The following is a 1153433-nucleotide window of genomic DNA, read 5'->3' on the forward strand; positions in this document are numbered from 1 at the left end:
ACATTGTTCAAGTAACTAAAGAGGTGTCTGAAATACTTTGGCTGTTCTATAGAGGTTTGTAATGGTGGCATTGCATTTGCGGCTTGCTTTATCCAGTAAGAGTTTCTCTCTTTCTGTAATAGGGACAATGACAAATTGGAAAAGACATGGTGGGCCTGTAATGTGCAAGTTACACCAAAATTTACATCGATCTTCCCGTCAGCAAGCTACATCAAAATTTCCTGAGAATCTCATTAGCATACAGCGGAACGTAAAAACTGGCATAAAACAACAATCAGAGCCCGCGGAAAGCGGCATGTTCCTTCTTCAGCTCCCGCTTTATGCATGAAAATTAAATTTGAAGCCGTAAAACCATCATTTTTGCACATTAAGCACAGAATGTTCAAGAAAATGTAATCATGGAAGTTTTTCAATTTTTAATGCAAATCATTCTGATATCATAAAGATGCATTCAAAGTTATAGAAATTATATTTTAGGACTCAGTGAGGAGAAATCTGCAGGGCTTAGTACTAGGCCCTTTGCTTTTTGTAGTATATATCAATGATTTGGACTTAAATGTAGGAGGCATGATCAAGAAGTTTGCAGATGATACAAAAGTTGGCCGTGTGGTTGATAGTGAGGAAGAAAGCTGTAGACTGCAGGAAAAAAATCAATGGACTGGTCAGGTGAGCAGAAAAGTGGCAAATGGAATTCAATCCAGAGAAGTGTGAGGTAATGGATTTGGGAAGGGCAAACAAGGTAAAGGAGTACACAATAAATGGGAGGATACTGAGAACCTTGGAGTATACATCCACAAATCCCTGAAGGTAGCAGGACAGGTAGATAGGGTGGTTTAGAAGGCATACGGGATACTTTTCTTTATTAGCCGAGGCATAGAATATAAGAGCAAGGAGCTTATGCTAGAACAGTATAAAATATTAGTTTGGCCACAGCTAGAGTACTGCGTACAGTTCTGGTCACCACATTACAGGAAGCTGTGATTGCACTAGAGAGGGTACAGAGGAGATTTACAAGGATGTTGCCAGGACTGGAAAATTTTAGCTATGAGGAAAGATTGGACAGGCTGAGGTTGATTTCTTTGGAACAAAGAAGCTGACGGGAGATTTAATTGGGGTGTATAAAATTATGAGAAGCCTAGATAGAATGGATAGGGAGGACCTATTTCCCTTAGTGGAGAGGTCAAAAACCAGGGTGCATAGATTTAAAGTAATTGGTAGAAAGGTTAGGGGGGAGAGTTGAGGAGAAACTTTTTCACCCAGAGGATGGTGGGGGTCTGAAATTCACTGCCTGAAGGGGTGGCAGAGGCAGTGAATTCCAGAGGCAGAAACCCTCATCACATTTAAAAAGTACTTGGCTATGCACGTGAAGTGCTGCAAGCTACAAGGCTACGGACCAAGAGCTGGAAAGTGGGATTAGGCTGGATGGCTCTTTTTTGGCAGGCACAGACACGATGGGCCGAATGGCCTCCTTCTGTGCCGTAAATTTCTATGATTCTAAATTTTTTTAAAAACTGAAAAAAATTGCAATAAAACACCAGAAATATGACTTTGGGTCCTATTGCGCTGAAAATTTTAAGCGTAAATTTACACCCCTTTCAGAACTGGCATAAATTCAGGAAAAATGCATGAGCTGCATTTTTGCATGGGGCTATGTTAATGAGCTGCAGAGGATTCTGGTGGAGGTTTTGCAAAATCGGCGTTAACGATCAAGAAAATTCAAGCATAGCATAGAAACAAACATAAGTCTTATGCCCGGATTTCCTTGAACTTTTGCCCCAAAATCAGTATTCCGCTGTACTTATGCCATTGTTACGGCTTAAGTTTTTAGGAAATTCAGGACCCGTTACATTTTTTTTTAAAGTGTTTACATCTAACCATAGACATATAAATGTACAGTTGATATAATTTAATCGATGAAGCCATTAGTAATTTGGACCAAATTGCCAATATGAATATTAAATTTCAACTAATGAACAATTTCATGCTAGCAAGCAATCACCTTTTTTGGGAGGGTAGGCTGAAGTGGGGGGGGGAGAAAAAGAGACTGAAAATGGAGAAGCTGTTAATGTAGCAATATTAAAAATCCAACAAACAGCGCAAAGTAAAAAAAATACAAATGATTTCATTTGAAGTGCTATACTGTAAAATAATATATCATGGAGGAGAGGAGTGAAATAAAAATTTTAATTCCCGCAATTTACTACTGACTTCATCATTCACGAATTATCAGTTCAGTTTTACTTGCAGAAATAAAAATTATATTTCAATGTCTTCAACAGCATATCTGTTTTAACATTTAACAAAAATGTTCAGCAATACCACCATTACAAATAATTAAGTTGTTTAATAAAATCTTCATATTGCTGTTATAAATAATTAACTAATGTTTAATAAAAGCTGCTGTAACACTGCAATAATCAGTTAACAATATTCATTAAATACAAACAACTGTAACATTTGCTAATTGTTCATAGGTCAACAGTTTTGCTGAAAATTGATCATGGAAGCTTCTTTATAAATATTTAATAACCAACAATTAAGCTGTTAATCACTTGTAGCTATGGTGCAATTAAACGTTCAATGATAGCTTGTAGTTTTCCGCTTAAAATTGAAGTGTTTCTGCTCAGTGTTACCCCGAACTGAAAAATACCACAGGTTATTGACCAGTTAGAGAGGTATATGACTGAGGTCAGGCCACATAAGGGATGCAACGTCCTTTAGGTCAGAAGCTGATAATCGCCCTGCATTTATAACTCTTACTTTTGCTGATGCATTTTGTTGACTTTTTTTGATTTATATAAAATTTTAACTTGTACTCAAGTTTTCCAAGCTTGGCAATCTCCAAAAGCTTAGATCTGGCAGCCAGAACAAAAAAGGACAAAAAGTGAAAGAGCTGGTTTGTAAATTTCATTCACAATCAGACAGTTCTTGATGTACTGGCTAGCTTCAAAATCATTTGCTTGCATCAGGAATGCACATTTGGGTGTCCTATAAAGGAATAAATCAGTCACATCTCCCATAAATCCACCTCCTGTAGTTACAGTTATCAGACTAAATCTGGCTTTAAAAAAGGAAAGAAGCTTTTCTGCTCGAAGGTTCGCCTGTAAAATTCAGGGAAAATTTCTGAAACCGTTCTTGAGCTTATTTCACTTCGGTCATTTTGGAAGGGACTGATAATGACGAGCACCATTATATCCTCTTCCTATAGTGCGGTGCAATAACTATTTAAACTATGCGTCACAGTATCTGAAAATAACTTTTTAGTTCTTTTGCTGTAATTCAGTCGATGCGTGAATTTTATTCCATGAAAGGGGACAACTGTCATCCCATCAATCTCATTTCCACAGAAGCTGTTACCTTGTCTATGTTTGGGAGATTATGAGAGTGTCACACATTCAAATGCATTGAGAGAAATAAACAAGAGATCCAGCATTTACAATTCCCTAGCCTCTGAATTACGTCATGAGTTTGAGCATACAATCTAGGCTGACACTTCTGTGCAATATTGAGCAAATGCAGCATTGTCAGCAGAGCTGTATTTCGGATGAGACGTTAAACTGACGTCTGCCCATTTCAAGTGGATGTAAAAGATCCAATGTCACTATTTGAAGAGAACTCCCCGTTCTCCGTGTCCTGGCCAATATTTATCTCTCAACCAACACCACCAAGATAGATTAATTGGGTATTGCTGTTTGTGGGACCTTGCTGTGTACAAACTGGCTGCTTTACTTGTCTACAGAAAAATGGTGACAACATTTTAAAAAGTAATTCATTGGCTGTGAAGTGGTGTGGGTCATCCTGAGGATGTGAAGGGTGCTACATATATGAAAGTTTTTGCTTTCGCACAATCTAAATGTTTGTAAAACATACATCCTTCCAAAAATTTCAGCTTTATTCACAGTGGGACACATTTGGGGAAAATAATAAATGGGCTTTCCAGGCTCCATTCTAAATTCAACCATGTCCTGTGTTAAGAGGTAAAATCTCCATTCCTGGGCCTGACAGACCAACAAAGTCCCAGGTCTGATCTCTGATCTGAGGTAGCTCATCTCTGCTAGGGCAATGATATGAGTGGTTATTTCTGCATTAGGGAAGAGGGGAGGGGAAATGGTCAGGGTCCTCACTCCTAATTCCTATTCAACAACCCTGACTGAAAATGGAAGTGTGAGGTTGGGATCTGCTCAGTTTTATGTCCTCCACAATTACATTATTTTTTGCCACCACTGATATCGAGGCTGATGCATCAAAATAATGATCACCTGAGTGACTGCTACCTGTAGAACTGGAGGCCAGTGAGACAGGCAACACCTTCAGAAGAGGTGGGAAGGGGGAAGAGGGAAAAGAACTGGGAGTGAAAAAATAATTCAACTGCAGCTGTCAAAATGCCAATTAGAACCAGTAAAAAATCTGGGGTAGGATTGCTCTGCTGATACAATTTTGCAACATACTATGGCACTATAACCAGACACATTTATTCATCCAGCCTTTAATTCCCCCACTCAATGGGCTCGATTTTCGCGTCGGGTTACCTGCGGGTTTCCAGCGGGGGGGCCCCCGAAAATCCCGATATCCGGTCACATGACCGGATCGCGACGAAATCCCGACCACTTCCGGGTACCGCGCTGATGTGCGGGGCTGCGCGCGCAAGCCCCGCTGGTGGGAATCCCGCAGGCAATTAAAGCCAGTGGGGTTCCACTTGAGTGTACTTACCTTGCTTGTTGAGGTCAGTTAATGAGCTGAAGCAGCTGTCAAAAGAGGAAGTGTGGGATTTTAGGTTCAAGGCAGTGAGTTTCACACACTGGGGGAAACAGTCTCTCTCCAACCAGGCGTGTTGCAGCCAGCAGCCTGTGGCAGGTGCCAAGGTGCACTCCACGAGGGAGAGCCCTCACCCACGCAGGAGGCCACCGCGTCACATAGGGCAACCCCTGCCCTCCACCACCCCCCGCCAAGCCAGAGGACAGACCGACATGAAACCGCAGCCCCAGTCCGAGGAACCACCCACCTACCCTGCACAACCCCTCAGACCAACACCTGCCAGATGGGTGGTGCATGGACACCCTCGGAGGACGAACAGCATGACCAGCCCCAGCAGCCTCGCAGTCCACGCCGTCCGCCGCAGAGACGTGGAGCCCCCCAACACGGTGTTGTTGCACGCCCACCTGCACAGCAGGAGGGAGGGCTACCGCAGGGAGAGACGCATCGCAGCGGGCACTACCCTCGCCACAGGGTCCACAGACCGAGGCGCAGCTCCCCGGACCTCTCCGAGCAGCAGTGCACAGGGAGGCGCAGATTCGCTCGACATGTAGTCGTGGAGATCTGCAGGCTCTTTCATGCCGAGCTGCTCCTGGCTGGCCCCTGCACCAACTGCTTACCTGTCGCTGTCAAAGTCACCACTGCCCTCCACAACTTCTCCTCCGCATCCTTCCAGGGTGCAGCCGGCTACACCGCCGATGTCTCTCAGGTCTGCGCGGAAGAGCCCTGCAAATACACCTGCACCTACTCTGCAGTAACACGATGGGTGGCATCAGTGGTGGGTCCTCATAGTGATACCCAGGAGTGGGCATTATTGGACACAACGGACAGGATTCGCCGAGACATGGCAGTGGTGATGCCAATATAACGTGTGCTGTTTGTTGCTCTGAAATTCAATATAGGTAACACCCAGGACAAACCCTCAGACACCCTTGTGCACCCCCTTCATGCTCACGACACGTTTGCCTTACGCTGCCTACTGCACATATGTGATGCATGCCCTGTGGCTGCAGCACAGGTGGTGGCAGGTTGAGTGAGGCTGGCCATGAGGGAGATGCACGAGAGGGTGAGTATGGGATGGAGCAATGAGATTGTATGAGGATTGGGTTGCGTGTTAGTGGCAGGATGAGTACTGGCGAGGTGAGTAGGTGGAGGTAAGATGAGGATGGGGTTTGAGTGGGTATGAAGGGTGATGTGACAGAGTAGTGTTGGCGGTGCCGAAGGAGATGTGGGGTGGGGGCAGAGTTGTGGCAGACGGAGTGTAGGGGAAAGACTTCGTGTTCTCACTGTGGCTGACCTACTGCGGTCATTGCAGCGCCTCCTGCACTGTATGCAGGTGGGCGATATGTTGGTGGCGCAGGTGACCCCCTCTGCCACCTTGAGCCAGGCCTTCTTGGTGGCAGAGGCAGGCCGCTTCCTCCCGCCCGCCGGGGGGAAGATCTGTCTCCTCCCCTTCCTCCTCACCCCATCTGATGATACCTGGGGTGAGGCATCATTAAACTTGGAGCAGCCTTCCCCCTGGGCTGCTCCATGCTGCAATTTGTTCCATTGGTTGCAGCATCTGTCAGTGGAGGACTGTCCCTTTAACTAGAGAGCCTCCAGCTGACAGATCGTACTGCGCATGCGCAGCCCGCCCGACGCGCAGACCAGCAGCGTGGACCCCGGAGGAGCAGGTAATTGATTCCTATTAGTGTGTTGCCTGCTACGATTGCGCGGGCAACCCACTAATTTCGCCGAGCGTGTTGACCACGCTCCCGGAGGACCACCCGCTGGGAACCCGCAGACCTGCCAAATTCGAGCCCAATATCTCTGTCAATAAATGGTAATCCCTCATAAAATGTTCAATGCCTATGAAAGAAAATCCCTCCACACATTATATTAAAACAGCATGATGGATAACAAATGCACATGAATATCCTGTACTGAAAATGACATTTCCATTCAGCTTACAGTACAAACATAACTGTAACCAAATGCAGCAGTCAATATGTCACATTCACTAAGTCTTCCAGGCATTAATTTTATTGAAGTCCAACACTGAGCACTGGCCTGGTAAACTAAGGGTAACTTTCAGATTGAAGAATTCAACTGGTAGAGTCTTCAATTGATCTCCTTGCCATTCTTTGCTACACCATAGATTATTGCTGATCATTTCTTAGAATCAGCAGTATCTTATAGGAAATAAGAGCATAAGAAATAGGAGCAGGAGTGGGCCACTTGGCCCCTCGAGCCTGCTCCGCCATTCAATCAGATCGTGGCTGATCTTTGACTTAAACTCCACTTTCCTGCCCAATCCCCATATCCCTTGATTCCCCTGGGGTCCAAAAATCTGTCTACCTCAGCCTTGAATATATTCAACGACTCAGCATCCACAGCCCTCTGGGGTAGAGAATTCCAAAGATTCACAACCCTCTTTCTGAAGGAATTCCTCCTCATCTCAGTCTTAAATGGCCGACCCCTTATCCTGCGACTATGCCTAGTTCTAGACTCTCCAGCCATGGGAAACAACCTCTCAACATTTACCCTGCCGAGCCCCCCCATAATCTTATATGTTTCAATTAGATCACCTCTCATTCTTCTAAACTCCAGAGAGTATAGGCCCATTCTACTCAACCTTGCCTCATAGGACAACCCTCTCATCCCTCAGAAATTAATCTAGTGAATCTTCGCTGCACCGTCTCTAAGGCAAGTATATCCTTCCTTAGATAAGGAGACCAAAACTGTACACAGTACTCCAGGTGAGGTCTCACCAAAGCCCTGTACAATTGTAATAAGACTTCCTTAGTTTTGTATTCCAACCCCCCCATCTTGACACCATTCGAAAGTAATCTGGTGATGTAAAGTATGCTCATGTGGTATACACTAAGAATGCTTAACTCAAAGGCTACAAAGCGATCACAGAATCTTTACAAATTATTTGGTCATGTTTTAATCAGGATTAATGTACTTTGAAGAATTTTTGTTGAACATTAATTGTTCTTAAATAGTTACAGAGAGTTGTTAATATTTTGTAAAAAAAATGTATGTGAATAACTTTGCCAAATGAAACATCTCCATTTTAAATAATTATCACCTTCATTATTACATTGTCATCCCACATCTCCACTGAGGATTTTAAGTGTTAATATATGGGAGCAAATGTGTTAATGGAGAGAGGCAGAATGCGTTTCTAACATATGCATGTTTTTCAATGAACAGATGATTTTCTATACATTAATCACAAGGATTCTTTCAAATTAATATTTTCTCACCAAAAGCACAAACATGAACTTTGAAACACAGCAGCAATTCTGCTATATTAGGACAAGGACTGACAGTAAGGGGAATGGATAATTTTTCTATTTTGTACCCAATGATAGCACCAAGTACTTTAGTTAAGTATGGCATGGGTCATTTACAATGAAAGGTTTCCATATACTGTCTTGACAAAGTTCACAATACCAACCCTCAGAAAAGCACCAGAGTTGTGATGAAGATTTATACTAGAAATGTAACCTCTTTTTCTCTTTGACTGCCTACCCATTTTTTGTTTTTGTTTCAAATTTCCAGTGTTCATTGTTTTATTATTACCTCAGAAAAACACCCCAGCTATTCTATGATGATGATATTTGTATCCTGGCCGTCGTTATGAACAAGATTGCTAAATGCCAGCCAATTCCTGGGCTGTGGATTGGTGCCCAAGTGATACTGGATTGAGAGACGGCCTAAAGTTCTTTTAATCATATCAGCCATGATGGAAAGCATCATCTGTTTATTTCTGTTTGGGCTGAATGGCAGAGTACAGGTCACAGAATCAAAAGGACACTGCTACAATGTGCTGTACCAGTCCCTAAAATATTCTTGTAACAAGCAACAGTTGGCAACAATGTAGATGAACATTAGGGTACATAACTGTAGTTTCTTCAAACTAGTACTGTGCTGCCTAATGAAAGTTAAACATTTGTAAACAATTTTACAACACCAAGTTATAGTCCAGCAATTTTATTTTAAATTCACAAGCTTTCGGAGATTTTCTCCTTCCTCAGGCAAATGTTTCAAGAAAATCTCCGAAAGCTTGTGAATTTAAAATAAAATTGCTGGACTATAACTTGGTGTTGTAAAATTGTTTACAATTGTCAACCCCAGTCCATCACCGGCATCTCCACATCAAAGTTAAACATGTGACGTTTCCAGTTATCAAAATTACAATTCTGAAAATACACACTTCCAAAAGTCAATTATACGTTTGCGGAAACCTCAAAACCATATGTTTTCCTTTCAAGTAAAAATGTTCCAGAAAATGTATTTCTACTTTTTTTTTAAACTGTCCCTAGCTGCACATGTGCCTAGGAAAGCTGCACTGCACGCTGAAAGTAAGAATTGATCTTTTAACTGTTAATTACCACCAACAATTCTCCCCAAGCTCCAAATGCAGTCACACTTTATTGGTTTTTGCCATTAATTTAATCGATTCTATCTCCCTCAATGGCCGCTGAACCAGACTGTACACAACTTTGGTGTAATATTTGACCCGACCTGAGCTTCTGACCTCATAGCTTCTTCATCAAAAAGACGGCCACTTTCCTACTTTCAACTCCGTAACTTTACCTGCTTCCCCCCCAATTCAGCCAATCTGCTGCTGAAACTCTCATCCATGGCTTTGTCACCTCCAGACTTCACTATTTCTTATGTTCTCCTGGCTGGTCCCTCATCATCTACCGCCCCATAAACTTCAGCTCATCAAAAGTCTGCTATCAGTATCTTAACCTGCACAAAGTCGTGTTCGACCATCATCCCTGCCCTTGCTTGTCTACACTTTCTCCTGGTCCCCAACGCCTACAATTTAAAATTCTCATCATCTTAAGTTCCTTCATGGTCTTGCCCCTCCCTATCTCTGTAATCTCGTCCAGCCTTGCAACCCCTCCCAAACTCTCCACTCCTCTGACTCAGGTCTCTTCTGGATCCTCGTCCTCCCTTTGTCCCATTAGTGTGGCCGTGCCTTCAGCTGTCTAGGCCCCATCTTTGAAATTCCCTCCCCAAGCCCCTACGCCTCTCCACCTCTCTCTTGTCCTTTAAGACACTTCTTAAAACCCACTACTTCGATCAAGCTTTTGGCTATTGCTCCTAAAATCTCCCTCTTTGGCTCAGCATCTATTTTTCGATCATGCCTCTGTAAAGTGCCTTGTGACATTTTTGTATGTTAAAGGCACTACATAAATACAAGTTGCTGTTGAATTTCTAACCAATATCCAGCTACTAATTAATAATTATTCTTTTTGTAACCCAAAATAGCTTTAATTGCTAAGGTTAAAACAAAAAACAAGGCAAGTTTTTGCCATTTCATTGCAGTCTGCTAACCAATTGGGAGGGATTGTTAGTGTTTTGTCACTGGATGATGATGTCACCATGTTACCTGCTGCTGGGTTAAATAAGAATGTCAATATATGAGAATTACTTTTTAAGAAATATATAGATTTCACACAATTTTTACTATTGACTAAAAAACTGTTTTCTGCATATTAATGATCATCCTGTATTCGGTTTAATTTATTTTAAAAATTAAAGGACAGAACTGCTAACAGCAGGTAGTCTGGTGACATCATCTGCTGACTGACAACCACTGATAGTCTCTTCAGTGCAATTCATGGTTGCTGTCAAATAAATAAGATCCAGTTTACAACTTGTTTTATGTGAAACTGGAATTGTATAAAGATTAGTAGTGATAGAAACTATGATTGTTGGAAATTGTGCTTTACGACTTCTATTCATGTAGGCTCCATATACCATTTACATTGTTAAGTTTACACTGAAGTTAATTTGTTTGGCCTCCAGTTCAACATATATATTTATGCGCAGTGCTTCCTATGTTGCTGCACTCAATGTTACCTACAACAAAGTGTAAGCGGCAGTATAGCTTGGGGATGCTGACTGTGCATTGCACTGTTCAGAGCCCAGTCTCAGACTGGAATCTATAGTATAATAGTAGTAATGGGATGTCTTATGTATTTTCGAAAATAATTGACAAAAGTCTTTCAGAGAAACTAGTATTGGATAAATACTTGAAGGAAAAAATTTATAGGGCTTTGGGGAAAGAGCAGGGAAATGGGACTAATTGGACAGCTGTTTCAAAGAGCCAGCACAGGCACGATGGGCCAAATGGCCTCCTCCTGTGCTGAACATACTATGATACTATGTTAAGAAGTTCCCTGCAATCAGTCAATTTGTATGAGTAGCCAGGCTTGTATTTTATCTACCAAGAATGTTCCCCCAAAATGGAGTTGAAAACTGAAAAAAGGCAGGTTGTAGTAGTAATTAGATGAAATACAAATATACAACAAGCAAATTAAGAACACTGAATGAGAGTTGTGAGGCATGCTGATCAGGTTGTGCACCGTGAAGTGGACTGGTGGGAAACTTTAGTAGCAACTCAATTGTTATCTGTTGCCAACAATGCTTGCTCCTCCTCACTAATCCCTTCCACCTCCTTCAAGATCTTAATGAATTGGGAGGTTGCTGATCTCACAAGACCAGTTGGGGAAAGAACCCAAACTACCACTGTTAAGCAGCACACTGGAAATAAATAAAAAGAACAGTAAGGCACTGCAAGAATCCTCAGAAGATCCCAACTTCACCAGAGCAGAATTCTTTCTCAAGTCACACTACATTAACACTTGAAACTAGACTTCTTCAAATCAATTTTGCTCGGCTTTATGACGGTTTGCAATTATAAATTGTTCCCCGTCTTTTTTTATTAAGCAACTTGGTGGCAGGCTTAATCGGGTTACTTGTGTGCATGCATGTCCGCCCAGTCAAGCATGGAGCTGAAGGGAATGTTAACTACCCAACGCTGACAAGAGAGACAGCTACAGATCATTCATTACAGAATAAAATTACACAATAAAACCACTGCTAAATGGTGTTTCATCTTGAAATTAAATCAACTATAGTTAAATCAAAGAACATTTGCATTTCAGTAATTGTAATAGGATAAAAATTTAAAATAAGCTCCACCTAATGTTATAATCTGGTTATATGCGGAAAACAGTCAGAAATGAATATGAAAAATCTAACAGAGTTATTCCAAGAGTAGAATTTTGTAGGATTAACAACAAAAAAAAGCCTTTTCAAAGCAATAGTGAATACATGTACCCAATTGCTTTAAAACATTAAAACAATGGTACAGCAACGTCATCTGGAAGTGTTGAATAGATTCTTCAATAGAAATGTAGAGATTAGCTGTTTATGCAACATGAACTCTTTTGCAATTTCCCTTGCAGCTCAGGTGAGAAACTTACCCAAATTCGGTAGCAGATGAATCCAAAGGAACTTCATCGGGTAGGAAAAAGCTGTGGCATTTGACTGAGCGCTGGAGCTCGGTACTCATTGTTTTAGATACATCGTAATAATGACCAAATCTTGAGGAGGACGTCAAGGCTGTCTGTCAAATGAAGCACACAACTTTAAAAATCAAACAGAAATCACCCAAAATGTACCGGCACTGAATCGAATTTCAGGAAATGGCAGAGTGAAATATCACTTGGATGCAAAATATTAGCATGCCACAATACAAACACATTGTATAATCACACTGAATCTTAGTATTACAATACTGGAACCACAGCCATACTGATTTATGACTCCCTTTGGAAGAAAAACAATAGTAAGCACAGTAATGTATAAACGCTAACTTAAAATTTGCTTCGTGGAAAGTTAACGCTTTTACTGGAGCTCTCTTACTGACTCAGTTGGCAAAAGCAGGATGTCACATACAGCTGAGGTTCTGGGCTGAGTTAGCCGATCGTAGCTCGGCTGTCAGTACAGAGACTGCAGTACCCTTATGTCCCCAGTGTGGGGGAGAGGAACATCAGTTAGGGTACCCACTCATGATGGGTATTAGCTGTGGCTCAGTAGGTAGCACTCTCATCTTTGAATCAGAAGGTTGTGGGTTCAAGTCCTGCTCCAGAGACTTGAGCTCAAAATCTAGGCTAACGCTCCAGTGCAGTACTGAGGGAGCGTTGCACTGTCGGAGGTGCCGTGTTTCTGATAAGACGTTAAACCGAGGTCCCCATTTGTCCTCGCAGGTGGACGTAAAAGATCCCATGGCACTATTTCAAAGAAGGAAGAAGTTCTCCCCGGTGTCCTGGCCAATATTTATCCCTCAACCAACATCACTAAGACAGATTATCTGGTCGTTATCACATTGCTGTTTATAGGACCTTGCCGTGAGCAAATTGACTGCGGCATTGCTTACATTACATAAAGTTGCATAGAGTCTACAGCACAGAAACAGGTCATTTGGTCCAACTCATCTATGCTCTGCACGAGTCTCCTCCCATCCCTCTTCATCTAACTCTATCAGCATATCCTTCTATTCTTTTCTCCCTCATGTGCTTATCTAGGTTCCCCTTAAATGCATCTATACTATTTGTCTCAACTACCCCTTGTGGTAGCGCGTTCCATATTCTCACCACTCTTTGGATAAAGAAGTTTCTCCTGAATTCGCTATTGGATTTACTAGTGACTTTCTTATATTTATGACCTCTAGTTTTGGACACCCCCACAAGTGGAAACATTTTCTCTACGTCTATCCTATCAAACCCTTTCATAATCTTAAAGACCTGTGTCAGGTCACCCCTCAGTCTTTTTTTTAAAAAGAGAAAAGCGCCCCAGCCTCTTCAGCATTTCCTGCTAAGTATATCGTCTCAGTTCTGGTGTCATCCTTGTGAATCTTTTTTGCACCTTCTCCAATGCCTTCATATCCTTTTCATAATATGGTGACCAGAACTGTCCAAGTGTGGTCTAACCAAGGTTCTGTACAAGTTTAACATAACTTCTCTGTTTTTCAATTCTATCCCTCTAGAAATGAACCCCAGCGCTTGATTTGCTTTTCTTATGGCCTTATTAACCTGTGTCGTTACTACTGTGTTGTTATCTAAATCCGAAATCAATTTGCTCCTCTACTCCATTTAGACTCTTATCCAAGCAGTATGTGGCCTTCTTATTCTTCCTACCAAAATGCACCACCTCACACTTACCTATATTGAAATTCATTTGTCATTTACACACCCATTCTGCAAGTTTATTAATGTCTTCCTGTATTTTGTCGCACTCTTCCCTTGTATTAACTACACCTCCCAATTTGGTGTCGTTCACAAATTTTGAAATCGTACTTCTGTTTCCAGAGTCCAAATCATTAATGTAAATTGTGAACAGTGGTTTCAGCGCTGATCCCTGTGGAATACCACTTCCCACCTTTTGCCAGACTGAGTAGCTACCCTTAGCCCCTACTCTCTGTTTTCTGTATTGTAGCCAGCTTGCTAACCATTTTGCTACCTGTCCCCTGACTCCATATGCTCTGACCTTAGTCATGAATCTGACATGTGGTACCTTATCGAAGGCCTTGTGAAAATCAAAATATATTACATCTACTGCAATACTCTTGTCTACTTTTTCTGTTATTTCTTCAAAGAATTCAATAAGATTGGTCAAGCATGACATCCCCTTTTGAAATCCATGCTAATCTTAATTATATTTTCATTTTCTAGATGTTTTTCTATTACATCTTTGAGTAAAGATTCCATTATCTTTCCTACCACTGACGTTAAGCTAACTGGTTTATGGTTCCTCGGACTTGTTCTATCTCCCTTTTTAAATATAGGAATAATATTAGCTGTCCGCCAGTCCTCTGGCACTATTCCCTTTTCTAATGAAATTTTACATATATGTAATTGTGCCTCTGCTATCTTTTCCCTAAATTCTTTTAATATGCGCGGATGCAACCCATCCGGATCAGGGGTTTTATCCTCTCCAAGTTTGATTAGTTTATCAATTATCTTTCCCCTTTCTATCTTAAAATGTCTTTATATCTTTTTGGATCTCTGCTTCTAATGTCATACCCTCCTTGTTAATCTCCCTTACAAATACTGAGGCGAAGTAACTATTCAATATTTTTGCCATTTTGCTGTCATTACCTGTGAGTTTATCTTGTGCATCCCTTAGTGGCCCTGTCCCTATCCTGATTTTTCTTTCTTCATTTATGTGTCTGTAGAATACTTTACTATTTCTTTTTATATTTCTCGATAATTTAATTTCATAGTACCTCTTTGCACTTTTTGATTACACTTCAAAAAGTACTTCATTGGCTGTAAAGCGCTTTGGGACATTATGAGGTTGTGAAAGGTGCTATATAAATGCAAGTCTTTCTTTCTTTCTTTCTATCTAGTTCACCCCATTGGAAAGAGCATATGTGTGACAGATTGGGCTGAGTTGTGATGAACCCCTGTGGTTGAATAGCCTACTGGCACTCACTGTCTGGGCTTACACAAGTATAGATACTTTTGCAAGGCACCAGAGGTGACTAGTGCCTGTGGAATCAAGAGACTTTTAGGAAGGAAGGGGCATAAATTGGCAGAAAACAAAATAAGGCTAATAAAGGGTGACGTAAAATCTATAGGGTTTTAAAAACAAGAATAGCACAGTTAGGTGACAAGGAATGTTCTGCATTGCTTTATATGTATTGCTTCACAACTGTTTCGCTACTTAACAATTAAAAAACAGCAATGTGTGAGAGAAACTGACTAGTCACTATTTTAACAATATCTTTACAATTGGATTCTGAAGTTCTTAACATTATCCACTGAATTCACATTTCTTTTATCACCCTTGCAGTATAAATATAGAACATAGGCCCATGCTTTTCAGCAAGAAATGCTGTTGTAAACATATCCTATGAGAGTGAATTTATTGTTGTACAAGTACTGAAAACAATTTATACAGGGGTTGTCCTTTGGTCTGTATAATCTAGTCTTTATCTGGATTACCCATCACAATGTTTTTATTGCATTCTCTGCTAGAGCTCATCTTTTCATTGTGTACATCCTAGTCTCCTTAACATTTTAGCAAGGCCCTGACTAACTGAACTTTGATCTGATGTCTTCATTCAGGAAAGCACCAGGTAGTCTATTTCAGATGCAAATCCTCACTGAGGCCCCGGTAGTGTTTTCTAAGACAGCAAAGAGAAGAAACAAGAAGTTTCCAGGGTCCACTCAGAGGATCCCAGGGCACACTGGTGTCCTTAATCCACACCGCTATATGGATTAAGGTGGAGGATAACCTTTTTTTTTAATTCACAAGAAAGAGTATTGCTTCTACAAGCTGGGTGGAGACAGATCTTACTATAATAAAACAGTATGTAATAAAAGCATGGTCTGTGTCAGAGAATTGTGAATAGGCCTCGCTTTACAAATTCCCAGGCCCAGTGGGAAGCTTGCTAAGGCCTACCTGAACCAACTAAGTGTGAGTAATCTGGCTTAGTTGAAAAGCTAGGGGAAAGCTTTTCTTTCCTCAGAAGTTGCAAAGTTGATAAATTTATTATCGGAGGCAACTACGACTTGTGCTTCTTGTCCCCCTCATTGCTTAAGCATGGATAGGCTGGAAGAGAGGAACAGGCAGAAACTGTCAGATAGCAGACTGCTGGCTTTCAGTCTACTGTCTGCTGCTAAATGTTTCTAATTGCAACACTAATGTGTTAGAAATCTCAGATTCAAGATGAACCTAGGCAGAAAATTGATTTCATGCTGTGACAGCTTATATATTGCCCCAAGTACACAAACATGTCATTGAGAAGCTTTTGCATCCCACAATTTTGTTTACAGATGAATTGCAGTTACTTTAGTAACCTTGAAGAAAGGGACTTTTTTTTGATTTTTAAGAGCTCCTGCAGAGTACACTACTGGTGGACATGTTTCTGTCCCCATTATACAGCCATCTGTAAGATAATGTACAGTGCTGTTGCAATAAATGCCAATGAATCATTCACATTTCAAGAGCTTAGTTAAATTTTAAACCATGACATCGCTCAAAAATATGTGCAACAATCTGTAGAAATAACTGGGACGTACAAGCATGGAAGAACTGGCTGGTGGGCCTTAAAGGGGCTATTGAGCCTGCGGTCTTTTTATGTCACTTGTACGTTATCTTCACAATGATTAGATTGCTATGACAATGAAGCTGATACATTCTCAAGTGCTTTCTTTACTCATTTAGCACATGGATAAGCAAGTCAATTGCTTGATTCAGTGCTTTCCAAGTGACAGATCATACCAGCTCTGTCAAATATTGTTCAACCATATTTGATTCAGTATTGGGTTTCGCTGTCTTGTGGCAGTATATAGATTTTTGATGAAATGAATGCAAACACGCTAATATACTTTCCACGTTTTAACCCATTGCCTGTGTCAGAAAACTTCCACTAGGTATCATTAAAAATACTAGACAAATGGTTAACCTTCCCAGAAACAAACTGAGAGATCCGTCCGAGTCAAGACATGGAAGTGCATTTATATACACCTCTGAAGAATAGAGAAACATTAGGGGCAAGTACACATTGCAGCTGTAAAAACACTTGATTTTGATTTAAACACTTGAGTGATTTAAATTAGTTGTGGGTTGAGCAAGAATTATTATGAATTGGTTTAAGATAAATGTGATAATATGTACAGGTGTAAACTATCCAGGCTGGTGTCATTATGCATTCTGCAATACTGTGCAATCTCAAAGATCTTGCTTAAATGTTAAGGAAAGTAGGGACATAGATTTTAAGAAGGCAAAAGGTTAATTCTAACTCATTTTTTGGTGACATCATGAAGTTCCATTCCACTGACATGAATGGAGATGGTGAACGGGAGGCAGAACTCCCCCTTTGATGTCACCTTAGGAGGCGTTCTGCATAAATGTCTGGTCCCAGGCTTTTTCTAAGCATAAATCACTATTACGAGGCACTACTGAGAGATACGGAGAAATATGCAAGGGTGTCCCTTTGGAACATTAAGGATTATGTGACAATTCAGTGGAACATATTTCTCCGTTAACCGTATTCAATGTTTAGAAATGAACTTCATTCATCCAATTATCCACTTTGAAATTGCTGGAAACCTTGTGAATTACCCAGCATCCTTTGAGTGCTAAAGTCCAGAGAGTTTCAGAGGTGAATATATCTTCTTAAAAAACTATTTGTTCACTTATAAACCTGAATGAAACATTTTGTTTTACTCTGTAACATACTGACATATTAATAGGTCTGAATAAACTAGATTATTTGGTTGGGAAGTGATTTTACATGGTAATACATCAAGAAACCAAAAGCAATTTACATTTGAATAGAGCTTGTAGAAGCAGCACTCCTCTGCTAAATATGTACCAGTAACTTCACACTGTGAAATGGACTAAAGCCAAAGCAAAGCAGGAATGAAATGTGACCTAGGGGACAAATTACAAGTTTGTCTTATAAATACTATAATAAAAAAAAGTCTTTTTACCCTGAATTTTGCACATTTGTAAAAGTCGTGCTTTGTTTTCTCCCAGCTTCCAGAGGGTTGGATGCACAATGGCTTTTGATATCCTGATGTACGATCTTGGAAGATTGCTTACCAATCGCATAATCTAGTTTTATTTAGCCTTATTAACACAACAATGCACTGTAAAGTGAAATTAAATGATGAATTCAAGTATGTGGAATACATTAACCTCTAACACCCTGTCTCATTTTGCCCCAGCACTAAAAGGAGTTGGTTCCAGTGATTTTGAAGTGGCTTGTTGCCACACAAAGTTAGAAAGAAAGGCATCTGCACACATTTACTTGTGTCTCTCGATCCCTCCTCAATAGAGCTGCCCAAAATGCAGAATATGGCTCTCCTTACAGACTGGCTACCCATTGGTTCCAAAAGAACTGCAACATTCATCTGGTAAGAATTAGAAACTTTAAAACAGTTACACGATTCCTTTACTAACTGAGCTATCTGGCATTATCAAAGGGTTTTTGCATCAGTGCAGGTCTGACAAATTGTACCATGGTACTCTCTTGTTTCGAGAACTTTTTTTTAAAAGGGTTCAGAAATTGCTGCTGAAGGAAAGGTTTGTCTATTATTGTCAGTTATGAGCAGAACAATAAAAAGTGAGTAAAATTCCTCCCAATGACTCAACTGGTTAAAAAAAAATAAGCATCTAGCTGAGCCATACAGGCCAGAAGATTCTAGATTCAATTTCTAGTCTGTGCTGTGTCAGCCAGTAGGGGCAATTACAATGGACCTCATCATGCCTGGGCTAGAGAAAAAAAAATTAGCCCGTTAATAATCACTGTCTAGGTTCACATATTAAGATTAATCACTTGGTTCAGATCCTGCAAGGGGGAAGGGGGAGGAGGAGAGGGTGGTGTCTGTAGAACACCACAACAGTAGTCAATGATTTTGGAGGGGGAAAAAAAAGCACATTTTCTACAGATCATGTGGAATTGACCATTTTCATTATTCCTGTACATCAACAGCTTTACAAGGAAACTGATTGCTGCTTGCAATGGTCTGTCTGGCTTCACATTTAAAATAGTTGAAAACACCAGTTCCCATAGAAATTACAATCAGACCTAACCGAAAGTTACCTGCAATCATTAAAAATGATTAAGTCATGGAATAAAATTATTCATTTTTATTCAGAGTGAAAAATCAGTTACAGATCAAAACAATTTAAGCACAGATCTTTTAAAAAAGTCTATTACCGCATAAAAATGTCACACAAATTAAACCCCAACCTTTGTAATATTTCATGCTGTAAAATAGTGCGAAGCTGCACAAGGGCAAATGTAGACAAACTAGAAAACAAATCAAATCCCACTTTTCATTGTTTTCTACACATTTGCACATGCTGGGTACATAGTAAATGCACATCTTGCAGACTTAATCAAAAGCTTTCTTCTGATTTATTTCATATAGTTGTGGCTTAAAGAAATGCAAGATTGTACCTTTACTTTTGGTAAGTTCTGGTACCGCCATGCTATTGTCATGGAATTCTGGGGTGCAGTGGTAGAATTATTGATATCCCCTGAATTGTCTTCTAGCTCTCTGATAGCTTTATCGATCTCTATCACATCATCAAGCAAAGGGGCAGGAAGCGCCTATTCAAAACAAAATGAGAAAAATGTATTTTTAAAATATACATATTTTGGCACAAAACACACATATACTGAATATTTCAGTGTTAAATGCATGAGTAACATAAAATGAAAATACTCTAAGGGAGAAACAGCTACTATTGGAAATAAAAGTAAACTTTACCAGAACTTGAAACCATGACAGTCGAATGAGGCTAAAATCCAGCAATTCACTATCAAGTCAGTCACCTGCACTGTATTTCCAATTTCAAGTTCCTGCTATTATTCCTAAGCCCTGTGCTAAATGGTTTGGGGATTTAATGTGGATCACCATGCCTTCATGCATTCAGAAATTAAAAATGTACATGGAACCATTGTGTTTCCCCTTTATTTTCTCCACACTCTAAACTACAAAATGTAAAACTAGTGTAGCTACTATATTTTGGAATTTGTGGAAAAAAACCTACATATTGGTTTAATCTTTTGCATCCTGCAATTTGAAACACTCCTAAGGAGTTTCTGTCCTCCATACAATAAAAAAACAAGCTATTGTCTTCAAAATAACACAAATTAACACCTGCAACATTTCAGGCAGTGTTATCTTCATTAAGCTTGATTATCCAAATGCCAATCAGTGATCCTTACAGATCACTTTTCTGGCAAAGATCATTAAGATAATTCCTACTTAAGCACTCACCTAACTCCCAGGGCTGGTCATTGTTTCAGCTTTTGCTGCCTCCTTGTACTGCACCAGCACTGTGTAATATTTGCAGGGAAGAAATCTCAAGAGTGGTTTAACTATTTCACACCAGTCACCTTTTAATATAACAATAGGGATGAATCCAGCATACCCTTTGACAATGCTGTTCTGTGCAACCCTTTTTCTCCAATAAACTGTACATCAATTTCGCCGTAGAATCTGTGCTACTTCACACTTGTTCATTCATCTATGATTATATCTTTGCACTAACAAAGCTTATTGGCTATTTTCCTTTAATATTTGGCTATTTTCCTTTAATATTTGAGTGACAGCCATGTTGCATGAAAAATAAATCCAAATGTATGAAGTCTATTCAAAAATAAGTGGTGTTAATGGTATTTTTCAAAATGTAAAAAAACAAGGATTGAAATTAAATTTTTGTTCGAAAATGTAATTCCTTGGGCTAATATTTATTCCTTATAGCAACAGTCATTGAGACATTTGGACATGCTACTATGCTCCAGTTAGCATAATTAATAAAAAAGCATTTCCAAGAAAATAACAATATAGAACAGTCTAATTATATGACAAAATAAGTTAGTCAATAAGGCTCAGATTAAACCTCAGGAAAAAAACTGAAAAATAAATGAGAGATTAAGAAGCTACTTACAGTGCAGTTATACTGGCACTTTCACATCAGCGCAAAGCAGTTTTGGAGATGCATTGCCGTGAAAGTGACAACATAACACCAGAATCGGATCCCAATCTGACTCTTCAATGTACTAAAGATAGAAGACCCCCTCCCACCCCACAGGGAAGCTGTTTCATGTCATTTGGGCTTGGCGCCCAAGTATAACTGCAATGCGAAGCTAGGCTTAGAAAGTGGTTTGCTGAAACTCCTGGGTGCTCGATAAACTTATTCCTGACAAAGCATGATGCGCAGCCTGCAATATAACATGGGTCTCGTCTACTGACAGTTGTACGCTCCAGCTGATGGTCTCAGACCAACAGTGTAATATAGCTGCAGACCTAATTTTGCTTTATTTGAATCCCTGTACAAATCATTCGCAACTACTCACTATTTATTATATTGCCCATCTGAATTCATACATTAACCTGCTTACATCATTTTGTTTTGACAGAAAAGGAAATCACAGGCACTGTTACAATCTGACCCTTCTTACAAGCGGAATTCTCCAGAGTATAATAAAACCCAAGGTACCCCATCCCACAGTTAATGAGGCTTAACCTCACACCCTTCTAAGCTAGCTTAATTGCTCGTGCATTAAGCCAAGTAAAGACATCACATACCACTCTATTCTATTTACAATAAAGGAGAAAAGACTTATATTATGTAGCAGCTAAACTTCGATCATTGGCTTATCAGTTAGGGTAATCCATACTTCATAAGCAGCACAACTGTGAAAAGCACTTTGATCCTCACAGTCATCCACTTTTAACTTTTCAGTAATGAATGTGTGGAAGAGTTTTGAATTAACAGTTGATTTGGACCACAATCTTGGTGTAGAAGTAGTAATTAATTAAATAAAATGAGAATCAAAGTTAGTGCTGGATTTCTTAAGGGGAAAACTCAATAAATTTGCCTGTATTTACCGAACTGTGATCCAGTGAAGTTTAGTACTGTGTTGGTTTGTGACCATCTGTCTGAACTCTCCCTGCAAAAGATACTTATCTATAGTAAAATAAAAATCTTACGTTTGCGTGCACTTGCTATCAACTTTTTCCATTATAAATTCCTAAATCCGCATTTATAATTGAAACATGCAATCAAAAAGGTTAATGGAATGTTGGCCTTCATCTCAAGAGGGTTGAAATACTAAAGTGAGGAAGTGCCTTGGTCAGACCCCATCTTGAGTACTGCAATCAGTTGGGGCACTGAACCTCAGAAAATAAAAATTGGCCTTGAAAGGTGTACAGCACAAATTCGCCAGAATGATACAAGGGCTTAAATTATGAGGGCAAGTTGTATAAACCTAGCTTGAATTCCCTTGAGTTTAGAAGGTTGAGGGGTGATCTAATTGAGGACTTTAAAATGATAAAGGGATTCGATAGGGTAGATACAGACAAACTATTTCCTCTGGCGAGGGAATCCAGAACAAGGGGACGTAATCTTAAAATTAGAACTAGGCCATTTTGGATCAAAATCAGGAAGCACTTTTTCACACAAAGGGTAGTGAAAATATGGAACACTCCCTCCCAAAGGCTGTGCATGCTGGGTCAATTGAAATTTTCAAGACTGAGATCACTAGATTTTTCTTAGGTATGAGTCAAGGGATATGGAGTAAAGGCAGGTAAATGGAGTTGAGGTACAGGTCAGCTATGATCTGATTGAATGGGAGAACAGGCTCGAGGGGCTGAATGGCCTACTCATTTTCCTATATGTTTGTATGTAATCACATTCTTCTGCCAGTGGAGGCGCTGCATTGCCACCACTGGTGGGAGGTTGTAATTACGGCGTGACAATCTTACATGGACAGTTTCCATCATAAATGTGGACATAGGAATCTATAATGAGAATATAAATATAAGGACAGATTGTATGACTTTAAAATGGGGATGGAATATCATCAATGTGCCCTGGTCCAGTTATCCTCCGCTCTGTGTCTCAACTTCACCTGAAGATTTCACTTGTTCTTGACTTCCCATGTGTTGTGTCTTGTGCATATCTTTCGCTTCATACTGCAGAAGTGTCACACTGCAGTGCACCACATAGGGAAACAAAACACAATAGCTACTTTAAGAGAGAAGCATGATTTGAGGCAAATGTCCAATTGACTAAAGGTGAGTGAATCAAATACTAGCAAGATAATTTTAAGACAATTGGCAAAAAAGCCAGGGGGGAGATGAGGAGAAATGTTTTTACTCAGTGAGTTACGATGATCTGGAATGCACTACCTGAAAGGGTGGTGGAAGCGGATTCAATAGTAACTTTCAAAAAGGAAGTGGATATATACTTGAAAAGGAAAAATTTGCAGGTCTCCGGGGAAAGAGCAGGGGAGCGGGACTAATTTGATAGCTCTTTCAAACAGTCGGCACAGGCACGATAGGTGAATGGCTTCTTTCTGTGCTGTATTATTCTATAAAAGGTATTAATGAGGAGTAAATAAACAGCACAAATCCTAGCAGCCAAATCCCTCAATTTATTTTTCAAAGCTACCATTCACAAATCAGCAGTATCAAAAAACCTTCAAAAAAAAGCTCCAACTTTGCCTTGTGGCTTTTCAAACAATTGACCATATACATTGAAAAATATAATTTAACACGTCAAACTTAGCCATAAAATGATTTATTTTTATTTTAGAAACTCTTGTATAAACTGTCCTCTGTGCAGGCCTGTTCCTATCTCTGTGAGCTGGCACTAGATTGCAATCATATTCCCAGTGGCTGCATTGTATTTTCCTGGCTATATTTCCCAGGCTTTGGGAATGTTCCATGTAATTTATAACCTGCGTGCAAAGCTACAGGCTCCAACTTTCCACTTCCACCCATCCATTCTCTGGCCCCCAGCAAGTGTGTTCAGATGTGACAAGATGCTACTTAACCACCTCCCCACTCCACCCCCACCCCCAACAATCCCTTGAGAGAGACAAGATAATTTCTGCGTCTTTCTGCGTTTAGGGCCTAGAGTTTTGCTCCAAGTCAGGCAGATGAGAGGAAAAGTTGTACAAAACATAGAAAAACAGATATACAGAATGAAAGGAACAGAAAAAGGCATAGAATAAACTAGAAAAATAAATATAAAGGATAAAGAAATACAGAAACTCTGACAGGCGTAACAAAGAAGCGAGACAGAGGCATAGTGACAGAAACAGAAAGAAGACTAGAAAGTGCAAAAAGTCACAATTGGGAGGAGAGACATAACTTCTTCTAAATTTTGTCCACGAGCAATGTTACAGGTGATGAATTATAATATATACATGTTTCATGGTATAACGATCCTGTCATTACAACATAGCATGTACTCTATGTATCACTGTCAGCCGTGGCTCAGTGGTAGCACTCTCGCCTCTGAGTCAGAAGGTTGTGGGTTCAGGTCCCACTCCAGAGACTTGAGCACAAAATCTAGGCTGACACTCCAGTGCAGTACTAAGGGAGTGCTGCACTGTCTTAGGTGCAATCTTTCGGATGACTTGTTAAACCGAGGTCCCGTCTGCCCCCTCAGGTGGACATAAAAGATCCCACAGCACTATTCTGAAGAAGAGCAAGGGAGTTCTCCCTGGTGTCCTGGCCAATATTTATCGCTCAACCAACATCACTAAAACAGGTTATCTGGTCATTATCTCATTGCTGTTTGTGGGGACCTTGCTGTGTGCAAATTGGCTGCCATGTTTCCTACTTTACAACAGTGGCTAATCTTCAAAAGTACTTCATTGGTTGTAAAGCGTTTTGGGATATCCTGAGGTTGTGAAAGGCCCTATATAAATGCAAGTCTTTCTTTCAGACCTACTGTGGGCAATGATGGGCTAATACATTTTTGTTGATTAATTCTAAAAGAAATATATAAATTATATAGTTTTTGTGACTCTATATGGCACAAGCTCTGAGTTACTGTTGTGGGTTTAAGATAATGCAATTTAAGACCCAGGATATTACTGATGCTTTGACAATGGACCTGAAGGTACACAGTATTATGTGACAGAACTGTAGTATTACAAGATTTACAAGTTTATGAACCAGTATATGTATATTTAAATATTATTATTACAGTTCAATTTATATACTATAATCAAAATTGTTTCTTTCTTTAAAAGACATTGCATGCTTAGGAACTACATTATCTGTGAACACCCATCATATCATACAATGGAATTTAGAGCACTATATTTAGTATATTATGCAGGGATGGGTGAATGTTTGTGTTTTTTATATTAATTGCAGAAATCCTGAACAATTATGTAAAATGAATGCATGTTCCAAACAAATGGCTGAAGGTTACTGAGCAGTACCAGAGGAATAATTGATGGGGTACTCGGGATGTCTCAATAATATTATTGCGATCTTTAAGAATCATTTCCAAACATCACACAATATTAAGTAACTGTTGATCTGACCCTCCCCCCCACCCAGGAATTAATTTCTTTACTTCCTTTATAATTGCCCTGTTTTATTATTCGTAGAAGTATTATTGCAAGAGTGTATCACAATAAACTAGCACTGATAGATTATATATATCAGCTTCAGATTCAAATCAGTTGAGGAGTTTCAAGGACACCAAGTCAATGTAATGATCAATATTTAGAGGCAAAATATACTAAGACAATAATCGAAGCAAAATACCTTCCCACAACACCTTCAACAAAAACAGTACCTGTAATATTTCCTCAGGATGATCTCTGGCAGATGCTATGAAAAGAGAGTGCCCGCAAACAACACCTTCTGCTACAAAATACTTCAGCAGCATCCGTGAGTAGCTCTCGTACCTATCCTCCTCTGCAAAAATAATCACAGACAGCAATTTGTTAAGTATTAATAGATAAAAATTTAAATATTACAGGATAATTAAGCTATTAAAATTAAATATCTTTCTGTGCAGAACAACTGCATAATTCCTCACGAAACTATCTCCATCTTCGTACAGTTTTTAAGATCAATTTATCTGGATAAAATAGTTAATGATTTATTCTGTACCTTGTAATATATCCTCAGGTTCACGAATTTTAAGTCTTTCACCATAATTAGACTGTAATTCAAAAGATCTGAAAGCTAACAGAAGGTGGTCTTGTAACAAAGCTGATCGCATTTACACCTCTGAAGAATAGATTTAGCATTTAATACTTTTCACCTCGGTAGCAAAAGCCAAGCTGTTCGGTAGGCAGTAAACCTGTTGTAAAGTCGACTCTGTCAGTAACATTCCTGTCTTAAAATTTTAATTTACATGATAAAATTACTTTTATTTTACCTTTACAAATATTTTTATCCCCCGAATTGTGTTATACCTATCCCACCATCTCCAACGTATTATTTATACCACAAGTGATGACATCATCTCCCTACCTTTTTATGCAGTTGACATCTTAACTGAAGAGGGAAAAAAGTTTCATAGTGATATCAGTCCGACTAAGTTCACATTTAAAATTTGCATGTGTTTCTAATCTTTACCATCTCATTTACTTAACCCAATGTATGGTAGGAACTCACTTGCTTGTGAGTTATCAGTTCAGTCCATTTGTGGAATATAAATTGTATCCCACTGTTCATTAGATATGCTCCATTTAACTTTCATTAGAGCAGCAAATATCCTTTGTTAATTTAAAAATGTACAGATTTTCTTTGGTCTCCTGCGTGGAAAAAATGTGAAAATTCACAGTGCTAAATGTTAGAATGCAGATTTAGTGAAATCAAAAAACCCTACACAGAACAGTTTTTTATTTCAGAATAAGCTGAAAAAAATAGATTTTTTTTCCCTTGCATGACAGAACACTGCTTCTGTATTCAAGAGGTTAACAATCAACTCAAAGTCAATCTTTTAAAAAAAAACTCCACAAAAACGCACTGACAATATTTTTGATGACTGTCAGCAGCTTCTGTAAAGAAGATGACAGCTCTACAATTTGTCATTTTTGAATTGTCTATTAGTAATTGAATTTAAAAAAGGTTTAATGACCTAGAAATCAGAGGACCAAGTCAGCCCCCAGATGGCATTCTTTTAGGCCTTTTGATGGTATCAAAGTTAACAATAACAGATCACAACTGAAAGCCGCTACAAGGGTCTGACACATTTTTGGGTTAGAGGCCACAACTGTAGCCCCTTTCCTTAGGCTGACTGGCATTAAAGATATTCCTTTCAATGAAACAACAATCGCTTTAAAGCAGTCGATGGCTGTCTTAAGCAATTTTTATGAGTCACAAACACAAGTAGTTTACAAGTAATGTAAAGGAATTGGGAAGATCTTAGAGGAGACTTCCAACTAAATGCTAGTAGTGCTCAGCATTTGTCTAACAATTCATCAAAATACTTAATAATATCAGTGTATTTTGTTTACTATTTGCTTATTTTGTTGTTGCTTGACTTCTTTAATTGGGACTAGGTTCTGTCCTAAGCCAACAAATCAATCTTTAAAAAAAAGTGGGCTGGGAGAGTTCAAATAAAATTCTGGACTGTGTTTGATATTTTCAACATATCAGATATGTATTTCAGAGAACCGTTAACATTGCATCTGTTTATTGTGTTGCAAAGATCATTGTGTTCAATTTTACAATGTGGTTCTCTTACTATTGTACATGATTTGATTTTCATGTCAACAGTATTCAGTAGGATATGACCTGAAGCAGAGAAAGACAATGGGAGAAACGGCATTCAATACTGAATCAGGAGAAAACAAAGTGAGACAAAAACTACTTTTATATTGCACAAGGTCCGTTTAACAAAAAAAGTGTCCTCCCCTGTCAACTTTAGCGAATTGGGTAAGTTTATTTTGGGTTTGCCACTGGCTGTGCAAAACCTGCACTTAACCCAATACAAAAGCACCTAAATATTCTCCAAGGAAGTAAAATTAAAGAAAGGTTAAAGATACAGGTGCGAATAGTTTAAAGGATTAACTCAATGGCCAGGGTTTACTTACATAACAATGTATTCCTGAAGTTAATGACAGAGGCGTCCATACCTAAGCCAGATGAACATTTAACTGACAGTAGGTGTGTGTGCCAAATTCAGTTTTGTGACTACCGGCAGATGAAACAATTTAACTTATAAACACCTACAGCGTTAAATACTCTCGGTTGGACACAGAATGGGATAAAATCGAAAACAAATGATGGCATGCAGCGTGTTAACAAGGGGTTTCAGATACCATAAACTGCAAGGTTAAAGCTCTGGCAAGTTAGTCCTCTGAAACTTGAGAGTGTATTAGATCCATGAGCGCACTGCCTGGTATGGGTGTATATGTATCATAAGATCATTATGGTTGAGAAAGCCATTTGGCCCATCTTATTTCATCCTTCCAGAAAAACCCTACATTCTCCCCATTGTAGCATCTAATTGTTTCTTAAATGATTCCAGAGTTTTCACCTCCACTATTTTATCTGGAAGCTCAACCATCTGTTGATTGTGAACAAGAGCTTCCTGATACCAGTCTTAAATTTACCTTATACTACACCTGTGTCCCCTTGTCTTATTCTCACAGTTTAGTTTAAATATCCAGATTAACCTTTCCCATACCCTTAACTATATTGCATACCTCTATAAAATCACTTTTCAGACACCTTCTATCTATTCTGAAAAGCCCAAGTCTCTCCATTCTTTCCTCATCATTCAGACCCAGACATTAGGGATCAGCTTTGTGGCTCTCCTCTGCACTACCTCCAGAACATGAATGTCTCTCACTTATTTCTCAGTGACCAGAAATGGACACAGTACGTAAGGTGGGGTCTGACCAAAGCATTGCACAGTTTGATTGTGACTTCCTCTGACTGATAGTCTACTGTTTTGGCTATGTAGTTCAATATTTTATTGGCTCTGTGGATTGCTGCACTACATTGGATAGGCATGTTGAGCGTCACGTCTACTATGACTCTTTCAGCTACATCTTTAGCTTTTTTAATGCCATGATGTAGTACATGCCCATTTTCCATCCTATGTGCAGCACTTTACACTTGTCTGCATTAAATTTCATCTGCCATTTTTCTGCCCACTTACATATTTCGTCCAACTCATTCTACAGTTTCTGAGTCGCCTTCTTTGATTCCACTGCTCCTCTTAGTTTGATGTGGAGATGCCGGTGATGGACTGGGGTGGACAAATGTATGGAATCTTACAACACCAGGTTATAGTCCAACAATTTTATTTTAAAATCACAAGCTTTCGGAGATTATCTCCTTCGTCAGGTGAGTGAGTTTGGTTTTGTCATTTTTAAAAAAAAAGTTTGGTCTTTTTTTGGTCTTAGTTTGGTCATTTTAAAAAAAAAACATTTGGTCTTTTTTAAACCACCAGCAATCGCCATAGTGAGTTTTCTTGCTACAATTGGCAGAAAGACAGGTTATTTATAACATTAGATCAGACTTATAATAAAATGCACTGAATAAATAATGTGCTCCGTGTTTTACAGTGATATAATGCTTCTATATATTTAAGGCAATGTAACTAGTTTAGGATGATCCACATGGCTCCCCGCTCTTTACTGATACTTTGCAGATTGCATTTGACCCATTTTCTCTGTGAAAACCAAAGACTTGTGGCCCTGATTATAGGCTGGAGGAAGTGGTGCATTACAGTGATTCCATGCATGCAAGAGACCCAAAATTCTTCGATGGCATCAGCACAAGCGGGTTTTGAGATCTTTATCTAGTTAACTAAACTTGGTAACCCACTGAAACTAGTGCAATATGTATTTATTCAACAAAGAACTTTTTTTCAAAAAAATATGCTGTTCGAGGATTTATGCCTTCTTTGGTTGCTGATGCTCTAATCATGTAGTGGGATCATGTGTAACAAATATGAAGCATTTTTTTCTCAGCAATATATTATGTATTGCCATTTTTCTTTCTGTCATGGCACATAAGGATTAAAAAAATCAGCTTCACTTGCAGAATTATTTTATTATATTATTTTATATATTAAGATCAACCCTACATTGCAAATTAGGGTGAACAAGTGATGACTGGCAGTACCCCTCTAGTAATTAGATGAAGGAAAAGGGGGATAAAGGGATATGGAAATACGGTGGGTGAGTGGACTATGCTTGCATGTGGATTGGTTGGGCCGAATGGCCCATTTCTGTAGTGTAACTTCTATGTAATGAACTGAAGGCTCCTTCTCAGGGTTCTGCTGCCATTCAACAATTGCTTGAGCTTCATTCTCTGAGCTGAATCACTGCCTTGTGATTCCCTGTCAAAATTCTGACATGATGAAAGCCGTATTCAATTGTAATTCTTATAAACCTCAGCCGACTGGCACAGGGGTATTGATGATTCCTCCACAGGCATTTAATCACAACACAAAACTGACCAATCAAAGCTCAGGGCAACTCAGTGATCGGATGCCCATAACCAATTAAAAAACACAGCCTCTCTTGCGATTAGAATTCCAACCCGAAAAGTGATGACATCATCAGCAAACAATGCAGCCACATGTAAATGAATCTAAAACCTTCACTCTGAAGCAATAATCTCTCTTATGTGAGCTTTTAATGTTATTTCTCCAGTGCTGTCCCTTGTTTCATACACTTAGAAATTACTGTGGTCTGTACTTAAAGAAACACACCAGTAAGGAAAGTTTTATCTACTTATTAACTTTCAACATAGTAAAATGCAGGTCAAATACCATGCAATGTAATTGTATGTTAAAGATTCAGAGATTGTTCAGCAAAATTAACTGCAGCATGCTTGAAATTATTTTGTACCCCTCTTTACTCAGTATCTAGGTGCTACACATTGCTTTGAAATTGAACTGCGGTCATACTGTAAAATTGAGTATCGATAGAACGGTTTTATCTTTAAATGAAAAGTTATCTTACAGTACATGCTGTGCTTGATACAAACAATACCTTTTATAAAGATATTGGAGCTGAATTGCTTGGCCATTTCAGTAGACTCTTGCTGTAGAAAAGCTGTAAACTCCACCGGGACCCCACTATTCCAGGTTCAAACCTGCCCAGAAATTTCCTGGGGTCTTGTTTCCGGGCAGAGCCTCCACCTGCTTCAGACAAGTCCAATGTCAAGGAGAGGGCAAGGGTAGAGACATCCTACACTGGGAATTTCTGCGTCCTTGGCCTCACAGGGATCTGCCGTACATTTGGAGGCTGGTGCACCAAGGGAAAAGAGGTGTATTGGTTTCCAAGAAGGACAGAATAGAATCATAGAAGTTTACAACATGGAAACAGGCCCTTCGGCCCAACATGTCCATGTCGCCCAGTTTATACCACTAAGCTAGTCCCAATTGCCTGCACTTGGCCCATATCCCTCTATACCCATCTTACCCATGTAACTGTCCAAATGCTTTTTAAAAGACAAAATTGTACCCGCCTCTACTACTGCCTCTGACAGCTCGTTCCAGACACTCACCACCCTTTGAGTGAAAAAATTGCCCCTCTGGACCCTTTTGTATCTCTCCTCTCTCACCTTAAATCTATGCCCCCTCGTTATAGACTCCCCTACCTTTGGGAAAAGATTTTGACTATCTACCTTATCTTTGCCCCTCATTATTTTATAGACTTCTATAAGATCACCCCTAAACCTCCTACTCTCCAGGGAAAAAAGTCTCAGTCTATCCAACCTCTCCCTATAAGTCAAACCATCAAGTCCCGGTAGCATCCTAGTAAATCTTTTCTGCACTCTTTCTAGTTTAATAATATCCTTTCTATAATAGGGTGACCAGAACTGTACACAGTGGGCCACATTGGGGCAATCCAGTCCAGAATTGTGGCCTAGTCCCCCAAAGACGGTTGGATTTATAAAAAATGTTTGCAACTACGGCCCCCTGAAAAAGTGGGGTTGCTGGGGACAATGGTAAATGTTTTCCCGGGAAGACCCCAGGAAATCTTGGCAAAAAAGATTTTCCAGCCCCCCCCCCCCACCCCCACATACTCTGGTGGGGTCAGCAATGAAGGGCAACTGCGCAAGTGCCTCAATTGGAGCCCATGTAAATACTTGGCCAATAAGCACAAACTGGTTAACAAAGCACATTTTCTGGTGTGCGTAACATACTTGCTGAAAATTGTAAATAAATTCACCAGTAAAACAAAATGAATGTTTTAAGTGTATCAGCTCGGCTCATTTAACAATATTCTTAGAGTCAAGAGATTGTGGGTTTGAGCCCATTACCAGGAGTTTGAGCTCATACCAACTGACATTCCAGTTAAAGTAGTTCTGCATTGTTAGTCCTTTGAATGAAACATTCAACTGTGGGCTCGTCTGCCTATTTTAGTGATTCAAGTGGACATTAAAGGTCTCATGGCATAATTCAAAAAGCAGGAAGTTCCCCTGGTGCCCTGGCCAATATTCCTCCCTCAAGCAATACCATCAAAAAACGGACTAACTGGTCACTCATTGGCAATTGTAGGATTTTGCTGAGCCCAAAATGGTTGTGGCATTTGTTTATATGTCAATCACTGAACTGCAAAGAAAATTATTATACAAAACATTTATACAGTGCCTTTAATGTAGAAAAAACATCCCAAAGTGTTTCGCGGGCGCTTCAGACAAAAATGGACACTAAGACAAAGAAGGAGCTATTAGGAAGGGTAACCAAACGCTCGGTCAAAGACGTGTGCATTAAAGAGGGTCTTCAAGTATGAGAGGGAAGTGGAGAGGCGTAGGAGTTTAGGGAGGGAATTAAAGAGCGTAAGGCATGGCCGCCAATTGTGGGGCAATGGGAAGGGGAGTGCACCAAAGGTCAGAGTCAGAGGAACAGAGAGTTAGGGGGTGTTGTAGGGCTGGAGGAGGTTACAGAAAGAGAGAGAGACAAGACCATGTAGGGATTTAAACATGAGGATGAAAATTTTACATCTGAGGTGTTGGGAAGCGGTGGCCAATGTAGGTCAGCAAGGACTAGAGTGATAAGTGATCGGGACTCGGTGCCGGATAGAATAGGGCAGCAGACTTTTGGATAAGCTGAAACTTACAGAGAGTGCATATGAGAGGGCAGTCAAGAGAGCATTGGAATAGTCGAGTCTAGAGGTGACAAAGGATGGATGAGGGTTCAGCTGCATATGGGCTGAGACAGGGGCAAAGAAGGGCGACGTTACGGAGGTAGAAGTAGGTGTTTTTGTGATGGAGAGTAAAGGGGGCTGGATGCTCAGCTTGGGGTCAAATAGGATGCAGAACATGCCAAAAGTCTGGGTCAGCCTGAGATAATGGCCAGGGAGGGTGATGGAATTGGTGATGAGGGTACGAAGATTATGGTGGAAACCAAAAATGATGGCTTTGGTATTCCCAATGTTTAACTTGAGCAAACTGAGGCTCATCCAAAATTGGAAATTGGACAATCAGTCCGACAGCACAGAGGCAGTGGAGGGGAAGAACTCGGTGTCGACGACGTATATGTGGAAGCTGACCCCACGTTTGCGGATATCAAGGGGCAGCATATAGATCAGGAAGAGCAGGGAACCAAGGACAGATCTTTGGGGGGCCTCCAGAGGTAACGGTGGAGGCTAACAGAAGCCATTGCTGGAGATGCTCTGGTTACAATTGGATAGGTAACAGTTTTGTGACATTTCTGAGAGATGTGAAAAAGTACTATACAAATGTAAGCCTTACCTTTTTTATTTCTACTCTACTACACCCATATCAAAAATGTGAGAGCAATGGCAGGGTGCGAGTTGCTGCTTCTGCTCCCCACTATGCACTGTTCTCACCTCAGCCTGGCCATTAGGGGGAACATGTAAAAAGGCCAGGCAATTTACCGCAGGGAGGGAGGGTAAAAAAAGATCAAACATTAATGTGCGAGTCTGTCTGAGCTATCCTCAGAATGCTCAGTTCAAGAACAGAGACCTGGTAGGAGGTCGGCTCTGTGCCCAAATTAAAAATAAATTACTGAACAAACACTGGAGAACTCGAGATCTGTGAATGTAGGAGATTGACAGCTTTATTTGCTACAATAAACTGGGACTTCTCTGGCTACCGAACTTTTCGACAATTATTCATGCATGTCCGTGGGTAGTTAAAAGACTGGGCCATACACAGGAAAGGCCAGGGTATATACCTAATGATGCAGCAAAAAGCAGAAAAGAGGAGTAAAGTCAGTGCAGCAACTAGGAAAGGCAAGTAATAAAAGTGTAATTGAATGCAGAAGTACTTCCATTTTCTGAGATAATCTTGTGGCAATTCTGAATGCTATTTGTCCTAGGGTGGGACAAAATAACCAAGTTCAATGGGTTGCTATTTACAGCAGCTTCAGTATGTACAGTGAGAGATTTGGAGCAGAGTTGAAAAAGTAATACCACTCAAAGCACAAACTTGTAGTCCATTTCGTTGCACTGTGAGGAATTTTATTTCGGGAGTTTCAGAATCCTCACTGAAGCTTATCTCGTCGATTGATTTTGGACACATCTCGACGTCCCAGATTCTTCCATCACCATCCCAGGGTATGTCTTGTCCCACCGGCAAGACAGACCGACCAGAGGTGGCGGTACAGTGATATACAGTCAGGAGGGAGTCTTCAACATTGACTCTGGACCCCATGAAATCTCATGGCATCAGGTCAAACATGGGCAAGGAAACCTCCTGCTGATTACCACCGACCGCCCTCCCTCAGCTGATGAATCAGTCGTCCTCCATGTTGAACACCACTTGGAGGAAGCACTGAGGGTAGCAAGGGCACAAAATGTACTCTGGGTGGGGGAATTCAATGTCCATCACCAAGAGTGGCTCGGTAGCACCACTACTGACCGAGCTGGCCGAGTCATGAAGGACATAGCTGCCAGACTGGGCCTGCGGCAGATGGTGAGCGAACCAACACAAGGGAAAAACTTACTTGACCTCGTCCTCACCAATCTACCTGTCGCAAATGCATCTGTCCATGACAGTATTGGTAGGAGTGACCACCGCACAGTCCTCGTGGAGATGAAGTCCCGTCTTCGCATTGAGGATACCATCCAACGTGTTGTGTGGCACTACCACAGTGCTAAATGGGATAGATTGAGAACAGATCTAGCAGCTCAAAACTGGGCATCCATGAGGCACTGTGGGCCATCAGCAGCAGCAGAATTGTATTCCAGCACAATCTGTAACCTCATGGCCCGGCATATTCCTCACTCTACCATTATCAACAAGCCAGGGGATCAACCCTGGTTCAATGAGGAGTGTAGAAGAGCAGGCCAGGAGCAGCATCAGGCATACCTAAAAATGAGGTGCCAATCTGGTGAAGCGACAACTCAGGACTACATGCATGCTAAACAGTGGAAGCAACATGCTATAGACAGAGCTAAGCGATTCCACAACGAACGGATCAGATCAAAGCTCTGCAGTCCTGCCACATCAGTCGTGAATGGTGGTGGACAATTAAACAACGAACGGGAGGAGGAGGCTCTGCAAACATCCCCATCCTCAACGATGGCGGAGTCCAGCACGTGAGTGCAAAAGACAAGGCTGAAGCGTTTGCAACCATCTTCAGCCAGAAGTGCCGAGTGGATGATCCATCTCAGCCTCCTCCCGATATCCCCACCATCACAGAAGCCAGTTTTCAGCCAATTCGGTTCACTCCACGTGATATCAAGAAACGGCTGAGTGCACTGGATACAGCAAAGACAATGGGCCCCGACAACATCCTAGCTGTAGTGCTGAAGACTTGCGCTCCAGAACTAGCTGCGCCTCTAGCCAAACTGTTCCAGTACAGTCTACCCGACAATGTGGAAAATTGCCCAGGTATGTCCTGTCCACAAAAAGCAGGACAAATCCAATCCGGCCAATTACCGTCCCATCAGTCTACTCTCAATCATCAGCAAAGTGATGGAAGTTGTCGTCGACAGTGCTATCAAGCGGCACTTATTCACCAATAACCTGCTCACCGATGCTCAGTTTGGGTTCTGCCAGGACCACTACGCTCCAGACCTCATTACAGCCTTGGTCCAAACATGGACAAAAGAGCTGAATTCCAGAGGTGAGGGGAGAGTGACTGCCCTTGACATCAAGGCAGCATTTGACCGAGTGTGGCACCAAGGAGCCCTAGTAAAATTGAAGTCAATGGGAATCAGGTGGAAAACTCTCCAGTGGCTGGAGTCATACCTAACACAAAGGAAGATGGTAGTGGTTGTTGGAGGCCAATCATCTCAGACCCAGGACATTGCTGCAGGAGTTCCTCAGGGCAGTGTCCTAGGCCCAACCATCTTCAGCTGCTTCATCAATGACCGTCCCTCCATCATAAGGTCAGAAATGGGGATGTTCTCTGATGATTGCAGTGTTCAGTTCCATTCGCAACCCCTCAAATAATGAAGCAGTCCAAGCCCGCATGCAGCAAGACCTGGACAACATCCAGGCTCGGGCTGATAAGTGGCAAGTAACATTCGTGCCAGACAAGTGCCAGGCAATGACCATCTCCAACAAGAGAGAGTCGAACCACCTCCCCATGACATTCAACGGCATTTCCATTGTTGAATCCCCCACCATCAACATTCTGGGGGTCACCATTGACCAGAAACTTAACTGGACCAGCCATATAAATACTGTGGCTACAAGAGCAGGTCAGAGACTGGGTATTCTGCGGCGAGTGACTCACCTCCTGACTCCCCAAAGCCTTTCCACCATCTACAAGGCACAAGTCAGGAGTGTGATGGAATACTCTCCACTTGCCTGGATGAGTGCAGCTCCAACAACACTCAAGAAGCTCGACACCATCCAGGACAAAGCAGCCCGCTTGATTGGCACCCCATCCACCACCCTAAACATTCACTCCCTTCACCACCGGCGCACTGTGGCTGAAATGTGTACCATTCACAGGATGCACTGCAGCAACTCGCCAACGCTTCTTCGACAGCACCTCCCAAACCCACGACCTCTTCCACCTAGAAGGACAAGAGCACCAGGTACATGGGAACACCACCACCTGCATGTTCCCCTCCAAGTCACACACCATCCCGACTTGGAAATATATTGCCGTTCCTTCATCGTCACTGGGTCAAAATCCTGGAACTCCCTTCCAAACGGCACTGTGGGAGAACCTTCACCACACGTACTGCAGCGGTTCAAGAAGGCGGCTCACCACCACCTTCTCAAGGGCAATTAGGGATGGGCAATAAATGCCGGCCTCGCCAGCGATGCCCACATCCCATGAACGAATAAAAAAAACATTCATAATGCTCTAAAATTAAACTTCGTTTGGCAGGTCAATATTACTGATTATATTAACATCTCTGCAGAGATTTAACTTTTTAGCATTACTGGAGCACATCAAAAATATGTGCATTCAATTCTTCTCACACAGCATTCACTGGCTGTATCACAACAAAAGACACAAAGTTTTTAAATGCTTCCTGGAAAAATGAACTTTCAAAGTTTATTCAAGGGCTGAATAATACCATGTTATGATTCGCCGATCAAACACAACTGAGGACATGTAGACATGACCAAGCATCCCATTCCAAATCAGACTGCGTCTCTGTTGTTACCGGTCTGAGGGGAAACTAGCACCATTTTAAGCCACAATTGTTTTAAAAAACCGAAGGGATAACTTTCTTCACTATTTTGACAGCATGAAATACTGTCAGTGGCATTTGAACAGAATAGCCAACTGAACGCTTTGATGGTGAATCCACCCTTAATTCACAGTACGCACAGCAGTATATTATTCATGAAGCAAAATATACATAGTTTGTATATATATATATATATATATATATATACACGCACAACAGCTAGAACTAGTTGTAATATAGTTTACAGAAATACCATGTAATTCAGCTTGTTCAGCTGAAATACCAAGCAGTGATGTTCATGATTATACTGTTAAAAATTTGGATGCAATTTATATTTTTCAATTACGCTGCACGGCATGTTCGGCCTTATACACAACATAACATAAAAAAAGTTATTTACTCTTGCTCTCTCAATGAAGAAATTCAGACATCCCTGCAGGGCGAACATGAATGATTGTATAACATGGCATCACACTTTATGGCTAATTACAACAAATGAGGTGCCATTTCCACAAGTGCAATCCCGTTTTTTTCCAAATTGTGCCAAGTCACAACATTTCTTTCACCTGCTCCCACTCCAACAGCATTGCAAAAAGAGCTTCCAGTTATTGGAGCAGGGTTTTACAGAATTTTATCTGAAGCTGAAAAGAATCATATTTTTGGAAATAAACAATGAAAACGTCGCTGTCTCGACAGTGTAAGTACAGCTGTATCGAATAGATGAACGTGGAGTAATGGGAGATTGGTCTTTTTAAAAACTGCTGCAGCTGCAATCGGACAGAATGTGGAGATCTCTTAGATTGGAGTAACCAGTGTTATACTTTGAAGGACAGAAAATTAGTATTTAATCCTTCAGATGAAATGAACAAGAAAAAATGGTTGACGCTAGTCTGAGGTATTACTGATTATTTAACTCTGGATCCATTACTTTTCAAGATCCTTCTGCAATGTGCCTGAGGACAAACAAAATCTATGTCTATTTGTTCAAGTTCAATGAAAAATATGGTTGGGATTTGGCTTTCACTTTCTTTAGTTAATTTCAATGATGTGATTTGCAGTGTTTTGATTTACCAAACTGCACTAACTCACTTTTAGGATGCATATACAGTACAACTTGATTGAAAATTGGTTAACAGACAGGAAGTAGAAATAAATGGGTCTTTTTCGGGGTGGTAGGCAGTGACTAGTGAGGTACCGCAGGGATCAGTGCTTGGGCCCCAACTATTCACAATATAGATCAATGATTTGGATGAGGGAACCAAATGTAATATTTCCAAGTTTGCTGACGACACAAAACTAGGTGGGATCGTGAGTTGTGAGGAGAATGCAAAGAGGCTTCAAGGTGATTTGGACAAGTTGAGTGAGTGGGCAAACACATGGCAGATGCAGTATAATGTGGATAAATGTGAAGTTATCCACTTCGGAAGGAAAAACAGAAAGGCAGAGTATTATTTAAATAGTGATAGATTGGGGAATGTTGATGTACAAAGGGACCTGGGTGTCCTTGTACACCAGTCACTGAAAGCAAACATGCAAGTGCAGCAAGCAGTTAGGAAGGCAAATGGTATGCTGGCCTTCATTGCAAGAGGATTTGAGTATAGGAGCAAGGATATCTTACTGCAGTTATACAGGGCCTTGGTGAGACCACACCTGGAGTATTGTGTGCAGTTTTGGTCTCCTTACCTAAGGAAGGATATACTTGCCATGGAGGGAGTGCAGCGAAGGTTCACCAGACTGATTCCTGGGATGGCAGGACTGTCGTATGAGGAGAGATTGGGTCGACTCGGCCTGTACGCACTCGAGTTTAGAAGAATGAGAGGGGATCTCATTGAAACATATGAAATTCTGACAGGGCTAGACAGACTGGATGCAGGGAGGATGTTTCCCCTGGCTGGGGGGTCCAGAACGAGGGGTCACAGTCTCAGGATACGGGGTAGGACATTTAGGACTGAGATGAGGAGAAATTTCTTCACTCAGAGGGTGGTGAGCCTGTGGAATTCTCTACCACAGAAGGCTGTGGAGGCCAAGTCACTGAATATATTTAAGAAGATGCTAGATAGATTTCCAGACACAAAAGGCATTAAAGGGTATGGGGAGAGAGTGGGAATATGGTATTGAGATAGAGGATCAGCCATGATCATACTGAATGGCGGAGCAGGCTCGAAGGGCCGAATGGCCTACTCCTGCTCCTATTTTCTATGTTTCTATGTAGCTTCACAGTTGGTGTGAAGCAGTTTCTAATTGCACCAATACCAACCGAGGATTGTAGTTTGAATGTGGAGTCAGGGCTTCCCCGACTCTGAAGCGAGACTCTGGAGGGGCTACTGTCACACCTCTTCCATTTGTTGAAGCTTGGAATGTAAATCCAGTAGTGTCAAACCAGTTGTAAAACATGCCCAGGGGACATCCAGGACCCTTTGGAACTCTACATGGAACTAATTTTAAATGTTTAGATAGTGCCAACATTGCCACCCACAATTGTCTCAGTATTAAGAATTAAACTGCTAGGAGGGGACCTTTGCAAGTGCATGTAAGCACGCAAGTGCAAGACTCTCTCCTGTTTCACTTGAGTATTGCAAACAGGCCTAGTTAAAACCTGAATGCACCTGCAGACTTCTATATCCTATCATGTACAAGTGCCATACTGTCTCCTCCCTTTAGCCGTGAAATAACAAGTTGTTTTCACAAACATATGTTGCATATTAGTTTGACGTCTGTTCCAATTACTGTGTATGAAACTGCATTCTGTAACGTGAGGCTTTCTGAATCAAAATTTAATTGTGCACACAATAAATTCAATATCAAGTTTCAGTGTTTGGCAAGCCAATGGCAAAGATGTTACTTGGTGTATCTCTCATAGATCACATCACACAGCTTTTAATGTTCAGTGGGGAGCTAACCTCGTAACTTACCCTGTTCTATGGTTCTCCTTTCTTTCGAAGCCATCACCTCTTCTACCACATACCTTCAGCCAAAGCAGAATGCAAGTGGGCAGTGTGCACACAATATACCTCATTGGTGGTGGATCATTATTGGATTATCTTTCCCAAGCGCAAAAGACCAATCACTGCAGGAGCACATGAATTAAAAGCTGGGCTAACAACAAAATTGAAGCATGTTTTCCCCATAAATGTTCACTTTTTATTGATTTTATCCACTGCTCAATTTCTAGCAAGGAGAAAGAGGGAAGCTAGGTTTTTTTGTCTACATAGTCAATGGGCAGATTATCTAGTAGAGAGAGAGAGAGAGAGAGAGAGAAAGAAAGAAACAGAAGAATTAAAGAAAGAAATTAGAGTTTTGGCTCTGGCTTCTGGTTTGTTTACACAGAGCCTGGAACAGCTGCTGCCAATGCTCAAAATGGTCGGCTGCCAGGATGGTAGAAATTCAGCAGTGAAGTTGTAATTGATGACGTTAAATATGTTGCTGATGTGTCTTGGTGCACACGATCAGTTCAATAACCTCTCCACTCTCATTTAAAATAACTTTCCCTGACCCCATCCCCCTTACCCAGGATCATGAGCTCTAGCCCTATTCCTTCAAATGGGAGAATTTGCTCTATTTTTCTCATAGAACTGTTGCACCTACACAACAGAGCATGGATAAGAACTAAAACTATTAAGGCAGTTTATAGTGCGAGACCTGGGAAGCTAGTGCCGATGGGAAACGCCGTTTTAGTGGGTCTTTCAGGCTGCCAGTCTTAGTGAGTCTCAACAGTTTAATGTTTGGTTTGCTTTTGGGAACCGTTGAAAGATTAAAGATAAGAACAAAAAAAGGAAAAATGAAGAAAAAGATGAAGAGGTTATATCCGTCCACAGAGGCCTAGTCACCCAGAGCTGCTCTCTTACCCATCTAAACAGCGAGCCAGAGTGGTACTATTGGAGCCCTAGAACTGTGGCTGGAAGTAATTTTAAGAAAATATTAAATTAATGGGACTTAGGTTCATTAGTGAGTTATGCAACCAATACTAGTTTTAAGCTTTGACATGCAAGTCACTCACTGTACAACTTTTGGGAGGATGTGAAAGAGGAGGTATGAGCTACTTTAGAAAACAAACTAGTGAGAAACCAGGATGGTATGTTGCCTCCCTGGTGCTAGGGTCAAGGATGTCACGGAGCGGCTGCAGGGCATTTTGGAGGGGGAGGGTGAACAGCCAGTAGTCGTGGTCCATATTGGTACCAACGACATAGGTAAAAAAAGGGATGAGGTCCTGCAAGGTGAATTTAAGGAGTTCGGAGATAAATTAAAAAGCAGGACCTCAAAGGTAGTGATCTCAGGATTACTATCAGTGCGACGTGCTAGTGAGTATAGGAACAGGAGAATAGACAGGATGAATGCGTGGCTGCAGGGATGGTGTAGGGAGGGAGGGATTTAGATTCCTGGGACATTGGGACTGGTTCTGGGGAAGGTGGGACCTGTACAAGCGTGACAGGTTACACCCGAGCAGGACTGGGACCAATGTCCTCGCGGGGGAGTTTGCTAGTGCTGTTGGGGAAGGTTTAAACTAGCGTGGCAGGGGGATGGGAACCTGAGCGGGGAGTCAGAAGGGAATAAAGTTGAGAGCAGCAAGAGAGGGGAAGACCCAGGGGAAATCTACAATACAAATAGTACAAACAGTTGTTCAAGAACAAGTGAAAGGGAAAAGCGTACAGCAGCGGAAAGAAAGTGTACTTTAGGCACGACAGATAAAATAAAAACTAGAAGGCGTAAGGCGATTAACCCAGCATCAAAGCTGTGGCAGGGGGTTGGGAACCTGAGCAGGGAGACAGAGGAAAGCGTGTCAGGAAGGGACAGAAGGTATGGAGTAAAAGGTAATGTGTTAAAAAAGGAAAAAGAAGGAACTAAGTGTCACAAAACATATTTGAAAGTTCTTTATCTGAATGCACATAGCATTCGTAACAAAATGGACGAGTTAAAGGCACAAATAACTACGTATGGGTATGATCTTGTGGCCATTACAGAAACATGGCTGCAGGGTGACAACGACTGGGAATTAAATATGCCAGGGTATTTAACAATCAGGAAGGACAGGCAGGAAGGAAGGGGAGGTGGGGTGGCTATGTTAATAAAGGAAGGAATCACTGTAATACAGAGAAATGATATTGGGACAAAGGATCAGGATAATGAAACAGTTTGGGTGGAGATAAGGAATAATAAGGGGAAAAAAACACTAGTGGGCGTAGTATATAGGCCTCCTAATAGTTGCAACTCTGCTGGAAGAAGTATTGATCAGGAAATAGTCGGGGCATGTAATAAGGGAACAGCTATAATTATGGGGGATTTTAACTATCATATTAACTGGACAAATCAAATTGGGCAGGGCAGCCTTGGGGAAGAGTTTATTGAGTGTATTAGGGATGGATTTCTTGAGCAGTATGTAACTGATCCTACAAGGGGGCAAGCAATCTTGGACCTGGTCCTGTGTAATGAGCCAGGATTAATTAATAATGTCCTAGTTAAGGATCCCCTTGGAATGAGTGACCATAACATGGTTACATTCCATATCCAATTAGAGGGTGAGAAGGTTGGTTCTCAAACAAGCGTACTGAGCTTGAATAAAGGTGACTATGATGGTATGAGAGCGGAATTGATTAAAGTGGACTGGGAAAATAGATTAAAGGGTAAGACAGTACATGAGCAGTGGTGTTCATTTAAGGAGTTATTTTACAACTTTCAAAAAAAAAATATTCCACTGAGGAAAAAAGGGTGTAAAAGAAATGACAGCCATCCGTGGCTAAATAAAGAAATTAAGGATAGTATCCGACTAAAAACAAGGACATATAAGGCAGCCAAACTTAGTGGGAGGATAGAAGATTGGGAAGTCTTCAAAAGACAGCAAAAAGTAATGAAAGGATTGATTAAGAAAGGGAAGATAGATTATGAAAATAAATTAGCAAAAAATATAAAAACAGATAGCAAGAGTTTCTATAGTTATATAAAAAGAAAAAGGGTGGCGAAGGCAAACGTAGGTCCCTTAGAGGATGAGACCGGGAAATTAATGGTGGGAAACATGGAGATGGCAAAAATGCTGAACAAATATTTTGTTTCAGTCTTTACGGTAGAGGACACTAAGAATATCCCAACAATGGACATACAGGGGGCTGTAGCAGGGGAGGAGCTAAATACGATTAAAATCACTAAGGAATTGGTACTCAGTAAATTAATGGGACTCAAGGCGGATAAATCCCCTGGACCTGATGGCTTGCATCCAAGGGTCTTGAGGGAAGTGGCAGTAGGGATTATGGATGCTTTGGTAATAATTTTCCAAAATTCTCTGGACTCGGCAAAGGTCCCGACAGATTGGAAAACTGCTAATGTAACACCCTTATTTAAAAAGGGTAGTAGGCAGAAGGCTGGAAATTATAGAGCAGTTGGCCTAACATCTGTGGTGGGTAAAATTTTGGAGTCTATTATTAAGGAGACAGTAGCAGAACATTTGGATAAACATAATTTAATAGGACAAAGTCAGCATGGCTTTACAAAGGGGAAGTCATGTCTGACAAATTTGCTTGAGTTCTTTGAGGATATAACGTACAGGGTGGATAAAGGGGAACCAGTGGACGTAGTGTATTTGGACTTCCAGAAGGCATTCGACAAGGTGCCACATAAAAGATTATTGCTCAAGATAAAGAATCACTGGATTGGGGGTAATATTCTGGCATGGGTGGAGGATTGGTTATCTAACAGGAAGCAGAGAGTTGGGATAAATGGTACATTCTCGGACTGGCAACCTGTAGCCAGTGGTGTTCCGCAGGGGTCGGTGCTGGGTCCCCAACTCTTTACAATCTATATTAACGATTTGGAGGAGGGGACCGAGTGTAACATATCAAAGTTTGCAGATGATACAAAGATGGGAGGGAAAGTAGAGAGTGAGGAGGACATAAAAAACCTACAAGGGGATATAGACAGGCTGGGTGAGTGGGCGGAGATTTGGCAGATGCAATACGATATTGGAAAATGTGAGGTTATGCACTTTGGCAGGAAAAATCGGAGAGCAAGTTATTATCTTAATGGCGAGAAACTGGAAAGTACTGCAGTACAAAGGGATCTGGGGGTCCTAGTGCAAGAAAATCAAAAGGTTAGTTCGCAGGTGCAGCAGGTGATCAAGAAGGCCAACGGAATGTTGGCTTTTATTGCTCGGGGGATAGAATATAAAAACAGGGAGGTATTGCTGCAGTTATATAAGGTATTGGTGAGACCGCACCTGGAATACTGCACACAGTTTTGGTCTCCATACTTAAGAAAAGACATACTTGCTCTCGAGGCAGTACAAAGAAGGTTCACTCGGTTAATCCCGGGGATGAGGGGGTGGACATATGAGGAGAGGTTGAGTAGATTGGGACTCTACTCATTGGAGTTCTGAAGAATGAGAGGCGATCTTATTGAAACATATAAGATTGTGAAGGGGCTTGATCGGGTGAATGCGGTAAGGATGTTCCCAAGGATGGGTGAAACTAGAACTAGGGGGCATAATCTTAGAATAAGGGGCTGCTCTTTCAAAACTGAGATGAGGAGAAACTTCTTCACTCAGAGGGTAGTAGGTCTGTGGAATTTGCTGCCCCAGGAAGCTGTGGAAGCTACATCATTAAATAAATTTAAAACAGAAATAGACAGTTTCCTAGAAGTAAAGGGAATTAGGGGTTACGGGGAGTGGGCAGGAAATTGGACATGAATTTAGATTTGAGGTTAGGATCAGATCAGCCATGATCTTATTGAATGGCGGAGCAGGCTCGAGGGACCGATTGGTCTACTCCTGCTCCTATTTCTTATGTTCTTATGTTCTTAATATTCTGGCATGGGTGGAGGATTGGTTATCTAACAGGAAGCAGAGAGTTGGGATAAATGGTTCATTCTCGGACTGGCAACCTGTAGCCAGTGGTGTTCCGCAGGGGTCGGTGCTGGGTCCCCAACTCTTTACAATCTATATTAACGATTTGGAGGAGGGGACCGAGTGTAACATATCAAAGTTTGCAGATGATACAAAGATGGGAGGGAAAGTAGAGAGTGAGGAGGACATAAAAAACCTACAAGGGGATATGGACAGGCTGGGTGAGTGGGTGGAGATTTGGCAGATGCAATACAATATTGGAAAATGTGAGGTTATGCACTTTGGCAGGAAAAATCAGAGAGCAAGTTATTATCTTAATGGCGAGAAACTGGAAAGTACTGCAATACAAAGGGATCTGGGGGTCCTGGTGCAAGAAAATCAAAAAGTTAGTATGCAGGTGCAGCAGGTGATCAAGAAGGCCAACGGAATGTTGGCTTTTATTGCTAGGGGGATAGAATATAAAAACAGGGAGGTATTGCTGCAGTTATATAAGGTATTGGTGAGACTGCACCTGGAATACTGCATACAGTTTTGGTGTCCATACTTAAGAAAAGACATACTTGCTCTCGAGGCAGTTCAAAGAAGGTTCCACTCGGTTAATCCCGGGGATGAGGGAGTGGACATATGAGGAGAGGTTGAGTAGATTGGGACTCTACTCATTGGAGTTCAGAAGAATGAGAGGCGATTTTATTGAAACATATAAGATTGTGAAGGGGCTTGATCGGGTGGATGCGGTAAGGATGTTCCCAAGGATGGGTGAAACTAGAACTGGGGGTCATAATCTTAGAATAAGGGACTGAGATGAGGAGAAACTTCTTCACTCAGAGGGTAGTAGGTCTGTGGAATTTGCTGCCCCAGGAAGCTGTGGAAGCTACATCATTAAATAAATTTAAAACAGAAATAGACAGTTTCCTGGAAGTAAAGGGAATTAGGGGTTACGGGGAACGGGCAGGAAATTGGACATGAATTTAGATTTGAGGTTAGGATCAGATGTGATCTTATTGAATGGCGGAGCAGGCTCGAGGGGCCGATTGGCCTACTCCTGCTCCTATTTCTTATGTTGTTAAAAGTTTAAAATAAAAAAATAGAAACTAGGTTGCATCTGAAAGATCAATACTTGAAACAAGAGGGATTAGATATTTTTTCTGCTGGCTCATTAAAGCCACAAAAGTTGACCAAAGTACTGCTGTTTATTTTTTTAAAAAGCTCAATTTCATAATATTAACTCATCAGAAGACTTTGCTTATATTGGAGGCAGCAATGACCGTAAATATTTTAGTATTTAAACAAAAAGATCAGAAAATTCAAAATAACAACCAGGTGGATTTACTAGCTTTTCATTCAACCTATGAAAGGTCAGGGGAAAACATACTGCAATATTAACCATATTTTAAATTTTAAACCACCTAACTAGAAAAAACACTCCAAATTGCACCACAGAGTGACAAGACACAGATTCAATCTGTGTTGTCATTAACTCTCCCCACCCCGCCCAAAAACTCTATTCTCAGCCCCTCCACCCTCTCCAACCACCATCTCATTTCCAACCTTCCCTTTCTTTCGAACATACTGGAATCTGCCAATGCCTTGCAATTATGCTCCCACCTCTCTCACGGTTCAAATCCCTCCAGTCAGGTTAACCCTAACCTTCCATGGCACTGCTCTCTCCTGATTCTACTCCAACCTGTTGCATCATGTTCCATTTCCTCTAATGGATTTTCCTCCTGTATCTGCAGTCAACTATGGTGTACCCTAGGATTCCATACTTGGAACCTTCCCCTGCATCATTTACATGCTACAGTTTGATAGAATTATCGGGAAGTAAAGGGTCAGCTTTCAAGTGTACATTGAGAACACCCAGCTAACATCATGCTACCCACACCATCAACCGCACGACTGCTGTCACCGTGCCCAACTACCTCGCTGACATTAAGGCCTGTACGAGTCAAAAATTTTCCGTCTTAATGTTGGTAAAACAAAAGCTCTTTGGCTCTCGCAAACACCTATCTGCCTTCGGCTTCGACTTGATCAATCTCCCAGCTGCCTTTTCAGGCTTAGCCCAGAGGGACATACTGCTGAACCATGAGCTAAGGTTCCCTGCCCCACATCCAATGTCATTTATACCACTTTATTTCACTTCTGCAACATCAAGTGCCTATGCCCCTACCTCTCCCTCTTTGCCACCTATTATCACCTCGTGGTTTGACTTTTCCAACGTTCTCTTTGCCACCTTTTAAAATGTGTAAAGTACAAGTCATCTAGAAAGTGGTGGCCTATATTCTGCTCCTCACTGAGGTCCACATCCCAATCACCTTTTCCTTCGTCAAGCTCCACTGGCTTCCCATTTCCCAGAGTGTCAACTTTAAAATCCCACCACAGCCTCATCCCTCCTGACCTCTGTGATCTCCTCCAGTTCTATGTCCCTGAGTGCACCCTCTGGTACCCCAACACTGGCCTACTTGTCCTTCCCCTCATTCTCTGCTCCACTATTGACGGCCGTTCCTTCAGCGACCTAGCCCCTGTCTTCCAGGTATCTTCACTTCGAGCATCTCAAACTTGCTGCTCCCTCACTGCCTTCAAAACCCTCAAGACCATCCCCTCAACGGTGTTTTCTCAACCCCCTCCCCAGGCTTGGGGTACACTAATTATTCATTGCCCTATAAAGGTCTCTGAAATGTCTCTGTGTAGAAAGGACACTAGAGAACAAAGTTACTGTTATCAGTGTCCTGCATTCTCAAGTTAGGCTGAGGCTATTAAAGATCTCCTTGTGAGGAAACCAAAAATCTAAAGTTCATCAATGTCACTTTCACATGTCCCCAAAGTTTAAGGTGCCTCAGTGAATCGGTCTCCCACTCTGATGGCAGAATGATGCGTACAACAACAACTTGCATTTATATCGGCCTTTAACGTAGTAAAACGTCCCAAGGTACTTCACAGGAATATTATCAAACAAAATTTGACACCGAGCCACATAACAAGATATTAGGTCAGGTGACTAAAAGCTTTGTCAAAGCGGTAGGTTTTAAGGAGCGTGTAAAAGGAGGAGAGAGAAGTAGAGAGAAGGAAGGAGGGGGACTTCTAGAGCATAGGGCCTAGGCAGCTGAAGGCACAGCCGCCAATGGTGGAGTGATTAAATTCGGGGATGCGCAAGAGGCAAGAATTGGAGGAGTGCAGAGATCTTGGAGGGTTAGACATAGAAAGTTACGGCACAGGAGGCGGCCATTCGGCCCATCGTGTCCGTGTTGGCCGAAAAAGAGCTATCCAGCTTAATCCCACTTTCCAGCACTTGGTCTGTAGCCCTGCAGGTTACGGCACATCAAATGCACATCCAGGTACTTTTTAAATGAGTTGAGCGTTTCTGCCTCTACCACCCTTTCAGGCAGTGAGTTCTGGACCCCCACCACCCTCTGGGTGTAAACATTTCTCCTCAGCTCCCCTCTAATCCTTCGACCAATTACTTTAAATCTATGCCTCCTGGTCACTGACCCACTACCCCCCCACCCCCACCTCCACCGTGCTAAGGGAATTAGGTCCTCCCAATCCTTTTTTTTATTCGTTCATGGGATGTGAGCATCGCTGGCAAGGCCAGCATTTATTGCCCATCCCTAATTGCCCTTGAGAAGGTGGTGGTAAACTGCCTTCTTGAACCGCTACAGTCCGTGTGGTGAAGGTTCTCCCACAGTGCTGTTAGGAAGGGAGTTCCAGGATTTTGACCCAGCGACGATGAAGGAACGGCGATAATTTTCCAAGTCGGGATGGTGTGTGACTTGGAGGGGAATGTGCAGGTGGTGTTGTTCCCATGTGCCTGCTGCCTTTGTTCTTCTAGGTGGTAGAGATCACGGGTTTGGGAGGTGCTGTCGAAGAAGCCTTGGCAAGTTGCTGCAGTGCATCCTGTGGATGGTACACACTGCAGCCACAGTGCAGTGGTGAAGGGAGTGAATGTTTAGGGTGGCGGATGGGGTGCCAATCAAGCGGGCTGCTTTGTCCTGGATGGTGTCGAGCTTCTTGAGTGTTATTGGAGCTGCACTCATCCAGGCATGTGGTAAGTATTCCATCACACTCCTGACTTATGCCTTGTAGATGGTGGAAAGGCTTTGGGGAGTCAGGAGGTGAGTCACTCGCCGCAGAATACCCAGTCTCTGACCTGCTCTTGTAGCCACAGTATTTATGTGGCTGGTCCAGTTAAGTTTCTGGTCAATGGTCACACCCAGGATGTTGATGGCGGGGGATTCTGCAATGTTAATGCCATTAAATGTCGTGAGGAGGTGGTTAGACTCTCTCTTGTTGGAGATGGTCATTGCCTGGCAATTGTCTGGCGTGAATGTTACTTGCCACTTATCAGCCCAAGCCTGAATGTTGTCCATGTCTTGCTGCATGGGGGCACGGACTGCTTCATTATCTGAAAGGTTGCGAATGGAACTGAACACTGTGCAATCATCAGCGAACATCCCCATTTCTGACCTTATGATGGAGGGAGGGTCATTGATGAAGCAGCTGAAGATGGTTGGGCCTAGGACACTGCCCTGAGGAACTCCTGCAGCAATGTCCTGGAGCTGAGATGACTGGCCTCCAACAACCTCTGTATCCTCCACTCTATCTCGGCCCCTCATAATTTTATACACCTCAATTAAATCTCCCCTCAGCCTTCTTTGTTCCAAAGAAAACAACCCCAGCTTATCCAATCTTTCCTCATAGCTAAAATTCTCCAGCCTTGACAACATCCTCATAAATCTCCTCTATACCCTTTCTTTAGTGCAATCACATCTTTCCTGTAATGTGATGGCCAGAACTGTATGCAGTACTCAAGCTGTGGCCTAACTAGTGTTTTATCCAGTTCTAGCATAACCTCACTGCTCTTATATTCTGTGCCTTGGCTAATAAAGAAAAGCATCCCGTATGCCTTCTTAACCACCTTATCTACCTGTCCTGCTACCTTCAAGAATCTGTGGACGTGCACTCCAAGGTCCCTCTGTTCCTTTACACCTCTCAGTATCCTGCCATGAATTGTGTATTCCCTTGCCTCGTTTGCCCTCCCCAAATGCATTACCTCACACCATGGAGGGAAATGAAAACAAGGATGAGAATTTTAAAATCGAGGCGTTCCTGACCAGGAGCCTATATTGGTCAGCGAGCTCAGGGGTGATGGGTGAACAGGAGACTTGGTGTGAGTTAGGATACGGGCAACTGAGTTTTGGATGAGCTCAAGTTTATGGAGGGTGGAAGATAGGAGGCTGGCCAGGAGAGCATTAGAATAGTCAAGTCTAGAGGACATAGAAGTCTACAGACACGGAAAACATAGTTCAAATCGGGTTGGGAAGAGAATAGAAGTAAATCCAGAGTGGCTAATGTTAGAATTGAACACTTCTTTCATTACAGTTTTTTTAAAACAATTTTTTGCCAATTTTTCTCCACACGGCCCCTGAAGGTGTATAGTTCCAAGGTTGGCAGTTGCCCTCCACTGCATTGGTCATTATGCATAATTAATGTTTGAGCCTTAGTCCTCATTCCACATTAAAAAGAAATAGAAAAAATGTCTTTACCCAAAGGTTGATAAACATTTGATATAATCGATCAGATAAAGTAGCAGCATCAAATACATTAGCAGATTTCAAATTGCAGTGGATGCTTTGCTGGGTAAATTGGATCTAAAACAATGAACTTTGATGATACAAACACCCTTTTCTCAGCCTTGACTTTTTCTTTATCTCAGAGTAAATGCTCTTCATTAGTAGTACTACTGAACTAACTGTCTTTAATCAGTTGTTCTAGCTTGCATTCATTATGACTATAAATAGATTACTTTGCAATTAGTATCAATGACTATCACAGCATTGTAAAACGACTGTCATACTCTCTCAGAACATTCTTTCATGATAATTGCATTCTTTGTGCATAACAGTTCTGCCCACTACCTGTGAGACTAACTGTCATTCTAAGTTTAGACTCATTTTTAAATTGGTTAGCTGAGTAGTTTTATCTTTTTTTTCCAACAATTTTCTCCTTCCCCTCTTCTCAAGGGTGTGGACTCATTGCTGGGGTACTGTTCTCGGAGCACCCCATCTTACCCAAATAGGCATTATTCATACGTGAGCTTGGGCAGAGTGCTGGGAGGGTAGTCAACTGAGGAGAAGCATCACAGCCTAATCGTATCTGTCCCACACCCAATGTCTACACATGCACATTTCCAGCAGGGGTTTGTAGATCAGAAGCAGGAATCCTTGCTGATTTTATTTGCTCAGCATAGTACTGTAGCAATGTGGTATTGTTAAAAGTGCTGCCTTTCAGATGGGGTGATAGAAGATTCTATGGTGTTATCTGAAGAACAGCAGAGTAGTTCTTCCCAGTGGCCAACGTTTATCCCTCAGCCAACACCACCAAAACATATTAACTGGTCATTTAACTCATTTGCTGTTTGTGGGACTTGGCTGTGGGATGCTGCATTTGGCTACATAATGGTAACTACACTTCAAACAATTGGGAATGTAGGGTCTTTCTGGGTAGATGAACTATGATGTGTCGAATGGCCTTCCTTCTCTGTAAGGAGCTTGTGAGCTGTCAGCCTCATTAAAAACAGAAATCAACACTGCAAAGCTCATTAGCGAATGACCCTAGTACAGTGTTAAATGGCTAAGTTATGTACTCCAAAAGTAGTATTTGTAGTATAGGTCTGATCTCTGAACTGACAGCATAGGACACACGTTGGAGTCCATTTTTATTCTATGAATTAAAGAAAACTAAGAACTAAGTGTAGTGGCTTGTGGATGTAATGAAGCTCTTATCATAGTAGGTACAGCACATGAGGAGGCCATTCGGTCCACCGTGCCTGTGCCAGCTCTTTGAAAGAGCTATCCAATTAGTCCCATTCCCCTGCTCTTTCCCCATAGTCCCGTAATTTTTTTCCTTCAAGTATTTATCCAATTCCCTTTTGAAAGTTACTATTGAATCTGCTTCCACGACCCTTTCAGGCAATGCATTCCAGATCATAACTACTCGCTACGTAAAAAAATGTTTCCTCATGTCGCCTCTTTCTTTTTTGCCCATCACCTTAAATCTGTGTTTTTGTTTATTCGTTCACGGGATGTGGGCGTCGCTGGCAAGGCCGGCATTTATTGCCCATCCCTAATTGCCCTCGAGAAGGTGGTGGTGAGCCGCCTTCTTGAACCGCTGCAGTCCGTGTGGTGACGGTTCTCCCACAGTGCTGTTAGGAAGGGAGTTCCAAGATTTTGACCCAGCGACGATGAAGGAACGGCAATATATTTCCAAGTCGGGATGGTGTGTGATTTGGAGGGGAACGTGCAGGTGGTGTTGTTCCCATGCGCCTGCTGCCCTTGTCCTTCTAGGTGGTAGAGGTCGCGGGTTTGGGAGGTGCTGTCGAAGAAGCCTTGGCGAGTTGCTGCAGTGCATCCTGTGGATGGTGCACACTGCAGCCACAGTGCGCCGATGGTGAAGGGAGTGAATGTTTAGGGTGGTGGATGGGGTGCCAATCAAGCTGGCTGCTTTATCTTGGATGGTGTCGAGCTTCTTGAGTGTTGTTGGAGCTGCACTCATTCAGGCAAGTGGAGAGTATTCCATCACACTCCTGACTTGTGCCTTGTAGATGGTGGAAAGGCTTTGGGGAGTCAGGAGGTGAGTCACTCGCCGCAGAATACCCAGCCTCTGACCTGCTCTCGTAGCCACAGTATTTATATGGCTGGTCCAGTTAAGTTTCTGGTCAATGGTGACCCCCAGGATGTTGATGGTGGGGGATTCGGCGATGGTAATGCCGTTGAATGTCAAGGGGAGGTGGTTAGACTCTCTCTTGTTGGAGATGGTCATTGCCTGGCACTTATCTGGCGCGAATGTTACTTGCCACTTATGAACCCAAGCCTGGATGTTGTCCAGGTCTTGCTGCATGCAGGCTCGGACTGCTTCATTATCTGAGGGGTTGCGAATGGAACTGAACACTGTGCAGTCATCAGCGAACATCCCCATTTCTGACCTTATGATGGAGGGAAGGTCATTGATGAAGCAGCTGAAGATGGTTGGGCCTAGGACACTGCCCTGAGGAACTCCTGCAGCAATGCCCTGGGGCTGAGATGATTGGCCTCCAACAACCACTACCATCTTCCTTTGTGTTAGGTATGACTCCAGCCACTGGAGAGTTTTCCCCCTGATTCCCATTGACTTCAATTTTACTAGGGCTCCTTGGAGCCACACTCGGTCAAATGCTGCCTTGATGTCAAGGGCAGTCACTCTCACCTCACCTCTGGAATTCAGCTCTTTTGTCCATGTTTGGACCAAGGCTGTAATGAGGTCTGGAGCCCAGTGGTCCTGGCGGAACCCAAACTGAGCATCGGTGAGCAGGTTATTGGTGAGTAAGTGCCGCTTGATAGCACTGTCGACGACACCTTCCATCACTTTGCTGATGATTGAGAGTAGACTGATGGGGCGGTAATTGGCCGGATTGGATTTGTCCTGCTTTTTGTGGACAGGACATACCTGGGCAATTTTCCACATTGTCGGGTGGATGCCAGTGTTGTAGCGATACTGGAACAGCTTGGCTAGAGGCGCAGCTAGTTCTGGAGCACAAGTCTTCAGCACTACAGCTGGGATGTTGTCGGGGCCCATAGCCTTTGCTGTATCCAGTGCACTCAGCCGTTTCTTGATATCACGTGGAGTGAATCGAATTGGCCGAAGACTGGCTTCCGTGATGGTGGGGATATCGGGAGGAGGCTGAGATGGATTATCCACTCGGCACTTCTGGCTGAAGATGGTTGCAAACGCTTCAGCCTTGTCTTTTGCACTCACGTGCTGGACTCCGCCATCATTGAGAATGGGGATGTTTGCAGAGCCTCCTCCTCCCGTTAGTTGTTTAATTGTCCACCACCATTCACAACTGGATGTGGCAGGACTGCAGAGCTTTGATCTGATCCGTTGGTTGTGGAATCGCTTCGTTCTGTCTATAGCATGTTGCTTCCGCTGTTCAGCATGCATGTAGTCCTGAGTTGTAGCTTCACCAGGTTGGCACCTCATTTTTAGGTACGCCTGGTGCTGCTCCTGGCCTGCTCTTCTACACTCCTCATTGAACCAGGGTTGATCCCCTGGCTTGTTGGTAATGGTAGAGTGAGGAATATGCCGGGCCATGAGGTTACAGATTGTGCTGGAATACAATTCTGCTGCTGCTGATGGCCCACAGCGCCTCATGGATGCCCAGTTTTGAGCTGCTAGATCTGTTCTGAATCTATCCCATTTAGCACGGTGGTAGTGCCACACAACACGTTGGATGGTGTCCTCAGTGCGAAGACGGGATTTCATCTCCACGAGGACTGTGCGGTGGTCACTCCTACCAATACTGTCATGGACAGATGCATTTGCGACAGGTAGATTGGTGAGGACGAGGTCAAGTAAGTTTTTCCCTCGTGTTGGTTCGCTCACCACCTGCCGCAGACCCAGTCTTGCAGCTATGTCCTTCAGGACTCGGCCAGCTCGGTCAGTAGTGGTGCTACCGAGCCATTCTTGGTGATGGACATTGAAGTCCCCCACCCAGAGTACATTTTGTGCCCTTGCTACCCTCAGTGCTTCCTCCAAGTGGTGCTCAACATGGAGGAGGACTGATTCATCAGCTGAGGGAGGACGGTAGGTGGTAATCAGCAGGAGGTTTCCTTGCCCATGTTTGACCTGATGCCATGAGATTTCATGGGGTCCAGAGTCAATGTTGAGGACTCCCAGGGCCACTCCCTCCTGACTGTATATCACTGTACCGCCACCTCTGGTGGGTCTGTCCTGCCGGTGGGACAGGACATACCCAGGGATGGTGATGGAAGAGTCTGGGACGTTGGCTGAAAGATATGATTCTGTGAGTATGGCTATGTCAGGCTGTTGCTTGACTAGTCTGTGGGACAGCTCTCCCAATTTTGGCACAAGTCCCCAGATGTTAGTAAGGAGGACCTTGCAGGGTCGACTGGGCTTGGTGTTTTGCCGTTGTCGTGTCCGGTGCCTAGTGGTCCGATGCCGGGTGGTCCGTCCGGTTTTATTCTTATTATGACTTTTCGTAGCGAGATTTTACAACTGAGTGGCTTGCTAGGCCATTTCAGAGGGCAATTAAGAATCAACCACATTGCTGTGGGTCTGGAGTCACATATAGGCCAGACCGGGTCAGGGCGGCAGGCTTCCTTCCCTAAAGGACATTAGTGAACCAGATGGGTTTTTACGACAATCCGGTAGTTTCATGGCCATCATTACTGATACTAGTATTTTAATTCCAGATTTTTATTTAATTAATTGAATTTTTAATTAATTAATTGAATTTTTAATTAATTGAATTTAAATTCGCCAGCTGCCGTGGCGGGATTTGAACTCATGACTCTGGATTTTTAGTCCAGGCCTCTGGATTACTAGCCCAGCAACATAACCACTATGCTACCGTACCGTGTCCTCTGGTTACCGACCCTTCTGCCACTGGAAACGGTTTCTCCTTATTTACTATATCAAAACCGATCATGATTTTGAACACATCTATCAAATCTCCCCATAACCTTCTCCATTCTATGAAGAGTAGCAATAAACTGGTCATTCTCAGGTTGGCAAGCTGTAACTAGCGAGGTGCCGCAAGGATCAGTGCTTGGGCCTCAGCTGTTTACAATCTATATTAATGACTTAGATGAAGGGACTGAGTGTAATGTATCCAAGTTTGCTGACGATACACAGCTAGGTGGGGAAGTAAGCAGTGAGGAGAACACAAAGAGTCTCAAAGGGATATAGACAGGTTAAGTAGTGGGCAAGAAGGTGGCAGATGGAGTATAATGTGGGGAAATGAGAGGTTATTCACTATGGTCGGAAGAATAGAAAAACATTATATTTTTTAAAGGGTGTGAAACTATTAAATATTGGTGTTCAGAGGGATTTGGTGTCCTTATACGCAATACACAGAAAGTTAACATGCAGGTACAACGAGCAATTAGGAAGGCAAATGGTATGCTGGCCTTTATTGCAAGGGGGTTGGAGTACAAGAGTAAGGAAATCTGACTACAATTGTACAGGGCTTTGGTGAGACCATATCTGGAGTTTTGGTCTTCTTACCCAAGGAAGGATATACTTATCTTGGAGGCAGTCCGACGAAGGTTCACTAGATTGATTCCTGGGATGAGAGGGTTGTCCTATAAAGAGAGATTGAGTAGAATGGGCCTATAATCTCTGGAGTTTAGAAGAATGAATTGAAACATACAAGATTCTGAGGGGGATTGACAGGGTAGATGCTGAGAGGTTGTTTCTCCAGGCTGGAGAGTATAGAACTGGGGGCATAGTCTCAGGATAAGGGGTCGGCCTGAGATGAGGAGACCTTTCTTCACTCAGAGGGTTGTGAATACCTGGAATTCTCTATCCCAGAGGGCTATGGATGCTCAGTCATTGAATATATTCAAAGCTGAGGTCGATAGATTTTTGGACTCTAAGGGAATCAAGGGATATGGGGATCGGGAAATTGGAGTTGAGGTCAAAGATCAGCCACGATCTTAATGAATGGCGCAGCAGGCTCGAGGGGCCATATGGTCTACTCCTGTTCCCATTTCTTAATTTCTTATGTAGAACAACCCCAGCTTCTCCAATCTCTCCACATAAATGAAGTCCCACATCCCTGGTATCATTCCAGTAAATCTCTTCTGCACCCTAACGCCTTGACATCCTTCCTAAAGTGTGGTGCCCAGAACTGAACACTATACTCCAGATGAGGCCTAACCAGTGTTTTGTATGAGTGTGATAAGCTTGGTAGTTTGATCTGCATCCACATTAGGAACATAGGAACAGGAGTAGGATATTCAGCCCCTCGTGCCTGTTCCGCCATTTGATAAGATTATGGCTGATCTGTGATCTAGCTCCATATACCTCCCTTTGGCCCATATCCCTTAATACCTTTGGCTGCCAAAAAGCCATCTATCTCACATTTAAATTTAGCAATTGAGCTAGCATCGATTGCCATTTGCAGAAGAGAGTTCCAAACTTCTACAACCCTTTGTGTGTAGAAATGTTTTCTAATCTCACTCCTGAAAGGTCTGGCTCTAATTTTTAGACTGTGCCCCCGACTCCTAGAATCCCCAACCAGTGGAAATAGTTTCTCCCTATCCACCCTATCCGTTCCCCTTAATATCTTATAAACTTCGATCAGATCACCCCATAACCTTCGAAACTCTAGAGAATACAACCCCAATTTGTGTAATTTCTCCTCGTAACTTAATCCTTGAAGTCTGGGTATCATTCTAGTAAACCTACGTTGCACTCCCTCCAAGGCCAATATGTCCTTCCGAAGGTGTGGTGCCCAGAAGTGCTCACAGCACTCCAGGTGCGGTCTAACCAGGGTTTTGTATAGCTGCAGCATAACTTCTGCCCCCTTGTACTCCAGTTCTCTCGATATAAAGGCCAGCATTCCATTAGCCGTATTGATTATTTTCTGCACCTGTTCATGACACTTCAATGATCAATGTACCTGAACCCCGAAGTCCCCTTGGATATCCACTTTTTTTTTTAACCATTTAGAAAGTACCCTGTTCTATCCTTTTTTGATCCAAAGTGGATGACCACACATTTGCTTACATTGAATTCCATCTGCCACAGTTTTGCCCATTCACCTAATCTATCAATATCCCTTTGTAATTTTATGTTTCCATCTACACTGCTTACAATGCCACCAATCGTTGTGTCATCGGCAAACTTCGATATGAGACTTTCTATGCCTTCATCAAAGTCGTTAATAAATATTGTGAATAATTGAGGCCCCAAGACAGATCCCTGCGGGACTCCACTAGTCACATCCTGCCAATGTGAATACTTACCCATTATCCCTACTCTCTGTCGCCTTTCGCTCAGCCAGTTTCCTAACCAAGTCTGTACTTTTCCCTCGATTCTAACTTAGCTAATAGTCTCTTATGTGAGACCATATCAAATGCCTTCTGGAAGTCCATATAAATAACATCCATTGACATTCCCCTGTCCACTACTTCAGTCACCTCTTCAAAAAATTCAATCAGGTTTGTCAGGCACGACCTACCTTTCACAAATCCATGCTGGCTTTCTCTGATTAACTGAAAATTCTCGAGGTGTTCAGTCACCCTATCCTTAATTATAGACTCCAGCATTTTCCCCACAACAGATGTTAGGCTAACTGGTCTATAATTCCCCGGTTTCCCTCTCTCTCCTTTCTTAAAAAGCAGAGTGACATGTGCAATTTTCCAATCTAGAGGGACAGTTCCTGAATCTAGAGAACTTTGAAAGATTATAGTTAGGGCTTCTGCAATCTGCTCACCTACTTCCTTTAAAACCCTGGGATGGAAACCATCTGGTCCTGGGGATTTGTCACTCTTGAGTGCTATTATTTTCTTCATTACTGTTGCTTTACTTATGTTAATTTTATCGAGTCCCTGTCCCCGATTCAATATTAGTTTTCTTGGGATTTCCAGCATGCTATCCTCTTTTTCTACTGTAAATACTGACGCAAAATAATTATTCAACATGTCCGCCATTTCCCTATTGTCAATGACAATATCCCCATTTTCAGTTTTTAAGGGGCCAACACTGCTCCTGACCACCCTCTTTTTCCTAATATAACTATAAAAGTTCTTCGTATTGGTTTTGATATCCCTTGCACGTTTCTTTTCATACTCTCTTTTTGTAGCTCTTACTATCTGTTTTGTTGTGGAGATGCCAGTGGTGGACTGGGGTGGACAAATGTAAGGATTTGCACAACACCAGGTGAGAGTCCAACAGTTTTATTTTAAATCACAAGCTTTCGGAGCTTTCCTCCTTCGTCGGGTGAGTGAAGGGTTCTAAAAACGCATAGCATATATAGTCAGAGAACAATGCCTGGTGATTACAGATAATCTTTCTAACTGCCCCCTATCACACCTCGGCTGGGAGACGATCACAGCAATCAAAGGTGTCGTTGGTGTTCAGATAAGTTAGCCACGGAAAACATTACATCCCAGTATACTGAATACACAATGGGTCAGATCACAAAGATAGAGAGAGAAAGAGACCCGAAAGGTAGAGAGAGAGAGAGAGAGAGAGAGAATGTCCAGTTGTATTAAAAACAGATAACTTTTTTTCGCTGGTGGGGTTACATGTAGCGTGACATGAACCCAAGATCCCGGTTGAGGCCGTCCTCGTGGGTGCGGAACTTGGCTATCAATTTCTGCTCGACGATTTTGCGTTGTCACGTGTCTTGAAGGCCACCTTGGAGAACGCTTACCCGAAGATCGGAGGCTGAATGTCCTTGACTGCTGAAGTGTTCCCCAACTGGGAGGGAACCCTCCTGTCTGGCGATTGTTGTGCGGTGTCCATTCATCCGTTGTCGCAGTGTCTGCCTGGTCTCGCTGATGTACCATGCTCCGGGGCATCCTTTCCTGCAACGTATGAGGTAGACAACGTTGGCCGAGTCACAGGAGTATGAACCGTATACCTGGTGGGTGGTGTCCTCTCGTGTGATGGTGGTATCTGTGTCGATGATCTGGCATGTCTTGCAGAGTTTGCCGTGGCAGGGTTGTGTGGTGTCGTGGACGCTGTTCTCCTGAAAGCTGGGTAATTTGCTGCGAACGATGGTCTGTTTGAGGTTAGGTGGCTGTTTGAAGGCGAGTAGTGGAGGCGTGGGGATGGCCTTAGCGAGGTGTTCATCGTCATCGATGACATATTGAAGGCTGCGAAGAACATGGCGTAGTTTCTCCGCTCCGGGGAAGTACTGGACGATGGAGCGGACTCTGTTGGTTCTGTCCTGTGTTTGTCTTCTGAGGAGGTCTATGCGATTTTTCGCTGTGGCCCGTTGGAACTGTCGATCGACGAGTCGAGCGTCATATCCCGTTCTTACGAGGGCGTCTTTCAGCGTCTGTAGGTGTCCATCGCGTTCCTCCTCGTCTGAGCAGATCCTGTGTATTTGCAGGGCCTGTCCATAGGGGATGGCCTCTTTGACGTGGTAAGGGTGGAAGCTGGAAAAGTGGAGCATCGTGAGGTTGTCCGTGGGCTTGCGGTAGAGTGAGGTGCTGAAGTGCCCGTCTTTGATGGAGATTCGTGTGTCGAAGAATCGCCAGACAGCAGGGTTCCCTCCCAGTCAGGGAACACTTCAGCAGTCAAGGACATTCAGCCTCCGATCTTCGGGTAAGCGTTTTCCAAGGCGGCCATCGAGACACATGACAACGCAAAATCGTCGAGCAGAAATTGATAGCCAAGTTCCGCACCCATGAGGACGGCCTCAACCGGGATCTTGGGTTCATGTGTCACTACATGTAATCCCACCAGCGAAAAAAAGTTATCTGTTTTTAATACAACTGGACATTCTCTCTCTCTATCTTTCGGGTCTCTTTCTCTCTCTGTCTTTGTGATCTGACCCATTGTGTATTCAGTATACTGGGATGTAATGTTTTCCGTGGCTAACCTGTCTGAACACCAACGACACCTTTGATTGCTGTGATCGTCTCCCAGCTGAGGTGTGATAGGGGGCAGTTGGAAAGATTATCTGTAATCACCAGGCATTGTTCTCTGACCATATATGTTATGCGTTTTTAGAACCCTTCACTCACCTGATGAAGGAGGAAAGCTCCGAAAGTTTGTGATTTAAAATAAAACTGTTGGACTATAACCTGTGGTTGTGCAAGTCCTTACATTTATCTGTTTTGTGACCGTTTGTTGATCTTTGTATCTTTCCCATTCGCCAGGATCTGTGCCATTTTTTGCCTTTTTGTATGCCCTTTCCATATGTCTTATACTGTCCCTTACCTCTTTAGTTGTCCATGGCTGTTTTTTTTGGCAAGTAGAGTTCTTGCCCCTCAGGGGTATAAACCGATTCTGTATCACGTTAAATGTTTCTTTAAACATTTCCCACTGATCATCAGCTGTTTTACCCATTAACAGATTTGCCCAGTTTACTGTGGACAGTCTCTGTCTCATCCCATTGAAGTCAGCCTTGCCCAAGTCTAGAATCTTAGCAGCTGATTCACTTTTTTCCCTTTCAAACACCACCTTGAACTCGATCATGTTATTATCGCTATTGGATAGATGTTCACGCACAGTTAAGCCGTTAACTAAATCTGGTTCATTACTCATTACTAAATCTAGTATGGCTTGCCCCCTTGTTGCCTCCAGGGCATACTGCTGTAGAAAACAATCCCAGACACACTCAAGAAACTTGCTACCTTTCTGACAGTTGCTAGTCTGCTTTCCCCAATCTATGTGAAGGTTAAAGTCCCCCATTAAGATCACTATGCCTTTGTTATACGCTTGTCTAATCTCTGCATTTATACAATCCAGCACTTCAGAGCTGCTGCCAGGAGTCCTATAAGCAACTCCCACTATAGTCTCAGATCCTTTCCTATTTCTCAATTCAACCCATAAGGTCTCTGTTGGCTGCTTACATCTTGTTATATCCTCCTTTATCATTGAATTGATTTCATCTCTAATCACTAAGGCTACTCCTCCCCCTCTTCCATTTTCCCTATCTCTCCTGTAGACCTTATAACCCAGGATATTTAGTTCCCAATCCTGACCATCCTCAGTAATAGCTATCATGTCATACCCTCTAATTTGAATTTGAATCTGTAGTTCATTTAATTTATTCCTTATAGTCCGTGCATTTGTATATGGAACTCTTAGTTGGGCCACACACCCTAGCCTGACCTTCAGCTTTGATGCTGGGTTAATCGCCTTACGCCTTCTAGTTTTCACTTTATCTGTAGTGTCTAATGTACACTTTCTTTCTGCTGCTCTAAGCTTTTCCCTTTCACTTGTTCTTGAACAACTGTTTGTACTATTTGTATTGTAAATTTCCCCTAGGTCTTCCCCTTTCTTGCTGCTCTCAACTTTACTCCCTTCTGACTCCCCGCTCAGGTTCCCATCCCCCTGCAACTCTAGTTTAAACCTTCCCCAACAGCATTAGCAAACACCCCCGTGAGGACATTGGTCCCAGTCCTGCTCGGGTGTAACCCGTCCCGCTTGTACAGGTCCCACCTTCCCCAGAACCAGTCCCAATATCCCAGGAATCTAAATCCCTCCCTCCTACACCATCCCTGCAGCCACGCATTCATCCTGTCTATTCTCCTGTTCCTATACTTACTAGCACGTGGCACTGGTAGTAATCCTGAGATCACTACCTTTGAGGTCCTGCTTTTTAATTTATCTCCTAACTCCTTGAATTCACCTTGCAGGACCTCATCCCTTTTTTTTTTAACCTAAGTCGTTGGTACCGATATGGACCACGACTACTGGCTGTTCACCCTCCCCCTCCAGAAAGCCCTGCAGCCGTTCCGTGACATCCTTGACCCTAGCACCAGGGAGGCAACATACCATCCTGGAGTCACGTTTACGGCCGCAGAAACGTCTATCTGTTCCCCTTACAATTGAATCCCCTATCACTATAGCCCTGCCACTCTTCTTCCTCCCCTCCTGTGCAGCAGAGCCACCCGTGGTGCCACGAACTTGGCTCTTGCTGCTTTCCCCTGATAAGCCATCTCCCCCAACAGTATCCAAAGCAGAATATCTGTTTGAGAGGGAGATGGCCCCAGGGGACTCTTGCTCTACCTGCCTAGTCCTTTTACTCTGCCTGGCGGTCACCCATTTCCTTTCTGCCTGCGTACTCTTTACCTGCGGTGTGACCACCTCACTGAACGTGCTATCCACGATAGTCTCAGCATCGCGGATGCTCCACAGTGAATCCACCCGCAGCTCCAGCTCCGAAATGCGGTTTGCCAGTAGCTGCAGCTGGACACACTTCCTGCACACATGGTCACCAGGGACACTGGTAGTGTCCATGACTTCCCACAAAGTGCAGGAGGAGCATATCACGGGTGCGAGCTCTGCTGCCATGACTTGCCTTAGAGTTACACTGTGTTCACCTCTCAGACACTCCTCCCGCTTTCGGGGTCTCCTTTTATACTGTGCTCACCTCTCAGACTCTCCTGCCTCACCTGTGACGTCACACAGTAGTTGTATCTTTTTGCAGGTCTGCTGCTACTTTTATCCCCATTGCCACACAAAGCTCATCCATATTCCGAAAATCTGACTTTCAGTAGTTATCTCATGAGGTTCTATGCATCCAATTCAATACCATGACCTGCAACATTTTGAGTTAGGCAGAGGTGCATGGATTATGTTTCCAGGTACATTTCAGTCAATACCATCTTGTTTACCCCATTCCTTACATGTTGTCTCCCACACTATCATAAATATGTACAAGCTCCCAAGATTAACCTAGCAACCTTAAACAGTTTCTTCAGTGTAAAATCGGGATGAGTATGGGATCTTTCGTGCTCGAGCTAGCAGCTTATGAAAGCATGGGTGAAACTGCAAAAACTCAAAATGTTTACTTGCTAAACCATATATTTTTCTCTAAGCTCATCAAATGCAGCCAGCACCAGGTGTATTTCCCCTCCTTTGGGTCGAAACCCACAACTTAAATAGAGAAAGTACATTTAGGAAGTATTTTACGACTTGTATTCATTGATGCTAAGTATGAATCCAGCCACTGGAGAGTTTTCCCCCTGATTCCCATTGACTTCAATTTTATTCGGGCTCCTTGGTGCCACACTCGGTCAAATGCTGCCTTGATGTCAAGGGCAGTCACTCTCACCTCACCTCTGGAATTCAGCTCTTTTGTCCATATTTGGACCAAGGCTGTAATGAGGTCTGGAGCCGAGTGGTCCTGGCGGAACCCAAACTGAGCATCGGAGAGCAGGTTATTGGTGAGTAAGTGCCGCTTGATAGCACTGTCGACGACACCTTCCATCACTTTGCTGATGATTGAGAGTAGACTGATGGGGCGGTAAATGGCCGGATTGGATTTGTCCTGCTTTTTGTGGACAGGACATGACATACCTGGGCAATTTTTCACATTGTCGGGTAGATGCCAGTGTTGTAGCTGTACTGGAACAGCTTGGCTAGAGTCGCAGCTAGTTCAGGAGCACAAGTCTTCAGCACTACAGCTGGGATGTTGTTGGGGCCCATTGTCTTTGCTGTATCCAGTGCACTCAGCCGTTTCTTGATATCACGCGGAGTGAACCGAATTGGCTGAAGACTGGCTTCTGTGATGGTGGGGATATCGGGAGGAGGCTGAGATGGATCATCCACTCGGCACTTCTGGCTGAAGATGGTTGCAAACGCTTCAGCCTTGTCTTTTGCACTCACGTGCTGGACTCTGCCATCATTGAGGATGGGGATGTTTGCAGAGCCTCCTCCTCCCGTTAGTTGTTTAACTGTCCACCACCATTCACGACTGGATGTGGCAGGACTGCAGAGGTTTGATCTGATCCATTGGTTGTGAAATCGCTTAGCTCTGTCTATAGCATTTTGCTTTCGCTGTTTTGCATGCATGTTGTCCTGAGTTGTAGCTTCACCAGGTTGGCACCTCATTTTTAGGTACGCCTGGTGCTGCTCCTGGCATGTTCTTCTACACTCCTCATTGAACTAGGATTGATCCCCTGGCTTGTTGGTAATGGTAGAGTGAGGAATATGCCAGGCCATGAGGTTACAGATTGTGCTGGAATACAATTCTGCTGCTGCTGATGGCCCACAGCGTCTCATAGATGCCCAGTTTTGAGCTGCTAGATCTGTTCTCAATCTATCCCATTTAGCACGGTGGTAGTGCCACACAACACCTTGGATGGTGTCCTCAGTGCGAAGACGGGACTTCGTCTCCACGAGGACTGTGCGGTGGTCACTCCTACCAATACTGTCATGGACAGATGCATTTGCGACAGGTGGATTGGTGAGGACGAGGTCAAGTAACTTTTACCCTCGTGTTGGTTCGCTCACCACCTGCCGCAGGCCCAGTCTGGCAGCTATGTCCTTCAGGACTCGGCCAGCTCGGTCAGTAGTGGTGCTACCGAGCCACTCTTGGTGATGGACATTGAAGTCCCCCACCCAGAGTACATTCTGTGCCCTTGCTATCCTCAGTGCTTCCTCCAAGTGGTGCTCAACATGGAGGAGGACTCATTCATCAGCTGAGGGAGGGCGGTAGGTGGTAATCAGCAGGAGGTTTCCTTGCCCATGTTTGACCTGATGCCATGAGATTTCATGGGATCCAGAGTCAATGTTGAGGACTCCCTGCTGACTGTATATCTCTGTACCGCCACCTCTGGTCGGTTTGTCCTGCCGGCTGCTTCAACCCCAAAGCTACTATCGTTATCATTTACTCAGTGAGCTAGTAGCAGTATTGTACTGTACACCACAATTTAACTACAAAAAGTTTTTTGGCTTTCTCTGAATTTGCTGTCGGCTGTTATAGTGAAAGTAAGTTCATTTATCCCTTCAGTTCTCTACAGGCATTCTTAATTCTTAAGTGCGATTATACCACTGTAAAGCACCGGAATATGACAGATTTAAGGCAGTAACTGGGGGGAGAGCAGTCGTAATTCTGATTACAATGTTATTGCACAAACATATGTGATACAGGATAATGGATACTTAGGAATGTATGCCAGAGCTGTAATTTTTATTTTGATTGATAACGTACGCGGAGACACCTGAGTTTTCCTTAAGTATTGGTCTGTAGCCTCTCTAGTGCTACCTCTTCCGTTCCACAACTATCATTCACCTATAGTAATGAATGCAAGAACATCAACCATCTCAACTGGCATTCCATAAGTTCCTTCGCATCGATGAAGACATGTTGTAATTATGGTGATTTCACCTATACTAATCAGGTAGAGTATGGGCTTGTAGAAAGTGAAACGGACACACCATAGTTATATCCTGGCTCTCAATACAATGTGATTTTTGGCTGGATCCGAAACAGTAAGAGCTACTGTAATAATTCATTTGCAAATATGAATCTGAAAATCACCACATATGTAACAAAATCAAACGTTATATGCATAACTATGTATAATTTCTAAAATGCTACATTCTGGATCCATTCCAGCAATGAATATACTGAACTCCCTATCGGCATCTCAGGAGGATTTCAGTACTGAAGCAAACTAATAGTTTAAAAAACACTCAAATTCACTATTACTTGATTAATTTAACCAGTTAATGCATTTGGAAGGTTAAGCACAATAATTCCTCCATAGAAACTAATTTGTGGAACAGTGGAATTGATTGGAGAGGAAGTTTACTCACTAAAGTGTAATGTTTTGTGAAAAGGTGAGCATCGCCCTGTATGACCTTCTGCAATGCACCTGAGCTCGTAACACAGCAGAATAACAACATACCAAGAATAGCAAAACAAGGGGTGAGTTAGAGGCTATCCTCAAAGAGTCTGGTAATCTGGGACACGGTAAAGTTTCAGGTAAACTTTTATACATACGAAAATTGCGATCAATTTTTGCCGTGTGTGTGTGTGTGTGTGTGTGTGTATGTATGTATGTGCGGGGGCGTGTCTTAATTTACCTTGCCTTCTCTTTTCAACCTTGAGGGTATCCAGCACTATTGGTCTTGTCCCTTAACTTCAATTTCTCAATAAAAACAAAAAACTTTGTACCCTATTTTGTTTATACTTTTGTACTTTAGTGAAAAGAATGTGGAACGTGCTTACCGCAAGGAGTAGTTGAAGCAAATAGCATTGATGCATTTAAGTGGAAGCTAGATAAGCATATGAGGGAGAAAGGAATAGAAGGGTATGCTGATAGGGTTATATGAAGAGGGATGGGAGGAGGCTTGTGTGGAGCGTAAACGCTGGCATAGACCAGTTGGGCCGAATGGCCTGTTTCTGTGCTGTATACTTGACGTAGTCCCCTTCCTTTGTCTTGGGTCTCCCTATGCCACCCACCATCAGTATAGTTAGTCCTACACCTTGGCTTTCCCAATGTCACTCTGAAACAAGGTGCTCGGAAATATGGGTTCCTGTCCTTATATTTTTGTGGAGAGACAGCTACCCTCCACACAGTATCTGCCCACAGTAGCACAAGTGAGATAGGTAACTGTGCAAGTGAAGGACATGTATAATTCCACATCCTACCACTCAAGGCTAGAGCATACAGTTCCACCACTACTGTACTCTAAACAGAAAATGAAACAATGGCCTATAAATCCTCATTAGATTTCAACAATTTCAAAACAAGATTCTAATATCACTCCATGACCTCCTTGAAAGAAACATGTTGCCAAACCAAGGGTGGCACTTTGCAACTCTGCTATCTACACCGTGCATAGGACCTAATCCATACATGTCCAAATTCTATCCTATTTTTCCTCGAAGATCTACAACCGTTGTTGAAAACAGTCCTAAAGAATTCGACACTGAGAATGAGTGACTTGATTCACTTATATAAACAGAACTTCTGTTAAATCCAGATGATTTCATAAGATACAGTGCTTTATTTTTATTTCATTAATGTGGCTGAGCAGTTTTACGTGCCAGTGATGCGATACTTCACTGCAGTGGAATTAAAAACACTGCAATGCAGCGAATAATCACTTAAAGCAATGGGCTGATCTACCAGGCGTGTTTCCAAACACATTCAAAATCAAAATCAGTCATCCGTGGAATAAATGTGTTATCAAAGCATCAAAAGTATGCAACTGACATCCATGTGGAAAAAAACTACGGTGCCTGTGGGTTGTGGATAATTCACATGCATAAAAGAACTTTCAGAATATACTGTCACCAGAACAATAGCTTACATTTCTTCTAAAACTGTCTACATTTTTCCTCACAAATGAATGTAGTAAGGATGCCTTTTCCGATTAAAGCAGGTACACTAACTGAGAATCCTGCTTCACAATTCATTTGTACAATGCAAAATAAGTTTGTAAAAGACAAAACCATAATCAATAAAACAGAAAAAAAAGTCTATGCAAACTATTACCAAATGTTAAAAGATAGATGTAGAAAATGAACAGTAATCAATCCTTCATCTTAGAATTGACCTTCTTGCTGCTTTCGCCTACTGAAATTACTACACTAGATTTATGGTCCTGGCAGTTAAAGAAGCTTCTATATGGTGTGATGAGGCAGATCTACTGCAAATGCCCAACTATGATACACTGCACTAAGAATAAGGGTCACAGGAAATCTTTTTTTACGTAGGAAACTTTATTCTTCAACTAAATTGTGAAGCATTTGTAATAACAGTATTTATAATTAAGGGTTGCTTGAAGTGCAGGAAACATTTTATTCAAAGAAGTTCCTATCTATAATGTAAAAATCATGTATATCGGAGACAACTGTTCCCATCAGAATATGGGTATTTGATGTTAAATTTGAATTCAGCCGGTCAAATGCAAGTCCAGATAAAAAAAATTCAAAGGGCTGTGAGAAAATGGAATGCACTGCTCCAGCAGGCTATAGCTGCAGAATCAACTGAGGTGTTTAAAGGGATGATACTTACCTAACAATTAAGGTTATTAAGGGATAGGCAGAAAGGGCAGGAAACTGGGATTAAAAAGATAGTTGCCGTAGCTAACTGAATGGTGGAACAGGCCCGATGGGCCGAATGACCTTCTCTTATTCCTAAATCCCTGTCACATTTTGGGATTTTTGATTGTTTGTTCTGGGAGGAATTTTGGAGAAATTTATATTAAGGTGTTTCTTTTAAATTAAATTCAGCTCAAAAGGGGTTAAATCCACACAACGCACAAACTATCTGGAAAAGCATAAGCTTGCCAGAAAGTGCCCGTACCATATCAACTTCATTCAATAGGATACCGTATACATTCCAGTAACAGTCACAGATATGTTGGCCCCATTCATTTGAGTCCAGCAAAGGGTAGCTGCCGGAGGCCCACGCCTAAGAAGGTGGTCGCAGGTTTGATTGACTACTCAGCTGGCCAAACCCTGACACAGAGAGTTGGAGGAGGGTCAGAGGCCAAGATTTTGGCTTCCTGTAGAGCTAAAGCACAGCTCAGTCTGCAGAAACGTGGAATGAAAACAGTCACAGAGGAAGAGAACTATCTTCCTACAGTTAAGGCCAAATAGTTTCAGAGATTTGCTGGTCTATAAGGTGAACTTAGCTCATTAGCAGAGATAGAGTGGCATACCTTGTTATTTCCTGTTATGAGAATTGGTATGTATTGAAGCTTATTGTTTGTTCATACATTAGATGTAAAGATAAACTAGCTAGTTGGTTTACAATTGGCCTTCTCTCATTAGAGAATTTATCCGTCTGCCTTCCAGAAGATAGGAGAAATGCACTTGGGGGCATTAGTGAGATTACAGTATCCAGAATGAAGAGTTTTATTGTTGCAGCTCCCTTGTCACATTATCACCTGACTAGATATTGGGCAGTAAAGGTAAATGCAGGGTCTGATTGAAGGGAACACAGGGTCTGCTTATGGGAGAGACCCAGCTGACGCTGAACTGAAGAGAATATCTAGTGTGAACTGAAATTTCTAACAGTTCCTTACTGTGACAAAATGAAACAACAATTTCACACACGCTCAAAGTCTTACGTCTGCATGCACATCCTGGTAACTTTTTCCATTCTAAATTCCTATGTCCACATTTATAATGGAAACTGTCTTTGAAAACTTGTCATGCTATAACTGCACCCTCGTGCCACCAGAAGTGCTGCAGTGCCACCATTGGTAGGTGAGTGTAATTACAGCATGACAAGTTTACATAGGCAGTTTCCATCATAAATGTGGACAATTTAGAATGTAAACATAAAAATATGGACAAAATGTACAACTTCAAAATGGAGACTGAATTTGGTCAGTATGCCCTGGTACTATTATCTCTGCCCTCTAACTCCACTTCACCTGCCGACCACACTTGGTCTTGACATCCCGTGAGCAACACTGTGGGACAATGACCAGTAATATATTGATTTTGCGAAAGGGATACATAAAAGGCATACTTAATTGTTGGATTCCCCATTCTTTAAATAAAGATTTACTTGATACAGTATCATTAATGGGGAATTATCATGTTTTGCTGGGGTAATCTTTTACTAACCTCAGCTTCTTCCCCCACTTTGCTGTACCAAAGTCATTTTCTTCCACCTTTGTAAAATTGCTTGCTCCTGCCTGTAATCTCTCCCTACTGAAACCCTAGTTCATGTCTTCCATCACCTCCCTATTGCTCTCTTAGCCAGCCTCTGTGCCTCACTGTTCCATAAGCTTTAACTTATTCCAAATGCCGCAGTCCATGTTCTCACCCATATAAAGCCCAGAACTTTCATTATCCCCCAGCTCTCCAAATTTCACTAGCTCCTCACATGTCAGTAAGTTGACAGCAAAATATTTATTCTTGCTTTCAAATCCCTCCATGGTCTCCCCCTGCCCTACTTTAGCAATCTCCTCTCCTGCCTTGGAAAGCAACTAAATTAAGCGATATTGAAAAGGCACTCTTTCCTCCTTTATCATTGAGCTACTCCTTGTTCCCCAGTCACTCCACTTCATCATTGGTGGCTGGTCATTCAAGCTCTACACTCTTGCCCTCTGGAACTCCTTGCCAAATTTTCTCTGCGTTGCCACCTCCCTCTCTTTTTAAAAAAATACCCTCCTCATAACAATTCTCTTTGACTTTGCCTTTGGTCTCCACGCCTAACTTTCTTCATTCTTCCCTTTTCTTCTGCTCAGTGTTCACTGTTTTGTCTTCCTTATGGAAAGTACTGACTTCCTGCAAGTGAAAAGTGCTACAGAATACAAGTTCTTGTTACTATTCAACTTGATAGCAACCAAGATTGATGTTTATTCAGAAAAGTCATCCTCCAAAAATCCACCAATTCCAGTTCATCCTATATAACAAGGGTTGAGTTATAAGATTTAACAAGATAAAGGACATGATTGCCAGATTGGTCCAAATAATAGATGGAGATTTTATTTAAATCTCTACTGTCAGAGTGACAGTGGGCTACTAAAATTGTAACATTTCACTTACCAACCACGAGAAGAGTTCCAACTGCCAGGCCTCCGCCTAAAATAGAAATTAAAATTATGAATTCATTTTCAATTCAGAATCCATGATTCTGAAGGTTTTATGAAAAGAGTTTGGTTCACAAGGAACAAGTTTAACATATGAGGTCACAAGTTATGATGAGAAAAATGACACCATGGCAGGTTCTTCTGGAGAGAAATCTCACACAAAGGAAATCTCAATAAAGGGCACGAGTGGGAAGTCACAAGGAACGTTGCTGAGATCGTTACTGTCTGAAAAAGTTGATGGTAGATCAAAGGGAAGACAAAAGAAAAAACATGGCCAGATTATGTGATGGGATGGGCAGGTATAACATCAAGGACTGATACAGTGCACGGACTAGAAAATGTGGAGCGCTCTGGTTGCCCATCTATAGAGCAAAGGAGGGAGAGGGAGGGAGTGTCGGGGAGGGGGGGAAAAGAAAAGAGAGAGAGAGATATCATAAGTTTACTGGGCCTTCCTGGCCACTGGCCTGAGTGAATCTGACAAATTTACTTTTGAATTTGAATACACTAGGCTCTGTGCCATGGGAGTACTAGAACAGCACTAGAGAAAATATAAAAGCAGTTTTATTGCAGTGCATAGACCTTGATGATCTCTGTGCATGTCCACAAGCATGCATAATGAAAGAATGTGCCAGATATCGAAAGCAATTCTAACGAAGATCATTGATCTTGAGGTTATTTGTTAGCCTAGACATTATAGTCAACATGTGTGATCTGGGAACAATGAAAATATTATCACATGTAATTTCATAACTATTCATCTGTCCAAAAAGTATTTTCTTTGAACCAGTTCCACCCTACAAATAAGTTCCATCTCTGCAATTATGCTTGATTGAGCTACTTCAAGACACAAATATAATACTTCTTTCAGCAATGAGTCATGCAGTTAATATGAATTTTTAACTCCATGACTCAACAAACACACACCAAAGAAGATAATAATTCTTCACATTAATCATCAGCTGCTATGTGGAAATAAAACCTACACTTATTACTTCAATTCTTGATTTCATAGGATAAAAGTTTTGTAATAATTGATGAACAATGTAATTAATCCCAAGGCATGTCCTGGATGGGCTTGCAATACTATCATTTATTGCAACAACAATCTGTTTAAAAATGTACAATTTACTGACATTAAAAAATGTCTTAATCATTGTGCTACAAGTCTAATGTATCAAAATACTGGCATGATAATGCAGCAGAAACACATCACAAGCCCCATTCTCACAGAGCATCTATTGTGGTGCCATACTGAATAGGTATCGGCCGTGGCTCAATGGTAGCACTCATGCCTGAGTCAGAAGGTTGTGGGTTCAAGTCCCAGTCCAGGGACTTGAGCACATAATCCAGGTTGACACTTCAGTGCAATATTGAGGGAGTGTTTCGCTGTCGGAAGTACCATCTTTCAGATGAGACATTAAATCAAGGCTCCATCTGCCCTTTCAGGCCGATGTAAAAGATCCCACGGCACTAGTTCTCCCCCAATGTCCTGGTCAACATTTATCTCTTAACCAACACCGAACAGATTATCTGGTCATTATTGCATTGCTGTTTGTGGATATTTTCAGGTGTCCTAAGTTTGGGATGATTCTCATTTGTGGGAGGAAGAGAAATCTTGCTATGCACCATATTTCCTACATTACAACAGTGACTACACTTCAAAAAAAAAGTACTTCATTGGCTGTAAAGGAGTTTTGGGATGTCCTGTAGTCATGAAAGGTGGAATATAAATGCAAGTCTTTCTTTTTTTTTCATACTAAAAGAGGAGATTTAGCATGAAGCACGTTTATCACAGGATTTTGAATATATCCTTACACCAGGACTAGGCCAACAAATGATCTCAAGATCAATGATCTTCGTTGGAATTGGTTTCAGTATCTGGCACATTCTTTTAGTATGCATGCTTGAGGAGGTACAGAGATCATCAAGGTCAATGCACTGTAATAAAACTGCTTTGATATTTTCTCACTGCTGTGTTAGTACTCCTGTGCTGTGCTAATACTCTCAAGGCACAGGGCTTGTGCAGCTGGCAGCAATACAAAAGTAAATTTGTCAGATTCACTCAGGCCAGTGGCTAGGAAGACCCAGTAAAAAAAAGAAACAGGTATTCTGAGCCACCAGTCTTAGCGAATCCAGCAAGTTTATTTATGGTGTTTGTACCCGTTGCATGAGATGAGGCGAAAGCATTGGGACCCAGAAGTGCTAGCATGGCACCATAGGAACATAAAGGCAGCTGAACAGAGGGCATTTTATAATTCCAAACATCAGTTTAAAGAACAAACTGTACAAACTCCAAGAAACATGATTTTGGCACTGCTAGGGATGGGGGAGGCAATTCTATCTGTGATCCTCCAAAACTCTTCTCATCCACTAGAAGATGTTAATTGGGCAGCTAATATATTATAGAAACCCTCTTCCTTCCCCCAAATGAGAATCATCTCAAACTTAGGACACCTGAAGATATTCATAAACCAAGACAAATCTAAAAAGTACTGGGGCACGGTGGAAGATCTTCCCCTCCTCCATACTTAGAATTTTAATACTTATACATACAGGAAACACAATGAAAATTCCTGCAAGAATCACAAACGACACAAACATGTTTCAACTCCTTCCAATCACAGTAATTTTAATGTAACTGTGTGATCATGGAGATGATTCACATTCTACTTCCTATAACTTTCTCAGTTCTGAACCCTAGTGAAACACCTGATCCAACTCAGTGAACTCACCATCCTCATGATACATAGTGAATCAGTATTTAGTCATTGCCTATTGGGGTAGGTCATCCGGTCTAAGGCTGGGTTTCCTCCATTCAAAAGCTATGGTCAGGTCAATCCTAAACAGACTGTGCTACTTAAGTGGCAAACTGGAGTTGTTAAGAGTTCAACAGAAAATAACTCCTGTATTATACACAGTCTTCATTACCTCTATTAAGTACATTAAAATATATACTTGATGGACACAGTTAATGTACACTGTATATCTGGAGTGTTCAAGCTTTTTGTCTCTGTGGGATACTTATCATGGAGCCTTGCCGACCACATGTAATGTTGAAAATCCATGTTCCCATTAATTTGCATATATCTCAAGAGCAGATACGAACAGATCTTGGTTTTCTAATTTGGGATTTATCCACCAATGAGGCAATAGCACTAAGAAAATCTCTATCCAAATTGCCAGGCCCACAAAATTCAAACAAGGCAAAGCAGCAAAAAATAAATAGAAGTGCAAGTTGCGTGGGCTTTGTGGGCTGCATTTCCAGAGCTCAAGAGTAAGAGATGGCCATACCAGAAATGGTTTACTTTAAAATCTTAAAGGTAATGGGAACGAGGAATCATTTTGACTGAGGAATCTTAAATAACTAAGACTACAAATAAAAATATTTCTATATGTGAAATATAAATCTTGAACATTTACAAAATTCTATCCTACCAATGTCAATTTAAGCTATCTATACCTTCAAGCACTATTTTCGTCACTTATAATGCGAAATTAAACAGAGAACTCAATCAAATTTAGTTCTTTAAACATAAACTATCTTTAGTAGCAAAAATGTTTTGCCTATAAGAATGTAGAATTGCATGTAAAAGTAGGATTGGACAGCATCTCCAGGTTTGCTAACTGAACATATGGCCTTAATGGCACAGAACGAATTTCAAAATCAAAAGCAGGTATGTGTCATGACAGTTACAAGTTCGCCTTCAGTCTCTACAGATAGCCCTAGATAAATAACCAAAAATAAGTGAATGCTATAAAATAGCTCACTTCCTAGCTCTGTGTACATGTCTTGTGACACTAGACACAACCCCTCGGCTAACATCCATCCTGTCTTTGAGACGCTTCTTCTCTCCTCCATGCTTTGTGCCTGCCTACCTACCCCTTCTCATCATGGGCACAACTTTTCTCTCACCTGCTTCCTCAGTCCCCCGAGCACAGCCTGTCTCCCACCCGCTCCATCCCACCCACTGCTTCAGTGGCTAAGGCTCCCCTCGGAATCACCTTATTTCTGTTTTGGAGTCTGGGGAGCAATCCCCATGTCTAAGTCAGAGACACAACAACCTACCGCTCCAGACAGATATTTGAGCTGCCTGCACATGCTTGGTCACCATTGGGACCAATGCTTTAGCTGATTTCCTGGGCAAGTTCAGCCGCTTCAAAAGAAAACAATGAAACTCAAAAACAGCAGGATCCATGCTCTGCAATTTAGCTGGGCCCCATACCATGTCAGCTGTGCTGTTGTTTTAAATTCCTGCTCCCTGATATTAGGACTGCAAACAATGTCAGAGACTTTTGCTAGTCTGAATTAAACAAACATTTCACATCCCTTTTATCTGGAATTTGTGCTATTTTTATGTAAAGAAAATTCAGTGCATAAATACAAGCATAAAATACCAGTATCAGTCAACACCTTCACACAAAAATTAATTGTTAAAAACTCCCCTGTAAGAGTGGAATGAAAATTTGGATTATTTTGTTGATTCCAAGCGTTGTTAATTTAAAACGGATACACAGCATTAAACACAACACAATACAGTTCTAATTTACAGCACAGTGATACATTGCCTATCTGATTCTTGTATCCATCCAGTCCAATTCACTGGTTTAGGGTTAACTTACAATATTACACCATTGCTTTAATCCACAGAGATTGGTTTAGTGTGACTATATTGTGAATTAGAATTTATTATTGTTTACTAAGCCAAAACATGTATATTCACGAATCGTTGTATAAGCGAGAAACCAAAACTAGATACTGGAGCAAGTAATTAACAAATCTCACTGGATCATGGCTCCGCTTAGCATGTTGGACCTGCTTAGAAAGTGGGAGAAACATTAAATGTATACAGAGAAGTTGGTTTGGGTATAGAGGAGCAGTTATCTTTCTAAAATTGAGTCTTCTATAGTATGATATAGCTGGTTTTATAGATTCCCTGTTCATGTCTAGTTTAAAGGGGAAGCTTTGCTGTTTTGTGGAGGGTGAATGACGCATGACATTACAAGGGACTCAATTGCACAACTTCAAAGCACACTGCACTATTACATCATGTTTATATAAAAAAAAATTACCTACTGGATTTCAAGGTAAACAATATCCTTTAATGTGGAGATGCCGGTGATGGACTGGGGTTAACAATTGTAAACAATTTTACAACACCAAGTTATAGTCCAACGATTTTATTTTTAATCCCACAAGCTTTCGGGGGCTTTCCCCTTCCTCAGGCGGTGTGGAAGTACACCGCCTGAGGAAGGGGAAAGCCCCCGAAAGCTTGTGGGATTAAAAATAAAATCGTTGGACTATAACTTGGTGTTGTAAAATTGTTTACAAATATCCTTTAAGATTAACACATCACTGGTTCATGTGCTATTGGACCATCAGTACATGTTTGCTGAGACTGGGAGCAAATAGAGATGTCAAATGCCATTCATTTTGGATGTCCATCATGGATGGATTTTAAAAGTGACCTACTTGAATGTACCTCACACTGAAAAGTACTCACAGCTCCAACTGTTTAAAAAGACTTGCAATTTACTTTTTTTTTAAGTTGCATAATTGTCACTTCAAATAGCTTAATTAACTGAAGAAGCTAAGGAGGGTATTAGATTGAAAGAAGAGACCTATAATATTACCAAGAAGAGTAATAAGCCTGGGAATTAGGAGTTTTAGAAACCAACAAAGGACAACCAAAAAATTGATGAGGGAAAATAGAATATAAAAGTAAACTAGCAAGAAATATAAAAACGGATTGTAAGAGCTTCTACAAGTATGTAAAAAGGAAGAGAGTAGCAAAAGTAAATGTTTTTCCCTTAGAGGCTGAGACAGGAGAAATTATAATGGGGAATTAGGAAATGGGTAGATGCGTTAAACAAATATTTTGTACCTGTCTTCATGGTAGACACAAAAAGCATACCAAAAATAGTGGGGAACCAAGGGGTAAATGATAGTGAGGAACTTAAGACAATTAATATCATTAGAGAAAAAGTACCGGACAAACTAATGGGACTAAAAGCCGACAAATCCCCTGGACCTGATGGCATACATCCTCGGGTTCTAAAAGAGGTGGCTGCAGAGATAGTGGATGCATTGGTTATGATCTTCCAAAATTCTCTAGATTGTGGAACGGTCACAGTGGATTGGAAGGTAGAGCCATAGAAAAGATACGGCCCATCGTGTCCGCACCGGCTCGAAGAACAACCAGGTACGTAGCCCTGCAGCTTACAGCACTTTAGGTGCAGGTTCAGGTACTTTTTAAAAGGGTTGAGGGTCCCTGCCTCTACCACCAATTTAGGCAGCGAATTCCATACACCCAACACCCTCTGGGTAAAAAAGTTTTTCCTCATGTCACCTCTAATCCTTCCCCCAATCAGCTTAATACTACGTCTTCTAGTTCTTGAACTCTCCGCTAGGGGAAACAGGTACTTCCTGTCTACTCTATCTCGGCCCCTCATAATTTTGTACACCTCAATCAAGTCTCCCCTCAGCCTCCTCTGCTCCAAGGAAAACAACCCCAGCCTATCCAATCTCTCCTCTTGGCTGCAATTTTCAAAGTAGCAAATGTTACCCCGCTATTCAAGGGAGGGAGAGAGAAAACAGGGAGCTACAGGCCAATTAGCCTGACATCAGTCGTTGGGAAAATGTTGGAATCCATTATTAATGAAGTGGTAACAGGGCACGTAGAAAATCATAATATGTTTAGGCAGAGTCAACATGGTTTTATGGAAGGGAAATCGTGTTTGACAAATTTATTAGAGTTTTGTAACTAGCAGGGTAGATAAAGGGGAACCAGTGGATATAGTATACTTGGATATTCAAAACGCATTCGATAAGGTGCCACATGAAAGGTTGTTACACAAGGTAAGGGCTCATGGGGTTGGGGGTAATATATTAGCATGGATAGAGGATTGGTTAAAAGACAGAAAATGGAGTAGGGATAAACAGGTCATTCTCAGGTTGGCAGACTGCTGCAAGGATTGATGCCTCAGTTATTTACAATCTATTTTAATGACTTAGATGAAGGGACCGAGTGCAATGTATCCAAATTTGCTGACGATATAAAACTAGGCAGCAAAGCAAGCTGTGAGGAGGACGCAAAGAGTCTGCAAAGGGATATAGACAGATTAAGTGAGTGGGCAAGAAGGTGGCAGATAAGAGTATAATGTGGGAAATGCGAGGTTATTCACTTTGGTAGGAAGAATAGAAAAACAGAATATTTTTTTAAATGGTGAGAAACTATTAAATGTTGGGGTTCATTGGGTATTCTCGTCCAAGAAACTCAAAAAGTTAGTGTGCAGGTACAGCAGGCAATTAGGAAAGCAAATGGCATGTCGGCCTTTATTGCAAGGGGGTTGGAGTACAAGAGGAAAGAAGTCTTACTACAGTTGTACAGGGCTTTAGTGAGACCTCACCTGGAGTACTGCGTACAGTTTTGTGCTCCTTATCTAAGGAAGAATATACTTGCCTTGGAGGCGGTGCAACGAAGGTTCACTAGATTAATTTCTGGGATGAAAGGGTAGAACTATGAGGAGAGGTTGAGTAGAATGGGCCTATACTCTCTGGAGTTTAGAAGAATGAGAGGTGATCTCAGTGAAACATATAAGATTATGAAGGGGCTTGACAGGGTAGATGCTAAGAGATTGTTTCCCCTGGCGAGAGAGTCTAGAACTAGGGAGCATAGTCGCAGGATAAGGAGTTAGCCATTCAAGACTGAGATGAGGAGGAATTTCTTCAAGCAGAGGGATGTGAATCTTTGGAATTCTCTACCCCAGAGGGCTGTGGATGCTGAGTCATTGAATATATTGAAGGCTGAGATAGATAGATTTTTGGACTCCAGGGGAATCAAGGGATATGGGGATCGGGCGGGAAAGTGGATTTGAGGTTGAAGATCAGCCACGATCTTACTGAATGGCTCGAGGGGCCATATGGCCTATTCCTGATCCTATTTCTTATGTTCTAATTGTCACTGATAGTTTTGCAAACATCACTCCTTAGGGCTCTCATTCCACTGTACATTAAATACCCACAAAACAGTTTGGACTTAATGTAGCTCAAGCAATGAATTACTTTGGAGATATGTCAAAGTGATGAGGCACTCATATAAAAGCAAGTATTTAATACATTTCTCCAGTCCAGTCCAGTATGTTGGACAATTTTACTTTAAAACCCATTAGAAATCAAAACAGTGGGGAAATGTTAGATATGACATTTATAAGATCAAAAGGAGTGAAATTGACTGCAGCAGCAATGAACATTTGGGCAGGGGAAAGATTCCTACTATTCCCTGTTTAATGCAAAATCAAGAAACCATTCTTTGTAAACTGATTTACAAACTCCCGATAAATAGCAAGAGGCCTGTGACATTTACTTGTGAGAATGATATACTTCAAAATAATTCATATTTTTAAAGATAAATGTGTGACAATTGAGTATGTGAGAAATACCCCATTGACAATTTGATTAAGTTGGTATAAGTGACTGCACTTCAAAGTAATTCATTGTGTGTGAAGCACTTTGGGATGCTTATGAGCGATGTGATAAGGTGAAACCAATGTTGAGGCCTGGTGATTTATCTCTGAGTTCAATGAATGAAGACCAGCTCTAGTCATCTTGAAATAAAGGAGACACTCAGGCCCAGGAGGCAGTGCATAGAAGAGTCATAAGTCTGATCCCTACTGTCAAGGGTTTGAGTTATCAGGAAAGACTGGAGAAATGTAGGTTTTTCAGCCTGGAAAGGAGGTATCTAAGAGGTGATAGTCAATCTCCTGTGGTATTGCACACGGAAAGTCAAGACCAAGTGTAATCTTCAGGTGATGTGTGGTGAGGGTGGGGCAATCATTAGATCAGCCAGGGAATGGTGACGTAACTCAGTCCCAACCTTAAAGTCAATCTTTCTGGCCTTATTTTTATATTTAAATTATAAATTCATGTGTCCATATTTATGATATAATCTCCCTATGTAAACCTCACACTGTAATTACACCCTCCCATCAGTGGTGGCAATGCAATTTTACAGTTTTCATAAATGTGGAGGTAGGAATTTATAATGGAAAGTTGGCAGGAAGTGCACATTGACATAAGATTTTTAAAATATTTATTAATAGATAAGATAGTAAGGCACATGGAAGAGGTAAACACAGAATAAGAGTGGAACAAGGGAAAACATGTTCAAACTGGTAAATTTAGGACCCAATTCAATAAGTTCTTTACACAAAGAGATCAACATGTGGCATGGGTTTCGGGATTGGGTGGCAGAGGTAAAATGTCTGGATTAATTTAAGAAACAATTAGATGCTACAGTGGGGGCAGTGGGAACTGTAGGGTCTCTCCAGATTAGGGTTGCCAACTCTGGTTGGACGTATTCCTGGAGTTTCATCATATGACCTCCCAACTCTAGCTTAGCCATCTCCAATATTTTTTGTAACTGATAAACAGAAAAATGAAAAAAAAACATTCCCCTATGATTTTTCTCCAGGGGTTTGTTCACAGCAGTGTCGTGGAGATTAATCTTCAATTCCAGGAGACTCCAGAGCAATCCAGGAGAAGTTTGCAACTCCCCCGGGAGCAGGCTCATGGGGAATGAATGGCCGATTCCTATTCCTAATCCTACTTTAGATGGATGAACTAAGATGGGCTGAATGAATGCAGCTCCTCAATAATCATGTGAATGAATGAAGTTGCTCGGGCGCTTTCAGCGTCAACTCGGTAGCTTGGGTTTTCTGATTTTTAAAAAAAAACAAAAATCGGCCCTGATATGCGCCGTTTCCCTTAATTGTGCTTTTGTTTGAAGTTGGGTGAGGTTGGTGACCCAGGCGCACTGACCTATGATGTAGTCGAGGGACGGCACCCCGGTGGAGAGCAACAGCTGCCCGTTGTGCAGCGACGGCCGGGTTCCCGCCGCTGGCGCCCGTTTGCTTCGAACCCTCCTCTGGAAGCTCGTGCCCGCGCACGCCGCCATCTTCCCGCGGCCGTTGGCCGAGTTGCATTGTGGGTAAAGGTGTGGGGGTGGGGGAGGGGAGTGCAAATAAACACCAATCAAAATCGTCCTCTCTCCCCATGCAGCGTTTCTAACCAACCAAGGTCAATAGCTTCATTCCGATTGGCTCCTTCCCCCTACCCCAGACACCAGCGGCGTCCGACCACGCACGGTTGGCAATCTTTAATGAGTTTAATCTTTCCGTTAAGAAGAAAAAAAAGGTACAGACTATAGTTTCATTTTTATGTTTGAAAAGGTTGTTATTGATACACGTCCTTTGTTTATGAGACTTTGACATTACAAACGTCGGACCTCCCGAGTCCGCCGGACGGTTACCAACAGTGACTCGACAGGAGGTTGTTAGGCCAAATGCGCATGCCCGACGGGGCAGTGGCTGCTGGGAGTGTCGCTAAAGAAAACTACAAATCCCAGAATGCGCTTGGGGCGATGCTGTGCTGATGGGCGCTCACAGGGCTGAGAATTAGTTTCAGGGGGAAAATGCGGAGACTGTAAGTCCCTTTTCAAACAAATGGAATTGTAACGTTGACTGTAATTGCTGTCATTGCAGTGCATTTAAACTGATTGATATAAACGCAGAAAATGCTGGAAAACACTCAGCAGGTCAGGCAGCATCTGTGGAGAGAGAAATAGACTTAACGTTTCAGGTCGATGACCTTTCATCGGAACCCTGATTGAGTTGTGTAATATAGATTGCAAGTCCTTTTAAACAGTTGGGATGGTGCAGCATAGATCGCAAGTGCATTTAAACTGATAGAATTGTATAACATCGATTGCAAGTCCTTTTACAAAGTTGGAGTTGTGTCGTGCAGACTTAAATCCATTTATACAGATGGAATTGTATTTATTTTAAGAATGACCTACATCAAGCCAAGTAACATTTTTAATTCAAAACCTGTGACATCAGAGTGGCAACTAGCACAGTTTCGAAGATGCCTTCCAGTATTTAAAGAATTGAAGCAGATTAGTTTTCCAATGCTGGATTTTTTTTTTAAAATTGCGTGCACGATTAAAACTTGGGCTGACCGCACTTGCATAAATGGACCACTCACATGCACATATGTGAATGCGGAATAGAGCTATTTTAAATGCCGTGCACCATCTGGATTTGGACTGGGCATGCTGCATAGTTATAGAAAGTATTTGTGTTTGTCTTCACTGGATAATATGGGAATGTTTTTAGACAAGACATATAAAAATGTTGAATTTGTTCAGTAAGAATCCATATCTTTTCCATTTTGATCTTTATGCATTACTATTATGATATGAAATAAGTTCAAGTATTATAGGGACTTAGATGTAAGGGCTTGAAAAGGCCAGTTTGTAGCTGGACCTTTAAAACAATTAAACGAGCTCTTAACGTATGGAGAAAACACTTGAAAGTTGAGTATTCTTACTCTGCTTATCAAAGCAAAATTATATGGAAAATATGTTTAACCTATTTCATATTTAGTGAGTTTTATTGTTTACAATTGTAAAAGTGTTCCTACTAAAGTATTTTAATCCTTGGAATTCACTCAGTAAATGTTGCTAGGATTATAAAAATATATTTTAAACATATACATTGAGTTTAATTAATCCAAAATGCATGGTTCCCAAAGATTTTTGTAGTGGAATGTACTTTAAAATATACATTACACCTGCCAGCCGAGATGTAAGATTTTTTAATACTACATATAAACTGATCCACTTCAGCACAACAGTGTGAGATAGTTATGCTTGGTCACAAGAACCAAAGGTGACATGAGGAAAAACTTTTCTACACAGCGAGTGGTCAGGATCGGGAATGCATTGCCCGAGGGGGTGGTGGAGGCAGATTCAATCATGGCCTTCAAAAGGGAACTGGATAAGTACTTGATAGGAAAAAAATTGCAGGGCTACGGGGATAGGGCAGGGGAGTGGGACTAGTTGAATTGCTCTTGCATAGAGCCGGTGCGGACACGATGGGCCGAATGGCCTTCATCCGTGCTGTAACCTTTCTATGATTCTAAGAGAATAAAAATCATTTTCAACATGTATTCTATTTCCTCTATATGTTATTTTTCTCTTTATTTTACACCGATGCAGTGTGACTGCGTGTGTATTATCCACAGGATGCACTGCAGCAACTTGGCAAGGCTTCTTCAACAGAACCACCCAAACTTGCGACCTCCACCACCTAGAAGAACAAGGGCATCAGGTGCATGGGAACACCATCACCTCTAAGTTCCCCTCCAAGTCACACACCATCCCAATTTGGACATATATTACTATTCCTTCACCATTGCTGGGACAGATTTAGTTTAACAGCTTAAATGTGCATGAACATCTATCCAATAGCGATCATAACATGATCGAGTTCAAGGTAGTGATCGAAAGGGAAAAAAGTGAATCAGCTGCTAAGATTCTAGACTTGGGATGAGACAGAGACTGTCCACGGTAAACTGGCAAATCTGTTAATGGGTAAAATGACTGATGATCTCAGTGGGAAATGTTTAAAGAAACATTTAACGTGATACAGAATCGGTTTATACCCCTGAGGGGCAAGAACTCTACTTGACAAAAAAAAAGCAATGGACAACTAAAGAGGTAAGGGACAGTATAATACATAAGGAAAGGGCATACAAAAAGGCAAAAAATGGCACCGATCCTGGCGAATGGGAAAGATACAAAGATCAACAAACGGTCACAAAACAAAGAGTATGAAAAGAAACTTGCAAGGGATATCAAAACCAATACAAAGAACTTTTATAGTTATATTAGGAAAAAGAGGGTGGTCAGGAGCAGTGTTGGCCCCTTAAAAACTGAAAGTGGGGATATTGTCATTGACAATGGGGAAATGGCGGACATTGAATAATTACTTTGTGTCAGTATTTATAGTAGAAAAAGAGGATAGCATGCCGGAAATCCCAAGAAAACGAATATTGAATCGGGGACAGGGACTCAATAAAATTAACATAAGTAAAACAACAGTAATGAAGAAAATGATAGCACTAAAGAGTGACAAATCCCCAGGACCAGATGGTTTCCATCCCAGGGTTTTAAAGGAAGTAGGTGAGTACATTGCAGATGCCCTAACTATAATCTTTCAAAGTTCTCTAGATTCAGGAACTGTCCCTCTAGATTGCACACGTCACTCCGCTTTTTAAGAAAGGGGAGAGAGGGAAACCAGGGAATTATAGACCAGTTAGCCTAACATCTGTTGTAGGGAAAATGCTGGAGTCTATAATTAAGGATAGAGTGACTGAACACCTCGAGAATTTTCAGTTAATCAGAGAGAGCCAGCATGGATTTGTGAAAGGTAGGTCGTGCCTGACAAACCTGATTGAATTTTTTGAAGAGATGACTAAAGTAGTGGACAGGGGAATGTCAATGGATGTTATTTATATGGACTTCCAGAAGGCATTTGATAAAGTCCCACATAAGAGACTGTTAGCCAAAGATAGAAGCCCATGGAATTGAGGGAAAAGTACAGACTTGTACAGGAAGTTGGCTGAGCAAAAGGCGACAGAGAGTAGGGATAATGGGTAGGTACTCACATTGGCAGGATGTGACTAGTGGAGTCCCACAGGGATCTGTCTTGGGGCCTCAATTATTCACAATATTTATTAACGACTTAGATGAAGGCATAGAAAGTCTCATATCTAAGTTTGCCGATGACACAAAGATTGGTGGAATTGTAGATGAAAACATAAAATTACAAAGGGATATTGATTAGGTGAATGGGCAAATCTGTGGCAAATGGAATTCAATGTACGGAAATATAAGGTCACCCACTTTGGATCAAAAAAGGATAGAACAGGGTACTTTCTAAATGGTAAAAATTTAAAAACAGTGGATGTCCAAAGGGACTTAGGGGTTCAGGTACATTGATCATTGAAGTGTCATGAACAGGTGCAGAAAATAATCAAGAAGGCGAATGGAATGCTGGCCTTTATATCTAGAGGACTAGAGTACAAGGGGGCAGAAGTTATGCTGCAGCTATACAAAACCCTGGTTAGACCGCACCTGGAGTACCGTGAGCAGTTCTGGGCAGCGCACCTTTGGAAGGACATATTGGCCTTAGAGGGAGTGCAGCGTAGGTTTACTAGAATGATACCCGCACTTCAAGGGTTAAGTTACGAGGAGAGAGTACACAAATTGGGGTTGTATTCTCTGGAGTTTCGAAGGTTAAGGGGTGATCTGATCCAAGTTTATAAGATATTAAGGGGAACAGATATGGTGGATAGAGAGAAACTATTTCCACTGGTTGGGGATTCTAGGAGTCGGGGGCACAGTCTAAAAATTAGAGCCAGATCTTTCAGGAGCGAGATTAGAAAACATTTCTACACACAAAGGGTGGTGGAAGTTTGTAACTCTCTTCCGCAAATGGCAATTGATACGAACTCAATTGCTAAATTTAAATCTGAGATAGATAGCTTTTTGGCAACCAAAGGTATTAAGGGATATGGGCCAAAGGGAGGTGTATGGAGTTAGATCACAGATCAGCCATGATCGTATCAAATGGCGGAGCAGGCTCAAGGGGCTAAATGGCCTACTCCTGTTTCTATATTCCTATGTTCCTAAAATACTGGAATTCCTTATCTAACAGTGTTGTGGGAGCACCTTCATCACACAGACTGCAGTGGTTCAAGAAGAAGGCCCACTACCACCTTCTCAAGGGCAACTAGGGATGGGTAATAAATGCTGGTCTTGCTAGTGATGCCCACATCTTGAGAATGAATATTGAAAAGAAATCGTACACAGCCCATCTCTGCTGTGGCACCTTCTTGAGAGGCAATTGAATTAGACAGGATGTTCCTGGTGCAAGGAGTTTATGTTCTAGAAATTATCAGTGTAAGCTGCATTATTATTTGTTCCTTTTTGAATGTGTGTTGAATAAGATCACAACGGAACAGGTAGGCAACATACCAATCGATGAGCTGAAAGCTACCAATCAAGTACCAAGGAGCTATGGAAACTATTAATAAACAATTAGCAGTGAGTAGACAGATATTAATAAAATATCTAGCAAGGCTGGACCAGCCATATAAATACTGTGGCTACGAGAGCAGGTCAGAGGCTGGGTATTCTGCGGCGAGTGACTCACCTCCTGACTCCCCAAAGCCTTTCCACCATCTACAAGGCACAAGTCAGGAGTATGATGGAATACTCTCCACTTGCCTGGATAAGTGCAGCTCCAACAACACTCAAGAAGCTCGACACCATCCAAGATAAAGCAGCCCGCTTGATTGGCACCCCATCCACCACCCTAAACATTCACTCCCTTCATCACCGGCGCACTGTGGCTGCAGTGTGTACCATCCACAGGATGCACTGCAGCAACTCGCCAAGGCTTCTTCGACAGCACCTCCCAAACCCGCGACCTCTACCACCTAGAAGGACAAGGGCAGCAGGCACATGGGAACAACACCACCTGCACGTTCCCCTCCAAGTCACACACCATCCCGACTTGGAAATATATCGCCGTTCCTTCATTGTCGCTGGGTCAAAATCCTGGAACTCCCTTCCTAACAGCACTGTGGGAGAACCGTCACCACACGGACTGCAGCGGTTCAAGAAGGCGGCTCACCACCACCTTCTCGAGGGCAACTAGGGATGGGCAATAAATGCCGGCCTTGCCAGCGACGCCCACATCCCGTGAACGAATAAAGAAAAAAAAAGAGTTGTTTTGGAAATGATTTTGTGTCCATAAAGGTGTATTTGCAGCAGAAACTTCAGCTGCATCATCATCTCAAAAGATATGGTGACTGAAGTCTACCTTTTGAACTTGGATGGGCTGCATTGCATTACCAGCACCTACTGTATTGAGTTTCACTTTTTATGTATTAAAAATCATAATTGAAATTTCCTTCATTTGTTATGAGAATGTTGCACAGGTTTACTGCTATGATTCAGAAATAGTTCACTTTAAAAATATAAATTAACATTCATGTGCTTTGTTTCAATTTTGTTTTCATTAGTCACTAAACTTCTGAAACATTGAAAACAACAGGGAAATACGGGACTGGTAAGTAAATTGAATATGTCATTATTTAAAACTGGCTATTGCTGTAACTAATTATTACTAATTGCTATATGAGAATTTTGAATTGAAACGTGAAATAAGGGAGAATATTGGCAATTAGCAGTTCTGAAAGCACATGTCTCACACCATGGATTTTCTTATAATTTTAAATATAAAGCATTTCAGATAACATAAATATAAGTTATAGTTAATAGCAGTTCTTGTATACTCTCTCAGATGTGTCTATTAATGTATTGCATTGATTTACCCATGCCATGGCCTGAAACTATCTATTTAACGTTAAATTTTCTTGTCCAGCCCATGTTAAATTTCAGGTAGCACATTTTGTCACCCATGCATACTTCTATCGCTCTTGCGCCTGATTGGGCTAAATTTCATATTCATAAGTCAGCACCAAATCACAACGGAACAGGTAGGCAACATACCAATCGATGAGCTGAAAGCTACCAATCAAGTACCAAGGAGCTATGGAAACTATTAATAAACAATTAGCAGTGAGTAGACAGATATTAATAAAATATCTAGCAAGGCGCAGAAAAGGAACCAATGAAGTTGGTTTTTTGATTATTTTTTAATATTCAGTATCTTTTGAAAATTCAGTCCAATGCTTGGTCAGTAACCTGAGGACATACTATTAAAAATAAGGTGTGTAACATAATGAACACATTAAATAATTTATAACTGAATCAGTAATCTTGTTGTATTTAGTATGTTTGAAATGCTTGTGTAAATATTTCCATTCAGTGTTGCACAAGCCCTTGAGTAAAGAGGCTCATTCAAATAGCAGACTCCCAGAAAGCATCAGGGTCACTCCGTGCGTATCATTGGGGACGACAATGCCCAAAATATATTGGTGCCAATGTGCATGTTACTTTGAAAGACCACGATACCCAGACTGCAATTAAGGCTGCCTTTTTCTCCTCAATCTAATAAAGTGCTGGAAAGATAGGCTGATGCTTATAGGAACATAGGAGCAGGAGTAGGCCATTCAGATCCCTCGAGCCCGCTCCGCCATTTGATAAGATCATGGCTGATCTGTGATCTAACTCCATATATCTGCCTTTGGCCCATATCCCTTAATACCTTTGGTTGGCAAAAAGCTATCTATCTCAGATTTAAAATTAGCAATTGAGCTAGCATCAATTGCCGTTTGCGGAAGAGAGTTCCAAACTTCTACCACCCTTTGTGTGTAGAAATGTTTTCTAATCTCACTCCTGAAGGGTCTGGCTCTAATTTTTAGACTGTGTCCCCTACTCCTAGAATCCCCAACCAGCGGAAATAGTTTCTCTCTCTCCACCCTATCTGTTCCCCTTAATATCTTATAAACTTCGATCAGATCATCCCTTAACCTTCTAAACTCTGGAGAATACAACCCCAATTTGTGTAATCTCACCTTGTCTTCAAGGGTTAAGTTACTAGGAATCATTCTAGTAAACCTATGCAGCACTCCCTCCAAGGCTGTTATGTTCTTCCGAAGGTACGGTGCCCAGAGCTGCTCACAGTGCGGTCTAACCAGGGTTTTGTACAGCTGCAGCATAACTTCTGCCCCCTTGTACTCTAGTCCTCTAGATATAAAGGCTAGCATTCCATTAGCCTTCTTGATTATTTTCTGCACCTGTTCATGACACTTCAATGATCTATGTACCTGAACCCCTAAGTCCCTTTTGACATCCAATGTTTTTAACTTTTTACCATTTAGAAAGTACCCTGTTCTATCCTTTTTTGGTCCAAAGTGGATGACCTTACATTTGCATACATTGAATTCCATTTGCCACAGTTTTGCCCATTCACCTAATCTATCAATATCCCTTTGTAATTTTATGTTTCCATCTACACTGCTGACAATGCCACCAATCTTTGTGTCATTGGCAAACTTAGATATGAGACTTTCTATGCCTTCATCCAAGTCGTTAATAAATATTGTGATTTATTGAGGCCCCAAGACAGATCCCTGCGGGACTCCATTAGTCACATCCTGCCAATGTGAGTACCTACCCATTATCCCTACTTTCTGTCTCCTTTCGCTCAGCCAACTTCCTATCCAAGTCCGTACTTTTCCCTCGATTCCATGGGCTTCTATCTTAGCTAACAGTCTCTTATGTGGGACCGTATCAAATGCCTTCTGGAAGTCCAAATAAATAACATCCATTGACATTCCCCTGTCCACTACTTTAGTCATTTCTTCAAAAAATTCAATCAGGTTTGTCAGGCACGACCTACCTTTCACAAATCCATGCTGGCTCTCTCTGATTAACTGAAAATTCTCGAGGTGTTCAGTCACCCTATCCTTAATTATAGACTCCAGCATTTTCCCCACAACAGATGTTAGGCGAACTGGTCTATAATTCCCTGGTTTCCCTCTCACTCCTTTCTTAAAAAGCGGAGTGACATGTGCAATTTTCCAATCTAGAGGGACAGTTCCTGAATCTAGAGAACTTTGAAAGATTATAGTTAGGGCATCTGCAATGTGCTCACCTACTTCCTTTAAAACTCTGGGATGGAAACCATCTGGTCCTGGGGATTTGTCACTCTTGAGTGCTATTATTTTCTTCCTTACTATTGTTTTACTTATGTTAATTTTATCACGTCCCCGTCCCCGATTCAATATTAGTTTTCTTGCGGTTTCCAGCATGCTATCCTCTTTTTCTACTGTAAATACTGACGCAAAGTAATTATTCAATATGTCCGCCATTTCCCCATTGTCAATGACAATATCCCCACTTTCAGTTTTTAAGGGGCCAACACTGCTCCTGACCACCCTCTTTTTCCTAATATAACTATAAAAGTTCTTTGTATTGGTTTTGATATCCCTTGCAAGTTTCTTTTCATACTCTCTTTTTGTAGCTCTCACTATCTGTTTTGTGACCCTTTGTTGATCTTTGTATCTTTCCCATTCACTAGGATCGGTGCCATTTTTTGCCTTTTTGTATGCCCTTTCCTTATGTCTTATAATGTCCCTTACCTCTTTAGTTGTCCATGGCTGTTTTTTTGGCAAGTAGAGTTCTTGCCCATCGGGTATAAACTGATTCTGTATCACGTTAAATGTTTCTTTAAACATTTCCCACTGATCATCAGTCGTTTTACCCATTAACAGATTTGCCCAGTTTACCGTGGACAATCTCTCATCCCATTGAAGTCGGCCTAACCCAAGTCTAGAATCTTAGCAGCTGATTCACTTTTTTCCCTTTCACATACCACCTTGAACTCGATCATGTTATGATCGCTTTTGGATAGATTTTCACGCACATTTATGCCGTTAACTAAATCTGGTCCATTACTCATTACTAAATCTAGTATGGCTTGCCCCCTCGTTGCCTCTAGGACATACTGCTGTAGAAAACTATCCCGGACACACTCAAGAAATTCACTACCTTTCTGACAGTTGCTCGTCTGCTTTTCCCAATCTATGTGAAGGTTAAAGTCCCCCATTAAGACCACTGTGCCTTGTTACACACTTATCTAATCTCTGCATTTATACAATCTAGCACTTCAGAGCTGCTGCCATGGGTCCTATACATAACTCCAACTATAGTTTTACATCCTTTCCTATTTCTCAATTTAACCCATAAGGTCTCTGTTGGCTGCTTACCTCTCGTTATATCTTCCTTTGTCATTGAATTGATTTCATCACTAATCACGAAGGCTACTCCTCCCCCTCTTCCATTTTCCCTATTTCTCCTGTGGACCCGATAACTTGGTATATTTAGTTCCCAATCCTGACCATCCTGCAACCACGTCTCAGTAATAGCTATCATGTCATACCCTCCAATTTGAATTTGTGCCTGTACTTCATTTAATTTCTTCCTTATATTCTGTGTGTTTGTACATAGAACTCTTAGTTGGGCCACACACCCTAACCTGTCCTTCAGCTTTGATGCTGGGTTAATCGCTTTACACCTTCTAGTTCTCGCTTTATCTGTAGTGCCTAAAGTACACTCTCTGCTGCTCTACGCTTTTCCCTTTCACTTGTTCTTGAACAACTATTTGTATTGTAAATTTCCCCTGGGTCCTCCCCTCTCTTGCTGCTTTCAAATTTACTCTCTTCTGACTCCCTGCTCAGGTTCTCATCCCCCTGCCTCTCTAGTTTAAACCCTCCCCAACAACAGTAGCAAACCCCCCTGCGAGGATATTAGTCCCGGATCTGTTGAGGTGCAATCCGTCCGTCTTGTACAAGTCCCACCTTCCCCAGAATCGGTCCCAATTCCTCCTGCACCAACCCTCCAGCCATGCATTCATCTGGTCTGTTCTCCTATTCCTATACTTACTAGCACATGGCACTGGGAGTAATCATGAGATTACTACCCTTGAGGTCCTGCTTTTTAACTTATTTCGTAACTCCTTATATTCTGCTTGTAGGACCTCATCCCTCTTTTTTTTAACCTATGTCGTTGGTACCGATACATACCATGACCTCTGACTGTTCACCCTCCCCCTTCAGAATGTCCTGCAGCCGCTCAGTAACAACCACGACCCTGGCATAAACTAGAAGTCCCTCTGGAAGGCCAGTCTTGTTGTTAAAAAATCTGGTGATTTCCATGCACATTCCAATTTTCTGGATAAACAACATTTGATATCTTGCATCAAGCCTTTTGACGGGGAAATCTGATCCAGGAGAAAGAGTCTCTTCCATCAGCTGCCATCAAAGCTCATCACAGTCTAGTGGTTTTAAGTTTAAAATTCTGAATGCAGCTCAGAGCTCTCTGCCGCACTGCCACTGTGTTCTACTCTCTATCATCCTGTTGTGATTTGCCCCCCAACTTGCGATGGGCCAATACTAAACATCGTGACTGCGAATCAGACCTGAGAGTACCCACAAGCAACACCATGGGTATATAAAATCTTGCACATAGCACATGTCAGCATCCCACTTTCAAGTCATGATTTTAAGTGGTTGTCACATCTTAAAAGTGACCGTAGGGAAAATGTGATTATGATTTGCCAAAATAACCTCTGTCTATTCAGTGGATTATACCAACTGGCTGAAATAGCTCCAACTAAATGCAAAACAACAAAAAAACATTTTCATTCACTGCTAAATACCAGATATCTGCTTCCAATTGGTGCATATTGCTATATTCTCAGTTTTAATAATTGTAAAGATTAAAATTTACTATATATTTGGAAAGAAATTATATATAAAAGCTACTCGTTTACTGTTTTCACGCAAAAATAGTGCTGTGAAATTCAGTCACCAATAAAAATATTAATACCATTTTTAAAAAAGTGGAATTCGTCTTATTCGGTCATTTTAAATCGGTGACCCTGATGTTATCCCCTAAATGGTATAAATACTTTATTGTTATAAAACAATGAGTCCTCTGACTCACCGTGAGCAATTCTATAGGGGATAGAAACATAGGAACAGGAGTAGGCCATTCAGCCCCTCGTGCCTGCTCCGCCATTTGATAAGATCTGTGATCTAACTCCATGTACCCGCCTTTGGCCCATATCCCTTAATACCTTTGATTGCCAAAAAGCTATCTATCTCACATTTAAATTTAGCAATTGAGCTAGTATCAATTGCCGTTTGCGGAAGAGAGTTCCAAACTTCTACCACCCTTTGTGTGCAGAAATGTTTTCTAATCTCGCTCCTGAAAGGTCTGGCTCTAATTTTTAGACTGTGCCCCCGACTCCTAGAATCCCCAACCAGCGGAAATAGTTTCTCTCTATCCACCCTATCCGTTCCCCTTAATATCTTATAAACTTCGATCAGATCACCCCTTAACCTTCAAAACTCCAGAGAACACAACCCCAATTTGTGTAATCTCTCCTCGTAACTTAACCCTTGAAGTGCGGATATCATTCTAGTAAACCTACGCTGCACTCCCTCTAAGGCCAATATGTCCTTCCAAAGGTGCGCTGCCCAGAACTGCTCACAGTACTTCAGGTGCGGTCTAACCAGGGTTTTGTATAGCTGCAGCATAACTTCTGCCCCCTTGTACTCTAGTCCTCTAGATATAAAGGCCAGCATTCCATTAGCCTTATTGATTATTTTCTGCACCTGTTCGTGACACTTCAATGATCTATGTACCTGAACCTCTAGGTCCCTTTGGACATCCACTGTTTTTACCTTTTTACCATGTAGAAAGTACCCTGTTCTATCCTTTTTTGGTCCAAAGTGGATGACCTTACATTTCCCAAAATTGAATTCCATTTGCCACAGTTTTGCCCATTCACCTAATCTATCAATATCGCTTTGTAATTTTATGTTTTCATCTACACTGCTTAAAATGCCACCAATCTTTGTGTCATCGGCAAACTTAGATATGAGACTTTCTATGCCTTCATCTAAGTCGTTAATAAATATTGTGAATAATTGAGGCCCCAAGACAGATCCCTGTGGGACTCCACTAGTCACATCCTGCCAATGTGAGTACCTACCCATTATCCCTACTCTCTGTCGCCTCTCGCTCAGCCAACTTCCTAACCAAGTCCGTACTTTTCTCTCAATTCCATGGGCTTCTATCTTAGCTAAAGTCTCTTATGTGGGACCGTATCAAATGCCTTCTGGAAGTCCATATAAATAACATCCATTGACATTCCCCTGTCCACTACTTTAGTCATTTCTTCAAAAAATTCAATCAGGTTTGTCAGGCACGACCTACCTTTCACAAATCCATGCTGGCTCTCTCTGATTAACTGAAAATTCTCGAGGTGTTCAGTCACCCTATCCTTAATTATAGACTCCAGCATTTTCCCCACAACAGATGTTAGGCTAACTGGTCTATAATTCCCTGGTTTCCCTCTCTCCCCTTTCTTAAAAAGCGGAGTGACATGTGCAATTTTCCAATCCAGAGGGACAGTTCCTGAATCTAGAGAACTTTGAAAGATTATAGTTAGGGCATCTGCAATGTGCTCACTTACTTCCTTTAAAACCCTGGGATGGAAACTATCTGGTCCTGGGGATTTGTCACTCTTGAGTGCTATTATTTTCTTCATTACTGATGCTTTACTTATGTTAATTTTATTGAGTCCCTGTCCCCGATTCAATATTCGTTTTCTTGGGATTTCTGGCATGCTATCCTCTTTTTCTACTGTAAATACTGACACAAAGTAATTGTTCAACATGTCCGCCATTTCCCCATTGTCAATGACAATATCCCCACTTTCAGTTTTTAAGGGGCCAACACTGCTCCTGACCACCCTCTTTTTCCGAATGTAACTATAAAAGTTCTCTGTATTGGTTTTGATATCCCTTGCAAGTTTCTTTTCATACTCCCTTTTTGTAGCTCTTACTTTGTTTTGTGACCGTTTGTTGATCTTTGTATCTTTCCCATTCGCCAGGATCTGTGCCATTTTTTGCCTTTTTGTATGCCCTTTCATTGTATCTTATATTGTCTCTTCCCTCTTTCGTTGTCCATGGCTGTTTTTTTTGGCAAGTAGAGTTCTTGCCCCTCAGGGGTATAAACCGATTCTGTTTCTTTAAACATTTCCCACTGATCATCAGTCATTTTACCTATTAACAGATTTGCCCAGTTTACTGTGGACAGTCTCTGTCTCATCCCATTGAAGTTGGCCTAAACCAAGTCTAGAATCTTAGCAGCTGACTCACTTTTTTCCCTTTCAACACTACCTTGAACTCGATCATGTTATGATCGCTATTGGATAGATGTTCGCGTACAGTTAAGCCGTTAACTAAATCTGGTTCATTACTCATTACTAAATCTAGTATGGCTTGCCCCCTTGTTGCCTCCAGGACATACTGCTGTAGAAAACTATCCCGAACAGACTCAAGAATTAAGACCACTATGCCTTTGTTGCACGCTTGTCTAATCTCTGTATTAATACAATCTAGCACTTCAGAGCTGCTGCCAGGAGTCCTATACACAATTCCCACTATAGTCTTAGATCCTTTCCTATTTCTCAATTCAACCCATAAGGTCTCTGTTGGTTGCTTACCTCTCGTTATATCCTCCTTTATCATTGAAGTGATTTAATCTCTAATCATTAAGGCTACTCCTCCCCCTCTTCCATTTTCCCTATCTCTCCTGTAGACCTTATAACCCGGTATATTTAGTTCCCAATCCTGACCATCCTGCATCCATGTCTCAGTGATAGCTATCATGTCGTACCCTCCAATTTGAATTTGAATCTGTTGTTCATTTAATTTATTCTTCATAGTCCGTGCATTTGTATATGGAACTCTTAGTTGGGCCACACACCCTAGCCTGACCTTCAGCTTTGATGCTGGGATAATCACCTTACACCTTCTAGTTTTCACTTGATCAGTAGTTTCTAAAGTACACTTTCTTTCTGCTGCTCTACGCTTTTCCCTTTCATTTGTTCTTGAACAACTATTTGCACTATTTGTATTGTAAATTTCCCCTGGGTCTTCCCCTCTCTTGCTGCTCTCAACTTTACTCCCTTCTGACTCCCCGCTCAGGTTCCCATCCCCCTGCCACTCTAGTTTAAACCTTCCCCAACAGCACTAGCAAACACCCCCGCGAGGACATTGGTCCCGGTCCTGCTCGGGTGTAACCCATCCCGCTTGTACAGGTCCCGCCTTCCCCAGAACCGGTCCCAATGACCCAGGAATCTAAATCCCTCCCTTCTCCACCATCCCTGCAGCCACGCATTCATCCAGTCTATTCTCTTGTTCCTATACTCACTAGCACATGGCACTGGTAGTAATCCTGAGATCACTACCTTTGAAGTCCTGCTTTTTAATTTATCTCCTAACTCCTCAAATTCACCTTGCAGGACCTCATCCCCTTTTTTAACCTATGTCGTTGGTACCGATATGGACCACGACTACTGGCTGTTCACCCTCCCCCTCCAAAATGTCCCGCAGCCGCTCCGCAACATCCTTGACCCTAGCACCAGGGAGGCAACATACCATCCTGGAGTCACGTTTGCGGCCACAGAAACGTCTATCTGTTCCCCTTACAATTGAATCCCCTATCACTATAGCCCTGCCACTCTTCTTCCTCCCCTCCTGTGAAGCAGAGCCACCCGTGGTGCCCCGAAGTTGGCTCTTGCTGCTTTCCCCTTATATGCCATCTCCCCTAACAGTATCCAAAGCAGAATATCTGTTTGAGAGGGAGATGGCCCCAGGGGACTCCTGCTCTACCTGCCTAGTTCTTTTACTCTGCCTAGCGGTCACCCATTTCCTTTCTGCCTGCGTAATCTTTACCTGCGGTGTGACCACCTCACTGAACGTGCTATCCACGATAGTCTCAGCATCGCGGATGCTCCACAGTGAATCCACCCGCAGCTCCAGCTCCGAGATGCGGTTAGCCAGTAGCTGCAGCTGGACACACATCCTGCACACATGGTCACCAGGGACACTGGTAGTGTCCATGACTTCCCACATAGTGCAGGAGGAGCATATCACGGGTGCGAGCTCTGGTGCCATGATTTGCCTTAGATTTACCCTGCGTTCACCTCTCTGACTCTCCTCCCTCTCTTGGTCTCTCCTTTTATACTGTGCTCATCTCTCGGACTCGTGCCTCACCTGTGACGTTACACAGTAGTTTTCTCTTGTTGTAGGTCTGCTGCTGCTTTTATTCCCCACTCTCAGTCTTCTGCCGCTCAGGTCCACTGCCGCTTTGCGGAAAAAGTTAGGATAAGCAAGGCAAAGCAGCACCTCCTTCCCCCACTTCACCGAACTCCCACACTCACCAAACTCTCAGCTGATCACTGCTCCGTTGCACTCTGTGCTGTTGCACGAACAGGCCCCTGTATTTCTGCAGTTTGTGACTCTGATGAGTCAGGCCTGCTCCACCTTCAGGAACCAGTTTAATCTAGCTAACCAATTAACTTACCACAGCAGCTCTCTGCTGAAGCCTGACAGAAACTTAAAAATTTAAACTTTAAAATTGAACTTGAACAATTGATAGCAATTAAACTTACAGTTGATAGCAATTTACACTAGATTTTAAAGAAATTAACCCTTAAACTCCCACACTCACCAAACTCTCAGCTTTTCACTCTGTTCTCCGATCTACTAGTAATATATCCAAAGTTTTGAATATAAGGTGCACTTCCTATAAATGCCACGTGTCACACTTTGTTGATATGCTGCTGTTTTCTGCGCTCCTCCAATTCTGGCTTCTTGCACATCTTGGATTTTTATCGATCCACCACTGGCGGCCGTGCCAATCGCTGCCTAGGCCCTAAGCTCTGGAATTCCCTTCCTAAACCTCTCTGCTTCTCTCCCTTTCTCTCCTCCTTTAAGATGCTCCTTAAAACGTGCCTCTTTGACCAAGCTTTTGGTAACCTGTCCTAATATCTCCTTATGTGGCTCCATATCAAATTTTGTTTGATAATCGCTCCTGTGAAGCACCTTGGGACGTTTTACTGCGTTAAAGGTGTTTTATAAATACAAGATGACGTTGTTGTTTTATTTTGAGTCAATCAGAATTGGCGGTAGGGAATGTGTGAATCAGAAGTAAAATCTGTTGCCCTAATAGTACATTGTGCATTGCTTGGCATAACATCTCTATAGTTATAACAACGTCTTGCATTTATATAGTGCCTTTAATGCAGAAAAACAGCCCAAGGTGTAATAAAAAAAATGAACGCTGAGCCAACAAAGTGGATATTAGGATGGGTGAACAAAAGCTTGGTCAAAGAGGTGGGTTTTAAGGGGGGTCTTAAAGAGGAGAGGGAGGCGGTGAGTTTTAAGGAGGGAATTCCAAAGCATGGGGCCTAGGCGGTTGAAGGTCCGATCACCAATGGTGGACGAGGGGGAGATGGTGGGGTGCAAAAAGGCCAGAATTGGAGGAATGGAGAGTCTGAGCGGGTGAGTCGTAGGGCTGGAGGAGGTTACAAAAATGGTAAGGGACAAGGGCATGAAGGGACTTAAACATGAGGACGAGAATTTTAAATTATAGGCATTGGAGGACCGGAAACGAGGACAGTGCGATGGATGAATGGGACTTGATGCAGGGTAACATACAGACAGCAGAGTTTTTGAATGAGCTGAAGTTTATGGAAAGTAGAGGTCGGAGGATGGCAAGGGGAGCATTGGAATAGTGAAGCCTGGAGGCGACAACGTATTTCAGTGGCAGATGTTTGAGGTGGGAAGGAGGTGGTCAATGTTGGAGGGAAAAGTAGGCGGTCTTTGTGATGGAGAGGATATTTGGTCAGAAGCTAAGCTTTGGGTCAAATAAGATATAGAAGTTGTGAACACTCTCTGCTTCAACCTGATATAGTGGCTGGAGAGTGGGCTGGAATAAGACAGATTTTCCACTAACTCAATTTGAGCAATGCCACGGGAAACCTGCTAATTATAATATATTGAAATCCTGTTTAGCAAGCACTGCCTATTTGTTGTACTTATTTTCTGTTGTTCAACTTTTGCCATAACACTTTTGCCAACAGATGAACTATTAAATTGAGCCCTCGTCTGCTTGTTGCAGTGTTTCATGTTAAAGATCCCATTGCACTATTTGAAGAATAGCTCAGAGTTCTGCCAGTGCCTGGCCAATGTCCCTCCCATGAATCAAAACCATCAAAAGGAAGATTAACTGGTTATCTATCTTGTGACTATTTGTGGGATCTTGCTGTATGCAAAATGGCTGCCACGTTTGTTAACTTAACAGCAGGCTGTACACTTCAAGAGTAATTTATTGTATGTGAAATAGTTATGATCTTTCTTAGAAATGTGATATGGTGTTATATGAAGGCAAATATTTCTCTCTTTATTTCATCTTTCCTTTTTAGATGTTTACAATTTTTCCTAAATTCTTCTCTCTCCCTTACTTTCTACCCTGTTAAAAATGATTTTCTTTATTAATGTTGTCTTTATCTTTATATTTTTAGCATTCCTTCATTTCTGGAATCATTGACAAGACTGTACAATTGATTTAGTACAGAATACAAAGAATTTTGACAGTAAATTCTGCTATTTGATTTGTTGATGACATTCAGGGAATAATTTTAACCAAACTCACTGGGCGGGAAACCCATGGGATCAAGTGGAACAGCGGTTTTATACACCACCCGAGATTACTACCCGTTGACTTTAGTGGAGAGTAAAATCGGGCGGGGTGTAAAACCAGCTCCGCACCCGATCCCATCAGTTTCCTGACTGGCAGATTGAGTTAAAATTGACCCCTTTAGTGGCAGGAATTGGAGCAGTACCAATATTTTGCACCAGCTTATGCCACAATATAATGTCATGAAAACTGATATGGAATGTTGTTACACAGTTAATGACAGATGGGGCCAATGCAACCTGTAAAACATTTAATTTTTTTTATTCCTTCTGTCTGGCTATTCATAAAACTTCATAGACTACTTTTTATAATAGAGTACATAGCCTAAAGTACATATTGAAATATTCCTTTACAGTTCTAGGTTTCAGATCATGGAATAGTTGTAGCATTATTTGAAGGACTCAAATTTCATAAAATACTACTTGTAATGGTCACTAAAACAGCTTGAATAAGAACAGCTTTTTTGAGCACGGCATCAAGATCAACATTTGCACTGGGAATTATCTGTGACGTCCCTTCACTCCCACCAATTGTGTTCCCAATTTCAGCCTCTCAGCAGATTGTGGCCAGTTCTCCACATAAAATGAGTATTTTTGAAGTGCAATGACTGTTGTTCCATAGGCAAATGTGGCAACCATTTTGCTTACAACAAAGATCCATGAGATAAATAGCCAATTTATTTTATTTGTGGTGGTTTTGATTGTGGGAAGAATGTTGGCCAGAATGTTGGAAGAACTCCCTACTTTTCTTCAAAGAGTGCCGTTGAATGTTTAATACAAACCACTGGGACAGACAGATGAGGCCTTGGTTTAACGTCTCGTCTGAAAAACAGCGGAATATACGAGGATTATGTTGGAGTAAAAGGAACTGAAATATTGAGGATGTTGATGGAAGACTATAACAAAAGAAAATGGTCTGACCCTCATAGTTTGTGTTTTTCTTTAATACATACTTGTAAAATAAGTTTACACACTTTCTCAGGAGGTGGTTTGCTACAGACTATATGCTATCATACAGGTTTCACAGAAGTTGCAGTTACATTCACTGAGGGTCATATGTAATTAGACAGTTCTATACATTAAAGCGAGGGGTGTTATTCTTGTCAGTTGTCAACAGTAAATTGAAAAATACAGAACTGAAGGCAAAGGAATAATGACAATTAGAATTCATTATACAGTCTACTCCTGTCAATTCAAAGTCACTTAATTTGAATTACTGGATAATTCAAATTCAAATTGCCCTAAAAAAGCTTCCAGTGCTATTGTTCCAGCTGCTTAATTTGAATTACTGGACAATTCAATTTTTTTAATGCAAAAAAAAACCCTGTGAACTAACAGTAGACTGTAGAGAATTGGGTTAGTGGATTTCATTTTTTTAATACATGGGCTTAAAATGCCTTTTTAAGTGGCAAGTGTGTTAAGGATCTGTAACCTTGAAAATTGACGCAAGACAGTTTGTATTGTGACAGAAAACTATGTACAATGTATAGATATGAGTAAGAAATAGTTTTATGTTTAGTCATTTTATGATCAAATTAAGATAGCAGAGAGATGATAACCAGCAGCTTCCAGTGTAATTCAGTACCACTTACAAATGAATGGAATAATTGTTTAAAAATGAATATTTAAATTTATCCCACTGACTGTCATTTGCCAGCGTGTACAATACAGCTTGAGCTACAGAAGCGTGACTATACTGGAATTTTCTTCAGATGCATTTGGATTTTAATAGAGAGTGTGAATGTTAAAACCCTCAGTTACATAATGTCATAATCTAGAAAGTCTGGATTCCAGTCATTTTCAGTGCTTAAGGCTAACAGACTGAAATATTTTGTTCCTAATAATGACCTTCATTGACATTTCACAGCACATGGTTGTATTTTCTGACACTGGAATTGCATTTGTTATTCAGTGGCTGGCAATAGTCATTTTTCCTCAATCAAAATCCTCACATTTAGCCTTCACATATACCACGTTTGCAAACTTGCTAATTTTTATAAGCTTGGAAGTTACTGTTGACAATCTTAGCAAACAAACATGTAAAACATTCACATGACATTTCCCTCTTACTGTAGGCCTTAACCTGTTTAAAATGAACAGGTTAACACGTCCACTAAAATAGTAGACAAGGAATATCATATGAACACGTTAAGTAAGCTTTTGTCAACTGAAATTGCCAACAGTAATTGTGAGGTTATAACCGTTTAACTCGGGTGTAAGACAAACTAAGACAATTGGGCGAAAGACATACTAAGGCATTATCTTCCAGGTTGCTGATGGAAGATTTTCCATCGGATTTCAGGAAGAAATCCACCCGACATTCCATAACCGATTAACCAACACCATGACGCAAAGGAAAGCAAGAACATCCCGTTAGAACCAAGCTGCAGTACTTGACAATTATTGTTTTAACTACTGGCAGTCAGCTATGTGACCTGCACAAACGTCTTTTCCCCCCCCACACTGGTCCACATTTGTAGCAAATAGATGAAAATGATATCTTCTGCAGACACATGGCATAAACTTAAACTTCTTTGCTTCGGCTTTGAGTACGTATGGGACAATTTACAAAATTACAAACTGTGCTCCCTGGCAGTAAAACCAAAATGCACATTGTTGAGACTATCAAGATTGTTGGAATGTTGATGTTAGAGGGGTCAGAGGAGCATTGAAAGTACAAAAACCTGAGGACTGTTGAAAGGTCATCAATGATTCACAATCCACCCAACACAAAGTTGCTTTCAATGAGCCCCCTTTCCCCTGCAATTCAACACAGATATTCTAAAAGAGAAAGGCCTAACACTGGCAAAATAAAGACTGGATGCAATATTCCACCTTGTGGAACACAGGCCTAACAACACCTCAGATTTCTTCAACTACTTCAAATATTATATCTTAGCTATTAGTATTGAGTTACATGGTATGGCTTGTAGGGCCTTTCAATCATACGTAAATGTTTTTGGCCCATAATCAATTACTGTTGCATAATTTCAATACAATCAGTATTCTCATGTTCAAATTTTCTTTTACAGTGTCTCACGATATAATCCTGCAATTTATGCATAGTGTTACGTTGATTAAAACTCTTGCCCTTATGATTCTACACTTGCTGTTTCCACTTTGAAGCCCATAGGGTCTGAGAAAAATAAAGGAGACATTATGATCTTAAAGGAGGTAGTGCCTGATGTCACAATCAAGGAAGTCAGGGTTCTTGTAACGTACGAATGAGGAAGATGCAGAGACTGAAAAGATACAACAAAGTCAATGTGTGCAGCTGCCCTGCCCCACCATCCCCCCCATAGCCCTGTATCTTCGTCTGCTTCAAATATTCATCCACTTTTCCCTTAATAAATGCCAATGGTTTCTGCCTCAGCCACCTTCTGTAGCAAAGCATTCTATGTCCTAACAACCCACTGCGTAAATCAGTTGCTGCTAACCTCTCTCCACTTTCTTAGTGACTATTTTAAATTGATGACCTAGTTATTGATTCTCCATCCAGAGAAAATTGTCTTTCCCTATTCACCTTATCAAAACCCTTCATGATTTTAAAAACCTCTATTAAATCACCGCTTAGCTGTGTCTGCTCCAGTGGAAATAATCCCAGTATTTCAAGTCTCTCCTCATAACCATACATTCCCATCTCTGGCGGCATCCTGGTAAATCTACCCTGTACACACCTTGGCTTTAAGGTCCTTTCTATAATGGGGCACCCAAAACTGCACACAGTACTTTAGCTGTGGCCTATCCACTGCCTTGTATAAATTCAAGGAATCTTACAACACCAGGTTATAGTCCAACAGTTTTATTTGAAAGTCACAAGCTTTTGGAGATTATCTCCTTCGTCAGGTGAGTGAGTGAAAGGTTCTCAAATCGCATATCTTATATTAGGCTGGGACACGATCACACCAATCAAAGGTATCGTTGGTGTTCAGACAGGTTAGCCACGGAAAACAGTACATCCCAGTATACTGAATACACAGTGGGTCAGATTACAAAGCCAGAGAGAGAGAAAGAGACCCGAAAGGCAGAGAGAGAGAGGGAGAGAATGTCCAGTTGTATTAAAAACAGATAACTTTTTTTTCGCTGGTGGGGTACTCTGTTGGTTGCGTCTGCTCAGACGAGGAGGAACGCGATGGACACCTACAGACGCTGAAAGACGCCCTCGTAAGAACGGGATATGACTCTCGACTTGTCGATCGACAGTTCCGATGGGCCACAGCGAAGAATCGCATAGACCCCCTCAGAAGACAAACACGGGACGCAACCAACAGAGTACCCTTCGTCGTCCAGTACTTCCCCGGAGCGGAGAAACTACACCATGTTCTCTGCAGCCTTCAACATGTCATCGATGACGACGAACACCTCTCTAAGGCCATCCCCACGCCTCCACTTCTCGCCTTCAAACAGCCACCCAACCTCAAGCAGACCATCGTTCGCAGCAAATTACCCAGCTTTCAGGAGAACAGCGTCCACGACACCACACAACCCTGCCACGGCAACCTCTGCAAGACATGCCAGATCATCGACACAGATACCACCATCACACGAGAGGACACCACCCACCAGGTACACGGTTCATACTCCTGTGACTCGGCCAACGTTGTCTACCTCATACGTTGCAGGAAAGGATGCCCCGGAGCATGGTACATTGGCGAGACCAGGCAGACACTGCGACAACGAATGAATGGACACCGCGCAACAATCGCCAGACAGGAGGGTTCCCTCCCAGTCGGGGAACACTTTAGCAGTCAAGGACATTCAGCCACCGATCTTCGGGTAAGCGTTCTCCAAGGCGGCCTTCGAGACACACGACAACGCAAAATCGTCGAGCAGAAATTGATAGCCAAGTTCTGCACTCATGAGGACGGCCTCAACCGGGATCTTGGGTTCATGTCACGCTACACGTAACCCCACCAGCGAAAAAAAAGTTATCTGTTTTTAATACAACTGGACATTCATTCTCTCTTCTTTCTCTCTCTCTCTCTCTCTCTGCCTTTCGGGTCTCTTTCTCTCTCTCTCTGGCTTTGTAATCTGACCCACTGTGTATTCAGTATACTGGGATGTATTGTTTTCTGTGGCTAACCTGTCTGAACACCAACGACACCTTTTGATTGGTGTGATCGTGTCCCAGCCTAATATAAGATATGCGATTTGAGAACCTTTCACTCACTCACCTGACGAAGGAGATAATCTCCGAAAGCTTGTGATTTTCAAATAAAACTGTTGGACTATAACCTGGTGTTGTAAGATTCCTTACATTTGTCCACCCCAGTCCATCACCGGCATCTCCACATCTTGTATAAATTCAGCAGTACTTCTTTACATTTCTATTCAGCGCCTTATAAAACCTAAAATGCTTTTGTCCTTTTTTTTATGGCTTCTTGTACATGTATTCGCACATTTAGGGAATTATGTATTTGATCCCCCCCCACAGTCATTTTTTTAAACATACTGCAGAGATTTAAGTGAAACTATTATAAATTGCATAGTGTAAACCAGAAATTGAGTCTAGAAGTTTTTAACTGTCTGCTTTTCTTCATTGACTGTTTTAATTCCCCCCTTTTTTATGTCACTTTTTTTTCTTCCCTTTTTCCCAAAGACTCCCTGCACCACATGTCATTTCTGGCTGAAAGGACAGGCTGGAAATCTGCTCCTGTGTCTGTGGTAGATTGCAGCACAAATTGAGGAAATGCTGATGGTTGTGTCTTTACATGACAGTTCAAGCTTTGGAGCAGTGACAAGATTGTTAATCTTGAGAGACCTAAAAGTGGGACAAAGGACAGCAGAAAGAGAGGCGTAGCACATTCCCTGGTTCTGAAAGATACTAATGATCCAGATAAATATCTGCAACAGTGTGCATTGCCAAATACGCATGCAAAGTAGCTGTTGAGACTGATGGAATCAGAGCGATTGTATAAAAGCTTTGATTTATATATATATATATAATAGTGGGTCAATTTTACATACAGTAGGGGCAGTGGGAAATAAATAGAGAAAACCATCAGTCAGCGGTGGAATTTAACAGCCCTAGCAGTAATGTTTCAGCAGCTCACAATCTCATTCACATTCATAGTTTGTGATTTGGAAAAATGGCAGAAAATTGGAACCCAGAGTACTTGGTTTGAATTGCATAAAAGGGCACTTGAGACTGAACAAAAAAGACTATTGACGGCCTTGCTGTTAACTTCCTAGAGCCCTTTGAATTTTACAGTCACTGGCAAATGGTGCATTATCAAAGGATAATGCTCATGAAGCATGCACGCATTGGTCGGAAACAGTAGGTTGAGTCATTAAAACAATGTTTTGGCAGTCTTGTCAGGGACTTTTAGCATGAGGTACAGTATGTGTCTGAACTGTACATGCATCTAATATAGTTATGAAAATTACATTACGTATTTCCTAATCCTCATCAGTTTACATATGTTTTGGGCAGCTTCTTGTATTAACTGTGCAGTGATTGATAATTAAAGGAGGAGGAACTGCACTGCCATCAATGCTATTTGTGCTTCTAATCTTCTTACTGGCATCTGCCATTATACTGCAAAGCCTCTTTCCTCCTCATTCCTGGTATGTGATTGTATTTGTGTCTGTCGATTAAAGTTTTATACTCACTAAATTAGATTAGCTGCAGCATCACCTGATAAGTAGAGTGAGCAATCATGTGATCCAGCTCCCTTCTGTGGCATGCTGCGCTGTGAAACAAGGTATTTTGATTCTTGGGATACTCATACGTATCTCACAGCATGTGTTGGAGACAATGATCTCAAAGAAGATGACTCCAATTTCCCCGCCTTTATACTGATTATAATGGGATGAGTTTAAACAGTAACTCTGGAGACTAATAGGAATATTTAATCTTGGGAATTCAGGCTATGAGTAGTTTAGGCCATGACTTAATTCAAGGCTGCTTTGGAATGATGAGATGCCTTTTACTGGGGCTGAAGGTTTTGCTCTAGGTATCTTTGGGTGATATAAATGAGGATATAAACTGAACGGAATAGTGAGTGTTGCAAAGAGATTTCGAAAGCCAACATAACATAAACACAAAGTCAGAATTGATTTCTAATTTTCTGAAACAATTTCAACATAATTTTTGGAATCCGGATTGTTTAGATGATAAGGGCTGCGTTTCAAGGCGAGAGAGAACGCAAATGATGTAGGGTACGGTTAAAAATGATTGCTGATTTTCTTGGTCTTTGCGGATTTAGTGCTTTAAATGTATGAGTTAGTGAAGGGGTTCATAAAACTCGACTCACTCTAAAACTATATTTGCTGATTAAAGTGAGAACTATATTGATCGCTGTATGCTTTAATTTGCAATAGCCAGTATACTTTTTATTTCAAGAATACTGTTTAAATAAACAAATAGTCAAAGAAAAATTATTCAACATAGAGTGCATTAAAGTAACAATTTATTTGTACAAGTTCATTGATAAATTATTAAAAAGTGAATACATTCCCAAGTTTTCCTTTTCCCTCCATTGTACACTGCTGCAGTGGTGTCCTCTGAAACAGTATGAGGGACAGAATTTAAAACGTATATTCTGCATTTCATTATAATGGCCCAGAATTTGCTGGGAAAATAATGGCGAATTAAATGCACACACCGTTATTAGTGTGTAAATAACCCAGCAAAGGATTAGGTACATAATCCTTGGCAGTAGGATTGTAGATGGAAACCACTTTTTGACAGGTGAATGCAGCCAGTATGTGTGATAGTCATACATAATGCTAAATTTTCCATGTATCTTGGCAAATATCTAGGCTTTCTCTAACTAATCCCATGGTAAGAGCCCTACAAAGAGAAATATGATTACATGATAAAATGGAAGGCATTAAGGAAATTAGATTATAATAGCCTTGGGTCTAGTTTATACAATTGTAACTACATGGAAATTAATGGTCTGGAAGTCATGGAGTCAGAGAACAGGTCTGGTAAGTTTTGACTAGAAACCATTGAATAGAAAAACAACTAATATAGATTTCAAGTAAATAAGCTTAATTCTTTTTGAGATCAATTGAACAGGAATTGATAGTATTTTGAAGTCTTGACAGCTGGCAATGGAGAAAATATGAGTATTCAATTGTGCATGGGATTTCTGTTATTTTACGACTCAGATGTTTCTAGTAAAAATGCATAATTCTATGCATTGTACTTGAACTACAGCAAACAGTTCGTAACATGAACAAAGTCAAAGTGAAGCAATAATTATTCACTTGTGAATTAATTGACAATAGATATATTCTTTTCACAATATTTAATAATGATATCAAAGGTTCTCATCTCTGCTTTGAAAGTGAAGCCTGAAGAATTAGAATTAACAACTCGCCTTTAACGCAGTACAACGTCTCAAGGCGCTTCACAAGAGTGTAATCAGACAAAAATTAACCCCATAATTTTTTTTTTTAACGGATCAGTATGCTGGTGGTACTGTTTTACCTAACACATTCTCCCCCTTTTGGTCCTTTGTTCTCAGAATAATTATTATACACTTCTCTGCAATGAATTACATCGGCCCAATTGTAAAAGGTTTAAATTCTTCTCAATTTGATTGCATTGTTCCATAATATTTGCCCTGCATATTTGGGTATCATCTACAAACTTGTAGATTTTACTAAGTACATTATAGCTTTGTTCAAATAATCTACCTGCAATATATTAATAAAAGAAAAGGTGAATATTGCCTTTGAACCAGCTTGTTGGTTGCCAGTAAATGTGAACCTGGTTTGGATGAGAGGGCTGTGGACCAATAAACGACTGGCATTCGGCAGGTTTCATTTCACATAGTAGCAGTCAGCTTCTTCCCAGCCCTGATTTCAATGTTGGGCTCTGCTTTAGCACATTGCCATTGCCTCTCATTGGCTTTTACTTCCGCCTGGCTTTCCCTTACTTCACTTACTGGGATGACTCGGCTTCCCACGCTGTCTCCAGAAATCACAGCAACCAGTAATATGTGCTTCTCCCTGCCAAGCCTTCCATTAGCTTTTTCTGTGGCTCTGACCAGAAGTGAGGTGGCATTGGCCTGACCTGGCATGGAGAGGTACTGACTGAAAACTAGATGGAGTGTGCCCTGTACAACGATTTTGAATTTATTCACTTAATTTATTTTTAATTCATCCAGATGTAGATTTGTGTAGCAAAATGCCCCTCAGTAGTATATATTCTCATGCATCAACTTCAGTACCAGATCGCACCTCCTTCTGTCACACCAACACTAGCTGACTCCACCTGAACTGTTGTCAGTAGCACTTGACAAAGGGTCAGATGCATCCCTTAGGCCAAGAAACTGGGTTTAAAGGGAGGAAAAAAAAGCAAGAGCTTTAAAGGATTACAATTGGGATGAAACTGAGGATGAGCAGAGAATACTTCTTTGAAGTATTCATTAGAGAAGACTACAGTAACATGCCCTGCGTTAATACAGATAATCCATGCAGCCTTGTAGGCTTCGCTTTCAACAAGACAGAGGGTCTAGATAAGCTTAAAGGGCTTAAAACAAACCTGGGGACAGATGGTATCCATTCCAGGCTGCAAAGGGTGCATTCACACACCATTTTTAGAATCACTGTGAAGCAATTCCTATTTTGCAGTGATGCTAAAGATGATCTCCAAACACAAATATGGAATGTCCAGCACTGGTGGTTTTAGACCTAAAATGCAGTGTAAACACGGCTTTCTGCAGTTCAGGTCCCAAAAGGAAAGTTAGGCATGGATAGGGAGAAGCTTTTTTAATACATCTAAAATCATTCCCAATCGCTTGTATCTCCTAGGGGATAATGTTAAAAATATTTTAATGTTAAAAATTAACTGTTTTATGCATATTTGTCATGACATCATGACGTCATCATGCAAACAAACTCAGATTGGGATTTGGAGATACCAGTATGAATCAGCCTTCTAAATCCGAAGCAAACCCAGGAGCATTTCATTCTGAAGCTGTTGTGTAAATGCACTGTAAGAGAGACTATAGATTAAATTTGTTAAGTTATCATGAAGGAATCACAGTATGTTGAGATCCTAGTAGATTGGGAACAAAGTATTTTATATTCAAGAAAGGGGGAAAACCCTCATTATTGCATCTACAGACCAATCAACCTTATATCTATATTTGGTAAAATAATGGCACTGATTATCAGGAACAAACTGGAATACTACCTGCATGAGAATAGTCTAGTAAATAACAACCAGCACGGCTTTAGAAAGAATAGATCCTGCCTGACTAATCACTGACTTTTTTTGTGAATGTGACATCCCAAGTGGACAGTGGAAATGTCTATGACATTGTGTACTTAGACTTCCAAAAAGCCTTTGATAAAGTTCATTATGAAAGGCTGTTACTAAAATTGAAAACAGTGGGAATTCTGGATGAACCTGGGTGTGGATTAGGACATTGGGTGACAGAAGTAAAGCAACAGGTACTTATTAGGGGAGTGCTGCCAGGATGGGGGAAAGTACTGAGTAGTGTACTCCAGAAATCAGTGCGAGATCCTTACTGTTGCTATTCTACATTATATTCAGAATATCAATGACAAATGGTCAGACTTGCAGACGAAATTAACCTGGGTGCAAGCGAATCAGATGGAGCATCCAAGGACATACAAAAGGAGTTTGATAAAATCTGCAAATGGGCAAATCATTGCAGAAGAAATTCAATACAGTTTTGATAACCAAGAGAAATATTGAAGCTTTCTTTTTATTTGTTCTCAGGAAGCAGGCAACACTGGCATTTATTGTCCATCCCTAGTTGCCCTGAGAAGTAGTGATAGATGTTCTCCTTGAACGGCTGCAGTCCTTGTGCTGGTGGTGCTTCCATAATCGTGTTGGGTGGAGAATTCCAGGATATTAATCCAATGATGATGAAAGAACGGTGAAAAATGCCCACTAGGTTGGTGTGTGACTTGGAAAGGAGCTTGGAGATGATGGTGTTCCCATGCCATTGCTGTTCTTGATCTTCTCTGTGGTAGAGGCCACAAGGGAGGAAAGTGCTGTCAATGTAAACTTGGTGAATTGTTGCAGTGCGTCATATAGATTATGTATACTGCAGCCGCAGTGCACCAGTGCTGAAGAGGATCGATATTGAGTCCAATGGCATGGTCACTGATCAAGCAAACTGCTCTACTCTGGACGGCGTTGAGCTTCCTGAGTGTTGTCATGGCTGCACCCGTCCAGGCTATGCGAGCATTCCATCAACTCCTGACATGAGCCTTCTAGATAGTGGAGAGAGGCTATGAGGAGTCAAGTATTGAGCCATTTGTTGCAGAAGACTCAGACTCTGCCCTGATCTTGTATCCACAATGTTGGTACGGCTGGACCAGTTAAGCCTCTGGCCAATGCTGACAGCCACGATGTTGATGGTAGAGGTGGTGCAGAGAAGAGTCTTGAAGCTGATCCCAGGCATCAAATGATTGAGTTATGAGGAAAGATTGGAAAAAAGAATGGGGCTCTTTAGCTTTGGAAAGAGGTGACTAAAAGGGACCTTATAGGGATATTAAATGGCATAGAAAATGTAAATCTAAAGCACTGCTTCAAGGTATATCAGGATACTTGATCAAGGGGCATAGGTTAAAATCTGCTAAAAGGACAACTTAGGATAGATGTCAGGAAGAACCTCTTCACAGAGACCGCATTCAACAGTTCGAATAGTTTCCAAGTGGGGTAGTGGAGATGAAAATCTTGGGTTAATTCAAGAAACAGTTAGATGACATGATGGGAATGTAAGTTTTTTATTCTGGATGGATGAACTAAGCATCTCAGTCGGTGTTTAAAGCCTTGGAAATCTCAAATTTCATTATATTTCCTATTTGCAACCTTAAACCAAGCAACATAAAAATAAATATTCAATATTCATTTATTTTAGCAGATGGCATCATTGTCATGTGCAGATGTAAAGCAAAAGCATCCTTCTCCCTTATTATCTGTTGGGTCTCGTACAATAAGAGACTTCTTTATTCTCAACAGATCTGAGAACACTGAGCCTGTTTGTATATTGTAAAACTCTAGTCATTCTCCTGCACCTTTGTGCATGGGGCGTCAACTGACGTGTGGGGAGTGGTGGTGGCCAGGAACGGGCCTTGATGGGTGCTGAACTGTGGGGACAGGCCAGTCAATGGTGACCGCGAATGGGGAGCAATGAAGGCTAAGGAAAAGAAATATAGGATGGAGCCCAAATAAAACAAATATTTTACTAGGCCAGCAGTCCCACGGTGGGACTTTCTATCAAAGAGTTGGGGCATTTGGAGGCGTGCTATGAAGACCACAGTGGAAGGCTCGGCAATGGAACAGATGGAACGACGGGCTAAAGGTTGAGTCAGGACCAGGGCCAGAGTGAAAGCAAAACTTGTATTTTTGGGGAGGGAAGGAGGCCTATGAAGAGGCAGTATGTTTATTGGGAGAAAAAACAAATAAAGATTCCAATTTCTTACATGCCTGACTATAACTGGAAGGCTATCCAGCCGGGAGGCTGCAAAGCGGGCTGCAGTCTACGGCTGTAAAGGCTCTGAATGTGGAATGGAGCTGTGGGGATTTCAAGCTTTATCTGGTGTTAGAAGTGCAGCTCCAGGTGTGACTGGAGGCCTGTGATATCTGTTAGAAATTCTGTCAAGGTGCCACGTAGAGGCATAACAGAAATGGTCGCACGCAAAAAGGACTGTGTACCAAATTTAATTTATTATAAATAATTGATCTATTCACGTATATAAAAGATTTGTGTTGAGCAAAATGTTTGAAGTGCATGAATTAGTTAATGTGAAACCAGAACCAATCATATTACAGAAAAAAAGTTCCAAAATAGCTGGAGCAGCCATTTTAGTTCCTCTCCCACTTCACTATATACTCTTTTTTAAAAAAAAACAAATTTATAAAATAAAATAAAGACATCAAAAATTCAAAAATTAAATCACGGAACATACCCATACCATATCAAGTACCTTCACCTACTGTTGAAGGGCCATTCCATGTTTGATCACTCTGTTTGAAAAAGTACTTCATGATGTCATTCCTAATTTTACCTTTTAATAATCTTAACCTGTATCTCCTTGTCCTACTCTTGCAATTTGATTTAATTTACCTTTTTCATACCTCCTACTACCTTATAAACCTCTGTAAAATCCTCCTTATATTCCTCCTATGAAGGATAAAAAAGCCCAGATTTCTCGAGTCTTTCCTCCTAACTCAGACTTTTGATGCTAGGAATCAGCCTTGTGACTCCTCTGGGCCTTCCCTCAAGCATTCAAAGCCTCTCATGTATCTTGATGAGCAGAACTGGATACAGTTCTCAAGGTGTGGTCTGACCAGAGTACTCCAAGGTTTGATTATGACTTCCTCTGACTCATAGGACAGCTGACTGCTGGCACAGGTTCGATGGGCTGAATGGCCTCCTTCTGTACTGTAATGATTCTCTATTCTACTGTTCTTGCTACAGCGTTCAACATTTCTATTGCTTTTGTTGATGGCTGCTCTGCATTGGTTGGACATGTTGAGTGTTGAATCAACAGGTCCCTGGCGCAATTTCAACTTCACCTTCAACAATTTTGACACCGTTCATGGTGTACATGCGTTGCTTATTTTTCCTTCCTATATGCTACACATTAAATTTCATCTGGCATTGTTCTACCTACTTGCATATTTTGTTTTGCACATTCTGTAATTTCTGGGCTGGCTCCTCCAATTCCACTGCCCTTCTTTATGTTGTATCATTACAAATTTGAGCAGTTTGCATTCAGTTGCTGAATCCAAGTCATTGATGTAAATTAGAAGCAGTAGTGGATGGACCAAACACCAATGTGTCAGCTGTGGCTTCGTGGTAGCACTCTCATCTCTGAGTCGGAAGGTTGTGGGTTCAAGTCCCAGTCCAGAAACTTGAGCACAAAATCTAGGCCGACGCTCCAGTGCAGTACTGAGGGAGTGCTTTCGGATAAGATGTTAAACTGAGACCCCGTCTGCCCTCTCAGATAAATGTAAAAGATCCCAAGGCACTATTTCGAAGACGAGCAAGGGAGTTCTCCCTGATGCCCTGGCCAATATATATCTCTCAACCAACATCACTAAAACAGATGATCTGGTCATTATCACATTGCTGTGTGCAAATTGGCTGCAGTGTTCCCTACATTACAAACAGTGACTACACTTCAAAAAAGTACCTAATTGGCTGTAAAGTGCTTTGGGACATCCTAAGGTCGTGAAAGGTGCTTCTTTCAAGCCATGAGACACTCCACTCACTACATCCCCCACCCTGATGTTTCTCCTCTAATAAGTACCCTTTCTTTTCTACCCTTCAGCCGGTTTCTTAGTCATTCTCAAAATTTATCTTGAATCCCCACAGCTTTGAGCGTAGCTAATAACATTTCTGTAGTGATTTTGTTAAATGCCCTTTAGATGGACTAGGCGTACAATGCATTAGGGCTTTCCACAGTCCACGTGGGTTGTCACTTTGTTAAAGAAGTCAAGGAGGTTGATCGGGTAGAATGTTACCCTTCTGATGCCATGTTGACTGCTGTTTACTAGTTTATTGTTGTACAGACAATCCTTAAATTTACTCCTGATCATTAATGGTAATTCAATTCATTACAGTGATTTTAGTTTACTAACGTCTTCTCTCACTGATAAAAGTCACTGTTGATTGGGCAACAGAATAATGATTAAACCTTTCGGTGAAGCAGCAGTGTTTACAATGAAAGCTTGTTTCTAACTCTGAAGCTGAAATGTTAAAAGATTCTAGCCTTTGGTCTGCCTCTGGCCCACTGTGGAGGGCGGGGGGAGGGCGCATTTGGGATCTACAATTCTGGCCGTTCATAATTTATAATTAGGGCCACCAGTTTATGGTAACTGGTTTTTACCACATAGGATGCTGGGGTTTTTACTGATGGTTTTGGGGCGGGGGGGTCACATTCTGTAAATCCATCCATTTTTCTTTGAAAACTACAAGCTAGTGGTCTTGATTATGATTTGTATTTAATGGGCCAGAATTTGCAGTCAAAATTCTGGTGAGGCTAATGGGGCTCGCCGTTATTTATGTGCAAATGCTACAGCAACTTCAGGCGAGGGGAAGGTGTGCGGTTAAACGCGGATATCCAAAAGTTACTGTCTGAGATGTACCGCTCTGCCATTGGCTTTATGAAAATGGCATCTCGCTGTCTGCCTCACCATTGAATGGCGCGAAGTTGCTATACTTGCGCGGTAGATATGAACTAAATTCGCCACAGAAAGTTAAATCTTGTCCATTTCAATCTAAGTACCCTTTTAACGATGCGATAAGTGTGAATTACTGCCAGTCAACCTCTCTGGCAGCGAAAATTAGCTATTACAAGTGTAGAGTCTCATTCCTTCAGGTTTTAATTGTTGTTGGAGATTTTAAAAAGTTTTTAATAAAGTTTTACATTTTCTTTTTGTCTCTTCTTTCTCTTTCCCTCTATTTATTTCTCTTTCTGTACCTGATTTGATATTGAATTCACCCACTCTAATTTGCATTTCCTTCTCAGTCCTTAAGCTGTTAATTTCACAGTCCTTCAATCTGATTGCCCTGTTCACTCAGGTCCCAGATGCCCTGTTTCCCTCACTGTGCCGTTATCAGCTCGCACTTTCAGCAACTTGGCACGCAAAAAATTTTAAAACCTAATTGTCTAAGGGCAAGTCTAACTAATGGCAGGAACCGTTAGATGCCCTGCTACAGCAAATTATGGTCTATTGTCCCATTCTGAGGTCCACACAAACTCTTGAATGACATTGACGTTGATAAATTGAGAGAGTGAACCTCAACTCAGACAAGTATTCGCACCTTGTAATGCACTAAAATCTGTGTCCTTCTACATGTAAGAGTAATCGTCAAGAGGTTTACATAGTAGGAAATATTAAATAGCAATGTTAACTTGAGAAAGGAGGGTTATAACCTTCAACTGAGTACATACATGCATGAGCCATGTGAAACTTTATCTCAATTTCAGATTATAGTCTGCATTACACTTCTGTAGCTATATTATTCTATTTATTCCACTTTATAATATTTGAAATATAATTATGTTTATCACTATATTTTCTTATCCTTGATTATCTCATCACGCTTGACAAGCAAACAGGCGCTAAAGGTTTGAATATCGTTGAATGATGTCTGGCTTTCTTCAGCATTTAAAAAAAAACTTTGCGCCTAAAATTCTTAACTGTAGGTCTCCTTCATGTCTTCACCATCACATCATCTTTTATCACATCTTGCATTGTAAAGTTTAGCATAGCGCACCGTCTAAATGTTGGTTCCATCATGGCAAGAAAAACCATAAATTTTCTTTTTGCTATTGGGTAACGCAACCTTTTAGAACAGTGTAAACCCCACACTGAAAAAAAAGAACGTGCATTTATAGAATCATAGAATGATACAGCAGAGGAAGAGACCATTCGGCCCATCGTGCCTGTGCTGGCTCTTTAGTAGAGCTATCCAATTCGTCCCAATCCCCTGCTCTTTCCCCGTAGCCCTACAAATATTTTCTCTTCAAGTATTTATCCAATTCCCTTTTGACAGTTACTATTAAATCTGCTTCCACCACCCATTCAGGCGGTGCATTCCAGATCATTACAACTCGCTGCATGAATGTTTTTTTACTCATGCCGCCTCTGGTTCTTTTGCCAATCATCTTAAATCTGTGTCCTCTGGTTACCGACCCTTCTGCCACTGAAAACAGTTTTTCCTTATTTACACTATCAAAACCATTCATGATTTTAAACACCTCTATCAAATCTCCTCTTAACCTTCTCTGCTCTAAGGAGAACAACCTCAGCTTCTCCAGTCTCTGCACATAACTGAAGTCCCTCATACCTAGTAACGTTCTATTAAATCTCTTCTGCACCCTCTCTAAGCCCTTGACATCCTTCCTAAAGTGTGGTGCCCAGAATTGAACACAATACTCCAGCTAAGGCCTAATCAGTGTTTGACATAGTATTACGTAGTATTTACAGCACAGAAACAGGTCATTCGGCCCATCTGGTCTATGCCAGTGCTTATGCTCCACACGAGCCTCCTCCCACCTTATTTCATCTTACCCCATCAACACAACCCTCTATTCCTTTCTGCTTCATGTATTCATCCAGCCACCCCCCCTTCAAATGCATCCATTCTATTTGCCTCAACTATTCCATGTGACAGCAAGTTCCATAACTTCCTTGCTTTTGTATTCTATGCCTCTAAAGCCAAAGATTCCATAAGCTTTTTTAACAGCCTTCTCAACCTGATATTGCCTAATCGTCTTTCTCAGAAACTTCCCAAACCACTTTACAGACAATTGATTACTTTGAACTGCAGTTTCTGCCCTTGGGTAGGTGAAGCAGCAGCTATTTTGCATACTGCAAGTTCCCTTCCCTGCACTGCTATTGCAAGAGTGTCCCAAAGATGTATCCTCGGCCTCCTTTTCCTCATCTATATGCTGCCTCTCGTGACATGTTCTGCTAGCACAGAGTTAGCTTCCCTATGCATACTGACAATACCTAGCTTTACCTCTCCACCACTTCTCACTGTTTTGCTGTCATATTACCAGTCCAACAGCAGATCTTGGATGAATTACAACTTGGCCCAGAAAAGCTCTTCTTCAAAAAGTGCCATGAGCTCCTTAATGTCCACTTGAGCCAGCAGAATAGGCAAATGGGTCCTCGTTTTAGCAATGTAACACTCCCTCAGTACTGTAGTGCAAGGTCAGCCTAGATTGTGTGCTCATATCTAGGAGTGTGACTTGAACCACTGCCTTCAAATTCAGAGATAAGAGTGCTACCAACTGAGCCAAGCTAATGTTGGTATTGATACTGACACTGATTACTTTTAGAAAACCTTGTTTGCCAAACCCTTTTAGATCCTTAAATATGCAGATTTAAAAAATTGACTGATCTGTAACCTTTGTACAGTGAGCTTGTGATATCTAAGCCCATGTAAACTGCAGTTTACTGTTAACTTGGTCATCATTAATGCATTTTACTAAAAGGACTACTTTGTATCTAAAGGTTTGTATCATTCATGCTGATAGCTGATTCCCATTTTAAAATAAATGTAGTATTCAAGTGAAATCGTTAATGGCTTTTACTGCAACTCACTGATATTTTCCAGTATTTAAATTTCTTGAGACTCTTGTGCCTAACACTGTTGTAATAATGTATAAAGGGTGTGAAAGGTTAGTTGGTGCATTGTAAGACGTTTACAGTACTTTTGTCAAACATAACAAAGAGATGGCAAATGAGGCTTCTGCGTTTAGTTTTAACCCCATAATATTATTGTACATTAAAATAAAATCCTACAAAGACAGTCGTTCAGAATAACCCAAGATTGAAATGCGTACCTTGTCTACCATTGAAACTCAGTAATCGCCTAACAGCACATTTCAGTGATTGCAACTAGTGCTGTTAGATCTAGAACATTGTCACAGAAGAGCACCTTTCAGCTTGCGAAGGTGTGAAGAAAATATTTACCTGGGGGATTATTACTAAAGTGCAGATTTCACTTTCTATCTTCTGATATGGAGAGCTACATCAATACAGCTACGGAGGAGTCTGTGGCACTAAACACCTCACTCTAAATGTATGAAGAAGGCAGCAAAAGGTAATGAAATGAAAATAAAAATGACGGAAGCAAAAACATAAAGCACTACAATTGAATACAGATGTGTGGTTCTCCACGCATCTCTAACTATACTTAATACAGTAACATATATTGACTAATAGTTACCCGTAAATGGTTACAAGCAGTAATCTAATTGAGTTCAGATGAAATCATAAATGCCAAGAGTGAAACTCAATTAGTTTATAATTATCCACTGAATTCTAAGATATGATTAGTTTTAAAGTCGGCCTCTAGTGTTTGTTGTTTTTTTATATAGTGTATATTGTTTCCATTTTATATGCAGGTTTTATTCTATTTTTGAGCCAACAGCAGCTGTCATTGTGGATGCTGAGGGTTTGAGCTCGCACATCCTTAATGTGTGACGATGCTCATACAAGAGGATTAGCGATAGTGATATCATTACTTCAGGTTTATCAAGGAATAGTCAGCAGTTGGTTATTGGAAAGTTTTATGTATGTATCACTTAGCAGATGGTAGAGTCTTTGAAAGCTGCAAAGATGGTAGTGTTTTCAGGATTCATCCAAAGCCAACAAAGAGTTGAAGCTAAATTACATGATGACAATGCTCTCTGCACACCATTTAGAATTTAAGTTTTGATCAAGTTTATTTCTTATAAGCAACATCATTTTGTTTCTTTTACACATTGCTTTAATTGTTGCGATCAGATCTTGTTTCACTGTATCTTAAACTCTACTTATTGGCAATTACTGCTGGGATAAACATTGTACACTCTCTTTCATTAGACTTAAACGCTCTCAAATTTGTCCTTAGCCAGTGCCAGGCTTAAATGCTACCTCTGCTTTCCAAAATTCTCTTACCATTGTAGTATGGTGTATCATAAAGTTGAAATCGGAGGCTTAATTACATTAAGAGTAATAACACAGCAGAACCTATTGAATTCACAGTGGATCACATCACTTTTATCCTGTATTAAATGAGCTAAGCAACACAAACAGAATAATCAACATACTATTTGGCTGTCATCTGCAGTGTCGAGACTAGAGATCACAAGGAGTTTTCCCTTGCTACAGTGATAGCCTTTTTATTTCAGACTCCCATCTGGGAGGCCATGAGCACATTATCATACTGAACGCAGGGTTTTGTGTAATCTGCTTAGCGGCCCTGCAGTCCAAAGCCTTCACTGCATATTTTGCAATTTATAATTTAAATGAGAACGCTGTTCTGACAGGCTTTGAAATTTATTAAAACTCTTTTGTGCATATGCTTTTGTTCTTGTCTAATAGGCTCAGCATATTTCGGATGTTCAAGTGAAATGATTAATTTTTATTCATGAGTTTTGAAGTCTAGGGATTAAAAGTGGATAGATATTGCTGTTCTCGTTTATGAGTATGAGACGAAAGGTGTTTTTTTTGTTAAATAAGGAGGCAAGAAAACAGTAGCTTCGCTGTCATAACTGATCAGTACCAGGAACACAATTCTATTACATAATGTCTTGGATTGAGACATTTGGAGGCTTATTTGTCCAATTTTGTAAGCTGTCATGTATTGCCTCTGTTCGTGGACTTTTTGGCTAAACATGAAAGTATTAATGTCAGTGTTAAAAGTAAAGGATGAAATCTAACCAATAGCAAAAAAGAAATCATCATTTAGTTTTAGAAATGACTGAATCTTAAAAGAAAATCGCTAAACAATTGCACAATCAAGAAACAAAATGTGAATGTGTGGGTGTATATATGACACTTTATGCCCTTGGTGTTCACCAATGCTTTTGGAAACCTTTTTTCCCTTTAGTGTTATCTGAAGCTTGTTGTCTTCAGGTTGTTTCTACACCACTTTATCAGGTTAGCACAATTCTGCCAATAAATATCTAAGCAAGTCAAAATTTTCCAAAGAAATTGAGCCTAACATAGCTGAAGGAAGAAAGGAAGAACACTGAAATCTCAACCTTATTAATGATGGTGGTTATAAGTGATTTATACTGTAGCACAATCAAGAGGTTCAGTGATTTCCCCTAAATCAATTGGCTGGGGTAGAGGTACAAGAGGTTCATGTTTTTAGTAATAAGCTATTTACTTCAAACTTTTATTGGGGAAGAAAAACAGCCCAATTGATTAGCTTCTACTCAAAGCCACAGATCCCTTTACTGTGGGGTATTTGCAGGTATCAATGACTGGAGTGATGCTCACTGTTTAGGGATCATACTGCAAGTAAATGCACGACATCACATAGGTGATAGGGGATGACTTTTACCTTCCGTGTCATGAGATGGTACTCGGAGTCAGGGAGGACTGAAAAGGAGAAAAGTAACTGCAATTGTTGATTGCAAAAGTAATTACAAAAAACAAAAAGAACTTAGCAAATTAACACCACCTTCATAAATATAACTTAAAGGGAATTTTAAAAAAAATTATTACTCGTTCTACTGAGGAAAAATGCTTTAACTTCATAATGAGGTTTAATTTCTATAAATTATTTGAAGAATGTTGCAGACACCGTGTACAGCTATGTCAAAATCAAAACTGCCCTGCAAAAGAGGCTGTGAGCCTTTTTTAAAAAAAAACTTAGCTTAAGTTTGTTACATAAACTTTCAGATATTTTGTTTCAGTTTTGATATACGTCATTCGCGTTAAACATTTTATGCTGTAGTTAAAGTTTACCAGGATTGCTTAAAATGTCCTCATAGAATAAACATATTAATTTTATTGGATTCATTTGAAAAATACTGCATTTTAAAATTTTCTTTTGAATTAAATATGAAAATACTTTTAATGAATACTTGTAATTTAGGAAAAACACAGATGTTCTGGTTAATCAGGGAACTCATTCATTTCTCTGTAGCATTGTGTACACAGCCATTTGTAATCCTCTGTAAGGTCAGTCCAGGTGTAAATTTCTAGCAAATCTGTGCGCATGTAAATTGAAATCAGGATGATACAGTGAAAGAATAAAAGAGAACAATGCCCTGGTCTGCAAAAGAGCTGTCAGTAAAAGAGATGTAATGGGAGATACATTAAAGCTTGAAATGATCAACTAATTTATGTGAATCCTTGTCATTTCTAACAGAAAGAAACACGCTTTTTTAGTATGGAGCAAAGCCTGGCCATACAAAACAAGGCAAGTACATATGGATAGTCCCTTGATATCGTTCACTTGCCGTGTAATCTTATTATGCAAAGTTCTAATCTTCACCTAGAATGAATGCCCCTGGGTCACAATATAGTCATATCAAGGTTTTTGGGGTCATGCTTTGTGATCCTTAGCTTATTCTTCTCAGTAGAGCTGGGATTTGAGAGCATCCCCAGACACTCACAAAAATCAGCGGCAGAATCAGCCAGAACCTGCTGCAATGTTTGGAAGACGAGACCAACATGAGGTCCCTGGTAGGATTAAAGTTGATTTGTAGCTGCAGGATTTTCTAACAGATGTATTATTGGACAGGGAATAGAGGCCACCGGCACAGTGAAATTGGATCACATTTGCCATTCTCGCTGCATCCACTGGTTGCTAAAGCAGCAGCTGCATGTGGATTTTACTTCTTTCAGGTGAAGTGACTTGCAAGTCATTTTGAAGGAATGAGATGAAAGCAGCTTTGGTGACATTTCTGATGCCTGTAAGATTTAGTGGAAATGTAATGCGATTATTGATAACACCTTCAATGTAGAGAACCACCTGGCAATATCACTGCCAGGTCCTGGGAAATAATCCTTTCCCACCTCTTTAGCCTCAGTTGGGGGCTCAAAGTGATTTCTTCTATTTTGCATTCAACAATAAACGTAAACAGAGACTGTTTCAGTAAATGCTGAATTTTAGACCAGGCGCACAAGATACAAATGTTATTTATGAGCGATTTTAAAAAAACATTACTAACATGTTTCCAAATGGGTTTTCTTGAGTTGTAAAGAATGCTGTTTAGGGTATTACAAGCCATAAATGAAAATATTTTTGCATATAATCTTTACACGTAATCTATTTCTTCATTGCAATCATTTCTTGTGTAAACTTGGAACATTCAGCTAATGGTATTTTGATCACCAAAAGTACAAAGTTTGAGGACAAATTGAAATTGTTTAGTGACTAAGAAAAATTCATTTAAGTATGAAAAATTCACTCCCCTCTTCCCAAAACTGTATTTTGTCTAGTATTTCTTCAGTGGAGAACCTTCTGAGCAAAACTTTGATCAATTCATTTAAATTATCTACTAGATATAGCACACTGCTAAATTCATAGTGTGTAGCTGCTGAATCAGTGTCATTGTATCTCCATAGGAGCATTTTTGTTTCCAAAAAGTTATATATGGTGTTCTGTTCCCATCAACATGATTTTATTGTTCCTGGTGCAAGCCTTCATGAATTAACTATGTTCACCTCTCCCTAGACCCCTTAATATGATTGTAGCAGCCCCTCAAACCTAGATCTAGTCTTCCTCCAACTTCACACACCTCCTGAAGCCCTAAACCTTCATACACTTCAACTTGCTGCTGCTGTGACTGTAGATCTTGTATATACTAACCTCCTCCATAGTCCTATCAGTGTTAAGCTACATGGCCTCTAATTCAAATCACACCACCCCCAGAACCTTTTATCACCCAGCCTTCCAACTCACATTGTATCTGAATTGAGACACTCAAGATATACCAACTCCTGACACTTGCAGATTCCTGAATAAACATTATTTATTACAACAGTGTTCCACTTAATACTGACTCATGTGGGTTTCAGACTTCACCCTCGATGGTCCCCACTATTGTGAGCACACCAACCTATAATTTTCCAGTAATAAAAACAGAAAATGCTGGAAAAGCTCAGCAAGTGAGGCAGCATATGTGGAGAAAGAAACAGTTAACATTTCAGGTCGAAGAGCTTTTGTCCGAACTGGAAAATGAATGAGTCCGTAGCACAAAACTACCCCAAAATTAACACTGAATTGGCAGCCTCACTCAAACACATAAAGGCTAATAGAATGTCATTGTGGTGTAGGAAGGTATGTCCTTCTGATTCTGGCTCTAAAGCTTGTTGTTGGGGCAGAGTAGAAGGATCTACACTATGAAGCTTGCTAGATTATATTTGACCTAGGAATGCTTGATAGTATCACCTGTTGCCTGAAATGTGAAGTATTCTCTTTCTCAACACAAAAAATAATCACCAAAAGATTTGAAGGAAAAAAAATTGACGTATCTTCCTAATTCCCACCTTAACTAGCTTTCATATCAGTTTAATCTCTGTGTAACGCTGCCAATTGCATAGCTGACTTGTAACTGAAAGAGAGCTAACTATATACCTTTTCTTATTACATGTCTGGCTTTCCCTAAATTACAATGTTATCTTGAAACTAGTCTGAATTTTTTTTGAGCGAAAGATACTTGTGCAAACATTTGACTCCTAAAGGTATCTGTTTGGGATAACTTGCTGGTCGGAACTAGAGCTAAATCAGTGCGCTCACAATCCTAGAATTCTGTGGGCATTATAGTTTTGAAGACTCTGTTTGCAAAATAGACCCTATACTCCTTTTGACTTTGGTAACTTGAAATACAAACTCCCAAATAGCCACAGTTTGTTAACTGCATTCCAGAGAAGTGGTGGAAAAAAAAGTGGTGCGTTCTGATGTACCCTCCTAATTGGATTGGAGAAGGGTTGGAAGTGGCGTAACCTAGGCATCTGTGCTGGGTCCACTTTTGTTCTTACACTGTGTATATAAATGTTTCAGACTTAAGCGTAGGAAGCACAACATCGAAATTTCCTGAGAACTCAAAGACTTCAGGAGGACATAGGCAGGTTACCTGAATGGGCAGATATCGCCAGATGCAATTTGATAGTGAAATAAGAGAGAATGCATTGTGGGAGAGAAAACAAGATAGAAGAAGAGTATGAAACTCAATGAAAAGATACTGAAGGGTGTGGAGGAACAGAGAGATATTGAGGCTCAAATCCATCATTCCCCAAAAATTTAAGTGTAGTTAGATAAAGTCATAGCAAAGACCAATAGCATATTAGGTTTGAGAAATAGGGGCATAGAGTACAAGAGCAAAGAGTTAATGATGAATTTGTAAAGGGAATGGGGGTTAGGCCACATTTAGAATAGTGGGGGAGAAATTGGTCTTCAGTGGTAGTACAAAGTTGTGATAACGAACCAACAGCCCTCTTTACTTCAGTGGAAAAGAAAATCGGACAGTGTGTAAAACGGGCTGCCGATTTGCTATCGCTAGTTTTAAATACTACCAATTTCATCCTGACGTTTGTACAGTTTTTGGGCATCCCATTATAGAAAGAACATTAAAGCCATAGAGAGTGTACAGCATAGATTCATCAAAATGATACCATGGGTCGGAAATTGTATTTATGAAGAATGACTTGAGATATTAGGACTATTTGGGTTTTGAGGGTAAATGGGGAAAGACTATTTTCTCTAATGGGGGAGCCAGTGACAAGGGGTCATCAATTTAAAATTGTCACTGAGGAGAGACTTTAGGAGAAATTTCTTTATGTGGGGAGTTGTTAAAGGATAGAATGCTTTGCCGCAGGGAGTAGTTGAGGCAGAGACCACTGCATCTTTTAAGGGAAGAGCAGATAAACATTTGAAGCAGAGAAATATACAGAATTATGGGGAGAGAGCAGTGCATTGGGTTTATGCAGGTTGCTGTTAGTTTTAGATTGTTCTATCAAAGAACTGGCCTAGACACAATGGGCAGAATGCCCTCCTTTGGTGTTATAAACTTTTGTGGTTCTAAGCACTGTCTAGGGAAGCTTGTGTCTGGGCAACTCTGGTTGGACGTATTCCTGGAAGTTTCATCACATGACCTCCCGTCTCCAACCGCCCCACCCAGTCAAACAACCTTTTTCCCATCTCCATTATTTTTAAAACTAATGAACAAAAACGTTCAAAGAAAATTTAAAAAACCATACAATTTTTTTTTTAATACTCCTATGATTTTTCTCCCAAGTTGCATGCAGCAGTGTCCAGGAGATTAATCTTTAATTCTTGGAGACTCCATGACAATTGTAGTGGGTTGGCAATCCTACTCAACAACAATGCATTTGATTTTATAGGGATCTCATTTACCGGATCAGGTTCTAATGATGTTTGTTAAAGGAGTAAAAGATGAGGTAATAGCGACGCAGCTGAAAGGTAAAAGGAGAGTCACTACTCGATGGACGGCATAAGCGGTAGGCATTGTGAAGGGAACCACTAAAATGTACAAGTTGCATCCCCCCCCCCCCCCCACAAAAAAAATCCGACTTGCATCCCACAACACTTCCATTTCCTGCCATACCTCCTCTACTTCCCACCTAAAAGGAAAGTGGGAATGAAGGAAAAGAGCACAGAGAGGAGCGATGAAGGGGCAATGTTGAGATAACCGGACCCAAATTAAATTAGAAGACAGTTAAAAGAGAGACACCATACCCTGTAACTTACCATAAGCAATGCCATGGGAGATCCAGTAGTTACCAGTGAATAGGATAAAAATATTTGTTATGTTCCCTGGTGTCGAAGGCATCATCTTTACATGTTGGTCTACTCTTGACCCAGAAGAACATTCTTCAAATTTGGAAAAATATATTGAAGACTGTTTGGAATATGGTCAAAAGCACTCATAGAAATCATCTCCAATGAGGGAGTTCTTTTACACTGATTACTTTTAATCAGGGATCAGCTCTGAATATGGGCATCTTTATAGAAAGCGTGTGCAACTTGCTTTTTTTTAAAAAAGTGATTAGAGCCTCTTCCTTCATCAGCTGTCGTTCAATTCCTTCACATCTTACCTCTTTCTTGCTAACCGTTCTCTTGTTGCTGCCACTGGTATTGTTAACAGTGCAGGTTTTATTTCAGCTGCTCAGTGCATTTGGGGATAATATATTGGTCACGGTCTGGAGCATTACTGACGTATGATTAGGTTATGAGTAGTAAATTCTGTGACATTAGTGCCCTAACATGTTACACTATTATCCCCTGCTGTGCTGCTGGTATACCACTTTGACATTTATTTGAGGCTAACCTGTTTTTCTTTTATCGTGTGCTATTATTTCTTGCCTTGAATGTCTTTTGATGCAACACATTGTTTTAAACAAACACATTTTTAAATGTCCTTTCAGCTGCTAGTGTATTACACACTACCAATGCTTCAGAATTGATGGTCACAGTGGCTAAGCATACTATAGAGCAACTTTGGTGATGTGACCAGAATGTGTTTGTACATAGTCATTTGAAGTAAATGAAATCACCCCATGGGATTGTAGCATCCAAATGCTTAAAGCATTTTAGCGAAGGCATTAACCCATTTACTTTAAACGAGTTAACCCCTCAGCTAAAATAATAGAGAGGACTTTTAGATGAATGTGTTAAGCATTCAAATGCTTCTATCGTGGTGCAAATGTAGGACCATAATTTTTACAATTATATCTAAAGGATCCTACTATATTTCCACTGAAAGAAGTAATTTACCCTGCCACCTCATGCTATCCTTCCCTCGGCTTACCCAGCAGTTCTTCCCTTATAGTCATTAATATTTACTGTGGAATATCATGTGCAATTTTAATTGGGATTCTGATACAGTAACCAATCATTTCTGTGTTAAAGGTGTGATTTGAAATTCAGTTTCAAATCAATCCAAAAGTAAATTGATGACTGATTTTCATAAAAGCATTTTTGCAGTGACTTGACAGTATTGTATTCTTTCTTTCAGGATTCTGGGGTTCATTTCTGTGGAGGAGAGCTAACATGTTAGGAAGATTCTTTGGCAAGGTGCTGGGATTCGCAGGCTTTACTATTCAATATGGCTGTATCACCCACTGTGCTTTTGAATACTTAGGAGAAATTGTCGTGGTATGCTTTTTTGGCCTTCTTTACAAGTTGTAGGATTATGTAATATTTTGTCTTGTTTTCCTGAAAATTAATCAAACCTCATTGCAAAGTTGCATGGACCAGAAAGTTATTTTTAGTTAGGTTCATTATGTTGGGCTCATTCACTGATTATTACTCTGGCTGGAACCAAGTAAAAATGTGTTGTAAGAGATTTGTGGATAATCTAGTAATATAATCAAATTATAGTTTGGTACTATTAGTTCTCATTCCACACTTTGGTTAGAGTTTTACCAATATAGGTTACCTATTGCAAATACGCATCGAATACATGGGGAAAGCATGGGAAACAGTCAATTGTGACATTCGCTGATGTGGAATGAAGAAAAGATTTTCGCCTCAGTGTTTTCAGGCATTTGTTAAAGATTATTCATTGTTAGCATCAGCAAATAAACAGCAAATAAAACATCCTTCTGCTTCAAAGTCTGCCACAATTGGGTTTACTTCAGGGGTCTAGCACAGGCCATTTCTTATAGTTGAAATTTGCCATTAATGTTGCTCATGTTAGTCCTATACTGTCGAGAGTATCCTTCAGATATCATTATATTATGTGGCGTAAACGTTTTTTCCCATTGCTGTGGGTCTACAATGAATTAATGGTCAGAATCCACATCATTTCATTGCAGTTGTCCTAATGAAAACAAGCTGTCTGCTTCTTTGTTGAGTGTAATAAGTAAAATACACCCTGTAATTGGGAAGATGAATTTTAAAAGAAAAGTGCTGTTGAGATACCAATTAATGTTTCGTACATTCTACTAGAATTGTTCATTTAAATGCAGTATTCTCAGATAGTTCTGAAACGTGAGGGCATCAATTCTCTGACACACCTTGCAAAGTAACTTATGATGCATTCACACTCCACAAACTTACCATGGTCATGGTGGTAACTTCTTACACATTTCTGTGGACAAAATTTAATTTACATAAAAATATTTTTTTTTAGGTAATTAAAACTTCAGAAGTGTATCTTAAGAAGTTCTTGGTCAGTAAATTAGATGGGAGCCTTTTTTGAGATTGGAAGCTCCTATGCAATGCTATATCACTAGAATACTGAGAATTATGAATTCACGGAAGGCTTGAATAATGTCCGAGAAAGGGAAATGGGGAAACAAATAACAGCCTCAATCTAGAGAAATGTGATGCAATGCATTATCTTCCAAGCCAATTTCCAGGAATTCATTTCCTAAAATAAAATATTTCAGTAAATCAACATAGAGGCAAGAATAAACAATCATATGTTGGATAATCATAACCCGTTGGCCTTCTTAGTGTATAGAGCATCTATGTTAACTGGCATAGTGTGCCACAGAAGGTTAGAATGTATATTTGTGGTGGTGATCTTCTGCCTACTGAGCAATAATCGTAGCCACGGTATTGTGGTGAGGCCAAATATTTCACCGCAGGGGGAAAGAAAATCAGAGGATGCCAGCTCTCCAGCTATTCTTGTGTGGCTTCTAGTGGTCAGTTTTAGGGCCGTATTGACAGAAGTTTGGGAGCTGGGGATGGTTGTGGTGTGTGTGTGTGGGGGAGTGGGGGTGGTATCTTTTAAACAGAAAAAGGACTTTTATCCTTTGACAAAAAAGGGGGAAGTAATGATAGTGACATTCTTTCAAAAAAAAACTTCAATTAAAATTTCAGAAGAATGCATTAAGAGTTTGAACACTAGTATCCCATGGTCAATAGTAATTTCAGGACCAATGTTTTTATTAATGTTCTAGGAATCATTTTTAATACACAAATAAATATATTTATTTCAAAATCAGTAATGCATGTTTTTCTTCATTTCCCAGTGTTCTGGTCCTTCCATGGAGCCTACAATTAAGAGCTATGACGTAATCATTTCTGAGAAACTCAGTCGGCAGTTTCATCGCATTGAAAAGTAAGCTGTTAAAGCATTTGTAAGAAATATCAGAATCTCTGAATTATGCATCCTTACCCTTTGGATATATTTATGTTCTTCAATTGTTCTGAATCCACACATGGAAATGTTTTCTGTAACCTCACTTGCATGTTTGTCTGCAGAGGTGATATAATAATTGCTAAAAGTCCCAATGATCCCAAGATGAATATTTGCAAAAGAGTGATTGGTCTAGAAGGAGACAAAGTGTTTGCTAATAGCCCACCAAATGCCTTTAAGAGCCACAGATATGTAAGTATTATTATCTTTGTTATCTTTTTAAACAGAATGATCACTTATAAATGTAAAGTAACAACAGCGAAAGACTATAGCCCTAATTGCTGTGTTGTTTAGGTTCATGTACAGGGTCCACTCAGCCAGATTGCATCTCCCTTGATGTCAAGCCTTTGTCCCTCTACTCCCTGCTGAACTAAGAATGTGTTCATTTTTTTTCATGCTTCAACTGAGTTAATTTTCCTTACACTATATGTCAATCTCTTCCTTGAGTTAACAACCTTAAGTGCAAAGTAGTTTCTCTTTAACGAACTTTAACTCAAGATTTTCAGCACCTGTTCCCATGTTCTCTTTCACGGTATCAGCAATAATTGCATCTAGCTTTCTTCATAACTTCAAAGACTTTAAATATATCTCTTCAACTGCGGTATCTTTTCTAGCTCTAGCCCCTGAACCCTGGTAACATCCCAGAAATCTATGCTGTACCTTTTCCATTACTTTTATATTCTCCTATAATGTGATGTTCCAAATTGTACACAATACTCCAATTGCAGCCCGACTAAGGAGTGGTACAAATTCAACATTTCCTCTGCATTTGTATTCAATGCCTCTGGACACAATTTGTTTGCCTTTTTATGTCCTGATCTACTTGTGCTACCAAACTTAATGACCTGTGGATTTGAACACCAGGGTACACTCCATGTTGTATGTTGAGGGAGCACATACACAGTGATGGAGATAAGCCTAACCTGTAGCCCATCCTGTTTGTCAGTAACTGACCTCCAAACATCATCTCAAACACAAAAATCAAATAACAGACTAACTTCGTAATATAGGACTTAATATCACAAAGTGGTTTCCCTGTGCACATAAGTATTTACAACAGGTGCTTCTTTTTACCATCATGCTTGCTCATGACACCTCTCTGATATGTTCTTGATTCTATCCTGAGGTGATACCTGAGGGCCAGGGACACCAATAGTGCTTGGCTGTGCTGTATTAGTATAGGCCTCTTGGGACCAAGGTGGTCTTCGTCTCAGGACCCGTGAGTCCCAGGAACACTCTTCAGCAGGCTGTGTCACCACTGCAGGTGTGTGGACTGTATCCTGACACCTACATCAGCAGGTATCTAAGGAAGCTGACTAGAAAGGTCACCAGAGGAGAGGATGGCATCAGGATTCTAAACCTGGCAGCTTGTACTCAGCTGAGTGCCTACTAATCAGCAGCAGGGCCGACCTGATCAGATAGAACCTGCAGACCCAGAGAGATGTCGTCCTGGAGCTCTAGGAACCCACTTTCAACATTTACTCCTAACGATCCCCTGAAACTTGAAGACCGGTGGTCAAAGCATCCACAGGATAACTAACTGGTCTGGAGGCCTCTATTTCAGGAGAGTTGCATGCAGCTGTTCCTGGTGCAACCAGCCGCTCTAGGTAGCGCTGCATTGTGTGAATCCTTTTCGGATATTGGCACAGAGGATGGCATAGGACTCCGCCATGGCTACTGTCTTCTGTCTCGGTTACTCCGAGATAGTCCTCAGTGCCTTCACATAAGTACGATGCTTATCCAGCAACTTTTTTAGAACAGGACCCAAGAGATCTCAATCCGCAGGTTCTGGAGAAAATAGAATATGAAAGTAAACTAGCAAGAAATATAAAAACGAATTGTAAGAGCTTCTACAAGTATGTAAAAAGGAAGAGAGTAGCAAAAGTAGACGTTGGTCCCTTATTGGCTGAGACAGGAGAAATTATAGTGGGGAATCAGAAAATGGCAGATACGTTAAACAAATATTTTGTATCTGTCTTCACAGTAGAAGACACAAAAAGCATACCAGAAATAGTGGGGAACCAAGGTGCTAATGAGAGTGAGGAACTTAAAGTAATTACTATCAGTAGAGAAAAAGTATTGGGGAAACTAATGGGACTAAAAGCTGATAAATCCCCTGGACCTGATGGCCGACAACCGAGGGTTCTAATAGAGGTGGCTGCAGAGATAGTGGATGCATTGGTTATGATCTTCCAAAATTCTCTAGATTGTGGAACGGTCCCAGTGGATTGGAAGGTAGCAAATGTAACCCTGCTATTCAAGAAAGGCGGGAGAGAGAAACCAGGGAACAACAGGCCAGATGGCCTGACATCAGTTGTCGGGAAAATGCTGGAATCCATTATTAAGGAAATGGTAACCGGGCACTTAGAACATCATAATGTAATTAGCCAGAGTCAACATGATTTTATGAAAGGGAAATCGTGTTTGACAAATCTATTAGAGTTTTTTGAGGATGTAACCAGCAGGGTGGATAAAGGGGAACCAGTGGGTGTAGTATATTTGGATTTTCAAAAGGCATTTGATAAGGTGTCACATAAAAGGTTGTTATGCAAGGTAAGGGCTCATGGGGTTGGGGGTAATATATTAACATGGATAGAGGATTGGTTAACGGACAGAAAACAGAGATTAGGGATAAACGTGTCATTTTCAGGTTGGCAGGCTGTAACTAGTGGGGTACTACAAGGATCGGTGCTTGGGCCTCAGCTACTTACAATCTATTTAATGACTTGGATGAAGGGACTGAGTTTGCTGATGATACAAAGCTAGGTGGGAAAGTAAGCTGTGAGGAGGACACAAAGGGCCCAATATTAGGAGGGAGGCGGGTTGCCAGCAGGGGGTCGACTGGGCGCGTGGGTAACCCGCCCAGTAAAATCAGTGGGTTTCCCATTGTGATCGTGAGTAAATTCCGGTTTTCGCGCTGGAAAGCTGCGCAGCGGGCAGACTGCGCACCCGCATCATAGGCTGTCAGCTGGAGGACCCCTATTTAAAGGGGCAGTCCTCCACTGACTGATGCTGCAGAAAGGAGACAAAATTACAGCATGGAGCAGCCCAGGGGGCAGGCTGCTCCCAGGTTTAATGATGCCTCACTCCAGGTACTACTGGATCAGGTGAGGAGGAGGAGGGGGAGGACAGAGATCTTCTCCCCGGTGGACGGGAGGAAGTGGCCTGCCTCTGCCACCACGAAGGCCTGGCTCGAGGTGGCAGAGGAGGTCACCAGCACCACCAACATATCACGCACCTGCATACAGTGCAGGAGGCGCTTCAATGACCTAAATAGGTCAGCTGAAGAGAGTACACTTACTCATTCCCCTACTCTCCGTCTGCCACGTCACCGCCCCCACCCCACATCTCCTTCTGCACTGCCAACACTACTCTATCACATTACTCCTCACACCCATTCAAAGCTCATCCTCATCTTACCTGCACTCACCTCGCCAGTACTCATCCCACCACTACCACTCAACCCAATCCTCATACAATCTCGTGGCTCTGTCTCATACTCAGTCTCTCACGGTCAGCCTCACCCCAGCTGCCACAGGGCATGCATCACGTATGTTTAGTAGGAAGCATAAGGCAAATGTGTTATGAGCATGAAGGGGATGCACAATGGTGTTTGAGGGTTTGTCATGGTTTTTACTTGTGAGTTGATCAGAAATCAAATATATTACATATTACATTGTCACCACTACTGCCACGTCATGGCCATTCTTGACTGGCTTGTGCAATAAGGCCCTTTCATGAGGTTCTCCATGAACACCCTTGATGCCACCCATTGTGTCACCCTACAGTGGGTGTATGTGTAGTTGCACGACTACTTTGTGCAGGTGCCTGTTGCGCAGCACTGTGTTGTGTAGCTCCAAGTGGCGGAGGTGGACTGCATGCCTGGCGATGCTGGTGATGTTGCTCGTCCTCCAATGGAGTGATGAATGCAGCAATGGACCCCGCCCCCCCATCCTGACGGTGTGAGTGTGAGGGGGTCCACAAAATAGGTAAATGTGTTTGGACAGCAGAGTTTAGGCTATGATTTAATAATTTGGAGTGTGGAGACAACGGTGTGGCAGGCAAAACTTTGTCTGAGGTGACAGAGTGTCCTGCTGCAATGAATGAGGGTTTGCCCCGCACCTGTTAAATGGACCTTTGCAGCTACTGCTGGCTGCAACACGTCTGTTTAAACAGGGAGTGTTTCCTCCAGTGACCCATGTCCTGGTTTGTGGAATATAAACATTGGGAGAGTAAATTCATTTCAGATCAATCCCGAGTTGTGATTCCAAAGGGTAGAGCTCCTGATTGGCGAAGTTCTGTGCAGCAACAAAAGTCATTCATACTACATTCCTAACTGTACTATTTTTATACTGGTGTTAACCTGAGTATAGTAATGGGCCAGATTTTCCTGTGAAAATAACGGTGAGGCTAACAGGGTTCACGTTATTTCTGTGCATCTGGTACAGCAACTTCTGGCGACCGCACATGCGCAGTTAAATGCGGAATTCCTTAAATTGCTGTACCAGATGCGACCCTCCTCTGTAAGCTCCATGAGAACTACATCTCACCAACTGGCTCTCCATTCAAATGAATAGAACGGCGTGAAGTTCCTGCACTGACCTGAATGTTGTCAGAAAAAGGTAAGTCAAGTCATTTCAAGTCTCTGCACACTTTTAACGGCGTGGTAAGTCTTAATGACTGCCAAACAACCTCCCTGGTGCTGAAAATTAACTTTGACAAGTGTGGAGTCTCATTCCTTCAGATTTCAATTGTTGGATATTTAAAAAAAAAAAATTTTTAAACTTTTTCTTTCTATCTCTTTTATCTCTCTCTCTTAATTCAATATTTCTTACCATCTCTTTATTTTGCCTTCTGTACCTGAAAATTCAGCCCAATGTCTCTTCCCAAAAATGTTCTGCTGAAATGCACACAATTAAGACACAAATGTTTGTTGCCATTATTTCCTTGGAAACTGCAGTATTTCATAACTAGGTTTTTGGAGAAAGCTTGCAAAATGTGTAATATTGCTAAAGACTTGGATAATTCAAGGCAACAAAGTGAGTATTAAATATTGGAAATCACAACATGCAATTTGGAATTATTTTACAAAAACTCCTTTATCTAAAAAATTTAGTGGTATTAAGTGTATGTTTGCAGTATTAGTGAAAGGTCACTAGTTGCTACAAGAGGCAGGCTAAGCAATGGTCCTGTTCTAATAATAATTGTAATCTTTCCCTTGTAAGATTTTTGCACGAAGATTGATTTGAGAAGAGCACTGAGTAAGCAGATTTAAAGTGTGGTTCACCTCGAGTATTAATACCTAAGTACAGTGGAATAGGGCAACAGGTCATGAAGCTGTTTCTATAGTCTTCAGTGCAATTGTATGGCGTAGGTCATTAATTGTATGACCCTTCAATACTAAAGTCCTACTTAATCAAGTAAATAGACTGTAAAATTGAAACCTTGGTCTCTCTGGAGTAACCAAACAGGGTTAATATTTAATTTGAGCATCTATTGCTATCAGTATATTATTGGCTTTAAAAGCACTGATATTTAATCAGGGATTATAATTAAAATGCTTCTTGTCCAAACATATTGCTTCTATTTGCCCTTGCTTTTAATACCGTTTGCTTTAGCTTTAGGCCTTGTTTTGCCATATGGTCTATGTTGCAAAGGTTCAGGATTATTTTCCCGTTTTTGTTCAGAGTCACCAGATTAAAATACTCTCAGCATCATAAAGCGCTGATAGAATAAGCCCCCATGTCATTTAAACAGGAGGAGTGCCTGATAATGTCACTTTATTCAACGAGGATCTGTAAATACGGAAGTGTCTGCCTTGTCACTCAGAGTGATAAAAGCCTGAGTTACGCATCTATTTCACAGCAATAGTTTCTTCTCAATCAATCACTGCAAATTGCTAATGTCCCAGCACTCGCTGATGTGGGAGAAATTTGTTTACTCTTGTGCTAAAGCGGAGTTCATTGCCGAGATGACACAGCCCATTCATCCTGTATTTCTATGGCCAATGTAATTGCGTACAAGATGTGTTGGTTTGTAGGTGGTTTTGGGAGGGGGTGGAGGATAGCAAGTGTTACGCACAATGGTTAACCCTGAAGCATTTTCTATACCAAACAAAGCATCTGCCTGTGGTGTTTACGGCTGAGAGTGCTGTGTTGATGTGCATATTGGTTAACGCAAGTGGTACATACACTCTGCCTGTCAGCAGGTGTAATTGGATATGTTGAGACTCCCTTGTTGGATTAAAAAAAAATTGTTTTGATTGGTTTGCTTCAGACATCAAATACACGACTTACCTTTGCCTTAGATTGGCCGTAATTTTGCAGTCTGCTACTTTATGGCATTTTTACATTAATAAGCTGAATTGCTCACTGAAAGTTTCTGTCTATTACATTTCCTTGAGCAGACCAGTGTGGTTTCACCTTTCATCCTAGTTTTATTCAAAATGGTCGAAACAAATGATTCAGATACATGAGGGTACGGTAGCATAGTGGTTATGTTACTGGGCTAGTAATCCAGAGGCCTGGACTAAAATCCAGAGTCATGAGTTCAAATCCCACCACGGCAGCTGGCGAATTTAAATTCAATTAATTAAATTCAATTAATTAAATAAAAATCTGGAATTAAAATACTAGTATCAGTAATGATGGCCATGAAACTACCGGATTGTCGTAAAAACCCATCTGGTTCACTAATGTCCTTTAGGGAAGGAAGCCTGCCGCCCTGACCCGGTCTGGCCTATATGTGACTCCAGACCCACAGCAATGTGGTTGATTCTTAATTGCCCTCTGAAATGGCCCAGCAAGTCATAAAAAGAATAAAACCGGACGGACCACTAGGCACCGGACAAGACAACGGCAAAACACCAAGCCCAGTCGACCCTGCAAGGTCCTCCTTACTAACATCTGGGGACTTGTGCCAAAATTGGGAGAGCTGTCCCACAGACTAGTCAAGCAACAGCCTGACATAGCCATACTCACAGAATCATATCTTTCAGCCAACGTCCCAGACTCTTCCATCACCATCCCTGGGTATGTCCTGTCCCACCGGCAGGACAGACCCACCAGAGGTGGCGGTACAGTGATATACAGTCAGAAGGGAGTGGCCCTGGTAGTCCTCAACATTGACTCTGGACCCCATGAAATCTCATGGCATCAGGTCAAACATGGGCAAGGAAACCTCCTGCTGATTACCACCTACCGTCCTCCCTCAGCTGATGAATCAGTCCTCCTCCATGTTGAACACCACTTGGAGGAAGCACTGAGTGGTAGCAAGGGCACAAAATGTACTCTGGGTGGGGGACTTCAATGTCCATCACCAAGAGTGGCTCGGTAGCACCACTACTGACCGAGCTGGCCGAGTCCTGAAGGACATAGCTGCTAGACTGGGCCTGCGGCAGGTGGTGAGCGAACCAACACGAGGGAAAAACTTACTTGACCTCGTCCTCACCAATCTACCTGTCGCAAATGCATCTGTCCATGACAGTATTGGTAGGAGTGACCACCGCACAGTCCTCGTGGAGATGAAATCCCGTCTTCGCACTGAGGAAACCATCCAAGGTGTTGTGTGGCACTACCACCGTGCTAAATGGGATAGATTGAGAACAGATCTAGCAGCTCAAAACTGGGCATCCATGAGGCGCTGTGGGCCATCAGCAGCAGCAGAATTGTATTCCAGCACAATCTGTAACCTCATGGCCCGGCATATTCCTCACTCTACCATTATCAACAAGCCAGGGGATCAACCCTGGTTCAATGAGGAGTGTAGAAGAGCATGCCAGGAGCAGCACCAGGCGTACCTAAAAATGAGGTGCCAACCTGGTGAAGCTACAACTCAGGACTACATGCATGCTAAACAGCGGAAGCAACATGCTATGGACAGAGCTAAGCGATTCCACAACCAACGGATCAGATCAAAGCTCTGCAGTCCTGCCACATCCAGTCGTGAATGGTGGTGGACAATTAAACAACTAACGGGAGGAGGAGGCTCTGCAAACATCCCCATTCTCAATGATGGCGGAGTCCAGCACGTGAGTGCAAAAGACAAGGCTGAAGCGTTTGCAACCATCTTCAGCCAGAAGTGCCGAGTGGATAATCCATCTCAGCCTCCTCCCGATATCCCCACCATCACGGAAGCCAGTCTTCGGCCAATTCGATTCACTCCACGTGATATCAAGAAACGGCTGAGTGCACTGGATACAGCAAAGGCTATGGGCCCCGACAACATCCCAGCTGTAGTGCTGAAGACTTGTGCTCCAGAACTAGCTGCGCCTCTAGCCAAGCTGTTCCAGTACAGCTACAACACTGGCATCCACCCGACAATGTGGAAAATTGCCCAGGTATGTCCTGTCCACAAAAAGCAGGACAAATCCAATCCGGCCAATTACCGCCCCATCAGTCTACTCTCAATCATCAGCAAAGTGATGGAAGGTGTCGTCGACAGTGCCATCAAGCGGCACTTACTCACCAATAACCTGCTCACCGATGCTCAGTTTGGGTTCCGCCAGGACCACTCGGCTCCAGACCTCATTACAGCCTTGGTCCAAACATGGACAAAAGAGCTGAATTCCAGAGGTGAGGTGAGAGTGACTACCCTTGACATCAAGGCAGCATTTGACCGAGTGTGGCACCAAGGAGCCCTAGTAAAATTGAAGTCAATGGGAATCAGGGGGAAAACTCTCCAGTGGCTGGAGTCATACCTGGCACAAAGGAAGATGGTAGTGGTTGTTGGAGGCCAGTCATCTCAGCCCCAGGGCATTGCTGCAGGAGTTCCTCAGGGCAGTGTCCTTGGCTCAACCATCTTCAGCTGCTTCATCAATGACCTTCCCTCCATCATAAGGTCAGAAATGGGGATGTTCGCTGATGACTGCACAGTGTTCAGTTCCATTCGCAACCCCTCAGATAATGAAGCAGTCCGAGCCTGCATGCAGCAAGACCTGGACAACATCCAGGCTTGGGCTGATAAGTGGCAAGTAACATTCGCGCCAGATAAGTGCCAGGCAATGACCATCTCCAACAAGAGAGAGTCTAACCACCTCCCCTTGACATTCAACGGCATTACCATCGCCGAATCCCCCACCATCAACATCCTGGGGGTCACCATTGACCAGAAACTTAACTGGACCAGCCATATAAATACTGTGGCTACGAGAGCAGGTCAGAGGCTGGGTATTCTGCGGCGAGTGACTCATCTCCTGACTCCCCAAAGCCTTTCCACTATCTACAAGGCACAAGTCAGGAGTGTGATGGAATACTCTCCACTTGCCTGGATGAGTGCAGCTCCAACAACACTCAAGAAGCTCGACACCATCCAAGATAAAGCAGCCCGCTTGATTGGCACCCCATCCACCACCCTAAACATTCACTCCCTTCACCACCGGCGCACTGTGGCTGCAGTGTGTACCATCCACAGGATGCACTGCAGCAACTCGCCAAGGCTTCTTCGACAGCACCTCCCAAACCCGCGACCTCTACCACCTCGAAGGACAAGGGCAGCAGGCGCATGGGAACAACACCACCTGCACGTTCCCCTCCAAGTCACACACCATCCCGACTTGGAAATATATCGCCGTTCCTTCATCGTCGCTGGGTCAAAATCCTGGAACTCCCTTCCTAACAGCACTGTAGGAGAACCTTCACCACACGGACTGCAGCGGTTCAAGAAGGCGGCTCACCACCACCTTCTCGAGGGCAATTAGGGATGGGCAATAAATGCCGGCCTCGCCAGCGACGCCCACATCCCATGAACGAATTAAAAAAAAACACCATTCTTGGAATCAAATGACAGACATGACTTGCATGTCTGTAATAACAGACAGCTTGCCAGTGAAATGCAGATGATGGCTGGTGTTGGATTTGGCACGAGCCATGCGCCAGGTATGGACAGGTGCGCAGAACAATCACTCCACTGACTTGCCGCTTATTTCGGGCATCAGTCCAATTTCCACGGCAGTCGATGCTCTTACTCACTGTGAGCAATGCCATGGGAGAGCTGCTAGTCACCATGTTAAAAACAAGGCCAGTTTTCAACCAGATCACAAATCTTCTGAAAAAGTAACCCCCCCACCCACCTCCTCCTGGGGCCTTCATTTTGAAATAAACTGTTTTTAATGTGAGACGATTTATCTTTTGTTTCTTTTGTCAGTGTGTCAGGCGATAACTGGCATCTCCACTCTCATTTCAGTTAATTTTATTCAAAACATAACCTGACTTTGGTATGGGTTGTGGACTATTGTTGCCTGGTACATTTAGTAAAGCACCACTGACAATTGGCATTGCTTTGACAGCCAGTGTAACAGGCCTTGATGCACGTTCACCTTGTGACATCACAAGAAATGTATCTGTAGGCCTAATGTTGCGACAGCAGTGTTTTATAGGCAAGTTGTTACAAAAGCTGCTAAAATAAAATTTACATTTTTCCTTGAGCTATCTTGAATTATGTAGCTTATAATAATAAAAGCTTGGATCTTTTAACAGTGTTCCATGATTCGACTTGTGTTAAAATGTAATGGGACAGATATCAGTGGAATGGTATTTTGGGGTATTTAAATGAGCTGTTGCCTCTTGTAGCCGTTTCGCTGCACTTAGAATGATACAGCACAGAAGGAGGCCATTCGGCCCATCGTGCCTGTGCCGGCTCTGTCAAGAAGAAATCCTTTATAATAATGTACCCGTTTACAACAAGGCACAAACAAGTTAAAGAATGGAACAGACTTAATTTGGCAGTTGTAAGTCAGTCGTACATACCAAAACAAAATGGACATATTCTCAAGCAATAGGGAAAGAAAGGTGCTTTCAATGTAAAATCATTTAACTTTTGTCTCTAACCTAAAAAAAAAATATTATGATGTACAAATTTGGACACCAAAAAAATACACTTTCCTGTAACATGAAAAACACCAAGTCAGGCTACTACAATATTTAGTTGCTGACTGAACTCCAGTTATAATAGATCTAACTTTTCAATCTAAAGGGAGAAGTCACATTAAGAAATATTTTTTGGGGGTGGGGGGAAATCAACACTAGGAAAGAAATTATTCAAGATTATTATTAAGGATTTACAGAACATAAGTTTAATGTAAGCAGAGCTTGCGTCTCTTATGAAACAAGATGCAGCCCTGTGGCTTTAAGAACATAAGAAATAGGAGCATGAGTAGGCCATACGGCTGATCTTCAACCTCAACTCCACTTTCCCACCCGATCCCCACATCCCTTAATTCCCCTAGATTCCAAAAATCTATCCATCTCCGCCTTGAATATATTCAATGACTCTGCATCCACAGCCCTCTGGGATAGAGAATTCCAAAGATTCACAACCCTCTGTGAGAATAAATTCCTCCTCCTGTACCGTTAAAGGGTCAGATAGTCCTAGATCCCTCCAGGTCTTTCTGGAAGTTAGTATTATCAACACACCATACAGTTGCTGGGCTCAGATTCCCAATTAACTTCATAGAATCATAGATTGATGCAGCACAGAAGGAGGCCATTCGGCCCACTGTGCCTGTGCCAGTTCTTTGAAAGAGCTATCCAATTAGTCCCACTCCCCTGCCCTTTCCCCATACCTCTGCAATTTTTTCCCTTTCAAGTATTTATCCAATTCCCTTTTGAAAGTTACTATTGAATCTGCTTCCAGCATCCTTTGAGGCAGTGCGCTCCAGATCATAACAACTCACTGCGTAGAACAAAATCTCCTCATTCCCCCGCTCTAGTTCTTTTGCCAATTACCTTAAATCTGTGTTCTCTAGTTACCGACCCTTCTGCCACTGGAAACAGTTTCTTCTTATTTACTCTATCGAAACCCTTCATTATTTTGAACACCTCTATTAAATCACCCCTTAACTCTCTCTGCTGTAAGGAGAACAACCCCAGCTTCTCTAGTCTCTCCGCATACTCGATTTCTTTACAGAAAAGCATAAATGAGTGGCCTATATATATAGGATATATATATAGAACAACACAAGCTTTTGAACAATGAATAGATTAGCTAATTTTTTAAAATGACACTCTGCTCCTGACAGCAGTTACTTTAGGGAGAGACTCTTTGCCACAAGTCTGTAATATGCTCCAGCATTTACTTTTGGCTCCCACTCACTGAGGACTACTTGGTTCTCATGTTTTCATGGTTTCTTTCTGTCACTGTAGCTCTCCCACAATAGAGACTGAAATGTACCATTTGCCTTTGAAATTCATGGACTCCCACAGCAAATTCCAGCCAGACATAAAATAATTCATTGAAAAAGTTACAGCCTTTTCCAGGTTAAATGATCCACAGGAGGGAAATGTTCATATCTCTAAATGATATCCACTGATTTAACACACGACAGAAGCCAGGCATGCAGGAGTTGGACAGCCTATCCGAGCCTTGGCTTTTCATTTATATTAAGCTTAATTTATAATGGCATACCACATTAAAGCATTATGTAGTGCCAGCAATTTCTGGCCCATTTACATACGTTGCTAGCTCAGCCTTTATCTACCTATATACAATGACAATACCATGGAAGTTGTCACATCAACTGACAAAGGTAGAAAGAAAGAAAGAAAGATTTGCATTTATATAGCACTTTTCATGACCTCAGAACATCCCAAAGTGCTTTACAGCCCATAAAGTACTTCTGAAGTGTGGTCGTTGTTGTAATTTAGGAGACGTGGTAGCCAATTTGCACACAGCAAGGTCCCACAAACAGCAGTGAGATAAAGTAACAGATATTCTGTTTTTGTGGAGTTGATTAATGAATGAATGTTGGCCTGGACTCCTGGAGAACTGCCCTGCTTTTCTTCAAATAGTGCCATGGAATCTTTTGTGCCCACCTGAGCGGGCACAGAGGACCTTGTTTCAAATGGAAAACAGCACCTCGAACAGTGCAACACTTCCTCAGTACTAAAGTGTTAGCCAAGATTATGTATTCAAGTCTCTGGGTTGGGGCCTTAACCCGCAACCTGGTGTGTCGGAGGCAGGAGTGCTACTACTGAGCCACGGCTAACTCCTCATGTTTTATTAACTGTGTTGTAGGTTTTTCAGAATGCACAAGTTCTAGAAAGAGTCTTTCTTTCTAGATGCAAAATGGATACTGCTTGAAAAAAGCGATAGAAATCTACGAAACCCTAATAAAACAATTCATATTTCACACATTAACTTGGTAGAGCAAGGAGAGAATGGTGGACGCACATTACTATTCAAATACATTCACTGGTAAATGCAACGCCTGGTGTGGTGCTACAGCAGACAGATTAGGAAGCTGAGTTAACCAATTTTAGCTGGTGCAGTGAAGGAAGAGAAAGAAAGAAAGACTTGCATTTATAGGAGTGCTATATAATTGGTCTTGATACTGGATGAGCAGGAATTTGCTCCATCTAAATATTGGGAAGACTAAAACCATTGTCTTCGGTCCACGTCACAAACTGCTTACCCTCGCCACCGACTCCATCCCTCTCTCTGGCCACTGTCTGAGGCTGAACCAGACCGTTTGCAACCTTGGCATCCTATTTGACCCTGAGATGAGCTTCCGACCACACATCCGCTCCATCACCAAGACTGCCTACTTCCACCTCCGTAACATCGTCCATCTCCGCCCCTTCTTCAGCTCATTTGCAACTGAAACCCTCATCTATGGCTTTGTTACCTCTAGACTTGACTATTCCAATGACCTCCTGGCCAGCCTCCCCAACAAAAATTGGTTAACTCAGCGCACCAAGACCTTCCTAATCTGTCTGCTGCAGCACCACAACAGGCATTGCATTTACCAGTGAATGTATTTGAATAGTAATGTGCGTCCACCATTCTCTCCTTGCTCTACCAAGTTAATGTGTGAAATATGAATTGTTTTATTAGCGTTTTGTAGATCTCTATCACTTTTTTCACCCTCCATAAACTTGAGCTTATCCAAACCTCTGCTGCCCGTATCCTAACTCGCACTAAGTCCTGTTCACCCACCACCCTGTATTCGCTAACCTACATTGGCTCCCGGTCTGACAACACCTTGATTTTAAAATTCTCATCCTGGTTTTCAAATCCTTCCATGGCCTCGCCCTTTCCTATTTGTGACCCCCTCTTGCCCTACAACCCTCAGAGATCTCTGCACTCCTGCAATTCTGGCCTCTTGAGCATCCCTGATTTTCATTGCTCCACCATTGGCGGCCGTGCCTTCAGCTGCCTAGGCCCTAAGCTCTGGAATTCCTTCCCTAAACCTCTCCGCCTCTCTACCTCTCTCTCCTCCTTTAAAACAGCCATGGACAACTAAAGAGGGAAGGGACAGTATAAGACTTAAGGAAAGGGCATACAAAAAGGCAAAAAATGGCACAGATCCTGGTGATTGGGAAAGATACAAAGATCAACAAAGGGTCACAAAACAGATAGAGCTACAAAAAGAGAGTATGAAAAGAAACTTGCAAGGGATATCAAAACCAATACGAAGAACTTTTATAATTACATTAGGAAAAAGAGGGTGGTCAGGAGCGGTGTTGGCCCCTTAAAAACTGAAAGTGGGGATATTGTCATTGACAATGGGGAAATGGCAGACATGCTGAACAATTACTTTGTGTCAGTATTTACAGTAGAAAAAGAGGATAGCATGCCGGAAATCCCAAGAAAACGAATATTGAATCGGGGACAGGGACTCGATAAAATTAATATCAGTAAAACAACAATAATGAAGAAAATAATAGCACTAAAGAGTGACAAATCCCCAGGACCAGATGGTTTCCATCCCAGGGTTTTAAAGGAAGTAGGTGAGCACATTGCAGATGCCCTAACTATAATCTTTCAAAGTTCTCTAGATTCAGGAACTGTCCCTCTGGATTGGAAAATTGCACATGTCACTCCGCTTTTTAAGAAAGGAGAGAGAGGGAAACCAGGGAATTATAGACCAGTTAGCCTAACATCTGTTGGGGGGGAAAATGCTGGAGTCTATAATTAAGGATAGGGTGACTGAACACCTTGAGAATTTTCAGTTAATCAGAGAGAGCCAGCATGGATTTGTGAAAGGTAGGTCGTGCCTGACAAACCTGATTGAATTTTTTGAAGAGGTGAAGGCATTTGATACGGTCCCACATAAGAGACTGTTAGTTAAGATAGAAGCCCATGGAATCGAGGGAAAAGTACGGACTTGGATAGGAAGTTAGCTGAGTGAAAGGCGACAGAGAATAGGGATAATGGGTAGGTACTCACATTGGCAGGATGTGACTAGAGGTGTCCCGCAGGGATCTGTCTTGGGGCCTCAATTATTCACTATTTATTAACGACTTAGATGAATGTAAAGAATCTTACAACACCAGGCTATAGTCCAACAATTTTATTTGAAAATCACAAGCTTTCAGAGGCTTCCTCCTTTGTCAGGTGAATGTGGAAATCCTTGAACGTTTCGCATTTATATTCAGAGAACAATACCTGGTGATTACAGATAATCTTTCCAACTGCCCGTTGTCAAGGCAATCAAAGTGTTCAGACAGAGAGGTGTTACCTACAGGACCACCGAATATACAAACGGCCAGAACACAAAACAGAGAGAGAGAGGGAGAAACATCCGAAAGGAAGAGAAAGACAGAAAATGACCCGTTGTATTAAAAACAGATAACTTTTATTCGCTGGTGGGGTTACGTGTAGCGTGACATGAACCCAAGATCCCGGTTGAGGCCGTCCTCATGGGTGCGGACCTTGGCTATCAATTTCTGCTCGACGATTTTGCGTTGTCGTGTGTCTCGAAGGCCGCCTTGGAGTACGCTTACCCGAAGATCGGTGGCTGAATGTCCTTGACTGCTGAAGTGTTCCCCAACTGGAAGGGAACCCTCCTGTCTGGCGATTGTTGCGCGGTGTCCGTTTATCCATTGTCGCAGTGTCTGCATGGTCTCGCCAATGTACCATGCTCTGGGGCATCCTTTCCTGCAACGTATGAGGTAGACAACGTTGGCCGAGTCACAGGAGTATGAACCGTGCACCTGGTGGGTGGTGTCCTCTCGTGTGATGGTGGTATCTGTGTCGATGATCTGGCATGTCTTGCAGAGGTTGCCGTGGCAGGGTTGTGTGGTGTCGTGGACGCTGTTCTCCTGAAAGCTGGGTAATTTGCTGCGAACGATGGTCTGTTTGAGGTTGGGTGGCTGTTTAAAGGCGAGTAGTGGAGGCGTGGGGATGGCCTTAACGAGGTGTTCGTCGTCATCGATGACATGTTGAAGGCTGCGGAGAACATGGCGTAGTTTCTCCGCTCCGGGGAAGTACTGGACGACGAAGGGTACTCTGTTGGTTGCGTCCCGTGTTAGTCTTCTGAGGAGGTCTATGCGATTTTTCGCTGTGGTCCGTCGGAACTGTCGATTGACGAGTCGAGCGTCATATCCCGTTCTTACGAGCGTTGTTGGTGTTGAGTATTGATGCTGTTGCAGCGATGCCGTCATCGTGGGGGATACTGGTGTAGAGTACCGAGACGTCCATCGTGGTGAGAAGTGTTTCTGGTTCAACTGGTCCGTGGGTACTGAGTTTTTGTAGGAAGTCTGTAGTGTCGCGACAGAAGCTGGGGTTTCCCTGTACGATGGGTTTCAGGATGCCCTCGATGTATCCAGAGAGGTTCTCACACAGGGTTCCGTTGCCTGATTCGATAGGACGTCCGGGTGTGTTGGCTTTGTGTATCTTTGGGAGGCAGTAGAAGTCTCCCACGCGGGGAGTACGTGGGATGAGAGCGCGTAGGATGCTTTGAAGGTCTGGATCGAAGGTCTTGATCAGTTTGTTGAGCTGATGGGTGTGTTCTTTAGTCGGATCTGCGGGTAACCGCCTGTAGTGTTCCTGGTTGTCCAGTTGTCGGTATGCTTCTTTGCAATAGTCCGTTCTGTTCTGAATGACGATGTCTCCTCCTTTGTCCGCTGGTTTGATGACGATGTTGCGGTTGGTCTTGAGAGCGTTGATGGCATTGCGTTGTGCTCGGGTGACATTCTGGACTGTCTTGTGAGTGCGACTGATGAATCTGGCATTGACGCATTTCCTGACAGCTTGAGCATTCATGTCAGGGTCGCTGCCCTGTTTTGTGTTCTGGCCGTTTGTATATTCGGTGGTCCTGTAGGTAACACCTCTCTGTCTGAACACTTTGATTGCCTTGACAACGGGCAGTTGGAAAGATTATCTTAATCACCAGGTATTGTTCTCTGAATATAAATGCGAAACGTTCAAGGATTTCCACATTCACCTGACAAAGGAGGTTGCCTCCGAAAGCTTGTGATTTTCAAATAAAATTGTTGGACTATAACCTGGTGTTGTAAGATTCTTTACATTTGTCAACCCCATTCCATCACCGGCATCTCCACATCATGACTTAGATGAAGGCATAGAAAGTCTCATATCTAAGTTTGCCGATGACACAAAGATTGGTGGCATTGTAAGCAGAATCGATGAAAACATAAAATTACAAAGCGATATTGATAGATTAGGTGAATGGGCAAAACTGTGGCAAATGGAATTCAATGTAGACAAACGTGAGGTCATCCACTTTGGATCAAAAAAGGATAGAACAAGGTACTTTCTAAATGGTAAAAAGTTAAAAACAGTGGGTGTCCAAAGGGACCTAGTGGTTCAGGTACATTGATCATTGAAGTGTCATGAACAGGTGCAGAAAATAATCAATAAGGCAAATGGAATGCTGGCCTTTATATCTAGAGGACTAGAGTACAAGGGGGCAGAAGTTATGCTGCAGCTATACAAAACCCTGGTTAGACCGCACCTGGAGTACTGTGAGCAGTTCTGGGCACCGCACCTTCGGAGGGACATATTGGCCTTGGAGGGAGTGCAGCGTAGGTTTACTAGAATGATACCTGGACTTCAAGGGTTAAGTTACAAGGAGAGATTACACAAATTGGGGTTGTATTCTCTGGAGTTTTGAAGGTTAAGGGGTGATCTGATCAAAGTTTATAAGATATTAAGGGGAACGGATAGGGTGGATAGAGAGAAACTATTTCCGCTGGTTGGGGATTCTAGGAGTAGGGGGCACAGTCTAAAAATTAGAGCCAGACCTTTCAGGAACGAGATTAGAAAACACTTCTACACACAAAGGGTTGTAGAAGTTTGAACTCTCTTCCGCAAATGGCAGTTGATACTAGCTCAATTGCTAAATTTAAATCTGAGATAGATAGCTTTTTGGCAATCAAAGGTATTAAGGGATATGGGCCACAGGCGGGTAAATGGAGTTAGATCACAGATCAGCCATGATCTTATCAAATGGCGGAGCAGGCACGAGGGGCTGAATGGCCTACTCCTGTTCCTATGTTCCTATTAAGATCTACCTCTTTGACCTCACCTGTCCTAATATCTTCTTATGTGGCTTGGTGTCAAATTTTGTTTGAAAACGCACCTGTGAAGCGCCTTGGGACGTTTTACTACGTTAAAGGTACTATTTAAATGTAAGTTGTTGTTGTTGGGCTAGGGAGGGTAAAAGTCGACCAGGAATCCCACCCCTGATTGCTATCCAGTTATCTACATGAGAAAGTGCATGTTGGGTGAGGATAGGATTGGGCTCAGATGTGATGCCTTCATTCTGACAATGGTGAATATTTTACACTCCGTTTCCATGTTCACAGATGAAGAATGGTGCTGGAGGACTTTTAGTGCTCTTGGAACTGTACACAACTTGAATTAGTGCCTCAGGAGAAGAATGAGGACAAGGGGAAAAAACAGACCAAGAAAAGCTAATGCATTTAATTTAACTTCCTGATATTATCTGGAGTGATCAGTATCTTGTTAAGGTTCACTGGACTATCGTGCCAGCTTCATGTTTTAACCATGCCAGCTGATCTGCATGATAAAATCACGCCAAGGAGAGATCAGTTATGAGAAATGTAAAATAATAGCAGAGGCTTTTCCTTCTCACTTACTGTGTGTTTTTACTTGGCATGTTTTCAATAACATGTCAAACAGGAAATTAATGTGATGTTTTACTTTCCAGTTTCAAAAAGAATTGCTTTGTTTCCCACCTGATTTTTTTAAAATGAAAGTACATACAAGCTCTGTTATCCAGACTTTTTACAAAGTAAACTTCCAACATTTAAAAGGGACATTCTCTCTTTTACTATATGATTTTTTGATTGTTAATCTTTGCTGCTTTTTTTTTGTCTGTTATTTCCTCTTTTTAATTTTTGTGTATTTTTTTTACTTTCCTTCCTTCCCTTTCCTGAAGGTGCGACCTAATGCTGATGTAGATTTCCGTGGATGCCAACAGCCCTGCGTGCCAAGTGGGCATTTTTTTTGCCCATGTGACCTTGGGTAGTAAAAGCATCAGACTATTCCAACATAAGGATAGTCACAGCCAACTCTAATATTGTCATGTCCATTGCCCACGCAATTTGATATATGCTTGCTATTAAAATGTTCCTTGGGTATTTTGTATCCAATTTCCAGGAAGTATATTAGTCTGCAATTGAAAACTACTCCCTAAAATTGATAGTTGGTCTTTCTTCGTGTAACTGTCTCTGGTTCTTTTCTGCTCCTCAATTCTTTCGGTGTTCCTCTCTCTGTCTTTCTGTTCTATTTTTTTCATTGTTTTTCTCTCTCTCTCTCTCTTTGTTTATATATAAACACCTTTTCTCATTGTGGTGTTCTTGACTTTTTGTCACTCAATCTCAGTCACTCTTCTGTATATCTGTCTCTCTCCCCTCTGTCACCTCTCTCTTCTGTATGTCCACAAATCTCTTTGTATGGCTCTCGTATGTTTTTTAAAGCGGTGCAAGGTAATTGCAACCGAGTGAAAGCTGGGGAGCTGCTAGAACATTGAAGATGTGAGAGAAAGTGAGGTCTACCGCTGGTGTTTCAGGCTTCAGAGGATGAAGAGGCTGGGGCTGGAAGGAAGCAGGATTGGGAGGGGAGGGGATTTTGGATTGGCATAAGAGAGGTAGAGGGGCACAGGACCTAGGAGGTCATGGGTGTGGACTACATCCATGATCATTCACAAGGGTTGATGAGTGGGAACTTGGAACACTTGGGATGGAACTGGGTACTGGGAACAATTGGGAAGGGGCAGATAATGCCTGGGACTAAGGTGAAGGTGGGGGATGGACTGTGTGTCTCTAAGAGCACTCTGGGGAAAGTGGGTTAGGATCTAACAGCACTTTGAGGGACTGAAGCCTGGCTCCATTTGTGGGGTTTTGGGTTTGGACGAACTGGATTCTGGAGGATCTGTGAGAAGTGTTGCTGCTTGGTAGCCAGGCACATGGGAGTGGGACATGGGAATATTTGGGTGTTCAGAGGCTGAGAACACACAGATTAGGCACAGAGTTCTGTTGTGGCAGACAGGGGCAGGAGGCACAGAGAAGTAGATAGGGCTTTAAACTAATAAGGAGGTGGGGGGGTGGGTGGAGGGTTCAGATGAGACTAAATTTATAAGTCTAAAGAGAAACATCAAGGCTGTACAGCAGAGAAGTGATTTAGGTAAAAACAAGCAGAGTGTGTCAGGAAGGGACAGAGAGTTTAACAAAGGTAATAGGGCATTTGTCACTACGGTCACTACTAGTAATAAGTTAAAATTAAAGGCGCTATTTCTGAATGCATGAAGCATTCGTTACAAGATAGATGAATTAATGGCACAAATAGAGATAAATGGGTTTGATCTAGTAGTCATTACTGAGACGTGGTTGCAGGGTGACCAAGGTTTGGAACTAAATATTCCAGGGTACTGGACTTTTAGAAAAGATAGGCAAAATGGAAAAGGAGATGGGGTAGCCCTGATAATAAAGGATGTGATAAAGGCAGTAATGAGAAAGAATCTTAGCTCAGAAAATCAGGATGTAGAATCAGTATGGGTGGAGCTAAGAAATAACCAGGGGCAGAAAACACTGGTGGGAGTAATTTATTTCCCCTCTAACAATAGTTATGGTGTTGGACAGAGTATCAATCAGGAAATTAGAGGAGCATGTAATAAAGGTAATGCAATAATCGTGGGGGACTTTAATCTTCATATAGAATGGGCAAACCAAATTGGCAAAAGTAGTTTGGAGGATGAGTTCATGGAATGTATTTGAGACAGTTTTCTAGAACAGTATGTCGAGGAACCATCTAGGGAACAGACTATTTGAGTATTGAGTATTGTGTATTGAGGCAGGATTAATTAGTCATCTTATAGTTAAGGATCCTCTGGGGCAGTGATCATAATAAGATAGAATTTCATATTGAGTTTGAGAATAATGTAGTTATGTCCAAAACTAGGGTCTTAAATTTAAACGAAGCCAATTACGTAGGTATGAGGGGCAAGTTGGCTGAGGTAGATTGGAAAATTAGATTGAAAGATATGACGGTAGTTAAGCAATGGCAAACATTTAAAGAAATAATTAATAATTCTCAACGAATATACATTCCCTTGAGGAATAAAAACTCCATGGGAAAAGTGATCCAACCGTGGCTATCTAGAGAAGTTAAGGATAATATTAGATTAAAAGAACAGGCTTACAATGTTGCCAAAATGAAAATAAGCCTGAGGATTGGGAGGGTTTTAGAAATCAGCAAAGGATGACCAAGAAATTGATAAAGAGGGAGAAAATTGAATATGAAAGTAAAATAACAAGAAATATAAAAAGCAGAGTGTAAGAGCTTCTACAAGTATATAAAAAGGAAGAGGTTATCTAAAGTAAATGTGGATCCCCTAGAGGCAGAGACAGGAGAAATTATAATGGGGAATAAGGAAATGGCAGAGACGTTAAACAAATATTTTGTATCTGTCTTCACAGTAGAAGTCACAAAAAACATACCAGAAATAGTGGGGAACAAAGAGTCTAATGAGAGTGAGGAACTTAAAGTAATTAAGATTAACAGCAAAGAAAAAAAGTACTGGAGTAATGAATGGGACTAATAGCTGACAAATCCCCTAGACCTGATGGCCTACACCCTAGGGTTTTAAAAGAGGAGGCTGCAGAGATAGTGGATGCGTTGGTTTTGATCTTCCAGAATTCCCTAGATTCTAGAACGGTCCCTGTGGATTGGAAGGTAGCAAATGTAACCCCACTATTCAAGAAAGGAGGGAGAGAGAGAAGAGGGAACAATAGGCCAGATATCCTGACATCAGTAGTAGGGAAAATGCTAGAATCTATTATTAAGGATGTAGTAACAGGGCATTTGGAAAATCATAATATGATTAAGCAGAGTCAACATGGTTTTATGAAAAGGAAATCGTGTTTGACCAATCTATTAGAGTTTTTTGAGGGTGTAACTCGCAGAGTAAATAAGGGGGAACCAGTGGATGTAGTATATTTGGGTTTTCAAAAGGCATTCGATAAAGTGCAGCACAAGAGGTTGTTTCACAAGATTGGGACTCATGGGATTGGGGATAGTATATTAGCACGGATTGAGGATTGATTAACGGACAGAAAACAGAGAGTAGGAATAAACAGGTCATTTTCGGGTTGGCAGGCTGTAACTAGTGGGGTGCCGCAAGGATCAGTGCTTGGGCCTCAGCTGTTTACAATATGTTTCAGTGACTTAGATGAGGGAATTGAGTGTGATCTCTCCAAGTTTGCTGATGTTACCAAGCTAGGTGGGAAAGTAAGCTGTGAGGAGGATGTAAAGAGGCTGTAAAGGGATATAGACAGGTTAAGTGGGCGAGAAGGTGGCAGAAGGTGGAATATAATGTGGGGAAATGTGAAATTATCCACTTTGATAGAAAGAATAGAACAACAGAATATTTTTTAAAAGGTGAGAGACTAAGAAATGTTGGTTGTCGGAATGATTTGGGTGTCCTTGTACACGAATCACAGAAAGTTAACATGCAGGTACAGCAAGCAATTAGGAAGGCAAATGATATGTTAGCCTTTATTGCAAGGCGGTTGGAATATAAGAGAAAGGAGGTCTTGCTGTAGGGCTCTGGTGAGACCACACCTGGAGTACCGTGTATAGTTTTGGTCACCTTACCCAAGGAAGGATATACTTGCCTTAGAGGGGGTGCAATGGTGGTTCATTAGATTGATTTCTGGGATGAGACAGTTGTCCTACGAGGAGAGATTGAGTAGAATGGCCATTATTCTCCGGAGTTTAGAAGAATGAAAGGTGATCTCATTGAAACGTATAAAATTCTTAGAGGGCTTGACAGGGTAGATGCTGAGAGGCTGTTTCCCCTGGCTGGAGAGTCTAGAACTAGGGGTCATAATCTCAAGATTATGGGTGGGCCATTTAGACTGAGATGAGGAGGAATTTCTTCACTCAGAGAGTTGTGAATCTTTGGGATTTTCTACCCCAGAGGACTGTGGATGCTCAGTCGTTGAGTATATTCAAGACTGAGATCGATAGATTTTGGGCACTAATGGAATCAAGGGATATGGGGATAGGGTGGGAAAGTGGAGTTGATGTCGAAGGACAAACATGATCTTATTGAATGGCAGAGCAGGCTCGAGGGGCCATATGGCCTATTCCTGCTCCTATTTCTTATGTTCTTACGTGGGAATGGCTGCTGAGTAAGATGCAGAAAGCAGCTAGAGAGCAGGCACAACAGCTGAATTGGATCGGAAGTAGCAGGGAAGTATGGGCCTGCACTGTGCTGATGTTTTAGCATTAAATCTTGGCACAGGACTAGTGCTAAAAGTGCAATATAACAGTGGCATAAAGGTAGCATTTTCAACTAGACCAAGAAAATGAGAACTGAGAGCAAAAAGTTTTAACCGCGTTACTATAGCTGAGAACTGAAGGAGTGAATGATAGTTGAAAATCAGTTTCAAAGTGAAAAAAGAAAATGTGTGAGCTTGTTGTTAACAGATAATTAGCGCTGTCCTTTTTATCTGTATGGCTATTAGTGCTTTTTTCTCCCTATTTCCTTTTCCAGTACTTGCTCTGAATTCTTATTCTCTGGTTTCTTATTCCTCTGCTGCTGCCCCTATGCCACTACAATCACAAATGTGAAAAAAAATCCCAGTGTAGACTCTCTAGTCCCTTGCTGCTCTGCATAATATGTCCACTGAGACCATCACATATGGCAATGCAATAGAGTTACATCAGTTTTAATGTAACTTTTGATCTGCACTAATGCTGCTATTTAAACTGACCTACCTACACAAGTCCGACTTCTTGGGTCAGCAGGTCATGTGCTGGTAAGCATAACACGTGCTGACCAGGTTATATTGGCTGTACATGCTGGGACCTTCAATTTCTTTCAAAACCAGCGCAAATGATACTAGTAGCAACTACTTGTATTTATATCGTGCCTTTTAATGTAGAAAATGTACATGTTTCACAGATGTAAGGAATCTTACAACACCAGGTTATAGTCCAACTGTTTTATTTGAAAATCACAAGCTTTCGGAGGCTTTCTCCTTCGTCACCTGACAAAAGAGAAAGCCTCCGAAAGCTTGTGATTGTCAAAGAAAACAGTTGGACTATAACCTGGTGTTGTAAGATTCCTTACATTTGTCAACCCCAGTCCATCACCGGCATCTCCACATCATGTTTCACAGAGGCATAAGGGATTAAAAAAAGATGCCAAGGTGTCATTAGGAGGCCAGTATTCCTCTTCTCCCTCAGCGTACTGCATCCCTTTGAGGCTGGGTCATTGAAATCCCAAAGCAGGATGCCATCCACCCCTCCTTTATGTCGATGGCCTTGTAGGGGTGAGTAGAGGCTCCAGTCCCACAAGGCCTCACAGCTGGGATCCGGTGTGTCCGGTCTCCCACAAAGTTTGCAGTTGTCCCTGGCCAAAGATAAAGTGGGAATCCCTTGAAATGACCATGGAATTTTGGCCCCCATCTCTTTCACTATCCATGTTACGCCAAATTTTCCATTTCTACTGTTAAATGTATCGATATTTAGTACATGGAGTCGGTGAAATTTGTTGAAACACGTTAGCGCTGATTTCCTTGCACTGCAGGTCCTGATTGTTTCAGGGGTCTCCAATGCACTGACATTGTTATTTTTTTCACTCGGGATTCGTTCCGCAGCTCACCACAGCAAAACCTTCCCTAATTTAGTTTCCTGAAGTACTGACTCTCTCAGACTTGGCAGTCTTTCCTTTTAATCTTCTCCTCATGTCAACAAACGAAAGAAAAAGAGGGAAAGAGAGATTACAACAAACATAAGATGACAAAATGAAGAAAGAGGAAAAGGAGCACATTAGGAAAATTAGCGCAAAAATGAAAAAAAATACAAAAGAATGAATACAATTGCAAAATAAAATGAAATGTACTTGTTTTTGAAAGAAAGACTTGCATTTATATAGTGCCTTTCGTGACCTCGGGATGTCCCCAAACGCTTTACAACCAATGAAGTACTTTTGAAGTGTAGCCACTGTTGTAATGTAGGAAATGCAGCAGCCAATTTGCACACAGCAAGATCCCACATACAGCAATGAGATAATGAACAGATAATTTGTTTATTACTGATATTGGTTGAGGGATAACTGTTGACCAGGTCATTGGGGAGAATTCCTGTGCTCTTCTTCGAATAGTTCCATGGGATCTTTTACATCCACTTGAGAGGCCAGATGGGGCCTCAGTTTAACGTCTCATCTGAAAGACGGTAGCTATGTGATTTCTTTTACACTGCTGAGGAGTTGTTAGTAATAGCCTATAGATGTGCTCGAACTGGAAGTATTTTTTTCTCTTCAAATTATTTATTTTCCCTTGAATTATTTGCAATTATATGATAATATGTACAATTCTTTTAAATGTCTGCTGTGAGCCTGACAGGCTAACCCTATGATATCACAGTGGATCAGTATCTTGATATGAGTGAAGATACTTATTCTGAGTGTCACTCTAAGGAGCTACATTGATAATATGAAAAATTTGATTCATAAACCTGGAAATTACACTGTGCAATATTGTTAACACTGCCATTAAAATAGCAGACAAGGGAATTTGATATGAATGCATTAAGTGGTCACAGGATAATATCACAGCATAATTTCCAGGCTGTAGACTCCAAATGTCATATCTTAGTATATTTTTAAAAAAATTCTGTGGCAGTACACTATTACTAAGAATAAGGAGACCTTTTTAAATTTACATTTCTACATTTAAAATCAACATCGTTCTGCAAACAAGCTGGAGAAGAAATCTGCACCTGTAGGGCTGCTGAGTGGTATAGCGAGTTAAATTGTTTGCAATTCCCCAAATGGGAGTTCCCAATCAGTTATGTCATTAGGACTAGTCCTCAAGTGTAGGTTAGGCACTGGCTCCTGATGCCATAAGTGTCACCTTGGCACTTGTCCACAAGATGGGAGCAGGGATTAATTTTAGGACATGCACATCTCATTGGCGTTTTACTTTACCGATAGGTACAATACACTGTGCAACCACTCTTGGCTACACCAAAACGTGATCGTCAAGTGTTCAATTTGGCTATGTCTAATTTAATGGCAGCAAAGAATGCTGAAGCATCTTTTAAAGTGTACACTCTACTCCTGATAATTCAAAGTTATTTTTTACCCAAAAAATGAATTATCAAATAATTTGAATTAAACAATATGAATAATACAGCCAAGTGAGAGCTTATTGCTTAAAAACATGAATTATCAGACAATTTGAATTAAGAAACTTTGAATTAAGAGGGGTAGACTATATAGATTGGCCAAAATTTCTTTGGGTGAGATTTGTGATCAGAAAGGACACCAAACATTGAAAGCAAACTCAACATCTAGAATGAATGCGTGCCCCTACTTATTGGAAGCGTAGTGAGGAGGAGCTTTGTAGTACTCTTGCCTTCAGGTCAGAAGGTTGTGGTTGTGTGCCCTATACTAGGGGTTTGCCCTCACATCCTAGGCTGACAGGTGAGGGCGTGTTACATTGCCAGAGGTATCATCCTTCAGCTACGATGTCAAATGGAGGTCCCAGTGGTGGACATTGAAGAGCAGCGTGTTCTCCTTGTGTCTTCCTTCAACCAGTACCTCCCAAAAAAAGAGGTTAATGAGTCATTCATTCCAACTAGTGTTTGTGTGACATTGCTGGTTTAGTATGGTTGACTAATTTTCCTGCATAACAGCCTCTGCTCTTCAGAAAGTAATTCATTCTGTGAAACACTATCAGATATTTTGATGTGATAAGGCACCATATAAATGCCATTATTATTATTACAGATTTTTTTTGTTATCCAGTTTCAGGAGAGCAGCACTATTGTGACCTCCATGCGTCGCTCTGTTTGATTTGTATTTGTTGTCTAGCACTGTTCTCTGTCGGCTTGCTGGAGGCCAATGAGGATAAACTCAATGGACCTTGTAATACACACAGATGTATTCAACTGACTCCTATACACTTATCAGCATAGAACAGGAGCCAGCTTATTTAACAGCAGCTGGCAAGACCAACAAAAAGGTGAACTTCTGCGATGTTGGAACGCCAAAGCTTGCACCCTTTACATTTCAGGGTCCCAACATCTGCAATTGATACCCCTAAGATAACTATCATTAGACGGTGTCTCAAAAAGATTAATAGAGGCCGGAGAATATATCATCTTCCTACCCTATCAAATGTCACCTTGGTTCAGTGGTCCCACATTTGCCTCCAAGTCTGAAGGTAATCTGTTCAATCCCCACTCCAGAGACTTGAGCGCATAATCTAGGCTGATACTTCGGTGTAGTACTGATGGTACTGCTTTGCTGGAGGCACCATTCTTCAGATGAGAGATTCTGGTGGTTCAGGACATAAAAGATCCTATGGCACTATTGAAAGAGCAGTTTTCCCAGTGTCCTAGCCAACATTTATCCCTCCACGAACACCACCAGCACAAATGGTCATTTATCTCATTGCTGTTGTGTGCAAATTGGCGGTGAGGTACTTTGGGATGTCCTCAGGACATGAAAGGCACTATACATTTCTTTATGACCCTTTTGTCAAGAGTGGTATGTGGTATCGGGAGACTAAAAACAGAGGTGAAAAATAAATAAGAGGGGAATGAAATTTTTAAAATTAGAAATATAAATTTCTTTACCAAATACAACTATTTAACACTTTGAAATACAATCCTATTTAAAGAAAGGAAATGTGACTGGAGTGCAGTACATTTTACTGCAGCATAACAGTTACACATAGTCTTTTTTTTAATTAGCTGTCACTTAACTAGTCCAAGACATTAATTTAATTAAGGCATAGTTATTTTGTTGGGTTATATTTTAGTTCTTTTCATCATTTTTTGCTTTAGTCAAGAAAGGTAACACCTGTTGTTTATTGGAGGAAAAAAATCTTTCCTTTGTTAGACGAACACCCACAGGCAATGAAGCAATTACATTTGTGGCCTCGTACCAAAGTAGAAGGCACTGTCAAAGATCTCAGTGGGGATAACCAAGAAAGGGGAGCATTTTCTTTTGTCTTGCATCGAGATTAAGTTTTGTTGAATAAGAGCATTGGTTTAACATGTTTTTCTATCTTTGGTTTCCCTAAAGATGACTGGGGCAACACCTGTGAACGAATTCAAGTTGAGATCAGACTCATTTACCATTTATACTGTTCCTGGGCCAGCTTAGCTAGTTATTAAGTTTCAAATATGCTTGAAATACAAACCACAGGATAAGCTTTGCTGAGCGCCACTGAAATGAAAATGTGGTTGGATCTCAGTTAACAAAAAAAACACATTTACAATGTTTGAGATTACAAATGCAGCAAAGTTATTGTCAGTTTTGTCATGCTCAATCTAGGTAGTTAGTGATCCTAAATTTTTAGAAGATTGAATCAAGGGTAGCATGGTAGTTTGAGGTAGTTTGGCTAGATTTATAATTAAAATACAGGTCAATCCACTGAATTAGAACTATTTCTGAAAATAAAATGTAAACGCATATTTGTGAAAATGACATTAATCTCTCACTTTGGTTATGAAAAACAAATGTAAATATTTGTGTAGCAAAACAAATTGCATCAACCTTTAAATAAAAAGGTGTAGTTCTGAAACCAGTACTAAAGAGGAAGGGGATTAGTTTAATCAAAAGTGTATTTGCAAGGGGTAATTCATTCACAGTCGGTTAAGGTTCTCAGGTTCTGTTTTCTTTCTTCAGTCGACGATCTCTGTGCTCAGTTTACCATTGAGTTTATTAGATGCAAATGAATGGGGCAACCAGTCAACACAGACTTTAAATTTATTTTACATTATTGCCTAACAGTGCTTACACATGTACAGGTAGGAAGATTAACAGTTCAGAATGTCTCTGAGAACTATTTACTAGTAAAATGCTGATCAAGATGAATGTCAAAACCTGTCTGTTGCACCTGCAGGAATTGCTGATGATTTTTTCACATGTTTTCCCAATCAGGATTGTAAATTTCCAAACTTGTACCACATCTGCCAGGATCAAAAGTGCTCCCGATTTTAATCCAGGCCCAGCATCGTAGAGGGTTTTACTGGTTTATTTTATTATAATAAACATAGTAAATTGATTGGAAAATTTAATCAGGAGGACATCAGCCTCATTTACAAGTCGTTACTTTTGTGTAAAATATGTTTTTATTGTTAAGTGCTTTGTTTAGATCAAATTGCTGAATTGATATTTAAATTATGACACCAAGATTTAGAAATTGGCTATTTTTATCTACAATCTCTGATAATTTTGATCCCAGATTAATATTTCTTGGCAGATTAGTTAGGCATTCAACAATACCACTAACGATTTGTATTTATCTTTCTATTCTGCCTCGTTTTATTTTTGTCTGTCCATTAAGGATAATTGTATGGTTGCACTGCTAAATCTGTCTCTCTTATCCCAGAGGCAGATTCATGGAACAACAAAAAAGTGGGTCTGTGATTTTGCTACTGAGATAAGAGAGCCAGTTATAGCAGCATAAAGACAGGAAGCCATTGCACGGACATTGGACTCCCACAATCCAAACTAAACAATATCATGTAAATAGAGTACAGTACTAGAGTATGATAGGCTAGTGGATATGGTACTGGACTAATATCCCAGAGGCTGTGAGTTCAAATCCTACTATGGCATGACCATGAAAATTGTTGGATTGTCATTAAAAAAGCCCTACTGTATCATTAATTTTCTTCTGGGAAGGTAACCTGCCGCCATCAACCAGTCTGGCTTACACGTGACTCCAGTGACGGTGACCTACCATTACCTCTCTCAGGGGAGCTAGGGATGGGTAGTAGGTGCAGCCTACCCACATCCTGAGAACCATTTTTTTTAAAAAGCAATCCCTTTACCTTAGTGCACCGTCTTCACAGTTTTGTTGCTGAAATGAAAGGAATCCACGGACTAGTTCTGTGAATGGAATTATTTTTGAAAACTAGTTGTTGGCTTATGCCTAGTGGCAAATACTTACCAATTATGCTGTTTAAATTATTTTTCTCTTCAAAAATCCACACATCATAGCTTTATTAATTGAGCAAAAATGAGTATCAGAAAGAGGAAATGTGGGTTGAATTCAGATAATTTAAAGAGAAATGAATAAGAAAGTTAGACTTATCTGAATCCGTAATATACTGGATTACAGTGTCAGCTATAATAAGTTGGTAACACTCTTGCCTGAGTCAGTAGGTTGTGGGTTTAAGCCCCACAATCTTCTGACTTGAGCACATAGTTGGGTTGACACTTCAGTGCAGCTCTGACAGAGTTACTGCATTGTCTGAGGTAATGGTAGGTCACCGTCACTGGAGTCACGTGTAAGCCAGACTGGTTGATGGCGGCAGGTTACCTTCCCAGAAGGAAATTAATGATACAGTAGGGCTTTTTTAATGACAATCCAACAATTTTCATGGTCATGCCATAGTAGGATTTGAACTCACAGCCTCTGAGATATTAGTCCAGTACCATATCCACTAGCCTATCATACTCTAGTACTGTACTCTATTTACATGATATTGTTTAGTTTGGATTGTGGGAGTCCAATGTCCGTGCAATGGCTTCCTGTCTTTATGCTGCTATAACTGGCTCTCTTATCTCAGTAGCAAAATCACAGACCCACTTTTTTGTTGCTCCATGAATCTGCCTCTGGGATGATAAGAGAGACAGATTTAGCAGTGCAACCATACAATTAATTCTTTAGGTAAAACATTAAACGGAGGCCCCATCAGCCAGTTCTACTATTTAAAAGTTCACGTGGCACTATTTGAAGAAGAGCGAGAAATTCCCCTGGTGTCCTGGCCAACATTCCTCCCTCAACCAAGATCACTAAAACCAAATTAACTGGTCACCATCTTTTTGCTGTTTCTGTGACAGCAAAACTCTCTGTGTTCAAAATGGCTGCCTCATTTACTCACGTAACAGTAACCGCACAATGCAATTCACTATGTGCAAAGCACTTTGAAATGTTTAAGAGATGTGATAAGACATTATGTAAATACAAACAAAATGCAACTGTTGAGAGTCTTGCTGGAATATTCAGGAATTCACCAGCACAAGGAAACATCAGTCAAACTGAGGCGCTACAGCATCACTGCTGGCGGGAGGGCATAATTACAGTCTGACACATTTACATAGGCAGTTTTCTGTATAAATGTAGACATTGGAATTTATATTAAAAAAATGACAACATGCACATAGATGTAATTATACTATCATTACTTTCAGACAATACACAGGGATTATTCTGTACAGTATATAAAGTCATTGGACATTTATCATGTACGTAAATAATATGTCTTTATTTTCTTTTTGTTTGTGATACAATAGTTAGAAATAACAAGTAATAACAGTACCATGTCTTTTTATGCAACAGGACCTGCCATCTTAATCACAATTTATATTAAATCCCACAAGTGGTGAGGAATTTCACCTCCCCATTGTGTACTCAGTGGGATGTGTGTGCTGCGAGTTCCAGCTATGCTGAAAGAAGATGCATACAAAAGAAGATGCATATGCATCTTCTTTATCTCACAAGTGTATGATGGCTTCCAATCAGTCTGCATAGTACTTTTGATCAAGAATCCATCATTTTCTATCCTGGTCTCTTCAATGGAAGTCTTGCAATATATGTGCGATTATAGGGGGATTGGCATGGGAAAAATGGAAAAATATATTAAAACAAAAGCATAATTTATTCTTTATGTTACCTGGTTGATAAACCACTGTGAGTAACGACCAGAAGCTGATTCAGTTGTTGCCTAGAGCTTACAGAGCCTTGTTATTGTCTATGAGCGTAATTATATTGTACATTTGAATGAGTGAGGCACACAAAAAAATGAACTATTGTTGCCTGAGTGGGTGGAAACTGTTGAAGTAGTGATAGCTTCCAGGAAGCAAGTGATGGAGACTCAAGTGTGTGTTTATGTGATTAAGAGCTCAGTTATTTAATCAATGTCATCTTGCATTTTAGTGATAGATTATTGTGGTTCCATACCAGGATCCAGATTTAAATCATAGATTCAACTCGCATTTCAACTGAGCATCGTGTACTGGGATAAATTGGCCAGCTAGGTGGAGCTGCTCATGTTGTTGAAGCACTCTTTTTGGGAGAATCCTGAATGTTGGTTTTGGGGTTACCTTTTCCAGCTTTATTCAGTCAATCGGTTGTTTGGAATAAGTTGTTGGAGAGGACCCCAGCTCTCCCCTCGTGGCTGAAATGGAGATCGGGTGGCTGAGAGAAGAGATATAAATAAAATAAGTTGGGAGATTACCTCCTATCAGCCTGAACAGAAAATACAGATGGGGCCAGCACTAACATAGTCAATGTGTAAAAGTACAGCTCTGCTGCCCGAAGAAAAAATAGTAGAGTTACAATCATTTTTAAGGATATTTGAACTATGAAACATTAAATATTTTAGACAGCTTGAAGCAGTGTAAATCAGAAAACACTCTTGAGTTTTGGGAGCTTGAAGGAAGAGTAAGGGAATTCCTCGTGAGTTTGAGACTCAGAAGTGAGATTTGGACATTTCTGGAGGCAAAACTTGCATTGTTTCCCACGTGCTTTCAACAAGAACAACTTGCATTTATATAGTGCCTTTAACTTAGTAAAACGTCCCAAGGCACTTCACAGGAGTGCTATCAAACAAAATTTGACACTGAGCCACATGAGATATTCGGACAGGTGACCAAAAGCTCAGTCAAAGAAGTAAGTTTTAAGAAGCATCTTAAAGCAGGAGAGAGAGGTAGAGAGGTTTAGGGAGGGAGTTGCAGAGCTTAGGGCCTAGGCAGCTGAAGGCACGACTGCCTAGGGTGGGGCGAAGGAAATCGGGGATGCACAAGACCTGAAATCTTGCCTGAGAACTGAATTCCTCACTGAAGTTATCATGTGGATTCTCACTGCCTGCTCTTCATTTTAAGTAATATTGATAACTTGGTAGAAATCACACATTTGACATGCAGCACAAAGCTAGCAGCAGCAGAGTTATAAAAGGCGAATACTGTATTATTTGCCTGTATAACAGTGACAGCACTTGAAAAGTAATCTATTGGTTGGGACATCCTGAGGATGTGATAAGATTCTTTATAAATGCAGGACTGTTTTATTTGTATTAACTGGCTTGCAAAAATATGGATAATAGATAGAAACTTCTTTTAAGCACATTTTTTTGAGCACTTTCTTCCTTGCGTAATTTGTGGTGTGATGCACTTAGAAACATTTCAATATGCTATTTGATGTAAATATCAGTATTCTTTAGCTAAAGCCTGTAGGCAGTGCCTTAACCCAGGTCCTACCAATACCATTCTGTGACTGCCTGCTTGGGCTGCGTATGATCGAGATGGGTTGACATTCCTCTTCAGAGTTTGCTTCCCAGACAGATTTAAGTTAGGTCTAGGAATTCACCATGAACCTCACTCATAGTCTTCAGTCCTCTCACATGATACGGTGCATAATAACACTTCAATCATTCAGAATTAGAAATTAGTAGTGATAAGAGATGGAGAAAGTGGGGTCATCATAATTATTTCCCCTTAACTGTAAAATAGAAAGCAATTAAGCCATATTTATTGCATATTGTCAGTTCCTGTATCATTAATTAAAATTCCACTTGTCATATTAGCATGCTAAAAATGTTCTGGGTCCTTTCACAGCAATCAGCCGAAAATAGCAGAAGGCTACACACCTCCATTACTGAACTCACTCATTTCTTTAAGCTAAAATGAAATATTTTACAAGGTCAATCCCGTTTTGCATTGCCAAACAGCTAGCAGAGCCCAAAAACAGGAATTGTCTATGGTAGATACGAACCTAAATCTCAGAAATAAAACAACAGTGTGCTATTCTGTTGTGTAAACCCATTATCTAACAAATAACTGTACAAAAACATACATATTTCTACAGTGGGTGTAGGTGGATAATACTTGGCAGACTATAATCTCACTAATGCCAGATTAGTTGGCAGCAAATCCATCACCCCATCCTCGCCAACCTTCAGTGGCACCCAGCTTCAAAATTGTCCTCATCTTCAAATCCCTTCATGGCCTCACTCCACCACACCTTAGCATCTTCCCCAGTACTGTTTCCCAGCAAGCACCCAGGACACGTGGCTTGTGCTATCTGTTGCTTTCTCGCTTTGTATCTTACCTCTATTTTAATTATTTTTGGCTTCTGTCAAAGACAGCTTTCACGGAATGAATAGACAAATAAAGAGTAGTCATAGGTGCAAAGGGAGGAAGCAGCAGAAAGTGTTAGTAATTTATTTGGTTTTGCACATAGATGTAAGAATAAATTCAACCGATCCTGCACTCAAAGGGACATAGGGCTACAAGATTGCAACGTCAGTTCTCCAACTTGTGCTCCCTTCATGCAGGTTGGCCTTAAATAACTATAATTGCCGCAGTTTGCTGCTTGAATGGGCTAGGGGAAACTGTTTTTGGAAATCCCCATCTTCACTGAGTTTCTAATTTCGGTCATGCACTCGTATGAGGAGGTCAGGTACATCCTCACAGATGTGGAAAATTGGTTGGAGAGCAACTGTCAGGACACTAATGTAGACTTCCTAATAGCCAGCTGAAGAGCGACTTCAGCACAGGCTCATCCCCTCAGCATTAGGAGATGTGCAACCTGATGAGGCCTCTATGAGAAGTAGAGGGATTTTATACCCACAGGAATAAAAAAACGCCTCAAAAAATTGATAAAAATAAAGGGAAGATGAAAGCATTAACAACATTTATAAATCATTAAGTGAAACCAGTGAAGAAAATTGCAATGACAAGAGTAAAAGTTCAATACACGCACTAGCTCTAAATGTTTTACAACTATTTTTGCCCAAAATGCGCATTTATTCTCCTACAGTCTGAGCTCAATTGTTATGCTCTTGAAATTGTTCTATTTGTACGGTTGTGTGCTCCTTTACAACATAAAACCATGGAAAACTGCCTTGCACGTGAACAAAGGGAGCTAAAAGTAGCTCCAAGCAGCAGCAGGTTCAGGGCACCAATGACCCCATTCTGAGTTTCAATTCACAGGAAAATGGAAGGCCACTCAGCAGCTATTGAACAAACATTTCTCAAGCACTTGTCAGGATTGTGTATGGACACTGCTTCCCTGTTTACCTATGTTTAAATCTGTGCATTGAGCTTTCAGTTTGCTTTGCTTGTCCCAGCGGATGAGAACTTGCAACATTTCCTTTTCAGGATTTTTTAAATATATGACAGTAGTCTCTGTGTGTTTATTTTAAATTCCATTTATTTGTGTAGCCAAATGTTAACTTTTTTTTTTACATGGGGAATACTTGATAATAGTATTATGAATACTGAAAGCTGGTTAGAAACATAATTTTGATTTTTTTTTTGTAGATTTTTTTTCAGTCGAACAAAATATATTCGGACTATGGATATAGCCAATAGACTGTTCCTAATTTTTTTGGAAAAACACAGGACATACTCGTTTTTCATCTTAATTTATAACAAGCCTACGGAAATTGACAAGAATATGTGCTTTAAAATTTGGGTTTCATAAGGATGCAGTTTCATTAATGATAAAGTAGCACCCAGTCACAATGCACCTGCATTAATGACCACTGAGAGCTTCTTAAAGTAGTAACGAGCAACTTAAAATCATGTAAATGTCCAGAAGTTTGGTAACTGGAGTATGCCATTTTGTTCATGATGGCGCAATAAAAGCTTACTGATCTCATTCTGCAACTGCTGGTAACCTCTGTTATGGAAAAATGCACGCACATTCTTGGTGGGGAATGACGGACTCCCTAATTTAGAAATGAAGAGATTTATATTTTGCTTAGCGCTTTGGTAATGCTGCTGGCTCCCAATGCTAAACCAAGTGGCAAAGTAAACCTGCTGGATTCACAAAGGCTGGTGGCCAGGAAGATCTGCTTTTCCTGGGTCTTCCTGGGCACAACTAATCCGGCAAGTTTACTCCCACTTGCATGTCACAAGCTGGCACCACCAGCACAGCGCTAATCACAAAATAAGGATGTAGCAATATTAACAGTTTGCACTTACATAACAACAACTTGTATTTATATAGCGCCTTTAACGTAGTAAAACGTTCCATGGAGCTTCACAGGAGCGTTATCAGACAAAAATTGGCACCGATCCACATAAGGAGATATTAAGACAGGTGACCAAAAGGCAGAGAGGATTAGAAAGGGAATTCCAGAGCTTTGGGCCTAAGCAGCTGAAGGCATAGCCGGCAGTGGTGGAGCGATGAAAATCAGGGCCTTTATTTTGTGACATGCCCCAAAGCACTTTACGGAGAATTGGGGGGGTGGGGGGGGACGGGACGGAAAAAGGACATCAAACCGGAATTGAGAGAGGACTTAGGGGAGGTGACTGAAAGAGTGGTTGAAGAGGTGGGTTTTGAAAAAGGTGTAGAAGGTGAGATAAGATATAGCAAAGGAGAGAGAAATAGCAAAGCAGATGGTTTTTGGGATATAATTCCAGAGACTGGGGGCATGATGGCTGAAGATGGAAAATGTCTCTCTTTCAAAGAGCCGGCACAGGCACAAGGGGCCGAATGGCGTCCTTCTGTGCTGTATGATTCTATGACTTCTATCATTACTGTGGTGATTTTTTCCCAACTCCAGATCTGACTAGGAATAAAATACTCATTTTTCGATTTGACTGCGCAGTTACCAATTGCGGGACAAGTTCCTTAAGAAGACTTTAGCAACTAAAAGTTGGCTTTTACTTTCATTTTTCACTAATGTTCATTAAACCATTTTGGAGGGGTATTAATCCTCAGAGCTGCACTAACCGTGGACCATTAATCTACGCTTATTGTACCTTTTCTTTCACTCCAGTCTTTTTTCTTAGATTTTCCAGTCCCTGTTAATTTTATCTTAATAATCCATCTCTGCCGGCTGAAATAAAATTGGGCTGTGTCTATCTATCCAGTTCCTAGTGGGTGTGAGACAATGTCACAAAACTGCCAATATTTCTTCCCTGATTTGTTCTAAATCAGCAGTATCATTCACAGAGGTTGTGAAGGTGCCTGGCATTGGAAATGGAAATGTCAAACCGGTACAGTATGGGGTGTTTTTGTGAGATTAAGAAAACCTGTCAAGTCTCACTCATTAGAAGTGACACTCAATTGTTTTGGTTTAAAATGTAAATAGATCTGATATATGCCACTCTTAAAAATAAACAGAGCTCCATTTGTTTAAATGGGTTTGCAATGTGTCTCAAACATTTCCTCTGTGCTGTCAGATCTGGTTGTGGCCAAGGCACATTGTTAAGGCAGAGTAGAGGGAATTTTACTGTAATTTGAACTTGTGCTGTAAATGACACTCTGTGGACTATGGCGTAGTGCTTGGTGCCTTTTTCTGTCGATTACAACCCAACTGATATCAGCTTACTTCTCATTAGGGAAAAACAGAGGTGTCAGAGCCAAATTGTGGATTCTGCTGTGTAGGATGACTGGATCAGACTTTATATCAGGGTCTTTATGGGGGGAGAAAAGACAGACCACAGCAGAGGCAGCATGGATGTTGCTAAAATTGACCTCAGCGTCCCTAAGCCAGGCAGAGTTCTCCTTCTGGTCCTTGTTGGAAAGTACGTGCATTTGGTTGTTGGGTGAGGACAAAATTGAGTTTTGTCAGTCAGTCAGTCCGCCTATCCTCACTTCAATATTCTGTACTCCTACTTGTCCATTATTGCCTAATTTGTGAGTGTTTCCAATAAATGGAGAGTTATGACCAATCATATAAGAATCAAATATCATTACCTCAACTACTGTTTTTCATCATGATCATAAAAAAACGCACATAACCACATAAGTAACAGGATAATGCTGGATTCTGAAATAACTGTAAGCCACACAATATGGCACTCTTGAGTTACACAGCCCAATACCATTCAATGGTTTATTTTTTGAGGTCTTTTGCTATCTCTCATGCTTGCTCTCTGAAAGTTATCTTGGCTGAATATCATGCTAGTAATAAAAACAAAAAATACTGCAAGTTCACAGTAGGTCAGTCAGTATCTGTAAAGAGAAAAGGCAGGCTGTATGACCTTCAGTCTTCAGTTCTGATGAAGGGTACACACCTAAAATATCATAACCTGCCCTCTCCTTTCAGTTGCTAACTGATCTGCTGTGTATTCCCAGCACTTTCCATTTTAACTTCAGATTTCCAGCGTTTGCAGTTTTTCCTTATACTGGTAATGTTATGCCAGAATTACTTACTTATGGACTTATTCGCGACCTGTTCACAATCTTGATGTGGAGATGCCGGTGATGGACTGGGGTTGACAATTGTAAACAATTTTACAACACCAAGTTATAGTCCAACAATTTTTATTTGAAATCTACAAGCTTTCGGAGGCTTCCTCCTTCCTCAGGTAAATGTCAAGAGCTCCATGAAGCCTACGCATTTATACATATAGAACAATACATGGTGTTTACAGACTGCCCCTGCAACTGCCCGTTGCCAAGGCAATCACCGTGTTCAGACAGAGAGCAGAGCGGGGATAAAAGGAGTGGGACCGGTGACCGAGAGCAGAGCGGGGATAAAAGGAGAGGGACCAGTGACCGAGAGCAGAGCGGGGATTATAGGAGCAGCACCTGAGACCGAGAGCAGAGCAGGGATGAAAGGAGAGGGACCAGAGACCGAGAGCAGAGCGGGGATAAAAGCAGCGGAACCAGCGACCGAGAGCAGAGTGGGGATGAAAGGAGCAGCACCTGAGACCGAGAGCAGAGCGGGGATGAAAGGAGAGGGACCAGTGACCGAGAGCAGAGCGGGGATTATAGGAGCAGCACCTGAGACCGAGAGCAGAGCAGGGATGAAAGGAGAGGGACCAGAGACCGAGAGCAGAGCGGGGATAAAAGCAGCGGAACCAGCGACCGAGAGCAGAGTGGGGATGAAAGGAGCAGCACCTGAGACCGAGAGCAGAGCGGGGATGAAAGGAGAGGGACCAATGACCGAGAGCAGAGCGAGGATAAAAGGAGAGGGACCAGTGACTGAGAGCAGAGCAGGGATAAAAGGAGAGGGACCAGTGACTGAGAGCAGAGCGGGGATAAAAGGAGAGGGACCAGTGACCGAGAGCAGAGCGGGGATAAAAGGAGAGAGACCAGTGACCGAGAGCAGAGCGGGGATGAAAGGAGAGGGACCGGTGACCGAGAGCAGAGCGGGGATAAAAGGAGAGGGACCGGTGACCGAGAGCAGAGCGGGGATAAAAGGAGAGAGACCGGTGACCGAGAGCAGAGCGGGGATAAAAGGAGAGAGACCGGTGACCGAGAGCAGAGCGGGGATAAAAGGAGAGAGACCGGTGACCGAGAGCAGAGCGGGGATAAAAGGAGAGGGACCGGTGACCGAGAGCAGAGCGGGGATAAAAGGAGAGGGACCGGTGACCGAGAGCAGAGCGGGGATAAAAGGAGAGGGACCGGTGACCGAGAGCAGAGCGGGGATAAAAGGAGAGGGACCGGTGACCGAGAGCAGAGCGGGGATAAAAGGAGAGGGACCGGTGACCGAGAGCAGAGCGGGGATAAAAGGAGAGAGACCAGTGACCGAGAGCAGAGCGGGGATAAAAGGAGAGGGGCCAGTGACCGAGAGCAGAGCGGGGATAAAAGGAGAGAGACCGGTGACCGAGAGCAGAGCGGGGATTATAGGAGAGAGACCAGTGACCGAGAGCAGAGCAGGGATAAAAGGAGAGAGACCGGTGACCGAGAGCAGAGCGGGGATAAAAGGAGAGGGACCAGTGACTGAGAGCAGAGCGGGGATAAAAGGAGAGGGACCAGTGACCGAGAGCAGAGCGGGACCGGTGACCGAGAGCAGAGCGGGGATAAAAGGAGAGAGACCGGTGACCGAGAGCAGAGCGGGGATAAAAGGAGAGGGACCAGTGACTGAGAGCAGAGCACATGAAGCTGAGACCAACTCAAACACAGGCAGAAATTTGAAAGAGTGACATCAGAGGACAGCAGGTTGGGGAGTAATACATTTTTTTGCTCTCTAAGCTCGGGGAGTGGTTTAAACTAGGAACTAGGAACCTATAACTTGCTAATGCTTTATTAAATTAATAACTTAAACTAGATAAATTAATTAGTTTTAAAAAATAAACTAAGTGAATTAATTACTTAAAAACTTTAAGTAAATAAATAAAACAAGGTTAGATAAAGATGGTAACGCAGGTGGTGTGCCGTAACCGCAGCATGTGGGAGTTTGTGAAGAGCAGCTTGATCCCAGGCACGCACTTCTGCAGTAAGTGTCTGCAAAAGGGGAGAGGGATAAACCCGGCCATTTCAGGTCAGTCAAGGTGGTGGTGGTGGGGAAACCTTTAGAGACAATAATCTGGGACAAAATAAATTGGCACTTGGAAAAGTATGCGCTAATAAATGAAAGTCAACACAGATTTGTTAAAGGAACATCGTGTTTGACTAACTTGATTGAGTTCTTTGATGAAGTAACGGAGAGTGTTGCTGAGGGTAGTGCGGCTGATGTTGTGTATATGGACTTTCAAAAGGCATTTTATAAAGTACCACATAATAGACTTGTTCGCAAAATTAAAGCCCATAGGATTAAAGAGACAGTGGCAGCATGGATACAAAATTGGTTAGGGGACAGAAAGCAGAGAGCAGTGGTGAAGTTGTTTTTCAGACTGGAGGGAAGATTATGGCCAGTACTCTTACTCTAAAGTAAAAATACTCAATCGGAGGAGGGCCAATTTCAATGGGATGAGAACAGATCTGGTCTGGGTAAATTGGAATCAAAGATGGGAAGGCAAAACTGTAATTGAACAGTGGGCGGCCTTTAAAGAGGAGATGGTTCGGGTACAATCTAGGCACATTCCCACAAGGCAGAAAGGTAGGGCAACTAAAGCCAGAGCTCACTGGATGACAAAAGAGATAGTGAGTAAGATGAAACGGAAAAAAGGAGCGTATGACAGATGTCAGGTTGATAACATAAGTGAGAACCAGACAGAATATAAAAAATTCACAAAAAACAGGACAAATCCAATCCGGCCAGTTACCGCCCCATCGTTCTACTCTCAATCATCAGCAAAGTGATGGAAGGTGTAGTCGACAGTGCTATCAAGCAGCATTTACTTACCAATAATCTGCTCACCGATGCTCAGTTTGGGTTCCGCCAAGACCACTCGGCTCCAGACCTCATTACAGCATTGGTCCAGACATGGACAAAAGATCTGAATTCCAGAGATGAAGTGAGAGTGACTGCCCTTGACATCAAGGCGGCATTTGACTGAGTGTGACACCAAGGAGCCCTAGTAAAATTGAAGTCAATGGGAATCAGGGGGCAACTCTCCAGTGGCTGGAGTCATACGTAGCACAAAGGTAGATGGTAGTGGTTGTTGGAGGCCAATCATCTCAGCCCCAGGACATTGCTGCAGGAGTTCCTCAAGGCAGTGTCCTAGGCCCAACCATCTTCATCAATGGCCTTCCCTCTATCATAAGGTCAGAAATGGGGATGTTTGCTAATGATTGTACAGTGTTCAGTTCCATTCGCAACCCCTCAGATAATGAAGCAGTCCGTGCCCGCATGCAGCAAGACCTGGACAACATCCAGGCTTGGGCTGATAAGTGGCAAGTAACATTCACGCCAGCCAAATGCCAGGCAATGACCATCTCCAACAAAAGAGAGAGTCTAATCACCTCCCCTTGATATTCAACGGCATTACCATTGCCAAATCCCCCACCATCAACATCCTAGGGGTCACCATTGACCAGAAACTTAACTGGACCAGCCACATAAATATTGTGGCTACAAGAGCAGGTCAGAGGCTGGGTATTCTGTGGCAAGTGACTCACCTCTTAACTCCCCACAGCCTTTCCACCATCTAGAAGGCACAAGTCAGGAGTGTGATGAAATACTCTCCACTTGCCTGGATGAGTGCAGCTCCAACAACACTCAAGAAGCTTGACACCATCCAGGACAAAGCAGCCCGCTTGATTGGCACCCTATCCACCACCCAAAACATTCACTCCCTTCACCACCGGCGCACTGTGGCTGCAGTGTGTACCATCCACAGGATGCACTGCAGCAACTCGCCAAGGTTTTTTCTACAGCACCTCCCAAACCCACGACCTCGAAGGACAAGGGCAACAGGCACATGGGAACAACACCATCTGCATGTTCCCCTCCAAGTCACACACCATCCCGACTTGGAAATATATCGCTGTTCCTTCATCGTCGCTGGGTCAGAATTCTGGAACTCCCTACCTAACAGCACTGTGGGAGAACCTTCACCACACGGACGGCAGCGGTTCAAGAAGGCGGCTCACCACCACCTTCTCAAGGGCAATTAGGGATGGGCAATAAATGCTGGCCTTGCCAGCAACGCCCACATCCCATGAACGAACAAAAAAAAGTTCAGAGACGAGAAAGGAAATAAGAGGGGCAAAGAGAGAGTATGAGAATAGACTGGCAGCCAACATAAAAGGGAATCCAAAAGTCTTCTATAGGCATGTAAACAGTAAACGGGTAGTAAGAGGAGGGGTGGGGCCGATTAGGGACCATAAAGGAGATCTACTCATGGAGGCAGAGGGGATGGCCGAGATACTAAATGAGTACTTTGCATCTGTCTTTACCAAGGAAGAAGAGTCTCAGTAATGGAAGATATAGTTGAGATACTGGATGGGCTAAAAATTGATAAAGAGGTACTTGAAAGGCTAGCTGTGCTTAAAGTAGATAAATCACCCAGTCCGGATGGGATGCATCCTAGGTTGCCGAGGGAAGTAAGGGTGGAAATTGCGGAGGTGCTGGCCATAATTTTCCAAACATCCATAGATACTGGGGTGGTTCCAGAGGACTGGAGAATTGAAAATGTTACACCCTTGTTCAAAAAAGGGTGTAAGGATAAACCCAGCAACTATAGGCCAGTCAGTTTAACATCAGTGGTGGGGGAACTTTTAGAAACGATAATCCGGGACAGAATTAACAGTCACTTGGACAAGGGTGGATTGATTAGGGAAAGCCAGCACAGATTTGTGAAAGGCAAATCGTGTTTAACTAACTTGATAGAGTTTTTGATGAGGTAAAAGAGAAGATAGATGAGGGCAATGCAGTTGATGTGGTGTAAATGGACTTTCAAAAGGCATTTGATAAAGTGCCGCATGGTAGGCTTATCATCAAGATTAAGGCCCATGGAATAAAGGGGGCAGTAGCCACATGGATACAGAGTTGGCTAAGGGACAGGAAACAGAATGTAGTGGTGAACGGTTGTTTTTTGGACTAGAGGGGGGTGTACAGTGGTGTTCCTCAGGGGTTGGTGCTGGGACCATTGCTTTTCTTGATATACATTAATGACTTGGACTAGGGTGTATAGAGCACAATTTCAAAATTTGCAGATGACACAAAACTTGGAAGGGTAGTAAACAGTGAGGAGGATAGTGATAGACTTCAAGAGGATATAGACACAGGCTGGTGGAATGGGCAGACACGTGGCAGATTAAATTTAATGCAGAAAAATGCGAAGTGATACATTTCTGTCGGAAGAACGAGGAGAGGCAATATAAACTAGAGGGCACAATTCTAAAAGGGGTACAGGAACAGAGAGATCTGGGGGTACAAATCATTGAAATTGGCAGGGCAGTTTGAGAAATCAATTAAAAAAGCATGCGGGATCCTGGGCTTTATAAATAGAGGCATGGAGTACAAAAGTATGGAAGTCATGATGAACCTTTATAAAACACTGGTTCAGCCACAACTGGAGTATTGTGTCCAGTTCTGGGCACTGCACTTTAGGAAAGATATGAAGGCCATAGAGAGGGTGCAGAAGAGATTTAGTAGAATGATTTCAGGGATGAGGGACTTTAGTTACATGGATAGACTGGAGAAGCTGGGGTTGTTCTCTTTGCAACAAAGACGGTTGCGAGGAGATTTGATAGAGGTATTCAAAATCATGAAGGGTCTAGACAAAGTAGATAGAGAGAAACTTTTCCTATTGGCAGAAGGGTTAAGGACTAGAGGACATAGATTTAAGGTGATTGGCAAAAGAACCAAAGGTGACATGAGGAAAAACTTTTTTACACAGTGAGTGGTTATAATCTGGAATGCACTGCCCGAGGGGGTGGTGGAGGCAGATTCAATCATGGCCTTCAAAAGGGAACTGGATAGGTACTTGAAAGGAAAAAATTTGCTGGGCTACAGAGATAGGGCGGGAGAGTGGGACTAGCTGGATTGCTCTTGCATAGAGCTGGCACGGACTCTGGACTGGATGGCCTCCTTCCGTGCTGTAACCTTTCTATGATTCTAAGTATACAGTGGTCTTCCCCAGGGGTCAGTATTAGGACTACTGCTCTTTTTGACATATATTAATGTCCTGGACTTGGGCATAGAGGGTTTAATTTCAAAGTTTGCTGATGACATGAAACTTGGAAATGTAGTAAACAATGTGAAGGACAGTGATAGACTTCAGGAGGACATAGACAGAGTGATGAAATGGGCAGACACTGGTTATGCCTCAGCTTTTTTTTTTATTCGTTCATGGGATGTGGGCGTCGCTGGCAAGGCAGTATTTATTGCCCATCCCTAATTGCCCTTGAGAAGGTGGTGGTGAGCCGCCTTCTTGAACCGCTGCATTTGACCGAGTGTGGCACCAAGGAGCCCTAGTAAAATTGAAGTCCATGGGAATCAGGGGGAAAACTCTCCAGTGGCTGGAGTCATACCTAGCACAAAGGAAGATGTTAGTGGTTGTTGGAGGCCAATCATCTCACCCCCAGGGCATTGCTGCAGGAGTTCCTCAGGGCAGTGTCCTAGGCCCAACCATCTTCAGCTACTTCATCAATGACCTTCCCTCCATCATAAGGTCAGAAATGGGGATGTTCGCTGATGACTGCACAGTGTTCAGTTCCATTCGCAACCCCTCAGATAATGAAGCAGTCCGAGCCCGCATGCAGCAAGACCTGGACAACATCCAGGCTTGGGCTGATAAGTGGCAAGTAACATTCGCGCCAGATAAGTGCCAGGCAATGACCATCTCCAACAAGAGAAAGTCTAACCACCTCCCCTTGACATTCAACGGCATTACCATCGCCGAATCCCCCACCATCAACATCCTGGGGGTCACCATTGACCAGAAACTGAACTGGACCAGCCATATAAATACTGTGGCTACGAGAGCAGGTCAGAGGCTGGGTGTTCTGCGGTGAGTGACTCACCTCCTGACTCCCCAAAGCCTTTCCACCATCTACAAGGCACAAGTCAGGAGTGTGATGGAATACTCTCCACTTGCCTGGATGAGTGCAGCTCCAACAACACTCAAGAAGCTCGACACCATCCAAGATAAAGCAGCCCGCTTGATTGGCACCCCATCCATCACCCTAAACATTCACTCCCTTCACCACCGGCGCACTGTGGCTGCAGTGTGTACCATCCACAGGATGCACTGCAGCAACTCGCCAAGGCTTCTTCGACAGCACCTCCCAAACCCGCGACCTCTACCACCTAGGAGGACAAGAGCAGCAGGCACATGGGAACAACACCACCTGCACGTTCCCCTCCAAGTCACACACCATCCCGACTTGGAAATATATCGCCGTTCCTTCATCGTCGCTGGGTCAAAATCCTGGAACTCCCTTCCTAACAGCACTGTGGGAGAACCGTCACCACACGGACTGCAGCGGTTCAAGAAGGCGGCTCACCACCACCTTCTCGAGGGCAATTAGGGATGGGCAATAAATGCTGGCCTCGCCAGCGACGCCCACATCCCGTGAACGAATAAAAAAAAAGTCTGTTTGGTGAAGGTTCTCCCACAGTGCTGTTAGGTAGGAAGTTCCAGGATTTTGACCCAGAGATGATGAAGGAACGGCGATATATTTCCAAGTCGGGATGGTGTGTGACTTGGAGGGGAACATGCAGGTTGTGTTGTTCCCATGTGCCTGCTGCCCTTGTCCTTCTAGGTGGTAGAGGTCGCGGGTTTGGGAGGTGCTGTCGAAGAAGCCTTGGTGAGTTGCTGCAGTGCATCCTGTGGATGGTACACACTGCAGCCACGGTGCGCCGGTGGTGAAGGGAGTGAATGTTTAGGGTGGTGGATGGGGTGCCAATCAAGCAGGCTGCTTTGTCCTGGATGGTGTCGAGCTTCTTGAGTGTTGTTGGAGCTGCACTCCTCCAGGCAAGTGGAGAGTATATTCAATTCTGGGCACCACACTTTAAGAACTATGTCAAGGCCTTAGAGAGGGTGCAGAAGAGATTTACTAGAATGGTGCCAGGGATGAGGGACTTCAGTTATGCGGAGAGACTGGAGAAGGTGGTGTTGTTCTCCTTAGAATAGAGAAGATTAAGAGGAGATTTGATACGGGTGTTCAAAATCATGAACGATTTTGACAGATTAAACAAGGAGAAACTGATTCTAGTGACAGACGGATTGGTAACCAGAGTTCACAGATTTATGGTGATCGGCAAAAGAGCCAGAGGCGACATGAGGAAACATTTTTTTACGCAACAAGTTGTAATGGTTTGGAATGCACTGCCTGAAAGAGTGGTGGAAGCAGATTAAATAGCAACTTTCAAATGGGAATTGGATAAATACTTGAAGGAAAAAAAATTACAGGACTATGGGGAAGGAGCAGGGGAGTGGGACTAATTGGATAGCTTTTTCAAAGAGCTGGCACAGGCGTGATGGGCCGAATAGCCTCCTCGTCTGCTGTACCTGCTATGATACTATGAACCTGAGGTACTTCGGCTCAGAGAGGGGGAGAGTTACCTTAACATTTTGACCCAGGAGGCAGTCACACCCCTTAGTGTCCCACAGGGATCTGTGTTGAGGCCTCAACTATTCACTGTATTCATTAATGACTTAGATGACGGGATAGAGAGCCACATATCCAAGTTTGCCGATGACACCAAGATAGGTAGCATTGCAAGCAGTGTAGATGGAAGTATAAAATTAAGGATATATATTAATGAGCAAAACTGTGGCAAATGGATTTCAATGTAGGCAAGTGTGATGTCATCCTTTAGACCTAAAAAGGATAAATCAGAGTGCTTTCTAAATGGTGAAAAGCTCGAAACAGTGAAGCTCCAAAGAGACTTGCGGTCCATGTACTTATGTCATCAAAATGTCATGGACAGGTACAGAAAATAATCATAAAGGCTAATGGAATGCTGGCCTTTACAGCTAGAGGACTAGAATACAAGGGGGTAGAAGTTATGCTGCAGCTATACAAAGCCCTGGTTAGACCACACCTGGAGTACTGGGTTCAGTTCTGGGCACTGCACCTTAGGAAGGATATATTGGCCTTTGAGGGAGTGCAGCGTGGATTTACTAGAATGATACCTGGACTCCAAGGGTTAAATTACAAGGAGAGATTAAACAAACTAGGGTTATATTCCCTGGAATTTAGAAGATTATGGGGTGATTTGATGGAAGTTTTCAAGATATTAAGGGGAACTGATAGGGTAAATAGATTTCCACTGGTTGGGGAGTCTAGGACTAGGGGACATAGCCTAAATATTAGAGCCAGGACTTTCAGGAGAGAAGTTAGGAAACACTTCCACATGCAAAGTGTGTTAGAAGTTTGGAACTCTCTTCCGCAAATGGCAGTTGATGCTAACTCAATTGCTAATTTTAAATCAGAGATTGATGGATTTTTGTTAACCAAGGGTATTAAGGGATATGGGACTAAGGCGGGTATCTGGAGTTAGGTCACAGATCAGCCATGATCTCATTGAATGGCGGAACAGGCTTGAGGGGCTAAATGGCCTCCTCCTGTTCCTATGTTGCTATGGATCAGATTTGGTTAATGGTCAGGGACAGAAGGATGTGACTGTGAGTCATGCAGGTAAGGGGACCCTACTTGCAGTGGTGGAGGAGCCTCAGCCTTTGCCCTTGTCCACCAGGTACGAGGTACTTGCTCGTACCTCGTACCTGTTGGACAAGGGCAAAGGCTGAGTTGGATGAGAACAAAGACTGCAGGGAGGATGGGCAAATTGACCACGGCACTGTGGTACAGGAGGCCATTCAAGTGGGGGGAGCGAAAAGGAATGTGGTAGTGTTGGGGGATAGTATAGTCAGGTGGATAGATAATGTTCTCTGCAGCCGTGACTGGAAGTCCCTAGGGCTGGGTTGCCTGCCCAGTGCTAAGGTTAAGGACATCTCTTCGCAGCTGGAGAAGAACTTGAAGCAGGAGGGGGAGGATCCAGTTGTCTTGGTCCACGTGGGAACCAATGATACAGGTAGAACTAGGAATGAGCTTCTGCTGAGGGAGTTTGAGGAGCTAGGGCCCAAATTAAAAAGCAGAACCTCAAAGGTTACCTCAATCTCTGGATTACTACCTGAGCCACGTGCAAATTGGCATAGGGACAAACAGATTAGATGATTAAATGCGTGGCTGAAAAAGTGGTGTGGGAAGCAGGGGTTTCAATTCATGGGGCACTGGGACCAGTACTGGGGAAAGAGAGAGCTGTTCCTTTGGGATGGGCTCCACTTGAATCGAACTGAGACCAGTGTCCTAGTGAATTGAATAATTAGGATGGTAGATAGGGCTTTAAACTAATAAGGTGGCGGGGGGTGGGGGGGGTTCAGGTAAGGGTAAATTTATAAGTCTAAAGAGGAAAGTCTAGGCTGTACAGCAGAGTAGTGATTTGGGTAAAAACAAGTAGTGTGTCAGGAAGGGACAGAGAGTTTAACAAAGATAATAGGGTATTAGTGACTAAGGTCACATGAGGGGAAAATAGTAATAAGTTAAAATTAAAGGCGCTATATCGAATGCACAAAGCATTCGTAACAAGATAGATGAATTAATGGCACAAATAGAGATAAATGGGTTTGATCTAGTAGTCATTACTGAGACGTGGTTGCAGTGTGACCAAGATTGGGAATTAAATATTCCAGGATACTTGACTTTTGGAAAAGATAGGCAAAATGGAAAAGGAGATGGGGTAGCCCTGATAATAAAGGATGTGATAAAGGCAGTAATGAGAAAGAATCTTAGCTCAGAAAATCAGGATGTAGAATCAGTATGGGTGGAACTAAGAAATAACCAGGGGCAGAAAACACTGGTGGGAGTAATTTATTTCCCCTCTAACAGTAGTTATAATGTTGGACAGAGTATCAATCAGGAAATTAGAGGAGCATGTAATAAAGATAATGCAATAATCGTGGGGGACTTTAATCTTCATATAGAATGGGCAAACCAAATTGGCAAAAGTAGTTTGGAAGATGAGTTCATGGAATGTATTTGAGACAGTTTTCTAGAACAGTATGTCGAGGAACCAACTAGGGAACAGACTATTTTAGATTGAGTATTGTGTATTGAGGCAGGATTAATTAGTCATCTTATAGTTAGGGATCCTCCTGGGCAGTGATCATAATAAGATAGAATTTCATATTGAGTTTGAGAATAATGTAGTTATGTCCAAAACTAAGGTCTTAAATTTAAACAAAGCCAATTACGTAGGTATGAGGGGCGAGTTGGCTGAGGTAGATTGGAAAATTAGATTGAAAGATATGACGGTAGTTAAGCAATGGCAAACATTTAAAGAAATAATTAATAATTTTCAACGAATATACATTCCCTTGAGGAATAAAAACTCCATGGGAAAAGTGATCCAACCGTGGCTATCTAGAGAAGTTAAGGATGATATTAGATTAAAAGAAGAGGCTTACAATGTTGCCAAAAAGAGTAATAAGCCTGAGGATTGGGAGGGTTTTAGAAATCAGCAAAGAATGACCAAGAAATTGATAAAGAGGGAGAAAATTGAATATGAAAGTAAAATAACAAGAAATATAAAAACAGATTGTAAGAGCTTCTACAGATTTATAAAAAAGATATTAGTGAAAGTAAATGTGGGTCCTTTAGAGGCAGAGACCGGAGAAATTATAATGGGCAGTAAGGAAATGGCAGAGGTGTTAAACAAATATTTTGTATCTGTCTTTACAGTAGAAGATACAAAAAAATGCCGGAAATAATGGGGAACCAAGGGCCTAATGAGAGTGAGTAACTTGAAGTAATTAAGATTAGTAAAGAACAACTACTAGAGAAATTAACGGGACTAAAAGCCGACAAATCCCCTGGACCTGATGACCTACACCCTAGGGTTTTAAAAGAGGTGGCTGCATAGACAGTGGATGCGTTGGTTTTGATCTTCCAGAATTCCGTAGATTCTAGAATGGTCCCTGTGGATTGGAAGGTAGCAAATGTAACCCCACTATTCAAGAAAGGAGGGAGAGAGTGAAGAGGGAACAATAGGCCAGATATCCTGACATCAGTAGTAGGGAAAAGGCTAGAATCTATTATTAAGGACGTAGTAACAAGGCACTTAGAAAATCATAATATGACTAGGCAGAGTCAACACGGTTTTATGAAAGGGAAATTGTGTTTGACAAATCTATTAGAGTTTTTAGAGGCTGTAACTAGCAGGGTAGATAAAGGGGAACCAGAAGATGCAGTATATTTGGATTTTCAAAAGGCATTCGATAAGGGACCACACAAGAGGTTGTCACACATAGAGCTCATGGGATTGGGGGTAATATATTAGTATGGATTGAGGATTGGTTAACGGACAGAAAACAGAGAGTAGGAATAAACAAATTATTTTTGGGTTAGCAGGTTGAAACTAGTGGGGTGCTCCAAGGATCAGTGCTTGGGCCTCAGCTGTTTACAATCTATATTAATGACTTAAATGAGGGGATCAAGTGCATCCAGGTTTGGTGGCGATACAAAGCTCGGTGGGAAAGTAAGCTGTGAGGAGGACGCAAAGAGGCTACAAAGGGATATAGACAGGTTATATGAGTGGGCGAGAAGGTGGCATATGAAGTATAATGTGGGGAAATGCGAGGTTATCTATTTTGAAAGAATAGAAAAGCAGAATATTTTTTTAAAAGATGAGTGACTAAGAAATGTTGGTATTCAGAGGGATTTGGGTGTCCTTGTACACGAATCACTGAAAGTTAACATGCAGGTACAGCAAGCAATTAGGAAGGCAAATTGTATGTTAGCCTTTATTGCAAGGGGGTTGGAGTATAAGAGTAAGGAGGTCTTGCTGCAATTATATAGGACTTTGGTGAGACCACACCTGGAGTGCTCTGTACAGTTTTGGTCTCCTCACCCAAGGAAGGATATATTTGCCTTCGAGGGGGTGCGATGAAGGTTCACTAGATTGATTCCTGGGATGAGAGGGTTGTCCTCTGAGGAGAGTTTGAGTAGAATGGGCCTATACTCTCTGGAGTTTAGAAGAATGAGAGGTGATCTCATTGAAACGTATACAATTCTTAGAGGGCTTGACAGGGAAGATGCTGAGAGGCTGTTTCCCCCGGCTGGAGAGTCTAAAACTAGGGGTCATTGTCTCAAGATAAGGAGTGGGCGATTTAGGACCGAGATGCAGAGGAATTTCTTCACTCAGAGGGTTGTGAATCATTGGAATTCTCTACCCCAGAGGGCTATGGATGCTCAGTTGTTGAATGTATTCAAGACTGAGATCAATAGATTTTCGGACACTAAGGGAATCAAGGGATATGGGGATAGGGTGGGAAAGTGGAGTTGAGGTCGAAGATCAGCCATGATCTTACTGAGTGGCAGAGTAGGCTCGAGGGGCCTTATGGCCTACTCCTGCTCCTATTTCTTATGTTCTTTTAAATCTCTCCACCTCTCTTTCCTCCTTTAAGACTCTCCTTAAAACCTACCTTTTTGACCAAGCTTTTGATCACCTGTCCTAATAGCTCCTTATATGGCACGGTATCAAATTTTGTTTGCTAATCGCTCCTGTGAAGTGTCTTGGGACGTTTTACTATGTTAAAGGCGCTGTATAAATGCAAGTTGTTGTTGTTATTCATACCCTTACTTCTATTCAAGACAGAAATCATAATCATTAATGGGCTTTTGTTATCCTGGTAAAATGTCTACCGCTTTACCAGATTTTAAACAGGAGTGAGCCGTGGTGCAACTGTTGTCGTTCCGGTCGTCACAATGTGAAATGCCACTAATATTTTTATACGTCAATTATTGAAGTCCATAAGCAGAAATGGGAGGACGTTCAGAAATGTAGCTGGGAGTAGACTGCAAAACCTGTTACTGTTGTGAATAAATGTTGCACTGGGGGAGGAAACCATTTGGTATTTTTTCACGAAGGTATAAGGCTGTGGGCTGTTGACCATCCCAGACAATGCAGTCAGCTCCATCTGTAACAGACAACCCATTATTTTTAATTAGTATCAAATTCATGAACCACATCCCTGTTTTTCAATTGACAAATTAGCTTTTTAATAGGCATCAATGTTACTTTAATCGGACGGTCAGTAGCTGGCCTTTCTGATACCTTCCATCAACCGTGCTATCGTGTTGACATTATCCGCAAAGTATCTCAAACTGCTTTTAACAAAGAGAGCCATCAAACACCTGTGTGTCGCTCTATGTGTTGCTCCATTGGGAATAGCTGCAAAGAGAAGTGCACTTTCAGTGTCCCCCAAAGCAAAAATCCACTGGCAGGTTGGAAAACATTCCATCCTGAGCATCTGTGAAATTGCTGTTTATGTTGGGATTTTTGGTGCTGTGTTGTATATTTGTTACCTTTTTATAAATGTTATATCCAATTGAATTCACTGACCTGGGTGAAGGAGGAAAATGGTGGCTGAAATTATTTAAGCAATTTCATTGGTTCATTTCTTCCTTCTTTGATCATTCTTCAGTGATTTAGGTTTCCTATCTGTTCAGCAATACTTTAGATAATCAGCATGGTTCAATTAGCAGTCACTTTTTTTTGACAATAACATTTGAGCCAATCGATCAAGTGTGACATACACTTTGGATGTGTCACACTTCCAAGTGTGACAGACATGTGCTGGATGTAAGGTTTCCAATTATATAGTTAAACAGGATCCTTACACCCAGCAACACCCAAGGGGGAAGATTTCCACTGTGCACCATGTCTAGCAAAATCATAAACACATCTTTCTTTATAAATGGGTTTATGATTTTTTCATAGTGCGCAGAGGAAATCTTCTAACAAGCTGATACGATATAATGGATTTCCTGTGGAGTTGCTCATAGGTAAAATTTTAAAAAGGAATGATGAAGTACCTAAATAAATAAATCTGAGCCACTTATCCACCTCAGTTATAAATAAATAAAATGCCAACTATATTTGGCACTGCCCCCTGTCTTACAATAATTAGAAATATAACAGCTGAGCATCAGATGATATGTAAAAATGAGCTGATCTCCCTTGGTGTTGCTCATGAGTGGTCTGAGGTCTGGAGCGCAATGGTGATGTTTATCACGGTCTCATACTGAGCCATTGAGCAGGGGTCATGTGGAGTGAAGCATAGTTAAAGGGTGGGGGGTGTGGTGGAGAGCAGGGAGGAGAATAAGAAGCCAACAAGTGGAGCACAGCTGGAAGTGGCTTGGGAGTAAGGCACAAAGTGGACTGAGAGAACAAGGAGAAGTGCACAGCAGGGGGGAGGAGGGGGGAGTTGGGAATTAGAGGATACTCAGGTGTGGGAAGATCAGGGTACAGAACATATCTGGAGGGAGGGCACAGTGAGAGGAGGAGCACAGTGAAGGGGGGGGGGCACAGTGAGGGGAACAGGGAAATGGTGGAGAGCAGGAGAAGGGACTGAGGCTCAGAAAATAAAGAGGTGACTCAGGCAGCATAGTACAGCAGAGGTGCAGAGAGTGAAATGTAGCGGGGTGAGGGGGGTGGAATTTAAACACAGTGTGGGGAGGCAGAAATGGAATGTGGTACAGAATTTAAAAATTAAAGTCACAGAGCTTGATAGCACTTTAGGGACTTATCTCTTTGATGGAACCAAGAATGTGGCAAACTGTGAGGCAATTCTTACAATGAAGGTATTCAAAAGTGCAGTTGACAAGTTTAGAGGTACTGTGAAGAATGTGAAACATTTTATGCCTGTTTTATGTTACAAGTTATATGTTCAATGTTAGAAGGTTTTTACTAAGAAAAAAATTGCTAGCCAAAAAGCTTTTGAACATTTTTTCAGTGATTTGTTCGGTTTAGTTTCTGTTTTTTTATTATTGGGAGATTTTATCCACTGGCGTTAGTTACTGATTTTGAAAATATTTTGGAATTGGCTCTTTTTCTTTCTTGGTACATTTTCCACATGGTTTGTAGGGGTTGGGTAGAGTAATGGTTATGCTACTGGACTAGTAATCCAGAGAGCGGGAGTCCAAATCATACCATAGCAGTTTGAGAATTTAAATTCAGTTTAAAAAAATCTGGAAATAAAAGTTGGTGTCACTAAAAGTGACTATGAAGCTGTCGGATTGTTGTAAAAACCCAACTGGTTCATTAATGTCCTTTTAGGGAAGGAAACCTGCCGTCCTTACCCGGTCTGGCCTAAATGTGACTCCAGTCGCACACCAACTCTTATCTGCCCTCTGAAGTAGCCTAGGAAGCCACTCAGTTGTGCAGGGCAACTAGGGATGGGCAATAAATGCCAGCCTTGCCAGCGACCTCCACATCCTGAGAATGATTTTTTTTTTAAATAGTTGCAGAATTCGGGTTTCTTCTTTGAGGAATATGAAATTTGAGCCAATCAAAAAGTGTGTTGCCAACGTGTGACATGATGGACAGTCAATACACGCTATGGTACACTTAATATTGTGGGTAGGTAGATTTGGTTATGAATTATTGCTCAGATGTGGGTTCCTTATCATATAGTATCATAGAAGGTACAGCGCAGGAGGAGGCCTTTTGACCCGTCTTTGAAAGAGCTACCCAATTAGTCCCATTCCCCTGCTCTTTCCCCATAGCCCTGTAATTTTTTTCCCTTCAAGTATTTATCTAATTCCCTTTTGAAAGTTACCATTGAATCTGCTTCCACCACCCTTTCAGGCAGGGCATTCCAGATCATTACAACTCACTGCGTAAAAAAATGATTCCTCATGTCACTTCCGGCTCTTTTGCCGATCACCTTAAATCTGTGTCCTCTGATTACCAACCCTTCTGCCACTGGAAACAGTTTCTCCTTATTTACTCCATCAAAACAGTTCATAATTTTGAACACCTCTATCAAATCTCCCTGTAACCTTCTCTGTTCTAAGGAGAACTGCCCCACCTTCTCCAGTCTCTCCACATAACTGAAGCCCCTCATCCCTGATACCATTCTGGTAAATCTCTTCTGCAGCCTCTCTAAGGCCTTCCTAATGTGTGGCGCCCATTTAAGATGGAGAAACTGCTGGAACATGTTAGAGTAGGTCTGAAGCTTTTATAGTCGCACTTCTGTGTGACACAAGAATTGATCTATTTCTGAATATGAAAGTGTAAGCTCTCCAGCAAAGATTTCATGTACATGCGCTAGTGGTTAACTACAGCGTGACCCTTTGTGATCAGTGCTGATTGGATTTGCCAGAGACAGATGAATCATAGTTAGTATAATAGGAAAGAATGAACATTCTATTCAATCATCATACAGTAGACCCGGTCCTGAGGAGCTCAATGAGCCAGTTTACACCCACTTATCACCTAATGAAAACTTGCTGCTAAAGATGGCCTAATGACTTAATTTCTCAAGTACTCGGAGTACATTACTGCCAATCAATACATGCACTGTTAATGGTGTTTGCTTAATAGGAATGATTGGATAAAGAAAACATTTTGCGCGCTACAGCGTTCCCATTAAGAGACTGCGTACTGTAGTTATCTCTGAGCCTGAGGCAACCGTCTCATTCTGACTGTGGTGCTAACCCTTTGGACCTAACTCATCGTTCAATTTTTTTCCAGTATTTAACCACTGATTTGTAGCAATGATAATGCACATCACATATAGGTAATTAGAAGTCCTTGTCGTTTGTAGGTCTAGATCATTAAGTTGCAGAACATGAAAAGAGACTTTAGCTGGTTCTTGCTGTCCATTATTAGAATATAATGTGTTGTTCCAGCATGCATCTATAGAGAACTGTGGGCTTAATTAGAGCTGTGACAAGCCCACTCTGATAAAGTGATGAGATTATTCATAATTGATGTCACAATCAATTACCATTTGGTTCTTCACAGTCCTACTGGCAGGTCTAGCCTTGGTGCAGCCCCAGGACGCTGATCATTGTATGGCCGCCCTGTTCATGCTGAGCCTGTGACAGCAGGCCAGATCTTTCATGAAAATTCTAATGACCCCTTTTGAAGTCTAATAAATTAATGACCTTGTCATCTTGCTCTAACCCATGAAGCTTCATCTTGAAAAAAACATTTTTTTTTTATCATTAACTAGCTTTTTGCAGAACAGAGAACAGAGCAAGCAGACGTGACATATTCTCATTGTCGGAGGCTATGCTGTACTACTGTAGGCTGTTAATTGTTAATAAACAGGGACAGGAATTTGATATGGGAGGGTTAAAATAGCCGCAAAAGCATTCAAAGGCCCTTTTAATATTGGCCTTGTTCTAATTGGACCCTGGGAGTCCGGCATTCATGAGTTGACTAAATCCAGCTCCCGTATCCACAAGATACTGGGTCTACAAGTCTACTGCCAGGATAATGGAGCCAGATCTAGCAGTGTAAACACTGGGGGTTAGCTCGTGATTGCTGGTCTGCCATAATCCAAATTACAACAAGGCCAATATAAAAGCATCTTGGGTAGATATACAGATGTTTCCACTTGTGGGGGAGCCCAAAACTAGGGGTCATAAATATAATAGTCACTAATAAATCCAATAAGGAATTCAGGAGAAACATTTTTACCCAGAGAATGGTGAGAATATGGAACTTGCTACCACATGGAGTAGTTAAGACAAAATTAAGGCAAATAGCATAAATGCATTTAAGGGGAAGCTAGATAAACACATGAGGGAGAAAAGAGTAGAAGGATATGCTGCTATGGTTAGATGAAGTAGTGTGGGAGGAGGCTTGTGTGGAGCATAACCACTGCCATAGACAAGTTGGGCTGAATGGCCAGTTTCTATGCTGTAAATTCTATGTAATTAATTTAACAGGATGGTAAAGTTGATTCAAACATGCAGTGTTAGATGGTATTCTAAAAGATTATGAACTGCTTGGAGTTTCAAATGGGACAAGTGCCCATGCCTCTTACCACTGAAAGAATACAATACTGCTAATGTGGCATGCATTTCAGCATGGCATCCCCGCTGTTCTTGTCTAGTCACAGTTTACAGCATTAAGTAACGTCACTATGGCATGCTGTAACACTGAGCGATAATGCAAATGCTGATTCTTAGTCCCTCCGATAGACTTGAAATTTTTGTAAATTTCTACTGCAGACTGAAAGTGTCCAAACTCACTGATCCTCTTCTCAAGTAAATGAATTTGTCTCCCATTTATTAATTAGAAATATTCTAATTATTTTGTTTCTGTCCAGACTGCAAAAGCTGTAACATATGTGGTTTGCTTTGCACTTAGCACATCAGAAGACTGCACATTAACTGCAAAATGAGGCTCAGCCTTCCCACTTTCACAGGTGTAAATTATCAATAAAGTCTGGTCTGCGGATACCTCGGCATGCTTCTATGTTAGCAATACCAACAAACAGTGACAACATTAGTGAAACACTGCTGTATTTTGGAATGTAATGGCATTTGTTACTGTTTTCTGAGAGAAGTAATGTTCTGGATTTTAAAAAAAGTGCTAATTTTCATACACATTCAGTTTGAGAGTATGTTTGGTCTTTGTTGTTCATTTCTGATACTTTCAAAGTGCAAGCACAGTTGCAGTTATGCCTGTGTCATATGCTCTTTTCTTACTGTTTTGTTGCTATACAATTAGTACGACAGGGAGAGAACATGCTACACAAAACTACGTTCCCTGCACGAATTGGAGGAAGATACAATAAAGAGCAATACAAAGGGAATCTTATGAGTGCAAAAGTACTTTTTTAACCCAAAAGAAATATGCTAATTAGACATCCACATCCATCAGGACATGAGTCTTTTCAACTGCCTCTACATTGTTTAAAAGGAGTATGGGGTACATTTGCGTCTTCAGCACCAGGGCAAAGCTTGGTGGAGTGGAAGCTCACGTTGCAAAATTGGGCGCAAATTTCTCACTATTTTCCATCCCTTAAGATGAATGAATAGAAAGTTGTGAGTCGCCTGTGCCCGATTTTGCGAAATAGACTTTGGCCCTGCCAAACCCTTGAGTCTCAAAACTGAAAAGGAAAACCTACCCTCAAATCTTTTGCAGACAGTAGTTAGGGTTGTCAAGTCTGGTTGGACCTAGTCCTAAAAGTTCGGTCACATGACATTGGCTGCAGTCTGCAAATGTTCTTGCATTTACTTAATGGTTTGATATCTCTTCTTTGCTGAGGGTGCTAATGACTGCCTTTGAGAGCTATAATTTTAAACAACTGACCTGATTGAAACTCAAGGATGGCAATGCATATTCTGTTATAGTGGTCACCTGAGAATCTATCACTTATCTTGCAAACTCATCCTCGCTGAACTCGTCTTTGGAGACCGTATTATCCTCCTCCTCGCTCGGCTCCTCCACCAGGTACAGGTCGTCCTGCTTCTGCTGGCACAGCCAATTTCCTGCTGCCGCTCCTCCACCGTAACTTCACAGGAAGTGCGGGACCAGCAGCCAGCCACAAGGGGTATTCCGGGGCGGGGGGGTGTTCGCTCACTCTGGTGATGGACAACTCCTCCAGTTCAAGAGGCAGCTAGAATGGTGCAGGAAGTGGCAGTTTGGGGCAGGAATCATTCCCTGCGCCCCTGTCTTTTGGGCCCGCTCGAATTTCTAGTCTTGCTACTCATTCCAAGTACCAAAGGAAGCACCGCAACCAATATCACTGCAGACCTCCCACTGTTTAGATCTAGTTCCACTAGTATAGAACGAGGACATCAGAGGATAAAGTCACTTCACTGGTGTCCCCTGTCACTCAGAGACAAGCATATCAAAGGCTCAATCTGCTGTTGAACTAGTCCCCTGTTTATACATTGATACCAGGAGGAAATTCATAGCTGGAGAGGTGAGTTTTCATGTGGGCTTTATCGTGCCACTGCCAGTTTTGCTGTGCAGTGCATTCTGAAGTCAGTTTGATCTGAGCTTGGCAATGCAAACAGGACAGTGGGTGACTTTGCCCCCTACCTGGCAGCCTAGGAAACCTAACAAAAACTGATCAACAGCTTCAAAGGGGCTGAGAAAGCTCCCACAAACTGACAGCTCACAGGTAGCCTTGAATATAGATCTTTTGGTATGACACAAAAACTTAAACTAAATGCAGCAAGACATGGGCTTGTTAGAATTTACCTGCAGGTACATTTAACAGTCCATCATTTTCTATTGCCGAGGGGAGAAAACCAAAAACACAACGGTGCAGTTTGAATCAATACTGAGTTTAGAAAGTACTGAAGGAGGATACAGACACTGAAGATACAAGATTTACTTGCCAGGGGTATACCTCTCCCCATTCCCCACTGCCCCCCCCACCACCTTCCAAAGAAAATTTTGATTTTTGACACTTTATTTGCAACACATTCTACATTTTGAAACCTATTCTAGTTCTGCCTGTAGCAACAACAACTTGCAGTTATATTTTGCTTTTATCGTAGTAAAACGTTCCAAGGCACTTCACAGGAGCATATTCAGACAAAAATTGACACCAAACCAAAGAAGGAGACATTAAGAGGGGTGACTAAAGAGGATGAAAGAGGAGAGAGGTGGAGAGGTTAAGGGAACCAATTCAAGAGCTTAGGGCAGAGTTGAAGGCACGGCCGCTAATGCTGGAGGATATCTTTGCTTTCCAGGATGATCCTGCAGTAGTGAACGGTTTTGGCAAAAGAGAGCAGGGCCTGGTAGTGCTTGATGTGGTCCAGCCAGACCTGGCAATGAATGGCTACAACATTTGTGGGAAGGTTGGCGAGAGAGGAGGATGGGGAAGTTGGGGTTGCTGCTCGTAAGGGAGCAGCAGCGAGTGCATCGATGGGCCCTTCGGAAAATGCCGAAAGAGGCACAGAGGGAAGCTGTGGGATTATTCAAGAGGAAGTCAAGCCTGGGACAGTGGGAGGAGAGTAGGAAGGTAAAGGAATCATTGGGGTAGGTATTTGGTGTGGGGTGGGGGGGAAGTATCCAAAGTGGGAGAAATGAAAGGAGGCGTGACTGAGTAACAGGAAGGGGTGGAGACAGGAGAGAAGGGCCCATGGAAATTCAGGTTACATAGGCATAGCAAAGATTAGGATAGACATATCCTGGTTGTAAACAGATAGGGAGGAGGCAATAAGAGGGAGTCCAAAGTTAAAGTCAGAGGTCCTGGGGTGGGTTGAAGTTGACTTGTAGTTGGAGTGGAGTCAACTTAGAGCACTGACGAACTAATGTCCCGGTTCGGAGATAGGTGTGGAGGGCGAGTGAGACCAGGAGCTGTTTGAGGGACAGAGTATCAGTGGGCACACTGTTAGAGTTTTCCCATGGAAAATAGAGAGCCGAGGAGGCGTGGAGAATTGACCATGAGCCAGCATTAGGTTGGTCCAGCGGAGGTGAGTAGTGGCCTCGGTGACTAATAGCACACACCAGCGGATCCAGTATACCAGTGGAGGGATGAATGGAGTCGGTGGCAGTGGGAAGCTGGTGGAATTGTTTTTCCAAATCAAAAATATTTACACTCAAAAGATTGCAAATATTATAAATAACAAAAGCAGTTGTAAGAATTTCAATACAACTTAACAGTATTATTTTAATGGGACTCTAACTCCCAATTCATCTTGTTAATTGGTGAACTGAAAGCTGTTGCAACACAAATCTACCATAATCTCCACACATTCTATATTCAGAAGACAAAACTGGCTCACTATTGCATCTCCAAGTCCCAAGACAGTGGCAGCCCAGAGGCAAGAGGGGAATTACTTGGATTGAGGGCGTGCTGATTTGACTATTTTAAATAAATAATTTTGAAATAACTGTAGGAAGCGTAAGGCTACGTCCATATCTCTAACAAAACCTCAGAACCGAGCTCTGATGGAAGGTCACACTGAAACATAACTTTTTACCTGCACTTCATATATTTTTCTGTTCTTAAAACCTTAAAAAGAATATGAAGCTAGAAATTATTGTTGGCGATAATAGCGGCTGAGGAAAGGAACATAGGAACAGGAGTAGGCCATTCGGCCCCTCGTGCCTGCTCCGCCATTTGATAAGATCATGGCTGATCTGTGATCTAACTCCTTATACCTGCCTTTGGCCCATATCCCTTAATCCCTTAATAAAAGATTGTTTAGGCTGGGTTGTTTTCTTTGGAGCAGAGGAGGTTGAGAGAAGATTTAATTGAGGTGTATAAAATTATGAGGGGCCTAGATAGGGTGGATAGGAAGGACCTGTTTCCCTTAGCAGAGAGGGACCAAGAGCTGGAAAGTGGGATTAGTCTGGATGGCTCTTTTTCGGCTGGCACAGACAAGATAGGCCGAATGGCCTCCTTCAGTGATGTAAATATCTATGACTCTTAATGCATTCGTATGACGTTGCTTTGTCTGCTGTTTTACTGGAGTCATTAACCTGTTAAAAATAATGCCTATGTAAAATGGGCAGCCGTGAACACTATCTTAGAAAACTGGTCTCAGTGTTACCCACTCACACCCTTCCTATCTTTATACTATAGGTTCCTGATATGAACCGATAGATTAGCGACTCTACTTGCATGATTTTTTTTTTCTGAACATTTCCTCCCTCCCGAGTTCTTGCTTTGACACAAATGATTCCTTGACCGACAAGATCAGGTGACCTGTTGCCACTCTTTGAATCAGCGACTAAGCAAAAATGCTGCGGGTTGATTTGCCCTCCAGTTGTCCCTCTCTCGACCAAAGCATCTGGCTTTTGCTCGGTATCTCTCCCAGGCATCCCAGGTGAAAATGGGACTGTCTGTAACTGAGAACTCAGTTAAATCAGCCCAGGCAGCAGCTTGTCAAAGCACTAACACACATCACCCAAGGCACGCTTATTTTCGTTTTATTACTGTTAAAATCCATCCACAGTCCTTAACTGTTCAATTAGGCTGTAATGAGCATTCCATGCCTGCCACTAAAATTTTCCCTTTGGATTAAAACATGTTTGTTTTAGTTTTTTTTAAACATTTCTCAACCTGTTAGCTGGATTTTATTCACCAACATTCCAGTGTAGGTTTATGGTGTAAAATCTTATGTTTGAGTTTTCTCCAAAAACATGATGTTTATCATCTCCAATGTTAAGTAATCTTGATTTTTAAACCAGTTTGCACTTTGATCTTCCATATGCGATATTTATAGACTACTGCACTATATGTGTTTTCAGACGGAGCATAAAATATAAGATTTTGGTCCTAACAGCTTGACATTACTGAACTCCGGACAGAGCAGTAATATTGTTTCCAACGCAGGGTTGTCAAAACTTTTTGTCTTTGTGGGATACATAGGGCACGTATCATGGTGCCTCAGGAGCCAAGTATAAAGTTTAAGTCAATGTTCCCATTAATTTGCATACATCTCAAATTGCCGATACTAACAGATCTTCGTGTTCCAATTTAGGATTTATTCTTCCCTGAGGCAACAGCCCTCTCCAAGCCTCCAGGCCCATGAAATTCAAACAGGGAAAACCTGTGAGCAAAAAAGCCAAAATTGCAAATAGAACCGAGCTGTCTGGGATCACGGGCTCTACTTTGGTCAATGCTGTTTTAATGCGTTTTTTTTCAAATATGACCCTTTTGTATAAAATTGATGCCTTCCATGTGAAAAATGAATAGATCAATGTTGTCTGTAACGGCTGCAGATCAAGGTAACTTACTCCACAGCAAATGAGGTGCAAAGGTACTAACATAAGCCAAGGTGCAAGGGAAAGAAATTCCTTTTCCACCCCTCCTCTGTCTGTTGTTTGTGTGTCGTATAGAGAATATTGGCTCTGTCGGAGTGAGTTACAGGGTTGTATTCTAAACAAGGGGGTTCAGGTGACCTCCTAAAATTAAGACTGGGGGAAGGTTTGACGACACAATGCGAATTGTATCCGATATATCAAGTGACAATTTTCTAGTTGTACCAGCTGTCTGAACAATACTTGCTGTAATGAGGGCTAAACATGGCATGTGTAGTGTTGGCCATTGAAACTGGAAATTACTGCATTATTTTAAAAACAAAGGGTATACGTGATTACAACAAATGCGTGTAAATCAAATCATATTTAATATGCCGACATGCTCTTGCCCCGTCCAACATTCCCATGTCATATTTTAAGAAACTTCAGCAATTTTTAAACAAGACACTTCAGTGCTAAATCCTTCCTGGGTGTGGAAGAATAACACCTGGTAACAACAGTTAGTCTGTCGATACCTCATAGCTGAGTGGCCTGTAAATGAAACACCTTCACCAGGAATAACCCGAAAGGTTATATGCTCATTTAAGAAAGGGCAGAAGCTCCACGAGAATTAAATGGTCTTCAGAGTCACCTCTGTGACACGTTCGACAGCAGATTCATCAGGTACAGTCCTTCTGTTTTATCAGCATCTGAGGTCATTATTTCGCAGTCTAACAGTTGTGGGTTTGGGACCCAGCCTGGAGCTGATGCTACATCCACCACCAATCTGTGCACTTAATTTGAACATAGCACAGCCACCTCTCTGTATAAAAATACACCTCATACCAACCAGTGAGGCAGTAATGGCATCAGATTAGTGATAATACAGTACTCTAATACTGATTAAAATAAGCTTGTATAAATGTTGTTTCTGGTTGTATTTGTGCAACTTAAAACCCTCCATAAAATCCTTTTTTATTTGTTTTAGGTACCAAAAGGTCATGTTTGGTTAGAAGGCGACAACCTACAGAATTCCACCGATTCCAGGAATTATGGACCGGTTCCTTACGCACTGATTCGGGGTCGAGTATGTTTAAAGGTAAACAGCTCTAGACACATGGCTTATGATAGGGTACCTTGGATTATCATAGTGAATACCTTACCCCACTGGAACATTACATAAGATTTGTCAAAGTTACACCCATGTATTGAAGGAGTAACACCAAACAGGTGAGTAATAAGGATATAGATGATTATACTAATGTAGATTTGTATTTTATAGATTTGGCCTCCACGTGAATTTGGTTTTCTGCAAGAAAGTCCAAATGGAGCTTCCGGCCGATGAATGAAATACACAGCAGCGGTTTAGTTCTTAGTCAAACAGACTTTTTTTTCAAATACAATTCAAAACCAGCAGATGTTTTCCAACCAGAGACTTCACAAGTGGTTTGAGTGGATAGAGTGATGAATTTTGAAAAGAATGTACTGTACTTAGAACTGTTTACAATAATAGAGAAATTATGCAACAAGGGAAGACGAGTGGACGTGGGGTGTCGGAGAGTTGTGGAGTCACGGACAGCGAGGTTCTTAAGGTGGCTAGGGATGAAAGGGACAAAGGCTGGTTGTATGGTGAAGATGATTGAGGGTGTCTCAGGGAGGCTGCAGCTGATTTCTAACTACCACAAAAGGAGTAGTGTTGTAGAAGCTGGGATGGCGATGATGCCTGGCAGCACTTGGTGACCTGTGTGGTGGGAGAAGCAGCAGGTTTGCTGTTTGCGTGATGAACCTTGAAGGCCCTTATCTAGTTTCATGTGCCCACACTACCTGTAATAACATGTAGATGCAGTCCACTGTTAAATTAGAATCCCAAACACATTTCATGTTTGAAAGGGATGTTATCCATAGCCAAGTTAAACTGTCACAGGCTATACAGGGTTATAGGATAAGCCAATACCTGGAGTACTGTACTCTTGTGCTCCCTCTCTCTTGTGACTATTAGACCCGGATTCTGAGCAGAAACCCAAAAAATATTTGTGTCAAATATTTTCTCATCAGGAGATGACTTCAGGACCGAGCCCAAGGATCCAGTATTGACAACTGGAAGAACTTTTGTATGCCTCTTCTCCCCACATTTGTGTCAAAAGTAGGTTTCCTAATCAAGAACAAGTGGGGCATTTGTTATACAAAAAGCATGAGTTTTACAGGGTTTAAAAGAGGTGCATGTCTGTGATCATCGGGCAATCATTGGCAAAGCAGGGGTGAAAAATTCAGCTTTAGATTTAAATTGATTGTTGTCCTAGATTGGTGCTGGGCAGATCCTTGGGTTCTGTCCTGAAGCTGCACTCTGACCAGAAAGTATCTGACAATGTTTTGGATCATGGTGAGAATCAGGGTCTGGTGGCCACATTCTGCATACTATGGGAAGATTGTGAGTGTAGGTTGCCATAACCAATTTTGCTTCCAGTGTTCCTGTCTTTATACACGAGTATTCCCCATGACTTCAAAATTATTGCCTTCAGCGTTGTTAAGTTTGATTTTTTTCCAATTTTGGGCCCATTGCCATTTATGTTGGAATATAAGCTGATTCCTCTGCTGCTGAATCTGCTATGCTTCTAATGCCATAATGTAGGGTGAATTCAGCAACAATGAATAACTTGCATGTGTGAGATTCACAGTTGCTCCAAGCCATTCTTGTTGGATACATCCTAGTTAGCAGGCGACGGTTCGTACAGAAGGCAAATTGCTGGACTGAACCATTCCCAGCCCCAAACCAGTGCACCCCACCAAATGCCAGTGACAACAGCTGTTTATATTTGCTAATGCTGCGCCTGGCATCACTTTGCTCACTCTGTAGAGCTGCCTGACAATGCTCTTGCCAGTAGAGGTAACCTTGTAGAGCGAATACAGTATTAGATCTCATAATAGTTCCTTCCACACACCATGGATCGAAGCTCTGAGCTCAGTTCTTATAGACAGTTTCCTAGAAGTAAAGGGAATTAGGGGTTATGGGGAGCGGGCAGGAAATTGGACATGAAGCTGAGTTCGGATCGGTCAATGCCCTGTGGGTGGCGGAGAGGGCCCAGGGGCTATGTGGCCGGGTCCTGCTCCGACTTCTTGTGTTCTTTAGATTTGTGGTTGGGATCAGATCAGCCATGATCTTATTGAATGGCGGAGCAGGCTCGAGGGGCCGATTGGCCTACTCCTGCTCCAATTTCTTATGTTCTTATAGTACTCCAATTAGAAGCAGCAGAGTATCCAGCCGTTTAAAGAATTTGTATTAGAACATTGCAGACCATTCTTGTGGGATTTAGTACTGCACCGGACTAAATCCCACACTACCTAGATACCTCACACAGTGCCAGATCTGCTTAGTTGAATGCTGATACCTAAATATTTAACTTCAGTTCAGTTGCCAAAAATAGGTGCTATAATAGAGCCAACGTGAGCCAGTTTTTCAGGCTTAGAAACGACCATACTGGGATTAGTCTGGTTAAGAACTGGTACAGACACGATGGCCTCCTTCTGGGCTTTAATCTTCTGTGTTGCTTTTTTTTGGGGTGGGGGGGGGGGGGGGTCAGAGCAACTATGTATTTTAAATTTCTGCTTTGACTTTTGTAGATTAAAAAAAATTGTGGAGCTCTTCAAATAAAGTATTTCTTATATTCAAATGATTGTTGTATTTTCTCACTTGTGGCAGCAGTTCATAGAGTAGAAAAAATTGTCAGTGTCTCCACTGCAGTAGGTTTTACATTCTTAAATTCAGTCAGCAAAACTCCAATGTTGCATTTGAATAGGCTTTGCTCGGATGTGGAGGAGGGGGTAGTCAGGTGGAGAGCAAATAGTGCAGAGGATGCATGTAGGGTGAGCTGGGGAGTTAGAAAGAGAGCAGCAGCAGGCCGTATGTGGAAGAGGGAGAGTGGGAGCCCAATGAGAATGGTGACAGCAGCTTCCATGCCATGGGCGGATCAGCTTTAAAATGAGATCTATTCATCTAATTTATTAATTTACAAATAGCGCTGAAACATAGGACTTAATGTTATAACTTACCTGTTTAACAGTGGTTAGGACATAGCCTGTAGCCTACACTGACCCAACCGGTGAGAGATTTCAAATAGGAAGAATACAAAAATATTTGAGATTGTGATGGACAAGGGACAAGTCACACGTCCAGTTAAATCAACAAAATGTGAACCTTTTTAAAATCACGGATAAATGCTATTAATGTCCAATGAATACCCATAAAATGAACATTTATAACATAATAAACAAAAAAATTACAACAATTTAGATAAACAAAATCATCCATCTTTTAATCACTCCAACAACTTCCACATTCACAGCAGGATGCATGGTATTAGGGCTCAAACATTCCAGGGAAAGAGAGACACCTCTTTCACTGCCTTCAAAAGCCTCTTTGTCCCCTGCTGACCCTCTTTTCCGAGGCCACGTTATGTCCATGCGTGCTGGCTGTACTCTACACTACAAAATGAAAGTATTGAACGTAAACTGGTCCCGCAATTAATTCTCTGTTGTTTGGAGGACAGCTGAGGCCTGTACGCTGTTTGTTGTAGAACTCCACTACTTAAAGCTAGGCTGCCATATTACTGAGACTTGCATTCTGACCGTTGGTTTTGATTCGATTAATGGAACCATTTAAAATTAGTTTCAGCCAGGCAGCTGCAGAAATCAGTACTTCATTTATAAAAAAAACTCATGCATCCCCAGCATCCTTGAATGTCTTCATCTCTAGTCTTCATTCTTTACTGTGGCCAATATCTTCCAAACAAAAACAGTTAAAAAGCAATTGAAAGATTTCAACTTCTGTTCAAGATCTCTATGCTGAGAGAGCAAGTGTCACAGCAGATGAGAAGCACATTTTCTTCTGCTTCTTCTTTGGAAAGAACATATTCACCACCGCAGCGACAACCATACGTGTAGCATTGGTCAGCTTAAAAAGAAAACACTGACCGATTAGCCTTTCTGTGTTGCTTAAATTAAGGAACCTATTCTTGTAATGCTTTAACATTATTACATCAGAATACATCTATCAATACATTTCAGTTATGTTATTAAAAGGTTTATATTTCTAATGATTTTAATTTAATTGGAGTGTTGTTTTTACCACACACAATCTTCATTGTGACATCACAATCTTCAGACTAAACCGAAATGTTCACAGCCTTGGTGTCCTGTTCGACCCTGACCCAAGCTTCAGACCCCATATCCTCTCCATCACCAAGATCGTTTACTCTGAAAAAGTGCCAACCTTTGCTTCTACCCCAGATCCCTCTGCCACTGTAACCTTGAGACTTGACTACTCCGAGGCTCTCCTTGCTGGTATCCTATCCTCCACCATCCATAAACTCCCATTTCTCAGGGCAACTAGGGATGGGCAATAAATGCCGGCCTTGCCAGTGACGCCCACATCCCGAGAATGAAAATAAAAAATAAACTTGTCTAAAACTCTGGTGCTTCAATCCTATCCTGCTGATCCATCATAATCTTTAAATCCCTCTATTCCCTCGCTCTACCTCATCTCCACAACCTCCTTCAGTCCTACATCTTCCTCTCCCATCCCGCCAACACTTTGTTCATCTGACTCTGCCCTCCTCTCTTCACCCCACCATTGCTGACAGTGCCTTCAGTCACCTGGGTCCTTCTCTCCGGAATTCTCTCTCCAGACCTTTCTACCTTTCTTCTTTAAAAAACTCCTCAACTTCTCTTTGACCAAGCTTTCAGTCACTCCATCCCTAATCTTCGCTATCCTGGCTTGGCTTCCTGCCTTCCATAGGTTGATCTGTGAAGCGCCTCGGGACGTTTCTTACAAGGGTGCTGTTACAATGGTTTGCATCAAGTTGCTGTGATATCATAGAATCATAGAAATTTACGGCACAGAAGTAGGCCATTCGACCCGTCGTGTCCGTGCCAGCCAAAAAAGAGCTATCCAGCCTAATCCCACTTTCCAGCTCTTGGTCTGTAGCCCTGTAGGTTACGGCACCTCAAGTGCACATCCAAATACCCTTTAAATGCATTGAGGGTTTCTGCCTCTACCACCCTTTCAGGCATTGAGTTCCAGACCCCCACCACCCTCTGGGTGAAAAAATTTCTCAACTCCCCTCTAATCCTTCTACCAATCACTTTAAATCTGTGCCCCCTGGTTATTGACCTCTCTGCTAAGAGAACTAGGCCCCTCATAATTTTATACACCTCAATTAAATCTCCCCTCAGCCTCCTCTGTTCCAAAGAAAACAACCCAGCCTATCCAATCTTTCCTCACAGCTAGAATTCTTCAGTCCTGGCCAGATCCTCGTAAATCTCCTCTGTACCCTCTCTAGTGCCATCACATATTTCCTGTAATGTGGTGACCAGAACTGTCCGCATTACTCTAGCTGTGGCCTAACTAGTGTTTTATACAGTTCTAGCGCAACCTTCCTGCTCTTATATTCTATCACTAATGTTGATGTTGTCTCCACAGTTTTGGGGCCATGTCATAATAAAGATGTAGATGGGATCATTGCTAATGTTATATTCTCTCTTCTGATGAGGCGAACTATTAAACAATTTCAATTTAAAAGTAAACTACCTAGTAATGTTTTCACTAAGCCAATTAAAATTATCAAAAATTACTCTCTGTTTTGCACATTCCCAACACCGACAGCCCAAGAAGCCAACGCAGATGAACTTCCCTTAATTAAAAAGTACTTGGATGTGCACTTGAAGCGCCGTAACCTACAGGGCTACGGACCAAGTGCTGGAAAGTGGGATTAAGCTGGATAGCTATTTTTCGGTCAGCACGGATACGATGGGCCAAATGGCCTCCTTCTGTGCTGTAACTTTCTATGATTCCCACTGTTGAAAGGGAATACTGATGGCCCAAAACTTCCCTGTGCCTTCCAAACTAACCGTATAGCCAATAATGTTGCTCAATGCAGCTCAGTTTTGTTGTTCACTTTCCAGGGCACAGTGGCAAATAAGTGATAACCCACGCACCAAACAGACTGCATGGCCTTGTCGCACCCTATATCTGTAACCACCTGATGTCCTTCCCCCACCCTTCGATCCTCTGACTGACCTTTTGTGCATTCCATCTCTCTTCATACCACCATTGGTGGCAGAGGAGCCTTCACCACCTTGGTCCTTCTTTCTGGAACTTCCTCCCCAAGTCCCTCTACATTTCAAAACCTTCCCAAAACCCAACCTTTTGCTCACTTGCACCAAGGATCATTGTTCATTCCTTTTATCTGTATTTTTCTCTCTGTGCTCTTATAAAGTGCCTTGGAACATTTTGTACATTAAATGTCCTATATTAATGCAAGCTGTGATTGTTGGAGTCACACACTCCTGTACTAACACAATGAACCTCAGACTGCTAAGATGAGGCGCCTTCTCCACCTCTTAATTGTCAGATGATGAGTTCCAGGCTGTATCATGGAGTCACTGAGCACCGCTAATGTGGTTTCCCCACAGAGAGTGACAAACTGGAAGACTAGCAAACTCGTACTGCTCTTGTGAACTTTGGTGCAGCGTTGAGAAATGTTAGGACCACACCATACACCGGAATCTAGTTGGTGGAATGAGACTGCTTTTTATGGCCTCATGCCACAATACACATTCGTTGTCCATTGGATTTTATCCCTTCATTTTTTTGTGCTAATCAAGGTGAGAGATGTCAGTGCTAGGGAATTAAATACTTTCACCGGACATCAGCATCAAACACTCCCAGGTCAGGTAAAGCGCACATAGACTAGGGGCTGCTTCGACCCCAGCCTTGGGAGAGCAATCTCTACGACAGCAATGTGACATTTTTCCATTTCCCATACCAACCACCCATAGGCTTGTCTGAAGGGCATTAGTGCTGAACTAAAGGCAGTTTTGTGCTGCAGGCAAATGAAGTGAGACTGGCCAAACTTATTCCGCACTGAACCCTTACAGCCAGCAGAGGAAACTTTCACCCCAACAGCGTGGGCTAGATGTGAGTCAGGTCCTAGAGGTGAAAAGCTAGTGTCCAACCCATTTCACCACCTCGTAACCCCCCCCCCCAACCCCATTGGTTACGTTTAACAATCAAGTTTGGAAGAATGAGAGGTGATCTCATTGAAACATAAGATTCTAAGAAGGCTTGACAGGGTAGATGCTGAGAGGTCAGTGGGGTCAGTGACCAGGGGGCATAGATTTAAAGTAATTGGTAGAAGGATTAGACGGGAGCTGAGGAGAAATCTTTTCAGCCAGAGGGTGGTGGGGGTCTGGAACTCACTGCCTGAAAGGGTGGTAGAGACAGAAACCCTCAACTCATTTAAAAATTACTTGGATGTGCACTTGAAGTGCCGTAACCTACAGGGCTACAGACCAAGTGGGATTAAGCTGGATAGTTCTTTTTCGGCCAGCACAGACAGTGGGCTGAATGGCCTCCTTCTGTGCCATAACTTTCTATGATTCTATGTTTCCCCTGGCTGGAGAGTCTAGAACTAGGGGTCATAGTCTCAGGATAAGGGGTCAGACATTTAGGACTGAGATGAGGAGGAATTTCTTCACTCAAAACGTTGTGAATATTTGGAGTTCCCTACCTCAGAGGGCTGTGGATGCTGAGTCGTTCAGTATATTCAAGACTGAGATCGATCTTTTTGGACTCTAAGAGAATCAAGGGATATAGGGATCAAGCAGACAAGTGGAGCTGAGATCGAAGATCAGCCATGACTTTATTGAATGGTGCAGCAGGCTCGAGGGGCCATATGGCCTACTCCTGCTCCTATTTCTTATGTTCTTATGTTAAGTCCAGTTGCTCTATTAATATTGTGTTGCGCCAATACCCAGAGTAACTTGCATTTATATAGTGCCTTTTAATATCCCTCAGAAACTTCCCAAATTGCATCCCATGCAGCAGGCATTTACACACATAAACAGCAGAGAAATGAATGACCAGTTAATCTGTTTTTGTTGGTGCTGGTTGAGTCAAGAACATTGTCTGGGTAAACTGGGAGAACTCACTGCTCTAAGAAAAGTTTCAAAGAATCTTAAAGATCCACCTGAACCACCAGCATGTCTCACCTGAAGGACGGCACCTCAGACAATATCGCACTCCCTCAGTACTGCACTGAAGTGTCAGACTAAGTCACGTGTTCAAGCTTGGGGTGATAGTGCTACCAGCCGAGCCAAATGGACACCAATAGTTTCAGAACCTCCCTACCCTCAGCTATTGTTCTAGATACACAGGCACTAATCCTTACCGTCAATCCAATTCATGTCTTCTAAAGAGACTTGAGCATCAACCGGCCACTTCTGTGTCATGGCCACTTCTGAAACATAACAAGAAAGAGCAGTTAATTTTATCAAGAGTCAGTAATGGTTAATTTTGCAGAAATACTGCTAGCCCGATTCCAACATTTCCCAATGGTTCATTTCCCCTCAGTTCCTATTATTTCAAAATATTTTTCTTTATTAAAAGCAGAATAGCACTTTGTGCTCTTATACTTGGTCTGGTGTGTTCAATGTAGATTGCCTAAAGGAAGGAGAGGGCTGCTTGTTCCACACATCTGCAGTCAGACTCTTATTTCCAAAGTAACCCATGACATTAGACATAGCTCAGTGGGTAGCACTCTCGCCTCTGAGTCAGAAAGTCGTGGGTTCACGTCCCACTCTAGAGACTTAAGCACAAAATCTAGGCTGACACTTCTGCTTAGTACTGAGGGAGTACTACACTGTCAGAGGTGACATCTTTCGGATGAGACATCAAACAGTCTGCCCTTTCAGGTGGACGTAAAAGATCCCATGGCATTATTTCGATGAAAAGCAGGGAAGTTCTTCCTGGTGTCCTGGCCAATATTTATCCCTCAACCAACATCACTAAAACAGATTATCTGGTCATTATCACATAGCTGTTTGTGGGATCTTGCTGTACACATATTGGCTGCTGCGTTTCCTACATTACAACAGTGACTACACTTTAGAAGTACTTCACTGGCTGTAAAGCGTTCTGAGAAATCCTGAGGACGTGGAAGGTGCTATATAAATGTAAGTCTTTCTTTTTCTTTATAGGGACTGACAGAATGGAGGTCACTATTGCCTATATGATCTGGACATATCAAAGTAAGCAGAAGACATCTTTTCTTTTTAACTAATCAAGTCATCCTTTATTACAAAAGAAATTAAACAATTATAAAAGTTATCTATCCTACTTGCAACTCCGTGGAAGTGGAACAGCCACGCGCACTTTAATTTTGGTTTCTCCAAAATTAGACATCCTATAACATATTTCCTATTTAAAATCCTGGAAATAAATTAGCTACTCTGCACAATTTACACGTTATATATACTACCATTTAGTCACAAGATTTTATTGTACGTTTTAACAGTCTTTGTACGTACATATTAATCACAGTGAGCGCTTAGAAACACTCCAGTTCTTATTAGTAACTGTAAATGTGGAACAGAGTTTAGATTGGAAGCTGTGTGTTAATTAATACATAGGTGTGAACTTGTACGTTCCTGATGTTGTAACCTCCCTAGAGTTTAATTCGATGATATGATCACTTCCTACTGCATGTGTTAATATTAGGCTGGCTTAAAGGTTAACGATGTCAGAATGGTGGAGACAGAGAAAGAGCGACAGTGAGAGAGAGGGAGAGGGAGGAATACTCTAGAGTACACTACAGCTGAAAAACACTCTGCTTCAATGCTGTTGGTTTAACTGCATTACACTTTAAAATGTGATTGGTTTTAATACAAAATCAGCAATGATATCACAATAGTTAAATCTTCAGAGATCACCAGAATTTATCGCCATCACAGTGACAATCATTGTACTGAGAACTGCTGTTGGTGCAAAATTGGGCCTAAAAACTGACTAAACTCCCCCAGAAAATGAATATGTCACAAATTGGATATCCTGGAATAAGCTAACATCAGGGTTCAGATGACTTGCTGGTGTGATGTTTGGTTCTGTGGTTTGTGATGTGAAGCCTTTGGTTATATTCCACCTTTCTGATCTGTCTGATATCCATTATTTCCTGTATACAACTGCATTACATTTCCAAAGATGTATTTCACATCAAAACACCATTGCGCCATCAATACTTTGTTACATTACGAGCACAAAATGACATTCCTCTTCTGGAGTCTTCCTCAAATGACTGGGAAAAATCCCCTTCAAGCCTCATCCTGGTGAATCAAAATGAAGTTCCTACATTCAGTGCAGAGACAAGCAGTGCTTCAAGGTTTAATGAAAAAACAAAAAAAAAGGGCTGGGCTGCTGTATGGTTCAGATTGTGAAGAACAGTAAGTAGCAGCGATATTTAAGGAGAATAATTGGTAAAAGAACCTGGGGGGTGGGGGGAAGATGAGGAGAAATTTTTTTATGTGACGAGTTGTTATGATCTGGAATTTACTGCCTGAAAGGGTGGTTGAAGCAGATTCAATAGTAACTTTCAAAAGGGAATTGGATAAATACTTGAAAACAAAAAATTTGCGGCGCTATGGGGAAAAAGCAGTGGAGTAGGACTAATTCAAAGAGCCAGCACAGGCACAATGGGCCGATTGGTCTCCTTCTGTGCTGTGCGCCTTCTGCTTATTATACATGGACCTGCTTTGCATCAAGCTCCCAACCCCGTCCTTTTGGCTGCACAGCCTTCAGTGACCTTGGCTCCACACTGTCGAACACTCGCCCTAAACCACTCCACATTGTTAATCTTTCTCACCCCACTTTCAAAAGCCTCCTCAAAACCTACCTCTTTTTGGCCCTGCCTTGAGCTCACCTCCCCTGACCCCTCCCTTCGCTGCTCAAACGCTCTGCTTGGTTTCATGAAGTATTTTGGGATTGTTTTAAAAAGACGCAACATAAAGGCAAGTGGTAGAGACGCAAGTGGTGCAAGATTATGGGGTGATAATGGTATCAGGGATGAGGGTTTTCAGTTTTGTGGAGAAACTGGAGAAGCTGCGGTTGTTCTCCTTAGAGCAGTGAAGGTTAAGGAGAGATTTGATAGAGGTGTTCAAAATTGAGGCGTTTTGATAAGAGTAAACAAGGAGAAACTGTATCCAGTAGCAGGAGGGTCAGTAACCAGAGGACACAGATTTAAGATATTTGGTAAAAAAGCCAGGGGGGAGATGAGGAGAATTTTTTTTACGTAGTGAGTTGTTATGATCTGGAATGCACTGTCTGAAAAGGTGGTGGAAGCAGATTCAATAGTAGCTTTCAACAGGGAATTGGATAAATACTTAAAAAGGAAAAAAATTCAGGGTTATGGAGAAAGAGCAGAGGCGTGGGGCTAACTGGATAGCTCTTTCAGAGAGCCGGCACAGGCAAGATGGGCCGAATGGCCTCCTTCTGTGATGTGTGATTCTATGACAACAGCTGGACTGGGTCAGACAGCACTCGGTCTCTGAGGAGATGAGTACTCAGTGAATTTTTTAAAAAACTGACACAAAAACAGTCGCTGACACTTCTCAGCACTTTCGTGATATCCCTACACTTTGTTGTCATTGGTTATGTCGTCAGGGTCACCGGTTGTGAAATAAAAAACAATCCCCAACACTCCAATTCCAATCTCAGGCAATACTTCCCACTGTTACACCACTTCCAATTTTGCTTTCACTACTGAAGATTCCAGTTAGCACCAGCTGGCCCCACTGAACTAGCTTCAACCGGAGATTCAAAGTAGGATTAGTTCTTGCCTGCAAATTGCGTGGAATTTAGGGCCAATGAGTCAGCCATTGCAACAGTCGAAGGTAAAAAGAAAACTGTGAAGGCTGGAAATCAAATAAAAACAGAAAATACTGGAAATTATTTTTTTTAAAAAAAGTATTATTTCTGATGAAGGTTACACCCGAATCATGCTCGTCAACTTGTACCCATTTCCAGCTATTTTACATTTTATTATTCAGTATTGGCTAAAATGCATTATGGTTTCAATGAGGATATTTCTAAATTGCTGCTGTGGTGTATGACACAATTCTCAAATCACTAACATCTGCATCGAATCCACACTCCTGAAAAGAGCCCACAGCTTGAGTGTCACTAGCTGTGCGTTCCGTTCCTTAGCAACACACAGATGCCAATTCAGTAAGGCAGCTTCAGGTTTTTTTTCCTATATATAAAATTGAGGTTGGCAGTAAAAGGGAACACAGGCAATTTATGAAAATTTTATAGCTTTCACTGAGTGAGCTCTTTGCTCTTTTGAGTGAGCTCTTTGCTCTTTTGAGTGTGCAGTCTCAGGAGTCCCTCTCCCGCTGTAGAACTGTAAGGCATTAAGATGTGAGACTTGAGAGGCTAGACTCTCAAAAAGCAGGCAACTCCCTCAAGAGATGCATAAAATTATATAATCGCTAAAGCTCTAAAAATCCAAGGCACAAATCCAGCATGCCGCTTAAAGTGACATCTAGAAATCAGGTAACAGAACGGTCTGGGCATCCTCACTCCAGATAACACCAACTCCAAATATAAATATCAAAGTGATAGTCGTTTACTGCAAAGTATTGATACTGATCTTCAGAAAGACAAAATCACATCTGGCGTATTTTACTATAAATCTCTCAATTCTACATTTTAATGTGTCTTTCACGTGACTGTAGTAGCAGGTCCTCCCCACTAAACGATGCCAAAACAGGACATAAATAGCACAGTACGAACATTATCGTCTGGTGACACTGACCATGGTCATTTCACTTTTCACAGCATCTTGATTCAAATCCATCCCAGAGCTGATTGATTGCTTCACTTCTCTAATGGCTAATGAAAAGAAACAACTTGCATTTATATAGCGCCTTTCACGACCTCAGGACGTCCCAAAGCGCTTTACAACCAATGAAGTACTTTTGAAGTGTAGTCACTGTTGTAATGTAGGAAACGCAGCAGCCAATTTGCGCACAGCAAGGTCCCACCGACAGCAAGGAGATAATGACCAGATAGTTTGTTTTAATGATATTGGTTGAAGGATAAATATTGGCCAGGACACCAGGGAGAACTCCCCCACTCTTCTTCGAAATAGTGCCATAGGATCTTTTACGTCCACCGAAGAGGGCAGATTTCCAGCATCTGCAGTATTTTATTTTTTGGTGGTTTTTTTTTTAAGGCCTCATTCTGTGATGGTTCGAAGGGTCCCTAAGTCTTACCTGTTTCTGACCTGTGCCTATGCACTTTGGACAGTCCATATGGGAATATCATTCGTGGACAACCAGAAAACTCAACTTGTGTGAATTCAATAGTAGCTTGGTTTGGACAACCTTAAGCACAATGATGGTATTGAATGATACCTGACTGACCCCCTTACCAAAAAAAAAATCAGAAAATACAGAAACCAGCAGCTCTATATAATTCTTTCCTAGTTCTTCCTAACGCCTCTGTGAAGCGCCTCGAGATGTTTTTTTCCACGTTTAAGGTGCTATATAAATGCAAGCTGCAGTTGTAATAAACACTGGATGTTTACTCAAGAATAATTTGCACTTTTGACGTTCTTTGAGAGCTTGCTCAGAAATTACTTAGAATAAAAAGTGTTGGTATTTCTCCATAATCAAGTTGCCTTTACATTTAATCCTGTTGAATGCAGACTCTATTTTACAGATCATTCAACAGAACTGTGAGTTCAACTAACTGTACACAGTTGGTGTTGGCACTAAGTGCTACAGTTTTTGCTCGTACAACATTACGTATTTATATAATAAATAAGTGATCAACAGCAACATTTCCTGAGACAACTTTAGATTTTGAGTCTAGTACCTGCAAACTGTCAGCAAAGTTAACTCTTTACATTCTCTGAATGCTAAGATAATTAGCTCTATAAGTAAATGCCTCAACAGAAGCAGCTCATACAATTAAATACAAAGGAAAAACTGGAAAAGTGAAATAAGAACAGAAAATGCTGGAGATACAGAGATTAGTCAGCATCTGCAAAGAGTATAGGACAGGTTATGATGCTTTGGGTGTGCACCTTTCATCGGACATGAATCATCATATCCAGTCTTTCCCTTTCCACATGCTGACTGACCTGCTGCGTATTTACAGAACATTCTGTTCTTTGCGGCCACGTGCAGACTTGAGCTGTAACTCGGTGTCATGATGAAAGTAGGTAAATACTCGGAATCGTTTTCTCTTTATATTACTGACTTTTTTTTGTTGCACAAATCAAGACTACTAAATTATAGCAAAATGCAATTTTGAATAAACAGAGGACGAAAAATATCACTTTGCTATAATTAATGTCGCTTTAATACATAGCTCCTGCATTCTTTCACAGGCCACACATTGACCACAACTAACCTGCCTAGAAATTTTCATATGAAGATGCCACTGAGTTGTGAGCAGTTATGTAGTGGAAAATTTGCATAACTACATTTCAAAATGTGGAAGCATAAAATTGCAGGGGTTAAGGTACTTTGCTTTACTCAGTTAAGCCTGGCATCCAAGAGGTCCAGGCTCGGATGCAGCACGTCTACTGTAGATTGTACGGACAGGAAAAAGTCATTAATGTTCAGAGACAGAATTTTCATGAGTGGAACGTCAATATTAAATTACACAAATGTCCCTTGAGCAGGATGTGGGTGTGGTGGCATTTATTCTTCTTGACCACTGTCGGTGTTCAGTAACTTTGTTTCTTTTGTGAGGGAGAACATAAGAACATAAGAAATAGGAGCAGGAGTAGGCCAATCGGCCCCTCGAGCCTGCTCCGCCATTCAATAAGATCATGGCTGATCTGATCCTAACCTCAAATCTAAATTCATGTCCAATTTCCTGCCCGCTCCCCGTAACCCCCAATTCCCTTTACTTCTAGGAAACTGTCTATTTCTGTTTTAAATTTATTTAGTGATGTAGCTTCCACAGCTTCCTGGGGCAGCAAATTCCACAGACCTACTACCCTCTGAGTGAAGAAGTTTCTCCTCATCTCAGTTTTGAAAGAGCAGCCCCTTATTCTAAGATTATGCCCCCTAGTTCTAGTTTCACCCATCATTGGGAACATCCTTACCGCATCCACCTGATCAAGCCCCTTCACAATCTTATATGTTTCAATAAGATCGCCTCTCACTCTTCTGAACTCCAATGAGTAGAGTTCCAATCTACTCAACCTTTCCTCATATGTCCACTCCCTCATCCCCGGGATTAACCGAGTGAACCTTCTTTGTACTGCCTCGAGAGCAAGTATGTCTTTTCTTAAGTATGGACACCAAAACCGTATGCAGTATTCCAGGTGCGGTCTCACCAATACCTTATATAACTGCAGCAATACCTCCCTGTTTTTATATTCTATCCCCCGAGCAATAAAAGCCAACATTCCGTTGGCCTTCTTGATCACCTGCTGCACCTGCATACTAACGTTTTGATTTTCTTGCACCAGGACCCCCAGATCCCTTTGTACTGCAGTACTTTCCAGTTTCTCGCCATTAAGATAATAACTTGCTCTCTGATTTTTCCTGCCAAAGTGCATAACCTCACATTTTCCAATATTATATTGCATCTGCCAAATCTCTGCCCACTCACCCAGCCTGTCTATATCCCCTTGTAGGTATTTTATGTCCTCCTCACTCTCTACTTTCCCTCCCATCTTTGTATCATCTGCAAACTTTGATATGTTACACTCGGTCCCCTCCTCCAAATCGTTAATATAGATTGTAAAGAGTTGGGGACCCAGCACCAACCCCTGCGGAACACCACTGGCTACTGGTTGCCAGTCCGAGACTGAACCATTTATCCCAACTCTCTGCTTCCTGTTAGATAACCAATCCTCCACCTATGCCAGAATATTAACCCCAATCCAGTGATTCTTTATCTTGAGCAATAATCTTTAATGTGGCACCTTGTCGAATGCCTTCCGGAAGTCTAAATACACTACGTCCACTGGTTCCCCTTTATCCACCCTGTACGTTATGTGCTCAAAGAACTCAAGCAAATTTGTCAGACATGACTTCCCCTTCGTAAAGCTATGCTGACTTTGTCCTATTAAATTATGTTTATCCAAATGTTCTGCTACTGTCTCCTTAATAATAGACTCCAAAGTTTTACCCACCACAGATGTTAGGCTAACTGGTCTATAATTTCCAGCCTTCTGCCTACTACCCTTTTTAAATAAGGGTGTTACATTAGCAGTTTTCCAATCTGCCGGGACCTTTGCCAAGTCCAGAGAATTTTGAAAAATTATTACCAAAGCATCCATAATCCCTACTGCCACTTCCCTGAAGGGAAGGGGATGGTTACAGCCCGGTTTTTGTCTTTGGACAAATATTCCATACTGTATGGTTGAAAGACCGCATCCGAGAACAGGACTGCGGGGAAATGAGATTATCATGATTAGGAGAAGACCAGTCTCAATCGTCTCAAGTCTGATAACATCCAGGGCATCACCAAACCAGCCATCTGCTGCCTGGCTTGCTGTAGCGGTGTCGAGCAGATCTCGGGTCTGATCTACGAGGAGAAGTGCCGGGGTGGGGGGGGGGCGGGCCGAAGGTTTCTGGAGAATGTCACCTACACTGAGCAAGCCAAGCGCAAAACGGTCACTGCCATGGATGTGGTGCACGCTGTGAAATGACAGGGCTGCATTCTCTTATGGATTTGGAGGCTGGACAACTCGACCCTTTCTACTAAGCACAAAACAATGGCACTGGTAACAACAATATGGAAGAGGCCAGCCTACCACGCAAGCAAAGGCAGTAGCTGGAAATAAGTGAAACGAGGGCACCTGACAATCACCTTGGTGGCAAGAATTAAAATGTACTGGATTACAGATGGGGCACTGTGGCTCACAACATCATCATCCCAATGCACTATATCGTGGAGTAACAAGATCGTGTGTTAGATCCCCATCTGGTGAGTGCCCGATCTTAGCCGTGCTGTGACTCAGCGGCAAGTACAGGCCAGACAGTGGCCTTCTTTCCCTCCCTTCCTGTGCAGAAGTACAGACCAGACATTTTCCACACAGGAAGAGGGGAAGGAGGAGTGCGAATTGCTCTTCTGGATCTCAAAGCAACCAATTGCAAAGAGCCCAAATGATGTCAGGAAACACTTCTTCACACAAAGGGTAGTGGAAATCTGGAACTCTCTCCCCCCAAAAAGCTGTTGAGGCTGGGGGTCAACTGAAAATTTCAAAACGGAGATTGATAAATTTTTGCTAGGCAAGGGTATTAAGGGTTACGGAACCAAGGCAGGCAAATGGAGTTAAGATACAGATCAGCCATGATCTAATTGAATGGCGGAATAGGCTCGAGGGGCTGAATGGCCTACTCCTGTTCCTATCTTCTTCAGTGTGGCATGAAGAGGCCATCTGGGTGATCCCGTGACACAGCCCACCTATCAAGCAGAGGCACTTGCAAGAAACTTACTGCAAGAAATTACAGGCGCAAAGCCCAAGATTTTCTGTCCGCCGAAATTAATGGGACAGAAAGTCGCTAGCTGCACACCTGCAATTTCCCCAAGGTGTGCTTCCTGAGAGCAAAGCTCCCCACTGGGAGCACCTGATTGTGGATTCGTCCCTCATGAGATAAACAGAAAATATAACTATATATAAAGATTTTTATTTTTAAAACACTAGAGAACGCTTTTATCTGCTGGTATACATCCAATTTCAGATACGACAGTCTTTGAAGAGATATAGCATGGTACTACTGTACCTCTGGTCAAAAGGCCTGAAGGAAAATCCAGAGACAGAAGTATGACGATGACTTGTTATCATTAATCTCTACTGACACACAAGTGATGGCAGCCGGAGGTTCAGTATGCAATGCTGCCAAAATCATAGCATTAGGACTTGAAAGTCAAGCTTCCTTCCCTAGTTTAAAGGTGACTAGGAAATTAATGGGAAAAAAAAACTGATGACCAGAGAATTTTTTTAAAAACTCCATTTACGGTCATGTTCAAAATCTGCTAAACATTACAATTAATATAGGAGATGATTCAATTAACGTGGAGGAATGGCTTCCACTGGCAAGAGGGTCGATAACCAGAGGACACAAATTTAAGATCATTGGTAAAAGGACCAGGAGGGAGAGAAGGAGAATTTTTTTGATGCAGCGAGTTCTTATGATCTGGAATGCGCTGCCTGAAAGGATGGTGGAAGCAGATTCAATAGAAACTTTCAAAAGGGAATTGAATATATACTTGAAATGGAAAAAAATTGCAGGGCTATGGGAAAAGAGCAGGGGAGTGGGACTAATTGCGATAGCTCTTTCAAAGAGCCGGCAAAGACACGGTAGGCCGAATGGCCACCTCTCGTGCTGTAAGATTCCATGTTGTATCTTATAATATGTGAACAGAGCTTTTTCCAATCAAAACTGTACAAGAATTTTGGCCAACTTCATAGGAGCCTCACCTCAACCGATCTTGACATTGCTCAAAATCTTTTTTTGCAGCAGTATTGGTTTACTAATGCACCACAATTCTACAAGGCGGTAATGTATCTGAATGACACCGTGAACACACAGCTAAGCAATTCGGATTACAGTCATAAAATTATTAGGTGCATCACTGTTCTGAAGCATACTCCTGCCTATTTTTCTTTCTGTATGACAGTCTATCACATTTTTTTAAATTCTTGTATAATAAAATTTGACTGTGGCATACAAACAAGAAGCAAAAAAAAAACTGCCAAATGGTGGAAATCTGAGACAAAAACAGAAAAGATGTTTCATCAGAACGGATTAGGAGGAGCTTGGTGGAGTGCCAAGAAACAACTACCAACAAAAACAATCTGCATATATCCATCAGTTTACACAGTGACTCAAACTGAGGTGATGTGAAGTTTGATACCAAAGGGGTGATTTTAAACCCCAAGAATGGGTGGGTTGGGGGCGGGTGGGAGTTGAAAATAATTGTTTTTTTGGATCACAACCGCAAAATTGTCGGACTTTGCATTCCCAATGCAAAGCCTGTAGATTTCCACGCCAACGTTAAACCCGGAAATAAAGCTGGGTTGCAGTCGCGACCCAAAAAACAACTATTTTCAACTCCCACCCGCCCCCAACCCACCCGTTCTTGGGGTTTAAAATCACCCTCCAAGTATCACAGTGTCGGGTAGGCGTTATAAACAGACCATTCTACAATGAACTATCTTTGAATAAACTGTTGAATAAAGCTACATTTACTTCACCAACTATTTGACCATCGCATCGTAGAACAGCCTACAAAACCCAGACAACTCTGTCTCATTTGTGCTTACATTTATTTACTGGTTTCTCCAGGTTTGACCTTCGTGGGCTTGGAGAATTGGAAAGAGCAATTGCCTCATTGATTGATAAATTATTCATCGGAACATCCGGCCAGGAGATTCCTCGGAGCCGCTTCCGCTCCGCCGCCATAACTTCATCAGGAGTGCGGCGGAAACCCCACTTAACGCACGTAAATGGGGTTTCCACTGCACCTCTGGCGGAGCGGGAGCAGCTCAGAGGAATTTCCCGGCTCTAAATCTGTCAGCTGTGTCTCACTTACGCAATAAAAATGGTAGTTGTCCATCAAGTATTCGCTGATTATTCCAAGGTTGGTAGTTCCACCTGTCTGAAAATTCAGTGCAACACTCGTTGGTGCGCAACACATTAACTATTGGTAACGGTGTTTATAGAATTTATTTAAGGTTTTACCATGTTATGTGCTCAAGGGTTGAATCATCAGTGATTAGGACTGCCTTGCAAAAGACTCTCATAATTCTCTTGAGCTTGTGCTGTTTGTGAATTCTGGATTTTTCCTTGAATTTGCCTCTGCCTATAGAATACATTCTGTTCCATACTGCACAAACAATGTGGGCAGGGGTAATGACTGATGATTACAAGCCTGCAGAACCTGTAGATATCAAAAGTCATCTGCCAACCCAAATCAAGGATATATTTTTTGAGTTAACTGGCCCATCACAAGTATGGATCATGGGCACAAGTTGGCAAGCCAGGTATCACCATGGGCAAGTCAGAAAATCTACCCGTGAAACTCTATTTTCTGTTGCTAGCACCAGCCCACAAAAGCGTATTTGTTGAATAACGTGTTCAAAATGCCTGCTCAACCAGTTTCCTATAAGTAGAGGTGCAATGCATTGAGCAAGTGTTAAAAATCCACTGCTTCCTTAGACCAGCCACACACCCACCGTTCTGATCTGCAATTAAATGCAGAATGATTGAGCCATGAATGTGAATTGGTTGCATCGTTCCTCTGGCAAGAAACACTCCGTATGTGCATTGCACATTCAATAAAGGCAGTGTAGAATTAAGTGGTTACATACCATCTCTAGTATGCTATACACTGCACATAAAATAGGGCAGGGCAGATCAGAATTTGTTTCCATCACTAAAAAGTTAACGGTAACACAATCGCAAACTACTGGCATGCCCTGCTGTATAGCTAATAGAACATAAGAACATAGGAAATAGGAGCAGGAGTAGGCCATACAGTTTATTACGGCCATAATTTATTCTTCCTTTCACTATTAGTCTGAGTGGCACAGTGAGCGACGGGGTGCTGAAATACTGGAAGCCTTGCTCTGCCAGCAGTAGTGCGGTGGAGTGGAACTCTTGTCGGCCCACGACCCTTTCCTATATTGAGGTCATCATATTTCAGGTGACCAAGGCGTATCAGAGGCACTTCCGTTTTGCCATAGCCACTGTGGTAGGGTGGCCCTACCTCCTCACCGGAGGGACTTCCTGGTCCAAAAGGTAAAAGAGGCACATTCTTTCTTCAGCTGCTAAAAAGGAGCTTAGGGTCTCGATTTAAAAAGATTAATTGATCCCCTTCTGGGATTATCTTTGTCTTGTTGACTGTTGAGGTGTTTACTGGATGCTGAACAGAGGTTTCACCAGCTAGTGGGGGTACAAGTGGAGGAATTCCCAGAGTAGCTCAGGAACTTCCCAGACACACCGCCTCCCCTCCGGCTGGAATTTAGGGTACCCTAAAATGGGGGGGAAGCCTGGCGAAACAGGATAGATGCTGTTTCCCCTGGCTGGAGAGTCTAGAACTAATGGTCAGTCTCAAGATAAGGGGTTGCCTATTTAGGACCGAGATAAGGAAAAATTTCTTCACTCGGGGTTGTGAATCTTTGGAATTCTCTATCCCAGAGGGCTGTGGATGCTCATCGTTGAGCATATTTAAGACTGAGATCGATAGATTTTTGGACACCAAGGGAATCAAAGGACGTGGGGATCAGGAAGGAAAGTGGAGTTGAGGTCAAAGATCAGCCATGATCTTATTGAATGGTGGAGCAAGTTCGAGGGGCCATATGGCCTATTCCTGCTTCTATTTCTTATGCTCTTATGAAACCATGTCCAATCCCAAATTGTTGCCCCGGGCGGGGGAGGGGGGACGGGGGGTGCAATCTCCTTTTCTGCCTTCCTCCCCATTCCAGGAATATCAGCTTCTGATCAATCACTGTAGGATGTAATATCTTAATCATTAACATTTTAGCAAATATTACTGAATACCACAACTATATACATGTTAAATAGAAACAAAAGCAAGAATTTTCAAGAATGGTGCCACTGAATTAGTTTGTACTATCCAATGATTTTAACATATGGCAGCAATCATGTGATATCCAATTGAGGTGTTTAAGATGATTAAAGGATTTGATAGGGTAGATACGAGAAAAATTATTTCCTCTGGTGGGGGAGTCCAGAACAAGGGGGCATAACCTTAAAATTAGAGCTAGGCCATTCAGGGGTGATGTCAGGAAGCACTTCTTCACACAAAGTGTAATGGAAATCTGGAACTCTCTCCCCCAAAAAGCTGTTGAGGCTGGGGGTCAATTGAAAATTTCAAAATTGAGATTGATAGATTTTTTTGTTAGGCAAGGGTTAGGCAAGGGTTATGGAACCAAGGTTTGTTAGATGGAGTTAAGATACAGATCAGCCATGATCTAATTGAATGGTGGAACAGGCTCAAGGGGCTGAATGGCTCCTTGTTCCTATGATATGAATGGACAGTTGGGGGCGAGTTACAAGACTAATTTAAGCAGGGAGTTCAGATGACATTATAAACAATAGAAGTAAAAGGCAAGCAGTTTATAAATGTCAAATTATCCCCTTGATTGGATCACAGGCTCATAACTCACTACCTGACAATCTGTTGTGCTATAAAGTTATCATGGACTGTGGGGATATTTCCCCTCTCTCAGCAGTATAAGTGATGGCTGATCCTGCACATCATGTCCTTAATGCGCAATGACATTCAGACAAGAGTATTAATCCCTTGTCATGTCATCAATGCAGTATTTATTTGGCAGCTGGTTGCCAGAATCTAGTGCCTTTAATATAATACAATATATACCATATATAAAAACACTGATAAAATAGACAGAGGAAGTTTAATTTTACATTTATTTCCTCTGCTCTTAGTTCACAACAGCGAACTACAAAACATCCTAAATTACAGCCTTTTGCATTATCTTTGTATCTTATGTAATATAATTAAACATTAAGGAGGCAATAGCAGTTTTAAACTCTGCAAATGATGTTCTTCCTTTAATTGAAATGCGCTCTTATTGTGAATATATCTGAAGGTGTGGGTGGTTCATTTCCAAACTGCACCTCCTCTTTCACAATGCTTACAAACAGCACACACTCCATTAATTAACTCCTTTGACTAGCATTCATCTACTCTACCTGACAAATTGCACCCAGATGTTAGTGGAGTAAGGAACAAGCACAGATCAAAGTTGCTGAGGGAGATGTGTTTGATCTGTCACAAGCACCAAGGCTGTTGATGGAAGCAAATTATTTCCCTTTAGATTAATCCTAAGCAAAGGGCCACTAGGGGAGAGACTGACAGTGAAAGCTTCCAGCCAATCAACAGGCTTTACAAGCACAGTCCCAAAGGACCTTGGGAGGTAGCAGTGTAGCCATGACAATCTGGTGCTGCACATCATCTATTAACCCTGTCCTTGCTTTCTGCCACTTTAAAGTTGGATGGGGTGGCAAGGTTCAAAATGACAGTATCAGTTTGTTGAATACAGGAGATTAACTCAAATATATATTTAACTCAACAAAGACAGCATCTTACACAATGATACACATGCTCAATATGATAAGCATTTGATTTTTTTTTTTACTTCCAACTGAATGATACGGCATTGACATGCATTATTACACCAGATAGAGATAGTTTGGACGATTGAGGTATTAATGACATAAACCAAGCACAAAGCTCCTTTAATTTAACAAAACATTTATGGTCTTAAAAACAGAATGTTCTCAAAAAAAATGGAGGCTGTAATGATGATTGATCCCACTAACAAGCATGAGCCACAAGGAGACTTGGCATGTAACCTGGAAATTAACTGGATATCATTGTATGGTGACTTCAACACTGAAGCAGAGGTATACGACTCTCACTCTGGTTGAAACTGAATCATTCACTGCTTTGCATAGAAAATTTGCATCAATTTTGTAATTTCTCTTCTTACTAAAACCCTAGATTAGCTCCTTCACTTCCTTGCTTTTCTACACAGCTGGGCTGGGTAGAATGCTCTGCACCAAGGATCTGTGAAGGACAACATTGACTAGAATGGACTTGCCAGGGGTGGGGTGAGGGTCATGGCTGAGCAGTGCCAGACGATTCCACACTCCGTGGCACTATTACTTTCTGCCCTGGAGGACCGAGTTGAGACCAAGCTGCCCAGGTGCAAATGGCAGTCCAGGCTGGGATTCGAACTCCGTTCTCCTAAGCTCCAGTGACCTGGCCACCTTCATTAAGACCCTTTTTACTTCCTAATTGCAAAAACAATAGTTTAGGGCTCGTAAAAATTCAGGGTATTTACTTAATAAACACACAAATGGATGTCTACAATTTAAAAAAATTCAGATATATTTTAATAAACTGCAAACCCTTAACTTTCTGTTTACAGCAAACACAACTTGTCTGGAAAATTAAATGAGCATTTTGACCCCAAGATGTCGTGCCACTTCAATACAAAGCTTTTTGCAGGAGGTGCTAACCCACATTAATGCATTTTTACCCATCTCACCCTGGGTCAGGCGGCAGGAGGCACAAACAACCTACCAGACATACAATATGCCATGGTCTCTTAGTTTGCTACCTAGTGAGAGTTGTCAGTTTGATAGCAACAGATTCTACCCGCACAACCAATCAATGCAGGATTGCCGCTCTCTGCACATTAACTGACAGATATCCACTGGGACTTCAATTTGCTCCTTGAAGATGCGATACATATGCTTTACTCCGTCTATCCGATCGAACCCCTTCATAATTTTAAAGACCTCTATCAGGTCACCTCTAAAGCCATATGTGCATATTTCTGAAACTCTTAAGACATTTAAAAATCTCGTGGTATGAGGAAAACCAGGACTATTCCCGAAATGGTTATTTAAAAAAATATTTAACTACTTAACTGGCCCTGATGTGAAATGAAGCTGCTCGCATCACTGGAATGCCCGAATACACTGGAGAGAGAAAAAAGTGTAATTGTCACGCAAATGTGAATGCTGATTCTACTTTTATAAAGTAACCATTAATTAGCTATAATCTTTGCAAGGCTGACCTACTTGTGACTGCCCCATTGTGATGTGATGGTTCAAAAAGTATCTTTCCAAGAAGATCCTCGTCACATTTATCCAGGAGTCAGAGAAGTACTGAAACTGTTTTTAACTGCAGGGAATGCAGTTTCCACAAGATAATAGCATATTTATGGACAATTTTCTGGTCAGCAAACAGATGCCTAACTGATTCTATTTATCACTACACCAAAGATAAAAGCCACATTGAAATAACAATTAAAAACCTGTAAAATATTTCAATTCTATAATTTTTGGTTTGAATGCACACGTTACACCTGTGGGGCAGATATATAATAACTGCAAAGTGCTTTCAATTTGCACTGATGCTAAAGGAGTCTCACTCAGGTTCACTCTGCAATCAGGTCTGACCCTGCTTCCAGATGTATGCTGCAACACAGCATCAGTGCGAAGCAAAACCATTTTGCACAGGCATTAGTCTCAATGCAGCCTTGAAGACTTTAGTAATTTAACAGTGTTCTTTGCTTAAAAATTTTAAAAAACTCCAAAATACACATTTTAAACGACACATACAAGAAAATTAGACACTACAATTCTGACGTTACAAGGGCCTGAAAATCTTAGTCTTTGATTTTAATTTCACAAAGTCACAGGTTACAATAATCTGACTACACATGATCAAATATAAGGTTGTGGGCTCAGACCCCTCTCCAGACACAAAATCTAGACTGACATTTCTGTGCTACACTGTCGGAGGCGCCATCTTTCACATGAGATGTTAAACCGAGGCCCCACCTGCCCTCTCAGGTAGACGTAAAAGATCCTGTGGCACTATTTTGAAGAAGAACAGGGGAGATCTCCCCAGTGTCCAGGCCAACATTTATTCTTCAACCAACACCACTAAAACAGACCATCTGGTCATTATCTATTGTTGTTTGTGGGACCTTGCTGTGCACAAATTTAACCACATTACAACAGTGATAATTCTTCAAAAATATTAAATTGGCTGTGAAGCACTTTGGGACACCCTGAGGTACTATATAAATGCATGTTTAAAATCTCTCCAAGACCTCGCCCCTCCCTACCTCTGTGACCTCCTCCAGCCCTACAACGCTCCGAGATCTCTGTGTTCCTCCAATTCTGGCCTCTTGTGCATTCCAGATTTTTTTTTAAAAATTGCTCCACCGTTGGCAGCAGTGCCTTCAGCGACCTAGGCCCTAAGCTCTAGAACTACCTCCCTAAACCTCTCTGCCTCTCTCTCCCCCTTTAAGACGCAACTTAAAACCTACTTCATTGACCAAGTGGTCACCTGTCCTAATATCTTTTTTTGTGGCTTGGTGTCAAATATTGTTTGATAACGCTTCTGTGAAGCGCCTTGGGACATTTTACTACGTTAAAGGCACTATATAAATGCAATTTGTTGTTGTTGTTATTGCTATTCTTTTTATTCTACAATAAAGTCTTATAAAATTACAGCATGGCATTCTTGGCCTTAACTATAACTACCATGAAAGTTACAGAGTGATTTTGAATTTGTTACCTTGAACTGCAATGTCATGTGGATTTAGCAGACACTATTTTAAACTTAAATGATTCCAGCCAACTTGTATTTATAAAATGATCTGCTAGAGAAGCATTTCTTGATGGAGGACTGTTGATGTGCATAGTGTTTACATTGGACGCCAGTACAGATTCTAGAAAGATAATTCTCCTGATCACTGAGCCAGTTATTAGCAGACTGAATCAATGTCAGCACAATTTGCATGCTGCATATGACAGCATTCTCGATCTCTTCTGGTAACCTTTTAAAATCATATCATTTCAGGTTTTTCAATTTTATTTCATTTTTCTTTTTGCAAAGGTAAATCAATTTATTGCAGCATTAATAGGTAATGGAGGGGGGGGGTACATACTATGGCTTCTTTGGATTTTATTCAATAATGCAGCAAAAGTGGCAAAGGTAAATATCGAGTGAAATTTGATATGTTTACAGTCTCATTCTTACCTCATCTCACTTATTTTTGAGAATAGACAAAACGAATGATTTTTAAAAAAAATTGCACTCCTTTCATTTTTCCCTCATTGGTGCAACATCTTTGTTGTCCCAGTATTTTTATAGTTGCATCAGTGATGCCTGGCTGAGTGACGGAGGACACTGAGCCTGTACTGTACCGGAGAATAGTGTGACAATCTTAAATAAAATTATACTGTCCTCGCACCCTCCTCCGTCTCTCACATTTCATTGCTACTTCTTTTCAAGACGTTCCAAGTTTCAAACATGCTGCGGTTGCTTTAAATTTCTCGTCCAGACTATGCACTAGTTCAGGTCAAACATGGATTTCCTCCAACATTAGGGACTCAGTGGGCTCAATTTTAAAAGTAAAAAACAGGTGGGTTGGGGGGGGGGGGCATTGAAAATTGCCCCCATTTCAGACCCACCCCCAACCCGCCTATTTCTGGTTTTCATAGGGAGGGGGGTGACCAACCAGCTCCCAAGAGGTGGGTTGGCCTTAAAACGTTCCAAGGAGGCTTCAGGCCTCCATTTTTCACTAATTTACGATTTCAACCCCGGGGGGCCGAGATTCCTGGGCCTTCTGTTTCACGCCTCGCGAAAGGAGGCGAGAAGGCCCGAGACTAATAGGCAGGTGTCTACATAGGCACAGCTTGTGGGCCTGGAGGAGCAGGAGTGCTTCCCCCCCGCCCAACAAGCCTACCTGCACCGACCCCCGATCCCAATCCTCCGACCCCGACCCTGATCATCCCCCTCAACTATCGTGGACCCCCAGGAAGACCCCCAATCCCCTACCTCCCCGTGACTGACGCCTGATCCCATCCCATGACTCGCGATCCCCTGCCCACCTATGCCAACCCATGCCACCCATCCCCCTTGCTCACCCATGCAAACAAAGACTTACTTGATGACGTCCTCTCCCTGCCTGGTCTCCCATCCGACTGAGCCCAGCCTGTCAATCAGCCAGTCAGTCAGACGGGAAACCGACAAAAAAATATAAAAGACGTCCTTACATCAAAATCATAAGGACATCCGGGAAACCCGTACTAATGGGTTTCCCGACCTCAAATTGACCCCCTCGCCCCCTTCCCGGCTCAATTTTAAAATTGAGCCCAGTATGTGGGGCATTCTGTTTGCAAACTCACATCTTACCAGGTTTGTGACCCAGTGCACTGGCACACAAATGTCTTACATCACTGAACCATCCATCTGATCAGTTTCAGGTAGAACAAAAAACCTCAATAGCAAACACACTGCTACTGGTGTAACTGAATTCCCGCACTTTTATATACTTCTCAGTGGCATGTGAAATCTGTACTGTGAAATGTAAATTTTAAAGAGTACTGTGCACAGTTCTGGTCTTTATATTCTAAAAAGGATGTAGAGGCACTGGAGAAGGTGCAAAAGAGATTTACAAGTATGATACCAAAACTGAGCCGTTATACCTATCAGGAAAGATTGAAAAGGCTGGGGCTGTTTTCTCTAGAAAAGAGAAGGCTGAGGGGTGACCTGATCGAGGTCTTTAAGATTATGAAAGGGTTTGCTAAGGTAGACGTAGCGAAGATGTTTCCACTTGTGGGGGAGACCAGAACTAGGGGCCATAAATATAAGATAGTCACTAATAATTCCAATAGGCAATTCAGAAGAAACTTCTTTACCCAGAAAGTGGTTAGAATGTGGAACTCACTACCACAAGGAGTAGTTGAGGCGAATAGCTTAAGGGGAGAATATGGGGAAGCTCGATAAACACATGAGGGAGAAAGGAATAGAAGGATATGATGATAGGGTTGGATGAAGAGGGGTGGGAGGAGGCTCGTGTGGAGCATGAACACCAGCATGGACCAATTGGGCCGAATGGCCTGTTTCTGTGCCGTGCTGCGCAATATTGGTAACAACGCATTAACATATCTGTATGAAATGCCTTTGTCTATCAGTTTAACACAATTAACCAATTTATTTTAAAACAGGTTAACAACTCATTTACAATAACCAGAATTTGATATGAATGTAGTCAGTACATAGTGTGATTTCATCTCATTAGTTTCAATGAGACAGTTTACATTTAAACAGATTCATTGCATATTTACCTCAGCAACCGGCTTGAATTATTTACACGCTTTAAGTTGTATGTGCAATGGTAACAACATCAGTGTACTTTAACTGAAAATTATCCATAAGGAGGAAAGAGGTGGAGAGACTGAGGAGTTTAGGGAGGGAAGTCCACAGCATGTGCAGCAGGCAGCAGAAGGCACAGCGAAGTCAGTGGGGGTTGCATAAGAGGCCATGGCAGGAGGAATACAGAGTTCTTGGAAGGTTGTAGGGTTGGGGAAGTGTGAGGCCTTGAAGGATAAAAACACAAGGACGAGAATTTTAATTTGGAGGCTTTCAGGGATTGGGAGCCCATGTAGGTCAGCGAGCACAGGGGTGGTGGGTGAGCAGGACTTGGCCCGGGATAGGGGATAGGATATAGACAGCAGAGTTTTCGATGAGCTGAAGTTTATTGGGGTGGAGAGGGGAGATGTGAGGCCTGCCAGGAGAGCTTTGGAATAATCAAGGCTGGAGGTGACAAAGGCATGGATTAGGGTTTCAGTAGCAGATGGGCTGAGGCAGGCAATACTATGGAAGTGGAAATAGGAGGTCTTTGTGATGGACAGGACATAAGGTCGGAAGCTCAGCTTGGGATCAAATAGAACTCAACCTGAGACAATGGCCGTGGAGGAGGATGGAATCGGTGGCAAGGATATGGAATTTGTGACAGGAGCTGAAGACAATGGTTTTAGTCTTCTCAATGTTTAACTGGAAGAAACTGTGGCTCATCCAGGACTGGATGTCAGACAGACAGTCTGATAATACAGAGGCAGTGCAGGGGTCGAGAGAGGTGGTGGAGAGGTAGAGCTGGGTGTCGTCAGTGTACATGTGGAACCCGACTCCATGTCTTTGGATGATACATGTAGATGAGAGAGAGGAAGGAGCCAAGGATAGATATTTGGAAGATTCCAAAGATAACTGTGCAGAGGCAGGAACAGAAACCATTTCTGGAGATGCATTGGCTACGATTGGATAAATAAGAGTGTAACCAAGCAAGGACAGTCTCACCGAGTTGGACAATGGAGGAGAAACGTTGAAGGAGGATGGTGTGGTTGACCGTGTCAATGGCTGCAGATGTTGAGAAGGACGAGGAGGGATAGTGCTCCACGGTCACATAGGATGCCATTTGTGACTTTGATTAGCATCGTTTCCACGACAGGGTGTGAACCTGATTGGAGAGATTCAAACATGGCGCTGCATGAAAGATGGGCATGAATTTGGAACGTGACAACACATTTAAGGACTTTGGAGAGGAAAGGAAGGTTGGAGATAGGACAGTAGTTTGCAAGGAGAGAAGTGTCATGGTGGTTTCTTTGAGGCGAGGGCAGGGGGGTGGGGGGAAAGAGGTAAGGGAGGTAAAGATGGCAGTTTTCAAAAGGGGAGGAACAATACCTGAAATGAGGGAATTATTTACAATGTCAGGTAGCATGGGGATTAGTTATGGAAGATGGGTAGTCAGCAATTTAGTGGGAATGGGATCCAGGGAGCAGGAACTGGGTCTCATGGAGAAGAGGAGCTTGGAGATGACACGAGGTGATATAGGAGAGAAACTGAATGTAATGTTTATGGTGAGCATTAAGACGTGACTTTAAAAGAATGTGTTTAGAAACCATCTTTATCCATTATAGAACTTTCAGTAGGGGATACGTGTAGTTGATCAGGTAGTATTGGTTTGACTAAGCTATCGTGGGACAGCAGTCATTATTTTTCATTTTCAAAACTTTTTAAAAAAGGAAAAACTAATACAAATTGACAATACTTGACAAAAATTAAAACAGATACATCTGCCCAGTGAACACTTTAGTAGGAGTGTTCAAACTTTTCACTTCGCAGGCCCCTTAGGTGTGTACCAAGGAGCCTCACAGACCACGTATAAACTTTAAATGAGTGTCCCCATTAATTGTGAATTTCTCAAAATGGTAATCTAACGGATGTGTGTGCTCCAATTTAAGATTTAACCACCAGTGAGGCAATAGCACTAGCCAAACCTCCAGGCTTACAAAATTCAAACAGGATAAGCTAGCAAATAAGAAATAAACGCAAACCGGACCGAGATATCTGGACTTCGAGGGCCAATTGCCAGGGCTGCAGGTTAGACACTCATGCTGTAAAGAGGGAGCAAACACTGAGCCCTAAACAAGCTGGAGCAGACCCACAACAACCAAATTTCCTTGGCCTAACCATTCCAGCATTCCCACTGGTTACACAAGCACTGGAATCCAAGAAAGAACTTACTAAACTGAACTCAAATAAAACCAAACAGGTGCGCTCTTACCAATAGTGCAACATTCCCCTTTTCATAAGTTACACTAAACCAATGATACAGTGACCATATCATTCCATCCAACGTGATTCCCTTTCTGACCCTAAGTAATAGGCAGTCATGTGATGCCATGGAATGGCAGAATGGTGCTTTTCTTCTGTAATTCTCCAAATTACAAGCTCCTGATCTCAACTGTGCAGTCAGGGGAATATCGCAATGGTGTGGAGATTGACAAAAAAAAAGTTAGCTCAAGTCACTCTCATGCGAATCCTTAGCAGCAAGCTCAAGAAAAACATTGGCAAATCGCCCAAGAGCTGGCCCTTGCCCACCCCCGCAGTCAGAGAGGTGGTACTTGGCAATGGGGTGCAAATGAAAGTTCAGAATAAGGATTGACGTAATACAATGAGGGAGGAAAAATATATACACATAGCCCCAAGAAAAAATAGTGAAACTGAACAAGTGGTTATGCAGTTCTATTAACGCAGAATAAAAAAAGACAGCTCATTCCAATCTACATATAAAGAATTAGGTTATCTGTACTGCAACTAGTTGTTTCATTTTTTGCATTTATATAACTCATCACCTGTTAGAATGCCTTTGCAACTGTACAGGGATTGGTTGGCCCTTTTAATCACATTATAGTATAGGGGGTGTAAATCTATAATGAAAACTTGCTTTCTTTACTCTGAGTCATTCTTAAAGCTGTGGGTCCTAATAAAGATAGCACCAAACCGCCGGGTTCTCATGCGACAGCCGATGAAAGCTGTTAAGAGAGTCCTGGAATAGCCAAAAAGGACAAGCCTCTGTGACCTCTTGTCCTGCTGGGTTTGATCTGACAAAGAGAGGTGGGGCAATTGTGCAGCTCCATTGTCTCAACTGTCAGATCAGAGAAAACACTGTAAGGCTCATCATTAAGGTTTATGGGGCTGCAATTGAAGGGGATTAAAAGCAAGATCTATTGAGATCCTTTTAGACTGGAGAATAACATTAAATAACTATTAGAGGCTTGGCTCAATAATGCTTTACTGTGCCTCTTGCTGAGACATTCACAATTCCAGAAGTGCACATGTTCTCCCAGCTGCACTATTGAGGGTTACCCATAAACATCTTAAATAATTCTCAAGCTTTAATGCACTGTCCAATTTTTAAGAAAGACATACAATAATGAAATACCAATACTTTGTGATCAGATTTATAAGCACTTTATGAGTTTTAAAACATACTTACCTTACATTATAAACATTTCTATAAAACCCACGTCCCTGGAAAGCATAAACCCATAGCTGTGTCCGATCTCCATCTGTGTGTGAAAATACAATGTAGAACTCTTCATCAACAAGCCAGAGGTTAAATATTATGGCTGCTGACAGGCATGAGGAAAGAAAATTCCCCAAAATAAATGACTTTTCTTGAAAGGCATACGTTCGTGAGCAACCTGGCCACATATCGGCCTCTGACATTTATGAATAGATGTTTCTTATATGATTGGAAGAGAATTTTGTGATAAAGACCTACAATCATCTATTGCTGTCAACATCTTGGTTCCGACAGAAATCAGACTCCCCATAACCACTAGTTTGGAAGGAGGGGGTTAAGATGGTTTGAAAAGTAAAAGGAACAGAATACATTTCCTCAAATTGGAACTCAGTATTTTTTTTAGGTGAAATGGTCATAAGTGAAGCAAGATGCCAATATCGCTCCTCCATTGCCAGCAAAACTGTCAGACACACAACCTATAGACTACTTTTGTTTTCAAGGATTTTATGTTGTAGTAGTATCAGACAAGTACTTAGCATGCCCCAGTCAGATATGCTTGTAAAGATATTTACCATCTGTTTGCACTTAGACTGTAAAGCTGCCTGCTACGCGCAGATCACAATGTTTTGCAATAACATTGTCATTTTACCTGTGCGTAAATCTTCCAGTTTCATACTAACTCAACTCAGGCACGGCTATGGAAAAGATCTTTCTACATGGGCTACTGTTCTTCCATCCCAGTCTATCTTTTAACTGGAATGAACCAACAATATCGAGAATGGATTCATGGGGGGCCCAGAAGCAAGACATCACTGGCACATGCATAGAGTTTGGATGGTATTCTTAATTCTCAACCAATGACAGATGGCGGGCAAGGATCTAACGACAGCAGTCACTGGCTCAAATGCCAAAAACGAACAAGTGAGTGGAGAGTGGACAGCATTCCCGGCTAGCCCTTCCTAGTGTGAAAGCAGAGTAGATAAAACCACTCTGATCAGGACATTGTTGTACAAGCTTCACATCCTTCCCCAAAAAAGGGAGACAGCTACATTCACTCTCAGGAAAAGCATGGCTTTCTCTGCTGCTAGGAAGTCACCACCGTGGAAACAACAGAGATACTGACCGTTATTTTTTGAAAGACTGCAAACCGGTTTAAGTGAACCAATGAAGTCAGCAAAATTCCCATCTATTTTTTGTGTTATCTTTGTTGCAACTTAATTGACCTTATTTAATGATAAATGGACCCATTCCTGTTTTAGAAGTGCCAGGTAGTAATATGAGACACTGTTCCTGTGAGACTATTAACAGGCCACAGTAATGTTACATGTTGTCCCTATCTTTACAACAACTTCATAGTCACGCTGGCAATCATTTGTTAATAATCAATCAGATAAACAGTTTCAGCAGCCAAGGATTCCAGTATTCTGGACAGATAAGAACGAGATTCTACACATATTTTACAGTAACAAGCTCGTCTTTTATGACTTAAAGTAACAGTACGATATCTGCACAGCCTTAAAAGAGACAATCACGCGAAGAAAAAGGGCATGGGCGTTGCTTGCTCTCAAATCGCATGGAAGCACTTAAGTAACAGCTTGTTTATATTCAGGTGTTTTAAGGCATATTCCCCTGAAACAATGGAAGTTGGATTAAGGAATACACTAAAGGTGCATATTTGATCTGTTTTTTTAAAAAAAGCATTTAATTTTTTTTAAAAAATCACACGCGCCATCAAGCAGTCAAATGAATGATTTTCAATTTTCAATAAAATGTAACTGTTTATGCCATTAGTAGCTGCACAGAACCACTAGCTTAAAGTATCAGGTTTTCGATCTTAACAGGCAAATCAAAAGGAACTTCATTAATGGTACAGGTCGAGTGGGTAGCATGAATTTGGGGAAGGGAGGTATTGGCACATCAACAGAGTGAGTTTTATATTAAAGAGTTTCACTTGACGTAAAAATAAAATAATTTCACGGGGTGATCTGATTGGTGTCCAGCCATAGGTTTGAATGAAGGCCTCAGAATCTGACCTCAAGCTTTAACTCGGGAAGTTCTCAGCTGGGCCAAGCCATGTCAAAAAGGCGCTTTGTTCAATTTAATACCTCCAAACTTTGGGGTGGGAGCGAGGGAGCTAAAATAATCTTAAAAGATAAAACCAAATACATTAATAACTTCTAGTCCGAAGTTTCCTAAGGAAAAGCATTTCTAAATTCTTTGGTACTTGCAGACTTGTTTTACAAACAGATTTATTAATAAACCACTCTTTTAAATAGAGTGCAAGTTCACATATAACTCTTGATAACATGTAAAATTAGCAGCAAGATTGATGACAATATTCTGGAAATCTCCATTTAAAAAAAAACATTGAAATCAAGTACAGTGAAAGAAAAGAAATGAATTTCCTTTGGTGGTGGTGGTGGGGTGGGGGGGGGGGGGGGGAATTGAACTGATGACCTTAACAGCAGGGGCCTAAAAATCATTGCAATAGAGAACGGTTTGATGCTATGCCATCCCAGAATAAGAGGAGTCAATAACTGGATGTAGATGCAGCGTGCCTTCATCAGACACATTGAAAAGTGGCGGTGCCTACATGTCAATTTTGGATTAGAGTGTGTCAGAGTGTTTTCCCCACAGGCAATACACTACTATTGACTTTCCTCTCCACCTCCTCCCCCATTAGCTGTGTAGGGTAGATATACATTTATTGAAGGCTATAATGGAAGTCTGAGGGTCCCCTGTCCTGGGGCCAGAAGAGAAGACGAGCCATCACTTCATGTAATGGCAGCCCATCTGTGACAGACCTGACCTACATTTTCCCTCCTCTTGCTCACAACTGTCTGCCTATGCTTTAAGAAGAGGTTTTGTAATAAGCAGCAAGGAAGTGCATGCTGGGCATGGCTAGTTAACGTCTTTAGTGAATCTAGATTTAACCAGGCTCCCTCATAGCCAACAATTACTAAATTCCAGAAAATAACCTGAATAATAAAAAAAATTGTCCTTTTTCTCAATACAACAGTATTATTCAACATCATTATCCATAGATTATGTTGAATTCCATCTCATTTACAAGATTATGCAAAAATGTAACAAGGATTTATGTAATTGCAAATTAGGTTATATACTGAATTAGGAGTTAGTGAAAAGAGAGAACACAAACACGTATGCATAAAAATAAACATATAGCAGGTTTAGTAGAAGTATCCAGCAAGTCATCATAATTACACATAAATAATATATTGATTTTATCTACTCTGAGAAGCCTCTTTTAATTTAAGTGATACTGAATTGATGACTTAAAAAGCTGCTGCCTTCACAAAGCTCCTCGGCAGAACCTACCACGACGCTGCAGGTCATACTCTCTCTTTGTCTCTTCATTCCCCAGTATTTTCCACGCCTGATCAACTTCGATGAACCTCTGTACGCGCTCCTCAAGTTCTCCCGCTGGCACATCTCCACTCTGTTTGTCCGGATGATACTGCCAATCAGAAAGGGGGAGGGGGGAAAAAAGAGAAAAAAAAGTTGAGAGTGAAAAAATAAAATCAATATTATAGCTCAGATTTAGTTTGCGGGGGGGAGGGGGAGGGGGGCAGCGGAAAGTGAGGTAGTCGGGAACACGAGTCAAGACCATTGGGCTCCAGAGACTGCAGCCAGGTTAATTAAACCACAGGAGTCACAGACATCGATGTCACAACCTGCTCTGACAGCATTTTCTGGATAATTTACTGTTGGTGCTGCTGGCGTTATGGACAATTTACCAAGCAATGTTGTGAACAGGCAGAATGAGAAACAAAAAAAGGGGGCAGGGGATGTGCGAATGCAAAAAGAAACAAAACATGATGCACAAATCAAACGCACGGCTATTGAAAAATTTACAATATTATAAAAACACCATATCTTAAACACTCAGTGAATATGGGTAAATGCAACTCCAACTAGTAATTGTTAGCAACTAAGTCAATTTGGATAGTATTTATACCCAATGCAGGAGTACATTTTGTTTATCTAACAGATAATGCAGAAAAGAATTATAAAAGCAATAGGTGGTTATAAAGAAATCCCACTTCTGCTATATTGGGGTGTAAATTCAACACTGGGAAATGCTTTAACTGTCAGTTTACAATTAATTTCACATTGCCCACCCTGATAACATAGCAATAAATAAGAAGTCCAGCCTATTTTGTCTTTCACCCTATTAATGTCACATCTTATAGCTCCTGATGGGGCCTGACATTAGCAGGGTTAAACCATATGAAGAATCTATCTTTCCACCACAATGATAAAACCCTTCACATACTGTATTACATTTGAGAGAACACCACTAATTAAAACAGAGTGTGGTCTCCTTATCTACATCCCACTAAATTAATTACCAGCTGTACTTTATATGCTTTAAAATGCAGTATTAGACAACGTAAATGGTGCTTGACTTTCTCTTCTCTGTAGAGCATTTCAGTGCTTTCAAACATAATAAAAAAAAAGGTTCGCTACAAACAGGAAGCACCTCTCATTTGACATTTAACTCATGGTTCTTTGTCCTCTTATATTGTGGAAGTACCTATGTAACATTTAATTAAAACAAGAGCACATCTGCTAGTAAACGTTTAAGCTTCTGTAATCCACTAAACACTTCTTTTGTGATCAAGGTAAGGATTCAATTTACTGAAAGGTATTGAGCACTGTATGTGAGACTAAGTACACAGACTTCATGTAAGCAGGATTATATTGATTCTTAAAAAGTGCAGACTGAGTTTCACAATACAAAGCGCAAGTGTCAAGATTTTTAAGAACAGTGTTACCTTTGAACTCAACAAACCCCTTTGAGTACTTACTATATGATTACATTCCTTTTTCTATGCAATTTTACTATCTCAGCTGTCAGGGACGGTAACTGTCTTATCACAGCACCCACACATTACAATAATGAAATGCTTTAATCACATTTTGCCCAAGTTTAAGAAACCTCAGATGAGCAATGGGAGTTTCATCTGCCAGTCCTAATTAGCACTTGATTTGGTTTTCACGTTACATTAAAAGGAAAAACCCAAAACTCTATAATGGTATCATTTAACCCTATAGTGACAGGATTTGCTCTGTGAACCATAGACTTCTCATTAATGGTATAGTGCAGACTCACAGAGGCTTTGTATTCAATGACATGATCCCTTTCTGTACAGAAAACCATTTTAAGTATCCAAGCACTCCATCAATGCCTCCAGAGCACTATTCTACTTTATAATGCTTATGTAGACCCTGTCTCTGTTAGTAGTGAGCACTAACGATTTGTCTCGACATAGGGAAAGGGCCGATTACCCCAAGTTAGCAATAGAATTTTAGAATAACGTGTATTGCCCATATTATACCTGATTTATAGAATCGCCATATTCTTAATCTTAATGCAGTTAGTCATTACGTTGATCCAAATTATCCAATGCTCTACAGAACGAATCGGCACCATTGAGGTTTTACCAACAGTGAAAGCCGACTGACCTCAGAGCACAAGGAACGCTAAGAAAACACCATCCCCAAATTGTGTTTCCCAAATCTCTCTTTCAGAGCACCAGATTATGGCAACTGGCAGAGTGGGGGGGGGGGGGGGGGAAGAGTGGGGGGTGGGAAGAAAGAGACAGAGGCATCTAGAAAAGGGAGTCAGGCAAATTACCATTCTGACTTCAAAAGAAGCTCACAATTTTCTCAGCTTACCAAGTAAGATTGGTTGTTCAATTCAAGCATCACTCCAAAACCAACCTAAAGGACCCATTTTAACCCCAACCCCACTTCACCCGCCCACACCACTCCCACCCTTGACCTGTTTGTGGCTGCGTGTCAGGTGCCCGCCCCTAATTAAAAGGTCAAAGTCGCGCTCCGATGAATTTATACCTGTCCCCACTGCATTTTAACTCAAATTTGCAGATGCTCCGCCCACTCTCGGAATTGCCAGCAAGACCTAGTGGGCTTGGTGTCGGAGAGTTCCTGAAGCTGTTGTAACTCCTGTTGAGTTATCTGATCTCAGCCAGGGCAGCAGGTGAGGTACTACCTTTGGCCCAAGGGCTGGGGAAAGGGAAAAATTTTAGCCTTCATGCCATTGCCAGTTGCTATCCAATGATTTCTGTTAGAAAGTGTGCACACTGAGGGAGAACAATGCCAGGCTTGGCTGTGATGTCCTTTATCATTTCTGAAGGCACTAATGCAGCACTTGATAGTTAAAATGGTTTCTTCTATAGAAATGGATCAGGTCATTGATTACAGATGGTAAAAAAAAACAGAACCCGAGTGTGTGCAGCACCATTAATGAGAACTCAATGTGGCTCACAGAACAGGCCCCCATCCAGGAGCACAATGGCTCCCATGAAAAGGCGCAGGATTCTTACGGGAAAGGGGCGCCGATAATGCAGCGCTATGAAATCATTCACAGGGGGATCCGGGAAATCTCCCAACTTCCCATTTGGCCAATCCATCCTTCATCCCATCACAACAGACGGAAGGACAGACTTGCATTTTCTAATATAGAGTCTCAGGACATCCCAAAGTGCTTTATCAACAATGAATTAATTTTGAACTGTAGTTGTTATGTAGGCAAATACAGCAGCTGATTTGCACACAGCAAGTTCCCACAAACAGCAATAAGCTCATGACCAGTTAATTTGTCTTTTTGTGTTGGTAGAGGGATAAATATTGGCCAGGAAAACTCTCTTGCTCTTCTTTGAATAGCACCACAGGGTCTTTTATGTCTAACTGAACAGGTAGATAGGGCCTCAGTTTAATGTCGCATCCAAAATGATAGCACCTCCGACAATGCAACACTCCCTTAGTTTTGCACTTAATGGTCAGCCTAGATTATATGCTCAAATCCCTGGTTTTGAGCATATAATCTAGTCAAATAGCCCTCTGACTCAGAGGTGAGTGCTACCACTGAGCAAGCTGACACTTGAGGGTTAAATTTACAATTATAGTTTTAGATTTTCCTCTATTGTAACATGGCGGGCTGCCAACACCTGTGGAGCCCGTACCACAGCAAGAGCCATCATCTTTGAGAGAGAATTATAATTATGGTTTGTCCGATCCTATTTCAATTGTGCTTATATTCAGAGAAATTTATGCATGTTGAGGTCCATTTAGATCCCAGATACTAGCTTCAGAACCTTCCTTGTGGTGGCTTTGGTAGCTATAAACACATACATCTGTAACATTGTACAGCATGGACTGTTCTCGGCTCAATGTACACTGCCTGCCCAGAGCTACAGGTCTTTCAAAGATTTCATTACTGGCTCCTGCTTGATGGGGATAATAATGCTGGAGGGCTTTTGAGCCAACCTTGTTTGGTCAATATAGAATCACAAGCCTAGAACGTTACAGCATAGAATTGGGCCTTTTGGCCCACTGAGTCAATGGCAATGGTTTTTGTCACATGATCTACCTAGTCCATATCTACTACCTTGCTCATGCCCATACCTTTTAACATTCCTCTTTTTCAAGCAACTATTTAATTCACGTTTAAAAGCACTTATGGACTCTATTTCACCAATGGTTCATGACAGAGAATTCCACATTCTAACCACCATCAGGACTTTTCCGCCCTAATATCCCTTTTAATTCTCTTTGTGGTGATTTTAAATTTATAACCTCTTGGTGCTGCCTTGCCAACCAGTGGAAACGATCCAACACTATTTCCCTTATCACATCTTTCATAATCTGGAGACCTCTATCAAGCCATACCTTAGCCTTAGTTTAAGTGAAAAAGCCCTCTTCATAACTGTAATCTTTATCCTAGGCTATACTGCAGCTTTTCTATTGCTTTTTATTACCTTCCTCTAATGGGGCATCAAAAATAAGGCCCAAAGTCTTGTACAAGTTCAACATTACCTTCTTGCTTTTGTAATCTATGACTCTAGATGCAAAACCAAAGATTCTGTTTACTTTTTTTTTAAAAAGTGACTATCTACTTTTGCTGCCACCTTTAATGACCTGTGTACCTGCACACCAAGGTCCCTCTGCTACTCTACTCCATTTAAAATGTTACCATTTAAAGTGCATTTCCTTTCCTTATTTCCAAAGTGCATTTCTATACTTTTTTCTACGTTGAACTGCATCTGCCACCTACCTGTCCATGGTACTAACCTAAGCCTTTTGCAGTCTTTCACAATCTGTTGCAATTTACTATACACCCCCTACCAATTTGGTGTCATTGGGAAAGTTCGATATTGGTTCGAATTTGCAAGTCCAGGTCATTTATGCACATTTTGGCAAGTCTCAACTCTTCAAGAGTTATCCCATACTATCACCTGCTCTACCCTCTCATCCATAACTTACACCATTTCCACCTCACTCCACAAACACCCTTATCTTTAGTTCCAATGATACCCAGCTGATGATTCTGTCAGCAATTGGGGGGAAAGCAGAAAGGGGGGAAAACACATCCCAACCTAAGGCTTACAAATAAACCCCTCTGCGAACTAAATGATCTGTTGCAAATGTTGCAAGTAATCCGTATTATATGCAGATAAGTTATGTGGACAGCTTTTTAAATTAAATATTAGTTATCATCACCTAGAGTGCATTTTATCTCGAGCTACAGCAAAGGGCTGTTTACATAGTTAAAATTTTAATTGCTGCAAACCTGTATCTTAATTCTGAACTTTCACTAATCTCGAGACAGCTGAAGAATCACATGTAATAATGTACTCTGCGACAAAGAGCACCACAGATTGCAATTGGAAATTGGCTACATGTATGGATGCAGTGGGGGAAAAAAACACACCTGAATATTACTAAATTCAAATAGTTGATGATACAATATTAATTACTTGGGGATTGCAAATTTTTTAAATAAAGTTGCTTTTATATTGCATATGAGCTGCTCTAGTACAGCCAGTTCCTGAAGCACTAGTTTGGTGCAATCAGCTGCAAATGTAAAACTGCCAGAATGTGGTCTTTCTGGTCTCACCAGTTTCGCATGCGCCTTCGTGCGAGACCCGAGCTTTCGGAGCGGGCCGCAATGGCACAGGTTTCGCGTAATCTGAAAGCAGCTTTATCTTTTTATAATATGTGATGAGCCACTAGCAAGCGCACCAAGTAAAACCTATCATACTGTATGACTGCTGAAATGGTGATGTTAAGGTTTTCAAAAGAACATTAAGTAAAATTATATTCATTAGCTATGCAATAATGAGGGCATTCTGAAACAGTGAGTTAATACATGGTGTAAAAATAGGACTTGTTTTTGTGAAATGTGGAGGTCAGTTATTTGCACCCAAGCATCCCTCCACACTTTGCTCTGTGGGCACGTTGGTTCATCCGGCCCTAATTAGATAGAATGTTCTGTCAACACTTTCATGCTTTTCTTTCATTAATTGATCATTCTGTCAAATTAATAACACTGCAGCAGTGCCCCAGTATTCCCCAAGCAGCGTTGCCTGCTGAGAGAATAAACTATTGTAAGGTCACAAGGTAACTGTACCTGTCCAAGATTAGAAGCAGCATTAAAAAAAGCAAAAAGGTTAATTACTTGAACTGCTTCCTTCTACATCCAAATGGATGTGTGCAATTCGTCGATCTGTTTATAAATGAGTGAGAGATTGCACTTATATAGCAACCTGTAACAATGAGGCACTTCACAACCAAAGAATTACTTTTGCGATGAGGCCACTGATATGTATGTAGCCATTTTGTGTACAGCAAGGCTCCACGCAGCAAATGAGAAAATTGACCAGTTAACCAAATTTTGGCAGTGTTAGTTGAGGGAGGAATGTTGGCCAAGACACCAGGAGTACTGTGCTCTTCTCCCAATGGTACTATGTTGAGATAAAGACACCTACACTTTCTCATTCATTATTAGAAATTGTACTCCATTCTCTGAAGTATAAAATCCATTACTTAATTGCCTACCCATTAAATGGGAGTTTAAGCTTAGAAGGGCAGTCAGTTGCACCAGCCAGAAGCTTTACGCAGAGGAGCACGAAGCACAGTTAAAATTCTAAACAACATTCTCGGGGAGTATCGGAGTTTTCAAATGCTGTTATAGTAACAGAGCCTTGCTGGATTCTGGCGACCCATTCAGCACTTTCTTATCGTGCTCCTAGAAATGTGACACACAAAAAAAGTTAATATTGGCTTTCAACCGAGTACTGTGGCTGACTCTTCACTGCCCTCTGAAGTGACCTAGCAAGCTACTCAGTTGTATGAAACTGTAACAGCAATGTAGGAGGAACCTTCAACACATGGACTGCAACGGTTCAAGAAGGTGGCCCACCACCACCTTCACAGGGTGACTAAGGATGGGCAATAATTGCCGGCCTTGCCAGCGACACCCACATCCCGAGAATGAATATTTTAAAAATCTGTAGTTTTTGGAACATCTTGTTTCAGAAATTATTATGCCCAAGAACCCCCCACTCTGATGATAAATGGCATTAAAATTCAGAACCTTTATACTAGTTGAAAAGTACCGCATACCCTCCAAGAATAGGGTCTGTCATTGCAAAATTCTACAAATTATCCACTAGCATGCCAAACCTGCAAGTCCACGTTTGGCAGGCTATGGGTTAACTACACAAAAATATAAGCACGGTGTCAAACGCATAGAGTCCTCACATTTAATTTGATTATTCATATTGTTGTGTTGAGAATTTCAATCACATTTGTCCAGTTCTACATTTTTGTCTATCTCAAGCTGGGTTTGCTCGTTCCACAAGTTTGAACAGAACTGGAAACATACAGACTGTTAAAATTAACAGTGAAATATACATGAAAATAATGTAATATCTCATCCAGTAGTTATCTCAATTGAAAAAGTCACATGTCGTAGATAGGAAAGAACTTGAAAGCACTGATTGGAATCTATAAACAGTATCTGTCCCTAATTTTGGTACCAAGAGGTTATAGTGAATACCAATTTTGGCTTGGGCACAGTTCTTCAGAGCCATGTTAAGGGGATAAAGAAGCTCTGGTCTTTCTTACTGCTCTTGAATGACAGTTCCAATGCAGGTTAAATTCATGGCTTACAAAACATGTTCAAACAGTTCTCCTTTACAATTCATACAAACATACAGGTAATGCAGCTGGTCCATCGAGCCTGTCTTATACTGTCATAGTGTAACTTCTGCATACCATCAGTCCCAACCATCCCTTCGGCCTTGTAATCTCCTAGAAGAGGCAAAAAGGCAAAAAAAGGACCTTAGGCCAATTTAGGAAAAATAAACTTTGGGAAATTCCTTTCCAACCCCCAAAGGCAATCAAATTCCAGCTCTGTGCTTGTAAGCTATGTGGCTGTTGCCAGTTAAACTCCAACATTATCTCACACACGCTTTAGGGATCCTATGCCTCACCTCTGACCAATCTGAACACAAGCTCTCTCGACTGCATGGTGTGTTCCACCTATTGGGGAGGGGGGAAAAGGGGTTTGCACTCCATAATCAAGCAAATGGTAAGTATACTTACCCACTGCTTTCACAACAGTTTATTTTGGAGACACTCAATCATGGTGATGGGTTCCACCCATGTCAGATATCGAGCTGACTAAACTAGTTGTTTAATTTAATGTTACGTTCCAGCTTTAAAAGTTGGCACTTGCCCTCAATACAAGTCACGATAACCACTTCAAAACTGACATGCTGCCAGTACAATAGTAAAACTTGTCAGAATTGCCCACACAGGGAGTTCCTAATCTCAGTATGCTGTGGTATTTCTTTTTGGGAGGGTGAGAAAGAGAGGAGAGAAATCCATGCACTTCTCCACAGGGAGGGAAGAAAGAAAGGAAATTGGAGCTCACCTTCAGGCCATTCTCTCATCTTCTAGTAGTTAGCTTAAGAGCAATAATGATAGAAGCAGATTAGTGTGAAACATGGTGGGACCTAAAACAGTTAGATAAAAATTAGAAGGAAAAAAACAGCTTTATGGTATGGTTATTAATTTGGTTTAAAGTTTATTTTGGCATTTTTAAAGCTCATTTCAATAACTACTTGCCTTATGCTATCCAACCCTTATAGTGTGTCTTAATTTTCAACAGGAGGCTGTAGTCTTACATTAAAATCAAGAGCAGGGTGTCCTTTTAAAGCACAACTTAATGTACTGTCATTGCACTGATGTAGACTCTGAAGCCCAAGGATATCCTCTCAGAGTTTAGATCTGGTGATAAAATGTCTTTATACATTGATAACCTCTCTACACCAGAATTAAACTGCTGTCATGCACAGTTCATTTCAAAACACAAAGAAATGCCAAGATAATCATGAAACAAGCCACCAACTGATCAGAGCCTGTAACCAGCATCAGAAGGGGGCATATAATAGTATTTGGCATGCACAGCAACTATAGTAGGCGGTTTCTTTCATTCCTAATCCAAGGTGGTTAATAAATTATATTCTTGGTTCACCCGGATGATGACATTTTACCAAGACTGGAAAGGCAGAAACTGGAGACGATACAGAATCTAACAATATCACACTACTGCCACCTAATGCCTGTGGAAAGCAGAAAGCACTCCTGGATCCTTATACCCAAAGACAAAATGGGCTTGTATCATTGTACTGTGAAGGAAAAGTAGTTTTTAAAAAGACGGTGAAGCTTCTTTATTATTCATTTAGATTGATCCATACTTTGAGCCCTCCCCTTCAGTCACCATTCTAATTACCAATAATTAAAGACATGATGGCTATTTTGTCTGACCACCTCCCTCCTCATTTCCTCCAAGATTATAGCAATAATTTTCAATGAATGGTTATTTTCTTTAGGACGACGGTTCTTTCTAGTTTATTGAAATACTGCAATTAATAAGGGCATTTGCTACAGCTCCTCTAGTTGCAATATCTCACATTCCAAAAAATTACAGTGACTAGTTATTGACAAAAAAAACATCAGTATGGAACAAATTTGATAGAATTCAAGTATTACCATATCCTTACAACCAATGTAAGCGGTTTGTGAAAAGCCCACTCCAGTTGCTTTCTTTGTGCGCTAACAGAGTACTAGATATTGACCATGAATACTGGAATGTCTTCATTGCTCCATCAGAACAGTTGCATTTCTATTTTAATTATATTCCAGTCTTGGCCTAGCAAATTAGTGTTTTCATTTTCAATCTTGTTACAGTCTAAAAAAACACAGATCTGGAAAGTTGCAAGGAAACTTGGTACTTGTAGAGCATTTTATAAAGAGTTAAATAACCGATCAGATTAACTGTCCATTCACTTCAAAAAGATTGGCAACTGCTACCAATGATGTCTAGCATTGTGCTACTTGATGTGGAGATGCCGGTGATGGACTGGGGTTGACAAATGTAAGGAATCTTACAACACCAGTTTATAGTTCCAACTGTTATATTTGAAAATCACAAGCTTTCGGAGGCTTTCTCCTTCATCAGGTGAGCAAGTGTGGGATTCCATGGAAGGTTGCCGCATTTATATTCAGAGAACAATACCTGGTGAGTACAGATAATCTTTCCAAGGCAATCAAAGTGTTCAGACAGAGTGATGTTACCTACAGGACCACCGAATACACAAACGGCCAGAACAAAAAAGACAGACAGAGAGAGAGGGAAACATCCGAAAGGAAGAGAAAGACAGAGAAAGACAGTCCAGAACGTCACCCGAGCACAACGCAACGCCATCGACGCTCTCAAGACCAACCGCAACATCGTCATCAAACCAGCGGACAAAGGAGGAGCCATCGTCATACAGAACAGAACGGACTATTGCAAAGAAGCACACCGACAACTGGACAACACTACAGACGGTTACCCACAGATCCGACCAAGGAACACACCCACCAGCTCAACAAACTGATCAAGACCTTCGATCCAGACCTTCAAAGCATCCTACGCGCTCTCATCCCACGTACTCCCCGCGTGGGAGACTTCTACTGCCTCCCAAAGATACACAAAGCCAACACACCCGGACGTCCTATCGTATCAGGCAACGGAACCCTGTGTGAGAACCTCTCTGGATACGTCGAGGGCATCCTGAAACCCATCGTACAGGGAACCCCCAGCTTCTGTCGCGACACTACAGACTTCCTACAAAAACTCAGCACCCACGGAACAGTTGAACCAGGAACACTTCTCACCACGATGGACGTCTCGGTACTCTACACCAGTATCCCCCACGATGACGGCATCGCTGCAACAGCATCAGTACTCAACACCAACAACAGCCAATCCCCAGACGCCATCCTACAACTCATCCGCTTCATCCTGGATCACAATGTCTTCACCTTCGACAACCAGTTCTTTACCCAAACACACGGAACAGCCATGGGGACCAAATTCGCACCCCAATACGCCAACATTTTCATGCACAAGTTCGAGCAGGACTTCTTCACTGCACAGGACCTCCAACCAACGCTATACACCAGATACATCAACGACATTTTCTTCCTATGGACCCATGGCGAAGAATCACTGAAGAGACTACACGATAACATCCCACCATCAAGCTCACCATGGACTACTCCTCAGAATCGGTTTCTTTCTTGTACACACGAATCTCCATCAAAGACGGGCACCTCAGCACCTCACTCTACCGCAAGCTCACGGACAACCTCACGATGCTCCACTTTTCCAGCTCCCACCCTAACCACGTCAAAGAGGCCATCCCCTATGGACAGGCCCTGCGAATACACAGGATCTGCTCAGACGAGGAGGAACGCGATGAACACCTACAGACGCTGAAAGACGCCCTCGTAAGAACGGGATATGACGCTCGACTCGTCGATCGACAGTTCCGACGGGCCACAGCGAAAAATCGCATAGACCTCCTCAGAAGACTAACACGGGACGCAACCAACAGAGTACCCTTCATCGTCCAGTACTTCCCCGGAGCGGAGAAACTACGCCATGTTCTCCGCAGCCTTCAACATGTCATCGATGACGACGAACACCTCGCTATGGCCATCCCCACACCTCCACTACTCGCCTTCAAACAGCCACCCAACCTCAAACAAACCATCGTTCGCAGCAAATTACCCAGCTTTAAGGAGAACAGCGTCCATGACACCACGCAACCCTGCCACGGCAACCTCTGCAAGACATGCCAGATCATCGACACAGACACCACCATCACACGAGAGGACACCACCCACCAGGTACATGGTTCATACTCCTATGACTCGGCCAACGTTGTCTACCTCATACGTTGCAGGAAAGGATGCCCCGGAGCATGGTACATTGGCGAGACCAGGCAGACACTGCGACAACGAATGAACGGACACCGCGCAACAATCGCCAAACAGGAGGGTTCCCTCCCAGTCGGGGAACACTTCAGCAGTCAGGGACATTCAGCCACCGATCTTCGGGTAAGCGTTCTCCAAGGCGGCCTTCGAGACACACAATGCAAAATCGAACAGAAATTGATAGCCAAGTTCCGCACCCATGAGGACGGCCTCAACCGGGATCTTGGGTTCATGTCACGCTACACGTAACCCCACCAGCGAAAAAAAGTTATCTGTTTTTAACACAACGGGTCACTCTCTGTCTTTCTCTTCCTTTCGGATGTTTCTCTCTCTCTCTCTGTCTGTCTTTTTTGTTCTGGCCGTTTGTGTATTCGGTGGTCCTGTAGGTAACATTACTATGTCTGAACACTTTGATTGCCTTGACAAGGCAGTTGGAAAGATTATCTGTAATCACCAGGTATTGTTCTCTGAATATAAATGCGGCAACCTTCCATGGAATCCCACACTTGCTCACCTGACGAAGGAGAAAGCCTCCGATAGCTTGTGATTTTCAAATAAAACAGTTGGACTATAACTTGGTGTTATAAGATTCCTTACAATTGTGCTACTTGTTTCAGAATGCTCTTTTGTAGAACAGAACTCCCCTGATATAGCTGGGAAGTATGAATGTTACTTTCTAACCCAAACACAGAATTCTTGGAGAATGCTGCCGTATTTCCCTACATTATAACAGTGAATACACTTCAAAACTATTTAATTGGCTGTGAAGCACTTTTGGATGTCCCAAGGTTGTGAAAGGAGTTATATAAATGCAAGTTTGTTCTTTCTTTCATATGACCCGCTAAGCAGCGGTCCTGCCTGCTTGTTCAGTGGACGGCATAAGATCCCGTGGCTCCATTCAAAGAGGAGCAGGGAGTTCTCCTCATGTCCTGGCCAACATTCCTCCCTCAACCACCAAAAAAAATAGATTAACTGTTTTTTTATCTTATCAGTGTTCACGGTTCCTTGCTGTTTACAAAATGTCTGTGTTTGCTTACAGAACAACAGTAATTCATTGAATGTGAAGGGTCTGGGAGATTGGAGAAGGTACATTAGAAATGCAAGTTCTTTAAACGATTAGAAAAAAAAATGGTGTCGATTTTTAATGCTCAGTTACATGAGGTAGAAGTGAAGGAATGTATCGTGATGTAGGACATGTAATTCACACCATTAAACAAAACAAAAGATGCGATCATTTTAAAATCTTATTTGGATGCAGAAACACTGCTTCAGTCTGCAAAAGGGTTAAAGACAGCCTTGTCTTAACTAGGTAAGAATGAAGGTTGAGGCACAGCTGCAGCCGTAGCTGCCTAAATAAATCGAATTCTGCCCTCTAGCAGTAATTTCTATAGCTTGCAGTAATGTATGTACTCTGCACAGAGAAAATAGTCTAAAATTATTAAAAGGCAGAAAGCTACTTATCAAATCTTGTGATCATTAAACACTGTTTACATTTAGCTCATTTGCTTGAACAAAACACTGTAAATCAGAAACTACTATAGTACTTATGCCAATTAACACACGGACACACATACTGTAAGTTTGCTAATCTGTCAACAGACAATACTGCCTGCATTCAAGATCAGATATTTAAATTATGTATTGTGCTCTCACGAGGTGTGAACTTATTCAATGCTTGGTACGTTTGCTTAAGCACTCTAAAAAGCTGAGGGTTTTTTTTAAATGCGCAAACTGACATGACTGCGCACTTTTATATACACAATATGGAGCAGCAACAACTTGAACTTTCTTTAAGTATTTTACTAGACGAGTAGTGGTAGCACTCTCGCCTCTGATTCAGAAAGTCATGGGTTCAAGTCTCACTCCAGAGACTTCAGCACAAAATCTAGGCTGACACTCCAGTGCATTTCTGAGGCAGTGCAGCCTTTGGATGAGATGTTAAACAGCGGCCCCGCCTATCCTCTCAGGTGGATGTAAAAGATCCCATGGCATTATTTTTTTTAAGAAGAGCAGGGGAGTTCTCCCCAGTGTCATGGCCAATATTTATCCTTCAACCAACATCACTAAAACAGATTATCTGGTCATTATCTCATTGCTGTTTGGAGGACCATACTGTGCACAAATTGGCTGCCATATTTTCCTACATTACAACAGTGACTACACTTCAAAAGTACTTCATTGACTGTAAACCACTTTGGGACATCCTGAGGTTATAAAAGGTGCTATATAAACGCAAGTTCTTTTTTTTCCTCTGCTGGGGAAAGAGAGAACAAGAGAATGCTGTGCTGGAGGGTAGAGTGATTGAAATAATTTGGAAAGAAGTTTGGGGAGATGTGTTCTCCTCAGCCTACACAATAACTGCATAAATAACAAATCACTGCATGTAACATGGAGAAGGCGGCAGCTCAGGAATGGGAGGGGGTGGGGAAGATGGGTGCCTCAGGACCACGTGGGTACGTAATTCTTTTGTATAGCAAAGTGGTGTAGGGAATGGACTCAAAGTGGTAATTGCTGATCAGGTTGAGAGAGAGAATGCAGCAATGCGCAGGGCAACACCCAAATCCGGGGCTGTGTGTATGGTGGCAAAAACCAAACCAGAGTAGTATTGGAAGAATTTGTCTCGAACAGTAAATAAACACATTGTTGAATTAACATAAATTGCTTGAATAAATAGCCCTCGAGTGTATATATTTTACGTACTAGTGAATCTCCCATGGCCGTGCTCAGGTCAGAGAAAGGAAATAGCTGTGTTTGTTGTAACTGGCTTAGAGGCTGCAGCGCCATCTCTGCAGCAAGAAAGAACAACAGATGTTCTTGTAATTTTTTTAAAAATGGTTGCAGCACCACCTTTCAAGCAATTAAAAACAAGTGGTATTGTTAATTGCTACAGCGTTAGTAAATCAGAACAACAGACAGGAGACTTCAAGAATTTTTATATATTTTTACTGTCAAAAATTACACCACAAAAAGTTCAAAACTTTATGCTTCACATTGTTTTTGATAGTCAATTTACTCCAATAAAGAAACCCACTTTCCTAGCTTCATGCTGTCAATAATTTTCTACCACTTTGCAGAGAGTGGGTGGAGCTTACAAACTGGAATACACTCTATCCAGTTGGCTAGGTTATTTGAGCTGGATAGGGATGGGGGGGGGGGGGGAGGGTACAAGTATAAAATACAAAAGCAAAGAGTTGGGTTAGCTACTAGGAAATATTTATTTTCAGAGTCATCAACCTCTAATAGAACAAGTGTTATGTATTGATTCACTGCAGTCTCTCGAAAGGGAGCTGGACAGATTCCTGAGTGTGCAGGACATCTCAAGTTATTAATAGTAGGCAAGGGTTAATTGAGATTATTGATATGAAGTAATATGGTGTCTTGGAGTTTGCTTGATTGCCTGGATGGAATGGCTTGATGGATGAGATGGTCTTTCCTTGTCCATTTTCATATGTTTGTAACAAGAAATTAAAACAATTCTAGGAGTTCGAGGCACAAATACATGCTAGAAAATAAAGTCTGCTATCTTATTCAATTTCTTTAGTAGACAAACATAACTCTGGAAAACTCCATGAGCTCAAGCCCCCAGCTCTTGAGTGGCACAAGTCTCCAACAGAAAAGACATTTTAAACTGCTATACAGATCATTTTAAATTGCTTTCCTGTAAAAATTTTTTTTTTTTCATCTTCTATCTAGCTTTCTTCCCATTTTACTGTAGCAACATTTTCATACTTCTTCAGTGGCCCAGCATCAACCACTTAGTACTCTCCTTCAATAGCCCAGTCCCACTCTCTCACCCTTTGGGACATCAAGCAACCCTGGTCTACTACAAACACGAACAGCAGAATTAGAAGGTGTGGGCTAAAAAGACAGAACGGTAAATAACATAACCACCTTGTCTTTCAAGTCAATTTAAGTCCCTCCATTTTATCTTTAACATTATAGTGAGCTCCCTTGGGGTTGTTCATGGTGAGTCGGATGAGACAAGGATGGGAACGTTATACCACGTAATGCTAAATGTCTTATTCTGCTGGTACGGTGGAGCAGTGTCCATTTAAGGCCACAAGATCTAAGGTACAAGGTTTCATAAGTAGCACTTTGTCCTTTTATAATTTCTGCACTATTTCCCATGTGGGTAGCAAGTGCATCACTGCAAGCTATGAAAGAAATGACTGCTTGAGGGAACAGTTTGATTTATTCAGGCAGCTATGACTTGGCAGCTGTGCCTCAAAATTCTTTATCCAGTTCAGACAAGGCTGTTTTTAACCCTTTAGCACTGCAGCAGTACTCCTTGTTGTTAAGTAAGTACAGCCTCAGTGTGAGGTAGAAATTAATTGTTTGGTAGGGGAATTGTGCAGGAGAGGTCAATGTTCAAATTGCTCTTCAGGCTGCAGGTCAGAACCACAATTAAATAAAAAGTGTCACAGCTATGGTTGTTTTTGAAGTTACAGGATACAGACTATGTTTGATGTTTCACATTTGTAATGCAAGAGAAAACTCCTACCAATGACTGGCTTTCCTGTTAAAAGGAAAAGATTGTTGGAAAAAATTTGTATATAAGCCAATATATAATCAGCTTCAAGAAATTTGTCTAGAACAAATTTGCCTGTAATTAAGTGTGACAGAAGAAGTGCACACAGGCATATTGTTTCGGAAAGAGATATATACCTGTCGATAGAAATATACGATCTGTTTCATGAGATAACATAAGAAATAGGAGCAGGTGTAGGCCATACGGCCCCTCGAGTCAGCGCCGCCATTCAATAAGATCATGGCTGATCTTCAACCTCAACTCAATAAGGGTACGGTAGCATAGTGGTTATGTTACTGGACTAGTAATCCGGAGTCACGAGTTCAAATCCCGCCACAGCAGCTGGGGAATTTAAATTCAATTAATTAAATAAAACCTGGAATTAAAAAAACACTAGTATCAGTAATGGTGGCCATGAAACTACCTGATTGTCGTAAAAACCCATCTGGTTCACTAATGCCCTCTAGGGAAAGAAACCTGCTGTCCTTACCCGGTCTGGCCTATATCTAACTCCAGACCCACAGCAATGTGGGCGATTCTTAAATGGCCTAGCAAGCCAATCAGTTGTACAATCTCACTTTAAAAAAAAGTCATAAGAATAAAACTCGACGGACCACTAGGCACCGGACACGACAAGGCAAACCAAGCCCAGTCCTCCTCACTAACATCTGGGGACTTGTGCCAAAATTGGGAGAGCTGTCCCACAGACCAGTCAAGCAACAGCCTGACATAACCATACCTTTCAGCCAACGTCCCAGACTCTTCTATCACCATCCCTGGATATGTCCTGTCCCATCTGCAGGACAGACCCACCAGAGGTGATGGTACAGTGATATACAGTCAGGAGAGAGTGGCCCTGGGAGTCCTCAACATAGACTCCAGACCGCATGAAATCTCATGGCATCAGGTCAAACATGGGCAAGGAAACCTCCTGCTGATGAATCAGTCCTCCTCCATGTTGAGCACCACTTGGAGGAAGCACTGAGGGTAGCAAGGGCACAGAATGTACTCTGGGTGGGGGACTTCAATATCCATCACCAAGAGTGGCTTGGTGATGGATATTGACATAGCTGCCAGACTGGGCCTGCAGCAGGTGGTAAGCGAACCAACACGAGGAAGAAACCAACTTGACCTCGTCCTCACCAATCTACCTGTCGCAGATGCATCTATCCATGACAGTATTGGTAGGAGTGACCACCGCACAGTCCTCGTGGAGATGAAGTTCCGTCATCCAACATGTTGTGTGGCACTATCACCGTGCTAAATGGGATAGATTCAAAACAGATCTAGCAACTCAAAACTGGGCATCCATGAGGCGCTGTGGGCCATCAGCAGCAGTAGAATTTTATTCCAGCACAATCTCTAACCTCATGGCCTGGCATATTCCTCACTCTACCATTACCATCAAGCCAGGGGATCAACCCTGGTTCAATGAGGAGTGTAGAAGAGCATGCCAGGAGCAGCACCAGGCGTACCTCAAAATGAGGTGCCAATGTGGTGAAGCTACAACTCAGGACTACATGCATGCTAAACAGGGGAAGCAACATGCTATAGACAGAGCTAAGCGATTCCACAACCAAAGGATCAGATCAAAGCTCTGCAGTCCTGCCACATCTAGTCGTGAATGGTGGTGGACAATTAAACAACTAACGAGAGGAGGAGGCTCCGTAAACATCCCCAAGCTCAATGATGACAGAGTCCAGCACGTGAGTGCAAAAAACAAGGGTGAAGCGTTTGCAGCCAGAAGTGCCGAGTGTGTGATCCATCTCGGCCTCCTCCCGATATCCCCACCATCACAGAAGCCAGTCTTCAGCCAATTCGATAATGGCCCCGACAACATCCCGGCTGTAGTGCTGAAGACTTGTACTCCAGAACTAGCTGTGCCTCTAGCCAAGCTGTTCCAGTACAGCTACAACACTGGCATCTACCCGACAATGTGGAAAATTGCGCAGGTATGTCCTCTTCACAAAAAGCAGGACAAATCCAATCCGGCCAATTACCGCCCCATCAGTCTACTCTCAATCAGCAGCAAAGTGATGGAAGGTATCGTCGACAGTGCTATCAAGCGGCACTTACTCACCAATAACCTGCTCACTGATGCTCAGTTTGGGTTCCGCCAGGACCACTCCGCTCCAGACCTCATTACAGCCTTGGTCCAAACATGGACAATAAGAGCTGGATTCCAGAGGTGAAGCGAGAGTGGCCTTGACATCAAGGCAGCATTTGACCGAGTGTGGCACCAAGGAGCCCTAGTAAAATTGAAGTCAATGGGAATCAGGGGGAAAACTCTCCAGTGGCTGGAGTCATACCTAGCACAAAGGAAGATGGTAGTGGTTGTTGGAGGCCAATCATCTCAGCTGCAGGACATTGCTGCAGGAGTTCTTCAGGGCAGTGTCCTAGGCCCAACCATCCACAGCTGCTTCATCAATGACCTCCCTCCAACATAAGGTGAGAAATGGGGATGTTCGCTGATGATTGCACAGTGTTCAGTTCCATTCGCAACCCCTCCGATAATGAAGCAGTCTGTGCCCGCATGCAGCAAGACCTGGACAACATCCAAGTTTGGTCTGATAAGTGGCAAGTAATAGTCATGCCAGACAAGTGCCAGGTGATAACCACCTCCCCTTGACATTCAATGGCATTACCATTGCCGAATCCCCCACCATCAACATCCTGGGGGTCACCATTGACCAGAAACTTAACTGGACCAGCCACATAAATACTGTGGCCACAAGAGCAGGTCATAGGCTGGGTATTTGCAGTGAGCAACTCACCTCCTGACTCCCCAAAGCCTTTCCACCATCTACAAGGCACAAATCAGGAGTGTGATGGAATACTCTCCACTTGCCTGGATGAGTGCAGCTCCAACAACACACAAGAAGCTTGACACCATCCAGGACAAAGCAGCCCACTTGATTGGCACCCCATCCATCACCCTAAACATTCACTCCCTTCACCACCGGCACACTGTGTACCATCCACAGGATACACTGCAGCAACTCGCCAAGGCTTCTTCGACAGCACCTCCCAAACCCGCGACCTCCACCACCTAGAAGGACAACAGCACCAGCACCTGCATGTTCCCCTCCAAGTTACACACCATCCCGACTTGGAAATATATTGCCATTCCTTCATCGTCGCTTAGTCAAAATCCTGGAACTCCCTTCCTAACAGCACTGTGGGAGAACCTTCACCACACGGACTGCAGCGGTTCAAGTCGGCGGCTCACCACCACCTTCTCAAGGGCAATTAGGGATGAGCAATAAATGCTGACCACACCAGCGATGCCCACATCCCATGAACGAATAAAAAAAACTCCACTTTCCCACCCATATCCCTTGATTCCCCTTAGAGTCCAAAAATCTATTGATCTCAGCTTTGAATATACTCAATGATTCAGCATCCGCAGCCCTTTGGGGTAGAGAATTCCAAAGATTCACAACCCTCAGTGAAGAAATTCCTTCTCACCTCAGTCTTAAATCGTCGACCCCTTATCCTGTGACTATGCCCACTAGTTTTAGACTCTCTAGCCAGGGGAAACAACATCTCAGCATCTACCCTGTCAAGCCCCCTCAGAATCTTATATGTTTCAATGAGATCACCTCTCATTCTTCTAAACTCCAGAGAATATAGGCCCATTTTACTCAATCTCTCATCTTAGGACAACCCTCTTATCCCAGGAATCAATCTTGTGAACCTCCATTGGACTGCCTCGAAGGCAAGTATATCCTTCCTTAGATAAGGAGACCAAAACTGTCCAGGTGTGGAGTGCCCTTGTGACAGCTGTGTGGCTTTGTCATGTTAAGTTACCTAATGTGCCCCACTTCTTAAGTTTTATATCCACGAGCACCAATTAAGAGAAACATACAAGAGCTATATCAAGTTACCACAACTCTATTACCAGTAAAGGCAGGGTGTTGATAATTGCCAGACTGGACTCTGTCAGAAAGCCAAATTACAAGCAACAGCAATATAAATCATATTTAGCATGAACATCAAAGCTATTTACTGCACAGAACTTCTGAAATGACCCTTTCCCTCAATCCTTGACTACATTCATCCCATTTCCTGTGCCTGCATCCTGCACTCTCCTCCTTTCAGCTGATGTTTCTCCTCGGCTATGGTCAACAGGACCATACGACTGTGCCCAATCCATTTCCAGTACCTGCACCCACCCTGTTAGAACAATCACAGGGCCCTTTTATCCTCACTTTCCATCTCGGTCTTAGGTGTTGCATTCTACCTTACTATGTGTTCTCCCACCAAACCCACTTCAAAAGGGGTCCTTAAAATCTACCTCAGATCACTATCTAACCCCTCCTCCTACTTGGGTCTGGCACCCAACTCTGAAGACCCTGGGGGCATTTCACTACATTAAAAGTGCTAAAATAAATGCAAGTAGCAGTTGTTATTATTACTTCAATCCTTGCACAAAACCTATTAAGACATTTGAAGCAAAAAGCAAGGTTTGGCTGAATCAGTACTGGTGATAACAAAAACATTTTTCCTTAATGTAAATTCAATGCTCACTCCTCTGTCTCACTATTTATTGTTTGTGTTGCATATTTAAACACAAGTTTCTGTTTTCTCCTTGTTCTCTCCCACAGGGGGATCCACTAGCACAAGATGGCTCTCTCAGCATCAGTAATGAGGGGGACCATGAAGGCACTCCGTGAACTCTGAACACAACCCAACATTCCGTACTATAAGCAAGCCCATCAACACCTTGCCCGAGTAGCCTTTTTGCACATGTACCAGACTGAGAGTTTCATATTATTTGACAATGGAGGGCATCACAACCAAACCGAATTCTCACCCAACAGCCACAAGCTTTCCAGCAGCGGTGAATCATTGTTCAGCAGTGGCACGAACTGCGAACTGAACCTAGGAACTTCCAGAACTTGATTTTCTTTAAAAATGTATTTTCCAAATGCTGGACCGCTGCTAAATTACATACGATCATGGATGGTTTTTCTATTCATTCTGTCAGATATTTTGTCTACTACCAAGTTACACTGTGAAAATAGATTTTATATAGACGACGAATCTAACTGTGCAATTACAGATATTCAACAAACAAAAGATTTCTTACCATACAATAGTGACCGGCATCTTTTTGCTATTTTTGAATGCATTCAGACAATAATCCTACACAGCACGATTGGGTTATCTATGATGGTGTTATACTTTGGTTCCAACCATGGAGGCAGGCGGTAGTGTATTAATCAGAGAGTCCGACCCAGTCTATTGTAACCAGATGCGGCTTCCTAAATTGTAGGCTAATTATTAAAGATATTCCATTTCATATCTTCCACACACAAGCTGCAATACTCCCAATAACTACACGTTACTATTCGACTGCAACTTGCATCGAAACTCAGAGACTACAATGAATGAGAAGTTGTTATAGCATCTCAATCATAAACACTAATCTTGTCATTAATTTGGCTTCAGGAGAAATATATGTACTTTCAAACCCACCCTCCAGAAATGAACTATCCTTGATGCCAAACATGAAATGTCATTAGGAATTATTTTGTTTAAATCAAGTAAGACGACACCCTGGTGTGGGGAAAGCAGTGTGTTCATTATTTTGTGAAGACAAGTCATACTGACTCAGCGAAGTGAATATGATCATAACTGTTGCGTTGTATGCTCACTTGCTGCGAAATCAAGCAGCTTGTCAATTTGCATCTGGCCCTGTCTCATCAAGTGTTTTCACATTCCACTTTTGAAGAACCACATATGCGAGAGACATAAACGTCCAGTTCAAATCACATGGGGATTCTACTGTTACACCTCTGGGTTATGCTATTGGGAAGTACAATCACACTCCTAAACCTAAGACACTCAGACCTCTTACACAAATGACTAGCACCGTTATATCCAAAAGAACACGTAAGGCAAGTCCCCAAACTTGTGATGAGAAGTAAGCATTGACGTTTTTGAACCTTCGAAAGGAGCAAGTGAACTTTGTCTCTTATGACATATCTACTCACCAATAACCTGCTCACCGATGCTCAGTTTGGGTTCCGCCAGGACCACTCCGCTCCAGACCTCATTACAGCTCCAGACCTCATTACAGTCTTGGTCCAAACATGGACAAAAGAGCTGAATTCCAGAGGTGAGGTGAGAGTGACTGCCCTTGACATCAAGGCAGCATTTGACAGAGTGTGGCACCAAGGAGCCCTAGAAAAATTGAAGTCAATGGGAATCAGGGGGAAAACTCTCCAGTGGCTGGAGTCATACCTAGCGCAAAGCAAGATGGTAGTGGTTGTTGGAGGCCAATCATCTCAGCCCCAGGGCATTGCTGCAGGAGTTCCTCAGGGCAGTGTCCTAGGCCCAACCATCTTCAGCTGCTTCATCAATGACCTTCTCTCCATCATAAGGTCAGAAATGGGGATGTTCGTTGATGATTGCACAGTGTTCAGTTCCATTCGCAACCCCTCAGATAATGAAGCAGTCCGTGCCCACATGCATCCAGGCTTGGGCTGATAAGTGGCAAGTAACATTCGCACCAGACAAGTGCCAGGCAATGACCATCTCCAACAAGAGAGAGTCCAACCACCTCCACTTGATATTCAATGGCATTACCATCGCCGAATCCCCCACCATCAACATCCTGGGAGTCACCATTGACCAGAAACTTAACTGGATCAGCCACATAAATACTGTGGCTACAAGAGCAGGTCAGAGACTGGGTATTCTGCGGCGAGTGACTCAACTCCTGACTCCCCAAAGCCTTTCCACCATCTACAAGGCACAAGTCAGAAGTGTGATGGAATACTCTCCACTTGCCTGGATGAGTGCAGCTCCAACAACACTCAAGAAGCTTGACACCATCCAGGACAAAACAGCCTGCTGATTATTTTTTAGGGTGGTCGATCGGGTGCCATTCACTCCCTTCACCACCAGCACACCATGGCTGCAGTGTGTACCATCCACAGGATGCACTGCAGCAACTCGCCAAGGCTTCTTCGACAGCATCTCCCAAACCCGTGACCTCTACCACGTAGAAGGACAAGGGCAGCAGGCACATGGGAACAACACCACCTGCACGTTCCCCTCCAAGCCGCCCACCATCCCGACTTGGAAATATATCGCCGTTCCTTCATCGTCGCCGGGTCAAAATCCTGGAACTCCTGACCTAACAGCACTGTGGGAGAACCTTCACCAAACGGACTGCAGCGGTTCAAGAAGGTGGCTCACCACCACCTTCTCAAGGGCAATTAGGGATGGGCAATAAATGCTGGCCTCGCCAGCGACGCCCACATCACACAAACAAATAAAAAAAAAGTCAGCTGCTGAACGGGATAAACATCTTTCCCAGAATGTACACAATGGGCCATGATAAGTGTTCAGTTGCTCCAATTCTCTCTCCAGGTTTTCAGACCCATGTTTGGCTGCCAATGTTATTCAGGTCCAGGATCCATCTTGATACAATCAGTTTAAATCAGACATTACTTCTTCTGTACAGCCTTTACCAGGTCATCCATTCTTCTTGCTGTCGCTCCTCTGCTGCACAACCTCGCAGTGTCTGTTTCATCTGCTGTTACTATGGCTCCTTTCTGATAACAGTTTGTCTAACGGAGTGTGCAGAAGTAACTTAATTATTTAATTTGTATTTGATCTCCTCCTGTGTTTCAGTTTCACTCTGTTGCCTATTTCTCTTTGATATCAGTCTTTCGGGTCTGTTTCTTTAAAATTAATTTTTAGGCTTTAATTTCCTCTCGGTCTTCGGCTGGTTTACTGCTCCCACCTACATGGGCCCCACTGTTCTCTTAACCAACTACTGCCATTCACCTGCTTATTTACAAAAATAAATAGCAGCAATGCTGCTTTTCAATATTAGCCCCCCTCCCCCCACAAAATATCCCCTTTGATTAAAGACTTACCAATAGGACCAGTCTCTGGTAATTCTGTCTGAGCTCCTGCAGGCTGTCTGATGGATATGCACCCAGAATTTCATACCAGTCCTTTTGAAGAATATTTTCAGATGTCATCCTGTATGTCATATGCGTCTTGCTGGGATCCTTGTTTTAAGCAAGAGAACAAACATGGCTGATTTTGGTTCTGTGCATTTAATTTTGTAGCCTGATCATACAGACTATGAACATACTTAAAATGAATGACACAGAACAAAACAACAATAGGCAATAATAAGGAAAAAGAAAAGACTTCCACCTGTGCAGAATGCTGCAATAGTTGGAGGAGGGATAGAGTGGAGCAGAAGATGATTTCACTGTATCCCAAAGCACTTTACAGCCAATTCAGTACTTTTTTGCAGCGTAGTTACTGTTGTGATGTAGGAAACGCCAATTTGCCAACACCAACCTCCCACAAACAGCAATGGGATAATGACCAGATAATCTGTTTTAGTGATGTTGGTTAAGGGATAAATGTTGGCCAGGACACTGGGGAGAACTCCTCTGCTCTCCTTCAAAAGAGTGCCATGGGATCTTTTACATCCACCTGAGGGGGCAGATGGGGCCTCGGTTTAACGTCTCATTTAAAAGATAGCAACTCCGACAGGGCAGCACTCCCTCAGTACTACACTGGAGTATCATCCAGGATTTTGTACTCAAGTCCCTGGAGTGGGACTTGAACCCACAACCCTCTGACTCAGGTGACAGTGCTGCCCACTGAGCCACAGTTGACACCTGTGGGTAGGTAGGAGCAGGCTGTACCTCAATCCTTCATTCACTCTTGGAAACTCTGACCGTTGCTCAGCATCTTGAGCTGGTGACCTGGCCGAGATCAAGGACTCACCATTTGAAAAATCACAACAGCTATCAATCTGAACAAATTAAAGCAAAAAAATAAAATCAGACAACTGACCTGCATCTTGAAAGGTAAAGAGAAGTCAAAATAGGTTCAGTTACATTGGCCTTCTTCATTCATTTATTTTGCAAGATACACATATTACATTTCCTGAGGTTCTACATACTTCTGCAGCCAGGGCAACCTAAAATTTAGTACATGCCCCAAGGAAAGCACCCACCCACTCTGTATTAACACTGAGTTCTGCACATTGGTGAGAGACCAGAATCAGACAGAGCAGCTGGTGCTCACCTAAACCAAGGAGTTAGCCACTTCCATCTGTCCCAATGGAAATAGAACCAGAACCATCCATTCTCCTTTATAATGTGAAGTTTAATCTTGCTGCTCCATTCACACTTTTTAAGCAATTTGAGTGTTAGCTTCCATCCAGATTAGTGACTATTTCTATAATGCTATTAAAAGTGATTAAAACAACTTTTATTTGCCACCAAAGTAATTTCATCCAGTTGGCTATACTATAAAAATCAAAATATGCAGACTGATCCATCAGGTTAAATGGTGCATTTTTAAAACCAAAACGCAAGGAAATAGTAAACTATCGTGCAGCTTTCCTTTTTCAACAGTTCAACAAAACATATTGCTGCTCAAGAGTTTCTGTTTAAGTACCATGTCCAGGAGGCCTCTTTAATACAGATCTCTCCTTACTTCAATGATGGTACAGTCCTTTCAGGATTGCCTGTCTCTAAATTAACCCTTTCACTGCTATCTTGTTAGATTTAGTCATGATGTGGAGATGCCGGTGATGGACTGGGGTTGACAATTGTAAACAATTGTCAACCCCACTCCTGAACATTTACCTGAGGAAGGAGGAAGCCTCCGAAAGCTTGTGAAGTTAAAATAAAATTGCTGGACTATAACTTGGTGTTGTAAAATTGTTTACAATTGTTTGATTTAGTGTTTTCTCTCTCTGATACAAACAGCAGAGATTCACTCCTACCATTCATTCAGAACACATTACAAAATAAACAGGCAATGCAGAATTTTAAATGCAAAGTTTCACTTGTTACAAAAGCACTCTCGCCTTGTAGTCAGAAAGTTGTGGGATCACATCTCACTTCAGGATTTGAGGATCTAATCCAGGTTGACTCCTCAGAGCAGTGCTGAGGGAGTGCTGCACTGACGGAGGTGCCGTCTTTCGGATAAGGCCTCGTCTGCCCCCTAGGGTAGATGTAAAAGATCCCACGGCACTATTCGAAGGGGCGAGGGGGAATTCTCCCAGTGCCCTCCCCAAACGGATTAATTGCTCGTTGACCGCAACTTTTGTTTGCGGGATCTTGCTGTGCACAAAATGGCTGCCACATTTACCCACTTAAAAATAGTGACTGCACTTCAAAGTGCGACATTTCAGAGGCAACAAAACGCAGATTCGGCCTATTTCGGTGCCTAATTTCACGAAGAGCTGTTACTTGATCTTTACGTGTTATTTTTTGCTCACTGTTCACTCTCCGCCTGCTTTGATCCGAATTCCCCTGATACTCACAGTGATCCTGACACTTCGTAAACATCCCCCAGCGCCTCGGCCTTTGACGCTTGTTTCGCCTCCCGTGCCTGGGCTCCAGATGCTGCGACACGGCCTCGAGGCTCGGAAAAGCCGGCGACTAACGCGACACCTACACTCTGATCGGAACCCGGTGGCGAGGCTTCCAACACTCCCGGGAACTGATCCGCTCGGACAACACTGGCGCAGGAAGGGAAAACTTAAAGCGTCGGACCCTTTAGAAAAACGTTGAGCGTGGCGCGCGCATTGGAACGGTTGGCCCGAGAGGAACCCGCCCGCCATATTTGTAAAGGAGAGGCGCACATCCGCCATATTTGTAAAGGAGATGAGCCCATCCGCCATATTTTTAAAGGAGATGAGCCCACCCACCATATTTGTAAAGGAGAGGAGTCCGACTGGTTCGATTAGGAGACATGAGAGGGTTAATAGCTGGGCGATAGAGGGTGTGGGGGATGCGAGGTATGGGACATGGGGGAAATGGGATATGGGGGTTAGAGGGTATGGGACATGGAGGATAGAGGGTATGAGACATGGGGATGGAGACCAGGGATATGGGGATGGAGACAAGGGGGTATGGGATGGCTGATATGCACAGGGTGTATGGGATATGACACAGGGATATGGGATGGGGATATAGGATGTGGCACAGAGATACAGGATAGGGGGTCTGGGATATGGCACGGGTTGTGGGACATGGTACGGGGGTCTGAGATTATATTACAGGGGGTCTGGGATGTGGCACGGGTATGTGATAGGGAAAGTGGGTATGGAATAGAGATAGGAGATGGGTGACGGAGGATGTGGGATAAGGCAGTATTTGATTGGGGATGGGGTTCAGGGTAGAGGAGAGAGCGTATGGGACAAGGGGGCATTAGATAGGGCCGGTGGTATGGGATAGGGCTATGGGGAAAGAGCATGGTATTGGGAATAATTGGTTAGCTGTTTAAAAGAACTTGCAACGGCACGATGGGCCAAATGGCCTCCTGCGCTGTATGGTTCTATGAAAGGCGATGGGTGTTTGGGATAGGCAACAGGGGGCGTGGGACAGGAGGTATAGGACAGGATAGGGTAGAGAGGGTATGGGATGGGGACGGATGGTATGGGATAGGAGAGGGTATGGGACAGTGAGTATGAGATAGGGGCAGGAAATAGGGGGCAGAGAACAGAGGGTAGTAGATAGTAGGTAGACGGGAAAGTAGGGTTGAGGTCACAATCAGATCAGCCATGATCTTATCAAATGACAGAGCAGGCTCGAGGGGCCGAATGGCCTACTCTTAATTCATATGTTCGGTATGGGATAGGAGACAGGCGTATGGATCTCGGGGACATGGGTTGGGATTAGAGGGTATGGATTAGTAGGCAGGAGCTAGTAATAGGAAATGTAGTAAGGTGAAGGACATATGGGATAGAGAGAAGGTGTATTGGAGAAAGAATGGGGTGGAGCAGGTGTTGGTGCTTTGGTATAGAGGGCTGGAAATATGAGACATGGAATAGGGGTGGGTATAAAGGATAGGAGGTATAGGATAGGGTGCAAGGTTGAGAGGTTGTGAAGGTGGTCAGTAGATAAAGGGTATGAGTAGGGGATAAGGGGTAGGGAGTAGGCTATGGGGGCAAGAGGTAAAGTGTATGGAATAGGGAGTAAGGAGCTGGGGTTTGTGGCAAAAGAATTACTTTAGTTATTTTGTTTTGCCAATGAAAATTTATTTGAAACATTAATAACCAATGTGTTTGCACCATAAGACACAGAAGTGGAAAAAATATCTTTAATATTAAAAAAAAGGATTTCTGGTCCCCAGTATTTTAGAAATTTCTAAACACACTGGGATTCAAAACCCCAGGCTATCCAGTCCAGAACCCCAGCTATTCAAACCATTTACCTGCAACTAGATGGAACATTAGAGGTGGTTTTATTGTAGTCTTTATATTCATAATAATGAACATTTAGCACAGACCTGTCCAGTCTCTCGCTCATTTTTGAAAAAAATATTCTTTGATTTGGTGGGCCTGCAACTAGTTTCATTCTTTTTCTTCAAATAATTTCCACTTCATTCCTGATGTTGAAGGCTCTGTAATCAGACTAACTGCTCCTTCCTGATTTAACAAGACTGTTTCCTGGTGTTGTAGGATTCCTTACACAAATATAGTGTTCAGCAGTTGTTTCTCTAACCCAACACCACCACCAAAACAAAATACCAGGTCATTTATCTCATTGCTGTTTTTACCTCTCTGTGCACAGATTGGCTGTCACATTTACCTACATTACAACAATGACTGCAGTTCAAGAAGTGTTTTATTGGATGTGAAATGCTTTGGCAAGTCATGAGAACATGAAATAAGCTACACAAATGCAAGCCATTTCTTATTCACCAAACAGCATTTTTTGATGATACATTATCATACTTACAGTTGAAAAAAGCTCCTTTGATCCCATAAAAATGGGCAGTTACAGAATGCACAGTCATAGTATGTTAGTGGCGAGTATTCTGCAAATCACTCCAGAAAAAGGTCTCATACATATGTGGGTCTTGCTCATTCCAGTTTAAAATAAAATTCAGATGAATTGCTAATAGTCACATCTTGTAAGCAGCAGAATTTTATACATTGTAAATGTACATGTCTAGAAACCTGGCAAACTAACAGTTACCTGTGTATTTATTTGAATTGTTGATTGTGGCTTTTGTGTTTTTGAAGCATGACCAAAGTCATTATTTGCTTTTTCCAGGAATGGAAACATTTGAGTTTTCCTGAAATGAGTGTCTCTGATGCACCAAAAGGTTAAAAACTGGAGGTTGCTTAAGCTCAGCAAGTTAATGAGTTGTGGGATTTGGACTATGTAATATGAAGTTTACATTGTATGCATCACCTTTCTATTCAAATCACACACCAATAATGAAGATGGTCAAGAAGGTAAATAGTAATGAATTCACCTTGCCAGTAATGAGGACTTTGCTTTACAAATCAGAAAAAGACTATTACATTTCTGCAAGCAAAGTTATTGAAAGGATAATTACCTCATGATGGATGGTGCCCATTATACCTATTTGATATCATGCTCGATAGTGTTTGCCAAATTCTTTTGTGCTTCATATTTCCATTTAATTGTAAATAAATATGTTAGTTGCTGTAGCATGAAAAAATCTTCAGTCATGTGCAATATCTCCTTATTTGAAGGGAGTGTGCAGCATAGCACAAAACTACATTTAATTCAATAAACTGATTACTGCAAGTTAATCTTCAGAGTCATGCAAGTCTGCAAGGGCAGATTACTATAAGCTTCTAGTTCATACAGAACAAAGTTCCTTTACAGCAACTGCTGTGAAACCATTGAATGAGAAAATGGACCAATAAAACCGAAAATGACAATGAGGTCTAAGATATATACAGAAAACATTTCCAATGTCAAGCTCCTCAGAGTATGAATCAACATCTCACCTTGAATAATTCATAAATAAATTATATATCACCATATTTATTGACCCTCACTGATCTAATTATTGGATCACAATGTGCCATCAAGAATTTTTTTAAATATATAGCAGTTTATCACTCAGAGATGTCTCAAAGCACTTCACACAAACTGCTTTTGAAGTGCAGTCATTGCTCTTATGTAGGTGAGTGGCAGCCAATTTGCACACAGTAAGATCACGCAAGTAACAACGTGAATGACCAGTTAATGAATTCATCATATAATGCAATTTTTCCTAGGGAATGTGTTTGCCTATTATGATATTGAATATCACGTCGTAGATTCCAGTGATAGTTTTTTCCACATCAGTGAACATTTGAAGGTCCATCATGACAGACATTCAGTAGCAAGTTTAGCAAAATTAGAGATTCAGTGGTCCCAGATATTCTACTTAACATTAATAGGGAGCTTGGCAATTTGGAATGTCTGCAACAAATACATGTATTGAAATCAGCATCCACCATTCCAACTATGTTCTGTCAGATAATAATATTTGGGTCAAGAGGTATGAAGAGAAAGAAGTTGATGGAATAGCTTTGAAAGAACAATTCATAAATACCACATGTGAACTTTTTGATTCACTGAAAGCTATTTTGACAGAACTGAAGGACCTGATACATATGATGTAAATTAAATTGCTGAAAACTAGGCTACAGTTGAACAAAAGGAACAAGTACTATCTGCAATTCGTGAGGCAGAAACACAGAAGGAAACAAATGTCAGCTGACTCCATAGTTCTTGTTGGGTTTCAGACAATTTACCTTTAGCAATTTATACATGAATGGCATGGACCAGCAAATCATGACTGAAGATAAGCTTCTAATGGATGACACCATAAAATCTGTATGTACCATTTTATGTTTTCAAATTATCATGGATAGTATTGCTTAAACATGTCCCACTGAAAAGAATGAGCAACATAGAACTCGCTTGTGATACTGTGTTAAATCTGACAGGGCTGCTCTTAATCCAAAATATAGAGCTTTGCAAAATTACCCCATGGTGTAAAGAAGAAAAGCATGGTGACCAAGTTCACCAGGAGATTTCCAATAGATTGCATTCCTGTTGTTTATAGTAATGTGCTGGTTTAGGATTTAAGTACAGATGAAGAAACAAAATTTAGATTTGATGAACTTTGTTCTAAAGAGATTGTTTGATCCCAAAGCATTTTGTGCCAAAGACAAAGGAGACCAAAGTAAACACTATAGAAAACTAGTATTTATCAGAAACGGCAGATAAATATTACACTCAAAGGGTTAGATCTTGACTTTGTGCAATAGAGTAAAATGGGTGATGGCGAGTTAGCAGCCTGTTTTACATCTCTCCTGATTCTTATTTCCATTGAAGTTTCCATGTCTTTAATGGAAATAAAAATCTGGAAAGATATAAAATCCGCTTTATACTATTGCACAATGTCAAGTTCTACCCAGTGTGTCCATTCGAGTTTTAAATATACCAGTCATTGCACACGGGGAGTCAAGACCAGGTCTTCAGATAAAGCAGAGTTAAAGAATGGGGAATAATTGGACCAGAGCTCGCAGATGTAATTCAGTCTCCATTTTAAAGTCAGACATTCTATTCCAATTTTCATATAATGCCAATTTTATATTATGATTATTTTTATTTGTACTTCATTGGCTGTGAAGTGTTTTGGGACATCCCTAGGTCATTAAAAGTGCTATATAAATGCACATATTATTATTTGTAGTTAAACAGCAAAATTTAAGGCAATTTGGAAAGCAGACAAGTCGATAGTTGGAACATAGGAGTTTCTCAACCGTACAGGCTGAGGAGCAGGAAAATGTAAAACCGAGGTGTTACAGCACTACCACTGGCAGGAGGGTGTAATTACATGAAATAGGCACAGGCAGTTTCCATTAAAAATGTGGACATAGGAATCTATAATGAAAATAGTTGACACAAAAGTGTGGCAAAAATGTAGCAATAGGAAGTATGGCTTTTTAAACAGGAAGTGTGTATATATGTATGATTTTTTAAAATATTGCTGCAGATATTGGAATTCCTATGCTGTTGCTCGTGGTAATTTAGAGGATATGTTCTCTCTTTTACCTGCCTGTCATCTTCAAATTGCTATTTTTTGCTTTGTCCATTCTTCTGCTCGTCTCTTTCTTTCTCTCATCTGCTCTCTATCGTTTTTGTTTCACTGCACATTACTCTTGTGGTTCTCTTCTGTTTTTCCTTCCATGTCTTTCTTTGGAGGATGGATTCTGGCGATGCTGCAAGCCAGCAGGTCAGAGTGTCGACTGGGTTGTAGGTTGTGGGTGGGGGAGGGATTGAGGTGGAAACACTACTGCATTTAAAATAAATAGATTAGTGCCTTCTTTAAAATAGTGGACAGAGAAAGTAGTCATATAACTGCATTGAGTGTTCATCCACTATTATCACCAACTGTAACTTCTACCCTACAGTGATCATTATGCAAATCCTCCCCAGCATGTTATCCATGATCTCAGACATTGATGATGGTGATAATGTCAGTTTTCATTATTTAAGACTCCTTTGTTTGATCATTTCAGCTTGTGAATTAAATCTTCTTACGATTAAATAGTGTTCCAAGAGGACAAATCTATTTATGCACTGCTGAAGGAACCATTTATGTTGTTGACATTCACCATGTTACCCATAATCTGTTCCCAGCTTCATTTTATCATCATTGACTTCTTTCTGAATTTGTATTGATGAAACAATAATACTCCTACTGTTGTTATGTGCTGCTGAATGAGTCCTATATCCTTTCATAAAATTGTTCTTGAATTTCAGTGTTACTCACCTCAGCTGGTGTGTAACAATGTGTGACAGATTTTTTTTCTATACATCATTCTTAAATATTTCAATTAGTCTCCATCATGTTTTCTACATGAATGCAACATTTGTTCTCATTCATTTACCTTTAACATACCTTAGGATTGGTCCATGATCCAACCGGGGTTGGGGGGCAGGGAGGAAAATCACTGGGACAAGTGGATAAATTTTCATTTTCACTGCAAGGACAGTAATCTGGTGGAGCAGATCGCATGTACGTTATAAACCTGATCGATTTTCATTCCATTGGAATAAAAATCAGGCGTGTCCTATAATGGGTGGGTGAGCCGCTCGGCCAGAATAAATCGCCCATGCGGTGAAGATTAAAATTTACCCCAGTATCTCTCCAGAAGGTTCATTCTCTTCAAAGTCATAGGATTTTTCTTCAGTACTCAGCACTTCTCTAATCCTCAGCAGTTTTTTCTCCTGTCATTCGCAACAGTATCTCTGTATTGCTTTCCTGGTAGAAAAAGCAATCGACAGAGCAGCGGCCAATTCTCTGCCATTCTGGTCCTGAAGTACCAGCCATGGCAACCCAAAAATATACCCTCAATCATTTTGCTCCTTACTGCTTGATTCCATTTTTTGGTCCAGAATCAATTAATTTGATTCTCATGTTTACCTTTCGCAACTTGGTCAAAATGTCTTGACTCAATGTATATCCACAGCAGTGTGTTTATTGTTTTTTTTTTGTTTGAACTCATACTGCAGTATATCAATTAAAAGTGCAGCAGTGCATTCCAACGCCTCAGTTTCAATTTTACATGGGACTGTCCAGCAGCTAAGATACATCCAACATGTTTTCATTGCCTTCCATTAAAGCACAAATTTTAAAGAGTATGAAAGAAAGGCTAATGACAGATCTAGCAGCCCAAAACTAACATCTATGAAGCACTGTAGGCCATCAACAGCAGCAGAATCATATACCACCACAATCTGTAACCCTATGGCATATCACGCCTCCATCACAAACAAGCCAGGAGATCAACCCTGATTCAGTGGGAAATGCAGAAGGGCCTGATAGAAGAAACACTGACATACCTTGTAATGAGGTACTAACCGAGTGGCCCTAAATACAGGGCTAATTGCATGTTAAATACCAAAAGCAGCAGGCTGTAAACAGAGCTAAGTTGTTCAACAACCAATCGATCAGAGGATAGCTCTGTAGCCCTACCATAATCCAGTCGAGAACAATGGTGGACGACCAGGAAACCAACCATAGGAAGATGCTCCATGAACGTCCCCTCCTCAATTATAGCACAGCCTGGTGATGAAATGTTTGAAAGTGCTTTTAGCCAAAAGTGCTGAGTTGACACGGCCACCTGGCCCCCTCCCGAGGTCCACACCATAAATGCCAGTGTTCATTCAAGCTGGTTCACTCTATGTGACATTAAGAAGCGTCTGAGCATCCAGCTGTAGTACTGAAGAGTGTGCGCCAGATCTAGCCACCCCCTAGTCAAGCCATTCAATCTAGCTATGGCATTGCTTCCAACTGACAATGTTGGTAATTGCCAGGTATGTCTTTCCACAAAATACAGGACAAATCGAATCTAGCCAATTACGGCCCGATCAGCCTCTTCAAAATCATCAGCAAAGTTTTTTAAAAATTCGTTCATGGGATGTGTGCATCGCTGGCGAGGCCAGCATTTATTGCCCATCCCTAATTGCCCTTGTGAAGGTGGTGGTGAGCCGCCTTCTTGAACCGCTGCAGTCCATGTGGTGAAGATTCTCCCACAGTGCTGTTAGGAAGGGAGTTCCAGGATTTTGACCCAGCGACAATGAAGGAACGGCGATATATTTCCAAGTCAGGATGGTGTGTGACTTGGAGGGGAACGTGCAGGTGGTGTTGTTCCCATGTGCCTGTTGCCCTTGTCCTTCTAGGTGGTAGAGGTCGTGGGTTTGGGAGGTGCTGTCGAAGAAGCCTTGGCGAGTTGTTGCAGTGCATCTTGTAGATGGTCCACTCTGCAGCCACGGTGCGCTGGTGGTGAAGGGAGTGAATATTTAGAGTGGTGGATGGGGTGCCAATCAAGCGGGCTGCTTTGTCCTGGATGGTGTCGAGCTTCTTGAGTGTTGTTGGAGCTGCACTCATCCAGGCAAGTGGAGAGTATTCCATCACACTCCTGACTTGTGCCTTATAGATAGTGGAAAGGCTTTGGGGAGTCAGGAGGTGAGTCACTCGCCACAGAATACGCAGCCTCTGACCTGCTCTTGTAGCCACAGTATTTATATGGCTGGTCCAGTTAAGTTTCTGGTCACTGGTGACCCCCAGGATGTGGGGGATTCGACGATGGTAATGCCGTTGAATGTCAAGGGAAGGTGGTTGGACTTTCTCTTGTTGGAGATGGTCATTGCCTGGCACTTATCTGGCGCGAATGTTACTTGCCACTTATCAGCCTAAGCCTGGATGTTGTCCAGGTCTTGCTGCATGCGGGCACAGACTGCTTCATCATCTGAGGGGTTGCGAATGGAACTGAACACTGCAATCATCAGCGAACATCCCCATTTCTCACCTTATGATGGAGGGAAGGTCATTGATGAAGCAGCTGAAGATGGTTGGGCCGAGGACACTGCCCTGAAGAACTCCTGCAGCAATATCCTGGGGCTGAGATGATTGGCCTCCAACAACCACTACCATCTTCCTTTGTTCTAAACTCCTTTGTGATGTATGGAGTCATCAAAAGTGCCATCAAGCAATACCTAGTAAGCAGGTGCACTGGGCAAAATGTATTCACCAGTACTATTGCCAAAGTGCCGAAAGCTCCTACGAGAATAATGCATCTGCACTGGAGAATATTATTTTATAGACTGTGAAACTATTTCAAAGATATTTTGCTTATGTTCCCCACCGTGGCTCTGCAATTGTGTTCACTGATTAGCTGAGCTATATAGATCAGAAAGTTCCCATCTTTGATCTGTGCTGAGTTAATTAATCTAAGCTGAGACAGTGGTAAAGGTGCCAGAATGGGTCTCAGCACGCCTGTGTTAGGGAGGGGTAATGCGCCAGGGTTCATTCTCCTGATCGCTATTCAGTGACCTGCCGGAGGTGCATGTGGTTAAATGTCAAGTGAGGCTCGGATGGGTTGCTTCCCTTCCCACCCCCTGCCTGCGGTTCCGAAGCCTGCAAACACTCGCTGTCAATGTTCACGTAAGAATAATGATTCTTGGCCAAGGTACGAGTGGGCAGCCAGCACGCATGGCCTTGTAACCCAGCAAGGAGATGAGGGGAAGTGGGAAAATTGGCATAAAATGGTACTGTTCATTCTACAGAGGTGGTGGGTGCATTTAGGTGCCCAAGGCATTTAGTTTGAATAGGCATGCCTAGTTATGTGCCTCAAGTCTATCTGAATAATGGAAAACTCCAATATAGTCTTGTGAACTACTGCATAATCTTAAGTGTTATAATAAAAGGAGATCTATAACAAAGGAAAGGCTTATATAAATCTGTAACCTCATGGCCCGGCATATTCCTCACTCTACCATTACAAACAAGCCAGGTGATCAACCCTGGTTCAATGAGGAGTGTAGAAGAGCATGCCAGGAGCAGCACCAGGCGTACCTAAAAATGAGGTGCCAACCTGGTGAAGCTACAACTCAGGACTACATACATGCTAAACAGCGGAAGCAACATGCTATAGACAGAGCTAAGCGATTCCACAACCAACGGATCAGATCAAAGCTCTGCAGTCCTGCCACATCCAGTCGTGAATGGTGGTGGACAATTAAACAACTAACGGGAGGAGGAGGCTCTGCAAACATCCCCATCCTCAATGATGGCGGAGTCCAGCACGTGAGTGCAAAAGAAAAGGCTGAAGCGTTTGCAACCATCTTCAGCCAGAAATGCCGAGTGTGTGATCCATCTCGGCCTCCTCCCGATATCCCCACCATCACAGAAGCCAATCTTCAGCCAATTCGATTCACTCCACGTGATATCAAGAAACGGCTGAGTGCACTGGATACAGCAAAGGCTATGGGCCCCGACAACATCCCAGCTGTAGTGCTGAAGACTTGTGCTCCAGAACTAGCTGCGCCTCGAGCCAAGCTGTTCCAGTACAGCTACAACACTGGCATCTACCCAACAATGTGGAAAATTGCCCAGGTATGTCCTGTCCACTAAAAGCAGGACAAATCCAATCCGGCCAATTACTGCCCCATCAGTCTACTCTCAATCATCAGCAAAGTGATGGAAGGTGTCGTCGACAGTGCTATCAAGCGGCACTTACTCACCAATAATCTGCTCACCGATGCTTAGTTTGGGTTCCGCCAGGACCACTGGGCTCCAGACCTCATTACAGCCTTGGTCCAAACATGGACAAAAGAGCTGAATTCCAGAGGTGAGGTGGGAGTGACTGCCCTTGACATCAAGGCAGCATTTGACCGAGTGTGGCACCAAGGAGCACTAGTAAAATTGAAGTCAATGGGAATCAGGGGGAAAACTCTCCAGTGGCTGGAGTCATACCTCGCACAAAGGACGATGGTAGTGGTTGTTGGAAGCCAATCATCTCAGCCCCAGGATGTTGCTGCAGGAGTTCCTCAAGGCAGTGTCCTCGGCCCAACCATCTTAGCTGCTTCATCAATGACCTTCCCTCCATCATAAGGTGAGAAATGGGGATGTTCGCTGATGATTGCACAGTGTTCAGTTCCATTCGCAACCCCTCAAATAATGAAGCAGTCCGAGCCCGCATGCAGCAAGACCTGGACAACATCCAGGCTTGGGCTCATAAGTGGCAAGTAACATTCGCGCCAGATAAGTGCCAGGCAATGACCATCTCCAACAAGAGAGAGTCTAACCACCTCCCCTTGACATTCAACGGCATTTCCATCGTTGAATCCCCCACCATCAACATCCTGGGGGTCACCATTGACCAGAAACTTAACTGGACCAGCCATATAAATACTGTGGCTACGAGAGCAGGTCAGAGGCTGGGTATTCTGCGGCGAGTGACTCACCTCCTGACTCCCCAAAGCCTTTCCACCATCTACAAGGCACAAGTCAGGAGTGTGATGGAATACTCTCCACTTACTTGGATGAGTGCAGCTCCAACGACACTCAAGAAGCTCGACACCATCCAAGATAAAGCAGCCCGCTTGATTGGCATCCCATCCACCACCCTAAACATTCACGCCCTTCACCACCGGTGCACTGTGGCTGCAGTGTGCACCATCCACGGGATGCACTGCAGCAACTCGCCAAGGCTTTTTCGACAGCACCTCCCAAACCCGCGACCTCTACCACCTAGAAGGACAAGAGCAGCAGGCACATGGGAACAACACCACCTACACGTTCCCCTCCAAGTCACACAGCATCCCGACTTGGAAATATATCGCCGTTCCTTCATCGTCGCTGGGTCAAAATCCTGGAACTCCCTTCCTAACAGCACTGTGGGAGAACCGTCACCACACGGACTGCAGCGGTTCAAGAAGGTGGCTCACCACCACCTTCTCAAGGGCAATTAGGGATGGGCAATAAATGCCAGCCTCGCCAACGACACACACATCCCATGAACGAATAAAAAAAAATTATATAATGCTTGGTCAATTCTCTCAGAAATGTCCAATAGCCTTCATATATAATGAATTAATTTGAATGACTGTTGTTCTTGTAGGCAAATGTGGCATCCAATTTGCACACAAGATCCAAAGCAATCAGGTACAAGACTGTTTTTTGGAGGAGGGAGAAATGTTGGACAAGGAGCGGGAAAACTTCCTGGTCTTCAAATAGTGCTGTGGAATATTTAATGTCCAACTGAGCCACAAGAATAGGTGGATGAGGTCTGATCCAATGGCTGGCACTTCCAACAATGCAGAATTCTCTCTGTACTGCACTGAAGTATCAGCCTAGATTATGTGCTCAAGTCTTGAACCACATTTCATGACCTTAGGATGTCCCAAAGTACTTCATAACCAATTAAGTACTTTTGAAGTGTAGCCACTGTTGTAATATAGGGAAACATAGTGGCCAATTTTTTCAAAGTATGGTCCCACAAATAACAATGAGCAAAATGAACAATTAATCTGTTTTAAGGATGTTCGTTGAGGGCTAAATGTTGGCCAGGGCACTGGGCGAACTCTCCTGGTCTTCAAATAGTACCGTGGGATCTTATAGGTCCACTTGAGAGGGCAGGCGGGACCTCAGTTTAATGTCTCATCTGAAAAACGGCACCTCCGACAGTACTGCGTTTCCTCAGCACTGCACTGGAGTGTCATCTGAAATTATGTGCTCAAGTCTCTGGAGTGGGGCTTGAACTCTCTACCTTCTGACTGAGATGCTAGAGTACGACCAACTGAGGCAGGATCTATATACTTACTGTTGTTTCCCAGCCCCCTTTGTTACCTTGGCTCATTTTTTTCCAAGTTAGTGACCTTGTGACAGAGGGTTATGGCTATTGCTTCTCACCCATGATGTCACCAGAACTGAACTTTATGATGTCACAGCTGATGGAGACTACACAACACACCTGTTCCCAGGTTGCCTCTGGTCAGCAGTTGAACAACATAAACAGGCCAACAAAGAATGACTGAGAAACATTGGTGAGTGTCAAGGTATTTCCTGTTCTAAAATTTAGGATTCATGGAATATTTCAATATGGTGCCCTTCATTTTTGAAGAAATGTCGAAATATTGTAAGGGATATCAGCAAAGTGTGCAAACCAGCTCAGTAATGACCTCAAAGGCTTAGCCAATGTTGAATCCTGCAAAAAATTCCTGAGGGAATCAAAGAAATTCTAGTCCTAGCTGGGAGAGGAATACTCCTCGGGCAGTAGGAAGAATGCTGTCCCTGGAAGATTGCAGGAGCACTTCAATAATGATTTGCACTATTGAGGCTACTCAGAATGTTCTGTGAGTTAATAAATACTCAGTGGTTTCATAATTTCACTTTTATAATAGTCAGCATTTAAAGAAATAGTTTTGTTAATGCTAATCAACTGAAAAAATAGAACCCTAGAAAATACTATTTGTGATATTCCTGTATGGATGCTTATGCTGCATCAGGTCCTGTTCATCCATCACCTCTGTGCTCATTGGCCTGCATTGGCTACCCATCCACCAATGCCTCAATTTTAAAATTCTCATCCTTGTGTTCAAAACCCTTGATTGCCTCTCCTCTCCCTATCTCTAACCTCCTTCAGCCCTACAACCTTCCTGTAATTCTGTGTACCTCCAACTCTGGACTCTTGTGTATCCCCCACTCCCTTCGCCCCACCATTGCAGCCATGCCTTCAGCCGTCTAGGTCCTAAGCTATAGAATTCCTTTCTAGTATAAGAGTGGACAGAGTATCAATCAGGAAATTAGAGGAGCATGTAACAAGGGTAATGCAATAATATTGGGGGATTTTAATCTTCATATAGACTGGGCAAACCAAATTGGCAAAAGTAGTTTGGAGGATGAGTTCATGGAATGCATGTTTTCTAGAACAATATGTCGAGGAACCAACTAGGGAACAGGCTATTTTAGATGTAGTATTGTATAATGAGACAGGGTTAATTAGAATCATAGAATGGTTACAGTACAGAATGAGGCCATTCGGCCCATTGAGCGCATGCCGGAATTAGTAAGCTTACAGTTAAGGATCCTCTGGGGCAGAATGATTATAGTAGAATTTCATATTGAGTTTGAGAGTGTAGTTACATCTGAAACTAAGGTCTTGATTTCAAACAAAGCCAATTACATAGGTATGAGGGGCGAGTTGGCTAAGGTTGATTGGGAAATTAGATTAAAAGATATGACGGTAGATAAGCAATGGCGAACATTTAAAGAAATAATTCATAATTCTCAACGAATATACATTCCCTTGAGGAATAAAAACTCCACGGGAAAAGTGATGCAACCATCGCTAACTAGAGAAGTTAAGTATAGTACTAGATTAAAAGAAGAGGCTTACAATGTCACCAAAAAGGGTGATAAGCCTGAGGGTTGGGAAGATTTTTAGAAATCAGCAAAGCTTGACCAAGAAATTGATAAAAGGGGAGAAAATTGAATATGAGAGTAAACTAGCAAGAAATATAAAAACAGATTGTAAGATCTTCTACAAGTATGTAAAAAGGAAGAGATTAGCGTAAGTAAACATGGGTCCCTTAGAGGCAGAGACAGGAGAAATGAAATGGGGAATGAAGAAATAGCAGAGATGCTAAACAAGTATTTTGTATCTGTCTTCACAGTAGAAGACACAAAAAACATACTGGAAATAATGGGGAACCAAAGGTCCAATGAGAGTGAGGAACTTAAAGTAATTAAGATTAGTAAAGAAAAAGTACTGGAGAAATTAATGGGACTAAAAGCCAACAAATCCCCTGGACCTGATAGCCTACACCCTAGGGTTTTAAGATAGTGATAGTGGATGCATTGGTTTTGATCTTCCAGAATTCCCTAGATCCTAGAACGGTCCCCGTGAATTGGAAGGTAGCAAATGTAACCCTGCTATTCAAGAAAGGAGGGACAGCGAACACAGGGAACTATAGGCCAGTTAACCAGACGTTAGCAGGGAAAATGCTATTAATAAGGTTGTAGTAACAGGGCACTTAGAAACTCCTATGATTAGGCAGAGTTAACACGGTTTTATCATAGAATCATAGAATCATAGAAAATAGGAGCAAGAGTAGGCCATTCGGCCCTTCGGGCCTGCTCCGCCATTCAAAATGATCATGGCTGATTGTCTAACTCAGTACCCTGTTCCCACTTTTTCCCCATATCCCTTGATCCCTTTAGCATTAAGAAATATATCTATCTCCATCTTGAATATATTTAATGAATTGGCCTCCACTGCCTTCTGTGGTAGAGAATTCCACAGGTTCACCACCCTCAGTGAAGAAATTTCTCCTCATCTCGGTTCTAAATGGCATACCCTGTATCCTGAGACTGTGACCCCTGGTTATGGACTCCCCATCCATCAGGAACATCCTCCCTGCACCTAGTCTGTCTAGTCGGGTTAGAATTTTATGTTTCGATGAGATCACCTCTCTCTCATTCTTCTAAACTCTAGTGAATATAGGCCTAGTCGACCCAATCTCTCCTCATACATCAGTCCTGCCATCCCAGGAATCAGTCTGGTGAACCTTCGTTGCACTCCCTCCATGGCAAGGACATCCTTCCTCAGATAAGGAGACCAAAACTGCACACAATACTCCAGATGTGGTCTCACCAAGGCCCTGTATAACTGCAGTAAGACATCCCTGTTCCTGTACTCAAATCCTCTTGCAATGAACGCCAACATAGCATTCGCCTTCCTAACTGCTTGCTGCACCTGAATGCTCGCTTTCAGCGACTGGTGTACAAGGACACCCAGGTTTCGTTGCACTCCCCTTTTCCCAATCTATCACCATTCAGATAATAGTCTGCCTTTCTGTTTTTACAACCAAAGTGGATAACCTCACATTTATCCACGTTATATTGCATCTGCCATGTTCTTGCCCACTCACCCAACTTATCTAAATCACATTGGAGCCTCTTTGCATCCTCCTCACAGCTCAAATTCCACCCCAGCTTTGTGTCGTTTGCAAACTTGGAAATGTTACATTCCGTTCCCTCATCCAAATCATTGATATATATTGTGAATAGCTGGGGCCCAAGCACTGATCCCTGCGGTACCCCACTAGTAACTGCCTGCCACCCGGAAAAAGACCTGTTTATTCCTACTCTGTTTCCTGTCTGTTAACCAATTCTCAATCCATGCCAATATATTCCCCCCAATCCCCTGTGCTTTAATTTTGCACACTAACCTCTTGTGTGGGACCTTATCAAAAGCCTTCTGAAAATCCAAATACACCACATCCACTGGTTCTCCCCTATCTATTCTACTAGTTACCTGCTCAAAAAACTCCAGTAGATTTGTTAAGCATGATTTCCCTTTCATAAACCCATGCTGACTTTGTCCAATCCCGTTAATGCCCTCCAAGTGTTCTGTTATCACATCCTTTATAATAGACTCTAGCATTTTCCCCACTACTGATGTTAGGCTAACTGGTCTGTAATTCTCTGTTTTTTCTCTCCCTCCTTTTTTAAATAGTGGGGTTACGTTTGCCACCCTCCAATCTGTAGGAACTGTACCAGAGTCTATAGAATTTTGGAAGATGACCACCAATGCATCCACTATTTCCAGGGCCACTTCCTTTAGTACTCTGGGATGTAGATTATCAGGCCCTGGGGATTTGTCAGCCTTTCGCCCCGTTAATTTCCCTAGCACTATTTTTTTACTAATACTTATTTCCTTCAGTTCCTCCCTCTCACTAGACCCTTGGTTCCCTAACATTTCCGGGAGGTTATTTGTATACTCCTTTGTGAAGTCAGAAGCAAAGTATGTGTTTAATTGTTCTGCCATTTCTTTGTTCCCCATTATAAATTCCCCCATTTCTGACTGTAAGGGAAATTGTAACGTGTAAAATTCTTTATGAAAGGGAAATCATGTTTGACAAATGCATTAGAGTTTTTTGAGGGCGTAACTAGCAGAGTAGATAAAGGGGACCCAGTGGATGTAGTATATTTGGATTTTCAAAAGACATTCAATAAGGTGCGACACAAGAGGTTGTTACACAAGATTAGGGCTCATCGGATTGAGGATTGGTTAACGAACAGAAAACAGAGAGTAAGAATAAATTGATCATTGTCGGGGTGGCAGGTTGTGACTAGTGGGGTGCCGCAAGGATTGGTGCTTGGTCCTCAGCTGTTTACAATCTATATCAATGACTTAGAAGAGGGGAGCGAGTGTGATGTATCCAAGTTTGCTGACGATACAAAGCTAGGTGGGAAAGTAAGCTGTGAGGAGGACATAAAGAGTCTGCAAACGGATAAAGACAGGTTAAGTGAATGGGCAAGAAGGTGGCAGATGGGGTATAATGTGGGGAGATATGAAATGATCCACTTTGGTAGGAAGAATAGAAAAGTAGAATATATTTTAAAAGGTGAGAGACTCAGAAATGTTGGTAGTCAGAGGGATTTGGGTGTCCTTGTTCACAAATCACAGAAAGTTAACATACAGGTACAGAAAGCATTTAAATAGCCAAATGTAATGTTAGCTTTTATTGCAAGGGAGTTGGAGTATAAGAGTAAGGAGGTCTTGTTGCAATTATATAGGGCTCTGGTGAGACCACACCTGGAGTACTGTTTTCAGTTTTGGTCTCCTTACCTATGGCAGGATATACGTGCCTTAGAGGTGGTGCAACGAAGGTTCACTAGATTGATTCCTGGCATGAGAGGGTTGTGCTATGAGGAGAGATTGAGTAGAATGGGCCTATACTCTCTAGAGTTTAGAAGAATGAGAGGTGATCTCATTGTAACGTATAAAATTCTTAGAGGGCTTGACAGAGTAGATGCCGAGAAGCTGCTTCCCCTGGCTGGAGAGTCGAGAACCAAGGGTCATAGTCTCAAGACAAGGGGTTGGCCATTTAGGACCGAGATGAGGAAAAATTTCTTCACTCAGAGGGTTGTGAATCTTTAGAATTCTCTACCCCAGAGGACTGTGCAAGCTCTGTTGTTGAGTATATTCAAGATGTGGAGATGCCGGTGATGGACTGGGGTTAACAATTGTAAACAATTTTACAACACCAAGTTATAGTCCAACGATTTTATTTTTAATCCCACAAGCTTTCGGGGGCTTCCCCCTTCCTCAGGCGGTGTGGAAATGACAGTTTCGAATCCTTCGCATTTTAAGATCACATAACAATGCCTGGTGATTACTGCCCGTTGACAAGGCAATCACAGTGAGCAGACAGAGAGGTGTCATCTAAAAGGCCACTGAATATACAACCCCCCAAAAAAAAAGAGAGAGAGAGAGATAAGGAAGACAGTCAATGACCCGTTATATTAAAAACAGATAACATTTGTTCGCTGGTGGGGTTACGTGTAGCGTGACATGAACCCAAGATCCCGGTTGAGGCCGTCCTCATGGGTGCGGAACTTGGCTATTAATTTCTGCTCGACGATTTTGTGTTGTCGTGTGTCTCGAAGGCCGCCTTGGAGTACGCTTACCCGAAGGTCGGTGGCTGAATGTCCATGACTGCTGAAGTGTTCCCCGACAGGGAGAGAACCCTCCTGTTTGGCGATTGTTACGCGGTGTCCGTTCATCCGTTGTCGCAGCGTCTGCATGGTCTCGCCAATGTACCATGCTCTGGGGCATCCTTTCCTGCAACGTATGAGGTAGACAACGTTAGCCGAGTCACAGGAGTATGAACCGTGCACCTGGTGGGTGGTGTCCTCTCGTGTGATGGTGGTATCTGTGTCGATGATCTGGCATGTCTTGCAGAGGTTACCGTGGCAGGGTTGTGTGGTGCCGTGGACGCTGTTCTCCTGAAAGCTGGGTAATTTGCTGCGAACGATGGTTTGTTTGAGGTTGGGTGGCTGTTTAAAGGCGAGTAGTGGAGGTGTGGGGATGGCCATAGCGAGGTGTTCGTCATCATTGATGACATGTTGAAGGCTGCGGAGAACATGGCGTAGTTTCTCCGCTCCGGGGAAGTACTGGACAACGAAGGGTACTCTGTTGGTTGCGTCCCGTGTTAGTCTTCTGAGGAGGTCTACGCGATTTTTCGCTGTGGCCCGTCGGAACTGTCGATCGATGAGTCGAGCATCATATCCCGTTCTTACGAGGGCGTCTTTCAGCGTCTGTAGGTGATAACATCAAAAAGTTCCATCCCACCATCAAGCTCACCATGGACTACTCCTCAGAATCAGTTTCTTTCTTGGACACACGAATCTCCATCAAAGACGGGCACCTTAGCACCTCACTCTACCGCAAGCCCACGGACAATCTCACAATGCTCCACTTTTCCAGCTTCCACCCTAACCACGTCAAAGAGGCCAAACCCTATGGACAGGCCCTGCGAATACACAGGGTCTGCTCAGACGAGGAGGAACGCGATGGACACCTACAGATGCTGAAAGACGCCCTAATAAGAACGGGATATGATGCTCGACTCATCGATCGACAGTTCCGACGGGCCACAGCGAAAAATCACGTAGACCTCCTCAGAAGACTAACACGGGACGCAACCAACAGAGTACCCTTCGTTGTCCAGTACTTCCCCGGAGCGGAGAAACTACGCCATGTTCTCCACAGTCTTCAACATGTCATCAATGATGACGAACACCTCGCTATGGCGATCCCCACACCTCCACTACTCGCCTTTAAACAGCCACCCAACCTCAAACAAACCATCGTTCGCAGCAAATTACCCAGCCTTCAGGAGAACAGCGTCCACGACACCACACAACCCTGCCACGGTAACCTCTGCAAGACATGCCAGATCATCGACACAGATACCACCATCACACGAGAGGACACCACCCACCAGGTGCACGGTTCATACTCCTGTGACTCGGCCAACGTTGTCTACCTCATACGTTGCAGGAAAGGATGCCCCAGAGCATGGTACATTGGCGAGACCATGCAGACGCTGCGACAACGGATGAACGGACACCGCGCAACAATCGCCAAACAGGAGGGTTCTCTCCCTGTCGGGGAACACTTCAGCAGTCATGGACATTCAGCCACCGACCTTCGGGTAAGCGTACTCCAAGGCGGCCTTCGAGACACACGACAACGCAAAATCGTCGAGCAGAAATTAATAGCCAAGTTCCGCACCCATGAGGACGGCCTCAACCGGGATCTTGGGTTCATGTCACGCTACACGTAACCCCACCAGCGAACAAATGTTATCTGTTTTTAATATAACGGGTCATTGACTGTCTTCCTTATCTCTCTCTCTCTCTTTTTTTTTGGGGAGTTGTATATTCAGTGGCCTTTTAGATGACACCTCTCTGTCTGCTCACTGTGATTGCCTTGGCAACGGGCAGCAATCACCAGGCATTGTTATGTGATCTTAAAATGCGAAGGATTCGAAACTGTCATTTCCACACCGCCTGAGAAAGAGTATATTCAAGACTGAGATCGATAGATTATTGGTCACTAAGGGAATCAAGGGACATGGGAATAGGACGAGAAAGTGGAGTTGAGGTAGAAGGTCAACCATGATCTTACTGAATGGCGGAACAGGCTCGAGGGGCCTCATGGCCTTCTCCTGCTCCTATTTCTTATGTTAACCTCTCCACTTCTCTCTCCTCCTTTAAGGCCCTCCTTAAAACTTACCTCTTTTACCAAGCTTTGAGTTACCTGTCCTAATATCTCCTCTTTGGCTCAGTGCCGATTTTTGTCTTATTACTCTCCTATGAACCGCAGTGGGGTGTTTTGCTCGTTATAGGCACTATATAAATGCAAGTTGTTGTTTCCACCATTGTAATGTCCCAGCATGCACCATCTTGGTCCTTGGCCATTGGTCTTCTCATTCCCCGCTGCACTATTGATGTACGTTCCTTCTGACAATATTCCATCATCTTCTGGAACTCCCTCCCAAAATTTCTCTGTCTCACCACCTCTATTCCTGCTTTCAAAAGTCTCCTTAAAACCCCTCTTTTCAACTTTGCCTTCATTTCTTCACCCCTTTCTTGCTCTTCTGCTCAGTGTCCAATTTCTGCAAAGAGTGATCAATACAGTAATGGAGGCAAAAACCCTTGAAACAGCAAAGAAACATTTGGGTTCCACAATTAGGAGTGGGGTGGGGGGTTGGGGAGAGGAAGTGTAGCGTCCTTTTGGATGGATGAACTAAGATGGGACAAATGTCTTTTCATCTGTAATTATCTTGTGAACACTGTATAAATGTTAATTGTTATTTAGGTACTTGTTCATTTTAAATGGGTTAAAAACTTGTACATCAGAGGAGTGTCATATGATTGAATTAGACATCTGCCTGCCAATCTTGCTAGCAATATTTTCTGGACTAAGTTCCAATTTTAACCCTGTCCATTCGATGGGAATGAATGTGTGGTTAAAATAGCGGTGGAGTATATATCGCTGCGTTCCCGACACGCTCCCACTTGCCACCATTTTAACTGCGTACTTTTCAGAGGTGGCCGAGTCGTGCGCCACAGGTGGGAGCCTCAAATAGTTGGGCCGAATGACCTGTTTCTGTGCTGTACATTTTATGTAATTCTACATGGTATTAAAATCGGGGTCTTATGATGTAAATAGGACCCCTACACAATTTTAAATAAAAATCGAGGGAATCCCTCCCAGTGATTGACCCACCAGTAAAACCTAGCGGCAAGCAGACCCGGGGCCAGAAGAAGCCTAGAAAATGAAGTAATTTATGTTTTTGTGTGTTTCTTTGTGGGGCCAGGAGCAGCAGAAGTGCTCCTCTGAGCTTCATAAGGAAACCCTGGGCTACCCTCCCCCGAACATGTTCATGGAATGCATTTGAGACAGTTTCCTCGAACAATACATCAGGGAACAGGCTATTTTAGAACTTGTACTGTGTAATGAGACAAGGTTAATTAGTAATCTCACAGTAAAGGATTCTCTGGGGAAGAGTGATCATAATATGATAGAATTTCACATTGAGTTTGAGAGTGACGTACTTAAGTCAGAAACTAGAGTCTTAAACTTAAGTAAAGCCAATTACATAGGTATGAGGGGCGAGTTGGCAAAGGTAGATAGGGAAATTAGATTAAAGGGTATGAAAGTAGATAAGCAATGGCGAACATTTAAAGAAATATTTCAATGTTCTCAACGAATATACATTCCATTGAGAAATAAAAACTCCACGGGAAAGTGATCTACCTGTGGCTAACTAAAGAAGTTAAGGATAGTATTAGATTAAAAGAAGAGGCCTATACTGTTGCCAAGAAGTGTAGTAAGCCCGAGGATTGGGAGAGTTTTAGAAACCAGCAAAGGATGACCAAAAGATTGATAAAAAGGAAGAAAACAGAACATGAAAGTAAGCTAGCATGAAATATAAAAATGGATTATAAGGGCTTCTACAAGTATGTAAAAAGGAAGAGAGTAGCAAAAGTAAACATTGGTCCCTTAGAGGCTGAGACAGGAGAAATTATAATGGGGAATAAGGAAATGGCAGAGACGTTAAACAAATATTTTGTATCTGTCTTCACAGTAGAAGACACAAAAAGCATACTAAAAATAGTGAGGAACCAAGGGGCTAATGAGAGTGAGGAACTTAAAGTAATTACTATCAGTAGAGAAAAAGCACTGGAGAAACTAATGGGTCTATAAGCCAATAAATCCCCTGGACCTGATGGCCGACATCCGAGGGTTCTAAAAGCGGTGGCTGCAGAGATAGTGGATGCATTGGTTGTGATCTTCCAAAATTTGCTAGATTCTCGAACGATTCCAGTGGATTGGAAGGTAGCAATTGTAACCCCACTATTAAAGAAAGGAGGGAGAGAGAAAACAAGGAACTACAGACCAGTTAGCCTGACACCAGTTGTCGGAAAAATGCTGGAATCCATTATTAAGGAAGTGGTAAGAGGGCACTTAGAAAATCATGATGTGATTAGGCAGAGCCCACATTGTTTTATGAAAGAGAAATCGTGTTTGACCAATTTATTACAGTTTTTTGAGGATGTAACTAGCAGGGTAGATAAAGGGGAACCAGTGGATGTAGTATATTTGGATTTTCAAAAAAGGCATTCGATAAGGTGTCACATAAAAGCTTGTTACACAGGATAAAGACTCATGGGGTTGGGGATAATATATTAGCATGGATAGAGGATTGGTTAACGGACAGAAAACGGAGAGTAGTGATAATTCTCAGGGTCATTCTCAGGTTGGCAGGCTGTAACTAGTGGGGTGCCGCAAGGATCGGTGCTTGGGCCTCGGCTATTTACAATCTATATTAATGACTTAGATGAAGGGACCGAGTGTGATGTATCCAAGTTTGCTGATGATACAAAGCTAGGTGGGAAAGTAAGCTCTGAGGAGGACACAAAGAGTCTGCAAAGTGAGTGGGCAAGAAGGTGACAGATGAAGTATAATGTGGGGAAATGTGAGGTTATTCACTTTGGTAGGAAGAATAGAAAAACACAATACTTTTTAAATGGTGAGAAACTATTAAATGTTGGTGCTTGGAGAGATTTGGGTGTTCTCATACAAGAAACACAAAAAGTTAGCATGCAGGTACAGCCAGCAATTAGGAAAGCAATTGGCATATTGGCCTTTATTACAAGGAGGTTGGAGTACAAGAGTAAGGAAGTCTTACTACAATTGTACAGGGCTTTGGTGAGACCTCACCTGGAGTTCTGTGTACAGTTTTGGTCTCCTTATCTAATGAAGGATATACTTACCTTGGAGGCGGTACAGTGAAGGTTCAGATGAGAGGGTTGTCCAATGAGGAGAGATTGAGTAGAATGGGCCTATACTCCACGGAGTTCAGAAGAATGAGAGGTGATCTCATTGAAACATATAAGACTCTGAGGGGGCTTGACAGGGTAGATGCTGAGAGGTTGTTTCCCATGGCTGGAGAGTCTAGAACTAGGGGGCATAGTCTCAGGATAAAGGGTCAGCCATTTAAGACTGAGATGAGGAGGAATTTCTTCACTCAGAGGGTTGTGAATCTTTGGAATTCTCTACCTCAGAGGGCTGTGGATGCTCAGTCATTGAGTATATTCAAGGCTGAGATAGATAGATTTTTGGACTCTAAGGGAATGAAGGGATATGGGGATCAGGCGGGAAAGTGGAGTTAAGGTTGAAGATCAGCCATGACCTTACTGAATGGTGGAGCAGGCCCGAGGGGCCGTATGGACTACTCCAGCTCCTATTTCTTATGAAAATGAGGCGTTGTCGACCCCCCCCCCCCCCCACCCTCCCCGCCTCCATCTAAGCACTTAGTTCACTGTCCGGGAACTGCTCCCACCCACCAGCCAGCTAGTGCTTCCCACTGGGATCGGGTAGGACACTGACTGGGCTCACGAAGATGAGGCCCAGGCGTTAAAACCTCCCGGTCCTCATGCCGCGGAGGAGTGGACAGTTTCCTGTCCGCCTCGGCCACTGGCCCACAAGACTCCTGTGGGAGTTAAATCCGAGCTTGTAGTATTGAAAGCTTAAAAGTCTCTCAGTAGCAGAGGGTTAAACTTTAAAGCAATGAGAGAGATAGAACACAAAGTTTACTAATTATGAATTTTCCTGAAAACATGGGGATAGGATCCCATGAACATTTACCAGTATTTTGGTAGATTTACTTAGGTAGGCGGGGAAATTCTTTGTTGCTGGCTTCCACGACTGCCCTCAGAGTAACGCCTGGTTACAAGTGCTTTGGTCACATGGTTTTTGTGTCTAGCAACTGTTGCTAGATCCCAGGCTTCAGTTCTTGCCAGTGCTTCACCGTGGGAGAGTTTATCAGTGAAGAACCTTGATGATAGTTGCAAACTTTGGAAGAAAACTTCAAAGAGACGAAAACATAACTTCATAGAATTTTAATGCAGGTAAATCAAAATCTTTTGATAGTTTTGTTCCTAACGAAAGCACTTCTTGTCTCCTGTTTTAACTATTAGAGGGACTGAGGTATCCGAAATGGTTGAGTAAAGAACATCAAAACTAAAAAGTAAATGCCTCATTTTTCACAGTTCAAAATTTACTGAAATTAATGGGGAATGCAGAATTTTACTTCAATGTGAGGGCGTGGATTCCATGTTAGTAGGCCTAAAATTATATTTTGCTTTTAGTTCCATAAAAATATATTCTAACAAATAATTGTTGCTGGCTCTATTAATTCTAACTAGCAATGCAAAATTGGACCAGAACCATGCAAAATAATCAGGACAACAAAATGGAGAGTTAATGAGTAGAAGACAGAGGCATTGAGATTGAGAGCCTCCCCAGTAAAGTTCAATAGTGCCAACCACTAAAAATGAAGTACAGCAAACCATATTTTTAGTAAGCCTTAAATTAAAACCCTGATTTTAGTCAATGTCACAGTTATATTAACGAAGTATATAATCTGGTCCAAATATATCAAATACATGCTGATGGATTGAAGGACACTGTTCCAATTTATTTTATACTCCTCATAGGGCAATTGTACAGTGGAAATACATGCATATTTTTAAATATAGCATGGACACAAGTGCAGACAATTACATGTTTCTCCCCAAATTTAAGTGAGCATTGCCAACAGCAAATGGCAATTAGAATTGGATGGGTGCAGCATGTAATATGGAGAGACAAGACATGTGAACATACAAAAAGGGCAATCAGGACAATCAAGCCAGCCCAATCTAGTTAATGGTGAAACCTCACACTTCGTTCTCCATCCCTTAAATATGCTATGGTTAGAGTGAAAAGAGAGAAAACCCAAGGCCAATTCAGGAGAAAATTGGAAATTCTTCTCCCACTCTAATGCAGTCAAGCAAGGCTCAAAGACTGCAGTTGTCCATAACTTAACTAACCCCCTTTAAATGGATATGTTCTCTTTCAGAAAATTGTCAAGTTCTCTTTTAAAGTCTGTAGTGACTCCAAGCAGTGGAGGGATTTAACATTATATATGGTCTGATTTGGCCGGTGGTCTGTCATCAAGTTATTCTGGCATTTACAGTATCTGAAATAGCTTAGTGACACCAGCCTTAAGGTCTTTTGCAAGTTTAACGTTTTAGGTACAGCTGTGCTGTTTACTCCCATAAACGAGCTGAGTATCTTATGCTCAGGAGTATGCCCGTACTGCCCAATATTTAATCATATGATAGAAAATGGATAGAATAATAGGACCCTTCTTGTGATTGGAACTGAATAACTGTCTTTTGCATATACCTCACACGTGCTTCTCAAATCTTTTTGAAGATGGAACAAGAAGCTTTTGGTAGGATACGGCCAGTCATAAATTGTTGAGCTGCGTTACTTTGCAGGCGGCAAGTGAAAATAGAGTAGCAACAGCTTACATTTATATAGCAGCTTTAAAATTGAAAAAATGTTCCAGGCTACTAGTGTGAATACAAAGGCCAATTACATTACTTAATCTCACTTCTTCCTTCAAAAATATGAGAAAGTAATAAACCATGCCCTGTCCCTTTTGTGGGCTGACAAATTGTTTATGACATTACCTTTCTTCTAGACAAAGTCTAACTACAAAAACTGACCTCTGCCTTTTAGCTTCCAAGCCTGGGCCAAGGACTCCATCACAATCCTTTGCTCAAAACCTGCCTCCCTTTTCTATAAATTCTGCTCACAGGAAGCAGAGGGGCGGTGTCCTGAAATCTTCCCATGCAGGGATCAGCCAATCAACCAACCCAACTACCCCCTCTCAAGAGTATAGCCTCCACAGACATTTCATGCTATGTCCAAATGAATGGAAGCTTCCTCGCTGCAATTAAGATTGGTTGTCCATCTGAGACAAGATATTGGGCCATAATTTGCTGTGGCAGGACATCTGCCGTTAGACTTGCCCTTGCACGTTTAGGTTTTTAAAATGTTTTGCGGCAAGTTCCTGAAAGTGTGAGTTGATAACGGTGCAGCGAGGGGAACAGGGCATCTGGGACCTGTGTGAACAGGACAAGCAACTATGTATCTCATTAAGCAATCAGATTGAAGGATTGTGGAACTAACAGCACAAGGACTGAGAAGGAAGTGTAAATTAGAGTGCGTGAATTCAATGTCAAATCATGTACAGAAAGAGAAATAAAAAGAGAGGGAAAGAAAGATTGGATTAAGAGAGAGAGAAAGAGGCAAAGGAAAAGTGAAAAACAAATTAAATTTGATATTTTTAAATCTCCAACAATTAAAACCTGAAGGAGTGAGACTCCACACTTGTAATAGTTAATTTTCAGTGCCAGCGAGATTGACTGGCAGTAATTAATATTTATCACGTTGTTAAAAGGGTACTCAGACTGAAATGGACTAGACTTAACTTTCTGTGGCGAGTTTAGTTTGTATCTACCGCACAAATACAGCAATTTCACACTGTTCAATGGATTTCGTTGGTGAAGCAGACAGCGAGATGCTGTTTTCGCGAAGCTAACGGCAGAGCGGTGTGTCTCGGATGGCAACTTTTGGATTTGCACATTAAACTGCGCATCTTCCCTCGCCTGAAGTTGCTGTAGCATTTGCGCATAAATAATGGCAAGCACCATTAGTCTCACATTATTTTGACAGCAAATTATGGCCCAATGAATTGCTTAACGTGCCTGGTCATGCTGGCTAATGGGCCTGTGATGAGACAATATGGCCTTATTGTATTGGTTTGAAATATTGTAAACAATTTTACAACACCAAGTTATAGTCCAGCAATTTTATTTTAAATTCACAAGCTTTCGGAGATTTCCTCCTTCCTCAGGCAAATGTTTCAAGAGCTCCTTGAAGCCTACGCATTTATACATATAGAACAATACATGGTGTTTACAGACTGCCCCTGCAACTGCCCGTTGCCAAGGCAATCACCGTGTTCAGACAGAGAGGTGTCACCTGCAGAACCCCCGAATACACATTCAACAAAAAACAAACAGGGAAAAAAAACAGAGAAAAAAAACAGAGAGAGGCAGAAACATCCGGAAGGCAGAGAGAGCCAGCAAATGACCCATTATATTAAAAACAGATAACATTTGTTCGCTGGTGGGGTAACGTGTAGCGTGACATGAACCCAAGATCCCGGTTGAGGCCGTCCTCATGGGTGCGGAACTTGGCTATCAATTTCTGCTCGACGATTTTGCGTTGTCGTGTGTCTCGAAGGCCGCCTTGGAGTACGCTTACCCGAAGGTCGGTGGATGAATGTCCATGACTGCTGAAGTGTTCCCCGACTGGGAGGGAACCCTCCTGTTTGGCGATTGTTGCGCGGTGTCCGTTCATCCGTTGTCGCAGCGTCTGCATGGACACACGAATCTCCATCAAAGACGGGCACCTCAGCACCTCACTCTACCGCAAGCCCACGGACAACCTCACGATGCTCCACTTTTCCAGCTTCCACCCTAACCACGTCAAAGAGGCCATCCCCTATGGACAGGCCCTGCGAATACACAGGGTCTGCTCAGACGAGGAGGAACGCGATGGACACCTACAGACGCTGAAAGACGCCCTAGTAAGAACGGGATATGACGCTCGACTCATCGATCGACAGTTCCGACGGGCCACAGCAAAAAATCGCATAGACCTCCTCAGGAGACTAACACGGGACGCAACCAACAGAGTACCCTTTGTCGTCCAGTACTTCCCCGGAGCGGAGAAACTACGCCATGTTCTCCGCAGCCTTCAACATGTCATCAATGAGGACAAACACCTCGCTATGGCCATCCCCACACCTCCACTACTCGCCTTTAAACAGCCACCCAACCTCAAACAGACCATCGTTCGCAGCAAACTACCTAGCTTTCAAGAGAACAGCGTCCACGACGCCACACAACCCTGCCACGGTAACCTCTGCAAGACATGCCAGATCATCGACACAGATACCACCATCACACGAGAGGACACCACCCACCAGGTGCATGGTTCATACTCCTGTGACTCGGCCAACGTTGTCTACCTCATACGTTGCAGGAAAGGATGCCCCAGAGCATGGTACATTGGCGAGACCATGCAGACGCTGCGACAACGGATGAACGGACACCGCGCAACAATCGCCAAACAGGAGGGTTCCCTCCCTGTCGGGGAACACTTCAGCAGTCATGGACATTCATCCACCGACCTTCGGGTAAGCGTACTCCAAGGCGGCCTTCGAGACACACGACAACGCAAAATCGTCGAGCAGAAATTGATAGCCAAGTTCCGCACCCATGAGGACGGCCTCAACCGGGATCTTGGGTTCATGTCACGCTACACGTTACCCCACCAGCGAACAAATGTTATCTGTTTTTAATATAATGGGTCATTTGCTGGCTCTCTCTGCCTTCCGGATGTTTCTGCCTCTCTCTGTTTTTTTTCTCTGTTTTTTTTCCCTGTTTGTTTTTTGTTGAATGTGTATTCGGGGGTTCTGCAGGTGACACCTCTCTGTCTGAACACGATGATTGCCTTGGCAACGGGCAGTTGCAGGGGCAGTCTGTAAACACCATGTATTGTTCAATATGTATAAATGCGTAGGCTTCAAGGAGCTCTTGAAACATTTGCCTGAGGAAGGAGGAAATCTCCGAAAGCTTGTGAATTTAAAATAAAATTGCTGGACTATAACTTGGTGTTGTAAAATTGTTTACAATTGTCAACCCCAGTCCATCACCGGCATCTCCACATCATGGTTTGAAATAGACTGTGAGCTGTGACATTCTACCAACTGTCTCAAATACACATCTTCAATGCCTGGAACCTTTTAAACCCCTGAGAAAATTAACTTTATTTTAAAATACAACACAAATATAATTCAATCCCAAAATCTTCTGTGAAGACAAAATGGTAACAATGACAAAATATGGCAAGGACCAAACATTTAGAGTAGCATAATCTCAGCATTTGAGCACATATATTGTGGCAAAAAATTGCTTTTTTATTCTATCAGTTAAAGTTAGCTTCACTTTGTGGAAAACAAGATTATTTTTGATTTGTTCTTAGGATGTGGTAGCATTTATTGTGCATCCTAGTTGGCCTGAGAGCATTAAGAGTCAACCACATAGTGTGGGACTGGAATCGCATGTAGGCCAAACCAGGTAGGAGTAGAAGGTTCCTGTCCTCAAAGCCATCAGTGAACCAGTTGTTTTTTGCAACTAGCCCACAAATTACGAGATTGAATGAATTTACTTTCATAGCTTAAACATCCACTTCCTCCAGCGTGGTGGCTGCAGTACTATCTACAGGGTGCACTGCAGCAACTGGTCATGGCTTCTTTGGTGACTTCCACCATCTTTTTTTTTATTCGTTCATGGGATGTGGGCGTCGCTGGCGAGGCCGGCATTTATTGCTCATTCCTAATTGCCCTCGAGAAGAGGGTGGTGAGCCGCCTTCTTGAACCGCTGCAGTCCATGTGGTGACTGTTCTCCCACAGTGCTGTTAGGAAGGGAGTTCCAGGATTTTGACCCAGCGACGATGAAGGAACGGCGATATATTTCCAAGTCGGGATGGTGTGTGACTTGGAGGGGAACGTGCAGGTGGTGTTGTTCCCATGTGCCTGCTGGTCTTGACCTTCTAGTTGGTAGAGGTCACGGGTTTGGGAGGTGCTGTCGAAGAAGCTTTGGCGAGTTGCTGCAGTGCATCCTGTGGATGGTACACACTGTAGCCACAGTGCGCCGGTGGTGAAGGGAGTTAATGTTTAGGGTGGTGGATGGGGTGCTAATCAAGCGGGCTGCTTTGTCCTGGATGGTGTCGAGCTTCTTGAGTGTTGTTGGAGCTGCACTCATGCAGGCAAGTGAAGAGTATTCCATCACACTCCCGACTTGTGCCTTGTGGATGGTGGAAAGGCTTTGGGGAGTCAGGAGGTGAGTCACTCGCCGCAGAATACCCAGCCTCTGACCTGCTCTCGTAGCCACAGTATTTATATGGCTGGTCCAGTTAAGTTTCTGGTCAATGGTGACCCCCAGGATGTTGATGGTGGGGGATTCGGTGATGGTAATGCCGTTGAATGTCAAGGGGAGGTGGTTAGACTCTCTCTTGTTGGAGATGGTCATTGCCTGGCACTTATCTGGCGCGAATGTTACTTGCCACTTATGAGCCCAAGCCTGGATGTTGTCCAGGTCTTGCTGCATGCGGGCTCGGACTGCTTCATTATTTGAGGGGTTGCGAATGGAACTGAACACTGTGCAGTCATCAGCGAACATCCCCATTTCTGACCTTATGATGGAGGGAAGGTCATTGATGAAGCAGCTGAAGATGGTTGGGCCGAGGACACTGCCCTGAGGAACTCCTGCAGCAATGTCCTGGCGCTGAGATGATTGGCCTCCAACAACCACTACCATCTTCCTTTGTGCAAGGTATGACTCCTACCACTGGAGAGTTTTCCCCCTGATTCCCATTGACTTCAATTTTACTAGGGCTCCTTGGTGCCACACTCGGTCAAATGCTGCCTTGATATCAAGGGCAGTCACTCTCACCTCACCTCTGGAATTCAGCTCTTTTGTCCATGTTTGGACCAAGGCTGTAATGAGGACTGGAGCCCAGTGATCCTGGCGGAACCCAAACTGAGCATCGGTGAGCAGGTTATTGGTGAGTAAGTGCCGCTTGATAGCACTGTCGATGACACCTTCCATCACTTTGCTGATGATTGAGAGTAGAATGATGGGGCGGTAATTGGCCGGATTGGATTTGTCCTGCTTTTTGTGGACAGAACATACCTGGGCAATTTTCCACATTGTTGGGTAGATGCCAGTGTTGTAGCTGTACTGGAACAGCTTGGCTAGAGGCGCAGCTAGTTCTGGAGCACAAGTCTTCAGCACTACAGCTGGGATGTTGTCGGGGCCCATAGCCTTTGCTGTATCCAGTGCACTCAGCCATTTCTTGATATCACGTGGAGTGAATCGAATTGGCCGAAGACTGGCTTCCGTGATGGTGGGGATATCGGGAGGAGGCCGAGATGGATCATCCACTCGGCACTTCTGGCTGAAGATGGTTGCAAACGCTTCAGCCTTTTCTTTTGCACTCACGTGCTGGACTCCGTCATCATTGAGGATGGGGATGTTTGCAGAGCCTCCTCCTCCCGTTGGTTGTTTAATTGTCCACCATCATTCATGACTGGATGTGGCAGGACTGCAGAGCTTTGATCTGATCCGTTGGTTGTGGAATCTCTTAGCTCTGTCTATAGCATGTTGCTTCCGCTGTTTAGCATGCATATAGTCCTGAGTTGTAGCTTCACCAGGTTGGCACCTCATTTTTAGGTACGCCTGGTGCTGCTTCTGGCATGCTCTTCTGCACTCCTCATTGAACCAGGGTTGATCCCCTGGCTTGTTCGTAATGGTAGAGTGAGGAATATGCCGGGCTATGAGGTTACAGAAGGACAAGGGCGGCAGGTGCATAGGAACACCAAATTCCCGTCATTTACCATCTCGACTTGGTCATATATCGCCATTCCTTCATCGTCGCTGGGTCAATATCCCCTAACACCCTACCTAACAGCACTGTGGGAGTACCATCACCACATGGACTGCAGCAGTTCAAGAATGGGGCCTTGCACCACCTTCTGAATGGCAACTAGTGATAGGCAATAAATCCTGGCTTTGCTAGAGACGCCCATATCCCAAGAATGAATTAAAAAAAACTCCCCATGGTGCGATTTGAACTTACAACCATTAAGCTACAAAATAATGTTTTAGCCTAAGGATATACCTATACCTTTCAGAGTGAAAAGTTAGATGTAACCCATAAGATGTTAATCCTATCTGTCCATATAAGAAAGTCCTGCATCTAGTATCTCTCCATCACAATCAGCAGTCACAATACAGATCAGAAACAATTACTAAAACTCCTGCTCATGGTAAGTATGGGGATGTGTTGTTTTGTAAGAAAATGTAGGTGTATGTGCCCTTTTAAGGCTGGATGGCATAATTCCTCTGCATTCTTGAAAGGAATGGTCGGTTCATTTAGATTTTGATTGAAAATGAGAACACTATCTTTGTTTGATTGGTCAATTAATAGTTTGTAGACATTATGGAGCCAGTCTGTTCTTAGAGAGGAGCTGATACAGATGCAAAATGATCTTAAAATCTGTGTGTAAGATTGTTGATAGGGTGAGGGTGAGATGAAATAAGGTGGGAGGAGGCTCGTGTGGAGCATAGACACCGGCATAGACCTGTTGGGCTGAATGGCCTGTTTCTGTGCTGTAAATATTATTTAAAGTAAAGAGAGCCAAGTTCAGGAGGATAAAAAGTACGAATTATCCTAATTGTGAAAATCATGGAAGAAACATGATCCGATCAAATGTGGTCGAAGAAATTTACCTCCTAAGTTTGGTGATGTAAATATTCCCATGATTAAGAGTGTCACAGAAGCACTACACAAAAGTATTCGAGGAAGTAATAGTGGACACCAGAAAATAAAGTTGAGACTCATTTGCCACACTTTAGGTGTCAGACTTCAGATAGTTGAAACACTTCAGGTTGTTGATTCACCTTTGTGGATTCTGCAACAGAAACATATTTAACTACTCCTGAATGTGTCTCCCGTGGCTTCTGAAACACACCATTGAAACAGAGGTGAGCTGCAGCCAAAGCCCATTTGGCCCTTTAAACCAGTGATTGACACATCTCAATAAAAGGAGAGGTATTGCAGCTGGGCACTCCGTTCTCAGACGAACGTTTGGCTGGGAGTTTTGTGTTTAGACTGAAATTTTTGTTGAGACTGAGAATTCTTGTATTCAGACAAATTTAACTACATTTTGGAGCCCCTCAAACTGACAAAATCAAGATGGGGGTGCGGGGGAGGGAATGGATCTATTCCACAGTACATCTGAGGAGGAGGCACATCACGATCCACAGCAGTTCTGGGATCTGCAGTTGCACAAGACAGGTGCGCAACAAGGACCTGGAGAAGATCAGGGAGGGGACCAACAGAGGGGCCTAGGTCACAGGATGCACTACCTACGAGAGAGGGTCTACAGGCAGAGGCCGAGCTTCCTGGACCTCTGAGGAGCAGTACCTACGCAGGCAGAGATGGAGTCAGTAGGTGGTCACAGACATCTGCAGCCTCCTTCGGGAAGAGCTGCTCCTGGTTGGACCTGGTGGCCACGCATTGCCCGTCGCAGTTAAAGTCACCACTTTGCTCAATTTCTTTGCCTCCGGATTCTTCCCGTGCACCACTGGTGACATCTCCAGGGTGTGTTAATCATCTGCAAGTAAGCGTATATGCAAGTGATAGATGGCTTGTTTGCCAGGGCATTCGACTACGTGAACTTCCCCCACGACGACATCAGCCAGACAGAGGGCAATGAGTTTCAACTCTCTGGCTGGCTTCCCACGGGTGCAGGGCGCAATTCATTGCACACATGTAGCAATCCGAGGACCTCCACATGAGCCAGGACTGTTCATAAACCGAAAGGAATATCACTCCATCAATGCACAGCTGGTGTGCGGCCATCAGAAGAGATTTCTGCAGGTGTGTGCCAGATTCCCTGGCAGCTGTCATAATTCATTCATTTTGTCGAGACCAACATCCCGGCCCTCTTCCACACAGAAGACAGATTTAAGGACTGGATCCTTGGAGACAGGGGATACCTACCCCTTGCAGACATGGCTCATGACACCTGTGAGAAACCCCACCAACAAGGCACAGCAGTCCTCATTTGGTGACAATATTGAAGAAGAGGATGAGGAAAATAAAGATGGGGAACCGCCACCACCAACCACGGGTGAGACGTGGGAGTGCTTTGAGTGGAGACCCCACTTCCATGTCCCTTTTCACCACCATCCCTCTCCCGGGCCAGCACATCACTCCCACCACTCTGCTGGCCAGCAGGTTGGTGAGCAGACGTGCCATGTTGTAAGGCCACGGCTAAAGGATTTGTCTGCCTGTTTAAGGTGGCAGACATGTTGGTATCCAGAGTCCGCACAGCTGTTGTCATGGCCTGTATGGACTCATTTGAGAGCAGTGCTTGAACCTCAAATGGAGGCTACCATTCTCTTCATTGCAAGCATTCCCACACTTACGTGCACCACCATCCACTAGCGATGGAGTTGGACTCCACCATCCTCTCCGCTATTGTGGAGTATACATGGCATGTTTTCCAGTACCTCGCAAAGGTGCAACTGTACCTCTATCATTCTTAACGATGGCCCCCGGGGTTCAGCATGTGTCCAGCTGAGCAGAGCTCAGAGAGGAGTGCGCCCCCCCCCCCCCCCACCACTGACACTCCACAGCTGCCCTCCCACCAGTGTGAGTGGTAAATCACCAGGTGACAACCCAACTAACTATCTAACATGACTCACCGAAACGCCAGTATCTGCGCTGGTGCATGGCTGTATGTCCTGTGACTGTACATCCTCAGAAGGAATGAGATCCTCTGAGGAATCGCTTTCTTCCATCTCAGTGCTTTGCTCTTGAAGGCCCTGGAAGACAACAGAAGCCGATATTAATTATTCATCGGAAAAGTGACAATCTTTCCACCAACCACACTGAGGTCTGGAACAGTTCAATCATTGATAAAATCAATTCATCATGTGTGAAAGATGTTAAAGTTCTGTCACCAGCCATCTGTGGGTTGTCGGTCTCTCCATTTCCAACGGATAGGCATTCAACGGTACAATTTTTCTCCATGGCCTCCTCCGCATCTGTGAGCTGCACTATCCCCAGTCCTCATCCTCTTGCATTTTGCGCTCTCTTCTACAAGGGGAGAAAGAACAGAGCTATGAGTGACGGAAGGTGCTGTCTTCACCCGATGGATGCATTGCTTTGGGTGAGTGTGACAATGAAACAAACGTATCAGAGGGTGACTATCAGACAGATGCATCACATTGTATCAGGATTGGGGTGATTGACAGTGATGGATGCATAAATGGGAAGGTGAGGAAGTGCATAGAAAGTGAATGATGGTTGATGTTGAAACTTAAGTGGGTGTGAGGAGTGACGTGATGGCGTGCCACAGAGTGAAGTAGGGGGGTGTTGCACAACACAGGATGTGGGTGAATCGGCAAATGTACTCACTTTCCCTGACCTGGTTAAGTCACTAAAACACTTCCTGCACTGCAGCCAAGACCTGGACACTGTGCTCCTGCTGCTCACCTCTTCTGCCATACCTTCTTGGTGGCAGAACCAGGTTTCCTCCTCTAGTCATTTGGGTAGATGACCTCCCTCCTGGTTCTCACTGCAAGTGAAACATCCGTGAACCTGGGTGCTGTACTTGCTCTCTTTGAATCCATAGCTTCCCTTCCTCCTTTCTCCTCCAAAATCCATTTTTGCATTGGCCTTTAAATAGTGGAGTTCAGATTGCATCATGCGGGTGCATAGTACAACCACTGCACAGCTTGGAGATGCAAAACCCCGAAGTAAAATTAAGTGTCTTCAATTTAGTTGCAATCGCAGATTCAAACATGCTCACTTGACTTCCGGGTTTCCCACATGATTATCTACCTAGCTAGAGTTCCTGGCTCCAGGACCTAGGTGTCAGTCACATGTATAAATTTGTGTATGTTTCCTTAAAAAAAAGCCAAACATTTCCAATGTACAGGAAAAAATTTATCAGCAGCAGAAAATAGCTTCTAATTAGGTTTAGTAGTCACTCAAATATATTGTAACAAGCTGATGCAGGCCCAGGACCCAGTGGTCAATTAGAAATGCAGATTAGATCTTAAAACATGGGATCTGCAATGACCAAGACTGTGGTCAGTATTACTTTCCAGTCAGCCTCTTCCTTCTTCAAACTCCTCTCCCCAACTGAACCATTTCCCTGCCTTTTATTCTTACAGGCAGGGAGTCGTTCCTGATTAAAGACAATTAAGGTCAACGATTTCTTGAAGCTGCACTACTTTTTCTATTACTTTGTAAAGTTGTATTCCTATCTCTGATACAGAGCTCTCAACATCCTATGGCTTACGTTTCGTCCCTCTCTCACTCTGTTACTTATATTCATAAAAAAGAATGAAAGCCAGTCTGACCTGTAATTGACCTGATTATCAGCCTAAGAACATCTAGCATCTATTGACTTGAGAAAGGTACAAAAATTATAACATGTGGCCTTAAAGGAACACATGGGACTGGATTTTAACATGGAGCCTGGAAGAGAATGGGATGAGCCCTTGGCAAGCCAATTCCATCACATCACTCCTCACACCCATTTAAGTTTCAGCAGCACCCATCCTTCACTTTCTATGCACTTCCTCACCTCCCCATGTATCCATCCACCACTGCCACTCACCCCAATCCTTATGCAATGTGATGCATCTGTATGATAGTAACCTTCGCTCAATGCTTTTTTTTATTCATTCATGGGATGTGGGCATCATTGGCGAGGCCAGCATTTATTGCCCATCCCTAATTGCCCTTGAGAAGGTGGTGGTGAGCCGCCTTCTTGAACCGCTGCAGTCCATGTGGCCAAGGTTCTCCCACAATGCTGTTAGGAAGGGAATTATAGGATTTTGATCCAGCGACGATGAAGGAACGACGATGTATTTCCAAGTCGGGATGGTGTGTGACTTGGAGGGGAATGTGCAGGTGGTGTTGTTCCCATGTGCATGCATGCGAGCACGGGCTGCTTCATTATCTGAGGGGTTGCGAATGGAACTGAACACTGTGCAATCATCAGCGAACATCCATATTTCTGACCTTATGATGGAGGGAAGGTCATTGATGGAATAGCTGAAGATGGTTGGGCCTAGGACACTGCCCTGAGGAACTCCTGCAGCAATGTCCTGGGGCTGAGATGATTGGCCTCCAACAACCCTTCTTCCCTTGTGCTAGGTATGACTCCAGCCACTGGAGAGTTTTCCCCCTGATTCCCATTGACTTCAATTTTACTAGGGCTCCTTGGTGCAACACTCGGTCAAATGCTACCTTGTTGTCCAGGGCAGTCACTCTCACCTCACCTCTGGAATTCAGCTCTTTTGTCCATGTTTGGACCAAGGCTGTAATGAGGTCTGGAGCCGAGTGGTCCTGGCCGAACCCAAACAGAGTAAACATAGAAACATAGAAAATAGGAGCAAGAGTAGGCCCTTCGGGCCTGCTCCGCCATTCAAAATGATCATGGCTGATCGTCTAACTCAGTACCCTGTTCCCGTTTTTTCCCCATATCCCTTGATCCCTTTAGCATTAAGAAATATATCTATCTCCTTCTTGAATATATCTAATGACTTGGCCTCCACTGCCCTCTCTGGTAGAGAATTCCACAGGTTCACCACCCTCTGAGTGAAGAAATATCTCTTCATCTCGATTCTAAATGGCATACCCCGTATCCTGAGACTGTGACCCCTGGTTCTGGACTCCCCAGCCATCGGGAACATCCTCCCTGCATCTAGTCCTGTTAGAATTTTATGTGTTTTGATGCAATCACCTCTCATTCTTTTAAACTCTCGTGAATATAGGCCTAGTTGACCCAATCTCTCCTCATATGTCAGTCCTGCCATCCCAGGAATCAGTCTGGTAAACCTTCGTTGCACTCCCTCCATGGCAAGGACATCCTCCCTCAGATAAGGAGACCAAAACTGCACACAATACTCCAGATGTGGTCTCACCAAGGCCCTGTACAACTGTAGTAAGACATCCCTGTTCCTGTACTCAAATCCTCTTGCAATGAAGGCCAACATAGCATTCGCCTTCCTAACTACTTGCTGCACCTGAATGCTCGCTTTCAGCGACTGGTGTACAAAGACACCCAGGTCTCGTGGCACCTCCCTTTTTCCCAATCTATCACCATTCAGATAATAATCTGCCTTTCTGCTTTTACAACCAAAGTGGATAACCTCACATTTATCCATGTTATACTGCATCTGCCATGTTCTTGCCCACTCACCCAACTTGTCTAACTCACATTGGAGCCTCTTTGCATCCTCTTCACAGCTCACATTCCACCCCAGCTTTGTGTCGTCTGCAAACTTGGAAATGTTACATTCCATTCCCTCATCCGAATCATTGATATATATTGTGAATAGCTGGGGCCCAAGCACTGATCCCTGCGGTACCCCACTAGTAACTGCCTGCCACCCGGAAAAAGACCCGTTTATTCCTACTCTCTGTTTCCTGTCTGTCAACCAGTTCTCAATCCATGCCAGTATATTCTCCCCAATCCCATGTGCTTTAATTTTGCACACTAATCTCTTGTGTGGGACCTTATCAAAAGCCTTCTGAAAATCCAAATACACCATATCCACTGGTTCTCCCCTATCTATTCTACTAATTACCTCCTCAAAAAACTCCAGTAGATTTGTTAAGCATGATTTCCCTTTCATGAACCCATGCTGACTTTGTCCAATCCCGTTAATGCCTTCCAAGTGTTCTGTTATCACATCCTTTATAATACTCTAGCATTTTCCCCACTTCTGATGTTAGGCTAACTGGTCTGTAATTCCCTATTTTTTCTCTCCCTCCTTTTTTAAATAGTGGAGTTAATTTGGCACCCTCCAATCTGTAGGAACTGTACCAGAGTCTATAGAATTTTGGAAGATGATCACCAATGCATCCACTATTTCCAGGGCCACTTCCTTTAGTACTCTGGGATGTAGGTTATCAGGCCCTGGGGATTTGTCAGCCTTTAACCCCATTAATTTCCCTAGCACAATTTTTTTACTAATACTGATTTCCTTCAGTTCCTCCCTCTCACTGGACCCTTGGTTCCCTAACATTTCCGGGAGGTTATTTGGGTCCTCATTTGTGAAGATAGAACCAAAGTATGTTTTTAATTGTTCTGCCATTTCTTTGTTCCCCATTATAATTTCCCCCATTTCTGACTGTAAGGGACCTACATTTATCTTCACTAATCTTTTTCTCTTGACATATTTATAGAAGCTTTTACAGTCAGTTTTTATGTTCCCTGCTAGTTTACTCTCATACTCTATTTTTCCCCCTTAATCAATCTCTTTGTTCTCCTTTGCTGAATATCGGTGAGCAGGTTGTTGGTGAGTAAATGCCGATTGATATCACTGTCGACGACACCTTCCATCACTTTGCTGATGACTGAGAGTAGACTGATGGGGCGGTAATTGGCCGGATTGGATTTGTCCTGCTTTTTGTGGACAGGACATACCTGGGCAATTTTCCACATTGTTGGGTGGATACCTGTGTTGTAGCTGTACTGGAGCAGCTTGGCTAGAGGCTCGGTTAGTTCTGGAGCACGTCTTCAGCACTACAGCCGGGATGTTGTCGGGGCCCATAGCCTTTGCTGTATCCATCCATCGGTTGAATACTGGGGAAGTTTTTCGGTCGAGAAACCTGGAAGTGAAGTGAATGGGACGGAACCTGCGATCGCAACTTAATTAGAGCAATAAATTTCTTCTTCCGGGTTTTGTGTCTCCAAGCTGTGTCGCAGGTGTAATGCACACCCGCGTGACACAATCTGAAGACCACTATTTAAAGGGCCAATGCAAAAATGGATTTTGGAGGTGAAACGAGGAAGTGAAGCCATGGATTCACATAGACCAAGGCCAGCACCCAGATTCACAGATGCTTCCTTCGAAGTACTGCTGGGTGCAGTGAGGACCAGGAGGGAAGCAATTTACCTCAGCATTGGGAGGAAGAAACCTATTTCTGCAACCAAGGGGTGGCAGAGGAGGAGAGCAGCAGGAGCATGCTGTCCCGGTTTTGGCTACAGTGCGGGAATGACTTTAATGACCTGACCAGGTCCAGAAAAGTGAGTACAATTGCAGATTCACCGACATCCTATTGGTGTACAACATCCCCCTCTCACTCTGCCTTGGCAAGGCCATTCCATCACATCACTCCACACACCCAGTTAAGCTTCAGCAGCACCCATTCTTCACTTTTTATGCATTTCCTCACCTCCCCATGTATCCATCTACCACTGCCACTCACCCCAGTCCTTATGCAATGTGATGCATCTGTGTGATAGTCACCCTCACCCAATGCATTGCATCCATCGGGTGAATACATGACCTTCAGTCACTCACAGATCTGTTCTTTCTCCCCTTGTAGGAGAAGACAGCACAAAACGCAAGGAAGAGGGAGGGGACTGGAGGTGGCCCTCCACAAATAGTCCAGCTCATAGATGCAGAGGAGGACGCCATGCAGATAAGTGGCATTCCTCTCAATCAGAGATGGAGAGACTGGGAACTGGCAGATGCCTGGTGACAGAATTTAAACATCTTTCACACACATGTTGACTTTATTTCCTCACTGACTGACTGATCTATGAGAAGACTGAGTATCGAGATTGGCAAGATTGTTACTTTGCCATAACTAATTCACATCACTTTCATTTGTCTTCCAGGGCCTTCACGCCTACAAGAACAATCAACGGAGATTCACGACAATGCCTCAGAGGAGCTCATTCCTTCTGAGGGTGCATCATCACAGGACATACAGCCATGCACCAGTGCAAATACAAGCACTTCAGTGGGTCCTGTTAGCCAGTTAGTTGGGTTTTCATCTGGTGATTCACAACTCACAAGTGAGCACAAGCAGACACTGGTGGCAGGGGTGGCAGTGGAGAGTCCACCTCGGAGGGTGCACTCCTCTCCAAGCTCTGCTCAGCTGGAACAGATGCTGAATCCTGGGGGCCATTGTTGAGAATGAGAATGATTGAGGTACAGCTGCAACTTTGCGAGGTACTGGCAAACATGCCATGCACACTCTCCACAATAGCGGAGAGGATGGAGGAGTCCAGTTCCAACAGCAGTTGATTGTTATCCTAGGTAATTGCGAGAATGTCTGCCATGGAGAGTGGCCGCCTCCGTGGAGCTTGAAGCATGGCTCTCAAATGAGACTGTGCAGGCCATGACCATGGCCATGCAGGAGATGTCTGCCGCCTTAAACAGAACGACAGATACCTCGAGGTCACTGATGTGCACCAAGCTGCTGTCCAGCAGAGTGGTAAGTGTGATGTGGCACTGGGAGAGGGATGATGGCGAAAGGGTACACGGGAGTGGGAACTCTACTCAAAGCACTCCCACGTCTCACCCGTTGTCCCCCACCTCAACCAGTACCTGACATGCTGCCTCCTCTCCTGACAGCCGAGTCTGCCCCTGTGCAGGTGCAGTTGGAGCAGACTTTGGCAGGGCCCTCACGGGCTCCAAAAGCCAGAAATCGGCCAAAAGTATCTAAGCAATCAGGGCAGGGATCTGAGCAGCCTTCCTCTACCTCTGCTGAAGCCACAGGGGATGCATCACCTAGAAGCAGTAAGAAGCATAAGTTCAAGCAACTGTAGTTCACCAAGGGTTTGTTAAGTTGTGAAATTTCTGTTTTTTATATTAGCACATAAAATTTATTGATTAGCACCACTTCCACATCCACATCTTGCCTATTATTGGGTCTCGAATGCCAACTCGCCTTTTCATTTGCTTCATGATGAATGCCAATTACATGACGGTACCGATTGGACGGATGTGCAGTGGTTGACTTCAATTTTACTAGGGCTCCTTGGTGCCACACTCGGTCAAATGCTGCCTTGATGTCAAGGGCAGTCACTCTCACCTCACCTCTGGAATTCAGCTCTTTTGTCCATGTTTGGACCAAGGCTGTAATGAGGTCTGGAGCCGAGTGGTCCTGACGGAACCCAAACTGAGCATCGGTGAGCAGGTTATTGGTGAGTAAGTGCCGCTTGATAGCACTGTCGACGACACCTTCCATCACTTTGCTGATGATTGAGAGTAGACTGATGGGGCGGTAATTGGCCGGATTGGATTTGTCCTGCTTTTTATGGACAGGACATACCTGGGCAATTTTCCACATTGTCGGGTGGATGCCAGTGTTGTAGCTGTACTGGAACAGCTTGGCTAGAGGCGCAGCTAGTTGTGGAGCACAAGTCTTCAGCACTACAGCTGGGATGTTGTCGGGGCCCATAGCCTTTGCTGTATCCAGTGCACTCAGCCGTTTCTTGATATCACGTGGAGTGAATCGAATTGGCCGAAGACTGGCTTCCGTGATGGTGGGGATATCGGGAGGAGGCTGAGATGGATTATCCACTCGGCACTTCTGGCTGAAGATGGTTGCAAACGCTTCAGCCTTGTCTTTTGCACTCACGTGCTGGACTCCGCCATCATTGAGAATGGGGATGTTTGCAGAGCCTCCTCCTCCCATTAGTTGTTTAATTGTCCACCACCATTCACAACTGGATGTGGCAGGACTGCAGAGCTTTGATCTGATCCGTTGGTTGTGGAATCGCTTAGCTCTGTCTATAGCATGTTGCTTCCGCTGTTTAGCATGCATGTAGTCCTGAGTTGTAGCTTCACCAGGTTGGCACCTCATTTTTAGGTACGCTGGTGCTGCTCCTGGCATGCTCTTCGACACTCCTCATTGAACCAGGGTTGATCCCCTGGCTTGTTGGTAATGGTAGAGTGAGGAATATGCCGGGCCATGAGGTTACAGATTGTGCTGGAATACAATTCTGCTGCTGCTGATGGCCCACAGCGCCTCATGGATGCCCAGTTTTGAGCTGCTAGATCTGTTCTGAATCTATCCCATTTAGCACGGTGGTAGTGCCACACAACACGTTGGATGGTGTCCTCAGTGCGAAGACGGGATTTCATCTCCACGAGGACTGTGCGGTGGTCACTCCTACCAATACTGTCATGGACAGATGCATTTGCGACAGGTAGATTGGTGAGGACGAGGTCAAGTAAGTTTTTCCCTCGTGTTGGTTCGCTCACCACCTGCCGCAGGCCCAGTCTAGCAGCTATGTCCTTCAGGACTCGGCCAGCTCGGTCAGTAGTGGTGCTACCGAGCCACTCTTGGTGATGGACATTGAAGTCCCCCACCCAGAGTACATTCTGTGCCCTTGCTACCCTCAGTGCTTCCTCCAAGTGGTGTTCAACATGGAGGAGGACTGATTCATCAGCTGAGGGAGGACGGTAGGTGGTAATCAGCAGGAGGTTTCCTTGCCCATGTTTGACCTGATGCCATGAGATTTCATGAGGTCCAGAGTCAATGTTGAGGACTCCCAGGGCCACTCCCTCCTGACTGTATATCACTGTACCGCCACCTCTGGTGGGTCTGTCCTGCCGGTGGGACAGGGCATACCCAGGGATGGTGATGGAAGAGTCTGGGACGTTGGCTGAAAGATATGATTCTGTGAGAATGGCTATGTCAGGCTGTTGCTTGACTAGTCTGTGGGACAGCTCTCCCAATTTTGGCACAAGTCCCCAGATGTTAGTAAGGAGGACCTTGCAGGGTCGACTGGGCTTGGTGTTTTTCCGTTGTCGTGTCCGGTGCCTCGTGGTCCGATGCCGGGTGATCCGTCCGGTTTTATTCTTATTCTGACTTTTCGTAGCAAGATTTTACAACTGAGTGGCTTGCTTGGCCATTTCAGAGGGCAATTAAGAATCAACCACATTGCTGTGGGTCTGGAGTCACATATAGGCCAGACTGGGTAAGGGCGGCAGGCTTCCTTCCCTAAAGGACATTAGTGAACCAGATGGGTTTTTACGACAATCCGGTAGTTTCATGGCCATCATTACTGATACCAGTATTTTAATTCCAGATTTTTATTTAATTAATTGAATTTAATTAATTAATTGAATTTAAATTCGCCAGCTGCCATGGCGGGATTTGAACTCATGACTCTGGATTTTAGTCCAGGCCTCTGGATTATTAGCCCAGTAACATAACCACTATGCTACCTAACTCCTTCTGCCTCACTTCCTTTCTCCTTGTCTTTCTCTGTCCTCTGTCTTGTGGCATTTTCAGCATTAAAGGCACAGTCTAAATGCTAATTTAGACTGTGGAAGGAGGTAGCCTCCGAAAGCTTGTGAATTTAAAATAAAATTGCTGGACTATAACTTGGTGTTGTAAAATTGTTTACAATTGTCAACCCCAGTCCATCACCGGCATCTCCACATCATAAATGCTAATCTGGCAGGGCTTCCACCCATTCTCGTGCAGATGATCACCTCCAGTTTAGATTCACATGGGATCATTTTAGGAGGCTCCTCTCTTACCGGGGAGCCTTGCTAGTACCAAGTGCCAATCAGATAATTGGAGACTGCAATGTTGTTGCTGTATTTCAGCTGCTGTGCTCGCTGCTAATGAGGCTCCATGTCACCAAGTTACCCCTATAGTTTATAACATGTCTGCAATGACAGCTAGCTGTTATTCCTGTGCTATTCAAATCAGCATTGTTTCTCTCACTTGTGCTATGGGTTTTTCAGGGAGTCCTGCTGCACTGCACTTCCAGTGACAGAGTGGCAGTGGCCCATATTATGGGACTTTTTTGTCTCTTTCTACCAAAGTGGATTTAAGATAAGCTTTTGTTGCATCTCTCATTTATCTAGCAATCATCACCTTGAAATTGTGCTGTGTGTATACTAGTGTATAAAAATTTAATGGGGTGTATTTTAACTATCGGGCAGCTCGTCGGATCTGGTCCAGTACAATATAGTGTGGCCCGGAGGCCAACCCGGCTGGCATCAAGGTAAGGCATCCCAGGGTGTGGTGAGGTGATCGTGGGGTGGGGGTGAGTCCGGGGCATCAGCAGCTCCCATTAATCTTGTTGAATCCGAACAAGCTCCTTCTGTCCCCACAAAAATGATTTTAAACTTATCGTCTTTGGTCCTCTTCAGCTGTACTGCCGGTAAAACTGGGCACACAGTGCACGGTCCAACCAGTCGTCTTCCAAAATGGTAATCGGGGTCCTATGTCCGTCAAAGGGCATGCCACCTGAAACAGGCAGGCGCTCCAGCCAACCAGTGGTAGGCCCCTTTCAGGCTGGTATGGTTGGATTGGGAGTAGTAAGTCTTGGTAAGTTTTGCCTTGTGATTTTTGAGCACATCTATCTTGTTTCCACCTGGCAGAGCCAGTGAAAATCACCCCCAGTGTGTTTGTAAGTAATTAATTGAGAGAGTCGGATGCTGAATTACCATAAACCGTCATTAATAACACTGGAGCAAACTATTAGATGTCACAGATTGGAAAATGAGTAAATTCAATGATCCCATACTCCTAGTGGGAAGCTATGCTTAAAGGGAGCGTGGGCCAGAGAATCAGTACGACAATATTGTGGCCCTATCTCAGAACAGCATTCCCTTCAAGCGTTGCTCCCCACTGAAATGTGCAGTATCGGCGAATTCACCCTATATTTACATTCACCATTGCCTACTAATTTACTTTTGGAAGCAATAGTTTTATGTCTGTTCTACAAAAAAAGAGAACAAAAAGTATGGCCCCCAGACATAACACAGCAGAGGCTATTGTCAACTCACATCACACAACGGAGACTATATCCGATTAAGCATTCACCAAAATGAATGAAAGCTTCCCTCTGTTTTTATTTAATTTAGCCCAAAGATATAATATGTATTGACTCCAATTTTGGAGCTGTAATTGGTAAACTGTTGTCCCTTAAGTTACAGAAGTGACCTTGAGTATGCAACAGTGCCTGAAGCCAAAGACGCATGGTCACTTCTGTATTCCTCAAGGCCATATTTTTCAACTTGATGTGTTTTATTTATACACAGAATCCGAGATGCAGTGTTGGAGATTATATGAGCACGATGACTTGTTTATAAGGGACATGTTTACAGCTGAGCTCAGGAAAAGATTAAGTATAAATACACAGGATTAACGATACTGAGCCAACACTAATACTATTTATAGGCTATGTTTAGGAGAGTACTTAGTTATTGTGTAACTTGAACTGTGTTATTAAGTATAAATAAACAAGTAGATAATAATATTGCCTGCCGAGAGTGTTCAGTTTGACAGTGCGGATTTCAAATGTCGGGTTAGTGTAGATGGCTGACACCCAAATATAACCTATATTGGTCTTTTGTTACTGCAAATGTGCAATAACCAAGAAAAGACCATGTTGTGTTCAAAATGGAGACTGTTTATTTGAAGCCCAATGACCTTCTGTAGATATTGCTTATTTCTGCTGAAGATGGAGATAAATAGGCCACTTGTGTGTCCCTGATTTTAATCGCTCCACCACTGGCGGCTGTACCTTCAGCTGCCTAGGCCCTAAGCTCTGGAATTCCCTCCCTAAACCTCTCCACCTCTCTACCTCTCTCTCCTCCTTTAAGTCACTTCTTAAACCTACCTCTTTGACCAAACCTTTGGTCATCTTCCTCATGTGGCTCAGTGTCAAATTTTGTCTGATAATGCTCCTGTGAAGTGCCTTGGAATGTTTTTACTGCATTAAAGGCACTATATGAATGCAAGTTGTTGTTATTTGTGAGGAGGACTGTCTTGTAGCCCAGAATGAATAATCAGTAGATGCAGCATTGAACATAAAAAGACTAATTTTAAAGCTGAAGAGCAATTTAATGTAGGATGACATATTCTCTTGATGGTTTTGAAGACTTGATGGTATGTGAGAGTTCACTCTTACATACTGTCGTTTTGAGTGGGACTATTGTACAACTTAAGTATTTGTTTCAGGGAGGAAGTTTTTTGTTTCTCAAATTTGTCATATTAATTTGTTTGACCCTAAGATAACTCTGCAATAGCTCTGCAATGTGATCTAGGTTTTGTAAGTATAATTGAGATGGAGGGAGGGGAAGTCTTGCAATCTGTTGGATTTATGCAGTAAGAATTCACCTTTCTCACTGATGTTAGAAATGTGTACGGTAAACTCTTGTCTAGGATGTTACAGTGCAGCAGGAGTTCCTCAGGGCAGTGTCCTAGGCCCAACCATCTTCAGCTGCTTCATCAATGACCTTCCCTCCATCATAAGGTCAGAAATGGGGATGTTCGCTGATGACTGCACAGTGTTCAGTTCCATTCGCAACCCCTCAAATAATGAAGCAGTCCGAGCCCGCATGCAGCAAGACCTGGACAACATCCAGGCTTGGGCTCATAAGTGGCAAGTAACATTCGCGCCAGATAAGTGCCAGGCAATGACCATCTCCAACAAGAGAGAGTATAACCACCTCCCCCTGACATTCAACGGCATTACCATCACCGAATCCCCCACCATCAACATCCTGGGGGTCACCATTGACCAGAAACCTAACTGGACCAGCCATATAAATACTGTGACTACGAGAGCAGGTCAGAGGCTGGGTATTCTGTGGCGAATGACTCACCTCCTGACTCCCCAAAGCCTTTCCACCATCTACAAGGCAAGAGTCTGGAGTGTGATGGAATACTCTCCACTTGCTTGGATGAGTGCAGCTCCAACAACACTCAAGAAGCTCGACACCATCCAAGATAAAGCAGCCCACTTGATTGGCACCCCATCCACCACACTAAACATTCACTCCCTTCACTACCGGCGCACTGTGGCTGCAGTGTGTACCATCCACAGGATGCACTGCAGCAACTCGCCAAGGCTTCTTCGATAGCACCTCCCAAACCCGCGACCTCTACCACCTAGAAGGACAAGAGCAGCAGGCACATGGGAACAACACCACCTGCACGTTCCCCTCCAAGTCACACACCATCCCGACTTGGAAATATATCGCCGTCCCTTCATTGTCGCTGGGTCAAAATCCTGGAACTCACTTTCTAACAGCACTGTGGGAGAACCGTCACCACATGGACTGCAGCGGTTCAAGAAGGCGGCTCACCACCACCTTCTCAAGGGCAATTAGGGATGGGCAATAAATGCTGGCCTCGCCAGCGACGCCCACATCCCGTGAACGAATTTTAAAAAAAGTACCAGCCTGTCAGGGATTTGAATGAATGTTTTGCAAATTTATGAGTCAACTTAGTCATTTGAGGTTGCCTTTATTCTTACCTATGTTTTCTGTTCATGTTTGAGCTTTGAGCAAGTTTTTCGTCACTCCTCCAATCTCTCCCTTCTTTGCTTGATGTCCGGAATCCTCACCCCTATTTGTGAAATGCCTTGAGACGTCTCTTTACCTTAAAGGCAATATATAAAGACAAATCATTGTTGTTAAGGAAACAAATATTGCTGGTCAAGTTGGAGATGCTTTCTGCCAGTATCTATGGCTGATATCAAAGTATTGTACAACCAGAACAATTCTACACTGTTGCATCTTGTGACCAGCATAAGTCACTTCCAAAGATAATGAACAGCAGGGTTTTGAGAATGGAGTCTTATAGGATATCACGTTGCACAGGCCAGGTATCTGTTAAGAAGCTTTTAATATTCACCTTTGAGTACAGAGATCTCATGACAGTTTTACAGGTAGCAGTTGATGGTGGATCTGGTCAAAGACTGTGCTGAGACAGATGGAGATGATGTGGGGGTGAGGTTGTTGTATGGGCATTTTCGACATATTCAGTTAGGTTTATTGCCACAGTCATACATCTCCGATATGAGCAATCTGGTTGTATAGGTACTGGCATTGCTGCTGTAGCCTTCAATAGTGCACCATGCACTATTATCTCAAACACCTTCAATATAGTATTCAGTGTTGTGATGATGATAGTTTACCGCTGTCATGTTGAAATGCAGTTCTATACTGTAGATGTAGCAAATTACAAACATACACAAAGGATGCAAAAAGACCATAAGGCCCATCAAGGTCCCCCCAACCCCCCCGCCCCATCCAATAACATCATCGTCTTGCATTTATATAGCGACTTTAATATAGAAAAACATCCAAAGGCATTTCACAGAGCGATGATCCGATAAAAATGGACATTGAGACAAAGATACTGGCCCGGAATTTATTTAAAAAATAACGGAGAGCCGAAAAGGGCCCACCGTTATTTCCGGGCAAATGGAAGAGCAACGTCCGGCGAGTGCACATGTGCAGTCAACTGCGAAATCCAGAAGTTGCTCTACCATTTGCCCTGTTCTTTTGAAAGCTGCGCTGGAAGAAGATCTCGCTGGCTGAAAGAATGGACCAGCTCGAACTTGCTCTCCTGCTCAGCAGGTAGTGAAGTTATCTCTCCAGAAATAAGGTACGCTGGGTTTTTTAGGTCTAAACTAACTTTTAACGGCGTGGTAAGTCTTAATGACTGCCAAACAACCTCTCTGGCACTGAAAATTAACTGTTAAAAATGTGGAGTCTCATTATTCAGGCTGGAGGAAGGTATACGGTGGTGTTCCCCAGTACAAGGACCACTGTTTTTTTATATATATATATTAATGACTTGGACTTGGGTGTACAGGGCACAATTAAAAAACTTGCAGATGACAGAAAACGTGGAAATGTAGTAAACAGTGAGGAGGACAGTAATAGACTTCAAGAGGACATAGATAGGCTGGTGGAAGGGGTGGACACATGGCAGATGAAAATTAACGGAGAGAAGTGCGAAGTGATATATTTTGGCAGGAAGAATGAGGAGAGGCAATATAAACTAAATGGTACAATTCTAAATGGGGTACAGGAACAGAGCGACCTCAGTGCACAAATCTTTGAAAATGGCGGGACAGGTTGAGAAAGCAGTTAAAAAAGCATACAGGATCCTGGGCTTTATAAATAGAGGCATAGAGTGCAAAAGCAAGGAAGTTATGTTGAACCTTTATAAAGTACTGGTTCGGCCACAGCTCGAGTATTGTGTCCAATTCTGGGCACCGCACTTTAGGAAGGATGTGAAGGCCTTAGAGAGAGTGCAGAAAGGATTTACTAGACTGATTCCAGAGATGAGGGACTTCAGTTACGTGGATAGACTAGAGAAGCTGGGGTTGTTCTCCTTAGAGCAGAGAAGGTTGAGAGGAGATTTGATAGAAGTGTTCAAAACCATGAAGGGTTTAGATAAAATAAATAAAGAGAAACTGTTCCCATTGACGGCAGAGGACACAGATTTAAGGTGAGTGGCAAAAGAACCAAACGTGACATGAGGAAAAACTTTTTTAGGCAGCGAATAGGTATGATCTGGAATGCACTGCCTGAGGGGGTGGTGGAAGCAGATTCAATCGTGGCTTTCAAAAAGGAATTTGATAAATACTTGAAGGGAAAAAATTTACAGGCCTACGGCGAAAGAGCGGGGGAATGGGACTAACTGGATTGCTCTTGCAAAGAGCTGGCACGGGCTCAATGGGCTGAACGGCCTCCTTCTCTGCTGTAACCAATCAATGATTCTACTTCTAGTAACATAGGAAGATAGGAACAAGAGTAGGCCATTCAGCCCCTCGTGCCTGTTCCGCCATTTGATAAGATCATGGTTGATCTGTGATCTAACTCCATATACCTGCCTTAGGCCTATATCCCTTAATACCTTTGGTTGCCAAAAAGCTATCTATCTCAGATTTAAATTTAGCAATTGAGCTAGTATCAATTGTCGTTTGCGGAAGAGAGTTCCAAACTTCTACCATCCTTTGTGTGTAGAAATGTTTTCTAATCTCACTCCTGAAAGGTCTGGCTCTAATTTTTAGACTGTGCCCCCTAGTCCTAAAATCCCCAACCAGCGGAAATAGTTTCTCTCTATCCACCTTATCTGTTCCCCTTAATATCTGATAAACTTCGATCAGATCACCCCTTAACCTTCTAAACTCTAGAGAATACAACCCCAATTTGTGTAATCTCTCCTCGTAACTTAACCCTTGAAGTCCGGGTATCAGTCTAGTAAACCTACGCTGCACTCCCTCCAAGGCCAATATGTCCTTCTGAAGGTGCGGTGCCCAGAACTGCTCACAGTACTCCAGGTACGGTCTAACCAGGGTTTTGTATAGCTGCAGCATAACTTCTGCCCCCTTGTGCTCTGGTCGTCTAGATATAAAGGCCAGCATTCCATTTGCCTTATTGATTATTTTCTGCACCTGTTCATGACACTTCAATGATCTATGTACCTGAACCGCTAGGTCCCTTTGGACACCCACTGTTTTTAACTTTTTACCATTTAGAAAGTACCCTGTTCTATCCTTTTTTGATCCAAAGTGGATGACCTCACATTTGTCTACATTGAATTCCATTTGCCACAGTTTTGCCCATTCACCTAATCTATCAATATCGCTTTGTAATTTTATGTTTTCACCCACACTGCTTAGAATGCCATCAATCTTTGTGTTATCGGCAAACTTAGATATGAGACTTTCTATGCCTTCATCCAAGTCGTTAATAAATATTGTGAATAATTGAGGCCCCAAGACAGATCCCTGCGGGACTCCACTAGTCACATCCTGCCAATGTGAGTACCTTCCCATTATCCCGACTCTCTGTCGCCTTTCGCTCAGCCAACTTCCTAACCAAGTCCGTACTTTTCTCTCGATTCCATGGGCTTCTATCTTAGCTAACAGTCTCTTATGTGGAACCTTATCAAATGCCTTCTGGAAGTCCATAGAAATAACATCCATTGACATTCCCCTGTCCACTACTTTAGTCACCTCTTCAAAAAATTCAATCAGGTTTGTCAGGCACGACCTACCTTTCACAAATCCATGCTGGCTCTCTCTGATTAACTGAAAATTCTCAAGGTGTTCAGTCACCCTATCCTTAATTATAGACTCCAGCATTTCCCCCACAACAGATGTTAGGCTAACTGGCCTATAATTCCCCGGTTTCCCTCTCTCTCCTTTCTATGCTTTTCCCTTTCACTTGTTCTTGAACAACTGTTTGTACTATTTGTTTTGTAAATTTCCCCTGGGTCTTCCCCTCTCTTGCTGCTCTCAACTTTATTCCCTTCTGACTCCCCGCTCAGGTTCCCATCCCCCTGCCACTCTAGTTCAAACCTTCCCTAACAGCACTAGCAAACACCCCCGCGAGGACATTGGTCCCGGTCCTGCTCGGATGTAACCCGTCCCGTTTGTACAGGTCCCACCTTCCCCAGAACTGGTCCCAATGTCCCAGGAATCTAAATCCCTCCCTCCTACACCATCCCTGCAGCCACGCATTCATCCTGTCTATTCTCCTGTTCCTATACTCACTAGCACGTGGCACCAGTAGTAATCCTGAGGTCACTACCTTTGAAGTCCTGCTTTTTAATTTATCTTCTAACTCCTTAAATTCACCTTGCAAGACCTCATCCCTTTTTTTGCCTATGTCGTTGGTACCAATATGGACCACGACTACTGGCTGTTCACCCTCCCCCTCCAGAATGCCCTGCAGCCGCTCCGTGACATCCTTGACCCTAGCACCAGGGAGGCAACATACCATCCTGGAGTCACGTTTGCGGCCGCAGATACGCCTATCTGTTCCCCTTACAATTGAATCCCCTATCACTACAGCCCTGCCACTCTTCTTTCTCCCCTCCTGTGCAGCAGAGCCACCCATGGTGCCCCGAACTTGGCTCTTGCTGCTTTCCCCTGATAAGCCATCTCCCCCAACAGTATCCAAAGCAGAGTATTTGTTTGAGAGGGAGATGGCCCCAGGGGACTCCTGCTCTACCTTCCTAGTCCTTTTACTCTGCCTGGCGGTCACCCATTTCCTTTCTGCCTGCTTAATCTTTACCTGCGGTGTGACCACCTCACTGAACGTGCTATCCATGATAGTCTCAGCATCGCGGATGCTCCACAGTGAATCCACCCGCAGCTCCAGCTCCGAAATGCGGTTAGCCAGTATCTGCAGCTGGACACACTTCCTGCACACATGGTCACCAGGGACACTGGTAGTGTCCATGACTTCCCACAAAGTGCAGGAGGAGCATATCACGGGTGCGAGCTCTGCTGCCATGACTTGCCTTAGACTCTCAGACTCTCGTCCCTTCTGATTTTAATTGTTGTTGGACATTTATAAAATAAAATTTTTTAAAAACTTTTTCTGTCTGTCTCTTTTATCTGTGTCTTTTAATTCGATATTTCTCACCCACTCTTTATTTCGCTTTTTCTAACTGCTTTTATATCGAGTTTATTGCTGTAGCTTTCACTTCCTGGTTCTGACTCTCGTCAAGGATGCTTCAAGCTGATTGGTTGAGGGGAGAGAGGGCTCCTTTCTCCACTCTCACAGCTGACAGAAGCCCGGGTAAGGACGCTGCACTTTTTGCGGCTCACCATTGAAGCAAGTTGCTACCCAAAAGCCTGTGAATATTTAGTGGGTGGGTTTTCACTAACGAGCGGCAGGCGAGGTTCGTTTGCCACTCATCGCGATTTCCGGGCCATTAGGGATGATCAAATGCTTGGTCAGATAGGGATTTTAATCAGGCCTTAATGTAAGAGTGGATACAAGTGAGGGCAATCCCACTGAGCTAGACAACGGAGAAAAAACATTGGAGGAGGATGGTTGACCATACCAAAGGCTACAGAGAGGTCAAGGAAGACGAGGGGAGATAGTGCACCATGCTGTACAGAGAGAAAAATTTCTCAGGGTGTAAAACGGGCAGCCGACCAGACACTGCCCATTTCCTAAGTTCGGTTAAAATTGCCCCCACGCTGTATTTTTTGACCTGAAGCTGGAAATTTAAATGCATCTTGCAATCTTCAAATCTCTCTCACCAGTCAACAATTAAACACTGATTGACCTCAAGAGTTTCGTAGACCACATCCCCACAGACAGTACTTGAGCAATGGCTTTAAAGGGACAGGCTAGATTAGCAGTAAACATCCCAAACATGTTCCAGACCCCAGACTACCCATCAGCAATGTATTTTAAGTTACTTTGAATATCAAGAAGCAGTCACTTAAAACTGAGGTGCAGATATCTTCAGAAGACTTGGAAGAAATAATCAGACACAAACTGCATGGGCTGAAAGCTTATATATAAAATGACAGGGACATTGATGATTTGGCTATTTGTTTCGTAAACTGTAAGATGAATATCTTAGAAGTTATTTGAACATTGTGCAGGTCTGGTTGTACAATAGGTATCAACTGTGCAGCAAAACAGTTCTGTGAAGACCAGCTAAATTTTTGATTATTTCCTCAAATAATATTTTTTCCAGTGTGACTGATATTTGTGTTGGAAGGAAATCAACTACTGAATAAGCATATAAACAATGAACTGGCAAAATGGATGATTAAGATGTATAATTGTCCTATGCATTTTTGTGACTCAACCTTTACTGTTAATTGAGATGGGAATTATCTCAAAATATTCTCCCTGCCTTCAGTACTGTGTTACAGTGAAGAGGCACTTCGACTACTGTCTTTTGTAGCTCATTAGCAATTTCTTTAATGAGCTTTTTTATCTCTCTGTGATAGATAGATAATGCAACAGACAAGTGACAGATTGTTTGCCATTAATTATTTCCATGTTTCAAACCCATTACAAAGCAATTAGAAATCTGACAGCAGATTCACTCTGCATTACTGATAATCTAAAGCGATGAGAAGTGAGAGGTGATGAATATTAATTATCTCTTTTCATATAATTATCATAAATTATTACCTCGTCTTTCATGCCGCTAAAAGTAAGAGTATATATGAAAACATTGCCATGCACAAATGGTGTTTTGTGGTATTGTTATAGCCATAATAACAGAGTCCAGAGGAGCATGAATTGTCTTGACATGCGAAAGTATTATCAGATTATGATTGTCACAATTAAAATATCTGTAGAGCTGTATTTTCACGGAATGATTTATTTCAACTTTTTTAAACTTTTGAATTTCCATGTTCTCTTTGAAGTGGTTCTTCAACTGAAGTATTTTACACTCACTGTTAATAGAATGCAGAATAGTGAGTGAGTCTGGTCAGTGAGTCTGAGCAGGCTATTCAGTCCTAAGGGCATCGCAGAGACCCAATGACCATTACACATGCATTTTCCAGCAGGGGTCACTGGTTGCAGTCAGGAGCAGAAACCTTGGCTGATTTTTCTCCTTCTTAGCCCAGGGAGACAAGCCAATTGTAGTGTCCCTATCGCCAGCCGAACTCAGCACTGACGGGAATCAAATCCAGGACCTTTCTGGTTGGCAGGGCTGCACTGGGCAGTGCATTCACCAGCTGAGCCTTTAGACTTTCTCCAGCAAAAACAATTATTGCTGTGCCGATTAACTTCTGAAAGATGAACTGGGTGGATATCTGTTTCAAAACAGAATTAAAGGATGTAAGGATAAGTAGAGAGTGCACATAGATTATCAAACTAGACAGGGTTGAATAATGTTTGTAATATTGAATTAGCAGCCCTGATATCACAGACACTGTATTCACTTCCTTCAGGAAATTAAATAAGTGTAATAAGTGTATCAGATTCAAAATAAGGTAAATTGCACATGGTGTGTGAAGAGAACAGATCTAATGGGTCAAAAAGTCTTTTCATTGCTTATTTTTTAATGTGCTTACTAGCAAGTTTTCTATGGAGTTGGTCACAGTAAATTGGATGATAAGCTGTATCTAATGGCAGAAGTGTTGTACACATTACACACAATTCTGCTGCTAAGGTTTTGTGCTATTTAAGTTGACCATGTCCCTTTAAGGCCATAAAATCTAATTGCTGTAAGTAAACACAGTCTGAGGTCAATTGCTGTTTGGTGAAGTAAGATTGCAGATTAGATGGTGCTTGTAAATTTCTGGCCCTGGTCAGAAAAAGAACCCCAATATGAAATACTGACTTTCTTTCTGGCTTTTCAATACTTTTGACACTTTGAAGTGTGACATCTGAGGTGTGACGGGTACTTTAAAAACCGTTGTATGTGTAATAATAAGAAAGAAAGGATAGGGCAAATAATTTGTGTGCATAGTTCTCCCACATCTCTATTACTTTATAAAAATTGAAATACAAATGTCCTACTAATTAGGAAAATTTCTGACTTTTATGCGTTCACTTTGTTTGCCGTGAAGACCTGACATCTTGGGTCTCCAATGGAATCTCGTCAGCTTTATTGACATGTTTTTATGGAGGTTGGCCCAGGATTCTCCACTCTGGCACTCCCCGAGGCAGTCCACAGCCCTAGCTCCTATTAAAATAGATTATAGATATGTTCATTACTGAAACCATTCAAGGTGCAAATGGAAGCTTGCAAATGGTATGGCAAAGATATGGATAAAGATATGTGTCTCATAAAATGTAGGAGATACATCGTTCAATTTCATAAAAGGAAGTAGCTAAAAGAGAGTATTCTCTCTTGACTCTTCTCTGCTTTTAAATTGTCATCCACTTTTGTTCAGAAACGTACAATAACCAAATAAGAAATACACAACCTACATGGAAATTATAGTATTTACTTCTGTTATTTAGATAGTATTGTGCCTGAAGCATGTATATGGTGAAATGTATACTGTTTAGTGCCTATACTCACACCTTTTAAATGCAAAGCATGATATGCAAATTTACTCCTAATCAGTGTTCTGCATTTGGAAAGTGTTTTAAGTTGTTTTACTGGCCTTGTTTTAATTCAGATTCAAGTAGACTGGCATCCATAAACCAGTTTCTGTCATTTACACTACAAAATCCAGCTCCCTTATCCCATTGCAAGACTCATAGACCCACAAAAAACTGAGTCTACAGGTTTGCAACTAACCACTAGGAAGACTTGGTAAAAAGCACCCCCCCCCCTAGGACCAGTACAAAAGCAATAAACAGTGCAATTAAAGGCAATAAACAGTGACTGAGATAGCAAAGCTATCCAAAGAAAACAATAACTTGCATTTACATAGCACCTTTAACATAGGAAAATGTCCCAAGGTGCTTTACAGGAGCGTTATCAGAACAATTGACACCGAGCCAAAGGAGATATTAGGTTGGGTGACTTGGTTAAAGAGATAGGTTTTAAGGAGGGTCTGAAAGGAGGAGAGAGAGGTGGAGAGGGTTAGGGAGATAATTCCAGAGCTTAGGGCCTGTATGGCTGAAAGCACGGCTGCCATTGGTGGGGTGAAGGGAGTGGGAGAGACACAAAAGGCCAGATTTGGAAGAACGCATAGTTCTTGGAGGGTTGTAGGGCTGGAGATGGTTACAGAGATAGGGAGGGGCGAGGCCATGGAGGGATTTGAATATGAGGATGAGAATGTTAAAATCGAGGCGTTGGTAGAGCAGGAACCAATGTAAGTCAGTGAGTACAGGGATAATGAGTGAACAGGACCTGGTGCACCATAAGCATCTGTACAGGAATATCACCAACAGTATTTTCTAGGCTTCTATTTTTTCAGTTGCATAGCATTAACAAAAATATCTCTGTAAATGAATATTATAACATAGGGAAATGATGAAACCACCTAGTATTTGTTAATTCACAGAACATTCTGAGTAGCCTCAAAAGTGCAAACCATTATGAAGTGCTACTGCAATCTTCCAGGGACACTCCTCTGGTTTCTGTTACTGTAATGTTGCAATGATCTAGTGAGTGGTCAGGCAATGATATGCAGAAAGGAGTTTTACCAGAAGCCAATGTAGGTCAGCAAGCACAGAGGTTATGAGTGAGTGGGACTTGGTGCAGGTTAGGATACAAGCAGCAGCAGTCTGGAAGTAACAATGATGTGGAGATGCCGGTGATGGACTGGGGTTGACAATTGTAAACAATTTTACAACACCAAGTTATAGTCCAACAATTTTATTTGAAATTCACAAGCTTTCGGAGGCTTCCTCCTTCCTCGGGTGAATGTGGACATTGCCTTTTGGAAATTCTACATGTGTGTTGAAATATATTTTAGTCAAATGAATCAGGATAATACTGTATCACAATATTGGTGATACAAATGAACAGTTTCAGTCAGCTAGTGAGTTGTCATAACTAGGTTGTCCATAGACCCCACAATACCTAGCTAACATGGTCTCCCTTCTGCCAGCTCCTGCAGCTGTGTGTCCATTATTACTTTTCCATTAATGTTTTTGTGTGCACAGCTCCACCCTCTCAGCTTTGACCTTCCATGTGGTCTTTTCCCAGCTGGCATACATTCCATTAATTTCCACATTCACATGAGGAAGGAGGAAGCCTCCGAAAGCTTGTGAATTTCAAATAAAATTGTTGGACTATAACTTGGTGTTGTAAAATTGTTTACAATTGGAAGTAACAAAAGCATGAATGAAGTTTCAGCAGCAGACAAGCTGAGGCAGGGGCGGAGCAGGTGATGTTGCGGAAGTAGGCGGTCTTTGTGATGGAGAGGATTATGGGGTCAGATGTTCAGTTCAGGGTCAAATAGGATGCCGAGGTTGCAAACAGTCTGGTTCAGCCTGAGACGTGGCCAGGGAGGGGGATGGAATTGATGGTTAGGGAACGGAGTTTGTGGCGGGGGCCGAAGACAATGGCATCAGTCTTCCCAATGTTTAATTGGAGGAAATTGAGGCTCATCCAGGATTGACTGGAGTGGCTTCATAAGTTCTAAACAACTATGAGATGGGTTCCCATAGAAGGTCTTTGGCAGCAATCAACCTGCACATATCAGGGCCTTGTCCCGCTAGTCTGGGATTCATATTTTCTACAGTCTGCAGAAACAGCTAGCAGTAACCCATTTTAACCTTGTGTATGCTGTGATCAGCAATAAATAATCCATTAAAGACAAAAATGCTTCATTATTGTCACAGAGCATTGTTGTCAAATAATATTTAATAATTTCTGCCTTTTGGAAATTCTACATGTGTGTTGAAATATATTTTAGTCAAATGAATCAGGATAATACTGTATTGGTGATACAAATGAACAGTTTCAGTCAGCTAGTGAGTTGTCATAACCAGGTTGTCCATAGACCCCACAATACCTAGCTAACATGGTCTCCCTTCTGCCAGCTCCTGCAGCTGTGTGTCCATTATTACTTTTCCATTAATGTTTTTGTGTGCACAGCTCCACCCTCTCAGCTTTGACCTTCCATGTGGTCTTTTCCCAGCTGGCAGCCATTCCATTAATTTCCAAGGGTATCGATCTTCAGCCATATGGCACACATGGCCTTCCTATCACTATTTTCTCTCTGCTCTAACACTGATCACACTCCAGTGCTTCTCCTTGCACCATTGTTTTATCACTCTGCCCTCCAGCTGATCCTCCTTATATTGTATGTTGCAAAAGCATCCAGCTGCTGCTTCTATACCTTCAGCATGTTCTGTCCCTCAGCACCATACGGTAATGTGAACTGGACACCGGCCTCAAACTCTTCTCTTAACATCTTGTGATATCTTTCTTCTCCATGGAGACTTCAATGGTTTCCATCTAAAACACAAGAGTAATGTATTTCTTCACTGCTTTCTTGCAGCACCACACACATACAGCTTTCACCTCCTTTGTCTCCACTTTCTTCGTGTTCCTTCATCCTCTGTGCTGAGCGTGATGGTGGCAATCAAGGGTCCAGTGAGAATAGCAACATTATTAACATTTTCCAGGTTCTTTGCCAGGTCAATGGACATTTTAACTTGCACATGATGTGCTAGTCATCGCATTTATGGATTGAACTGCATAAAGTCCTAGTCCATTTAGCAAATTAGGTTTCTTAAACTTTCATTTCAAGTATTGCCTGTGAATATCATAAAATCTAGGCATCTTGAGATAGATATAAGTCATGATATTTCTATTGTTGACATTTTAGTGTTGTATTAATAGGCCATACTTTGGTTGGGACATTAAATCAAGACTCCATCTGCCTGTTCTGGTGGTTCAGATTGCTATTAACAATCCCATGGCACAATTTGAAGGAAAGCAAGGGGTTCTCGCTTATCCTAGCCAATGTTCTTCAACGAACACCATCTAAAAAACAAATTAGCTAGATTGTTTATGGGATTTTGCTAGTGCAGAATTGCTGCTGCATTTGCCAACATCGCAGTCACCATGCTTCAAAATGTTAGCAATTGTGTGATTGAAATATTTTGCCATGAAATATGTTATATAAATGCATGTATATTATTATGATAAATATAAATTGGGCATTTAATCTTTACAATATTGAATAAACTACTGCAAATCATTCGATAATCTCTGTTTTTAGAGATAAAAAGAGCAACTGAACACAATTAACTAGAAACTGCTGCTAGTAATACCAGCAGACAAAGTGCCTCCCTTAAAATACGAGCTTGATAAGCATTTGTCCACTATCATCACCAGAAGTAGTTTTAAGCCTTATAAGTTTAAAAACATTAGAAGAGACTTCAAATAGGTCATGTTTGAAAGTTGGCTTTTCCAACACACTATTGTCAACAGACAGTAAAGAGGACCTCTAAATGAGAGTGCATAAGTGTTTTCGGTGATGAGGTACCTGCATTTCATCCTGATAGCAGCACAACATTACAGGAAATGAGGCATCGCACGCTGAAGAATGATCAAGGTCTGAGGTTACTACTTGTCCCAGATATTGGCTATGAAATTAAAGCAGCAAGTCCAGTGGAAGAGCAGCTGGGTTCATTTACTGTCTCTCCTAAATAATCAAAGTGATATTTTAAAAACATAGTCACAAAGATGCTGTGCAGAGCCCCATGGAGAAATAGAGCATTGCTGTACAATGGTTTTGAGATAGTGGATGAGAAATTAAAAGCAGCAGTAAAAAGAGAGAAGTAGAATAAAAGAAATTACGGACAGCGAGAAAGATAACTGATGCGTTAAACATGGGTGCATGGAGAAGATGAAAAGAGATAGTTGCTGATTATTTTATTATCCTCCCCCACAGTTTTTCTCCCCTTCTTCTGTCTTGAAAGTGCTGATTAATGCTAGAATATGATTGAATAGGTGCCAACCACCCTTCAGTACTCCACTTAACTGACCATTCTTCGTGGGTGGCTCTAAACAGTGAATGGTTGGCCGACTATTTGACCATAAGGGCCATCAGAGCCAAACCAAATCCCATCTTCATCCGATGTTGACACACACTCCAGCAGAGATCAATGAATAAGTTTAGTAGGAATGGGAAAATCTTTACCCATCCTATACCATACACTTGGAACATCCCTATTGCTGAGATCAGTTAAGAGGTGGGGGGGGGGGGGGGGAGGAGACCAAATCTGGGACTATGCTGATCTGAATGATTCAGTTTCACATAGAGAAGTGCACCTATCAACTGAGTTTTCAGAGCAGTGGTTATTATTTTAAATAGCATGGAAGGCTAATAAACAGCAGGAATAATTAGAAGTAGCGTAAGTTAAGCAGCATTGGTCAGGATTTTGAGGTGTAACCCCAGCCCATATGACACAGCCCCAAATCATCATATCATCGAATAATAGGGGTTTGTGTCTTAAGATTTTCACCTTTTTGGCCTCAACGAGGCTGACAGAGACATCAAACATCATATTAACTCTGTGTGTTGGTAGCTTTTAACAGTTTTTGACTAGGCAGCAGGTTTATCCCTGTATTAAAATAACACTGACTGGAGTAGGAAGATGCCATGCCTCTTAATGGGGTGGCGGGAGGGAGATTCAGGGTAATGATGGATAAAATCTGGTATCTAAATAACAGTCTTGTTTTATGTCACTTCAATTACTTGTCAGGGCAAGCTGCTCAAAAACATTTCAAGGCAACAGAACAACTTGGGCTTTCTGTGCACCATATGTAAATACAGGAGATTGACAGTATTTCACAGTTTACATTGGTAACAGCTGCATGAGAAACACAGTTATTGTATGAACTGTCTGGAGTCTAAAGCAAAAATTAGTCTGGAATTAAAAAGTGTTCCAGTGGTAGCTGCAGTGGATAGAAGCCTGGCTATAAAGTCAGTTTGATTTAGGTTGTAGCACTCATGACTCTGAGACAGAATGTACTGAGTCAAACCCCACTTCAGGACATGAGAAAATGTCAGTGTAGTACTGAGAGAATGCTGCATCATCAAAGGTGCCATTCTTACAATCAGATGTTAAACCAAGGCACCATCTGCTTGTTCTGGTGAATTTTAAAGATACCATGGGACTATTTAAAGAAGACCATTGAGTTCCCCTGTCTGGCCAAACAATCCACCCTCAATTTGCCTCTGAGCAAGGGAGAGAAAATATTCACAGTGCCTCCTAGTTCTGATCACTGACCAGTGATTCTTGCTAAAAGTGCGCCTGTGTGGATGTGGGTGAGGACAGGAACAGGAACAGGCTCAGGTTCAGACTCAGCTGTGAGGGGACCTCACCTGACCCGGTGCCGTAATCAAATAGCTTCCAGCACCCACTGTCCAGGTTCATGAATGAAAAATGCCCACAGTGTCTGTGGACCCATATCCTAGCGTGAGTCACTGCTTTCAGGAGAGGAAGATTGGACAAAGGGGCAAGGGGGTAATTGAAGGTGGAAAAGGAAGTAATATTTGAAATACCAGTATCTTAATTCTAGTATAATTGCTTTCATTATAGTTATTCATCCCAGTAGCTAACAATAGCCAAAGTGTTGTGACCTTATTTCACATAAAATAATGTGAAAACCCCAAAAGCAATACAATTTGAGTTCCAGTGCACTGTAATGGAAAATATTGATGTGAAAACCATTATTTTTGACTGATTGAAAAAAAGTGATGTGCAAACTGGCTTTGGTTAAGACCTTCACCCACTTGAACTTTAACCTAAACCACCCAGATCGAGGTACTCAAATCTCAGTCCTATGGAGTAGATTTTTGTCTTCATTGCCTGGGGGGTAATCTGACAGCACAGATCACCCACCCTTTATAGAAACTGCCCGACTTTCATTCCACTAATTTCAATGGACTGAAAACCAGTTGGGTTCTATAAAGGACAAGTGATTCTTGCACTGCCAGATTACTGCCCAGGCGGTGAAGATGATAATCTAACCCCATTTTTTGTTATTTCTATTGAGTGGGTTGTCATGTGATAAATAGAAACTACTGAACTTCCAAGAAAAGTAGCCCAAAATTAGTAAATCCTGGCTCAATCACCCTGAATTGGAAATGGAGTTGTCTGATGTATGAGATGCTCTAAATTTTGATCTTTGTACCTACTCAGTTATGGTAGACAATTTACTCAGAGAGTGTTTACAATGTGGAACTTGCTACCACATGGAGTAGTTCAGGCAAATAGCGTAGATGCATTTAAGGGGAAGCTAGATAAGTACATGAGGGAGAAAGGAATATGTTGACAGGGTGAGATGAAGTAAGGTGTGATGAGGCTGGAGTGGAGAATAAACTCCGACATAGTGGTATAAACTGGGCGACATGGACATGTTGGGCCGAAGGGCCTGTTTCCATGTTGTAACTTCTATGATTCTATAGACCAGTTGGGCCGAATTACCTATTTCTGTGCTGTAAAATTCTAAGTAATTCTATGTAATCATCAAAACCACTGTTTTTTGGAGAAAAACGACCAAAATTGCTGAATGCAATCCCTAAAAGCCTGTTAAAAGTCAGAATATGACACATTCAGTCTACATAAATTGATAGCTTTGATAATAAAGAATAGGACTCCCTTGTGCGTTTACAGGTTAGGTCACTGGATTTCCATTTGCACAGAAAACATAGAGAATCATTGAATGCAATCCCCATTGTGAGGTTCCTAGAAGTCCATGTAATAGAAATGGGATTTGACTTATTCAGTCAACAACAACAACTTGCATTTATATAGCACCTTTAACATAGTAAAACGTCCTGAAGCGCTTAACAGGAGTGTTATCAAACAAAATTTAACACCGAGCCATGTAAGGAGATATTAGGACAGGTGACCAAAAGCTTGGTCAAAGGAGCGTCTTAAAGGAGGGTAGACAGGCAGAGAGGTTTAGGGAGGGAATTCCAGAGCTTAGGGCCTAGGAGCTGAAGGCATGGCCGCCAATGGTGGGGCAAAGGAAATTGTTGATGCAGAAGAGGCCAGAATTGGAGGAACACAGAGTTCTCAGAGGGTTGTAGAGCTGAAGGAGGATAGAGAGTTAGGGATGAACCAATGGAAACAAAAAAGAAAATACTGCAGATGTGAGAAATCTGAAAACAAAAACAGAAAAAGCAAGGAAATGCGCAACAGGTCAGACAGACAGCATCTGTGGAGGAATCAGTCAGTCGACGTCCCAGGTCTAAGACTCTACCCCAGTCGGAAAGGTCTTCGACCTAAAATGTCACTTCTGTTTCTCTGCAGATGCTGCCTGACATGCTGAGTATTTCCAACTGTTTCTGCTTTTGTTACCACAAACTAATGGCCCTGGTTTTAGGGAATAACAACCCCTTTGTATGCTTATAGTCACTGGTTTTCTGTTTTCATGGAAAAACAGACAGTCATGGACTGTGATCTGAAAGCACTGATAAAAATCATAGACTCTATTGTAATAAAATGGAATTTGAATTATTCAGTCACCACAGACCACTGGACCCTGTAAGTCATCTGTTTTATTTCTGTATTTCACTTACTTTTACATATTTATCTCTGCATGGCACAAGTACTTCAAGTGCATTTTGAAGCAGCAGTGAGAGAACACAGACTACTGAGCATGGTCAAGATTTTCTTTTAAAAAAACACAGGTTATACAGGCCAGTGTGCACCAGAACTTTCTATGAGAAAGATATATGCAAATTGCTAATTAAATGACTGCTAATTGCTAATTAGCAGCTTAAAGGAATAGAATTGTGTTAATTCTAATTAGGAAGGCATGGAGAGTTAAAAATACCCACAGAGTGTTTTAGCACCTGTGTATAAGGGACAGTAACATCACTTGTTTGACTTCTTGGATCAGCATGCAGTGTAATTATTCTGCTTCCTTTAAAGATTGGATAATTGATTGAGTGATTTTTCATTTGAAGAACAGAAAATTCCTAGTGCATGAATCCCTTCAGGTAGACCGGACACAGGCAATATTCCAAAACAGACTGCAGTATCACATCTACAACTGGAGAGGGCTATAGCATGTAGACAGTTTGAATTTGCTCTGAGCTGAACTTCAGTACCAGTAAGATCCGTAATCCTGTTATATAGTAGAGTCACTGTAGCTAATGTTCATTAACTGCTGTACCTGTAACAGATATTGAGCCAGTAACTATCAGTGACAGCCAGACATTGCTACTATGATCCAGCTTTATTAGATTTATCTGCAAATGGGTGCATAAACACAGCACATTGGTAACAGCTTACACATGACTAATAGCTACCATATTCAAGGCAAGGCACTTAAAATGCTTATTAATCTGTTAGCAAATGCCCCAGTAATAGAGCGGAGTCAAGTTCATCGTTCATTAGCTCTGATTTGGGGTTATGCAACTGTAATTGGTTTGGCACTTAATAGCTGTATCTCTCGGTCTTGGTAATAGGATGAGAATGCTAAAGTGAAGAGACAAAGACTGAAGGTGTTGGGTGAGCAATTTTAAAGGTACAAAACTGATCAATTTTTGCAGTGCTGCTTAGCTTTAAACATAAGGTCTCTTTTTGTTCCTGTGTGGTGAGCACCTCAACTGTGTGTCAATTTATTACCAAGAGGGCACCTAACTGATGATTTAAGAGAAGAGAGTGAGCTGATGGGGAAAGGCCCCATTTACAATTGTTTAATTTCTGTTCAGTTAGTTCACACCAAAGAAATGAAAGGTGTAACTTCCTACAACACTGCCAATTTTCATTTGAGGCATTTTTCATTTACTGGATGAAGTACAGATTTTAGAAAGGTTGCTTACCCATTGCGATTTCTGGTGCTTCTGTTTTTCTATTGTATCAGCGTTTTATCAGTCTCAAGTGTAGATATTTTGGCAAACCTTTCTTGCAGCATTCCAGTTTAGCAGATTGTATTTAACTATTATTGTGCAGTAAGTTTAAAACGGTTATATAACTATTTGGAAATCTCTGATTAACCCAAAATATAAACTGTAAAAATAAGCTGAATGACTGCATAGATGGTAAATATTATTGTTTTTTTTGAGAAGAGCTTCTTTTGAGGATAATGAAAGTACACTGTGTGAATGAGATACAAAACATGCGATCACTTATGCATTTACAACAGCAGGAACTCCAATGAGGCACACTGTTCTGGTATGTTTTTAACCTCTTATGTATCTGCATTGGGGAATACTGAAAATGGTTTCAAAAGCTAAAGAGCAAAATGGAGCTAGTGCTGACAAACTTTGTTATAATTTGATGATAATACTCTGGTTGGACCTTTGGGTACCATGTACCCTGTATTGAGCATACCTTATGGAGATTTTGTCCAGAACTCCAGAATAGCAAGTTGTTAGTCAAGTACTTATTCTGGATAGAGAGATGATGGAAGGTACACCCACCATAGAGGTAAGTACTCCCTCTATTAGTAAAGGTAAAAAGTTCTTAATGGATTAAGTGCTGAAAGGACACTAGAATTTAATGCAGAATGCATGGGCTTGAGTCTTCTGAAGGAAATTGACATTGTCGATAGACTATGTGATCGACATCTTTCAGCTCATTAAGAATGCCTGCTGACTTTATAAAGACCGCTCTTAATTAATTAGTGTTGAGATTTGTAATGTGGTCTCTGAAATTCACAAGGATGATGAAGGCCATTCAACCCATCCAGCTCATCCTTCCACAGAAACCTATGGTCCACCCATTAGTACATCTGTCTCCAGAATTGTTGCCTTACTACCCTACCCAGAAGTCCAATAGTTAATCAGTAGATGAATAAAAATGTTTTGAACAAAAATATGTAAGCAATCATTTCTTACATCAGCTTCTTCGATGGCTCAATTTACACCATTCGATGTAGTACTGAGTTATACTCGATTAGCTGATCTCAGGCAGGACAGCACTTGAGGTGTTGCCATTGGGCTTGAGAGAAAAAACAGCAGCCAGGATGAGAACAGGACCTGGGTTGATTGTCATGTCTCCCTATAGATGAATAACGTGCTGACACTCCAGTGTAAATTTTGCAAGGATCCTCTGCTTAATGGAAGTGGCTTTCAAACATTTGAGTGTGGACATCCCTATGCCAACAAAAATTAAATTCTGACTGACTTAAGGCTGTGATTACTTGTTGGAATTTGACCTGAAAGGGACATAGCTTTATCTTAGCAGCAAAATAATGTAGTGTGCTTTCCACAAAAAGCAGGACAAATTTAACCCAGTCAATTATCAGCCTACTCCCAATCATCAGTAAAGTTATGGAAGGAGTCATCAACAATGCTATCAAGCGGCACTTACCAATAACCTGTTCACGATGCTCAGTTTGGGTTCTGCCAGGGCCACTCGGCTCCTGACTTCATTGCAGCTTTAGTACAAACATAGATATGTGCTTAATTCCAGAGTGAGGTGAGAATGACTGCTTTTGGCATCAAGGAAGGATACCCTAGTAAAACTGAGGTCAATGGAGATCAAGGGGAAAACTCTTTAGTGGCTGGAGTCATATGTGGCACAAAGGAAGATGGTTGTTGGAGGCCAATCATCTCAGCCTCAGGACATCACTGCCGGAATTGTTCAGGGCAGGGTCCTAGGCCCACCTACTTCATCAATTACTTTCACTCCATCATACAGTTAGAAGTGGGACTGTTCACTAACAATTGCAGTGTTCAGCTCCATTTGCGAATCCTCAGATAATGAAGTAGTCCATGCCTACATACAGAAAGACCAGGCATAAGCTGATGTGTGGCGCGAATGGTACGTGCCAGTTAAGTGCCAGGCACTGACCATCTCCAACAAGAGAGAGCCTAACCATCTTCCCTTGATATTACCATCACCGAGTGCCCTACCATCAACATCCTGGGGGTCACCATTGACCAGAAATTCAACTGGACCAGCCATATTAATGCTGTGGCTATTAGAGCAGGAACAAAGGCTGGGTATTCTACTCTGAGTGGCTCACCTCCTGACTCCCCAAAGCCCCTCCACCACTTACAAGGTACAAGCTACGAATTTGATGGATTAATCTCCACTTACCCGGATGGGTGCAGCTGCAACAACACTCAAGAAGCTCGACATCACCCAGGACAAAGCAGTCTGCTCGATCAGGATCTCGTCCGCTAGCCTAGACATCGACCCCTTCCACCATCATCGTGGCTGCAGTGTGTATTATCTGCAGGATGTACTGCAGTATCTCGCCAAGGCTACTTCGGCAGCATCTCCCAAACCCGTGCCCTCAATCACCTTAAAGGGCAAAGGCAGCAGGTGCATGGGAACACCATCATCTCCAAGTCACATATCATCCTGACGTGGACATATGTCACTGTTCTTTCAATATCGCTGGGTCAAAATCCTGGAACTCCCCCCCCCCCCCCCCCCCCCCCCCCCCCTCACTGCAGAGGTTCAAGAAGAAGGCTTACCATCACCTTTTCAAGGGAAACTAGGCGTGGGAAATAAATGCTAGCATCGCCCATATCCCGAGAATGAATTTTTAAAAATTACACGGTAAAATACTCCTGTCATTATAAAGTAGCAAAACATCCGATGAGTAATGCTACATGAGATCCACTAGTATGACAAGACTACTGTATATGATTTAAAATTCTCGATTGTTATCACCCTATCTTAAAATTGGAATTCAAGCAGAATTACATGCATTATAGGAGTAATTATTATTGTAAGGGGTAGGCTTTTTGAATTAGCATTCCCATCGCAGAGCTTTGCATACTTAGAATTTATGTGCTGAGTTCTGCATGCACTGCACAGTTTTCCCTCCATGACTCGAAGATCTCTACACTCAAGTTTGAGATATATGTCCCTGCTATGTGAAGCTCTGAGTCTGGAGCGCAAATTCGTAAAATCTAGCCTGCATTCTGAAACTGGACTCATACTTAGAAATAAGATCTGAATTTATCTTGTCATAAAGATTTCAGGCTTTATACACTTGACATTTTGGATACCTAATAATAGACAGCTAGTTAAGATTTTTTTTAAGACCTGCAAATGTGGAAATCTGAAATGCTAGGATGAAATGTTAAAAATACATAGCAGGTTCGCCGTGCCTGAAATGATGGATTTCAGATGCAATGTATTTCCAACATTTTCTGTTTTCACTTAACTAGCTGCCAATTTTTCTTCAAATCATTTTGGCTCAGGCTCAGATTTAAATATTGAAACTAAGGTTTGTTAAATCATCCCATAACATACACATGAACATGGACTAAGATGCCAAATCACAGGGTTCACATTTAGCCTCATTGTTCCCTGTGTCTGTTTTATCACTTCTAGCAATGTCTTTGGAGTATGTCAACTCTCCTTTTTCCCTTCTAGATACGAGATGGGTAAAAATCGGAGGCCAAAGAGTGCAAGCACATCTAGCAGCAAGACATCTGGGACCACAGCCAGTGGCACTGTATCATATACTGCTTCTCTGAGATCGCAATGCAGTAGTCTAGAAGATGCTTTAGTGCAAGAATATATTAAAGAGATCAGTAAATTTCCCTCAAATCCATCACAGCAATTGGCAAGGTAATAATTTAATGCATTCAACTATTATTATTCAACAGGTTTTGGGGGAGGGAGAGATGCTTGATCAGCTAAAAAGCCCCAAAAATTGCCAAGGTGAAATAATGCAAGCACAGTCAAACATGTGAATCAATTATTAGTAAATTCAACAAATAAATAAGTTGTCACTGTACTATTTTTAATTTTAGCTTCAGAAGTGGAATAATTAGTACAGGGGTGGCCAATCGGCATCTTGTGTGGGTTTTTGTATGTTTTGTTTCTAGCACTGCACGTGCCCTCAGCCCCAAAGGGAGGGTTGCAGAAAAGCAGAGGAAGCAACAAGCCACAACAAAACAGGAGGAGAACTCCCCTGCTCTTCTTTTACATCCACTTGAGAGGGCATACGGGGCCTTGGTTTAACGTCTCATTCGAAAGACGTCACCTTCGACAGCACAGCACTCCCTCAGTACTGCACCGGGAGTGTCAGCCAAGATTTTGTGCTCAAGTCTCTGGAGTGCGGCTTAAACCCAAACTTTCTGACTCAGAGTGGTACCACTGAACCATGGCTGACACTTTGAAGCATCGTATTACCCCACATAGTTTAGAAAAGCAATTTAAGGCACTTTACATTTGGTGCTTGATTAGGTCGTATTGCAGGAGACCACACATGTCAAGCACATTCATAAATCCAGCTCTCTTATCCTAGTGGCAGAACTGCCGATCCTATGGCCCCGGGGGGGGGGGGGGGGGGGGGTGGGTGGGGGGGGGGGGGGGGGTGGGCGGGGGTGTGGTCGTAGCGGCCGGGTAACCTGGAGGTCCTGCTGAATTTAACGGCAGGACCTCATTTAAATTTTTTTCTCTGTTTCCCTGGCAGTCAGCCAGATTGAGAGGCGGGCTGGCTGTCGGGCGGAAAGGCCTGCAGCACCAGGCCACAGCTGGCTAGCGGAGAGGGGGAGGAAGAAGATTGCAGGCCCGGGAGGACATGGGGGTGGGGGAAAGATCGTGGACTGGGGAGGACATAGGGAGGGTGGGGGGTAGGCATAGGATCGCGGGGAGGGGGTTCCGATCGCAGGGGGCTGGTCCAATCGCAGGAGGGAAACAGGTTAGCTTGGAGGGCCGTGAGGAAGCCCTCCTGCTCCTCCTGGCCACAAGCATTGCTGGAAAGGCACTTACCTGCTGGATCCGGCCGCTCTTGCCCCCTTCAGCTGCCGGGTTTCTTGAGCCCTGGGAAACCTTAGCCATTAAATTTAAAACTGTGCTAAAATTCGAGGCACGCAGCTTCATTAAAATATTTAAATGACGGACCTGCCTCTGGAGAGCAGGTTAGTTGCCCGGCCCCCAACCTGCCTCCATTAAAAGTGGAGTTGGAGGTGGGTTGGGGTCACGTTTCAGATTTTTGAATTTTTAAACCCCTTTTCTGCCCATCCTGGAGGGTTAAAATTCCCCCCCATTCTGCCTTTCCAGTAAGTAAGTTGGATTTACTAGTGTAAACTTGGGGAGCTGACACATGCACCACTGGCCTCCTGCGATCTGACCTAAACTAACATCAAATATAAAGCTCCTTCTGTTTTCCTATCTGTGTGGAGGAATTGCTAAGTCTTTGCCCTTGCTGGGAGTCCTTTTTTATTCATTCATGGGATGTGGGCGTCGTTGGCAAGGCCAGCATTTATTGCCCATCCCTAATTGCCCTTGAGAAGGTGGGTGAGCCGCCTTCTTGAACCGCTGCAGTCCGTGTGGTGAAGATTCTCTCACAGTGCTGTTAGGAAGGGAGTTCCAGGATTTTGACCCAGCAACGATGAAGGAACGGCGATATATTTCCAAGTCGGGATGGTGTGTGACTTGGAGGGGAACGTGCAGGTGGTGTTGTTCCCATGTGCATGCTGCCCTTGTCCTTCTAGGTGGTAGAGGTCATGGGTTTGGGAGGTGCTGTCGAAGAAGCCTTGGCGAGTTGCTGCAGTGCATCCTGTGGATGGTACACACTACAGCCACTGTGCGCCGATGTTGAAGGGAATGAATGTTTAGGGTCTGTTGATGACCACTTTGAGCGAGTTGATGTATACCGCGGATCCACCAGCAAGTGTCTCTCATTTTCGGACCATGGATCAACATTGTTCACAGTTCTGGATGCCAGGCTTGGAGTGGCCTGCAATTTAAAAATTCAGTGATACTTGGGATTAAGAAAAGCAATTAGCCATGGTTTGAGTACACTACCACAGTCAAACACTAGCCATTCATGCATTAAATTTTTAACGCTAAAGCAAGGGAGACATTATAAATATGTGTATGATAAAACTTATGGACATTTCAGATTTGTAGCAATTGAATACAAACCTTTCTGCTGGTGTAAATGACTTTAATCAAAGAACATGAAATCTAAGACTCCAAAATTAGCAGGCAGACAGAAATATTTTAAAGTTCCTGTTGTGTTGGCTCTGTGTTCAATGGAAGGCAGACATAGCAACCTGTTACCTGGGCCAATGCAACTGTGACCTGACTGATTCAATTGGACATTGATGACTGGCAGATGCCTGAAAAGCCGCCTGCAGGGATCCCAACAGGGTCATGAGCACTGAGAATGGGTGCTGCAGTCAGCCTCACTGCTGCTGGCAATGCTGTGCACTAATTTGATGCACTCTTCAAGGCTACATGAAATTCATGACAATGCTTAATCAACGTTCGATTTTTGTAGCCTGTGGCAGCGACCTTCATGTTGGTTATTAAGGGCAAGTATATTAAATTATGGCTGGTATCTATAAACGAAACATAATTGTGTTTCATGGTGTTGAAATCTTTAATTTTTATACCTTGCCCCCCACCCCCACCACCATTTGGGGCACCAGTGTCAACATCGAATGGTCCCAGGTCAGGTGTAACATCGGTTAGCAGTAAGGTAGGACTCCAATTTCCGGAAGAGTGCTCCATGCTTCAACTGTGTGAATTTTTTATTCCCAATAAGCCAGCTTTGTTACTTCTGTAAGTGAAATTGACAGTTTTGTCAAATTTTTTTTATTCGTTCATGGGATGTGGGTGTCGCTGGCGAGGTCGGCATTTATTACCCATCCCTAATTGCCCTTGAGAAGGTGGTGGTGAGCCGCCTTCTTGAACCGCTGCAGTCCATGTGGTGAAGGTTCTCCCACAGTGCTGTTAGGAAGGGAGTTCCAGGATTTTGACTCAGCGACGATGAAGGAACGGCGATATATTTCCAAGTCGGGATGGTGTGTGACTTGGAGGGGAACGTGCAGGTGGTGTTGTTCCCATGCGCCTGCTGGTCTTGTCCTTCTAGGTGGTAGAGGTCGCGGGTTTGGGAGGTGCTGCCGAAGAAGCCTTGGCGAGTTGCTGCAGTGCATCCCGTGGATGGTACACACTGCAGCCACAGTGCGCCGGTGGTGAAGGGAGTGAATGTTTAGGGTGATGGATGGGGTGCCAATCAAGCAGTCTGCTTTGTCCTGGATGGTGTCGAGCTTCTTGAGTGTTGTTGGAGCTGCACTCATGCAGGCAAGTGGAGAGTATTCCATCACACTCCTGACTTGTGCCTTGTAGATGGTGGAAAGGCTTTGGGGAGTTAGGAGGCGAGTCACTGGTCGCAGAATACCCAGCCTCTGACCTGCTCTTGTAGCCACTTTTGTATTGTGGACCGAGGGCCACTGGTAACTGGGTTTGAAACTGTCCAGACTCATTTCAAATAGCAACCTTAGGGTCAGTACCAAGATGAGACTTGAACCCATTAGCCTGAACAGGCAATGAACTTAGGCTCCAGAGGTGAAGGGATATTACTCTAACTTGATCAGCGCCCATTCCTTTAGAACTTAAAGCAGCCAATGTCTTTTTTTAGATATTTTTTTAATATGATAGTACTATAGAACACAGTAAGCTAGTTCTGAATAGAATTGTACAAAGAAGAATATGCAGGAGTATTATAAGCTATAGGCATATATTTTCCTGATGATTACCATTACTATTTGATTTATATGTATTTTGTTGCAATGTGGAAAGACCACACGTTTTAAATTAGATGTCTGCTAGGAATATAGAACTATGAATATGGAATAATTCATAAATATTTCTGAAACATGTTACTGTAGCACACCTATAGGGTGCATTTACGATATTTTGCACCTCCAAAAATGTTAAGTTCTACCCAGTAGTGAAATTAATATGGATCCATTGCTTGTTTCTAACAAGCGCAGGCATAACAGTGAGAGTGTCCTGGGCTATCCATGTGCTTTATGCTCGTACAAATATGAAGCACAGTCAGAGGAAAATAAAAGTGCTACCAGTGACCAGCCTGGATTTCAAGAGCTTTCGGCTGTTTTGACCACACGCTTTGGAACTCCCTTCCTAAATCCCCTCTGCCTTGATACTTCTCTCCCTCCCTTTTAGGAGTTTTTCCACTATGTTTCTGGTTATCTCTTCCACTCCTTCTTGGCTTCTGTTTCTCCTCCGTGAAGCACGTTGGGTTATTTACTATGTAAAAGGCATTGTTTTAAAAAAAAAATGTCCCCAGGTGCTTCACAGAAGCATGAGGAAATCTACACTGAGCCTAAGGAGAAACTAGGAGGGGTGATCAAAAGCTTCATCAGAGGTGGGTTTTATGAGGGCCTTAAAGGAGGTGTGGGACTTGGAGGGGCTTAGGGAGGGAGATTTGAGTGTGGGGTCTAGGGATTCGATGTAACAGCCACCAGTGTTGAAGTGAAGGGAGGAGGGGATGTACAAGAGTCTAGAATCAGAGGAATGGAAGTCTGGAGGGAGGGGGGAAAGGGTTATAAAACTTCTTTCTCACTTGTTCTAATGTCTTCTGAATAGTGCAGATGGCATTTACATTTGCATTGTCTCCCTACACTGCCCTCCTGAGGCTGCCGTGGAGGGCCAAACAGAAGAAGCCGCCCTTACCCCACCCACTTTCTGCAGCAACATCCCAACTGTTGTATCAGTAAACGACGTGTTCTTCTGGTGTGCTGCTTTATCATGTGCCCAGATATCCACATTTGTGCCCAAGGTTTTTTCAGCTGTGTAACACAGACTTCTCTTTTTAAATTGCTGCTGCAACTCCTTAAAGGGTGGCAGCAGCCATTCTTGCCTCCCATCGTGTGTACTCCCTGCAGTATGGGTGGGAGCTTACACAGAGCATCCAATTAGGTGTGCTCCTCCAAAGGCTGTGTGAAAGCGGTAGGGGGGTGAGGGGATGGGAGGAATGGGGTGGCCTGCTGTGGATCATTATCACCCAGGAGCGCAGGTACTGGAAAATCCATCCTGTTAACTCTTCGTGCTAATAAGAAAACTCCCCTTTCTGATCATGGGCTTCCTTCCTTTGAGGTACTGGTATTGTGGCAATGGAAGTGCTGGGCTGGCATGGCTCTGGAGGAGATCTTTCCCATCCCTCACATGTCACTAGGCAACAAAGGATGGCAGTACGATGACTTCAAGTCACTGTGCTACTGTCCCTTCTACCCAGCTGGGTAATTGGATTGAGAGTAAAAAGTTGTGAGGTCTATGTCACTACAAAAGCTGCCAGCCTTGGACTGGTACCCATTCAGGACTCACTCCATTTACCACTTCAAATGCTGCGTTTGATGTTGGACCCTTTCAACTCTATTATATTTTAAAATGACAAGCCACTTGTCCACAGAGAATGTTTTGGACAATTGTCTATGGAATCTATAAATTCTACACTTTGAAATTTACTTTACTTGAGAATTTTTTTGATTTTCTGTTCCACTTTTTTAACACAATGTAGGCTTGCTGACAGTTGTGTGGATGTACAACATACTTAATGTATCTGTGTGATTATCTGACTGCAAACATACGGAAACATACACATTGCACAATGCTGGTAAGTTAAGGGCATTGTGCAATGTGACATTTCTACATTGAAGATTAAATAAAGAAGGCAAGGTAAACCTAGAAGTTAAATGGGATTTAACTGAATTACACAACAGCATTTTGTCAGTTAGAAAGTCAAGAATACTAACACATAGTAATGGATTAGAAGGTTTTTTGTCTGCAGTTGGTGGATTGTATATATAAGTAATGCCTGCCCATGCGAATTCTCACAAATACTTGTAGTGTTGGAAGAAAAAAAGTATTTGACATGCATGTAATACTTTGGCATCAAGCCGCAGCAAGTCTAAAACCCTGCCAACTGTCATTATCCTTCTGGTAAATTCAGTTCTTATAAACTGTGTGATAGCACAGGACTGCATAGTTCCCATTGAACCAGAGTCTGTCTGAGTAGCAGCATTTTCCACTCTTGAATGGGACTGTTGGCCTCATGGGGATTTGTGTCTTAGAATGTGGTAAGTGATTAGATTGGCCCAGGTTTTAAAATGCTCTACTGTTCTACTGCTGCTGAAAGACATTTCCTACTCTTCCCAGACAGCTTTGTCAAAGCAGTGGATTATCTCTGTGGTCTTCTTTGTGATGTGTATTCTAACCTAATGCCAGTTTACCAAAGGCTTGCGATACGTAAGAAAACTCTCTCTCTCTCTCTCTCTCTCCCATTTCACATTGTTAAAACGGGATCAAAAATATGATCTTTTTGTCCCTGTTGGACTGATGTAGTTGGGCTGAAATGAGATTTATAGTATAATCTGAATTTATCAGGTTTTTAATATATACAGATACAGATATAACACTATTAAGGGGGTCAGCTAGCATCACAAACAACAGTAACAAAATCCAGTACAATTAGTTCACGCACATCCTAGGAACCACTGAGATTTTACTACAATCTTTAACTCTATTCTAACTATAACCTCGAAATGACTGTTGGCGATATTAGCGAAAGAATACCTAATGTCTTCATATGATGTTCCCTGCCTCCTGTTGCAATGGAGCCTTTAACCTGTTTCTTTTAAATGGGTTGAAGCCGATGTTAAAATTGCAGACAAATGAATGTCAAAAGAATACATTAAGGGTTCGTCTACTGAACATGAAATCATAGAATGTTATAGCACAGAAATGGGATGTTTGTCTATCAAATCTGCACTGGCGTTTGCCTCCACATGTCACCTCGTCAAATCCCACTCTCCTACTTTGACCCATACCCTTTAATATCCCACTGAGTCAAATCTCACTCCCCTGCTCTGTCCCCATACCCTTTAATATCCCACTGAGTCAAATCTCACTCTCCTGCTCTGTCCCCATACCCTTTAATATCCCACTGAGTCAAATCTCACTCTCCTGCTCTGTCCCCATACCCTCTAATATCCCACCTAGTCAAATCTCACTCTCCTGCTCTGTCCCCATACCCTTTAATATCCCACTGAGTCAAATCTCGCTCTCCTGCTCTGTCCCCATACCCTTTACTATCCCACTGAGTCAAATCTCACTCTCCTACTCAGTCCCCATGCTCTTTAATATTCCTTTTTTTTCAAGCAACTATCTAATTGCCTTTTTAAATAATTTACAGACTCTGCTTGAACAGCAGTTTGTGACAGACAATTCCAAGTGCTAACCACCCTCTGTGTAAAGATTATTTTTTCTTTTTGTGATTATCTTAAGTATGTGCCCTCTCATTACCATCTCACCAACCAATGTTAACAATCTATCACTATTTACCCTCTCATTACCCTTCATAAACTTGGATAGCATTATCAGATCACCCCCCCCTAACCATCGCCAATAGTAATTTCTAGGCTAATGTCCAGTCTTACAGATCAATATTATAGACCTGAGTAAACAAGTTTCAGATAATTCAGAACTCAGTAACTTAGAAGTTTTCTAAGCCAATAGTCATTATTTTCTATACTTCTTTCAGCATCCCATTTCTTTGCCTTTTTCTGTTGAAAAGGACATTCTGGTGTGGCTGTAGTTTTTCCCATGGCTGGGGCAGAGTGAGTCAGGAGACAATGGTTTTTCCTCTCCTGGAAAGGAATGGTTCCCCATATTTAATTGGAAGGAGACTTTGAGATCAATTTTCACAAGACTGTTTATGACTCCTGTTTTTGCCATGCGTTGAACAAGGATTTCTATTAACTACAAATTGTAATTGATTTGTGCCTCAGTTCAGGACAGTAAGATTATGGTTTAATTCCCTTAGCACTGCACCATGAATTTAATTTTTATATTTATCCATAATTTTGGGGAATATTTATGTTCATCAAGGCAAGTGATGTTAGCACTGGGAAATGGAAGACTTTCTCATTTTAGGCACCAAAGTTTAGTATCCAGCACTTTCAAATCAGATATGGCACAGTCAACTGCCAGGACCCCTCAATTCTAGCTGAACAATGGGGGGAAAAAAATTCAATAAGGGCCATTTTTGGGCGCGGGTAGTGTGATGCGCTATTACCCCACACCCGATGGCCCCTACGCAGGCAGCATGTGAATTTCGAGCTGCCTGCTACTTACCATGATATCTCCGTGCAGCCAGTGCTACCTGCGCTGCTGAGAGACTGCACGGAGAATAAGGAAGTCAGAAATGGGGAGTGGTCAGCGCACATCATCAGCAGCCTGCACTTCTTAAAGGTGTAGGTGCACATTTTAAATGAGATGTGCACAGTTCGCTAGGAGGGGGGAAAGATGGCAGGACCGGCACGAGAGAGGGCCTCACGCTTCTCCGATGATACACTGGAGACCCTGGTGGAAGGGGTGGACGAAAGGAGGGCCAACATGTACCTGCAGGGTGGCAGGAGACCCTACAGGCAGCAGCTCCGCAGGCTGTGGCGCAGGAAATGAACACCAGGAGCATGGCACCATGCACATGGGTGCAGTGCCGAAAGAAGTTCAATGATTTGACACGAGTGGTCAAGGTGAGTGAATGGAAGTGTCAAGTGGCACATCCTACCAACTGCACCATTGCTCCAAGCATCACAGCCCCCGTCACCTGCCCACCAACAAACACTGCCCATCCATATGCAATGCTGCAATCAGCATGCTGCATCTCACCCGCACATAGTACCACACTTGCAGGCTACATAGCCACCACTCGCAGGTCTCACACATTGGCAGCTATTCGACCATGACAAGCACATCACCCAGACACCTTGCAGGATATTCACTGACACACTGTCCTCTGTCTTGCAGAAGAAGGTGGCGCATAACAGCCGGCAGCAAGAGAGACCTGAGGGTGGACGGGGACGCTTACATGTCCTCACCCCCCGAGAGGAGACAGTGCTTTGGATCATTGGGCAGGTCATCGCTGCAGCCGTGACAACATGCCGCACTGGAGGTCCCGATGAAGGGGGCGGGTCTCTGCATATCTAATGCTCCTTCTCCTTTCCCACTTCTCCCTCCTCCCATAATCTTTTCTGACTCTCGTGCTGCAGATGCTGTCGGCATGCAAGTCTTACTTGCTCTTCTCCCTGCTCCACGATACAACCTGTTTCCCTTTGTCATTGCAGATACCAAGAACACATGGCGGCATCGTCCGAGGAGGAGGAGGAGGAGGAGGAGGAGGAGGAGGACACTGAAGCCACACCGTCACTCGATCTGACACTAGTTTTCACCAGCTCAGAGACTGACACTGCGTGTCCTTTAGAGGTTAGGTTAGAGGAGGGATCTGCATGTGGTGAGACACCGAGCACAAGTGTACAGGAGCTGGGGCGGGGGGAACGGATACCACAGGTGCCAGGTCGCCGGAGGGCGACGTCGTTCACTAGTTCTGCTGCAGAGGAGTCAGATGAGGACTTCGATGAGCCAGGTTACAGAAGACGGCTGATAGGCGTACAGTACCAAATGCTTGGGGCACTGGAAAGCCTGCCAGAAAGTCTGCGCACAATGAGAAGGGGCATGGAGGAGTCCAGCTCCAACTTGGCACAGGGCTTTGCGCAGAGCGTGGAGCCCAACCTTTCCAACATGGAACGGGTGATCACCTCCATCAGCGCACCTGTAGAACCCACCATGATGCAGTGTCTGATGGCCGATGTCGCAGCTTCCGTTGCAGCACAAACCGATGTCATCAAAGGTCTGCAAGCTACAATTGCTGTTCAGATTGCTGCAATGGAAGCTCAGATTGCTGCTATTATGGCTCTGGGGACCGCTGTGGAACGGGGCTTCCTGGGCGTCACAGCACTCCAGCAATCCGTTCTCCAGCTGATCACCAGGATTGCTGAGACACCGCCCCGGGATAGTGGCAGTGGCACCATGACAGTCAGACCTGCTGTTCTCTCCCAGGATGACAGCATTCCTGTTCCCACCCCTACCACTCTGCCAGTGCCTCTGTTGTTGCCCATCGGCCAGTCAAGCCCGACTGCTGCAACCCATGCTGAGATAGTGCAGTCTGAAGCTGGGCCTTCCCGGCCCAGTGCTGCTCGAGGTCGTCCTCCAAGGCCATCTGCCGCTCCTCCATTGAAGGCCAGCAGCCTCCCACCACCCATGCTCCAGCCACTGGGGAAGCACCTTGTAGGATAGGTAAAGGCACACAAACAACAAGCATTAAGGCAATGCACAAGGATGAATAGTTCTGTTCTGTTTCCATAATTTAATTTATTCATTGACAAATGTGACTGGATTTGCATTTGGTGGTGGTTTTTATTTGTGTGATGAGCTGAGGGGGAAACCAATGTGCAATCAGATAGATGTGGGAGTGGAAAGGTGGGGACTGTAGGATTGTTGGTGAGTTGGGGGATGTAGTTGACATTATTGATAACGGGCACGGATCAGGTGAGCATGCAGAGCCCTTGCAGACAAGGCGTGTGATCCCTGTTGCACCCTTGCGCCTTCCTCCACTTCCTCTTCAGCTCCTCCCCCACCTCCTCCTCCTCCACTCTGGCTCAGGATCTTCTCCAATCATTGGTGGCAAAGGCTGGTCCCTCATGATGGCGAGGTTGTGCAGCATGCAGCATTCCACAATGACTCTGCCCACCCGCTCAACGTAGTACGGCAGGGCTCCTCCAGACTGGTACAGGCAGTGGAAGCATTGTTTGAGGAGGCCTATAGTGTGCTCTACGACGTTGGCAGCATGGCTCTCATTGCAGACCTGCTGTGCATGTGTGCGTGTCAAAGGCTGGCTACTGGGCGACAAGGGCTAATCCCCTCACACCGTGGCTCGTGACTCCGGTCAGGAACCCACACACACATGCCTTTTTCTCCTCCTCCTCCTCCTACTCCTCCACTCTGGCTCAGGGTCTTCTCTAATCATTGGTGACAATGGCTGGTCCCTCATGATGGCGAGCTTGTGCAGCATGCAGCATTTCACAATGAATGCTATGCGTGGCCTCTCTGCATGCTCCCAGTTGTGCTCAATGCCCAGCAGGACTCCTAGCAGACCACCCATGGTTGCCAGGAATATTGTTCAACCATGGTTTTAACTTTCCCAACCATAAGGCAGTACCTGCCAAAGCACTCTCAAACGTACTCTAGGGAGCTTCAAAAAACACTTCTATTCCACCAGCAGCCAGAAGCAATAATCCAGCAACTAACCTGCAACGCCTGCATGGCCCCTTTTAAATAGCGCTGGTGGGGGAGTCCTCCAGGCACTCTAAGACACATTCAGGTGGTCGAGGTTAAGACTGTGTGTTGAGTTGAGCGTTAAGTGCCAAAATGGTGTCTATCACTTTAAATCAGCATTGCACACTGCACGCATTTTCTCCCTACTTCACGTGCTTCTGGTGTTCGGTATTTGCGCATGCGCTAACTCCTATATCAAGATGGGGTCCGGCGCACGTCACGCTGGAAACGTGCGTGTGCAGCCAAGACGCCATCTTGGATGTTGGGGAGGCCGCATAGCGCCAAAACAACGGGCGCTACACGGTCCAATTTAGGGCCCAATATGTTTTGGCCCTAGTCTCTGAGCGTCCCACTAACATCACTGCCTTGTGACACTTTTCTCCGGTATGATTTTTTGCCCATAAAAAAATTCTTCACGAGGCCTCTCTGAGAAAGAGATTGTCAGTTTTATGTTGTGGTTCCATGAATACTAGATTGAGATTGCACAAACACATTTCATATAAAGAATTTGCATTTACGTACCATTTTGGGGATATGGCGGGAAAGTGGAGTTGAGGTAGAAGATCAGCCATGATCTTATTGAATGGCGGAGAGACTCGAGGGACCGTAAGGCCTACTCCTGCTCCTATTTCTTATGTTCTTACCTGTCACATCCTCAGGATGTCCCAAAGTGCTTCAGAGCCAATGAATGACTCTTGGAAGTGCAGTCACTGTTGTTCTGGCATAATCACTGATTAATATAGTGTGGAGTCAGCTCAACTGGGATGTGCCTACTGTCTATAGCAAAGAGCACTATGCCATCAGGAGATAGGTTTGATTAGATCCAAAGATTTGTTACTTTTTTCATTCTTACCAAACTAGGGAGATTATGTACCTTGAAATGAGATAATTCTTGAATTGATGCTTCAAAGTATTCCTTTGAGCATTCAAAGTTCTTTGCAGCTTTGAAACGACACATGCCTTACAAAATCTGGAACGTTACTTTGTGTTGTTTCATAAAACACATTTGATGATTTCGTGATCCTAGAGGGAAGCTGTGCTAGCAGGGGGTTCAGGTCCGAGAATTGGTGCCACAATTTTGTAGCCCTGTCTCTGATCTGCACTCCTTTCGAGTGTGTCTACCTCTCTGGGGATCGTTGAATTAGCCTCATGGTTATTCGAATGCCCACAACCACAGATGTTTCATTGAATGTAGCTAAATAAAGTAAAAATCTGAATTTTCTATTTAATTTGTAACTATGGAACTTAGAGTTAAAAAGCTTTATTTTCTCTCTCTCTTTGTATTTAGAAAATACAAATCCCCATATAAAATGACAATCCATATACGTACGCAAAGCGGAAAACCGTCTTTGCGGTCTCCAGTTGGATCTCTTGCTTGTTCACAATCTAGAAGATCAAGATTCCAGAATTCGTTCAAAAGTTGCGGTTTGGCTTCGGACTGTGAGAGCAACACTTCAACTCGTAAAAAGAAATGCAGCCTTCGGTTTCCAAGGATCAAAAGATGTTTGAGTGCTCCCCCTGGACCAGTCAGGTAATTACATCCAGGCATTCAAATTTCCTAAGGTTACTGAAAATTAATGTTTCAAAGCTGCCCTCTACATAATGAAGAAGGAGAAGAACTTGCATTTATTTAGCACTTTTATTATATTGCTCAGAAATGTCCCAAAGCGCTTCACATGCAATTAATTACTTTTTGAAGTATACTTTGCAATGTAGGTGAACAGGACAGCCATTTTGCACATGGCAAAGCCCCACAAACAGCAATAAGATGGATGAATGACGAGTGAAACAATTTTGGTGGGACTAGTTGAGGGAAGAATGTTGGTCAATGAAAGTAAATGCTTATTATATTTGAGCAATTCATCCTCTTAAATTGTTATTATTGTTTGTGCATTTTTTATGTAAGCTACATTTTCCGTGCTCTTTAGCAACCACCTCTCCCCCATTATGTACCATTCACCAGCTAAGGCAATGCTTGTATTTGACCCTATTAATACTGTTTTTGAACCAGCTACTAACAAGCACATCAGAGCAGTGCAGGCTAACTCACCTACCAATTTTGCCAACCTCATTCCGTGTGGTTCCTGCGCCCTCCCACCCCCCCCCACCCCCAAAAAAAAGCTCAACTGAGAAAGGAGAAACTTGTTCACATTTTGTTTTAAAAATTGTTTAATAATCCAAACTTTGTACATGGCTTTCTCTCTGATCTTCTTCAATAGGATTGCACTAATAGAAACAATGGGGCCAATTAATAGTCCCGTCACACTGGTGTTGGAACACCATCAACATCCTGGGGGTCACCATTGACCAGAAACTAAACTGGACCAGCCATATAAATACTGTGGTTACAAGAGCAGGTCAGAGGCTGGGTATTCTGCGGCGAGTGACTCACCTCGACTCCCCAAAGCCTTTCCACCATCTACAAGGCACAAGTCAGGAGTGTGATGGAATACACTCCGCTTGCCTGGATGAGTGCAGCTCCAACAACACTCAAGAAGCTCGACACCATCCAGGATAAAGCAGCCCGCTTGACTGGCACCCCATCCACCACACTAAACATTCACTCCCTTCACCACCGGCGCACAGTGGCTGCAGTGTGCACCATCCACAGGATGCACTGCAGCAACTCGCCAAGGCTTCTTCGACAGCACATCCCAAACCCGTGAGCCCTACCACCTAGAAGGACAAGAGCAGCAGGCACATGGGAACAGCACCACCTGCACGTTCCCCTCCAAGTCACACACCATCCCGACTTGGAAATATATCGCCGTTCCTTCATCGTCGCTGGATCAAAATCCTGGAACTCCCTTCCTAACAGCACTGTGGGAGAACCGTCACCACACGGACTGCAGCGTTTCAAGAAAGGGCAATTAGGGATGGGTAATAAATGCTGGCCTTGCCAGTAACGTCCACATCCCATGAATACATTTTTAAAAAGCTGCCGCTTGAGCATTTCACTGGGCCACTGTCCGCACCTCAGCAGAATTCACAAAGTCAGGCTATTTAAATAATTAGAATGCACCCCTTGCACACGTTGGCCCAGATGCTGAGAGACCACTAATAATGTGAGGAACAGGAGCAGATCTTTAAGGGCTGCTGGGAAAATTTAAAGGGATATGACCCTTTAAAGATAAGGGGCAGGATAGAGGTGGAGAAAATAATTGTCTAAATATTTTTCAGCTTCCCCAAAGACTTTCTATTGGGGGGACGGGGAAAAAAAGATGCAAATCAAAAAAGGTAAATCCAGTACTTAGATACAAAATGGGGTCTTTGAGCGAATAGCAGGCTGGCACAGCCCCCAACTTCTTGTTTGATTACTGGCAAAGTGGATGTGCTGTTACATTCGTTGAATGCAAGGAGGGCTTGCCCTGTTTGGTACTCCAGCGCACCCCCCTACCCCACAAGATGGCAATAATGCATGCCTGGCATGAGGTGATGGGCAGGTTCCAACCTTATGTGCAGTATTTGTAGGACCTGAGAATATATGGGGGAGAAGACTGCAGTAAGGAATCCGGCAAGATGAGATTACCCAACAGTTCCATGGCCCAAGACTATCCGCCAAAAACTGTTTCCTGTCAACCCGTTCCACATTTACTGCTCACTCATGTCAAGCCCTCACAGACTTTCACTAAATCTCCTCATACTCATACTTCAGCAGGGCATGCATTCATGTACAGTTGAAAGCCTTGCTACACTCACATCTTCCAAGGTCTGCACACATCAAACCATTGCAACACAAACATAGTCACTTACAGACACCTAGAATGGGCTTTAAGTTTGGCTAATGGCAACAATCAGTGACCATTTGAACTTTGAGAATGCAGCAGTGCAGTGATATTGTGCAGCTGTGTCTTGCTATTCAGTGGAAGGGATAAACTTGCTGGCCATGCTGATTGATGCATCAGTCACCTGTTCGATCCATGTGTGAGCAGCTGTTATTGCAGTGCTAGATGGGACTGAGCCACAGGCATAACAGTTGATGGCAATGGTAACCATGCCAACCACTGGTAGTGCCACCTCTATGTTGTAACTAGACTGTAAGTGCCCTTGCTGCATATGGCTTACCTCTGCTACTGGCTCTCTGCTGACCCGGAGCAAGCTGAGGCAGTTGTCTAATCTTTAGCAGGAATCTGTGGCTAGGTTTGCAGATATGGTGTGGCATCTGCTCATTTCCATGGTTTCCTTTCATTTTGCACTGACCCAACCATGAAACTGTATTTTAAATGCTTTAAAAACACACTTACCTTAAGGAGTAACAAAGAAAATCCCCAAAACATTTTCTGAAAAATATTGCTGAAATGTGGAAAAAATGTTTAATAAAAAAAACTTGTACCAAAACACTTTGAGTTCCTTCAACCATGAAGCCTCCTGTGCCTCCATTTCAAATGGGCACATGATGGAAAAAAGATTAAAGCCAGTGCAAAACACACCAAATTGTGCCAAGTGCTCATTCAAACTTTTTTGCACGAGGTTAAGGTACAAAGGGGCACATTTTCCTCTTTAGCACATCTGATGCAGAGCTTCTGCACTGGGAGCGCATGTTGGAACTTTGCACATGACTGCCCTCGTGATTTTCCATCCATTCATTTCAATGAATGGAAAATCAAGCCTGAGCTCCCGAAATGGGCTCCCAGTACTAAATAGGTGCATGTACTTCAGCTCAGCAAGAAATGAGCTCTCCCAGTTCGTTGAACCCCCAACATTCGTGATGCTGCTGCACTCCCGGTGCACAGAATCAGCCCCAAACTACAAACTATCGTTGGTATTAGCAAATTGCATTATCTGTAGCCAAGCTAAATTTAATAAGTGTTTTTATTTCCTTCCAATTTTTGCGCCTCCTCTCCTGAAGGGGCTGATTCATGTTCGCGTATGTTTGCATGGTTATGTTTCCATGGTTTTGAATTACCCAACGCTACTTCTTCCCAATGGTTGTTTGAGCCTAGACTATGAACGTTGTCAAGCTTTTTGACCATGGAGGATAGTCTAACTCAATCCTGCCCTGACAGAATGTTCACACACGTACACTTTCCAGCAGGGGTCTGGAGTAGTAATGCTGGCTGATCTTTTCCCCCCCAATCCACGGCACAAGTCTAGTTGCAGTGCCTCTATCATTGCAACAGCTGAGATCAGCTAACTCTGCCGTGACTGATGACTGAATCTAGGACCTCTGGTTTATATGACATAGTTCTAACGGAGATCTGCTAGTATATATTAAAAAAGCTATGTCTAACATGTGCAGACATCATATTCCAAGCACCGCACTTTCTTAAAGATGCAAAATTATCTTAAAGTTCTGGGTCCTCCAGAGCTGCAGGCTAAAACTGAGAAACACATTCCAATCTGCTTCCTGACCAAACAACAATGAAACTCTGATTATCCTGAGTGATGGTTATTCAACAAGAATTGGACTTTGTGGCCTTAAAGGGACACAACACCTTAGCAGAATAAGGCATTGTGCATTGAAATTGTTTTAACATTCCTGCTCGTACAAAACAGTGTATCCTCTGACTTGGCATTAGCAGTGCCATGGGCGATCTGCTAGTATATATAGAAAGGTCCTCCATTTAACACTGAAGACTCATACCCCAGACATCACTTACCAGGTATCGCTCTTTGTGACAAATACAAAACAATCTTTTTTTCAAAAAAAGGATAAGAAAGCCAGTCATTGATCTGGAGTATGTACAAACAGTAGTAATAACTGCCCTTGGATTGACCTCAATGGTTTATAAGTAGCTGGAATCACCTGGAATTTCCACTTTAAAGCGGTGGCCTGAAAATGGCAGGCCAGATTAGCAGCTAAATATCACATCCATGCTCTAGATCCAAGACTACCCCTGAGCAATGCCAGCAGAGATCCGCTAGTCTCTTAAATAATAATTTACTCAAGCCTTCCTGTTCATAACAATTCACTTGTTTAAAGTATTTTAAATGCATATCACCACTATTGCATCTTGCTCATTGTTGCTTGTTTCATACCTTGGACTCATTTCACTTTATACAGGAAGGCACATTCATCATTACCTTCAAGGCTCCAGTTAGGTCACAGAGGTTGCAAACAAAAGCCGCTCTTTAAACGTCGGGAGCGGATCATAAAAGTGATGGCCTACAAGAACGGGACGAGCAATGTCTCTGCAAAAATAACAGCACCTAACATCAAACTGGTAATGGATAATGTGAAGAGTTTCTTTGTGGTACTAAGTACAACAGTTGTATAGAGAATCATATGTTGCTCCATCTGGTGCTAATAGGTGGTTGAATGAATTTAATCTTTAGGTCTTAAATTCCTAAACCATTTCATATTTTTAGGCCATGAAAAGCGATGATAATCTTCCTCAAGGTCAAACAAGTATGGAGTATTATTCATGGAGGCTCTTACTATTAGTATTATTGGACCTCGTTGCGCACATTTTATGGGCGTAAAACGAGAACAACAAAATCCAATTTCGTGCTCCGAGGGCACCTGATAAATGTCTGACCCAAAATTGGCCGAAAACAAGTGTAGGGGGTCGATTTTAGGATGGCCGAGTGGGTGCGTTCGTTGCGGGGGGGGCTCTGAAAATTCGGGATTCCTGGGGCGGGTTCGGAGCCCGGCTCCAACCCGCCCACTGCCGGGTTCCCCAATGATGTGCGCGCAGCCCCCGCATGCGGGACTCCCACCGGCAATTAAAGCCGGCGGGATCTCACTTAAGGCAATTATTTTGATACTTCATGTCGTTTGCTGACCTGATTGGGAGGATATTTTAGGAGGGGTGAGATTTTCATGTCAACTGAGACTGTTTCCTGTACTGGGGGAAACACTCCCAGTCGAAACAGACGTGTTGCAGCCACCAGCCAGTGGCAGCTGCAAAAGTCCATTTGACAGGTGGGGTGGGGGGAGACCCTCACTCATTGCAGGAGGCCACTCTGTCACTTTGGCCAAAGTCTGGCCTCCACCACCCTCCTCCTAACACTAAAATTCACCAACTTGCACACTTACCCCGGTGTGCAGACACATTTAACTACCTTGCGGACCCCCTCAAACGTACATCTTCCAGATGGGGGCCGCCATAGCTGCAGTCATGACCTCCTCAGAGGACGAACAGCATCACCAGCCTCGCCGGCCACGCTGTCCATGTCTGACATGTGGAGCTCCACAACACAGTGCTGTGACACATCCACCTTCACAACACGAGGGAGGGCAACCACAGAGAGAGAGGTGTTGCAGAATGCACTACCCTCGCCACAGGGTCTACAGACCAAGGCTCAGCTTCCTGGACTTCTCTGAGGAGCAGTGCACACGGAGGCTCAGAGTCACTGGACATGTAGTCGTGGACATCTGCAGTCTCCTTGATGCCGAGCTGCTCCCGGCTGGCCCGAGCACCATCTTCTTACCTGTCGCTGTCAAAGTCACCACTGCCCTCAACAACTTCTCCTCCGCATCCTTCCACGGTGCCACCGGGGACATCGCCGATGTCTCTCAGTCGTCTGCACAAAAGAGCCCTGCAAATACACCTACACCCACTCTGCAGTGACACAATGGGTGGCATCAGGTGTGGGTCTTCATAGTGATCCTCAGGAAAGGGAATTATTGCACAAACCAGACAAGATTTGCAAAGACGTGGCAGTAGTGGTGATAACAAATGTTAATGTGCTTTGCAAAACAAACGAAAGTAAATCAAAAACATGACATTCTGTCATACACCCTTGTGCATCCCCTTTGTGCTCACAAAACCTTAGCCTTACGTTTGCGGGAACCCCTACGTGGTGCTACCCCTATGGCTTCAGCAGAGGTAGTGGCAGGTTGCTCTCGTCCATGCCCTGACCGATGAGATGCTTTGCGCGGACGCCCTCTGGGTTTCGGTGCCCGTGAGGGCCCCTCCAAAGACTGCTCCACCAGCACCTGTGTGGGGGCAGACTCGGCCACCTGGAAAGGAGGCAGCATTGTGGGTACTGGTTGAGAGAGGGGCAACGGGTGAGACGTGGGAGCGCTTTGAGTGGCGTCCCCACTTCCATGCCCCCTTTCTCCATCGTCCCTCTCCTGGGCCAGGCCCACATCACTCCTTCCACCCTGCTGGACGACAGTTTGGAGGACTTGTGTGAAGCCTTGGAAGGCCAGTTGTAATGTATCTGTCAGCCTGTTTAAGACGACAGAATTTTGCTCACCCTGAATCCGAACGGCCGTTGTCAGGGCCTGAATGGACTCATTGTTGAGCCGTGCTTGAAGCTCGATGGAGACTAGCCTTTCCTCCATCGCAGACATTCCCGCACCTACCCGCGACACTATCTCAGAGATGCCCTCACGTCCCCGTGACAATATTCCACTCATGCAGGAGTTGGACTCCCCATCCTCTGTGCGACTGTGGAGAGTGCGCGTGGCAACTGTTCCAGTACCTCGGCAATGTGCTGCTGGCCCTCAGTGACTCTCCTTTTCATGGCTGGCCCCCAGGGTTCAGCATCTGAGTCCAGCTGAGCAGAACCTGGAGAAGAGTGCTCCCACCGACGCTGACTCTCCAAGCCTGCCCCTGCCACCAGGGTCTGCTCGTGCTCACATGTGTGGTGACTCACCATGTGCAAGCCCAACTAAGTGAGGACGGGGACCCACCGAGGTGTGTGTATCTGCGCTGGTGGATGGCTGGCTCAGATGTGACGATGCACCCTCAGAGGCCGGCAGGTCCTCTGAGGAATCTCCCTCCGCAGTCACGGCGCTCGCAGATGGCCCTGCAAGAGAACAGAAAGCAATATTAAGCATGTGGACAGATGTTGAGGTGCTGCAGATGCCAAGTGATGCTAAGATCATTCGCTATCATGAGTGCTGAATGTTAGATTTCTGTCACCAGCCGCTTGTGCGCTCCTATTCTCGATGTCCGCCACGGACAGGCACTCCAGCGTCCGGCTTAGTTCCAATGCCTGCTGCTCCGCGTCCGTTAAGACAACCTGGTGTGGCGGGCCCCCTCTGGTCCTTGCCCTCTCCCGGGCATTCTGGCATCTCTTCTCCTAACAAGGCAAAACACAGAGAGGCATGATTGAGTGATGGTTGCATAGTGACCCGCTGCATGCATTGGTGTGGGTGGCGGTGACCGTGAGGGAGATGCATGGAAGGGTGCGTTTGATTGTATGAGGATTGGGTTGCGTGGTAGTGTTCGAATGGGAACTGGGGCGGTGAGTAAGTGCAGGCAAGGTGAGGATGATGGTTGAGTGGATGTGAGGAGTGATGCGAGAGCGTTGTGGTGGCAGTGCAGAAGGAGTTGTGTGGTGGTGGAGGTGATGTGGAAGACGGAGTGTGGGAGAATGCGTAAGTATACTCACTTTGGCTGACCTGGTTAGGTCATTAAAGGGCTTCCTGCACTGAACCCAGGTTCGGCACACATTGCTGCTGCTGCTGACCTCCTCGGCCACCTCCAGCCAGGCCTTCTTGGTGGCAGAGGGAGGCCACCTCCTCCCATCAGATGGAAAAAAAATTTCACTCCTCCTCCTCCTCGCCCCATCGAGCATCACCTGGAGTGAGGAGTCAGAGAACCTTGGAGCAGCCTTGCCTCTGGCCTGCTCCATGCTCCCAAAATGAGGAGCACTGGAGGACTGCCCCTTTAAATAGGGCTCCTCCTGCTGACAGCCTGTGATGCGGGTGCGCAGTGCGCCTGCTGTGCAGGTCTGGAACGGGAAACCCGGAAGCACGCGTAAGTACATTCAATTAGGCTGCGATCGCGTGCGGAGCACCCCGATTTCACTGGGTGCGTTACCCACGTGCCCAGTCGACCCCCCACTGCTGCCAACCCGCCTCCGTCCTAATATCAGGCCCTAGGACTCTTACATTTGTAAATGACGGGCCTGATGTCTGCTTTAGATCCCCACATAGAAATTGGGCAGTGATGAGTGGGGCAGGGGTTGGGCCTTCCCTGCCCAGGAATCTTCAGCCATCGCCACGGCCGCCAATGAAAATTGATTATTTAAAAAAATAAATTTTTGCAAAAACCTTCCTGTGGAGCCAGGAGAAGCAGGATTCCCTCCCCACCCCCACTCCACAGTCGTCACGATTGTCTCCCGTTGCTTGCTCCAATCTCCTCCCAGACAGCCACGGACGAGGCAAGCAGCCTAACATTCATGCTGATCAAATCCACTTTGGAGGGGTAACAGACACCAGCCGCTCACGCATAAAATGATATTGAGGCCCCATTGCACCATTTTATGCTTTGTTGCTAAAATAATTTTGGAAGTCTAATCAATCAAATTTCGGAATGTACAATAAAGGTTACTTTTAATCATATTTCATCAATAAGAAAAGTAGCAGCTCTGCTTATTATAGTTTTATAGGAATATTACAGTAACTGGTAGGCTGCATAATCTCAGTCCTCAGTGGCCACGTTACCTCTAAGTACTGATATCTCTTTGGCGTTTAGCTGAGAACATACATTCCTTGACAGTAAGGAAGAATTGCATAGGTTTCTATTGCCGCTTTTGTGTACCGTATGAATACCGCAGGACCTGTATAGCCAGCAACAGCACCAAAGATAAGCGTACCAGATCCTCTAGAGCCGGTGTCTGTGAAGGCCTGGGATCTTACCTGCTTCCAGCCTTAGAGAGCCTAATGAGTTCATCTTTGGTATTGCCACTTGCTGGTTAAAACCCACATGTCGGGAGAACCTGCAACACTTGTGCAATCTAGGGGTGCATTTACACTGCAAATATAACCTCAGTGTGTAGCAATTTCAGTGTAATTCTGGAGTTGGGTGTCCGACCTGACTCTTGAGCGATGCAGAGTGGAAGACCATGAAAATACAATCTGCTTTATATACATAATACATTTTTAAAAACACTGTTCTAGCTCAAATAAAGATGGTGTGAGTGAAGAGTCTCAGAACTGTAGACAGCATTGATCCAGATCTCCATCCATCCTGTGGTTATCTCTGTTGAAATAACATTTCACAGCCATGCAGTATTTTACACCTGAAATGAAGGTGATTCAATAAGCACTTTAACAAACTGGGAAAAAATTAGTTACTAACGGACAAAGTAATATTCATGTGATAACTTCACAAGAGCCGCAACTTCATGTTGGTGAAGGGGTTAATGCCACCTTTTCCCTTAAAGGGTTAAATTATAGATTTAAATACAACAATTGTCTTAAAAAAAACCATTTATAGCGAAATTGGAAACTCTTTACAGTCTTCTCTTAATTAAATGACTTTGAAATCAAATTATCTGATGTTCCAATTTTTAGCGTTACTTCCCCATCTTGCTGGGTTACTTATGTTGCTTAACTCAAATTATTGAATGATTCAGTTTTTGTTTAGTGCAGAAATGACTTTGAATTATTAGGATTGAAACAGGTTTGCATATTTCTGATTTTGCTACAAATAGAAAATGGAAATTAGCCCATGATGAAATGTCTAATAAGCATATCTAATTGTCTCTTGATTTGAATCATTTTTTAGTGTTGTATTGATGATGGGATATCGTTTCCATTCTCAGTTACTGGAGGCTTGCACTATAAAGCTCAACCTGAACTCGGCCGCACGGAGGGTATTTCTTGCAAACGGCCGAGAAGCATTTGAGCCAAAGGATGTTCCTCATAATGCTGATGTTTACATTTCAACCGGGGAGCCGTTTGTGGATCCATTAAAAAGGATAAAAGGTACAAAGCTATAAAGGCTAAATGCTGAAAATATACAGCAGGTTGGTCAGCGTCAGTAAAGACAAAGGGCAAGTTAGCGATTTGGGTGAAACCCTTTGTCAGAACTTGTCTTTTCTCCTGACAGATGCTGGCAGGCCTCCTGTGTGTTTGCAGCGTTTTTCTGTCGTTCTTTCGGACCTCCAGCATTTGCAGTTTCTTTTTCCTTTTTATTTAAAAGGTACTGAAGACTGTCTTAGGATGCATTTACACTATAAGGGGCAATTTTTAATCTGCACACTGTCAGGGGGCAACCTTGCCCATCACTGGCACATTCTCAGAAAATGACCACTTACAAGTTTGGTTTTCAGACTCTAAAGCAAAGTGAAGCGAGACTCAACATTTTAGCCCTGAAACCTCTCGTTGCTCAAAAAATAACCTTTACTCATTTCCAGATCAGGTATCCTTCATTGGCATGTGTGGATAATTTTAGGTGAATTTAAATAGATCAGAGGAACCCTAGATCCTAGATGATAAAAAATACAATAGGTGACACCAAATCTTGAACTTAATATTGAATTTATATGGCACTTGGGCTAATCGTCTCATAACTCAGAGCAGCTGTAAGAATCATACTTATATACCATCCAGCTGTGAATAAGAAGAAAGCAGTATGAAAACTACGTGTACCAACTGTGGTGATGAGCTTTTACTTGTCCCACTGCAATTCTGATCAAAGATTCCTACTTCTAAATATGTTACTGCCAAGGATTTTGATTGAAAGTTGCAAACCATGTCTCTCTGGTTACCATTACTAAGCAGAATACGTTTGTGCTCCTTTGCATTCCTGTTTATTATGAACAATGATCAAGATTTCAAGTGTGCTCATTTTATATACTAAAACACTGCTGCATTAATTAATTTGCTGACTGACAGACGCAGTGGAAGTCACTCTGGGAGCCAATAGTATGCATTTTAATGGGATACACTGTACTGCTTACAAAAACACTGCCACTTGCTATTTTGTTGTTGAAAATGATTAATATCCATTTACCTTGAGAGTCTAAATGGGGAAATCCATTCTAAAATACTCTGACCAAATCTTCGCTTTACAAACACAATCCAATACAGATACAATGGGCCAAATGGCTTCCTTTTGCACTGCAAACTTCTATGGTTCTACAAATCTAAGTGCTTTTTTATTCACCATCATAAAGCATCTTTATTTCTTCAAGGATTAATTTTACTTTGCAAATGACACTATGTAGACTTCTTGCATGTTATAATATAAATGCATGTTAAAATAGATCCACTTTTAATATTAAACATATTTAAAAGGGAACGCAATCTACATACAAATCTAATTGCGACATTTTGGCTGAGGTACAATTAGTCCACCATAGAGTTTAGAAGATTAATGCTGAAAAGAAAGTCTAGGCTTAATAGTCCTTGTACTGCGACAGCTACTGCAAGTGTTCCAGCTGCACTTTCCCTTTTAATAGGCTAAACTGGGAGGACAGACTTTATGCTTTGTTTGTGTTTCTTTTGGCTGTATTTCATGGCGACATGCACTGCTGTTCTTTCAGCACCAAAATGTTGGCACGCAATACTGAAATTTCATACCAACTCTTGCTGGATCAGCAAGCTTAACCCACAGAAATCTGGTGCTCTGTTATTGCTTTTGACTGATAATCAATCTTGGTGCTGCTCGACAGTTGTCGCTGGGACACAGACTAGAGCAGGTGGCAGATGGGCCTTGTCACCAGAGAACAGGGATAGTAGGTACACTAAGGCAGAACAAAATGTGCAGTGTCCCCATAACTTTAGTAGGGCATGTTAAAAAGAGAGTTGTAAATGTGATAGAAGGATAAAAAATATGACTTGTACAATTGTGGCAATTTAATTGGTATTCTACAATATCAAAAGGAAAGTACGTGAACATCTTTTAAATGATAGGCTTACCTATGCTAAAGTAACAGAGAAGTATTTCAAATGAATAAAGAAAGCTACAGAAAATCGTGTTCCTCACACACCTATTATTCACATCATGGGAATAATCCCTTTACATGACTTGTAGAACTATTCCAATTCAAGTTATGTGGCAAAGGTGATGCAAAGAATGGATAATACTGTTACCTTGCTTTATTTTGCTGGAAGGTGCAGCAGTAACTATATCTAGGGCTATTTATAACTTTCATTACTTTAGCAGGTATTTCTGAGTGTTAAAGTAACATATCACTTTTCAGAGTTGGTTACTTCTAGAGACACTTAAACGTAAAGGGCAGTGTGTTGGTGCAGGGCTTTGTTTTCCCAAATGTGATGCCATGGAAGTATAGGTCATCGGCTCACACCCATGGTACCCCCATTGCAAGTTCCTAATATTAGCCATGCGGCAAGCAGGGGATAAATGGCTCTGCTTATGGACAGACGGTTAAAATACTTGACCGTTCTTGCACTTAAATACTTTACTTAATTCAGTTCCACCCGAGTCTCAGAGCGCTACTTCTCTCCCCGCCCTGCTGCCCTGATGTGCTGCTCCTCTCCCCGCCCTGTGGCCCCGATGTGTTGCTCCTCTCCCCGCCCTGTGGCCCCGATGTGTTGCTCCTCTCCCCGCCCTGTGGCCCCGATGTGTTGCTCCTCTCCCCGCCCTGTGGCCCCGATGTGTTGCTCCTCTCCCCGCCCTGTGGCCCTGATGTGTTGCTCCTCTCCCCGCCCTGTGGCCTCGATGTGTTGCTCCTCTCCCCGCCCTGTGGCCCTGATGTGCTGCTCCTCTCCCTGCCCTGTGGCCCTGATGTGCTGCTCCTCTCCCCGCCCTGTGGCCCTGATGTGCTGCTCCTCTCCCCGCCCTGTGGCCCCGATGTGCTGCTCCTCTCCCCGCCCTGTGGCCCCGATGTGCTGCTCCTCTCCCCGCCCTGTGGCCCCGATGTGCTGCTCCTCTCCCCGCCCTGTGGCCCTGATGTGCTGCTCCTCTCCCCGCCCTGTGGCCCTGATGTGTTGCTCCTCTCCCCACCCTGTGGCCCCGATGTGTTGCTCCTCTCCCCGCCTTGTGGCCCTGAGGTGCTGCTCCTCTACCCAGTTGCTCTATGGCCCTGATGTGCTGCTTCTCTGCCCAGTTGTCCTGTGGCCTTGATGTGCTGCTTCTCTCTCCACCTGCTCTGAGTCCCTGAAGTTGCGCTGCTGCCGCTATTTGTTTAATTAGGGATTGATGTTTACTGCCCAGTAATCATTGCACCACACGGAATGTACGAAGACATTGAACTTTCCTCAGACAAATGTAATGACCTGAAAAAGTGGTCTCTCTCACAGTTTCTTGAAAGTGAATAATTAGTATAGTGAAGTATAATATATAAGAAGGATCCTAACATTTGAATGGCCTGCGTAGCGTCGAGGTAAAAACCTTGGAGATAGATGATGTAGTTGGGGCTAGGGGAGAATGTAAGATTTTCTTTATTCTGAATTGATGGGCTGAATGGCCTCCCTCATTTGTATCTCTCTTGTGATCTCGTGCTTTAATGGCAAAGAACCATCTGATGTTCTAATTTATAAGAATAATTAGAAATCTTTTGTTGGGCAAAAAAGTGAACCTGTTCAGACAGGAAAACATTGATCATTCACCTGATTGTTATAAACTCTCTTTCTAGAGGGAATAATTCCATTATTCTGGTGCTAACAAATTCTCTAACACGTAAACAGAGGTCTTTCTTCTGATGGAATCCTCATTGCAGTTGACCCGTGGGAGACGATTTTATAAAACTGCGCTCCCGCTTGAGACTGCCTATCAGGAAATGGCTGGTATGCTCCCCACAATTTTCCATCCATTAAAATTAATTTCCTGATATGTGCTCTTGGCAGGTGAGGTTCTCTGTTGAAACACACATTCATAAAATTGGCCTAATAGTGTGCAGTGCAAATGTATTCATTATTATTGATACAGAGCTTTCTGTTTTGCTATGAATTATGGGAAAAGTGTACTACCATAGATGCTGCATTCGCCAGTAACCTCATCACTACATGAAACAAATAACAGCTAATTACAGTGATGGTTACTGACCCTGTAACATGCACTGTTTTACTCGCTGTGAAATCTACATTGAGAGTCTCAGCAGTCCATATATTAGAATAATATAGACCCACAAAGTGTAAATGATAAAATGTGACTTGTTAAATAACTGGAGCTGCAGTCCTTATTAAAGATTCCATTTGTGAATTTTATTTTGTTATACAAAAATTGAAGAGGAATGCAGAGATGGGACAGTTTTGAAGAGAAATAATGTACAAAATAAACATGAATTGACTCAATTTCTATGCCCTGCCCCCGTCCAGCGTTCCACCCGCTGTCCGATTTGGATTGGCTAAAAGATTGCAACCCTCAGTTGCTCCTATTAAAAAAAAATTCTACTTTAACAACTGGGAAAGGAGGAATCAGAAGGATTCACCCAGGTTGCTCATGTACACCTTCTAGTGGTTGATTTTAGAACCACATTGGCAGAGCTCCAGGAGCAGGTCAGTCTTTGGGCCAAGAAGTAGTTTATGTGTGGAACAGCTTGGGAGAAAAAGGAAAAAAAAATCCCATTTATATGTTCAATGTAGGTTAAAAACTGGTGAAAGGGAAATTTTGGACAGATGTCAGGAAACACTTCTTCATGCAAAGAGTGATCAACTTTTAGACGGACTAGGTAGGGTCGAGGTGAAAACCTCAAGAGAAAGATTATGTGGTTGGGGATAGGGGAGAATGTAAGATTTTCTTTATTCTGAGTAGATGAGCTAAGATGGGCTGAATGGCCTCCCTCATTTGTATCTCTCTTGTGATCTTGTGCTTTAATGGTAAAGAACCAAGTGATGTTCTAATTTATAAGAATATCTAGAAATTTTTTGTTAGGCAAAAAAGTGAGCCTGTTCAGACAGGAAAACATTGATCATTCACCTGATTGTTATAAACTCTCTTTCTAGAGGGAATAATTCCATTATTCTGGTGCTCTCAATGGGAAGCAATTAAGTGCTGCAGCTTCCTTCCAATAACTTTAGTGGACAGAAAATCACGGACTGCGCACCCATGATTTACTAAATGTGCACCTTATATGCACCGTGCCCTGCTGGGAGCACCAGATCACAGAAAAGCTCCTATAAACTTCTTGTTTAAGCAGGGATTTTCTCTGGTTATGACACTAGCCTCATTATAATTATTCAGGGGACTCAAAACTTTGATTAGATGAATGCCTAATGAGAAGCATTGTTGCCCATGACTTTGCAACAAAGAGATTTGACTGTATAACAACAGTTACCCACACACAAAGGCCACTTAACTCAAGTGCAACTGGAGTGCAGACAGAACAGAATGGTGTTGATTATCTGCCTGTACCACTTAATAACTGGTTACCTGACAGTTTTTAAAAGAAAAGCATTGTGCAGGTAAACGAGTAGGAAGAAATGTTTCTCTAGCATTCAAAAGGTACAGCTAATGGCTACATGTAATGGAGACTTATCTAACTTAAGCAACTTGAGAATCCAGATGGAGCAAACTTCAAGCTGTAGGTGCCGCCTATGGGCAGTTCTAACAGCGATCACTCTGGACAAATTTTATTGAAGGAAAAACAGGAGAGATCTTTCACTGCCCATCCAAATTACCCAGTTGGGGACAAGCTGTTCACTTGGTTGAGTTAGTAGCACTCTTATGTTTGAGTCAGAAGTTTGTGGGTTCAAGCCCCCCCACCCCCCACCCCCCACCCCCCCGCCTTCCAGGGCTCGAGCACATAATCTAGGTAGACACATCATTGCAACACTGAGGGAGTGCTGCGTTGTCGTTTGACTGAGATATAAATCATGGCCCCCGTCTGCCTGTTGAGGTGGACATAAAAGGTCCCAAGGCACTTTTTGAAGAGTTCTCCAGGTGTCCTAGCCAACATTCATCCCTCAAACACCATCACCAAAGCAAATTAATTAGTCACTCATCTTGATTGGTGTTTGTGGGTCTTTGCTGGGCACAAATTGGCTGCTGTATTTGCCCACAAAACAAGTGACTACATTTCAAAATAAAGTTAATTGGCTGTGACATCCTAAAAGGTGCTATATAAATGCAAGTTTGTTCTTTTTTTATGTGATATTTATTTGCTTACAGTGTCATTGTGAACTAAGTATGCACAAGCGCGATCCTCCAGTGGTGACCATTGATGATATTGGGAGACAAGCGCTTAGGGTGTTCATATGACATGCCCCTGTCTGTTGTTTTAATGATGCCGGTGATGGACTGTGCTTGACAAACGTAAGGAATCTTACAACACCAGGTTATAGTCCAACTATAACCTGGTGTTGTAAGATTCCTTACATTTGTTGTTTTAATGGTAGTGTTAACCTCTTTGTTTAAATGTATTAGCACCTCTGCTAAAATAATGGACAGAGGAATTTTGTACGAGCGCCGTTAAGTGTTTGTTTGCCAATATCCCCAATAGTAATTGCTCAGCTAGTTCTTGTGCCCAAACACTTGATACCTCCTCACATGATGATTCTCTGTCACCATACTGATTTTCACTTTTTCGGTAAGTTGAAAATGCCACATGCAGGTCATCAAACCGATTGATCTTCCAGGAGGCGTAAACGTTCATGTGCTTCCAATCATCATGGTAATTGATGTTGGTTTGAAAAGCATTTCGTGTCTCATTGCAATTTCTAATTCAAAATATTTCTTCAGGAGTTTATTTAATATACTTGCTCTGCAGGTACTTTCAGATCGCAGATTTTAAATGATGAGTGAGTGCAGCTTTAATGCAGCTGTTGAGGAGAAAATAAATTCAAATTACATGTTGTTTATTAATTATAAATACACTTCATCTGTACTTTGTCCCCAACAACTGCCATTAACGCTGCAATGCCTTGTCATTTATAATATACTTTAAAATGGAAGGTAGTTAAAGGATATATCCGTACTAGTGAGAACAAACTTCTTAAACATTCAATTCATGCTGAGATGATCTGTCACGACAAGTCCTGATTGACAGAATATGTGTGAGCTGTGTATAATAGAATGTGCGTTTGCTGTAGGTGTATGTGTCACAAAAATGATGGATTCAAATCAGCTTAATTGCTGAATAATTTGGTAGTATTAGACACCAGATACGATTTCAGGTAACAAGTTAACACATCTACCTTTAGGCATCCAGGAACCTGTATGTCTTGTCATTTTCTGTATTTCAGAACGTGCAGAAATCCATCAGTTTAATGAACCTGAACTTCTCAGTAATATCACAAATGTTCTCCAGAATGTTTGCTAATTTCCATGAAGCATGCCTGCCAAAACAGGAGATTTAAATATACAGTGAAGTCCTGTTCTGTCTAATGGGTTGGGATGGGCAAAAAAAATGTTGTCAAACTGAACTTGTACCAAGAGGAATGATAATATCGTCACTGACTGTAAGGATTAAAATTGTGCAATGGTCACAGTTTGCAAATATGAGGATCATAGGAACAGGAGTAGGTCGTTCGGCCCATCGTGCCTGTGCCAGCTCTTTGAAAGAGCTATCTAATTAGTCCTATTCCCCTGCTCTTTCCCCATAGCCCTGCAAATTTTTTTCCCTTCAAGTATTTATCCAATTCCCTTTTGAAAGATACTATTGAATCTGCTTCCACCACCCTTTCAGGCAGTGCATTCCAAATCATTACAACTCGCTGCGTAAAAAAATGTTTCCTCATGTCGCCTCTGGCTCTTTTGCCGATCACCTTAAATCTGTGCCCTCTGGTTACCGACCCTTCTGCCACTGGAAACAGTTTCTCTTATTTACTCTATCAAAACCCTTCATGATGTTGAACACCTCTATCAAATCTCCACTTAAACTTCTCTGTTCGAAGGAGAACAACCCCAGCTTCTCCAGTCTCTCCACATAGCTGAAGTCCCTCATCCCTGGTACCATTCTAGTAAATCTCTTCTGCACCCTCTCCAAGGCCTTGACATCTTTCCTAAAGTGTGGTGCCCAGAATTGAACACAATACTCCAGCAGAGGCCTAACCAGTGTTTTATAAAGGTTTAGCATAACTTCCTTGCTTTTGTATTCTATGCCTCTATTAATAAAGCCCAGGATCCCATATGCTTTTTTAACAGCCTTCTCAACTTGTCCTGCCACCTTCAAAAATTTGTGTACACACCCCCCCACGTCTCTCTGTTCCTGCACCCCATTTAAAATTGTACCATTTAGTTTATATTGCCTCTCCTCATTCTTCCTACCAAAATGTATCAATTCACCCTTCTCTGTGTTAAATTTCATCTGCCATGTGTCTGCCCATTTCACCAGTCTGTCTATGTCCTCCTGAAGTCTGTTACTATCCTCCACATTGTTTACTACATTTCTGAGTTTCGTGTCATCTGCAAACTTTGAAATTATACCCTCTATACCCAAGACCAGATAATTAATATATATCAAAAAGAGCAGTGGTCCTAATACCAACCCCTGGGGAACACCACTGTGTACTTTCCTCCAGACTGCAAAACAACCGTTCACCACCACTCTCTGCTTTCAGTCCCTTAGCCAAATTTGTATCCATGCTGCCACTGTCCCCTTAATCCCAGGGGCTTTAATTTTGATAATAAGTCTATTATGTGGTACTATATCAAATACGAACATATGTACGAACATACAAATTAAGAGCAGGAGTAGATCATTCTGCCCCTCGAGCTTGCTCTGCCATTTGATAAGATCATGGCTGATCTGATTGTGACCTCAACTCTACTTTCCCATCTACCTACTATAACCTTTGACTCCCTTGTTAATCAGGAATCTATCTAACTCAGCCTTAAAAGTATTCAATGACCCTGCCTCCACTGCTGTCTGGGGAAGGGAGTTCCACAGACTCATGACCCTCTGAGAGAAAAAAATTCTCCTCATCTCCCTCTTAAATGGGAGACCCCTTATTTTTAAACTCTGTTCCCTAGTTCTAGTCTCTCCCACAAAGGGAAACATCCTCTCAGCATCTACCCCTTCAAGTCCCCTCAGGATCTTATATGTTTCAATAAGATCACCTCTCATTCTTCTAAACTCCAATGTATTCAGGCCCAACTTGTCCAAGCTTTCCTCATAGGATAACCACCTTATCCCAGGAATCAGTTGAGTGAACCTTCTCTGAACTGCCTCTAAAGCAATTATGTCCTTTCTTAAATAAGGAGACCAAAACTGCACACAGTATTCTAGATGTGGTCTCACCAATGCCCTGTGCAACTGTAGCAAAACATCTCTACTTTTATATTCCATTCCCCTTGCAATAAATGACAACATTCCATTTGCCTTCCTAATCGCTTGCTGTACCTGCATACTAACATTTTGTGATTCATGTGCTAGGACACCCAGATCCCTCTGTACCTCAGAGTTCTGCAATCTCTCTCCATTTAAATAATATACTAATTTTCTATTCCCCCTGCCAAAGTTCACATTTTCCCACATTATACTCCATCTGCCAATTTTTTGTCCACTCACTTAACCTATCTGTATCCCTTTGCAGACTCCTTATGTCCTCTTCACAACTTACTTTCCTACCTACCTTTGTGTCATCAGCAAATTTAGCAGCCATACATTCAGTCCCTTCATCCAAGTCATTGATATAGATTGTAAATAGTTGAGGCCCAAGCACTGATCCCTGTGGCACTCCACTTGTTACATCTTGCCAACCTGAAAATGACCTATTTATGCCTACTCTCTGTTTCCTGTTAGCTAATCAATCCTTTATCCATGCTAATATGTTACCCCCTACACCATGAGCCACTACTTCTGCAGTCACTTTTAAGACCCTAAGATGAAGTCCATCAAGACCTGGGGACTTGTCAGCTTTTAGTTCTAATATTTTTTTCAGAACCCTTTTCCCTGGTGATTGTAAATGTTTTAAGTTCCTCCCTCCCTTTCACCTCTTGATTCACAATTATTTCTGGCATTTCATTTGTATCCTCTACAGTGAAGATAGACGCAAAATATCTGTTCAATTCATCCGCCATTTCCTTATTCTCCATTATTAATTCATCAGACTCACTCTCTAGAGGACCAACCCTCACTTTACTTACTCTTTTCCTTTTTAAATACCTGTAGAAACCCTTACTATCTGTTTTTATATTTCGAGCTAGCTTTCTCTCGTACTCTAATTTTTCCCTCCTTATTATTCTTTTAATCATTCTTTGCTGTTTTTTATATTCTGTCCAATCTTCTGACCTGCCACTAATCTTCGCAGAATTGTATGCTTTTTCTTTCAAATTCATACTATCTTTAACTTCCTTAGTTAGCCACGGATGGTACATCCTTCCCCTAGAGTCTTTCTTTCTCACTGGAATGTATCTTTGTTGAGTGTTATGAAATATCTCATTAAATGTCTGCCATTGCATCTCTACTGACCTATCCCTTAACCTAATTTCCAAGTTCACTTTAGCCAGTTCCATCTTCATGCCCTCATAATTGCCCTTATTTAAGTTTAAAACACTAGTCTTAGACATACTCTTCTCTCCCTCAAACTGATCAAAATGCCTTTTGAAAGCTCATATACACAACATCAACCGCATTACCCTCATCAATCCTTGCCTTTACTTCATCAAAGGACTCAATCAAATTAGTCGAACACAATTTTCCTTTAACAAATCCGTGCTTACTCTCATTTACTTTTACTAGGTAACCCTGAACGAGGCAGGCCCAACTCCTGCTGTGTTAAGGGTAAACTAATTTCCGGTTTGGGTTGTAAAACAGGCGTTATGCCCTTTATTAGCAGATTCAAGGAGCCAACGCCTGTTTTAGGCGGTCGCCAGGGACGCAGTGCCTGAATCAATAAGGTGCAGGTCCCTGTTGGGGCGTGGGAGGTTGGTCTCCTAAACTGGACCTCTGTGCACCTGTTTTTGGTGCAATGCGGTCCACGTTCATCCACAGGGAGTTCTCCTGGCCAATGGGCCAACATTTCTCTCTCAATCATCATCACCAAAAGGGACATTGAATCATTTATCTTGGTAGCTGTGTGCAATTTGATTGTCACGTTTGCCTACATAACAACAGTAACTACAAAGTAATCCATTGGTTGTAATGTGCTTTGGGACATTCTGTGGATGTGCTACATAAATGCTAGTTTCTTTTTGTTCCAGGCTTAATTTGTGCCCCGTGCTATCAAATAAAGTTTGTGTTATGCCATGCTATTAAGAATCAATTTTATGAAGTGGCTTAAAGTGGAGGCTTATGACAATGAATGGCCATTAGCAGCTTTGTTTGAGTGTGTAATTAGTTTTTTTTATACATTTCAAATGACTTATGTAATTTTCCTATTAAACTACAAAGTCATAATTCTGATAATTTCTGATTTTGGTGTCAACATCGTTTTACTTTGAGGTGACTCAGAGGGTGGTTCACACCAGCAAGTTTCCATCCCAGATTCATGTCTTCATGCCTTATGCATTTGAGTTTTGTTTTTGTTCATTGACCTAAAGTGTGGCAGAACTTTGTGCCACACCCAGTTTAAATGTGGACTAGTTAACCCCATACATCTATTAGACCATAGGGATAAAAGGCTTTACCCCACAAATGTAGATGTAAATAATGTGGCAAAACTTAACCACTCAACAGGTCTAAGGGCTTAGTCACATCTTGATGATAAGTTGTGAAAAACTGACATCATGGGGGTTAAATTGGTCTTTGGCGGCAGAACAAAATGGGCAATAGTGAATCGGCAGCCCGTTTACACCCCGCTCGATTTAGCCCGTTTACACCCCGCTCGATTTAGCCCGTTTACACCCCGCTCGATTTAGCCCGTTTACACCCCGCTCGATTTAGCCCGTTTACACCCCGCTCGATTTAGCCCGTTTACACCCCGCTCGATTTAGCCCGTTTACACCCCGCTCGATTTAGCCCGTTTACACCCCGCTCGATTTAGCCCGTTTACACCCCGCTCGATTTAGCCCGTTTACACCCCGCTCGATTTAGCCCGTTTACACCCCGCTCGATTTGTCACTGTTGTAATGTAGAGAAACACGGCAGCCAATTTGGGTACAGCAAGGTCCCACAAACAGCAATGAGATGAAATGACCAGATAATCCGTTTTTAATAATGTTGATTGAGGTATAAATGTTGGCCAGTACACTGGGGAGAACTCCCCTGCTCTTCTTTGAATAGTGTCATGGGATCATTTACATTCACCTGAAAGGGCAGAATGGGCATTGGTTAAAATCTCATCCAAACGATGGCACCTCCGACAGTGCAGCATTCCCTCACTACTGCATTAGAGTCTCAGTCTAGATTATGTGCTCAAGTCTCTGGTGTGTGGCTTGAATCCATGACCTTCTGAGCCTGAGGTGAGAGTGCTACCACCGAGTCAAGGCTGACACCTAAACATGGATATCGATTTTGCTTTTTATTGCCATTCCATGATTTTAAGTTATTTTTTCGTGGGTTAAATGATTAGGTCAGATGAGCAACCAACTGCCAAGTCAGGTGAAATCTGCATATAGCTGAGTTCCAGCAACAGCTGATGCTTGGGTCCACAAACCAGGTGTATAAAGAGTTTTTCACTTTGCCAATCTTCATTCATAATGCCTTGCAATAAGTGGATCTCTTCTCAACTGAGTCAAGAGTAGTGTTGGCAAAGAAAAGTCTGAAGCCTGCTTGCTTGTCACAGCCCCACGGATATGTGTAAAGATGGGTCTAGGGGGAAAAGATACCAAATAGATTTATAAGGGCGCGGCCAGTCTCTACTCCTCGAGAGTTTGACTCCCTGACAAAAGGTCACAAGATCACCCCAGAGCAGCCTATCATTCAACCATACCTGCCTCAGTTGGGGGAAAAGTAGTCAGTCAGTCTCAGTCACCTTGTAGGAGGGTCACATGGAAGCAAAATATCTGAACAATAGTGTTCATTGTTCTTACGTCGTACTTGCAGTCAGCCAATCATTGTTGCATTAGTAGTAATCCTGGAGAAGCCTGAAAAGGGAAACATGGAAGGCTAAAATTCAGCAAAGGAAGAGAGTCCAAGACAGAGTTGAGAGAAGATGGCTGCATCATTACTTTTGGTCTTTAAGTGTGAAGTGATACATTTTGGTAGGAAGAATGAGGAGAGGCAATATAAACTAAATGGTACAATTTTAAAGGGGCTGCAGGAACAGAGAGACCTTTGGATTCACTTACATAAATCTTTGAAGGTGGTAGAACAAGTTGATTAGGCTGTTAAAAAAGCATACGGGATCCTGGGCTTTATAAATAGAGGCATACAAAAGCAAGGACATTATACTAAACCTTTATAAATCACCTGTTAGGCCTCAGTTGGAGTATTGTGTTCAATTCTGGGAAAGATGTCAAGGCCTTAGTGAAGGTGCTGAGGAGATTTACTAGAATGGTACCAGGGATGAGGGTCTTCAGTTATGTGGAGAGACTGGAGAAGCTGAGATTGTTCTTCTTAGAGCAGAGAAGGTTAAGGGGAGATTTAATAGAGATGTTCAAAATGTTGATGGGTTTCGACAGAGTACATAGGAAGAAACTGTTTCCACTGGCAGGAAGGTCAGTAATCAGAGGACACAGATTTAAGATAATTGGCAACAAAAACAGAAGGGAAATGAGGAGAGATTCAATAGTAACTTTCAAAAGGGAATTAGATATATATTTGAAAAGGAGAAATTTGCAGGGCTATGGGGAAAGAACAGGGGAGTGGGACTAATTGGATAGCTCTTTCAAAGAGCCGGTACAGGTACTATGGGCCTTATGGCCTCCTTCTGTGCAGTACGATTCTATGATAATCCTTTAAAAGAATGGACTCTGAGCCAAAGAAGGAAATATTAGGAGGGGTGACCAAAATCTTGTCTATTAGGTCGGTTTTAAGGATATCCTTATAGGAGGAGAAGGAGGTTGAGAGGTGGAGGAGGAGAAGGAGGCAATTCCAGGTCAAGGGGTCTAGGCGGCTAATGCACAGTTGCTATGGTGGGGCAAGGGGAGCGGGAGATGCACCAGAGGCCAGAGTCGGAGGAATGGAGCGTTCTTTGTGGGGGTGAGGGGAGGTGATGTACACTGTGCAGTAAAAAGTGCTGTTTGCCTTCAAGCTTACTTTAAACCTTCAAAATCAATTGAGCTGACACATGGAGGGGAGTAATGTGCGAGTTTTAAATGGTTAAAAGGCTCCTCAGTGTTTGGAGGTTTAAAAATATATAGCCGGCTTTCTTACCATACTTTGTGGGTTATTATCCTGACATGTGCATTGAATCTTTTACTGAGTAAAGTTACCAGACTAACATCTTTGCATGAACTCAGCTTTTAGTTCCATAATACTTTGTGACATGAAGAGCAGATAATTATACCCACCGTCCTTCATGTCACAGTTAGTGATGTAATCTCAGCACTGCAGCACAGGGATGAAAATCAGCCGTATTAATCTTGTGAAGAATATTGGGTAAATTTTGTGTGCCTGTGCTCCCAGTGAGGGTATAATGATAAGTGACCTATCTACGACATCCGCTCTTGTTCATTGAGGTTCTGCTCCCAGTGGGGAAGCATAGTGTTATGTGACCTATCTACATCCTGCATTCCTGTCCAGTGAGGTTCCAGTCCCAGTGGGGAGTATAATGTTAAGTGGTCTATTTATGACCTGTACTTCTGTCTAGTGAGGCATCATACTGGAAACCTCGCTTCGCAAAAGTAACGCTTCTGGTTTATTATATTACTCTGTGAACTGAGCTGAGAAATTAGGTCCCAGAGTAGGGTTCTGCTTTTGGGGCACCCAAGGTCATTGCTATTTGCACAGAATAACGTAGTTATATAACACCCCATTGTTATTGGACACCCAACTTAATAAGTGAGGAAGCTGATTATATAAAAGATTATTAAGGAGGTTTTGACACCTTTTACTTTTACTGATTTGGGTGATCTCTATCCACTATGAGCTCAATTTAGCATGTTATACGAATGAATGCAGGTTTAGGGGATTTCAAATGAGATTAAAGTACATTAATTGAGCTTTTTTATATCATTAATGTATGGAGGCAAAATTTCTCTGTTCTCCGGCAAAATAAAGATGCAATAAAAGTAATATTGTAGATCCATTACTGAATAATTTACTGATTAGTCAGGGAGGCATGCTAAGGTGAATTTTAATTATGACTAAATTGTGATATTACTCTTTCATACCCTGAACATCTGTTCCCTTCAGGAACAATGATTTATGCCCACTATCAGCATGGCCAGCTTGCTACAGCTTATGTCATGCTTAGTGGGAAGTGATAGAGATTTTAAAGGTATGCACACCAAAATGGAGTAAGGCCAATATGTGTTAAAGTGATAAGGCAGACGGGACACTTGACTAGATGGAGCCAATTGTTAACTTTAGCTTTTCTTACAGACCATCTGTTATTGACCAAGGGGGTGAGTTGGACAATGAAAGGGATAGTGCTTCCTATTGACAAGAAACGTGGCAAGACAAAGCCCATTCTCTCAAAGCGTATGAGGAACCTCACTGAAAACGGCTCTGTCAGAATCCTGGTTTTTAGGAATGGTGCGGGGCAGGATGGGTATGAGATCACCACATCACTGGAGGAAAAACAACAGGTAAAGATAAGTCATCTGAGCTTCTTGGTAACCATCTTCCTTCTGCTTTCCTGCAGAATGCCAGTCTCCATCCAGAAGTGTGGCTGAAAGTTCTGGCGACTGAGAAAATTAACAGCAATTATTTTTTAACAGCGTAATTTATTCAATTAAAAAGAGAACTATGATTTATCTAAATTAGAAATAAAAAAATAAAAGCAGTTATGATTTGTCACATTGGACATGACTGATAATTATTTTAACATGTTAATTTTTAAACCGGATGAGAAGGATATTTATACTATTTGGTAGCAAGGATAAATGAACTTTTTGTGTGAGTGTCTGGCTCACGGTATTACTGCAGAGATAGTAACATTGAACTCTGTAGATTATTCTTTGATAGGATGTCCCATGCAAATAACAGCTTTGAAAATTTCACGCTGTAATTGCAATTTATATTAATATTCAAATGGTTTTCACAACGACTAACACTACTCCCCTTGCATCTTTATTCTTATTTTGTAAAATGTAAATGTCTGTGTCTTATTAGGCATTAGATATTAAATATCAACATTATTGATTAAATGTGGGAACAGATCTATGCTAGATTTTTTACTTCCTATGGTATGAACAAGGTGATGAATTAATATAGGTGTTTCTGATTAAGATTTCCTGATATATGATAATGACACGGGTAAATTAATTGGAATCTAAGAGAATATACATAACCCCCCCAGCGGGAAAGGTATCAGTAATCATGTAATATGTTTGGATTTTTAAGACAAAATTGTGTTTGGTATTTTAGAATCACTGAAATCATTATAAATAGAGCACAGCGGTGATAAAAGTACATGTGGAAAAGATTCAGAAATAGGTTGAGCAATTTTATAAAGCTTCTGCAACCCAATGCAGAGAAAACAAAATCTGCAATAAATTCAGTACAGTGTCTAAGTACGCAGGCAGGCTCGAGAAAAAAACTCATGGGCCAATTTACAGGACACGAGGGACAGGGAAGAGATTAATAGACGGGGTTCAGAAACACTCACTGAAGCACTCAACATGATAGCAGAAGGTACAGCAATTCAGAAATAAACTGTAAGTTTGTTTAAAAACTAAACAGCTATTTGAGTAAAGATCATGGCTGTTATTCTGGGGAATAATTTGTAAGTCCCAAGTATCTAATCAAGAAAGTATGCTATAAATAAATAAATAACCTGTGTGAGAACCTTCATCTAGGTTAACAGAAATCTGTTTGTGTGCAATATATTTCATTCTAAAAAAATATAAAATTTGTACTCAAAATGTGTACTAAGCACTACATTGTTTGTACTTCACAATTCTGTTGAATGCAAATAATAGTTGACTGATGAATTTTTTACAATATTCAGATCAGTTTAGCTGGTTGATTTCAACAAGAAATTAAAAGCAGGAAAACTTTGAGATGTCTGATCTTTCTCACCACTCATCCAGTGTTTCTCAGTCAATTTTCAGATTTAACGCCGTTGTACCTTAGGGGCAGTTTCAATCTCAGCACTGAGGAGTGTGTTAAATACACGGACACTAAAATTAATGCAAAAAATAGAGGCACAAAGCGTATATATAACATTCTAGGTTCAAAGCTGTGGAGGTGACAGACTGAACTCTGAAGTCGATCAGAGTGCCTTTGCCATGTGTATACTTCAGGGGCCAGCAGACTCCTGACTCTGCTAATTTTAGACAAGACACTTAGATATTGTTTTGCTCCTTGTTTAGGATATAGTGCATGTCAATGTCTCTTTCCACGGCCACTGACATTAAAAGAGCCACAGACCGTTACAAGCTTTTAATGGAGGGCTTTCTAACCCTGTTATTTAGAATAGTTACCCTGATTACGAGCAGTTTTTAAAAACATTTTTTTATGCCTAATACCAAGAAAGATCATCACACATTGGCCTTGGTGATACTGTGCACTTGGTAGCATATGAATGTTTTAATGTGTTTGTATCAAATCCCTTTGCTGTTTTAACAGAGGTGCTCATGATAAATGAGTTAAATGGCATGATTTTCACTTGGAGCCGGGTGCCCCACACGTCTGCAGATATTTGCATGGGGAACCCGGAAGCAAATTGAGTGTGTCGCAATCTGCGATCACAACTCAATTGAAGGTGAGTATTTGAGCTCCAGGTTTCCCATGTGCCAGGCAGCCAGATTTACAGGCTGGCTGCCTGTCGGCAGTGAAAGGAGCTGCCAATCAGAGAGGGGGGCTGGGAGGGAGAGAGAGATCACCAGCACTGCAAAAAATTGGACAGGGGAGAGGGAGGTGGGGGGACATGGACGACACCGGGTTGTGGGGGGGGTCCAGCTATCATTGGGGATCAGGGGAGTCAGCTAACATCGGGGATCGGGGGAGGTCAGCCAGCATCGTGGTGGGGGGGGGGGGTGAGCCAGCATCGGGGATCGTGGGGAGGGGGGGGTCAGCCAGCATTGGGGATCGGGGGCAGGATCATCCTGCATCGGGGATCGGGGGGGGGGGGGGGGGGAATGTGAGCCAGCATCGGGGATCGTGGTGGGGTGGGGGGTCAGCCGGGATCGGGGGCAGGATCATCCTGCATCGGGGATCGGGGGGGGGGGGGTCAGCCTGCAACGAGGATCGGGTGGGGGGGCAGCTTGCCTCGGGGATCGGGGGAGGTCAGCCAGCATCGGGGATCGGGGGCAGGATCATCCTGCATCGGGGATCGGGGGGGGGGAATGTGAGCCAGCTTCGGGGATCGTGGTGGGGGGGGTGGTGGTCAGCCAGCATCGGGGATCCGGGGCAGGATCACCCTGCATCGGGGATCGGGGGGGGGGGGGGTGGTCAGCTAGCATTGAGGATCTGGGGGTGGTGGGGGGGGGGTCAGCCTGCATCGAGGATCGGGTGGGGGGGCAGCCTGCCTCGGGGATCAGGGGGGTCACCAGCATCGGGGATCGAGGGGGTCAGCTGGCGACGACATCGGGGGAGTCATCCAGCATTGGAAATCGGGGAGGGGGGGGTTTCCCTTTAACAGGCCCGACTCCTGCTGCGTTAAGGGTAAACCAATTTCCGGTTTGGGTCCTAAAACAGGCGTTATGCCTTTTATTAGCGGACTCAAGGAGCCAGCGCCTGTTTTAGGCGGCCGCCAGGGATGCAGCACCTGTACCAATAAAATGCAGGGTATAGTTCCGACCCTGTTGGGGCGTGGGAGATTGGTCTCCTAAACTGCACCTCTGTGCACTCGTTTTTGGCGCAATGCGGTCCATGTTCATCCGCAGGGAGTTCTCCTGGCCAATGGGCTAACATTTCCCTCTCAACCATCATCACCAAAAGAGACATCGAATCATTTATCTTGGTAGCTGTGTGCAATTTGATTGTCACGTTTGCCTACATAACAACAATAACTACAAAGTAATCCGTTGGTTGTAAAGTGCTTTGGGACATTCTGTGGATGTGCTATATAAATGCTAGTTTCTTTTTGTTCCAGGCTTAATTTGTGCCCTGTGCTATCAAATAAAGTTTGCGTTATGCCATGCTATTAAGAATCAATTTTATGAAGTGGCTTACAGTGGAGGCTTATGACAACTAATGGCCATTAGCAGCTTTGCTTGAGTGTGTTTCCACATTGTTGATGCCAGAATGACACCAATGGACTCACACATAGTGAAACTTGATAGGCCATGCCCACCATTTCCTCTTATTGCGGAACCTGAGAAAAGGAACAAATCGTATTTGGAATTCCTGCCCCATCCATGACAGGAGTTTGGTCATTTGTTCCATCAGCAGAGATAGAGGACAAAGGATTAAAATATGCCAGTCATTTAGTACACTGCTAAGTGGATCACGTTGCTATTTAGCAGTGGCACAGCAGGAAAAATGTGACCCCCATTTTAAAATGTGTAATTTTAAGAAGAGAATATTGCATTAATGTTGAATAATGAATTTGAGGAATACAAAGAAAATTTTATTTGTGAAGCCCAATAAAGAATGTAATTAGTTTTTTAATAAATTTCAAATGACTTATGTAATTTTCCTATTAAACTACAAGGTCATAATTCTGATAATTTCTGATTTTGGTGTCAACATCGTTTTACTTTGAGGTGACTCAGAGGGTGGTTCACACCAGCAAGTTTCCATCCTAGATTCATGTCTTCATGCCTTATGCATTTGAGTTTTGTTTTTGTTCATTGACCTAAGGTGTGGCAGAACTTTGTGCCACACCCAGTTTAAATGTGGACTAGTTAACCCCATACATCTATTAGACCATAGGGATAAAAGGCTTTACCCCACAAATGTAGATGTAAATAATGTGGCAAAACTTAACCACTCAACAGGCCTAAGGGCTTAGTCACATCTTGATGATAAGATGTGAAAAACTGACATCATGGGGGTTAAATTGGTCTTTGACGGCAGAACAAAATGGGCAATAGTGAATCGGCAGCCCGTTTACACCCCGTTCAATTTAGTCCGTTTACGCCCCGTTCGATTTAGCCCGTTTACGCCCCGTTCGATTTAGCCCGTTTACGCCCCGTTCGATTTAGCCCGTTTACGCCCCGTTCGATTTAGCCCGTTTACGCCCCGTTTGATTTAGCCCGTTTACGCCCCGTTTGATTTAGCCCGTTTACACTCTGTTCGATCCATGACCTTCTGAGCCTGAGGTGAGAGTGCTACCACTGAGTCAAGGCTGACACCTAAACATGGATATCAATTTTGCTTTTTATTGCCATTCCATGATTTTAAGTTATTTTTTCGTGGGTTAAATGATTAGGTCAGATGAGCAACCAACTGCCAGGTCAGGTGAAATCTGCATATAGCTGAGTTCCAGCAACAGCTGATGCTTGGGTCCACAAACCAGGTGTATAAAGAGTTTTTCACTTTGCCAATCTTCATTCATAATGCCTTGCAATAAGTGGATCTCTTCTCAACTGAGTCGAGAGTAGTGTTGGCAAAGAAAAGTTTGAAGCCTGCTTGCCTGTCACAGCTCTAAGGATATGTGTAAAGATGAGTCTAGGGGGAAAAGATACCAAATAGATTTATAAGGGTGCGGCCAGTCTCCACTCCTCGAGAGTTTGAAGGGGTCCCATGTTGAGGGGTCCTTGCGTCCATTTGAGCTTGTTGGGCCTGGATGAAGAACTCCCGCTCCTCCGGGCCCACAAGCAGTGCAATAAAGGCACTCACCTTATGGATCCAGCCCTTCCCGCCCGCTTTCACCTGACGTGAATTGGAAGCGATGGGAAACCTGAACAGGTACGGTTAAATTCATTTAAGTTTTCCAATTCACAAATTATTGAGTACCTCAACAATTTCAATGAGGTACATTGCCGCTTTAACTGTCGGCCCGTTGGCTTTAAGTGGGGATGTGACATCCTGGTGTCTGCTGTCTGCTGTGCACATGCATACAAACCTGCCTGGGTTAAATCCAGAAGTGGGCGCATTGGAGCCGGGATGCGGTCCCGCTCCAAAAAGTTATTATTTTAACCTTCCACTCGCCCCTAACCCACCCCTTCTAGGGGGTTAAAATTACCCCCATAGCCTCTGTTAACATAATAGACAAAAGAATTTTAATTGAACACGCTAAGCAGTTGTACATCAATATTTGCGCAACCTCATTTGAAGGCCACCCCCTTAATTTTGTTTCAGTTTTAAAATTTCTGAAAAATTTGACTATAGTTTGTTATTTTTTAATCTGGACAGATACATTTTTATATAATACCTTAATATTATTTGTACTTAAATAGCAAAACTTATGCCAATTTGTGAAGCAGTAAAGTATAATAGGTTGGAACGCAGGAGTTTCTCTGCAGCACAGGCTGAGGAGCTGTGGGGGCTACAGTGCCATCACTGTGAGGAGGGTGTAATTACAGTGTGACAAGTTTACATAGGCAGTTTCCACAATAAATGTGGACATAGGAATTTCACAACATCACAAGATAATTATAGATGAGGAAAGCTATTCAGCCCATTTAATTCATCCATCCAGAGGTTAGGCCGCATGTAGACCAGGTAATACTAAGCACTGCAGGCCCGACGCCTCCTCCACTCGGCAAACTAATATCTGGGATGGGTCCTAAAACAGGCGTTAGGATTCTTAACAGCTTATTCAAAGGGCCTAATGCCTGTTTTCGGTGGCCCCTAAACGCGCCTCTACAACACTCGAACCAATATGGTATCGGACATGTTTCCCCTAAATTGGACCTTTGTGCCTCTGTTTTATGCCCTGAAAACAGGTGCGATGAGGTCCAATTTCACCCCCAATCTCTGTGCAACTCTCTGCTGATGTTGTTAGTGATAGTAGTAAAGGTAAGAAAATAATGCTTGTATTTATATAACACCTTAACTATCACATTGTATCAAAGCACTTCAAACAGTGAATTATTTTTTGAAGTTCAGTGATTATTGTTATGTAGCTGTGGCTACCATTTTGCATCACCAACATTCCACAAACAACAATGAGCTGAATGACCAGTTAATTTGTTTTTGGTGTGACTGGTTGAGGGTAGAACGTTGGTCAGAACACTGTGAGAACTACCCGCTCCTCTATCAATAGTGTTATGGGACCTTTAACCTCCCTCCACCTGAACTATCAGAACGGGCAATTGGGACCTCGATTAAATATCTTATTTGAAAGAAGGGTATTTTCTATACATGATAATTTGAACGTGAGAAAATCCAGAGCAGGAAGAGACCATTTGTTCATCTGTCCTGCTCCATCTAGAGTCCATGGGGGTGCAATTGATCTCGGGTGGTTGTGCAAAATGTGCGATGGCGAATTGGCGGCCCGTTTTACACCCATCCCAATTTTCTTTTCCAGTGAAGTCAATGGAAAAAGAAATGGGAGCAGGGTTTAAAACAGGCTGGCGATTCGTTATCCCCCATTTTATGCTGCTGACAAAGACCAATTTCAACCCCCCGATGCATGATTATTCTATCATGGATTTCTCTCCTGCTCCACCTGGTGATCCCTCGTCTAGGGAACACTATTTACCTTTCTCAATCTCCCCCCCCCCCCCCCCCCCCAAAAAAAAAATATCAAGCAGTGTTATTAAATATCTCGATAACCCTAAATTACCTTAATAGATCTGTCAACAAATTATTTTTCTCTCTTGTCCTATCTTTATATGAGCAATATTTGATTCATTTTCTTTGCAGTTTCTAGATCAATGCACTCTAAAGATCAAATTAACATCCCCAGCAAGATGCCTGTATGACTGGCAGGGTGATCGAATTTGGGACCTTAGAACAGGTATGTCCTTATGCCGAAAAGTATCTGCTTCATCGTACCAGGAAAGTTGCTAAATCTACTATTGAGGAATTCCTCACTCCCTTTATCTCTTCCCAAGTTGCTCTGAAAGACAGAGAATCACTCTTGCACCTGAGGAAAGAATTGATCTGAATTTTACAATGCCCTGTTATAATAGGTATATGGGACTGGGGGGATCTTGTAGAAGAGGGAATGATTGGGCCCTCTTTGACCAAATCCAAGTTACAATAGAGTCTTGGTTGAGGAGGCAGAAGTAGAAGTTTCTCAGGAAGGGGACTGAAAAATATAAAAATCATTGAGTTTCGAAGGTGGACCTCTTATGGAGAGATTAACTTGGATAGGAGTAGATGGGAAAGGCAGAGAATTATTGAGCTTGTTAAATTGAAATTGGAGATGTTTAGTACCTACATTAAAGAAGCAGTAAGAAACAAAGAACTTGCATTGATATAATGCCTTATCACATCTCTCAAAATGCCCCGAACATTTCGCACACAATGGGGAAAAAAAATTCTCGTACAAGGATAAGACTTTCTCTTCTTTAAGTAATTTTCTCGCTTCCTAATATCATGCAATATCCGCACTGAGAAATCAGCGAGAACGATGGATGGCCCGTTGTCTTGACTCACCCAGTGCCAATCTGAACTGGCTGACAGTAGGTGCGCAAGAGTATCCTGGGGTGTCCCTTCTCTCTGATTTTACCTCCGTTCCTTCGGGGACCTACCAAACCAGTGGCTGAGATCAGTAACTCAGCGAGTGGAGGATTGTGGAGACAATCACTATGTTGCAATGCCGTTGTGCCAATACGCTGTGTCACCGCACAGTCAGAACTCGTCTCCTTTTATACTCCTTTCTCTGGTGAAGCATCATGTGATCCATTAATCAAGTTTAAACCCACTTTATGCAATGCTTATTTGCCTTTAAATTGTAAGATGAATAATCAACTTAATTTAGTTTTACTGCTTATATACTTAGATAACCAAATAGTTTAAATGTGCAGCATTAATAAAAACATAACAGTCTCTCAAAATACAACTAGCTAAAGCTTAACTTAGCAATAATAAATCATAATGAGAAAATAATGTAAACATATTTGTATCAGCAGTTATAAGTTTGTATCACAATGTATCTCTTCTGTCACTAACATCAGGAAACAGTAACTCAGTGGTTTTCGAACATCTCTGAGTGGGGCATCCCCTGCAAATATTGTTTTACTCCTGTGGACGCCTACAAATACTGACATGCTCCCACAGACCTCTAACCTAAGTTCTGGAAGGCAGACTGAGCTGCCCATAGACAACAGTGCAGAAAATGTTATTTTTAAATTTGTATACAACAGCAAAAGCAGAATACTAGTAAGACATTAAATAAAGAAATCTGATTCTATGTGGACAGAAATCCAATGACTCCACAGACCCCTTTGACTACCCTTCCAGACACCGCAAGAGGCTCCTGGTTGAGAACCCATGGGTTAAATAATTATACTTAATGTGGATAGTATAGCGGTAATTTTGGGTGGCTCTACTGTCAGTGCGGAGCATTGCTAGTGGTGAATGTGGGTTGGAGAATGAGGGCTGTAGTGTCATAACCTTATTGTAACCTGTGTCTACATCTAGTGAGGCTCCACACTGGCAGCAGAGCCTAGTGATAATGCCCCTTATTAGTTTCAAATTAACAAAAAGATTTAATTGATCTCTTAGCTTTTCTTTCAACGATTTGCTAACATTTAAAAATTAAACATTGTAAGTATTTTGAATATTAAGAATCAAAATTTACATACAAATTTCTGACTAAAATGTCATTTTTTAAAACATAAACTAATCTAGAAGCTGCATTGTTTGCAATAACATGTGTAAATCCCTAAATGAGGATTGTTAAATTTCCCATTTCTCTTCTATCAAAAAGATAGCATATACCTTTGCTCATCCTTTTCACGGAAATTAGTCAAATTTATCCAAACTCATGCACCTCCCAATGAGTCAGTTGTGCAAATTTTGCTGTCATATAGAAAGTAATCAACAAAGGTTTATTTATATTGATTGAAAAAATGATGAGAAAGTATTGAAATGAACCGATACTTAAATGGAACCCTCAATAGGTAAATTTAAACAAGTAATCACAAATCCCAACACTTAAATCAAGCCTAAAATATCCTAGTCCAGCGCAGTTGTTAAAACGGTTTAAAAAAAGCAATCTGGACATAGATTGTGTACAAGATGGAACCCAGAAATTACTGCAGGCAATATCAGTGAATGAATGCTTAATGCATTTCAATGACATTCCTTTGGCTTCTATTTTAACAGAGGCATTAAAACATTTACGATAAATAGGTTAGTGCCTGTATTATAATAGCAGACAGAGGAATGTCATAGGAATGTGTTCAGTGTTCATTCCCAAGCCAGCAGTAATTTCTCTGCTCATTCCATTATGATAAAATCTGACATTTAAGTTAATTGTTGTGGTTTTCTGAAGATCTATTTATATTAAACAAACTGGGCTCTATTAATACATTGTGGAGGGATAAAACAAGGAATGGGAATATATACCCGATGGAAAGACACTCAAGGGTGTGAATGAGCAGAAAGACCTAGGGGTTCAAACACATAATTCCCTGAAAGTGCGAGTGTAGATAGATAAAGCAATAAAAAAGGCCAATAGAATTTTGGTTTTTATAAATAGGGGTATAGAGTATAAGAAGTAACGATGAATTTATACAAAACATTGGTTAGACCACAGTCAGAGTGCTGTTTTAGGACAGGTAGGCATTGAAGTTGTAGAAAGGCCCCACATTCAGAACGCTATTGAAGCATACAATGTCAACGTATTATTAGCTCCATCTGCACAGTAGTCAGGTTCAGGAGCAGATTAACCTGCATTTTCTTATTACGTTTTGATACACTTCTCTGTGTACGATGACCTTATAATTTAGGTCAGTTAAGACTCTAAATTGTTATGCTATACCCCAACGGTAGTTAAGAGCTGAGGAAGCTGGGTGGTAGAATAAGTAAGAGAGATAAAGAATATTGTAAAAGCCCGAGCACTCCCTATGACTGGGCCCCATTCAGAACCAGCAAGCGTATGATGAGTGTAGTGGTTTTGAATATCACCCTTAGATCCCATGCTGTTTTGAGGCAGGCCTGGAACATGGCAACTCTCTTTTACAGACACACAGCCTCTTCACTCTCAATTTAACCCTACATCTGATGAACCCATTACTCCAAACTTGATTTCATGGAACAAGGAGTGGATATAGTTACAAATGATCAATGACAATCCTTGAACTGAAGCAGCAAGGCATGAACGATTTACACATTTTGCTCCACTTGCTCAAGCAGAAGATCGGCCAGCATATTTAATGCATAACCGCTTCAACAATTTAAGAAAAAAATGCACGACTCACGCTTCGTTCTTTAAAGTAGCGAAGAATTACTTGATTGCGTGCCTACTGCCCATTTATTGGCAGACTGCAAACCCACTCAGACGCACAAAGCTAAAGAACCCAGATGCTGAGCAGAGGCTGCAGAGAGAGGCGTTTGAATTTTCTTTATGCTTGTACAAATATATTACCCTAAGTAATATTTTTGTTTTGTTTTCTCGGGGATAAAGCCACGTTCCATTAGGTGCACTGAGAAAAAAAAGAAATCAACATCGTGTTCCACAACTGTACTGCTGTAAACCCTGCAGGCTGGGCCTGTCAATTTAATGGGATCACTGAAAAGCAAAGCAGCTGTGAAAGATTGCTTTAAGTACAGCAATCGTGTACTTGTCATTCCATTCAGTGGTTAATAAAAACAAAAATCCAAATTCAGATAGGCATCAATATTTAAGAAAAATGACTGCTTAACCATTTCTCGTCAGTACCCGAGGGACAATAAATGTGACGGCGAACATATAAACAAAAAGTCACAGCAGCTGTTGGCTTAATTTTTGACTGTAAGAGTGATCAGGATGACATATATCGGTGTTTAGACAGCTAGTGAAAGCTTGTTGTTGGTAAACCGGGACTGTTGCAAGTCAATCCCAAAACACCTGAAAAGAGATTCGAAAGCGTCGAGCTGTTTTAAAAATCAATTTATTTAATATTGCTGACGGATTCACAAATTATTGTACTTTGTATCGAAAGGTAATGAGAATTAAAGTGGGCATATAAGATCTGTTTATGTATTTTATGAGTTTTGAGTTGTAAACTCAATAATTTTTTAATTAAATCGTTTAAAACAGTAATGTGTGCAACAAATATAAATATTATAATATTGGTAATTTGAAAGTTAATTATCTTCATTTTTTTAAATGTTTAAATGCAATTTCATCATGAATGCTTAACATTGACTGTGAATGGTAATAACTGTAGAGGCTAATTTTTGGATGGAAAAGATAGTACAATTCAGTATGCTCGCAGTTCAGTTGCAGCTCCATAAAAGTCAGTGGGATATGTTGGGCATTTTGCTGGATATCATCTATGACAATTGTAATTATTATACACATCTGCTCCCCTGGGTTGGAAATCACTTTAAAAAAAAACAACAGGGCTAATGCAAGTTTCAGAACAATGCAAGTTATGTTTCAGCAAGGCTTGCTTCAACTCATCTGTGATAAATGAGAAGATAAGGCAATCAGTGCACACCATGACACTGTGTGCAGTTAGTTAGGCACACTTCAAACCTATTCAGGTGTACTTGGGAAGCTTCATGATTCCTACAGTTGGGGGCTCAGTATATATATCTCTATCTATACACTTGATGGTGACCACTAGTCATCTAGGAGTTGCTCTTGTCAGAGCTTCTTCAGGTCACATATAAAATAATAGACGTTGAGGGTTAGGCCCAGTTCTGAAAGCAGTGTAGGTTCTGAATTACAGTTCAGGCTGGTATCTGCAGCTGTGGGTCAGAGTGGATGTAAAGTCCTCGTTTCTTTCATGCTGTTTTTCTGCAGTTCCATTGCTCGACAAGTGCCTGCAGAATTCCATCACACCTCTGCGTGGACCTGTCTGGGTCTCCAAGGGGGAAGGGTTCAGCCCATCAGGAGCTAAGACATACATCCAGGGAGTCCTATGGGCCATACACCAAAAGCTGACGCCTGCAAGGAATTACAGTAAGCAGGTGAGATACAACACTTTTAAGATGCTTCTTTTCAGTTGTGTTCGTTATAGTTATAGACAGTGATTGGCACTTATGTCATTAAATAAATGTGACATGTATTACATGTGTTCCAGTACCCAGTGGAGGCCAGAATACTTTCACTGTGATCTCTGAGCCAACAATAATGATGCTAATTGTATCTGTCTTTCAGTGTAAGATGTCATGTGCCTAATCTTTCTGCGACACACTGTGAAATGTTACAGCAATTCACACACTCGGGAATGCTGTGAATGCAAATATTTCATTCTCGAAAAATGACAGACCACCCTCCCCCTTTCCTTCATGGCCACAGAGTTTTTTTTAAGCTACAGCAGAAGTACAAGTCTTTAGAAAGACCCGTTTTAGAAGCATCATTCTATGATTCAATCAGTGAATTAACTCACTTTAAATAATATAGTAAGCAAAACTGTTTTTAAAAGAAAATAGTAAATATAGCAGAATAAACAGTTAATAGTTGCTGTTTGGATTACAGTGAAATGGTATGACGAATGATATTCTAAAACTGAATAATCAAATTAGACCATTTAAAAATGATTTTATTGGTATTTTAGCCTTTAGATATGCGAAGATATGTGTTGAAGTTGGTGGTTTGGGGATTATAAATGCAAACTGATATTAAAAACCAGTTGATTTGATTTCACCATGAGTCAGGCTCAGTTAAATTGTTGACTAGTCAAAGGCTCTCCCTGTCTGTTTAATTTCTTTTAAATCTGCAATTGAGATTTAAACGCACGCAATCCTCCCCTTCTTTATTACACATAAAATGAAGTTTAAAAAACTGTTAACACTTTCAGCCACTCTGGGCAGGAGCATCTAATTAGCATTCCCATTACATGGTTGTTTTGGTGGCGGGGATGCTGCATCTGGAATGCTATTGTGCTGCACTCCTCTGTTTGGGGACAAACACTGCTGGGGAAGGAACGTGTGAAAAAGCCACACCATAGCGACTGAAAGAGGGAGGCAGTGTTTTCTGTGGGCTTCAAGCTGGGTAGCTGTCATTCACTGCCTCTGCACAGCTAAACAGCTCAAAAAGAGAAGACAGAACCACCTTTCAATTTAAAGTCTATTCCTGCTTTTCTTCTCCTTAATTCAGCATTTTATTTTGCCTACAGTCTGTTAGAATCAATCAAATAAAAATTCCGCCGCGATGGAATATACATTTCTGCTCCTCGAATCCAGCTTGAATGCGTGCAATTTCAATTTATAAAAGTACTCTGTGCAATGTACAACTGTTACTGATTGTTGAATAGGCACAGCACTCAATGGTGATAGTGGGAAAGAGCCCCTTGAGCACTGTAATATGCCAGTTTCTCTGCAGGAGTATAATTCAACAGGTTCTGTACATTCACAGTCCATTCAACAGCTCGGAGAGCTTAATATGTTGTTAAGGACTATGCTGGGAAATTTATATTGTTTATAAAATGTCAATTAAAAGTGTGCATGTATTATTTTTTTTCTTAAGTATTTCAGACAAGGTTTCAGAAAGCAGAATATAATTTACTAAATCTGGATGACACCACGTGTCAGCTTTTATTTATAATCTAGGTCGAGTTTTCCTTTTCTCCTTCACAATTATCCTTAATTTTCTTGATCTTGTTCACTCAACACATTGGGTACCTCTAGCTACGAAAGCACTGCATATGATGCTCAATGATTGTTGATGTTATATTTGCGGTTTTCTTTTCTTGTTTTGTAATATCAACTTGTCTGCAGTTCAGGCTCTTTCTTTCAGTTTGACTGCTCAGGCACAGCGATGACAGAAATATTGGGTCGGTACATTATGCACAACAGTTTTCTTAAATTGCTTTTTACCTCGCTACCTTAAAATATTTATTTAGCAGCATCTGCTTCATGCATTCTCCGTCCTGCGAGTTCTGTGGAGCTGATGGCACAAAAAGAGAAATAGCAGCGAAACCCAACATAAAAGGCAGTCCATTATAAATGGACTCTTGCAGTATATTCAGGTCCTGCATTGGAATATGCCATTGGACCCTGTGTATAGCAGCAGTGATGGACAATTTAAGTGTAAATTATTATGATGTGTCCAAGGTAATCAGAGCTTTCCTTGTTACCAAAATTGGGAAGGTTCTGATTATTTTTTGAAGACCAGTCTAACTGCAAAAGTGGGTTTGGTGAATGGCACTGAATGAATGTTTCCCTGTTTCTTTCTAAAATGATTTTCATTTTAGAACTGTTATGAACTTGATAGCATGAAACATAAAATGTGACAGAATTGATATATGCTGTGATATGTCATTATTGAGACATAGTGCAGTTTAGATTATCTGCAGCAACACAATACATTTTATACTCTGGGCCCATATCCGTACTTAAAATGGACAGAGAAAAAGGTATTTAATATTTGGTAGATGAAAATTGTAGATGAATATCAAAATGGAGAGTGTTTGTGATTGTGTGGAGATGGTATTCTTTCTGGCTTATCTCAGTAAATTGTATCCACGCAATAGAATCATTCTAAATATTTCAATGTCATGTTATTTGAATCAATTTTATGTATCATTTAATGTATAATTTATATATACTATAGTTTATACATATATTATGTAAAATTTATATATACGGTTTTACATATTATTAATTTCTATCTATATTGTTTTGTTTATATATATTTATGTATGTAACTGCCATATATTGGGTCAAGTTCATTGTGGCTGAGATATGTTAAACATCTTATTGCATGCTTGAATTTTTCACCTACTTTCACCATAAAATTTCTTATCGCCCAGTTTCATCATTAGTCGAGTCAGGGGTTTAGAAGGTTTTATCTGGAAGATTTTTACATGTCAGTTTTACTACGTATTTGCATATATTTTGTCTTGAATGAATGCCAATTGTGTTACTCGAATGTGAAGTTGTCAAATGGAGTTCAGTTGCTGAACAAGGAAGTTGGGAATGACTTGAGCAGAAAGTTATAAATCCGTGGGAGGGAATTTTTAAAAATTCTTTTCTTTATCTTATACTCCACCATCAGTATAACGGCAGCCAACATGTAGCATAGTTTAAAACATTAAAAATTTAAATGGCATTCCGATGCTGAGAAGCCCGGTTATCCTTGCCCATAGAGTTGCATTGCTGCCTGCTGCAGAAATCCTTGAAGGGATATTCCAGGTTAGGGAGTTTTACTTAATTCTATGTGAGTGGTTGCTGGTGGGAGGGGGGGAAATGAAACTGACCTGTTTAAGAGTTTGCATTCATCCATTCTGTGCTCATGTGCCGTTCTTAAGTGATGCGGTTCAGCACACTCTGGCTTCAATGTCAAGTTGAATGCTGAATGAAAATCCTGTTGCAATGCAACGTTGTGCTGCCCTCCCAGCAGGCTGTCCGATTACATTTTTTAACCTCATGAAAATATTCGGTTAAGTCTCACAAACAAAGTTATTGTGAACATTACCCTGGAGTATTTCTTCAATACTCTGAGAGCTACAGGAACATTTTTATACGATGGCTGAGTTGGTAAATGCGTGTGGAAGTGTGGGTGCTGGACTGAGCCGTACAAACCAGGCAGGACCTCAAGTTAGCTGCCTCAAAGTCTGGCTCAAGTTAGCTTTTCTCAGTCGGGGATGACGTAGGGTGATACAATAGTGAGGAAGAGGAGAAACAGCCAGTATTTACTCTTCAACTAACTATCCAATGATTTCTGCTGTGCATGTGGTCACTGACTGCTGACTAAATTCGGCTCGGCTGTAGAGCCCCACATGGCTGAATAGTTTGCCAACACTCAAATCACACATGAAAAGATGGTTACTGGGGTGAAGCAGCACAGGAATTCTGGAATTGTTGACCAGCATAAGTCTGTGATTCTAAGAAGGGAAGGGAATTGTGAAGAAGCATTTGACACCATTATAATATTTCTAGTTTATCAGAAGAATAATACCAATTAAGAAAGGTTCTATGCTTTTTATGTCTGCTACTATTTATGACAATACTGTTCACCTACATAACATGAGTGACCATACTTAAAAGGAATTCATCATATATGAAGTGCTTTGGGATATTTCTGAGAGATGTGATTAAGTGCTATACAAATGCAAGTCTTTGTTCCCAGATATGTGAAAAAAAACAAGACCTTTGGTTGTAAACTGAAAAGGTCTTTCAGTATGGAAAGGGCTGAATAGGTTCAACAGGTACGGCTCAGCAAGATAATTGTAGACTAACTGCAGCTAACGACATTTTAAAAAGCAGGCTAAATACTTTGCACGTCATAAAACAGCCTTCATATTTTGCCCAGAGAAACTCCTTTTGTTTAGAGCTGTTGTGATTATTGTATTGTAAGCCTCATGACTGTTTAGGATAATGGCTCATTGAAGTGTGTTTGAAGATATGTGTGTACGAATCATTTCTGAAGAAATCTAATCAACACTGGCATTTGGTTATGAACTTTACTCATGGGGTTGAATTTCCACAGGGGTTCTTCCGACCGTCCAGCATAACTTTGGTGGGAGATCTGTGGAAACCCCAGAGAAACAACGTAAACAAACAAAATTCATCCCCATATTCTTTTGGCTTGGCAGTTACTCTTTTTGGGGTTTATAAATGCACCCCACATAGACTCAGATGACTTTTGAAGGCATGTCAGTTGAGGTTATGCGTTCAAGTCCTGGAGTATGTTTTAACGCCACAACCTTAGAACTCAGAGATGACTGCACTACCAACTGAGCCAAGCTGAGAGTTGTTGACATTATGTGTTTGTATTCTAAACCATTAACCAGTTATGTTTGTGATTGCTGGGAATAATTATGGAAAAACTTTGAAGTTCAGCCCAATAGAACTTATCATTTTCGGGATTTGGGCATTGCTGGCAAGGCCGAGATTTGTTGCCCATTTCTAGTTGCCCTGAGATGGTGATGGACTGCCTTCTTGAACTGCTGTAGTCTTTGTAACAGTTTGTTACAATTGAGTGGCTTGCTGGGCCACTTCGGAGGGCAGTTAAGAGTCAACCAGGTTGATGTGGGACTGGAGTCAGATCTAGGCCAGACTGGGTAATGACAGGAGGTTTCCTTCCCTAAAGGACATTAGTGAACTTAATGACTTTTTAAGACAATGGTGACTTCTTATTGATTTCAGCTTTTTAAAAAATTCTAGTTTTTATTTTAAACTGAATTCAAATTCTCAAACTGCTGTGGTGGGATTTGAATTCACACTCTCTGGATTATAGTCCAGTAACAAAACCTTTACACTACCTTTACACTACTGTATTGATGGTCATTATATTTTATGTAAACTTACCGGTATTAGAAACTGTTAATTGATTTGACTTACCAATAAAGTTTTTTTAAGAAAGGAGAACATGTGAGGAGCCAACCAAACTGCTAAACGACCTCCCCCCCCCCCCCCCCCCCCCATCCTTCAACCTTAGTTCCACTCCTGTTTTGTTCAATTTTGGCCACCGAACCTCAGGAAAGATAAATTGGCCTCAGATATATGTCAAGGAATAATGGGTTCCCCCAAGGATGTAGCAACGGCACAATTTCTTGTGCGGGAGGGTGTAGGGAAGGAGCCAACCTCAGAGGAACTAATCATTCTAGCGTAGCTTGGTCTTGGGCTGCTTTTAGTTCAAATTCTGTGAGACCAGCACCTGTGAGCCGGCTCCCAACAGTTACACCACGAAATATGCTTCCCTTATCCTGGGTGCAAAATTGTAGATTTTGTGGACCCACAAGTCTGCCACTCGCACAAGGGAGCTGGATGTAGAAGTATAAATAGTGGCAGCTCGTGGACATCAGTCTCCCACAATCCAAATTAAAACAGTGCCAATATAAAAGCAGCTTTTGTCATTTTAATCAGCTTTTTTACCCCTTCACTTTGGATGAAAGTTATACCAGCACATTCCCACAATCCATGTCTACAACATACAGGCAGTGCTCAGGGAACAAAAAAATATCTTTCGAAAAGACCTCAGCTATCGAAGTAATTTCCCCCCCAAATCGAGGAAAGATATGTGGGTGATACAAGTGTAGAGAGATTCACAAATTGCCCTAAATTCCAGTAGTAAGTCAATTGAATTCGCTCGTGAAATTGAAAAGATAAATGACCATTCTGAGGTGTCATGGTAACAAGTCCACAACAGGGAGACTGCGTCAGCAAAGGATCATAAGCCAACCCACACAGACTCATTCTCAAAAGTTTGATAGCCAGCTACCACCTGAAAAGCAGTAAAGGAACCATTGTCAGCTATCTGATAGACAGAGCTGAGAAACTGCAGTTAAATGAAAATGAGAGAGAATGTCATAGCAAGAACAAGGGGACACACTCAAAGATATCTTAGCAAGTGTAATAGTAAGAAGTGAAAGAATTAAAATTGCACACCCTATATTCCACTAATCAATGATATCAAAAGTATGTAATGCATCCTTGTCACACAGTTTTTCTATATGTCATCTAAAATACAAAGTCTGTCATCCACATTTGCTAATTTTACACTGCATTTATACTGCAGTTACTGGCAGTGGGGGAGCCACTGGGGGCGGGGAGTGGGGTCAGAGGGGTCGTGATCTCCCAAATCACTTTGCGGTCAGCCAAATTTGTATCCGGATTCGACCAAAACAGACTGCAAATAATTTACTCGCTTAACTTTGAAATTCCTGATCGCGAGCACGCTGCTGCTTTGAGGCTGACGCGAGCAGCAATGCAGCATTGGAGAATGTCATCGTGATTGTGCTGTGCCAAGTTGGCCAAATCTGGACTTCGACCACCCCCCTCCTCCTTTTATCCTTCGAACATAGCCCGGCCCCTCTTTTGTTCAGTTTTGGGCACCAAACCTCAGGAAAGGTATATTGGCCTTTGAAGGGGTACAGCGCAGATTCACCAGAATGATACCAGGGCTTAAAGGGTTAAATTATGAGGACAGGTTACATAAACCGGGCTTGTATTCCCTTGAGTTTAGAAGGTTGAGGAGTGATCTATTCGAGATATTTAAAATGATTAAGGGATTTAATAGGGTAGATACAGAGAAGCTATTTCCCCTGGTGGGGGAATCCAGAACAAGAGTGCAAATCTTAAAATTAGAGCTAGGCCATTCAGGAGTAAAATCAGGAAACACTTTTTCACACAAAGTATAGTGGAAATCTAGAACTCAGTCCCCTAAAAAGCTGTTGAGGCTGGGTCAGTTGAAATTTTCAAGACTGAGATCTCTAGCTTTTTGTTAGGTAAGGGTATCAAGGGATATGGAGAAAAGCCAGGCGGGTAAATGGAGTTGAGGTGCAGATCAGCCATGATCTAATTGAATGGCAGAACAGGCTACTCCTGTTCCTACATTCCCTGGTGAGCTGTGGTATGAGTTCTAGCCAGGCAATACCCTCTTTACACTGCCTGGCTCCCGTTTGGTTGAAGAGAAGTTTGCATGCGTGTAACCATGCAAACACTCATCTCCCAACAGTTAAACCTTTAATAAATAGAGAGCATGGAGGAGACAAAATCCCTGCTCTCCAAACATTTAAATTAAGGTCAGGCAGATTTACAAAGTGCTCAGTTTCCTAAGCACTTTGTAAACCAGGTTTGACATGGCACTAGATTTACACCCCATGCTGTGTTAAACCGAAGCAGTGTGAGACTACGGTTTATATTACTGCTCCCTGGTGTCAGACTGGCCTGAGTGCAGAGTTAACACTGTAAATTTAGTATCACAGCAAAGAGGAAACTGCTTCACGGTGACCCTCTAACATGCAGTATAAACGCACCTTCAGAGAGCAAGTAGATCTCAGTATAAAATGTTGTTCCCCGCTTTAGTCCTATAGCAAGCACCTCAGTTTTGTCATTCTTTCCTTCAACTGAACACCAGATAGATAGGGTATTTACTTACGAATGCACCTACAGAATTAAATGTGCTTCATTGAACACAGTAGTCTGGCATTTCATGTGGTTGAATGCTTGACACTAAACCAGAAGCCCATGATTTCAGATCCCAACACTACCTATCACTTAACTTCACCTGCCTCAGTTGGGTGAGTTTTTTTTTTCAGTTCAGAGCTGAATTCTAAATAGATTGAAGGAATCATAAAATCTTACAGGACAGAAGGAGGCCATTCGGCCCATCGTGCCTTTGCCGGCTCTTTGAAAGAGCTATCCAATTAGTCCCACTCCTGTGCTCTTTCCCCATAGTCCTGCAAATTTTTCTTTTTCAAGTACACATCCAATTCCCTTTTTAAAGTTACTATTGAATCTGCTTTCACCACCAGGTAGTGCATTCCAGATCATAACAACTCGCTGCGTGAGAAAAGTCCTAATTTTTGCCTTACATCTGTGTTCTCTGGTTACCGATCCACTCGACGCTCGAAACATTTTCTCCTTTGGATACTTTAGAGCCAAGTATCAATGGGCCAAGTATTCACAGTGCATGCTCCGCCCGCTCATACTGGAAAATTGCATCAGGGTCCTGTTGACATCATAGGATCCCGATTTGCATGGGTCACCCATTTCATGGTCCCTACCAAAATGGCAGTGAGCACAGAGTGGTAAGTGCTCCGCTGCCATTTTCATGGTGTTACCGCCTCATGCCTGCGCGATGGGGAGATGAAAATTGGCACCACTTTCTGTAACACTTTATCACACTTTTTTTGGTCCGCATTGTTATAAAACAGTGCATCCTCTGACTCAACATGAGTAACGCCATGGGAGATCTGCTAATATAGCTATATAATCTATGGAATAAAAATAAGGTGGGTTCTATAACAGACAGGCGATTATTACCGGCCAGGTGGTGAAGGTGAAAATCTACCCCCATGCTGTTGTTAATCCAATTGTTAAAAACTTAGTAACATTTTTTTGGAGGTGCTTGACTCCATTTGGTACTGCAGGTCTCTTTCTTCTTGCCAGCAATGTTCAACACACACCTCGTAGCTCCAAAATGTGGGGAAAGCAGTCCCAGGAAGGAAATAAATATCTCTAATTGCCATTATATAATGCAATTAACTCTTGTAACAATCCCATACATCTTCGAAACCAAAATGATTCCTCGGGCAAAAGGTGCTCATTGCTTGTTTGGCAAAGCAGTTTATGGAGTGTTATCAGACCAAAAATTTTACAGCTCCATTAACATTATCATTTAAGCTTCTGCCCTGCTTCTACAGCCCTGTGGCTATTTCTCTGCACTGCACATCATGCTCCTGCCCAGAGGGCTGATGGGCAGCCTGCTACGAGGCCTCTATCGATGGCAATTGATTATGAGGAGCTGCGTACAGTGGCTCAGGTTGATGGGCACTCTTGCCTAGTTTTGCTTTTCTCCTTATAGCTACCTGCCCCGATGATACTCTGTAGTTGAAAAACCAGTGGTGGGGTCCCTGGACCCTAGGGGTGCAGCAAGAAGATCCTGGGGATCTGCAAGATCACCAGATTTCTGTCAGTCTATCATCAGATTTCTGTATTTATTGACCCACTAGCTGTTGCTGTTGCTGTCCATTAATAAAAAATGTTTTCTGCAATGATAACGCTACTTTTCTTTGGGATGGTGATCCCTAGGACTGTGTCAATATTTGCCGGGTTCTCCAGGATTATTTATTCTCTTTTTCCCTTTATCAAATTTTCCTCCCACAGATTTGTGTGTTTGAACCCTTAAGTCTCTCAATTCTACCATTTAATTGTTAGCAAAAAGCAACCACCAGTCATTGTGCAAACAGAATCTGGCACACTGTTAGGTGAGCTATAACTTTTACCTGACTTATTAAAGACTCATTAACGCACTTAAATTGTGGTTGCTCAAAGTCATAATTTCATCCGCACAAAGATGTGGCACTCATATTAAAGCTGTGGCAAGAACATTTTGGAATTCTGTCGCTGCTGATTGTCTCTGGCAGTAGAAGCTTGATAGGCAGTGGAAACGGACAATCTTACGAATTTTAAGAGAGTGATGGACAATTTTTTGGCAGACAGGACTATTGAAGGGTAGGAGGGATAAAGTGGGGTGGGAAATCTGTGAACTTTGGGACCAGCCCGATGGATAGAAATTATTTTTTCCCGGTCCTGTGTTCCTAGGGACATTAGAAAACATTGCCTGTATGTGTGTGAGTCAGTTAAAAGTATGTCTAATGATGCATCACAGGTAACCATAGGGGGGGAATTTCTCAAGAGTTTTTCCTGTAACTGGCCACAGATACTTTTCTATGTTTTTATTTTGCCTCCTTCAATTCAGCATTACAGCGACTGGTGAGGGTGGTGAATGAGGTTGCATCGTCCAACAGATATGATCTTTTCTTTCCCTTCTTTTCATCTATTAATACCACATTCTAAGTTGACATTATACTGAAAAACTGAATCATGAGAGAAGGCTTCCCATAGGACTGGATTGGTAAAAATAATTCCTTGATAAAGTGCCATAAATATTATATTTTTATTTATTTTACCCCAAGCACCAATACTTTATTAAATATACTGGTAGGGTTCTTTGGGGAGTGTGCCCTCCATTTGGTAGAGCATTCTGTCATCACCTGTGCTTGTTCTTCTAGAATATTGGAGACAACTAACAGAAAATACCAATAAAATAGATCTGAAAGCTCCATTAAATCTTACAGAAATGCTAAATGGGGAACTTAATGTTCATGGAGAGGTTGTCAATCCTTTCTGATCCCTGCTTGGCTTGGGGTATATTTACACCAGAGCCGGATTTAAGCTGCCACATTTATAGAGTAAATACAGCCTAAATCTAGAGTCAGAGCCTTTATTCCACTCTTACTCTACAATAAAGTGAATGGGAGGAAAATCACAGGCTGGTGAGCGCAGAAGCGAAACAAGTCGAGCGCTGGTGCGAGGCAGCAACTACTTCACACTGATGTTAACTTCTAGTATAAATGCACCCTAAATGTTCGCAGATCCAAACTGTACAGGGTTGAGAAAAAAATGAGTACAAAATACATAGAGGAAAATTAAAAAACCTCATCCTGGTGCTTACAGTGGGTGTCGTGCATGAAGCAAACCTAACATCGGTGAAATGAAGTGAAAATTGTATTCTTGTCTTGATAGAGATGAAAATGGATTTCTGGTCATGAAGTAGATATACTTGTCACTTTTTAAAAAGGTGTTAGCAATTTGCTTCACCAACTAAAGTGCAGATTCCATATGGTACTAAACTCGTGATCTGAGCAATCAATAAAAGCTTCAATAACTTCTGCTTCATTACACTTATAATAAAAGGCTATGGATCTGCAGAACATAAATGTAAGTACATGCTGGGATTTTGCAAGGGCAGGTTTGTGTCAGCTCTGTCATCTAGTACAACATTGCCACCTTGAGGCACAGTGTACACGGTGTTGTGTAAACCAGTGTTGGTTGTAGCTATACGAATGTACTCCCAGATAGAAACAGCAGGGAGAATTCCCTGATCCTGCACTTCCAGTGGGGACCTGCGCTCACAGGGAGCATGACTTTCCCACTGGGAGTGTGGGATCGCAGAACTAGCTCTGGTGTGGCTACTGGCTACTGTAGAAATTACTATTGACAATAATAGAGAATGCATGATCAATATTTGCTATTATACTGGACGAGATAACCCATTTAAAACCAGTTAACAACCCTGTTAAAGTTGCGTTTTAAGTAGGAATATAGGAACATTAGGAACAGGAGTAGGCCATTCTGCCCCTCAAGCTTCCTTCGCCATTCAATTAGATCATGGCTGATCTGCACCTCAACTCTATTTGCCCACCTTTGCTCCATATTCCTTGATACCCCTTACTAAACAAATATCTATCTATCTCAGTCATTAAAGCTACAATTGTCCCAGCATCCAAAGCTTTTTTGGGAGAGAGTTCCAGGTATCCATTACCCTTTGTGAAAAAGTACTTCCTGATTGTGCTCCTGAATGGCCTAACTCTAATTTTAAGATTATGTCCCTTTATGTTGATTCGCTGGAACCGCCAACAGTAATTTCTAGGCTCATGTTTCATTATTTCCTTACGTGCCAGATTAGAAACATGAGTTGTTCCTCAAAGGTCATGATGTTAAATGACATTTTCTAATTTGTTCCAGAGTTGGATCCTATGATTAACTAATTTTTGTTTTGTTCTTTTTTATTGCTGAATGTTAGTTTACAATAAAAGTATTCTCAGCAATCTGGACCTGCATGCTGGAATTAAAAGAAATGTATTTTTATTTATCAGTTTTCCCCCTTGCAAACTACTCACCACAGCCTGCTCCAGCCAGAAGGGTGGGATATTCTGGTCCACAGATTTAACCATGACTGCTATCAACAACAACAACTTGCATTTATATAGCACCTTTAACACAAACGTCCCAAGGCACTTCAAAGGAGCATTATCAGACAAAATTTGACACTGAACCACATAAGGAGATGTTAGGACAGGTGACCAAAAGCTTGGTCAAAGAGCTAGGTTTTAGGACCTTCTTAGAGGAGAGAGCAGTAGAGAGGCGGAGAGGTTTAGGGGGGAATTCCAGAGCTATCAGTGAGCCCACCATCACTGTTTGATAGAAGGTGCAGTTTGTGTTAAGTGAGTTGGTCAGTGCCCCTAACCAAGATGGAACATCAGGGTTAATTCCACGATCTTGCATTCACAGTAAGGGAGCTGCACCTGGAGACAGCCAAAGCCTGGGAATGGGGCTACAATGTTGTAGCCCTATCTCAAACCTGCACTGGTTTAAATGTGGCTTTCCCGTTGGAAGTGGAGAATTGTCTGTTACGCATTTCTGAATGATATTTCATCCAGTGATTCATTTGAAAGTTGACAGAACTCGCCCAAATAGGGTAGTCGAGTTTGAGTGGACTTGGCCCACAAGGGTCAAGCTTAGAACCATAAAAGTTTACAGTATAAAAGGAGGCCATTTGGCCAATCGTGCTGTGCCAGCTTTGTACTACAGCAATCCAAAACCAATCCTACTCTCTCTCCTTAGTGCAGTATCTTCCTCTGCTTCAATTATTTATCCACTTTGCCCTTAAAAGATGTAATGGTCTCTGCCTGAATTACTCCCTGTGGCAAAGCATTCCATATTCTAACAATTCTATGTGTAAAGAAATTCCTGCTAACCTCTCTTCTCACTCTCTTCGTGACAATTATAAATTGATGACCCCTCGTTACTCACTCCCCAAACAGAGGAAATAATTTTTCCCTACTCATCCGATCAAAAACTTTCATAATTTAAAAAAATTCTATTAAATCTCCTCTGTGACTTCTTTGCTGCAGTGTAAGTAGTCCCAGTATCTCAAGTCTCTCCTCATAACTATAGTTTCCTATTCCTGGTATTTTTCAGGTAAATCCAAATTGTACTCTCTATGGCTTTAACATCCTTTCTATAATGAGGTGTCCAAAACTGCACACTTTATTCTAACTATGACCTAATCATTATCCTGTACAAATTTATTGTTGCCTCTTTGCTCTTGTGCTCTATGCCCCTATTTATAAAACTCACATTTCTCTTGGTCTTTTTTTGGGTGGAGAATCAAACTCTCAGCTGTTTGAGTTCTAGAACCACCTTAAAAACTAACATCTTTAACTCTCTAGTCTCTGTAGTTTTTTAGCAGTCTCATTTGATGATTTTTGTCTCACGTTAATCTGGTTCTGCAAAAAATTAGCAGCTTCACCAGAAAGCTGATATCGAACTATGCATGCTGTAGGCCAATAATTCACGAATGGTAGCCTTGGGTCCAAAAGCATCTCTAGAATGAAAGATCTGATGTATACAGCCCTATGGTGGGATTAATTTCCCATTTCCCATTCAGTTACATAGGGCACGATTTTAAAAGGGAAAAACGGGTGGGTTGGGGATGGGGGGGGGGGGGGGGGCAATCAGTCGCTGTTTTTGGGAGAGGGCAGACATCCTGGCTGGAATCTGCACATTTTTGAATGAGTCTCAGGCAAATCTGTGTGCGTGCATAAAGCAGTCACCAGGAAGTCCCGCCCCCACTTAAATCCGGCGGGCTGATAATTAAAGGAGCAAATGTACCTCATTGAGGTACTTAAGGTAGATTATTTTTTGTGTATTGGATAGTTAAAAAGATTTTAACGTTACCTGGGCGACTTTCTCACAGCTTCCCATTCACACCTGGTGAAACCAGACGGGAAGGACCAGATCAGTGAAAAATACACTAAATAAAATTACATTTCCCATTGTAAACAAATTAAACAAACATACCTTAAAAACGATGTGGCCTGGAACCACCCCCACTCTGATCCCGATGTCCGATGTCTCCACTCTAATCTTTGTTCCCCCCCCCCCACTCCCATCTCTACCCTAATTGCCGATGAGGTCTCTCTCTCTTTCTCTCCCCTCCCTCCCCCCCGGCCTCAGATGTGCAGCTCCTGTCGGCTGCCAGCCTGTCAATCAGGCTGGCTGCCGGGTGCAAAACCCGGAAGAGGCTTTGATTGGCCTCATTAGGGCTGCGATTGCAACCCACCTACTTGCCTTCCGGGTTTGGCGCCCGCAAATCACCACCCCCGCCCCCCCCCCCCCCCCTGCACCGGACTCTTTCCATCGGCATGTTAAAATTGTGCCCATAGTTTCCACTTAACATAGCCTCAACTGATGGGCAATATCATGACATCCCTAAAACATTTCTTCGGCTCTCCTCACATAGACGTCTCAAGTAGGTTACAAGGTGGTGAGCAAGTAGAGTGGACTCTGAGCAGGAGGGAAGAATGGAAGAGAGTACTTAGGGGAGAGATGAAGGCATGGTTGAAGAAAACGATATTTAGTAAGCTTTTCAAGGCAGGGAGGTGACAAGGCAGTGTTTTTGGGGGCTAAATTGGGCCGCGTAGCGCCCGTTGTGTAGGCGCTACGCAGACTCCTAAGAACCCAAAATGGCATCCGAGATGCACACGCACACTTCCGGCGTGACGTGCGCCGGACGCCGTACTGATAAAGGCGTTTGCGCGCACGCACTTAACGACCGCCGGCATCATGTAAAGTAGAGAGAATATGCAGTAGATCAGTGTGTAATGCTGATTTAAAGGGACAGATGTGATTTTGGAACTCCATTCTCCAGCCAACGCACTGTCTTAATCTCGCTCAGCTGAACAGGTCTTAAACAGCATGGAGGACCCCCCACCAGTGCTATTTAAAGGGATCATGCAGGAGTTACTGGTTAGTTGCTGGATTATTGCTTCTGGCTGCTGTTGCATTTGTACCTGTTTTTGGAGGTCTCTTATGCTTGAATACTAGGACAAGGGGACTAACCCAAAAATTTGAGCTAGGATTTTTGGGAATGAAGTTAGGAAACACTTCTACATGCAAAGGGTGACAGAAGTTTGGAACTCTCTTCCACAAACGGCTGTTTTCGGGGGTTAACCAATTTAACCCCCTCTGATTGAGGATGTTCTAGAGAATGGGGTCATAGCAATAGAGGAGCAAATCGGAAAATTTTTACTTTCATATGTGGCCCTCAATGTTCCATGGGATGCATCTAAGTGGTCCATGAAATCAATTAGATATTCCTGAGTAATCCTTTCAAACCAATAACCCTACTAATGTCACCTGCACTTATTAGTCAACCAGACATATTTACAAAATGAAATTGAAAGGGCATTATTCTTTGTAAATTCCCACCAATGCTGCTCTGAGCTAACTATCAGTGGATATATGAAGTAGCTTGGGAGATGACTCTCTCCGTGATGCTCTGTTCTCTAATGAGGAGCTGCCTTCCCAAAGTAGCACTTCAGATGTGCGGGAGTCTCTTCAGTCCCCTATTGTCATTGCCTGTTTGTGCTCCAAAGTAACTGATATCTTGTCTGCACCTGTCTTTATATTTGCATCTCCAACATGCAATCAGGAGCTATACAGTTCCAATTCCAAAGAAAATTCCAATTTCTCTTTTGGGTCTACATGTTTGGGTGGAGATAAAGATCACATTGTTAGAGCATAAACACCAGCATAGAACAGTTGGGCTGAATGGCCTGTTTCTTTGCTGTAAAGTCTATGTAATTCTATGTAATTAAAGATCCCATGGCACTACGACAGTTCCCATCATTTAAACCACCCCCGTTTAAAGCGGGCAAACGTTTAAATCGGCCGAAAAGTGCTTACCATTTGTCATTTCCATTATAGTCAATTACAAAGTTGCTCTCAAGACGTGCTAAAGCTGTCGGGTATTTCAGGCAGAAACAAGTGTTTACTCAGTGGTTTGCACCTCGTTAAGGTGCAATTTCCTTCTATATTTAATCACCTCTCACCTTGGGTTACTGTTTGCACTGCTCAGCACTGCCTACAATAACACAAACATGTTCAATAAGTAAATAGCACCTCGTTAAGGTCCAATTATCTTGTGTACTTAATTCCCTCTATGTGGTGTGGGGTTACAGCTTCAATTGTGATTTGCTACAGTCTTGTTCAATAGTAATAGCGCTATCCCTTTAAATTGTCCAACGCATATAGCGCGCAAATCGTGTTAGCAACAACACGCCCACTATAAATTATGGGAAATGTACCTGTTTGTTCATTTACATTAAAGCAATTTAAACTGCAAAGTCCATAATTACATTTAATTAATGAATACCATACAAGTTAAGGAAACTCATGTCAAAAAAAATTTCCAGGCTTGTTCCATTTTTACAGTACAGTGGCCTCTCACTGCAACACACTCTCACCTATGATATAACACTTTGCTTATAGATGCATTTTTTATTCTGTTTCACGAAGCCACTGAACACATTGAGCTCGCAGGAGGGGTGCATTGATGCATTCAGGTTTCGTGGCATGACCATGCTTGTAATGAGAGGAATGCAGATTTGAGTCATATAAGAAACCTTAGGGTAGATCTTCCTCTTCGTTGCAACTGCTGAGTACCCAACAGGGTCTCGGAGAGGAAAATCACCACTCTTCTTTCTCCACCAGGCAATCCAGAAGGCAAACGGAATATTGGCCATTATTTCCAGGGAGATGGAGTATAAAAGCAGGGAAGTCATGCTATAACTGTATAGGGTGCTGGTGAGACCACACCTGGAATACTGCATACAGTTCTATTTAAGGAAGGACATACTTGCATTGGAGGCAGTTCAGAGAAGGTTCACAAGGTTGATTCCAGGTATGGAAGGGTTGTCTTATGAGGAAAGATTGAACAGATTGGGTCTATACTCATTGGAGTTTAGAAGAATGAGAGGAGATCTTATTGAAACATATAAGATTCTGAGGGGTCTCGATAGGGTAGATGTTGAGAGGATGTTACCCCCTCATGGGGGAATCTAAAACTAGGGGGCATAGTCTCAGAATAAGGGATCGCCCGTTTAAGAAGGAAATGAGGAGGAATTTCTTCTCCCAGAGGGTCGTGAATCTTTGGAATTCTTTACCCCAAAAAGCTGTGGAGGCTGAGTCATTGAATACATTCAAGGCTGAGTTAGACAAATTTTTGATCAGCAAAGGAGTCAAAGGATATGGGGAAAGGGTGGGAAAGTGGAGTTGAGGTAAAAATCAGATCAGCCATGATCTCATTAAATGGCGGAGCAGGCTCGAGGGGCCGAATGGCCTACTCCTGCTCCTATCTCTTATGGTCTTATGGTCTACCTCACTACTACAGGGGCTTCTTATAGCTCCAAAGACAGCCTCGTAGAGCTTGCATTTCTATAGCACATTTCATGGCCTCAGGACACCCTAAACCACTTCATAGGCAATGAATTACTTTTGAAGTCATTTTTGTTATGTCGGCAACATAACAACCAGTTTGCACACAGTAAGGTCCCACAAACAACATTAAGGTAAATGACCACTTAATCTGTTTTTGGTTGAAAGTGTAATGTTACCCAGGACTACTCCCGGGCACTTCTTCAAATAGTACAACGGGATCTTTATGTCCACCTGAACATGTAGACCAGAAAGCGAAATTGGCATGTTCTTTGGAATTGAAATTGGGCTGGAATACAATGTGGAGGAAGTTATGCTTCAGTTGTACACAGCCTTGTTCAAACCCCATCTGGAGTACTGTGTTCAGATTTGGGCACCAGACCTCAGGAAGGATATATTGGGCTTGGAAGGGGTACATGCAGATTCACCAGAATGATACCAGGGCTTAAAGGGTTAACTTATGAGGACAGGTTGCATAAACTTGGCTTGTATTCCCTTGAGTTTAGAAGGTTGAAGGGTGATCTAATCGAGGTATTTAAAATGACAAAATGATTCGATAGGGTAGATACAGAGAAACTATTTCCCCTGATGGGTGAATCAAGAAAAAGGGGGCACAATCTTAAAATTAGTGCTAGGCCATTCAGGAGTGAAATCAGGAGGCACTTTGTCACACAAAGGGTAGTGGAAACCTGGAAGTCTCTCCCACAAAAGCCTATGGAAGCTGGGTTAATTGAAATTTCCAAGATTGAGATTGTTAGATTTTTGTTAAGTAAGGGTAGCAAGGGATATGGATCAAAGGCAGGTAAATGAACTTGAGGTACAGATCAGCCATGATCTGATTGAATGGCAGAACAGGCTTGAGGGGCAGAATGGTCTACTCCCATTCCTATATTCCTATGTAGACAAGGCCTTGGTGTAAAATCCCATCCAAAAGACAGCACCTGCAACAATGCAGTGTACTACCTTGAAGTGTCAGATTACGTGCTAAGATCCCTGGAATGGGGATTGAACTCACAACCTTCTGACTTTAGAGCCAAAAATGCTACCAATTGAGGCACACTGATTATAACACTCTATCATGCTATAACAAGCTTAATCATGGAAAGGCAAGTTTGTGTACTTATTGCAGTAATCTCTGTTCGCCACCTCAGTTGCTACCAATCATAGGACCTAGAAAGAGAGACATGAACCAGGGCACATGCTTTAAGACAGTTTTCTCTACTGAGAAAAGCAATGAACTGTCTTTAAAATGAATACAGTTGGCTTTTTCATGTCTTACCTACATTATGAGAAAAAAATTCATGGCCATCCAGTCTTGGTGATGCAATCCAGTAGAGATAGGTTATCATTGAAGAGTCATGTAGTGGGCTCTTTACATGTAAGTGTCAACTTTGTTCAATTGGTAGCACTATTGCATCTGAGTCAGAAAGTTGTGGTTTCAAGCAACACTTGTGCACATGATCTTCATGTAGTACCGAGGAAGTGCTGCCTTGTTGGAGGTCTTTTGGGTGAGATATTAAACCAAGGTTCTGTCCGTTCAGATGAATGTTAAAGATCCCACTGCACTTTTTGAAAAAGAGCAAGAAGCTGCTCTGCTGTCTTGGCAAATATTCTACTCTTAATGAACACTGCCAAAAAAAAAAATTTGATTAATAAAGTCTTTCATCTCATTGCTGTTTGTGGGGCTTTGCTGAGTGCAAAATGGCTGCCGCATTTGCTTGCATAACAACAGTAATTTTTTGGATATGAATCTTTGGAACATCCCGAGAGATGTGATAAGGTTTAATATCAATGGACGTTCTTTCGTTACTTGGCTATAAAATTGAAAACATAAATTTAAAAAATGCTATACAACATTATTGCATCAAGCAACTTTTTGCGATTAACATGGCCTCTAATTTGGCACAGCTGCTAATGCGGTACAGAAATAAATTAGCAGCTGTAGTGCAAATGGAGATTTAGTGAACCTTACTGACCTCAAGTAAATAAATGTAAGTGCGTGCTCCGCCAGTAACGCTGCGGATTTGCAATGTGCTCTCTTATACAATGCTAACAATCAGTGCAATAGCCAGTGCTTTATAAAGTAAATTAACTATATATGTACAAACTAAATAATCAGAAATTATCATTTTGCAATAACAGAATATACTTCCAGTGCGAATGCCATGTAAAATATAAATCTGTCAGTTCACGAATCTCATTTATGGCTCTGATTATATGGGAATTGCAGTAAAAAGGAACAATAGATTCTCTATTTTATTTCAATTTAGCTCATAGTTTTGAAAAATAAAATTAACTGGAAAATTTAGCAAAATCTTTTTTAATAGTCCACAAAATCCTAAAATATGTTATTAACCTTTTTGAGTTTACACAGGTATGTGAGCTGACAAATCAGTGCAAAGACTTTAAGGGCTCAATTTTAAAAGCTAAGTCCGGGTGCGTTGGGGGTGAGGGGGGGGCGGGGGCGGGGGCAAAGAAAATGGGAGAAATCTGGAGTGAGAATGAGTCCCGACTCTAACCCGCCGACTTCCGCGTTTGACCCAGACGGATCTGTGTGCAGCGCGCTTCAGGAACTCGGAAGAACCGCCGGCAATTAAAGCTGGCAGGAAGATATTTGAAGCAGTAATTAAGGGAGTTGAACTTGTTAAAGTACTTAATTTTATATTGATTGAGACAGGGAAAGGATTTTAACTCTGCCTCAGCGTGCTTCCCATGGCCTCTGAAACACGCCATGGTGAAGGAGTCGTGTTTCAGCTGGCAGCCATTTGGACATTTAAATGCCTGTTTGACAGATGGGGATAAAAGGTGAGTTATTGCAGCAGGGCACTCAGTTCTCTCAGACAAACTTTTGGCTGGGAGATCTTTGTGTTTAGATTGAAATTTCTTGGTTTCCACACAGAGTTGTTCTGTTTACACATATTTACCAACTTTTCGGACCCCCTCAAACTGACACCATCAGGACGGGGGGGCGCGATGGCTGTATTCCCTATACATCTGAGGATGAGGAACATCACCATCCTCACCAGGCATGGCGTGCACTTCCACCACTTGGAGCTCCACAACACAGTGCTGCGCCACAGGCACCTGCACAAGAGCACAGAGGGGAACAACAGAGGGAGCGACATCACAGGAGGCAGTACCCTCATCAGACGGGCTACAGACCGAGGCTCAACTTCCTGGATATCTCTGAGGAGTAGTGCATACAGAGGCTGAGTGAGTCGCCAGGTGATCGCAGACATCTGCAGCCTCCTTCATGCCGAGCTGCTCCCAGCTGGGCCTGGCGGCATCTCATTACCTGTCGCAGTTAAAGTCACCACTGCCCTCAACTTCTTCACCTCCGGATCATTCCAGGGTGCCACCGGTGACATCGCTGGGGTCATTCAGTCGTCTGCACACAAGTGCATAAAGCAGGTCACTGACGGCTTGTTTCACAGGGCCTCACAATACGTCAACTTCCCCATGGACAACCTCAGCCAGACGGAGAGGGCAGTGGGATTCCACTCTGTGGCTGGCTTCCCAAGTGTATAGGGTGCAATCGATTGCTCGCACATAGCAATCCGAGCACCTCCATATGAGCCAGGACTGCTCATCAACAGAAAGGAGTCTCACTCCATCAATGCTCAGCTCGTTTGTGACCACTGCAAATGATTTCTTCACGTGTGCGCCAGATTCCCTGGCAGCTGCCACGATTCGTTCATTCTGAGGGAAGCCAACATCCTGGGCCTTTTCCACACACCGCAGACCCTTAAGGGCTGGCTGCTCGGGGACAAGGGATACCCCCTGCACACGGGGCTCGTGACACCTCTGAGGAACCCCATCAGTGAGCAACAGCATCGATACAACAACAGCCACATCGCCACCATGACTATAATTGAACATGCGATAGCTCGGTGTCTCGATCGTTCTGGGAGAGCCCTTCAATCTGCACCAGTGAGAGTGGGTCACATTATAGTAGTGTGTTTTGTCCTGCACAACATGGCACAACAGAGAGGGGTACAGGTTGAGGAAGCCCCACCCCCTCATCCACCATCCACATCTGCCATCCACATTGAGGATGAGCAGCAGCAGGAGGAGGAGGACGAACCCACGAGCAGAGCAGCGGCTCACCTGGCTGCTCGTGAGGCAAGGGAGTCACTCATATGTGAACGGTTCTCGTAAGATCAGAAAGTGAGAAGAGTCCAGTCCTAACACCACCTGGAAAGATCAGCCCCCCAGCTCCCTGCACAAAACAGTCCTGGAACTATACATACACCCACTGTAAAGTGACCCACTGGGTGGCATCAAGTGTCGCCGTTCATGGTGAACCTCATGAAAGGGCACTATCACAAAAGCCAGTCAAGAATGGGCAAGACGTGGCAGTAGTGGTGAGAATAATAACATTTAATGTGACTTTAACATAAACCAAATATAAATGAAAAACATGGCAATTGTGAGACACCCTTGTGCGCACCCTTCGTGATCACAAATCCTTAGCCTTTCTCTTCCTACCGCTTCTACATGGTGCATCCCCTGTGGCTACAGCAGAGGTAGTGACAGTCCATGGCCGGACTGCTTAGATACTTTCAGCCTAAACCCTCTGGGTTTTGGAGCCTGTGAGGTCCCCTCCAAAGACTGCTCCACCTACACCTGTGCGGGGGCAGACTCAGCCACCTGGAAAGGAGGCAGCATTGTGGGTACTGGTTGAAAGGGGGGCAACGGGTGAGACGTGAGAGCTCTTTGATTGGCGTCCCCACTTCCATGTCCCCTTTCGCCATCATCCCTCTCCTGGACCAGGCCCACACCACTCCAACCACCCTCTTGGACAACTGTTGGAGGATATGTGTGATGCCTTGGAAGGCCACTTCTAAAGTACCTGTCAGCCTGTTTAAGACGGCAGAATATTGTTCACCCCGAGTCTGAACGGCGTTGTCAGAGCCTGAATGGACTAATTTGTGAGCCGTGCTTGCAGCTCAATGGAGGCTGCCATTCTCTCCATCGCAGACATTCCCGCACTTACCTGCGACACGATCTTAGACATTTCAGCAGTTACGTGCGACACTATCTCAGACAGTTGCTCATGTCCCTGCAACACTATCTGAGATTCCCTCACATCCCTGTGGCACTATCTCAGAAATTCCCTCACGTCTCTGTGGCACTATCTCAGAAATTCCCTCACGTCTCTGTGGCACTATCTCAGAAATTCCCTCACGTCTCTGTGGCACTATCTCAGAAATTCCCTCACGTCTCTGTGGCACTATCTCAGAAATTCCCTCACGTCTCTGTGGCACTATCTCAGAAATTCCCTCACGTCTCTGTGACACTATCTCAGAAATTCCCTCACGTCTCTGTGACACTGTCTCAGAGATTCCCTCACGTCTCTGTGGCACTATCTCAGAAATTCCCTCACGTCTCTGTGACACTATCTCAGAGATTCCCTCACATCCCTGTGGCACTATCTCAGAGATTCCCTCACATCCCTGTGACACTATCTCAGAGATTCCCTCACATACCTGTGCCACCATTCCACTCATGCAGGAGTTGGACTCCTCCATCCTCTGTGCTCTTGTGGAGAGTGTGTGTGACACCTGTTCCAGTACCTCGCAAATGTGCTGCTGTCCCTCGATCATTCTCCTTTTAAAGGATGGCCCCCAGGGTTCAGCATCTGCGCCCGGCTGAGCAGAGCCTGGAAAGGAGTGCGCCCACCGACACGGACTCTCCACAGCTGCCCCTGCCACCAGTGTCTGCTCGTGCTCACTTGTGTGTGGTGACTCACCAGGTGCCAACCCAACTAACTAACTACCAGGACCCCCTGAGGTGTGAGTATCTGCGCTGGTGGGTGGCTCACTAAGATGTGACGGTGCGTCCTCAGAGGCCGGAGCTCCTCTGAGAAATGGCCCTCTGCTGTCACTGTGGATGTTGAAGGGCCTGTAAGAGAACGGAAGGCAATATTAAGCATCATCACAGATGTGTCATGTTGTACTGAGGTGGTCAACAAGTGCCAGGCAATGACCATCTCCAACAAGAGAGAGTCTAACCACCTCCCCTTAACATTCAACAGCCTTACCATCACCGAATCCCCCACCATCAACATCCTGGGGGTCACCATTGACCAGAAACTGAACTGGACCAGCCATATAAATACTGTGGCTACAAGAACAGGTCAGAGGCTGGGTATTCGGTGGTAAGTGACTCACCTCCTGACTCCCCAAAGCCTTTCCACCATCTACAAGGCGCAAGTCGGGAGTGTGATGGAATACTCTCCACTTGCCTGGATGAGTGCAGCTGCAACAACACACAAGAAGCTCAACACCATCCAGGACAAAACAGCCCACTTGATTGGCACCCCATCCATCACCCTAAACATTCACTCCATTCACCACTGGAGCACTGTGGCTGCAGTGTGCACCATCTACAGGATGCACTGCAGCAACTCGCCAAGGCTTCTTCGACAGCACCTCCCAAACCCGCGACCTCTACCACCTAGAAGGACAAGGGTAGCAGGCACATGGGAACAACACCACCTGCACGTTCCCCTCCAAGTCACACACCATCCCGACTTGGAAATATATCGCTGTTCCTTCATCGTCACTGGGTCAAAATCCTGGAACTCCCTTCCTAACAGCACTGTGGAGAACTGTCACCACACGGACTGCAGCGGTTCAAGAAGGCGGCTCACCACCACCTTCTCAAGGGCAATTAGGGATGGGCAATAAATGCTGGCCTCGCCAGCGATGCCCACATCCCATGAACGAATTTTAAAAAAACATGCCAAGCATTGTTAACATCAATTCATGTTGCGTGTGATGAATGTTAAAGTTGTGTCACCAGACATTTGTGGAGTGCCAGTCTCTGCATCCCCAACAGACAGGCACTCGAGGGTGCAGCTAATCTCCAGGGCCGCCTCCTCTGCATCTGTGAGGACCACTATTTGTTGTGGCCCCCTCCAGTCCTCGCCCTCTCGCATGCATTTTGCGCTCTGTTCTCCTAGAAGGGGAGAAAGTACAGACATGTGAGTGTGTGATGGTGAAGTGTTCAGCTGATGAATGCATTGCTTTGGGTGAGGCTGACCGTGAAAGAGGTGCATCACAGGGTGAGTATGAGACAGAGACATCATATTGGACCAGGATTGGGGTGAGTGGTAGTGGTGGGGTCACAAATGGGGAGGTGAGGAAGTGCAGGTAAGTTGAGGACGAGCCTTAAGTGGGTGTGAGGAGTGATGTGATGGAGTAGTCTTGGCAGTGCAGAATGAGTTGTTGGGGGGGGAGTGGGGATGGTGATGAGCACCAGGGAATGCAGGAGAATCAGTAAATGTACTCACATTTGCTGACCTAGTTAGGTCATAGAAACACTTCCTGCACTGGACCCAGGTACGGGAGATGTTGCTGCTGCTGGTGACCTCCTCTGCCACCTCGAGCCAGGCCTTTTTGGTGGCAGAGGCAGGGCGCTTCCTCCTGTCGGGCGGGTAAAATAGCTCCCTCCTCCTCCTCCTTACCCGGCCAGTAGCTTCTGAAGTGAGGCACCATTAAATCTTGGAGCAGCCTTGCCCCTGTGCTGCTCCGTTGGGTCTCCTTGCTCTTTGCTCCAGCAAAATCCATTGGAGCAATGGCCCTTTAAATCCAGACGCTCCAGCTGACAGCCTGTCACGCGGGTGCACAGTCTGCCTGCTGCCCAGATTTCGGACGGCAAACCCGGAAGCCACGTTGAGGGCCACCAATTAAGTCGCAATCGCATGGGGAAAGGTAAGTTTTTATTATCCGGGATTGCCACGTGCCCATTGACCCCCACCCCCTACTGCCAACCTGCCACCCTTTTAAAATTGAGCCCCAATGTTGGGGGGGGGGGGGGAAGAGTAGGGGGAAGTGGTTGTCATAATAATGGAAGTGTGGGTTTGACAGTTCTGCCTGAACAGCTTCAACACCCACAGGTATTATTCATGTGACAACAATCACAAAGAGTCCCCTTGTGAATTCAAGGGGCCACACTGGCCACAGCATTCCATCTTTACCTGACATGCCGCCTATTCTGTCACAGCCATGCAGTGCTTTACTCTTACATCTGAAACTCCCACACTTCATTTTGAGGGTGGAGTGATGAGTGGACAGAGATATGGTTGATTTTGCAGGTTTCCAACTGCTTTTGTCTTCACAGTAAAATAAGAGAAAGACCTTTTGTCAGACATGTTGTGTTTTTTTTGCTCCTTCAATGGTGTTTTCTTTGACTGTCAGTATGAAATACGGATGATAAAATGAATCCTTTTAATCACTCTTAGTCTCTCTGTGCTTTATTGGTTCGTGCTCTCTCTCCTCTCGCCCTGTCTGTAGAATGTTAAATATACTATAGTAAAATAGTTCCCCTCCATAATCACTAGATCTTTAACAGATTACATTCTTTAGATCTCTTGTTTTCTTATCTCCATCAATGTGTGCTTGTCCCTTTCTTTATCTTGTTGAGCATATATTTTTGTAGTGCCTAATCCTGTAGTTTGCAAAATGTCTTTACGATTAGTTGAAATGTCACTGAACAAAGAAGTCACAAAATATTTAATCCAACATTACTGATAGCAGTGGAACTTGATGTCAAAAGTAATAAAAGTCAACAAAAAACATTCACCCTTAATTTTTGAGAATAACAATACTAACTTTAGACAGAATTAATAATATATTATAAGTCTTATGTCCTGATATTTATGAGGAACTTTATTAGTGCTTCACATAGCATATTAACCCTTTGAACCAATGAAGGATATAAATAACTTTCACTAGAGGATACTTATGAAGGTTAATCTGTAAAAATGTAGCTCTCAATATTTTAAAAAATAAATAAAATAATTTAACAAACCAAACAACAATCTTAACTGCCGTTCACAGTAATAGATTTGATCTTTCTGTTGTATAAATTCTACCCCAAATAGTTAATCAGCAGTTCTGCTTTTATATATCTTTCACCCTTACATATTCCCTATTGCTTGAACAACTTGTTTAAATTGTGAGTTTCTTTTTGGAAAATAAAGTTGTATGCAGGATGTATTTTAAACTGTAGCAGTTTAAAGAAGGAATGACATGGAATTAGACCTAGACCTTCTGCAAATGCTTCTGCTTCATGTCACTTCAAATTATTTTGAACTTGTTCATGAATCCTAGAGGGAATCAAAGCTTGATCCGCTCCCTTCTGAATCTACATAATTCTGTGTGACGGCCCAGTCAAGAGGTGTCACCCCATGATATTTAAATCCTCACATAACCAAAAATATATTAACCCTTGGAAGGCATGTGGTGAACTTGATGCACTTTGTTAGAGGGGCTTGTTTATCTCTTGCTGTTATTAATGGAGAACAAGTTCAGGATGCAGTCAGTATTATATTATAGTTCGAAAGAAGCCCTTTCTCAAAAATCAAGTTCCTTTGAAACTTTGTAAAACAGTAAGGATTTCTCCAAGCATTGGGGATAAAGGTGACCCCTAGTACCATCTTAGTGGTTTGTATTTTATATACTGACCGCTGAGATGTTGCCAGGGGTTACCTTTACCTCAGAGTTTATATATGTATGCGTATTTGTATATGTGAATAAACACATAATTTTCAACCACTTCTATTTAAAAAAGCTAACTCTCAGTCTCGAAAGTTTTCAGTCTATTTTGTTTAAAGATTATTATATTTTCATTAAACATTATTGAAACACTCCGAGTAGCGTTGATGATAAAAGATTTGGAGACTCCAGCAACAAATAGCAAGTTACACCTTACATTCTCTGAAGGACAAAATGCCGCATGGCATACAGAAACAGATATGTGTTTACTCAGACTGCTGCAACTTATCACTGCTCTGCGTTTTCAGCTACCCTATCAAAAGAAACATTTCTTTGCTGTAAGATTAGTAAAAGTCTATTAATTGAACCCCATGAGAATCTTTGGACTGTTATGTAACCAGTTAAAATTGACCAAAGAACTCCGATATAATTTAAATGAAATAGTAATGTCACACACACACATATATATTCATAATGTTTAGGTTAAAATTATATCTACATATAATTTTAATCTAAACAAATAAATAAATACCTGTAAGTAAATCACACATATAATTTATTATGCATATTTGTGTGAGATTAATAGTAATTCTTAAAGTGCAATACCCTATACTGACTATTATATAATATGTGAAGATATACTTAGATAGAAACGTAATGTAGGTTTGCTATGCTGTTATGGGATAAAATTACTGTTGGTGATGATCTCATATGAATGCTTAGCATGTTTGTACCAAATTCCCCTCTCTGCTATTTCAAACCTGCTAAAGTCTCCTTTAAAAAAGCAAAGAGAGTAGACTCCAGTACGAGCACGTTAAGCGTTTCTATGTCAACATCCCCATACAAGTTCTAAATCTTATGTCTGTGAGGAGTCACCGTAAGGAATACTTCTTATGTTCAAGAATGTAAACTACACTTCAAAACTAATGATGACCTGTTCTGACAAAGGGCTCAAAAATCAGTTATTCATAGAAAACAGAGTTTTTTAAAAGTTAAGTAAAATATTTTAAGATAGCAAGACAATGACAATTTTTTTTCAATTTACAATGTCAAATTTTATGTAGAGTGGCTGACTTTGTATTATAAGGGCTGTAGATTCATGTCAGGAGCTAGGCCATTTTTCAGTAAAGAATATTATTTTGTGCAGATCTGGTCTGAATCACTAGGCTGGAAATGACTGCTGTTGTTATTAGCAGACGAATTCCTAACACATTCATACAACATTCCTCTGTCCAATATTTTAGTGGGGGTGTTAACTCGTTTAAGTAAACGGTTTAATGCCTACTATAAACTGACTTACAGAGGAATGCCATACAAATGTGTCAAACATTTGTCCGCAAGTAATTTTCCTGGCTATTACATGATAACCACAACGGGTACATTTTATCAGATAATCAGTTGTTGTTAAAAAAAAAGTTTGTTCTGATGTCATTGACTGAAAATATCTGGGGGTGGATTTTCACCTTCACCGCCTGGGTGGTAATCTGGCGGAGCGCACTGCCCGCCCTTTATAGAACCCGCCCCAGATTCATTCCATTCATTTCAATGGAATGACAATCGGGCAGGTTCTATAAAGGGTGGTCAATCCGCTCGACCAGATTACCACCCAGGCGGTGAAGGTGAAAATCCACCCCGAGAACTGCTAGCAGCAAAATGCTGATGTTGTAGAAAAGCAGTGCAGATCATTGATTGAATGTGATGCTTGTATAGTCCACACAATATCTAAAAATCGTAATTTTTAACGCTTGGTGTTCAATAAACCGTGGCTGAAATCAGCACCTAAAAAAAACTGCAGCCAAGTTACTCAGGTTGTATAAAGTGTGATAGCCTGTACTGAACAATGTATGATGTGCAGAACAACATATGCAGATACAAATGTAGTTTTGCTAAAACATTATGTGGTCAGCAATGCTATCATATGAATGCTTAACTTGCTCATACCAAAGTCTGCGATCTTAATGGAGGCACAAACCTGTACATAGAATCATAGAATGATACAGCATAGAAGGAGGCCATTCAGCCCATCGTGCCTGTGCCGGCTCTTTGAAAGAGCTGTACACCTCCTTTAAAATAGTCAAGAGAAAACTTTGGTACAAGCATTTTATATAATATCAACAGCAGGAATTTTATCCTGTAATGTTTTAGCAAAACAGCTAACAGGAAAAACAGAGAAGAATGTGAGAAGAAATACATAGTGATTTACCTGAGCAGCTCTGTTTTTGAATTCAGGGTAAATTCTTAGCTGTCTGCTGTCAGTTTATAGAATTCCTGAAAATCTGTGCTCTTTAGCTTATTAATTTGTGGTTGATTAATCTGCAGCAGAACTTTTTATACGATTGAAACTTATTGCAAATAAGGTATAACATGAATAATAGTCACATGTAAAGGCTGATGCATTATGAATTTTACATTTCCTTATAAACATCAGCACCACCAAATTTAAAAGACATTGCCATCTTATTAATTAATGGTGAAAAGTTGCATTTCAGCTGTCATAGTTTAAACTTTCAGCAAGCCCAATATCCCATCACAAATTCTGATTCTCTTTGTGCTGCACATTGAAAATAATAATAAATGATCAAAGATTTTTTTTGTACCATCTTCAGCCAAAGATCCTTTATGAAATTGCAAACTACACAACAGAATTTGGCAGTTGAAGTAGAGGATTTATTTTGCCTTACCTAACATAGAATAAAACTTTCTTACTGTAAATCAGGTTTTTAATTTAAAGTGCTAATTTATGAGAGCAACATTTTTGTCAGTACAGCTCCAGGATAGTTGATTTAGCCCAAAAAAAAAGACACAAGATGTCATTTACTTTTATATCAAATATAAAAGCGCCAAGTGTGCAACGGATATTACAACTAAATGTTACCACTGAGTTATTCTCGTGCTCACTTATTTTGCTTTAAACATCCAAAGACAAGCAAGTTGTAGTTTTTGCTCTCCATCTAAAACCTTCTTTTCTTTGGCAAGTTTTTTGTCCTTCTCCCCACCCCCCCCCACCTCCCATGTAACCGTGTCTCTCCACCCACCCATCCAGCAATTAGTGCACATACACAGCATCCAGCCCTCTGAAGAGTGGCATTAGCAATGTTGTCACAGTTAAGTTTAATGAAGGGTGAACAGTAGCTGGGTACAAGGCCATGGCATGCTTTGAGAAAATGACAGGGCATTCAGTATCCCGAACCATTAGCCTTTGTCAAAAATAAAGGAGAAAAAGATCCCATCCTTATAGTAGGACAGACTCGGCTTATTTTTTTTTGTTGAAAAGGGTCAAGATTTCTTCTGTTGTTTGATATGCTTTTAAAAAGGCAGTTCAGTCACTGGACATCTCTCTTTTGATCAATTTTCAGAACACATCTTTGGTTATTTACTAAATATTTGCCTTAAAAAAAACCCTCAAAATAAATGTTTTTTTTACTTACCTCTTTAACACATGGGTATTTATACTTTTTTAAAAGTATTCTCTGCAGAGACACTGTCCCATAAATCTTCATCACTGTAGCCTGTTATCCTGGATTAATGTATGTGTGCATTCAGAGAGCCGCATCATATATTTCACAGTCGCCTCCTTCCTTTTCTTCTTCACATTACCTTTCCTGTTTTTTTCCTCTTCTCTCTCTGCTCTCCTTGTTTTCACATCGATCTCCAGGAACATCTTCTTCATCCCAACTACTGAATGCTCAGAATCTACTTCCTTCTGTTATTATCTCTTCCATCACATTGTTTAAAGCCACTGCCCACCACAATCTGTGTGAAAAATCTCTATCTACTGGCATCCAGTAATTATGTGATAGCATTAAATACAAGGTAGATATTCTGTGATGTGGAAAAAGGCAATATGTTCATGTAGAATTAAAGCATAATTGGGGATTTGCTTTGCAGTTATTTGGTGCCACACTGGATGATAAGTAAAGCATTTATTTCATTTTTGAAAATATTCATTTTAAACTGTATATATATGTAATTCATATTATATGTAAAGAGGCTTTTTTGTACAGCTGAATTCTAGTACTAAGACTGCTAACTATTAAACATAGATCATCGAAGGACAATTTATGCTTGCTTCAGAATTGTGTCTGAATCAGAAATTCCATATAATAGGAATGACTTCATGCATTGGTATTCAATGTCTTATCCTAGTTATTGTTTTTATCTGGGGTGCATTTTATCTGGCTTTCATTTGATATCCCAGTTTTGAGATCAACACAGTTCTAGTCATTGTTTTAAGGATTGTACTGATAGACTCCTTGGGGAGATATACATAAAATAATGTATTTAATGCAGGAGAAAATCTTTAAAATTGGTTAAAAAAAACTTTAATTTGGTCATAGAGGATAATATTAGATTATAAGAATTCCTGTATAGTTCTATTTGATTCCCAATTCAGATAATTAAAATTCTGATGTGTTATTTCAGAGTGTTGTAGTATACTAAATCCTGATGAACGTATAACTACTTTTCTAAGGTAGTTTATGCTGGATCAGGATTTCCATACATTTCAGACAAAAAATAACCAGTTGACCAATCTTTGTCTGCAGCTTATTTAGAAATTTGTAGCTCACTCTGCGAGTACATCAACTGAACCAAAATGAGGAAAATGGATAAGAAAGATAAAATTAAACAAAAATAAATAGATTTTTAGAATGCATCACTGTCATTAAATGGGAAGGTATAAAAAAAGAAATGATCACATCGCTCAGAAATATTCCAAAACGCTTCACATATAATGAAGTTAATTTGAAGTGCAGTCACTGTTGTTATGTAGGCAAATGTACTTAGTGACCTGAGCATTATGCGACCATAGTTCATTTTTGAATGAGCTATTCTATACAAGGCTATGAATTGTATATAATAGAGGTATAAGGGAAGTGGTTTGGATACTATTCTCAGATCGGGTTTGTCAAACTGTGCAGCTAAAGTAGGATATAAATGATTCTAATACATATCATTCTTTGATTAGAAATTTATTTTACATGCCTAACAGGTTTAAGAAAAGACAGCAATTGTAATTCGGTCTCAACAGATGGTTGTGAAGCAAATTAGTCTCAATCTTGTAAATCAGGAATTGCTCTACTCCTCCTTCCAGGCATTTATAGTGGACAGAAATTCCCATTAGCATCAAAACAAAATGCGTGTGAATTCTGCTACCTATTTGTGTGCTTTTACAGTAAGAATTCTATTTCTTCAAACGATCTCCTGCTAGGTTTTCACAATCCATTAATTCCTGGATCAACATCAGAAGGAGTGTCAGGCCGAACTGAAATTCCTGTAAGACACAGATGTCAGGATCAAAAGTCAGAGACATTCTGAAAACAGCAGGGAAGCATGCTTGCTAGACCTTAATCGTAACAATTAGTATCTGCCATGTGACAATCCCCTTCTCATCTATATTTCTGTAAGTCCAAGCATGCTGAAAAGCCACAGTTTGTGTTTTCTCCAGTTGAATGTAAGATTGTATTTATGGTGGACTGATGACTGCCCTTTGAGTTACGCCAGTGACTCAAACTTTTATGTCAATACCGTAGCGCCCGCCGAGATAAAGTTGCTTCTTTACCCATTAGTTTGCTGGTCATGGTGTTTGTTGCTCGAACAGTATTGAATTCCTGTTTATCACACTCGTGGACTGCCAATTGTGGAAATATTTGCCACTGTTGCTACATTAAAATGACTTGGTAACATCTCTCAGGCCATCGGCATGGTTTTCTCCACCCCTCTGCTTTAAAAACAAATATAAACCTCGACTCTAAGCTCAAGAACGTAGCAACTGAGGAATAAATTACTTCTTGTTTGCACTGCGAAAGTTGACTGGGAATAAAATTAATCTTTTATTTGGATGAACCTTCTACGTAGCTAGGAGCACAAAGATTGATAATTGCTTTCGGGCTTCCTCCTCAGTCCATTCCAATACAGAAATCTGGTAAGAATACTTTGACTTACTGGCGCTCATGAAGAAAACTACATCAGTGATCATGTGTTAAAGGACCTGAGTTAAGTGGAGGGACAATGGGCAGCTTAGGCAAGAGTAACATAAGAAGGCTTTCCTCAAAGTACCGTCTCTACATAATGCATCACCAATGGCTATGTGGATATCTCAAAAGGTATTCTAAGTTGGGCAACATACTGACTTAATTAATTCATCTATGGGACAGGGATTCTAATCCAGCTCAAACTGATGGGATGGAAGTGTCCCTCACTGCTGGCTACAAGGGAGCTTTATTAAACGAGTTTGGACAACCTCAACTTATTTCCTAATGGCCACAGGTCCACAGCAGAAAACCATCCATAATTTGGCTCTATGGGGAAATAGCAGGGGAGTGGGATTAATTAGATAGCTCTTTAAAAGAGCTGGCACAGGTATGATGGGCCAAAAGCCCTCCTGTACTGTATGATTCTATGATAAATTGTTAATCTTGTTCAGAGAAGCCATAAAGATTACTGATTTAGGAACTGGAGAAAAGAGCAGTGGGGCAATGCTTTTCTGAGAATAGGGTTAAGGATAATATACATCATCTGGGCGAGCTTGATACTGACAAAGCACTGACCTCCATTAAATTGATGGACACAATTAGTCCCATAATAAATATTAAAATAAATAAATATATAAATATAATAAATATTAAAATTAATAAATATAATAAATATTAAAATAAACATTAAGTTCTTAGGCTGTGAATATGCCATCAACACCCATTTAATCAATTGAATGTCAAGCCCAGCAGTGAGATCTGACTAATACGACTGAGTCATGGTCAATCAGGTGAGTGCAGGAGATATTTATCACATCAAATTTCATGATGTGTATTCCATTTATAACGATTGTAGTACCTTTTTCAACTGGAAAAAGATGTATTTGGATAATTATGTGATGCACCAGTGGAAAAATAAGTTTAACTTCCACTAACGTCTCTGTGCCTTTGTGCCATAGGATATTGGCATTGGAAACAGTAAAGACTGTTTGTTCTTCTTTTATGCATGTGGAGCTCGAACGATTATTCTTGGATGTTGTGTGTGATTTTCAGTTTCTTTTCCACAAGCGACTCTTCTATACACTTTTGAGCAACAAAGTCATGAACTTGTTTATTGCCTGTCCCAGCAGATTACATAGCTGCAGTGGTGGCAGTGTCTAGTCATGATGCTCCAACCATCATGGTGTGGGGCAGGCTTGATGGACCAGCTGGTCTTTTCCTGCCTGGTCATTTTCGTATGTTCATATGTTTTATGACCAGCCTTGTAAAGTGGAAATGAAAATCATGTCTCACATCTACTTGAAGTATGTAGTTAATAACAATTTTTTTAGGTGTTACTGAAGAAGAACTAAAACCTTTTGACGACTTTTAATAGTTTACGGTGAACCAATAATATGAAAGTAGAAATTACTGCAGGCGATGTCATCATATTAATTTTCTCTCTCCACTATTTTAATGGAGGCATTAATCTGATGTGTTGATGTCTCTTTTTTAAAGTGCTATCAATGTTATAATCTGTGCTGGTAGTAAATTCCTCTCTCCACTATTTAAACACGGAGTTGATCCAACAGTAAGTTTGGTACAAGCATGTTAAGCACTCATACAATAACATCGCCAACACTACGTTCTACCCTGTGGTGATGTGAATGCTTCTCTGAGCTCAGAACTGTGTGATTATAATTTTATTTTCCATTGTTCTGGAAACACATTGGTGTTATAAATAGAAAGAAGAAGAGAACTTGCAGTTTTATAATGCCTTTCATATCTTCAGGATGTCCCAAAGTGCTTCACAGCTAATGAGTTACGAAGTATGGTCACTTGTGTAGGCAAATACAACAGCCACTTTGCACCCAGCAAGGTTGCACAACCAGCAAAGAGATAAATGACCAGTTTACCAGTTTGGTGGTGTTAGTTGAGGGATGAATGTTGGCCAGGACACTGTGAGAACTGCCTCTTCTTCAAATAATGCTATGGGATCTTTTACGTCCATCTGAAAAGGAAGACTTGGTTTAACTTCTCCAAAAGACAGCACCACTGACAATGCAGCACTCCCTCTTCAGTAGTGCATTGAAGTATCAGCCTAGTTTATGTGCTATTACATGTTTGATGAGAACAAGGGTAATACACTGCTTAGTACACAAGTGACGTAAGAAGGAAGGAAAATAGTGTGTTTATATGACTATATCTCCAGGACATTTCAAGGAAATTCACATCCAATGAATTACTTTTGAAGTGCAGTCACTTTTGTTATGTAGTCAAATGCAGTAGCAAGATCCCACAAATCGCAATTGAGATGAATGATTAGTTAACCTGTTTTTTTTTGGTTGCTGTTGGTTGAGAGAGGAATTTTGGCCAGGACACCAAGAGAACTCCCTAGCTCTTCTTCGAATGATGCTCTGGGACCTTTTACATCCACCTGACCTCAGTTTAACAGTGCCTTCAAAAATTCAGCACTCTCTCAGTATCACACTGAAGTGTTATCCTTAAGTCCTGGAGTAGGACTTAAGCACACAACCCTCTAACTCAAAGGCAAGAGTGCTACCAACTGAGTCACACAGATACTGTCGGCATAATAACATGTGAGCAACTTGGTTGTGGTGGATGAGTTATGTAAACACAAATACAATGAACACTTGATTCCCCTATTGCCATCTGAAATGCTATTTATATAATTCGAGTTAAAAGCAAGACACAGAGCTCCTCAAAGGTGAATTTGGTCGAATTGTTGTGCCAAATCTACTGGGCTGCTGTGTCGAAGCACAACCCATCTGTGGTGTGTGAGCTGCACATTAGTCAGCGTGTGTCTGCAGGATTTTTTTTTAATGCATAATTATTGGGGAGGAGGGTATATTTTGTGTTGGTGCCTGGCACGAGGATGTGACATGAGAGAGGCGATAGCTGGCAATGGAGCAGTGCTGTTGGGCATCGATGCAAGGTGTCTCATGCTGTTGTCTAGGAGATTAATTTACCAGCTGTTCTGAGGAAGTGTCTGTGCCTCACAATAAATTTCATATGGCAGTGGAGAATGAAACCATCTTTTTATCCAATATAAAATTAATCAAAATCCCAGTTATAGGAAAACCATGTGAAAGATATTTTTTTGTCACTGATGTGAAGTATTTTCTGCTGTGACCAGTGATGGGCTGGTTTGAAGTTTTCCGAACACACAGATCTATAAAGTGACATTTTCACACATCTTACCCGTATTTATATAAAGGTTTTGAATGTGCCCGTCCCATCACAGTGCAAGCATCACATTTTTGCCTGAATCACAACTGGACAATTTTACAAAAAAAGTAGTTAAGAATGAGAAAGAAACCCAGTCATTTCCTGCTTTTTTTTTTCTGACCTTGAGATAACCTGGAGAGGTTGTTGAGATAACAAGGAGAGGAGCCAAGTTGCTGCCAATCTAGAGAAGCAACAATAATTAGCCTCTCATTGACCTCCAAGCACTTTCCCACAGGGAGTACCTGAACAGTGGCTTTAAAGAGACAGGCCAGGTTAACAGCTAAACATTGCAACCATCCGGCAGACCCCAGACTATCTGTGAGCAACACCACAGGAGATCAGCTAGTGCGTAATATGGTTTTTAATTTCACTGGTTTAAACACACAAGCAACATCCATAATTTATATGATTTTACATATTTCTCTTCCTCCATTTTGTAGTCCTCTTTCTCTCTTAAGCCTTCATCCTTCCACATGCCAAATATCTGTGCACGACTTAGCTCAAACTGGCAAAGTAATAATTTTATCAACTCGCAAATTTATAAATCTCTGCACCATGGTTTTTAGTGGCATAGAGCTGTTTTCAGATATTTGCACCCTCCTAGTTACAAACACCAAAATGTAATTTTATTTAGTATTTAGTATTTATTAATATTTGATAAGCTATATATGCCATAGATTTTGTCCTTTGGACTACATTAATACTGATTAATATTACATTTCAGCCACAAGGAACATACTTACAATCATCATATTGTACTTCAAGTAATAGTAATTGAAATCTTAAAAAAGAACAAATGTAAATATCTGAATTTTTTTTAAAAATGGTAACGTCTTACCTTAGTAGTTAAAGGGTCATAAAGCATGTTTCTATAGGGAAAAAACTTCAAAGTAAAGTTGACAAGCACTGAATTACATACTAAGGAAAAATACTAAGGCCATTCTTTTTTTAAGTACCACATGCTGAATTTACCTTTTACAGATATTTTATTGTGGAATTCAGTAATAAAATAAAGCAGTTTGAATCAGTGGGAAACAAGTTCCATTGATTGCTACTTCAGTGACATGGGTTGAATTGCCTTAATGGCTCTTAAGATTCTTCAGTGAAAGAACTTGTGGCACAACAGTTACAGAGACCCTTCAGTTAGGACTAAAGACCACTTAGCATTTAATAGGTTGATTGATATACTTGTGGTACAATGCATTTGCCAGTAAAAAGCAAGGCAAGATAAACAGCACTTTGTACTCTAATCCTTTATGCGATCCACTGTTTAATTTCTTATACTTTAACCATCAAAATACAACGAGTTTCTTGGCTTTGAAGGATATAATTGTATAGTTGCAAGAAAGGAATCATTTTCTGTACTTGTTATATTTGTTTATGTGCCTCATGATTAAATGTATTTTCCGTATATTCTTTTGTGCATGCTCCTTATCAACTAAATCATTTGAAAGTGAGAGCAGGATTTGGTTTACATTCAGGTTTCTCTGATATGAGTTCCAGTTAACCCTGCCCTTATGAAGAATGGTGTGTGCAGTTGAAAAATGTTCAGCTCAACAATGGTGCTGACACAAGATCACAAGAGAAAGCATGTTTTGAAGTATCACAGTTTCAGTGCAAATCTCTCGCTGTAACTTTTTAACTTACATTTTTTCATCATTGGACTTTACCACCAGTTGCTATAGTATTAACTAAAGTCAGTTCTCTGGCAATTTGTTTTTAAGAGTCAGAGATTGTAGCTGTTCATTGTATCTTGACAGTGGTACTTTTAACTGAATAACGTACTAATTTAATTGCACATAGTTCTTACTGTGTTTTTATTTTTTTTTAATTTTGAGTTCTAAGATTTTGGGGATGTCCCGAATTAGGAGGCCTTGGCTCAGATAGTCATTTAGTATGATTTGTACCTGAAGGGTTTCAGTGACAATGTAGGTTTTTTGGGGATATAGGCATTGCTGGCAAGGCTGGCATTTTTTTACCCGTCCCTAATTGCCTTTAAGAAGGGGGTGGTGGTGGTGGAGATGTTCAACCATGGTATAAAAATGGAGAGTAAGGTAAGAACTATCCAAGATGAGGAGCTGAACTGGTGCCATTCACACACCTAGGTCTTTATATCCTTGGTCCTATTGAAGGGTGGGTACAGTCCCAAGGTCGAACAGACAGTGAATTCCTGCTTTGGGACTTTGGGCTGCCATAACAACCTAAGAAAGCACAGAACAAAATAAAAGTAATTTGTTGCATCAGTCCTATTGTTTTCAATGAAACCAGTGTGTTTTGCGCTACTAGGGGACTCAGACAAGAAATCTTGAGTTCGCAACCAGCTACTAAAGATATTACAAAGAGCTGAACCAGCACTAGCACCATTGTAAATTGGCACTGACAAAATGTATCTTGTTGTTAATCGTAACAGTAGAGCTGATGCTCAGCAGATGAGATGGTCGCAGTTTCACCTCCTTCTGATTAGTGTTCCTTTTTTAAAAAAATGTGCTTATTAAGTACTGGGAAATGGAACTCTTCCCCTTTCCCTTTTCAGGCACCCAATGTCAGCGTAGGTCAGGTATAACAAAGCAGATGCAGGGTAAAGCTTCCCAGCCTTAGAACAGCATCCCTTATCCCACCAGTGTAACATTTTTTCCATTTCCTACATTAGCCAACTTATCTGAGTGACATTGCTAATTTGTGCCAAATTAGGAACAGTTTTGCACTGTAGGTCCATACTCACTCGGAACTGGTTTGAGACAGTCAAACCCATTGCACATAGGACTCTTACAGCCAGTGGACAGAGCTTTCACCCCAATAGTCCTGGGTAGATTTGAACCCAGAGTCCCAGGCCAGTGTCTGAATGATCCTTGGTGTTCCTTGTTGGAATTATTCATAATTCTCCACTAGTGTTTATCATAGAAACAACTTAGTGTCAGAGTGTTGGTACTTTAACGTGCAATGTGGTAACACTGTAGTTTCCTGACCTCAGCTATACCACTGAATGAGATGATGAGCAAAGAAGAAACGTTTTTTCACATAGGATGTAGAAGAAAATTAGAAGGCAATTAGTGGGGTTGATGTATGATTATATGAAGTGTGTGCTATTGTTCAGTCAGGTAATCAAAAACAAATCAGCTAGCACAACAACATAAGAGGCTGTCCCAAATGCACATGACTGAGGGTGGGATTTTAACTCGGAGCGTGTTTCTGGTGGGTTCATTTCCCACCCGTCAGAGGCAGCAGGAGGCTTTCGGCGACTCTAACCTTCAGGCCTCATTTAAATGCTGCCGGTCCACTTCTCGCCCGGACCTGGAACGTAGAGGGTGCAGAGCAGCCTCTGCCAGCCGAAGACCAGATGGCCCTTGACCGCCCACCGGCTTCCAGATAAGTGGTGGGGAGGGGGAGGAAAGGCAGCTGAGTCCGGGGTATGGGTGCCTGTCACTTTCCTGTGGGGTCCACAAAGGAAAGTTTCTGACTTACTTTTCTTGCCTCTTCATCTTTCCCGGCAGCTGCCGACCTGCTTTCACCTGGCGGGAAAGCCACGGAGGAGGTGTCAGCTGTGGCTCAGTGGTAACACTCCAGCCTGAGTCAGAATGTTGTGGGTTCGAGTCCCACTCCAGGGACTTGAGCACATAATCTAAGCTGACACTCCCAGTGCAGTACTGAGGGAGTGTTTCACTGTTGAAGGTGCTGTCTTTCGGGTGCGACATTAAACTCTGTTGGACGTAAAAGATCCTACGGTGCTATTTTGAAGAAGAGCAGGGGAGTTCTCCCCGGCGTCCTGGCCAACATTTATCCCTCAACTAACATCACTAAAACAGATGATCTGGTGATTATCACATTGATGTTTCTGAGATCTTGCTGCACACAAATTGGCAGCTGCATTTCCTACATTAAAATTGACTACACTTCAAAAATACTTCATTGGCTGTAAAGTGATGACCTGAGGCCATGAAAGACACTATATAAATGCAAGACTTTCTTTTTTCCCTGCTCAGGCCGGGGATGAAATACACTCTGGTCTGATTGCCGTCTGCAGAACCCTGTAGGCAGCAGGAAAGGGCGAGTTCCGAGTGGGTAACTAACCTGCTCGGTTTCAATTGCCCACCTGTCCTGTTTCCACTGGGTGGGTAGGGTGAAAATCGATCTCCTTGACTTCCTTAAGTTAGCCAATAAGTGAAAGTCAGCAGTGAGAATTCATTCACAAATGCACGAGTCGGGAGAAAAAAAAGCCAGATTAAGCAGTTTGTGGACCCAGTGAACTGGGTTACTTATGCTAGTCTCCCCTGGTTAAATCTGAACAAGCACCAGTGTTAACATAAGAACATAAGAAATAGGAGCAGGAGTAGGCCAATCGGCCCCTCGAGCCTGCTCCGCCATTCAATAAGATCATGGCTGATCTGATCCTAACCTCAATCTAAATTCATGTCCAATTTCCTGTCCGCTCCCTGTAACTCCTAATAAAGTGCCTTTAAGTTACACGTAGTCCAGGTCAGAGATTTGACTCTTCAAAATGCCATCAGTTAGTTGTAGCCAAAACGCGATGCACAGCAAAGAAGCATCAGTTAGCATTTCAAAGAACTATTTTTATAAGCTGTAAATCATGTAAAGCACCTGTTGTCTTGGGTTCTTTTGAGCCCTGTGTGAAAAATCTGATCGAGTAAAATGATGGTGAACTTCTGCAAATACATTCTCTTGATTATTTAATTTAATTTATGCTTCCGTTTCTCTGCTTCTAAATAAAATGTCATTTGGTAGTTGTGAAATTGATTTGGAATTGACAAGTATATGACGATGAAGAGGTAGTTATAACAGATTGCAGACAAGCAACCTTACCCCATATAATTTTTTAAAAATTCATTCATGGGATGTGGGTGTCATTGGCGTGGCCAGCATTTATTGCCCATCCCTAATTGCCCTTGAGAAGGTGGTGGTGAGCCGCCTTCTTGAACCGCTGCAGTCCATGTGGTGACGATTCTCCCACAGTGCTGTTAGGAAGGGAGTTCCAGGATTTTGACCCAGCGACGATGAAGGAACGGCGATATATTTCCAGGTCAGGATGGTGTGTGACTTGGAGGGGAACGTGCAGGTGGTGTTGTTCCCATGTACCTGCTGCTCTTGTCCTTCTAGGTGGTAAAGGTCGCGTGTTTGGGAGGTGCTGTGGAAGAAGCCCTGCCGAGTTGCTGCAGTGCATCCTGTGGATGGTACACACTGCAGCCACTGTGCGCCGGTGGTGAAGGGAGTGAATGTTTAGGGTGGTGGATGGGGTGCCAATCAAATAGGCTGCTTTGTCCTGGATGGTGTTGAGCTTCTTAAGTGTTGTTGGAGCTGCACTCATCCAGGCAAGTGGAGAGTATTCCATCACACTCCTGACTTGTGCCTTGTAGATGGTAGAAAGGCTTTGGGGAGTCAGGAGGTGAGTCACTCGCCACAGAATACCCAGCCTCTGACCTGCTCTTGTTGCCACAGTATTTATATGGCTGGTTCAGTTAAGTTTCTGGTCAATGGTGACCCCCAGGATGTTGATGGTGGGGGATTCGGTGATGGTAATATCGTTGAATGTCAAGGGGAGGTGGTTAGACTCTCTCTTGTTGGAGATGGTCATTGCCTGGCACTTGCCTGGCACGAATGTTACTTGCCACTTATGAGCCTAAGCCTGGATGTTGTCCAGGTCTTGCTGCATGCGGGCTCGGACTGCTTCATTATCTGAGGGGTTGCGAATGGAACTGAACACTGTGCAATCATCAGCGAACATCCCCATTTCTGACCTTATGATGGAGGGAAGGTCATTGATGAAGCAGCTGAAGATGATTGGGCCTTGGACACTGCCCTGAGGAACTCCTGCAGCAATGTCCTGGGGCTGTGATGATTGGCCTCCGACAACCAAATGCCTGTATCATCAGCACAATTCTCAGACAATTTAATTTCAGCTGTCTTGATCTGGAACAAACAGACATCCTTTAGTGATTCATCATTTCTTTCAACATTGAAGTTAATACTTATGAAGAATTTGTTGCTAATATAACAAAAACTGTGAGGTTGCTCAGAGGTCTGGAGTTAACAAATGTTACACTTTCATGTTTGACTTAGTTCTTGTTTCTCTGCACACAGGGAAATGTGTTAAGTATTTAACACTCAGTATCGGGAAAGCTGCATTTTTTTTAATCCATCATTTTTACAAGTTAGTGGATTTCTCACATACACATACACCTTAATATGGAGTAAATGAAGGGTTAAGTGTGAATTATGTCAAATATGTAACCCTGAGTTGGTTATTTATCTGAGTGGCTTCTCTACATTAAAGCCCCAAACCAAACAAGGGACCCCACCCCTATCTGAAATTCATCCCTTACTATTTGGAATATAGAAGTTGAGTCAATGAATTTCTTTCCTTGTATCTGTTCATTAAAAACACCCATATGAATTAATGTCACAAGTGGGGAAGGTGAGTTACTTCCTTAGAGGGAGGTTGGATCAGCTCAATCTGCAACACCTCATAATGACCAAATAAAGACTCTTCTGTCTGCCGGTCTCTCTAACCATTGCAACCTTTCTTGTAGCTCTCTATTTATCAATATTACAATGGTCATCGTTCCTCTGATCTTTCCTCCCTCGTTCCATCTAAGCTCCAATTATGTCATCCTAAGTGTTCTTCCTCATCCTTGCATCCCTATCAAAATCATCACACTGTCTCCTACTGTAACTTACTATTTGTAAGTGACCTTAAAACTCTTCACCTCCCTCAGCATCCCCTTCCTCATGCAATCTACAGGCTATTGAAAAAGAAGCTTAGCATCAACTAACTTCTACTTCTTGATTTATCTCAACCACCCTTTCCCACCTTGGTGATGTTATGCACTGTAAGCCCAAGGTTACTCAATAATTAGAATGAAAAAAAGACAAAATATGATAGTCTGATAGTAGAGTTGGGGCAGGGGGAACGGGAAGAACCAAAAATCATTTGGTAGGGGTGGGGAGTTGTTCACTTAGAATATATTGTTACAGTGTTTTGTGTGCTTCAAAGCCCAATCCAGCTTTATCTGCCATATACCGCTGGTATGTTGAGTTATTCAGAAAAAATGGTAAGCAAAATCAAAGGGACCTGTGATAATCGTGAATTTGAATTGTGCACTTCTGCATAATCATTTTCCAGTGCCTTTAGAATTTTAGTTCTTCCATTGAGGGACATTAGTGTTGAATTCCAGGGTATGGTAGCCTAGTGGTTATGGCACTGGACTAGCAGAGGTTATGTGTTCAAATCCCATCATGGTAAATTGTGAAATTGAATTTAATAGATCTGTGGGCTGGAACCAGATAAAATGACCACATAAAGTTGCCGGATTGTTGTACAAACCAAACTGGTTCATTAGTGTCCTTCAGGGAATCTGCCACCCCTATCTGGTCTAGCCAGCATGTAACTCCTTTCCCACAATATGTGCTGACTCACACTAACTGCCTCATGTGGCTCACATTCTCACCTTCTCAGGGCAACTGAGCCCTGTTGCCAATGTTGCCTGCATCCCAAGAACAAAATATTAAGTGGACTGTAATAGATAACCAGCACTACAAAGGTATTCTATAGATATATCTTTGGTAGCTGAGGGTCCCGTAGAATTTAAACAAGATGTGGTATGTTTATTGGTTAACTTTAAAGTACATATTTCTTCTGCCATTTAATTGATTTGGTTGTTAGAAGAACATTGTGGTGATTGTAGCTGGTTTATTTTAATTACAGAAAAAAAACGATATAATCCGTTAGTAATGTTAGCAGAGAATGTTTATGTACTGGTGACATTCCTCTGTTTAGTGGAGGCATTATTACATTTAAAATAAATGGGTGAAGGCCTGTTTTAAAAGAACAGACAAAGGAATGTTGCATGAGTGCGTTAAGTATTCATCCACTCAGATCATCAACCATAATTTCTAGGCTTCAAAATCTTCGTTTTTGTCTTCGCAATGACAAGGTGTGGTCCGTATCAATGACAGATTTTTCATTTCAGCAGAAGTCCCTTTGTCAACTTTACCTGTCCATTTATCCCGTGGTCAGTGTTTTATCAGTTTGTTCAGTACCTGAGTTAAGAGACCAAATTGGAGTCTAGGCGATGACTTCATGGGGAGCTCTAAACTCCACTGAGATGTAAAACTGGATGCTCAAGCTTCACGCTTTCAGTGATTCAGTTTGGTTATACGGACTTGCTTTCAACTTCAGTTTTTAATTTCAAAATCACATAAACTTCAAGCAGACCAGGATGGTTTTGGAAAAATTAACCCCCTCAGCCATTTGTTCTCTTTAATACAGTCTACTCCTCTTCAATCAAATTATCCAAAATCCATTTTTAAAACACTAAGTTCCTTCTTTACTATGATATTTATATTCATTCAAATTACTGGATAATTCATTTTTTTTTAGCACCAAAAACGACTTTGAATAACCAGGAGTAGACTGTACTTCACAAGTACTGTACTTTATACTTACGTTTTTGAATTCTGAAACTCTTTAGTGTATTTTTACGGTCATTAAACCTTTTTCAGAATTATAAAACTGGAGAGATGGGTATCTGTCTATTTCTAGCCCTGATTATGGTAAAGTAGAATTAGTAAACTCGAAAGTTGCACAGAATGCTGCTTAAGTGAGAATACTCTGTGAAGATACTTTACTAAATGCTGTGACATGAGGGTTAATAAATGTGTAATGTTGAAAATTATAATGGGAGATGAACAAAGTCTTATTGTGAAGCTCATTATATTCCTGAAGTGGTGCAGAAGACTTGCTGTAAAATTCAACTTATATTTACCATCACTTTCAAACTTTGTGCACAAAGGAACATTGGTGTATAAATTGGAGTGCGTACCCTAGAGTCATAGCTAATTTCGGCCCTGTTTATTTGATCTAACGATTTTTTTTAACAACGGTAATGAAATCCCACATTAATTAGAATCCACAAATTTCTAATTTGTACATTTTCATCCCTCTGGTAATATTATTTTGATCATTATCACAACAATATCTCTGGAATGTCCCAGTGACAATGATGTCAGTGCCAATGAATCCTGCCTCAGTGAACCATGTGTGTATTTTACTCCGGGATACTTTAGATAACTCTTTAACCTTTTCATTTCACCAGTACATCAGTAGGCATATACAATCTTCATGATGATGGGGCAGGAATCACGTTCAGCGGCTCCAATAACAGACTCACGCAGGCTCTGAGTCACGAGCTTTTTAAACTATTTGAACATAAAATCATTCGAGCAGACCTTATGAGATAGAAACGTGTACATTTGATAATCTGATCTGCCTTCATAGCAACAAACAAAATATTAGCCTAGAAGTTGCTGTTAGCGATAACAGCAAGCTTTATTAATACATGTTTGTCATTCCTTTGTCTGCTTGTTAGAGGAAGGGTTTACCCATTTAAAAGTAGTGGGCAGGGGAATGTCATATGAGTTTGTCTGCTAATATTGCCAATGGTAATCTTTAAGCTTTGATTATTATAGCGCAACAGCATTTAGAACAGTATTGCAACAAGTCACACATCATCCTGACTTGGACATATATTGCTGTTCCTTCATAGTAGGCAGTGTTAATGTCCTGGAATTCCCTACCTAACACCATTGTGGGTGTACCATCACCACAAGTACCATCATATCAGTGGTTCAAGGTGAAGGCCCACTACCACCTTCTCAGGGCAACTAGGGATGGGCAATAAATGCGGCCTTGAGACTGTCGCCCACACTCCGAGAACAAATAAAAATTATGTTACTTCATGTGAAAATGTATGAATTTATTTTTCTCCTGGCTGGTCTCCCATTCTCCACAACTTGTAAACTTCAGCTCATCCAAAACTTTGCTGCCTATATCTACTCTGCACCAAATCCTACTCACCCATCACCCCCCTCCTTGCTGACCCACGTTGGCTCCTGGTTCCCAAATGCCTCCAAATTAAATCCCTTCATGGCTTCATCGTTCCTTATCTTTGTAACCTGCTCCAGCCCTACAACTCCCCCAGAACTCTCCGTTCCTCTAATTTTGGCCTCATGTGCACCCCTCCCCTCACATTGCCCCACCATTGACGGCAGTGCCTTCAGCTGTTTAGGCCCCATGCTCTGGAATTCCCTCTCCGCCTCTTCACCTCGCTCTGCTCCTTTAAGACCTTCCTTTAAAACCCACCTCTTGAACCAAGCTTTTGGTCACTCCTCTTTGGCTTGGCTTATGCCTCTGAGAAGTACCATGGGCGTTTTTCTATGTTGAAGGCAACATATAAATGCAAGTTGTTGTTGTTGGAATATACATGCAGGGAAATAAATTATTTACAACATTTTCAGTTGAATAGTCAATATTTGCCAGCAACAATTTTTTTTTCTTAGTGTGCTGCCAGTAATCTCCTCGTTGCTCATCTCTCCTTTATTAATTGGTTCAAATCAGTCAAGTGTCTTTTTAACTCCTTAATTGATCTGCTGTTTAATTTTTGTCATGTTCCATTGACTCAAATCGCAAAAGTTTCTCTAAAATATCAAGTTCATTCTCTGGGTGTATCGCTATATAGTTTAAATAAATCAGTGATTAAAGTTAACTTTGCATTTCTTGCACTCTTTCTACCATTATTAACTTAGGTGTACAGTTGGGAAAATGCAGTAGGATCTGAAAATGCAGGGCCGGTCAGTCAGCATCTGAAAGAGAAAGACAGGTTAAGGTTCTGGGTGGGATCCTTCATCAGAACCAGGATTCTATGGTTAAAGGGGTAGATCTTCGCCTCTACCACCTGGGTGTTAAGCATCACCTGGAAGGAGCACAGAAAGGACAATCTGGTAGGAGGATCACCCGCCGGTTACCTGATTTTCCTTCCATCGAAATTTATGCAAGTTCTGGAAGGGGTGAGAGATCCTTCCCATTATATATTCCTTTCTGTAAAAATTTACTCGAAAGGATCCTGATAAAGGGCTCCACCTGAAACTGTAACCTGTATTTCTCTTTCAGGTGCTGACTGATCTAATTATATTTAGTTGGGTTTCTTTTTGCTTTTATTACAGATTTCCAGCTTTGGTGGGTTTTCTTTTCATTTCTCTTAATCACAATTTATCAAGTTGTTGATTTGTTTCAAGAGTGCTCAGCTGTACCCGTTCTTTTGATTCGTTTATAAAGTCAAATTCCTGCCAAATTTTAGGTGCCCAGTTAGCCAGTAATCACAGTCAAATGGCTAGATAATGCCATAGAAACTGTTTGCTCCTGTGGGATGGGAAAAATTAAAGGCCAGTGATAGCAAACAAGAAAGGAAGTGGATTTATGCAGATCAATACTTATCAGGAACTAGTTATTAAATTCCCTTTGTGATGTCCAAATGGATTGAGAGGCATTTTAAGTAAATATTGATATCACAACCTACAATCATTCTTTTAAAACCATTTGGTGGCTTTTAGCTGTCTTTACTCTATCACATTGGAGAACAGAGGATGATACTTTTGCTGTTGTGTTGCCTACCTTTCGCCCCTCGTTTGTACATGTGACATCATCTGATGTCACTGTCCCTGTCTCAGATTTACTTAGATATCATTGGTGGTGCAGATCGTCACCTATGCCTCTAAAGGGCTCCCATATTTTGTCACCTTTGACCTTAGCATGAATGTCCCCAAACTTTGAGGCATTGATGCCTGTATTCTACCGACAGTAAACAATGAAAGTTAGCTGTTACTCATTCACAGTGACAGGACTTTATACATTTAGCTTGTCCTTTACTCCTTCCTACTTCACTTTTTTGCCATTTCATTTGACATCTGACCACTCATTCAAATTGCTGCTGTATCCTTTCTATAAACCCTGCTGTGGTTGTGCGCACACACACAGTGCATGTTTATGTTTGTGTTTGGGTGGGGAGTGGCTTTTTTGGTTGGTTATCAGTCATGATATTCTATACCAGAAATTTGTGGCATGTCCTCACTGGAGCTGGGACCGGGATTTGAATCATTGGTGGAGATAGAATAATTGTTGCAGCTGGTATCTCAACTTCATCCTAGTTGTTGTGATTTGCTAATCCAACCTAGCATGGTGCTGTAGTGGGAACAGACCAATCTCGATTGAACTCATCAGTTTGTCCAGATGAACTTGGACTATACTAGACAGTCAGACCATACAATGCATTCAGTCCAATCTAACTTGGACTGCAGTTAGTTCACTCCATTTTGAATTGCATCCAAATGTACTCCAGGCAGACCTAGAGAGTTATTTGCATGAATTGCATGATTTGTGAAGATCCATTGATATAATCGTCGACCTGGTGAAAGCTCAGCCTGTGGGCTTATGGGAATCTTGTGACAAACATGTCTACTGGATAAATCCTGAAGCTGCTTAGACTTCTATCTCTGGCCCCTCTTCAGTTGTGACTAGCGAACCTTGAAATGTAGGAATAGTGCCCTTTCCCTCTCAACTTCTGCCTCTTGGACAAAAGTAGAGCAATCCATTGCAACTCATCCTGTACCTATACCCTGTCTCACTGAGATGTTTTTCCACCACCTTTGGGTAATAGACAAGAGAATTTTTTTTCTAAATTTGTATTGCTCCCAGCATCAAAAACATTAACCTATGTTTCAGATGCTAACAACCCTGGTGTTCCCTAGGCTCAGTGAAAGTACTGTCAACTCTGAGTCAGAAGATTGGGGGTTTAAGCCCCACTCTATGACTTAAGCACATCAATCTAGGCTGATGCTTCAATGCAGCACTGAGAAAGTGCTGAATTGTCAGAGGTGTCATCTTTTGGATGAGATGTTGAACCAAAGCCCTTTTTGCTTATTCAGGTGGACATATTAGATCCCATGGCTCTTTTTTGAAGGAGGGAGTTCTTCTGGTGTTCTTGCTAACATTCATCTCCCAACCAACGCCACCAAAAAGCAGGTCAACTGGTCATTCAACTCATTGTTCTTCGTGGGATCTTGATGTGCACAAAATGGCTGCCAAGGTTTGCCTACAAAACAACAGTGACTGCACTTCTAAAGTTATTCATTCATGTGAAGTGCTTTGGGATGTCTTGAGGACATGAAAGATACCATATAAAATCCAGATTATTTTTCTACCCTGCAGCATCTCCAGTAATTTTCTGTTACTACTTCAGATTTCTAGCATTCCCTTTTCTTTTTATCTCCTGTCAAGACAAAAAGTCAAGTGTATAGGTTGTACAGCTGAACTATGAAAAATCCTTTACTAATTTGCCAAAATATTTTGTGCTTGGATCAAGAATTTGGCAAACTGCTTATAGAAGATGACCAATTTATAATATTGGTACCTCAGCCCATTTAACCACCCATGCTGCAACAGAATCTAAATTAAAATACGTTATTATGCAAAATATAATATTTTGCAACAAAGATATTAGTGTATAAAAGGTGACTGGAATGACAAACAGCAGGTTGACCAATGAAAACATGAACAGTTTATGCTTGAATCAGGATTGTACATTTAAATGTTGCACTCCTGGGTCAAGGATTCTACATAATGGGAACACGGAAATGTTGTCCTTGAATGACAATTATACTTACATCAGTGTGTATTTGTCTGGAGTTAACAGTGCTTTTCAGAATGAGATCTCTATTCTCTTTAAGAGATTTTACTTTACTAATAAACAGATTGCAACATATTGCTTATATTGCAAAGGTTCCATGTTGGCAGTTCAGAACAGTATTATTGAGTTGATGCCCATATGACCATTTGAATTTACAGTATAACAGGTATTTTTTAATTTAATTCATCTCTTTTTATTTTGCTTATTTTCTGAAAATAACCAAAAGCTCCCTTTCTGTTTATCTCCTATGCGATGCAGCATTCCTCAACCAAAAGGTTGGACAGTTAACCTGGCCTCTGGCAAAGGCATGCTGTTGAGCTGGGTATTCGAAAGAGCACCGGGGCAGCAGGGGGTGATTTGAATGCTGTTGCTACCTCTGCCCCTGTACGGAGGCAGCTCTTCTTTTATCAGCACCTTCGCTGGTGACACGAACAAAAATTGGGAATTCGCCTTTGGGGGAACCGAGAGAGAAATCCGGCATCCCATCCACCATCCCTTCGTACAATGTGCCACCTGAGAAAGTATTTTCATTAACTATTTAATCTCCTTCCAGATTTCACATCAGGACCTGCATTCTGACCACCCATTGTGAACGTCATAATGCAGAACTAGATATACCGAGCTCATAGAAAATATATAAAGCTACCGCATTCTTGGAATCAATTAAAAAGGTTAATTTTATGGTATTTTATTTTCAATGTTGAGATCCTCCCTCACAGTGATTAATAGTGTTTCAAAGTAACTGCTGTCTGTATAACTTTTACACTAAATGTATCAGACAAGCAGGAAAATGAGCTTTCCAATTATTTTCCAACGAGTGATGGCCTCTTTATGCTAATTGCAAATGTTGGCTCTCTTGGTGTTTTCAGTATTAATATTGCCTGATGGTAAATTGACTACTTTATGAGGACTTTACATGAATATCAAAAGCCCAATTGCAGAGCAAGATTTTGGGCTTCATTTAGTGTGGCTGCAGTACTTCAATCAGTTCTGACTCACTTTGGTAGAACTGAAGGAAGTCTTAAGGCTGCATCTTCACAACAACTGTACAAAACAACACAGGCCAGGTTCCCTGTCCTTGAAATAAAAACTGAAAATGCTGGAAACACTCAGCAGGTCAGGTAGCATCTGTGGAGAGAGAAAAACAAAGTTAACATTTCAGTTTGATAACCTTTCATCAGAACTGGAAGATGTCAGAGATGAACAGCTTTTAAGCAGGTACAGAGCCAGGGTAAAGGGAGAGGTCTGTGATAAGGTGGAGGGCTGGAGTGATTAAATGATAAAAGCGATAATGGTGCAAGCCAAAGGAGGTGATATTGAGACAAGTGTCTCCTGTCCACTTATCTTTGCTTCACACTGGATGAAAATTATCAAATAAATCTGGAGTCAAGGCCTGCCCTGATTTTGGAGTGAAGGAGAATGGGACTCCCTGGAGAAGGGAGTCTCACCACTTGGCCATGGAGTCAGGTTAAGCCTTACACAGCAACTACTTAGCATTGGTGCGAAAGGAAACCCCTTCATACAGTTCAGGGGCAGGTGCAGCCTACATTTTCCAACTTCTGCTAAGTGGGTCCAATATTTTTTTGAAGTGATGTATAAAAGGAAAAATAGCTGGAAAATAAATGACTAAGAGAGATTGATAGCAAAAGAAAAAGCCTGGAATTAAAAAATTATGCTAGCATGAAAGCTTCCGAACAAATTAAGTCCATGCACTGTGGCAGTAAGCTGGCTGGAGAGGAATAGAAATCAAAGGAGTAATAATCCTAGTTTCACAATGTGTTCTGGAACTTGTAGAATTTTCTTTAATACAACTTTTTCTTACTTGTATCAAAATATATTTTAAAATTAAATATTGATTATTTGTCCATTTGTCATTAAAAGAAAATATTGGTACAAAATAAAATAGATATTTATTGAGGCCATTGAAACAAAAACTTACTTATTTGTAGCACTGAAAGGGTAAAACTCAATAAAGTACAACCAAGGTCGCGTTCTTTCTGAAGTTATCAGCTCTTTGGGTTGCTGAGAATGGTTGATTAATTCCAGTAAGTTTTTGGAGGATTTCAAATGAAAGCCAGGGAATACAGTAATAGAAATCTGAGAACCTCTGACATGTCTCCAGGACAAAACACGTGTTTGCCCATTCTATTGAGGCTCTCTTTCACCCCCCTCTCTCTCTGTCGTGTTGTATAGATTCTTATAAAATAAAACATAAGCAGGCAGCAGGGAGATTACACTTCAGTGCAGTCTGTATTCTGGTAGAGAGAAATAAAGTTGTTTAGTGAACACCTGCCACGGTGTCAATAGAGAGGCTGTGAACTGAAATCACACCAAGCATAACAGGCTGATGAAGGGGTACAGGTTTTCATGCTGCTAGCAGTCAGAATTTAAAGGGAGAATTGCTATTATAAAGCAGAGTTCATCAAAATATGCACTGGCAGACTAAAATTACACCTGGTGTTCTGCTGGAGCTTGGCTTTGTCCATGACCATTAGTAATTTTTTTTATTATTATTCTTCAACATGTGCTCTATTACTTGCTTTCTTCCTATATGGATACTAAGACTTCAATCGGCTTTGATGCTTTTATTTCGGTGGGGGGAGTTGATTTTAAATTCCCATTGAGCTCCTTTTATGTACTGAGAAGTTTCTTTCCCCCTCTTCTTCTGAGCATTTTGCACTCCAGGTACAGACTACAGGGTTTGGTCGTGCAGGTGAATGGAGCATGAAGACTCTAGGGGATGGGGGATTGGAATTAAAAATAATGTCATGTAGGTGCCATTCCCGACATCTGTGAACATTTACAATTGTTTATCCGTGCAACTCTCTAGCTCTTTCAGCTGCAAATAATTTTTTTCCCAAAATCTCCTCTGTGCAAACCTTGTAGCCTAGAAATGACTGTCGGCGATATTAACAGACGAACATTTAACATTTTCATATGACATTCCTTTGTCCGATATTTTAATGTAGGCATTACCTGCTTGTTTCAGACGAACTAATGCCTCTGTTAGAATAATGGACAAGGGAATGTCTCACTTGGACATTAAGCAGTTGTCTGTTTCCAGGCTGGTATTCTAGATTCAGTGAGCACACACTTAATAGATAAAGAAATAAAATTAATGATATATAAAGTGCCATTGAAATATGTAATTGTGGCCAAATGATCTTTGTGACATTTCTGAGGCAGGGGATTATTGGCCGTTCACATTCAAGAAGGATTTATCCTGTCAACAACTATGAGCTCAGGAAAAGGGGTTTTTCAATTGGGCTCATTATGAAGAGAAAACCAAGAATATATTTTATCACAGTTTGTTTTAGGTTACGATTTGAAGCAGTGTAAAAATTAGTTTTGGTATTACACACACACATATATAGACACTGAAAATCTAATGCTGCAATTGTTGAAATGATGCGACAATGACCCAATGTAAAATTAAAGTGTTGCACTGCCCTTAACATTATGGCTGTTTGCCAACAGAAAACATAGAGACTCAGGGCATAGAGACTTAGGATCAAGGTCTTTGATGTCCTAGGCCACTGATTGTACCCATCATTGAAGAAAGGTTTTAGTCAAAAGAATCAATCCAGTGCTGCCTATCGATTTGAAAACATCACAGCTGCTTCTAATAAGTGGAATAAGAGGGCCGGTTTCTATGGGACTGGAATTACCTTTCGATTGCCAATGCCTGGGTGTTGGTTCTCTCATTTGCCGTGCTACCTTTTCTGATCAATACTGAATCATCCAGTGGATAGTAATTAGCTTTTAGAGAAGCACTCAACAAAGATCTGTGGTGACTCTGATAGACTTCACCAGAAAAGGTCAGGCAAAATCAGCAGTGAACTAGAAGGTGATGGATAAAGAAAAAGACCCCTTGCCTGAGAAGTACTTAGCTCTTTTTTAATTACTGTAATTTTCAACAAAAGTAGGAGAGTGAGATGATGAAGTACAGCACTTTCCTCCCTGCTGTTCCTGATGAGGCTTGATAGTCCTCAAAATTACGCATTGACTCTCGTTGATTCCTCCCAGTGTTTAGTACTAATAACCTGTAGGGTCTTTTTTCTCTCTACCTCTCAGTCCTAGTGTCATTGCAGTAATTACACTGTGTGAAATCTGCACTGCAATCACAGCTGCCAACTCTGAGCTTCACAAGCTAGGTCAGACTTTGTACTGCACAGAAAAAAAGCTAGACAGACAGATAAGACAGGAAGGAAGGAGTTGGGTTTAATTCAGAAGTATCACTGTATACTTTAGGAACAGAAACCTCCAGATTACAGATTGTGCACAGTTGCATTCATTCGTATCTTTAAATTAGAAATCTATTATATAGGAGCTTAATTTTTAATGAATTTCTCCTTAAGCTATTTACCAACACAACCCTCCATTTAAATGTACCTCCAGGGCTCCATTAATCTACATATTAGTTCACAATGTATTTTTCCTTTATTTTCTATAAAACAAGCCAAACTTTGTATCCGGTGACCGTGATAAGTAGAGTGCGCATCAATAGAGATAACAACAAAAATTATTACGAAGCAAAATTAAAATAGTTTTAGCTGTTTAGCATTGGCCCCTGCAGCAGGAGGCTGTGAACTTAAACCCTGGCCTTATCTCCATTTGAACCCACCTGCCGCCATTGGGGTGAGCTCTCGCCTGCTCTTGGCCGACTGGCCTGTTGGAGCATTACACGGCTGCAGAACAGTCTTCCTCAGGAGAGGAGGGAAAGCAGTGGCACCCACCAGTTTTGGTTTACCCCCCTCCCCCTTTTCCTCAAAGCTTTTCTCCTATCGGCCTATCCTACCATCCTGGTTGAGGCTGGAGGCGTGGTACCAAGGTTCAGAATTAGGCTCCCCTAAAATAGGAGAAGAGAAATCATTACTCCTAGAAAGAAAATTGAGTTTGGTAACCATTTTGAGCTTAATAAGGAATTTGCTGTAATGGCTTATTCAACAGAATTGCATGATTCTGTAAAATGGATCATTTCTACTCTCTGCTTTTTGTTGTAAAGTATGAAGCATTTAACATTAAAAAGCCACCAACTCCAGCATGGACCATTCCACAATTAGTGTCCCCTCAGCAGTTTGAGAGAATTACTCTGCAGTCTGTCGGTAGATGATCAGCGTCCTTAAGATTAACGTGGAGGCTTGCTTAAGCATCAGTGAAAATCACAAACGTGAAAGTAAAAGATAATTCTGCTTGTTGATGCAGTGGGATGCACAATGAGGCTTGCCAACAATCCAGCAGTCATTGTGCATTTACATTTTAAAAGGTAATGGATTCATTCGGGGACTATTGAGAACACATTATCAAACTTCTTCATTAGCCTTTCGTATTTTTTCATCACATTACAAAGTTTGTAACATCAGTGTCTATTAGAAGATATTTCAATCAAGCATGTTAACTGCGCCAGCCAGTCCTAGTATTTTTTTAAAAAAAAGAATCTCTTGCAGTTACAAAGAACCGTGGCTGGCTATTTTGATGCAAGTGTTGATTTGAACCTCAGAAAGGCACATTAGTGTTAGAGAGGTAAGTAGGTGTAATGGCACATCTAAAATCACTTGTTCACATTTAACAGAATAACTTCAATGTAAATAAAGATCGCTTAAGCACAGTGTACGATGGTGGCAAGGTTTTTTTTTTGGGGGGGACTCTAATCGGTCACTTCTCTTTCCCATACATAAACGCCAGCCAGCACCCGATAGAAACAAAGGAACCTCTCCCAGTGTCTGAATACAGTGACATTCATTCTAAGAGGAGTGGGGCAGCTTTTTGTAAGCACACTGCTTCATACAAACAATAGCACACAATGAGTTATTGACTTGTTTATATATGGGGCTCTTTTCACTAACTAAATCTGACTCCCACAGTCTGGACAAATGATTGATTTCGCTGGTAGAATGGGAAGCCCTATGCGTTTAACTCTATAGTGTAAACTGTTTCTTCCCCATTTGTACACCCTGAATAGAAGCTTATTAAAATGCACTTTCCAAAAATACCTGCAGCTGGCCATTATGAGTGAGTTCTGTATATATAAATAAGTAATTTGTCCCAGTCTTTTGTATGGCAACAGGGCATTGGAGTTTCATGTGGGTAGATATGAATGCTAGTTTAATCAGTCTTTCACCAGATTGCGGCAGTTAATGTAAATGCATACATGATATGAAGTTATTTTTTTTCAAACAATTACATTCATATTACAAAACGGAAAGGAAATGAATTCCTCCGTCAAACTGTGTGTCTAGAGGCGAATCTGTTGAATTTCATGCTCACGGCGATGAATGAGTTCAAGCCACATAAACTGTATCAGGACACCGTCCATTGAGCACAAAATACTATTATGGTTTGGTGTAGCATAAAAGCAGTTTGGCTTCTAAATGAATAAAATTGACTCTGGGTAATTTTCACAGCTGCATGGACCTGCGTACAGTATTAATAAAAAAAATTGCCTTATAGGAAAATAAACTTCAGAGCAGAAACCTGCTGTGCGAAGATTTTACATTTTTGCCTTTTAAATGTAGATCAAAATAACAAAGGAAAAAGGATGACAATTTAGGAGCCTTTCAAATTTTCATTATAGTATCAACCTTTCTTGAGCTCTCCAGTCACAATGTACAGTCCTGCGCCTGTGAAATGTTGAAGTTGCAGGCGCCACCTTTACTGTGCAAATAGTTTCTTTAATATGTATTTTTGCAAGCCTGCATATCACCAGAAATTCAAAATGTCATTTTCTCATGTTGGTAGAAGGGCATTAAAAATGGAAACAGAAACATGCCCATCATCACAGAAACCCTCAAGAAGCACACTGAACAATTAAACTGTTAACAGAGTCAACCTCTGTACATATAATCACTTGTAAGCTTATTCATGTCAAACTCCATTGATTTTATTTGAACATAATTGCTACAGAAGCAATATTTATTGAGAGGCACTTTGAAATTTTTAAATAAACTGGTAATGAATTTTCTCCAAACCCTTTCAGCAGAATCGCTTCAGTTTGACAAAGAATGTTCACTTACAGTAGGCATTTAAAAAAAAAAGTCAGAATAGAGAGAAGCCAAATTAGGTGCAGAACCATCAGAGGAATAACTATATATTAAATTTTAAAATTTGCTTTACTTCCTTTTAGATATATCATGCCTTGAATGGATGCGCACTGAAGGTTACACACAAAGGCCTCCTCTCTATGACTACAGGAGAACTGTATAAAATAAGTGACGATGTGAGAACAATTTTTTATATTGCTCTTCTATTAAACAAAATAGAGTCACCCATATGGGGGAGGGGCAAAAAGCTGCTTGCTGGGAAAATGTAGCCTTGAAGCTCAAAAGAGAATCTGGTCTGTGCAGTGCATCTTGTCTAATTCCGAGGCAAGCTTATAGCACAAGAAACCGTAAAAGTTATTGAGCTGGTCTTGTGCCTAACGAGGATAGTTGCATGGCAGTCGGAGGAAGGTGGCTGGGTCTGAGCTTAGGGTTTTCATGTGGCTGGCTGCCTTTGCACACAAACAGATTGAAATATGAACAGGCCTAGTTATGTGGGGTCATGAAAGGCCAAGTTTTTTCTTCTTTTACTCTATTCAGATTGCTTTAGGTTGTGGAGGAGGGGAGAGGAGGAAGCCTTGGCTGGAAAGGGAATTCTTGGTATTGTAGTTTATGGCTGTGTAGCCTAAACTAATAGCTGCACTTAACAATGTACAAGTAAAGGAGGAAATAATCCCCCCCACAAAAAAAACCTACCAGGTGCAACATTCAGTCAATTACTTCAATAATTAATAGCATGTTTTCATAATTCTCATGCTCATATTCTTTATTATTACATTGCAGCACAGGAATTCAGTTTAGATTTTTTAAAAAACATGTTGAAGATATTAATAAACGGGGGATTTTTAGTTTGTTTTGCTGTTGGTTTTATTTACAAGCTGCACACCAACCCAATCAGAAATGAACAGTGTGCAATTAAAAGAATAGTTTGTCAAAATGAAATCTGTCATGGATCTTTTTAAAAAAAAGTAAGTGAAATGTTTGGAATGCAAATAGTTTAAATGAAGTCATAAAATGAAAAATAAAAAAAGGAGGGAGCAGGCAGTTTCTGCATTTTTATGGTCTTGGAGAAATTAATTTTGAACAGCATATTTCACAATCATTTGAAATATAAAGTAGAGGCCATGAAATTGCACCATGGGATAATAGACACAAATGCTTAGTGGGTGCAACTGAAATTCTGCTCCCCACTATTTTAGCAGAAGTGTAGAGCCATTTAATGGGGTTATACTTCTGCCAGAATGACAGAGAAAAAACTTCGGCTTTGTATACTGATATCCCACATCGCAACATCACGGGCGGAATGCTTTATATGTTTTGATTTTAAATGTAGTGATTTAATAAATCACATTTAAAATCAAAACATATAAAGCATTCCATTCCTAGTGAGCATAAGCCTACAGCACAACACTGTCCCTAATTTCATACTACTCTCACTCAGCAATGGGTGGTGTGAGAATAGGCAAAAAGTCACACTGGTGCAGTGGGGGTGCTCTTCTGAGGTTGAAGCTGTAGCATTTTATTGGGACAGAGAAGAGGGAGCTTTACTTTGTACCTGCCTGTGCTGTACCGGACCTGGGTACTGGGTACCTGAAATGGGATGAGTTCCATTCCCTAGCACTAGCGTCCCACACTTTGAGGAGCAAAAAAAAAATCAAACCTGTCCTATAGATCGACTTAACGCATCCCATCCTCCACAAACAGTACATTGACGCATGCGATTAGGTTCTCCTAAGTGATGTATAAATTTGCCTTTAAACATTTTAGGGATTACTGTTGCTGATATTCCTCAAAAAAAGCTTTACTCTGTTGGCTATTTTAGCGGGAGAATTAATCCATTTAAAAAAATAAACGGATTAGTCCCAGCATTAAGGTAGTGGAGAGAGGGATATCACTCAAACATATTAAGCATTTAATAAATCACTACATTTATAAACAAAAAAAGAGAGACTCAAACCCATGAAGGAATGTATCTCTACACTCCTGACCTGCAATCAGAGTGTCTTTAGAAATACTTAATGAAAAAAAAGCTCTCTTGTATTGATCAATTCACAAATCATAGTGAATACTTCATTGAGGCGCATGTGATATGATTTCCATTCCCACACGTGTGAGGACCATTTACCTCATGAGGAGGAAAACCCCAGAGGAATTGTGGTGGGCCTTAGGATTAAAACTAAAAGGTGGAACTTCTGATTTGTGGCGTGCCCATATGCACACTCAGTGAATTTGTACTACATTCCTGTGTGCACTATATAAAATGTTAATGCCTGCGTAAAAATAGAGCATGCTGGAATCTAGCACATGTGCGTTAAATGTTTGGAGGTGAAAATTAATGATCAGAAATTCTACGTCATTCCATTTAAAACAGTTGCATTGTATGTTTCATTTAAAATACATATTGATGTTTTGTAAATAGAGGAATGTTGAACAAACCATATTTAGTAACGCCATTAGTTCACTTTGGCCCAATATGTGTGGAAACATTTGATTTCCTACATTTTTATGATTTTGCAGAGGCTATAAATCATTTTGTTACTTCATGATGTGAAAGTAACATGAATTTTTCCAATAACTGCCGCTCCCAAACCTTTGGTATTTCAAGGGTTAAATGATACATTGAAAAAGTCGAACATAAATCTATCCACTATTCAAGGCCCTGTTTTCTTATAGACTTCAGAATGTTTAAGTAAAGCCTATCACCTTTTATATTGGAAAAAATCTAAGCCTAAAATTCACTAATACTATCTTAGCGGACAAATGCTTAATATGTTTGAGTGATATCCCTCTCTCCACTACCTTAATGCTGGGACTAATCCGTTTATTTTTTTAAATGGATTAATTCTCCCGCTAAAATAGCCAACAGAGGAAAGCTTTTTTTGAGGAATATCAGCAACAGTAATCCCTAAAATGTTTAAAGGCAAATTTATACATCACTTAGGAGAACCTAATCGCATGCGTCAATGTACTGTTTGTGGAGGATGGGATGCGTTAAGTCGATCTATAGGACAGGTTTGATTTTTTTTTTGCTCCTCAAAGTGTGGGACGCTAGTGCTAGGGAATGGAACTCATCCCATTTCAGGTACCCAGTACCCAGGTCCGGTACAGCACAGGCAGGTACAAAGTAAAGCTCCCTCTTCTCTGTCCCAATAAAATGCTACAGCTTCAACCTCAGAAGAGCACCCCCACTGCACCAGTGTGACTTTTTGCCTATTCTCACACCACCCATTGCTGAGTGAGAGTAGTATGAAATTAGGGACAGTGTTGTGCTGTAGGCTTATGCTCACTAGGAACTGAATCAAACAGCCCAAGCACATTTTGCATTGGACCCTTACAGCCAGAAGACTTCTATTCCATCAATGTGAGCTGGATTTGAACCCAGGTGCCAGAGGTGAATCATAGAATCATAGGAAGGTTGCAGCATGGAAGGAGGCCATTCAGCCCATCAAGTCCGTACCGTCTCCATTAAGAGCAACTCAGCTAGTCCCACTCCTCTGCCCTATCCCCGTGGCCCATAGAATCATAGAAAGGTTACAGCATGGAAGGAAAGGCCAGTGTCAAACCTTTTAGGCCACTGAATTCCCCATACAAATATGATTTTTGATGGTTTTGATGTGCAGCTGAAGCAGGTGGCTGCTGAGTCACAGGTCCAGATTTTATGGCCCCGATTTTAAAGGGGGTGTGGTACGTACAGTGCGTATGAGACCTGAAGCGGGCGGGGAGTCCAGGGACTTGGAGGCGCGCCCTGGCCTCATTTCCATAAATTTTTCCTAACCCTAAACCTTGGGAAAGGTCCCCGGTAGTAAGTTGTGGGGGGTTCTGGGAGCAATCGGGGTGGAAGGGGGGGGGAGCCTGGAGTAAGGGAGGCCCAAGTGAGGTTTCTGCAAGGCAGCGGGAGTGAAAATCGGGTTCTATATTGTTGTAACTGTAGCTGAAGAAGAATTTATCAGATACTTTGATTTGTAGCTCTGTCACATGCAAATGATACGTTAATATAGCTTTTGATGTAAACAGACAGCAAACCATCATTGTTCAAACTGCATCCTGAAGGAACGGCTGAAAACACAACTGCAAAGTTGAATAGCCTTTCCTCACTTTGCCAAAACTATTCTTACATTGGACTTTTATACTACTTTGAAAAAATTGTTTTATACTACAAGAGTACTCAGTCCATCTTGGAAGTCTCTTGCCTATCAAAAAAATATTCTGCTATTTGAGGATCTCTTATTTTAATTAAAAAAGGCGATTTTGATACATTGCACCTGGGTATATCAACAATTCTTTGGGATTATTCAAATGCTTCTATATACAAGTTTATAACAGCTTCAGAATTAATAAATACAAATATTACTCTGACATTTCATTTTAAATGGGTTAATGTCTCCTCTAAAATCATGGAGCAATGCATTTCAGCTGAACAGATTAAGCAGTTGTAGTCTTATATCCCACGGTAATTTCAGGACCGGGGTATTTAATTCACCACAATATGCAGCAATGGCCATTCTGAGATTTGTAAATAACTCCAAACAAAAGCAAAATATTGGAGTCTGTTATATTTTCTCCTTTCTGCTTATGACACTTCACAAAAATCCGGAGGGACAACTCACGTAGCAGTCAGTGAAATACGAAGACATAGATTATTTTTGTGACTGATGTAGACTCTAATTAGTGAGAGATGAAGTCAAAAGGGGTCAATGCAGGGGCAACAGCTATATAATGCACCCTACAACACATGTCAAGTCTTGGGAGGTGTATCTCTGTCAAAAGATTGTTTGCAGACAGTCAGATTCAAGTTGTGTAAAACTTTCTCAACAGAAATAGCATCTAAAAAGTGTAATAGGTGTGACTTCAATAATTATCCCTTGCTAAAAGTGTCTTGTATTTTAACCCCTTTAGTTGGACAACTTGATTGATGAACTGCAAGCCGCTGTCAAGAAGCACAAGGGTCAGCTCTCCAAACTCGGCCAACAATTACAGGCTGAAGAGGAGCAGCGAGGTGGCTTTGTGTATCGGCACATTAAAAAGCTTCCGGCAAACAACACTTTTCCAAAAGGCCTACAGCTGAAAGTAGGTGTCACTTATCTCGTTATATAAAACGTACACATATGGTTGCCAACCCTCCAGGATTGTCCTGGAGTCTCCATGAATTGAAGATTAATTTCCAGGTACCTGCTGAGAGAAACCCAGGAGAAAAATCATTGGGGGTATTAAAACATTTTTTTTTCTATCAATGCTTTTGTTCATTAGTTATAAAAATGTTGGAGGTGGGAGAGAAAAGGCTGTTTGACTGACAGTCAAGAATTGTCCAATCGGATAATGAAGAGTCTGTTCACTTTCCAGTTGGCGTGGGAGGGCTTTACGAATGAGAATGAACATGTTGGGCGGCCAATGAGGGGAACGTGGGGGTGGTGCAGTTAGAGGAGGTCATACGATGAAACCACCAGGAATACAGCCAGCCAGAGTTGGCAACCCTATGTATACATGACAAGCAGACCTCCCGTGGCATTGCTCACGGTCAGTCGGTGCATACAGCATTGTACAACTATAGGAGTCTTGCACTATGTAATGCACAGTACACTATAAGGGCCACTGTTTCCTTCCAGAAGCTTTCCTTGCATTTGATTCATGCATTCTCTACCTCTTCAATTCTGATTTGCTGTTTATTTACTTTAATCCTATCGACAAGGTGTGAGAGCTGAAGTGCATTGGCTAAAGTATGACAGGAAGTAAGATTGACAATTACAGGAAAGTGCGCTATATGCAAGATATATAAATGTAATACTATTTTTTCTGCCATGGTAGACACATCTGTCACTAGCCATTTAATCCATGTTCCTTCAATATTTTACTCGCCATCATTATATACTTGTATGCCCATAACCCTTAGCAGGGGTTATAACTAGTGGAGTCAAGAGCAAGAAACTATTGTTGAGCTCTTGTTTTACACAAATCATTGACCTCATTGATTGATGAGAAAGTCACATTAAAATCTTTTTTGACTTGCGTTTAGACCCCAGTTACTTCACAGAACTGACTCTTTAAGGAAAGGATACAGAAGCGAGCAACTAGAATAATTGAGGGGATGGAGGGATTGGATTATGAGGTGCGATTATGTAACTTGGCATGTTCTCACCGGAAGAGAGAAGGTTGTGAGGTAATATGATTGGTGTTTCTAGGATTCTAAAGGGACTAGATAATGTAGTCCATGAACAGCTATTTCACCTTGTCCAGAACAGTAGAACCAGAGGACACGGCCTGCGCTTGAAGGGGATTAAATTGAAAACTAATCTGCGGAAATATTTCAGTGAGCGAGTGGTCAATCTATGGAACAGTCTCCCCAGGGAGATGGTGGAAGCAGAGTATTGATTCATTCGAATACAAATTAGATAGATTTATTTCAGAAAATAATGTTTTGGAATACAGTATATGAGTAATTTGAGACAAGACATGTGGTAAGTGCAGCATGTTTTGGAGGAACAGGTGATTTTGGACCTATGGTTCCCAAAGCTCTCCACCACTGGGTTTCCTCGTATCATTTCTGGGTTTGTTGGAGACTAATTGATAGAGATTGATTGCTATTGTTTTGAGGGAGCGTAGTCACTTCTACAAGGTAGGGAAATGTAGCAGCCAATTTGTGCATGGCAAGATCCCACAAACAGCAATTAGATAACCAACTAGATAATCTGCTTGTTTTTGGGTGGTGTTGATTGAGGAATAAATATTGGTCAGGACAATATAGGGAGAACTCCTGTGGTGGGCAGGTAACCTGCTAAATTCCCTATTAGCCCATTTTGGAGTATACAGATGAGTTCTATGGTGGGGTACTTCCCTGACCTGCCTGACATAATAGGTGCGGCATTACCTGAGTTCACTGACAGTCTAGAAGTCTCCTTGCTTATGAACAAAGCACATTAGTTTGGACTTTAAATTCAGATGCTATTCACTAAATTCAAAAGCAGTCAAGTGTATCAACCAAGTGAATGCTAACAGTGTCCCTACTAATTGACATTCATTCAGAAGTTTGCCATAAGAACTCAGATTGGAAACGTAAATGCTATACAGATGTAACAGTGAGTAATTATTAAGGATTTTGTCTCAACTGTGATTACACGATGTTGGCATTGAGTACACAAGTTCAGAATGTTCCATTTTCCATTTGAATCATGTTTCATGTTGGTGTATGTATAATCCACATTTTTCTTTCAAAGACTCACCAAGTGTTTGTTCCTATTATCTATCTGAACTGACTCATTCACGTCCCACAATAATTGCCACTCATTTGGCCCAATAGTCCCAATAAGAAAGAAATAACTTGCATTTATAAATCACCTTATCACATCTCTCAGGACATCCAGAAGTACTTCACATACTTTTGGAAGTTTAGTCAGTGTTGCATTGTAGGCAAACACGGCAGCCATTTTGCACACAGCAAGATCCCACAAACGCCAATGAGTTGAATGACCAGATAATCTGTTATCAATTAGTTGAGGGAACAGTATTCCCTCAAATGACAAATTAAATTGTTTTCACTGACTATTTTTTATTGTAGATATGACCTACATTACATACTCTTTAATATAAATAGTTCTGAGGCAGTTTGCTTCCCAGAACTTCAAGTTCCACAATCCCAATGTCTGTCTTTTTTCTGTGATTTATCCCAACATCTAAATTCTGTTAACCGACTGTTCCAGTTCCAAGGTCCTTAAGTTGCTTTTGTACTGTGTATACTTCTATATAGTTTGGACAATTCCTTGGTCCCTTACATGATATGGTCCAGTTTTTAGTTCCACTGCACAGCTTATTCAATTCTCCATCCCAGTTCCCTATATGCATTATCCCGTTCCCCCAATCACATTACCAAACTGTGTCTTGCTTTGTGGCAGAGAAGACATGATTATACCTTCCTAAATCTTAATTATTTTAGCTGATTCTGAATGCTTTTGTTTACTTGAGAATCTGTAGCTTCCTTAGTTAATGGCATCCATGCTGTGTATTACCCATCAACGCTCACCAGACGCTATGAGCTGTTGTGTGGTATCATTAGTCTTTGGTTCTAATGAGGAAAGACATGTCATGGGTTAAGTAAATAGTTCTTCCATTGCTGTATATTGCAAATCAATAAATAATCTCCTTTCAGCTGTGAACTGAGCGGGTTTTAAATCTCTGTCTTTTGGAGGTGTAAACACTTGCTCGGGGAAAGTTTGTTGTTTGTGCTTTGAAAGCAGATAAAACACACAAATAGCGATTAGTTGTCATTGCCAGCCTAAGGTGATGTTTCTCTGTCTCTGCATGTCACCCAGCGGAAAATATCACGTTACTAATCCGATTCGCACAGTTCAGGCCTTAAATTTGTTTAAAATGTCAGCGTTCCCCCAGAGTGCATCTTGGAATGGGGTTGTTCCTTCCCTGAGTGTGGCATCCTGAAGCTGTCCTAGGAAATGCCAGCAGGGCAGCCAGCAGGAAGGCAGTCACAACCGAGCTGCAACACTATCCCAGTGGACAGACACATGGTTTGAATGTAACCGCTCAACCTAAAACCCATGGACACACGCACAGGAGTGTGTTTGCCCTACTGCTTTATTTGTTTTCACTTCCCAATTAGTGACTTGTCATGGAGTGTTTGATTTACTCCTGTTACTGGTTCATCGCCGTCACATCTGGTGACAGCCGACGGATAGGTTCAGTGTACAAAAGTTGGTCCATGTCAGCAGTTTGGTTTGCGACACGGTGATTGTAAGTGATGTTTCAGAAACATTTAGCAACACATACGGTGCATAGGTAAAAAGATAACTGCAATCGGTGAAAATCTGAAATCTAAGTAGAAGGATAGGTGAGTGTTTCTGATGCAATTGGTCATCAATTCTAATAAATAGTCACGTTCTAAATGTCTTTTGACTTTTTAGATACTGATTTTGTTGTATTTTCTGCTTATATTGGGCAATACATGGCTGTTGTTAACATTAGAGTACAAGTGGTTCACATTTTTGTGCACCGTTCCCCTGTGCGCTATTTTAACAGACAATATTTCAGCGTGCATCAGACCACACACTCCAGATATTACATTTTGTTACTGATGCAAAACAATCTTTAAAAAGAAAAGAGAGAGAAGAAAAATGCCTAGTTAATGCTGGGTGTCTCTCACATTGATCTGAAACTGACATACACATTCTAATCTGCAAAGTTCCCTGACGGAACAGCAATTGATCTCTGAGTGACCCGAGCCTGTGCTTACTTTACAACAATCAAATTTTGTGGACCTCAAAGGGTCTCACACCAGGTCTCGACTGTCGTAAGTTCCACTGAGGCCTTTCAAGGGCGTAAAGGGAGGAATTTCTCAGGGAAGCCTAGGAACTCCCCCCGACACACCCTCTTGACATGGGTTGGTCAGGCAGAAGATCCATCCATTGTATTCCCAACAGGAATTCAAAGGTCCGGTCTAAACTGGGTCGAATTCCGGCAAAGCTGGGATCCAGCCCATATTCCGGGCATCACCTGAACGTAAATAGACTCACGGCCTCTCCAGTCTGTGGAATTTCTGGGCCATTCTATGTTACATGGTATGACATACCTGTCCTTATAAAACAGTGCATCTTCTGATTTACCGTGAGCAATGCTACAGGAGATCACCCAGTGTACAAAAAAAATTAAAAGTTTTAATCCTTTCACTGGCACAAGAACATTTCTTTAATTGTGTTTGGTACATAAATTGTGCACAGGGAGTAGTTAGTTCTATAAATGGCGTATGCACCTCAGACAAGACTCTTCATACTTCCCATTAAATGTCACCTAGGTTCTTGTTGGCAATGTGCCTTTCATGTGCTCCAACTGAGATAAGATGGACTAACCCAGGGAATCCAAGATTGGACTAACCCAGGGAATCCAAGATTGGACTAACTTGGGGATCCTAAGATTGGACTAATCCAGGGAATTCAAGATTGGACTAACCCGGAGAATCAAGATTGGACTAACTTGGGGATCCTAAGATTGGACTAATCCAGGGAATCCAAGATTGGGCTAACCTAGAGAACCTGAGATTTCACTAACCTGGGGAACCCAAGATTGCAGTAACCCAGAGAACCTAAGATTGGACTAATCCGGGGAACCTGAGATTGCACTAACCGGGAGAACCGAAGATTGTAGTAACCCAGGGAACTCCAGATTGCATTATCCTGGGGAACTCCAGATTGCATGATGTTGGGGAACCTAAGATTGTACTAAACTGGGGAACCCAAGATTGGCTTTGGTGCACTGGACTAGGAAGGGGAAAAGTCAGCTATTTAGTGATGATGGATGAGGAGTGGAATTGGGCTTGGCTACGATGCCCCCCATGACTGAACAGTATACTCACACTCACTGTCCAGACTCACATTTGATAATTGCCACTTGGTGAGGAATCAAAGGGCTACTGTTGTTCCTGGAGGAATCGTTGCCTTTAGACAAAGAGGGGAAATGCTACAGTTGTAGTGTAAATCCAGCCTCAAAGAATTCTTTCACATATAAATGATGTTCACAAGTTTTAGGTTTGGGTTTTGATAGAACAATATTTTCCCTGAGTGGCCTCACAATGGCTCCTTTAAGCTGACCTTGTCCCCTATGATCCAGAAACTGTACTTTGCCTATGCTTTCTCACTGCAGAAGGATGCACACAAAGGGTTAACAATGCCCAACTTGCTGTAATCTGTGTACTGGATTTAATGTAGTCATACCCCATACTCCCAATCTCTTTAAAACAGTGGCCATTATCATATAAATCAAAGGCTTACAGACTTGGCAGGAGACATAGTCCAGTGGGAAAGGCCATAGGGAAGGAGAAGAGGCATATTTACTCCTGGCTATTGTTACAGGGAATATTTGATACAAATGGAGATACCACTGAAGTGAAAATGATTGTAATCATCATCTCCAAACCAAAATGGAAAATATAACAAGATTAGAAATTGGTTGTTTTATTCAGTGAATTGAAACAAAATATTTTAGGGTTCAAGGTGTTTGTCTAGTTTTACTTAGTATTACCAGCATCAGAAATGTAGACAATATCCAGTTTGTAGCTGTTGAGTGACAGAAAATGTGAACAAATAATATGTGATAAAGAGGAAATGAAATTCACAACATGCCAGCTTCATTATTACCTCAAAGGCCAAAAGTCAATGAGAACGCTACGAGGCTTGGCATACTCAGTATAGCAGGTTAGAGCTAAACTGAATTCTGAAGCCAAACTGACCTGAATTGGACCAGATTGGGTTAATTTCAGGAACACATGGGCTGATTGTGGCTTGCAAAACAGGACAGAGGTGGAAATGTTAGCAGTCCCCTGTTTGCATGTTAATGGGCCAGAGTCTGTACTTTCTGGTGATTTGGTTGGTATGGGAATGGGGATGTAAGTGGTTCCTTGTGAGCGGTTCCTTGTGAGCGGCTGCAGATCATTCTGATGGGGGAGGGTGAACAGTCAGAGGTTGTGGTCCATATCGGCACCAATGACATAGGTAGAAAGAGGGATGAGGTACTGAAAGCAGATTTTAGGGTGTTAGGAAAAAGATTAATAAGCAGCATCTCAAAGGTAGTAATCTCCGAATTACTCCCAGTGCCACACGCTAGTGAGTACGGAAATAGGAGGATAGTGGAGATAAATGTGTGGTTGGAGAGAAGGTGCAGGAGGGAGGGCTTTAGATTCCTGAGGCATTGGGACCGGTTCTGGGGGAGGTGGGACCAGTACAAGCCGAATGGGTTGCACCTCAACAGGGCAGGGACCAATATCATCGCGAGGAGGTTTGCTGTTGGGGAAGGTTTAAACGATCTTGGTAGGGGGATGGGAACCTGATCGTAGATTCAGAAGAGAGAGAAGCAGAGTTGGAAATGGAATTCAGAAAATTAGTAAGCGAGTTACGAAGGCAGAGGAAACAAAGGCTAGAAAATAGACAACAAAGGAGATTGGCAGTGCTTAATGGTATATACTTCAGTGCAAGGAGTCTAGTGAATAAGGCAGATGAGCTAAGGGCACAGATAGACACGTGTAAGTATGATATCATAGCTAATACTGAAACATGGCTTAAACAGGGGCAGGAATGGCAGCTCAACATTCCTGGTTACAGGGTTTTCAGACGAGATAGAGAGGGGGATTAAAAAAAGGAGGGAGGGGTCACAACATTGGTTAAAGAAACAATTACAGCTATGAGGAGGGGTGATATGTTAGAAGGATCATCAAATGAGGCCATGTGGGTTTAACAGAAGAACAAAAACGGGGCAATCACACTGCTGGCAGTGTACTATAGACTCCAGTCAGAGGGAGATAGAAGAGCAAATATGTAGGCAAATTTCTGAGACGTGCAATAACAATTGGGCAGTAATAGTAGGGGAATTCAACTACCCTAACATTAACAGGGATAGAATCAGTGTAAAAGGTATAGAGGTATAGAGAATTCTTAAAATGCATTCAGGAGAACTTTTTTTGCCAGTACGTAGCAAGCCCAACAAGAGAGGGGGCAGTTCTAGACTTAATTTCAGGGAATAAAGCTGGACAGGTAGAAGGGGTATCAGTGGGAGAACTTTTTGGTGGTAGTGATCATAATTCAGTTAGATTTAGCATAGCTATGGAAGAGGACAAAGGTAGACCAGGAGTAAAAGTTCTCAATTGGGGAAAGGCCAATTTTACTAAGCTGAAATGTGATTTAGCAAAAGTGGACTGGAAACAGCTACTTGAAGATAAATCAATGTCAGAGCAGTGGGAGGCATTCAAGGAGGAGATAGTGAGGGTTCAGAGCAAATATGTTCCCACAAAGAAAAAGGGTGGGACTCCCAAATCTAGAGCCCCCTGGATGTCAAGGAGCATACAGGCTAGGATAAGGAAAAAAAGGGAAGCTTATGTCCGACACCGAGAGCTCAATATTGCAGAAAGCCTAGAGGAGTGTAAAAAGTCCAGGGGTGAAATTAAAAAGGAAATTAGAAAAGCAAAGGGAGGGCATGAAAAAATAATGGCAAGTAAAATCAAGGAAAACCCAAAGATGTTTTATAAATACATAAAGAGCAAGAGGATAACTAAGGAAAGAGAAAACCCAATAGTGACCAAAAAGGTAACCTGTGTGTGGAGGCAGAAGACGGGGGTATGTTTCTTAATGAATACTTTGCATCTGTCTTCACAAAAGAGGGAGACGATGCAGACATTGTAGTTAAGGATGGGGAGTGTGAAATATTGGATGGGATAAACTTAGTGAGAGAGGAAATATTAGGGGGTGTAGCATCTTTGAAAGTAGATAAATCGCCAGGCCCGGATGAAATGTATCCCAGGCTGTTAAGAGAAGCAAGGGAGGAAATAGCGGAGGCTCTGACCATCATTTTGCAATCCTCTCTGGCTGCAGGCATGGTGCCGGAGGACTGGAGGACTGCTAACGTTGTACCATTGTTCAAAAAGGAAGAAAGGGATAGACCGAGTAATTACAGACCAGTCAGCCTAACCTCGGTGGTGGGCAAATTATTGGAAAAAATTCTCAGGGACAGTATTAATTGTCATTTAGAAAGGCACGGATTAATCAAGGACAGTCAGCATGCATTTGTTAAGGGAAGGTCGTGTCTGACTAACTTGATTGAACTTTTTGAGGGTTGATGAGGGTAGTGCATTTGATGTAGTCTGCATGAATTTAGCAAGGCTTTTGACAAGGAACCACATGGCAGACTGACCAGAAAAATAAAAGCCCATGGGATCCAAGGGAAAGTGGCAAGTTGGATCCAAAATTGGCTCAGTGGCAGGAAGCAAAGGGTAATGGTTGACGGGTATTTTTGTGACTGGAAGGCTGTTTCCAGTGGGGTTCCGCAGGGCTCAGTACTAGGTCCCTTGCTTTTTGTGGTATATATCAATCATTTAGACTTAAATGTAGGAGACATGATTAAGAAGTTTGTAGATGATATGAAAATTGTCCGTGTGGTGGATAGTGAGGAAGAAAGCTGTAGACTGCTGGAAGATATCAATGGACTGATCAGGTGGGCGGAGAAGTGGCAAAAGGAATTCAATCTGGAGAAGTGTGAGGTAATGCATTTGGGGAGGGCAAACAAGGCAAGGGAATACATAATAAATGGGAGGATACTGAGAACTGTAGAGGATCCTTGAAGGTAATAGGACAGGTTGATAAGGTTTTTATGAAAGTATACGGGATATTTTCCTTTATTAGTCGAGGCATAGAATATAAGAGCAGGGAGGTTATGCTAGAACTGTATAAAACGCTAGCAGCCACATTACAGGAAAGATGTGATTGCACATGTGAGGGTACAGAGGAGATTTACGAGGATCTGGCCAGGACTGGAGAATTTTAGCTAAGAGGAAAGATTGGATAGGCAGGGGTTGTTTTCTTTGGAACAAAGAAGGCTGAGGGGAGATTTAATTGAGGTGCATAAAATTATGAGGGGCCTAGATAGAGTGGATAGGAATGACCTATTCCCTTAGCAGAGAGGTCAATAACCAGGGGGCACAGATTTATAGTAGAATTAGAGGTGAGTTGAGGAGAATTTTTTTCACCCAGAGGGTGGTGGGGGTCTGGAACTCATTGCCTGAAAGGGTGGTAGAGGCAGAAACCCTCATTGCATTTAAAAAATACTTGGATATGCACTTAAAGTGCCGTAACCAAGGCTACGGACCAAGAGCGGGAAAGTGGGATTAGGCCGGATAGCTCTTTTTAGGCCAACACAGACACGATGGGCTGAATGGCCTCCTTCTGTGCTGTAAATTTCTATCATTCTATGATGTAGTGGGGAGTCAGTGTCTGTACTTTCTGGTGATTTGGTTGGGAGGGGGGTGGGGATGTAAATGGTTCCTTATGGATGTAGTGGAGAGACACTGTCTGTACTTACCACTAATTTAGTTGGGGGTAGTGTTGACTCCCTGTGGGTGCTGTATGTTTGTACATTTCCTTCCCCCGGAATTAAAGTGTGAGGATGCATCTGACTCCCATGTGATATGCATCCAATTCCCTTGCAGTTGACTGTCTTTCTCAGAATGTAGTGAGGTACATGCACTCCTCATCCTCACCAATCTGCATGCTGGTCACTGTTAATCTGTACTGGCCATTTACTTTGTTAGTACCCAAGCTCAAAACTATAAAAATCTGAATTATTGCAAACACAGTTGAGGGATTTGTAAAATGTATTTGTCAATAAGTGATTTAAAATGTATTAATTACATTATCTTTGTTCAATTACTGTACTGCTGTTTTTTAATTGTTAATGATTCTTCTGGTTATGTCCCACTGATTTAAACTTTGAATACATGCATGGTCTGAAATGTACTAATAATATCATCTTCTGACTTTTGTGGGCAGTATTGGCCTGGCTGTGTCTATTTACTGAAGCTGGGAATGAAATGAGACCCTCAGGACATAAAATCATTGCAGTGTTTGAACAGAGTGATGTTACCTCTATTATTAACCAACTATGTAGCCCTTCTTCAGATATTGAAAACCATATTTGTAACTCTTTGTGCTCCATCTATCCTTTCTATGTATAACATGCCATTCCCTGCTCTCTGACAACATTTTCAACTTTCTCGTAACCCTGTCATACATCACTGGACATCTGTCACACTTGCAATTTAGCTGCTGTTGAACCCCCTCCTCAACAGTGTGTCAGCCAATTGACTGTGAGATGCTTGATTGGCTGGTTTGCCATAGGTTAATGAGTTATCAGCCTTCAAATTGTTCAGTGAGTTTTGGGCCTAAATGACCATTCAGCTACATAAACTGATCCAACCATCTACCTACAAGTGCCAGCTTGACCCAGTTGGTAATACTCTTGTTTCTGTGTCAGAAGGTCATGGGTTCAAGCCTCACTACAGATTTGATCATGTAATCTAAGCAGGCACTCCAGTGCTGTAATTCTTGTTGCATTCTTTGAGGCATTCTTTGAGGCATTGTCTTTCAGATTCCTGCCTGGATAGATGTAAAAGCCCCAATGGCACTATATGAAGAAAAGCAGGAGTTGTCCTGGATAACCTTTCTCCTTCAGGCAATACCAACAAGAACAGACTATTTGCTGTTTGTGAGATCTTGCTGTGCACAAATTGAATGTTGTGATTGGCTACATAACAACAGTGACTACACTTGACAATGTAATGTTGTAACGTGCATTGGGATATGATGAGGTGGTACATAAAAGAAGATGCTTTCTGTCTGTTTCAAAAGTGACCATCGCACTTCGAAGTGTCAAAAGTATATAAAAAAACAGCCATGCAGATTTTTTTCTGACACATAACTTCCAATTTGCAAACTTCCCTTGCCTAACAGCAATTACACTCTAATTGATCTCTGGTTGTGTTTACTTACAGCCTTAAATGGACAGGGCAATTTGAACACAATTTTACCTTAGTAGAAGAACAATACATTGTACGTTACAATAATCCTGACCTAATAAAACAATGCATTATCTGACTTATCATGAGCAATGCCATTGGGGATCCATTAGTAGAGGATAAATGTTAGTGAGCAGTGGTTTACTAGGAAAATAGGAACAGGAGTAGGCCATTCAGCCCCTTGAGCCTGTTCCGCCATTCAATTAGATCATGGCTGATCTATACCCCAACTCCACCCACCCGCCTTAGCTCCATATCCCTTGATATCCTCACCTAGCAAAAAATTGCTGGTTTCCTGAAAAGTAATCTATCAAATGACAGCAGACCAGAGAGCTCCAGGTTCGTGTGTTATCTGGTGTCACTGTTACGAGGTGCATTACTGTTCAATTGTTTATTTTACAGCAGTATTATTCTTACACCCATCTTTTGGATGAGATGTTAAACTGAGGCCCCGCCTGCCCTCCCAAGTGGATGTAAAAGATCCCATGGTACTATTTGAAAAAGAGCAGGGGAGTTCTCCCCAGTGTCCTGACCAATATTTAACCCTCAACCATCATCACTAAAAAAACAAATTATCTGGTCATTATCGCATTGTTGTTTGTGGGATCTTGCTGTGCGTAAATTAGCTGCCGCGCCTCCCTACATCACAACAGTGACTGCACTTCAAAAAAGTACCTAATTGGCTATAAAGCACTTTGGGATGTCCTGAGTTTGTGAAAGGTGCTATATAAATGCAATTTCTATCTATCCATCTGCATTGTTAAGTAACACTGGGGCAGATGGGAGACCTGCAACATCAGAAACTGCTAGACACAGCATGACGTGTGTTGGAATAAATAATAGCAAGAAATATAACATTTGGATTCATATAGTGCCTTATCAGTTCAAAATACCGCAAAGCACTCCACAAAATGCCTCACCGTAACTGGAGATTAACACGGGTGCACTGAGTAACCCGTTTTTATTTGGCTAATTTGCTAGGTGTATCGGAATGGTCAGAGCACAGGAGAGGTTCTCATCTATATTAACACAAAGGCCATCGAGAAAGGGTCCGGCAATGACAAATTCATGATGGGAAGGGTAAGAATTTTCTTTTTTTGCTGGATTTTAAAACAAATATTGTTGCAATATTAATAATTGTGTTGTTTAAATAAAATAAAACAAATTTAAAGAGGGCAATTTTAACCGAACTTGCCAATTGGGAAACTGACGGGATCGGGTGCAATGCTGATTTTACACCCGGACCGATTTTACTATCCATTGAAGTCAACAGAGAGTAATATCTGGCGGCGTGTGAAACCATCATTCCACCCAATCCCGTGGGTTTCCCCCGGGCGAGTTAGGTCAAAATTGCCCCCAATATGTCTGTTTAGCCTCTGTTGGCTGACAGTTGCTTACATCTGCAGTTGGTTTGCCTCACAGCACTCAACAAGAGAACTCACATTGGCCAGGTGCTAACAGTATAATTGGATGCATGCTTGATCTGTCTTCATAGCCTCTCTGTATTTAGGTTACAGTCCTGTGACATCTACTAGAAAAGCTGCCTTGATAAATAATTCCAGAGCATTCACTTACTGTTGGCGTCCTATTGAGATATAATCCAACCATTTAAAGCTTTCATTTATTGAACAATGAGAAAATGAGAAAGCAGTTTTAAGATCTAAATTATTCAGTTACATTCCTTGAAACCACACCATTGTGCTTCCTATATCTACCCTGTACGAATGTTTTCATGAAAAGGTAAGACTCATGAAAGATTCTACACCTGTGCTGCGCAGTTTCGAACACATGTAAATTTACATTTGGCAATTATTCTCCTCCTTATTTTTGTTCTCCTCCTTCACTGTCCACAATGTGCGCGATTCCCGTAATGAAACAACAAGCAGGTGACTTGCTGCCACTTTTGTTAATTGTTGCTGTATAGCCATCCACTAGGAGACACCCAAGAGACGCCCAGAATGTTTCACTGTTGTTTTCCCCTCCATCTCTGCAGGGAAGGGAAGGTGAAATCTCCAGTCGCTGCCTCCCCCTGACTCTGCTCTGTGTAGAGTGGTCAGTGGGGGTAAAATTCAACTTTGGCATGGGGCGCAAAATGGGCAGTAGCATATTGGCTGGTTGATAGACTTCAATAGAAAGGGGAATCAAGCAGGGTGTATAACGAACAACCAATCTGCTACCGTCTATTTTGAGTCCCTGCTGAAGTTGAATTTTGCCCCCAGTATTTCTCATACTTGAACCAAAGCTGTTCAATCTCACTTTTTGGGGGACTGGGTAGTACAGTGGGTTAAGCACTAGCCTTTCATCATTGGACATGGCTTTCAATCCAGCCCAGACTGATAGGGTGAAGGTCTCTTGTGCCTGATGGATGTAAGGACCCTCTGTGAAATAAGTTTTGACAGCCTCAACCCAATTCCTTGTGGGCATGGGTCATAGTACAAAATGACCCAATTTGACACTAAATTGGCTTCAACAAGAGAGGCTATAGGGCAGGCAATGTAGGAAATGGAAAACTGTCACCTTGGTGCAATACAAAGCACATTGTTGTGGCATGATTGAGGGAGCTTTACTTTGCTACATCTGACTCCAAAATGGAAGCTGTTCCATTCCATCGCATTAATATCCCTCACCCTAACAAGCACAGAGAAAGAACCGCACGGCAGTGAATTCATTATCCATTATGTCTCTGATTAAATATAACATGGCGGGGTACGATATTCGACTTCTGTCTGAAACAGGCGCGGAATCAGTGGAGTGATCACGCTGCCCACCCGTTGATACCGGCCTGAGCCATTTTCAGGCCCGGACCTAATTAAAATGCAGCCGGTGAGATGGGGACGGCAAGCGAGCGCCCTGTTGCAGCTCGCCTGTTGTGGGAGGGTGGGAAAATGCCCCGCTCATACGCTGAGCCAGCCGGCAGGTCAGATCTGGTAAAGAGGGAGACCCTTGAACAAGCCGGCAATGGGACGGAGCTTTTTTGGGGGCCCATGAGCATGCCTGCTCCTGCTAGGCCCACCAAAAAAAAAACCAAATAATTTCCTGGGCCATTTTGTGACTCCATTTATATCTGAAAATTGCAATCAGGATTCTACAACCTGAATAGGACCCCAATTTGCATATTTAAGTAGCCTCCCACCTGTTTCAGGTGAGCGGGCTGCTCGCCCATTTACAGACCTGCTTCACTGTAGAATCAGGCAGGCTTTGGGTGTCAATGGCCCTGATCATCAATTACTGGTCCCCCTTTTTTTCAGGCAAGAAACGGGCGACCGGCAGCTGACAACCGCCTCCCAAGGACCCGATCTCAGTTTCTCAATATCATTGTGTGCATGCGCGCTGTTTTTGAGGGAAAATTAATACATAGGCTGCACGGGATGGGATCACATCATGAACCCAGTCTTAAGGAAACTGGTAAAGTGAAGAGCAGACAACTAACAATTACACTGAACAATCCCCTGTCTGTAACCAGCACAGGAGCAGGGGTCAGAGCCAATGGTAATACTGTTGCACCCCCTGCTGGTAAAAAGCCTGTGTTCTCTTTGGTTTCTTACAACGAGATAAACAATTCAATCATTTCACACTCCCTGAACACTCTTTTGAACTTAATTAATATGTGTTAGGATTACAATTGCACAAGACCTGAAACAATTTTTCAAATCATTCTTTTTTCTATGGTCCTATCCTAGTTGCTTCAGATAATTTGCCAAAGGCTGCAGTGCTCGCCGGGATACCATCCTTCAGGTCTCAACCTTAGTCCTTCTCGGCTGTTTGATGAAAATGGACAAGAAATAAAAAACCCCCTTTTTCTTGAAAACGATCAGAAGGTTTGGGTGTCTTATGGAGAGGACTACAGGTAAAATAAAAATGCACTTGTTATCTCTGTGTTCTCGGACTGACCTTCTCTTTGGTTAGCTCGCTGCAAAGGGGAATGCAACCACCCCAGGTAATAACTGTTTTATTACATCCCTGGGATTTTTCTGTTTTGAAGTTGTGTCTCGAGACATACTGGGGAAGCATGACATCTCTGTCTGTCTAGCTTTATCTGTCATAGTTCCTGATGTCTGCCTGTCAGCACTCGGAGAAGGAATTTTTCATGTTTGAATAGTCACCTTAATGATGGCAGATGGAAACACTGCAGGGGGCACAGCCCATCATCCTGTCGTTGTCGTGGCTGCTCTGACCTGTTCCACAGCTTCATGTTTTGTCCATTTTTAAGGCGAAATGGACAGTAATTGAAAAGTATCAAGTGAATTTTATCAAAACCTCTGACAACACAGTCCCCATTGTTTGTGTTGCTCCCGATAATGTCTTAACCTTTTATGCACCAGTGACAATAAATGGAATGACACAAATAGATAGGACCCACATTCTCTATGGCTGCTTTCTGAAGCAATGCAATCTACTTGTAAGAGAGGGTAAGAAGTACGATGGTGTGTTTCACTAGTCCTTCAATTAACCTCCAAAGCACAAATCAAAACTGGGTGGCTTGACAAGTACCAACCAAAGCTGCAAATCTGACATTTTATTTTTTAAGAGAGAGGCGCTTGAACTAAAATCCAAAAGAAAAAAGAATCAGGAGCTTCGTAATGTATAGTTTCAGAAGGTTTTTTGTTTACAGGCTTTATCAGCAAGATTCCCTTGAATTGGATTATTACATCCTGCTAAAAATGCAAGGTTGGACTTTTTTTATTCACGGAGCAATTATGACAGGGAAAGAATGAATAACACAGTTTGTTCTCGCAGATTTAAGGAAAACAGCCTTATCATCAGGAAGTGAGGGAATATAGTGGACTCTTTATTGGCTCAGCGGGTAATTTTCATCTTGACCACTTGGGCGGTAAGCCGGTGGAATGGATCGATAATCAGACGGGTTCTGTAATGGGCAGAGAATGCGTTTCGCCACTTTACTGCCCAAAAATTACCCCCTCGGTGCTTGTGTCAGTAAATTATTTTCTTTTTTGAATTGTCCCTAAAAAAAAAAGAAAAGGCGATTGAAACAGATAGGGATCATGAACTGAGGGAATATGTTACAATTAAACACCGCTTTCATGGAAAGCATCTGGAAAATCTTTTATTATTTGGGGAGGAAAAAAAGACATGTCATTTTTGTCATGATGACATTGAGCAGATGTGATCTGTCTGTGGAATTTGATGCGTGATATTATTGTGATGTGTATTTGTAAACAAGGGGGAAACATTTGCCTCTTGCTTTTTCATGAAGATAGTGAGTCTTTAAGAATGAACAAAAGTTTCCAGTGTGAAATTTTAGAGCTGTTCTACGTGAAATCAGTACCGGTATAAGTGAAGGGTATGACATGGCTAAGTTGCAGTGTCTCAAAGTTGAGCTTCCTTCTGCCAGCTATTTTAAAGATCAGTGCCCCTACGACTAAGCTTAGGACAGGGCAACTCGATTTCTCTCTAAAGTTTCATCTGCATTTTTATTGGTGTTCTTCAGTCATTATTTCTGGACTTTCAACCAGGAAAGTTATTAAAAATACCAAACTATTGCGAATGTACAACTTCTGAAGTATCATAAAAATTATTGAAGTACAAGCAGATCTCCTGCACGCTGGAGGCTGGAATTTGTAGTGTTTTATAAGGACAGAGGCATTATACATGTAGTACACGATGTATTATTCTGCTGCTAAGGTGGCTCAATGTTTTTTTTAATCAGCCTGTCCCTTTAAGTCCACAAGGACTAATTACTGTGATTAAACATGTTTTGAGGTCAATTAGAAAGGCTAATTGCTGATAGGCACATCCTAAGATCATCTAGAGGCTAATTGCTTTTTTTTGAGTGTGACAGAAATTTGTATGTGTGACACCTGAAGGGTTAAAAATTTTTTATGTACATCGAATTATTTTTGTATAATGTGTACATTTCCTGTGAAGGAATCGAGCTGTCATCCAAATTAATTTGTCATGAAAAGGATTGCATAATATCTAATCTTGCAAATTAGATCATGCGTTAATTTGAAAGCACTAATAGTTCATTTTTTTGAATTATGTATATATTTTTATTCCAATTAGCTAGCCATGTCAGCTATATTATATGCAGTACAATTATGATGTAAGGAGTGTAAAATAGTCAAGGAAGAGACAGACAGCGACAAAAAAAATTCCTCAGGCAGAGTCCCGTGGTAATATAAATGTAGAGGTCATTGGAAATTTTTAAAGTAATTATTTCAATTATTTTACCATTTCATCAAGTTTTCTTAATCTCATTTTGTTTTTGGAGTCTTTAATTATATAGATTGTTTTAAATGTATAAATAATTGGAATCAAAGGCTCTTAAAGTTCATATAGTTGAATCGCTATAAAATGTCATTCACGTGTGAATTGGAGTTTATTGGTTCATTTCTTTTGTAATTTAGTTTTACAGCAGAAAGAGAAAGCTAAAAACTTAGCAATTACTTGTTGCTGTCCGTCTGTTTTACAGGAGCATCTGCAAACCATTTCTCTGTGTGAGTTTTGACCGGGTAATAGGAGTTGTGGAGCAGGACCAGAAGGTGATTTATAAAACTCCTCTGGAACATGATGGTCCCTCAACTGGCCTGGAAAAGTACGATGCTTTGACCATATTTTTCTTAATCTCTCAGATCTCCTTTCTTACTTAAAGACATCCTTTAATGAGTTACAGTATGAAATTTGAAAGCCATTTAATTAAGACAAATTCACTGGTTGTAAGAGACTTGTCAGTCATGGGTGCTGCTGGTATGGGGTGGTCACAATGGCCTTTTGCAGGACCGTTAGACGATCTAGACAAGATTTTAAACCACTACTGTACTTTTTGTAAGTGCAAAAGCCTCATAACCCACGAGCGTGGAGTTCTTTCTCAGGAACACAGGAATAACGGGCCTGGTATGACCTGTTGTATTAATTTGTTCATTTGTATGGCTTTTTTGGATTGGAGTTTAAAGTTTAAAGCACAAAGCGTTTCATGGAGTACCAGCAGAGAGTTTGTTCATAATGGTTGAAGTACTGTTCAAATTTGGTTTGATTAAGCTCCTGTGAAGCGCCTTGGGACGTTTTACTACATTAAAGGTGATATACAAATGCAAATTGTTGGTGTTCCCTCATTGGTGGATAAATTATAAATCAGAATATCAAGTTGTGTTAGTATCCACAGCCTGAGATCCCTGCAAGTTAATGAGAATGTTGATTTAAACTTCACATGTGGCTGTGCTGTGCACTTAAACAGCCTAGGATAAAAAAAAACCATGGACACTCCTTGCCCTGGGTGCTTCCCTCTGGCTGATAATAAGCATTTATTTATATGTTAAAATGAATCACTGCCAGGATCCTAGTGCTTTACACATGGAGTCATGCCTCCAGCCATTGGTGATTGGAACACGTGACGTCTGGCCTAGCTGGGACAGTAAACTTGGAAAAGACTTTTCTTATACGACAATGTTATCCTTTGTTATGGGATAACCTGGGATCCTTCCTGAGGATTTCATCTGTCTCATTTAAAATGTTGAGGGCTCCCCCAGATTAATTTACATAATGTGTTAAAGTCTCAATCAAGGATTTGAGCACATAATCCAGTCTGACAATTCAGTGTAATACTGAATGAGTGCTGCACCGTTGGAGGTGGCGTCTTTCAGATGAATTGTTAAACCATCTGCCTGTTCAAGTGTTATTTTTGTTAGGTAAGGGTATCAAGGGATATGGAGCTAAGGCAGGTAAATGGAGTTGAGGTACAGATCAGCCATGATCTAATTGAATGGCGGAACAGGCTCGGGGAGCTGAATGGCCTACTCCTGTTTGTACGTTCCTAAGTGGATGTAAAAAAGGTGCCGTGACACTTTTTCAAAGATGAGCAGGGAGTTCTCTCAATCCTGGCCTACATTTGTCCCTCAACCAAAGCGGATTAACTGGATATTCATCTCAATGCTGTTTGTGGGATCTTGCTGCACATAAATTGGCTGCTGCATTTATGTACAAAACAACAGTGACTATGCTTCAGAAAGTAATTAATTGGCTGTGTAGCACTTTGGGATGCCCTGAGGATGTGAAAGGCATTCTATAAATGCAAGTGTTTCTTTCTTTAAATGTTGAGTACTCAGTGAAAACTGGCTTCCTGGTTAGAGGTCACGTATTGGTCATTTTAATCTGGTACGAAGAACAGCACCCACACAGAGATAGAATCCCCAACCCGCCAAACTGATGAAGAATATTTGTACACATGTATAATTTATATCAATTTCATGAAATCTAACCTTCATGGAAACTGTTTCCACTGGCAGGTGGGCAAAAGAACCAATGGGGAGATGGGGAAAAATTGTTTTATGCAACAAGTTGTTGTGATCTGGAATGCACTACCTGAAAAGGTGGTGGAAACAGATTCAATAGTAACTTTCAAAAGAGAATTGTAAAGAGAAAATTTGCAGGGCTATGGAGAAAGAGCAGGAAGCGGGACTAATTGGATAGTTCTTTCAAAGAGCATACTGGGCCGAATGGCCTTCTTCTATGCTGTAGGATTCCATGGAAAGTCTGTGGGATCTTTTACCCAAACAGTCTAATCTGAAAAATGGCACCTATGACAATGCAGCACTCCCTCAATCCTGTACTGAAGTGTCAGCCTATATTATGTGCTCAAGTGTATATTGAAGCTTGAACCCATGACCTTCTGATTCACGAGAAAGAGTGCTACGAAATGATGTAGCTGACATCCAATAGAAGCAGTATGAGCTCGCAAACCAAAGATTTGTTGTGTCTTTTCCCCTTTAAGTGGGATAGATTCCAACACCTCTACCTAGGAAGTTTCCAGCAGTTTGTGTTCATATGTCATTCTATTTTAATGAAGAAAATGCACCCTTAAGTTGAAACATAAATTTTAAGATGAAAAAAAAACTTAAAGCACTGGTTAAAATGAGGAAACTTTGTGCTTGAAAGAATGAACAAAAATGTTAAAGGTCTCAACTCATGATTGACTTTGTAGGTGTGAGACTTGGGAAGTGTGCACAGAATTCCCAGACAAGTATGACTGGACACAAATGAATCATTCCTGTCATGAAAAGGTGGACATAACAAGGAAGTGTCACTTCCTTCAATGGAAGGTGAGTACTACTCAGGTTCAACTGTTAGCTTGAGGTCAGGCCAAAGTCAACTGATTTAAACATCTGCAGCAGATGCCCGTGCCAGTGTTGGCACTTCTTGGGCTCCCGCCAGAGGAAATGGGGCATTGCCTAGCCAGCGCCATCGGTGCCAATGCTTCCCTATCATGCGCGCAATCATCCCCCTTTATAAGGGGGATGATATGAGTAAAGGTTGCTGGCATTCCCAGGAGTATCCAGGCCAGGAGTGGGCCCCAATACTGTTGCTGAGATGACTTGCACAGAGTTTATCCCGGCACCCAGGTTGCTGGACAGTAGGGAGCTGGGGCCGAGGAGACCCCAGGGCCGGGGATTCGCTCCCCTCAGCCCCACGTTCTGATGACAGGGGTCACGTGTGGGGCAGGCAAACGTTCTGCATGAATTGGGAGACAGGAGGATTCTGAGCGGGGAGCTGGCGTGCCCAGGTCCCGCCAGAATTCCGCCTTCATCGGACCTTCTGCACCAACTTCCAGGGAGGGTAGAAGTTGCCGTTGTGGGTGGAGAATTTTTGGCCCCAGTGTTCTTTAGTAATAATAGTGAAGATGCTGCCACACCTGTATGCTTAACAGTTTTGCTGCAGCTGTTTGGCAGAGTGTGCAGTGTGTAATGTAAAGTTTGGTTACACTAAGGTCTTTGAGCTGCACAACCTGGTCCGTGGATTGATGATGTGACACAGATAGTACTACTTCAATTTGAATTATCCATCATTTGCCTGTTCTGGGATATCCCAATGCCTAATAGTATTCGTTTGCTGAGAGAAGAGTGAATAATCTGCATCTGGAATCTTATCTGGACTGCTTTCAATGAGCCAGTTGGTGGTGAGAGCATGAGAGCAGTGCAGGTTGATTTTTTTTTTCTGGCTCTGTTTTCATCAGAAACTGGAGAGAGAATGAGTGAAAATATGGGTTATATTCTCTCTATTGCTAGTGACTCACATCCATCTATATGTAAAAATCTTGCATTTCGTGTGTGTGTGTGTCACACTTATGACTTAACATTCCAGATGTCACACAGAGGCAAAAGAATCTGAAAAACAGGGAAAGAAAGCTGGGCGTATCATGATAGTTTCTTCTGACCTGGAGCCAGATATTTACAATTAGTTACAATTGCACTCTGACTGACCTCTGATTTACAAGCAGCTGTAGCTTACTTGATTTGCCTATTTAGACCACTTCCGACGGGGTATAAAATCACGGAACCATAACGAGGCCATTTGGTCCATCGTCTCTTTGCTGGCTCTCTGAAAGAGCTATCCAGTTAGTCCCATTAGTCCCATTAGGCCCTCTGGCGGTAAAGAGACCGGTCGGGTCGGCAGCTTTCTATCACAATTGTGCTCCTGACCCCAGACTACCCATGAGCAACACCAACAGGAGATTCTCTACTACTTTCCAACCTTACCACTCTTTCTTTAATAGATTCAAGACCTGCGTTTCATGGAGCATTTCATTTAACTTATGATTCATATTAACATGCCTGATGATTACCAATTATATTATCATTGCAAATCTTTTCATTTGTTTGAAAGGCATTTGGCCTCGAAAATCTACGGGACATATTCCCGCCAGTTACATCAGGATTGTGCCATTAGGTGCCCTCCAACACTGACGCCTGGCAGAGTTTGCAGGGTCAGTGGGAGGGCACATCAGTTGCATGGGGCAGACGGATCTCTGTGCCACTGCATGTGCATGTCTGGTGCCCATTTGTCCTGCGCAACCAGAAAATCCGGTGCCTGGCAGATTTTGGGCTTAGGGTCGCCCAGACCCCATGCAGTCTTCCATATACCCCCTGGCCATTCTTTGGAGGTTTAGGCCATCTTCCTTTCCAGGACCCCCCTTCCCCTACCACCCATCTGGAGCCTGGTAAGCTAACAGTCAAACTTCTCCCTGACCTCTATCAATGCCTCTTTATTGTCATCAATGAGGAGGTGCTCAAGAGCAGCTGAGAGTGATTGGCCCATCAATCTTTCCTGTCTTCCTTTGGGAAAGGGCCTAGCCTACGCTCGTTGCCTCTCCATGATGGTAGAACCCAGATAAGGAATTCACCATTAGGTGAATGACAAGCGTGGGCATTTGGCCTATTGTTTTGTTTGATAGCACCGCACATCACCTGCTTCACACAGTAACTGTTGGGAGTGGGGTGGAGGAGGGTGTTCAATTTAAGGGCAGCTACAGAAGCCTGCATAGGCTAAGCCACTCCTTCTCAACTGAGTAACAGCAAAGAGGCGAGCATAACCACACACTTTACAAACTTTCCGTACCAGAAGAGATTTGTAGACAGACGTGGATTTCAAATGAATGGTATTTTGGCAAGCGCTTTATTAAAGCTGTACAACTTGCGGGGGAAATTGCTGCTTTAAAGGGTTAATGGGTAGCCATATTAGAGGATATGCCTTTTTAAATATCACCGGCAATAACAAAATGCCTGCTGATACAATTATGCTTTGCATTACCCCATGTCATCTAGATTTGACTCCCCTTTTTTTTCCTTTTTAACAAGTATTTCAATATAATTTTTTTTTTCTCTTGAAAAATAAGCTTATAATTAGTCTGTACTGCAGTGTAGCTCCAAGCTGCTGGCTCCAGCAGTTTGTCTGATTGTAAAGCTGCAGCGTTTTGTGTTCTGACCTGCTGTTTGGCGTCTTCTGTGCTATAAACAACACTGCTTTGTGGTGTGTTTATCTTCACTGCGGCTGACAAGTACAATTTTAAATGGAAGTTAGGAAAGAATGAAATCCAGAGCCGAGCATTCAGATGGGGTGGTGGAGCACGCAGAGAGAAGGAGGTGAGAGCCAGTAAAAATAGAACGAGAACATCAAAAAATGCCAACTTAATGTCTTCTTTTATGCTTTGCTAATAGAAAGATCCCCAGCTGGTCATACACCCTTCGATTACTATTGAAAATAGGAGTCAGAAAGCTGCGTCCATTAAAAAGGCGCAAAAGAAGCACAAGACTTCAGTAGGAGCGTCAAGCTGGTCTTTGTCTCATATGTGGGTCATTGCAAAGGTATTGAACTAATCAAATACTTGATGTCGGATTGATTAGATTCAGATTTAAAAGGCTGGCATCTCTCACAATATTCCCAATAATACCCTAGAGGGAGGAAAAATGTCACGAATGAATCTGTTTAAAATTGTCACTAAGAGAATGAAGAGAAAGGTTAGGAAAAATGTCTTTTCACTGTGAGCTATTGGAGCATGGAATGCTTTGCCACAGGGAGTGGGTTGAGGCAGAGACCATTACTTCTTTTACGGGGACATTGGATAAATATTTGAAGCAGAGGAAGATACGGGACTATGGGGAGAGAGCAGGAGAGTGGGATTGGCTTTGAATTGCTCTATCAGGGACCCAGCGCAGACACCATGGAACGAGTGGCCTCCTTCTGTGCTGTAAACATCTTTGGTTCTATGAGGAATCATTTGATAAGGAAAACATTTTGAAATTAAAATTGGAAATTTGTTGAACAATTTTATCTTTTGAAATGCCACATTGTTTACATCTCATATCCTAGAATATTTTGTTTCAACAAGGATCCAAAGAATTAAAAGAGAATATTTCAAGGGAAAAATTATCTATCCAGTTGCACGTGCCAGAAAATGTACCTTTGAGGATAGGATTGAGCTGGGTTGCGATGGCCCCCTTCAAGGCTGAACAGCCGGCTGGCAACCACTGTCAAGAATGACTACCTGAGCAAGGTATCAGCAGACTGCCAGTGCCTGTGGAACCATATTCCACCAGGGGTCAGCATGCTGGGGACGGGTGAAGAACTGAAAATATTTTTCTTTACAGAATATTTTTCTACAAACTATATCATCAACTGGATGAGTTTGGATGGCGGAATCATTTAAAGGTACCGCTGGCGTTGGTGACAGTAGAGTTTTCTGATGTAAACTACAGGGGTGTATTTTCCAATTGAGTGAATGGCTGTGTTAAAGTGGCACAGACAGGAACTTGGTACGAGAGTATTAGGAGTTTGTACCAAAACAGTGCCAATGAGAAAATATGCCCCATTATACACAGGGCTAAGGTAAGATAGCACGGGGAGAGTTGGTGTTTTACTTTCAGAATTCACCCTTAGATTTCCAGGAACAGACATATGTCGCCGGGTTTTTAATGAATCTTCTCCCAATAGTTTTAAAATGCTGCTAGTGATCTTAAACTTCAGCATTCATTCCCCAAGGATCAACAAAATATTGAAACAGGAAACTCGTTTTTTAATCCTATGGTGTTTTGTGGCTTGTTTAGGCTGGGTGTGTAAATGCGAAGTACAGTATCAAGTGATAGGAACATAGGAACAGGAATAGGCCATTCAGCCCCTCAAGCCTGTTCCACCATTTAATTAGATCACGGCTCCACCATTGGCAGCTGTGCCTTCAGCTGTCCAGGCCCTAAGCTTGGGAATTCCCTCTCTAAACCTCTCTGCCTCTCTACCTCTCTGTTCCTTTAATACGCTCCTTAAATTCAACTTCTTTGACCAAGCTTTTGGTCACCTGTCCTAATACCTCCTTATGTGGCTCGGTGTCAAATTTTGTTTGATAACGCTCCTGTGAAGTGCCTTGGGACATTTTACTACGTTAAAGGAGCTATATAAATGCAAATTGTTGTTGTTGTTGATCTGTACCTCAACTCCATTTACCAGTCTTGGTTTCATAACCCTTAATACCCTTGCCTAACAAAAATCCATCAATCTCAGTTTTGAAATTTTCAATTGACCCCCAGCCTCAACAGCTTTTTGGGGGAGAGAGTTCCAGATTTTTGTGTTGACCATTTCACCAAAGAGGAAAAGAAGGAGAAAGGAAAGTCCAGAAGACCCATGACGATAGCAAGGCCTGTAGTGAACTGCAACATGCCACCATGGTTGTATGGGAGGTCACTGGTTACAAACAGGCCTCAATGACTGTTTAGTTGCGTATGGTGTTTCACTTTCTGTGACTAGTAATGTCCTGACCCATTCAAGCATAATGACCTCACCATATCTTCTGCTTCTTTTCTCTTACTCGCCCGTTTCCTTTTGTGGAATCGATGCAAAGGCTGGAATGATCCTGTGTCGCGCTGTCCCACAGCTCTGCCTTGCTATTAGTGATCAACAAATCAGGTTGAAGAGCGAGGATAATGTGAACTTGGAAGGATATAAGTTAGTTGTGCAGAAAAGGTACAGAGTTACTTCACTAATAAAATCATTAAATCTGTTTAAGATATCCCATTCATATAGTATAAATATTTATGGACAATTCACCTATACAGCAGAATATACATCTTATTTGACGAACTGAATCATCCAGTACTTTCTGTCTTCAGTTCAATAAAATGATGATTCCTAAAGTGTGGAATTAAAAATAATGTATTTAAATGTTTCTTGCTAAATTTGAAGATAATGAGATGACTACAGGGTAGAAATTACTGTTGATGATTATAGCAGAAGATGCTTAACACCTTTATGTGACCCTCTTCTGTCCACTGTTTTAATGGAAATGTTACCAGGTTAAAATAGTGAACAGAGGAATGTCACCCAAGCACTCTGAACATTCATCTGCTATTATTGCTAGCAGTAATGTTCATTGACTTATGAGTCTGTGACAATATCAACTTGACACCATTGGGTTAACATCCACTTATACCAAATACATGGGTCATCTGGGTTAGAGCTTTAGGTTTTTTTTTAACCCTTTTGTATCGGAAGCCTCCTGCTGTGTTCCCTCATTTGTAAACATCTGCTTTTTGGCAACCGTGACTGCTCCAAGACACACTCCGTAGGGGGCTGATGTCCAGAGAACCAGAAGCAGAGTCACACAAAGAAAAGTCATCAGAGTAGTTTGTTCACAATTGCACCTTAGGGTGAATATTATTTTTTTAAAATCTGGAAGAAAGTGAGCATATTTATAAACAACCTTCCTAAACAACCTTCCTTTTTGTTTTAAGCTGTAGTATTGGCGTTATGTTTCTATTCCTGCATCTTGCCTGTACCACACACCATTCTCACATTGAAAGAAAGGTTGGTCAAACAGCCTGCTGCTTGTCCACTATCAATGCTGCTCTTGAGCAGGTCGGGCAGACCGGCCGATGGATAGTAGTGTGAAGATTTTCTGTCCCTCCCTCTCTGTTAACACGTATGTTACGAATGTCACACAGCCCGATTTCAATCAAGTAGGTTTAGATTTATAGGGTAGAAATTACTATTGACAATGCCGTACAAATGTTTAACGTGCCTCAACAAATTCCTTTGTCCACCATTTTAATGGAGACATTAGCCCATTCATTTTAAATGGATTAAACCTCTGTTAAAATAGCAGAGAGAAAAATTTGTTCCGAGCGTGTTGAGTGTTTGCAGGATACCATCAGCAACAGGATTTTCTACGCTGTATTTGTTATAGTGAGCGTAAGTTTTTCCTTATTCTTGGGAAGTGGTGTCACCGACAAAGGCCACATTTATTGTCCATCCTTAGTTGACCTGAGAAGGCGGTGGTGGTAGTGGACCTTCTTCTCCTTGAACTTTACAACTCAGTAGCTTGCTGGTCCACTTTAGAAGGCATTAAGAGTCAATCACGTAGTGAATCGGAGTGTAGGCCAGACTGGTTCGGGGTGGCTGGTTCCCTTCCCTGAAGGGCATTAGTGAACCAGTTGAATTTTTACAACAGTCTGACAGCCTTCATAGTGTTTCTCTGGTACAAGCCCACAAAATGGCCTTCATACATAGAAACATACAGCACAGAAGGAGGCCATCCGGCTCATAGTGCCCATGCCGGCTCTTTGAAAGAGCTATCCAACTAGTCCCACTCCCCCTGTTCTTTCCCCATAGCCCTGCAATTTTTTCCCCTTCAAGTATTTATCGAATTTCCTTTTGAAAGTTACTATTGAATCTGCTTCCACCACCCTTTCAGGCAGTGCGTGCCAGATCATAACAACTTGCTGCGTAAAAAAAATTCTTCTCATCTCCTTTCTGTTTCTTTTGTCAATTACCTTAAATCTGTGTCCTCCGGTTACTGACCCTACTGCCAGTGGAAACAATTTCTTTCTATTTACTCAATCAAAACCCCTCATAATTTTGAACACCTCTATTAAATCTCCCCTTAACCTTCTCTGCTGTAAGGAGAACAATCCCAGCTTCTCTAGTCTCTACATAACTGAAGTTCCTCATCCCTGGTACCATTCTAGTAAATCTCCTCTGCACCCTCTCCAAGGCTTTGACATCCTTCCTAAAGTGGATGCCAAATTGGACAGAATACCCCAGCTGACTTATAAAGGTTTAGCATAACTTCCTTGCTTTTGTACTCTATGCTCTTTATGTAACACAGATTTTTACCCTATCTTTCATTTTTCTCTCCACAGAATGAGACAAAGTCAACATCAGCTGTGGGGGTTTAGCACAGATGGTCATATTTACTCTATGGTTTGTGTTGAGCCTACTACATTGAAATTAATCAGTTAAGTGGAGATCTCTGGTGTGACCACTGCAGAAGATGCTGTTTCTGCTGGATCACAAGCTCTTTTACAGGGGGCAGATTTGCTCTGTTCAGTATTTGTAGTGAAACCTCCATAACAAACGCATTCACAATTTCACTACAAACGGTGAACCCAGAGGAAATCCTATCCCATGTGTCTTAAATATTGGAACAAAGCTTACATAGTTTGTATAACTTGGAATGTATTTGGAGTTCACTGGGTACTAGAAAAATGTAATTATTCATTTGAACTTTTCCCCACACTTTTAGAATGTGTGTTTAGCCTCTCGGGCCTCTCTCTCCATTGTACCATTCTGTGACTGAGAGGGAGGCAGACGGGCGTTCTGCTTCCAGCACTCCAGCTTTCGTTGTAACTAGGAAGCACTGGAGGTTAAGCTCGCCGGCATGTGCCACTCTCCTTGTGATAAGGTACCTCTTCTCTTCCCAGTGCTTCCCATTGATCAGGACCATGTCATATGAGGAATAATGGTTGCGGGCCTTTGTCTAGGGCTGCACATTTTGCATGGAGTGTGTATTTATGCAGAGTACCTGAAGCTGTATGAAGTTGGGGGGGTGGGGGGGGGGGAGTTGGGAGGAGGAGGCAGGAAACCTGATATATTTCATACAGGTGTTCTGCATAGATTGAGGAGACTGTGATGAAATACACTTGGTCCCCACTTGGAAGCTTCAGCAACTCCACAGAAAACATGCACAATGTGTAAAATGTACAGCTTTTACCTATATCCCAGCAGTTCTGAGGACACCAATAAAGTTACAAGCCTAAAAATTATTCTTGATGACATTAGTGGACAAACACATTCATGTGACATTCCATTGCCTGTTACTTTAGCGGAGGGTTAATGCCTGTGTTGAAATATCAGACAGTGAAATACTGTAGAAATGTGTTGGCATTTGCCCACTTATATTGCGAACAGTAGTTTCTAGGCTATAGTATTTACGTGTTTATTGTTTATTTAACTCTGAGTGAGTACCGAAATCATCTGCTAAATTTTAATACACACCTGCAGTTTTCGACCATACCTACAAATCAAATCATAGAATCATAGAAAGGTTACAGCATGGAAGGAGGCCATTTCGCCCATCGAGTCCGTGCCGGCTCTATGCAAGAGCAATCCAGCTAGTCCCACTCCCCCGCCTTTCCCTGTAGCCCTGCAAATTTTTTCCTTTCGAGTACTTATCCCGTTCCCTTTTGAAAGCCATGATTGAATCTGCCTCCACCTCCCTCCCCGGCAGTGCATTCCAGATCCTAACCACTCCCTGCATAAAAAAGATTTACCTCATGTCACCCTTGGTTCTTTTGCCAATCACCTATGTCCTTTGGATCTTGACCCTTCCGCCAATGGGAACAGTTTCTCTCTATCTAGTCTGTCTAGACCCTTCATGATTTTGAATACCTCTATCAAATCTCCTCTCATTCTATCCACATAACTAAAGTCCCTCATCCCTGGAATCATTCTAGTAAATCTCTTCTGCACCTTCTCTAAGGCCTTCACATCTTTCCTAAAGTGCGGTGCCCAGAATTGGACACAATATTCCAGTTGTGGTTGAACTAGTGTTTTATAAAGGTTCATCATGACTTCCTTGCTTTTGTACTCTACGCCTCGATTTATAAAGCCCAGGATCCCGTATGGGTTTTTAACCACTTTCTCAACCTGCCCTGCCACTTTCAATGATTTGTGCACATATACCCCCAGATCTCTCTGTTCCTGTACCCCTTTAGGGTTGTGCCCTCTAGTTTATATTGCCTCTCCTCGTTCTTCCTATCGAAATGTATCACTTCGCATTTTTCTGCGTTAAATTTCGTGTTGGCCTATTTCAGCAGCCTGTCTATATCCTCTTGAAGTCCATCATTATTCTCCTCACTGTTCACTACACTTCCAAGTTTTGTGTTATCTGCAAATTTGGAAATTGTGCCCTCTTCACCCAAGTCCAAGTCATTGATATATATCAAGAAAAGCAATGACCCTAGTACCGACCCTGGGGAACACCACTGTACACCTCCCACCAGTCTGAAAAACAACCGTTCACCAATACTCTCTGCTTCCTGATACTTAGCCAATTTTGTATCCATGCTGCTACTGCCCCCTTTATTCCATGGGCTTCAATCTTGATGACAAGCCTATTATGCGGCACTTTATCAAACGCCTTTTGAAAGTCCATATACACCACATCAACCGCATTGCCCTCATCAACCCTCTCTGTTACCTCATCAAAAAACTCTATCAAGTTTAGTTTAGCACAATTTGCCTTTAACAAATCTGTGTGGCTTTCCCTAATCAATCTACAATTGTCCTAGTGACTGCTAATTCTGTCCCGGATTATCGTTTCTAAAAGTTTCCCCACCACCGAGGTTAAACTGATTGGCCTGTAGTTACTGGGTTTATCCTTACACCCTTCTTTGAACAAGGGTGTAACATTTGCAATTCTCCAGTCCTGTGGCACCACCCTCGTATCTACGATGTTTGGAAGATTATGGCCAGCACCTCCACAATTTCCACCCTTACTTCCCTCAGTAACCTTGGATGCCTCCCATCTGGACCAGGTGATTTATCTACTTTAAGTACGGCTGGCCTTTCTTGTACGTCCTCTTTATCATTAGCCCATCCAATATCTCAACTACATCTTCCTTTACTGAGACTCTGGCAGCATCTTCTTCCTTGGTAAAGACAGATGCAAAGTTACTCATTTAGTACCTCGGCCATCCCCTCTGCCTCCATGAGTAGATCTCCTTTTTGGTGCCTGAAATATACTGTGAATTCTGAATATTTCAAACTAGGATTAAATGGAGGTAAGGAACATTTCCATATTCACTGAATGAAATCTAATTCTTCTTAAAAGATATCAGCCTTGGCTCAGTAGTAGCACTGTTGCCTCTGAGTCAGAAGATTGTGGGTTCAAGCCCCTCTCCAGGACTAATAGAATCTTACATCACAGAAGGAGGCCGTTCGGCCCATTGTGCCTGTGCCGGCTCTTTGAAAGAGCTATCTAATTCATCCCACTCCCCTGCTCTTTCCCCATAGCTCTGCAATTTTCACCTCATCAAGTATTTATCCAATTACCTTTTGAAAGTTACTATTGAATCTGCTTCTACCACTCTTTCAGGCATTGCATTCCGATCTTAATAACTCGCTGCGTAAAAAAATGTCTCCTCATCTCACCTCTGGCTCTTTTGCCAATCACCTTAAATCTATGTCTTAGACACATAATCTCAGCTGACACTCCTGTGCAGTACTGAGAGAGTGCTGCACTGTTGAAGATGGTGACCTTCAGATGAGGTGTTAAACTGATCTGCCCCATAAGATGGATGTAAAAGATCCCATGGCACTATTTGAAGAAGACCAGGAGAGTTCTCCTGGTGCCCTGGCTAGCATTTATCTTTCAACAACATCACGAAAACAGTTTAAGTGGCTATCTATCTCATTGCTGTTTATTCGACCTTGCTGTGTGCAAATTGGCTGCTCTGTTTCTCTACATTACAACAGTAACTCTGCTTCATTGGCTGTGAAGCATTTGGGATGTCCTAAGATTGTGAAAGGTGCTATATAAATGTGAGTTCATTCTTTCTAAAAAAAATTGTTTCTGTAGCCAAAATTCTGACAGGGTTAGAAGATAATTTTATCTCAACATTTTGTCGACTTTAGTCTGTAAAAGATGTCCTGTGAAAGTATCTTCTCTTTGTTCTATAATGTGTATTCCCCTGATTCCACCGATATGGTGACTTCCCAGCTGTTCTCTTCAGCCTCTTTTGTTTTTTTTCTGCAGGCTTACCCTGAATTGGTTCTCACATACCTGGGGGAACTGAAGTTAAGGGTGGAGGTGACCCAGAGAGAGCACCAGGCGCATTTGGAGTCCGGGTCCACAGACAGCCAGGGGAGGAACAGCAGTTTCAAAGAAGAGGTCAGCATTAGAAAAGAGAAACTGAAATAGAGTGAGATCAGGCGCACTTTATAATTCACTGTAAATTCAGCTGGCTTTTCTCTGAGAATTATATACTCTGTTTTGGATTGAACTGCAAGCTACAAAAAGAAGCGGCCTGCAAAATATATATAGGCTGAAATTCTGTTCAACATGTAATAATTTCAAAACAAAAGCAAAATACTGCGGATGCTGTAAATCTGAAATAAAAACAGAAAACGCTCAGGTTGATGACCTTTCATCGACCTGAAATGTTAACTCTGTTTCTCTCTCCGCTGATGCTGTCTGACCTGCTGAGTGTTTCCAGCATTTTCTGTTTTTTCGTAATAATTATGACTTGTTTTAAAAATGGCTTTTATCTCCTCACTGTGGAGGTTTTGAGCAGTGCTTGTCCCTGGGATGACCCACTCTGCAAACCTCAATTTTGTAGCAAACATTATAGTTAAGAAATGATGTTGTAATGCAAGTGTACGAACATTTAAAGCATTCGTACGGCATTAATTTCTCCGCCAGTCTAACGCAGATGTTTATCTGTTTATTTTCAATGGGGTAACAACTCCCTTAAGATAGTGAACAACTGATTGCCATGGGAAGGAGTTAAGCAGTTGTAGTTACGTCACAACATTCATTTCTGGCCTATATATCTGCAGAAACGCAAACTCATGAAGATTTTTCTAAAATATATCAAAACTCGAATTTGAAACAATAAATTTATGGTGTCTGAGATTGGGAACGCAATAATGTCATTGTGCCACCACTTTCATAATGCCTTCCCCCCCATTCTGTTTAGTAACTTGACCAATTGTGTCAATGGATGGGCTTACCAGCCAGAATGCCCCATTTAAGAGCAGGTGTTCAGATCCATTCAAATGAACCATTAACTCGGGTAATGAAGTGGCCAGAAATGCATTGAGTTTCTAAAGAAATCCTGTAATAATGTGAGTGGATGTTGTTTTAATAAAGCTTTTTCTTCTTCAAATAATTTAGACAGAAAGGCTTTGACTATCGGTTTTTATAACCTGTCTGGTAAACACACAGCAAGACATGTCATTTTGTTTAGTCAGATTCCAAATTCATGTCTGATAAATTACACTGTCAGGCTCGATGGAGACAGCAGCATATTTAGAATGGAAGTGAAACCTTTCAAATGGCACAACTTTATAAGCATTTATTTGTTAAAAAAAAATGTAGCACAAATAATGCAAATTTGTCTGTACATTTTTCATGGTTCATTAGCACTTTGAAGAGTGTAGTAGTATTTGTCTGACAAATTACTACAATATCTTTTCCTAACTTGAATCAAAGGATAATACATTTTTCGCGATGTACATAAGGCAGGAAATAATTTCTGCAATGCTAAGCCTATCTTTTAAAAAAAATTTCATTGAGAAACCTAGGTGAAGGGCCAAAATCAGGATGCCAGGGTTAAAAAGAGTCAGAAGTATGAAATAAATCCAAAAGTAGTGGTTAGGTGAGACTAAACTTGTCTTTCAAAAGCCTGTGATTTGTAGGAGTTAGGGAAGACTGAGGGAGTGAGGAGCTCCATGGTTTTTGAGGAACGGAGTAAGAATGAGTTAGAGTAGGAGATGGTGCGATGGGTCTCGATTTCAACACTGTGAGGATGTGGAGAGGAGGAAGACCAAATAGGAAGGCATATAGAAGCTTTCTAATCATATTCTGAAAATCTCTTAGTATTTAGTGTGAAAAAGGTCAAATCATTATCGCAATAGAGTTTTGTACTATTTTACTGTTGACACATTGATTGTGATAAGAGATATGTAGATATTTTCACCAGGCTTTTTGAGTGTCCTTTGGAGCATTTAAAAGAAGTAAGTGGGGCTTATTTGCAATTGAAGTAGCACCATTGCTAACACCTCAGTGTTCCAATACCGTGCCTTGCATTGGGTCTTTACATGCTGTGATCTTAATATGCCTTTATTTTTACATAGTTACGCCTGACACTTGCAGATATGATGCAGCCACATACACCATCAACCAGCCCTCATTTTTTTAACGGAACATTTTGCTGATGTGTTGCAAAAATAAATACTTTGGGGGCGAGGGTCATATATGAAAGTGAAACTATCAGCCAGAAGCATGGCCTTGTCAGACTTACATTGCATCTTTACGCGTGGTGATCTTAATTTTTACATAAAGTGAAAAAATGCAGAGTGAGAAAAGCCCATTAAGCCAGCTCCATCACATAGTATCCACAGCACAGAAACAGGCCATTCAGCCCAACAAGTCTATGCTGGTGTTAATGCTCCACATGGCCTCCTCCCATCTTACTTCATCTAATCCTATCAGCATATCCTTCTATTCCTTTCTCCTTCATGTACTTATCTAGCTTCCCATGAGATGCATCTATGCTATCAAGCATCTATGTATGATTATTGTACCATGGACTTCCCTCCCACACTACTTGTTGATTCCCTACTTTAGGCAACACTAATTTATTCCTCTGACCTCAATTGAAAAGAAAATGAAGCAGTGTTTAATAAGTGCGCACGCTTCTAGCATGACTTGCGCCGGATGCCATTTTGGTAAAGGCGTTTGCGCACGCAGAGATAACAAACGCCGACTTCGTGTAAAGTAGGGAGCATGTGCGTTAGATCAGTGTGCAACACTGATTTAAAGGGATAGACACCACTTTGGCACTCAATGCTCCAGCCAACGAACTTTCTTAACCACGAACAGCTGAACATGTCTTAGACAGCCTGGATGACCTCGCACCAGCGCTATTTAAAGGGATCATGCAGGTGTTTCAGGTTAGTGGCTAGATTACTGCTTCTGGCTGCTGGTACATTTGTACGTGATTGTTGAAGCTTCCAATACTTAGATAGAGTCACTATAGTATATAAAGTGTTGTTAGGCAGGTCCTGCTTTACTGTTGGTGTCGTTTACAACAGTATGCTGAACAAATTTCGTGGCAACCATGGGTGGCCTGCTAGGGCTCCTGCTAGGCATAGAACATGACTGAGAGCATGCAGTGAGGCCACGCAGAGCAGATCAAGCTGCGAGGAGAGGGAGGAGAAGGAGGCCCTATCCTATGAGGGCCTTCAGGGAACAATACTCTTACCTCAACATGAGCGAAGATTAGTGCATCCGACGGCTACGGTTCACCAAAGAGGTTGTGACGGAGATATGTCAATTGCTGCAGCCACAACTGCAGCCTCAGAGCAGGGCAAGGACAGCATTGCCTGTGGCTGTCAAGGTAACCGGGGAGGTGAACTTTTACGGCTCTGGATCCTTTCAGGCCTCTGCTGCGATATGTGCAACATCTCGCAGTTTGCAGTGCACTGCTGCATAAGAGAGGTCATGGAGGCACTGTACGAGCTGCGCAACAGGTTCATCACATTCCCTCTTGACAGAGAGGAGCAGAACGAGCGAGCACAAGGGTTTGCTCACATTGCTGGCTTCCCCATGGTGCAGGATGCCATTGACTACACGCATATAGCCATGTGTGCATCACATCTCAACTCAACCATCTTTGTGAACAGAAAGGGGTTCTAATCCCTCAAGGTGCAGCTGGTGTGCAACCACACGCAGCACATCATGCAGGTCAGTGCCCACTACCCTGGCAGCAGTCACGACGCCTTCATTATGTGGCAGTCCAATGTCCCAACTATCTTTGCACTGGCTCGGCAAGTTGAAGGCTGGCTACTGGGTGACAAGGGCTATCCCCTCATGAGGTGGCTCATGACTCCGGACAGGCACACATGCACACGTGCAGAGCAGGCCTACAACGAGTGCCATGTGGCCACATGGAACGTTGTTGAGCTCACTATAGGCCTCCTAAAGCAACGCTTCCGCTGCCTGGACCGTTCTGGTGGAGCCCTCCACTGCGCTGAGCGGGTGACGAGATTCGTCGTGGTATGCTGCATGCTGCACAACCTCGCCCTTATGAGGGCACAGCCCTTGTCACCGCCAATCCGCCAAGACCCTGAGCCAGAGGGGTAGGAAGTGGAGGAAGACTTAAGGAGGCAACAAGGTGCACAGGCCCTGTCTGCCAGGCTCTGCATGCTCACCTTGTTCGTGAGCAATATCACTAACCTCAACAACACCTCCCAAATCAACCTACACTCCCCACCTGTCCTCTCCCACATGACCATCACATCACCCTCCTTATGATTACACATTGCCTCCTCTCGCAGCTCATCGCATAAATGAAAACCACCACCAACTGCGACTTCAAATCCATATTTATAACGTAACTCATTAACTGTAGTATCAAACATTAGACTACTTACCCTTGTGCATTACTTCAGTTCCTATCTTTTGTGTGCCTTTGCCTTTCCTAGTGCACCTACGAGTGGTTGGAGCATGGGTGGTGGAAGGCTGCTGGCCTTCAATGGAGGAGCATGCAGATGGCCTTAGAGGACGACCTCGAGCAGCTCTGGGCCAGGAGGGCCCCACTTCAGACTGCACCATCTCGGCATGGGCTGCAGCAGTCTGGCTTGGCTGGCTGACAGGCAACAGCAAGGGCACTGGCGGAGTGGCAGGGGTGGGAGCAGGAATGCTGTCATCTGGAGAGACAACAGCAAGTTTGACTGCCATGGCGCCACTGCCACTCGCAGGGGGCGGTGCCTCAGCACTCCTGGTGGTCAGTTGGAGAATGGATTGCTGGAATGCTGTGCCACACCGGAAGCCCCGTTCCATGGTGTTACCCAAAGCCACGATAGCAGCAGTCTGAGCTTCCAAAGCAACAGTATAAGCTGCCATAGCAGCTGTCTGAGCTGCAACTGAAGCATGCAGACCTCTGATGACATCGGTTTGTGCTGCAATGGAAGCTGTGACTTCGGTCATCAGACGCTGCATCTTGATGGAGGTGACCACCCGTTCCATGTGGGTAAGGATGGGCTCTGTACAAAGCCCTGTGCCAAGTTAGAGGTGGACTCCTCTATGCCCCTTGACATTGTGCGCAGGCTTCCTGGCAGGCTTTCCAGTGCCCCAAGCATTTGGTGGTGTACGCCCATCAGCCATCTTCTGTAGTCTGTCCCAGCGAGGTCCTCATCAGACGCCTCGGCAGCAGAACCATTGTGTGACCTCGCCCTCCGGTGAACTGGTACCTGTGGTATCCATTCCCCCCACCCCGGCTCCTGCGCACTTGTGCTCGGTGTCTCACCATGTGCAGATCCCTCCTCTAACCTAGCCTCTAAAGGATGCGCAGTGTCAGTCTCTGAGCTGGTGGATGCGAGTGTCAGATCAAGTGATGATGTGGCTTCGTTATCGGTGTCCTCCTCCTCCTCCTCCACCTCAGACGGTGCCGGCTCCAGTTCTTGCAATGACAGAGGGAGATGGGTTGAGTTGTGGAGCAGGGATAGGAGTAAGACTTGCATGCTGACAGCATCTGCAGCATGTGTGTGAGAAAAGATTGTGGGAGATGTGGGAAACGAGAAGGACGATTAAGTATGCAGAGATCTCCTTTGTCGGAACCTCCAGCGCCACCAGTGGCCACGGCCGCAGTGACAGCCCGCCCAATGATCCCCAGCACTGTCTCCTCCAAGGGGGTAAGGACGTGTAGGCGTGCCTGTCCTCCCTCGGGTCTGTCCGTCTGCCGGCTGTTATGTGCCACCTTCTCCTTTAAGACAAAGGAAAGTGTGTCAGTGAATGTCCTGCAATGTCTTTGGGTGATGTTCCTGTCATGGTCAAATAGCTGCCAGTGTGTGTGACCTGTGAGTGGTGGGTGTGTGGATTGCAAATGTGCTACTATGTGAGGGTGAGATGTAGCAGCTGAAATGCAGCATTGAATACGGATGGGCAGCGTTTGTTGGTGGGGGGGGTGTCACGCGTGGAGCAGTGGTGTGGTTGGTAGGAAATGACACTTGCATTCATTCACCTTGACCACTCGTGTCAAATCATTGAACTTTTTTCGGCACTGTATTCACATGCGTGGTGCTATACTCCTGCCATTCACCTCCCGCGGGTGCAGGATGGCTCTCTGTTCCTGCACTCCCTCCACTAAGGCTTCCAATGCGCTGTCAGGGAACCTCGGGGCACGCTCTCTTGCCACTCCAACCATTCTGCCTGTCATCCTGCACTGCTTCCATTGACAGTGCACCTCCCCTTGAAGAGGTGCAGGCTGCCTTTACCTAGTGCTGGCCACGCCCCATATCGGGCCTCCTGCTGGTGCGTTCAGCCACTCAACAGCGGTAGCGCTGGCTGCACGTGGGAATCATGGTAATGACCGGCAGCACGAATCTTGCATGCTGCCTGCATCGCTAACACTAAGTGCGGGTTAACCGCGCACCACGACCTCAATGCCCGGTATTGGGCCTTGTCCAATTTAACCCCCAAAAGCTCTCAATTCCCCTTCTCAGCAGATATCAATCCAGCTCCTTTTTAAAGATGGAATTTGACCCTGAATCATTACTTTCTCTGGGAGCTTAAATTATATTTTAATGCTAACTTCCCCTTATAAGTATTTTTATGGTAACTAGTAGATCTTCTGTGGCATTGCTCTTTGTAAATCAGGGTATGAACTGTTTTAAAGTTACAGTGGAGTCATACGATATAATACACGATATTACGATATATAATGATATATTATTCTGCTGCTAAGGTGAAGCTTTTTATTACATCTTTTTGCTTATCAAGGTGAGGGATGTTAGTGCTACAGAAAGGAACTCTTCCTATTTCAGGCATCCAGTGTCACCATTAGTATCAAGCACTCCCAGGTCAGATCAGGAATAGTTTCCTGTACTTCATCTTAACGACATGTCTCAGGTCAAACCTCAGAACAGGATCACTCACTGCACCAGTGTGACATTTAAAAAAAAATCTTACACCAACAATCTCTCTAAGTGAGCTGTCTAATTAGTAACAAAATTAGGGACCGTGCCAACTAGGGGCTGGATTGAAACTTCCCAAACTCACTTCACATAGGACCCTTGCAGCTGGCAGACAGAAAAGACTTTCCTCCCATCGCTCTGGGCTGGATTTGAACCCACATCCAAGAGGTCAAAACCCAATATCTAAGCTACTGCATCAGCTGCTTCACCAGTTGGATCTCTCTTTAACATGGCCCGACGCTGTAAGGCCACAAAGTCTAATTGCTGTAAAAGCTAATTGCTTATTTGTCCATAAATTTATAGCTGCTTGTGAGTTCCCACTTGCCCCACTTTGGCAGAGAACAGGTTATCAAGGTCAGATTATACACATAGAAACATAGAAAATAGGAGCAGGAGTAGGCCATTCGGCCCTTTGAGCCTGCTCCGCCATTCAATCTGATCATGGCTGATCCTCTATCTCAATACCATATTCCCACTCTCTCCCCATTCCCCCTAATGCCTTTTGTGTCTAGAAATCTTACACACAGCTGGATAGGTGGAGCTGTAGCCTGTCCCTTTAAGCTCGCTGCTCAGGTGTGCTCCCTTATGGAAAGTAATCTGTTATCAGGCATATCCTTGGGCCTTTCACCCAGAATTCTTAATAAATAAGGAAAAGGTAGGTTTGGCATTGCATAAGGCAATGTCAATTTGAGGCTAATTGCTGATTAGCAAAGTAAAAAAAAAAGCAGAAAAATTGCAGAAACATGCATTTCAGGGGAATAAAATTGGTTTGTAGTTAGGGACCATCTTGCGCCCATAGAAATCGGTCCCCACATAAAAAAATATAATAACGAATGAAACCTATGCCCCTCTGTGCCCACCTGCATTTTGATGGGACAAACAGTAAATGCAGCAAGAGAATCATAGAAAGGTTACAGAACGGAAGGAGGCCATTCGGCCCATCGAGTCTGCGCCAGCTCTATACAAGAGCAATCCAGCTCGTCCCACTCCCCCGCCCTTTCCCCGTAGCCCTGCAATTTTTTTTCTTTCAAATACTTATCCAGTTCACTTTTGAAGGCCATGATTGAATCTGCCTCCAATCCAATCCTTGAATCCCCTCGGGCAGTGCATTCCAGATCCTAACCACTCACTCTGTAAAAAAGTTTTTCCTCATGTCACCTTTGGTTCTTTTGCCAAAATCCTTAAATCTATGTCCTCTGGTTCTTGACCCTTCTGCCAATGGGAACAGTTTCTCTCTATCTACTTTGTCTCGACCCTTCATGATTTTGAATACCTCTATCAAATCTCCTCGCAACTGTCTCTGTTCCAAGAAGAACAACCCCAGCTTCTCCAGTCTATCCATGTAACTAAAGTCCCTCATCCCTGGAATCATTCTAGTAAATCTCTTCTGCACCCTCTACAAGGCCTTCACATCTTTCCTAAAGTGCAGTGCCCAGAACTGGACACAATACTCCAGTTGTGGCCGAACCAGTGTTTTATAAAGGTTCATCATGACTTCCATACTTTTGTACTCTATGCCTCTATTTATAAAGCCCAGGATCCCGTATGCTTTTTAACCGCTTTCTCAACCTGCCTTGCCACCTTCAATGATTTGTGCACATATACTCCCAGATCTCTCTGTTCCTGTACCCCTTTAGAGTTGTGCCCTCTAGTTTATATTGCCTGTCTTCGTTCTTCCTACTGAAATGTATCACTTTGCATTTTTCTGCATTAAATTTCATCTGCCACGTGTCTGCCCATTCCACCAGCCTGTGTCTATATCCTCTTGAAGTCTATCACTATCCTCCTCACTGTTTACTACCCTTCCAAGTTTTGTGTCATCTGCAAATTTTGAAATTGTGCCCTCTTCACCCAAGTCCAAGTCATTAATATATATCAAGAAAAGCAGTGGTTCCAGCACCGGCCCCTGAGGAACGGTGCTGGGACCACTGTACACCTCCCTCCAGTCCGAAAAACAACCGTTCACCACTACTGTCTGTTTTCTGTCCCTTAGCCAATTCTGTATCCATGTTGCTACTGCCCCCTTTATTCCATGGGCTGCAATCTTGATGATAAGCCTACCATGCGGCACTTTATCAAACGCCTTTTGAAAGCTCATATACACCACATCAACCGCATTGCCCTCATCTACCCTCTCTGTTACCTCATCAAAAAAGTGAAGATTGAATATGGAAATCATTCAACTGGTAACTTGACAGGGCCCACAACTGACTTATAGGCTACACTGTTTCTCATGTGTTAAGTGTTTACCAATTTCCCCTCCCCCGCTTCTTGCATAATAATAATCCAGAGAACGGGAGTTCAAATCCCAGGACGGCAGTTTGAGATTTTGAATTCAGTTTAAAAAAAATCTTTATATAAAAAGCTGGTATCAGTAAAAGTGAGCATGAAGCTGTCAAATTGTCATAAAAACCCAACTGGTTCACTAAGGAAACCTGCTGTCCTTATCTGGTCTGGCCCATATGTGACTCCAGTCCCACACCAACATAATTGATTCTTAATTGCCCTCTGAAGTGACCTAGCAAGCCGCTCAGTTCAAGAAGAAGCCCCACCACCTCCTTCTCAGGGCAACCAAGTATGGGCAATAAATGTCGGCCTTGCCCGAGAAATGAACTTTAAAAAATATTCACTGATCTCCCTCCACTCTATTTATTTTGCACATTGTTATAAAGCGTTTACTTCCTCTGGAGTTTTTAAGGTTTTTGTGCTGCAGTTATTAAATAAAATTACATTATTTTAAATAATATTTTGATGAGGTTTTTTGAGCTGCAAAGTGTCCCTGTTTATCATCATGTTTTTTGTTTTGCAGTATTAACTCTTTTATTTATGTCAAAACACAAAATGACAGCTAACTTTAAGAATTAAATATATCGGTTGCATTAACAATAGTATTTAAATTCAGAGAAACAGGAGTGTCTGAGTTTCTCCATTAAATACACACAACTGAAAGCATTTCGACTGCTCTTACCATAATGCCCCAAAATGCCAATTAGTTGGAAATGAAGTCAGTTAGAATTAGTTAGTCTGATTTGCAGTGATAAATTTATTAGTGTCTTTCCATAAAATTGCTCAGATTGAAGATTTTTTAATTACCTTACAATTGCCCACACTGCCTTCAGTTACTTTCATTAGCTGAAGGAAATATTGTGAGTAATTGTGCCATTTAGCCGTAAGGATTTTAGAAGCATAAGTAATTATGCCAGTGCCTTTTGAGTGCTTTATGGAGACTTAAATACTGTAATAGTATGACAGTTTATTAAATGGAATCATGTATCCATTTAATGAAAAGTTGTAATAATTGTGTTCAAACTCAGGACTCTGCAAATAGTCCCAGGAAGGGCAGTTACAAACAAGTTTGTGGAGCCTCGGAAGTCCAATTAATACCTGGAGGATCCCTTGGGGGTGATACACAGCTGACTGTGGCACTCTTAAAAAAACTGGAAGAGAAACACCCTTGGACTGCAGCCCAGAGGTAGGCTGATGACAGTGATGATATTTATTGTTCAATGACATTAGATGTTTTCCTTCGGTTTCATGTGAGATTGATGTTCTGGATATTTTTGAAATACCTTTGAAGCCCTGAAGCTGGGCATCATCAACAGAGACAGATGTTGGAACAAATCTAGCTGAAAATGACTGTTAGAGCTTCAGAGTGGGCACTGGGCTTTGCCACAAAGCACTTATTGGTTAGATATTTACCCATATTGTAACAGATTCGGACGTGACACCAATTGGTAATCAATGGCTCATGTATTAATAGTCAAATCAAACATGTAAAGGTATCAAATATATAGACAACAAAGATCAAAACAATAGTATCCCGTTTGATCTCTGGGCAGAGGTGGTAATTAAGTTGGCGGTGGGGTCGTTCCAAGTTTTCCGATACTGAGGTGGTCCTCTGATAGTCGGGTGTTTTCTGACAATGGTGTCGTCTTCAGACAGCTAAGTGATCTTTCAATAGTTGGCTGGTCTGCCCTGAGCCCAAAAGACATTGGGTTTTTATGTCCCCCCTGGCCACATATGGAACAATATTCATAAGACCCTTATAGATTAACGAAGTTGTTGTTCAAAGAATTCACGATAGCTTGTTTTAACATTACTCATTAACCAGAAGATCCTTTACAAGGTAGTTTTTCAAGGTGGCCAGTTTGTTTGACTGCACTCGTCTAGCTAGCTTGTCATGGTCCTGGTCTTATCGCTATCTTTGGATTATTGTTCCGCTTTTTGGGTCATTGTTCCTCTTTTATCATGTAGCTGCTTTGCCTCACAGTGAGGATGACAAGGGTCAGTCACTATTCAAAGGTTAACAGTTTACAATTCAGCAAAATAAGCCGCACACTCAGCAAAATACACAGCACAGCCTGCAGAGCATGATGGTTAGCAGCTTTAAGAAAAAGATGTCAATTTTCCCCCTATTTCCAATATTCTTACAGATTCCCCAGCTTGAGGAAACCCTAAGGGTTTCGATCGCTCATCTATCCTTCAATAAGCCTGTCAGTTCTAAGTGGCCCTGCCTCCATCTAATGTTCCTGATAGCACGTTTACGTACACTTAATGCTTTTGCGGCCAAAATTTACACTCGTAAGCTTTCTGTCTGGAAGGTAATGTTTACTTGCATTTTTGTATCATTGTGGCCATAGCAGGTACCATTATCTTAGCCCTAATTTAGTAATTCTGGTTGGTGGAAAGCAAGATGTTAGCTGCCAAACTGGACATATGGGGCATGATTTTAACAGTGAAAAACGGGTGAATTGGGGGTGGGGGGGCATTCAAAATTGCAACCATTTCAGGCCTGCCCCCAACCCACCTCCAACCTGCCCATTTTCAGTTTTCACCGGATCAGTATGAGGGGTGGGCAACCAAACCGCTCCCAGGAGGCGGATCAGGCCTTAAACCCTTTCGAGGAGCTTCAGGCCTCCATTTTCCCACAGTTTCTGATTTCAACCCCAGGGGGCAGGATTCCCGGGCCTTCTCCTTCATGCCTCGTGAAAGGAGGCGAGAAGGCCCGAGACTAACAGGTAGGTGCCTTTCTGGCACAACTTGTGGGCCAGGAGGAGCAGGAGTGCTTCCCCCAGGCCCAACAAGCCTACCTGCAGTGACCCCGCAACGATCGTGGACCCCGGGATCCCGACCACGGATCCCCGACCTCGATCCCCGTTCTTCCCCCCCCCCCCCCCCCAATGATCGTGGACCCCTGACCCCGATCGTGGACCCCTGACCCCGATCCCCCTCAATGACCACGGATTCCCACAGTGCCCCCCCCCGATCCCAACACCCACCCCTGTGACTGACCCTCGATCCCTCCCCCCATGACTGACGAGCCCCATGCCAACCTATGTCCTGTGCCCATCCATGACTCCCTCCCATTCATACAAACAAAGACTTATCTGAAGACTTACCTGAAGGTGTCCTCTCCCTGGCTGGTGTTGGCTAGAGGCTGCAGTAACCCGAGATGTCAGCTTCTGATACACACAGGCAGGAACGACTTTTGAACTAAAGTAACCTGAGTTCAGTCACTGACCGAGCTGGCTGGAACCGGTTTGAATTAACCAAATTTTGTGATAGACAAAGGAAATGTGATAAGACACAAGTCCTTATTTAGAAAGGGAGTAATGAGGTACCTAAGTCCTTGGGACAGAGCCAATGAGGAGAAGACACAGGCAAAAGCGAGCAGGCCTAAACCAAAGGGAGAGAGACAGCACAGCCTGAAGAGATAAGATTCGGAATAAGAATGAAGGATCTGAGGCGTGGAGCCAGAGCGAAGACTATGGAGACCAACCATCGCAGAAGTGGAAGACCCTACGTCAGGGACGTAGAGACGACGTCGAGAGAGAGAGAGAACGGAACGCCTGGCCAGCGTCAGCTCTCCTTTTCAGGTATTATCCTTTATATTCTGTGACCACTCAGGGAGTGTCAGAGAAACCTAGTGGGTGTGCGTTTAGATCCTAGTTTGGGTATAAGACTGTATAACCTGGTGTAAACTGCATGTCTATATCTAACCAGACGTATAAGCTATATGTATATGATCTAACGACGTGAATTAAAGTGAATTGAGAGTTAAGAGAGAATTGGTTCTTCTCCTCTGTGTGCTAAGCGAGTAACCATAACCGGTGACCTCCGGTCAACACTGGTCTCCCGTCTGACTGAGTCCAGCCTGTCAATCAGGCCGGCTAGTTGGATGGCAAACTGACAAAAAAAATAAAAGACGTCCTTATCTCAAAATCGTAAGGACGTCCGGGAAACCCGTACTTCTGGGTTTCCTATCTGCAATTTGACCCCCCCCCCCGCCCCCTTCCTGGCCTGGGGTGAAAATCATGCCCCTGGTGTTGCTTTATATGTAGTGCTTCTTGTTAGTTATAACGCAATACTTTCCTCTCTCCGAATAAACGATATTGGTCCTTTTCAAATTCAATTGTACAATTCGGGGATTCTTCATCCAGGGTGAAACCACAAGCTGGCAATGCACTTTGTAAAACGTCACATCTGCACAACCAGGATCCACTTTTCCTGGAACAGCATGAGGTGTTTGATGCAATCCAGAACCACTTCTTTTCCCCTTTACTGATATCTTCGATCTTCAGATAATTTACAAATTCCTTATGAATATCATCCTCCAACAAGCCCATCGATTCCACTTTAAATACGTCCATCAATTTTACATCAGCAGATAGAAATAGTTTTTTCACTACCACAGGAATCAGTCGCGAAACAATGTCACTCTGCTTGCAAGGCTTCCTGGCATAATATATCAATCCAAGTCTTCGCACCTCACTCTAATCCATGTTCCCATTTGAGTTCCAGATTTTGATTTGTTTGTCCAATATAAAATTTGGGATCCAATTGTTTCCTATAGCATTTAACCCCCTTTTAAATCTGAACATTGTAAAAACCATCCATACATAATTGCCTTTAAGATCAGTAGTTCCTTAGTCTTTGTTATTCTGAATGATTGCCAATATCCCTAACCTGTCTCTCTGTCAGTCCTTTTATTAAAACCAGGGACTCCCCTTGTTATGATATAACATCCTTCGTCTGCCTATTCATTGCTTTAAGTAATAACTCAAATTGCTTGTGGATTGTTTCATGATGTTCCCGTTGTCTCTATATGAGTTCACCTAAATCTCTTCCTGATTGCGCTTAGTAAAACTTTGTACCATTTCTCTTAGCGTGATAAAAATCTACATACATTCAATTACATAAATCAGAAGTCAAAAGATACAGGAGGAAAAATTTAACAGACCAGGAATAATCTCTGACTGCAAATTATAACAAGCTTCTTATGTTTGTGTCACCACATGTTTGTTCATGCATCTTTTCTTGCGCCTCCCATTTTAAAGTTTTAATTACATTAGTTTCAATTTTAGATCACACCTGCACCGTCTGCATTCAGGCATGCGTGCAGTGAAACATCCACATCAATCCAGGTATCGGTTCCCCTGCTTGACACAACAATCCAAATTGGGCACCTTCTATGATGCAGTTTTCCTGTCATACACCATTGACTTAGGCGAGTTTACTCTTTGCTTACACACTTCTCTCTCTAAATATCCCACAGAATGTGGTTCTGCCAATTCTGTAAATACTTGGGTCGTAACATCCACGATAGGTAAGGATAGGGCAAAAATCGAGGTTTATTCTTACCCCTAACTTGGGTGAATAGGAGTATGCCCCAGATTCCGGATTGTTGATGCAGTTGGAACTTCAACCCTCACATTTGTTTCACCATTTCCCTTAGAATACCAATGGACAAGGTCATAGTCCCTTAACATATCCATCGTAGTCCCTTAACATATCCATCGTAGTCCCTTAATATATCCATCGTAGTCCCTTAACATATCCATCGTAGTCCCTTAACATATCCATCGTAGTCCCTTAATATATCCATCGTAGTCCCTTAACATATCCATCGTAGTCCCTTAATATATCCATCGTAGTCCCTTAACATATCCATCGTAGTCCCTTAACATATCCATCGTAGTCCCTTAACATATCCATCGTAGTCCCTTAACATATCCATCGTAGTCCCTTAATATATCCATCGTAGTCCCTTAACATATCCATCGTAGTCCCTTAACATATCCATCGTAGTCCCTTAACATATCCATCGTAGTCCCTTAACATATCCATCGTAGTCCCTTAATATATCCATCGTAGTCCCTTAACATATCCATCGTAGTCCCTTAACATATCCATCGTAGTCCCTTAACATATCCATCGTAGTCCCTTAACATATCCAGGACTTCAACTCATATCAAAAATCTCAGTGTTTGATCAAAAGACGAAAGCACATTAGCTCCGTATGCCATACAAATGGTTGCCCGTCCTGTTCCCTTTGCTCTCTCGTTTCCCTTGTATCATCTCATTTATTTTATCCTGCGTCTGAGTGAGAAACTTGGCAATGTCGTGCACGTTATAGATGGTATATTGTTCTTCCTGCACTAGTTCATTGTTTCCGTTTAGGATTGGTGCATCAACCAGTTTGGCCCACGCCATGTTCATAACAACGCACATGCTTCTTTATAGTCTCAACATTTACCCAATTCCAAATTGACATTCCTGTTCTGAGTACCCCGTTATCGCACCTACCATCCCACAGTGTCCGACTGTAATTGTGTTGACCTGGAGATGCCTTCCTCTGGTCGAGTTTCTATCCCCGTTATGTTATCTATCACACTCTACCTCTCGTTCTCATTTTATCTGCACATCTCTTGTGGGCATTTACCACAGTACCGTAATTTGGACGTTATTTACTGATGGCACATTTTACAACTTCTAAGTCCCTGTCATATTATACTCCCCAATAATAAATGTAATTAATATCACATTGTCCATTTCGCTTCATCTGTGGAGAAAGCACAAAGAATTATTTCTTCCGCCTGGTGGAGACTTGGAGTAGAACACCCTACACATCTTGACCTGATGTTTCAACTGTCTGTCGTCTTGGACACTCAATACGTTGCTACCGACTAACTTCCCCCGTTAGACAGCTGTAGACCCACAGAGTCAAAGTCGTCCCAAATGTACGGCAACATGATTTTAAAACTTCTTTGCAGTACTGACTGAAAGGCAGGTGGAGCCAGCTTCATCACAGCAGCTCCGTACTCAGGCAGATTTCAACCAAATTTAAAGAAACTTTGCCGAATTGAAAAGAAAACAATCGACTTAGATCTCAAATCTCACAGACATAAAATAGGACATAGTCTCATAACTGTATAATAATTCTCCAAACTCTTTTGACTTCTTATACATTTAATGGTGGTATTATGCTTAGAAAACACAACAATTTGAAATGCTTATATTAAACGAACGGGTCTATAAAGGGTGAACGCTGCTTCAGTTTTGTGAAAAAAGAGGAAATGGAGCCAGCTGCAGCCTGCACGCTGCAGATTGCAACACACTTAAAGAGACAGGACACTAAGAACTAAAGAAAAATCCAGTAGCTTGTAACAGTAGGAGAGATGGAATCTTCCCTTTTCACCTTTTCCCCATGTTTTAAATCATCTATCCTACCCTTTATCTCTTATCTGAATTTTCAACCTCTGATGTTTCCTACTTAATTCAATTTTGTTACGATTTAAAACCCCATTGGAGGAAGGGTCAAGAACTAGAGGACACGAATTTAATGTGATTGGCAAAAGAACTAAAGGTGATAGGAGGAAAAACTTTTTTTACACAGCGAGTGGTTAGGATCTGGAATGCACTGCCCGAGGGGGTGGTGGAGGCAGATTCAATCATGGCCTTCAAAAGGGAACTGGATAAGTACTTGAAAGGAAAAAATTTGCAGGGCTACGGGGATAGAGCGGGGGAGTGGGACTAGCTGGATTGTTCTTGCATAGAGCTGACATGGACTCGATGGGCCAAATGGCCTCTTTCCATGCTGTAACTTTTCTATGATTCTATGATTCTAAGTGGGAAAGATCATTTATCAGGCTTGTATTGGCTCTCCTGTTTAGAAGCTTTCTCCTTCTCTTCTGTTGCTGGAAGGATGGGGTATAGTGAATGGAAAAGGGGTACTGGGGAACCAGCCGGGAGGTCTAATCTCTTTCTCCGTTCACTTTCTAGAACCCCAACGGCTGCCTCTCTCCCTTCTGGTCTTTTACTCTGTAACACTCTTTGGGTTTGCTTAAATGATTCTTTGACTTCTGCGACTTCCATTTCACAGCCCTCATCTAAGTCTTCACAATCTACTTTATTCTCATTATTGGCTGCTTGTGTCATTGTGTTAACTGGGGAGCGATAGTTCACAGCCTCCTCTGCCAACCCTTCTCCATCTACCTCGTCTCCATCACCACCTGCTTGGGTCGTTGTACATATACTATCTCTCTTAACTCTCAACTGTTCTTGGAACTGTTGTGCCTGTTTCTGTTGTTGTGTATTGGAGGGTTATTAATTTATCTAATTTTTGGTCCACCCCACCTGGATTTTGAAGAGTCATGGTTATTAATTTATCTAAGTTTGATTCCACTTCCCAGACTTTGGAGAAATGTAGTCTGATTTCCCTCATTGCTTTTCTTCCAAGGGGGCGCTACATTACTCCGGCGGTCTATGGCGCAGTGACCCATTTTCTGACATCAGAAACACCTGTCGTTACCCCTTTTGTTTACCATATTCCTCCAACTATTACCTCAACCTATCGGTCCCTCTACAGCTGATATCGGTCTTTCCTGTGGAGCTTTGGGCATTTGGTCTCTTGGGGTTCCCCAGGCCTGTGTTGTTGCCTCCAAGAGATTCACGCACTTGGTGGTTTTATTGACCCTTACACCAAGGGCGGCCTTCACCAGTGGGTATAAATGAAACAGGAATACCTGTTTATATACTTCGGAGTCTCTGGTTGGAGCCCCTACCTCTCTGGGTTGAGTCAGCTCAAACAGGTCCCATAACCTATTTCCAAAGGCTCACCAACGTTCCTGTGGTCCCTGAGTGGTTTGTCCGCATTGACTAATCATGACATTAATTTGATCCATATCCAATATGCGCATCATATCGAGTTTGACCTCCGGTAAGGGGGTGGCAGGAACGTGGATATTGGGGTTAAGGGTGACTATAATTGTTTGTTGACAGGCAGTCCATATTACCTTTTTTTGGTCTATTTTGGACAATTCCTGGTGGGCAATGTTAAAGGAGCTAATTCGGCGAGGCACCTGAATGGGTCCTAGCTCACAGGACAGAGCCTCTGTCTCAGGAGGGGAAATGGATTTCTCCTCCTGAAGTGTCCTAGTCACGTTACTCTGCCCATTATGTCTGGTAATAGTGGTAATCACATTCACAGGTACGGGTGGCCCTCCGTACTCAGGATTGTTATGGTCCCAACCTTGGCAATCGTCATTCCCAATTTTTTCTGCCAGATCATTCCAATCTACCTCACCTTCCCCGTCTGGGTTCCAATTTGTACCTTTTGTTCCTCCCATAACTCCTCGCATCACGGCAGGCACCACACCAATTTGCCCAGTAACTCCAGAATCATTCACTTACACTGTGTGTGGCTACTGAATTCATGGGTCGACATATAAATCTCCCTTAAAGCCCCTCTACTGTCAGCTAGCTCCGACTCTCGCCTCCCATTTTTCTCTGTAAGTCTATCTCTCTCTTGTAATATTTCCTGACTCTGTCGTCCCTGTGCTGTTGCAGTTTTAGCCACCAACTGTGAACTCTCCAGCATCGTAAGGACATCAGTCAGACATTCCTTTAACCTCTCATTTTTATCTGACTGTTTCTTAATTTCCTCTTTTAATTGTTTAATACGTTCCTCATTCTTAAGTGCACATAAGTTTGCTGCCCATATGTGTCCTTCTACCATCTTTCTCCTTCATCTTTTTATTTCGAACTTGATCCTCGACCCATTCTATGGCGTCTCATAAGCCTCATCCTTCTCCACTGTTTTGGAGATTAATTCTAAAGGTTCCTCAGACCTCTTTAGTTTCTTTTCTAACATTTTGTGGACACTTGCCACGATCACTTATAATAAACAAAACCTCACTTCCGGAATTTGAAAAATTTGTGTCTTTTGTGATCAAATTAGACATTTTTTCCTTTAGGTTTTTCATTTTATGTCAATGCAAAACATTGATTAGTCACCTCCTGCCTGATTCGCCAATTTGTAACAGATTCGGACCTGACACTAATTGGTAATTAATGTCTCATTTGTTAATTGTCAAATCAAACATGTAAAGGTATCAAATATTTAGACAAAAAAGGTCAAAACAATATTACCCCATTTGATCTCTGTGCAGAGGTGGTAATTAAGTTGGTGACGGGGTCGTTCCAAGTTTTCCGATAGTGAGGTGGTCCTCTGATAGTCGGGTGTTCTTCTGACAGTGGTGTCGTCTTCAGACAGCTAAATGTTCTTTCAACAGTTGGGTGGTCTTCACTGATTCCTCCGGCCTGAGCTCAAAAGATGTTGGTTTTTTATGTCCCCCCGGCCAGAACCTCACCACATATGGAACAATATTCATAAGACCCTTATAGATTAACAAAGTTGTTTTTCAAAGAATTAAAGGTGGTCAGCTTGTTTTAACATTACTCATTAACCACAAGATCCTTTGCAAGGTAGTTTTTCAAGGTGGCCAGTTTGTTTGACTACACTCGTCTAGCTAGCTCATCATGGTCCTGGTTTTATCGCTATCTTTGGATTATTGTTCCGCTTTTTGGTCATTGTTTCTCTTTTATCACATAACAGAGTGAGGATGTCAAGGGTCAGTCACTATTCAAAGGTTAACAGTTTACAATTCAGCAAAATAAGCCGCACACTCAGCAAAATACACAGCACAGCCTGCAGAGCATGATGGTTAGCAGCTTTAAGAAAAAGCTGTCAACTTTCCCCTACTTCCAATATTCTTACAATATCACTCCTATCAGCTTAAATGGGGCATCATGTTTCTCGACACGGTGACTGAAAAGAGGCAACCAGCTATCATGGGGAACTTCCTTTCCAATTTTAAAGTAAGTTTGCAATAAATTCAACTTTGCTTCATTGGGAAGTACAATACATAGTAACATAGTAGTATTTTGGATAACAGAAGACCATTGGTCCACGTAACTTTGTAATAGATAAATATTTGAAAAAGAAAAATTTTAAAGGGTAGGGGGAAAGGACGAGGGAGTGGAAGCAAGTTGATAGCTCTTTCGGAGTGCCAGTACAGATGCAATGGGCTGAATGGCCTCCTTCTAACCTTTCCAAACCTCAAATCAGTTTCCATATTGTAATTCTAGAATTAATAGCCCTGTAATCCCTTTCTTAATAGTGCACCATCCAGTCCTTTTATAAAACCTGCCATGGATTTCTGTTCCACCCTTGCTGGTAATCTGTTCCATGATTTTGCCATCCTTTTACTGAAAGAATGTTGCCTAAATTTCCTATTCCCCTACAACGATGGAAAGATTTGGGATTTGTTTTTAAACCTTTTTAAAGAATACTTTATCATTTGCAGTTATACATTACATTGTATTCTGTAACAATATTTTTAGTTCATTCTCTAAATAATTATAGGATAAATGTTCCTTTGTGTGGGAATGCTGGCAAATTTTTGTAATCAAGAGTTTCTTAAGCAGATGCTTCAGGCCTGTAATATCTTCTTGCGTGAACATTTTAGGGGCCATTCTGTGAGGCACTGTCCCTGGCGTGGAGCTTCATGAGAAGAGAGTCTGGGTCCTAGAATTGGCCTAAAGTATTATAACTATATCTCAAACCCACACTCCTGTCCAGCGAGGCTCTATATTTGGGACCTTGCCCCACAATATCACTCCTTACATAAACAAGTACAAACCTAATTTTGGGGAACGTGCCCAGATCGATTACTACGAGCTCACATCCTAACTGACCCAGCTCTCAAGCTTGTATGGAAGTGCAGACCTAGTGCCATCTATTCAAGTTCAAAATAAGAGATTGGGCAAAGAACAGACAAATGAGTTGCAGTAGTAGAGGTTCTGATTTGTGCACAATAGCTCATTTCACGATTTTTTATTTTTTGAAAAGCAACACAGCCAGAAGTCAGGAATGATCAGGTTAAACTGAAATGGTATGAATTATCACATCATGCAGTACCTGAGTTTTAAAATGGTTGTAAAACATGACAAGGGACTTGTCTCATGGGCACATTCTGTGTTCAGTCCACCTGTGAGCATCAGACAAAAGGGAGGTAGGACCGAGTGGGACCTGCTCCTTACTTAAATATCTGCATATGGGGTGAAATTGTCACTATATGAGTGTACGCAGCAATACTCATATGTGTGCCTGAAGTGTGAGATTCTGAGAGAGGGGGTTTGGAAAGTGGGGGTTGGGGGTGGGGGGGAGAAGATATCCTCCCTGTATTGGGTGTAGTGAATTGTTTATGAAGAACAGGTAATTTTAACCTAACCCGTCCAGCGGGAAACTGATGCGATCAGATCGGCTGCCTGTTTAACACACCGTACGATTTTACCCTTTGTTGACTTTAGTGGAGAGTAAAATTGGACGGGGTGTAAAACGGGTGTCTGACCTCAGCCCGACCCAGTCCTGCCAGGCAGGTTATGTTAACATCACGGTTAGAGAATTGTAGGAATGTGGAACACATGGGGCCCGATTTTACCAGGGGTGCGGGTTGGCAGCGGGTGGTCGGGCGGGCTCGAGGAAAACGCGCCGGCCAAATTGAGTGCGTTGCGCACGCGATCGCGGGATGATTGATGTGATTAGCCGGCAGTTACGGGTTCCGCGCTTCTCAGCTGCGTGCCGGCGGCCTGCGCATGCGCATTGACGTCTGAGCGATGGTTGCGCTCTATTTAAAGGGGCAGTCCACCAAAGCCCCTCCAGCCACAAACTACACTCCATCAAGGATGGAGGAGCACAGGGGTAAGGCTGCTCCCCGTTTCACGGACCACGCCCTCCAGGTGCTGCTGGACGGGGTCCGCATGAGGAGGGAGACGCTGTTCCCCACGGATGGAAGGAGGTGCCCTGCCAGCGCCACCAAGAGGGCATGGGAGGAGGTGGCCGCGGAGGTCACAAGCAGGGGAAACACCACCCGCACTTGGATTCAGTGCCGCAAGAGATTCAATGACCTCACCAGGTCCGGAAAAGTGAGTACACTAACGCATTCTGCATCACTCCGTCTTCCACATCACCTCAAACACCTCACAACCCCATCTCCACTGACAGTACTGCGCTCCCGCACCAATCCTCACAGCCACCCAACTATCATCCTCACAGTGCCTGCACGTACCCACCGTCCCTGTCCCCACTCGACCACTACCACACACCCCAATGCCCATACAATGGGATGGCCATGTGGCACACGCATCCTCCCATCCATCTGGCACACGCTCAACCCACTCACACCAATGCTTGAAGCGTCTCACATTGTAATCATCACTCAATAACGTTTTTGTGTTTTGCCCTCACAGGAGAAGAGGGCCAGGAACGCACGCGATAGGGCATGCACCGGAGGGGGCCCGCCACACGAGGTGGCCCTGACAGACGCCGAGGTCGAGGCACTGGAGATCAGCCGCACGCTGCATTGCCTGTCGATGGCGGATGGCGAGTCTGGTTCTGGCGAAACGGCCGGTAAGGGAAAGCTGGCACTCATCACTCATGATCGTGAATGATCGTAGCATCACATGGCATATGCCGCACCGCCACATTTGGTCACATGCCTGATATTTCCCTCTGTTCTCTTCCAGGACCGTCTGCGATCGACGTCTCGGTTGAGGGCGATTCCTCAGAGGACATGCCCGTCTCTGAGGGTGCATCGTCACACATGAGCCTTGCATCCACCAGCGCAGATACACACACCTCGGTGGGTCCCCCCCCTCAGCTAGTTGGGATTGCACATGGTGAGTCACCGCGCACACATGAGCATGAGCAGACCCTGGTGGCAGGGTCAGCCGCGGAGGGTCCGCGTCGGTGGGAGCACTCTTCTCCAGGCTTTGCTCAGCCGGACCCAGATGCTGAACCCAGGGGGCCACCTGTCAAAAGGAGAGTCGTCGAGGGGCACCAGAACATTGCTGAGGTACTGGGAGAGGTGCCACGCGCACTCTCCACAATCGCACGGAGGATGGAGGAGTCCAACTCCTGCATGAGGGGAATGGTGGCACAGGTGCAGGAGGGTATCGCCGAGATAGTGTCGCAGGGACGTGAAGGCATCTCTGAGATAGTGTCGCGGGTAGGTGTGGGAACGTCTGCGGTGGAGGACAGGCTAGCCTCCCTCGAGCGTCACGCACAGCTCACCAATGAGTCCATCCAGGCCCTCACAACGGCTGTTCGGATTCAGGGTGAACAACATTCTGCCGCCATCAACAGGTTGACAGATACATTGGAGGTGGCCTTGCAAGGTCTCACCCACGTCATCCAAACTGCCGTCCAGCAGGGTGGAAGGGGTGATGTGGGCCTTGGCCATGAGAGGGAAGATGGTGAACGGGGAAATGGAAGTGTGGACGCTACTCAAGGCGCCCCCAAGTCTCACCCGTTGCCCCCCTCTCAACCAGTGCCCGCAATAGTCCATCCTCTCCAGGTGGCCGAGTCTGCCCCTGCACAGGTGCAGGAGGAGCAGTCTGTGGAGGTGCCCTCACGGGCACCGAAACCCAGGGGGCGTCGGCCCAAAGCATCTACCCGGTCAGGGCACGAACAGGAGCAACCTGCCACCACCTCTGCTGGAGCCACAGGGGTAGCACCACGTAGGGGGTCCCGAAAACGAACGCCTAAAGTTCCGTGAGCACACAGGGATTGCAACAGGGTGTTTGTCGTTTTTTTTAAATTTTCTACTCTTTGAATGTCACCACAAAATAAACTCACTTTTTCTCACCAATGCTGCCACCTCTTGTCCATAATTCTGCGGCTTGTGCAATATGTCCCTTCCCTGCGCCTCATCATGACGGCGACCACCCCGTCCCACCCATTGAGCATAATCCAGTGGGTGCAGGTGTACAGGCACCACTCTTCTGTGGAGGGAGCCTGTATGGACCCTCGTCTGTGCACGTTATGACATGTGAACGCCTCACACAGTGTGATGTTAGGAGAACCGTTGGCATATGAGTGCCTCCCTGGCCTGACGAGCACGCAGGTGAGCCGGTGTTCGGCGCATGGGTCGTTCCTCCTCCTCTCCCTCTTCCTCCTCCTCCTCTTCCTCCTCCACCTCCTCCTCATTGTCGTCCTCAATGTGGGTGGCGGGTGTGCATGGGGCCTCCTCCAGCGGCACCCCTCTCTGTAGTGCCATGTTATGCAGGGCACAGCAGACAACTATAATTCGTCCCACTCTGAATGGCGTGTATTGGAGTGCTCCCCCGGAACGATCAAGGCACCTGAAGCGCATCTTGAGCAGCCCTATAGCCTGCTCAATTGTAGACCTGGTAGCAATGTGGCTGTCATTATACCGACGCTGTGGCTCGGTAATGGGGTTCCTCAGAGGTGTCATAAGCCACGTGTGCAGGGGATATCCCTTGTCGCCGAGGAGCCAGCCGTTGCCGGCGTTGGGTGCGTGGAAGAGGGGCGGGACGGTGGACTCCCTGAGGACGAAGGCATCGTGGCAGCTGCCAGGGTATCTGGCGCACACGTGTCGGAATCTCTGGCGGTGGTCACAAATGAGCTGGGCGTTCATGGAGTGATACCCTTTCCTGTTGATAAACAGCCCTGGCTCATGTGGAGGTGCCCGTATTGCTATGTGGGTGCAATCGATTACACCCTGCACCCGTGGGAAGCCAGCCACAGCATGGAATCCAACCGCCCTCTCCGTCTGGCTGCGCTCATCCATGGCGAAGTTGATGTAGGTCGAGGCCCTGCGGAACAACCCATCGGTGACCTGCCTTATGCACTTGTGTGCAGACGACTGACAGACCCCGGTGATGTCCCCCGTGGCACCCTGGAAGGATCCGGAGGCGAAGAAGTTGAGGGCAGTGGTGACTTTGACGGCGACGGGTAAGAAGATGCTGCTTGGTCCATCCGGGAGCAGCTCGTCATTGAGGAGGCTGCAGATGTCGGCGACTACCTGGCGAGTGACTCTGAGCCTCCGTATGCACTGCTGCTCAGAGAGGTCCATGAAGCTGAGCCTCGGTCTGTAGACCCTGTGCGGAGGGTAGTGCCTCCTGCGATGCATCTCTCTCTGCGGATGCCCTCCATCCTGCTGTGCAGGTGGATGTGCCGCAGCACCGTGTTGTGGGGATGCATGTCTCTGAGGCGGACGGCGTGGACTGCGAGGCTGCTGAGGCTGGTCATCCTGTTCGTCCTCCGAGGATGTCAACGCAGCACCCATCTGGCAGGTTTAGGTTTGCGGGGTTGTGCACGCTAGAAAAGTGTGTCCTCGCACAGGGGTTGGACTTCCACGCCGGTGAATCTTCTTGCTTGGAGGAGGGTGGTGGAGGGCAGGCGTTGCCCAATGTTACGGAGTGTCCTCCTGCGTTGGTGAAGGCTCCCCCCCCCCACCTGTGGAATGCACCTTGGCAGCTGCCACAGGCTGCTGGCTGCAACACGTCCGTTGAGAGTGTGAGTGTTTCCCCCAGTATGGGAAACAGTCTCATTTCACTGTAAAATCCGACACCTGTTAAATAAACAGCTCAATCAGGTCATTTAATGACCTGAAATACCAAGATAAATACACTCAAGTGGAACCCCGCTGGCTTTAATTGCCTGCGGGATTCCCACCAGCGGGGCCAACGCACGCACCCCCGCACGTCAGCGCGCAACCAGGAAGTGGGCGGGATCGAGGCGCGATCCGGTCCCGCTCCTCGAAACCGGGATTTTAGAGGCCCCCCCGCCGAGAACGCACCCGGAACCGGGTGCTAAAATCGGGCCCATTGTCTCAGAAGGCTACAGATGTAGAATCAATTGAGGTGTTTAAAAAGGCGATAGACACTTATTTGGGAAGTGAGCTTTTTAAGTGAAACGGAGAAAGGGCAGAGAATTAGGATTAAAAAGATAGAGCTGCCAATGCTAACAAAATGGTAGAGCATGCTCGATGGGCCGAATGGCCTGCTCTTATTCCTATGTTTAACTGAAGATTATGAGCAATGTATGAAGCTTGGTAATGAACATGGCGTCTGACTCGGTTCAATTCAGTCCCTTCAACAATCTTTGGTGTTACAGGGAACTACAGACCAGTTAGCCTAACATCAGTAGTGGGGAAAATGCTAGAGTCTATTATAAAGGATGTGATAACAGAACACTTGGAAGGTATTAACGGGACTGGACAAAGTCAGCATGGGTTTATGAAAGGGAAATCATGCTTAACAAATCTACTGGAGTTTTTTGAGGATGTAATTAGTAGAATAGATAGGGGAGATCCAGTGGATGTGGTGTATTTGGATTTTCAGAAGGCTTTTGATAAGGTCCCACACAAGAGGTTAGTGTGCACAATTAAAGCACATGGGATTGGGGGGAATATACTGGCATGGATTGAGAATTGGTTTACAGACAGGAAACAGAGAGTAGGAATAAACGGGTCTTTTTCCGTGTGGTAGGCAGTGACTAGTGGGGTACCGCAAGGATCAGTGCTTGGGCCCCAGCTATTCGCAATATATATCAATGATTTGGATGAGGGAACTAAATGCAACATTTCCAAGTTTGGAGACGACACAAAGCTGGGGTGGAATGTGAGCTGTGAGGAGGATGCAAAGAGGCTCCAATGTGATTTAGACAAGTTGGGTGAGTGGGCAAGAACATGGCAGATGCAGTATAACGTGGATAAATGTGAGGTTATCCACTTTGGTTGTAAAAACAGAAAGGCAGACTATTATCTGAATGGTGATAGATTGGGAAAAGGGGAGGTGCAACGATACCTGGGTGCAGCAAGCAGTTAGAAGGTGAATGGTATGTTGGCCTTCATTGTAAAAGGATTTGAGTACAGGAGCAGGGATGTCTTACTGCAGTTATACAGGGCCTTGGTGAGACCACATTTGGAGTATTGTGTGCAGTTTTGGTCTCCTTATCTGAGGGAGGATGTCCTTGCCATGGAGGGAGTGCAACGAAGGTTTACCAGACTGATTCCTGGGATGGCAGGACTGACGTTTGAGGAGAGATTGAGTCAACTAGGCCTATATTCCCTAGAGTTTAGAAGAATGAGAGGTGATCTCATCGAAACATATAAAATTCTAACAGGACTAGACAGACTAGATGCAGGGAGGATGTTCCCAATGGCTGGGGAGTCCAGAACCAGGGGTCACAGTCTCAGGATACGGGGTAAGCCATTTAGAATCGAGATGAGGAGAAATTTCTTCACTTAGGGTGGTGAACCTGTGGAATTCTCTACCACAGAAGGCAGTGGAGGCCAAGTCATTAGATGTATTCAAGAAGGAGATAGATATATTTCTTAATGCTAAAGGAATCAAGGGATATGGGGAAAAAGCGGGAACAGGGTACTGAGTTAAACGATCAGCCATGATAATTTTGAATGGCGGAGCAGGCCCAAAGAGCCGAATGGCCTACTCTTGCTCCTATTTTCTATGTTTCTATGGTGTGAACTACTGCATCTAGGTTTGTCACGAAGGCCTAAATAATTTCAGAAACTAATGAATTTGCTGCCTTGTATGTGCTGAATAGATTAATTGCACGGTGGCAACTGGCATGGAAAGAGCACTTAAGGGGAGATTCAGCACTCTCAGGTTATACGGGGAGCACATATCGGGAAACTGCGGCACGCTGCCTCCATTTTCTGTCCATTAAAATGAATGGAAAGGAAATCGTGGTTTGCACGCCCAAAAATCCACGACATGAGCAGCCGGTCAGAAAGGCTCCCCGCTAATAGCTAGAACTTGGATAATCGGCAGACACACACACACACACACACACGAATATTTCCACTTGTGGATTTTAAAGGACATTATTGGAATAAGGAGCAGATTTTCATGCTTCCACATAACCATTTTGGAAGCAGCGACAAGTTTGAGCTGGGGAATCCCATATCTTGGAAACGACTGTTGGCAAAATTAGCGGGCACATGCTTAATAATTTTATATATTCACTATTTTAACACAGGTGTTAATGCCTCTACTGAAATACCGGACAAAGAGCATTGTACATGTGTATTAAGCATTCATTTGCTGATACGGCCAGCAGCGATTTCTAAGCATGTATCTGTTGCACTGCAAGCTTTCAATAAACATTTTCTAGATTTGTTTTTTTATCAAAATCACAAAAGTTAAGAATAATATATAAGTAACAGTACACACAAACAGTAGTGCAGTAGCATCATTGCTTCCTTCTGTATTCACACTTAGATCTCTTGTATGACACTCTATCTTAAGGACTTTTCCCCTTTAAAACCAAAAGCTGACATGATACTGTTTATGTTAATCTGCAGTACAGTTTGGTGACACATCTCTTGCATGAAAGGGTAGAATTCGCATCAGTTTGGGACAGAAGCATGATTTTCCGTAGAACCAGCAAATTTTGCTAGGTTGGGAATCTTGCTTTTCTCAGTGGCACTGTTTAGCGGCAGGTCAACATGATTAACATGGTACGTTTGAGGTGAAGGAAAGTTTTTTCTTTATTCGTTCATGGGAAGTGGGCGTCGCTGGCGAGGCCGGCATTTATTGCCCATCCCTAATTGCCCTTGAGAAGGTGGTGGTGAGCCGCCTTCTTGAACCGCTGCATTACGTGTGGTGAAGGTTCTCCCACAGTGCTGTTAGGTAGGGAGTTCCAGGATTTTGACCGAGCGACGATGAAGGAATGGCGATATATTTCCAAGTCGGGATGGTGTGTGACTTGGAGGGGAACGTGCAGGTGGTGTTGTTCCCATGTGGCTGCTGCTCTTGTCCTTCTAGGTGGTAGAGGTCGCGGGTTTGCGAAGTGCTGTCGAAGAAGCCTTGGCGAGTTGCTGCAGTGCATCCTGTGGATGGTACACACTGCAGCCACTGTGCGCCGGTGGTGAAGGGAGTGAATGTTTAGGGTGGTGGATTGGGTGCCAATTAAGCGGGCTGCTTTGTCCTGGATTGTGTCGAGCTTTTTGAGTGTTGTTGGAGCTGCACTCATCCAGGCAAGTGGAGAGTATTCCATCACACTCCTGACTTGTGCCTTGTAGATGGTGGAAAGGCTTTGGGGAGTCAGGAGGTGAGTCACTCACCGCAGAATACCCAGCCTCTGACCTGCTCTTGTAGCCACAGTATTTTTATGGCTGGTGCAGTTAAGTTTCTGGTCAATGGTGACCCCCAGGATGTTGATGGTGGGGGATTCAGCGATGGTAATGCCGTTGAATGTCAAGGGGAGGTGGTTAGACCCTCTCTTGTTGGAGATGGTCATTGCCTGGCACTTGTCCGGTGCGAATGTTACTTGCCACTTATGAGCCCAAGCCTGGATGTTGTCCAGGTCTTGCTGCATGCGGGCTCGGACTGCTTCATTATCTGAGGGGTTGCGAATGGAACTGAACACTGTGCAATCATCAGCGAACATCCCCATTTCTGACCTTATGATGGAGGGAAGGTCATTGATGAAGCAGCTGAAGATGGTTAGGCCTAGCACACTGCCCTGAGGAACTCCTGCAGCAATGCCCTGGGGCTGAGATGATTGGCCATCAACAACCACTACCATCTTCCTTTCTGCTAGGTATGACTCCAGCCACTGGAGAGTGTTCCCCCTGATTCTTTTTTTTTATTCGTACACGGGATGTGGGCGTCGCTGGCGAGGCCAGCATTTATTGCCCATCCCTAATTGCCCTCGAGAAGGTTTGTGGTGAGCCGCCTTCTTGAACCGCTGCAGTCCGTGTGGTGACGGTTTTCCCACAGTGCTGTTAGGAAGGGAGTTCCAGGATTTTGACCCAGCGACAATGAAGGAACGGCGATATATTTCCAAGTCGGGAATGGTGTGTGACTTGGAGGGGAACGTGCAGGTGGTGTTGTTCCCATGCGCCTGCTGCTCTTGTCCTTCTAGGTGGTAGAGATCGCGGGTTTGGGAGGTGCTGTCGAAGAAGCCTTGGCGAGTTGCTGCAGTGCATCCTGTGGATGGTGCACACTGCAGCCACAGTGCGCCGGTGGTGAAGGGAGTGAATGTTTAGGGTGGTGGATGGGGTGCCAATCAAGCGGGCTGCTTTATCTTGGATGGTGTCGAGCTTCTTGAGTGTTGTTGGAGCTGCACTCATCCAGGCAAGTGGAGAGTATTCCATCACACTCCTGACTTGTGCCTTGTAGATGGTGGAAAGGCTTTGGGGAGTCAGGAGGTGAGTCACTCACCGCAGAATACCCAGCCTCTGACCTGCTCTCGTAGCCACAGTATTTATATGGCTGGTCCAGTTAAGTTTCTGGTCAATGGTAACCCCCAGGATGTTGATGGTGGGGGATTTGGCGATGGTAATGCCGTTGAATGTCAAGGGGAGGTGGTTAGACTCTCTCTTGTTGGAGATGGTCATTGCCTGGCACTTATCTGGTGCGAATGTTACTTGCCACTTATGAGCCCAAGCCTGGATGTTGTCCAGGTCTTGCTGCATGCGGGCTCGGACTGCTTCATTATCTGAGGGGTTGCGAATGGAACTGAACACTGTGCAGTCATCAGCGAACATCCCCATTTCTGACCTTATGATGGAGGGAAGGTCATTGATGAAGCAGCTGAAGATGGTTGGGCCTAGGACACTGCCCTGAGGAACTCCTGCAGCAATGCCCTGGGGCTGAGATGATTGGCCTCCAACAACCACTGCCATCTTCCTTTGTGCTAGGTATGACTCCAGCCACTGACTTTAATTTTACTCGTGCTCCTTGGTGCCACACTCGGTCATTTGCTGCCTTGATGTCAAGGCCAGTCACTCTCACCTCACCTCTGGAATTCAGCTCTTTTGTCCATGTTTGGACCAAGGCTGTAATGAGGTCTGGAGCAGAGTGGTCCTGGTGGAACCCAAACTGAGCATCGGTGAGCAGGTTATTGGTGAGTAAGTGCCGCTTGATAGCACTGTCGACAACACCTTCCATAACTTTGCTGATGATTGAGAGTCGTAATTTGCCAGATTGGATTTGTCCTGCTTTTTTGTGGACAGGACATACCTGGGCAATTTTCCACATTGTTGGGTAGATACCAGTGTTGTAGCTGTACTGGAACAGCTTGGCTAGAGGCGCAGCTAGTTCTGGATTTTTGTTAGGCAATTTCCTGGTACATGACTATGGGGACAGAGCAGGGCAGTGGGATTAGTTTTGGATTGCTCCAGCAATGTGATGCCACTTGCTGCAACTCACACCAGCTCTACTGAACCATTACGATGGTAACGCCTTTGGAGTCTGAGGTGGTCAATGAGATAGAGATATTTTTTATTTAAAATCAGTGTGCAGTTGTGCAATTTGCTGTTGTACACAATGCTTGGGGGTTCTATCAATATATTACATTTAAGGATACTGGGTTTCCTTTACAGAGGGTTGTTGGAACATGGAATGCTTTTCTACAGGGAATATTTGAGGCTATTGCATCTTATAAGGGAAAATTGAATAAATATTTGAAGCAGAGTATGGTACAGGGCCATGGGGAGAGAGCAGGGCAGTGGGATTAGTTTTGAATTGCTCCAGCAAAAAAACGACACAGATCCAATAGGCTGAATGGCCTCTTTCTGTGCTGTGAACATCTATGATTCAATGGGTTTATTTTCTGACCAGCCTGTCCCTATACAAGTGCTCGTACTAAATCCCTCTGTGCACTTTTTAGTGCAGGTGGATTTAGTAAGAGTGCATTAAATGTTTGTTGGGAATATTGCTGGCCAGAAAATATACCCCATGTATTTGTGTCAAGAAAGGATATCATGTGAATGGAAGGGTTGTACGTGGCCCAATGGCTATAGTTTGGACACCCTTCATCTACACTGCAAGCATCAGAGACAATTCTAAGTGGTGCAAGTTTCTTTCTGGTATGCATTTTCTAATGTAAATGGTGTAAAATGCACCAATTTCTGTGCAGAAGGGCTTCCAGTCCCTTGGAAAGATTACAGAACCATTCTGAAAGACTGAAAGGTGATTAAGTCTCATTGCAGCAGCTGTATAAAAATATAACCTGCTGATTTTCAAAACCCCTTGCTGGAACATATTGCCCTGCACCAAGGGAATACATAGTTACTTTGATATAAGTGGTTTACTGACATTTTCTGAATCATTTTTCCTATAATGACCCTCCAAAGGCACTTTATTCTGATATTTTTATGTTAATGGCTATATTCTTTTTCATGACTATAATGCCCATAATTGGGCCCTAATTTGCCAAGAGCTTCCTACTTGCTCTTTGTTTTAAGGACGCCAACTACATTTTGATATAATCATCCTCTTCCCCTTGTGCTTTTAGTGATCATCCAACTTGACAGCAACCAGGTAAGTAATAGTTCTGTGGTAGGTAATTTGTGCAGCTAATACAGGCCTTTCAATATTAAAAACTCAATGGATAAAGTTTTTTCATTCCCAAAGCACTACTGCTAGTTGAAGCTCATCATAATGGTCGTATTAACCCTGCCCTTATAACATCTACTAGTGAGAAAAAGTGAACCATAACCCTTGACCCAACACCTGGGGATATCTTCTACCAGATCAGTCTTGAGGCCCCACAACACAGTCTATTAACATACTCAGGTCCTGGTAAGATTAGAACCTGCCATGTTTGACAACATGGCAAAGTCAGTGGGAGATACGCACCGTGCATGAGTTTGATGTTACATCTAGGCCCTCTCTGACAGCCTGGGACCCAAGTGAATTTTGACTTCCTTGACCATGTTGGTGTGGGATAAAGAATGTCTGTAAATATTAATGTGAACCTACAGATGATGACAGATGAGGTGAGGAGCTCTGTAACAAAACAAGAAATGCCAGACCATAAGGAATAAGAAAAGGCCATTCCCTCCACAGACCTGTAAAATTGACCACAATATGAACCAACCCCAACTTAACTAATCTCCTGAAGGAGGTAACTAATTATGAGGAAAATTTCCAAGATGACCCCCTAAAGCAATGTAGTGAAAAAGGTCAACTTGCCTTCTAAAGTAGTGTGGAGGTAGAGGGGGAAAAAAATCGATAGGGCCTATTATTGGGCGTAGGTAGTGTGATCCGCTATTAACCCTGCGCAAGCAGGATGGGAACTTTGTCTGGCCTCAGTACTCACCGTCAAGCTGCGTTGAAATCCAGGCCTTGCTTGTCGATTCAATGCAATTCACACTTTCCACAAGCAGGTGGCGCGCCAGTCTCTTAAAGGGAGGATGTCTCTTAAAAATCTCTTCAAGGTAGCTGGTACCTGTTATTTGCTAAAAATAACAGTCTGCTGTCTGCATGGAGTCTGAACGGAGAACAGACATCGCACACGTAAAGCACAGGTGCAGGTCCCGTCCCTATGTTTACACACTGATGAGTTACGTTAAAACATTGAATAAAGGTTGCGCACTACTAAATCCCACATCCTCCAAGCTGCATGCCAGACCTCACCAATCTGCCGATCTGAGTTTGTACCAGGCCTGTGAGAGTTCATTCTCTGATGATACACTAGAGGCCTTGATGCAAGAGATGGACAGAAGGAGGGACATCCTATATCTGCCGGGGGGGAGGGGCAAAAGGTCCTCCAGGCATATGCCCAAAAGGCAGTGGGAGGCAAGGGGGGATGAAGTCAATGCCAGGCACATAGCACCATGAACATGGATGCAGTGCAGGAAGAAGTTCAATACTTTGACACGAGTGGTCAAGGTGAGTGAGGTCAATTGTCAAGTGGTATCTCCTACCAAATGTGCCACTAGCTGCATTCACTGCACCACGCACTACACCCCCCATCACCCACATACCAACAAACTCTTTCAATCAGTACTCAACTCTGCCAATCAGATGTTTCCTCTCACCCTCACACAATACCACTGTTGCAAGCCGCCCACCCACAACTCACAGGCCACACACGCTGGCAGCTATTCAACTATGACAGGCACGTCACCCAGACACACATCCTGCTTTCTTGCAGGAGAAGGTGGCGCATGTCAGGAGGCAGCAAGTGGCAGTGGCATTTAGCCCCTCGAGCCTGTTACGCCATTCAGTGAGATCTTGGCGGACCTGTGACCTAACTCCATATACCCGCCTTAGCCCCATATCCCTTAATACCCTTGGTTGACAGAAATCTATCAATCTCAGATTTAGAACTTACAAGTGAACTAGCATCAACTGTCGTTTGCAGAAGAGCATTCCAACGTCTCCCATCCTTTGCGTGTAGCAATGTTTCCTAACTTCACTCCTGCACGTCCTGGCTCTAAATGTTAGGCTATGTCACCTCGTCCTAGTATTCAAGTATAGGAGACGTCCAAAAACAGTTACAAATGCATCAGTAGCCAGAAGCAATAATCCAGCAACTAAACTGTAATTTTTTTTGTTTATATTTGTTCATGGAATGTGGGCATCACTGGCAAGGCCAGCATTTATTGCCCATCCCTAATTGCCCTTGAGAAGGTGGGTGAGCCCCCTCTTGAACCGCTGCAGTCCGTGTGGTGAAGGTTCTCCCACAGTGCTGTTAGGAAGGGTGTTCCAAGATTTTGACTCAGCGACGATGAAGGAACGGCGATATATTTCCAAGTCGGGATGGTGTGTGACTTGGAGGGGAACGTGCAGGTGGTGTTGTTCCCATGTGCCTGCTACCCTTGTCCTTCTAGGTGGTAGAGGTCGCGGGTTTGGGAGGTGCTGTCGAAGAAGCCTTGGCGAGTTGCTGCAGTGCATCCTGTGGATGGTGCACACTGCAGCCACTGTGCACCGGTGGTGAAGGGAGTGAATGTTTTGGGTGATGGATGGGGTGCCAATCAAGCAGGCTGCTTTGTCCTGGATGGTGTCGAGCTTCTTGAGTGTTGTTGGAGCTGCACTCATCCAAGCAAGTGGAGAGTATTCCATCACACTCCTGACTTATGCCTTGTAGATGGTGGAAAGGCTTTGGGGAGTCAGGAGGTGAGTCACTCACCGCAGAATACCCAGCCTCTGACCTGCTGTTGTAGGCACAGTATTTATGTGGCTGGTCCAATTAAATTTCTGGTCAATGGGGACCCCCAGGATGTTGATGGTGGGGGATTCAGCGATGGTAATGCCATTGAATGTCAAGGGGAGGTGGTAAGACACTCTCTTGTTGGAGATGGTCATTGCCTGGCACTTGTCTGGCGCGAATGTTACTTGCCATTGTCAGCCCAAGCCTGGATGTTGTCCAGGTCTTGCTGCATGTGGGCTCGGACAGCTTCATTATCTGAAATCCTGCATGGTCTCTTTAAATAGCGCTGGTTGTGGTCCTCCAGGCACTCTAAGACACGTTCAGATGGTCATGGTTAAGACTATGCATTGAGTTGAGCATCAAGTACCAAAATGATGTCTATCACTTTAAATCGGTGTTGCACGTTGATTGTATCCATTTTCTTCTAACTTTACATGCAGCTGGCGTTCGGTATTTGCACATGCACTAATTCCTATACCAAGGTGGCGTCTGGCGCACTTCACGCTGGAAACGTGCGTGCGTGGCCAAGATGCCATCTTGGATATACAAGAGGCCGCGTAGCACCAAAACAACGGCTGCTACACAGCCCAATTTAGTGCCCAGAATGTTTGTAGGCAATGGGATTTGAGTAGAAAGATGTGGTGCCAGCAGGCAATTTACAGGGAAAGCGACCAACCTTGGCAATATTTAAACAGGCAAAATAATGGTAACTGACCTCATTTGGCTCCTCTAATTGGTGGCTAGTCAGATAGCCTGTTATAGTGAAAGATACACAGGACCAGAACTCTATAGTTCTACTTACACTACAACTGTAACATTGATGTGAAGCAGTGTCACTTCACATCAACACTGCATTTATAATGTAAATGTTGCCTGAATCCAAAGCCAGGGTCCAAATGGAATGAAGGGGAGGAAAGAGTCTAACTCTGCTTCTCTTGGGAGTCAGTTTGGGTCTTACATAAGAACATAAGAAATAGGAGCAGGAGTAGGCCACATGGCCCCTCAAGCCTGCTCCGCCATTCAATAAGATCATGGCTGAGTCTTAACACTCGATTTACACTCCATGATACCAATTTTCATTCCCTCCCCCGCATTGGGCATAATGAGGCGGTAGCACCATGAAAATGGCAGCACAGTGCTTGCCGCCCTGTTCCCGCTGGTGTTCGGCCATTTTGTTGGGGGCCTTGAAATAGGTGGTCCAGGTGCTCGCCAGACACACCATCTACCTATTGTTGCTCGGGGCACAGCAGCCTAACTAGAAACTATTAAAAGGACAGCTTAAAAAAAATCGTGGGGTTAAGAGAAGCATTAATGCCTCTTCTAGCCCAACAAAAATTAACTTCCCCTGATGCCTAACCCTCTGCGGACCTCTGCTGGAATCGCCTCCCTTTAAATTATCTGCGTCCGCTGAGCTCCGCGGTGAAGCTGCCGGATTTCCTGTCTCCTCTGTCCAGCGAGCTGCTCCAAAACGGCAAGCAGCTCACCGATGGACTGCGAATCAAGCTGGAGCAGGAGCCAGACGATTTCCCGCTGCACTGGTTTCGTACGCGAATGTTGCTGGCTGCATGCAAATGAGGCCTGGGCGGTAAAATGGCTCGGACAACATGGCGGTTACAACGGGGGTGCCAAGGGCGCGCTCTGCCACCCAACTGTCCATCGGGCGTCTAAATTGGTCCCAGTGAGACTAACTTAACAGTGTTGTGGCTAATTTGAGATGCAATACTACTTTTCTGATATTAAATACTTTTGATCCTGCTGCTCCCTCCCTCCCCAGTTTTCTTTGGAAGTTCGATGTGGAGTGGGATAAATTTTCATTTTCACCACCTGGGGTTAATCTGAATTGCCCGCTTGTTACAGAATCCACCCGGTTTTCATTCCATTGATTTCAATCGGAAGGGTTCTATAATTGGCGGGCGACCTGCTCCACTGGATTACTGCCTAGGCAGTGAAGACGAAAATTTACCCCAGTGTGTTATAAATTATATATTACGGGGGTAATTTTCTAAGTGCTTGCAGTGCACCCATAATTTTTGAAAGACGTGCTGGTGGCAGGTGAGATTTCCTTGCAGCCTGTGTGTATTAGGAAGATTGTCTCTTGTATACAGGCTCTTTATTAAAGAAGAAAAAGAAAACATGGCTTGAATCAGAGATTGAATATAATAAACAAATAAAGAATAAAGAACTTGCATTTGTATAAGCAACTTATTTTGCTCTTTACTTTTTAAAGCTGTTGTTATGTAGGCAAATGTGGCAGCTGTTTTATACATAGCAATGTCCCACAACAAGAAATTAGATTTTTTAAAAATTCGTTCATGGGATGTGGGCGTCGCTGGCAAGGCCGGCATTTATTGCCCATCCCTAATTGCCCTTGAGAAGGTGGTGGTGAGCTGCCTTCTTGAACCACTGCAGTCCGTTTGGTGAAGGTTCTCCCACAGTGCTGTTAGGTAGGGAGTTACAGGATTTTAACCCAGCGACGATGAAGGAATGGCGATATATTTTCAAGTTGGGATGGTGTGTGATTTGGAGGGAACGTGCAGGTGGTGTTGTTCCCATGTACCTGCTGCTCTTGTCCTTCCAGGTGGTAGAAGTCGTGGGTTTGGGAAGTGCTGTCGAAGAAGCCTTGGCGAGTTGCTGCAGTGCATCCTGTGGATGGTACACACTGCAGCCACAGTGCGCCGGTGGTGAAGGGAGTGAATGTTTAGGGTGGTGGATGGGGTGCCAATCAAGTGGGCCGCTTTGTCCTGGATGGTGTCGAGCTTCTTGAGTGTTGTTGGAGCTGCACTCATCCAGGCAAGTGGAGAGTATTCCATCACACTCCTGACTTGTGCCTTGTAGATGGTGGAAAGGCTTTGGGGAGTCAGGAGGTGAGTCACTCGCTGCAGAATGCCCAGCCTCTGACCTGCTCTTGTGGCCACAGTATTTATATGGCTGGTCCAGTTAAGTTTCTGGTCAATGATGAGCCCCAGGATGTTGATGGTGGGTGATTCGGCGATGGTAATGCCATTGAATGTCAAGGGGATGTGGTTAGACTCTCTCTTGTTGGAGATGGTCATGGTCTGGCACTTGTCTGGTGCGAATGTCACTTGCCACTCATGAGCCCAAGCCTGGATATTGTCCAGGTCTTGCTGCATGCGGGCTCGGACTGCTTCATTATCTGAGGGGTTGCGAATGGAACTGAACACTGTGCAATCATCAGCGAACATCCCCATTTCTGACCTTATGATGGAGGGAAGGTCATTGATGAAGCAGCTGAAGATGGCTGGGCCTAGGACACTGCCCTGAGGAACTCCTGCAGCAATGCCCTGGGGCTGAGATGATTGGCCACCAATAACCACTACCATCTTCCTTTGTGCTAGGTATGACTGCAGCCACTGGAGAGTTTTCCCCCTGATTCCCATTGACTTCAATTTTACTGGGACTCCTTGGTGCCACATTCGGTCAAATGCTGCCTTGATGTCAAGGGCAGTCACTCTCACCTCACCTCTGGAATTCAGCTCTTTTGTTCATGTTTGGACCAAGGCTGTAATGAGGTCTGGAGCTGAGTGGTCCTGGCAGAACCCAAACTGAGCATCGGTGAGCAGGTTATTGGTGAGTAAGTGCCGCTTGATAGCACTGTTGACGACACCTTCCATCACTTTGCTGATGATTGAGAGTAGACCGATGGGGCGGTAATTGGCCGGATTGGATTTGTCCTGCTTTTTGTGGACAGGACATACCTGGGCAATTTTCCACGTTGTTGGGTAGATGCCAGTGTTGTAGCTGTACTGGAACAGCTTGGCTCGAGGCGCAGCTAGTTCTGGAGCACAAGTCTTCAGCATTTCAGCCGGGATGTTGTCGGGGCCCATAGCCTTTGCTGTATCCAGTGCACTCAGCCGTTTCTTGATATCACGTGGAGTGAATCGAATTGGCTGAAGACTGGCTTCTGTGATGGTGGGGATATCGGGAGGAGGCTGAGATGGATCATCCACTCGGCACTTCTGGCTGAAGATGGTTGCAAACGCTTCAGCCTTGTCTTTTGCACTCACGTGCTGGTCTCCGCCATCATTGAGAATGGGGATGTTTACAGAGCCTCCTCCTCCCGTTAGTTGTTTAATTGTCCACCACCATTCACGACTGGATGTGGCAGGACTGCAGAACTTTGATCTGATCCGTTGGTTATGGAATCACTTAGCTCTGTCTATAGCATGTTGCTTCCGCTGTTTAGCATGCATGTAGTCCTGAGTTGTAGCTTCACCAGGTTGGCACCTCATTTTTAGGTACGCCTGGTGCTGCTCCTGGCATGCTCTTCTACACTCCTCACTGAACCAGGGTTGATCACCTGGCTTGTTGGTAATGGTGGAGTGAGGAATATGCCGGGCCATGAGGTTACAGATTATGCTGGAATACAATTGTGCTGCTACTGATGGCCCACAGTGCCTCATGGATGCCCAGTTTTGAGCTGCTAGATCTGTTCTGAATCTATCCCATTTAGCACGGTGATAGTGCCAGACAACACCTTGGATGGTGTCCTCAGTGCGAAGACGGAACCTTTCTCCACGAGGACTGTGCGGTGGTCACCTCTACCAATACTGTCATGGACAGATGCATCTGCGACAGGTAGATTGGTGAGGATGAGGTCAAGTAAGTTTTTCCCTCGTGTTGGTTCACTCACCACCTGCCGCAGGCCCAGTCTTGCAGCTATATCCTTCAGGACTCAGCCAGCTCGGTCAGTAGTGGTGCTACCGAGCCACTCTTGATGATGGACATTGAAGTCCCCACCCAGAGAAAATTCTGTGCCCTTGCTACCCTCAGTGCTTCTTCCAAGTGGTGTTCAACATGGAGGAGGACTGATTTATCAGCTGAGGGACGGCGGTAGGTGGTAGTCAGCCAGAGTTTTCCTTGCCCATGTTTGACCTGATGCCATGAGATTTCATGGGGTGCAGAGTCAATGTTGAGGACTCCCAGGGCCACTCCCTCCTGACTGTATATCACTGTACCGCCACCTCTGGTGGGTCTGTCCTGCCGGTGGGACAGGACATACCCAGGTATGGTTATGGAAGAGTCTGGGACGTTGGCTGAAAGGTATGATTCTGTGAGTATGGCCATGTCAGGCTGTTGCTTGACTAGTCTGTGGGACAGCTCTCCCAATTTTGGCACAAGTCCCCAGATGTTAGTGAGGAGGACTTTGCAGGGTCGACTGGGCTTGGTTTGCCTTCGTCATGTCCGGTGCCTAGTGGTCCGTCCGATTTTATTCTTATTGTGATGTTTTTTAGCGAGATTTTACAACTGAGTGGCTTGCTGGGCCATTTCAGAGGGCAATTAAGAATCATCCACATTGCTGTGGGTCTGGAGTCACATATAGGCTAGACCAGTTTAGGACGGCAGGTTTCCTTCCCTAAAGGCTTTTATGACAATCTGGTAGTTTCATGGCCACCATTACTGATACTAGTATTTTAATTCTAGAGTTTATTTAATTAATTGAATTTAAATTCTGCAGCTGCCGTGGCGGGATTTGAACTCATGACTCCAGATTATTAGTTTAGGCCTCTGGATTACTAGTCCAGTAACATAACCACTATACTTGATGAAACACCAGCCGATCTGCTTTTAGGAATGTTGGCTGAGGGAGGAATGTTGACCAGGACACTTGGAGAACTCCCTACTCTTTTTCCAATAATGCAACGGGACCTTTAACATCTACTGGAAAAGGCAGATACGGCTTTGATTTAATGTTCCATCTGAAGGACAGCACCAGCAAGTGCTGCACTGAAGTATCTACCTTTTCTGGTGCTACTCCTGTGTTTTACTTCCTCTCTGAAGGAAGACTCCTGGACACCACTGTCACTGTGACTCTGAGCTCGACTGACCAGAAGTTTGTTTCTACAAAATAGGACTAGTCCCCTTTTTACCTCTCTATGCTCCCTTCCTTCCTACCCCACAAGGTTGACTGCTCTGCTGCTGTGCAGTGTGCAGTGGAGCTTGGCCATGAAATGATATAACTAGTTCAACAAGGATTGACGAGCTAGAGTATCAGCTAAGGTCATAGAAACATAGGAACAGGAGTAGGCCATTCAGTTAGATCATGGCTGATCTGTACCTCAGCTCCTTTTACCCACCTTTGTTCCATTCCCTTGATACTCTTGATAACCTTACCTAACAAAAATCCATTGATCTCCATCTTGAAAATTTCATTTGACCCAGCATCCACAGCCTTTTAGAAAGAGAGTTCCAGATCTCTACTACCCTTTGTGTGAAAAAGGTGCTTTCTAATTTCACTCCTAAATGGCCCAGTTCTAATTTTAGGATCTTGTCATCAACATCAAATAAATTAAAGTTTCCCAAGTGTTTAATTTGATTGCATGACAACCAAAATCTTGTGTCACAACAAATTGACCTCCTGAGTGAGTCAAGACAAGGTGCAGTCTTCAGATGGAACGGGATTAGAGAGTGGAGTGTAACTGGACCAGAGCGCACTGATGTAATTCAGTCCCGCTTTAAAGGTCATACATTCTGTACTTATTTTTATATTTCCATTATAAATTCTATGCCGGTGGAAGCAGATTCAATAATAACTTTCAAAAGGGAATTGGATAAATACTCGAAGGGGAAAATTTGCAGGGCTATGGGGAAAGAGCAGGGGAGTGGGACTAATTGGACAGCTCTTTCAAAGAGCCGGCACAGGCACGATGGGCTGAATGGCCTCCTCCTGTGCTGTATCACTCTATGATAGGATCATGCCCTCTTGTTCTGGATTCCCTCACCAAAACTTCTCCCATCAGAGGAAATAATTTCTCTGTATTGACCGTATCGAATCCATCTATCATTTTAAATACCTTGATTAGATCATCCCTCAACCTTCTAAACTGAAGGGAATACAAGCCAAGTTCATGCAACCTATCCTCATAATTTAACCTTCTCAGCCCTGGTATCATTCTGGTGAATCTGCGCTGTACCCATTACAAGGCCAATATATCCTTCCTGAGGTTCAGTGCCCAAAATTGAACACAGGACTCCAGATGGGGTCTGACCAAGGCTCTGTAAAACTGCAGCATCACTTCCTCACTTTTGAATTCCAGTCCCCCTGAGATAAAGGCCGACATTCCTTTAGCCTTTTTGATTCCTTTTTGTACCTGTGTGCTAGCATTTAGTGATTTGTGTACATGTAATTTAAATGCACAGGCCTTCTGGTTAGGAATCAGTGCTTAACCCCGGGCGTAGTAGTTGCGTGACACTAGAACAACTTGTGTGAAGGTTAATGTTTGCGGGAAATAACAACAACATGGTATGCTGCAATGGTTGTCAATTTGTAATTTAAAAATAATAATGGAGAGCAGCTCCGCGGTCCCTTAATCAGTCTATTGGAGGCTCAGATGTTTAATCCTTACTAGAGACAATTGTTTAAGGTCATCTGGCATCATTGGGTATCTTTTGCCAGCTTACAGCCAGGATGCCAGATGCAAGATGAAATGAAATTAACCAACACATTAGGCAGGCTCCCAAAGCACCAAAATCCTTATCCTTATTTACAAATCCCTCCATAGCCTCACTCCATCATAGCTCTGCAACTGTAGCTCCTCCAGCCCTATGTCTGGTCCTGAATTCTACGGTCCTTTGACTCTGGCCTGCTGTGTACCCCGGTCCTGGCATTGCTCATTTGGTGGTAGAACTTTCAGCCATCTGGGTCCCTACCCTTTGGAATTCCCTTCCTAAACCTCTTTGCGTTGCTACTTCGATCGCCACCTTTAAAAATATGAAGTAGATTTCAACTTGCCACCTGGACGTAAAACTGGAATTCCGGATCAAAGGAAATGAGAATCGGGCAGTTTCTATAATGGGCAGTCAATCCACAACACCAGTTTTTCAACCAAGCAGCAAGTTGAAAATCTCTCCCAATTCTCCTACTTCTGCTTGGTTTGTTCTATACGTACGAATAGCCTTTGGATGTTTAATTATGATGAAGATGCAATTTGTTGTTTTTGATTCTTTGCATTTCGCACTTCCTATTGGCTCATTATCGAGGAGAGCTGCAGAACGTCCTAACCTTCAGGTGGAGAAACAATCTTTGAGTCAGGAAAGTGCTATGTGGAAATTTTCTAACAGAGGAAAGAAAGTAATTATTGTATTTCTATGAAATTGGGGGCAAAATTGAGCCATGTAGTGCCTAAGCCCCGAAAATGGCATCCGAGATGCGCGTGCACACTTCTGGCGTGACGTGCGCAGGACGCCATCTTGGTAAAGACGTTTGCACGCGCGCACCTAACGAATGCTGGCAGCATGTAGAGTAGGGAGATTATGACGTTAATCAGTGTGCATCGCTGATTTAAAGGGACTGCTGCTATTTTGGAACTCTATGCTCCAGCCAACGCACTGTCTTAACCTTACAGAGCTGAACACGTCTTAAACAGCATGGAGGATCCCCCACCAGCGCTATTTAAAGGGATCATGCATGAGTTACTGGTTAGTTGCTGGATTATTTGGCCTGGCTGCTGATGTATTTGTACCTGTATTTGGAGGTTTCCTATACCTGAATAAAGTTGCAATACGCTACAGGAAGTGGGCTGGCTAACTGACAGGCAACAGCAAGGGCACTGGTGGAGTGGCAGGAATGGGACAGGAGCGCTGTCATCCTGAGAGAGAACAGTGGGTTCATGTTCCATAGAACCACTGCCACTTGTTACCTCCTGTTTTTTGCCACCTTCTCCTGCAAGAAAGCGGCAAGTATGTCATTGAGTATCCTGCAAGATGTTTGGGTGATGTGCCTGTCATGGTTGAATAGTTGCTAATGAATGTGACCTGTGAGTTGTGCGTGTGCGGCTTGCAACAATGGTAATGTGTGAGGGTGAGATGAAGCATCTGATTGGAAGAGGTGCATGCTGATTGGAAGAGTTTGTTGGTAGGTGGGTGATGGGGGGTGTAGTACATGAAGCAGTGGATGAGGCTAGTGGTACAGTTGGTAGGAGATGCCACTTGACAGTTGAACTCACTCACCTTGACCACTCGTGTCAAATCATTGAACTTCTTCCTGCACTGCATCCATGTTCGTGGTGCTATGCTCCTGGCATTGGCCTTGTCTGCTACTGCCTCGTGAGCATATGTCTGGAGTGCCGCTTGCCTCCCCTGCGGATATCGGATGGCCCTCCTTCTGTCCCCCTCTTCCACCAAGGCCTCTAGTACATCATCCGAGAGCCTTGATGCACGATCTCTTACAACTCAGACTGGCCAAGTGTGGCAAGTCGATTGGAGGATGTGGGATGTAGTTTCAAGAAACTTTTATTCAATATTTTAAAATGCAACACCAGTTTTTAAATGTAGGGACGAGACCTGCATCTGTGTTTCACTTGTGCAATTACTGATCTCCGTTCAGACGCCGTTCAGACCCATATCTTATGTTTTGAAAACACAAGAGTCCTGCAAACTTTGCGCTGCCAAATTGTTACTCATTAAAAATTCCTGAGGTCCCATCATCACTATTATGCAGCACAGATTCACTTCACAATTGACTTCCAGCACTTCCTGCAGCCATGGTGCCCCTCCCCTACTCCAAGTGGTGCTAGCCACCCCCGATATCAGGGCTCCCTGCTGGTGCGTGCAGCCTCTCAACAGCATATAAAGCGGTGGCTGTATGCAGCAATCATAGAAATCATCAAGTAGCATGAATATTACGTGCTGCCTGCATCGCAACCAACGGGCTCGGGTTAATCGCGCACCGCCATCCCAGCGCCCGTTTTCGGGGGTTAACCAATTTAACCCCCACTATATCTAAGTATTCCCAAATGTAATCGAGAAAACTTATGAATTTGGCCATCTGAAATCAGTGATTAACCCTTTTCAGTTTTAGCCGTATGCAGAGTTTCACCATGAACTGCTTTTTGTATGCCAGTCTACTTGTAAAGCATGCAAAATTTGTGTGTGTTTACAAAACATCCCTTATCGCAAGACCAATATTATCTTACTCAGGAGAGTAGGACAAGACAGCTCTTGGAGATCTCCACAGATATAGGCAGTGGAAGGATAGTTTAATACAGTTCTCTGCTGATATAAGATCTTGGAGGTCCCCACAATGTCATGAATATCATTTATTAGTCTTCCAGGATGTATGTTTGAGCAGTGAGGTAAGGTTCTACTCTGATCTTGTGAATTCCCCCCTCTCCTTGCCGCACCATTGGCGGCCATGCTTTAGCTGCCTATGTCCCACTCTCTGAATTCTCTCCATAAACCCCTCCACCTTTCCACCTCCCTCATCCTTTCCCTTAAAAGTCACTTCTTTGACCAAGCTTTGAACAAACTCTCCTTCCTTGGCTTGATGTCTATTTTCCTTATACCAGTGTGAAGTACCCTTTTCTCTTGCTCTCATTAGACCTCCCTCCCTCCTCACTGATGCGAGGCCTCTCCCAGTGCTGCTTTCCAACCAGCCCCCAATAGGAGGTACATGACATCGGTACAAGTTGACCCACTCAGAAAAAAGGCCTAGCAACTCCATAGTGGACTAAATGTGACAGCCTGACCCCTATTGGAAATGGCTGTGCAGAAGTGAGCTGCTTCCCTTACACGGAACATTGGTGCGTTTACTCGATCAGCTATTTTGTACAGACCGTGTGACGGGAGCCATTTCTGGCTCATAGAATGCAAAGTTATGTTTTCTTCTCACAACATAAACAAACTGCATTTGCAGGATATGGTGCTAATTGGAAGTTGAAGACTTGCTGGCCACTGATTTGTTCCCCTGTGTTTTAATGGTAAAGCTGCTGATTTATAGGAACAGTTCAGATTGGTTTGTAGTCAGTATTAAAATGATTGATTTGTAGTTTAACAGTAACCAGTGCTCTAAACGGAGTTTAATTTGTGGTTGATTAATGGGGTATTGCATGATATTAGCTGTCTAAGTTTGCGAATGAGATCTGCGTCGTGCACTTATTTGAGTAGATTTTAAAAAATTTGTTCATGGGATGTGGGCGGCGCTAGCAAGGACAGCATTTATTGCCCATCCCTAATTGGCCTTGAGAAGGTGGGGGCGAGCCGCCTTCTTGAACCGCTTCAGTCCTTGTGGTGAAGGTTCTCCCAGGTTCTCATGTATAACCTGCGGCTAATGCCACTCGGACACTCAGTGAGCTAAGGACCTCAGTGGGTTAGGTTTATAGACACTTAATAGTGTAGGGAAATATTCTGTTGGAAATGGGTTCACATGTTAAGTTGTTGGACATCTATTTACATCGCTGCCACTTGGGATCAGTGTGCCTTTTTTAAAATTAAGAAATCTCCATCAGTGGCCAAAGCCCATAATGCAGAACACCCCCTCTTCGTAGACTGTTCAGGTGTGTCCCAAAAAGCCATGGGAGCAACTTTCTTGTTCTTGTGAATGTGCAGATTTCTCGAGTTACTGATTCTGACAGATTTTGATGTTCTGATTAAAATTTATCCACCTGCCCTAAAAAACAGCCCAGACTAATCTTTCAGACCCACAACACTCAAAGTGGATGAACAGCAAATAAGAGAAGTATTTGTTCAAATAGGCCCAAGTTGCCAGGGGGCTCTCGGGCTATGATTGCCAGGGTTTGAGGGTCACATCTTGCTTTAGGACCACAGGTTGGATACCCTGAAGTGAAGAGTTCCATGGTTTGAGGGCTGGGAAAAAATGGAGATGCTCTGAATAGTGCTCAATAGATATAACGATCAAGAGTTGGAGAAAGGAAACATATTTCTTGACATAGGTGCTGTTTTTTGTCATTTTGGAGATTTTAATGTTCAACGCAGTCATATGAATGAATTGTTTTTATCACCCACTAGTCAATCTAGGCAGTCACCATTGTATCTGTGGCATTTGGTTTCCAGTATTACTATGTATGGAGTATTGTTGAATTTGTCTGGGGAACTTCTATTTTAAGCAATTAACACTTGTATCGGTTTTGATATCGGTGAGATTAAAATGAAGAATTTGAGGAAAGCCCAGTACTTCTTTTGGAAGTTATTGTTTGAACTGAACAAGAGCCTTGAAAGGAGCATCCCTTCCTTGAGGGTGAATGAAAACTCAAGCAAGAGATGTCAAAAAAGAACCCAGTTTGCCGTGCCGTAACCAGAATTGTTCATTATTTAACAAAGACTCTTGAACTCTACCAGAATCTTACGAATGATAGTTGACCCATTATGGACTTTTTCCTTGTATGTATGTTTACATTTACAGTACATTTAGCGATTGCCAATTATGTGCTTCATGTTACAATTTATTTGTAAAGACTTTTGTTTGTACACCAGTGGTCTGTGTAGCATCCAGCATTTTGACCCAGCTTTTTGCCACACCTCCTAATATCTCCCTCTTTGGCTCAGCATTCAATTTTTTCCTTATGCCTTGGGATAGTTTTTCTATGTTAAAGAGCTATAAAACTGTCAATTCTTGTTGTTATTTACGAGCATGGGGTGTGACCATTTTAAATTCAGTAAACACATTACTGCATGTAAGGTAATTGCTCGCTCCTTTGGTAAGTGCATCTGCAAGGATAGCGTATGGAAAATATACCATTCCGGATCATAAAGGACAAGGTCTATTTATGGGAACCTCTGTTAGACCACTGTGAGAGGCAACAGTTCAGAAAATCCAGAACCATAACAATGATAATAATAATAACCATGATCTAATTGAATGGCGATACAGGCTCGAGGGGCTGAATGGCCAACTCCTGTTCCTATGATCCTTCCTTCCTATGTTCCTACGATGTACAAACATTGCAGTTGTTGGACTTGAAGGTGTGAAGAGTTGATTTGCTGGTATTAGTTTTCCAAATCAAGTGGCGCACCTTTATTTAAATCAGACGGTAAACCTCATGCAGCCGATGAAGCGAGCCGACCCAGCTTGCCACCAAGTGACCTGTGATAAGGAAATAATGAACTGTGAGTATCTGTCATCGTAACCGTTTCTGACAGTTTGGCTGCAGGCTCATCTGCGTTACTTGCATAGAAAGGCCTTTGTTGTTCCCACTAGTGACTCTGCAGACCGCTGTGGGGTTTGCTAGCTGCTGCACTCCTACAATATCCCGCTTTAAGGACGAGCAGCTGTCAATGACAAATTTGGCATTTGTCCTGATGATGCACTTGGCATTTATTTGTTTCTTCTTTTATAAAAAAAAATAAAAATGATCATGCAATAAGAGATAGGATTTTTAAAATGCTATCCACTCCCTATGCTTTCTATTTTTCAAATGTAGCACTTCCAGATGTAAACAAAGGAACAAGGTTTGCTTAATGTCTATTTTAAAAGTGCACTCTGGCCAATTAAATATTTATATGGTGGTCCGACACTTTACTTAAGAACCTCATTTTCTATATAATGATGTTATCTGAATTATTTAAAAAGACTTGCTAATCTTTATTGCACTTTCAATAATTTAGTGATGGCTGTTTGAACACTGTTTTCCTTCTGGGTTCCTGCATTAAAAAATATATGGGGTGTAAAGGAATAAAATGGCTTGCCATTTTAATTCTGAAACTATAAATATAATCCAGGTTCATTAACATAACCTCATTAAGAAAACCACATTTTGCTGTTTAACAATCAGTGTTTAGGGCTCTGAAGGATGTATTAAGTTTCTGAGAATTAAATGGTACCCATCATATATTTCTTCTATAATTACGTTCTTTAATTATTGAATTTTACATGAAATTGAGGGAACAACTAGTTCAACCAAGGGAATGTCTCCATTTTACTGCTCTCAGAAGTCAATGAAAAATGTCATCCTCCGTTTTTGGAGGTACTGCCTTCCTATTAAGGTGATTGGTAGAACAGAATAATGAATGTGAGATGATCTCCCATGGCGTTGCTTCCAGGTAGAACAGGGTCTGGATCACAGTTGTGCTGCTTAGCTGCTAACCTAACCAGTCACTGGTCCAAATAGGTAATTTTAGGTACTTATAAACTGCTGAATTCATTTGGGGAAATTTCAGGGTCCTACTCAATCCTTGGCTTTGTTTCTGTCTTTTTTTAACATAATTTTGTATTTGTAAACAAAGGGTGCTACTTGGACACACGGTAGATGTAAGACTCTAATGTGTCTAACTAGCAGACCCCCTATATCATTGTTCATGGTCTGTTGGATTATACACTGTGATAAGTACTGTTGCATTATACCATCTAACATGCAATTTATTATTCTGCTGCTAAGATGAACCTGTGTCCAAGGCCTCAAAGTCCAATTGTTACTAAGTGAGCAGAGCCTCAGGTCAACTGTTTTGTAAGGGAACTGTGCATATTGAAAAATATTTGTATGTTTCAGGCTCCACATCAGCAGCCCACATTAAATAACTGGCTCTCCTTTTTAAAATCCTGTTTTGAATCTGTAACAAAGTCTGTTTTGTGACATTTGGAGCATGACGGATAAAACACATGCTAAATACAATTACAATTTGTGCTAGCAATGCCTGCAACTCCAAATCAAGCATATTGTCAGGACTTTTTCCAATTTAGTACAACTTTTGGAACATCATTTTAACGTGAGACGATCGGACATATTTTTAGTAAATCACTACCTATTGCAGTTTACATAGTATTACATAGTATTTAAGGCACAGAAACAGGCCATTCGGCCCAACAGGTCTATGCCAGTGTTTATGCTCCACATGAACCCCCTCCCAGCTTACTTCATCTCTATCAACATATCTTTCTGCTCGTTTCTACCTCACGTACTTATTCTTCTATTCCTTTCTCCCTCTTGTACTTATCTAGTTTGCTGTATTCTTTACTCTATTGTCTGTTATTGTATAGGTGGGCTCTTCATTAATCCCCCAACCCCAGGTATTGTACATGAAATCACTATCGATTCCAGCAATAGATTTCAGACATCCAAAAGCAGGGGATCAAACTAAAACTGTCTGACTGCATGTAGTTTTTAAAAAAAAAATCAGCACACATGTCAGCTAGTCAGGTTAGTGCTTTTCATTTGATAGTTTCCATCTACAGCTGGGGTACCGGTGCAGAATTAATGTAATCCAATTCAAGCAATCTTTTCTTTGTACAGCTCTGACCTATTTGTTTCTGCCTCTGAATCTTTCCCTGCAGTTTCAAACTACAGTTATAAAGCTCGAGGTTTATCTTGTTGGTTTTACTTACCCAGAACTGCTTAGTACTCAGTTCCTAGACTCAAACAGATCCGACTGATTAACTCTTGCCCGAAAGCCTGGAGTTTCCTGGATGTGATGCTACAAGTTCAACACCTTCCAATACCCAAGGCACGTTCTCAAGCTGTTCATCTTGCTGAAAAGCTGTAATCCTTTTGCACAATACCTTTTTTGTGCATGTGGCTCCAGCATTGTATATCAATCGATAACGCATTCTATGTACAATTCTTATCTTTTTCAGAGAAATATTATCGTTTCTATTCTGAAGATCCCATGAACTAATATTTTACTGCCCATTCCTATTGTGTTTGTACTCTAAATGAGAATTCCATTGTGCTTCAGGATCAGTGCCACTTTCTGTGAAGAAAGTGGAAAGAAGTTCAGGGAGTGCCCCTGGTGTCCTAGTCTGCATTAGATTCTACTAACGCCACCGAGAAAAAGATCATCTGGTCATTCGTCTCATTACTGTTTGTGTTTGTGACAGAATTGTGAGTGGTTTTCGACAGATTTTTGCCCCTTTGGTTACTGAGAGAAGTGCCTCATTATTCTCTCGCTCTCACTGGCCCATGGTCCCTTGCAGCCAGTCCCCTTGTACTGTTGGAATGGGGAAAGCCATATTGGATCTTTCTTCCTCTGCTACATGCATTCACATCACTCAAGAATAAAAAGACTCCAATTAAAAGTTTTGGTGTAGGTATGTTTTCATCCTCTTTTTTAAATTTGTAATGGGTCTTGGCTGGCTTTGGGCCTTGCTGGTCCTGTGGGACCCTCCTGATCTCATCTTACATAAGAACATAAGAAATAGGAGCAGGAGTAGGCCAATCGGCCCCTCGAGCCTGCTCCGCCATTCAATAAGATCATGGCTGATCTGATCCTCACCTCAAATCTAAATTCATGTCCAATTTCCTGCCCGCTCCCCGTAACCCCTAATTCCCTTTACTTCTAGGAAACTGTTGATTTCTGTTTTAAATTTATTTAATGATGTAGCTTCCACAGCTTCCTGGGGCAGCAAATTCCACAGACCTACCACCCTCTGAGTGAAGAAGTTTCTCCTCATCTCAGTTTTGAAAGAGCAGCCCCTTATTCTAAGATTATGCCCCCTAGTTCTAGTTTCACCCATCCTTGGGAACATCCTTACCGCATCCACCCGATCAAGCCCCTTCACAATCTTATATGTTTCAATAAGATCGCCTCTCACTCTTCTGAACTCCAATGAGTAGAGTCCCAATCTACTCAACCTCTCCTCATATGTCCACCCCCTCATCCCCGGGATTAACCGAGTGAACCTTCTTTGTACTGCCTCGAGAGCAAGTATGTCTTTTCTTAAGCATGGAGACCAAAACTGTATGCAGTATTCCAGGTGCGGTCTCACCAATACCTTATATAACTGCAGCAATACCTCCCTGTTTTTATATTCTATCCCCCTAGCAATAAAAGCCAACATTCCGTTGGCCTTCTTGATCACCTGCTGCACCTGCGAACTAACCTTTTGATTTTCTTGCACTCGGACCCCCAGATCCCTTGAGTCTGACTAGTTCCCACAATCTACATTCTGCACATACTTTTATAATCTGATTTGTTCCTGGTGTGTGTTCCATCAGGTGTTTTTGGATGTTCTTCTCGTTGGGACGTTTGTGAGTTGAAGGAGTTTTCAGGTAATAATCTAGGCTGACACTCCAGTGCATTGTTGGAGGTGCTTTTCTTCGGATCAGCCGCTAAACCTGTTCTGATGGTCCAGATGGATGTTAAATATCCCATGGCACTATTCAGAGAAAAGCAAGGAGTTGTCCTGGTGTCTTGCCCAACATTCCTACTACAATCAACATCACTCAAATCAGATTAGTTGCATATTTACCTTATTGTGTTTGTGGAATCTTGCTTTGTGCAAAATGGTTGCCACACTTGCCTACATAACAATTGTCGCTGCACTTCAAAGCAATTCATTGAACGTGAAACACTTTGAAATGGTCCTCAGAGACATAATAAGGTACTATATAAATGCAGGTCTTGAACTTTGTATTCCTTATGCTTGTTCTCCTTTACTGTTCGCAATTTGAAAAATCAAAGATAAGAAGTGAAAAAAAAATTGTCTCACATCACAGCCACCACCTGCTCCAAACACACCACTGTCATACTCCAGCCGAGGTCCAAGCAAAGGTCTCTGGTTTCACATGGCACCCCTGCTGTCTCCATTTAAAAACAAACTGTTTGATTCTCATTTTTAATAATCTCCTACTGCTCGGTAAGAGAAGGACATGGAATTGATGGCGGTTAGGCCAGTGTAATGACACCTGAGAGCAGGTGTAGGGCCAAGGTGAGGAAGAATTAAAGAGGAAGAGGCTATATGCCCTGCACTCCCTCCATATCTGGCACTGGATCAACTTGCAATCTGATACCGCATCTATGGTATTAGACATCCACCAGCATTTGCCAGCAGTACAATTTGAAGCAGCAATATCTTGGAGTTAAATTTCAATCAGACGTCATTATATTTTCTGACTTGAAATATAAAGGTGTTGAATTTCTGCAAGGATAGGTGGGCCTCCCGATCATCTGCTGTGACTCAGAAACCCCATGGAAATTCAACCCGAAAGTGTTTTTCACCTTTCCTTGTCGACAGACGATACAATTACATGGGCTTTAAAGATCTGTCTGGTGAAGATTAGTGCTCAAAATGCTTAACGTGCTTGTATTAAATTATTCGCCCTGCCATTTTAACAGGGGCCTAGGCCCATATTGTGAAAATAAATGAGTCTCTGCACTCCTTCTCCTCCAGGGCCCACAAAAATAATTCAACACTCACCTTTGGCGAGCCTCTTCGATTCTATCGCCCAGTGCAGGCTCTAACCAGTTCTGACCAAAAATGGCAATCGGGGTCCTATTTACACCATAGGATCCCGATTTCCATATTAAAAGAGATCTAACACCTGAAACAGGCGACCACTTTGGATACCCGGCGATAAGCCCCTTTCGAAATGGAACCTTTTGGGCATAACTGCTACTTATGCCTTCTGCAGCCCCAGATATGGCATGTGTGTTTGTATATGTGGGAAAAAAAACTTGGCAAATGCATTTTTCCCTGAATATAATACCCCTTTAAAAAGTTCAGGGTCTGATTTTGAACTGGCCATTGATAGTATGCAAGTCTAAACTCATTAGATAGAAAGTGGATAGCGCTCAAAACTGGGTGCGATTCTGGAAGCACACAGCGACTGCATGGCAGCACGGACCGTCCTAAATTGTTCCTCGGGACCCATCATCATAATTCCAGCAAGCTGCTTTGGGGTGCCCAATCAGTGCCCACAGCTTGTCCAACACCGAGGCTTGAAGCTAAGTCCAGGGGTTGGGGGGTGGGGTGGGGTGGGGGGAGTCAATCAGGAAGTAGGCAAGCGTGGCTGTCAGTGGCCTGCAGTTGTTTTGTGGAGCCAAGAGGAGCACTCTTGCTCCTCCCAACTCCTTGAAAAATTAAATTTTTCAAAGTTTTGGGGCCTTTTTTTGAGCAGCCTCCAACAGTCCCTTTAAGGACCTTTGGTTCGGCTGCTCTGACTAGTCTAACGGAATTTTGGAATCCAGGTCGGAAATGTGCGCAAGAGCCTCATTTCAATATTGAAACGAGACTTACCTTCATTTCAAGCAGCTGCCAGGACTGCCTAAAAAAAGTCCCTGTCCAATTTAGCAGTGACCTGTGCAGATTGGGCACAGACCTCTGCCCTGCTAAATTGAATATCGCTGCGCCCATTTTACACTCATAAAATGGGTGCAACGATGTTGAATTTATGCCCTGGTGTCTCTGCATGGTCTTGATTTGTAACGGTTTCACACGTGGGTAATAACAGCTTGTGAGGTCTTTACTGTGGCTTTAGCTTGAAGTGACCTGCAGTTAATTACTATGGAAACTTGGGGCAGATCTTGACTTTGTGCGATGGTGTAAAGCGGGTGATAGCGAATCGGTGGCCCGTTTTACATCTCCCCCGATTTTTATTTCCATTGTTCTACCCCCTTTTCTCCAATTTACATCAGAATACAATAATCCTGAAAGAAAAACTGTGCTGAATAGTTATTTTGGCTGCAAGGTTTTTAAAAATTTATTCTTGGGATGTGGGCAAAAGAGTATTTATTGCCCATCCCCAGTTGCTCTGAGAGCACATAGTGTGGTACTGGAGTTACATGCAGTCCAGATCAGTTAGCTGTGGCACTTCCCCTTTCCCTGAAGGGCATTAATGAACCAATTGGGTTTTTATGACAATCTGGGAACTATCATGGTAATTTTTTCTAGTGCCAGTCCTCAAATTACCAGAATTGAAATCAGGTTGGTGTGTTGGGATTTAAACTCAGGATCTGGGTTACTAGTTCAGTGCCGTAAACACCTGGTTATTGTATCCCAAGTATACTTTACCACCTGTAGACTCTAACCCAATACAGGTCCTGATTCATGGATATTATGTACTCCTTTTAAAATATGTTGTCCTGAATAAATAAACCTTACTACAAAGCGGATTTTATTGTTATTGAATCAACAATAGAGTAGAAATGATTGTTGTTGATGTTATTATACAGACACTTAATGAGCTCATATCAGATTCCTCTCTCCACCATTTTAATGAATTAACATCTCTGTTAAAATAGTAGAGAGGGGATCTTGATATGAGTGTGTTAAATTTTTGTATGATAATTTAATGACAGTAATTTCCATCCTTTTTTTAGTGTTAAAAATGAAAACCAATTGAACCAATTTTGCCCCTTACATCAATATCAAAAGGAATTAACAAAAAGGGTTATATTCTGGAAGGATTCCTGTAACACCACAAATTACAAAACAAGACCAATTCCAGTGTTATTGAGTGTGCAATCAGTATACTTGATCTTAGCTCTGCTGCACTGTGCTAAAAATGTTGTTGTACTGACAGCAGAAGCATTTAGAACCAGTTTCCCTGTTTGCAAGGCCAGTGGGTAATGGGTTTGCATCCTGCAGATTATTCTACTGCAAATTCCAGTGCAGGGCTACAATTAAATTTGGTGAATGCGATGAAATACACCAAATCCCAGATGTGGTGTGTGCCCAAGATGTCTGCTAACACTGTGGACCTGAGATTCTCCTAAAGTATCATAGGGGAGTACCAGGAGAGGCAGCTTTAGTATACCCGTGGTCTGTCTCGGTAGCAGAACAACATGAAACCCTTGCCCTGCCATGCAATCACAAAGAGCAATCGAACCCTCGCCCTGCCATGCAATCATAAAGAGCAATAGAACCCTCGCCCTGCCATGCAATCATAAAGAGCAATAGAACCCTCGCCCTGCCATGCAATCATAAAGAGCAATAGAACCTTCGCCCTGCCATGCAATCATAAAGAGCAATAGAACCCTCGCCCTGCCATGCAATCACAAAGAGCAATAGAACCCTCGCCCTGCCATGCAATCACAAAGAGCAATAGAACCCTCGCCCTGCCATGCAATCACAAAGAGCAATAGAACCCTCGCCCTGCCATGCAATCACAAAGAGCAATAGAACCCTCGCCCTGCCATGCAATCACAAAGAGCAATAGAACCCTCGCCCTGCCATGCAATCATAAAGAGCAATAGAACCCTCGCCCTGCCATGCAATCACAAAGAGCAATAGAACCCTCGCCCTGCCATGCAATCATAAAGAGCAATAGAACCCTCGCCCTGCCATGCAATCACAAAGAGCAATAGAACCCTCGCCCTGCCATGCAATCATAAAGAACAATAGAACCCTCGCCCTGCCATGCAATCACAAAGAGCAATAGAACCCTCGCCCTGCCATGCAATCATAAAGAGCAATAGAACCCTCGCCCTGCCATGCAATCACAAAGAGCAATAGAACCCTCGCCCTGCCATGCAATCATAAAGAGCAATAGAACCCTCGCCCTGCCATGCAATCACAAAGAGCAATAGAACCCTCGCCCTGCCATGCAATCACAAAGAGCAATAGAACCCTCGCCCTGCCATGCAATCACAAAGAGCAATAGAACCCTCGCCCTGCCATGCAATCATAAAGAGCAATAGAACCCTCGCCCTGCCATGCAATCACAAAGAGCAATAGAACCCTCGCCCTGCCATGCAATCACAAAGAGCAATAGAACCCTCGCCCTGCCATGCAATCACAAAGAGCAATAGAACCCTCGCCCTGCCATGCAATCACAAAGAGCAATAGAACCCTCGCCCTGCCATGCAATCACAAAGAGCAATAGAACCCTCGCCCTGCCATGCAATCATAAAGAACAATAGAACCCTCGCCCTGCCATGCAATCATAAAGAGCAATAGCAATTGGAATTTGCAGCTGAAAATAGGAATGGCAAAGTCTTCACACATGTACATTGGAGGCAGGTAGGAAAATTATTATTTAAAATGAATGCTGAGATTCATGTTACCGGATATTGTTGGCTTAAACTAGATCAGCTGATCCTAGGCGGGCCAGACTTCAGTATTTTCCACAGGTTTATGTGACTAGTGGGTCCTTTGAATTTATTTCTGTCGCAATTGTAAGAAAAGATTTTTTTTTCAAAGATTTACGGAATACGTTCACAGTATTACTGAGCCTGAAAGCTCTCCGAGGGAAATGTTTTATTCTGTATATATCTGTCAGCCTGCCTGTAGCAACAGAAACCAACTTCTCCTTTCTTGAAACTTTTGTCTTTCTCATTTGCAACTATGAGAATAAAACTGTTCTAGGTGTAATAGAAAGTATCTTTTCTCTTTATTGGTTGCTTGTCTGTTGTACAGTGTCAGCCATGGCTCAGTGGGTATTACTCTCGCCTCGGAGTCAGATGGTTGTGGGTTCAAGCCCCACTCTAGAGACTTAAGCACAAAAATCTAGGCTGACACTTCAGTGTAGTACTGAGGAAGAAAGACAAAAGTTTTAAGAAAGGAGAAGCTGGTTTCTGTTGTTGCGGGCAGGCTGACAGATAAATACAGCTAAAAATTTACCCTGGAGAGCTTTCAGGGTCAGTCAGAGGTGCCGTCTTTCAGGTGAGACATTAAACCGAGGCCCCGCCTGTCCTCTCAGGTGGATGTAAAAGATCCCATGGCCACTATTTTGAAGAAGAGTAGGGGTTCTCTCCATATCCCGGCCAATACTTATCCCTCAACCAACATCACAAAACAGATGATCTGGTCATTATCACATTGCTGTTTGTGGGACCTTGCTGTGTGCAAATTGGCCGCCGTGTTTCCTACATTACAATAGTGACTACACTTCAAAAGTAATTCATTGGCTGTAAAGCTCTTTGGGAAGTTCTGAGGTCAAGTCTTTCTTTTTAAAGGTCTTGTTGTCTGTAAGGCAGTTTTTCTAAATCTTGTTGGCATTCACGTTTCTTAGTGAAGTTTTATTTTTAACAATGGCAGAATTGTATCACAAAATTGTGATTTTGTTTAAAAAAGCCACATTCCACTCTCAAGCTGAGAAAGTGATGGACATCCAAGGTCGCCTTCAGTGGGACCAGCAATTCAATTCAATGGCACACAGGCGCATTATATAGTTGAGCATCGAACATGCTTCTTGTGCAGCAGAAATCAAATCCGCACCCTTTAGGTGGCCGATTCTGCCTCACAACCAGCTCCCAGCTGCAAATCTACTGCATTTCAATGATCATATCTCAATCAGTACAAACTAGGAGTAAATGGGGTGTGCAATAATTTATCAGTCAAAAATACAGATAAAACCCTTTCACCCTTCACATGGCCCTTCAGCATTAACAGACTAGAAAGAGTCGGGTACAATATTATTGTCATTCTTTTTAGCATATCTTAGATTGTGATGTGGCAGCATTAGCTCTCTGCCCATTTCCACCTATCCTTTTGATGAGAACTGACATGAAACAATTCCTTAAAATTGCTAAGAGCAAAGTACTGCAGATGCTGGAAATCTGAAAACGAAAATAGAAAAAAGCTGGAAATACTCAGCAGGTCAGGCAACATCTGTGGAGAAACAAAAGTCGGTCAGTTGACATTTCAGGTCTAAAGACCTTTCCCCAGGACAGTCGACCGACTGTTTTTTGCTTCCCTAAAATTGCTAGATTACCAGAAATATATATATATTTATTTCATGTACCCCCTCTTCTGCATCACCGTTTTCAGCTGTGCCTTCAGCCGCCTAAGTCTCATTCTCTGGAATTCCCTTTTTAGCCCCGCTTTCTCTCCTCCTTTAAGATCCTCCTTTAAACACACCTCTTTGACTAAGCTTTTGGTCACCTTTTCTAATCTCTCCTTTCGATCGTATCCTTTCTTCTTATACTTCTGTGACGAGCCTTGGGACTTTTTTTTAATTAAAGGTGCATTATAAATGCAAGTTGTTGTTGAAGTATTATGACCTAGAAACTGGATCGTACCCAAATCGGGGACTGCTTAGTACTGGCGAGCTACTGCTGCCAGTCGCTGCCTCAGAGGCTGCTTGTTGGTCCCGGGGGCCATGAATTTTGTCCGGCTCAGACACTGGCCGAGGTCGTTAGGAGAGTCTGGGAGGATGGGGGAGGCAATCAGGAGAGGGGAGGCTGGCGGCAGACGACGGATTTAACATGGAGCCAGGAGGTTTGGCTGCCAAGCGACTTAGGAAACCAACTGCAACATGCATGGCACACGCTGTGGTCACACGCAATCCAATTTTGCAAATGGGGCCCCATACAGGCACGAGGCCCCCTATTTGCATAAGTAAAGGGCCTACCATCTGTTTCAGACCGCGTCTATGGAGGAGCCTTTACCAATATGGCGGGCGGCGCACTTCCAGCGCAGAATGAGCATGCTCACGCCGCCCGCCATATTGGACCCATAGGCACCATTTTACAGCTGTAAAACGGGTGCAGCATGATCCAATTTCTAGGCCAATGTGTCTGGCCTGGAAACGGGTGCAAATCCCAAGACTGCCTTACTTTCAACTAAAGTTGCTCTGATGATGATTTTGCCTTGTAGAAGTTCATTAGTTTAATAGATAACACCAGCTTTTTCAGAAAATAAAAGAGTAAACTCACTTACCGAGTACTTTAGATCGTGTTAGATGTTTTTTAACCAGAAGGAGGCATTACTTCTCCTTCCTACAGTGTATTGTAGGTAATAGTGCAGTTTGCTCGTAGCTGAAAAACAAAAGACAAAACTCTCTTATTTTTTCAGAGGTATATATTCACCCAGAAAGTTAAAATTAAAAACAGAAAATGATGGAAATAGAATTGTCTTCAACCATCAAGAATTTGCAGGGCTAATTTAACAAAACATCCTTGTTGCATATTTTCTGACAACTTTACAGAAAATAGAAAAGCACTTTACTATTTCTCATCTTGTTCATTTTTCTCTCCATTCTCTTCTTTCTTCTCTCTGTCCTGTTTTAATTTAACTATTATTTTATTCTTTTTCCAACTAATACTCTCTGTTTTACCTATTCTAACTTCATTCCCAAGTCAACCTCCAAGTCACACACCATCCCAGCTTGGACATATATCGCCGTTCCTTCATCGTCGCTGGATCAAAATCCTGGAACTCCCTACCTGACAGCACTGTGGGAGTTGCATCACCACATCGACTGCAGTGGTTCAAGAAGGTTTACCACCAAATTCTCAAGGGCAACCAGGGATGGACAATAAATATTGGCCTTGCTGGTGACGCCCATATCCCAAGAATGAATAAAATATTTTTAAAATCCTATGGTATTATTTAAAGAAGAGCAGGGAGTTTTCCTGGTTTTGCCCTGGCCAATTCATGCCTCAACCAACACCATCAGAAACAAGTTAATTGGTTATTTGTTTATTTGCTGTTTGTAGGAACATCCTGAGAACGTGATAAGGTGCTATATAAATACAGATCTTTTTTCTCAATATAGCTTGCCTGTGCAGCAGATTAATATATTGTGTGATTTATTGTATAACGCTCCTATTATTACAAAATTGTGCAACATCTAACTTAGCATAACACCATGGGAGACCCGCGAGTATAAAATAAGCATCAACTATAACACTGAAACACATGGCTAGTTTGCCAAACTGATGCTTGCATTAGGATTTATGTACATCAGAGCGACATATAGCTCGTCATAAATCTTTGCATTGCAGCCCATTTAATTGATCATTTAACAATTAAACTAAAAGAAAAATGACAGCTAATGCTGAACAAATTCTAAATGCTACAGTTGCCTTCCGATGCAACTGGGCAGTGGATTTGGCTTTGTATAATGAGTTGAGTATTAAAAATGAGTTAACTAAGAGGCATCTTGTACTTGAATTGTGTGTTCGATACGATTGAAGTCAACAGAGCACAGTTGAAGTGCATTATGCTGGGAGCAGGCCTATATTTATGTGGGATTGGCTGCGTAACAAATAATAGTAACTGACAAAAAAAGAAGAAAATTAACAGTTTAAGAGTTAAAGTTGTTCCACGGTTTATTGCAAGTTGCACTTAATACCCTATTGTTGGCAATATTAATGATTGAAAGCTTAGCTCATTCACATGACATTCCTCTGTCCAGCAGTTTAGTGGAGGAATTAACTCATGTAAAAGGAACATGTTATTGCCTATCTTAAGATAGTGGAGAGAGAACTAAATGATGAGCCACTAATAACTGCAACAGCAAATTCTGCCTATGTAATCCACAATCCAGTTTTTTAAAAGAATTGAGATTAATGGGAGATAGGCACTGCAAAATGCACAGCAGAGCCCTCTGCAGCATTCTCAACATAAACAGTAACACTGTAGTTGCAGAAATTCAACCAGAGTTCTCAGAGTCAGCTCAGCAGCTGAGATTGATAGATTTTTGTTAGGCAAGGGTTTTAAGGGTTATGGAACCAAGGGGAGTAGATGGAGTTAAGATTCAGATCAGCCATGATCTAATTGAATGGTGGAACAGGCTCGAGGGACTGAATGGCCTACTCCTGTTCCTAAGCAGGACTATTTCAATGTATTAGCAACTGATTTATTTTTCTAATGAGCAGCGCAATGCACTGCTCCTAATTTCTAGCTGCTTAAGAACAATTTTGCCCATTACTGATTATTATTGATGAGAGCGGCCTTTTTGAAAGCAATAGCTACACTACAAGTTCCATTGGTACATCCATGAAAAATTCATCTTAATGGCCTATTTGATGATGAAAATCCCTGTGGCATTGTGTGCTGTAATTTGTTTAGGGTTAACAAAACTCAGGCATGAAATCAGACACATAATAAGATACTGTTCATGTGCCTGTTACTGGAGTTATGATTTAATAAAACTTAAGCTAAATCTTTTATTTATTTATGAAAAATCTGTAAAGTTAGTACATTAAGAAGTGGAGATGTTGGTTAATTTAACAGAGACTTAATCCTCTGTCCCCGAAATCACAATCCAATATGCTAATTAATGCACAAGCACTGAATGCATTCATCTGAAATTCCTCTCACCACTATCTTAGCAGATATTTTAACACAATTATTTTAAATGGAAAATAGCAGACAATCACATAAAATGTTAGCATGCTAGTGTCCCATGGGGTAATGTCAGGGCCACTGATCCTAGAGTTTCAGGATTTTTAAAACTGGAAAATTGGAAAACCTTTCCATTTCAGAAAAAAAATCTGTCAATAAATATATTACAAAATGGAGAGACAGGCTAACCTGACAGACACTTAATACTAAGCCCCTGAAATTGCAACGTGGGATACTAACACACAAACACTGAATGCTTTTGTGTGGAAGTCACATGAGTGATGTGTGTTTGTCCATTAATATAGTATGTTGTAAATTCAGTGGATCTTTTAAGCTATGTTCAGAACTTGTTTGTAGATAGTCCTGATTTTATTTTACAGCACAGGAGAATATCATGAAGATATGACTTCATTACCTGCATAATTAGGATTGGTTATTACGATAGGCTTTCATTAGCTGAGTTTAAAACATACGAACTCCAAGTTATTTTTGGCAGGCATGTAAGAATTTACTGAGTGAGTGCTGTTCCAATTTTCAGGAAGCAAAGATTGGATGTATACTGAACAGAATAATCTTGAATAGAATCAATTAATTTTTGCTGCAATATTAACCTATTCTGTTTCAATTTTATTTATGAAAATCTAACACTAAATGTTAGTAGCTTTTAAGCAGATTTGACTGTTCCAGTTCAGAAAAAATCTATTCATTGACTGGAACTGTGTTTAATCATTTTTTTTTCAGTTGTCACATGCAGTACTGGTTTTGCACTGTACACTGCACCAAGCAAACTGCCCCATCTATCTGTCCTCTCGAAAGCACAGGTTTAAGTAATGGTCTTCTGTAAAACACGAGTATTACATATTCCAGTTATTATTTGAAATGATTTCTCAGCTAAAGCAGAGAGCAGAAATGGGAACAGTGATGAGCCTCATTTATGGGACAGATTTGGAACGGAGAGGTTAAAGCCTAAAAATGACTATTTGTAATATAAATATAAATGCCTCCATTACAATAGTGGACAGGGGGTTGGGATATGAATGTGTTAACTGTTTACATCCTAATATTCCAAACAATAATTCCTAAACCTAAAAGAAAAAGCCCTTCCTTGATTTAAGTCAATGACTTCAGCTGTACAAGGTATGTAAGATTCACCTTTATTCAAAGAAAGCTCTTTTTTCCCCCACATATTGCCTGATTGGCACTGCTTTATGCAAAAAGAGATTGTCATTTCGCTGTGATTTGCTTGTTTTAGATTTGAGCGCGTATGCCGCCTACCAGATAGGACGCTTAGGAACCTGTGCAATGGGCATGGCAACAACAAATTTCAAGACCAATATTTCAGCGAAAAATACACTGAAGTCTTACAGTAATAGTAGATTGAGGCAAAGTTGTACTCAAAGCCTAATGATGTAAGATTCTTACACCTGAATTTTTAAAATATTATGTTTATATTCTATTCAGGTTCTAGAATTCTCCATAATACAGATGTATTCTTTAGTGACAGACAATTAAACATTATGAGGAGAAATGAAGTTCAGTTCATTTGCTACAGATTCCTTAGTGCACCTTATTTTAAATGATCATTTAGCGTAGTTGGAACTCATTTTAAATTGGTGAAAAAATACATGATAGATTTATTAATGAGGTGTGGATAGCTATATCAACAGAGGACATAGCTCTTCAACTCTCTCAGCATTTGGAAGTGTGACTACATACGAAGCCAGAGGCTATTACTGATAGGGAGGATGATGAGTTATCTTTTATTAACATAAGACTGTCATTCTTGAATGTTATGCTCATTCCTGTACATTAATCAGTTAGAATATTGCTAAGGTTTTGTGTGTGAGTGTGAGTGTGAGTGTGAGTGTGTGTGAGTGAGTGTGAGTGTGTGTGTGTGTGTGTGTGTGTCAAGTTAAATGTCCTGAAATCCAATGCATTGATCTTCTCCACATGAGTAATGTCCTCACTCAGCTGAACATCCGCCAACCTTTGGAGATTCAATCCGGGGATTGGGGAGGGACTGAGATTGCCGACACGCTCACGCACAGTATTCCCATTAGTGCCATGCTTGGGTGAAGAGAAGTGAAGCGAGCACCCCATGCTCAGTGGCATTTCAAAATGTAGCTCAGCTGGAGGCCTGCACTTATTGCATGAGTGGTACGTACGGTGGCCCATTGGATGAGGAAATACATAATCTTCTTTTCAAAGCAATAGACCGAGTTCCAGCTTTGCGCACCCCCCTCTATTTCCACCACTGCACACTAATAGCTCCTAATAGATACAGACTTCCTGCACATTTCAGGCACAGCAGTAAAGCTCCATTTCTAATGCATAAGTGGAAAGGTCCTTCACTTATTTCTGCCAACTACACAATGCCCTTCTCTGCAATAATGCCATTCACTTAATGGTGTTTATATTACCACGAAGGCAGTAAATGATGCTTATTGTAGGAAGGTAATTGATTTTCAGTGAGTGGAAGTAAACAGCACCAGGATATTCAGAGAAAAGATAAATGATTCAGAGGAGGAAAATAAAATACTTTACTAATGTGCCATAATCTCAAATTTCACTCCGAGTGTCACTTTATGATTGTCTGAAGACTTTTGGAAGCATCATTTGGAAGGAACTACATGTGCCTCACATGTGGATGGTGTGATTTGTTATTGATTACAGGTTCAGAGCTGTGAGGCTATGGACTTATGTAGGTTTGAAAGAGTTACGGTAAAATAGCTGGAAGCCAAAACATTTTATTATCTTAGAATATCACTACCTTTAACCATTAATATGTATCTTGTTAGAGTCATTTAAAATAAATATTTTTCTCTGTATAGATATGGCAGTACTAACTGTTTGAATAGCTTCATTACTTGTGACATGATAAACTGATATTTATTTAGAACCATCAAACCATCCTCGAAAGGTTAAATACGCGTTGGGCATAGAACTAAAATTCATGTTTCTTTACAGTTTATTTACATTCAAAACCTTTGGGCTTGAAATTCCAATAGGATCACTCTGCTGGTGGAAGTGAACCTGAAGTGTACCCAAGCCAAGGGCCCCAAATGCCAAATTACAGGGACGGGGCCATTCGCATACTTGGGGTGGGTGGCATCAAAGTTGGCAGCAAAGTCAGACATATGAGCTCTAGGAAGGGCCCACCAAACCAGGAGCTTTTGCAATCTTCAGCTGATTGGGGAGCTATCGGGGCACTTTATTTCTGGAGGTAATCAATCTTGTATAGCCTCACAATTTATGGGGCCTTTCCTTGGGCCTCAGGAGGACTCACGCTAGTCTTAGGCTGGTGTAAGTTCCCCGAAGTCTGCCAAGGACGTACTGAGCAGAATTACTGGGGCAACCTCCCTCAGACACGTCCTCTTGACGTGGGTGGGGTTGGGGGGGGGGGGTGCGGGGCAACAACAGGCAGAACAATTGTCCCTTTGCTTTACCACAAAATCACTTTGGAGTACAAGTGGGACAGAATCCCGGTGGAACCTTGTTCCCCCATTCTATCTCTTTTGGAATTTTGGGCCCTTTTTTTTGAATAGATAGGAAGGTAGGAACAGGAGGAGGCCATTCAGTCCCTCGAGCCCTATCTGCCATTCAATTAGATCATGGCTGATCTGTATCTTAACTCCATCAACCCGCCTTGGTTCCATAACCCTTGCCTAACCCTTGCCTAACAAAAAAATCTATCAATCTCAGTTTTGAAATTTTCAATTGACCCCCAGCCTCAACAGCTTTTTTGAGGATAGAGTTCAAGATCTCCACGAAACTTTGTGTGAAGAAGTGCTTTCTGACATCACCCCTGAACAGCCTAGCTCTAATTTTAAGGTTGAGCCCCCCTTGTTCTGGACTCCCCCACCAGAGGAAATAGTTTCTCTCTATTTACCCTATCAAATGCTTTAATCATCTTAAACTCTTCAATTGATCACCCCTTAATCTTCTATACTGAAGGGAATACAAGCCTAATTTATGCAACCTGTCCTCATAATTTAACCCTTTTAGCTCCAGTATCAGTCTGACGAATCTGCGTTGCACCAAGGCCAATATATCCTTCCTGAGGTGCGGTGCCCAGAACTGAATGGAGTACTCCAGATGGGATCTAACCATTCTTAGGTCTTAGTCAAGACACCCACCCATTGCTTCCCCCCCATCACCCACCCCCCCAACCCTGGTCAGAGGTCATAGAATGATTTTTAAATATGGTACCATGTCTGCACTATCTATTAACACTGCTCACTCGGTTTCCTCTTTTGTGTCTAACACATCTTTTCCCTTCAACAATCTTTAGATTTCTTTTAAGTCCAGGTTCATCCAGGACCTGAATACTGCTCCCATGTCCAGGGATGGTTTAACAGCTCCTCTCTCACACTCCTGAAAAAGCTTGTTGTCTACAGACACTCTCAACCCTTTCTCAACTCTAAACTCTACCGTCTAAATTTTCTCCGTCATAACTTCTCACCATTTGTTTCATTGCTGCTACAATAGTGCTTGCTGATCTGACTTTTCCCCTCTTTCTTCTGAACTGCTCCTTCTCCCTGCATCCTCAGAATGTTGAAATCAAGACTCATCACACTATCCCCTACTATGACTCATTCCGTTTCAGAACTTAGAAACTCCTTACCTCTCCACAGCCTACCCTTTTGCCTGCAATGTAGTAGGCAAAACAACTATCAGCTTTTTAAATCATGTGTCTGCTTCTCAGTGTTTTTCAAGGATTAAGAACATAAGAAATAGGAGCAGGAGTAGGCCATACGGCTCCTTGAGCCTGCTCCAGCATTCAATAAGATCATGGCTGATCTTCTACCTCAACTCCATTTCTTGTCCTATCTCCATATCCATTGATTCCCTTAGTGTCCAAAAATCTCTTGATCTCAGTCTTGAATATACTCAATGACTGAGCATCCACAGCCCTCTGGGGTAGAGAATTCCAAAGATTCACAATCCTGAGTGAAGAAATTTTTCCTCATCTCAGTCCTGAATGACCGACCCCTTATCTTGAAACTATGACCCTTAGTTCTAGGCTGACCAGCCAGGGGAAACAGCCTCTCAGCATCTATCCCGTCAAGCCCTCTAAGAATGTTTTATGTTTCAATGAGATCACCTCTCATTCTTCTAAACTCCAGAGAATATATATATTTTTTTTAATTCGTTCGCGGGATGTGGGCATCGCTGGTGAGGCCAGCATTTATTGCCCATCCCTAATTGCCCTCGAGAAGGTGGTGGTGAGCCGCCTTCTTGAACCGCTGCAGTCCGTGTGGTGACGGGTCTCCCACAGTGCTGTTAGGAAGGGAGTTCCAGGATTTTGACCCAGCGACGATGAAGGAACGGCGATATATTTCCAAGTTGGGATGGTGTGTGACTTGGAGGGGAACGTGCAGGTGGTGTTGTTCCCATGCGCCTGCTGCTCTTGTCCTTCTAGGTGGTAGAGGTCGCGGGTTTGGGAGGTGCTGTCGAAGAAGCCTTGGCGAGTTGCTGCAGTGCATCCTGTGGATGGTACACACTGCAGCCACAGTGCGCCGGTGGTGAAGGGAGTGAATGTTTAGGGTGGTGGATGGGGTGCCAATCAAGCGGGCTGCTTTATCTTGGATGGTGTCGAGCTTCTTGAGTGTTGTTGGAGCTGCACTCATCCAGGCAAGTGGAGAGTATTCCATCACACTCCTGACTTGTGCCTTGTAGATGGTGGAAAGGCTTTGGGGAGTCAGGAGGTGAGTCACTCGCCGCAGAACACCCAACCTCTGACCTGCTCTCGTAGCCACAGTATTTATATGGCTGGTCCAGTTAAGTTTCTGGTCAATGGTGACCCCCAGGATGTTGATGGTGGGGGATTCGGCGATGGTAATGCCGTTGAATGTCAAGGGGAGGTGGTTAGACTCTCTCTTGTTGGAGATGGTCATTGCCTGGCACTTATCTGGCGCGAATGTTACTTGCCACTTATGAGCCCAAGCCTGGATGTTGTCCAGGTCTTGCTGCATGCGGGCTCGGACTGCTTCATTATCTGAGGGGTTGCGAATGGAACTGAACACTGTGCAGTCATCAGCGAACATCCCCATTTCTGACCTTATGATGGAGGGAAGGTCATTGATGAAGCAGCTGAAGATGGTTGGGCCTAGGACACTGCCCTGAGGAACTCCTGCAGAATATATGCCCATTCTACACAATCTCTCCTCATAGGACAACCCTCTCATCCCAGGAATCAATCAAGTGAACCTTCGTTGCACCCGTCTAAGGCAAGTATATCCGTCCTTAGGTAAGGAGATAAAACTGTCCATAGTAATCCAGGTGTGGTCTCACCAGAGCCCTTTATAAATGCAGCAAGACCTCCTTACTCTTGTATTCCAACCCCCTTAGAGGCAGAGACAGGAGAAATTATAATGGGGAATAAGGAAATGGCAGAGACGTTAAACAAATATTTTGTATCTGTCTTCACAGTAGAAGACACAAAAAACATATTGGAATTAGTGGGGAACAAAGGGTCTAATGAAAGTGAGGAACTTAAAGTAATTAAGATTAGTAAGTAAAAAGTACTGGAGAAATTAATGGGACTAAAAGCCGACAAATCCCTTGGATCTGATGGCCTACATCCTAGGGTTTTAAAAGAGGTGGCTGCAGAGATAGCGGATGCATTGGTTTTGATCGTCCAGAATTCCCTTGATTCTAGAACGGTCCCAGTGGGTAGAAAATGTATCTGCTATTCAAGAAAGGAGGGAGCGAGAAAACAGGAAACTATAGGCCAGTTAGCCTGACATCAGTAGTCGGGAAAATTCTAGAATCTATCATTAAGGACTTAGTAAGAGGGCACATAGAAAATCATAACGGGCCAGAGCGGTGTGGCAACGATGGCTGCAGCTCCTGCGAATTAAATTAACAAATGTACTTACTGTGGGCTCTGAAGCGTCGACTTGCTTGATTTTGAACTTTTAAAAAATTGTGCGCAATCTACTCAGCCTCTGAGCAGCGTATAGTGACGCGCAAGGAAGTCTGTGAGAATAGAAGACACGGCCCACAAAACCTGTCAGGAAGAGAATTCACGCCCACCAGCAGGCAAGCAGACTTCATTCATTTAAAATTAGTATTCTGGAAGTCATTGCAAATAAAAATTTTAATTTTTTTAATAAAAAGCCAAAGAAATAATTGAATTAAATTAAAGAGACAGGAGGGAAAAGTAAAAAAAAGTTTTTAATTTAAAATTTTTTTTTTTAATGATCAAAATACTATTAAAATAAGGAATAATATGAGACTCCACATTTTTAAAATTTAATTTTTAGTTGTTTGGCAGTCATAAAAAGTGATTGCACTTTTAAAACTTAGTTTAGAGCTGGTATTTTTAAGCGTACCTTTTGGTGGCGTAATTGGTTACTTTCCAGCTGGGTGGATGAGCACGTTTGTGATTTTTCAGTGATTTCAATGATCGTAGGGTGCAATGACCCTTTAATTTGCAGCTGAAAAATCGCTGGCGAACCAATGGGAACATGTTCATGATTTCCGTGTTGTAGTGCACATGTGCAAACACAGGAACTTGCTCCTTCGATTCGCCATTAAAAACGAAGAATGTTGTTGAGCTCCTCCGTTATTTTGGGAGCAAGTTCTGCCCAATACGATTAGGCAGAGTTAACACAGTTTTATGAAAGGGAAATCGTGTTTGACAAATCTATTAGAGTTTTTTGAGGGTGTAACTAGCAGGGTAGATAAAGGGGAACCAGTGGATGTAGTATATTTGGATTTTCAAAAGGCATTCGATAAGGTGCCACAAAAGTGCTTGTTACACAGGATTAGGGCTCCTGGGATTGGGGGGAATATATTAGCATGGATTGAGGATTGGTTAACGGACAGAAAACAGAGTAGGAATAAACAGGTCATTTTCGGGTTGGCAGCTTGTAACCAGTGGGGGGGGGGGGGGCCGCAAGGATCAGTGAGTGGGCCTCAGCTGTTTACATTATATATCAATGACTTAAATGAGGGGACCAAGTGTAATGTATCCAAGTTTGTTGATGATACAAAACTAGGTGGGAAAGTAAGCTGTGAGGAGGACGCAAAGAGGCTGCAAAGGGCTATAGACAGGTTAAGTGATTGGAAAGAAGGTGGCAGATGGAATATAATGTAGGTAAATATGAAATTATCCACTTTGGAAGGAAGAATAGAAAAGCAGAATTTTTTTAAAAGGTGAGAGACTAAGAAATGTTGTTGGTCAGAGAGATCTGGGTGTCCTTGTATATGAATCACAGAAAGTTAACATGCAGGTACAGCAAGCAATTAGGAAGGCAAATGGTATGTTAGCCTTTATTGCAAGGGGTTTGGAGTATAAGAGCAAGGAGGTCCTGCTGCAATTATACAGGGCTCTGGTGAGACCACACCTGGAGTACTGTGAACAGTTTTGGTCTCCTTACCTAAGGAAGGATATACTTGCCTTAGAAGTGGTGCAACAAAGGTTCACTAGATTGATTCCTGGGATTAGAGGGTTGTTTTATGAGGAGATATTGTGTAGAATGAACCTATATTCTCTGGAGTTTAGAAGAATGATAGATGATCTCATTGAAACGTATAAAATTGTTAGAGGGCTTGACAGGGTAGATGCTGAGGGGTTGTTTCCCCTGGCTGGAGAGTCTAGAACTAGGGGTCATAGTCTCAAGATAAGAGGTCGGCCATTTAGGACCGAGGTGAAGAAAAATTTCTTCACTCAGAGGGTTGTGAATCTTAGGAATTCATTACCCCAGAGGGCTGTGGATGCTCAGTCGTTGAGTATATTCAAGACTGAGATTGATGGATATTTGGACACTAAGGGAATCAAGGGATATGGGGATAGGGCGGGAAAGTGGAGTTGAGGTAGAAGATCAGCCATGATCTTAATGAATGGCGGAGCAGACACTTATGGGGCCGTATGTCCTACCCTTGCTCCTATTTCTTATGTTCTTATAAAATGATTATTAGGTTTCTTCCCCCCATTGGGATTGCAAGTCATCGGTGTCAACCAATCAGATTGATTGGATGATAAGACTGAAGGCTGTTGGAAGCAATTAACCTGACATTTCTTTCTCCCACTGTTAGCTGTACACCGGCTTGAAGCAGAAATGTTGTCAGATAAGCTGATAACTTCTGAGAGTTGCAGTTAGAGGTGTGACTATTCCATGTCTGTCTCCAAAGAATTTATATATAACAAGTAAGATGCTAAATCCAGCTTTTAAATGAATTTAATTTTCTTCAAAGAAACTTTCAGGAGCATGATCAAGCATGATTGCCTTTAAGGCTAACTTCAAACACTTTTTTTGAGATAAGGATGTTATTTCTGCTGTGAATACATTAACTGACTTTATTTGAACTTTCCTGTCATTGCCCTTGTATAATTGCCAAACATAGAGAATGGAATGGGACTGATGATGAGTTTTACATCATTAAAAAAATTATACTGTGATTCTCATATGTAGGATTTTAGCACCTTTCACAACATCCCAAAGCACTTTACAGCCAATGAAGTACTTTTGAAGTGTAGTCACTGTTGTAATGTAGGAAACACAGCAGCCAATTTGTGCTCAGAAAGAACCTACAAACAACAATGAACAGATAATCTGTTTTTTAGAGATGTTAGTTGAGGGATAATTAATGACCTAGGACACTGGGGAGAACATCCCTGCTCTTCTTCGAATAGCGCCATGTGATCTTTTATTTCTATCTGAGGGGGCATGCGGCACCTTGAAAGACGGCACCTCTGACAATGCAGCACTCCCTCATTACTGCACTCCCTCATTACGACACTGTAGTGTCGGCCTGGATTATGGGCTCAGGTCTCTGGAGTAGGACTTGAACCCTCAACTTTCTGACTCAGAAGTGAGAATGCTACCCACTGAGCCAGTTCTGACACTTACTACAGTCTACTAGTATAATGTATGATGCAGACAGCTGGCCTGTTTGTGGGTGAGTTGCAGTGCCTGCTTGTGTTCATTAACTTTGAAAGCTATTTTCAGTTTGTTCAGATGCTCGTGTTTGAGGTTCAGTTGTTACCATGTAGTAACCAGGGACAGAACCCATACCATCTGTGCAGAATTGTGCAGAGTTACATTAATAACCAATAATAGATTACTGATCCCCAGATTTGTGACAGTCAGTCACGTCCACCTGAGACCAAAATATGTAAATTGATATGATTGAAATAAATGCTGTAACATGGGTCGGGAATTTTCTCAGAGTAAACAGAGTTTCCGGTGAAGAGATGAAGGTGGAGTAAAGTTACTCCAAGGCAATTTCTGGTCTTGGTGTTTTTATAGCTGAGCACTCCAATGGCTCAATAAGTTGCCCGTTGGACTCTTGGATTTTCATCGCCGCACCATTGGCGGCCGTGCCTAGGCCCTAAGCTCTGGAATTCCCTTCCTAAACCTCTCCGCCTCTCAGTTCTCTCTCATCCTTTAAGACATTCCTTAAAACCTTCCTCTTTGACCAAGCTTTTGGTCACCTGTCCTAATATCTCCTCACGTGGCTCGGTGTCGAGTTTTGTCCGATTATGCTCCTGTCAAGCGCCTTTGGATGTTTTACTACATTAAAGTTGCTATATAAATGCTACATTGATGAAGTTGGCCTCAGCACCTGCAGGTTGGGGCAAATGGAAATTGGCCATGGTTCCTGTTTCTTATCACTTTCTAGTGACCCCTCCTGTAGTGCACATGTGTGAGGATAGAATTGGACTCAGCTGTGATGTCTGCAGCAGTCAAATAGCTTGTTGTCACTCACTGTCAGGGCTAATGCATGAATGATGATTATTTGGGTGAGGTGCCAGAGGGTGTTTGTTGCTAGTTGAATCATATCCAACAAGGAGGCAATTGGGTAGATTTTCCTTTTAGTACTCCTGGCATAGAGCTTCATGCCTATTGGGAATCAGAGTGTTTGTCCCCTCTAATGTTCTGCCCTGTTTTTAATGGGCAGAGGTATTCAAGCCTTGGAGGCAGTTCTGAGAAGAGCCACGAAGCTGCTCCTGTGCATCGGGGGATTGAATTAGGAATGAAGATTGGAGAAAAATGTGCTTTAGAGTCTTTAAATGAGGCAACTGAGAGATAACCTTATAGAGGAATACAAGTTCGTAAACAGCATAGAACACAGGTCCAGAACATTGCTTCAAATTAGACCAATAGTAGGAAAAGGTATATCTGGTTCAAACTGGTAGAAAGACCAATTTAGGACCATGGATAGGAAATTTTTCGAGATAGGGAGAGATTTTTTCGCACAGCAAGTTGTTGTGATCCGGAATGCACTGCCTGAAAGGGTGGTGGAAGCAGATTCAATAATAACTCTCAAAATGTAATTAGATAAATATTTGAAGGGGAAAAATGTTCAGGGCTATGGGGAAAGGGCAGGGGAGTGGGACTAATTATGATAGTTTTTTTAAAGAGCCGGCACAGGCACAATGGGCCAAATGGCCTCCATCTGTGCTGTATCGTTCAATGAGGTGGATACTTTAACTTCCTCTGCCTGACTGAAATGGGACAGTAGCAGAATTAAAATGGTGGACTTACTGCCCCATTCCCGCAATGCCACCATTTTTCCCAGTGCCTTCCACTGGGCAGGCGCCTCATTAATCTATGTAAGTCAAGGTTTTATGACATATAGCGGACCGCAAAGCCATGTTAACTGCCTACTGGGTGGAGCATCGGCGATGAATGCTCCGCTCCGCTCTTAACAGTAGAAGCCTAGAAAAAGAAGTGCTAAAATTACTTTTGTGGGGCCAGGAGGAGCAGTACTGCTCCTCTGCACTCCATGTGAACAATGTGAGCTGCTACTGCTCTGGGCTCACCTAATAGTTACCAGAAATAATTAAGAAACACCCTTGTGCAAGCCCTTAGTGCCTGTCTTCTGTGCTCGTTTACTTATCCTTGTGCTCCTACGAAGTTTCCCCAGTGGCTGCACCTCGGGAGGTAGAAGGTTGCTGAGCTCCCATTGAGGACACGTCAGGTGGATGACTTCGAGCAGTTCAGGGCCTTGGGGCCCCCACTGTAGCCTGCAGCATCTCAGCACGGGCCGGTACAGCCTTGCCTAGCTGGCTGTGTGGCACTAGGAACATAGGAACAGGAATAGGCCATTTAGCTCCTCGAGCCTTTTCCGCCGTTCGGTGAGATGATGACTGTTCTGTGACTTAACTCCATTTACCCGCCTTAGCCCCATATCCCTTAATATCTTTGATTAACAAAAATCTATCAGCCTCAGATTTAAAATTAACAATTGAGCTAGCATCAACTGCCGTTTGCGGAAGAGAGTTCCAAACTTCTACCACCTTTTGCGTGTAGAAGTGTTTCCTAATTTCACTCCTGAAAGTCCAGGCTCTAATTTTTAAGCTATGTCCCCTAGTCCTAGACTCCCCAACCAGTGGAAATAGTTTCTCTCTATCTACCCTATCAGTTCCCCTTAATATCTTGAAAACATCGATCAAATCACCCCTTAATCTTCTAAATTCCAGGGAATACAAGGGTATTGGCGGAGTGAACATTGAACATTAGAACATAAGAAATAGGAGCAGGAGTAGGCCATAAGGCCCCTCAAGCCTGCTCCATCATTCAATCAGATCACGGCTGACCTTCGACCTCAACTGCACTTTCCCACCCTATCCCCATATCCCTTGATTCCCCTAGAATCCAAAAATCTATCCATCTCGGCCTTGAATATACTCAACAACTCAGCATCCACAGCCCTCTGGGTAGAGAATTCCAAAGATTCTCAACCCTCTGAGTGAAGAAATTCCGCCTTATCTCAGTCTTAAATGGCCGACCCTTTATCCTGCGACTATGCCCTCTAGTTCTAGACTCACCAGCCAAGGGAAACAACCTCACAGCATCTACCCTGTCAAGCCCCCTCAGAATCTTATATGTTTCAATGAGATCACCTCTCATTCTTCTAAACTCCAGAGAGTATAGGCCCATTCTACTCAACCTCTCCTCATAGGACAACCCTCTCATCCCAGGAATTAATCTAATGAACCTCCGCTGCACCGCCTCTAAGGAAAGTATATCCTTCCTTTATCGTACTCAGTACTCCAGGTGAGGTCTTTCCAAAGCCCTGTACAATTGTCGTAAGACCTCCTTACTCTTGTACTCCAACCCCCTTGCAATAAAGGCCAACATGCCATTTGCTTTCCTAATTGCCTGTTGAACTTGCATGCTAACTTTTTGTGTTTCTCGTACCAGGACACCCAAGTCTCTCTGGGCACCAACATTTAATAGTTTCTCACCATTTAAAAATATTCTGTTTTTCTATTCTTCCTACCAAAGTGAATAACCTCACATTTCCCCACATTATACTCCACCTGTTACCTTCTTGTCCACTCACTTAACCTGTCTATATCGCTTTGCAGACTCTGTGGGGTTAATTTTCGGATGGCTGAGCAGGTGCGTTCGTGGCGGGGAGGCTCCTAAAATTGGGGATTCCCACAGCGGGTCTGGAGCCCGGCTTCAACCCGCCCACTTCCGGGTTCCCCAATGACGCGAATCAGTGTGCGCGCAGCCCCTTCATGCGGGACTCCCACCGGCAATCAAAGCCGGTGGGATCCCACTTAAGATCATTATCTGGGTACTTGAGGTCGTTTACAGACCTCATTAGTTGGAGATTTTAGGAGGATTCGGATTTTGGACTACCCAGAGCGTGTTTCCCATGCTGGGGGAGACACTCCCTGTTTAAACAGACGTGTTGCAGCCAGCAGTCAGTGGCAGCTGCAAAGGTCCATTTAACAGGTGCAGGGTAAACCCTCATTCATTGCAGCAGGGCACTCTGTCACCTCAGACAAAGTTTTGCCTGCCACACCGTTGTCTCCACACTCCAAATTATTAAATCATACCCTAAACTCTGCTGTCCAAACACATTTACCTACTTTGTGGACCCCCTCACACTCACACCGTCAGGATGGTGGGGGGTCCATTGCTGCATTCATCACTCCATTGGAGGACGAGCAACATCACCAGCATCGCCAGGCATGCCGTCCACCTCCGCCATGTGGAGCTACACAACACAATGCTGCGCAACAGGCACCTGCACAATGTAGTCGTGAAACTACACATACACCCACTGTAGGGTGACCCAATGGGTGGCATCAAGGGTGTTCATGGAGAACCTCATGAAAGGGCATTATTGCACAAGCCAGTCAAGAATGGCCAAGACGTGGCAGTAGTGGTGACAATATAATATGTAATGTGAGTTGATCAGAAATCAAATATAAGTAAGAACCATGACAAACCCTCAAACACCCTTGTGCATCCCTTTCATGCTCACGACACGTTTGCCTTACGCTTCCTACTACACATACATGATGCATGCCCTGTGGCTGCAGCACAGGTAGTGGCAGGTGGGGTGAGACTGACCGTGAAAGAGATGCATGAGAGGGTGAGTATGAGATAGAGCCATGAGATTGTATGAGGATTGGGTTGAGTGGTAGTGGTGGGATGAGTATTGGCGAGGTGAGTAAGTGCAGGTAAGATGAGGATGAGCTTTGAGTGGGTGAGGAGTGAGGTGTGATGTGATAGAGTAGTGTTGGCAGTGCAGAAGGAGATATGGGGTGGGGGCGGTGATGTGGCAGACGGAGTGTAGGGGAATGAGTAAGTATACTCACTTCGGCTGACCTGGTTAGGTCATTGAAGCGCCTCCTGCACTGTATGCAGGTGCGTGATATGTTGATGGTGCTGGTGACCTCCTCTGCCACCTCGAGCCAGGCCTTCATGGTGGCAGATGCAGGCCACTTCCTCCCGCCTGCCGGGGAGAAGATCTCTGTCCTCCCCCTCCTCCTCACCGCATCCAGTAGGACCTGGAGTGAGGCATCATTAAACCTGGGAGCAGCCTTCCCCCTGGGCTGCTCCATGCTGTAATTTTGGCTCCTTTCTGCAGCATCAGTCAGTGGAGGACTGCCCCTTTAAATAGGGCTCCTCCAGCTGACAGCCTATGATGCGGGTGCGCAGTCCGCCCGCTGCGCAGCTTTCCAGCGCGAAACCCGGAAGCCAGGGTAAGTGGCTTCAATTTGCTTATGATCGCGTGGGGAACCCACCGATTTTACTGGGCGGGTTACCCACGTGCCCAGTCGAACGCCCGCTAGCAACCCGTCTTCCTCCTAATATCGGGCCCCTTGTGTCCTCCTCACAGCTTAATTTCCCACCTAGCTTTGTATCATCAGCAAACTTGGAAACATTACTCTCGGTCCCTTCATCCAAGTCATTAATATAGATTGTAAATAGCTGAGGCCCAAGCTCAGATCCTTGCGGTAACCTACTAGTTACAGCCTGCCAACCTGAAAATGACCTGTTTATCCTTACTTTCTGTTTTCTGTCCGTTAACCAATCTCTATCCAATCTAATATATTACCCCCAACCCCATGAGCCCTTATCTTGCGTAACAACCTTTTATGTGGCACCTCATCAAATGTCTTTTGAAAATCCAAATATACTACACCCGCTTGAGTGGGTGGTGGGGAGCAGGCATGGAGCCAAGGCCACTCTCCTGGGACTGGGCTTCATTACTTCTGCCCCCAACCCCCCCCATCATAAAGGGTTAATGGGGCTCTTTAACTTTGGATGCAGGCCAACTAGGAGAAGATAAAATCCATGAGGAAGGCAACGGTAAACCACCTCATCTACTCTTCTCTACTAACCTCGTGTAAGACTTGAGTTAGGACCTGCCTTAGGCTAGAACATGCCGGGTGGACAGATTGCACGGTAGTCAAAAACACTGTGACACTCATCACACTGACAGACTGAGGAGAAGAGAGAGAGAGAGATCAGGGGGCAGTGTGAGAAGATGTGAGACAGAATAATAGCAGAATACATTAATTGGTCATCAAGAGGAGAGTGGACAATATCAATGAAAATAAAAGATAAATATGAAAAGAAAAGGTAGCGTGAAATTGGAATGAAAAAGAGTTACAGTAAAGGGAGGGAAGAACAAGAAAATAGATCAGACAGCCAGAGAAGGGGGAAAAAAAGAGATTGACCAACAGACATCAAATCCGAGGCAAAAAACTCTTCCCTGCTGACTGGCCATATGTTTTTCAGAGTTCTAAATCAATCCTGCTTGTCGCTTACACTCGCTTCTTTCTTTCTCTGTCTCCGTCTCTTTTTCCTTTGCTCTTTTTCTACCTCTTTACCTCTCTTCTTCCTCCCTGTTCCTCATGCTGTTTCTCTTTGGGGTTAATTTTGACTTTGGGCGAGTGTAAAACGGGCCATATCGGATCAGCCGCCTATTATGTATCTCTCCTGAAAATAGGGAGCGATGTATAACGGGCAGCTGATCCCATATCGCCCGTTTTACACTCGCCCAAAGTCAAAATGACCCCTTTTGTCTTTTTTTCTGTTTTTCTCTCTCTCTACCTCTCTCTTACTGTTATGCAACGTAACATTTCTGGTACTTCTTGCTGTCTATGTTGCAGTCTCTGAATAACGCCAAGTTATTAAGAATAATTTTGCTACAGCAATGCCCAAGATGTATCCAATGAGTGCAGTCTTCTCTTGCTCAATCTCCCTCCATCAACTCTCATTGTCCATCCCTCACATTCCTATTTGCTTCTCTCCTACCTCTCTTTTAAGCCACTTAACTTTTTGTTTCCTTGTTCCTAACCCTGGCCCACATCTCCTCAGCTTCTCACCCTCTCACAGCAAAGCCTAGCAGGAAGCTCAGGCCTGATGTCGAATGCACTTTCGAGGGATTATTTCCTCCACCAGCAAGACTATTTTATATTTCAAAATATACTTTATTTCATAAAATTTAAAGATACATACAGTTCAATGTAAAAAGACACAATTTCAACCAATATAGTTTGAACCAATACAGTGCAGATCATACACACTATGATCTCATTTTTACAATTCAAAACACAGAACATATCTTCAAATACATGCTGTACAATACAAAGTGGGGTGGCCTTACACGGTGGCCTTTCCCCATTTACCAAATATCAGCCTGCTATCTGCATCACACTCTCACTCCCAGAGGTCCCTGCTGAGCAATGCATGACATATTATCATTACATTGTTCTATTTATTTTCTTATTCTTCGTCAACACTCTTAGGGAAAAATGCCCAGGCAGGAGGTTTGCATTCCGCTGAGCGATGTCTAGTTTAATATATCATTTGAAACTCAGCATCACACTTCAGCTATCAGACTTCAACTTAACTTCTAATGTAATTCACAGGGGGAAAAATTACATGTTAATCGTCCTGCGTTCTTGAAGTAACGAGTAAGCTTGTTATGATTGAAATATTACTGTTCAATTATTTTCTTACTTCTAACAGGCATTGTGTTGTGTGGGCTGCATAAATGCTTGTCAAACTAGCCTGTAGAATCTTAAGGAGCAGAAGCCTTGCCTGAATGTTAGAATATGCTCATCACTTGTCAAACAATCCGCATAATCATCGGGACGCAGTCTGACAGAAAATAAAAAGTAAAATATTCAACATGTCAACCGCAACCATATATCTCGAGAACTTTAGTTCAAAGATTATAGGATGGAAAATAATGAAAAATGACTTTGTCACTGACCCAGGGGAAAAACAAGTATTTACGCACTTTGAAATAAACATGCAAGTCACTGTCACTCTAGATGTTTGTTCTCCAGGATGACTTTCACTTTAAGGACAGGATAGAAAGCAGAGAGTGCATAGTTTCATTCACGCAGACCCAGTCACAAAGTGATGCCGTGATATGATTTCTGTCAGAAACAATCTGTTTGAAATTTCTGTGCCTTACTTATGAACAAGAGTCGCTTGTCTTGTTTCCTAACCCTAGGTGATATGATCTGCTGCCTTGTCAGATAGCATTTAATGCCAATGACTACCTGCTTGTTGACTAAATGTAGAATCACAGTGGTGGCAGAAGCCCGAGGGCAACTCGGGTCCTGTCTCTTCCTGTAATTAGCACAAGCCTCGGGTGTTGGAACACAACGCAAAATATTGCTGGGACAAAGTAATTCACAGGGACAGCAGTTTTTTTAGTTGGAAATAAAATCAAGACGCTTAGCTCGTCAAATGATTTTCACTTGTGGAAAGCATTGTCACTTGTATATCTAAGGAGAAGTACAGTTGGTACAGCAAATGCCATTTTAAAGGAACACTGTCATCGGGATTTCCCTTTGGCTGGTTCTAAACAAAATAGACCACCTTCCATATCAGGGGCAGTGATTATTGCATTTAAGGGGAAGCTAGATAAGTACATGAGGGAGATTGGACTAGAAGGATATGCAGATAGGGTTAGAAGATGTACTAGGAGGTGGCTCATATGGAGCATAAACACTGGCATAGACCAGTCGGGCTGAATGGCCTGTTGTGCGCTGTAAATTGTATGTAATTCTATCCATATAATTCTATGTAATTAGTCTTATCATGAACGCTGCATTTGGGAAATTTAAGCAACACAATCTTAGAAGCTTTTGCTTGAAGATTGCATTGGTTAATTTCTCCAAATTCAGGATTTCACTCGACAACTATCTAGGACACTGCTCTTTGGATACCATAATAAGATTATGCCAGTTTCAGCTAATTTTATGTAGACCTTTTGATTCGTACTCCCAGTGTCCAGGAGCGTGCTCCTAGGATATATGTTGTTAAATCTATTTTTCATGGATTTAAAATCCATTAAATCCATCATCCTACAGGCAGCAAACCTATAGGATGATGTAAAAGTAACTTTAGGCTGCTCGAAGTTGTTCCAAAGCCACGATGTTCCCCAACCTCTTTGTCCAACAGCAATGATTATGTTAGTGTAGTGGTTATACTAGAGAAACAGCAACCCAAACAATCCAGCCGTTCATATCATACCATTGTAGTCTACGAAACTGAATTTAATAAATCTGGTAATTTTTGGACTGCCGCCAGGAAACAATGACCATGAAAGTTGCCTGATTGTCATTAAACCAACTGGTTCACAAATGTCCTTCAGAAGGAAGGGAACCTGCTACCCCGATCTGGTCTGGTCTATATGTGACTCCAGTCCCACATTTTGTGGTTGACTCTTAATGCCCTAACAAGCCATTCAGTTCTTCAGTGCATCTACAGATGGGCAATAAATGTGGTCTTACCAACATTGCCCATATCCCAAGAATAAATTTAAAAATGTATCTTCAATATTAGCTGTCATGAAGTCAAAAAACATTTCATGTTTACAGCCATTTACAATGGAAAGCAACATGGTTAAGGCCAGATCTGCGAGGTTAAGCTTTACTTTTTCTCTGTTGCCATCTTCCCCATACCACAATAAGTTCTTAATTAAATCATTTAATAAATAGGCAACTCTTTTCCTAAACCCTTCAGCTTTGGTACACCTCTCCCCAAAAGCCTCTTCAGAACCTACCCTTTTAACCACTTCTTCAGCCTCCCCTCCCCAAAATCACTTACTTTGCCTGTTCTGACACCTTCAAGACACTCAGAGCCTATCCTCACGAAGCATCTGGCTCTCGGTTATTACAGCTGACCTCAGGTCCCAGAATATAGGGATCTTCTCTACCAAGGATCGTGAGAGATGGAGACGTATGATCCATCAAGCAATGCTCCAAAGGAGCATATTACAATGACTGTGTTACTTAAGAACAGGTAGTCTAGTGTTGTGGCACATTCGTGATCTAAGATGTACCACAGACATGAGCATCAATGGGATATAATGAGTGTTCCTAGAGAGAGGGAGGGAGGTCACTTTTGAGTGCCTTCACCTGGTGTTAACAAGGTGGTAACGGCCTCAAAATGGGGTTGGTAGCTTCATCGCCCCAGTTAACACTGGCGGCCGGCTCCGTTTTGAACAGTGCCTACTGCCGGATGTACATAGCGCCCGCCTGTTTTGGGCAATAGGCCCCTTTAATATGGAAATTGGTGTCATATGATGTAAATAGGACCCTGATTCCCATTTTAAGTCACAGCCTGCACAATACACACTCTGACCAGTTCTATGGGCGATGGAACAGAAGAGGCCCACCAGAGGTAAGTGTCAAATTCTTTTTGTGGGTCCGTGAGAAGCAGGACTGCTCCTCAGGGCCCCATAAAAAAAAATCTGGGCTGTTGCTGCCCCAGGACCCAAACCCTCCATGATCTCGATCCCCCCGCTCCCCTGCCCCCTCAACTTAGCTTTCTGGCAGTTGCCAATGATTTTGAGACCACAATCCAGCGAGCTTCACTGGGAGGACTGTTTGGGGCCCCGCAGCCCTCCTGATAGATTTAAATGAGGCCTCAAGATCGCAGAGGTGGACCTCTTTGCTGCTGGAATTGGGCAGCCGACCAGCATCTCCACCAATCAGTTGCCCAAAAGTCAAAATAAACCCCACAGAGAAAAAGGGAGAGAGAGAAAGTTACAAACATTGCTGAAAAAATGAGTACTAACTCAATGGTGAAAATCAACGTAGGTTTTGCATTAGAAGAGCAGGCAGTTCTCTTGCTGCCCTGGCAAACATTCCTTCCTCAACAAACATTATCAAATTCACTACTTCTTCATTCATCTCCTGGCCATTTTTTATTACTTACCATGTGCAAAATGGCTTCTGCATTTACCAACATAACAGCAGTCACTACGTGTGAAATGCTTCAGGGCGTTTCAGAGAGAGTTGATAAGATGTAGAAATGCAAGTTTTTCAGATTTTATTGCCCTGCAAATCATACACTTGAATGAAAATGGCTTACAGTTATTTTTGCTTCTACTACTTGTACAATGAATAGATACAGACTGACAACTGAGGCTTGTTCTCAGCTTTTAGAATTCAGAATGCACAAACACACATCATGTTAGAAATATAAAGTGTAAACAGTAAATACATACACTAGGTTTCCCATGTTTGTGGCTCTGATAACATACTCTTGGATGCTTAAGTATGTATTAATTCCTCGTGGTTAGATATTTTTCCACCACATTTCATCCTTTCTATTATCCCTGAAAGTATTCTTTTAGACATATTATTAGACATTTTGTGAGTCATAAGTCCACATAGTAAAATAAACATAATTCATGAGTAAGGCACTGCTGATAACAGTCTTATGAGCCTTTGAATTTCATGTCCTGATAGGGGAGGCTCAGTATCATAAGCACTTGTGTTGACATGAATGACCCCAGTAGTGCAGTGACTAAGGCAGCTAACAGTGCCTTACAATTAAACCTTCCAACCCCCCATATTTCAGATGGATGCATACAAGCAGAGTCCATAAATTATTTTTAAATTAGATAGTTGCTTGAAAAAGAGGAATATTAAAAGGTATAGAAAACGAGCAGGGAACAGGATTGGACAAAATGGTTCATGTGGAGAAAGACACCAGCAAAAACTTTAATAGGCCAAATGATCTACTTCTGTGCTATAAAATTTGCTATAAGTTTGTACAGGTGTCCAACAGATTCTGGTTAGTCTTCAGATAGTCCTCTTGAAGAGCTTGAATGGCTCCATCCTGTTTTATAGTTAATCTACATCTTCGTGCCACACACAACAAGCAGATTGGATGTTTCTTAGGCAAGCAACCATAATTCCACTGGGAAGCATGCTGGGCATGGTGTAGTTGCTGTGGATAAGGCTCTTGAAGCAAATCCACAAAAATACCAGTTATACCATGCCAATACTTGGATCATCTTTTGCTTTAAAGAGCAGAAAATATTCAGATAACAAGCCCTAAAGAAATTCAGAACTCTTTTTTTAAGAAGAGCGCAATTGATAAAGAGGCGTGGACTGATTACATTTCAGATTTCTATGACGACATGCTCTTCTGTCTTAATAACATATCTTAGGAGCAGGGGCCTAACTATGCTGTTACCACAAGAAAGAAAGAACATGCATTTAAATAGTGGCTTATCATGTCCCTCAAAAACATTCCAAAATGCTTCAATGAATTAAAAAGTGTAGTTGCTATAGGTAAATCCAGCAGCCATTTTGCACATGGCAAGGTCCTGTAAGTGGCAATGAGATGAACGGACAGGTAATCTGTTTTTGATGGTAATGATTGAAGGAGGATACTGCAAGAACTACTTCAAAAACTGCCACGAGATTGTTAACGTCCATCAGAACCACCAGAACAGAAAGGTAAGACCTTGGTTTAACATCTCATCTGAAGGACAGCACTTCCGACAATGCAGCACTCCCTCAGTACTGGACGGGATGTCAGCTTAGATTGTGCGCTCAGGTCTATCCAACAGGGAATACATGATACCTTCAATTAGACTGGCATCTTCCAATTGCTCAGACCACCAACCTGCCGTATGACTATTCTATAAATAGGTGCTAAATCCAATCCTACGTACAGTGTTTTTATAATGGGCCGGAACCTGCTCTGACCGGCGTGGCAAGGCTGTCCGCACACCCTGCGGACAAAGACAACAAAATAGTTACCTCGTGGTCTCTGACGTCCACTTGCTCCATTTTAAGTCTTTTCTCAGTTCACTGCTGTGATATCAGCACACCTTCCTCTGTACCGATAGACTATGTGGGAATGGAAGCCACGCTCACAGAATCTGTCAAGAAGAGAAGACACGCCCACAAGCAGGCAAGTAAAACTTGTTCATTGAAAGTGAACTTGTCTACATTAGTGTAAATAAAAATTTAACATACCTTATTATAAAAAGCCAAGCAAATGATTTAATTTAATGAAACTTACAGAAGTTAAAAGTTTTTTTAAAATGTAAAAATTTTTAATATTTAATTTTTTAAAAATTTAATTTTTAATTTTTTAATTATCAAAAAATATTAAAATAAGAGTAATTTGACCCACGTTTTTAAAATGTAATTTTTTGTTGTTTCGCAGTCATTAACAGTCACCGCGCTTTTAAAAATTAGTGTAGGGCTGATATTTTCCAACGTAAGTATCTTCGTTCCAGTTGGGCAGATGGATAAGTTTACTAATGTTTCCTGATTTTATTGATTGTAGCGTAGATGGCCCTTTAATTCATAACTGTCAAACCGACGGCGAACCAATGGGAGCAAGTTTGAGATTTCGGGGTTTTACTGCGCATGTGCGCATTCGTGAGCTCGTACAATCGATTCGCCGGCGGATGGAGAGGACGCCATTATGGAGCGGTGTCCTCAGGTGAGTAATTTCTGACCCATTGTTTCAACCAGTCACTGAAGCCTCAGTTGAGTCACTCTAACCTGCAGCAAAATGTCCAAGGTTGTCCAGATGTGAATTATGTGGCTCAAGTTTCTCACCCCACTTTGTGGCTTGATTCATTCCCCTATTGAATGACCTTTCCATCAGAATCACTTATCAGGTGAAGTTCAAGCAATCCAGCAATACTTTATAAACCCTTAAACTTTACTGCCATTTTCTGCTGCATGAAATCAAGTAGGGAGCAAAAGCTTTGCACCACTTCCTCTTGAGGCAATCATAACTTCATCGGATCTGCGTTGTGCCCAGCATTGGAATTGTCAAATGAGACTGACAGGCCCTCCGTTGTTTCTTGTGTGGTTCCTTAGAATTCTACTCATGGCTGCTTCTGTGAACAGCAAAGAATATAGCCAAGAAATAATCATTATTGAATTTACATTTTATTAATTTTTGATGAAAATAACAATAGTAAGGTAAGAACATATTCTTGTGACTATAGAGACATAAATAGCAAAGAGGCCATAATACAGCAAAATCAAGAACAAAGTTACAGCTTTACTATCTAATTTATTGTTGCCTTTTGTGTAGGTATTAGGGCATTTGCACCATCTGATAAGCCTCCAGGAAAGGCCCCAAAACTCTTGCAGGTTATTGGTTCCAGAGGGGATCAATTACCTTAATTTAAATGACCCAGCACTCCTTTAGGAGCAATCTTCAAAATGTTGCTCTCCACAGCTTCAACAGTTCCTGGAGTAATGCTCCACCACTGGAGGGGCATGGCGTCACTCTGATGTTCCAGGTCTCTGTCAAGGCAGCCACTGCTTTTGCACCCTTACACTGCCCATCACTGCAATTTGGGAAGGCGTCCAGGGGCTCCTTCATTGGCCCACTTAGGTCTCTCTCTGCTTCACTTCTACCCGTGGAATATCAGCCCCAAAGACTTTGAGATTCCACTATTGGATACATCAATGAACACTACTTAAATTCCTCTCTCTACTATTTTATAGGAGGCATTAACCAATTTCCAATCACTGCATTGACATCTCCACTAAGATAGGAGAGAGAGAGAGGGACTTATAGATAATCATGTCAACATTTGTATGCTGATATCCCTCAACATAATTTCAAGGCCAAAGAGCAAAACAGTAATGGGTTATTGACCTTTACTAAGAAAGACTTCTGATTTAGTTCAAATGTCTCTGTCGAAACGATGAACATGTTTCTTATTGCTGGAAGGTAAAATTAGCCTTGTTTCTTCGTTTTATTTCTCCCTCAAATCAGCTTTGATGACATGAACTCCACAACGGATCAGACAATCTGATTTCAAAAGAATTTCTCCCTCGCTTTCCAATTCCTTAGGTGTCAAACTACTAAGTAGTCCTCAGATATTTCTCTTTCCCTGATCAAATCAAACAATACCTCAGACAACTTTCCATTGAACATAGGAGATTGTTGTGAAATATCAACCCATAATTCTTACATAAATGCAACTCAGACAGTGGATAGATTTTCATCAATAAGTAACAGATTTGTTTTATTCGTTCATGGGATGTGGGCGTCGCTGGCGAGGCCGGCATTTATTGCCCATCCCTAATTGTCCTTGAGAGGGTGGTGGCGAGCCGCCTTCTTGAACCGCTGCAGTCCGTGTGGTGAAGGTTCTCCCACAGTGCTGTTAGGAAGGGAGTTCCAGGATTTTGACCCAGCGACGATGAAGGAACGGCGATATATTTCCAAGTCGGGATAGTGTGTGACTTGGAGGGGAACGTGCAGGTGGTGTTGTTCCCATGTACCTGCTGCTCTTGTCCTTCTAGGTGGTAGAGGTCGCGGGTTTAGGAGGTGCTGTCGAAGAAGCCTTGGCGAGTTGCTGCAGTGCATCCTGTGGATGGTACACACTGCAGCCACTGTGCGCCGGTGGTGAAGGGAGTGAATGTTTAGGGTGGTGGATGGGGTGCCAATCAAGCGGGCTGCTTTGTCCTGGATGGTGTCGAGCTTCATGAGTGTTGTTGGAGCTACACTCCTCCAGGCAAGTGGAGAGTATTCCATCACACTCCTGACTTGTTTCCTTGTAGATGGTGGAAAGGCTTTGGGGAGTCAGGAGGTGAGTCACTCGCCGCAGAATACCCAGCCTCTGGCCTGCTCTTGTGGCCACAGTATTTATATGGCTGGTCCAGTTAAGTTTCTGGTCAATGGTGACCCCCAAGATGTTGATGGTGGGGGATTCAGCGATGGTAATGCTGTTGAATGTCAAGGGGACGTGGTTAGACTCTCTCTTGTTGGAGATGGTCATTGCCTGGCACTTTTCTGGCATGAATGTAACTTGCCATTTATGAGCCCAAGCCTGGATGTTGTCCAGGTCTTGCTGCATGCGGGCTCGGACTGGTTCATTATCTGAGGGGTTGCGAATGGAACTGAACACTGTGCAATCATCAGCGAACATCCCCATTTCTGACCTTATGATGGAGGGAAGGTCATTGATGAAGCAGCTGAAGATGGTTGGGCCTAGGACACTGCCTTGAGGAACTCCTGCAGCAACGTCCTGGGGCTGAGATGATTGGCCACCAACAACCACTACCATCTTCCTTTGTGCTAGGTATGACTCCAGCCACTGGAGAGTTTTCCCCCTGATTCCCATTGACTTCAATCCTTGGTGCCACACTCGGTCAAATGCTGTTTTGATGTCAAGGGCAGTCACTCTCACCTCACCTCTGGAATTCAGCTCTTTTGTCCATGTTTGGACCAAGGCTGTAATGAGGTCTGGAGCCGAGTGGTCCTGGCGGAGCCCAAACTGAGCTTCAGTGAGCAGGTTATTGGTGTGTAAGTGCTGCTTGATAGCACTGTCGACGACACCTTCCATCACTTTGCTGATGATTGAGAGTAGATTGATGGGGCGGTAATTGGCCAGATTGGATTTGTCCTGCTTTTTGTGGACAGGACATACCTGGGCAATTTTCCACATTGTCGCGTAGATGCCAGTGTTGTAGCTGTACTGGAACAGCTTGGCTAGAGGCACAGCTAGTTCTGGAACACAAGTCTTCAGCACTACAGCCGGGATGTTGTCGGGGCCCAGAGCCTTTGCTGTATCCAGTGCACTCAGCTGTTTCTTGATATCACATGGAGTGAATCGAATTGGCTGAAGACTGGCTTCTGTGATGGTGGGGATATCGGGAGGCGGCCGAGATGGATCATCCACTCGGCACTTCTGCCTGAAGATGGTTGCAAACGCTTCAGCCTTGTCTTTTGCACTCACGTGCTGGACTCCGCCACCATTGAGGATGGCGATGTTTACAGAGTTGTTTAATTGTCCACCACCATTCATGACTGGATGATCTGATCCGTTGGTTGTGGAATCGCTTAGCTCTGTCTATAGCACGTTGCTTCCGCTGTTTAGCATGCATGTAGTCCTGAGTTGTAGCTTCACCAGGTTGGCACCTCATTTTTAGGTACGCCTGGTGCTGCTCCTGGCATGCTCTTCTACACTCCTCATTGAACCAGGGTTGATCCCCTGGCTTGTTGGTAATGGTAGAGTGAGGAATATGCCGGGCCATGAGGTTACAGATTGTGCTGGAATACAATTCTGCTGCTGCTGATGGCCCACAGCGTCTCATGGATGCCCAGTTTTGAGCTCCTAGATCTGTTCTGAATCTATCCCATTTAGCACGGTGGTAGTGCTGCACAACACGTTGGATGGTGTCCTCAGTGCGAAGACGGGACTTTGTCTCCATGAGGACTGTGCGGTGGTCACTCCTACCAATACTGTCATGGACAGATGCATCTGCGACAGGTAGATTGGTGAGGACGAGTTCAAGCAAGTTTTTCCCTCGTGTTGGTTCGCTCACCACCTGCCGCAGGCCCAGTCTAGCAGCTATGTCCTTCAGGATTCGACCAGCTTGGTCAGTCTTGGTGCTACCGAGCCACTCTTGGTGATGGACATTGAAGACCCCCACCCAGAGTACATTCTGAGCCCTTGCTACCCTCAGTGCTTCCTCCAAGTGGTGTCCAACATGGAGGAGGACTGATTCATCAGCTGAGGGAGGGCGGTAGGTGGTAATCAGCAGAAGGTTTCCTTGCCCATGTTTGACCTGATGCCATGAGATTTCATGTAATACAAATCAGAGTCTACCAATTATGTCTGGATGGGCGAGTACGATTTGCAAATACAAGTCAAATACGTTTGTTGGCTAATTGATTCTCCACCATTGAACAAATCAGCTCTTTATGTCTCAGGAAGCCACTACTAGCTGTATCAATGAGGTCGTCCACTATTTAGATCACAAATACCTTTTGAATATTGAGTGAAGGAGGCTAGCAAATGTTAACTCTGCCATACTGCCCCTTCAACAACTGCATGGATCAGGATCTTGGGGCAATGGATTTCACTGTTATCCTTGGGTTTCCTAGTCTCGCTTTACAATACCTAATGTTTTGGGGATGACATTGGTCTTCAGTGGAAGTGTGCAACGGGTGATAGCGAATCGGCAGCCCGTTTTCCGCTTGGGCCGAAGACCAGTTTCATCCTCATTGTGTTCAGGAACCCAGCTCAGGGTTGGGATGAAGTATAGGTAACAGGAGATGTTCCAAATCAGTGAATGCAAATATCTAATTCCATACTTGTGCGCATGATCCATTTTACGATTACTTGTAGCGGTAGTTTGCGTGCAGCCATTTGGTCCTGGTGTGCAAGTGGAGTTCTGAGTAAAATTGCAATTTCCCATACTCATAGTAAGTGGAGTGCAATAGTAAATCAATTCCTTGCAATTGTCTAATTATTATAGCATTAGTGTTCATTTTAAGCAATTGATTCAATATTGGACTCTATTGCTTTGGTTTGAGATTCATGATATTGTAACCGGCTGTTTCTATATCAAAGCCCATTACAAGTGCAGCCAACTGCAATCTTAAAATCCTGATAAATCAGGTAACCGAACAGTCCATCAGGATTATATGGCAATTTATCAACTAACATTTCTGGATCTCTTACCTGGCATTATAGTAACTGTCTCCTTCTCATTCCAGTCTGTTGATTCCACTGCACTGCCCATTTCCATTGTCTCCCAACCTTCCCTGCCTTTGCCATGAATGAGCATGACATTTCTCATTCTGTGTACTGACCCCAGAAACTCTTTGTTGCATTATATATATAATGATATAATGATACCTGATAGAGATCTTTAAGATTATGAAAGGGTTTGATAGGGTAAACGTAGAGAAGATGTTTCCACTTGTGGGGAAGTCCAAAACCAGGGGCCATAAATATAAGGTAGTAACAATAAATCCAACAGGAAAATCAGGAGAAACTTCTTTACCCAGAGAGCGGATAGAATAGGAACTTGCTACCACATGGAGTAGTTGAGGCAAATATCATAGATGCATTTAAGGGGAAGTTAGATAAACACATGAAGAAGAAAGGAATAGAAGGTTATGCTGATTTGGTTGGATGACGAGGGGTGGGAGGAGCCTTGTGTGGAGCATAAACACTGGCATGGACCAGTTGGGCCGAATGGGCTGTTTCTATGCTGTACTTTCTATGTAATGTATGTAATTATCCCTTCCCACACCCAACCCAATGAAAGAATGGAACATGTAACTACCACAAAGCCATTCCTTGCAACAAACCATCTTCAACATGCGTTGCTCTCTCCTGGACATGCTTAGCTTCCAAACAAGATACAAATTTCAGTCGTTTTGTCTAGCCGCAAACTAAACCTTTAGGTTTTCAATCAAACATTTTAGGCTGGAAGCTACTGTCCGCTATTTAAATGGAGATACTAACCCATTTATTTTCAATGGCTCAACGCCTGTTAAAATAGCAGAGGAAGATCACACAAATAGGTCAAGTGACCATCGATTGCTATCAGTAGTTTCATTATTCAGCCTTGGTTTAGCTGGCATTATGTTCCTGGGACCACTGATTTCAATGTAAAGTGAGGGTTAATAGGTAGCGAATCTTGTTGAGATAACGTCCAAGGCTTTGGTGTGAGAAACCAGCCAATGGTTGAAGAACCCAATCATGACATTGTACAGAGGAAGGTCACTGACCATTCCAGGGATAGATCCTTTTGACATGATGGATGCTTCCAGTATTGATCCATTTCTTAGAATGAGTGTCTGTAGCAGCGATCTGCTCACTGCTACTGAGCAGCAGGATCATGGAGGCTTCAGGATGAAATGAGGACAGAATTCTCCCCACAACTGAGGATAATATCTCTTTATTCACCCATAATAGTCTTGGGAATTTTCAGTTAGCAAAGAGATCTGGGGCTCGACTTTCCTCTGTTTGGCCAACTGCTTTCGAGCAGACCCGGGGTGGCCAATGGAAGAAAATCAGGGGGTTGAGGCCCATCCCCCGCCCTCTGACTGACTGATGATTTGCAGCAAGGCCCTTGAGGGATTGAGGTGGTGCTTCTGTACCTTTTATTGTGGGCCATTTCCCCTTTAAGAAGAACATAGAGAGCATGAACACACTCTGCATGCCATTGTATCGAATGCAAACCAGGTTTCAGAAGGCATCCCTTAATGGGGTGAGGTGCCATTCACTGTGGACCTCCTTTCCTTGACGCCGAAAGGCTGGGTCTTCCTTTGCCAGATTATAGATGGTAACACCTCACCTGAAGAGTCCTTACATTTCTGGGCACAGTGCCCTGAAGAAGGACCAGCCTCAAACATTGATTTGAGCCACATTGTTATAGACACAAAGAGGACGAAAGTGGTTCTCCCCCTCCCACCTCCCCCAGTTGCAGGCTGCTTGTAAAGGGCAATAATAGCATCTCAAGCCAACCATGAATATGTAATGAAGGCGCACTGAGGAAAGTTGGTTGAGTTCTGGGCCGTATAGTACCGGCAGGTTTGAAAACAGCTGGAGTGAATTTTCGATGAGAAAAGTTCAGCCCCAACCATTTTCATTGGTGCTCTAGAATAAGGACATGGAAATATGATCATTACTTGGGAGTCTTTGGTACCGTAAATTTGCAGTTGACAAAAATGTGTATTAACCCTTCGCCTGCTAAACCTGATTTTCTATTATGCATTTGAATGGCTTTTCATATTTTTAGTCAGCTAAAGGTTAATTATAATTACCAATTAAATGTGGCTACTATGATTATTATTAACATTCCTTGGTGTCTTCTCTTATTTATTTTTGCCATGGTTTAGATCAGCTTGGTTGGTGATCATTTCAAAAGATGAAGCTCAATGCAAATAGAAGCTTTTCTGTGGTTCACATTAGTTTCATTGGCACTGTGGAATGCAATGAGATCTATGAAAGAATCACACTTTGGTCTGGCACACTTGTTTCCTAGAAATCAAAGACTTAACTTAGCAAAATAAAATTGCGATGCAAAGGTAAAATTTCACCATAACTGATTTACAGATTAAGAGTCAACACATCGGCTACTGTGCCTCATGCTGGGAGATTGTCAATAGTCCCGTTCTGTCATTTCTGGCAAACTAGAACAATATATTTCTCATCAGACATTCTGATGTTGATTCCATTTAGCAATGAACTTTCATGAATCACAGTTGCCACATTATAGAGATTGAGTTAAAAGTGGTAAACAAATCAATTGCCGTATCGCATGACTTTGAAAATAGATGTACTTTTTGCCTTTGTCCCTTCCACGTCACATTAAAAAAACTTCATGCGGAACAACTGTAATATATTGAAGAGCTGATTTTTTTTACATTAAGTACCGCTCAATTAGTCTTTGTTGATCCGCATGATTCAGGTGAGATAGGAGCAAGATCAGATCTGCTTTTGCATAAAAATTCGTCATGAAAAATGTAAATTGGTAAAATTTTACCTCTTCTTTTTCCCTTCGGGCTACCATGACAGGCCTGCAGCAGTAATCATCTCAGTATGGTGCCACATTGGATGTAGTACAAATGATCACATTTGTGTTGAATACTCGCTCATTTAAATGTCATCCTTGATGGGACTGTACATCAGCAAAGCAAGAAAATAAACATCTAGCAGCTGAAGACAAGCAAATCAGTACACAGTCTCTGAAGATGCTGTGATCCTAATGCACAGAAATTGCCTTTTAATTACCCACATTTCCTTTCACACTTGTAATTGTTTCAGTATCACGGAGAAAGTCCTGTAATTTGAAAGCTATTTGCAGCTCGTGCAAGAAACTGTAGCATTTTATACATCATTGCACTGCAAATATTTTATTGATTAGAGGGCTGGCCCTCCTTTATGACCAATGTTTTGGTCAAACTACCTTAATGACATAAAGCAGTGCAATTGGTGGGTGCAATTGGATTTTACGAAAAACATTTTTTTGGATTCCTTTTGGTGGTGGATTTTAACACGGGAGCTTGTAAACTTAAATCTCTGTCAGCAGAATTGATCAGCGGTGCAATCTTTGTCTGCCTGCGTTTATTTTAATTGAGAATGGTACATTGGTTTTGACAGCAGTTTTCACATTCGCGTGGATGTTCTATAAGCCAAATACTCACACAAGATACCGGAAGTAAGTTTGGACGTGCTTTGAAAAGTGGGGGGGGGGGGTCAAAGCAGTTTTTTTGTTGGGTTAAATCAAATCATGTTTAGCAATACGCAGCACAAAACATAAAGGCCCCTCTCAGGAAAAGAGTTCATACAATGACTCCCCAGACAAGCATTCAAGGATTGGCTGCCTGAGTTCACTGCAGTCTAGCATGAAGCCCTGAAGTTAATCGAACTATACATCAGACACATTCATTGGGGAAAACATTGAAGTGTTGCTGCAGCGTACAATTCTGGAGTAGGGCGGAGAGCCATAAATGTGTGAGATTCAGGAAGAAAACAGTTATCATGTAGCATTTCAGTGGCAGATTGTCAGTTGTGTTGTTTGGTGATGGGTAATAATTTCATAATGGATGACCGACCTACCAAGTTTAACCTAATCTTAACCATAGCAATGTGTATAAGAAAATCTATCGCCACGTGGACATTATAGGGTATATCTTCTTTGGTTTGCTAATGTGAGGGGGAAAGCATCTGCCCGACTCTATACACACACAGACCTTTTCATTAACATAAGTGAACTGAGGAAAATGTAGGCTAGCAATGATGGTTGCTGATATTAGCAGATCAACAATTAACACACTCGTATGACATTCCTCTTAACAAAGATGTTAAAATAAGCAGGGCACTACCTGAATTAAAATAGCAGACCAAGGAATGTGACATGAATGTGTTTAAGGATTTGTCTTCTACTATCACCAGCAGTAATTTGTAGCTTATGTGCATATGTAGTGCAGAAATGGCCCAGGTTTACAACAGAACAGTGTTTTGAATTGAATTCTCTGAAACACTGTTACACTCCCTTTTTGCGGCCAGTTCTGGGCAATAGATAGCGGCTCACCACCACCTTCTCAAGGGCAATTAGGGATGGGCAATAAATGCCGGCCTCGCCAGCGATGCCCAAATCCCATGAACGAATAAAAAAAAAACTTCCGGTACAGATCTCATCTGTATGGAGATGGGATTCGTTGTGTTGCACACTTAGCCAGCTTTAACAGAAGCTGTCGACATCTGTTATAGTTTAAGTTGCTCATTGTTGACTTTTGTTGGATTAAATGGTTAACATTATTGCCCAATTCAGTGTGTCAATTGAGGCAACTTTCTGTTGCGCACAAAATAAAATCCAATCTGTGTCAAGTACCACCAAAAAAATATGAGGCCTAACTCGAAATGATAAAACTTGTTAACTTGCTACATATTTAATTTGGTGCAACCAATAAAATCAAATGGATTATGTAATCTTGAATAGACTGAACTGCACAGGTCCTATTAGCACAAGATAACTCAACACACAAGGGTACGTGATCCAGCTGGTTTACGCACTACCTTTTTTAGTAAAATGTAAAGTCCAGTGAAGAAGGTGAGGTCTCTGCAAGTACTCTTGCATTTCAAGGAAAGGACTTAAAAAACAAAGCTGGTGAACTGAAAGCTGGCATTACCCAGACTCTTCTACACCAAACGTGAGCCTGGTGCATTAAACTGCTGCCAGGCTCAACTACAGTTTAGCAATCTCGCTCCTAAAAGGCCAAGGACAAATGGTGTGGAAAGCGGAAGAAGAATAGGGAATGATCACGAGTCTTTCTGTAAAGCTGGGATTGAACAGTACACTGGGAGCTGTGCGGTGTCACGGCTAAGTTCTACCTTGACTAAGACCCACAGAAATTTACAGAGCAGAAGGAGCCATCCAGCCCATGCTGTCTGTGCCGTGTCTTTGCTGGAGCAAGCAGAATTAATCCCACTGTCCTGCTCTCTCCCCATAGCCCTGTATCTTCCTCTGCTGCAAATGTTTATCTACTTTTCCCTTAAAAGATGCAATGGTCTCTGCCTCAACCACTCCCTGTGGCAATGAATTCCATGACGTAACAATTCTATGCCTAGTACAGTCATGGCTTAAAGTGGTACATTTTCCAATCTCAACCTTAGTTAGCCTAGTATTTGTGACAGCTTATATAAATTATACTCCTTCATAACATAAACATACACTGTAAAAACCCATGAGATGGAATTAAATCCCATGATTAAGCTAACCTGATTACTATGAGCACAAGTAAGGTATGGTCAGCACCAAGAATAGACCATAAAATCATTTCCCTTGGGTCATCTTAATGTCTTCTGTTTGTGCCATGCATTAAAAATTAATTAGGTAAAGTTAATTAGGTAAAAAGAATATGAGTTTAATAGCTCAGTAACATGAATGTTAGTCGTGGCTCTGTGGTAGCACACTTGCCTCTGACTTAGAATGTTGTGGATTCAAATCCCACTCCAGGGACTTGAGCGCAAAATCTAGGCTGACACTTCAGTGCCAGTACTGAGGGAGTGCTGCTCTATTGGAGGTGCTGTCTTTTGGATGAGACGTTAAACCAAGATCCCCATCTGCCCTCTCAGGTGGATGTAAAAGATCCCCTGGCACTATTTCGAAGAAGAGCAGGGGAGTTCTTCCCAGTGTCCTGGCCAATATTTATCCCTCAACCATCATCACTAAAACAGGTTATCTGGTCATTATCACATTGCTGTCTGTAGGACCTTGTTGTGTATAAATTGGCTGCCATGTTTCCTACATTACAACAGTGACTACACTTTAGAAATACTCCATTGGCTACGTATAACGGAATGTTCGCCCGGTGGATTTTTGACAGTGCAATTTCAAAAGCGCAACATGATTTTTTTTTTCCATTTTTGTTACCTTCCATCTTTATTACCTCTCTTAGTGACATCGCCAATGTAGTAAGAAAGGTGAGCAATTTTGAATAGGTTAAGGCTGAGGTTAAACTCATGGGACCAATTTTTGTCCACTGCCGTAAGTCAGTTTTTTAAATAGTTAAGAACTGGTGCAAATCTTGCCAGAATGGTAATGTGCTAATAGCCTCAATTTTCCCAAGTCAGTTCATTATCATAATCATAAATTCAAGTACAGCTTTGGAAGGGTGCTGGGAGCTAGCCTAGCGGTGGTAATGGAAAATTGCTTAAAGGTAAGATTTAAAGGGATGTAGACAATTAAAGGGAGTGGCAGAATTGGGGGATGAATATCTTTACAGAGGTACTTGCCGTATTACAGGATCCAACATTTGAATGGTTCAACTTTTCTGAGATTGCAAAGTGCAGAATGCTTGTGACATTGGACAATCTATCGTACTGAACAATGCAGCAGTGTTGAACATAATGTTCATCCCTGTAAAAATGTAGAATCAAATCCTGCATCAATAAACTGATGACGTGTACAACCGTTAGATAATCTTTCAAAACAAAATTTCAGTGAACTTTTGTGCTTATCAAGGTAAAACATGAGTGCTGCAGATTCAGAGTACTTTTCTGTTCGTAGGGCATCTCCCATGGCATTGCTCATTGTAACTCATAGGCTACATTGTTTTATAACGACAGGAGTGTTATACTGTGTAACATGCAATGTATTAATCTGCTGCAAAGACGGAGCTGTGTTCCACATTATCTGTTTCTTTAAGGTCACAAATTCTAATTACTGCAAGTGAACAAAGCCTTAGGTCAATCAGAGTTTAATAGAAATTTGGTGAGAGATGTTTGCAAGGTGCTTATAAACTTATGGTTTAGGTCAGAATTTTTTTTTAAATTGCATTTGGTAATTCAATATGTGTTGTCAAAATCCTGGACTCCAGGATACCCTACCTCATATCTTGGGAACACCATCACTGCAAGGATGGCAGATGTTCATGGAGAAGATCCACTAGCAGCTTCTCAGAGTAGTCAGGGATGGGTAATAAATGTGGCCCAGCCAGCAGCACCCACATCCTGAGAAGAAATCTTAAAAATTAAACCACAGTGTATTATTGTGCTGCTAAAGATGTGCAGTGAAACCTGTAAATTACGGACACCTTAGGGACTGGCATCAGATGTTCTTTCTTTGCAGGTGTCCTTATTTTCAAATTGGTCATTGTATGTACTGTAAAAATTTTCAGTAGAATGGGGAGTTCTTTACTCAGCATCCATAGTGGCAGAGAAACCCCTCTATCCCTGGGATAGAGCCATGCAAGCATTTAATCCCAGAGATAGAGCGGTTTCTCTGCCGCTATGGATGCTGGGTAAAGAGCTCCCCATTCCACGAAAGCCGTTTCTTTCACAAAACCCACTGCCGCCTCGCGCTGACCTGCATGTCCGCGGTTTAAGTTGAAAAAGGGCTTGGTGCATTGAAGGCTGTCCGTAGTTCATAATTTGCGAATGTGCGTGGTGTCAGAGTGCCTCTTGTATATTTTACCACGTACGTTATTTGGGTCTCTCAATAAGTGTCTGTTTTTTTGCGGGTGTTCATTTTTTGGGAGTGTTCATTTACACAGGTTTCACTGTATTCCATTAAAATCTAATTTGTGTTAAGTAAACACTGCCTGAGATTATTCAAAGAATAATTGTTATTCAGTCTGTAGATCAGAAGCCTGGCTTTGTTTATGAGGAGGTCAATTAGAGGCTGCAGAAATTGTGGCTGCAGTATTTTGAGCCCCTGGAGAGTTTACCTATAATTTACAAATTATTGTCATTTTTTTCTTTTTCTTTATATATGTTACATAGAAATTTGCATTAGATACTATGTGACATCCGAAGTGTGACAGACAGGAAGTGTGGACATGCATGTTACACCTGTTGCTGTGTGCTAAAAATACATGCCTTTATAACTATAGCACTGTTTTACTTTGGGTAGCCAAGCCTGGCCTAGATTTGTCATTCGAGCTACATTGGTCTCAGGGCCAGAAGAGATGAAAATCTCTTTGAGAGCTACTCCGCTAGCTCAATGCTCGACCTTGCCACTTCTGGGATCTCCTACCGAAATTGACGGGGCACATTCTCTAGGAACGTGTTAACATTTACAGGGGATCCCTGGGAGTATGTTAATATTTAGAGGGGATCTCTGTGAGTGTGCTAATATTTGCATGGAATCCCTGGGAGTGTGTCATTATTGCATGGGATCGCTAGGAGCGTGTCAGTATTTACAGGGATCCTGGGAGTGTGTTAATATTAGTAGGAGTTGCCTGGAAGTATGTTAATATTAGAAGGAATTGCCTGGGAGTGTGTTAATAATAGTCAGTATTGCCTGGGAGTGTGTTAAAATTAGAAGGAGTTACTTGGCAGTGTGTTAATATTAGTCAGCGTTGCTTGGGAGTGTGTTATTCTTAGTCGGCGTTGCCTGGGAGTGTGTTAAAATTAGCAGGAGTTGCCTGGGAGTGTGTTAATATTAGTTGGCGTTGCCTGGGGGTGTGTTAATATTAGTTCTCGATGCCTGGGAGTGTGTTAATATTAGTAGGAGTTGCCTGGGAGCGTGTTAATATTAGTCAGCATTGCCTGGGGGGTGTGTTAATATTAGTAGGAGTTGCCTGGCAGTGTGTTAATATTAGTAGGAGTTGTCTGGGAGTGTGTTAATATTAGTCGGCGATGCGTGGGAGCGTATTAATATTAGTCAACGTTGCTTGGGCGTGTGTTAATATTAGTAGGAGTTGCCTGGCAGTGTGTTAATATTAGACGGCGTTGCCTGGGTGTGTGTTAATATTAGTTGGCGTTGCCTGGCAGTGTGTTAATATTAGTCAGCATAGCCTGAGAGTGTGTTGATATTAGTCAACAGGTGGGGAATTTAAATTCAGTTAATTAAATAAAATCTGGTATAAAACGTTAGTATCAGTAATGGTGACCATGAAACTACCGGATTGTCATAAAAACCCATTCGGTTCACGAATGTCCTTTAGGGAAGGAAACCTGTTATCCTTACCTGGTCTGGTCTCTATGTGACTCCAGACACACAGCAATATAATTAATTCTTAACTGTCCTCTGAAATGGCCAAGCAAGCCACTCAGTTGTACAACCCCGCTGCAAAAAGTCATTATAACAATAAAACCGGACAGACCACCTGGCATCGGAGCACTAGGCATCGGACAGGACAAAGGCAACGGCAAACCAAGCCCAGTCAGCCCTTCAAAATTCACCTCACTAACATATGGGGACTTGTGCCAAAATTGAGAGAGCTGTCCCACAGGCTAGTCAAGCAACAGCCTGACATAGCCATACTCACACAGAATCATACCTTTCAGCCAACGTCCCAGACTCTTCCATCACCAACCCTGGGTTTGTCCTGTCCCACCGGCAGGACAGACTCACCAGAGGTGGCGGTACAGTGATATACAGTCAGGAGGGAGTGGCCCTGGGAGTCCTCAACATTGACTCCGGACCTTATGAAATCTCATGGCATCAAGTCAAACACGGGCAAGGAAACCTCCTGCTGATTACCACCTACCGCCCTCCCTCAGCTGATGAATCAGTCCTCCTCCATGTTGAGCACCACTTGGAGGAAGCACTGAGGGTAGCAAGGGCACAAAATGTACTCTAGGTGGGGGTCTTCAATGTCCATCACCAAGAGTGGCTCGGTAGCACCGCTACTAACCGAGCTGGCCGAGTCCTGAAGGACACAGCTGCCAGGTGGTGAGAGAACCAACATGAGGTAAAAACCTACTTGACCTCATCCTCACCAATCTACCTGTCGCAGATGCATCTGTCCATGACAGTATTGGTAGGAGTGGCCACCGCACAGTCTTTGTGGAGACGAAGTCCCGTCTTCACACTGAGGACACCATCCAACGTGTTGTGTGGCACTACCACCGTGCTAAATGGGATAGATTCAGAACAGATCTAGCAGCTCAAAACTGGCCATCCATGAGGCGCTGTGGGCCATCAGCAGCAGCAGAATTGTATTCCACCACAATCTGAAACCTCATGGCCAGGTATATCCCTCACTCCACCATTACCAACAAGCCAGGAGATCAACCCAGGTTCAATGAGGAGTGTAGAAGAGCATGGCAGAAGCAGCACAAGGTGTACCTAAAAATGAGGTGCCAAACTGGTGAAGCTACAACTCAGGACTACATGCGTGCTAAACAGCAGAAGCAGCATGCTATAGACAGAGCTAAGCGATTCCACAACCAACGGATCAGATCAAAGCTCTGCAGTCCTGCCACATCCAGTCGTGAATGGTGGTGGACAGTTAATGGAACTAATGGGAGGAGGAGGCTCCGTGAACATCCCCATCCTCAACGATGGCAGAGCCCAGCACGTGCGTGCAAAAGACCAGGCTGAAGCGTTTGCAACAATCTTCAGCCAAAAGTGCTGAGTGGATGATCCATCTCAGCCTCCTGCCAAGATCCCCACCATCACAGAAGCCAGTCTTCAGCCAATTTGACTCACTCCATGTGATAGCACTGTTTACAGCAAAGGCTATGGGCTCTGACAACATCCTGGATGCAGCAGATTTGTGCTCCAGAACTCGCTGCGCCTCTAGCTAAGCTGTTCCAGTACAGCTACAACACTGGCATCAACCTGACAAAGTGGAAAATTGCCCAGGTATGTCATGTTCACAAAAAACAGGACAAATCCAATCCGGCCAATTACCGTCCCTTCAGTCTACTCTCAATCATCAGCAAAGTGATGGAAGGTTTCGTCGACAGTGCTATCAAGCAGCACTTACTCACCAATAACCTGCTCACCGATGCTTAGTTTGGGTTCCGCCAGGACTACCCGGCTCCAGACTTCATTACAGCCTTGGTCCAAACATGGACAAAAGAGCTGCTTTCCACAGGTGAGGTGAGAGAGACTGCCCTTGACATCAAGGCAGCATTTGACCGAGTGTGGCATCAAGGAGCTCTAGTAAAATTGAAGTCAATGGGAATCGGGGAAAACTCTCCAGTGGCTGGAGTCATACCTAGCACAAAGGAAGATGGTAGTGGTTGTTGGAGGCCAATCATCTCAGCCCCAGACATTGCTGCAGGAGTTCCTCAGGGCAGTGTCCTAGGCAGAACCATCTTCAGCTGCTTCATCAATGACCTTCCCTCCATCATAAGGTCAGAAGTTGGGATGTTCGTTGATGATTGCACAATGTTCAGTTCCATTCGAAACCCCTCAGATAATGAAGCTGTCCGTGCCCGCATGCAGCAAGACCTGGACATCATCCAGGCTTGGGCTGATAAGTGGCAAGTAATATTTGCGCCAGACAAGTGCCAGGCAATGACCATCTCCAACAAGAGAGAGTCTAACCACTTCCCCTTGACATTCAATGGCATAACCATCACCAAATCTCCCACCATCAACATCTTGGGGGTCACCAGTGACCAGAAACTAAACTGGACCAGCCACATAAATACTGTGGCTACAAGAGCAGGTCAGAGGCTGGGTATTCTGTGCGAGTGACTCACCTCCTGACTTCCCAAAGCCTTTCCACCATCTACAAGAATTACAGAGTCATCGAAAGGTTACATCACGCAAGGAGACCATTCGGCCCATTGAGTTCTCTCCAGCTCTATGCAAGAGCAATCCAGCTAGTCCCACTCCCCCGCCCTTTCCCCATAGCTCTGCAAATTTTTTCCTTTCACGTACTTATTCAGTTGCCTTTTGAAGGCCATGATTGAATCTGCCTCCACCACCCCCTCGGGCAGTGCATTCCAGATCCTAACCACTCGCTGTGTAAAAAAGTTTTTCCTCATCTCACCTTTGGTTCTTTTGCCAATCATTTTAAATCTATGTCCTCTGGTCCTTGACCCTTCTGCCAGTGGGAACAGTTTCTCTCTATCTACTCTGTTTAGACCCTTTATGAATTTGAATACCTCTATCAAATCTCCTTGCAACCGTCTCTTTTCCAAGGAGAACAACCCTAGCTTCTCCAGTCTATCCACGTAACTAAAGTCTCTCATCTCTGAAATCATTTTTGTAAATCTCTTCTGCTCCCTTTCTGAGGCCTTCATATCTTTCCTGAAGTGCGGTGCCCAGAACGGGACACAATACTCCAGTTGTGGCCGAACCAGTGTTTTATAAAGGTTCATCATGAATTCCTTACTTTTGTACGGGGGACAGAGCAGGAGTCCCCTGGGGCCATCTCCCTCTCAAACAGATATTCTGCTTTGAATACTGTTGGGGGAGATGGCTTATCAGGGGAAAGCAGCAAGAGCCAAGTTCGTTGCACCACGGGTGGCTCTGCTGCACAGGATGGGAGGAAGAAGAGTGGCAGGGCTTTAGTGATAGGGGATTCAATTGTAAGGGGAACAGATAGGCGTTTCTGCGGCTGCAAACATGACTCCAGGATGGTATGTTGCCTCCCTGGTGCTCGGGTCAAGGATGTCACGGAGCGGCTGCAGGGCATTCTGGAGGGGGAGGGTGAACAGCCAGTAGTCGTGGTCCATATCGGTACCAACGACATAGGTTAAAAAAAGGGATGAGGTCCTGCAAGTTGAATTCAAGGAGTTAGGAGATAAATTAAAAAGCAGGACCTCAAAGGTAGTGATCTCAGGATTACTACCAGTGCCACGTGCTAGTGAGTATAGGAACAGGAGAATAGACCAGATGAATGCGTGGCTGCAGGGATGATGTAGGAGGGAGGGATTTAGATTCTTGGGACATTGGAACCAGTTCTGGGGAAGGTGGGACCTGTACAAGCGGGACGGGTTACACCCAAGCAGGACCGGGACCAATGTCCTCGCGGGGGTGTTTGCTAGTGTTGTTGGGGAAGGTTTAAACTAGCATGGAAGGGGGATGGGAACCTGAGCAGGGAGACAGAGGAGGGGGAAACAAGGATTGAAACAAAAGACAGAAAGGGAAGAAGCAATAGTGGAAGGCAGAGAAAACAAGGGCGAAAAACAAATAGGGCCAGAGTGCAAAATAAAACTAAGATGACTAGCAATCTTAAAAAGACAAGTCTAAAGGCATTGTGTCTTAATGCGCGGAGCATTTGCAATAAGGTAGATGAATTAACAGCGCAGATAGATATTAACGGGTATGATATAGTTGTGGGTATATGTGAGACATGGCTGCAGCGTGACGAAGGATGGGAACTGAACATCCAGGAGTATTCAATATTTAGAAGGACAGGCAAAAAGGGAATGGAGGTGGGGTAACGTTGCTCGTAAAGGAGGAAATCAATGCAATAGTGAGGAAGGATATTGGCTCAGAAAATCACGATGTGGAATCTGTATGGGTGGAGCTAAGAAACACCAAGGGGCAGAAAACATTGGTGGGGGTTGTCTATAGGCCCCCAAACAGTAGTGGAGATGTAGGGGAGGGCATTAAACAGGAAATTAGAGATGCATGCAAGAAGGGTACAACTATAATCATGGGTGACTTTAATTTACATATAGATTAGTCAAACCAAATTAGCAATAATACTGTGGGGGAGGAATTCCTGGAGTGTGTACGTGATGGATTTCTAGACCAATACATTGAGGAACCAACTAGAGAACAGGCGATCCTAGACTGGGTATTGTGCAATGAGAAAGGATTAATTAACAATCTTGTTGTGCGGGGTCCCTTAGGGAAGAGCGACCATAACATGATAGAATTCCTCATTAAGATGGAGAGTGAAGTAGTCGAATCCGATACTAGGGTCCTGAATCTAAATAAAGGAAATTACGAAAGTATGAGGTGCGAGTTGGCTATGATAGATTGGGGAACTTTACTAAAAGGGATGACGGTGGATAGGCAATGGCTAATATTTAAAGAACATGTGCAGGAATCACTACAATTATTCATTCCTGTCTGGTGCAAAAATAAAACAGGAAAGGTGGCTCAACAACGGCTTACAAAAGAAATTAGGGATAGTATTAGATCCAAAGAGGAGGCATATAAAATTGCCAGAAAAAGCAGCAAGCCTGAGGATTGGGAGCAGTTTAAAATTCAGCAAAGGAGAACAAAGAGATTGATTAAGAGGGGAAAAATAGAGTATGAGAGTAAACTAGCAGGGAACATAAAAACTGACTGTAAAAGCTTCTCTAAATATGTCATGAGAAAAAGATTAGTGAAGACAAATGTAGGTCCCTTACGGTCAGAAATGGGGGAATTTATAATGGGGAACAAAGAAATGGCAGAACAATTGAACACATACTTTGATTCTGTCTTCACAAAGGAGGACACAAATAACCTCCCGGAAATGTTAGGGAACCAAGGGTCTAGTGAGAGGGAGGAACTGAAGGAAATCAGTATTAGTTAAAAAATAGTACTAGGGAAATTAATGCGGCTAAAGGCTGACAAGTCCCCAGGGCCTGATAATCTACATCCCAGAGTACTAAAGGAAGTGGCCCTGGAAATAATGGATGTATTGGTGATCATTTTGCAAAATTCTATAGATTCTGGAACAGTTCCTACAGATTGGAGGGTGGCAAATGTAACCCCACTATTTAAAAAAGGAGGGAGAGAAAAACAGGGAATTACAGACCAGTTAGCCTAACATCGTAGTGGGGAAAATGCTGGCGTTTTATAAAGGATGTGATAACAGAACACTTGGAAGGCATTAACGGGATTGGACAAAGTCAGCATGGGTTTATGAAAGGGAAATCATGCTTAACAAATCTACTGGAGTTTTTTGAGGATGTAACTCGTAGAATAGATAAGGAAGAATCAGTGGATGTGGTGTATTTGGATTTTCAGAAGGCTTTTGATAAGGTCCCACCCAAGAGATTAGTGTGCAAAATTAAAGCACATGGGATTGGGGGGAATATACTGGCATGGATTGAGAATTGGTTGACAGACAGGAAACAGAGAGTAGGAATAAACGGGTCTTTTTCCGGGTGGCAGGCAGTTACTAGTGGGGTACCACAGGGATCAGTGCTTGGGCCTCAGCTATTCACAATATATATCAATGATTTGGATGAGGGAACGGAATGTAACATTTCCAAGTTTGCAGACAACACAAAGCTGGGGTGGAATGTGAGCTGTGAGGAGGATGCAAAGAGGCTCCAATGTGATTTAGACAAGTTGGGTGAGTGGGCAAGAACATGGCAGATGCAGTATAATGTGGATAAATGTGAGGTTATCCACTTTGGTTGTAAAAACAGAAAGGCAGATTATTATCTGAATGGTGATAGATTGGGAAAAGGGGAGGTGCAACGAGACCCGGGTGTCCTTGTACACCAGTCGCTGAAAGCGAGCGTTCAGGTGCAGCAAGTAGTTAGGAAGGCGAATGGTATGTTGGCCTTCATTGCAAGAGGATTTGAGTACAGGAACAGGGATGTCTTACTGCAGTTGGAGTATTGTGTGCAGTTTTGTTCTCCTTATCTGAGGAAGGATGTCCTTGCCATGGAGGGAGTGCAGTGAAGGTTTACCAGACTGATTCCTGGGATGGCAGGACTGACGTATGAGGAGAGATTGGGTCGACTAGGCCTATATTCACTAGAGTTTAGAAGAATGAGAGGTGATCTCATTGAAACATTTAAAATTTTAACAGGACTAGATAGACTAGATGCAGGGAGGATGTTCCCGATGGCTGGGGAATCCAGAACCAGGGGTCACAGTCTCAGGATATGGGGTATGCCATTTAGAACCGAGATGAGGAAAAATTTCTTCACTCAGAGGGTGGTGAACCTGTGGAATACTCTACCGCAGAAGGCAGTGGAGGCCAAGTAATTAGATGTATTCAAGAAGGAGATAGATATATTTCTTAATGCTAAAGGGATTAAGAGATATGGGGAAAAAGCGCGATCAGGGTACTGAGTTAGACGATCAGCTATGATCATTTTGAATGGCGGAGCAGGCCCGAAGTGCCGAATGGCCTACTTTTGCTCCTATTTTCTATGTTTCTATATTTCTATGTACTCTGTGCCTTTATTTATAAAGCCCAGGATCCCGTATGCTTTTTTAACCGCTTTCTCAACCTGCCCTGCCACCTTCAATGATTTGTGCATGTATACCTCCTGATCTCTTTGTTCCAGTACCTCTTTTAGAGTTGTGCCCTCTATTGCCTCTCCTCATTCATCCTACCAAAATGTATTACTTTGCATTTTTCATCTGCCACATGTCCACCCATGCCACCAGCCTGTCTATATCCTCTTGAAGTCTATCACTATCCTCCTCACTGTTTACTATCCTTCCAAGTTTTGTGTCTGAAAATTTTGGAATTGTGCTCTGTACACCCAAGTCCAAATCATTAATATATATCAAGAAAATCAGCACTGATCCTTGGGGAACACCACTGTACATGTCTGATAAACTACTGTTCACCACTACTCTCTGTTTCCTGTCCCTTAGCCAATTCTGTAGCCATGTTGCTACTGCCCCCTTTAGTCCATGGGCAGCAATCTTCATGATAAAGCTACCATGCGGCACTTTACCAAACGCCTTTTGATAGTCCATATACACCACATCAACTGCATTGCCCTCGTCTACCCTCTCTGTTACCTCATCAAAAAACTCTATCAGATTAGTTAAATACGATTTGCCTTTAACAAATCCATGCTGGCTTTCCCTAATCAATCCACCCTCGTCCAAGTGACTGTTAATTCTGTCCTGGATTATCGTTTCTAAAAGTTTCCCCACCACTGAGGTGAAACTGACTGGCCTTCAGTTGCTGGGTTTATCATTACACCCTTTTTTGAACAAGGGTGTAACATTTGCAATTCTCCAGTCCTCTGGCACCACCCCCGTATCTACGGATGTTTGGAAGATTATGGCTAGCACCTCCACAATTTCCACCCTTGTTTCCCTCAGCAACCTAGGATGCATCCCGTCTGGACTGGGTGACTTATCTACTTTAAGTACAGCTAGCCTTTCAAGTACCTCTTCTTTATCAATTTTTAGCCCATCCAGTATCTCAACTATATCTTCCTTTACTGAGACTCTGGCAGCATCTTCTTCCTTGGTAAAGACAGATGCAAAGTACTCATTTAGTACCTCAGCCATCCCCTCAGCCTCCATGAGTAGATCTCCTTTATGGTCCCTAATCTTCCCCAACCCTCCACTTACTACCCGATTACTGTTTACGTGCCTGTAGAAGACATTTGGATTCCCTTTTATGTTGGCCGCCAGTCTATTCTCATACTCTCTCTTTGGCCCTCTTATTTCCTTTTTCACTTCCCCTCTGAACTTTCTATATTCTATAAGGCACAAGTCAGGAGGGTGATGGAATACTCTCCACTTGCCTGGATGAGTGCAGCTCCAACAACACACAAGAAGCTCAAAACCATCCAGGACAAAGCAGCCCGCTTGATTGGCACCCCATCCACCACATTAAACATTCACTCCCTTCACCACCGGCGCACTGTGGCTGCAGTGTGTACCGTCCACAGGATGCACTGCAGCAATTTGCCAAGGCTTCTTCGACAGCACCTCCCAAACCCGCGACCTCTACCACCTAGAAGGACAAGGGCCACAGGTGCATGGCAACCCCACCTTCATCATCGCTGGGTCAAAATCCTGGAACACCCTACCTAACAGCACTGTGGGCGAACATTCACCATACGGACTGCAGCGGTTCAAGAAGGCGGCTCACCACCATCTTCTCCAGGGCAATTAGGGATGGATGATAAATGCCGGCCTTGCCAGCGATGCCCACATCCCATGAATGAATGAAAAAAAAATGTCAGGAGATGCCTGGGAGTGTGTTAATATTAGTAGGAGTGGCCTGAGAATGTGTTAATATTAGTCGGTGTTGCCTGGGAGTATGTTATTCTTAGTAGGAGTTGCCTGGGGGTGTATTAATATTAGTAGGAGTTGCCTGTTAGTATTAGTAGGAGTTGCCGAGGGTGTGTTAATATTAGTCAGCAATTCCTAGGCAAGTGTTAATATGAGTTAGCATTGTCTGAGAATTTGTTAATATTAGTAGGAGTTGCCTGGAAGTGTGTTAATATTAGTAGGGGTTGCCTGGGAGAGTGTTAATATTAGTAGAGGTTGCCTGGGGGTGTGTTAATATTAGTAGAGGTTGCCTGGGGGTGTGTTAATATTAGTAGGAGTTGCCTGGAAGTGTGTTAATATTAGTAGGGGTTGCCTGGGAGAGTGTTAATATTAGTAGGAGTTGCCTGGGAGAGTGTTAATATTAGTCAGCGTTGCCTGGTAGTGTGTTAATATTAGTCAGCATTGCCTGGGAATGTGTTAATATTAGTTGGTATTGCCTGAGAGTGTTAATATTAATCGACGTTGCCTGTGAGTGTTATCATATTAGTAGGAGTTTTCTGGGAGTGTGTTATGATTAGTCAGCGTTGCCTGGGAGTGTGTTAATATTAGTAGGAGTTGCCTGGGAGTGTTAGTATTAGACAGCGTTGCCTGGGAGCATGTTAATATTAGTAGGAGTTGCCTGGCAGTGCGTTAATATTAGTCAGCGCTGCCTGGGAATGTGTTAATATAAGTCAGCGTTGCCTGGGAGCATGTTAATATTAGTAGGAGTTGCCTGGGAGTGTTAATATTAGTCGGCGTTGCCTGCGAGTGTGTTAATATTAGTAGGAGTTTTCTGGGAGTGTGTTATGATTAGTCAGCGTTGCCTGGGAGTGTGTTAATATTGGTAGATGTTGCCTGGGGGTGTGTTAATATTGGTAGATGTTGTCTGGGGGTGTGTTAATATTGGTAGATGTTGCCTGGGGGTGTGTTAATATTAGTAGAGGTTGCCTGGGAGTGTGTTAATATTAGTAGAGGTTGCCTGGGGGTGTGTTAATATTAGTAGAGGTTGCCTGGGGGTGTGTTAATATTAGTAGATGTTGCCTGGGGGTGTGTTAATATTAGTAGATGTTGCCTGGGGGTGTGTTAATATTAGTAGATGTTGTCTGGGGGTGTGTTAATATTAGTAGATGTTGCCTGGGGGTGTGTTAATATTAGGAGATGTTGCCTGGGGGTGTGTTAATATTGGTAGATGTTGCCTGGGAGTGTGTTAATATTAGTAGAGGTTGCCTGGGGGTGTGTTAATATTAGTAGATGTTGCCTGGGGGTGTGTTAATATTAGTAGAGGTTGTCTGGGGGTGTGTTAATATTAGTAGATGTTGCCTGGGGGTGTGTTAATATTGGTAGATGTTGCCTGGGAGTGTGTTAATATTAGTAGAGGTTGCCTGGGGGTGTGTTAATATTAGTAGATGTTGCCTGGGGGTGTGTTAATATTAGTAGATGTTGCCTGGGGGTGTGTTAATATTAGTAGATGTTGCCTGGGAGTGTGTTAATATTAGTAGAGGTTGTCTGGGGGTGTGTTAATATTGGTAGAGGTTGTCTGGGGGTGTGTTAATATTAGTAGATGTTGCCTGGGGGTGTGTTAATATTAGTAGAGGTTGCCTGGGAGTGTGTTAATATTAGTAGAGGTTGTCAGGGGGTGTGTTAATATTAGTAGATGTTGCCTGGGGGTGTGTTAATATTGGTAGATGTTGCCTGGGAGTGTGTTAATATTAGTAGAGGTTGCCTGGGGGTGTGTTAATATTAGTAGATGTTGTCTGGGGGTGTGTTAATATTAGTAGAGGTTGTCTGGGGGTGTGTTAATATTAGTAGATGTTGCCTGGGGGTGTGTTAATATTAGTAGAGGTTGTCTGGGGGTGTGTTAATATTAGTAGAGGTTGCCTGGGGGTGTGTTAATATTAGTAGATGTTGCCTGGGAGTGTGTTAATATTGGTAGATGTTGTCTGGGGGTGTGTTAATATTAGTAGAGGTTGTCTGGGGGTGTGTTAATATTAGTAGAGGTTGTCTGGGGGTGTGTTAATATTAGTAGAGGTTGCCTGGGGGTGTGTTAATATTAGTAGATGTTGTCTGGGGGTGTGTTAATATTAGTAGAGGTTGTCTGGGGGTGTGTTAATATTAGTAGAGGTTGTCGTGGGGTGTGTTAATATTGGTAGATGTTGCCTGGGGGTGTGTTAATATTAGTAGATGTTGTCTGGGGGTGTGTTAATATTGGTAGATGTTGCCTGGGGGTGTGTTAATATTAGTAGATGTTGTCTGGGGGTGTGTTAATATTAGTAGATGTTGTCTGGGGGTGTGTTAATATTGGTAGATGTTGCCTGGGGGTGTGTTAATATTAGTAGATGTTGTCTGGGGGTGTGTTAATATTGGTAGATGTTGCCTGGGGGTGTGTTAATATTAGTAGAGGTTGCCTGGGGGTGTGTTAATATTAGTAGAGGTTGTCTGGGGGTGTGTTAATATTAGTAGATGTTGCCTGGGGGTGTGTTAATATTAGTAGAGGTTGTCTGGGGGTGTGTTAATATTGGTAGAGGTTGTCTGGGGGTGTGTTAATATTGGTAGAGGTTGTCTGGGGGTGTGTTAATATTAGTAGAGGTTGCCTGGGAGTGTGTTAATATTAGTAGATGTTGCCTGGGGGTGTGTTAATATTAGTAGAGGTTGTCTGGGGGTGTGTTAATATTGGTAGAGGTTGTCTGGGGGTGTGTTAATATTAGTAGATGTTGCCTGGGAGTGTGTTAATATTGGTAGAGGTTGTCTGGGGGTGTGTTAATATTGGTAGAGGTTGTCTGGGGGTGTGTTAATATTAGTAGAGGTTGCCTGGGGGTGTGTTAATATTGGTAGATGTTGCCTGGGGGTGTGTTAATATTAGTAGAGGTTGCCTGGGGGTGTGTTAATATTAGTCGAGGTTGCCTGGGAGTGTGTTAATATTAGTAGATGTTGCCTGGGGGTGTGTTAATATTAGTAGATGTTGCCTGGGGGTGTGTTAATATTAGTAGATGTTGTCTGGGGGTGTGTTAATATTAGTAGATGTTGCCTGGGGGTGTGTTAATATTAGTAGAGGTTGCCTGGGGGTGTGTTAATATTAGTAGATGTTGTCTGGGGGTGTGTTAATATTAGTAGATGTTGCCTGGGGGTGTGTTAATATTGGTAGAGGTTGTCTGGGGGTGTGTTAATATTAGTAGATGTTGTCTGGGAGTGTGTTAATATTAGTAGATGTTGCCTGGGGGTGTGTTAATATTAGTAGATGTTGTCTGGGGGTGTGTTAATATTAGTAGAGGTTGTCTGGGGGTGTGTTAATATTAGTAGATGTTGCCTGGGGGTGTGTTAATATTAGTAGATGTTGTCTGGGGGTGTGTTAATATTAGTAGAGGTTGTCTGGGGGTGTGTTAATATTAGTAGATGTTGCCTGGGGGTGTGTTAATATTAGTAGATGTTGCCTGGGGGTGTGTTAATATTAGTAGAGGTTGCCTGGGGGTGTGTTAATATTAGTAGATGTTGCCTGGGGGTGTGTTAATATTAGTAGATGTTGCCTGGGGGTGTGTTAATATTAGTAGATGTTGTCTGGGGGTGTGTTAATATTAGTAGAGGTTGTCTGGGGGTGTGTTAATATTAGTAGAGGTTGTCTGGGGGTGTGTTAATATTAGTAGAGGTTGTCTGGGGGTGTGTTAATATTAGTAGAGGTTGTCTGGGGGTGTGTTAATATTAGTAGAGGTTGCCTGGGGGTGTGTTAATATTAGTAGAGGTTGCCTGGGGGTGTGTTAATATTAGTAGAGGTTGTCTGGGGGTGTGTTAATATTGGTAGAGGTTGCCTGGGGGTGTGTTAATATTAGTTGATGTTGCCTGGGGGTGTGTTAATATTAGTAGAGGTTGTCTGGGGGTGTGTTAATATTAGTAGAGGTTGTCTGGGGGTGTGTTAATATTAGTAGAGGTTGTCTGGGGGTGTGTTAATATTAGTAGAGGTTGTCTGGGGGTGTGTTAATATTAGTAGAGGTTGTCTGGGAGTTTGTTAATATTAGTAGATGTTGTCTGGGGGTGTGTTAATATTAGTAGAGGTTGTCTGGGGGTGTGTTAATATTAGTAGAGGTTGTCTGGGGGTGTGTTAATATTAGTAGAGGTTGTCTGGGGGTGTGTTAATATTAGTAGAGGTTGTCTGGGAGTTTGTTAATATTAGTAGATGTTGCCTGGGGGTGTGTTAATATTAGTAGATGTTGTCTGGGGGTGTGTTAATATTAGTAGAGGTTGCCTGGGGGTGTGTTAATATTAGTAGAGGTTGTCTGGGGGTGTGTTAATATTAGTAGAGGTTGTCTGGGGGTGTGTTAATATTAGTAGAGGTTGTCTGGGGGTGTGTTAATATTAGTAGAGGTTGTCTGGGGGTGTGTTAATATTAGTAGAGGTTGTCTGGGGGTGTGTTAATATTAGTAGATGTTGCCTGGGGGTGTGTTAATATTAGTAGAGGTTGTCTGGGGGTGTGTTAATATTAGTAGAGGTTGCCTGGGGGTGTGTTAATATAAGTAGAGGTTGTCTGGGAGTGTGTTAATATTAGTAGAGGTTGTCTGGGGGTGTGTTAATATTAGTAGAGGTTGTCTGGGAGTGTGTTAATATTAGTAGAGGTTGTCTGGGGGTGTGTTAATATTAGTAGAGGTTGTCTGGGAGTGTGTTAATATTAGTAGAGGTTGTCTGGGGGTGTGTTAATATTAGTAGAGGTTGTCTGGGGGTGTGTTAATATTAGTAGAGGTTGTCTGGGAGTGTGTTAATATTAGTAGAGGTTGTCTGGGAGTGTGTTAATATTAGTAGAGGTTGTCTGGGGGTGTGTTAATATTAGTAGAGGTTGCCTGGGGGTGTGTTAATATTAGTAGAGGTTGTCTGGGGGTGTGTTAATATTAGTAGAGGTTGCCTGGGGGTGTGTTAATATGAGTAGAGGTTGTCTGGGGGTGTGTTAATATTAGTAGATGTTGCCTGGGGGTGTGTTAATATTAGTAGAGGTTGTCTGGGGGTGTGTTAATATTAGTAGAGGTTGTCTGGGGGTGTGTTAATATTAGTAGAGGTTGTCTGGGGGTGTGTTAATATTAGTAGAGGTTGCCTGGGGGTGTGTTAATATTAGTAGAGGTTGTCTGGGGGTGTGTTAATATTAGTAGAGGTTGTCTGGGGGTGTGTTAATATTAGTAGATGTTGTCTGGGGGTGTGTTAATATTAGTAGAGGTTGTCTGGGGGTGTGTTAATATTAGTAGAGGTTGTCTGGGGGTGTGTTAATATTAGTAGAGGTTGCCTGGGGGTGTGTTAATATTAGTAGAGGTTGCCTGGGGGTGTGTTAATATAAGTAGAGGTTGTCTGGGGGTGTGTTAATATTAGTAGAGGTTGTCTGGGGGTGTGTTAATATTAGTAGATGTTGTCTGGGGGTGTGTTAATATTAGTAGATGTTGTCTGGGAGTGTGTTAATATTAGTAGAGGTTGTCTGGGAGTGTGTTAATATGAGTAGAGGTTGCCTGGGGGTGTGTTAATATTGGTAGAGGTTGTCTGGGGGTGTGTTAATATTAGTAGATGTTGCCTGGGGGTGTGTTAATATTAGTAGAGGTTGCCTGGGGGTGTGTTAATATTGGTAGATGTTGTCTGGGGGTGTGTTAATATTAGTAGAGGTTGCCTGGGGGTGTGTTAATATTAGTAGATGTTGTCTGGGGGTGTGTTAATATTGGTAGATGTTGCCTGGGGGTGTGTTAATATTAGTAGAGGTTGTCTGGGGGTGTGTTAATATTAGTAGAGGTTGTCTGGGGGTGTGTTAATATTAGTAGATGTTGTCTGGGGGTGTGTTAATATTGGTAGATGTTGCCTGGGGGTGTGTTAATATTAGTAGAGGTTGCCTGGGGGTGTGTTAATATTGGTAGATGTTGTCTGGGGGTGTGTTAATATTAGTAGAGGTTGTCTGGGGGTGTGTTAATATTAGTAGAGGTTGCCTGGGGGTGTGTTAATATTGGTAGAGGTTGCCTGGGGGTGTGTTAATATTAGTAGAGGTTGTCTGGGGGTGTGTTAATATTAGTAGAGGTTGCCTGGGGGTGTGTTAATATTGGTAGATGTTGTCTGGGGGTGTGTTAATATTAGTAGAGGTTGCCTGGGGGTGTGTTAATATTGGTAGATGTTGCCTGGGGGTGTGTTAATATTAGTAGAGGTAGCCTGGGGGTGTGTTAATATTAGTAGAGGTTGCCTGGGGGTGTGTTAATATTAGTAGAGGTTGCCTGGGGGTGTGTTAATATTAGTAGAGGTTGCCTGGGGGTGTGTTAATATTAGTAGAGGTTGCCTGGGGGTGTGTTAATATTAGTAGAGGTTGTCTGGGAGTGTGTTAATATTAGTAGATGTTGTCTGGGGGTGTGTTAATATTAGTAGAGGTTGTCTGGGAGTGTGTTAATATTAGTAGATGTTGCCTGGGGGTGTGTTAATATTAGTAGATGTTGCCTGGGAGTGTGTTAATATTAGTAGAGGTTGTCTGGGAGTGTGTTAATATTAGTAGATGTTGTCTGGGGGTGTGTTAATATTAGTAGAGGTTGTCTGGGAGTGTGTTAATATTAGTAGAGGTTGTCTGGGAGTGTGTTAATATTAGTAGATGTTGTCTGGGGGTGTGTTAATATTAGTAGAGGTTGTCTGGGGGTGTGTTAATATTAGTAGAGGTTGTCTGGGAGTGTGTTAATATTAGTCGATGTTGCCTGGGGGTGTGTTAATATTAGTAGATGTTGCCTGGGGGTGTGTTAATATTAGTCGATGTTGCCTGGGGGTGTGTTAATATTAGTAGAGGTTGCCTGGGGGTGTGTTAATATTAGTAGAGGTTGTCTGGGGGTGTGTTAATATTAGTAGAGGTTGCCTGGGGGTGTGTTAATATTAGTAGAGGTTGTCTGGGAGTGTGTTAATATTAGTAGATGTTGCCTGGGGGTGTGTTAATATTAGTCGATGTTGTCTGGGGGTGTGTTAATATTAGTAGAGGTTGCCTGGGGGTGTGTTAATATTAGTAGAGGTTGCCTGGGGGTGTGTTAATATTAGTAGATGTTGCCTGGGGGTGTGTTAATATTAGTAGATGTTGTCTGGGGGTGTGTTAATATTAGTAGAGGGTGTCTGGGAGTGTGTTAATATTAGTAGAGGTTGCCTGGGGGTGTGTTAATATTAGTAGAGGTTGTCTGGGGGTGTGTTAATATTAGTAGAGGTTGTCTGGGAGTGTGTTAATATTAGTAGATGTTGCCTGGGGGTGTGTTAATATTAGTAGATGTTGTCTGGGGGTGTGTTAATATTAGTAGAGGTTGCCTGGGGGTGTGTTAATATTAGTAGAGGTTGTCTGGGGGTGTGTTAATATTAGTAGAGGTTGTCTGGGGGTGTGTTAATATTAGTAGAGGTTGTCTGGGAGTGTGTTAATATTAGTAGATGTTGCCTGGGGGTGTGTTAATATTAGTAGATGTTGTCTGGGGGTGTGTTAATATTAGTAGAGGTTGCCTGGGGGTGTGTTAATATTAGTAGAGGTTGCCTGGGGGTGTGTTAATATAAGTAGAGGTTGTCTGGGGGTGTGTTAATATTAGTAGAGGTTGTCTGGGGGTGTGTTAATATTGGTAGAGGTTGTCTGGGGGTGTGTTAATATTAGTAGAGGTTGTCTGGGGGTGTGTTAATATTAGTAGATGTTGTCTGGGGGTGTGTTAATATTAGTAGAGGTTGCCTGGGGGTGTGTTAATATTGGTAGATGTTGCCTGGGGGTGTGTTAATATTAGTAGAGGTTGTCTGGGGGTGTGTTAATATTAGTAGAGGTTGTCTGGGGGTGTGTTAATATTAGTAGATGTTGCCTGGGGGTGTGTTAATATTAGTAGAGGTTGTCTGGGAGTGTGTTAATATTGGTAGAGGTTGCCTGGGGGTGTGTTAATATTAGTAGAGGTTGTCTGGGGGTGTGTTAATATTAGTAGATGTTGTCTGGGGGTGTGTTAATATTAGTAGAGGTTGTCTGGGGGTGTGTTAATATTAGTAGAGGTTGCCTGGGGGTGTGTTAATATTAGTAGAGGTTGTCTGGGGGTGTGTTAATATTAGTAGAGGTTGCCTGGGGGTGTGTTAATATTAGTAGAGGTTGTCTGGGGGTGTGTTAATATTAGTAGAGGTTGCCTGGGGGTGTGTTAATATTTGTAGATGTTGTCTGGGGGTGTGTTAATATGAGTAGATGTTGTCTGGGGGTGTGTTAATATTAGTAGAGGTTGTCTGGGAGTGTGTTAATATTAGTAGAGGTTGTCTGGGGGTGTGTTAATATTAGTAGATGTTGTCTGGGGGTGTGTTAATATTGGTAGATGTTGTCTGGGGGTGTGTTAATATTGGTAGAGGTTGTCTGGGGGTGTGTTAATATTAGTAGATGTTGTCTGGGGGTGTGTTAATATTAGCAGATGTTGTCTGGGGGTGTGTTAATATTAGTAGATGTTGTCTGGGGGTGTGTTAATATTAGCAGATGTTGTCTGGGGGTGTGTTAATATTAGTAGATGTTGTCTGGGAGTGTGTTAATATGAGTAGATGTTGTCTGGGGGTGTGTTAATATTAGCAGATGTTGTCTGGGGGTGTGTTAATATTAGTAGATGTTGTCTGGGGGTGTGTTAATATTAGTAGATGTTGTCTGGGGGTGTGTTAATATTGGTAGATGTTGTCTGGGGGTGTGTTAATATTGGTAGAGGTTGTCTGGGGGTGTGTTAATATTAGTAGAGGTTGTCTGGGGGTGTGTTAATATTAGTAGATGTTGCCTGGGGGTGTGTTAATATTAGTAGATGTTGCCTGGGGGTGTGTTAATATTAGTAGAGGTTGTCTGGGGGTGTGTTAATATTAGTAGATGTTGTCTGGGGGTGTGTTAATATTAGTAGATGTTGTCTGGGGGTGTGTTAATATTAGTAGAGGTTGCCTGGGGGTGTGTTAATATTAGTAGAGGTTGCCTGGGGGTGTGTTAATATTGGTAGAGGTTGCCTGGAGGTGTGTTAATATTGGTAGAGGTTGCCTGGGGGTGTGTTAATATTAGTAGAGGTTGCCTGGGGGTGTGTTAATATTAGTAGATGTTGTCTGGGGGTGTGTTAATATTAGTAGATGTTGTCTGGGGGTGTGTTAATATTAGTAGAGGTTGCCTGGGGGTGTGTTAATATTAGTAGAGGTTGTCTGGGGGTGTGTTAATATTAGTAGATGTTGTCTGGGGGTGTGTTAATATTAGTAGATGTTGTCTGGGGGTGTGTTAATATTAGTAGAGGTTGCCTGGGGGTGTGTTAATATTAGTAGAGGTTGCCTGGGGGTGTGTTAATATTGGTAGAGGTTGCCTGGAGGTGTGTTAATATTGGTAGAGGTTGCCTGGGGGTGTGTTAATATTAGTAGAGGTTGCCTGGGGGTGTGTTAATATTAGTAGATGTTGCCTGGGGGTGTGTTAATATTAGTAGATGTTGCCTGGGGGTGTGTTAATATTAGTAGAGGTTGTCTGGGGGTGTGTTAATATTAGTAGATGTTGCCTGGGGGTGTGTTAATATTGGTAGAGGTTGCCTGGGGGTGTGTTAATATTAGTAGATGTTGCCTGGGGGTGTGTTAATATTAGTAGAGGTTGTCTGGGGGTGTGTTAATATTAGTAGAGGTTGCCTGGGGGTGTGTTAATATTAGTAGATGTTGCCTGGGGGTGTGTTAATATTAGTAGAGGTTGCCTGGGGGTGTGTTAATATTCGTAGAGGTTGTCTGGGGGTGTGTTAATATTAGTCGATGTTGTCTGGGGGTGTGTTAATATTAGTAGATGTTGCCTGGGGGTGTGTTAATATTAGTAGAGGTTGTCTGGGGGTGTGTTAATATTCGTAGATGTTGCCTGGGGGTGTGTTAATATTCGTAGAGGTTGCCTGGGGGTGTGTTAATATTAGTAGATGTTGCCTGGGGGTGTGTTAATATGAGTAGATGTTGTCTGGGGGTGTGTTAATATTAGTAGAGGTTGCCTGGGGGTGTGTTAATATTAGTAGATGTTGTCTGGGGGTGTGTTAATATTAGCAGATGTTGTCTGGGGGTGTGTTAATATTAGTAGATGTTGTCTGGGGGTGTGTTAATATTAGTAGATGTTGTCTGGGGGTGTGTTAATATTGGTAGATGTTGTCTGGGGGTGTGTTAATATTGGTAGAGGTTGTCTGGGGGTGTGTTAATATTAGTAGATGTTGTCTGGGGGTGTGTTAATATTAGTAGATGTTGTCTGGGGGTGTGTTAATATTAGTAGAGGTTGCCTGGGGGTGTGTTAATATTAGTAGAGGTTGCCTGGGGGTGTGTTAATATTGGTAGAGGTTGCCTGGAGGTGTGTTAATATTGGTAGAGGTTGCCTGGGGGTGTGTTAATATTAGTAGAGGTTGCCTGGGGGTGTGTTAATATTGGTAGAGGTTGCCTGGAGGTGTGTTAATATTGGTAGAGGTTGCCTGGGGGTGTGTTAATATTAGTAGAGGTTGTCTGGGGGTGTGTTAATATTAGTAGATGTTGCCTGGGGGTGTGTTAATATTAGTAGATGTTGCCTGGGGGTGTGTTAATATTAGTAGAGGTTGCCTGGGGGTGTGTTAATATTAGTAGATGTTGCCTGGGGGTGTGTTAATATTGGTAGAGGTTGCCTGGGGGTGTGTTAATATTAGTAGATGTTGCCTGGGGGTGTGTTAATATTAGTAGAGGTTGTCTGGGGGTGTGTTAATATTAGTAGAGGTTGCCTGGGGGTGTGTTAATATTAGTAGATGTTGCCTGGGGGTGTGTTAATATTAGTAGAGGTTGCCTGGGGGTGTGTTAATATTGGTAGAGGTTGTCTGGGGGTGTGTTAATATTAGTCGATGTTGTCTGGGGGTGTGTTAATATGAGTAGATGTTGCCTGGGGGTGTGTTAATATTAGTAGAGGTTGCCTGAGGGTGTGTTAATATTAGTCGATGTTGTCTGGGGGTGTGTTAATATTAGTAGAGGTTGCCTGGTGGTGTGTTAATATTAGTAGATGTTGCCTGGGGGGGTGTTAATATTAGTACAGGTTGTCTGGGGGTGTGTTAATATGAGTAGATGTTGCCTGGGGGTGTGTTAATATTAGTAGAGGTTGCCTGGGGGTGTGTTAATATTGGTAGATGTTGCCTGGGGGTGTGTTAATATTAGTAGATGTTGCCTGGGGGTGTGTTAATATTAGTAGATGTTGTCTGGGGGTGTGTTAATATTAGTAGATGTTGCCTGGGGGTGTGTTAATATTAGTAGATGTTGTCTGGGGGTGTGTTAATATTAGTAGATGTTGCCTGGGGGTGTGTTAATATTAGTAGATGTTGTCTGGGGGTGTGTTAATATTAGTAGAGGTTGCCTGGGGGTGTGTTAATATTAGTAGAGGTTGTCTGGGGGTGTGTTAATATTAGTAGAGGTTGCCTGGGGGTGTGTTAATATTAGTAGAGGTTGCCTGGGGGTGTGTTAATATTAGTAGAGGTTGCCTGGGGGTGTGTTAATATTGGTAGAGGTTGCCTGGGGGTGTGTTAATATGAGTAGATGTTGCCTGGGAGTGTGTTAATATTAGTAGAGGTTGCCTGGGGGTATGTTAATATTAGTAGAGGTTGCCTGGGGGTGTGTTAATATTAGTAGAGGTAGCCTGGGGGTGTGTTAATATTAGTAGATGTTGCCTGGGGGTGTGTTAATATTAGTAGAAGTTGCCTGGGGGTGTGTTAATATTAGTAGAGGTAGCCTGGGGGTGTGTTAATATTAGTAGAGGTTGTCTGGGGGTGTGTTAATATTAGTAGATGTTGCCTGGGGGTGTGTTAATATTAGTAGAGATAGCCTGGGGGTGTGTTAATATTAGTAGATGTTGTCTGGGGGTGTGTTAATATTGGTAGATGTTGCCTGGGGGTGTGTTAATATTAGTAGATGTTGCCTGGGGGTGTGTTAATATTAGTAGAGATAGCCTGGGGGTGTGTTAATATTAGTAGATGTTGCCTGGGAGTGTGTTAATATGAGTAGATGTTGCCTGGGGGTGTGTTAATATTGGTAGAGGTTGTCTGGGGGTGTGTTAATATTCGTAGATATTGTCTGGGGGTGTCTTAATATTGGTAGATGTTGTCTGGGGGTGTGTTAATATTGGTAGATGTTGTCTGGGGGTGTGTTAATATTAGTAGATGTTGTCTGGGGCTGTGTTAATATTCGTAGATATTGTCTGGGGGTGTCTTAATATTGGTAGATGTTGTCTGGGGGTGTGTTAATATTGGTAGATGTTGCCTGGGGGTGTGTTAATATTAGTAGAGGTTGTCTGGGGGTGTGTTAATATTAGTAGATGTTGCCTGGGTGTGTTAATATTAGTAGAGGTTGTCTGGGGGTGTGTTAATATTAGTAGAGGTTGTCTGGGGGTGTGTTAATATTAGTAGATGTTGCCTGGGGGTGTGTTAATATTAGTAGATGTTGTCTGGGGGTGTGTTAATATTAGTAGAGGTTGTCTGGGGGTGTGTTAATATTAGTAGAGGTTGTCTGGGGGTGTGTTAATATTAGTAGATGTTGTCTGGGGGTGTGTTAATATTAGTAGAGGTTGCCTGGGGGTGTGTTAATATTAGTAGAGGTTGTCTGGGAGTGTGTTAATATTAGTAGAGGTTGCCTGGGTGTGTTAATATTAGTAGAGGTTGTCTGGGGGTGTGTTAATATTCGTAGAGGTTGCCTGGGGGTGTGTTAATATTAGTAGAGGTTGCCTGGGTGTGTTAATATTAGTAGAGGTTGTCTGGGTGTGTGTTAATATTAGTAGAGGTTGCCTGGGGGTGTGTTAATATTAGTAGAGGTTGCCTGGGGGTGTGTTAATATTAGTAGAGGTTGTCTGGGGGTGTGTTAATATTAGTAGATGTTGCCTGGGGGTGTGTTAATATTAGTAGATGTTGCCTGGGGGTGTGTTAATATTAGTAGATGTTGCCTGGGGGTGTGTTAATATTAGTAGAGGTTGTCTGGGGGTGTGTTAATATTAGTAGAGGTTGTCTGGGGGTGTGTTAATATTAGTTGAGGTTGCCTGGGGGTGTGTTAATATTAGTAGAGGTTGTCTGGGGGTGTGTTAATATTAGTAGAGGTTGTCTGGGGGTGTGTTAATATTAGTAGAGGTTGTCTGGGGGTGTGTTAATATTGGTAGAGGTTGCCTGGGGGTGTGTTAATATTAGTAGAGGTTGTCTGGGGGTGTGTTAATATTAGTAGATGTTGTCTGGGGGTGTGTTAATATTAGTAGAGGTTGTCTGGGGGTGTGTTAATATTAGTAGAGGTTGTCTGGGGGTGTGTTAATATTAGTAGATGTTGCCTGGGGGTGTGTTAATATTAGTAGATGTTGCCTGGGGGTGTGTTAATATTAGTAGAGGTTGTCTGGGGGTGTGTTAATATTAGTAGAGGTTGTCTGGGGGTGTGTTAATATTAGTAGAGGTTGTCTGGGGGTGTGTTAATATTAGTAGAGGTTGTCTGGGGGTGTGTTAATATTAGTAGAGGTTGTCTGGGGGTGTGTTAATATTAGTAGAGGTTGTCTGGGGGTGTGTTAATATTAGTAGATGTTGTCTGGGGGTGTGTTAATATTAGTAGAGGTTGTCTGGGGGTGTGTTAATATTAGTAGAGGTTGTCTGGGTGTGTGTTAATATTAGTAGAGGTTGTCTGGGGGTGTGTTAATATTGGTAGAGGTTGCCTGGGGGTGTGTTAATATTAGTAGATGTTGCCTGGGGGTGTGTTAATATTAGTAGAGGTTGTCTGGGGGTGTGTTAATATTCGTAGATGTTGCCTGGGGGTGTGTTAATATTCGTAGATGTTGCCTGGGGGTGTGTTAATATTAGTAGATGTTGCCTGGGGGTGTGTTAATATTAGTAGATGTTGCCTGGGGGTGTGTTAATATTAGCAGATGTTGTCTGGGGGTGTGTTAATATTAGTAGATGTTGCCTGGGGGTGTGTTAATATTAGTAGAGGTTGTCTGGGGGTGTGTTAATATTAGTAGAGGTTGCCTGGGGGTGTGTTAATATTAGTAGAGGTTGTCTGGGGGTGTGTTAATATTCGTAGATGTTGCCTGGGGGTGTGTTAATATTAGTAGATGTTGCCTGGGGGTGTGTTAATATTAGTAGAGGTTGTCTGGGGGTGTGTTAATATTAGTAGAGGTTGTCTGGGGGTGTGTTAATATTAGTAGAGGTTGTCTGGGGGTGTGTTAATATTAGTAGAGGTTGCCTGGGGGTGTGTTAATATTAGTAGAGGTTGTCTGGGGGTGTGTTAATATTAGTAGATGTTGCCTGGGGGTGTGTTAATATTAGTAGAGGTTGTCTGGGGGTGTGTTAATATTAGTAGAGGTTGCCTGGGGGTGTGTTAATATTAGTAGAGGTTGTCTGGGGGTGTGTTAATATTAGTAGATGTTGCCTGGGGGTGTGTTAATATTAGTAGAGGTTGCCTGGGGGTGTGTTAATATTGGTAGAGGTTGTCTGGGGGTGTGTTAATATTAGTAGAGGTTGTCTGGGGGTGTGTTAATATTAGTAGAGGTTGTCTGGGGGTGTGTTAATATTAGTAGAGGTTGTCTGGGAGTGTGTTAATATTAGTAGATGTTGCCTGGTGTGTGTTAATATTAGTAGATGTTGCCTGGGGGTGTGTTAATATTAGTAGATGTTGTCTGGGGGTGTGTTAATATTAGTAGAGGTTGTCTGGGGGTGTGTTAATATTAGTAGATGTTGCCTGGGAGTGTGTTAATATTAGTAGAGGTTGTCTGGGGGGGTGTTAATATTAGTAGAGGTTGCCTGGGGGTGTGTTAATATTAGTAGATGTTGCCTGGGGGTGTGTTAATATTAGTAGAGGTTGTCTGGGAGTGTGTTAATGTTAGTAGATGTTGCCTGGGGGTGTGTTAATATTAGTAGAGGTTGCCTGGGGGTGTGTTAATATTAGTAGATGTTGCCTGGGGGTGTGTTAATATTAGTAGAGGTTGTCTGGGGGTGTGTTAATATTAGTAGAGGTAGCCTGGGGGTGTGTTAATATTAGTAGAGGTTGTCTGGGGGTGTGTTAATATTAGTAGATGTTGCCTGGGGGTGTGTTAATATTAGTAGAGATAGCCTGGGGGTGTGTTAATATTAGTAGATGTTGCCTGGGAGTGTGTTAATATGAGTAGATGTTGCCTGGGGGTGTGTTAATATTAGTAGATGTTGCCTGGGGGTGTGTTAATATTGGTAGAGGTTGTCTGGGGGTGTGTTAATATTCGTAGATATTGTCTGGGGGTGTCTTAATATTGGTAGATGTTGTCTGGGGGTGTGTTAATATTGGTAGATGTTGCCTGGGGGTGTGTTAATATTAGTAGATGTTGCCTGGGGGTGTGTTAATATTAGTAGAGATAGCCTGGGGGTGTGTTAATATGAGTAGATGTTGCCTGGGGGTGTGTTAATATTGGTAGAGGTTGTCTGGGGGTGTGTTAATATTCGTAGATGTTGTCTGGGGCTGTGTTAATATTCGTAGATATTGTCTGGGGGTGTCTTAATATTGGTAGATGTTGTCTGGGGGTGTCTTAATATTGGTAGATGTTGTCTGGGGGTGTGTTAATATTGGTAGATGTTGTCTGGGGGTGTGTTAATATTAGTAGAGGTTGCCTGGGGGTGTGTTAATATTAGTAGAGGTTGTCTGGGGGTGTGTTAATATTAGTAGAGGTTGTCTGGGGGTGTGTTAATATTAGTAGATGTTGCCTGGGGGTGTGTTAATATTAGTAGATGTTGTCTGGGGGTGTGTTAATATTAGTAGAGGTTGTCTGGGGGTGTGTTAATATTCGTAGAGGTTGCCTGGGGGTGTGTTAATATTAGTAGAGGTTGCCTGGGTGTGTTAATATTAGTAGAGGTTGTCTGGGTGTGTGTTAATATTAGTAGAGGTTGCCTGGGGGTGTGTTAATATTAGTAGAGGTTGCCTGGGGGTGTGTTAATATTAGTAGAGGTTGTCTGGGGGTGTGTTAATATTAGTAGATGTTGCCTGGGGGTGTGTTAATATTAGTAGATGTTGCCTGGGGGTGTGTTAATATTAGTAGATGTTGCCTGGGGGTGTGTTAATATTAGTAGATGTTGCCTGGGGGTGTGTTAATATTAGTAGAGGTTGTCTGGGGGTGTGTTAATATTAGTTGAGGTTGCCTGGGGGTGTGTTAATATTAGTAGAGGTTGTCTGGGGGTGTGTTAATATTGGTAGAGGTTGTCTGGGGGTGTGTTAATATTAGTAGAGGTTGTCTGGGGGTGTGTTAATATTGGTAGAGGTTGTCTGGGGGTGTGTTAATATTGGTAGAGGTTGCCTGGGGGTGTGTTAATATTAGTAGAGGTTGTCTGGGGGTGTGTTAATATTAGTAGATGTTGTCTGGGGGTGTGTTAATATTAGTAGAGGTTGTCTGGGGGTGTGTTAATATTAGTAGAGGTTGTCTGGGGGTGTGTTAATATTAGTAGATGTTGTCTGGGGGTGTGTTAATATTAGTAGAGGTTGTCTGGGGGTGTGTTAATATTAGTAGATGTTGTCTGGGGGTGTGTTAATATTAGTAGAGGTTGTCTGGGGGTGTGTTAATATTAGTAGAGGTTGTCTGGGTGTGTGTTAATATTAGTAGAGGTTGTCTGGGGGTGTGTTAATATTAGTAGAGGTTGTCTGGGGGTGTGTTAATATTAGTAGATGTTGCCTGGGGGTGTGTTAATATTAGTAGAGGTTGTCTGGGGGTGTGTTAATATTAGTAGAGGTTGCCTGGGGGTGTGTTAATATTAGTAGAGGTTGTCTGGGGGTGTGTTAATATTAGTAGATGTTGCCTGGGGGTGTGTTAATATTAGTAGATGTTGCCTGGGGGTGTGTTAATATTAGTAGAGGTTGTCTGGGAGTGTGTTAATATTCGTAGATGTTGCCTGGGGGTGTGTTAATATTAGTAGATGTTGCCTGGGGGTGTGTTAATATTAGTAGAGGTTGTCTGGGGGTGTGTTAATATTAGTAGAGGTTGTCTGGGGGTGTGTTAATATTAGTAGAGGTTGCCTGGGGGTGTGTTAATATTAGTAGAGGTTGCCTGGGGGTGTGTTAATATTAGTAGAGGTTGCCTGGGGGTGTGTTAATATTAGTAGAGGTTGCCTGGGGGTGTGTTAATATTAGTAGAGGTTGCCTGGGGGTGTGATAATATTAGTAGAGGTTGTCTGGGGGTGTGTTAATATTAGTAGAGGTTGCCTGGGGGTGTGTTAATATTAGTAGAGGTTGCCTGGGGGTGTGTTAATATTAGTAGAGGTTGCCTGGGGGTGTGATAATATTAGTAGAGGTTGTCTGGGGGTGTGTTAATATTAGTAGAGGTTGCCTGGGGGTGTGTTAATATTAGTAGAGGTTGTCTGGGGGTGTGTTAATATTAGAAGAGGTTGTCTGGGGGTGTGTTAATATTAGTAGATGTTGCCTGGGGGTGTGTTAATATTAGTTGATGTTGTCTGGGGGTGTGTTAATATTAGTAGAGGTTGTCTGGGGGTGTGTTAATATTAGTAGATGTTGCCTGGGGGTGTGTTAATATTAGTTGATGTTGTCTGGGGGTGTGTTAATATTAGTAGAGGTTGTCTGGGGGTGTGTTAATATTAGTAGATGTTGTCTGGGGGTGTGTTAATATTGGTAGAGGTTGTCTGGGGGTGTGTTAATATTAGTAGATGTTGTCTGGGGGTGTGTTAATATTAGTAGATGTTGCCTGGGGGTGTGTTAATATTAGTTGAGGTTGCCTGGGTGTGTGTTAATATTAGTAGAGGTTGTCTGGGGGTGTGTTAATATTGGTAGATGTTGCCTGGGGGTGTGTTAATATTAGTAGAGGTTACCTGGGGGTGTGTTAATATTAGTAGATGTTGTCTGGGGGTGTGTTAATATTAGTTGAGGTTGTCTGGGGGTGTGTTAATATTAGTAGATGTTGCCTGGGGGTGTGTTAATATTAGCAGATGTTGCCTGGGGGTGTGTTAATATTAGTAGAGGTTGCCTGGGGGTGTGTTAATATTGGTAGATGTTGCCTGGGGGTGTGTTAATATTAGTAGATGTTGTCTGGGAGTGTGTTAATATTAGTAGATGTTGCCTGGGGGTGTGTTAATATTTGTAGATGTTGTCTGGGGGTGTGTTAATATTAGTAGAGGTTGCCTGGGGGTGTGTTAATATTAGTAGAGGGTGTCTGGGGGTGTGTTAATATGAGTAGAGGTTGTCTGGGGGTGTGTTAATATTAGTAGAGGTTGCCTGGGAGTGTGTTAATATTAGTAGATGTTGCCTGGGGGTGTGTTAATATTGGTAGAGGTTGTCTGGGGGTGTGTTAATATTAGTAGAGGTTGCCTGGGGGTGTGTTAATATGAGTAGAGGTTGTCTGGGGGTGTGTTAATATTAGTAGATGTTGCCTGGGGGTGTGTTAATATTAGTAGATGTTGCCTGGGGGTGTGTTAATATTAGTAGAGGTTGTCTGGGGGTGTGTTAATATTAGTAGATGTTGTCTGGGGGTGTGTTAATATTAGTAGATGTTGCCTGGGGGTGTGTTAATATTAGTAGATGTTGCCTGGGGGTGTGTTAATATTAGTAGATGTTGTCTGGGGGTGTGTTAATATTAGTAGATGTTGCCTGGGGGTGTGTTAATATTGGTAGAGGTTGCCTGGGGGTGTGTTAATATTAGTAGATGTTGTCTGGGGGTGTGTTAATATTAGTAGATGTTGCCTGGGGGTGTGTTAATATTAGTAGATGTTGCCTGGGGGTGTGTTAATATTAGTAGATGTTGTCTGGGGGTGTGTTAATATTAGTAGATGTTGCCTGGGGGTGTGTTAATATTGGTAGAGGTTGTCTGGGGGTGTGTTAATATTGGTAGAGGTTGTCTGGGGGTGTGTTAATATTAGTAGAGGTTGTCTGGGGGTGTGTTAATATTAGTCGATGTTGTCTGGGGGTGTGTTAATATTAGTAGAGGTTGTCTGGGAGTGTGTTAATATTAGTAGAGGTTGTCTGGGGGTGTGTTAATATTAGTCGATGTTGTCTGGGGGTGTGTTAATATTAGTAGAGGTTGCCTGGGAGTGTGTTAATATTAGTAGAGGTTGTCTGGGGGTGTGTTAATATTAGTCGATGTTGTCTGGGGGTGTGTTAATATTAGTAGAGGTTGTCTGGGGGTGTGTTAATATTAGTAGATGTTGCCTGGGGGTGTGTTAATATTAGTAGAGGTTGCCTGGGAGTGTGTTAATATTAGTAGAGGTTGTCTGGGGGTGTGTTAATATTAGTCGATGTTGTCTGGGGGTGTGTTAATATTAGTAGAGGTTGTCTGGGGGTGTGTTAATATTAGTAGATGTTGCCTGGGGGTGTGTTAATATTGGTAGAGGTTGTCTGGGGGTGTGTTAATATTAGTAGAGGTTGTCTGGGGGTGTGTTAATATTAGTAGATGTTGCCTGGGGGTGTGTTAATATTGGTAGAGGTTGTCTGGGGGTGTGTTAATATTAGTAGAGGTTGCCTGGGGGTGTGTTAATATTAGTAGATGTTGCCTGGGGGTGTGTTAATATTAGTAGATGTTGCCTGGGGGTGTGTTAATATGAGTAGAGGTTGTCTGGGGGTGTGTTAATATTGGTAGAGGTTGTCTGGGGGTGTGTTAATATTAGTAGATGTTGCCTGGGGGTGTGTTAATATTAGTAGATGTTGCCTGGGGGTGTGTTAATATTAGTAGAGGTTGTCTGGGGGTGTGTTAATATTAGTAGATGTTGCCTGGGGGTGTGTTAATATTAGTAGATGTTGCCTGGGGGTGTGTTAATATTAGTAGAGGTTGTCTGGGGGTGTGTTAATATTAGTAGAGGTTGCCTGGGGGTGTGTTAATATTAGTAGAGGTTGCCTGGGGGTGTGTTAATATTAGTAGAGGTTGCCTGGGGGTGTGTTAATATTAGTAGATGTTGCCTGGGGGTGTGTTAATATTAGTAGATGTTGTCTGGGGGTGTGTTAATATTCGTAGAGGTTGTCTGGGGGTGTGTTAATATTGGTAGAGGTTGTCTGGGGGTGTGTTAATATTAGTAGAGGTTGCCTGGGGGTGTGTTAATATTAGTAGAGGTTGCCTGGGGGTGTGTTAATATTAGTAGAGGTTGCCTGGGGGTGTGTTAATATTAGTAGATGTTGCCTGGGGGTGTGTTAATATTAGTAGATGTTGTCTGGGGGTGTGTTAATATTAGTAGAGGTTGTCTGGGGGTGTGTTAATATTAGTAGAGGTTGCCTGGGGGTGTGTTAATATTAGTAGAGGTTGCCTGGGGGTGTGTTAATATTAGTAGAGGTTGCCTGGGGGTGTGTTAATATTAGTAGATGTTGCCTGGGGGTGTGTTAATATTAGTAGATGTTGTCTGGGGGTGTGTTAATATTAGTAGATGTTGTCTGGGGGTGTGTTAATATTAGTAGATGTTGTCTGGGGGTGTGTTAATATTAGTAGAGGTTGTCTGGGGGTGTGTTAATATTAGTAGATGTTGCCTGGGGGTGTGTTAATATTAGTAGAGGTTGTCTGGGGGTGTGTTAATATTGGTAGATGTTGCCTGGGGGTGTGTTAATATTGGTAGAGGTTGCCTGGGGGTGTGTTAATATTAGTAGAGGTTGTCTGGGGGTGTGTTAATATTGGTAGAGGTTGCCTGGGGGTGTGTTAATATTAGTAGATGTTGCCTGGGGGTGTGTTAATATTAGTAGATGTTGCCTGGGGGTGTGTTAATATTAGTAGAGGTTGCCTGGGGGTGTGTTAATATTAGTAGATGTTGCCTGGGGGTGTGTTAATATTAGTAGAGGTTGCCTGGGGGTGTGTTAATATTAGTAGAGGTTGCCTGGGGGTGTGTTAATATTAGTAGAGGTTGCCTGGGGGTGTGTTAATATTAGTAGATGTTGCCTGGGGGTGTGTTAATATTAGTAGATGTTGCCTGGGAGTGTGTTAATATTAGTAGAGGTTGCCTGGGGGTGTGTTAATATTAGTAGATGTTGCCTGGGGGTGTGTTAATATTAGTAGATGTTGCCTGGGAGTGTGTTAATGTTAGTAGAGGTTGCCTGGGGGTGTGTTAATATTAGTAGATGTTGTCTGGGGGTGTGTTAATATTAGTAGAGGTTGCCTGGGAGTGTGTTAATATTAGTAGAGGTTGCCTGGGGGTGTGTTAATATTAGTAGATGTTGTCTGGGGGTGTGTTAATATTCGTAGATGTTGTCTGGGGGTGTGTTAATATTAGTAGATGTTGCCTGGGGGTGTGTTAATATTAGTAGAGGTTGTCTGGGAGTGTGTTAATATTAGTAGATGTTGCCTGGGGGTGTGTTAATATTGGTAGATGTTGTCTGGGGGTGTGTTAATATTAGTAGAGGTTGCCTGGGGGTGTGTTAATATTAGTAGAGGTTGTCTGGGGGTGTGTTAATATTAGTAGATGTTGCCTGGGGGTGTGTTAATATTAGTAGAGGTTGCCTGGGGGTGTGTTAATATTAGTAGAGGTTGCCTGGGGGTGTGTTAATATTAGTAGATGTTGCCTGGGGGTGTGTTAATATTAGTAGAGGTTGCCTGGGGGTGTGTTAATATTGGTAGATGTTGCCTGGGGGTGTGTTAATATTAGTAGAGGTTGTCTGGGGGTGTGTTAATATTAGTAGATGTTGTCTGGGGGTGTGTTAATATTGGTAGATGTTGTCTGGGGGTGTGTTAATATTAGTAGAGGTTGTCTGGGGGTGTGTTAATATTAGTAGAGGTTGTCTGGGGGTGTGTTAATATTAGTAGAGGTTGTCTGGGGGTGTCTTAATATTGGTAGAGGTTGTCTGGGGGTGTGTTAATATTAGTAGAGGTTGTCTGGGGGTGTGTTAATATTGGTAGAGGTTGTCTGGGGGTGTGTTAATATTAGTAGAGGTTGTCTGGGGGTGTGTTAATATTGGTAGAGGTTGTCTGGGGGTGTGTTAATATTAGTAGAGGTTGCCTGGGGGTGTGTTAATATTAGTAGAGGTTGTCTGGGGGTGTGTTAATATTGGTAGAGGTTGTCTGGGGGTGTGTTAATATTAGTAGATGTTGTCTGGGGGTGTGTTAATATTGGTAGAGGTTGTCTGGGGGTGTGTTAATATTAGTAGAGGTTGTCTGGGGGTGTGTTAATATTAGTAGATGTTGCCTGGGGGTGTGTTAATATTGGTAGAGGTTGTCTGGGGGTGTGTTAATATTAGTAGAGGTTGTCTGGGGGTGTGTTAATATTAGTAGATGTTGTCTGGGGGTGTGTTAATATTAGTAGAGGTTGTCTGGGGGTGTGTTAATATTAGTAGATGTTGCCTGGGGGTGTGTTAATATTAGTAGAGGGTGTCTGGGGGTGTGTTAATATTAGTAGAGGTTGTCTGGGGGTGTGTTAATATTAGTAGATGTTGTCTGGGGGTGTGTTAATATTAGTAGAGGGTGTCTGGGGGTGTGTTAATATTAGTAGAGGTTGTCTGGGGGTGTGTTAATATTAGTAGATGTTGCCTGGGGGTGTGTTAATATTAGTAGAGGTTGTCTGGGAGTGTGTTAATATTAGTAGATGTTGCCTGGGGGTGTGTTAATATTAGTAGAGGTTGTCTGGGAGTGTGTTAATATTAGTAGAGGTTGTCTGGGGGTGTGTTAATATTAGTAGAGGTTGCCTGGGGGTGTGTTAATATTAGTAGAGGTTGTCTGGGGGTGTGTTAATATTAGTAGAGGTTGTCTGGGGGTGTGTTAATATTAGTAGGGGTTGCCTGGGGGTGTGTTAATATTAGTAGAGGTTGTCTGGGAGTGTGTTAATATTAGTAGAGGTTGCCTGGGGGTGTGTTAATATTAGTAGAGGTTGTCTGGGAGTGTGTTAATATTAGTAGAGGTTGTCTGGGGGTGTGTTAATATTGGTAGAGGTTGTCTGGGAGTGTGTTAATATTAGTAGAGGTTGTCTGGGGGTGTGTTAATATTAGTAGAGGTTGTCTGGGGGTGTGTTAATATTAGTAGAGGTTGCCTGGGGGTGTGTTAATATTAGTAGAGGTTATCTGGGGGTGTGTTAATATTAGTAGAGGTTGTCTGGGAGTGTGTTAATATTAGTAGAGGTTGCCTGGGGGTGTGTTAATATTAGTAGAGGTTATCTGGGGGTGTGTTAATATTAGTAGAGGTTGTCTGGGGGTGTGTTAATATTAGTAGATGTTGTCTGGGGGTGTGTTAATATTAGTAGAGGTTGTCTGGGGGTGTGTTAATATTAGTAGAGGTTGTCTGGGAGTGTGTTAATATTAGTAGATGTTGCCTGGGGGTGTGTTAATATTAGTAGAGGTTGTCTGGGGGTGTGTTAATATTAGTAGAGGTTGCCTGGGGGTGTGTTAATATTAGTAGAGGTTGTCTGGGGGTGTGTTAATATTAGTAGAGGTTGCCTGGGGGTGTGTTAATATTAGTAGAGGTTGTCTGGGGGTGTGTTAATATTAGTAGAGGTTGCCTGGGGGTGTGTTAATATTAGTAGAGGTTGTCTGGGGGTGTGTTAATATTAGTAGAGGTTGTCTGGGAGTGTGTTAATATTAGTAGAGGTTGCCTGGGGGTGTGTTAATATTAGTAGAGGTTGTCTGGGGGTGTGTTAATATTAGTAGAGGTTGCCTGGGGGTATGTTAATATTAGTAGGAGTTTTCTGGGGGTGTGTTAATATTAGTAGAGGTTGTCTGGGAGTGTGTTAATATTAGTAGAGGTTGCCTGGGGGTGTGTTAATATTAGTAGAGGTTGTCTGGGGGTGTGTTAATATTAGTAGAGGTTGCCTGGGGGTATGTTAATATTAGTAGGAGTTTTCTGGGGGTGTGTTAATATTAGTAGAGGTTGCCTGGGGGTGTGTTAATATTAGTAGATGTTGCCTGGGGGTGTGTTAATATTAGTAGAGGTTGCCTGGGGGTGTGTTAATATTAGTAGGAGTTTTCTGGGGGTGTGTTAATATTAGTAGAGGTTGTCTGGGGGTGTGTTAATATTAGTAGATGTTGCCTGGGGGTGTGTTAATATTGGTAGAGGTTGTCTGGGGGTGTGTTGGGATTAGTAGGAGTTTTCTGGGAGTGTGTTAGGATTAGTCACGTTGCCTGGGAGTGTGTTAATATTGGTAGGATTTCATGCTTGATTGAATATCAAGCTTAGTTGATGTACAGATAGCAACTTTGAGACTATAACCTGTGTCCCGTTGGGTAGGAGTTGGGTGGGCGTGTGTTATTTTTAGTCGGTGTTGCGTGGGCTTGTGTCAATATATGCAGTGGTCTCTCCATACAGAAAGTTTGAACATCACTGTTCTAAAGGGCAATTAGACATGCCTAAAATCTGTAAGTGCAGATTCATGATACTTATCTTTGGTGATTTCCTCAATGATTATTTCTTCTCTTGCTCTGCTATTTAATTACATTAGCTGGATAAAACATTATAAACTTATCATTGTTATTCCAGTGATGCATAAAAGATCCTTACTAATTCATGTTGCTGATGATGGTGATGATAATGATGATTACTCTGCAGCTAACAGCTGCCTTCAAACTTCCACAATACTATTAAAATCCAATGGTATAACAAGTTGAATCTCAATGATACTATAAAACACTTTATAAATTCAAAATGAGTTGGCATCGCACAATAGACAATGCAGAGACAGACACTGTGGCTGGAAAAACATTACCAACTTTAGTAACAGCCACAATAAACAAGCAGCGTCGGATTGACTTTACATGGTAAGTTGGTAAAATAGATATTGATGAGGAAATCCATCCAAAGCTCATCCATCCAGAAAGAATCTGCAGTCCTCCCATTACAGCATCCATCTATTTCTTAACAATTCCAGGGCTTTTGCCTGTACTGCTCTAACCAGAAATCCTTTATCACTTGCTGATCATTTGTGCCACTTGTCTTACGGTCACAGTTTAAATCGAAGTAATAGAATCATAGAATCATAGAAGTTTACAACACGGAAACAGGCCCTTCGGCCCAACATGTCCATGTCGCCCAGTTTATACCACTAAGATAGTCCCAATTGCCTGCACTTGGCCCATATCCCTCTATACCCATCTTACCCATGTAACTGTCCAAATGCTTTTTAAAAGACAAAATTGTACCCGCCTCCACTACTGCCTCTGACAGCTCATTCCAGACACTCACCACCCTTTGAGTGAAAAAATTGCCCCTCTGGACCCTTTTGTATCTCTCCCCTCTCACCTTAAATCTATGCCCCCTCGTCATAGACTCCCCTACCTTTGGGAAAAGATTTTGACTATCTACCTTATCTATGCCCCTCATTATTTTATAGACTTCTATAAGATCACCCCTAAACCTCCTACTGTCCAGGGAAAAAAGTCTCAGTCTATCCAACCTCTCCCTATAAGTCAAACCATCAAGTCCCGGCAGCATCCTCGTAAATCTTTTCTGCACTCTTTCTAGTTTAATAATATCCTTTCTATAATAGGGTGACCAGAACTGTACACAGTATTCCAAGTGTGGCCTTACTAATGTCTTGTACAACTTCAACAAGACATCCCAACTCCTGTATTCAATGTTCTGACCAATGAAACCAAGCATGCTGAATGCCTTCTTCACCACCCTATCCACCTGTGACTTCACTTTCAAGGAACTATGAACCTGTACTCCTAGATCTCTTTGTTCTATAACTCTCCCCAACGCCCTACTATTAACGGAGTAGGTCCTGTAATATTCTGGACTTATCTTTTGCGTGGTGTTTACTATTATCCAGACTCTATGAGATCCCCTCTCAGTTCTGTCCTTCCAAGACAGAGTAGTCCATGGTTCTCCAGTTTCTCCTCACAACTCAATCCTTTGAAGTTAGTTAGTAGCCTCATGGCCCTACTGAGTCCCACCTCCAGGGCTTGATTTTCTATTATTCATTCATGGAATGTGGGCATCGCTGGCAAGGCCAGCATTTATCGCCCATCCCTAATTGCCCTTGAGAAGATGGTGGTGAGCCGCCTTCTTCAACCTCTGCAGTTCGTGTAGTGAGGGTTCTCCCACAGTGCTGTTAGGAAGGGAGTTCCACGATTTTGATCCAGTGACGATGAAGTAACGGTGATATATTTCCAAGTCAGGATGGTGAGTGACTTGGAGGGGAACGTGCAGGTGGTGTTGCTCCCATGCACCTGCTGCCCTTGACCTTCTAGGTGGTAAAGGTCGCAGGTTTGGGAGGTGCTGTTGACGAAGCCTTGTTGAGTTGCTGCAGTGCATCTTGTAGATGGAACACGCTGCAGCCACGGTGCGCCGGTGGTGGAGTGAATGTTTAGGGTGGTGGATGGGGTGCCAAACAAGCAGGCTGCTTTATCCTGCATGGGGTCGAGCTTCTTGAGTGTTGTTGGAGCTGCACTCATCCAGACAAGTGGAGAGTATTCCATCACACTCCTGACTTGTGCCTTGTAGATGGTGGAAAGGCTTTGGGGAGTCAGGAGGTGAGTCACTCGCTGCAGAATACCCAGCCTCTGACCTGCTGTTGTGGGCACAGTATTTATATGGCTGGTCCAGTTAAGTTTCTGGTCAATGGTGACCCCCAGGATGTTGATGGTGGGGGATTCGGCGATGGTAATGCCGTCGAATATCAAGGGGAGGTGATTAGACTCTCTCTTGTTGGAAGTGGTCATTGCCTGGCACTTGTCAGGCATGAATGTTAATTGCCACTCATGAGCCCAAGCCTGGATGTTGTCCAGGTCTTGCTGCATGCGGGCATGGACTGCTTCACTATCTGAGGGGTTGCGAATGGAACTGAACATTGTGCAATCATCAGCAAACATCCCCACTCCTGACCTTATGCTGGAGGGAAGGTCATTGATGAAGCAGCTGAAGATGGTTGGGCCTAGGACACTGCCCTGAGGAACTCCTGCAGCAATGTCCTGGGGCTGAGATGTTTGGTCTCCAACAACCACTACTATCTTCCCTTGTGCTAGGTGTGATTCCAGCCAATGGAGAGTTTTCCCCCTGATTCCCATTGACTTCAATTTTACTAGGGCTCCTTGGTGCCACACTCGGTCAAATGCTGCCTTGATGTCAAGGGCAGTTACTCTCATCTCACCTCTGGAATTCAGCTCTTTTATCCATGTTTGGACCAAGGCTGTAATGAGCTCTGGAGCCTAGTGGCCCTGGCAGAACCCAAACTGAGCATCGGTGAGCAGGTTATTGGTGAGTAAGTGCCGCTTGATAGCACTGTCGACGACACCTTCCATCACTTTGCTGATGTTTGAGAGTAGACTGATGGGGCGGTAATTGGCCAGATTAGATTTGTCCTGCTTTTGTGGCCAATTTTCCACTTTGTCGGGTAAATGCCAGTGTTGTAGCTGTACTGGAACAGCTTGTCTGGAGGCACGACTAGTTCTGGAGCACAAGTCTTCAGCACTACAGCTGGGATGTTGTCGGGGCCCACAGCCTTTGCTGTAAACAGTGCACTCAGCCTTTTCTTGATATCACGTGCAGTGAATCGAATTGGCTGAAGACTGGCTTCTGTGATGGTGAAGATCTCAGGAGGAGGACTCGATGGATTATTCATTTGGCACTTCTGGCTGAAGATAGTTGCAAACGCTTCAGCCTTGTCTTTTGCACTCGTGCTGGGCTCTGCCATCCATGGGGATTTTCACGGAGCCTCCTCCTCCCGTTAGTTGTTTAATTGTCCACCACCATTCACGACTGGACGTGGCAGGACTGCAGATCTTTGATCTGATTTGTTGGTTGTGGGATTGCTTAGCCCTGTCTATAGCATGTTGCTTCCGCTGTTTAGCATGCATGTAGTCCTGAGTTGTAGCTTCACCAGGTTGGCACCTAATTTTTAGGTACACCTGGTGCTGCTCTTGGCATGCTCTTCTACACTCCTCATTGAACCAGGGTTGAACCCCTGGCTTGTTGGTAATGGTAGAGTGAGGAATATGCCGGGCCATGAGGTTACAGATTGTACTGGAATACAATTCTGCTGCTGCTGATGGCCCACAGCGCCTCATGGATGTCCAGTTTTGAGCTGCTAGATCTGTTCTGAATCTATCCCATTTAGTAAGGTGGTAGTGCCACACAACACGATTTGGAGGGTGTCTGCAGTGTTAATGAGGAACTCCGTCTCCACGAGGACTGTGCGGTGGTCACTCCTACCAATACTGTTATGGACAGAAGCATCTGTGACAGGTGGATTGGTGAGGACGAGGTCAAGTAGGTTTTCGCCTCGTGTTGGTTTGCTCACCACCTGCTGCAAGTCTAGTCTGGCAGTTATGTCTTTCAGGACTCGGCCAGCTCGGTCAGCAGTGGTGCTACCGAGCCACTCTTGGTGATGGACGTTGAAGTCCCCCACCCAGAATACATTCTGTGCCTCAGTGCTACCCTCAGTGCTTCAACCAAGCGGTGCTTAACATGGAGGAGTAGGTGGTAATCAGCAGGATTGCTTGACTCCCTTGTGTTTCGGTGACCTGAACTGGACACAGTACTTTGTGTAGTCTAGGTGTTGTCTGATCAGAGCATTGTACAGATTGTAGCCTTGTAGGTTACAGCACTTCAAGTGCACTTCCAAGCACCTTTTAAAAGCAATGAAGGTTTCTGTCTCTACCACCCTTTCAGACAGTGAGTTCGAGACCCCTTCCACCCTCTGGGTGAAAAGTGTTTCCTCAGCTCCCCTCTAATCCTTCTACCAATCACTTTAAATCTATGCCCCCTGGTTTTTGACCCCTCTGCTAAGGGAAATAGGTCTTTTCTGTCCACTCTATCTAGGCCCCACATAATTTTAATACACATATATAATTATATCTTAATGTTCTTAAGGATAGGAAAGTGAATGGAATTGTGGCGTATGTTCTGAGGTTTGCATTGCTCCTGATTACAACTGATTTAAAACTTTAATAAAGAAAGATCTTGCATTTACACAGTGACTTATTACATGCACAGGGCATTCCAAAGCACTTCACTACATTACTTCTGAAGTGCAGTTACCATTGTTATGTAGGGAAATGCACCAGCCAACTTGCACACAGCAAGATCCCACAAACACCAAACAAACGAATGATGAAATTATCTGTTTTTGGTGGTGTTGGTTGTGGGGTAAATATTGGCCACGACACTGGGAGCACTCCACGCTCTTCGTTGATTAGTGCCATTTACATCCATCTGAGCTGGCAGATGGAGCCTCAGTACTGCACTAGAGTGTCAGCCTATGTGTTGAAGTCCTAAAGTAGGGCTTGAACCCATGACCTTTTGACTCAGAGGTAAGAGCACTAACAACTGAGCCAAGCTGACCATAATGTATCTTGAGAAATGAGGATAGGTTTACCAGTCCTGTGCTCCCAGCAGGAAGCCATGCTTGGAAGGAATGAGGATTGCAAAATGGGTGCTGCAGTACTGTCGTCCTGTCACCAATCTGCACTCCTTCAAGGATGGCTCCTTGCTGGGATTGGCCAATTTAACCCATAGGATTAAGTGGGGAAACAAAATGGAATTAAAACAAAAACAACAGGCCTTTTTGTATCTGGACCACAAATGTTCAACTGACCAGTCCAAAACCAGATGGTTGGCAGCTCTATTTGACAATAATATCGACAGCTTGTTCTGTGCAGATATGCTGTAGAATTTTCTGCAAAATTTGGCTCATAACAGACAGTAAGTAAACATATTTTATTTATAGGCTTAGATGCCATACAAGGTTACATAGAGCAGCTGTGCAGCATGATTACCCACAAAACACTGCTAGAAATAGAAGTAATGTAGAATTATAAATGGTAAAATAACTCTGCTGCCCATATCCTAACTCACACCAAGTCCCGTGCACCCATCACTCCTGTGCTCGCTGACATTAGCTCCTGGTCCGGCAATGCCTCTATTTTAAAATTCTCATCCTTGTGTTCAAATCCATGGCCTCGCCCCTCCCTATCTCTGTAACCTCCTCCAGCCCTACAACCCTCCAAGATCTCTGCGCTCCTCCAATTCTGGCCTCTTGCGTGTCCTCAATTTTCATCGCTCCACCATTGGTGGCCGTGCCTTCAGCTGCCTAGGCCTTAAGCTCTGGAATTCCCTCCCTAAACCTCTCCACACCTCCACCTCTCTCTCCTCCTTTGAGACCTTAAAAACCTACCTCTTTGACCAAGCTTTTGGTCATCTATCCTAATATCTCTTTATGTGGCTCGGTGTCAAACTCTGTCTGATAACACTCCTGTGAAACGCCTTGGGACATTTTACTATGCTATGATGCTATATAAATTCAAGTTGTTGTTGATGTTCGTTCCATAGCAGGACTGAGAACACTTAAGAAAGGATTATCCATGTGAATAAACCACTGAGATCTGGTTTGGAGTAGAAAAGTAAGCTGTGGCCCATGGGTCACCTGGAGCCCACAAACCCTGGCAACATGGCCTGAGACCCAGGCAGCTCACTGCTATTGATCCAGAATTTACTGTGAAAATAATGGTGAGGCTAACAGTGCTCTCCGTTACTTATGCGGAGACCAGACAGCATACCGGAGCGCACATGCACAATTAAACACCAAGATCCAGATGTTACCGTCCGCGATGCAATGCCCCTCCATCAGCTTCACGAAAATAGCATCTCGCCGTCTGACTCACCATTCAAATACATAGAACGGTATGACGTTCCTGTACTGACGTCGTAGATACGAACTAAACTTGCCACAGAAAGGTAGGGCTTGTCCATTCCAGTCTAAGTACCCTTTCAACGACATGTTCAGTCTTAATTACTGCCAAACAACCTCTCTGGCACTTTTTCTTTCTGTCTCTTTTTCTTTCTGTCTCTTTTACTTTCTGTCTCTTTTCTCTCTCTCTCTTAATCCAACCTTTCTTTCGCTCTTTTTATTTTGCTTTCTGTACCTGATTTGACATTGAATTCTCTGTTCGAGCTTATACTTCCTGGTTCAGACGGCATTGTTCAATAACGATGCTTCAATCTGATTGGTTAAGGAAATACACAGTTGCTTGCCCTATTCACACAGGGCCCAGATGCCCTGTAGAGGGGCCGCGCTGTTTGGATCACTAGCTTACAGCAACTTTCAGCGCGAAAGCTAATGGAAAGCTTCTGGGCAAGTGCAAGTCTAACGAACAGCAAGCACCGTTCAGAGTAAATTCTGGCCCATTGTGTTTCTAAGGGGTCATTTTTCCAACTTGGTGCTCCCAGCAGTGAGCCTCCCCCACTGGCAGCACACATTGGAAATTGGGAGGCCTGATTTCCTGACTGTTTAAATGAATGGACAGGAAATCTTGCACATGGCATCATTCCCTCCTGGCGGCTGAGGCTCTCTGCCAGGAGCATGATAGCAGAAATTACCCTTATGCTTTTTACTCACTGACTTGTCGTGTGCAAATTTTGTGGGCCTGGATGTTTGGAAAGGACTATTATGCTATTTTTATTGCTATTGCTTCATTGGTGGAGAAATCAAATCCTAAATCAGGATACCAAGATCTGTTAGCGATATATATGTTAATGAATGGGAACGTTGACAGAAAACTTTTTAAGTGAGCAACAAGACTCCACGATGTTCCTCTTAACAGCCCATAAAGACAAGCTTGGGCACACCTACCATTATACAATGACATAATTCTAAAGATTAGAATCGATGGGGGGAGTTTTGACTTTGGGTGACAGTGTAAAACAGGCGATATCAATTCAGCCGCCCGTTATACATCTCTCGCGATTTTCAGTTTTGGGAGAGGTGTATAACAGGCAGCTGAAGCGATATGGCACATATTAAACTATCGCATAAAGTCAAAATGACCCCCAATGTGCTTTAGCTGACCAACTCATTATAAATACAGAATAATTGTTTTTTCATGTAAGCCCCATTTTTACCACCATTAAATCTCCATTATTGTAATTCCCCCCTTTAGCTAGGAAGGACGGGTGGGCTGGTTCAATGCAAGAACATCAGAAAGATTGACTGTCTCAATCAGGGACCATGGGGTAATTTTAACCCCCAAGAATGGGTGGGTTGAGGGCAGGTGGAAGATTAAAATAATAGCTTTTTGGAGCGGGACTGCATCCCGGTTCCAATTCGCCCACTTCCGGGTTTGACCCAGGCGTGTTTGGATGCGTGCGCACATCCGACACCTGGGCGCCCGCCCTCGCTTAAAGCCAGCGGGCAATGTACCTCATTGAAATAGCTGAGGTATTTAATTTTTTGTGTATTATAAAAGTAAAATGAATTTAACATAAGAACATAAGAAATAGGAGCAGGAGTAGGCCAATCGGCCCCTCGAGCCTGCTCCGCCATTATATAAGATCATGGCTGATCTGATCCTAACCTCAAATCTAAATTCATGTCCAATTTCCTGCCCGCTCCCCGTAACCCCTAATTCCCTTTACTTCTAGGAAACTGTCTATTTCTGTTTTAAATGTATTCAATGATGAAGCTTCCACAGCTTCCTGGGGCAGCAAATTCCACAGACCTACTACCCTCTGAGTGAAGAAGTTTCTCCTCATCTCAGTTTTGAAAGAGCAGCCCCTTATTCTAACATTATGCCCCCAGTTATAGTTTCACCCATCCTTGGGAACATCCTTACCGCATCCACCCGATCAAGCCCCTTCACAATCTTATATGTTTCAATAAAATCGCCTCTCATTCTTCTGAACTCCAATGAGTAGAGTCCCAATCTACTCAACCTCTCCTCATATGTCCGCCCCCTCATCCCCGGGATTAACCTTACCTGTTCGGGTTTCCCATCGCTTCCGATTCACGTCAGGTGAAAGCAAGTGGGGAGTCCTGCAGGGATCTGTCTTGGGGCCTCAATTATTCACAATATTTATTAACGACTTAGATGAAGACTTAGAAAGTCTCATATCTAAGTTTGCCGATGACACAAAGATTGGTGGCATTGTAAGCAGTGTAGATGAAAACATAAAATTACAAAGCGATATTGATAGATTAGGTGAATGGGCAAAACTGTGGCAAATGGAATTCAATGTAGACAAATGTGAGGTCATCCACTTTGGATCAAAAAAGGATAGAACAGGGTACTTTCTAAATGGTAAAAAGTTAAAAACAGTGGGTGTCCAAAGGGATTTAGGGGTTCAGGCACATAGATCATTGAAGTGTCATGAACAGGTGCAGAAAATAATCAAGAAGGCAAATGGAATGCTGGCCTTTATATCTAGAGGGCTAGAGTACAAGGGGGCAGTAGTTATGCTGCAGCTATACAAAAGCCTGGTTGGACCGCACCTGGAGTACTGTGAGCAGTTCTGGGCACCGCACCTTCGGAAGGACATATTGGCTTTGGAGGGAGTGCAGCGTAGGTTTACTAGAGTGATACCCGGACTTCAAGGGTTAAGTTACGAGGAGAGATTACACAAATTGGGGTTATATTCTCTGGAGTTTAGAAGGTGAAGGGGTGATCTGATCGAAGTTTATAAGATATTAAGGGGAACAGATAGGGGGATAGAGAGAAACTATTTCCGCTGGTTGGGGATTCTAGGAGTAGGGGGCACAGTCTAAAAATTAGAGCCCGACCTTTCAGAAGTGAGATTAGAAAACATTTCTACACACAAAGGGTTGTAGAAGTTTGGAACTCTCTTCCGCAAACGGCAATTGATACTAGCTCAATTGCTAATTTTAAATCTGAGATAGATAGCTTTTTGGCAACCAAAGGTATTAAGGGATATGGGCCAAAGGCAGGTACACGGAGTTATGATCTTATCAAATGGCGGAGCAGGCTCGAGGGGCTGTATGGCCAACTCCTGTTCCTATATTCCGATTCACGCCAGGTGAAAACAGGTGGGAAGGGCCAGATCCATGAGGTGAGTGCCTTTATTGCACTGCTTATGGGCCCGGAGAAGCAGGAGTGCTTCATCCAGGTCCAACAAGTTCACCTGGCGCGACATGATCCCGCAATCGGCCAACACCCCCCTGCCGCCCGCCCCCCCCCCCCCGCCGATGGTGGACCCCCCCCCGATCTTCAAGGCCCACCCGATGTCGTCCACATCCCCCCACCTCCCCCCGCAACCTCCGATTTGTTCCAGGACCCACGATCTCTTTCTCCCACCCGTCCCCCTCTCTGATTCACAGCTCCTTTCCCTTCTGACAGACAGCCTGCCTGTCAATCTGGCTGCCTGGCGCGTGGGAAACCCAGAATCTCAAATACTCACCTTCAATTGAGCTGTGATCGCAGATTGCGACGCACTCAATTCGCTTTCGGGTTCCCCTTGCAAATACCTGGGGATCGGCTGGGTTTCCGGCTCCCAGCTTAAATCATGCCCCATCACAGATATCATGGACTGTCAGTAATGAGCCAACAGGAGATGTGTAAGTAAATTCTTGTCTTCAGCCCTCCCATCGCAGAGTTTGGCATGCCAGGGGGGCACAATGTAGCATGCCCCCTCATCTCCTCCCCAATGACTCTCCAACCAGTATAGAAAGCTAGAAATGAGAATTTGCCCAGTGGTTTTCAGTTTGAATGGTTTCTTCTCATCAGCCTGGTGTTCAACATAGGACTCTGTCCTGTTGCTTGATTCAAGTTAGCAAAGTTTGCCCATTGAGATAGCTGGAATTCAAATAATAGTCGAGGCTGAAATTTGACCTTGGTTGACTCTGCAGATATAGATTCGGGACTGTCCTCTTTCCAAGATTTTTTATTTCCACAGTTTGTTGAAATTGGTACACAGTTAACAGATTGGGCTGACGTTGATTGCAAGGCCTATAATTGTAACTGTTGAAGTCATATCAGGGTACTTCAAATTCTGAGCGAATTAAGTGTTTGGATCACGAGTCAACCCTGGCTCAGTGGGTAGCACTCTTGTCTCTGAATCAGAAGGTTTTGGGGGGACTTGAGCACAAAAGTCTAGGCTGACACTCCAATGCAGTACTGAGGGAGTGCTGCACTGTCGGAGGTGCCGTCTTTTGGATGAGACCCCCGTCTGCCCTCTCAGGTGAACGTAAAAGATCCCATTGCACTATTCAAAGAAGAGCAGGGGAGTTATCCCCCGTGTCCTGGGCCAATATATATCCCTCAATCAACATGATTAAAACAGATTATCTGGTCATTATCACATTGCTGTTTGTGGGACCTTGCTGTGTGCGAATTGGTTGACGCGTTTGCTACATTACAACAGTGACTACACTTCGAAAGCACTACCATTGGCTGTACAGCGTTTTGGGATATCCTGAGGTTGTGAAAGGCGCGATAAAAATTCAAGTTCTTTCTTTGATCTTTTTCCTGGAATCGAGATCTGTTTGAAATCTATTGCCCGCAGATGGCACAGCAATTAGGGCAGCACAATGGCACACTGTGTTGGTTGTGGCTGTGTGCTTGCAATTCCCCACATGGTCAGGTTTTGAGCAGGTTCAAAGCAGAGGCCAGGCACTGCTGTACCAGAGGGGAGGAGAAGCTGGCCAACAAGCCACAGTCAGGCTGCAACGGTGCAGTTCCTCACACCCGGCCTAACGGCAGCAGTGGTTGGCGCCTGAGAGCAGGCTGCCTATCTACTCTCTCGGACAGGGAGTGACCCTCTAGTGCAAAGGATCAGCAAGAGGGGCAATAAAAACACGTTTTATGTGAGGTATAATTTTTCACTTTAAATAGTTTTTAGTTTGAAGGCCAAAACAGTTCCACATTACAAAAATGTACCAACACACTCTTGCACCAATGCTATTAAATTCAAGCAGTAAACCAGCAGAGGTGCTCCTTCAAACATCAAAGGGCATCCTCGGGACTGGAAGGTCCCACCCCCACTTCCTCAGCGAGGGGACCTAAATAAAAACATACTTGGTTTGAAGATTCAAAACAGGGATCAGGAATTAAGCTGTACCAGCAGTGATTTCAAGCCTGGTGACCACTGAAAAATATCGGGCACACATTATGAGTTGTATTAATATTAATTCATATTAATTTTTATACCCTCTAGCTCCCTGGGAGCAGCACAAAACTTCTACACTGCTGTTAACGGGAGAAGTTGAGATTGAAATAAGGCACTGTGCACTTTCTGAGGGGGATAGGGGTTAGCCCAGTGGTCTGACATAATCCTGAAATGCATTCTAGAGATCCTTTGGTAGGGTTGCCAACCCTCCAGGATAGTGCTGGAGTCTCCAGGAATTGAACAATAATCTCCAGGACACTGCTGCAAGCAACACCCAGGAGAAAAATCATAGGGGCATTAAAAATAGTGGTTTTTTTCATTTTCTTTGAACACTTCTGTTTATTAGTTATAAAAATACTGGAGATGGGAAAGAAAGGCTGTTTGACTGACAGTCAAGAATCATCCAACCAGGTAATAAAGAGTCTATTCGCTTTCCGATTGGTGGGGGAAGGCGGGGCACCGCGCGGATGGACGTGTCGGGCGACCAATGGTGGGGGGAGTGGGGCAGTTGGAGGCATGAGGTTATGTGATGAAACCTCCATCAATACATTCAACCAGAATTGGTAACACTGTGTAACACAGTGAGCTTCGGACTTTTCCAAGTACAGATTTCATTTTTACAATCATTTTCGTGCTTGGAAAGTCAAAGCATTAAGATAGTGACTGACCAGGTGAGTTACAATATTAAGCAGTGTTAAAGTGACACCCATAAGATTAAGCACAAACCAAGGCTTTTAATGTGGTTTCTATATCGAACAAATAATGGTAATGGAGGTTTGCTTTCATTACTCTGAACATAATTTGCAAAGAGAACCTCCTTGAATACAATTCGTGCTGACATTTAGAATTTTATCACCGATTTAAAATTTGACTCGAGATGCAAAGTCTGCTGTTTTTTTGTAAGCGAGGGTGTTTTTACAGGTTTTTACTGCAATTAAGATTGAGTTAGATTTGACCAGTTAAATGCCACCAGTCCATCAAGTCCATTAAAAAGAAGTACATTAGCTTTCATGTTAATGCAGCTTGTATCACGTGCATGACTGAACAGTTGCATCGTGCTTCAATCTTTTTACCCTTTCTGGTTCCTCTTGAGTCAATCGGTGCCTTTAAAACCAAACATTTTTAAACGATAGAGTGGGGGTGAAATCAGCGCAGAACGGGCACTAGCGAATCAGCAGCCTGTTATACACCGCGCCCGATTTGCATCTTATTTGCTGCCGATTCGCTATCGACCGTTTCACGTTTTCGCCAAAGACCGATTTACCCCCAGAATCTACCATTGAAGCTAATGTCACAAGGAAGATAGGAACAGGAGTAGGCCATTCAGCTCTTCGGGCCTGCTCTGCCATTCAATTAGATCATGGCTGATCTGTACCTTAACTCCATCTACCCACCTTGGTTCCATAACCCTTAATACCCTTGCCTAACAAAAACCTATCCATCTCAGTTTTTTAAATTTTCAATTGGCCCCCAGCCTCAACAGCTTTTTGGGGGAGAGAGTTCCAGATTTCCACTATCCTAAAAGACTGTCTCTGCTATTTTAATGCTAACCTGCTTATGTTAAATGTAACCTTGAAATAGTGGAGAAAATGAATTTGGTACGATTGCGTTCAGCATTTCTACAACAGTAGGTTCTATCCCAGAGTTTCTGTATCATTCCCCCGTCTTTGTAAAATCTAGCTTTGAATTCTTGAAACATGTTGGGCAACTGGCCATTTTGGTATTTATAACTACTAAAAAATGATAATAATTATAACATCTCAAATTTGGAAAATCCTGGCTTGAAACATTTGAAATGCACTTGTCAAAAAAAACAAATAGCAAAAGGGGCTGGAGAAGGAGCTCAGAGACAGTGGAGAAGCTTAAAATAGTACAACATTGCCACCTTGTGGTGAACCTTCCCTGATGACTCCCAAGTAAAGTGTCTGCCCACAACTGAAATGAGCTTTGTGTTGTACGGTGGGGCAGACTTCTCAACTGAATGTTAACTGTTGCTCAGTTTGTCACTTCCATTTTACTTATTCTGTACAAGAGTATTCTCAAACAAAAGAGATACCCGGGGACATTTTGTGAGGTTCCATCTGCATTGTGGAGTCTTGCTTGTTGGGGGAAGCACGGGTTGTATAAAAAGGCACACAGGTCAGCACGGCCTATCCTTGCCCGCTGCGTTTCACGGCAAATGAAATGTATTTTTTTATGGAGGCTGCACTGCCGACTAGCACGAATCTCATCAAACCTCTGATTCCTTGGTGAACGAGTCTCACGCTGGATTTAGCACCCACTTTTGCACCCACTCCTCAGCCATAGCTCAGCTCACCCATATGGTGACCTGGCCTGCAGGATTTGATTTTTTTAAAGGCGGATCGCACTTCTCAGTATCGGTTGGAAACATAGCATTATTTCTGCTTATTGTGTTGCTTTCTCTGCATTTCCATCGGTGCATCACTTTTTGGATGCTGCTCTTGCCTAATTTAGGAACATAGGAACAGTACTAGACCATTCAGTCTCTCGAGCCTGTTTGCCATTTAATTAGATCATGGCTGATCTGTATCTTAACTCCATCTAACCGCCTTGGTTCCATAACCCTTAATGCCCTTGCCTAACAAAAATCTATCAATCTCAGTTTTGAAATTTTCAATTGACCCCCAGCCTCAACAGTTTTTTGGGGGAAAGCATTCCAGATTTCCACTCTCCTTTGTGTGAAGAACCTCCTTCTGATATCACCTTGCTCTAATTTTAAGGTAATACCCCCTTGTTCTGGACTCCCCCACCAGAGGAAATAGTTTCTCCCGCCCTACCCTATCAAATCCTTTAATCATCTTAAACTCTTCAATTAAATCACCTCTTATTCTTTTATATTCAAGGGAATACAAGCCTAGTCTATGTAACCTGTCCTCGTAATTTAATGCTTTTAGCCCCTGTATCATTCTGGTGAATCTGCGCTGCACCCCCTCAAAGGCCAATATATCCTTCCTGAGGTGCGCTGCCCAGAACTGAATGTAGTACTCCAGATGGGTTCTAACCATAGCTCTGTACAGCTGTAACATAACTTTCACCCCATGTATTCCAGCCCTCTTGAGATAAAGGCCAACATTCCATTAGCCTTTTAAATTATTTTTTGTACTTGCCAACTAGCTTTTAGTGATTTCTGTACTTGGACCCTAAATTTCTCTGCTCCTCCACAGTTCCTAGTTTCTCGTCATTTATAAAGTACTCTGATCTATCTTTCATAAGTCCAAAATGGATGACCTCACACTTTCTCATAGTGAACTCCATCTGCCACAGTTTTACCCACTCACTTAATCACTTTTCTTATATTAGTCTAGTAGTCAAGTACTAACTGGCTTATGGTGATCAAAATAGGCATAATGGGAATTCCTTTGAGAGCTCCAATAGCACGCTTAGATTTGGAGGAGGAAGAGCAGTTCTTGAGAGGACAAGAAACATATCTGTGACTTTCTCTTCCATGTTAGGTACACACCCATCCTTAACCCAGTATCTGCATTGAGTGGCCCACACAGTCCTTCCTGGGCATGTCCTCCCATCCTGCACTAAAGAATGCCATGCTATCTCTTGTAAGCTGACCTGCAGAGAATGTGTACCACAGGGACAGTTCCTATCACTATTGTGAAAGTCACTACTATGTTAAACTTTGGTAGGCCACTGGATCATTCCAAGCCACCACTGGCAACATTTAGTTCACTTTAAGAAGCAGTGAGGGGCTACAACACTCCATTATACTGTGCCTGAAAGTGATGCTGCGAGGGTAACGTTATATGACCCATTAAATGCATTGGGGCTCGCCCAACGTTATGTGATAGGCCTACTGCACTGGTGGAAATGGGATCTTACAACAAGATTGAATTACTGCAATTGATTCTGCTTAGCGCTGCTCTACTCATTGCTTTTGTGCTGCTGATTGCATGTCAGTATTTTTGCCCTGGCAGCTATAGTTTCTCCTTCATGGCCTAAACTCTGAATGCAACAATCAGACCAGGCAGAGGTGATCACCAAACCTAGTTCATGTGAGAGGCAAACGCATGCTCAGACAATGAAATGGAAAGCAGTGAGACTAACAGAAAGTTATCAAAGATTCTAAAAAGTGTGTGGCTGGAAAATAATAATGGGCCATCAAGTCCTTGAATGTGTGCACAGTATATCCCCAAAAGACATTAAAGGTCATCAACTTGCAGCAAGACACATTTGCAAACCTCCACCGTTTCAACAATAGAGAACCACAATTTTATTTGCTATTTCCGCACTTGGAGCTCGCCAGCATTATGTAAATAAGGCTCAGTTAAATTAGCAGACTGGCCCCTGATGATATCATTGAAGCCCGATATGCATATATAAAGAGGACTCCGCTGGCTTGGGGCAGGTGTCCGTGTCGCCTGCAATTTAAAATTGCAGTCATTCAGATCGGGGCGGGAAAGGAGTGGGTAATTTCCCTGCTCCATTTTAACTGTTCCCCCACCCGGTGGGAGTTAAAATTCCCCTCCCGGGTGGCGAAATAGATAGTGTTCCCTTCCCCAGAATCAACATCCCTCACTTTGATGAGCCACAAATTCACAGAAACACAATTAACAAAAAATGAAAGCAGACAAAATAATTTTGTAAACGGTCTAGCAATTCCATAGAATCGTAAAATCTTACAGCACAGAAGGAGGCCATCCGGCCCTTTGTGCCTGTACCGGCTCTTTAAAAGAGCTGTCCAATTTGGTCCCACACCCCAGATTTTTTCCCCATAACCCTGCAAATTAGCCCTTTAAAGTACACGTCCAATTGTCTTTTGAAAGTTCCTATGGAATCTGTTTCCATCACTCTTTCAGGTAGTGCGTTCCAGATCTTAACAACTCTCTATGTGAAAAAATTTCTCCTCTAGGTCTTTTGCCAATTATTCTAAATCTATGACCTCTGGTTACTGACCCACTTGCCTGAGGAAACAGTTTCTCCCCACTTGCTCTATCAAAATCCCTCATAATTTTGAATACCTCTGTTAGATCTCCCCTTAACTTCCTCTGTTCTTAGGAGAACAATCCCAGCTTCTCCAGTCTCTCCACATAACCGAAGTCCCTCATCCCTGGTATCATCCTGGTAAACCTCCTCTGTACCCTCTCCAAGACCTTGACATCCTCCCTAAAGTGTGGTGCCCAGAATTGTACACAATACTCCGGCTGAGGCCTAACCAGTGATTTATAAAGGTTTAGCATGACTTCCTTGTTTTTTTATTCAATGCCTCTATTTACAAAGCCAAGTATTCCATACGCTTTCTTAACCACCTTATCAACTTGCCCTGCCACCTTCAAAGATTTGTGAATATGCACCCACAGGTCCCTCTGCTCTTGCACCCCCCTCAAAAAAATACCATTTAGATTATACGGCCTCTCCATTTTGTTCCTCCCAAAGTGCATCACTTCACACTTATCCACATTAAATTGCATCTGTCATCTATCTGCCCATTTCACCAGTCTGTCTAAGTCCTCCTGAAGTCTGCTACTATCTCCTTCACTATTTACTACATTGGCAAGTTTTGTATCATCCGCAAACTTTGAAATTCCAGGTCATTTATATATAACAAGAAAAGCAATGGTCCTAATACTGACCCCTGGGGGACCCCACTGCGTAACTCTCTCCAGTCAGAAAAACATCCGTTCACCACTACTCTCTGCCTCCTATCCCTTAGCCAATTTAGCAGCAGCAAGCTCCCATTTCCAGCTCTCTCTTAGCTTTCAGAACCAAACAAGTCCCTTTGCAGTTTCAGATCCTGAGATCTGTTTATATAGCCAGGAGAGAGTTTCATGTTGTAGTGTTAAAATTTTTATGCTGATAAATATTGCAGTGTTTCCACATTTGGGAAAAAAAGTTTGATTTTGATTTTTGTTTCATTAAATAACATTATTGTTTCATTAGATGGGCCATCAAGCATGAAGGAACTGCAAAGCCTGGTCAATGGAAGCATTCGAAATTGCAGAATCCACTGTGGAACAAGCTAACCTACATGTGGCCCGTGTTGCCAGATGGTGAATTGAATGAGGTAATAGCACTTCACTGATGACTAGACAGTGTACAACATCTCTATAAATTTTTCATATCGTATAGAAACCCAACAATTGAAATTGTCCTGGTAAAGAATGCGTTAGTTCAAAAGTCTCAGAAATGTAGGGTAACACGTTCTTGCCTGGAGGGCTTCAATCATGGAGGCCATTTTCGTGATCTTGAATATTAAATGCAATGGAAGTTTCATGGAGGTGTAGTTGTAAGCAAAAAGTATTTATGTAAAGAGGAAAAAGACTTGAATTTATGTAGCACTTTATCACATCTCTCAGAAACATACCAAAGCTCTTCACATGCAGCAAGTTGTTACGCAGGCAAATGTGGCAATCATTTTGAATGCAGCAAGATCCCACAAACAGCAATGGGATGAATGAAGAGTTGATCTATTTTTGATGATGGTTGTTGAGGTAAGAAAGGTTGACCACGATATTGGAAAAAGTCCATGGTGTCCTTTGAATAGTGGCATAGGTTCTTTAATGTTCAATGTTCATCTCAACGATTAGGCAGACAGGGCCTTCGTTTAGTGTCTTGCCTTATCTTATCAGAAAATCTTAAGGAATTACAGTGCGGTAAAGATGCATTATCAGTATTTACTTTGCACGTCTATGTAATGTTGCTGGTGCTCATTACAATACCCAATGAATGTTGAAGCTTTCATGAAGTTTTAAAAATTCAGAGACATGGAGCAGATTATCCACTAATGGTTGCTGTACTGTTAGCTTTACTAATGTAATGGAGGGGATTGTACTACAAATGTTACTGAACCAGGCTAGAACCAGATTTAAGAGCCATTGGAAAAGGTTCAAAGAGGTGCATCAAGGTAATGTTGGGCGATAAATCAATCAGCAGTGGAGGCAGGCCAAGGGACCTCGGTGAGTTATTATTAAAAACAAGAAAGGTACGGGAGGCACAATCAAAGTTTTTAAATCATAAAAAGGATTAGTGAGATGAAAGAGAGAAGATCTTTGTGCAGAACACAGATAACTGACAAAAAGGCACATACGTTAAGGAAAGCTTAAGATGATTGTAACTTAAAGAGTAACTGATTCATACTTAAAAGTTATTAATTTATGGATAAGATGTCAAGGTACCATCTGATAAAGTGGATGTGGATTCAGCTGAGGATTCTCAAGTAAATCGATTCAATATGGAATGACAGGATAAGGGGTTTGGTTCTAATACATGATGGACATTCTGATGGTCTCTGTTGGTCTGGATTAATGGAGTGGCCTTTTCTCAATCCTTCCTGCTTAGATTGTTGTGAAACCACCTATTTAGACGGATTCACTAACAGTCATTTCTACAAATATATATTAATAGGAGAAAAGGCTGGCTAACCCTGAAATATCACAATTTCTAATGCAATAGCATCTCTCGAAATCCCCGAAAGAGCCTGAATGATCATTATCCTGTACAACACAGTCAAAAACATCTAACTGAACAGACATTCCTCACAAACTGCCTGAAACAATTAATTAGGATTAGTTTTAGGAGCTTTTGATATTGAAAGTATGTGAGTCTAGTAATTCCATTATATTTCACAACTAGGATCCAGTTTCTGATGTCTGTGAATATGTCACCTATTCACTGGCTTGACTCATGCAAACCACAGAAAATGTTGGCCTGATGATGGATTGTGACCAGACCGGGTCCAATGAAGCTTTAAGGAGCTTCCCGTTCCAATCTGGCTTCCCACTCAGATGAACTGGGAAGTGATGTAATGAGTTAATTGTACAACCGTTACAACACTACCACCGGCTGTGTTTGCAATTCTCGACTAGCTAAAAGCCAGTGAATGTTACTTTTACTGGTTCAGCCTCATCCAGGATGCAACACCTGCCTGACGTACTGATTCTGTGTGCTGGATCTTGCTGGAGTGGGGCATCTTGTGGCGTACGTTGTTAGTTAGACTTTTTCCTGCATCCGTCAGCTTGAAAAGTTTTTGCGCCGTAACTTGCTGGAAGTGTGAGCTGATAACAGGACCTTAGTGAGCGGCAGGACCACAGTCTATCTCTTTAAACAATGAGATTTACGGATTGAGAAAGAAACAGAGGAATGACAGAGAAGGAAATAGAGTGAATTAAAGTCAAATCAGGTACAGAAAGAGAAATAAAGAGAGGGTAAGAAAGATTGGATTCAGAGAGAGAGAGAAAGGAAAAGACAGAAAGGAAAAGTAAGAAAAAAAAATCAAATTTGAAATTTTTCAACTCTCTTAGAAAATGATTGAACACTTTAAATTGTTCCATTTCTGGGCCAGAAAGGTTGATGGGCATTGCATTAATAATTATCATGTCGTTAAAAAGGTAGTTACTCTATTAATTACCAGACATAAGTTTCTGTGGCGAGTTTAGTGAGCCAATTAATGTGCAAATCCAGCAAATTCTTAAAAATAATGGGGAGGCTAAGAGCAAGTTGCCATTTGTGCGAAGCAAACGGCAGAGTAGCATAAATCGACCAGCACGTTCGAGAGATTCGCACTCACGGTGTACCTCTTGATCCCCTGAACTTGCTCACCGATGTGCACATTAATAACGGTGTGCATTGTTAACTCGCTGTTATATTTACAGCAAGATCCGGTTCATGTATCCTGAGTCTTTAGTTCCTATAGCTGCCATGGGGTGCTACATCTAGAAGATCAATCAGGAACTGACCAAACCCATTGAACCAAGGCAAGGGAGATGGACAGAGTGGCAGATAGGTAGGCCATAGCCTTTGATATTGTGACCTGGTGCAAAGTTGTTGCTATTGTTGGCTACTGACAAACCTAAGAGTTTCATTGGCTTGCTGTTTTCATTAACCTTCAGAATCGTTCATCTCTTTAGTTAAGATAGACACTTTTAACTTGGTTTGTGAGATGAGTTTATTTTTTAACTTTATTCTTGTTAATGAATAAATTATCTTTGAGTCCTTTGTTGGGAATCTTAAAGGTAAACATCCTTCCTCTCAATGAAAGAGCTGTGATTGATGGGAATGTGAGTCCAAAAGATAGAGCTGCAACACGGTGGTGACGATTCTCCGGCCCACACTTCTGAATGTGGCTATTCGCTGCAACTGTGGAATCAGTGAATTTACACTTTCGTGTATGTCTTATAGGAATCATTTGACGATAAAAGACCAAAGTCCATCTAGTTCTACCGTTCTGGTAATCACGTGATGCAGTGATAATGCTGACTCATTATAGCCATCAATCTCTGTCAATTAGTCTAAAACAGACCCAGGCATAAAGCGATGTATTAAATGGGTATTTTATTTTGGGTGTGCAACTATTTAAAAACAACTACATTTTAAGTTGAACTCACTCAGAGTGGCTATTCACCTATGCTAAGGTGTGGGGCTGAAGCATAGATTTCCCATTGATCAAAATAAAATGGTAGTAGTCGCACCTCTGTCATCATGTTTATATTACCACCTACTTCATGATGCACCACAAGACTTCTCATTCTCTGCAGATGGAAGGGCGGGGGGGTGGAGGGAGGATGGAATATAATGGAGACTGTGTGCAGTAGACAAACAGCAGAATCCTGCCCATTGAGTGTGCTGGATATTGAGAAAAACATGAACGATGATTAACACACTATTAGGATTCAACCATGAAGTGTTTATATATAAAAGAGGTGTGATTTGTTACATTGAAACTAAATGTAGCTATATGGAGTTTGGGATTTCTTGATATATAAAGGGAACAAAGCAAGTTTTACAAGAAAACATAGTGCCACCCACTGGCTCTCATTGATATCATGTACAGCGAGGACTTGCAAGCTTTCCCACTTATGCCCTCACCATCCAGCAGTTCCCCCCCACCCCCCCATTCGTTTTAATAGGAACATAGGAACAGGAGTTGGCCATTCAGACCCTCAAGCCTGTTCCGTCATTCAATCAGATCATGGTTACTGGCCTTGGTTCCATATCCCTTAATACCCTTACCCAACAAAAATCTATCAATTTTAGTTTTGAAATTTTTTATTGACCCCCCAGCCTCAGCAGCTTTTGGAGGAGAGAGTTCCAGGTTTCCACTATGGGCAGGAAAACCACAAGTTGGCTAGCACAGAAGCAGAAAGTCCTGGCCAGTGCTTTTAATGCAAGGAGACACCCCAAGGCACTTTACAGTTAGGCATAAGGAAACAGGCAATGAGCCAGGAAGAAGGAAATTAGGACGGGTGGCCAAAAGCTTGATTGAAGAGATGAGTTTTGAGAAGGTTTCTAGTGGTGGAGAGAGAAGCAAAGAGCTCTAGGTAATATTAAACCCCTCACCAATCCCTACGCATTATCCTCCCAGTACAAGATTCTCTTTTTATCACGATCAAAGTATTAATTGCCTTTGCATTGCTGAAGCAAAACTCCAGGCAGTCAACAGTTTTGTTCTGATCGGAACAATTGTGCTGCTGTATGCTGTTTAGTAGGCAAGGGGTTTAATGCAGAATGGCCCAATTTACTATGTAACTGTGAACATTGATCTTTTTATTGCACAGGTTGAAAAGTTAAACCTTTCCACGTAGCCAAGGGCACTGACTGACAAACCTAATTCGGAATTAATGAATGATTATGATCTTGTGTCTCTTGCTGTCTCTCTGTGATGTTGTGCTAATGAAAAATATTACAAATCCTTCCTAAATAGTAAAAAAAAATTACATTTTAATTAGGATGCGGAATTAAAAAGGGTTTCTCTTACTGGATAAGTTTGGTCCCAGAACTTCTCAGATTCTTTATTCTGAAAGTAACCAGTGAATTTTCCATGCTATTGTTCCTGGTGCTTTATATAGGGACAGAGATTTTACACCATGTAACATCTAATTGTAGGTTCTGAGGTCAATTAGAGGTCAATTTCTCTTGAGATTCAAAGTCAATTGTAAATCTTTAACTCTTCCACAAGGTCAGAAGAACCTAGCATGACATGACTGGTTCTCTTGCTCCTTTCTTAAAAGGCTGTTTTACATCTGTATCATAGTATGACATACATGTGCCAGATACAAGACCATTCTATATACAGTGGGAAATCGCCTGTGGCATTGCTTATGATGAGTATGATGCTAAAGTGTGACATCTGAAGAATGATAGCTAAAGTGTGACAGGAAGTAAATGTGATGCTTACAGGAAGTTTGCATTATACACAAGACTTTTATATTTCATAAATATAACAGGTAGATACTAGACTATGTGAATAAGTGAATGCAGTCAAGAGAGACCCCAGGGTGTTGCTGATTTTATATTAGTTTTGAAGTAGATTAAATTGGATAACAATTAGGGAAAGTGGTGTTTTTCTGGCACTAGTGCAGAGTGAGTGGAAACATTGGGCAGTCCTATACAGTACTCTTTAGCCTTTGAGTTTCTGGGATAACTGTGATCCCCAGCCCATTTTGAAGCATTTAATTTCTTTCCTTCTCCTCTTTGTTCTGCCAAAACCATTCCCTTGCCAAGAGGACAGTAGGGGACTATTCCCTGGGTTCTGCCAACATGATTCGACAAATAGCCATATCTGTGATTTCCTGTCCTTCACTGTGGGGGAAAAAGTGTCTTTCTTCCACTCTTTCAGCAAACTCAATCTTGTCAGGAACTGCAGACCAAGATGATGTGCCCTGCCACCTGGTGCTGTAGTTTACTGTGAATCCAATGTGCGGTGTCATCGTGCCGTTGCAGCATTCTCAATTTCAGCCCAGCAAAATAAATTCACCTCAGTGAAGCTCTCATTCTTCCCCTCCACCAACCTGTTCAATCACTGCTGATAGCAAGTATCATTACTAACATGATGTAGATAGAATATAGTTTCATTCTAGATAAAAGTTTTCATTGAGAAAGATTAGTAAAATGAATGAAAGGTGGTACTAATGAAAGAATGCTCGGTTGATCTTAAGTGGGTTGAATTTATGTGATTATCTATCATATATTAAAAGTCTACTGTATGATCCGCACTTCCTGTCCACATAACTTTACTTCATGAGCCATGATTTTTGAGTCATGCTTTTTATGGCAACATATATCAACATTTTATAATGGAAAAATGCTATGTCAACATTTTCCTGTCACACTGTAATTGCAGGCTTCTGGCCAGTAGGTGATGATGTGGCACAAAGCTATAGTTGTAGCCCTAGTTACTGGGAGTGATGTGGCATTAAATTTCTTTTATTTGCCTTTCACATCACTGTAGGTGACACAATGACATCCACCATAGGGAGATCCTTTGTCTGGATTACAGGTGCAACAAAGCAGCGTATCCTCTGACCCACCATGACCTACGGGAGATCTGTTAGGATTGTATCAAATGTCTTGCATGTAACATGCACGTCCTATAAGCATCACACTTACTTTGAGCCTCACCTTAGCCATCACACTTCAGATATCACACTTTAGTGTGCCTTCTGACTCACCGTGAGCAATACCATGGGAGATCTGCTACTTCTATACAAAAGGGACTTGCAACCAGTCATGCTACAGATATCACACTTCAGAGCGCCACACTTTGTTACAACAACAACTTGCAATTATATAGCGCCTGTAACATCCCAAGATGCTTCACAGGAGCGTTATCAAACAAAATTTGACACCGAGCCACATAAGGAGATATTAGGACAGGTGCCCAAAAGCTTGGTCAAAGATGTAGTTTTTAAGGAGCATCTTAAAGGAGGAGAGAGAGGTAAAGAGGCAGAGAGGCTTAGGGCTAGGCAGCTGAACACATGCTGAGCAGATGCAAAACAATCTTTACAAAAAAAAGTAAGGAAGCCAATCACTGACTTCAAGTCTAACATTTATAAGTAGTAAGAATTCCCCTCTGATTGACCTCATGAGTTTACAAGCAGCTAGAATTATCTGGATTTATCTATTTAGACCATTTCCTTACAGTGTGGTGGGGGGGGGGTAGCTGAGTGGTGGCCTTAAAGGGACAGGCCAGAACAGCAGCTCAACATCACAACTATGACGTAGACCCAGCCTGCCTATGAAAACGGCACAGGAGATTTGCTTGTGTTTTCGAAAAGAACATTGCAGTACATTTGCAGCGAAATTAACATTGTGCGTAAAAAAAATATTACTTTTATCTTTAAAACTAGGAATTTGATTGGCCAATTGAAGGGTCCCTTCTCCCCAATGCTCCGCCACTGAAAAAGCCAGCTCAGAAAAGACAAGATGGATACACACCTGTGAGAATAAAGATTCTGAAGAATGGGGAGCGAGACAAGTCCAGGATATTAACTGTTACAGGACCGGATATCACAAACATGCTCAAGAAAACGTAAGGCCGCAGACCGCAAAATCTGCCCCCGCCCAAAGTGATACTTACCCTCTATAGCTCTAGAATATAAATGTTTTGTTTGGCCAGATATCTGTGAGAGGGGCCAAACCATTAAACTTAAATGCAAGCATCTTGTGTGTTTTTTTTTTAGAAAACAGAGAGCACAGGTCAAGGGTAGCTACTCAGACTGGCAAAAGGTGGGACGTGGTGTTTCACAAGGATTGGTGCTGAGACCACTGTTGTTCACCATTTACATAAATGATTTGGACTTGGTAATTGGAAGTACAATTTCAAAATTTTCAGATGACACTACATTGGGGGGGGGGTATAGTTAATACTGAGGAGGACTGTGACAAAATACAAGAAGATAGAGATAAACTTGCAGTATGGGCGTGTAATTAGCAAATGAATTTCAATATAGATAAGTGTGAGGTGGTGCATTTTGGTAGGAAGAATAAGGAGGCCACATACTCCTTCGGAAAATAAGAGTCTAAATGGGATAGAGGAGCAAAGGGATCTAGGGGTACAAATCACTGGAGTAGTTGAGGTGAATAGCATAGATGCATTTAAGGGAAAGCTTAATAAACACATGAGGGAGAAAGGAATAGAGGGTTATGTTGATAGGGTTAGTTGAAGAGGGGTGGGAGGAGGCTCGTGTGGAGCAGAAACACCGCCATGGACTAGTTGGGCCGAAAGGCCTGTTTCTGTGCGGTACATTCTATGTAATTAAAATACCCTTTTCACTCCAGTCACGGTTACTGAATAACAATGTGAAGGGTGGAGGCTGTTCCTCTTGAGGGTTTACCACAAACAGTGTGCATGCTGAAGTTCTTCTGAAGATCTCACCTCTCCACTGTTAATGTTTGATCCATAGTCTCAGTAACATTAGGCTGCTGCATTGTAAGAACAAGGACTACACACATTGAAAGTGTCATTTTTGACAGTGTGCTTAGGACTTTTAACTTAACCCTGTTCTTGAACTCATTGAGCTGGAACTTGTTGGAAAAATAACGGCGTGTGAACGACGTACACCGTTATTAATGCGCAAATCGGTGAGCAAGTTTAGGGGATGAAGAGATAAGCCTTGAGTTGCAAATCTCCAGAACTTGCTGCTCAATTTACACCTCATAAATTTGAACGCCTCTATTAAATCTCCCCTTAACCGTCTCTGCTCTAAGGAGAACAATCCCAGCTTCTCGAGTCTCTCCACATAAACTGAAGTCTCTCGTCCCTGGTACTATTCTTAGTAAATCTCCTCTGCACCCTTACCCTTGACATCTTTTCTAAAGTCTGGTGCCCAGAATTGTATGCAATACTCCAGCTGAGGGCTAACCAGTGATTTATAAAGGTTTAGCATAACTTCCTTGCTTTTGTATACTCTATGCCTCTATTTATAAAGCCAAGGATCTTGTATGCATTATTTAACAGACTTCTCAATTTGTCCTGGGTGCAATAAGTGCCCAGGAGGCTTGTTGGACCTCTTGGCCAGGTTTTAAACCAACCTTCAATTAATTCAAATATTGAGACAATGTAGACACTTCCACCCACATTATCTAAACATTTAAAATCCAACTAATGGGAGAGATGCTCTGCCATTGCCCATAGCCACACATCCCCCGAGCTCTCTCCTGGTCTGAGACTAGTCGCTCAGTGTAAATATAGCATGACAGTTAGAGTTCCTCATATAGTGTCCAAATTCAGATCTTAGAAAAGAAACAGTGTTACATTTTCAGACTTGCCTCATTTAAGTCAATTAGTATGTTCATTCCTAATTGTGGATTGTTTCTGATTTATTTTTCAGCAGCACACTTACTGATTGTCAGTTTCCTGCACAGACGTCTTATGCTCTGTGTCGTCTCACAGGGCATAAGGAAATGGTGAGACGGGACTTGTAATTTACAGCTGGTACAATGAACACATTCATTGTAGATACTGTGCGCGTTCCTGGCCAACATTACTGAACACTGTGCCACTGTGACAACTGACACAGCACTAGCTGTCCCACAGGGACTGCAGTGGTTCAAGAAGGCGGCTCACCACCACCTTCTCAGGGGAATTAGGGATGGGCACTCTAACATCAAACAGCCACGATTTTGCTTAGTGTCAGTCCTGAAGGAGATGGATTGATGCTGCGGCCAGACACCATGGCAACTCTCCAAGTACCTCATCCCAGTGCCCATTCTTCATTTGTTACCTTGATGGTGAGTTTTTGGTAACCAATGAGCACGGGGTGCACTGGAACCAAGACCAATCCTGCCCTTACTCGGCGCCTGTTCACATGCCTTTCCAATAGAGGTCACTTACAGGGTGGCGATCAAGAACAGGGACCCTGATCACCTTTGCCCCTCCCTAGCCCAGGGATCATAGGAACATAGGTGCAGGAGTAGGCCATTCAGCCCATTGAGCCTGTTCCGCCATTCAATTAGATCATGTATCTTAACTCCATTTACCCGCCTTGGTTCTGTTAATACCCTTGCCTAACAAAAATCTGTCTATCTCAGTTTTGACATTTTCAATTGACCCCCAGCCTTGACAGCTTTTTGGGGGAGAGAGTTCCAGATTTCCACTCCCCTTTGTGTGAAGAAGTGCTTCCTGACATCACTCCTGAACGGTCTAGCTCTAATTTTAAGATAATGTCTCCTTGTTCTGGACTCCCCCACCAGAGGAAGTAGTTTCTCTCTATCTACCCTATCAATTCCTTTAATAATCTTAAACACCTCAATTAAATCTTCTATATTCAAGGGAATACAAGCCTCGTCTATGCAACCTGTCCTCATAATTTAACCTTTTTAGTCCTGATATCATTTCTGGTGAGTCTGCGCTTCACCCCTCCAAGGCTAAAATATCCTTCCTGAGGTGTGGTGCCCAGAGCTGAATGCAGTACTCTAAATAGGGTCTAACCAGAGCTTTGTATAACTGTAACATAACTTCCAGGGGTAGTGGGAACAATTGTACTATCTCCTGCTGACAACCCAGCTGAGGTCAGATAACTCGGCATAAACTAGGCATTGAATCTGGCACCTCTGATGTCTGTATGGCTCTGTATTACACTGAGTGGTGCTCTTATCCAGCTAAATCAATAAGAGAGCTAAGAACATAAGAACATAAGAAATAGGAGCAGGAATAGGTCATACGGCCCCTCTGGCCTGCTCCGCCATTCAATCAGATCATGGCTGATCTTCGACCTCAACTCCACTTTCCTGCCCAATCCCCATATCCCTTGATTCCCCGAGAGTCCAAAAATCTAGCGATCTCAGCCTTGAATATACTCAATGACTCAGCATCCACAACCCTCTGGGGTAGAGAATTCCAAAGATTCATAACCCTCTGAGTGAAGAAATTCCTCCTCATCTCAGTCTTAAATGGCTGACCCCTTATCCTGTGACTATGCCCTCTAGTTCTAGACTCTCCAGCCAGAGGAAACAACCTCTCAGCACCTACCCTGCCAAGCCCCCTCAGAATCTTATATGTTTCAATGAGATCACCTCTCATTCTTCTAAACTCCAGTGGGTATAGGCCCATTCTACTCAATCTCTCCTCATAGAACAACCCTCTCATCCCAGGAATTAATCTAGTAAACCTTTGTTGCACCACCTCTAAGACAAGTATATCCTTCCTTAGATAAGGAGACCAAAACTGTACGCAGTACTCCAAAGCCTTGTACAATTGTAGTAAGACTTCCTTACTCTTGTACTCCAACCCCTTTGCAATAAAGGCGAACATGCATTGGGGAGCCAAACAATCTTTTAAACAGTGCACAAGTGCATGTAAATTGTGACAATAAAATGGGCATGAATATAGAAGGTATAACTGGAATCTATTCTAAAGGGCAGGTCAGAGGGATAACTGTTACCACAATAACTCAGTAAGAAACAACCAGCATGGATTAAGAAGGGGAAGATCCTACCACTTAACCCTCCTTGATATTTTTTGAAGATAAAGGAGAAAGTTGTTGACAAAGTTCCACATGAGAGACTTCTAATAAAACTATAAACCGCAGGAATCCAGGGTAGAACATAGGACTGGATAAGAATTAGGTTACAAAACAGAATGCTTGAGATACATAACATGAAGGATTCCTGCAGGAACCAGGTCCAACTACAGAGTGGTCAGATTGACTAACAACCTGAAAACAGGTGGAACAGTAGATACAGGGGATGCAGCAAAGGATTTTCAAAAGGGTTTGGATTGGTTAGCAATATGGGCGAACACGTGGCAAATTAATTTTATCATTCAAATATGCAGAATATTACTCAAAGGCCAAAAGTTGTGGAGCATCAGTAAACAATGCAGGCAGATGAATTAGCACATGATTCAGGAATGATCTCGGAGTGACAGCAGACACATACTTGCAATGTCCATTGTGGCTAAATACCAATAGAATGCTGGGACACGTAACCAGAACAGTAGAAGAGGCAGTAAATTGTGCCAAGGCTTTATAATGCACCGGTGAGTTTCAACACTGTGTTCAGTTCTGGACACCACGTCGCAAAAAAGATATCCATGTAATGGGAAAGGTACTGAGAAGAGCAACACAACAGATCCCAGTGGAAAGAGGATGAACTATGATGACAAATTAGAGAGTAAAAGAATGCAGCTAAGAGAGAATCTAACTGAAGTATGTTGAATATAATTGATATGGATAAGGTAAACCCAAAAGAATACTTCAAAGTAAGTTAAGGAAGTAGGAGCAGAAGACAGAAAAGGAACTTAGTGAAACGTAAATTCAGAGCAAATGCAAACTCAACATAAATTGTGACAATAAAATGGACATGAATATAGAAGGTATAAATGGAGTCTATTCTAAAAGGCAGGTCAGAAAAATGTTACATACTCAAAGAGCGATCAAACCTTTGGGGAATAATCTACTAGGAAAGGTACTGAAGGCAAGCACAACATTGCGGTTGTTTAAATACAAATAAATGCCATGATGGGAGAGTTGGTGTGGTCGAGGGATGTGCATCGATGAGTTGAAAGGCATTTTCTCATCTCCGACTTGACTTCTGTTCTTGCCCAATCTTACAGAATTTAGTACAGAGACAAGCAAATTAGAATAGCTTGATTCAGGGCAACTCTGAAATATAATATGTTGATCTATATAATATGTGACCTACGCATCAATTTTGTGATCTCTTGGTCCTCGATCTATTACCTGGGCCTCATCATATGACCCAGCAGCAGGTAAAGTGCTGCTGACTTCAGGGGGGCATTCGGGCACCAGGTAAGGGGGGGCCGGGGTGGGGATAGAGCAGAGGTGCATGAATTTATTTTTAAAACTTTATGGAGGCCTGCGAGCCCTGAGATTGCAGCCCACAAAGTCCAGGCAGCCCAGTGTGATTTACGCTTAAATATCTTACTTGTTGGTTTGTCCTGTTTGAATTTTGTGGGCCCAGAGGTTTGGAAAGGTATAAAGAAAGACTTACATTTATATGGCGCCTTTCACAACCTCAGGACGTCCCAAAGTGCTTTTACAGCCAATGAAGTACTTTTGAACTGTAGTCATCGTTGTAATGTAGGGAAACGGCTGTTCTTAGTGTTGTTGCCTCATTGGTGGATAAATCCTAATTGTGAACACAAAGAGCTTTTCGTATCAGCAGCATGACAAATATACGCAAATTAATATGCAGCTCATGAACTGCATGGTGTGAACCTAATCAGCTCAGGAATGTAAAAAGCATGGACTGTAGAGCACTGATCAATGGTAAACTCCCACTTCAGAACGATTGCAAGATTTGATAAAGAGAATTCAAAAGTCGCTTCAAGACAGTGCAAACAACACACTGAATAGCCTAGTGAAAACTATGAATAGATTTATATGAAATATTGATGTTTTAATAGCAAACCTCTTAGAAATGATGTGAAATCATTACAATCAGCGCTGCTCAGTTCAAGCAGAACCAGCACCTATCAGTACCTCAGGACGTCCTAAAGTGCTTTATAGCCAATGAAGTACATTTGAAGTGTAATCACTGTTGTAATAAGTGAGGAACTTAAAGTAATTAAGATCAGTAAAGAAAAAGTACTGGAGAAATTAATGGGACTAAAAGCTGACAAATCCCCTGGACCTGATGGCCTACATCCAAGAGTTTTAAAAGAGGTGGCTTCAGGGATAAGTTGGTGCATTAGTTTTGATCTTCCAGAATTCCCTAGATTCTAGAACGGTCCCCGTGGATTGGAAGGTAGTAAATGTAACTCCGCTATTCAAGAAAGGAGGGAGAGAAAACAGGGAACTATAGGCCAGTTAGCCTGACATCAGTAGCAGGGAAAATGTTAGAATCTATTATTAATGATGCAATAACAGGGCACTTAGAAAATCATAAATAATCATAAAATCATAGTATGATTAGGCAGAGTCAACACAATTTTATGAAAGGGAAATCGTGTTTGACAAAGCTATTCGAGTTTTTTGAGGTTGTAACCAGCAGGGTAGATAAAGGGGAACCAGTGGATGTACTAGAAAGAATCATAGAATCATAGAAAATTTATGGCATAGAAGGAGGCCATTCGGCCCATCGTGTCTGCGCCAGCGAAAAATGAGCCACCCTGCCTAATCCCACTTTCCAGCACTTGGTCCGTAGCCTTGTAGGTTACGGCACTTCAGGTGCACATCCAGGTACTTTTTAAATGAGTTGAGGGTTTCTGCCTCTACCACCCTTTCAGGCAGTGAGTTCCAGACCCTTACCACCCTTTGGGTGAAAATATTTTTCCTCTGCTCCCCTCTAATCCTTCTACCAATCGCTTTAAATCTATGCCCCCTGGTTATTGACCTCTCTGCTAAGGGAAGTAGGTCCTTCCTATCCACTCTATCTAGGCCCCTCATAATTTTGTACGCCTCAATTAAATCACCCCTCAGCCTCCTCCGTTCCAAAGAGAACAATCCCAGCCTATCCAATCTTTTCTCATAGCTAAAATTCTCCAGTCCTGGTAACAGCCTTGTAAATCTCCTCTGTACCCTCTCTAGTGCAATTACATCCTTCCTGTAACGTGGTGACCAGAACTGTACACAGTACTCAAGCTGTGGCCCACCCGGTGTTTTATACAATTCCAGCATAACATCCCCGCTTTTATATTTTATGCCTCGGCTAATAAAGGAAAGTATTCCATATGCCTTCTTAACCACCTTATCTACCTGTCCTGCTATCTTCAAGGATCTGTGGACATGTACTCCCTTGCCTTGTTTGCCCTTCCCAAATGCATTACCTCACACTCCTCCGGATTGAATTCCATTTGCCACTTTTCTGCCCATCTGACCAGTCCATTGATATCTTCCTGCAGTCTACAGCTTTCTTCCTCACTATCAACCACACAGCCAATTTTTATATCATCTGCAAACTTCTTATCATGCACCCTACATTTAAGGGTATATATGGATTTTCAAAAGGCATTCGATAAGGTGCCACACAAGAGGTTGTTACACAAGATTAGGGTTCATGGGATTGGGGGTAATATATTAGCATGGATTGAGGATTGGTTAATGGATAGAAAACGGAGAGTAGGAATAAACGGGCCATTTTCGGGTTGGCAGGCTGTAAGGGTGGGGTGCTGCAAGGATCAGTGCTTGGGCCTCAGCTGAATACAGTCTATATCAACGACTTAGATGAGGGGACCTAGTGTAATGTATCCAAGTTTGCTGATGATACAAAGCTGGGTGGGAAAGTAAGCTGTGAGGAGGACGCAAAGAGACTGCGAAGGGATGTAGACAGGTTAAGTGAGTGGGCGAGAAGGTGGTAGTTGGTGTATAATGTGGGGAAATGTGAAATTATCCACTTTGGTAGGAAGAATAGAAAAGCAGAATATTTTTTAAAATGTGAGAGACTAAGAAATGTTGGCAGTCAGAGGGATTTGGGTGTCCTTGTACATGAATTACAGAAAGTTGACATGCAGGTACAGCAAGCAATTAGGAAAGCAAATGATATGTTAGCCTTTATTGCAAGGGGGTTGGAGTATAAGAGGAAGGAAGTCCTGCTGCAATTATATAGGGCCCTGGTGAGACCACACCTGGAGTACTGCGTACAGTTTTGGTCTCCTTATCTAAGGAAGGATATACTTGCCTTAGAGGTGGTGCAACGAAGGTTCACTAGATTGATACCTGGGATGAGAGGGTTGTCCTATGAGGAGAGATTGAGTAGAATGGGCCTATACTCTCTAGAGTTTAGAAGAATGAGAGGTGATCTCATTGTAATATATAAAATTCTTAGAGAGCTTGACAGGGTAGATGCAGAGAGACTGTTTCCCCTGGCTGGAGTGTCTAGAACTAGGAGTCATAATCTCAGGATAAGGGGTCGACCATTTAGGACCGAAATGAGGAAAAATTTCTTCACTCAGAGGGTGATGAATCTTTGGAATTTTCTACCCCAAAGGGCTGTGGATGCTCAGTCGTTGAGTATATTCAAGACTGAGATTGATGGATATTTGGACACCAAGGGAATCAAGGGATATGGGGATAGGGCTGGAAAGTGGAATTGAGGTAGAAGATCAACCATGATCTTATTGAATGGCGGAGCAGGCTCGAGGGGCTGTATGGCCTACTCCTGCACCTATTTCTGATGTTTTTATGTAACGTAGGGACAGCTGCACCAAGTCCCGTTCACCCACCACCCCTGTGCTCGCTGAGCTAATAGATAGAAACATAGAAAATAGGGGCAAGAGTTGGCCATTCGGCCCTTCGGGCCTGCTCCGCCATTCAAAATGATCATGGCTGATCGTCTAACTCAGTACTCTGTTCCTGCTTTTTCCCCATATCCCTTGATCCCTTTGGCATTAAGAAATATATCTATCTCCTTCTTGAATAGATCTAATGACTTGGCCTCCACTGCCTTCTGTGGTAGAGTATTCCACAGGTTCACCACCCTCTGAGTGAAGAAATTTCTCCTCATCTCGGTTCTAAATGGCACACCCCGTATCCTGAGACTGTGACCCCTGGTTCTGGACTCCCCAGCCATAGGGAACATCCTCCCTGCATCTAGTCTATCTAGTGCTGTTAGAACTTTATATGTTTCGATGAGATCACCTCTCATTCTTCTAAACTCTAGTGAATATAGGCCTAGTCGACCCAATCTCTCCTCATACGTCAGTCCTGCCATCCCAGGAATCAGTTTGGTAAACCTTTGTTGCACTCCCTCCATGGCAAGGACATCCTTCCTCAGATAAGGAGACCAAAACTGCACACAATACTCCAGATGTGGTCTCACCAAGGCCCTGTATAACTGCAGTAAGACATCCCTACTCCTGTGCTCAAATCCCCTTGCAATGAAGGCTAACATACCATTTGCCTTCCTAACTGCTTGCTGCACCTGAATGCTTGCTTTCAGCGACTGGTGTACAAGGACACCCAAGGACACTCAGGCCTCGGCCTACATTGGCTCCTGGTCCACCAATGCCTTGATTTTAGAATTCTCATTCTCGTGTCCAAATCCCTCCATGTTTTCTTCCCTCTCTATCTCTGTAACCTCCTCCAGTCCTACAAGCCTCTGCATTCCTCCAACTGTGGCCTCTTTAAAATCACCCACTTCCTTCATCCCTCCATTGGCGGCCGTGCCTTCAGCCGTCTAGGCCCTAAACTCTGGAATTCCCTCCCTAAACCTCTCCGCCTCTACTCCTTTAAGACACCCCTTAAAACCTCCCTCTTTGACCAAGCTTTTGGTCATCTGTCCTTATATCTTCACCTGTCCTAATATCTCCTTCTTTGGCTCGGTGTCAATTTTCTGTCTGATTGCGCTCCTGTGAAGCACCTTGGGACATTTTACTGCGTTAAAGGCGTTAAATAAATGCTAGTTGTTGTTGAAACATGGCAGCCATATTGTGCACAGCAAGGTCCCACTAGCATCGATGAGAAAAATGCACAGATCATCTGTTTTAGTGATGTTGGCTGAGGGATAAACATCGGCCAGGACATGGGGGATTTTTTACGTCGAGCTGAGAGGAATACATCACCTCCGACGGTGTCGTTTAAATTAATGGAAGGGAGAATTGAGTGGATTATTTTTCAGGCGTGTGTTCCGACCCGCACGATTGTCCAATATTCATTGCGCCCAAGTGATCCGGTGCATCTGGAAGCAGACCCAGGAAATTCTTCCCTCTATTTTTCACCGTGTAGACACGAATCTAAACTGCGATTCAAAGCTTGACACTTCGGGTAGCTTCAGCATTTAATTGGACCTGAATATGTTAAAAGGATGGGTGGCTGATTCTTAACTGAAGATCTCTGAATTAGGAATCGAGGCTTCTCAATAATCCAACCAGTTTTACAGGCAACGATACGTTTTAAAAAACAATTACAGTGTCTGCCCAGAACAGGGAGAGAGATGGGAGTTAATTTTAACATAGCAGCGGGATCTCAGCGGGAGAGGGTCAATACACAGGTGGGAAACAGGGAAAAAATTTTTGTGCGTTTTCTCGGAGTGATCGCGACTCAATTGAAGGCCGGGTTTTGGGTCTACAAGCTGCGCAGCAGGCGTACTGCACACCCGGATGTAGTGCTGGGAGCTGGAGTATTTAAAGGGACATTGCAATCATGGATTTTGAGGGAGAAAGGAGCAATATGAAGAAATGGAACAACAAAGGACAAAGGCAGCACCCTGCTTTACTGACGCCTCACTTGAGTTGCTATTGGCCAGTGTGAGGAGCAGGAGGAAGTCCTATACCTGGGGGATTGGAGGAAGTGCCATGTCTCTGCCACCAAGAAAGCCTGGCTCGAGGTGGCAGAGGAGGAGATCAGCAGGAGCACGGTGTCCAGGTCTTGGTTGCAGTGCAGGAAGTGCTTTAATGACCTAACCAGGTCAGGAAAAGTGAGTACAGTTACTGATTCACCTAAACCCTGTGGTGCACATCAGCCCCCCCCGCCCCCCTCCACCCTCTGTCTTGCCAAGCCTACTCCATCACATCACTCCTCACACCCACTTAAGTCTCAATATCAACTCACCTTCACTTCCTCACCCCCCCGGTTTGTGAACCCACCACTCCCACTCACCCCAATCCTGATGCAATGTGATGAATCTGTCTGGTAGTCACCCTCTGATGCATCTCTTTCATGGGCAGCCTCACCCAGAGCAATGCATCCATCGTGTGACCCCGTCACCCTCACTCACTCACTCGTCTATTCTTTCTCTCCTTGTAGGAGAAGAGAGCGCAAAATGCACGGGAGAGGAGTAGGACTGGAGGGGGGCCACCACAAATAGTGGCCCTGACAGAGGCAGGGGAGAAGGCCTTGGAACTCAGCCAGAAACAGGAATGCCTGGCCGTCAGAGATGCTGAGACGGGCACCCAGCAAATGTCTGGTAACAGAACTTTACAGCCCTCACACACAGCACAAATTGATGTTATAGAATCATAGAATCATAGAAAGGTTACAGCACAAAAGGAGGCCATTCAGCCCATCGAGTCCGTGCCGACTCTATGCAAGAGCAATCCAGCTCGTCCCATTCCCCCGCCCTATCCCCGTTGCCCTGCAAAATTTTTCCTTTCAAGTACTTATCCAGTTCCCTTTTGAAGGCCATAATTAAATCTGCCTCCACCACCCCCTCAGTGCATTCCAGATCCTACTCGCTGTGTAAAAAAGTTTTTCCTCATGTCACCTTTGGCTCTTTTGCCAATCACCTTAATTCTATGCCCACTGGTTCTTGACCTTCCGCGAATGGGAACAGTTTCTCTCTATCTACACTGTCTAGATCCTTCATGATTTTGAATACCTATATCAAATCTCCTCGCAGGAGAACAACCCTAGCTTCTCCAGTCTATCCATGTAACTAAAGTCCCTCGTCCCTGGAATCATTCTAGTAAATCTCTTCTGCACCCTCTCTAAGGCCTTTACATCTTTCCTGAAGTGTGGTGCCCAGAACTGGACACAATACTCCAGTTGTGGCCAACCCAATGTTTTATAAAGTTTCATCATGACTTCATTGCTTTTGTACTCTATGCCTCTATTTATAAAGCCCAGGATCCCGTATGCTTTTTTAACCGCTTTCTCAACCTGCCCTGCCACCTTCAACGATTTGTGCACGTATACCCCCAGACCCCTCTGTTCCTACCGAAATGTATCACTTTGCATTTTTCTGCGTTAAATTTCATCTGCCATGTGTCTGCCCATGCCACCAGCCTGTCTATATCCTCTTGAAGTCTATCACTATCCTCCTCACTGTTCACTACCCTTCCAAGTTTCGTGTCATCTGCAAATTTTGAAATTGTGCCCTGTGCACCCAAGTCCAAGTCTTTAACATATATCAAGAAAAGCAGTGATCCCAGCACCGACCCCTGGGGAACACCATTGTACACCTCCCTCCAGTCCGAAAAACAACCGTTCACCACTATTCTCTGTTTCCTGTCCCTTAGCCAATTCTGTATCCATGTTGCTACTGCCCCCTTTATTCCATGGGCCGCAATCTTAATGACAAGCCTAACATGTGGCACTTTATCAAATGCCTTTTGAAAGTCCATGTACATGACATCAACTTCAACTGCATTGCCCTCATCTACCCTCTCTGTTACCTCATCAAAAAACTCTATATCAGGTTGGTTAAACACAATTTGCCTTTAACAAATCCATGCTGGCTTTCCCTAATCAATTCACACTTGGCCAAGTGACTGTTAATTCTGTCCCGGCTTATCGTTTCTAAAGTTTCCCCACCACTGATGTTAAACTGACTGGCCTTCAGTTGCTGGGTTTATCCTTACACCCTTTTCTGAACAAGGGTGTAACATTTGCAATTCTCCAGTCCTCTGGCACCACCCCCGTATCTAAGGATCCAGTGTACCTCCACAATTTCCACCCTTACTTCCCTCAGCATTCTAGGATTTTTCTCTTCTGAACTGGGTAACGTATCTACTTTAAGTACAGCTAGCCTTTCTAGTACCTCTTCTTTATCAATTTTTAGCCCATCCAGTATCTCAACTATATCTTCCTTTACTGAGACTCTGGCAGCATCTTCTTCCTTGTTGAAGACAGATGCAAAGGACTCATTTTCCTCGGCCATGCCCTCTGCCTCCATGAGTAGATCTCCTTTAGGTCCCTAATAGGCACCATTATCAATGATTGACCTGTTGAACACCTCAGGATGCTCATTGCAACATCACATCTGCGATGATTCTTAATATTGCTGTATGTTCTCTTCCCGGGCCTTCAAGGAGTGCTGAAGATGCACACAACGTGGACGAGGGCGATTCTTCAGAGGAGCTCCCTGCCTCGGAGGGCGCACCGTCACATCATAGTGAGCCATGCACCTGCGCAGCTACTCACACCTCGGTGGGTCCTATTAGAGAGTTTGTTGGGTTGTCACCAGGTGATTCACCACACACAAGTGAGCATGAGCAGACACTGGTGGAGAGCTCGCGACGGTGGGAGCACTCCTCTCCATGCTCTGCTCAGCAGGACGCGGATGCTGAACCCTGAGGGCTGGCCTTGAAAAGGAGAATGATTGAGGTACAGAGGGACCGTTGCGACATACTGGAAGACGAGTCACGCACACTCTCCACAATAGCGGAAGGATGGAGGAGTCCACCTCCATTAGCGGACTGGTGGCACAGGTAAGTGTGGGAATGTCTGCGATGGAGAGAATGCCAGTCTCCATTGAGTTTCAAGCCCGGCTCACAAATGAGTCCCTTCAGGCCCTGACAATGGCCGTGCAGACTGCAGGTGACCAACATTCTGCTGCCTTAAACAGGCAGACAGATACATTAGCAGTGACCCTACAAGGCATCACACATGTCCTCCAAGCTGTTCAGCAGAGTGGCAGGAGTGATGTGGCCCAGGCCCGGGAGAGGGATGATGGTGAAAGGGGACATGGGAGTGGGAACTCCACTCAAAGCGCTCCCATGTCTCACCCATTGCCCCCTCCCCCCCTCAACCGGTACCCGCAATGCTGCCTCCTCTCCAGGTGGCCGTGTCTGCCCCTGCACATGTGCAGGTGGAACATTCTTTGGCGGGGCCCTCATGGGTTCCAAAACCCAGAGGGCGTAGGCCAAAATCATCTCAGCAGTCAAGGCAGGGACCTGAGCAACCTTCCACTACCTCTGTCACAAGGGATGCATCCCGTAGAAGTAGTAGGAAGAGGGAGGTGAAGGTTTTGTGATCACCAACGGTATGCACAAGGGTGTCATGTTTTTCATTTCTCTTTGTTTTGTTTTATATTCACAATAGATGTCGTACTTGTTACCACCACTGCCACGTCTTGTCCATTCTTGAGTCTTTTTTATGAAAGCGCCCTTGCAAGTCCCTCATCACCTCATCATGAACGGCAAGACTTGATGCCACCCATTGGGTGCGATTACAATGGATGTATCTCTGGTTGTAGGACTGTTCTGTGCAAACGGAGGTGGGGGGTGCTGGTGTTGGTGGTCGTTCCAGGTGGTCTCAGTACTTCACTGTCATCACTTTGCAGATCTCCTTATGAGAATCTATCAAATCTGAGTGACTCCCTGGCATCACGAGCAGTCAGGTGTGCCGCTGCTCTGCTGATGGGTTGCCCATCGTCCTCCTCCTCCTCGTCTTCTTCAATGTTGATGGCAGGTGCAGATGCATCGTGAGCTCTCTCTGTTGAGCGATGTTGTGCAGGACGCAGCGCACAACTATTATTCCACTGACCCCCGCAGGTGAGTACTGAAGGGTTCCCCCAGATCGATCCAGGCACCTGAAGCTGATTTTTGAGCATTCCTGTGGCTTGTTCAGTGACAGACCTGGTGGTGATGTGATTGTCGTTGTACCGTTGCTTTGCCTCGTTTCTCATAGGTGTCATGAGCCACGTCTGCAGGGAGTATCCCTTTCTCCAAGGAGCCAACCCTTAAGTCTGACTTGTGCGTGGAAGAGGGCCGGGATGTTGGATTCACGCAAAACGAAGGAATCATGGCAGCTGCCAGGGAATTTGGCACACATCTGCGGAAACCTCCTCCGGTGGTCACCAACCAGCTGTGCATTGATGGAGTGATATCCTTTCGAACAGTCCTCGCTCATGTGCAGCTCCTTGGATTGCTACGTATGTGTATGTTCCTTGTACCCATGGGAATCCAGGCAGAGAGTGGAAACCCACTGCCCTCTCAGTCTGGCTGATGTCGTCAATGGGAAAATTGATGTCGTCGGATGCCCTGGCAAACAAGCCATCTGTGACCTGTCGTATACACTTGTGTGCAGACGACTGAGAGATCCTGGAGTTGTCACCGGTGGGCGCCTTGGAAGGATCTGGAGGTGAAGAAATTGAGGGCAGTGTTAACTTTAACTGCAACGGGCATTGCGTGGCCACCAGGCCCAGTCGGGAGCAGCTGTGCATGAAGGAGCCTGCAAATGTCTGTGACCACCTGGCAACTCAATCTGAGCCTTCATAGGCACTGCTCCTCAGAGAGGTCCAGGAAGCTCAGCCTCTGTCTGTAGACCCTCTCACGAGGGTAGTGCCTCCTGCGACGTCGGCCCCTCCATTGTTCCCCTCTCTACTCTTCTGCAGGTCCTGTGGCGCACCTCTGTCTTGTGGAGCTACAACTCCCAGAACTGCACACCGTGCCTGCTGCGGATGGTGATGTGCTTCCTCCTCAGATAATAAATCCATTGCGCCTCCCATCCTGATGGAATCAATTTGAGGGGATCCAAAATGTAGGTAAATATGTCAGAACACGTGTCAATCACCGGTTTAAAGGTCTAAATGGCTGCCGGCTGCAGCTCGCCTTTGTTTCCATGGCATGTTTCAGAGGCCAAGGGAGACACGTTCAGAAGCAGTTAAAATGGCTTGCGTAGTTCAAACCACAAAAATTTAACATCCTTAAGTAGATTAAATAGCTCAATTGTCCCTTTGAATATAAAGCCGGCGGGACTTCCGGGTTTCAGAAGGGCGTGCGCACCCAGATGCGTCTGGGTCAAACCCGGAAGTTGGTGGGTTGGAGCCGGGATGTGGTCCCGCTCCAAAAACTGACAATTTTCACTGCCCCCAACCCACCCGTTCTTCGGGGTTAAAATTTACCCCATGGTATCCACAGTCAATCAATGCACACTGAGCAAATTCTGTCAAAGTAGGCCCAATTTTGATTTGGCAGTGATCCTGAAGCTCCAACAAAGGACCTCAAACACTGACCTGTCCTTTCAGTTTTTCGATACTGTCCACTGTGTATCTCCCTCATTTTCTGCTTCTACTTCAGCTTTTATGAATTTACATGATTTTTTTTCAAGCTTGTTCCTTTGGATAACTTGGTATTTATTGATTCAGTAGAAAGTAGGCTTGTGTTTCAACTCTTCTGAAATTAAAAGGAAATAAAAATCCCACTTTTGTTTATTCCACTCATTTGAGCGCCCTGAACCATAACCCTACCCCTAGACTATCTGCTCTTTTGGTGTCACTCCTGCCCAATGATTTGCCTTCCTTCCTACTGGGAGTGCTACTCTGAGTATCAGCCATGGCTCAGTTGAAGCACTCTCACCTCTGAGTCCGAAGGTTGTGGATTGCAAGCCTCACTCCAGAGACTTGAGCACAAAATCTAGACGCTCCAATGTAGTACTGAGGGAGCGTTGCACTATTGGAGATGTTGGGGGTAATTTTAACCTCCAAGAATGGGTGGGTTGGGGGCGGGTGAGTAGTGAAAATCATAGGTGTTTGTAGTGCCACCGCAACCCGGCTCCAACACGCCCACTCCTGGGTTTAACGTGGGCACGTTTGAATGTGCGCACGCAGAGGAAACCCAGAAGTCGGGTCCCCAATTACTGCCGATGGGCGGGTACTTAACGCATCAATCAAGATCATAGAGGTACTACAGGTAGGTATTTTTTAATGGATTCTTAAACAGAAACGAATCTGACTTCTCCTGCACGGGTTTCCCATGGCTTTTGAATCTCGCCAGTGAAAAGGAGGTGAGAAGGGCCAGATCCATGAGGTAAGTGCCTTTATTGCATTGCTTGTGGGCTGGCTGTCGCACAGGAAACCCGGAAGCAAAAATAATTGCCTTCAATTGAGTTGCGATCGCAGATTCTGACGCACTCACTTCACTTTCGGGTTTCCCATGCGAAAATCTACCCACCTGCTCTCTTCCCGGATCCAGGTCAAAATCATACCTGTTGTCTTTCGGAGGAGACATTACACAGAGGCCCTGGGGGGAAATTTTAATCCAACTGGTCCGGCTGAAAGTGCACGAGTGGGCAATGAACAATTGCCAAGTCAGTGAGCCAATACATTGCAATTTTAACCTGCTCAACTGAGCAAGCGGCAAAGACACCCACCCAAAGCTGTCAGAGTCCTTTTTTACTAATGAATGTCAGGCCCTGATGATCACTCAAGACCCGACTGCAATTTTAACTTGGCGGCAGTGGGTTTCCCACCAGGCCAAGCCAACGGCAAAGCAGATCGGGGCCAGAAGAGGCCTGGAGAGATAAATTTTAAATCTTTTTTTTTTACTTTCCTTTTGGGGCCAGGAGGAGCAGGAACAGGTGGCAAGACAGCCGGTGGGATTTAAATGAAGCCGGGGAGTTAAAATACCCCGGGCTTTATTTCTGGAGCAGCGCTCACATTGCTGTTCACCCGCTGAAGATAGGCCCGGAATTAAAATCGGGGCCAGGGCCTGTCTGCCCTCTCAAATAGATGTAAAAGATCCCATGGCACTGTTTGAAGAAGGATAAGGGCATTCTCTTGATGTCCTGGCCAACATTCATCCTCAGCCAACTCCACTAAAACAGAATTATCTGGTCATTTATCTCATTGTTTATTGTGGGACTTTGCTTTGCACAAATTGGCTGCTGTGTTTGCCTACATAATAACATTACAAAAAGTGATTGTCTGTAAAGCGCTTTGAGACGTCATGGGAATTGCAAAAAGGGCTATATAAATGCAAGTATTTTCTTACTCCAATCCAATGGTGTCAGCTTTGGCTCAGTGGTACACTCTTGCCTCTGAGTCAGAAGGTTGTGCGTTCCCACTCCAGAGACTTGAGTACATCTAAACTGAGAGCGTCTGAGGTGCCTTCTTTCAGAGGAGACGTTAAACCGAGGCTCCATCTGCCCTCTCAGGTGGACATATAGGATCCCATAATACTTTATGTAGACAAGCAGGGCAGTTTTCCCTGATGTCCTGGCCAATATTTGACCCTCAGCCAACACCTAAAACAGATTACCTGGTCGTTTATTGCATTGCGGTTTGTGGGAGCTTGCTGTGCGTAAATTGGCTGTGTTTCTTACATTACAACAGTGACTATGCTTCAAAAGTAATTCAATGGCTGCAAAGCGTTTTGGGACCTCCTGAGGTCATGAAAGGCGCTATATAAATGCAAGTTCTTTCTCCTTTTTAGAATGTATTGTTTTTTTCAGTGCTACTCCTTCCCTCTTAAATATACTTTGCTGTTTGCTCATTGCTTTTTTCTAAATGACCCTGCTGAGATTGGGAACTTACCATCTATGGAGTATTAGAGAGCAGCCCCACTCTACCATTCCAGTGCTTAATGCATTGGTACCTCAGTCAGTATTCTGTTACTCTGTCCCAGAAAAACCCAACTGGTAACAATAACAAGGCAGTGCTTTCAGAATTCTCCTATTAAAGTGAATTAATGAAGGTGCTTTATTCGGATAATGGGTGTTGGTGCTTTTGAATCTGAATCATCCCGCATTCTCAGTACAGGCTGTTCTGTGAGCAGCCTGTGAAAATGCTAATGTTACAAATTAGTCCATAAAGTAAAGCCAAGCCTGAAATTGAAATCACTGATGCATGGATTTTAATATAAAATACATTATTAATACAGCCTGTGATAACTAAAACCTTTTGAATATTTTCTGTGCACTTTAAACAAAACAGATCAGTTATACGTCCAGTCAAGTAAATACAACTGCTGCACTTTTATTACTGCCACTGCCTCAGACATCGCAAAGCCACTCCATTATTCTCATTAATTCACACTGTGTCATACCGTTCTTCCAAATGGACTTTACCCTTCCTCTCCTGCCTCTTTCATCACATCACCCTGTACCAAAGAGGAAAGAATGAGTGCATTCTATTTTTGTCTTCGCTGAGCAGTCGGAGACACACATACGATGCTAATACATTGTTATTTCCTTGTTCTTTCCCCCGGTGCCTGTGAGATTAAGTGTATAGATTATCAGTAGCGCAGTGTGAGCATTTGTACAGCAGAGGGCGCTTGTCTGCGATGAAAGCAAAAGGGACATCGAAACAAGAGCAGGAAAAGCACACAACAGTAATTCAAAGTTGCTTAATTCAAATTACCTGATAATTTTTTTTTCAAGTTCTAAGTTCCCACTTTGCTGTGTTATTTCCATGGCTTAATTGCAGGTGTAAGTCGTGGTTCAGTAAGTAGCACTCTCTGCTTGGAGTCAGAAGGTCGTGGGTTCGAGATCCACTCCAGACATTTAAGAACATAAGAAATATGAGCAGGAGTAGGCCATACGGCCCCTCGAGCCTGCTCTGCCATTCAATCAGATCATGGCTGATCTTCAACCTCAACTCCACTTTCCTGCCTGATCCCCATATCCCTTGATTCCCTTAGAGTCCAAAAATTCATCCATGATGTGGACATGCCGGTGATGGACTGGGGTGGACAAATGTAAGGAATCTTACAACACCAGGTTATAGTCCAACAGTTTTATTTGAAAATCACAAGCTTTCGGAGATTATCTCTTTCGTCAGGTGAGTGAGTGAAAGGTTCTCAAATCGCATATCTTATATTAGGCTGGGACACGATGACACCAATCAAAGGTGTCGTTGGTGTTCAGACAGGTTAGCCACGGAAAACAGTACATCCCAGTATACTGAATACACAATGGGTCAGATTACAAAGCCAGAGAGAGAAAGAGACCCAAAAGGCAGAGAGAATGAATGTCCAGTTGTATTAAAAACAGATAACTTTTTTTTCCTGCTGGTGGGGTTACGTATAGCGTGACATGAACCCAAGATCCCGGTTGAGGCCGGACAAAGGAGGAGCCATCGTCATACAGAACAGAACGGACTATTGCAAAGAAGCACACCGACAACTGGACAACCAGGAACACGACAGACGGTTACCCGCAGATCCGACCAAAGAACACACCCACCAGCTCAACAAACTGATCAAGACCTTCGATCCAGACCTTCAAAGCATCCTACGTGCTCTCATTCCACGTACTCCCCGCGTGGGAGACTTCTACTGCCTCCCAAAGATACACAAAGCCAACACACCCGGACGTCCTATCGTATCAGGCAACGGAACCCTGTGTGAGAACCTCTCTGGATACGTCGAGGACATCCTGAAACCCATCGTACAGGGAACCCCCAGCTTCTATCGTGACACGACAGACTTCCTACAAAAACTCAGCACCCACGGACCAGTTGAACCAGGAACACGTCTCACCAAGATGGACGTCTCAGCACTCTACACCAGTATCCCCTACGATGACAGCATCGCTGCAACAGCATCAGTACTCAACACCAACAAAAGCCAATCTCCAGACGCCATCCTACAACTCATCCGCTTCATCCTGGATCACAATGTCTTCACCTTCGATAACCAGTTCTTTACCCAAACATACGGAACAGCCATGGGGACCAAATTTGCACCCCAATACGCCAACATTTTCATGCACAAGTTCGAGCAGGACTTCTTCACTGCACAGGACCTCCAACCAACGCTATACACCAGATACATCGACGACATTTTCTTCCCATGGACCCACGGCGAAGAATCACTGAAGAGACTACACGATAACATCAACAAGTTCCATCCCACCATCAAGCTCACCATGGACTACTCCTCAGAATCGGTTTCTTTCTTGGACACACAAATCTCCATCAAAGACGGGCACCTCAGCACCTCACTCTACCGCAAGCCCACGGACAACCTCACGATGCTCCACTTTTCCAGCTTCCACCCTAACCACGTCAAAGAGGCCATCCCCTATGGACAGGCCCTGCGAATACACAGGATCTGCTCAGATGAGGAGGAACGCGATGGACACCTACAGACGCTGAAAGACGCCCTCGTAAGAACGGGATATGAAGCTCGACTCGTCGATCAACAGTTCCAACGGGCCACAGCGAAGAATTGCATAGACCTCCTCAGAAGACAAACATGGGACGCAACCAACAGAGTACCCTTCATCGTCCAGTACTTCCCCGGAGCGGAGAAACTACGCCATGTTCTCCGCAGCCTTCAACATGTCATCGATGACGACGAACACCTCGCTAAGGCCATCCCCATGCCTCCACTACTCGCCTTCAAACAGCCACCCAACCTCAAACAGACCATCGTTCGCAGCAAATTACCCAGCTTTCAGGAGAACAGCGTCCACGACACCACACAACCCTGCCACGGTAACCTCTGCAAGACATGCCAGATCATCGACACAGATACCACCATCACACGAGAGGACACCACCCACCAGGTACACGGTTCATACTCCTGTGACTCGGCCAATGTTGTCTACCTCATACGTTGCAGGAAAGGATGCCCCGGAGCATGGTACATTGGCGAGACCATGCGGACACTGCGACAACGGATGAACGGACACCGCGCAACAATCGCCAGACAGGAGGGTTCCCTCCCAGTCGGGGAACACTTTAGCAGTCAAGGACATTCAGCCACCGATCTTCGGGTAAGCGTTCTCCAAGGCGGCCTTCGAGACACACGACAACGCAAAATCGTCGAGCAGAAATTGATAGCCAAGTTCTGCACCCTTGAGGACGGCCTCAACCGGGATCTTGGGTTCATGTCACGCTACACGTAACCCCACCAGCAGGAAAAAAAAGTTATCTGTTTTTAATACAACTGGACATTCTCTCTCTCTGCCTTTCGGGTCTCTTTCTCTCTCTGGCTTTGTAATCTGACCCATTGTGTATTCAGTACACTGGGATGTACGTTGGTGTTCAGACAGGTTAGCCACGGATGGTTTTCCGTGGCTAACCTGTCTGAACACCAACGACACCTTTGATTGGTGTGATCGTGTCCCAGCCTAATATAAGATATGCGATTTGAGAACCTTTCACTCACTCACCTGACGAAAGAGATAATCTCCGAAAGCTTATGATTTTCAAATAAAACTGTTGGACTATAACCTGGTGTTGTAAGATTCCTTACAAAAATTTATCAATCTCAGCCTTGAATATACTCAATGACTGAGCATCCACAGCCCTTTGGGGCAGAGAATTCCAAAGATTCACATTCCTCTGAGTGAAGAAATTCCTCCTCATCTCAGTCTTAAATGGCCGACGCCTTATCCTGAGACTATGACCTCTAGTTCTAGACTCTCCAGCCAGGGGAAACAGCCTCTCAGCATCTACCCTGTCAAGCCCTCTCAGAATCTTATATGTTTCAATTAGATCACCTCTCATTCTTCTAAACTCCAGAAAGTATAGCCCCATTTTACTCAATCTATCCTCATAGGACAACCCTCTTATCCCAGGAATTAATCGAGTGAACATTCGTTGCACCGCCTCTAAGGCAAGTATATCCTTCCTTAGTTAAGTGCAGTACTGAGGGAGTGCTGCACTGTCGGAGGTGCCGTCTTTCGGATGAGATGTTAATCCAAGGCCCCATCTGCCCTCTCAGATGGACGTAAAAGATCCCACGGCACTATTTTGAAGAAGAGCAGGGAGTTCTCCCCCGTGTCCTGGCCAATATTTATCCCTCAACCAACATTAATCGAATCATAGAATCATAGAAGTTTACAACATGGAAACAGGCCCTTCGGCCCAACATGTCCATGTCGCCCAGTTTATACCACTAAGCTAGTCCCAATTGCCTGCACTTGGCCCATATCCCTCTATACCCACCTTACCCATGTAACTGTCCAAATGCTTTTTAAAAGACAAAATTGTACCCGCCTCTACTACTGCCTCTGGCAGCTCGTTCCAGACACTCACCACCCTTTGAGTGAAAAAATTGCCCCTCTGGACCCTTTTGGATCTCTCCCCTCACCTTAAATCTATGCCCCCTCGTTATAGACTCCCCTACCTTTGGGAAAAGATTTTGACTATCTACCTTATCTATGCCCCTCATTATTTTATAGACTTCTATAAGATCACCCCTCAACCTCCTACTCTCCAGGGAAAAAAGTCCCAGTCTATCTAACCTCTCCCTATAAGTCAAACCATCAAGTCCCGGCAGCATCCTAGTAAATCTTTTCTGCACTCTTTCTAGTTTAATAATATCCTTTCTATAATAGGGTGACCAGAACTGTACACAGTATTCCAAGTGTGGCCTTACTAATGTCTTGTACAACTTCAACAAGACATCCCAACTCCTGTATTCAATGTTCTGACCAATGAAACCAAGCAAGCTGAATGCCTTCTTCACCACCCTATCCACCTGTGACTCCACTTTCAAGGAGCTATGAATCTGTACTCCTAGATCTCTTTGTTCTATAACTCTCCCCAACGCCCTACCATTAACGGAGTAGGTCCTGGCCCGATTCGATCTCCCAAAATGCATCACCTCACATTTATCTAAATTAAACTCCATCTGCCATTCATCGGCCCACTGGCCCAATTTATCAAGATCCCGTTGCAATCCTAGATAACCTTCTTCACTGTCCACGATGCCACCAATCTGAGGCACACCGCTGGTCACAGGCCTCCAATTTGAAAAACAACCCTCCACAACCACCCTCTGTCTCCTGCCGTCAAGCCAATTTTGTATCCAATTGGCTACCTCACCTTGGATCCCGTGAGATTTAACCTTATGTAACAACCTACCATGCGGTACCGTGTCAAATGCTTTGCTGAAGTCCATGTAGACCACGTCTACTGTACAGCCCTCATCTATCTTCTTGGTTACCCCTTCAAAAAACTCAATCAAATTCGTGAGACATGATTTTCCTCTCACAAAACCATGCTGACTGTTCCTAATCAGTCCCTGCCTCTCCAAATGCCCGTAGATCCTGTCTCTCAGAATACCCTCTAACAACTTACCCACTACAGATGTCAGGCTCACCGGTCTGTAGTTCCCAGGCTTTTCCCTGCCGCCCTTCTTAAACAAAGGCACAACATTTGCTACTCTCCAATCTTCAGGCACCTCACCTGTAGCGGTGGATGATTCAAATATCTCTGCTAGGGGACCCGCAATTTCCTCCCTAACCTCCCATAACGTCCTGGGATACATTTCATCAGGTCCCGGAGATTTATCTACCTTGATGCGCGTTAAGACTTCCAGCACCTCCCTCTCTGTAATATGTACACTCCTCAAGACATCACTATTTATTTCCCCAAGTTCCCTAACATCCATGCCTTTCTCAACCGTAAATACCGATGTGAAATATTCATTCAGGATCTCACCCATCTCTTGTGGTTCCGCACATAGATGACCTTGTTGATCCTTAAGAGGCCCTACTCTCTCCCGAGTTACTCTTTTGCCCTTTATGTATTTGTAGAAGCTCTTTGGATTCTCCTTTGCCTTATCTGCCAAAGCAATCTCATGTCCCCTTTTTGCCCTCTCGATTTCTCGCTTAACTCTACTCCGGCAATCTCTATACTCTTCAAGGGATCCACTTGATCCCAGCTGCCTATGCATGTCATATGCCTCCTTCTTCTTTCTGACTAGGGCCTCAATCTCCCGAGTCATCCAAGGTTCCCTACTTCTACCAGCCTTGCCCTTTACTTTATAAGGAATGTGCTTACCCTGAACCCTGGTTAACACATTTTTGAAGGACTCCCACTTACCAGACGTCCCTTTGCCTGCCAACAGACTCTCCCAATCAACTTCTGAAAGTTCCTGTCTAATACCATCAAAATTGGCCTTTCCCCAATTTAGAATTTTAACTTTTGGGCCAGACCTATCATTCTCCATAGCTATCTTAAAACTAATGGAATTATGATCACTGGTCCCAAAGTGATCCCTCACTAACACTTCTGTCACCTGCCCTTCCTTGTTTCCCAAGAGGAGGTCAAGTTTTGCCCCCTCTCTAGTCGGGCCATCCACATACTGAATGAGAAATTCCTCCTGAACACACTCAACAAATTTCTCTCCATCCAAGCCCCTAATGCTATGGCTGTCCCAGTCAATGATGGGAAAGTTAAAGTCCCCTACTATTACCACCCTATTTTTCTTGCAGCTGTCTGTAATCTCCTTACATATTTGCTCCTCAATTTCCCGTTGACTATTTGGGGGTCTGTAGTACAATCCTATCAACGTGATCTCTCCCTTCTTATTTTTCAGTTCTACCCATATCGACTCCGTGGGCGAACCCTCGGATATATCCTCTCTCACTACTGCCGTGATGTTCTCCCTAATCATGAACGCAACTCCCCCTCCTCTCTTACCTCCTGCTCTATCTTTCCTATAGCATCTGTACCCTGGAACATTGAGCTGCCAGTCCTGCCCCTCCCTTAGCCATGTTTCAGTAATAGCTATAACATCCCAGTCCCATGTACCCATCCATGCCCTGATTTCATCTGCCTTGCCCATCAGACTTCTTGCATTGAAATAAATGCAGTTTAATCTAGACTTCCCTTGGTCTTTGCCGTGCTTTCTCAGACCATTTGTCCGGTCATGTTTTGTACACTCTCCCTTACTGCCTTTTGTTTCTGTCACCACTTTACTTCCCACTGACTTCCTGCATCGATTCCCATCCCCCTGCCACATTAGTTTAAACCCTCCCCAACAGCACTAGCAAACACTCCCCCTAGGACATTGGTTCCAGTCCTGCCCAGATGCAGACCGTCCAATTTGTACTGGTCCCACCTCCCCCAGAACCGGTTCCAATGTCCCAGGAATTTGAATCCCTCCCTCTTGCACCATCTCTCAAGCCACGTATTCATCCTAGCTATCCTGTCATTCCTACTCTGACTAGCCCGTGGCACTGGTAGCAATCCTGAGATTACTACCTTTGAGGTCCTACTTTTTAGTTTAACTCCTAACTCCCTAAATTCAGCTTGTAGGACCTCATCCTGTTTTTTACCTATATCGTTGGTGCCTATATGCACCACGACAACTGGCTGTTCACCCTCCCCCTCCAGAACGTCCTGCAGCCGCTCCGAGACATCCCTGACCCTTGCACCAGGGAGGCAACACACCATCCTGGAGTCTCGGTTGCGTCCGCAGAAACGCCTGTCTATTCCCCTTACAATCGAGTCCCCGATCACTATAGCTCTGCCACTCTTTTTCCTGCCCTCCTGTGCAGCAGAGCCAGCCACGGTGCCATGAACCTGGCCGCTGCCACCTTCCCCTGGTGAGCCATCTCCCACAACAGTATCCAAAACGGTATACCTGTTTGAGAGGGGGATGGCCACAGGGGACCCCTGCACTACCTGCCTGCACCTCTTACTCTTCCTGGTGGTCACCCATTCACTTGCTGCCTGTACTGCCTTTACCTGCGGTGTGACCAACTCGCTAAACGTGCTATCCACGAGTTTCTCTGCATCGCGGATGCTCCACAGTGAGTCCACCCGCAGCTCCAGCTCCGAGATACGATCGGTCAGTAGCTGCAGGTGGACACACTTCCCGCACACATGGTCGGCAGGGACACTGGTAGTGTCCATGACTTCCCACATCTTGCAGGAGGAGCATATCACGGGTGCGAGGTCTGCTGCCATGACTTGCCTTAGCTTAGTTACCCCTTTTAAATTACGTTGAAATTTGAAAATGTTAACTATTCCAGGGACCTAGGTTCGCTTAAAAAAAAACACTACCTGCTATAAAAGCTGCTTAGTTTCCCAGCTCTTAGTTTAAACCAATGCCCTAATTTGGAGAAGAAAAAAAAAACAGTGATCCTCACCAACCAATCACTTACCTGCTGTCCTGTGACGTCACTCCTTGGTTTTCTGTTGTTGTTTTTGATCCGATCAGGTCCGCCGCCGCTCTGGTCTCGGGCCTCGGTCCGCCGCTCTTTTATCCCCGCTCTCGGTCTCTCTCCTCTGATCCCGATCAGGACCCCCACCGCTCTGGTCTCGGGCCTCGGTCCGCCGCTCTTTTATCCCCGCTCTCGGTCTCTCTCCTGCTCCCGATCAGGTCCGCCGCCTCTCTGGTCTCGGGCCTCGGTCCGCCGCTCTTTTATCCCCGCTCTCGGTCTCTCTCCTGCTCCCGATCAGGTCCGCCGCCGCTCTGGTCTCGGGCCTGGGGCCGCCGCTCTTTTATCCCCGCTCTCGGTCTCTCTCTCCTGCTCCCGTTCAGGTCCGCCGCCTCTCTGGTCTCGGGCCTCGGTCCGCCGCTCTTTTATCCCCGCTCTCGGTCTCTCTCCTCTGCTCCCGTTCAGGTCCGCCGCCGCTCTGGTCTCGGGCCTCGGTCCGCCGCTCTTTTATCCCCGCTCTCGGTCTCTCTCCTGCTCCCTATCAGGTCCGCCGCCGCTCTGGTCTCGGGCCTCGGGGCGCCGCTCTTTTATCCCCGCTCTCGGTCTCTCTCCTCTGCTCCCGATCAGGTCCGCCGCCGCTCTGGTCTCGGGCCTCGGTCCGCCGCTCTTTTATCCCCGCTCTCGGTCTCTCTCCTCTGATCCCGATCAGGACCCCCACCGCTCTGGTCTCGGGCCTCGGTCCGCCGCTCTTTTATCCCCGCTCTCGGTCTCTCTCCTGCTCCCGATCAGGTCCGCCGCCGCTCTGGTCTCGGGCCTCGGTCCGCCGCTCTTTTATCCCCGCTCTCGGTCTCTCTCCTGCTCCCGTTCAGGTCCGCCGCCGCTCTGGTCTCGGGCCTGGGGCCGCCGCTCTTTTATCCCCGCTCTCGGTCTCTCTCTCCTGCTCCCGTTCAGGTCCGCCGCCTCTCTGGTCTCGGGCCTCGGTCCGCCGCTCTTTTATCCCCGCTCTCGGTCTCTCTCCTCTGCTCCCGATCAGGTCCGCCGCCGCTCTGGTCTCGGGCCTGGGGCCGCCGCTCTTTTATCCCCGCTCTCGGTCTCTCTCTCCTGCTCCCGTTCAGGTCCGCCGCCTCTCTGGTCTCGGGCCTCGGTCCGCCGCTCTTTTATCCCCGCTCTCGGTCTCTCTCCTCTGCTCCCGATCAGGTCCGCCGCCGCTCTGGTCTCGGGCCTCGGTCCGCCGCTCTTTTATCCCCGCTCTCGGTCTCTCTCCTGCTCCCTATCAGGTCCGCCGCCGCTCTGGTCTCGGGCCTCGGGGCGCCGCTCTTTTATCCCCGCTCTCGGTCTCTCTCCTCTGCTCCCGATCAGGTCCGCCGCCGCTCTGGTCTCGGGCCTGGGGCCGCCGCTCTTTTATCCCCGCTCTCGGTCTCTCTCCTCTGCTCCCGATCAGGTCCGCCGCCGCTCTGGTCTCGGGCCTCGGTCCGCCGCTCTTTTATCCCCGCTCTCGGTCTCTCTCCTCTGCTCCCGATCAGGTCCGCCGCCGCTCTGGTCTCGGGCCTCGGTCCGCCGCTCTTTTATCCCCGCTCTCGGTCTCTCTCCTCTGCTCCCGATCAGGTCCGCCGCCGCTCTGGTCTCGGGCCTGGGTCCGCCGCTCTTTTATCCCCGCTCTCGGTCTCTCTCCTCTGCTCCCGTTCAGGTCCGCCGCCGCTCTGGTCTCGGGCCTGGGTCCGCCGCTCTTTTATCCCCGCTCTCGGTCTCTCTCCTGCTCCCTATCAGGTCCGCCGCCGCTCTGGTCTCGGGCCTCGGGCCGCCGCTCTTTTATCCCCGCTCTCGGTCTCTCTCCTCTGCTCCCGATCAGGTCCGCCGCCGCTCTGGTCTCGGGCCTCGGGCCGCCGCTCTTTTATCCCCGCTCTCGGTCTCTCTCCTGCTCCCGATCAGGTCCGCCGCCGCTCTGGTCTCGGGCCTCGGTCCGCCGCTCTTTTATCCCCGCTCTCGGTCTCTCTCCTCTGCTCCCGATCAGGTCCGCCGCCGCTCTGGTCTCGGGCCTCGGTCCGCCGCTCTTTTATCCCCGCTCTCGGTCTCTCTCCTGCTCCCGATCAGGTCCGCCGCCTCTCTGGTCTCGGGCCTCGGTCCGCCGCTCTTTTATCCCCGCTCTCGGTCTCTCTCCTCTGCTCCCGTTCAGGTCCGCCGCCGCTCTGGTCTCGGGCCTCGGTCCGCCGCTCTTTTATCCCCGCTCTCGGTCTCTCTCCTCTGCTCCCGATCAGGTCCGCCGCCGCTCTGGTCTCGGGCCTGGGGCCGCCGCTCTTTTATCCCCGCTCTCGGTCTCTCTCCTCTGCTCCCGATCAGGTCCGCCGCCTCTCTGGTCTCGGGCCTCGGGCCGCCGCTCTTTTATCCCCGCTCTCGGTCTCTCACCTCTGCTCCCGATCAGGTCCGCCGCCGCTCTGGTCTCGGGCCTCGGTCCGCCGCTCTTTTATCCCCGCTCTCGGTCTCTCTCCTCTGCTCCCGATCAGGTCCGCCGCCGCTCTGGTCTCGGGCCTGGGGCCGCCGCTCTTTTATCCCCGCTCTCGGTCTCTCTCCTCTGCTCCCGATCAGGTCCGCCGCCGCTCTGGTCTCGGGCCTCGGTCCGCCGCTCTTTTATCCCCGCTCTCGGTCTCTCTCTCCTGCTCCCGATCAGGTCCGCCGCCGCTCTGGTCTCGGGCCTGGGTCCGCCGCTCTTTTATCCCCGCTCTCGGTCTCTCTCCTCTGCTCCCGATCAGGTCCGCCGCCGCTCTGGTCTCGGGCCTCGGGCCGCCGCTCTTTTATCCCCGCTCTCGGTCTCTCTCCTCTGCTCCCGATCAGGTCCGCCGCCGCTCTGGTCTCGGGCCTGGGGCCGTCGCTCTTTTATCCCCGCTCTCGGTCTCTCTCTCCTGCTCCCGATCAGGTCCGCCGCCGCTCTGGTCTCGGGCCTCGGTCCGCCGCTCTTTTATCCCCGCTCTCGGTCTCTCTCCTGCTCCCGTTCAGGTCCGCCGCTGCTCTGGTCTCGGGCCTGGGTCCGCCGCTCTTTTATCCCCGCTCTCGGTCTCTCTCCTGCTCCCGATCAGGTCCGCCGCCGCTCTGGTCTCGGGCCTGGGTCCGCCGCTCTTTTATCCCCGCTCTCGGTCTCTCTCCTCTGCTCCCGTTCAGGTCCGCCGCCGCTCTGGTCATTGCTGTTTGTGGGACCTTGCTGTGCGCAAATTGGCTGCTGCGTTTCCTACATTACAACAGTGACTACACTTCAAAAGTATTTCATTGGCTGTAAAGTGCTTTGGGACATCCTGAGGTCGTGAAAGGCGCTATATTAATGCAAGTTCTTTCTCAAATTATTAGATAATTCAATTTTTTAAGGGCAATAACGATTTTGAATTATCAGAAATGAGCTGTATTTTTGCCTTGGTGGATTTATTACTGTGAAAACACTGCTGACACACGGCCTAACTAACAGTAAAAGCTCTCGGCCAGGCTGGGTCAGTGCACACTGAGCTTAAAGACTGATAAGAGTTTAATCAGAGCGCCTGAGCTGTTTCCTTTTCATTCACTATTTTAGTGAGGTGTGCAAAGTACAATCTAAATTCTGCAGCACTTCCTAACGCACGCAATGAGAATTCTGCAGTCTCGTCCATTTGGCTATTGCTACACTTTGATAGGGTTAAGGTCTTTGCTCAGCTGAAGGTTTAAATCAAATAGTGGATGCTTTGATGCAGTGCAGTAAATGGGTGTGTGGAGGGGGGGGTGTATTTACCCATTGGCAAACCCAGTTCTGATGAAAGGTCATCGACCTGAAACGTTGGGCTTAATTTTCGGATGTCCGAGCGGGTGTGTTCGTAGTGGGGAGGCTCTGAAAATCGGGAATTCCCGGGGTGGGTCCGAATCCCGGCTCCAACCCACCCACTTCCGGGTTCCCCAGTGACGTGCTTAGATGCGCGCGCAGCCCCCGCATGTGGGACTCCCACCGGCAATTAAAGCCGGCGGGATCCCACTTAAGGCAATTATTTTGATACTTCAGGTCGTTAGCAGACCTGATTTGTAGGATATTTTAGGAGGGGTGAGATTTTCATCTAAACTGAGCGTGTTTCCCGTACTGGGGGAAACACTCCCAGTTGAAATGGACGTGTTGCAGCCACCAGCCTGTGGCAGCTGCAAAGGTCCATTTGACAGGTCGGGGGCGGGGGGGCGGGGGAGACGCTCACTCATTGTTGGAGGCCACTCTGTCACTTTGGACAAAGTTTGGCCTCCACCACCCTCCTCCTAACAATCAAATTCACCAACTTGCACACTTACCCCGGTGTGCAGACACATGTACCTAACTTGCGGACCCCCTCAAACATACATCTTCCGGATGGGGGCCGCCATTGCTGCAGTCATGACCTCCTCAGAGGATGAACAGCATCACCAGCCTCATCAGCCTCGCCGTCCACCTCTGACACGTGGAGCTCCACAACACAGTGCTGTGACACATCCACCTGCACAGCAGGAGGGAGGGCAACCGCAGAGAGAGATGCGTCGCAGAGGGCACTACCCTCGCCACAGGGTCCACAGACCGAGGCTCAGCTTCCTGGACCTCTCTGAGCAGCAGTGCACACGGAGGCTCAGAGTCACTCGACATGTACTCGTGGACATCTGCAGCCTCCTTCATGCCGAGCTGCTCCCTGCTGGCCCGAGCACCATCTTCTTATCTGTCGCTGTCAAAGTCACCACTGCCCTCAACAACTTCTCCTCCGGATCCTTCCGGGGTGCCACCGGGGACATCGTCGACGTCTCTCAGTCGTCTGCACAAAAGAGCCCTGCAAATACACCTACACCCACTCTGCAGTGACACAATGGGTGGCATCAGTTGTGGGTCTTCATTGTGATCCTCAGGAAAGGGCATTATTGCACAAACCAGACAAGAATGGCAGTAGTTCGTGGCAGTAGTGGTGACAATATAATATGTAATGTGAGTTGATCAGAAATCAAATATAATTAAAAACCATGACAAACCCTCAAACACCCTTGTGCATCCCCTTCATGCTCATGGCACGTTTGCCTTACGCTTCCTACTACACATATGTGATACATGCCCTGTGGCTGCAGCACAGGTAGTGGCAGGTTGAGTGAGGCTGACCGTGAAAGAGATGCATGAGAGGGTGAGTATGAGATAGAGCCATGAGATTGTATGAGGATTGGGTTGAGTGGTAGTGGTGGGATGAGTACTGGCGAGGTGAGTAGGTGCAGGTAAGATGAGGATGAGCTTTGAGTGGGTGTGAGGAGTGATGTGACAGAGTAGTGTCGGCTGTGCAGAAGGAGATGTGGGGTGGGGGCGGTGATGTGGCAGACGGAGTGTAGGGGAATTAGTAAGTGTTCTCACTATGGCTGACCTACTTAGGTCATTGGAGCGCTTCCTGCACTGTATGCAGGTGGGCGATATGTTGGTGGTGCTGGTGACCTCCTCTGCCACCTCGAGCCAGGCCTTTGTGGTGGCAGAGGCAGGCCGCTTCCTCCCGTCCACCAGGGAGAAGATCTCTGTCCTCCCCCTCCTCTTCACCCCATCCAGTAGGACCTGAAGTGAGGCATCATTAAACCTGGGAGCAGCCTTCTCCCTGGGCTGCTCCATGCTGTAATTTTGTCTCCTTTCTGCAGCATCAGTCAGTGGAGGATTGCTCCTTTAAATAAGGCTCCTCCAGCTGACAGCCTATGATGCGGGTGCGCAGTCCGCCCGCTGCGCAGCTTTCCAGCGTGAAGCCCGGAAGCAAAGGTGAGTGGCTTCAATTAGGCTGCGATCGCGTGCGGAGCTCCCCGAATTCACTGGGTGCGTTACCCACGCGCCCAGTCGACCCTCCGCTGCCAACCCGCCTCCCTCCTAATATCGAGCCTGTTAACTCTGTTTCTCTCTCCGCAGATGCTGCCTGACCTGCTGAGTGTTTCCAGCATTTTCTGCCTTTATTTCAGATTTCCACTTGTATTTTGCTTTTGTTTACCCGTAGTATATCAGTTCAGGGGTGTCATTCAATGTAAATATAGATTTTTTTAAAAGTATTCTCCAGAAACATGAGCTTCACAAGATGGAGTAAGTGATTAATCTCTTCAGTTATATGAAAGGCAGATGAACTCAGGGCATGGATGGGTACATGGGACTGGGATGTTATAGCTATAACTGAAACATGGCTAAGGGAGGGGCAGGACTGGCAGCTCAATGTTCCAGGGTACAGATGCTATAGGAAAGATAGAGCAGGAGGTAAGAGAGGAGGGGGAGTTGCGTTCTTGATTAGGGAGAACATCACGGCAGTAGTGAGAGGGGATATATCCGAGGGTTCACCCACTGAGTCTATATGGGTAGAACTGAAAAATAAGAAGGGAGAGATCACTTTGATAGGATTGTACTACAGACCCCCAAATAGTCAACGGGAAATTGAGGAGCAAATATGTAAGGAGATTACAGACAGCTGCAAGAAAAATAGGGTGGTAATAGTAGGGGACTTTAACTTTCCCAACATTGACTGGGACAGCCATAGCATTAGGGGCTTGGATGGAGAGAAATTTGTTGAGTGTATTCAGGAGGAATTTCTCATTCAGTATGTGGATGGCCCGACTAGAGAGGGGGCAAAACTTGACCTCCTCTTGGGAAATAAGGAAGGGCAGGTGACAGAAGTGTTAGTGAGGGATCACTTTGGGACCAGTGATCATAATTCCATTAGTTTTAAGATAGCTATGGAGAATGATAGGTCTGGCCCAAAAGTTAAAATTCTAAATTGGGGAAAGGCCAATTTTGATGGTATTAGACAGGAACTTTCAGAAGTTGATTGGGAGAGTCTATTGGCAGGCAAAGGGACGTCTGGTAAGTGGGAGGCTTTCAAAAGTGTGTTAACCAGGGTTCAGGGTAAGCACATTCCTTATAAAGTGAAGGGCAAGGCTGGTAGAAGTAGGGAACCTTGGATGACTCGGGAGATTGAGGCCCTAGTCAAAAAGAAGGAGGAGGCATATGACATGCATAGGCAGCTGGGATCAAGTGGATCCCTTGAAGAGTATAGAGATTGCCGGAGTAGAGTTAAGAGAGAAATCAGGAGGGCAAAAAGGGGACATGAGATTGCTTTGGCAGATAAGGCAAAGGAGAATCCAAAGAGCTTCTACAAATACATAAAGGGCAAAAGAGTAACTAGGGAGAGAGTAGGGCCTCTTAAGGATCAACAAGGTCATCTATGTGCGGAACCACAAGAGATGGGTGAGATCCTGAATGAATATTTCACATCGGTATTTACGGTTGAGAAAGGCATGGATGTTAGGGAACTTGGGGAAATAAATAGTGATGTCTTGAGGAGTGTACATATTACAGAGAGGGAGGTGCTGGAAGTCTTAACGCGCATCAAGGTAGATAAATCTCCGGGACCTGATGAAATGTATCCCAGGACGTTATGGGAGGTTAGGGAGGAAATTGTGGGTCCCCGAGCAGAGATTTTTGAATCATCGACAGCTACAGGTGAGGTGCCTGAAGATTGGAGAGTAGCAAATGTTGTGCCTTTGTTTAAGAAGGGCGGCAGGGAAAAGCCTGGGAACTACAGACCGGTGAGCCTGACATCTGTAGTGGGTAAGTTGTTAGAGGGTATTCTGAGAGACAGGATCTACAGGCATTTGGAGAGGCAGGGACTGATTAGGAACAGTCAGCATGGTTTTGTGAGAGGGAAGTCATGTCTCACGAATTTGATTGAGTTTTTTGAAGGGGTAACCAAGAAGGTGTTGCTCGTGGTTAATCAGATGCAATGCTATTTTAGAATGTTATATCATGTAATGCACCGTGTCGTATTCTGCTGCTAAGGTGGAGCTGTGTTTATGCCAGCCTGTCCCTTTAAGATCACGTTGTTTAATTGCTGTAAATCCTGAGGTCAATTAGAGGCTAACTGCTTTTGTCGAGGGAAGTTGGTAGATTGGCAATTTCTGGCTCTAGATCAGAAGAAACCAGCATTTACTTAAAATACTTTTCACGCTTTGAAGTGTGATATCTGAATTGTGGTGGATACATGTGATATGCAAGACTTCTTATAAAAAGTAATTGATCTCCTGTAGCCTTCTGCAAGGGAAGTCAGGACTAAGTGAAGTCCTTAGGTCAAGTGGGGTTATAGGGTGGGAGGGAGAAGGGGAAGAGCAAGGATGGTGGGTGATGGGGAAGTGGTGGGAGGGAGTAGGAGGAGGCTGGGGGAGGAAGGGACAGAGGTTGGAGTGTGGGAGAAGGAGAGGAGAGAAAGGGAGGGGTAGGAGAAGGAGGAGGGTCAAAGGGAGGAGGTGGGTTGAAGGGAGGGGAAAAGGGTAAGGAAGGAAAGGCGATAGTGAAGGGGAGGGGAGGGGGTGGAAGATGATGGAGGACGGGGAAAGAATGGAAGAGGGGAGAAGGAGGAAGGAGGAAAGGCAGGAGGGGGTGAGGAAGGGGAGTGAGGCAGAGCAGGAGAAAGGGGAGATGGGGAGGAGGAAGAGGAGGAATTAGAGAAATAGAGGAGGGGGTGAGCTAGTGGGAGGACAAGGGAGAGTAGGGAAGGGCAAATTTGGTTGCAGAAGGATGAGGGGAAAATGGGGAGAGGGGGGAAGATGGGAGGGGGTGGGTTTGGAAGGTCGGGGAGTGAGGGATGAAGGGGAGGACAGGGGAGAGTGGTGGAGGAGGGGGGAAGATACGTTTTTGTGAAATGTAATGAGTACTTGGGTTCAGGTGGTTAGCAGGCCTGATCCCATTGCCGCTAAAGCTATTAAAAAGAGACAAACAGCTGCATCAGGTGGAAAACGTAGAGGATTAAGACATTTCTTTACAGCCTAGTTGGAAAAGCTATCCCAATGGTGGTGGGGGGGAGCACTTAATAACATTTTAACAAAACTTCAAACCTTGAAAATAGTTAAACTACTTCCCAGTACAGATCCAAGACGGCCAAGAGACAGGGGGGTGGGAGGGGAGTACTCCACACCGCCAGCTGGTGGCCAGAGCCCAGAACTACAGTATCCCCGTATGTCACAGACACATAAGAACAATGGCGGACAGGAAAAGACTCTTTGGTCCATCCAGCCTGTCCCACGTAACTGCAACGCTTTGTGCATCACAATATATGCACTCCGCAACACACCTGAGACCATGTGATCTCCTGGGAGAGGCTAAAAAAACAGATTAGTATCCTCGGCCAATTAGGGGAAAATAAATCTGGAAAATTCCTTTCCGACCCCCATTAGATCAGTGTTATACATCTAACATGAAAATCTTTACAAGCAATGTTGACCTGTGGCAGGACATACAGATTTTAAAAATATAGTGGTTTTACTAAAAGAGGTATAATAAACAGATACTGGATGCTGCATCTATCAGTGTGAGTACATACACCAGTATTGTATCAGTGTGAGAGTATCTTCCTTGGCAGTCTCTCAGGGTCGAGGATGACTTGCTTCCACTCTTGGAGGGTGGGTTCTGCTGTGGCTGAATAGTCCAATCCTGGAACCGCAGACTCTGCCACAGTTGGGGCAGGTAGTGTTTAATAAGGCGGGTGGGTGAGACGCTCTGGATTCTGCGCGTTCTTTCCGTTGTTTACGCTTGGCCTCCACGTGATCCACTCGGTGACGCTCGAGGCGATTGGCGCCTTCGCGGATGCTTCTTCTCCAGTGTGGGTGTTCTAGGGCAAGCGATTCCCACGTGTCGGTGGGGTTGTTGCATTTTTTTAGGGAGGCTTTGAGAGTGTCCTTATAGCGTTTCCTCTGCTCTCCGAGTGATCACCTGCCATTGCGGAGCTCGGAGTAGAGCACTTGTTTAGGGAATCTTGTGTCGGGTATGCGGACAATGTGGCCCACCCATTGCAGCTGGTTGACCGTTACCAGTGCCTCGATACTGGGATGTTAGCCTGGGAGAGAACGCTCACGTTGGTACGCCTATCCTGCCGGTGGATTTGCAGGATTTTGCAGGGGCAACGTTGGTAATATCTCTCCAGGGATTTGAGGTGTCTGCTATACATTGCCCATGTTTCTGATGCATTCAGGAGGGAGGGGACAATGGCTGCTCTGTAGACCACGAGCTTGGTGCTGGGTTTGAGGTCTCGGTTTTCGAACACTCTGTTCCTCAGGCGTCTGAAGGCTACACTGGTGCATAATCGTTGATGTCTGCTTACGCCGACAGGAGGCTCCCGAGGTATGAGAAATGATCCACGCTGTCCAGAGGCTCACCGTGGATCTTGATGGTCGGGGGGTAGTGTTGTTTGGCAGGAGAGGGCTGGTAGAGGGCCTTTGTTTTCCGGATGTTTAGCCCGAGGCCCATTCTCTCATACGCCTCGGTGAATGCGTCGACAATGGTTTGTAGCTCGGCCTCTGAGTGTGTGCACACACAGGCGTTGTCTGCATGCTGCAGCTCGATGACACAAGTTGGGGTGGTCTTGGTTCTGGCCTGGAGGCGTCGAAGGTTGAACAGTTTCCCACTTGTCCTGTAGGTTAGCTCCACTCCGACAGGGAGCTTCATGGTGAGGAAGATGGAGAAGAGCTTTGGTGCGATAACGCAGCCCTGCTTGACCCCAGTTTGCACTCGAATTGGGTCTGTGGTGAGGATCACGGCTTGCATGTCATTGTGGAGCAGGTGGAGAATGGTGACGAATTTCTGCGGGCAACCGAATTTGAGGAGGATGCTCCACAATTCCTCACAGTTGAGTCGAAGGCCTTTGCGAGATCGAAGAAGGCCATGTACAGAGGTTGATGCTGCTCCCTGCACTTTTCCTGGACTTGTCGCCCGCTAAAGATCATGTCCATTGTGCCTCTTGGCGGGCGGAAGCCGCATTGAGACTCAGGGAGAAGCTCTTCGGCCACTGGAAAGAGGCTGTTGAAGGGGATTCTTGCGATGACCTTTCCCGTGGCAGACAGTAGGGAAATCCCTCTTTAATTTCTGCAGTCAGACCTATCTCCTTTCTTGAAGATGGTCACAATTACGGCGTCTCTCAGATCTCCTGGCATGCTCTCTTCCTTCCAGACAAGGGTGATAAGTTCGTGTATTCGGGACAAGAGTGCCTCTCCACCGTATTTTAGTACTTCAGCGGGGATTCCCTCTGCGCTGGGGGCCTTGTTGTTTTTCAGCTGCCGAATGGCTTTTTCAACCTCACAGCGGGCTGGGGTTGTGCTGAGATGGTGGCTGGTAGCGTGTTGCAGGATGGTGTTGAGGGCACTTGCGTCAAGGACTGCGTCTTGGTTGAGGAGGTCCACGAAGTGCTCTCTCCAGCGGGCGTTGACTGCCTCTCTGTCTTTGATGAGCGCCTCTCCATTTTTGGCTCTCCGTGGGGTAGGTCCCTGGGCACTCGGACCGTAGATGGCTTTAATTGCACTGAAGAAGCCGCGCACGTCGTGGTTGTCGGCGAGTTGCTGAGCCTCCTGCGCTCTTTCCACCCACCATCTGTTCTTTTGGTCACGGGTTCTTTGTTGCACCTCGGCCTTCAGTTGCCTGTAGGCTTGTTTCCTCTCACTTGAGTTTTGGTGGAGCTGCCAATTCAGGAACGCCTTGCGTTTGCAGTCTAGGAGATCCTGGATCTCCTGATTGTTCTCGTCGAACCAGTCTTGGTATTTCCTGGTCGAGAGACTGAGCGTCTCCTCGCAGTTGCTGACTATGGTGGCTTTTAGGGCGGACCAGACGCTGTGGGCACTCTGCGGCTCTGGATCGTTGGTCGTCACCAGGTTGGTTGTAAGGCGACAGCTGAGTAGTTCTTCCTTCTCAGGGTCTTTGAGTCTCCTGCGGCAGAGTTTTTTCTGCCGCTGCTGGTTTGGGGCCAGGTTGATGGAGATGGTAGAGCGGATTAGTCGGTGGTCAGTCCAGCAGTTGTCGGCTTCAGTCATGGCGCGGGTGATGCAGACATCTTTGCGGTCCCTCGCTCGGACGATGATGTCGTCTATTAGGTGCCAGTGCTTAGAGTGGGGGTGTTGCCATGAGGTCTTGTACTTGTCCATTTGGCGGAACAGGGTGTTCGTTATGACGAGGTCATGTTCTAGGCATTTCGTCAGGAGGAGGACTCCATTGGGGTTTGCTTTCCCTACGCCTTCCTTGCCTAACACGCCTTTCCAAAGGTGTGCGTCCCTCCCGACTCTGGCATTGAAGCCGCTGAGGAGAATCAGCTTGTCTCCCTTTGGGATACGGGACAGCAATTGGTCAAGGCTAAAGTAGAATGCATCTTTTATCTCATCCATTACGTCCAGGGTCGGGCGTAGGCACTGATGACTGTGGTGTGCTGCTTCTGGGCCAGGGTGAGCTGTAGGGTCATGAGGCATTCATTTACCCCGCAGGAGGACTCATTGAGACGTCCAACCAATTTGTTTTTTACGGCAAAGCCGACCCATAGAGACGGCATTCTTCTTCTGGTTTGCCTTTCCAGAAGTAGGTGTATCCGCCGCCTTGTACTTTATGCTGGCCTTCTCCTGCCAGCCGTGTCTCGCTCAGGGCGGCAATGTCGATGTTGTAGCCCCGGAGTATCCGGGCTATGATGGCAGTGCGACATTCAGGTCTGTCGCTGTTGGGATTGTCCATAAGGATCCTGACATTCCAGGTCCCGAAATTCATTTGGGTGAGTAGGGTGGGGTTGGGGTGGAAGATGCCTATAGCGTGGATTCTTTTAACGTGGGGTGGTCGTTGCGCACCAACCACCACACGGTCCCAGCGGAGCGAGGTCTTGGCCCAATGGCGGGGAAATCCAAGATGGTTGGAGACCAGGCTCTGCTGTAGGATGGAGACTAACAAGCACTCATCGTCCACCAATCCACTGGAGCAGCGGGAGTGGGAGTGTGAGAGTATACACCAATAGTGTATCAGTGTGAGTGTGTACACCAGTACTGTATCAGTGTGAAAGTATACACCAAAACTGTATCAGCGTGAGAGTATACACTAATATTGTATCAGTGTGAGTGTATACACCAGTACTGTATCAGTGTGAAAGTATACATCAAAACTGTATCAGCGTGAGAGTATACACCAATAGTGTATCAGTGTGAGAGTATACACCAATACTGTATCAGTGTGAGAGTATACACTAATACTGTGTCAGTGTGAGAGTATACACCAATACTGTGTCAGTGTGAGAGTATACACTAATATTGTATCAGTGTGAGAGTGTACTCCAGTACTGTATCAGTGTGAGTGTAGACACCAGTACTGTATGTGAGAGTATGCACCAGTACTGTATTAGTGTGAAAGTATATACCAGTACTGTATCAGTGTGAATATACACCAATACTATATCAGTGTGGGAGTAATCACTAATATTGTATCAGTGTGAGTATATATACCAGTACTGTATCAGAGTAAGACAATGGTACACTGGGATTAAGTTACCATTATTGTTAGTCAGTATTCGCACTGTGGTTTGAAATCAATAACGTGAGTTTGTTGTTAACAAAATACTTGATTCTCTGTTTCTAGCCGTAATACAGCAAGGAAAGAGATTCGACCGAGAGGAGGCTGTGATTTACAGAAGAGATATGATGCACAAGAGGACAATTCAATTAAAGTTCACGAGCTTGAATTTAAGCAGTTTCTGGAGAGGTAATACTCCCTATAAATTGTCATTAAGAGGATTGCAGGTACCACGCTTGTTAGCTAGACCTGTTTAAGTGAGGTATTAAATTATTTTACCTTCACTGACCCATTATCTCACCAAGGTGCAGCTTATTTGAATTGGAATTAATTTTGGTGGATTATTTCCCTGTTTCAAAGTGCCAATTATCTCAGAATCATAGAATGATACAGCACAGAAGGAGGCCATTCGGCCCATCGTGCCTGTGCCGGCTCTTTGAAAGAGTTATCCAATTAGTCCCACTCCCCTGCTCTTTTCCCAGAGCCCTGCAATTTTTTTCCCTTTAAGTATTATTCCAATTCTCTTTGGAAAGTTACTATTGAATCTGCTTCCACCACCCTTTCAGACAGTGCATTCCAGATCATAACAACTCACTGTGTAAATAAATTTCTCCTCATCTTCTCTCTGGCTCTTTTACCAATTATTATAAACCAGTGTCCTCTGGTTACTGACCCTCCTGCCAGTAGAAACAGTTTCTCCTCATTTACTGTATCAAAACCCTTCATGATTTTGAACACCTCTATTAAATTTCCTCTTAACCTTCTCTGCTGTAAGGAGAACAATCCCAGCTTCTCCAGTCTATCCACATAACTGAAGTCCCGCATCCCTGGTATCATTCTGGTAACCCTGTTCTGCACCCTCTCCAAGTCATGTCATACAGTCACAGAAACAACTACGTGAGTCATTATTGAAAACAGTGACGCTGCCAGTCAAGGTACGCTGTTGTAATGGGATTTGACTACGGATGAGTAGCAATCCCTGTTGTTGTCTGTTTTGACGTTCTGAGGTGTATGGTGTCTCAGATGTGGATTGCACTAATTCATATCAGCTTTCGATTCTCATTCATTCATTCAGCAGCTGAATTTATTTCAAACATTAAATGTAATGGTGGCCCTGAGGTACTTGATTACTGTACTGAAGCTGTTCTGATGGCTTGAGCAATGGTTAAAAGCTGAGTGGGGTGCAGATACGATGCTGCTATTTCATCGTAATGGAACTGACAAGGTTCTGCTCCTGTTAATTTCGTTTGGACGATGATTAGAAAGAAGCAGTTCTGCAGCTAAACGAATCACAGTTGTCACACTTGGAGTCCTGAGGGGATTCCAGGAGTCCAGTAACCAGAGGAGAGAGTTAGAGCAGCTAGGGACTAAATTAAAAAGCAGAACCACAAAGGTAATAATCTCTGGATTATTACCTGAGCCACGAGCAAATAGGCACAGGGTAAATAAAATCAGGGCGATGAATGCGTGACTCAAAGATTGGTGTGGGAGAAATGGGTTTCAATTCGTGGGGCATTGGCACCAGTACTGGGGAAAGAGAGAGCTGTTCCGTTGGGACGGACTACACCTGAACCATGCTGGGACCAGAGTTCTAGCGAATCGAATAACTAGGGAGGTAGATAGGGCTTTAAACTAAATAAGGTGGGGGGGGATTGGTCCTGGTGGAGAGAAATCTAGACTGCTAAAGAGAAAAGACAAAGAAGCAGTGCAGGAAAGTGATTGGGGTAAGGATAACCAGATTGTGTCAGGAAGGGACAGAGCGTACAATCAAAAGAGTGCACTAACAAATAGGGTCCGGGTAAGAAAAAATAGTAATTAGACAAACAGGGCCATAGTACAAGAAAATGTTAAGATGTTTAAAAATGTTAAAAAGACAGATCTAAAGGCACTGTATCTGAATGCACGAAGCATTTGTAATAAGGTAGACGAATTAACAGTGCAAATACATGTAAACGGATACGATATAATTGCAGTTATGGAGACATGGCTGCAAGGTGACAATGGCTGGGAGCTGAATATCCAAGGGTATTTGATATTTAGGAAGGACAGGCAAAAACAAGAAGGAGATGGGGTGGTATTGTTAGTAAAGGATGAAATCAGAGCAATTGTGAGAAAGGATATTGGCTCAGAAAATCAAAATGTTGAATCAGTCAGGGTGGAGTTAAGAAGCAGCAAGGGGCAGAAAACACTGGTGGGAGTTGTCTATAGGCCTCCAAACAGTAGTGGTAATGTAGGGGATGGCATCAAACTGGAAATTAGAGATGCATGTAACAAGGGTACTACAGTAAACAGGGTGACTTTAATCTACATATTGACTGGGCAAACCAAATTAGCAATAATACTGTGGAGGATGAATTCCTGGAGTGTGTACAAGATGGTTTTTTAGACAAGTACGTTGAGGAACCAACCAGGGAACAGGCTATCCTAGATTGGGTATTGTACAATGAGAAGGGATTAATTAATAATCTTGTTGTGCGGGGTCCTTTCGGGAAGAGTGACCATAATAAGATAGAATTCTGCATTAAGATGGAAGGTGAAGTAGTCCAATCCGAAACTAGGGTCCTTAATCTAAACAAAGGAAACTACAAAGGTATGAGGAGTGAGTTGGCTATGATATATTGGGAAGCTTCATTAGAAGGCATGACGGTGGATAGGCAATGGCTAACGTTTAAGGAACAAATGCATGAATTGCAACAATTATACATTCCTTTCTGGAGCAAAAACACAAAAGGAAAAGTAGCCCAACCATGGCTAACAAAAGAAATTAAGGATAGTATTAGATCCAAAGAGGAGTCATATCAAGTTGCCAGAAAAAGTAGCAAGCCTGAGGATTGGGAGCAGTTTAGAATTCAACAAAAAAGAACCTAGAGATTGATTAAGAAGGGAAAAGTAGCGTATGAGAGTAAACTTGCAAGGAACATAAAAGTGGACTGTAAAAGCTTCTACAAGTATGTAAAAAGAAAAAGATTAGTGAAGACAAATGTAGGTCCCCTACAGTTGGAAACGGGAGAATTTATAATGGGGAACAAAGAAATGGCAGAACAATTAAACAAATACTTTGGTTCTGTCTTCACGAAAGAGGACACAAAAAACTTCCCAGAAATGCTAGGGAACCAAGGGTCTAGTGAGAAGGAGGAATTAAAGGAAATTAGTATTAGTAAAAAAATAGTGCTGGAGAAATTAATGGGACTGAAAGCCGATAAATCCCCAGGGCCTGATAATCTGCATCCCAGAGTATTAAAAGAGGGTAGCCATGGAAATAGTGGATGCATTAGTTGTCATCTTCCAAAATTCTATAGATTATGGAACAGTTCCTGCAGATTGGAGAGTGGCAAATGTAACCCCACTATTTAAAAAAGGAGGGAGAGAGAAAACAGGGAACTACAGACCGGTTAGCCTAACATCAGTAGAAGGGAAAATGCTAGAGTCTATTATAAAGGATGTGATAATAGGACACTTAGAAAATATCAGCGGGATTAGACAAAGTCAACATGGATTTATGAAAGGGAAATCATGTTTGACAAACCTACTGGAGTTTTTTGAGGATGTAACTGGTAGAATAGATAACGGAGAACCAGTGGATGTGGTTTATTTGGATTTTCAGAAGGCCTTTGATAAAGTCCCACTTAAGAGGTTAGTGTGCAAAATTAAAGCATATGGGATTGGGGGTAATATACTGGCATGGATTGAAAATTGGTTAACAGACAGGAAACAGAGAGTAGGAATAAACGGGTCTTTTTCCGGGTGGCAGGCAGTGACTAGTGGGGTACCACAGGGATCAGTGCTTGGGCCCCAGCTATTCCCAATAGACATCCATGATTTGGATGAGGGAACCAAATGTAATATTTCCAAGTTTGCTGACGACACAAAACTAGGTGGGATCGTGAATTGTGAGCAAGATGCAAAGAGGCTTCAAGGCAATTTAGACAAGTTGAGTGAGTGGGCAAATACATGGCAGATGCAGTATAATGTGGATAAATGTGAAGTTATCCACTTCGGAAGGAAAAACAGAAAGGCAGAGTATTATTTAAATGGTGATAGATTGGGAAATGTTGATGTACAAAGGGACCTGGGTGTCCTTGTACACCAGTCACTGAAAGCAAACATGCAGGTGCAGCAAGCAGTTAGGAAGGCAAATGGTATGTTGGCCTTCATTGCAAGAGGACTGAGTACAGGAGCAAGGATGTTTTACTGCAGTTATACAGGGCCTTGGTGAGTCCACACCTGGAGTATTGTGTGCAGTTTTGGTCTCCTTACCTAAGAAAGGATATACTTGCCATAGAGGGAGTGCAGCGAAGGTTCACCAGACTGATTCCTGGGATGGCAGGACTGTCGTATGAGGAGAGATTGGGTCGACTCGGCCTGTATTCACTCGAGTTTAGAAGAATGAGAGGGGATCTCATTGAAACATATAAAATTCTGACAGGGCTAGACAGACTGGATGCAGGGAGGATGTTTCCCCTGGCTGGGGGGTCTAGAATGAGGGGTCACAGTCTCAGGATACGGGGTAGGACATTTAGGACTGAGATGAGGAGAAAGGATGATGAACCTGTGGAATTCTCTACCACAGAAGGCTGTGGAGGCCAAGTCATTGAATATATTTAAGAAGGAGCTAGATAGATTTCTGGACACAAAAGGCATCAAGGGGTATGGGGAGAGAGCGGGAATATGGTATTGAGATGGAGGATCAGCCATGATCATATTGAATGGCGGAGCAGGCTCGAAGGGCCGAATGGCCTACTCCTGCTCCTATTTTCTATGTTTCTATATCCAGGACGTCATTATTTAAAATCTTGATTTCTATCCATGCACTTGTATTTCTGACAAATCAGTATTCCTATCATAATGTACCTGACACCAATATTGGTTAGAGAATTGATCAATGGGGTATGCTGCATGTCCATACTGTAATCAGGGGGTTGCTTTTATCCATTTGATGGTGATAATGATACTGGGGCTTAGAGGGTTAAATTATGAGGACAGGTTGCATAAATTTAACTTGTATTCTCTTGAGTAAAGAAGATTGAGAGTTGATCTGATCGTGTTGTTTAAAATGTTAAAAGGATTTGAAAGATATAGAGAAACTATTTCCTCTGATGGGGAATCAAGAACGAGGGGGACATAATCTTTTAACTAGAGCTAGGCCACTTAGGAGGGAAATCAGAAAGCACTTTTTCACAGTGGTAGTGGAAATCTGGAACTCTCTCCCCCAAAAGGCTGTGGATGCTGGGGGTCAATTGGAGCTTTCAAGGCTGAGATCGATAGATTTTTGTTAGGGTATCAAGGGATATGGATTAATGGTGGATACCTGGAGTTGAGGTACAGATCAGCCATGATCTAATTGAAAGATCGTGCAGGATAAAGGGGCTGAATGGCCTCGTCCTGTTCCTATGTAAGTTGTGCTATCCAGCAAGCTGCTTATGTGGAGCTCAAATCCATGCTTGTCAGTTATCTAAGGACTAACTGGTGACTTTCCTCCTTGGGAAGGGCAGAGGCGAAGGGATTGTGGTCTCTTTAGAGTTGAGTAGTTCCAAGATTGGCAGTCCAGATGATGGAGGTTAATGACCAAAGTCAACCCTCTGTGGTAAACTTGGTGATCTGATTCCAGAGCCAGGTACCTCTGCATTACTCCACTGCTGATGATTGACCAGCCCGCCCAGTTAACTAATGGGACCTGAAGCAGCAGATGTGTCAGTGTGGACTGAATCCTTCACACATTGCACCAGATAACCTACAGGAAGGTTACAAGTGTTCTATGTTGGTAGGCTGTGCGATTTTAGCAAGTTAAACTCCAGCAATAGCTCCATATACACTTGGGGATCTCTAAGCCTCGGCTCTAGACTTAAGTAAGTTGGGGGGAGGTGTCGTTATGGGGTGAGTGGGGTGCTAAGAGTATCTACTCCATAATGGGCAAACAGAAACTTGAATGGATTTCTCAGTAGCTTGGTTTGGAATCTCGGTGACCGGTTTCTGTGCTTGTCAGATACACAGGTGACCAAGAATTATGTTTTCTGCGCAGTGGCTATTGTTATGTAGGCAAAGACAGCAGCCATTTTGCACCACCATTCCACTGTAACTTGAAAGATTGATCTGTTTTAGGTGATATCACTAGCATCAATGACACCTCCTAGGTTATAACATGCCATAATGGATTAAGGAACTGTAGGTTAAAGCAAGACCTATATTCATTGCTGTGAATCCAAGTCTACCATAAATACCTCCTCGGGTTCACTGGTCGCTCCTGTAAATGGCCTGTACATCCTACTGTTATGGGCATTGACTCAGACTGCCCTATATCTACATGTATGGTAGCATGACCCGGGGAGTAACAACGAGACCCTCCCTTGCGAGCTGACCAGATTTTTACGAAGGCAAACCGAGTTAACACTAGATGAGCTGAAGTTTGGTTCGACAGCTTTGTTCCACATTACGGTGAGGTGTATAGAGCAACAGACCTGCTTAATTCAAGCTACAACTTATATTAGTATAATGATATAAAATAAAGAATGCATCTGCATTCCCACATTGGTGGGTCAAAGATACTTCTGACCATTGAGGTCAGCGATACTTCTGGCCATTGAGGTCAAAGATAAAGATCTCAGTGCAGAAAGGTATCATTTTAGTTGAGGAACATGGGAACAGGAGTAGGTCATTCCTGTTAGCCACGGGATCAGTGCTACATTCTATACACTCTGTTGATTTAATGAGTTGACTGACTTCTTGCTGCAGGTGTACCTCAATGCTGGGACTGCCTTTTGCAGCCCGCAGGCTGTTTGATGAAACCGGAAAGGAACAGATACTTCTGACAGATCTCCGCAGGGACCAGCTGGTAAGTTTGACCACCCAAGAGCACATAGGAACATAGGAACAGGAGTAAACCACTTAGCCCGCCATTCAATCAGATCATGGCTGATCTGTACCTCAACCCCATTTACACACTGCAGTTCTATATCCCTTGATACCCTTACCCAACAAAAATCTATCAATCCCAGTCTTGAAAACTCCAATTGTCCTAACGTCCACAGCCTTTTGGGGGAGTGAATTCCAGATTTCTACTACCCTTTGTATCAAAAAGTGCTTCCTGATTTCCCTCCTAAACAGCCTAGCTAATTTTAAGACTATGTCCTCTCATTCTTGATTCCCCCACCAGAGGAAATAGTTTCTCTGTATCTACCCCATCGAATCCTTTTAACATTTTAAACAACTAGATCAGATCACGTCTCAACCTTCTATATCCAAAGGAATACAAACTGAGTTTATGCAACCCGTCCTCTTAATTTAACCCTCTAAGCACTGGTATCATTCTGGTAAATCTACGCTGCACCCGATTGGGCGATGCCCAAAACTGAATGCAGTACTCCAGATGAGGCCTGACCAGGGCTCTGTACAATTAAAACATAACTTCCTCCACTTTGTATTTCAGCCCAATTGAGCTAAAGGCCAATATTCCATTAGCTTTTTGGATTGCTTTAGAAAGCAGTATTCAGAAATTGGCTGACGTAATTGCACTCATTCACTGTTCGACATGTGTTGTGAGTGCATTGTGAACTACACTTAGAACAAGTATTAACACCCAATATTTAAAGAGGAACTCTTAACGGGATCTATAGAAATTGCAACTTCCAAACGCCAACTGTTTCAGAAAACCACATAGCTTTATTTAATTCTCGTCATCTTATATGGTATTGAGATGTGTTAAGGATTCCGTTTTGTGTAGTTGTCCCTTGTATGATTTAAACTTGAAAATAGATGCCCAGTAACTGTGGAAAAAGGGCAATATTTGCTATTGAACAATATAGCACCACAAAGATAATGGGGTGGGGGGGGGGAATTTTAACCCACCCCCCCATGACGGGCGGGAGAGGGTACTGGGCTTCATCCTCTTCAGCGTCTTTTGCTGCCCATTGGTGACGTTATCTGCAACTTTGGCATGTTGCTTGATCCAGAGTGTAGTTTTCTTCTCCAGATCCACTCCAACATCAAAACCACCACCTTCCACCTTCGAAACATCATCTGGCCCCCCACTCCCAGCCTTGCTCCTGCCCTTCCCCTTTGCTGCTGAGGCCCAATTTCTCGAATGCTTTCCAAGCCAGCTTCCTCGCTTCCACCCTCCATGGTGTCAGCTGTGGCTCAGTGGTTGGCATTCTTGCCTCTGAGTCAGAAGGTTGTGGGTTCAAGTCCCCCTCCAGAGACTTAAGCATGTAATCCATGCTGACACTCCCAGTGCAGTACTGAGGGAGCTCTCCCTGGTGTCCTGGCCAATATTTATCCCTCAACCAACACCACTAAAACAGATTATCTGATCATTATCACATTGCTGTTTGTGGGACCTTGCTGTGCGCAAATTGGCTGCTGTGTTTCTACATTACACTTCAAAAGTACTCCATTGACTGTAAAGTGCTTTGGGATGTTCTGAGGTCATGAAAGGTGCTATATAAATGCAAGTCTGTCTGTCTAAACTGCAGGATGTTGCTGCTTGCTTCCTCACCCACGCAAAGCCTTGCTCTTCCACCACACTGATCCTCGCCAGCCTCCACTGCCTACCTGTTCCCACTCACCGCTCCCATAGCAACTTCAAATTCCTTGTTTTTACCTTCCAGTGCTTCCACCGCCTTGTTCCATCCTACCTCAGTTACGTCCTACAGCCCTGTGCACCTGCTCACACTCTTTCGCTACTCTCACACTGCTTTACTCCCTGTTCCCCCTCTTCTGTGCTCCACCATCAGTGCTCACTGTGGGGGGGTGGGGAGGAGCAGGGTGCAGATGAATTAATTAGAGTGGGAGGAGGCTCGTATGGAGTATAAACACGGGCATCAGCCAGTTTGTCTGAATGGCCAGTTTATGTGCTGTAGATTCTATGTAATGTGCCATCCTCTCGAACCCACTTTCCAAATCCTTCTGCCTCACCTGCCCCCTTCTTGCTTTCAAAAGGTCGACCCCCCAATTCCACTTTATTCTTCACAAAATTGGATTGACGACGGAAGACAGAGGGTGGTTGTAGTGGGTTGTTTTTCAAATTGGAGGCCTGTGACCAGCGGTGTGCCTCAGGGATCGGTGCTGGGTCCGCTGTTATTTGTTATTTATATTAATGATTTGGATGAGAATTTAGGAGGCATGGTTAGTAAGTTTGCAGTTGACACCAAGATTGGTGGCATTGTGGACAGTGAAGAAGGTTATCTAGGATTGCAACGGGATCTTGATAAATTGGGCCAGTGGGCCGATGAATGGCAGATGGAGTTTAATTTAGATAAATGTGAGGTGATGCATTTTGGTGGATCGAATCAGGCCAGGACCTACTCCGTTAATGGTAGGGCGTTGGGGAGAGTTATAGAACAAAGAGATCTAGGAGTACAGGTTCATAGCTCCTTGAAAGTGGAGTCACAGGTGGATAGGGTGGTGAAGAAGGCATTCAGCATGCTTGGTTTCATTGGTCAGAACATTGAATACAGGAGTTGGGATGTCTTGTTGAAGTTGTACAAGACATTAGTAAGGCCACACTTGGAATACTGTGTACAGTTCTGGTCACCCTATTATAGAAAGGATATTATTAAACTAGAAAGAGTGCAGAAAAGATTTACTAGGATGCTACCGGGACTTGATGGTTTGACTTATAGGGAGAGGTTGGATAGACTGAGACTTTTTTCCCTGGAGAGTAGGAGGTTTAGGGGTGATCTTATAGAAGTCTATAAAATAATGAGTGGCATAGATAAGGTAGATAGTCAAAATCTTTTCCCAAAGGTAGGGGAGTCTATAACGAGGGGGCATAGATTTAAGGTGAGAGGGGAGAGATACAAAAGGGTCCAGAGGGGCAATTTTTTCACTCAAAGGGTGGTGAGTGTCTGGAACGAGCTGCCAGAGGCAGTAGTGGAGGCGGGTACAATTTTGTTTTTTAAAAAGCATTTGGACAGTTACATGGGTAAGATGGGTATAGAGGGATATGGCCAAGTGCAGGCAACTGGGACTAGCTTAGTGGTATAAACTGGGCAACATGGACATGTTGGGCCGAACGGCCTGTTTCCATGTTGTAAACTTCTATGATTCTATGATTCTATGATTCACATTGCAAAGCTTTGTGACTTCAGCAACACGAGATAAATGCAAATATGTTCCATTGCAGCCTTCTATGGTAATTAAGAAAGCACCTAAAGTAAGGAAGTATCAAGGTCCCAAACACATGTAGTTGTTGGCCAATTGACAAGAGAAGCCATTTTATTTCCTCTCAAGTGTTAAATTTTGAACGGAAATGAGTTTCATCCAATGGTTTAACCGAGCTTGCTATCTTTCAGGTGTATGTTTCCTGTGGAGAGGCATGGACAGATCCTAAACTCACCTCGGTGGAGCAGAAGAAACGTCTTCACCTCAACAGTCTGGCATCTGATGTCGCTTTAATCTCCAGTTATTGTGCCATGCGTAATCCTGAAGGTACGGTAGCACGGGTACGGCAGCATAGTGGTTATGTTACTGGACTAGTAATCCAGAGGCCTGGACTAAAATCCAGAGTCATGAGTTCAAATCCCGCCACGGCAGCTGGCGAATTTAAATTCAATTAATTAATTAAATTTAATTAATTAAATAAAAAATCTGGAATTAAAATACTAGTATCAGTAATGATGGCCATGAAACGACCAGATTGTCGCAAAAACCCATCTGGTTCACTAATGTCCTTCAGGGAAGGAAACCTGCCGTCCTTACCCGGTCTGGCCTATATGTGACTCCAGACCCACAGCAATGTGGTTGATTCTTAATTGCCCTCTGAAATGGCCTAGCAAGCCACTCAGTTGTAAAATCTCGCTACGAAAAGTCATAATAAGAATAAAACCGGACGGACCACCTGGCATCGGACCACTGGGCACCGGACACGACAACGGCAAAACACCAAGCCCAGTCGACCCTGCAAGGTCCTCCTTACGAACATCTGGGGACTGGTGCCAAAATTGGGAGAGCTGTCCCACAGACTAGTCAAGCAACAGCCTGACATAGCCATACTCACAGAATCATACCTTTCAGCCAACGTCCCAGACTCTTCCATCACCATCCCTGGGTATGTCCTGTCCCACAGGCAGGACAGACCCACCAGAGGTGGCGGTACAGTGATATACAGTCAGGAGGGAGTGGCCCTGGGAGTCCTCAACATTGACTCTGGACCCCATGAAATCTCATGGCATCAGGTCAAACATGGGCAAGGAAACCTCCTGCTGATTACCACCTACCGCCCTCCCTCAGCTGATGAATCAGTCCTCCTCCATGTTGAGAAGCACTGAGGGTAGCAAGGGCACAAAATGTACTCTGGGTGGGGGACTTCAATGTCCATCACCAAGAGTGGATTGGTAGCACCACGACTGACCGAGCTGGCCGAGTCCTGAAGGAGGTAACTGCTAGACTGGGCCTGCGGCAGGTGGTGAGCGAACCAACACGAGGGAAAAACTTACTTGACCTCGTCCTCACCAATCGACCTGTCGCAAATGCCTCTGTCCATGACAGTATTGGTAGGAGTGACCACCGCACAGTCCTTGTGGAGATGAAGTCCTGTCTTCGCACTGAGGACACCATCCAACGTGTTGTGTGGCACTACCACCGTGCTAAATGGGATAGATTCAGAACAGATCCAGCAGCTCAAAACTGGGCATCCATGAGGCGCTGTGGGCCATCAGCAGCAGCAGAATTGTATTCCAGCACAATCTGTAACCTCATGGTCCGGCATATTCCTCATTCCACCATTACCAACAAGCCAGGGGATCAACCCTGGTTCAATGAGGAGTGTAGAAGAGCATGCCAGGAGCAGCACCAGGTGTACCTAAAAATGAGGTGCCAACCTGGTGAAGCTACAACTCAGGACTACATGCATGTTAAACAGCGGAAGCAACATGCTATAGACAGAGCTAAGCGATTCCACAACCAACGGATCAGATCAAAGCTCTGCAGTCCTGCCACATCCAGTCGTGAATGGTGGTGGACAATTAAACAACTAACGGGAGGAGGAGGCTCTGCAAACATCCCCATCCTCAATGATGGCGGAGTCCAGCACGTGAGTGCAAAAGACAAGGCTGAAGCGTTTGCAACCACCTTCAGCCAGAAGTGTCGAGTGGATGATCCATCTCGGCCTCCTCCCGATATCCCCACCATCACAGAAGCCACTCTTCAGCCAATTCGATTCACTCCACATGATATCAAGAAACGGCTGAGTGCACTGGATACAGCAAAGGCTATGGGCCCTGACAACATCCCAGCTGTAGTGCTGAAGACTTGTGCTCCAGAACTAGCTGTGCCTCTAGCCAAGCTGTTCCAGTACAGCTACAACACTGGCATCTACCTGACAATGTGGAAAATTGCCCAGGTATGTCCTGTCCACAAAAAGCAGGACAAATCCAATCCGGCCAATTACCGCCCCATCAGTCTACTCTCAATCAGCAGCGAAGTGATGGAAAGTGTCGTCGACAGTGCTATCAAGTGGCACTTACTCACCAATAACCTGCTCACCGATGCTCAGTTTGGGTTCCGCCAGGACCACTCGGCTCCAGACCTCATTACAGCCTTGGTCCAAACATGGACAAAAGAGCTGAATTCCAGAGGTGAGGTGAGAGTAACTGCCCTTGACATCAAGGCAGCATTTGACAGAGTGTGGCACCAAGGAGCCCTAGTAAAATTGAAGTCAATGGGAATCAGGGGGAAAACTCTCCAGTGGCTGGAGCCATACCTAGCGCAAAGGAAGATGGTAGTGGTTGTTGGAGGCCAATCATCTCAGACCCAGGACATTGCTGCAGGAGTTCCTCAGGGCAGTGTCCTAGGCCCAACCATCTTCAGCTGCTTCATCAATGACCTTCCCTCCATCATAAGGTCAGAAATGGGGATGTTCGCTGATGATTGCACAGTGTTCAGTTCCATTCGCAACCCCTCAGATAATGAAGCAGTCTGAGCCCGCATGCAGCAAGACCTGGACAACATCCAGGCTTGGGCTCATAAGTGGCAAGTAACATTCGCGCCAGATAAGTGCCAGGCAATGACCATCTCCAACAAGAGAGAGTCTAACCACCTCCCCTTGATATTCAACGGCATTACCATCGCCGAATCCCCCACCATCAACATCCTGGGGGTCACCATTGACCAGAAACTTAACTGGACCAGCCATATAAATACTGTGGCTACGAGAGCAGGTCAGAGGCTGGGTATTCTGTGGCGAGTGACTCACCTCCTGACTCCCCAAAGCCTTTCCACCATCTACAAGGCACAAGTCAGGAGTGTGATGGAATACTCTCCATTTGCCTGGATGAGTGCAGCTCCAACAACACTCAAGAAGCTCGACACCATCCAAGATAAAGCAGCCCGCTTGATTGGCACCCCATCCACCACCCTAAACATTCACTCCCTTCACCACCGGCGCACTGTGGCTGCAGTGTGTACCATCCACAGGATGCACTGCAGCAACTCGCCAAGGCTTCTTCGACAGCACCTCCCAAACCCACGACCTCTACCACCTAGAAGGACAAGGGCAGCAGGCACATGGGAACAACACCACCTGCACGTTCCCCTCCAAGTCACACACCATCCCGACTTGGAAATGTATCACCGTTCCTTCATCGTCACTCGGTCAAAATCCTGGAACTCCCTTCCTAACAGCACTGTGGGAGAACCTTCACCACACGGACTGCAGCGGTTCAAGAAGGCGGCTCACCACCACCTTCTCAAGGGCAATTAGGGATGGGCAATAAATGCCGGCCTCGCCAGTGACGCCCACATCCCGTGAACGAATAATAAAAAAAAATAATGAATGGCCTAGAAATCTGCTGATGGGCACTGAGTCCCCCCCCCCCCACCATGGCCACTGACCCTCCCCCAATGGACACTAACCCTGCCCCGATGGACACTGACCACCCCACTGATGGACACTAACCCTGCCGGGATGGACACTGTTCACCCTCCCCTACTGATGGGCACTGAACCCCTCCAACCATGGACACTGACCCCCCCCCCGCCGATGGACACCATCCACTGATGAACACCAACCCCCCCACCATGGACACTGACTCCTCCGATGGACACCAACCCCCCCCCCCGCCCTGCTCATGGACACCAACCCCCACCCACCCCATGGACACTGAACCCCCCCATGGATACCAACCCACTCCCTCCCCTCCATGGTCACTGACCATCCTCCCCCCAACTGATGGTCACTGAACTCCCCTCCCCCCCATGGACAACAACCCCCCACCATGGACACTGACCCCCCCCCCCCCGATGGACACCGACCCACCCCATGGACACTGACCCCCCCCGGATGGACACTGATCCCCCCCCCGATGGACACGAACCCCGAACCCCCCCGTCCCCCACGATCACTGCCGATACCCCACCCCCGTCTCCCTGCCCAATTTTCATTGATTGGTGAGCTGGTCCAATTTCTCGCACATTTAGCTTGTCCTTTCTGATAAGGCAAGTCAGGAGAAGCACTGCCATTTCCCTGTCAAAACCCCACGGGGATGAATTTCTCTGGGGGGGCCTCTCCTGATCATCTGCCGTAACTTTAGCGGAGCCCCCCAGGGAAGCAGCGTTTACCCCATTTTCCCGGCGTTTCCACGACCGTTCAGCTTAAGTTACAGCAGACGGCGGACGAACCCTTACGGAAATCTAACTCCCCCAGCGCACCATCAGTTTGTGACACTCTGACCGCTGACAGAACCCAACCGTATGAAGGAAGCAAACCCCGCACTGCTGATCACGACCAGCACTTCTCCTGGGTCCCAACAGCGGCTGTCGGAGGCGGTGTAAAATAAGCACCTCTGTCCTGTTGGCCCCCCATCAGCCCTGCAATCACCGGAGGTTTGCTGAAAGTGGGGCGGATGGTGGTGCACTTGGAGATCACAGGCCTTCATCCGTGTGCTGCTCTCCAGGCTCCCCAGCATCAATACAAAAAAAACATCGGAAATAGGAGCAGGAGTAGGCCATAGAGCCCCTCGAGCCTGCTCCGCCATTCAGTCAGATCATGGCTGATCTTCAACCTCACTCCACTTTCCCGCCTGACCCCCATGTCTTTATATTCCCATAGTGTCCAAAAATCTATCGATCTCAGTCTTGAATATAAGCGTCCACAGCCCTCTGGAGTAGAGAATTCCAAAGATTCACAACCCCCTGAGTGAAGAAATGTTTCCTTATCTCAGTCCTAAATGGCCGACCTTTTATCTTGAGACTATGACCCCTGGTTCTAGACTCTCCAGCCAGGGGAAACAGCCTCTCAGCATTTACCTTGTCAAGCCCTCGAAAATTGCTGTAAATCTATAACTCTGATCTAGCTGCCGATACCGACGTGTCAGCCGTGGCTCAGTGGGCAGCACTCTCGCCTCTGTCAGAAGGTCGTGGGTTCAAATCTCACTCCAGAGACTTGAGCACATAATCCAGGCTGATACTCCCAGTGCAGCACTGAGGGAGTGCTGCACTGTTGGAGGTGTCTTCTTTCAGATGAGATGGTAACCCGAGGCCCCGTCTGTCCTCTCAGGTGGAAGTAAAAGATCCTACAGCACTATTTCGAAGAAGAGCAGGGGAGATTGCCCCCAGTGTGCTGACCAATATTTATCCCTCAGCCAACAACTAAAACAGATTATATGGTCATTCATCTTATTGCTGTTTGGGGGAGCTTGTTGCAAGCAAATTGGCTGCCACTTTTCCTACATTACAACAGTGACTACATTTGAAAAGTACTTCATTGTGTATAAAGCGCTTTGGGACGTCCTGAGGTTGTGAAAGGCGCTTTATAAAGGCAGATCATTTAGCATCCCATTTTAACATATGTTTATTACCATGCAGGTTTGGTCCTTGAGGTTGTGGGTAATCTCATACCTGGAGCCAAGATGGTGTTAGCAGAATGTGCAGTGGACACTGATCATGAGGAAACCACACGTGAACCAGATAAGCAAGACCAACCCTGGACAGTAACAACTGATGAAGACCATAACAAGGATGGAAACATCTTAAATGATTTACTGTAAGAAATTGAAGCCTGAATATAGCAAAAACTTTGTTTTAGACATTTGTAATTGATATGTGGACCACTGTTTTCAACAGCAGTCCTTTTTGATGGACAGGTATACTGATAGGAAGAAAAGACCAAAAGATGTTTAATTAGGATGTCATAGGAACATAGAAACATTGGAAGATAGGATCAGGAATAGGCCAATAGGAATACTCTTCAAAACTACTTCATTGACTGTAATCTGCTTTGGGATGTCATGGAAGACGAAAAAAGTTCTTTCTTTTTAATGTTGAAAATCTCAGTCCATACTTATAGAATCATAGAACCATACAGCACAGAAGGAGGCCATTCAGCCCATCTTGCCTGTGCCGGCTCTTTGAAAGAGCTATCCAATTAGTCCCACTCCCCTGCTCTTCCCCCATAGCTCTGAAAGTTTCTCCTTTTTAAGTATTTATCCAATTCCCTTTTGAAAGTTATTATTGAATCTACTTCCACCACCCTTTCAGGCAGTGAATTCCAGATCATAACAACTCGCTGCGTAAAAATTTTTTTTGGCAGTTATCTTAAATCTGTGGCCTTTGGTTACTGACCCTCCTCTCAGTGGAAACACTTTCTCCCAGTCTACTCTATCGAAACCCCTCATAATTTTGAACACCTCTAATAAATCTCCCCTTAACCTTCTCTGATCTAAGAGAATAATCCCAGCTTGTCTAGTCTCTTCACATACTTCAGCATTACTTTTCTACACCTGAAACTTCCAAGTCTTTTAGATAGAACTACATAGAAATTACAACACGGAAACAGGCAGTCTAGCCTAACCTGTCAATGTTTATCCTCCACGTGAGCAGTAGTCCTACTCCCATGTGTCCACCTTGTTCCCATATACCTTTAAACACATTTCCTTGAACCACCTGTGTAACTTATTCTTAAATGTTGGCATGGTCTCTCCATCAATCACTAATTTGGAGCAAACCTTTGGCTTAGTGGTAGCATTTCCACCTCTCAACCAGAAGGTGCAGGATTCGAACCCTGCTCCGGACAGTCCCAGGGATCGCTAGCTCTGATTTCTGGATTAACACCAGCGGGATATTCATGTCCGATGGGTGTGGGTGACCCCCCCATCGTATGAATTGTGAGAGCCCATAAAACCCTCCTGCTGTATAGAACTAACCACCCTTTCAGATGGTTATGGTCAGTGATTATGTTGAAGCATGACAGACTGGTAATCAACTTAAGGATATTCCCATTACATCACTCTATTCTCCAAGGGAAGAGTGCAAAGATATGAAAACAACAACTGAATTTGTGTAAATAAGTTTCTCCTGTTCTCTGTCTTAAATCTCTCACATTTAATCTTATATCTCTGTCCCCTCATTCTAGACACATCCATCACTGGAAACAGTCTGATTCTATCTACTCTAGCCCATCCGTCAGAATTTTAAACACCTCTATCAAATCACCTTATAACCTCCTCTGCCCTAATAAAAGAACCCCCAATTTTTCAAGCCTTGGCTTGAATGATACTGATGGGTGAGTATCACTTGTGCCACTTTGGCCAGTTTTGGTCCCTGAGAAATCTTACGAACATACGAAGATACAGAAAAGACCCACTGGTCCATCAAGCCTGCCCTACACCATGAGGGTCGGAGCATCATGACTAAACACTTCCTCCCTTCCTCCCCACCCTCCTCCACCACAGCTATGTAATCTCCTGGGAGAGGCAAAAAAAAGAGAAAAAGCCCAGGGCCAATATGGCAAAAAATACCCTGGAAAATTCCACTCTGACCCCCTCAGGTGATTGAAACCAGCCCAGATCATCATCGGTGAGTGAGTCTGTATGTGTGTGTGTGAGAGAGAAAAGAATTGAGATATGTTTGCGCAGTGTGTGAACCTTTCCGCGGGTGCAATGTATCGGTGTTCTAACACATCTCAACACTTACTTCTCCTTCCAAGAAAATATATGGTGACGCTAAAGAAATTAAGTTTTGTATGAGAAAGTTCTGCCATGTTTTCCTGTATTTTCCAGTGATGCACATGCTAGAGCCCATCTAGCTCTTGGCGCTCAGCAGCCTAAGGGCCATTATCCATGGGAAAGAAATTCCAAGGCCTTTGATGATGATGAAGTCTCACAGCGAGAAGATGGGCGGTCTTTCACTAACGTTGAACTGTACAATAAATACAGGTTAAGTGCCACTTTTTTTGATAATCCGATACCTGAAGCAGTCAGGCCCATAGTTTTTTTTAATTTGTTCTCAGAATGAGGGCCTCGCTGGCAAGGCTGCCATTTATTGCCCATCCCTCGTTGACCTTGAGAAGGTGGTGATGGGCCTTCTTCTTGAACCGCTGCAGTCCGTGTGGTGAAGGTGCTCCCACAGTGGTATTAGTTAGGGAGTTCCGGGATTTTGATCCAGCGATGATGAGGGAACGGCCAATATATTTCCAAGTCGGGATGGTGTGTGACTTGGACGGGAACATAGAGGTGATGGTATTCCCATGCACCTGATTCCCTTGTCCTTCTAGATGGTGGAGGTCGCGGGTTTGGCAGGTGCGGCAGAAGAAGCCTTGGCGAGTCTCACCCAAGTAATCCAGGGTGCTGCTAATGGCTGGCCGGCTAGTCTGGCCGATTAACGGAACCTGAGGGGATCGGGATGATGGGATTTTTCCTACTTGGCTCCAAATCGCCCTGCAAGCATTTGCTTTAATGGATAGGGTGGTCCTAGCTGAACAAGGGGTGGTTACCAGTGCTCTTGGCTGGTAAGCCGCACGGTTTTAGCTGGTTTAATTTCAGCAGTACTCATGAGTGTACTTGGAGTTCCATTCGGCTAGCCTGGGCCTACACTCTGTTAAGTTGGGTAACTGGGGTCCTCCTATACAGGGAGTCACACTGTGTTGGGCAAACAGAAATTCTACAGGTGTACATTCCTCAGACGATAGGTTCGGTGACTCTTAAACATGGTGTTGTGTTTTTTGTGTTACAATTTCTCCTTATCGTTTAAAAGGTTTACACTGTTGCTATAGTTTTAAAAAAATGTACAGGGCCGAAAATCAGTGTACATGGCGGTGTAAGTGCCAGGGTGTGCCCTCTGGTAACTTCCGGTGCGGAATCCATTAGAGTTTGTAAGGCCCCATCTGCTTGAGCCACAGAGATGCATCTCGGGCATCTGCCTCCCCGAGGCCGCACTGCGACGCAAGGGCGGACTTCTTTAGGGAGACCTCCCCCTCCCCACAACCCAGAAGGAAAATAACACATTCCCCCATGGGTCACCTTTGTAAGGGGTCCACATTTAAATACTATTAAACATTTTTTCTAAGGCCACCCCCCCCCCAACCCAGGTAGGCCTCACATTCGCCATTTGACAGCCTGATACTCCTGGTCTCACCAGGCGGCACCAATGGCTGATCCTCTGCCGGGCCTCTGAGGGACAGAGAAATGTGGGAGCTCCTGCCACTAGGAGTCCCTTCCCCAGGCTCTGGCCTTTCCCCCTTTCCTGTGTTAATGGCCTTGTTTGGGGCAGGTGTGGGCTCGGCTCCCCGACAGGCCAATTGGGGTGCGCTGGAAGGCCCAGGGATTTCCGACATTTTCTCACGTACTTGATGCAATTCACATCAACTTAGCATTCGTCCACAGGCCCCGGCCGAAGCCTCTCAAACTACAACAAATACATCAGCAACAGTTTCAGTTCCAAGACGGATACATCATAAACTGCAGCTATCCTTGGCTTGTGGTGGGAGTTCCTGAGATGAATGCACGGCCAGGCATGGAAGTGACACTAGTAGAGAAGAAAGCTGATGACATCTTTCAACGCTGGATACTGAGAGAATACAACAGGTAGAAATACACATAAAAATCCTTTGTCCAAAGCTTTCCTTGTAGCTGAGTACTGTAGGAATACCATTGAGTTTGCTTTCTTTAAAATTTGTTCTTGGGATGTGGGCATAGCTGGCAAGACTGGCATTTATTGCCCATCCCTAATTTCCCCTTAAGAAGGTGATGGTGGGCCTTCTTCTTGAACCGCTGCAGTCCATACGGTGATGGTGCTCCCACAGTGCTGTTAGGTCGGGAGTTCCAGGATTTTGACCCAGCAATGATGAAGGAACGGCGATATATTTCCAAGTCAGGATGGTGTGTGACTTGGAGGGGAACTTGGAGTCCTTCAACCAGTACAACCAAAAACACACTGGTCCTTAATTTCCTCAAGGGTTCTACTGAACTCCCACCGTAACTCTGGCAGAGTCCAGCAGAACCTACCGGAAGAAGGCAGGGGCTTGGTTATGTTGGGCTCCCCCGGCCGACTGCGGGAGTTCCTGGTCATCCGCAGAAGGGGTGGAACCACTGGCCGCCTCTTAAGAGACCTGTGATGCCAAATAGGAGGGAGGTAGAGACAGGGAGTCTCCATGCTGGAAGTTCTCGCATCCCAGCTGAGAAAGGGTGCAGCATAACATTTGATTTTCCAGCATTTATTGCCCATCCCTAATTGCCCTTGAGAAGGTGGTGGTGAGCTGCCTTCTAACTGAGTGGCTTGCTAGGCCATTTCAGAGGGCGATTAAGAATCAACCACATTGCTGTGAGTCTGGAGTCACATATAGGCCAGACCGGGTAAGGACGGCAGGTTTCCTTCCCTAAAGGACATTAGTTAACATTAGTAAAGGACATTGTTGCTGGTACATCAAGAGAAATGAGATGTATTGGCCTCCAGGAGGGCTCAAGTGGGAGGGTCCAGGCAAGGGAAGAAAAGTTTGGATCTGTCCCCTAATACTGGGGGCTGAGCGGGGGCTCAGTGGAGGTGGCTGGGCATCCTACCCTGGTGGCAAGTAGGCACCGTACGTTGGATAATCCTTATCCTTCTTATAAACAGATTTGTAAAGCTAAAGACAGTAATATGTCTGACAATTAAATACATTTATTATCATTTCAAAACATTCATCTTAAAACTACATACAGAGCAGCGCATGCAGTCCTACGTCTAGAAACTTGCGTGTAAAGAACCTCCCGGAAATCATGAGCAATGGCTATCCAGGCCGTTCCCAGTACCCCTGCTTGAAGTTCGCTAAAGTTCCTATTGAGTTTTGCTTCGTATCTGTCTTTTATATGATTTTAAAACAAGCTTTCATTACATTATATGGAATTACATAGAATGTACAGCACAGAAACAGGCCATTCGGCCCAACTGGTTTGTGCTCCACACGAGCCTCTTCCCACCCTACTTCATCTAACCCTAGCAACATATCCTTCTATTCCTTTCTCCCTCATGTGTTTATCTGGTTTCCCCTTAATTGCATCAATTTCATTGTCTAGCTGGGTTTAACTTTGTTGGGGGTTTTATGACCCTTAGGCCATTGAACAGATTGATGAACATACAACTCCATCCTGGTCAATATCCTGTTACATTGTCATCTCAGCGACCTTTGATTCCTGTGTTTGCTCTTCCCGAGCTGTAGCTTTTGTCCTGGAGAGTCATTGTGATCTGCCAGTGTACAGGTCAAACCAATTCTGATTTACTCATGTGGTTTAACCATAATTGCTACTGGCCCCACGTAAATAAGATTCCCACCTGCTGACCCCACAAATCCCAATAAGGTCAGTGCTGGAGGGCCACCGGCAGACCCAGTCCCGGCATCACCATGGTAACTGTGGCCCGCACATTTTCAGGACCACTAACTGGTCGCTCGTTCTATTGTTTGCGAATGGCCACTGCATTTGTCCACATAACAATAGTCACCGGACTCCAAATGTAATTGACTGCGTTAAAAGCTTTGAGATGTCATGATACTGTACTGCATAAATGCAAGTATTTTTATTATATATATTATTATGCATTGAGTAAGGCGGCAAAGTAGGTCATTAGATGTGACTGCATCTCTCTGCAGTCACGTGCAATGTGTGATGACTGTAGCGGCAAGGTGCTGATCCCAAGCCCGACTGCAGTGCCTCCACAAACGATTTCAGCAGAGAAATCTGATGAGCCTGTGCCTCCAACTTAAAATGCTCACGGCTCAAATATGTTCAGCCTGAAATACTTCCTTGACTCGACAACCTGTGGCTGATTTGAGAGCCATGAGGTTTCCAACATGGACGAAACACTTGGAAATTGCTCTCTCTGAAGTTGCTCGTGTTGGTTTAAAACTGACAAAGACAACAGCTGCTGATTACAGATAGGTCTGCACATGGCAGGAACTTGAATGCATATAGCAATGGTATGAGAAAAATCCAACATGCAAGTATTGTATTTAAATAAGGGGTCAGCTGTCAGGAACAAATTGCCCTAAGTGGTATTTAACCATTTCAATGTACGTCTGGGAGGGAAACTATTCAATTGTTTCTCATCTGCCGATATCTTTGTCACATGAGGAAATATAAATGCGAATAAAGACTTGAAGAATTGTGGCTGCTTTGTTAGAACAGAGGAGATTATGGGCCAAAGTCGCAAATGAACTCCGTCGTGACTGTGGTCATGATGGCTTATTCTTCTCAGCCATGCCATCCTTCTCCATTGCCTCTCCTCTGTTATCCAGCTCCCCTCATGTGGTTCGACTCCTTCCTGTCCCAAATTCAGCCAGTGCATCTCAAGCAATGGCCTCTCTCCATGCCACATACAATGTTACCCTCGGAGTCCCTCAAAGATCCATCCTGAACCCTCTGCTTTTCCTCATCGACCCTCTGCCCCTTCAGCGACATCGTATGCAGGATGCTGATGACAGAGAGCCAGCTCCATCTCTCCACCAGTTTCATCGACCCCACGACCAGCTCAGTGACGTCAGACTGCCTGATTGACTGATGTTGTTGTAGATGAGTTAAAATTTCCTCCAACTGAACATTGCAAAGATTGAAGCCATCACTTCCAACCCCTGTTCTAAATTCTGCTCCCTTGATACAGACGTCATCTCTTCATCGCCTTCTCTGGCCACAAACCCGTGATGGACCAAGTTGTGTGAAACTTTTGATTTCAAGTCCCAGGAGGGAAAGAGCTAATTTTTTTTTTATTCGTTCACGGGATGTGGACGTCGCTGGTGAGGCCAGCATTTATTGCCCATCCCTAATTGCCCTCGAGAAGGTGGTGGTGAGCCGCCTTCTTGAACCGCTGCAGTCCGTGTGGTGAAGGTTCTCCCACAGTGCTGTTAGGAAGGGTTACGATTTTGACCCAGCGACGATGAAGGAACGGCCATATATTTCCAAGTCGGGATGGTGTGTGACTTGGAGGGGAACGTGCAGGTGGTGTTGTTCCCATGTGCCTGCTGCTCTTGTCCTTCTAGGTGGTAGAGGTCGCAGGTTTGGGAGGTGCTGTCGAAGAAGCCTTGGCGAGTTGCTGCAGTGCATCCTGTGGATGGTACACACTGCAGCCACAGTGCGCCGGTGGTGAAGGGAGTGAATGTTTAGGATGGTGGATGGGGTGCCAATCAAGTGGGCTGCTTTATCTTGGATGGTGTCGAGCTTCTTGAGTGTTGTTGGAGCTGCACTCATCCAAGCAAGTGGAGAGTATTCCATTACACTCCTGACTTGTGCCTTGTAGATGGTGGAAAGGCTTTGGGGAGTCAGGGGGTGAGTTACTCGCTGCAGAATACCCAGCCTCTGACCTGCTCTCATAGCCACAGTATTTATATGGCTGGTCCAGTTAAGTTTCTGGTCAATGGTGACCCCCAGGATGTTGATGGTGGGGGATTTGGCGATGGTAATGCCGTTGAATGTCAAGGGGAGGTGGTTAGATTCTCTCTTGTTGGAGATGGTCATTGCCTGGCACTTATCTGGCGCGAATGTTACTTGCCACTTATGAGCCCAAGCCTGGATGTTGTCTAGGTCTTGCTGTATGCGGGCTCGGACTGCTTCATTATTTGAGGGGTTGCGAATGGAACTGAACACTGTGCAGTCATCAGCGAACATCCCCATTTCTGACCTTATGATGGAGGAAAGGTCATTGATGAAGCAGCTGAAGATGGTTGGGCCTAGGACACTGCCCTGAGGAACTCCTGCAGCAATGTCCTGGGGCTGAGATGATTGGCCCCCAACAACCACTACCATCTTCCTTTGTGCTAGCTATCTCTCCAGCCACTGGAGAGTTTTCCCCCTGATTCCCATTGACTTCAATTTTAGAGTCATAGAGTCATAGAGTCATAGAGTTATACAGCACGGATAGAGGCCCTTCGGCCCATCGTGTCCGCGCCGGCCATCAGCCCTGTCTACCCTAATCCCATATTCCAGCATTGGGTCCGTAGCCTTGTATGCTATGGCATTTCAAGTGCTCATCCAAATGCTTCTTGAATGTTGTGAGGGTTCCTGCCTCCACAACCCTTTCAGACAGTGAGTTCCAGACTCCAACCACCCTCTGGGTGAAAAAGTTCTTTCTCAAATCCCCTCTAAACCTCCCGCCTTTTACCTTGAATCTATGTCCCCTTGTTATAGAACCCTCAACGAAGGGAAAAAGCTCCTTAGTATCCATCCTATCTGTGCCCCTCATAATTTTGTACACCTCAATCATGTCCCCCCTCAGCCTCCTCTGCTCCAAGGAAAACAAACCCAATCTTCCCAGTCTCTCTTCATAGCTGAAGCGCTCCAGCCCTGGTAACATCCTGGTGAATCTTCTCTGCACCCTCTCCAATGCGATCACATCCTTCCTGTAGTGTGGCGACCAGAACTGCACACAGTACTCCAGCTGTGGCCTAACCAGTGTTTTATACAGCTCCATCATAACCTCCTTGCTCTTATATTCTATGCCTCGGCTAATAAAGGCAAGTATCCCATATGCCTTCTTTACCACCTTATCTACCTGTTCCGCCGCCTTCAGGGATCTGTGAACTTGCACACCAAGATCCCTCTGACCCTCTGTCTTGCCTAGGGTCCTCCCATTCATTGTGTATTCCCTTGCCTTGTTAGTCCCTCCAAAGTGCATCACCTCGCACTTTTCCGGGTTAAATTCAATTTGCCACTGTTCCGCCCATCTGACCAACCCATCTATATCGTCCTGCAGACTGAGGCTATCCTCCTCGCTATTTACCACCCTACCAATCTTTGTATCATCAGCGAACTTACTGATCATACCTTTTACATTCATATCCAAGTCATTAATGTAGACCACAAACAGCAAGGGACCCAGCACCAATCCCTGTGGTACCCCACTGGCCACAGGCTTCCAGTCACAAAAACAATCTTCGACCATCACCCTCTGCCTTCTGCCACTAAGCCAGTTTTGTATCCAAAGTGCCAAGGCACCCTGGATTCCATGGGCTCGTACCTTCTTGACCAGTCTCCTGTGGGGGACTTTATCGAAGGCCTTACTGAAATCCATGTATACCACATCCACTGCGTTACCCTCATCCACACGCCTCGTCACCCCCTCAAAAAATTCAATCAAATTAGTCAGACATGATCTTCCCTTGACAAAGCCATGTTGACTATCCCTGATTAATCCTTGCTTCTCCAAGTGGAGACTAATTTTGTCCTTCAGAATTTTTTCCAATAATTTTCCTACCACTGATGTTAGGCTCACTGCCCTGTAGTTCCCCGGTTTTTCCCTACTCCCCTTCTTGAATAATGGTATTACATTAGCGGTTCTCCAGTCCTCTGGCACATCCCCTGTGGCCAGAGAGGTTCTGAATATATGTGTCAGAGCCCCCGCAATCTCCTCCTTTGCCTCACACAGTAGCCTGGGATACATTTCGTCCGGGCCTGGGGATTTATCCATTTTTAGGCCTGCTAAAACCGCCAATACCTCCTCCCGCTCGATGTTAATATGTTCGAATATATCACAGTCCCCCTGCCGTATTTCTATGTCTACATCGTCCTTCTCCATAGTGAAAACAGATGCAAAAAATTAATTTAGAACCCCATCTACATCTGCCGGCTCCACACACAGATTGCCATTTTTGTCCCTAATGGGCCCTATTTTTTTCCCTAGTTATCCTCTTACCCTTAATATACTTATAAAACATCTTAGGATTTTCCTTTATTTTGCTCGCCAGTGTTATTTCATGGCCCCTCCTTGATCTCCTAATTTCTTTTTTAAGTATCCCCCTGCACTTTTTGTACTCCTCTAGGGCTTCCTCCGTCTTTAGCCTTTTGTATCTGCCAAAAGCCCTCCTTTTTTTCCTAATCCATTCTCGTATATCCCCTGACATCCAAGGTTCCCTGGAGTTCTTGGAACCACCCTTGACCTTTACGGGAACATGTTGCCATTGTATGGTCTCAATCTCCCTTCTGAAAGACTCCCATTGCTCCGATGCGGATTTTCCTACAAGCAGCTGATCCCAGTCCATTTTGGCCAGATCCTGCCTTATCCTATTAAAATCGGCCTTCCCCCAATTTAGAACCTTTATTTCCGGCCCCTCCCTGTCCTTTTCCATGACCACCTTAAATCTCACCGAATTATGGTCACTGTCACCAAAGTGCTTACCTACTTTTTTTTTATTCGTTCACGGGATGTGGGCGTCGCTGGCAAGGCCGGCATTTATTGCCCATCCCTAATTGCCCTCGAGAAGGTGGTGGTGAGCCGCCTTCTTGAACCGCTGCAGTCCGTGTGGTGACGGTTCTCCCACTTGGCCGGCCACATTCCCTAGAATTAGGTCCAGTACCGCCCCCTCTCTTGTAGGACTTTCTACATGCTGGCTCAAAAAGCTCTCCTGGATGCACGTTAAGAATTTTGTACCCTCTAAGCCTTTTACACTCTGAGTATCCCAGTTAATATTGGGGAAGTTGAAATCCCCCACTATTATTACCCTATTATTTGCACAATTTTCTGAGATTTGCCTACATATCTGTTCCTCTATCTCCCCCTGACTGTTTGGGGGCCTATAGTACACTCCCATCAAAGTGCTTGCCCCCTTTTTGTTTTTAAGCTCCACCCATATGGCCTCATTAGAGGAACCTGCTCATATATCATCCCTCCTTATGGCAGTAATTGATTCTTTAATTAATATTGCGACCCCCCCTCCTCTTATACCTCCCCCTCTGTCTTGCCTGAAGATTCTGTACCCCGGAATATTGAGCTGCCAGTCTTGCCCCTCCCTCAACCATGTCTCTGTGACAGCAACAATATCATACTCCCATGTGTTTATCAACACCTTCAGTTCATCCACCTTATTCGCAAGACTCCTTGCATTAAAATAGATGCCATCCAGCCTTGCCCTCACATATTTGCCCTGTCTTCCAAGCTGACTTGTTTTTTTCTCTATATTTGGCTGCACATCACCCCCTATTGTAGCTCCACTCTGTATCCCATCCCCCTGCCAAGTTAGTTTAAACCCCCCCCAACAGTGCTAGCAAACCTCCCCGCAAGGATATTTGTCCCGCTCTGGTTCAGGTGCAACCCGTCCGACTTGTACAAGTCCCACCTTCCCCCGAAGCAGGCCCAGTGATCCAGGAAACTGAAACCCTCCCTCCTGCACCAACTCTTTAGCCACGCATTCATCTGTTCTATCCTCCTATTTCTATACTCACTAGCCCGTGGCACTGGGAGTAATCCAGAGATTACAACCTTTGAGGTCCTGCTCTTTAATCTGCTACCTAGCTCCCTAAATTCTTGATGCAGGACCTCATCTCCCTTCCTACCTATGTCGTTGGTCCCAATGTGGACCACGACCTCTGCCTGCTCACCCTCCCCCTTGAGAATGCCCTGTAGCCGCTCAGTGACATCCATGACCCTGGCACCAGGGAGGCAACAAACCATCCTGGAGTCACGTTTACGGCCACAGAAACGCCTGGTACTGGGGCTCCTTGGTGCCACACTCGGTCAAATGCTGCCTTGATGTCAAGGGCAGTTACTCTCACCTCACCTCTGGAATTCAGCTCTTTTGTCCATGTTTGGACCAAGGCTGTAATGAGGTCTGGAGCCGAGTGGTCCTGGCGGAACCCAAACTGAGCATCGGTGAGCAGGTTATTGGTGAGTAAGTGCCGCTTGATAGCACTGTCGACGATACCTTCCATCACTTTGCTGCTGATTGAGAGTAGACTGATGGGCGGTAATTGGCCGGATTGGATTTGTCCTGCTTTTTGTGGACAGGACATACCTGGGCAATTTTCCACATTGTCGGGTAGATGCCAGTGTTGTAGCTGTACTGGAACAGCTTGGCTAGAGGCATGGCTAGTTCTGGAGCACAAGTCATCAGCACTAACAGCTGGGATGTTGTCGGGACCCATAGCCTTTGCTGTATCCAGTGCACTCAGCCGTTTCTTGATATCACGTGGAGTGAATCGAATTGGCTGAAGACTGGCTTCCGTGATGGTGGGGATATCGGGAGGAGGCCGAGATGGATCATCCACTCGACACTTCTGGCTGAAGATGGTTGCAAACGCTTCAGCCTTGTCTTTTGCACTCACGTGCTGGACTCCGCCATCATTGAGGATGGGGATGTTTGCAGAGCCTCCTCCTCCCGTTAGTTGTTTAATTGTCCACCACCATTCACGACTGGATGTGGCAGGACTGCAGAGCTTTGATCTGATCCGTTGGTTGTGGAATCGCTTAGCTCTGTCTATAGCATGTTGCTTCCGCTGTTTAGCATGTATGTAGTCCTGAGTTGTAGCTTCACCAGGTTGGCACCTCATTTTTAGGTACGCCTGGTGCTGCTCCTGGCATGCTCTTCTGCACTCCTCATTGAACCAGGGTTGATCCCCTGGCTTGTTGGTAATGGTGGAGTGAGGAATATGCCAGGCCATGAGGTTACAGATTGTGCTGGAATACAATTCTGCTGCTGCTGATGGCCCACAGCGCCTCATGGATGCCCAGTTTTGAGCTGCTAGATCTGTTCTGAATCTATCCCATTTAGCACGGTGGTAGTGCCACACAACACATTGGATGGTGTCCTCAGTGCGAAGACAGGACTTCATCTCCATGAGGACTGGGCGGTGGTCACTCCTACCAATACTGTCATGGACAGATGCATTTGCGACAGGTCGATTGGTGAGGACGAGGTCAAGTAAGTTTTTCCTTCGTGTTGGTTCGCTCACCACCTGCCGCAGGCCCAGTCTAGCAGCTATGTCCTTCAGGACACGGCCAGCTGGTGGTGCTACCGAGCCACTCTTGGTGATGGACATTGAAGTCCCCCACCCACCGTATATTTTGTGCCCTTGCTACCCTCAGTGCTTCTCAACATGGAGGAGGACTGATTCATCAGCTGAGGGAGGACGGTAGGTGGTAATCAGGAGGTTTCCTTGCCCATGTTTGACCTGATGACATGAGAATTCATAGGGTCCAGAGTCAATGTTGAGGACTCCCAGGGCCACTCCCTCCTGATTGTATATCACTGTACCGCCACCTCTGGTGGGTCTGTCCTGCCGGTGGGACAGGACATACCCAGGGATGGTGATGGAAGAGTCTGGGACGTTAGCTGAAAGGTATGATTCTGTGAGTATTGCTATGTCAGGCTGTTGCTTGACTAGTCTGTGGGACAGCTCTCCCAATTTTGGCACAAGTCCCCAGATGTTAGTGAGGAGGACCTTGCAGGGTCAACTGGGCTTGGTGTTTTGCCGTTGTCGTGTCCGATGCCGGGTGGTCCGTCCGGTTTAATTCTTATCATGACTTTTCGTAGCGAGATTTTACAACTGAGTGGCTTGCTAGGCCATTTCAGAGGGCAATTAAGAATCAACCACATCGCTGTGGGTCTGGAGTCACATTTCGGCCAGACCGGGTAAGGACGGCAGGTTTCCTTCCCTAAAGGACATTAGTGAACCAGATGGGTTTTTACGACAATCTGGTCGTTTCATGGCCATCATTACTGATACGAGTATTTTGAATCCAGATTTTTTTTTTATTTAATTGAATTTTTAATTAATTAATTGAATTTAAACTCGCCAGCTGCCGTGGCGGGATTTGAACTCATAACTCTGGATTTTAGTTCAGGCCTCTGGATTACTAGTCCAGTAACATAACCACTATACTACCGTACCCTCATTAATCATTAATCCCAATCCCCCTGCTCTTTCCACATATATCTAATTCCCTGTTGATGATGTGCGATCCTCTCCACCCGATTTTCCTCCGAGCGTCATGCCCAAATGCAAGAAGAGAAAGATCATTAGCTCTAAGCTGAGCCTGTGTGAAGCAACATAGCCATGCTTTTACTGCAGAGGGAATCCGCTCAATCCTGTGCTTTGTCATTCAACAGGACCTTCCATTTAATGGGTAATCCTGATCTGGTGCTCGCAGTCTCAATGCCCCAAATTAAATCGGGTGACGCCAAGAGTGTGATGGAAATTCAGGGATGTTCAATTATCCTTCAGGTCAGCATTGTTTCCATTATCCCATTCACTTTCGAATCTTCTTTTTTAACTGCGTAATTATAATGAAACATGAACATACATGATCCAGTGCAAAGGATATCTTGTATCGCAATGAAACGGGCCCATGTCTAAAATAAAAACCACAGGCTGAAATTGTGCAATGTAGTAATGGTAATATCCAGCTTACTGTTCCCATCACCTTAAGAGTGCATTTATACTGAAGCTTTAGAGTTGCAGTTTCCACTTTGTGCAATCGCAAGAGTTAGGGACTGATTTAACACTGATGTGGCGGGGATGGTCACACACTGGTTTAGGTTTGACACTACACGGAGTGTTACACCAGTACAGTGCCAGAACGGGTTTAAAAAGTAGCTGGGTGGTCCACGGGCAGACTTCGTTCACTAGTCGCACTCTTGCCTCTGAGTCAGAAGGCTGTGGGTTCAAGCCCCGCTGCAGACACTTGAGCACATAATCGAGGCTGACACTTCATCGCACTATTGAGGATGTGCTCAAGGACCCATCTGTTCTCAGGTTGTCCCAGTGATTAATGGTCATTTATCTCATTGCTGTTTGTTGTGAAAGGCGCTATATAAATGCAATTCTTTCTTTCTTTCACAGTGAGGGTGATCACGACCTCAAGACATCCCAAAGCGCTTTACAGCCAATGAAGTACTTTTTGAAATGTAGTCACTGTTGTAATGTAGGAATCACAGCAGCCAATTTGTACATAGCAAGGTCCCACATACAGCAATGTAACAAATGACCAGATAATCTGTTTTAATTTTGTTAGTTAAGGCCAGGAAGAACTGGCTAGCACTGAAGTGTCAACCTGGATTTTGTGCTCAAGTCTCTAGAAGCGACATAAACCCACAGCCTTCTGACTCCGAGGAGAGAGTGCTATCCACTGAGCCACAGCTGACAGAAACTCATTGCATCTTAAGACCTTCTACTTTGTAATGGCAGCTACAAAGATCTCCCTCTATCAGCATTTAGGTTTCCTCAATGTAATATTTTTAATATCCCACCACAGAAGTACAAAGGATACAGTTATGGAGTCGCCAATCAGAAGTGGTGCTGGGTGCCAGAGATGAAAGTACTGAGTGCTTTTTACACCTCAGTATTGGACAATGAAATTACAGCAGCCAATCAGGCCTCTGTGTGTACCTTCAGCATCTGCAGCACAGAGGAACGAGACCAACCTGTAAGTGAAACAGGAGTCCCTGTTTCTATTATACCTTTGTTAAATAAATTGTATTGAACCTTTTAACCAACTTGGATCAGTGTAAGAGCTATGGTTGTCTCCATTCAATCCCTCATAGGGAAGCATGTGGTTCAATGTTTACAAGTCGTATATGGAATATGTCTAAGGTGCTTTGCAGTCTGAAGAGATTCACACACCAGCCAGGACCGAGGATGGAATTTTAGATTTGTCATCATTATTACTCCATTTCTGTAACATCAGGAAACAAGTCAGAAGCTGAACTCCAAGGAAACCAGAATTCTCAAGCCTGGTTGGGGGATTCGTTCAATATTCATTCCCAGTGGGGCAGATGTAACTGCTCCAATATCCTAGTACCTGTGAATATAAGTCAGTTAAAAGGACACTTGAGCTAGAGATTATGCCCATTGACTGCAAATGAGTGGAAAGTCTAGCTCACCATATACCTCCCTTCCCACAAGACCATTAGAGAAAACATAGAGTCATAGAGTCATAGAGTTATACAGCACGGAGAGAGGCCCTTCGACCCATCGTGTCCGCGCCGGCCATCAGCCCTGTCTACTCTAATCCCATATTCCAGCATTTGGTCCGTAGCCTTGTATGCTATGGCATTTCAAGTGCTCATCCAAATGCTTCTTGAATGTTGTGAGGGTTCCTGCCTCCACAACCCTTTCAGGCAGTGAGTTCCAGACTCCAACCACCCTCTGGGTGAAAAAGTTCTTTCTCAAATCCCCTCTAAACCTCCCGCCTTTTACCTTGAATCTATGTCCCCTTGTTATAGAACCCTCAACGAAGGGAAAAAGCTCCTTAGTATCCATCCTATCTGTGCCCCTCATAATTTTGTACACCTCAATCATGTCCCCCCTCAGCCTCCTCTGCTCCAAGGGAAACAAACCCAATCTTCCCAGTCTCTCTTCATAGCTGAAGCGCTCCAGCCCTGGTAACATCCTGGTGAATCTCCTCTGCACCCTCTCCAAAGCGATCACATCCTTCCTGTAGTGTGGCGACCAGAACTGCACACAGTACTCCAGCTGTGGCCTAACCAGTGTTTTATACAGCTCCATCATAACCTCCTTGCTCTTATATTCTATGCCTCGGCTAATAAAGGCAAGTATCCCATATGCCTTCTTTACCACCTTATCGACCTGTTCCGCCGCCTTCAGGGATCTGTGAACTTGCACACCAAGATCCCTCTGACCCTCTGTCTTGCCTAGGGTCCTCCCATTCATTGTGTATTCCCTTGCCTTGTTAGTCCCTCCAAAGTGCATCACCTCGCACTTTTCCGGGTTAAATTCCATTTGCCACTGTTCCGCCCATCTGACCAACCCATCTATATCGTCCTGCAGACTGAGGCTATCCTCCTCGCTATTTACCACCCTACCAATTTTTGTATCATCAGCGAACTTACTGATCATACCTTTTACATTCATATCCAAGTCATTAATGTAGACCACAAACAGCAAGGGACCCAGCACCGATCCCTGTGGTACCCCACTGGCCACAGGCTTCCAGTCACAAAAACAACCTTCGACCATCACCCTCTGCCTTCTGCCACTAAGCCAGTTTTGTATCCAAAGTGCCAAGGCACCCTGGATTCCATGGGCTCGTACCTTCTTGACCAGTCTCCTGTGGGGGACTTTATCGAAGGCCTTACTTTTCACTAAATCATAAAATCATACTGCACAGAAGGAGGCCATTTAGCCCATTGTGCCTGTGCCGGCTCTTTGAAACAGCAATCCAATTAGTTCCACTCCCCTGCTCTTTCCCCATAGCCCTGCAAAATTTTCCTTTTCAAGTATATATCCTACTCCCTTTTGAAGGTTACTGTTGAATTTGCTTCCACCACCCTTTCAGGCAGTGCATTCCAGATCAGAACAACTCGCTGCGTAAAAAAAATTCTCCTCATCTCCCCTCTGATTCTTTTGCCAATTACCTTAAATCTGTGTCCTCTGGTTACCGACCCTCCTGCCAGTGGAAACAGTTTCTCCTCTTTTACTCAACCAAACCCCTCGTAATTTTGAGCATGTCTATTAAATCTCCCCTTAACCTTCCCTGCTCTAAGGAGAACAATCCCAGCTTCTCTAGTCTCTCCACATAACTAAAGTCTGTCATCCTTCAAACTCTCCTCCCTCCCCCAAAGATCAATATAACACTTAAAACACATCTTTATTGGTGCAAGAAGCCAACTAATTAAGCACCACCAGCTATGAAGTTAATGGTTAGATTTGGTCAATGCCATCATGCATGGTCAAAGGGACTTAGTGGGAGCAGGGTGGCCATTCTATCACATTAGGAGTCCTTGAATGGCAGAACAGTTGAAGGTTTCCTGTTAGAATGACCTGTTATTTGATTCACTGACCTTCACATACCTATTAGCCAGGATTTGCTACTCCATGTACATGACTACCACCATTGCCACATTCAGCCCTTCAATAAAACTTTAAAGGACAATCGTTGTTGCCACTGGCAGCCTGACTACAGTCATAAGTCAGGAATTTCCTCAGAGCTGCTCCTGCTCCATCACTGAAACCTCACTGGAATGGAGTTTCCACTACACTTCCTGTGAAGTGACGGCAGCTCTGAGGAAATTCCCAACCATAATGCACTGAGCGCAGTGATGTATAGAATTCTCCCCAGAATTATTAATACTGCAACTTGAGAGTCACTCCCAGAACAGGTGAAGCACTGCTGCTTGATCAATGCCACAACGTCAACGGGTGTTGTCACCGGCAATAGAATGATCTTATTGAGGCATATAGTAGTGCAAGGTATAGTAGCACTGGAATATGAGCTGAAATAGCCTGAGGCAAGCATTGAGGACAGCTCTCTATAAACGTCTGCAGATATGTACCCGTCCGTTTATGATCTTCACTCCCAAAGCTCTGGTCCAGGACTATTAAATGGTACAAACCGTATTTACTAAGTGCTCCAATAAAAGTTTACAGCACTTTGGAACAAATTACAACCCTTTCTCTGGAAGCTAATGTAAATATAGTAATATTGGCCTTCCACATCTTCCCGTCCCCCCCCCCCCCCCCCGCCACTTTCCCCTGGCTCTGTACTTGCTTAAAAACTTTAACTCTTAAACATCTTCCAGTTTTAACAAAAGGTCTTCAATCTGAAACGTAAACTCTGTTTCTTTCTCCACAAATGCTGCCTCATTTTCTGAGCTTTTCCAGCATTTTCTGTTTTTATTTCAGATTTCCAGCATCCACAGTATTTTGCTTTTGATTTATGTCTTAAACCTATATTTAGTGCAGGACCCTGAAGATTAGTTTGGGACTTCATCTCCATGCCAGCTCCAACTTTCCACAATGGACCATGCCAACTTTTCAAACTTTTGTATTTAACCTCATGAACATCAAATAACATTTCAATTCCTCTCAAAGAGATGGAGGTGAAGAAGAAATATTATTGTATTCTTGAGAAAGAAATGTAAAGAGCAGCCATTACAAAGAAATGCATGTGGCTTTGATAAAATAATACCTGACATACTAATGAAGTTACAGTGTTTCAAACAGTGAATGCATATATAAAAAAAATCATGAAGGATTCATTGTAGCCGTCTCAGCTGTGAAGTCTGGAACTCACTCCCTAAACTCCTTAAGGGATATGGGCCAAAGACAGGTATATGGAGTTAGATCACAGATCAGCCATGATCTTATCAAATGACGGAGCAGGCACGAGGGGCTGAATGGCCTACTCCTGTTCCTATGTTCCCTCTGCCTTGCTACTTCTCTCTCTCATGTCACAAGTCTCCTCAAAACCTGTTCAATCTTCACTCATCTCCCCTAATTCTTTTCCTACTGTTGTTCCGTGCCCAGTTCTCCTCTGTGAAGCATCGTGGGATGTTTTCTACGTTAAAGGTGCTATAGAAATATACATTGTTGTTATTACAAACACATAATTTGTACAGCTTTTCTCATTCAATGATCCAGTTGGATCTACTTAAATACTCATCTATGAATCTCCTTTTTTATTCTCTTCAATTTCTGTATTAGGGTTATTATTTTACTCATGCCAGCACGAAGCAGAGGACCATGGTTTGTTTGGCATGTGCCAGGGCACTGAGGGGGCGGAACGTTATGACAAAACTCCACCCAGGTAACTCATTCATCTGTGCCACAGGTTGCAAACGGAGCCAAATGGAAGAAACCGGGCCTTTTAAGTGCATTGGTGTTGCAAAGGTGAGCTGTGCTTCAATCTAGTCTAATACTTAACGAAGTGTCTATTGACACCACTGTGTCAGCCAATGAGTTGGAGGCGGGGTGGGACTTATGACAGGACTCACAGCAAACGGTCTATTTTACAGCAAACAGAGTCTATTCACTCAGCAAACAGAGTCTGTTTAAACAGTGGACTACAGCAAACAGTTCGTTCACTCAGCAGAATCTATTTAAAAAGAGTCTCTATGAACTAGTCCATGGGATCCAAGAGAGAGTGGCAAGTTGGATCCAAAATTGGCTCAGCGGCAGGAAGCAAAGGGTAATGCTCTGCGGGTGTTTTTGTGACTGGAAGGCTGTTTCCAGTGGGGTTCTACAGGGCTCGGTCCTAGGTCCCTTGCTTTTTGTGATATATATTAATGATTTGGACTTAAATGTAGGGGATATGATTACAAAGTTTGCAGATGATATAAAAATTGGCCGTGTGGTTGATAGTGAGGAGGAAAGCTGTAGACTGCAGGAAGATATCAATGGACTGGTCAGGTGGGCAGAAAAGTGGCAAATGGAATTCAATCTAGAGAAGTGTGAGGTAATGCATTTGGGGAGAGCAAAGAAGGCAAGGGAGAACACAATAAATGTGAGGATACTGAGAGGTGTAGAGGAAATGAGGGACCTTGGAGTGCATGTCTACAGATCCCTGAAGGTAGCAGGACAGGTAGATAAGAAGGCATATAGAATACTTTCCTTTATTAGCCGAGGCATAGAATATAAGAGCAGGGAGGTTATGCTGGAATTATACAAAACACTGATTAGGCCACAACTTGAGCATTGTGTACAGTTGTGGTCACCACATTACAGGAAGGACGTAATTGCACTAGAGAGGGTTCAGAGGAGATTTACAAGGATGTTGTCAGTACTGGAGAATTTTAGCTATGAGGAAAGGTTGGACAGACTGGGATTGTTCTCTTTGAAACAGAGGAGGCTGAGAGGAGATTTAATTGAGGTGTACAAAATTATGAGGGGCCTAGATAGAGTGGATAGGAAGGACCTATTTCCCTTAGCAGAGAGGTCAATAACCAGGGGGCATAGATTTAAAGTGATTGGTAGAAGGATTAGAGGGGAGCTGAGGAAAATGTTTTCACCCAGAGGGTGGTGGGGGTCTGGAATTCGCTGCCTGAAAGGGTGGTAGAGGCAGAAACCCTCAACTCATTTAAAAAGTACTTGGATGTGCACCTGAAGTGCCGTAACCTACAGGGCTACAGATCAAGTGTGGAAAATGGGATTAGGCTGGGTGGCTCATTTTCAGTTGGTGCGGACATGATGGGCCGAATGGCTTCCTTCTATGCTATAAATTTTCTATGATTCTATGAATCCATGATTCTAACTATAGCAAACAGAACTCATGACTGAAACTACAGCAAAGTCTCCCGATAAAAGCAAGATTATTTGTCGAGCAAAATGCGGTGAGTGGAGGATAGTTACATAATACAATTTATTTGCGTAAAATCAATCCCAGTCACTTATAGCAGTGCGGTCTCCAGGCGTGATTGACAGGGAATTACCCAATCATCTCCATTCTGGCTGGGAATTGTGGTGTCAATATATGCAGCCAACACTTAAGGGCAGCAATGAGAAACTGCTGCATTGTTTCGGGTGCTGAAAATGAGATGTTAAACTCAAAGTCCTGTCTACCTGTTCAGTTGGATGTAAAGGAACCCATGGGGTCTTTCTCAGTTTAACGTTAGATTAGTACCCTGAGGTTTCATCTGTTCATGGACCAGCATTCCTGACTCTTGACTTCTACCTCTTACTTTGCTTTATGTAGCAAAACCAGAAATGAGTTGCTCATAAATCATGATGTTCACTATGGCTATAAGGAGGGAAGGATTTCTCCTCCCTTGCCCCACTTTTGTACAGCGATAGGGATCTCAGGCAGAAATTTTGCGGAGTCATCTCTTGAATTATTACCTGGAATTATTTGGGGGTGAATTTCCACCGGGGTTTTCCCACTCATCACAGTAACTTCAATGGGAGAGCCGCGGAAAACCCCGGAAAAACAATGTAAACATAATAGGGGAATCCCCATGAAAATTCAACCCCATTGAGAGAATAAATAAATGGAGAGTCTGTGAGGGAATTAACTGCACCTGATCCGTTGGAAGGGATGAGCTCAACGGGCTGAATGGCTTTCCCGTGCTACGCCCGTACGCACTTAACAACAGCTTGCATTTATATGGTGCCTTCAACGTAGTAAAACGTCCCAAGGCGCTTCACAGGAATGTTATCAGTCAAAATTTAACACCGAGCCACATAAGGAGATATTAGGACAGGTGACCAAAAGCTTGGTCAAAGAGATAGGTTTTAAGGAGCATCTTAAAGGAGGAGAGAGAGGTGGAAAGGCAGAGAGGTTTAAGGAAGGAATTCCAGAGCTTTGGGCCGAAGCAGCTGAAGGCACGGCCACCAACGGTGGAGCGAAGGAAATCGGGGATGCGCAAGAAGCCAGAATTGGATGAGTGCAGAGATCGTGGAGGTTCAGGTTAAGTGGTGACCAGTCCTGTCTTATATGTAAAATGTTGCATGTGGAATTTGCAAAGAGCTGGCAGATTTTAATTCTCTTGGTTGCAGGTTGACCTTTCTACCTCTGAAGCTGAAAATACTTTGATGCACTGGGAAGAGAAATTGTTTACTTTGCGGATGGAGACCTCAGTGCAGACCAGCTCATGGGAGATCTCAGCTGCCAAAGTCCAACCGACGGTTAAAATCTTGGCCTACCGAAACGGGGCAGGATATAAAGATGGTCAATTAATCATTGGGACAACCTTTTCCTCGGTAATAAAGCCATGATAAGTAAATAACATGTTCAGATATAAAAGAGAAAACGCTGGAAATAGACAGCAGGTTCGTCAGCCTCTGAAGAGAGAAGGCGGGTCAACCATTTTCAGTTCTGATGAAGCGTCTACGCCAGAAATATTTGGGGGGTGAATTTCCATGAGGTGGGAGGGGGTTCGCCCGCTTGTCTGCTGTAACTTCAGCGGAAACCCCTGGAAAACCATTCGGGCCACTGATTCCTTGATGTGCATTTAATGCTGGGCCGAAGCCTAATTCCACGACTGTAGCAGTTTTAGCCGCTAAACACTCTCTCACTCAGATTAGCAGCATATAGTTCCCAAAGTATCCACATGTCGCTTGGAGCTGAGCCTTGTGTATATTTTAGTTTCCTGCACACAGCTACAACTTTACATCTTAGTAAAGCTCAGCACTGAGACTGGACATTAAAAAGAAGCATTTCACGAGTTCTTATTTACCTGATATTTGAAATGAGCCAGCCTCACATTGAACTTGTTGAGCACTTTGATAACTGGGAAAGTTAACTAATGTTTAGTCTTAATGTTGACAAAGCAAAATGCAGTGAAATGCAGTTATGTGGAGAGTCTAGGGAGGTTGGGATTGTTCTGCTTAGAGCAGAGATTTTAAAAGAAGTGTTCAAAATTGTGAGGGGTTTTGATAGAGTAAACAAGAGAAATTGTTTCCACTGGCAGAATGGTCGGTAACCAGAGGACACAGATTTAAGGTAATTGGCAAAAGAATCAGAGGAGAAATTAGGATAAATTATTTACACAGCGAGTTGTTATGATCGGGAGCCCGAGAGGTGAGCGCAGTGTAAAAGGAGAGACCAAGAGCGGAAGGAGAGTCCGAGAGGTTAGCGCAATGTAAAAGGAGAGTCCGAGAGCAGGAGGAGAGTCCGAGAGGTTAGCGCAGTGTAAAAGGAGAGACCAAGAGCGGGAGGAGAGTCCGAGAGGTGAGCGCAGTGTAAAAGGAGAGTCCGAGAGCAGGAGGAGAGTCCGAGAGGTTAGCGCAGTGTAAAAGGAGAGACCAAGAGCGGGAGGAGAGTCCGAGAGGTTAGCACAATGTAAAAGGAGAGTCCGAGAGCAGGAGGAGAGTCCGAGAGGTTAGCGCAATGTAAAAGGAGAGTCCGAGAGCAGGAGGAGAGTCCGAGAGGTTAGCGCAGTGTAAAAGGAGAGTCCGAGAGCAGGAGGAGAGTCCGAGAGGTTAGCGCAGTGTAAAAGGAGAGACCAAGAGCGGGAGGAGAGTCCGAGAGGTGAGCGCAGTGTAAAAGGAGAGTCCGAGAGCAGGAGGAGAGTCCGAGAGGTGAGCGCAATGTAAAAGGAGAGTCCGAGAGCAGGAGGAGATTCCGAGAGGTTAGCACAATGTAAAAGGAGAGTCCGAGAGCAGGAGGAGAGTCCGAGAGGTTAGCGCAATGTAAAAGGAGAGTCCGAGAGCAGGAGGAGAGTCCGAGAGGTGAGCGCAATGTAAAAGGAGAGTCCGAGAGCAGGAGGAGAGTCCGAGAGGTTAGCGCAATGTAAAAGGAGAGTCCGAGAGCAGGAGGAGAGTCCGAGAGGTGAGCGCAATGTAAAAGGAGAGTCCGAGAGCAGGAGGAGAGTCCGAGAGGTTAGCGCAATGTAAAAGGAGAGTCCGAGAGCAGGAGGAGAGTCCGAGAGGTTAGCGCAATGTAAAAGGAGAGTCTGAGAGCGGGAGGAGAGTCCGAGAGGTTAGCGCAGTGTAAAAGGAGAGACCAAGAGCGGGAGGAGAGTCCGAGAGGTTAGCGCAGTGTAAAAGGAAAGTCCGAGAGGTGAGCGCAGTGTAAAAGGAAAGTCCGAGAGCAGGAGGAGAGTCCGAGAGGTTAGCGCAGTGTAAAAGGAGAGACCAAGAGCAGGAGGAGAGTCCGATAGGTGAGCGCAGTGTAAAAGGAAAGTCCGAGAGGTGAGCGCAGTGTAAACGGAGAGTCCGAGAGGTGAGCGCAGTGTAAACGGAGAGTCCGAGAGGTGAGCGCAGTGTAAACGGAGAGTCCGAGAGGTGAGCGCAGTGTAAAAGGAGAGTCTAGAGAGCGGGAAAAGAGTCCGAGAGGTGAACGCAGTGTAAATCTAAGGCAATTCATGGCAGCAGAGCTCACACCCGTGATATGCTCCTCCTGCACTATGTGGGAAGTCATGGACACTACCAGTGTCCCTGGCGACCATGTGTGCAGGATGTGTGTCCAGCTGCAGCTACTGGCTAACCGCATTTCGGAGCTGGAGCTGCGGGTGGATTCACTGTGGAGCATCCGCGATGCTGAGACTATCGTGGATAGCACGTTCAGTGAGGTGGTCACACCGCAGGTAAAGATTACGCAGGCAGAAAGGAAATGGGTGACCACCAGGCAGTGTGAAAGGACTAGGCAGGTAGAGCAGGAGTCCCCTGGGGCCATCTCCCTCTCAAGCAGATATACCGCTTTGGATACTGTTGGGGGAGATGGCTTATCAGGGGAAAGCAGCAAGAGCCAAGTTCGTGGCACCATGGTTGGCTCTGCTGCACAGGAGGGGAGGAAGAAGAGTGGCAGGGCTGTAGTGATAGGGGATTCAATTGTAAGGGGAACAGATAGGCGTTTCTGCGGCTGCAAACGTGACTCCAGGATGGTATGTTGCCTCCCTGGTGCTAGGGTCAATGATGTCACGGAGTGGCTGCAGGGCATTCTGGAGGGGGAGGGTGAACAGCCAGTAGTCGTGGTCCATATTGGTACAAACGACATAAGTAAAAAAAGGGATGAGGTCCTGCAAGGAGAATTTAAGGAGTTAGGAGATAAATTAAAAAGCATGACCTCAAAGGTAGTGACCTCAGGATTACTATCAGTGCCACGTGCTAGTGAGTATAGGAACAGGAGAATAGACAGGATGAATGCGTGGCTGCAGGGATGGTGTAGGAGGGAGGGATTTAGATTCCTGGGACATTGGGACCGGTTCTGGGAAAGGTGGGACCTGTACAAGCGGGACGGGTTACACCCGAGCAGGACTGGGATCAATGTCCTCGCGGGGGTGTTTGCTAGTGCTGTTGGGAAAGGTTTAAACTAGAATGGCAGTGGGATGGGAACCTGAGCAGGGAGACAGAGGAGGGGGAAACAAGGACAGAAACAAAAGACAGAAAGGGAAGAAGCAAAAGTGAAAGGCAGAGAAAACAAGGGCGAAAAACAAATAGGGCCATAGTGCAAAATAAAATGAAGATGATGAGCAATCTTAAAAAGACAAGTCCTGAAGGCATTGTGTCTTAATGCGCGGAGCATTCGCAAAAAGGTAGATGAATTAACAGCACAGATAGATATTAACGGTTATGATATAGTTGCGATTACGGAGACATGGTTGCAGGATGACCAAGGATGGGAACTGAACATCCAGGGGTATTCAATATTTAGGAAGGACAAGCAAAAAGGGAAAGGAGGTGGGGTAGCGTTGTTAGTAAAGGAGGAAATCGATGCAATATTGAGGAAGGATATTGGCTCGGAAAATCACAATGTGGAATCTGTATGGTTGGAGCTCAGAAACACCAAGGGGAAGAAAATGTTGGTGGGGGTTGTCCATAGGCCCCCAAACAGTAGTGGAGATGTAGGGGAGGGCATTAAACAGGAAATTAGAGACGCATGCAAGAAGGGGACAACTATAATCATGGTTGACTTTAATGTACATATAGATTGGTCAAACCAAATTAGCAATAATACTGTGGGGGAGGAATTCCTGGAGTGTGTGCGTGATGATTTTCTAGACCAATACGTTGAGAAACCAACTAGAGAACAGGTGATCCTAGACTGGGTATTGTGCAATGAGAAAGGATTAATTAACAATCTTGTTATGCAGGATCCCTTAGGGAAGAGTGACCATAACATGATAGAATTCCTCATTAAGATGGAGAGTGAAGTAGTTGAATCCGAAACTAGGGTCCTGAATCTAAATAAAGGAAATTACGAAAGTATGAGGTGCGAGTTGACTATGATAGATTGGGGAACTTTACTAAAAGGGATGACGGTGGATAGGCAATGGCTAATATTTAAAGAATGTGTCCAGGAATTACAACAATTATTCATTCCTGTCTGGTGCAAAAATAAAACAGGAAAGGTGGCTCAACCGTGGCTTACAAAAGAAATTAGGGATAGTATTAGATCCAAGGAGGAGACAAATAAAATTGCCAGAAAAAGCGACAAGCCTGAGGATTGGGAGCAGTTCAGAATTCAGCAAAGGAGAACAAAGAGATTGATTAAGAGGGGAAAAATAGAGTATGAGAGTAAACTAGCAGGGAACATAAAAACTGACTGTAACAGCTTCTATAAATATGTCAAGACAAAAAGATTAGTGAAGACAAATATAGATCCCTTACGGTCAGAATGGGGGAAATTATAATGGGGAACAAAGAAATGGCAGAACAATTAAACACATACTTTGGTTCTATCTTCACAAAAAAGGACCCAAATAACCTCCCGGAAATGTTAGGGAACCAAGGGTCTAGTGAGAGGGAGGAACTGAAGGAAATCAGTATTCTTAAAAAAAATAGTGCTAGGGAAATTAATGGGGCTAAAGGTTGACAAATCCCCAGGGCCTGATAATCTACATCCCAGAGTACTAAAGGAAGTGGCCCTGGAAATAATGGATGCATTGGTGATCATCTTCCAAAATTCTATAGACTCTGGAACAGTTCCTACAGATTGGAGGGTGGCAAATTAACCCCACTATTTAAAAAAGGAGGGAGAGAAAAAACAGGGAATTACAGACCAGTTAGCCTAACATCAGAAGTGGGGAAAATGCTGGAGTCTATTATAAAAGATGTGATAACAGAACACTTGGAAGGCATTAACGGGATTGGACAAAGTCAGCATGGGTTTATGAAAGGGAAATCATGCTTAACAAATTTACTGGAGTTTTTTGAGGAGGTAATTAGTAAAATAGATAGGGGAGAACCAGTGGATATGGTGTATTTGGATTTTCAGAAGGCTTTTGATAAGGTCCCACACAAGAGGTTAGTGTGCAAAATTAAAGCACATGCGATTGGGGGGAATATACTGGCATGGATTGAGAATTGGTTGACAGACAGGAAACAGAGAGTAGGAATAAACGGGTCTTTTTCCGGGTGGCAGGCAGTTACTAGTGGGGTACCGCAGGGATCAGTGCTTGGGCCCCAGCTATTCACAATATATATCAATGATTTGGATGAGGGAACTAAATGTAATATTTCCAAGTTTGCAGACAACACAAAGCTGGGGTGGAATGTGAGCTGTGAGGAGGATGCAAAGAGGCTCCAATGTGATTTAGACAAGTTGGGTGAGTGGGCAAGAACATGGCAGAATCAGTATAACATGGATAAATGTGAGGTTATCCATTTTGGTTGTAAAAACAGAAAAGCAGATTATTATCTGAATGGCCATAGATCGGGAAAAGGGGAGGTGCAACGAGACCTGGGTGTCCTTGTACACCAGTCGCTGAAAGCGAGCATTCAGGTGCAGCAAGCAGTTAGTAAGGCGAATGGTATGTTGGCCTTCATTGCAAGAGGATTTGAGTACAGGAACAGGGATGTCTTACTGCAATTATACAGGGCCTTGGTGAGACCACATCTGGAGTATTGTGTGCAGTTTTGGTCTCCTTATCTGAGGAAGGATGTCCTTGCCACGGAGGGAAAGCAACAAAGGTTCACCAGACTGATTCCTGGGATGGCAGGACTGACATATGAGGAGAGATTGGGTCGACTAGGCCTATATTCACTAGAGTTTAAAAGAATGAGAGATGATCTCATCGAAACATATAAAATTCTAACAGGACTCAACAGAATTGATGCAGGGAGGATGTTCCCGATGGCTGGGGAGTCCAGAACCAGGGGTCACAGTCTCAGGATACGGGGTATGCCATTTAGAACCGAGATGAGGAAAAATTTCTTCACTCAGAGGGTGGTGAATCTGTGGAATTCTCTACCAAAGAAGGCAGTGGAGGCCAAGTCATTAGATATATTCAAGAAGGAGATAGATATATTTCTTAATGCTAAAGGGATCAAGGGATATGGGGAAAAAGCGGGAACAGGTCACTGAGTTAAACGATCAGCCATGATCATTTTGAATGGTGGAGCAGGCCTGAAGGGCCGAATGGCCTACTCTTGCTCACATTTTCTATGTTTCTATGTTTCTATGAATGCACTGCCTGAAAGGGTGGTGGAAGCAGATGCTATAGTACCTTTCAAAAGGAAATGGGATAAATACTTTAAAAGGAAACATTTGAGGGAATATGGGGAACGAGCTGGGGTGTGGGACTAATTGGATAGCTCTTTCGAAGAGTCAGCACAGGCACAATGGGCCGAATGACCTCCTTCTGTGCTGTAAGATTCTATGATTCTATGATACAACTAACACATTATGCGAGCAACTGGCAATTGGTAGTACAGTGCTGGCGTTATAATGAACACTTAATATGTTCATTAGTGTTTGTCATATCACGAGCACTAATTTCAAGGATTAAATGTTAATCCTCTCTACACATTGTCCATTATTTTAACAGAAATGTTAACCTGTTGAATTTAAACAAGTTAGTGCTTCGCTTAAGTAGCAGAGAGATGAATGTTGTACAAATGGTGTGCTCGCGTGCGGACAATAATAGTCTTTTTCTTATTTAAGTGCAACATATTTTAGTTTACCTTCTCTGGTTGCCTTGGCCTAGTTGCTTGCTACGTGCACTCAAAGACTAGAGCTCACCAGGCCAGCGAGCAGACTGTACACGGTCGATGGAAGTCTCATCCTTACTATAAGTGAACTAACAGCCTGGGCGGTCAACGAGACTTTACAGGAAAACAAGTCAGGAGCAAAACGAGATGAACAGGATGAAGGTGGAAGACCTAAGGAGTTGCTAAATGGGGAGATCAAAGAAGGTAAATCAATCTTTTTATACGCATTTAATCTTATCTCCCATGGCCTTGTTTGTGGGTAGTCTGAAGCATAGTTACTGATGTTTACCATTAACTTTGCCCGTCCCTTTGAAGCTGCTGCTCAGGTACTCATTTGGGAAATGGTTTAACTAGTTAAATCTGTTTAATTGCTCTTTGATGAGGGACGAGGACACCAGGGAGAGCTCACCTTCTCTTCCTTGAAATAGTGCCATCGGATCTGTCACATCCACCTCAGAGGGCAGAGAGGACCTCGGTTTAATGTCTCATCTGAAAGATGGCACCAGTACTGGCACTGGAGTGTCAGCTTGGATTGTGTGCTCATGTCTCTGGCGTGGGACTTGAAACCATGACTTTCTGACAGAGGCGAGAGTGCTACCCACTGAGCCACGGTTGACACTTCAGTATCAGCAGCTAGATCAGAGTTATAGGGCCCGATATTAGGAGGGCGGCGGGTTGGCAGCGGTGGGTCGACTGGGCGCTTGGGTAACGCACCCAGTGAAATCGGGGAGCTCCGCACGCAATCGCAGCTTGATTGAAGCCACTTACCTTTGCTTCTGGGTTTCACGCTGGAAAGGTGTGCAGCGGGCGGACTGCGCAGTGAGGTCTGTCAGCTGGAGGAGCTCTATTTAAAGGGGCAGTCCTCCATTGACAGATGCTGCAGAAAATAGGCAAAATTACAGCATGGATGCAGCCCAGGGGGAAGGCTGCTCCCAGGTTTAATGATGCCTCACTCCAGGTCTTATTGGATGGGGTGAGGATGAGGGGGAGGACAGAGATCTTCTCCCCGGCAGGCGGGAGGAAGTGGCTTGCCTCTGCCAACAAGAAGGCCTGGCTCGAGGTGGCAGAGGAGGTCACCAGCACCACCAACATATCGCGCACCTGCATACAGTGCAGGAGGCGCTTCAATGACCTCAGTCGGTCAGCCAAAGTGAGTACACTTACTAATTCCCCTACACTCTATCTGCCACATCACCGCCCCCACCCCACATCTCCTTCTGCACTGCCAACACTACTCTGTCACATCACTCCTCACACCCACTCAAACCTCATCCTCATCTTACCTGCACTTACTCACCTCGCCAATACTCATCCCACCACTACCACTCAACCCAATCCTCATACAATCTCATGGCTCTATCTCATACTCACCCTCTGATGCATCTCTTTCACGGTCAGCCTCACTCAACCTGCCACTACCTGTGCTGCAGCCACAGGGCATGCATCACATATGTGTAGTCGGAAGCGTAAGGCAAACATGTCGTGAGCATGAAGGGGATGCACAAGGGTGTTTGAGGGTTTGTCATGGTTTTTACTTATATTTAATTTCTGATCAACTCACATTACATATTATATTGTCACCACTACTGCCACGTCTTTGCGAATCTTGTCTGGTTTGTGCAATAATGCCCTTTCCTGAGGATCATATGAAGACCCACAACTAATGCCAGACTGCAGAGTGGGTGTAGGTGTATTTGCAGGGCTCTTTTGTGCAGACGACTGAGAGACGTTGGCGATGTCCCCGGTGGCACCCTGGAAGGATGCGGAGGAGAAGTTGTTGAGGGCAGTGGTGTCTTTGACAGCGACAGGTAAGAAGATGGTGCTCGGGCCAGCCAGGAGCAGCTCGGCATGAAGGAGGCTGCAGATGTCCACGACTACATGTCGAGTGACTCTGAGCCTCCATGTGCACTGCTGCTCAGAGAGGTCCAGGAAGCTGAGCCTCGGTCTGTGGACCCTGTGGCGAGGGTAGTGCCCTCTGCGACGCATCTCTCTCTGCGGTTGCCCTCCCTCCTGCTGTGCAGTTGGATGTGTCACAGCACTGTGTTGTGGAGCTCCACGTGTCAGAGGTGGACGGCGTGGCCGGCGAGGCTGGTGATGCTGTTCGCCCTCCGAGGAGGTCATGACTGCAGCCACGGCGGCCCCCATCCGGGAGATGTACGTTTGAGGGGGGTCCGCAAGGTAGGTAAATGTGTTTGCACACCGGGGTAAGTGTGCAAGTTTGTGAATTTTATTGTTAGGAGGAGGGTGGTGGAGGCCAAACTATGTCCAAAGTGACAGAGTGGCCTCCTGCAATGAGTGAGCGTCTCCCCCGCCCCCCCGCCCCCGACCTGTCAAATGGACCTTTGCAGCTGCCACAGGCTGGTGGTTGCAACACGTCCATTTCAACTGGGAGTGTTTCCCCCAGTACGGGAAACAGTCCCAGTTGACTTGAAAATCCCACCCCTCCTAAAATATCATGTTAATCAGGTCTGTAAACGACCTGAAGTACCTAGTTAATTACTTTAAGTGGGATCCCGCCAGCTTTAATTGCCGGTGGGAGTCCCACATGCGGGGGCTGTGCGCGCTTGTAAGCCCCGGGAATCCCCGATTTTCGGAGCCCCCCCGCCACGAACGCATCCGCTTGGAGCTGCGAAAATCAAGCCCATAGACTTAAAGCAATTTTCAAGGGCTTGACGGTAGATGTTGAGAGGCTGTTTACCCTGGCTGGAGAGTCTAGAACTAGGTCATAATCTCAAGATAATGGGTCGGTCGGCCATTTTGGACCGAGATGAGGAAAAATGTCTTCACTCACAGGGTTGTGAATCTTTGGAATCCTCTACCCCAGAGGGCTGTGGATGCTCAGCTGTTGAGTATTTTCAAGGCTGAGATCGATAGATTTTTGGACACTAAGGGAATCAGGGATCGCGTGGGAACATGGAGTTGAGGTGGAAGATCAGCCACGATCTTATTGAATGGTGCAGCAGGCTTGAGAAACCATAAGGCCTACTCATGCTCCTATTTCTTATGTATTGATGCTGGAGAGCAGCACACAGATGAAGGCCTGTGACCTCCAAGTGCACAGCCCCGCCCCTCCTTTCAGCAAACCTCGATTAATTGCAGGGCCTTTTGGGGGGTCTGGAAATAGTGCCATGGATTGTTTACATCCACCTCAGACAGCACCTCTGACAGTGCAGCACTCCCTCAGTACTGGCACTGGAGTGTGAGCCTGGATTATGTGCACAAGTTCCTGGAGTGAGACTTGAACCCAAGACCTTTTGATGCAGAGGTGAGAGTGCTACCCACTGAGCCATGGCTGACACCTGTTCCAGGCAGAAGTTCTGGCCAAAAATCATAAAGGACTTCAAAGCAGAGGTAAGTGGGCGGGATGAGCACCGTTTAATCTTGGGTCCGTTACCGCCCCTCTTTTGAGCGCAAATGGGAAGGAAAATCGCTCGGATTATCTTTTATTGTACACGTTCATGTGGACTCGGTTAATTCTTGAGGTGTACGTTTTTACTCCTAGACTGGGCTAAGTTGCCAACCTCCGGGAATGACCACTTGGAGCAGAGGTTACCCCAGGTGACCCCAGAGGACTTGAAGAGTGTGGATGCAGAGCTCATAAGCCTCATTCTCAGGAACCCCATCGAGGTCTGGGTCTCCTGTGGAGAGCCATTCGTGCCTTCGAGTGGTAAGAGCTTAATATTTGATACTTTGAGCTTTTAAACCGGGTGCAGTATATCCTCAGTGTAATGTTTTCATACAAAAACTCATAAAGCAGTTAATTATTTTGCTATAAGAATAGAAAATGCTGGAAACACTCAGCTGGTCAGGTAGCATCGACCTGAAACGTTAACTCTGTTTCTCTCTCCACAGACGCTGCCTGACCTACTGAGTCTTGCCAGTATTTTCTGTTTTTATTTCAGATTTCCAGCATAGCAGTACTTTCCTTTTGTAATTATTTTGCATGCTGCTTTGTATCATGTGTTTGATATTTAACCAGTCACATTTGAAATTTGGATCTATTTTTGTCACAGTGAAGCTCAGTGATAAGCAGACTCCAGGGATGTGAGGGAATCACCCTCTGCGATATTACTGTCTGATCGCTTAAAAAGTTCACATTAAATTCCTTTCTCCCCCATTTTAATTGGAGCATTAGCCCGTTTCAATGAGGAACACTTATTCATAGCCTTCCCTCGGGACTGCACCGTGACGTGGTGAGAGACCTTGCTTGCTCCTACCACCCTGAGAGCTGCGCTGGCAGAAGTATAACTCCTGGTCAGACTACCCAAGCCAGACGAAAGGTAGGACTAAAGGCCAGTCCATCCTGGTAGGGGGTTTGTGAGTCAGGTTAACGACCCATCCACAAAACAAATACGGAGACAACCCAGAGACGAGTCTGTTACAGATTTGCAAACATCGACTGTGGAGAACCAGGATCTGCTGGATGTGAGGCAAGAGGATACTCCGAGGGAGTCAAATATCTTACTCTGGACAGACAGCAGTGAAAGAATTGGGTTGCTTCATGCTTTATGTGCTACTAGGCACAGAAGACTCTGGCCTAGAAATTGGTCCAGGCTGTGCCCGTTTTTCAGGAGCCACTCGAACCACTAAGTCCCCAATATGGCGGGCAGGAAGCACACGTTCATTTCCGGCCGGAAGTGCATTGCTCGCCATATTGAGTACGGACAAAAAATATACATCCCATTACCATGCCTGAAACAGCACATGCAAATAAGGGGTTTAAATGCGTGTTTTTGGCCCCCTCTCCAAGATTGGTTTGCCCTGAGGCAGCTGGCACAAGCGTGTACTGCACTCAAGGAAACCAGGCCTAGGGGTCGCCTGCTAGGCCTAACCAAAAAAGTAAGTAATGTGGATGGAGCATGTCGAGCCAGGAGGAGCAGGAGTGGGAGACCAGCTGTAATTATTGATATCAGTTGCTCCTGGAACTCACTTGATTGCCTTCTTGATTTAGAGAGGAAGTTCCAGAGTGTTTTCCTAAATTGATCAAAAGTCTTTTCTCTATTTTATTTTACCTCTCAACAACAACTTGCATTTATATATCGCCTTTAACATAAGAAAACATTGCAAGGCACTTCACAGGAGCGCAATCAGACAAAAATTGACACCGAGCCAAAGAAGGGGACATTTGGACACTTAGTCAAAGAGGTAGGTTCTCAGGAGGCTCTTAAAGGGGAAGAGAGAGGTAGAGAGACGGAGAGGTTTAGGGAGGGAATTCTAGAGCTGAGCGCCTAGCTGGTGAAGCCACGGCCGCCAATGGTTGGGCGAAAGAGTAGGAGATGCACAAGAAGCCAGAGACTGGCCACATAATTATCACTGGCCATTGAACAATTATCCTCCCTCCCACCAACTTAACAGCTCGTAAATAGCCACATATATAGGAACATAGGAACACAGGAACAAGAGTAGGCCATTCAGCCCCTCGTGCCTGCTCCGCCATTTGATAAGATCATGGCTGATCTGTGATCTAACTCCATATACCCGCCATTGGCCAATAACCCTTAACACCTTTGGTTGCCAAAAAGCTATCTATCTCAGATTTAAATTTAGCAATTGAGCTAATATCAATTGCCTTTTGTGGAAGATAGTTCCAAACTTCTACCACCCTTTGTGTGTAGAAATGTTTTCTAATCTCGCTCCTGAAAGTTCTGGCCCTAATTTTTAAACTGTGCCCCCTACTCCTAGAATCCCCAACCAGCGGAAATAGTTTCTCTCTATCCACCCTATCTGTTCCCCTTAATATCTTATAAACTTCGATCAGATCACCCCTTAACCTTCGAAACTCTAGAGAATACAATCCCAATTTGTGTAATCTCTCCTCGTAACTTAACCCTTGAAGTCCGGGTATCATTCTAGTAAACCTACGCTGCACTCCCTCCAAGGCCAATATGTCCTTCCGAAGGTGCGGTGCCCAGAACTGCTCACAGTACTCCAGGTGCGGTCTAACCAGGCTTTTGTATAGCTGCAGCATAACTTCTGCCCCCTTGTACTCTAGTCCTCCAGATATAAAGGCCAGCATTCCATTAGCCTTATTGATTATTTTCTGCACCTGTTCATGACACTTCAATGATCTATGTACCTGAACCCCAAAGTCACTTTGGACATCCACTGTTTTTAACTTTTTACCATTTAGAAAGTACCCTGTTCTATCCTTTTTTGATCCAAAGTGGATGACCTCACATTTGTCCACATTGAATTCCATTTGCCACAGTTTTGCCCATTCACCTAATCTATCAATATCGCTTTGTAATTTTATGTTTTCATCTACACTGCTTACAATGCCACCAATCTTTGTGTCATCGGCAAACTTAGATATGAGACTTTCTATGTCTTCATCTAAGTCGTTAATAAATATTGTGAATAATTGAGGCCCCAAGACAGATCCCTGCGGGACTCCACTAGTCACATTCTGCCAATGTGAGGACCTACCCATTATCCCTACTCTCTGCCGCCTTTCGCTCAGCCAACTTCCTATCCAAGTCTGTACTTTTCCCTCGATTCCATGGGCTTCTATCTTAGCTAACAGTCTCTTATGTGGGACCTTATCAAATGCCTTCTGGAAGTCCATATAAATAACATCCATTGACATTCCCCTGTCCACTACTTTAGTCACCTCTTCAAAAAATTCAATCAGGTTTGTCAGGCACGACCTACCTTTCACAAATCCATGCTGGCTCTCTCTGATTAACTGAAAATTCTCGAGGTGTTCAGTCACCATATCCTTAATTATAGACTCCAGCATTTTCCCCACAACAGATGTTAGGCTAACTGGTCTATAATTCCACGGTTTCCCTCTCTCTCCTTTCTTAAAAAGCGGAGTGACATGTGCAATTTTCCAATCTAGAGGGACAGTTCCTGAATCTAGAGAACTTTGGAAGATTATAGTTAGGGCATCTGCAATGTGCTCACCTACTTCCTTTAAACCCTGGGATGAAAACCATCTGGTCCTGGGGATTTGTCACCCTTTAGTGCTATTATTTTCTTCATTACTGTTGCTTTACTTATGTTAATTTTATCTAGTCCCTGTCCCCGATTCAATATTAGTTTTCTTGGGATTTCCGGCATGCTATCCTCTTTTTCTACTGTAAATACTGACGCAAAGTAATTATTCAACATGTCCGCCATTTCCCCATTGTCAATGACAATATCCCCATTTTCAGTTTTTAAGGGGCCAACACTGCTCCTGATCACCCTCTTTTTCCTAATGTAACTATAAAAGTTCTTTGTATTGGTTTTGATATCCCTTGCAAGTTTCTTTTCATACTCTCTTTTTGTAGCTCTTCCTATCTGTTTTGTGACCCTTTGTTGATCTTTGTATCTTTCCCATTCGCCAGGATCTGTGCAATTTTTTGCCTTTTTGTATGCCCTTTCCTTACGTCTTATCCTGTCCCTTACCTCTTTAGTTGTCCATGGCTGTTTTTTTTTTGGCAAGTAGAGTTCTTGCCCCTCAGGGGTATAAACCGGTTCTGTATCTCGTTAAATGTTTCTTTAAACATTTCCCACTGATCATCAGTCGTTTTACCCATTAACAGATTTGCCCAGTTTACTGTGGACAGTCTCTGTCTCATCCCATTGATATGATACAATGTGATCACCATGTAATTGAACGCATGTTTCAATCCTCCCCAGAATAAAACCAATTTAATCAACTTACTTTTGTATCCAAATCAGCCAGCAGCATTGATATCCGAACACCAGAAATACCACCAGACACCTTCAGAGGGCCCTGTGTGACTGTATGCTGCCAGTTGTTAAAGGGATAGCCATCACTGAGTGGTGTTCAAATTTTAAAGGGGCCTGCCACATTGAACTTGTAAGGGTCCAAATATGGTATTTAGCCCAGCTGCACTGGCAATTTTTTACCCATCCCTAGTCATGTTTAAGATGATTAAAGAGTTGATAGGATAGAGAGAAAAACAATTTCCTCTGGTGGGGGAGTCCAGATCAAGGGGGCATAACCTTAAAATTAAAGCTAAGTTGTTCAGGGCTGATGTCAGGAAGCACTTCTTCACACAAAGGGTAGTAGAAATCTGAAACTCTCTCCCCCAAAAAGCTGTTGAGGCTGATGGTCAATTGAAAATTTCAAAACAGAGTGATAGATTTATGTTGGGTAAGGGTATTAAGGGTTACGGAACCAAGGCTGGTAGATGACATGATCTAATTGAATGTCGGACCAGGCTCGAGTAGCTGTCAGAGGTGCCGTCTTTCTGGTGAGATGTTCAACCAAGGCCCCGTCTGTCCTCTCGGATGGACGTAAGAGATCCCGAAGAGGAGCAGGAACGTTCTCCCCGGTGGCCTGGCCAATATTTATCCCTCAACCAGAATCACTAAAAACAGATTATTTGGTCATTATCAGACTGTTGTTTGTGGGACCTTGCTGTGCACAAATTAGCTGCTGCATTTCTTACATTACAACAGTGACTACACTTCAAAAGTACTTCATTGACTGTACTGGGATGTCCTGATGTTATGAAAGGTGCTATATAAATAGAATCATAGAATCATGGAAGTTTACAACATGGAAACAGGCCGTTCGGCCCAACATGTCCATGTTGCCCAGTTTATACCACTAAGCTAGTCCCAATTGCCTGCACTTGGCCCATATCCCTCTATACCCATCTTACCCATGTAACTGTCCAAATACTTTTTAAAAGACAAAATTGTACCCGCCTCTACTACTGCCTCTGGCAGCTTGTTCCAGACACTCACCACCCTTTGAGTGAAAAAATTGCCCCTCTGGACCCTTTTGTATCTCTCCCCTCTCACCTTAAATCTATGCCCCCTCATTATAGACTCCCCTACCTTTGGGAAAAGATTTTGACTATCTACCTTATCTATGCCCCTCATTATTTTATAGACCTCTATAAGATCACCCCTAAACCTCCTACTCTCCAGGGAAAAAAGTCTCAGTCTATCCAACCTCTCCCTATAAGTCAAACCATCAAGTCCCGGTAGCATCCTAGTAAATCTTTTCTGCGCTCTTTCTAGTTTAATAATATCCTTTCTATAATAGGGTGACCAGAACTGTACACAGTATTCCAAGTGTGGCCTTACTAATGTCTTGTACAACTTCAACAAGAAATCCTAACTCCTGTATTCAATGTTCTGACCAATGAAACCAAGCATGCCGAATGCCTTCTTCACCACCCTATCCACCTGTGACTCCACTTTCAAGGAGCTATGAACCTGTACTCCTAGATCTCTTTGTTCTATAACTCTCCCCAACACCCTACCATTAACGGAGTAGGTCCTGGCCCGATTCGATCTACCAAAGTGCATCACCTCACATTTATCTAAATTAAACTCTATCTGCCATTCATCGGCCCACTGGCCCAATTGATCAAGATCCCGTTGCAATCCTAGATAACCTTCTTCACTGTCCACAATGCCACCAATCTTGGTGTCATCTGCAAATGCAAGTCCTTTCTTTCTTACAACTAACGTAAGACCCAGATCTGCACATCCAAGCAGCTTCCCACCTATATCGAGCAGGAGTGCTGGACGCCTGTTTACAGGTCACTCACATCTAGCCTCAAGCGTCCAAGGGGCAGTCGCTGATTCCCTGCCGTTTCCCACAGCCGGTGCCTCATAAACCGGACGGGCTGGCGGCCATCGAAAAATGGCTCCCGTTGACTTCAACTTCACAGATCGCCATTTGTCTGGGCTGCTGGTCCGATATCATACTCACACCTTAAATGACATCGTCACGTTATGCTCGTCTTTTAAAAGATGTTGGGGAGTTTGTTACGAGTGTGCGGTTGCTGTTTCAGTGCAGTGTGCACAGTTAGCCTGAAATCCAGGGGCACCTCAGAAGGGGACGGACTGGTGTGCAAGCATCAGAAGGTGAGCTGCAGATTACATGGCTCTCACACAACACTCATTTATTAATTGACTTTTGTCACCGAGGATTTTCATGAAGCAACACCTCATGTTGGTGCTGTCACACATTAGATTTGTGAATTATTTCAGCTTAGTGTTAAGGTATGTTGCATATTCTCAATGCCAGCTGTTCAAAGCACTTCCGTAACTTATAAAACCCCCGATGTACATTCCTGAAAGGATCTTTTTGATTGGGGCCTTTTGATGCTCTATTACAAACACTTTGCCACTTATGGAGATTTGCAGTAGCTGAGAACACAAGGTTCAAAGAAAGCTCCATTATATGGGCTGAACTCTACTCTATGATGTAGCACTGAGGTTATCTGTAACCTGCAGCTTTTCCTTAATAATTAGCAGCAGAGACACCTTAACAATGTGGTGGTGTAAGGTACAACCTTTAGCAATTGGCAGAAGAAACCTTTCTCTGTCTAACACACACACTCACACTCTCTCACACAGTCTCTCTCATACTTCATCTTCTCATAGACTCGATTGTACTCTCACACACACACTCGCATACTCTATCACACTCACACATTCACTCTCACACACACACTCGCATACTCTATCACACTCACACATACACTCTCACACACACACTCGCATACTCTATCACACTCACACATACACTCTCACACACACACTCGCATACTCTATCACACTCACACATACACTCTCACACACACTCGAATACTCTATCACACTCACACATACACTCTCACACACACACTCGCATACTCTATCACACTCACACATACACTCTCACACACACTCGAATACTCTATCACACTCACACATACACTCACACACACACTCGCATACTCTATCACACTGACACATACACTCTCACACACACTCGAATACTCTATCACACTCACACATACACTCTCACACACACACTCGCATACTCTATCACACTCACACATACACTCTCACACACACGCTCGCATACTCTATCACACTGACACATACACTCACACACACACACTCGAATACTCTATCACACTGACACATACACTCACACACACACTCGCATACTCTATCACACTCACACATACACTCTCACACACACACTCGCATACTCTATCACACTGACACATACACTCACACACACACTCGCATACTCTATCACACTCACACATACACTCTCACACACACACTCGCATACTCTATCACACTCACACATACACTCTCACACACACACTCGCATACTCTATCACACTCACACATACACTCTCACACACACACTCGCATACTCTATCACACTCACACATACACTCTCACACACACTCGAATACTCTATCACACTGACACATACACTCTCACACACACGCTCGCATACTCTATCACACTGACACATACACTCACACACACACACTCGAATACTCTATCACACTGACACATACACTCACACACACACTCGCATACTCTATCACACTCACACATACACTCTCACACACACACTCGCATACTCTATCACACTCACACATACACTCTCACACACACACTCGCATACTCTATCACACTCACACATACACTCTCACACACACACTCGCATACTCTATCACACTCACACATACACTCTCACACACACACTCGCATACTCTATCACACTGACACATACACTCTCACACACACACTCGCATACTCTATCACACTGACACATACACTCTCACACACACACTCGCATACTCTATCACACCCACACATACACTGTCACACACACACTCGCATACTCCATCACACTCACACATACACTCTCACACACACACTCACATACTCTATCACACTCACACATACACTCACACACACACACTCGCATACTCTATCACACTGACACATACACTCACACACACACACTCACATACTCTATCACACTCACACATACACTCACACACACACACTCGCATACTCTATCACACTCACACATACACTCTCACACACACTCGCATACTCTATCACACTGACACATACACTCACACACACACACTCGCATACTCTATCACACTCACACATACACTCTCACACACACACTCGCATACTCTATCACACTGACACATACACTCTCACACACACACTCGCATACTCTATCACACTCACACATACACTCTCACACACACACTCGCATACTCTATCACACTCACACATGCACTCTCACACACACACTCACATACTCTATCACACTCACACATACACTCTCACACACACTCGCATACTCTATCACACTGACACATACACTCACACACACACACTCACATACTCTATCACACTCACACATACACTCTCACACACACTCGCATACTCTATCACACTGACACATACACTCACACACACACACTCGCATACTCTATCACACTCACACATACACTCACACACACACTCGCATACTCTATCACACTCACACATACACTCTCACACACACTCGCATACTCCATCACACTGACACATACACTCTCACACACACACTCGCATACTCTATCACACTGACACATACACTCACACACACACACTCGCATACTCTATCACACTCACACATACACTCTCACACACACTCGAATACTCTATCACACTCACACATACACTCACACACACACTCGCATACTCTATCACACTCACACATACACACTCACACACACTCGAATACTCTATCACACTCACACATACACTCTCACACACACACTCGAATACTCTATCACACTGACACATACACTCACACACACACTCGCATACTCTATCACACTCACACATACACTCTCACACACACACTCGCATACTCTATCACACTGACACATACACTCACACACACACTCGCATACTCTATCACACTCACACATACACTCTCACACACACACTCGCATACTCTATCACACTCACACATACACTCTCACACACACACTCGCATACTCTATCACACTCACACATACACTCTCACACACACACTCGCATACTCTATCACACTCACACATACACTCTCACACACACTCGAATACTCTATCACACTGACACATACACTCTCACACACACGCTCGCATACTCTATCACACTGACACATACACTCACACACACACACTCGAATACTCTATCACACTGACACATACACTCACACACACACTCGCATACTCTATCACACTCACACATACACTCTCACACACACACTCGCATACTCTATCACACTCACACATACACTCTCACACACACACTCGCATACTCTATCACACTCACACATACACTCTCACACACACACTCGCATACTCTATCACACTCACACATACACTCTCACACACACACTCGCATACTCTATCACACTGACACATACACTCTCACACACACACTCGCATACTCTATCACACTGACACATACACTCTCACACACACACTCGCATACTCTATCACACCCACACATACACTGTCACACACACACTCGCATACTCCATCACACTCACACATACACTCTCACACACACACTCACATACTCTATCACACTCACACATACACTCTCACACACACTCGCATACTCTATCACACTGACACATACACTCACACACACACACTCGCATACTCTATCACACTCACACATACACTCTCACACACACACTCGCATACTCTATCACACTGACACATACACTCTCACACACACACTCGCATACTCTATCACACTCACACATACACTCTCACACACACACTCGCATACTCTATCACACTCACACATGCACTCTCACACACACACTCACATACTCTATCACACTCACACATACACTCTCACACACACTCGCATACTCTATCACACTGACACATACACTCACACACACACACTCACATACTCTATCACACTCACACATACACTCTCACACACACTCGCATACTCTATCACACTGACACATACACTCACACACACACACTCGCATACTCTATCACACTCACACATACACTCACACACACACTCGCATACTCTATCACACTCACACATACACTCTCACACACACTCGCATACTCCATCACACTGACACATACACTCTCACACACACACTCGCATACTCTATCACACTGACACATACACTCACACACACACACTCGCATACTCTATCACACTCACACATACACTCTCACACACACTCGAATACTCTATCACACTCACACATACACTCACACACACACTCGCATACTCTATCACACTCACACATACACACTCACACACACTCGAATACTCTATCACACTCACACATACACTCTCACACACACTCGAATACTCTATCACACTGACACATACACTCACACACACACACTCGCATACTCTATCACACTCACACATACACTCTCACACACACTCGAATACTCAATCACGCTGACACATACACTCACACACATACTCGCATACTCTATCACACTCACACACACACTCGCATACACTATCACACTCACACATACACTCTCACACACACACTCGCATACTCTATCACACTGACACATACACTCTCACACACACACTCACATACTCTATCACACTCACACATACACTCTCACACACACTCGAATACTCTATCACACTCACACATACACTCTCACACACACTCGAATACTCTATCACACTGACACATACACTCTCACACACACACTCGCATACTCTATCACACTGACACATACACTCTCACACACACACTCGCATACACTATCACACTCACACATACACTCTCACACACTCGAATACTCTATCACACTCACACATACACTCTCACACACACTCGAATACTCTATCACACTCACACATACATTCTCACACACACACTCGGATACTCTATCACACTGACACATACACTCTCACACACACACTCGCATACACTATCACACTCACACATACACTCTCACACACACACTCGCATACACTATCACACTCACACATTCACTCTCACACACACTCGAATACTCTATCACACTCACACATACACTCTCACACACACTCGAATACTCTATCACACTGACACATACACTCTCACACACACACTCGCATACTCTATCACACTGACACATACACTCTCACACACACACTCGCATACACTATCACACTCACACATACACTCTCACACACACTCGCATACACTATCACACTCACACATACACTCTCACACACACTCGAATACTCTATCACACTCACACATACACTCTCACACACACACTCGCATACTCTATCACACTCACACATACACTCTCACACACACACTCGCATACTCTATCACACTCACACATACACTCTCACACACACTCGCATACTCTATCACACTCACACATACACTCTCACACACATTCGCATACTCTATCACACTGACACATACACTCTCACACACACACTCGCATACTCTATCACACTGACACATACACTCTCACACACACACTCGCATACTCTATCACACTCACACATACACTTTCACACACACACTCGCATACTCTATCACACTCACACATTCACTCTCACACACACACTCGCATACTCTATCACACTCACACATTCACTCTCACACACACACTCGCATACTCTATCACACTCACACATACACTCTCACACACATTCGCATACTCTATCACACTCACACATACACTCTCACACACACACTCGCATACTCTATCACACTGACACATACACTCTCACACACACACTCGCATACACTATCACACTGACACATACACTCTCACACACACACTCGCATACTCTATCACACTCACACATACACTCTCACACACACACTCGCATACACTATCACACTGACACATACACTCTCACACACACACTCGCATACTCTATCACACTGACACATACACTCTCACACACACACTCGCATACTCTATCACACTGACACATACACTCTCTCACACACACTCGCATACTCTATCACACTGACACATACACTCTCACACACACACTCGCATACTCTATCACACTCACACATACACTCTCACACACACACTCGCATACTCTATCACACTCACACATACACTCTCACACACACACTCGCATACTCTATCACACTCACACATTCACTCTCACACACTTTCTCACATTCTCCATCACACCCATATACATGCTGTCACACACTCACTCACATACTCTATCACACACACACTCTCACAAACTCATACACATGCTATCACCAACTCACACATGCTCTCACAAACACACGCTGTCACACACTCACACACACTCTCACAAACTCACACACATGCTCTCACACACACTCACAAACTCACACACACGGTCTCACAAACTCACACACACTCTCATACATACACATGGGGCATGATTTTAAAAGTGATGAATGGGTGGATTGGAGGGGGGGCATTCAAAATTGCAACCATTTCAGACCTGTCCCCAACCCGCCTCCAACCTGCCCATTTCCGGTTTTCACTGGATCAGGATGAGGGGTGGGCGACCAAACCGCTCCCAGGAAGCGGGTCGGGCCTTAAACCTTTCAAGGAGCTTCGGGCCTCCATTTTCCCACAGTTTCTGATTTCAACCCCGGGAGTCAGGATTCCCAGGCCTTCTCCTTCACGCCTCGTGAAAGGAGGCGAGATGGCCCGAGACTAACAGGTAGGTGCCTTTCTGGCACAACTTGTGGGCCGGGAGGAGCAGGAGTGCTTCCCCCAGGCCCAACAGGCCTACCGACAGTGACCCCCCCAACGATCATGAACCCTGACCCCGATCCCCGATTCCCCCCCAACGATCGCAGACCCCCGGCCCCGATCTCTGATCACAGACTCCCGACCCCAAACCGGATCGCAGATCCCCAACCCCATCCCCCCCAACGATCGTGGACCCCTGACCCCCATCCCCCGCAACGATCGTGGACCCCTGACCCCCATCCCCCGCAACGATCGTGGACCCCTGACCCCCATCCCCCCCAACGATCGTGGACCCCTGACCCCCATCCCCCCCAACGATCACAGACCTCTGTGGTGACCCCCGATCCCGACACCTCCCCACGTGACTGACCCCTGATCCCACCCCCATGACTGACTCCCCCTGTGATCCCGACCCATCCCGAGGCCACCTGTGCCCACCCATGCCCCTCCCCCATCCATACTAACAAAGACTTACCTGAAGACATCCTCTCCCTGGCTGCTCTCCTGTCTGACTGAGGCCAGCCTGTCAATCAGGCCGCTCAGTCGCACGTCAAACTGACAAAAAAAAGACATTCTTACGTCAGAATTGTAAGGACATCCAGGAAACCCGACCTGTCAGGTTACCGACCGCAATTTGACCCCACCGCGACCTCCCTGGCTAAGGGTCAAAATCATGCCCATGCTCTCACACACTCACACCCTCACACACTCACACACGTGCTCTCACACTCTCACACCCTCACACCCTTACACACTCACACACGTGCTCTCACACTCACACCCTCACACACTCTCACACTCACACCCTCACACACATGCTCTCACACTCACACCCTCACACACTCTCACACTCACACCCTCACACACATGCTCTCACACACTCTCACACTCAAACCCTCACACACTAACACACTCTCACCCTCACACACATGCTCTCACACTCACACCCTCACACACTCTCACCCTCACACAAATGCTCTCACACTCTCACCCTCACACAAAAGCTCTCACACACTCACACTCACACACACTCACCCTCACACACATGCTCTCACACACTCACACTCACACACACTCACCCTCACACACATGCTCTCACACACTCACCCTCACACACATGCTCTCACACACACACACTCACACACATGCTCTCTCACACTCACACCCTCACACACAAGCTCTCACACACTCACACCCTCACACACAAGCTCTCACACACTCACACACTCACACACATGCTCTGACACTCACACACATGCTCTCACACACACACACACTCACACACATGCTCTCTCACACTCACACCCTCACACACAAGCTCTCACACACTCACACACTCACACACATGCTCTGACACTCACACACATGCTCTCTCACACTCACACCCTCACACACAAGCTCTCACACACTCACACCCTCACACACATGCTCTCACACACACACACTCACACACATGCTCTCTCACACTCACACACTCACACACATGCTCTCTCACACTCACACCCTCACACACAAGCTCTCACACACTCACACACTCACACACATGCTCTGACACTCTCACCCTCACACACCTGCTCTCACACTCACACACATGCTCTCACACACTCACACTCACACACATGCTCACACACACTCACCCTCACACACATGCTCTCACACTCTCACCCTCACACACATGCTCTCACACACTCACACACATGCTCTCACACACTCACACACATGCTCTCACACACAGACACTCACACACATGCTCTCACACACTCACACCCTCACACACATGCTCTCACACTCACACACTCACACACATGCTCTCACACACTCACACACTCACACACATGCTCTCACACACTCACAGCCTCACACACATGCTCTCACACACACATGCTGTCACCCTCACACCCTCACACACATGCTCTCACACACTCACACACTCACACACTCACACACATGCTCTCACACACTCACAGCCTCACACAAGCTCTCACACACATGCTCTCACCCTCACACACATGCTCTCACACACTCACACACATGCTCTCACACCCTCACACACATGCTCTCATACTCACACACATGCTCTCACACACTCACACACTCACACACATGCTCTCACACACATGCATTCACACACTCACACCCTCACACACATGCTCTCACACACTCACACACTCACACACATGCTCTCTCACACTCACACCCTCACACACAAGCTCTCACACACTCACACACTCACACACATGCTCTGACACTCTCACCCTCACACACATGCTCTCACACTCACACACATGCTCTCACACACTCACACTCACACACATGCTCACACACACTCACCCTCACACACATGCTCTCACACTCTCACCCTCACACACATGCTCTCACACACTCACACACATGCTCTCACACACTCACACACATGCTCTCACACACAGACACTCACACACATGCTCTCACACACTCACACCCTCACACACATGCTCTCACACTCACACACTCACACACATGCTCTCACACACTCACACACTCACACACATGCTCTCACACACTCACAGCCTCACACACATGCTCTCACACACACATGCTGTCACCCTCACACCCTCACACACATGCTCTCACACACTCACACACTCACACACATGCTCTCACACACTCACAGCCTCACACAAGCTCTCACACACATGCTCTCACCCTCACACACATGCTCTCACACACTCACACACATGCTCTCACACCCTCACACACATGCTCTCACACTCACACACATGCTCTCACACACTCACACACTCACACACATGCTCTCACACACATGCATTCACACACTCACACCCTCACACACATGCTCTCACACACTCACACACTCATACACAAGCTCTCACACACTCACAAACATGTTCTCACACTCTCACCCTCACATACATACTCTCACACTCACACGCATGCTCTCACACTCTCACACACAAGCTCTCACACACTCACACCCTCACACACCAGCTCTCTCACACTCACACACTCACACACATGATCTCTCACACTCACACCCTCACACAAAAGCTCTCACACACACACACCCTCACACACAAGCGATCACACACTCACACCCTCACACACATGCTCTCACACTCACACCCTCACACACATGCTCTCACATTCTCACCCTCACACACATGCTCTCATACTCTCACACATTCACAGCCTCACACACATGCTCTCACACACTCACACACTCACACACATGCTCTCACACACTCACAGCCTCACACACAAGCTCTCACACACTCACACACTCACACACGTGCTCTCACACCCTCACACACATGATCTGACACACTCACACACATGCTCTCACACACATGCATTCACACACTCACACCCTCACACTCATGCTCTCACACTCTCATACACATGCTCTCACACTCACACCCTCACACACCAGCTCTCTCACACTCACACACTCACACACATGCTCTCACACACTCACACACATGCTCTCACACACTCACACCCTCACACACATGCTCTCACACACTCACACTCTCACACACCTGCTCTCTCACACTCTCATCCTCACACACATGCTCTCACACACTCACACCCTCACACACATGCTCTCACAAAACTCACACACTCACACATGCTCTCTCACACTCACATCCTCACACACACGCTCTCACACACTCACACACACTTTCACAAACACACACACTCTTACAAACTCACTCAGATACTCTTACAGAAGCACATGCTCTCACACACTCACTCACATACTCTAACACACTCACAAACATACTCTCACACACGTACTTTTTCACACTCTCTCACAAAAGTCCTCACATTCTCACTCACATACTCTATCGTACACTCCCAAACTCTCACAATAAAAGTAGATGCAGTGTTTCCCACTTAGTCTTCACCTCACCTTTTTCGCCAACACTGACAAACCAAGAAATATCCCTCTTGGGGCAGAGGAGTGAATTTGCATCAACTTCTCTGTTATTACAGCGAACTCCTCTGGAGATGTGCTAACATCAAAACCTCCTTCGAATCAGCAGTTTCTCTGCCAAGTAAGCATTAATCTTAAGACACCTCCAGTGTATAAGTAATTTATAAATGGCTCTATCAACATAGCCTGGAATGCTGTAATCAGTAAGATGGTAACTCTGGTTGCCCTCTAATTTCAGAATCAAACAAAAGACTGAGACTGCAGAGAAACCACTGGCTGCAGAAAGAAAAGGTTCTCTCTGATCTTGATAAAATGAAGCATAAAATGCGTCACCTTCAAGGTAATGAAGCACAGAAGGATGTTACACGCTAAGGTTCAGCACTAATAGATTATTTGTCTCCTGAGTCCCATGCACTGATCCAATCGGCTGGCCTAGAAATTCAACGGCAGCATGCCTGTTTTCTCAGGCGTGAAACGGCCACCTGAGCATCCAATATGGCGGCCAGCGCAAGCGCGCTCTTTAAATGCGCATTATCGCTGAAGGCAGAAAAAGAGGCGTCCACAGCTGGCGTCCGAAACACGCGGTAGGCCCTCTGCGTATGCAAATAGAGGGGGCCTATAGGTCCCCTATGCAAAATCGGGCTGCCCTGATCGCAGCCTGCGCTGGCTCTTTCCTCACTCTTGACCTTTACTTGTTTTGAATCTGAGGTGAAGAGATTACCTGAGAAAGGATCAAAGAGTGAAGTTGGTTTTTGCAGGGAGGCGAGTGGGATCCATGGGTCCGTCCAGTATGGTGCCCACAAAGAGCCCAATTCAGCCTGTAGTGGTGGAAGGTGGGTGGACAGAGCCATCTCCAGAAGAGGTGAAGCTTATGGAAGACGTACAAAGCATGGAGGTAGGTGGACATTTCATTGCTTCTATCTCCATACAAGACATGAGGCATATTGACAAGTTTGGCTCAGTTGATGGCACTCTTGCTGTTGAATCAGAGGGTTGTGGGTTCAAGCCCCAATCCAGGACTTGAGCACATAATCTAGACTGGCACTCCAAAGGAGAGGTGTGTTGTCAGAGGTGTGTTGCCCTTCAGATGAAATGTTAAAGAGAAGTGGACGTTCATGAATTTGAAGGAGAGCTGGGAGTTCTCCTGGTGTCTCGGCCAATATTCTTCCCTCAACAAACACCACCAAAAATAAATGAACTGGTCATTCAATTCATTGCTGTTTGTGGGATCTTGCTGTGTGTTTCCCTACATAACAATGACTGCAATTCCAGAAATAAATTGCGTGACTCATTTCTCAGAGATCTAGTGAGGCAGTTATAGAAATGCAATCCTTTATTTTTCTCCACCATAATATAAAGTGCACTGATGAGAGGTGATAAAGACTTCTTGCACACACAGAAAGTTATAAGGAGTACAAAAGGAGAAATAAAGTTCAGCCAGAAACCTGAAATAAAAACAGAATCTTGTGCAATTTCACGTATTTTTGATGATTGACTACTGAGTAGTTGAGAACATTGTCCATTAAGTTTCAAGGATGAGAGTTCAGAAGTAGTCCAAACTAATGGGATGATGGTCTCGTCTCTTCGAGGTGACTGTAAAGATCCTAAGCTGAATGAGCCTGATCAGAAGCAAAGTGCCTATAATTCAGCACAGCTGCAAGTAAATTGGCAGTCTCCAAAAGAGAGGCCATAAAGGGAGAAGGAAAATGTCACCTTGGTGCAGTACTGAGTCCTTTTCTGAGTTTGGGTTTGAGCCTATAGTTGGGGCAATGTAGAGGGAACTTTACCCTTGATCTCGAGTGCTTGATGCCAACAATGGAATGCAAACAGGTAGAAAATTGTTTCATTTCCCACCAACCCTGACATCTCTTGCTCTCCTCACAGCTGAGCCCCTAAAGCATAACGAAGTTAGACAAATCATTTTGTGCAGCAGTTTTTTTAAATACAGAAGTAAGCCTAGAAACTACTACTGGCAATATTAGCGGTGAAGCATTTAAAATGTTTGTATGACAATCCTCTGTCCGCCATTTTAACATAGCCATTCACCCTTTGATTTTAAGTGACGAACAGAGGAAGTGTGTTTGCCCACTAATATCAGCAATGGTAATTTCTAGGCTATAATAATTCTTAATAGCTTAGGTCAAAGATAAGGTTAGCATCTTTTGCTGAGGTAGTAAAAGGTGGGTGAGTAGGGCTTATAAACAGCACATCCTAGAATGCTCAGTTTGCCATCACTCATTTTAAAAAAAAACTTCCTCGCATTTCCTCAAGTTGATTTACACTGCTGGTGTACCTTGAAATAAACACTACTGCTTTGCCAGTGGCCTCTGGAGAGAGAGATACACCTGAGTTTCCTGGGTCTTCTCATTTGTCTACCCGTTGGTGTAGGCATTGGTGTAAAACCGATGTAAGCAGCTGAACTTCCTTGAAGCTTCTGTGTAGCCTCTAAAAAGACAGTTCAGACTGCACCCTGCAGCAACAAACTGGGGGACAAATAGTTCGGAGAGCAACATTGCTTGTCTCTTTCACTTCACTCTCTAAAAACTTCATTGCATGTCTTAGCAATATTTTTGTTACCCTTGTACAGAATTATGACCACTCAGGCACCATCCGTGCCCAGAGGGCAGCAGTGCATGACACCAGAGAAGAGTAATGTGCAGCTTCACTCATTCAGACCTCCAAGCCCTCCTGGAGGGCATTGAAGGCAGGATGAGTAGCCTCCTGGGTGTGGGTGGCACCAGGTCACTCAGAATTATCACTCGTGCCGCCTGGAGGGAGTGGGCACTGGAGCTGACTGCCTACTCCCTCACCCCCGGGACTGCAGAACATTGCTGCAATCCGTCCCACACCCTCAGCAGGGCAGGCAAGGTAACACACTGCATGCCTCTCCCATCACTTCCATGCTTTCTAGTTTAATGGGGGCTCCAACTGGCCACCTTGCACTATGGCCACCCAGGTCGCCCCACAGCAAATACATATATGCACAACCCTAAAACCCCTTCCTCCAATCTAATAGCTTCGTATCTCCACATCTGTTACTTCCCCTCTCTCTCCCATGCCACTTGGCACATATTTCTCACTCGCTAGCCTTGCCCCGATTCACTCTCTCTTCTTGCAGGAGAAATTGGTCATCAATGCCCGCCACAGACAGGCCACGGGACGGTCCTCCCCGCCTTTAAACCCCTCACCCCAGGTTACTGACTGAGCACCTACAATGTCGCCCTGGCATCCCTGTGAGGCATCACATCCCCTACCACCCACTTCTGTGTCTCCTTACTCCCAATGGAAAAAGTGGACGGAAATTGGGCCAAATGCCTGAGAACCAGACTTTTGCTGCCTGGCATACCTTTGAAAAATAAATGGCAGCCTGCTGAAAAATAAAATGACTCAGGCCAAATACTTGCCTTAGTTAGGCAAGAGTATTAAGGGTTGTGGCACCAAGGCGGGGAGATGGAGTTAAGATACAGATCCAGCCGTGATCTAATTGAATGGCGAAACAGGCTCGAGGGGCTGAATGGCCTACTCCTGTTCCTATGTTCCGAGATAGTGGTCAAAATGAGAGTGCGAGAGACAGAGACAGAGGCAGAGAGGAAATTAATAAGTAAATAAATACACGTGTGCAATATTTTTCTTCTTGATAGATACTAAATCATAGTGGAATGCTGGTATTTCGATAGCTTGACACAGGAAAAATGATAGAGAGAGAGCCGCTAATGCCTTTGTCAGTAGTGTTCCTAAAGAAGCTGATTTAATATATCTGGCCATGATTTCAGGCAGGATAGTCTGGGTAAAGGGGGCAAAATGGGGTGATGAGGCCGAGCACCATATTCCCGCCTGGAGCTAGATTTCTGCCGTTCTCCCCCACCCCAGGACCGATGCTGGCTACACTTTCCCCGCCTGCCATGTGGGTGTGGGGTGGGGCCCTGGTTCCCAGATGAGTTTCCTGCTGACCGCCCCTCTTCCTGCTGCTCCTCAGGACCGCCTGAGGGAAAATGGCAGACGCTCAGCATAGCGGAAATAAGGCTCCACAATTCCTTTACTGGAGGCAAGGGGGCCAAACAGAGGCCTCCCCTTCCTCCATAATTCACTCACCTTTTTAGGCCTTGATCTCAGCCCAGACCAAAACCAAATATCTTGGAATCCTCTTCGGGGCCTCCCCCACCACTTCCCCCCCACCTTTAAATCCCCGGCCGTTTCTTTTGGTACGGTAGTGTCAGTCAGCAATACTCGGAATTTTGCTCTCTCTGGCTGGTGGAGAATCTAGTGAGAGCCCACCCTACACAGCAAATAGTCCCTGACCCCGGTGTGGTTGTGGCAGTGTCAGGGTGGTGGGCAGAAGTCTATAACCCAGGCTGACACTCCAGTGCAATACTGAGGGAGCACTGCACTGTCGGAGGAGCCGTCTTTCGGATGAGACGTTAAACCGAGGCCCTATCTGCTCTCTCGGGAGGACATAAAAGATCCCACGGCCACTATTTTGAAGACGAGCAGGGGAGTTCTGCCCGGTGTCCTTGCCAATATTTATCCCTCAACCAGCATCACTAATAAACAGATGATCTGGTCATTATCACATTGCTGTTTGTGGGACCTTGCTGTGTGCAAATTGGTTGCTGGGTTTTCTACATTACAACAGTGACTGCACTTCAAAAAATACTTCATTGGCTGTAAAGCGCTTTAGGGCGTGCTGAGGTCGTGAAAGGTGCTATATAAGTGCAAGTTCTTTTTATCTTTCACCACTATATCACAGTGAAGAGGAGAATCCAGCCCACCTGTGTCTAAAGTTCTAGATTTGGGCATTGCAATGGAACATTGCCTGCTTCAATCTCAGTCGTCGTACATGTGTACACTTTATATAGACATGACTCTCTTATTAACCTATTGATTCCCATATCTCTTAGATGCATCTGTCAGAAGTCCAAGCCATGCTAATGAAAGAACGGCCTTCAGTTCTCAGCAAGTTGGTGTCCAGTCAAAGGCCTCTTTACAGTCAACCAAATGTCAAGAGAGTTCTGGCATATCTGAACGGTGATTTTCCAGACCAAGGAACCTATGCCTGGGGCAAAACTATTCCAGAGGTAAACAGTTGGTGAAAGAGATTCTTTGCTTCCTATCGGAGAATGTGTCCATTCACTACTGTTGTTACCGATCAAGCAGTCCTATAAACCCAGTGCAAATAAAGTACAACAAAAATAAATAAATTTGCCCCTCCCAATGCCACGTAAATACCCCTTGACCTTATTGCATGACACTAGAGTGAAAATTACCTGGTCCCAGTGCAGTGCCAGTGGGATTGGATCACAGCAAGGCACCAGATGTGACTTTATGAGGTCAGCTCATTTAAATCACTGGTACATGTTCCCTGTGCAAATTGGCCCGGATGGTGAGCATGTAGCTGGGATACCTGATGAGCCACCAGCTCTCTCAGGGCTGCATTTAAAGGGATGCAGCCACTTAAAGGCAAGTGGAGGAATATGAAAGCAAGAGTTGTATGAGCCTTCATAAATCTTCCAAACGGACTTTAAACAGTATGGGGCGAGGGGAGGGAGGAGAGGTGACAGGCAAAACCAAAGTGAGGTAAACCCAGTATGGAGGCAGAGCCGGTGGGAAGGTGGCTGAGTGGCCCCTGTTGGGTGGGTGATCAGATAGAGCTGCTGCTGCATGAGGTGGGTGAGGAAGGTTGTTTTGTTGGCTGTTTTCCCAGACACCATACCTGGCAGCAGGTGATGGACAGCCTCAGTGCTAGGTACAATACCTGGCAGAACAGGGAACAGATGTGGTAGAAGATGGCCTACTTTAAGGGCACGGGAAGATAAGACTACTTAGCAGTATCATTTGCCAGGTAACTGGTCCATGTTTGTGTGCCACAAAGTGTTGCCTGTCTATATTTGCTTCTTGCCCACGCCAAGAACCTCACACAACCTTACAACTCTTTCATAATATCACATTCATACACATACTTCAGCAGGGCACACACCGAAGCTGCAACTTACAATTGAAAGCCTTGGCACGCTGATATTTTCCAAGGGCATCACACATCAAAATATTGTAACACAGTCTCGCTCCATAATGCATGGTCACTTACTGAAAGCCAAGATGAGGACATGGCGGCAAGTTGGGGCCTGTCACTATGCATGTGCTCCTTCAACCTTGAAATTCCTTATTCCAAACCAACACCCATTATTAACATAACCTTCATTTGTGAGTTCTCCTGGCGTCATGGCCGCCATGGATTTGAAGTACAGCTGGCCGATCTCCTGGTGTCCTGGTCAACATTCTCCCCTCAATAAACACCACAAAGAAAATAGATGAACTGGTCATTCAATTCATTGCTGTTTATGGAATCTTGCTGTGCATTCACCTACATAACAATGACTGCAATTCCAGAAATAAATTGTATGAGACAACTGGATTTATTTCTCAGAGATTTTGTGAGGCAGTTACATAAATGCAATCCTTTTTTTCCCCACCGTAATATAAAGCACACATACGAGAAGTGATAAAGGGTTCTCGAATACACAGAAAGTTATGAGGATTACAAAAAAGAAATAAAGACCTATTATTATCTTTACCTTCACTTGCTATCTTTTAAAAAAAATACATTCTCTGGATATAGGCGTTGCTGGCAAGGCCGGCATTTATTGCCTATTCCTAGTTGCCCGGAGAAGGTGCCACAACACTAACTGTTGCATCAAAAGTATACAAGTCACATTCCCTTTATGAATTCATTACATGGTATTTCCCTTGTTCACATTCAAAATGGGCATTGAAGACAGAATGGGCTAATCTGGCACAAAAGCTGAGGAATTTCACCGAGTATTCATTTGAATATTCTTACATGAATTCTGGGGCTGTAATTACGCTAGGACATTAAGTGTTTGTCCTAGGCTGAAGTGTTTAATCTAGGCTGACACTCCAGTGCAGAACTGAGGGAGTGCTGCACTGTCGGAGGTGCTGTCTTTCTGGTGAGATTTTAAACCGAGGCCCCGTCTGCCCTCTCAGGTGGATGTAAAAGCTCCCACGGCACTATTTGTAGAAGAGCAGGGGAGTTCTCCCCGGTGTCCTGGCCAATATTTATTCCACAACCAACATTCAAATACAGGTTATCTGGTCATTATCACATTGCTATTTGTGGGATCTTGCTGAGCACAAATTGGCTGCTGTGTTTCCTACATTACAACAGTGACTACACTTCAAAAAGTACTTCATTGGTTGTAAAGCACTTTGGGACATCCTGAGGTCGTGTCAGGAGCTATATAAATACGAGTTCATTCCTTCTTACTATTTTTCATTGGCAGTTTCTCATTGGGAAACAGACTCAAAATATAAAAATATAGAAAATAAAACCAGAAGAAGGGTTCCTTCTGTTTCTTTTTATCACCGTTGATACATTTCTCCATGGTCGTATGTTACAAAAATCGCTCTGTCTCCCTGTTTCAGCTGCTGGAGAACTGTACAGCTCGACTTAAGCTCCGGTGTGCAGCCAAGGTCCTCTTCAGCCCTGACGGAGTGCAGATCACCTCGTGGGAAAGAATAGAGCGAGACATGTTGGTGTGTGTCTCTCCAGGCGAGCCTTTCATGACTAGCACAGGTTGGTACTGACTTGAGATTCTGACTGATTACCACATAAAAAAAAAAGTGCTGACATACATAGTGTCCCGCGGATTAATGGGCTTTATCAGCCTGGACAGGGAGTACGAAGTCTGTTTTATGTAGTCTGGCCCACTAATTAACAGCCTATGTGCACGCACTCAAATCTGAAGGGCTTAATGAATCAGATGAATGACATGAGCCAACACATAATTACTATTTTTTGATATAGTGCACTTTTACTTTAAATGATTCATGTTTACAAAGACAAGAAATCAATGGAAACGAAAATCGGGGCAGTTTCTGTAACGGGCGGTCGATTCGTAGCGTCAGTTTAACGCCCGGGGGCAAGTTGAAAGTCAATCCCAGTTTTTATAGTTTAAGGGTCAGCCCCAGGCTCCCAATGGGGTATGGTGGTCACACATGGTGGGTATTCATGGGTACAAGGCCTGTAATTGTCCAATGGATGGTTAATCATTGGCTGTACCCCCATGTTTTCCCACGGTGTACTCTCTGCGAGTGTCACGTACCACTGGGAACACGGAATCAGCCCTTCAACATACATTTACTGCTGGGTTTTTGCTTCTTTTAGCTTTCAGCATTATGCAGAAAAGCCATTTTATTTTTAATTACTTTCTTCGCTTCAATTTTCTTCTGTCCCTTTCCCTCCTCTCCTGCCCTCTCTCCTCTCGTCCCATCTCCTCTCCTCTCATCTCCTCTCCTCTCTCCTCTCTCCTCCTCTAAACTGTGAACAGGATTTGCATTATGAAGTAACCAGACCCTCACAACAGTCATATCCAGCCTCTGTTTCACTCGTCACAAGGGTAGAATCTGAGGTGCAGCAATTATTGGTGTTTTAACTCATTATTATTTGAGGCTGAAAAAAACAATGCTAAAGAGACATTTTACAGTACACGCACAATGTAACTTTGCTTCTCAACTTCTTTAAAAAAGTAGAAAACAATGGAATTTTATTGGGAACAAATGGGTACACTTCATTCCTATTCTCAGAAAAGGGAAGTAGTAACTGATGGCGGTCAAAGGTCGAATTTCCGATGAGGTAAGGTGACAAAAATTGTCCGTATGGTTGATAGTGAGGAGGAAAGCTGTAGACTGCAGGAAGATATCAATGGACTGGTCAGGTGGGCAGAAAAGTGGCAAATGGAATTCAATCCGGAGAAGTGTGAGGTAAAGCATTTGGGGAGGGCAAACAAGGCAAGGGAGTACATAATAAATGGGAGGATACCGAGAGGTGCAGAGGAAGTGAGGGACCTTGGAGTGCATCCCTGAAGGTAGCAGGACAGGTGGATAAGGTGGTTAAAAAGGCATATAGAATACTTTTCTTTATTAGCCGAGGCATAAAATATAAGAGCAGGGAGGTTATGCTGGGAAAGTACAAAACACTGGTAAGGCCACAGCTTGAGTACTGCATACAGTTCTAGTCACCACATTACAGGAAGGATGTAATTGCACTAGAGAGGGTGCAGAGGAGATTTATGAGGATGTTGCCAGGACTGGAGAATTTTAGCCATGAAGAAAGATTGGATAGGCTGGGGTTGTTTAACTGAGGTGTATAAAACTATGAGGGGCCTATTTCCCTTAGCAGAGAGATCAATAACCAGAGGGCATAGATTTAAAGTTATTGGTAGAAGGATTAGAGGGAGCTGAGGAAGAATGTTTTCACCCAGAGGGTGGTGGGGGTCTGGAACTCACTGCCTGAAAGGGTGGTAGAGGCAGAAACCCTCAAATCATTAAAAAAGTACCTGGATGTGTACCTGAAGTGCCGTAACCTACAAGGCTATGGACCAAGTGCTGGAAAGTGGGATTAGGCTGGGTGGCTCATTTTCGGCATGCACGGACAAGATGGGCCGAATGGCCTCCTTCTGTGCCGTAAATTTTCTATGATCTTATGTTCTTCTAACCCAATTATTGAAAACATATTTTGATTTGGTAGCCTGACTGGTATGGAACATTGTCAATATGTGGAAGATAGTTTTGCTGCAAATATGTGTGGTCCATGAATAGTAACTCCCAAAACCGCCTTTACGCATACAGTCAGGATAATTCAGCCTATGAAGAGTCAAAGATGGTAAGCAACAAGGAAGTAATGCTTCAGTGCATATTGATGCACGAGTGTTGGGGTCTGTTATCACCATGCTAATGTAGTCTGTTCAACATGCATTGTACACAGATGTGATTGTTGTCGTTTAGAAGATTAATAAAGGAGATCTTAATCTCAACAAAACAAATAATGAGCATCCATCATTGTAAGTTTATAAATGTGCAGTGTCAAACTGAGAGGAATAAGTAGGTACTGTATAAATTTCAGTGCCTTTAGGCAAGTTTTCTAAAATTATAACATCATCGCAGCACATACCCTTGGGCAATGTTGAAGTAGGAACATAATCTATATCACCAATGTGGATTCCTGCTTGCCCGTTACTCACACTTGCATTTTAAATTGATTCTGTTCACTGGCTACACTGCAGAAAATAAATAAAGCTCACGGATCTCACTTTAGCTTCTCTCATCGATAGTCTGGAGCCTGGAGTATGCTATCTGATGTCCAGTCTAAGCACATTAGTTATGTTAAAATGACAGCCCATCATTCTAATACAAGAGCAGTGCAAAGGCATGTGATAGGTGTCTCACCTCCTGACTTAGCTTGGCAAAGGTGGGAAGTGGTGTTCCACAGGGATCGGTGCTGGGACCATTGTTGTTCACAATTTACATTATCGATTTGGACTCAGGAATCGGAAGTAAGATTTCAAAATTTGTGAATGACAGCAAATTGGGGGGTGTAGGAAGAATGCCTCAAAATGGAAGAAGACATTAATAAACTTGCAGAATGAGCGCGTAATTGGTAAATGAATTTCAATATAGATAAATGTGTGGTGGTGCATTTTGGTTGGAAGAATAAGGAGGCCACATACTGCTTAAATAATAATAATCTAAATGGGGTAGAGGAGCAAAGGTATCTGGGGGTACAGATACACAAATCACTAAAAGTAGCGAAGCAGATTAATAAGGCCATAAACAAGTCAAAGCAAATGTTGGGGTTCATTTCCAGAAGGATAGAATTGAAAAGTAGAGAAGTCATGTTAAACTTGGTTAGACCAAACTTGGAGTACTGTGCACAGTTCTGGTCTCCATATTATAAAAAGGATATAGAGGCATTGGAGAAGGTGTAAAAAAGATTCACAAGGATAATACTAGAACTGAGAGGATATACTTATCAGGAAAGGCTGAATAAGCTGGAGCCCTTTTCTCCAGAAAAGAGAAGACTGAGGGGTGACCTGATAGAGGTGTTTAAGATTATGAAAGGGTTTGAAAAGGTACTTGTAAAGAACATGTTTCCACTTGTGGGGGTGTCCAACTAGAGGTCATAAATATGAAATAGTAACTATTAAATCCAACAGGGAATTTAGGAGAACCTTCTGTACCCAGAGAGTGGTAAGAATATGGAACGCGCTACCACAAAGATTGTTGAGGCAAATGGCATAGATGCATTTAAGGGGAAGCCTGATTATCACATGAGGGAGAAGGGAATATAAGGATATGTTGATGGGATTAGATGAAGAAGGGAAGGAGGAGGCTCGTGTGGAGCATAAATGCTGGCATAGAACAGTTGGGCTGAATGGCCTGTTTCTGTGCTGTTGACTTGATGTAACGCCTGACTCCTTAAAGCCTCTCCACCATTTACAAGGCTGAAGTCAGGAGTGTAATGGAATGTTCACCACTGGCCTGGATGGGTGCATCCACGACAGAGCAATCTGCTTGATTGGCACCCTGGTCATCAGGAGTAATATCCAACTCCTCCATCAGTAAGATACTGTTGATACAGTATGTACAATCTACAGGATGCACTACAACAACTCACAAAGGTTACTTCGATAGCGTCTCTCTCCCCTGCGACCTCATCCACGGAGATGAACAAGAGCAGCAATGTTGTGGGAACACCATCGGCCCCAAGTTCCCCTCCAAGTCACACGACATCCTGACTTGGTCATATATCATTGTTCCTTCATTGTCACTGGGTCATTATTCTGGAATTCCCTACCTCAAACTGTATGGGAGTACTATCGCTATAAGAACTTCAGTGATTTAAGAAGAAGGCCCACCACCACCTTCTCAGGGCAACTAGGGATGGGCAATAACTGTGGCTTTGTCAGTGTTACCTAAATCCCGAGAACAAATAAAAGAAAATTACTGAGGCAGTACATCACTGATTTTCTCAAGGTTGCACATCTTACTAATATTGAAAGATACGGGCCTCCCAGATATACTCTTTGGAATAATATTTATCTATCGCTTTCCCAAACTTGTTTAAGATGCAAGTAACTTTTGTTTTCCCTCCCCCAAAACTGTGCTTTCCCCAGTTATTTTCATTAGGACTGAGAAGGCTGGCTGATTGTTCCTTTCCTTGGCCCAAAAGGCTAATTATAGTAACCCGATGCTATTCCAGCTGAGATCAGCTAGCTGAGGTTAGACTGAAGATTGATCCTTGGACATTCTTGGTGTTGAATGGCTCAGTCCCAACTGGATAGAGCCTCTAGAACATACCTCAGCCTCACACTCTAAAATTACCCCAAAACCCCTCCACCTCTGCACCTCCCTCTCCATCTTTAACACCCTCCTTAAAAACCACATTTTTAACAAAGCTTTTGGTCACCCCACTCTTTTTTTGGCTCAGGGCCCATTTTTTCCTTCTGCCTCTATAAAGCATTTTGGGTTGTTTTTCTATGTTGTATATCAATGCAAGCTGTTATTTGCCAACTAAGTCACTAGGGGAATCATTGGTCCATTCTTCCCTGTGTCCTGGAAACCCAACAATATCTATTGATCTAATAGACATGCAAATGATCATTTGTTTCATTTTTATGATGAAATGTAATGATGGGAGTAGTCTGTACTGTACATGTGTATCTTGGAGATGGCCTATTCCAGTAAGGAAATAGGAACTGTGTAAACAGAAATAAATTATGACAATTTGGCCTCTCTACACCTACATGTGAGAATGACAGACATTGATCATTTATCTGTGGATTTACTATCACCAAATTTATTTCCCATTGTTCGTATGTATAATTTATTCCATAATAACCTCCTTAGCGAAAATTTATGCAGACATGTCATGTATTGCAGAACTGAGCTTTTTTTTAAACTACCTGTATTGCTTCAATGCTGCTCATCCGATGCTACCTCCTGTTAAAAATGAAGTTGACGTTCACATTCCAATACGTCCTCAAATAATCACATCCACACATTGAGCATCTTTTAAAGTGTCTGCTTAACAACCCATCAGCAAGCTGCTATACACTTTTAAAACATGCAGAAGGATTGAAAATAAATTATCTTTTCATTTTTGTTGGCTTCTTTCCTTAAAGATGCAGGTTTCTGTTGTACTGCCGCCATTGTCCCTCTGGTACCTCACCCATGTGGACTTTCTTCCTTGTGCCAGTTTAGACAGTGAGGGTCAGTAGGCTACGTGAATATCATAACCAAACCCGACCCTGTCCTCACTCAACATCCACCGACGTACACTTTCCAGCAGATGCCACTTGATAATGATCTGGAGCATTATTATTGTTCCTATCCCTAGACCCAAGGCACCAAGAGCAATTGTAGCGGCCTTTCATCATAAGGAGGTGGCACAATGGATTAGACCATAGTCTTTCTCCTCTGGCACCTGGGTCTAAATCGGGCCAGGCTGATGGGGTCCTATGTGAATTGAGTTCTTTGTGAGCTTCGTATAAATACTGATTGCTTACATGTACATTTATCCAGCAACGCCTCGATTTTAAAATTCTCATCCTTGTTTTCAAATCCCTTCATGGCCTCGCCCCTACCTATCTCTGTAACCTCCTCCAGCCCTTCAACCCTCCGAGATCTCTGCATTCCTCCAATTCTGGCCTCTTGTGCATCCCCGATTTCCATCACTCCACCATTGGCGACCGTGCCTTCAGCTGCCTAAGCTCTAAGCTCTGAAATTCCCTCCCAAAACCTCTCTGCCTCTCTCTCCTCCTTTAAGACCCTCCTTAAAACCTACATTTTTGACCCTCACCTGCCCTAATATCTCCTTATGTGGCTCGGTGTCAAATTTTGTCTGATAATAGCTCCTGTAAAGTACCTTGGGATGTTTTACTATGTTAAAGGTGCTATAAAAATGCAAGTTGTTATTGTTGATTGGCACTAAAAGGGTGGTGTCACTCGGGGAGGTCATAGGATGGCTGGTGTAAGATATGGGAAATATCACCGTGGTGTGGTAAGTGGTGCTGCTCTGAGTTTGGGGATGAAGCACATTGTTGAGGCAGAGTGGAGGGATACTTATTCTGCATGCAACCATGCTATGCCTGATCTGAGAGTGCTTGTTTATGATGCTTATCATAAGGTATTAGACTTCAAAAGAACCCTGGATTCAATCTTCCATCACCACTGTTTAATCGCAGTGAAAACGCACTAAAACACTTTCGAAAGGAACAAACATAAGATAGGGTTTCACTCAGCGATAAACCCTCCCCGTATCAGAAACAAAAAACTCCATAGCAACAGGATAACACTGATCCTATCCTCGCTCAAGATCCTCGATACACAATCAAATGATAGAAATGCAAGATAGCAAATAGCACTCACTGCACTTGTGTAAATAAGGACAGGACCAGCTCCGATGACAACTTAAGGTATTGAAGAAAGTTGATTGAAAAGCAATCACCAATAAATTGGAGAGTGTAACCCACTGAGTTAGATCCGTTGAGTATAAACTTTCCCTCATTGAGAAAAGTTTGCAAAAATAAATGAAATGACTCAAAGTTTGACACAGTTGAAAACAGAAATCCTTCAGTCAATCCAGCTTAAACTTACCAAACCGGCCAAGCTATAAAATACTAGGCAGATCTGTCTTGACTGGTTGATTTGGAAGCAGAGATGAAAGGTCAGAGGCAGAGCCATCATTCATCACAGAGTAGTGTAAATCAGTGGTTTTCAATTGTTGCATTGTGTTTTCTATGTATCCAAGATCAGGCAAGGAGACTTCCAGCCATTAAACATAAAGGTTGACTGAGCCACAATGGGTAGAAAATCATGCTGTTTCAGAGCTGTTCATAGAATAACAGCTTTTGACTGCAGAATAACTCCAGTCAACAAAGAGCTTCAACAACTGGGCCACTGGTATATAGAAATGGAAGTGCAAAAATGTGTGAAGTAGATCTATGGGAAGTCAAACAAGCCACCCAAATGATGTAAAGAACTGCCTGGCTATTCTTTGACAGGACGGATTGAGAATGATGCAGACTAACAACTGAGGCAGAGGCCTCGATATTAACTCCACCCGCCCCACGACGGGCGGGAGAGGGTCGTGGGGGTGGTTAAAGAGTTAATTAGGAGGAATGCGTCCCCAACACACTGCAGACACGGGTGGATATCAGGGCAGCCGAGTGTTCTGCCATGAAGAGGTGGGAAACTTAATTAACATATTTAAATCAGGTTCCGACAGTGCAATTGGGAGCCCAGTTTAAAATTCTCTGCTGCTGTGCGGGTTTCCCAGGGGTCACGAAACCCGGCAGTGAAAGGGAGGCGGGACCTGCCAGCTCCACAAGCTAAGTGCCTTTCCCAGCACTCCTTGTGGGCCAGGAGGAGCAGGAGTGCTGCCCCCGACCCCTCAAGGAAGCCTTTGGGCCTCCTCCAGCCCCGATCGCGGGCTCTCTCCCCCCTTCCAATCGTGGCCACTCTCCCCCCTCCCGATCGCGGCCTCTCTCCCCCCTCTCCCGATCGTGACCACTCATCCCCCTCCCACAGCCCTCCTGATCGCCAACATCTCTCACCCTCCCGATCGCGGCCTCTCTCCCCCCTCCTGATCGCGGCCTCTCTCCCCCCTCCTGATCGCGGCCTCTCTCCCCCCTCCCGATCGCGGCCTCTCTCCCCCCTCCTGATTGCGGCCTCTCTCCCCCCTCCTGATTGCGGCCTCTCTCCCCCCTCCTGATTGCGGCCTCTCTCCCCCTTCCAATCACGGCCTCTCTCCCCCCTCCTGATCGCGGCCTCTCTCCCCCCTCCTGATTGCGGCCTCTCTCCCCCTCCTGATCGCGGCCTCTCTCCCCCCTCCTGATCGCGGCCTCTCTCCCCCTTCCAATCACGGCCTCTCTCCCTTTCGCGATCGCGGCCTCTCTCCCCTTTCGTTCGCGGCCTCTCTCCCCTTCCCGCTCGCGGTCTCTCTCCACCCTCTCCCGTTCGCGGCCTCTCTCCCCCCACCTGATCGCAGTCTCTCTCCCAACTCCCGATCGCCGCCTCTCTTCCCTTTCATTTGCGGCCTCTCTCCCCTTCCCGCTCGCGGTCTCTCTCCACCCTCTCCCGATTGCGGCATCTCTCCCCCCTCCCAATTGTGGCCTATCTCCCACTCCCGCTTGCGGTCTCTCTCCCCCCTCTCCCGATTGAGGCCTCTCACCTCTCTCCTTCATCCCGATCGTGGGGTCTCTCCCCATTCCCAATCGCGGCCTCTCTCCTCCCGATCACGGCCTCCTTCCCTCTCCCTATCGCGGCCTCTCATCCCCCTCTCCCTATCGCGGCCTCTCATCCCCCTCTCCTGATCGCAGCCTCTCTCCCCCCTCCCACTTGCGAAAGGGGAGGGAGGCCGCGATCGAGAGAGGGAGAAAGGCCGCGATCAGGAGAGGGGAAGAGAGGCCGCGATCGGGAGGGGGAAGAGAGGCCACGATGGGGATGGGGGAGAGAGGCTGCGATCGGAAGGTGGAGAGATGTTGGCAAGGGGGAGACCCCAAGGGTCCCCAGCTGGGATTCCTGCCTCTGGTTTACCCTCCCAGCCGCGATTGGGAGAGGGTGGAGAGAGACCAATCGCGGCCAGGCTGTCCATTTGGCTGGCTGCCAGACAGGAGGTGGAGCTAAAAAATGTTAATGAGGTCCTGCCGTTAAGTTTGGCAGGACTCCTGTGTCCCCGGCCTTGCCGGGTTCTTCTGCCATTTTCGAAATCGCCCACCCATCCCTGTAATTATTGAGGCCAGAATATCTGGGCTCCACACTCAACAACATGCATTTTTAAAAAGTTGATAAGACATCAACAACCTCAGCATGTCCCAAAGCGGTTCCTAGCCAATGAAGTACTTTTGAAGTGTAATCACTGTTGTAATGTAGGAAACACAGCAGCCGATTTGCTGACGGCACAGTCTCACTAACAGCAATGAGATAATGACCAAATTATCTGTTTTAATAATGTTGGTTGAGGCATAAATATTGGCTAGGACACCAGGGAGAACTGCCCTGCTCTCCTTCAGATAGTACCATAGGATCTGAGAGGGCAGACGGGGCCTCGGTTTAACATCTCATCCGAAAGACGGCACCTCGAACAGTGCAGCACTCCCTCAGTACTGGACTGGGAGTGTCGGCCAGGATTATGCGCTCAAGTTGCTGGAGTGGGTTTTAAGGAAAGGAGAAAGAAAATGCGTTATACCTTTATGTAACCTTTGCTCCTTCTCCTCGGCTGTGTGCATTCAGGCATCAGCTGTTGATAATTAATGAACAGATTCTAAAGACGACCACAGGAGGCTCAGCTAAACATGCACTGAATAGTTGCTGCTCAGTGTAGCTTGATGTACTCACTAGAGGACCAATTAATGCTGTCCATTCAAACCTTCTATATGCTTTGAGTCTTTATGTGTGGTTTAGTCTCTTCTTCGGACTAGAGATTATTGGATAGAAATAACCTGTCAATGTCGTTGCCATAGGAACATGCGTCATGCTCACATCAAAGTCCCCTCTCCGGTATTTGAATGAAGGTGTTAACCCACAGTTTAATGCCTCCATTAAAATAAAGAAGAGAGAAGCTTGATATGATTGCATTCAGTGCTCATGTAATATCGGCAACAACAGTTTCTACCAGAATATGTTTTGATTTTGGCTTGCTCCTGTAAAAGTAAGGTTCTTAGCTCATCCTGCTGATTTCTTTTTCCCTCTAAGTCTCTTCCCTTCTCTCCTGAGGGCTTTGACTCCCACTGGTTTACAGTTTCACCCGAGGGGCTGTTGTTCAAGTAGGAGCCTGCGACTGAAACCCTCATCCATGCTCCAGATTCGATTACTCCAATGCTCTCCTGGCCGGCCTCCCATCTTCCCCCTTCCATAAACTTGAGCTCATCCAAAACTCTGCTGCCTGTATCCTAACTCGCATCAAGAACCGTTCATCCATCACCCCTGTGCTCCCTGACCGATATTGGCTCCTGGTCCAGCTATGCCTCAATTTTAAAACTCTCATCCTTGTTTTCAAAACCCTTCATGGCCATGCCCCTCCCAATCTCTGTAACCTCCTCCAGCCCTACAACTCCTCCAATTCTGGCCTCTTGTGCATCCTTCACTTCCTTTGCCACAACATTGGCGGCCGTGCCTTCAGCTGTCTAGGCCCTAAGCTCTGGAATTCCTTCCCTAAACCTCTCCACCTCTCCTCCTTTAAGGCGATCCTTAAAACTCTTTAACCAAGCTTTTGGTCACCTGTCCTCATGCCTTCTTTTTTGGCTCGGTGTCAATTTTTTTTGTCTGATTACGCTCCTGTGAAGTGCCTTGGGACATTTTACTACATTAATGGCACTATGTAAATGCAAGTTGTTGTTGTAGAGAATGGGATGGGGCAGACTTTTGCTTGGCGCAAAAGATAGTTTGGGCGTAACACATAGAGGAAGGTGAAGCGGGGAAGGATCGCACACTCATAACGGAGCCCATAGATCAATGGGCAGAAAGTAGTGCCGGCTCCATTACAGGTGTGAGATCCTCCCTGCTTGATTTTCCTCTATGTACTGCGTCCAAATGAAACTTTACGCCCAGAGCAATGAGGAATACCAAGTACCGAGTGCCAGCAGGTTATGTGGGCATGGAGGAGATGGCAGCCGAGTCCAATCTTCCTAGAATCATAGAGTCTTCCAGCACAGAAGGAGGCCATTTGGGCCATCGCGCCTGTGCTTGCTCTTTGAAAGAGCTATCCAATCAGTCCCAACTCCCCAGCTCTTTCCCCGTAGCCATGTCAATTTTTCCTTTTCAAGTATATATCAAATTTCCTTTGGAAAGTTACTATGCAATCTGTTTCCATCACCCCTTTCAGGCTGTGCATTCAAGATCATAGCAACTCGATGCATAAAAAAATTCTGCTCATCTTTCCCCTGGTTCTTTTGCCAATTATCTTAAATCTGTGTCCTTTGGTTACCGACCCTCCTGTCAATGGAAATAGTTTCTCCTTGTCTACCCTATCAAAACCCCTCATAATTTTGAACACCTCTATTAAATCTCCCCTTAACCTTCTCTGCTCTAAGGAGAACAATCCCAGCTTCTCGAGATGACAGCCGAATCCAATCTAGTCGTCACCAAACTTCCACCAACGTGTATTTTCCAGCAGGTGGCAACGTTGGATATTTTGTTTTGCCCCTTCCACCCTCTTCAGCCTTCGAGTCTCTGAAGCTAATTGTTGGCCCACAATTTGCTGTCAAAATAACGGTGAGGCTAATGGCACTCACTGTTATTTATGCCCAAAATTGTACAGCAACTTCAGACGAGGGACAGTGTGCGGTAAAATGCGGAAATCTGGAAGCTGCTGTCCGAGATCGCCGCTCTGCTGTTAGCTTCGCGAAAACAGCATCGCGCTGTCCGTCTCACCATTGAAATGCATTGAATGACTTGTAGTTACTGAATTTGCACGGTAGCTACAAACCCTTGTCCATTTCAGTCTAATTACCCTTTGTAACAGTGTGATAAGTATTAATTACTGCCAAACAACCTCTCTGGCACTGAAAATTAACTATTACAAGTGTGGAGTCTCATTCCTTCAGCTTTTAATTGTTGTTGGAGATTTTTTTTTAAAATTCAAAATTAAGTTATTTTTTACTTTTTCTTTCATACTCTTTTTCTCTCTCTCGTAATCCAATTTTTCTTTCCCTCTCCTTATTTCTCTTTCTGTACCTGATTTGACATTGAATTCACTTTTCTAACTTACACTTCCTGCTTCAGACGCTGCGCTGTTAATTTCACAGTCCTTCAATCTGATTGGTTAAGGAGGTACACAGTTGCTTGCCTTGTTCACACAGGTTCCAGATGCCCTGTAGGGGGCGTCGCGCTGTTTCCATCCCCCACTTCCAGCAACTTCCAGTGCAAGATCTCATGGAAATTAAGCGGGCAAGTGTAAATCTAACTAATGGCAGGGGCCGTTCGTTCACCGGCTTTAGCAAATACTGGGCCATTATATCCTTACTGCTACCCCGGCTCAGGTCTGCTGAGGTGACACAGACCTGGGATCGAACCTCGTTGTGAACGGCTCAGTTCTACATGAGCCAGGCACTATGGGGAAATGATTCTTAAAGCTTGCTGAGCAGCATTGAAACTGCATGGTTAGAGTGGGATCATTTGCACATCGAAACCTGACAGTGGCACTGCTATTTCTTGACTGCACGCTCCTAATCGACCCCTTTCTCTAATAAATTCATGCACGCACGCTGACTGACACGGTCACATATAATGATGCTATTAGCTGTTACTGGCCTTATCTTCTTCTAAAGGTGACCCATAGACTTTTGTCTGCTGCCTGTAGAAATCTGTAGAGGTCAGCAAGGCAGCATGTAGGTTACTCTTAGTACATTTCTGCCTGATAGAGGTTGCCTCTGGGAGTCTCTTGTGCCTTACACCTCTTGTTTGCAATCCTTACTATTCCTTATTTCCTGCTCTAAAATGAAACTACAGAGCCAACTTTTATCAAAAGGAAAAATCTATTTGTGGAATTTAACAGCCATGAGTATTTTGAAGGGTTTTCTTTTTGAAACTGCTATTTGCAGAATCTAGAAAATACTCCAATGAATTAAACATGCAGCTGATGCAATGTGTTCCCAATTTAAAAGATAATCCGGCAGGTTCATGCTAGACTGGAGGAATGTATGGGACCATCCCACACTAATAACACGAGAAGCCTCCCATTCATCCTTTCTCAATCTGCTTTTTGTGAAAAATTACAAAAGAAATCAAACTCACAGAAGCGTATCCTAATTAAAATGCTGGCCCACAGCTTTAACTGTAAGAATAATACATTCCGGCATATTAATATTTGGTGTGTGACTAATTCTGGCACTAGGTATCAGCCTTGGCTCAGTGGGTAGCACTCTTACCTCTAAGTCATAATGTCATGGGTTCAAGTCCCCTCCAGAGACTTGAGCATATAATTTGGGCTGACACTCTAGTGCAGTACTGAGGGAGCATTATACTGTCCGAGGTGTCGTCTTTCAGATGAGGCATTAAACCGAGGTCCAATCTGCCCTCTCAGGTGGACATAAAAGATCCCGTAGCATTATTTTGAAGAAGAGCAGTTGCCTTGGTCAACATTTATCCTTCAGCCAACAGATTATCTGGTCATTATCTCATTGCTGTTTGTGGGAGCTTGCTGTGCGCAAATTGGCAGTCACGTTTCCTACATTACAACAGAGACTACACTTCAAAAAGTACGCCATGCGCTTTGGGTTGGTTCTATATAAATACAAGTTCTTTCTTTCTTCTTACTTAATGCTGCACATTAGTTTTATGAATAAGGTCACAGATAAAAGGTTCATCAAAAATATGGGAGACCCAACGCTCCTGTTCTCATTCCTGAAGGAGAATGTCTGACACACCCAGCCATGTTCGTTAGTCTAATGAAAGGTTTGCAATGCTGCTGTAAATGGACGGAGGCTTAAATCCTTCTAACTAGAAATGGTTGACTAGTAAGTAACATTAATGATTTGTTTAGTTTTGAAGTCCAGCTAGTGTTATTGAACAGTTGAAGGACTGCTGTTGAAAGCCTCTTTAAACCTGCAGCTAACTACATGATGGATGGTACCAAGCTTATTGCCTCCAAGCATGTTGCTGAGTGTCAGTGTCTATTTGCAATGACCATAGACAGCATAGATATATGACTGGGCGATCAGTCTCACAATGATAGCCCTGCAGAATCGTACAGAACTAAAGCTACAACTACAAATGAACCAAGTTCTTCAAAATTCACAACTGTACATAAAATATAAAAGTGGTTCTTAAAAAGAAAGAACATGCATTTATATAGCACCTTTCACATCCACCGGATATCCCAAAGCACTTCACTTTTGAATTACTTTTGAAGTGTAGTCACTTTGTAATGTAGACTAGTGTAGCAGCCAAGTCCCACATACAGCAATGAAAAGAAAGAAAGAAAGACTTGCATTTTTATAGCACCTTTCACAACCTCAGGATGTCCCAAAATGCTTTACAGCCAATGAAGTACTTTTGAAGTGTAGTCACTGTTGTAATGTAGGAAACGCGGCAGCCAATGTGCACACAGCAAGGTCCCACGACAGCACTGTGATAATGGCCAGACAATCTGTTCTGGTGATGTTGGTTGAGGGATAAATATTGGCCAGGGCACTGGGGAGAACTCCCCTGCTCTTCTTCAAAATAGTGCCATGGAATCTTTAACATCCACCTGAGAGGGAAGATGGGGCCTTGGCTTAATGGGTCATCCGAAAGACGATACCTCCGACAGTGCAGCTCTCCCTCAGTGCTGCTCTGAAGTAACAGCCTAGGTTACGTGCTCAAGTCCTGCTCAGGGTCAAAGTGCTACCATTGAAACAAAGACGACATTTAGGGCGATTTTAACTTGTTGAGCCTGGTGTTAGTGGCCTCGGAGCGGGGTTGGTAGCCTAATCAACCCTGACAATGCGGTCGCCACCATTTTGAAAAGGGGCCTACTGCTGGGCGCCCAAAGCACCTGCTTGCTTCAGGTGATAGGCCCCTTTGAATATGCAAATCGGGGTCGTAGGTCATTGCATTGACATTCTCCAATTCATTTGCACTGTCACTCCTTAGCTTACTTCCTTGCCACTCTTCAGTTCATCTGCATTGTGAATGTTCAGCTCACTGTATTGCCACTCTATTTCACTGTATTGCCACTCTCCAGCTTGCTACATTGTCAAATTATTTCCCATTAATATCTTCCAGTGCACGTTAAGACTCCCTTAGCATATGCACAAATGTGCAAGATTAGAGTTGATCGATAAGTCCATTTTCCATAATGGGTTTATTTGGTAAAGAAGCTCCATCACATGGAGGTAAGATTTTGTAAAGTTACGAGCAACTCTGGAAAAGTATCTCTTTAAACATACTGCTGTCTGACAGTTGAAAATTGAAAATTGCAGCCCTGTAATTTTAGAAAGCAATGCGGCCTCTGGCAAATATTCCAGTCTGGCTCAGATAAGATCAGCTACTCTCTTTTTCTACTGCCTGGAATTTTAAATAAGGACCTTAAAAAGTTTGAAAAACAGGCTTTTCATTTGACTTGTTCCTAATACGATGTTTGATAGAAACATATTCTTGCTGGATATGACAGAAAGCACGGGGTTAATTTATACTGCTCTTTGAAGAAAATTAAAACTGCAAGCCTTGGTATTATTCCATTTGCTGCAATAACATTCGTGCGTTCCTGAATTGAGCAGCATTCCTCGAAGGGTCACTCACACGATGGATTTCACAGATGAAATTGGAAAGGGCTGCTTGACCTGCAGCAGATTTGCCCCATTTTGTCACAACGTATGGAGGAGTTTCATTGTAAAAAGATGCCTGCTGATCTTCAGCAAATTGCAAAGGATTTTAAGTGAACTGTGCACGCCACGCAGAAGGAAAAAAAAAATCTGGGACAAATTCCCAGCAATCAAAGATAACATTTTATTAAACACATTTTTAATTGCGTCGCTTGTATGTATTGTACAACCTGAAGAATCCAGTCTCTTAACACCATGCCTTTCCACAGACACATTGCTGTAGGTTGCTGGGCGCTTGGTTCCATTTACTTTCCCTCTTAGCTTGCCCTTGCAGTTTGTGGTCGTCTCTAGCTAGCTGCTTGGAGGGCAAGCCCGGGACTGCCCATCTACTACCATCACCTGTGAATTGCCAGTATCAGATTAACACTGTGATCTCTTCCTCAGAGTGACTCGGGCTAAGATGTAAACCAGAACTCTTATACGTCCCGATTTTAAAATTCTCATCCTTGTGTTCAAATGCCTCCATGGCCTCTTCCCCTCCCTGTCTCGGTAACCTCCTCCAGCCCTACAACCCGCCGAGATCTCTGCGCTCCTCCAATTCTGGCCTCATGCTCCTCCCCCATTTCCTTTGCCCCACCATTGGCGGCCGTGCCTTCAGCTGCCTGGGCCCTAAGCTTTGGAATTCTCTCCCTAAACCACTCCGCTTCTCCAACTCTCCTGCTTTAAGACTTTCCCTAAAACCTAACTCTTTGACCAAGCTTCTGGTCACCTGTCTTAATATCTCTTTATGTGGCTCGGTGTCAAATTTTGTTTGACAATCGCTCCTGTGACTGTGTTAAAGGCGCTATATAAATGCAAGTTGTTGTTGTTTATATGATGTAAAGGAGATTGTAGGTTGTCACTTCATTAAGCCTATATTTTGTTCAACAGAATGCCGTTAATCTGAATTCAAATGGATTATTGGTTGAAATGTGAAGTTTGCGTTACAGTTTTATCCTGAGCATAGACTACTGCTATGTGGTCTCTTGGTACTTACACTGTCTGCAGATCTAATGTACTGGGAGGTGGGCACACTTTGTAACAGTGGAAGGCAGTTTCTAACAGAGAATGATAGCATTCACTGACCCCCGGCCTCTTCTTCATTCCAACAGCGAGCCGACAAAGGGTGGAGGTCAGAGCCAATTATGCCAGAGTCCGAAAGGAGCAGGGACCAGAAGCCACCAACATTGTCATTGTTTCTAGGAATAACCCCAAAGCACAGGTACGAAATTCTGTGAGGCAATAGTGCCCGCAGCAAAAAGAAAATATTTATTTTGAAATGAGGCTTTTATTTTAAATGTTTCTTAGCAGTCGAAATGAGGAAACTTTCTGCAGTTCTTTAATATACCAGCTGATCCTCGAAAACAGGCATTAGGCCCCTTAAACCTTTGGATTAAGCTAAACCTTTAGATTCTCTGGGCGAATTCTAAACCTGTCTGACCTCAATTAAAATGTCTGGAGAGGAGAATTCTACTCTTCCCAATCTCTAAACATTTAAATTTCTAGCCGTCGGGAGTCTTACCGTTAGAATTCCAGTCAGACAGGAGGCAAGCATTGCAGACAGGGTTTTGCCTGAGGAGGAATGGGAACTGCAGCTAATGGGTAAATGCCCCGTTAAAGCACTTCACAACCGATTACTTTTGAAGTGCAGTTCTTGAGTAGAAAACGCAGCAGTCACATTGTGCACAGCAAGGTCCCACAAACAGCAAAAAAGATTGGTTAATCTGATTTTTTGGGTGGTTTTGGTTGAGGGAAGAATGTTGGCCAGGACACAGGGAGAACTCCCCGCTCTTCCTCAAATAATGCTCTGCGATCTTTTGTTGTTTAAGCGTACAGGAAAATGCCTTTTAGCAGTTTCTTTTGCAGAAGGTTAAGGTGGTGAATTTGCACGGGGGCTCTCCCACACTTCCGTTGGTGAATTTGCACGGGGGCTCTCCCACTCTTCCATTGGTGAATTTGCACGGGGGCTCTCCCACTCTTCCGTTGGTGAATTTGCACGGGGGCTCTCCCACTCTTCCGCTGGTGAACTTGCACGGGGGCTCTCCCACACTTCCGTTGGTGAATTTGCACGGGGGCTCTCCCACTCTTCCGTTGGTGAATTTGCACAGGGGCTCTCCCACACTTCCGTTGGTGAATTTGCATGGGGTGGGGGAGGGGCTTGCCCACTCAATCACTGGTGCATTTGCAAGTGGATCCTCCCACTCATCCACTGATGAATTTGCACGGGAGGGAGGGGGTCTTCTCACACTGATCTGCTGGTGAATTTGCATGGGGTGTCCTCTCCCACTGATCCACCATGACTTTGAGAGAAGAAAGACTTAGATTTATAAAGCTCCTTTCAGGACCTCAGGATGTCCCAAAACACTTTACAGCCAATGAAGTACTTTTGAAGTGTAGTCACTGTTGCAATGTAGGAAACACGGCAGTCAATTTACACAAAGCAAGGTCCCACAAACAGCAATGTGATAATGACCAGATAATCTGTCTTAGTGATGCTGGTTGAGGGATAAACATTACCAGGACACCAGGGAGAACTCGTCTGTTCTTCTTTACGTCTACCTAAGAGGACAGACAGGGCCTCAGTTCAACGTCTCATCCAAAAGATGGCACCTCCGGCAGTGCAGCACTCCCTCAGTACTGCACTGGGAATGTCAGCCTGGATTTTGTGTTCAAGTGTCTGGAGTGGGACTTGAACCCACAATTTCCTGAATTTCCTGACTCAGTAGGCAAAAGTACTACTCCCTGAGCCACTGCTGATACCCAGAAGAGCTCCAGAAATCCCGGCAAAATGGCTTGAACACCATTTAGGCTGTTTTTCCTGCGGCTGTTTGGCCAATGTTACGGCGGGTGATTGGGAGAATCCCCATGGAAATTAAGTATCGAAGGTTTATTTTGCAGCAGCAGTTTTGTTCCACTTCTCAGCCAGTGTTGTCTTTTGCACAGGTTAAGGCTCCCAGTCCTTTATTGGCCCTTATCCCAGCCAGAGATATTAATGAATGAACTAGACAGGTAAGTAGCAAATCACAATCAATCTTCTGCCATAATGTTGTCCCAATGTAACTGCCTGTACTTTCATCTGTAATGTATCAGGCACAACGCTTATGTTTCTCAGTGAGTTATAATCAAGGGACTGGAAAAATCCCTGTTTCTTGTCTGAATCCGTTATTTGAAATTCCATAGCGTTGAATTAGTACAGGACGTATTTATATTGTAGATTAGTATAAATGGTATGAAACACTGTAAAGGTTCAAATTCTGATTGAAGCAACAGCCTTTGATATGAACTGTGAAGCTTAATGTTAAATAACAGTGGTGTGCTTTGTCCAGTTAAACAAATTCAAGCAACTTCCCGTGATTTGCAAACTTTTATACGTGGGGGGGATTCCACTACAAATATTGACACACTCCCAGGATCCCCTGTAAATATTGTCACACTCCCAGGATCCCCTGTAAATATTGACACAATCCCAGGATCCCCTGTAAATATTGACACAATCCCAGGATCCCCTGTAAATATTGACACAATCCCAGGATCCCCTGTAAATATTGACACAATCCCAGGATCCCCTGTAAATATTGACACAATCCCAGGATCCCTGTAAATATTGACACAATCCCAGGATCCCCTGTAAATATTGACACACTCTCAGGATCCCCTGTAAATATTGAAACACTCCCGGGATCCCCTGTAAATATTGACACACTCCCAGGATCCCCTGTAAATATTGACACACTCCCGGGATCCCCTGTAAATATTGACACACTCCCAGGATCCCCTGTAAATATTGACACACTCCCAGGATCCCTGTAAATATTGACACAATCCCAGGATCCCCTGTAAATATTGACACACTCTCAGGATCCCCTGTAAATATTGAAACACTCCCGGGATCCCCTGTAAATATTGACACACTCCCAGGATCCCCTGTAAATATTGACACACTCCCGGGATCCCCTGTAAATATTGACACACTCCCAGGATCCCCTGTAAATATTGACACAATCCCAGGATCCCCTGTAAATATTGACACACTCTCAGGATCCCCTGTAAATATTGAAACACTCCCGGGATCCCCTGTAAATATTGACACACTCCCAGGATCCCTGTAAATATTGACACACTCCCAGGATCCCCTGTAAATATTGACACACTCCCGGGATCCCCTGTAAATATTGACACACTCTCAGGATCCCCTGTAAATATTGAAACACTCCCGGGATCCCCTGTAAATATTGACACACTCCCAGGATCCCCTGTAAATATTGACACACTCCCGGGATCCCCTGTAAATATTGACACACTCCCAGGATCCCCTGTAAATATTGACACACTCCCAGGATCCCTGTAAATATTGACACAATCCCAGGATCCCCTGTAAATATTGACACACTCCCAGGATCCCTGTAAATATTGACACAATCCCAGGATCCCCTGTAAATATTGACACACTCTCAGGATCCCCTGTAAATATTGAAACACTCCCGGGATCCCCTGTAAATATTGACACACTCCCAGGATCCCCTGTAAATATTGACACACTCCCGGGATCCCCTGTAAATATTGACACACTCCCAGGATCCCCTGTAAATATTGACACACTCCCAGGATCCCCTGTAAATATTGACACACTCTCAGGATCCCCTGTAAATATTGAAACACTCCCGGGATCCCGTGTAAATATTGACACACTCCCAGGATCCCTGTAAATATTGACACACTCCCAGGATCCCCTGTAAATATTGACACACTCCCGGGATCCCCTGTAAATATTGACACACTCTCAGGATCCCCTGTAAATATTGTCACACTCCCGGGATCCCCTGTAAATATTGACACACTCCCAGGATCCCTGTAAATATTGACACACTCCCAGGATCCCCTGTAAATATTGACACACTCTCAGGATCCCCTGTAAATATTGACACACTCTCAGGATCCCCTGTAAATATTGACACACTCCCGGGATCCCCTGTAAATATTGACACACTCCCGGGATCCCCTGTAAATATTGACACACTCTCGGGATCCCCTGTAAATATTGACACACTCTCTGGATCCCCTGTAAATATTGACACACTCCCGGGATCCCCTGTAAATATTGACACACTCCCGGGATCCCCTGTAAATATTGACACACTCTCGGGATCCCCTGTAAATATTGACACACTCCCGGGATCCCCTGTAAATATTGACACAATCCCAGAATCCCCTGTAAATATTGACACACTCCCAGTGATCCCCCAATTTATTGAAACATAGAAACCATAGAACCATAAAAAAGATACAGCACAGAAGGGGGCCATTCGGCCCATCATGTCTGTGCCGGCTCGGAGAACAACCAGGTGTCCATTCTAATCCCACCTTCCAGCACCTGATCCGTAGCCCTGTAGCTTACAGCACTTTAGGTGCAGGTCCAGGTACTTTTTAAAAAAGAGTTGAGGGTCCCTGCCTCTACCACCAATTCGGGCAGCGAATTCCATACACCCACCACCCTCTGGGTAAAAAAGTTTTTCCTCATGTCCCCTCTAATCCTTCCGCTATGGAATTTCAAATATTGACACACTCCCACGATTCCCTGTAAATATTGACACACTCCCACGATTCCCTGTAAATATTGACACACTCCCAGGATCCCCTGTAAATGCTGACATGCTCTCGGGATCCCCTGTAAATATTGACACACTCCCAGGATCCCCTGTAAATATTGTCACACTCCCGGGATCCCCTGTAAATATTGACACACTCTCGGGATCCTCTGTAAATATTGTCACACTCCCGGGGTCCCTGTAAATATTGTCACACTCCCAGGATCTCCTGTAAATATTGACACACTCCCAGGGTCCCCTGTAAATATTGTCACACTCCCAGGATCCCCTGTAAATATTAACACACTCTCAGGATCCTCTGTAAATGCTGACACACTCCCAGGATCCCCTGTAAATATTGTCACACTCCCGGGGTCCCCTGTAAATATTGTCACACTCCCGTGGATCCCATGTAAATATTGACACACTCTCAGGATCCCCTGTAAATAGTGACACACTCTCAGGATCCTCTGTAAATATTGACACACTCTCAGGATCCTCTGTAAATATTGACACACTCCCGGGGTCCTCTATAAATACTGACACACTCCTGGGATCCTCTGTAAATGCTGACACACTCCTGGGATCCCCTGTAAATACTGACACACTCCTGGGATCCCCTGTAAATACTGACACACTCCCAGTGATCCCCCAAATTATTGAAACATTCAAAGGGATCCCCAGTAAATATTGACACACTCCCAGGAAGCCCTGTAAATAGTGACACACTCCCGGGATACTATATAAATATTGACACTCACACGTATCCCTTGTAAATATTGACACACTCACATGATTTCAAGTGCAAATATTGGCACACTCCCAGGATCCCCTGTAAATATTGACACACTCCTGGGATTACCTGTAAATATTGACACACTCCAGGCATCCTCTGTAAATATTGACACACTCACATGTTATCACCTGCAAATATTGACACACTCCTGGGACCCCCTGTAAATATTAACACACTCCCAGGATCCCCTGTAAATACTGACACACTCATATGTTATCACCTGCAAATACTGACACACTTCCAGCATACCCTGTAAATACTGACACACTCACATGTTATCATGAGAGAAGAGAAGGATCAGAGGTCATTTTATAGAAGTAGTCAAGGTCCTAAAGGTCACAGGCAAAATAAATGTCCCAGATCCTAAAAAGCCCTTGACCTCACTCCATTGATGTAGGTGCAGCAACCACCTATCTGTCGGCTACGATTGGCTTCTGAACCCACTGGAGTATCTAGGGGTCAGGATGGGATAACTGCATCAGCATATCTTCGCCAGGTATGGGCGCACCTTGGTGCCCGCAGTGAGAGGGGCAGACCGTGCAATGCTGGCACTATTTGTAGGCCAGTCAACACTACAAGTTCAGAAGTGGCCTCCTTTCTAAGGAGGGGGCAATATTACTTTGCATGCCACAGTTTTTGGGTGTTTCTAGGCCAGAATCCAGGCCTAGAAATGGCTCCACTTTGGCCCCTAAGAATTCTTCCGTGGCCCACATCCGCGGGTGGAAGGGATGTGGGAGCCCAGAGAATTCCCATTATGGGCCTGCCTGTTCCTTGGTCCCATCTCCTATGATGTTAGGAGCCATGTTTGGGGCTGATAGAAATTCCAGCCGCCCCCAGGCCCCTGGGCAGATTGTTAGCCACCAGTCTTGTGGGTGTAGCCCTGGCGTTTCCAGTTCTGTCACAACTTATGGGCCTCGTAGCTCCAAGTTATTTCTCCATTGCAGTAAAAAGGAGCCAATGATGGCTTCAGTTCTGGATGTGAAAGTACTTTCAGTGTAACCTCTTTCCAACCGGTAATTCTATTATCTGGTTTTCTCATTGCAGTGAGGATGGATTTAAATGACAACCTGAAAGTCCGTAAATTGCCTGCTAAGAAACTGAAATTGCCAAATTGTAATGGATTCCTGACATTGACCCTTTCAGTTTCCCAGCATTGGACCAATATCAAAGAGCCACTGCATGAGAATCAAGGGCTCCAGAGAAAAGTTGAATGATGAGCCGTTTGCCAATGAAGTCGTACCAAAAATAAATGTGCCGCTCGTCTTGCTGGCTGGTTCAGCGGAGATTTTGATTTTGGAGCGGAAGCCTCAAAGACTCCCAATGGTCGGGCAAGACCGTGAACTACAAAGCGTATGATTTGGCCGGAATTAGATAATAAATGAATGGGAATCTATTGAAAAAGAAGAAAGTGAGAAGATCAATACTAAGTGATCCTTTGTGGCTGATAAAGCAAATTGTTGGCATTTATAAAATTAGCAATTATAACACAAAATTGAATACACCTATACCAAGCAGCCAAACATATCCAATCACTGCTACCCGGCCAGTTTCCAGCCGTAAAATCAGAAAATCATGGATTCTTACAGCGCAGAGGAAGGCCTTTCAGCCCATTGTGCCTCTGCCGGCTCTTTGAAACAGCCATCCAATTAGTTCCACTCCTCTGCTATTTCCCCATAGCCCTGCCAATTTTTCCTTTTCAAGTATATATCCAATTCCCTTTTGAAAGTTATTATTGGATTTGCTTCCACCACCCTTTCAGGCAGTGCATTCCAGATCATAAGAAATCGCAGCATCAAAAAAGTTCTCCCCTCTGGTTCTTTTGTCAATTATCTTGAATCTGTGTCCTCTGGTTATTGACCCTCCTGCCAGTTTCTCCCTACCTACTCTATCAAATCCCTCATAATTTTGAACACCTCTATCAAATCTCCCCTTACCCTTCTTTGTTCTAAGGAGAACAACCCCGGCTTCTCCAGTCTCTCCACATAACTGAAGTCCCTCATCCCTGGTATCATTCTAGTAAATCTCTTCTGCACCGTCTCAAAGGCCTTGACAACCTTCCTAAAGTTTGGTCCCCAGAATTGGACACAATACTCCAGCTGGTTGTAGGGCTGGAAGAAATTATAGAGATAGGGAGGAGCGAGACCGTGGGCAACAATTTTAAATTTGAGATGTTGGGGAACTGGGAGTCAATGTAGGTCAGCAAGGACGTAGGAACATAGGAACAGAAGTAGGCTATTCAGCCCCTCAAGCCTGTTCCGCCATTCAATTAGATCATGGCTGACCTGTATCTACTCACCTTGGCTCCATAACCCTTACCTAACAAAAATCTATCAATCTCAGTTTTGAAATTTTCAATTGACCCCCAGCCTCAACAGTGTTTTGGGGGAGAGAGTTCCAGATTTCCACTACCCTTTATGTAAAAAAGTGCTTTCTGACATCACCACTGAACGGCCTAACTCTAATTTTAAGTTTATGCCCCCTTATTCCGGACTCCCCCCACGAGAGGAAATAGTTTCCCTCTATCTACCCTATCAAATGTTTTACTCATCTTAAACACCTCAATTAGATCATCCCTTAATCTTCAGAACTTGAGGGAATGCGAGCCTAGTCTATGCAACCTGGCCTCATAATTTAACCCTTTTAGCCCCGGTATCATTCTGGTGAATATGCACTGCACCCCCTCCAAGGCCAATATATCCTACTTGAGGTACTCTGCCCAGAACTGTATGCAGAGGGGTAATTTCAACCCCCAAGAACAGGTGGGTTAGATGCAGGTGAGCAGTCAACACACCCACTTCTGGGTTTAACCCAGGCAGTTTTGTATGCATGTGGGCAGCAGACACCAGGAAGTCCCACCCCCACTTACAGCCGGCGGGCTGATACTTAAAAGGGCAACATACTTCCAAATACTTGAGGTACTTAATATTTTGTGTATTGGAAAACTCAAATGAATTTAACTTTACCTGTTTGGATTTCCCATCGCTTCCGATTCACGTCAGGGGAAAGCAGGAGGTCGGGGTCGGATCCATGTGGTGAGTGCCTTTATTACACTGCTTGTGGGCCCCGAGGAGCAGGAGTGCTTCATCCAGGCCCAACAAGCTCACCTGGTCGACAGGACGCCCACAATCGGCCAAACCGCCCCCACACCCTCCCCCCCCCCCCCCCCCCACGCCGATGGTGGACCTCCCTCCGATGCTGGAACCCCCCCAGCTGATGCTGGCTGATCCCCCGATGTCGTCCACGTCCCCTCACCTCCCCCCAACCCCCCCACCCAGATTTTTTGTAGTGCTGATGATTTCGCGCTCCCTCCCGTCCTCCTCTCTGATTTGCAGCTCCTTCCACTGCCGACTTCCTGACGTTTAGCCGGAGGAAGTTAAGACTTAGCCAAGCCTGGACATCGGACAAGCAGTCTGACAGCACTGAGGCAATGGAGGGGTCAACAACAGTAATTTCTAGGCGTATACGAGTGTGGCTGACCTGCACTCCGTCCATGAACTGCATTCCATGGCACAAACAGGAGCAGCTCCCTTATCCCAGTAGCATGGTCGAGCAGTGAAAATGAGGGGTCTAGGACTCTGCTGGAAGAAAGAAGCCAGTTTTAGTAAACTGTCCCATATCCAAACTTGCACCAAGTCCCGTTCACTCATCACCCCTCTGCCCGCTGACCTACATAGGCTCTGCCTCGATTTTAAAATTGTCATCCTTGTGTTCAAATCCCTGCATGGCCTTGTCGCCTCCCTATCTCAGTAACCTCCTCCAGCCCTACAACCCTCCGAGATCTCTGAGCTCCTCCAATTCTGCACATCCCCGATTTTCATCGCTCCACCATTGGCGGCCGTGCCTTCAACTGCTTCGGCCCTAAGCTCTGGAATTCCCTTCCTAAACCTCTCTGCCTTTCCACCTCTCTCTCCTCCTTTAAGATGCTCCTTAAAACATACGTCTTTGAACAATAAAATATAAAATAGTCACTAATAAATCCAATAGGGAGTTCAGGAGAAATGTATTTATCCAAAGCGTGGTGAGAATGTGAAACGTGCTATCACAAGGATTAGTTGAGGCAAACAGCAGAGATGCATTTAAGGGAAAGCTAGATAAGCATGAGAGGGAGAAAGAAGTAGAAGCATATCCTGCTAGAGTTAATAGAGTTAAATAAAGTAGGGAGGAAGGAAGCTCGTGTGGAGCATAAACGCCGGCATAGACCAGTTGGGCCGAATGGCCTGTTTCTGGGCTGTAGTTTTGAAGTGACTCGATGTAAGCGTTTGGTTACCTGTCCTTATGTGGCTTGGTGTCAAATTTTGTCTGATTACACTCCTGTGAAGCACCTTGCGATGTTTTACTACGTTAAAGGTGCTATATAAATGCAAGTTGTTGTGGTAAATAGCGGGGAGCTGGTTCCCATGGATTTGCTGTCTGTGGGGCTCAGTATGAAAGTGGGCCCCACACTCTGAATGTTAAAGGGGGCGAGCAGTAGTCTTCCAAGATCGAATGGAGTTACGTGCAAATATAAAGAACATAAGAAATAGGAGCAGGAGTAGGCCATATGGCCCCTCAAGCCTGCTCCGCCATTCAGTAAGATTATGGCCGATCTTCTACCTCAACTCCACTTTCCTGCCCGATCCCCATATCCCTTGATTCCCTTAGAGTCCAAAAATCCATCAACCTCATTCATGAATATACTCAACAAATGAGCATCCACAGCTCTTTGGGGTAGAAAATTCCAAAGACTCACAACCCTCTGAGTGAAGAAATTCCTCCTCATCTCAGTCCTAAATGTCCAACCCCTTATCCTGAGACTATGGGCCCGATATTAGCACCCGCTATCGGGTGCATTCCTGGCGGGGGGGGGCTCCGAAAATAGGGGAATCCCGGAGCGGGTCGGGAGCCCGGCTCCAACCCGCCCACTTCCGGGTTCCCCACAGACGCGCTGACGTGCCCCCTCATGTGGGACTCCCGTCGGCAATTAAAGCCAGCGGGGTGCCACTTAACAGTATTTATCTTGCTATTTCAGGTTGTTTACAGACCTGATTGACCTGTTATATTAGGAGGGGTGGGATTTTACAAACAACTGGGACTGTTTCCCGTACTGGGGGAAACACTCCCAGTTGAAATGGACGTGTTGCAGCTGTCAGCCTATGGCAGCTGCAAAGGTCCATTTGACAGGTGGGAGGGGAGACCCTCACTCATTGCAGGAGGCCACTCTGTCACTTGGGACAAAGTTTGGCCTCCACCACCCTCCTCCTGACAATCGAAGTCACCAACTTGCACACTTACCCCGGGGTCCAGAGACATGTACCTACCTTGCAGACCCCCTCAGATGTACATCTTCCGGATGGGGGTCGCCGGAGCTGCAGTCATGACCTCCTCGGAGGGCGAACAGCATCACCAGCCTCACCAGCCACGCCATCCACCTCTGACACGTGGAGCTCCACAGCACAGTGCTGTGACACATCCACCTGCACAGCAGGAGGGAGGGCAACCGCAGAGAGAGATGCGTCGCAGAGGGCACTACCCTCGCCACAGGGTCCACAGACCGAGGCTCAGCTTCCTGGACCTCTCTGAGCAGCAGTGCACACGGAGGCTCAGAGTCACTCGACATGTAGTCGTGGACATCTGCAGCCTCCTTCATGCCGAGCTGCTCCCGGCTGGCCCGAGCACCATCTTCTTACCTGTCGCTGTCAAAGTCACCACTGCCCTCAACAACTTCTCCTCCGCATCCTTCCAGGGTGCCACCGGGGACATCGCCGACGTCTCTCAGTCGTCTGCACAAAAGAGCCCTGCAAATACATGTACACCCACTCTGCAGTGACACAATGGGTGGCATCAGGTGTGGGTCTTCATTGTGATCCTCAGGAAAGGGCATTATTGCACAAACCAGACAAGATTCGCAAAGACGTGGCAGTAGTGGTGCCAATATAATATGTAATGTGAGTTGATCAGAAATTAAATATAAGTAAAAACCATGACAAACCCTCAAACACCCTTGTGCATCCCCTTCATGCTCACAACACATTTGCCTTACGCTTCCTACTGCACATATGTGATGCATGCCCTGTGGCTGCAGCACAGGTAGTGGCAGGTTGAGTGAGGCTGACCGTGAAAGAGATGCATGAGAGGGTGAGTATGAGATAGAGCCATGAGATTGTATGAGGATTCGGTTGAGTGGTAGTGGTGGGATGAGTACTGGCGAGGTGAGTAAGTGCAGGTAAGATGAGGATGAGGTTTGAGTGGGTATGAGGAGTGATGTGATAGAGTAGTGTTGGCAGTGCAGAAGGAGATGTGGGGTGGGGGCGGTGATGTGGCAGACGGAGTGTAGGGGAATGAGTAAGTGTACTCACTTTGGCTGACCTACCTCGGTCATTGCAGCGCCTCCTGCTCTGTATGCAGGTGGGCGATATGTTGGTGGTGCAGGTGACCTCCTCTGCCACCTCGAGCCAGGCCTTCTTGGTGGCAGAGGTGGGCCGCTTCCTCCCACCCGCCGGGGGGAAGATCTCTGTCATGTCCCTCTTCCTCACCTGATCCAATAAGAGCTGGAGTGAGGCATCATTAAACCTGGGAGCAGCCTTCCCCCTGGGCTGCTCCATGCTGTAATTTTGCCTATTTCTTGCAGCATCAGTCAGTGGAGGACTGCCCCTTTAAATAGAGCTCCTCCAGCTGACAGACCTTACTGCGCATGCGCAGTCCGCCTGACGCGTGGATCAGCAGTGGGGAACCCGGAAGACCAGGTAAGTGGATCCAATTAGGCTGCGATCGCGCGGGGGGCAGACTGATTTCACCGGGCGCGTTACCCACACACCCAATCGACCCCCCCGCCATGAACCCGCAGCCCTGGTAATATCGAGCCCTATGACTCCTATTTCTAGACTCTCCAGCCAGGGGAAACAGCCTCTCAGATCTACCCTGTCAGGCCCTCTTAGAATCTTATGTTTCAATGAGATCACCTCTCATTCTTCCAAACTCCAGAGAGTATAGGCCCATTCTATTCAATCTCTCCTCATAGGACAACCCTCTCATCCCAGGAATTAATCTAGTGAACCTTTGTTGCACCGCATCTAAGGCAAGTATATCCTTCCTTAGGTAAGGTGATCAAAACTGTACACAGTACTCCAGGTGTGGTCTCACCAAAACCCTGTATAATTGCAGCAAGACCTCCTTAATCTTGTACTCCAACCCCCTTGCAACAAAGGCCAACATACCATTTGCCTTCCTTAATTGCTTGCTGTACCTGCATGTTAACTTCCTGTGTTTTGTGTATAAGGACACCCAAATCCCTCTGAACATCAACATTTAATAGTTTCTCACCATTTAAAAAATGTTTCATTTTTCTATTCTTCCTACCAAAGTGAATAACCTCACTTTTCCCCACATTATACTCCATCTGCACCATCTCGCCCACTCACTTAACCTGTCTATATCCCTTTGCAGACTCATTGTGTCCTCCTCACAGCTTACTTTCCCACCTAGCTTTGTATCGTCAGCAAACTTGGATACATTAAAAGTGTCTCTGGATGCTTGACAATCCCGTAGCCATCAGTCAGGACTTGAACTGCAAACTTCAAAGCCTAACGGCATGTTTAGATTTCACTTCATAAAAACTAGCCCACGGGAGGTTGTGTGTACCTTAATTACACTCTAACTTAATTATAGGTTCGTAGTGGAAAGTAAAAATTTAAATGTGTTTATTTTAGATCGTGTCATCTGCACTTAAACATAAATAGAAAGCTTTTAAGAAGCATTAGCAATCGAGTGCGTTTAACTAGGCGGGACTGCTGCCACACCAGGTGATGTCATATGTGGAAGGTGGAAGTGCGACAGGTCACATTACAAACCATTCAGTTTAAAAAGAAAGTATCCTGGCCAGGTTTAACCCTTTCAGTACCTAGAACCATGCACAGCTTTTGAACTTCTGGAAAATCTTCACTCTGCGTGTAATTTTGAACATTTATGGAACTGCCCATTGAACAGTGCAGCCGACTATCATGAAAGATTCCTCAGCTCAATGCACCTCAACCAAGAAAAACATATTTTGTACAGCAAAGCTGCTACTGACCTCAAGTGCTTTGATTCCACCTTGGTTAAAGGGTTTCTGACTGAACAGAATTGGGTCATACGCAGTAATATTACTGTGCACTGTAGCATCCTGGCTGCTGTATATTGCTGCTGAATATTAAAAGGCATCGGGAAGAGAGAACATTAACTTAGACTGGAGCAGATCCACAAAGAAAATACACTGGCATTTTTATTCTGCAGTTAGGCTCTAAACAGTAACCCTTGCCAAGCTAAGCACCGTTCTCCTGCGGTGTTTTAGCACGGAATGGGGGATAATGATTGTCGTTTCATGTTTCAAAACCTTTCTCTGTGGCGCCTTCTGAAATCATTCTGTGTTTGAATGTTTCTGTTTGATTCTAGAAGTGCTTCTATCCATCCACAATTAACTGCAAACTGAGAACATATAGAAACCACACAAGCAATTGTTGTACTTTAAGCGTTTCCACTGAATAAGTCAAAGGAATATTAAATTTTGACATGACTCTTCATCGTCAAGTATTTTAATTTTATATCATGTACTGCAAAGTAATAAAAGAAAGACTTGCATTTATATAGCACTTTATAGCCAATGAAGTACTTTTGAAGTCTCGTCACTGTTGTAATGTCGGAAACGCAGCAGCCAATTTGCACACAGCAAGATCCCACAAACAGCAATGCGATAATGACCAGATGATCTGGTTTAGTGATGTTGGTTGAAGGATATTGTCCTGCTCTTATTCGAAATAGTGCCGTGGGATCTTTTATGTCCACCTGAGAGGGCAGACGGGGCCTCGCTTTAACATCTCATTCGAAAGACGTAGGTATGCTGAAAAAATATATATTATGTACATGTATTTTCCAATGAAAGGCAAGTATCCTTAATTTGATTTCTCTGTTCAACCTCCTGTTTTGTTTGCTAACTTATCCCTTTATCACCAATAACATGATGCTTAATGGAGGCTTAACACTTCACAAGACTGGCTTGTTTCATTTCTGATTCCTTTCCAAATTGTCTCCTGATAGTAAATGTTGGGGTGGGGTTGATATTAGCCAGGTGAACACTGCCCTCCTGCAAGAGCTTCCTTCATTCTGTTCTGCCGAAACTTCTACCAAGTTTGCGACGATTATGCTGCATGTTGTAGTCTGGAGTTTGGTGGGTCCAAGAGTCACCCCAAGCTCGGTTACACCGTCCCGGCCTAACTCTCTGGAACTTGCTGTCCCCCTTGCTACCTGCCTTTAAAAGCATCCTTAAAACCCATTGCTTTGATCATCGGTCATCTCCCTGAAATGCTCAGCATTCATTTCCTCTCTGTGAAGTGCCTTGAGATACTTACTACATTAAAAGTCATCCATAAATACAAGGCGGTCCCTGGGCCTGATTTTCCTGAGTGCAGCTGGCGCTGGTGTGGGGGGGCTGTCTCAGGGCAATCTTGAAGTGGGGGCCTTAAAACAGGCTTTAAGCCCCTTATTTGCATATGCAAAGGGCCTAATGCCTGCTTATGGCATGGGTAAAGGACACCAGTCTTTTCCTTTCCCAAAATCCATACTATGGGTTTGCTAAACACACAAAGACTGATTTCATGCACAACATTACATAGCAGGGAATGATTATCTAGTGCCAGCATCATCCACATCCGAGAACAAAATTATAAAAGACACAAATAGTTTGAATTGAAGCTTAGATGAGAAAAGATTGACACACAGTTAAGAGATAATCTCGTGCAAAGGGTGGTTGATGTGACAATAATCTACTTGGAGCCAGTGGAAATGGAGGATAATGGAAATTTTGGGCCAGAAATTACTGTCAAAATAACGGTGAGGCTAATGGTGCAAATTGAACAGCAACTTCAGGCGAGGAGCTGATGTGCCGTTAAGTGTGGAGATCCGGAATTTGTTGTCCGAGATGTGCCGCTCCGCCGTTAGCTTCATGAAAAGAGCATCTCGCTGTCCGACTCACCATTGAAATCCATTGAACAGCGTGAAGTTCCTGCATTTGTGCAGTAGACACAAACTAAACTCACCACAGAAAGTTAGGGCTTGTCCATTTCAGTCTCAGTACCTTTTTTAATGGCATGATAAGTGTTAATTACTGCCAATCAACCTCTCTGGCACTGAAAATTAACTATTCCGAGTGTGGAGTCTCATTCCTTCAGCTTTTAATTGTTGTTGGAGATTTTTAAAAAATTAAATTACAATTTTTAAAACTTTTTCTTTCTGTCTCTTTTTTTCTCTCTCTCTTCATCCAGTCTTTCTTTCCCTCTCTTTCTGTACCTGATTTGACATTGAATTCACTATCCTAACTTACACTTCCTGGTTCAGATTCGGCGCTGTTTATTTCACACTCCTTCAATCTGATTGATTAAGGAGATACACAGTTGCTTGCTCTGTTCACACAGGTCCCAGGTGCCCTGTTGGACACACCGTGCTGTTTCCATCTCCCATTTCCAGCAACTTGCAAAAATCTCATTGAGATTAAACGGGCAAGGACAGGTCTAACTAATGGCGGGCACTGTTCGTTCATCGGCTACAGCAAATTCTGGCCCATTAAGAGGATGATGGATATATTGTTCACAGACAGGGCCATGGAAGGGTATGAGAGATAAAATGAGGTGGAAGCCAGTGAACCTTTAGACCAGCTGGACGAGTAGAAATGTTTTTTCTTCCCCATTGCTATGCAATCCTATGTCGCTAAGGACAGCAGGACACATTGGGGGAGTGCATTAGTTAAGCATACTCTAGTGATAAATCATTGTCTCCAAGAGTTGGGGGAAGGGGGAAGAGAATGTTCCAGAGTTTTCCCTGAATTTGACCATAGTTTTTTGTTGTGTCTTGACTTGCCTCCCCAATGAGTTACCATTACCAATTGGGGAGGACGGTGCATGAGGTTGCGCCATCTAATGGATAGGATGAGCAACTGACGGGCCTTATGGCCTCTTCTCGTTCTCCCTTTCGTGCATTCGAATGTTGAACCTTCTCTTCAACATCAGCAAGTTAGATTTGAGCAATCTGAGATGGAGAGTATTATGTTTCAGTCAGACCACCCACTGCAATGGAGCCGCCTCATTCTGGCTGTGTATAATCGCTGGCAGTATTTATGGTCAGTGCTAAATTAAAGTCATTGCTTTGAGGTTTAACTGGATAATTGTTTACACATGTGCCACATTAGGTCACTTAACTCTCTCCATTTAAAAAACTCTGATCTGCTGCTTGCCTTTTTGTGGTTGTTTTCTGTTTTGCTTCTTTTCCCCTTTTTTAGCATTAGCATTGATGGGGGAATCTAATGTTAAATTCAATCAGTCTATGACTGGGCTGACCAGACCTCCCTCCCCAAGAATGGTTTGTGCCTACTTGTAAACAAGACTTAACTATCAAGAGAGGTTCATACGTTAATTAACTTTTCATGGCTCATTTACACTGGCCAATAGCAAAGTGAAGCATCCAAAACTTCTTCAAAAGCTGGTTTCTAGTTCTCAGTAAAGATAATGTTGAGTAGTGAAGTATACAAAATTATGAAGGGCCTAAATAGATTGCACAGGAAGGACCTATTTCCCTTAGCAGAGAGGTCAATAACCAGGGGGCATAGATTTAAAGTTATTGGTAGAAGGATTAGAGGGAGCTGAGGAAAAGTTTTTTCACCCAGAGGGTGGTGGGAGTCTGGAACTCACTGCCTGAAAGGGCGGTAGAGACAGAAACCCTCATTGCATTTATAAAAGTACTTGGATGTGCACTTGAAGTGCTGTAACCTACAGGGCTACGGATCAAGAGCTAGTAAGTGGGATTAGGCTGGATAGCTCTTAATCGCCCGGCCTCCTGTGCCGTAAATTTTATGATTCCATGAAGTAGAGTGGATTCCTACAGATCTGTGGTCATTGAGGGGCTATAAAGTCTCAATTGTCCCAGATCTAAGTGCATCGGGAGCAAATGAGTTTTAGGGTGGATTTACACTACAGGTTTTAAACTAAGCTTGCATAACGCAGATGCGGATTTAAGATCCAAGCTGACCCCAGAGTGAGGCTCTTTCCTGCAGGGGGTCTCGCTCTATTTTGTTCCAGTGTCAGGGCGGGCTTGATTTTTAGATTGCATTTACACTGTAGTTGTTAAAGAAAGAAAGAACTTGCATTTATATAGTGCCTTACATGACCTCATGACACCCCAAAGCACTTTACAGCCAATGAAGTACTTTTGAAGTGTACTCACTGTTGTAATGTAAGAAACATGGCAGTCAGTTTGTGCACAGCAAGCTCCCACAAACAGCAATGAGATAAATGACCAGATCATCTGTTTTAGTGATGTTGGTTGAGGGATGAATATTGGCCAGGACACCGGCGAGAACTTCCCTGTTCTTCTTCGAATGTGAGATCTTTTAAGTCAACTTGGGAGGGCAGGCGTTTAATGTCTCAACTGAAAGACGGCACCCGGTGTGTCCATGTAAAGCAATCCCACCTCACATCAATGACTACAGCTGCAGTGTAAAGCAATCCCACCTCACATCAATGACTACAGCTGTAGTGTAAAGCAATCCCACCTCACATCAATGACTACAGCTGTAGTGTAAAGCAATCCCACCTCACATCAATGACGACAACTGGAGTGTAAATGCAGCTTTGAATGTTGATGTGTACTTCTAATCCAATACCTTACCGGGAGAGGAACCTGACAGGCAAAATTGAAAAAAACCTTTCTCCCACTTTGTTTAGGTTTATTGAGATTTTATTCCCCCTCATTTATTTTCTCTATGATTGTCTCCCCTCCCCCCATCTCCCACCCCCATTCCTGAAGACATTGGGGGTGAAACTAGTTTGTGCTAATAGCGAATCGAAAGCCCTGTTTTACACCACGCCCGATTCTCTTTTGCAATGGTTTCAATGTAAAACGGGCTCCTGATTCGCTACGAACCTGATTCACTACGAACCTGTTTCACACGAGTGACGTAGACCAACTTCATCGCCATTGACTCCTTGGTGGGATGTGATTCTGTGCCATCTGCTACCTCGATCAAGTGACCATCATTCATTTCAGATCCTGGACAGCAACAGCTGTCCAAAATCCAACCTTGTCCTCTCACAATGTCCACACACATGGACTTCTAATGGGGGTCCCAGAATACCAATCGAGAATGGGATTCATGGCCGATTTCACTTACTGCCTCCCCTGCTGAGAGCAGCTGACTCAGACCCTGGAATGAACCGAGGACCTTCCTGATCGGTACGGCTTAGTTATTCATTGCCGTAACCAGCCGAGCCAACAGGGAGCTCTCACATACATCTTTAAACGTATTTTTGATTACTTCAAAAGCAACAGAAGATGATTAATCTCCTCGGCTCAACATTTGGGCATAAATTAATAAAGGGTTAGAGAATTTATAGGGAGTTCATTTGCAGCATAATGTTTTTATGATACTCTAGCTGTACCAAAGAAATTAATTATTGACTGTCCCCTAAACTAGCTGTTAATCTTTACGATGAAGAATTGAAGCAGCTATAAATTACTTGATGTACAACATAACTAGTCAGGTTACTACGTGCAATTTACAGCCAAGTGAATTAAAACTATTATCTTATAAAGGCTTTGCATGAATGGAACTGAGTGACCCACTGTGTTCAAACAATGTTCTCTCACCTCTTAGATGTACTTGGTCTGTCTCAGTTCCCAGTGGGCGTGACTGAACAGCAGAAATCTGCCCTCAGAATCCAGCAATAATTGCCACTTATTTGGCTGTTGCTGAGAAAGGACATAATGAGAGTGTGGGGAATGTCTAGGTGATAGGGATACACACTGTTGTATAGTACAGATAACATGCATAAACAGCTCAAGTTTTGCTGCCATGGCTTATGATATTCGTGGAACCCGTGAGATTTTATTGCTACTTGCCTGCCATTTATGATTTATATATTCCATACAGAAATACTGCAGATACAAGGCAGAACAGAACCTAGAATAGTCGATCCTCATTAGAGCAAATTGCACCATTAAGGGGGGAATGAAAAACCAAATTAATAACCTGAATCGTTGTGGGTTCATCAACAAATTTGGCTCATTTCAATCGTTTCAGATTCTAGTTCATTTATTTCAAAAATAGCAATGCATGTGTGCAAAGGGAGATCACAGATCTAAGTATGTGAGTAGAGAGGCATTGTAGATTTATGTATGTAAGTAGAGAGGCATTGTAGATCTACGTATGTGAGTAGAGAGGCATTGTAGATCTATGTATGTAAGTAGAGAGGCATTGTAGATCTATGTATGTGAGGAGAGAGACATTGCAGATCTCCGTATGTGAGTAGAGAGGCATTGTAGATCTACGTATGTGAGGAGAGAGACATTGTAGATTTATGTATGGAAGTAGAGAGGCATTGTAGATCGATGTATGTGAGGAGAGAGACATTGTCGATTGATGGATGTAAGGAGAGAGGCATTGCAGATCTATGTATGTGAGCAGAGAGGCATTGTAGATCTATGTATGTAAGTAGAGAGGCATTGTAGATCTATGTATGTAAGTAGAGAGGCATTGTAGATTTATGCATGTAAGTAGAGAGGCATTGTAGATCTATGTATGTAAGTAGAGAGGCATTGTAGATTTATGTATGTAAGTAGAGAGGCATTGTAGATCTATGTATGTAAGTAGAGAGGCATTGTAGATCTATGTATGTAAGGAGAGAGGCATTGTAGATTTATGTATGGAAGTAGAGAGGCATTGTAGATCTACGTATGTAAGTAGAGAGGCATTGTCGATCTATGTATGTGAGGAGAGAGACATTGCAGATCTACGTATGTGAGTAGAGAAGCATCGTAGATCTATGTATGTGAGTAGAGAGGCATTGTAGATCTATGTATGTGAGTAGAGAGGCATTGTAGATCTATGTATGTAAGTACAGAGGCATTGTAGATGTATGTATGTAAGTAGAGAGGCATTGTAGATCTACGTATGTGAGTAGAGAGGCATTGTAGATCGATGAATATAAGTAGAGAGGCATTGTAGATTTATGTATGTAAGTAGAGAGGCATTGTAGATCTACGTATGTGAGTAGAGAGGCATTGTAGATCTACGTATGTGAGTACAGAGGCATTGCAGATGTACGTATGTGAGTAGAGAGGCATTGTACATCTACGTATGTGAGTAGAGAGGCATTGTAGATCTATGTATGTGAGTAGAGAGGCATTGTAGATTTATGTATGTAAGCAGAGAGACATTGTAGATCGATGTATGTAAGTAGAGAGGCATTGGACATCTACGTATGTGAGTAGAGAGGCATTGCAGATCTACGCATGTGAGCAGAGAGGCATTGTAGATCTATGCATGTAAGTAGCGAGGCATTGTAGATCTATGTATGTGAGTCGAGAGGCATTGTAGATCTATGTATGTGAGTGGAGAGGCATTGTAGATCAACGTATGTGAGTCGAGAGGCATTGTAGAGCAAGGTATGTGAGTGGAGAGGCATTGTAGATCTATGTCTGGAAGTAAAGAGGCATTGTAGATCGATGTATGTGAGGAGAGAGGCATTGTAGATCGATGTATATAAGCAGAGAGGCATTGTAGATTTATGTATGCAAGTAGAGAGGCATTGTAGATTTATGTATGTGAGTAGAGAGGCAATGTAGATTTATGTATGTGAGTAGAGAGACATTGTAGATCTATGTATGTGAGTAGAGACATTGTAGATCTATGCCTGTAAGTAGAGAGGCATTTTAGATCTATGTATGTGAGTAGAGAGGCATTGTAGATCTATGTATGTGAGTAGAGAGACATTGTAGATCTATGTATGTAAGTAGAGAGGCATTGTAGATCTATGTATGTCAGTAGAGAGGCATTGTAGATCTATGTATGTGAGTAGAGAGGCAATGTAGATTTATGTATGTGAGCAGAGAGACATTGTAGATCTATGTATGTGAGTAGAGAGACATTGTAGATCTATGTATGTAAGTAGAGAGGCATTTTAGATCTATGTATGTAAGTAGAGAGGCATTGTAGATCTATGTATGTGAGCAGAGAGGCTTTGTAGATCTATGTATGTGAGTAGAGAGGCATTGTAGATTTATGTATGTAAGTAGAGAGGCATTGTAGATTTATGTATGTGAGGAGAGAGGCATTGCAGATCGACGTATGTAAGTAGAGAGGCATTGTAGATATATATGTGAGTAGAGAGGCATTGTAGATCTACGTATGTGAGTAGAGAGGCATTGTAGATCTACGTATGTGAGTGGAGAGGCATTGTAGATCTTCGTATGTGAGTAGAGAGGCATTGTAGATCTACGTATGTGAGTAGAGAGGCATTGTAGATCTATGTATGTGAGTGGAGAGGCATTGTAGATTTCTGTATGTGAGGAGAGAGGCATTGCAGATCGATGTATGTGAGTAGAGAGGCATTGTAGATCGATGAATATAAGTAGAGAGGCATTGTAGATTTATGTATGTAAGTAGAGAGGCATTGTAGATCTACGTATGTGAGTAGAGAGGCATTGTAGATCTACGTATGTGAGTACAGAGGCATTGCAGATGTACGTATGTGAGTAGAGAGGCATTGTAGATCTATGTATGTGAGTAGAGAGGCATTGTAGATTTATGTATGTAAGCAGAGAGACATTGTCGATCGATGTATGTAAGTAGAGAGGCATTGGACATCTACGTATGTGAGTAGAGAGGCATTGTAGATCTACGCATGTGAGCAGAGAGGCATTGTAGATCTATGCATGTAAGTAGAGAGGCATTGTAGATCTACGTATGTGAGTCGAGAGGCATTGTAGATCTATGTATTTGAGTAGAGAGGCATTGTAGATCTATGTATGTGAGTCGAGAGGCATTGTAGATCTATGGATGTGAGTGGAGAGGCATTGTAGATCTACGTATGTGAGTCGAGAGGCATTGTAGATCAAGGTATGTGAGTGGAGAGGCATTGTCGATCTATGTCTGGAAGTAAAGAGGCATTGTAGATCGATGTATGTGAGGAGAGAGGCATTGTAGATCGATGTATATAAGCAGAGAGGCATTGTAGATTTATGTATGCAAGTAGAGAGGCATTGTAGATTTATGTATGTGAGTAGAGAGGCAATGTAGATTTATGTATGTGAGTAGACAGACATTGTAGATCTATGTATGTGAGTAGAGAGACATTGTAGATCTATGTATGCAAGTAGAGAGGCATTTTAGATCGATGTATGTAAGTAGAGAGGCATTGTAGATCTATGTATGTAAGCAGAGAGGCATTGTAGATCTATGTATGTGAGTAGAGAGGCATTGTAGATCTCCGTATGTAAGTAGATGCATTGTAGATATATGTATGTGAGTGGAGAGGCATTGTAGATCTATGTATGTGAGTAGAGAGACATTGTAGATCTATGTATGTAAGTAGAGAGGCATTGTAGATCTATGTATGTCAGGAGAGAGGCATTGTAGATCGATGTATGTGAGCAGAGAGGCATTGTAGATTTATGTATGTAAGTAGAGAGGCATTGTAGATTTATGTATGTGAGTAGAGAGGCATTGCAGATCGACGTATGTAAGTAGAGAGGTATTGTAGATCTATATATGTGAGTAGAGAGGAATTGCAGATCTATGTATGTGAGTAGAGAGACATTGTAGATCTATGTATGTAAGTAGAGAGGCATTGTAGATCTATGTATGTAAGTAGAGAGGCATTGTAGATCTATGTATGTGAGCAGAGAGGCAATGTAGATCTACGTTGGTGAGTGGAGAGGCATTGTGGATCTATGTATGTAAGTAGAGAGATATTGTAGATCTACGTATGTGAGTAGAGAGGCATTGTAGATCGACGGATGTGAGTAGAGAGGCATTGTAGATCTACGTCTGTGAGTAGAGAGGCATTGTAGATTTATGTATGTAAGTAGAGAGGCATTGTAGATCTATGTTTGTGAGTAGAGAGGCATTGTAGATTTATGTATGTAAGTAGAGAGGCATTGTAGATCTATGCATTAAGTAGAGAGGCATTGCAGATTTATGTATGTGAGTAGAGAGGCATTGCAGATCTATGTATGTGAGTAGAGAGGCATTGTAGATCTATGTATGTAAGTAGAGAGGCATTGTAGATCTATGTATGTGAGTAGAGAGGCATTGTAGATCTCCGTATGTGAGTAGAGAGTCATTGTAGATCTATGAATGTGAGTAGAGAGGCATTGTAGATCTACGTATGTGAGTAGAGAGCCATTGTAGATTCACGTTTGTGAGTCGAGAGGCATTGTAGATCTATGTATGTGAGTAGAGAGGCATTGCAGATCTATGTATGTGAGTGGAGAGGCATTGTAGATTTCTGTATGTGAGTAGAGAGGCATTGCAGATCGATGTATGTGAGTAGAGAGGCATTGTAGATCGATGAATATAAGTATAGAGGCATTGTAGATCTACGTATGTGAGTAGAGAGGCATTGTAGATCTACATATGTGAGTAGAGAGGCATTGTAGATCTACGTATGTGAGTACAGAGGCATTGCAGATGTACGTATGTGAGTAGAGAGGCATTGTAGATCTACGTATGTGAGCAGAGAGGCATTGTAGATCTATGTATGTGAGTAGAGAGGCATTGTAGATTTATGTATGTAAGCAGAGAGACATTGTCGATCGATGTATGTAAGTAGAGAGGCATTGGACATCTACGTATGTGAGTGGAGAGGCATTGTAGATCCACGCATGTGAGCAGAGAGGCATTGTAGATCTATGCATGTAAGTAGAGAGGAATTGTAGATCTACGTATGTGAGTCGAGAGGCATTGTAGATCTATGTATGTGAGTCGAGAGGCATTGTAGATCGATGTATGTGAGTGGAGAGGCATTGTAGATCTACGTATGTTAGTCGAGAGGCATTGTAGATCAAGGTATGTGAGTGGAGAGGCATTGTAGATCTATGTCTGGAAGTAAAGAGGCATTGTAGATCGATGTATGTGAGGAGAGAGGCATTGTAGATCGATGTATATATGCAGAGAGGCATTGTAGATTTATGTATGCAAGTAGAGAGGCATTGTAGATTTATGTATGTGAGTAGAGAGGCAATGTAGATTTATGTATGTGAGTAGACAGACATTGTAGATCTATGTATGTGAGTAGAGAGACATTGTAGATCTATGTATGTAAGCAGAGAGGCATTGTAGATCTATGTATGTGAGTAGAGAGGCATTGTAGATCTACGTATGTAAGTGGATGCATTGTAGATATATGTATGTGAGTAGAGAGGCATTGTAGATCTATGTATGTAAGTAGAGAGGCATTGTAGATCTATGTATGTGAGTAGAGAGGCATTGTCGATCTATGTATGTAAGTAGTGAGGCATTGTAGATCTATGTATGTGAGTAGAGAGGCAATGTAGATTTATGTATGTGAGTAGAGAGACATTGTAGATCTATGTATGTAAGTAGAGAGGCATTTTAGGTCTATGTATGTAAGTAGAGAGGCATTGTAGATTTATGTATGTAAGTAGAGAGGCATTGTAGATTTATGTATGTAAGTAGAGAGGCATTGTAGATTTATGTATGTGAGTGGAGAGGCATTGTAGATCTACGTATGTAAGTAGATGCATTGTAGATATATGTATGTGAGCAGAGAGGCATTGTCGATCTCTGTATGGAAGTAGAGAGGCATTGTAGATCTACGTATGCAAGTAGAGAGGCATTGCAGATCTATATATGTGAGTAGAGAGGCATTGTAGATCTACGTATGTGAGTAGAGAGGCATTGTAGATCTATGGATGTGAGTAGAGAGGCATTGTAGATTTATGTATGTAAGTAGAGATGCATTGTAGATCGATGTATGTGAGCAGAGAGACATTGTAGATCTATGTATGTGAGTAGAGAGACATTGTAGATTTATGAATGTAAGTAGAGAGGCATTGTAGATCTCTGTATGTGAGCAGAGAGGCATTGTAGATTTATGTATGTAAGTAGAGAGACATTGTAGATCTATGTATGTGAGTAGAGAGGCATTGTAGATGTATGTATGTGAGGAGAGAGGCATTGTAGATCTCTGTATGTGAGTAGAGAGACATTGTAGATCGATGTATGTAAGTAGAGAGGCATTGGACATCTACGTATGTGAGTAGAGAGGCATTGTAGATGTATGTATGTGAGTAGAGAGGCATTGTAGATCTCTGTATGTGAGTGGAGAGACATTGTAGATCGATGTATGTAAGTAGAGAGGCATTGGACATCTACTTATGTGAGTAGAGAGGCATTGTAGATCTACGTATGTGAGCAGAGAGGCATTGTAGATCTATGTATGTAAGTAGAGAGGCATTGTAGATCTACGTATGTGAGCAGAGAGGCATTGTAGATCAACGTATGTGAGTCGAGAGGCATTGTAGATCTACGTATGTGAGCAGAGAGGCATTGTAGATCTATGTATGTGAGTCGAGAGGCATTGTAGATCTATGCATGTGAGTGGAGAGGCATTGTAGATCGATGTATGTAAGTAGAGAGGCATTGTAGATCTACGTATGTGAGCAGAGAGGCATTGTAGATCTACGTATGTGAGCAGAGAGGCATTGTAGATCTATGTATGTGAGTAGAGAGACATTGTAGATCTACCTATGTGAGCAGAGAGGCATTGTAGATCAACGTATGTGAGTCGAGAGGCATTGTAGATCTACGCATGTGAGTAGAGAGGCATTGTAGATCAACGTATGTGAGTCGAGAGGCATTGTAGATCTATGCATGTGAGTGGAGAGGCATTGTAGATCTATGTATGTAAGTAGAGAGGCATTGTAGATCTACGTATGTGAGTAGATAGGCATTGTAGATCTACGTATGTGAGCAGAGAGGCATTGTAGATCTATGTATGTGAGCAGAGAGACATTGTAGATCTATGTACGTGAGCAGAGAGGCATTGTAGATTTATGTATGTAAGTAGAGAGACATTGTAGATCTACTTATGTAAGCAGAGAGGCATTGTAGATCTATGTACATAAGTAGAGAGGCATTGGAGATCTACGTATGTGAGTAGAGAGGCATTGTCGATCTACGTATGTGAGTAGAGAGGCATTGTAGATTTATGTATGTAAGTAGAGAGGCATTGTAGATTTATGTATGTGAGTAGAGAGGCATTGTAGATCTACGTATGTAAGTATAGAGTCATTGTAGTTATATGTATGTGAGTAGAGAGGCATTGTAGATCAACGTATGTGAGTAGAGAGGAATTGTAGATCTATGTATGTGAGTAGAGAGGCATTGTAGATTTATGTATGTAAGTAGAGAGGCATTGTAGATCTATGTTTGTGAGTAGAGAGGCATTGTAGATTTATGTATGTAAGTAGAGAGGCATTGTAGATTTATGTATGTAAGTAGAGAGGCATTGTAGATTTATGTATGTGAGTGGAGAGGCATTGTAGATCTACGTATGTAAGTAGATGCATTGTAGATATATGTATGTGAGCAGAGAGGCATTGTAGATCTATGTATGGAAGTAGAGAGGCATTGTAGATCTACGTATGTAAGTAGAGAGGCATTGCAGATCTATATATGTGAGTAGAGAGGCATTGTAGATCTACGTATGTGAGTAGAGAGGCATTGTAGATCTATGGATGTGAGTAGAGAGGCATTGTAGATTTATGTGTGTAAGTAGAGATGCATTGTAGATCCATGTATGTGAGCAGAGAGACATTGTAGATCTATGTATGTGAGTAGAGAGACATTGTAGATCTATGTATGTAAGTAGAGAGACATTGTAGATCTACGTATGTAAGTAGAGAGGCATTGCAGATCTATATATGTGAGTGGAGAGGCATTGTAGATCTACGTATGTAAGTAGATGCATTGTAGATATATGTATGTGAGCAGAGAGGCATTGTAGATCTATGTATGGAAGTAGAGAGGCATTGTAGATCTACGTATGTAAGTAGAGAGGCATTGCAGATCTATATATGTGAGTAGAGAGGCATTGTAGATCTACGTATGTGAGTAGAGAGGCATTGTAGATCTATGTTTGTGAGTAGAGAGGCATTGTAGATTTAATTATGTAAGTAGAGAGGCATTGTAGATCTCTGTATGTGAGTAGAGAGGCATTGTAGATGTATGTATGTGAGAAGAGAGGCATTGTAGATCGATGTATGTAAGTAGAGAGGCATTGGACATCTACGTATGTGAGTAGAGAGGCATTGTAGATTTATGTATGTAAGTAGAGAGGCATTGTAGATCTATGTATGTGAGTAGAGAGGCATTGTAGATGTATGTATGTGAGTAGAGAGGCATTGTAGATCTCTGTATGTGAGTAGAGAGACATTGTAGATCGATGTATGTAAGTAGAGAGGCATTGGACATCTACGTATGTGAGTAGAGAGGCATTGTAGATCTACGGATGTGAGTAGAGAGGCATTGTAGATCATCATATGTGAGTCGAGAGGCATTGTAGATCTACGTATGTGAGCAGAGAGGCATTGTAGATCTCTGTATGTAAGTAGAGAGGCATTGTAGATCTACGCATGTGAGTAGAGATTCATTGTAGATCAACGTATGTGAGTCGAGAGGCATTGTAGATCTATGTATGTGAGTGGAGAGGCATTGTAGATCTATGTATGTAAGCAGAGACGCATTGTAGATCTACGTATGTGAGTAGAGAGGCATTGTAGATCTACGTATGTGAGCAGAGAGGCATTGTAGATCTATGTATGTGAGTAGAGAGACATTGTAGATCTATGTATGTGAGTAGAGAGGCATTGTAGATTTATGTGTGTAAGTAGAGAGACATTGTAGTCTACGTATGTAAGTAGAGAGGCATTGTAGATCTGTGTATATAAGTAGAGAGCCATTGGAGATCGACGTATGTGAGCAGAGATGAATTGTAGATCTACGGATGTGAGTTGAGAGGCATTGTAGATCTATGTATGTGAGTGGAGAGACATTGTAGATCTACGTATGTGAGTCGAGAGGCATTGTAGATCTATGTATGGAAGTAGAAAGGCATTGTAGATCTATGTATGTGAGTAGAGAGGCATTGTAGATCGATGTATGTGAGTAGAGAGGCATTGTCGATCTATGTATGTGAGTAGAGAGGCATTGTAGATTTATGTATGTAAGTAGAGAGACATTGTAGATCTACGTATGTAAGTAGAGAGGCATTGTAGATCTCTGTATGTCAGTGGAGAGGCATTGGAGATCTCCGTATGTGAGCAGAGAGGCATTGTAGATCTTCGTATGTGAGTAGAGAGGCATTGTGGATCTATATATGTAAGTAGAGAGGCATTGTGGATCTATGTATGTAAGTAGAGAGGCATTGTAGATCTACATATGTGAGTCGAGAGGCATTGTAGATCTACGTATGTGAGTAGAGAGGCATTGTAGATCTACGTATGTGAGTCGAGAGGCATTGTAGATCTATGTATGTGAGTAGAGAGGCATTGTAGATCTATGTATGTGAGTAGAGAGGCATTGTAGATTTATGTATGTGAGTAGAGAGACATTGTAGATCTATGTATGTAAGTAGAGAGGCATTTTAGATCTATGTATGTAAGTAGAGAGGCATTGTAGATTTATGTATGTGAGTAGAGAGACATTGTAGATCTATGTATGTAAGTAGAGAGGCATTGTAGATCTACGTATGTGAGTAGAGAGGCATTGTAGATCTATGGATGTGAGTAGAGAGGCATTGTAGATTTATGTATGTAAGTAGAGATGCATTGTAGATCCATGTATGTGAGCAGAGAGACATTGTAGATCTATGTATGTGAGTAGAGAGACATTGTAGATCTATGTATGTAAGTAGAGAGACATTGTAGATCTACGGATGTGAGTGGAGAGGCATTGTGGATCTATATATGTAAGTAGAGAGACATTGTAGATCTACGTATGTGAGTAGAGAGGCATTGTAGATCTATGTTTGTGACTAGAGAGGCATTGTAGATTTATGAATGTAAGTAGAGAGGCATTGTAGATCTCTGTATGTGAGTAGAGAGGCATTGTAGATTTATGCATGTAAGTAGAGAGGCATTGTAGATCTACGTATCTGAGTAGAGAGGCATTGTAGATCTACGTATGTGAGTACAGAGGCATTGCAGATGTACGTATGTGAGTAGAGAGGCATTGTAGATCTACGTATGTGAGTAGAGAGGCATTGTAGATCTATGTATGTGAGTAGAGAGGCATTGTAGATTTATGTATGTAAGCAGAGAGACATTGTCGATCGATGTATGTAAGTAGAGAGGCATTGGACATCGACGTATGTGAGTAGAGAGGCATTGTAGATCTACGCATGTGAGCAGAGAGGCATTGTAGATCTATGCATGTAAGTAGGTGGAATTGTAGATCTCCGTATGTGAGTCGAGAGGCATTGTAGATCTATGTATGTGAGTGGAGAGGCATTGTAGATCTACGTATGTGAGTCGAGAGGCATTGTAGATCAAGGTATGTGAGTGGAGAGGTATTGTAGATCTATGTCTGGAAGTAAAGAGGCATTGTAGATCGATGTATGTGAGGAGAGAGGCATTGCAGATCGATGTATATATGCAGAGAGGCATTGTAGATTTATGTATGCAAGTAGAGAGGCATTGTAGATTTATGTATGTGAGTAGAGAGGCAATGTAGATTTATGTATGTGAGTAGACAGACATTGTAGATCTATGTATGTGAGTAGAGAGACATTGTAGATCTATGTATGTAAGCAGAGAGGCATTGTAGATCTATGTATGTGAGTAGAGAGGCATTGTAGATCTACGTATGTAAGTGGATGCATTGTAGATATATGTATGTGAGTAGAGAGGCATTGTAGATCTATGTATGTAAGTAGAGAGGCATTGTAGATCTATGTATGTGAGTAGAGAGGCATTGTCGATCTATGTATGTGAGTGGAGAGGCATTGTAGATCGACGTATGTAAGTAGATGCATTGTAGATATATGTATGTGAGCAGAGAGGCATTGTAGATCTACGTATGTAAGTAGAGAGGCATTGCAGATCTATATATGTGAGTAGAGAGGCATTGTAGATCTACGTATGTGAGTAGAGAGGCATTGTAGATCTATGGATGTGAGTAGAGAGGCATTGTAGATTTATGTATGTAAGTAGAGATGCATTGTAGATCGATGTATGTGAGCAGAGAGACATTGTAGATCTATGTATGTGAGTAGAGAGACATTGTAGATTTATGAATGTAAGTAGAGAGGCATTGTAGATCTCTGTATGTGAGCAGAGAGGCATTGTAGATTTATGTATGTAAGTAGAGAGACATTGTAGATCTATGTATGTGAGTAGAGAGGCATTGTAGATTTATGTATGAAAGTAGAGAGGCATTGTAGATCTATGTATGTGAGTAGAGAGGCATTGTAGATGTATGTATGTGAGTAGAGAGGCATTGTAGATCTCTGTATGTGAGTAGAGAGACATTGTAGATCGATGTATGTAAGTAGAGAGGCATTGGACATCTACTTATGTGAGTGGAGAGGCATTGTAGATCTACGTATGTGAGCAGAGAGGCATTGTAGATCTATGTATGTAAGTAGAGAGGCATTGTAGATCTACGTATGTGAGCAGAGAGGCATTGTAGATCAACGTATGTGAGTCGAGAGGCATTGTAGATCTACGTATGTGAGCAGAGAGGCATTGTAGATCTATGTATGTGAGTCGAGAGGCATTGTAGATCTATGCATGTGAGTGGAGAGGCATTGTAGATCGATGTATGTAAGTAGAGAGGCATTGTAGATCTACGTATGTGAGTAGAGAGGCATTGTAGATCTACGTATGTGAGCAGAGAGGCATTGTAGATCTATGTATGTGAGTAGAGAGACATTGTAGATCTACCTATGTGAGCAGAGAGGCATTGTAGATCAACGTATGTTAGTCGAGAGGCATTGTAGATCTACGCATGTGAGTAGAGAGGCATTGTAGATCAACGTATGTGAGTCGAGAGGCATTGTAGATCTATGCATGTGAGTGGAGAGGCATTGTAGATCTATGTATGTAAGTAGAGAGGCATTGTAGATCTACGTATGTGAGTAGATAGGCATTGTAGATCTACGTATGTGAGCAGAGAGGCATTGTAGATCTATGTATGTGAGCAGACAGACATTGTAGATCTATGTACGTGAGCAGAGAGGCATTGTAGATTTATGTATGTAAGTAGAGAGACATTGTAGATCTACTTATGTAAGCAGAGAGGCATTGTAGATCTATGTACATAAGTAGAGAGGCATTGGAGATCTACGTATGTGAGTAGAGAGGCATTGTCGATCTACGTATGTGAGTAGAGAGGCATTGTAGATTTATGTATGTAAGTAGAGAGGCATTGTAGATTTATGTATGTGAGTAGAGAGGCATTTTAGATCTACGTATGTAAGTAGAGAGTCATTGTAGTTATATGTATTTGAGTAGAGAGGCATTGTAGATCTACGTATGTGAGTAGAGAGGCATTGTAGATCTATGTATGTGAGCAGAGAGGCATTGTAGATTTATGTATGTAAGTAGAGAGGCATTGTAGATCTATGTTTGTGAGTAGAGAGGCATTGTAGATTTAATTATGCAAGTAGAGAGGCATTGTAGATCTCTGTATGTGAGTAGAGAGGCATTGTAGATGTATGTATGTGAGTAGAGAGGCATTGTAGATCTCTGTATGTGAGTAGAGAGACATTGTAGATCGATGTATGTAAGTTGAGAGGCATTGGACATCTACGTATGTGAGCAGAGAGGCATTGTAGATTTATGTATGTAAGTAGAGAGGCATTGTAGATCTATGTATGTGAGTAGAGAGGCATTGTAGATGTATGTATGTGAGTAGAGAGGCATTGTAGATGTATGTATGTGAGTAGAGAGGCATTGTAGATCTCTGTATGTGAGTAGAGAGACATTGTAGATCGATGTATGTAAGTAGAGAGGCATTGGACATCTACGTATGTGAGTAGAGAGGCATTGGAGATCGACGTATGTGAGCAGAGAGGCATTGTAGATCTATGTATGTAAGTAGAGAGGCATTGTAGATCTACGGATGTGAGTAGAGAGGCATTGTAGATCATCATATGTGAGTCGAGAGGCATTGTAGATCTACGTATGTGAGCAGAGAGGCATTGTAGATCTCTGTATGTAAGTAGAGAGGCATTGTAGATCTACGCATGTGAGTAGAGATTCATTGTAGATCAACGTATGTGAGTCGAGAGGCATTGTAGATCTATGTATGTGAGTGGAGAGGCATTGTAGATCTATGTATGTAAGCAGAGACGCATTGTAGATCTACGTATGTGAGTCGAGAGGCATTGTAGATCTACGTATGTGAGCAGAGAGGCATTGTAGATCTATGTATGTGAGTAGAGAGACATTGTAGATCTATGTATGTGAGTAGAGAGGCATTGTAGATTTATGTATGTAAGTAGTGAGACATTGTAGATCTACGTATGTAAGTAGAGAGGCATTGTAGATCTGTGTATATCAGTAGAGAGCCATTGGAGATCGACGTATGTGAGCAGAGATGAATTGTAGATCTACGGATGTGAGTTGAGAGGCATTGTAGATCTATGTATGTGAGTGGAGAGACATTGTAGATCTACGTATGTGAGTCGAGAGGCATTGTAGATCTATGTATGGAAGTAGAAAGGCATTGTAGATCTATGTATGTGAGTAGAGAGGCATTGTAGATCGATGTATGTGAGGAGAGAGGCATTGTCGATCTATGTATGTGAGTAGAGAGGCATTGTAGATTTATGTATGTAAGTAGAGAGACATTGTAGATCTACGTATGTAAGTAGAGAGGCATTGTAGATCTCTGTATGTCAGTGGAGAGGCATTGGAGATCTCCGTATGTGAGCAGAGAGGCATTGTAGATCTTCGTATGTGAGTAGAGAGGCATTGTGGATCTATATATGTAAGTAGAGAGGCATTGTGGATCAATGTATGTAAGTAGAGAGGCATTGTAGATCTACATATGTGAGTCGAGAGGCATTGTAGATCTATGTATGTGAGTAGAGAGACATTGTAGATCTTTGTATGTGAGTAGAGAGGCATTGTAGATGTATGTATGTGAGTAGAGAGGCATTGTAGATCTCTGTATGTGAGTTGAGAGACATTGTAGATCGATGTATGTAAGTAGAGAGGCATTGTAGATCTACGGATGTGAGTAGAGAGGCATTGTAGATCATCATATGTGAGTCGAGAGGCATTGTAGATCTACGTATGTGAGCAGAGAGGCATTGTAGATCTCTGTATGTAAGTAGAGAGGCATTGTAGATCTACGCATGTGAGCAGAGATTCATTGTAGATCAACGTATGTGAGTCGAGAGGCATTGTAGATCTATGTATGTGAGTGGAGAGGCATTGTAGATCTATGTATGTAAGCAGAGACGCATTGTAGATCTACGTATGTGAGTAGAGAGGCATTGTAGATCTACGTATGTGAGCAGAGAGGCGTTGTAGATCTATGTATGTGAGTAGAGAGACATTGTAGATCTATGTATGTGAGTAGAGAGGCATTGTAGATTTATGTATGTAAGTAGAGAGACATTGTAGATCTACGTATGTAAGTAGAGAGGCATTGTAGATCTGTGTATATAAGTAGAGAGCCATTGGAGATCTACGTATGTGAGCAGAGATGAATTGTAGATCTACGGATGTGAGTTGAGAGGCATTGTAGATCTATGTATGTGAGTGGAGAGACATTGTAGATCTACGTATGTGAGTCGAGAGGCATTGTAGATCTCTGTATGTCAGTGGAGAGGCATTGGAGATCTCCGTATGTCAGCAGAGAGGCATTGTAGATCTTCGTATGTGAGTAGAGAGGCATTGTGGATCTATATATGTAAGTAGAGAGGCATTGTGGATCTATGTATGTAAGTAGAGAGGCATTGTAGATCTACACATGTGAGTCGAGAGGCATTGTAGATCTACGTATGTGAGTAGAGAGGCATTGTAGATCTACGTATGTGAGTCGAGAGGCATTGGAGATCTATGTATGTGAGTAGAGAGGCATTGTAGATCTATGTATGTGAGTAGAGAGGCATTGTAGATTTATGTATGTGAGTAGAGAGACATTGTAGATCTATGTATGTAAGTAGAGAGGCATTTTAGATCTATGTATGTACGTAGAGAGGCATTGTAGATTTATGTATGTAAGTAGAGAGGCATTGTAGATTTATGTATGTAAGTAGAGAGGCATTGTAGATTTATGTATGTGAGTGGAGAGGCATTGTAGATCTACGTATGTAAGTAGATGCATTGTAGATATATGTATGTGAGCAGAGAGGCATTGTAGATCTATGTATGGAAGTAGAGAGGCATTGTAGATCTACGTATGTAAGTAGAGAGGCATTGCAGATCTATATATGTGAGTAGAGAGGCATTGTAGATCTACGTATGTGAGTAGAGAGGCATTGTAGATCTATGGATGTGAGTAGAGAGGCATTGTAGATTTATGTATGTAAGTAGAGATGCATTGTAGATCCATGTATGTGAGCAGAGAGGCATTGTAGATCTATGTATGTGAGTAGAGAGACATTGTAGATCTATGTATGTAAGTAGAGAGACATTGTAGATCTACGGATGTGAGTGGAGAGGCATTGTGGATCTATATATGTAAGTAGAGAGACATTGTAGATCTACGTATGTGAGTAGAGAGGCATTGTAGATCTATGTTTGTGACTAGAGAGGCATTGTAGATTTATGAATGTAAGTAGAGAGGCATTGTAGATTTATGCATGTAAGTAGAGAGGCATTGTAGATCTACGTATGTGAGTAGAGAGGCATTGTAGATCTACGTATGTGAGTACAGAGGCATTGCAGATGTACGTATGTGAGTAGAGAGGCATTGTAGATCTACGTATGTGAGTAGAGAGGCATTGTAGATCTATATATGTGAGTAGAGAGGCATTGTAGATTTATGTATGTAAGCAGAGAGACATTGTCGATCGATGTATGTAAGTAGAGAGGCATTGGACATCGACGTATGTGAGTAGAGAGGCATTGTAGATCTACGCATGTGAGCAGAGAGGCATTGTAGATCTATGCATGTAAGTAGAGAGGAATTGTAGATCTCCCTATGTGAGTCGAGAGGCATTGTAGATCTATGTATGTGAGTCGAGAGGCATTGTAGATCTATGCATGTGAGTGGAGAGGCATTGTAGATCTACGTATGTGAGTCGAGAGGCATTGTAGATCAAGGTATGTGAGTGGAGAGGCATTGTAGATCTATGTCTGGAAGTAAAGAGGCATTGTAGATCGATGTATGTGAGGAGAGAGGCATTGCAGATCGATGTATATATGCAGAGAGGCATTGTAGATTTATGTATGCAAGTAGAGAGGCATTGTAGATTTATGTATGTGAGTAGAGAGGCAATGTAGATTTATGTATGTGAGTAGACAGACATTGTAGATCTATGTATGTGAGTAGAGAGACATTGTAGATCTATGTATGTAAGCAGAGAGGCATTGTAGATCTATGTATGTGAGTAGAGAGGCATTGTAGATCTACGTATGTAAGTGGATGCATTGCAGATATATGTATGTGAGTAGAGAGGCATTGTAGATCTATGTATGTAAGTAGAGAGGCATTGTAGATCTATGTATGTGAGTAGAGAGGCATTGTCGATCCATGTATGTAAGTAGTGAGGCATTGTAGATCTATGTATGTGAGCAGAGAGGCAATGTAGATTTATGTATGTGAGTAGAGAGACATTGTAGATCTATGTATGTAAGTAGAGAGGCATTTTAGATCTATCATGTAAGTAGAGAGGCATTGTAGATCTATGTATGTAAGTAGAGAGGCATTGTAGATTTATGTATGTAAGTAGAGAGGCATTGTAGATTTATGTATGTCATTAGAGAGGCATTGTAGATTTATGTATGTGAGTGGAGAGGCATTGTAGATCTACGTATGTAAGTAGATGCATTGTAGATATATGTATGTGAGCAGAGAGGCATTGTAGATCTATGTATGGAAGTAGAGAGGCATTGCAGATCTATATATGTGAGTAGAGAGGCATTGCAGATCTATATATGTGAGTAGAGAGGCATTGTAGATCTACGTATGTGAGTAGAGAGGCATTGGACATCTACGTATGTGAGTAGAGAGGCATTGTAGATTTATGTATGAAAGTAGAGAGGCATTGTAGATCTATGTATGTGAGTAGAGAGGCATTGTAGATGTATGTATGTGAGTAGAGAGGCATTGTAGATCTCTGTATGTGAGTAGAGAGACATTGTAGATCGATGTATGTAAGTAGAGAGGCATTGGACATCTACTTATGTGAGTAGAGAGGCATTGTAGATCTACGTATGTGAGCAGAGAGGCATTGTAGATCTATGTATGTAAGTAGAGAGGCATTGTAGATCTACGTATGTGAGCAGAGAGGCATTGTAGATCAACGTATGTGAGTCGAGAGGCATTGTAGATCTACGTATGTGAGCAGAGAGGCATTGTAGATCTATGTATGTGAGTCGAGAGGCATTGTAGATCTATGCATGTGAGTGGAGAGGCATTGTAGATCGATGTATGTAAGTAGAGAGGCATTGTAGATCTACGTATGTGAGTAGAGAGGCATTGTAGATCTACGTATGTGAGCAGAGAGGCATTGTAGATCTATGTATGTGAGTAGAGAGACATTGTAGATCTACCTATGTGAGCAGAGAGGCATTGTAGATCAACGTATGTGAGTCGAGAGGCATTGTAGATCTACGCATGTGAGTAGAGAGGCATTGTAGATCAACGTATGTGAGTCGAGAGGCATTGTAGATCTATGCATGTGAGTGGAGAGGCATTGTAGATCTATGTATGTAAGTAGAGAGGCATTGTAGATCTACGTATGTGAGTAGATAGGCATTGTAGATCTACGTATGTGAGCAGAGAGGCATTGTAGATCTATGTATCTGAGCAGAGAGACATTGTAGATCTATGTACGTGAGCAGAGAGGCATTGTAGATTTATGTATGTAAGTAGAGAGACATTGTAGATCTACTTATGTAAGCAGAGAGGCATTGTAGATCTATGTACATAAGTAGAGAGGCATTGGAGATCTACGTATGTGAGTAGAGAGGCATTGTCGATCTACGTATGTGAGTAGTGAGGCATTGGAGATTTATGCATGTAAGTAGAGAGGCATTGTAGATTTATGTATGTGAGTAGAGAGGCATTGTAGATCTACGTATGTAAGTAGAGAGTCATTGTAGTTATATGTATGTGAGTAGAGAGGCATTGTAGATCTACGTATGTGAGTAGAGAGGCATTGTAGATCTATGTATGTGAGTAGAGAGGCATTGTAGATTTATGTATGTAAGTAGAGAGGCATTGTAGATCTATGTTTGTGAGTAGAGAGGCATTGTAGATTTAATTATGTAAGTAGAGAGGCATTGTAGATCTCTGTATGTGAGTAGAGAGGCATTGTAGATGTATGTATGTGAGTAGAGAGGCATTGTAGATCTCTGTATGTGAGTAGAGAGACATTGTAGATCGATGTATGTAAGTTGAGAGGCATTGGACATCTACGTATGTGAGCAGAGAGGCATTGTAGATTTATGTATGTAAGTAGAGAGGCATTGTAGATCTATGTATGTGAGTAGAGAGGCATTGTAGATCTCTGTATGTGAGTAGAGAGACATTGTAGATCGATGTATGTAAGTAGAGAGGCATTGGACATCTACGTATGTGAGTAGAGAGGCATTGGAGATCGACGTATGTGAGCAGAGAGGCATTGTAGATCTATGTATGTAAGTAGAGAGGCATTGTAGATCTACGGATGTGAGTAGAGAGGCATTGTAGATCATCATATGTGAGTCGAGAGGCATTGTAGATCTACGTATGTGAGCAGAGAGGCATTGTAGATCTCTGTATGTAAGTAGAGAGGCATTGTAGATCTACGCATGTGAGTAGAGATTCATTGTAGATCAACGTATGTGAGTCGAGAGGCATTGTAGATCTATGTATGTGAGTGGAGAGGCATTGTAGATCTATGTATGTAAGCAGAGACGCATTGTAGATCTACGTATGTGAGTAGAGAGGCATTGTAGATCTACGTATGTGAGCAGAGAGGCATTGTAGATCTATGTATGTGAGTAGAGAGACATTGTAGATCTATGTATGTGAGTAGAGAGGCATTGTAGATTTATGTATGTAAGTAGTGAGACATTGTAGATCTACGTATGTAAGTAGAGAGGCATTGTAGATCTGTGTATATAAGTAGAGAGCCATTGGAGATCGACGTATGTGAGCAGAGATGAATTGTAGATCTACGGATGTGAGTTGAGAGGCATTGTCGATCTATGTATGTGAGTGGAGAGACATTGTAGATCTACGTATGTGAGTCGAGAGGCATTGTAGATCTATGTATGGAAGTAGAAAGGCATTGTAGATCTATGTATGTGAGTAGAGAGGCATTGTAGATCGATGTATGTGAGTAGAGAGGCATTGTCGATCTATGTATGTGAGTAGAGAGGCATTGTAGATTTATGTATGTAAGTAGAGAGACATTGTAGATCTACGTATGTAAGTAGAGAGGCATTGTAGATCTCTGTATGTCAGTGGAGAGGCATTGGAGATCTCCGTATGTGAGCAGAGAGGCATTGTAGATCTTCGTATGTGAGTAGAGAGGCATTGTGGATCTATATATGTAAGTAGAGAGGCATTGTGGATCAATGTATGTAAGTAGAGAGGCATTGTAGATCTACATATGTGAGTCGAGAGGCATTGTAGATCTATGTATGTGAGTAGAGAGACATTGTAGATCTTTGTATGTGAGTAGAGAGGCATTGTAGATGTATGTATGTGAGTAGAGAGGCATTGTAGATCTCTGTATGTGAGTAGAGAGACATTGTAGATCGATGTATGTAAGTAGAGAGGCATTGGACATCTACGTATGTGAGTCGAGAGGCATTGTAGATCTACGTATGTGAGCAGAGAGGCATTGTAGATCTCTGTATGTAAGTAGAGAGGCATTGTATATCTACGCATGTGAGTAGAGATTCATTGTAGATCAACGTATGTGAGTCGAGAGGCATTGTAGATCTATGTATGTGAGTGGAGAGGCATTGTAGATCTATGTATGTGAGTAGAGAGGCATTGTAGATCTACGTATGTGAGCAGAGAGGCATTGTAGATCTATGTATGTGAGTAGAGAGACATTGTAGATCTATGTATGTGAGTAGAGAGGCATTGTAGATTTATGTATGTAAGTAGAGAGACATTGTAGATCTACGTATGTAAGTAGAGAGGCATTGTAGATCTGTGTATATAAGTAGAGAGCCATTGGAGATCTACGTATGTGAGCAGAGATGAATTGTAGATCTACGGATGTGAGTTGAGAGGCATTGTAGATCTATGTATGTGAGTGGAGAGACATTGTAGATCTACGTATGTGAGTCGAGAGGCATTGTAGATCTATGTATGGAAGTAGAAAGGCATTGTAGATCTATGTATGTGAGTAGAGAGGCATTGTAGATCGATGTATGTGAGTAGAGAGGCATTGTCGATCTATGTATGTGAGTAGAGAGGTATTGTAGATTTATGTATGTAAGCAGAGAGACATTGTAGATCTACGTATGTAAGTAGAGAGGCATTGTAGATCTCTGTATGTCAGTGGAGAGGCATTGGAGATCTCCGTATGTGAGCAGAGAGGCATTGTAGATCTTCGTATGTGAGTAGAGAGGCATTGTGGATCTATATATGTAAGTAGAGAGGCATTGTGGATCTATGTATGTAAGTAGAGAGGCATTGTAGATCTACATATGTGAGTCGAGAGGCATTGTAGATCTACGTATGTGAGTAGAGAGGCATTGTAGATCTATGTATGTGAGTAGAGAGGCATTGTAGATTTATGTATGTGAGTAGAGAGACATTGTAGATCTATGTATGTAAGTAGAGAGGCATTTTAGATCTATGTATGTAAGTAGAGAGGCATTGTAGATTTATGTATGTAAGTAGAGAGGCATTGTAGATTTATGTATGTAAGCAGAGAGGCATTGTAGATTTATGTATGTGAGTGGAGAGGCATTGTAGATCTACGTATGTAAGTAGATGCATTGTAGATATATGTATGTGAGCAGACGGGCATTGTAGATCTATGTATGGAAGTAGAGAGGCATTGTAGATCTACGTATGTAAGTAGAGAGGCATTGCAGATCTATATATGTGAGTAGAGAGGCATTGTAGATCTACGTATGTGAGTAGAGAGGCATTGTAGATCTATGGATGTGAGCAGAGAGGCATTGTAGATTTATGTATTTAAGTAGAGATGCATTGTAGATCCATGTATGTGAGCAGAGAGACATTGCAGATCTATGTATGTGAGTAGAGAGACATTGTAGATCTATGTATGTAAGTAGAGAGACATTGTAGATCTACGGATGTGAGTGGAGAGGCATTGTGGATCTATATATGTAAGTAGAGAGACATTGTAGATCTACGTATGTGAGTAGAGAGGCATTGTAGATCTATGTTTGTGACTAGAGAGGCATTGTAGATTGATGAATGTAAGTAGAGAGGCATTGTAGATTTATGCATGTAAGTAGAGAGGCATTGTAGATCGACGTATGTGAGTAGAGAGGCATTGTAGATCTACGTATGTGAGTACAGAGGCATTGCAGATGTACGTATGTGAGTAGAGAGGCATTGTAGATCTACGTATGTGAGTAGAGAGGCATTGTAGATCTATGTATGTGAGTAGAGAGGCATTGTAGATTTATGTATGTAAGCAGAGAGACATTGTCGATCGATGTATGTAAGTAGAGAGGCATTGGACATCGACGTATGTGAGTAGAGAGGCATTGTAGATCTACGCATGTGAGCAGAGAGGCATTGTAGATCTATGCATGTAAGTAGAGAGGAATTGTAGATCTCCCTATGTGAGTCGAGAGGCATTGTAGATCTATGTATGTGAGTCGAGAGGCATTGTAGATCTATGTATGTGAGTGGAGAGGCATTGTAGATCTACGTATGTGAGTCGAGAGGCATTGTAGATCAAGGTATGTGAGTGGAGAGGCATTGTAGATCTATGTCTGGAAGTAAAGAGGCATTGTAGATCGATGTATGTGAGGAGAGAGGCATTGCAGATCGATGTATATATGCAGAGAGGCATTGTAGATTTATGTATGCAAGTAGAGAGGCATTGTAGATTTATGTATGTGAGTAGAGAGGCAATGTAGATTTATGTATGTGAGTAGACAGACATTGTAGATCTATGTATGTGAGTAGAGAGACATTGTAGATCTATGTATGTAAGCAGAGAGGCATTGTAGATCTATGTATGTGAGTAGAGAGGCATTGTAGATCTACGTATGTAAGTGGATGCATTGTAGATATATGTATGTGAGTAGAGAGGCATTGTAGATCTATGTATGTAAGTAGAGAGGCATTGTAGATCTATGTATGTGAGTAGAGAGGCATTGTCGATCTATGTATGTAAGTAGTGAGGCATTGTAGATCTATGTATGTGAGCAGAGAGGCAATGTAGATTTATGTATGTGAGTAGAGAGACATTGTAGATCTATGTATGTAAGTAGAGAGGCATTTTAGATCTATGTATGTAAGTAGAGAGGCATTGTAGATCTATGTATGTAAGTAGAGAGGCATTGTAGATTTATGTATGTAAGTAGAGAGGCATTGTAGATTTATGTATGTAAGTAGAGAGGCATTGTAGATTTATGTATGTGAGTGGAGAGGCATTGTAGATCTATGTATGTAAGTAGATGCATTGTAGATATATGTATGTGAGCAGAGAGGCATTGTAGATCTATGTATGGAAGTAGAGAGGCATTGTTGATCTACGTATGTAAGTAGAGAGGCATTGCAGATCTATATATGTGAGTAGAGAGGCATTGTAGATCTACGTATGTGAGTAGAGAGGCATTGTAGATCTATGGATGTGAGTAGAGAGGCATTGTAGATTTATGTATGTAAGTAGAGATGCATTGTAGATCGATGTATGTGAGCAGAGAGACATTGTAGATCTATGTATGTGAGTAGAGAGACATTGTAGATTTATGAATGTAAGTAGAGAGGCATTGTAGATCTCTGTATGTGAGCAGAGAGGCATTGTAGATTTATGTATGTAAGTAGAGAGACATTGTAGATCTATGTATGTGAGTAGAGAGGCATTGTAGATGTATGTATGTGAGGAGAGAGGCATTGTTGATCTCTGTATGTGAGTAGAGAGACATTGTAGATCGATGTATGTAAGTAGAGAGGCATTGGACATCTACGTATGTGAGTAGAGAGGCATTGTAGATTTATGTATGAAAGTAGAGAGGCATTGTAGATCTATGTATGTGAGTAGAGAGGCATTGTAGATGTATGTATGTGAGTAGAGAGGCATTGTAGATCTCTGTATGTGAGTAGAGAGACATTGTAGATCGATGTATGTAAGTAGAGAGGCATTGGACATCTACTTATGTGAGTAGAGAGGCATTGTAGATCTACGTATGTGAGCAGAGAGGCATTGTAGATCTATGTATGTAAGTAGAGAGGCATTGTAGATCTACGTATGTGAGCAGAGAGGCATTGTAGATCAACGTATGTGAGTCGAGAGGCATTGTAGATCTACGTATGTGAGCAGAGAGGCATTGTAGATCTATGTATGTGAGTCGAGAGGCATTGTAGATCTATGCATGTGAGTGGAGAGGCATTGTAGATCGATGTATGTAAGTAGAGAGGCATTGTAGATCTACGTATGTGAGTAGAGAGGCATTGTAGATCTACGTATGTGAGCAGAGAGGCATTGTAGATCTATGTATGTGAGTAGAGAGACATTGTAGATCTACCTATGTGAGCAGAGAGGCATTGTAGATCAACGTATGTGAGTCGAGAGGCATTGTAGATCTACGCATGTGAGTAGAGAGACATTGTAGATCAACGTATGTGAGTCGAGAGGCATTGTAGATCTATGCATGTGAGTAGAGAGGCATTGTAGATCAACGTATGTGAGTCGAGAGGCATTGTAGATCTATGCATGTGAGTGGAGAGGCATTGTAGATCTATGTATGTAAGTAGAGAGGCATTGTAGATCTACGTATGTGAGTAGATAGGCATTGTAGATCTACGTATGTGAGCAGAGAGGCATTGTAGATCTATGTATGTGAGCAGAGAGACATTGTAGATCTATGTACGTGAGCAGAGAGGCATTGTAGATTTATGTATGTAAGTAGAGAGACATTGTAGATCTACTTATGTAAGCAGAGAGGCATTGTAGATCTATGTACATAAGTAGAGAGGCATTGGAGATCTACGTATGTGATGGAGAGGCTTTGTCGATCTACGTATGTGAGTAGAGAGGCATTGTAGATTTATGTATGTAAGTAGAGAGGCATTGTAGATTTATGTATGTGAGTAGAGAGGCATTGTAGATCTACGTATGTAAGTAGAGAGTCATTGTAGTTATATGTATGTGAGTAGAGAGGCATTGTAGATCTCCGTATGTGAGTAGAGAGGCATTGTAGATCTATGTATGTGAGTAGAGAGGCATTGTAGATTTATGTATGTAAGTAGAGAGACATTGTAGATCTATGTTTGTGAGTAGAGAGGCATTGTAGATTTAATTATGTAAGTAGAGAGGCATTGTAGATCTCTGTATGTGAGTAGAGAGGCATTGTAGATGTATGTATGTGAGTAGAGAGGCATTGTAGATCTCTGTATGTGAGTAGAGAGACATTGTAGATCGATGTATGTAAGTTGAGAGGCATTGGACATCTACGTATGTGAGTAGAGAGGCATTGTAGATCTATGTATGTGAGTAGAGAGGCATTGTAGATCTATGTATGTGAGTAGAGAGACATTGTAGATCTATGTATGTGAGTTGAGAGGCATTGTAGATCTATGTATGTGAGTGGAGAGACATTGTAGATCTACGTATGTGAGTCGAGAGGCATTGTAGATCTATGTATGGAAGTAGAAAGGCATTGTAGATCTATGTATGTGAGCAGAGAGGCATTGTAGATCGATGTATGTGAGTAGAGAGGCATTGTCGATCTATGTATGTGAGTAGAGAGGCATTGTAGATTTATGTATGTAAGTAGAGAGACATTGTAGATCTACGTATGTAAGTAGAGAGGCATTGTAGATCTCTGTATGTCAGTGGAGAGGCATTGGAGATCTCCGTATGTGAGCAGAGAGGCATTGTAGATCTTCGTATGTGAGTAGAGAGGCATTGTGTATCTATATATGTAAGTAGAGAGGCATTGTGGATCTATGTATGTAAGTAGAGAGGCATTGTAGATCTACATATGTGAGTCGAGAGGCATTGTAGATCTACGTATGTGAGTAGAGAGGCATTGTAGATCTACGTATGTGAGTCGAGAGGCATTGTAGATCTATGTATATGAGTAGAGAGGCATTGTAGATCTATGTATGTGAGTGGAGAGACATTGTAGATCGACGTATGTGAGTAGAGAGACATTGTAGATCTATGTATGTGAGTAGAGAGGCATTGTAGATTTATGTATGTAAGTAGAGAGACATTGTAGATCTACGTATGTAAGTAGAGAGGCATTGTAGATCTCTGTATGTCAGGACAGAGGCATTGGAGATCTACGTATGTGAGCAGAGAGGCATTGTAGATCTTCGTATGTGAGTAGAGAGGCATTGTGGATCTATGCATGGAAGTAGAGAGGCATTGTAGATCTATGTATGTAAGTAGAGAGGCATTGTAGATCTACATATGTGAGTCGAGAGGCATTGTAGATCTACGTATGTGAGTAGAGAGACATTGTAGATCTACGTATGTGAGTCGAGAGGCATTGTAGATCCATGTATGTGAGCAGAGAGGCATTGTAGATCTATGTATGTGAGTGGAGAGACATTGTAGATCGACGTATGTGAGCAGAGAGACATTGTAGATCTACGTATGTGAGTCGAGAGGCATTGTAGATCTATGTATGTGAGTAGAGAGGCATTGTAGATCTATGTATGTGAGTTGAGAGGCATTGTAGATCTATGTATGTGAGTAGAGAGGCATTGTAGATCTACGTATGTGAGTCGAGAGGCATTGTAGATCTATGTATGTGAGCAGAGAGACATTGCAGATCTACGTATGTGAGTAGAGAGACATTGTAGATCTATGTATGTGAGAAGAGAGGCATTGTAGATCTATGTATGTAAGCAGAGAGTCATTGGAGATATTCGTATGTGACTAGAGAGACAATGCAGATCTTCGTATGTGAGCAGAGAGGCATTGTAGATCTGTGTATGTTAGCAGAGAGGCATTGGAGATCTACGTATATGAGCAGAGAGGCATTGTAGATCTACGTATGTGAGTAGAGAGGCATTGTGGATCTATGTATGTAAGTGGAGAGGCATTGTAGATCTATGTATGTGAGTCGAGAGGCATTGTAGATCTACGTATGTGAGTAGAGAGACATTGTAGATCTACGTATGTGAGTCGAGAGGCATTGTTGATCTATGTATGTGAGTAGAGAGGCATTGTAGATCTACGTATGTGAGTAGAGAGGCATTGTCGATCTATGTTTGTGATTGGAGAGACATTGTAGATCGACGTATGTGAGTAGAGAGACATTGTAGATCTATGTATGTGAGTAGAGAGGCATTGTAGATCTATGTCTGTGAGTAGAGAGGCATTGTAGATCTATGTATGTGAGTAGAGAGGCATTGTAGATCTACGTATGTGAGTCGAGAGGCATTGTAGATCTATGTATGTGAGCAGAGAGACATTGCAGATCTACGTATGTGAGTAGAGAGACATTGTAGATCTGTGTATGTGAGAAGAGAGGCATTGTAGATCTATGTATGTGAGTAGAGAGGCATTGTAGATCTACGTATGTAAGTAGAGAGTCATTGTAGATCTGTGTATGTAAGTGGAGAGACATTGTAGATCTACGTATGTAAGTCGAGAGGCATTTTAGATCGATGTCTGTGAATAGAGAGACATTGTAGATTTATGCATGTGAGTAGAGAGGCATTGCAGATCTATGTATGTGAGTGGAGAGGCATTGTAGATCTCCGTATGTGAGTAGAGAGGCATTGCAGATCTACGTATGTCAGTAGAGAGGCATTGTCGATATATGTTTGTGAGTAGTGAGGCATTGTCGATCTATATATGTAAGTCGAGAGGCATTTTAGATCGATGTATGTGAATCGAGAGACATTGTAGATTTATGTATGTGAGTAGAGAGGCATTGCAGATCGATGTATGTGAGTAGAGAGACATTGTAGATCTATGCATGTGAGTAGAGAGGCATTGTAGATTTATGTATGTAAGTAGAGAGACATTGTAGATCTACGTATGTAAGTAGAGAGGCATTGTAGATCTCTGTATGTAAGTAGAGAGGCATTGGAGATCTACGTATGTGAGCAGAAGGCATTGTAGATCTACGTATGTGATTAGAGAGGCATTGTGGATCTATGTATGTAAGCAGAGAGGCATTGTAGATCTATGTATGTGAGTAGAGAGGCATTGTAGATCTATGTATGTGAGTAGAGAGGCATTGTAGATTTATGTATGTAAGTAGAGAGGCATTCTAGATCTATTTTTGTGAGTAGAGAGGCATTGTAGATTTATGTATGTAAGTAGAGAGGCATTGTAGATCTCTGGATGTGAGTAGAGAGGCATTGTAGATGTATGTATGTGAGTAGAGAGGCATTGTAGATCTCTGTATGTGAGTAGAGAGACATTGTAGATCGATGTATGTAAGTAGAGAGGCATTGGACATCTACGTATGTGAGTAGAGAGGCATTGTAGATCTCTGTATGTGAGTAGAGAGACATTGTAGATCGATGTATGTAAGTAGAGAGGCATTGGACATCTACGTATGTGAGTAGAGAGGCATTGTAGATCTACGTATGTGAGCATTGATGCATTGTAGATCTATGTATGTAAGTGGAGAGGCATTGTAGATCTACGTATGTGAGCAGAGAGGCATTGTATATCTCCGTATGTGAGTGGAGAGACATTGTAGATCTACGTATGTGAGTCGAGAGGCATTGTAGATCTATGTATGTGAGTCGAGAGGCATTGTAGATCTACGTATGTGAGCAGAGAGGCATTGTAGATCTATGTATGTAAGTAGAGAGGCATTGTAGATCTACGCATGTGAGCAGAGAAGCATTGTAGATCAACGTATGTGAGTCGAGAGGCATTGTAGATCTATGTATGTGAGTGGAGAGGCATTGTAGATCTATGTTTGTAAGCAGAGACGCATTGTAGATCTACGTATGTGAGTAGAGAGGCATTGTAGATCTACGTATGTGAGCAGAGAGGCATTGTAGATCTCTGTATGTGAGTAGAGAGACATTGTAGATCTATGTATGTGAGTAGAGAGGCATTGTAGATCTACATGTGTGAGTCGAGAGGCATTGTAGATCTATGTATGTGAGTAGAGAGACATTGTAGATCTACGTATGTGAGACGAGAGGCATTGTAGATCTATGTATGTGAGTAGAGAGGCATTGCAGATCTATGTATGTAATTAGAGAGACATTGTAGATCTACGTATGTAAGTAGAGAGGCATTGTAGATCTATGTATATAAGTAGAGACGCATTGGAGATCTACGTATGTGAGCAGAGATGCATTGTAGATCTACGTATGTGAGTTGAGAGGCATTGTAGATCTATGTATGTGAGTGGAGAGACATTGTAGATCGACGTATGTGAGTCGAGAGGCATTGTAGATCTATGTATGGAAGTAGAGAGGCATTGTAGATCTATGTATGTGAGTGCAGAGGCATTGTAGATCTATGTATGTGAGTAGAGAGACATTGTAGATCTATGTATGTGAGTAGAGAGGCATTGTAGATCTATGTATGTGAGTAGAGATACATTGTAGATCTATGTATGTGAGTAGAGAGGCATTGTAGATTTATGTATGTAAGTAGAGAGACATTGTAGATCTACGTATGTAAGTAGAGAGGCATTGTAGATCTCCGTATGTCAGGAGAGAGGCATTGGAGATCTACGTATGTGAGCAGAGAGGCATTGTAGATCTTCGTATGTGAGTAGAGAGGCATTGTGGATCTATGTATGTAAGTAGAGAGGCATTGTGGATCTATGTATGTAAGTAGAGAGGCATTGTAGATCTACATGTGTGAGTCGAGAGGCATTGTAGATCTACGTATGTGAGTAGAGAGACATTGTAGATCTACGTATGTGAGTCGAGAGGCATTGTAGATCTATGTATGTGAGTAGAGAGGCATTGTAGATCTATGTATGTGAGTGGAGAGACATTGTAGATCGACGTATGTGAGCAGAGAGACATTGTAGATCTACGTATGTGAGTCGAGAGGCATTGTAGATCTATGTATGTGAGTAGAGAGGCATTGTAGATCTATGTATGTGAGTAGAGAGGCATTGTAGATCTATATATGTGAGTGGAGAGACATTGTAGATCGACGTATGTGAGTAGAGAGGCATTGTAGATCTATGTATGTGAGTAGAGAGGCATTGTAGATCTACGTATGTGAGTAGAGAGGCATTGTAGATCTATGTATGTGAGTGGAGAGACATTGTAGATCGACGTATGTGAGCAGAGAGACATTGTAGATCTACGTATGTGAGTCGAGAGGCATTGTAGATCTATGTATGTGAGTAGAGAGGCATTGTAGATCTATGTATGTGAGTAGAGAGGCATTGTAGATCTATATATGTGAGTGGAGAGACATTGTAGATCGACGTATGTGAGTAGAGAGGCATTGTAGATCTATGTATGTGAGTAGAGAGGCATTGTAGATCTATGTATGTGAGCAGAGAGGCATTGTAGATCTACGTATGTGAGTCGAGAGGCATTGTCGATCTATGTATGTGAGTGGAGAGGCATTGTAGATCTATGTATGTGAGTAGAGAGGCATTGTAGATCTATGTATGTGAGTAGAGAGGCATTGTAGATCTATGTATGTGAGTGGAGAGACATTGTAGATCTATGTATGTGAGCAGAGAGGCATTGTAGATCTACGTATGTGTGCAGAGAGGCATTGTAGATCTACGTATGTAAGTAGAGAGGCATTGTAGATCCACGTATGTGACTGGAGAGGCATTGTAGATCTACGTATGTGAGTAGAGAGGCATTGTGGATCTTTGTATGTGAGTAGAGAGGCATTGTAGATCTACGTATGTGAGTAGAGAGGCATTGTAGATTTATGTATGTAAGTAGAGAGGCATTGTAGATTTATGTATGTGAGTAGAGAGACATTGTAGATCTATGTATGTGAGTAGAGAGGCATTGTCGATCCATATATGTAAGTAGAGAGTCATTTTAGATCTCTGTATGTGAATAGAGAGACATTGTAGATTTATGTATGTGAGTAGAGAGGCATTGCAGATCTATGTATGTGAGTAGAGAGACATTGTAGATCCATGTATATAAGTAGAGAGGCATTGTAGATCTACATATGTAAGTAGAGAGGCATTGTAGATATATGTATGTGAGTAGAGAGGCATTGTCGATCTATATATGTAAGTAGAGAGTCATTTTAGATCTATGTATGTGAATAGAGAGACATTGTAGATTTATGTATGTGAGTAGAGAGGCATTGCAGATCTATGTATGTGAGTGGAGAGACATTGTAGATCCATGTATGTAAGTAGAGAGGCATTGTAGATCTACATATGTAAGTCGAGAGGCATTGTAGATCTACGTATGTGAGTAGAGAGGCATTGTAGATTTATGTATGTGAGTAGAGAGGCATTGTAGATTTATGTATGTGAGTAGAGAGACATTGTAGATCGATGGATGTGAGTAGAGAGACATTGTAGATCTATGTATGTCAGTCGAGAGGCATTTTAGATCCATGTATGTGAGTAGAGAGACATTGTAGATCTGTGTATGTGAGTGGAGAGGCATTGTAGATCTACGTATGTGAGTAGAGAGACATTGTAGATCTTTGTATGTGAGTCGAGAGGCATTGTAGATCTATGTATGTGAGTAGAGAGGCATTGTAGATTTATGTCTGTGAGGAGAGAGACATTGTAGATCTATGTATGTGAGTCGAGAGACATTGAAGATCTATGTATGTAAGAAGAGAGGCATTTTAGATCTATGTATGTAAGTAGAGAGGCATTGTAGATCTACGTATGTGAGTAGTGAGGCATTGTAGATCTATGTCTGTGAGCAGAGAGACATTGTAGATCTATGTATGTGAGTAGAGAGACATTGTAGATCTATGTATGTAAGTCGAGAGGCATTTTAGATCCATGTATGTGAGTAGAGAGACATTGTAGATCTATGTATGTGAGTGGAGAGGCATTGTCGATTTATGTATGTAAGTAGAGAGGCAATTTAGATCTATGTATGTGAGTCGAGAGGCATTGTAGATCTCTGTATGTGAGTACAGAGGCATTGTAGATCTACGTATGTGAGTGGAGAGGCATTGTAGATCTATGCATGTGAGTAGAGAGGCATTGTAGATTTATGTATGTTAATAGAGATGCATTGTAGATCTATGTATGTGAGCAGAGAGACATTGTAGATCTATGTATGTGAGTAGAGAGGCATTATAGATTTATGTATGTAAGTAGAGAGACATTGGTGATCTACGTATGTCAGCAGAGAGGCATTGTAGATCTATGTATGTGAGTCGAGAGGCATTGTAGATCTATGTATGTGAGTAGAGAGGCATTGTAGATCGATGTATGTGAGTGGAGAGACATTGTAGATCTATGTATGTGAGTAGAGAGACATTGTAGATCTATGCATGTAAGTAGCGAGGCATTTTAGATCTATGTATGTAAGTAGAGAGGCATTGTAGATCTATGTATGTCAGTAGAGAGGCATTGTAGATCTATGTATGTGAGTAGAGAGGAATTGCAGATCTACGTATGTGAGTGGAGAGGCATTGTAGATCTACGTATGTGAGTAGAGAGTCATTGTAGATCTATGTATGTGAGTCGAGAGGCATTGTAGATTTATGTATGTAAGTAGAGATGCATTGTAGATCTATGTATGTGAGCAGAGAGACATTGGAGATCTATGCATGTGATTGGAGAGGCATTGTAGATTTACGTATGCAAGTGGAGAGACATTGTAGATCTACGTATGTAAGTAGAGAGGCATTGTAGATCTATGTATGTAAGTAGAGAGGCATTGGACATCTACGTATGTGAGTAGAGAGGCATTGTAGATCTACGTATGTGAGTGGAGAGGCATTGTAGATCCACGTATGTGAGTCGAGAGGCATTGTCGATCTATGTTTGTGAGTGGAGAGGCATTGTAGATCTATGTATGTGAGTAGAGAGGCATTGTAGATCTATGTATGTGAGTAGAGAGGCATTGTAGATCTATGCATGTGAGTGGAGAGACATTGTAGATCTATGTATGTGAGCAGAGAGACATTGGAGATCTATGTATGTGAGTGGAGAGGCATTGTAGATTTATGTATGTGAGTAGAGAGGCATTGGAGATCTACGTATGTGAGCAGAAGGCATTGTAGATCTACGTATTTTAGTGGAGAGGCATTGTGGATCTATGTATGTAAGTAGAGAGCCATTGTGGATCTATGTATGTTCGTAGAGAGGAATTGTAGATCTACGTATGTGAGTCGAGAGGCATTGTAGATCTACGTATGTGAGTAAAGAGACATTGTAGATCTGCGTATGTGAGTCGAGAGGCATTGTAGATCTATGTATGTGAGTAGAGAGGCATTGTAGATCTATGTATGTGAGTGGAGAGACATTGTAGATCGACGTATGTGAGTAGAGAGACATTGCAGATCTGCGTATGTGAGTCGAGAGGCATTGTAGATCTATGTATGTGAGTAGAGAGGCATTGTAGATCTATGTATGTGAGTAGAGAGGCATTGTAGATCTATGTATGTGAGTAGAGAGGCATTATAGATCTACGTATGTGAGTCGAGAGGCATTGTAGATCTATGTATGTGAGTAGAGAGGCATTATAGATCTACGTATGTGAGTCGAGAGGCATTGTAGATCTATGTATGTGAGTACAGAGGCATTGTAGATCTATGTATGTGAGTAGAGAGGCATTGTAGATCTAGGTATGTGAGTAGAGAGGCATTGTAGATCTATATATGTGAGTGGAGAGACATTGTAGATCGACGTATGTGAGTAGAGAGGCATTGTAGATCTATGTATGTGAGTAGAGAGGCATTGTATATCTATGTATGTGAGTAGAGAGGCATTGTAGATCTACGTATGTGAGTCGAGAGGCATTGTCGATCTATGTATGTGAGTGGAGAGGCATTGTAGATCTATGTATGTGAGTAGAGAGGCATTGTAGATCTATGTCTGTGAGTAGAGAGGCATTGTAGATCTCTGTATGTGAGTGGAGAGACATTGTAGATCTATGTATGTGAGTAGAGAGGCATTGTAGATCTTCATATGTGAGCAGAGAGGCATTGTAGATCTATGTATGTGAGTAGAGAGGCATTGTAGATTTATATATGTGAGTAGAGATGCATTGTAGATCTATGTATGTGAGCAGAGAGACATTGGAGATCTATGTATGTGAGTGGAGAGGCATTGTAGTTTTATGTATGTGAGTAGAGAGACATTGAAGATCTCCGTATGTGAGTCGAGAGGCATTGTCGATCTATGTATGTGAGTAGAGAGGCATTGTAGATTTATGTATGTGAGTAGAGAGACATTGTAGATCTACGTATGTGAGTAGAGAGGCATTGTAGATCTATGTATGTGAGTAGAGAGGCATTGTGGATCTATGTATGTGAGTAGAGAGGCATTGTAGATCTACGTATGTGAGTAGAGAGGCATTGTAGATTTATGTATGTAAGTAGAGAGGCATTGTAGATTTATGTATGTGAGAAGAGAGGCATTGTAGATCTACGTATGTAAGCAGAGAGGCATTGTAGATATATGTATGTGAGTAGAGAGGCATTGTCGATCTAAATATGTAAGTAGAGAGTCATTTTAGATCTATGTATGTGAATGGAGAGACATTGTAGATTTATGTATGTGAGTAGAGAGGCATTGCAGATCCATGTATGTGAGTAGAGAGGCATTGTAGATCTATGTATGTGACTAGAGAGACATTGTAGATCTACGTATGTGAGTCAAGAGGCATTGTAGATCTATGTATGTTAGTAGAGAGGCATTATAGATCTACGTATGTGAGTCGAGAGGCATTGTAGATCTATGTATGTGAGTAGAGAGGCATTATAGATCTACGTATGTGAGTCGAGAGGCATTGTAGATCTTTGTATGTGAGTAGAGAGGCATTGTAGATCTATGTATGTGAGTAGAGAGGCATTGTAGATCTATGTATGTGAGTAGAGAGGCATTGTAGATCTATATATGTGAGTGGAGAGACATTGTAGATCGACGTATGTGAGTAGAGAGGCATTGTAGATCTATGTATGTGAGTAGAGAGGCATTGTAGATCTATGTATGTGAGTAGAGAGGCATTGTAGATCTACGTATGTGAGTCGAGAGGCATTGTCGATCTATGTATGTGAGTGGAGAGGCATTGTAGATCTATGTATGTGAGTAGAGAGGCATTGTAGATCTATGTATGTGAGTAGAGAGGCATTGTAGATCTATGTATGTGAGTGGAGAGACATTGTAGATCTATGTATGTGAGTAGAGAGGCATTGTAGATCTACGTATGTGAGCAGAGAGGCATTGTAGATCTATGTCTGTGAGTAGAGAGGCATTGTAGATTTATGTATGTAAGTAGAGATGCATTGTAGATCTATGTATGTGAGCAGAGAGACATAGGAGATCTATGTATGTGAGTGGAGAGGCATTGTAGTTTTATGTATGTGAGTAGAGAGACATTGAAGATCTCCGTATGTGAGTAGAGAGGCATTGTAGATCTATGTATGTAATTAGAGAGGCATTGTAGATTTATGTATGTGAGTAGAGAGACATTGTAGATCTACGTATGTGAGTAGAGAGGCATTGTAGATCTACGTATGTGAGTAGAGAGGCATTGTGGATCTATGTATGTGAGTAGAGAGGCATTGTAGATCGACGTATGTGAGTAGAGAGGCATTGTAGATTTATGTATGTATGTCGAGAGGCATTGTAGATTTATGTATGTGAGAAGAGAGGCATTGTAGATCTACGTATGTAAGCAGAGAGGCATTGTAGATATATGTATGTGAGCAGAGAGGCATTGTCGATCTATATATGTAAGTAGAGAGTCATTTTAGATCTATGTATGTGAATGGAGAGACATTGTAGATTTATGTATGTGAGTAGAGAGGCATTGCAGATCAATGTATGCAAGTAGAGAGGCATTGTAGATTTATGTATGTGAGTAGAGAGGCATTGTAGCTCTACGTATGTAAGTTGAGAGGCATTGTAGATATATGTATGTGAGTAGAGAGGCATTGTCGATCGATATATGTAAGTCGAGAGGCATTTTAGATCGATGTATGTGAATAGAGAGACATTGTAGATTTATGTATGTGAGTAGACAGGCATTGCAGATCTATGCATGTGAGAAGAGAGACATTGTAGATCTATCTATGTGAGTAGAGAGGCATTGTAGATTTATGTATGTAAGCAGAGAGACATTGTAGATCTACGTATGTAAGCAGAGAGACATTGTAGATCTACGTATGTAAGTAGAGAGGCATTGTAGATCTACGTATGTAAGTAGAGAGGCATTGGAGATCTACGTATGTGAGCAGAAGGCATTGTAGTTCTACGTATGTGAGTAGAGAGGCATTGTGGATCTATGTATGTAAGTAGAGAGGCATTGTGGATCTATGTATGTCAGTAGAGAGGCATTGTAGATCTCCGTATGCGAGGAGAGAGACATTGTAGATCTACGTATGTGAGTCGAGAGGCATTGTAGATCTATGTATGTGAGTAGAGAGGCATTGTAGATCTCCGTATGCGAGGAGAGAGACATTGTAGATCTACGTATGTGAGTCGAGAGGCATTGTAGATCTATGTATGTGAGTAGAGAGGCATTGTAGATCTATGTATGTGAGTAGAGAGGCATTGTAGATATATGTATGTGAGTGGAGAGACATTGTAAATCGACGTATGTGAGTAGAGAGACATTGTAGATCTACGTATGTGAGTCGAAAGGCATTGTAGATCTATGTATGTGAGTAGAGAGGCATTATAGATCTACGTATGTGAGTCGAGAGGCATTGTAGATCTATGTCTGTGAGTAGAGAGGCATTGTAGATCTATGTATGTGAGTAGAGAGGCATTGTAGATCTATGTATGTGAGTAGAGAGGCATTGTAGATCTATGTATGTGAGTGGAGAGACATTGTAGATCGACGTATGTGAGTAGAGAGGCATTGTTGATCTATGTATGTGAGTGGAGAGGCATTGTAGATCTATGTATGTGAGTAGAGAGGCATTGTAGATCTATGTATGTGAGTAGAGAGGCATTGTAGATCTACGTCTGTGAGTCGAGAGGCATTGTGGATCGATGTATGTGAGTAGAGAGGCATTGTAGATTTATGTATGTGAGTAGAGAGACATTGTAGATCTATGTATGTGAGTCGAGAGGCATTGTAGATCTATGTATGTGAGTAGAGAGGCATTGTAGATTCATGTCTGTGAGGAGAGAGACATTGTAGATATATGTATGTGAGTCGAGAGACATTGTAGATCTATGTATGTAAGAAGAGAGGCATTTTAGATCTATGTATGTAAGTAGAGAGGCATTGTAGATCTACGTATGTGAGTAGTGAGGCATTGTAGATCTATGTGTGTGAGCAGAGAGACATTGCAGATCTATGTATGTGAGTAGAGAGACATTGTAGATCTATGTATGCAAGTCGAGAGGCATTTTAGATCCATGTATGTGAGTAGAGAGACATTGTAGATCTATGTATGTGAGTGGAGAGGCATTGTAGATCTACGTATGTGAGTGGAGAGGCATTGTAGATCTCTGTATGTGAGTAGAGAGGCATTGTAGATTTATGTATGTTAATAGAGATGCATTGTAGATCTATGTATGTGAGTAGTGAGACATTGTAGATCTATGTATGTGAGTAGAGAGGCATTATAGATTTATGTATGTAAGTAGAGAGACATTGGTGATCTACGTATGTCAGCAGAGAGGCATTGTAGATCTACGTATGTGAGTCGAGAGGCATTGTAGATCTATGTATGTGAGTGGAGAGGCATTGTAGATCTATGTATGTGAGTAGAGAGACATTGTAGATCTATGCATGTAAGTAGCGAGGCATTTTAGATCTATGTATGTAAGTAGAGAGGCATTGTAGATCTATGTATGTCAGTAGAGAGGCATTGTAGATCTATGTATGTGAGTAGAGAAGAATTGCAGATCTACGTATGTGAGTGGAGAGGCATTGTAGATCTACGTATGAGAGTAGAGAGTCATTGTAGATCTATGTATGTGAGTCGAGAGGCATTGTAGATTTATGTATGTAAGTAGAGATGCATTGTAGATCTATGTATGTGAGCAGAGAGACATTGGAGATCTATGTATGTAAGTAGAGAGGCATTGGACATCTACGTATGTGAGTAGAGAGGCATTGTAGATCTACGTATGTGAGTGGAGAGGCATTGTAGATCTACGGATGTTAGTAGAGAGGCATTGTAGATCTATGTATGTAAGTAGAGAGACATTGTAGATCTATGTATGTAAGCAGAGAGGCATTGTAGATCTACGTATGTGAGCAGAGAGGCATTGTAGATCTATGTATGTGAGTAGAGAGGCAATGTAGATTTATGTATGTGAGTAGAGAGACATTGTAGATCTATGTCTGTGAGTAGAGAGACATTGTAGATCTATGTCTGTAAGTTGAGAGGCATTTTAGATCTATGTATGTAAGTAGAGAGGCATTGTAGATCTATGTATGTAAGCAGAGAGGCATTGTAGATCTATGTATGTGAGCAGAGAGGCATTGTAGATCTATGTATATAAGTAGAGAGGCATTGGACATCTACGTATGTGAGTAGAGAGGCATTGTAGATCTACGTATGTGAGTAGAGAGGCATTGTAGATCTACGTATGTGAGTAGAGAGGCATTGTAGATCTATGTATGTGAGTAGAGAGGCATTGCAGATCTATGTATGTAAGTAGAGAGGCATTGGACATCGATGTATGGAAGTAGAGAGGCATTGTAGATCTACGTATGTGAGTAGTGAGGCATTGTAGATCTATGCATGTGAGCAGAGAGACATTGTAGATCTATGTATGTGAGTAGAGAGACATTGTAGATCTGTGTATATAAGTCGAGAGGCATTTTAGATCCATGTATGTGAGTAGAGAGACATTGTAGATCTATGTATGTGAGTGGAGAGGCATTGTCGATTTATGTATGTAAGTAGACAGGCAATTTAGATCTATGTATGCAAGTAGAGAGGCATTGTAGATCTCTGTATGTGAGTAGAGAGGCATTGTAGATCTCCGTATGTGAGTGGAGAGGCATTGTCGATCTATGTATGTGAGTAGAGAGGCATTGTAGATTTATGTATGTTAATAGAGATGCATTGTAGATCTATGTATGTGAGTGAAGAGACATTGTAGATCTATGTATGTGAGTTGAGAGACATTGTAGATCTATGTATGTAAGTAGAGAGGCATTGTAGATCTATGTATGTGAGCAGAGAGGCATTGTAGTTCTATGTATGTAAGTAGAGAGGCATTGGACATCTACGTATGTGAGTCGAGAGGCATTGTAGATCTATGTATGTGAGTAGAGAGGCATTGTAGATTTTTGTCTGTGAGGAGAGAGACATTGTAGATATATGTATGTGAGTCGAGAGACATTGTAGATCTATGTATGTAAGAAGAGAGGCATTTTAGATCTATGTATGTAAGTAGAGAGGCATTGTAGATCTACGTATGTGAGTAGTGAGGCATTGTAGATCTATGTATGTGAGCAGAGAGACATTGTAGATCTATGTATGTGAGTAGAGAGACATTGTAGATCTATGTATGTAAGTCGAGAGGCATTTTAGATTTATGTATGTAAGTAGAGAGGCAATTTAGATCTATGTATGTAAGTAGAGAGGCATTGTAGATCTCTGTATGTGAGTAGAGAGGCATTGTAGATCTACGTATGTGAGTGGAGAGGCATTGTAGATCTATGTATGTCAGTAGAGAGGCATTGTAGATTTATGTATGTTAATAGAGATGCATTGTAGATCTATGTATGTGAGTAGAGAGACATTGTAGATCTATGTATGTGAGTAGAGAGGCATTATAGATTTATGTATGTAAGTAGAGAGACATTGGTGATCTACGTATGTCAGCAGAGAGGCATTGTAGATCTACGTATGTGAGTCGAGAGGCATTGTAGATCTATGTATGTGAGTAGAGAGGCATTGTAGATCTATGTATGTGAGTGGAGAGACATTGTAGATCTCTGTATGTGAGTGGAGAGACATTGTAGATCTATGCATGTAAGTAGCGAGGCATTTTAGATCTATGTATGTAAGTAGAGAGGCATTGTAGATCTATGTATGTCAGTAGAGAGGCATTGTAGATCTATGTATGTGAGTAGAGAAGAATTGCAGATCTACGTATGTGAGTGGAGAGGCATTGTAGATCTACGTATGTGAGTATAGAGTCATTGTAGATCTATGTATGTGAGTCGAGAGGCATTGTAGATTTATGTATGTAAGTAGAGATGCATTGTAGATCTATGTATGTGAGCAGAGAGACATTGGAGATCTATGTATGTAAGTAGAGAGGCATTGGACATCTACGAATGTGAGTAGAGAGGCATTGTAGATCTACGTATGTGAGTGGAGAGGCATTGTAGATCTACGGATGTGAGTAGAGAGGCATTGTAGATCTATGTATGTAAGGAGAGAGACATTGTAGATCTATGTATGTTAGTAGAGAGGCATTGTAGATCTACGTATGTGAGTAGAGAGGCATTGTAGATCTATGTATGTGAGTAGAGAGGCAATGTAGATTTATGTATGTGAGTAGAGAGACATTGCAGATCTATGTCTGTGAGTAGAGAGACATTGTAGATCTATGTCTGTAAGTTGAGAGGCATTTTAGATCTCTGTATGTAAGTAGAGAGGCATTGTAGATCTATGTATGTCAGTAGAGAGGCATTGTAGATCTATGTATGTGAGCAGAGAGGCATTGTAGATCTACGTATGTGAGTAGAGAGGCATTGTAGATCTATGTATGTGAGTAGAGAGGCATTGCAGATCTATGTATGTAAGTAGAGAGGCATTGGACATCTATGTATGTAAGTAGAGAGGCATTGTAGATCTATGTATGTAAGTCGAGAGGCATTTTAGATCCATGTATGTGAGTAGAGAGACATTGTAGATCTATGTATGTGAGTGGAGAGGCATTGTCGATTTATGTATGTAAGTAGACAGGCAATTTAGATCTATGTCTGTAAGTAGAGAGGCATTGTAGATCTCTGTATGTGAGTAGAGAGGCATTGTAGATCTACGTATGTGAGTGGAGAGGCATTGTCGATCTATGTATGTGAGTGGAGAGACATTGTAGATCTATGTATGTGAGTTGAGAGACATTGTAGATCTATGTATGTGAGGAGAGAGGCATTTTAGATCTATGTATGTAAGTAGAGAGGCATTGTAGATCTATGTATGTAAGTAGAGAGGCATTGTAGATCTATGTATGTGAGCAGAGAGGCATTGTAGATCTATGTATGTAAGTAGAGAGGCATTGGGCATCTACGTATGTGAGTAGAGAGGCATTGTAGATCTACGTATGTGAGTAGAGAGGCATTGTAGATCTACGTATGTGAGTAGAGAGGCATTGTAGATCTACGTATGTGAGTAGAGAGGCATTGTCGATCTACGTATGTGAGTAGAGAGGCATTGTAGATCTATGTATGTAAGTAGAGAGGCATTGGACATCTCCGTATGTGAGTAGAGAGGCATTGTCGATCTACGTATGTGAGTAGAGAGGCATTGTAGATCTACGTATGTGAGTAGAGACGCATTGTAGATCTATGTATGTAAGTAGAGAGGCATTGTAGATCTACGTATGTGAGTAGAGAGGCATTGTAGATTTATGTATGTGAGTAGAGAGGCATTGTAGATTTATGTATGTGAGTAGAGAGACATTGTAGATCTATGTATGTGAGTAGAGAGACATTGTAGATCGATGTATGTGAGTAGAGAGGCATTGTAGATTTATGTATGTGAGTGGAGAGACATTGTAGATCTCTGTATGTGTGTAGAGAGGCATTGTAGATCTATGTATGTGAGTAGAGAGGCATTGTAGATTTATGTATGTGAGGAGAGAGACATTGTAGATCTATGTATGTGAGTTGAGAGACATTGTAGATCTATGCATGTAAGTAGAGAGGATTTTAGATCTATGTATGTGAGCAGAGAGACATTGGAGATCGATGTATGTGAGTGGAGAGGCATTGTAGATTTATGTATGTAAGTAGAGAGACATTGTCGATCTACGTATGTAAGTAGAGAGGCATTGTAGATCTATGTATGTCAGTAGTGAGGCATTGTAGATTTATGTATGTGAGTAGAGAGACATTGTAGATCTATGTATGTAAGTAGAGAGACATTGTAGATCTATGTATGTAAGCCGAGAGGCATTGTAGATCTATATATGTTAGTAGAGAGGCATTGCAGATCTATGTCTGTGAGCAGAGAGGCATTGTAGATCTACGTATGTGAGTAGAGAGGCATTGTAGATCTACGTATGTGAGTAGAGAGGCATTGTAGATCTATGTATGTGAGTAGAGAGGCATTGCAGATCGATGTATGTGAGTAGAGAGGCATTGTAGATCTATGTATGTGAGTAGAGAGGCATTGTCGATCTACGTATGTGAGTAGAGAGGCATTGTAGATCTATGTATGTAAGTAGAGAGGCATTGGCGGAGAGGGCCCAGGGGCTATGTGGCCGGGTCCTGCTCCGACTTCTTGTGTTCTTTAGATTTGTGGTTGGGATCAGATCAGCGATGATCTTATTTAATGGCGGAGCAGGCTCGAGGGGCCGATTGGCCTACTCCTGCTCCAATTTCTTATGTTCTTATGTTCTTATGTACGTATGTGAGTAGAGAGGCATTGGAGATCTACGCACGTGAGTAGAGAGGCATTGTAGATCTATGTATGTAAGTAGAGAGGCATTGTAGATCTCCGTATGTGAGTGGAGAGGCATTGCAGATTTATGTATGTGAGTAGAGAGCCATTGTAGATTTATGTATGTGAGTAGAGAGACATTGTAGATCTATGTATGTGAGTAGAGAGACATTGCAGATCTATGTATGTGAGCAGAGAGGCATTGTAGATCTATGTATGTGAGGAGAGAGATATTGTAGATCTGTGTATGTGAGTAGAGAGACATTGTGGATCTATGTATGTAAGTAGAGAGGCATTTTAGATCTATGTATGTGAGTAGAGAGGCATTATAGATTTATGTATGTAAGTAGAGAGACATTGGAGATCTACGTATGTAAGTCGAGAGGCATTGTAGATCTATGTATGTGAGTAGAGAGGCATTGTAGATCGATGTATGTGAGTAGAGAGGCATTGTAGATCTATGTATGTGAGTAGAGAGGCATTGTAGATTTATGTATGTAAGTAGAGATGCATTGTAGATCTATGGATGTGAGTTGAGAAGCATTGTAGATCTACGTATGTGAGTAGTGAGGCATTGTAGATCTATGTATGTGAGTGGAGAGACATTGTAGATCTATGTATGTGAGTATAGAGACATTGTAAATCTATGCATGCAAGTCGCGAGGCATTTTAGATCTATGTATGTTAGTAGAGAGGCATTGTAGATCTATGTATGTTAGTAGAGAGGCATTGTAGATCTTTGTATGTGAGTAGAGAGGAATTGCAGATCTACGTATGTGAGTAGAGAGGCATTGTAGATCAACGTATGTGAGTAGAGAGGCATTGCAGATCTATGTATGTGAGTAGAGAGGCATTGTAGATTTATGCATATAAGTAGAGATGCATTGTAGATCTATGTATGTGAGCAGAGAAACATTGGAGATCTATGTATGTGAGTGGAGAGGCATTGTAGATTTATGTATGGAAGTAGAGAGACATTGTAGATCTACGTATGTAAGTAGAGAGGCATTGGACATCTACGTATGTGAGTAGAGAGGCATTGTAGATTTATGTATGTGAGTAGAGAGGCATTGTAGATCTCTGTATGTGAGTAGAGAGGCATTGTAGATCTACGTATTTGAGTGGAGAGGCATGGTAGATCTATGTATGTGAGTAGAGAGGCATTGTAGATTTATGTATGTAAGTGGAGATGCATTGCAGATCCATGTATGTGAGTAGAGAGACATTGTAGATCGATGTATGTGAGTTGAGAGGCATTGGAGATTTATGTATGTGAGTAGAGAGACATTGTAGATCTCTGTATGTGAGTAGAGAGACATTGTAGATCTATGTATGGGAGGAGAGAGACATTGTAGATCGATGTATGTGAGTAGAGAGGCATTGTAGATTTATGTATGTGAGTGGAGAGACATTGTAGATCTATGTATGTGAGTAGAGAGGCATTGTAGATGTATGTATGTGAGTAGAGAGGCATTGTCGATTTATGTCTGTGAGAAGAGAGACATTGTAGATCTATGTATGTGAGTAGAGAGACATTGGAGATCTATGCATGTGAGTAGAGAGGCATTGCAGATCTGTGCATGTGAGTAGAGAGGCATTGTAGATTTATGTATGTGAGTAGAGAGGCATTGTAGATCTATGTATGTGAGCAGAGAGGCATTGTAGATTTATGTATGTGAGTGGAGAGACATTGTAGATCTATGTATGTGAGTAGAGAGGTATTGTAGATGTATGTATGTGAGTAGAGAGGCATTGTCGATTTATGTCTGTGAGAAGAGAGACATTGTAGATCTATGTATGTGAGTAGAGAGACATTGGAGATCTATGCATGTGAGTAGAGAGGCATTGCAGATCTGTGCATGTGAGTAGAGAGACATTGTAGATCTATGTATGTGAGTAGAGAGGCATTGTAGATCTATGTATGTGAGCAGAGAGGCATTGTAGATTTATGTATGTGAGTGGAGAGACATTGTAGATCTATGTATGTGAGTAGAGAGGCATTGTCGATTTATGTATGTGAGGAGAGAGGCATTTTAGATCTCTGTATGTAAGTAGAGAGGCATTGTAGATCTCTGTATGTGAGTAGAGAGGCATTGTAGATCTACGTATGTGAGTCGAGAGGCATTGTAGATCTATGTATGTGAGTAGAGAGGCATTGTAGATCTATGTATGTAAGTAGAGAGGCATTGTAGATCTATGTATGTAAGTAGAGAGGCATTGTAGATCTATGTATGTGAGTAGAGAGGAATTGCAGATCTACGTATGTGAGGAGAGAGGCATTGTAGATCTACGTATGTGAGTAGAGAGGCATTGTAGATCTATGTATGTGAGTAGAGAAACATTGGAGATCTATGTATGTGAGTGGAGAGGCATTGTAGATTTATGTATGTAAGTAGAGAGGCATTGTAGATCTATGTATGTAAGTAGAGAGGCATTGGACTTCGACGTATGTGAGTAGAGAGGCATTGTAGATCTACGGATGTGAGTGGAGAGGCATTGTAGATCTACGTATGTGAGAAGAGAGGCATTGCAGATCTATGTATGTAAGTAGAGAGGCATTGGACATCTACGTATGTGAGTGGAGAGGCATTGGAGATTTATGTATGTGAGTAGGGAGGCATTGGAGATTTATGTATGTGAGTAGAGAGACATTGTAGATCTCTGTATGTGAGTAGAGAGACATTGTAGATCTATGTATGGGAGGAGAGAGACATTGTAGATCGATGTATGTGAGTAGAGAGGCATTGTAGATTTATGTATGTGAGTGGAGAGACATTGTAGATCTATGTATGTGAGTAGAGAGGCATTGTAGATGTATGTATGTGAGTAGAGAGGCATTGTCGATTTATGTCTGTGAGAAGAGAGACATTGTAGATCTATGTATGTGAGTAGAGAGACATTGGAGATCTATGCATGTGAGTAGAGAGGCATTGCAGATCTGTGCATGTGAGTAGAGAGGCATTGTAGATTTATGTATGTGAGTAGAGAGACATTGTAGATCGATGTATGTGAGTTGAGAGGCATTGTAGATTTATGTATGTAAGTCGAGAGGCATTTTAGTTCCATGTATGTGAGTAGAGAGACATTGTAGATCTATGTATGTGAGTGGAGAGGCATTGTAGATTTATGTATGTCAGTAGAGAGGCATTTTAGATCTATGTATGGAAGTAGAGAGGCATTGTAGATCTCTGTATGTGAGTAGAGAGGCATTGTAGATCTACGTATGTGAGTGGAGAGGCATTGTAGATCTCTGTATGTGAGTAGAGAGGCATTGTGGATTTATGTATGTAAGTAGAGATGCATTGTAGATCTATGTATGTGAGTAGAGAGGCATTGTAGATCTATGTATGTGAGTAGAGAGGCATTGTAGATTTACGTATGTAAGTAGAGATGCATTGTAGATCTATGTATGTGAGTCGAGAGGCATTGTAGATTTACGTATGTGAGTAGTGAGGCATTGTAGATCTATGTATGTGAGTAGGGAGGCATTGTAGATTTATGTATGTAAATAGAGAGACATTGGAGATCTACGTATGTAAGCAGAGAGGCATTGTAGATCTACGTATGTGAGTCGAGAGGCATTGTAGATCTATGTATGTGAGTAGAGAGGCATTGTAGATCTCTGTATGTAAGTAGAGAGGCATTGTAGATCTATGTATGTAAGTAGAGAGGCATTGTAGATCTATGTATGTGAGTAGAGAGGAATTGCAGATCTACGTATGTGAGGAGAGAGGCATTGTAGATCTACGTATGTGAGTAGAGAGGCATTGTAGATCTATGTATGTGAGTAGAGAAACATTGGAGATCTATGTATGTGAGTGGAGAGGCATTGTAGATTTATGTATGTAAGTAGAGAGGCATTGTAGATCTATGTATGTAAGTAGAGAGGCATTGGACTTCGACGTATGTGAGTAGAGAGGCATTGTAGATCTACGGATGTGAGTGGAGAGGCATTGTAGATCTACGTATGTGAGAAGAGAGGCATTGCAGATCTATGTATGTAAGTAGAGAGGCATTGGACATCTACGTATGTGAGTGGAGAGGCATTGGAGATTTATGTATGTGAGTAGAGAGGCATTGGAGATTTATGTATGTGAGTAGAGAGACATTGTAGATCTCTGTATGTGAGTAGAGAGACATTGTAGATCTATGTATGGGAGGAGAGAGACATTGTAGATCGATGTATGTGAGTAGAGAGGCATTGTAGATTTATGTATGTGAGTGGAGAGACATTGTAGATCTATGTATGTGAGTAGAGAGGCATTGTAGATGTATGTATGTGAGTAGAGAGGCATTGTCGATTTATGTCTGTGAGAAGAGAGACATTGTAGATCTATGTATGTGAGTAGAGAGACATTGGAGATCTATGCATGTGAGTAGAGAGGCATTGCAGATCTGTGCATGTGAGTAGAGAGGCATTGTAGATTTATGTATGTGAGTAGAGAGACATTGTAGATCGATGTATGTGAGTTGAGAGGCATTGTAGATTTATGTATGTAAGTCGAGAGGCATTTTAGTTCCATGTATGTGAGTAGAGAGACATTGTAGATCTATGTATGTGAGTGGAGAGGCATTGTAGATTTATGTATGTCAGTAGAGAGGCATTTTAGATCTATGTATGGAAGTAGAGAGGCATTGTAGATCTCTGTATGTGAGTAGAGAGGCATTGTAGATCTACGTATGTGAGTGGAGAGGCATTGTAGATCTCTGTATGTGAGTAGAGAGGCATTGTAGATTTATGTATGTAAGTAGAGATGCATTGTAGATCTATGTATGTGAGTAGAGAGACATTGTAGATCTATGTATGTGAGTAGAGAGGCATTGTAGATTTATGTATGTAAGTAGAGAGACATTGGAGATCTACGTATGTAAGCAGAGAGGCATTGTAGATTTATGTATGTGAGTCGAGAGGCATTGTAGATCTATGTATGTGAGGAGAGAGGCATTGTAGATTTATGTATGTAAGTAGAGATGCATTGTAGATCTATGTATGTGAGTAGAGAGGCATTGTAGTTCTACGTATGTGAGTAGTGAGGCATTGTAGATCTATGTATGTGAGTGGAGAGACATTGTAGATCTATGTATGTGAGTAGAGAGACATTGTAGATCTATGCATGTAAGGAGCGAGGCATTTTAGATCTATGTATGTAAGTAGAGAGGCATTGTAGATCTATGTATGAAAGTAGAGAGGCATTTTAGATCTATGTATGTGAGTAGAGAGGAATTGCAGATCTACGTATGTGAGTAGAGAGGCATTGTCGATCTACGTATGTGAGTAGAGAGGCATTGTAGATCTATGTATGTGAGTAGAGAGGCATTGTAGATTTATGTATGTAAGTAGAGATGCATTGTAGATCTATGTTTGTGAGCAGAGAGACATTGGAGATCTATGTATGTGAGTGGAGAGGCATTGTAGATTTATGTATGTAAGTAGAGAGACATTGTAGATCTACGTATGTAAGTAGAGAGGCATTGTAGATCTATGTATGTGAGTAGAGAGGCATTGTAGATCTATGTATGTGAGCAGAGAAACATTGGAGATTTCTGTATGTGAGTGGAGAGGCATTGTAGATTTATGTATGTAAGTAGAGAGACATTGTAGATTTATGTATGTGAGCAGAGAGACATTGTAGATCTATGTATGTGAGTAGAGAGACATTGTAGATCTATGTATGTCAGCAGAGAGGCATTGTAGATCTATGTCTGTGAGCAGAGAGGCATTGTAGATTTATGTATGTGAGGAGAGAGGCATTTTAGATCTCTGTATGTAAGTAGAGAGGCATTGTAGATCTCTGTATGTGAGTAGAGAGGCATTGTAGATCTACGTATTTGAGTGGAGAGGCATGGTAGATCCATGTATGTGAGCAGAGAGGCATTGTAGATTTATGTATGTAAGTGGAGATGCATTGTAGATCCATGTATGTGAGTAGAGAGACATTGTAGATCTATGTATGTGAGTTGAGAGGCATTTTAGATTTATGTATGGAAGTAGAGAGACATTGGAGATCTACGTGTGTCAGTCGAGAGGCATTGTAGATCTACGGATGTGAGTCGAGAGGCATTGCAGATCTATGTATGTGAGAAGAGAGGCATTGTAGATCGATGTATGTGAGTAGAGAGGCATTGTCGATCTATGTATGTGAGTAGAGAGGCATTGTAGATCTATGTATGTAAGTAGAGAGGCATTGTAGATCTATGTATATAAGTAGAGAGGCATTGTAGATCTATGTATGTGAGTAGAGAGGAATTGCAGATCTACGTATGTGAGGAGAGAGGCATTGTAGATCTACGTATGTGAGTAGAGAGGCATTGTAGATCTATGTATGTGAGTAGAGAAACATTGGAGATCTATGTATGTGAGTGGAGAGGCATTGTAGATTTATGTATGTCAGAAGAGAGGCATTGCAGATCTATGTATGTAAGTAGAGAGGCATTGGACATCGACGTATGTGAGTAGAGAGGCATTGTAGATCTACGTATGTGAGTGGAGAGGCATTGTAGATCTACGTATGTGAGTAGAGAGGCATTGTAGATCTATGTATGTAAGTAGAGAGGCATTGTAGATCTATGTATGTGAGCAGAGAGGCATTGTAGATCTACGTATGTGAGTAGAGAGGCATTGTAGATCTACGTATGTGAGTAGAGAGGCATTGTAGATCTATGTTTGTAAGTAGAGAGGCATTGGACATCTACGTATCTGAGTAGAGAGGCATTGTAGATCTACGTATGTGAGTAGAGAGGCATTGTAGATCTACGTATGTGATTAGAGAGGCATTGTAGATCGATGTATGTAAGTAGAGAGGCATTGTAGATCTACGTATGTGAGGAGAGAGGCATTGGAGATTTATGTATGTGAGTAGAGAGGCATTGTAGATTTATGTATGTGAGTAGAGAGACATTGTAGATCTATGTATGTGAGTAGAGAGACATTGTAGATCTATGTATGGGAGGAGAGAGACATTGTAGATCTATGTATGTGAGTAGAGAGGCATTGTAGATTTATGTATGTGAGTGGAGAGGCATTGTAGATCTATGTATGTGAGTAGAGAGGCATTGTAGATGTATGTATGTGAGGAGAGAGGCATTGTCGATTTATGTATGTGAGAAGAGAGACATTGTAGATCTGTGTATGTGAGTAGAGAGACATTGGAGATCTATGCATGTGAGTAGAGAGGCATTGCAGATCTGTGCATGTGAGTAGAGAGGCATTGTAGATTCATGTATGTAAGTCGAGAGGCATTTTAGTTCCATGCATGTGAGTAGAGAGACATTGTAGATCTATGTATGTGAGTGGAGAGGCATTGTAGATTTATGTATGTAAGTAGAGAGGCATTTTAGATCTATGTATGTAAGTAGAGAGGCATTGTAGATCTCTGTATGTGAGTCGAGAGGCATTGTAGATCTACGTATTTGAGTGGAGAGGCATTGTAGATTTATGTATGTAAGTAGAGATGCATTGTAGATCTATGTATGTGAGTAGAGAGACATTGTAGATCTATGTATGTGAGTAGAGAGGCATTGTAGATTTATGTATGTAAGTAGAGAGACATTGGAGATCTCCGTATGTCAGCAGAGAGGCATTGTAGATCTACGTATGTGAGTCGAGAGGCATTGTAGATCTATATATGTGAGTAGAGAGGCATTGTAGATCTCTGTATGTGAGTAGAGAGGCATTGTAGATCTATGTATGTGAGGAGAGAGGCATTGTAGATTTATGTATGCAAGTAGAGATGCATTGTAGATTTTTGTATGTGAGTAGAGAGGCATTGTAGATCTACGTATGTGAGTAGTGAGGCATTGTAGATCTATGTATGTGAGTGGAGAGACATTGTAGATCTATGTATGTGAGTAGAGAGGCATTGTAGATTTATGTATGTAATTAGAGATGCATTGTAGATCTATGTATGTGAGCAGAGAGACATTGGAGATCTATGTATGTGAGTGGAGAGGCATTGTAGATTTATGTATGTAAGTAGAGAGACATTGTAGATCTATGTATGTAAGGAGAGAGGCATTGTAGATCTATGTATGTGAGTGGAGAGGCATTGTAGATCTATGTATGTGAGCAGAGAAACATTGGAGATCTATGTAAGTGAGTGGAGAGGCATTGTAGATTGATGTATGTAAGTAGAGAGACATTGTCGATCAACGTATGTAAGTAGAGAGGCATTGGACATCTACGTATGTGAGTAGAGAGGCATTGTAGATTTATGTATGTGAGCAGAGAGACATTGTAGATCTATGTATGTGAGCAGAGAGACATTGTAGATCTATGTATGTGAGCAGAGAGGCATTGTAGATCTATGTATGTGAGCAGAGAGGCATTGTAGATTTATGTATGTCAGTGGAGAGACATTGTAGATCGATGTATGTGAGTAGAGAGGCATTGTCGATTTATGTATGTGAGGAGAGAGGCATTTTAGATCTCTGTATGTAAGTAGAGAGGCATTGTAGATCTCTGTATGTGAGTAGAGAGGCATTGTAGATCTACGTATTTGAGTGGAGAGGCATGGTAGATCTATGTATGTGAGTAGAGAGGCATTGTAGATTTATGTATGTAAGTAGAGATGCATTGTAGATCCATGTATGTGAGTGGAGAGACATTGTAGATCTATGTATGTGAGTTGAGAGGCATTTTAGATTTATGTGTGTAAGCAGAGAGACATTGGAGATCTACGTGTGTCAGTCGAGAGGCATTGTAGATCTACGGATGTGAGTCGAGAGGCATTGTAGATCTATGTATGTGAGAAGAGAGGCATTGTAGATCTATGTATGTGAGTAGAGAGGCATTGTAGATCTATGTATGTGAGTAGAGAGCATTGTAGATCTATGTATGTAAGTGGAGAGGCATTGTAGATCTATGTATGTAAGTAGAGAGGCATTGTAGATCTATGTATGTGAGCAGAGAGGAAATGCAGATCTACGTATGTGAGGAGAGAGGCATTGTAGATCTACGTATGTGAGTAGAGAGGCATTGTAGATCTATGTATGTGAGTAGAGAAACATTGGAGATCTATGTATGTAAGTAGAGAGGCATTGTAGATCTACGTATGTGAGTAGAGAGGCATTGTAGATCTACGTATGTGAGTAGAGAGGCATTGTAGATCTACGTATGTGATTAGAGAGGCATTGCAGATCTATGTATGTAAGTAGAGAGGCATTGTAGATCTACGTATGTGAGTAGAGAGGCATTGGAGATTTATGTATGTGAGTAGAGAGGCATTGTAGATTTATGTATGTGAGTAGAGAGACATTGTAGATCTATGTATGTGAGTGGAGAGACATTGTAGATCTATGTGTGGGAGGAGAGAGACATTGTAGATCTATGTATGTGAGTAGAGAGGCATTGTAGATTTATGTATGTGAGTGGAGAGACATTGTAGATCTATGTATGTGAGTAGAGAGGCATTGTAGATGTATGTATGTGAGTAGAGAGGCATTGTCGATTTATGTATGTGAGAAGAGAGACATTGTAGATCTATGTATGTGAGTAGAGAGACATTGGAGATCTATGCATGTGAGTAGAGAGGCATTGCAGATCTGTGCATGTGAGTAGAGAGGCATTGTAGATTTATGTATGTGAGTAGAGAGACATTGGAGATCGATGTATGTGAGTGGAGAGGCATTGTAGACTTATGTATGTCAGTCGAGAGGCATTTTAGTTCCATGTATGTGAGTAGAGAGACATTGTAGATCTATGTATGTGAGTGGAGAGGCATTGTAGATTTATGTATGTAAGTAGAGAGGCATTTTAGATCTATGTATGTAAGTAGAGAGGCATTGTAGATCTCTGTATGTGAGTAGAGAGGCATTGTAGATCTACGTATGTGAGTGGAGAGGCATTGTAGATCTATGTATGTGAGTAGAGAGGCATTGTAGATTTATGTATGTAAGTAGAGATGCATTGTAGATCTATGTATGTGAGTAGAGAGACATTGTAGATCTATGTATGTGAGTAGAGAGGCATTGTAGATTTATGTATGTAAGTAGAGAGACATTGGAGATCTACGTATGTAAGCAGAGAGGCATTGTAGATCTACGTATGTGAGTCGAGAGGCATTGTAGATCTATATATGTGAGTAGAGAGGCATTGTAGATCTCTGTATGTGAGTAGAGAGGCATTGTAGATCTATGTATGTGAGTAGAGAGGCATTGTAGATTTATGTATGTAAGTAGAGATGCATTGTAGATCTATGTATGTGAGTAGAGAGGCATTGTAGTTCTACGTATGTGAGTAGTGAGGCATTGTAGATCTATGTATGTGAGTGGAGAGACATTGTATATCTATGTATGTGAGTAGAGAGACATTGTAGATCTATGCATGTAAGTAGCGAGGCATTTTAGAACTATGTCTGTAAGTAGAGAGGCATTGTAGATCTATGTATGAAAGTAGAGAGGCATTGTAGATCTATGTATGTGAGTAGAGAGGAATTGCAGATCTACGTCTGTGAGGAGAGAGGCATTGTCGATCTACGTATGTGAGTAGAGAGGCATTGTAGATCTATGTATGTGAGTAGAGAGGCATTGTAGATTTATGTATGTGAGCAGAGAGACATTGGAGATCTATGTATGTGAGTGGAGAGGCATTGTAGATTTATGGATGTAAGTAGAGAGACATTGTAGATCTACGTATTTAAGTAGAGAGGCATTGTAGATCTATGTATGTGAGTAGAGAGGCATTGTAGATTTATGTATGTGAGTAGAGAGGCATTGTAGATTTATGTTTGTGAGCAGAGAGACATTGTAGATCTATGTATGTGAGTAGAGAGACATTGTCGATCGATGTATGTGAGTAGAGAGGCATTGTAGATCTATGTATGTGAGAAGAGAGGCATTGTAGATTTATCTATGTGAGTGGAGAGACATTGTAGATCGATGTATGTGAGTAGAGAGGCATTGTAGATCTATGTATGTGAGTAGAGAGGCATTGTCGATTTATGCATGTGAGGAGAGAGGCATTTTAGATCTATGTATGTAAGTAGAGAGGCATTGTAGATCTCTGTATGTGAGTAGAGAGGCATTGTAGATCTACGTATTTGAGTGGAGAGGCATGGTAGATCTATGTATGTGAGCAGAGAGGCATTGTAGATTTATGCCTGTAAGTGGAGATGCATTGTAGATCCATGTATGTGAGTAGAGAGACATTGTAGATCTATGTATGTGAGTTGAGAGGCATTGTAGATTTATGTATGTAAGTAGAGAGACATTGGAGATCAACGTATGTCAGTCGAGAGGCATTGTAGATCTACGGATGTGAGTCGAGAGGCATTGTAGATCTATGTATGTGAGAAGAGAGGCATTGTAGATCGATGTATGTGAGTAGAGAGGCATTGTAGATCTATGTATGTGAGTAGAGAGGCATTGTAGATCTATGTATGTAAGTAGAGAGGCATTGTAGATCTATGTATGTAAGTAGAGAGGCATTGTAGATCTATGTATGTGAGTAGAGAGGAATTGCAGATCTACGTATGTGAGGAGAGAGGCATTGTAGATCTACGTATGTGAGTAGAGAGGCATTGTAGATCTATGTATGTGAGTAGAGAAACATTGGAGATCTATGTATGTGAGTGGAGAGGCATTGTAGATTGATGTATGTAAGAAGAGAGGCATTGTAGATCTATGTATGTAAGTAGAGAGGCATTGGACATCGACGTATGTGAGTAGAGAGGCATTGTAGATCTACGTATGTGAGTGGAGAGGCATTGTCGATCTACGTATGTGAGTAGAGAGGCATTGTCGATCTATGTATGTAAGCAGAGAGGCATTGTAGATCTATGTATGTGAGCAGAGAGGCATTGTAGATCTACGTATGTGAGTAGAGAGGCATTGTAGATCTACGTATGTGATTAGAGAGGCATTGTAGATCTATGTATGTAAGTAGAGAGGCATTGTAGATCTACGTATGTGAGTAGAGAGGCATTGGAGATTTATGTATGTGAGTAGAGAGGCATTGTAGATTTATGTATGTGAGTAGAGAGACATTGTAGATCTATGTATGTGAGTAGAGAGACATTGTAGATCTATGTATGGGAGGAGAGAGACATTGTCGATCGATGTATGTGAGCAGAGAGGCATTGTAGATTTATGTATGTGAGTGGAGAGACATTGTAGATCGATGCATGTGAGTAGAGAGGCATTGTCGATTTCTGTATGTGAGAAGAGAGACATTGTAGATCTGTGTATGTGAGTAGAGAGACATTGGAGATCTATGCATGTGAGTAGAGAGGCATTGCAGATCTGTGCATGTGAGTAGAGAGGCATTGTAGATTTATGTATGTGAGTAGAGAGACATTGCAGATCTCTGTATGTGAGTGGAGAGGCATTGTAGATTTATGTATGTCAGTCGAGAGGCATTTTAGTTCCATGTATGTGAGTAGAGAGACATTGTAGATCTATGTATGTGAGTGGAGAGGCATTGTAGATTTATGTATGTAAGTAGAGAGGCATTTTAGATCTATGTATGTAAGTAGAGAGGCATTGTAGATCTCTGTATGTGAGTAGAGAGGCATTGTAGATCTACGTATTTGAGTGGAGAGGCATTGTAGATTTATGTATGTAAGTAGAGATGCATTGTAGATCTATGTATGTGAGTAGAGAGACATTGTAGATCTATGTATGTGAGCAGAGAGGCATTGTAGATTTATGTATGTAAGTAGAGAGACATTGGAGATCTACGTATGTAAGCAGAGAGGCATTGTAGATCTACGTATGTGATTCGAGAGGCATTGTAGATCTATATATGTGAGTAGAGAGGCATTGTCGATCTCTGTATGTGAGTAGAGAGGCATTGTAGATCTATGTATGTGAGGAGAGAGGCATTGTAGATTTATGTATGTAAGTAGAGATGCATTGTAGATCTATGTATGTGAGTAGAGAGGCATTGTAGTTCTCCGTATGTGAGTAGTGAGGCATTGTAGATCTATGTATGTGAGTGGAGAGACATTGTAGATCTATGTATGTAAGTAGAGAGGCATTGTAGATCTATGTATGTGAGTAGAGAGGCATTGTAGATCTATGTATGTGAGTAGAGAGGCATTGGAGATCTATGTATGTGAGCAGAGAGGCATTGTAGATTTATGTGTGTGAGTGGAGAGACATTGTAGATCTATGTATGTGAGCAGAGAGGCATTGTCGATTTATGTATGTGAGGAGAGAGGCATTTTAGATCTCTGTATGTAAGTAGAGAGGCATTGTAGATCTCTGTATGTGAGTAGAGAGGCATTGTAGATCTACGTATTTGAGTGGAGAGGCATGGTAGATCTATGTATGTGAGTAGAGAGGCATTGTAGATTCATGTATGGAAGTGGAGATGCATTGTAGATCCATGTATGTGAGTAGAGAGACATTGTAGATCTATGTATGTGAGTTGAGAGGCATTTTAGATTTATGTATGTAAGTAGAGAGACATTGGAGATCTACGTGTGTCAGTCGAGAGGCATTGTAGATCTACGGATGTGAGTCGAGAGGCATTGTAGATCTATGTATGTGAGAAGAGAGGCATTGTAGATCTATGTATGTGAGTAGAGAGGCATTGTAGATCTATGTATGTGAGTAGAGAGCATTGTCGATCTATGTATGTAAGTAGAGAGGCATTGTAGATCTATGTATGTAAGTAGAGAGGCATTGTAGATCTATGTATGTGAGTAGAGAGGAATTGCAGATCTACGTATGTGAGGAGAGAGGCATTGTAGATCTACGTATGTGAGTAGAGAGGCATTGTAGATCTATGTATGTGAGTAGAGAAACATTGGAGATCTATGTATGTGAGTGGAGAGGCATTGTAGATTTATGTATGTAAGAAGAGAGGCATTGTAGATCTATGTATGTCAGTAGAGAGGCATTGGACATCGACGTATGTGAGTAGAGAGGCATTGTAGATCTAAGTATGTGAGTGGAGAGGCATTGTAGATCTACGTATGTGAGTAGAGAGGCATTGTAGATCTATGTATGTAAGTAGAGAGGCATTGTAGATCTATGTATGTGAGCAGAGAGGCAATGTAGATCTACGTATGTGAGTAGAGAGGCATTGTAGATCTCCGTATGTGAGTAGAGAGGCATTGTAGATCTAAGTATGTGAGTAGAGAGGCATTGCAGATCTATGTATGTAAGTAGAGAGGCATTGGACATCTACGTATGTGAGCAGAGAGGCATTGTAGATCTACGTATGTGAGTAGAGAGGCATTGTAGATCTACGTATGTGATTAGAGAGGCATTGTAGATCTATGTATGTAAGTAGAGAGGCATTGCAGATCTCCGTATGTGAGTAGAGAGGCATTGGAGATTTATGTATGTGAGTAGAGAGACATTGTAGATCTATGTATGTGAGTAGAGAGACATTGTAGATCTATGTATGGGAGGAGAGAGACATTGTAGATCTATGTATGTGAGTAGAGAGGCATTGTAGATTTATGTATGTGAGTGGAGAGACATTGTAGATCTATGTATGTGAGTGGAGAGGCATTGTCGATTTATGTATGTCAGTCGAGAGGCATTTTAGTTCCATGTATGTGAGTAGAGAGACATTGTAGATCTATGTATGTGAGTGGAGAGGCATTGTAGATTTATGTATGGAAGGAGAGAGGCATTTTAGATCGATGTTTGTAAGTAGAGAGGCATTGTAGATCTCTGTATGTGAGTAGAGAGGCATTGTAGATCTACGTATGTGAGTGGAGAGGCATTGTAGATCTATGTATGTGAGTAGAGAGGCATTGTAGATTTATGTATGTAAGTAGAGATGCATTGTAGATCTATGTATGTGAGTAGAGAGACATTGTAGATCTATGTATGTGAGTGGAGAGGCATTGTAGATTTATGCATGTAAGTAGAGAGACATTGTACATCTACGTATGTAAGTAGAGAGGCATTGTAGATCTATGTATGTGAGTAGAGAGGCATTGTAGATTTATGTATGTGAGTAGAGAGGCATTGTAGATTTATGTTTGTGAGCAGAGACACATTGTAGATCTATGTCTGTGAGTAGAGAGACATTGTAGATCTATGTATGTGAGTAGAGAGGCATTGTAGATCTATGTATGTGAGAAGAGAGGCATTGTAGATTTATGTATGTGAGTGGAGAGACATTGTAGATCTATGTATGTGAGTAGAGAGGCATTGTCGATTTATGTATGTGAGTAGAGAGGCATTGTAGATTTATGTTTGTGAGCAGAGACACATTGTAGATTTATGTATGTAAGTAGAGAGGCATTGTAGATCTCTGTATGTGAGTAGAGAGGCATTGTAGATCTACGTATTTGAGTGGAGAGGCATGGTAGATCTATGTATGTGAGCAGAGAGGCATTGTAGATTTATGCATGTAAGTGGAGATGCATTGTAGATCCATGTATGTGAGTAGAGAGACATTGTAGATCTATGTATGTGAGTTGAGAGGCATTGTAGATTTATGTATGTAAGTAGAGAGACATTGGAGATCAACGTATGTCAGTCGAGAGGCATTGTAGATCTACGGATGTGAGTCGAGAGGCATTGTAGATCTATGTATGTGAGAAGAGAGGCATTGTGGATCTATGTATGTGAGTAGAGAGGCATTGTAGATTTATGTATGGAAGTAGAGAGACATTGGAGATCTACGTATGTAAGCAGAGAGGCATTGTAGATCTACGTATGTGAGCAGAGAGGCATTGTAGATCTATGTATGTGAGTGGAGAAACATTGGAGATCTATGTATGTGAGTGGAGAGGCATTGTAGATTTATGTATGTAAGAAGAGAGGCATTGTAGATCTATGTATGGAAGTAGAGAGGCATTGGACATCGACGTATGTGAGTAGAGAGGCATTGTAGATCTACGTATGTGAGTGGAGAGGCATTGTAGATCTACGTATGTGATTAGAGAGGCATTGTAGATCTATGTATGTAAGTAGAGAGACATTGTAGATCTATGTATGTGAGTAGAGAGACATTGTAGATCTATGTCTGTAAGTTGAGAGGCATTTTAGATCTATGTATGTGAGTAGAGAGGCATTGTAGATCTATGTATGTAAGTAGGGAGGCATTGTAGATCTATGTATGTGAGCAGAGAGGCATTGTAGATCTACGTATGTGAGTAGAGAGGCATTGTAGATCTACGTATGTGAGTAGAGAGGCATTGTAGATCTATGTATGTGAGTAGAGAGGCATTGCAGATCTATGTATGTAAGTAGAGAGGCATTGGACATCTACGTATGTGAGTAGAGAGGCATTGTAGATCTACGTATGTGAGTAGAGAGGCATTGTAGATCTACGTATGTGAGTAGAGAGGCATTGTAGATCTATGTATGGAAGTAGAGAGGCATTGCAGATCTACGTATGTGAGTAGAGAGGCATTGGAGATTTATGTATGTGAGTAGAGAGGCATTGTAGATTTATGTATGTGAGTAGAGAGACATTGTAGATCTATGTATGTGAGTAGAGAGACATTGTAGATCTATGTATGGGAGGAGAGAGACATTGTAGATCTATGTATGTGAGTAGAGAGGCATTGTAGATTTATGTATGTGAGTGGAGAGACATTGTAGATCTATGTATGTGACTAGAGAGGCATTGTAGATTTATGTATGTGAGTCGAGAGGCATTGTCGATTTATGTATGTGAGAAGAGAGACATTGTAGATCTATGTATGTGAGTAGAGAGACATTGGAGATCTATGCATGTGAGTAGAGAGGCATTGCAGATTTGTGCATGTGAGTAGAGAGGCATTGTAGATTTATGTATGTGAGCAGAGAGTCATTGTGGATCTATGTATGTGAGTGGAGAGGCATTGTAGATTTATGTATGTAAGTAGAGAGGCATTTTAGATCTAAGTATGCAAGTAGAGAGGCATTGTAGATCTCTGTATGTGAGCAGAGAGGCATTGTAGATCTACGTATGTGAGTGGAGAGGCATTGTAGATCTATGTAAGTGAGTAGAGAGGCATTGTAGATTTATGTATGTAAGTAGAGATGCATTGTAGATCCATGTATGTGAGTAGAGAGACATTGTAGATCTATGTATGTGAGTAGAGAGGCATTGTAGATTTATGTATGTTAGTGGAGAGACATTGGAGATCTACGTATGTTAGCAGAGAGGCATTGTAGATCTACGTATGTTAGTCGAGAGGCATTGTAGATCTATGTATGTGAGTAGAGAGGCATTGTAGATCTCTGTATGTGAGTAGAGAGGCATTGTAGATCTATGTATGTGAGTAGAGAGGCATTGTAGATTTATGTATGTAAGTAGAGATGCATTGTAGATCTATGTATGTGAGTAGAGAGGAATTGCAGATCTACGTATGTGAGTAGAGAGGCATTGTCGATCCAAATATTTGAGTAGAGAGGCATTGTAGATCTATGTATGTGAGTAGAGAGACATTGTAGATCTATGTCTGTAAGTTGAGAGGCATTTTAGATCTCTGTATGTAAGTAGAGAGGCATTGTAGATCTATGTTTGTAAGTAGAGAGGCATTGTAGATCTATGTATGAAAGTAGAGAGGCATTGGACATCTACGTATGTGAGTAGAGAGGCATTGTAGATCTACGTATGTGAGTAGAGAGGCATTGTAGATCTACGTATGTGAGTAGAGAGGCATTGTAGATCTATGTATGTAAGTAGAGAGACATTGTAGATCTATGTATGTGAGTCGAGAGACATTGCAGATCTATGTATTTAAGTCGAGAGGCATTTTAGATCCATGTATGTGAGTCGAGAGACATTGTAGATCTATGTGTGTGAGTGGAGAGACATTGTAGATTTATGTATGTAAGTCGAGAGGCATTTTAGATCTATGTATGTAAGTAGAGAGGCATTGTAGATCTCTGTATGTGAGTCGAGAGGAATTGTAGATCTACGTATGTGAGTGGAGAGGCATTGTAGATCTATGTATGTGAGTAGAGAGGCATTGTAGATTTATGTATGTCAGTAGAGATGCATTGTAGATCTATGTATGTGAGTAGAGAGGCATTGTAGATTTATGTATGTAAGTAGAGAGACATTGGAGATCTACGTATGTAAGTCGAGAGGCATTGTAGATCTACGTGTGTGAGTCGAGAGGCATTGTAGATCTATGTATGTGAGTAGAGAGGCATTGTAGATCGATGCATGTGAGTAGAGAGACATTGTAGATCTATGTATGTGAGTAGAGAGGCATTGTAGATTTATGTATGTAAGTAGAGAGACATTGGAGATCTACGTATGTTAGCAGAGAGGCATTGTAGATCTACGTATGTCAGTCGAGAGGCATTGTAGATCTATGTATGTGAGTAGAGAGGCATTGTAGATCTCTGTATGTGAGTAGAGAGGCATTGTAGATCTATGTATGTGAGTAGAGAGGCATTGTAGATTTATGTATGTCAGTAGAGATGCATTGTAGATCTATGTATGTGAGTAGAGAGGAATTGCAGATCTACGTATGTGAGTAGAGAGGCATTGTCGATCCAAGTATTTGAGTAGAGAGGCATTGTAGATCTATGTATGTGAGTAGAGAGTCATTGTAGATTTATGTATGTAAGTAGAGATGCATTGTAGATCTATGTATGTGAGCAGAGAGACATTGGAGATCTATGTATGTGAGTGGAGAGGCATTGTAGATTTATGTATGTTAGTAGAGAGACATTGTAGATCTACATATGTAAGTAGAGAGGCATTGTAGATCTATGTATGTAAGTAGAGAGGCATTGGACATCTACGTATGTGAGTAGAGAGGCATTGTCGATCTATGTATGTGAGTAGAGAGGCAATGTGGATTTATGTATGTGAGTAGAGAGATATTGTAGATCTATGTATGTGAGTAGAGAGACATTGTAGATCTATGTCTGTAAGTTGAGAGGCATTTTAGATCTATGTATGTAAGTAGAGAGGCATTGTAGATCTATGTTTGTAAGTAGAGAGGCATTGTAGATCTATGTATGTAAGTAGAGAGGCATTGGACATCGACGTATGTGAGTAGAGAGGCATTGTAGATCTACGTATGTGAGTAGAGAGGCATTGTAGATCGACGTATGTGAGTAGAGAGGCATTGTAGATCTATGTATGTGAGTCGAGAGACATTGCAGATCTATGTATTTAAGTCGAGAGGCATTTTAGATCCATGTATGTGAGTCGAGAGACATTGTAGATCTATGTGTGTGAGTGGAGAGACATTGTAGATTTATGTATGTAAGTCGAGAGGCATTTTAGATCCATGTATGTGAGTCGAGAGACATTGTAGATCTATGTGTGTGAGTGGAGAGACATTGTAGATCTATGTATGTGAGTCGAGAGACATTGCAGATCTATGTATTTAAGTCGAGAGGCATTTTAGATCCATGTATGTGAGTCGAGAGACATTGTAGATCTATGTGTGTGAGTGGAAAGACATTGTAGATTTATGTATGTAAGTCGAGAGGCATTTTAGATCTATGTATTTAAGTCGAGAGGCATTTTAGATCCATGTATGTGAGTAGAGAGACATTGTAGATCTATGTATGTAAGTAGAGAGACATTGTAGATCTATGTATGTGAGTCGAGAGACATTGCAGATCTATGTATTTAAGTCGAGAGGCATTTTAGATCCATGTATGTGAGTCGAGAGACATTGTAGATCTATGTGTGTGAGTGGAGAGACATTGTAGATTTATGTATGTAAGTCGAGAGGCATTTTAGATCTATGTATGTAAGTAGAGAGGCATTGTAGATCTCTGTATGTGAGTCGAGAGGAATTGTAGATCTACGTGTGTGAGTCGAGAGGCATTGTAGATCTATGTATGTGAGTAGAGAGGCATTGTAGATCGATGCATGTGAGTAGAGAGGCATTGTTGATCTATGTATGTGAGTAGAGAGGCATTGTAGATTTATGTATGTAAGTAGAGATGCATTGTAGATCTATGTATGTGAGTTGAGAAGCATTGTAGATCTACGTATGTGAGTAGTGAGGCATTGTAGATCTATGTATGTGAGTGGAGAGACATTGTAGATCTATGCATGTGAGTATAGAGACATTGTAAATCTATGCATGTAAGTAGAGAGGCATTTTAGATCTATGTATGTAAGTGGAGAGGCATTGTCGATCTATGTATGTGAGTAGAGAGGAATTGCAGATCTACGTATGTGAGTAGAGAGGCATTGTCGATCTACGTATGTGAGTGGAGAGGCATTGTAGATCTATGTATGTGAGTAGAGAGGCATTGTAGATTTATGTATGTAAGGAGAGATGCATTGTAGATCTATGTATGTGAGCAGAGAGACATTGGAGATCTATGTATGTGAGTGGAGAGGCATTGTAGATTTATGTATGTAAGTAGAGAGACATTGTAGATCTACGTATTGAAGTAGAGAGGCATTGTAGATCTACGTATGTGAGTAGAGAGGCATTGTAGATCTACGTATGTGAGTAGAGAGGCATTGCAGATCTATGTATGTGAGTAGAGAGGCAATGTGGATTTATGTATGTGAGTAGAGAGATATTGTAGATCTATGTATGTAAGTAGAGAGATATTGTAGATCTATGTATGTGAGTAGAGAGGCATTGGACATCTACGTATGTGAGTAGAGAGGCATTGTAGATCTATGTATGTGAGTAGAGAGGCAATGTGGATTTATGTATGTGAGTAGAGAGATATTGTAGATCTATGTATGTGAGTAGAGAGACATTGTAGATCTATGTCTGCAAGTTGAGAGGCATTTCAGATCTATGTATGTAAGTAGAGAGACATTGTAGATCGATGTATGTGAGTAGAGAGACATTGTAGATCTATGTATGTAAGTAGGGAGGCATTGTAGATCTATGTATGTGAGCAGAGAGGCATTGTAGATCTACGTATGTGAGTAGAGAGGCATTGTAGATCTACGTATGTGAGTAGAGAGGCATTGTAGATCTATGTATGTGAGTAGAGAGGCATTGCAGATCTATGTATGTAAGTAGAGAGGCATTGGACATCTACGTATGTGAGCAGAGAGGCATTGTAGATCTACGTATGTGAGTAGAGAGGCATTGTAGATCTACGTATGTGAGTAGAGAGGCATTGTAGATCTATGTATGTAAGTAGAGAGGCATTGTAGATCTACGTATGTGAGTAGAGAGGCATTGGAGATTTATGTATGTGAGTAGAGAGGCATTGTAGATTTATGTATGTGAGTAGAGAGACATTGTAGATCTATGTATGTGAGTAGAGAGACATTGTAGATCTATGTATGGGAGGAGAGAGACATTGTAGATCTATGTATGTGAGTAGAGAGGCATTGTAGATTTATGTATGTGAGTGGAGAGACATTGTAGATCTATGTATGTGAGTAGAGAGGCATTGTAGATGTCTGTATGTGAGTCGAGAGGCATTGTCGATTTATGTATGTGAGAAGAGAGACATTGTAGATCTATGTATGTGAGTAGAGAGACATTGGAGATCTATGCATGTGAGTAGAGAGGCATTGCAGATCTGTGCATGTGAGTAGAGAGGCATTGTAGATTTATGTATGTGAGTAGAGAGACATTGCAGATCTATGCATGTGAGTGGAGAGGCATTGTAGATTTATGTATGTAAGTCGAGAGGCATTTTAGTTCCATGTATGTGAGTAGAGAGACATTGTAGATCGATGTATGTGAGTGGAGAGGCATTGTAGATTTATGTATGTAAGTAGAGAGGCATTTTAGATCTATATATGTAAGTAGAGAGGCATTGTAGATCTCTGTATGTGAGTAGAGAGGCATTGTAGATCTACGTCTGTGAGTCGAGAGGCATTGTAGATCTATGTATGTGAGTAGAGAGGCATTGTAGATCGATGCATGTGAGTAGAGAGGCATTGTTGATCTATGTATGTGAGTAGAGAGGCATTGTAGATTTATGTATGCAAGTAGAGATGCATTGTAGATCTATGTATGTGAGTTGAGAAGCATTGTAGATCTACGTATGTGAGTAGTGAGGCATTGTAGATCTATGTATGTGAGTGGAGAGACATTGTAGATCTATGCATGTGAGTATAGAGACATTGTAAATCTATGCATGTAAGTAGAGAGGCATTTTAGATCTATGTATGTAAGTGGAGAGGCATTGTCGATCTATGTATGTGAGTAGAGAGGAATTGCAGATCTACGTATGTGAGTAGAGAGGCATTGTCGATCTACGTATGTGAGTGGAGAGGCATTGTAGATCTATGTATGTGAGTAGAGAGGCATTGTAGATTTATGTATGTAAGGAGAGATGCATTGTAGATCTATGTATGTGAGCAGAGAGACATTGGAGATCTATGTATGTGAGTGGAGAGGCATTGTAGATTTATGTATGTAAGTAGAGAGACATTGTAGATCTACGTATTGAAGTAGAGAGGCATTGTAGATCTACGTATGTGAGTAGAGAGGCATTGTAGATCTACGTATGTGAGTAGAGAGGCATTGTAGATCTATGTATGTGAGTAGAGAGGCAATGTGGATTTATGTATGTGAGTAGAGAGATATTGTAGATCTATGTATGTAAGTAGAGAGATATTGTAGATCTATGTATGTGAGTAGAGAGGCATTGGACATCTACGTATGTGAGTAGAGAGGCATTGTAGATCTATGTATGTGAGTAGAGAGGCAATGTGGATTTATGTATGTGAGTAGAGAGATATTGTAGATCTATGTATGTGAGTAGAGAGACATTGTAGATCTATGTCTGCAAGTTGAGAGGCATTTCAGATCTATGTATGTAAGTAGAGAGACATTGTAGATCGATGTATGTGAGTAGAGAGACATTGTAGATCTATGTATGTAAGTAGGGAGGCATTGTAGATCTATGTATGTGAGCAGAGAGGCATTGTAGATCTACGTATGTGAGTAGAGAGGCATTGTAGATCTACGTATGTGAGTAGAGAGGCATTGTAGATCTATGTATGTGAGTAGAGAGGCATTGCAGATCTATGTATGTAAGTAGAGAGGCATTGGACATATACGTATGTGAGCAGAGAGGCATTGTAGATCTACGTATGTGAGTAGAGAGGCATTGTCGATCTACGTATGTGAGTAGAGAGGCATTGTAGATCTATGTATGTAAGTAGAGAGGCATTGTAGATCTACGTATGTGAGTAGAGAGGCATTGGAGATTTATGTATGTGAGTAGAGAGGCATTGTAGATTTATGTATGTGAGTAGAGAGACATTGTAGATCTATGTATGTGAGTAGAGAGACATTGTAGATCTATGTATGGGAGGAGAGAGACATTGTAGATCTATGTATGTGAGTAGAGAGGCATTGTAGATTTATGTATGTGAGTGGAGAGACATTGTAGATCTATGTATGTGAGTAGAGAGGCATTGTAGATGTCTGTATGTGAGTCGAGAGGCATTGTCGATTTATGTATGTGAGAAGAGAGACATTGTAGATCTATGCATGTGAGTAGAGAGACATTGGAGATCTATGCATGTGAGTAGAGAGGCATTGCAGATCTGTGCATGTGAGTAGAGAGGCATTGTAGATTTATGTATGTGAGTAGAGAGACATTGCAGATCTATGCATGTGAGTGGAGAGGCATTGTAGATTTATGTATGTAAGTCGAGAGGCATTTTAGTTCCATGTATGTGAGTAGAGAGACATTGTAGATCGATGTATGTGAGTGGAGAGGCATTGTAGATTTATGTATGTAAGTAGAGAGGCATTTTAGATCTATATATGTAAGTAGAGAGGCATTGTAGATCTCTGTATGTGAGTAGAGAGGCATTGTAGATCTACGTCTGTGAGTGGAGAGGCATTGTAGATCTATGTATGTGAGTAGAGAGGCGTTGTAGATTTATGTATGTAAGTAGAGATGCATTGTAGATCTATGTATGTGAGTAGAGAGGCATTGTAGATCTATGTATGTGAGTAGAGAGGCATTGTAGATTTATGTATGTAAGTAGAGAGACATTGGAGATCTACGTATGTTAGCAGAGAGGCATTGTAGATCTACGTATGTTAGTCGAGAGGCATTGTAGATCTATGTATGTGAGTAGAGAGGCATTGTAGATCTCTGTATGTGAGTAGAGAGGCATTGTACATCTATGTATGTGAGTAGAGAGGCATTGTAGATTTATGTATGTAAGTAGAGATGCATTGTAGATCTATGTATGTGAGTAGAGAGGAATTGCAGATCTACGTATGTGAGTAGAGAGGCATTGTCGATCCAAGTATTTGAGTAGAGAGGCATTGTCGATCTATGTATGTGAGTAGAGAGTCATTGTAGATTTATGTATGTAAGTAGAGATGCATTGTAGATCTATGTATGTGAACAGAGAGACATTGGAGATCTATGTATGTGAGTGGAGAGGCATTGTAGATTTATGTATGTAAGTAGAGAGACATTGTAGATCTACATATGTACGTAGAGAGGCATTGTAGATCCATGTATGTGAGTAGAGAGGCATTGGACATCTACGTATGTGAGTAGAGAGGCATTGTAGATCTATGTATGTGAGTAGAGAGGCAATGTGGATTTATGTATGTGAGTAGAGAGATATTGTAGATCTATGTATGTGAGTAGAGAGACATTGTAGATCTATGTCTGTAAGTTGAGAGGCATTTTAGATCTATGTATGTCAGTAGAGAGGCATTGTAGATCTATGTTTGGAAGTAGAGAGGCATTGTAGATCTATGTATGTAAGTAGAGAGGCATTGGACATCTACGTATGTGAGTAGAGAGGCATTGTAGATCTACGTATGTGAGTAGAGAGGCATTGTAGATCTACGTATGTGAGTAGAGAGGCATTGTAGATCTATGTATGTAAGTAGAGAGACATTGTAGATCTATGTATGTGAGTCGAGAGACATTGCAGATCTATGTATTTAAGTCGAGAGGCATTTTAGATCCATGTATGTGAGTCGAGAGACATTGTAGATCTATGTGTGTGAGTGGAGAGACATTGTAGATTTATGTATGTAAGTCGAGAGGCATTTTAGATCTATGTATGTAAGTAGAGAGGCATTGTAGATCTCTGTATGTGAGTCGAGAGGAATTGTAGATCTACGTATGTGAGTGGAGAGGCATTGTAGATCTATGTATGTGAGTAGAGAGGCATTGTAGATTTATGTATGTCAGTAGAGATGCATTGTAGATCTATGTATGTGAGTAGAGAGGCATTGTAGATTTATGTATGTAAGTAGAGAGACATTGGAGATCTACGTATGTAAGTCGAGAGGCATTGTAGATCTACGTGTGTGAGTCGAGAGGCATTGTAGATCTATGTATGTGAGTAGAGAGGCATTGTAGATCGATGCATGTGAGTAGAGAGGCATTGTAGATCTATGTGTGTGAGTTGAGAAGCATTGTAGATCTACGTATGTGAGTAGTGAGGCATTGTAGATCGATGTATGTGAGTGGAGAGACATTGTAGATCTATGTATGTGAGTATAGAGACATTGTAAATCTATGCATGTAAGTAGAGAGGCATTTTAGATCTATGTATGTAAGTGGAGAGGCATTGTCGATCTATGTATGTGAGTAGAGAGGAATTGCAGATCTACGTATGTGAGTAGAGAGGCATTGTGGATCTACGTATGTGAGTGGAGAGGCATTGTAGATCTATGTATGTGAGTAGAGAGGCATAGTAGATTTATGTATGTAAGGAGAGATGCATTGTAGATCTATGTATGTGAGCAGAGAGACATTGGAGATCTATGTATGTGAGTGGAGAGGCATTGTAGATTTATGTATGTAAGTAGAGAGACATTGTAGATCTCCGTATGGAAGTGGAGAGGCATTGTAGATCTACGTATGTGAGTAGAGAGGCATTGTAGATCTACGTATGTGAGTAGAGAGGCATTGTAGATCTATGTATGTGAGTAGAGAGGCAATGTGGATTTATGTATGTGAGTAGAGAGACATTGTAGATCTATGTATGTGAGTGGAGAGACATTGTAGATCGATGTCTGGAAGTTGAGAGGCATTTTAGATTTATGTATGTAAGTAGAGAGACATTGTAGATCTATGTATGTAAGTAGAGAGGCATTGGACATCTACGTATGTGAGTAGAGAGGCATTGTAGATCTATGTATGTGAGTAGAGAGGCAATGTGGATTTATGTATGTGAGTAGAGAGATATTGTAGATCTATGTATGTGAGTAGAGAGACATTGTAGATCTATGTCTGCAAGTTGAGAGGCATTTTAGATCTATGTATGTAAGTAGAGAGGCATTGTAGATCTATGTTTGTAAGTAGAGAGGCATTGTAGATCTATGTATGTAAGTAGAGAGGCATTGGACATCTACGTATGTGAGTAGAGAGGCATTGTAGATCTACGTATGTGAGTAGAGAGGCATTGTAGATCAACGTATGTGAGTAGAGAGGCATTGTAGATCTATGTATGTAAGTAGAGAGACATTGTGGATCTATGTATGTGAGTAGAGAGACATTGCAGATCTATGTATGTAAGTCGAGAGGCATTTTAGATCCATGTATGTGAGTGGAGAGACATTGTAGATCTATGTGTGTGAGTGGAGAGACATTGTAGATTTATGCATGTAAGTCGAGAGGCATTTTCGATCTATGCATGTAAGTGGAGAGGCATTGTAGATCTCTGTATGTGAGTCGAGAGGAATTGTAGATCTACGTATGTGAGTGGAGAGGCATTGTAGATCTATGTATGTGAGTAGAGAGGCATTGTAGATTTATGTTTGTAAGTAGAGATGCATTGTAGATCTATGTATGTGAGTAGAGAGGCATTGTAGATTTATGTATGTAAGTAGAGAGACATTGGAGATCTACGTATGTAAGTCGAGAGGCATTGTAGATCTACGTGTGTGAGTCGAGAGGCATTGTAGATCTATGTATGTGAGTAGAGAGGCATTGCAGATCTATGTATGTAAGTAGAGAGGCATTGGACATCTACGTATGTGAGTAGAGAGGCATTGTAGATCTACGTATGTGAGTAGAGAGGCATTGTAGATCTACGTATGTGAGTAGAGAGGCATTGTAGATCTATGTATGTAAGTAGAGAGGCATTGTAGATCTACGTATGTGAGTAGAGAGGCATTGGAGATTTATGTATGTGAGTAGAGAGGCATTGTAGATTTATGTATGTGAGTAGAGAGACATTGTAGATCCATGTATGTGAGTAGAGAGACATTGTAGATCTATGTATGGGAGGAGAGAGACATTGTAGATCTATGTATGTGAGTAGAGAGGCATTGTAGATTTATGTATGTGAGTGGAGAGACATTGTAGATCTATGTATGTGAGTAGAGAGGCATTGTCGATGTATGTATGTGAGTCGAGAGGCATTGTCGATTTATGTATGTGAGAAGAGAGACATTGTAGATCGATGTATGTGAGCAGAGAGACATTGGAGATCTATGCATGTGAGTAGAGAGGCATTGCAGATCTGTGCATGTGAGTAGAGAGGCATTGTAGATTTATGTATGTGAGTAGAGAGACATTGTAGATCTATATATGTGAGTGGAGAGGCATTGTAGATTTATGTATGTAAGTCGAGAGGCATTTTAGTTCCATGTATGTGAGTAGAGAGACATTGTAGATCTATGTATGTGAGTGGAGAGGCATTGTAGATTTATGTATGTAAGTAGAGAGGCATTTTAGATCTATGTATGTAAGTAGAGAGGCATTGTAGATCTCTGTATGTGAGTAGAGAGGCATTGTAGATCTACGTATGTGAGTGGAGAGGCATTGTAGATCTATGTATGTGAGTAGAGAGGCATTGTAGATTTATGTATGTAAGTAGAGATGCATTGTAGATCTATGTATGTGAGTAGAGAGACATTGTAGATCCATGTATGTGAGTAGAGAGGCATTGTAGATCTATGTATGTGAGTAGAGAGGCATTGTAGATCTCTGTATGTGAGTAGAGAGGCATTGTAGATCTATGTATGTGAGTAGAGAGGCATTGTAGATTTATGTATGTAAGTAGAGATGCATTGTAGATCTATGTATGTGAGTAGAGAGGAATTGCAGATCTACGTATGTGAGTAGAGAGGCATTGTCGATCCAAGTATTTGAGTAGAGAGGCATTGTAGATCTATGTATGTGAGTAGAGAGTCATTGTAGATTTATGCATGTAAGTAGAGATGCATTGTAGATCTATGTATGTGAGCAGAGAGACATTGGAGATCTATGTATGTGAGTGGAGAGGCAGTGTAGATTTATGTATGTCAGTAGAGAGACATTGTAGATCTACATATGTAAGTAGAGAGGCATTGTAGATCTATGTATGTAAGTAGAGAGGCATTGGACATCTACGTATGTGAGTAGAGAGGCATTGTAGATCTATGTATGTGAGTAGAGAGGCAATGTGGATTTATGTATGTGAGTAGAGAGATATTGTAGATCTATGTATGTGAGTAGAGAGACATTGTAGATCGATGTCTGTAAGTTGAGAGGCATTTTAGATCTATGTTTGTAAGTAGAGAGGCATTGTAGATCTATGTTTGTAAGTAGAGAGGCATTGTAGATCTATGTATGTAAGTAGAGAGGCATTGGACATCTACGTATGTGAGTAGAAAGGCATTGTAGATCTACGTATGTGAGTAGAGAGGCATTGTAGATCTACGTATGTGAGTCGAGAGGCATTGTAGATCTATGTATGTAAGTAGAGAGACATTGTAGATCTATGTATGTGAGTCGAGAGACATTGCAGATCTATGTATTTAAGTCGAGAGGCATTTTAGATCCATGTATGTGAGTCGAGAGACATTGTAGATCTACGTATGTGAGTGGAGAGGCATTGTAGATCTATGTATGTGAGTAGAGAGGCATTGTAGATTTATGTATGTGAGTCGAGAGGAATTGTAGATCTACGTATGTGAGTGGAGAGGCATTGTAGATCTATGTATGTGAGTAGAGAGGCATTGTAGATTTATGTATGTCAGTAGAGATGCATTGTAGATCTATGTATGTGAGTAGAGAGGCATTGTAGATTTATGTATGTAAGTAGAGAGACATTGGAGATCTACGTATGTAAGTCGAGAGGCATTGTAGATCTACGTGTGTGAGTCGAGAGGCATTGTAGATCTATGTATGTGAGTAGAGAGGCATTGTAGATCGATGCATGTGAGTAGAGAGGCATTGTAGATCTATGTATGTGAGTAGAGAGGCATTGTAGATTTATGTATGTAAGTAGAGATGCATTGTAGATCTATGTATGTGAGTAGAGAGGAATTGCAGATCTACGTATGTGAGTAGAGAGGCATTGTCGATCCAAGTATTTGAGTGGAGAGGCATTGTAGATCTATGTATGTGAGTAGAGAGTCATTGTAGATTTATGTATGTAAGTAGAGATGCATTGTAGATCTATGTATGTGAGCAGAGAGACATTGGAGATCTATGTATGTGAGTGGAGAGGCAGTGTAGATTTATGTATGTCAGTAGAGAGACATTGTAGATCTACATATGTAAGTAGAGAGGCATTGTAGATCTATGTATGTAAGTAGAGAGGCATTGGACATCTACGTATGTGAGTAGAGAGGCATTGTAGATCTATGTATGTGAGTAGAGAGGCAATGTGGATTTATGTATGTGAGTAGAGAGATATTGTAGATCTATGTATGTGAGTAGAGAGACATTGTAGATCGATGTCTGTAAGTTGAGAGGCATTTTAGATCTATGTATGTAAGTAGAGAGGCATTGGACATCTACGTATGTGAGTAGAGAGGCATTGTAGATCTACGTATGTGAGTGGAGAGGTATTGTAGATCTACGTATGTGAGTCGAGAGGCATTGTAGATCTATGTATGTAAGTAGAGAGACATTGTAGATCTATGTATGTGAGTCGAGAGACATTGCAGATCTATGTATTTAAGTCGAGAGGCATTTTAGATCCATGTATGTGAGTCGAGAGACATTGTAGATCTATGTGTGTGAGTGGAGAGACATTGTAGATTTATGTATGTAAGTCGAGAGGCATTTTAGATCTATGTATGTAAGTAGAGAGGCATTGTAGATCTCTGTATGTGAGTCGAGAGGAATTGTAGATCTACGTATGTGAGTGGAGAGGCATTGTAGATCTATGTATGTGAGTAGAGAGGCATTGTAGATTTATGTATGTCAGTAGAGATGCATTGTAGATCTATGTATGTGAGTAGAGAGGCATTGTAGATTTATGTATGTCAGTGGAGAGACATTGGAGATCTACGTATGTAAGTCGAGAGGCATTGTAGATCTACGTGTGTGAGTCGAGAGGCATTGTAGATCTATGTATGTGAGAAGAGAGGCATTGTAGATCGATGCATGTGAGTAGAGAGGCATTGTAGATCTATGTATGTGAGTAGAGAGGCATTGTAGATTTATGTATGTAAGTAGAGATGCATTGTAGATCTATGTATGTGAGTTGAGAAGCATTGTAGATCTACGTATGTGAGTAGTGAGGCATTGTAGATCTATGTATGTGAGTGGAGAGACATTGTAGATCTATGTATGTGAGTATAGAGACATTGTAAATCTATGCATGTAAGTAGAGAGGCATTTTAGATCTATGTATGTGAGTAGAGAGGCATTGTAGATCTATGTATGTGAGTAGAGAGGCATTGTAGATTTATGTATGTAAGTAGAGAGACATTGGAGATCTACGTATGTTAGCAGAGAGGCATTGTAGATCTACGTATGTTAGTCGAGAGGCATTGTAGATCTATGTATGTGAGTAGAGAGGCATTGTAGATCTCTGTATGTGAGTAGAGAGGCATTGTAGATCTATGTATGTGAGTAGAGAGGCATTGTAGATTTATGTATGTAAGTAGAGATGCATTGTAGATCTATGTATGTGAGTAGAGAGGAATTGCAGATCTACGTATGTGAGTAGAGAGGCATTGTCGATCCAAGTATTTGAGTAGAGAGGCATTGTAGATCTATGTATGTGAGTAGAGAGTCATTGTAGATTTATGTATGTAAGTAGAGATGCATTGTAGATCTATGTATGTGAGTTGAGAAGCATTGTAGATCTACGTATGTGAGTAGTGAGGCATTGTAGATCTATTTATGTGAGTGGAGAGACATTGTAGATCTATGTATGTGAGTATAGAGACATTGTAAATCTATGCATGTAAGTAGAGAGGCATTTTAGATCTATGTATGTGAGTAGAGAGGCATTGTAGATCTATGTATGTGAGTAGAGAGGCATTGTAGATTTATGTATGTAAGTAGAGAGACATTGGAGACATTATGTATGAGAGACATTATGTATGTAAGTAGAGAGACAATGTCTCTCTACTTACATACATAAATCTACAATGCCTCTCTACTCACATACATAGATCTACAATCCATCTCTACTGACATACATAAATCTACAATGCCTCTCTACTCACATACATAGATCTACAATGCCTCTCCACTCACATACGTAGATCTACAATTCCTCTCGACTCACATACAGAGATCTACAATGCCTCTCTGCTTACATACATAGATCTAAAATGCCTCTCGACTTACATACATAAATCTACAATGTCTCTCCACTCACACACATAGATCTACAATGTCTCTCGACTCACATACATGGATCTAAAATGCCTCTCGACTTAAATACATAGATCTGCAATGTCTCTCGACTCACATACATAGATCTACAATGTCTCTCTACTTACATACATAGATCTACAATGCCTCTCGACTCACATACGTAGATCTACAATACCTCTCTACTCACATACGTAGATCTACAATGCCTCTCTACTCACATACGTAGATGTCCAATGCCTCTCTACTTACATACATAGATCTAAAATGCCTCTCAACTTACAGACATCGATCTACAATGTCTCTCTACATTGTGAGCAGAGAGACATTGGAGATCTATGTATGTGAGTGGAGAGGCATTGTAGATTTATGTATGTAAGTAGAGAGACATTGTAGATCTACATATGTAAGTAGAGAGGCATTGTAGATCTATGTATGTAAGTAGAGAGGCATTGGACATCTACGTATGTGAGTAGAGAGGCATTGTAGATCTATGTATGTGAGTAGAGAGGCAATGTGGATTTATGTATGTGAGTAGAGAGATATTGTAGATCTATGTATGTGAGTAGAGAGACATTGTAGATCTATGTCTGTAAGTTGAGAGGCATTTTAGATCTATGTATGTAAGTAGAGAGGCATTGTAGATCTATGTTTGTAAGTAGAGAGGCATTGTAGATCTATGTATGTAAGTAGAGAGGCATTGGACATCTACGTATGTGAGTAGAGAGGCATTGTAGATCTACGTATGTGAGTAGAGAGGCATTGTTGATCAACGTATGTGAGTAGAGAGGCATTGTAGATCTATGTATGTAATAGAGAGACATTGTAGATCTATGTATGTGAGTCGAGAGACATTGCAGATCTATGTGTGTGAGTGGAGAGACATTGTAGATTTATGTATGTAAGTCGAGAGGCATTTTAGATCTATGTATGTAAGTAGAGAGGCATTGTAGATCTCTGTATGTGAGTCGAGAGGAATTGTAGATCTACGTATGTGAGTGGAGAGGCATTGTAGATCTATGTATGTGAGTAGAGAGGCATTGTAGATTTATGTATGTCAGTAGAGATGCATTGTAGATCTATGTATGTGAGTAGAGAGGCATTGTAGATTTATGTATGTAAGTAGAGAGACATTGGAGATCTACGTATGTAAGTCGAGAGGCATTGTAGATCTACGTGTGTGAGTCGAGAGGCATTGTAGATCTATGTATGTGAGTAGAGAGGCATTGTAGATCGATGCATGTGAGTAGAGAGGCATTGTAGATCAATGTATGTGAGTAGAGAGGCATTGTAGATTTATGTATGTAAGTAGAGATGCATTGTAGATCTATGTATGTGAGTTGAGAAGCATTGTAGATCTACGTATGTGAGTAGTGAGGCATTGTAGATCTATGTATGTGAGTGGAGAGACATTGTAGATCTATGTATGTGAGTATAGAGACATTGTAAATCTATGCATGTAAGTAGAGAGGCATTTTAGATCTATGTATGTAAGTGGAGAGGCATTGTCGATCTATGTATGTGAGTAGAGAGGAATTGCAGATCTACGTATGTGAGTAGAGAGGCATTGTCGATCTACGTATGTGAGTGGAGAGGCATTGTAGATCGATGTATGTGAGTAGAGAGGCATTGTAGATTTATGTATGGAAGGAGAGATGCATTGTAGATCTATGTATGTGAGCAGAGAGACATTGGAGATCTATGTATGTGAGTGGAGAGGCATTGTAGATTTATGTATGTAAGTAGAGAGACATTGTAGATCTACGTATGGAAGTAGAGAGGCATTGTAGATCTCCGTATGTGAGTAGAGAGGCATTGTAGATCTACGTATGTGAGTAGAGAGGCATTGTAGATCTATGTATGTGAGTAGAGAGGCAATGTGGATTTATGTATGTGAGTAGAGAGACATTGTAGATCTATGTATGTGAGTGGAGAGACATTGTAGATCGATGTCTGGAAGTTGAGAGGCATTTTAGATTTATGTATGTAAGTAGAGAGACATTGTAGATCTATGTATGTAAGTAGAGAGGCATTGGACATCTACGTATGTGAGTAGAGAGGCATTGTAGATCTATGTATGTGAGTAGAGAGGCAATGTGGATTTATGTATGTGAGTAGAGAGATATTGTAGATCTATGTATGTGAGTAGAGAGACATTGTAGATCTATGTCTGTAAGTTGAGAGGCATTTTAGATCTATGTATGTAAGTAGAGAGGCATTGTAGATCTATGTTTGTAAGTAGAGAGGCATTGTAGATCTATGTATGTAAGTAGAGAGGCATTGGACATCTACGTATGTGAGTAGAGAGGCATTGTAGATCGACGTATGTGAGTAGAGAGGCATTGTTGATCAACGTATGTGAGTAGAGAGGCATTGTAGATCTATGTATGTAATAGAGAGACAGTGTAGATCTATGTATGTGAGTCGAGAGACATTGCAGATCTATGTGTGTGAGTGGAGAGACATTGTAGATTTATGTATGTAAGTCGAGAGGCATTTTAGATCTATGTATGTAAGTAGAGAGGCATTGTAGATCTCTGTATGTGAGTCGAGAGGAATTGTAGATCTACGTATGTGAGTGGAGAGGCATTGTAGATCTATGTATGTGAGTAGAGAGGCATTGTAGATTTATGTATGTCAGTAGAGATGCATTGTAGATCTATGTATGTGAGTAGAGAGGCATTGTAGATTTATGTATGTAAGTAGAGAGACATTGGAGATCTACGTATGTAAGTCGAGAGGCATTGTAGATCTACGTGTGTGAGTCGAGAGGCATTGTAGATCTATGTATGTGAGTAGAGAGGCATTGTAGATCGATGCATGTGAGTAGAGAGGCATTGTAGATTTATGTATGTAAGTAGAGATGCATTGTAGATCTATGTATGTGAGTTGAGAAGCATTGTAGATTTATGTATGTAAGTAGAGATGCATTGTAGATCTATGTATGTGAGTTGAGAAGCATTGTAGATCTACGTATGTGAGTAGTGAGGCATTGTAGATCTATGTATGTGAGTGGAGAGACATTGTAGATCTATGTATGTGAGTATAGAGACATTGTAAATCTATGCATGTAAGTAGAGAGGCATTTTAGATCTATGTATGTAAGTAGAGAGGCATTGTAGATCTCTGTATGTGAGTCGAGAGGAATTGTAGATCTACGTATGTGAGTGGAGAGGCATTGTAGATCTATGTATGTGAGTAGAGAGGCATTGTAGATTTATGTATGTCAGTAGAGATGCATTGTAGATCTATGTATGTGAGTAGAGAGGCATTGTAGATTTATGTATGTAAGTAGAGAGACATTGGAGATCTACGTATGTAAGTCGAGAGGCATTGTAGATCTACGTGTGTGAGTCGAGAGGCATTGTAGATCTATGTATGTGAGTAGAGAGGCATTGTAGATCGATGCATGTGAGTAGAGAGGCATTGTAGATCAATGTATGTGAGTAGAGAGGCATTGTAGATTTATGTATGTAAGTAGAGATGCATTGTAGATCTATGTATGTGAGTTGAGAAGCATTGTAGATCTACGTATGTGAGTAGTGAGGCATTGTAGATCTATGTATGTGAGTGGAGAGACATTGTAGATCTATGTATGTGAGTATAGAGACATTGTAAATCTATGCATGTAAGTAGAGAGGCATTTTAGATCTATGTATGTAAGTGGAGAGGCATTGTCGATCTATGTATGTGAGTCGAGAGGAATTGCAGATCTACGTATGTGAGTAGAGAGGCATTGTCGATCTACGTATGTGAGTGGAGAGGCATTGTAGATCGATGTATGTGAGTAGAGAGGCATTGTAGATTTATGTATGGAAGGAGAGATGCATTGTAGATCTATGTATGTGAGCAGAGAGACATTGGAGATCTATGTATGTGAGTGGAGAGGCATTGTAGATTTATGTATGTAAGTAGAGAGACATTGTAGATCTACGTATGGAAGTAGAGAGGCATTGTAGATCTCCGTATGTGAGTAGAGAGGCATTGTAGATCTACGTATGTGAGTAGAGAGGCATTGTAGATCTATGTATGTGAGTAGAGAGGCAATGTGGATTTATGTATGTGAGTAGAGAGACATTGTAGATCTATGTATGTGAGTGGAGAGACATTGTAGATCGATGTCTGGAAGTTGAGAGGCATTTTAGATTTATGTATGTAAGTAGAGAGACATTGTAGATCTATGTATGTAAGTAGAGAGGCATTGGACATCTACGTATGTGAGTAGAGAGGCATTGTAGATCTATGTATGTGAGTAGAGAGGCAATGTGGATTTATGTATGTGAGTAGAGAGATATTGTAGATCCATGTATGTGAGTAGAGAGACATTGTAGATCTATGTCTGCAAGTCGAGAGGCATTTTAGATCTATGTATGTAAGTAGAGAGGCATTGTAGATCTCTGTATGTGAGTCGAGAGGAATTGTAGATCTACGTATGTGAGTGGAGAGGCATTGTAGATCTATGTATGTGAGTAGAGAGGCATTGTAGATTTATGTATGTCAGTAGAGATGCATTGTAGATCTATGTATGTGAGTAGAGAGGCATTGTAGATTTATGTATGTAAGTAGAGAGACATTGGAGATCTACGTATGTAAGTCGAGAGGCATTGTAGATCTACGTGTGTGAGTCGAGAGGCATTGTAGATCTATGTATGTGAGTAGAGAGGCATTGTAGATCGATGCATGTGAGTAGAGAGGCATTGTAGATCAATGTATGTGAGTAGAGAGGCATTGTAGATTTATGTATGTAAGTAGAGATGCATTGTAGATCTATGTATGTGAGTTGAGAAGCATTGTAGATCTACGTATGTGAGTAGTGAGGCATTGTAGATCTATGTATGTGAGTGGAGAGACATTGTAGATCTATGTATGTGAGTATAGAGACATTGTAAATCTATGCATGTAAGTAGAGAGGCATTTTAGATCTATGTATGTAAGTGGAGAGGCATTGTCGATCTATGTATGTGAGTAGAGAGGAATTGCAGATCTACGTATGTGAGTAGAGAGGCATTGTCGATCTACGTATGTGAGTGGAGAGGCATTGTAGATCGATGTATGTGAGTAGAGAGGCATTGTAGATTTATGTATGGAAGGAGAGATGCATTGTAGATCTATGTATGTGAGCAGAGAGACATTGGAGATCTATGTATGTGAGTGGAGAGGCATTGTAGATTTATGTATGTAAGTAGAGAGACATTGTAGATCTACGTATGGAAGTAGAGAGGCATTGTAGATCTCCGTATGTGAGTAGAGAGGCATTGTAGATCTACGTATGTGAGTAGAGAGGCATTGTAGATCTATGTATGTGAGTAGAGAGGCAATGTGGATTTATGTATGTGAGTAGAGAGACATTGTAGATCTATGTATGTGAGTGGAGAGACATTGTAGATCGATGTCTGGAAGTTGAGAGGCATTTTAGATTTATGTATGTAAGTAGAGAGACATTGTAGATCTATGTATGTAAGTAGAGAGGCATTGGACATCTACGTATGTGAGTAGAGAGGCATTGTAGATCTATGTATGTGAGTAGAGAGGCAATGTGGATTTATGTATGTGAGTAGAGAGATATTGTAGATCTATGTATGTGAGTAGAGAGACATTGTAGATCTATGTCTGTAAGTTGAGAGGCATTTTAGATCTATGTATGTAAGTAGAGAGGCATTGTAGATCTATGTTTGTAAGTAGAGAGGCATTGTAGATCTATGTATGTAAGTAGAGAGGCATTGGACATCTACGTATGTGAGTAGAGAGGCATTGTAGATCGACGTATGTGAGTAGAGAGGCATTGTTGATCAACGTATGTGAGTAGAGAGGCATTGTAGATCTATGTATGTAATAGAGAGACAGTGTAGATCTATGTATGTGAGTCGAGAGACATTGCAGATCTATGTGTGTGAGTGGAGAGACATTGTAGATTTATGTATGTAAGTCGAGAGGCATTTTAGATCTATGTATGTAAGTAGAGAGGCATTGTAGATCTCTGTATGTGAGTCGAGAGGAATTGTAGATCTACGTATGTGAGTGGAGAGGCATTGTAGATCTATGTATGTGAGTAGAGAGGCATTGTAGATTTATGTATGTCAGTAGAGATGCATTGTAGATCTATGTATGTGAGTAGAGAGGCATTGTAGATTTATGTATGTAAGTAGAGAGACATTGGAGATCTACGTATGTAAGTCGAGAGGCATTGTAGATCTACGTGTGTGAGTCGAGAGGCATTGTAGATCTATGTATGTGAGTAGAGAGGCATTGTAGATCGATGCATGTGAGTAGAGAGGCATTGTAGATTTATGTATGTAAGTAGAGATGCATTGTAGATCTATGTATGTGAGTTGAGAAGCATTGTAGATTTATGTATGTAAGTAGAGATGCATTGTAGATCTATGTATGTCAGTTGAGAAGCATTGTAGATCTACGTATGTGAGTAGTGAGGCATTGTAGATCTATGTATGTGAGTGGAGAGACATTGTAGATCTATGTATGTGAGTATAGAGACATTGTAAATCTATGCATGTAAGTAGAGAGGCATTTTAGATCTATGTATGTAAGTGGAGAGGCATTGTCGATCTATGTATGTGAGTCGAGAGGAATTGCAGATCTACGTATGTGAGTAGAGAGGCATTGTCGATCTACGTATGTGAGTGGAGAGGCATTGTAGATCGATGTATGTGAGTAGAGAGGCATTGTAGATTTATGTATGGAAGGAGAGATGCATTGTAGATCTATGTATGTGAGCAGAGAGACATTGGAGATCTATGTATGTGAGTGGAGAGGCATTGTAGATTTATGTATGTAAGTAGAGAGACATTGTAGATCTACGTATGGAAGTAGAGAGGCATTGTAGATCTCCGTATGTGAGTAGAGAGGCATTGTAGATCTACGTATGTGAGTAGAGAGGCATTGTAGATCTATGTATGTGAGTAGAGAGGCAATGTGGATTTATGTATGTGAGTAGAGAGACATTGTAGATCTATGTATGTGAGTGGAGAGACATTGTAGATCGATGTCTGGAAGTTGAGAGGCATTTTAGATTTATGTATGTAAGTAGAGAGACATTGTAGATCTATGTATGTAAGTAGAGAGGCATTGGACATCTACGTATGTGAGTAGAGAGGCATTGTAGATCTATGTATGTGAGTAGAGAGGCAATGTGGATTTATGTATGTGAGTAGAGAGATATTGTAGATCCATGTATGTGAGTAGAGAGACATTGTAGATCTATGTCTGCAAGTTGAGAGGCATTTTAGATCTATGTATGTAAGTAGAGAGGCATTGTAGATCTATGTTTGGAAGTAGAGAGGCATTGTAGATCTATGTATCTAAGTAGAGAGGCATTGGACATCTACGTATGTGAGTAGAGAGGCATTGTAGATCTACGTATGTGAGTAGAGAGGCATTGTAGATCAACGTATGTGAGTAGAGAGGCATTGTAGATCTATGTATGTAAGTAGAGAGACATTGTGGATCTATGTATGTGAGTAGAGAGACATTGCAGATCTATGTATGCAAGTCGAGAGGCATTTTAGATCCATGTATGTGAGTAGAGAGACATTGTAGATCTATGTGTGTGAGTGGAGAGACATTGTAGATTTATGCATGTAAGTCGAGAGGCATTTTCGATCTATGCATGTAAGTGGAGAGGCATTGTAGATCTCTGTATGTGAGTCGAGAGGAATTGTAGATCTACGTATGTGAGTGGAGAGGCATTGTAGATCTATGTATGTGAGTAGAGAGGCATTGTAGATTTATGTATGTAAGTAGAGATGCATTGTAGATCTATGTATGTGAGTAGAGAGGCATTGTAGATTTATGTATGTAAGTAGAGAGACATTGGAGATCTACGTATGTAAGTCGAGAGGCATTGTAGATCTACGTGTGTGAGTCGAGAGGCATTGTAGATCTATGTATGTGAGTAGAGAGGCATTGTAGATCGATGTATGTGAGTAGAGAGGCATTGTAGATCTATGTATGTGAGTGGAGAGGCATTGTAGATTTATGTATGTAAGTGGAGATGCATTGTAGATCTATGTATGTGAGTGGAGAAGCATTGTAGATCTACTTATGTGAGTAGAGAGGCATTGTCGATCTACGTATGTGAGTAGAGAGGCATTGTAGATTTATGTATGTGAGTGGAGAGACATTGTAGATCTATGTATGTGAGTAGAGAGGCATTGTAGATCTATGTATGTGAGTGGAGAGACATTGTAGATCTATGTATGTGAGCAGAGAGACATTGTAGATCTATGTATGTAAGTCGAGAGGCATTTTAGATCCATGTATGTGAGTAGAGAGACATTGTAGATCTATGTATGTGAGTGGAGAGGCATTGTAGATTTATGTATGTAAGTAGAGAGGCATTTTAGATCTCTGTATGTTAGTAGAGAGGCATTGAAGATCTCTGTATGTGAGTAGAGAGGCATTGTAGATCTACGTATGTGAGTGGAGAGGCATTGTAGATCTATGTATGTGAGTAGAGAGGCATTGTAGATTTATGTATGTAAGTAGAGATGCATTGTAGATCTATGTATGTGAGTAGAGAGGCATTGTAGATCGACGTATGTGAGTAGAGAGGCATTGGAGATCTCCGTATGTGAGGAGAGAGGCATTGTAGATCTATGTATGTGAGTAGAGATGCATTGTAGATTTATGTATGAAAGCAGAGATGCATTGTACATCTATGTATGTGAGCAGAGAGACATTGTCGATCTACGTATGCAAGTAGAGAGGCACTGTAGATCGATGTATGTAAGTAGAGAGGCATTGGACATCTACGTATGTGAGTAGAGAGGCAATGTGGATTTATGTATGTGAGTAGAGAGATATTGTAGATCCATGTATGTGAGTAGAGAGACATTGTAGATCTATGTCTGCAAGTTGAGAGGCATTTTAGATCTATGTATGTCTTTCGAGAGGCATTGTAGATCTATGTTTGTAAGTAGAGAGGCATTGTAGATCTATGTATGTAAGTAGAGAGGCATTGGACATCTACGTATGTGAGTAGAGAGGCATTGTAGATCTACGTATGTGAGTAGAGAGGCATTGTAGATCTGTGTATGTGAGTAGAGAGACATTGTAGATCTATGTATGTGAGTAGAGAGGCATTGTAGATCTATGTTTGTAAGTAGAGAGGCACATCCATGTATGTGAGTAGAGAGGCATTGTAGATCTCTGTATGTGAGTAGAGAGGCATTGTATATCTACGTATGTGAGTCGAGAGGCATTGTAGATCTATGTATGTGAGTTGAGAGACATTGTAGATCTATGCATGTGAGTAGAGAGGCATTGTAGATCTATGTATGTGAGTAGAGAGACATTGTAGATTTATGTATGTGAGTAGAGAGGCATTGTAGATCTATGTATGTGAGTGGAGAGACATTGTAGATCTATGTATGTAAGTAGAGAGACATTGTAGATCTATGCATGTCAGTAGAGAGGCATTGTAGATCTACGTATGTGAGTAGAGAGGCATTGTAGATCTATCTATGTGAGTAGAGAGGCAATGTAGATTTATGTATGTGAGCAGAGAGACATTGTAGATCAATGTATGTGAGTAGAGAGACATTGTAGATCTATGTATGTGAGTAGAGAGGCATTGTAGATCTATGTATGTAAGTAGAGAGGCATTGGACATCTACGTATGTGAGTAGAGAGGCATTGTAGATCTACGTATGTGAGTAGAGAGGCATTGTAGATCTACGCATGTGAGTAGAGAGACATTGTAGATCTATGTATGTGAGTAGAGAGGCATTGTAGATCTCTGTATGTGAGTAGAGAGGCATTGTAGATTTATGTATGTGAGTAGAGAGACATTGTAGATCTATGTATGTGAGTAGAGATGCATTGTAGATCTATGTATGTGAGTAGAGAGGCATTGTAGATTTATGTATGTGAGTAGAGAGACATTGTAGATCTATGTATGTGAGTAGAGAGACATTGTAGATCAATGTATGGAAGTAGAGAGACATTTTAGATCTCTGTATGTAAGTAGAGAGGCATTGTAGATCTATGTATGTGAGTAGAGAGACATTGTCGATCTATGTATGTGAGTAGAGAGGCATTGTAGATCTATGTATGTGAGTGGAGAGACATTGTAGATCTATGTATGTAAGCAGAGAGACATTGTAGATCTATGTATGTCAGTAGAGAGGCATTGTAGATCTACGTATGTGAGTAGAGAGGCATTGTAGATCTATGTCTGTGAGTAGAGAGGCAATGTGGATTTATGTATGTGAGCAGAGAGACATTGTAGATCTATGTATGTGAGTAGAGAGACATTGTAGATCTATGTATGTCAGTAGAGAGGCATTGTAGATCTATGTATGTGAGCAGAGAGGCATTGTAGATCTCCGTATGTGAGTAGAGAGGCATTGTCGATCTGCGTATGTGAGTGGAGAGGCATTGGAGATCTATGTATGTGAGTAGAGAGGCATTGTAGATCTATGCACGTGAGTAGAGAGGCATTGTAGATCTATGTATGTGAGTAGAGAGGCATTGTAGATCTATGTATGTGAGTAGAGAGGCATTGTAGATCTTTGTATGTAAGTAGAGAGGCATTGGACATCTACGTATGTGAGTAGAGAGGCATTGTAGATCTACGTATGTGAGTAGAGAGGCATTGTAGATCTACGCATGTGAGTAGAGAGGCATTGTAGATCTATGTATGTAAGTAGAGAGGCATTGTAGATTTATGTATGTAAGTAGAGAGGCATTTTACATCCATGTATGTGAGTAGAGAGGCATTGTAGATTTATGTATGTAAGCAGAGAGGCATTTTAGATCTATGTATGTAAGAAGAGAGGCATTGTAGATCTCTGTATGTGAGTAGAGAGGCATTGTATATCTACGTATGTGAGTAGAGAGGCATTGTAGATCTATGTATGTGAGTAGAGAGGCATTGTAGATTTATGTATGTAAGTAGAGATGCATTGTAGATCTATGTATGTGAGCAGAGAGACATTGTAGATCTATGTATGTGAGTAGAGAGGCATTGTAGATTTATGTATGTCAGTAGAGAGACATTGGAGATCTACGTATGTAAGTAGAGAGGCATTGTAGATCTACGTATGTGAGTCGAGAGGCATTGTAGATCTATGTATGTGAGTAGAGAGACATTGTAGATCTATGCATGTGAGTAGAGAGGCATTGTAGATCTATGTATGTGAGTAGAGACACATTGTAGATCGATGTATGTGAGTAGAGAGACATTGTAGATCTATGTATGTGAGTAGAGAGGCATTGTAGATCGATGTATGTGAGTGGAGAGACATTGTAGATCTATGTATGTCAGTAGAGAGGCATTGTAGATCTATGTATGTGAGCAGAGAGGCATTGTCGATCTACGTATGTGAGTAGAGAGGCATTGTAGATCTGCGTATGTGAGTAGAGAGGCATTGGACATCTCCGTATGTTAGTAGAGAGGCATTGTAGATCGACGTATGTGAGTAGCGAGGCATTGTAGATTTATGTATGTGAGTAGAGTGACATTGTAGATCTATGTATGTAAGTAGAGAGACATTGTAGATCTATGTATGTTAGCAGAGAGGCACTGTAGATCTACGTATGTGAGGAGAGAGGCATTGTAGATCGATGCATGTAAGTAGAGAGGCATTTTACATCCATGTATGTGTGTAGAGAGACATTGTAGATCTATGTATGTGAGTAGAGAGGCATTGTAGATTTATGTATGTAAGCAGAGAGGCATTTTAGATCTATGTCTGTAAGTAGAGAGTCATTGTAGATCTCTGTATGTGAGTAGAGAGGCATTGTATATCTCTGTATGTGAGTAGAGAGGCATTGTAGATCTATGTATGTGAGTAGAGAGGCATTGTAGATTTATGTATGTAAGTGGAGATGCATTGTAGATCTATGTATGTGAGTCGAGAGGCATTGTAGATCTATGTATGTGAGTTGAGAGACATTGTAGATCTATGTATGTGAGTCGAGAGACATTGTAGATCTATGTATGTGAGTGGAGAGACATTGTAGATCTATGTATGTCAGTAGAGAGGCATTGTAGATCTGTGTATGTGAGCAGAGAGGCATTGTAGATCTACGTCTGTGAGTAGAGAGGCATTGTAGATCTGCGTATGTGAGTGGAGAGTCATTGGAGATCTATGTATGTGAGTAGAGAGGCATTGTAGATCTACGCATGTGAGTAGAGAGGCATTGTAGATCTATGTATGTCAGTAGAGAGGCATTGTAGATTTATGTATGTAAGTAGAGAGGCATTTTACATCCATGTATGTGAGTAGAGAGACATTGTAGATCTATGTATGTGAGTCGAGAGGCATTGTAGATTTATGTATGTGAGTAGAGAGACATTGTAGATCGATGTATGTGAGTAGAGAGACATTGTAGATCTATGTATGTGAGTAGAGAGGCATTGTAGATCTATGTATGTGAGTGGAGAGACATTGTAGATCTATGTATGTAAGTAGAGAGGCATTGTAGATCTATGTATGTGAGCAGAGAGGCATTGTAGATCTTCGTATGTGAGTCGAGAGGCATTGCAGATCTGCGTATGTGAGTAGAGAGGCATTGGAGATCTATGCATGTGAGTAGAGAGGCATTGTAGATCTATGTATGTGAGTAGAGAGGCATTGTAGATCTATGTATGTAAGTAGAGAGGCATTGGACATCTACGTATGTTAGTAGAGAGGCATTGTAGATCTACGTATGTGAGTAGCGAGGCATTGTAGATTTATGTATGTGAGTAGAGTGACATTGTAGATCTATGTATGTAAGTAGAGAGACATTGTAGATCTATGTATGTAAGCAGAGAGGCACTGTAGATCTACGTATGTGAGGAGAGAGGCATTGTAGATCTATGCATGTAAGTAGAGAGGCATTTTACATCCATGTATGTGTGTAGAGAGACATTGTAGATCTATGTGTGTGAGTAGAGAGGCATTGTAGATTTATGTATGTAAGCAGAGAGGCATTTTAGATCTATGTATGTAAGTAGAGAGGCATTGTAGATCTCTGTATGTGAGTAGAGAGGCATTGTATATCTCTGTATGTGAGTAGAGAGGCATTGTAGATCTATGTATGTGAGTAGAGAGGCATTGTAGATTTATGTATGTAAGTAGAGATGCATTGTAGATCTATGTATGTGAGTAGAGAGACATTGTAGATCTATGTATGTGAGTAGAGAGGCATTGTAGATCTATGTATGTGAGGAGAGAGGCATTGTAGATTTATGTATGTGAGTAGAGAGACATTGTAGATCTATGTATGTGAGCAGAGAGGCATTGTAGATCTATGTATGTGAGTAGAGAGGCATTGTAGATTTATGTATGTGAGTAGAGAGACATTGTAGATCTATGTATGTGAGTAGAGAGACATTGTAGATCGATGTATGGAAGTAGAGAGGCATTTTAGATCTATGTATGTAAGTAGAGAGGCATTGTAGATCTACGTATGTGAGTAGAGAGGAATTGTAGAACTATGTATGTGAGTGGAGAGACATTGTAGATCTATGTATGTAAGGAGAGAGGCATTGTAGAACTACGTATGTGAGGAGAGAGGCATTGTAGATTTATGTATGTGAGCAGAGAGACATTGTAGATCTATGTATGTGAGTAGAGAGACATTGTAGATCTATGTATGTGAGTGGAGAGGCATTGTAGATCTATGTATGTGAGGAGAGAGGCATTGTAGATTTATGTATGTGAGTAGAGAGACATTGCACATCTATGTATGTGAGCAGAGAGGCATTGTAGATCTATGTATGTGAGTAGAGAGGCATTGTAGATTTATGTATGTGAGTAGAGAGACATTGTAGATCTATGTATGTGAGTAGAGAGACATTGTAGATATATGCATGGAAGTAGAGAGTCATTTTAGATCTATGTATGTATGTAGAGAGGCATTGTAGATCTACGTATGTGAGTAGAGAGGAATTGTAGATCTATGTATGTGAGTAGAGAGACATTGTAGATCTATGTATGTGAGTCGAGAGGCATTGTAGATTTATGTATGTAAGAAGAGAGGCATTTTAGATCTATGTATGTGAGTAGAGAGACATTGTAGATCTATGTATGTGAGTAGAGAGGTATTGTAGATCTATGTATGTGAGTAGAGAGGCATTGTAGATCTATGTTTGTGAGTGGAGAGGCATTGTAGATCTATGTATGTGAGTAGAGAGGCATTGTAGATCTATGTATGTAAGTAGAGAGGCATTGGACATCTACGTATATTAGTAGAGAGGCATTGTAGATCTATGTATGTGAGGAGAGAGGCATTGTAGATTTATGTATGTGAGTAGAGAGACATTGTAGATCTATGTATGTGAGCAGAGAGGCATTGTAGATCTATGTATGTGAGTAGAGAGGCATTGTAGATTTATGTATGTGAGTAGAGAGACATTGTAGATCTATGTATGTGAGTAGAGAGACATTGTAGATCTATGTATGGAAGTAGAGAGGCATTTTAGATCTATGTATGTAAGTAGAGAGGCATTGTAGATCTACGTATGTGAGTAGAGAGGAATTGTAGAACTATGTATGTGAGTGGAGAGACATTGTAGATCTATGTATGTAAGTAGAGAGACATTGTAGATCTATGTATGTAAGTAGAGAGGCATTGTAGATCTATGTATGTGAGTAGAGAGGCATTGTAGATCTCTGTATGTGAGTAGAGAGGCAATGTAGATTTATGTATGTGAGCAGAGAGACATTGTAGATCTATGTATGTGAGTAGAGAGGCATTGTAGATCTGCGTATGTGAGTAGAGAGGCATTGGACATCTCCGTATGTTAGTAGAGAGGCATTGTAGATCGACGTATGTGAGTAGCGAGGCATTGTAGATTTATGTATGTGAGTAGAGTGACATTGTAGATCTATGTATGTAAGTAGAGAGACATTGTAGATCTATGTATGTTAGCAGAGAGGCACTGTAGATCTACGTATGTGAGGAGAGAGGCATTGTAGATCGATGCATGTAAGTAGAGAGGCATTTTACCTCCATGTATGTGTGTAGAGAGACATTGTAGATCTATGTATGTGAGTAGAGAGGCATTGTAGATTTATGTATGTAAGCAGAGAGGCATTTTAGATCTATGTCTGTAAGTAGAGAGTCATTGTAGATCTCTGTATGTGAGTAGAGAGGCATTGTATATCTCTGTATGTGAGTAGAGAGGCATTGTAGATCTATGTATGTGAGTAGAGAGGCATTGTAGATTTATGTATGTAAGTGGAGATGCATTGTAGATCTATGTATGTGAGTCGAGAGGCATTGTAGATCTATGTATGTGAGTTGAGAGACATTGTAGATCTATGTATGTGAGTCGAGAGACATTGTAGATCGATGTATGTGAGTGGAGAGACATTGTAGATCTATGTATGTCAGTAGAGAGGCATTGTAGATCTGTGTATGTGAGCAGAGAGGCATTGTAGATCTACGTCTGTGAGTAGAGAGGCATTGTAGATCTGCGTATGTGAGTGGAGAGTCATTGGAGATCTATGTATGTGAGTAGAGAGGCATTGTAGATCTACGCATGTGAGTAGAGAGGCATTGTAGATCTATGTATGTCAGTAGAGAGGCATTGTAGATTTATGTATGTAAGTAGAGAGGCATTTTACATCCATGTATGTGAGTAGAGAGACATTGTAGATCTATGTATGTGAGTCGAGAGGCATTGTAGATTTATGTATGTAAGCAGAGAGGCATTTTAGATCTATGTATGTAAGTAGAGAGGCATTGTAGATCTCTGTATGTGAGTAGAGAGGCATTGTATATCTACGTATGTGAGTAGAGAGGCATTGTAGATCTATGTATGTGAGTAGAGAGGCATTGTAGATTTATGTATGTAAGTAGAGATGCATTGCAGATCTATGTATGTGAGCAGAGAGACATTGTAGATCTATGTATGTGAGTAGAGAGGCATTGTAGATTTATGTATGTCAGTAGAGAGACATTGGAGATCTACGTATGTAAGTAGAGAGGCATTGTAGATCTACGTATGTGAGTCGAGAGGCATTGTAGATCTATGTATGTGAGTAGAGAGACATTGTAGATCTATGCATGTGAGTAGAGAGGCATTGTAGATCTATGTATGTGAGTAGAGAGACATTGTAGATCGATGTATGTGAGGAGAGAGACATTGTAGATCTATGTATGTGAGTAGAGAGGCATTGTAGATCTATGTATGTGAGTGGAGAGACATTGTAGATCTATGTATGTAAGTAGAGAGGCATTGTAGATCTATGTATGTGAGCAGAGAGGCATTGTAGATCTTCGTATGTGAGTCGAGAGGCATTGCAGATCTGCGTATGTGAGTAGAGAGGAATTGGAGATCTATGCATGTGAGTAGAGAGGCATTGTAGATCTATGTATGTGAGTAGAGAGGCATTGTAGATCTATGTATGTAAGTAGAGAGGCATTGGACATCTACGTATGTTAGTAGAGAGGCATTGTAGATCTACGTATGTGAGTAGCGAGGCATTGTAGATTTATGTATGTGAGTAGAGTGACATTGTAGATCTATGTATGTCAGTAGAGAGGCATTGTAGATCTGTGTATGTGAGCAGAGAGGCATTGTAGATCTACGTCTGTGAGTAGAGAGGCATTGTAGATCTGCGTATGTGAGTGGAGAGTCATTGGAGATCTATGTATGTGAGTAGAGAGGCATTGTAGATCTACGCATGTGAGTAGAGAGGCATTGTAGATCTATGTATGTGAGTAGAGAGGCATTGTAGATTTATGTATGTAAGTAGAGAGGCATTTTACATCCATGTATGTGAGTAGAGAGACATTGTAGATCTATGTATGTGAGTCGAGAGGCATTGTAGATTTATGTATGGAAGCAGAGAGGCATTTTAGATCTATGTATGTAAGTAGAGAGGCATTGTAGATCTCTGTATGTGAGTAGAGAGGCATTGTATATCTACGTATGTGAGTAGAGAGGCATTGTAGATCTATGTATGTGAGTAGAGAGGCATTGTAGATTTATGTATGTAAGTAGAGATGCATTGCAGATCTATGTATGTGAGCAGAGAGACATTGTAGATCTATGTATGTGAGTAGAGAGGCATTGTAGATTTATGTATGTCAGCAGAGAGACATTGGAGATCTACGTATGTAAGTAGAGAGGCATTGTAGATCTACGTATGTGAGTCGAGAGGCATTGTAGATCTATGTATGTGAGTAGAGAGACATTGTAGATCTATGCATGAGTAGAGAGGCATTGTAGATCTATGTATGTGAGTAGAGAGACATTGTAGATCGATGTATGTGAGTAGAGAGACATTGTAGATCTATGTATGTGAGTAGAGAGGCATTGTAGATCTATGTATGTGAGTGGAGAGACATTGTAGATCTATGTATGTAAGTAGAGAGGCATTGTAGATCTATGTATGTGAGCAGAGAGGCATTGTAGATCTTCGTATGTGAGTCGAGAGGCATTGCAGATCTGCGTATGTGAGTAGAGAGGCATTGGAGATCTATGCATGTGAGTAGAGAGGCATTGTAGATCTATGTATGTGAGTAGAGAGGCATTGTAGATCTATGTATGTAAGTAGAGAGGCATTGGACATCTACGTATGTTAGTAGAGAGGCATTGTAGATCTACGTATGTGAGTAGCGAGGCATTGTAGATTTATGTATGTGAGTAGAGTGACATTGTAGATCTATGTATGTAAGTAGAGAGACATTGTAGATCTATGTATGTAAGCAGAGAGGCACTGTAGATCTACGTATGTGAGGAGAGAGGCATTGTAGATCTATGCATGTAAGTAGAGAGGCATTTTACATCCATGTATGTGTGTAGAGAGACATTGTAGATCTATGTGTGTGAGTAGAGAGGCATTGTAGATTTATGTATGTAAGCAGAGAGGCATTTTAGATCTATGTATGTAAGTAGAGAGGCATTGTAGATCTCTGTATGTGAGTAGAGAGGCATTGTATATCTCTGTATGTGAGTAGAGAGGCATTGTAGATCTATGTATGTGAGTAGAGAGGCATTGTAGATTTATGTATGTAAGTAGAGATGCATTGTAGATCTATGTATGTGAGTAGAGAGACATTGTAGATCTATGTATGTGAGTAGAGAGGCATTGTAGATTTATGTATGTTAGTAGAGAGACATTGGAGATCTCTGCATGTGAGTAGAGAGGCATTGTAGATCTATGTATGTGAGTAGAGAGACATTGTAGATCTATGTATGTGAGTAGAGAGACATTGTAGATCTATGTATGTGAGTAGAGAGGCATTGTAGATCTATGTATGTGAGTGGAGAGACATTGTAGATCTGTGTATGTAAGTAGAGAGGCATTGTAGATCTATGTATGTGAGGAGAGAGGCATTGTAGATTTATGTATGTGAGTAGAGAGACATTGTAGATCTATGTATGTGAGCAGAGAGGCATTGTAGATCTATGTATGTGAGTAGAGAGGCATTGTAGATTTATGTATGTGAGTAGAGAGACATTGTAGATCTATGTATGTGAGTAGAGAGACATTGTAGATCTATGTATGGAAGTAGAGAGGCATTTTAGATCTATGTATGTAAGTAGAGAGGCATTGTAGATCTACGTATGTGAGTAGAGAGGAATTGTAGAACTATGTATGTGAGTGGAGAGACATTGTAGATCTATGTATGTAAGGAGAGAGGCATTGTGGAACTACGTATGTGAGGAGAGAGGCATTGTAGATTTATGTATGTGAGCAGAGAGACATTGTGGATCTATGTATGTGAGTAGAGAGACATTGTAGATCTATGTATGTGAGTGGAGAGGCATTGTAGATCTATGTATGTGAGGAGAGAGGCATTGTAGATTTATGTATGTGAGTAGAGAGACATTGCACATCTATGTATGTGAGCAGAGAGGCATTGTAGATCTATGTATGTGAGTAGAGAGGCATTGTAGATTTATGTATGTGAGTAGAGAGACATTGTAGATCTATGTATGTGAGTAGAGAGACATTGTAGATATATGCATGGAAGTAGAGAGTCATTTTAGATCTATGTATGTATGTAGAGAGGCATTGTAGATCTACGTATGTGAGTAGAGAGGAATTGTAGATCTATGTATGTGAGTAGAGAGACATTGTAGATCTATGTATGTGAGTCGAGAGGCATTGTAGATTTATGTATGTAAGAAGAGAGGCATTTTAGATCTATGTATGTGAGTAGAGAGACATTGTAGATCTATGTATGTGAGTAGAGAGGTATTGTAGATCTATGTATGTGAGTAGAGAGGCATTGTAGATCTATGTTTGTGAGTGGAGAGGCATTGTAGATCTATGTATGTGAGTAGAGAGGCATTGTAGATCTATGTATGTAAGTAGAGAGGCATTGGACATCTACGTATATTAGTAGAGAGGCATTGTAGATCTATGTATGTGAGGAGAGAGGCATTGTAGATTTATGTATGTGAGTAGAGAGACATTGTAGATCTATGTATGTGAGCAGAGAGGCATTGTAGATCTATGTATGTGAGTAGAGAGGCATTGTAGATTTATGTATGTGAGTAGAGAGACATTGTAGATCTATGTATGTGAGTAGAGAGACATTGTAGATCTATGTATGGAAGTAGAGAGGCATTTTAGATCTATGTATGTAAGTAGAGAGGCATTGTAGATCTACGTATGTGAGTAGAGAGGAATTGTAGATCTCTGTATGTGAGTAGAGAGGCAATGTAGATTTATGTATGTGAGCAGAGAGACATTGTAGATCTATGTATGTGAGTAGAGAGGCATTGTAGATCTGCGTATGTGAGTAGAGAGGCATTGGACATCTCCGTATGTTAGTAGAGAGGCATTGTAGATCGACGTATGTGAGTAGCGAGGCATTGTAGATTTATGTATGTGAGTAGAGTGACATTGTAGATCTATGTATGTAAGTAGAGAGACATTGTAGATCTATGTATGTTAGCAGAGAGGCACTGTAGATCTACGTATGTGAGGAGAGAGGCATTGTAGATCGATGCATGTAAGTAGAGAGGCATTTTACATCCATGTATGTGTGTAGAGAGACATTGTAGATCTATGTATGTGAGTAGAGAGGCATTGCAGATTTATGTATGTAAGCAGAGAGGCATTTTAGATCTATGTCTGTAAGTAGAGAGTCATTGTAGATCTCTGTATGTGAGTAGAGAGGCATTGTATATCTCTGTATGTGAGTAGAGAGGCATTGTAGATCTATGTATGTGAGTAGAGAGGCATTGTAGATTTATGTATGTAAGTGGAGATGCATTGTAGATCTATGTATGTGAGTCGAGAGGCATTGTAGATCTATGTATGTGAGTTGAGAGACATTGTAGATCTATGTATGTGAGTCGGGAGACATTGTAGATCTATGTATGTGAGTGGAGAGACATTGTAGATCTATGTATGTGAGTAGAGAGGCATTGTAGATCTCTGTATGTGAGTAGAGAGGCAATGTAGATTTATGTATGTGAGCAGAGAGACATTGTAGATCTATGTATGTGAGTAGAGAGGCATTGTAGATCTGCGTATGTGAGTAGAGAGGCATTGGACATCTCCGTATGTTAGTAGAGAGGCATTGTAGATCGACGTATGTGAGTAGCGAGGCATTGTAGATTTATGTATGTGAGTAGAGTGACATTGTAGATCTATGTATGTAAGTAGAGAGACATTGTAGATCTATGTATGTTAGCAGAGAGGCACTGTAGATCTACGTATGTGAGGAGAGAGGCATTGTAGATCGATGCATGTAAGTAGAGAGGCATTTTACATCCATGTATGTGTGTAGAGAGACATTGTAGATCTATGTATGTGAGTAGAGAGGCATTGCAGATTTATGTATGTAAGCAGAGAGGCATTTTAGATCTATGTCTGTAAGTAGAGAGTCATTGTAGATCTCTGTATGTGAGTAGAGAGGCATTGTATATCTCTGTATGTGAGTAGAGAGGCATTGTAGATCTATGTATGTGAGTAGAGAGGCATTGTAGATTTATGTATGTAAGTGGAGATGCATTGTAGATCTATGTATGTGAGTCGAGAGGCATTGTAGATCTATGTATGTGAGTTGAGAGACATTGTAGATCTATGTATGTGAGTCGGGAGACATTGTAGATCTATGTATGTGAGTGGAGAGACATTGTAGATCTATGTATGTCAGTAGAGAGGCATTGTAGATCTGTGTATGTGAGCAGAGAGGCATTGTAGATCTACGTCTGTGAGTAGAGAGGCATTGTAGATCTGCGTATGTGAGTGGAGAGTCATTGGAGATCTATGTATGTGAGTAGAGAGGCATTGTAGATCTACGCATGTGAGTAGAGAGGCATTGTAGATCTATGTATGTCAGTAGAGAGGCATTGTAGATTTATGTATGTAAGTAGAGAGGCATTTTACATCCATGTATGTGAGTAGAGAGACATTGTAGATCTATGTATGTGAGTCGAGAGGCATTGTAGATTTATGTATGTAAGCAGAGAGGCATTTTAGATCTATGTATGTAAGTAGAGAGGCATTGTAGATCTCTGTATGTGAGTAGAGAGGCATTGTATATCTACGTATGTGAGTAGAGAGGCATTGTAGATCTATGTATGTGAGTAGAGAGGCATTGTAGATTTATGTATGTAAGTAGAGATGCATTGCAGATCTATGTATGTGAGCAGAGAGACATTGTAGATCTATGTATGTGAGTAGAGAGGCATTGTAGATTTATGTATGTCAGTAGAGAGACATTGGAGATCTACGTATGTAAGTAGAGAGGCATTGTAGATCTACGTATGTGAGTCGAGAGGCATTGTAGATCTATGTATGTGAGTAGAGAGACATTGTAGATCTATGCATGTGAGTAGAGAGGCATTGTAGATCTATGTATGTGAGTAGAGAGACATTGTAGATCGATGTATGTGAGTAGAGAGACATTGTAGATCTATGTATGTGAGTAGAGAGGCATTGTAGATCTATGTATGTGAGTGGAGAGACATTGTAGATCTATGTATGTAAGTAGAGAGGCATTGTAGATCTATGTATGTGAGCAGAGAGGCATTGTAGATCTTCGTATGTGAGTCGAGAGGCATTGCAGATCTGCGTATGTGAGTAGAGAGGCATTGGAGATCTATGCATGTGAGTAGAGAGGCATTGTAGATCTATGTATGTGAGTAGAGAGGCATTGTAGATCTATGTATGTAAGGAGAGAGGCATTGGACATCTACGTATGTTAGTAGAGAGGCATTGTAGATCTACGTATGTGAGTAGCGAGGCATTGTAGATTTATGTATGTGAGTAGAGTGACATTGTAGATCTATGTATGTAAGTAGAGAGACATTGTAGATCTATGTATGTAAGCAGAGAGGCACTGTAGATCTACGTATGTGAGGAGAGAGGCATTGTAGATCTATGCATCTAAGTAGAGAGGCATTTTACATCCATGTATGTGTGTAGAGAGACATTGTAGATCTATGTATGTGAGTAGAGAGGCATTGTAGATTTATGTATGTAAGCAGAGAGGCATTTTAGATCTATGTCTGTAAGTAGAGAGTCATTGTAGATCTCTGTATGTGAGTAGAGAGGCATTGTATATCTCTGTATGTGAGTAGAGAGGCATTGTAGATCTATGTATGTGAGTAGAGAGGCATTGTAGATTTATGTATGTAAGTAGAGATGCATTGTAGATCTATGTATGTGAGTAGAGAGACATTGTAGATCTATGTATGTGAGTAGAGAGGCATTGTAGATTTATGTATGTTAGTAGAGAGACATTGGAGATCTCTGCATGTGAGTAGAGAGGCATTGTAGATCTATGTATGTGAGTAGAGAGACATTGTAGATCTATGTATGTGAGTAGAGAGACATTGTAGATCGATGTATGTGAGTAGAGAGGCATTGTAGATCTATGTATGTGAGTGGAGAGACATTGTAGATCTGTGTATGTAAGTAGAGAGGCATTGTAGATCTATGTATGTGAGGAGAGAGGCATTGTAGATTTATGTATGTGAGTAGAGAGACATTGTAGATCTATGTATGTGAGCAGAGAGGCATTGTAGATCTATGTATGTGAGTAGAGAGGCATTGTAGATTTATGTATGTGAGTAGAGAGACATTGTAGATCTATGTATGTGAGTAGAGAGACATTGTAGATCTATGTATGGAAGTAGAGAGGCATTTTAGATCTATGTATGTAAGTAGAGAGGCATTGTAGATCTACGTATGTGAGTAGAGAGGAATTGTAGAACTATGTATGTGAGTGGAGAGACATTGTAGATCTATGTATGTAAGGAGAGAGGCATTGTAGAACTACGTATGTGAGGAGAGAGGCATTGTAGATTTATGTATGTGAGCAGAGAGACATTGTAGATCTATGTATGTGAGTAGAGAGACATTGTAGATCTATGTATGTGAGTGGAGAGGCATTGTAGATCTATGTATGTGAGGAGAGAGGCATTGTAGATTTATGTATGTGAGTAGAGAGACATTGCACATCTATGTATGTGAGCAGAGAGGCATTGTAGATCTATGTATGTGAGTAGAGAGGCATTGTAGATTTATGTATGTGAGTAGAGAGACATTGTAGATCTATGTATGTGAGTAGAGAGACATTGTAGATATATGCATGGAAGTAGAGAGTCATTTTAGATCTATGTATGTATGTAGAGAGGCATTGTAGATCTACGTATGTGAGTAGAGAGGAATTGTAGATCTATGTATGTGAGTAGAGAGACATTGTAGATCTATGTATGTGAGTCGAGAGGCATTGTAGATTTATGTATGTAAGAAGAGAGGCATTTTAGATCTATGTATGTGAGTAGAGAGACATTGTAGATCTATGTATGTGAGTAGAGAGGTATTGTAGATCTATGTATGTGAGTAGAGAGGCATTGTAGATCTATGTTTGTGAGTGGAGAGGCATTGTAGATCTATGTATGTGAGTAGAGAGGCATTGTAGATCTATGTATGTAAGTAGAGAGGCATTGGACATCTACGTATATTAGTAGAGAGGCATTGGACATCCACGTATGTGAGTAGAGAGGAATTGTAGAACTATGTATGTGAGTGGAGAGACATTGTAGATCTATGTATGTAAGTAGAGAGACATTGTAGATCTATGTATGTAAGTAGAGAGGCATTGTAGATCTATGTATGTGAGTAGAGAGGCATTGTAGATCTCTGTATGTGAGTAGAGAGGCAATGTAGATTTATGTATGTGAGCAGAGAGACATTGTAGATCTATGTATGTGAGTAGAGAGACATTGTAGATCTGCGTATGTGAGTAGAGAGGCATTGGAGATCTCTGTATGTGAGTAGAGAGGTATTGTAGATCTATGTGTGTGAGGAGAGACATTGTAGATCTATGTATGTGAGTAGAGAGGCATTGTAGATCTATGTATGTGAGTAGAGAGGCATTGTAGATCTATGTGTGTAAGTAGAGAGGCATTGGACATCCACGTTTGTGAGTAGAGAGGCATTGTAGATCTACGTATGTGAGTAGAGAGGCATTGTAGATCTACGCATGTGAGTAGAGAGGCATTGTAGATCTATGTGTGTGAGTAGAGAGGCATTGTCGATCTAAGTATGTGAGTGGAGAGACATTGTAGATTTATGTATGTGAGTAGAGAGGCATTGTAGATCTATGTATGTAAGTGGAGAGGCATTGTAGATCTACGTATGTGAGTAGAGAGGCATTGTAGATCTATGTATGTAAGTGGAGAGGCATTGTAGATCTACGTATGTGAGTAGAGAGGCATTGTAGATCTATGTATGTAAGTGGAGAGGCATTGTAGATTTATGTATGTCAGTAGAGAGGCATTGTAGATTTATGTATGTGAGTAGAGAGACATTGTAGATTTATGTATGTGAGTAGAGAGACATTGTAGATCGATGTATGTAAGTAGAGAGGCATTGTAGATCTATGTATGTAAGTGGAGAGGCATTGTAGATCTACGTATGTGACTCGAGAGGCATTGCAGATCTACGTATGTGAGTCGAGAGGCATTGTCGATCTACGTATGTGAGTAGAGAGGCATTGTAGATCTATGTATGTGAGTAGAGAGACATTGTAGATCTATGTATGTAAGTAGAGAGACATTGTAGATCTATGTATGTAAGCAGAGAGGCATTGTAGATCTACGTATGTGAGGAGAGAGGCATTGTAGATCTATGTATGTGAGTAGAGAGGCATTGTAGATTTATGTATGTGAGCAGAGAGACATTGTCGATCTATGTATGTGAGTAGAGAGACATTGTAGATCTATGTATGGAAGTAGAGAGGCATTTTAGATCTATGTATGTAAGTAGAGAGGCATTGTAGATCTACGTATGTGAGTAGAGAGGAATTGTAGAACTATGTATGTGAGTGGAGAGACATTGTAGATCTATGTATGTAAGTAGAGAGACATTGTAGATCTATGTATGTAAGTAGAGAGGCATTGTAGATCTATGTATGTGAGTAGAGAGGCATTGTAGATCTCTGTATGTGAGTAGAGAGGCAATGTAGATTTATGTATGTGAGCAGAGAGACATTGTAGATCTATGTATGTGAGTAGAGAGACATTGTAGATCTGCGTATGTGAGTAGAGAGGCATTGGAGATCTCTGTATGTGAGTAGAGAGGTATTGTAGATCTATGTGTGTGAGAAGAGACATTGTAGATCTATGTATGTGAGTAGAGAGGCATTGTAGATCTATGTATGTGAGTAGAGAGGCATTGTAGATCTATGTGTGTAAGTAGAGAGGCATTGGACATCCACGTATGTGAGTAGAGAGGCATTGTAGATCTACGTATGTGAGTAGAGAGGCATTGTAGATCTACGCATGTGAGTAGAGAGGCATTGTAGATCTATGTGTGTGAGTAGAGAGGCATTGTCGATCTAAGTATGTGAGTGGAGAGACATTGTAGATTTATGTATGTGAGTAGAGAGGCATTGTCGATCGACGTATGTAAGTAGAGAGGCATTGGACATCTTCGTATGTGAGTCGAGAGGCTTTGTAGATATATGTATGTGAGTAGAGAGACATTGTAGATCTATGTATGTAAGTGGAGAGGCATTGTAGATCTACGTATGTGAGTAGAGAGGCATTGTAGATCTATGTATGTAAGTGGAGAGGCATTGTAGATTTATGTATGTCAGTAGAGAGGCATTGTAGATTTATGTATGTGAGTAGAGAGACATTGTAGATTTATGTATGTGAGTAGAGAGACATTGTAGATCGATGTATGTAAGTAGAGAGGCATTGTAGATCTATGTATGTAAGTGGAGAGGCATTGTAGATCTACGTATGTGAGTCGAGAGGCATTGTCGATCTACGTATGTGAGCAGAGAGGCATTGTAGATCTATGTATGTAAGTAGAGAGGCATTGTAGATCTACGTATGTGACTCGAGAGGCATTGTAGATCTACGTATGTGAGTCGAGAGGCATTGTCGATCTACGTATGTGAGTAGAGAGGCATTGTAGATCTATGTATGTGAGTAGAGAGACATTGTAGATCTATGTATGTGAGTGGAGAGGCATTGTAGATTTATGTACGTAAGTAGAGAGACATTGGAGATCTACGTATGTAAGTAGAGAGGCATTGTAGATCTACGTATGTGAGTCGAGAGGCATTGTCGATCTATGTATGTGAGTAGAGAGACATTGTAGATCTATGTATGTGAGTAGAGAGGCATTGTAGAACTATGTATGTGAGTAGAGGGACATTGTAGATCTATGTATGTGAGTAGAGAGACATTGTAGATCAACATATGTGAGTGGAGAGACATTGTAGATCCATGTATGTGAGTAGAGAGACATTGTAGATCTATGTATGTAAGTAGAGAGGCATTGTAGATCTATGTATGTAAGTAGCTAAGCATTGTAGATCTACGTATGTGACTCGAGAGGCATTGTAGATCTACGTATGTGAGTCGAGAGGCATTGTAGATCTATGTATGTGAGTAGAGAGACATTGTAGATCTATGCATGTGAGTAGAGAGGCATTGTAGATCTATGTATGTGAGTAGAGAGACATTGTAGATCTATGTATGTGAGCAGAGAGACATTGTAGATCTATGTATGTGAGTAGAGAGGCATTGTAGATCTATGTATGTGAGTGGAGAGACATTGTAGATCTATGTATGTAAGTAGAGAGGCATTGTAGATCTATGTATTTGAGCAGAGAGGCATTGTAGATCTACGTATGTGAGTAGAGAGGCATTGTAGATCTGCGTATGTGAGTAGAGAGGCATTGGAGATCTATGTATGTGAGTAGAGAGGTATTGTAGATCTATGTATGTGAGTAGAGAGGCATTGTAGATCTATGTTTGTGAGTAGAGAGACATTGTAGATCTATGTATGTGAGTCGAGAGGCATTGTAGATCTATGTATGTAAGTAGAGAGGCATTGGACATCTACGTATGTTAGTAGAGAGGCATTGGACATCTACGTATGTGAGTAGCGAGGCATTGTAGATTTATGTATGTGAGTAGAGTGACATTGTAGATCTATGTATGTAAGTAGAGAGACATTGTAGATCTATGTATGTAAGCAGAGAGGCATTGTAGATCTACGTATGTGAGGAGAGAGGCATTGTAGATTTATGTATGTGAGCAGAGAGACATTGTCGATCTATGTATGTGAGTAGAGAGACATTGTAGATCTATGTATGTGAGTAGAGAGGCATTGTAGATCTATGTATGTGAGGAGAGAGGCATTGTAGATTTATGTATGTGAGTAGAGAGACATTGTAGATCTATGTATGTGAGCAGAGAGGCATTGTAGATCTATGTATGTGAGTAGAGAGGCATTGTAGATTTATGTATGTGAGTAGAGAGACATTGTAGATCCATGTATGTGAGTAGAGAGACATTGTAGATCTGTGCATGGAAGTAGAGAGGCATTTTAGATCTATGTATGTAAGTAGAGAGGCATTGTAGATCTACGTATGTGAGGAGAGAGGAATTGTAGATCTATGTATGTGAGTAGAGAGACATTGTAGATCTATGTATGTGAGTAGAGAGACATTGTAGATCTATGTATGTAAGCAGAGAGGCATTTTACATCCATGTATGTGAGTAGAGAGACATTGTAGATCTATGTATGTGAGTCGAGAGGCATTCTAGATTTATGTATGTCAGAAGAGAGGCATTTTAGATCTATGTATGTGAGTAGAGAGACATTGTAGATCTATGTATGTGAGTAGAGAGGCATTGTAGATCTATGTATGTGAGGAGAGAGGCATTGTAGATTTATGTATGTGAGTAGAGAGACATTGTAGATCTATGTATGTGAGCAGAGAGGCATTGTAGATCTATGTATGTGAGTAGAGAGGCATTGTAGATTTATGTATGTGAGTAGAGAGACATTGTAGATCTATGTTTGTGAGTAGAGAGACATTGTAGATCTATGTATGGAAGTAGAGAGGCATTTTAGATCTATGTATGTAAGTAGAGAGGCATTGTAGATCTACGTACGTGAGTAGAGAGGAATTGTAGAACTATGTATGTGAGTAGAGAGACATTGTAGATCTATATATGTGAGTAGAGAGACATTGTAGATCTATGTATTTAAGCAGAGAGGCAGTTTACATCCATGTATGTGAGTAGAGAGACATTGTAGATCTATGTATGTGAGTCGAGAGGCATTGTAGATTTATGTATGTCAGCAGAGAGGCATTTTAGATCTATGTATGTAAGTAGAGAGGCATTGTAGATCTCTGTATGTGAGTAGAGAGTCATTGTATATCTACGTCTGTGACTAGAGAGGCATTGTAGATCTATGTATGTGAGTAGAGAGGCATTGTAAATTTATGTATGCAAGTAGAGATGCATTGTAGATCTATGTATGTGAGTAGAGAGACATTGTAGATCTATGTATGTGAGTAGAGAGGCATTGTAGATTTATGTATGTAAGTAGAGAGACATTGGAGATCTACGTATGTCAGTAGAGAGGCATTGTAGATCTACGTATGTGAGTCGAGAGGCATTGTAGATCTATGTATGTGAGTAGAGAGACATTGTAGATCTATGTATGTGAGTGGAGAGGCATTGTAGATCTATGTATGTGAGTAGAGAGACATTGTAGATCTATGTATGTGAGTAGAGAGACATTGTAGATCTATGTATGTGAGTAGAGAGGCATTGTAGATCTATGTATGTGAGTGGAGAGACATTGTAGATCTATGTATGTAAGTAGAGAGACATTGTAGATCTATGTATGTAAGTAGAGAGGCATTGTAGATCTCCGTATGTGAGTAGAGAGGCATTGTAGATCTATGTATGTGAGTAGAGAGGCAATGTAGATTTATGTATGTGAGCAGAGAGACATTGTAGATCTATGTATGTGAGTAGAGAGACATTGTAGATCTATGTATGTAAGTAGAGAGGCATTGTCGATCTATGTATGTGAGCAGAGAGTCATTGTAGATCTACGCATGTGAGTCGAGAGGCATTGTAGATCTGCGTATGTGAGTAGAGAGGCATTGGAGATCTATGTATGTGAGTAGAGAGGTATTGTAGATCTATGTGTGTGAGGAGAGACATTGTAGATCTATGTATGTGAGTAGAGAGGCATTGTAGATCTATGTATGTGAGTAGAGAGGCATTGTAGATCTATGTATGTAAGTAGAGAGGCATTGGACATCTACGTATGTGAGTAGAGAGGCATTGTAGATCTACGTATGTGAGTAGAGAGGCATTGTAGATCTACGCATGTGAGTAGAGAGGCATTGTAGATCTATGTGTGTGAGTAGAGAGGCATTGTCGATCTAAGTATGTGAGTGGAGAGACATTGTAGATTTATGTATGTGAGTAGAGAGGCATTGTCGATCGACGTATGTAAGTAGAGAGGCATTGGACATCTACGTATGTGAGTCGAGAGGCTTTGTAGATATATGTATGTGAGTAGAGAGACATTGTAGATCTATGTATGTAAGTGGAGAGGCATTGTAGATCTACGTATGTGAGTAGAGAGGCATTGTAGATCTATGTATGTAAGTGGAGAGGCATTGTAGATTTATGTATGTCAGTAGAGAGGCATTGTAGATTTATGTATGTGAGTAGAGAGACATTGTAGATTTATGTATGTGATTAGAGAGACATTGTAGATCTATGTATGTAAGTAGAGAGGCATTGTAGATCTATGTATGTAAGTGGAGAGGCATTGTAGATCTGCGTATGTGAGTCGAGAGGCATTGTCGATCTACGTATGTGAGTAGAGAGGCATTGTAGATCTATGTATGTAAGTAGAGAGGCATTGTAGATCTATGTATGTGAGCAGAGAGGCATTGTAGATCTACGTATGTGAGTCGAGAGGCATTGTCGATCTACGTATGTGAGTAGAGAGGCATTGTAGATCTATGTATGTGAGTAGAGAGACATTGTAGATCTATGTATGTGAGTAGAGAGGCATTGTAGATTTATGTACGTAAGTAGAGAGACATTGGAGATCTACGTATGTAAGTAGAGAGGCATTGTAGATCTACGTATGTGAGTCGAGAGGCATTGTCGATCTATGTATGTGAGTAGAGAGACATTGTAGATCTATGTATGTGAGTAGAGAGGCATTGTAGATCTATGTATGTAAGTAGAGAGGCATTGTAGATCCATGTGTGTCAGTAGAGAGACATTGTAGATCTACGTATGTGACTCGAGAGGCATTGTAGATCTACGTTTGTGAGCAGAGAGGCATTGTAGATCTATGTATGTAAGTAGAGACACACGGAACAGCCATGGGGACCAAATTCGCACCCCAATACGCCAACATTTTCATGCACAAGTTCGAGCAGGACTTCTTCACTGCACAAGACCTCCAACCAACACTATACACCAGATACATCGACGACATTTTCTTTCTATGGACCCACGGCGAAGAATCACTGAAGAGACTACACGATAACATCAACAAGTTCCATCCCACCATCAAGCTCACCATGGACTACTCCTCAGAATCAGTTTCTTTCTTGGACACACGAATCTCCATCAAAGACGGGCACCTCAGCACCTCACTCTACCGCAAGCCCACGGACAACCTCACGATGCTCCACTTTTCCAGCTTCCACCCTAACCACGTCAAAGAGGCCATCCCCTATGGACAGGCCCTGCGAATACACAGGGTCTGCTCAGACGAGGAGGAACGCGATGGACACCTACAGACGCTGAAAGACGCCCTAGTAAGAACGGGATATGACGCTCGACTCATCGATCGACAGTTCCGACGGGCCACAGCAAAAAATCGCATAGACCTCCTCAGGAGACTAACACGGGACGCAACCAACAGAGTACCCTTTGTCGTCCAGTACTTCCCCGGAGCGGAGAAACTACGCCATGTTCTCCGCAGCCTTCAACATGTCATCAATGACGACGAACACCTCGCTATGGCCATCCCCACACCTCCACTACTCGCCTTTAAACAGCCACCCAACCTCAAACAGACCATCGTTCGCAGCAAATTACCTAGCTTTCAAGAGAACAGCGTCCACGACACCACACAACCCTGCCGCGGTAACCTGTGCAAGACATTCCAGATCATCGACACAGATACCACCATCACACGAGAGGACACCACCCACCAGGTGCATGGTTCATACTCCTGTGACTCGGCCAACGTTGTCTACCTCATACGTTGCAGGAAAGGATGCCCCAGAGCATGGTACATTGGCGAGACCATGCAGACACTGCGACAACGGATGAACGGACACCGCGCAACAATCGCCAAACAGGAGGGTTCCCTCCCAGTCGGGGAACACTTCAGCAGTCAAGGACATTCAGCCACCGACCTTCGGGTAAGCGTACTCCAAGGCGGCCTTCGAGACACACGACAACGCAAAATCGTCGAGCAGAAATTGATAGCCAAGTTCCGCACCCATGAGGACGGCCTCAACCGGGATCTTGGGTTCATGTCACGCTACACGTTACCCCACCAGCGAACAAATGTTATCTGTTTTTAATATAACGGGTCAGTTGCTGTCTTTTCTATGTTTCTACCTCTCTATCTCTGTTTTTTTTTGTTTGTTGTTTTTTTTGGTGATTTGTATATTCTGAGACCTGGCAGGAAACACCTGTCTGTCTGCACACTGATTGCCTTGGCAACGGGCAGTTGAAAAAACTGTCTGTAATCACCAAGCGTTGTTCTGTGAATTATAAATGCAACTTCATTTTGAGGACTTCATTTCCACATCGTTCACCTGAGGAAGGAGGTCGCCTCCGAAAGCTTGTGAATTTAAAATAAAATTGCTGGACTATAACTTGGTGCTGTAAAATTGTTTACAATTGTAAGTAGAGAGGCATTGTAGATCTATGTATGTGAGTAGAGAGACATTGTAGATCTATGTATGTGAGTAGAGAGGCATTGTATATCTATGTATGTAAGTGGAGAGGCATTGAAGATGTACAGATGAGAGCAGAGAGGCATTGTAGATCTGTGTATGTGAGTAGAGAGATATTGTAGATCTATGTATGTGAGTAGAGAGGCATTGTAGATCTACGTATGTGAGTAGAGAGGCATTGTAGATCTATGTATGTGAGGAGAGAGGCATTGTAGATCTCTGTATGTGAGTAGAGAGGCATTGTAGATCTATGTATGTGAGTGGAGAGACATTGTAGATCTACGTATGTGAGTCGAGAGGCATTGTAGATCGATGTATGTGAGTAGAGAGGCATTGTAGATTTATGTATGTGAGTAGAGAGGCATTGTAGATTTATGTATGTGAGCAGAGAGGCATTGTAGATTCATGTATGTGAGTAGAGAGGCATTGTAGATCGATGTATGTAAGTAGAGAGGCATTGTAGATTTATGTATGTGAGTGGAGAGGCATTGTAGATCTATGCATGTCAGTAGAGAGGCATTGTAGATCTATGTATGTGAGTAGAGAGACATTGTAGATCTATGTATGTGAGTAGAGAGGCATTGTAGATTTATGCATGTAAGTAGAGAGACATTGTAGATCTACGTCTGCAAGTAGAGAGGCATTGTAGATCTACGTATGTGAGTAGAGAGGCATTGTAGATCTACGTATGTGAGTATAGAGGCATTGTAGATCTATGTCTGTAAGTAGAGAGGCATTGTAGATCAACGTATGTGAGTAGAGAGGCATTGTAGATCCACGTGTGTGAGTAGAGAGGCATTGCAGATCTACGTGTGTGAGTAGAGAGACATTGTAGATCTATGTATGTGAGTAGAGAGACATTGTAGATCTATGTATGTGAGTCGAGAGGCATTGTAGATCTATGTATGTGAGCAGAGAGACATTGTAGATCTATGCATGTGAGTAGAGAGGCATTGTAGATCTATGTATGTGAGTGGAGAGACATTGTACATCTATGTATGTGAGTAGAGAGACATTGTAGATCTATGTATGTGAGTAGAGAGGCATTGTAGATCTATGTATGTGAGTAGAGAGACATTGTAGATCTATGTATGTAAGTAGAGAGGCATTGTAGATCTATGTATGTGAGCAGAGAGGCATTGTAGATCTATGTATGTGAGTAGAGAGGCATTGTAGATCTGCGTATGTGAGTAGAGAGGCATTGGAGATCTATGTATGTGAGTAGAGAGGTATTGTAGATCTATTTATGTGAGTAGAGAGGCATTGTAGATCTATGTTTGTGAGTAGAGAGGCATTGTAGATCTATGTATGTGAGTAGAGTGACATTGTAGATCTATGTATGTAAGTAGAGAGACATTGTAGATCTATGTATGTAAGCAGAGAGGCATTGTAGATCTACGTATGTTAGGAGAGAGGCATTGTAGATTTATGTATGTGAGCAGAGAGACATTGTAGATCTATGTATGTGAGTAGAGAGACATTGTAGATCTATGTATGTGAGCAGAGAGGCATTGTAGATCTATGTATGTGAGGAGAGAGGCATTGTAGATTTATGTATGTGAGTAGAGAGACATTGTAGATCTATGTATGTGAGCAGAGAGGCATTGTAGATCTATGTATGTGAGTAGAGAGGCATTGTAGATTTATGTATGTGAGTAGAGAGACATTGTAGATCTATGTATGTGAGTAGAGAGACATTGTAGATCTATGTATGGAAGTAGAGAGGCATTTTAGATCTATGTATGTAAGTAGAGGCATTGTAGATCTACGTATGTGAGTAGAGAGGAATTGTAGATTTATGTATGTGAGTAGAGAGACATTGCAGATCTATGTATGTGAGTAGAGAGACATTGTAGATCTATGTATGTGAGTTGAGAGGCATTGTAGATTTATGTATGTAAGCAGAGAGGCATTTTAGATCTATGTATGTAAGTAGAGAGGCATTGCAGATCTCTGTATGTGAGTAGAGAGGCATTGTATATCTACGTATGTGACTAGAGAGGCATTGTAGATCTATGTATGTGAGTAGAGAGGCATTGTAGATTTATGTATGTAAGTAGAGATGCATTGTAGATTTATGTATGTAAGTAGAGAGACATTGGAGATCTACGTATGTAAGTAGAGAGGCATTGTAGATCTACGTATGTGAGTCGAGAGGCATTGTAGATCTATGTATGTGAGTAGAGAGACATTGTAGATCTATGTATGTGAGTGGAGAGGCATTGTAGATCTATGTATGTGAGTAGAGAGACATTGTAGATCTATGTATGTGAGTAGAGAGGCATTGTAGATTTATGTATGTGAGTAGAGAGACATTGTAGATCTATGTATGTGAGCAGAGAGGCATTGTAGATCTATGTATGTGAGTAGAGAGGCATTGTAGATTTATGTATGTGAGTAGAGAGACATTGTAGATCTATGTATGGAAGTAGAGAGGCATTTTAGATCTATGTATGTAAGTAGAGAGGCATTGTAGATCTACGTATGTGAGTAGAGAGGAATTGTAGAACTATGTATGTGAGTAGAGAGACATTGTAGATCTATGTATGTGAGTAGAGAGACATTGTAGATCTATGTATTTAAGCAGAGAGGCATTTTACATCCATGTATGTGAGTAGAGAGACATTGTAGATCTATGTATGTGAGTCGAGAGGCATTGTAGATTTATGTATGTAAGCAGAGAGGCATTTTAGATCTATGTGTGTAAGTAGAGAGGCATTGTAGATCTCTGTATGTGAGTAGAGAGGCATTGTATATCTACGTATGTGACTAGAGAGGCATTGTAGATCTATGTATGTGAGTAGAGAGGCATTGTAGATTTATGTATGTAAGTAGAGATGCATTGTAGATCTATGTATGTGAGTAGAGAGACATTGTAGATCTATGTATGTAAGTGGAGAGGCATTGTAGATTTATGTATGTCAGTAGAGAGGCATTGTAGATTTATGTATGTGAGTAGAGAGACATTGTAGATTTATGTATGTGAGTAGAGAGACATTGTAGATCTATGTATGTAAGTAGAGAGGCATTGTAGATCTATGTATGTAAGTGGAGAGGCATTGTAGATCTACGTATGTGAGTCGAGAGGCATTGTCGATCTACGTATGTGAGCAGAGAGGCATTGTAGATTTATGTATGTAAGTAGAGAGGCATTGTAGATGTATGTATGCAAGTAGAGAGGCATTGTAGATCTAAGTATGTGAGTCGAGAGGCATTGTCGATCAACGTATGTGAGCAGCGAGGCATTGTAGATCTCTGTATGTAAGTAGAGAGGCATTGTAGATCTACGCATGTGACTCGAGAGGCATTGTAGATCTACGTATGTGAGTCGAGAGGCATTGTCGATCTACGTATGTGAGCAGAGAGGCATTGTAGATTTATGTATGTAAGTAGAGAGGCATTGTAAATCTATGTATGTGAGTAGAGAGGCATTGTAGATCTATGCATGTCAGTAGAGAGGCATTGTAGATCTATGTATGTGAGTAGAGAGACATAGTAGATCTATGTATGTGAGTAGAGAGGCATTGTAGATTTATGTATGTAAGTAGAGAGACATTGTAGATCTACGTCTGTAAGTAGAGAGGCATTGTAGATCTACGTATGTGAGTAGAGAGGCATTGTAGATCTACGTATGTGAGTATAGAGGCATTGTAGATCTATGTCTGTAAGTAGAGAGGCATTGTAGATCAACGTATGTGAGTAGAGAGGCATTGTAGATCCACGTGTGTGAGTAGAGAGGCATTGCAGATCTACGTATGTGAGTAGAGAGGCATTGTCGATCAACGTATGTGAGTAGAGAGACATTGTAGATCTATGTATGTGAGTAGAGAGACATTGTAGATCTCTGTATGTGAGTCGAGAGGCATTGTAGATCTATGTATGTGAGTAGAGAGACATTGTAGATCGATGCATGTGAGTAGACAGGCATTGTAGAGCTATGTATGTGAGTAGAGAGACATTGTAGATCTATGTATGTGAGTAGAGAGACATTGTAGATCTGTGTATGTGAGTAGAGAGGCATTGTAGATCTATGTATGTGAGTGGAGAGACATTGTAGATCTATGTATGTAAGTAGAGAGGCATTGTAGATCTATGTATGTGAGCAGAGAGGCATTGTAGATCTACGTATGTGAGTAGAGAGGCATTGTAGATCTGCGTATATGAGTAGAGAGGCATTGGAGATCTATGTATGTGAGTAGAGAGGTATTGTAGATCTATTTATGTGAGTAGAGAGGCATTGTAGATCTATGTTTGTGAGTAGAGAGGCATTGTAGATCTATGTATGTGAGTAGAGAGGCATTGTAGATCTATGTATGTAAGTAGAGAGGCATTGGACATCTACGTATGTTAGTAGAGAGGCATTGGACATCTACGTATGTGAGTAGCGAGGCATTGTAGATTTATGTATGTGAGTAGAGTGACATTGTAGATCGATGTATGTAAGTAGAGAGACATTGTAGATCTATGTATGTAAGCAGAGAGGCATTGTAGATCGACGTATGTGAGGAGAGAGGCATTGTAGATTTATGTATGTAAGCAGAGAGGCATTGTAGATCTATGTATGTGAGTAGAGAGACATTGTGGATCTCTGTATGTGAGTAGAGAGGCATTGTCGATCTATGTATGTGAGGAGAGAGGCATTGTAGATTTATGTATGTGAGTAGAGAGACATTGTAGATCTATGTATGTGAGCAGAGAGGCATTGTAGATCTATGTATGTGAGTAGAGAGGCATTGTAGATTTATGTATGTGAGTAGAGAGACATTGTGGATCTATGTATGTGAGTAGAGAGACATTGTAGATCTATGTATGTAAGCAGAGAGGCATTTTACATCCATGTATGTGAGTAGAGAGACATTGTAGATCTATGTATGTGAGTAGAGAGGCATTGTAGATCTATGTATGTGAGTAGAGAGGCATTGTAGATCTATGTATGTAAGTAGAGAGACATTGTAGATCTATGTATGTGAGTAGAGAGACATTGTAGATCGATGCATGGAAGTAGAGAGGCATTTTAGATCTATGTATGTAAGTAGAGAGGCATTGTAGATCTACGTATGTGAGTAGAGAGGAATTGTAGATCTATGTATGTGAGCAGAGAGTCATTGTTGATCTACGCATGTGAGTCGAGAGGCATTGTAGATCTGCGTATGTGAGTAGAGAGGCATTGGAGATCTATGTATGTGAGTAGAGAGGTATTGTAGATCTATGTGTGTGAGGAGAGACATTGTAGATCTATGTATGTGAGTAGAGAGGCATTGTAGATCTATGTATGTGAGTAGAGAGGCATTGTAGATCTATGTATGTAAGTAGAGAGGCATTGGACATCTACGTATGTGAGTAGAGAGGCATTGTAGATCTACGTATGTGAGTAGAGAGGCATTGTAGATCTACGCATGTGAGTAGAGAGGCATTGTAGATCGATGTGTGTGAGTCGAGAGGCATTGTCGATCTAAGTATGTGAGTGGAGAGACATTGTAGATTTATGTATGTGAGCAGAGAGACATTGTAGATCTATGTATGTGAGTAGAGAGACATTGTAGATCTATGTATGTGAGTAGAGAGGCATTGTAGATCTATGTATGTGAGGAGAGAGGCATTGTAGATTTATGTATGTGAGTAGAGAGACATTGTAGATCTATGTATGTGAGCAGAGAGGCATTGTAGATCTATGTATGTGAGTAGAGAGGCATTGTAGATTTATGTATGTGAGTAGAGAGACATTGTAGATCTATGTATGGAAGTAGAGAGGCATTTTAGATCTATGTATGTGACTAGAGAGGCATTGTAGATCTATGTATGTGAGTAGAGAGGCATTGTAGATTTATGTATGTAAGTAGAGATGCATTGTAGATCTATGTATGTGAGTAGAGAGACATTGTAGATCTATGTATGTAAGTGGAGAGGCATTGTAGATTTATGTATGTCAGTAGAGAGGCATTGTAGATTTATGTATGTGAGTAGAGAGACATTGTAGATTTATGTATGTGAGTAGAGAGACATTGTAGATCTATGTATGTAAGTAGAGAGGCATTGTAGATCTATGTATGTAAGTGGAGAGGCATTGTAGATCTACGTATGTGAGTCGAGAGGCATTGTCGATCTACGTATGTGAGCAGAGAGGCATTGTAGATTTATGTATGTAAGTAGAGAGGCATTGTAGATGTATGTATGCAAGTAGAGAGGCATTGTAGATCTAAGTATGTGAGTCGAGAGGCATTGTCGATCAACGTATGTGAGCAGCGAGGCATTGTAGATCTCTGTATGTAAGTAGAGAGGCATTGTAGATCTACGCATGTGACTCGAGAGGCATTGTAGATCTACGTATGTGAGTCGAGAGGCATTGTCGATCTACGTATGTGAGCAGAGAGGCATTGTAGATTTATGTATGTAAGTAGAGAGGCATTGTAAATCTATGTATGTGAGTAGAGAGGCATTGTAGATCTATGCATGTCAGTAGAGAGGCATTTTAGATCTATGTATGTGAGTAGAGAGACATAGTAGATCTATGTATGTGAGTAGAGAGGCATTGTAGATTTATGTATGTAAGTAGAGAGACATTGTAGATCTACGTCTGTAAGTAGAGAGGCATTGTAGATCTACGTATGTGAGTAGAGAGGCATTGTAGATCTACGTATGTGAGTATAGAGGCATTGTAGATCTATGTCTGTAAGTAGAGAGGCATTGTAGATCAACGTATGTGAGTAGAGAGGCATTGTAGATCCACGTGTGTGAGTGGAGAGGCATTGCAGATCTACGTGTGTGAGTAGAGAGACATTGTAGATCTATGTATGTGAGTAGAGAGACATTGTAGATCTATGTATGTGAGTCGAGAGGCATTGTAGATCTATGTATGTGAGCAGAGAGACATTGTAGATCTATGCATGTGAGTAGAGAGGCATTGTAGATCTATGTATGTGAGTGGAGAGACATTGTACATCTATGTATGTGAGTAGAGAGACATTGTAGATCTATGTATGTGAGTAGAGAGGCATTGTAGATCTATGTATGTGAGTAGAGAGACATTGTAGATCTATGTATGTAAGTAGAGAGGCATTGTAGATCTATGTATGTGAGCAGAGAGGCATTGTAGATCTATGTATGTGAGTAGAGAGGCATTGTAGATCTGCGTATGTGAGTAGAGAGGCATTGGAGATCTATGTATGTGAGTAGAGAGGTATTGTCGATCTATTTATGTGAGTAGAGAGGCATTGTAGATCTATGTTTGTGAGTAGAGAGGCATTGTAGATCTATGTATGTGAGTAGAGTGACATTGTAGATCTATGTATGTAAGTAGAGAGACATTGTAGATCTATGTATGTAAGCAGAGAGGCATTGTAGATCTACGTATGTTAGGAGAGAGGCATTGTAGATTTATGTATGTGAGCAGAGAGACATTGTAGATCTATGTATGTGAGTAGAGAGACATTGTAGATCTATGTATGTGAGCAGAGAGGCATTGTAGATCTATGTATGTGAGGAGAGAGGCATTGTAGATTTATGTATGTGAGTAGAGAGACATTGTAGATCTATGTATGTGAGCAGAGAGGCATTGTAGATCTATGTATGTGAGTAGAGAGGCATTGTAGATTTATGTATGTGAGTAGAGAGACATTGTAGATCTATGTATGTGAGTAGAGAGACATTGTAGATCTATGTATGGAAGTAGAGAGGCATTTTAGATCTATGTATGTAAGTAGAGGCATTGTAGATCTACGTATGTGAGTAGAGAGGAATTGTAGATTTATGTATGTGAGTAGAGAGACATTGCAGATCTATGTATGTGAGTAGAGAGACATTGTAGATCTATGTATGTGAGTTGAGAGGCATTGTAGATTTATGTATGTAAGCAGAGAGGCATTTTAGATCTATGTATGTAAGTAGAGAGGCATTGCAGATCTCTGTATGTGAGTAGAGAGGCATTGTATATCTACGTATGTGACTAGAGAGGCATTGTAGATCTATGTATGTGAGTGGAGAGGCATTGTAGATTTATGTATGTAAGTAGAGATGCATTGTAGATTTATGTATGTAAGTAGAGAGACATTGGAGATCTACGTATGTAAGTAGAGAGGCATTGTAGATCTACGTATGTGAGTCGAGAGGCATTGTAGATCTATGTATGTGAGTAGAGAGACATTGTAGATCTATGTATGTGAGTGGAGAGGCATTGTAGATCTATGTATGTGAGTAGAGAGACATTGTAGATCTATGTATGTGAGTAGAGAGGCATTGTAGATTTATGTATGTGAGTAGAGAGACATTGTAGATCTATGTATGTGAGCAGAGAGGCATTGTAGATCTATGTATGTGAGTAGAGAGGCATTGTAGATTTATGTATGTGAGTAGAGAGACATTGTAGATCTATGTATGGAAGTAGAGAGGCATTTTAGATCTATGTATGTAAGTAGAGAGGCATTGTAGATCTACGTATGTGAGTAGAGAGGAATTGTAGAACTATGTATGTGAGTAGAGAGACATTGTAGATCTATGTATGTGAGTAGAGAGACATTGTAGATCTATGTATTTAAGCAGAGAGGCATTTTACATCCATGTATGTGAGTAGAGAGACATTGTAGATCTATGTATGTGAGTCGAGAGGCATTGTAGATTGATGTATGGAAGCAGAGAGGCATTTTAGATCTATGTGTGTAAGTAGAGAGGCATTGTAGATCTCTGTATGTGAGTAGAGAGGCATTGTATATCTACGTATGTGACTAGAGAGGCATTGTAGATCTATGTATGTGAGTAGAGAGGCATTGTAGATTTATGTATGTAAGTAGAGATGCATTGTAGATCTATGTATGTGAGTAGAGAGACATTGTAGATCTATGTATGTAAGTGGAGAGGCATTGTAGATTTATGTATGTCAGTAGAGAGGCATTGTAGATTTATGTATGTGAGTAGAGAGACATTGTAGATTTATGTATGTGAGTAGAGAGACATTGTAGATCTATGTATGTAAGTAGAGAGGCATTGTAGATCTATGTATGTAAGTGGAGAGGCATTGTAGATCTACGTATGTGAGTCGAGAGGCATTGTCGATCTACGTATGTGAGCAGAGAGGCATTGTAGATTTATGTATGTAAGTAGAGAGGCATTGTAGATGTATGTATGCAAGTAGAGAGGCATTGTAGATCTAAGTATGTGAGTCGAGAGGCATTGTCGATCAACGTATGTGAGCAGCGAGGCATTGTAGATCTCTGTATGTAAGTAGAGAGGCATTGTAGATCTACGCATGTGACTCGAGAGGCATTGTAGATCTACGTATGTGAGTCGAGAGGCATTGTCGATCTACGTATGTGAGCAGAGAGGCATTGTAGATTTATGTATGTAAGTAGAGAGGCATTGTAAATCTATGTATGTGAGTAGAGAGGCATTGTAGATCTATGCATGTCAGTAGAGAGGCATTGTAGATCTATGTATGTGAGTAGAGAGACATAGTAGATCTATGTATGTGAGTAGAGAGGCATTGTAGATTTATGTATGTAAGTAGAGAGACATTGTAGATCTACGTCTGTAAGTAGAGAGGCATTGTAGATCTACGTATGTGAGTAGAGAGGCATTGTAGATCTACGTATGTGAGTATAGAGGCATTGTAGATCTATGTCTGTAAGTAGAGAGGCATTGTAGATCAACGTATGTGAGTAGAGAGGCATTGTAGATCCACGTGTGTGAGTAGAGAGGCATTGCAGATCTACGTATGTGAGTAGAGAGGCATTGTCGATCAACGTATGTGAGTAGAGAGACATTGTAGATCTATGTATGTGAGTAGAGAGACATTGTAGATCTCTGTATGTGAGTCGAGAGGCATTGTAGATCTATGTATGTGAGTAGAGAGACATTGTAGATCGATGCATGTGAGTAGACAGGCATTGTAGAGCTATGTATGTGAGTAGAGAGACATTGTAGATCTATGTATGTGAGTAGAGAGACATTGTAGATCTGTGTATGTGAGTAGAGAGGCATTGTAGATCTATGTATGTGAGTGGAGAGACATTGTAGATCTATGTATGTAAGTAGAGAGGCATTGTAGATCTATGTATGTGAGCAGAGAGGCATTGTAGATCTACGTATGTGAGTAGAGAGGCATTGTAGATCTGCGTATATGAGTAGAGAGGCATTGGAGATCTATGTATGTGAGTAGAGAGGTATTGTAGATCTATTTATGTGAGTAGAGAGGCATTGTAGATCTATGTTTGTGAGTAGAGAGGCATTGTAGATCTATGTATGTGAGTGGAGAGGCATTGTAGATCTATGTATGTAAGTAGAGAGGCATTGGACATCTACGTATGTTAGTAGAGAGGCATTGGACATCTACGTATGTGAGTAGCGAGGCATTGTAGATTTATGTATGTGAGTAGAGTGACATTGTAGATCGATGTATGTAAGTAGAGAGACATTGTAGATCTATGTATGTAAGCAGAGAGGCATTGTAGATCGACGTATGTGAGGAGAGAGGCATTGTAGATTTATGTATGTGAGCAGAGAGACATTGTAGATCTATGTATGTGAGTAGAGAGACATTGTGGATCTCTGTATGTGAGTAGAGAGGCATTGTCGATCTATGTATGTGAGGAGAGAGGCATTGTAGATTTATGTATGTGAGTAGAGAGACATTGTAGATCTATGTATGTGAGCAGAGAGGCATTGTAGATCTATGTATGTGAGTAGAGAGGCATTGTAGATTTATGTATGTGAGTAGAGAGACATTGTGGATCTATGTATGTGAGTAGAGAGACATTGTAGATCTATGTATGTAAGCAGAGAGGCATTTTACATCCATGTATGTGAGTAGAGAGACATTGTAGATCTATGTATGTGAGTAGAGAGGCATTGTAGATCTATGTATGTGAGTAGAGAGGCATTGTAGATCTATGTATGTAAGTAGAGAGACATTGTAGATCTATGTATGTGAGTAGAGAGACATTGTAGATCGATGCATGGAAGTAGAGAGGCATTTTAGATCTATGTATGTAAGTAGAGAGGCATTGTAGATCTACGTATGTGAGTAGAGAGGAATTGTAGATCTATGTATGTGAGTAGAGAGACATTGTAGATCTATGTATGTGAGTAGAGAGACATTGTAGATCTATGTATGTAAGCAGAGAGGCATTTTACATCCATGTATGTGAGTAGAGAGACATTGTAGATCTATGTATGTGAGTCGAGAGGCATTGTCGATCTATGTATGTGAGCAGAGAGTCATTGTTGATCTACGCATGTGAGTCGAGAGGCATTGTAGATCTGCGTATGTGAGTAGAGAGGCATTGGAGATCTATGTATGTGAGTAGAGAGGTATTGTAGATCTATGTGTGTGAGGAGAGACATTGTAGATCTATGTATGTGAGTAGAGAGGCATTGTAGATCTATGTATGTGAGTAGAGAGGCATTGTAGATCTATGTATGTAAGTAGAGAGGCATTGGACATCTACGTATGTGAGTAGAGAGGCATTGTAGATCTACGTATGTGAGTAGAGAGGCATTGTAGATCTACGCATGTGAGTAGAGAGGCATTGTAGATCGATGTGTGTGAGTCGAGAGGCATTGTCGATCTAAGTATGTGAGTGGAGAGACATTGTAGATTTATGTATGTGAGCAGAGAGACATTGTAGATCTATGTATGTGAGTAGAGAGACATTGTAGATCTATGTATGTGAGTAGAGAGGCATTGTAGATCTATGTATGTGAGGAGAGAGGCATTGTAGATTTATGTATGTGAGTAGAGAGACATTGTAGATCTATGTATGTGAGCAGAGAGGCATTGTAGATCTATGTATGTGAGTAGAGAGGCATTGTAGATTTATGTATGTGAGTAGAGAGACATTGTAGATCTATGTATGGAAGTAGAGAGGCATTTTAGATCTATGTATGTGACTAGAGAGGCATTGTAGATCTATGTATGTGAGTAGAGAGGCATTGTAGATTTATGTATTTAAGTAGAGATGCATTGTAGATCTATGTATGTGAGTAGAGAGACATTGTAGATCTATGTATGTAAGTGGAGAATTGTAAACAATTTTACAACACCAAGTTATAGTCCAGCAATTTTATTTTAAATTCACAAGCTTTCGGAGATTTTCTCCTTCCTCAGGCAAATGTTTCAAGATCTCCTTGAAGCCTACGCATTTATACATATTGAACAATAATAAATGGTGTTTACAGACTGCCCCTGCAACTGCCCGTTGCCAAGGCAATCACCGTGTTCAGACAGAGAGGTGTTACCTGCAGAACCTCCGAATACACATTCAATAAAAAAACAAACAGGGAAAAAAAAACAGAGAAAAAAAAACACAGAGAGAGGCAGAAACATCCGGAAGGCAGAGAGAGCCAGCAAATGACCCATTATATTAAAAACAGATAACATTTGTTCGCTGGTGGGGTAACGTGTAGCGTGACATGAACCCAAGATCCCGGTTGAGGCCGTCCTCATGGGTGCGGAACTTGGCTATCAATTTCTGCTCGACGATTTTGCGTTGTCGTGTGTCTCGAAGGCCGCCTTGGAGTACGCTTACCCGAAGGTCGGTGGATGAATGTCCATGACTGCTGAAGTGTTCCCCGACTGGGAGGGAACCCTCCTGTTTGGCGATTGTTGCGCGGTGTCCGTTCATCCGTTGTCGCAGCGTCTGCATGGTCTCGCCAATGTACCATGCTCTGGGGCATCCTTTCCTGCAACGTATGAGGTAGACAATTTTTTTATTGAATGTGTATTCGGAGGTTCTGCAGGTAACACCTCTCTGTCTGAACACGGTGATTGCCTTGGCAACGGGCAGTTGCAGGGGCAGTCTGTAAACACCATTTATTATTGTTCAATATGTATAAATGCGTAGGCTTCAAGGAGATCTTGAAACATTTGCCTGAGGAAGGAGAAAATCTCCGAAAGCTTGTGAATTTAAAATAAAATTGCTGGACTATAACTTGGTGTTGTAAAATTGTTTACAATTGTCAACCCCAGTCCATCACCGGCATCTCCACATCATGACTACCATCGACACCACAAACTGCCGGCTCACAGTGGAAAGGATATCCAAGAAGATCGCGCATTTAGACACAGACATCAAGTTTTTACAGAGCTGCAAGAAAGCAGACAAGATCCCGAAAGGACTCCAGATCACGAACCCACTCAAGTCCACATACAACTCGGATTACGCTGAGAGACTCTGCCGCCGTACCTCTCGCACACTCCGCAACCATCTCATACACCAACTCTACAGCAGACGCCACAACCTCGAAACCAAGATAGAGTCCATACTCTCAACCTGTACTCAGGACACAGCAGACCAGCTACGTTATACCGCCAAACAGACGAGGCAACGGAACTACGCTGCCTACATGAAAACCAAGAGCAGGAAGCTTGAGAAACTCGGCATCACCACCAGCAACGACCAAGCTTCCCCTGGTACCACGGTTGCAACCACAGGGAAGTCTATTGTCAATTTATCCGACCACACCCTTCAACCAGACGAAATCGAAGTTCTCAGCCGAGGGCTCAATTTCTGCCCCACTACCAAAATGGACCCCACTAGTCTCGCGGCGGACACAGAGGAATTCATCAGGAGAATGAGGCTCCGGGAATTCTACCACAAACCCCAAGATTTCAGCAGCGAACCCAATGAGACAATCGACGATCCGGAACAGCAGACAGAGGGATCCGCGGTACAGCAACCGAAGAGGAAAGAGTCAAACTGGACTCCTCCGGAGGGTCGCTGCCCTCAGCTGGACATGTATGCTCAAGCTGTCAGGAAATGCGTCAATGCCAGATTCATCAGCCGCACTCAGAAGACAGTCCAGAATGTCACCCGAGCACAACGCAACGCCATCAACGCTCTCAAGACCAACCGCAACATCGTCATCAAACCAGCGGACAAAGGAGGAGCCATAGTCATACAGAACAGAACAGACTATTGCAAAGAAGCATACCGACAACTGGACAACCAGGAACACTACAGACGGTTACCCGCAGATCCGACCAAAGAACACACCCACCAGCTCAACAAACTGATCAAGACCTTCGATCCAGACCTTCAAAGCATCCTACGCATTCTCATCCCACGTAATCCCCGCGTGGGAGACTTCTACTGCCTCCCAAAGATACACAAAGCCAACACACCCGGACGTCCCATCGTATCAGGCAACGGAACCCTGTGTGAGAACCTCTCTGGATACATCGAGGGCATCCTGAAACCCATCGTACAGGGAACCCCCAGCTTCTGTCGTGACACTACAGACTTCCTACAAAAACTCAGTACCCACGGACCAGTTGAACCAGGAACACTTCTCACCACGATGGACGTCTCGGCACTATACACCAGTATCCCCCACGATGACGGCATCGCTGCGACAGCATCAATACTCAACACCAACAACAGCCAATCTCCGGAAGCCATCCTACAACTCATCCGCTTCATCCTGGATCACAATGTCTTCACCTTCGATAACCAGTTCTTTACCCAAACACACGGAACAGCCATGGGGACCAAATTCGCACCCCAATACGCCAACATTTTCATGCACAAGTTCGAGCAGGACTTCTTCACTGCACAAGACCTCCAACCAACACTATACACCAGATACATCGACGACATTTTCTTTCTATGGACCCACGGCAAGGAATCACTAAAGAGACTACACGATAACATCAACAAGTTCCATCCCACCATCAAGCTCACCATGGACTACTCCTCAGAATCAGTTTCTTTCTTGGACACACGAATCTCCATCAAAGACGGGCACCTCAGCACCTCACTCTACCGCAAGCCCACGGACAACCTCACGATGCTCCACTTTTCCAGCTTCCACCCTAACCACGTCAAAGAGGCCATCCCCTATGGACAGGCCCTGCGAATACACAGGGTCTGCTCAGACGAGGAGGAACGCGATGGACACCTACAGACGCTGAAAGACGCCCTAGTAAGAACGGGATATGACGCTCGACTCATCGATCGACAGTTCCGACGGGCCACAGCAAAAAATCGCATAGACCTCCTCAGGAGACTAACACGGGACGCAACCAACAGAGTACCCTTTGTCGTCCAGTACTTCCCCGGAGCGGAGAAACTACGCCATGTTCTCCGCAGCCTTCAACATGTCATCAATGAGGACAAACACCTCGCTATGGCCATCCCCACACCTCCACTACTCGCCTTTAAACAGCCACCCAACCTCAAACAGACCATCGTTCGCAGCAAACTACCTAGCTTTCAAGAGAACAGCGTCCACGACGCCACACAACCCTGCCACGGTAACCTCTGCAAGACATGCCAGATCATCGACACAGATACCACCATCACACGAGATGACACCACCCACCAGGTGCATGGTTCATACTCCTGTGACTCAGCCAACGTTGTCTACCTCATACGTTGCAGGAAAGGATGCCCCAGAGCATGGTACATTGGCGAGACCATGCAGACGCTGCGACAACGGATGAACGGACACCGCGCAACAATCGCCAAACAGGAGGGTTCCCTCCCAGTCGGGGAACACTTCAGCAGTCATGGACATTCATCCACCGACCTTCGGGTAAGCGTACTCCAAGGCGGCCTTCGAGACACACGACAACGCAAAATCGTCGAGCAGAAATTGATAGCCAAGTTCCGCACCCATGAGGACGGCCTCAACCGGGATCTTGGGTTCATGTCACGCTACACGTTACCCCACCAGCGAACAAATGTTATCTGTTTTTAATATAATGGGTCATTTGCTGGCTCTCTCTGCCTTCCGGATGTTTCTGCCTCTCTCTGTGTTTTTTTTTCTCTGTTTTTTTTTCCCTGTTTGTTTTTTTATTGAATGTGTATTCGGAGGTTCTGCAGGTAACACCTCTCTGTCTGAACACGGTGATTGCCTTGGCAACGGGCAGTTGCAGGGGCAGTCTGTAAACACCATTTATTATTGTTCAATATGTATAAATGCGTAGGCTTCAAGGAGATCTTGAAACATTTGCCTGAGGAAGGAGAAAATCTCCGAAAGCTTGTGAATTTAAAATAAAATTGCTGGACTATAACTTGGTGTTGTAAAATTGTTTACAATTGTCAACCCCAGTCCATCACCGGCATCTCCACATCATGTAAGTGGAGAGGCATTGTAGATTTATGTGTCAGTAGAGAGGCATTGTAGATTTATGTATGTGAGTAGAGAGACATTGTAGATTTATGTATGTGAGTAGAGAGACATTGTAGATCTATGTATGTAAGTAGAGAGGCATTGTAGATCTATGTATGTAAGTGGAGAGGCATTGTAGATCTACGTATGTGAGTCGACAGGCATTGTCGATCTACGTATGTGAGCAGAGAGGCATTGTAGATTTATGTATGTAAGTAGAGAGGCATTGTAGATGTATGTATGCAAGTAGAGAGGCATTGTAGATCTAAGTATGTGAGTCGAGAGGCATTGTCGATCAACGTATGTGAGCAGCGAGGCATTGTAGATCTCTGTATGTAAGTAGAGAGGCATTGTAGATCTACGCATGTGACTCGAGAGGCATTGTAGATCTACGTATGTGAGTCGAGAGGCATTGTCGATCTACGTATGTGAGTAGAGAGGCATTGTAGATCTATGCATGTCAGTAGAGAGGCATTGTAGATCTATGTATGTGAGTAGAGAGACATAGTAGATCTATGTATGTGAGTAGAGAGGCATTGTAGATTTATGTATGTAAGTAGAGAGACATTGTAGATCTACGTCTGTAAGTAGAGAGGCATTGTAGATCTACGTATGTGAGTAGAGAGGCATTGTAGATCTACGTATGTGAGTATAGAGGCATTGTAGATCTATGTCTGTAAGTAGAGAGGCATTGTAGATCAACGTATGTGAGTAGAGAGGCATTGTAGATCCACGTGTGTGAGTAGAGAGGCATTGCAGATCTACGTATGTGAGTAGAGAGGCATTGTCGATCAACGTATGTGAGTAGAGAGACATTGTAGATCTATGTATGTGAGTAGAGAGACATTGTAGATCTCTGTATGTGAGTCGAGAGGCATTGTAGATCTATGTATGTGAGTAGAGAGACATTGTAGATCGATGCATGTGAGTAGACAGGCATTGTAGAGCTATGTATGTGAGTAGAGAGACATTGTAGATCTATGTATGTGAGTAGAGAGACATTGTAGATCTGTGTATGTGAGTAGAGAGGCATTATAGATCTATGTATGTGAGTGGAGAGACATTGTAGATCTATGTATGTAAGTAGAGAGGCATTGTAGATCTATGTATGTGAGCAGAGAGGCATTGTAGATCTACGTATGTGAGTAGAGAGGCATTGTAGATCTGCGTATATGAGTAGAGAGGCATTGGAGATCTATGTATGTGAGTAGAGAGGTATTGTAGATCTATTTATGTGAGTAGAGAGGCATTGTAGATCTATGTTTGTGAGTAGAGAGGCATTGTAGATCTATGTATGTGAGTAGAGAGGCATTGTAGATCTATGTATGTAAGTAGAGAGGCATTGGACATCTACGTATGTTAGTAGAGAGGCATTGGACATCTACGTATGTGAGTAGCGAGGCATTGTAGATTTATGTATGTGAGTAGAGTGACATTGTAGATCGATGTATGTAAGTAGAGAGGCATTGTAGATCTATGTATGTAAGCAGAGAGGCATTGTAGATCGACGTATGTGAGGAGAGAGGCATTGTAGATTTATGTATGTGAGCAGAGAGACATTGTAGATCTATGTATGTGAGTAGAGAGACATTGTGGATCTCTGTATGTGAGTAGAGAGGCATTGTCGATCTATGTATGTGAGGAGAGAGGCATTGTAGATTTATGTATGTGAGTAGAGAGACATTGTAGATCTATGTATGTGAGCAGAGAGGCATTGTAGATTTATGTATGTGAGTAGAGAGACATTGTGGATCTATGTATGTGAGTAGAGAGACATTGTAGATCTATGTATATAAGCAGAGAGGCATTTTACATCCATGTATGTGAGTAGAGAGACATTGTAGATCTATGTATGTGAGTAGAGAGGCATTGTAGATCTATGTATGTGAGTAGAGAGGCATTGTAGATCTATGTATGTAAGTAGAGAGACATTGTAGATCTATGTATGTGAGTAGAGAGACATTGTAGATCGATGCATGGAAGTAGAGAGGCATTTTAGATCTATGTATGTAAGTAGAGAGGCATTGTAGATCTACGTATGTGAGTAGAGAGGAATTGTAGATCTATGTATGTGAGTAGAGAGACATTGTAGATCTATGTATGTGAGTAGAGAGACATTGTAGATCTATGTATGTCAGCAGAGAGGCATTTTACATCCATGTATGTGAGTAGAGAGACATTGTAGATCTATGTATGTGAGTCGAGAGGCATTGTAGATTTATGTATCTAAGAAGAGAGGCATTTTAGATCTATGTATGTGAGTGGAGAGACATTGTAGATCTCTGTATGTGAGTAGAGAGGTATTGTAGATCTATGTATGTGAGTAGAGAGGCATTGTAGATCTATGTTTGTGAGTAGAGAGGCATTGTAGATCTATGTATGTGAGTAGAGAGGCATTGTAGATCTATGTATGTAAGTAGAGAGGCATTGGACATCTACGTATATTAGTAGAGAGGCATTGGACATCTACGTATGTGAGTAGCGGGGCATTGTAGATTTATGTATGTGAGTAGAGTGACATTGTAGATCTATGTATGTAAGTAGAGAGACATTGTAGATCTATGTATGTAAGCAGAGAGGCATTGTAGATCTACGTATGTGAGGAGAGAGGCATTGTAGATTTATGTATGTGAGCAGAGAGACATTGTAGATCTATGTATGTGAGTAGAGAGACATTGTAGATCTATGTATGTGAGTAGAGAGGCATTGTAGATCTATGTATGTGAGGAGAGAGGCATTGTAGATTTATGTATGTGAGTGGAGAGACATTGTAGATCTATGTATGTGAGCAGAGAGGCATTGTAGATCTATGTATGTGAGTGGAGAGACATTGTAGATCTATGTATGTAAGTAGAGAGGCATTGTAGATCTATGTATGTGAGGAGAGAGGGATTGTAGATCTCCGTATGTGAGTAGAGAGGCATTGTTGATCTATGCACGTAAGTAGAGAGGCATTGTAGATCTACGTATGAGAGTAGAGAGGCATTGTTCATCTACGTATGTGAGTAGAGAGGCATTGTAGATCTACGTATGTGAGTCGAGAGACATTGTAGAACTATGTATGTGAGAAGAGAGGCATTGCAGATCTATGTATGTGAGCATAGAGGCATTGTAGATTTATGTATGTGAGTAGAGAGACATTGTAGATCTACGTATGTGAGTAGAGAGGCATTGTAGATCTACGTATGTAAGTAGAAAGGCATTGTAGATCTACGTTTGTGAGTAGAGAGGCATTGTAGATCTACGTATGTGAGTAGAGAGACATTGTAGAACTATGTATGTGAGAAGAGAGGCATTGTAGATCTATGTATGTGAGTGGAGAGGCATTGCAGATCTATGTATGTGAGCAGAGAGGCATTGTAGATTTATGTATGTGAGTGGAGAGACATTGTAGATCTACGTATGTGAGTAGAGAGGCATTGTAGATGTATGTATGTGAGTAGAGAGGCATTGTAGATTTATGTATGTGAGTAGAGAGACATTGTCGATCTCCGTATGTGAGTAGAGAGCCATTGTAGATCTCAGTATGTGAGTAGAGAGGCATTGTAGATTTATGTATGTGAGTAGAGAGGCATTGTAGATCTATGTATGTGAGTAGAGAGGCATTGTAGATCTATGTATGTGAGTAGAGAGGCATTGTAGATCTATGTATGTGAGTAGAGAGGCATTGCAGATCTATGTATGTGAGCAGAGAGGCATTGTCGATCGATGTATATAAGGAGAGAGGCATTGTAGATCTACGTATGTAAGTAGAGAGGCATTGGACATCTACGTATGTGAGTAGAGAGGCATTGCAGATCTACGTATGTAAGTAGAGAGGCATTGTAGATCTATGTATGTAAGTAGAGAGGCATTGGACATCTACGTATGTGAGTAGAGAGGCATTGTAGATCTACGTATGTGAGTAGAGAGGCATTGTAGATCGATGTATGTAAGTAGAGAGGCATTGTGGATCTACGTATGTGAGTGGAGAGGCATTGTAGATCTACGTATGTGAGTCGAGAGGCATTGTAGATCTATGTATGTGAGTAGAGAGGCATTGTAGATCTATGTATGTGAGTAGAGAGGCATTGTAGATCTATGCATGTGAGTAGAGAGACGTTGTAGATCTACGTATGTGAGTGGAGAGGCATTGTAGATCTCTGTATGTAAGTAGAGAGGCATTGCAGATTTATGTATGTGAGTCGAGAGGCATTGCAGATCTATGTCTGTGAGTAGAGAGGCATTGTAGATTTATGTAAGTAAGTAGAGACGCATTGAAGATTTATGTATGTGAGTAGAGAGGCATTGTAGATCTACGTATGTAAGTAGAGAGGCATTGTAGATCTATGTATGTGAGTAGAGAGGCATTGTAGATCTATGTATGTGAGTAGAGAGGCATTGTAGATCGATGTATAAAAGTAGAGAGGCATTGTAGATTTATGTATGTAAGTAGAGACGCATTGAAGATTTATGTATGTGAGTAGAGAGGCATTGTAGATCTACGTATGTAAGTAGAGAGGCATTGTAGATCTCTGTATGTGAGTAGAGAGGCATTGTAGATCTATGTATGTGAGTAGAGAGGCATTGTAGATCTATGTATGTGAGGAGAGAGGCATTGTAGATTTATGTATGTGAGTAGAGAGACATTGTAGATCTATGTATGTGAGCAGAGAGGCATTGTAGATTTATGTATGTGAGTAGAGAGACATTGTGGATCTATGTATGTGAGTAGAGAGACATTGTAGATCTATGTATGTGAGTAGAGAGACATTGTAGATCGATGCATGGAAGTAGAGAGGCATTTTAGATCTATGTATGTAAGTAGAGAGGCATTGTAGATCTATGTATGTAAGTAGAGAGACATTGTAGATCTATGTATGTGAGTAGAGAGACATTGTAGATCTATGTATGTGAGTAGAGAGACATTGTAGATCTATGTATGTCAGCAGAGAGGCATTTTACATCCATGTATGTGAGTAGAGAGACATTGTAGATCTATGTATGTGAGTCGAGAGGCATTGTAGATTTATGTATCTAAGAAGAGAGGCATTTTAGATCTATGTATGTGAGTGGAGAGACATTGTAGATCTCTGTATGTGAGTAGAGAGGTATTGTAGATCTATGTATGTGAGTAGAGAGGCATTGTAGATCTATGTTTGTGAGTAGAGAGGCATTGTAGATCTATGTATGTGAGTAGAGAGGCATTGTAGATCTATGTATGTAAGTAGAGAGGCATTGGACATCTACGTATATTAGTAGAGAGGCATTGGACATCTACGTATGTGAGTAGCGGGGCATTGTAGATTTATGTATGTGAGTAGAGTGACATTGTAGATCTATGTATGTCAGTAGAGAGACATTGTAGATCTATGTATGTAAGCAGAGAGGCATTGTAGATCTACGTATGTGAGGAGAGAGGCATTGTAGATTTATGTATGTGAGCAGAGAGACATTGTAGATCTATGTATGTGAGTAGAGAGACATTGTAGATCTATGTATGTGAGTAGAGAGGCATTGTAGATCTATGTATGTGAGGAGAGAGGCATTGTAGATTTATGTATGTGAGTGGAGAGACATTGTAGATCTATGTATGTGAGCAGAGAGGCATTGTAGATCTATGTATGTGAGTGGAGAGACATTGTAGATCTATGTATGTAAGTAGAGAGGCATTGTAGATCTATGTATGTGAGGAGAGAGGGATTGTAGATCTCCGTATGTGAGTAGAGAGGCATTGTTGATCTATGCACGTAAGTAGAGAGGCATTGTAGATCTACGTATGAGAGTAGAGAGGCATTGTTCATCTACGTATGTGAGTAGAGAGGCATTGTAGATCTACGTATGTGAGTCGAGAGACATTGTAGAACTATGTATGTGAGAAGAGAGGCATTGCAGATCTATGTATGTGAGCATAGAGGCATTGTAGATTTATGTATGTGAGTAGAGAGACATTGTAGATCTACGTATGTGAGTAGAGAGGCATTGTAGATCTACGTATGTAAGTAGAAAGGCATTGTAGATCTACGTTTGTGAGTAGAGAGGCATTGTAGATCTACGTATGTGAGTAGAGAGACATTGTAGAACTATGTATGTGAGAAGAGAGGCATTGTAGATCTATGTATGTGAGTGGAGAGGCATTGCAGATCTATGTATGTGAGCAGAGAGGCATTGTAGATTTATGTATGTGAGTGGAGAGACATTGTAGATCTACGTATGTGAGTAGAGAGGCATTGTAGATGTATGTATGTGAGTAGAGAGGCATTGTAGATTTATGTATGTGAGTAGAGAGACATTGTCGATCTCCGTATGTGAGTAGAGAGCCATTGTAGATCTCAGTATGTGAGTAGAGAGGCATTGTAGATTTATGTATGTGAGTAGAGAGGCATTGTAGATCTATGTATGTGAGTAGAGAGGCATTGTAGATCTATGTATGTGAGTAGAGAGGCATTGTAGATCTATGTATGTGAGTAGAGAGGCATTGCAGATCTATGTATGTGAGCAGAGAGGCATTGTCGATCGATGTATATAAGGAGAGAGGCATTGTAGATCTACGTATGTAAGTAGAGAGGCATTGGACATCTACGTATGTGAGTAGAGAGGCATTGCAGATCTACGTATGTAAGTAGAGAGGCATTGTAGATCTATGTATGTAAGTAGAGAGGCATTGGACATCTACGTATGTGAGTAGAGAGGCATTGTAGATCTACGTATGTGAGTAGAGAGGCATTGTAGATCGATGTATGTAAGTAGAGAGGCATTGTGGATCTACGTATGTGAGTGGAGAGGCATTGTAGATCTACGTATGTGAGTCGAGAGGCATTGTAGATCTATGTATGTGAGTAGAGAGGCATTGTAGATCTATGTATGTGAGTAGAGAGGCATTGTAGATCTATGCATGTGAGTAGAGAGACGTTGTAGATCTACGTATGTGAGTGGAGAGGCATTGTAGATCTCTGTATGTAAGTAGAGAGGCATTGCAGATTTATGTATGTGAGTCGAGAGGCATTGCAGATCTATGTCTGTGAGTAGAGAGGCATTGTAGATTTATGTAAGTAAGTAGAGACGCATTGAAGATTTATGTATGTGAGTAGAGAGGCATTGTAGATCTACGTATGTAAGTAGAGAGGCATTGTAGATCTATGTATGTGAGTAGAGAGGCATTGTAGATCTATGTATGTGAGTAGAGAGGCATTGTAGATCGATGTATAAAAGTAGAGAGGCATTGTAGATTTATGTATGTAAGTAGAGACGCATTGAAGATTTATGTATGTGAGTAGAGAGGCATTGTAGATCTACGTATGTAAGTAGAGAGGCATTGTAGATCTCTGTATGTGAGTAGAGAGGCATTGTAGATCTATGTATGTGAGTAGAGAGGCATTGTAGATCTATGTATGTGAGTCGAGAGGCATTGTAGATCTATGTATGAATGAGGATAGATATTGTAGATCTATGTACCTGTATAGGTAGACATTGTAGATCTCTGTATGTGTATAGGTAGACCTTGTAGATCTATGTATGTGTGTCGGGGGACTTTGCAGATCTATTTGTGTGTGCCAAGGGACATTGTCGATCAATTTCCCCTGACTATTGATGAATATGAATCTGATTTTCCTGGCCTTCTGCCAGAGACAACATCCTGTTTTCCTACTGGTTTTGTTTGGGAGAAGATGGAGGAGATCATAATTGGAACTTTAGTGATTTAATGGCCCAATATGCAAATATCTTCCTTGCCGGCAATGTTGGTGACATCTGCTTGGATTTATCCCCAGCAGGTCCAAGGTAAGTCTGCATGTTTTTCTCAGTGCTGTCATTGGGAGTGGAAGCATGCTTCCATATTACCTTGCAGATCAGAATCTCGAATACCCAAATCTACCGCCATGAAAATCAACCATGAGGGCCAAAATAAAGTCCACACTAAACCTTATTGTAAATACAAAGAAAGGAAGACTTGCATTTATATAGCGCCTTTCACGATATCCCAAAGTGCTTTTTGAAGTGTAGTCACTGTTGTAATGTTGGAAACGAGGCAGCCAATTTGCACACAGCAAGGTCCCACCAACAGCAATATGATAATGACCAAATAATCTGTTTTAGTGGTATTGGTTGAGGGATAAATGTTGGCCAGGATAACTCCCCTGCTCTTCTTCAAAATAGTACTCCATCAGTACTGAACTTGAGCATCAGCCTGGATTGTGTGCTTAAGTCTCTGGAGGAGTGAGACTTGAACCCTCAACCTTTATGACTCAGAGGCAAGAGTGCTACCCACTGAGCCAGGCCTCATTCCTCAATCTAATCTGAAAATCCCATAAGATTAGGAGCTCAATACGACAAAGCCCATAGAAGGACTGGTAGTTCCCACACACCTGCAATCAAACGATTTGACTGTACACATGCTAATTTTTTAAAAAGAAAAATGTTGTCATGCCCTTCAATTGGTCTCTCCAAGAATAAACTGATGCATGGAGTTAGTACAAGACTGACCATGCTCATTGATAGCATCCATCCCACAGCATGTGGAGCTACCAGCTAAGTCAGCGAAAATGGTACCACTCAACGAGTTTTTAAAAAAAAGCCAATATAGCTCGGAAGGAGTTAAAAGGAAGTAGCAGAGGTTGAGGATCCAGATACAATGTACAAATTACCCTAACTTCACTCACCTACTACATGACATCACCAGGAACACAGGAATTGCTGGATGAGAAGGTCCATCTAATTCGCCTTCTATCATCCTGGTAGTCACATGATACAATGATAATGGAGTTGTTGACTAATCATAACAATCAATCTCCATCAATTAGTCTCCAACAGACCCAGATATGAGGTGAGGAAAACCCCCAGTGGTGGAGAGCTTTGGGAACCATCGGTCCAAAGTCACCTGTTCCTCCTGAGCCTGTTACACTTACCACATGTCATGTCTCAAATTACTCATATACTGTATCCCAAAATATTATTTTCTGAAAGAAATTCATCTAATTTGCATTTGAATAAATTGACACTATCTGCTTCCACCGTCTCCCTCGGAAGCCAGTTCCACAGATCGACCACTCGCTCACTGAAATAATGTTTCCACGGATTAGTTTTGAATTTACCCCCCTTCAAGAGCAGGCCGTGTCCTCTGGTTCTACTGTTCTGGACAAGGTGAAACAGTTTGTCATGGTTTACATTATCTAATCCCTTTAGAATCCTAAAAACAGCCATCACATCACCTCTCAACCTTCTCTTTTCAGATACTTTTGATTGTGTTACTGCTTTGTAACTGGCTCGCAAATCTATTATGTGCGATTCAACCATAGTAACATCGTAGGCACAGCTCAGGAGAAGGCCATTCAGCCCATTGTGCCTATGCCGGCTCTTTGAAAGAGCTATCCAATTTCTCCCATTCCCCTGCTCTTTCCCTGAGAAAATCTGAGAACTCCTTACAATTGCTTCACTCAACAACAACAACCTACATTTATATAGTGCTTTTAAAGTAGTAAAACGTCCCGAGGCACTTCACAGGAGCGCTATCAGACAAAATTTGACACTGAGCCACACAGGAGACATTAGGACAGGCTTGGTCAAAGAGGTAGGTTTCAAAGAGTGTCTTAAAGGAGGAGAGAGAGGTAGAGAGATGGAGAGGTTTAGGGAGGGAATTACAGAGCTTAGGGCCTAGGCAGCTGAAGGCATGGCTGCCAATAGTGGAGGGATTAAAATCGGGAATGTGCAAGAGGCAAAATTCATGCCAAGGTGAATGCCTTCCAGAGTGAACTTGGCAGTGTTAACCCTGCTGAACTGTGCATTTCTGATCTTGTACCGGTATGAAACTTGCCCCTTTCAGAAGTAGCTTTCATTCTGGTTAGATTTCAGACATGCTGGATTATATGCAGCTCTGGAGTTCAAGCTGTTATCTCTATCCCTTGATCACTGGCATCTTGTCAAAAAATAACGGCACGGTGCACTCATATCTCTCAACAGAGCTGACTAAACAGAGGTCATGAACAGTTGACCTCTCTACTCTCCAGTCACATTGCTTTCCAGATTTTTGCTGAATGAGGCAATTCATGAGGTATCACCAGGTTCCAAAAGTGAATGAATTCAATTAAATATATGATCTAATTTCACAAAATCTATTTCCCTGCCTAACCCAGTTTATGCCACATGCCCCACAGTTGGAACTGCGTCAATCCACACAGCAACTTGCATTTATATAGCTCATTTAACGGAGTGAAACGTCCCAAGGCGCTTCACAGGAGTGAAATCAGATAAAAATTGACATCGAGCCAAAGAAGGAGACATTAGGGCAGGTGACCAAAAGCTTAGTCAAAGAGGTAGGTTTTAAGGAGCGCCTTAAAGGAGTAGAGAGACAGAGAGGTTTAGGGAGGGAATTCCAGAGCTTAGGGCCGAAGCAGCTGAGGGCACGGCCGCCAATGGTGGAGCGATGGAAATCAGGGATGGGATTTGAAGCTCAGAGGAGTGGTTAAAAAGGCATAAGGATAAATTTTATGAGGCCCCACACCACCAATATGCATATGCCCACTGCATATAGGATAATTGCGGATATAAAATAGTGGACAGTGCACTCACACTTATCCGGTGCAAGGTCCTATTGGTGGCTCAGGGTATAGCTCATTCATCAGCATATTCCTCACTCCACCATTACCAACAAGCCAGGGGATCAACCCTGGTTCAATGAGGAGTGTAGAAGAGCATGCCAGGAGCAGCACCAGGCGCACCTAAAAATGAGGTGCCAACCTGGTGAAGCTACAACTCAGGACTACATGCATGCTAAACAGCGGAAGCAACATGCTATAGACAGAGCTAAGCGATTCCACAACCAAACGGATCAGATCAAAGCTCTGCAGTCCTGCCACATCCAGTCGTGAATGGTGGTGGACAATTAAACAACTAACGGGAGGAGGAGGCTCTGCAAACATCCCCATCCTCAACGATGGCGGAGTCCAGCACGTGAGTGCAAAAGACAAGGCTGAAGCGTTTGCAACCATCTTCAGCCAGAAGTGCCGAGTGGATGATCCATCTCGGCCTCCTCCCGATATCCCCACCATCACGGAAGCCAGTCTTCGGCCAATTCGATTCACTCCACGTGATATCAAGAAACGGCTGAGTACACTGGATACAGCAAAGGCTATGGGCCCCGACAACATCCCGGCTGTAGTGCTGAAGACCTGTGCTCCAGAACTCGCTGCGCCTCTAGCCAAGCAGTTCCAGTACAGCTACAACACTGGCATCTACCCGACAATGTGGAAAATTGCCCAGGTATGTCCTGTACACAAAAAGCAGGACAAATCTAATCCGGCCAATTACCGCCCCATTAGTCTACTCTCAATCATCAGCAAAGTGATGGAAGGTCTCGTCGACAGTGCTATCAAGCGGCACTTACTCATCAATAACCTGCTCACCGATGCTCAGTTTGGGCTCCGCCAGGACCACTCGGCTCCAGACCTCATTACAGCCTTGGTCCAAACATGGACAAAAGAGCTGAATTCCAGAGGTGAGGTGAGAGTGATTGCCCTTGACATCAAGGCAGCATTTGACCGAGTGTGGCACCAACGAGCCCGAGTAAAATTGAAGTCAATGGGCATCAGGGGGAAAACTCTCCAGTGGCTCGAGTCATACCTAGCACAAAGGAAGATGGTAGTGGTTGTTGGAGGCCAATCATCTCAGCCCCAGGACATTGCTGCAGGAGTTCCTCAGAGCAGTGTCCTAGGCCCAACCATCTTCAGCTGCTTCATCAATGACCTTCCCTCCATCATAAGGTCAGAAATGGGGATGTTCGCTGATGATAGCACAGTGTTCAGTTCCATTCGCAACCCCTCAAATAATGAAGCAGACCGAGCCCGCATGCAGCAAGACCTGGACAATATCCAGGCTTGGGCTCATAAGTGGCAAGTAACATTCGTGCCAGACAAGTGCCAGGCAATGACCATCTCCAACAAGAGAGAGTCTAACCACCTCCCCTTGACATTCAACGGCATTACCATCACCAAATCCCTCTCCATCAACATCCTGGGGGTCACCATTGACCAGAAACTTAACTGGACCAGCCATATAAATACTGTGGCTACAAGAGCAGGTCAGAGGCTGGGTATTCTGCGGCGAGTGACTCACCTCCTGACTCCCCAAACCCTTTCCCCATCTACAAGTCACAAGTCAGGAGTGTGATGGAATACTCTTCACTTGCCTGGATGGGTGCAGCTCTAACAACTCTCAAGAAGCTCGACACCATCCAGGACAAAGCAGCCCGCTTGATTGGCACCCCATCCACCACCCTAAACATTCACTCCCTTCACCACCGGCGCACAGTGGCTGCAGTGTGCACCATCCACAGGATGCACTGCAGCAACTCGCCAAGGCTTCTTCGACAGCACCTCCCAAACCCGGAACCTCCACCACCTAGAAGGACAAGAGCAGCAGGCACATGGGAACAACACCATCTGCACGTTTCCCTTCAAGTCACACACCATCCCGAGTTGGAAATATATCGCCGTTCCTTCATCGTCGCTGGATCAAAATCCTGGAAGTCCCTTCCTAACAACACTGTGGGAGAACCTTCACCACACGGACTGCAGTGGTTCAAGAAGGAGGCTCACCACCACCTTCTCAAGTGCAATTAGGGATGGGCAATAAATGCTGGCCTCACTAATGACACCCACGTCCCATGAACGAATAAAAAAAAGCACAATTTACCCTGTCATTTTATACTCTTGACAGGAAGGCCCAGATTCAAGTCCCTGTGTGAACTGAGACCCATACTCACAATTCGGAGAGCAAGAATGGGGGGGTTGTTTTTACGCTCGAAAGAAATGGAAAACATGGTGGTGAAAGAAATCTCCGCAACAGTTTCCTTGTTCCAATCCTTTATTTCTAACTAAAAACAAGGTGGGACTATTCTCTCTCTCCACTTGCCCCTCTCCTGAAGCTGGTGCCTTATGTTAAGGTATGGCTCATGGGCACCAGCAAGTTTCTTCTACCTTGCCTCAGGTTGCAAGAAGCCATGAGCTGTTTGACTATGGAGGTTTGACTGTGGAGCATGAGAAACCAAACCTCATCCAGCATCCATACAGATGCAATTTCCAGCATTGGTCACTGAAATAGGATCAGGAGTGCGAAGCTCGACCGATGTAATTATTTTTCTCTCTCTCATTCAGGTTGGGTAACTCGAATCATTAAATCTTACAGCACAGAAGGAGGCCATTCAGCTCATCGAGCCTGTGCCGGCTCTTTGAAAGAGCTGTCCAATTAGTCCCACTCCCCTCTGCTCTTTCCCCATAGCCCAGCAATGTTTCCTTTTCAAGTATTTATCCAATTCCCTTTTAAAAGTTACTATTGACTCTGCTCCCTCCACCCTTTCAGGCAGTGGATTCCAGATCATAACAACTCACTGCATAAATAACATTCGCCTCATCTCCCCTCTGGTTCTTTTGCCAATTATCTCAAATCTGTGTCTTCTGGTTACCGACCCTCCTGCCAGTTCAAACTGTTTCCTCCTACTAACTCGATCAAAACCCCCAAAACCGAGGCCATCGTTAGCATCCACTGCCGTTTGGGGTCCACACAGATCAGGGATCAAATCAGGGATCTTCTTGGTTGGCATGGGGCAATCCCACACCAGGCAGTGCATTGACCCACAGGTGGGCTGCAGATCCCATTTGTATTCCAGCCTCTGGCTCACATGTTACATCCCGAATTTTACAGTCACTTCTTGCCTCTAACAACTTCACATCAATCGCAATGTTGTACTGTTGCCACCAGATGTCTCCAAAGTTGCAACATGTTTGAGGCACTGAGTTGGACTCGAGCATCTTGTTCTTGTAAAAACATCTCGGTTAAAGGAGCAGTCCTTGCGCAGATCTTTGCTTTGATTTTCACAGATATTTATTACTGAGCCAAAGCAATTTATTATCTAGAACTTCAAGGCTTTTAGGACCCACTAAAAATCTACTGTCACAAAAAGTTTTACATTTTTTAAATGACCCGAAGCAGCATCAGTTCATTTGAAAAGCAAACACTTCTAAAACAGTGTAGGCTAGAAATTATTGCTTATTAATGGGTTAACTGAGAATTGGTTAAGCTTTTCCAGCTAGTTAGGCATGCCTGCGAACCAGTGATTTAGCTTGTTTGCTCGGTGACTATGGCGGTCACACAATGGGGCAAGCAATAGATCACAAGAATCAATCATCATGGCCATCACCTTCCAACAGTATAAGCCCTAACCTGGCACATGGGAGCCCACTCCAATTTTCCTGAATCATGGGCCAGAGTGGGAAAAGTGTCATTTCAGTCACTAGCTGATGGAAGCACTGCTAAAAAGACGGCTGAGAAAGGGAGGCGAGAACGTATGAGATGGATGGACTCTCACTTCCAACAGGGTCAGGGAAGGAAAGCTTGGAGCGAGTCAATGCTGTCTCTTGAACCCATGGGTCTCGGTAAGATGTCGGCAAAAGATGTCAGATCTTCACCAAATTCACGGAAGTCAGCACTACTAATTGTCATGACGAGCAGCTGTCATAAGGTGAGCACAGTGCAAGTTAGCAGGGCAGGTGTGGATGGAGAGTCTTGAATATAGACAAGGTATGCAAGCAGGAACTTTTGGTAACAAGTACTACTGCAGACATGTTTAGTGACGAAGGAAGGATCAAGCTAGGTAAGTATTTCCTTAAGTTTTGGGTGCTTAATTCTCACAATAAAAACCTACCTCGAGCCAAATGGAACAGTCTGTTTAGTCTTTGATTGTAGGTAAAAGTTTATTGCAATTTTCTCTCCCTGACAGATATTAGAATTTGTATTTATTTTGTTGAGAAATTTGGTACTTGTAGCCAGGCAGGAGTTATGGAATCATAGAATCATAGAAGTTACAACATGGAAACAGGCCCTTCGGCCCAACATGTCCATGTCGCCCAGTTTATACCACTAAGCTAGTCCCAATTGCCTGCAATAGAATGAATTATAAAGGCAGATTGTTTGATATCAGTGACTTTGCTGAGAAAATATCTACTTTCTAACCTCCCCTGGAATGCCCATGATGTCTTCATTTTAAGAGAATAACTTGTACCAGTCATATTTGAAGGAAAAGGAGGAGTTGAAAGACGGGTTCTGAGAGACTGAGAGTACTCCTGTTTATTCAATAAGTACAGTGTGACTGACTTGATTAAATCTTTTTGGTGGCAAATTAAAGTTGTTTTTTCTGAACCACACTTGGCTGATTCTTGTTCCTAATTAGGAGAGAGGGAGAGAATGAAAAAACAAGATTGTTGAAACTCACTCGAGAGCCTCCATAGAATGTTGCAGATTGGTAGTGCAAAGTCTAAGTGCCTTAATCCCTCTATTGCTTTTTTTTTGATGTTGTGACTTTGATAATTTCGATCAATTGCTAATCACCGAGAAGCTCTCGGAAGATCATTTGGAAGTGGGTCAACATGTTAATGACTCCATTCTTTCCCACCTCTCAGGTGGAGGTAAAAGATCCCATGGCTCTATTTCGAAAAAGAGCAGGGGACTTCTGCCCGGTGTCCTGGCCAATATTTATCCCTCATTTGTCACATTGCTGTGAGCAAGATGGCTGCTGCGTTTCCTGCATTACAAGTGACTAAGCTTCAAAAGTACTTCATTGGCTGTGAAGCATTTTGGGATGTCTTGGCGTCATGAAAGACATTATATTAATGAAAGTTTGTTCCACCCGCCTACCTATCCCCTACCCTGCTACCCAACCACCTACCCACTTACCCACCTATCCATCTACTTACCCACCCTGCCACCTACCCATCTAACCACCCACCTGCCCATCCACTACCCACCCACCCACCTACCCACCTACCCATCTAACCACCCACCTACCCATCTAACCACCCACCTACCCATCTACCCATCCACCCACCCACCTACCCATCTACCCACCTGCCCATCCACTACCCACCCACCCACCTACCCATCTACCCACCCACCCACCCACCTACCCATCTAACCACCCACCTGCCCATCCACTACCCACCCACCCACCTACCCATCTACCCATCCACCCACCCACCTACCCTTCTACCCATCCACCTGCCCATCCACCTACCCACACACTTACCCACTCACCCATCTACCCACCAACCTACCCATCTACCCCAACTTGCCACCTGTTTTTGGCACAAGTCCAATCTCTCAGCCACACAGTTTTAAAATACTTTGAAATTGTACCGCAATCAGGGAAAGGGACAGATGGAGTTTTATGTGAAGTGGATTCCCCCAGGCATCTCCACAATAAGCAGACAGTATAAATGGAGCTACAAGCTTAATAAACAGAAAAACCTCGTTTCAGGGTTCTTTAACTTCCACTCTATTTGAAGTTGTGATACCAACCTGTGAGGGCTCTGCATATATTGATTTCCACACTGTCGGTTAAGATAAATTGGCGGCCACACAGTGGAAATTGCTCTCGGCCGGTTACTGCTCCCCGAGAAAAAGTAATCAGTTTGATTGATAAACAAGGACCGAGTTAAAACAGGTTTAATTAACATCTGTTTTTCCACAGTTCTCTAAAAAAACACTTGCTCTGGGATAAGAGAATCTCTGGTGCTTTAAAGTACAACTTTAAAACAAGTGTTGGACAGATGTTCAGCAATGGAGTTTTAGAATTTGAATTCAGTTTAAATAAGCTGGAAGTAAAAAATGCTGATATCAGTATAAGTGACCATGAAGCTGTTGGATTGTTGTAAAAATTCAACTGGTTCACTAATGTCCCTTCAGGGAACATAGGAACAGGAGTGGGCCATTCAGCCCCTCATGCCTGCTCCGCCATTTGATAAGATCATGGCTGATCTGCGATCTAACTCCATATACCTGCCTTTGGCCCATATCCCTTAATACCTTTGGTTGCCAAAAAGCTATCTATCTCAGATTTAAATTTAGCAATTGAGCTAGTATCAATTGCCATTTGCGGAAGAGTTCCAAACTTCTACCACCTTTTGTGTGTAGAAATAAGAACATAAGAACATAAGAAATAGGAGCAGGGGTAGGCCAATCGTCCCTTCGAGCCTGCTCCGCCATTTAATAAGATCATGGCTCATCTGATCCTAACCTCAAATCTAAATTCATGTCCAATTTCCTGCCCACTCCCCATAACCCCTAATTCCCTTTACTTCCAGGAAACTGTCTATTTCTGTTTAAAATTTATTTAATGATGTAGCTTCCACAGCTTCCTGGGGCAGCAAATTCCACAGACCTACTACCCTCTGAGTGAAGAAGTTTCTCCTCATATCAGTTTTGAAAGAGCAGCCCCTTATTCTAAGATTATGCCCCCTACTTCTAGTTTCACCCATCCTTGGGAACATCCTCACCGCATCCACCCGATCAAGCCCCTTCACAATCTCATATGTTTCAATAAGATCGCCTCTCATTTTCGCCTCAATGTTTTCTAATCTCGTTCCTGAAAGGTCGGGCTCTAATTTTTAGACTGTGCCCCCTACTCCTAGAATCCCCATCCAACGGAAATAGTTTCTCTCTATCCACCCTATCTGTTCCCCTCAATATCTTATAAACTTCGATCAGATCACCCCTTAACCTTCGAAACTCGAGAGAATACAACCCCAATTTGTGTAATCTCTCCTCGTAACTTAACCCTTGAAGTCCGGGTATCATTCTATTAAACCTACGCTGCACTCCCTCCAAGGTCAAAATGTCCTTCCGAAGGTACGGTGCCCAGAACTGCTCACAGTACTCCAGGTGCGGTCTAACCAGGGTTTTGTATAGCTGCAGCATAACTTGGAGGAAACTTGCTGTCCTTACCCTGTATGGGCCTATATGTGACTCCAGTCTTACACCAACGTGGTTGACTCTTAACTTCCCTCTGAAGTGGCCGAGCGAGCCTCTCAGTTGTATCAAACCACTACATGCAGTTCAAGGAGAAGGCTCACCATCACTTTCTTAGGCCAACGAGGGATGGGCAATAAATGCCAGCCTTGCCAGTGACACCCACATCTCGAGAACAAATTTTTAAAATATATACTGGACTCAAGAGATTGAATGGCCTATGAATTTAGCTCTCACCGTCTCAGATTATTTACTCCAGAAATGCTACACTGAAAATCTTAAATTGAAGATAATATGCACGAGCAGAAATGACTGCTGCCAACAAACACTTCATGCCTTAGTATGATATTCCCGTTTTTAAATGGGTTAGTGCTTCATTACAGTAGCAGAGAGAGAAATGTGCGAACACGTTAAAACTATCGGTAACTGTTAGTCTATCCCTCCATTTCCTTCGTCCCACTATTGGCGGCCGTGCCTTCAGCTGCATTGGCCCTGAGCTCTGGAATTCGTTCCATAAACCTCTCCGTCTCTCTACCTCTCTCTCCTCCTTTAAGACGCTGCTTAAAACCCACCTCTTCGGCAATGCTTTTGGTCACCTGTCCTAATATCTCCTTATGTGGCTCGGTGTCAAATTCTGTCCGATAATCGCTCCTGTGAAGCGCCTTGGGATGTTTTACTGCATTGAAGGTGCTATATAAATGCAAGTTGTTGTTGTTGTCATATCCAAAAATCCTCAAGTCGTTTTTCAGATTCTGATGGTGAACTTTGGTACCTACATTTACTATTTTATGACATTTCTCAACTTTCGTATGGGTAACCGTGCTGCCTTCAAGGGAATGGCACAGCTTGCTGGCACCATGGAGTCTGGGACATGGCATCATGCTTTTGCAGTGTGTTCAGCCTCTATTGTTCATTGCAGGGAGGAGCAGAGGCCAGCGGATCGATTGTAACTCGCTCTGACAGGCGCAAGTGGGGGCGGTAAGAGTGCTAAAATGGTGGTGCAGTACTGACTGTTTGCACTTGCATTATGTCCACCGCCATTTTGACTCCAATTAGGACCCGGGCGGTCCAGGCTTCTCGCCTTTATCGGAGGCGGCATTATTAAAACATTTAAATAGTTGGTCCTATCCCCCCATTGCGACTTTAAGAAGAAACAGCGTGACACCCGCTGAGTGCAGGAAACTGGATGGTACAGGCTATTTAAAGTGCTTTTTAAAGGGGCTTGCACGTGAATTTGTTTGGATCCAGCTGGAACAAGTCCAGCTTATTCCAGAGTGCAACACTTTGTATGAGGCAAGTTTTTATTGGCGTTTTTGAAGCACTTCCCTGCTCTTACAGCCTGTGACTCCTCATGACAATGGAAGAAGTTCTGGCAACAACAATCTGGATGGAGGAGGGACCAGAAGAGGAGCATCAGCAAAAAGAGGAAAGTTACAATGATATACTAGGGTAAGGTAGTTTAATGGTTACATTCCTGGACCAGCTAATCCAGAGCCCGAGACTCATATTCCAGAGGAACGTAAGTTCAAATCCCACCAAGGTAGTTTGAGGTGCTGTCAGCACATCTGCTTTACCTCTCAGGTTCTTTATGTTATCAAGGAGAAGTCAGAAGCCATATTTCCAAACAAGAACACTTTATTTTATGAGCGCTTTTACTGTCTGAGGTCGGGCACTGCTACCATCTTTCACAATGACTGATACGACATTCGGATTGATGAACACCAAATGTGGCTGTTATAGGAATCTATGGGGCAGATTTTTCCTGTTCTTGCATCTGAGGTTATTGGATGGGTTGGCACAGGGAATCGGGGAGGGAGGAGTACACAAGTTTGATGAAGCCTACCTGAACTGGCTAATGTTAGCGCTGAGCGTCCTCTGAACTCGGGAGTGTTCGCGCTGCGCGTTCTCTGAACTCTGGAGTGTTAGCGCTGTGCGTTCTCTGAACTCAGGAGTGTTAGTGCTGTGCGTTCTCTGAACTCTGGAGTGTTAGCACTGTGCGTTCTCTGAACTCAGGAGTGTTCGCGCTGTGCGTTCTCTGAACTCAGGAGTGTTAGTGCTGTGCGTTCTCTGAACTCGGGAGTGTTAGTGCTGAGCGTCCTCTGAACTCGGGAGTGTTAGCGATGTGCGTTCTCTGAACTCGGGAGTGTTAGCGCTGTGCGTTCTCTGAACCCTGGAGTGTTAGCGCTGTGTGTTCTCTGAACTCGGGAGTGCAAGCGCTGTGCGTTCTCTGAACACGGGAGTGTTAGCGATGTGCGTTCTCTGAACTCGGGAGTATTAGCGCTGTGCGTTCTTTCAACTCGGTAGTGTTAGTGCTGTGCGTTCTTTGAACTCGGTAGTGTTAGCGCTGTGCGTTCTTTGAACTCGGGAGTGTGAGCGCTGTGCATTCTCTGAACTCGGGAGTGTTAGCGCTGTGCGTTCTCTGAACTCGGGAGTGTTAGCGCTGTGCGTACACTGAAATCTGGAGTGTGAGCGCTGTGCGTTCTCTGAACTCGGTAATGTTAGCGCTGTGCATTCTCTGAACTCTGGAGTGTTAGCGCTGTGCGTTCTCTGAACTCGGGAGTGTTAGCGCTGTGCGTTCTCTGAACTCGGGAGTGTTAGCGCTGTGCGTTCTCTGAACTCTGGCGTGTTAGCGCTGTGCGTTCTCTGAACTCGGGAGTGTGAGCGCTGTGCGTTCTCTGAACTCGGGAGTGTTAGCGCTGTGCGTTCTCTGAACTCTGGAGTGTTAGCGCTGTGCGTTCTCTGAACTCGGGAGTGTTAGCGCTGTGCGTTCACTGAACTCGGGAGTGTTAGCGCTGTGCGTTCACTGAACTTGGGAGTGTTAGCGCTGTGCGTTCTCTGAACTCGGGAGTGTTAGCGCTGTGCGTTCTCTGAACTCGGGAGTGTTAGCGCTGTGCGTTCACTGAACTCGGGAGTGTTAGCGCTGTGCATTCTCTGAACTCGATAATGTTAGCACTGTGCGTTCTCTGAACTCGGTAGTGTTAGCGCTGTGCGTTCTCTGAACTCGGGAGTGTTAGCGCTGTGCGTACACTGAACTCTGGAGTGTGAGCGCTGTGCGTTCTCTGAACTCGGTAATGTTAGCGCTGTGCATTCTCTGAACTCTGGAGTGTTAGCGCTGTGCGTTCTCTGAACTCGGGAGTGTTAGCGCTGTGCGTTCTCTGAACTCGGGAGTGTTAGCGCTGTGCGTTCTCTGAACTCTGGCGTGTTAGCGCTGTGCGTTCTCTGAACTCGGGAGTGTTAGCGCTGTGCGTTCTCTGAACTCGGGAGTGTTAGCGCTGTGCGTTCTCTGAACTCTGGAGTGTTAGCGCTGTGCGTTCTCTGAACTCGGGAGTGTTAGCGCTGTGCGTTCACTGAACTCGGGAGTGTTAGCGCTGTGCGTTCACTGAACTCGGGAGTGTTAGCGCTGTGCGTTCTCTGAACTCGGGAGTGTTAGCGCTGTGCGTTCTCTGAACTCGGGAGTGTTAGCGCTGTGCGTTCACTGAACTCGGGAGAGTTTGCGCTGTGCATTCTCTGAACTCAATAATGTTAGCGATGTGCGTTCTCTGAACTCGGGAATGATCGTGCTGTGCGTTCTCTGAACTCGGGAGTGTTAGTGCTGTGCGTTCTCTGAACTCGGGAGTGTTAGCGATGTGCGTTCTCTGAACTCGGGAATGATCGTGCTGTGCGTTATCTGAACTCGGGAGCATTAGCGCTGTGCGTTCTTTGAACTCGGTAGTGTTAGCGCCGTGCGTTCTTTGAACTCGGTAGTGTTAGCGCCGTGCGTTCTTTGAACTCGGGAGTGTTAGCGCTGTGCGTTCTTTGAACTCGGTAGTGTTAGCGCTGTGCGTTCTCTGAACTCTGGAGTGTTTGCGCTGTGCGTTCTTTGAACTCGGGAGTGTTAGCGCTGTGCGTTTCTGAACTCTGGAGTGTTAGCGCTGTGCGTTCTCTGAACTCGGTAGTGACAGCGCTGTGCGTTCTCTGAACTCGGGAGTGTTAGCGCTGTGCGTTCCCTAAACTCAGGTGTGTTAGCGCTCTGTGTTCTCTGAACTCGGGAGTGTTAGCGCTGTGCATTCTCTGAACTCTGGAGTGTTAGCGCGGTGCGTTCTCTGAACTCGGGAGTGTTAGCGCTGTGCGTTCTCTGAAATCGGGAGTGTTCGCGCTGTTCGTTTCTGATCTCAGGAGTGTTAGCGCTGTGCGTTCTCTGAACTCGGGAGTGTTGGCGCTGTGCGTTCTCTGAACCCGGGAGTGTTAGCGCTGTGCTTTCTCTGAACTCGGGAGTGTTAGCGCTGTGCGTTCTCTGAACTCGGGAGTGTTAGCGCTGTGCGTTCTCTGAACTCGGGAGTGTTAGCGCTGTGCGTTCTCTGAACTCGGGAGTGTTAGCGCTGTGCGTTCTCTAATCTCGGGAGTTTCCGCGCTGTGCGTTCTCTAATCTCGGGAGTGTTAGCGCTGTGCGTTCTCTGAACTCTGGAGTGTTCGTGCTGTGCGTTCTCTGAACTCGGTAGTGTTAGCGCTGTGTGTTCTCTGAACTCGGGAGTGTTTGCGCTGTGCATTCTCTGAACTCGGTCGTGTCAGCGCTGTGCGTTCTCTGAACTCGGGAGTGTGAGCGCTGTGCGTTCTCTGAACTCGGGAGTGTCAGCGCTGTGCGGTCTCTGAACTCGGGAGTGTTAGCGCTGTGCGTTCTCTAATCTCGGGATTGTCCGCGCTGTGCGTTCTCTAATCTCTGGAGTGTTAGCGTTGTGCATTCTCTGAACTCGGGAGTGTTGGTGCTGTGCGTTCTCTGAACTCGGGAGTGTTAGCGCTGTGCGTTCTCTGAACTCGGGAGTGTTAGCGCTGTGCGTTCTCTGAACTCGGGAGTGTTAGCGCTGTGCATTCTCTGAACTCGGGAGTGTTAGCGCTGTGCGTTCTCTGAACTCTGGAGTGTTGGTGCTGTGCGTTCTCTGAACTCTGGAGTGTTGGCGCTGTGCATTCTCTGAACTCGGGAGTGTTAGCGCTGTGCGTTCTCTGAACTCGGGAGTGTTAGCGCTGTGCGTTCTCAGAACTCGGGAGTGTTAGCGCTGTGCGTTCTCGAATCTCGGGAGTGTTAGCGCTGTGCGTTCTCTGAACTCTGGAGTGTCAGTGCTGTGCATTCTCTGAACTCGGGAGTGTTAGCGCTGTGCGTTCTCTGAACTCGGGAGTGTTAGCGCTGTGCGTTCTCTGAACTCGGGAGTGTTAGCGCTGTGCGTTCTCTGAACTCGGGAGTGTTGGTGCTGTGCGTTCTCTGAACTCGGGAGTGTTAGCGCTGTGCATTTTCTGAACTCTGGAGTGTTAGCGCTGTGCATTCTCTGAACTCGGGAGTGTTAGCGCTGTGCGTTCTCTGAACTCGGGAGTGTTAGCGCTGAGCGTTCTCTGAACTCGGGAGTGTTAGCGCTGTGCGTTCTCTAATCTCGGGAGTGTTAGCGCTGTGCGTTCTCTGAACTCGGGAGTGTTAGCGCTGTGCGTTCTCTGAACTCGGGAGTGTTAGCGCTGTGCGTTCTCTGAACTCGGGAGTGTTAGCGCTGTGCATTCTCTGAACTCGGGAGTGTTAGCGCTGTGCGTTCTCTGAACTCGGGAGTGTTAGCGCTGTGCGTTCTCGAATCTCGGGAGTGTCCGCGCTGTGCGTTCTCTGAACTCGCGAGTGTGAGCGCTGTGCGTTCTCTGAACTCGGGAGTGTTAGCGCTGTGCGTTCTCTGAACTCGGGAGTGTTAGCGCTGTGCGTTCTCTAATCTCGAGAGTGTTAGCACTGTGCGTTCTCTGAACTCTGGAGTGTTAACGCTGTGCGTTCTCTGAACCCGAGAGTGTTAGCGCTGTGCGTTCTCTGAACTCGGGAGTGTTAGCGCTGTGCGTTCTCTGAACTCGGGAGTGTTAGCGCTGTGCGTTCTCTGAACACGGGAGTGTTAGCGCTGTGCGTTCTCTGAACTCGGGAGTGTTAGCGCTGTGCGTTCTCTGAACTCGGGAGTGTTGGTGCTGTGCGTTCTCTGAACTCTGGAGTGTTGGCGCTGTGCATTCTCTGAACTCGGGAGTGTTAGCGCTGTGCGATCTCTGAACTCGGGAGTGTTAGCGCTGTGCGTTCTCTGAACTCGGGAGTGTTAGCGCTGTGCGTTCTCTAATCTCGGGAGTGTTAGCGCTGTGCGTTCTCTGAACTCTGGAGTGTCAGCGCTGTGCATTCTCTGAACTCGGGAGTGTTAGCGCTGTGCGTTCTCTGAACTCGGGAGTGTTAGCGCTGTGCGTTCTCTGAACTCGGGAGTGTTAGCGCTGTGCGTTCTCTGAACTCGGGAGTGTTGGTGCTGTGCGTTCTCTGAACTCGGGAGTGTTAGCGCTGTGCATTTTCTGAACTCTGGAGTGTTAGCGCTGTGCATTCTCTGAACTCGGGAGTGTTAGCGCTGTGCGTTCTCTGAACTCGGGAGTGTTAGCGCTGAGCGTTCTCTGAACTCGGGAGTGTTAGCGCTGTGCGTTCTCTAATCTCGGGAGTGTTAGCGCTGTGCGTTCTCTGAACTCTGGAGTGTCAGCGCTGTGCATTCTCTGAACTCGGGAGTGTTAGCGCTGTGCGTTCTCTGAACTCGGGAGTGTTAGCGCTGTGCGTTCTCTGAACTCGGGAGTGTTAGCGCTGTGCATTCTCTGAACTCGGGAGTGTTAGCGCTGTGCGTTCTCTGAACTCGGGAGTGTTAGCGCTGTGCGTTCTCTAATCTCGGGAGTGTTAGCGCTGTGCGTTCTCTGAACTCGCGAGTGTGAGCGCTGTGCGTTCTCTGAACTCGGGAGTGTTAGCGCTGTGCGTTCTCTGAACTCGGGAGTGTTAGCGCTGTGCGTTCTCTAATCTCGGGAGTGTTAGCACTGTGCGTTCTCTGAACTCTGGAGTGTTAACGCTGTGCGTTCTCTGAACCCGAGAGTGTTAGCGCTGTGCGTTCTCTGAACTCGGGAGTGTTAGCGCTGTGCGTTCTCTGAACTCGGGAGTGTTAGCGCTGTGCGTTCTCTGAACTCGGGAGTGTTAGCGCTGTGCGTTCTCTAATCTCGGGAGTGTTAGCACTGTGCGTTCTCTGAACTCTGGAGTGTTAGCGCTGTGCGTTCTCTGAACTCGGGAGTGTTAGCGCTGTGCGTTCTCTGAACCCGGGAGTGTTAGCGCTGTGCGTTCTCTGAACTCGGTAGTGTCAGCGCTGTGTGTTCTCTGAACTCGGTAGTGACAGCGCTGTGCGTTCTCTGAACTCGGTAGTGTCAGCGCTGTGTGTTCTCTGAACTCGGTAGTGACAGTGCTGTGCGTTCTCTGAACTCAGGAGTGTTCGCGCTGTGCGTTTCTGAACTCTGGAGTGTTAGTGCTGTGCGTTCTCTGAACTCTGGAGTGTTAGCGCTGTGCGTTTCTGAACTCTGGAGTGTTAGCGCTGTGTGTTCTCTGAACTCGGGAGTGTTAGCGCTGTGCGTTTCTGAACTCTGGAGTGTTAGCGCTGTGCGTTCTCTGAACTCGGTAGTGACAGCGCTGTGCGTTCTCTGGAACTCGGGAGTGTTAGCGCTGTGCATTCTCTGAACTCTGGAGTGTTGGCGCTGTGCGTTCTCTGAACTCGGGAGTGTTAGCGCTGTGCGTTCTCTGAACTCGGGAGTGTTAGCACTGTGCGTTCTCTGAACTCGGGAGTGTTAGCGCTGTGCGTTCTCTGAACTCGGGAGTGTTAGCGCTGTGCGTTCTCTGAACTCGGGAGTGTTGGTGCTGTGCGTTCTCTGAACTCTGGAGTGTTAGCGCTGTGCATTTTCTGAACTCTGGAGTGTTAGCGCTGTGCATTCTCTGAACTCGGGAGTGTTAGCGCTGTGCGTTCTCTGAACTCGGGAGTGTTAGCGCTGTGCGTTCTCTAATCTCGGGAGTGTTAGCGCTGTGCGTTCTCTGAACTCTGGAGTGTCAGCGCTGTGCATTCTCTGAACTCGGGAGTGTTCGCGCTGTGCGTTCTCTGAACTCGGGAGTGTTCGCGCTGTGCGTTCTCTGAACTCGGGAGTGTTAGCGCTGTGCATTCTCTGAACTCGGGAGTGTTAGCGCTGTGCGTTCTCTGAACTCGGGAGTGTTAGCGCTGTGCGTTCTCTAATCTCGGGAGTGTCCGCGCTGTGCGTTCTCTAATCTCGGGAGTGTTAGCGCTGTGCGTTCTCTGAACTCGCGAGTGTGAGCGCTGTGCGTTCTCTGAACTCGGGAGTGTTAGCGCTGTGCGTTCTCTGAACTCGGGAGTGTTAGCGCTGTGCGTTCTCTAATCTCGGGAGTGTTAGCACTGTGCGTTCTCTGAACTCTGGAGTGTTAACGCTGTGCGTTCTCTGAACCCGAGAGTGTTAGCGCTGTGCGTTCTCTGAACTCGGGAGTGTTAGCGCTGTGCGTTCTCTGAACTCGGGAGTGTTAGCGCTGTGCGTTCTCTGAACTCGGGAGTGTTAGCGCTGTGCGTTCTCTAATCTCGGGAGTGTTAGCACTGTGCGTTCTCTGAACTCTGGAGTGTTAGCGCTGTGCGTTCTCTGAACTCGGGAGTGTTAGCGCTGTGCGTTCTCTGAACCCGGGAGTGTTAGCGCTGTGCGTTCTCTGAACTCGGTAGTGTCAGCGCTGTGCGTTCTCTGAACTCGGGAGTGTTAGCGCTGTGCGTTCTCTGAACTCGGGAGTGTTGGTGCTGTGCGTTCTCTGAACTCTGGAGTGTTGGCGCTGTGCATTCTCTGAACTCGGGAGTGTTAGCGCTGTGCGATCTCTGAACTCGGGAGTGTTAGCGCTGTGCGTTCTCTGAACTCGGGAGTGTTAGCGCTGTGCGTTCTCTAATCTCGGGAGTGTTAGCGCTGTGCGTTCTCTGAACTCTGGAGTGTCAGCGCTGTGCATTCTCTGAACTCGGGAGTGTTAGCGCTGTGCGTTCTCTGAACTCGGGAGTGTTAGCGCTGTGCGTTCTCTGAACTCGGGAGTGTTAGCGCTGTGCGTTCTCTGAACTCGGGAGTGTTGGTGCTGTGCGTTCTCTGAACTCGGGAGTGTTAGCGCTGTGCATTTTCTGAACTCTGGAGTGTTAGCGCTGTGCATTCTCTGAACTCGGGAGTGTTAGCGCTGTGCGTTCTCTGAACTCGGGAGTGTTAGCGCTGAGCGTTCTCTGAACTCGGGAGTGTTAGCGCTGTGCGTTCTCTAATCTCGGGAGTGTTAGCGCTGTGCGTTCTCTGAACTCTGGAGTGTCAGCGCTGTGCATTCTCTGAACTCGGGAGTGTTAGCGCTGTGCGTTCTCTGAACTCGGGAGTGTTAGCGCTGTGCGTTCTCTGAACTCGGGAGTGTTAACGCTGTGCATTCTCTGAACTCGGGAGTGTTAGCGCTGTGCGTTCTCTGAACTCGGGAGTGTTAGCGCTGTGCGTTCTCTAATCTCGGGAGTGTTAGCGCTGTGCGTTCTCTGAACTCGCGAGTGTGAGCGCTGTGCGTTCTCTGAACTCGGGAGTGTTAGCGCTGTGCGTTCTCTGAACTCGGGAGTGTTAGCGCTGTGCGTTCTCTAATCTCGGGAGTGTTAGCACTGTGCGTTCTCTGAACTCTGGAGTGTTAACGCTGTGCGTTCTCTGAACCCGAGAGTGTTAGCGCTGTGCGTTCTCTGAACTCGGGAGTGTTAGCGCTGTGCGTTCTCTGAACTCGGGAGTGTTAGCGCTGTGCGTTCTCTGAACTCGGGAGTGTTAGCGCTGTGCGTTCTCTTATCTCGGGAGTGTTAGCACTGTGCGTTCTCTGAACTCTGGAGTGTTAGCGCTGTGCGTTCTCTGAACTCGGGAGTGTTAGCGCTGTGCGTTCTCTGAACCCGGGAGTGTTAGCGCTGTGCGTTCTCTGAACTCGGTAGTGTCAGCGCTGTGTGTTCTCTGAACTCGGTAGTGACAGCGCTGTGCGTTCTCTGAACTCGGTAGTGTCAGCGCTGTGTGTTCTCTGAACTCGGTAGTGACAGTGCTGTGCGTTCTCTGAACTCGGTTGTGACAGTGCTGTGCGTTCTCTGAACTCGGGAATGTTAGCACTGTGCGTTCTCTGAACTCTGGTGTGTTAGCGCTGTGCGTTCTCTGAACTCAGGAGTGTTAGCGCTGTGCGTTCTCTGAACTCAGGAGTGTTCGCGCTGTGCGTTTCTGAACTCTGGAGTGTTAGTGCTGTGCGTTCTCTGAACTCTGGAGTGTTAGCGCTGTGCGTTTCTGAACTCTGGAGTGTTAGCGCTGTGTGTTCTCTGAACTCGGGAGTGTTAGCGCTGTGCGTTTCTGAACTCTGGAGTGTTAGCGCTGTGCGTTCTCTGAACTCAGTAGTGACAGCGCTGTGCGTTCTCTGGAACTCGGGAGTGTTAGCGCTGTGCATTCTCTGAACTCTGGAGTGTTGGCGCTGTGCGTTCTCTGAACTCGGGAGTGTTAGCGCTGTGCGTTCTCTGAACTCGGGAGTGTTAGTGCTGTGCGTTCTCTGAACTCGGGAGTGTTAGCACTGTGCGTTCTCTGAACTCGGGAGTGTTAGCGCTGTGCGTTCTCTGAACTCGGGAGTGTTAGCGCTGTGCGTTCTCTGAACTCGGGAGTGTTGGTGCTGTGCGTTCTCTGAACTCGGGAGTGTTAGCGCTGTGCATTTTCTGAACTCTGGAGTGTTAGCGCTGTGCATTCTCTGAACTCGGGAGTGTTAGCGCTGTGCGTTCTCTGAACTCGGGAGTGTTAGCGCTGAGCGTTCTCTGAACTCGGGAGTGTTAGCGCTGTGCGTTCTCTAATCTCGGGAGTGTTAGCGCTGTGCGTTCTCTGAACTCTGGAGTGTCAGCGCTGTGCATTCTCTGAACTCGGGAGTGTTCGCGCTGTGCGTTCTCTGAACTCGGGAGTGTTAGCGCTGTGCGTTCTCTGAACTCGGGAGTGTTAGCGCTGTGCATTCTCTGAACTCGGGAGTGTTAGCGCTGTGCGTTCTCTGAACTCGGGAGTGTTAGCGCTGTGCGTTCTCTAATCTCGGGAGTGTCCGCGCTGTGCGTTCTCTAATCTCGGGAGTGTTAGCGCTGTGCGTTCTCTGAACTCGGGAGTGTTAGCGCTGTGCGTTCTCTGAACTCGGGAGTGTTAGCGCTGTGCGTTCTCTAATCTCGGGAGTGTTAGCACTGTGCGTTCTCTGAACTCTGGAGTGTTAACGCTGTGCGTTCTCTGAACCCGAGAGTGTTAGCGCTGTGCGTTCTCTGAACTCGGGAGTGTTAGCGCTGTGCGTTCTCTGAACTCGGGAGTGTTAGCGCTGTGCGTTCTCTGAACTCGGGAGTGTTAGCGCTGTGCGTTCTCTAATCTCGGGAGTGTTAGCACTGTGCGTTCTCTGAACTCTGGAGTGTTAGCGCTGTGCGTTCTCTGAACTCGGGAGTGTTAGCGCTGTGCGTTCTCTGAACCCGGGAGTGTTAGCGCTGTGCGTTCTCTGAACTCGGTAGTGTCAGCGCTGTGTGTTCTCTGAACTCGGTAGTGACAGCGCTGTGCGTTCTCTGAACTCGGTAGTGTCAGCGCTGTGTGTTCTCTGAACTCGGTAGTGACAGTGCTGTGCGTTCTCTGAACTCGGTTGTGACAGTGCTGTGCGTTCTCTGAACTCGGGAATGTTAGCACTGTGCGTTCTCTGAACTCTGGTGTGTTAGCGCTGTGCGTTCTCTGAACTCAGGAGTGTTAGCGCTGTGCGTTCTCTGAACTCAGGAGTGTTCGCGCTGTGCGTTTCTGAACTCTGGAGTGTTAGTGCTGTGCGTTCTCTGAACTCTGGAGTGTTAGCGCTGTGCGTTTCTGAACTCTGGAGTGTTAGCGCTGTGTGTTCTCTGAACTCGGGAGTGTTAGCGCTGTGCGTTTCTGAACTCTGGAGTGTTAGCGCTGTGCGTTCTCTGAACTCGGTAGTGACAGCGCTGTGCGTTCTCTGAACTCGGGAGTGTTAGCGCTGTGCATTCTCTGAACTCTGGAGTGTTGGCGCTGTGCGTTCTCTGAACTCGGGAGTGTTAGCGCTGTGCGTTCTCTGAACTCGGGAGTGTTAGTGCTGTGCGTTCTCTGAACTCGGGAGTGTTCGCACTGTGCGTTCTCTAATCTCGGGAGTTTCCGCGCTGTGCGTTCTCTAATCTCGGGAGTGTTAGCGCTGTGCGTTCTCTGAACTCTGGAGTGTTCGTGCTGTGCATTCTCTGAACTCGGGAGTGTTAGCGCTGTGCGTTCTCTGAACTCGGGAGTGTTAGCGCTGTGCGTTCTCTGAACCCGGGAGTTTTAGCGCTGTGCGTTCTCTGAACTCGGGAGTGTTAGCGCTGTGCGTTCTCTGAACCCGGGAGTGTTAGCGTTGTGCGTTCTCTGAACTCGGGAGTGTTAGCGCTGTGCGTTCTCTGAACTCGGTAGTGTTAGCGCTGTGCGTTCTCTGAACTCGGGAGTGTTAGCGCTGTGCGTTCTCTAATCTCGGATTGTCCGCGCTGTGCGTTCTCTAATCTCGGGAGTGTGAGCGCTGTGCGTTCTCTGAACTCTGGAGTGTTAGTGCTGTGCGTTGTCTGAACTCGGTAGTGTTAGCGCTGTGTGTTCTCTGAACTCGGTCGCGTCAGCGCTGTGCGTTCTCTGAACTCGGGAGTGCTAGCGCTGTGCGTTCTCTGAACTATGGAGTGTTAGCGCTGTGCATTCTCTGAACTCGGGAGTGTTAGCGCTGTGCGTTCTCTGAACTCGGCAGTGTTAGCGCTGTGCGTTCTCTGAACTCGGGAGTGTTAGCGCTGTGCGTTCTCTGAACTCGGGAGTGTTAGCGCTGTGCGTTCTCTGAACTCGGTAATGCTGGCGCTGTGCGTTCTCTGAACTCGGGAGTGTTAGCGCTGTGCGTTCACTGAACTCGGTAATGTTGGCGCTGTGCATTCTCTGAACTCGGGAGTGTCAGCGCTGTGCGTTCTCTGAACTTGGGATTGTCAGCGATGTGCCTTCTCTGAACTCGGGAGTGCGAACGCTGTGCGTTCTCTGAACTCGGGAGTGTTTGCGCTGTGCGTACTCTGAACTCGGGAGTGCGAACGCTGTGCGTTCACTGAACTCAGGAGTGTTAGCGCTGTGCGTTTCTGAACTCTGGAGTGTTAGCGCTGTGCGTTCTCTGAACTCGGTAGTGACAGCGCTGTGCGTTCTCTGGAACTCGGGAGTGTTAGCGCTGTGCATTCTCTGAACTCTGGAGTGTTGGCGCTGTGCGTTCTCTGAACTCGGGAGTGTTAGCGCTGTGCGTTCTCTGAACTCGGGAGTGTTAGTGCTGTGCGTTCTCTGAACTCGGGAGTGTTAGCACTGTGCGTTCTCTGAACTCGGGAGTGTTAGCGCTGTGCGTTCTCTGAACTCGGGAGTGTTAGCGCTGTGCGTTCTCTGAACTCGGGAGTGTTGGTGCTGTGCGTTCTCTGAACTCGGGAGTGTTAGCGCTGTGCATTTTCTGAACTCTGGAGTGTTAGCGCTGTGCATTCTCTGAACTCGGGAGTGTTAGCGCTGTGCGTTCTCTGAACTCGGGAGTGTTAGCGCTGAGCGTTCTCTGAACTCGGGAGTGTTAGCGCTGTGCGTTCTCTAATCTCGGGAGTGTTAGCGCTGTGCGTTCTCTGAACTCTGGAGTGTCAGCGCTGTGCATTCTCTGAACTCGGGAGTGTTCGCGCTGTGCGTTCTCTGAACTCGGGAGTGTTAGCGCTGTGCGTTCTCTGAACTCGGGAGTGTTAGCGCTGTGCATTCTCTGAACTCGGGAGTGTTAGCGCTGTGCGTTCTCTGAACTCGGGAGTGTTAGCGCTGTGCGTTCTCTAATCTCGGGAGTGTCCGCGCTGTGCGTTCTCTAATCTCGGGAGTGTTAGCGCTGTGCGTTCTCTGAACTCGGGAGTGTTAGCGCTGTGCGTTCTCTGAACTCGGGAGTGTTAGCGCTGTGCGTTCTCTAATCTCGGGAGTGTTAGCACTGTGCGTTCTCTGAACTCTGGAGTGTTAACGCTGTGCGTTCTCTGAACCCGAGAGTGTTAGCGCTGTGCGTTCTCTGAACTCGGGAGTGTTAGCGCTGTGCGTTCTCTGAACTCGGGAGTGTTAGCGCTGTGCGTTCTCTGAACTCGGGAGTGTTAGCGCTGTGCGTTCTCTAATCTCGGGAGTGTTAGCACTGTGCGTTCTCTGAACTCTGGAGTGTTAGCGCTGTGCGTTCTCTGAACTCGGGAGTGTTAGCGCTGTGCGTTCTCTGAACCCGGGAGTGTTAGCGCTGTGCGTTCTCTGAACTCGGTAGTGTCAGCGCTGTGTGTTCTCTGAACTCGGTAGTGACAGCGCTGTGCGTTCTCTGAACTCGGTAGTGTCAGCGCTGTGTGTTCTCTGAACTCGGTAGTGACAGTGCTGTGCGTTCTCTGAACTCGGTTGTGACAGTGCTGTGCGTTCTCTGAACTCGGGAATGTTAGCACTGTGCGTTCTCTGAACTCTGGTGTGTTAGCGCTGTGCGTTCTCTGAACTCAGGAGTGTTAGCGCTGTGCGTTCTCTGAACTCAGGAGTGTTCGCGCTGTGCGTTTCTGAACTCTGGAGTGTTAGTGCTGTGCGTTCTCTGAACTCTGGAGTGTTAGCGCTGTGCGTTTCTGAACTCTGGAGTGTTAGCGCTGTGTGTTCTCTGAACTCGGGAGTGTTAGCGCTGTGCGTTTCTGAACTCTGGAGTGTTAGCGCTGTGCGTTCTCTGAACTCGGTAGTGACAGCGCTGTGCGTTCTCTGAACTCGGGAGTGTTAGCGCTGTGCATTCTCTGAACTCTGGAGTGTTGGCGCTGTGCGTTCTCTGAACTCGGGAGTGTTAGCGCTGTGCGTTCTCTGAACTCGGGAGTGTTAGTGCTGTGCGTTCTCTGAACTCGGGAGTGTTAGCACTGTGCGTTCTCTAATCTCGGGAGTTTCCGCGCTGTGCGTTCTCTAATCTCGGGAGTGTTAGCGCTGTGCGTTCTCTGAACTCTGGAGTGTTAGTGCTGTGCATTCTCTGAACTCGGGAGTGTTAGCGCTGTGCGTTCTCTGAACTCGGGAGTGTTAGCGCTGTGCGTTCTCTGAACCCGGGAGTTTTAGCGCTGTGCGTTCTCTGAACTCGGGAGTGTTAGCGCTGTGCGTTCTCTGAACTCGGTAGTGTTAGCGCTGTGCGTTCTCTGAACTCGGGAGTGTTAGCGCTGTGCGTTCTCTAATCTCGGATTGTCCGCGCTGTGCGTTCTCTAATCTCGGGAGTGTGAGCGCTGTGCGTTCTCTGAACTCTGGAGTGTTAGTGCTGTGCGTTGTCTGAACTCGGTAGTGTTAGCGCTGTGTGTTCTCTGAACTCGGTCGCGTCAGCGCTGTGCGTTCTCTGAACTCGGGAGTGCTAGCGCTGTGCGTTCTCTGAACTATGGAGTGTTAGCGCTGTGCATTCTCTGAACTCGGGAGTGTTAGCGCTGTGCGTTCTCTGAACTCGGGAGTGTTAGCGCTGTGCGTTCTCTGAACTCGGGAGTGTTAGCGCTGTGCGTTCTCTGAACTCGGGAGTGTTAGCGCTGTGCGTTCTCTGAACTCGGTAATGCTGGCGCTGTGCGTTCTCTGAACTCGGGAGTGTTAGCGCTGTGCGTTCACTGAACTCGGTAATGTTGGCGCTGTGCATTCTCTGAACTCGGGAGTGTCAGCGCTGTGCGTTCTCTGAACTTGGGATTGTCAGCGATGTGCCTTCTCTGAACTCGGGAGTGCGAACGCTGTGCGTTCTCTGAACTCGGGAGTGTTTGCGCTGTGCGTACTCTGAACTCGGGAGTGCGAACGCTGTGCGTTCACTGAACTCAGGAGTGTTAGCACTGTGCCTTCTCTGAACTCGGGGCTGTTCGCGCTGTGCATTCTCTGAACTCGGGAGTGTGAGCGCTGTGCGTTCTCTGAACTCGGGAGTGTTAGCGCTGTGCGTTCTCTGAACTCGGGATTGTCAGCGATGTGTGTTCTCTGAACTCGGGAGTGCGAACGCTGTGCGTTCACTGAACTCGGGGCTGTTAGCGCTGTGTGTTCTCTGAACTTGGGGCTGTTAGCGCTGTGCGTTCTCTGAACTCGGGAGTGTTAGCGCTATGCATTCTGTGAACTCGGGAGTGTTAGCGCTGTGCGTTCTCTGAACTCGGGAGCGTTAGCGCTGTGCGTTCTCTGAACTCGGGAGTGTTAGCGCTGTGCGTTCTCTGAACTCGGGAATGATCGTGCTGTGCGTTCTCTGAATTCGGGAGTGTTAGCGCTGTGCGTTCTCTGAACTTGGGAGTGTAGTGCTGTGCGTTCTCTGAACTCGGGAGTGTTAGCGATGTGCGTTCTCTGAACTCGGGAGTGTTAGCGCTGTGCGTTCTCTGAACTCGGGAGTGTTAGCGCTGTGCATTCACTGAACTCGGGAGTGTTTGCGCTGTGCGTTCTCTGAACTCGGGAGTGTTAGCGCTGTGCGTTCTTTCAACTCGGGAGTGTTAGCGCTGTGTGTTCTTTGAACTCGGGAGTGTGAGCGCTGTGCATTCTCTGAAGTCGGGAGTGTTCGCGCTGTGCGTTCTTTGAACTTTGGAGTGTTAGCGCTGTGCGTTCTTTGAACTTGGGAGTGTTAGCGCTGTGCGTTCTTTCAACTGGGTAGTGTTAGTGCTGTGCGTTCTTTTAACTCGGCAGTGTTAGCGCTGTGCGTTCTCTGAACTCTGGAGTGTTAGCGCTGTGCGTTCTTTGAACTCGGTAATTTTAGCGCTGTGCGTTCACTGAACTCTGGAGTGTTAGCGCTGTGCGTTATTTCAACTCGGTAATTTTAGCGATGTGCGTTCTCTGAACTCGGTAGTGTCAGCGCTGTGTGTTCTCTGAACTCGGTAGTGACAGCGCTGTGCGTTCTCTGAACTCGGTAGTGTCAGCGCTGTGTGTTCTCTGAACTCGGTAGTGACAGTGCTGTGCGTTCTCTGAACTCGGTTGTGACAGCGCTGTGCGTTCTCTGAACTCGGGAATGTTAGCACTGTGCGTTCTCTGAACTCTGGTGTGTTAGCGCTGTGTGTTCTCTGAACTCGGGAGTGTTAGCGCTGTGCGTTCTCTGAACGCGGGAGTGTTAGCGCTGTGCGTTCTCTGAACTCAGGAGTGTTAGCGTTGTGCGTTCTCTGAACTCGGGAGTGTTAGTGCTGTGCGTTCTCTGAACTCAGGAGTGTTAGCGCTGTGCGTTCTCTGAACTCTGGAGTGTTAGTGCTGTGCGTTCTCTGAACTCGGGAGTGTTAGCGCTGTGCGTTTCTGAACTCTGGAGTGTTAGTGCTGTGAGTTCTCTGAACTCTGGAGTGTTAGCGCTGTGCGTTTCTGAACTCTGGAGTGTTAGCGCTGTGTGTTCTCTGAACTCGGGAGTGTTAGCGCTGTGCGTTTCTGAACTCTGGAGTGTTAGCGCTGTGCGTTCTCTGAACTCGGTAGTGACAGCGCTGTGCGTTCTCTGAACTCGGGAGTGTTAGCGCTGTGCGTTCCCTAAACTCAGGTGTGTTAGCGCTCTGTGTTCTCTGAACTCGGGAGTGTTAGCGCTGTGCATTCTCTGAACTCTGGAGTGTTAGCGCGGTGCGTTCTCTGAACTCGGGAGTGTTAGCGCTGTGCGTTCTCTGAAATCGGGAGTGTTAGCGCTGTGCGTTTCTGATCTCAGGAGTGTTAGCGCTGTGCGTTCTCTGAACTCGGGAGTGTTAGCGCTGTGCGTTCTCTGAACCCGGGAGTGTTAGCGCTGTGCGTTCTCTGAACTCGGGAGTGTTAGCGCTGTGCGTTCTCTGAACTCGGGAGTGTTCGCGCTGTGCGTTCTCTGAACTCGGGAGTGTTAGCGCTGTGCGTTCTCTGAACTCGGGAGTGTTAGCTCTGTGCGTTCTCTAATCTCGGGAGTTTCCGCGCTGTGCGTTCTCTAATCTCGGGAGTGTTAGCGCTGTGCGTTCTCTGAACTCTGGAGTGTTAGTGCTGTGCGTTCTCTGAACTCGGTAGTGTTAGCGCTGTGTGTTCTCTGAACTCGGGAGTGTTTGCGCTGTGCATTCTCTGAACTCGGTCGTGTCAGCGCTGTGCGTTCTCTGAACTCGGGAGTGTGAGCGCTGTGCGTTCTCTGAACTCGGGAGTGTCAGCGCTGTGCGGTCTCTGAACTCGGGAGTGTTAGCGCTGTGCGTTCTCTAATCTCGGGATTGTCCGCGCTGTGCGTTCTCTAATCTCTGGAGTGTTAGCGTTGTGCATTCTCTGAACTCGGGAGTGTTGGCGCTGTGCGTTCTCTGAACTCGGGAGTGTTAGCGCTGTGCGTTCTCTGAACTCGGGAGTGTTAGCGCTGTGCGTTCTCTGAACTCGGGAGTGTTAGCGCTGTGCGTTCTCGAATCTCGGGAGTGTTAGCGCTGTGCGTTCTCTGAACTCTGGAGTGTTGGTGCTGTGCGTTCTCTGAACTCTGGAGTGTTGGCGCTGTGCATTCTCTGAACTCGGGAGTGTTAGCGCTGTGCGTTCTCTGAACTCGGGAGTGTTAGCGCTGTGCGTTCTCGAATCTCGGGAGTGTTAGCGCTGTGCGTTCTCTGAACTCTGGAGTGTCAGTGCTGTGCATTCTCTGAACTCGGGAGTGTTAGCGCTGTGCGTTCTCTGAACTCGGGAGTGTTAGCGCTGTGCGTTCTCTGAACTCGGGAGTGTTAGCGCTGTGCGTTCTCTGAACTCGGGAGTGTTGGTGCTGTGCGTTCTCTGAACTCGGGAGTGTTAGCGCTGTGCATTTTCTGAACTCTGGAGTGTTAGCGCTGTGCATTCTCTGAACTCGGGAGTGTTAGCGCTGTGCGTTCTCTGAACTTGGGAGTGTTAGCGCTGAGCGTTCTCTGAACTCGGGAGTGTTAGCGCTGTGCGTTCTCTAATCTCGGGAGTGTTAGCGCTGTGCGTTCTCTGAACTCTGGAGTGTCAGCGCTGTGCGTTCTCTGAACTCGGGAGTGTCAGCGCTGTGCGTTCTCTGAACTCGGGAGTGTTAGCGCTGTGCGTTCTCTGAACTCGGGAGTGTTAGCGCTGTGCATTCTCTGAACTCGGGAGTGTTAGCGCTGTGCGTTCTCTGAACTCGGGAGTGTTAGCGCTGTGCGTTCTCTAATCTCGGGAGTGTCCGCGCTGTGCGTTCTCTGAACTCGCGAGTGTGAGCGCTGTGCGTTCTCTGAACTCGGGAGTGTTAGTGCTGTGCGTTCTCTGAACTCGGGAGTGTTCGCGCTGTGCGTTCTCTAATCTCGGGAGTGTTAGCACTGTGCGTTCTCTGAACTCTGGAGTGTTAGCGCTGTGCGTTCTCTGAACTCGGGAGTGTTAGCGCTGTGCGTTCTCTGAACTCGGGAGTGTTAGCGCTGTGCGTTCTCTGAACTCGGGAGTGTTAGCGCTGTGCGTTCTCTGAACTCGGGAGTGTTAGCGCTGTGCATTCTCTGAACTCGGGAGTGTTAGCGCTGTGCGTTCTCTGAACTCTGGAGTGTTGGTGCTGTGCGTTCTCTGAACTCTGGAGTGTTGGCGCTGTGCATTCCCTGAACTCGGGAGTGTTAGCGCTGTGCGTTCTCTGAACTCGGGAGTGTTAGCGCTGTGCGTTCTCTGAACTCGGGAGTGTTAGCGCTGTGCGTTCTCTAATCTCGGGAGTGTTAGCGCTGTGCGTTCTCTGAACTCTGGAGTGTCAGCGCTGTGCATTCTCTGAACTCGGGAGTGTTAGCGCTGTGCGTTCTCTGAACTCGGGAGTGTTAGCGCTGTGCGTTCTCTGAACTCGGGAGTGTTAGCGCTGTGCGTTCTCTGAACTCGGGAGTGTTGGTGCTGTGCGTTCTCTGAACTCGGGAGTGTTAGCGCTGTGCATTTTCTGAACTCTGGAGTGTTAGCGCTGTGCATTCTCTGAACTCGGGAGTGTTAGCGCTGTGCGTTCTCTGAACTCGGGAGTGTTAGCGCTGAGCGTTCTCTGAACTCGGGAGTGTTAGCGCTGTGCGTTCTCTAATCTCGGGAGTGTTAGCGCTGTGCGTTCTCTGAACTCTGGAGTGTCAGCGCTGTGCATTCTCTGAACTCGGGAGTGTTAGCGCTGTGCGTTCTCTGAACTCGGGAGTGTTAGCGCTGTGCGTTCTCTGAACTCGGGAGTGTTAGCGCTGTGCGTTCTCTGAACTCGGGAGTGTTAGCGCTGTGCGTTCTCTGAACTCGGGAGTGTTAGCGCTGTGCGTTCTCTAATCTCGGGAGTGTCCGCGCTGTGCGTTCTCTAATCTCGGGAGTGTTCGCGCTGTGCGTTCTCTGAACTCGCGAGTGTGAGCGCTGTGCGTTCTCTGAACTCGGGAGTGTTAGCGCTGTGCGTTCTCTGAACTCGGGAGTGTTAGCGCTGTGCGTTCTCTAATCTCGGGAGTGTTAGCAGTGTGCGTTCTCTGAACTCTGGAGTGTTAACGCTGTGCGTTCTCTGAACCCGAGAGTGTTAGCGCTGTGCGTTCTCTGAACTCGGGAGTGTTAGCGCTGTGCGTTCTCTGAACTCGGGAGTGTTAGCGCTCTCGTTCTCTGAACTCGGGAGTGTTAGCGCTGTGCGTTCTCTAATCTCGGGAGTGTTAGCACTGTGCGTTCTCTGAACTCTGGAGTGTTAGCGCTGTGCGTTCTCTGAACTCGGGAGTGTTAGCGCTGTGCGTTCTCTGAACCCGGGAGTGTTAGCGCTGTGCGTTCTCTGAACTCGGTAGTGTCAGCGCTGTGTGTTCTCTGAACTCGGTAGTGACAGCGCTGTGCGTTCTCTGAACTCGGTAGTGTCAGCGCTGTGTGTTCTCTGAACTCGGTAGTGAAGGTGCTGTGCGTTCTCTGAACTCGGTTGTGACAGTGCTGTGCGTTCTCTGAACTCGGGAATGTTAGCACTGTGCGTTCTCTGAACTCTGGTGTGTTAGCGCTGTGCGTTCTCTGAACTCAGGAGTGTTAGCGCTGTGCGTTCTCTGAACTCAGGAGTGTTCGCGCTGTGCGTTTCTGAACTCTGGAGTGTTAGTGCTGTGCGTTCTCTGAACTCTGGAGTGTTAGCGCTGTGCGTTTCTGAACTCTGGAGTGTTAGCGCTGTGTGTTCTCTGAACTCGGGAGTGTTAGCACTGTGCGTTTCTGAACTCTGGAGTGTTAGCGCTGTGCGTTCTCTGAGCTCGGGAGTGTTCGTGCTGTGCATTCTCTGAACTCTGGAGTGTTAGCGCTGTGCATTCTCTGAACTCGGGAGTGTTAGCGCTGTGCATTCTCTGAACTCTGGAGTGTTGGCGCTGTGCGTTCTCTGAACTCGGGAGTGTTAGCGCTGTGCGTTCTCTGAACTCGGGAGTGTTAGTGCTGTGCGTTCTCTGAACTCGGGAGTGTTAGCACTGTGCGTTCTCTAATCTCGGGAGTTTCCGCGCTGTGCGTTCTCTAATCTCGGGAGTGTTAGCGCTGTGCGTTCTCTGAACTCTGGAGTGTTAGTGCTGTGCATTCTCTGAACTCGGGAGTGTTAGCGCTGTGCGTTCTCTGAACTCGGGAGTGTTAGCGCTGTGCGTTCTCTGAACCCGGGAGTTTTAGCGCTGTGCGTTCTCTGAACTCGGGAGTGTTAGCGCTGTGCGTTCTCTGAACTCGGTAGTGTTAGCGCTGTGCGTTCTCTGAACTCGGGAGTGTTAGCGCTGTGCGTTCTCTAATCTCGGATTGTCCGCGCTGTGCGTTCTCTAATCTCGGGAGTGTGAGCGCTGTGCGTTCTCTGAACTCTGGAGTGTTAGTGCTGTGCGTTGTCTGAACTCGGTAGTGTTAGCGCTGTGTGTTCTCTGAACTCGGTCGCGTCAGCGCTGTGCGTTCTCTGAACTCGGGAGTGTTAGCGCTGTGCGTTCTCTGAACTCGGGAGTGTTGGTGCTGTGCGTTCTCTGAGCTCGGGAGTGTTCGTGCTGTGCATTCTCTGAACTCTGGAGTGTTAGCGCTGTGCATTCTCTGAACTCGGGAGTGTTAGCGCTGTGCGTTCTCTGAACCCGGGAGTGTTTGCGCTGTGCGTTCTCTGAACTCGGTAGTGTCAGCGCTGTGTGTTCTCTGAACTCGGTAGTGACAGCGCTGTGCGTTCTCTGAACTCGGTTGTGACAGTGCTGTGCGTTCTCTGAACTCGGTTGTGACAGTGCTGTGCGTTCTCTGAACTCGGGAATGTTAGCACTGTGCGTTCTCTGAACTCTGGTGTGTTAGCGCTGTGCGTTCTCTGAACTCGGGAGTGTTAGCGCTGTGCGTTCACTGAACCCGGGAGTGTTAGCGTTGTGCGTTCTCTGAACCCGGGAGTGTTAGTGCTGTGCGTTCTCTGAACTCAGGAGTGTTGGCGCTGTGCGTTCTCTGAACCCGGGAGTGTTAGCGTTGTGCGTTCTCTGAACCCGGGAGTGTTAGCGTTGTGCGTTCTCTGAACCCGGGAGTGTTAGCGTTGTGCGTTCTCTGAACTCGGGAGTGTTAGCGCTGTGCGTTCTCTGAACTGGGAGTGTTAGTGCTGTGCGTTCTCTGAACTCGGGAGTGTTAGCGCTGTGCATTTCTGAACTCGGGAGTGTTAGCGCTGTGTGTTCTCTGAACACGGGAGTGTTAGCGCTGTGCGTTTCTGAACTCTGGAGTGTTAGCGTTGTGCATTCTCTGAACTCGGTAGTGACAGCGCTGTGCGTTCTCTGAACTTGGGAGTGTTAGCGCTGTGCATTCTCTGAACTCTGGAGTGTTAGCGCTCTGCGTTCTCTGAACTCGGGAGTGTTCGTGCTGTGCGTTCTCTGAACTCGGGAGTGTTAGCGCTGTGCGTTCTCTGAACTCGGGAGTGTTGGTGCTGTGCGTTCTCTGAGCTCGGGAGTGTTCGTGCTGTGCATTCTCTGAACTCTGGAGTGTTAGCGCTGTGCATTCTCTGAACTCGGGAGTGTTAGCTCTGTGCGTTCTCTGAACCCGGGAGTGTTTGCGCTGTGCGTTCTCTGAACTCGGTAGTGTCAGCGCTGTGTGTTCTCTGAACTCGGTAGTGACAGCGCTGTGCGTTCTCTGAACTCGGTTGTGACAGTGCTGTGCGTTCTCTGAACTCGGTTGTGACAGTGCTGTGCGTTCTCTGAACTCGGGAATGTTAGCACTGTGCGTTCTCTGAACTCTGGTGTGTTAGCGCTGTGCGTTCTCTGAACTCGGGAGTGTTAGCGCTGTGCGTTCTCTGAACCCGGGAGTGTTAGCGCTGTGTGTTCTCTGAACTCGGGAGTGTTAGCGCTGTGCGTTCACTGAACCCGGGAGTGTTAGCGTTGTGCTTTCTCTGAACCCGGGAGTGTTAGTGCTGTGCGTTCTCTGAACTCAGGAGTGTTGGCGCTGCGCGTTCTCTGAACCCGGGAGTGTTAGCGTTGTGCGTTCTCTGAACCCGGGAGTGTTAGCGTTGTGCGTTCTCTGAACCCGGGAGTGTTAGCGTTGTGCGTTCTCTGAACCCGGGAGTGTTAGTGCTGTGCGTTCTCTGAACTCAGGAGTGTTGGCGCTGTGCGTTCTCTGAACTCTGGAGTGTTAGTGCTGTGCGTTCTCTGAACTCGGGAGTGTGAGCGCTGTGCGTTATCTGAACTCGGGAGTGTGAGCGCTGTGCGTTTCTGAACTCTGGAGTGTTAGCGCTGTGTGTTCTCTGAACACGGGAGTGTTAGCGCTGTGCGTTTCTGAACTCTGGAGTGTTAGCGCTGTGCGTTCTCTGATTTCGGTAGTGACAGCGCTGTGCGTTCTCTGAACTCGGGAGTGTTAGCGCTGTGCATTCTCTGAACTCTGGAGTGTTAGCGCTGTGCGTTCTCTGAACTCGGGAGTGTTCGTGCTGTGCGTTCTCTGAACTCGGGAGTGTTAGCGCTGTGCGTTCTCTGAACTCGGGAGTGTGAGTGCTGTGCGTTCTCTGAACTCGGGAGTGTTAGCGCTGTGCGTTTCTGAACTCTGGAGTGTTAGTGCTGTGCATTCTCTGAACTCAGGAGTGTTAGCGCTGTGCGTTCTCTGAACTCGGGAGTGTTAGCGCTGTGCGTTCTCTGAACCCGGGAGTGTTAGCGCTGTGCGTTCTCTGAACTCGGGAGTGTTAGCGCTGTGCGTTCTCTGAACTCGGGAGTGTTAGCGCTGTGCGTTCTCTGAACTCGGGAGTGTTGGCACTGTGCGTTCTCTAATCTAGGGAGTTTCCGCGCTGTGCGTTCTCTAATCTCGGGAGTGTTAGCGCTGTGCGTTCTCTGAACTCTGGAGTGTTAGTGCTGTGCGTTCTCTGAACTCGGTAGTGTTGGCGCTGTGTGTTCTCTGAACTCGGGAGTGTTAGCGCTGTGCGTTCTCTGAACTCGGTCGTGTCAGCGCTGTGCGTTCTCTGAACTCGGGAGTGTGAGCGCTGTGCGTTCTCTGAACTCGGGAGTGTTAGCGCTGTGCGTTCTCTGAACTCGGGATTGTTAGCGCTGTGCGTTCTCTGAACTCGGGAGTGTTAGCGCTGTGCGTTCCCTGAACTCGGGAGTGTTAGCGCCGTGCGTTCTCTGAACTCTGGAGTGTTAGCGCTGTGTGTTCTCTGAACTCGGGAGTGTTAGCGCTGTGCGTTCTCTGAACTCGGGAGTGTTAGCGCTGTGCATTCTCTGAACTCTGGAGTGTTAGCGCTGTGCGTTCTCTGAACTCTGGAGTGTTGGTGCTGTGCGTTCTCTGAACTCTGGAGTGTTGGCGCTGTGCATTCTCTGAACTCGGGAGTGTTAGCGCTGTGCGTTCTCTGAACTCGGGAGTGTTAGCGCTGTGCGTTCTCAGAACTCGGGAGTGTTAGCGCTGTGCGTTCTCGAATCTCGGGAGTGTTAGCGCTGTGCGTTCTCTGAACTCTGGAGTGTCAGTGCTGTGCATTCTCTGAACTCGGGAGTGTTAGCGCTGTGCGTTCTCTGAACTCGGGAGTGTTAGCGCTGTGCGTTCTCTGAACTCGGGAGTGTTAGCGCTGTGCGTTCTCTGAACTCGGGAGTGTTGGTGCTGTGCGTTCTCTGAACTCGGGAGTGTTAGCGCTGTGCATTTTCTGAACTCTGGAGTGTTAGCGCTGTGCATTCTCTGAACTCGGGAGTGTTAGCGCTGTGCGTTCTCTGAACTCGGGAGTGTTAGCGCTGAGCGTTCTCTGAACTCGGGAGTGTTAGCGCTGTGCGTTCTCTGAACTCGGGAGTGTTAGCGCTGTGCGTTCTCTGAACTCGGGAGTGTTAGCGCTGTGCATTCTCTGAACTCGGGAGTGTTAGCGCTGTGCGTTCTCTGAACTCGGGAGTGTTAGCGCTGTGCGTTCTCGAATCTCGGGAGTGTCCGCGCTGTGCGTTCTCTGAACTCGCGAGTGTGAGCGCTGTGCGTTCTCTGAACTCGGGAGTGTTAGCGCTGTGCGTTCTCTGAACTCGGGAGTGTTAGCGCTGTGCGTTCTCTAATCTCGAGAGTGTTAGCACTGTGCGTTCTCTGAACTCTGGAGTGTTAACGCTGTGCGTTCTCTGAACCCGAGAGTGTTAGCGCTGTGCGTTCTCTGAACTCGGGAGTGTTAGCGCTGTGCGTTCTCTGAACTCGGGAGTGTTAGCGCTGTGCGTTCTCTGAACTCGGGAGTGTTAGCGCTGTGCGTTCTCTGAACTCGGGAGTGTTGGTGCTGTGCGTTCTCTGAACTCTGGAGTGTTGGCGCTGTGCATTCTCTGAACTCGGGAGTGTTAGCGCTGTGCGATCTCTGAACTCGGGAGTGTTAGCGCTGTGCGTTCTCTGAACTCGGGAGTGTTAGCGCTGTGCGTTCTCTAATCTCGGGAGTGTTAGCGCTGTGCGTTCTCTGAACTCTGGAGTGTCAGCGCTGTGCATTCTCTGAACTCGGGAGTGTTAGCGCTGTGCGTTCTCTGAACTCGGGAGTGTTAGCGCTGTGCGTTCTCTGAACTCGGGAGTGTTAGCGCTGTGCGTTCTCTGAACTCGGGAGTGTTGGTGCTGTGCGTTCTCTGAACTCGGGAGTGTTAGCGCTGTGCATTTTCTGAACTCTGGAGTGTTAGCGCTGTGCATTCTCTGAACTCGGGAGTGTTAGCGCTGTGCGTTCTCTGAACTCGGGAGTGTTAGCGCTGAGCGTTCTCTGAACTCGGGAGTGTTAGCGCTGTGCGTTCTCTAATCTCGTGAGTGTTAGCGCTGTGCGTTCTCTGAACTCTGGAGTGTCAGCGCTGTGCATTCTCTGAACTCGGGAGTGTTAGCGCTGTGCGTTCTCTGAACTCGGGAGTGTTAGCGCTGTGCGTTCTCTGAACTCGGGAGTGTTAGCGCTGTGCATTCTCTGAACTCGGGAGTGTTAGCGCTGTGCGTTCTCTGAACTCGGGAGTGTTAGCGCTGTGCGTTCTCTAATCTCGGGAGTGTTAGCGCTGTGCGTTCTCTGAACTCGCGAGTGTGAGCGCTGTGCGTTCTCTGAACTCGGGAGTGTTAGCGCTGTGCGTTCTCTGAACTCGGGAGTGTTAGCGCTGTGCGTTCTCTAATCTCGGGAGTGTTAGCACTGTGCGTTCTCTGAAATCTGGAGTGTTAACGCTGTGCGTTCTCTGAACCCGAGAGTGTTAGCGCTGTGCGTTCTCTGAACTCGGGAGTGTTAGCGCTGTGCGTTCTCTGAACTCGGGAGTGTTAGCGCTGTGCGTTCTCTGAACTCGGGAGTGTTAGCGCTGTGCGTTCTCTAATCTCGGGAGTGTTAGCACTGTGCGTTCTCTGAACTCTGGAGTGTTAGCGCTGTGCGTTCTCTGAACTCGGGAGTGTTAGCGCTGTGCGTTCTCTGAACCCGGGAGTGTTAGCGCTGTGCGTTCTCTGAACTCGGTAGTGTCAGCGCTGTGTGTTCTCTGAACTCGGTAGCGACAGCGCTGTGCGTTCTCTGAACTCGGTAGTGTCAGCGCTGTGTGTTCTCTGAACTCGGTAGTGACAGTGCTGTGCGTTCTCTGAACTCGGTTGTGACAGTGCTGTGCGTTCTCTGAACTCGGGAATGTTAGCACTGTGCGTTCTCTGAACTCTGGTGTGTTAGCGCTGTGCGTTCTCTGAACTCAGGAGTGTTAGCGCTGTGCGTTCTCTGAACTCAGGAGTGTTCGCGCTGTGCGTTTCTGAACTCTGGAGTGTTAGTGCTGTGCGTTCTCTGAACTCTGGAGTGTTAGCGCTGTGCGTTTCTGAACTCTGGAGTGTTAGCGCTGTGTGTTCTCTGAACTCGGGAGTGTTAGCGCTGTGCGTTTCTGAACTCTGGAGTGTTAGCGCTGTGCTTTCTCTGAACTCGGTAGTGACAGCGCTGTGCGTTCTCTGGAACTCGGGAGTGTTAGCGCTGTGCATTCTCTGAACTCTGGAGTGTTGGCGCTGTGCGTTCTCTGAACTCGGGAGTGTTAGCGCTGTGCGTTCTCTGAACTCGGGAGTGTTAGTGCTGTGCGTTCTCTGAACTCGGGAGTGTTAGCACTGTGCGTTCTCTGAACTCGGGAGTGTTAGCGCTGTGCGTTCTCTGAACTCGGGAGTGTTAGCGCTGTGCGTTCTCTGAACTCGGGAGTGTTGGTGCTGTGCGTTCTCTGAACTCGGGAGTGTTAGCGCTGTGCATTTTCTGAACTCTGGATTGTTAGCGCTGTGCATTCTCTGAACTCGGGAGTGTTAGCGCTGTGCGTTCTCTGAACTCGGGAGTGTTAGCGCTGAGCGTTCTCTGAACTCGGGAGTGTTAGCGCTGTGCGTTCTCTAATCTCGGGAGTGTTAGCGCTGTGCGTTCTCTGAACTCTGGAGTGTCAGCGCTGTGCATTCTCTGAACTCGGGAGTGTTAGCGCTGTGCGTTCTCTGAACTCGGGAGTGTTAGCGCTGTGCGTTCTCTGAACTCGGGAGTGTTAGCGCTGTGCGTTCTCTGAACTCGGGAGTGTTAGCGCTGTGCGTTCTCTAATCTCGGGAGTGTCCGCGCTGTGCGTTCTCTAATCTCGGGAGTGTTAGCGCTGTGCGTTCTCTGAACTCGCGAGTGTGAGCGCTGTGCGTTCTCTGAACTCGGGAGTGTTAGCGCTGTGCGTTCTCTGAACTCGGGAGTGTTAGCGCTGTGCGTTCTCTAATCTCGGGAGTGTTAGCACTGTGCGTTCTCTGAACTCTGGAGTGTTAACGCTGTGCGTTCTCTGAACCCGAGAGTGTTAGCGCTGTGCGTTCTCTGAACTCGGGAGTGTTAGCGCTGTGCGTTCTCTGAACTCGGGAGTGTTAGCGCTGTGCGTTCTCTGAACTCGGGAGTGTTAGCGCTGTGCGTTCTCTAATCTCGGGAGTGTTAGCACTGTGCGTTCTCTGAACTCTGGAGTGTTTGCGCTGTGCGTTCTCTGAACTCGGGAGTGTTAGCGCTGTGCGTTCTCTGAACCCGGGAGTGTTAGCGCTGTGCGTTCTCTGAACTCGGTAGTGTCAGCGCTGTGTGTTCTCTGAACTCGGTAGTGACAGCGCTGTGCGTTCTCTGAACTCGGTAGTGTCAGCGCTGTGTGTTCTCTGAACTCGGTAGTGACAGTGCTGTGCGTTCTCTGAACTCGGTTGTGACAGTGCTGTGCGTTCTCTGAACTCGGGAATGTTAGCACTGTGCGTTCTCTGAACTCTGGTGTGTTAGCGCTGTGCGTTCTCTGAACTCAGGAGTGTTAGCGCTGTGCGTTCTCTGAACTCAGGAGTGTTCGCGCTGTGCGTTTCTGAACTCTGGAGTGTTAGTGCTGTGCGTTCTCTGAACTCTGGAGTGTTAGCGCTGTGCGTTTCTGAACTCTGGAGTGTTAGCGCTGTGTGTTCTCTGAACTCGGGAGTGTTCGTGCTGTGCGTTCTCTGAACTCGGGAGTGTTAGCACTGTGCGTTCTCTGAACTCAGGAGTGTTCGCGCTGTGCGTTTCTGAACTCTGGAGTGTTAGTGCTGTGCGTTCTCTGAACTCTGGAGTGTTAGCGCTGTGCGTTTCTGAACTCTGGAGTGTTAGCGCTGTGCGTTCTCTGAACTCGGGAGTGTTAGCGCTGTGCGTTCTCTGAACTCTGGAGTGTTAGCGCTGTGCGTTCTCTGAACTCGGGAGTGTTAGCGCTGTGCGTTCTCTGAACTCGGGAGTGTTAGCACTGTGCGTTCTCTGAATTCAGGAGTGTTCGCGCTGTGCGTTTCTGAACTCTGGAGTGTTAGTGCTGTGCGTTCTCTGAACTCTGGAGTGTTAGCGCTGTGCGTTTCTGAACTCTGGAGTGTTAGTGCTGTGCGTTCTCTGAACTCTGGAGTGTTAGCGCTGTGCGTTTCTGAACTCTGGAGTGTTAGCGCTGTGCGTTCTCTGAACTCGGGAGTGTTAGCGCTGTGCGTTCTCTGAACTCGGGAGTGTTAGCACTGTGCGTTCTCCAATCTCGGGAGTTTCCGCGCTGTGCGTTCTCTAATCTCGGGAGTGTTAGCGCTGTGCGTTCTCTGAACTCTGGAGTGTTAGTGCTGTGCATTCTCTGAACTCGGGAGTGTTAGCGCTGTGCGTTCTCTGAACCCGGGAGTTTTAGCGCTGTGCGTTCTCTGAACTCGGGAGTGTTAGCGCTGTGCGTTCTCTGAACTCGGTAGTGTTAGCGCTGTGCGTTCTCTGAACTCGGGAGTGTTAGCGCTGTGCGTTCTCTAATCTCGGATTGTCCGCGCTGTGCGTTCTCTAATCTCGGGAGTGTGAGCGCTGTGCGTTCTCTGAACTCTGGAGTGTTAGTGCTGTGCGTTGTCTGAACTCGGTAGTGTTAGCGCTGTGTGTTCTCTGAACTCGGTCGCGTCAGCGCTGTGCGTTCTCTGAACTCGGGAGTGCTAGCGCTGTGCGTTCTCTGAACTATGGAGTGTTAGCGCTGTGCATTCTCTGAACTCGGGAGTGTTAGCGCTGTGCGTTCTCTGAACTCGGGAGTGTTCGCGCTGTGCGTTCTCTGAACTCGGTAATGCTGGCGCTGTGCGTTCTCTGAACTCGGGAGTGTTCGCGCTGTGCGTTCACTGAACTCGGTAATGTTGGCGCTGTGCATTCTCTGAACTCGGGAGTGTCAGCGCTGTGCGTTCTCTGAACTTGGGATTGTCAGCGATGTGCCTTCTCTGAACTCGGGAGTGCGAACGCTGTGCGTTCTCTGAACTCGGGAGTGTTTGCGCTGTGCGTACTCTGAACTCGGGAGTGCGAACGCTGTGCGTTCACTGAACTCAGGAGTGTTAGCACTGTGCCTTCTCTGAACTCGGGGCTGTTCGCGCTGTGCATTCTCTGAACTCGGGAGTGTGAGCGCTGTGCGTTCTCTGAACTCGGGAGTGTTAGCGCTGTGCGTTCTCTGAACTCGGGATTGTCAGCGATGTGTGTTCTCTGAACTCGGGAGTGCGAACGCTGTGCGTTCACTGAACTCGGGGCTGTTAGCGCTGTGTGTTCTCTGAACTTGGGGCTGTTAGCGCTGTGCGTTCTCTGAACTCGGGAGTGTTAGCGCTATGCATTCTGTGAACTCGGGAGTGTTAGCGCTGTGCGTTCTCTGAACTCGGGAGCGTTAGCGCTGTGCGTTCTCTGAACTCGGGAGTGTTAGCGCTGTGCGTTCTCTGAACTCGGGAATGATCGTGCTGTGCGTTCTCTGAATTCGGGAGTGTTAGCGCTGTGCGTTCTCTGAACTTGGGAGTGTAGTGCTGTGCGTTCTCTGAACTCGGGAGTGTTAGCGATGTGCGTTCTCTGAACTCGGGAGTGTTAGCGCTGTGCGTTCTCTGAACTCGGGAGTGTTAGCGCTGTGCATTCACTGAACTCGGGAGTGTTTGCGCTGTGCGTTCTCTGAACTCGGGAGTGTTAGCGCTGTGCGTTCTTTCAACTCGGGAGTGTTAGCGCTGTGTGTTCTTTGAACTCGGGAGTGTGAGCGCTGTGCATTCTCTGAAGTCGGGAGTGTTCGCGCTGTGCGTTCTTTGAACTTTGGAGTGTTAGCGCTGTGCGTTCTTTGAACTTGGGAGTGTTAGCGCTGTGCGTTCTTTCAACTGGGTAGTGTTAGTGCTGTGCGTTCTTTTAACTCGGCAGTGTTAGCGCTGTGCGTTCTCTGAACTCTGGAGTGTTAGCGCTGTGCGTTCTTTGAACTCGGTAATTTTAGCGCTGTGCGTTCACTGAACTCTGGAGTGTTAGCGCTGTGCGTTATTTCAACTCGGTAATTTTAGCGATGTGCGTTCTCTGAACTCGGTAGTGTCAGCGCTGTGTGTTCTCTGAACTCGGTAGTGACAGCGCTGTGCGTTCTCTGAACTCGGTCGTGTCAGCGCTGTGTGTTCTCTGAACTCGGTAGTGACAGTGCTGTGCGTTCTCTGAACTCGGTTGTGACAGCGCTGTGCGTTCTCTGAACTCGGGAATGTTAGCACTGTGCGTTCTCTGAACTCTGGTGTGTTAGCAATGTGTGTTCTCTGAACTCGGGAGTGTTAGCGCTGTGCGTTCTCTGAACGCGGGAGTGTTAGCGCTGTGCGTTCTCTGAACTCAGGAGTGTTAGCGTTGTGCGTTCTCTGAACTCGGGAGTGTTAGTGCTGTGCGTTCTCTGAACTCAGGAGTGTTAGCGCTGTGCGTTCTCTGAACTCTGGAGTGTTAGTGCTGTGCGTTCTCTGAACTCGGGAGTGTTAGCGCTGTGCGTTTCTGAACTCTGGAGTGTTAGTGCTGTGAGTTCTCTGAACTCTGGAGTGTTAGCGCTGTGCGTTTCTGAACTCTGGAGTGTTAGCGCTGTGTGTTCTCTGAACTCGGGAGTGTTAGCGCTGTGCGTTTCTGAACTCTGGAGTGTTAGCGCTGTGCGTTCTCTGAACTCGGTAGTGACAGCGCTGTGCGTTCTCTGAACTCGGGAGTGTTAGCGCTGTGCGTTCCCTAAACTCAGGTGTGTTAGCGCTCTGTGTTCTCTGAACTCGGGAGTGTTAGCGCTGTGCATTCTCTGAACTCTGGAGTGTTAGCGCGGTGCGTTCTCTGAACTCGGGAGTGTTAGCGCTGTGCGTTCTCTGAAATCGGGAGTGTTAGCGCTGTGCGTTTCTGATCTCAGGAGTGTTAGCGCTGTGCGTTCTCTGAACTCGGGAGTGTTAGCGCTGTGCGTTCTCTGAACCCGGGAGTGTTAGCGCTGTGCGTTCTCTGAACTCGGGAGTGTTAGCGCTGTGCGTTCTCTGAACTCGGGAGTGTTCGCGCTGTGCGTTCTCTGAACTCGGGAGTGTTAGCGCTGTGCGTTCTCTGAACTCGGGAGTGTTAGCGCTGTGCGTTCTCTAATATCGGGAGTTTCCGCGCTGTGCGTTCTCTAATCTCGGGAGTGTTAGCGCTGTGCGTTCTCTGAACTCTGGAGTGTTAGTGCTGTGCGTTCTCTGAACTCGGTAGTGTTAGCGCTGTGTGTTCTCTGAACTCGGGAGTGTTTGCGCTGTGCATTCTCTGAACTCGGTCGTGTCAGCGCTGTGCGTTCTCTGAACTCGGGAGTGTGAGCGCTGTGCGTTCTCTGAACTCGGGAGTGTCAGCGCTGTGCGGTCTCTGAACTCGGGAGTGTTAGCGCTGTGCGTTCTCTAATCTCGGGATTGTCCGCGCTGTGCGTTCTCTAATCTCTGGAGTGTTAGCGTTGTGCATTCTCTGAACTCGGGAGTGTTGGTGCTGTGCGTTCTCTGAACTCGGGAGTGTTAGCGCTGTGCATTTTCTGAACTCTGGAGTGTTAGCGCTGTGCATTCTCTGAACTCGGGAGTGTTAGCGCTGTGCGTTCTCTGAACTTGGGAGTGTTAGCGCTGAGCGTTCTCTGAACTCGGGAGTGTTAGCGCTGTGCGTTCTCTAATCTCGGGAGTGTTAGCGCTGTGCGTTCTCTGAACTCTGGAGTGTCAGCGCTGTGCGTTCTCTGAACTCGGGAGTGTCAGCGCTGTGCGTTCTCTGAACTCGGGAGTGTTAGCGCTGTGCGTTCTCTGAACTCGGGAGTGTTAGCGCTGTGCATTCTCTGAACTCGGGAGTGTTAGCGCTGTGCGTTCTCTGAACTCGGGAGTGTTAGCGCTGTGCGTTCTCTAATCTCGGGAGTGTCCGCGCTGTGCGTTCTCTGAACTCGCGAGTGTGAGCGCTGTGCGTTCTCTGAACTCGGGAGTGTTAGCGCTGTGCGTTCTCTGAACTCGGGAGTGTTCGCGCTGTGCGTTCTCTAATCTCGGGAGTGTTAGCACTGTGCGTTCTCTGAACTCTGGAGTGTTAGCGCTGTGCGTTCTCTGAACTCGGGAGTGTTAGCGCTGTGCGTTCTCTGAACTCGGGAGTGTTAGCGCTGTGCGTTCTCTGAACTCGGGAGTGTTAGCGCTGTGCGTTCTCTGAACTCGGGAGTGTTAGCGCTGTGCATTCTCTGAACTCGGGAGTGTTAGCGCTGTGCGTTCTCTGAACTCTGGAGTGTTGGTGCTGTGCGTTCTCTGAACTCTGGAGTGTTGGCGCTGTGCATTCTCTGAACTCGGGAGTGTTAGCGCTGTGCGTTCTCTGAACTCCGGAGTGTTAGCGCTGTGCGTTCTCTGAACTCGGGAGTGTTAGCGCTGTGCGTTCTCTAATCTCGGGAGTGTTAGCGCTGTGCGTTCTCTGAACTCTGGAGTGTCAGCGCTGTGCATTCTCTGAACTCGGGAGTGTTAGCGCTGTGCGTTCTCTGAACTCGGGAGTGTTAGCGCTGTGCGTTCTCTGAACTCGGGAGTGTTAGCGCTGTGCGTTCTCTGAACTCGGGAGTGTTGGTGCTGTGCGTTCTCTGAACTCGGGAGTGTTAGCGCTGTGCATTTTCTGAACTCTGGAGTGTTAGCGCTGTGCATTCTCTGAACTCGGGAGTGTTAGCGCTGTGCGTTCTCTGAACTCGGGAGTGTTAGCGCTGAGCGTTCTCTGAACTCGGGAGTGTTAGCGCTGTGCGTTCTCTAATCTCGGGAGTGTTAGCGCTGTGCGTTCTCTGAACTCTGGAGTGTCAGCGCTGTGCATTCTCTGAACTCGGGAGTGTTAGCGCTGTGCGTTCTCTGAACTCGGGAGTGTTAGCGCTGTGCGTTCTCTGAACTCGGGAGTGTTAGCGCTGTGCATTCTCTGAACTCGGGAGTGTTAGCGCTGTGCGTTCTCTGAACTCGGGAGTGTTAGCGCTGTGCGTTCTCTAATCTCGGGAGTGTCCGCGCTGTGCGTTCTCTAATCTCGGGAGTGTTCGCGCTGTGCGTTCTCTGAACTCGCGAGTGTGAGCGCTGTGCGTTCTCTGAACTCGGGAGTGTTAGCGCTGTGCGTTCTCTGAACTCGGGAGTGTTAGCGCTGTGCGTTCTCTAATCTCGGGAGTGTTAGCACTGTGCGTTCTCTGAACTCTGGAGTGTTAACGCTGTGCGTTCTCTGAACCCGAGAGTGTTAGCGCTGTGCGTTCTCTGAACTCGGGAGTGTTAGCGCTGTGCGTTCTCTGAACTCGGGAGTGTTAGCGCTCTCGTTCTCTGAACTCGGGAGTGTTAGCGCTGTGCGTTCTCTAATCTCGGGAGTGTTAGCACTGTGCGTTCTCTGAACTCTGGAGTGTTAGCGCTGTGCGTTCTCTGAACTCGGGAGTGTTAGCGCTGTGCGTTCTCTGAACCCGGGAGTGTTAGCGCTGTGCGTTCTCTGAACTCGGTAGTGTCAGCGCTGTGTGTTCTCTGAACTCGGTAGTGACAGCGCTGTGCGTTCTCTGAACTCGGTAGTGTCAGCGCTGTGTGTTCTCTGAACTCGGTAGTGACAGTGCTGTGCGTTCTCTGAACTCGGTTGTGACAGTGCTGTGCGTTCTCTGAACTCGGGAATGTTAGCACTGTGCGTTCTCTGAACTCTGGTGTGTTAGCGCTGTGCGTTCTCTGAACTCAGGAGTGTTAGCGCTGTGCGTTCTCTGAACTCAGGAGTGTTCGCGCTGTGCGTTTCTGAACTCTGGAGTGTTAGTGCTGTGCGTTCTCTGAACTCTGGAGTGTTAGCGCTGTGCGTTTCTGAACTCTGGAGTGTTAGCGCTGTGTGTTCTCTGAACTCGGGAGTGTTAGCACTGTGCGTTTCTGAACTCTGGAGTGTTAGCGCTGTGCGTTCTCTGAACTCGGTAGTGACAGCGCTGTGCATTCTCTGAACTCGGGAGTGTTAGCGCTGTGCATTCTCTGAACTCTGGAGTGTTGGCGCTGTGCGTTCTCTGAACTCGGGAGTGTTAGCGCTGTGCGTTCTCTGAACTCGGGAGTGTTAGTGCTGTGCGTTCTCTGAACTCGGGAGTGTTAGCACTGTGCGTTCTCTAATCTCGGGAGTTTCCGCGCTGTGCGTTCTCTAATCTCGGGAGTGTTAGCGCTGTGCCTTCTCTGAACTCTGGAGTGTTAGTGCTGTGCATTCTCTGAACTCGGGAGTGTTAGCGCTGTGCGTTCTCTGAACTCGGGAGTGTTAGCGCTGTGCGTTCTCTGAACCCGGGAGTTTTAGCGCTGTGCGTTCTCTGAACTCGGGAGTGTTAGCGCTGTGCGTTCTCTGAACTCGGTAGTGTTAGCGCTGTGCGTTCTCTGAACTCGGGAGTGTTAGCGCTGTGCGTTCTCTAATCTCGGATTGTCCGCGCTGTGCGTTCTCTAATCTCGGGAGTGTGAGCGCTGTGCGTTCTCTGAACTCTGGAGTGTTAGTGCTGTGCGTTGTCTGAACTCGGTAGTGTTAGCGCTGTGTGTTCTCTGAACTCGGTCGCGTCAGCGCTGTGCGTTCTCTGAACTCGGGAGTGTTAGCGCTGTGCGTTCTCTGAACTCGGGAGTGTCAGCGCTGTGCGTTCTCTGAACTCGGGAGTGTTAGCGCTGTGCGTTCTCTGAACTCGGGAATGTTAGCGCTGTGCATTCTCTGAACTCGGGAGTGTTAGCGCTGTGCGTTCTCTGAACTCGGGAGTGTTAGCGCTGTGCGTTCTCTAATCTCGGGAGTGTCCGCGCTGTGCGTTCTCTGAACTCGCGAGTGTGAGCGCTGTGCGTTCTCTGAACTCGGGAGTGTTAGCGCTGTGCGTTCTCTGAACTCGGGAGTGTTCGCGCTGTGCGTTCTCTAATCTCGTGAGTGTTAGCACTGTGCGTTCTCTGAACTCTGGAGTGTTAGCGCTGTGCGTTCTCTGAACTCGGGAGTGTTAGCGCTGTGCGTTCTCTGAACTCGGGAGTGTTAGCGCTGTGCGTTCTCTGAACTCGGGAGTGTTAGCGCTGTGCGTTCTCTGAACTCGGGAGTGTTAGCGCTGTGCGTTCTCTGAACTCGGGAGTGTTAGCGCTGTGCGTTCTCTGAACTCTGGAGTGTTGGTGCTGTGCGTTCTCTGAACTCTGGAGTGTTGGCGCTGTGCATTCTCTGAACTCGGGAGTGTTAGCGCTGTGCGTTCTCTGAACTCCGGAGTGTTAGCGCTGTGCGTTCTCTGAACTCGGGAGTGTTAGCGCTGTGCGTTCTCTAATCTCGGGAGTGTTAGCGCTGTGCGTTCTCTGAACTCTGGAGTGTCAGCGCTGTGCATTCTCTGAACTCGGGAGTGTTAGCGCTGTGCGTTCTCTGAACTCGGGAGTGTTAGCGCTGTGCGTTCTCTGAACTCGGGAGTGTTAGCGCTGTGCGTTCTCTGAACTCGGGAGTGTTGGTGCTGTGCGTTCTCTGAACTCGGGAGTGTTAGCGCTGTGCATTTTCTGAACTCTGGAGTGTTAGCGCTGTGCATTCTCTGAACTCGGGAGTGTTAGCGCTGTGCGTTCTCTGAACTCGGGAGTGTTAGCGCTGAGCGTTCTCTGAACTCGGGAGTGTTAGCGCTGTGCGTTCTCTAATCTCGGGAGTGTTAGCGCTGTGCGTTCTCTGAACTCTGGAGTGTCAGCGCTGTGCATTCTCTGAACTCGGGAGTGTTAGCGCTGTGCGTTCTCTGAACTCGGGAGTGTTAGCGCTGTGCGTTCTCTGAACTCGGGAGTGTTAGCGCTGTGCATTCTCTGAACTCGGGAGTGTTAGCGCTGTGCGTTCTCTGAACTCGGGAGTGTTAGCGCTGTGCGTTCTCTAATCTCGGGAGTGTCCGCGCTGTGCGTTCTCTAATCTCGGGAGTGTTCGCGCTGTGCGTTCTCTGAACTCGCGAGTGTGAGCGCTGTGCGTTCTCTGAACTCGGGAGTGTTAGCGCTGTGCGTTCTCTGAACTCGGGAGTGTTAGCGCTGTGCGTTCTCTAATCTCGGGAGTGTTAGCACTGTGCGTTCTCTGAACTCTGGAGTGTTAACGCTGTGCGTTCTCTGAACCCGAGAGTGTTAGCGCTGTGCGTTCTCTGAACTCGGGAGTGTTAGCGCTGTGCGTTCTCTGAACTCGGGAGTGTTAGCGCTCTCGTTCTCTGAACTCGGGAGTGTTAGCGCTGTGCGTTCTCTAATCTCGGGAGTGTTAGCACTGTGCGTTCTCTGAACTCTGGAGTGTTAGCGCTGTGCGTTCTCTGAACTCGGGAGTGTTAGCGCTGTGCGTTCTCTGAACCCGGGAGTGTTAGCGCTGTGCGTTCTCTGAACTCGGTAGTGTCAGCGCTGTGTGTTCTCTGAACTCGGTAGTGACAGCGCTGTGCGTTCTCTGAACTCGGTAGTGTCAGCGCTGTGTGTTCTCTGAACTCGGTAGTGACAGTGCTGTGCGTTCTCTGAACTCGGTTGTGACAGTGCTGTGCGTTCTCTGAACTCGGGAATGTTAGCACTGTGCGTTCTCTGAACTCTGGTGTGTTAGCGCTGTGCGTTCTCTGAACTCAGGAGTGTTAGCGCTGTGCGTTCTCTGAACTCAGGAGTGTTCGCGCTGTGCGTTTCTGAACTCTGGAGTGTTAGTGCTGTGCGTTCTCTGAACTCTGGAGTGTTAGCGCTGTGCGTTTCTGAACTCTGGAGTGTTAGCGCTGTGCGTTCTCTGAACTCGGTAGTGACAGCGCTGTGCATTCTCTGAACTCGGGAGTGTTAGCGCTGTGCATTCTCTGAACTCTGGAGTGTTGGCGCTGTGCGTTCTCTGAACTCGGGAGTGTTAGCGCTGTGCGTTCTCTGAACTCGGGAGTGTTAGTGCTGTGCGTTCTCTGAACTCGGGAGTGTTAGCACTGTGCGTTCTCTAATCTCGGGAGTTTCCGCGCTGTGCGTTCTCTAATCTCGGGAGTGTTAGCGCTGTGCGTTCTCTGAACTCTGGAGTGTTAGTGCTGTGCATTCTCTGAACTCGGGAGTGTTAGCGCTGTGCGTTCTCTGAACTCGGGAGTGTTAGCGCTGTGCGTTCTCTGAACCCGGGAGTTTTAGCGCTGTGCGTTCTCTGAACTCGGGAGTGTTAGCGCTGTGCGTTCTCTGAACTCGGTAGTGTTAGCGCTGTGCGTTCTCTGAACTCGGGAGTGTTAGCGCTGTGCGTTCTCTAATCTCGGATTGGCCGCGCTGTGCGTTCTCTAATCTCGGGAGTGTGAGCGCTGTGCGTTATCTGAACTCTGGAGTGTTAGTGCTGTGCGTTGTCTGAACTCGGTAGTGTTAGCGCTGTGTGTTCTCTGAACTCGGTCGCGTCAGCGCTGTGCGTTCTCTGAACTCGGGAGTGTTAGCGCTGTGCGTTCTCTGAACTCGGGAGTGTTGGTGCTGTGCGTTCTCTGAGCTCGGGAGTGTTCGTGCTGTGCATTCTCTGAACTCTGGAGTGTTAGCGCTGTGCATTCTCTGAACTCGGGAGTGTTAGCGCTGTGCGTTCTCTGAACTCGGGAGTGTTAGCGCTGTGCGTTCTCTGAACTCGGGAGTGTTAGCGCTGTGCATTCTCTGAACTCGGGAGTGTTAGCGCTGTGCGTTCTCTGAACTCGGGAGTGTTAGCGCTGTGCGTTCTCTAATCTCGGGAGTGTCCGCGCTGTGCGTTCTCTAATCTCGGGAGTGTTCGCGCTGTGCGTTCTCTGAACTCGCGAGTGTGAGCGCTGTGCGTTCTCTGAACTCGGGAGTGTTAGCGCTGTGCGTTCTCTGAACTCGGGAGTGTTAGCGCTGTGCGTTCTCTAATCTCGGGAGTGTTAGCACTGTGCGTTCTCTGAACTCTGGAGTGTTAACGCTGTGCGTTCTCTGAACCCGAGAGTGTTAGCGCTGTGCGTTCTCTGAACTCGGGAGTGTTAGCGCTGTGCGTTCTCTGAACTCGGGAGTGTTAGCGCTCTCGTTCTCTGAACTCGGGAGTGTTAGCGCTGTGCGTTCTCTAATCTCGGGAGTGTTAGCACTGTGCGTTCTCTGAACTCTGGAGTGTTAGCGCTGTGCGTTCTCTGAACTCGGGAGTGTTAGCGCTGTGCGTTCTCTGAACCCGGGAGTGTTAGCGCTGTGCGTTCTCTGAACTCGGTAGTGTCAGCGCTGTGTGTTCTCTGAACTCGGTAGTGACAGCGCTGTGCGTTCTCTGAACTCGGTAGTGTCAGCGCTGTGTGTTCTCTGAACTCGGTAGTGACAGTGCTGTGCGTTCTCTGAACTCGGTTGTGACAGTGCTGTGCGTTCTCTGAACTCGGGAATGTTAGCACTGTGCGTTCTCTGAACTCTGGTGTGTTAGCGCTGTGCGTTCTCTGAACTCAGGAGTGTTAGCGCTGTGCGTTCTCTGAACTCAGGAGTGTTCGCGCTGTGCGTTTCTGAACTCTGGAGTGTTAGTGCTGTGCGTTCTCTGAACTCTGGAGTGTTAGCGCTGTGCGTTTCTGAACTCTGGAGTGTTAGCGCTGTGCGTTCTCTGAACTCGGTAGTGACAGCGCTGTGCATTCTCTGAACTCGGGAGTGTTAGCGCTGTGCATTCTCTGAACTCTGGAGTGTTGGCGCTGTGCGTTCTCTGAACTCGGGAGTGTTAGCGCTGTGCGTTCTCTGAACTCGGGAGTGTTAGTGCTGTGCGTTCTCTGAACTCGGGAGTGTTAGCACTGTGCGTTCTCTAATCTCGGGAGTTTCCGCGCTGTGCGTTCTCTAATCTCGGGAGTGTTAGCGCTGTGCGTTCTCTGAACTCTGGAGTGTTAGTGCTGTGCATTCTCTGAACTCGGGAGTGTTAGCGCTGTGCGTTCTCTGAACTCGGGAGTGTTAGCGCTGTGCGTTCTCTGAACCCGGGAGTTTTAGCGCTGTGCGTTCTCTGAACTCGGGAGTGTTAGCGCTGTGCGTTCTCTGAACTCGGTAGTGTTAGCGCTGTGCGTTCTCTGAACTCGGGAGTGTTAGCGCTGTGCGTTCTCTAATCTCGGATTGGCCGCGCTGTGCGTTCTCTAATCTCGGGAGTGTGAGCGCTGTGCGTTATCTGAACTCTGGAGTGTTAGTGCTGTGCGTTGTCTGAACTCGGTAGTGTTAGCGCTGTGTGTTCTCTGAACTCGGTCGCGTCAGCGCTGTGCGTTCTCTGAACTCGGGAGTGTTAGCGCTGTGCGTTCTCTGAACTCGGGAGTGTTGGTGCTGTGCGTTCTCTGAGCTCGGGAGTGTTCGTGCTGTGCATTCTCTGAACTCTGGAGTGTTAGCGCTGTGCATTCTCTGAACTCGGGAGTGTTAGCGCTGTGCGTTCTCTGAACCCGGGAGTGTTTGCGCTGTGCGTTCTCTGAACTCGGTAGTGTCAGCGCTGTGTGTTCTCTGAACTCGGTAGTGACAGCGCTGTGCGTTCTCTGAACTCGGTTGTGACAGTGCTGTGCGTTCTCTGAACTCGGTTGTGACAGTGCTGTGCGTTCTCTGAACTCGGGAATGTTAGCACTGTGCGTTCTCTGAACTCTGGTGTGTTAGCGCTGTGCGTTCTCTGAACTCGGGAGTGTTAGCGCTGTGCGTTCACTGAACCCGGGAGTGTTAGCGTTGTGCGTTCTCTGAACCCGGGAGTGTTAGTGCTGTGCGTTCTCTGAACTCAGGAGTGTTGGCGCTGTGCGTTCTCTGAACCCGGGAGTGTTAGCGTTGTGCGTTCTCTGAACCCGGGAGTGTTAGCGTTGTGCGTTCTCTGAACCCGGGAGTGTTAGCGTTGTGCGTTCTCTGAACTCGGGAGTGTTAGCGCTGTGCGTTCTCTGAACTGGGAGTGTTAGTGCTGTGCGTTCTCTGAACTCGGGAGTGTTAGCGCTGTGCATTTCTGAACTCGGGAGTGTTAGCGCTGTGTGTTCTCTGAACACGGGAGTGATAGCGCTGTGCGTTTCTGAACTCTGGAGTGTTAGCGTTGTGCATTCTCTGAACTCGGTAGTGACAGCGCTGTGCGTTCTCTGAACTTGGGAGTGTTAGCGCTGTGCATTCTCTGAACTCTGGAGTGTTAGCGCTCTGCGTTCTCTGAACTCGGGAGTGTTCGTGCTGTGCGTTCTCTGAACTCGGGAGTGTTAGCGCTGTGCGTTCTCTGAACTCGGGAGTGTTGGTGCTGTGCGTTCTCTGAGCTCGGGAGTGTTCGTGCTGTGCATTCTCTGAACTCTGGAGTGTTAGCGCTGTGCATTCTCTGAACTCGGGAGTGTTAGCTCTGTGCGTTCTCTGAACCCGGGAGTGTTTGCGCTGTGCGTTCTCTGAACTCGGTAGTGTCAGCGCTGTGTGTTCTCTGAACTCGGTAGTGACAGCGCTGTGCGTTCTCTGAACTCGGTTGTGACAGTGCTGTGCGTTCTCTGAACTCGGTTGTGACAGTGCTGTGCGTTCTCTGAACTCGGGAATGTTAGCACTGTGCGTTCTCTGAACTCTGGTGTGTTCGCGCTGTGCGTTCTCTGAACTCGGGAGTGTTAGCGCTGTGCGTTCTCTGAACCCGGGAGTGTTAGCGCTGTGTGTTCTCTGAACTCGGGAGTGTTAGCGCTGTGCGTTCACTGAACCCGGGAGTGTTAGCGTTGTGCTTTCTCTGAACCCGGGAGTGTTAGTGCTGTGCGTTCTCTGAACTCAGGAGTGTTGGCGCTGTGCGTTCTCTGAACCCGGGAGTGTTAGCGTTGTGCGTTCTCTGAACCCGGGAGTGTTAGCGTTGTGCGTTCTCTGAACCCGGGAGTGTTAGCGTTGTGCGTTCTCTGAACCCGGGAGTGTTAGTGCTGTGCGTTCTCTGAACTCAGGAGTGTTGGCGCTGTGCGTTCTCTGAACTCTGGAGTGTTAGTGCTGTGCGTTCTCTGAACTCGGGAGTGTGAGCGCTGTGCGTTATCTGAACTCGGGAGTGTGAGCGCTGTGCGTTTCTGAACTCTGGAGTGTTAGCGCTGTGTGTTCTCTGAACACGGGAGTGTTAGCGCTGTGCGTTTCTGAACTCTGGAGTGTTAGCGCTGTGCGTTCTCTGATTTCGGTAGTGACAGCGCTGTGCGTTCTCTGAACTCGGGAGTGTTAGCGCTGTGCATTCTCTGAACTCTGGAGTGTTAGCGCTGTGCGTTCTCTGAACTCGGGAGTGTTAGTGCTGTGCGTTCTCTGAACTCGGGAGTGTTAGCGCTGTGCGTTCTCTGAACTCGGGAGTGTGAGTGCTGTGCGTTCTCTGAACTCGGGAGTGTTAGCGCTGTGCGTTTCTGAACTCTGGAGTGTTAGTGCTGTGCATTCTCTGAACTCAGGAGTGTTAGCGCTGTGCGTTCTCTGAACTCGGGAGTGTTAGCGCTGTGCGTTCTCTGAACTCGGGAGTGTTAGCGCTGTGCGTTCTCTGAACTCGGGAGTGTTAGCGCTGTGCGTTCTCTGAACTCGGGAGTGTTGGCACTGTGCGTTCTCTAATCTCGGGAGTTTCCGCGCTGTGCGTTCTCTAATCTCGGGAGTGTTAGCGCTGTGCGTTCTCTGAACTCTGGAGTGTTAGTGCTGTGCGTTCTCTGAACTCGGTAGTGTTGGCGCTGTGTGTTCTCTGAACTCGGGAGTGTTAGCGCTGTGCGTTCTCTGAACTCGGTCGTGTCAGCGCTGTGCGTTCTCTGAACTCGGGAGTGTGAGCGCTGTGCGTTCTCTGAACTCGGGAGTGTTAGCGCTGTGCGTTCTCTGAACTCGGGATTGTTAGCGCTGTGCGTTCTCTGAACTCGGGAGTGTTAGCGCTGTGCGTTCCCTGAACTCGGGAGTGTTAGCGCTGTGCGTTCTCTGAACTCGGGATTGTCCGCGCTGTGCGTTCTCTAATCTCGGGAGTGTTAGCGCTGTGCGTTCTCTGAACTCTGGAGTGTTAGCGCTGTGCGTTCTCTGAACTCGGGAATGTTGGTGCTGTGCGTTCTCTGAGCTCAGGAGTGTTAGCGTTGTGCGTTCTCTGAACTCGGGAGTGTTAGTGCTGTGCGTTCTCTGAACTCAGGAGTGTTAGCGCTGTGCGTTCTCTGAACTCTGGAGTGTTAGTGCTGTGCGTTCTCTGAACTCGGGAGTGTTAGTGCTGTGCGTTCTCTGAACTCGGGAGTGTTAGCGCTGTGCGTTCTCTGAACTCGGGAGTGTTAGTGCTGTGCGTTCTCTGAACTCGGGAGTGTTAGCGCTGTGCGTTCTCTGAACTCGGGAGTGTTAGTGCTGTGCGTTTCTGAACTCGGGAGTGTTAGCGCTGTGCGTTCTCTGAACTCGGGAGTGTTAGCGCTGTGCGTTCTCTGAACTCGGGAGTGTTAGCGCTGTGCGTTTCTGAACTCGGGAGTGTTAGTGCGGTGCATTCTCTGAACTCGGGAGTGTTAGCGCTGTGCGTTCTCTGAACTCGGGAGTGACAGCGCTGTGCGTTCTCTGAACTCGGTTGTGACAGTGCTGTGCGTTCTCTGAACTCGGTTGTGACAGTGCTGTGCGTTCTCTGAACTCGGGAATGTTAGCACTGTGCGTTCTCTGAACTCTGGTGTGTTAGCGCTGTGCGTTCTCTGAACTCGGGAGTGTTAGCGCTGTGCGTTCACTGAACCCGGGAGTGTTAGCGTTGTGCGTTCTCTGAACCCGGGAGTGTTAGTGCTGTGCGTTCTCTGAACTCAGGAGTGTTGGCGCTGTGCGTTCTCTGAACCCGGGAGTGTTAGCGTTGTGCGTTCTCTGAACCCGGGAGTGTTAGCGTTGTGCGTTCTCTGAACCCGGGAGTGTTAGCGTTGTGCGTTCTCTGAACTCGGGAGTGTTAGCGCTGTGCGTTCTCTGAACTGGGAGTGTTAGTGCTGTGCGTTCTCTGAACTCGGGAGTGTTAGCGCTGTGCATTTCTGAACTCGGGAGTGTTAGCGCTGTGTGTTCTCTGAACACGGGAGTGTTAGCGCTGTGCGTTTCTGAACTCTGGAGTGTTAGCGTTGTGCATTCTCTGAACTCGGTAGTGACAGCGCTGTGCGTTCTCTGCACTTGGGAGTGTTAGCGCTGTGCATTCTCTGAACTCTGGAGTGTTAGCGCTCTGCGTTCTCTGAACTCGGGAGTGTTCGTGCTGTGCGTTCTCTGAACTCGGGAGTGTTAGCGCTGTGCGTTCTCTGAACTCGGGAGTGTTGGTGCTGTGCGTTCTCTGAGCTCGGGAGTGTTCGTGCTGTGCATTCTCTGAACTCTGGAGTGTTAGCGCTGTGCATTCTCTGAACTCGGGAGTGTTAGCTCTGTGCGTTCTCTGAACCCGGGAGTGTTTGCGCTGTGCGTTCTCTGAACTCGGTAGTGTCAGCGCTGTGTGTTCTCTGAACTCGGTAGTGACAGCGCTGTGCGTTCTCTGAACTCGGTTGTGACAGTGCTGTGCGTTCTCTGAACTCGGTTGTGACAGTGCTGTGCGTTCTCTGAACTCGGGAATGTTAGCACTGTGCGTTCTCTGAACTCTGGTGTGTTAGCGCTGTGCGTTCTCTGAACTCGGGAGTGTTAGCGCTGTGCGTTCTCTGAACCCGGGAGTGTTAGCGCTGTGTGTTCTCTGAACTCGGGAGTGTTAGCGCTGTGCGTTCACTGAACCCGGGAGTGTTAGCGTTGTGCTTTCTCTGAACCCGGGAGTGTTAGTGCTGTGCGTTCTCTGAACTCAGGAGTGTTGGCGCTGTGCGTTCTCTGAACCCGGGAGTGTTAGCGTTGTGCGTTCTCTGAACCCGGGAGTGTTAGCGTTGTGCGTTCTCTGAACCCGGGAGTGTTAGTGCTGTGCGTTCTCTGAACTCAGGAGTGTTGGCGCTGTGCGTTCTCTGAACTCTGGAGTGTTAGTGCTGTGCGTTCTCTGAACTCGGGAGTGTGAGCGCTGTGCGTTATCTGAACTCGGGAGTGTGAGCGCTGTGCGTTTCTGAACTCTGGAGTGTTAGCGCTGTGTGTTCTCTGAACACGGGAGTGTTAGCGCTGTGCGTTTCTGAACTCTGGAGTGTTAGCGCTGTGCGTTCTCTGATTTCGGTAGTGACAGCGCTGTGCGTTCTCTGAACTCGGGAGTGTTAGCGCTGTGCATTCTCTGAACTCTGGAGTGTTAGCGCTGTGCGTTCTCTGAACTCGGGAGTGTTAGTGCTGTGCGTTCTCTGAACTCGGGAGTGTTAGCGCTGTGCGTTCTCTGAACTCGGGAGTGTGAGTGCTGTGCGTTCTCTGAACTCGGGAGTGTTAGCGCTGTGCGTTTCTGAACTCTGGAGTGTTAGTGCTGTGCATTCTCTGAACTCAGGAGTGTTAGCGCTGTGCGTTCTCTGAACTCGGGAGTGTTCGCGCTGTGCGTTCTCTGAACCCGGGAGTGTTAGCGCTGTGCGTTCTCTGAACTCGGGAGTGTTAGCGCTGTGCGTTCTCTGAACTCGGGAGTGTTGGCACTGTGCGTTCTCTAATCTCGGGAGTTTCCGCGCTGTGCGTTCTCTAATCTCGGGAGTGTTAGCGCTGTGCGTTCTCTGAACTCTGGAGTGTTAGTGCTGTGCGTTCTCTGAACTCGGTAGTGTTGGCGCTGTGTGTTCTCTGAACTCGGGAGTGTTAGCGCTGTGCGTTCTCTGAACTCGGTCGTGTCAGCGCTGTGCGTTCTCTGAACTCGGGAGTGTGAGCGCTGTGCGTTCTCTGAACTCGGGAGTGTTAGCGCTGTGCGTTCTCTGAACTCGGGATTGTTAGCGCTGTGCGTTCTCTGAACTCGGGAGTGTTAGCGCTGTGCGTTCCCTGAACTCGGGAGTGTTAGCGCTGTGCGTTCTCTGAACTCGGGATTGTCCGCGCTGTGCGTTCTCTAATCTCGGGAGTGTTAGCGCTGTGCGTTCTCTGAACTCTGGAGTGTTAGCGCTGTGCGTTCTCTGAACTCGGGAATGTTGGTGCTGTGCGTTCTCTGAGCTCGGGAGTGTTAGCGTTGTGCGTTCTCTGAACTCGGGAGTGTTAGTGCTGTGCGTTCTCTGAACTCAGGAGTGTTAGCGCTGTGCGTTCTCTGAACTCTGGAGTGTGAGTGCTGTGCGTTCTCTGAACTCGGGAGTGTTAGTGCTGTGCGTTCTCTGAACTCGGGAGTGTTAGCGCTGTGCGTTCTCTGAACTCGGGAGTGTTAGTGCTGTGCGTTCTCTGAACTCGGGAGTGTTAGCGCTGTGCGTTCTCTGAACTCGGGAGTGTTAGTGCTGTGCGTTTCTGAACTCGGGAGTGTTAGCGCTGTGCGTTCTCTGAACTCGGGAGTGTTAGCGCTGTGCGTTCTCTGAACTCGGGAGTGTTAGCGCTGTGCGTTTCTGAACTCGGGAGTGTTAGTGCGGTGCATTCTCTGAACTCGGGAGTGTTAGCGCTGTGCGTTCTCTGAACTCGGGAGTCTTAGCGCTGTGCGTTCTCTGAACTCAGGAGTGTTAGCGCTGTGCGTTTCTGAACTCGGGAGTGTTAGCGCTGTGCATTCTCTCAACACAGGAGTGTTAGCGCTGTGCGTTCTCTGAACTCGGGAGTGTTAGCGCTGTGCGTTCTCTGAACCCGGGAGTGTTAGCGCTGTGCGTTCTCTGAACACGGGAGTGTTAGCGCTGTGCGTTCTCTGAACTCGGGAGTGTTAGCGCTGTGCGTTCTCTGAACCCGGGAGTGTTAGCGCTGTGCGTTCTCTGAACTCGGGAGTGTTAGCGCTGTGCGTTCTCTGAACTCGGGAGTGTTAGCGCTGTGCGTTCTCTGAACTCGGGAGTGTTAGCACTGTGCGTTCTCTAATCTCGGGAGTTTCCGCGCTGTGCGTTCTCTAATCTCGGGAGTGTTAGCGCTTTGCGTTCTCTGAACTCTGGAGTGTTAGTGCTGTGCGTTCTCTGAACTCGGTAGTGTTAGCGCTGTGTGTTCTCTGAACTCGGGAGTGTTAGCGCTGTGCGTTCACTGAACCCGGGAGTGTTCGCGTTGTGCGTTCTCTGAACCCGGGAGTGTTAGTGCTGTGCGTTCTCTGAACTCAGGAGTGTTGGCGCTGTGCGTTCTCTGAACCCGGGAGTGTTCGCGTTGTGCGTTCTCTGAACCCGGGAGTGTTAGCGTTGTGCGTTCTCTGAACCCGGGAGTGTTAGCGTTGTGCGTTCTCTGAACCCGGGAGTGTTAGTGCTGTGCGTTCTCTGAACTCAGGAGTGTTGGCGCTGTGCGTTCTCTGAACTCTGGAGTGTTAGTGCTGTGCGTTCTCTGAACTCTGGAGTGTTAGCGCTGTGCGTTTCTCAACTCTGGAGTGTTAGCGCTGTGAGTTCAATGAACTCGGTAGTGACAGCGCTGTGCGTTCTCTGAACTCGGGAGTGTTAGCGCTGTGTATTCTCTGAACTCTGGAGTGTTAGCGCTCTGCGTTCTCTGAACTCGGGAGTGTTAGTGCTGTGCGTTCTCTGAACTCGGGAGTGTTAGCGCTGTGCGTTCTCTGAACTCGGTAGTGTTAGTGCTGTGCGTTCTCTGAACTCGGGAGTGTTAGCGCTGTGCGTTTCTGAACTCTGGAGTGTTAGTGCTGTGCATTCTCTGAACTCAGGAGTGTTAGCGCTGTGCGTTCTCTGAACCCGGGAGTGTTAGCGCTGTGCGTTCTCTGAACTCGGGAGTGTTAGCGCTGTGCGTTCTCTGAACTCGGGAGTGTTAGCGCTGTGCGTTCTCTGAACTCGGGAGTGTTGGCACTGTGCGTTCTCTAATCTCGGGAGTTTCCGCGCTGTGCGTTCTCTAATCTCGGGAGTGTTAGCGCTGTGCGTTCTCTGAACTCTGGAGTGTTAGTGCTGTGCGTTCTCTGAACTCGGTAGTGTTAGCGCTGTGCGTTCTCTGAACTCGGTCGTGTCAGCGCTGTGCGTTCTCTGAACTCGGGAGTGTGAGCGCTATGCGTTCTCTGAACTCGGGAGTGTTAGCGCTGTGCGTTCTCTGAACTCGGGATTGTTAGCGCTGTGCGTTCTCTGAACTCGGGAGTGTTAGCGCTGTGCGTTCTCTGAACTCGGGAGTGTTAGCGCTGTGCGTTCTCTGAACTCGGGATTGTCCGCGCTGTGCGTTCTCTAATCTCGGGAGTGTTAGCGCTGTGCGTTCTCTGAACTCTGGAGTGTTAGCGCTGTGCGTTCTCTGAACTCGGGAATGTTGGTGCTGTGCGTTCTCTGAGCTCGGGAGTGTTAGCGTTGTGCGTTCTCTGAACTCGGGAGTGTTAGCGCTGTGCGTTCTCTGAACTCTGGAGTGTTAGTGCTGTGCGTTTCTGAACTCTGGAGTGTTAGCGCTGTGCGTTCTCTGAACTCGGGAGTGTTCGCGCTGTGCGTTCTCTGAACTCGGGAGTGTTAGTGCTGTGCGTTCTCTGAACTCCGGAGTGTTAGCGCTGTGCGTTCTCTGAACTCGGGAGTGTTCGTGCTGTGCGTTTCTGAACTCGGGAGTGTTAGCGCTGTGCGTTCTCTGAACTCAGGAGTGTTAGCGCTGTGCGTTCTCTGAACTCAGGAGTGTTAGCGCTGTGCGTTTCTGAACTCGGGAGTGTTCGTGCTGTGCATTCTCTGAACTCGGGAGTGTTAGCGCTGTGCGTTCTCTGAACTCGGGAGTGTTAGCGCTGTGCGTTCTCTGAACTCAGGAGTGTTAGCGCTGTGCGTTTCTGAACTCGGGAGTGTTAGCGCTGTGCATTCTCTGAACACGGGAGTGTTAGCGCTGTGCGTTCTCTGAACTCGGGAGTGTTAGCGCTGTGCGTTCTCTGAACCCGGGAGTGTTAGCGCTGTGCGTTCTCTGAACTCGGGAGTGTTAGCGCTGTGTATTCTCTGAACTCTGGAGTGTTAGCGCTCTGCGTTCTCTGAACTCGGGAGTGTTAGTGCTGTGCGTTCTCTGAACTCGGGAGTGTTAGCGCTGTGCGTTCTCTGAACTCGGTAGTGTTAGTGCTGTGCGTTCTCTGAACTCGGGAGTGTTAGCGCTGTGCGTTTCTGAACTCTGGAGTGTTAGTGCTGTGCATTCTCTGAACTCAGGAGTGTTAGCGCTGTGCGTTCTCTGAACCCGGGAGTGTTAGCGCTGTGCGTTCTCTGATCTCGGGAGTGTTAGCGCTGTGCGTTCTCTGAACTCGGGAGTGTTAGCGCTGTGCGTTCTCTGAACTCGGGAGTGTTGGCACTGTGCGTTCTCTAATCTCGGGAGTTTCCGCGCTGTGCGTTCTCTAATCTCGGGAGTGTTAGCGCTGTGCGTTCTCTGAACTCTGGAGTGTTAGTGCTGTGCGTTCTCTGAACTCGGTAGTGTTAGCGCTGTGTGTTCTCTGAACTCGGGAGTGTTAGCGCTGTGCGTTCTCTGAACTCGGTCGTGTCAGCGCTGTGCGTTCTCTGAACTCGGGAGTGTGAGCGCTGTGCGTTCTCTGAACTCGGGAGTGTTAGCGCTGTGCGTTCTCTGAACTCGGGATTGTTAGCGCTGTGCGTTCTCTGAACTCGGGAGTGTTAGCGCTGTGCGTTCTCTGAACTCGGGAGTGTTAGCGCTGTGCGTTCTCTGAACTCGGGATTGTCCGCGCTGTGCGTTCTCTAATCTCGGGAGTGTTAGCGCTGTGCGTTCTCTGAACTCTGGAGTGTTAGCGCTGTGCGTTCTCTGAACTCGGGAATGTTGGTGCTGTGCGTTCTCTGAGCTCGGGAGTGTTAGCGTTGTGCGTTCTCTGAACTCGGGAGTGTTAGCGCTGTGCGTTCTCTGAACTCTGGAGTGTTAGTGCTGTGCGTTTCTGAACTCTGGAGTGTTAGCGCTGTGCGTTCTCTGAACTCGGGAGTGTTCGCGCTGTGCGTTCTCTGAACTCGGGAGTGTTAGTGCTGTGCGTTCTCTGAACTCCGGAGTGTTAGCGCTGTGCGTTCTCTGAACTCGGGAGTGTTCGTGCTGTGCGTTTCTGAACTCGGGAGTGTTAGCGCTGTGCGTTCTCTGAACTCAGGAGTGTTAGCGCTGTGCGTTCTCTGAACTCAGGAGTGTTAGCGCTGTGCGTTTCTGAACTCGGGAGTGTTCGTGCTGTGCATTCTCTGAACTCGGGAGTGTTAGCGCTGTGCGTTCTCTGAACTCGGGAGTGTTAGCGCTGTGCGTTCTCTGAACTCAGGAGTGTTAGCGCTGTGCGTTTCTGAACTCGGGAGTGTTAGCGCTGTGCATTCTCTGAACACGGGAGTGTTAGCGCTGTGCGTTCTCTGAACTCGGGAGTGTTAGCGCTGTGCGTTCTCTGAACCCGGGAGTGTTAGCGCTGTGCGTTCTCTGAACTCGGGAGTGTTAGCGCTGTGCGTTATCTGAACTCGGGAGTGTTAGCGCTGTGCGTTCTCTGAACTCGGGAGTGTTAGCACTGTGCGTTCTCTAATCTCGGGAGTTTCCGCGCTGTGCGTTCTCTAATCTCGGGAGTGTTAGCGCTTTGCGTTCTCTGAACTCTGGAGTGTTAGTGCTGTGCGTTCTCTGAACTCGGTAGTGTTAGCGCTGTGTGTTCTCTGAACTCGGGAGTGTTAGCGCTGTGCATTCTCTGAACTCGGTCGTGTCAGCGCTGTGCGTTCTCTGAACTCGGATGTGTGAGCGCTGTGCGTTCTCTGAACTCGGGAGTGTTAGCGCTGTGCGTTCTCTGAACTCGGGATTGTCCGCGATGTGCGTTCTCTAATCTCGGTAGTGTTAGCGCTGTGCGTTCTCTGAACTCTGGAGTGTTAGCGCTGTGCGTTCTCTGAACTCTGGAGTGTTAGTACTGTGCGTTCACTGAACTCGGGAGTGTTAGCGCTGTGCGTTTCTGAACTCTGGAGTGTTAGTGCTGTGCGTTCTCTGAACTCTGGAGTGTTAGCGCTGTGCGTTCTCTGAACTCGGGAGTGTTAGCGCTGTGCGTTCTCTGAACTCGGGAGTGTTAGCGCTGTGCGTTTCTGAACTCTGGAGTGTTAGCGCTGTGCGTTCTCTGAACTCGGTAGTGACAGCGCTGTGCGTTCTCTGAACTCGGGAGTGTTAGCGCTGTGCGTTCTCTGAACTCGGGTGTGTTGGCGCTGTGCGTTCTCTGAACTCGGGAGTGTTAGTGCTGTGCGTTCTCTGAACTCGGGAGTGTTAGCGCTGTGCGTTCTCTGAACTCGGGAGTGTTAGCGCTGTGCGTTCTCTGAACTCTGGAGTGTTAGTGCTGTGCGTTCTCTGAACTCTGGAGTGTTCGCTCTGTGCGTTTCTGAACTCTGGAGTGTTAGCGCTGTGCGTTCTCTGAACTCGGGAGTGTTAGCGCTGTGCGTTCTCTGAACCCGGGAGTGTTAGCGCTGTGCATTCTCTGAACTCTGGAGTGTTAGCGCTGTGCGTTCTCTAATCTCGGGAGTTTCCGCGCTGTGCGTTCTCTGATCTCGGGAGTGTTAGCGCTGTGCGTTCTCTGAACTCTGGAGTGTTAGTTCTGTGCGTTCTCTGAACTCGGTAGTGTTCGCGCTGTGTGTTCTATGAACTCGGGAGTGTTAGCGCTGTGCGTTCTCTGAACTCGGTCGTGTCAGCGCTGTGCGTTCTCTGAACTCGGGAGTGTGAGCGCTGTGCGTTCTCTGAACTCGGGAGTGTTAGCGCTGTGCGTTCTCTGAACTCGGTAGTGTTAGCGCTGTGTGTTCTCTGAACTCGGGAGTGTTAGCGCTGTGCCTTCTCTGAACTCGGTCGTGTCAGCGCTGTGCGTTCTCTGAACTCGGGAGTGTGAGTGCTGTGCGTTCTCTGAACTCGGGAGTGTTAGCGCTGTGCGTTCTCTGAACTCGGGATTGTTAGCGCTGTGCGTTCTCTGAACTCGGGAGTGTTAGCGCTGTGCGTTCTCTGAACTCGGGAGTGTTAGCGCTGTGCGTTCTCTGAACTCGGGATTGTCCGCGCTGTGCGTTCTCTGATCTCGGGAGTGTGAGCGCTGTGCGTTCTCTGAACTCTGGAGTGTTAGCGCTGTGCGTTCTCTGAACTCGGGAATGTTGGTGCTGTGCGTTCTCTGAGCTCGGGAGTGTTGGTGCTGTGCGTTCTCTGAACTCAGGAGTGTTAGCGTTGTGCGTTCTCTGAACTCGGGAGTGTTAGTGCTCTGCGTTCTCTGAACTCGGGAGTGTTAGCGCTGTGCGTTTCTGAACTCTGGAGTGTTAGCGCTGTGCGTTCTCTGAACTCGGGAGTGTTAGCGCTGTGCGTTTCTGAACTCTGGAGTGTTAGCGCTGTGCGTTTCGGAACTCTGGAGTGTTAGCGCTGTGCGTTCTCTGAACTCGGTAGTGTTAGCGCTGTGTGTTCTCTGAACTCGGGAGTGTTAGCGCTGTGCGTTCTCTGAACTCGGTCGTGTCAGCGCTGTGCGTTCTCTGAACTCGGGAGTGTGAGTGCTGTGCGTTCTCTGAACTCGGGAGTGTTCGCGCTGTGTGTTCTCTGAACTCGGGAGTGTTAGTGCTGTGCGTTCTCTGAACTCGGTAGTGACAGCGCTGTGCGTTCTCTGAACTCTGGAGTGTTCGCGCTGTGCGTTCTCTGAATTCGGGAGTGTTAGTGCTGTGCGTTCTCTGAACTCAGGAGTGTTAGCGCTGTGCGTTCTCTGAACTCTGGAGTGTTAGTGCTGTGCGTTCTCTGAACTCGGGAGTGTTAGCGCTGTGCGTTTCTGAACTCTGGAGTGTTAGTGCTGTGCGTTCTCTGAACTCTGGAGTGTTAGCGCTGTGCGTTCTCTGAACCCGGGAGTGTTCGCGCTGTGCGTTCTCTGAAACCGGGAGTGTTAGCGCTGTGCGTTTCTGAACTCTGGAGTGTTAGCGCTGTGCGTTTCTGAACTCGATAATGTTAGCGCTGTGCGTTTCTGAACTCTGGAGTGTTAGCGCTGTGCGTTCTCTGAACTCGATAATGTTAGCGCTGTGCCTTTCTGAACTCTGGAGTGTTAGCGCTGTGCGTTTCTGAACTCTGGAGTCTTAGCGCTGTGCGTTCTCTGAACTCGGGAGTGTTAGCGCTGTTCGTTCTCTAATCTCGGGAGTGTCCGCGCTGTGCGTTCTCTAATCTCGGGAGTGTCCGCGCTGTGCGTTCTCTTATCTCGGGAGTGTTAGCGCTGTGTGTTCTCTGAACTCGTGAGTGTCAGCGCTGTGCGTTCTCTAATCTCGGGAGTGTCCGCGCTGTGCGTTCTCTAATCTCGGGAGTGTTAGCGCTGTGTGTTCTCTGAACTCGGTAGTGACAGCGCTGTGCGTTCTTTGAACTCGGTAGTGTCAGCGCTGTGTGTTCTCTGAACTAGTGAGTGTCAGCACTGTGTGTTCTCTGAACTCATGAGTGTCAGCACTGTGCGTTCTCTGAACTCGGTCGTGACAGCGCTGTGCGTTCTCTGAACTCGGTAGTGTCAGCGCTGTGTGTTCTCTGAACTCGGTAGTGTCAGCGCTGTGTGTTCTCTGAACTCGGTAGTGACAGCGCTGTGCGTTCTCTGAACTCGGTAGTGTCAGCGCTGTGTGTTCTCTGAACTCGGTAGTGACAGTGCTGTGCTTTCTCTGAACTCGGGAGTGTTAGCGCTGTGCGTTTCTGAACTCTGGAGTGTTAGTGCTGTGCGTTCTCTGAACTCTGGAGTGTTAGCGCTGTGCGTTCTCTGAACCCGGGAGTGTTCGCGCTGTGCGTTCTCTGAAACCGGGAGTGTTAGCGCTGTGCGTTTCTGAACTCTGGAGTGTTAGCGCTGTGCGTTTCTGAACTCGATAATGTTAGCGCTGTGCGTTTCTGAACTCTGGAGTGTTAGCGCTGTGCGTTCTCTGAACTCGATAATGTTAGCGCTGTGCCTTTCTGAACTCTGGAGTGTTAGCGCTGTGCGTTTCTGAACTCTGGAGTCTTCGCGCTGTGCGTTCTCTGAACTCGGGAGTGTTAGCGCTGTGCGTTCTCTAATCTCGGGAGTGTCCGCGCTGTGCGTTCTCTAATCTCGGGAGTGTCCGCGCTGTGCGTTCTCTTATCTCGGGAGTGTTAGCGCTGTGTGTTCTCTGAACTCGTGAGTGTCAGCGCTGTGCGTTCTCTAATCTCGGGAGTGTCCGCGCTGTGCGTTCTCTAATCTCGGGAGTGTTCGCGCTGTGTGTTCTCTGAACTCAGTAGTGACAGCGCTGTGCGTTCTTTGAACTCGGTAGTGTCAGCGCTGTGTGTTCTCTGAACTAGTGAGTGTCAGCACTGTGTGTTCTCTGAACTCATGAGTGTCAGCACTGTGCGTTCTCTGAACTCGGTCGTGACAGCGCTGTGCGTTCTCTGAACTCGGTAGTGTCAGCGCTGTGTGTTCTCTGAACTCGGTAGTGACAGCGCTGTGCGTTCTCTGAACTCGGTAGTGTCAGCGCTGTGTGTTCTCTGAACTCGGTAGTGACAGTGCTGTGCTTTCTCTGAACTCGGTCGTGACAGTGCTGTGCGTTCTCTGAACTCGGTAGTGTTGGCGCTGTGTGTTCTCTGAAATCCGTCGTGTTAGTGCTGTGCGTTCTCTGAACTCGGGAGTGTTTGCGTTGTGCGTTCTCTGAACTCTGGAGCAGCAGCGCTGTGTGTTCTCTGAACTCGGGTGTGTCAGCGCTGCGTGTTCTCTGAACTCGGGAGTGTTCGCTCTGTGCGTTTTCTGAACTCGGTAATGTTAGTGCTGTGCGTTCTCTGAACTCGGGAGTGTTAGCGCTGTGCGTTCTCTGAACTCGGGAGTGTTAGCGCTGTGCATTCTCTGAACTCGGGAGTGTCAGCGCTGTGCGTTCTCTGAACTCGGGAGTGTTTGCGCTGTGCATTCTCTGAACTCGGGAGTGTCCGCGCTGTGCGTTCTCTGATCTCGGGAGTGTTAGCGCTGTGCGTTCTCTGAACTCGGGAGTGTCCGCACTGTGCGTTCTCTGAACTCGGGAGTGTTAGCGCTGTGCGTTCTCTGAACTCGGGAGTGTTAGCGCTGTGCATTCTCTGAACTCGGGAGTGTCAGCGCTGTGCGTTCTCTGAACTCGGGAGTGTTAGCGCTGTGCATTCTCTGAACTCGGGAGTGTCCGCGCTGTGCGTTCTCTGATCTCGGGAGTGTTAGCGCTGTGCGTTCTCTGAACTCGTAGTGTTAGCGCTGTGCGTTCTCTGAACTCGGGAGTGTTAGCGCTGTGCGTTCTCTGAACTCGGGAGTGTTAGCGCTGTGCGTTCTCTGAACTCGGGAGTGTTAGCGCTGTGCGTTCTCTGAACTCGGGAGTGCTAGCGCTGTGCGTTCTCTGAACTATGGACTGTTAGCGCTGTGCATTCTCTGAACTCGGGAGTGTTAGCGCTGTGCGTTCTCTGAACTCGGGAGTGTTAGCGCTGTGCGTTCTCTGAACTCGGGAGTGTTAGCGCTGTGCGTGCACTGAACTCGGTAATGTTAGCGCTGTGCATTCTCTGAACTCGGGAGTGTCAGCGCTGTGCGTTCTCTGAACTCGGGATTGTCAGCGTTGTGCCTTCTCTGAACTCGGGAGTGCGAACGCTGTGCGTTCTCTGAACTCGGGAGTGTTTGCGCTGTGCGTACTCTGAACTCGGGAGTGCGAACGCTGTGCGTTCACTGAACTCAGGAGTGTTTGCACTGTGCCTTCTCTGAACTCGGGGCTTTTCGCGCTGTGCGTTCTCTGAACTCGGGAGTGTTAGCGCTGTGCGTTCTCTGAACTCGGGAGTGTTAGCGCTGTGCGTTCTCTGAACTCGGGATTGTCAGCGATGTGTGTTCTCTGAACTCGGGAGTGCGAACGCTGTGCGTTCACTGAACTCGGGGCCGTTAGCGCTGTGTGTTCTCTGAACTCGGGAGTGTTAGCGCTGTGCATTCTCTGAACTCGGGAGTGTTAGCGCTGTGCGTTCTCTGAACTCGGGAGTGTTCGCGCTGTGCGTTCTCTGAACTCGGGAGTGTTTGCGCTGTGCGTTCTCTGAACTCGGTAGTGTTAGCGCTGTGCATTCTGTGAACTCGGGAGTGTTAGCACTGTGCGTTCTCTGAACTCGGGAGCGTTCGCGCTGTGCGTTCTCTGAACTCGGGAGTGTTAGCGCTGTGCGTTCTCTGAACTCGGGAATGATCGTGCTGTGCGTTCTCTGAATTCGGGAGTGTTAGCGCTGTGCGTTCTCTGAACTTGGGAGTGTAGTGCTGTGCGTTCTCTGAACTCGGGAGTGTTAGCGATGTGCGTTCTCTGAATTCGGGAGTGTTAGCGCTGTGCGTTCTCTGAACTTGGGAGTGTAGTGCTGTGCGTTCTCTGAACTCGGGAGTGTTAGCGATGTGCGTTCTCTGAACTTGGGAGTGTTAGCGCTGTGCGTTCTTTCAACTCGGTAATGTTAGCGCTGTGCGTTCTTTGAACTCGGGAGTGTTTGCGCTGTGCGTTCTCTGAACTTGGGAGTGTTAGCGCTGTGCGTTCTTTCAACTCGGTAATGTTAGCGCTGTGCGTTCTCTGAACTCGGGAGTGTTAGTGCTGTGCTTTCTCTGAACTCGGGAGTGTTAGTGCTGTGCGTTCTTTGAACTTAGGAGTGTTAGCGCTGTGCGTTCTCTGAACTCTGGAGTGTTAGCGCTGTGCGTTCTTTGAACTCGGTAATTTTAGCGCTGTGCGTTCACTGAACTCTGGAGTGTTAGCGCTGTGCGTTATTTGAACTCGGTAATTTTAGCGATGTGCGTTCTCTGAACTCTGGAGTGTTAGCGCTGTGCGTTATTTGAACTCGGTAATTTTAGCGATGTGCGTTCTCTGAACTCGGTAGTGTCAGCGCTGTGTGTTCTCTGAACTCGGTAGTGACAGCGCTGTGCGTTCTCTGAACTCGGTAGTGTCAGCGCTGTGTGTTCTCTGAACTCGGTTGTGACAGTGCTGTGCGTTCTCTGAACTCGGTTGTGACAGTGCTGTGCGTTCTCTGAACTCGGGAGTGTTAGCGCTGTGCTTTCTCTGAACTCGGGAGTGTTGGCGCTGTGCGTTCTCTGAACTTGGGAGTGTTAGCGCTGTGCGTTCTCTGAACTCGGGAGTGTTAGCGCTGTGCGTTCTCTGAACTCGGGAGTGTTAGCGCTGTGCGTTCTCTGAACTCTGGAGTGTGAGTGCTGTGCGTTCTCTGAACTCTGGAGTGTTCGCTCTGTGCGTTTCTGAACTCTGGAGTGTTAGCGCTGTGCGTTCTCTGAACTCGGGAGTGTTAGCGCTGTGCGTTCTCTGAACCCGGGAGTGTTAGCGCTGTGTATTCTCTGAACTCTGGAGTGTTAGCGCTGTGCGTTCTCTAATCTCGGGAGTTTCCTCGCTGTGCGTTCTCTGATCTCGGGAGTGTTAGCGCTGTGCGTTCTCTGAACTCTGGAGTGTTGGTGCTGTGCGTTCTCTGAACTCGGTAGTGTTAGCGCTGTGTGTTCTATGAACTCGGGAGTGTTAGCGCTGTGCGTTCTCTGAACTCGGTCGTGTCAGCGCTGTGCGTTCTCTGAACTCGGGAGTGTGAGCGCTGTGCGTTCTCTGAACTCGGGAGTGTTAGCGCTGTGCGTTCTCTGAACTCGGTAGTGTTAGCGCTGTGTGTTCTCTGAACTCGGGAGTGTTAGCGCTGTGCGTTCTCTGAACTCGGTCGTGTCAGCGCTGTGCGTTCTCTGAACTCGGTAGTGTTAGCGCTGTGTGTTCTCTGAACTCGGGAGTGTTAGCGCTGTGCGTTCTCTGAACTCGGGATTGTTAGCGCTGTGCGTTCTCTGAACTCGGGAGTGTTAGCGCTGTGCGTTCTCTGAACTCGGGAGTGTTAGCGCTGTGCGTTCTCTGAACTCGGGATTGTCCGCGCTGTGCGTTCTCTGATCTCGGGAGTGTGAGCGCTGTGCGTTCTCTGAACTCTGGAGTGTTAGCGCTGTGCGTTCTCTGAACTCGGGAATGTTGGTGCTGTGCGTTCTCTGAGCTCGGGAGTGTTGGTGCTGTGCGTTCTCTGAACTCAGGAGTGTTAGCGTTGTGCGTTCTCTGAACTCGGGAGTGTTAGCGCTGTGCGTTTCTGAACTCTGGAGTGTTAGTGCTGTGCGTTTCTGAACTCTGGAGTGTTAGCGCTGTGCGTTTCTGAACTCTGGAGTGTTAGCGCTGTGCGTTTCGGAACTCTGGAGTGTTAGCGCTGTGCGTTCTCTGAACTCGGTAGTGACAGCGCTGTGCGTTCTCTGAACTCGGGAGTGTTAGCGCTGTGCGTTTCTGAACTCTGGAGTGTTAGCGCTGTGCGTTCTCTGAACTCGGGAATGATCGTGCTGTGTGTTCTCTGAACTCGGGAGTGTTAGCGCTGTGCGTTTCTGAACTCTGGAGTGTTAGCGCTGTGCGTTCTCTGAACTCGGTAGTGACAGCGCTGTGCGTTCTCTGAACTCGGGAGTGTTAGCGCTGTGCATTCTCTGAACTCTGGAGTGTTCGCGCTGTGCGTTCTCTGAACTCGGGAGTGTTAGTGCTGTGCGTTCTCTGAACTCAGGAGTGTTAGCGCTGTGCGTTCTCTGAACTCTGGAGTGTTAGTGCTGTGCGTTCTCTGAACTCGGGAGTGTTAGCGCTGTGCGTTTCTGAACTCTGGAGTGTTCGTGCTGTGCGTTCTCTGAACTCTGGAGTGTTAGCGCTGTGCGTTCTCTGAACCCGGGAGTGTTCGCGCTGTGCGTTCTCTGAAACCGGGAGTGTTAGCGCTGTGCGTTTCTGAACTCTGGAGTGTTAGCGCTGTGCGTTTCTGAACTCGATAATGTTAGCGCTGTGCGTTTCTGAACTCTGGAGTGTTAGCGCTGTGCGTTCTCTGAACTCGATAATGTTAGCGCTGTGCCTTTCTGAACTCTGGAGTGTTAGCGCTGTGCGTTTCTGAACTCTGGAGTCTTAGCGCTGTGCGTTCTCTGAACTCGGGAGTGTTAGCGCTGTGCGTTCTCTAATCTCGGGAGTGTCCGCGCTGTGCGTTCTCTAATCTCGGGAGTGTCCGCGCTGTGCGTTCTCTTATCTCGGGAGTGTTAGCGCTGTGTGTTCTCTGAACTCGTGAGTGTCAGCGCTGTGCGTTCTCTAATCTCGGGAGTGTCTGCGCTGTGCGTTCTCTAATCTCGGGAGTGTTAGCGCTGTGTGTTCTCTGAACTCGGTAGTGACAGCGCTGTGCGTTCTTTGAACTCGGTAGTGTCAGCGCTGTGTGTTCTCTGAACTCGTGAGTGTCAGCACTGTGTGTTCTCTGAACTCATGAGTGTCAGCACTGTGCGTTCTCTGAACTCGGTCGTGACAGCGCTGTGCGTTCTCTGAACTCGGTAGTGTCAGCGCTGTGTGTTCTCTGAACTCGGTAGTGTCAGCGCTGTGTGTTCTCTGAACTCGTTAGTGACAGCGCTGTGCGTTCTCTGAACTCGGTAGTGTCAGCGCTGTGTGTTCTCTGAACTCGGTAGTGACAGTGCTGTGCTTTCTCTGAACTCGGTCGTGACAGTGCTGTGCGTTCTCTGAACTCGGTAGTGTTAGCGCTGTGTGTTCTCTGAAATCAGTCGTGTTAGTGCTGTGCGTTCTCTGAACTCGGGAGTGTTTGCGTTGTGCGTTCTCTGAACTCTGGAGCAGCAGGGCTGTGTGTTCTCTGAACTCGGGTGTGTCAGCGCTGTGTGTTCTCTGAACTCGGGAGTGTTCGCTCTGTGCGTTTTCTGAACTCGGTAATGTTAGTGCTGTGCGTTCTCTGAACTCGGGAGTGTTAGCGCTGTGCGTTCTCTGAACTCGGGAGTGTTAGCGCTGTGCATTCTCTGAACTCGGGAGTGTCAGCGCTGTGCGTTCTCTGAACTCGGGAGTGTTTGCGCTGTGCATTCTCTGAACTCGGGAGTGTCCGCGCTGTGCGTTCTCTGATCTCGGGAGTGTTAGCGCTGTGCGTTCTCTGAACTCGGGAGTGTCCGCGCTGTGCGTTCTCTGAACTCGGGAGTGTTAGCGCTGTGCGTTCTCTGAACTCGGGAGTGTTTGCGCTGTGCATTCTCTGAACTCGGGAGTGTCAGCGCTGTGCGTTCTCTGAACTCGGGAGTGTCAGCGCTGTGCATTCTCTGAACTCGGGAGTGTCCGCGCTGTGCGTTCTCTGAACTCGGGAGTGTCAGCGCTGTGCGTTCTCTGAACTTGGGATTGTCAGCGATGTGCCTTCTCTGAACTCGGGAGTGCGAACGCTGTGCGTTCTCTGAACTCGGGAGTGTTTGCGCTGTGCGTACTCTGAACTCGGGAGTGCGAACGCTGTGCGTTCACTGAACTCAGGAGTGTTTGCACTGTGCCTTCTCTGAACTCGGGGCTGTTCGCGCTGTGCGTTCTCTGAACTCGGGAGTGTTAGCGCTGTGCGTTCTCTGAACTCGGGAGTGTTAGCGCTGTGCGTTCTCTGAACTCGGGATTGTCAGCGATGTGTGTTCTCTGAACTCGGGAGTGCGAACGCTGTGCGTTCACTGAACTCGGGGCCGTTAGCGCTGTGTGTTCTCTGAACTCGGGAGTGTTAGCGCTGTGCATCCTCTGAACTCGGGAGTGTTAGCGCTGTGCGTTCTCTGAACTCGGGAGTGTTCGCGCTGTGCGTTCTCTGAACTCGGGAGTGTTTGCGCTGTGCGTTCTCTGAACTCGGGAGTGTTAGCGCTGTGCGTTCTCTGAACTCGGTAGTGTTAGCGCTGTGCATTCTGTGAACTCGGGAGTGTTCGCGCTGTGCGTTCTCTGAACTCGGGAGCGTTCGCGCTGTGCGTTCTCTGAACTCGGGAGTGTTAGCGCTGTGCGTTCTCTGAACTCGGGAATGATCGTGCTGTGCGTTCTCTGAATTCGGGAGTGTTAGCGCTGTGCGTTCTCTGAACTTGGGAGTGTAGTGCTGTGCGTTCTCTGAACTCGGGAGTGTTAGCGCTGTGCGTTCTCTGAATTCGGGAGTGTTAGCGCTGTGCGTTCTCTGAACTTGGGAGTGTAGTGCTGTGCGTTCTCTGAACTCGGGAGTGTTAGCGCTGTGCGTTCTCTGAATTCGGGAGTGTTAGCGCTGTGCGTTCTCTGAACTCGTTAGTGACAGCGCTGTGCGTTCTCTGAACTCGGTAGTGTCAGCGCTGTGTGTTCTCTGAACTCGGTAGTGACAGTGCTGTGCTTTCTCTGAACTCGGTCGTGACAGTGCTGTGCGTTCTCTGAACTCGGTAGTGTTAGCGCTGTGTGTTTTCTGAAATCAGTCGTGTTAGTGCTGTGCGTTCTCTGAACTCGGGAGTGTTTGCGTTGTGCGTTCTCTGAACTCTGGAGCAGCAGGGCTGTGTGTTCTCTGAACTCGGGTGTGTCAGCGCTGCGTGTTCTCTGAGCTCGGTAGTGACAGTGCTGTGCTTTCTCTGAACTCGGTCGTGACAGTGCTGTGCGTTCTCTGAACTCGGTAGTGTTCGCGCTGTGTGTTCTCTGAAATCAGTCGTGTTAGTGCTGTGCGTTCTCTGAACTCGGGAGTGTTTGCGTTGTGCGTTCTCTGAACTCTGGAGCAGCAGGGCTGTGTGTTCTCTGAACTCGGGTGTGTCAGCGCTGCGTGTTCTCTGAACTCGGGAGTGTTCGCTCTGTGCGTTTTCTGAACTCGGTAATGTTAGTGCTGTGCGTTCTCTGAACTCGGGAGTGTTAGCGCTGTGCGTTCTCTGAACTCGGGAGTGTTAGCGCTGTGCATTCTCTGAACTCGGGAGTGTCAGCGCTGTGCGTTCTCTGAACTCGGGAGTGTTTGCGCTGTGCATTCTCTGAACTCGGGAGTGTCCGCGCTGTGCGTTCTCTGATCTCGGGAGTGTTAGCGCTGTGCGTTCTCTGAACTCGGGAGTGTCCGCGCTGTGCGTTCTCTGAACTCGGGAGTGTTAGCGCTGTGCGTTCTCTGAACTCGGGAGTGTTTGCGCTGTGCATTCTCTGAACTCGGGAGTGTCAGCGCTGTGCGTTCTCTGAACTCGGGAGTGTTAGCGCTGTGCATTCTCTGAACTCGGGAGTGTCCGCGCTGTGCGTTCTCTGATCTCGGGAGTGTTAGCGCTGTGCGTTCTCTGAACTCGTAGTGTTAGCGCTGTGCGTTCTCTGAACTCGGGAGTGTTAGCGCTGTGCGTTCTCTGAACTCGGGAGTGTTAGCGCTGTGCGTTCTCTGAACTCGGGAGTGTTAGCGCTGTGCGTTCTCTGAACTCGGGAGTGCTAGCGCTGTGCGTTCTCTGAACTATGGAGTGTTAGCGCTGTGCATTCTCTGAACTCGGGAGTGTTAGCGCTGTGCGTTCTCTGAACTCGGGAGTGTTAGCGCTGTGCGTTCTCTGAACTCGGGAGTGTTAGCGCTGTGCGTTCTCTGAACTCGGGAGTGTTAGCGCTGTGCGTTCACTGAACTCGGTAATGTTAGCGCTGTGCATTCTCTGAACTCGGGAGTGTCAGCGCTGTGCGTTCTCTGAACTTGGGATTGTCAGCGATGTGCCTTCTCTGAACTCGGGAGTGCGAACGCTGTGCGTTCTCTGAACTCGGGAGTGTTTGCGCTGTGCGTACTCTGAACTCGGGAGTGCGAACGCTGTGCGTTCACTGAACTCAGGAGTGTTTGCACTGTGCCTTCTCTGAACTCGGGGCTGTTCGCGCTGTGCGTTCTCTGAACTCGGGAGTGTTAGCGCTGTGCGTTCTCTGAACTCGGGAGTGTTAGCGCTGTGCGTTCTCTGAACTCGGGATTGTCAGCGATGTGTGTTCTCTGAACTCGGGAGTGCGAACGCTGTGCGTTCACTGAACTCGGGGCCGTTAGCGCTGTGTGTTCTCTGAACTCGGGAGTGTTAGCGCTGTGCATCCTCTGAACTCGGGAGTGTTAGCGCTGTGCGTTCTCTGAACTCGGGAGTGTTCGCGCTGTGCGTTCTCTGAACTCGGGAGTGTTTGCGCTGTGCGTTCTCTGAACTCGGGAGTGTTAGCGCTGTGCGTTCTCTGAACTCGGTAGTGTTAGCGCTGTGCATTCTGTGAACTCGGGAGTGTTAGCGCTGTGCGTTCTCTGAACTCGGGAACGTTCGCGCTGTGCGTTCTCTGAACTCGGGAGTGTTAGCGCGGTGCGTTCTCTGAACTCGGGAATGATCGTGCTGTGCGTTCTCTGAATTCGGGAGTGTTAGCGCTGTGCGTTCTCTGAACTTGGGAGTGTAGTGCTGTGCGTTCTCTGAACTCGGGAGTGTTAGCGCTGTGCGTTCTCTGAATTCGGGAGTGTTAGCGCTGTGCGTTCTCTGAACTTGGGAGTGTAGTGCTGTGCGTTCTCTGAACTCGGGAGTGTTAGCGCTGTGCGTTCTCTGAATTCGGGAGTGTTAGCGCTGTGCGTTCTCTGAAATTGGGAGTGTTTGCGCTGTGCGTTCTCTGAACTCGGGAGTGTTAGCGCTGTGCGTTCTCTGAACTCGGGAATGATCGTGCTGTGCGTTCTCTGAATTCGGGAGTGTTAGCGCTGTGCGTTCTCTGAACTTGGGAGTGTAGTGCTGTGCGTTCTCTGAACTCGGGAGTGTTAGCGCTGTGCGTTCTCTGAATTCGGGAGTGTTAGCGCTGTGCGTTCTCTGAACTTGGGAGTGTTTGCGCTGTGCGTTCTCTGAACTTGGGAGTGTTAGCGCTGTGCGTTCTTTCAACTCGGTAATGTTAGCGCTGTGCGTTCTCTGAACTCGAGAGTATGAGCGCTGTGCATTCTCTGAAGTCGGGAGTATTCGCGCTGTGCGTTCTTTGAACTTAGGAGTGTTAGCGCTGTGCGTTCTCTGAACTCTGGAGTGTTAGCGCTGTGCGTTCTTTGAACTCGGTAATTTTAGCGCTGTGCGTTCACTGAACTCTGGAGTGTTAGCGCTGTGCGTTATTTGAACTCGGTAATTTTAGCGATGTGCGTTCTCTGAACTCGGTAGTGTCAGCGCTGTGTGTTCTCTGAACTCGGTAGTGACAGCGTTGTGCGTTCTCTGAACTCGGTAGTGTCAGCGCTGTGTGTTCTCTGAACTCGGTTGTGACAGTGCTGTACGTTCTCTGAACTCGGTTGTGACAGTGCTGTGCGTTTTCTGAACTCGGGAATGTTAGCACTGTGCGTTCTCTGAACTCTGGTGTGTTAGCGCTGTGCGTTCTCTGAACTCGGGAGTGTTAGCGCTGTGCGTTCTCTGAACTCGGGAGTGTTAGCGCTGTGCGTTCTCTGAACTCGGGAGTGTTAGCGTTGTGCGTTCTCTGAACTCGGGAGTGTTAGCGCTGTGCGTTCTCTGAACTCTGGAGTGTTAGTGCTGTGCGTTCTCTGAACTCGGGAGTGTTAGCGCTGTGCGTTCTCTGAACTCAGGAGTGTTAGCGCTGTGCGTTCTCTGAACTCTGGAGTGTTACTGCTGTGCGTTCTCTGAACTCTGGAGTGTTAGCGCTGTGCGTTTCTGAACTCTGGAGTGTTAGAGCTGTGCGCTTCTAAACTCTGGAGTGTTAGCGCTGTGTGTTCTCTGAACTCGGGAGTGTTAGCGCTGTGCGTTCCCTAAACTCAGGTGTGTGAGCGCTGTGTGTTCTCTGAACTCGTAGTGTTAGCGCTGTGCGTTCTCTGAACTCGGGAGTGTTAGCGCTGTGCGTTTCTGATCTCAGGAGTGTTAGTGCTGTGCATTCTCTGAACTCGGGAGTGTTAGCGCTGTGCGTTCTCTGAACTCGGGAGTGTTAGCGCTGTGCGTTCTCTGAACCCGGGAGTGTTAGCGCTGTGCGTTCTCTGAACTCGGGAGTGTTAGCGCTGTGCATTCACTGAACTCGGGAGTGTTTGCGCTGTGCGTTCTCTGAACTTGGGAGTGTTAGCGCTGTGCGTTCTTTCAACTCGGTAATGTTAGCGCTGTGCGTTCTTTGAACTCGGGAGTGTTAGCGCTGTGCGTTCTCTGAACTCGGGAGCGTTCGCGCTGTGCGTTCTCTGAACTCGGGAGTGTTAGCGCTGTGCGTTCTCTGAACTCGGGAATGATCGTGCTGTGCGTTCTCTGAATTCGGGAGTGTTAGCGCTGTGCGTTCTCTGAACTTGGGAGTGTAGTGCTGTGCGTTCTCTGAACTCGGGAGTGTTAGCGATGTGCGTTCTCTGAACTCGGGAGTGTTAGCGCTGTGCGTTCTCTGAACTCGGGAGTGTTAGCGCTGTGCATTCACTGAACTCGGGAGTGTTTGCGCTGTGCGTTCTCTGAACTTGGGAGTGTTAGCGCTGTGCGTTCTTTCAACTCGGTAATGTTAGCGCTGTGCGTTCTTTGAACTCGGGAGTGTGAGCGCTGTGCATTCTCTGAACTCGGGAGTGTTAGCGCTGTGCGTTCTCTGAACTCGGGAGTGTTAGCGCTGTGCGTTCTCTGAACTCGGGAGTGTTAGCGTTGTGCGTTCTCTGAACTCGGGAGTGTTAGCGCTGTGCGTTCTCTGAACTCTGGAGTGTTAGTGCTGTGCGTTCTCTGAACTCGGGAGTGTTAGCGCTGTGCGTTCTCTGAACTCAGGAGTGTTAGCGCTGTGCGTTCTCTGAACTCTGGAGTGTTAGTGCTGTGCGTTCTCTGAACTCGGGAGTGTTAGCGCTGTGCGTTTCTGAACTCTGGAGTGTTAGTGCTGTGCGTTCTCTGAACTCTGGAGTGTTAGAGCTGTGTGTTTCTGAACTCTGGAGTGTTAGCGCTGTGTGTTCTCTGAACTCGGGAGTGTTAGCGCTGTGCGTTTCTGAACTCTGGAGTGTTAGCGCTGTGCGTTCTCTGAACTCGGTAGTGACAGCGCTGTGCGTTCTCTGAACTCGGGAGTGTTAGCGCTGTGCGTTCCCTAAACTCAGGTGTGTGAGCGCTGTGTGTTCTCTGAACTCGTACTGTTAGCGCTGTGCGTTCTCTGAACTCGGGAGTGTTAGCGCTGTGCGTTTCTGATCTCAGGAGTGTTAGTGCTGTGCATTCTCTGAACTCGGGAGTGTTAGCGCTGTGCGTTCTCTGAACTCGGGAATGTTAGCGCTGTGTGTTCTCTGAACCCGGGAGTGTTAGCGCTGTGCGTTCTCTGAACTCGTGAGTGGAAGCGCTGTGCGTTCTCTGAACTCGGGAGTGTTAGCGCTGTGCGTTCTCTGAACTCGGGAGTGTTAGCGCTGTGCGTTCTCTAATCTCGGGAGTTTCCGCGCTGTGCGTTCTCTCATCTCGGGAGTGTTAGCGCTGTGCGTTCTCTGAACTCTGGAGTGTTAGTACTGTGCGTTCTCTGAACTCGGTAGTGTTAGCGCTGTGTGTTCTCTGAACTCGGGAGTGTTAGCGCTGTGCATTCTCTGAACTCGGTCGTGTCAGCGCTGTGCGTTCTCTGAACTCGGGAGTGTGAGCGCTGTGCGTTCTCTGAACTCGGGAGTGTCAGCGCTGTGCGTTCTCTGAACTCGGGAGTGTTAGCGCTGTGCGTTCTCTAATCTCGGGATTGTCCGCGCTGTGCGTTCTCTAATCTCTGGAGTGTTAGCGCTGTGCGTTCTCTGAACTCGGGAGTGTTGGTGCTGTGTGTTCTCTGAACTCGGGAGTGTTAGCGCTGTGCATTCTCTGAACTCTGGAGTGTTAGCGCTGTGCGTTCTCTGAACTCGGGAGTGTTTGCGCTGTGCGTTCTCTGATCTCGGGAGTGTTCGCGCTGTGCGTTTTCTGAACTCGTAGTGTTAGCGCTGTGCGTTCTCTGAACTCGGGAGTGTTAGCGCTGTGCGTTCTCTGAACTCGGGAGTGTTAGCGCTGTGCATTCTCTGAACTCGGGAGTGTTAGCGCTGTGCGTTCTCTGAACTCGGGAGTGCCACCGCTGTGCGTTCTCTGAACTATGGAGTGTTAGCGCTGTGCATTCTCTGAACTCGGGAGTGTGAGCGCTGTGCGTTCTCTGAACTCGGGAGTGTTAGCGCTGTGCGTTCTCTGAACTCGGTAATGCTGGCGCTGTGCGTTCTCTGAACTCGGGAGTGTTAGCGCTGTGCGTTCACTGAACTCGGTAATGTTAGCGCTGTGCATTCTCTGAACTCGGGAGAGTCAGCGCTGTGCGTTCTCTGAACTTGGGATTGTCAGCGATGTGCCTTCTCTGAACTCGGGAGTGCGAACGCTGTGCGTTCTCTGAACTCGGGAGTGTTTGCGCTGTGCGTACTCTGAACTCGGGAGTGCGAACGCTGTGCGTTCACTGAACTCAGGAGTGTTAGCACTGTGCCTTCTCTGAACTCGGGGCTGTTCGCGCTGTGCGTTCTCTGAACTCGGGAGTGTTAGCGCTGTGCGTTCTCTGAACTCGGGAGTGTTAGCGCTGTGCGTTCTCTGAACTCGGGATTGTCAGCGATGTGTGTTCTCTGAACTCGGGAGTGCGAACGCTGTGCGTTCACTGAACTCGGGGCTGTTAGTGCTGTGTGTTCTCTGAACTCGGGAGTGTTAGCGCTGTGCATTCTCTGAACTCGAGAGTGTTAGCGCTGTGCGTTCTGTGAACTCGGGAGTGTTAGCGCTGTGCGTTCTCTGAACTCAGGAGCGTTAGCGCTGTGCGTTCTCTGAAATCGGGAGTGTTAGCACTGTGCGTTCTGTGAACTCGGGAATGATCGTGCTGTGCGTTCTCTGAATTCGGGAGTGCAGTGCTGTGCATTCACTGAACTCGGGAGTGTTTGCGCTGTGCGTTCTCTGAACTCGGGAGTGTTAGCGCTGTGCGTTCTCTGAACTCGGGAGTGTGAGCGCTGTGCATTCTCTGAAGTCGGGAGTGTTCGCGCTGTGCGTTCTTTGAACTTAGGAGTGTTAGCGCTGTGCGTTCTCTGAACTCTGGAGTGTTAGCGCTGTGCGTTATTTGAACTAGGTTATTTTAGCGATGTGCGTTCTCTGAACTCTGGAGTGTTAGCGCTGTGCGTTATTTGAACTAGGTAATTTTAGCAATGTGCGTTCTCTGAACTCGGTAGTGTCAGCGCTGTGTGTTCTCTGAACTCGGTAGTGACAGCGCTGTGCGTTCTCTGAACTCGGTAGTGTCAGCGCTGTGTGTTCTCTGAACTCGGTTGTGACAGTGCTGTGCGTTCTCTGAACTCGGTTGTGACAGTGCTGTGCGTTCTCTGAACTCGGGAATGTTAGCACTGTGCGTTCTCTGAACTCTGGTGTGTTAGCGCTGTGCGTTCTCTGAACTCGGGAGTGTTAGCGCTGTGCGTTCTCTGAACTCGGGAGTGTTAGCGCTGTGCGTTCTCTGAACTCGGGAGTGTTAGCGTTGTGCGTTCTCTGAACTCGGGAGTGTTAGTGCTGTGCGTTCTCTGAACTCAGGAGTGTTAGCGCTGTGCGTTCTCTGAACTCTGGAGTGTTAGTGCTGTGCGTTCTCTGAACTCGGGAGTATTAGCGCTGTGCGTTTCTGAACTCTGGAGTGTTAGTGCTGTGCGTTCTCTGAACTCTGGAGTGTTAGCGCTGTGCGTTTCTAAACTCTGGAGTGTTAGCGCTGTGTGTTCTCTGAACTCGGGAGCGTTAGCGCTGTGCGTTTCTGAACTCTGGAGTGTTAGCGCTGTGCGTTCTCTGAACTCGGCAGTGACAGCGCTGTGCGTTCTCTGAACTAGGGAGTGTTAGCGCTGTGCGTTCCCTAAACTCAGGTGTGTTAGCGCTGTGTGTCCTCTGAACTCGGGAGTGTTAGCGCTGTGCATTCTCTGAACTCTGGAGTGTTAGCGCTGTGCATTCTCTGAACTCGGAAGTGTTAGTGCTGTGCGTTCTCTGAACTCGGGAGTGTTAGCGCTGTGCGTTCTCTGAACTCGGGAGTGTTAGCGATGTGCGTTCTCTGAACTCGGGAGTGTTAGCGCTGTGCGTTCTCTGAACTCGGGAGTGTTAGCGCTGTGCGTTTCTGATCTCAGGAGTGTTAGTGCTGTGCATTCTCTGAACTCGGGAGTGTTAGCGATGTGCGTTCTCTGAACTCGGGAGTGTTAGCGCTGTGCATTCTCTGAACTCGGGAGTGTTAGCGCTGTGCGTTTCTGATCTCAGGAGTGTTAGTGCTGTGCATTCTCTGAACTCGGGAGTGTTAGCGCTGTGCGTTCTCTGAACTCGGGAGTGTTAGCGCTGTGCGTTCTCTGAACCCGGGAGTGTTAGCGCTGTGCGTTCTCTGAACTCTGGAGTGTAAGCGCTGTGCGTTCTCTGAACTCGGGAGTGTTAGCGCTGTGCGTTCTCTGAACTCGGGAGTGTAAGCGCTGTGCGTTCTCTAATCTCGGGAGTTTCCGCGCTGTGCGTTCTCTAATCTCGGGAGTGTTAGCGCTGTGCGTTCTCTGAACTCTGGAGTGTTAGTGCTGTGCGTTCTCAGAACTCGGTAGTGTTAGCGCTGTGTGTTCTCTGAACTCGGGAGTGTTAGCGCTGTGCATTCTCTGAACTCGGTCGTGTCAGCGCTGTGCGTTCTTTGAACTCGGGAGTGTGAGCGCTGTGCGTTCTCTGAACTCGGGAGTGTCAGCGCTGTGCGTTCTCTGAACTCGGGAGTGTTAGCGCTGTGCGTTCTCTAATCTCGGGATTGTCCGCGCTGTGCGTTCTCTAATCTCTGGAGTGTTAGCGCTGTGCGTTCTCTGAACTCGGGAGTGTTGGTGCTGTGCGTTCTCTGAACTCGGGAGTGTTAGCGCTGTGCATTCTCTGAACTCTGGAGTGTTTGCGCTGTGCATTCTCTGAACTCGGGAGTGTTAGCGCTGTGCATTCTCTGAACTCGGGAGTGTTAGCGCTGTGCGTTCTCTGAACTATGGAGTGTTAGCGCTGTGCGTTCTCTAATCTCGGGAGTGTTAGCGCTGTGCGTTCTCTGAACTCTGGAGTGTCAGTGCTGTGCATTCTCTGAACTCGGGAGTGTTAGCGCTGTGCGTTCTCTGAACTCGGGATTGTTAGCGCTGTGCGTTCTCTGAACCCGGGAGTGTTAGCGCTGTGCGTTCTCTGAACTCGGGAGTGTTAGCGCTGTGCGTTCTCTGAACTCGGGAGTGTTAGCACTGTGTGTTCTCTGAACTCGGGAGTGTTAGCGCTGTGCGTTCTCTAATCTCGGGAGTGTCCGCGCTGTGCGTTCTCTAATCTCGGGAGTGTTAGCGCTGTGCGTTCTCTGAACTCGCGAGTGTGAGCGCTGTGCGTTCTCTGAACTCGGGAGTGTTAGCGCTGTGCGTTCTCTGAACTCGGGAGTGTTAGCGCTGTGCGTTCTCTAATCTCGGGTGTGTTAGCACTGTGCGTTCTCTGAACTCTGGAGTGTCAACGCTGTGCGTTCTCTGAACCCGAGAGTGTTAGCGCTGTGCGTTCTCTGAACTCGGGAGTGTTAGCGCTGTGCGTTCTCTGAACTCGGGAGTCTTAGCGCTGTGCGTTCTCTGAACTCGGGAGTGTTAGCGCTGTGCGTTCTCTAATCTCGGGAGTGTTAGCGCTGTGCGTTCTCTGAACTCTGGAGTGTTAGTGCTGTGCGTTCTCAGAACTCGGTAGTGTTAGCGCTGTGTGTTCTCTGAACTCGGGAGTGTTAGCGCTGTGCATTCTCTGAACTCGGTCGTGTCAGCGCTGTGCGTTCTTTGAACTCGGGAGTGTGAGCGCTGTGCGTTCTCTGAACTCGGGAGTGTCAGCGCTGTGCGTTCTCTGAACTCGGGAGTGTTAGCGCTGTGCGTTCTCTAATCTCGGGATTGTCCGCGCTGTGCGTTCTCTAATCTCTGGAGTGTTAGCGCTGTGCGTTCTCTGAACTCGGGAGTGTTGGTGCTGTGCGTTCTCTGAACTCGGGAGTGTTCGCGCTGTGCGTTCTCTGAACTCGGGAGTGTTGGTGCTGTGCGTTCTCTGAACCCGAGAGTGTTAGCGATGTGCGTTCTCTGAACTCGGGAGTGTTAGCGCTGTGCGTTCTCTGAACTCGGGAGTGTTAGCGCTGTGCGTTTCTGATCTCAGGAGTGTTAGTGCTGTGCATTCTCTGAACTCGGGAGTGTTAGCGATGTGCGTTCTCTGAACTCGGGAGTGTTAGCGCTGTGCATTCTCTGAACTCGGGAGTGTTAGCGCTGTGCGTTTCTGATCTCAGGAGTGTTAGTGCTGTGCATTCTCTGAACTCGGGAGTGTTAGCGCTGTGCGTTCTCTGAACTCGGGAGTGTTAGCGCTGTGCGTTCTCTGAACCCGGGAGTGTTAGCGCTGTGCGTTCTCTGAACTCTGGAGTGTAAGCGCTGTGCGTTCTCTGAACTCGGGAGTGTTAGCGCTGTGCGTTCTCTGAACTCGGGAGTGTAAGCGCTGTGCGTTCTCTAATCTCGGGAGTTTCCGCGCTGTGCGTTCTCTAATCTCGGGAGTGTTAGCGCTGTGCGTTCTCTGAACTCTGGAGTGTTGGTGCTGTGCGTTCTCAGAACTCGGTAGTGTTAGCGCTGTGTGTTCTCTGAACTCGGGAGTGTTAGCGCTGTGCATTCTCTGAACTCGGTCGTGTCAGCGCTGTGCGTTCTTTGAACTCGGGAGTGTGAGCGCTGTGCGTTCTCTGAACTCGGGAGTGTCAGCGCTGTGCGTTCTCTGAACTCGGGAGTGTTAGCGCTGTGCGTTCTCTAATCTCGGGATTGTCCGCGCTGTGCGTTCTCTAATCTCTGGAGTGTTAGCGCTGTGCGTTCTCTGAACTCGGGAGTGTTGGTGCTGTGCGTTCTCTGAACTCGGGAGTGTTAGCGCTGTGCATTCTCTGAACTCTGGAGTGTTTGCGCTGTGCATTCTCTGAACTCGGGAGTGTTAGCGCTGTGCATTCTCTGAACTCGGGAGTGTTAGCGCTGTGCGTTCTCTGAACTATGGAGTGTTAGCGCTGTGCGTTCTCTAATCTCGGGAGTGTTAGCGCTGTGCGTTCTCTGAACTCTGGAGTGTCAGTGCTGTGCATTCTCTGAACTCGGGAGTGTTAGCGCTGTGCGTTCTCTGAACTCGGGATTGTTAGCGCTGTGCGTTCTCTGAACCCGGGAGTGTTAGCGCTGTGCGTTCTCTGAACTCGGGAGTGTTAGCGCTGTGCGTTCTCTGAACTCGGGAGTGTTAGCACTGTGTGTTCTCTGAACTCGGGAGTGTTAGCGCTGTGCGTTCTCTAATCTCGGGAGTGTCCGCGCTGTGCGTTCTCTAATCTCGGGAGTGTTAGCGCTGTGCGTTCTCTGAACTCGCGAGTGTGAGCGCTGTGCGTTCTCTGAACTCGGGAGTGTTAGCGCTGTGCGTTCTCTGAACTCGGGAGTGTTAGCGCTGTGCGTTCTCTAATCTCGGGTGTGTTAGCACTGTGCGTTCTCTGAACTCTGGAGTGTCAACGCTGTGCGTTCTCTGAACCCGAGAGTGTTAGCGCTGTGCGTTCTCTGAACTCGGGAGTGTTAGCGCTGTGCGTTCTCTGAACTCGGGAGTGTTAGCGCTGTGCGTTCTCTGAACTCGGGAGTGTTAGCGCTGTGCGTTCTCTAATCTCGGGAGTGTTAGCACTGTGCGTTCTCTGAACTCTGGAGTGTTAGCGCTGTGCGTTCTCTGAACTCGGGAGTGTTCGCGCTGTGCGTTCTCTGAACTCGGGAGTGTTGGTGCTGTGCGTTCTCTGAACCCGAGAGTGTTAGCGCTGTGCTTTCTCTGAACTCTGGAGTGTTAGCGCTGTGCGTTCTCTGAACTCGGTAGTGTCAGCGCTGTGTGTTCTCTGAACTCGGTAGTGACAGCGCTGTGCGTTCTCTGAACTCGGTCGTGTCAGCGCTGTGTGTTCTCTGAACTCGGTAGTGACAGTGCTGTGCGTTCTCTGAACTCGGTTGTGACAGTGCTGTGCGTTCTCTGAACTCGGGAATGTTAGCACTGTGCGTTCTCTGAACTCTGGTGTGTTAGCGCTGTGCGTTCTCTGAACTCGGGAGTGTTAGCGCTGTGCGTTCTCTGAACCCGGGAGTGTTAGCGCTGTGCGTTCTCTGAACTCAGGAGTGTTAGCGTTGTGCGTTCTCTGAACTCGGGAGTGTTAGTGCTGTGCGTTCTCTGAACTCGGGAGTGTTAGCGCTGTGCGTTCTCTGAACTCGGGAGTGTTAGCGCTGTGTGTTCTCTGAACTCGGGAGTGTTAGTGCTGTGCGTTCTCTGAACCCGGGAGTGTTAGCGCTGTGCGTTCTCTGAACTCTGGTGTGTTAGCGCTGTGCATTCTCTGAACTCGGGATTGTTAGTGCTGTGCGTTCTCTGAACTCGGGAGTGTTAGCGCTGTGCGTTCTCTGAACTCGGGAGTGTTAGCGCTGTGTGTTCTCTGAACTCGGGAGTGTTAGTGCTGTGCGTTCTCTGAACTCAGGAGTGTTAGCGCTGTGCGTTTCTGAACTCTGGAGTGTTAGCGCTGTGCGTTCTCTGAACTCTGGAGTGTTAGCGCTGTGCGTTTCTGAACTCTGGAGTGTTAGCGCTGTGTGTTCTCTGAACTCGGGAGTGTTAGCGCTGTGCGTTTCTGAACTCTGGAGTGTTAGCGCTGTGCGTTCTCTGAACTCGGTAGTGACAGCGCTGTGCGTTCTCTGAACTCGGGAGTGTTAGCGCTGTGCATTCTCTGAACTCTGGAGTGTTGGCGCTGTGCGTTCTCTGAACTCGGGAGTGTTAGCGCTGTGCGTTCTCTGAACTCGGGAGTGTTAGCGCTGTGCGTTCTCTGAACTCGGGAGTGTTAGTGCTGTGCGTTCTCTGAACTCGGGAGTGTTAGCGCTGTGCGTTCTCTGAACTCGGGAGTGTTAGCGCTGTGCGTTCTCTGAACTCGGGAGTGTTAGCGCTGTGCATTCTCTGAACTCTGGAGTGTTAGTGCTGTGCATTCTCTGAACTCGGGAGTGTTTGCGCTGTGCATTCTCTGAACTCGGGAGTGTTAGCGCTGTGCGTTCTCTGAACTATGGAGTGTTAGCGCTGTGCGTTCTCTAATCTCGGGAGTGTTAGCGCTGTGCGTTCTCTGAACTCTGGAGTGTCAGTGCTGTGCATTCTCTGAACTCGGGAGTGTTAGCGCTGTGCGTTCTCTGAACTCGGGAGTGTTAGTGCTGTGCGTTCTCTGAACTCGGGAGTGTTAGCGCTGTGCGTTCTCTGAACTCGGGAGTGTTAGCGCTGTGCATTCTCTAAACTCGGGAGTGTTAGCTCTGTGCGTTCTCTGAACTCGGGAGTGCAAGCGCTGTGCTTTCTCTGAACCCGGGAGTGTTAGCGCTGTGCGTTCTCTGAACCCGGGAGTGTTAGCGCTGTGCGTTCTCTGAACTCGGGAGTGTTAGCGTGGTGCGTTCTCTGAACTCGGGAGTGTTAGCGCTGTGCGTTCTCTAATCTCGGGAGTGTCCGCGCTGTGCGTTCTCTGAACTCGGTTGTGACAGCGCTGTGCATTCTCTGAACCCGGGAGTGTTAGCGCTGTGCGTTCTCTGAACTCGGGAGTGTTAGCGCTGTGCGTTTCTGAACTCGGGCGTGTTAGTGCTGTGCGTTCTCTGAACTCTGGAGTGTTAGCGCTGTGCGTTTCTAAACTCTGGAGTGTGAGCGCTGTGTGTTCTCTGAACTCGGGAGTGTTAGCGCTGTGCGTTTCTGAACTCGGTAGTGACAGCGCTGTGCGTTCTCTGAACTCGGGAGTGTTAGCGCTGTGCGTTCCCTAAACTCAGGTGTGTTAGCGCTGTGTATTCTCTGAACTCGGGAGTGTTAGCGCTGTGCATTCTCTGAACTCTGGAGTGTTAGCGCTGTGCGTTCTCTGAACTCGGGAGTGTTAGTGCTGTGCGTTCTCTGAACTCGGGAGTGTTAGCGCTGTGCGTTCTCTGAACTCGGGAGTGTTAGCGCTGTGCGTTCTCTGAACTCGGGAGTGTTAGCGCTGTCCGTTTCTGATCTCAGGAGTGTTAGTGCTGTGCATTCTCTGAACTCGGGAGTGTTAGCGCTGTGCGTTCTCTGAACTCGGGAGTGTTAGCGCTGTGCGTTCTCTGAACCCGGGAGTGTTAGCGCTGTGCGTTCTCTGAACTCGGGAGTGCAAGCGCTGTGCGTTCTCTGAACTCGGGAGTGTTAGCGCTGTGCGTTCTCTGAACTCGGGAGTGTTAGCGCTGTGCGTTTCTGAACTCGGGAGTGTTGGTGCTGTGCATTCTCTGAACTCGGGAGTGTTAGCGCTGTGCGTTCTCTGAACTCGGGAGTGTTAGCGCTGTGCGTTCTCTGAACTCGGGAGTGTTAGCGCTGTGCATTCTCTGAACTCTGGAGTGTTAGTGCTGTGCATTCTCTGAACTCGGGAGTGTTTGCGCTGTGCATTCTCTGAACTCGGGAGTGTTAGCGCTGTGCGTTCTCTGAACGATGGAGTGTTAGCGCTGTGCCTTCTCTGATCTCGGGAGTGTTAGCGCTGTGCGTTCTCTGAACTCTGGAGTGTCAGTGCTGTGCATTCTCTGAACTCGGGAGTGTTAGCGCTGTGCGTTCTCTGAACTCGGGAGTGTTAGTGCTGTGCGTTCTCTGAACTCGGGAGTGTTAGCGCTGTGCGTTCTCTGAACTCGGGAGTGTTAGCGCTGTGCATTCTCTGAACTCGGGAGTGTTAGCTCTGTGCGTTCTCTGAACTCGGGAGTGCAAGCGCTGTGCTTTCTCTGAACCCGGGAGTGTTAGCGCTGTGCGTTCTCTGAACCCGGGAGTGTTAGCGCTGTGCGTTCTCTGAACTCGGGAGTGTTAGCGTGGTGCGTTCTCTGAACTCGGGAGTGTTAGCGCTGTGCGTTCTCTAATCTCGGGAGTGTCCGCGCTGTGCGTTCTCTGAACTCGGTTGTGACAGCGCTGTGCATTCTCTGAACCCGGGAGTGTTAGCGCTGTGCGTTCTCTGAACTCGGGAGTGTTAGCGCTGTGCGTTTCTGAACTCGGGAGTGTTAGTGCTGTGCGTTCTCTGAACTCTGGAGTGTTAGCGCTGTGCGTTTCTAAACTCTGGAGTGTGAGCGCTGTGTGTTCTCTGAACTCGGGAGTGTTAGCGCTGTGCGTTTCTGAACTCGGTAGTGACAGCGCTGTGCGTTCTCTGAACTCGGGAGTGTTAGCGCTGTGCGTTCCCTAAACTCAGGTGTGTTAGCGCTGTGTATTCTCTGAACTCGGGAGTGTTAGCGCTGTGCATTCTCTGAACTCTGGAGTGTTAGCGCTGTGCGTTCTCTGAACTCGGGAGTGTTAGTGCTGTGCGTTCTCTGAACTCGGGAGTGTTAGCGCTGTGCGTTCTCTGAACTCGGGAGTGTTAGCGCTGTGCGTTCTCTGAACTCGGGAGTGTTAACGCTGTCCGTTTCTGATCTCAGGAGTGTTAGTGCTGTGCATTCTCTGAACTCGGGAGTGTTAGCGCTGTGCGTTCTCTGAACTCGGGAGTGTTAGCGCTGTGCGTTCTCTGAACCCGGGAGTGTTAGCGCTGTGCGTTCTCTGAACTCGGGAGTGTAAGCGCTGTGCGTTCTCTGAACTCGGGAGTGTTAGCGCTGTGCGTTCTCTGAACTCGGGAGTGTTAGCGCTGTGCGTTTCTGAACTCGGGAGTGTTGGTGCTGTGCATTCTCTGAACTCGGGAGTGTTAGCGCTGTGCGTTCTCTGAACTCGGGAGTGTTAGCGCTGTGCTTTCTCTGAACCCGGGAGTGTTAGCGCTGTGCGTTCTCTGAACTCGGGAGTGTTAGCGCTGTGCGTTCTCTGAACTCGGGAGTGTTAGCGCTGTGCGTTCTCTGAACTCGGGAGTGTTAGCGCTGTGCGTTCTCTAATCTCGGGAGTTTCCGCGCTGTGCGTTCTCTAATCTCGGGAGTGTTAGCGCTGTGCGTTCTCTGAACTCTGGAGTGTTAGTGCTGTGCATTCTCTGAACTCGGGAGTGTTAGCGCTGTGCGTTCTCTGAACTCGGGAGTGTTCGCGCTGTGCGTTCTCTGAACCCGGGAGTGTTAGCGCTGTGTGTTCTCTGAACTCGGGAGTGTTAGCGCTGTGCGTTCTCTGAACTCGGGAGTGTTAGCGCTGTGCGTTCTCTGAACTCGGGAGTGTTAGTGCTGTGCGTTCTCTGAACTCGGGAGTGTTAGCGCTGTGCGTTCTCTGAACCCGGGAGTGTTAGCGCTGTGCGTTCTCTGAACTCGGGAGTGTTAGCGTGGTGCGTTCTCTGAACTCGGGAGTGTTAGCGCTGTGCGTTCTCTAATCTCGGGAGTGTCCGCGCTGTGCGTTCTCTGAACTCGGTTGTGACAGCGCTGTGCATTCTCTGAACCCGGGAGTGTTTGCGCTGTGCGTTCTCTGAACTCGGGAGTGTTAGCGCTGTGCGTTTCTGAACTCGGGAGTGTTAGTGCTGTGCGTTCTCTGAACTCTGGAGTGTTAGCGCTGTGCGTTTCTAAACTCTGGAGTGTGAGCGCTGTGTGTTCTCTGAACTCGGGAGTGTTAGCGCTGTGCGTTTCTGAACTCTGGAGTGTTAGCGCTGTGCGTTCTCTGAACTCGGGAGTGTTAGTGCTGTGCGTTCTCTGAACTCGGGAGTGTTAGCGCTGTGCGTTCTCTGAACTCGGGAGTGTTAGCGCTGTGCGTTCTCTGAACTCGGGAGTGTTAGCGCTGTCCGTTTCTGATCTAAGGAGTGTTAGTGCTGTGCATTCTCTGAACTCGGGAGTGTTAGCGCTGTGCGTTCTCTGAACTCGGGAGTGTTAGCGCTGTGCGTTCTCTGAACCCGGGAGTGTTAGCGCTGTGCGTTCTCTGAACTCGGGAGTGTAAGCGCTGTGCGTTCTCTGAACTCGGGAGTGTTAGCGCTGTGCGTTCTCTGAACTCGGGAGTGTTAGCGCTGTGCGTTTCTGAACTCGGGAGTGTTGGTGCTGTGCATTCTCTGAACTCGGGAGTGTTAGCGCTGTGCGTTCTCTGAACTCGGGAGTGTTAGCGCTGTGCTTTCTCTGAACCCGGGAGTGTTAGCGCTGTGCGTTCTCTGAACTCGGGAGTGTTCGCGCTGTGCGTTCTCTGAACTCGGGAGTGTTAGCGCTGTGCGTTCTCTGAACTCGGGAGTGTTAGCGCTGTGCGTTCTCTGATCTCGGGAGTTTCCGCGCTGTGCGTTCTCTAATCTCGGGAGTGTTAGCGCTGTGCGTTCTCTGAACTCTGGAGTGTTAGTGCTGTGCATTCTCTGAACTCGGGAGTGTTAGCGCTGTGCGTTCTCTGAACTCGGGAGTGTTCGCGCTGTGCGTTCTCTGAACCCGGGAGTGTTAGCGCTGTGTGTTCTCTGAACTCGGGAGTGTTAGCGCTGTGCGTTCTCTGAACTCGGGAGTGTTAGCGCTGTGCGTTCTCTGAACTCGGGAGTGTTAGCGCTGTGCGTTCTCTGATCTCGGGAGTGTCCGCGCTGTGCGTTCTCTAATCTCGGGAGTGTTAGCGCTGTGCGTTCTCTGAACTCGCGAGTGTGAGCGCTGTGCGTTCTCTGAACTCGGGAGTGTTAGCGCTGTGCGTTCTCTGAACTCGGGAGTGTTAGCGCTGTGCGTTCTCTAATCTCGGGAGTGTTAGCACTGTGCGTTCTCTGAACTCTGGAGTGTTAACGCTGTGCGTTCTCTGAACCCGAGAGTGTTAGCGCTGTGCATTCTCTGAACTCTGGAGTGTTGGCGCTGTGCGTTCTCTGAACTCGGGAGTGTTAGTGCTGTGCGTTCTCTGAACTCGGGAGTGTTAGCGCTGTGCGTTCTCTGAACTCGGGAGTGTTCGTGCTGTGCGTTCTCTGAACTCGGGAGTGTTAGCGCTGTGCGTTCTCTGAACTCGGGAGTGTTAGCGCTGTGCGTTTCTGAACTCTGGAGTGTTAGCGTTGTGCGTTCTCTGAACTCGGGAGTGTTAGTGCTGTGCGTTCTCTGAACTCAGGAGTGTTAGCGCTGTGCGTTTCTGAACTCTGGAGTGTTAGTGCTGTGCGTTCTCTGAACTCTGGAGTGTTAGCGCTGTGCGTTCTCTGAACTCGGTCGTGTCAGCGCTGTGTGTTCTCTGAACTCGGTAGTGACAGCGCTGTGCGTTCTTTGAACTCGGTAGTGTCAGCGCTGTGTGTTCTCTGAACTCGGTAGTGTCAGCGCTGTGTGTTCTCTGAACTCGGTAGTGACAGTGCTGTGCGTTCTCTGAACTCAGTTGTGACAGTGCTGTGCGTTCTCTGAACTCGGGAATGTTAGCACTGTGCTTTCTCTGAACTCTGGTGTGTTAGCGCTGTGCGTTCTCTGAACTCGGGAGTGTTAGCGCTGTGCGTTCTCTGAACCCGGGAGTGTTAGCGCTGTGCGTTCTCTGAACTCGGGCGTGTTCGTGCTGTGCGTTCTCTGAACTCAGGAGTGTTAACGCTGTGCGTTTCTGAACTCTGGAGTGTTAGTGCTGTGCGTTCACTGAACTCTGGAGTGTTAGCGCTGTGCGTTTCTGAACTCTGGAGTGTTAGCGCTGTGTGTTCTCTGAACTCGGGAGTGTGAGCGCTGTGCGTTTCTGAACTCTGGAGTGTTAGCGCTGTGCGTTCTCTGAACTCGGTAGTGACAGCGCTGTGCGTTCTCTGAACTCGGGACTGTTAGCGCTGTGCGTTCTCTGAACTCGGGAGTGTTAGCGCTGTGCGTTCTCTGAACTCGGGAGTGTTAGCGCTGTGCGTTCTCTGAACTCGGGAGTGTTAGCGCTGTGCGTTCTCTGAACTCGGGAGTGTTAGCGCTGTGCGTTCTCTGAACTCGGGAGTGTTAGCGCTGTGCGTTCTCTGAACTCGGGAGTGTTAGCGCTGTGCGTTCTCTGAACTCGGGAGTGTAAGCACTGTGCGTTCTCTAATCTCGGGAGTTTCCGCGCTGTGCGTTCTCTAATCTCGGGAGTGTTAGCGCTGTGCGTTCTCTGAACTCTGTAGTGGTAGTGCTGTGCATTCTCTGAACTCGGGAGTGTTAGCGCTGTGCGTTCTCTGAACTCGGGAGTGTTCGCGCTGTGCGTTCTCTGAACCCGGGAGTGTTAGCGCTGTGTGTTCTCTGAACTCGGGAGTGTTAGCGCTGTGCATTCTCTGAACTCGGGAGTGTTAGCGCTGTGCGTTCTCTAATCTCGGGAGTGTCCGCGCTGTGCGTTCTCTTATCTCGGGAGTGTTCGCGCTGTGCGTTCTCTGAACTCGCGAGTGTGAGCGCTGTGCGTTCTCTGAACTCGGGAGTGTTAGCGCTGTGCGTTCTCTGAACTCGGGAGTGTTAGCGCTGTGCGTTCTCTAATCTCGGGAGTGTTAGCACTGTGCGTTCTCTGAACTCTGGAGTGTTAACGCTGTGCGTTCTCTGAACCCGAGAGTGTTAGCGCTGTGCATTCTCTGAACTCTGGAGTGTTGGCGCTGTGCGTTCTCTGAACTCGGGAGTGTTAGTGCTGTGCGTTCTCTGAACTCGGGAGTGTTAGTGCTGTGCGTTCTCTGAACTCTGGAGTGTTAGTGCTGTGCGTTCTCTGAACTCGGTAGTGACAGCGCTGTGCGTTCTTTGAACTCGGTAGTGTCAGCGCTGTGTGTTCTCTGAACTTGGTTGTGACAGTGCTGTGCGTTCTCTGAACTCGGGAATGTTCGCACCGTGCGTTCTCTGAACTCTGGTGTGTTAGCGCTGTGCGTTCTCTGAACTCGGGAGTGTTAGCGCTGTGCGTTCTCTGAACCCGGGAGTGTTAGCGCTGTGCGTTCTCTGAACTCGGGAGTGTCAGCGCTGTGTGTTCTCTGAACTCGGTCGTGACAGTGCTGTGCGTTCTCTGAACTCGGTTGTGACAGTGCTGTGCGTTCTCTGAACCCGGGAGTGTTAGCGCTGTGCGTTCTCTGAACTCGGGAGTGTCAGCGCTGTGTGTTCTCTGAACTCGGTCGTGACAGTGCTGTGCGTTCTCTGAACTCGGTTGTGACAGTGCTGTGCATTCTCTGAACTCGGTAGTGTCAGCGCTGTGTGTTCTCTGAACTCGGTAGTGACAGCGCTGTGCGTTCTTTGAACTCGATAGTGTCAGCGCTGTGTGTTCTCTGAACTCGGTAGTGTCAGCGCTGTGTGTTCTCTGAACTCGGTCGTGACAGTGCTGTGCGTTCTCTGAACTCGGTTGTGACAGTGCTGTGCGTTCTCTGAACTCGGGAATGTTAGCACTGTGCGTTCTCAGAACTCTGGTGTGTTAGCGCTGTGCGTTCTCTGAACTCGGGAGTGTTAGCGCTGTGCGTTCTCTGAACCCGGGAGTGTTCGCGCTGTGCGTTCTCTGAACTCAGGAGTGTTAGCGTTGTGCTTTCTCTGAACTCGGGAGTGTTCGTGCTGTGCGTTCTCTGAACTCAGGAGTGTTAGCGCTGTGCGTTTCTGAACTCTGGAGTGTTAGCGCTGTGCGTTTCTGAACTCTGGAGTGTTAGCGCTGTGTGTTCTCTGAACTCTGGAGTGTTAGTGCTGTGCGTTCTCTGAACTCTGGAGTGTGAGCGCTGTGCGTTTCTGAACTCTGGAGTGTTAGCGCTGTGCGTTTCTGAACTCTGGAGTGTTAGCGCTGTGCGTTCTCTGAACTCGGTAGTGACAGCGCTGTGCGTTCTCTGAACTCGGGACTGTTAGCGCTGTGCATTCTCTGAACTCTGGAGTGTTGGCGCTGTGCGTTCTCTGAACTCTGGAGTGTTAGTGCTGTGCGTTCTCTGAACTCGGGAGTGTTAGCGCTGTGCGTTCTCTGAACTCGGGAGTGTTAGCGCTGTGCGTTCTCTGAACTCGGGAGTGTTAGCGCTGTGCGTTCTCTGAACTCGGGAGTGTTAGCGCTGTGCGTTCTCTGAACTCGGGAGTGTTAGCGCTGTGCGTTCTCTGAACTCGGGAGTGTTAGCACTGTGCGTTCTCTAATCTCGGGAGTTTCCGCGCTGTGCGTTCTCTAATCTCGGGAGTGTTAGCGCTGTGCGTTCTCTGAACTCTGGAGTGGTAGTGCTGTGCATTCTCTGAACTCGGGAGTGTTAGCGCTGTGCGTTCTCTGAACCCGGGAGTGTTAGCGCTGTGTGTTCTCTGAACTCGGGAGTGTTAGCGCTGTGCATTCTCTGAACTCGGGAGTGTTAGCGCTGTGCGTTCTCTGAACTCGGGAGTGTTAGCGCTGTGCGTTCTCTAATCTCGGGAGTGTCCGCGCTGTGTGTTCTCTAATCTCGGGAGTGTTAGCGCTGTGCGTTCTCTGAACTCGCGAGTGTGAGCGATGTGCGTTCTCTGAACTCGCGAGTGTGAGCGCTGTGCGTTCTCTGAACTCGGGAGTGTTAGCGCTGTGCGTTCTCTGAACTCGGGAGTGTTAGCGCTGTGCATTCTCTAATCTCGGGAGTGTTAGCACTGTGCGTTCTCTGAACTCGGGAGTGTTAAAGCTGTGCGTTCTCTGAACCCGTGAGTGTTAGCGCTGTGCATTCTCTGAACTCTGGAGTGTTAGCGCTGTGCGTTCTCTGAACTCGGGAGTGTTAGTGCTGTGCGTTCTCTGAACTCGGGAGTGTTAGCGCTGTGCGTTCTCTGAACTCGGGAGTGTTAGTGCTGTGCGTTCTCTGAACTCGGGAGTGTTAGCGCTGTGCGTTCTCTGAACTCGGGGGTGTTAGCGCTGTGCGTTTCTGAACTCTGGAGTGTTAGTGCTGTGCATTCACTGAACTCGGGAGTGTTAGCGCTGTGCGTTCTCTGAACTCGGGTGTGTTAGCACTGTGCGTTCTCTAATCTCGGGAGTTTCCGCGTTGTGCGTTCTCTAATCTCGGGAGTGTTAGCGCTGTGCGTTCTCTGAACTCTGGAGTGTTAGTGCTGTGCATTCTCTGAACTCGGGAGTGTTAGCGCTGTGCGTTCTCTGAACTCGGGAGTGTTCGCGCTGTGCGTTCTCTGAACCCGGGAGTGTTAGCGCTGTGTGTTCTCTGAACTCGGGAGTGTTAGCGCTGTGCGTTCTCTGAACTCGGGAGTGTTGGCACTGTGCGTTCTCTAATCTCGGGAGTTTCCGCGCTGTGCGTTCTCTAATCTCGGGAGTGTTAGCGCTGTGCGTTCTCTGAACTCTGGAGTGTTAGTGCTGTGCGTTCTCCGAACTCTGTTGTGTTAGCGCTGTGTGTTCTCTGAACTCGGGAGTGTTAGCGCTGTGCATTCTCTGAACTCGGTCGTGTCAGCGCTGTGCGTTCTCTGAACTCGAGAGTGTGAGCGCTGTGCGTTCTCTGAACTCGGGAGTGTTAGCGCTGTGCGTTCTCTGAATTCGGGATTGTTAGCGCTGTGCGTTCTCTGAACTCGGGAGTGTTAGCGCTGTGCGTTCTCTGAACTCGGGAGTGTTAGCGCTGTGCGTTCTCTAATCTCGGGAGTGTTAGCGCTGTGCGTTCTCTGAACTCTGGAGTGTTAGCACTGTGCGTTCTCTGAACTCGGGAATGTTGGTGCTGTGCGTTCTGTGAGCTCGGGAGTGTTGGTGCTGTGCGTTCTCTGAACTCAGGAGTGTTAGCGTTGTGCGTTCTCTGAACTCGGCAGTGTTAGTGCTGTGCGTTCTCTGAACTCAGGAGTGTCAGCGCTGTGCGTTCTCTGAACTCTGGAGTGTCAGTGCTGTGCGTTCTCTGAACTCGGGAGTGTTCGCGCTGTGCGTTTCTGAACTCTGGAGTGTTAGTGCTGTGCGTTCTCTGAACTCGGGAGTGTTAGCGCTGTGCGTTCTCTGAACTCGGGATTGTTAGCGCTGTGCGTTCTCTGAACTCGGGAGTGTTAGCGCTGTGCGTTCTCTGAACTCGGGAGTGTTAGCGCTGTGCGTTCTCTGAACTCGGGAGTGTTAGCGCTGTGCGTTCTCTGAACTCGGGTTTGTTAGCGCTGTGCATTCTCTGAACTCGGTCGTGTCAGCGCTGTGCGTTCTCTGAACTCGGGAGTGTGAGCGCTGTGCGTTCTCTGAACTCGGGAGTGTTAGCGCTGTGCGTTCTCTGAACTCGGGATTGTTAGCGCTGTGCGTTCTCTGAACTCGGGAGTGTTGGTGCTGTGCGTTCTCTGAACTCAGGAGTGTTAGCGTTGTGCGTTCTCTGAACTCTGGAGTGTTAGTGCTGTGCGTTCTCTGAACTCAGGAGTGTTAGTGCTGTGCGTTCTCTGAACTCAGGAGTGTTAGCGTTGTGCGTTCTCTGAACTCTGGAGTGTTAGTGCTGTGCGTTCTCTAAACTCGGGAGTGTTAGCGCTGTGCGTTTCTGAACTCTGGAGTGTTAGCGCTGTGTGTTCTCTGAACTCGGGAGTGTTAGCGCTGTGCGTTTCTGAACTCTGGAGTGTTAGCGCTGTGCGTTCTCTGAACTCGGGAGTGTTAGCGCTGTGTATTCTCTGAACTCTGGAGTGTTAGCGCTGTGCGTTCTCTGAACTCGGGAGTGTTAGCGCTGTGCGTTCTCTGAACTCTGGAGTGTTAGTGCTGTGCGTTCTCTGAACTCGGGAGTGTTAGCGCTGTGCGTTCTCTGAACTCGGGAGTGTGAGCGCTGTGCATTCTCTGAACTCTGGAGTGTTAGCGCTGTGCGTTCTCTGAACTCGGGAGTGTTAGCGCTGTGCGTTCTCTGAACTCGGGAGTGTTAGCGCTGTGCGTTCTCTGAACCCGGGAGTGTTAGCGCTGTGCGTTCTCTGAACCCGGGAGTGTTAGCGCTGTGCGTTCTCTGAACTCGGGAGTGAAAGCGCTGTGCGTTCTCTGAACTCGGGAGTGTTAGCACTGTGCGTTCTCTAATCTCGGGAGTTTCCGCGCTGTGCGTTCTCTAATCTCGGGAGTGTTAGCGCTGTGCGTTCTCTGAACTCTGGAGTGTTAGTGCTGTGCGTTCTCTGAACTCGGTAGTGTTAGCGCTGTGTGTTCTCTGAACTCGGGAGTGTTAGCGCTGTGCATTCTCTGAACTCGGTCGTGTCAGCGCTGTGCGTTCTCTGGACTCGGGAGTGTGAGCGCTGTGCGTTCTCTGAACTCGGGAGTGTTAGCGCTGTGCGTTCTCTGAACTCGGGATTGTCCGCGCTGTGCGTTCTCTTATCTCGGGAGTGTTAGCGCTGTGCGTTTCTGAACTCTGGAGTGTTAGCGCTGTGTGTTCTCTGAACTCGGGAGTGTTAGCGCTGTGCGTTTCTGAACTCTGGAGTGTTAGCGCTGTGCGTTCTCTGAACTCGGGAGTGTTAGCGCTGTGTATTCTCTGAACTCTGGAGTGTTAGCGCTGTGCGTTCTCTGAACTCGGGAGTGTTAGCGCTGTGCGTTCTCTGAACTCAGGAGTGTTAGCGCTGTGCGTTCTCTGAACTCTGGAGTGTTAGTGCTGTGCGTTCTCTGAACTCGGGAGTGTTAGCGCTGTGCGTTCTCTGAACTCGGGAGTGTGAGCGCTGTGCATTCTCTGAACTCTGGAGTGTTAGCGCTGTGCGTTCTCTGAACTCGGGAGTGTTAGCGCTGTGCGTTCTCTGAACTCGGGAGTGTTAGCGCTGTGCGTTCTCTGAACTCGGGAGTGTTAGCGCTGTGCATTCTCTAATCTCGGGAGTGTTAGCACTGTGCGTTCTCTGAACTCGGGAGTGTTAAAGCTGTGCGTTCTCTGAACCCGTGAGTGTTAGCGCTGTGCATTCTCTGAACTCTGGAGTGTTAGCGCTGTGCGTTCTCTGAACTCGGGAGTGTTAGTGCTGTGCGTTCTCTGAACTCGGGAGTGTTAGCGCTGTGCGTTCTCTGAACTCGGGAGTGTTAGTGCTGTGCGTTCTCTGAACTCGGGAGTGTTAGCGCTGTGCGTTCTCTGAACTCGGGGGTGTTAGCGCTGTGCGTTTCTGAACTCTGGAGTGTTAGTGCTGTGCATTCACTGAACTCGGGAGTGTTAGCGCTGTGCGTTCTCTGAACTCGGGTGTGTTAGCACTGTGCGTTCTCTAATCTCGGGAGTTTCCGCGTTGTGCGTTCTCTAATCTCGGGAGTGTTAGCGCTGTGCGTTCTCTGAACTCTGGAGTGTTAGTGCTGTGCATTCTCTGAACTCGGGAGTGTTAGCGCTGTGCGTTCTCTGAACTCGGGAGTGTTCGCGCTGTGCGTTCTCTGAACCCGGGAGTGTTAGCGCTGTGTGTTCTCTGAACTCGGGAGTGTTAGCGCTGTGCGTTCTCTGAACTCGGGAGTGTTGGCACTGTGCGTTCTCTAATCTCGGGAGTTTCCGCGCTGTGCGTTCTCTAATCTCGGGAGTGTTAGCGCTGTGCGTTCTCTGAACTCTGGAGTGTTAGTGCTGTGCGTTCTCCGAACTCTGTTGTGTTAGCGCTGTGTGTTCTCTGAACTCGGGAGTGTTAGCGCTGTGCATTCTCTGAACTCGGTCGTGTCAGCGCTGTGCGTTCTCTGAACTCGGGAGTGTGAGCGCTGTGCGTTCTCTGAACTCGGGAGTGTTAGCGCTGTGCGTTCTCTGAATTCGGGATTGTTAGCGCTGTGCGTTCTCTGAACTCGGGAGTGTTAGCGCTGTGCGTTCTCTGAACTCGGGAGTGTTAGCGCTGTGCGTTCTCTAATCTCGGGAGTGTTAGCGCTGTGCGTTCTCTGAACTCTGGAGTGTTAGCGCTGTGCGTTCTCTGAACTCGGGAATGTTGGTGCTGTGCGTTCTGTGAGCTCGGGAGTGTTGGTGCTGTGCGTTCTCTGAACTCAGGAGTGTTAGCGTTGTGCGTTCTCTGAACTCGGGAGTGTTAGTGCTGTGCGTTCTCTGAACTCAGGAGTGTCAGCGCTGTGCGTTCTCTGAACTCTGGAGTGTCAGTGCTGTGCGTTCTCTGAACTCGGGAGTGTTCGCGCTGTGCGTTTCTGAACTCTGGAGTGTTAGTGCTGTGCGTTCTCTGAACTCGGGAGTGTTAGCGCTGTGCGTTCTCTGAACTCGGGATTGTTAGCGCTGTGCGTTCTCTGAACTCGGGAGTGTTAGCGCTGTGCGTTCTCTGAACTCGGGAGTGTTAGCGCTGTGCGTTCTCTGAACTCGGGAGTGTTAGCGCTGTGCGTTCTCTGAACTCGGGTTTGTTAGCGCTGTGCATTCTCTGAACTCGGTCGTGTCAGCGCTGTGCGTTCTCTGAACTCGGGAGTGTGAGCGCTGTGCGTTCTCTGAACTCGGGAGTGTTAGCGCTGTGCGTTCTCTGAACTCGGGATTGTTAGCGCTGTGCGTTCTCTGAACTCGGGAGTGTTGGTGCTGTGCGTTCTCTGAACTCAGGAGTGTTAGCGTTGTGCGTTCTCTGAACTCTGGAGTGTTAGTGCTGTGCGTTCTCTGAACTCAGGAGTGTTAGTGCTGTGCGTTCTCTGAACTCAGGAGTGTTAGCGTTGTGCGTTCTCTGAACTCTGGAGTGTTACTGCTGTGCGTTCTCTGAACTCGGGAGTGTTAGCGCTGTGCGTTTCTGAACTCTGGAGTGTTAGCGCTGTGTGTTCTCTGAACTCGGGAGTGTTAGCGCTGTGCGTTTCTGAACTCTGGAGTGTTAGCGCTGTGCGTTCTCTGAACTCGGGAGTGTTAGCGCTGTGTATTCTCTGAACTCTGGAGTGTTAGCGCTGTGCGTTCTCTGAACTCGGGAGTGTTAGCGCTGTGCGTTCTCTGAACTCTGGAGTGTTGGTGCTGTGCGTTCTCTGAACTCGGGAGTGTTAGCGCTGTGCGTTCTCTGAACTCGGGAGTGTGAGCGCTGTGCATTCTCTGAACTCTGGAGTGTTAGCGCTGTGCGTTCTCTGAACTCGGGAGTGTTAGCGCTGTGCGTTCTCTGAACTCGGGAGTGTTAGCGCTGTGCGTTCTCTGAACCCGGGAGTGTTAGCGCTGTGCGTTCTCTGAACCCGGGAGTGTTAGCGCTGTGCGTTCTCTGAACTCGGGAGTGAAAGCGCTGTGCGTTCTCTGAACTCGGGAGTGTTAGCACTGTGCGTTCTCTAATCTCGGGAGTTTCCGCGCTGTGCGTTCTCTAATCTCGGGAGTGTTAGCGCTGTGCGTTCTCTGAACTCTGGAGTGTTAGTGCTGTGCGTTCTCTGAACTCGGTAGTGTTAGCGCTGTGTGTTCTCTGAACTCGGGAGTGTTAGCGCTGTGCATTCTCTGAACTCGGTCGTGTCAGCGCTGTGCGTTCTCTGGACTCGGGAGTGTGAGCGCTGTGCGTTCTCTGAACTCGGGAGTGTTAGCGCTGTGCGTTCTCTGAACTCGGGATTGTCCGCGCTGTGCGTTCTCTTATCTCGGGAGTGTTAGCGCTGTGCGTTTCTGAACTCTGGAGTGTTAGCGCTGTGTGTTCTCTGAACTCGGGAGTGTTAGCGCTGTGCGTTTCTGAACTCTGGAGTGTTAGCGCTGTGCGTTCTCTGAACTCGGGAGTGTTAGCGCTGTGTATTCTCTGAACTCTGGAGTGTTAGCGCTGTGCGTTCTCTGAACTCGGGAGTGTTAGCGCTGTGCGTTCTCTGAACTCAGGAGTGTTAGCGCTGTGCGTTCTCTGAACTCTGGAGTGTTAGTGCTGTGCGTTCTCTGAACTCGGGAGTGTTAGCGCTGTGCGTTCTCTGAACTCGGGAGTGTGAGCGCTGTGCATTCTCTGAACTCTGGAGTGTTAGCGCTGTGCGTTCTCTGAACTCGGGAGTGTTAGCGCTGTGCGTTCTCTGAACTCGGGAGTGTTAGCGCTGTGCGTTCTCTGAACCCGGGAGTGTTAGCGCTGTGCGTTCTCTGAACCCGGGAGTGTTAGCGCTGTGCGTTCTCTGAACTCGGGAGTGAAAGCGCTGTGCGTTCTCTGAACTCGGGAGTGTTAGCACTGTGCGTTCTCTAATCTCGGGAGTTTCCGTGCTGTGCGTTCTCTAATCTCGGGAGTGTTAGCGCTGTGCGTTCTCTGAACTCTGGAGTGTTAGTGCTGTGCGTTCTCTGAACTCGGTAGTGTTAGCGCTGTGTGTTCTCTGAACTCGGGAGTGTTAGCGCTGTGCATTCTCTGAACTTGGTCGTGTCAGCGCTGTGCGTTCTCTGGACTCGGGAGTGTGAGCGCTGTGCGTTCTCTGAACTCGGGAGTGTTAGCGCTGTGCGTTCTCTGAACTCGGGATTGTCCGCGCTGTGCGTTCTCTTATCTCGGGAGTGTTAGCGCTGTGCGTTCTCTGAACTCTGGAGTGTTAGCGCTGTGCGTTCTCTGAACTCGGGAATGTTGGTGCTGTGCGTTCTCTGAGCTCGGGAGTGTTGGTGCTGTGCGTTCTCTGAACTCAGGAGTGTTAGCGCTGTGCGTTCTCTGAACTCGGGAGTGTTAGTGCTGTGCGTTCTCTGAACTCAGGAGTGTTAGCGCTGTGCGTTCTCTGAACTCTGGAGTGTTAGTGCTGTGCGTTCACTGAACTCGGGAGTGTTAGCGCTGTGCGTTTCTGAACTCTGGAGTGTTAGTGCTGTGCGTTTCTGAACTCTGGAGTGTTAGCGCTGTGCGTTTCTGAACTCTGGAGTGTTAGTGCTGTGCGTTCTCTGAACTCTGGAGTGTTAGTGCTGTGTGTTCTCTGAACTCGGGAGTGTTAACGCTGTGCGTTCTCTGAACTCGGGAGTGTTAGCGCTGTGCGTTCTCTGAACTCGGGAGTGTTAGCGCTGTGCGTTCTCTGAACTCGGGAGTGTTAGCGCTGTGCGTTTCTGAACTCTGGAGTGTTAGTGCTGTGCATTCTCTGAACTCGGGAGTGTTAGCGCTGTGCGTTCTCTGAACTCGGGAGTGTGAGCGCTGTGCGTTCTCTGAATCCGGGAGTGTTAGCGCTGTGCGTTCTCTGAACTCGGGAGTGTTAGCACTGTGCGTTCTCTAATCTCTGGAGTTTCCGCGCTGTGCGTTCTCTAATCTCGGGAGTGTTAGCGCTGTGCGTTCTCTGAACTCTGGAGTGTTAGTGCTGTGCGTTCTCTGAACTCGGTAGTGTTAGCGCTGTGTGTTCTCTGAACTCGGGAGTGTTAGCGCTGTGCATTCTCTGAACTCGGTCGTGTCAGCGCTGTGCGTTCTCTGAACTCGGGAGTGAGAGCGCTGTGCGTTCTCTGAACTCGGGAGTGTTAGCGCTGTGCGTTCTCTGAACTCGGGATTGTCCGCGCTGTGCGTTCTCTGATCTCGGGAGTGTTAGCGCTGTGCGTTCTCTGAACTCTGGAGTGTTAGCGCTGTGCGTTCTCTGAACTCGGGAATGTTGGTGCTGTGCGTTCTCTGAGCTTGGGAGTGTTGGTGCTGTGCGTTCTCTGAGCTCGGGAGTGTTCGTGCTGTGCATTCTCTGAACTCTGGAGTGTTAGCGCTGTGCATTCTCTGAACTCGGGAGTGTTAGCGCTGTGCGTTCTCTGAACTCGGGAGGGTTAGCGCTGTGCGTTCTCAGAACTCGGGAGTGTTAGCGCTGTGCGTTCTCTGAACTCGGGAGTGTTAGCGCTGTGCTTTCTCTGAACTCGGGAGTGTTCGCGCTGTACGTTCTCTAATCTCGGGAGTGTTAGCGCTGTGCGTTCTCTGAACTCTGGAGTTTCCGCGTTGTGCGTTCTCTAATCTCGGGAGTGTTAGCGCTGTGCGTTCTCTGAACTCTGGAGTGTTAGTGCTGTGCATTCTCTGAACTCGGGAGTGTTAGCGCTGTGCGTTCTCTGAACTCGGGAGTGTTCGCGCTGTGCGTTCTCTGAACCCGGGACTGTTAGCGCTGTGTGTTCTCTGAACTCGGGAGTGTGAGCGCTGTGCGTTCTCTGAACTCGGGAGTGTTGGCACTGTGCGTTCTCTAATCTCGGGAGTTTCCGCGCTGTGCGTTCACTAATCTCGGGAGTGTTAGCGCTGTGCGTTCTCTGAACTCTGGAGTGTTAGTGCTGTGCGTTCTCTGAACTCTGTTGTGTTAGCGCTGTGTGTTCTCTGAACTCGGGAGTGTTAGCGCTGTGCATTCTCTGAACTCGGTCGTGTCAGCGCTGTGCGTTCTCTGAACTCGGGAGTGTGAGCGCTGTGCGTTCTCTGAACTCGGGAGTGTTAGCGCTGTGCGTTCTCTGAATTCGGGATTGTTAGCGCTGTGCGTTCTCTGAACTCGGGAGTGTTAGCGCTGTGCGTTCTCTGAACTCGGGAGTGTTAGCGCTGTGCGTTCTCTAATCTCGGGAGTGTTAGCGCTGTGCGTTCTCTGAACTCTGGAGTGTTAGCGCTGTGCGTTCTCTGAACTCGGGAATGTTGGTGCTGTGCGTTCTGTGAGCTCGGGAGTGTTGGTGCTGTGCGTTCTCTGAACTCAGGAGTGTTAGCGTTGTGCGTTCTCTGAACTCGGGAGTGTTAGTGCTGTGCGTTCTCTGAACTCAGGAGTGTCAGCGCTGTGCGTTCTCTGAACTTTGGAGTGTCAGTGCTGTGCGTTCTCTGAACTCGGGAGTGTTAGCGCTGTGCGTTTCTGAACTCTGGAGTGTTAGTGCTGTGCGTTCTCTGAACTCGGGAGTGTTAGCGCTGTGCGTTCTCTGAACTCGGGATTGTTAGCGCTGTGCGTTCTCTGAACTCGGGAGTGTTAGCGCTGTGCGTTCTCTGAACTCGGGAGTGTTAGCGCTGTGCGTTCTCTGAACTCGGGAGTGTTAGCGCTGTGCGTTCTCTGAACTCGGGTTTGTTAGCGCTGTGCATTCTCTGAACTCGGTCGTGTCAGCGCTGTGCGTTCTCTGAACTCGGGAGTGTGAGCGCTGTGCGTTCTCTGAACTCGGGAGTGTTAGCGCTGTGCGTTCTCTGAACTCGGGATTGTTAGCGCTGTGCGTTCTCTGAACTCGGGAGTGTTGGTGCTGTGCGTTCTCTGAACTCAGGAGTGTTAGCGCTGTGCGTTCTCTGAACTCGGGAGTGTGAGCGCTGTGCATTCTCTGAATTCTGGAGTGTTAGCGCTGTGCGTTCTCTGAACTCGGGAGTGTTAGCGCTGTGCGTTCTCTGAACTCGGGAGTGTTAGCGCTGTGCGTTCTCTGAACCCGGGAGTGTTAGCGCTGTGCGTTCTCTGAACCCGGGAGTGTTAGCGCTGTGCGTTCTCTGAACTCGGGAGTGAAAGCGCTGTGCGTTCTCTGAACTCGGGAGTGTTAGCACTGTGCGTTCTCTAATCTCGGGAGTTTCCGCGCTGTGCGTTCTCTAATCCCGGGAGTGTTAGCGCTGTGCGTTCTCTGAACTCTGGAGTGTTAGGGCTGTGCGTTCTCTGAACTCGGTAGTGTTAGCGCTGTGTGTTCTCTGAACTCGGGAGTGTTAGCGCTGTGCATTCTCTGAACTCGGTCGTGTCAGCGCTGTGCGTTCTCTGGACTCGGGAGTGTGAGCGCTGTGCGTTCTCTGAACTCGGGAGTGTTAGCGCTGTGCGTTCTCTGAACTCGGGATTGTCCGCGCTGTGCGTTCTCTTATCTCGGGAGTGTTAGCGCTGTGCGTTCTCTGAACTCTGGAGTGTTAGCGCTGTGCGTTCTCTGAACTCGGGAATGTTGGTGCTGTGCGTTCTCTGAGCTCGGGAGTGTTGGTGCTGTGCGTTCTCTGAACTCAGGAGTGTTAGCGCTGTGCGTTCTCTGAACTCGGGAGTGTTAGCGCTGTGCGTTCTCTGAACTCTGGAGTGTTAGTGCTGTGCGTTCACTGAACTCGGGAGTGTTAGCGCTGTGCGTTTCTGAACTCTGGAGTGTTAGCGCTGTGCGTTCTCTGAACTCTGGAGTGTTAGCGCTGTGCGTTTCTGAACTCTGGAGTGTTAGCGCTGTGCGTTTCTGAACTCGGGAGTGTTAGCGCTGTGCGTTTCTGAACTCTGGAGTGTTAGTGCTGTGCGTTCTCTGAACTCTGGAGTGTTAGTGCTGTGTGTTCTCTGAACTCGGGAGTGTTCGCGCTGTGCGTTTCTGAACTCGGGAGTGTTCGTGCTGTGCGTTTCTGAACTCTGGAGTGTTAGTGCTGTGCGTTTCTGAACTCTGGAGTGTTCGTGCTGTGCGTTCTCTGAACTCTGGAGTGTTAGTGCTGTGTGTTCTCTGAACTCGGGAGTGTTAACGCTGTGCGTTCTCTGAACTCGGGAGTGTTAGCGCTGTGCGTTCTCTGAACTCGGGAGTGTTAGCGCTGTGCGTTCTCTGAACTCGGGAGTGTTAGCGCTGTGCGTTTCTGAACTCTGGAGTGTTAGTGCTGTGCATTCTCTGAACTCGGGAGTGTTAGCGCTGTGCGTTCTCTGAACTCGGGAGTGTGAGCGCTGTGCGTTCTCTGAATCCGGGAGTGTTAGCGCTGTGCGTTCTCTGAACTCGGGAGTGTTAGCACTGTGCGTTCTCTAATCTCTGGAGTTTCCGCGCTGTGCGTTCTCTAATCTCGGGAGTGTTAGCGCTGTGCGTTCTCTGAACTCTGGAGTGTTAGTGCTGTGCGTTCTCTGAACTCGGTAGTGTTAGCGCTGTGTGTTCTCTGAACTCGGGAGTGTTAGCGCTGTGCATTCTCTGAACTCGGTCGTGTCAGCGCTGTGCGTTCTCTGAACTCGGGAGTGAGAGCGCTGTGCCTTCTCTGAACTCGGGAGTGTTAGCGCTGTGCGTTCTCTGAACTCGGGATTGTCCGCGCTGTGCGTTCTCTGATCTCGGGAGTGCTAGCGCTGTGCGTTCTCTGAACTCTGGAGTGTTAGCGCTGTGCGTTCTCTGAACTCGGGAATGTTGGTGCTGTGCGTTCTCTGAGCTTGGGAGTGTTGGTGCTGTGCGTTCTCTGAGCTCGGGAGTGTTCGTGCTGTGCATTCTCTGAACTCTGGAGTGTTAGCGCTGTGCATTCTCTGAACTCGGGAGTGTTAGCGCTGTGCGTTCTCTGAACTCGGGAGTGTTAGCGCTGTGCGTTCTCAGAACTCGGGAGTGTTAGCGCTGTGCGTTCTCTGAACTCGGGAGTGTTAGCGCTGTGCTTTCTCTGAACTCGGGAGTGTTCGCGCTGTACGTTCTCTAATCTCGGGAGTGTTAGCGCTGTGCGTTCTCTGAACTCTGGAGTGTCAGTGCTGTGCGTTGTCTGAACTCGGGAGTGTGAGCGCTGTGCGTTCTCTGAACTCGGGAGTGTTAGCGCTGTGCGTTCTCTGAACTCGTGAGTGTTGGTGCTGTGCGTTCTCTGAGCTCGGGAGTGTTCGTGCTGTGCATTCTCTGAACTCTGGAGTGTTGGCGCTGTGAATTCTCTGAACTCGGGAGTGTTAGCGCTGTGCATTCTCTGAACTCGGGAGTGTTAGCGCTGTGCGTTCTCTGAACCCGGGAGTGTTAGCGCTGTGCGTTCTCTGAAACCGGGAGTGATGGCGCTGTGCGTTTCTGAACTCTGGAGTGTTAGCGCTGTGCGTTTCTGAACTCGATAATGTTAGCGCTGTGCATTTCTGAACTCTGGAGTGTTAGCGCTGTGCGTTCTCTGAACTCGATAATGTTAGCGCTGTGCGTTTCTGAACTCTTGAGTGTTAGCGCTGTGCGTTTCTGAACTCTGGAGTCTTAGCGCTGTGCGTTCTCTGAACTCGGGAGTGTTAGCGCTGTGCGTTCTCTAATCTCGGGAGTGTCCGCGCTGTGCGTTCTCTAATCTCGGGAGTGTCCGCGCTGTGCGTTCTCTAATCTCGGGAGTGTTAGCGCTGTGTGTTCCCTGAACTCGTGAGTGTCAGCGCTGTGCGTTCTCTAATCTCGGGAGTGTCCGCGCTGTGCGTTCTCTAATCTCGGGAGTGTTAGCGCTGTGTGTTCTCTGAACTCGGTAGTGAGAGCGCTGTGCGTTCTTTGAACTCGGTAGTGTCACCGCTGTGTGTTCTCTGAACTCGTGAGTGTCAGCACTGTGTGTTCTCTGAACTCATGAGTGTCAGCACTGTGCGTTCTCTGAACTCGGTAGTGACAGCGCTGTGCGTTCTCTGAACTCGGTAGTGTCAGCGCTGTGTGTTCTCTGAACTCGGTAGTGACAGCGCTGTGCGTTCTCTGAACTCGGTAGTGTCAGCGCTGTGTGTTCTCTGAACTCGGTAGTGACAGTGCTGTGCTTTCTCTGAACTCGGTCGTGACAGTGCTGTGCGTTCTCTGAACTCGGGAATGTTAGCACTGTGCGTTCTCTGAACTCTGGAGTGTTCGCGCTGTGCGTTCTCTGAACTCTGGAGTGTTCGCGCTGTGCGTTGTCTGAACTCGGGAGTGTGAGCGCTGTGCGTTCTCTGAACTCGGGAGTGTGAGCGCTGTGCGTTCTCTGAGCTCGGGAGTGTTCGTGCTGTGCATTCTCTGAACTCTGGAGTGTTAGCGCTGTGCATTCTCTGAACTCGGGAGTGTTAGCGCTGTGCATTCTCTGAACTCGGGAGTGTTAGCGCTGTGCGTTTCTGAACTCTGGAGTGTTAGCGCTGTGTGTTCTCTGAACTCGGGAGTCTTCGCGCTGTGCGTTCCCTAAACTCAGGTGTGTTAGCGCTGTGCGTTCTCTGAACTCGGGAGTGTTGGTGCTGTGCGTTCTCTGAGCTCGGGAGTGTTAGTGCTGTGCGTTCTCTGAACTCTGGAGTGTTAGCGCTGTGCGTTCTCTGAACTCTGGAGTGTTAGCGCTGTGCGTTCTCTGAACTTGGGAGTGTTAGCGCTGTGTGTTCTCTGAACTCGGGAGTGTTAGCGCTGTGCGTTTCTGAACTCTGGAGTGTTAGCGCTGTGCGTTTCTGAACTCGGGAGTGTTAGCGCCGTGCGTTTCTGAACTCGGGAGTGTTAGCGCTGTGCGTTCTCTGAACTCGGGAGTGTTAGCGCTGTGCATTCTCTGAACTCGGGAGTGTTAGCGCTGTACGTTCTCTGAACTCGGGAGTGTTAGCGCTGTGCGTTCTCTGAACTCGGGATTGTCCGCGCTGTGCGTTCTCTAATCTCGGGAGTGTTAGCGCTGTGCGTTCTCTGAACTCTGGAGTGTTAGTGCTGTGCGTTCTCTGAACTCGGTAGTGTTAGCGCTGTGTGTTCTCTGAACTCGGGAGTGTTAGCGCTGTGCGTTCTCTGAACTCGGGAGTGTTAGCGCTGTGCGTTCTCTGAACTCGGGAGTGTGAGCGCTGTGCGTTCTCTGAACTCGGGAGTGTGAGCGCTGTGCGTTCTCTGAACTCGGTCGTGTCAGCGCTGTGCGTTCTCTGAACTCGGGAGTGTGAGCGCTGTGCATTCTCTGAACTCGGGAGTGTTAGCGCTGTGCGTTCTCTGAACTCGGGATTGTCCGCGCTGTGCGTTCTCTAATCTCGGGAGTGTTAGCGCTGTGCGTTCTCTGAACTCTGGAGTGTTCGCGCTGTGCGTTCACTGAACTCGGGAATGTTGGTGCTGTGCGTTCTCTGAGCTCGGGAGTGTTGGTGCTGTGCGTTCTCTGAACTCAGGAGTGTTAGCGCTGTGCGTTCTCTGAACTCGGGAGTGTTAGTGCTGTGCGTTCTCTGAACTCAGGAGTGTTAGCGCTGTGCGTTCTCTGAACTCTGGAGTGTTAGTGCTGTGCGTTCACTGAACTCGGGAGTGTTAGCGCTGTGCGTTTCTGAACTCTGGAGTGTTAGCGCTGTGCGTTTCTGAACTCTGGAGTGTTAGTGCTGTGCGTTCTCTGAACTCTGGAGTGTTAGTGCTGTGTGTTCTCTGAACTCGGGAGTGTTAGCACTGTGCGTTCTCTAATCTCTGGAGTTTCCGCGCTGTGCGTTCTCTAATCTCGGGAGTGTTAGCGCTGTGCGTTCTCTGAACTCTGGAGTGTTAGTGCTGTGCGTTCTCTGAACTCGGTAGTGTTAGCGCTGTGTGTTCTCTGAACTCGGGAGTGTTAGCGCTGTGCATTCTCTGAACTCGGTCGTGTCAGCGCTGTGCGTTCTCTGAACTCGGGAGTGAGAGCGCTGTGCGTTCTCTGAACTCGGGAGTGTTAGCGCTGTGCGTTCTCTGAACTCGGGATTGTCCGCGCTGTGCGTTCTCTGATCTCGGGAGTGTTAGCGCTGTGCGTTCTCTGAACTCTGGAGTGTTAGCGCTGTGCGTTCTCTGAACTCTGGAGTGTTGGCGCTGTGCGTTCTCTGAACTCGGGAGTGTTAGTGCTGTGCGTTCTCTGAACTCGGGAGTGTTAGCGCTGTGCGTTCTCTGAACTCGGGAGTGTTAGTGCTGTGCGTTCTCTGAACTCGGGAGTGTGAGCGCTGTGCGTTCTCTGAACTCGGGAGTGTTAGCGCTGTGCGTTTCTGAACTCTGGAGTGTTAGTGCTGTGCATTCTCTGAACTCGGGAGTGTTAGCGCTGTGCGTTCTCTGAACTCGGGTGTGTTAGCACTGTGCGTTCTCTAATCTCGGGAGTTTCCGCGTTGTGCGTTCTCTAATCTCGGGAGTGTTAGCGCTGTGCGTTCTCTGAACTCTGGAGTGTTAGTGCTGTGCATTCTCTGAACTCGGGAGTGTTAGCGCTGTGCGTTCTCTGAACTCGGGAGTGTTCGCGCTGTGCGTTCTCTGAACCCGGGAGTGTTAGCGCTGTGTGTTCTCTGAACTCGGGAGTGTGAGCGCTGTGCGTTCTCTGAACTCGGGAGTGTTGGCACTGTGCGTTCTCTAATCTCGGGAGTTTCCGCGCTGTGCGTTCACTAATCTCGGGAGTGTTAGCGCTGTGCGTTCTCTGAACTCTGGAGTGTTAGTGCTGTGCGTTCTCTGAACTCTGTTGTGTTAGCGCTGTGTGTTCTCTGAACTCGGGAGTGTTAGCGCTGTGCATTCTCTGAACTCGGTCGTGTCAGCGCTGTGCGTTCTCTGAACTCGGGAGTGTGAGCGCTGTGCGTTCTCTGAACTCGGGAGTGTTAGCGCTGTGCGTTCTCTGAATTCGGGATTGTTAGCGCTGTGCGTTCTCTGAACTCGGGAGTGTTAGCGCTGTGCGTTCTCTGAACTCGGGAGTGTTAGCGCTGTGCGTTCTCTAATCTCGGGAGTGTTAGCGCTGTGCGTTCTCTGAACTCTGGAGTGTTAGCGCTGTGCGTTCTCTGAACTCGGGAATGTTGGTGCTGTGCGTTCTGTGAGCTCGGGAGTGTTGGTGCTGTGCGTTCTCTGAACTCAGGAGTGTTAGCGTTGTGCGTTCTCTGAACTCGGGAGTGTTAGTGCTGTGCGTTCTCTGAACTCAGGAGTGTCAGCGCTGTGCGTTCTCTGAACTCTGGAGTGTCAGTGCTGTGCGTTCTCTGAACTCGGGAGTGTTAGCGCTGTGCGTTTCTGAACTCTGGAGTGTTAGTGCTGTGCGTTCTCTGAACTCGGGAGTGTTAGCGCTGTGCGTTCTCTGAACTCGGGAGTGTTAGCGCTGTGCGTTCTCTGAACTCGGGAGTGTTAGCGCTGTGCGTTCTCTGAACTCGGGAGTGTTAGCGCTGTGCGTTCTCTGAACTCGGGAGTGTTAGCGCTGTGCGTTCTCTGAACTCGGGTTTGTTAGCGCTGTGCATTCTCTGAACTCGGTCGTGTCAGCGCTGTGCGTTCTCTGAACTCGGGAGTGTGAGCGCTGTGCGTTCTCTGAACTCGGGAGTGTTAGCGCTGTGCGTTCTCTGAACTCGGGATTGTTAGCGCTGTGCGTTCTCTGAACTCGGGAGTGTTGGTGCTGTGCGTTCTCTGAACTCAGGAGTGTTAGCGCTGTGCGTTCTCTGAACTCGGGAGTGTGAGCGCTGTGCATTCTCTGAATTCTGGAGTGTTAGCGCTGTGCGTTCTCTGAACTCGGGAGTGTTAGCGCTGTGCGTTCTCTGAACTCGGGAGTGTTAGCGCTGTGCGTTCTCTGAACCCGGGAGTGTTAGCGCTGTGCGTTCTCTGAACCCGGGAGTGTTAGCGCTGTGCGTTCTCTGAACTCGGGAGTGAAAGCGCTGTGCGTTCTCTGAACTCGGGAGTGTTAGCACTGTGCGTTCTCTAATCTCGGGAGTTTCCGCGCTGTGCGTTCTCTAATCCCGGGAGTGTTAGCGCTGTGCGTTCTCTGAACTCTGGAGTGTTAGTGCTGTGCGTTCTCTGAACTCGGTAGTGTTAGCGCTGTGTGTTCTCTGAACTCGGGAGTGTTAGCGCTGTGCATTCTCTGAACTCGGTCGTGTCAGCGCTGTGCGTTCTCTGGACTCGGGAGTGTGAGCGCTGTGCGTTCTCTGAACTCGGGAGTGTTAGCGCTGTGCGTTCTCTGAACTCGGGATTGTCCGCGCTGTGCGTTCTCTTATCTCGGGAGTGTTAGCGCTGTGCGTTCTCTGAACTCTGGAGTGTTAGCGCTGTGCGTTCTCTGAACTCGGGAATGTTGGTGCTGTGCGTTCTCTGAGCTCGGGAGTGTTGGTGCTGTGCGTTCTCTGAACTCAGGAGTGTTAGCGCTGTGCGTTCTCTGAACTCGGGAGTGTTAGCGCTGTGCGTTCTCTGAACTCTGGAGTGTTAGTGCTGTGCGTTCACTGAACTCGGGAGTGTTAGCGCTGTGCGTTTCTGAACTCTGGAGTGTTAGTGCTGTGCGTTCTCTGAACTCTGGAGTGTTAGCGCTGTGCGTTTCTGAACTCTGGAGTGTGAGCGCTGTGCGTTTCTGAACTCTGGAGTGTTAGTGCTGTGTGTTCTCTGAACTCGGGAGTGTTCGCGCTGTGCGTTTCTGAACTCGGGAGTGTTCGTGCTGTGCGTTTCTGAACTCTGGAGTGTTAGTGCTGTGCGTTCTCTGAACTCTGGAGTGTTAGCGCTGTGCGTTTCTGAACTCTGGAGTGTTAGCGCTGTGCGTTTCTGAACTCTGGAGTGTTAGTGCTGTGCGTTCTCTGAACTCTGGAGTGTTAGTGCTGTGTGTTCTCTGAACTCGGGACTGTTCGCGCTGTGCGTTTCTGAACTCGGGAGTGTTCGTGCTGTGCGTTTCTGAACTCTGGAGTGTTAGTGCTGTGCGTTTCTGAACTCTGGAGTGTTAGCGCTGTGCGTTCTCTGAACTCTGGAGTGTTAGTGCTGTGTGTTCTCTGAACTCGGGAGTGTTAACGCTGTGCGTTCTCTGAACTCGGGAGTGTTAGCGCTGTGCGTTCTCTGAACTCGGGAGTGTTAGCGCTGTGCGTTCTCTGAACTCGGGAGTGTTAGCGCTGTGCGTTTCTGAACTCTGGAGTGTAAGTGCTGTGCATTCTCTGAACTCGGGAGTGTTAGCGCTGTGCGTTCTCTGAACTCGGGAGTGTGAGCGCTGTGCGTTCTCTGAATCCGGGAGTGTTAGCGCTGTGCGTTCTCTGAACTCGGGAGTGTTAGCACTGTGCGTTCTCTAATCTCTGGAGTTTCCGCGCTGTGCGTTCTCTAATCTCGGGAGTGTTAGCGCTGTGCGTTCTCTGAACTCTGGAGTGTTAGTGCTGTGCGTTCTCTGAACTCGGTAGTGTTAGCGCTGTGTGTTCTCTGAACTCGGGAGTGTTAGCGCTGTGCATTCTCTGAACTCGGTCGTGTCAGCGCTGTGCGTTCTCTGAACTCGGGAGTGAGAGCGCTGTGCGTTCTCTGAACTCGGGAGTGTTAGCGCTGTGCGTTCCCTGAACTCGGGATTGTCCGCGCTGTGCGTTCTCTGATCTCGGGAGTGTTAGCGCTGTGCGTTCTCTGAACTCTGGAGTGTTAGCGCTGTGCGTTCTCTGAACTCGGGAATGTTGGTGCTGTGCGTTCTCTGAGCTTGGGAGTGTTGGTGCTGTGCGTTCTCTGAGCTCGGGAGTGTTCGTGCTGTGCATTCTCTGAACTCTGGAGTGTTAGCGCTGTGCATTCTCTGAACTCGGGAGTGTTAGCGCTGTGCGTTCTCTGAACTCGGGAGTGTTAGCGCTGTGCGTTCTCAGAACTCGGGAGTGTTAGCGCTGTGCGTTCTCTGAACTCGGGAGTGTTAGCGCTGTGCTTTCTCTGAACTCGGGAGTGTTCGCGCTGTACGTTCTCTAATCTCGGGAGTGTTAGCGCTGTGCGTTCTCTGAACTCTGGAGTGTCAGTGCTGTGCGTTGTCTGAACTCGGGAGTGTGAGCGCTGTGCGTTCTCTGAACTCGGGAGTGTTAGCGCTGTGCGTTCTCTGAACTCGTGAGTGTTGGTGCTGTGCGTTCTCTGAGCTCGGGAGTGTTCGTGCTGTGCATTCTCTGAACTCTGGAGTGTTAGCGCTGTGAATTCTCTGAACTCGGGAGTGTTAGCGCTGTGCATTCTCTGAACTCGGGAGTGTTAGCGCTGTGCGTTCTCTGAACCCGGGAGTGTTAGCGCTGTGCGTTCTCTGAAACCGGGAGTGATGGCGCTGTGCGTTTCTGAACTCTGGAGTGTTAGCGCTGTGCGTTTCTGAACTCGATAATGTTAGCGCTGTGCATTTCTGAACTCTGGAGTGTTAGCGCTGTGCGTTCTCTGAACTCGATAATGTTAGCGCTGTGCGTTTCTGAACTCTTGAGTGTTAGCGCTGTGCGTTTCTGAACTCTGGAGTCTTAGCGCTGTGCGTTCTCTGAACTCGGGAGTGTTAGCGCTGTGCGTTCTCTAATCTCGGGAGTGTCCGCGCTGTGCGTTCTCTAATCTCGGGAGTGTCCGCGCTGTCCGTTCTCTAATCTCGGGAGTGTTAGCGCTGTGTGTTCCCTGAACTCGTGAGTGTCAGCGCTGTGCGTTCTCTAATCTCGGGAGTGTCCGCGCTGTGCGTTCTCTAATCTCGGGAGTGTTAGCGCTGTGTGTTCTCTGAACTCGGTAGTGAGAGCGCTGTGCGTTCTTTGAACTCGGTAGTGCCACCGCTGTGTGTTCTCTGAACTCGTGAGTGTCAGCACTGTGTGTTCTCTGAACTCATGAGTGTCAGCACTGTGCGTTCTCTGAACTCGGTAGTGACAGCACTGTGCGTTCTCTGAACTCGGTAGTGTCAGCGCTGTGTGTTCTCTGAACTCGGTAGTGACAGCGCTGTGCGTTCTCTGAACTCGATAGTGTCAGCGCTGTGTGTTCTCTGAACTCGGTAGTGACAGTGCTGTGCTTTCTCTGAACTCGGTCGTGACAGTGCTGTGCGTTCTCTGAACTCGGGAATGTTAGCACTGTGCGTTCTCTGAACTCTGGAGTGTTCGCGCTGTGCGTTCTCTGAACTCTGGAGTGTTCGCGCTGTGCGTTGTCTGAACTCGGGAGTGTGAGCGCTGTGCGTTCTCTGAACTCGGGAGTGTGAGCGCTGTGCGTTCTCTGAGCTCGGGAGTGTTCGTGCTGTGCATTCTCTGAACTCTGGAGTGTTAGCGCTGTGCATTCTCTGAACTCGGGAGTGTTAGCGCTGTGCATTCTCTGAACTCGGGAGTGTTAGCGCTGTGCGTTTCTGAACTCGGGAGTGTTAGCGCTGTGTGTTCTCTGAACTCGGGAGTCTTCGCGCTGTGCGTTCCCTAAACTCAGGTGTGTTAGCGCTGTGCGTTCTCTGAACTCGGGAGTGTTGGTGCTGTGCGTTCTCTGAGCTCGGGAGTGTTAGTGCTGTGCGTTCTCTGAACTCTGGAGTGTTAGCGCTGTGCGTTCTCTGAACTCTGGAGTGTTAGCGCTGTGCGTTCTCTGAACTTGGGAGTGTTAGCGCTGTGTGTTCTCTGAACTCGGGAGTGTTAGCGCTGTGCGTTTCTGAACTCTGGAGTGTTAGCGCTGTGCGTTTCTGAACTCGGGAGTGTTAGCGCCGTGCGTTTCTGAACTCGGGAGTGTTAGCGCTGTGCGTTCTCTGAACTCGGGAGTGTTAGCGCTGTGCATTCTCTGAACTCGGGAGTGTTAGCGCTGTACGTTCTCTGAACTCGGGAGTGTTAGCGCTGTGCGTTCTCTGAACTCGGGATTGTCCGCGCTGTGCGTTCTCTAATCTCGGGAGTGTTAGCGCTGTGCGTTCTCTGAACTCTGGAGTGTTAGTGCTGTGCGTTCTCTGAACTCGGTAGTGTTAGCGCTGTGTGTTCTCTGAACTCGGGAGTGTTAGCGCTGTGCGTTCTCTGAACTCGGGAGTGTTAGCGCTGTGCGTTCTCTGAACTCGGGAGTGTGAGCGCTGTGCGTTCTCTGAACTCGGGAGTGTGAGCGCTGTGCGTTCTCTGAACTCGGTCGTGTCAGCGCTGTGCGTTCTCTGAACTCGGGAGTGTGAGCGCTGTGCATTCTCTGAACTCGGGAGTGTTAGCGCTGTGCGTTCTCTGAACTCGGGATTGTCCGCGCTGTGCGTTCTCTAATCTCGGGAGTGTTAGCGCTGTGCGTTCTCTGAACTCTGGAGTGTTCGCGCTGTGCGTTCACTGAACTCGGGAATGTTGGTGCTGTGCGTTCTCTGAGCTCGGGAGTGTTGGTGCTGTGCGTTCTCTGAACTCAGGAGTGTTAGCGCTGTGCGTTCTCTGAACTCGGGAGTGTTAGTGCTGTGCGTTCTCTGAACTCAGGAGTGTTAGCGCTGTGCGTTCTCTGAACTCTGGAGTGTTAGTGCTGTGCGTTCACTGAACTCGGGAGTGTTAGCGCTGTGCGTTTCTGAACTCTGGAGTGTTAGTGCTGTGCATTCTCTGAACTCTGGAGTGTTAGCGCTGTGCGTTTCTGAACTCTGGAGTGTTAGCGCTGTGCGTTTCTGAACTCTGGAGTGTTAGTGCTGTGCGTTCTCTGAACTCGGGAGTGTTAGCGCTGTGCGTTTCTGAACTCTGGAGTGTTAGTGCTGTGCGTTTCTGAACTCTGGAGTGTTCGTGCTGTGCGTTCTCTGAACTCTGGAGTGTTAGTGCTGTGTGTTCTCTGAACTCGGGAGTGTTCGCGCTGTGCGTTCTCTGAACTCTGGAGTGTTAGCGCTGTGTGTTCTCTGAACTCGGGAGTGTTCGCGCTGTGCGTTCTCTGAACTCGGGAGTGTTAGCGCTGTGCGTTTCTGAACTCTGGAGTGTTCGCGCTGTGCGTTCTCTGAACGCGGTAGTGACAGCGCTGTGCGTTCTCTGAACTCGGGAGTGTTAGCGCTGTGCGTTCTCTGAACTCGGGAGTGTTAGCGCTGTGCGTTCTCTGAACTCGGGAGTGTTAGCGCTGTGCATTCTCTGAACTCGGGAGTGTTAGCGCTGTACGTTCTCTGAACTCGGGAGTGTTAGCGCTGTGCGTTCTCTGAACTCGGGATTGTCCGCGCTGTGCGTTCTCTAATCTCGGGAGTGTTAGCGCTGTGCGTTCTCTGAACTCTGGAGTGTTAGTGCTGTGCGTTCTCTGAACTCGGTAGTGTTAGCGCTGTGTGTTCTCTGAACTCGGGAGTGTTAGCGCTGTGCGTTCTCTGAACTCGGGAGTGTTAGCGCTGTGCGTTCTCTGAACTCGGGAGTGTGAGCGCTGTGCGTTCTCTGAACTCGGGAGTGTGAGCGCTGTGCGTTCTCTGAACTCTGGAGTGTTCGCGCTGTGCGTTCACTGAACTCGGGAATGTTGGTGCTGTGCGTTCTCTGAGCTCGGGAGTGTTGGTGCTGTGCGTTCTCTGAACTCAGGAGTGTTAGCGCTGTGCGTTCTCTGAACTCGGGAGTGTTAGTGCTGTGCGTTCTCTGAACTCAGGAGTGTTAGCGCTGTGCGTTCTCTGAACTCTGGAGTGTTAGTGCTGTGCGTTCACTGAACTCGGGAGTGTTAGCGCTGTGCGTTTCTGAACTCTGGAGTGTTAGTGCTGTGCATTCTCTGAACTCTGGAGTGTTAGCGCTGTGCGTTTCTGAACTCTGGAGTGTTAGCGCTGTGCGTTTCTGAACTCTGGAGTGTTAGTGCTGTGCGTTCTCTGAACTCGGGAGTGTTAGCGCTGTGCGTTTCTGAACTCTGGAGTGTTAGTGCTGTGCGTTTCTGAACTCTGGAGTGTTCGTGCTGTGCGTTCTCTGAACTCTGGAGTGTTAGTGCTGTGTGTTCTCTGAACTCGGGAGTGTTCGCGCTGTGCGTTCTCTGAACTCTGGAGTGTTAGCGCTGTGTGTTCTCTGAACTCGGGAGTGTTCGCGCTGTGCGTTCTCTGAACTCGGGAGTGTTAGCGCTGTGCGTTTCTGAACTCTGGAGTGTTCGCGCTGTGCGTTCTCTGAACGCGGTAGTGACAGCGCTGTGCGTTCTCTGAACTCGGGAGTGTTAGCGCTGTGCGTTCTCTGAACTCGGGAGTGTTAATGCTGTGCGTTCTCTGAACTCGGGAGTGTTAGCGCTGTGCGTTCTCTGAACTCGGGAGTGTTAGCGCTGTGCTTTCTCTGAACTCGGGAGTGTTAGCGCTGTGCGTTTCTGAACTCTGGAGTGTTAGTGCTGTGCATTCTCTGAACTCGGGAGTGTTAGCGCTGTGCGTTCTCTGAACTCGGGAGTGTTAGCGCTGTGCGTTCTCTGAATCCGGGAGTGTTAGCGCTGTGCGTTCTCTGAACTCGGGAGTGTTAGCGCTGTGCGTTCTCTGAACTCAGGAGTGTCAGCGCTGTGTGTTCTCTGAACTCGGGAGTGTTAGCACTGTGCGTTCTCTAATCTCTGGAGTTTCCGCGCTGTGCGTTCTCTAATCTCGGGAGTGTTAGCGCTGTGCATTCTCTGAACTCTGGAGTGTTAGCGCTGTGCGTTCTCTGAACTCGGGAGTGTTAGCGCTGTGCGTTTCTGAACTCTGGAGTGTTAGCGCTGTGTGTTCTCTGAACTCGGGAGTCTTCGCGCTGTGCGTTCCCTAAACTCAGGTGTGTTAGCGCTGTGCGTTCTCTGAACTCGGGAGTGTTGTTGCTGTGCGTTCTCTGAGCTCGGGAGTATTAGTGTTGTGCGTTCTCTGAACTCTGGAGTGTTAGCGCTGTGTGTTCTCTGAACTCGGGAGTGTTAGCGCTGTGCGTTTCTGAACTCGGGAGTGTTAGCGCCGTGCGTTTCTGAACTCGGGAGTGTTAGCGCTGTGCGTTCTCTGAACTCGGGAGTGTTCGCGCTGTGCATTCTCTGAACTCGGGAGTGTTAGCGCTGTGCGTTCTCTGAACTCGGGTGTGTTAGCGCTGTGCGTTTCTGAACTCTGGAGTGTTAGTGCTGTGCGTTGTCTGAACTCGGGAGTGTGAGCGCTGTGCGTTCTCTGAACTCGGGAATGCCAGCACTGTGCGTTCTCTGAACTCTGGAGTGTTCGCGCTGTGCGTTCTCTGAACTCGGGAGTGTTAGCGCTGTGCGTTCTCTGAACTCGGGAGTGTTGGTGCTGTGCGTTCTCTGAGCTCGGGAGTGTTCGTGCTGTGCATTCTCTGAACTCTGGAGTGTTAGCGCTGTGCATTCTCTGAACTCGGGAGTGTTCGCGCTGTGCATTCTCTGAACTCGGGAGTGTTAGCGCTGTGCGTTCTCTGAACTCGGGAGTGTTAGCGCTGTGCGTTTCTGAACTCTGGAGTGTTAGTGCTGTGCGTTTCTGAACTCTGGAGTGTTAGTGCTGTGCGTTCTCTGAACTCTGGAGTGTTAGTGCTGTGCGTTCTCTGAACTCTGGAGTGTTAGCGCTGTGCGTTTCTGAACTCTGGAGTGTTCGTGCTGTGCGTTCTCTGAACTCTGGAGTGTTAGTGCTGTGCGTTCTCTGAACTCAGGAGTGTTAGTGCTGTGCGTTCTCTGAACTCTGGAGTGTTAGTGCTGTGCGTTCTCTGAACTCTGGAGTGTTAGCGCTGTGCGTTTCTGAACTCTGGAGTGTTAGTGCTGTGCGTTTCTGAACTCTGGAGTGTTCGTGCTGTGCGTTCTCTGAACTCTGGAGTGTTAGTGCTGTGCGTTCTCTGAACTCAGGAGTGTTAGTGCTGTGCGTTCTCTGAACTCAGGAGTGTTAGTGCTGTGCGTTCTCTGAACTCTGGAGTGTTAGTGCTGTGCGTTCTCTGAACTCTGGAGTGTTAGTGCTGTGCGTTTCTGAACTCTGGAGTGTTCGCGCTGTGCGTTCTCTGAACGCGGTAGTGACAGCGCTGTGCGTTCTCTGAACTCGGGAGTGTTAGCGCTGTGCGTTCTCTGAACTCGGGAGTGTTAATGCTGTGCGTTCTCTGAACTCGGGAGTGTTTGCGCTGTGCGTTCTCTGAACTCGGGAGTGTTAGCGCTGTGCTTTCTCTGAACTCGGGAGTGTTAGCGCTGTGCGTTTCTGAACTCTGGAGTGTTAGTGCTGTGCGTTTCTGAACTCTGGAGTGCTCGCGCTGTGCGTTCTCTGAACGCGGTAGTGACAGCGCTGTGCGTTCTCTGAACTCGGGAGTGTTAGCGCTGTGCGTTCTCTGAACTCGGGAGTGTTAATGCTGTGCGTTCTCTGAACTCGGGAGTGTTTGCGCTGTGCGTTCTCTGAACTCGGGAGTGTTAGCGCTGTGCTTTCTCTGAACTCGGGAGTGTTTGCGCTGTGCTTTCTCTGAACCCGAGAGTGTTAGCGCTGTGCATTCTCTGAACTCGGGAGTGTTAGCGCTGTGCGTTCTCTGAACTCGGGAGTGTTAGCGCTGTGCGTTCTCTGAATCCGGGAGTGTTAGCGCTGTGCGTTCTCTGAACTCGGGAGTGTTAGCGCTGTGCGTTCTCTGAACTCAGGAGTGTCAGCGCTGTGCGTTCTCTGAACTCGGGAGTGTTAGCACTGTGCGTTCTCTAATCTCTGGAGTTTCCGCGCTGTGCGTTCTCTAATCTCGGGAGTGTTAGCGCTGTGCGTTCTCTGAACTCTGGAGTGTTAGCGCTGTGCGTTCTCTGAACTCGGGAGTGTTAGCGCTGTGCGTTTCTGAACTCTGGAGTGTTAGCGCTGTGTGTTCTCTGAACTCGGGAGTCTTCGCGCTGTGCGTTCCCTAAACTCAGGTGTGTTAGCGCTGTGCGTTCTCTGAACTCGGGAGTGTTGGTGCTGTGCGTTCTCTGAGCTCGGGAGTATTAGTGTTGTGCGTTCTCTGAACTCTGGAGTGTTAGCGCTGTGTGTTCTCTGAACTCGGGAGTGTTAGCGCTGTGCGTTTCTGAACTCGGGAGTGTTAGCGCCGTGCGTTTCTGAACTCGGGAGTGTTAGCGCTGTGCGTTCTCTGAACTCGGGAGTGTTCGCGCTGTGCATTCTCTGAACTCGGGAGTGTTAGCGCTGTGCGTTCTCTGAACTCGGGAGTGTTAGCGCTGTGCGTTTCTGAATTCTGGAGTGTTAGTGCTGTGCGTTGTCTGAACTCGGGAGTGTGAGCGCTGTGCGTTCTCTGAACTCGGGAATGCCAGCACTGTGCGTTCTCTGAACTCTGGAGTGTTCGCGCTGTGCGTTCTCTGAACTCGGGAGTGTTAGCGCTGTGCGTTCTCTGAACTAGGGAGTGTTGGTGCTGTGCGATCTCTGAGCTCGGGAGTGTTCCTGCTGTGCATTCTCTGAACTCTGGAGTGTTAGCGCTGTGCATTCTCTGAACTCGGGAGTGTTCGCGCTGTGCATTCTCTGAACTCGGGAGTGTTAGCGCTGTGCGTTCTCTGAACTCGGGAGTGTTAGCGCTGTGCGTTCTCTGAACTCGGGAGTGTTAGCGTGGTGCGTTCTCTGAACTCTGGAGTGTCAGTGCTGTGCGTTGTCTGAACTCGGGAGTGTGAGCGCTGTGCGTTCTCTGAACTCGGGAGTGTTAGCGCTGTGCGTTCTCTGAACTCGTGAGTGTTGGTGCTGTGCGTTCTCTGAGCTCGGGAGTGTTCGTGCTGTGCATTCTCTGAACTCTGGAGTGTTAGCGCTGTGAATTCTCTGAACTCGGGAGTGTTAGCGCTGTGCATTCTCTGAACTCGGGAGTGTTAGCGCTGTGCGTTCTCTGAACCCGGGAGTGTTAGCGCTGTGCGTTCTCTGAAACCGGGAGTGTTAGCGCTGTGCGTTTCTGAACTCTGGAGTGTTAGCACTGTGCGTTTCTGAACTCGATAATGTTAGCGCTGTGCGTTTCTGAACTCTGGAGTGTTAGCGCTGTGCGTTCTCTGAACTCGATAATGTTAGCGCTGTGCGTTTCTGAACTCTTGAGTGTTAGCGCTGTGCGTTTCTGAACTCTGGAGTCTTAGCGCTGTGCGTTCTCTGAACTCGGGAGTGTTAGCGCTGTGCGTTCTCTAATCTCGGGAGTGTCCGCGCTGTGCGTTCTCTAATCTCGGGAGTGTCCGCGCTGTGCGTTCTCTAATCTCGGGAGTGTTAGCGCTGTGTGTTCTCTGAACTCGTGAGTGTCAGCACTGTGTGTTCTCTGAACTCATGAGTGTCAGCACTGTGCGTTCTCTGAACTCGGTAGTGACAGCGCTGTGCGTTCTCTGAACTCGGTAGTGTCAGCGCTGTGTGTTCTCTGAACTCGGTAGTGACAGCGCTGTGCGTTCTCTGAACTCGGTAGTGTCAGCGCTGTGTGTTCTCTGAACTCGGTAGTGACAGTGCTGTGCTTTCTCTGAACTCGGTCGTGACAGTGCTGTGCGTTCTCTGAACTCGGGAATGTTAGCTCTGTGCGTTCTCTGAACTCTGGAGTGTTCGCGCTGTGCGTTCTCTGAACTCTGGAGTGTTCGCGCTGTGCGTTGTCTGAACTCGGGAGTGTGAGCGCTGTGCATTCTCTGAACTCTGGAGTGTTAGCGCTGTGCGTTCTTTGAGCTCTGGAGTGTTCGCGCTGTGCGTTCTCTGAACTCTGGAGTGTTAGCGCTGTGCGTTCTCTGAACTTGGGAGTGTTAGCGCTGTGTGTTCTCTGAACTCGGGAGTGTTAGCGCTGTGCGTTTCTGAACTCTGGAGTGTTAGCGCTGTGCGTTTCTGAACTCGGGAGTGTTAGCGCTGTGCGTTCTCTGAACTCGGGAGTGTTAGCGCTGTGCATTCTCTGAACTCGGGAGTGTTAGCGCTGTACGTTCTCTGAACTCGGGAGTGTTAGCGCTGTGCGTTTCTGAACTCTGGAGTGTTAGTTCTGTGCGTTGTCTGAACTCGGGAGTGTGAGCGCTGTGCGATCTCTAATCTCGGGAATGTTAGCGCTGTGCGTTCTCTGAACTCTGGAGTGTTAGTGCTGTGCGTTCTCTGAACTCGGTAGTGTTAGCGCTGTGTGTTCGCTGAACTCGGGAGTGTTAGCGCTGTGCGTTCTCTGAACTCGGGAGTGTGAGCGCTGTGCGTTCTCTGAACTCGGGAGTGTGAGCGCTGTGCGTTCTCTGAACTCGGTCGTGTCAGCGCTGTGCGTTCTCTGAACTCGGGAGTGTTAGCGCTGTGCGTTCTCTGAACTCGGGAGTGTTAGCGCTGTGCGTTCTCTGAACTCGGGATTGTCCGCGCTGTGCGTTCTCTAATCTCGGGAGTGTTAGCGCTGTGTGTTCTCTGAACTCTGGAGTGTTAGCGCTGTGCGTTCTCTGAACTCGGGAATGTTGGTGCTGTGCGTTCTCTGAGCTCGGGAGTGTTGGTGCTGTGCGTTCTCTGAACTCAGGAGTGTTAGCGCTGTGCGTTCTCTGAACTCGGGAGTGTTAGTGCTGTGCGTTCTCTGAACTCAGGAGTGTTAGCGCTGTGCGTTCTCTGAACTCTGGAGTGTTGGTGCTGTGCGTTCACTGAACTCGGGAGTGTTAGCGCTGTGTGTTTCTGAACTCTGGAGTGTTCGTGCTGTGCATTCTCTGAACTCTGGAGTGTTAGCGCTGTGCGTTTCTGAACTCTGGAGTGTTAGCGCTGTGCGTTTCTGAACTCGGGATTGTTAGCGCTGTGCGTTCTCTGAACTCGGGAATGATTGTGCTGTGCATTCTCTGAACTCGGGAGTGTTAGCGCTGGGCGTTCTCTGAACTCTGGAGTGTTAGCGCTGTGCGTTCTCTGAACTCTGGAGTGTTAGTGCTGTGTGTTCTCTGAACTCGGGAGTGTTAGCGCTGTGCGTTTCTGAACTCTGGAGTGTTCGCGCTGTGCGTTCTCTGAACTCGGTAGTGACAGCGCTGTGCATTCTCTGAACTCTGGAGTGTTAGCGCTGTGCGTTCTCTGAACTCGGGAGTGTTCGCGCTGTGCGTTCTCTGAACTCGGGAGTGTTAATGCTGTGCGTTCTCTGAACTCGGGAGTGTTAGCGCTGTGCGTTCTCTGAACTCGGGAGTGTTAGCGCTGTGCGTTCTCTGAACTCGGGAGTGTTAGCGCTGTGCGTTTCTGAACTCTGCAGTGTTAGTGCTGTGCATTCTCTGAACTCGGGAGTGTTAGCGCTGTGCGTTCTCTGAACTCGGGAGTGTTAGCGCTGTGCGTTCACTGAATCCGGGAGTGTTAGCGCTGTGCGTTCTCTGAACTCGGGAGTGTTAGCGCTGTGCGTTCTCTGAACTCGGGAGTGTTAGCGCTGTGCGTTCTCTGAACTCGGGAGTGTTAGCACTGTGCGTTCTCTAATCTCTGGAGTTTCCGCGCTGTGCGTTCTCTAATCTCGGGAGTGTTAGCGCTGTGCGTTCTCTGAACTCTGGAGTGTTAGTGCTGTGCGTTCTCTGAACTCGGTAGTGTTAGCGCTGTGTGTTCTCTGAACTCGGGAGTGTTAGCGCTGTGCATTCTCTGAACTCGGTCGTGTCAGCGCTGTGCGTTCTCTGAACTCGGGAGTGAGAGCGCTGTGCGTTCTCTGAACTCGGGAGTGTTAGCGCTGTGCGTTCTCTGAACTCGGGATTGTCCGCGCTGTGCGTTCTCTAATCTCGGGAGTGTTAGCGCTGTGCGTTCTCTGAACTCTGGATTGTTAGCGCTGTGTGTTCTCTGAACTCGGGAATGTTGGTGCTGTGCGTTCTCTGAGCTCGTGAGTGTTGGTGCTGTGCGTTCTCTGAGCTAGGGAGTGTTCGTGCTGTGCATTCTCTGAACTCTGGAGTGTTAGCGCTGTGCATTCTCTGAACTCGGGAGTGTTAGCGCTGTGCGTTCTCTGAACTCGGGAGTGTTAGCGCTGTGCGTTCTCAGAACTCGGGAGTGTTCACGCTGTACGTTCTCTAATCTCGGGAGTGTTAGCGCTGTGCGTTCTCTGAACTCTGGAGTGTCAGTGCTGTGCGTTGTCTGAACTCGGGAGTGTGAGCGCTGTGCGTTCTCTGAACTCGGGAGTGTTAGCGCTGTGCGTTCTCTGAACTCGTGAGTGTTGGTGCTGTGTGTTCTCTGAGCTCGGGAGTGTTAGCGCTGTGCTTTCTCTGAACTCGGGAGTGTTCGCGCTGTACGTTCTCTAATCTCGGGAGTGTTAGCGCTGTGCGTTCTCTGAACTCTGGAGTGTCAGTGCTGTGCGTTGTCTGAACTCGGGAGTGTGAGCGCTGTGCGTTCTCTGAACTCGTGAGTGCTAGCGCTGTGCGTTCTCTGAACTCGTGAGTGTTGGTGCTGTGTGTTCTCTGAGCTCGGGAGTGTTCGTGCTGTGCATTCTCTGAACTCTGGAGTGTTAGCGCTGTGAATTCTCTGAACTCGGGAGTGTTAGCGCTGTGCATTCTCTGAACTCGGGAGTGTTAGCGCTGTGCGTTCTCTGAACCCGGGAGTGTTAGCGCTGTGCGTTCTCTGAAACCGGGAGTGTTAGCGCTGTGCGTTTCTGAACTCTGGAGTATTAGCGCTGTGCGTTTCTGAACTCGATAATGTTAGCGCTGTGCGTTTCTGAACTCTGGAGTGTTAGCGCTGTGCGTTCTCTGAACTCGATAATGTTAGCGCTGTGCGTTTCTGAACTCTGGAGTGTTAGCGCTGTGCGTTTCTGAACTCTGGAGTCTTAGCGCTGTGCGTTCTCTGAACTCGGGAGTGTTAGCGCTGTGCGTTCTCTAATCTCGGGAGTGTCCGCGCTGTGCGTTCTCTAATCTCGGGAGTGTCCGCGCTGTGCGTTCTCTAATCTCGTGAGTGTCAGCGCTGTGCGTTCTCTAATCTCGGGAGTGTCCACTCTGTGCGTTCTCTAATCTCGGGAGTGTTAGCGCTGTGTGTTCTCTGAACTCGGTAGTGAGAGCGCTGTGCGTTCTTTGAACTCGGTAGTGTCACCGCTGTGTGTTCTCTGAACTCGTGAGTGTCAGCACTCTGTGTTCTCTGAACTCATGAGTGTCAGCACTGTGCGTTCTCTGAACTCGGTAGTGTCAGCGCTGTGTGTTCTCTGAACTCGGTAGTGACAGCGCTGTGCGTTCTCTGAACTCGGGAGTGTCAGCGCTGTGTGTTCTCTGAACTCGGCAGTGACAGTGCTGTGCGTTCTCTGAACTCGGGAATGTTAGCGCTGTGCTTTCTCTGAACTCGGTCGTGACAGTGCTGTGCGTTCTCTGAACTCGGGAATGTTAGCACTGTGCGTTCTCTGAACTCTGGAGTGTTCGCGCTGTGCGTTCTCTGAACTCTGGAGTGTTCGCGCTGTGCGTTGACTGAATTCGGGAGTGTTTGCGCTGTGCGTTCTCTGAGCTCGGGAGTGTTCGTGCTGTGCGTTCTCTGAACTCTGGAGTGTTCGCGCTGTGCGTTGACTGAACTCGGGAGTGTGAGCGCTGTGCGTTCTCTGAGCTCGGGAGTGTTCGTGCTGTGCGTTCTCTGAACTCTGGAGTGTTCGCGCTGTGCGTTGACTGAACTCGGGAGTGTTAGCGCTGTGCGTTCTCTGAGCTCGGGAGTGTTAGCGCTGTGCATTCGCTGAACTCGGGAGTGTTAGCGCTGTGCATTCTCTGAACTCGGGAGTGTTAGCGCTGTGCATTCTCTGAACTCGGGAGTCTTCGCGCTGTGCGTTCCCTAAACTCAGGTGTGTTAGCGCTGTGCGTTCTCTGAGCTCGGGAGTGTTAGTGCTGTGCGTTCTCTGAACTCTGGAGTGTTAGCGCTGTGCGTTCTCTGAACTCTGGAGTGTGAGCGCTGTGCGTTCTCTGAACTTGGGAGTGTTAGCGCTGTGTGTTCTCTGAACTCGGGAGTGTTAGCGCTGTGCGTTTCTGAACTCGGGAGTGTTCGCGCCGTGCGTTTCTGAACTCGTGAGTGTTAGCGCTGTGCGTTCTCTGAACTCGGGAGTGTTAGCGCTGTGCGTTTCTGAACTCGGGAGTGTTAGCGCTGTGCGTTTCTGAACTCTGGAGTGTTAGTGCTGTGCGTTGTCTGAACTCGGGAGTGTGAGCGCTGTGCGTTCTCTGAACTCGGGAATGTTAGCGCTGTGCGTTCTCTGAACTCTGGAGTGTTCGCGCTGTGCGTTCTCTGAACTCGGGATTGTTAGCGCTGTGCGTTCTCTGAACTCGGGAGTGTTGGTGCTGTGCGTTCTCTGAGCTCGGGAGTGTTCGTGCTGTGCATTCTCTGAACTCTGCAGTGTTAGCGCTGTGCATTCTCTGAACTCGGGAGTGTTCGCGCTGTGCATTCTCTGAACTCGGGAGTGTTAGCGCTGTGCGTTCTCTGAACTCGGGAGTGTTAGCGCTGTGCGTTCTCTGAAACCGGGAGTGTTAGCGCTGTGCGTTTCTGAACTCTGGTGTGTTAGCGCTGTGCGTTTCTGAACTCGATAATGTTAGCGCTGTGCGTTCTCTGAACTCTGGAGTGTTAGCGCTGTGCGTTTTCTGAACTCTGGAGTGTTAGCGCTGTGCGTTCTCTGAACTCGGGAGTGTTAGTGCTGTGCGTTTCTGAACTCTGGAGTGTTAGCGCTGTGCGTTTCTGAACTCGATAATGTTAGCGCTGTGCATTTCTGAACTCTGGAGTGTCAGCCCTGTGCGTTCTCTGAACTCGGGAGTGTTAGCGCTGTGCGTTTCTGAACTCTGGAGTGTTAGCGCTGTGCGTTTCTGAACTCTGGAGTGTTAGTGCTGTGCATTCTCTGAACTCTGGAGTGTTAGCGCTGTGCGCTTCTGAACTCTGGAGTGTTAGCGCTGTGCGTTTCTGAACTCTGGAGTGTTAGTGCTGTGTGTTCTCTGAACTCGGGAGTGTTAGCGCTGTGCGTTTCTGAACTCTGGAGTGTTAGTGCTGTGCGTTTCTGAACTCTGGAGTGTTTGTGCTGTGCGTTTCTGAACTCTGGAGTGTTCGTGCTGTGCGTTCTCTGAACTCGGGAGTGTTAGCGCTGTGTGTTCTCTGAACTCGGGAGTGTTAGCGCTGTGCGTTCTCTGAACTCGGGAGTGTTAATGCTGTGCGTTCTCTGAACTCGGGAGTGTTAGCGCTGTGCGTTCTCTGAACTCGGGAGTGTTAGCGCTGTGCGTTCTCTGAACTCGGGAGTGTTAGCGCTGTGCGTTTCTGAACTCTGGAGTGTTAGTGCTGTGCATTCTCTGAACTCGGGAGTGTTAGCGCTGTGCGTTCTCTGAACTCAGGAGTGTTAGCGCTGTGTGTTCTCTGAATCCGGGAGTGTTAGCGCTGTGCGTTCTCTGAACTCGGGAGTGTTAGCGCTGTGCGTTCTCTGAACTCGGGAGTGTTAGCGCTGTGCGTTCTCTGAACTCGGGAGTGTTAGCACTGTGCGTTCTCTAATCTCTGGAGTTTCCGCGCTGTGCGTTCTCTAATCTCGGGAGTGTTAGCGCTGTGCGTTCTCTGAACTCTGGAGTGTTAGTGCTGTGCGTTCTCTGAACTCGGTAGTGTTAGCGCTGTGTGTTCTCTGAACTCGGGAGTGTTAGCGCTGTGCATTCTCTGAACTCGGTCGTGTCAGCGCTGTGCGTTCTCTGAACTCGGGAGTGAGAGCGCTGTGCGTTCTCTGAACTCGGGAGTGTTAGCGCTGTGCGTTCTCTGAACTCGGGATTGTCCGCGCTGTGCGTTCTCTAATCTCGGGAGTGTTAGCGCTGTGCGTTCTCTGAACTCTGGAGTGTTAGCGCTGTGTGTTCTCTGAACTCGGGAATGTTGGTGCTGTGCGTTCTCTGAGCTCGTGAGTGTTGGTGCTGTGCGTACTCTGAGCTAGAGAGTGTTCGTGCTGTGCATTCTCTGAACTCGGGAGTGTTCGCGCTGTGCGTTCTCTGAACTAGGGAGTGTTAGCGCTGTGCGTTCTCAGAACTCGGGAGTGTTAGCGCTGTGCGTTCTCTGAACTCGAGAGTGTTAGCGCTGTGCTTTCTCTGAACTCGGGAGTGTTCGCGCTGTACGTTCTCTAATCTCGGGAGTGTTAGCGCTGTGCGTTCTCTGAACTCTGGAGTGTCAGTGCTGTGCGGTGTCTGAACTCGGGAGTGTGAGCGCTGTGCGTTCTCTGAACTCGGGAGTGTTAGCGCTGTGCGTTCTCTGAACTCGTGAGTGTTGGTGCTGTGCGTTCTCTGAGCTCGGGAGTGTTCGTGCTGTGCATTCTCTGAACTCTGGAGTGTTAGCGCTGTGAATTCTCTGAACTCGGGAGTGTTAGCGCTGTGCATTCTCTGAACTCGGGAGTGTTAGCGCTGTGCGTTCTCTGAACCTGGGAGTGTTAGCGCTGTGCGTTCTCTGAAACCGGGAGTGTTAGCGCTGTGCGTTTCTGAACTCTGGAGTGTTCGCGCTGTGCGTTTCTGAACTCGATAATGTTAGCGCTGTGCGTTTCTGAACTCTGGAGTGTTAGCGCTGTGCATTCTCTGAACTCGGTCGTGTCAGCGCTGTGCGTTCTCTGAACTCGGGAGTGAGAGCGCTGTGCGTTTCTGAACTCTGGAGTCTTAGCGCTGTGCGTTCTCTGAACTCGGGAGTGTTAGCGCTGTGCGTTCTCTAATCTCGGGAGTGTCCGCGCTGTGCGTTCTCTAATCTCGGGAGTGTCCGCGCTGTGCGTTCTCTAATCTCGGGAGTGTTAGCGCTGTGTGTTCTCTGAACTCGTGAGTGTCAGCGCTGTGCGTTCTCTAATCTCGGGAGTGTCCACTCTGTGCGTTCTCTAATCTCGGGAGTGTTAGCGCTGTGTGTTCTCTGAACTCGGTAGTGAGAGCGCTGTGCGTTCTTTGAACTCGGTAGTGTCACCGCTGTGTGTTCTCTGAACTCGTGAGTGTCAGCACTGTGTGTTCTCTGAACTCATGAGTGTCAGCACTGTGCGTTCTCTGAACTCGGTAGTGTCAGCGCTGTGTGTTCTCTGAACTCGGTAGTGACAGCGCTGTGCGTTCTCTGAACTCGGTAGTGTCAGCGCTGTGTGTTCTCTGAACTCGGTAGTGACAGTGCTGTGCGTTCTCTGAACTCGGGAATGTTAGCGCTGTGCTTTCTCTGAACTCGGTCGTGACAGTGCTGTGCGTTCTCTGAACTCGGGAATGTTAGCACTGTGCGTTCTCTGACCTCTGGAGTGTTCGCGCTGTGCGTTCTCTGAACTCTGGAGTGTTCGCGCTGTGCGTTGACTGAATTCGGGAGTGTTAGCGCTGTGCGTTCTCTGAGCTCGGGAGTGTTCGTGCTGTGCGTTCTCTGAACTCTGGAGTGTTCGCTCTGTGCGTTGACTGAACTCGGGAGTGTGAGCGCTGTGCGTTCTCTGAGCTCGGGAGTGTTCGTGCTGTGCGTTCTCTGAACTCTGGAGTGTTCGCGCTGTGCGTTGACTGAACTCGGGAGTGTTAGCGCTGTGCGTTCTCTGAGCTCGGGAGTGTTAGCGCTGTGCATTCGCTGAACTCGGGAGTGTTAGCGCTGTGCATTCTCTGAACTCGGGAGTGTTAGCGCTGTGCATTCTCTGAACTCGGGAGTCTTCGCGCTGTGCGTTCCCTAAACTCAGGTGTGTTAGCGCTGTGCGTTCTCTGAACTCGGGAGTGTTGGTGCTGTGCGTTCTCTGAGCTCGGGAGTGTTAGTGCTGTGCGTTCTCTGAACTCTGGAGTGTTAGCGCTGTGCGTTCTCTGAACTCTGGAGTGTTAGCGCTGTGCGTTCTCTGAACTTGGGAGTGTTAGCGCTGTGTGTTCTCTGAACTCTGGAGTGTTAGCGCTGTGCGTTTCTGAACTCTGGAGTGTTAGTGCTGTGCGTTGTCTGAACTCGGGAGTGTGAGCGCTGTGCGTTCTCTGAACTCGGGAATGTTAGCGCTGTGCGTTCTCTGAACTCTGGAGTGTTCGCGCTGTGCGTTCTCTGAACTCGGGATTGTTAGCGCTGTGCGTTCTCTGAACTCGGGAGTGTTGGTGCTGTGCGTTCTCTGAGCTCGGGAGTGTTCGTGCTGTGCATTCTCTGAACTCTGCAGTGTTAGCGCTGTGCATTCTCTGAACTCGGGAGTGTTCGCGCTGTGCATTCTCTGAACTCGGGAGTGTTAGCGCTGTGCGTTCTCTGAACTCGGGAGTGTTAGCGCTGTGCGTTCTCTGAAACCGGGAGTGTTAGCGCTGTGCGTTTCTGAACTCTGGTGTGTTAGCGCTGTGCGTTTCTGAACTCGATAATGTTAGCGCTGTGCGTTTCTGAACTCTGGAGTGTTAGCGCTGTGCGTTCTCTGAACTCGGGAGTGTTAGCGCTGTGCGTTTCTGAACTCTGGAGTGTTAGCGCTGTGCGTTTCTGAACTCGATAATGTTAGCGCTGTGCATTTCTGAACTCTGGAGTGTCAGCCCTGTGCGTTCTCTGAACTCGGGAGTGTTAGCGCTGTGCGTTTCTGAACTCTGGAGTGTTAGCGCTGTGCGTTCTCTGAACTCGGGAGTCTCAGCGCTGTGCGTTCCCGAAACTCAGGTGTGTTAGCGCTGTGTGTTCTCCGAACTCGGGAGTGTTAGCGCTGTGCGTTCTCTGAACACGGGAGTGTTCGCGCTGTGTGTTCTCTGAACTCGGGAGTGTTAGCGCTGTGCGTTTCTGAACTCTGGAGTGTTAGCGCTGTGCGTTTCTGAACTCTGGAGTGTTAGCGCTGTGCGTTTCTGAACTCTGGAGTGTTAGCGCTGTGCGTTTCTGAACTCGGGAGTGTTAGCGCTGTGCGTTTCTGAACTCGGGAGTGTTAGCGCTGTGCGTTTCTGAACTCTGGAGTGTTTGTGCTGTGCGTTTCTGAACTCTGGAGTGTTAGTGCTGTGCGTTCTCTGAACTCTGGAGTGTTAGTGCTGTGTGTTCTCTGAACTCGGGAGTGTTAGCGCTGTGCGTTTCTGAACTCTGGAGTGTTCGCGCTGTGCGTTCTCTGAACTCGGTAGTGACAGCGCTGTGCGTTCTCTGAACTCGGGAGTGTTAGCGCTGTGCGTTCTCTGAACTCGGGAGTGTTAGCGCTGTGCGTTTCTGAACTCTGGAGTGTTTGTGCTGTGCGTTTCTGAACTCTGGAGTGTTAGTGCTGTGTGTTCTCTGAACTCGGGAGTGTTAGCGCTGTGCGTTTCTGAACTCTGGAGTGTTCGCGCTGTGCGTTCTCTGAACTCGGTAGTGACAGCGCTGTGCGTTCTCTGAACTCGGGAGTGTTAGCGCTGTGCGTTCTCTGAACTCGGGAGTGTTAGCGCTGTGCGTTCTCTGAACTCGGGAGTGTTAGCGCTGTGCGTTCTCTGAACTCGGGAGTGTTAATGCTGTGCGTTCTCTGAACTCGGGAGTGTTAGCGCTGTGCATTCTCTGAACTCGGGAGTGTTAGCGCTGTGCGTTCTCTGAACTCGGGAGTGTTAGCGCTGTGCGTTTCTGAACTCTGGAGTGTTAGTGCTGTGCATTCTCTGAACTCGGGAGTGTTAGCGCTGTGCGTTCTCTGAACTCAGGAGTGTTAGCGCTGTGCGTTCTCTGAATCCGGGAGTGTTAGCGCTGTGCGTTCTCTGAACTCGGGAGTGTTAGCGCTGTGCGTTCTCTGAACTCGGGAGTGTTAGCGCTGTGCGTTCTCTGAACTCGGGAGTGTTAGCACTGTGCGTTCTCTAATCTCTGGAGTTTCCGCGCTGTGCGTTCTCTAATCTCGGGAGTGTTAGCGCTGTGCGTTCTCTGAACTCTGGAGTGTTAGTGCTGTGCGTTCTCTGAACTCGGTAGTGTTAGCGCTGTGTGTTCTCTGAACTCGGGAGTGTTAGCGCTGTGCATTCTCTGAAATCGGTCGTGTCAGCGCTGTGCGTTCTCTGAACTCGGGAGTGAGAGCGCTGTGCGTTCTCTGAACTCGGGAGTGTTAGCGCTGTGCGTTCTCTGAACTCGGGATTGTCCGCGCTGTGCGTTCTCTAATCTCGGGAGTGTTAGCGCTGTGCGTTCTCTGAACTCTGGAGTGTTAGCGCTGTGTGTTCTCTGAACTCGGGAGTGTTAGCGCTGTGCGTTCTCTGAACTCGGGAGTGTTAGCGCTGTGCGTTCTCTGAAACCGGGAGTGTTAGCGCTGTGCGTTTCTGAACTCTGGTGTGTTAGCGCTGTGCGTTTCTGAACTCGATAATGTTAGCGCTGTGCGTTTCTGAACTCTGGAGTGTTAGCGCTGTGCGTTCTCTGAACTCGGGAGTGTTAGCGCTGTGCGTTTTTGAACTCTGGAGTGTTAGCGCTGTGCGTTTCTGAACTCGATAATGTTAGCGCTGTGCATTTCTGAACTCTGGAGTGTCAGCCCTGTGCGTTCTCTGAACTCGGGAGTGTTAGCGCTGTGCGTTTCTGAACTCTGGAGTGTTAGCGCTGTGCGTTCTCTGAACTCGGGAGTCTTAGCGCTGTGCGTTCCCTAAACTCAGGTGTGTTAGCGCTGTGTGTTCTCTGAACTCGGGAGTGTTAGCGCTGTGCGTTTTCTGAACTCGGGAGTGTTAGCGCTGTGTGTTCTCTGAACTCGGGAGTGTTAGCGCTGTGCGTTTCTGAACTCTGGAGTGTTAGCGCTGTGCGTTTCTGAACTCGGGAGTGTTAGCGCCGTGCGTTTCTGAACTCGGGAGTGTTAGCGCTGTGCGTTTCTGAACTCTGGAGTGTTAGTGCTGTGCATTCTCTGAACTCTGGAGTGTTAGCGCTGTGCGTTTCTGAACTCTGGAGTGTTAGCGCTGTGCGTTTCTGAACTCTGGAGTGTTAGTGCTGTGCGTTTCTGAACTCTGGAGTGTTTGTGCTGTGCGTTTCTGAACTCTGGAGTGTTAGTGCTGTGCGTTCTCTGAACTCTGGAGTGTTAGTGCTGTGTGTTCTCTGAACTCGGGAGTGTTAGCGCTGTGCGTTTCTGAACTCTGGAGTGTTAGTGCTGTGCGTTTCTGAACTCTGGAGTGTTTGTGCTGTGCGTTTCTGAACTCTGGAGTGTTAGTGCTGTGCGTTCTCTGAACTCTGGAGTGTTAGTGCTGTGTGTTCTCTGAACTCGGGAGTGTTAGCGCTGTGCGTTTCTGAACTCTGGAGTGTTCGCGCTGTGCGTTCTCTGAACTCGGTAGTGACAGCGCTGTGCGTTCTCTGAACTCGGGAGTGTTAGCGCTGTGCGTTCTCTGAACTCGGGAGTGTTAGCGCTGTGCGTTCTCTGAACTCGGGAGTGTTAGCGCTGTGCGTTCTCTGAACTCGGGAGTGTTAATGCTGTGCGTTCTCTGAACTCAGGAGTGTTAGCGCTGTGCGTTCTCTGAACTCGGGAGTGTTAGCGCTGTGCGTTCTCTGAACTCGGGAGTGTTAGCGCTGTGCGTTTCTGAACTCTGGAGTGTTAGTGCTGTGCATTCTCTGAACTCGGGAGTGTTAGCGCTGTGCGTTCTCTGAACTCAGGAGTGTTAGCGCTGTGCGTTCTCTGAATCCGGGAGTGTTAGCGCTGTGCGTTCTCTGAACTCGGGAGTGTTAGCGCTGTGCGTTCTCTGAACTCGGGAGTGTTAGCGCTGTGCGTTCTCTGAACTCGGGAGTGTTAGCACTGTGCGTTCTCTAATCTCTGGAGTTTCCGCGCTGTGCGTTCTCTAATCTCGGGAGTGTTAGCGCTGTGCGTTCTCTGAACTCTGGAGTGTTAGTGCTGTGCGTTCTCTGAACTCGGTAGTGTTAGCGCTGTGTGTTCTCTGAACTCGGGAGTGTTAGCGCTGTGCATTCTCTGAACTCGGTCGTGTCAGCGCTGTGCGTTCTCTGAACTCGGGAGTGAGAGCGCTGTGCGTTCTCTGAACTCGGGAGTGTTAGCGCTGTGCGTTCTCTGAACTCGGGATTGTCCGCGCTGTGCGTTCTCTAATCTCGGGAGTGTTAGCGCTGTGCGTTCTCTGAACTCTGGAGTGTTAGCGCTGTGTGTTCTCTGAACTCGGGAATGTTGGTGCTGTGCGTTCTCTGAGCTCGTGAGTGTTGGTGCTGTGCGTTCTCTGAGCTAGAGAGTGTTCGTGCTGTGCATTCTCTGAACTCTGGAGTGTTAGCGCTGTGCATTCTCTGAACTCGGGAGTGTTCGCGCTGTGCGTTCTCTGAACTCGGGAGTGTTAGCGCTGTGCGTTCTCAGAACTCGGGAGTGTTAGCGCTGTGCGTTCTCTGAACTCGAGAGTGTTAGCGCTGTGCTTTCTCTGAACTCGGGAGTGTTCGCGCTGTACGTTCTCTAATCTCGGGAGTGTTAGCGCTGTGCGTTCTCTGAACTCTGGAGTGTCAGTGCTGTGCGGTGTCTGAACTCGGGAGTGTGAGCGCTGTGCGTTCTCTGAACTCGGGAGTGTTAGCGCTGTGCGTTCTCTGAACTCGTGAGTGTTGGTGCTGTGCGTTCTCTGAGCTCGGGAGTGTTCGTGCTGTGCATTCTCTGAACTCTGGAGTGTTAGCGCTGTGAATTCTCTGAACTCGGGAGTGTTAGCGCTGTGCATTCTCTGAACTCGGGAGTGTTAGCGCTGTGCGTTCTCTGAACCTGGGAGTGTTAGCGCTGTGCGTTCTCTGAAACCGGGAGTGTTAGCGCTGTGCGTTTCTGAACTCTGGAGTGTTAGCGCTGTGCGTTTCTGAACTCGATAATGTTAGCGCTGTGCGTTTCTGAACTCTGGAGTGTTAGCGCTGTGCGTTCTCTGAACTCGATAATGTTAGCGCTGTGCGTTTCTGAACTCTGGAGTGTTAGCGCTGTGCGTTTCTGAACTCTGGAGTCTTAGCGCTGTGCGTTCTCTGAACTCGGGAGTGTTAGTGCTGTGCTTTCTCTAATCTCGGGAGTGTCCGCGCTGTGCGTTCTCTAATCTCGGGAGTGTCCGCGCTGTGCGTTCTCTAATCTCGGGAGTGTTAGCGCTGTGTGTTCTCTGAACTCGGTAGTGAGAGCGCTGTGCGTTCTTTGAACTCGGTCGTGTCACCGCTGTGTGTTCTCTGAACTCGTGAGTGTCAGCACTGTGCGTTCTCTAATCTCGGGAGTGTTAGCGCTGTGCGTTCTCTGAACTCTGGAGTGTTAGTGCTGTGCGTTCTCTGAACTCGGTAGTGTTAGCGCTGTGTGTTCTCTGAACTCGGGAGTGTTAGCGCTGTGCATTCTCTGAACTCGGTCGTGTCAGCGCTGTGCGTTCTCTGAACTCGGGAGTGAGAGCGCTGTGCGTTCTCTGAACTCGGGAGTGTTAGCGCTGTGCGTTCTCTGAACTCGGGATTGTCCGCGCTGTGCGTTCTCTAATCTCGGGAGTGTTACCGCTGTGCGTTCTCTGAACTCTGGAGTGTTAGCGCTGTGTGTTCTCTGAACTCGGGAATGTTGGTGCTGTGCGTTCTCTGAGCTCGTGAGTGTTGGTGCTGTGCGTTCTCTGAGCTAGAGAGTGTTCGTGCTGTGCATTCTCTGAACTCTGGAGTGTTAGCGCTGTGCATTCTCTGAACTCGGGAGTGTTAGCGCTGTGCGCTCTCTGAACTCGGGAGTGTTAGCGCTGTGCGTTCTCAGAACTCGGGAGTGTTAGCGCTGTGCGTTCTCTGAACTCGGGAGTGTTAGCGCTGTGCTTTCTCTGAACTCGGGAGTGTTCGCGCTGTACGTTCTCTAATCTCGGGAGTGTTAGCGCTGTGCGTTCTCTGAACTCTGGAGTGTCAGTGCTGTGCGTTGTCTGAACTCGGGAGTGTGAGCGCTGTGCGTTCTCTGAACTCGGGAGTGTTAGCGCTGTGCGTTCTCTGAACTCGTGAGTGTTGGTGCTGTGCGTTCTCTGAGCTCGGGAGTGTTCGTGCTGTGCATTCTCTGAACTCTGGAGTGTTAACGCTGTGAATTCTCTGAACTCGGGAGTGTTAGCGCTGTGCATTCTCTGAACTCGGGAGTGTTAGCGCTGTGCGTTCTCTGAACCTGGGAGTGTTAGCGCTGTGCGTTCTCTGAAACCGGGAGTGTTAGCGCTGTGCGTTTCTGAACTCGATAATGTTAGCGCTGTGCGTTTCTGAACTCTGGAGTGTTAGCGCTGTGCGTTCTCTGAACTCGATAATGTTAGCGCTGTGCGTTTCTGAACTCTGGAGTGTTAGCGCTGTGCGTTTCTGAACTCTGGAGTCTTAGCGCTGTGCGTTCTCTGAACTCGGTAGTGTTAGCGCTGTGCGTTCTCTAATCTCGGGAGTGTCCGCGCTGTGCGTTCTCTAATCTCGGGAGTGTCCTCGCTGTGCGTTCTCTAATCTCGGGAGTGTGCGCGCTGTGTGTTCTCTGAACTCGGTAGTGAGAGCGCTGTGCGTTCTTTGAACTCGGTCGTGTCACCGCTGTGTGTTCTCTGAACTCGTGAGTGTCAGCACTGTGTGTTCTCTGAACTCATGAGTGTCAGCACTGTGCGTTCTCTGAACTCGGTAGTGACAGCGCTGTGCGTTCTCGGAACTCGGTAGTGTCAGCGCTGTGTGTTCTCTGAACTCGGTAGTGACAGCGCTGTGCGTTCTCTGAACTCGGTAGTGTCAGCGCTGTGTGTTCTCTGAACTCGGTAGTGACAGTGCTGTGCTTTCACTGAACTCGGTCGTGACAGTGCTGTGCGTTCTCTGAACTCGGGAATGTTAGCACTGTGCGTTCTCTGAACTCTGGAGTGTTCGCGCTGTGCGTTCTCTGAACTCTGGAGTGTTCGCGCTGTGCGTTGTCTGAACTCGGGAGTGTGAGCGCTGTGCGTTCTCTGAACTCGGGAGTGTGAGCGCTGTGCGTTCTCTGAGCTCGGGAGTGTTCGTGCTGTGCATTCTCTGAACTCTGGAGTGTTAGCGCTGTGCATTCTCTGAACTCGGGAGTGTTAGCGCTGTGCATTCTCTGAACTCGGGAGTGTTAGCGCTGTGTGTTCTCTGAACTCGGGAGTCTTCGCGCTGTGCGTTCCCTAAACTCAGGTGTGTTAGCGCTGTGCGTTCTCTGAACTCGGGAGTGTTGGTGCTGTGCGTTCTCTGAGCTCGGGAGTGTTAGTGCTGTGCGTTCTCTGAACTCTGGAGTGTTAGCGCTGTGCGTTCTCTGAACTCTGAAGTGTTAGCGCTGTGCGTTCTCTGAACTTGGGAGTGTTAGCGCTGTGTGTTCTCTGAACTCGGGAGTGTTAGCGCTGTGCGTTTCTGAACTCGGGAGTGTTAGCGCCGTGCGTTTCTGAACTCGGGAGTGTTAGCGCTGTGCGTTCTCTGAACTCGGGAGTGTTAGCGCTGTGCATTCTCTGAACTCGGGAGTGTTAGCGCTGTGCGTTCTCTGAACTCGGGAGTGTTAGCGCTGTGCGTTCTCTGAACTCGGGAATGTTAGCACTGTGCGTTCTCTGAACTCTGGAGTGTTCGCGCTGTGCGTTCTCTGAACTCGGGAGTGTTAGCGCTGTGCGTTCTCTGAACTCGGGAGTGTTGGTGCTGTGCGTTCTCTGAGCTCGGGAGTGTTCGTGCTGTGCATTCTCTGAACTCTGGAGTGTTAGCGCTGTGCATTCTCTGAACTCGGGAGTGTTCGCGCTGTGCATTCTCTGAACTCGGGAGTGTTAGCGCTGTGCGTTCTCTGAACTCGGGAGTGTTAGCGCTGTGCGTTCTCTGAAACCGGGAGTGTTAGCGCTGTGCGTTTCTGAACTCTGGTGTGTTAGCGCTGTGCGTTTCTGAACTCGATAATGTTAGCGCTGTGCGTTTCTGAACTCTGGAGTGTTAGCGCTGTGCGTTCTCTGAACTCGGGAGTGTTAGCGCTGTGCGTTTCTGAACTCTGGAGTGTTAGCGCTGTGCGTTTCTGAACTCGATAATGTTAGCGCTGTGCATTTCTGAACTCTGGAGTGTTAGCCCTGTGCGTTCTCTGAACTCGGGAGTGTTAGCGCTGTGCGTTTCTGAACTCTGGAGTGTTAGCGCTGTGCGTTCTCTGAACTCGGGAGTCTTAGCGCTGTGCGTTCCCTAAACTCAGGTGTGTTAGCGCTGTGTGTTCTCTGAACTCGGGAGTGTTAGCGCTGTGCGTTCTCTGAACTCGGGAGTGTTAGCGCTGTGCGTTTCTGAACTCTGGAGTGTTAGCGCTGTGCGTTTCTGAACTCGGGAGTGTTAGCGCCGTGCGTTTCTGAACTCGGGAGTGTTAGCGCCGTGCGTTCTCTGAACTCGGGAGTGTTAGCGCTGTGCATTCTCTGAACTCGCGAGTGTTAGCGCTGTGCGTTCTCTGAACTCGGGAGTGTTAGCGCTGTGCGTTTCTGAACTCTGGAGTGTTAGTGCTGTGCGTTGTCTGAACACGGGAGTGTGAGCGCTGTGCGTTCTCTGAACTCGGGAGTGTTAGCGCTGTGCGTTCTCTGAACTCGGGAGTGTTGGTGCTGTGCGTTCTCTGAGCTCGGGAGTGTCAGCGCTGTGCGTTCTCTAATCTCGGGAGTGTCCGCGCTGTGCGTTCTCTGAACTCGGTAGTGAGAGCGCTGTGCGTTCTCTAATCTCGGGAGTGTTAGCGCTGTGTGTTCTCTGAACTCGGTAGTGAGAGCGCTGTGCGTTCTTTGAACTCGGTGGTGTCAGCGCTGTGTGTTCTCTGAACTCGGGAGTGTTAGCGCTGTGTGTTCTCTGAACTCGTGAGTGTCAGCACTGTGTGTTCTCTGAACTCGGGAGTGTTCGCGCTGTGTGTTCTCTGAACTCATGAGTGTCAGCACTGTGCGTTCTCTGAACTCGGTCGTGACAGTGCTGTGCGTTCTCTGAACTCGGGAATGTTAGCACTGTGCGTTCTCTGAACTCTGCAGTGTTCGCGCTGTGAGTTCTCTGAACTCGGGAGTGTTAGCGCTGTGCGTTCTCTGAACTCGGGAGTGTTGGTGCTGTGCGTTGTCTGAGCTCGGGAGTGTTCGTGCTGTGCATTCTCTGAACTCTGGAGTGTTAGTGCTGAGCATTCTCTGAACTCGGGAGTGTTCGCGCTGTGCATTCTCTGTCCTCGGGAGTGTTAGCGCTGTGCGTTCTCTGAACCCGGGAGTGTCAGCGCTGTGCGTTCTCTGAAACCGGGAGTGTTAGCGCTGTGCGTTTCTGAACTCTGGAGTGTCAGCGCTGTGCGTTCTCTGAACTCGGGAGTGTTCGCGCTGTGTGTTCTCTGAACTCGGGAGTGTTAGCGCTGTGCGTTCTCTGAACTCGGGAGTGTTGGCGCTGTGCGTTCTCTGAACTCGGTCGTGTCAGCGCTGAGTGTTCTCTGAACTCGGGAGTGTTAGTGCTGTGCGTTCTCTGAACTCGGGAGTGTTCGCGCTGTGCGTTCTCTGAACTCGGTAGTGTCAGCGCTGCGTGTTCTCTGAACTCGGGAGTGTTAGCGCTGTGTGTTCTCTGAACTCGTGAGTGTCAGCACTGTGTGTTCTCTGAACTCGGGAGTGTTAGCGCTGTGTGTTCTCTGAACTCGGTAGTGACAGTGCTGTGCGTTCTCTGAACTCGGTCGTGACAGTGCTGTGCGTTCTCTGAACTCGGGAATGTTAGCACTGTGCGTTCTCTGAACTCGGGAGTGTTAGCGTTGTGCGTTCTCTGAACTCGGGAATGTTAGCGCTGTGCGTTTCTGAACTCTGGAGTGTTAGCGCTGTGCGTTTCTGAACTCTTGAGTCTTAGCGCTGTGCGTTCTCTGAACTCGGGAGTGTTAGCGCTGTGCATTCTCTGAACTCGATAATGTTAGCGCTGTGCGTTTCTGAACTCTGGAGTGTTAGCGCTGTGCGTTTCTGAACTCTTGAGTCTTAGCGCTGTGCGTTCTCTGAACTCGGGAGTGTTAGCGCTGTGCGTTCTCTAATCTCGGGAGTGTCCGCGCTATGCGTTCTCTAATCTCGGGAGCGTCCGCGCTATGCGTTCTCTAATCTCGGGAGTGTTAGCACTGTGTGTTCTCTGAACTCGTGAGTGTCAGCGCTGTGCGTTCTCTAATCTCGGGAGTGTCCGCACTGTGCGTTCTCTAATCTCGGGAGTGTTAGCGCTGTGTGTTCTCTGAACTCGGTGGTGACAGCGCTGTGTGTTCTTTGAACTCGGTAGTGTCAGCGCTGAGTGTTCTCTGAACTCGGGAGTGTTAGCGCTGTGCGTTCTCTGAACTCGGGAGTGTTAGCGCTGTGCGTTCTCTGAACTCGGGAGTGTTAGCGCTGTGCGTTCTCTGAACTCGGTCGTGTCAGCGCTGAGTGTTCTCTGAACTCGGGAGTGTTAGTGCTGTGCGTTCTCTGAACTCGGGAGTGTTCGCGCTGTGCGTTCTCTGAACTCGGTAGTGTCAGCGCTGCGTGTTCTCTGAACTCGGGAGTGTTAGCGCTGTGTGTTCTCTGAACTCGTGAGTGTCAGCACTGTGTGTTCTCTGAACTCGGGAGTGTTAGCGCTGTGTGTTCTCTGAACTCGGTAGTGACAGTGCTGTGCGTTCTCTGAACTCGGTCGTGACAGTGCTGTGCGTTCTCTGAACTCGGGAGTGTTAGCGCTGTGCGTTCTCTGAACTCAGGAGTGTTAGCGTTGTGCTTTCTCTGAACTCGGGAGTGTTAGCGCTGTGCGTTCTCTGAACTCTGGAGTGTTAGTGCTGTGCGTTCTCTGAACTCGGGAGTGTTAGCGCTGTGCATTCTCTGAACTCGGGAGTGTTAGCGCTGTGCGTTTCTGAACTCTGGAGTGTTAGCGCTGTGCGTTCTCTGAAGTCGGGAGTGTTAGCGCTGTGCGTTTCTGAACTCTGGAGTCTTAGCGCTGTGTGTTCTCTGAACTCGGGAGTGTTAGCGCTGTGCGTTTCTGAACTCTGGAGTCTTAGCGCTGTGCGTTCTCTGAACTCGGGAGTGTTAGCGCTGTTCGTTTCTGAACTCTGGAGTGTTAGCGCTGTGTGTTCTCTGAACTCGGGAGCGTTAGCGCTGTGCATTCTCTGAACTCTGGAGTGTTCGCGCTGTGCGTTCTCTGAACTTGGGAGTGTTAGCGCTGTGTGTTCTCTGAACTCGGGAGTGTTAGCGCTGTGCGTTTCTGAACTCTGGAGTGTTAGCGCTGTGCGTTTCTGAACTCGGGAGTGTTAGCGCCGTGCGTTTCTGAACTCGGGAGTGTTAGCGCTGTGCGTTCTCTGAACTCGGGAGTGTTAGCACTGTGCGTTCTCTGAACTCGGGAGTGTTCGCGCTGTGCGTTCTCTGAACTCGGGAGTGTTAGCGCTGTGCGTTTCTGAACTCTGGAGTGTTAACGCTGTGCGTTCTCTGAACTCGGGAGTCTTAGTGCTGTGCGTTCTCTGAACTCGGGAGTGTTAGCGCTGTGCGTTCTCTGAACTCGGGAGTGTTAGCGCTGTGCGTTCTCTGAACTCGGGAGTGTTAGCGCTGTGCATTCTCTGAACTCGGGAGTGTTAGCGCTGTGCGTTCTCTGAACTCGGGAGTGTTAGCGCTGTGTTATCTCTAATCTCGGGAGTGTCCGCGCTGTGCGTTCTCTAATCTCGGGAGTGTTAGCGCTGTGCGTTCTCTGAACTCTGGAGTGTTAGTGCTGTGCGTTCTCTAATCTCGGGAGTGTTAGCGCTGTGCGTTGTCTGAACTCGGGAGTGTTAGCGCTGTGCGTTCTCTGAACACGGGAGTGTTAGCGCTGTGCGTTGTCTGAACTCGGGAGTGTTAGCGCTTTGCGTTCTCTGAACTCGGGAGTGTGAGCGCTGTGCATTCTCTGAACTCGGTCGTGTCAGCGCTGTGCGTTCTCTGAACTCGGGAGTGTTAGCGCTGTGCGTTTCTGAACTCTGGAGTGTTAGCGCTGTGCGTTTCTGAACTCGGGAGTGTTAGCGCCATGCGTTTCTGAACTCGGGAGTGTTAGCGCTGTGCGTTCTCTGAACTCGGGAGTGTTAGCACTGTGCGTTCTATGAACTCGGGAGTGTTCGCGCTGTGCGTTCTCTGAACTCGGGACTGTTAGCGCTGTGCGTTCTCTGAACTCGGGAGTGTTAGCGCTGTGTGTTCTCTAATCTCCGGAGTGTCCGCGCTGTGCGTTCTCTAATCTCGGGAGTGTTAGCGCTGTGCGTTCTCTGAACTCTGGAGTGTTAGTGCTGTGCGTTCTCTAATCTCGGGAGTGTTCGCGCAGTGTGTTCTCTGAACTCTGGAGTGTTAGCGCTGTGCGTTGTCTGAACTCGGGAGTGTTAGCGCTGTGCGTTCTCTGAACCCGGGAGTGTTAGCGCTGTGCGTTCTCTGAACCCGGGAGTGTTAGCGCTGTGCGTTCGCTGAACTCGGGAGTGTTAGCGCTGTGCGTTCTCTGAACCCGGGAGTGTTAGCGCTGTGCGTTCTCTGAACTCGGGAGTGTTAGCGCTGTGCGTTCTCTAATCTCGGGAGTGTCCGCGCTGTGCATTCTCTAATCTTGGGAGTGTCCGCGCTGTGCGTTCTCTAATCTCGGGAGTGTTAGCGCTGTGTGTTCTCTGAACTCGGTAGTGTCAGCGCTGTGTGTTCTCTGAACTCGGTAGTGACAGTGCTGTGCGTTCTCTGAACTCGGTAGTGACAGTGCTGTGCGTTCTCTGAACTCGGGAATGTTAGCACTGTGCGTTCTCTGAACTCGGGAGTGTTAGCGCTGTGCGTTCTCTGAACTCGGGAGTGTTAGCGCTGTGCTGTGTTGAAGCTCTGTACATCGTTGACTCTGTCGTCTGCCTGTCCATGACTGGATCAAATTGCACCTTGAATTTCGCCACGTGTAATCTACAGCTTGACTGGATCAAATTACACATTCCAGGCAAAGTGTTGGGTGAGTATTGTCCTCCCACTTCCTGGAGGTGAGAATAACCTTCTACTTTATTACGCCGGGTGGTGTCAGCAAACAGTCTTAATTTAAATGATGTGGAGATGCTGGTGATGGACTCGGGTTCACAATTGTAAACAATTTTACAACACCAAGTTCTTGTCCAGCAATTTTATTTTAAATTCACAAGCTTTCGGAGGCTACCTCCTTCCTCATCGTTCACCTGAGGAAGGAGGTAGCCTCCGAAAGCTTGTGAATTTAAAATAAAATTGCTGGACTAGAACTTGGTGTTGTAAAATTGTTTACAATTAATTTAAATGGACAGCAAATCGAGTGGGCTCCCTTCGGGTGTGTGGTCCTTCCTGCCTAATTTTCCTATATTAGATGTGCTCAAGAAATCCAGTAACCCAAGAGCGGGAAAATAGGCCGCTATAATTTTAATTAGCTTCAGTATAACAAGTCACCTCACTACTTCCTATTTATTTTGAATCTGTTTAAGTTAACCATTGTCCATCAAAAGGCTAAGACTAAGTCAACTCCCTTGCCTGCAACAATGACAACAAGTTGCATTTATATAGCGCTTTTAACGTAGTAAAACGTCCCAAGGCGCTTCGCAGGAGCGATTATCAAACAAAATTTGACACCGAGCCGCATAAGGAATTAGGAATTAGGAGAGGTGACCAGAAGCTTGGGCAAAGAGGTAGGTTTTAAGGAGCATCTAAAAGGAGGAGAGGTGGAGAGGTTTGAGGAGGGAATTCCAGAGCTTAGGGTCTAGGCAGCTGAAGGCACGACCACCAATGGTGGAACTATTAAAATCGGGGATGTGCAAGAGGCAAGAATTGGAGGAGCACAAAGCTCTCGGAGGGTTACAGGGCTGGAGGAGGTTAGAGATAGAGAGGGGCGAGGCCATGGAGGGATTTGAAAACAAGGATGAGAATTTTAAAATTGAGGCGTTCCTGGACTGGGAGCCAATGTCGGTCAGCCTTGCCTGAACTACCTATCATTACTGAAATATCTTGTACCTTCCGAACTCAAAATGGAGTCAACACATAAACATTTCAAACAAATAGCAAAATCCGGGAATTTTCTTGGAGCTGCTCCCTCTCCGCTGCCATAACTTTGTCGGAAGGGCACCAGAACTCCCGTTTGTGCACGTAAATGGGGTTACTGCCACGCTTCCAGCAAAGTTATGGCAACAGAGTGGGAGCAGCTTCAAGGAAATTCCCAGCCAAAGTCTTAGGGGTGACCTGGTCCTTCTAACAGTGTGTCCAGATCTTGTCACAACATCCTCCTTTCCTTGCTTTATATAAAGCACTCCTACATATCACAGCATCATACAGCACAGAAGGAGGCCATTTGGCCCATCATGCCTGTGCCGGCTCTCTGAAAGAGCTATCCAATTAGTCCCATTCTCCTCCTGCTTTTTCCCCGTAACTCTGCAAATTTTTCCTTTTCAAGTATTTATCCAATTCCCTTTTGAAAGTTACTATTGAATCTGCTTCCACCGTTGTTTTGTCTGTACACCAGAGGGTGCTGCTCTGGGAATCTCTGGCTATACTTTCTGTCAGCTGTTTCAGTATAGCCATTCGCACTGCTCGAATGGTCACCGAACCATAAGAAACAAAAAGTTAAGAGTTACTTTAACTTTGAAACTTTTGATCAGTCTGGGTGAAAATTGATTTGGTAGGACTTGGAGGGTTAATTTTAAAAACCTAATTCTCCTGCGTGGTTTTTATTCATTGCACCAAACAATGATGTACAATACATCTGCGAAATGTTCAAGGAACTCCTGGAATTCAGTTAATTAAGCACATCAGTTTCTTAATGTGATCAATTTTAATTAAACGGAATTTTAATTGAGATCCCACTGGTCTGTGGAGAGTAGTTGCTCGTTCTGTAAAGCATGTGCTCTGAGTGCGGCTGCATTTCACTTCAGATTTGCTGGCACCTAATTAATATGGATAGATTCTCGAGCCTTTGTACTCAAGTGGTTTTCATTTCATGACTATTAATGATTTTAATGAACTGAACTAACTCAGCAGTTCCCATCTCCGTGTGTTAAGCCACTGATCATCACAACTTTAGCCCTATAATGAGTTTCCATTTCCGAACAGTGGCAATTGATCGGCCTGAACGATTTGTGTTGCAACCCAGAAAACACATGCTAGGTCAGTAAATGAAAGCCGCTCTTTACGGTGTGTCCTAGCTGCAGGTTATTAAATTTTACTAGTGCCACAGATTTATCATCTGTAAATTACTTTTATTATAGGAGTCTGTGTGTCAATTTGTTTCCCTGTTTCACCAATCATCTGGCTGCACTTCTTCCGATTCATCATTGTTGTGCATTATGCAGGATACATTGGGTTTAAAAAGACTGACTAAGTGAGCCTGCCTCAGAAACAAGCCTGGTTCTTTCTTTCTTTCTATCTATCTAATCAGGAGTGTGATGGAAGACTGTCAACATCGGCAATGGGTATGGTAGTGTAGTGGTTATGTGACTGGAATAGTAATCCAGAGGCCTGGACTAATAATCTAAAGAATCGTGAGTTTAAATCCCACCGTGGACAGTTCGAGAAATTGATTCAGTTTAAAAACTCTGGAAATAAAAAAGCTGGTATCAGTAAAAGTGACCATGAAGCTGTTGGATTGTCATAAAAACCCAACGGGTTCAATAATGTCCCTTCAGGGAAGGAAACCTGCCATCCTTACCATGTCTCGGTCTATATGTGACTCCAGTCCCACATTAACGTGGCCTGGCAAGTGACTCAATTGTATCAAACCACTACCAGGGGTCGAAGGAGGCGGCCCACCACCTTCTCAGGGCAACTAAGGACGGGCAATAAAGGCCGGCCTTGCCAGCAACGCCCACATCCTGAGAATGAATTTTTTTGAAATTTGCCTGGATAGGTGCATCTGCAACAACACTTAAGAAGCACAACACCATCCAGAACAAAGTAGACCAGATCAGCAGCACATCCACCACATTAAACATCCACTCCCTCCACCAATGTGCTCAGTGGCTGCAGTGTGTATTATCTAAGGCTCCTTCGACAGCACCTCCCAAACGCGTGACCTCCACCACCTAGAAGGACAAGGGCATGGGAACACCATTACCTCCAAGTTCCCCACCAAGTCACACACCATCCTGACTTGGACATATATCGGCCGTTCCTTCATTATCACTGGGTCTAAATCCTGGAACTCCCGACCTAACAGCACTGAGGGAGCACCTTCACCACACAGACTGCAGCAGTTCAAGAAGAAGGCCCACCACCACCTTCTCAAGGGAAATTGGGGATGGGCAATAAATGCCGGCCCTGCTAGTGGCGTCTATATTTCCAGAATGATGAATTTTAAAAAGAAATATATATATAATATTCTACATGTCCCTGCAAGAAAAAAAAAGACAGACTTGCATTTACATGGCACCTTTCACAACCTCAGGACGTCCCAAAGCGCTTTATAGCCATGAAGTACTTTTGAAGTGTAGTCACTGTTGTAATGTAGGAAACGAGGCAGCCAATTTGCGCACAGCAAGGTCCCATAAACAGCAATGTGATAATGAGCAGATAATCTGTTTTTAGTAATGTTGGTTGAGGGATAAATATCGACCAGGACTCCGGGGAGAACTCCCCTGCTCTTCTTTGAAAAAGTGCCGTGGGATCTTTTACGTTCACCCGAGAGGGCAAACGGGGCCTTGGTTTAACGTCTCATACGAAAGACAGCACCTTCGACAGTGCAGCACTCCCTCAGTACTGCACTGGAAGCGTCAGCCTAGATTTTGTGCTCAAGTCTCTGGAGTGGGACTTGAATCCACAACCTTTTGACTCAAAGGCGAGAGTGCTACCACTGACACCGTGTAAAATCACAGTATGTTGGATGCCTTTAGGTGATGTGCAGTATTCGTATTTTGTTAGCTTCTAGAAATGCACACCTTTTTTAAAAACTACAATGAATGTGTCCTCTCCAAGTGCCCTTACCATGATCTTCCATCACACTTGTTCAGTCCAGTCCAGCACAGTTTAGAACTTTTGCATTCTGAGCAAACTTCATGAAACTTCAGACTTGGACACTACCATCAATCCCGTCAATCCCTTCAAACGTAATGTTGGCTGGGTTAGGATAAAGGTTTGATTATCTCCTAGAAAGTTCAATTTGCTTGCCCAGATGGGTGAGATTTTAAAGGAAGCTACAATTCTGCTGGGAACTTTTTGTCAAAATCCCCCTAATATTTCGAAGTGAGCTGCTGCTACGTTGCTAGAATATTGTATCTGTGCCTTCGCAAGAGATCTGCAGGACAACAGCTCACTTGTTTTGTTGCTATAGCAACCGGGTGTTACATACCACCTCAAGCATCAAAGCAAAAGGAAATCATTATAACATCTTTCAGATGAGACGTTAAACTGAGGTGGATGTAAAAGTTCCCATGGCACTATTTAGAAGAAGAGCAGGGGAGTTCTCCCCAGTGTCCTGGCCAATATTTATCCCTCAACCAACATCATTAAAACAGATTATCTGATCATTATCACATTTCTGTATGTGGGACCTTGCTGTGCGCAAATTGGCTGCCTCGTTTCCTACATTACAACAGTGACTACACTTCAAAAGTACTTCATTGGCTGTAAAGTGCTTTGGGGCATCCTGAGGTCGTGAAAGGCGCTATATAAATGCAAGTCTTTCTTTCTTTCCTTACTTTTCCCATTATAATCTACCGCACTGCCCACTTATGTTATTTAGTGGGATTTACCATTGTGCACTCTTTGGTACAGTTGAGCTGGGGCTTTAAGTAATGGGCTAAATCTAATATTAGAAGAGAAACAGACAAAGGTTAGAAACATATTAACGTGCCACCATTTTGTTCACCCCCCCCCCCCCCCCACTAACTTCACTGGGTCTCTCTATCCCTCTGCTTGTAATGGACATGGTACTCAACAGAAGATTCTAATGCCCTAAAGTTTCTTGTCAGTCCCATTTGCTAACTAGGAGGCGTGATTTGAACTGCCCCCTGATTTTGCCCCCCCTCTCGCCAGAGAAGTGCTTTGATAGGTCTTAGGACTTGCCTCAGCTGGGCCATCAGTGACTGGAAGTTGAGAATCTGGGGAATTGAGGATGTGACCCAATGTACTGTTATATCTATACATCGCATCAGCACATTGCCTAAACAGGTACTTTAATCTGAAGAAAGAACTTGCATTTATATAGCGACCTCAGGATGTCCCAAAGTGATTTATAGCCAAAATACTTTGAAGTATTTTGATCCCATGGCACTATTTCAAAGAAGAGCAGGGGTGTCCTCCCCAGTGTCCTGGCCAATATTTATCCCTGAACCAACAGCACTAAAAACAGATTATCTGGTCATTATCTTATTGCTGTTTGTGGGACCTGGCTGTGTGCAAATTGGCTGCCTCACTTTCCACATTACAACAGTGACTACACTTCAAAAGTACTTAATTGGCTATGAGACATCCTGAGGTTGTGAAAGGCGCTATATAAATGCAAGTCTTTTTGTCCTTCGATGCACGTGTTCATTTTTGATCCTGGATTTATTGCATCCCCAAGACATTGCTGATTTCATTTGTCAATTTGACCTCTACCAGGATTTCTTTGGATCACATAATCCTATTCAAAATATTGAATCTGGGTTCAAGTACATTTCTTAAATAATGAACAATTGTTTCCTTTGAATGATAGTGAATAGATAAAGGTATACATTGCGATATAAATGTAGCAAAATTTTCAGTATCACTAACATAGCGTTAAGAATCTCTGGTTACTGCTCAAAGACTGAATGTTCACATATGTTTCATTATATTTTATTATGAGACATTAGAGGTTTTTCTACAATGCTGTAATTATCTGTTTCTATCACAAGTTTTATTCTAAAAAATCTTACCTTTTCACCCATTTACTGTCTACAAAGCCTTACTTCCTGTTATCAACTTTTTCCTATTATAAATTCCTTTCTCCACATTTAATATGGAAACTGTGTATGTAAACTTGTCACACAGTAATTACAACCTCCTGCCAGTAGTGGCACTATAGCACCATAGTTTGGTGCCTTCTAGCTCCTCAGCCTGTACTACAGAGAACTCCGACACTCCAACCAACTCTGCCTCTCTGCTTCCCAAATTGCAGTAAGTTTTGCTATTAATCATAATTGCATGTTCTGGTCCAATATTTACCCTGCCCTGTAAACCTGCTTCACCTGAAGACTTCAAGTGTGTGACTAACCTTTATTTCAAACAATTGAATCATGGACCAATGAGTTTTAATCGAATTACTTGGAATTGCCCTCTCATTTTTCACCTAGGCACTGCCTGAAAGGGCGGTTGAAGCAGATTCAATAATAACTTTCAAGAGGGAATTGGATAAATACTTGAAGGGGAGAAAATTGCAGGGTTATGGGGAAAGAGCAGGGGAAATGGGACTAATTGGATAGCACTTTCAAAGAGCCGGCACACGCACGAATGGCCTCCTTCTGTGCTGCACCATTCTTCTTTTTTCATTCGTTCATGGGATGTGGGTGTCGCTGGCAAGGCCGGCATTTATTGCCCATCCCTAATTGCCCTTGAGAAGGTGGTGGTGAGCCGCATTCTTGAACCGCTGCAGTCCGTGTGGTGAAGATTCTCCCACAGTGCTGTTAGGAAGGGAGTTCCAGGATTTTGACACAGCAACGATGAAGGAACGGCGATATATTTCCAAGTCGGGATGGTGTGTGACTTGGAGGGGAACGTGCAGGTGGTGTTGTTCCCATGTACCTGCTGCTCTTCTCCTTCTAGGTGGTAGAGGTCGCAGATTTGGGAGGTGCTGTCGAAGAAGCCTTGGCGAGTTGCTGTGGATGGTACACACTGCAGCCACGGTGCGCCGGTGGTGAAGGGACTGAATGTTTAGGGTGGTGGATGGGGTGCCAATCAAACGGGCTGCTTTGTCCTGAATGGTTTCAAGTTTCTTGAGTGTTATTGGAGCTGCACTCATCCAGGCAAGTGGAGAGTATTCCATCACACTCCTGACTTGTGCCTTGTAGATGGTGGAAAGGCTTTGGGGAGTCAGGAGGTGAGTCACTCGCCGCAGAATACCCAGCCTCTGACCTGCTCTTGTAGCCACAGTATTTATGTGGCTGGTCCAGTTAAGTTTCTGGTCAATGGTGACCCCCAGGGTGTTGATGGTAGGGGATTCGGCGATGGTAATGCCGTTGAATGTCAAAGAGGCGGTTAGACTTTCTCTTGTTGGAGATGGTCATTGCCTGGCACTTGTCTGGCGCGAATGTTACTTGTCACTTATCAGCCCAATCCTGAATGTTGTCCAGGTCTTGCTGCATGCGGGTACGGACTGCTTCATTATCTGAAGGGTTGCGAATGGAACTGAACACTGTGCAATCATCAGCGAACATCCCCATTTCTGACCTTATGATGGAGGGAAGGTCATTGATGAAGCAGCTGAAGATGGTTGGGCCTAGGACACTGCCCTGAGGAACTCCTGCAGCAATGTCCTGGGGCTGAGATGATTGGCCACCAACAACCACTACCATCTTGCTTTGTGCTAGGTATGAATCCAGCCACTGGAGAGTTTGCCCCCTGATTCCCATTGACTTCAATTTTACTAGGGCTCGTTGGTGCCACACTCAGTCAAATGCTGCCTTGATGTCAAGGGCAGTCACTCTCACCTCACCTCTGGAATTTAGCTCTTTTGTCCATGTTTGGACCAAGACTGTAATGAGGTCTGGAGCCGAGGGGTCCTGGTGGAACCCAAAGTGAGCTCTATGATTCTATGATTCTATGTCTGTGTTGTGGGACGGAGGGGGGGGGGTGGGGAAGTATGAGTTAATTGCTCTCTCTATGCCAGTGTCAGTCCTAATAATATTCAATGTGACTAAGGTATAGACTGCCAACAAACCCACTGAGATGCTTCACCTTCCTATAAGTGCGGGATATTGCCGTGGGACAAAGTGAGCTGTCAGCTTTCATCAGGGGTGCATGTCATGGATGATGTGATCTTCAAGGGCAGTGTGGTACTGTGCATCTTGGCACTGAGTTTACCAGCCCGAGTAATGAGGATATGACACATGGGAGATGGGATGATTTCTGCACTATCGTTAGTGGGGGGGAGGGGGGTAGTGGAAATAGATCAGAATAAAGATAATTATTGAGTAAAGAATCCAAGGAAATTAAGGGCAAGATGAGAATGTGATCGTAAAACTTAAGCACCAAAATCCAGCTCTGTGACGAGAGCTGGAAGTTTCACCAGCCTGTCTGGCAAAGTCATGTAGCTGCATTACCAGCTTCATACGTGGGAATCGATAACCAAAACTAGAAGGCTCCGTGTGCAAGTGCAGAGAATTTGGTGAACTGGCTGGAGCAGAAAATGGTGCTGGGGAGAAGAATTAGGACATATTAAACCCTGAAATAATTCTTCGACAGAGCGAAGGAGGCTGTCTGGGAGAAGTCGAAAAGGATTTCAGCGCAAAGGCTCCTCGGAGGATTATAAAGTCATCCAACTTAAACGTTACTGCCCACATAAATATAAAACCCAGACTGCTAAAATTTAAACAGGTTCCTCTTGGAAAGTAATACGACAAAGTTACTCTGTGATTGTACGTGCATGTGAGCCTGGAAATAACTATCAGCTCCACTAGCCGATGAACATGGCCCATCTCATGCCCACTGTTCTAACAGTAGCCTTAAACTCTCTTGATTTAAATGGAATTCACTAAAAGAAAGAACTTACATTTATATAGCACCTTTCACAACCTCAGGACGTCCCAAAGCACTTTACAGCCAATATTATTAAGTGCAGTCGCTGTTCTAATGCAGAGAAACGCAGCAAGCTCTCTCAAACAGCAGTGAGATAATGATCAGATAATCTGTTTGTTTTTAGTGATGTTGGTTGAAGGATAAATATTGGCCAGGACACTGGGGAAAGCTCCCCTGCTCTTCTTTGAATATTGCCATGGGATCTTTTATGTTCACCTGAGAGGGCAGACAGGGCCTTGGTTTAACATCTCATCCAAAAGATGGCACCTCAGACAGTACAGCACTCCCTCAGTGCTGCAAACTGTCAGCCTGTGTTTTGCACTCAAGTCTCTGGAGTGGAATTTGAACCCATAACCTTTGGACTCAGATGAGAGTGCTACCCACTGAGTCACAGCTGACACATTACCAGAGTTAGTCATTGAAGCAGAGACCAGGTCAAATATTTAAGAATGCTAAACCTTTATAAATCACCAGTTAGGCCTCAGCTGGCGTATTGTGTCCAATTCTGAGCACCACACTTTAGGAAGGATGTCAAGCCTTGGAGAGGGTGCAAAGGAGATTTACCAGAATGGTACCAGGGATGGGGGACTTCAGTTATGTGGAGAGACTGGAGAAGCTGAGATTGTTCTTCTTAGAGCAGAGAAGGTTAAGGGGAGATTTAATAGAGTTGTTCCAAATTATGAAAGATTTTGATAGAGTAGATAGGGAGAAACTGTTTCCACTGGTAGGAGGGTCAGTAACCAGAGGACACAGATTTAAGATAATTGGCAAAAGAACCAGGGGGGAGATGAGAAGAAATATTTTTATGCAGTGAGTAATTATGATGTGGAATGCACTGCCTGAGAGGGCGGTGGAAGCAGATTCAGTTGTAATTTTCAAAAGTGAATTGGATAAATACTTGAAAAGGAGAACTTTGCAGGGCCATGGGGAAAGGGCAGGGGAGTGGGACTAATTGGATAGCTCTTTCAGAGAGTTGGCACAGGCATAGGCATAATGGGCTGAATAGCCTCCTTCTGTGCTGTATGATTCTATAATCGGCGGGATAGGTGGCTGAAAGAAAGGGGGAACAAAGCAACACAGGAACAGGGTGGGCACAGATAGTTAGGACCACTACTCATCTAGGGGATAAACACCAACACTGATTGGTTAGGCCGAACGGCCTCTTTCCGTGTTGTAATTTCTATGTAATTCCATTAAAGCAGTGGACTCAAGTATTGTACCAACGTGTTAATCGTTTATTCACTAACAGTTGGATGTTGGAGAATGAAGCAGCAAATATCATGAGCGATGTCATATCACAAAGGCTCAGCACTACATTAATGCAACTCCGAAGTTCTTTTCATTACTGTTGTGTAATCAATAAATCAGTTGTTCTTTTGAAGCATCCAAATGGTATGTGGAGGATTATTCATTGATTGGTATCAAAAATAACTCTGCCACCGCGGGTTAGGCACTTGGTGCATTGACAACTGTTTTAACTGATGATGACTGGGTCCCGAAAACCCTCAATGTAACAATGGCGGTGCATAGGGTTGCCAACTCTGGTAGGACGTAATCCTGGAGGTTTCATCACATGACCTCCTGCCCCACCCTGTAAAACAGCCTTCTCCCCCATCTCCAAGATTTTTATAACTAGTTAATGAAAGTGTTCAAAGAAATTGGAAAAAAAAAATCAATTTTGTTTAATGCCCCTATGATTTTTCTCCCGCATTTTTGCTCGCAGCAGTGTCCTGGAGATTAACCTTCAATTCCAGGAGATTCCAGGCCAATCCTGGAGGGTTGGCAACCCCAGCGGAGCTGTGACTTCCAATATGCCCCAGAGGAAAGTCGGGTTTTCCGAGATCCAGGAACCTGCATGATGTGGATGGGCACACACGCCAGTGTCGGCACAGCTGGAGTGACCATAGGAACAGGAGTAGGCTATTCAGCTCCTCGAACCTGTTCCGCATTCAATTAGATCATGGCTGATCTGTACCTCAACTCCATTTAACCCACTTTTGCTCCATATCCCTGGATAACCCTTACCCAACAATCTACCGATCTCAGTCTTGAAAGCTCCAATTGTCCCCCAGCATCCATAGCTTTTTGGGGAAGAGAGTTCCAGATTTCCACTACCCTTTGTGTGAAAAAGTGCTTCCTGATTTCACACCTGTATGGCCTGGCTCTAATTTTAAGTTATTCCCCCTTGATCTGGATTCCCCCACCAGAGGAAATAGTTTCTCTCTATCTACCCTATCAAATCCTTTTATCCTTTTAAACACCTCGATTAGATCACCCCTCAATCTTCTATATTCAATGGAGTACAAGCCAAGTTTATGCAACCTGTCCTCATAATTTCACCCTTTTATCCCCGGTCTCATTCTGGTGAATGTGCACTGTACCCCCTCCAAGGATAATATGACCTTCCTGAGGTGCAGTGCCCAGAATTGAACACAGTACTCCAGATGGGGTCTGACCAAGGCTCTGTACAACCGAAGCACAACTTCCACCCCTATGCAGTCTATGGAGGGGTGGTCAAGAAATGTGCTGGCCAGCAACTTAGGTGCAGAGTTGGCAGGTCCAACTAAAGACCTAAATGTTGCAGAAATGGCCCCCTTTGCAAGATGGCTGCTTACCAGGTGCCTGAAAGACCTTAAATTGACTCCCCCAGACCTTCAAAATGACCTGACATGTCCGCCCCTATGAAGCAATGTAGAGTGGGGCCCTGGAGGCAAGACTAGCAAGAATTTAGGGAGTATCTGTCATTCAATCTCTCCCGCCTCCATTGGTAATGTCAGATTGCGAGAGGGGCGGTCTCAACAATCTCCCAGCTTCGCACGCCCTCCCCCTCCCCCCCGCCTTTGCAGGAAACCCCAGCACGGCTTGAAACCGGGGTGGGGGCGGGCAGAGACCCGACTTAGCTGGGCATGGGTCCTGCCACAAATCTCCCACCACTTCAAGTCTGCACCTTTCCCGAAGGCGCCCACATCAGCTGGAAACGTGGATTTTGGTGGTCCGTGGCAAATCTCTTGTACTAAACCTCAAGAACCAATATTAGAAATTGGTATCAGCTTCTTATATAAAAGGAATGTTCCGTGTGCAGGCTGGCAATGGGGAACTTTGCTCATCACCAGTGCCTATCCGAAAATCACAGGTATGGGCACAGCAGCCAAGTGGTCACAGCACTTGGCAATACAGAGGTCCTAATCGTACCAAGGCAAGCTGTGAATTCAATTCAATAAAATTCGTGGGCTGGCACTAGGTAAAATGACCATGAAAGCTGTTGGATTTTCGTTACAAGCCCAACTGGTTCACTAATGACCTTCAGGAAAGGGGATACTGCCACCCTACGCTGCGGGGTTGAGTTTTAATGTCCTGCACACACCCCAGGAATAAATATATTAAAGAAAATTCCAATTTGCCGGCAGCAGACTGGGCCCTCCACCACTAGTGTGTACTTGGGAAAATTATTCCTTCTATAAAAGGAGATTTGTTTTAACAGAAAACTAAAAACAAGGTACAATAAATTACATAATCCAGGTCATAGAAACTTACAGCACAGAAGGAGAACATTCGGCCCATTATGCCTGTGCCAGCTCTTTGAAAGAGCTATCCAATTAGTCCCACTCCCTCTGCTCTTTCCCCACAGCCCTGCAATTTTTTTCCTTTTCATGTATTTATCCAATTCCCTTTTGAAAGTTACCAGTGAATCTGCTTCCACCGCCCTTTCAGGCAGCACATTCCAAATCATAACAAAAATGTTTTCCTCATTTCCCCCCGGTTCTTTTGCCAATCACCTTAAATTTGTGTCCTCTGGTTACTGACCATTGTGTCAGTGGAAACAGTTTCTCCTTATTCACTCTATCAAAACCTTTCATGATTTTGAACACCTCTATTGAATCGCCCCTTAACCTTCCAAGGAGATCAACCCCAGCTTCTCCAGTCTCTCCACATAACTGGAGTCCCTCATCCCTGGTAACCATTCTGGTAATTCTCTTCTGCACCCTCTCCAAGGTCTTGACATCCTTCCTAAAGTGTGGTGCCCAGAATTGGACACAATACTCCAGCTGAGACTTAACCAGTGATTCATGAAGGTTCTCGAGTCTCTCCAGGTGTGAGAATATTTGGTAAATATAACGATCCTGCATTTTATTTTATGTTTCTGTGACTCTTTTCCTTTGTGTTCCTGAAATGTCCATCAAAAAGTTACACTGATTTCTTTTCCTCTTGGGTTGTTTTTTTACAATACGCTGCAGCAAATCCTGAAGTACAGATCTTCTGATCAATCAGTCTTTATTGCACAGATTTTTTTTCCCTTTTTTTTAATCAATCTGAATTTATAAACCACTCGTATAAAACTTTATGAGCTGACAACGGGTAATCTGCAGCAGATGCACGTATCAATATCTGAATGAAATCTCTCTGGTATTAGAAGGTTTGAGAATGTCAGATACTTAATGCGATTAACAAAGTAAAAAACAATCAAATCCACTGTCAAATAGGTTTGAGATGAAAAATTCTTCTCCTTCCATTATTTATTAATTGTCTTTGAAAATATCAGATGGAATGTTAAATGTATGATTCAATAGTGTCTGATTGGTTTGATTTTGAGGTGTGATGGCTGTAAGTGCATGGTCTTAATGCCTATTTGTCCATAGGGACTGATTTTCAGTTCAGCAATGCACACTGCTGTCTCCCTGGATGCTGTGCCTTCATGGAACACAGATGTAAACTGTTTTCGAGCCCAGGTTGTACGTTAGTAGCAGCCGTAACTCAGTGGGTAGGACTCTCACCTCTGGGTCAGAGATTTGTGAGTTCAAGCTCCACTCCAGAGACTTGAGCATAAAAATCTAGGCTGACACTCCCAGTGCAGTACTGAGGGAATGCTGCACTGTCTGAGGTGCCGTCTTTCAGCTGGATGTAAAAGATCCCATGGCACTCTTTCGAAGAAGAGGAGGGGCGTTCTTCCTGCTGACCTGGCCATTATTTAACTCTCAACCAACATCACTTAAAAAAGAACCGATTATCTAATCATTATCACGTTGCTGTTCATGGGACTTTGCTGTGCACAAATTGGCTGCTGCATTTCCTACGTTACAACAGAGACTACACTTCAAAAGTACTTAATTGGCTGTAATGCGCTTTGGGATGTCCTGAGATTGTGAAAGATGCTATATCAATGTAAGTTTTTTTGAAGAATATATGAATGCCAATTGGTGTTCGAAAGAAGATGTTATCCCACATTTAATTTTCCTCTCACAGCTGTGGCGAAGTGAACTAAATGAGATCGATTCAGAACAGATCTAGCAGCTCAAAACTGGGCATCCATGAGGCGCTGTGGGCCATCAGCAGCAACAGAATTGTATTCCACCACAATCTATAGCCTCATGGTCTGCCATATCTCTCACTCTACCATTACCATCAAGCCAGGGGATCAACCCTGGTTCAATGAGGAGCGTAGAAGAGCATGCCAGACGTACCTAAAAATGAGGTGCCAACCTGGTGAAACTACAACACAGGACTACATGCATGCTAAACAGCGAAAGCAACATGCTATAGACAGAGCTAAGCGATCCTACAACCAAGGGATCAGATCAAAGCTCTGCAGGCCTGCCACATCCAGTTTTTAAAATTTTTTTTTTATTCGTTCACGGGATGTGGGCGTCGCTGGCAAGGCCGGCATTTATGCCCATCCCTAATTGCCCTCGAGAAGGTGGTGGTGAGCCACCTTCTTGAACCGCTGCAGTCCGTGTGGTGACGGTTCTCCCACAATGCTGTTAGGAAGGGAGTTCCAGGATTTTGACCCAGCGACAATGAAGGAACGGCGATATATTTCCAAGTCGGGATGGTGTGTGACTTGGAGGGGAACGTGCAGGTGGTGTTGTTCCCATGCGCCTGCTGCTCTTGTCCTTCTAGGTGGTAGAAGTCGCGGGTTTGGGAGGTGCTGTCGAAGAAGCCTTGGCGAGTTGCTGCAGTGCATCATGTGGATGGTGCACACTGCAGCCACAGTGCGCCGGTGGTGAAGGGAGTGAATGTTTAGGGTGGTGGATGGGGTGCCAATCAAGCGGGCTGCTTTGTCCTGGATGGTGTCGAGCTTCTTGAGTGTTGTTGGAGCTGCACTCATCCAGGCAAGTGGAGAGTATTCCATCACACTCCTGACTTGTGCCTTGCAGATGGTGGAAAGGCTTTGGGGAGTCAGGAGGTGAGTCACTCGCCGCAGAATACCCAGCCTCTGACCTGCTCTCGTAGCCACAGTATTTATATGGCTGGTCCAGATAAGTTTCTGGTCAATGGTGACCCCCAGGATGTTGATGGTGGGGGATTCGGCGATGGTAATGCCGTTGAATGTCAAGGGGAGGTGGTTAGACTCTCTCTTGTTGGAGATGGTCATTGCCTGGCACTTATCTGGTGCGAATGTTACTTGCCACTTATGAGCCCAAGCCTGGATGTTGTCCAGGTTTTGCTGCATGCAGGCTCGGACTGCTTCATTATCTGAGGGGTTGCGAATAGAACTGAACACTGTGCAATCATCAGCGAACATCCCCATTTCTGACCTTATGATGGAGGGAAGGTCATTGATGAAGCAGCTGAAGATGGTTGGGCCTAGGACACTGCCCTGAGGAACTCCTGCAGCAACTCCTCCTCAAACAACCAACGGGAGGAGGAGGCTCCGTGAACATCCCCATCCTCAATGATGGCAGAGCCCAGCACGTGAGTGCAAAAGACAAGGCTGAAGCGTTTGCAACCATCTTCAGCCAGAAGTGCTGAGTGGATGATCCATCTCAGCCTCCTCCAAGATCCTTACAATCACAGAAGCTAGACTTCAGCCAATTCGATTCACTCCCCGTGATATCAAGAAATGGCTGAGTGCACTGGATACAGCAAAGGCTATGGGCCCCAACAACATCCCAGCTGTAGTGCTGAAGACTTGTGCTCCAGAACAAGCCGCACCTCTAGCCAAGCTGTTCCAGTACAGCTACAACACTGACATCTACCCAACAAAGTGGAAAATTGCCCAGGTATGTCCTGTCCACAAAAAGTATTTACAGTAGAAAATGAGGATAGCATGCCGGAAATCCCAAGAAAACTAATATTGAATTGGGGACAGGGACTAGATAAAATTAATATAAGTAAAGCAACAGTAATGAAGAAAATAATAGCACTAAAGATGACAAATCCCCAGGACCAGATGGTTTCCATCCCAGGGATTTAAAGGAAGTAGGTGAGCACATTGCAGATGCGCTAACTATAATCTTTCAAAGTTCTCTAGATTCAGGAACTGTCCCTCTAGATTGGAAAATTGCACGTCACTCTGCTTTTTAAGAAAGGAGAGAGAGGGAAACTAGGGAATTATAGACCAGTTAGCCTAACATCTGTTGTGGGGAAAATGCTGGAGTCTATAATTAAGGATAGGGTGACAGAACACCTCGAGAATTTTCAGTTAATCAGAGAAAGCCAGCATGGATTTGTGAAAGGTAGGTCGTGCCTGACAAACCTGATTGAATTTTTTGAAGAGGTGACTAAAGTAGTGGTCAGGGGAATGTCAATGGATGTTATTTATCTGGACTTCCAGAAGGCATTTGATACGGTCCCACATAAGAGACTGTCAGCTAAGATAGAAGCCCATGGAATTGAGGGAAAAGTACGGACTTGGATAGGAAGTTGGCTGAGCGAGAGGCGACAGAGAGTAGGGATAATGGGAAGGTACTCACATTGGCAGGATGTGACTAGTGGAGTCCCGCAGGGATCTGTCTTGGGGCCTCAATTATTCACAATCTTTATTAACGACTTAGATGAGGGCATAGAAAGTCTCATATCTAAGTTTGCCGATGACACAAAGATTGGTGGCATTGTAAGCGGTGTAGATGAAAACATAAAATTACAAAGCGATATTGATAGATTAGGTGAATGGGCAAAACTGTGGCAAATGGAATTCAGTGTAGTCAAATGTGAGGTCATCCACTTTGGATCAAAATAGGATAGAACAGGGTACTTTCTAAATGGTAAAATGTTAAAAACAGTGGATGTCCAAAGGGACCCAGGGGTACAGGTACATTGATCATTGAAGTGCCATGAACAGGTGCAGAAAATAATCAATAAGGCAAATGGAATGCTGGCCTTTATATCTAGAGGACTAGAGTACAAGGGGGCAGAAGTTATGCTGCAGCTATACAAAACCCTGGTTAGACCGCACCTGGAGTACTGTGAGCAGTTCTGGGCACCGCACCTTCGGAAGGACATATTGGCCTTGGAGGGAGTGCAGCGTAGGTTTACTAGAATGATACCTGGATTTCAAGGGTTAAGTTACGAGGAGAGATTACACAAATTGGGGTTGTATTCTCTAGAGTTAAGAAGGTTAAGGGGTGATCTGATCGAAACTTATAAAGATATTAAGGGGAACAGATAGGGTGGATAGAGAGAAACTATTTCCACTGGTTGGGGATTCTAGGATTAGGGGGCACAGTCTAAAAATTAGAGCCAGACCTTTCAGAAGCGAGATTAGAAAACATTTCTACACACAAAAGGTGGTAGAAGTTTGGAACTCTCTTCTGCAAAAGGCAATTGATACTAGCTCAATTGCTAAATTTAAATCTGAGACAGATAGCTTTTTGGCAACCAAAGGTATTAAGGGATATGGGCCAAAGGCGGGTATATGGAGTTAGATCACAGATCAGCCATGATCTTATCAAATGGCGGAGCAGGCACGAGGGGCTGAATGGCCTACTCCTGTTCCTATGTTCCTATATCCAATCCGGCCAATTACCACCCCATCAGTCTACTCTCAATCATCAGCAAAGTGATGGAAGTAGTTGTCAACAGTGCTATCAAGCGGCACTTACTTACCAATAACCTGCTAACCGATGCTCATTGTGGGTTCCGCCAGGACGACTCGGCTCCAGACCTCATTACAGCCTTGGTCCAAACATGGACAAAAGAGCTGAGTTCCAGAGGTGAGGTGAGAGTGACTGCCCTTGACATCAAGACAGCATTTGACCGAGTATGGCATTCATGAGCCCAAGTAAAATTGAAGTCAATGGGAATCAGGAGGAAAAACTCCAGTGGCTGGAGTCATACCTGGCACAAAGGAAGATGGTGGTGGTTGTTGGTGGCCAATCATCTCAGCCCCAGGACATTGCTGTAGACGTTCCTCAAGGCAGTGTCCTAGGCCCAACCATCTTCAGCTGCTTCATCAATGACCTTCCCTCCATCATAAGGTCAGAAGTGGGGATGTTTGCTAATGATTGCACAGTGTTCAGTTCCATTCGCAATCCCTTAGATAATGAAGCAGTCCATGCCCGCATGCAGCAAGACCTGGACAACATTCAGGTTTGGGCTCATAAGTGGCAAGTAACATTCGCGCCAGACAAGTGCCAGGCAACGATCATCTCCAACAAGAGAGAGTCTAATCACCTCCCCTTGACATTCAATGACATTACCATCGCCAAATACCCCACCATCAACATCCTGCAGGTCAGTATTGATCAGAAACTTAACTGGACCAGCCACATAAATACTGTGGCAACAAGAGCAGGTCAGAGGCTGGGTATTCTGCGGCGAGTGACTCACCTCCTGACTTCCCAAAGCCTTTCCACCATTTACAAGGCACAAGTCAGGAGTGTGATGGAATATTCTCCACTTGCTTGGATGAGTGCAGCTCCAACAGCACTCAAGAAGCTTGACACCATCCAGGACAAAGCAGCCCGCTTGATTGGCACCCCATCCACCACCCTAAACATTCACTCCCTTCACCACCGGCGCACAGTGACTGCAGTGTGTACCATCCACATGATGCACTGCAGCAACTCGCCAAGGCTTCTTCGACAGCACCTCCCAAACCCGCGACCTCTACCAACTAGAAGGACAAGGGCAACAGGCACATGGGAACAACACCACCTGCACGTTCCCCTCCAAGTCACACACCATCCTAACTTGGAAATATAGTGCCGTTCCTTCATCATCGCTGTGTCAAAATCCTGGAACTCCCTCGAACTCCCTACCTAACAGCACTGTGGGAGAACCTTCACCACACGGACTGCAGCAGTTCAAGAAGGTGGCTCACCACCACCTTCTCAAGGGCAATTAGGGATGGGCAATAAATGCTGGCCTTGCCAGTGATGCCCACATCCCCAGAATGAATTAATAAAAACTAGGCAAACAAGGTTTCGACTCACTCAGTTTGTATTCATATACCTTTCCTGCTATTTTGGGATAATACTTAAATGTGCAACAGAAAAATAGGTCATTTCATCTCCTCTAGGCATGTTCCTTTTATGGACAATTCCGTCTATCTTGGACTCTACTCAAAATCATTTTCTGAGGGAAAGTTGTGGAAGTTTCCCAAAGGTACAGCGAACTCTGGCATACCCAACTAACCTTACATCCTACAGTATCTATCCGTGATGCATCCAACAGTATCTATCCATGATACATCCTACTGTACCTATCCGTGATGCATCTTACAGTATCTATCCATTATGCATCCTACACTATCTATCCGTGTTGCATCCTACACTATCTATCCGTGATGCATCCTACAGTATCTATCCGTGATGCATCCTACAGTATCTATCCGTGATGCATCCTACGGTATCTATCCGTGATGCATCCTACAATATCTATCCGTGATGCATCCTACAGTATCTATCCGTGTTGCATCCTACAGCGTCTATCCGTGATGCATCCTACTGTACCTATCCGTGATGCATCTTACAGTATCTATCCATTATGCATCCGACACTATCGATCCGTGATGCATCCTACAGTATCTATCCGTGTTGCATCCTACAGCGTCTATCCGTGATGCATCCTACTGTACCTATCCGTGATGCATCTTACAGTATCTATCCATTATGCATCCTACACTATCTATCCATGTTGCATCCTACGGTATCTATCCGTGATGCATCCTACAGTATCTATCCGTGACGTATCCAACAGTATCTATCCGTGATGCATCCTACAGCGTCTATCCGTGATGCATCCTACGGTATCTATCCGTGATGCATCTTACAGTATCTATCCGTGATACATCCTACAGCGTCTATCCGTGATGCATCCTACGGTATCTATCCGTGATGCATCCTACGGTATCTATCCGTGATGCATCCTAACGGTATCTATCCGTGATGCATCCTACGGTATCTATCCGTGATCTATCCTATAGTATCTATCCGTGATGCATCCTACGGTATCTATCCGTGATGCATCCTACGGTATCTATCCGTGATGCATCCTACGGTATCTATCCATGATGCATCCTACAGTATCTATCCGTGATACATCCTACAGTATCTATCCGTGATGCATCCTACAGTGTCTATCCGTAATCTATCCTACAGTATCTATCCGTGATACATCCTACGGTATCTATCCGTGATACATCCTACAGTATCTATCCGTGATATATCCTACAGTATCTATCCGTGATACATCCTACAGTATCTATCCGTGATACATCCTACAGTATCTATCCGTGATACATCCTACAGTATCTAACCGTGATACATCCTACAGTATCTATCCGTGATACATCCTACAGTATCTATCCGTGATGCATCCTACGGTATCTATCCGTGATGCATCTTACGGTATCTATCCGTGATACATCCTACAGTATCTATCCGTGATGCATCCTACGGTATCTATCCGTGATGCATCTTACGGTATCTATCCATGATGCATCCTACTGCATCCTACAGTATCTATCCGTGATACATCCTACAGTATCTATCCGTGATGCATCTTACGGTATCTATCCGTGATACATCCTACAGTATCTATCCGTGATACATCCTACAGTATCTATCCGTGATGCATCCTACAGTGTCTATCCGTGATCTATCCTACAGTATCTATCCGTGATATATCCTACAGTATCTATCCGTGATGCATCCAACAGTATCTATCCATGATACATCCTACTGTACCTATCCGTGATGCATCTTACAGTATCTATCCATTATGCATCCTACACTATCTATCCGTGTTGCATCCTACACTATCTATCCGTGATGCATCCTACAGTATCTATCCGTGATGCATCCTACAGTATCTATCCGTGATGCATCTTACAGTATCTATCCGTGATGCATCCTACAGTATCTATCCGTGATGCATCCTACAGTATCTATCCGTGATGCATCCTACAGTATCTATCCGTGTTGCATCCTACACTATCTATCCGTGATGCATCCTACAGTATCTATCCGTGATGCATCCTACAGTATCTATCCGTGATGCATCCTACGGTATCTATCCGTGATGCATCCTACAGTATCTATCCGTGATGCATCCTACAGTATCTATCCGTGTTGCATCCTACAGCGTCTATCCGTGATGCATCCTACTGTACCTATCCGTGATGCATCTTACAGTATCTATCCATTATGCATCCTACACTATCGATCCGTGATGCATCCTACAGTATCTATCCGTGTTGCATCCTACAGCGTCTATCCGTGATGCATCCTACTGTACCTATCCGTGATGCATCTTACAGTATCTATCCATTATGCATCCTACACTATCTATCCGTGTTGCATCCTACGGTATCTATCCGTGATGCATCCTACAGTATCTATCCGTGACGTATCCAACAGTATCTATCCGTGATGCATCCTACAGCGTCTATCCGTGATGCATCCTATGGTATCTATCCGTGATGCATCTTACAGTATCTATCCGTGATACATCCTACAGCGTCTATCCGTGATGCATCCGACGGTATCTATCCGTGATGCATCCTACGGTATCTATCCGTGATGCATCCTAACGGTATCTATCCGTGATGCATCCTACGGTATCTATCCGTGATCTATCCTATAGTATCTATCCGTGATGCATCCTACGGTATCTATCCGTGATGCATCCTACGGTATCTATCCGTGATGCATCCTACGGTATCTATCCATGATGCATTCTACGGTATCTATCCGTGATCTATCCTATAGTATCTATCCGTGATGCATCTTACGGTATCTATCCGTGATGCATCCTACGGTATCTATCCGTGATGCATCCTACGGTATCTATCCGTGATGCATCCTACAGTATCTATCCGTGATACATCCTACAGTATCTATCCGTGATGCATCCTACAGTGTCTATCCGTAATCTATCCTACAGTATCTATCCGTGATACATCCTACGGTATCTATCCGTGATACATCCTACAGTATCTATCCGTGATATATCCTACAGTATCTATCCGTGATACATCCTACAGTATCTATCCGTGATACATCCTACAGTATCTATCCGTGATACATCCTACGGTATCTATCCGTGATACATCCTACAGTATCTAACCGTGATACATCCTACAGTATCTATCCGTGATACATCCTACAGTATCTATCCGTGATACATCCTACAGTATCTATCCGTGATGCATCCTACGGTATCTATCCGTGATACATCCTACAGTATCTATCCATGATGCATCCTACTGCATCCTACAGTATCTATCCGTGATACATCCTACAGTATCTATCCGTGATGCATCCTACAGTGTCTATCCGTGATCTATCCTACAGTATCTATCCGTGATATATCCTACAGTATCTATCCGTGATGCATCCAACAGTATCTATCCATGATACATCCTACTGTACCTATCCGTGATGCATCTTACAGTATCTATCCATTATGCATCCTACACTATCTATCCGTGTTGCATCCTACACTATCTATCCGTGATGCATCCTACAGTATCTATCCGTGATGCATCCTACAGTATCTATCCGTGATGCATCTTACAGTATCTATCCGTGATGCATCCTACAGTATCTATCCGTGATGCATCCTACAGTATCTATCCGTGATGCATCCTACAGTATCTATCCGTGTTGCATCCTACACTATCTATCCGTGATGCATCCTACAGTATCTATCCGTGATGCATCCTACAGTATCTATCCGTGATGCATCCTACGGTATCTATCCGTGATGCATCCTACAGTATCTATCCGTGATGCATCCTACAGTATCTATCCGTGTTGCATCCTACAGCGTCTATCCGTGATGCATCCTACTGTACCTATCCGTGATGCATCTTACAGTATCTATCCATTATGCATCCTACACTATCGATCCGTGATGCATCCTACAGTATCTATCCGTGTTGCATCCTACAGCGTCTATCCGTGATGCATCCTACTGTACCTATCCGTGATGCATCTTACAGTATCTATCCATTATGCATCCTACAATATCTATCCGTGTTGCATCCAACGGTATCTATCCGTGATGCATCCTACAGTATCTATCCGTGACGTATCCAACAGTATCTATCCGTGATGCATCCTACAGCGTCTATCCGTGATGCATCCTATGGTATCTATCCGTGATGCATCTTACAGTATCTATCCGTGATACATCCTACAGCGTCTATCCGTGATGCATCCTACGGTATCTATCCGTGATGCATCCTACGGTATCTATCCGTGATGCATCCTAACGGTATCTATCCGTGATGCATCCTACGGTATCTATCCGTGATCTATCCTATAGTATCTATCCGTGATGCATCCTACGGTATCTATCCGTGATGCATCCTACGGTATCTATCCGTGATGCATCCTACGGTATCTATCCATGATGCATTCTACGGTATCTATCCGTGATCTATCCTATAGTATCTATCCGTGATGCATCTTACGGTATCTATCCGTGATGCATCCTACGGTATCTATCCGTGATGCATCCTACGGTATCTATCCGTGATGCATCCTACAGTATCTATCCGTGATACATCCTACAGTATCTATCCGTGATGCATCCTACAGTGTCTATCCGTAATCTATCCTACAGTATCTATCCGTGATACATCCTACGGTATCTATCCGTGATACATCCTACAGTATCTATCCGTGATATATCCTACAGTATCTATCCGTGATACATCCTACAGTATCTATCCGTGATACATCCTACAGTATCTATCCGTGATACATCCTACGGTATCTATCCGTGATACATCCTACAGTATCTAACCGTGATACATCCTACAGTATCTATCCGTGATACATCCTACAGTATCTATCCGTGATACATCCTACAGTATCTATCCGTGATGCATCCTACGGTATCTATCCGTGATACATCCTACAGTATCTATCCATGATGCATCCTACTGCATCCTACAGTATCTATCCGTGATGCATCCTACGGTATCTATCCGTGATGCATCTTACGGTATCTATCCATGATGCATCCTACTGCATCCTACAGTATCTATCCGTGATACATCCTACAGTATCTATCCGTGATGCATCTTACGGTATCTATCCGTGATACATCCTACAGTATCTATCCGTGATACATCCTACAGTATCTATCCGTGATGCATCCTACAGTATCTATCCGTGATACATCCTACAGTATCTATCCGTGATACATCCTACAGTATCTATCCGTGATACATCCTACAGTATCTATCCGTGATGCATCCTACGGTATCTATCCGTGATGCATCCTACGGTATCTATCCGTGATGCATCCTACGGTATCTATCCGTGATACATCCTACAGTATCTATCCGTGATACATCCTACAGTATCTATCCGTGATACATCCTACAGTATCTATCCGTGATACATCCTACAGTATCTATCCGTGATACATCCTACAGTATCTATCCGTGATGCATCCTACGGTATCTATCCGTGATGCATCCTACGGTATCTATCCGTGATGCATCCTACGGTATCTATCAGTGATGCATCCTACAGTATCTATCCGTGATACATCCTACAGTATCTATCCGTGATACATCCTACAGTATCTATCCGTGATGCATCTTACGGTATCTATCCGTGATACATCCTACAGTATCTATCCGTGATGCATCCTACGGTATCTATCCGTGATGCATCTTACGGTATCTATCCATGATGCATCCTACTGCATCCTACAGTATCTATCCGTGATACATCCTACAGTATCTATCCGTGATGCATCTTACGGTATCTATCCGTGATACATCCTACAGTATCTATCCGTGATACATCCTACAGTATCTATCCGTGATGCATCCTACAGTGTCTATCCGTGATCTATCCTACAGTATCTATCCGTGATATATCCTACAGTATCTATCCGTGATGCATCCAACAGTATCTATCCATGATACATCCTACTGTACCTATCCGTGATGCATCTTACAGTATCTATCCATTATGCATCCTACACTATCTATCCGTGTTGCATCCTACACTATCTATCCGTGATGCATCCTACAGTATCTATCCGTGATGCATCCTAGAGTATCTATCCGTGATGCATCTTACAGTATCTATCCGTGATGCATCCTACAGTATCTATCCGTGATGCATCCTACAGTATCTATCCGTGATGCATCCTACAGTATCTATCCGTGTTGCATCCTACACTATCTATCCGTGATGCATCCTACAGTATCTATCCGTGATGCATCCTACAGTATCTATCCGTGATGCATCCTACGGTATCTATCCGTGATGCATCCTACAGTATCTATCCGTGATGCATCCTACAGTATCTATCCGTGTTGCATCCTACAGCGTCTATCCGTGATGCATCCTACTGTACCTATCCGTGATGCATCTTACAGTATCTATCCATTATGCATCCTACACTATCGATCCGTGATGCATCCTACAGTATCTATCCGTGTTGCATCCTACAGCGTCTATCCGTGATGCATCCTACTGTACCTATCCGTGATGCATCTTACAGTATCTATCCATTATGCATCCTACACTATCTATCCGTGTTGCATCCTACGGTATCTATCCGTGATGCATCCTACAGTATCTATCCGTGACGTATCCAACAGTATCTATCCGTGATGCATCTTACAGTATCTATCCGTGATACATCCTACAGCGTCTATCCGTGATGCATCCTACGGTATCTATCCGTGATGCATCCTACGGTATCTATCCGTGATGCATCCTAACGGTATCTATCCGTGATGCATCCTACGGTATCTATCCGTGATCTATCCTATAGTATCTATCCGTGATGCATCCTACGGTATCTATCCGTGATGCATCCTACGGTATCTATCCGTGATGCATCCTACGGTATCTATCCATGATGCATTCTACGGTATCTATCCGTGATCTATCCTATAGTATCTATCCGTGATGCATCTTACGGTATCTATCCGTGATGCATCCTACGGTATCTATCCGTGATGCATCCTACGGTATCTATCCGTGATGCATCCTACAGTATCTATCCGTGATACATCCTACAGTATCTATCCGTGATGCATCCTACAGTGTCTATCCGTAATCTATCCTACAGTATCTATCCGTGATACATCCTACGGTATCTATCCGTGATACATCCTACAGTATCTATCCGTGATATATCCTACAGTATCTATCCGTGATACATCCTACAGTATCTATCCGTGATACATCCTACAGTATCTATCCGTGATACATCCTACGGTATCTATCCGTGATACATCCTACAGTATCTAACCGTGATACATCCTACAGTATCTATCCGTGATACATCCTACAGTATCTATCCGTGATACATCCTACAGTATCTATCCGTGATGCATCCTACGGTATCTATCCGTGATACATCCTACAGTATCTATCCATGATGCATCCTACTGCATCCTACAGTATCTATCCGTGATGCATCCTACGGTATCTATCCGTGATGCATCTTACGGTATCTATCCATGATGCATCCTACTGCATCCTACAGTATCTATCCGTGATACATCCTACAGTATCTATCCGTGATGCATCTTACGGTATCTATCCGTGATACATCCTACAGTATCTATCCGTGATACATCCTACAGTATCTATCCGTGATGCATCCTACAGTGTCTATCCGTGATCTATCCTACAGTATCTATCCGTGATATATCCTACAGTATCTATCCGTGATACATCCTACAGTATCTATCCGTGATACATCCTACAGTATCTATCCGTGATACATCCTACAGTATCTATCCGTGATACATCCTACAGTATCTATCCGTGATGCATCCTACGGTATCTATCCGTGATGCATCCTACGGTATCTATCCGTGATGCATCCTACGGTATCTATCCGTGATACATCCTACAGTATCTATCCGTGATACATCCTACAGTATCTATCCGTGATACATCCTACAGTATCTATCCGTGATACATCCTACAGTATCTATCCGTGATACATCCTACAGTATCTATCCGTGATGCATCCTACGGTATCTATCCGTGATGCATCCTACGGTATCTATCCGTGATGCATCCTACGGTATCTATCAGTGATGCATCCTACAGTATCTATCCGTGATACATCCTACAGTATCTATCCGTGATACATCCTACAGTATCTATCCATGATACATCCTACAGTATCTATCCGTGATGCATCCTACGGTATCTATCCGTGATGCATCCTACGGTATCTATCCGTGATGCATCCTACGGTATCTATCCGTGATACATCCTACAGTATCTATCCGTGATACATCCTACAGTATCTATCCGTGATACATCCTACAGTATCTATCCGTGATCTATCCTACAGTATCTATCCGTGATACATATATCCATTTTCCATGGATACAATGCCATCCAACTTGGACTCTAATCAAATCACTTTTGGAGGGTAGTCCTGGACCTCCAAGTTTCTCCCCAACTCCCAAAGGTAAATCAAACTCCAACATACCCATTTGACCTTTCACCCAAGGCATTGTATGACCCAGCCAATGCCTTAAAAGAGTTCAAATAGATGAGCGGAATTGCAGAATTTCGGACCCTAAGAGTGTCTTCTTGAGTGTGAAAAAAAACTTATGGAGAAACACAAAATGGTGGAAATCTACAGCCGGTCAGTTAGCAGCTCCTATGATTTCTCTCCTGGCTGTTGCTTGAAGCAGTGTCCTAGAGATTAGTCTTTAATTCCTGGGCATCCAGGGCAATTCTGGAGGGTTGGCAACCCTACAAGGCGGGGGAGCAAATGTTGTGGGGCAGACTGACCTCTGAACTCCCGATGAGTGCCCCTGTCGCATCAAGCTTCGTATCAGCACTGCAAAAAACTGTAAGAGCGAACTCATAGTATCAAACAACACAGAAAGAGGCCATTCTACCCATCGTGCCTGTGCCGGCTCCTTGAAAAAGCTCTCCAATTACTCCCACTCCCCTGCTCTTTCCCCATATCCCTGTATTTTTTTTTCCCTTCAAGTATTTATCCAATTCCCTTTTGAAAGTTACTATTGAATCTGCTTCCACCGCCCTTTCAGGCAGTGCATTCCAGATCATAACAACTCTGCTTAAAAAAAATGTTTCCTCATGTCGCCTCTGGTTTATATTGCTAATCACCTTAAATCTGTGTCCTCTGGTTACCGACCCTTCTGCCACTGGAAACAGTTTCTCCTTATTTACTCTATCAAAACCCCTCATAATTTTGAACACCTCTATTAAATTTCCTCTTAACCTTCTCTGCTCTAAGGAGAACAACCCCAGCTTCTCCAGTCTCTCCACATAACTGAAGTCCCTCATCCCTGGCACCATTCTAGTAAATCTCTTCTGCCTTGACATCCTTCCTAAAGTGTGGTGCCCAGAATTGAACACAGTACTCCAGCTGAGGCCTAACCAGTGTTTTATAAAGGTTTCGCATAACTTCCTTGCTTTTGGACTCTAAGCCTCTATTAATGAAGCCCGGAATCCCATGTGCTTTTTTAACAGCCTTCTCAACTTGTCCTGCCACCTTCAAAGATTTGTGTATGTACACCTCCAGGTCTCTCTGTTCCTGTACCGCTTTTAAAATTGTACCATTTAGTTTCTATTGCTTTTGCGCCTTAAACTCAGAAGAAGCTCTGACTGCAACTACGGCCCTACCCTAACATTTCTCTACATTATAACAGCGATGACACTTCAAAAAGTGCTTCATTGGCTGTAAAGCGTCTCAGGACGTCCTGAGGTCGTGATAAGCTCATGTGTGAATGGGCTTCATTTCTGACAGGTCCCCCAAGAGCAGGTTTAAAGCAGATGTGGCTTAATCATTTTGGGTTTCTCTCTTCCCCCCCCTCACCCCTACCGTGTGGTTCAAGAAAATAGACACAGAGCTATCAAAAGCAGATTGAAATTCCTACTTTGTGCAGAACTGGAGAATAAAAAAAAAATCTGCCTGTTGAATCTCACCACAAGAAAATCTCACCGGAAGAAAACATTTCTTTTGGCGTAGAATAATTGGCCGGATTCTGTGGTGAATAAACGATAAAAGCAGCCACAAAATATTCACTGTACTGGGTACCAAACAAATATTTGCCCAGGGACTCCCGATATAAATTTTTCATAGAATTCATATTACTGCTTCTATAGGGAGATAATTGCCAGGGCTGCTCTTATGTTCATTGCATATGCAGTCAGGCAACTAAATTGATTAAGCTCCCTCATTGCAGTGTCAAGCAAAGGTGTCTTTGGCTAAATGCCTTGCATTAGCCAAGGATATACTCCAGTTAATCCTCAGTCGCAAAAATTTCAGCTTAAGCCTGTCATGCAAGCACGTTTTGCAAGAGGAAAAAAAAGCTTGAAATATATTCCTGGCTGGAACAGCAAAGTTAGTAGATGTCTTCCACCCCCAGTGCTGTCATCACAAGGCTTTGTTAATATCTGCACAAACTAACCAACATCTGAAGGTAGGGATTCATGCCTTGACTTACTGGTGCAGTAGAATTCCTTGTCAAAATAGTGTGTAGGATATCACTTTCCAAAATGGCTACAGAGTAGAAATTACTGGCACTAATATTGGGAGAACGCTTAACATATTCACGTGGTATTTCTCCGTCTGCTATTTCAGCACAGGCATTAACCCACTGGAAATAAATGGGTGACCAACTCTTAAAAGAGCTGGTCGAAGATGGTCATACAAATGCATGAAGTGTTTACCAATATCAGAAACGGTAATTTCTACCTGTAAATGATTATGAACATTTGCAACAGGGGTTTAATTCAACTCAGATAGGATTGTGTGGAAACATAAACCTAGTAGCACTTTATATACACTATTTTATATTTATATTTTTAATCTAACTTTTGTTTTATTATTCATTTGCGGGATGTGGGCATTGCTGGGAAGACCAGCATTTATTGCCCATCCCTAGTTTCCCCTTGAGAAGGTGGTGGTGAGCCGCCTTCTTGAACTGCTGCAGTCCGTGTGGTGAAGGCTCTCCCACAGTGCTGTTAGGAAGGGAGTTCCAGGATTTTGACCCAGCGACGATGAAGAAACGGTGATATATTTCCAAGTCGGGATGGTTTGTGACTTGGAGGGGAAGATGGACGTGATGGTGTTCCCAAGACCCTGCTGCCCTTGTCTAAAGGCCACTTTTTAATGTGATTGTTTACCTGTGGCTTATGTGAGCTGATGATCTTTTGTGGCACATTACAATAGGTATCAACAAAAGTTGCATGACATCTAATTGCAATACAGAAGCATGCACGAAAACCTTTGGGAAAAACCTTAAAAAGCGATTACTTTGTACTAGTCCAGTGAGCTTAATTATCTTCCAGAATTTCGTGTAGGCCTAAAAATAAAAATAAATCAAGCAGCTTCTTGATGTATTTTGCTGGTACTATATTAAATTTTACTTATCAATGTGCTCCTTTAGGTGAGAGCTTATTAGTCAGAACCAATCCATCAGTAATGCGCTGACAATTTAAAATGCAGGCACAATATTTATCTCGCACAAGCACTGATAGTAACAATGCTAACAAATTTTCAAGTCCATTACTGAAGCCAACAGATGTGCTTTAGCCTCTTGGGTACTTGTGAAGCAGCATTTTCATTATGTAAAGAGAATATTTCAGTCTATTTTGCACCGGGTAACTTATCTTACCTAATGCTTTGAGACTAAAGTTGTATTATTGCTAACACATTCTCCTCAGATTGAAGCACTCCCTTTGAAAACTTCAATCAATACATCTTCATACCTTTCATTTCCAACTCCAAACATTCAATATCAAAATATGCATCATTGTGTCTCACTAAACAAACATGCTCAGTCATGCCAACCTTCGAATACCTCATGAAGCCCGATGAACAACAGATTGGGATTACTAAATTTACATTCAATATAATTCCCTAATTTATATCACCATCTTCCCCCTGGAGATCCAGATGGAATCACAGAATCTTACAGCACAGAAGGAGGCCATTCGGCCCATTGTGCCTGTGCCAGCTTTTTGAAAGAGCTGTTCAATTTAGTCCCACATTGTAGCTTTTTGCCCATAACCCTGCAAATTAGCTCTCTTCAAGTACACGTCCAATTGCCTTTTGAAAGTTGCTATCGAATCTGCTTCCAGATCTTAACAACCCTCTGTGTGAAAAAATGTCTCCTCAATCTCCACCAGTTAGTCTACAACAGACCTAGACATAACCCTTGGATAACCCTTGTGGTGGGGTCATCTGTCCCTCCCAAGCATGCTACACTTACCACATGGCACGTTGCAAATTACTCGTAAACTACGTCCCACAAAATATTATTTTCTGAACGAAATCTATCTAATTTGCATCTCATATACTAATTGGACAGCATGATTCATTATTTGCCCAGGAAATGCAAATGACTGACACTTAACAGAATGGTTGGGGCCTACACCTAGCAGGTCAAAAGGAGTTGTTTTTGTCGTTGTTTAAATAAGGAGGCAACACAGTCAGAATGCTGATAAACTGGAATGTTAAAGTAAATTATTCTTAAGAGTATTCCACATTTTATATAGAACTGCATGGAATGTATGGCACAGAAACAGGCCATTTGGCCCAACTGGTCCATGCTGGTGCTTATGGAATTCACTAGATTCTGGAAAGGTCCCAGCGGATTGGAAAACCGCAAACGTAACACAAGAAGGGAGTGAGACAGAAAGCAGGTAACTATAGACCAGTTAGCCTAACATCTGTCATTGGGAAAATGCTAGAATCCATTATTAAGGAATTAGTAGCAGGACATTTGGAGACTCAGAATACAATCAAGGAGAGTCAACATGGTTTTATGAAGGGGAAATCATGTCTGACAAATTTATTAGAGTTCTTTGAGGAAGTAACGGGCAGGGTGGATAAAGGGGAACCAATGGATTCAGTATATTTGGATTTCCAAAAGGCATTCGATAAGGTGCCACATAAAACATTACTGCACAAGATAAGAGCTCGTGGTGTTGGGGGTAATATACTGACATAGATAGAGGATTGGCTAACTAACAGAAAACAAAGAGTTGGGATGAAAGGGTCATTTTCAAAATGGCAATATGTAACTAGTGGGGTGCCGCAGGGCTCAGTGCTGGGGCCTCAACTATTTACAATATATATCAATGACTTGGATGAAGGAACAGAGTGTCTTGTGGCCAAATTTGCTGATGATACAAAGATAGGTGGAAAAGCGAGTTGCGATGAGGACACAAAGTGTCTGTAAAGAGATATAGACAGGTTAAGCGAATGGGCAAAAATTTGGCAGATGGAATATAATGTGGGAAAATGTGAAGTCATCCACTTTGGGAGGAAAAATAAAAAAGCAAAATATTATTTGAATGGAGAAATACTACAAAATGCTGTGGTACAGAGGGATCTGGGCGTCTTCCTACATGAAACACAAAAAGTCAACATACAGGTGCAGCCGGTAATCTGGAAGGCAAACGGAATATTGGCCTTTATTTCTAGGGGGATGGAGTATAAAAGCAGGGAAGTCATGCTACAACTGTACAGGGTGCTGGTGAGACCACACCTGGAGTACTGCATACAGTTCTGGTGCCCTTATTTAAGGAAGGACATACTTGCATCGGAGGCCATTCAGAGAAGGTTCACTAGGTTGATTCCGGGTATGGAAGGGTTGTCTTATGAGGAAAGATTGAACAGGTTGGGTCTATACTCATTGGAGTTTAGAAGAATGAGAGGAGATCTTGTTGAAACATACAAGATTCTGAGGGGACTCGATAGGGTAGATGCTGAGAGGATGTTACCCCTCATGGGGGAATCTAAAACTAGGGGGCATAGTCTCAGAATAAGGGGTCACCCATTTAAGACGGAAATGAGGAGGAATTTCTTCTCCCAGAGGGTTGTGAATCTTTGGAATTCTTTACCCCAAAAAGCTGTGAAAGCGAGTCATTGAATACATTCAAGGCTGAGTTAGACAAATTTTTGATCAGCAAGGGAGTCAAAGGATTTGGGGAAAGGGCGGGAAAGTGGAGTTGAGGTAAAAATCAGATCAGCCATGATCTCATTGAATGGCGGAGCAGGCTCGAGGGGCCGAATGGCCAACTCCTGCTCCTATCTCTTATGATCTTATGCTCCACATGAGCCTCCTGCCACCTCTCTTCATCTAACCCTATCAGCATAACCAACTATTCCCATCGCCCTCATGTACTTATCTAGCTTCCCCTTAAATGCATCTATGCTATTCGCCTCAACCGCTCCTTGTGGTAATGAGTTCCACATAGTGGTATAAACTGGGCGGCATGGACATGTTGGGCCGAAGGGCCTGTTTCCATGTTGTAACTTCTATGATTCTATGATTCTAACCACTCTCTGGGTAAAGAAGTTTCTCCTGAATTTCCTATTGGATTTATTAGTGGTTATTTTATATTTATGGCCCCTAGTTTTGGATTTCCCCACAAGTGGAAACATCTTCTCTACGTCTAACCTCTCAAACCCTTTCATAATTTTAAAGACCTCTATCAGGTCACTCTTCAGCCTTTTCTTTTCTAGAGAAAAGAGCCCCAGCCTGTTCAATCTTTCCTGATAGGTATAACCTCTCAGTTCTGGTATTATCCTAGTAAATCTTTTTTGCATCTTCTCCAATGCCTCTATATCCTTTTTATATAATGGAGACCAGAACTGTTCACAGTACTCCAAGTGTCACTCATGTTCTGAATAAGAAGCAATGGTTTCCCATTTCGTAAGTCCCAATTTAACAAGCACGATGCATAGAGAAGAAATGTTATCACAACCATTGGGATAAGGTGGGGTTCTGTTATCTTCTGTTTATTAATCTTGGTGACAAATGAGGTGTAAGTAAAGAGTCGTGATATGGTACTAGTAAGCACTCACGGACTATTCATCTGTGTTACAACCAATATGAGTATTGCTATGCATCCAAAAATGGATTGAGGAATATTAGTGCAGTAAAAAACATGATATGTGCTTGTTAAGGTCTTGTTTGAGATCAATCACAGAAAATTGATGTAGGTTATCAAAAATGAAATATTTCAGTCTATTTTGCACCGGGTAACTTTTCTTACCTAATGCTTTGAGAGTAAAGTTGTATTATTGCAAACACATTCTCCTCAGATTGAAGCACTCCCTTTGAAAACTTCAATCAATACACCTTCATAGCTTTCATTCTAACTCCAAACATTCAATATCAAAATATGCGTCATTATGTCTCACTAAACAAACATGCTCATGAAGCCCGATGAACAACAGATTGGGATTACTAAATTTACATTCAATATAATTCCCTAATTTTCATCACCATCTTCCCCCTAGAGATCCAGATAGAATCATAGAATCTTACAGCACAGAAGGAGGCCATTCATCCCATTGTGCCTGGGCCGGATATTATGGCAAAGTAATTTTTTGAAGTATCACCACAGTAGTGACAGAAGTGAATAGTACAGGCAAGTACATTCTTGGCCATCTCCTAGTGCAGTAGAAGGAAGAGAAGTGAGTGCTCCAGAATGCAAAGGTATATGAGATGGACAACTTGCAACAGGTACTGCCCGACTGTAGGAATGACTGATGTGACACACTTGTGCCTGAAAACTGCAAGTGTGATCCTCGCAACCAGCGTAGAACCCGATTTTCATATGTAAGCAGCCTCCCGCCCTGTTTCAGGCAGATGTGCTGTGGAACCGTTTACAGGCCCGCCTAAAAACGGGACCCAGCAGGGCTTTGGGCGACCGAGGTGCCCTCCCGATTGTCCATTGCTGAATGCCCATTTTTCATGTTAAGAAACGGATGAGTTGGTTAATGAAAATCACCCCCCCCCAATCCCCGTTATTCTAGATGAGGCCTGACCAAAGCCTTTTAGTATTTCAAACTCAAAATACTGCTGGAAATCTGAACTAAAAACAGAAAATGCTGGAAAACACTCAGCAGGTCAGGCAGCATCTGTGGAGAGAGAAATAGAGTTAATGTTTCAGGTCGATGAACTTTCATCAGAACTGGAGGAAGTTTGAGATTTAACAGTTTTTAAGCAAGTACAGAGCCAGGGAAAGGGGGGAAGAAAGAATAATGGGGTAGGTCTGTGATAGGGTGGAGGGCAGGAGAAATTAAATGACAAAAGGGATGATGGTGCAAAACAAAAGGGGGTGGTAATGGAACAAGTAAAGAAACAAAAGATGGTTGCAGAGGAGGTGTAAATGGTTACAACTGGACCAGTACCAGCAATACCTAGAACAATATGTCATGGAACCAACCAGGGAACAGGCAATTTTAGATTTTGTATTGTGTTATAAGACAGGGTTAATTAGGAATCTCACAGTAAAGGATCCTCTGGGGAAGAGTGATCATAATATGATAGAATTTCACATTGAGTTTGAGAGTGACGTACTTAAGTCAGAGACTAGAGTCTTAAACTTAAATAAAGCCAATTACATGGGTATGAGGGACGAGTTGGCTAAGGTAGTTTGGGAAATTGAATTAAAGGGTTTGACAGTAAATAATCAATGGCAAACATTTAAATAAATTTTTCAACATTCTCAACGAATGTACATTCCATTGAGAAATAAAAACTCCATAGGAAAAGTGATCCATCCATGGCTAATTAAAGACGTTAAGGATAGTATTAGATTAAAAGATGAGGCCATTAAGTTGCCAAGAAGGGTAGTAAGCCTGAGAATTGGGAGAGTTTAGAAACCAGCAAAGGACGATGTAAAAACTGATAAAAAGGGAGAAAATAGAACATGAAAGTAAACTAGCAAGAAATATAAAAATGGATTGCAAGAGCTTCTGCAAGTATGCATAAAAGAAGAGAGTAGCAAAAGTAAATGTTGGTTCCTTAGAGGCTGAGACAGGAGAAATTATAATGGGGAATCAGGAAATGGCAGAGACGTTAAACAAATATTTTGTACCTGTCTTCACAGTCGAAGTCACAAAAAGCATGCCAGAAATAGTGGGGAACCAAGGGTCTAATGAGAGTGAGGAATTAAGAGTAATTAATATCAGTAGAGAAAATGTACTGGAGAAACTAATGGGATTAAAAGCCAATAAATCCCTTGGACCTGATGGCCTACGTCCTAGGGTTCTTTTAGAGGTGGCTGCAGAGATAGTGGATATATTGGTTGTGATCTTCCAAAATTCCTTAGATTCTAGAACGGTCCCAGCGGATTAGAAGGTAGCAAATGTAACCCCGCTATTCAAGAAAGGAGGGAAAGAAAACAGGGAACTACAGGCTAGTTAGCCTGACATCAGTCGTCGGGAAAATGCTGGAATCCGTTATTAAGGAAGTGGTAACAGGGCGCTTAGAAAATCATAATATGATTAGGCAGAGTCAACATGGTTTTATGAAAGGGAAATCGTGTTGGGAAATTAAGAAGAGTTTTTTGAGGATGTAACTAGCAGGGTAGATAAAGGGGAACAAGTGGATGTAGTATATTTGGATTTTCAAAAGGCATTCGATAAGATGCCACATAAAAGGTTATTACACAAGATAAGGACTCATGGGGTTGGGGGTAACATATTAGCATGGATAGAGGATTGGTTAACGGACAGAAAACAGAGAGAAGGAATAAATGGGTCATTTTCTGATTGGCAGGCTGTAACCAGCGGGGTGCCGCAAGGATCGGTGCTGGGGCCTCAGCTATTTACAATCTATATTAATGATTTAGATGAAGGGACCGAGTGTAATGTATCCAAGTTTGTTGATGATACAAAGTTAGGTGGGAAAGTAAGCTGTGAGGAGGAGACAAAGAGTCTGCAAAGGGATGTAGATAGCAAGAATATGGCAGATGGAGTATAATGTGGAGTATTCACTTTGGTAGGAAGAATGGAAAAACAGAATATTTTTTAAATGGTGAGAAACTATTAAATGTTGGTGCTCAGAGAGATTTAATGCCCTGATACAAGAAACACAAAAAGTTAGCATGCAGGTACAGCAGGCAATTAGGAAGGCAAATGGCATGTTGGCCTTTATTGCAAGGGGGTTAGAGTACAAGAGTAAGGAAGTCTTACTACAATTGTACAGGGCTTTGGTGAGACCTCATCTGGAGTACTGTGTACAGTTTTGGTCTCCTTATCTAAGGAAAGATATACTTGCCTTAGAGGCAGTGCAACGAAGGTTCACTGGATTTATTCCTGGGATGAGAGGATTGTCCTATGAAGAGAGGTTGAGTAGAATCGGCCTATACTCTCTGGAGTTCAGAAGAATGAGAGGTGATCTCATTGAAACATATACGATTCTGAGGGGGCTTGACAGGATAGATGCTGAGAGGTTGTTCCCCCTGGCTGGCTAGGCTAGAACTAGGGGGCATAGTCGCAGGATAAGGGGTCGGCCATTTAGGACTGAAATGAGGAGGAATTTTTTCACACATAGGGTTGTGAATCTTTTGAATTTTCTATCCTAGAGGGCTTGGATGCTGAGTCGTTGGATATGTTCAAGGCTGAGATAGATAGATTTTTGGACTCTAGGGGAATCAAGGGATATGGGGATCGGGCAGGAAAGTGGAGTTGAGGTCAAAGATCAGCCATGATCTAATTGAATGGTGGAGCAGGCTCAAGGGGCCGAATGGCCTACTCCTGCTTCTATTTCTTAGCAATGTGCCTCATTGAAAGATGAGACGCTGTTCCTCGAGCTTGCGTTGAGCTTCATTCGAACAGTGTAGGAGGCCGAGTTCAGAGCGGGAGTGGGACGGAGAATTAAAGTGGCAAGCGACTGGAAGCTCAGGGTCATGCTTGCGGACTGAACGGAGGTGTTCAGCAAAGCGATCACCCACTCTGCGTTTGGCCTCCCCAGTATAGAGGAGACCATATCGTGAGCTGCTAATACAGTATACAGTCTTTTAGTGTTCCTTGTTTGATATCTAATTGTCCTGGCAAAACATGCTAACATCCTGTTTACCTTTGCAATAGCCTTGCTGCACTGGTCATGGACCTCCTCGGACTCATGCGCTATAACACCCAGGTGGCTTCTTCTGCTCAGCAGCTTTGAGCACACAAACGTGTATGGTTACATATGCTTGCAGTTGTCCCTACCCAAGTGTGTTAGCTACATTTATCTATAATAAAAGACATCTGCCAAATGCAAACCTATTCCCCCCATCGCATCTAGATGTGCCTGCAATCTATTTTTCTCATCTAAGGGCCTTACGCCCGCACATACTTTTACATCAGCCGCCAACGTGCAGACAGCTCTCCCAACACCTTCATCCAGATCATTGATAAAGAGGTGAAGAGCAACGACCCTAGCACTGACCCCATACAGAACCATTACCATTAATAACTACCTTCTGTCTATGAGAATCCAACCCATTCCTTTTGTGCAGCACCTTGTCAAGGGCCTTTCGAGAATCAAGATACACAATCATTGTAGTCACTGTTGTAATATAATGAAACTCAGCAGCCGATCTGCGCACAGCAAGGTCTGAGAAACAGCAATGAGATAAATAGTCAAATAATCAGTTTTTGGTGGTGTTGGTTGAGGGCTGAAAGTTGGCAGGAGATCATTATTCAACATAATTGCAGCAAAATTAGTAAAAAAAAGGAAATTGTAAATATCTTCACAACAGCATTATCTTGTTACCAGACCTCAGAACAGAATGAATTAATCAGTAAAGAAAAACACTTTGCAAAAGATGCTGCCATGGTACCCTATTGCATATTTGTTTCTAACTGATTGCTGTTACACGCAGAACTTTCTGCCTCAAGCATTTAATTTAATCTGAAAATCAATTAACAAATGACAAACATTTAGAGCAAATGATGGATCTCTGTTCTGTACTCAATCCCACTATCCATTTCCTCTCCTCGTCTAAATAAGGAATGGTGGTGAATTATTGCATAGGAGAGATGGTCTGTATTTAAGAGGCACCGCTGTTCCTTCAAGCGAAAGAGAAGGGTCCCAGGCAGCCCTACAGGAATCCAATCTCTAAATTGCTCTACACATTGTATTGCAAACATATATTAAATGCATGTAGCATTGTGCAGTACTGACTATTATTCATTGATAAAATGATTTTATTCTCTGGAGTGTGAGCTGTGGCTCAGTGGGTACCACTCTTACCTCTGAGTCAGAAGGTTGTGGGTTCAAGCTTCACGCCAGAGGCCTGAGCACAAAATCCAGGCAGACACTCCAGAGCAATACTGAGGGAGTGCTGCACTCTTGGATGAGACGTTAAACCGAAGCCCCGTCTGTTCTCTCAGGTGGATGTAAAAGATCCCACAGCACTATTTTGAAGGGGAGTTCTCCCTGGTGTCCTGGCCAATATTTATCCATCTAGTGGTTGTTGGAGACCAATCATCTCAGCCACAGGACATTGCTGCAGGAGCTCCTCAGGGCAGTGTCCTAGGCCCAACCATCTTCAGCTGCTTCATCAATGACCTTCCCTCCATCATAAGGTCAGAAATGGGGATGTTTGCTGATGATTGCACAGTCTTCAGTTCCATTCGCAACCCCTCAAATAATGAAGCAGTCCGAGCCCGCATGCAGCAAGACCTGGACAACATCCAGACTTGGGCTGATAAGTGGAAAGTAACATTTGTGCCAGACAAGTGGCAGGCAATGACCATCTCCAACAAGAGAGAGTCTAACCACCTCCCTTTGACATTCAACATGTCCATTACCATTGACGAATTCCCCACCATCAACATCCTGGGGGTCACCATTGACCAGAAACTTAACTGGACCAGCCACATAAATACTGTGGCTACAAGAGCAGATCAGAGGCTGGGTATTCTGTGGCGAGTGACTCACCTCCTGACTCCCCAAAGCCATTCCATCATCTACAAAGGAGCTTCAAGGAGCTCCTGAACATTTACCTGACGAAGGAGGAAGCCTCCGAAAGCTTGTGAATTTAAAATAAAATTGCTGGACTATAACTTGGTGTTGTAAAATTGTTTACAATCATCTACAAGGCACAAGTCAGGAGTGTGATGGAATACTCTCCACTTGCCTGGATGAGTGCAGCTCCAACAACACTCAAGAAGCTCGACACCATCCAGGACAAAGCAGCCTGCTTGATTGGCACCCCATCCACCATCCTAAACATTCACTCCCTTCACCACTGGTGCACCGCGGCTGCAGTGTGTACCATCCACAGGATGCACTGCAGCAACTCACCAAGGCTTCTTCGACAGCATCTCCCAAACCCGCGACCCCTACTACCTAGAAGGACAAAGGCAGCAGGCACATGGGAACAACACCACCTGCACATTTCCCTTCAACTCACACATCATCCCGACTTGGAAATATATCGCCGTTCCTTCGTCACTGCTGGGTTAAAATCCTGGAACTCCCTTCCTAACAGCACTGTGGGAGAACCTTCACCACACGGACTGCAGCGGTTCAAGAAGACGGCTCACCACCACCTTCTCAAGGGCAATTAGGGATGGGCAATAAAAGCTTGCCTTGCCAGCGACGCCCACATCCCATGAGTGAATAATAAAAAATAATTTGTGGTTGCAGAGGGGATTTTGCTTTTAACAATAGACCTTTTAAAAAAAAAAGTGCAAGAAAAACAGTCCAGGTTGATTATCGGGGTTATCTGGCATAAGTGTGTTGTGATTTCCTTTGCCAGTCTGAGAGCACTCCAGGGCAGACTGTGGGTACTGCACATTCTGTCATTGTCTCACACAGGGACTGACACAATCCTGTGCCACTCAAAGCATGATGCACAGATTCCGTAATGTAGACAGTTAAATGGCCTCCAAAGAAGCAGCAGTAAGATGAACCTTACTGGCGAATTCAGCTTATCCACTCCGAGCACCTTAGTTAGGAAATCCTTGACTGCAGTCAATGAAGCTTCAGAGAACCAGTGAATCTTCTGTTAATGTAACAGAGAACTGCAGCAGATAAAGGTGTTTTATCAAACATAATTAAGCAAAATAATTTGCTTAAAATCAGTTACTGAATAACTCGTGAATAAATTATTTACCTTAAAGCGAGAATGTTATGTGTTTTTTTTAAAGGATAAGTAAATTGGATTTTTATTAATCAACAGCCTTAGAAACTATACAAAAATAATATTCAGGTGGCTAACTAGTTTTTACTGCCGCTTTGCATGAAATTGGATCATAGAATCATACAGCACAGAAGGAGGCTCTTCAGTCCATCATGTGTGTGCTGGCTCTCTGAAAGGCACTCTAGAATGGCTCAATAAATCAGTTGCAAATGGTAGTCAGTCAACAGTCATTAACTCTTCAGCATGTTTAAGAACTCCATCACTTCTCTACCTATTTCTATGTTCTCTACAGTGTTCCTGCTTCCACCCAGTTTTTAGGCCTGAAACCATCTCCAGTTGTACCCTCAGTTAAGCAGCCACCATGGTATGAAGGCGACCTGTCTCTCCACAGTAAAGAATCATACGAGATGCTAAAGGTTATTTAATGACCTTGCTTTACAACAACAACTTGCATTTATATAGCACCTTTAAGGTAAAATGTCCCAAGGCGCTTCACAGGAGCCTAATCAGACCAAGAAAATTGACACTGAGCCAAAGAAGGAGATATTAGGTCAGGTGACCAAAAGCTTGGTCAAAGAGGTAGATTTTCCAGCAGCATCTTAAAGGAGGTGAGCGAGGCGGAGAGGTTTAGGGATGGAATTCCAGAGCTTAGGGCCTAAGCAGCTGAAGACACGGCCGCCAATGGTGGGGCGAAGGAAGTCGGAGATGCACAAGAGGCCAGAAATGAAGGAACACGGTGTACTTGGAGGGTTGCAAGGCTGGAGGACATTGCAGAGATAGGAAGGTGCAAGGCCACAGAAGGATTTGAATACAAGGATGAGAATTTTAAATTTGAGGTGTTGGAGGAACGGGAGCCAATGTAGGTCAGTGAGCACAGGGGTGATGGGTGAACGTGACTTGGTGCGAGTTAGGATACGGGCAGCAGAATTTTGGATGAGCTGAAGTTTACGGAGTGTGGAAGGTGGGAGGCCGGCCAGGGAGCAATTGAATAGTTGAGTCTGGAGGTAACACAGGTATGGATGAGGGTTTCGGCAGCAGATGGGCTGAAGTAGAGGCAGAGACAGGCGATTCTACAGAGGTGGAAGCAGGCAGTCTTAGCGATGGAGAGGATATGGGGTCGGAACTCAGCTCAGGGTCAAATAGGACAATGCACCACATCCGCTGCAACCATCTGTCCTGGACAGTGCCAAAGACTGTCAATCAAAATTTGCATCCTTGTGTGATGATTGCATCTGTTTTCTTACATATTCCCACTAAACTCACCCTCCATTGAGGAAACTGTAGCGAGACAGACCAAAGTGAGGTTTGAACCTCTTAGAATTGTTGTAGGCTCTAAGACTACAGGTTGAAAATGATTTGTCAGACCTCTCTTTTGATCTTGTCCAACCAAGACTTCTGCGGATGTGCCCCTCTCCCTGCATTGAGTTGTCCCTCCAGAATGGTGCATTTAAGCTCTGTGCTGCCCCAAACTGCATGGCTGAAAAGGGACATCGTTACCAGGATGACTCTTCCCATCAGTTCCATCTTCACACCCAACTCGTGAACAAATCGAATCATTGGTGCATTTAGCTGTCCAGGGTACACTAAGGAGTCGATGGTTAACAGTACATTTAAGCACTCTGGTCCTTTTAACACTAACCTCCAGTATCCAGCTCCCTGCACTAGTATGAAGAGAGCTCCCTAATAATGATTTTAAAAATGTTCACTTCATTTCCATTTTTATATGTCTGTCCTTCCAGATGACACTTAAATTATTTATTATTTATTACTTGAATTTCATTAAAGGGGGAATGTATTCTGCTGAATGGCCATAAAATCCTAAATGTAACAGAGAGATATCTGTACACTTACTGGTTGTAGGAATATGGTTTTAAAACAAGCACGGTCAAGCTTCCTGTCTCGCATAGTATCCAGGCATTTAGCAAGAGGGCGGTGCTGGTGGGGGTGAAACTCCTCATCTCTGGGTTAACAAAGATGCGCTAGGTCATGAGAAAGTCTGCATCTAGATAAAGGATGTGGTTACCAAGCAACCAACAGACCACAGAAACTGACATCATTGAAAGACTGCTGAGGCAGTTAGAATTATTGAGACCCACAAGGCCATAAGGGGGTCTGCACTTAGGTAAGAAGAGCCTACACATTCCTGAGAACAATAACAGCTTGTAAAATAGAGATGAAGGTTGAGGTGATTAGTTACACTACGTGAAACAGCTCATCTTGAGTTGTTAGCATGGTGTAAGCCTGGTGGGATAATTAACGACTAGCAGATAAGGCAAGAAGGGCATACGTGCAGAACAAAGCAGCCGAATAGTATAAAGGTGGGGCATGCTCCCTCCCAAAAGTTAGAATTCTCGGGACAGTCAGAAGTCCATAGCCAAGAGGCAGCCTATGGAGGTTGAGACTGATCACCTTAAGTCCATGGGGAAAACAAGGTTGTATGGACTGCTTGTCATTTAATGTAACGTTGAAGACAGCTGTAGTGCAACTCTGTTGTAAGACAGTTACATGGGTAAGGTGGGTATAGAGGGATATGGGCCAAGTGCAGGCAATTGGGACTAGCTTAGTGGTATAAACTAGGCGACATGGACATGTTGGGCCGAAGGGCCTGTTTCCATGTTGTAAACTTCTATGATTCTATTCTAATATTAAAGCTTGTTACTGAATAACCACTCGGGCCTGAATCACGCGGAAATTGTTGTTGAAGGAGTAACAGCCCCTTGTTTTAACAGTAACGGGAAGATCTGCTTATATTGGTAGCAATCAGTCACCCTTTGTTACTGTGTTTTATGCTTTTAAACTTCTAGTTAGAGGGAGCAGGCATTTTGAGTACCAAGAAATGACACCATGAATGGGAACAATTCACTGTGGGCATCTGTTCTCATTCATAATATCATTGGGACACTACTCCATGACATGTTGTTTCCTTGATGGTTTTTCCCCTTCATCTTTACAGCGGTAGTGCCTGACCTCTGCTCAGCGTGTGTCCACTGACAGCAGTGACCGTACACTTAGGGGTTTCAACATGTCTCCTATCAATCTGTAGCACAGACCAGAGGAGCATTGATGTCTCATCAAATGAAAATGAAAAATGCTGGATAACACTCAGCAGGTCAGGCAGCATCTGTGGGGAGAGAAAAACAGAGTTAACGTTTCAGGTCGATGACCTTTCGTCAGAACTAGAAGATGTTAGAGGGATGAAGAGCTTTTAAGCAAGTACAGAGCTAGGGGTAAAGGGTGGGGTGGGGGGGAGGGCAGGGTAAGAACAAGAGGGAAAGGTCTGAGATAGGGTGAGAGCAGGAGTGATTAAATGACAGGCAACCCTAAAATTCAGCTGGGTTCAAATCGAGAGGTTGGCAAACGAACACAGCCCAAATTACGTTGGGTCAAATGAGGGGAGGGAAATCAGCCCCCACATGCCTTAAACTTTGTAAAAATCATCTCTTATGTGAAGCCTAATCAAATGCCTTCTGAAAGTCTCGATATACCTCATCCAATACATTCCTTTTAACTATATGCTCTGTGTTTTCCTAAAAAAAAATCAATTAAAATAGCCAAACATGACCTGCCCTTTAGAAATCTATGCTGACTGTTTCTAATTAAGCAATACCTTTCTAAATTTTCACTAATTCCTCTTGTATTATAGGCTGTCATAATACTAACTGGCCCATATACATGTATTACCATAGGTTATAGCATATTAGAAATCTTTCTGCGGAGGGTCTGATATCTATGTCAAATCTTAAGTCTCTTGTTTCTTACAGAATCCCAAATAGTCAAGAATACTATGAACATAACTAATTGGCTTCAATAAATCACTCACGGACCCTCAAACATAAACCTACAAGAATCCCACAATACATTTGTTCATTTGTTTGTTAAATTAAGTATATTTTATTGCATGCAAACTTCCAAAGTCTCAAATAATCATCTTCAGCAGGAGCCTTTTTTTTAAATCGCAAGTAAAAAGAGACCTTTCCGATCCTGTAATTCCTAAAATCTATGTAAACCTGTCAAATACGGATCTGAAATGCCTCTCAGCCCACAAGGTGCCTTCAGAAAGGAAACAGATCGGCGACACTTCAGTTTCAGGTGGGTGTAACATGACGGGACTTTGAACTGCACTTGGTGCTTTAACTCTTGGTTTTCAGGCTATTTTGGTAAGTATAATCAACAACAACAACTTGCATTTATATAGCTCCTTTAACGTGATACAATGTCCCAAGACGCTTCACAGGAGCGTTATCAAACAAAATTTGACACCGAGCAAAATAAGGAGGTATCAGGACAAAAGCTTGGTCAAAGAGATAAGTTTGAAGGAGCATCTTAAAGGAGGAGAGGTTTAGGGAGGGAATTCCAGAGGTTAGGGCCGCCAATTGTGGAGCGATGAAAACTGGGGATGCACAAGAGGCCGGAATTGGAGGAGCGCAGAGATCTCCGAGGCTGGAGAAGGTGAGGCCGGGGCAGAGATGGTTGATGTTACAGAGGTGGAAGTAGGCGGTCTCAGTGATGGAGAGGATATGTGGTCGGATGCTCAGCTCAGGGTCAAATAATCCTGAGAATAACCTCCTTTATCATTGCTCAGAAAGTGCCCAAAGTCGTAGCAAATGAAGAAAGAACACGAAGGACACGAAGAAGCATGGAGAGGGGTTCAACATACCTGCTCCTTCCACAGGTCACATACTGTGGACTCTACGCAACCCCCGGAGTCCTTAGAGGAAAGGTGCTGCTAAATCCCTTTATAGCCATCAACAAATTACATTATGGCAATTACAAAAGAATGATTTTCTTTGCAAAAAAACCAGAGGGATAGATGAGGGGAATTTTTTTTACCCAGCAAGTTGTTATGATCTGGAATGTGCTGCCTGAAAGGGTGGTGGAAGCAGATTCAGTAGTAACCTTCAAATGGGAATTAGATAAATACTTGAAAAGGAAAAAAAAATTGCAGGGCTATGGGGAAAGTGCAGGGGGTGTGGGACTAATTGGATAGCTCTTTCAAAGAGCTGGCACAGGCACGATGGGCCCAATGGCCTCCTTCCATGCTAATATTTGATTTTTATTCTTGTATGAGTCATGCAGAGCAGTGCAATCTGAATGTTTAAGCTCTCTCGGATGCACAGCCTGTTATTTTAGGTGAGGTAGCAGATGCTAACAAATTCTAAACCAACGTTGCTGCTTTCACCGTCTCTTAAGAGCATGGCTGTGCTATGTGGACTAGAAAGTTGAGTGTATAAGAACACATGATTGTATTTTTCAGGTAATTCCCAAATACCACATATGCTGACACTTATACACAAGAGAAAGTTCAAGATGTAATTACAACCACCTAGTGTAGGACTGGAGTCATGTGTAGGCCAGATTGGGTGAGGGTAGCAGGTTCCCTTCCTTGAAGAACATCTGTGACCCAATTAGGCTTTGGAATAATCTAGAAGCTTTCATGGTTATAGATCTGGTGCCAGCCCACAAATTACCAGATGTATTGAACTCAATGTGTGGGGAGTGGGACTAGCTGGATTGCTCTTGCAGAGAGCCAGCACGGACTTGATGGGCCGAATGGCCTCCTGCTGTGCTGTAACTATTTTATGATTCTATGATTCTAATGTCATAATTTACCTTGAACTTGAACTGGCGACCTCTGGGTTGCTGGATCAGCACCGTAACCACTACGCTACCATATCCATTCAACATGATATTTTTTTTTGCCACGTTTTCAATGTAACAAACAGATTCAATTTCAATATAATTGATCACCTTAGACTGGGCAATCAAATCATTCCTTACATCTTGCAGTGTATGGCAATCTACGTGACTAGCCCATATTGAAGTTCTTTACTCCAATAAATATATATCATCTGAAAGAAAATTGTTCTGGGACCTATTTCCTTCTCCACTGATACCAGGGATTGTGAAATATAAATAAGAGATTTTTATTGCAGAAGATACAAAGTCCCCTTCAGATCTCACCGTCCAGGGATTATTAAGTGTGAATGAGCTGCAGCTCTACATCTGAAGCAATCTTTAGTTGTGCATTTTGTATAACTAAAGCTAAGCAGTATGGCCCCGTCCGTTGACTTTCCTGAGTAGCAATGTGCTATCCTGATATTGTTAGGTGTCAGCCATAGCTCAGTTGGTAGCCTCTGAGTCAGAAGGTTGTGGGTATAAGTCCCACTCCAGAGACTTGAGCACATAATCTAGGCTGACACTTCAGTGCAGTACTGAGGGAGGTGCCATCATTCGGATGAGATGTTAGACTAAGGCCACGTCTGCCTTTTCAGGTGGGCATTAAGATCCCAAGGCACTATTTGAAGAAGAGCAGGGGAGTTCTCCCTGGTGTCCTGGCCAATATTTATCCCTCAACCAACATCACTAAAACAGATTATCTGGTCATTATCACATTGCTGTTTGTGGGACCTTGCTGAGCGCAAATTGGCTGCTGAGCTTCCTACGTTACAACAGTGACCACACTTCAAAAGTACTTCATTGGCCGTAAAGCACTTTGGGACGTTCTGAGGTCGTGAAAGGTGCTATATAAATGCAAGTTCTTTCTTTCTTTATTTCTTCATCTCATTCTGAAACTGTGATCCTCTCACATTTTGACTGCAAAATTCCTTGTCTATTTTAAAATTATTAATGTGCGCAGAGAAAAAAAAACTATAATTGGGACTTGTATGGCTGTCTGCATGACGTGTGGGGTGGTACCACGTTGATGCAGATCTGAGGCTTCTGATATCTCCCAAAGTTCCTTAATCTGTTGGTAGCTACAATGAAATATAACTGCAACACAGAAGGTGCTTTTGGGGACATTGCCTGAAAATTGAGGGCAAGTAGAAGGTTTCTCTGCCAATTTATCACTGGTGAGATTCATTGGCAAGGGAGTCTCACGATCAGGGATAGTGCACATTGATGACATAACTAAGGGTACAGGCTCAAAGGAGTCACTGAGGCAGAGTCTGAGGGAACTTCATTTGAATTAGTCATGACATTAAACTTGAGCTGATCCAAAACTCTGCTGCCTGTATCCTAACTCGCACCAAGTCCCGTTCATCCATCACCCCTGTGCTTGCTGATCTGCACTGACTCCTGATCCAGCAAAGTCTCCATTTTAAAATTCTCATCTTCATGTGCAAGTGCCTCCATGGCCTCGCCCCTCCTTATCTCTGTAACCTCCTCCAGCCCTATAACCCGCCGAGATCTCTGTGCCCTCCAATTCTGGCTTCTTGCACATCCCCGATTTTTATCACTTCACCATTGGTGGCCGTGCCTTCAGCTGCCTAGGCCCTAAACTTTGCTGCCTCTCCACCTCCCTCTCTCCTCCTTTAAGACGCTCCTTAAAACCTACCTCTCTGACCAAGCTTTTGGTCACCTGTCCTACTATCTCGTTATGTGGCTCGGTGTCAAGTTTTGAAGCGCCTAGGGACGTTTTTACTATGTTAAGGCGCTATATGAATGCACGTTGTTCTTATTGTCATAAACATAGGGATGATTCAGCAATAATCATAAATAATAATTCAATTCAATTCCCTCGCACGACTGGGCTCAATTACACTTTCAGACCAGAACCAATGTTATGGCCTGTTAAAACAGCACTAATTCAACATAAATAGACAGAATAAAACAAACAGGTGTTAAGTTTTAAGAATAATTCTCTTCAAATGTGCGATTTTTCAAAGGAATGCTGATGGTAAGACACACTTTTAGATGGGAATTTGGAGCCAGATTGTGTGTTGAGCTATTAATGTAGAGTATCTCCACCTTAATAGGCCCTGAGACCATGTTTTTACAAAGGCATTCACTTTTAATGATTTATAGGCATATATTGCTGTTGAGCAAAAGAGACAAACAGGAAGCTGGGAGATGGAAACCAACTGATGAGCTCATTGTACACTCAGGAACAGAGTGGCAGGAATACAATGTGAGAGATCAAGGTGACAGAATACAGTGTGAGAGATCAAGGTGACAGAATACAATGTGAGAGATCAAGGTGACAGAATACAGTGTGAGAAATCAAGGTGACAGAATACAATGTGAGAGATCAAGGTGACAGAATACAGTGTGAGAGATCAAGGTGACAGAATACAGTGTGAGAGATCAAGGTGACAGAATTCAGTGTGAGAGATCAAGGTGACAGAATACAATGTGAGAGATCAAGGTGACAGAATACAGTGTGAGAAATCAAGGTGACAGAATACAATGTGAGAGATCAAGGTGACAGAATACAGTGTGAGAGATCAAGGTGACAGAATACAGTGTGAGAGATCAAGGTGACAGAATACAGTGTGAGAGATCAAGGTGACAGAATACAGTGTGAGAGAGCAAGGTGACAGAATACAGTGTGAGAGATCAAGGTGACAGAATACAGTGTGAGAGAACAAGGTGACAGAATACAGTGTGAGAGATCAAGGTGACAGAATGCAGTGTGAGAGATCAAGGTGACAGAATACAGTGTGAGAGATCTAAGTGACAGAATACAGTGCGAGAGATCAAGGTGACAGAATATAGTGTGAGAGATCAAGGTGACAGAATACAGTGTGAGAGATCAAGGTGACAGAATACAGTGTGAGAAACCAAGGTGACAGAATTCAGTGTCAGAGATCAAGGTGACAGAATACAGTGTGAGAGATCAAGGTGACAGAATACAGTGTGAGAGATCAGGTGACAGAACACAGTGTGAGAGATCAAGGTGACAGAATACAGTGTGAGAGATCAAGGTGACAGAATACAGTGTGAGAGATCAAGGTGACAGAATACAGTGTGAGAAATCAAGGTGACAGAATACAGTGTGAGAGATCTAGGTGACAGAATACAGTGTGAGAGATCAAGGTGACAGAATACAGTGTGAGAGATCAAGGTGACAGAATACAGTGTGAGAGATCAAGGTGACAGAATACAGCGTGAGAGATCTAAGTGACAGAATACAGTGTGAGAGATCAAGCTGACAGAATACAGTGTGAGAGATCAAGGTGACAGAATACAGTGTGAGAAATCAAGGTGAAAGAATACAGTGTGAGAGATCTAGGCGACAGAATACAGTGTGAGAGATCAAGGTGACAGAATACAGTGTGAGAGATCAAGGTGACAGAATACAGTGTGAGAGATCAAGGTGACAGAATACAGTGTGAGAAATCAAGGTGACAGAATAAAGTGTGAGAGATCAAGGTGACAGAATACAGTGTGAGAGATTAAGGTGACAGAACACAGTGTGAGAGATCAAGTTGACAGAATACAGTGTGAGAGATCAAGGTGACAGAATACAGTGTGAGAGATCAAGGTGACAGAATACAGTGTGAGAGATCAAGGTTACAGAATACAGTGTGAGAGATCAAGGTGACAGAATACAGTGTGAGAGATCAAGGTGACAGAATACAGTGTGAGAGATCTAAGTGACAGAATACAGTGCGAGAGACCAAGGTGACAGAATATAGTGTGAGAGATCAAGGTGACAGAATACAGTGTGAGAGATCAAGGTGACAGAATACAGTGTGAGAGATCTAGGTGACAGAATACAGAGTGAGAGATCTAGGTGACAGAATACAGTGTGAGAGATCAAGGTGACAGAATACAGTGTGAGAGATCAAGGTGACAGAATACAGTGTGAGAGATCAAGGTGACAGAATACAGTGTGAGAGATCAAGGTGACAGAATACAGTGTGAGAGATCTAAGTGACAGAATATAGTGTGAGAGATTAAGTTGACAGAATGCAGTGTGAGAGTTCAAGGTGACAGAATACAGTGTGAGAGATCAAGGTGACAGAATACAGTGTGAGAGATTAAGTTGACAGAATGCAGTGTGAGAGATCAAGGTGACAGAATACAGTGTGAGAGATCAAGGTGACAGAATACAGTGTGAGAGATCAAGGTGACAGAATACAGTGTGAGAGATCAAGGTGACAGAATACAATGTGAGAGATCAAGGTGACAGAATACAGTGTGAGAAATCAAGGTGACAGAATACAATGTGAGAGATCAAGGTGACAGAATACAGTGTGAGAGATCAAGGTGACAGAATACAGTGTGAGAGATCAAGGTGACAGAATACAGTGTGAGAGATCAAGGTGACAGAATACAATGTGAGAGATCAAGGTGACAGAATACAGTGTGAGAAATCAAGGTGACAGAATACAATGTGAGAGATCAAGGTGACAGAATACAGTGTGAGAGATCAAGGTGACAGAATACAGTGTGAGAGATCAAGGTGACAGAATACAGTGTGAGAGATCAAGGTGACAGAATACAGTGTGAGAGAGCAAGGTGACAGAATACAGTGTGAGAGATCAAGGTGACAGAATACAGTGTGAGAGAACAAGGTGACAGAATACAGTGTGAGAGATCTAGGCGACAGAATACAGTGTGAGAGATCAAGGTGACAGAATACAGTGTGAGAGATCTAAGTGACAGAATACAGTGCGAGAGACCAAGGTGACAGAATATAGTGTGAGAGATCAAGGTGACAGAATACAGTGTGAGAGATCAAGGTGACAGAATACAGTGTGAGAGATCGAGGTGACAGAATACAGTGTGAGAGATCTAGGTGACAGAATACAGTGTGAGAGATCAAGGTGACAGAATACAGTGTGAGAGATCAAGGTGACAGAATACAGTGTGAGAGATCAAGGTGACAGAATACAGTGTGAGAGATCAAGGTGACAGAATACAGTGTGAGAGATCTAAGTGACAGAATATAGTGTGAGAGATTAAGTTGACAGAATGCAGTGTGAGAGATCAAGGTGACAGAATACAGTGTGAGAGATCAAGGTGACAGAATACAATGTGAGAGATCAAGGTGACAGAATACAGTGTGAGAGATCAAGGTGACAGAATACAGTGTGAGAGATCAAGGTGACAGAATACAGTGTGAGAGATCAAGGTGACAGAATACAATGTGAGAGATCAAGGTGACAGAATACAGTGTGAGAAATCAAGGTGACAGAATACAATGTGAGAGATCAAGGTGACAGAATACAGTGTGAGAGATCAAGGTGACAGAATACAGTGTGAGAGATCAAGGTGACAGAATACAGTGTGAGAGATCAAGGTGACAGAATACAGTGTGAGAGAGCAAGGTGACAGAATACAGTGTGAGAGATCAAGGTGACAGAATACAGTGTGAGAGAACAAGGTGACAGAATACAGTGTGAGAGATCAAGGTGACAGAATGCAGTGTGAGAGATCAAGGTGACAGAATACAGTGTGAGAGATCTAAGTGACAGAATACAGTGCGAGAGATCAAGGTGACAGAATATAGTGTGAGAGATCAAGGTGACAGAATACAGTGTGAGAAACCAAGGTGACAGAATTCAGTGTCAGAGATCAAGGTGACAGAATACAGTGTGAGAGATCAAGGTGACAGAATACAGTGTGAGAGATCAGGTGACAGAACACAGTGTGAGAGATCAAGGTGACAGAATACAGTGTGAGAGATCAAGGTGACAGAATACAGTGTGAGAGATCAAGGTGACAGAATACAGTGTGAGAAATCAAGGTGACAGAATACAGCATGAGAGATCTAAGTGACAGAATACAGTGTGAGAGATCAAGCTGACAGAATACAGTGTGAGAGATCAAGGTGACAGAATACAGTGTGAAAAATCAAGGTGACAGAATACAGTGTGAGAGATCTAGGCGACAGAATACAGTGTGAGAGATCAAGGTGACAGAATACAGTGTGAGAGATCTAAGTGACAGAATACAGTGCGAGAGACCAAGGTGACAGAATATAGTGTGAGAGATCAAGGTGACAGAATACAGTGTGAGAGATCAAGGTGACAGAATACAGTGTGAGAGATCGAGGTGACAGAATACAGTGTGAGAGATCTAGGTGACAGAATACAGTGTGAGAGATCAAGGTGACAGAATACAGTGTGAGAGATCAAGGTGACAGAATACAGTGTGAGAGATCAAGGTGACAGAATACAGTGTGAGAGATCTAAGTGACAGAATACAGTGTGAGAGATCAAGGTGACAGAATACAGTGTGAGAGAGCAAGGTGACAGAATACAGTGTGAGAGATCAAGGTGACAGAATACAGTGTGAGAGATCTAAGTGACAGAATACAGTGTGAGAGATCAAGGTGACAGAATACAGTGTGAGAGATCAAGGTGACAGAATACAGTGTGAGAGATCAAGGTGACAGAATACAGTGTGAGAGATCTAAGTGACAGAATATAGTGTGAGAGATTAAGTTGACAGAATGCAGTGTGAGAGATCAAGGTGACAGAATACAGTGTGAGAGATCAAGGTGACAGAATACAGTGTGAGCGATCAAGGTGACAGAATACAGTGTGAGAGATCAAGGTGACAGAATACAGTGTGAGAGATCAAGGTGACAGAATACAATGTGAGAGATCAAGGTGACAGAATACAGTGTGAGAAATCAAGGTGACAGAATACAATGTGAGAGATCAAGGTGACAGAATACAGTGTGAGAGATCAAGGTGACAGAATACAGTGTGAGAGATCAAGGTGACAGAATACAGTGTGAGAGATCAAGGTGACAGAATACAATGTGAGAGATCAAGGTGACAGAATACAGTGTGAGAAATCAAGGTGACAGAATACAATGTGAGAGATCAAGGTGACAGAATACAGTGTGAGAGATCAAGGTGACAGAATACAGTGTGAGAGATCAAGGTGACAGAATACAGTGTGAGAGATCAAGGTGACAGAATACAGTGTGAGAGAGCAAGGTGACAGAATACAGTGTGAGAGATCAAGGTGACAAAATACAGTGTGAGAGAACAAGGTGACAGAATACAGTGTGAGAGATCAAGGTGACAGAATGCAGTGTGAGAGATCAAGGTGACAGAATACAGTGTGAGAGATCAAGGTGACAGAATACAGTGTGAGAGATCAAGGTGACAGAATACAGTGTGAGAGATCAAGGTGACAGAATACAGTGTGAGAGATCTAAGTGACAGAATACAGTGTGAGAGATCTAAGTGACAGAATACAGTGTGAGAGATTAAGGTGACAGAATACAGTGTGAGAGATCAAGGTGACAGAATACAGTGTGAGAGATCAAGGTGACAGAATACAGTGTGAGAGATCTAGTGACAGAATACAATGTGAGAGATCAAGGTGACAGAATACAGTGTGAGAGATCAAGGTGACAGAATACAGTGTGAGAAATCAAGGTGACAGAATACAGTGTGAGAGATCAAGGTGACAGAATACAGTGTGAGAGATCAAGGTGACAGAACACAGTGTGAGAGATCAAGGTGACAGAATACAGTGTGAGAGATCAAGGTGACAGAATACAGTGTGAGAGATCAAGGTGACAGAATACAGTGTGAGAGATCAAGGTGACAGAATTCAGTGTCAGAGATCAAGGTGACAGAATACAGTGTGAGAGATCAAGGTGACAGAATACAGTGTGAGAGATCAAGGTGACAGAATACGGTGTGAGAGATCAAGGTGACAGAATACAGTGAGAGAGATCAAGGTGACAGAATTCAGTGTCAGAGATCAAGGTGACAGAATACAGTGTGAGAGATCAAGGTGACAGAATACAGTGTGTGAGATCAAGGTGACAGAATACAGTGTGAGAGATCAAGGTGACAGAATACAGTGTGAGAGATCAAGGTCATAGAGTCATAGAGTTATACAGCACGGAGAGAGGCCCTTCGGCCCATCGTGTCCGCGCCGGCCATCAAGCCCTGTCTACTCTAATCCCATATTCCAGCATTTGATCCGTAGCCTTGTATGCTATGGCATTTCAAGTGCTCATCCAAATGCTTCTTGAATGTTGTGAGGGTTCCTGCCTCCACAACCCTTTCAGGCAGTGAGTTCCAGACTCCAACCACCCTCTGGGTGAAAAAGTTCTTTCTCAAATCCCCTCTAAACCTCCCGCCTTTTACCTTGAATCTATGTCCCCTTGTTATAGAACCCTCAACGAAGGGAAAAAGCTCCTTAGTATCCATCCTATCTGTGCCCCTCATAATTTTGTACACCTCAATCATGTCCCCCCTCAGCCTCCTCTGCTCCAAGGAAAACAAACCCAATCTTCCCAGTCTCTCTTCATAGCTGAAGCGCTCCAGCCCTGGTAACATCCTGGTGAATCTCCTCTGCACCCTCTCCAAAGCGATCACATCCTTCCTGTAGTGTGGCGACCAGAACTGCACACAGTACTCCAGCTGTGGCCTAACCAGTGTTTTATACAGCTCCATCATAACCTCCTTGCTCTTATATTCTATGCCTCGGCTAATAAAGGCAAGTATCCCATATGCCTTCTTTACCACCTTATCTACCTGTTCCGCCGCCTTCAGGGATCTGTGAACTTGCACACCAAGATACCTCTGACCCTCTGTCTTGCCTAGGGTCCTCCCATTCATTGTGTATTCCCTTGCCTTGTTAGTCCCTCCAAAGTGCATCACCTCGCACTTTTCCGGGTTAAATTCCAAAAGGTGACAGAATACAGTGTGAGAAATCAAGGTGACAGAATACAGTGTGAGAGATCAAGGTGACAGAACACAGTGTGAGAGATCAAGGTGACAGAATTCAGTGTCAGAGATCAAGGTGACAGAATACAGTGTGAGAGATCAAGGTGACAGAATACAGTGTGAGAGATCAAGGTGACAGAACACAGTGTGAGAGATCAAGGTGACAGAATACAGTGTGAGAGATCAAGGTGACAGAATACAGTGTGAGAGATCAAGGTGACAGAATACAGTGTGATAGATCAAGGTGACAGAATACAGTGTGAGAGATCTAAGTGACAGAATACAGTGTGAGAGATCTAGTTGACAGAATACAGTGTGAGAGATCAAGGTGACAGAATACAGTGTGAGAGATCTAGTTGACAGAATACCGTGTGAGAGATCAAGGTGACAGAATACAGTGTGAGAGATCTAGTTGACAGAATACCGTGTGAGAGATCAAGGTGACAGAATACAGTGTGAGAGATCAAGGTGACAGAATACAGTGTGAAAGACCAAGGTGACAGAATACAGTGTGAGAGATCAAGGTGACAGAATACAGTGTGAGAGATCAAGGTGACAGAATACAGTGTGAGAGATCTAAGTGACAGAATACAGTGTGAGAGATTAAGGTGACAGAATACAGTGTGAGAGATCAAGGTGACAGAATACAATGTGAGAGATCAAGGTGACAGAATACAGTGTGAGAGATCAAGGTGACAGAATACAGTGTGAGAAATCAAGGTGACAGAATACAATGTGAGAGATCAAGGTGACAGAATACAGTGTGAGAGACCAAGGTGACAGAATACAGTGTGAGAGATCAAGGTGACAGAATACAGTGTGAGAGATCAAGGTGACAGAATACAGTGTGAGAGATCAAGGTTACAGAATACAGTGTGAGAGATCAAGGTGACAGAATACAGTGTGAGAGATCAAGGTGACAGAATACAGTGTGAGAGATCTAAGTGACAGAATACATTGTGAGAGATCTCGGTGACAGAATACAACGTGAGAGATCTCGGTGACAGAATACAGTGTGAGAGATCAGGTGACAGGCCACCACAGTGAAGCACATGGATGAAGTCAAAATACTGAAGAGAAGTCAAAGCAAGAAAGTTTCTTTTAGAAAATGCAAAAGGAAGATATACACTTGGAAGATCCATCGATAGGGAAACTCCACATGGTCTAAAAATAATGGACAAGTGACAACCAAAAGAGAGTACTAAATGAAACAGAAACAGTGAGATGAAGAATAACTTGCAAAAGGGCAAGTAAGATTTTCATATATATAGCGCCTTATCACACCTCAAAGATATCCAGATACATTGAATTGCTTTGAAGTGTTATAATTGTAGGCAAATGCGGGAACCATTTTTAACATAGCTGTATCTACAAATATCAATGATTTGAATGACCAGCTAATATGTTTTTTGGTGAAGTTAATTGAGGGTGGTAGTGTCGTGGTATCTTTAACATCTGCCTGAACCAAGCAGGCTAAAGATCTCTCACCCAAAGGTCAACACTCCAACAATGGAGCACTCTCGCAGCACTGCTGTGAGAAGGATCAGGAGAAGCTTCTTTTAAAGGGACTCAAACTGGGATACATTTTTCGCACAATATTTGTATTATGTAACTATCCTCCACTCACTGCATTTTGCTGGAAAAATACTTCTGCTGTAATCGGGAGACTCTGTTTGCTGTAGTTTAATTCATGAATTCGGAGACTCTGTAGATTAAAACCATAAGCCCCACCCCCACTTCCAACTCGTTGGCTGACACGGTGCTGTCAATATTCACTCTGGTTTTGGTTTTGCTTCCATTGCACCGTGGTAATGTTTCAGGAGTTCCTGTCAGGTTCAATAGCATAAACTCATGAGGCCCTCCGCCTGAGTCAGATGGATGTCTCAGCCACCTGGCTTTGATACAGCTCCAGGACGGAAACAGAGCATGAAGCCTACCACCTGGAATATTAACTCCCATTCCGCCCAGTTTCTGCTGGGCAGAGGGAGTTAGAATAACCCCCTGTTACGTTACATTCCTCTTTCTAATGTTCAACACTATTTGCATCATTCCTATCTTAAAAGGTTTAACACCTCCATTGAAATAGCAGAGAGGGAGTCATTGCGTTCGTACAGTAGCATTGCTAACAGCAATCGTTAAAGCTCATCGTTTGTGAGAATGTTTTGGATCGTTTCGCAAAGCACTTCCACTGGGAAAGTTTAATTGAGTGCAAGACCAAATAAAATCCATCTTTCCTTAAAAGCCCTTAAGGCTAAATATGAGGTAGGTGCACAAAATTTAGCACTTCATTAAATATAATATTCTGTAGATCAAGGTAATGTAATGCACGCCTGCACTTTGACATCACTTAACATTTTTTGAGGTATTAGTTTTTGAAGATCACTTAAGGTGCAACCTGTCCCTGTCCCCCCCTCCTGTACTAATTTGCAGATCAGTAATTGCATTAATTACAGCGGGAGAGATGAGATTTTATTATAAAACTGAGTCTCGCACACTAGAGAGAGACTGAGATTGGATCAGTGAAGCTAAATCTGACTGATGCTCTGTTTTTTTTAAATTCCCCGTCATGAACCTCTTGCAGCCGATACTCAGGGGGCTGTGGTTTGCAAATGCTTTGAGCAATGGTACCATCCAATCCTTAATTGGCCATTCACTAAAACAATGGATTTTGCTTACAAGGGCATCTGCAATTGAGAATACTATAAAGTAGTAACACCCTAATAACACCCTCAGAAAAAGACTTGCATTTACGTAATACCTTATTATGAAGAAAAATACAGAAAGATTTGCATTTGTTCAGCGTCTTTAGACGTCCCAAAGCACTTTACAGCCAATGAAATACTTATGAGATGTAGTCACCGTTATAATGTAGGAAACACAGCCAATTTGCGCACAGCAAGGTCCCACTAACAGCAATGAGATAATGACCAGATAATCTGTTTTAGTGGTATTGGTTGAGAGATAAATATTGGCCAGGACATCTGGGAGAACTCCCCTGCTCTTCTTCAAAATAGTGCCGTGGGATCTTTTACATCCATCTGAGAGAGCAGACGGGGCCTCGGTTTAACATCTCATCTGAAAGACGGCACCTCCGACAATGCAGCACTCCCTCAGTACTGCACTGAAGTGTCAGCCTGGATTATGTGCTCTGGATTGGGGCTTGAACCCATGACCTTCTGACTCTGAGATGAGTGTGCCACCACTATCAAACAGCTGACATTATGTATCCCTAGAACAAGAGTGTCTGGAACGAGCTGCCAGAGGCAGTAGTAGAGGCGGGTACAATTTTGTCTTTTAAAAAGCATTTGGACAGTTACATGGGTAAGATGGGTATAGAGGGATATGGGCCAAGTGCAGGCAATTGGGACTAGCTTAGTGGTATAAACTGGGCGACATGGACATGTTGGGCCGAAGGACCTGTTTCCATGTTGTAACTTCTATGATTCTATGATTCTATGAACATCTAAAACATTTCATATACGATTACCTACATTGAAGGGCAATGACTGTTGTTATGTAGGCTCACAAAATTCTTGCAAAAAACACTGAGAGAAATAACCAGTTAATCTGTTGTTAGGAACATAGGAACTTTAGGAACGGGAGTAGGCCGTTCAGCCCCTCGAGCCTGCTCTACCGTTTAATTAGATCATTCCAAACAGTCACCAGCCTCCGTGTGAAGCACTTATATTTGATCTGTCTTGCAATGTGTTTATAGATATTCCTTTAGTTTAGAAAATATCAAAATTCCATATCAATTTCAGCATGTAAATTAGAGATATTCCAGATAAAGGGGATTTAAGATGAAGTTTTGTTAGTACAGGTTGAAAGCTGCTATATCGGTTTTAAAACCTTACTAAAGATATTTCTTTTCATCAATCAAAGATTACAAAGAGGCTGAATTGAATTAAAACAAGAGTATTATTCACTGTCTTTATAATGGTCTTTACTGCAGCTGCACATTGTACTCTGAGTAAACATGTCACTGAGCAATAAAGAGTTAAAACCCATTCTTATTCTGGAAGTCAGTTCAAGACTTTCAAATTCCATTGACTGAATCTCCATTTGCTTTTAATACTTTCACCTGTTAATCCCCATTCCCAGTGATTCAGAATTCTACTCACAGAATGAAAAATCCCAGTTTACTCAAATTTATACTCTTGCAAGCTGGAGGGCAAATCTGGGATAATCAGGATTTGCGGACACACTTAATTTATTTTGCTTGGCCGTTCTGTTGCTCCCTTGCTCTCCTCTCTCTACAGATGGTGCAGTAACTGTTCACTGAAAACCAATGATATTCAGCAAACGGCTACTACAGCATCAATGGTGAAGACATGAACTTCACTTTAAAAAGAGGGGTGCGTTCACACCCCACATGTTTGGTCTCCATGTGAAGCTGCGGCTCAGTGGTAGCACCCTCACCTCCGAGTCAGAAAGTAGTGCAGTACTGTGGGAGTGCTGTACAGTCGGAGGTGAGGTCTTTCGGATGAGACGTTAAACCGAGGCCCCGTCTGTTCTCTGAGGTGGACGTAAAAGATCCCATGGCATTATTACAAAGAAGATCAGGGGAGGTCTCCCCGGTGTCCTGGCCAACATTTATCCCTCACCAACACCACTAAAAAAACAATTATCTGGCCATTATCTCATTGCTGTATCCGGAGTCAGGACCCTGACTCTAGAGCGAAGCTGTGAGATTCCCTGGAGGGAGCGATTCTCAATCTGCATAGGTTTGACACCATATGGAGTGTACCTCCAATATAAAGTCAAAACTGATTTATGAAAGGGAGCATGCTGGACCCCTTGACACTTTATAACCCTACCTGGCCATTCATTTACATTAGAGAGCAAGGATTCTCCACTCTCCACTCTTTCAACATTTACATTTCTAACTGTTAGGAGGGAGCTCTGAACATATATATACCTGTGTCTGGGTAGAAATTTCCCCAGGGAAGGATGATTACAGTTCCAGCCACGCAATGTAAACAGGGTTCTGCCTAGCTGGAACTTGAATTGCAGCTATCAGTTTCAGTTCAGTCGCTACAGTCGAAATTCACCTTTACATGGAAACGGAAATTTCCGTAAGTGGAAATGACACGTCAGAAATGACACATCAGAAATTTCACACATCTACATCAAGGAAATCATAGAATCGTAGAGAATCATAGAATGATACAGCACAGAAGGAGGCCATTCGGACCATCGTGCCTGTGACAGCTGGTTGAAAGAGCTATCCAATTAGTCCCATGCCCCTTCCCTTTCCCCGTCACCCTGCAAAAATTTCCCCTTCAAGTATTTATCCAATTCCTTTTTGAAAGTTACTATTGAATCTGTTTCCTCTACCCTTTCAGGCAGTGCATTCCAGATCATAACAACTCGCTGCGCAAAAAGATTTCTTCTCATGTCGTCTTTGGTTCTTTACCAATTTTTTTTTTTTTTTAATTATTCGTTCACGGGATGTGGGCGTCGCTGGCAAGGCCGGCATTTATTGCCCATCCCTAATTGCCCTCGAGAAGGTGGTGGTGAGCCGCCTTCTTGAACCCCTGCAGTCCGTGTGGTGACAGTTCTCCCACAGTGCTGTTAGGAAGGGAGTTCCAGGATTTTGACCCAGCGACAATGAAGGAACGGCGATATATTTCCAAGTCGGGATGGTGTGTGACTTGGAGGGGAACGTGCAGGTGGTGTTGTTCCCATGCGCCTGCTGCCCTTGTCCTTCTAGGTGGTAGAGGTCGCGGGTTTGGGAGGTGCTGTCGAAGAAGCCTTGGCGAGTTGCTGCAGTGCATCCTGTGGATGGTGCACACTGCAGCCACAGTGCGCCGGTGGTGAAGGGAGTGAATGTTTAGGGTGGTGGATGGGGTGCCAATCAAGCGGGCTGCTTTATCTTGGATGGTGTCGAGCTTCTTGAGTGTTGTTGGAGCTGCACTCATCCAGGCAAGTGGAGAGTATTCCATCACACTCCTGACTTGTGCCTTGTAGATGGTGGAAAGGCTTTGGGGAGTCAGGAGGTGAGTTACTCGCCGCAGAATACCCAGCCTCTGACCTGCTCTCGTAGCCACAGTATTTATATGGCTGATCCAGTTAAGCTTCTGGTCACTGGTGACCCCCAGGATGTTGATGGTGGGGGATTCGGCGATGGTAATGCCATTGAATATCAAGGGGAGGTGGTTAGACTCTCTCTTGTTGGAGATGGTCATTGCCTGGCACTTATCTGGCGCGAATGTTACTTGTTACCTTAAATCTGTGTCCTCTGGTTACCAACCCTTCTGCCAATGGAAACAGTTTCTCCTTATTTACTCTATCAAAACCCTTCATGATTTTGAACACCTCTATTAAATCTCCCCTTAACCTTCTCTGCTCTAAGGAGAACAACCCCAGCTTCTCCAGTCTCTCCATGTAACTGAAGTCTCTCATCCCTGGTTCCGGAAAATGAGGACCCCAGTGGGGTACAGAGTGGCACAGGTGTTCAAGCACTCCAGGAAGTGAAAGCCCTGGACACAGGGACCTTGCATCATGGCCTACAAATTGCGTTTTTCGAAATGATGAGCAGCAGAACTGGATGTAGAAATTATGAAATTGAATTTTTAACAACTATTCAATAATGAAAGATAAATAAATAGTATTGATATTTTTACAACGGAGAAGGATTTATTGGGCCGGATTTTGCTCTAAAAATAATGGCAAGGCTAATAGGGCTCACCGTTATTCCTGTACAAATGGAAGAGCAACTTCTGGCGACCGCACATGCGCAGTTAAATGCGGAAATCCGGGGGTTCCTCTACCAGATGCCCTGTTCCTCCAGAAGCTTCGCGGGATGGAGATCTCGCTGGTTGACTCACCGTTGAAATGACTGCAACGGTGCGAAGTTCCTGATGTAAACGATGTGATCTCCCCAGATCTCCCCAGAAAAAGGTACATCAAGTTTTTTTTAACGTGTGGTAAGTCTTAATGACTGCCAAACAACCTCTCTGGCACTGAAAATTTAATTTTATAAGTGCGGAGTCTCACATTCCTTCACATTTTAATTGTTGTTGGACATTTAAAAAAAACATTTTGACATTTTTATTTTTTTTTACTTTTTCTATCTCTTTCTTTTATCTCTGTCTTTTAATTCAACATTTCTTACCCTCTTTTTATTTTGCTTTCAGTAACTGATTTTACATTGAATTTACTATTCTAACTTACATTTCCTGGTTCTGTGTCTGCACTGCTTATTAAAATGCTGATTAGTTAAGAGGATAGAAAGTTGCTTACCCTATTGGCACAGGTCCCAGATGCCCTGTAGAGGGTGGCATGCTGGATTGAGGGCCCCATGAGAGGAACTTGCTGTGCAAAAGCCCATGAAAAGTCTATCGACAAGTCCAAGTCTAACAAGGGCGGATGCCGTTCGTTTGCCACTCAGAGCAAAATCTGGCCCATTCGCAACCCCTCAGATAATGAAGCAGTCCGAGCCCGCATGCAGCAAGACCTGGACAACATCCAGGCTTGGGCTCATAAGTGGCAAGTAACATTCGCACCAGATAAGTGCCAGGCAATGACTATCTCCAACAAGAGAGGGTCTAACCACCTCCCCTTGACATTCTACGGCATTACCATTGCCGAATTGCCCACCATCAACATCCTGGGGGTCACCACTGACCAGAAACTTATCTGGACCAGCCATATAAATACTGTGGCTACAAGAGCAGGTCAGAGGCTGGGTATTCTGTGGCGAGTGACTCACCTCCTGACCATCCAAAGCCTTTCCACCATCTACAAGGCACAAGTCAGGAGTGTGATGGAATACTCTCCACTTGACTGGATGAGTGCAGCTCCAACAACACTCAAGATGCTCGACACCATCCAGGACAAAGCAGCCCACTTGATTGGCACCCCATCCACCACCCTAAACATTCACTCCCTTCACCACCAGCGCACTGTGGCTGCAGTGTGTACCATCCACAGGATACACTGCCGCAACTCGCCAAGGCTTCTTCGACAGCACCTCCCAAACCCGTGACCTCTACCACCTAGAAGGACCAGAGCAGCAGGCACATGGGAACAACACCACCTGCACGTTCCCCTCCAAGTCACACACCATCCCGACTTGGAAATATATCGCCGTTCCTTCATCCTCGCTGGGTCAAAATCCTGGAACTCCCTTCTTAACAGCACTGTGGGAGAACCTTCACCACACGGACTGCAGGGGTTCAAGAAGGCTGCTCACCACCACCTTCTCAAGGGCAATTAGGGATGGGCAATAAATGCTGGCCTCGCCAGCGACGCCCACATCCCATGAACGAATTTTTAAAAAAATTAACTTTAGTTTTGTTTACATTTGTAAAAAGGCTATAAACTTCTTTCAGGCTATTGTGAGTAGAATTAGGTATGGTAGTGTAATAGTTATGGTACTGGACTAGAAACACAGAGTTTGTGAGTTTATAATGCCATATGGCAGGACCTGCCACATTTTATTAGCTGACACACAGGGCAAGGTTTCTCTGTTATGATCCCTGGGACATGCTAGATATTAGGCCACTAACAGTGCGCTCCACATCATAGGGAACACAAGGCCAGCTTATAGAAGTGACTGGTGATGCTGAACCCAAGAGAATATCTCGCTCAAAAATTGTGACAGATGACCTATTACTTTTTTCAAAACTGCTGTGGCAACACTGACAAGGCAATATCTATTGCACATCCCTTGTTGCCCTGAAGGCATTAAGAGTCAATAGTGTGGGACTAGAGTCACATGTAGGCTAGCCCATGTAGGGGTGACAGGTCCCTCCCTGAAGGACACTAGTGAACTATTTAGGTCTTTACAACAATTCAGCAGCTTTCATGGTCAATATTCCTGGTCCCAGCTCATAAGGTATCAGAATTATTGAATTTAATTTCACAATCTGTCATACAACAACAACTTGTATTTATATAGCGCCTTTAACATAGTAAAATGTCCCACGGCAGTTTACAGGAGTGTGTTCAAACAAAATTGGACTCCGAGCCACATAAGGAGATATTAGGACAGGTGACCTAGGGTCTTAAAGGAGGAGAGACAAGGAGAGGCTTAGGGTGGGATTTGAACGCACGGCCTTTGGGTTACTAGTTTGGTACCATAACCATTAAGGTGCTATACCCTAAATACATGTGATGCCATATCCAGAGTTTCTTTTCCCCTGTTAGTTGTGTTAATCCCCTCAGATATTAGATAGTTTTTAATAATTCTGGTATTGTCAATCTCCCCCACTTTCACAGCTTCTTTCTCATCTTCACCACGGATATGTGATGAAGACCTGACCTCAATAAGCTCAGGTGGATTTCAAGGCCATCCAAGATTATTATCCAAAAGAAATCGAGCTTAAAAATGCTTTACATAGAGGGTAGAATTCATTGACACAAACCATTGTTGAAGCAGTCCCCCATAAATTCTTTTAAAAGGGAATTTAATAGTTGCTCGCAAAAGAGGAATACTAACAGATATGGAGAGCAAGCAGGAGAGCGGGATTATACAAGGTGGTTCATGTGTGGAAAATACAGACACAGGCTTGATGGGCCAAATGGCCTACTTCTGTGCTATAACATTCTATGATAAAATTCCTTTTGGTTGGAAACTTTGTGCTCTATCCCAGAGCTGGGCAGGATATATTTATATAAACTGTTTGGTCTTCAGGTTTTTCCCCCCTGAATTCAGGGGAGGTCCCACTGGATTGGAAATGAGCCAACACAGTGACTATTTCCAAAAAAGGTGAGAAAGTGTAACCAAATACCTATTTAGTCATATCAGTTAACTGGAAGATAGTCGAGCTTCACACATGAAAACAACTACAACTTGCATTTATATAGCGCCTTTAACGTATAAAACATCCCAAGGCGCTTCACAGGAGCGATTATCAAACAAAATTTGACACCGAGCCACATAAGGAGATATTAGAATAGGTGACCAAAAGCTTTGGACAAGGAGTGTCTTAAAGGAGGAAAGAGTGGTAGAGAGATGGAGAGCTTTACGGGGGCGGGGGGGAAATTCCAGAGCAAGGGCCCATTCAGCTAAAGGCACGGCCGCCAATGGTGAATCAATGAAAATCAGGATTGTGCAAGAGGCCAGAATTGGAGGAGCGCAGAGATCTTGGGGAGTTGTAGGCTGGAGGAGGTTACAGAGATATTGCAACATAATAAACTGCAGACAGCACATTTGTAGAAGGGGAAGATCCTGCCCGGCCAATATCTTTGATTTTTTTGACAAAGTAACATCCCGAATGGACGTAGAAAAAACACATGGGGCTCGATTTTACCGTCGGGTTTCCTGTGGGTTTCCAGCTGGGGGGCCCCGAAAATCCCGATATCCAGTCACGTGACTGGATCGCGCCACGATCCCGACCACTTCCGGGTTCCCCGATGACGTGCGGGGCTGCGTGCGCGGCCCCCGCTGGTGGGAATCCCGCAGGCAATTAAAGCCAGCGGGGTTCCACTTGAGTGTACTTACCTTGCTTGTTGAGGTCATTAAATGAGCTGAATCAGCTGTCAAAACAGGAAGTGTGGGATTTTACCTTCAACGCAGAGTGCTTCACACACTGGGGGAAACAGTCTCCCTCCAACCAGGCGTGTTGCAGCCAGCAGCCTGTGGCAGCTGCCAAGGTGCACTCCACGGGGGTTGGGGGGGAGAGCCCTCACCCACGCAGGAGGCCACCGCGTCACATAGGGCAACCCCCTGCCAAAGCCAGAGGACAGACCGACGCAAAACCGCAGCCCCAGTCCGAGGAACCACCCACCTACCCTGCACAACCCCTCAGACCAACACCTGCCAGATGGGTGGTGCGTGGACACCCTTGGAGGACGAACAGCATGACCAGCCCCAGCAGCCTCGCAGTCCACGCCGTCCGCCGCAGAGACGTGGAGCCCCCCAACACGGTGCTGTTGCACGCCCACCTGCACAGCAGGAGGGAGGGCAACCGCAGAGAGAGATGCATCGCAGAGGGCACTACCCTCGCCATAGGGTCCACAGGCGCAGCTCCCCGGACCTCTCCGAGCAGCAGTGCACACGGAGGCGCAGATTCACTCGACATGTAGTCGTGGAGATCTGCAGGCTCTTTCATGCAGAGCTGCTCCTGGCTGGCCCCAGCACCATCTGCTTACCTGTCGCTGCCAAAGTCACCACTGCCCTCCACAACTTCTCCTCCGCATCCTCCCAGGGTGCAGCCGGGTACACCGCCGATGTCTCTCTGTCGTCTGCGCGGAAGAGCCCTGCAAATACACCTGCACCTACTCTGCAGTAACACAATGGGTGGCATCAGTGGTGGGTCCTCATAGCGAAACCCAGGAGTGGGCATTATTGGACACAACAGACAGGATTCGCGGAGACATGGCAGTGGTGGTGCCAATATAATGTGTGATGTTTGTTGCTCTGAAATTCAATATAGGTAACACCCATGACAAACCCTCAGACACCCTTGTGCATCCCCTTCATGCTCACGACACGTTTGCCTTACGCTGCCTACTGCACATATGTGATGCATGCCCTGTGGCTGCAGCACAGGTGGTGGCAGGTTGAGTGAGGCTGGCCATGAGGGAGATGCACGAGAGGGTGAGTATGGGATAGAGCCATGAGATTGTATGAGGATTGGGTTGCGTGTTAGTGGCAGGGTGAGTACTGGCGAGGTGAGTAGGTGCAGGTAAGATGAGGATGGGGTTTGAGTGGGTATGAGGGGTGATGTGACAGAGTAGTGTTGGCGGTGCCGAAGGAGATGTAGGGTGGGGGCAATGTTGTGGCAGACGGAGTGTAGGGGAAAGACTACGTGTTCTCACTGTGGCTGACCTACTGCGGTCATTGGAGCGCCTCCTGCACTGTATGCAGGTGGGCGATATGTTGGTGGCGCAGGTGACCCCCTCTGCCACCTCGAGCCAGGCCTTCTTGGTGGCAGAGCAGGCCGCTTCCACCCGCCTGCCGGGGGGAAGATCTCTGTCCTCCCCCTCCTCCTCACCCCATCTGATGAAACCTGGGATGAGGCATCATTAAACTGGGAGCAGCCTTCCCCCTGGGCTGCTCCATGCTGTAATTTGTTCCATTGGTTGCAGCATCTGTCAGTGGAGGACTGCCCCTTTAACTAGAGAGCCGCCAGCTGACAGATCGTACTGCGCATGCGCAGCCCGCCCGACGTGCAGACCAGCAGCGCGGACCCCGGAGGAGCAGGTAAGTGGCTCCAATTAGTGGATTGCCTGCTACGATCGCGCGGGCAACCCACTAATTTCACCAGGCGCGGAGGCCACGCTCCCGAAACCCAACCCGCCGGAAACCCGCAGGCCTGCTAAAATCAGGCCCATGATGTAGTTCACTTAGACTTCAAGAAAGCCTTCGATAAAGTTCAAAAGAAGCTGCTAAAGGCTTGTGGATATTCCAGGTAAAACTGGAGATGGATAAGGCCTCAGAGAGAGTGCAGAAGAGATTTACTAGAATGGTGCAGGGATGAGGGACTTCAGTTATGTGGAGAGACTGAGGAAGCTGGGATTGTTCTCCTTAAAACAGAGAAGGTTAAGGGGAGATTTGATAGAGGTGTTCAAAATCATGAACGGTTTTGATAAAGTAAATAAGTAGAAACTGTTTCCAGTGGCAGAAAGGTCGGTAACCAGAGGGCAGAGATTTAAGGTGATTGGCAAAAGAACCAGAGGCGACAGGAGGAAACACTGTTTTAAGTAGTGAGTTTTTATTGCCTGGAATGCACTACCTGAAGCGGTGGTGGAAACAGATTCAATAATAACTTTTAAAAGGGAATTAGATAAATACTTGAAGGGAAAAAAATTACAGGGCTATGGGGAAAGATCAGAGGAATGGGACTAATTGGATAGCTCTTTCAAAGAGCATGCACAGGCACAATGGGCTGAATAGCCTCCTCCTGTGCTGTACCTGTTATTATATTATGAAATTATGATAAAGAATTGGCATAGGCAGAAGAAGCAGCAGGAATAAGTCAAGGGAGTATTGTCAGGCTGGGGAGATATACTGAATGAAGTTCCCCAGAAACTGGTGTTGGGGCCATTATTGCGTCTAATCAACATAAACAATTCAACACAGGGCACAATCCAAGTTAATTAGTTCGCAGATGATACTAAACTGGGGTAGGAAGGGGCTTTTGAGTCTGGTGAGACAGCCAAGGAACAATAGAAACAAGTAGAAAAACTTTGCATCTGGGATGAACTATGGGAGATGAAATCCAACACTGATTGTTCCAAGAGCTTTAACTGGAAGAAAAAGTTATGCGCTGAGTGAATGAGTTTGATCTGGCTAGAGGGAGGCCGAGAAAACATCTGGGAATGATAGCAGACTCAACACTTATCATGTCCAGTCATTGCAGAGCGCCCATCAACATAGCAAACAAAATACTGAGCTATGTTGCCAAATCCGCAGGATGGAAGTATGAAGCAGTCATGCTGAACTTGACTTGGTTGTATCTTGAGTATTGCATTTAGTTCTGGTCACTGAAGCACAAGGAAAACATCCCAAGCCCTAGAAGAAGTGCAGAGAAGTGCCGTAAGACTTATCCCTAGCGGGCAATTTTAACCTAACCCGCTTGTCGGGAAACTGACGGGATGACGTGTAACGCTGGTTTTACACCTGCCCAATTTCACTCTCCATTGAAGTCAACGGAGGGTAATATTGGGGGCGGGGTGTAAAACCAGCGTTCCACCCGATCCCGTGGGTTTCCCACCCGGACAGTTAAGTTAAAATTGCCCCCCATAGTGTCAGAGGACTAGGTTTTGAGGGGAGGTTAGAAAATTCAGATTGCAAGGAGATGACTGACAAAGACCTTGTAGAGACAAATGCTAAATAGAACAGCAAAAGATATTTGGAGCATTATTTCAAGTTAAATCTCTTGTATGACAAGGGTACACAGGTACAGACTTATAAAAGGTAGGTTCAGGACAGATGTCAGGAAATGTTCCATCACACGAACAGTGATTAATACCTGGAGCGGTCCTATGGTATCACATTGATATAGAGGCTTTCATGACCTCAGGATGTCCTAAAGCACTTTATAGCCAATGAAGTATTTTTGAAGTGTAATCACTGTTGTAATGTAGGAAATGCGGCAGCCAATTTGCGCACAGCAAGGTCCCATAAACAGCAATGTGATAATGACCAGATAATATGGGTTTCTTTTAGTGATGTTGGTTGAGGGATAATTATTGGCCAGGACACCGGGGAGAACTCTCCTGCTCGTCTTCGAAATAGTGCTATGGGATCTTTTACGTCCACCTGAGAGGGCAGACAGGGCCTCGGTTTAACGTCTCAGTAGTCAGAAACTTAGAATCATTCAAGAGGCATTTAGTTGCTATATTGGGGAATAGTAGGTTTCGAAGGAATGTAAAGCTAGATGGATTGAATGCACTCCCTCTGTACCTATCTTTGTGAAAACGTGAAACCAAATATTCAGACCTCAAAATTCTGTAATTATAACAATGAGATCTGGGAGAAAATCATCAAGTGGCTCATTATGAGAATCAGCTATGCAGGACATCACCACAGTTGAACCTTGTTTTTAATTACTTTTTAATTAGTGGAGCTCCTGTTCGGGCCAGAGGAGAGAGGCTGACTGGGGCTGTGAGCTTGCCTTGTACCCAGACTAAGAGGTTAGGAGCCTTTCAGGGCACAGAGATTGAGCGAGTTAGGGAAAAAAAATCAAGGATTCATGCTAAAAAAAAATTAACATTAGAAAGCTAAAATTAAAAGCGAAATAAATAATTAAAGTAGGAGAGTAGGGTGAAAAAATGGGCAGAATGAGCAGCAAGCTAGAACAGAAATGAATGGCTGACTTGTGTATTTGTGGAGTTGATGGTTGAGGTGGGAATAACATGGACCAATCAGCAACACTGCAGGGACACTCAAATAGTGATACTTGCTTACAGACACAAGAACAACACATTTAATTCATAGGTGCCCTATTATATCATTGAATCTTACAGCACAGCCATTCAGCCCATCTTCTCTGTGCCATCTCTTTGAAAGAGCTATCCAATTAGTCCCACTCCCCTGCTCTTTCCCCATAGCCCTGCAATTTTCTCCCCTTCAAGTATTTATCCAATTCCCTTTTGAAAGTTACTATTGAATCTGCTTCCAACACCCTTTCAGGCAACACGTTCTAGATTATAACAACTTGCTATATAAAAAAAATTCTCCTCATCTCACCTCTGGCTTTTTTGCCAATTACCTTAAATCTGTGTCCTCTGGTTACCGACCCTTTAGCCATTGGAAACAATTCCTCCTTAATTACTCCAACAAAACCCTTCATGATTTTGAACGTCTCTATTAAATCTCCCCTTAACCTTCTCTGCTCCAAGGAGAACAACTCCAGCTTCTCTAGTCTCTCAACATAACTGAAGTCCCTCATCACTGGTACCATTCTAGTAAATTTCCTCTGCACTCTCTCCAAGGCTTTGACATCCTTCCTAAAGTGTAGTGCCCAGAATTATCCACACTATTCCATCTGGGGCCTAACAAGTGTTTTATAAAGGTTTAGCATAACTTCCTTGCTTTTGTGCTCTAATGCCTCTATTTATAAAGCCCAAGATCCCGTATGCCTTTTTAACAGCCTTCTCAACGTGTCCTATCACCTTCAAAGATTTCAGTACATAAACCCCCAGGACTATCTGTACGTGAACCCCATTTAAATTTGTACCATTTAGTTTATATTCCTGGTATATATTGCCTATATACCAGCTGTTATATACTAACTGATCTTCCATGGCATTGTTCATGGGTTGCCTGTGATCTGGAGCATGATTTAATGTTTAGCTGCTAATCTAGCCTGTCCCTTTAAGGTCACTGCTCAGTGATCTGAATAGGTTCTGAACTTCGTTAGAGGCTAATTTTTCTTACTGGTGGAAGTTTCTCTTGATTGGCAGCACCTTGTCTCCTCTTATTGATATCTCAACAACCTTTTCAAATTATCTCAAGGTCAGAAAAACAACAAGTAATGACTGGTTTTCATTTCGTTTGTATACTACTTTTTAAAATAGATTTTTCACTTGCGATTTGTTTCATTCAAAGTGTGATGCCTGGAATGTGACACTTGGAATCTGATGCCTGGGCTGTGACTGACACTCTCAGAATTTTTATACAAATAGAGACGTATCATTTCTTGGTAGAACTCTTTCTCTCTGACAGTGTGGTCTACTGTGGTATAATGTTTTTGAAACACTCCCTCTTTCTGTCACAGGACTGTGATGGAACACTGCAGCAACAGTCAAGAACCTCGACACCTTCCAGTTCGCTTGATCAGATGCTGGACTCAGTATCTACTCCTCCACCAGTGGTGCATTATGCTCACAGTATGTATGAGCTACAGGATACACTGCAGCAACTCATCAAGGCTTATTCGACAGCCCCTCCCTCCCCTACGACCCCCTACCATCAAGTAGGACAAAAGCAGCAATTCCGTGGCAACACCATCCAAGTTGCACACCATCCTAACTTGGACATGTATCGCCGTTCCTTCGTTGGCACTGGATCTGTATCCTGGAATTCCCTACCTAACAAGATCGTGGGAGCACCATCACCACACGGACTGCAACCATTCAAGGAGAAGGCCCATCACCAGCTTCTCGATGCAACTAGGGATTGGCAATAAATGTAGCCTTGCCAGTGTTGCCCACACCCCAAAAATAAAATAAAAGAAAATTGTCATGTGGCTGCAACAACATCAACAATTTGTATTTCTGTAATGGCTTTAACATAGCAAAACGTCCCAAGGCCCTTCACAAAATCTGACTCCGAGCCACATAAGGAGATAATAGGACAGGTGACCAAAAGCTTGGTCAAATAGGTAGGTTTTAAAGAGCGTCTTAAAGGAGGAGAGAGAGGAGAGGTTTAGGGAGGGGATTCCAGAGCTTAAGGCCGAGGCAGCTGAAGGCACGGCCAGCAATGGTGGAGCAAGGGAAGTCGGGGACACGCAAGAGACCAGAGTGCCAGGCCTAGATTTTGTGCTCAAGTCACTGGAGTGGGGCTTGCTGTGAACTGCGAGGTGGATTTGTGGCAAAAGGGAATCAGGCTTTTACTGAGCTGTGTACCTTGGAGGGAAGTTCGGTCTCACACTGGGCACGGTCTTTGCTAAAGCCCCTTACACAAGCATCTAGATTGAGCAGTTGGCAATGAGCAAGCCTAGTACACAGCATTTGGACTTGGACATTCAGAACATCAAGGTGACTGGTGCAAACCAAGCTGCCTTGTGTAGCTTCTGCCACCACGTTGAAAGCAGATGCCTCTTGTGTGGCCGATGAGGAGCCCTGGGATGACAACTGTAGAGATTAAAGACTTCAGTTACGTGGAGAGACCAGAAAAACTGGGATTGTTCTCCTTAGAGCAGAGAAGGTTAAGGGAAGATTTAATAGAGGTGTTCAAAATCATGAAGGGTTTTGATAGAGTAAATAAGATGAAACCGTTTCTAGTGGCAGAAGGGTCGGTAACCCAGAGGACACAGATTTAAGGTAATTGGCAAAAGAACCAGAGGCGAGATGAGGAGAATTTTTTTTCCAAGCGAGTTGTTATGATCTGGAATGCTCTGCTTGAAGGGGTGGTGGAAACAGTTTCAATAGTAAGTTTCAAAAGGGAATTGGATAAAAATTTGAAGGGGAAAAATTTGGAGGGTTATGGGGAACATAGGAACATAGGAACAGGAGTAGGCCATTCAGCCCCTCGTGCCTGCTCTGCCATTTTATAAGATCATGGCTGATTTGTGATCTAACTCCATATACCTGCCTTTGGCCCATATCCCTTAATACCTTTGGTTGCCAAAAAGCTATCTATCTCAGATTTAAATTTAGCAATTGAGCTAGTATCAATTGCCGTTTGCGGAAGAGAGTTCCAAACTTCTACCACCCTTTGCGTGTAGAAATGTTTTCTAATCTCACTCCTGAAAGGTCTGGCTCTAATTTTTAGACTGTGCTCCCTACTCCTAAAATCCCCAACCAGCGGAAATAGTTTCTCCCTATCCACCCTATCTGTTCCCCTTAATATCTTATAAACTTCGATCAGATCACCCCTTAACCTTCTAAACTCTAGAGAATACAACCTCAATTTGTGTAATCTCTCCTCATAACTTAACCCTTGAAGTCCGGATATTATTCTAGTAAACCGATGCTGCACTCCCTCCAAAGCCAATATGTCCTTCCGAAGGTGCGGTGCCCAGAACTGCTCACAGTACTCCAGGTGCGGTCTAACCAGGGTTTTGTATAGCTGCAATATAACTTCTGCCCCCTTGTACTCTAGTCCTCTAGATATAAAGGCCAGCATTCCATTAGCCTTATTGATTATTTTCTGCACCTGTTCATGACACTTCAATGATCTATGTACCTGAACCCCTAAGTCCCTTTGGATATCCACTGTTTTTAACTTTTTACCATTTAGAAAGTACCCTGTTCTATCCTTTTTTGATCCAAAGTGGATGACCTCACATTTGCCTACATTGAATTCCATTTGCCACAGTTTTGCCCATTCACCTAATCTATCAACGTCCCTTTATAATTTTATGTTTTCATCTACACTGCTTACAATGCCACCAATCTTTGTGTCATCTGCAAACTTAGATATGACTTTCCTATGCCTTCACTTAAGTCATTAATAAATATTGTGAATAATTGAGGCCCCAAGACAGATCCCTGTGGGACTCCACTAGTCACATCCTGCCAATGTGAGTACCTACCCATTATCCCTACTCTCTGTCGCCTTTCGCTCAGCCAACTTCCTAACCAAGTCCGTACTTTTCCCTCTATCTTAGCTAACAGTCTCGTATGTGGGACTTTATCAAATGCCTTCTGGAAGTCCATATAAATAACATCCATTGACATTCCCCTGTCCACTACTTTAGTCACCTCTTCAAAAAATTCAATCAGGTTTATCAGGCACGACCTACCTTTCACAAATCCATGCTGGCTCTCTCTGATTAACTGAAAATTCTCAAGGTGTTCAGTCACCGTATCCTTAATTATAGACTCCAGCATTTTCCCCACAACAGATGTTAGGGAAGGAGCAGGGGAGTGGTTCTAATTGGATAGCTCTTTCAAAAAGCCGGCACAGGCACGATGGGCCAAATGGCCTCCTTCTGTGCTGTATCTTTCTATGATTCTAACTGCCCGAAAGCATTACCTGGAAGTGGAGGTAGGAGGATACACACTCGGGTGTCTTTTGCCCATTGCCATAAACGTTTGCATTTGCAAGGAGATAGAGAGCTGCAACTGGGGCTGTACACCTCCAACTGGTGGAACCACTGATCAATGGGGTGGGTGGGGGTGTGTGGGGGGAGATAGTCAACCACCTGGACCCTAATGTGGTGAAGCAGATCGCTCGCCCTTTAAAGAACCCTCCCGATATTCATTCCATTGAGTGGATGTGAAGGAACAAAGTCTCCATTCATTCGGAACCGATTTACTGCCACTGGATGTCATTTGCAATTTTTTTTAGAAGGCACCAGTATAAAATTGCAATACTTCTAAAAAAAAATATATGAGTTGCTCTGTTGGGAGACAAAGAACCTTTCAGCTGGTGAGACTTGTAAACCAAGTGATTTTGAAATGGCTGATTTATAGTAGTTTCGCTCATTAAAGTACCAAGCATCCTAATATAAACGGTTTGTTTACATGCACAGGATATGTCAACTCCACTTTGAAGTCAATTTATCTTCATTGTGCATCAAAACTGTTTATAAGAGTTTACTTCAGGTCACCATTAAGTCGGCTGACAGACACAGTGCTTTTTGTTGTATAATTACATGCATGTGTTTATTGCACGTATCAGGCCTGTCCTACATATGCTTCACATGTTGCCTTGTACGTGAGCCAGCCAGGTCCTGCACGCTGTTGATGATTTATCAGCCAGTGGAAGGGTAGGTCTTCCACTGGCACTGGGATTTTTCTCACACAGCTCCAGAAAACACTGCAAATGGGGAGGATAAGGCCATTTAAGACTGAGATGAGGAGTAATTTCTTCATTCAAAGGGTTGTGAATCTTTGGAATTCTCTACCCCAGAGTGCTGTGGATGCTGAGTCATTGAATATATTCAAGGCCGAGATAGACAGATTTCTGGACTCTAGGGGAATCAAGGAATTATGGGGATCGGGCAGGAAAGTGGAGTTGAGGTCAAAGATCAGCCATGATCTGATTGAATGGCAGAGCAGGCTCGAGGGGCCATGTGGCCTACTCCTGCTCCTACTTCTTATGTTCTTATCTTATGTTCTTATGTAAATCATTGCCCCAACAGGGAGGGGCCCCCCTCATCCATGCTTTTTTTTTAACCTCCAGATTCGACTATTCCAATGCTCTCCTGGCCGACCTCCCATCTTCCACCCTCCACAAACTTGAGCTCATCCAAAACCCTGCTGCCTGTATCCTAACTCGCACCAAGTCCCATTCTCCCATCACCCCCTGTGCTCATTGATCTGCACTGACTCCGGGTCCAGCAAGATCTCAATTTTAAAATTCTCAATCTCGTGTTCAAGTCCTTCCATGGTCTCGCTCCTCCCTATCTCTGTAATCTCTGTGCTCCTCCAATTCTTGCCTCTTGTGTATCCCCCACTCCCTTTGCCCCACCATTGGCGACTGTGCCTTCAGTCGTCTAGGCCCTAAACTCTGGATTTCCCTCCCTAAGCACACATATGGGGTCTCCAAGCCTTGACTCTTGCCAACATGCACCCAGGATTTCTGGACTCAGTGCATCCCTATGGGATCTCCATATCAGGGAAACAGAGCTGCCTGTGTGGGTTCCTCAATAATTTGGTTTGGAGATGGTTAAAATGGGAATGGGTTCTTTGTGCATATCAGATATCGGGCAGACTATAAAATGAAATTAACTCCATACTGTTTACTCGGCATCATTCAAACATAGCAAAACCTTGAAGATTGAGGTCATCATGGACCCTTTCCATGTGTTTAAAAGCAATACGTGTAACGTCAACATATCCTGTGCATGTAAACACTGAGAAGTATCATTTGACTGCAACAGATTTTATCATGAACCTTTTAATCCATATGGTGGATTTAATGGAAAGCTTGTAATGTGAAGCTGTTGTCAGGTTTGAGACTATTTCATTGGAAATAATTGATCAAGGTAGCCCAATAAATTGCATATCTCATTTCCACTAGAGGCTTAGGAGGGTTTTCATCAGGGAAGAATTGGCTGTGACACAATTTGGAGCACAATTGCTTTTACCACATGGGGGGTTGTGATTCTTTTCCCCCCAAATTCTTTGTTCCCTCATAGAAATGCACAACTTTATTCTGTGTGCTTTCTCACACCTCAGGAATATCAGAATACGCTGCAAATGACACACAAATAAGGGGAAACTAGATAAGTACATAAGGGAAAAACGAATAGAACAGATAGTGCACTGTGAGCCAATCAAACAATGGAGGACGCAATTTATGTGAAAAATGGAAGAAGAATGTAGAAGGCAGAGAGCAAGAATTTCAGATCAGGATGGTGTGAGGGCAGTGGGCTCTCTACAGCTGAGAGAGCCACGAGGATGAAGCAGGACATTTAGGGGTCACATAAAAGAAAGAATGAACTTGCATGTATACAGCACCTTTCACAATCTCAGGATGTCTCAAACTGCTTTACAGCCAATGAAGTACTTTTTTGAAGTGTAGTCACTGTTGTAATTTAGGAAACGCGACAGCCAATTTGCCCACAGCAAGGTCCAACAAACAGCAATGTGATAATGACCAGAGAATCCGTTTTTAGGTGTTGGTTGAGGGATAAATGTTATCCAGGACACCGGGGAGAGCTCCCCTGCTCTTCTTTGAAATAGTGCCATAGGATCTTTTACACCCACCTGAGTGGGCACATGGGGCCTTGGTTTAACGTCTCATCCAAAAGGTGGCACCTCCGACAGTGCAGCATTTCCTCAGTACTACACTGGAGTGTTAGCCTAGATTGTGTGCTCAAGTCCCTGGAGTGGGACTCGAACCCACAACCTTCCAAGTCCGAGGCGAGAGTGCTACCAATGAAATGCCTAAAGTAGACTTAAATTAAAGACCTGGAAATTACACTGCGGGATACTAGAGTATGATAATTTAACACATTCATCTTAAATTCTTCTTTCTGCTATTTTAATGGAGGAATTATCCCATTTAAATGGGTTTTTGTTAATTCGTTCATGGGATGTGGGCGTTGCTGGCGAGGCCAGCATTTCTTACCCATCCCTAATTGCCTTTGAGAAGGTGGTGGTGAGCCGCCTTCTTGAACTGCTGCAGTCCGGATGGTGAAGGTTCTCCCACAGTGCTGTTAGGTAGGGAGTTCCAGGAATTTGACCCAGCAACGATGAAGGAACGGTTATATATTTCCAAGTAGGGATGGTGTGTGACTTGGAGGGGAACGTGCAGGTGGTGTTGTTCCCATGTGCCTGCTGCCCTTGTCCTTCTAGGTGGTAGAGGTCGTGGGTTGGGAGGTGCTGTCAAAGAAGCCTTGGCGAGTTGCTGCAGTGCATCCTGTGGATGGTACACACTGCAACCACGGTGCGCCGGTGGTGAATGGAGTGAATGTTTAGGGTGGTGGATTGGGTACCAATCAAGCGGGCTGCTTTGTCCTGGATGGTGTCGAGCTTCTTGAGTGTTGTTGCAGCTGCACTCACTGTAATAGTGGAGAGAGTAACTTCAGCCAAAGGCATGAAGCATTCGTACGCTAGCATTCCATCCCTTTCCAGGTCTAAAGAGGAACTTTCTCACTTATACAGCGGTTCATTTATGGAATGAACAGTCAATAAGCTCAAAGAATGCTGAATTGGTCAGAGAATTCAAAAAATAAATAGTAAGATACCTGATTCAACAGAGGGTAGAGAGATGTACGTTCATAAAGGCAGGAGATAGAACTGCTTTGAGTTAGTACTGAAAGACAGAATGAGTTAAGGGACTGACTGTCCCTCATTCCTGTTTTCTTAACCGGATGGAAGTATCTTCAATAATGAACAGACTAAAAGTTTACAGTAATACAGGTTGAAAATAGGAAGTATGCAAGACAGTTTTGAAATGATCATGAGATACACACTTTTTGTACTGTTAGGCTTTCTGTAATTTACACCTTGAGTAGTGCGATCTTTGCTCTGACATAATGTATGAATGTTGCTGGGCATGTACTGTACCTACAAAAAAAAATACTCGGTCTGAATTTTGCAGGTTAACTCCAGCAACAATCCTTGATTTGTCAAGGAAAAGGATGAAAAGGATTACAAATCTTTAAGGGACGTCTATTGTAAATTGCTTATGTTGATTTTACAAAACGCAACTAAAGAGCAGCACTAGACATCTTTACCTCAAGGGCAACTGTCTGAACAATTGAAAGGAAAAGTTTAATGGCCATGGAGCATTCTGAAAGTGAAAAGATCTCAGTCAAAAGGTAGCCTGTTGCCTTTGTTGTGAATGGACCTTAAGGACATTATTGGTGACCTTCAGCATAGAGCATCGCATGTCACTGAACAGACACCAAAAATAATGTGTAGCTGATGAAGAATTCTTTCGTGATACATGCTCCCCGAATCTATCACTAAAACAAACTACTCCTTGCCACAGAATGGACGGTGATATACATCACACCCCCAGTATTCCATATTTTGAAATTTACAGTGCTGAAGTGGCTGTTATTTTTGAGGTAGTACGCTCCACTCGTGTAATACTTTTGATAAACTTCCACTGACAACAGGTATGATTAATGATTGTTAAAAGAATTGAATCAAGGTGAGGAAAGACAAGTCCAGAAGTACACTGAGAGAGGTCTGGTAAATAACATCTTTAAAAAAAGATATGATGGGCCCTCCTTTTTGTTTCTCTCAGCAAGTGATTACTTGCACAGGTCTCCTTTAATAATTTCGATTACAGCCAAAACGGAAAAGTCAGTAACTCACAGCGCTGGGACAAGGTGAAGGCAAGGCCGGGGTAGTGCAGATCAATATTTCATTTACTCTGCAAGCCTTGCTTCTATCCCTTGTATCAAGTTCTTAACAAAAACCATGAAGGAAATAAGGTTTCTGAAAATGCCATACAATGCCCTAATTTCCTTTGGGTTCTCACAGAATGCATGCAACAGCACAGCCAATATCCAAGTCAAGGTCATTTGTTACATGTCCTGCTAGAACAACAAAAAATATTAGTAGTATTGGGCGCAAAAGTAAAATATGTTTATAAATTCCGATAGGCCGTCAGCTACTATAGGGCTTTTGTTTAACAATGGATATTTAGCATTGTCACCAGAAATTGGTAACGATTCAAATGTTTTTAAAGGAGAATTACACTTGTTAAGGATTAACTGGTAGAACTATTCGTATCTATGCTGATTTATTCAGAGAATCGTAGAATCCATACATAGAAATACATAGAATGTATAGCACAGAAACAGGCCATCCAGCCCAACAGGTCCATGCCGGTGTTTGTGCTCCACACAAGCCTCCTCCCTCCCTATCAGAATATCCTTCTATTCCCTTCTTTCCCATGTGTTTATCTAGCTTCCCCTTAAATGCATCTATGTTATTCGCCTCAACTACTCCTTGTGGCAGCGAGTTCCACATTCTAACCACTCTCTGGGTAAAGATGTTTCTCCTGAATTCCCTATTGGATTTATTAGTGACTATCTTATATTTATGGCCCCTAGTTCTGGTCTCCTCCACAAATGGAAACATCTTCTCCACATCTACCTGATCAAACCCTTTCATAATCTAAAGGACCTCTATCAGGTCACCCCTCAGTCTTCTCTTTTCTCGAGGAAAGAGCCATAACCTGCTCAATTTTCCCTGATAACCTCTCAGTTCCAGTATCATCCTAGTAATGGATTGGATCGTGCAGAGCGTTAGACACTGACCTTTCATCTATGGGACCTTCACTTCAGTCCATATTGATGGGAAGGTCAACTTTGTCCACTGGCTGTGCATAAGGAGCCCTTCAGCATACAGCACAGAAGGAGCCCGTTCGGCCCATCGTGCCTGTGCTGGTTCTTTGAAAGAGCTATCCAATTAGTTCCACTCCTTCTGCTCTTTCCCCGTAGCCCTGCAATTTTTTCCCCTTCAAGTATTTATCCAATTCCCTTTTGAAAGTTGGTATTGAATCTGCTTCCACCGCTCTTTCAGTCAGTGCATTCCATTCCTCCTTTACCAATTTAAATTTAAATTTAAATTTCTTCTTTCGTGAATTAATCTGAAAGTCATCAATGATTTTTGAACTGGTGTAGTTGTTCTACTTTGGTATGATGCTGGATATACCGATCGGTGAGAACAATCCAGGCGGCACAAATGAATCAGTGGAGCCTGGTCCACAGATGTCACCAGACCATCTTACTTGTGTTTTGCCTTCATTTTCTAAATGCATAGTTTGCCAGCCAGCATTTTATTTTTACTTACAATTGCATACGCTATCTGTGAGTGCAGTATGAACCACCCATGGCAGTTTAAAGAGGCCATTCGGCCAGTCATGTCTGTGCCATCCCTATGCCAGAGCAATCCAGAGCTAACCCCACTGGCCCGCTCCCTCCCCATCATAGCCCTGCATCTTCCACTGCTTCAAATGTTTACCCGTGGGGAAGGGAAAGCATGGTACATTTTGCTACTGCAGCCCTTTAAATGGCTGCAGCAGCACTCAGAAATCCCGCTTTCGTGCGTGCAAGCTCCCATCGAGAGTCACGGTCAGAAGTTCTCAATGCATAAGTAGTTGGAGCTAAATCAGAAGATATGGCAGGAACAGTCATTGCACAGCATGTCAGGTGGATGCCCTGCTGCTCACTATTCCCACCCCAAAGCGCCCAGTTTCAGAATTTCTACCCTATGTGTGTGGTTATCATTTGTATTTAGTTGGGGAATGTACTAAGCAGGAAAGAAAGAAAAGAACTTGCATTTATATAGCACCTTTCACGACCTCAGGACGGCCCAACGTGCTTTACAGCCATTGAAGAATGTTTTTGAAGTGTAGTCACTGTTGTAATGTAGGAAACATGGCAGCCAATTTGTGCACAGCAAGGTCCCACAAACAGCATTCTGATAATGATCAGATTATCAGTTTTAGTGATGTTGGTTGAGGGGATAAATGAGGAAGAGAGTTCTTTGTCTCCATACCTTCCCCGTTATTTCCTTTTTTTTAATATAAAAATCAATCTTTGCAAATCTGATACAAAGCACATTCTGGGAGAAGAGAGAAAAAAGCTAAACTTGGAGCTGGTTAAATTCTTCATCTTCTGCCTTTTACAAATGAATTTCATTATCCACGTCTAAACTGTGAAAAGAACAATGTTTTATTTAAGCTATATATCCAGTTAAAAAAATCTTCTCATTTAGTTAGCCTAAAAGCACTAAGATTACCAGTAATCTTTTCTAGTAAAAGCAGGACTGTCCTTTTCACACACGTAGCAGCCACACTCATGCTGGTCTCAAACGGCTTATTCCAACAATCAATATAGAACTTGTTTGTATTCACGAGAATGACTTTTAGAATTGGTTTAGATGCTCGAGTGTGCATGGAGGGCAGTTTGGAAATGGTTTGGAAGAAATCAAATCCTGTCCACTTGTCCTGACCAGGACTGGGATGGATTTAATTTAGACCAATCTTACAGGTCTTTCAATAGAGATTTGGTTTTATATTTAATTGCAGGCCGAGCTCAAACTGACTCTCCGCTGTTACCCAGGATTGTATTGCTATAACCATCAGCAAAAGCTTGGCATTCTGTCTTTATTTGGCACGAAGCTGCAGCCACAAGAAATTTCAGATTCAACAACAACAACTTGCATTTATATAGCGCCTTTAACATAGTAAAAACGTCTCAAGGCGCTTCACAGGAGTGTTAGCAAACAAAATTAGATACCAAGCCAGATAAAGAGATATTAGGACAGGTGACCAAAAGATTGGTCAAAGAAATAGGTTTTAAGGGCCGACTTAAAGGAGGAAAGAGAGGTAGAGAGGCGGAAAGGTTCAGGGAGGGAATTCCAGAGCTTAGGGTCTAGACAGCTGAAGGCAGTGCCGCCAATGGCAGATCGATGAAAATTTGGGGATGCACAAGAGGCAAGAATTGGAGGAGCGCAGAGATCTCGGAGGGTTACAGGGCTGGAGGAGGTTACAGAGATAGGGAGGGGCAAAGTCATGGAGGGATTTGAAAACAAGTATGAGAATTTTAAAATTAAAGCATTGCTGGACTGGGAGTCAATGTAGGTCAGTGAGCACAGGGGTGATGGGTGAATGGAACTTGGTGCAAGTTAGGATATGGGCAGCAGAGTTTTGGATGAGCTTAAGTATGTGGAGGGTGGAAGATAGGAGGTTTGCATTGAGAGCATAGGAATAGTCGAGTCTAGAGGTAACAAAGGCACGGAAGAAGGTTTTAGCAGCAGAGGAGCTGAGACAGGGGCAGAGACGGGCAGTGTTATGGAGGTCGAAGTAGGTGGTCTTAGTAATGGAGACGATATGGGGTTGGAGTCTCAGCTCATGGTCAAAGAGAAATGTCCTATTTGCATTTAAAAGTAGATATTCTGCTGTATTGTCAGGCAGGTCGACAAATTGTCGTTACAGCAATTTCAGAGACTGTGCCAGTTCCAACAGCCCCTTTATTATCAGCACTTCCAATAACTGCAGCCTAGAATTCAACTGGGTTATGGTAGGGTAGTGGTTATGTCACTGGGCTAGTACTCCCAAGACCCTGGACTAATAATCTGCAGAATATGAGTTCAAATCTCACTGTGGCAGTTTGAGATCTAAATCCAGTTTTTAAAAAAACCTGGAAATAAAAAGCTGGTGTCATGAAGTGACTGTGAAGCTGTTGGATTGTCATAAAACACACCTGGTTCACTAATGTCTTTTAGGGAAGGAGACCTAAATTAAATAAATCCCCAAACACAATATAAATAATAATAAACGGGATTAGAACACTGTCGTTTGATCTCTGGGATTTCGGTTTAAATGCAACCGGAATAGTTGCGATCAAAGTTTTCTATTTATGACAGCTGTAAAGATCCTCTATGAAATCAGATTGGACAATCTCAACCTAGCTTCCTTTGGCCAACCGCAAAATCTACCCGCGTTCAGTTGAAGTCGTATATTCTGCTGCCGTGTGGAACCATGGCATTCCTCTGAGTTTAAAGCACATGAAGAAAGAGGGAGCTTTACTTTGCACCTACCCAGCTGACAGTGGATGCAAAAGGAGGGGGAACATGTTCCCTTCCTTTCCTCGGTTCCGACATTTTTCAAACAAAACTCGGAAAATGCTGGAAACGGTCCGCAGGTCAGGCCAGAAGAGGGGTTAACGTTTTGGGCACGAACCCTTCGCCTGAACTGTCTTGACCAAGGGTCCCCACCCGAAAGGTTAAATCATTAGCAGCGAGTTGTTATGATCTGGAATTCACTGTCTGAAAGGGCGGTGGAAGCAGATTCAATAGTAACTTTCAAAAGGGAATTGGATAAATACTTGAAGGGGAAACATTTGCTGGGCTATGGGGAAAGAGCAGGAGGAGTGGGACTAATTGGATAGCTCTTTCAAATGGCCTCCTTCTGTGCTGTATCATTCTATGATTCATCTGATCCTCTCCACAGACACTGACTGACCTGCTGAGTGTTCCTAGCATTTTCTGTGTTTCAGATTTCCAGCATTTGCAGTTTTAGTTTAACTTTTTGTTCATTGAAATTTCTCACATTGATGAACATACAAAAAAAAATCCTCCAACGTGCTTAGAAGAGTGCATTATCCTTGAAGTGGGAAAAATGTTCCACTGCCCAGCGCTATCATCCCTCACTGTAACCTGGGCATATATATAAACCTGACAAAGCAGTAAATGATCTAATGTGACTTTACAGGTGCTGCTCGAGCAGGAACTATATTTATGATGGTCTAATATATTGTGCAGAGCCCCATGCAAACCCTGCTACTGATTAGATGTAATCTATAGCTTAAATAACTGTTTGGAACTACTGCAATATGTTTCCTCAAGCAACTGGAATGCAATTGCACAACTCAACAGCCAGGCGCATTAATTCATGTGTCTTTGGTATCTGACACTAGTCATCCAGATATCTAATTCCTATATAACAACAACAACTTGCATTGATATAGCGCCTTTAACGTAGTAAAACATCCCAAGGTGCTTCATAGGAGCGATAATCAAACAAAATTTGACATCGAGCGACATAAGCTGTTCCAGTACAGCTACAACACTGGCATCTACCCGACAATGTGGAAAATTACAACACTGGCATCTACCCGACAATGTGGAAAATTACAACACTGGCATCTACCCGACAATGTGGAAAATTACAACACTGGCATCTACCCGACAATGTGGAAAATTACAACACTGGCATCTACCCGACAATGTGGAAAATTACAACACTGGCATCTACCCGACAATGTGGAAAATTGCCCAGGTATGTTCTGTCCACAAAAAGCAGGACAAATCCAATCCGGCCAATTACCGCCCCATCAGTCTATTCTCAATCATCAGCAAAGTGATGGAAGGTGTCGTCGACAGTGCTATCAAGCGGCACTTACTCACCAATAACCTGCTCACCGATGCTCAGTTTGGGTTCCACCAGGACCACTCGGCTCCAGACCTCATTACAGCCTTGGTCCAAACATGCACAAAAGAGCTGAATTCCAGAGGTGAGGTGAGAGTGACTGCCCTTGACATCAAGGCAGCATTTGACCGAGTGTGGCTCCAAGGGGCCCCAGTAAAATTGAAATCAATGGGAATCAGGGGGAAAACTCTCCAGTGGCTGGATTCATACCGAGCACAAAGGAAGATGGTAGTGGTTGATGGAGGCCAATCATCTCAGCCCCAGGACATTGCTGCAGGAGTTCCTCAGGGCAGTGTCCTACGCTCACCACCACCTTCTCTAGGGCAATTAGGGATGGGCAATAAATGCCAGCCTCGCCAGCGACGCCCACATCCCATGAACGAATAAAAACAAAGGAGATATTAATACAGGTAAAGAGGTAGGTTTTAAGGAGCATCCTAAAGGAGGAGAGAGAGGTAGAGAGGCAGACAGGTTTAGGGAGGGAATTCCAGAGCTTAGGGCCTAGGCGACCGAAGGCACGGCTGCCAATGGCGGAGCGATGAAAATCAGGGATACGCTAGAGACCAGAATTGGAGGAGTGCAGAGATCTCGGAGGGTTGAGGGCTGGAGGAATTTACAGAGAGAGGGAGGGGGTGAGGCCAAAGAGGGATTCGTAAACAAGGATGAGAATTTTAAAATCGAGGCGTTGCTGGATCGGGGGCCAATGTAGGTCAGCGAGCAGAGGTGATGAGTGAACAGGTCTTGGTGCAAAGCAAACTGCACAAACGCTGCATGAATTTTACGTCAGTCAATATTTCATCACAACCAGACGATCCAGTGAATTTGATCCAGAAAAGGAGCATACACTTGCCAAACAAGTGTAAAACAGATAACCAAGGTGAATAGGTTTTCCAAAACCTCCTCCATTGCCTGCTGCAAGTGGATGTTGGAAAACCACAGGTGTGCTGGCCACAACTTTCTGACCATTGATTCTGAAATCACGAATGTGCCTGCGATTTTATGATATTCCCTTATCGGGGGCGAGTGCTCAGATAATTTACAATTGTATGTCTTTGTTAGTTCTAAGTTGACACCTTGACTTTGTTCTACTGAAATAGGTTAGTTACCTTAGGAACAGAAGTAGGCCATTCAGCCCCTTGAGCCTGCTCCACCATTCAATTTGATCATGGCTGATCTGTTAGCTGGGATTAAAGTGCTAAATGAAACCTTTGGCCACCAGCAGATCCAGAGAATTGTAGGCTCCTTAAGTTCATCATTTTTTAAACGTTTTCAGCTCACACAATGTGATGATGAAATAAACCCTATATTACAGTAATAAAATACTCAGATATTAGGAGTGGGATTATTATTGTAATATTAACCTTTGCCGTATTAAAATAAATACAACAAAAATTAAATCCTTTAAAAGCTTTAGTTCTGCTCTACCTCTTTTCACTTTGCCCTTTTAGTTCTCTCTTCCTTTTATACTAATTGCTCAATACGTGGTTTGGTTCTGAGACAGAAGGTTATGGGTTCAAGGCCCACTCTGGAGATTTGAGCACATAATCTAGGCTGACACTTCAATGTAGTACTGAGGGAGTGCTCTACTGTTGGAGGTGCTGTCTTTCAGATGAGATGTTAAAACGAGGCCCCATCTGCCCTCTCAGGTGGGCATAAAAGATCCCGTGACACTATTTCGAAGAAGCGCATGGGAGTTTTCCCAATGCCTTGGCCAATATTTATCCCTCAACCAACATTACTAAAACAGATTATCTGGTCATTATCGCATTGCTGTTTGTGGGACCTTGCTGTGCATAAATTTGCCTTTTTTTTATTCATTCATGGGATGTGGCATTGCTGGCAAGGCCGGCATTTATTGCCTATCCCTAATTGCCCTTGAGAAGGTGATGGCGAGCCGCCTTCATGAACCGCTGCAGTCCGTGTGGTGAAGGTTCTCCCACAGTGCTGTTAGGAAGGGAGTTCCAGGATTTTGACCCAGTGACGATGAAGGAACGGCGATACATTTCCAAGTCGGGATGGTGTGTGACTTGGAGGGGAGCGTGCAGGTGGTGTTGTTCCCATGTGCCTGCTGCCCTTGTCCATCTAGGTGGTAGAGGTCGCGGGTTTGGGAGGTGCTGTCGAAGAAGCCTTGGCGAGTTGCTGCAGTGCATCCTGTGGATGGTACTCACTGCAGCCACTGTGCGCTGGTGGTGAAGGGAGTGAATGTTTAGGGTGGTGGATGGGGTGCCAATCAAGCGGGCTGCTTTGTCCTGGATGGTGTCAAGCTTCTTGTGTGTTGTTGGAGTTGCACTCATCCAGGCAAGTGGAGAGTATTCCATCACACTCCTGACTTGTGCCTTGTAGATGGTGGAAAGGCTTTGGGGAGTCAGGAGGTGAGTCACTCGCCGCAGAATACCCAGCCTCTGACCTGCTCTTGTTGCCACAGTATTTATGTGGCTGGTCCAGTTAAGTTTCTGGTCAATGGTGACTCCCAGGATGTTGATTGTGGGGGATTCGGCCATGTTTTCTACATTACAACAGTGACTACATTTACAAAGTACATCCTTGGCTGTAAAATGCTTTGGGGCATCCTTAGGTCATGAAAGACACTATATAAATACAAGTCTTTCTCTGCTTATCTTTCTTTTTTTTTATTAGTTCATGGGATGTGGGCGTCGCTGGCAAGGCCAGCATTTATTGCCCATCCCTAATTGCCCTTGAGAAGGTGGTGGTGAAGAAAGGTGGTGGTCAAGAAATCATACCCATTATTTCCCTTGTTCCTGTTTTAGCTAATTCTGCTGAGCTTCCTTCATCCTAATCTGGTATAACACAGTACACGTCAAACAAAGCAAAGTGCTCAATAATCCTGCTCGTTAGCTATTGGGAACTTATTTTGGTTGACCATGCACAAACTAGAATGTGGAGCGGTGCCTGCAAACCGTTGGCATTGCTCCATGGATTGGTTGATGAGGGCCTGATTAGGTGGCTTTATAGATTGTGGAAACGTGATTGAGATTCATGTTTTTATGGGCTGGTATTGGCAGCTAAAGAGAGAACTTGCATTTATATAGCACTTTGCACATCCTCAGGATGCCCCAAAGTTCTTCAAAGCTAATGAGTTACTTTTTCCAAGTGTAGTCACTATTGTTATGTAAGCAAATCCAGCAAGCAACTTGCACACAGCAAGGTCCCATAAACAGCAATGAGATAAATATCCAGTTAATCTGTTTTGGTGGTGTTGGCTGAGGGATGAATGTTGACCAGGACAGGGAAGAACTCCATGCTCTTCTTCTAAAAGTACCATGGGATCGTGAAATGCACTTGAACAGGCAGGTGGGACCTTGGACATCTCATTTGGTGTCTGTGAGGACCATGGATTCACTTTGGAAGAAAAGACACAGATGGCAGGGAAAGGGGAGCATTAAACTACCATTCAATTCACATTGTGACCAGTCATCTCCAATTCAGTATTTCTTTGCTCTATTTGAACTTAAGTGGGTCGAACAGAATGTGAGAGAAGTTACAAAAAGTACAAGATGGACTCTCTTAGCTACTTGAATCGTCAAAAGGAGCGGAAAACATATCTTAAGAGTGTGAATTATTTAAAGGCTACCATAGAACAGAGCATTTTGAGGCATCTGGCAAATAGAACAACCCATTAAAAGATACCTCCTCAGGCTATGTCTCGCAAAACTTCTGAACACTGCGCTAGGCTTCATTGAGTTTTGCTTACTCTGGGATAACACTCAGTGCTCCTCTACAAACGGATCACTGGAAGAAACATCTATTAAACTGCTTCTGAGCAAACTACATTTTATCCTAATCTACCAACCTTCTGGGAAAAATGTGACTGGACTTGTTAATGGACGAGTAATTTTCTTTGGTATCATAATCACAAGAAGCACAGTCCAGGAGAAAGGACATTAGTAATTTATTAAGCCTACTGCATTCCCTTTCCAATAACAGTGTTAATTTCAGTTCAGTATCATGGCCTATATATCAAAATCAAGCAGAAACTCGGTAAAGGTGTGATGAGCTGATTTGATTAGTGGTTATTTCTTACATGCAGATTACAGTCATAAAATGTAATAAATTTTTTATACAACAAATCTATGCACTTATATTAAAGTTTTGAGCTCACGGATCACATCCCAAGCATAACACTCCAGGATTCGCACTCTATATGTCACACTGCAGGCATCATACTCCAGATGTAATATGATGCATGAAACACCAACAACTCACAACTTTATAAAAAACATTTTCAAGAAATCATACCCATAATTTCCTGCTGTTTTTTCTAACCTTGACATGATTTGGAGAGGTTTTTGGGATAACAACAATATATATCTTTTGATATATATTAATGACCTAGACTTGGGTATAAAGGGTATAATTTCAAAGTTTGCAGATGACACGAAACTCAGAAATGCAGTAAACATAATACTTCTGTTATGAAGTATATAACAGACTTCAGGAGGACATAGACAGAGACTGGTAAAATGGGCAGACTCATGGCAGATGAAATTTAACACGGAAGTTTGAAGTGATACATTTTGGTAGGAAGAATGAGGAGAGGCAATATAAACTAAATGGTACAATTTTAAAGCAAATGCAGGAACAGAGATACCTGGAAGTGTATGTCCACAAATTTTTGAAGGTGGCAGGACAAGTTGAGAAGACTGTTAAAAAAACATATGGGATCCTTGGCTTTATAAATAGAGGCATAGAGTACAAAAGCAAGGAAGTTATGCTAAACCTTTAAAAAACATTGGTTAAGCCTCAGCTGGAATATTGTGTTCAATTCTCGGCACCATATTTTAGGAAGGATGTCAAGGTCTTGGAGAGGGCGCAGAAGAGATTTACTAGAATGGTGCCAGGGATGAGGGACTTCAGTCATGTGGAAAGACTGGAGAAGCTGGGGTTGTTCTCCTTAGAGCAGAGAAGGTTAGGAGGAGATTTGATTGAGGTGTTCAAAATCATGAAGGGTTTTGATAGAGTAAATAAGGAGAAATTGTTTCCGGTGGCAGATGGGTCGATAACCAGAGGACACAGATTAAAGGCGATTGACAAAAGAGCTAGGAGGTGTCATGAGGAAACAGTTTTTTTTAATGCAGCGAGTTGTAATGATCTGAAATGCACTGCCTGAAAGGATGATGGAAGCAGATTCAATAGTAACTTTCAAAAGGGAACTGGATAAATACTTGAAGGGAAAAATTTACAGGGCTATGGGGGTACAGGAGGGGAGTGGGACTAATTGGATAACTCTTTCAAAGAGCCAGAACAGGCACGATGGGCCAAATGGCCTCCTCCTGCGCTGTACCATACTATATATTATGACCAAGATGAGGAACCAAACAGTTGCCAATTAGTGAGACTTCCAACGACAATAATTAGCCTCCAATTAACTCAAGAACATACTCTAACCTCTTCCCCATGGAAAGTACCCGAGCAAAGGAATCAACAGGATGTGCCGGGCCAGCAGCTAAACATCACAACAGTGGTCCAAATCCCAGATGGCACATGAGCAATGCTCTGGGAGATGATCCGGTAATAATTACAAAGATTCCAATGATACTGTGCAGTGTGAAAGTAATTTGAATTACTTTTCATTCGAAGAGCTTCAAAGGGTTTGATTCTACGTGAGATTATTTTGTAACTCCAGGTTTAAATGTGGTTTTGTTATGGTTGAGTGTTATATGTGACTAAACCGGTGACAATGGTTAGTGATTGTCCTACAGCTACAAAGTTTTATTCCACTGTATTTTACTTCATTTAGCAATTTTTTTTTCAAATGATCTGTTTTCATTGTCAATTACTTCATTTCTCCAAGAAATTAAATGGACAAATGTAGGGCATTATATATATATATATATCTATGGAGATATATCTATATATAGAATCATAGAAGTTTACAACATGGAAACAGGCCCTTCGGCCCAACATGTCCATGTCACCCAGTTTATACCACTAAGCTAGTCCCAATTGCCTGCACTTGGCCCATATCCCTCTATACCCATCTTACCCATGTAACTGTCCAAATGCTTTTTAAAAGACAAAATTGTACCTGCCTCTACTACTGCCTCTTGCAACTCGTTCCAGACACTCACCACCCTTTGAGTGAAAAAATTGCCCCTCTGGACCCTTTTGTATCTCCCCCCTCTCACTTTAAATCTATGCCCCCTCGTTATAGACTCCCCTACCTTTGGGAAAAGATTTTGACTATCTACCTTATCTTTGCCCCTCATTATTTTATAGACTTCTATAAGATCACCCCTAAACCTCCTACTCTCCAGGGAAAAAAGTCTCAGTCTATCCAACCTCTCCCTATAAGTCAAACCATCAAGTCCCGGTAGCATCCTAGTAAATCTTTTCTGCGCTCTTTCTAGTTTAATAATATCCTTTCTATAATAGGGTGACCAGAACTGTACACAGTATTCCAAGTGTGGCCTTACTAATGTCTTGTACAACTTCAACAAGACATCCCAACTCCTGTATTCAATGTTCTGACCAATGAAACCAAGCATGCTGAATGCCTTCTTCACCACCCTATCCACCTGTGACTCCACTTTCAAGGAGCTATGAACCTGTACTCCTAGATCTCTTTGTTCTATAACTCTCCCCAACGCCCTACCATTAACGGAGTAGGTCCTGGCCCGATTCGATCTACCAAAATGCATCACCTCACATTTATCTAAATTAAACTCCATCTGCCATTCATCGGCCCACTGGCCCAATTTATCAAGATCCCGTTGCAATCCTAGATAACCTTCTTCACTGTCCACAATGCCACCAATCTTGGTGTCATCTGCAAACTTACTAACCATGCCTCCTAAATTCTCATCCAAATCATTAATATAAATAACAAATAAGAACGGACCCAGCACCGATCCCTGAGGCACACCGCTGGTCACAGGCCTCCAGTTTGAAAAACAACCCTCTACAACCACCCTCTGTCTTCTGTCGTCAAGCCAATTTTGTATCCAATTGGCTACCTCACCTTGGATCCCGTGAGATCTAATCTTATGTAACAACCTACCATGCGGTACCTTGTCAAAGGCTTTACTAAAGTCCATGTAGACCACGTCTACTGCACAGCCCTCATCTATCTTCTTGGTTACCCCTTCAAAAAACTCAATCAAATTCGTGAGACATGATTTTCCACTCACAAAACCATGCTGACTGTTCCTAATCAGTCCCTGCCTCTCCAAATGCCTGTAGATCCTGTCTCTCAGAATACCCTCTAACAACTTACCCACTACAGATGTCAGGCTCACCGGTCTGTAGTTCCCAGGCTTTTCCCTGCCGCCCTTCTGAAACAAAGGCACAACATTTGCTACCCTCCAATCTTCAGGCACCTCACCTGTAGCTGTCGATGATTCAAATATCTCTGCTAGGGGACCCACTATTTCCTCCCTAACCTCCCATATAATCTATAAATATATACATCTATCTATAAGAGAGATATATATATATGTATATGTCTCAAAAATCAGATTGAACCTGGCACTGACCCCCAGAGCACATTACCTCCAACCTTCTCCAGTTCAAGCAACACTCATTCAGCCTAACTTTTTGTTTTCTGCCTGACAACCAGCATTCTATCTGTGCCGGTATGTTTTCTTTTATACCACACACCTGGATTCGTCTAACAAGCCTCTTGTGGGACACTTTATTGAACACCTTCTGAAAATCTATATGCGCTACATCGACTTGATTTCCTTTATCTATCCAATCACTCTTCTTCTTCTTCGAAGAACTCTATTAAATTTGTCAAACATGACTTGCCTTTAACAAATCCATGCTGGCAGTCCTTGATTAACATAAACATTTCTAAATATTTACTAATTTTATCTTGAATTATGGGTTCTAAGAGTTTGCCCACATCTGATGTTAGACTTACTGGTCTGGTTTATTTTTCTCTCCCGGAGATTCCTTCTTCCGACGGACACTGACATCATTGGAGAAGGTTCTGAGAAGAGTGGGAAGAATGATTTTTGACCTTAGGTCTCTCACATATCATGAGACACAGGAACAGAGCTATTTTTATTAGCAAAACAAATACTGAAAGACATGAATAATGTACGTGCAACTTGAACCACAGGGCACAAGTATAAAAATGAGAAAACTTCAAGCGAGAGTAGAGGTTCGAAGAATTGCATTATCTTCATACAACAGAACAAACTCCGAGCAAAAACCGTTACTGTTGTGTCAATTAACTCATTTTTTAAAAGATAAACAGCATTTATTTGGTTAGAAATGAGATTGTAAATTACAGATGTACAGGGATCAAATAATCTGGAGAACATAATATTCCTGAGCTGCTAGGAAAATGGAAATGTCATACCATGGAATGCGTGTAAAGTTAAATAATGTAGACTGCAAGGTTAGGTGTGTACTATCTACAGGATGCACTGCAGCAACTCACCAAGGCTTCCTCGACAGCACCTCCCAAACCAGTGGCCTCCATCACCTAGAAGGACAAGGGCATCAGGTGCGTGGGAACACCATCATCTCCAAGTTCCCCTCCAAGTCACACACATATCCCAACTTGGACATATATCGGCCATTCCTTCATCGTCATGGGGTCAAAATCATGGAACTCCCTACCCAAGAGCACCGTGGGAGCACCTTCACCCCACAGACCGCAGTGATGCAAGAACGCGGCCCATCACCACCTTCTCAAGGGGCAACTAGGGGATGGGCAATAGATGCCGGCCCTGCCAGTGATGCTCACATCCCCGCGAATGAATAAAACAAAAAGAAAGATTCTGCTGACCCTGGAGACCTGGCTGTGCATTGCAGATCAGCCTGCAAACATAGTCTATACTTTACCTTGTTACTGGTCCCTGTGCCTGTGAATTTGAGGAATGTGTTTCTCTGAGGTGTGCATTTGCCTGAAAGGAATCAGACTGGTGGATCGGTGGTACAACACATTGGAGCAGGTAAGACAATGAGAGTACTTGAGAGGTAGGGGAAAAGAAAACAAACAGCCTGCTTTGATCATGAACCATGCAGAGCAGGACGATCCCAGGCTCATTCCCCCAGTTCGTGCTGATTCAGCTTCGGCATTGGTCCAGTTATTGACCCTGAGTTAGGGAAGGGGAAATTGGTTGGGGCTTCTGCTCCTGATGAATCTCCATTTGATGGAATGTTTGTGTGTGTGTGAGCGCTAAGGAGCTGGGTGAAGACGGCATCAGGCTCCACTGTGAAGCCCCCATGGTCTTCACAATGGAGTCTGATCCTGTCCATATCACACATGAAGATGAGACCTGGACGAGATATCAGAGGGCATCCGATGTTCAGTATCTATGGAAGCAAATCTAGGAAAAATCAGCGCTTTCAGGAAAGGAAGAATCAGAGGACAAATCGCTCAACGCCACTGTTCTGCATGTCCTTTGAAGGAACGATTGTGTGATATGAGGATAACATAATGTGGAGATGCTGGTGATGGACTGGGGTGGACAAATATAAGGAGTTGCACAACACCAGGTTATAGTCCAACAGCTTTATTTGAAATCACAAGCTTTCGGAGCTTTGCTCCTTCGTCAGGTGAATGAAGGGTTCCATAAAGGCACAGCATATATAGTCAGAGAACAATGCCTGGTGATTACAGATAATCTTTCCAACTGCCCCCTATCACACCTCGGCAGAGAGACAATCACCGCAATCAAAGGAGTGGATGGTGTTCAGACAGGTTAGCCAGGGAAACATTACATCCAAGAATACTGAATACACAAGGGGTCAGATCACAAAGACAGAGAGAGAGAGAGAGAGAGAGACCTGAAAGGCAGAGAGAGAGAGAGAGAGAGAGAGAATGACCAGTTGTATTAAAAACAGATAACTTTTTTTCGCTGGTGCGGTTACACGTAGTGTGACATGAACCCAAGATCCCGGTTGAGGCCGTCCTCATGGGTGTGGAACTTGGCTATCAATTTCTGCTCGACGATTTTGCGTTGTCGTGTGTCTCGATGGCCGCCTTGGAGAACGCTTACCCGAAGATCGGAGGCTGAATGTCCTTGACTGCTGAAGTGTTCCCCGACTGGGAGAATGGGAGAAAGCAAATTATAAAAGGGAGAGAATAAATAAAAGAGATTTAAATCAAATGCTTGTGTTGAAGTGAAATAGCCTATAAACGGCCCTAATTTCTCATCATGATACCCACTCGTGCGTTTTTTGCACTAGACCATGTCGATTATAGACTTCATACCAGACCTAATACATACACAGAAGGTGGTACTTCATCTTCATTATAGTTCAGCTACTTCCTAGTCAATGTGCCTTTGGAGATGATCCATCTGCAATCACAAAAAAGCATAAAAATGGGAATAAATATTCTGTGTGTGTGTAACTATTTTGATGTAAATGAAAGAACGAACCCTGATGCAGAATCTACGTTTCACAGGCAAGAAATTTAGAGGACAAGAGACGTTTCAGTGGAAGATAACGTTTTTGAACATAGAAATTACTGACAGTGAATGAATGTTTAACACATTTGTATGGCAATGCATCAGTTCACGCTTCTAACATGGCCACTAACTAACCAACTTATTCTAAATGGGTTAATGCCGCTGGTAGACAGAGAGAAGCATTATGCATTTGTTCACTAATATCAGCAACAATTATTTTACATCGAATGTATAACACAGAAACAGGTCATTTGGCCCAACTAGTCCATGCTGGTGTTTACGCTCCCCATGAGCCCCCTCCCACCCTACTTCATCTCACCTTCTCAACATATCCTTCCACTCTTTTCTCCCTCATCTGTTTATCTGGCTTCCAGCTTAAATGCATCTATGCTATTTGCTTCAACTACTCCTTGTGGTTGCGAGTTATACATTCTAATCATAATCTGAGTAAAGAAGTTTCCTAAATACCCTGTTGGATTTATTAGTGACTATCTTATATTTATGGCCCCTAGTTTTGGTCTCCCCACAGTTTCTCCATTCAAAAATAATACAAGCTGCAGCGACTGGCTCTGGAAGAGGAGAAATGCAATACAAGGAGGAGAATCTCAGCTTGAGAGTTTTTCATAGTATTATCATAATAGGTACCATGATGTGGAGATGCCGGTGATGGACTGGGGTGGACAAATGTAAGGAATCTTACAACACCAGGTTATAGTCCAACAAATTTATTTTAAAATCACAAGCTTTCGGAGATTATCTCCTTCGTCAGATGAATGAATGAAAAGGTTCTCAAATCGCATATCTTATACTATGTTGGGACAGCATCACACCAATCAAAAGGTGTCGTTGTTATTCAAACAGGCCAGTCACGGAGAACAGCACGTCCCAGTACACTAGATATACATTGTGTCTATTACACAGGCAGGCAGAAAGAAACTCAAAATGGCAGAGAGAGAGAGAGAGAGAGAATTTTTAAAAACATATAATTTTTTTTCCCTTTTTGCTGGTGGGGTTACGTGTAGCGTGACATGAACCCAAGATCCCGGTTGAGGCCGTCCTCATGGGTGCGGAACTTGGCTATCAACTTCTGCTCGACGATTTTGCGTTGTCGTGTGTCTCGAAGGCCACCTTGGAGAACGCTTACCCGAAGATCGGAGGCTGAATGTCCTTGACTGCTAAAGTGTTCCCCGACTGGGAGGGAACCATCCTGTATGGCGATTGTTGCGCGGTGTCCGTTCATCCGTTGTCGCAGCGTCTGCATGGTCTCGCCAATGTACCATGCTCCGGGGCATCCTTTCCTGCAACGTATGAGGTAAACAACGTTGGCCGAGTCACAGGAGTATGAACCATGTACCTGGTGGGTGGTGTCCTCTCGTGTGATGGTGGTATCCATGTCGATGATCTGGCATGTCTTGCAGAGGTTGCCGTGGCAGGGTTGTGTGGTGTCGTGGACGCTGTTCTCCTGAAAACTGGGTAACTTGCTGCGAACGATGGTCTGTTTGAGGTTGGGTGGCTGTTTAAAGGCGAGCAGTGGAGGTGTGGGGATGGCCTTAGCGAGGTGTTCGTCGTCATCGATGACATGTTGAAGGCTGCGGAGAACATGGTGTAGTTTCTCCGCTCCAGGGAAGTACTGGACGACGAAGGGTACTCTGTTGGTTGCGTCCCGTGTTTGTCTTCTGAGGAGGTCTATGCGATTCTTCGCTGTGGCCCGTCGGAACTGTCGATCGAGAAGTCGAGCGTCATATCCCGTTCTTACGAGGGCGTCTTTCAGCGTCTGTTGGTGTCCATCGCGTTCCTCCTCGTCTGAGCAGATCCTGTGTATTCGTAGGGCCTGTCCATAGGGGATGGCCTCTTTGACGTGGTTGGGGTGGAAGCTGGAAAAGTGGAGCATCGTGAGGTTGTCCGTGGGCTTGCGGTAGAGTGAGGTGCTGAGGTGCTGAGATTTGTGTGTCCAAGAAAGAAACCGATTCTGAGGAGTAGTCCATGGTGAGTTTGATGGTGGGATGGAACTTGTTGATGTTATCGTGTAGTCTCTTCAGTGATTCTTCGCCGTGGGTCCATAGGAAGAAAATGTCGTCGATGTATCTGGTGTATAGCGTTGGTTGGAGGTCCTGTGCAGTGAAGAAGTCGTGCTCGAACTTGTGCATGAAAATGTTGGCGTATTGGGGTGCGAATTTGGTCCCCATGGCTGTTCCGTGTGTTTGGGTAAAGAACTGGTTGTCGAAGATGAAGACATTGTGATCCAGGATGAAGCGGATGAGTTGTAGGATGGCGTCTGGAGATTGGCTGTTGTTGGTGTTGAGTATTGAGGCTGTTGCAGCGATGCCATCATCGTGGGGGATACTGGTGTAGAGTGCCGAGACGTCCATCGTGGTGAGAAGTGTTCCTGGTTCAACTGGTCCGTGGGTGCTGAGTTTTTGTAGGAAGTCTGTAGTGTCGCGACAGAAGCTGGGGGTTCCCTGCACGATGGGTGTCAGGATGCCCTCGATGTATCCAGAGAGGTTCTCACACAGGGTTCCGTTGCCTGATACGATAGGACGTCCGGGTGTGTTGGCTTTGTGTATCTTTGGGAGGCAGTAGAAGTCTCCCACGCGGGGAGTACGTGGGATGAGAGTGCGTAGGATGCTTTGAAGGTCTGGATCGAAGGTCTTGATCAGTTTGTTGAGCTGGTGGGTGTGTTCTTTGGTCGGATCTGCGGGTAACCGTCTGTAGTGTTCCTGGTTGTCCAGTTGTCGGTATGCTTCTTTGCAATAGTCCGTTCTGTTCTGTATGACGATGGCTCCTCCTTTGTCCGCTGGTTTGATGACGATGTTGCAGTTGGTCTTGAGAGCGTTGATGGCGTTGCGTTGTGCTCGGGTGACATTCTGGACTGTCTTCTGAGTGCGCCTGATGAATCTGGCATTGACGCATTTCCTGACAGCTTGGGCATACATGTCAAGCTGAGGGTAGCGACCCTCCGGAGGAGTCCAGTTTGACTCTTTCCTCTTCGGTTGCTGTACCGTGGATCCCTCTGTCTGCTGTTCTGGATCATTGATTGTCTCAATGATCCAGAACAGCAAAAAAATTATATGTTTTTTAAAATTCTCTCTCTCTCTCTCTCTCTGCCATTTTGAGTTTCTTTCTGCCTGCCTGTGTAATAGACACAATGTATATCGAGTGTACTGGGACGTGCTGTTCTCCGTGACTGGCCTGTTTGAATAACAACGACACCTTTTGATTGGTGTGATGCTGTCCCAACATAGTATAAGATATACGATTTGAGAACCTTTTCATTCATTCATCTGACGAAGGAGATAATCTCCTAAAGCTTGTGATTTTAAAATAAATTTGTTGGACTATAACCTGGTGTTGTAAGATTCCTTCCATAATAGGTACAGCACAGAAGTAGGCCATTCAGCCCATCATGTCTGTGCCAGCTCTTTGAAAGAGCTATCCAATTAGTCCCACTCCCCTGCTTTTTCTCCATAGCCCTGTAATTTTTTCCCTTCAAGTATTTATCTAATTCCCTTTTGAAAGTTACTACTGAATCTGCTTCCAGCATCCTTTCAGGCAGTGCGTTCCAGATCATAACAACTCGCTGCATAAAAAAATGTTTCCTCATATCTAATCTGTCTCTTTTGCCAATCAGCATAAATCTGTGTCCTTTGGTTACCGACTCCTCTGCCACTGGAAACAGTTTCTTCTTGTTTACTCTATCAAGACCCTTCATGATTTTGAACACCTCTGTCAAATCTCCCTGTAATCTTCTCTACTCTAAGGAGAACAATCTCAGCTTCTCCAGTCTCTCCACATCACTAAAGTCCCTCATCCCTGGTGCCATTCTAGTAAATCTCTTCTACACCCTCTCTAAGGCCTTGACATCCTTCCTAAAGTGTGGTGCCCAGAATTGCACATGATTCTCCAGCTGAGGCCTAACCAGTGTTTTATAAAGGTTTAGCATAACTTCCTTGCTTTTGTATTCTGTTCCCTGTCCCAGGCCATGATGCAAATCAGCCCAAGAAATTGAGCAGACTGAATGTGGAGGGGAGGTGGAGGGGGTGGTGGGTGGGAGGGAAGGGAGAGGATAGAATTATAGAATCATACAGCTCAAAGGAGGCCATTTGGCTTATCGTGCCTGCGCCGGATCTTTGAAAAGCTTTCCAATTACACCCACTTCCCCTGCTCTTTCCGCAAAGTCCTGTAAATTTTTTCCCTTCAAGTATTAATCTAATTCCTTTTTGAAAGTTACTATTGAATCCATTTCCACCACCCTTTCAGGCAGTGCATTCCAGATCATAACAACTTGCTGTGTAAAAAAAATTCTCCTCATCTCACCCCTGGGCTTTTTTGCCAATTATCTTAAATCTGTGTCCTCTGGTTCCCAACCCTCCTGCCAGTGGAAACAGTTTCTCCCTATCTCAAGGGCAATTAGGGATGGGCAATAAACGCCGGCCTCACCAGCAACGCCCACATCCCATGAACGAATAAAAAAAAATCTATGCTATCAAAGCCTTTCAGAATTTTGAACACTCCATTAAATCTCCATGTAACCTTCTTTGCTCTAAGGAGAACGATCAATTCACCTATTTAATCCAATGCATTTCCAAGCCAAACAAACCTGTAGCCAGAAACATTGCAATTGCTATCACGACTTAGAAGCAGAAAGGTGAAGAATTGCACGTCCTGTTTTCAGCCCAAAAAAACCCCACCTAAATCCCACCAACCCAATCTCATCCAAATCCAATCAAACTGACTCAATTGGGATTTATCTCCCAGATTTGCACTGATTCCAAACTCCTGCACTCTTACAAGACATCCAGTAACTGGATTTGTGGGTCTTTTGACTAACTGCAGATTTACCCATGATTAATATACATGTAGATTATATGATTTGTCCTCCTGAACGTGGAGCTTCATGCACTGGGAACACGTGTAGGGAATTCAGGGGCAGAGCTCAGCTGACCCTTCTGGATCATCCGTGGAAATTCTTTAAAGTAATAGAGAAATCCTTGCCCAAATTCCCCCCGAAATTCATCCCCAATGCACAAAGCTCCATGCTGGGGTTCGCCCGTTTGTAATATCCACTCCAGATAGTTTTGCTTTAGTTTGTTGAGATGAAACTAAACTCTGGGGTCTCCAGTTTCAATATTGCACTCTAGTAAAATACAGTGCTCTGTGCTGAATTGTGTGCCTCAGTCTTCTGCAACTAACTCTGGTTTGCAGCTTTGCTAATTGAAGATACTAAATTTAAAAAATCTGCTCAAGAGAAATAAAACAAATAGTAATATTCTACAGCTTTGAAAAGACATAAAATTATTTTAACTTCAGTAAAGTACAGTATATGAGTGATTTGAGACATGACATGTGGTAAGTGTAACAGGCTTGGGAGGAAAGACTTTGGACCTATGGTTCTCAAAGCTCTCCACCACTCGGGGTTTTCCTCCTGACATGTCTGTTGTAGATTAATTGATGGAGAATTATTGCTATGATCAGTCAGCAACTCCATTATCGTTGTATCATGCGACTACCAGGATTGTAGAAGGCGAACTAGATGGACCTTGGTCTTTTTCCATCTAGCAATTAACTATGTTCCTAAAAGCAGTGCATTCTTACTGGGAAGTCCTTGTGTTCAATCCCCAGCCCATCAGCTGGGAGGTTATTCAGGGCTTTACAATTGGCTGAAGTGGGACTGGGCAAGGGAGGGAAAAATAAAATAGCCAGGGTGTCACTCCCGATTGCTCTCCTGTGATCGCCCCCTCCACCCCTCACCCGCCTTTCGGGAAAGTGTGGGTGCGGACACCAAGTGAATACATGACCAGGCTTGGTTGAGAAGAATAAGAAAGTAGAAAGGAGAAAGAAGAAGAAGGACGGAGAATGGAGAAAGAAAGAAGAAAGAATGGAGAAAGAAGAATGGAGAAAGAAAAAGACGAAGAAGAAATAAGAAAGAAAGTAGAAAGAAGATCCACCATTTACATTGTGCCTGTAACATAGAAAACAGCCCAAGATGCTTCACAGAGGCATGGCAAAAAAAAAAAATCGGGTCAAGTGGTCTGTCAACACTCCCATCTAGGTCAGAGATGATAAACGACTGTTTGGTGAGGTACCAGAGGCTTTCTGATGCTAAACCTCAGGAGAGGAGGGCCAAGAAATGATGCAAATTAGAAAATAAACAGGTATCTTTAACTGAATAGGCGCATTTATAAATAACAATAGAGAGATGCACTCTGCAAAACGTTACCACATAAATAAGGATTCTCTTTAGCCTATTCATTTCAGGACTTTCTTTTCTTCGTAATATTTTAAACAGCATTTTATTCCTTGACGTGGCCCTATCTGCTGTGTACAGGAATACTTGGAACATTTTCAGATTAGGTACAAAAATGCTTCATGTGTGAAATAAGTGCGTTTCCAGTGTCATTGCTAAAAGACGGCAGAAGGCATCAAAAGGGATCACGGGGTGTAAAAAAATTGACAGCCAGATCAATGCAAGCAATGATAAGAAAATTACGTGTCTGCTTCCCCTTGATTTTTGTCTATCTCCCTTCTGTGGTTAAGTTCACAGTCAGCACTTTATGCCCTGATTCCGATCATAGGTTGCAGTGAAAAGAATTTCTTGTAAAAAGCCACAGTGCTCCCCAATTCCTTTTCACCTCAGCTTTCCTGAATTTTCACGTGAGAAAGGATTCCTGGCAATCTGCATTCAGCACCAGAGTCCATGGCCCTGGAACCAGTAATTGCTTGCGACAGGATTTAATTACCTTCTCCTGGCCCTTTTCTCTGTTTTTTTTTTGAATTAGGAGACCAACCTCCTGCCTCAGATCAAACGAGACAGTAATAACAGGCAGAAGAGCGGCAGGCAATCACAAGTCAGATTGTGTGAGTGACCTTGTTGAGTGGAAGCTGATTGGTGGTGTCAGGCTGGTCAGTGGTGTCAGTCGACCATCAAGCAGTAGAGGGGGGAGAACTAACTTAACCCTTTAATTGTTGGGCTACATGAAGGAATCCTGTATGAATGTAGGGATAGATAGATAGGCAGATAAATAAATAGGTATGATGAATGGACAGACAGAAAGGCAGATTGATAAATGCACACAGATATCTGTGTTGGGGCCTCAACTAGTCACGATATTTTTAACGATTATTAACCACTTAGATGACAGGATTGAGAGCCACATATCCAAGTTTGCCGATGACACAAAGATAGGCAGCATTGTAAGCAGTGTAGATGGAAGCATAACATTTCAGAGAGATATTAATAGATTAAGTGAATGGGCAAAACTGTGGCAAATGGAATTCAGTATAGGCAAATGTGAGGTCATCCACTTTGGACCTAAAAAGGATAGAACAGTGTAGTATCTAAATGGTGAAAAGCTCAAAACAGTGGAGGTCCAGAGAGACTTAGGGGTTCATGTATATCGATCATTAAAATGTCATGGACAGGTACAGAAAATAATAAAAAAGGCGAATGGAATGCTGACCTTTATGTCTCGAGGACTAGAATACAAGGGGGTAGAAGTTATGCTGCAACTTTACAAAGCCCTGGTTAGACCACACCTGGAGTTCTGGGCACCACAACTTAGGAAGGATATATTGGCCTTGGAGAGAGTGCAGTGTGGATTTACTAAAATGATACCTGCACTCCAAGGGTTAAATTACAAGGCGAGATTACACAAACGAGAGTTATATTCCCTGGAATTTAGAAGATAATGGGGTGATTTGATTGAAGTTTTCAAGATACTGTGTGGAACTGATAGGGTTGATAGAGGGAAACTATTTCCACTGGTTGGGGAGTTTAGGACTAGGGAACATAGCCTAAAAATTAGAGCTAGGACTTTCAGGAGTGAAGTTAGGAAACACTTCTACAAGCAAAGGATGGTAGAAGTCTGGAACTCTCTTCAGCAAATGGCAATTGATGCTAGCTCAATTGTTAATTTTAAATCTGAGATTGATAGATTTTTGTTAACCAAAGGAATTAAGAGATATGGAGTTAGGTCACAGATCAGCCACAATTTCATTGAATGGCAGAACAGGCTCGAAGGGCTAAGTGGCCTATTCCTGTTCCTATGTTCCTAGAAAGGGAGATAAATAAATGGATAGATATGTGATATACAATCTACTCCTGATAGGTCAAAGTGATCTCTTCCATCAAAGCAATGAGTTATCCAATAATTCAAATGAACCAATTTGGAATTAAGAGACCAACTCCCTCGATGTGATATTAGTTACTTTACTTTGAAATGGCCCTATAGAACACAATTTTAATTTTTAAACTGCAGTCAACAGCTAACTTTTTTTGTGCACGTTTCAGATTCCTGTTTGCTTTGGGTTTTTTTTTAAACATTTGCTCAATGTTTTATGAAATTGGTAACTCACAGCTGAAAACTATATTATAATACTGCAGTAGTTGTCACGTGATCAAATTATCTTTCAGGCTGAATGTCAAAGTGCACATTAATGCCCTTACTAGCAGGTCAGGGCAACTCAACCTTGTAACCCTGTAACAGTAAGAAATACAGAAGTACTAGTCGATCTCCCGTGGCATTGCGCAGAGTCAAGACCAAGCGTAAATTGTCAGGTAAAGCAGGCTTAGAGGGCAATAATTGGAATGGGACACTCAGACATAGCTCAGTGCCCATTTTAAAGTAATACATTCTGTCCTTATTTTACGAACATACAAAATTGACGGGCAGGAAAAGACCAGCTGGTCCATCAAGCCTGCCCCACACCATGATGGTTGGAGCATCATGATTAAACACTTCCTCTCCCCTCTCTCCCCTCCCCCTCTCTCTCTCCTCCCCCCCACCTCCCTCTCCCTCTCCCCCCCACCTCCCTCTCCCTCTCCCCCCCCACCCCCTGCAGCCGCGTAATCTCCTGGGAGAGGTAAAAAAAGTGGAAAAAAACCAAGGTCAATAGGGGAAAAAATACACTGGGATATTCCTCTCCGGCTCCCTCAGTTGATCGAAACCAGTCCAGAAAATCACATGGAGCAAGTGTTATCTATAAAGACACTTACCTTCTACATGATGTGATTTCTGCCCCATTCAGGAAATGGTCCAACTCCCTTTTGAAGGTGAGCAGAGAGTCAGCACGCACCACACCAGCCGGTAACGCATTCCAGAGGCTCACTAATCTCGGGGAAAAGAGGAACCACCCAACATCCAGTCTATTCCCACTCTTCTATAGTTTAAACATTGTTATATAATACTTTAATTTGACATAATTATTTCTTGTTTAATACCAAAACTTACAGCAGTTTGGGAAGCAGAGAGGTCGAGTTAGTTGGAGAACAAGAGTTTCCCTGAGGTACAGGCTGAGCAGCAGGGAGACACACAACTGAGGCATTACAGCACCACCACTGGTGGGAGGGTATAATTTCAGCATGACAAGTTTACATAGGTAGTTCCCATTATAAATGTGGACATAGGAATTTATAATAGAAAGACTTGACATAAAAGTGTGACAAAAGCATGATTGCACGAAATAGGCTTTTGTAGACAGGAAGTGCACACAGATGTAAGAGATTATAAAAATATATTTCAGTGCAACACATTCTGAGATGATGTTAGGATAGGTTAGGATGGCCTCCTGCCTTTCCCCCAAGAATTGGCATGCATTGAGTTTCTGATCTCAGCCAGAACATCCAGAGAAAGGTACCAAGTGGAGATGAAGCACATCCCGAGAGATGAGTCAGTTCACTCAGTCCTCCTATCATCTAGCTTGAATGCATGTTGGCAGAGGCCTGTGAACAGGCCATCTATGAATGGAGGGTATAATAAGGCTATGTGTTCCATTGCAGAATGTGGATAATAAAGTTATGTGTTCCCATTATAAGATGAGTTAATTGTGTTCTGTGTTGCCCTGAGGGCATTAAGAGTCTATCACATGGTGTGGGACAAGAGTCTTGTGTAGGTCAGACTGGATTGAGGTGGCAGATTCCCTTCCCTGAAGGGCATCAGTGATCCACTTGGGTTTTTATGACATTCCTATAATGGATACATGTGACCTTATTAACCCTTTGAGGACTATGGAAGTATGTCTGTCGCAAAAAGTGTGGTAATGCCTCAATTTTTCTTTTAACATTTTGGAGATCGGTTAGCATCCATTGTAAAGCCTTCTATTGAACTGTAGCCTCTTAATATTTTTGTGGCTCCCTCTGTTTGTTTTGTGTGATATATGTCCAAGTCAGGATAATGTGTGACTTGGAGGGGAACTTGGAGGTGACAGTGTTCCCATAATCCTGCTGCTCATGGTTTTCTCGGTGGTATGGGCCTCAGGCCTGTGAGGTGCTGTCAAGGTAAGCTTGACGTCTCTGTACTATTTTGAGGGAATTTGTATGTTTCTGAAAAAATAAACATCTTTGATTTGGAAAAAATTGTTTTCAAATTCAAAAAAACAACTTAGAAAATTTATAGTGCAGCACACCGTAAAGAAAGTTTGAAATTGCATTACGTTGGAGCATTGTGCAATATAGATTGCCTTTGCCTTTAAGACTTTGCCTTAAAGGGTTAATGGCACATCGCTCTTAGGGTCATCAAGTCAAATGGATAAAACAGCCCATGACTATTAGTTCATGTTTGTGGCAGGACAATGGGGATTTCATTACCTTTTTGAATTTAATTTCTTGAACATGTTGCCTATTATCAAACAGAGGCCGTATCTGTAAATAATTTACAACTATGAATGGCATTTATTAAAGGGGTAGAAAAAGAATCACAGAGTAAAAAAAGATGTAATACAAACTGAATACATAACAAACTAAGGCCTGTATGGAGACTGACAGCTTTGTAATTTTCAGGCTTACTATTGTGTATGCACAGATATCTGCCTTGACATTTAGCACTCCATTATTTATTGGCCCTGTCCATGATGAAACCCCAGGGATGACAGATCTTTTCCATCTCGGAAGATAAAATATGCCAATTTTCTTATATGGATACAGATATCTTAGCAACCAGAGTACGCTCGCACCAACCTAACCCTCTGTGTGCTGAAATAATGATTGTGCATTCAGCCACAAAATATGACATGACTATATTTTTTTTGTCTTGAGTGACAGTGAACTATAATTCATCTTTTGGCTATTTTGAATAATTTGAACTATTACTATTTAACTCTTCACACATTTTAATATCACTATGTCGTATGAGCGCCCCTGAATCAAGTTCCAGTTCACCCAAAATAGAATAGGCTATAGCACTGCTTACATAGGAACAGGAGTAGGCCATTCAGCCCTTCAAACCTATTCCACCATTCAATGAGATCATGGCTGATCTGTGTTCTAACTCCATCCACCCGCCTTGGCTCCATATCCCTTAATACCCTTGGCTAGCAAAAATCTATTGATCTCAGATTTAAAATTGAGCTAGCATCTTTTTGTTGGAGAGAGTTCCACTGCTCTTGAACTTAGGAATGTTGTTATTAAATTTTATACCTCATATAAATCCCTAGTAACCTAGAGTGCGCCATTGCCTTCTGCATACCATGTGAACCCACTTTAATCAAGCTTGCTCTTATCAGAATGGCCATAAAACATCCCTCCTTCCTCACATATGATATGAATAGAGGCTTTTCCAGTGAGTGTAAGCATGTGGAATAGGCTCCCAGCTAAAACAGTTAATGTCGTGTCCACCAACACTTAAAAAAAATAGAACTGAGTGACTATGTGGTTAAGAGCAGGATTGATTCAGGTAGAGACAACCAAACGCTATCTGGAACCTGGCTGCTGGGACCATGAAAGTGCTATGCCAAGGAAGGCAACTAGTAAAGGCAGAAATAGGTTAGATGTTAGGAGATTCTTCTTTGCCCAGAGAATAGTGGAACAGGCTGTCGGCTTGTGCGGTGGACGCCGGCTCACTGAATTCCTTCAAGCGAGAGCTGGACCTGTTTCTGGCTGGGGCGGAGATCTCCTCGTACAAGAGGTAGGTACCAGATAACATCAATCAGGGCCAGCGTGATCTCCTGGGGTAGTTTTCAATCGCCTGAGAGGGTCGGAGAGGAATTTTCCAGTTTCCCCACCCCCCCCTCCCCCACCCACTAATTGGCATGGGTTTTTATCTGTTGTTTTGCGTCTCTCCCAGGAGATCACAAGGCTTCCTGGTTGGGGTGGGAATGTCAGTATCATGATGCACAAGGCATCACAACCGTATGGGACAGGCTGAATGGACCTGTAGGTCTTTTCCCGTCTGTCATTTTTCTTATGTCCGTCGTCAAGGATGAATGGTGTAGGCTGCAAGGTTGGATATACTTTCTAGAGTTTTCCTTTATTTACTTTGAGGGTGGGAGAAAGGGGCTGAAATTCTGGACCATTTATTCTTAGGACATTAAATGGGTTAGGCAGAACGTGTGATAGAGCAGATTGAACACAACAAGCTTGAGTGGCCAAGTCCTCTTCTGTCATTCCATTCTCTATTCTTCATATGTTCCCCAAGTGTGTAATAGCAGGCCTGAATTCAGTAAAGTGGTGCCTGGAGATATTATAAATTACACTGCTAAAATCAAAAACACTGTAAGGTAGAGATTTCTAAAAGAAAGAACTTTCACATATATAGGGCCTTTCACAACCTCAGGATGTCGCAAAGCGCTTTACAGCCAATAAAATACATTGGCAATCTTATTGTATGAATATTCAATCACACTCATAGCAAATTCCTCTGCCCCTATTTTAATCGCGACTTTAACATGCTTGTCCAATAACACCGCTATCAATCATTTTCACGCCAAATCAAACTTATATATCGGGTCGAATCTTGCTGGAAAAATAACGGCATGTTAACAATGCAGGCCGTTATTAATGCACAAATCGGCCGGCATGTTCAGGGGATTAAGAGAGATGCAGTGAGTTGTGAATTTCCAGAACTTGCTATTCGATTTACACTGCTCCGACGTTTGCTTCATACAAATGGCATCTCGCCCTTAGCCTCCCCGTTATTTTTAAGAACTTGCTGGATTTGCATATTAATTTCCCATTAAACTCGCCACAGAAAGTTAGGGCTGAAACTTAACAGCGTAAGTACCTTTTTAACTACGTGATAATTGTTAAATTTTGTTTGATAACATTCTGTGAAGTGTCTTGGGACGTTTTATTATGTTAAAGGTGCTGTATAAATGCAAGTTGTTGTTGTTAATGCAATGCCAATCAGCCTCTCTGGCCCAGAAAGGGAACAAGTTAAGCTGTTCAATCTCATTCCTGCATGTAATAAATTGTTGTTCGAAATTTTTTAAATGTTAATTTTTTTTCTTATTTTTCCTTTCTGTCTCTTTTAACTTTCTCTCTTAGTCCAATCTTTCCCTCTCTTCATTTCTCTTTCTGTACCTGATTTGACTCCAATTCACCCTATTTCCTTCTCCGTTGTTCCTCTGATTCTTTCTCAATCTCTAAATCTCATTGTTTAAGGAGATAGACTGTTGGTCCCACTATTCACCAAAGTCCCGAATGCCTCGTTATCAGCTCACACTTCCAGCAAGCTTCGGCGCAAAAATATTTCAAACTGAAGGGTGCAGGAAAAAGTCTAACTAACACGCCACGAGATGCCCCACTCCAGCAAGATCCGGACCAATATACAAAATAACAACCGTGAGTGGGAGAATGCAAGCAGCCGTAACCCACTCTCAAGCTTCCATTGAATTTGTGGCACTTTTGCAGTTTACGTTAGAAACAGAACTTCTTGAGTGAGTTTTATTGTTCCTCCTACAAACCGCCTAATCTGAGGTAATTTGGATTAAATTAAATAGCTTGCTTGTTTCTCAACAATCAAAGTAATTTATTGCCAGAAAGATACCCAAAAGAATACCGCAAGCAAGACTTGAAAACATATATTTCATTCTAAAATATACGAAGCTTGTGAAAGTCCCTTAGCCCCCTTTCATTTTTCAAAGAATAGGCTCTTTATGTGGTTAGGTCAAGCCCACTGTTGATTTGGTTCAACCTAAAACTGTTGATCAATTCTTGATAAAGATGTAATTTTCTCCTAAGTCTGGATATTTTAATTCAGAGATCATTCCATAATGGTTTTATGGCACTTAAGAAACACTAATATCATTAGTATTCAAACTTTCTTCACATCAGGCAAAGTATGTTTCTGCAGTTATGATTAATTTAAATTTTGAAACCTTTTTCACAAACTTGCTTTCTGGTCTGACTCCACATTACTCCTGTCATCACTGCATTTAAATACAGAAAATAGAATTACAAAATGGAATCTTTCAAAGGTCAAATGACAAGGTTTTGCATTTTCTAGCGTAATGTATTTGTTATAAATATATTCTTAAAAGTACTCTGACGTTGTACAACCAAGAGTGATTTAAGTAAAAAAAAAATTCAATATCTTTCAGATAATTGCTTTCTATGTTGCCCAGTGCGTTACCGGCTGGTGTGGTGGGTGCTGACTCTCTGTAGCCTTCAAGTGGGTTCCTCACTGGGGCAAAGATAGCATCATATAGAAGATAAGTGGATTAACAGTTAACATACGCATGGACCGTGTGATCTCCTGAACTGGTTTCAGGGAATCGGAGAGGAATTTTCCAGAGCTTTTTCCCCCCTTATTGGCTCTGGGTTTTTCTTTTGCCTTTCCCTGGAGATTACATGTCTGTTGGGGGAGGGGGGATCAGGAGCGGGGAGGAGAGGGTTAGGAAGAGTTTAGTCAGGATGCTCCAACCTTCATGAGTGTGGGGCAGGCTTAATGGGACAGCTGTTTTTTTCCTGCCCGTCATCTTCGTACGACCGTATGATATACTCCTTTAGGTTTTGCTGACAAGACCCATTTACTAATAAAAGATTGCATGTCAGTGGTGGGGAGGGGGGCGCGGAGAATCTCTGAGATAGCATTGTTAGGAGATGTGAAAGTTCCTCAAGATTAATCACATCATCACAAGGAGAACTTTTCCCAACCAATGACTGCAAGATTGGAAGTTTTCTGCCTTCAATTTTCTTCTTGGTCTCCATTTAATTTTAACTGCCACTATTTCCTCATTGAGTGAAATTCTATTTCTATAGATATCCTGGTGCCACAGCTGACAACTCTACAGAGTAATAGATAGCAGAGAGTAAGAAACATATAAGCTATTGGATAGCACTGTAAGTTACATAGAATAATGGATAGCACAGAGTGAGTTATGTATAGAATAATGACTAGCACAGAGTGAGAAACATAGAATAATGACTAGCACAGAGTGAGAAACATAGAATAATGACTAGCACAGAGTGAGAAACATAGAATAATGACTAGCACAGAGTGAGAAACATAGAATAATGACTAGCACAGAGTGAGAAACATAGAATAATGACTAGCACAGAGTGAGAAACATAGAATAATGGCTAGCACGGAGCGAGTTATATATAGAATAAAGGATAACACAGAGTGAGAAACACTGATGGAAGTAGTTTATAGGTCCCCTAACAGTAGTTATATTGTTGGACTGTGTATTAATCAAGAAATAAGAGGAGCTTGTAACAAAGTTAATACAATAATTGTGGGGGACTTTAACTGTCATATATACTGGGCAAATCAAATTGGCAAAAGTAATCTAGAGGACGAGATCATGGAATGCATTCAAGACAGTTTCCTAGAACAATGTTGTGGAACCAACTAGGGAACTGGCTATTTTAGATCTTGTCTTGCGTAATGAGACAGGGTTAATTAGTAATCTCATAGTAAGGGATCCTCTGGGGAAGAGTGATCATCATATGATAGAATTTCACATTGAGTTCGAGAGTGATATACTTAAGTCCGAAACTCGAGTCTTAAACTTAAACAAAGCCATAGGTATGAGGGGCGAGTTGGTTAAGGTAGATTGGGAAATTAGATTAAAAGATATGACGGTAGATAAGCAATGGTGAACATTTAAAGAAATAATTCATAATTCACAACGAATATACATTCCATTAAAAAATAAAAACTCCATGGGAAAAGTGATCCATCCATGGCTAACTAAAGAAGTTAAGGATAGTATTAGATTAAAAGAAGAGGCTTATAATGTTGCCAAGAAGGGTAGTAAACCCAAGGATTGGGAGAGTTTTAGAAATCAGCAAAGGATGACCAAAAAATTAATAAAGAGGGAGAAAATGGAATATGAGAGTAAACTAGCAAGAAATATAAAAATGGATTATAAGAGCTTCTACAAGTATGTAAAAAGAGAGTAGCAAAAGTAAACATGAGTCCCTTAGAGGCTGAGACAGGAGAAATTATAATGGGGAATAAAGAAATGGCAGAGACGTTAAACAAATATTTTGTATCTGTCTTCACAAAAGACATACCAGAAATAATGGGGAACCAAGGGGCTAATGGGAGTGAGGAACTTAAAGTAATTAATATCGGTAGAGAAAAAGTACTGGAGAAACTAATGGGACTAAAAGCCAATAAATCCCCTGGACCTGATGGCCGACATCCTAGGGTTTTAAAAGCGGTAGCTGCAGAGATAGTGGATGCATTGGTTGTGATCTTCCAAAATTCTCTAGATTCTAGAACGGTCCCTGTGGATTGGAAGGTAGCAAATGTAACCCCACTATTCAAGAAAGGAGGGAGAGAGAAAACAGAAAACTACAGGCCAGTTAGCCTGACATCAGTCGTCAGGAAAATGCTGGAATCCATTATTGAGGATGTGGTAACAGGGCACTTCGAAAATCATAATGTGATTAGACAGAGTCAACATGGTTTAATGAAAGTGAGATCGTGTTTGACAAATCTATTAGAATTCTCTTCGCTCAGAGGGTTGTGAATCTTTGGAATTCTCTACCCCAGAGGGCCATGGATGCTGAGTTGTTGAGTATATTCAAGGATGTAATAGATAGATTTTTCGACTCTAGGGGAATCAAGGGATATGGGGATCAGGCGGGAAACTGGAGTTGAGGTTGAAGATCAGCCATGATCTTATTGAATGCCAGAGCAGGCTTGAGGGGCCCTATGGCCTACTCCTGCTCCTATTTCTTATGTTCTTATAATGGATATCGCACAGTGAATTAAATGGAGTAATGGATATCACACAGTATTAAATAGAGTAATGGCTATCACACAGTGAATGAAACAGAGTAATGGATATCACACAGTGAATTAAACACAGAGTTATGGATATCACACAGTGAATTAAACACAGAGTTATGGATATCACACAGTGAATTAAACAGAGTTATGGATATCACACAATGAATTAAACACAGAGTAATGGATATCACACAATGAATTAAACACAGAGTTATGGATATCACACAATGAATTAAACACAGAGTAATGAATATCACACAGTGAATTAAACACAGAGTAATGGATATCACACAGTGAATTAAACACAGAGTAATGGATATCACACAGTGAATTAAACACAGAGTTATGGTTATCACACAGTGAATTAAACACAGAGTTATGGATATCACACAATG

At 44.2% G+C, this 1153433-nt stretch overlaps 4 protein-coding genes and 1 long non-coding RNA gene across 19 annotated transcripts in view; 2 read left to right on the forward strand and 3 right to left on the reverse strand.

Annotated features, from left to right (window-relative positions):
- Positions 1–81051, reverse strand: part of elp4 (elongator acetyltransferase complex subunit 4) — a 201724-nt gene extending 120673 nt beyond the window's left edge. The window contains exons 1-5 of the mRNA XM_067994193.1: positions 80890–81051; positions 71029–71064; positions 25681–25802; positions 19523–19675; positions 12027–12169 (exon numbers count right to left, since the gene is read on the reverse strand). Of these exons, the coding sequence (XP_067850294.1) occupies positions 12027–12169; positions 19523–19675; positions 25681–25802; positions 71029–71064; positions 80890–81025 (590 nt within the window). The 5' untranslated portion in view covers positions 81026–81051. The remainder of the gene's footprint in view (positions 1–12026; positions 12170–19522; positions 19676–25680; positions 25803–71028; positions 71065–80889) is intronic.
- Positions 81052–81176: 125 nt separating this feature from the next.
- On the forward strand, positions 81177–253613 carry immp1l (inner mitochondrial membrane peptidase subunit 1). Of its 11 annotated transcripts, none has more exons than XM_067994200.1 (9): positions 81177–81264; positions 83155–83629; positions 87004–87050; positions 120618–120668; positions 126232–126371; positions 128198–128286; positions 128430–128556; positions 192182–192292; positions 248523–253613. In XM_067994200.1, exons 5-9 carry the CDS (start codon positions 126267–126269, stop codon positions 248589–248591), a joined length of 501 nt encoding a protein of 166 aa, XP_067850301.1. In that variant the 5' UTR covers positions 81177–81264; positions 83155–83629; positions 87004–87050; positions 120618–120668; positions 126232–126266; the 3' UTR covers positions 248592–253613. The 11 variants fall into 11 exon arrangements, with proteins under 11 accessions (XP_067850301.1, XP_067850308.1, XP_067850310.1 ...); XM_067994207.1 differs by lacking the exon at positions 83155–83629 and adding an exon at positions 201226–201276 and having other exon boundaries at positions 248523–248609; XM_067994209.1 differs by lacking the exons at positions 83155–83629; positions 248523–253613 and adding exons at positions 201226–201276; positions 243330–243375.
- On the reverse strand, positions 195477–254483 carry dnajc24 (DnaJ (Hsp40) homolog, subfamily C, member 24). Of its 4 annotated transcripts, XM_067994196.1 has the most exons (7): positions 254237–254318; positions 251811–251948; positions 227565–227703; positions 224196–224268; positions 216484–216534; positions 200418–200486; positions 196054–196141 (listed from the first exon to the last, which is right to left on the reverse strand). In XM_067994196.1, exons 2-6 carry the CDS (start codon positions 251928–251930, stop codon positions 200456–200458), a joined length of 414 nt encoding a protein of 137 aa, XP_067850297.1. In that variant the 5' UTR covers positions 251931–251948; positions 254237–254318; the 3' UTR covers positions 196054–196141; positions 200418–200455. The 4 variants fall into 4 exon arrangements, with proteins under 4 accessions (XP_067850299.1, XP_067850295.1, XP_067850296.1 ...); XM_067994198.1 differs by lacking the exon at positions 224196–224268 and having other exon boundaries at positions 195477–196141; positions 254237–254483; XM_067994194.1 differs by lacking the exon at positions 224196–224268 and having other exon boundaries at positions 195477–196141; positions 251811–251952; positions 254237–254319.
- Positions 254484–278702: 24219 nt separating this feature from the next.
- On the forward strand, positions 278703–764347 carry LOC137328070 (doublecortin domain-containing protein 1-like). Its single transcript, XM_067994210.1, has 40 exons — positions 278703–278799; positions 323455–323652; positions 336305–336547; positions 341021–341180; positions 346465–346627; positions 361918–362123; positions 369238–369331; positions 374279–374445; positions 431351–431443; positions 436161–436331; positions 448573–448671; positions 451272–451438; positions 454025–454147; positions 456530–456647; positions 459540–459686; positions 461711–461832; positions 464007–464067; positions 467903–468037; positions 478161–478318; positions 616640–616763; positions 623824–624005; positions 664043–664165; positions 670706–670805; positions 674263–674398; positions 679772–679949; positions 681964–682119; positions 683566–683766; positions 694026–694140; positions 695171–695341; positions 699361–699546; positions 702148–702351; positions 709020–709227; positions 712526–712690; positions 729683–729784; positions 730203–730339; positions 734343–734519; positions 736882–737032; positions 753692–753801; positions 755523–755588; positions 760005–764347. The coding sequence occupies exons 2-39, from the start codon at positions 323462–323464 to the stop codon at positions 755577–755579; spliced, it is 5601 nt and encodes a 1866-aa protein (XP_067850311.1). The 5' UTR covers positions 278703–278799; positions 323455–323461; the 3' UTR covers positions 755580–755588; positions 760005–764347.
- LOC137328071 (uncharacterized) lies at positions 692647–729505 on the reverse strand. 2 transcript variants are annotated; one of them, XR_010964605.1, is made up of 3 exons: positions 729421–729505; positions 725983–726062; positions 692647–694189 (listed from the first exon to the last, which is right to left on the reverse strand). It is a non-coding gene; the product is annotated as an uncharacterized lncRNA (long non-coding RNA). The 2 variants fall into 2 exon arrangements; XR_010964606.1 differs by lacking the exon at positions 692647–694189 and adding an exon at positions 695192–695339.
- Positions 764348–1153433: the final 389086 nt, after the last annotated feature.

Source organism: Heptranchias perlo, chromosome 12 (genome assembly GCF_035084215.1).
Source record: "Heptranchias perlo isolate sHepPer1 chromosome 12, sHepPer1.hap1, whole genome shotgun sequence".
Lineage (NCBI taxonomy): Eukaryota > Metazoa > Chordata > Chondrichthyes > Hexanchiformes > Hexanchidae > Heptranchias > Heptranchias perlo.

Bases quoted from the DNA above. Each gene is read 5' to 3' on its own strand.
- immp1l (XM_067994200.1), top strand. From the start codon at position 126,267: ATGTTAGGAAGATTCTTTGGCAAGGTGCTGGGATTCGCAGGCTTTACT. The intron at 126,372-128,197 runs GTATGCTTTTTT...TTCATTTCCCAG, and splicing joins ACTTAGGAGAAATTGTCGTG to TGTTCTGGTCCTTCCATGGA. The intron at 192,293-248,522 runs GTAAACAGCTCT...TCTCTCCCACAG, and splicing joins GGGGTCGAGTATGTTTAAAG to GGGGATCCACTAGCACAAGA.
- dnajc24 (XM_067994198.1), bottom strand. From the start codon at position 251,930: ATGACATACAGGATGACATCTGAAAATATTCTTCAAAAGGACTGGTAT. The intron at 200,487-216,483 runs GTTAAGTAGTTA...GTTATGTTTCAG, and splicing joins TTCATTTCACATCAGGGCCA to AAGTGGCCATGACACAGAAG. The intron at 196,142-200,417 runs GTAAGGATTAGT...TTTCTTTTTAAG, and splicing joins AGACATGAATTGGATTGACG to CTGACCAATGCTACACGTAT.
- LOC137328070 (XM_067994210.1), top strand. From the start codon at position 323,462: ATGGGTAAAAATCGGAGGCCAAAGAGTGCAAGCACATCTAGCAGCAAG. The intron at 369,332-374,278 runs GTATGTCCTTAT...GTTTTTCTGCAG, and splicing joins AATTTGGGACCTTAGAACAG to TTCCATTGCTCGACAAGTGC. The intron at 624,006-664,042 runs GTAAGGCCGCAG...CTCTGTTTCTAG, and splicing joins ACAAACATGCTCAAGAAAAC to CCGTAATACAGCAAGGAAAG.